Genomic DNA, 1,144,662 nt, shown 5'->3' with positions numbered 1-1,144,662 from the left:
TTGCCCATCAACCAGGCCTTCTCACTCTGAAGCCTGGGATCTTGGCTACTTCTGAATCAGCCTGTCCCATGTTTCTGCTCCAGCCACCTGCCTGGTACCCCTGTTCTCACCTGACAAACATAGGGCCAAACAGAATGACTGACGCACAACCCCTTTAGGATCCAGTTCTTTGGCTCAGGGATGGAGGTGGGCCCTATTCATGGTGCGTATATTTCCTGAAGACCAGGAGAAAGTCTTGGCTGAAAGCATGGTTAGGCCAGTTGCTTACAGGCTGTGATCTTGGGCAAGTTTCTCAACCTCTCTCTGTCTCAGTTTCCTCATCTGTGAAATAGAATTTATCTCATTTGGCTGTTGTGAAAAATAAATGAGCTGATAAAAGCAAACCGCTTAAAACTGTAGCACATAAATACTATATAATTGCCACTGGTATTATTGTTGTTGTTATTTTATTATTATCATCATCATCATCGCTGACTGTGACATGTCATTTCTAGGCAGAATACACTCACCCCTGCCCCATTGGCCTCTCCACTACATTTTTTTTTTTTTTATTTGGGGGCTGAGGCCTCACAAGTCATAGGATTTTCTGATAGAAAATGTTTACTGTAGTCCTACTGTGTGTCAAGTCTTTTATATTCATTATCTCTTCTCCTAACAACTGAAACAGGTATTACAACCACCAGTTTTCAGATCATAAAACAAAGGTTCGGGCTCCCACAGCTGGCCAGCCAGGCATTGAACACGGGGCAGTTTGGTACCAGAGCCTGGTTCTCTCTTCACCGCCATTTTTCACTGGCGGACCGGGTACTTACATTGGTCTCTCCTCCTTGGGGGTGATTTCTGAGGAAGTTCGGTTCTTACTTTGATGGCATGCCATGCTATTCAGCGAGGAATAGTGGCTTTGTGGGGATCGTGTGAACTGGATCTTCCAGACCATCCCTGCTGTTGGCCAGGAAAAGCTGGGAAGACCAGGACCTTGTCCCTGACCGGAGCCCGCCCGTGTTCTCAGCACGGCACAGTGTGCCTCCCCAGGTCTCTGGAAAATTCTCTTGGGGAAGCTGGATGCAAGAAGCTTCTTCCATTTTTTCCTCCTTTTGCCTTCTTCATTCATTATCAACTATTTTTTGAGCCCTACTATGTGCCAGGCCCTATGTTAAGTGCACAGTATGTCTCTGACCTCCGACCTCGTGCAAAGGCCCTGAGGTGGGAGAGAATTTGGTGTGTTGGGATAAGGGGAGGCCAGCGTGAGTGGCGCTAGCTGAAGCTGGGAAAGAGAGAAGATGAGCCTGGAGAGGTGGGCAGCGGCCAGACCTTGGCGGCCTCCTCTGCTCTGAGATTATATTCTAAATGTAAATGCCCTCAGTTGTTCTGAGGCTGTGAGACCCACTGTGAGCTTATTAGTGGCCCCACCCATGCCTGCTCCCCCTCTCCCCGCAGGGGCCCTCCATTCATGTTCTCACCGCCCCTTAACTACTCCAGCTAGAACTGCAGAGCCCTCCTCTCACTTCCCTCACCCTCATCATCCATCATCTTATCTACTTCCCCTTCTACAAGCTTCTCCAATACATCCCTTCCTATCCAGCCTTGGGCCCCTCTTGGTCAGGGTCCCCCTCCCCCCCCCATATGACCTTGTGATGGTCATTCTCCACCAACTGTCTCCATCCTTCACAAACTCCTTCCAACTGAAATCAAACTATGTCACTCCCCACATGCAAAACCTTCCAATACTCCCCAGAGTCTGTGCTGTGCTGTTCAGTACAGTAACCTCTAACCACAGGTGACTACTTAGATCTAAGTTATTTAAGTTAAATAAAATTTAAAATGCACTTCCTTAGTCACATGAGCCACATCTCAAGTGCTCAACAGTCACATGTGGTGCCATATTGAGCAGCACAAATATAGAATAGTTCCCTCATCACTGAAAGTTCTGTTGGACAATGCCAGACTTTATGAGATAAAATCCAAAGTTGTTAGCCTGGTATTTAAAGCCTTAAACAATCTGGCCCCATTTGGCTTGTCCCAGTTCATTTCCCATAAGCCCTTCCCGTGCACTCTCAGCTCCAACCACATCACACAACCCTATGATTCCCAATCATACTTGTGTTAGTGTGTCTCATGTAACCTTCTAGAGCAGCCGTGGGCAAACTACGGCCCGCGGGCCAGATCCGACCCGTTTGAAATGAATAAAACTATTGAAAAAAAAAGACCATACCCTTTTATGTAATGACTAGGGGCCCGGTGCACGAAATTCGTGCACTGGGGGTGTGTGGGGAGGGGAGTGTCCCTCAGCCCAGCCTGCCCCCTCTCACATACTGGGAGCCCTCAGGTGTTGACCCCCATCACCCTCCAATCGCAGGATCGGCCCCTTGCCCAGGCCTGACGCCTCTGACAGAGGCATAGACCCCCATCACCCTCCGATCGCCTGATCGGCCCCTTGCCCAGGCCTGACGCCTCCGCCAGAGGTGTCAGGCTTGGACAGGGGACCCCCATCTCCCCCCGATCACTGGCTCTGGCCCCCGCCCAGGCCTGAGGCCTCTGGCCCAGGAATCATGCCTGGGCAGGGGACCCCCATCTCCCTCTGATCGCTTGCTCCACCCCCCGCCCAAGCCTGACGCCTCTGACCCAGGCTTCAGGCCTGGGCAAGGGGACCATCATATCCCCCCAATCCCCGGCTCAGCCCCCCGCCCAGGCCTGATGCCTCGGCCAGAGGAGTTGACCCTCATCACCCTCCGATCACCAATCACCGGATCGTCCCCTTGACCAGGCCTGAGGCCTCCGGCAGAGGTGTTAGGCCTGGGCGGGGGACCCCCAGCTCTCCGCGGTTGCAGGCTCTGCCCCTGCCCAGGCCTAACGCCTCTGGCCTAGGCGTCCGGCCCAGGCAGCGGGGACCCGCAGCTGCAGCAGCCCCGCGATCGTGGGCTCCGCTTTAGGCCCAGGCAAGGGACTCCTAGCTCCCGGGACTGCCAGCTTCGACCGTGCCCAGCTCCCATCGCTGGCTCCACCCCTACTTCCTGCTATCACTGGCCAGGGCGGAAAAGGCACCTGATTCTCTGATCATGGCTGGGGGCAGGGCAAAGGCGGCCCCAGGGCCGCCTTTGCCCTGCCCCCCAGCTCTTAGCTCCCCCCTGGGTTTCCGATCACTGTCAGTGGCAGGGGGCTTCTTCCTGCTTTCCCTTTCGCCTCCCTGCATTGTGCCTACATATGCAAATTAACCGCCATCTTGTTGGCAGTTAACTGCCAATCTTAGTTGGCAGTTAACTGCCAATCATAGTTGGCAGTTAATTTGCATATAGCCCTGATTAGCCAATGAAAAGGGTATCGTCGTACGCCAATTCCAATTTTTCTCTTTTATTAGTTTAGATGTTTACTTTGAATTTATATTAGTTCACACAAACACTCCATCCATGCTTTTGTTCCGGCCCTCCGGTCCAGTTTAAGAACCCATTGTGGCCCTCGAGTCAAAAAGTTTGCCCACCCCTGTTCTAGAGTCTATGAAAGTATGTGTTGTATGTGTGTATGGACATGTCTTTGTGTGTGAGTAGATATATGTATATGTATATACATTTATGCGTGTGTCTATTTTCTTGCCACCCCCCTTTCTTATACAAAAGGTAGAGTACTAAGGCTTCTTTTGAGGATGTTGAGAATGTTATAAAATTAGATTACAGTGATGGTTGCACAACTCTGTAAATGTACAAAAAGCCATTGAATTGTCACAGTTGAACCTTATGGTAGACAAATTATATCTCAATAAAATTTGAAAATTTTCAAAAAAAATTAAAAAATGTTTTTTAAAAGATAAAATGCTGCATATGCTGATACAGACTGTTTTGTATTTGCTTTTTTAAAAATTTCACAATATAGCCTGGAGCTCTTTCCCAATCACTACAGAACTTCCTCATTCTTTATACAGCTGCAGAGTATTCCATTGTGTAAATGTTCCATCTGATGTACCATAGCTCCAGCTGATAGACATTTGGGGTCATCCCAGCCTTTGTTGTTCTGGACAATGCTACAGGAATAATGTTGCATGTGTGGGCTGTTGTATTTGTAGAACAAGTTTCTACAAGTGGGATTGCTGGGCCAAAGAATAGCTGCATTTATTTTGACAATTATTGCAAATCTCCCGTCATTATATTGAGAGTACCTATTCCCCAAAGATCACCGACAGACTTTTGAATCAATTGTCAATTTACTTTTAAATTGCATTTGCTTAAGAGTGGGACTAAGTAGCTTTTTCATATATTTAAGAGCCTTTTGGGTTTATTTTGGGGGGAACTGCCTGTTCATGTCCTTAGCCCATATTTATTATGTTGCTGTTGCTGGTCTTTTTTATTTTGATTTCTAGAAGCTCTTTGTATATTGCAGCAATTACCTGGTCTGTGACATAAGATACACCTTTTTCCCAATTTGTCATTTGCCTCTTGTGATTTTACTTATGTTTTTGTTTTCCCACATAGAAATTTAAAAGGTTTTTTAAAAATCCTGATAAAGGCACCAGTTTTATTATTTCGGCTTTTGGATTTTGAATGCTAGAAATACCTTACCCATTCCAAGGTCTTAAAGAAATTTGTTTTATTTTGATACTTTATGGATTTATGTTTTTGCTACTAAATCAGAATTTTTATCTACTTGATCCACTTAGTGTATGGTGTGGTGTATGGATCCAACCATCTCTTTTTCCAAAGCTCTACGCATTCATCTCAACCTAATTTATTAACAAGCGCATTTCTTCCCCACTGACTTGAGATATTGCCTTTATCACATACCAACCTCCTGTACAGATCTGAGCTTATTTCTGGACTAGTCTGTTCCGTTGGTATGCCTGTCTCTTTATGTGCCAATACCAAACTGGTTTAATAATTAAGGTTTTATGGTACAAATATGATTTAAACCCACTTCCCCCATGATACTTTCCAAGATATCCTTAAACAAATAAAACCGGCTTCCCCCTCTGCTCTGAATGCACAGTATGTCTCTGAGCCCCAACCTACTGCAAGCTCCTTTAAAACAGCGCCTGGCCCTTTATGACTGTGACCCCAAAGTGCTTGCGGTGGGGCCTGGCACAGGGCAGGCCACCAGCATCACATTCATCCCTCTCGTCACAGTGTTAACCTTCAAGCACACAGGGCTCTGGATGCCCAGGTGTCACATGTTTCTGCGTTTGAAAATGAAGATACAACTTCCCTGCCTCCAACCTTCTGGCATTTCTCCCAGAGTCCCCCCAGATGTCTCAGGACCCAGCCTGTGGCTCTGCAGTGAACGTGGGCATTTTCAGGACTGGGTGCTCCACTTTAGACCCTGGATGCTCAAGAGCCCTCAGCGACTGGCCTCCCCTCTCCTCTCTTGGACTTCACGGCCCATTGATCCCACTGTTTCATGTCCACTGGGAGGTTCCTTTCTTTTGCCAAGAGAGCGGAGTTGGAGTCTTATTATTCTTTCTTTTTTCAGTAAGACAGCAAGGGCACTTTGCCCTGCCTTTGTTGTCCACTCTGCCCTGAAGACTCTGCAATGGAAAAACAACTTTTTCTGTTGACCCTAGAGATATTTTTACAAGTCTGGGCCAGTTCCTGACTATCAGCTCTTTTTACACATCAGGCCACTTTTAGGGGCTGACCGGCATTTAACAAACACTTCTGAAGCCTATCCTCATAGCAGACCCTGTGCCAGGTGCTTCTCTCTGTCTCAGACATTCATTTTTGGTAAGGAGCCTGCATGGACACAGAAAACAACAACAGTATCACATTAAATATGACGCGGTATGCACTGTGTGGTCTTTCTGGGTTCCTGATGCAGCTGGTGGCACAGTGTGACATTTTCTCAAGCTGAGGTGGACCTAAAACCTGTCTAGTCCACTTCGTCTTCTCATTTTGTCCATGACATCACTGAGCTTCAGGGAAGTGACAACACTCCAAATTCCCAGGAAGCCAGACACAGGGCTGAGAATTGGGGCATGGTTCTCAGGCCTTTCATCAGCCTTACTGTCCTCTCCCTGTCCCTCACTCCCGTGGCTAGTCACCATAAACCTCCCAAACATTTCCTTTTTCTCTGTATTCCCCACCACCTCCACTGCTGCATGGGGGAATCCAAGCCAGCACCATCTCTCATCTGCATCATCTCAGTTTCTCCTCTTTGCTTGAGATCTTTAAAAAATGCCATTCTGATCAGATCACCTTCTTGCTTAGTAACTCTCAAGGGCTCCTGATTACTTTTTGCTGATTATTTAAACTATTTTGAAATAATTGTAGATTGGCATGCAATTGCAAGAAATAGTAGAGAAGTCCTGGGTACCTTTAGAAACCCATTTTCCCCCAACATAAATATCTTGAATCACTGTACCATGTTGCTTTTAAGATAAAGATAGAGATTACTATTCTAGTTTGGCACTGGAGTCAGAGAGATCTGGAGTCAAATGCTGGCTTCGCCGCTGACCAGGTGACTTTGGCAAGTTATTTTTGCTTCTTTGAGTACAAAATGTATAGTAAAGGTACTCACCTCAAAAAGTTGCTTGAGGCTTAAAGAAATAATGCTTATGAAGTGCTTAAAACAGAGACTGACATTTTGATTTGCATTCAATAAATGGTAGAATGGCCTGGCATAATATGGCCCCTACCTACCTCTTCCTGCCCACAACCTCCCTTGCTCTCTCTCTGCTCTAACCACACTTCTTTCTGAATCTTCCTCTCGTCTTGCTCCTTCCCCACCCCAGGACCTTTGCTCATGCTCTCCCCTCTTTCCTGAATATTTTTTACCTCTGCACATTATTAACTCTGCTTTAGTCTTCAGTCCAAGCATCCCTCATCAGAGGAGCCTTTGTGACTGTACAAACCTAATTGCATTCCTTCCTTCACAGTGCTCACAATTTCCCTTTACAAGGACTTATTTCAGGATGCAAATATATAACAATATTTGTTTTTATTTGTTGTTCTTCTCCACCACCACACTATGAGTACAGAAAAGTCAAGATAATGTTTGTTTTGCTCATCAAAGTATCCCCAGCACCAAGCAGAGGGTGTGGCATTGAGGACAAACAAATATATATTTCACAACTGAATCAATAAGCAAATGGCAGGGTTAGGTAGGGAGAGAATATGATGAGGATGATGGCGAGATTTTATTAGAAAATATTTATTAAATGTTTATTGTGTGCCATGCAGTACACTTAACACTTGGTATGAATTATCTCATTTAATTACTAACATTTAAAAATAACCTCAGTCATTCTCTATCCAGCTTCATTTTTTTTAGCTTAGCTTTTTATCACTCCCTATTATTATATATGTTTATTTAGTATCTGATTTCCTCACTAATATAAACTTCAAGAGCTCAGAAATTTAGTCTTTGCTCCCTTCTCTGTCTGTAGAACCTAGAATAGTGTCTAGTACACAGTAGGTGCTTGATGATTATCTATGACAACCAGAGCTGATTTCCACAGAGTCATCTGAGAGCTGGTGTAGACAAGCAGGCTCAGAGTTCTGCCTGAGGGATGTGGGGCTGGAGAACGTAAACACCACCAGTTGCTTGTTGAGGACTGCAGGTGTGGTTTGCTCTCCAGCAGGTCTGGTTTGCTCTGGGAGGCTTCTAAGTCAGACAGAAATTCTCAGGCAAACTGTGGCACGTTTTTGCCAAGGGCAAGTAGTGGGGCACTAGCCAGTGCCTTTTTCAGATGCCATTCAGAATCTCACCATCCAAAGGTTGCTGTATTTCTCCCAAGATGACATTTAAAAACCACATATTTATAGGCAAAATGTCATTCCTCCTCTCTCCCCCAGCTCTGCTGCTCTCCTCACCCACACCCACTTCCTCTCACTTTGGGGTCCTAACATACTTCAAGGTCTGGTTTAGATCCCTTCCTGGGTCCAGGCTGGAGGAAGCCCCAGAGAATACTGGTGCCCCTTCCGACTCAGTGAAGGGGTTCAGCTTCACTCTATGGGAAGGCATCCTTGTCAGGTCTACAGTCTGATCTCTGGGTGGCCCTATTCTACCCTCCCTAGTCTCACAGAATACATCCTAGTCCATAGGCAGGGCCTGGAAACCATCCACTCTCTCCTCTGCATTCTCCACAGTTCCTGATGTGACAGGGTTCCCTGCCTCCAACTGCATTCGTTTTTACAGCAGCCACCTCTGGCATATATTAAATCCACAGTCAATTTGAATCCCCAGCATTCTCCATCAAACACTTGCTTCCAAGTGAGACGGAGACCCCCTGTCTGAAGCTGAAGGATTGCATCTGCAGAACCACAGGACAGAACAGGCTCTTGGTCCAGGATGCATTTCATCTGGATAAACACAGCCCATGGAGGAATCAGTTTTGTCTCTCCTCACCATGTTGGTCGATGTTCAGCCCTAGAGTCATTCTCTTTCATGAAGAAGTGGAGTTGAACACATTTCCCTTATTTCTATCCTCCCTCCTTTTATTTCAAGGAAGGGCTCTGTGCCTACCTACTGTTATTACAGAACCCAGCTTGCTTTCTTAGCATCTAGGTCTGTGCAAACCTGAGCTTGTGTGGACGTATACCCTTTCTGACCCCCTTCCTATCCCACCAGCCCTTTTGAAGGAAAAGAATTTATACACACTCATCTTCGAATCCTTCACACCGTGCTAAGGCCTGGCTCACAATAGGTACACACATGTCAAATAAATGAATGGATGAATTCTCTGCATGGGACCCAAGACCATCTATGGTCATCTTCCTTCTTGCCTCTCATTCCATGTCGCACTTCACACTCCCGTACTCCAGCCACATCAGATCCCTCACCTCTGCTTCTCATCACCCATCTCTGTTGTCTTTCCCTGAAATGCCCTTGCTCCTGCTTTCTCCTCCTCTTGAGACATCTTCCTGGGGGTGGAGAAACGGTAGCTGGCCTGCTTTTCCTCTCTTGATCAGTGTCTTCGCTGTTCATGCCTTCATTTGCTCAACTACAAAATGATTGGAGGTCTGATTCCCCAGAAATAGAGCCTGAAATGGGCATTCTGGTGCATAGAATTTAATTGAGGGAGTGCTCTCTGGAGAAATCTATAGGGGAAAGAGGGAGAAGGAACTCAGGAAAGATGTGGTTTCTGAAGAAGTCCACCCTCAGCCTGATCCCCGGGAGAGCTGGAGGGTGAGTTGCTCCATAGAGGTTATTGCCACCTAGAGTTTCCCACCAACCAAAGCCAGTATCTGCAGAAAGGGGCAGGTGGGAGAAGCCATACCCACAGAGCCAGAAGCTGGGTGTACCTGCCAGGTAGAGGGCAGGGAGTAGGGGGAGTGGGGGGAGGGGAGGGCGGTGGGGGGGGGGGAGCATCACTAGCATCTGCTAACAAACACTTGCCTTATAGAACTGTTGGGAGGATGAAATCAGCATATTTAAAATACTAAGAATAAGCCTGGCTGATGTGGCTAGTTGGTTGGGCAACATCCTGTGCACCAAAAGGCTGCTGGTTCAATTCCCAGTCAGGGCACATGCCTGGGTTGTGGGCTCAATCTCCATGTGTAGGAGGCAGCTGATCAATGTTCCACTCTCACAACTATGTCTCTCTCTTCCTCTCTGTTCCTCTCTCTCTAGAAATCAATAAAAAATCCTTTTAAAAAATACTAAGATTAGTCATCAACACTTAATAGCTCTTGTTCCTATTATTTGTACACTTGCTTCAAAACGAAGCTAAAATTCCACCCCTGAAGTCTTCCTCACTCACCGTCTAATTGTTCCTCCCCTGTGCTGCTTCAGCACTTGGTGTTTTTCCTTCTCATTTAAATTTTAAAACTGCACAAGTTAAGCATGGTAGCATTGTTATTGTGTAAGAGTCTAACAGGGCCTGGAATATGTAGGGTAGACTGTTCTGCTCTCTGCCTGCATCCTCCCCTGAGGAAATCCCTGTTAAGTCTCCACTGGTTGCACTTTTGGTCTCAAGTGTGTCTGGCTGCCTTGTTTTGGAAGAGTGGGTTTTCCTGGCTGCACTGAGAGCCCCTTACTGGACGGCATCTGGCTTGTTCTTTCCTTTATCCCCTGCTCAGCTCAGAGTCATCCCAACTTTCTAGATCATTGGAGGGGGATGGGTGGAGTAGGTGTCAAATACACATTTCCAACCTCCTCTCTTTGGAGATTCCAACTCTGGAGACATGAGTCAGCCTCAGGAATCTCTTTACAGATTCTGCTAACATGTTCTCCAGGTATGAGGTAAAAGTACAGTTTAGGAACATTGTTTTCAAGGTGGCTTCCATCTGATGAACACCTTGCTCATTGATTTATTTCAATGTCTCCTCCTTTTTGCTTAGTAGGATGATCATTTTGAGTGTATGATCTTAATGACTTTGTGACTAAAATAGTAAAACATGGTCATTGTGGAGAATTGGAAAGTAAAGTCAGCTTTATTCCCATCCCATCAAAAATACTTTTGAGGGACTTTGACAGGCCCTGAGCTGACGCCATCATGCCCAGTTTTGTTGTTGGCCATTTTGGACCCCTGCCCCTCTAACAGGCCAGCAGGGACCCATGCTTCTTTCTCTTCTTATGAACTCAGAGATGACATGCTCACTAGCTGGCCAAACTCCAGTCACTTCCTCATATCTTCTTTCTCTTCCCCCAGAGGAAAGAGGCTGTTTCCCTCATAATTTGCTGTCAGTTACATCTTTTAAGAAGTCTTCAAGTTCACGAGTGTTGTCAGGGCCCTGTTTTTAGCGGAGTGGGACCTCTCCTTGGTGTCCAGGTTGTTCCAGCTCCCTCACTCCCAGATGTGCTTCTGAATGATCATGTGACCACCTGTGTCCTCACTTCACACCCCATCACCTCATATAAACTTAGCCACATTTGAGTAATTCCTCACCCTCCCCTGCCCATTATCAGATGAGGAAACTGAGGCTCATGGTGGAGAGGTAGCTTGTCTACCTTCCCATATGTAGCAGTATGCCTTCCACTCTGGTTCTGATCCCAATGCCTCAGCTGATTCCACCCTCCACCCTCTCCCCTGCCCCCCCCCTCCTGTCAGCTACACTGACGTACTACTTCCACTTCATTCCCATGACCCTTTGTGCCTCTGAGGTGGCCATGACCACATTCTGCCAGAGAGAGAAGGGGGAGTGTGTGTCTGTGTGTAAATAGATAACATTGATCTTTCTCTTTCTAACCCAGAGGTCAAAAGCTGCCAACCTGCTGGCCAGAGATCTACCACAGCTATATTGTTTGGTCCTCTTAGAGCTCTAAATTTTTAAAAATTAGTTGATAACATTTAAAGATCAAGAGTATTCACATAAAATTTCAGATGTCAGGTTTCTCTTGAAAAAGAAAGAAGAAAGAAAGAAAGAAAGAAAGAAAGAAAGAAAGAAAGAAAGAAAGAAAGAAAGAAAGAAAAAAGAAAGAAAAGGAAGGAAGGAAGGAAGGAAGGAAGGAAGGAAGGAAGGAAGGAAGGAAGGAAGGAAGGAGAAAGAAAGGAAGGAAGGAAGGAAGGAAGGAAGGAAGGAAGGAAGAAAAGGAAGGAAGAAAAGGAAAAGAAAGAAAGAAAGAAAGAAAGAAAGAAAAGAAAGAAAGAAAGAAAGAAAGAAAGAAAGAAAGAAAGAAAGAAAGAAAGAAAGAAAGAAAGAAAGAAAACTGGCAAGTTAGGCTCTTATCCCTTCTTGGCCACATTCAAGTGGACCTAAGTAATGGCTATAACAGGGTTAGTGTCACAGTCCCCACCACTCCTTATCACCTCCCCAAACCGAGCCAGTGTCAGCTGCTATTTGTCACCTCACATACATTATTGCTTTTTCTTATTTGTAGATTCCAGGGAAGAAAGCCATCAGTTAGACCAGCCCACCTCAGTATTGCCAAATCCTTATAGGCATTTGAGTTTGCAGTCCCTACCAAATCATCCTTACAAGTCCTAGAACCTTAGCACACAGTAGGTGCTCAAGAACAACTAGAGCTACCATTTGTTGAGTGTTTATCCTCAAGGAGGCTATGGAATTTTTCCCCCTTTTAACAGATGAACTGATAGGCTCAGAGAGATCAAGGGCATGTCTAAGGTCACATAGCTGATGAGTTTTGTCACTGGGACTTTTGTGTGTCATTCACTTTTGCACTGAGTTGTCTCATGTTTTACAACTTTTCACACCCATTCCTTTTGCCTTTTCAACTTGCCTGCTGGTTTCTGAAGGTTTCATAAAAGAGATAGTAACTAAAGCTAAGTCTTGGCACCATGACTGGGCAGAGACTGGTTGAGAGAGGGAGAAGGCGTTTTCATCCAAGGAGCAGATGAGGGACAAACACAGAGAGTGCTAAATGTGTACCCAAAAGGGGCACTGTAAACTAAGGTGGGAAAGGGGCCAGAGCATGAAAGGTCTTGAATGGCAGCCTGAAACTCTAGTACTTCTGAGTGTAGTAGGGAGCTATGAAAGGTTTTAGAGCAGGAGGGGACATGATCTGTTTCTGGCTAGTGTAGCAGTAGGATGCGGTAGAGAGGATGACACTCTGAAAGAATCCAGAAGAGAGGTGTTAGGTGCCTGGAGAAGAAGCCTTCAACAGAGGGCAGACAGCAGATTCCAGGGGACTGTGGGCCAGAGGGGACATCAGTAAGGACTTGGTGATGGGAGTGCCTGGAGCTGGCCATCTGGAAGGACTGCAGTGTCATTAGCTGGGTTGGGGGAGGTGGGAAGAAATGTGGGTTGATGGGGCATCCATGGAGAGATGTCCTCTGGGCACCTCAGAGAGAGGACAGGGCCACTGCAGGAGTTGCAGAGCCACCTGCCAAGCCAGGTGTGGAGCAGTGAGAATGGAGTGCTCTGAGCCAAGAAGAGCCTGGAGATACTTCCTCTCACACCTGTTGGATTTCCTTCTGATCACTGACCTCCAGGCTCCCCCTCTGTTTTCTAAGCATAAGCCCCCAAGAGTGAATATCCTCTGCCCCTTCCCAGGGCTGCAGAGCACAGGCCATGATGAATTTTGGCTTCATGAATAGTGGCAAGATACCAGCCATTTCCAGGAAGCAGGTGATCCAGACACCCAGAGCCCAGCGTTTCCCCAGGCTCCTCATTCACCAAACCAAGGCCTGGGGAGGGGGATTCCCATGGTCAGCCCCTCCTTGCCCCCCACCCCCCACCCCCATGGAGGCCCATCTTCTCTTCCTGCCAGCACAGCAGTGCATTTGGCTTTTTATAAAGCCAATAAATAAATAAAGCAGGCATGATTAATTGATAGCATGGAGCAGACCAAGGCGCTGGGAGTCAGGTGGCCCGGCTTCCTGGTGGAGCAAGGCTTTTCAGCGACCTGGGGCCTGTGCCAAGGAGGGGAAACCTGCTTTGAGGAGGTGCTTACAGTGTGTGCCTGGGTTTTTTGCTTTTCTTCTCAGGCTGGGGCTCTGTCCTGGTCTCCTCCGGGCCATAGGCCATAAGCCGGGTTAGAGGCCAGAAGCCAGAGACCAACAGGTACCCCTGCCCTACCCCCATCCTTTCTCAGAGTCAGTCCACCAAAACTATGTCTTCTCATATGCCGGCTCCACACCTCAATTCACCCCACACTGTGTGACCTTAGCCACACAGGTTCCAGTTGTATTGGGGAGCCTGGATGTGGCTGGGGCACCCTAAAACCAGGGGAAAGGGTTGGGAGAGGTGTCTCCAAGGGCCAGGCTGATGGTGGGGGTGGAGTAGGGTAAGAAGCAGGTTCCCATAGAGGTTCCTGGAGAAGACACCCAGAAGAGGCCAGAGACCCCTCTGCCGGCCGCCCCACGTGTGCGCTTAGTGGAGGGAGCGGGCTGGACAACGCGCTCCGGTCCTGTAGGGCGCTCTCCATGCAGAGTTTGGGGAGGGCAAAGGGGTAGTGCGCAGGGAGGAGGGAGCAGGGAGGAGGGAGCGGGGAGGGGAGGGAGGCGGGCGGAGCGCAGTGCAGCGGCGGCAGAGGCGGCGGCGGAGGGAGGAAGGCAGGCGGGCGGCTGAGGGGCCGCGGCGAGGCAAGCGCGGGCAGCCGCGGCAGAGGATCGCAGCCGCAGCGGGGCCGGGCCGGGCCAGGCGCGCACCAGTGGCTGCGGCAGCGGCAGCATCTCGCTCGCGGAGCCGGCGCAGGTGAGGCAGGGGCGTCGGGTCCGGTCTCTGGGCCTCTTCCCCTCTCCCCTGGCTTCCTTTCCATAGGTACTCAGCCCCGGGAATCCCTGCGGGCCAGAGCCCCAGGCGGTGCACGTCCTGGGTCCCCTTGCCCCGCGCAGGCAGGCGCCTTGTCAGCAGTGACCTTGAGCGGGCACCAGGCGGCGAGTGACGCGGGCCGGGGTGGGCGCCTGCGGACCCGGCGCCTGTGGACGCCGGGAGGGGACGCTCAGCGCGCCTTCAGCGCGCAAACTTTCCGGCTGCGGCTGCGAGCAGCCCTGGAATTGGGGGGCATCCAGGGTGCTAGAATCCTCCTGATTTTCTCCTTCCCAGTTGTCTTGACTTCTCTGCCTGGTCTCTCCCCGGTATTACCCCCCTCCCCCCTTTATCCAGGCCCCGATTCCTGCAGGTCAGGAACATGACTAGAGCTGTGGACTGTGACCCTGGGCTGGGGGCTTCTGTCTCCAAAGGTGGCTTCTCCCCTGAGTCCAAGTGTGCACTGGTGTACCCTCCCCTCCACCAGGTGCTCTCCGCATCTCCAGCTTTGCCTTTTCCTTAAGCCCTTCACCCTGCCCATAGCTCCTCTCTAATCACAGTGGGGGTGGGGAAGGGTTGCTCTTGGAGGAGTCCCTCACCTAGTGGCACATAGCTCTGAAGCCCCACACTGCCTTGGGCTCTCAGATCCGCACCTTAAATTTTCAGCTCTGCTTTCAAGGCTCCTTCAGAAAGTGGGCTCAGGCTGGTATCCTGCCCCAGACCACCATGATGGATTGATATGTTCCTGGACATCTGGACTCACCCAGCCAGGGCTTGGTCACCCTGAAGCCTCCTATGGTCTCAGGAGGAAGGGATGTCCTGGCCTTGGGGTGTGCCCTGGCCTCCTAGAACATTATTAGCCTTGGAAAAGGGAAATGAGGTTCAGAGAGAGTTAGCCAGACTCAAGGTCACACAGCCAGCCTGAGCGGAGCAAGAACTGGGCTTTCTCATTGTAATGGGTCGGGAGTGATGGAGAAGACTTCTGTTTGGTGCCTACACCTGGGGGATATGGCTCTGAGGACACTCTGTCTCTTACTATCTCTGTGACCTCTGAGAAGTCATTTCCCCTCCCTGACTTACTTTATCCATGTGTAAAATGAGGGTAGCTACCTCATAGAGTTGGTCTGATAGCTGAGTTAATGTTCTTTAAGTTCTTACCATTCATGCCTAGTGCATGGTCTGCGTCCAAAAATTTTTGGCTACAACATGTGAATTTCCTTTCTGAGCCTGGAAGGGGAAAAAATCTTTCCCATCCTTTTCCTTCTGCTTCTGGCTCCTAGATTTATGTGGGTTCACCCCTGTGGCTCTGTGGGCTGTTGGGAGGCAGGCAGTGCCTGTTGGAACCCTGAGCACCTGTGCTCTACTAGTACATGGAGTGTTGGGTGGAGGCAAGGGTTCCAGCACACTCAAGAGCCTGCTGGCCCACTAGTCAGGCTAACTTAAGCTGTGGCTTCCTGCTGCTTCCATGGGGAAACCTAATTTCTATCTGGGAAATGAAGACAAGGCTCTGCTGCGGCTCCAGGAAAAGACCCCCTCTCCATGCAGTACCATGGGAGGAGCATCATTCTCACCTCATCCATCTGACCCACTCTTCTCCTACCTCTGTGAGATGTCATTTCTTCCCCCAGAGGCACTATTGGCAGCAGAGGAGATGGTGTGGGTTGGGGGAGGGGGGTCTCATTCATTCATTCATTCACTCACTCACTCACCAAACCTTGATTTATGCCTTCTCTGAGTCAAGAGGTGCTTAGAAATACAGACAGATTGGCCATATCTGGCACTTATGACATATCTACCAGGTGCCAGACATTTGCTAGGTACCGGAGACACATTCATTCATGTGATAAATTTTTATTAAGTACTTAATATGTGCTAAGCACAGTTTGATGTGCCAGGGACATGGGTAAATAAAACAGACCTCCTCCCAACTGCTTAGGATGACCATATAATTTGTCATCCAAACTGAGACACTTTCAAGAACGAGAAAGGACATTATTAATAACTAGAGGCCCAGTGCACGGATCCGTGCACTGGTGGGGTCCCTCAGCCTGGCCTGCTCTTTCTCACAATCCGGGACCCCTCCAGGGTTGTCGGACTGCTAATTTCAGCCGGATCCCGCAAATGGCCTGTGGGAATTGGCCGAAACCCGCAGTCTGACATCCCCTGAGGGCTGTAGCAGTGTGCGAAGCGGCAGGTGGCCAGGGAAGAGCCCGAGCTGGGTTTGGGCACCGCCCTGCTCCTGCTCATCCTGTGTGCTGCGCCTGCCATTGCTGTCACTCAGTAGCACTGCCTCGGAGGTGGGAGAGGCTCCCATTGCCACAGCTGCACTTGCCAATCATGAGCCTGGCTTCTGGCTGAGCTGTGCTCCTGCTTTGGGAACACACTGACCACCAGGAGGCAGCTCCTGCGTTGAGCGTCTCCCCCCTGGTGGTCCGTGTGCAACATAGCGACTGGTCAACTGATCGAGCAATTGACTGGTCATAATGGTTGCTTAGGCTTTTATTATATAGTTAACACCAGGACCATTCAACTAAAGTGGGATATGTGGCTATCCTGTGACCTTATGTGTCCACACCAGTGTCCGTGGAGAACTGTTAATATTTTGAGCTTGTTTTTTTTTTTTTTGCCAGGCTCTGTGCTAAGCCTTTTAGGGTTATCATCTGATTGAATCCTCACAGTATTGTGAAGTGGTTTACCATCTGTGTGCATCTGGTTACTAGTGGAGCCCCTTCTGCAACTTAACTCCTGGGCTGCACTGCCTTACCAGAGATAGGGCCCAAGGCTACTCTCTTTCTCTCTCAAAGAGGCACATAGACAACTGTTAAGCAGGAATACAAATGCTGTCATAGATGTGCCATGGGGTGCAGATGGAGGGACAGATTCTGCCTGGATGAATCAGAGGCAGCTTCCTGGAGGGGGGACCTTTGATCTGGACCTTGAGACATGAGTTAGGATTTTGACAGACTGTGCAGATTAAAGGGAGAGCATTCCAGGCCCAGGTTGCTAAGGTCTGAAGGTGTGGGGTATGTGCACTGTTTGGGAATACCAACTCAAAATAGATCTGGATCCACTTGTGACCAGACATGAATTATGTCTGAAACAGTAGGAGACAGTGGATATTCAGTCCAGGAGTAGTGTGCTATGGCATTCGATGAGCTCGGCATTTCAGAAGGATGCTCTAAAGATGGGCTATTCTGTGGGCCGGGAGCAGAGAGAATTTGTTGTACTAGATTTCCCTTTGACAAGATTTTCTAGTGCGTGATCTATACCAGAGATTGCCTGCAAGGTCAGGGAAATAATTTTGTTATATAGAGTCACTGCAGAAGAATTTTGCCAGCATCTGTAGCAGCAAAAAGGTTTCACCCGGCAAAGTGATTGCCAACAAAAGAAATACTAACCTACTTAAGGGATAGGGTTTTTAGTAGCACCATTTGCAAATAAAGAATATGCTTATACATTAAATCTTTTCTCTATTAAATCACGTTAAAAAAGCTCTAACTTCCTTTCCTTCCCTCCTCTCTATGTCATCACCGTCACCATATAAACCTGGGAATAATAAAACTATATTTTTTAGTAATGTCTCATTTCTCAACTTTTCATTAATTCAGATTGGTCTCCTTTCCTCCCTCCCCAATGCAGTGGAACTATCAAATCTTTATGGCATCTAAAAATTTGGACCCATTAATAGAGAGCCAAAAAAGGGGGTCAATTATTAGGGTCTGGGGATTGGAAAATCAGACTAGAAAGGTCTGAGAAGTGGAAGAAAACCTGATGGATGATGGGAAGAAGGAAGGAGTGTGTGGCTTCTGCAGTCAGTCACACAGGGGCCTGTGTTGAGAAGGGCCACGTGATTTAATGCTCTGTGGTTGCCATATTGAAATGCTTAATAATTTTTCGCCAGGGGGCAGGGGGGGCACATTTTCATTCTGTACTGGGTCTCACAAATTATGTAGCCAATCCTGGGAGGGAGGAAAAGATAGAGGTAGGAAGTGGTAGAGGGGGAGGGACACCACACAATGGGAAAGAGGGAGCAAATGGGAGGAAGCACTGGGGTTGGTCACAAGGCACAGGAAGCAGGGGAAAACATGAGCAGGAGCCTTTATTTTGGTTTCTTCAGAAAGGATTGGGAAAGGTGGGTTTACAGGTTTAGCATTGCTTGGTTTGAATAACTTCAGTGGCTCTGGGACATAGGGGCTGTCCCTAGTTGTCTAGCACCTGGCACTGGGGTGATTAAGGCAGGAGAATAAATAATGAATGGCCCAGAGTGCAAGAGCCCCTTAAAGGAAGTAGTGAGGAGGAGTATGGAAGTATGCTGTCTCTGCCCCTTCCCACCTGTCCTCACTCCAGCAAGTCATAGAACTTTAAAGTTAAGGTACTCCTTCTCTTCAGGAGTAAGTGGGCCAACTCCTTGATTTCACAGAAAAGGGGAAAGATTGGCCCAGACAGGGAGAGCAACTTCTCCAAGGTTACACAGCATTTTAAGGGAGCTGAGCTAGAATTTGTTCAAACCACTACTTGGTTAGTATTTACTTTTTCTAGAACAGAGTTATAACTAAGCCAGATCCATCAGACTGAACCAGTTAGGTTCTGAATTCCTGTTTCATTTAATGTCATCCCCAGTGAGTCTGGAACATAGTAGATGATCAATACACAATTGTATAAGTTTCCAAGGGCTGCTGTAACAAATTATCACAAATTGAGGAGCTTACAACAACAGAAACTTATTCTCTCACAGTTCTGGAAGCTAGTAATCCTAAATCAAGGTGTCAGAAGGGCCACACTCTCACCAAAATCTGCAGGGAAGAATCCTTTTTCCCTCTTCCTAACTTCTGATGGCTGCCAGCAACCTTTGCTGCTCCTTAGCTTGTAGCTACATTACTCCCATTTCTGCCTCTGTCTTCTTTGTATGTGTGTCTCTATTTACAAATTTCTCTCTCCTTATAAGGACACCAGTCATATTGAAATAGGGCCCACCCTATTAAGTATGACCTCATCCTGATTACATCTGCAAAGACCCTATTTCCAAATAAGGTCAAATTCACAGGTACTCCCACATGTCTTTTGGAGATGACACAATTCAATGTACAACAACAGTGAACCAAAGAGTAAGTGAATGTTTATGATTTCAGATAAGAATGAGTTCCCTTCCCCAAAGTTAATACCAGTTCTGAAGACTCAAGAGTCCTTTAGAAGGTGAAAACAAAAGCAGTAACAATGATTCAATCCACATGTAGAGAGAAAATAGTCCACGTGTACACAACAGCATCTCCCCCCATGCACCAGCTTGCTTGGCTTATAAGGCTGGCACCATCATTTTCTGATTGTGTCTGTGTGATCTTGGGTAGGTGATGTAAGCTCTCTCTGTTTCCTCATATGTATCACAAGAGACTAACAGTTTCTACCACATGGGAACTTTTGTTGTGAGGAATGACAAAAAATTAAGTCAAGTTCTTCAAACAGTGCCTGGCACACAGGAGGCACTTTCTTTTTTTTTTATTTTTCTTTAAATATTTTATTGATTTTTTTACAGAGAAGAAGGGAGAGGGATAGAGAGTTAGAAACATTGGTGAGAGAGAAACATCAATCAGCTGCCTTCTGCACACCCCCAACTGGTGATGTGCCCGCAACCAAGGTACATGCCCTTGACTGGAATCAAACCTGGGACCTTTCAGATCGCAGGCCGATGCTCTATCCACTGAGCCAAACCGGTTAGGGCAGGAGGCACTTTTTAGATGTCAGCATTCATTGCTACCATCATCATCATCTTGTAACTTACAGAGCACTTTTCACATATCTTTGTATCTTTCTATCTCTCCAGCAAGCCTATGATGTAGTTCAATAAATATCAGTTTCCACTCTAGCCAGTTTGTCTCAGTGGATAGAGCATTGGCCCTCAGATTGAAGGGTCCCAGGTTCAATTCCAGTCAAGGGCATGTACCCTGTTTGCAGACTTGATCCGGGCCCTGGTTAGAATGTGTGAGGGAGGCAACCATGTGTCTCTCACATTGGTGTTTCTCTCTGTGTGTCACTTCTCCTCCCTTCCACTCTCTCTAAAAATCAATGGAAAAATATCCTCGATAGAGGATTAATGTAAATAAATAAATAAATATCAGTTCCCAGCCCTCTGATGTGAAGACATTGCTATCAGATATTTTCTGCTTTCATGGGGCTGAGAGGTTGGGGAGCAGTGACACATCAGGCCATGGTAGGGATGGGTGTGAGGGGCGGTAGACAGTACCCAAAAACGGGAAATAGCTTCAGCACCTGTTGCCCAGTTGTCACTGTGCTTCCTGGAAGACGGGACTGATTAGGTCTTTTGTAACCTTGCATCCTTAGGCCCTAGCATGTAGTAGTCGGTTGATAATGTGTGATGGATTTCTTATAAAACACAAATAGTCACTTCCTCCACCCCAACAACAATAACAAGACCCTAGGATGTGGCTATATTGCCTAAGTAGTGATTTCTGTTCACCAAAACTCACCGGTGAGCTGTCAACATATGATCAACTTGGGAAAAAAATCTGCTTTTGATGTTATTTGAGGGAACAAACTATTGAGGTGAACCTCCAGTAGTCATATTATAGAACTGAGTAAGTTCTGAGGGGCAGAGGTGTATAGAGGGTCCAACATGTAGGTGGGATATAAGAGGTACTGCATGTAGTGAATGGGCATTGGAGAGAGATGCCACATTAAACAGAATTTCCCAAATGTTGCCATCAGGGGTAGATAAGAACATGAGGCTAGGAAAGTTCTCTCTTAGCAAATCAGTGCAAAGGACAGCCAGTTGAAAACTGAACATTTTTATTGTTCAGTAATATAATGATGTTTAAGAGTGCGTAGTAACACATTCTGGACAGACCTCTTACTAGTTGTATGACTTTGGGCAAGCTTTTCTGTGCCTCCATTTCCTCAGCAGTAAAAGAAGGAAAATAAAAGTAATGCATAGGATTATTTTAAGGATTAAGATTTGTGAAGTGTTTAGTAAAGAACCTGGATCATAAATATCATCTCCCTCCCTTGCCATCTTCTTCGTCCTCCCACTTCTCCTTCTTTTTAATATACTGATTTGGTTGGTCATTAGTGATTTAAAAATACTCCCAGTTCCTTACTCTTTAGGCACATGATAAATTGAACTTTCTTACCTCTTTTGACATTAGTTGTAGCCATGTGTCTTCCTTTGGCAGTGAACTTTGAGAAGTGATATGTGTTACTTCTGAGTGGAAGCTCCAATAATCAGCATGCTGTTTACCTCTTTTCCCTTTTCCTCCCTTGGCAATCTAGGCAATGGAGCCTCCTTCAGTCTGATTCCTGAGTGAGAGTGATACAGAACAGAACCTCCAGCCAATCCATGATGGACATGTAGCATCACTGGGCAGTAAGCCTTTGCTTTAAGCCACTGGCAGTTTGGGCTTATTCATTATTGCAGCATAACTTGGCCCATCTTGACTGATACAGATAGGGAGTGAGTTGAAATAATCACAATTTGTTTAGAGATATCCATGAGTCTTTTAATTCCTTCAAGTGTGATGCCAAAAAGTTTAGTGTTTGAAGGTGTTATAGCCAAAAAATGAATAAGAACCACTGTCCTATGAGTTTAAGGCCAGTCTCCCTAGCATGACATATATGGACCTTTCCAATTTCACCCTGACTTCATCTACTTTTGTCTCCACATGTTATCTGAGCTCTTCCTGACAAATCCACAGCATCCTTGAAATGGGCCACGTGTTTGCACATCTCCAGGCTTTTACTCATGCCCTGTGTAGAATGGGGCATCCTGTCACCCAACGAATGGCTACGGTGGAGTGGAACAAGTGCATGGGGGGAAAGGGGAGCACTGGGCTTGATCTGTGAGGCACAGAAGGCATAATTAGAACTGAGAATGAGATTCCTGTTCAAGGTGAGTTTCCTAGCCATTAGAGCTTGGCCTGGCAGAGGTGGAGTGTCATCAAGGGGGTTCCTGGTTAGCGGAATTAGTGCAAACTCTTCAATCCTGTCACACGTGACTTTCGGTGAGATTGGCCAAAGAAGGTGGATCTTAGCTGCAATTCTGTATCTATTTTTACCTTTTCAAAATAAAAATAACTTTTACCCCCTGATTATAGACATGCTACAAAATGATTATAGAAAATTCAAACAGTATTGAAAAGTACAAAGAAAGGAAAACTCAAATAAATGCCACAAAATAGCCAACCTCCAAAAACATTTTATCAAATGTCCTTCCAGACATTTCTCTAAGATTGATAGGAAATAGAAAGATGGTGTGTGTGTTTTTTATCTTTCTCACTCAGTAGTAGAGTATGGACATCTTAAATATCAATAAATATACCTCTAATTCATCTTTTATAAGTAGCTCTGCCATAATTGATTTAATGGATCCCTTCCTGATGGACACTTAGGTTGTGTTCATAATTTTGCTATTATAGACAACACTGTAGAAAACATTCTCATATGTGGACCCCTGGGCATGTGTCCAGGCATTTTCTGAGGATGAATTCCTAGAAGTGGAGTTGCTGAATCAGGCAAAACTGTTTGGAATGAAAGAAGAGAAGAAAGCTGTGGTATGATTAGGTAGAGAAATTATTTCTGGCTTAAGGGCAACCTGAAAAGCGTCTGAAGGAAGAGGGAGATGAGTGGGAGATTGCAACTGGGCTGGAAGGTTGGAGGAAGTGAAAGAAGGGGAGAGGATGTGGAGGGAGCTGGTTTAGAGGACCTCAGTTCCCAGTTTGAAATGATCCATCCCCTAGACAAAGGCAAAATGCATATGGCAGTTATGATTTATGTAGATCCAGACAATTATAAGCACTTGGTGTGCTCATTTCTATTCGAGCTTCGTCACCACCTTGCAAGAAAGATCTCTGTTCTCATTTTCAGAGGAGCAAAGTGAAGCCTGGAGAGGATGTGGTGAAATGAGCAGATAGATGTCCTCATTTTATAGTAGGTAGGCTTCTTCACAGCCCTACACCTTTCCTTTGCACACACCATAGGCTAGCTCATGCCTCCAGTTTTTGCAGATGCCATTTCATCTGAAAGGCCAACACTTCCTCACTCTTGGGAAGGAAGACTGGTCATATGTGACTTCTTTGTGAAACTTTTCGTTATGACCCCTCAATCCACCCCTCGCACCCCTAAAAGCAAGACAGAGTGGGACAGGGCTCAGAAAGCAGACCATCACCAGAGCATTAATTATTGTGTACTAACTGTTGAACTAGGGAGTCCACTTTTGGCTTCAGTGAATTGGATTCCCTGACTCAACTGAAAAACAAATAAGACCCCTTCTTATTGCATGTCATCAAAACTTTGCAGGTGGGTAATTCAACAGCTCATCCATGCCATTGAAACCCACAGTCTTTCTGTTCTTCTCTGCCATTAGCAGCCAGAAGAAGTTCCTACATCCCAAGCATCCCCTGCAGATATCACAGTGCCCAGAGGGCAAAAGGCATCTCTGTGTCTCTTTTATCAGGGAAGATGTCCCAGCCAACTTCCCCTGTGTCTCATTGGCTGGAGTTGGGGCACATGGCCATCCATGCCGAAACCAATCACAGCTTAAAATGACCAAGACTGCCTGACCACCATGACTCAGTGAACCAGGAGGTGACTGTTTGGTTCCCAGTCAGGGAACATGCCTGGGTTTCAGGTGTGGGGTGTGCAGGAGACAGCCAATCAGTGATTCTCTCTCATCAGTGATGTTCCTCTCTCTCTCTCCCTCCTTCCCTCCCTCCCTCCCCCTTCCTCTCTGAAATCAATAAAAATATATTTAAAATATTTTTTTAAAAAAAGAGAACCAGGACTTATCTCTGAGTCCGTTGGGGATACAGTCAGGACTCTCCAAGCCAAAAAGGAGGAGAGAATGGCCACTGGAGAGGCAGTGTCCAGAGCCCAGCCAACCATGTGCTCACTCTCCTGGCTCCCCTGCTAGGCTGGGTGATATGAGAGAACAGGGGATTGGAGCTTATTTCTCTCCCTGTCCTTTGCAGGTAAGCACACAGTTTTTCACATGTAGATATTGAGGAAACTATTGGTTGAAAGAAATTAATCAGTAGGTGCTTCAAGAAACTCCATCAGACCTTGAGATTTAAGGATTCTCTGGGTACCAGCAATGCCAATGCTCTGTTAATTTGATGGGTGATTTTGGTATTTTGAAGAGTATATAGGAATGACTTACATTGTCCTCATAGTTGTGGGAAAAATACTAGAACTTTAAAAAGATGTAGAATAGGTGCCCAGAAAAGCAGAACAAGGTGTATTAGGGACTAGATACCATGAAGGGCAGAGGTAGGTGGTGGAGAAAAACACTTGTGTACTCCTCAGAGAGTGGACATGAGTGTGATGGATTTGAGGCAGTAAAGGCGTCTACTAGGCCTGAAGAGGATTCATTCCTGAGAACCTACTCTGTGCTGGGCATCGTACTTGTACCTATTTTGTCTCACCCTTCTCGTGTCTCTATGTAAATGGGGAAGCTGAGGCTCAGAGGATAAGGTTGCTTGTCCAATATCACTGAGCCAAGAAGTGATGGAATTTGGCTGAAAAAGCAGATCTGTTCTGAAAAGCTGGCTCCCTTCTGCAAAGGGGAAGTGATGGCCATAAGGGGCCCACCTAAGTCCAATGGGAAATGGGAAGGGGAGCCTGGAAACTGACAGGAGGGCCTAGAAAAGGCTTGGTGCAGTGGAAATACAAGAGAAAAATCCCAGTGGAAGAGGTGTTTATACCAAAATTCAGGGTGGGCTTGAGGAGCCACTGTCTTTGGTATTGAATTTGACTTCAAATCCCTGATCTACCAATTAATAGCTATGATCTTGGGCAGGACACTTCCCTTTTCTATACCTCAGTTTCTTCCATTATAAAATGATGATGATAGTTAACTGCGTGCCCAGTGACTGACATGTAATAAGAATTTAATAAATGGAGTGATTATAATTATCGTTACTGTTGTTGCTGTTCTTTTAGAACTTGGTGGGTAACCAGATCTAGAGGTGACTGGCTCTCAGTTATGTTGGTCACCATATGTATTGGACCTTGGCTTCATCCCTCCCAGCCTGACTCTCTAAGCCTCACCTGTAAACTGAGGGGGTTGGGCCCATTGACTTCTAGCATCCTCCCTTGTTCCAAACCTTGCACTTGTGTGAGGTGGAAGGGGGAGGCTGTAAAGACAAAAGGAATCAGAATAGAGTGAGGGGGATGCCTTTATTCTGGGGAAGCAAAGCAAGGGAAGGGCAGAGAATGGAAGGAAGAACATGGGGAGCCAGAGGAGGCTGAGCAGCCAGAGAGGACCAGGCAGGTGTGCAAGCCCCAGGCTGGGCAATTTGGAGGCGGGCACAGACGTGCACAGCTAAAACTAAATGAGGCAGAAGCACGTTGAGAACAGCTGCCTCTAAATTCTGCCCTGGTTGTGGGAGAACCAGAGGGAGAGGAATCAATCACAGCTCTTCCTGATGCTTAATATCTGGGGTATGGGGGGCAGGTCTTTGAAGCATGTGTGTTCAAAGACTGAAATTGAATTTCTCCAAAGTTTGCAGGAACACTGCAATTATGCCTGAGAACATGGCTATGAAATCCCCTTGAAATCTATTTTTGGGCACAAGGTTTTATAACCAGAGTCAGAAATTGAGTGGAAGTGTGTGGGAGGCTGACCCTGGACAATTTCCATGTTTGAGAGGAGGGGAAAGAATATTTTTAACTGCAAACACCATGTCTCATAGGGTAAGACTGGGGAGGAGGCAGCCTCACCACTTTGGGTTTCTTACCCACTGCCATGTTAAGACAGGAACTGTCTTTGACAGAAGTTATTAAAGTCTCTTACTCAGAGTGGGTGGCTGGAGGCTTGCCATTGAGTGATGGGACTTGTCTGGGACTTTTGCGTTTAGGAATATAGATATCTGAAACTTAATTTTCTAGAGACTCCTGCACTTGTGTACTTGTTATAGGACCCAGGGTACTTTGTCTGGCCAGAGACTTTGCTCTTACACTACTATATAAGTTAGCTACTGCTGTGTAACAAACTGACCAAAACTTGATGCCTTAAAGCAGTAAGTTTGTATTATTGCTGAAAAACCTATAGGACAGCTGGATGGTTTTTCTGGTCCTGACTGGGTTTCCTCACATGTCTGTGCTTAGCTGTTGGTCAGGCAGGTAGCTCTGCTGATCTTGCTGGGCTCTCTCACATATTTGGGGGTTGGCTGGTTCTGATTAGCCTAGGATGGTTCAATTGGGATGGCTCATCTCCATTTCCAGGCTCACCTGAGCTTGTTCACATGGCAGTGGCAATGGCAGGGCTGTGTGAGCCAAGGACAGAAATACGAAAGGACTCTAGAGACCCAGGTGTAGAATTGGCACAGTGTCACTTTCAATGCATGCTGTTCGCCAAAGCAAGTTAAGAAGTCACCTCAAATTCAAGGATGAGGAAATATGATGATACCTCTTAACGGCAAAGTCAACTGGAAAAGGCTTGGATCTAGGCAGGCTTTTATCTAGGACCATTGATGCCTTCAATCTGCACAACCGCCAGCTTCAGTGTTGGCCTCCAGGGCTGTCACTGCCACAGTGGGTGGCCATCCCTCCTAAAAGTCCTCCTGAAGCCCAGGATTCCCTTTTTGTGCAAAGAGTTTTTCATAAGAGTCTTATTTGTGGAACCAGGAAAATGTATGCCCCCAAACAATGAGAGGTTTTCACTCATGAGACTGACAGAAAATAAAAAGTGTGATCCTCTCAAGAATTGGTGAGAACGTGGGGAATGTAGGTACTGTATACACTGCTGGTCAGCATTTCCATGCCATGGCCCATTCTGCAGCATCTGTTAGAATTGAGAATACATGTAAGGGTTTAAATGTGGAATACTACTCAACAATAAAAGGGAATGAACTGTTGATATAAGCAACCACCTGGATGAACCTCAAGGAGTGAAAAAGGCCAATTCCCACTGCTTATGTACTGCATGATTCCATTTAGGTAACATTAGTGAAATGACATAATTACAGAGATGGAGAACAGGTGAGTGGTTGTCAGGGGTTAGGGATGGGGAGAGGGTCATGCGGCCATAAAGGGGGAGTAGGAGGAGGTCTTGTGGTGATGATACAGTTGAATATTTTGGTGGTGGTTGTGTGTGCACAAAGATACACATATGATAAAATTGCCTAGAGTTACACATAGGCATACAAGTGGCTATACAACTGGTATAATCTGAATAAACTCTGTGGATTGTACCAATGTCTTTTTCTTGGTTTTGATATTGTATTCTATTCATGCAAGATCTTGGTTTTGGGAGAGGCTGCTGGAAGCGTGTGTAGGTCTTCACCATACATTTTTTTGACACCTCCTGCAAATCTACAGTTATTTCCAAATAAAATGTTAAATGTAACTACACAGGTTCTCTGGCCTGGCAAGCCCATGCTATTGTTAGTATCCATCACAGAGACATGATCCTATGCCCTGGGAGGCTTATGCAGATGGTCACTGGACACTGCTTAATATTGAAGTGTTGAAAACCATTGGAAATAACCCAAATGTATTCTTTCACCTAATAACCATTTATTAAGCTCCTACTATGTGTCAGGCACTATGCCAGGCTCTGGGGATATAGCCATGAACAAAATAGTCCAAGTCCCTGCCCATGTGGGGTTCATGTTTTAGTGATTGTCCTACAATAGGAGATTAAATAAACCACCGAGTAGCTGCACTGAGGAATTCCACGGTTCTATCTCCAGAACATATTACTGTGAGGAAAGGGAAAGAAGCAGAATCAGGCATTTAATATGCCATTTATTTAAAGAAGAACAAAGAACCTTAATAGATATTTACAGAACAGTCCATCTAAAAACAGCAGAATACACATTCCTTTCCAGTGTACATGTTCCATGTATAGGATGGACCACATGTTAGGCCACAAAACAAGTCTCAATAAACTTAAGAAGATTGAAATCATATTAAGCATCTTTTCTAACCACAATGGTATGAAACTAGAAATCAATTACAAGAAGAAAAGGGTGGGGAGGAGAACAAAAAACACTGTCAAATAAAGGAAGGGCCAAACTTTGGAGTGCACTTTGTTGGCTATTAAGCTAGCCCACCTCACTAGAATTTTGAGCTGTTTTGTTCCTTCAGTAACCCCACATCAGAGCAGGCCTGGCACAGAGGAGGAACTCAAATATCTGTTAAAGGAAAGAGATCATTGTACCTGTTTTATAGGTTGGCCAATGAATATAGGAAGTCCTTAGCAATGATATATTGGCTTTATTCCCAAGAGAGCTGTGAAGTATCAATTGAATACCCATGATCTTGAGGATACCATATATTTTTCTTTCAACTTTGTCATCATGAGCGCATTTCCTGCAGCTCCAAGAAGCTGTAATTGTCAAATCTTAGGTCTTACTTGTCTACACTGGTAGGTTGTGGAATGGTTTCACACTCTTATGGTTCATGATACAGTGTGTCAGGCACACCTGCCTGCACTCTCTCATTTAATCCTATCGATCCTGTTTGGGACAAAATTGATATTCACACATTTTCTATGTAATCTCAGGCCCCAATCCCTCATGTACATTTTTATGTACACAGAGATAGATGGCTGGAAGCAGAAAGGTCAGTATGGGACCCAGAAATTCGCTGGAACCTACATGAGGGCCTTAGAGGGCTGGGATGCATTCTCTTTCCTCTCTGCTCCCACTCAGCTTTTTAGAGAGCCCACCATTGTCCTGTGATCCATGGGGAAGGCTCCTCACTCTCAGATGAGGGGCTTCTGACACCCACTATGTCTCTTCCTCTCTGTAACCTCCATGTGTGGTTTAGAACTGAACACAGAACAGACACCTGTGAACTGTTTGCTGGGTTGTTATGAGTTGAGAATGTTTAATAGCAAGTGCTGGATTTTCAATCACAAGAAACGCTTGTATAGCACTTAGCTTTTGCTGTAAGAGAAAAGAGTGTGTTCATCTCCTTCAAATCACACTAGAGATTACTAGTATGTGGTAAGACAACTTACCAGCGAGGAAACAAAGAAAGCAATTCACTTATTCATTCATTCATTCATTCATTCATTCACTAAACATGTCTGAGGGCCTCATTTGAGCTTGTGACTGGTCCTGAGCATGTGGCTTTGACCCCGCACCATCCTCAGGATGAGGAAGCAGGCATGCAGGTTACTCAGTGTCGCTGGAAACCTGCATATTGGGGGTTCACAGCAGACAAGTGCTGCCATGCCTTGCTGTCCCCATCAGACCACAAACCATCTTTCCAAGTGTCAGACAAGCTGCTGAAATATGAAGATGCTCTTGAGGTTACCGAGGGAATCATTTCAAACCCAGGGATCCCCAGAATGTGGGCATCAGTAGCTGTGATCATGACCTCAACCTGTCCCCTTATCCGTTTCCCTGCTGGGTCCTTGCAAATCATTTATCACTGTGCTGCAGAAAAAAGCTTGCGAGGCCAGACGACTTGTCTGCAGCCCGTGAGTCTCGGCGCCCACAAAGCAGAAATTAATGAATGATGGTTGGGAAGAGAGTCGGGGAATAGGACAGCAGCTATTTTAGGCTCCCGCTGCCAAAGCAGATCCTAATGCCTGCATCTGTGTGTTAACTCTCTACTCCCTTCGAGCAGAAATCGAAATCACATTGGCTTGATTTTGTTTGCTTGCCAACTCCAAGCTCCTCAAGTTTGTATTTCTTGTAAAAATATGCAGATTTTGAATTAATAAAAAGAAAATAGAGCTACTGTGAAGATGGATTCTCGTCCTCTCTCTTTCTGACTTACTGTGAGTCATCAAAACTCTCTCAGAGCCAGCCAGTAAAATAGACGAAGGTCAGAATGACCTGAGTTCCCATCTTCACTTTTTCACTTTAACTGTCGTTCGACCTCTCTGGGCTTTAGTTTTCTCAACTGTAAAGTGGGGACCAGAAGGCAGCATTGTTGGAGGATTAAAGGAGATACTGTATGGAAAAGTTCCTGGCACCTGTAATCCCTTCGTTGATGTTTACCCCTTATCTATAAGGAAAACCATCACCTCCTTTCTTCCTAGGAAGAATGTGGCCTCGGGGTATTAGGTTTGAGTGTGAGCTGCTGTGTGATCCTGGGGTTTTGAGCATTGATGGGTTCATGAGACATGGGAGAAGGAAAGTCTCCATCCTTCTGCCTCAGGGTCTATGTCTGGGATAGGGAAATGGAAATATAATATTAATTGATTATCAGAATTTTGCTGAGCATCTCCTAAGTGCAGCCGCATGATGACTGTGAGGACCTCCTTGTGACTTCTGGTGCTGATCTTTGGTGCTGGGCCCACGCATCATGGAAATGGATCTGAGTTCAGTGTGGTTGTTCTCTAAAAAGCAGCAGTTTGTTTTCATGTATAAACCTGAGCATTGCCTTCCTGGGGTTTGGCCATGTCAGGCTCCAGTTGGAGGACTGCTGTGGAGGACCAGGAGAAATAAATGTGAGCTCTCAGGGTGAAGCCCTTGGTGGGGGTGGGTCCAGAAAACCACACCTGGAGCACTCAGGCCCTCTCTTGGCCAGATGAGGCTGCTGGTCTTGTCCTCCCAAGGCTGCTGGGACATGTGGGGGCCTGGAAAACAGCAAAGGGAACGTAACTTAACGTGGTAGCCGATTGGGACCCACCTCACAGCACTCGTGGTCTGGAATGCTTTCCTTCATGGCACGATCTGCTGTGGGTTTTAGGAAGGTCACTCTCTGAATAGCCCTGTGATGGAGAGATGTCTCTATCTCCACTTTACAGATGAGACCCCGAGGCTCCAAGAAACTAAGGAAACCTGGAAATCACATAGTCAGCAACTAGAATACAGCCAGAACCTTCTCCCCACCCATGCTGTTTCCATTCTTATGTTACAAGAAATAGTCCTATTTTGACTTGAAAGTATCTGGTTATGAAGGACTGGAACCTGAGTAGGCCTTCAGAAAGGGCCTTCCACATGGGTAAACAATTCAGTAAAGTCTCTGCAGGTACCAGTCGAGCACCAACTATGTCAGTACTGTACTAGGTATTTGGGACTCACCAGTGAGCACAGCGCTACACAATAGGCGATTATGGATTGAGTTTAAGAAACTTGCTTCAAAGGCTTTTCTAAAATGGATTTGGGCATCTTTTAATTCATAACCAGGTGAGAATTATCAAGCCATGACCTTTCCCATAATTAAGTGAATGATTTTTTCTCTGGGAGTCGATTTTGTTGCTTCTCACTGTTGTATGCAGGTGGGCTCTGTGCCCTATCAAAAGCCACTTTTCTGTCTCTGGGAGTCATTATGAGAAAAGTTTTATGCATCTACTTCACACAATTTAATCATCAAAAGGTAGAGAGTTTAAATTCATTTAACAGCTTGAGTGAGTGACTAGAGCTAGTGACTTAAATTTCAGAAACCTGTTTCTTCATCTGTAAAATGGAAACCATAGAACCTTTTGTAAGAAGAGACTGAGATATGGAAATGTATATCTACTAGAGGTCTGGTGCACAGATTCATGCGCCAGTGAGGTCCCTTGGCCTGGCCTGTGGGGATTGGGCTGAAACCGGCACTCCGATATCCCTTGAGGGGTCCCAGATTGTGAGAGGGCGCAGGTCAGACCTAAGGACCCCACCGGTGCACGATTGGGGCCAGGGAGGGACTGTGAGAGGGCTCCAGGGCATGTCCAGCCTGTCTCACCCAGTCCTGATCAGCCAAACCCCAGCAGCAAGCTAACCTACCAGTTGGAGCATCTGCCCCCTGGTGGTCAGAGCATATCATAGCGACTGGTCGAATGGTCAAAAGGTCGCACACTTAGCATATTAGGCTTTTATTATATAGGACTAGGGGCCCGGTGCACGAAATTCGTGCACTGGGTGTGGGGGGGGGGAGTGTCCCTCAGCCCAGCCTGCCCCCTCTCACATACTGGGAGCCCTCAGGCGTTGACCCCCATCACCCTCCAATCGCAGGATCAGCCCCTTGCCCAGGCCTGACGCCTCTGACAGAAGTGTCAGGCCTGGGCAGGGACCCTCATTTCCCCCCATCACTGGTTCTGCCCCCAGCCCAGGCCTGATGCCTCTGGCCCAGGCATCAGGCCTGGGCAGGGGACCCCCAGACCCCTCCGATTGCTGGCTCTGCCCCTTGCCCAGGCCTGATGCCTCAGCCAGAGGCGTAGACCCCCATCACCCTCTGATCACCTGATCGGCCCCTTGCCCAGGCCTGACGCCTCCGCCAGAGGTGTCAGGCTTGGACAGGGGACCCCCATCTCCCCCCGATCACTGGCTCTGGCCCCTGCCCAGGCCTGAGGCCTCTGGCCCAGGAATCATGCCTGGGCAGGGGACCCCCATCTCCCTCTGATCGCTTGCTCCACCCCCATCCAAGCCTGACGCCTTTGACCCAGGCTTCAGGCCTGGGCAAGGGGACCATCATATCCCCCCAATCCCCGGCTCAGCCCCCCACCCAGGCCTGATGCCTTGGCCAGAGGAGTTGACCCTCATCACCCTCCGATCACCAATCACCGGATCGGCCCCTTGACCAGGCCTGAGGCCTCCGGCAGAGGTGTCAGGCCTGGGCAGGGGACCCCCAGCTCCCCGCGGTTGCAGGCTCCGCCCCTGCCCAGGCCTAACGCCTCTGGCTGAGGTGTCCGGCTCGGGCAGCGGGGACCTGCAGCTGCAGCGGCCCCGCGATTGTGGGCTCCGCTTTAGGCCCAGGCAAGGGACCACTAGCTCCCGGGACTGCCAGCTTCGACCGTGTCCAGTTCCCATCGCTGGCTCCACCCCTACTTCCTGCTATCACTGGCCAAGGTGGAAAAGGCACCTGATTCTCCGATCATGGCTGGGGGGCAGGGCCGCCTTTGCCCTGCCCCCCAGCTCTTAGCTCCCCGCTGGGTTTCCGATCACTGTCAGTGGCAGGGGGCTTCTTCCTGCTTTCCCTTTTGCCTCCCTGCATTGTGCCTACATATGCAAATTAACCGCCATCTTGTTGGCAGTTAACTGCCAATCATAGTTGGCAGTTAATTTGCATATAGCCCTGATTAGCCAATGAAAAGGGTATCGTCGTACGCCAATTACCATTTTTCTCTTTTATTAGTGTAGATGTCTTTTTATCTTCATTCATTCATCCATCCATCCATTCATTCATCACTTAGTCTATATTGGCACGTGTGAGTGCTCTGAGTCAGCTGTTAAGAGCGTGACTGTCCAAGGTTCTATAGTAACGACAGCTCCCCTGTTGAGCCTCCTATTGATTTTAAAGGGGCCTTGTTCCAGAATCTGGGTGTATACTCTTCTGTGTCAGTCACAGATGGTGACCAAAGTCATGGCTGGGACCTAGCTCCCTCCCAGTCCCTTTTCTGCTTTGCCTTTTCAAAATGAGGACTTGCATTCTTTTGACATTAACATTATTGTTGCACTTTGTCGCCGGAGCCTTTGTGTCTGCTCTGCAGTGTGAGGACAGAATCCTCTGTATTTGGGGGATGGCAGGCGTGGATTGGTGTGTGTTGGCCCTCCCCGCTTCAGTTTTGATCTCTGAGGCAGGCCTTCTGCCATCTCTAGGATGTTGTTCCTTCTCTCCTTTGAGCACCTACTCTGCCCATGCAACACCCACTGCTGGGAGGATGTGCAGCAAACATCTTAACAGCATGGCAGAGTGTAACAAATAAGGAAGGGCACTAATAGCCATCAGGCTTCCTCCATGTGCAAAGTATATCATAAGTGGTTTCCCAGCAACTGCATGGGGGCCAGTGCTGGTCCACAGCAGGGTTCTCTGGTCCTAGGAATTGAGGGACAGTGGGGGAGCTTTCTATAAAGCCAAGAGAAAAGGAGGCCCTTTTGTCCTCAGATTACCACCTCCCTACTCTTTCTGTGTTAAAATGGCCTTTTCTCTATGATGCGGATACAAGAAGGCAGTCTTTTTATTTATTTATTTATTCATTCATTTTTTGTTTGGCAACACTAGATTGATTTGCCTAATGTTATTTTGTTTGTTTGGTTGGCTGGTTGGTAGGTTGGTTGTTGGTTGGTTAGTTTTGTTTTGCTTTCAATTTTACTGGCCCAGCACATCCCTAAGTCTGGGAAACACTAACTTATCTTATTCTGGGAGGGGTTTTATCTTAGTTAACAGTCCTAACAATTTTTTGAAATAGTTATGATTGTTCTCATTGCACGGATGAGAAAATTGAGGTGCAGGGAGTTCATAATAGCAAAGACAAGTATCAAACCTAGTCTGTCTCATACCAAAGCCCTCACTTGTCCCCCTCCCTGGCCTAGGGCTACTCCAAGTGACTCAGGATGGTCAAGGTGATGGACTTCATAGAATATATTGAGATCTGTACCAGATAACTCAAGGGCTACATAGTGCTGACAGGTAGGTAGGTAGGTGGTCTTGAACCTTCAAATCTGGTATTCACACACAGCTCAAAGTAGATCATCTCCACTGGTCATGGATCTGTCCTTCTCCCCAGCACCTCACACTGAGTAATTGCAGCATGAACATTGGTCCACATCAGCACAGTGAAGGGGAAAACTTTTATGATCCTTTTGCTTTTCCATTTTTTTTTAATCTTCACCTGATGATATATTTATTGTTATTTTTAGAGAGGGGGGAGGGAGGGAAGGAGGGAAGGAGGGAGGGAGGGAGAGGGAGAGCGAGAGCGAGAGCGAGAGCGAGCGAGAGAGAGAGAGAGAGAGAGAGAGAGAAACACATCTATGTGAGAGAGAAACATCCATTGGTTGTCTTTCCTACATGCCCCGACTGAGGATCAAACCCACAACCTAGATATGTGCCCTGACGGGGAATCCAACCCACAACCTTTTGGTACAGGATGATGTTCCCACCAACCAAGGCACCCGGCCAGGGCTTTGCTTTGCCTTTTTAAGGTGAGGACTACACTAATACCTCTCAGGGCCCCTTTCTCTCTTCACTGCAGTTCTGTCCTCAATCAGCCAGGGTTTCCATCTTGCCCATCTGATGCCACAGGAAATTAATGGCCTGGCATTCTGATGAGTAAGCACTTGGCGGGTTTTATAAAATGACTTTACTGATTTGGCTTCTGTTGGCCATACGTGGTTTGGTGAAGGATAAATCATGACGAAATGGGAATCTGTTTGCCTTAACTTTGTCCCCTTCTGAGAATGAATTTTCTTTCTCTGGTGGCTGTCTTAGAGGACTCAGGTCATTTGGCACAAACCAACAGGGACAATCTATAACTAAAATGGACTCTGACTCATTTCTGAATAAAATGTTTTTCCTTCTGATCTTGGACAGTAGGTAGTTGAGGCAAAAGACGTATAGAAGAGTGTTGGCAAGTAAGACATACCTGTTATTTTAGGTTTGTGCTCTCAAGAGTCAATGTGCTGTTGATGACAGGTTCCATAGCGGCAGGTGCTACACCTTAGAATTGGGATGTCCTTCCCACAGTGGGCCACTGGGACCCTCTCTGTGGCTGGAGGTCCTCAGAGAATGGCTGACATCTGGCAGCAGGGACCAGCCCTCATTGTTTTGGGTCTGAGAAGCAACTTCACATATCTCATCTTCTGGGTGTTCCTGACAACCCCCAAGGTGGGCCATTGTGCACTGGCCTTTCTCAGTGTTAGAGAAACTGAGGCTGGGAAAAGTAAATAGCAAAAACACCTAATACTTTCCTCACAGGAGTTGTGGGGAGAATTTATTATGTATATGATATGAATAATGATAACAAATATATATATACATAAGAGTGTGTGTGTGTGTGTGTGTGTGTGTGTGTGTGTGTGTGTGTAAAAATCAGAACCAGTAGTTGGCACATAGGAAGTGTTTAACAAATTTTGGCTATTGACCATTATTATTATTTCTAGGGCCACACAACTAATAACTGGCAGATGTCTTGAGTCCCAATGACTCTTGATTTCCACTGTTTTATCACCTTGTTATTCGTTGTTCCACTGAGACTAAAATGTCTGATTAGAGCAAATTTCCTCGAGAGCTGTTCCCAGAAGTTTCTGAATTGTAGAAAACAGTGTTGGCCTGAAATGCCATTGGAATGCATCTTATATTCGATTTGTATATTCAACAGAAGCATTAAGAGCGCTCTTTAGCAAGATGATACAAGTAGACAGTACTTGAGCACTTGGTATATACCACACATCATGCCAAGCATTTAACATGGATTATCTCGCTTAATCCTCACAGCAATACTTTGAGCAACTTATTTGTATTGTTCCCATTTATATATGAGGAGACTGGAATGCAGAGGGATTAATTGTCAACCAAAGGAGGCTGCCAGTAAAAGGCAGAACTAAGTCTGAAACCCATGCTCTTTATTTCCTAAGGTATATGTGTATTAGAAGGTCTTCCATGTAGAAGCAATTTCTCTATACCACCCCTTGGGTCATGCATAATGTGTCAGCCACGGCCCCATGTTCTCAGCACCAAATATGCTTTCAGAAGGTTCCAGTCCTCACTTGTGCCTCTCTGATTGAGGCCCAGACTCCTCTTTGGGCCTCAGTCTCCCCATCTGTATAATGAGCATGTTAGGTGGTTTCAGTACCGCACCCCACCCCCACCTTAATGTTCCAGAATTAGAAGCTTCCATGAATGGAGTCCACCTGCTTTTGTTCCGAGTTTTATCTTTTTAGGGCATAGAAACTGCTATTTAGAAAATGTTCTCAGTTTACTTATCTGCAAAATAGGATTGCTGTGAATATTTACTAAGAATGCAACAAGCACCTAGAATGGTACCTGGCACATAATGAATGCTTAATAACTACTCACTTTAAGGAGACAAAAGTACTTCTATTCTATGGAGACACTTGTCACATACTCATGGGAGTCCCAAGACATAGTCCCTGTTCTCCACAAGCCTAATATCCGTTTGAGAAAACCACGTAGAGTTAACTGATCTCTTGGTGTTTTTCTTTGGAAAACAATTCATGCTGGGCTGCCTTTTTTCAGAGGCATTTACCACTATTTGCTTAAACAAATTAAAGTTCTCATTCTGCATGGCTCAAATGGGGCAACCATAAGAAAGCAGAAAGGAAGGGGAAGAAGACAAGGGACACAGGAAGGAGGAAAAGATGGAATAAGCATTTTACAAGTTCGCTATGAGAGGAGAATGAGTGGCTCATTAAAACAAATGGAGGAGTGGCTCTAGATGGATCCATCTGATTGAAGGTTGTCCTTTGGTGTCTTTAGCTAAAAAGTCCACATGTCATATAAAAAGAGACTTCTTTTTATAAATGCGAAGCCTTTGAGTTGGGGCTTAAAAGACAAATCAGTGAAGAGTGGAACTAGAATTCTGGTTGCCCAAGATTTGTCCATCACAAAGGTCACACGCGTATGCATTCGTGTGTGTATTTGTGCATGTACACACCCACCACTAGAGCATAGGCACCTTTGTGCACATTAGGAAAAGGTGCCCCTCTGGACAGAAGCAGGCCTAGGGCACCTCGGTTGGCAAGCAGACAGTGTGCTGGATGTAAACCCTAATTACCTTCTGAGCCAGGTGCGTGTGGCTCTGCACAGAGGTGAGTGCAGCCACACACATACGTACTCATACTCCCAGGCAGGAGAGGAGACTATTAGCTGAGGTCTGGTAATCTCACAGTGAAGTGGAGACACCTCAGCCAGAGTCTCCATTGAACATGTGGCAGTGTTTGCTTTCCAAGAGTCACTTCTACAAAACCCACAGCTTTGCTTTGCTTTCTCAGCTGCCTGCTTGAAGATAATCAGTTTTGTTCTGTGCTCTTCCCAACCCTTCTGGTCCCAGCAAGCACACTGGTCTGACTCCAGAGTGTGGATTTTATTCCTCATTAGGTACCTTCTTTCACTGGGAAACAAGTGTTGAGTCCTGCAATTTACAGAGTGCCTCATTTGATCCTTGCAGTAACCCTGAGGATTAGATAGTTGAGAATTAATACACCCATTTTACAGAAGAGGAAATGAGCTCTAAGAGAGGAACTTCAGAGAAACAAAATGTCATGGGTGATCTGGATTTAGAGAGTGTGTCACGTGGTCTTGAGTGAGTCCATAGCTCAATTTAGCTTCTGGTAAATTCTCATGAAAGTGTAAACCTTCACAATCTTTCAGGCCTAGCTTCCCTTCCCCATCTCCTCTGACTTGAACCCCCATCCTGACCAACTATCTTCCATGATGAACTCAAACCAACAGAAACTCAATAGTTGTCTTGATTTTGTCATTGTCCCAAGTAAAATAGCCATCCAGTTGCTATTGGAACTTGTTGCCAAACAGTCAATTAGTTTTTGTTGTTAGTGTGATCCCTGCTGTGGTTACTGCTGTGGTCATCATTGCTACAAAGCTGCTCCTAAGAGCTGGACCTGGACCCAGACATGTTGAACACTTCTCTTTAGAAATTGCCTTCAGAGCCTAGGCCCCATTGCCACAAATATTCTAAGATAATAAATCTTCTCTAATTTCCACTTAGGCAGATAGCATATCAGTGCCAGGCCCAGAGTGAGTACTAAATAGATCATTGATGAATGAGGCAATTAATTGATGAATCCTTTGAGGGTGGTATTTAATAGAGTCTTCCAATTGCCAGTGGCCAAATCACAACACAAATTAATTTAAGCAAAAAAAAGAAAAAGAAAAAGAAAAGAAAAGAAAAGAAAAGAAAAGAAAAGAAAAGAAAAGAAAAGAAAAGAAAAGAAAAAGAATGTATTGGCTCACACAACTGCAAAGTACAGGGGTGAGGGCATCAGGCACAGCTGAATCCAGAGGCTCAAATCATATTACAAAGGCTTGGTTTTCCTCTCCTTCTCTCAGCTCTGCTTCCAGTGTTGGCATTATTCTCAGGGGTTCTTTCTTCATGGTAAACCAGATAGCCACCAGTAGTTCTGGCCTGACCTGGTTCTTACAGCTAGCTCACAAACTTAAACAAAGGATAATCTTTTCCCTTCCCTGTCCACAAAGCAAATCTTATCAGTGGTTCTCAACCTTCTGGCCCTTTAAATACAGTTCCTCATGTTGTGACCCAACCATAAAATTATTTCCGTTGCTACTTCATAACTGTAATGTTGCTACTGTTATGAATCGTCATGTAAATATTTGATATGCAGGATGGTCTTAGGCGACCCCTGTGAAAGGGTCTTTCGACTGCCAAAGGGGTCGCGACCCACAGGTTGAGAACCGCTGTCATAGATGAACTGAGATGGCCCTGCTTAGGTCATGTGCCTTCCCCTTTAAACCAATCACTGTGGTCAGAGGGATGGGCTGCCAGGGTTGGCCAGGGGAGGCACAGTGATTGACAGCTTCACCCAAGCCCTAAAGGATGGGGAAGAGATCATTCTCTAATGAAGACTGGGGCTCTGCAGACAGTAGATGCTCATTCAAAGGCAGGCGAAGATTCTGGAACAGGTAAAATGTCAGTAGGATTGTAAGTTGAGTGATAAGGCTTTAAGTCAAAATGAGAAATAAAGTAAGGAAACATTTTCTTGGATGATTCACCACCGACCTTGAAAGGGGTGTTGGCAGAGATGTTCTCAGTGGTGGCAGCCAAAAAGAACACGTCATGCTTCTCCCAGAGACTTCTTTGATGGGCAGAGAATCTTAAGGTTGGAGTTTATATTAGCCAATGACTGCTTCCCCCACACCCCCCCCCCCCGATTCTATAGGAGGAAATGGGCAGAGCCATGAAGTCAGCAAAACTTGTCTTTAGCAAACATTCACACCCACTCCCCTCTTCCCAGCCCATGAGGAAGTTTTCCACTATAGTCATTTAGTAGCAATATCTTTCCTCACGTTTCCCCTGTGTCTCTTTCTCTGGCTCATCCTAGGCATTAGAAAGAATGGTTAAGAGCACAGACCCTGCAGCCACTTGAACCTGGTTCAACCTCTCTGAGCCTCAGTTTTCTCATGTGTAAAATGGATCTAATAACAGTACCTATCGGGCAGGGGCCTTGTGAAGGTCAATGAGATCATGGAGGTGAAGTGCATACAGCAAAGACTCAATGGGCATATGTATGATCATTATTGGTAACCACATTCATTTTGTGCCCCCATCTTTTAGCATATCAGATTCCATAGAAAGACCTAATACGTGCACGAGGCTTACCGGTCTACAGTCTAAGGACTCTGTGCACACAAAGAAGAGGCCGGTCTCACATTCCAATTCCCATTCCAGTTGCAAAACTGCTTCCTGCCAGGTATGCTGTGGTTGCCTTATCAGAAGCCAGTGGAATCATGAACTGACCCTTGAGGCCTCCCATTCTCAGTCCTTCTTTAACCAGACTCCAGGCTAGGTATGGAGGATTCTGGAATTTCTTGTTTCTCTTGGATTTATTCACCTGCCTCTGCCCTAGGGGGAAGTCCTCATACTCAGAATCCACAGGGACCCCTTGCCCAGGCCTGTCCTTTTTATGGACCTTCATGCAACTTCTCTTTCCTAGAAAGCTTCCAGGTTTAGAATATTAACTTAATTAATTTTATTTTATTTAAAATATAGGCTATGCTTACTAAGCATTCCCCTTAGTGCTTTGTAAATACTTGTACTGACTTATTTAATCACCCCTATAGGTTATAGGTGCTATTGTTATCTTTTTTTTATGGGTGAAGAAATTTAGATATAAAGGAGTTCAGTAGCTTAAAGGTCACATAGCCAATTAATGGGGAGTTTGGATTTGAATCCAAGTCTCTCTGCTCCAAGGTCATGTTCTTGGCCAGTAATCTGATTCTGTACCTCTCTGATTCATGCTTCCTGTTTTAGGCTTTAATCTTAGGGTCCTCCCTACCTTCCAAGGTGAAACATGCATTTAAATAGGACTTAGTGCTCCAAAAATGCTGTCCGATGCAAAGCAAAGAAGATTTCAGACCTGGTGATAGAGGCAGATGGGAAGTCCTTAGTGGCAGACCTTAGTAAGGCATGGACAGAAGCCCAAATAATCCTAAGATTCCTTTCCAGCAGTCTCTGATTATTAGGGGAATTAGTGTGATTTGTTGAGAGAATGGAATCTGGATGTGGAGTCCTAGTGAACTCCTACTCATTCCTTGATGCCCAGGTCCAATGCTTCCTCCTCAGGGAAGCCTTCCCTAACTGCCTCGAGCATTTGTGATCCCCCTAAGCTGCCCATCATCCTTTTATCTAGCAAGTACTTTCTAAACACCTGCTGTGTGTCTGGAGACCTGAATTTTCCATGCCAAACTGCAAACTCTCAAGGCAAGGACTAGATTAGCAGAATAGTTACCTTTGCAGGTTTTGGAGCTAGACTATGTGTTTGAATCCTCATTCCTTTATTTGCTAGTAGTATGACTTTGGGTAAATTCCTTAACCTTGGTCAGTCTCAGTTTTCCCCTCTGTTAAATGAGCCTAAAAATAGTACCTGCCTCTCAGACTCTCCAAGTGTGGTTGTAAATATTACTTGAGTTTATATGTCTGAATACGGTAGGGACCTAATGATTCTTGCTATGTAGCAGGTGCTTTATAAATGTTAGCAGTTGTTATCAAAGCTGTTTTTCATATTTGTATCCTGAAGATCAAGCATACTATCTACACCCAGTAGGTGCCCCTTGAATGTTTGTGTGAATAGGAGAAGGAGGGAGAGAAGAAAGAAAGGGGGCAGGGAGAGAGGAAGGGAAGAAAAAAGGAAGGGAGAGAGAGAATTGGATACTTCACCCATCTGCACGTGAATCCTCTCACTATGTGAAATAGGGAGACATACACCTGCCTCCCAGCTTGTAGGTGGATCAGTGGGGTGCATAGAATGTGACAGCACCTTGGAAATGGGGGTGCCCTGCATAGAGTGGGGAGATTGTGATCATGTTGGCTGCAGGAATAAATAACCTGGGGCTAGGCCTCTGGGACCCCAGCGTTGGACCCAGCCTGGGAATGTGGTCACTCAGGAAGGGCTGGGAGACCTGTAGGAATCTGCCAGCTGAGATATCCCACCTGTAGTGGGTCAGCCTCCAATGAGTTCTGAGACCACCCTCTGCTCTCCAGGAAACTTGCACCTTCCAAAAGGAAGAATATATGAAAACCAGTTTTTGCTCATCAGTGAGAAAGGATTAGCATACTCATCGTAGATCTTGTATTTGGAGGGACACAGAATATGGCCTAAAAAGGGCTGTCACACCGGTCATAGCCTCTGATTGGCAGGTTGAAGATGGATCACAGTTCTCACTTTTTGGATGTGAACACTAAAGCATCAAGAGGTGAGCAATCTGTTTATGATCCCACTGCTGCAAAGACCAGAGTTGGGGCTTATGGCCACACAACCAAGCAAAATCTGACCCCACACCCTTGAAAGAATGAGGGTAACTTTAGGTTCCATAAAAGGGGAAATTTCATAGGACAGATACTTGTGCTGGTCTGTGACAACCCCATCCCTCCCTCACTCTCTTGTTCACACAGATATTCATGGGACACCTACTGGGTGCAGGTACTCTGCTTGGTCCTCAGGATACAAATATGAAAAACAGTCTCAATAACAACTGGTAACATTTATAAAGCCCCTGTGATATGGCATGAGTTATCAGGTACCTACCATATTCAAGATATATAAACTCAAGTAATCTTAACAGCCACACTCAGAGAGGCAGCTACTAGTTTTAGGCTCATTTAACATAACCAAGGGGAAACAGAGGCTGACCCTACTCACCTGGGCCTCCAGAATCCTCAGAGACCACAGACTCCTGCAGCAGGAGGAAAAGTAAGCCAGTCCATGCAGTGCTCCATTTTACAGATGCCAAAGTGGAGGCACCAAGAGGGGCAGTGATCTCTCCCAGGGCCACTGAGCAAGTTGGTGGCTGACAATGGGAATCTCTGGTGCCAAGGGGTTTCAAGGTTTTCTTTTATAGATTTCAGGATCTAACAGGGAATAATGTAACCAACATCATTTATTTACTCAACTAATATTTATTGCATACCTACTATGTGTCAGGCACTTTTCTAGGTGCTGGGACTCCAGCAATGAACAACCCAAAGGTCCCTCATAGAGCTGATATGCTACTAACATTCGTGCAACATTAACTCACCACAAGCTTAAGAAATAAAATATTTTTCATATAATTGAACCTTTCTGCTCACTTATTCCACACACACCTTACCACCCTGGAAATGCCACAATCCGATTTTGAGGTTTATCACCCTCCAGGCGTCTTTTGATACTTCCAGTACATATGCATGTTTCTGTACTTTATGTAAGTGGATCGTACTGTTACCAGACAGGGACCGGCCCAGAGAGGGTCTACTTCAGGCTGGCCTGTAGCATGTGGGTTCGTGATTTCCTGTAGGAAAGATTTCACAACATGTGTCCAGGTGATTTTGAGAGTATGTTTTATTAAAGCTGGGAACCGACCGTGAAACAAAGCAAGGACCTTGGGTAGAAGAAGCAACAAGGGAGAGCCTAGGCAGTGCTCTGCTTTGGCTCCCTAAAACATTATAGGAAAGTGAGCCACGTCGGGGCTGCTTTTAGCTCACAGGAAAGCCAGAGGAAAGGGGGCCTTGGACACAGGGTCAGGGGGTAAGCCTGGGGCGAGCTGCCACTGCCACTGCTCCTCTGGTTGCAAGTCTCATGGAGACCCTTAGAGTTTAGAAGGAAGTACAGAAGCGGCATGGGTGGGCTCTAGATACATCCCGCAGTGAGTCTTTGTGGGTTTGTGGGGTTTTTTCCTGTGAGCGAGAATTTTAGGGAAGGGTTTTAATAGAATACTTACCAGCTTTCCAGGTGTGTTTTTAATGTGCTGATGCATCAGGATGAGCATATAGGATAGTTTGGAATTATTCTTTGGTCTGTTTAACTGTTATCTTGGGTCTGTCTGGCTTTAATGGAGTTTTTGCTATTTGTTCCCCTGACTTCACCTGTCCTTGGGTTTAGTTGGCACAAATGGCATTAATTGGGTCTCTGTTCTTTATTTTCCCCAATCTGGGTGATTTAAGCTATGTATTTTCTGTTTAAGGAGGAGGGGTATAAACCATTTGCTCTCAAGTGTCCTTGGTTAAGGTAGACAAGGCCTTGCGATTCACTAGCTGGCTGTAAGTTGTTCAAATTGTTTGGCCTTGTTCAATTTTCTTAATCTGTTTCTCCATTCCACTTGCCCAGAAATTTTCCTAGCTTCTGACTATCCTGCCACAATACTGTATATACCATATTTTTTTCCATGTATAACACTATTTTTTTTCTAAAATCATTACACTGAAAATCGATTGGCGTCTTATACATGGAAGTCAACCGAGGAGGAGCTGTGCAGGTACTTAGCTGCCCGTATCTTACCAAACAGGCTTCCTCCAATCACGAGCCTTATTGTTACTGATGTCAGCTGATGCCGTAATTGGAGGTGGAGGTGGAGAGTGCACAGATGCAACAAGGACCTGAGCGTTCTGAGCCCATAAAGATGTCAATAAATAAAAAGATAAATACCGGTAAGCATTGTCTTACTCTGCAAAATTCAAACTGAACGTAATCAGCTATGCAAGAGAGCATGGAAACAGAGCTGCAGAGAGACAATTTGGATCTCCTCGCACTGAGTGTATGATCAGACAGTGAGAAAACAGGAAGAACAACTCCTTAAGATGCCAAAAAAGAAGAAGGCCTTAAGAGGAAAACCAGCAAAATGTTTAAAATATTGATTTCTTAATTTTGGGTTGGAAAAGTGGGGGGCGTCTTATACACGGAAAAAATACAGTAACTTTCTGCAACTTACTATCATTTGAGGATATATTCAGATCAATATATGAGGGGCTAGTTCATTTTTTACTCTGTGCAATATTGCACTGTATGGAGATCAGACAATTTATTTGTTCTGATATTTCACAATGACAAGAGTCCCTTCAAACTTCAACTTCAGCCTTGACCCTCCTGATTATTCCCCAAATTGGACAGGACCTGGAAGCCAAAAAGGATATCTGCTCCTTTTATTCAAAGTGAATTGTTGGTTACCAAGCATCTACCATGCAAGCCCTTGGTTAGCTGTGATTAGGGGTAAAATGATGATGGTGGCCTCCCCTGGGGAGGGTATTTTCCTAGCTCCTTTAAGCCTATTCAGGGGTTCCAGATTGGGGTGCTAGGTTCAATGGAAGAGCAGCGTTGAACAGACCTCCCTAGAATCCCTGACATTTAGAAGAAGAGAAAGGAGATCAAATATCTGAGCATAGACTGTGTGTGTGTGTGTGTGTGAGTGTGTGTGTGTGTGTGTGTGTGTGTGTGTGAGAGAGAGAGAGAGAGAGAGAGAGAGAGAGAATGGCATGTGCATTATCTCATAAACATCCCTGTGACATAATTTATTAGTTCTCTCTTGCCGCATAACAAATCATCACAAACTTAATGGCTTAAAACAACACACATTTATTATCTCACAGTCTCCATAGGGCAGGAGTCCAGACAGGCTTATTTGGGTATTCTGCTCAGGGTCTCACCAAGCTGCAGTCCAGGCTGGGGCGGGGTCTCCTCTGTGGTTCAGGGCCCTCTTGGCAGAACTCATTTTCTTGCAGCTACAGAACTCATTGGTTCTCCAAGGCCAGCAGGAGAGGCTCTAGACCAGGGGTGGGGGACATCCGGCCTGAGGGCCATATAAGGCCCACGAAATCTTTGCTCTGCCCCTGCCAATGCATTAGGGGCGAGTTAATTAAATGTTTGACTAAATATAGCAGGCTAATATTGAAATTCATAATTTTGTATGGCTCTCAAATGATTTTATAAATACCCAAATGGCCGTTGTCAGAAAAAAAGGTTCCCCATCCCTGCCTAGACCCTCTTTTGAAGGATCACCTGATTAGGTCAGGCCCACTCAGGATAATCTCCTTATGGCTTTACCTTAAAGTCAGCCGATGAGGAATCTTATTTACATGTGCAAAATCCCTTCACCTTTGCTATATAACCTAACATGATCACAGGAGTGAGATGCTATCATATGTACAGGTCCTGCCCACACGCAAGGGGAGAGAATTTTTCATGGCGTGTACACCAAGGGGTGGGAAACTTGAGGGCCACTTAGAATTCTGCCTACCACAGGTTGGTGCTATTGTTTCACCATTTTAACTCAGCAAAGTGCATTGGTTAGCCAAGGTCACACCTTAAGCAGGTGGGTGCTGGGATTCAAATTCTAGCCTACCGTGAGAGCACAAGTTCTCTCACTGCTCCCAGAAGCTCTCAATGCTTTTCTGAGAGGGGAGAAGGAACCTCCTCCCCATGCTTCACAGACATGTGCTCTCTTGGGCACCATCTCTTCCCAGGCTCCTTCTAGGAGAAAGGCCATCTTCTCAGCTAGACCTGGATTCACAGAAGCCAGGGTCAATCCCTTAGCCACCGAGCTAGCCCCAGCACACAGTAGGTGCTCAACAGATATTTGCTTGCTGTGGGCAGCTTGTATCGCCTTTCCTTTTCTTTCTCTAAGCTGGCCACCTCTGGGACTGCTGAGCACATCTCTCATTTTTCAGGGAACACCAGATTTATACTACAGAATTTCATCTCACAGTTTGGCGAGGACATGATGCTCCAGTTGACTTAGGGATTGCCCATCCAGATTTCATTAAACATTTTTATAGTTTCTATTCTTGTTATAAAAACAGTAAACATTATTTTCAGCATGGGAAATGCCAATGAGCAAAATAGAAATAATAAAAAGTTAAGCACCTAGACATCTAGCCTCTTGTAAGACCACTGTGCGCACCTTCTTTCAGCAGGCAGGATAGCCTAGCAGTTAAGAGTGTAGATGCTTGGGTCACTGGCCTCGTTTTTAATTCTGGCTTCCCTGTTAATAGCTGTGTGACCTTGGGGACAAGCTGTTTAATTTTTCTGTGCCTCAGTTTCTTCACCTATAAAATGAGTGTGTCTCTAGTACCTGCTTCATAGGGCTGTGGGAGGAGTAAATGGGGTCATGTATGGAAAGTACTTAGAACAGGGCCTGGCACACAGTATGTTTTATGTCATCATTTGTCATTAATATTGTTTTGATTAAAAAAAAAGGGTCATACTTAATATGCTATCTTATAACCTTTCTTCACATCACATGTCTTTCCTTGCCAGTAGATATTTACCCGTGACATAATTTAAAGTGGATAAATCCCCTTCCACTTCATGTATTCAAGCAATCCTTTATTGTGGGCCTATATGTATTTTCATTCTTTAACTATTATAAATAACACTGTAGGGAACTGCCTTGCAGCTAGGTTTTTGTGTAATCCTTACTTTTCTCTGCTCTAGAATGGCTTTCTCAGAGCATCCACGGGCCAAAGGCCATTCAGTTCCTTGGAGAGATCACCATTGCCCTTCTGTTGAGTGCCAGGTAGAGTCAAATTGACCTCTGGAGGCCTCGCCGATTTGGCTCAGTGGATAGAACATCGGCCCTTTTACTAAAGAGTCCTGGGTTCGAATCAGGCCAAGTGCACATACCTCCAGTGCAGGGTCAATCCTCGGCCTCAGTCGGGGGGGCACATGCAGGAGGCAACCGATCGATGTGTATCTCTCACATCGATATCTCTCTCTCTGTGTCTTTCCTTCTTTCCACTCTCTCTGAGAATCACTGGAAAAATATCCTGGGGTAAGGATTAACAACAACAAAATTGACCTCTGGAGACATTTTGCCACCAGTTTAGTCCTCACCAGGAGTCTGGGCGTGGTTCTGTCTCCCACGCCCAAACCTGCCACACAGGGGATTAGTCTTTATAGTCACTACCTGAAGGTGAGTGAGGGCCTGCTCCAGGACCAGCTCTTCAGACACCATGGACTGTGCCTGGAACCCCTGTTGGTATTTACTCCTCAATTATGAGCAAGGAGGTGCCCCAGTGTGGAGCAGGCCAGGCCAATGTAGAGGGCCAGAGTAGCTCCAGACGCTCCAATTTGTTCTTAGGACTGAAAACATATGATGCCTGATTCACTCTTTATTCCTATGAAAATAAATCAATAATCAAAAATGCCATGAACTACAGATATATGTAGCGACATGCCTGAATCTCAAAAAGATGATGTTGAGTAAGAGAAGGCAGACCCCAGAGGGAACTTGCTGGCTGGTCCCTTTTGTGGGAGGGTAAAGATGGGCAGAACTCCCCGGCTGGTGTGGCCCAGTTGACTGGAGCATTGCATCATCCTGTATACTGAAAGGTTGGGGGCTCAATCCCTGGTCTGGGTATATATGGAGGGCAACCAGTCAATGTTCTCTCTCACATCAATGTATCTCTCTCTCTCTTTCTCTGTCTCTGTCTCTCCCTTTCGCTCTCTCTAAAATCAGTGAGCATGTCCTCAGGTAAGGATTAAAACAAACAAACAAAAAGAATAGGCAGAATTAATCTGTGATGACAGAACTCGCAGGGAGACTAGGATGGACAGGAAGAAGGCTTGTGGGAGGCAGGTCCTTTCTGTGTTTTGACCCAGGGGCTAAACACATAGATGTGCTCAGTTTATAAAAATGCGGTACCTGGCATTTCTGTATTTCTGTGAGATTTAATAAGATGTTTACTACAATTAGATCTGATTGCCCTCTACATAACCTATGTAGTATTCCTGTCTGGAATGTTTACTAAGAGTCTAACTGTGAGAAATAGTAAGGCAAATCCAATTAAGGGACTTCCCCCAAATACCTACATTGCAAGAAAGAAAACATCTGGAGAACTGTTCTAAATTAAAGAAAACTAAAGCGACATGACAACAAAACCTAATGCATAATCCTGGGTAGAAAAAGAAGTTGTAAAGACCAGGGACACCTGGGGAAATTTAAACAGGACTGTGGATTAGATGATGCACTGTGTCAATATTGAACCTCCTGGGATGGAAATGGGATGGTGGAATTGTGCTTGTGTGGGAGAATGTCTTTGTTCTTAGGAGATTCATGCTCAAGTACTTAAAACTAAAATGGACTGATATCTAGGGGGAAAGGGAGGGAGATAGGGAGAGAAACAGAACACAGATGAGGTTGAATGTTAACAATTGGTGAATGTAAGTGAAGAGTACTTCTGGCATTAAGATATTCTGGCAAATCTTCTGGGAGACTGACATTTTCAAAATAAAAATTGGGGAAATAAAGAAAAAAATACTATTTCCTATTTTTTAAAAAAAATGAAAGAAAATCTACCAATTATCAAGTTATGGAACTGTGTCTTTTACCTGTTAGGCATTTAATATGCATTACATACAATCTCATGAGCCCTTTGGGTCTTTACAAATAATACAAATCCAACCAAATAACTAAAGTGGACATTTATTGGCCCACATAGCTGAACAATCCAGAGATATCCAGCTTCAGGTCAGGTTTGATCCTTTCAGGATTTGAAAGGTCTGACACATTTTCTCTCCCTGTTTTCTCTGTTCTGGTTCTTCTAATTTGGCCTCACTTTCAGAATATTCTCCCCTCCTGAGCATTAGCTGGCTGCCAGGACCAAGTGGATAGAGGATAAACTCCCCACAGGGAGGAGGGAAAGGATGCTAGAAAGGCTCCCGAAATGGCTCCCACACCTGCATGTAACCCATGAGGCAGATGGTCTTACCCCCTTGTGTATATCAGGAACCCATGACGCAGAGAAGTTACGTAATTTGTCCAAGGTCTCACCCCCAGGAAAGGAAAGCTGGCATTTGAACCTGGGTCTGCCTGCCCTCCCCTTCCCTCTTTTTTATACAAGTGCCTGTGTTATTACAAAATGTCTGCGAAAATGGCAGAGAAAAGAGCACCTGGATGCCATCCTGACACCATCATGTCCGTGTTTTCTTCCAGTCTTTCTTCATCTCCAGAGGTTTTTTCTCTTTTTTTACGGGAAGCACATGGAATTAGATATTGATATGAGAGCCCCTGAAGACCCCCAAGCTACCAGGACACCCTCCATTTGGGAGCATCTAGGGTCAGATGTTCTAGCCTGTATTTGAGGTTAACCCTTTCAATGCAGGGTTCCAGATTGGCCTTCACCAGGTGGTAAATCACCTGTTCAGGCAACGGGCAAGTACTTGGGAAATAAAAGCAACGGTAACAGAATTAATGGAAGCGCTGCATGTTCCCAGTGGTTCATATTGTCAGTCACAACATATCTTAACCCTCACCACATTCATGAGAGTGCACCGTATGACCCCCCAGTTTTTAGAGGCTCTGAGAAGAGCAATGACTGGCCCAGGTCACCATCAGCATGTGGCAGAGGCAGGAGCCAAGCCACGCCCTGCGCCAGCTCTTCAAAGCACAACCTTGAGCTTCCACCAGGCCTTCTTTGAATAATTCTGAGAGCATGTGCCACCCTCACCCCCACCCCTACCATGGGTTATAAGAACTTGAATCAAAGGCCCCTCTGTTGTTGGAGAAGTCCTCCGGCTTTGCTTCAGCCCAGGCACTTTCTGTCAAGGGGTAGGATCTGCGCTAATAAAAACAAGTGTCATTTTACAGTGCTTTCTATAAATCTGTTAGTGACCTTTAATAAAAATGTATGACCCTAATAATCCTGTTCTGAACACCCTGGTCAGATCATTGCTCACTGACCAGTAATCTGCAAACCTTTAAAATTTAGTGACTGGACCTGGGCCCATGCCAGGGGTTCCGCTCCAAGTGATGGGAAGGGATGAATAATGATTAATCCAAACCACTTGGTGCCAAATGCAAAGCTGTTTGTGTGTTTTTTTTAAATCAGGCCATTGGTCTGGGAATCCTACGAAGAGCAGTAACTGGAAGACACCTGAGTTTCCCAGAGAGCCCATAAACCAGCTTATAACCAAATTTAGCCCCACCTGCCTGATCTTTCCCCAGTGCCTTTCTCTTCCTCCATGTCATCATGGAGGAAGCCAAAAATAAAGTGTGACCCCCACTTCCCAGCTGTTATGGACAAAATCCAAGGGCATGTCCTGAACCCATGAGTGTGTCCACTTTGCTTACGGGGTTGGAAACCGGAGCACCACAGGGAGGTTGGGAAAGCTGGGATTGACCTGGGTTTTCAGCATCTCATTTGTTCATAGTTCTCTCAGCAGAAACCCAAGTGGGTCATTGAACCAGTGGGGATTTATGATCTTGAAGAATCGCCAAAAGTTTGCAGGTCCAAAACACCTTATCAAGTGTTTGCTTGACTGTCTCGTTGCATAAAATCATACTGCTTTTGCTCTGAGGCTCTGTAACAGGCAAATATGGAGATTTGCACAGACAGTGCAGTACTTTGGGGCTCCCTGCCCACAGTGCATCCTGCAGAGATCCTCAACAACTTCCGCCTTCTCCATCACTCAGGATTCAGGGGAATGATGCATCATGGGGACTTCAAGGTGATATATGTTCCTTCAGCAAAGGGCTCCTCCCAGGTCACCAGCATCCTTTGGGTCTTCCACCTCAAGTTGCTAAGCAGCTTTGGAGCTTCTCCACCAAATTTCTAATTTGAAGAAGGGGCATTTGTAAATCACAGGGGCACCAGCCACAAGCACTTCTTTTTCTTTGTGGAGGAGGGAGCACGGATTCTGGAATCCCAGACTATCCAAACAAAAGGCACTGAAACCACTGGATCTTTGCTGCTCTAAGTGCGCCCCTCCCCTCACCATCAGCAGCATCAATATGGGAACATTACATAAACACAGAATCTCAGAAAAGGCTTCCTGGGACCTGGAATTCAGGGCTCAAACAAGATGGGTACCAGGCCTACTGAGTCGGCATCTGCCGTTCAATAAGATCCCCAGGTGATCCATGTGTACTGGAAGTTTGAGATGCATTGACCTAGCCCACACTTCCTTGCTGTGTATTTTGGAAACAGAGGCACAGAGAGGACCCCAAACCACACAGCAAGTTGGTAGCTGAACTGAAGCCAGTTCTCAGGATTCTCAGCTTTCTGCTTCTTTCTCCTACTCACGCCATCTCCTTTACCACAAACCTGCGTTCCAGCTGTGTTTTCTGCCATGCTCGTGGCTTGCTGAAAGAACAGGAGGGATGCTGACTATTAGGGTGTCTCTAGGGCAGTGTTCTTCAGGATGCCCAGAGGATAACCATTCAGATGAGAAATGACCACATTTGCACCTAAAACATCCAGGGATTTCAGAATTAAAGGGACCTTAAAAGTCAGCTGATGCAGAAAACCCTTTATAGACTCCCAGCATCAAGGCCAGCCAGCTCCACTTGGATGCCTGTAGTGACAGGGAAGTTACTACCTCAGAGGGCACCAACTCCGTTGTTGGAAAACACTAATTGCTTTTGTATTCATTTCCAATATTAGATTTAATTCTGCCTTGCTGATCTTCTACCCACCAATGCCACTTCCACTCCCTGGAGTAGCTTAGAAAGGCCCAGGTCCTCTTCCACTCAAGAGTTCTGTAGACACTTAAACACTAATATCAGGACTTACCTTCCCTGTTTTGTTATTTTTAGTGTGTTCTTTGAGTAAATGATTTTTAGATGCCTCTCCTTTCCTGCATCCTCAAACCACCATCTCAGTCATTATCTTCAGAGCTGCCTGTCAATATCACTCTTCAAGGGAGTTGAATATCACACTCTCGTTCAGAATGGCCTAGTCCAAAAAGGGGGGGGCACTATCACCTCTTTTGATTAGGTATTCTACCTCTTTTAATGCAACCTAATTTTGATGTTTTTTTTTTTTATTTTAAGCAACAACATCACACTGTTAACGCCTATTAACCCTGTCAAATATGCCTCTCAAAGCTTCATCACATGAACTACTGCCAAGCAAATTCCCCCACTGATTTGTACTTAATTGCCTAAGTCCAGATGCCTGACTTTCATCTATCCTTGAGTATCATCCTCTCTCGGTCTGGGTTTCTGCCTGTTGGGATAATTTTGGCTCTCAAGTCTTTTACTTTGTGAATTAGTCATCCCTCCCAGCTGAGCTAACCTCAGCCAACCCTCAAAAATTTATTGAGCACCTACTGAGCATTCAGGGTCAAAATTAGAAGATAAAAGTGGGACATGTGTCCCTGTCTCTTCAGGGGTTTACAGTCTGGTTGTAAAATGAGGACTCATCTCCAGGGCACAGAGGCAAGTGCAAACCAAGGCCAAGGTTGGGAGGCAGCCTCTGAGGAAGCTCTTGTTCAGGGAAGTCTGTGAATCACCCACCTTACAACTGCCCAGGAGCTTGTCAAAAACACAGGTACCTGGACCCACTCAGCTCAGGGACCTAGCCCCTTATTTGTAACTCTGTAGGTGACAAGCCAAAGTTAGAATCCAGTTTAAAGGGCTGAAGGAGGTGAGCCCAGAACACTGGGATCAGGGAGGAGCTGGGGGAGGGGAAGGCAGGGGAGGAGTGGGGCACTCTAGATGCAAAATAAGAATGGGGCATGGGCACAGGCCAGAAGGGGCTCTGGAGACTGTGCTGGGTGAGACAGAGATTAGCTGACCAGCCATGCCCCAGCCCTGCTCAAGAAAATTCTGCAGCATCTCCACGCTGTAACCCCAAAGATGTGGCCCTGAGTTCAAAAACACCTCAGTGTCCTGAGCGGGGTCCCAAACTGAGTCCTCTTTTCGACAAGAAGAGAAAAGCATTTGGCAAGTAGCCCCGCACCCTGTTCTCATGAGTCCTGTGGCTTCCCACAGGTTCCCCACCCACACATTCTGAAAAGGGTCATCATCTCCACCACCCTCCCCCGCAACCCCCATATTATAGTCTTAGTATCTCAGTTGTTGGATGTTTGCTTCCTGAGACTGAATTTAGCATTTACAAGCAGTGTGACTTCGGGACAGGTTCTCTAACATCTTCTATAAAAGGGGGATAAAATAGTACCTCTGTCCTCAGGTTGCTGTGATTTAACATGATCCACTGAGTGCTGGCTGCTTACTGTGTGCTGTACTCAGTGCTCAGGGCTGGGGATACAGCCAGAAGGAAGCGGGGGGCGGGGGGCGGGGGGCGGGGAGGGCCTTCCCTGAGCAAAGAAAAATTCTCATGGAGACAGACAGCAAACAAAATATACTGAGTGTTTTAGATACACTGAGGTAAGAAGTGCAATTTAAAAGAATAAAACAGGACAGAGGGATCAGGAATTTGGGGCGAGGAAGAAGGGGTGCAATTTTAAATAGGAGGTTGGGAAGGTGACATTTGAGTGAAGACTTGAAGGAGGTCGGGGGGGAGCCATGAGGATAACTGGAAAAGAGCCTTCTAGGAATGGGAACAGCCAGTTCAAAGGCCCCGAGGCAGGGGCATGCCTGGAGGCACAGGGGATCAGTTTATGGTGAGCACAGAGTATGTGATTTAATTGCTCGATATTATCACTGATATACTTACTAGTACTTATAATCTTGGTAGAGCCATAGAATTTCACTTGTGAAGCTATGGCAGTTAGAGCATGGATCAGGAGTTAGATTAGTCTGGGTTTGAATCCCACCTCTGCAATTCTCAGGCTGTGTGATCATGGCCAAGTTACTTAACTTCTCTGAACTTCCACCCAATGGTGACAGTAATAAGACCTAAAGTTCAAATTTGTCAATCAAATGCACAGAAGTATGGAGTTGACCCTAAAGTGCAGGGCACTGGTGAGCTGCTCTGAGCACCCAGCATCACTCTCCCACTATACAGGCTGTGAAGCCACACCCCCATGCTGCTGCACAGGGTCACATGGCACCAGTAAAGCCTGAGAGTTCTCTCACCCAGGCCCACCCCCACACTTTCTATCCTAGTTCAGCTATTTTTTTTTTTAAAGTGAAACTCAGCCTTTGATTTTAAAAATAGATCACTCAGAGTTCTCCTCCCTCTAATTAGGTTGTGCCAGTTGTTTATTTTGCATAGTGAGGACGGGAACTTGAAATTTACCAGGAAGACTGGAGAGAGACCTAAACTGACAGAGTTTTTTGGCCACCAGTTACGTCTCTCCATCCTGTTCTTTCTGAATGTCCAGAACACACTGGATCTGGGGTCAAAGGATTCAGGTTTGAATTGGGGCACACTTTACTTTAGCAACATGTGCCCCAATTCAAACCTCTCTCGACCTCATTTCTAAATCTATAGAATGGGGTCACCAGTCAAGGTGCCCTGCAGAGCTCAAGGGCTCTTTGTAAAGATCAAAGGATGGGGACATGCTCAGTGTTGACCAGCTGAGTGTTCAGACGGTGTGGGACTTCCTGATGTGGCTGCAGCCCAGGTTAACATGCTAGGAGCAGGGAACCCAGAAAGGCCATGTACTGAGCCACCTTTTCCCACTGCCTTATTTCTGGGGGCGGTTATACTAAGAAAGGTCAGCCTCAGGAACCCTTCTGGGTCCTCCAACCCCTAGAAATGTCTCCTAATCTCCCAAGGGCAGCATGTCGCGCTGTTTGAGAGCAAGGACAATTCTGAATTAAATAGGTTCAGACTGGAATACCCCCCCATGGCTGACCAGCTAGGTGACCTTGAGCTAGTGACTTGGCCTCTGCCTCAGTTTCCTTATCTATAAAGTGGGGAGAATAAATAACTCTTCTGGCAATTGCAAGGACTTCTGGACAGTGCCCAGCAAAGAGTAGGTGTTGGTAGGAACTACTTCTGAAATGGTCCTGCCCAATCTCTTCATTTTCCAAATGGGGAGACTGAGGCCCAGCAGGGAAAAGAGTCTGCTCAATAAACACCACCAGCCAGTGGCCACGCTGGGCCTCTTGGGTCTCTAGGGCTCTGTCTTGCTGGAACCCCAGTGAGGGTAGAAACCTTACCTGGATCCTCACAGGAGTCTAAAGTGGGGGGAATAGTCCCTGTTGCCTGGTAACCTACTAAAATGGGAAGCCAGGAAAAGGGTGGTAGAATTTTGAAGCTCAGAGAGTAGTTCAGGCAGAACTTCATGTTCCTGAAGGGGTGAGAGACCCTCCCCTCTCCTCCAGCCAAACCCACTAAGCTCCAGAGGAAAGTAGATTTGGGTGTGGGGGACCTATGCCCCTCTGCCCTTGTGGGCTCCCCTCTAGGGCAACAAGATTAAAAACATGCAGAGTCTCCCCACACCAGGAAGGGAGTGCGAGAAAGATGGCCAGGGGCTGGCCAGGGATTGGAGCCTGGTCTATCCATCCATTCACTCTTCCTCTGAGCTTCCATCAGTGCATCTTGAAGGGTGCTGAGTGGACAGGGAAGATCATCAGATGTGCCCAGACTTCCTTTGCCTGGAGGAGGAACAGATGTACATATGGACATTCCTAGTGAATGAGAGGCCCCAGGGACTGTGAGCCAGAGAGAGCCAGTACCATCAGTAGTGACCTGGGGGACTGCCGGCAAGAGCTGGAGATTGGAGAGCTCGGTGAGACTTGGTGAAGAGGAGGGAAAGGCCCTGGTTACTGGCCTGCAGCTCTGTGCAGATCAGCAACAGGGGTTCTGGGAAGGCAGGGGAGAGGCTCCTAGAGAAGGATGGAGCGGGGCTCTGGGTTCAGAGAAGGTGTGTGTCTAACATGGGGCACAAGGCTATGGGGTTGATATTTTACCCCCAGTTGGAAGAGTTGCTTCCCTGGACCCTTTGGTGGTCTCTCTGAGTCGCTGCCAAATCTCTGCTTTTAGAAGCAGCACCAGGTGGGGCAGTCCCTGACCAGCCAAATCCCTCTAAGTAAGTGTCTTTGGGGGCTCAGGCCAAGCAGCCAGGGGCACAGTGTGCAGCGGGAAACCTCTAGGCCATGAACTGGATCTGATCCCTGGTCTACCACAGGCTTCTTCTAACCAAAAGCAAATCCTTAACTGTGTCTGAATTTTGCTTACTTTCTCTGTGACGTGGATAGTCCCCACTCAGGAGACTCTCAGAAGTTCCTTCCACCCTGAGGAATCCCTCACGGGTTTGCCTCACAGTGAGGTCAGAAGCAGAGCCCTTCACCGGTGGGTTCAGGCAGCAGCCCTCTGTCTGTTTTCCCTTCTGTGGTTGATTTCTCTCTGCTCCCAGCTCTGACACCTGCCGATTCCTGTGCTGAGTGGGTGGGACCCCCAAAGCAAGAGCTGATACCATGCCTGTCATTCCTTCGGGAGCTTAAGATGTCAGAAGGGGATGTGGAGCCTAAATTTTAGGAAGAAATTACTCTTTGGCAAGCACCAAAGTGGTTTCAATGACAAGTTCCCACACAGCTTTCATTCACTCATCCAGGCAATATTTATTGAAGGCCTACTATGTGCTAGGGGTACAACAATGAACAAAATCAGATAAAGTCTCCTCCCCATCCAGCTGGGAGACAGGCGTTAATCAAGGAATCATCAAGCTATGTGTCAAGTTGTATCTGTGGTGAGAGATGGACACAGGGCATACATGGAGCTGTGGGAGGGTTGTAGGGGTGCAGCCTGTGCAGCATGGTCAGGAAAGGCTTCCCTGAAGAAGTGATGTTGAGCCACAGCCTACAGGATGGGGAGGAGTTATTCAGGCTAAGGGAATAATGAAGAAACAGAAGTTGGTCTGTGCAAAAGGCCTGTTGCCTAAACTCTGAAAGTAAAGAGGGTGTGATGCAGGCTAAGATGGGTGGGGCTGGACCTGAGCTTGGGAAACCCCCTGTGGAATTTTTTCCTCACTCCCAATGCAAAGGGAAGTTTCATGAGTGTTTGAAGCAAGGGAGCTGAGGAGCAGGTGGTGAGGTGACACAGAGCAATTTGCATTCCTAAAAGGTCAGGTGGTAAGGGGCTGAGGTGGATGGGGAAGCCTGGGGAGGAGCCACCGCAGTTACCTGGGCAAGAGGCCCAGAGAAGGGCAGCAGCAACAGGAATGGAGAGGAGTGGCTGGACTGGAGGACATGGGATGAAATGACAAGACTTGGAGATGGAGCACTAGGGGTGTCCTGATGAGCCCAGGTTTCTGGTTTAGGTATCTGTGCAATTGCTCGTGCCTTTTTGTTTGTTTGTTTGTTAATCCTCACCCAAGGATATTTTTTCCCACTGATTTTTAGAGAGAGAGAAACATCAATGTGAGACACATCGATTGGTTGTCTCCCGCATGTGCCCCCACCAGGGCTGGGGATCAAGCCTGCAATTCTTGACTGGAATTGAACCTGGAACCCTTCAGCCCTCAGGCCAGCGTTCTATCTACTGAACCAAACCAGCCAGGGCTGCTCATACCTTTTCCTGAGATGGGAGAGACTGAAAGAAGACTAAAGTTTGTGGGGAAAAGATTAACTTTTTCTTTTCCCCAAATTTGGCAAATGTGGCCCTCTCCATTTCCTTTCCTTTTCAAGGCACCAGAGAGATCAAATACCTTTGCTCTTGTGTTTCCAACGATGTTTTATCATCTCTCTTACCTCTGAGAAAAAGCAAATTAAAAATACGCTTCACAGACCCAGGTCCGAGGCTCACAAAAGAGTTTTGGTGAATAGGATTAGTCCCTAAGTCCCAGAAAAGCTGTGGGGTCACGCCAGGCGGAGAGGGAGATCCAACCTGCAGAGAAGCCGAATCTCATGACCAGGGAGGCTTTCAGAGGTGCCCTTGGTGACGCCCACTTGCCACAGGAGGAAAATCTTTCAGGAAAGGAGCTCCGGCCTTTGTAAGTAACTCGACTGCTCTGGAGTTGGGAGCTAGGCAAAGGGGGCTTTGCTTTGGGGGGAAGGGGGCATGTGGGCTTGGGTTTCCTTGGAGACCCCAGAAACCTGCCAGGGAGATGACAGGATGGAAGGAATCAGGGTCCCGGTTCCAGAGCGAAACACTCCGGGTTTACATTCCCTGGCTGTGGGGGAAGATCACACCCCCCTCCTTAGAAGCAACCTGGGAGTGCTCTCTTTATACATCACTGCCACAGAACCCCCATCTTAGCAATAAGAGTACCTGTTTTCCCATTCTCCAGATGAGCGTATTGGGGTGCAGGGCATTTCAGCCACTTCCTCAGGTGTCTCCCAGCCAGGGGTGGCTGAGCTGGGCCTTGGGCCAGTTGTGGTCTGACTCCAAAGCCCAGGTTTTTCCACACTGCAGCATGTATGTGATAAGGGCTAAAGGAGAAGAGAGAGAGAGAGAGAGAGAGAGAGAGAGAGAGAGAGAGAGAGAGAGATCCATTTGCAATTGATGTCAGAGGCAGGAATAGCAAATTATCATGTTTGGGCATGAGTGTAGATGATGTGTGGCTGACACTGAGCAGTCTGTGGAAGCACGGTGAAACTTTTCAGATGGAGATGGTGGGAATGGCATTGTGGAAAGAGGGAATAGCATGTGCAAAGGCATAGGGGTATGAAAGACAGTGCTTGTTGGGGATGCATATGTGCCCTCCTCTTCCTGCCTCATCATTTCCCACCTCCTGACTGCCTCCCTGCTTCCACCCCAAGCTCCTCCAGTGTATTCTCCAACAGAAGCAGCCAGCAAGAAGGCTTCTTAAAATGTAAAATATAAAAATGTTAATCTGATCGTGCCTCACTAAGCCTCCTCCAAAGGAACTGTTCAGTGACTTCCTCTTCCACTTAGAAAAAAATCTAAACATCTTTCCATGTCCAGTTATCCCTGGTGATCTGGCCCACCCGGGCTCACCCCTCATCTCCCTCCCTGCTCTCCTTCACTCTCACCAGCCACCATGGCCAGGGTCTAGCTGTGGTCTCTTCTAGAGGAAGAAACTTTGTTCCTTTAGAGCAACGATTTTTAACCGGTGTGCCGCAAGAATTTTTAAAGCATGCAGTACTTGACTGTTTAGTCAGGGACACTGACTTCTTTTCCCTTGGATTGTCAAATTAAAAAAAAAAAAAGACAACCGTCAACACAATAGCTATCCAGTGTGTTAATCAAAATTATACTGATTTTTTTGTCAGATTGGCAAACATCTATTTTTGGTGTGCCACCGAATTTTAATAATTAGTTTATGTGTGCCATGAGATGAAAAAGATTGAAAATCGCTGCTCTAGATCGTCACAGGGCTGGCTTCTTCTCATCCTTGAGGTCTCAGTTTATGTCAGTACTTAGAGAAGACTCACCCCGGCATGTTGTCCTGTTGGATTCATTTGTAACACCAGTCCTCAGGCTTGACTGTTTCCTGTCTCTCACCTCTTTATCGCAAGTGCCTCTAGCAATGCCTGGCACTCAGTGGGTGCTTAAGAATAATTGCCGCCCTACCTAGTTTGGCTCAGTGGATAGAGCGTCAGGCCTTGATTTCAGTCAAGGGCATGTGCCTGGGTTGCAGGCTCACCCCCCGTAGGGGTGTGCAGGAGACAGCCGATCAATGATTCTCTCTCATCACTGATGTTTCTATCTCTCTCTCCCTCTCCCTGCCTCTCTGAAATTAAATATATATATATATCAGAGGTCCTCAAACTTTTTAAACAGGGGGCCAGTTCACTGTCCTTCAGACATTCCACACATGCGCACTGCGGGCCCGGGACAAGGCCGCTGCTAAGCAGGACAGGCAGCGGCAGCAAAAACACCCGGTGGGCCAGGTAAATCGGCAGGCTGCATGTGGCCTGCAGGCTGTAGTTTGAGGACCCCTGAATATATATATATATATATATAATTTTTTTTAAAGAATAATTGCCACATTTGCCTGATGTATGTGGAAGGATCAGAGGCTGAGGAGAGGCCTTGAATGGCAAGGTAAGGCATTTGGACATAATCCTTTGAGTAATAAGGAATTACCAGTTCAGACTGCAAATTTGCCCACAGCTAATGAAAACGGGGCACTTTCAAGTCTTGAAAAAAATATTCCCTGGGTGGGTTGCTGGGCAGCAGCAGTATGATAAGCATCATTACATGGCCGGCTTTCACCCTAACTGCTTTGGGGCACACCCATTGAACAGAAGTCCCCACATAGGAGCTCTGGCAGCCTGCTGCTCTGGAGTGCTTACCTTAGAAATGCCTAGTAGAAGAGACTGCATTTTTTTTTGCTTTGATTTTTTTTGTATTGTAGTAAAATATACACAACATAAAATTTACCATTTTAATCAATTTTAGTTATTTGGTGGTGAAATAGCATTAAGTACATTCACATTGTAGTACATCTGTCAGCACCATCCATCTCCAAACTTTTCATCTTCCCAAACTGAAACTGCCCTAAACCAACTCATAATAGAAAGCCATTATATTGATTTACCATTGAACCGCCATTACCCTGACCACTAATTCCCATTCCCCTTGCTCTGAGCCCCTGGCAACCACCATTCTACTTTCCATCTCTATGAGTTTGACTGCTCTGGGGACCTCATATAAGTGGAACATCAGTGGAATAATTTTCCTTTTGTTGCTGGCTTATTTCTTTTAGCATAATATCCTCGAGGTTCATCCATGTTGTAGCATGTGTCAGAACTTCCTTTTTAAGACTGAATAATATTCCACTTTTTTTTTTGTCCCCTCATATCTGTCTATTCATCAGTAAATGTACACTTGGGTTGTTTCCACCCTTTGGCTCTTATAAATTATGCTGCTAATTAACATGATTGTACAAGCATCTGTTCAAGTCCTGTTGTGTATAAACCCAAGAGTGTAATTCCTGGAACACATGGTATTTTACTTTTAATTTTTGAGGAGCCCCCATACTGTGTTCCATAGTGGCTGCACCAAGGACACTGCCTTCTGCTGCATTCCTCCATGTACTTATGCAGCCAAGACCTCCTTGGATTCAGATCACCCTGTAACATCTATGTGCAGTGTTACTATAACAACTTAAGTGACTAAGTTAAAGCAGATATCTAGTTTGCTTTGTGAGTTTAAAAGATCTTAACTTATAGCTTCACCTCATGTCTGACTCCTAAAGGGGACTGCCCATTCTTTATTTTCCTTGATGTAATTGTGGATGGGTGCTAGATTTCATCTGGACATGATGGAAATATTCTACTTGAGGATGGCCCAGAGCATCTGCCCCTGAAGACAGTGTGTAGGATTACCAGCCTTCAGGGGCAATTCACACCAACCAGGCCACATCCAGGGATGGAATGGACACAAGAAGATCCGTTTATTCATTTATGATTTTTAAGAAATAGCCTCATTCTCACAACCAGAATATTTTTTCCTTGAAGCCCCAGAGCTCCATGGGAAACCAACTCATAATAGAAAGCCATTATGTTGATTTACCATTGAACCGCCATTACCCTGACCAGAAACCTAGAACTATCATGATCAGTGCATTCTCTTGTGGTTTACGAAGTTATGTGGGTATCATAAGATAGCCCCACAATGAAGCAAGGAGTAGAGGGAAGGAGCGTGGGATGCCATCAAGCTAAAGAACTCTCTCAATGGTAAGGATTGGTTAGACCAGTGGTCGGCAAACTCATTAGTCAACAAAGCCAAATATCAACAGTACAACGATTGAAATTTCTTTTGAGAGCCAAATTTTTTAAACTTAAACTATATAGGTAGGTACATTGTTATTAACTTAATTAGGGTACTCCTAAGGCTTAGAAAGAGCCACACTCAAGGGGCCAAAGAACCGCATGTGGTTCGCGAGCCACAGTTTGCCGACCACAGGGTTAGATGATTGTAGTTGTTGACACTAGCTAAATCTACCACTACCTTCACCCACTAATTTACCCATCCACTGATCCATTCATCCATCTGTTCATCCATCCATATATCCATCCCTGAGCTAATAAGTTTAATAGTACAGAGAACATTTATCCAAGCTGAAGGAATATCATATGCAAAGGGCCTGAAGGAGTCTATTGGCCAGTAGAGCTGGATTGTGACACAAGATGAGGCTGGAGGGGTGAGCAGGGGCCAGACTATGCGGGCATGTTGGAGACTATATGGAGTTCTGACTATACCAATGGTATCAATAGAACTTTCTGTGGTGATGGAAGTATTCTGTATATGTGGGTCCAATATAATAGCCACTAGCTACTTATTGCAACTGAGCACTTAAAATTTAGCTGGTATGACTGAGGAACTGAACTTTTGTTTCTTTTTCATTTTAATTAATTTAAATTTAAGTAGTCACATGTGGCTCATGGCTGCTGTGTTGGACTGTGCAGGTCTATACCCTAAAAATACTGGGAGGCCACATGAAGGGTTGTAGCAAGGGGTGAATCACCATGATCATGCCATATCTGGCTGCCATGTGGAGAATGGATTGGGAAAAGAGAGGGTGTGGAAACACCCAGTGAGGAGGCTTCTGCCGTGGTCCAGTAAAGAGGAGTGGCTGCCTGGACTGGGAACAGGGCAAGATGGAGGTAAAGAGAAGTGAAGAGATTTTGGAAATCAACAGGACTTGGTGAGGAGGAAGATGATGATTTTGAAGTGCATCGAGGTAACCTCCTGGCCTCTGGCAGACACAATGAGCTGGAAGAAGGGTGCTTTCTCTGGGACATGGAACCTGGAAGAGGGCCATATTTGGGGGAGTTTGGAGTTCCTGAGTTCTGCTTGGGCCACATTGAACAAGAGTCGTTTTGAGTTATCTAAGGGGATATGTCAATTGGGAGCTGGAGCTCTGAAAAGTGTGAATGAGTGGAAATTAAGAGCATGGGTGTGGATGGGCAAGGAAAAGGCATGGGCCCAAGCCTTGATTGCCTCCAACTTCAAGGAGATTGATGCTGGGTGGAGGAAGATGCAACTGCAGAGGTGATGTCAGAGGAAACCAGGATGGTGTAAGACCATGCAAGGTCATTGCAAGGACTTTGTTTTCATTCTTGAAGACAATGGGGAGCCATTTGAGGGTTTTGAGACAAAGAGTCACATAATGTGGCTTGGATTGAACAGGACCAGTCCTGTTAAGGAGGAAGCTTGGGGCAGAGACAGAGAGACCAGTGATGCCATAATCCAGGACAGAAATAATAGTGATGGAAAAATACAGTAGTTGGCAGTGGAGATAGTCAGATTCTGGATTACTTAAAGGTGGACTGAATGTGGGAGAGGACTTAAGGACACCACCCTTTGATAAGAACAAAAGATGAAGGATGAGAGAGAGAGAGAGAGAGAGAGAGAGAGAAAGAATAGGCAGAATCAGTCAGAGAATCTTGGTCCTCTTCTCTGTCTACATTTACTACCTACATTATCCCATTCCATGTTAAGACTCCCTAATTTATATCTCCATCCTGGACCATTGTATCCACCTGTCTGCTTGACAGTTCCTCTGAGATTTTTAACAGGTATCTCAAGTTTAATATATTTAGAAGCCAAACTCTTGACATTCCTCTCCACCCTGCTTTTCTGATTATCTTCTCTAGCTCTGTTAAAGACAACTTCATTCTCCCAGTTCTTGCCCTATATTGTCCCTCACTCCACCCAGCCATTAACAGATCCTCAATTTACCAGTCCTCAGTTTTGGCCACAAGAAGAGAGAAATGAACTTTTCTTTCTCAAGTGAAGTTCTAAAATCTCAGGGAAGGAATCTGATTGGTCTAGCTGGCTCAGGTGCCTATCCCTGAACCAATCAGCTTTGCCAGGGTGTGTCTCCCAAAGTAATCATGTGGGCACAGTTCCCTGAAATGGCTGGGCATCCTGGGCAGGCACAAATCCAGTATGGTTTTCAAACTTGGGTTTAAGGGCACACAAGTGACTCTTTCTTAAGGGAAAACTAGCCAGCAAGACATGGACCAGGTAATGCCTGTGTGAGGAGTACCTCCTGTCTATACACCAGCACAGTCACTTTCCTCAGTTCCCCAATCAAGTTGCTGAAGCTGAGTCATGATTGACTACTGCTACAACTACTACTGTCATCCTCCCAGCCCCTCCCATCGCCTCGGTCAGCTCGGCAGTCTTCAAGTGGATTTCCTTGCTGATTTTCTGGGAAGACTGTTTTCAACCTTCTCCTCCCAACTTAGACCCCTACGTGCTCCCATCTTTGCATTCAAAGGCACTCTGTGCTCACTGCTGGTCCTCTGCTTCCAGGTGGTATGCCATCTTTTCAGGAATAAGCCATGGAGGAAAGTAGAGAGCAGCCTAGAATCAGGTGATGAGGACCGTTCGTTGCATGTGAACTTCATCATCTTCCCTTCAGGCCTTGTCCACCCTCCCTTCTCTCCCTGAAGAAGGGAGGTTCCTTTTGTGCACTTCCCTGGACTGCATTCACCCTGAATTTTACTTCCCCATCTGACTGTTCTTCAACGATCAACATCAACTTCTTTTCTTCTCAGACATATTCAGGCTTCCTCTTTTGATGCTTTCACTGTCCATGGACCATCTTTTAACCTCTCCTTCCTTTTCCAGCCTGAGTTTCCAAGAGAGAGCTCTACACCTGCTGCCCATCCGGTACCCCATCCTCTGAAACTCTAGCAGGGCCCCCAGCCTGTTTTGGGCAAACCCAAGGGGCCCTTTTCACCTCCCCACTTCCCCACAGCAGCTGTGGTGACAGAGTGGGAACAGCCTGCCCAACTTCTTCATGTAACTCTGCTGCTTGGATTCTGTGATGGAAAGTTTTGCACCTAGATGATTCGGGGGGTTTGGGGGGGGGGAAGAGAAGAAAAACAAAACAAAGCAAAGAGGGGAGGACTATTCAGATTTCAGTCTGATATGAGGGCACTTTCCCATCCACTGCGCCTCCAGATTCCTGCCACTCACCTTCCTCTCTCCCAGACTTACCTACCCAAGACCCCTGAGCACACCTCCTCTCCTGTTTTCACTTTTATAGGCCCATATCCCCTGTCAGTTATGCCTTCCCCTCATCTGCCCCATGGAAACCCTCTCCATGGGCTGACACAACTCAAATTCTTCTTTTGCCCCAATCCTGCCCCTTCCCAAACCCTCACCCAGTGGAAGGGGCTGCCCATTTGCTCTCACCCCCATCACCCACTATGCACAGAAGCCCCATGGCTTTGCTGAATCACAGCATCATATAATGTTCCTCTGTAGTCTGTCATTCACCTGGCAATTAATCACATCCTGCTGTGCCCCATCTCTGATGCTGTTGATTTGCAGGATGCTTCATGCCTTGTATTATTATGTAACTCCCCACGTGTTGTCTCATCAACCTGAATTAAGTTCCGGTGGGGGTGAGGGGGTAGGCAGGGTGACTTATCTGTCTTTGAATTCTCCAAAGCTCTTAACAGAATGGCTCACACAGGAGATGCTCAATAAATGCGTGACGATTGATGGGTTTGTTGTTGATTTTTCTCCAGCCCATGCTTTATGCTGCTGTCAGAAAAATCTTTCTCAAGGATTGTGCTCATTACATAACTCATCTAGCTCCTTCAGTTCAGTCTGCCAGCATTATTGAGTGTTTGCTGGGTGGGTGGTACTGGGTAGGGACTTTGAGTGTGAAGAAAGGGTAAATGAAGAAACAACTGATAGAGGCCGCCACGGGCCTGACATACTCAGGAAATGGTCGCAAGTGGAAGGTGCGTATGGAATTAGGCGATGACTAGAAGAACCTTGAAGGCCCTGGGAAGTCAGAGCAGTGGGGGTGTCCTAATGAGCTCCTCCGGTCATCAAGGCTGATGTTGGGAGGTAGAGGTGCTTGAGCTGGGTCTCTTGAATGAGGAGGTTTGGGACAGGAAGAGAGAAATTCCTGGCAAGGAAAATTGGAGGAGCAAAGGGATGCAGCCAGGACTATGATTGCAGCGTTTGTGTCCTCTCAGCCATCCCCAGGACAATGTGAGAAGGTCAGAAACCAGTATGATTTGCAGAAACCTCTGAGTCTTTATAGATTTCAGGAGGGTCATCGATGTCCCCAATAGGCAATTTTGCTCAGCTTATGAATGCAGACTGACAAACAGCGATATCAGCCAGAACTCTCTCAACACCCACTTGCTCTCCCATCTCTTGCCATTTTAGTTCTCCACGCCCCCCCCCCTCCCGCCGCGTGGAAGCCCTCTGCCCCTGATCTGGCATCTGAATCCAGGGAGGCAAAGGGTGGGCTTTGAGTGCTTGTCTCTGGGTAGGATGGCCCACTAGTCCCTTAGTCGCCTGTGATAGCTCCTAGCAAGCCACCCTGAGCAAGGCTCCGTGCATCAAGGTTTTTTGCAACAGGGAGGTCAGGTGGGTCCTCCCAGGTTCCTTGGAGCCACATCAAAGATCTTGTGAGCACCGTGATGTCACAGCTTTATGTTGTAACACAGGAGGGTGAAGCCCCCTCACTCCTCCCTTTGACTTCTATTCTAGTCACATAAGGAGACTCTGAATGTTTTAGGGTGAAGGGAGATCCAGACTGTCACCCCAGGAACTAGCTGAAGATGAAGTAGAAATGGGAACTGTTGGGGGGACGTGTGAACCAAGATTCCAGGTTTCACCCAGGGTGGTATTACAGGAGATAAATAAAAATCCAGGTCCTGGGCCTTGTTTCTCACACCTGTCTCCTATGGCCTCTTTTTTGTCTTTTTGTAACATTTTTCGGGGGTGTAATTTCAACTGTTATTCACAAGCACTCACTGTTTACATTTTCCTCCTGTCTCTGTGTGTGCTCACGTGGCACATCTTCTGAGCAAGTTGCAGACCTACTTATACTCCGCCTCTAAATATGTCAGTGAGTATCTCCTAAGAACATAAAGCCAGTACAGTTATCAAAATCTGGAAATTTAACATCAATCCAATGCTATTGCTTAATCCATTGTCCATCACATACCATCAACTGCCCCAATAGTGTGCTTTAAAGCTTTTTCCCTGGATTCTTTTGAGCACACACACCCTTTTTTATTTTTAACTTTTTGTTTGCAAATAATTTTAAGATCTGAGAATAGTCACAAGAATACTGCAGAGAACATTTATACATTGTATTTAGATTCACCTACTGTTGATGTTTTTCTCCACTTGCTTTACCATTTACACAGATTCTTGCTTTCATTCTTTCTTTCTCTTCCTCCCTTCCTCTCTCCCTTCCTCCCTTCCTTCCTTCCTTCCTTCCTTTCTTCCTTCCTTCCTACCCACATACATAAGATTTTTTTCCTAAAACATTCGAGTGTGATTTGCATTCACATATCCCTTTACACCTAAATACTTCAATTGTATTTCCTAAGAATAGAGACATTCTTTTACATAACCACAGTATGGTTATCCACTCCATAAAATTAACACTGATATAATTCTTGTTTATTAAGATGAAATTTACATAACATAAAATTAATCCTTTTAAAGTGAACAATTCAATGGCATTTAGTACATCACAATGTCATGCCATGCCACCACCACATCTATCTACTTCCAAAACATTTTCGTCACTCCAAAAATAGTCCTTGCACCCATTAAGCAGTTTCTCCCCATTTATCCCCTTCCTCTAGCCCCTGGTAACCATCTATCTGTGCTCTGTCTCTATAGATTTATCTGTTCTGGGTGTATCAATGGAATTATATAGTACGTGACCTTTTATGTCTGGCTTCTTTCACTTAGCATACTATTTTCAGAGGCATCAACATTTATCATCACTTCATTCCTTTTTATGACTGAATAATATTCCATTGTATGGATATACCAAAATTTGTTTGTCACTTCATCTATTGATGGACATTTTAGGTTGTTTTCACCTTTTGGCTATTGTGAATAGTGCTTCTGTGAAGATACCTGTACATGTATTTTCAATTCTTTTGGGTATGCCTAGCAGTAGAATTACTAGGTCAGATGGAAATTCTATATTTAACTTTTTGAGGAATAACCAAACTGTTTCCACAATAGCTGTGTCATTTTACTTTCACCAGCTACATACATAGGTTCTGATTTCTCCACATGCTCACCAACACTTATTATTTTCCATTTTTGTTTGCTTATTTGTTTATTAGAGCCATTCTAGTGAGTGTGAAGTGTGGTTTTGATTTGCATTTCCCTGATGGTTAATGATGTTGAGTATCATTTTATGTGCTGTGGACCATAGATACATCTTTTTAAGAAAATATCTGTTTAAGTCTTTTGCCCATTTTTGAATAGAGTGTTTGTCTTTTTTTATAACTTTTAACAGTTCTTTATATATTCTGGATACTAGACTTTCATCAGATAAAAAAATTATAAATATTTTATCCCATTCTATAGGTTGTCTTTTCACTTTCTTTTTTTAAAATGTATTTTTATTGATTTCAGAGAGGAAGAGAGAGGGAGAGAGATAGAGATAGAAGCATCAATGAGGAGAGAGAATCATTGTTCAATTGCCTCCTGCATGTCCCCCATTGGGGACTGAGCCCGCAACCCAGGCATGTGCCCTGATGGGGACTTGAACCGTGACCTCCTGGTTCATAGGTTGATGCTCAACCCCTGAGCCACACCAGTTGGGCTTTTCACTTTCTTTATAATGTTATTTGATGTGCAAAAGTTTTATTTTAATGAAGTCCAATTTATCTATTTTTCCTTTGTTGCTTGTACTTTTGGTGTGTGCTATAATTATTTTATCTAATTTGCTGCCCTGTTTCAAGGGGAAAAGATAGGTCACTTGCATTTGGTTGACATATCTCCTTAGCTTCCTTTAATTTAGAACATTTACTCAACCTTTCTTTGACTTTTATGACACTGAAATTTTTCAAAAAATACAGTCCCTGTACTTTTTTATAAAATGTTCTTCATTTTGGGTTTGTCTGATATTTCCTCATGATTAGCTTCCAGATATGCCTTTTCAGCCAGAACACTGCCTAGGCAATGCTGTCCTTCCCAGGACATTGAGCCTAGAGCACATGATGCCTAGGAGCCTCGCACTGGAGATGTTAATTTTGATTATCTAGCAAGGTGTCGTTTAATTCCTCCACTGTATCCTTACCAATTTGTCTCTAACCTCAAAGACCATGTAAATATCCTGCTTCTCCACAAAGTTTTCCTAGACTTAGCATCCATTGATAACCCGTGCCTGGTACATCCTTTATTTACTGTGATGATTTCCAAATGCTGATTTTCCAACTCCAGCACTCTCACTGCATTTACCGGTGAGTCGTGGCACTCTAAACAGAGCTCTCCCTTCTCTCCATTGATTCATTGATTTATCTTTTTTTTTTCGATGTGTTCATGAATTCCTATTTTCCCTCAGTGGTTTATAATTCATTACTGTGTTTAATTATTTTGGTGGTTAAATCATCTCAGAATTGGCCAGTGGGAGCCCCTACAAGATAGTGTTTGTGTCCTTGTGACAGGTCTCCCTCTCTCTCTCTCTCTCTCTCTCTCTCTCTCTCTCTCTCTCTCTCTCTCTGTTGTGTGTGATACCTCCTTAACCTTCCGGCTAACAAGATGTTCCTCCTGGCTCACCATGAATCCAGCCCTGCAGTCAGCCATTTCTCTAAGGATCTATGGTTCCTGTTAGAGGAAAATTGCATTAGAGAGCAAGATCTTGGCCCCAGGTGGCCACACACTTTTGCCAGGCCTTCTCCATATATAGGTAATGTGGGGGGATCAGAGCTGCTTCCCGCCCTGGCTCTGCATGGAGCTTTTGCAGCCACAAGTGTGAAACACCCAGCCCACCATAGCAAGTACTCAAAAGAGATTGGCCTCGGGCATTATTTCATGCCACATCTCTTTTTAGCTAAATCTTTGTGCATACCTGTGATAATTTCCAGAGGAGTGAGCCTCCTGTGTCATGAAAAATCATGTGTTCTTTAAACATAGAAATGGATTATTTGGTGGTATGTGAGCACAGGGCTCTGCTGAGTTTTATGCAGGCCGGACACTTGTGCCTGTGTACTTGCTGTGGTCGCCAACCATCCTTCCTTACTCATCATGTACTTGGCCCCTAAAGGGTCTGAGTTTGCAATCCCAGGTCAAGACACTGCCTCCCTAGTCAACCAGTCCCAGGTGAGATTCGCTTTCTTGGCTGCAGCGTTCCACCTTTGCACCCCTGCTGTAGTGGATCTTGCTCTGTTTCTGTGTGTTTCCTTTTGTTCAGTTATGGTCCCACGGTTGTTGGTTGCCCTGAATTCATTTGAGACTCTGAGGTTGCTTCCCATCCTAGGGGTTCCCTAGTCCTCCCTGCCTTGAATCACATGTCTACGCTGTTGGTCAGGAAGCCATTAACATTCTCATCCAGATCACTGATCAGCATGTTGAAGTCCCCTTTAACAGAAACATGTGCTGTCAAAGATGCCCCTCTAGTTGACACTTCCAAATTCATTTGGTCATGCAAACACTGTGAATCCCTCTGCTATACTGTGATCTGGTCCTCCTCTCTGCAACATTTCCTCAAAAGCATCAAGAGAGACCCCCCCCCCCCCCCCGCTCCCCCCCTCAAACACACACACACACCACACACACACACACACTGTTCTTGTTTCTCTGCTTAGAGATCCCTGTGAGAGACAGCAGGAGGCAGGAATATTCCAGGCAGCAGTTGGGGGAATGAGGGGGTGAGCTGAGGATGTCCAGGCCTTACCCCCCTCTTTCTTGGTTATAAGCTGCTCTCCTCCTCCATTGCTGAACTTCCCAGAAATCCCCAGGAAGGTCACTGCATCTCCCTGCAGCCTCTGGCCTCTCCTGCCTTCAGGCCCTCCCACAGTTCCTCAGAACCCAGACAACCACTGGGAGGTCATGTCCCAGGGCCCTCCCTTCCCCTGGATGACCCCTAGAGAAACTAAGTGTTTCCAGGCCAGCACTACCCCCTTACCAACTCCCCTCTGTGGAGTTTGCAGCCTGAGGATGATTCTCCTTGACAGGGAAGACAAAAGCCAATCCTCAGGGGAACTGCTGCACTGTTTTCTCCCCTGGGGCCACCTGAGTCCTCTGTCCTAACCTTTGGCACAATGGCCAAATCATTTCCCACCTTCAGAGCAAGCCCTATATGATGAAAGAGTACCTTAGATGTGAGATCAAATCCTGCTGCCTTGCTGTGTGAATAAGTGACTCAGCCCCTTATCCCTCAGTCTCTGCATCTGTACAAGGGGAATGAGAACATTGCCAGCGTGCTAGTTCCTCACCATTTGCCAATCCACCAGAGTAAACCACCACCCACCCACCCCTATCCCAGTTTGCCTGAGACTAACAGGATTCCTGGGATGCAAGATACGGACAGGCCCTAGGAAGACCAGGATGGTTAGTCATCCTCTGGCCCTACCCAGATCCACTCTCCACCCTGCTCTGTGATGTGGGAGACTAACCCCCAGGGACTGTTCCTGTGAGCTCCTCTGCCCTCCAGCTTTAGCTTGGGTTCAGCCAATGGGAGGCATCAGCAGGAGATGGGAGGGTTGGAGGAGAGAAGGGGGGCGGTATTTCTTCCTTACTCCCTCTCTGCTTCCAGGCCCCTGCCATGGCTCCAGCTGTCACTGGGCTCCATTGACCCTATTTCTCCTTGTCCCTTCAAGTCTAGGTGAGGTAGTAACCTTCCACCCAACTCTTAGCCCTTTGGGTGCCTTAACATCCCTTCCAGGACCCCATCCACTCCTTGCAAATATTGCCCACATTCAAGTCTCTCATTTCTTTTTAAATTCATCTTTATTATTGAAAGAATTACAGATGTCCCCTTTTCTTCCCCCATTGACCCCCTCCACCCTGCACCCACACCCTAAAGTCTCTCATGTGAGCCAACTGAGGTGAATGCTGCTGGGTATGTGGCAAGGATTCAATTATATACTGTGTCTGAAGGACCCAGCTCAGTGGCTGACACAAGATGAGTGCTCTGTAATCTTTTCACTGTTTACTCTTATCATCATGCTAATTTCTAGCTGTCACCTTTTTTTATCTGGGTGGAATAGAAAGTGTACTGGTTTGTAGGTCCTGAATGTATGGCCTTGGGCAAATCCCTTCATCTCTCTGAGCTTCAGTTTCCTCATCCTGAAATGGCGTGAATAACAGTATCCTCTGCTGCTGGCTGGTGGGTATTTTGCATCTGTGCTTGGTGTCATCTAAAGCCGTGATCAATGGTGCAAGACCCTCCCCATGGCCTCCACTGGCCTGTGAGCAGGAAGAGGACCATCATCTTTGCCCTCAAAGACTAGTAGTATATCTGGATGAGAAAGTGCTGCTTCTCTGTCCTTGTTTGTCCCCAGGTAAGCACTGGTGACAAAGTACAACAGTCAGAGGTTGTTTTCAAAGTTTCTCTCTTGGCCTCTGGCCCGGAAGCAGCTCCTTCACTCAACCTTTCCATCTGGCAGATCGAGAGGAGGATGCGAAATGTGGGTTTTTGCCAGCTTCCCAGTTGGTACAGCTTCTCATCTGCCAAATAGGGATGGCGCAGCACCTCCCAGGCACGCCCTTTGTGGGTTGAAACAGAATGTGAACAGCCATCATTGAGCTCTGCCAGTGTGTCTCCCAGGGGAGGTGGGAGAGAATGGGGGTGCAGGACTTAACACTGGTTTAGAAAACACCCTTCTCAAAGCGAATGGCCCCGATGTGGCTGGTGGTGTAATGATTAGCATAGTACACACTTAGAACCCTCAGATCCCTTCCAGCTTTGAGATTCAGAGGCTCTCGTGTCCCCTATTACAGTGCTCAAACGCCTGTTGCATTAATTTTTGTTAGGAGCACCCTGTCTTGTCTTTGATCATTTGGGTTGCAAGTTGTATAGCCTCAGTTTTGATGGTGGCATATCTTTTTCCATCTTTTGTTTTGAACATATTTGCCTTTATGTTGAAGTGCATTTCTTGTAGGCAGCACAGAGTTGTGTCTTGCTTTTTTACTGATCTGACAATCCCTGCCTTTTCACTGGGGCTGCTTAGACCACTTGCATCTATTGAGATCATAGATATGGTTAGCTTTAAATCTCTCATCTTGCTATTTGTCCCATCAGTTCTTTGTTTCCCTTTTTCTCTTTTTCTGCTGTCTTTTGAATTCATTGAATATCTTTATGACTCTATTTTATTTCCTTTGTTGATTTATTAGCTCTATTATTTTGTTCTTTTAGGATTTATAGATCTTTAACTTATCACAGTCTATCAAGTTACATAACATGTTACATATAGTATATCTTATACTGGTATACTTCCATCCCCCCCCCCAGATCTTTTTATTAATATTGTCATATACTTTACTTTTGTGTATGTTGTAAGCACCCCACTACTTTTTATTATTTTTGTATAAACAGTCAATATCTTTTTTAAAGTTTTGAATAATTTTTTTTAAAATCGTCTATATTTGCCTATTTATTTTCCATTTCCAATGTTCTCCATTCCTTAAAAGGATCTGTATTCCCATTTGGTATTGTTTTCCTTCTGTCTGAAAGACTTCCTTTAGCATTTCCTATAGTACGACTGCTGGTGTTGAATTCTTTCAGATTTTGTGTGTCTGAACATGTCTTTATTTCGCCCTTGTTTTTGAAAGATATGTTTGCTGATAGTTTACAGCTATTTTTCTTTCTGTGTTTTAAAGATGTTGCTCCACTGTCTTCTCACTTACGTATCTCATCACAATGAGAAATCCGTCATCATGTTTCTTTGTATCTTTTATTCTGGCTGCTTTTAATATTTGTCTTTATCCCATGTTTTGAGAATTTTTACTTTGATGAAACTTGGTATAGTTTTCTTTATATTTTTTGTGCTTGGTGGGATTCTTTGGTTTCGTGTGTGTGTGTGTGTGTGTGTGTGTGTGTGTGTGTGTGTGTGTTTATAGTTTTCATCCAATGTTGGAATGAACAACATTGGATGAAAACAACATTATTTCTTCATTTTTTTTTCTGCACTCCTTCCCCTTTCTTGTCTCCTATGAGGACTATAGTGAACATATGTTACGCCACTTAACATTGTCTCACAGCTCACTGATGTTCTGTTCAGTTTTTTATTCTCTCTTCTCATTTCTGTTGCTGTCTTCAAGTTCACTAATCTTTCTTTCCACACTCTCTGATATTGATCTCATCTAGTGTCTTTTTCATTTCACACATAGTAGTTTTAATCTCTAGAAGTTCAGTCTGTATCTTTTTTTGTATCTTCTTTATCTCTACTTAACTTTTGGAACATGTGAACCCAGTTATAATAACTGTTATCGTGTCCTTATCTGCTCATTCTGACATCTGGATCAGTTCTGATTGACTGATCTTCTCATTATGATTGTAATTTCCTTCTTCTTTGAATGCCTGATAATTTTTATTGGATTCTAGACACTGCATTTTACCTTGTTGGGTGCTAGATATTTTAGATATTTTTGTGCCCTTATCAATATTCTTGAGCTTAACAGAGATGCAGGTAAGCTACTTGGAAGCAGTTTGATCCTTTTGGGTCTGGCTTTGAATATTTATGAGATGGGCCCAGAGCAGTGCTCAGTGTAGGGCTCATTATTCCCCGCTCCTCAGGCAAGACCCTTCCTTAACTCAGTGTCCCACAAATCCTGAGGTTTGCCAGTCTGGCTGGTGGCAACAGGCACTACTCCCAGCCCTGCCTGAGTGCCAGGCTTTGTTTCTTCTAATCCTTTGAATGGTTCTTTCCCAGAAGTTATTCCTGATCTCCCTGAGGTCTTAGGCATCTGGGCCCCTCTGCCTGAGTGAGCTTATTTCCTAGTTTCCTCACACATAGACCCTCTGCTGATCTCCAGAGATCTCTCTCTGCACTGCTCTCATCTCTCTAGTTCTCAGTCTTAGACTCTCAGCTCCATCTCTTCAATTCAGAGAGTTCACTAGGTTCCACCTGTTTTCCCTCCTGAGCAGTGAGTGGCCTGGAAACCTCTTAAGGTAGTAATAAGCTGAGGCAGTCACTGGGTTCACCTCATATTTTCCATCTCTCAGTTATCACTTACTGTCATTGTCGGATGTCTAGTTGCAAACAAATCATCGTTTTATATGTTTTGCCCATTTTTAATTATTTGCAGGCATGAGGGTGAATTGGTCTTTGTTACTCCATCTTGGCTGGAAGTGGAAGTCCACTGAGCAGTTTAAATCAGGAAAGCAATGAACCAGCTTTGTTTGTTGAACAATCCCTGTTTCTAGAAGTTATTCCTGATCTTCCTGGGGTCTTAGGCATCTGGGCCCCTCTGCTTGAGTGAGCTCATTTCCTAGTTTTCTCCAGCCCAGAAAGGTGGTGTTGGCATGAAGCCAGCCCTTGAAGACCAGCCCTGTACATTTCCCGGGAAGTGGCCCAGCCTCCCCTGCTGTCACCTCACATTCTTGTCTGCAGGTCCCTGGCACTCAGAAGCAGGGAGCGTTTGGGTGAGCAAAGCAACTTGTCACTGTATTGGCAAGAGTGAGGGAGTTGATGCCAGGAGAGCCCTCATGGGCCATGAGAAGAGGAATTAGGCTTTACACTGGAACAGCACCTCCACCTCAGACTCATCCACACCCTGACCCCCATGGGACTTTTAACCCCTTCCTAAAGGCTGGAGTTGTGGGAGGTCTCCCAGATGCTAAGTGGTATAATTTGTGTCTCTGAGCACTTGTGCAGGTTTGGGGGGCCCAGAGCATTGATTTGGGTGGCTCCAAGGAGGCCAGCAGGAAGATCTGGGAGTGACTCTAAAAGCCACCCCACAGCCTTCCTGCCAGCAGAAATCTCTTTGAGCTGAGGCCGGAGCAGCTCAGTGAAACACCCCCTGGGGACCATTTACAGAGGTAGGCCTTGCCTGGTCAGTGCAAAGCTAGCAGGGATTGATGAGGAGAGCTGATGGGGGCGTGTGGGGGCATCCTCGTCAGGGAAGAGCAGGGCTTTGTGGCAGGATGCTTGTGGCTGCTGTGTTGTCACTGCATACAAAATGCTACCTAAGAGGAGCCAGTGGAATTTTCCACCAAGGCTAAATTATGGCAGACTGTGCTAGACAGCAGCCTCTGATTCTTGTCTGTCCCTGCGATGTCCAGTGCTCAGAACACTGGAGAAGGCAGAGGACACAGAAAAAATGGCACGGGGTGAAATGAAGAAGCTTCACTACTGGGCACACACCTAACAGCCAGAGTTAGTTGTGTTGTCTGGTGTCCTCAGATGTCATCTGTGGAGAGAAGGGAACTGCATGTGGCTTCCAGAGCTGCTTCCTGAGTACTTGACCTGCAACATTCCTAACCATTGAAATTCTAAATCAGAGCCTCCCAACTGGAGTGGGGGCTGGGGGGAGGGTCTTCAGGCTTATCCTGTGAATTTGTGTTTAATTTTGTGTATATTACGTAATCTCGCCTACTGACTTAAACTGGAATTAGTTACCCAGATCCCCAAATTGGGTGGTCATGGGAAAACCTGAATTTCTAACATCTCTTGAAAATTTAGAAGCGCAGGCATCCCTGAGCCGGGGAGTGGCCACTCACCAAGCCCCCACAGTGCCCACAATTCTCTATTGCCTTCCACATACCAGGCCGGTGAGCACCCACTGATTCCTGTGGACACTCACCTTGTGATCCTGTGAGTGTTGGAAGACCCTGTCCTCTGCTGTGTAGAGCCTGTCCTCCTCTAGTTTCCCACTCAAGGGGTCCCTGGAACTACATGGAAGGATCATCTCCCTTTTCATTTGTGACCGCCTCATGCTGCTGTGTCTCCCTTACATACTCAACTCAAATCTCCCAGCCTCCTGCCAAGAGTCTTGGGTCCACATAGAACAGGGCTTCCCGATCAACCTGCCCCTTGACAAAGTGACCTGAAGCTCATTCCTGGGAAAGTGGAGCAGTTTGTTTTGGCAAAAGGCAAAGCCTTACACCATAGGCATGACCTGCTCATGTGGCATTCTGGCTACTGAGGGGCTCACAGGGGAGGGACTTGGGGACAGGTCCTTGTGGGTGACCTGGATAGTCTGAGATGGGGGGAGGGTGAAAAGATAATCATGTATTCTTCTTCCATGAAGAAGACAGTCCATCTCTCTGGAAGCAGGGGGCTGAGCCAAATGGCCTTGGCTTGGCTCTCTCAGCTCTATGATTTGGAAGCTCCCAAAGGGATGCATTTTATATTGTCTTTATGTCACAGTGACCATAAAGACATGTTTCCTCAAGGCCACAGAAGAGAATGTTTGGGGGCTCTTTTTAGTATTGGGGATCTTGTTCATTTGGTTGGGGTTTGGGCACTGGCCTGGAGGTTCTATAAGAGGCCATGGAAGGTACATTTCTTGAAGGGAGGAGAGGCTTGCCCCCCCCCCCCCGCCCCGGGGCTGTCTCCCGGGCTGAGTTGGATGGGGCCCTCGCAGGGTCACCTTGGGATACAGTGCTATGGCAGATATTAAAACTGTGGAAACCAGGGTCTCACCATGCAGCCACTACCACCAGCTAACAGTGGGTTGGCTATAAGCAAGTCATAGGGCCTCAGCTGCCATGTGCACCTGGAAGGAGCATTTTGCCTGCAGGTAACAATACATAGCTAAAAGTACTAAAGTAATAAGCACCTAGTAGTGGAAGATCCCAGGTTGATTCAGTAAGGATTCAGGTGCCATCTCATGGTGTCAGGGAACCGTCACACTCAATGCCATCCAATAGTTCACCTACAACAAAAAATCATCTGCAGGCTGGATTCAACTTGTGGCTGCTGCCCATGCTCGGGAGGCCCAGAGAAGGATAGGATTTTCCTGAGGTCACACAGCAAGATAGCGGCTGAGCCCAAATCTTCTGACCCAAGCAGGGACCTCCTGGGCCTGCTCCACATTAACTTCCAAGTCCATTCTCTCTCTAGATGTTGGACAATATTTTAGCCTTGGGTTCAAATCACGTAGGGTGAGAAATACAGCCCTCCAGAAATTTTTTCTATAAGAAACAAACGGGGCAATTGACAGCAAGTCATGTTAAATCTTCTGGCACCGTCTGAAGAGTGGCCAGCAATCTTAATCCTGAAACTGTGTTCGACATGGGGCCATTTCTGTCCTCTTGTTTAGAAGGCAGAGGACCCAATGCTTCCTCTTTAAAGGAGTCAGAGCCCATCATTCATGGAGTATGGAGCCCTGGGGTTTTTTCTGAGCTGCCTGGCCTCATGTAGGGCTAAGGGAGGAGGCAGTGGGGTACACTCTGTGTGATCTGTCCAGCTGTGTCCACAGCAGACCCTTGACAAAGACTTTGTCTCCCAAAGTCTGACCTCCAGGAGCAGGTCTCAGTAGGAGCTTGGGTAGCACTAATTAGATGGGAGGCAGGGTGGTTAACAGCCCAGGCCTTGTTGCTGGATGGAACTGGATTTGAATCTTGCTTCGTCACTTACCAGCTGTGTAAATTTGAGCAAGCCACTTCACCTCTCTGCGCCTCAGGAGTCTTCATCTATAAAATGGGTCAATAATACTTACGTGCAGAATTGGAATACAACTCTGTTCCTACTTAAAGTTCCTATAGGTAGGAAAGACAGACTTGTCACTCAGCTATTAGCAGTAGTGTTAATTACAACAAATCAACATGTAGTTCACTGAATTAAGAAACAAAAAATTTGGGGACTGAAGGGTCCCAGGTTTGATTCCGGTCAAAGGCATGTACCTTGGTTTCGGGCACATCCCCAGTGGGGGGTGTGCAGGAGGCAGCTGATTGATGTCTCTCTCTCATCGATGTTTCTAACTCTCTATCCCTCTCCCTTCCTCTCTGTAAAAAATCAATAAAAAATATATTTAAAAAAAAAGAAACAAAAAATTCGGGGTAGCAACAAAATTGGCAATTGCTTTGCCCTTCTGATTTATGCCTAGGTTAATTTTTTTTAATTTTAAAAATTATTTACATAGCATTTACTATGTGGAAAAATCTGTGCTAAGCAGTTTACAAATACTGACTCATTTAATCCTTACGCCCATTCTCTGAGGCAGATACTATTTTACAAATTTACAGATGAGGAAACTGAGACCAGAGAGAGGAAGTTACTTGCTCCAGGAAATGAGACCAGGGAGAGGAAGTAACTTGCTCCAGTAACAAGCTGCAGGGCTGGGCTGCAAAACCAATCCATATGGCTTGGGGGCTGTTCAAGTAACCATTACTTCCTCCTTTGCTGCTTTATTCCTCTGAAACACTTTTTCCTATTTGGAATTGATCAACTGAGAGGAGTAAACCATTCTTCTTCAACCTGAGGAAGTAGTTGAAAGACTGTGATGTTGGGAGATAAAAGACATAGATCAGATTTCCACCCTGCCTCCTGCCCAGCTGGGTGACACACGCCAAGCAAGTCCCCCGCCCCTGAGCCTGTCTTTTCTCATCTCTAAACTGGGCTGATAGCCCCACCTACTCCTCAGTTGGAGGGAAATGGACTTAGCCAATGGATGTGAAAGTGCTTTATGAAGCCTTAAATGCAGTCTTTGGGGGCTTGGGGAAGTTAAATAGAATCATAACGCTGGTTTTCACTAAAAAAGTGTCCAGCACTTAAGGGTTGCTCTCCATTGTCTATGAGGGTCCAGAGGCTCACAGTGAAACCAGCAAGCAAAGAGCAACCCACACCCCTCGCCATGGCTAGTGATCATTCTGACCTTGGGCTTGTCCTATGACCCTCCCTGGACTCTCTGCTCCAGAGTTCAGGGGTATTTAACGATCAGCCACTGAGAAGCTCAGCCCTCCCTCAATGCACAGCATTAATACCCATGTGGGTTGTAAGAGGATTTCTGCCTTTGCGTTACTTGGCAATATTTTGTTTAAATGAATTTATGCCCTGGATTAATATAGTTTGTGAGCTGAACTGCTTACTTGGCAAGCAGGGGGAAATGAACAGGATTTTAAGAAATCTGGTGTGAAATCAGTTTTTAGAATGAGGGTGTGCCTGGGGGGTGTGGAGCTGGGCTCAGGAAGAAGCACCCTTGTTTTCCATCCCTCCCGGGCTACTTCCCAATTGGGACACTCCACCGGCAACCAAAGCGCTCCCTCTCCTCTGGAAAATAACAGTGCCAACCACAGGGTGGTGGGGCAAGATGATGCACAGTCCCTGGTGTGTAGCACTGCTCAGCTCCATGAGAGCAGGCTCTGCACCCTCGACGGGCATGTGGCACATGGGAGGCCCTCAGTGAAACTGTGTGGAATCAACAAATGAATGGTAAGTACAGTCATTTGTTGTTCTTCGCAGATTCCATGTTCCTTATTATATTCTTCTATTTGCTGAAATTTATTTGTAACCTCCAAATCCATACTCACGGTGCTTTCGCAGTCATTGTAAACATGTGCAGAGCAGGGAACATTTTGAGTCACCCAGTGCACACGTTCCCAGCTGAGGCCAGACAAGGTGTCGCTCTGCCGTCTTATCTCAGCTCTCATATGTAAACAAGTACGCTGTTTTGCAGTCTACTTGGTGCCACGTTTCTTATTTTTGCACTTTTTGTTGGTGATTTTGCTATTTAAAATGACCCTATGCTGCCTAGTGTTCCGAAGCCAAGAAGGCTGTGATGTGTCTTATGGAGAAAATGAGTGTGTCAGATAAGCTTTTTTCAGGTATGAGTTATAGCACTGTTGACCATGAGTTCAATGTTAATGAGTCAACAGTAGATATTCAATAAGGTGTCTTTGCACAGAAACATAGATAAAACAAAGTTATGTGTTGGTAAATTGATGAAAAGGCTGTGAATAGAGGTTTTCAGGAACCTAACCCTGTATTTACCCTAGGAACAAGATTTCAGTATTCACTAATTCAGTTTTGTAGACATGATTACTGGATAAAATAATAAAAATTAACTGGATAGCAATAGTTATATGATTATTATTTTTTTATTATTCAAAAGGGAGTCCATTAGTTGGAGCATTACCCCGTTCACCAAAGGGTTGCGTTCAATCCCCAGTCAGGAAGCATACAGGAGCCACCTGATCAATAATGTTTCTTCTCTCTCTCTCTCTCTCTCTCTCTCTCTCTCTCTCTTCTGCTCTCTCTCACTCTCTCATTTTTCCTTCTCCTCTCTCATAAATAACATGTCCTTGAGTGAGGATTAAACAAAAAAAGCTGTCAGGAAAGAGGTTGGAGTTTGGAGTTCTCTCATCTTGACCATGGTTGTGAGGATCACATATGATAATGTCTGTGAAAGGTGGTTGTAAACTGTGAAGTCAGTGGATGGGCATTGTAAATGGCATCACATTAACTATAGCATGGACAATACTATTCCAGGGAAGTTGTCCTGTGCCAAGGTCTCTGGGGAGGTCCTGCCTTGGTCCATGGGGCTGAGATTGAACTTTAGGGCCTTAAGAAACTACATTGAAAGAAACAGGGGAAGTCCTAGTGGACTCCACAGGCATCACTTCTCTGCATATGCCAAAACCTGGATGAGGGCTGTTCCTGCCTACTGTCCACTCCATGTCCAGCACCCAGTCTGGGCCACCGTTGTCTCTTGCCTGGACAGTGGCATGACTGCCTCAGTGCTCTCAGCCTCTCCTCTGGGTTCTCTACATCCATTCTCCACATCACCGTGACTGGCCTCCTCACTCTTCCACTTTATGCCCTTTAATGCTTCCCATTTTTCCCAGGAAGCAAACCCAAAGCCCTGCCTGTGACCCACGAGTCTCTGGGCAGCCAGGCCCCTGCTTATGTCTTCAGCTTCCCTAACACCATGCTGTCCCTCACTCTCTGCTGCAGCCATACTGGCTTCCTCTCAGAGCCTTGAATGTGCTGTGCTCCTCCTGCCACAGATCCTTTGTACTTGTTAAACCTGTTTTTGTGACCCAGTCCCCCCACCTCCACCGCTTTCATCTGATCACAGCCTGCACATCTTTCAGGTCTCAGCTCAAGTCACTTCCCTGATGACCCTACCCAGGACAAAGTGGGCCCCTCACAGCCCCCACTCTACCCCACTTTCCCTTTTATTGAACCTGACACTTCATATTTATTTGAGTGACCATTTGGTAAATGACCATCTTCCCATCCCTTCCCCCAAACTTTAAACTCTATGAGGTCAAACACTAGGGCTGCCTTAGCTCACCACTGAGTCCCCAGAGCAGAGGAGAGGGTCTGGCACATTGTAGGTGCTCAATAAACACAGTAGGTGAGCAAACATCCATACCCATGCTGGCCACTGGGGAAAATCCTACTGGACAAGATCCAGGCTCTCCCTGGCAGTTCACAAACGGAAGGATGATGAGCTGACATCTTTGGAGCCCCCCGCCCCAACCATATACATGGATTATCTCCTTCAATTCTCTCAACTAGCCAATGAAGTGGAGAACTAATATGTCCCCTGCTTTGGAAGAAAATGATGATGCTTCTCAGAGAGACAGGGAGAACTGACCCAAGGTCACAAGCTAAGAAGGGGCAAGGACAAGATTTGTACTCAGGTCCGGCTGACTCAGGAGCCTGTGCTCTGAGCCTCTACCTCTGACCCCTCCCTTGTCTTCTTACCTCTGGTTTGTCCACACCCTGTACATGACAGTTTCATATGCAAAGAGATGCATTATTAGGGGACTGAGAACTTGACCTCACGTCACAGCCATTCAGATGTTTTCTTCTTTTTTAAAAGTATATTTGTATTGATTTCAGAGGGGCAGGGAGAGGGAGAGAGAGATAGAAACATCAATGATGAGAGAAAATCATTGATCAATTCCCTCTTGCAGCCTCCCCCCCCACCACCACCACCACCACTGCCACCACTGGGGATTGAGCCTGCAACCCGGGCATGTGCCCTGATCAGGAATTGAACCATGACCTCCTGGTTCATAGGTCGACTATCAACCACTCAACCATACCAGCTGGGCTGTTTTCTCCTTTGTATACTCTGGGTCCAAAGGCAGAGCCTCTTGCTGATTCTGTTCTTGTTGGGGGGACTTGACTGGCTGCCTTCAGCATATCACTTTGCAGAAGCCAAATCTGACTGACAGATTAAGTGCCTACAGTCAGCATTGGAGGTGCTTGGGGTGGCTGTGGCCTCTGGAAGGCATTGGAGGGCCACAGGATGCTGAGATAGTAGGACTCATTTGACTCAACCCCTTATTTTACACATGGGGAAACAGAAGTCCAGGAAAGGGAGGGAGTATGATTCATAACAGTAGCAAAATTACAGTTATGGAGTAGCAACAAAAATAATTTTATGGTTGCGGGTCACCACAACATGAGGAACTGTATTAAAGGGTCGCGGCATTTGGAAGGTTGAGAACCACTAAGGTCAGAGAGTTTCAAAAACAAAATGAGAAGCAGAGGCTCTGGGATTTCTGGGCACTGTTGCTCACCTTTGCCTCAAGGCTTCGCTGGCAAAATGGAAACTGAGGAAAGTTTTCTCTACCAGTCCATTGTGGTACCTGAAATTTCACCATTAATTCCTTTGTCTTAGAGAAATTCTGCTAGTTCTCTAACAGAATGAAAATACTCTTGGATAGGTGAAGTGGGGAGAGAGATCCTAAATCATCAGTCAAACAATTTATTCATGTCTCCCCTCATTCCCTCTCTTTCCATCTATGTCTCCATCTATCCACTTAGCTGTCTCTCCAAACATCCTTATACCCATCCATCTACCTATCCATCCATCCACCCACCCATTCATCCATCCATTCATCTACCTACCAACCCTTTCATCCATGCAGCCCTTTCACTAGATTCTCACTGAACACCAATTCTGTGGGATAAAACAATGAGTAGGTCTTAGTCTTGGCCTCTGCAGAGCCCCCAGTATCCTGGAAGCAGCAGAGCTGTGAGGCCACATTTCCCCTGCACTGTGAGGACCACACGAAGGGAGGTGTTCACAGCTGGGCTTCATAGCAGAAAGAATCTACTGACCCTCACCCTGAGTTCTTAATTCCAGCTCTTGCTGTGTGTGCTTGAGTAAGGCCGCTCCCCTTTGGACTCAGTGCACCCATCTGTGATGTGGGCAGATTGGACTAGATTCATGTTTCCCAGACGCCAGTCATTCATACACCTCCCTCCACACCTGTAGATTAGATCACCTGCTCTAAAAAGTACTTAATGTCTTTATTCAAATGAGCTCACTTTTTTTTTTAACCTAAATAAATTTTAGAATGAAACCTTATTGCTACCATAATGGGAAAATATGGTAATAGCTGTTATAAATAAAAAAGTAACTGTAAAAATAATTGTTAAAAAGGAGGCAAACTGTGAGGTGGTTAAATTCTAGGTAGACATTGCTTCCCACTAGTGTGGTTAAATTCTAGGTAGACATTGCCTGTTCTTGGTTAGGAGAGAACTTAGCAAGTATTGGAGAGGTGGTCAAGTCACCTCAGACTCTCCCCTGGAGTGTTTTCCTGCAGTGTGCCTCAATATCATGGAGTGATGGTGGGGATGAGGGTCACCCCTGAAGGGTCTGAGTATAGATGCCACTCTTGCCCAGAAGAGGAAACAGTGCCCTGGAGGAAGCTTCAGTTCACATGCTGTCCCGGCCACTCCCTTCTGAGCCCTTTGCCTGTGCCCTGGGCCTGACCCCTCCTGAGAGGTCACACCTCTCCTGTAGGCCTCCCAGAAGGGTCAGGAAGCCGTGAGCCAGATTCTGTAACTCAAACTGGGTGGTATCTACTTCAAATCCTGCCTGCGGAGGGAAACCAATATGGAAATCTGAAGCCAGCCCATCGGTGCTTAGCAGGCATCAGGTGCAGCCCATCACTCGGAGAGGGCCCTGACCTTTTCCAGTTTTACCTTCGGCCACCAGACTTCTCCACCCAGTCTCTATCACCCCTCACCCAGGGTCCCTAAAGCCCATGACGGTATAGGGTCCCCAGGGTGTGGTCTTTCTGAATTTCCCTGTGGCATTATCAGGTCTGATCAGAAAACAATATGTCTCTTAGATATGCCAATGCCTGAAGTGTCTCACTAACTCTTCATGCCCCTGGAAGGCAGGCGATCTGGCAGATGGAGCCAGAAGGTCCAGGGTTTGGGTTACCTTGTGTTCTGATGGCTCCCCACACGTCCTCACCTCCGGGTTTGGGGGTTGCTGAGCCTGCTGTAGCAACATTAACATCAAGGGTATTATTTACTTGAAAAAATGTTCCATTTTGGACTCAGATTTCAGAAGGATATTTGAAATACTAAAGCTGCTGCCAAATCTGTTGAGGACAGAGAAAAGGCCTTGGCTCCAGCTGGGGCCCATGGTAGGGAGGGGTGGTCTTTGCAGCCCCCAGACCCCACTCCCAGCTCTGAACAGCCAAATCAGAAAAGCCCAGAGTGGGGGGAGGGTTAAAAACACAGCTTTGGGTTTGCCTTAGAAAGTGCTTTTCCTCTCCAGGTAATAGGTATATTCTCTCATGCAGTTCTTGCAATTCTGACCCTTCCTTCCTTCCTTCCTTCCTTCCTTCCTTCCTTCCTTCCTTCCTTCCTTCCTTCCTTCCTTCCTTCCTTCCTCTAGGCTGGTGTTCAACTAACTAGCATGGTCAGGAGAGCCCTGTAGGTTATTTATAGCTTGTGGCCCTCTAGGTACATGCCATGGCCATACTACTTGTCAAATATTTTAAATCTCCTGTATTCAAAAACATTTATTGAGCACACACTGTCAAGCCCTGGGACACCTCAGTGTCCAGACATGGTCCCTTCCTCAAATGCTTGTGGTCCACTGCAGAAGGAGATGTGCCCCCGACTGCAGTGCAAGGATTGTTGTGGTGGAGATCCAGACATGGTGGCTGCTGTGGGAGCCGGAGGAGGGTGCCCTCACATCTTGGCCAGAAATGAAGCAGATATTTTGGAAAAGTTACCCAGAGAGTGAAATTCCACACTCCCAACTTTTATTAAATCCCCTATTGACCGAGCAGGAAGGCACCTGAGAGATCTTTGAAACTAGTATTCCCTCCCAAAGTGGGTTCTGAGGAATGCTAGTTTTGTGGTGTGTCAATAGACATTACTCAAAAAAAAAATGTGCCAAGGTCAAGGCAGTTTGGGAAATGCTGAGTCAAGCAAAAAATCTAAGCTGGTTTCTATGCTGCAGGACTTCTCAGAGCCTTGATCTATTTAGTCATTGCTTTCTTAAATCTACAAGGAAGGCGATGGCTCCAGCATGAAACACGGTGCTGTGTTTTCAGGAGCCTCTCAAAAGACTAGCGCTCCCTGGTGTCACCTGGGAAACTCTAATCTAGTTCAGCTCCCCTATTCACAGATAAAGGGAACTGAGGCCGAGAGAGTGGCTGGCACTTGCCCAATGTTTTACAGGGAGCAGGGGGCCAAGCGAGGACTAAAACCCAGGCCTCCTTCCCTTCAAAAAGGCTCTTTAGGGTGTGTGGTTTGGGCTTTGAGTGCTAGTGGCACATGAGAAGAGTGGGATCCATGTGGGCTGAAGCAGTCCTGGAAGGATTCCTGGAGGAGGTAGGATATAAGCTGGAAAGTCTAGGGCCCCTGGTTGCCATTGACTCATGATTTTATTGTCTAAACAGTAGTACCACTGCGAATCAGATATACACTCACTGATGCCCAGTTTGCCTGGAAAGGACTTCAGGCTGGGCAAGGCTTCCCACCAGAGAGAGATTAGTCCCTGCACTCCCAAAGGATGCAAGCACTTGCAAGTGCGTTTTCCAGGCCCTCTCTTCCTGGAAGCCTTGCCTGACTGCACTGCAACCTCTAAGTCAAAATGATCTCTCACCCAAATTCTTACCCTGGGTGTCATTTTCTTGTGAGTTTTGTTTTTAGCCAGTGTGAGAGCAGAGCTGGTGGTTTAGTCTTCTTTGTGACAGTTCATGTTTATCAGGAATTCACTGTGTGCCAGTGAATTCAGTGTTTCCCCTTCTCATTTACCTTCTCCACTCTGTTGCTGTTTCTAACCCCATTTTATGGAGGAGAAAACTGAGGCTCAAGAGGTGAAGTGACTTGCTTGAGAACATGGACCAGTAAATGGTGCAGAGACTCGAACCCAGGCCTCCGTGTCTCTTTAAGTGTCTGGCTTGTGAAATTGGACAGAACTGAGTCATGGATAACCTCGCAAGCATCCTGCTCTCCCTAGGGTAGTGATCTGAAGCCTGGTCTCTCCTGTGTCTACAAGGCAGGAGTTGGGGCCCCTGCCCGGCAACCATGCTCCACGCTCAGCACTGTCTCAGCTTGTTGACTGTAAGAGGATCCAGGGTGTGTGCCCTTCTACACCTGCAATGTAGAAGGGCAAGAATCATAGACTGACAGCTGGCATGGCCCCCAGGCTCCCATACCCACTGCCCCTGTGTCCGACTTGCCCAAGACCTTTAGGAGTCCTGATTTCACTCTACCTCATGTCGCTCCAGAACTTTCCATGCTGGGGGCCCGGCAGTTTTTCCACCAATTACCCCCATCTCAACCCCTCACCTTTATTTATGGACAGAAAACTTGGACCCAGGGTTCACAGCTGTTGTCTGTGTGGATGAAATTTAACAGTGGTGACACCCAAGAAGCAGCCTGCCTTGGTTTAGGCCAGGGGCTGGGGTCTTCTTTCTTCCATAATTAAAAATTCACCAGTGAAGACAGATTGCTCATCAATCTTTCATCCCAACAGTTCCCTCTGGGGAAGAAAGGGGCACCAGCCTCACTGCCCACAGCCCAGGACCTTGCTCATGTGTGTGAGTTCAGGGCCTTGTGTGTGGAGCAGGCAGGCCCACCCAACCCAGGAAGGCCCCTTGAATATCACAGGGCACTGGATGTGACAGGTGGCCAATGCTGAGCTTTCTGCCTCCCATAACCTGAGACGTCAGGAAGAGGCCCACACACCAAGGGTCAGAAAGTGAGTGTGTGGAGCAAAACAGTCAGGAGGCGTTTGAATAGCCACATGGCTAGTCTTATCCGATTGAAACTAGGGGAGATGCACTCTTAAAGCTGCTAAGAGAGTAGATCTTAAATGTTCTCACCACAAAAAAGAAATGGTAATGCTGTGATGTGATGGAGGTGTTATCATTACTAAGTATATCAGATCAGTACATTTTACACCTTAAACGTACACAATGTTGTATGTCAGTTGTACCTCAATAAAACTGAAGAAATACATATACTCCATGTTTTAGCCAAGTGGGAAAAGTTAATACAAACAAGCGAACGGTGGGATAAGGTGTTTGAGGACCTCAGCACAGGGCCAGCCTTGTCGGCAATGCTAGTAATTAATGTCGATGGTGTTGCCTCTGCCTCAGAACTCACCAACTGTGCTGGTCTAAGGATGTTAGGTAACTTCTCAGGGGCTGAATTTGCTAATGGGTAACACGGGAATCTTAACAGTGCCTGCCTCAGGAAGTTGGGGTGAGGTGTGACTGAACCGGGGATCCCTTGATGTTGTAAAATCGAGCAAACCCAGCCTAACCTCAGTTGGCTGACACAGCCAGGCCCTCATGTGTCCTGGGCCAGGAGGAAGGGACAGCCTGGCAGACAAAGCACTGGCTCTGTCCGCTTGCGTGGCCTGTGCAAGCCCCACCCATTTCCTGGCCTCAGTTTTCCCGTCTGACCAGAGCAGGTACCAGAGCAGATGATTTCCTGGGTCACTTCCGACTCTGGGTTCCACGAAACCCTGCACGTGGTTGCCTCTTGTCAGGCTTGTGCTTTTCCCAGAAGAGATTTGGGGAGGAGAGCCCTCCGCTGGCCACTTTGTGCGTCCTGTGACAGCTGTGTCAGCCTCGTGCCGGCAGCTGTGCTCCCGGACCTCTGGGAACCTGGGCTGGGCTGTCTTTCCCAGAATGGAACAGCCTGCCTCCCCAGTGAGAGGAATTTGAAGGGTGTCTAGTGGAAGAGAACAGGCAGAGGCAGTGAGGGGGACTCAGGACCTGGGCTAAGCTCCAAATGCTGGGGGCAAGGGCAGGGGTAGGCACTGGGGGATATGGCAGAAACCTGGAGTTCAGGCCAGGTGAGCAGGACAGAGGCTCAGCACCAACTAACAGTCCTTGGGGTAGAACTGAGCTCCTGACACTTGCAGGGGCCTGGTTAGCCTTGCCTTGGGGTCTGAGGCTCCTGTGGGTGAACAGAAACAGGACCACTGTGCTAGACATCTGCCATTTGCCCCTTGAGACTCCCTCTCCACCCTTTCACCCCACCTGTGCTCCAGGGAGGTGTCTTGTATGCATCAGTGCCCCGCTCCCTCTCTGGCTTCCTGTTGACTTTGACCGATGTGGAGCTCTGGCAGGATGTAGAGCAGCGATGGTGAACCTTGTGAGCTCGGCGTGTCAGCATTTTGAAAAACCCTAACGTAACTCTGGTGCCGTGTCACATATAGAAATTTTTTGACATTTGCAACCATAGTAAAACAAAGACTTATATTTTTGATATTTATTTTATATATTTAAATGCCACTTAACAAAGAAAAAATTAACCAAAAAAATGACTTCGCGTGTCACCTCTGACACGCGTGTGTCATAGGTTCGCCATCACTGACATAGAGTGAGGGGGGAGAAACGTTAGGGTATTTAGTCTCTCAGCTCGCTCTCTCCCTCAGAGTCACCTTGAGTTGGCTGCATGCCTTGACCACAGGTAACACTCTGTTGGGGTCTCTTCCTCGCAGCCCTCTCTGTGCCTGGGTCTGGAAATCATTCTCTCCTCCCACCCCCTTCCAGACTAGGGGTGGTAGCAAAGGAACCCTCACTTCTCTCCTGCCCATGCCTTTGTCAAGATGTCGTTTATTAAACCCTCAGGACTCTGTCTGATTCATCTCCACCGCTGCAGAGCAGGAATGTTGGAAAGGGATCCTGGAGAGGGGGCAGCCGGGCTCCCCATCTAAACTTTGTCTGGAGTCTGCCCCAATCTTCTTTCCCTTGATTTCTCCAAGGGACGGTCCTGGCATTCTTCCTCCGGACTTCTCAGTTTATGTGTCTGGAGCAGGAAAAGGGAAGGGAGGGGTGGGAGCCCAGGCAAACCCAAAAGGTGAACATGCTGGGCTTCCAAGTCAAAGGCAGACACCAGAGCAGGGGCTGAACTCCAGGTAGGGGGCAGAGGGAGATGGCAGACAGGTTTGGATAGAGGAGCATTTGTGGGCCTATACGGGTAGCCCATGTGGATCCAGCCCTGCTGGCACTCAGCCCAGAGGTGCAGCTCTCCCCAAGGGATTCAGAAAGTGAGACTAATACATGAAATCCCTTGGTTTCTAAATACTGGGATTAGTTCAAATATTAAAATTTTAACCAAATATTAAATTTGAAACAGCCAGATCTGGATCCCTGGCCACCAGTTTGTGAACTGTAAAATACAAGCCCCTCTGATGGGCCTTTCTGATCTCTTTGCTTGTAGGTTTCCCACACCTGGAGCCAGACTGAGAGCAGCCCAGGAGACAGGTGAGTGTTTGAGCAAGACCCTTGGTTCACCTGGGGGGACTCAGGATCCCTACCCACAGCTGTGTGCACACTTCAGCGCCGTTAGTAGCCCCAGAGCTGTTAGTGGTTTGCAAACCACCTGTCTGTACAGTCAACCACCCCCTATCTTCCCACCCCTGCTGCTCTGACCACCTTTCCAATACTGGAGCTCTCAGCAGCCACTCCCAAAAACCTGTGGGCCTGCAGGTATTAGGGAGGAAGAGGGAAGCTCCAAGCTGATTGGAAGCTGCAGTTTGGACATATTTCCTGCATATGTGACTTCTCCCCTTTCCAGTCCCCACAGAGCCTGGGTGTTGTCATCTTTACTTCGGTGTGATATTCTACCAAATGGAGGTGCACTTGGATTAGTAAGTGTCCTTTTGAGATAAAGAGCAATGTTTCTGGGCGGACTGGCTCTCATATCAATCATTCATCCTTTAGTATCTTTTAACACCATCATGGCAGTTTTGCTTGTTTGGGGAGAGGGTACTTGAGAAGGAGGAGTAATGTGCCCAGGGCCTGAGCCCAGCCTGGGAGCCTGAAGAGGCCTATCCCCTGGGGGCTTAATGACTGTGAGTCCATCCATTTACAAATGAACATTGGGGACACAGCCCCCCTTGCCTGGGGCACTGCCTGGGAGTTCTGCCAGTGGCCCCAGGGCTCCTACTTCCCCAGCAACATCTAAGAAATTGTCCTTCACGGTGTGTGCTTGTGTGGACCTGGCTTCATTCCTAGGTGGAATAAGCTGGCTCCTGTGTTTGATAGAATAGAGCCTTCCCCACCCAGTGCCCCTCCCCATGACCTGTCATAGCACCATCTGTGTCACTCCTTAGGCGCAGATGAGAACGCTTTAAAAGCTCCCATCAAAATGTCATCTGTAGGTTAGTGGTTATTTCTAAGTTATGAGAATATGAGCCATTTCGGTTTTCTGTTTTCCAAGTTGGTTTTCTGTTTTCCAAGTTTTATGTAATAAGTATGTGTTACTTTATCCCCCACCCCCCACCCCCGAATGCTACCTGGAGTGGTCTAGCAACCCATGGGCACCCATGTCCATTGTAGAAACTGTCTGACCAGAATAGCCCCAGCAGAGAGCAGGGTTTGGGGAACTGGGACATGGAACAGGTAACTTTTGATGGAGAAGTAAAAGGTGAATGTGGCCTCCTCCTCTGATTTTTCCTGTGGTCATGAGCTAAAGAGACAAATTATTTTCTGAAAATAATGTGGGCTTGGTTTGTCCCTTTGTTAAACTGCTTATCACCTCAGAATATAATTGTTTCTCCCTCTCCACACTCCGCTTCTCCAAGAGCGGGGCCCTATCTACTCTCCATTCCCAGGGCTCAGCAAGGTGGTAATGGTATGGGAACTTATATTTGCTGAGAACCTGTCCCATGATAGGCACAGAGCTAAGGAGGTGATGGGAACCTCTTTCTTCAGTTCATCCTGAGAACAAGACAGAATACTTCTCCCCATTCTGCAGGTAAGGAGACTGAGGCTCAGAGAAGTGAAGCAGTTTGCCCAAGGTCACAACTGGTGAGAGGCTGGATAGGAACCCATGTCCATCTGACTTCAAAGACCTAATTTTTTTCCACCACATGCCTATGAAAGCAACGTCACTTTTTTAAAAGGTTGGAAAACACAGATAACCATTGATTCGCAGTTTTACGTCGTTGCCACGGGGTTTTATTCCTCTTTTTATCTATCTATGCTTGCTCTGACATGCTACTACATTCTTCTCTAGGCTGTCACACCACTGTGGCTTTTCTCAAACAGTCAGTGCGTCAGTGAGAATTTGTGAACCAGATGAGCAGGCGGAGGGGGGGTCAGGTGGGCCTTGTTAGCTCATGTGCCTGTGAGGCACACACCAGCCCTGCCTCCTCCCAGCCCTGCACACCCAGTGCCTCATGTTGCCAGTGAGATCAGAAGGTGGAACAGGACATCTGGGCTGGATCTGGGAGCCATCCTGGAGTCGTCCTGTCCCCACAGACCCTGTCCTAGGGTAGTGTGGTGTAATGGTTAAACCCTTGGTGGTAGAGCCAGGCAAAACTGAATTTCAGTCCTAACTGCTTCATTCCCAAACTGTATGGAGCCTTGGACAAGTGAGTGACAGTACTTCTCTGTGCCTCAGTTTCCCAGTCTGTAAAATGCATACCCACTCCATCGAGTGTTGTGATTATAGCCAGACCACCTCCTTCCCTTTCCTTTCTAAGTAACCAGGCTCTAAGCTAAAGGGCAACTTTATCATAGCCAGGGATGGATATCACTTTCTGGCATTGACTATACCCATATAACGTAGGTTTTCTTTGTTCTTCCTTTTGTATTTTTTTTAAAGATGTCTAAAATTACTACATAGATTCTAGGGAGCTTTTAATATGTGTGATTAGAAGTTATTACACCCCCAAGGTGGCATAACTTTATAGAACATTTTAGGAATTTAAAAAATTTTTCTCTTTCAAAATGTGAGTAATCAGTAATTCCACTTTTAGTGAGTATGCCCTGAGGAAATAGCCCAAGACACATACTAAGATTTACCAACAGAGATGTTTATGGAAGCATTGTTTTTATCAGTGAAAAACAGGGAACACCCTGAGTGCAATAGCAGGGATTGGGGATGCCCTCATGGCACATGTAGATAGTGGAAGGTTCTAGGCAGCCATTGTATACGATGGTTGAGATGAATTTTTAATAACGTAGGGGGAAATATTCAGATTCCAGTGCTAAGTGAAAAGGCAAATTGCCAAAACTAACCCTAACTGCATTTTTAAAAATAGATAGAAAGGAACATAAGTAAGCCAAGTAGAAAAAGGAGAGAGAGAATGAGAGCGTGGGGAAGTGTGGGAGGGTAACAGGTAAGTTATTTTCTTCTTTGTGCTTTTCTGCATTTTCTATATCCCACAGTGGGATGTTCACTGTGTATATTATTATCACAAAGAGTAGTTATAGTTAAGATAAATTCTCTGCCCCCACCATATGCGTGTATGTGTGCCAGTCAGCAATATATAGTGGCATTTTCCACTCAAAAGAGTTCTTTTTCTCAAAACGTTTTTTATCCAAAGCCAATGCCAATGTCATGTGGTCTTCCATCCCTAGAACTGTCTTTGGGGTCTGCATTAGTTTGCTAAGGCTGCCATAACAAAATACCACAGACTACGTGGCTTAGGCGATAGGAATTTATTTCCTCACAGTTCTGGAAGCTAGAAGGCCAAGATCAAGATGTTGGCAAGTGTGGTTTCTTCGGAGGCCCTTGGCTGGAGATGGCCACTTTCTCCCAGTGTCCTCACCTGTTCTGCCCTGGTCCTTGTTGTCAATGCCCTAATCTTTCCTTCTTATAGGGCCATCAGTCATATTGGATTAGGGCCACCCTAACGACCTCATTTTACCTTAATCACCTCTTTAGAGACTGTCTCCAAATACAGTCACATTCTGGGCTGCTGGAGTTAGGGCTTCAACAAATGAATTTTGGGGTCACAACTCAGCTCAGAATTGGGGCAGCCTGCCTACTTCTGGTGACTGTGGCTATCTATTTTGCAGAGTGCTGAGTTTGAAGCTTGAGTAGGAGCAGGGGAATGTAGAAGAAGAAGACATTGTCCCTGCCTAGAGGTCCCCAGGGAAGTATAATGCAGACTCCTAATGCAAGGAGTATACCCACCTCTCTCCAGCAGGACCCAGAGCAAAAGTATAACCCTTCCTAGCTGAGCCCATCCATCACCAATTGGCTGCTGAAGGTTAGAGCAAAAGAGTTCAGTCCACAAAAATTAATTTTACTAAGAAACTCTCATGCACTTCTACTATGCTAAGAAGTAGTGGGGTAGCTATAAATAATTAAATCGTTCAAATGGACTTCAAAAATAATTTTTCTTAGCATCAACTCAAAAACTACTTTGATTTATAAAATCAGTGGTGGAGAGAAGGAGTAGGATGAGCAAGTCAGGTATGGAAAGTGTGGTTGTTGAGTTAGTGGAAGCAATGCTGATTATGTCAGTGGGTAATGAGAGAAAAAGTTACTGAGAGTGATAGGGAGAAGCTGATGCAGGCATCCAGTGGCAAGCAGGCACCTTAGATTTAAGGTGAAAGGTAATAGGGAGCCATAGCAGGTTCTTGAGCAAAGGTGGAACAGAATGAGAACAGAGCTAAGAGAGACTGCAGCAGAAAAATCTAGTGAGGAGGCTTTGCAGAAGTGCTGGGATGAGGTACTAGATATATAAATGGCACTCCAGAGGAAGATTTGGGAAGATGTTATTAGTGCTATTTCATTTTTCTGGGCCTTTGTCCATGCCTTTTCCTCTAATTCACCCCCAACCTGGTAAACTCCTAAGCACTCTTTAAGGACCCATTCATGGAGCCTCTCTGCCCTGAAGCTTTTCTTGACCTCCTAGGAAGTCACTCCTTCTCTTGGGCTTCCTCCACATTAGAGCACTGGCATACCATATTATGGGGATCTGACTACACATCCTCCTGTTTGCTCTGGACCTCACTCAGCTGAGAAGAGGCCACTAGCCTGAAGCCCAGTGTCAGGGCCCAGGCTGGGTCCCAGGACTGAGCCCAGGATCTTGGAGTTGCGGAGGGGATGGATGATTGAGAAAACCTGGCCCCACAATGCATGGCAGCTTGGTTTTAGCATTTCCCTCTGATTCAGCAAAATCTCTTTCTCAGCACCTTTCCTGGAAAACTGACAATTGATCGTTATTCCTAGAGATTTGCTTGGTACTCACTGTTTATTTCTTGCTCAAATGTCCTGGGACTTCCTGCCCTGGTAGAGGTTCACACAGGAGTAACCTAAAACACATGTGATGGGTCTGCTCCATCCACCTCTCAGACAACTCTGGCAGTGAGTCTGGGACACAGTTCAGGAGGTATTAGCATTCTCCCATTCTGCAGATAACAAAACTGAGGCTCACGGAGAGGAGTCACTTGTCCAAAGTCACACAACTCAGAAATGGGAGAAACAAGACTAAACCCAAGTAAGGAGTTTCCATGTCCAGTGCATTTTTCTCAATCGTGTTTTTTTTTGTCTTTAATTTCTTAGTAACTTTTGAAGTAAATGGTCTGCCACATTTTGCTTTCAGAGCAACTGTTTGTTACCTGCTACCAAAATATGTTTTTTATAAGGTTTTAAACTGTATAGCCCTATTGTGATTCCTTCCACATCTATGTAAATAAGCCTATATCAACCAGCTGCAAAGCAAGAGATTCCACGAGATATTATATCATTTGTATGAAACCTTTCCCTGCACCTGGCCAGTTTTCTTGGCAGCATGTATTTATTCATTTGACAAATATTTATTAAGCCGAGTACTGGGAATACAGCAGCAAACCAAGCGGCTGTGGTCCCTGTCCTCAGAGAGCTGCAATTCTACTAAGGGAGATGGATGATAAGCAATTACAGTCACGTATAATACGTCAGAAAGGCTCTCCAGGAGAATAAAGCCAGCGAGAGGAGAGAGAGGAGGGGAGGGGCTGGAGGGTGGGCAGGGAAGACCTCTCTGAGGAGGTGGCCTTTAGGACTAGAATGAAAGGAATGAGAACCTAGAACATTCCAGGGAAAAGGAAAAGCATAGCAGGTAAAGGCTTGGGCTGTCTGGGGAATATGGAGGAGCCAGGATGGCAAGAAATAGAGCAGGGAGCAAGTGGTAGGAAGTGAGGTCAGGGAGGGAGGTGAGTTGTCAGGCAGATAGTGAGGACTTTGCTTAATTTCAGGTGGGATGGGGGCATGTGAGAACTCAGGCAGGGGAGTGACTTGGGCTGACTTGCATTAACGGAAGCCCCCTGGTTACCTGCTGCAGTCCTATCTCATAGCTTTCTGGAATTTCCCTACCTAGTTCTCGGTATCTTCCATGAGCCCCTGGGAGGGGCAGTTAGGAGAGAGGAAAGCACATCTCTTGAGCAGTTGCCATGTGCAAGTGCCCTGCCTGGAGCTTTGTGGGCACTACTTCACTTGAGACTTGCACCACTTCTGAAAGGGGTGGGCATCGCTCTCTCCATTTCACATGCAGGCAGACTGAGGCTCAGAGAGGCCAAGTAACTTACCCTGGATGACCCAGTCAATAAGCACCCAGAGCAGGATGGGGAGCAGTGTCTGTGGGACCGCAAGCCTGAGTCTGGAGTCTGCCTCCTGCTGCCCGGTGTGCACGCCCTCAGGTGTGGTCTGTGAAGCTGGCGCGACATTGATCCTGAGCTAGTCTCTCAGCTGCTCCCTTCTCCTCCATCGTCTTTGCAACCCTAGGGGCCTGCTCTCCTGAAATGCAATTCATATTGGACTCCACTTTGGGAATCCCTTGGGCAAATCTTGGGGAAGCCCAAGGTCCTGGAAATGCCCCTAAATGAGGCCACTCAAAAACTAAGCAGAGAAAATGAGCAGCTTCGAGAGTCCGGAGGACAGAACTGATGGGTCAGGGCTAGAAGGAAGGCTTGGGCCAGAGCCTAGAATAGTGGAATCTTTTCCTAAGGATGGATGCATAGATAAATATATGAGAGAGACATAAAAAGGAAAAGGGGGGGACAGGGAGAAACAAAAGAACCAGGCATGGTCAGAGAGGGTAGGCTGAGTCACAGCTTTTTCCAGACCTGTAATGAGTCCATTGGGAATGTGAGATGACATCAGAAGCAGCACAGTGTGGGAGGGAGCTCCATGGGGTCAATCACTGTCTGGCCATGAACTCACCCATGAACAGACCAAAGGCACTGTCGTGTCCCAGTGATAGTCACCTCTCAGCCCTGAAACATCACAAGATGCTGAAATTGCAAGTGAGTTCTGCTGTTCGTTATGTTGTGAATTTTATACCTATTCCCATTAAAACAAAACCAAAAACCTGGTAGGCAAAGGAGTTAACTCTCATAGGGTTCACCTTCAGCTACCTGGAACTCCCTCTGCAGCCCCTCCCCTTGCATAACGGTCAGAGGGCCTTCCTCCACGCTGTCCAGTGACATTTTTGTGTTGGCAAATGGTTTACGTCCGCCCTCACCAATGACCTTTAGTTATATGTTCTTTAATTTAGTTTAGTTCTTTAATTTTCTACCTCATTTTACACACACTTGCGAAGATCCCAGTTTGAGTCAGCCAGGCGTGCCAAGGAGGCTCGTAGTAGCAGGACTGATCAATGCCGGGAGGCTGCTTGCAGCTGCCAGCGCCGCAGTCCTGGGTGGGGGTTGGCTGCGGGCTCTGCAGCAGTGGCTCTGTCCGCCTCTGATGCTGGCAGCCAGAGCTCCGGACAGCTGCTCGCCCTGCAGAAGAGCCCAGGCCACCGGAGAGGTTTGCTCCTCTGTCAGCGCTGGCCCAGGACACACTTAGAAAGGTAAGTGAGGGGCTGCAGGTGCTGTGGACAATGGAGACTGGGAAGAAGCCATGGGCTCTGGGACTTCTAGAAAAACAAAGCTGATAAAGCTGTTGCTGCTGAAGTTGAAAGAGGAAATAGCTCAAGAGCTATTCTTGGTGATTCTATGAAGTAGCAGCAGAACTTGGCTCTGTCTACACTTGAGGTGGCCCAGAATTCTGGGGAAGGAAGGTTGCTATTGGCTTGCACCCAAAGCAAGGCGGTTATAGGACTTCCCCGAAGGACCTGCGCTCTTTCCCTCATTCTTTGCCAGGACCATATACATGCCAGGCTCCCGGCTGGGTACCAGGGGGTTCGAGGAGCACTAGAATGAGGCCTCTACCTAGAAATACTCCTCGTCTTGCCAGGAGGATGGTTGTTCAGATAACTGTAGTGTCATGTGATACGTGAAAGGAAAGGGTCTGTCTAAGTCAGGAAGAGGTTAACCGGGGTGCTAGAGAGTATTTTTCAGATAAGGGACCATTTGGGTTGGGTCTTGAAGGATGAGTAGGAGTTCCTCAAAAGGCAGCCAAGATGTTATGGACATACAAAAATATAATAATGTGTGGTAATGGGCTCATCAAGCCTGAGCAGAGGCTACAGAAAACAGAAGAGTCCGATAGGGCCATATCATGAAAGGCCTCAAATGCCAGGTAAAGGAGTTTCGACTCAGTCCTGCAGGTAGGTAAGAGGCACTGAAGACTTTAAAACAGTGGTGTGACGTGGTCATTTTTGCATCTTAGAAAACTCAATCTACCATAGCATGGACAAGGTGAGGAGAAATACCGGAAGATCCTGAAGAGAAAAACGTGACCTCAAAGTCATGGAAGCCAAGGCTTTAGACTGAGACCGTGTAGTCAGGAGGTGGGAACAGGGGACAGCACTGTTCTTTTCTAAGGTTGAGTGGCAAGGCTGGTGAAGGATCAACTGTGAGGGAAAAGGAGGGCAGGGCTCTGGGTGGGCAATAGGGCCTCTTGATGAGAGGGGAGATGAGGGAGAGAGGAGGTAATGAACTCTGTGGGGATATTTCTGGAGGTTCCTAGTCAAAGCTGGATTCCTATTAGTCCACATGTGGACACGGAACTTGTGATATCAGCCATCAGTCAGACAGCAAGGTCTTACCCTGCACCTACTGTGTGCTTAGCTTCATATTGGGAATCATATTGAGTACAAGTATGAAAAAGAGGTGTGTGTCACATCCCCACTGTGGGCATATTTTCCAAATATTGAAAGGGAATGCAACTGTGCAGAGCCTAAGCTTGAAGTTGGGCATTTAAAATGACCTCGTGTCTTGGCTAAATGCCAGGAGACCCTGGACAGGGTGGCAGAGGGGCAGGGGAGGGGTGAATAGAGACTAGTTAATTGAGCATTGCCTCTGCCCACCATTGACCCTTCTCCTAGGAGGCCAGAGATTCTGCTTGGCTTTGGAAAAGACCTTAAGGTTAATAGAAAGCCCCAGTGCTGGCGGTGTGGGGGATCTCCCAGGTCAAAGTCACCAGAACAGACAATTCCACTGTACTGTGCCAGGCATTCCCCTGTCTGGACATATTCAATCCTCACACAAGAGGATCAGAGAGGCAAATCATCTAGCTAGTGTCACACAGCCAGTACATAGAACTGGGTTCCTGCCCAAGCCTGGCCAACTTGGGTGTAGGGTTTCTCCTCTCCCTATATTGACCACCACACTAGTGGTGCACGTCAGTCTCTGGGTGAATTGAGACAGTACATTTAAAAACAGTTGGAAATTCATCCCAGAATTATCAAAATAGAGGGGTGTGTGTGTGTGTGTGTGTGTGTGTGTGTGTGTGTGTGTAGAATCCTTCATCATACTTACATTTATTGAGCACCTACTATGTGCCAGGCCTTGGGGATATAGCAGTGACTGAGACCGACATTGTCCAGGCCCTCAGGGAGTCAGGGGTGGGCATATGGGGAAGGCCTTTTACATAAGTAGATATGTACAAACACAAACACACACATAGGCATGCCTTGGTGTTCTAAACCAGTGTTAGGAGGATAGGCACCTTCACCTCACCCAGACACACAAATGCATGCCCCCATGCTCGCACTCACAATATCCACAGCTTCGTGCACACCTGTTCACCCACAGGCGTTAACTAAGGAGAGGGATCCAGAACGATAGCCTGATACGGTAGCAGGAGGATTTGAAGTGCCGCCTGCCCTACTTCTCCACAAAGGCCATCGCAGGATCTCAGTGCAGGCTCCTACATCCACCCCCTCCTCCCACCAGTCACAGCTGAGCTCCTGGAGCTAGATGGTGCAGACTGCAGCTTTGCCCAGGGACTTTGCTGAGAGTCGTCATCACCATCTGTTAAACATGGGCATAGGCACTTGGTGTGCATCGTTTCCTATCACCTTTACTCCAGCCCTGGAGGTTGTTACCTCCGTTTTATAGGTGAGGAAACCAAGGCTTTCAATCCGGGGGAAGCCAGACAAAATATACCTGGGGACTTCAGTCTGCAGCCTCTCCTGGGATCTCTTGTCTAGGGTCTCATTCAGCTCGAGTGACAGCCTGGACTTGAACCCTGAACTCCCCCACTGGACACAGAAACCCTGTGCTAGGGCTGCTCAGGATGACCTGGATGCCAGGGCCCACCTTGGACAGTGGAGTCCTAAAGTCGTTCCTGTCACTTTCTGAAAAGCTGAGACTTCCCGGAACATGGGCACTTCTTTTCCTGACACTCCAGGCCTGGTTCCTGGAGCCACTGTCCAGTTTCCTTCCAGCATGGCCCCTTTGGGCAATGACTTATCAGGTGAAAAGAAAGGACTTTGAGCCAAACAGAGAGGCAGAAGGCTACTGCTCAGGGTGGTGATCAGGCCAGCTTTACACTCCCCACCCCACTCCAGCCTGTCTCTCCACCATACGCTGGGGATAATAATTGTATTCCACATTGGGTTCTTTTGGGTGTTAAATAAGTTTGCACATGTGAAATACTTAGCCCAGAGCTTGCACACAGGCCAGCACTGTTGTTTTGTTACTATTAGCATCTGTCCATCCACCCACTAGTGATTTCCTGCAGGCCTGTCTGGTGGAGGAGTCAGTGTGTTATGCTGTAGAGAGATGGGGGAAGCTCGCTTTCTAATGGGGAGATGGAAGTATGAATAAACAAGGCTGCTTTGATGTTGCGGGGGGCGGGGGAGGGGGGTGTTTCCTCATCAGACAGGGTAAGAAAAGAGATTCCAGGAAGAGGAACCAGCAGAGGCAAAAGGTCAGGGCAAGAACAGTCAGATGCACTGGAGAAACTAGACATGGAACAGGAGGAGCAGGTTCTAATATCCATAGGACCCAGGCACATGAGCTAACTGAGAGAAGCAGGCTGGGTGTAAGGCAATATGGAGGGGTGGGGACTGTGGCCAACTGGAGAGTGCTTGCTGGCTCTGGAGGAAATAGGACTCAGCTCTAGGCCATTGTTGTTGTGAAGAAAAGCTGGCCCAGTATTGCCAGGTCTTCTAGGTTTTTAAGAGATGCCAGGAACCTAGGTTTTTATGTGAAATCTCATAACTTTCGAACATGGGGCCAACACTAGGGAAGCCAAACAAATTATACCTGGTGACTGTAACCTGCAGCCTCAACTGTAGACCCTAGCAGTGGGGTGGATGGTGAGTGGTGGCACCAGAGGAAATGTAGCTGTGGTTCCAGACTCTACATTGTGCCGGCAGGCTGGGTCTGCCACATAGGTGATGCCTAATCCACACTTACTCTACAGATGAGTCAGGGAATTTGGACTTTATCTGAAGGTCAGGGGAGACTCTGAGGTTGGTTGCAGAGGAGTGAAGTGATGGTAAGTTTGTCTTATGGCTATCACTCCACGTGCCACAGGGAAGCTGGCTTGGAGGGGGGCAGATAACAGGCAGAGAGGTGGGTCAAGATGCATAACAGGAGTCCAGGCAGAAGGTCATACTGCCCAGGACCAAGACTATTGGGTGAGAGGAGAGGAGTCCAATCTATGCAGAGATGAACTTGGAGAGTGCAGGAGAGGGGAGGCCAGGGTGTCCCACCAGCTCCCTGACCCACCTGGTGACCCAGTGGTGCTTCTCACTAAGGTAAGGAATTGGGGATGAGAAGTGTGCAGGGGCAGTACGAGGAGGGAGGATAAGTCTGGTTTGGGGCAAGTTAAGTTTAGATGCCCATGGGACACCCAAGGAAAGATGTGTCACTGCCAAACATGCTGGTCTCAAGAGAGGGAAGGCTGAGGACTCAAAGTTACATCCCCATCTGGCTCTCACTGGCTCTCCAGGGACCCCTAAGATCATTGTGCTCTGTAGTCTGAGTTGAGAAGTTTATTTCTTGGGTTTTGGTTTGTGTTTTGTTCCTAGAAAGGCTGAAGAGGGAAAAGGTGGGTTAATCCTTAGTGCCAGAACAGATATCTGTGAACACATCAACTCTACATACTCTCCCCACACACACCCCATGAAGTCTTCCAGGTTTTTAAGAGATGCCAGGAACCTAGCATCTCTGGTTGTGGGGCAGGAACACATGGGTTACCCAGGCCCCATGGTTGCTACATAATAATACCTTATTCCCAGAAGCCAGTCTCTGAGCCCAGTGTTCTGAACTTTTGCAATGGGATTTTACCTGCCCTTGAAAGAAGAAAAGGATTTGCTAAGCAGATTGATGGGTTAACAAGCCCACTTAGGAAAGCAGGCTTTTAGCAGCAGCATTTGCATTCCAACAATGAGTGTACAAATTATAAATGACTTCTTGTCTATTTTTAAAGCAGTTTTAAGACTTCTCATCTGCTGTCAAGAGTGTCACTGAGTGTACCAAGGATATTCCCAACACCGCTGTGCCCCTTTTGGAGAGAGGGGGGGGGGGGAGGGAGAGAGAGAGAGAGAGAGAGAGAGAGAGAGAGAGAGAGAGAGAGAGAGAGAGAGAAAGAAAGAAAGAAAGAAAGAAAGAAAGAAAGAAAGAAAGAAAGAAAGAAAGAAAGAAAAAGAAAATCCTATTAGAGCATTGATTTCTACTGGTGTACCACAAGAATTTTGCAATACCTGACTATTTAGTCAGGGGCACTGACCTCTTTTCCCTTAGATAAAGGAGGGGAGGAGGGGGAACGCCCAGCCCCGGGCCATAGAAGGCTCTGAAATCATTTGGTCTGGTCCTGCCAGGGCATTAGGGGTGAGTTAATTAAATGTGTGGCCAAATATAGCAGGATAATTTTTAAGTTGATAATTTTGTATGGCCCAAGAATGAAGTTATAAATATCCCAATGGCCCTTGGCAGAAAAAAGGTTCCCCACCTCTGCTTTGATTGTCAAATATCAAAATGACAACAGCCAACACAGCAATAGCTGTCTGGTATGAATGGATCAAAATTACACCTGTTTGTGGGGGGGGTTTTGTCAGATTGGCATAAATTATATTTTTTGGTGTGCCACAGAATTTTGGTAATTAGTTTATGTGTGCCGTGAGATGAAAAAGGTTGAAAATCACTGTGTTTAAGAACTAACATTTATTGAGCATCTGTGAAATACACCAGGCACTGTGCTAGGCATTTTAGTGTCATTTAAGGCTCACAGTGGTCCCAAGAGAGGTGGCTGTTTTTACAGAGGAAAGGAGACGAGGCCCAGAGACAGTGCTGCCAGTGCAGGTATGCTCAGCTTGCAAGGACCAGGCCACCCCGCTCTGAGTTCTTTCTGAATACACCTCATAGTGGTTTCTCACTAATTCAAGTTTCTGTCACTTGACCAGAGCAGGAATGGTCTGAAATTATAGCTTCTCGGGATTTGGAGAGCTGGGGCGGGGGTGCTGAGGGGAAGGAAAAGGTGGGAGAGGGAGCTAAGTCAAAAAGAGGACTTGTCCATCCACCCATTAGTTCAGAGAGAAGAAACAGGAAACAGCGTAAAAATGGAGAAGGAGGGAGTCTCTGAAGGAAAGTATCAAATATGACCTGGTTCAAATCCCAGCTTTGCCACAAGCACCCCTCGGACAAGTCCTTACTCTCTCTGGGTCTCAGTTTCTGCATCTGCAAAGCATAGAGTTTGTCCTCCATATCAGCTTTCCCCACCTACAGTCATCGGTGTTGTGCTTCACAATTTTCACCATATCTGAAAACCACCTGCACTATTATCCACCTATTCTTGCTTTTATCCATTCATCATTTTACTTATGCTATTTTAAAGATAAACTTTATTATGCAACTCAACTGGAACAGAAATCACTTGTCAGTCATAGAAGCTAACCATCAAAATAAATACCAAAAATATATATATTATGATGTTAAATTCTACCCAGCTGTTGTGGCCTGACGTCTGCTCCCCGCACCCACCACTCCCATCTCTGTCTCTGTTAGAAGGGTAGGGGTTCGGCAGGTGCCAGCAGGTGGATGTTAAAGACACACTGGCTTTGAGCTGAGTCACTTTTCCTGGAAAGAACCAGCACGAAGAAAGGGAGCTGGAACCCCGTTTCCACATCGTGGGGCAGCGGCACTTAGCGCCTCCTTAAATTCCCTCCCCAGCAGTCTCCAGGGTCTCCAGAGTCTGAGGTCATGCTCTGCAGAAAGCCAGGCCAGATGTGGTTCTAACCCTGCTGGCACTGACAGAGCCTGGGGAAATCTGGGCTCGAGAAGCCCACAGGGGGGCACAAAAGAGGACAGGAAGTAGGCCGGATTCCAGGACAGCCCCCCTTTCTGTGACGAGGAGGTGAGTGTGCTGTCATGCTTCCTCCCTTTTGGTGAGGCCGGGGAGGGCAGAGCCCCTCCAAGGGGCTTCAGTCAGCAGGCTCTCTGCGGTCTTGGATTGCTGCTCGAGCCTCGGTTTCTTCCTCTGCCAGGTGGGAAGGACATGTTGAAGCCCCTCAAGCTTGCCCTGGGTCACCTTCGGAGGGGGGGGCAGCCTGTAATCCCTGTAATCCCATATTAATGAATTTATGTGCCCAGGATCAGGCTTCGTGGGGAAAAATGGAAAAAACTAAGCAAGCTCCTCTCCCTCCCTGGGAAGCTAGGGGGAACCGGCAATGCTCATAATGGAGTCAGAGTGGTGCTAAATCCCTCATCAACCCTGAGCCCCAGTCAGACTCCTTTGGGCTCCGACCCAGTTCTGGGGTTGTGGGTCCCCTCTGTGGCCTTCTCTGCTGTCGTGTGAGCGTGTACAGTACGTGCGTACATGCATGAGAGGATTTTCCCCCTCCTGGCCTCTGATGGGGCCTTCCCTACTGGCTTCACTCAGCTACCGGCCTTAATGAGGAGGGAGGACAGGGAATGGGAGGGAGAGACTTACTCTGAGCCACCAAGAGCAGACAGAGAATGTTAGATTAAAAGAATCTCAGAGACTTCATAGTGTATTGTTACTCCACAACCAGGGTTCAAATTATGAGCTCCATTTCACAAATGAGGAAACCAAGGCCCAGAGAGGGAAAGGTCTAACCGCTCGTCTGGGGCAGAGCCAAACCAGACCCGGGTTTCCTGACTCTGGCCCAGGCCTCTCGACCTGCATTATTCCTCCTCTCAAGGGAGCTGATGTGGGTGGCTCCTGTCAGAAATGCCTGCCAAGTGGGTGTCCATTATATGGGCCTTATGCTTGGGGTTTGATCCAATTAGACTCTTACCTGTACTAATGATAAAAGTTCCAGGAGCGTCTTTGCTCACACTCGCCTCCAGTTGTGGCTTCTATGGACACCTTCCCCTAGAGGTTGTAGCCACTTTCCCTGTCCTTTGCCAAGCTTGACATACAAAATCTCACCAGGGCAGGCAGGCAAGGCTGCCCAGGCTCCCAGCACACATAAGAGGACTGCTCCCCCCTTCCAGGGTGTCCTCTCTTGTGCACCGGGACCTCTTCTTTCAGAGCATCTGGCTTGTGCAGGCTCAGAGTATATCCAGGTCTTGGAATCTGGGGTCTTGTCTGACTACAGGATGGATTCCTTAACTGCTGGATAATGAGTCACAACTACAGACCCAACCTCTCTCTGGGGGACTTCTCAGTTTTGCCCTGCTCCTCACACTTCATCTAGTCTCTGTCTGACCTCCATCTGTTTTCCATGGTCACCCTGCTCATTCCAGCTCATCTTCCCAGGTCCTCCCCAACTTTGCAGGGAGGGAAGAAGTTGGCTTTCTGGTGAGTAAGGTAACTGTTGTTCCCCAGGCCCCCCTAGGACAGTTGCATGCAAGCCTTCAGAGCCCCCTGTCCAAGTCTGAGCCAGAGTTGGCACAGGTTGGGCCAAGAGCAGAGAGAGGGCTGTCGATCCTGCTGATGGAGAAGTAAAGCACCAACCCGTCTGGAGTTTGAAACTAGAAGCTTGTGAGTAAAGCCATAGCCGACGCCACTAATGCCACCGAGCCAGTTCCCACCATGAAAGGGCCTTTTGTTTTACTCCCTGGTTCCTGGGTGAGCAGTGATTCCATTTTAATTAAATACTCAGCAGCTGAGGTTGAGCAAGCTACCAGAGCCCTCTGCCCCCGGGCACAGGGGGAATGACAAAGGAGAGGTGAGGGGCCCCACCATGGCTGGAATTGTGAGCAGGAGCAGGGGAGCCTGGGCAGGTAGTTCTATGCTGGTCAGCATCTGGTTAATGTTCAGTACAGACGAATTCACCCTGCACGATGCCAACCTTCCTTGGGTGTCTGGTTAACGGTACCTTCAGGGACACACTTGGGAAAGTAAACCCAAGGACAGGAGGAAGATATTTTTTTATTTTGCACAGGCTCAGGAGGGACTCAGGGAGGGGCTGATGGAGGGCTGTGCTGGGATGGCAGCCTTTCTACCCCCTGCTGGCCCCAGCCCCTCTGCTCTCTGATACCATCTTCTCTGCCTGCCACATGCTGGCTCCTTGCTCAGAAACAGTCCACTGTTCAGCAAGACAGCACAGACAAAACTCTGAATCAAGAGACATGAGGGAAAACTCAGCAGTTACCTTCTGATCTTACCTCTACCTTGATCCATGTCATTGAGGTTCAAATGTCTCCTCCCCTGAGAAGCCCTCCAAAATCTGGCTTAACTCCTACCACCCCACACTCTGTGTTACCCATCATGCTAAAATCATCTTGTTTGTGTATTTGAATTCTTGTGTGCTGGCAGGCTCTCCTCTGTAGAATGTAAGCTCTGTGAGGGCAGGGTCTTGGTCTACTTTAGTCACTCAGTGTCTGGCACAGATCAGGTGCTCAGTAATGGTTGATTAAATGAATACACTTAGGTAAAGTGTATTCTGCCTGATGGCAAAGACTCCATCTAAAAATGTGACATAGGGTAAAAGTCCATTGTGAACACCCTGATTCTGGGACTAATCAGCAGAGTTTCACTGAACCCCTGTCTGGCTCTGTACCAGTCTCTGTGCTGGGCAGTGTTGGGGTACAGAGATGAAGCCAGCACCATGCCTACCCTCCAGGGGCTGTAAGTCAAGGGGAAGACAGACACAGAATCACAGTTCGGTGGGATACAGCTGTAATGGAGGGGAGACTCTTGGAGGATCCAACAATCAAGGAGGATGAGCAAGAGCCCACCTGGCAGAGAAGAGCCCACAGTTAGAGGTGGAGTGTCTGAGAGGGTGGGGTCAGTTCTGAGAACCAAAGGTGAGACATGGTAAAGCCTGGAATTAGAGGGTAAGTGAAGATCTGTCTCTTAAGGGGCTTCAAATGCCACACCTGGGCTCTGACTGCAGTGGGGAGCCACTGAAAGTTATTCAGCAAAGTCAGTGTCCCAGCAGAGCTGTGTTTTAGGGAGATGCCTCCAGTAGGAGCTGGGAGTGTGGACTGAGGCCCCAGAGGATGCAGGGCCTGCCTTTGCTCCCTCTGGGGAAAGGGAATACGATCCCGGACACTGGGGCCACTCTCTGAGGACGATTGTAAGTGCAGGCCTCTGCAGAGGGTCTGGTGGTAATGCAGGGGGAGGGGGATCACTTACCTGTTATAAGATATGCTTCCCTCTGAAAGGGATAAATGTCTTCCTAGATCAGAGGCCAAGAGGGCAGGTACCACGTCAGTGTTCCCTGGTATGATCTCTAGGCCTGAGGCTGCAGGTCATCACCCTGCTTAGTTTGTTCCAGGACTGAGAAGCCACCTCAGAAATGTTATCCTCTTGTTTAAATGCATGTTGTGCAGTCAACCAACAAACACTTATTTAGGGCAGACCAGGTTTTTGTTTGTTCATTTGCTTGCTTACTTTTTGCTTTATTCTATTCAACCACAGATTCTCCTAGGATGGGGAGTGAGGGGACCTGCATGGGCAAAGGCTCAGAGGTCGAAGTGAGTTTGGAGTAAGTTGAAGAGGAGGTTAAGGATGTTTTCATTTAAATCTCTGTAGGCTTGGGTTGGAGTTCTCTTTCTCTCAGTGAACAGTTGGGAGATGTAGAAACACATTTCTTTGTGTCCACCCCACATTTTTGTCATTTAAGAACAAAGTTTGTGTCATTAGGCTACACGCCTGATGACATGTAGACCAAGGCCCTGTCATTGTGTTGGCATCCTACAGGGGAGAGATAGTCAGCACACAGGAATTCAAATAATTACGATGGGCTATCTCTTCATCTTGATAACAATCCATGAAGTAAGAACTGTAATTATCTCCATTTCACAGTTGAGTAAGCTGAGATGCAGAGAAGGTAAGTCGCTTGCTCAAGGTCACACAGTTTGGAAGCAGAGTAACTGGGCTTTGAACCCAGATCCTCTGTATTCACAAACCCTGTTTTTATCCACTACAGCAGTGCTTTGTCCTTTACATATCTCTGAAGCTAAGTCAGTTAACCCCAAATTATGCTCAATTCATCTCTTTCTCTTTTCTTTTCTTTTCTTTTTTTTTTTTTTTTTGAGGCCTTTCTAAAACACACATCTCAAAAGACCTTCCCATGAATTCTGGAGAGGCCTGTGCATTCTGAGGAGTCTACTTTGCTGGTGGGTTTCTCACGTATTTTCCCCTGATATCTGCTTTTCCGAGTAGCCCTCCCTGGAGTCTAATCCTTCCCCTCCTAATTCACCTTCACTGTCTGTAAGTCCTTTTCCTACTTGATCTTTGCCACACCCTTTTGAGAGTTGGTGGCTTGAAGGCCATTTGACAGAGAAAGTGACCAGGGCACAAAGATGTGAGGACAGTGACAATAATAAAGTTGCAGCAGCTAAAATGTATGCAGGGCTTTCTTATAGGTAGTAGATACTGTTATTGCTGTTGTTCCCATTTAGCAGATGGTAAAACTGAGGCACCGATCTTTAGAGCAACTCATCCCAGTTCACAGCTAGTAAGAGGTGGAACTGAGGTTCAAACACAGGAAGTCTGGCTCCGGAATCCACACTCTGAACCGTTTCACTCAGCTGCCGAACATCTGGCTCATGGGGAGAGGGGCGGAAGCACATAGCAAATATTTGGGCATGACTTGATTGGCATACTGCTCCCTACTTCTGCTTCATTGGTGGCTGCCTCTTTCCTTCCATCTCAACCTAGGGTTTCGGACTGCCCTGGCCACAACAGAATCCTGCGGGTTTCATGCTGCAGGGGTTGGTTTTAAGTGCTGTTAGTCTTGAGAGGATGTGTGTGTGTGTGTGTGTGTGTGTGTGTGTGTGTGTGTGTGTCCTTGGTGTGCCACAAGCAGGTTTGCTGAGATTCCTTGTAGCGTGTGCCTGGGGAAACCTAGCACATCAGCGTGCTCTCTGACTCCCTGCAGCCTCCTTCGTTTGAGGAGGAAGTCTTTCTTGACTGTGTGTTCCTCCCATCCCTGGATGGCAGCTGACTGTAGAGTTTTCATCTTAGAGACAGAGAGAAGTGGCCTTTCAAAATAATTTGAGCCTTTAGGAAACTCTGGGTTGTTGTTTTTTAAACTAAGCCATGTAGGAATGACAGCGAAGGAATTCACCATCCTGCCTGAGACTGTTTTTTCCTCTTTGAAGAAATATGGGGGGTTTTTTTAGCTACTGGAGTGACTCTTAATTATTCTAAATTGACAGCCTCTCACTCTACAACTGTGATATGGGTCATGCTAATTAAAAAAAAATGTTTTTAAGAACTTGTTTCAAAGCCTTGGCACAGCCGTGGGCAAACTATGACCCGCGGGCCGGATTCGGCCCGTTTGAAATGAATAAAACTAAAAAAAAAAAAAAAGACCGTACCCTTTTATGTAATGATGTTTACTTTGAATTTATATTAGTTCACACAAACACTCCATCCATGCTTTTGTTCCGGCCCTCTGGTCCAGTTTAAGAACCCATTGTGGCCCTCGAGTCAAAAAGTTTGCCCACCCCTGCCTTGGCATCTCTCTCGAGGTAATGAGAGACACCTTGGAGACCTGCAAAATATAAATGTGCATGATATAAATGATAAACTTTATTTACTCAGCAGACATTTCTTGGGTGTCTACACTGTGCATGATGTGGGACTTACAGTGATGTTCAGACCTACATAGTCCCTGCCTTAATGGAACTTGGGTGCCATACAGGGAGAAGACAATGCACCAGTAAATCAAGTAGATCATTTCAGATAGTTGTGAGTGCCCAGGAGCATATGGCACAAGGTGATGTGATAGAATGACGGGAGGCTACTTAGCTCAGGTAGTCAGAGAGGCCATCTCTGAAGAGGAGGCCTTGGAGCTGAGAGTGCAGTGACAAGCAGGCAGCTTTGCAAAGATCTGAGGGGAGAGCATCCTGGGCAGATGGTACAGTCAATGCAAATGCGTCAAGTTGGGAATGAGCTTGGTGAGTTCAAGGAGCAGCAAGGAAGAGGACATAAGTAGGAGATGAGGTCAGAGAACTGGGCAGAGGCCATTTACGTAAAGCCTTGTAGGCCAATCAAAGAGCTTGGATTTTATTCTATTAAGTAGACTACATTTTTGTTAATTAATAAATGATGTTTGACTCCATGAAAGGTGATAGATTATGGTTTATTTTATTGTTTTGCTATGAAAAAAAAATTTTCAAACATCAGGTAAACATAATTTTGATTAAGGTATGCAGGTTCTCTTTTTATTGTAGTTTTATGTTATTTTTATCTTTTTTATTATTGTTTAAAGTATTACATATAGTATTACATATGTCTCCTTTTTCCACCATTAACCTCCCCCAGCCACCCCCACCCCCCAGCACATGCCCTCACTCCCTAGTGTCTGTGTTCATTGGTCATGCTTATATGCATGCATGCATACATGCCCTTTGGTTGATCTCTTACCCCTCACCCCCACCCCCACCCCCGACCACCCTCCCCTGCCTTATGTAGGTTCTCTTTAAATGAGTCATGGCAGCTTGATGTAATGATCACAGGGTTCAAGTTTCAGCTCTAAAGATTTCCTAGCTGTGTGACCTTCGGCAGGCCATCTACTATTCCTGAGCCTCTGTTTCCTTATCTGCACAGTATGGTAATATGTATAAACTGCCAGGTGTTATGTCACTGAAAATATGTATTAGTCCATTGAAAATTCTCCTCTAAGACACCCCTTACTAATTAGGACCTTAGATTGCACCTAGGGGAGGAGATGCTTACTGGAGTGTTAAGAAAAGGTCTTGAATTACCTCAAATGGGCGTGGTGTGTAGAGGGGTGATATCTAAGAAGAGTATCTAACTAACACCCCAGCTTATGCCTTCATGACCTCCACCACCCCTCCTTCCCCCAAAGGCTCCCGACACCTGACAGTGCCCTGTACCTAAAGACCAACTTATAGCAGAAGATGTCAACCCTACAATGGCTTCCTGGTTAGAGTGGGAGGGATCTGTCCAGGACGGGCCTATGAGAGCCTTGGAGTGTACTGAGATCAAAATCCTGGAGCCAATCAGCACAAGGACTCTGGGAGCTCTCCAGGGTCCTGGCAAGTGGGGAAATCCCAGAACATTTCAGTCACCTCAACTCCAGTTGCATTGTCTTAAATGAATTGTGGTTACCACAGCTGGACCAAGAATGAGTGTTTGGAAAAGGAACCACATTCAGGATCATGCAGACCTGGGCACAGACAATAGGGTGGCAAGGGCCTGGAGCAGGGTGGGAACCAGGTGGAGGGGAGCTTTGGGGGGAAAAAGAGGGACATATGATGTAATAATCTCAACAATAAAGATGAATTAAAAAAATATATCTAACCAGCCTTGGCTGGGTGGCTCAGTTGGTTGAAGTGTTGTCCCATGCACCAAAAGGTAGTGGGTTCCATCCCCGGTCAAGGCACTTACGGAGGCAGCTGATCAATATTTCTCTTTCATATAGATATTACTCTCTCTCCCTTCCTTTCTCTATAAAAAATCAATTAAAACGTATTTTAAAAATCGCTAACCGGATGATGACCTTATCCACTTAAACCTCCATTTCCTCATCGATAAAATGGGAATGGTGATGCCTGTTTCTTATTGGCTGTATGAGTTAACGAGCTTAAGCATTAAAAGAACCTAATGCAACGTCAGACAAATATAGATGCTCGTTAAATAGATGTTTCTCTCCCCAGGTAGAGATCTCTCAGAGAAGCCTGTTCTGGGCCAGAGTATTGGTTATAAGAGTATGGACTCTGGGGTCCCTCAAACCTAGTATAAATTGCAGCTTTGTTTCCTCCTGGATGTGTGAGTGACTAAACCATTATTGGTCTCAGTTTCCTCACCTGTAAAATAGGGTGAGTCCTGAATAATTAATAGGGTCTAATAGCTAGAATTTGGTAAGTACCCAACGAAGACTTGTGATTTGTATTGAGTTTTTATGTCACCTTCCTTTCCTTCTCTCTTCTAAATAGAGGTGAATTTGGAACCCACCTCTAACCTGACAGCAGGTCATTGATGTTTCTCTGAACCCCATTAAGAGGGGGAAGACAGTAAATGGCAGCAAATGAACATGCTCCATTGTGACCGTGTGAAAGGAAATGAAACCTGAGTTGTTTGAGTTGAGCAGATATTACCACCAGAGGAACACCATCAGTCTTAGGTGGAGCCTAGGGCACATGACCATCAGTGTTTCATGGACATGTCCCCAAGAAAAATGTGTGTTTTTTTCTTACACCCTTGGAATGTAAGAGGAAAATGTCTGTGAGGTTTGTTACTAAAGTTTCATATTCATTGAGGAAGAAGAATGAAGCTGTGGTCCTTTGAATGCCTAAAACTTTTCCAACAGAAAAGCACAAAGTTGGGATGGGCAGAAACCCTGTGGAACAAAGAGGATAGCACATGGGTGTGAGAAACCACAAGGCTTGACTTTCAATGTCTACTACACCCCTTAGCTAGGCAACATTATTTATGTTTAACTTTTAATTATAGAGAATTTCACACTCTCCCTCCTGGGAACACGCCAGAGCCTTTCCCTTCTCCCTCTTCTTTCTCCACAAACATGTATCTCCTAAATTCTAAGGTACCTCATGAGACTTGCAACCAGGGGAGCAATGGTCAGTGGCAGCTCATCCCAGGCCAATCCTCTGAACCTTCCCCCAAGGCCCCCTTTTCTCTGACTCTCCACTGAGCTGACAGCAGTCCCACCTTGGCTCACTTCTTTCTCATGACGTATCTAGAAAGCCAAAGCAGCCCTGCCTAGTCTTTCTCCTGTTTCTTCTTCTGTCCTAGGCCCTCCTTGTTTCACTGTCCCCAGCTTCAATAAACGTACTCTCGAAAACACCTGGAAAAGAAAAAATATAAAGCCCCATGTACTCAATACCCAGCTTCAATAATAATCAACCATTGGTTAATCTTGTTTCACCTCTCCTCCATCCTTGTCCCTTCCTCTTGTATTGTAGTGAGGCAAATCAGCTGGGTGCAGTAAGTATTCACCTCTGTGAGCCCAGTTTCCTAAGCTGTCAATTGGGGTGATAGTAACATAACAGGGTGTCTTGGAAAATAAAGGAAGAGCATAATGAAGTCCTAACAGTGGTTGTCCTCAGGGCCTGTGAGTGCCCTTGTCTTCCCAGCCTCCCACCTAGTTGAACCTTAAACCAGTGCAAACTGGGGCCTCAGACCTCCTTCTCCATGTTGAAGTTCTCTGACCTGCCTCCTACTCAGACCTGAATTCTGCATGTAGACCTTCTGGAACTAGGCCTCCATCATTCTATTTGCTTCTCACCTTTGGGAATTGAAGTTGCCTCTCAATCCTCTGGTCTGTCTTGATCCAGGGCTGATGAAAATGCTATGGAATTGAAAGTCGGGAATTTCTATCACACTAGTTAAATGGCTTTCACCAGCGCAGACCTCAGCTTCTTCATCTGGAATAGTACCAACTTCATGTTAGGAAAATTTAAGCGATGAGTACTTTTGCAAAGCTAATATTTGTTATTCACTCACTTTGGAGTAAGCATTGTGGAAAGGGATTGTAGCCATCAAGGAATACAGAGAAATGGAGCAAAAGGAGATACCTGATATCAAGAGAAGTTGTGTTTAAAGATGGGAGAGAGCACAGTGTGCTTGGAATCAGTAGAGAGGATCCAAGAAGAATGATTCAGGGGAGAGAGGCAGGGGTAGCCACTGGAATTAGCTCTTGTGTGACTTCAGTGTCAGTGGGCCTTCAGTCACAGAGGCTTTAGTGATCAGCTGATGTGTGACCCTTATCCTTAAATCTTTGGGGCCATTGAAGGGCTTTGAGAAGGGAAGGTGACATGATCATGCCTGCTAGGTGGGGGACAGATGGTGAGGGCAAGACAGTTTGAAGAGGCCCATCAGTGGGGGTTTGGGGAATATTCAATCGAAGGAGACCGTTTGCTCCTTACTGAATCCCCAGTGCCTGGCACACCCTCTGGAGGGATTCAGTTAAATATTCAACGAAGGAGCATCTGCAGTGCTTCTGGGACATCTGCTGGAGAAGTTCATGCATGGTGGGAAGCACAGGTGTTCTTTTCAGGAGAATGTGTTGACTTGGGGGTCGCCGGCACTGTGGTTCAGCTGTGGGAGGGAGAGGATTTATCTGATGAAGTATATCTAGCCAGGACTTGTAAACTCATATGCCTATAGGGACCGAGCACATTGTGTAAATACAGATGTAATTACAGCAGAGAGTTGTAATGCAACAGGGAGTGGTAGAGACTGTGGCAAACTGGTGACACATGCCCTCTCAAAAGCTCAGCAGCTACTCGGCCCCAGCTCATCATTGCCTGCAGACCCAGTGTTGCCAGATTTTTCAAGAGGATACAGAAGTTTAGATTTTTTCTTTCTAATACTACAGCCTGGTAGCCTCTTCATTTTTTTTTAAATATGTTTTTCTTATTGATTTCAAAGAAGGGAAAGGAGAGGAACAGAAAGATAGAAACATCAATGATGAAACAGAATTACTGATTGGCTGCCTCCTGCATGACCCCTTCTGGGGTTTGAGCCTGCAATCCAGGCATGTGCCCTGACTGGGAATCAAACCATGACCTCCTAGTTCATGGGTCGCCTCTCAACCAGAGCCACACTGGCTAGACCAGAAGTTTAGATTTTTATGTGAACTTACCCATCCTTTAAACCAAAGTGATACATAGAAATATAATTCAAGCCACATGGGTAATTTAAATTTTTCCAGTAGTTACATTAAGGAAGTTAAGCTGCCTTGGCCAATTTGGCTAAGTGGATAGAGCATCAGCCCTCAGACTGAAGGGTTCTGGATTTGATTCCGGTCAAGGGCACGAAACTCGGTTGCAGGCTATGTCCTCAGCCCTGGTCAGGGCACTGCAGGAGGCAACCAATCAATGTGTCTCTCTCACAGTGATGTTTCTCTCTGTCTCTCTCTCTCTCTCTCTCTCTCTCTCTCTCACCCTCCCTTCCACTCTCTCTAAAAATCAATGGAAAAATATCCTCAAGTGAGAATTAACAAAAAAAAGGAAGAAATTGAATTTTATTTTGATACATTTTATTTAACCAAATATATCCAAAGTATTATTTCAACATGTAATTAACAAGACAAAACAAAAAGGGGGAAGACATTTCTATCCTCTTTTTTTCACACTGTCTTTAAAACCCGGTATGTATTTTACTAAAGCACAGCTCAGGTGGGACTAGTCACATTTCAAGTGCTTAGTGCAGCGGTTCTCAACCTGTGGGTCGCGACCCCTTTGGGGGTCGAACGACCCTTTCCCAGGGGTCGCCTAAGACCATTGGAAAACACATATATAATTACATATTGTTTTTGTGATTAATCACTATGCTTTAATTATGTTCAATTTGTAACAATGAAAATACATCCTGCATATCAGATATTTACATTATGATTCAGAACAGTAGCAACATTACAGTTATGAAGTAGCAATGAAAATAATTTTATGGTTGGGGGTCACCACAACATGAGGAACTGTATTAAAGGGTTGCAGCATCAGGAAGGTTGAGAACCACTGGCTTAGTGGCTGTAATTGTTTTAGAGCACAGTGAGGGTCAAACAGAAGAGGGCTCTACGCATTGGTGCCCAGCTTGCTGGTGCTGGAATGGAGTAACTTGCCCAGAGCCTGTACTTGCTCAACCCTCCTGCTCTGGCATTTCTGCACTCAGGCCTGGCTGGCACCCCTCCCACTTCCCCTCCCCATGCTGAGTTGTCTGCCAGGGGAGACACCAGGGATAATGAGGCATTTTTGAATCTTCAGCAGGAAACTCTACTTGTCTGGTGTCACCACTCCACAGCTTGTGCAGTGTGGACACCAGGAGGGGTATCCAGGAGCCAAACCTTCATGTCAGTGGACATGGCCAGCTGGTTTGAAACCTGATCCCCAGTCCCTGAGTCTAAGGCATGTGCACAGTCTAAGGGCACATGCTGCAGACCCTCTTTCCGGATGCCAGCGCTGTGAGCACAGCTGCCTTCCCCTCAGCTTCAGCAACTTCACCTGGGGAGAAGGGCACATGGGGGCTCCACACAAATGAACTGACAGAATCCATAGCTCCCACGACCCTGGTAAGCTGCTGAGGAAAGCAAATGATAATGAAGAGACAGAGTAGATTCAAGAGCATCTCTGCCTCCCTCCCTACAACAGGGTGGAAAAGGTCGGGCTCCCAAGCAGGAGGAGGTGAGGACACACCAGCCCTGGGCAGTCCAGGGAAGGAAGGATTGGTTGGAAGTGGTCCTAGAGCTTTGAGCAAACCAAGGACATTTTAGAAGTCCCCCCCCCTATTTTTATTAAGGTTAATTTTCATACAGTAAAAGTAACCTCTTTTAATGTACAGTTCTGTGAGTTTTCACAAATGCATACCATTGTGTAACCACCATTCTAATCAAGATATAAAGCAGTTTCATCACCCCAAAAAATTATCCCCTGTCACTTGGCAGTCATTTCTTCCCTCCCTCCAATCTCTGGCCACCATTGATCTATAGATTCGCCTTTTCCATAACACCATATTGATGTAATCAAACACTATGTAGCTTCTTTCACTCACCATAGTGCACTTGAGATTCTGTACATATATCAGTAATTTGTTCCTTTTCATTGTTGAGTAGTATTCCATTATAAAGATGCCCCAGAGTTTGTTTATTCTGTCATTTAATCATTGATTGAGAGGCATTAGGGTTGTTTTCAGGTCTGGGTAATTATTAATAAAGCCACTTTATTTTCATATGAACATAAGTTTTTATTTCTTCTGGATGAACACTTAGGAGTGGGATTGCTGGGTTATATGAGCTGATATTTAATTTTACATGAAACTGCCCAACTCTTTTTCTGGAGTGGGTGCCCCATTTTGCATCCCCACCAGCAATGAATGAGAGTCCCAGTTGCTTCACATCCTCACCAGAACTTAGTATTGTAATCACTTTTATTTTTAAGCCATTTTGATGTGTTGGGGGGTATTACTAAGTACCTCCTAAGTGTTAGGCACTGAGTTAAGTGCTCTACCCACATTATCTCACCAAATGTTGGGTCTGTGATACCATTTTGCAGGTTTGGAAACTGAGGCCTAGAGAAGTCTCTGAGGTCCCTCAGGATAAGGACTGGCCCAGAGCATAGAATCACAACTGTCTGATTTGAAGCTGAGCCTTTCCCCAGGACCATCCTGAGCGGTCGTGCCCAATGTGGGGATGAGGTCACCCCACAGGAAAACCGGATTAAGCACAGACTCGCCTCTCCCTCTGCTTTAGCACAACTCTCATGACAGTCATTTCTTAGCCTGTCTGCCTCTGTTGAGGGTCTGTCAGCTTTTGAGGGACTGTGCCATAGTCAGCTATATATCTCCAGGCCTGGGTCAGACCCAGCCAAAGAGCCAACCAGCAAGTGTAGGAGCTCCTGCCGCAAGACTGACTCCCAGGCTGGCCCCTGAGGGCTTCTATCTTTCTCTGCATTCCAACAGCCTTTCTGGGCCACTGGTCTTATCCCCTAAAGAGGGAGCTACTGAGAAGATGGGGCAAGAAGTCAGGAGGACCAGGTCAGGCGTGGACAGTTCTGTCAGCCCTGACCCACGCCAGCCCCCCAGGTCCTCTCAAGGACTGGCTTCTCAAAACCAGGTGCACAATCCCCCTCTCCAGTCTGGGCTTTCTTTCCTCATGCCTAGAAGAGAAGTCAGGATCTGGGAAACTTCCTACTACCTCCCAATTCCTCCTAAAATTTAATATACAGGCGCATGAGGCATTGCCAGCAATGGACAACTCTGGGAATCCATGTAGACTTGAAATATAGAAGGGAAGATTATTTCCAGTTGGATCTACATCTAGTTCTTTTCTTCTTAACAGTAATTTCTATTTTTGATTGTCATGACTAGGGAGGAGCTACTGACATCCAGTGGGTAAAGGCCAATGTACATGGCAACCCCCACAAAAGAATTATGCAGCCCAAAATGTCCACAGTGCCATGGCTAAGAATCCTGCCATAGTCAAAGAGTTCATAAGAGCCCAGTGCTTAGCACAGCTCCTGGAATACAATGAATATGCAATATGCCATTTGTGAATAAGTGAGCATGTGAAAAGACACATACGTCTGTGATAAGGAAAATCTGGCAGAGAATGAGTAATGTAGCAGTGGCATGGTGGGATTACTAAAGGTTCTTATTTTCCTCTCTGCTTATCTATATTTTTAAAAATTCTCCCACTATGAATTTATATTGCTTCTATAATTAAAACTTAAGCCTTAGCCGGTTTTGCTCAGTGGTTAAAGCGTCAGCCCTAGGACTGAAGGGTCACAGGTTCAATTCCAGTCAAGGGCACGTATCTGGGTTGCCAGCTCAATCCCTGGCCCTGGTCAGGGCATGTGCCGGAGGCGACCAATCAATGTGTCTTTCTCACATCAATGTTTCTCTCTATCTCTCCTCCTTTCTTCCACTACCTCTGAAAAATCAGCGGGGGAAAAAAATCCTCCAGTGAAGATTAACAAAAAACCCACAAAACTTTATTTAAGGAAGAAAAAGAATAGTTATAAAATGTGTATTGAATATACACAGTAATTAAATTCATTCACTTATTTAACCAATATGTATTGATCCCTCACTACATACCAGGCATGGTTCTAGAAACTGGGGACACATAAGTGGGAGGGGGCGGGGGGAATGAAGTTGCCCTCTTAAAGATTATGTTCTAGCAGAAAGAGACAACAAAGAGCTAAACAAATAAATGTATGGTATTTATAATACAACAGAATGGCGAGTGGTACCAAGTGCTACGAGGAAAACTGAAACAGGGCTAGGGGAAGAGTGTGATGAAGAGCTGATCAGAGGAGACCTCTGAGGAGGTGACTTTTGAGTAGGGACCTGAACGCTGCTGGTGAGCAGAACATGACATGATGAATGAATCAAATGTGGATGTCATGTGTGTTTAAAGCAAGATATGCACCACCCTTCTCTGGAAGGTCTCTCTCCGTCAAGCTTTGAGAAATGGCAGGGATTCTTATTTTGGAAATGCAATCTATCAAGATGCTCCCTCTGACACCTCTGAGAAGAGGCTGATGGTGTGTTTCTAAGCAGTGCCTTCCTTCCTCTGAGGAGGACAGAGAGGATGCACTGGCATGCAAGGTATGGACTTTCAAAGATGGAGAAAAGGTTCTTTCGAGGAACCTCACAGGTCCTCTTTCGAGGGAGGCAGTGTAGAGTTCAACTCTCAACACTTGCCTGCTGTGTGATTTGGGGCAGGTTGCTTAAACTCTCTGAGCCTCAGCTTTCTTACCTGCAAAATGGCAACACTAACACATGCCCCACTGGAGTGATGGAGACTCAGATGAGATGATACAATGCAGTGGGTATACCTGTGGGTTTGCTGAATGAAAAAAAGATGCAGAATCTCTCTCTCTCTGAATCTCCAGTCTAGAGAGGAGAAATAGAGTGATGGTTGTCAACTCGGGGAGTGAATCAAAGACCTGCAAAGCCTCTGCAACTCTCAGGCATGGGCGCTCGCAGTAAGCTCTGCAGCACCTCTGGCTCTTACTTCTTTGTCCCTAGAGCTCGGGTCCCAAAGAAACCAGTGACCCCAAAACTAAGGGTTTCTCCCTGGACCTGGTTGCCACACGATTCTGCTTTGGAATGGGAAAAGGTATTTTTAAATGTTCTTGCAAGTGCCTAAGTGTGTCCTGTTAAAAATAAGGTTTGTGTTCATTGAAATGCTGTTCAGGTTCACCACTCTGCCGCAGTGTTTAAATTAACCACATTGTGCACCAAGCGAATTCCAAACAGCGTGTGAATCATTTGAGTCAAAAAAGTTGGGACCTGCTATTTGCTAAAGTTGGATCTTATTTGTGTTCTGTATTTACCTAACACGCTCTTTTATAGCACGAACTCTGTGCCAGGCACTGTTCGATGTGCTTTGCAAATATCAGTACCTTTAACCCTCACACTAGCCCATGGTGCTTCCAATTTTACAGTTGAGGAAATCAAGGCAGTGAGTTAAATTACCCAGATTCCTACAGCGTGCCATTGGGGGTTTTTGCCAACATTTTGGCCACAGGGAAACCTTGCTTATAACCTCCCTGCCAAAAGCCGCCCAACTTTCCCTTGTGTCCTTTTTAGGAAATTAGGAATTCCTTGCAATGCCTAGGTACAGCATTTCCTGCAGCATTCCCTCCTTCACCTGCCTGTGGACTTGGCAGCCTTTTGGAGTCCTGCAGATAAATCACCTATATGCGTTATTTTAAGTGTTCTTTTGTGGTTCCCCATCACCCCGGCTTTCAGCCAGCCTTCCCCAGCTGGCTCGTGCCCCTGCTTTGTCCCAGTTCCCTGGCCCAGGCTTCCAGATTTCCTTATGTGCTCTTCCAGATCTCTGACCTCCCCCCTCCAGCTAAATCTCCTCTCCCTGAATGACTCAGCTCCGTTTCTGCCTCTTCCAAGAGCCTTCTGGGCTCTGCTGGCCCCATTTACCCTCATCTACAGAATTTACCTTGTGCTTCCAGAATCTACTTGCAACATGCAAGCTAGTCCTGTTGTGCTTTTCCTGTGTTTGCAGTTAGAGACTGTTCCTGGAATGGAATGTGGGACATTGGTGAATTCAAATCCCAGCTCTGCCACTTACTTGTATGACCTTGGGCAGGTCCCTTTATCTCTGAGCCTCCATTTTCATATCCATAAAATGGGCATAACAGTAGTTTCCAAGCTCCTATACTGTTGTTGTGAAGATGTGAAAAATAATGATGTAAAATCTCATAGATGGTCTGCACTTAATCTATGGCAGAGGTCAGCCAACTTTTTCTGTAAAGGGCCAGATAATAAATATTTTAGTCTTTGCAGATTGGACAATTTCTGTCACAACTTTTCAGCTCTGTTGTAGTGTGTAAAAAACCATAGATAATACATAAACAAGTGACTGTGACTGTGTTCAAATAAAACTTTATTTACAAACACAGATGGAAGCCAGATTTGGCCCACAAGCTATATTGTTTGCTGACACCTGGTCAAGAGCAGCCTTTGTTATGATTGTCTCTGAAATGCTGTAGAAGATCAGAAGAGCGAAAGCTCCCACTCTCCTGACAGACATGACAGTGAAGAGCAAGGCATGGGAGCAAGCAGGCAGGGAGCAGGGAGCGGGGAGTCAGGGAGCAGGTGTGCTGAGGACTGGGATGAGACCCACAGATAAAGAAGCAGAGGGTGGGGGAGGGGCTCAATGTAGAGCATGTGTGCAGTGGTATCATGAGAGGGGGCCTGGAGATATCCGTTCAGGCCAGGTCAGGCTGACCTTAAATGCCACACTCATTCACAGAATCACCAGTTCCCTCATGTAACAAGTATCGACTGAGTACCTACTAAGTGCCATGCTTTGTGCTGTGTGCTGAGGCCACAGGAGAGCAAGACACACAAAAACCTGGCCTCATAAGAACTTAGGTTCCCTCGGAGGAACTGAGGTCCAGGAAGGCTAATGACTCCCCTGGGGTCACATAGCCATCCTTTGGCTCAGTGCATTCCAAAGTTATTGTTGTTGCAGTGAGATAAGCACAGGACTCAGCTTCACAGTGACCTGGACTTGATCTCACTTCCCCTGCCAGGCATTCCTGTCACCTCTGTGAGCCTCAGTTTCCCTGTAGGCAATATGAGGCCCATGATCCACACTCCCCCATTGATGCAGGATGGTTGGGACCTCAGCCTGTCCTTGCTGTCAGAGACCCTGTGTCATGGCTTCACGAGTGCCCTGATGCCTCCCTGTGACCAGAACTCCTACCTGCTAGAGAGCATTAGCAACGTACTGAAGCTAAATGGAGTGACTTGTGCTATGATTAAGGAAGGGCATGGGGAGGGATGGCACTTTGGGGCAGACTTTCTGGGTCTCCTTCTGGGAGCATCCCAGAGTGAAGAGCAGCTGCACAGATACCCACCTTGGCCACCTGGATGGCAAGCCCCATTCCATGTGCCTTCAAGAGGAGCCCCTCCTTATTCCCATTTTACAGAGCAAGAAACCAAAGCCTGAGAGAATGAGAGATACTCCCCGACTAGATTGCAGTTTAACTGTAGTGATCACTGAGAGTCCACTAGGAGCTGGGCACTTTCCCTTCTGTAATGTAATTCTCAGAGCACCCCTGTGAGGTGGGGATGACCCTTCCCATCTCTTTCACTCTCTGAGTAAGATTGCACAGTAACATGAAGAAAGCTGACATGTAGCTGGATAGATTTTTCCTCTGTTTATACCTATGTGACCACCACCCAGATTCAGTTATAACACATTCCCAGGGGGCTCCCCCATGCCCCTTTCCCATGATTTTCCCCTTCACCTACCCAGAGGCAACCACTACTTGGACTTTATCACCACAGACTTGTTCTGCCTGCTCTTGAACCTGTATCAGTAGAATCAGATGCTATATTCTTTCTTGTGTCTGGATTCTTTTGCTTGCCGCGTCTCTAAGATTCACCCCTGTTGTTAGGGGCCTCCATGGTCCATTCTATTTCAGTGCTATGTAGTATTCCTTTGCATGATTGCATCACAAGTTCTTCTGTTCTCCTGTGGGTGGGTGGATGTTTAGGATGTTTCTAGGTTTAAGTCTCTGTGAATGTTCATGTCAAGTCTTTAGACATATATTTTCATCTCTCTTATTCAGAGTAGGATTGTTAGCCATTGGGTAGGTATAAGTTTAGCTCCCCCAGAAACTGCCAAACCTTTTTCCAGAATGGCCATTTCATTTCCTGCTCCCACCAGCAATTTATGAGAGTTCCTGTTGTGCCATGTCCTCATCAACTCTTGGTACAATCGTTTTCATTTCAGTCATGCTGGCGAGGGTATAATTATACCCATTTCATGGAAGCAGGAACCGAGGCTCAGAGATGCTAGGCCACTTGCCCCAGACCACATGGCTACTGATGTCAGAGCAGAGATTCAGGTTCTATAAGATTCTGAATTCTGGGACTGTGTCACAGCCAAAATTCAAGACATGGAGCTCAGAACAGAATCAGAATGGCAGAGGTGCTTGTAAATGTTTTCTGAAAATGAAGCAGATGGTTGAAAATCAGAGCATTAGTCAAGTGGCAGTGACAAGCCATGCCAGTGCTCATCCCCCCATGGCATAGTGCCTTGGGTCCCCTCCAATATCCCCAGGACGAGCCCAGGCTCCCTGGTAACCCTGCTCTCCCAGGCCACTTTGCCAGCAATGAGTCGCCATGGGCTTGCCAGGAAAGACTGTTCTTTGGGGGGCTGGCAGGACACAGTCTCCATTCTGCAGCCCAGGGCCCTCTCAGAGCCCCACCTCAGGGGCTCTGCTGTGCCCAAAGGCACTGATTGTTCCTCTCAGGAAAACAACCCATCTGAGGTTGGGAGATTAATGGTTCTTCTGGGACTGTCGGACATGGACATTCCTGGTTGGCTCTGGCTTAGCCTCGAATTTCCAGAGCCTGTGTTCCCCTGCGTGTGCCTTGGGAATTACGGCTGGGGCTTCGGACACTAATAGCCCAAGATCCTAGACCAACTCTACTACTGTCTTGCTGGGTGACACCAGGAAAGTCACCTTCCCCCTCTGAGCTCCTGTCACTGTGCATAACATGGAGACACTGGCTGAGAAGAAGCTGGGGCTTGAAGGCCTCCCTCAGGATTCCCTATGGCAACTGGGTAGTTTTGACGCAACTGTGGACCACCCAGGCCAAGTTCTAATGTGCATATGATTCTCCTGGGGGTCTTGTTAAGTGCAGATTCTGACTCAGTGAGTCTGGGCTCGGGTATGAAATCCTGGAGTTCTATCAAGCTCCTGGGCTATGCTGATGCTGCTATTCTAAGGACCACACTTAGGGTAGCCACAGCCTAGGCACCCCTCCCCCCAATCCAATCTTTTAGTCACCTTTTCCAAAACTTAGATTTATCCTAACCAGTATCATAGATGAACTACTGGTTTGAGGTACCAGGCATATTTTTTGCCAAACACACAATAAAATGAACACATTAACTATTGACATAAGGATGGTTTCCCAGGTTACACCAAGCTCATCTCCCTGGCCAGTTCTTTAAATGGACTCTGGCCCTTTAATCATTCTGGTTGAAATTAGCCTGGGTAACGAGGGGAGATCCAGTCAGGAACACCCATGCCCATGTGGAGGACATTCTGCCAAGAGTGCAGCAAGACCTCCTCAGTTCCTGCCTTTTCTTCAGGTCTCCACTCAAGGAAGTCATCAGAGCGTCTTGGGCACCTCTGGAGGCTGGATGCAGTCTGGAGAACTGGGTTTGACACTTTGCTGTGCCAGCAGCTAGCTGTGGGCCTGGGAGGAACACATTACAGTACTCAGGGAACCATCCGTTGTGTGGAGAAAATTAGACAACACACAAAGAGCTTGCTGAGTTGGAATGTGTGCCTTGTGAATAAGGGATGATTTACAATTTTTCTACCTTGTTTGGAACCAAGCACATGCAGTCTATAGAGCCCAGACTTTGTACTGTTTTCAGAAGTTAGATTCTCTCTCAAGTAATCATCCCCCTCTAGGTTATCCTAGAAGGCTATAGGTTTGGGCCAAACAAGCATACGTGGTTTAGTCAGAAATCCAGAGACTCTCTCCTGCCCAGCTTGCCCAGAGACAGCTCACCAACCCCGTAGAAATCCTCCCACCAACCCCCACAAGTACCACTGTTAAGAACAAGGGACTTTTGTGCACCTTCCCCAACTTCCCTACCCCAGATGTGACCTGGCCTGCACCTGCTTCCAGCTAAATCTTCCTCAGTTGGTACCCACAGATCATCCACTTGCTCAAGAACCTTCAGAGCTCCCCACAACTCTGGAACTCTGTGCAGACCCCTCGCCACAGACAAAGCTCCAGCATAACTTTGCAGCGCCCCTGTTCTACACACACACACCCTAATATGAAAAACTTGCTCTCCCCAGAGCATTCTCTGAGCTTGCCCATCTCCAGTTTCTGCTCCTTCTCCCTCCAGATGGACTGTGCCTTTATTCCTTCTCTCAGTTTCCAGCAAGGTATGTCATTCCCAGCTCCCATAGCCACATATGTGTTCTCTGACTTTTACATATGCATACACTAGTATGCACCCATCTTTGACTCAGACTTACACTCACCACTTGTGTGTGGTGTGTGTAGTGGTTCTAGCTCCTGCCAACTATAGAGCTAGTTTTACCTGGCACTAGGACCATACTCAGTGCTTTTTCCAATGACCTTTTATGGTCATTATCTCATTTGAACCACATCTGTCTCTGTTTTCTGATCTGCAAAATAGGTATAATAGCAGGGCCCATAGGCTCAGCCCTCTCCCACCTTCCCGCAGTACACCCTCTGCCCAGCAATTCTGGATTCTGGTTCAGACAGCTTTTGCTGGTGGTGAAGCCTGAGTGGGAGGGTTGGGGAACCTAGCCTGACCCATCTCTTCCCCCTCAGGTACTCCCCATGGAGGACAGGATGCACTGTGAACCCAGGCACTTTGGCTTAGCCAAAGATTCAGAAATGCTGTTGTGTAGTCAGGGGCCTGTGGACATAGGGGCCTGGGTGTGTCCCAGCCCTGCAGGCCCTGAGAGGCAGGCCCAAGAGGCAAGTTAGTTGGCAATAAGAATTGTTCCCACTGTAGACCAGCCAAGTCTCACACCCTCATATCTGCCCCCACTAAGTCTCCCATCCCCACACATCCTCCCCCGTCCCCTCAAGTCTCTCACCCATGAATGATCTGCCCTCTCCTTCCCCACACTGCCAAGACCTGTTTAATCTTTAAAATTAATATTTTAAGCTTTGCCAATTTCCTTACACTCATGACCTAATTTAATCTTTAAAATAGGCAAGTAGTTATTAAATATCTTTTCTCCATTTTATGAAAGTAATATAGGTATAGTGAAACCAAGAGAACATTTAGAAGGTAGAGGTAAGGAAAAATACAAAATACAAACTCATTTCTCAAATAGGAAACTGAGGCACAGATACATAGAGTAATTTATCAACGGTGACCCAGTTGGCAATGCCAGAGCTGAGGCATGGATCAGGTCTGTCTCATTATTTTCTATGATTCCACACTGCCTTGATTTCAAACTGCTTTTTTAAAAAGTAATCAAGCAATGTTATAGAAAGTTTTTTTAAATCAAAGGAAAACTATGGCACTATCATGTTTTGTATTCCCTTATGGCTTTTTCTTTTTTTTTTTTTGCATTCTATTATTACAATATAATTGTGAAGTACAATCAATTTTATATTGTATTTTTTAATTGATTCATTTTTCAGTGTTACTTTCTATAAAACTGGATGTGACCTAAGGTTGGAGTGAGGAAGAGACATTATCCTGCATGCAAAGCACAGGCCCAGCACCTATTAAGTGCTCAGTCAAAATAAACACTATATTGCTGTAGACATTATAATCATGATTTTAAATAGCCATGCCCTAGAACATCGAGTCAATGTACCGCAATTTACTGAACCATTTCTGTGTTACTGGACAATGAGGAAGATTTTAATTTTTTGTTATAAATAACAGTACAATGAGCTGGATTATGGCCTCACATCTGATTCACATGACAGCTTCCAGCATCCAGCAGAATGGCCAAGTTCTCCCCATCAAGGGCACATCAGGGCACACTTGACTCTATACACCTATGTTGAGGAAGAGAAGAGTGAATATGTATTGATCGCCAATGGTGTACCTAGTAGTAGGCCAGATACACTTATACTTGTCTTCCTTAATTCTCACAAGTCCCATTTTACAGGTGAGGAAAACTGAGGCTCAGGCAGAAACACACACATACACACACACACACACACACACACACACACACACAAAGAAATAACCTGCTCTCTATTAGCTAAGACTTGATTAATTATAGTGTTATTTTTCTTAATATGGCACTTTTAAGGGAAAGCAAATAAAACCCAAGAACTAACTCCACATATGTCCAGGAGTAGCTTACCCCTTAACCTTCTCTGTTCCTAGTCCTGACTGGCAAGGACTTGGAGGGCTGGAGGGGGCTCAGTTATGAAAACCTGAAAAGCCCAAGAAAGACAGAATTCCGATGCAGCTTCTGGTCCCCTGAGACAGGAAGATAACCAGAGCGGGGGCGGGGGGGGGGGGGAACACATGGAAGCTGAGTGGGGATGGGACTGGGATTTTGGAACCCCTGCTGTCTTTTCACCTCTGTATCCCTCACTGTGTGTCCTTGGACAAGCCCATTTGTCTCTCTGGTCCTCAGTTTCCCCACTTTTTCAGTGATCCTAGAAGCGACTTCCAGCTCTGAAATTTGATAAAGTGATTTGAGATTTTTAACAGTGAGTTAACTTAAACAAAATGGTTAGAGTTATTTTCCTTCAAGTTCTGTATTACTAAGAAAGTAGAAGAGAGAGTGGGATGGGGAGACAGGGAGCTTTCACAGGTATTGCATATATTTGTGAATTATGGGATATGTTTATACAGTAAACAGAAAAGGCCCCCCATGATCTCATTGACTTCATTGGCTCCCTCCTCCTTCATCCCTAGAGATGAAAGCAGCAGGACCCTTTGACCCTGTCCCTGCCTGGGCTGTGTCCACCCCCTTCCTGCACCAGGCAACCGCCTTTCCGCTTAAGGCCCAGTTTGAATCAAGAGCATGCTCAATTCAGAAAGGTAATAACAGCAAGAAGAGCTAGCATTTGCCAAGTGTGTGCCCTGCATTTGTGTTCCACACATTCTCTCCTTTCATCCTCTCGGGGGGAAGTGCTGCTCTGATGCCCCTTTCACAGGGCAGAGACTAGGTTCAGAAGGGCCAGCACTTGCCAGGCCCCGGTAGATCCTGAATTAGGGCAGTCTGGCTCCAGAGCGTTCTTGCTGGGTGCATGAGGCTCAGAGGAAAGGCAAGCAGTGCTGGAGTGGGGACATGAGGCTTGCAAGCTAGGCCTTTAGGGGGCATCCAGCAGGGCCTGCAGGGGAAGAGGAGCCTGCGCCACGGTGGCTGGAACCCGGCAGTCTCAAGGGGTGGTCTGACGCACTGGGTGAAAATGTGTTGAAGGGCAGCTGAAGATGGGGGCAATGTTAGAGGCCACGTCAAAAGCAGGGTTTGGAGTAAAACTCAACAGAAGAAAGGGTCAATATGGGGAAAGCCCCTTGCCCTGTTTGCTCCGAGAATGCCTACAGCCAGGCAGATGCCCCAGGCAGAGGACTGGGCAATTCTTCTCTAAGGAAACTCACCAGCCCCCAAAGAAACCCCCATGGACACTGCCATGTTAGAGTCTCCTAACGCACAGCCTACCTGAGCCACCTGCAGTGAAGCCCGGCCTGCAGGGATCACTCCCACCCCGCAGAGCTCCCAGTCAGCTGTTTAGTGCTTCTCCCCTAAATGGAAATAGACATCCAGGCTCAGCAAGCATCTGAAGGAAGCAGGGACCAAAACGGAGAAAAAAGAAAGTGGGAGAAAATAGAGATGATGCAGAAAGCAGAAGATAACTTCCCCAAACCACTGTAATTAACATCTCAGAGAGAGAAGGAGGAGATATGCATCCATGAGACAGGCAGGCAATAAAGGGACTATTGGGAGAACAAAAAGAACTCTTGGAAATGAGCTGTTAAAGTCTCTGTTAAAGTCTCAAATGAATATTCCAATAGGATTTGTAAAGGGAGGGGAAGGGAGAAGAGACTGGAAGGATCTGGCTGCTGAATGGATGTTTGGGGAAGAGCTGGTGAGAGACTTCTGGGTTTGAGCAGAGTCCTTATTTGCTGAGCTGGCAACTCACAGGAGAAAAGCAAGTTGTGGGAGGCCAAGAATGGATTCATTCTCAATGAGTTGGGCTGGAAGGCAATCCACCGGCAAAAAAAGCGGAGGGTTGAAACCCTCTGAGAGGAAGCCTGGTGTCTCATAGGGCATCTACTTCAGCCAGCGCTTCTCAAAGGGAACCCACACCCAGCCTCTGAGATACTTGTCAACAACACAGGTTCTTAGCCTGCCAGATCAAAACCTGGGGCGCAGAAATATGCATCTCAACAAGCTCCCCTGGAGTCAGATAAAGGCCAAAGTTCAGGACCCACTGATCTCTGGAGGGAATGGTCCACGGATCCAGGGAAGAACTAGAGAAGTTAGGATAAAAGGAGCGAACAGGAAACACAGGTAGGTTTAAACCCAGGAAAACACTCCACTGGTGTGCTCTGCCATCTCAGTGCAATGAAATTATTACTAATTTCCAAATAGCAACAGCTAGCTCTTCGGTATTCAGTAGCAAAATCACTGATTCAGGAAGCAATTAACATAGAAATTCAATCAATTATTCATTGCATTACTAATGTGTAGCAGTAATCAAATTGGCCTTTTCATATGTATTTTTTCTTTTAATTAACTCTGTCCAAAACTGGAGTAAAGATTCCATGTATAAATGCATTCAGCTAATTTAAAAAAGGAGTGGGGGTGGGGGGAAGCATTTTATCTCCTTATCACTCTTCAAAGAACCCTTTGGCAGGAATTGCTTTGTGCGCTGGTTGATGTCATGCTCACATGCTTTGATATGCATGAGGAATTCCCAAATCCCGTCTGTAGGTACCTGAGATTCCACCATTAGTGATTAGATGAAGCCTGATTGTGGCAGAATAGAAAGAGCACTCGACTAGGAGTCCAGAGACCCAGCTTCCAATTTTAGATGTGCCATTGACTGCCTCTCTGAGCCTCGGTTTCTCCCACTAAGGGGATTAGACACTGCTCAACAGTCTTCCAGCCCTGACATTGTCTCCTCGTATTACCACTGCTAATGCCCCTGAGCCCATTAGTCTGAATGAGTTTATGTCCCTTCTTTTAGGAATTGACCAGAGAGGTCAGGTCCAGTCACCTGGGAGACTTGATGGACCACCATACGCCTCCTCCTGCCTTCTGATAATTGCTAACAATTATCAAGTGCTCCTTATGTGCCAGGCACTAAGTGTTGTTCTTTTTAACTGTGGTAAAATATACATAATGTCAAATTTACCGTTTTATCCATGTTTAAGTGTAGTTTAGTGGCAGTATGTTCACATTGTTGCACAAACATCACCACCTTCCAGCTCCTTGTGAAAGAGTTTTATGTGGATTATTTTCATGGACTCCTCACCACAACTCTGTGAGATAGGGTCTGTTATTATCCCTGTGTATCAGAACCACAGCCATAGCCATTCTATGTAATAAACATCCACAATACTTTAGTCAGATATAACCTAACCACTTCTTTAGCTCAGTATTCTGCAGGCGGGCCAGGGGTCGGCTGATCCAGGCTGGCTTGGTTTGTCTCTGAGCTTCTGCCTGCAGCCAGCAAACTCATTGAGGGGAATGTTCTTCTCATAGTGATGGCAGAGGCACAAGGCGGGCAGATGGAAACCCATAACACCTCTCAAGGTCTAGATCAGCGGTTCTCAACCTGTGGGTCGTGACCCCTTTGGCGGTCGAATGACCCTTTCACAGGGGTCGCCTAAGACCATCCTGCATATCAGATATTTACATTACGATTCTTAACAGTAGCAAAATTACAGTTATGAAGTAGCAACGAAAATAATTTTATGGTTGGGTCACAACATGAGGAACTATATTTAAAGGGCCAGAAGGTTGAGAACCACTGGTCTAGATTCCTATTGGCCAAACTAAGTCACACAGCCAAATGCAAAGCCAATAGAAGGGAAATTGACTGTACTCCCTGAATGAGAATAACAGCAATGTTACTTAGCAAAAGGCATGAATCAGGCAAGATCAAGAATGGGGGCCAATGATGTAAATGGATCTTCTGTAGCTCCATTGTAGAGATTACTCATTCCTACCTCACAGGATCATTTAAAGGAGTGGCCAGGATACCATGGGAAGTCATGCAGGACACCGCTGGGTGCAGAGGAGCCCAGCTCATTTCCTTTAGGTAGGGATTCATCCGAAATGCACTTAAGGGCACACAGCCCTCCATCACAGAGATTTCAACTTTCTTCCACAGTTTACAACTCCCTCCAAAGCTTATAGCTTGGCATTCGGTGCTTCTGGGAGTAGAACTTGAACAGCCCAGCCAAGTTTATCTGGCCCACCCTGCCAGGCTCACAGCACTTGCCACATTGTTCACCACACACCCTGTTTGTGCCTTTGCTCATGTGGACTTCTTCATGGAAACCAGGTCAGGGCTCCCTTCCCCAGGCTGTCTGCCACTAGAGACTCCAGGCAGAGAGCTGGCTTTCATAGCCCATGGCGCCCAAAGCCAGGGGTCACCCACCCCATCTCCTTGCACCCCTGACAAAGGCTTTGTTTCTGACACCACTGGGTAGTCCTCCTGCCCCCAGGCAAGGACCTTTCCCAGCTTCTGCCCATCTCAAGAGAGCTGGAGAAGCCAGGGTGATGGCATTGACCCTGTGGGCACCACATCCATCTTGGGAATATTCTTCTCTTTACCTGGGGTAACCACAGCATGAGGAACTTCCAGAACACCTCCCCCTCCTCAACCCCTAGAGTTTTAGAATTGCTGTTGGAGCAGTTGGAATATGGAGAAATTTCTCTCTTTTCATTTGGGGCCCTAGGTAGATGAAAAATATGAAGTAGGCCAGCTCCCTGACCCAGAATTTTATATTTAAACCTCGCTTTCCATATGTACTTTAGTAATGACAGTGAGAATTTATCTTCATTAAGGAACAAAGGACAGGGTGGGCTCAGGTGGACAAAGTGGGCATGGCAGACAGCAGGAGTGGCCTTTTAGGACTGGATCAAGATGGCAGGATGTTGATGGAGCTGAGAAATCATGGGAAGAAAAGCGATCTGTCCTTGGAAGACACAGGAAGCCCTTTCCTTGTGAAGGGCTGGGCTGGGCTCCAGCGGGGGTCGCCCTGTGCCAGTTTATCACTCCACATGCCAGGGGTTTTCTATGTGTAACTCTTCACCAAGAAGCCTTTGTGTTCACATAATTTTGTCAAGAAAGTGAGGAATCTACCTTCTTACCCTTGCCTTAATTATGGGATAAAATCAGGTGTGATAGTTGACAACTATTTCTTTGTTTTCAAGTACAACTAGGACCCATTACAGCTCTAGCCCAACCTACTGGGAAGACATCGATTTCTTAAAAGCACAAACAATGGACCAAGCTGACCACATGGTCACTAAGCAGAGCGGTGGTCACCTTAGTGATGTGACTTGAAGGCTGCCAGGAAGCTCCCCTGCTGAAAATTGCTCCCACTCACCAAATTGCTGCTGCCTGCAATTCCACCATCAGCATCAAATCATAAAACATCAGGTTGTAATTAGCCTGAGAACCTGTCTACTTCAATGTCCTGGCTCTAAGTACTCTTGGAGAATACCTGATCAGGCCCCTTATTTTAGAGTGAACTCACGGCAGAGCTGGGATTAGAGTCCAAGGGATGAGATTCTCAGTCTAACACTAAATTCCCGATGCTGGTGGTCTCAAACTTTGCTGTGCATTTCAATCTCCTAGGGATTTTGTTTAAAATGCATATTCTGGGTCAGCGGGTATGGCATGTGGCCTAAAATTCTGCATTTCTGACAAGCTCTCTCATTCAATCCTCATGACTAGCATGAAAGAGATGTTGTTATCCTCATTTTATAGATGAGAAAAATAGAGGCTCAGAGAGTTAGGTAATGTGACATGCAGAATAATAGCTCTTTTAAAATGTTGGTGCTTTTATCCTAGGAATCTGTGAATCTGGGACCTTACATGGCTGAAGAGACTTTGCAGATGTGATGAAGGTTAAGGAACTTGGAGCAGAGATTATTCTGGATTTTCTGGGTGGGCCCACTCTAATCACACACATTCTCAAAAGTAGAGAAGCTTTCCCAGCTGTGGTCAGAGAGAGCTGTGAGGATTAAAAGAGGGTCAGAGATCAACCAAAGAACTTGTATGCATCTGTGTATAACCCATGGATACAGACAATAGGGTGGTGAGGGCCTGGTGCAGGGGATGATGGGGACAGACTAGAAGGGGTCGATGGGGGAAAAGGGGGAACAGATGTAATACTTTCAACAATAAAGATTTAACTTAAAAAATAAAAAGGTCAGAGACATGTAATGTTTGCTGGCTTTGAAGATGGAGAAAGGGACATGAGCCAAGGAATGCAGACGGCCTCTAGAAGCTGGAAAAGGCAAGAGGATAGATTCTCCCCCAGAGCCTCCAGAGAAGAATGCAGTCCTGCCCACACCTTGATCTTAGAGTGAGGCCTGTGCTGGAATTCCGACCTTCCGAACTGTAAGATGATACATTTGTGTTGTTTGAAGCCACTATGTTTGTGGTAATTTGTTATGACAACAGAAAAAAAAAACACACAGCAGATTCTGATGCCCAGAGCGGGTTGTTGCTTTTACAAATATTTTAAAATGTAGAGTAGCTTTAAAACTAGGCAGTGGGCATAGGTTGGAAGAATTTTGAGAAGTGATAGAATTTTGAGAAGTATGATAGGAAAACCCTCGAAGGCCTCGACTATGCTGTTAGTAGAAATATGGTTATTAACGCCTTGGTTAGTGGTGACTTAGAAGGAAATAAAAAGCACCATGTAGAAACCGTCAGTAGCAATATGGACATTCTAAGGCGCTGCCAGAGAGGGCTCAGGAGAAAATGAGAATTGTGTTATTGGGAAGTGGAAGAAAGGGAATTGACCCCTTCTAGTCTACTCTCCCCTCCTCCTCCCCTCCCCCCCGCCCCGCCCCCAGCCCCCAAATCATCTCCTGCGCCAGGCCTTCACCACCCTATTGTCTGTGTCCATGGGTTATTCATATATGCATACAAGTTCTTTGGTTGATTTCTGCCTTGTTATACAGGGACAGAAATCAGCAGGATTGTGTCCTGTGGTTATGGGGGAAACAGAACCTGTAATAGTGAACTTGGATATTTAGCTGAGATTTCTAAGTAAAGCATTAAAGGTTGTCTGGTTACTTCTCGCTACTTATAGAAAAATATGAGAAGAAAAAGACAAATTTGAGGGAAGAACTGTTAAACAAAAAGGAAGCAGAACTTGATGATTGAGGAGTTCTCTGCCTATCTCACTGTGAAAAGATGCTAAAATAAGAGGCTCACTCTCAGGACATCACATTCTAGAGAAAAGCCTGAGTGTGGAGCTATACAACTTTCTGCTCATACCTTAAGAAGATCAAAAGTGCCACATATTTAGTCACACAAAATGCTCTTTAAAGCGATTAAGGGTGTGAGTCACAGATCCCCTCTATCAAGGTTGTAATTCCTCAGCCATCTCAGGAAATACCAAAAATTAGGAAGGGATTATCTAGGAAAGATATGGCCATCAGCCTCTTGTCTGATGGAGTGAACCTCCATGACATATACAGGAGACCCACAGTTTTTAAGAATGCTATTCTAGCAGAAACACTGTCATCTTGGGCTGAGATGGAATATGAAATGAAAGAAGGCTGTCAGGCCCCCAACGTTCTACTGACGTTACAGAGGCTGATAAAATTAGTCATCCACAAACACATGCTACCTTTCACAAAAAAGGAAGGAAGACTTAGATGGTGACATGGCAAGCCCAGAGGACTAAACCCCAAGTCACAGAGGTTTCTTCCCAGACCTTGAGACTTAACAGAATTTACCTGGCTGGATTTCAAAATTGCCTGGGAGCAGTGACTCTTCTTTTTCCTTCTATTTTCTCGTGTTTTGAATAGGAATGTCTATAACTGTTATCTTATAGCTGTCTCATCATCATATTTTAGGAACAGATAACTTTGTTTCTTTAGAGGAATTGGATCCCAGGCAGAATCATACCAGAGCCCCACCGATTCCAATTTACATGGTTTAGTTGGTGACATTTGGGGCTTTTGAGCTGAAGCGATTCAAATGAGACTTTGAACTTCAAACTGATGTTATAATAGGGTGAGAATTTTGGGGACCTTGTGATGGAGGGACTGTATTTTGCATGTGGGATGGACGTGAATATTAGTGGGCCAGACGACAGTTTGTTGTAGACAGAATCATAACCCCCAGATCCGTACCCTAATCCCCAGAACCTGTGACTATGTTACCTTACATGGCAAAAGGGACATCACAGATGTGATGAAGGTTAAAGAATTTGAGCTGCGGAGATTATCCTGGATTATCTAGGTGGGCCCAACACCAGTTCTTAAAAGTAGAGGAGTTTTTCCAGCTGTGGTCAAAGAGAGACGTGATGATGATGATGGAAAGAGGGTTATAGACATGTGATGTTTGCTGGCTTTGAAGGTGGAGAAAGGCGTGTAAGCCAAGGAATGCAGACCACCTCTCAAAGCTGGAAAAGGCAAGAGACAGATTTCCCCCTAGAACCTTTAGGGAAGAACACAGCCCTGCTGACACCTTGAGTTTAGACTTAGTGCTGGAATTCTGACTTGCACAACTGTGAGATGATACACTTGCATGTTTTAAGCCACTAACTTTGTGGTAATTCATGACAGCAACAGAAAACTAATACAAGCAACTTCCCAAAATGGTACAGCTCAGAGGGAGGTGGTAGTAGAACATGGGCTGCTTTGATTCCTGTGCTTCTGCTCTTTCCCCTATAATGGACTTCTTCCGGGTGGAAGTTACGCATTGACCTCTTATTTTAATAGTAAATGTCCCTGGACAAGTAAGCCACGAAGTGCTAGATCTGCATGGATTTTAGACTGCAATTAACAGATTGATTCTGGATGATCTGGGCAGAAAAGGAGTTTATTAAAAGCACCTGGAGACTTTTAGGAACCCTTGGCGAAGACTGGGAACTGGGCTCAGGGATGTTTGACCAGGATCAAGGCCCCACACTCTGCAGCAGAACCAGCCTGCAGAGAGCCCCACACCCAAAGTCACTGCCTCTGCACTCACCAGTTCCCAATGCCAAGTCTGGGAGAGCTGTTCTGTAGTGTGGAGCCTAACCCTGAGCAGCAAAGGAGGTGGGGAAGCCAGTCACAGGCATTTTCAGCTTGTTGAGTGGGGAAGCATGCTCTGAGTCTCAAGGTTGGCAGCTCCCTAAATAGAAGAAGGGGTTCAGACACTAGGTAGCCAAAGTATATGACAAGAGTCCCAGGAACAATGTGACGGGCCAGGCTGGGTTTTAAACTTTCTTCCTGTGGTCCAAATAAGCCATAAAATGGCCCCCAGTAGACACCAGTTTAGCTTCCCATTTCATGTCCTCTCTTTCCACTCCTGGAAATTCTCCAAAGTCCTTTGGCCAACCATGTGTCCCAGTCTGTGTGTGTCAAATAGAGTCAGTAGGAAGAGGCAGCCCCAGGGGATGTAAAGAGCAGTCCCCACCCTGAGCCCCACTAGCCTGGCATTGCTGACCCCTGGTGGGACCTTTCACTTCTGGGCCTCGCCTCCACCACTGTCACCACAGAGGGCTGAGCCTGAGCCCCTTCTAGCTCAGATACTCCCCAAGGCTCCGAATGGCTCAGCTTAATATTTTTTCTTGAAGTCACTTACTCTAACCATTTAAATATCATCCTTAGCTTTGTCATAAGGAATAATATCCAGGAAGTCAGCATTTACATTCTAGTTATATGTGTTCTTCCCTGGTTCATAAAAGTAATCCATAATTACTAAAATAAGAACAGCTATTTGCCAGGGCACTTTCTAACAGGTAAAAGCATCTGTACCACCTTTTGGGAGAGGAAAGTAATCAAGTCAGTCCTGTTTCCACCACTTCCTCGCATGGGACCCAGGGCAAGTCACTTCACCTCTCCAAACTTCAGTCTCCTCACCCACAAAATAGGCTGAATTCTTATAAAATACATCACCGGTAAAGCCAGGGCAGTGCCTTGCACATAGTAGGTGCTCAGTAAAGAGTAGCTATGGTTTTCAAGATTATCACCTTTGTCACATTACTCTTGGATGGAGCATGGGTTTTGGAGCCACATGAGGATTTGACACCTGGCTCTGATGCTTCCTGGAGTGTAAACTCAGGTAATTCATGTTACCTCCCTGAGCCTGACTTTCCTCATCTGGAAAAAGAGGACAGCAACCCGCGTCACAGAATTAACCGGAGGCTCAGTGGAGATGGAAAGGGCTCTGCAAATAGCGGCTGTGGTTATATTTGGCCTGATTGTTTTTCCTGTTGATGGCAAAGCTCGATCCTTTCTCTATTTTTTTTTTTCCATGGACACTGGTCAGTCTGCAGGCTTTTAGTTTGCCTGTCTGTTGTTCAAACAAAAATGAGGCAGGGACAATGGAAAATTGAGGCTACATGTCTGCATTCTAAATAGTGGAACCACATAAATGGAAAGAGATTATTTTAGGGTTGGAACGAATGGCCAAGGCTGGGAATGTGTTATCTGAATCATTTGAGCAGCTAGTAAGGGATGTTGCCTGATCTTATCGGGGAAGTCACCCATGATTCTCAAACCGAGCCAATGGCTCCCCAAGACCCCTCTTCCAAACAGACATTTCTGAAGCAGTGGGAGCCAAAAATAGCTGGTAGTAAACTGATTGTCAACAGTCAGAATGGAGGTGTGGGAGGCAAACTTTCCCTTGAGCTCCAGCCACCTAAACTTATGTCTCCTTAGATCTCAGAAAATTCAGGCTTTCTCTGGGCCTTATGTTCGGGAGGTTGTTTTTATCCCTTTGAATGTCAGGTGTGTGGATATCCACACTACAAGTCACCCCTAACCCCTGATCCTGCCAGTGGTCTAAAAGCTCAGCCTGCTTTGAATATTGCTTCCTGGACTCACATACCTTTGGAGTGTGGGTGGTGGAAGGGTGGGAGCAGGCTGGCTTAGCTCCACCATCATGGTCCAGGCAGGCCCTCCACCGCCCTCTCCAGTGTCCCCTGTGTAGGCTGAGCAGAGGGAGAGGGCCGCCTTTCATTCAGCAGCAGCTCTGCACCTGATGCTGGCATGACTTGAACCTTAGACCCCATCCCTAGAAAGGACCAGGTGCACCCTTCCTGGTTCTCCTTGACTCCCCTGAGGGACAGAGCCTGGCTTCAGCAACCAAAGGCCTCTGCATCTTGCCTTCCATTCACCTGGGGAGCAGGGATCATTTTTGAAATTGGCCAAACAGGAAATACTATCTTAGCCCTTCTCAGAAGACTATCAATGCTTCCTCCTTCACACAATTTACTCCATCTTCAATGGCCTTTGGGTACAGTAGGTCAATTTGTTCATTCTCATCATGAACCCAATAACCATTCATTAATTCCTGGAGCACTTACTAGGTGCCGTGGATAAAACATAGTCCTGACTGGCATGGAGTGCCAAGTCTAGTCATTGTTTTCTATCACTATATCGCATTCCCCAAGGCTAACACATAATCCTTATCTATAATAATAAAAGTGTAATATGCAAATTGACTGAATAGCTGAACAACAGAACGACCATCTGGACAACTATTGGGATGACCACACTATGACACCCACTGGCCACCCACTGGCACCAGGCCAGCCAAGGCGGGTGTGATGCGATTGATCGTCGCCCCATGATCGTCCTGCAGAGGGAGGCCCAGGCCACCAACCAGCAGGCTGCGGCAGGTGGGCAGGGCCTACCTCTCTGGGGTGATTGATCATGGGGCTCCCCGACTGTGAGAGGGCACAGGCTGGGCTGAGGGACAACCCCCCGCCCCATGAATTTCATGCACCTGGCCTCGAGTGTTCATAATAACAATCAACAGAAATAATCACAATAATCTAGCTAACGCTTATGCTGTGGCTGAAGCACCTCTGCGAAGCACTTTGCATGAATTTTCTTGAAAATCTCACAATTATCTTGTGAAGCAAACTCTGGTATCCATTTTATAGATGAGGAAACAGACTCAGAGAAATCATGCATCTTGCCCAAGGCCACACCCCTCAGATGACAAAGCCAGACTGGTGGGTTCCTGGTCTTCTCCCACCATGCCTCTCCTGTTACCGTGAACAAAATCAGCATTAGTCAATTCAGGTTTGATTTGGCCTCCTCCCCACACAGGAGATAGTCCTATCGTGGTGATTCCTAAAGTTAAAGTTCAGAGAGGCCAATAGACTTTCCCCAGCTGGTACTTTGGTTTTGGCACTTCTGGTTGCAAATCTACTTTTGCTGAATCACGTAGCCCCTAAATTCCAAATGGGCATTTTGTCTCTCAATAGGTTTTGATTAGCTAGGGCTAAAAGGAAGTCTTATAAGTTTATAAAATATACCTTGGACACCTGGCCCCGTCACACTCTGGCTGGGAGGAGAGACTGGCATCAGAAGAATCCATTCTGAAAGGAGGGGGCCCAGTCTGACTGTCCGTGGTGGGAAGGGGGAGCATTCCTGGTGTGCTACAAGATTTTTTAAAACATGCAATACCTGACTATTTAGTCAGGGGCACTGACCTCTTCTCCCTTAGACTGTCAAATAAAAAAAAAAAATGACAATAGCCAACACAATAGCCATCTGGTGTGGATGAATCAAAATTATACCTTTTTTTTTTTTTTTTTTTTTTTTGGTCAGATCACAAAAAATACAGTTTTGGTGTGCCGCCGAGTTTTAGTAATTAGCTTACGTGTGCTGTGAGATGAAGAAGGTTGAAAATATCTGCTGTGGGCTGCTGTCACTTGTGAGCAAGGAGCAGAGGTGCTATAGGCCCTGCAGTGCACATCCAGGATCTGCCCTGAGCCTGGCCAGAGTCGAATGTTTCATTGGATGTTGATGTCAGTGAAAATTCTGTTGGTTTGTACCTATGCTCAGAACCCAACTCTGCTACATATTAGCATAGTAACATATGCTGGAATTTCCAGGAGTAAAACCACCAGGTATATAGAAGGAAAACCATACTCATTTTGTTCGGAACTTCACCAAGAACTGTTCCCATTTTAAAACTCAGGACCAGCAGCAGCATCTGTGGTATTTGATATGCAAATAACAGCCCTGTCTGTGTCCGTGGCTGTCACCTTCGCAGTGATTCAATGTATATATGTGAATATATTTATTTAGCCCTCACTTCAAAATGTCAAATGTAAAAAAAAAAAAAAAAGAGTTGACAATTCTCAGTTGAATATTGTCTCCTCTTTCATCCGAACTAGTTCATCCCAACTGGGATCCATCATCTGACTGCCTCATTATGTCTTCTAGTGTCTTCATGCCCAGGCATTGAGATGTGGAAATGAGCCTCGTGTTGTTACAGAAGACTTTCCTTTCATTTCTCCTCTATATTACAGTTGAGGCATTACACACCTTTTTAAAATTATGTGTATTGGTAGGTTACATTACCTGTGTGTTTGCTTTCAGGATAATCAAAGGAGTATTGGGTCATACAGGGCTGCCCTGTCCCTAATTGCTGAGACTTCAGAGCATTAGCTCTTACCCCAGGCCTCTGAAGTCTGTTCCCCCACTAGACTAGTGGGTAAATAGTGGGTGTTGACAGAAAATGGGTGATGGCCATTTGGGTGGACAGACAGGAAAGTGAACGGATAGATGCATGGACAGGTGGGTGCACACAAAAATTGAGTAGATGGATGGACATAGTAGGTGAACAGACAGATGAGTGGGCAGGTAGGTGGATTGATACAAGAGTAGGTAGACAAATGAGTGAACTGATGGGTTGGAGTGGTTCACAGACAGGCAGGTGGTGAACAGATGCACTGATGGGTGGATAGATACATAGGTGGGCAGACACGACACGGATGGATGGATGGATGGATGGATGGATGGATGGATGGACAGATGGGAAGGTGGGTGGGTAGAGGAATATATGTGTGGGTAGTTAGGTAGACGCTTGGATGAATGAAATGAGGAAAGATGGAAGGAGAGGCACAGAAAGGTTTATTCACTTGCCCAAGGTCACACAGATAGTCAGTAGAATTGGAACCCATTCTTTTAATTACTGCATTACATTCGATTAAATCACTTGCCCAAGTCACCAGTCAGAAATAGGTGAAACCCTAACTTTGAACCTGGATTTGTTTAACTCATTACTACTCCACTGGCTGAAGACTGGAAAATATCAGGGGTCAATTGTGACACAGGAGCCTGGACCTCATCCTCAGGCAACCAGGGAGCTGGCAAAGGGTTTGTTTAAGCCTGGCTATCACATAATCACTTCTGAGTTTAGAAAGCCAAGTCACCTAGCAATGTAGTGGCAGGTTTTAAGGGAGCTCACCCATCAGGAAACTGTTGTAGTAACAAGGAGTTCAGCCAGAGATAAAGAAGCAAGAATGGTTCAAGAGACTTCTAGAATTTGAGCTGTCAGAACCTGGTGATTACGCCCATGTGAGAGATAAGGAACAACAGAAATCACAGATCTGTGTGACGAACATAGTCACTTCCCCTTCTTGAGCCTTGCCTCCTACATCAAATGTGTTAGTTAGGGCAATAAAGGCTAGGCTGCTATAACAAAGAGACCCAAAAATACTGTGGCTTAACCAAGGTGGAGTGTTTTTCTAGGATAACACTTGGCTGCTCTAGCCTGACATAGGTGTTCTGCTCCACAATGTCACTCATTGACTCAGGTTCCCTTCACTTCATTGCTCTGCCATTTAGGATGTTGCTCTCATCCACACGGCAGAAGCTGGGTTCAAAGCATATCACATTCCAGCTCACAGAGAGGGGAACCAGATGGAGAACACACACACACAAATGTTTTAAGGCAAAGTCTAGAAGTAACAGACATTTGTTCTATTCATATGCCGCTTGATGAGGATTTGGTCACATGGCTACACCTAGCTGCAAGGGAGGCTAAGAAGTATATAGCCTATCTGAGCAACCATGTATACAATCAGATCTCACTTACCTTGAAGTAAACAACTTTGGGAAGACAACAGAAAATCTATCATATCTTGGAATTGTTGGGGTACAGAGGTATTACCAGGACAAAATGAGATACTGTTCATGGAGTACCTGGCACAGGACTGGCATGAGATGGAAGCACGCAAAGGAACAGTAAGGTGCCCCCAGAACTGTGAGGTATGGTCACAAAGTCAGGATGTGGCGAAAGAGATCAGACATATCTAGAGGCAATTTCAAAATGGAAAGTCTTTCATGCCAGAATCTGGGTAAGGCAGGGTTGGGTGAGGGAATGTCAAAGGAGAAGAGGGAAACAAGGTCAGCCTGGAACCAGGATCTGAAGGCAGAGGGATTTTGGCAAGACACATGCTCCTCCTTGGGGAGGAAGAGAAGAGGAGCTGCTGGTCTAACAGCCCACCTGTGGAGCCAACCTAACTCAGATGTAAACATGGAGGTGCAGGAAGCCAATTGGGACAACAGAAACCACTCCAGGTACTTCAGACAGAGGGGATTTAATGCAGGGAATTGGTGGCATGGTAATAGAATAGAAGCCACATAAAGGACAGGGAGCCAAACCAGGGATTAGCAACAGCAGAAAGTTGCTGCCACCCTGTGGCTGTTGTTAATCAGTCCCCAAGGGTTTGGTTAGCATGAGTCTGTTCCCAATGGACAGATCCGCGTGGCCTTAACCGCCCCGGTCAAGATTCCAAGCATCAGAGCCAAGGCTAGACCCAGAATGGAGATCTGGCTGCATCCTTGACACTTCTTTCTCACCAGAGTTATGGGGAAGTTTCTGCAGTGGCAGCACCATGGAAACACACTCCATGTAGGACTGGTATGTGTGTGGACACCACCTGTTATCATTTACCATAGCTACTACTCTTCCCCTTCCACCCATTCCTGCCCTGCCTCACCATATCTCCTATGTCCAGGAGACAAGAGATCAATCTCCAAATATCTGAAAAGCTACCTTGGTCAGAAGTGTGGGCTTGTTTGCTGTGTCTTCTGTAGGTGGAACTGGGCTCCACAGGTGGAAGTGAAAGTATAAGCAGACTTGGTTCTCAACTTGGCTCCACTACTTAGGAGCTATATGTCCTTGAACAAGTTGCTTAACCTCTCTGAGCTTCAGTTTCCTCTTCTGCAAAATGAGGATGTTAATACTGCCCCTGGAGAATTGTTTACAGGAATTAAATGAATTAGTCATAGCAAGGTGGCTAACACAGTGGCCTGGTTTTCTTGTTCATTGTTGTTATTAATGATATCTAGTTACAGTGAGGCAAATTTCAGTGTAAAGAAATGATTTCCAACAGTCTGGGACAACCAATGTGGAGAGGCTGCCTTGGTAGGTGGTGAGGTCCCTTTCACAAAAGGTATGCAAGTAGAAAAGCCTTGCTTATCAGGGCTCAGAAATCCACTTCTTAGAGGGAACAGTTGCTCTGGATGTCCTCTGAGGTCCTAGACAGCCTGAAAGGCAGCGATTGAAGTATTTCCTGTAGCCTTTCAGGGGAAGTCTGGGGTGGGGGGGGTCACCCACATTCGAGGAGGTTCTGGTTCTCAGACTTGACAAGTTTAACCAGCAATGCCTGGTCATCGCATCTGTGATAATAGGGGCGGGGGAAAGCTACATAAGGTCTTGGCCACCCAAACAGTGAGGGTCAGAGTGGTTCTATGATGGCTTAATTGGATTATTTATCTGTCAGGAGGTAGTATGGAATAGTGGTTAGGACTTCAGGTTCTGGAGTCAGGCAAAACTGGCCTTCATCCTGGTCTAACCACTGCTGAGCAGTTGACCTTTTAAAAGTTACTTAACCTCTCTGGCTTCAGTGCCTCCATCTATTAAGTGGTGATGAGAGTATCTTCCTCATAGGTTGATGTAAGAATTGGATGAAATAATATATGCAAAGTTCTTGGCTCAGTTGTTGAACCATAGCCAACACTCGACATAAGGTGCTTGTATTATCACTACTGTAAGAATTTTTTTAAAAGGACTTGTGTCCGCCTGTTTATACAATAAGATTGAAGAGAAATGAGCTAGGGAATCAAAAACAATGGTAGAAAAATAAGATGGAACCATGGGAAGGTTAGTTCACAGCATGTAGGCTTTGTATTTGGTTTTGAGTTTCCTAGAAGTCAAATCAGAGGGAAACCAGATTATTTGTGGATACATATATAATTGTAACAATACCTAATGTAAAAACAATCATATTCATTGTAGAATACACAGGTGAGCATCACATAATTCATTTAATTAATCCGCATTGATGGGTATTTATATTGTTTCCAGTTTTTCTCTATCATTAACAGTGTTACAATGACTATCCGAGTACCCACATGTTTGACTGATTCTTGAATACTTACCTAGCACTTCTATCAACTCAATGACCTTCCAGAGTCTTTCTGGAGAGAAAAGACAGAGATCGGACGGGCTAGGGGTCCTGAGAAGAGATCACGGACTAGAGATTGAGAAGAGCTGTGAGAGAGAAGGCAAGGCAAGAAGTGATTCAGGGAATCAGACATCCAGCCATTGTTGCTGCTGAGTATTCCCTACTTCCCCAATGCCCGGTGGGAGAGATCCTAGGGACTGAAAAGGGAAAATGAGGCAAAATGCCCACCACAGCAAGAGTTCATCATGAGCTCATACTAGATAGGATACTGAGAATAGCAGCTCACCCTCCCACCCCCACACAGACGCAGGCCTCACTCTTCAGCCATGCCACTCTACTCGCCATTCCCATCATGCCTCTGCTCCTGCTACCCCTCCAGCCTGGAACACCCTCGCATTGGTTCTGGCCCCCAGTAAGCCTCGCAAGATGCAGCTCAAATCATCCCTCTTTCAGAAAGGCTTTTGTCCCCACCCCACAGCACTAAGAGTAGCACAGTTCCTCCTACAATGTAGCACCACGACTATTTATGTATTGCTGAGCCCCCCCGCCCCCAACATCCCGGCTCTGATGTTGTCTTATTGAGTCCCTCATAGAAGCATGTTCTAGAAATGAACAAGGGACGTAGCTTTTGTATGAGGTGACTTGAAGGTACAGGGTAGCCTAGCAGTTAAATGAAGCAACTTTAAAGTCAGAAAGCGTTCAAAATTATGGCTCTGCCTCTTGCTAGCTATGTGACCTTGGGCAAATCACTTCACCTCTCTGAGCCTCAGCCTTCTCATCTATAAAATAAGGATAATAATAATAATATAGCTGACATATTCTGATCCATGTGCCATGCACTGCAGATATTTGCTTATTTAAATGCCAGGGGACTCACAGAGCGTTCATCACTATGAAGAAATACAGTCCTTAGCACACGTGCCATGAAAGGCGGATGCTGCCATATGCCTCTCTGGCCAGGCATTCATAGATCAGCCGACTTCCCTGTCATTCACTGAGAGGATCCATCGAGCACCGACTGTGGACTGGGTACAGTGTTAGCCTCAGAGTATAGCTTTAGACAGTACAAGTGTTCTCTGCTCTCGGGAGCTCTAAGCCTCGTGGGAGTGACAAGTATCAAACAAATCATCATGCAGGTAACTGCACAGTTTCCATCCCAGGTAATTGCTATGAGAGACATGTGCATAAAGCTATGCAAGCCCGACAGAAATGGCTTCTGGTTAGAGGGTAAGAGAAGCCATTCTGCAGCAGTGACCTGGCTGATCAAAAGGATATGCCAGGAAGAAATAAGTGCACAAGTGGTCCAGGTAGAGGCCCTGAGGTAGGAAGGGGTCTTATGCACTGGGAACTCTGAAGGAAGGCCAGTGTGCTGGAGCCTAGAGAGCAGGAGATGGTGCTGGGAAGAGGGTGGGTAGAGAGGGGCTTGCAGGATGTGTGGGGAGTTTGGACTTCATCCTGATTGCAGGAAAGCCATCAAAGGACTGAACCTTCACATGACAGGATTCAGCTTCAGCTTCCAGAAGACCTCTCTGTTGGAAAGTGGATTATTGGGGGCAAGAGTGGGAGCTAGGAGTCCCGGTGGAAGGTTCTGCATTCAGGCAGGTGAGCAAAGAGGTTGGAATTATGAGACTGATGACAGTGTAGGGAACAGGGTGTAAGAGGTACTGGGTGTGGAAGCTACCAGATTGGGTGGTGGGCTGGTCATGAGTGGATGATGGATGGCAGACAACTGGTTGACTGGCTAAAGAAGCCATATCCTGAGATGGGAAGACTGGAGGAGGAGCAGGCTGGAGAGAAGGATAGGGCTCAGTTGGGGCCATGAGACATTTGAGGTGCTTTTCAGTTGTAAAGGCCTGGCACTCAGAAGAGGGGCCAGCCATGAGGAGGTTTCTTTGGTTTTTCAACACATTAGAGAGCCTCTGTGCGACACCGCGGGTTGTCAGCTCCTCTCTTAAACACCTGCTGAGCGCCGTGCCTCCTAGGAGGGCATGTCTTGGCTCTCCGTGGCCGTCGTCAGAAGCTGGGAGCATTCCCACTGCAGAGTTCCCACTCCCAAGGCTTCCCCATCCTGGCCCACCCGTGACACCTCGTTATAAAGGGCGTCCACGACACAGTGGTTTTCCCTGGTTTGTTCAGAAGCCCAGCTGCTGCCTTTGAGTTGTTCCCATCTTATTATCCCCGGAGTTTCTACTTCTTTTTGTGAAAATTTAATTTTCTGCTAGATTTGAAAGGGCCTGGACCAGCTGTTCAGGTTTGGGAAGTCAGAGTTAAATGCACCATGATCAAAGGCTGCAAGAGGCCAGCAGCATCCATCTCAGCAGCTCCTTAAATCAGAGCAGCTTCACTCCTCCCAAAATGGAAAGCAAATCGCTCAGCATGGACACTTGAAAGCAGGAGTGTTAGGCAATTCCCAGCCTTCAAACTGCCTGCTGCATCTTTAAACCATTTTGCTTTGGAAATGGAATACCCAGGCTTCGTCCTGAGCTCCCCATGAGAAGATGTGCAGAGATGGCATCTGTGGGCCTTGTACTTCCTTGAAGTTTCTTTCAAATCAAGCCCGGGATAAATCTCAAGAAACAGCAAGCTCTGAGAATTATCTCCCAGCTCCCACTCAGCCCACCCCCATGTCTTCTCAGCAGGATTAGAAATCAGGCCACCTGGATGCAAACCCCAGCATCACAGGCTGGCAACCTTGAGCATGTCTGTCTGTGCCCTCGGTTTGCTCCTCTCTAAAATGGGCTGATAACTTCCATGTTTGTCTCCCTAGGTTTTGAGAGGCCTTAGTAAGTCACAAACTGTGACAGTGCTTTGTAAACAGAAACATCACCCCCATCAATGGTTACTATTGTTCAGCTTCTTACCCTCCCAGTGGTACTTGCATTTCAAAAAATAAGGAACTTTGAGAAGCAAGCACTGTTTCTCAGGGAAGAAATGCATTTCTAAAATGCTGGAAAACAAATTAGTGTTTGAAGGGCAGGAATACCAGGTGTGAAGTTACCTTGAGAGCCATAAGGTGTAAAAATAGCAGAGTAGGTGACAGGAGCAGCTGGCCTCCCTCCTGGAGGCTGCAGGGCCACCGTCTGTTACTCTCCTCCTTCCACTCCTCTCCTCTCTTCCCCTCACCTCTCCTGCCTTCCTGTCCTCCCCTTCTTTTCTAATGTCTTCCCTCACCCATCTTTTTTTCTTTTTTAGCACACTGGGGTTTTTTAAAAATTTACCATCTTAACTATTTTAAAGTGAATGTGTACATTATATTCGCACTGCTGTGCAACAAATCTATAGAACTTTCTCATCTTGCAAAACTGAAACTCTATACCCATTAAACACCAGTTCTCCTCTCCTCCACCTATCTTTCTCCTGTTTGTTTGTTTTTTTCTTCTGAGTGCCATTCTCCCTTTTGGTTCCAAGAAAGCTATGTAAGTTAAGAATCTTTCTGTTGAAAGTGACTCAAACTGGCTTACACACGAAAAGGAATGTACTGGCTTGAGTAATTGAAAAATCCTGGAGTAACAGGCTTCAGGTACAGCAGGATCCAGGGGCTGGAACAATAATCAGAACGTACTCTCTCCTCTCTCTGTCTTTCAGCCCTGCCTGTGCTGGCTTTACCGTTAGGCATCCTCTACTTACTAGGATCCTGTCCTTCCTTCCCAGGTTTGGCCAGTATTGCATATGGGGGAAATGTCCCCATGTTACTTACTTGCCACAGTGCCATCGTAGTACCATGGTCAGCCAGGATACAGCCCTGCCCCACCCGCAGCTTTGGGGCATACCTGACCCCACCACTGGACCTTCTGGTCCCACTTCCTCCCAATTACATTGGTCCTGCCACCATGATGGCCCACCTTCTAGTTCCCAGAAGAATGACATAGAAACAGCATAGGCTTCAGACTCACACAGAGCTGAGTTCAAATCCCTACTCTGCCACTTACTGAGATGATGATGATGGGGGAAGGATAAAAACAGAATAATTATATAGAACATTACCACCTGGTACAAAGTCCATTCTAGCCATTTCTGAGCACTCTCCCTACCCTGTGCACAGCCCTCAGTGACTGCCTGCAGTCCTTTCCTCCTTCTTCCCCATGGGGCCAGCACCAGTGCCCTGTCCTCTGGGAATCTGTCTCCTCCACCCCTTGCCCCTGCATCCCAATGCAGCCTGGTCTCTCCTGTAGGCCTCCCCTAGATCACTCTCTCCATTACTCTCCTACTGAAAGGTTCTCCTGCCTCCTTCCTTTTCACTGCCCAGCACGACTGCCCTGGGAATCCAGCCTCGTCCAGGCAGCCCAGATGCTGCAAAGGCAGTGAGAGTCTTGAAATGATCTCACATACTTCTCCTAAGTCCTTAAAGGTTCACATTTCCCGGGCATCTGCCTGCCCTCCAGCATCTTCATTTACCTCCTCAGCAGGCAACATCCCAGGGGCCATGAACTGGAACTGCCTTCCAGAGCCTACAGTGACCACAGAGGGCCTACATCCCATGTGCACCTCTGTGTCTCAGAACAGAGCCCAGCCTAGGAAGCCACAGATGTCAATAATAAATACCCAGCCAGGGAGGGCAGGAGAGAAGTCACCCCTGGGGCTGGGAGTGACTAATGGTGGGAGAGCAGGAATTATGGGGTGAGAATACCACCCCAGTCTGGTGTCCCAGGAGGAAAAGCAAGCACTGACATATCACAGTCCTGGGTTTAAATCCTGACTTAGCTACCTAACCGCTGTGTGACCTTGGGCAAAGCCCTTTACCTCTCTGAGCCTTAGTTTTGCTCAACTGCAAAATAGGGACAATTGTGCCCACCTCAGAGGATGGCTGTGAGCACTCAGTGACACAGTACATGAAGAGGGTCAATGAATATGAGTTTCCTATGAATAAGAAATAATAAATAGGCATACATAAATATTACCTATAAAATAGTATAAATGATGTAATAACATTTCAGTTCTGCATATGTCTCCTGAGCACACACTAGGTGGCCTCCCTCTGTTCCTCAAACCTGCCAAGCACACACACTCCCCTCTTCAGGGATTTTGCCCTTTCAGTTTCCTCCCCAGAAGTGCTTTTTTCCCACATTTCTGTGTGGCTCATTCCATTCCCTCTCTTCAGTCAGGGCTTAAATACCACCTCCTCCAAGAGGCCTTCTCTGCCCTCTTATCCAAAATAGAGGCTGTCCTGTTACTCCCTGCCCCTTGCCTTGCCTTTTTAGCTTCATCGCCAAGATCCCTTCCTGATACATCCTTTTTTTTTTTATTTGTGTAGATTGTTCAGTGTCTGTCTCCCCTGCTGCTAGAAAGTCAGCTTTTGGGGACAGGGACCTAGTTCCCTCTGTCCTCCAAAAGCTAGAGGAAAGCCTGGGACATAGTAGGCACTCGATAAAGATCTGAGTTCTAAGATCTGAGTTCTGTCTAAGAGATGCCCTGGAGACCTTGGTTTTGCACTAGATGGCATCTAAGATGATAACCATTCTAATGAAACCAAGTGACACTTGCTGCATGCCACTCTGTGCCATCACTGCGCTAAACCCTCCCCATGTGCTCCTCCCCCAATCCCACGATGGAGGTCTTGCCACTATTCCCACTGAACAGAGGAAATGAAGCTCAGAGAAGGGGTGGAACTGGCCCAGAATCATGCAGGCACAGCCAGGATTGTGCCAGGTAGATCTGCCTCCACGGCTTAGTCCCTAAACACAAAAATCAGGGTACCACAGGGGAGCCGGAAGCCCAGCACAAAGAAGAGCATGACCTTTGGGTCAGGGAAGGCTACCTGGAGGGGAGGGCATTTGAGCTGGACCTTGGATACATAGGAGCCCTCCAGGCAAAGAGGGGGTAGAGGAGCACTTAGGTGTCAACCCTGAATCCCTTCCGTAAGCGTTCATGTAGTGCCTCTGTGTGTCAGGCAGAGATAGCACCTTTTGGGAATGAGGCCTTCAAATTCCAAAGGAAGCTGAGGTGTTAGAATCAGCAGCCTTGGGAGAACCAGGGCAGGGCCTGGACCTCACTGAGAGAGAGGGAGGAGCAGGCATTGAGCACCCACTGCGTGCCAGAAGTGGTGCCACCGGCTTCCCTTTATCCTCTCATGTAATATCCTCAACATTTGATGTGGAAGGTGATGTTCCCACTTTTAAATGAAGAAACTGAGGCTCAAAGGCCATGCACTGCAAGTTCTGGCTCCAGACCACCTGTGTTTGGTGGGGAGGACAGAGGAAGAGAGTGCCTTCTATCTGCTTCTGGCCAACAGAAACAGAGGAGATGGGGTTTGGGGCCCAGGTCCTGATCAGGCTGGCTGTTGAGACTCAGCAGGGAAATGGCCTATACAATAGCGGACAGTCTTGGTGGCCGGCAGGAGATCCGACCCACACACGGAGGTCTCTTTGTCCCTTCCTTTGTGACCCTGAACAACTCACTGTATTTCTCCCAGCCTCCTGCTTTCTTAACTCCAGGGAGTTAAATGTCTCCCAGGCCCCTCTTCTGGCTCAGACCGTGCAGATTTCTAAGCTTGGTGTGTTTCCTATCGCTGCTCTGACGAGTTACCACAAACTGAGTTGCTTAAAGCTCACCAGCTAACATCTGTATAGGTCAGAAGTCGGCTGCAGGGTTTCTGGCCCAACATCACGGCAGGGCTGCGTTCCTTCTGGAGGCTCTCGTGGAAGATGACTCCTTGCTTTTTCCAGCTTCTAGAGGTGGCCACGTTCCTCATAGGCCCTTCCTTCGTAGTCAGGCCGGCTTTGGTTTTCTCACAGGGCATGCTGACTTCTCTGCCTTCCTCTTCCACTTTTCAGGACCCTTGTGAATACATTGAACCCACCCAGATCATCCTGCATCATCTCCCATCTCAAGGTTAGCTCATGAGCAACCTTAATTCCACCTGCAACCTTCATTCCCCTTTGTAACCTAACATAGCCACAGGCTCCAGGGGTTAGACCATGGATGTCTTTGGGTGGCCATTGTTCCACCTGAAAAACAAGACATTTGGGGGATGCTTTGGGCAAGCTGCTTCTTCTCTTTGGACTTCAGCTTCTATGTTTAGAAATGGGGGTGATCATTATGACCCCCACCTCTTACAGCTGCTTTGTAAACAAACTGAAATGATGTGTGTTCAGGTGGATTGCAGAGGGTCAGGCACTGTGTGTGGGGTTCAGTCTTTATTTTGGGGTGTTTCAGTGGCTGGTAGCATCAGCTGATGGCTCTCACTAGGTACTCAAGCCTTCTTATGCTTTGCCCTGAAAGGCTGCACCCCCACCCTCACACCGGACCCCGAGAAAACAAATGTGGGTCTGTCAACTGCTCCTGCTCGTTATAATCTGTCTTCTTTTCACAGAACCCCAGGGGGCCCTGGGATTTAGGAGTTGGGGAATGTCACTCAAGGATGCCTATTGAGCACTGAACAATAGCCCCTCATGAGGTCATTCAGCCTCTTAGCAACCACTCGGGCCCTTAGTAACCAGCCTAGAAGTGTTGATATTTACCCAACAGAAACTTTGGGTTATATGGATAACGCCCAGTTCCTTCCAGAGAGCCACAGGCCCTCAAAAGCAAGTTCCACCCACTGGTAGCTGCTGTTCTGGCTCTTCTAAGAGCAGGCCTGGGAGGGAGCAAGGAGCTGTTCCTCTCCTGGGACTCAGTTTCCCCCACAATACGGGGATCAGACTAAATGATCAACAAAGAGGGTGCCCATGCATCCTGTTTGGCCTAGAACAATCCCAGCTTATCGTGACTATTAAAAGTATTCTTTTCATTCTCAAAAGTGTCCCCAAATTGGAAGATCCATTTTCTGCTAATCCTAAGGTCATTCCCAGCCCGTGATTCTATTTTTCATCCACTCCAGTCTCTTCCCCTGAGCTGAACTAATCCTGGGACTTTCTCTGTGTCATGCTGTGAGCTTGGGAAACTGAGGAAAATCGGACATGGTGCCTGCTCTGGGGCGCTTCCAGGTCAGGGAAGAATACCACTTAAGCACTCTGCAGAGCTCTAGGATTGAATCCAGGACCTTGTAATTCTCAGCCTCACTTACACTCTCCCCACTAAGCTATTTTAGAAAATAATAATACTCCTTAATATTCGAGTGGCATTTTGCAGTTTCTAAAGCGTTTCTCTTCTGTTACCTTATTTAACCCTGGCATCAATGGTTTTCATATATCCCCATTGCTCAGATGAGGAGCTGGAGGCCAGAGGTCATAGAGGGCGGTGGGTTAAGACAGCGAGTGGCAAGGAAGCAACTCAACCTCCATTTCCTCATCTGTGAAAAAGAAATGTTATCACCTGCTTCATAGAACTGTTATGAAAAATAAATGAGACAATACATACAAAGTTCTTTAAATATATATATAGCAGCTGCCCTGGCAGTGTAGCTCACTGCCTTGGTTGAGCCTTGTCCCATGAACCAGGGGGGTCACTGCTTCCATTCCTAGTTGGGGCACATGCCCGAGTTATGGACTCAATCCCTAGTGGGGGATGTGTGGGAAGTGGCCGATCGATGTTCCAGTCTCCCATCGATGTGTCTCTTTCTCTCTCCTTCTCCCTTCCCCTCTCTCTGAAAATCAATGAAAGTGAAAAAATAACAGCTGCCAAAAATGAAGGCCTCTGCTGTGAGCTGTCATGCCCAGCAGTTGCATTTCTGGAACATTTGCCTGCTTCTCACATGCCCGCAGACACCACTTTGGGGGGCTCCTGAAACATTTCAGAGCACTAGAAACAGTTCTTGGAATTCAGCTTTGCCTCCAGGAGCTGTTGGACCTGCTTCCAGCCTCGGTTTCTTCGTCTGTAAAATGGGCATAAAAACAGGTAGTTCTGAGGATGAAATAGAGCAAAGCACATAAAGGGCTTGGTACTCAAAGTGGATGGGTCTGTATTACTTTTCTGATGTTCAGTGTTTGAGGAGTCTTTGAACCTGGGGGAGGGAAGGGAGCATCCACAAGGTGGGATTTGCCTCCCACCCCAGGAGCCAGTGCTAGCACACATTTTGGGCTCTCTGCTTCCAGTGGCATTGACAGTGAGGGAGTTCAGCTGATGAAAGCTGTTCCCTCCACGCCCTGTTCACCTCAGGGAGGAGAAGGAGCCCCTCTCCCCCTTTTCTTTACAGAGCAGCTCCACAGGGGCAACTCTGTCAGGTTCCATGGTGATGCCTAAGTGGTTTCCTGCCCACGCCTCTTGCTAGCGCTATGAGTCACCACCCAGCTCTGAGGTGGCGGCCGTGGGAAGGGTGTTCCCTCTCTGGCTGCAGAAATGCTGTTGCAGGATTGCTCTAGAAAGCCAAAACCAGGCCCCATGATAAGCACAGCTACCCTTCTTATGCAACTTTTGACATTGTTCAAAAGTAATGTTAATGTTCTTAACTTCCGTTTGCCGAAGGCCCTAGAGAGCTTGCCCAGTCCAGACCTCATGTTCTGCTTTCAACAGCCCAGGCAGAGGCTAGCGTCCACATTTGACAGGTGGGGAAACTAAGCCGCACCTGAGGCCACAGGACTAGGACACTCCCAGCCTGGCTCTCTGCACCAGCCCTCAAAACTATCCCCACTGGCCATCCTAGTTAGCTTTTGGAACCAGAGACAGAACAAAACAGGTAAATTTGATACATTTTATTCTTTTTCAAATGAATGTAATTGTTAGCATTTATGTCCTGCTGCTGGGGTGGAAGTTTGAACTCTGATTTCTGATAAAAGTCTATTTCTGTCCTATGAGCTAATTAAGAATCAGAGCTGAGCTCCAGGAGGCTGGGGGAGAGAAGGAGTATAAAATATTTGCATAGTCATTCGGGGGATTTTGCTTGTTGTCTGCCTTTGGCTGGAGTTCTCTTAATGAAACACTTCCACTGTCTTGCCCAGGCCAGGGGAGAAATAGCCATAAACAAGAGTGGATGGGGCAGAAAGGGTCCACATGCATTCCACCCACCTCAGTCCTGTCTAAGCCTTAAACTGTCTTGGCCCAAATCAAGAAAAGCCAGACTGCACCTTTCAGCCAGAGAACCAGCAGGCTGAGTCCCATCCTGATAGCAGCCCGGCCTGGTTGGGATTTCTGCTCTGCGTCAGGCCTTGGCCACTGTGCATAACAGCTTCCTTCTCTCCCAGAGCCACTGAGAGTGTTTCCCCTTCGTCCGCACCATGACCTCCCCCAGAATAGATTTCCTACTATTTGAAATTATTTAAAATTAATTCTGTAGATTTTGGGGTGACACTGATCCTCTCCATAACCAGAAGAGTATGTGATGTTGGTGCCCAGATAGCCTGGGTTCCTAAATGGACATGTTAAGTCTTGACAGGCTGCCTGTAAAATGATTTTTTTATATCAGCACCTGTATTGTATAGACTTTCATTGGAGCATTCCACTGAGAATGTGTCTGTCTGAAAGGGATAAGAGCCCTATACCTCAGATTATACTGGGGGGCGGGGGGGGGGGTTAGGAAAAAAGAGCCACATAGAGAAAAGTATGCTTCTGAAAATGAACAAAAAGTCTGATCTATAGAATAAGGATCTGCAAAGGAAAAAAATAAAGATACCGTTATGTAGTTTATAAATATTTCTCTCTTTTCCGCGTCCAGCGCAGCTAGAGAGCAGTGCCTTTCCTGAGTAGGGGCAGCTGGGGGTTGAGAAAATGAAAGAAGAGACAGACACAGAGATAGAAGGAAAAAGCTGGGGCCGGGTGGGACAGCTGTCCTCTGATGGAGAGACAGTGACCCAGAGCCGAAACAGCGAGTTTATTTTACACAGTCTGATTTAAACAAGGGTGGATTAATATGTATACAAAGGTTCTTATTTTGGCAACACTTGCTGCACCTCCCACAGCCCATTAGCTACTTAGGAAGGAATTAGGGAGGGCAAAAAGGTTACATTTAAATATGCTAGGAGAGCTCTGCCCTCCAAGCTGGGACTTGTTTGTGGCCCTGCCACAGGTCAGTCCGAGGCTTAATCCTATAGCTGCTCCCTACAGTAGTTGAGTTAATCTTGAAGCGACTGAAAAGAGAAACAATAGCCTACAGCAATGTAAAATGCTCTAAGTTCCAATGTGGTCCTTATTCTTCAGTAAAGTGTCTTGTCCCATCTCTGCTATTTGCCTAGGTTCTAAGTCTCAGAAGAAAAGTCAGTATGTCTTATCAGCTCCCCTTTGAGATAAATACTTATTGCTTTCATATTGTTCACAATTCTTCAGTCGCTCATTCTAACGAGACTTCAGAAGCTCTGTTTTTTGTGGGTAGCCAGCCACAAAACACTCACTTGGGCTGAGTCCCCAACCTGTCTTGCAATACAAGTCATTGTTATTATGGACTCCTTGGGGCTCTTAACAGAATGTAACCACATAGCATGATATTAGAAATCATATAGGATTTGGAGTCAGACCAACTTGGTATGTGGCCTTAAGCAGGTGACTTAACCTCTCTGAGCTCTGTGGCTTCCTCCCCTCAGTTCTGACATTACCAGGCAAGGCCAGTTGCCCATCCTCATGCACCCCTACACTTGTGTTGGCTTTTGTTCACCACACTGAACTATACAGTTAGTTCCCTTGTCTATCTCCCCATTTCCCACAGGCTCCAAGAGTTCCCTGGGGGCAGAGTCTTGTCATATCTGTGTCCCAGTGCCCAATACAGGGTCTGGCAAGGAGCAGAGGCCAGGGGTTGGGTGGGTGGGAAGAAGGAAGGAAAAGAAGAATTGAGGGAGAAAGGAAAAGTAGAGGGATATGCAAACTTTAAACTCTGATGCAACTCACAGTTATTTATTATAACTGTGGACTGGCCTAAGTGATAAGACATGCTAAAAATGATAATATTGCTGCCACATATCACTTCCCAGTTTTCAGTCCTGACATCACCATCATTTTATAGTTAACCATATTGACTACTTATTTATACATGTATGTCTGTTTACCCTCCCAACAATCTGTGAGGTAGGTACTACTATGGTCCTCCTTTTGACAGATAACAGAGCAGAGATAAGGAAAGGTTAAGACACTCACCCACATGACACAGCTGGTACATGGATTTGAGGTGAGGTTCCTAAGACTCCAGAGCCAGTGCATTTAAATAGTGTGCTCCCAGTACCCAACTCAAAGCTTGACAAGTAGTTAATTTCAATAAAGAGTCATGAATGAATGAATGAATGAATGAATGAGTTAATGTTCCTCCATGGCCATTGACTCTCAGTCTTACTCTTAATTCTTTCTTCCTGGCATATGTGAGTATTAAAACAAAAAGTCTAAGCTTAATTGGGTCTGGGTTCAGATCTGGACTTTCCATGTCACCCTGGGAAAGTCGCTTCTCTCTGAGCATCAGGTTCATTCCCATCAAATGGGAATAATATTAGAGCCTTCCTTTCTCAGGCTGCGTTCTCCCAGAAGCAGACCACAAGACAATAATTCAAGTGCAAGTAATTTATGTGGGAGGCACGGGAATGCTGATAAGGGAGTGGGGAAGTGAGACGGGAAAGAGAAGGAGATGTTTTCAAGAGAGTTAATTACCACTTTGGGCAGCTGGAGCTCAATCACGCTGGGGACTCCGGGAACCACTGGAGAACCCACAGCTCACAGTGACCCCACCTGAGGAGCAAAGGAGCTGGGGTAGTGATATGGTACACCAACTCCCACCAGTCATTGGCCGAGGGTGCAGGAGTGAGAGGAGTGGTGTCACTTCTCTAGAACTTGCCCACCAGAGAAAGTCCTCAGGCAAAGAGGTGCAGATGCTGTGGGGGAAATCGCACCAAGTGGTCAGTTAGATCTGTGGAATTATGGGCAGGGCAATAGCAGCATCTCTGAACTCTTAGCATCACTATAAGGATTAAGTGGGTTCCTTAACCCACTTGGAGTGCAAACTCTTGCACATATTAAACATTTCCTCCATGTGATACAAAACAGATGCCCTTGGGATTTGCTCCTTAGAACCTTGTCACCAATCTATGAGCAGCAATGTGATTCTGCTGAGTGCCAGGGGCTGGGGTACAGAGTGAGCATTGCCAGCAGGGTCCTGGCCATCCAACATTCATAACCCTTTCTGGCTGACAGAAGATAATTGAGAAATGACAGACTCATCTCTGGTAATGACCGGGGCAGTGCTCAGAGAGGTGAGGACCATGGGAGCTGCCTTGTCCACCCCCTTCACTTTACAGAGAGGGACGCGGCCCAGGGCACACAGCTGAGGCGGGCAAGACTGGACTCCCAACTTCCTTCACAGTGGCTGTCACACATGTGGAGGGCCTTAGGCAAAACCCTCCAGCTGGGATGCCAGCGATTACTTTTGTAGCACAGGAAGCATGTCCTGCATATGCCAAACAGAAATTCCCTGTATGTGGATTCCCTCCCACCTTTGGCACAAGATGGTTTTGCTTACAAGGGGCTTCACCTTCTCTGGACAGGTGTCTAGATAGTCCTTGCCTGAAAGCTCCCTGGGGGACAATATTTTAGAAGTTTCATGAAACAAATGCATAAGAACAAGGATCTGTCCTCCCTGTCATGGGTCAGCTGTGTGGCCTTAAGCTACGCTCCCTTTCTGATGCTGTTTCCTCATCTGTAAAATGGGGACTGTGGATGAAATGGTGGGCACGGGAGAGATTTGGGAGATGTAAACTGCCTACCTCTTATGGGCAGGGGGAGTATTATTATCATTGTTGTTGATATTGTTGTTAGGAATGGTGTCTCCTTGGGCCAGCCAGTTCTTCTCTCTATGAATCTTCTCTTCTTTTCCCATCGGCTATTGTCAACCCCAAAGGACCAGGAATGTGAAGGCAACCGCCAGAGACCTGCAACCATAGACTATGTTAGGTTTGGGGAAAAATTGTATGTTCCAACCCCACAATGGGGGAAACTGAGGCCTGGAGAGCAAAGAGGACTTGTCTAAAGCCACCCACCTTCAGTGGCTGTCAGCTTTTGCCCACAGACTCACCATCCACAGCTCTCCCCCACATCTACCAAAAACTTTGCCTACCCCGACCCCTCTGCCCCACACACCGGCCCAGCCAGGGAAGCCTGGGAGAGCACAGGCCTCTTGCTGTTCAGTTCCTGGCTGCAGGCATGTTCCCTTCTGCTGCAAGTCAACATTTCTGCCTCTGAGTTTGTGTGTGGCAGATGGCTCAGCAGAACTGAGCCTTGATTGCTGATGGGGGCAGCAGGTCTGGAGCATGGAAGTAGAGCCTACTGGCTCTGGGAGCCACACAGGCTGGCTTGGCCACCTTGAGGTGTGTACTTTCAGATATGTGGTCTTACCTCTACGAGCCTCCCATTTTTAAAATGGGGCAATAAGGTGACTAGGCCATTCCTCATCAATCTGATAGGCTCGTACACTACAGATGTGGTGGGGGGACTTTGGAGGCTGATTTCTATCTCTGGAGAGGGGAAGCGATGCGAAAGGGGGAACCTCAGGAAGGAGGAATCCCTAGCAGGCCCCAAGCCCTGGCCTGGAGTGGAGCTGTCCACGGTTCTGTCCCTCCCTTCCCGGCCCCCGGCCCGGGGAGGAGTTGTGTGGCTCTAGTTGTGTGGAGAGGCTGGTGGCTGGGCAGAGCCAGGCAAAGCCCAGGAACCTGGCCCCTTCCTCCGTTTTCAGTAGTTGACCCTGCACAGAGGGGCTGTGTAGGGTCAGACTGAGGTGGGTGTGGGGGGCAATCTGAGGGGGTGCTTTAGTCCAGAGACTGAAGGCTGGGAAGGAGGGGGTGAGCTGAGGGGCTGTCAGATGCCTCCTTCCCTCCCTCTCTAGTCCCCTGATGGAGTCAGGCTGATGGACAACTATCAGGCAGTAAACTCCAGCCTCAGGAGGCAGGTGGGTAATCATTTAAGAAGAGGGAGCTCTGAGGGTGGTGCTAGAAAATGGGCAAGCTGGTTTTCTTATACTAACATGCCATGTGCTAGCATGTTTTCCTACATGCATGTTTACTATAGAAAATGGGGACTATATATAGGCTTTTTATAGAAGAACCAAAAATCTTAACTCCACCAGTGTTGATATTTGGAGAACACGATATCTTTCAATGTTATATATTTCATCATTATGTCTTTTTATATATATATATACTATAAACATAGGTTTCTTGTTGGGGTCAGGAAAATTGAGATCCTGTTTTATTTCCATTGTCTATGTGGCTTTTTTCACTTGAGGGTATTAAGATATTTTCCTGGGTCATTCAAAATTATTTGAAAACATGATTTTTGATAGATGCATAATCTTCTATTTTATGGCTGCTCAGTAACTTACTAAACTAACCCCCTAGGGTTGGATATTAAGATTGTGTCCAAATTATAGCCATGATTTAAAAGGGAAAACACTGATGAACATCTTTATGACTAAAATGTTTGCATTTCCAATTATTTCCATTAGAATATGTTCATAAGCAAAATTACTAGCTCAGAGGCTGCACATTTTGTCTGTTATTATGTTCTAATATATTTTGACATGTGCAAAAGAAATTATGTAGCATATATGTTAGTTTGATAATACAATGTATATCATGGACCTACCACCCAACCCAAGAACCGAATGACAGCGGTTATTTTGTGTATTCCTAAGAGTGTGAGTGTCCCCATCTCGATCTCTGCTTCTTCCACAGGAAAGATTATCCTGTTTATCATTTCCTTGCTTTTTTTCACTATAGACTGTAATTTTAGAGCAGTTTTAGGTTCACAGCAAAACTGAGCAGAAAGCACATAGAATTCCCATGTGCCGTTTTTCTTAAACATTTTTATCTCGTGGGTGTATGCTTACACTACCTATAGTTTAGTTCTGCTTTTGTTTTAGTTCTTTGAAATAGCATTACATAGTTTGCAATCTTCTGAGACTTGCTTCTTCCAGGCAACATTGTTTCTCAGACTTATCCATGTGGTGGCTGTTGCTGGAGCTGATGCATTCTCGTTGCTATATAAAATTTCCTGGCATGACCATACCACAGTCTTCCAGGGCTGTTTCCAGGGTTCAGCTCCTGCAAACAATGTTGCTGGGAACATTCCTGGCCATGGTGCCATTTACTTAGAAAAGGAACACGGGAGGGAAAACATATTTGGAAGAGGGATTGCATCAAGAGTGGAGATGCACAAGCTTGAGTTAAGGTGTCTGCAGGCCATAAACTGATTTTTGAGGAGAGTTGCGACAAAGAATATCTCATGGGCTTGCCTGAGCTAGAGCAGTGGTCGCCAAGAGGTGGTCCGCGGACCCCTGGTGGTCCGTGAGGTCCGAAAGGTTGGCAACCGCTGAGCTAGAGTATGCCGTTTCTCAAGCTTAGCTGCAGAGGTCAGTGATCTTGGGCCTGTGAGCACAAGTAGCACCTTCCGCCGTGCCCACCTTTGAGGAGGCAGGGTTTGTGAAGGGAACAGCTCCCCCACCTTTCAGTCTCTGTGCCTTTAAATCTGAGTGTCCCTAAGTGTGACGTATGTGTCTCTGAGGATATTAGGTAGTATGCAAGATCAGCCCATCACTGGATAGGAAAACTAGTCTGTTTTCAGTTCTCTTTCAGTCTTCCAGGTCACATCAAGGCAAAAGGAACTAGTGCATCTGTAATTACAGCCTCGTCCCCTCTAACCATTGGCTAAACTCTGAGCAGAGAGCAAATTCAGGGTCTTAAGGGGACAACCAGGTCCACTCAATGGAAGGACATCTTGTTGCATTTCTCTGATGCAGTCATCTTTTATCTGTGGTGCGTAGCATTGGTTTTCCATTGGTGGTGGTGACAAAGTTTCCTTTAAAAATAATGTTTATGTTTTAATCAATCAAGTTATTAAGAAAAAAAACACATGAGATCGATTAAAGGACAGATACGAACTGTCTTGACAGTATATTCAATTGACCCAGGTTTGGGAAACACTGACCTCAATCAGTCATTTTCAAACTTTCTGTCTCAGGACCCTTTATGTTCTTAAAAATGATTGAGAGCTCCCCCAAAGAGATTTGTTTATGTGAATACTTTGCATAATATTTACCATGTTAGAAATTAAAACTGGGGTTTTAACATTTATTAATTCATTTAAAATATCAATCATAAACTCACTATGGTACCATATACAACATATTTTATGAAAAATAACTGTATTCTACAAAACAAAAATAAATTAGTTAGAAGAGTAATGTTTTACATTTTTACCAATCTCTTTAATGACTTAATTGAGGGCAGCTGGGTTCTCATCTGCTTCTGCATTCAATCTATTGCTATATGATGTGTTGGTTAATGTATATGAAGAAGTTCCAGCCTCACAGAGATATGGGGTTGGAAAAGAGAGAAGTATTTTAATAACCTTTTCAGATAATTATAGATTTTTTTCTTCAATACTACACCCAAACTCAACAAGTGATAGTGTATTAGTTTGCTACAGATGCCGTAACAAAATGTCCCAGGCTGGATGGCTTTAATAACAGAAGTGTATTTTCTCACAGTTTTGGAACCTTGAAGTCCAAGATCAAGGCCTTAGCAGGATTGGTTTTTTCTGCGGTCTCTCTCCTTGGCTTGTGTGGGCTGTCTTCTCGCTGTGTCCTTACATGGCCTTTCCTCTGGGCACATGCATCCCTGGTGTCTCTTTGTGTGTCCCAATTTCCTCTACTTATAAGGACATCAGTCCATTAAGGCCCACCTGAAATGACCTCGTTTTACCTTCATCGCCTCTTTAAAGGCCTTATCTCCAAATGCAGTCACATTCTGAGATACTGGGGAGTTAGGACTACAACACGTGAATTTTAGAGGGGACACAGTTCAGGCCATGATAGCATCTTCAAAATTAATTGCAATGAAGAATCTGAAGCTATCTCAATAAATTTTACCTGCTGTGAATTAAAATCCATTTTCTCTACCTTACACTTAAGGAATCTGTTACCTATGCATGCTTTCATAACATCATTCATTGGCCATTTAGAAAATATTGGCTCATTGAGTTGCATAGATCTTTCTAATATTTTGTTATATACGATTTTTTAAAGTCATATCTGTAATCTCACCACTGACCTCATCAGAAGTGTTTTTACATCCTGGGAAGCTATCAAGCTCATGATACCAAATGTAAGTTTTCCAAAATTCTGATTTTCACTTTGAAATCTCAAATTTTACCATTAGCAACAAAAATTGCCAGTTGTTTTCCTTGAAGCAATAATCTTACTTTGTTCACTTTTTGAGAAAATTCTGCCAAACATCCAAGTCTGAATAACCTTCATTTACCTGTCAGTTGTTCCCTTGTGTAAAAAAATAGCGTTTCATGAAAACAGAGGCTAATTCAGCTCACAACTCAAACGATCACACAAAAACTTTTCCTCCAACACCCATCGTAATTTGGTGTGCAGCAGACATATTTTATGCATACTTCCCACTTCATGTTCTCAAGGGTCAAGCTTTAATAAAATTAATCATTTTTCCTGCTTCACCCAGGATATTCCTAAGTGAGGCTGGCATTTTTGTACCGCAACTGTGTGGCAATGAAAGAGTAGAATAACTGCTGTGCAATTTTGTGACACTCCCTTGATTTGCACTAGGGCACCAGCAGACTTACTCACCTTTGCTTTTGCACTAGCAGTGTAAATATCAACACAGTGAGGATGCAAATAGCATCCTAGTGTTATTAGGAAAATAATTTTGACCTCTCAGCCCCGCTACAAGGGTCTTAGGAACCCTCAGGGGCATGTGGATTACACTTTGAGAACTGCTGACCTAGATAAAAATACAGAGAAGATTTGGGGCCAGACAGGGTAGAGCCTCAAAAATGACATTGGTGCCAGAGTCACAAGGCCTTGGTGTGCACCAGGCTCTTCTAGTGTGGAACTAAGTGGGTTTGGACAAGTCACTGTTCTCTGGAAGCCAGACACTTAACACAAAAAAAATGGTGGGTGCTTCCCACATCCCAGAGCTGGGGAAGGGAGGAGATGAGGCCCACACTTGAGAGCCTCTTAATGCGTAAATGGTAATGCACAGACCAGTGGGAGGAACCAGCTGCTTTGAGGAATGAGGCAAAGTTATGAACTTTCACTTCCTGGCTTAAGCCACTTATGATTAGAAACACTGCTCAGATTCCTGTATTCCCCTGAAGAAACATAAGAGAGCTAGACCTGGAGACCCTGAAAGAAATCCAATTAGGTTTCTAATTTTAACAAATTGACAACTTTGGGGCTCTGCTTCAAGTCACGCATTACCACATATAAAAGTCCACATTTCCTCTTGTCTCCTATTGGACAGGTAGGCTCTGACTCAAGTCAGGTAGAAGGCTGGAATCCCACGGGAAATGACAAGCATTTCAGAAAATATGATTTGATCAGCAGTGTCAAGAAGATAGGTGATTCTGTAAAACTTCAGGGAACTGGGAAGTACTTGTTGAAAGGTTTTTAAGTGGACTTCTGCTTCCAGGAACATGGAGTAGAGGTACTTCTCCTTCTTCCACTCACCAAGTGCAACCAAAACTCTTGAACATTATATATTAAAAAACAAACATTAGCCCTGACCAGTGTGGTTCAGTTAGCTGGAGTATCGTCCCATACACCAAAAGATGGTAGGTTTGATTCCTGGTCAGGGAACATACCTAGGTTGCAGGTTCAATCCCCCAGTCGGGGCATCACAAATCAATGTTTTTCTTTCTCCCTTCCTCTAAAATAAATAAATAAATAAATAAGAAAGAAACTCTGCTAATGAAGAACATAAACTGATGAACAAAAATAGATCCAGAGACATAGAAGCATCAAACAGACTGTCAAACCTCAGAGGGAAGGCAGGGGAGGGTGGGTGGGTGGGAAGAGATCAACCAATGAACTTGTATGCATATATGCATAACCCAGGGACACAGACAATACGGTGGTGAAGGCCTAGGGTGGGGGGCATGGTGGGCTGGGAGAAGTCAATGGGGGAAAAGGGGACATATGCAATACTTTCAACAATAAAGATTTTAAAAAATAAAAAACTATATTAAAAAAAAATAAAATGCAGAACAAACCAAAAAAATCTCTGAGAGAGAGAGAGAGAAAGAAGACAGACCTGTTATGGATCTGCAAACCCAACATAGTAGTGAGTTCCTGGGCTTTCTTTTGTCTCACATATCCCAGAGTTAAAGCTGAAGAAGCAAGAAATGAGGAAATGCCAATGAGTAAGCAAAATACACACACACACAAAAAACAAAAGACAAGACATCAACAGAAGTTTGCTCTCTCTAGCCAAAGAACAAGAAAGGGAGCAACACTTTTATTTTTTTAATAATTATTTAATAATTATTTATTGTTGAAAGTATTACAAATGTCCCCCTTAAACCCCCATTGACCCCCTCCAGCCTGCCCCCACCCCTGCTCCAGGCCCTCACCACCCCATTGTCTGTGTCCACAGGGCCATGCATATATGCATACAAGGAAGGGGCAACACTTTTAGATAAAAACTGCTCTACCAGCCAAACACCATAAAAAACACTGTGCCCCCTGCCCCACCAGCAAGATCCAGTAGAGAAACTAGACTTCTACTTTCATCAAGCTATAATGAGGCACCACTGGGATGGTGTCAGAGAAGGACAAGCACGGAGTCAGGACTTTCGTTCCCCACCGGGTGGTAACAAGACCTCACCCCCCAGAACCCATGGTGTCAGTAGAGTAACAACAAGGCACTCCTACCCTTCCAATCCAGGGAGGTATCAGTGGAAGCCTAATGCGGAGCTGGAGTTCCCAACCCCCCTTCCTGTACTGCAGTAATGTCAGAGGAAGCCAGCTGAAATACTGGTAGAAGGTTTAAATATGTCCCAGAGGCCATAACATAATATCCCAAATGCCCAGGCTTCAATTGAAATTTATTTATACCAAGAACTAGAAAGATTTCAAACTGAATGTCAAACGACAATCAGTAGATGTCAACTTTGAGGTTTCAGAGATGTTATTTTATCTGACAAAGATTTTTAAAGCAGCCATCATAAAAATGCTTTAAGGATCAGTTATGAACACACTTGAAACAAATTTAAAAAATAGAAAGACCCAGCAGTGAAATAGAAGACAGAGAGAGGAACCAAATGGAAATTTTAGAACTGAAAAATATGATAACTGAAATTTTGTTAGAAACTCAGTGGATGTGCTTAACAGTGAACTGGAGGGAACAGAGAAAAGAAATCATTGAACTAGAACTTAGGACAATAAGAATTATCTAATCTGGATAACAAAGTAAAATAGACTTTTACTTTTTTATGAGACTATAACAAAAAATTCTAATGTGTATGTCATTGAACTCCTGAGAGAAAATGAAAAAGAGAGTGGAGCTGAAAAGGTACTTGAAAAAAAAATTTCTAAAAACTTCTCAAATTTGGCAAATAAAAAACCACAAACCTACAGATTCAAGAAGCTGAGAAAACTCCAAAGAGGCTAAACCCAAATTAGTCCACACCAAGATACAAAGTAGTTAAATTCCTGAAAAGTAAAAACAAAACTAAAATCTTTAAAGCAGTGAGAGAGAAATAACTCACTTATCAGGGGGAAACAATTTGAATGCCAGTGGATTGCTCATAGGAAATCATGGAGGCCAAAAGGAAGTGGCACAACATTTTTTTCAAATGCTGAAAGGAAAGAACTGTCAAGTAAGAATTCTATATCCACCAACAAGATTCTTTAGGAATTAAGGGAAAATCAAGACATTCTCAGATGAAGGAAAACTAAGAGAATTTGTTGCTAGAAAATCAACATAAAACAATGCTAAAAGAAGTTTTACATGCCAGGACTGACCAGCAGACCCTGAGTGATGGATGAATTACTCTGACACATGTTTCTGTGAAAGAGAAGGCTAAGGGGCTGCTTGGCTATAGGCACCAAACAGCCCTGTTCACCTGCCTCCTTAGACTTTTATTGTAACAACAGCTTGAACTAAAATTAACCTCTAGATACAATCAACAGGGTAAGTATCCTTGAGAAAGCACATGCTTCTACAAGGTCGGGTCTATAGACTAAACATAGAGATTCCAGTAAAATACCCAGGGGTTCAGACTTGTTTGGAAAAATCAAGGCAGGGGCCACTGCCTTCAGCAAGGCTCTCCCTAGAGGCCCCCAACCTTTTGGAGAATCCTCCTTACAGACTTTCCAACAAATTCCCATGCTTTCCCACATCTACAAACAGGAAGGGAAAATTTTTTTTTAAAGGAATCTTAAAAGGAAAGAAAAAAGAATCTAGTAAGCAAAAATGTGGGTAAATGCAATAGAAATTCTTTCTCCAGTTGAGCTTTCTAAATTATGTTTGATGGTTAAAGCAAAAAAAAATAAAACTTTTAGATATGATTGTTAGTGTATGTAGAAAGAACAGAAAACAGAAAATAAAATTGTAGACTTAAATTTTAACATATTACATTAAATCTCCAAACCAGACAGTTTCACTGGAGAATTTTACTAAATGTTTAAAAAAATAACACCCATTCTACACAATGTCTTTAAGTAAATGGAAGAGGAGGGAACACTTTCCAGTTCAATTCATGAAGCTAGAATTACCCTGATATCAAAACCAGACAAAGACAGTACAACAAATAAAAATAAAAACTACAGGCCCACATCCCTCATAAATATAGATGTGAAAATCTTGAGTGAGACATTAGCAAATAGAATTCAACAATGTAAAAACAATTATCCCTTATGACCAAGTAGAGTTTATTCCAGTAATGCAAGGTTGGTTCAACATTTTAAAATCAACGAATATAATCCACCATATTAATGGGCTAAGGAAGAAAATTCATATGATCACATCCATCAAATCAGGAAAAAACATTTCATAAAATTCAACACTGATTTATGATGTAATGCTCAGAAAAATAGAAATAGAAGGGAACTTTGTAAACTTGATAAAGAATGCCTACAAAAAAAAATACATCTAACATAATATTTAATGGTTAAAGACTAAATGCTTTCCCTAAAATTAGGAACAAGGCAAGGTGTCAATTCTCATCATTAATATTCAATTACTAGCCAATGCAATAAGATAAGCCAGTGGTCGGCAAACTGCGGCTCGCGAGCCACATGCGGCTCTTTGGCCCCTTGAGTGTGGCTCTTCCACAAAATCCCGACTTCTGCACATGGGCCACGAAGTTTCAATCGCACTGTACATGCGCGCCCACACGTGGTATTTTGTGGAAGAGCCACACTCAAGGGGCCAAAGAGCCACATGCGGCTCGCGAGCTGCAGTTTGCCGACCACTGAGATAAGCCAAGGCATGAAGATTGGAAAGGAAGAACTAAAACTCCTATTTGCAGATAACTTCATTCTCTGCATTAAAAATCCCAAAGAATCTACAAAAAAAGAAAACCTCCTAGGACTAATACGTGAGTTTGGGAAGGTCATAGGATACAAGACACATAGAAAAATCTATTGCATTTCTGTATACAAGATTTGTATACTGAAAACTACAAAACACTGAGAAAAGAAATCAAAGAATGCCTAAATAAATGAAGTGACATAGTGTGTTCATGGATTGGAAGATTCAGCAAAATTAAGATGTTAGTTCTCTGCAATTCCTACCAAAATCCCAGCAAAATTTTTGTGGATATAGAAATTGTTATTCTAAAATTTATACAGGAAATGTAAAAGAGCTAAAATAGCTGAAATAGTTTTGAAAAAGAATAAAGATACCTGATTTCAAGATTTATTATACAAAAATCAAAACTGTGTAGTACTGACAGAGAGATGACATATAGATCAATGGAATGGAGTAGAGGATCTAGAAATAGACCTATACAAATAAACCACACCAATTTTTAACGAAGGTACAAAAACAATTCATTGAAGGAAAAATGATAATCTTTTCAACCAATGGTTCTGAAGTCATTGGGCATCCATGGGTTAAAACACACACACACACACACACACACACACACACACACACACACACACCACACACACAAAAAACCTTCTACCTAAGTGTTGCACCTTATACAAAAATTAACTCAAACTGGACCACAGATTTAAATGTAAAACTAAAACTTCTAGTTTAAAAAAATGTAAGGGGGAAATCTTCAAGATCTAGAGTTGGCAAAGCTTTCTTAGACTTGACACCAAAAACATGATCCATAAGAAAAAAGATGATAAAAAAGATGATAAACTAAACTTCACCAAAATTAAAAGCTTTTGTGCTACAAAAGATTCTGTTAAGAGGATGAAAAAAGATAAGCTACAGACTGGAGGGAAATATTTGCAAACCACAAAATCTGACAAAATACTGATATCTGACATATATTTTAAAACTCAACAGTAAAAAAAAACAAAAAAACAATCCAATTTAAAAAATAGGCAAAGTTCATGAAGAAACATTTCTCCAACGAGTATATTTACAGATGGCAAATAAGCACATGAAAAGATATTTGGCATCATTAGTCATTAGAGAATTGCAAATTAAAACCACAATGAGATATTACATATTTATCAGAATGGCTAAAATAAAAAATAGCACCACCAAATGTTGATGAGGATTCTGAAAAACTGGATGATTCATACACTGCTGGTGGAAATGTAAAATGGTACAGCCACTCTGTAAAAGTTTGGAAGTTTCTTTTTAAAAACACACACAACTAGACATGCAACTACCATGCAACCCAACAATTACACTCTGAGGCATTTATCTGAAATAAATGAGAACTTATGTCTACACAAAATACCTATACTCAAGTATTTATAGAAGTTTTACTCATGATAGCCCCAAATTGGAAATAACCCAGATGTTTTTTGTGGATGAATGATTAAACAAACGGTACATCTACCATGAATAGCATTCAGCAATAAAAAAAAAAAAATTAACTATTGATACACACAACAACTGGATGGATAAATCTCCAGAGAATTATTCTGAATCAGAAAGTCAATCCCAAAAGATTACATATAGTGTGATTCCACTTATAGAACATCATTGGGTGAGCAATATTCTAGACATGGAGAACAGTTTCATCACTGCCAGGGCTTAGGATTGAAGGTGGGGTGGAAATGAATGTTACTATAAAGGGTTGGACTCAGTAAACATGTGATGGAACAGTCCTGATTATAGTGGTTGTTACATAAAACTACATGTGTGATAAAAGTGTATAAACCTACACCACCACAGACACAGACACATAGACACACACACACACACACACACACACACACACACACACACACGGGAATGCTCATAAAAATAGGTATTATCTCTACCCTGAAGTTGGGGAAATGGAGGTTCAGAAAGGTTAAGCCACTGAGCCCAGGGACTCTTGTCTCTCTCCAAAGCATACTCGCATGACCACTTTACTACACCCCTGCCCTGGCAGGCTACCCCAATCAGCAGACAGAGGACAGAGACCCCAGCTTGACACCCCTGACAGCAGGTGGACTTGCTTTCCCAAGACGGGGCCAGAGAGGGGTGATGCCCACCAGGCAAGTTTTGATGGGGGAGGCAGGGGCTGGGTCCCCATTTGGTTGGGTCAGCCCCTACAAGGTAGGTGAGGAGAAGGGTGCCCCTGCTTCTCTTCTATCTCCATCCCTACCCAACTCTGGCCCCAGCCCAGTGCCAGCACACAGGATACTCCACACCAGTCTTCCCTTCCTACCCCTTCCTGACTCAGGTCCTCATCAAGTCACCCACCCCTAATCAATGCCATCTCCCTTTTCCACAGCTGAACTTCATCACCCAGTCCCCAGAGCCAGCAAGACATGGGCCCCACTTTCCAAACCCCCAACGCCTTTCATTTAACCTGACACATGGAGGGGTGAGTTGAAGACTGGGGTTTTGCTGGGGGTGGGATAGATGTGGGAAGAGGGCACTGTTGGGGGGCTACTAATGGAGGTTCAACCGAGCAGGAAAGCAGGGTTTGACAGCAGTGAACTTTCCTGTGTCACCCTGGCAGGGGCACATGAGTTATTTATGCACCATTGTGCTGCTTTGGGGAAATTCCCTTACATGCCTTTTGCGTTTGCATAGGGAATAGGCACAGAATGCAAAGGAGGAGGACAGCATCACTTCACACAGTGAACCGAGTCTCAGTTCTCTCACCTGTAAAATGGGGACAGTGCAGCATCTCCTTGTGTTAGTCAAGCAAAGATGATCCATGTAAAGTGCTTAGCAGAGTAGCTGGAACATAGTGGGTGCTCAATAAATGCTGTGGAATGAATAGGCACACGAGGTGCCCAGTGCAGGTTAGTTAAATGGGCAGCCCTCCCTCTGGGGTCAAAATGCCACTCAGCCTTCCAGAGCCAGCTGACATGGCAGCTCTGTGAGAGTTCTCTGGCTCCTAGCCTGGATTAAGCACATCTTCCTCTGTATCCTGAAGCCCTTTGGGGGGTCCTCTGTTATTGCCTTGCTCAGTTTACCTTACGTTATATATCTCCGAACCCCGAAGTCCATGCCCCACACCCCCACGCCCACCCCTGTTGAGGACCAGAGCTCACACTGCTTATCTTCCAGCATCAGACCCAGCTTACCTTCCGCAAGAACATCCTCTGAGCCAGAGCTCAGAGTCATGATCTTGTCTGACTTCCCAGGAGGCGTCTCTAACCCTTTCACAGATGAGCAGACTGAGACCTCCCTTGCCAGCCAGGAGGCGGGAGAGCCAGGATTCACCTCCAAGATCCTGAGCTCACTTCCTATTATCCCACACTGCCCGGGCAAGGAAGATAAGTAACTCCAGACCGAATCAGGGAGGGAGCACACAGGCAGCCTGGCCAGGCGCCTCTGTCCTCAGCCCTGGGAGATCACCCAGACCTCTTGCTTTGCTGAAGTTTTGTTTCTCACCCAAGCACTCTGGGACTAACCCGATTGTTTGCAAACACATTACATAATTGCTCACATATTTATTTAATGCCATCTCTTGAATATTAAACAATTGATAATACAGAACAGAAACATGGGCATTTAAACCCAGCAGCTTTTGACAGGCGTGGGTGGGTAAGGAGGTTGAGGAGAGCCATCGATGAGCCACCCTGTCAGAGGGGGAGGTGACATCTCCCCTCTCCTCCTCCCGAGATGAGTGAGAGGCTTCTCAGGCCCATGGCTGGCAATGGCAGTGGAGTTTTCACCGTGGGGCTCAACCTCTTTCATTATATAAAGAGATGCATTCTCTCTTCCCTAAAGGAGGCTTGGAGCCAGGGTTTATTTGTTTACTCGTGTTTATAGAGCACCCTCTATGTGCAGTCACTGTTATGCTTTTATTCACCCCGGGTGCCCTGGGAATGAAACAGACATGACTCCTGTCCTCATGGTGCTGACACTCCAGCAAACAGGTGACCAAATAAATAAAGAAGATAGGTTCAGGGCATCACAAGACTGTGAAGAAAACAAAACAGGGTGGCAGGTGGGGAATGATGGGCAGTCGCTGAGGAGGGAACTTTGACCAGAGCTCTCACCGGTAGAAGCAGCCAGACATGCAGAGGTCCAGGGCTTGAAGAAGAGCATGGAGGGCAGTGGGCTGGGAGGAGTGAGCAAAGGCCCCACATGGGTGATGCATGCAGAGGAATGCAGTTTTATTGTTCCCATTTCACAGTAGAGGAAAATAGGCACAGAGTGGTTAAGTAAAACACCCAGGATAGCTCAGCAGGTAAGTAGCAAAGCTGATCCATCTTGACTCCACACAGTCCATGTTGACTGAAAGAATAATAATAATAGCAATTAGGATGGCAATCACTTAAGACAGTGTTGGTTATGTGCCAGGCCCTATTCTAAGTGCTTTAAAAATATTAATAATTTAGTCTTCACAACAGCCCCATAAGGTAGTCACAAACACTATTCCTACCTTATAAAAGGAGAAACTGAAGCAAAGAGTATTAAACTCACTTATCCAAAGTAGTATTCAAACCCAGGAGGTCTGGCTCAAGTCCACGATTTTAGCAAAATGCCGTGGGAGATGAGGAAACTGGGGAACCAGCAATCCAACTCAGCTATGTCTGCATTTCTAAGTCTGGGATTGAGTCCACTTGCTAGCAAGCGTTCAGCAGCACCCATCCTGGGCTGGGCCAGGGGATGCAGGTGTGTGCGGTATTGCTCCAGGAGCCAGGAGCAACCATGACTGGCAGGATTGTCCTCCCCAGAGCCATTTGGATCCCCATTGGCCAAAGAAGAGCCTCCCAGAGCCTGACCTACAGGCCTGCAACTGAGGAAATGTGCCATTTGCAGCCTAAGTGGAGAAATGTCACCTCCTAGATCCAGGAATCGGAAATCCCTTCAGAGCATCCAGAGAGAAATGAACTGAGAGAGGTTAATGGAGTCTAAGAATATTTATGGGAAACGTTTTACTCCAAGTCTGTGCCACAGTAACACCCAAAACATTCTCAGTGGAAATACCTTTTAAGTAAAAATTACAGGCATCCTTTCTTGTAAATAAATGTGATTAGTAGAGTTTCCATGTTGGAGCAATGTATTAGGTGGTTATAACTAACACCAGTGTACAAAGCAACTCATCCCCCTTCGAATGTGGACGGTAATTCCCACTTGAGGGGCTGTGGTGGTGTGGGGGGTGGGGGAGGGACAGTACATGGGAAGTGCTCTGAAAAAGGTGAAAGCTTGCACAAATGGGGGCTTTAAAAGTACCCAGGCTTCTTAAACACCTTGTCCTCTTAGGCAGTTGGAACATTTCCTTCCTTTCTGTTTTCCTCAATGAGAGAATGGAGGAAACCATATACCCTCCCCCCTGGCCAGAGTCTGAAATACAGGGGACAGAGCAAAGCGGTTGGGTCAATGCATCGCAAACCTCTGATACTCACCATTAATTCCAGGGAGCTCTTCTGCACAGGCCTGTCTTGGGGTTGAGGGTTGATGTGGCACCATATTGACAGCCTGGCCACACAGCTCACAGTCCTGGCTGTGCCATCCTGCCGTTGTTTACATGCGCTCCCACCTCAATGTTCTCTTCTTTTAAATGGGAGTGAGAAGCCCTTCCTTTAGAGTGTTTTGAAAGGATTGAGTGGGAGAGAAATCCTGATGTGTCCAGCAGGGGGCCTAGGATATCAGGCGCTGCTTAGTGGTCCTCTGTTCTGGTGGCCCCAATGGGAACAGTAGCCTCAAATTGTGAGGACCCCGGGCCCCTTTCCACTGGAACCGTGTCAGTCTCTCTCACAAGCACTGGGCATAGACAGTTTGCCATCAGTATGGCTTGCTGAGGCTGCCGTAACAAAGCACCTCAAACTGAGTGGCTTAAAGTCACAGACACATGTTGTCTCATAGTCCAGGAGGCCGGACGTCCAACATCATGGATTCGGCGGGGTTGTTACTTTTGAGCATCGTGGCAGAGAATCTGTGCCAGGCCTCTCCCCCGGCTGCTGGCGGTTTGGCGGCAATCTTTGGAGTTCCGTGGCTTCTGAGTGTGCTACCCTCAGCCCCCTTCACACCATCTTCCCTCCATGAGTGTCTGCCTCTGTGCCCAAATTTCCCCTTTATCAGGATACCAGTTATATTGGCTCAGAGCCCACCCTAATGACCTCATCTTAACTTGCTTGCCCCTGTAAAGACTCTACCTCCAAGTAAGGTCATATTTACAGGATCCCCACGTATCTCTGCGAAAGGAAGGGATACAGTGCAATCCATAACACCTTCATAATTGTTTGAATCTGACTCTAAACAGGCTGCCAGTTCATTCACGACATTTCTCAAATAGACTCGAAGAATATTTTGTGTCATTTCCCAAAAGAGCAATGCCCTTCTTCAAAATCATAGACCCCTCGCTTCCAGAAGATTCCCATGGACTCTTGGCCTTCACAAACTCCAGTCTGGGTCTCTGGTCATTATCTTACACCAAGAGGAAGCGGGTTTGAACTCAGGCTCTTTGTCGGCCCAGTTATGTGCTGGACTCTGGGAATACGGGAGCCAGGGTCCTAGCCTTCAAGGAGGTCACGGGGAAGGCCACAAGGACAGGCAGATGGCCGGCAGGTGAGCAGCTGGCTGTTACTGGGCAAGTGGGTGCTGGGGCCACCAGGGCCCTTCCCAGCAATGATCTACAAGGAGCAGAAGGAAAGGCTTCCTTCCTGGGCCACTTCCTGTCTTAAAGTGAGAAATGTCACCTCGAAGGGAGAAATGTCCTTCCTGAGTACGCCGAGGAGCACGGGAGAACCCCAGCCACTCTTTGTGTGGTCAGATAATTGATCAGCCACTCAGCTTTCATTCTGGAATGAGATCCCGAGTCCCTGCCTACACAGCAAGTCTAGAAGTGCAGAGGAACCCAGAGCCCATCACCCCGATAGTACCCCAGCTTGGCCAGGGTCCCTGAGGGGTAGACCGCCCTTCTTGCCAGATCCTCATTCTTAAAATAAACTTCCCAACCGTGAATATTGGAAGTTCCCACATCACTCGAACTGAGGGCACGATAACCTATAGTTCCAACGTTATAGCAACCACGGAGGACAATGCACTATGAACTGGTCGGAAGGCACCAGACTAGGCACACTAGGTGCTGGGTTCGAATCCCAACGCTGCCAGTCTGAGCTTTGTGACCCTAGGTGAACGTTGCCATTTTTTCTCAGTTTCCCCATGTGCAAAGTAGAGACGGTTCCCACCTCACAGATGAGGGAAGTCTATAAAGGACCTCATGTGATACTGGCCCCCCGGCAGGTACTTTCCCTCCTCTCTCTGTGCCTCAGTCTCCTCCCCTGCAAACAAGGGACTTGCACGAAGTGGATTCTGGCCGGCTCTGTAGGGCTTTGGGGAGTGGCCTCCAGGAAGTCCAGCAGCTGGCCGGGCAGAGGAAACTTCCCACACCCACAAGCCTATTCTGCCAGAAGCTGCTGTGTGGCCTGGGCAAGTGCTCCCTGCTCTGTGCAGGCTGACTGGTGCGGCCTCAGGGGCTTCCATGGGGCTTGCTGAAGGAACCAGTACCCATGAGCCTGGTAGGCATTTGCTCAAAACTATTTCTTGCATCTGAGTCAAAGGCTACTGGGCTCCAGGTATCACTGTGCTCCCTCAGGTCTTGCCCTCAGCCTTGGCCTGCCCTCTCCAGGTCAGTGGGAGAACTAAGAAGGGACCTGCCTTCCTTTCACTATTAAACTGGTAGGATCTTATTATTAGAAGGAACCAAAGAACTCCTCCACAACCGCACCCAATGCTAAAAGCTTTATCCAGAATCCTCGACTGGTAACTTTTTAATTTCTTCCTAGTTACCGCCAGGGATGGGGACCTCATTACCTGTTATGTGCAAAGTGGAGAGATGGCACACCATTCATGAACTTCATGTTCAGGCATTTTGTGTATGAAGAACTCCTCACTCAAGGCCATTTGACTCTTATTTTAGACACAATTTTAACAACATGAGTTATCTGTTTCTTAAATTAGAGAATAGAAGACCCTTCTCAGGTTTCGCCTCCCCTGGAACTGTCCCCAAGGTAACGTCCATCCCCATGAAAATCAATCACTTTACCCTCTGTCCGGCCTCTTCAGATGTGCCTCTGTATCATAACATGTTTTATTAGGTTGTTTAGTTACATCTTTCCCACTAAATCCCAAACTCCCCAAGGGGGCAGGGGCGGTGGAAAGAGCTGGCTTGGGACTCTGACTCAAATACGTGTAATGTTCATGCCCTATTTCTTCCTACCTGTGTGACCCAGAGGAAGTGATCTAACCTCTCTGAGCACATGTATCAATCAATGTGTTCACCGTCTCCCTGAGCCCAGAGTCCAGGTCTCGGCGATCTCTGTATCCCTAGTCCCTGACACACAGTGGATGCTTAGCACTTGTTGAGTAAAGGAAGTACCAGGAGGCCTCTGGGTGGGGTACATTATGAAGTCACAGGAGAGGGAGTTTGCTACCAGGAGCAAACACACCGTGGTCATAGAGAGCTTACAGAGTTAAGCCAAGATCAGAGACAAAACAGGAAAATAGGATGCACGGGCTTAAAACATGCTGCTTAGTGAAGGGACAGCAGAAGTAAACATGCTTAGGGGAGCCTCCCATCACCACCCAGCAGTCACCCCACAGGAACCACCAGCACTGTGGTCCCTGCACTAGCTTGGACATAGGCATCTAGTACAGCGATGGCGAACCTTTTGAGCTCGGCGTGTCAGCATTTTGAAAAACCCTAACTTAACTCTGGTGCCGTGTCACATAGAGAAATTTTTTGATATTTGCAACCATAGTAAAACAAAGACTTATATTTTTGATATTTATTTTATATATTTAAATGCCATTTAGCAAAGAAAAATCAACCAAAAGAATGAGTTCGCGTGTCACCTCTGACACGCGTGTCATAGGTTCGCCATCAATGATCTAGTACCTGTGTGACTTAAACTGGGTTTTAAAAAGCTAAAGAGGCTGGGAAGCAAAGGAAGTCGCTACACTGACTAAATAATATGTTTGCGACATAGATGTTCAACTATTTGTCAAATAAGAGCTGTTTTGATTAGCAAAATATCAATTCACTTAAAAATGAAATAAATAGTCGGGTTAGTTCCTCACCTCTGAAAGGCTTAAACTAAAACATACGTCGGCACATGAAGAGGAAGATGGGAGCTGGGAAACCACTCGTGTGGAAACACTCCCTCTTCAGTGATCTTGGAGAAAGGATGTGGGCTCTGCTTCATGGGAAACAAGAAATGGTTTTTGCCTGTTCTCTGCAAACCCAGAGAAAGGATCAGGCATGTTATAAGGGAACAAGCAAGGAGTGTCATGGGGCCAAGAGACAGGGTGGATGGGAGATTGTCGCCATTTCTCCCTGTAGTCCAGGAAGGCTTCCTGAAGGAGGTGAGATCTGGGCTGTTGGCCCAGGCCCTCCCCATCTCTCCTGGCCTTGGCCTCTGCCCAGTGTTCACACCCATGTGTCCTGATTCCTTAGAAACCTCTGTTCTTGGGTCCTGCCAGTTGCACACATGGCAGCTGCCCTTCCCTCACATTCCCAGGGCCACCCTACACTAGCCAGCGTACAGGGAGTCCTCAGAACAAAAAGAACTTCCAGGTAGTCAGGACTGGAGCCAGGGCACAGCTGATAGGATCAGAAACTTCAAGTGAACAGTGGCCCAGGAGGAAACTGTGACACAGGAATGCCCACCACCCACACTGCTTTTGGCAGAGGCCACTGTTTCACCAATCACACAGCCCTGCGGAAGCCAGCCCATGGCCTTAATTGCCAGCCACCCTCCCCTGCCCCTCCCCACCCGGCCTCCCCGCCTCACTGATCCCAAGGCCAAAAAGGAAGGCAGCCCTGCTGGCAGCAAGATGCAGCCAGCACCGTGGCTTCCACACAAGGTGTAATAGCAGACTGCAGACGTCTGCAGTGGCTGTTGGTGCTGAAGCCGAGAGGTCAGAATAGGGGTTTGTGGCTGTGGCTTGAGACCCAGCGGGGTCACCAGGGGATTCGCCACCATCTCCAGCCCAGGTATGGGAGGGCGGGTTCATTGGGCACTGCCCATGGCTCTGGACTGGCTGATCCCCTCAGGGGCCTGGGTCTCCAGGGCACAGGGTTGCTGAGATGGAAACAACTTAGTGTCAGGGGAGGGACCTGCAAGCCTTTGAATTCTGGGCTAGAAGGGAAGGTGGAGGGTGAGGCCTGTTCACAGGGCCCTTTGGAACTGAAGAGGACTTGGCTGGGGAACAGTCTCTGGCCCACTGTCTATGGATGCCCTTTCTCCAGAGGGCTGTTAGAGTGTGCAAGAGTGTGAGCTCTGGAGCCAGACTGCCCAGGTTCAAATCCTGGCACCTATGTACAACTTTGCACATTTGCCTCGGTCTCTCTGTGCCTCAGTTTCCTACCCTGTAAAATGGGGATGGTGATAACTGTACCTATTTTATTTGGCTGTTGTGAGGATCAAATGAGATGATAAACACAGCCCCTTAGCGCAGGTAAGTGTTCCATGGCTCTGAGCATCCTCACTGGAACTGGCTTTCCAAGGCCACAGGGTCAGCCTGGAGAGAAAGTTAAAAGACCCTTTAGGCTACCTGCCCATTTCACAGATGCAACTACAAAGGAGACCACCTTAGACTTTCGAGTCATACAGACCAGGGTTTGAATCTTGTATCTGTAAATGTGTCAGCTAGGAAGTCTTAGATAAGTCCTTGCCCTCTGTCTCCCATTTTTTTCACATGTGAAGTGGAGATAATTATGGGACCTACTTCATGGGATACTTAAAAAGATGAAATTATGCTGCAAACACATAAAGGGCTTATCCTCTACCTCATACTTAAATTAGGAGCCACTATCACCACCACCACCATCATCATCACCATCATCACGGTTACTACTTATTGGTGGTGTTGTTATTGCTATTGTTATAAATAATATCAGGAAAGGGAGACATAGAGAGGGAGAGGGACTTGCCAGTGGCCACACAGCAAGTCAGAGGGCAGGACAGGTCCCAGCATGACCTTCTAACCCCCATCCCTATTCTTTCTGCTCCCCTCACCATCTCAGTGGCCTTTATTGGTCTTTGTTGTCTCTCCACACATCCTGCCTAGAGCTTAGTTTCTCTGTGCAAGAGGCCCCCCTAAAGCATCTGAGAACCCTAGAGCACTAACTGCATTGTTTCTGGGCACAGATCTTGGGGCATCACACAGGGGAAACTGGCATCCCCCAAGAGGCTGGGCCAACAGAGAGCAGGGAGGGAGGGTACCATCTTCCGTGATTTCCGCAGCCCCAGCCCAAAGCCCTCCAGCTTCCCCACTGTCCCAGGGATCCTTAGCCAGGATGCAGACAGAATGCAGCTTTTGAGGGCAGATGTCGGAAGTACAGCACTTCTTGCACCCCAAGGAGCTCCTTAAGAAAGGAAGGATTGGGACTCCACCTTTCACCAGAGTTTCCTTGGACACTGAGGTAGGTCTGAGGGTTATCCTCAAGGGTCCCCTGGTTCTATTAGTAGATGTGGGCCCTCTCTGCAGGCTTGTCTCTGTCTCTTTCCCCATCTGGCATTCAGAGTTTGGATCTTCCCTAGCAGAGAGGGATGGAGACACAAGAGGAGTCAGGGAAGGGGGACAATTGGGTTTGCTTTGAGGAGAAATAAGAGCACATACCTGTTTTAATAATATAAATGTTACATGAGCGATTTATTCAGCACTTACTTATGTACCGGGCACTGTGCTAAGAAATTATGTATGTTATCTCAGTCAATCTTCATTACAGCCTCATCAGGTAAAAATATCAGTATATTCATTTTACAGGTGAGTGAACTAGACGTGGCTTACTTATACACCACACGGTGACTACAGATACCAAGCAAATGATATCAAAGAATGATAGACTCAGGGTAGAATATAATAGGGAATTCTGGGGACTGTGGCAAATTGAAGAGAGACATTCAATTGTTTTTTGTAGAGGCATGATACACACCCATTAAAGTGGGTAACGTGCTCTAATCTTAAATGTAATACTTAATGATTTTTATATATATTTGTAGATGTGACCACAACCCAGATCAAACTATAGAATATTCCTGGTACCCTAAAACATTCCTTCTAAGGCATTAAAAATTTTTTTTTAATTCTGCAAAACCAAAAGGAACCTAAAGAGATGATGACTAGCCCTAACTGGTTTGGCTCAGTGGATAGAGCGTCAGCCTGCGGACTCAAGGGTCCCAGGTTCGATTCCGGTCAAGGGCATGTACCTTGGTTGCGGGCACATCCCCAGTAGGGAGTGTGCAGGAGGCAGCTGATCGATGTTTCTCTCTCATCGATGTTTCTAACTCTCTATTCCTCTCCCTTCCTCTCTGTAAAAAATCAATAAAATATATTTAATAAAAAAAAAAGATGATGACTAAATATAATGTGGTATTTGGAACAGAAAAGAGGACTTTAGGTAAAAAACTAAGGAAATTTGAAGCGAATATGGGCTATACTTAATATTAACATTTCAATATTGATTTATTAATTGTGAAAAATGTACCATACTAATATAAGCTGTTAATAATAGGGGAAACTGCATATGGATAGATGAGAACCCTCTGTATTTTTCTTAGCGATTTTTTGGCAAATCTAAAATTGTTCTAAAACAAAACATTTATTTATTTTTAATGTTTTTATTAATTTTTAGAGAGAGAGGGGAAGGGAGAGGGATAAAGGGATAGAAACGCCAATGAGCAACATCATCAATGGGCTGCCTCCTTCATGCTCCCTACTGGGGATCGAGCCCCAAACCCTAGCATGTGCCCTGACCAGGAATCAAACTGGTGACCTCTTGGTTCATGGATTAAGGAGCAACTACTGAGAAGCACTGGCCAGACCAAATTTTATTTTTTTAAAAATCATTTTGCAAATACTCAAGCAAAATATGTCCTTGAGCTGGATCTGGCCTTTGAGCTGCCAGTTTGTGACTTCCAGTAGTCGAATGTTCTCATTTTACATATGAGGAAATTGAGGCCCTGAAAGGGGAAGCCCCTTGTTCAGGGCTCCACATAATGTCGGTGGCAGAACCAAGACTAAAAGTCTGGTTGGTACTTCAGCAGTAAAAATTGGTCTGGGGTGTGGGTAGGGGGCTGCTGAGGTCTCCCTGACAATGTGCCTTGCTGAGGACTTGCCCTGCAGGCAGCTGCCAGGGGCCACCCCCCTTCCCTCTGCTGCTTCCTCCTGAGCTCTCTGGGCTGTTAGTTGGAAACCAGTTCTCCCACTGGCCTCAGCAATAGAGGGAGTGGTCATGGGCAGCTCCTTTTCTGACAAGAGGATGTCACTTTCCTGATCCAGCCAGCCTCAGTGCACCTGAGAGCTGTCCCTCATGCCCAGCACACCGTCTGAGTTGAGTGCTGGATGGATGGGTGAGTAGAAAAATAAAGGAGGGAAGAAATAAATGTCAAGGGTGGGTGGTTGGGGTGTTTGGGGGCAGATAAAGCCAAGAGCAGACTCCACACCAGATGGCCTGCATCACACCCTGGCTCTGCATGATCTTGGGCAAGTCACTTACCCTCTCTGTGTATCAATTTCCTCATCTTAAAATGGGGATAATAGTAGTACATGCACCTTACAGAATTGTTGAGAGAATTAAGGAGTTGATTAGCATACGAGGGAGGGAAGTAATAGATTAGGAGAAGAAAACAGGGGAAATAGGGGAGGGTGATATTTAGTTTTCATATTGGGACATAGAAACTTGGACAAAGCCACCAGTCTGACCGCTAACACAGGAAAGGGGATGAGTAGTATCATGCTGTGGTTAGAGCACAAATTACAGAGCCAAGTTGCCAGGGTTCAAGTCCCAAGGCCACCACTTACTAGCCATGTGGTCTTGGATGAGTAAGTTAACTTCTGTGTACTTTTGTGTCTTCATCTGTAAAGTGGTGACAGTGGCACTCACTTCGAAAGGTTGTTATGAGAATTAAGGAATTTACTGGTATGTGATTAGCGCTTGGGACTATACCTGGTATGTTTAAGACAACTCTTGGCATATAGCAAGTATTTGTTAAATAAGTGGGAAAGCTCACTGTCTTCTCTGAGGGGCCCTGACTGACCAGGCACTGTAAATCCCTTATCTCCTGTATCCAGGCGAGAACCACCCTTAATGAAGTCAGATGAGGGGAAGGCTGAACTGGTAACCAACCAGCTGCCCACCTCTCTGGCCTCACCCACCTCTGGCCAATCCCAGAGCGGGCAGCACTTCCAATATTTTAAGAGAAACCAGAAATCTAGATTCTAATGCACGATCTCCCAATTTTTAAACGTTGGCATTTGTTCAATTTTATTTTAAGCTCTGGGCAAAACAAACAAATGTATATTAAGCTGGCTGCTCTCCCAAGTGTCTGGTTTGCAGCTTCTACCCCAATCTAGCCCTGCTTTCTTTTATTTTTCTCCTGCATTTTAGAGGAAGGAAACTGAGACCCAGAGAGAAGTGCTTGGACCAGCTGTGTCTGACCAATTAGTGAAGCCAAAAGCAGTCTCCTAGCTCCCCAGTCCTGGTGGCTAGTGACAAGGGAGTCCCTGGGTAACTGACCAGACTTTGGACTAGGTGAGGGAGGGGAACTCGAGGGGGAATTTCCCCCTCGGCCTCAGGCTCTTCCAGTAGCATATTTGAAATACGATATTTGTTAATTAGGTGCCATCTGCACCATGTGTCAGGGGTGCAGCTGAATATAAAGCAGGGGCCTCCCCATAGCAACAATTCACAATGCACAGAGCCACAGATTCACTCCTGGCCCTGGCCCTGGCCCAGCAGGTGAGGAGCCAGGATTCCAAGGGGCTCCGGAATCTCAGGCTGAAAGAGGGAGCTAGCAGTGAACTCTATGGTCAAAAAAGCCACTACATGAGAACTGGAGGGGTTGAGGAGAGAAGAGCGGCATGTTCTGGAGAGAAATTTTAGAGGGGTATTTTGGGGAAAGAGGGTTCATTTACAGCAGTGATTTTCAACCAGTGTGCCTCAAGAATTTTTAAAACATGCAATACCTGACTATTTAGACAGGGACACTGACCTCTTCTCCCTTAGATTGTCAAATTTTAAAAAAAATGACAACAGCCTCTCAGGTCAGGCGATTCAGTTGATTGGAGTGTCATCCTGTACAGGTTTGATTCCTGGTTGGGGCACATACCTAGGTTGCTGGATTGATCCCCGGTCAGACATGTACCGGAGGTAGCCAAATGATATTTCTCTCTCAAATCAATGTTTCTCTCCCTCTCTCTCTCCCTCTCTCTCTCTAAAATCAATAAAACATATCCTTAGGTGAAGATTTAAAAAGTGGTAGCAGCCAACAGAGTCATCCGGTGTGACTGGATCAAATTTATGAAGTGGTGTGTGTGTTTTGTCAGATCGGCAAAAAATATATGTTTTGGTGTGCCACAGAATTTTAGTAATTAGTTTATGCATGCCATGAGATGAAAAGGTTGAAAATTCCTGATTTATAGGCTTGTAAAACTTTGAATTTAAGTTGTTTTTTTCTTTTCTATTGAAAAAATGCTCTTGGATTCCCTCTTACTTAACCTGTCTGCACCTCTACTTCATCATCTGTCAAATGGGGATCAAAATTGTATTCACCTCCTGCAGTTTGTGATGAGGATGAAATGAGACAACCAACACATGCGGAGGATTAAACAGTACAAATCAGCCATTGTTTTCATTGTCCTCAGCAGCCAGCCTGCCTGTTTGCACTAGTGGTGGCTTGAGAACTTTCCACTCTTGGCCTTTCTTTATCCTGACTCTACACGTTTGTGATCTTTGTTTTGTCTGGAAAGTCAAGTGCATATACCAGCTGTGGAGCACCTCTCGGGAGTCAGGTTCTGTGTTAGCCCCTTCCACCGTTTTCTCTTCCTTACCCTCAGAGCAGCCCTGGGAAGCCAACACCGTCACCATTCTTTCAGATGAAGAACCTGAGGCTCTGGGAGGGAACTTCACTTACCCAAGGTCACCACCAACTGGGGACATGACCTTGAGTAAGCCCCATTACCTTCCTGAGCCTCCCGCTTCCTCATCTGAGGTTCAGGACACCTATCCCAGGGCTGCTGTGAGGACCTATGAGGTAATGAGTTGGAAAGTGCGGGGTCAGCTGTAAATCCAAGCCAAACGGACATCGATGTGAGTCCTGCAGAGCCCTGCTCCTGTTTAGGGTTCAGTTCGTTTTGGCAGCAAGAGCTATGGAGAAAAGTTATTTCAAGTGTCTTTTTCTTGGGTGGTTTCCAAAATGCATCATCTCCCTCCAGCTAACAAGTGCAAAACTGGCTTCCGCAGGGGCTTTGCTCAAAGCAAGTAACTTCCCATGGGATAACCTGAGAGCTGAAAAAGAGAAGGGCATGGGGTCCCAGGGAAGACAGGATCACAGAGAAGGCCTCAGGCTACGGAGTCAGACAGATGTGGGTTCAAACCTGGCTCTCCCACTTGTTAGCTGTGTGACCTTGAGACAGCTAGCTAACCTCTCTGAGCCCCACCCAGAGGATTGTTATGATGAAGGGGATGAAAACAGTAGTTGAGAATAAACAAAGCATGGGGGTCCACTAACATCCAATGAGACCAATGCCAAGCCCAAGGCTGGGGCTGCAGACCTTGCATGGTGTGGGGAGCAGGATAGAAACCCGTCAAGGGGCCCAGAAAAGGGCCAACTACTGAACCTGGAAGGGAAGACTGGTCAAGTAGTGCTCAGCAGAAAACATACCCTGGACCATGAGCAGCTGGAGAGCAGGCACTGTGTACTTTTCACCTCAGTGGCCTGGCCCCTTCTAGGTGCACAGCATCCATTTCAGAAACTGAATTTAATATTCACTTTCTGCCTCATACCCACCCATTCAATCCTCTGTGAAGTGTAGGACACTAGCCAGTTCTGGTAATTGACAGATTTGGGTTCCAATCCAAGCTCTTCCCTTTCTGGCTAGGTAGTCTTGGGCAAGTGACCTCCCCTCCCTGACCCTCAGTTTCCTCTTCCGCAAATGGGCTGAAGCTGCCCCCCCAGCAGTTATTGTAGGACTGAGAGATGATATATGTGAAAGCACCAACATGCTCCTAGGCATTCTGAGAGGCAGCAGTAAATGCTGTGGCTCCTCACAAGGGTAGCCCATGGCCACCTCTGCCTTCCCTCCTCACACACAGGCTGCATTCCCTAAGGCGTTCAGGATTTGTCTTTCCATCTCAGGTGACACAGTACAAGCACCTGGGCGGCATACATCTAGGAAGAGTGAAGTGTCACCTCTGCTCCCACAGCGGCTTTATATTATTTCCACACTGCACTATGTTGATTGGACATGGTGGGGTTAACAACATCCATAAAACACGTCAAAAATGAGCTACTACAGGCAAACCACTCAAGATCAAGGCACAAACTGCCCTCAGGAACTAAAACACCCAGCCTCCATCGCTAACACCACCCATTGCTGCAGGTTTGTTAGTGTCTGTGGACGTTTTCAGGTTGCTAGTTCGAGAATGGAGGGCTTTCTGGTGCCACTTTCCATGTCTTATTCTCAAGGATGGCCTGTCAGCTCCGCACTGTCGCTTGACTATTTCTGAGTGCTTCTCTGGTACCTGCAGGTCAGGCTGAATTCCCGAAAGGTGGGACTGACTCTGTCTCTCCCTGTGGCAGAAAACCCACCAAGATGGGGCCTGTGAGGCTGGGGCCCAGAGAGGGGCAAGTTTGGCATGTGTGTGCCCTTGAAGTCTGAAGCTGGCAAAGGTCTCAGGCAGAGCTTGACACGTCTGCTAACTCTCTCCCTGTTCATTCAGTGCAGAACCTGTCCTGGGAACCTCCTCCTCAGAACTGGGAATAGGTTTTGCCCGGTGATTGGTTGGGAAAATCCTGCTTTCTCTCCTGGCACCATTGGAGGATCGCCATAGCTATCTGCCGGGGCCTTGGAGACTTTATCTGTAGCAATTTAGCCTCATCAGCAACCTCTGAACCCATGGTGATGTGTTGCCTAAAGAAGTCACATAGTTTGGTCCGATACATATCAAAATGCATAAGCACAATCTCAGCTCCTCCAGCCCACACCTCTTTCTCTGCATTTATTTAGGATTTTTCTCCACAGGCAACACTGGCAAGACCAGGACTCTGAGCTTTAAAACCAGCCCCACCCCGCCCCCACCCTTTATCACCTGCTCCAGCGCTGACTCCCACCCGGGCCTCTACCTCTGGGCCCCAAAGCTAATTACAGGCTTCCCTAAATCACGATAAGGTAAAGCTAATTAAATCAGGGCCGGCCAACAATTTTCTGGCTTGGGGCAGGCAGTCCAACACCTCTCTTCTACTCCAGGATCCTAAAACCATGGCTTGCAGCTTCATTCGAGTTTGAGAATAGGGTTTTATCACTTAGGTCTGATTTTAGGAAGAGCAGCCAACGGAACATTTTTTCCCAACTGCTCCTTTGCACCATGTCAAGGTGACCATGTGGATCAGGTTGGGGGCTTGAAAAATTGAGGTGCAGCCAAATCTGTGCTGCTAGGGGAAGGTGTGTGCGGAGACAAAGTAGATAACATCTTCTTCTTGGCAACTCCCCATCATGGGGGTGCCCTGCCCATGCTTAACGTGAGCAAAAAACCCTATCTTCAATCCCAGTCCTGCCACTTGCTAGGTGAATACCCTTGGGCAGGAGACTTTGCCCCTCTGTGCCTCAGTCTCCTCATCTAGTAATGATAGTGCCTACCTCACAGACTTGCTGAGAATTAAATGAGAAAACAGCTAAGGCAGCCAGTGTGGAACACGTTTCTGAGCCAACGTTGAATGAACAAGTGCCTGGCACAGAGCCACATACGGAGTAAACACCAAACCATATTAGTTTCCTTGTCCTTGGATTTATAACTGTGAATATTCATGGGACAGAGTGGCTAAGTTCCCAAAACCTTTATGTGAATAAATTGCATGTTTTCCCCCTTTGAGATGCAAGGGTGAGGGCAGCAGGGGTGGGAACGGAGGGCTCTATTCTCACCACCTGCTCTTCCTTTTTCTGGGCCTCAGCATCCCCCTCTGTGAAGAGATGCCACTTGCTCAGTGTCACTCAGAATGAGAGACTTGTACCAGACGTAAGTTCCACCTATGATTCTCAGTCCCTTCCTGCTCTGTTTCCTCATTAGCTGTGTCCTCACTATCTTCCTAGAAGGGGCCAATGTCCAAGACCAGCACGTGGCCTTCATTATTTGCCACCAACCTGATCCACATGGTCACCCTGACATGGTGCAAAGGAGCAGCTGGGAAAATGTCCCGTTTGCTGCTCTTCCCCAGCCATTTGATTACGGACAATGAGTGACATGCTTACCTAATTAAGGAGACCCCAAAGGCAGGGAACATCCGGGGGCAGGTCCACTATATGGCCGAGGACCTACTCTCAGCCAAGGCCAGCATAATGCTAAGGATACAGACTCTGGAGTCTGGTTTGAATCCCAGATAGCTGTGTGGCCTTGGGCAAGTTACCTAACCTTTCTGTGCTTCCGTTTTTTTCTCTGAAAAATGGGCATGATAATAACTGTATATCCCTTATAGTGTTGCTGAAAGAACTGAGTTTATATGTGCCCAGTGCTTAGAACAGGACCTGGAACTTAGTTGGTGCTCCCCAAACATTTGTCATTACTCATATTTCAGAACCAGGATCTCACTGAAAGTCGCCACAGCCAGCCTAGCCTGGGGGTCTGATGGCTCCCATTTTACGGATGAGGTTCAGGGAGGAGAAGCCACGTGCCCTGGCCACCCAGAAATGGAACCCCCGCCGCAGTCCTCTGTCTCAGTGAGGACAAGCAGGGCTGGGGCAGCACAGGGGCGACTGCGAAGAGCCAGGCCTTCCTCAGAGGTGCAGGCAGTGTAGGGAGGTGGCTATAAATATGAGAGGCAGGGGCTTTCTAACTAGGCCAGGAATGTGTGTTAGTCATTGAGGTCAGAACAGGCTGCAGCAGCTCTTGGCTGGGAAAAGAGTGTATCCAGGAGTGAGCTCTCCTGGGCTCAGGTAAAACCTGATGATTCGAGGAGGAGGGTGACAAGCAGTGCTCAGCTAGGGGACACACTGGCACCACCCACCTTTGTGGTAGGGGCAAGGGTGACCCCCAGGAATGCCTCTCCTACCCCTTCTAATTGCCAAGAAATCCTTCTATAACCCAGATGAGATCAGCTGCCTAAACCCACCAGTGGGCCCAGGCCACAGCTGCCGATCGCAAAAAGTAGAGCTAGCCGCCATTCTGGGGAGTGAGCAAGCTCATCCTTTCTATTTTAATAGCTTTGTACTGATGTTAATGTGTTAGGAGAAAAATACAACTATGATCAAATCTATGTTCTCGTGGCTATGAATGCTTAAGATGATGCTCAGTAGGTGTATATGTCTTAAAAAAAGGGAGTTGATTTTTTAAGAATGTGAAGTATGTAGTAGTACATGTGGAACTGGCAAACATTATTACTGAGGTTTCATGGGTTCTGGGTCACAGTTGAAATGCTAACCTCCTTGCTGTGGGGTTCCAATTATTTTCTGTGACTCCCACCCACACCCAGCCCTGCCTTGCCCCAAACATCCCAGGCACTTGCACCCTACCCCACCTCTACTCTCACTGTGCCCACCATCTGGGATGCCTTTCCCATCCACCTTTCAACTGGCAAGGACCAGGAGAAATGAGATCTTCGCTGGAACCTCCATGAGGCCAAATGGAGGCATCCTCCTCCATGCCACCCCAGGCCCTTGTCCATCCACTGCCAGTCTCTGCACTGCGTGAGGCTACCATAGCTGGGACCATCGCTCCCTCCTGTTATGTGTTGATGGGGAAAGCAAGGTCTGGGTGTGTCTGTTTTCCTACCTGCTGTGCCCAGCTCAATGCCTGGCACTGAGCACAGACCAGGAAGCAGACACCTGGGCACATTCTGAAGCTGTCCCTGCCCGGCTATAGGCCATGCATATGCAACCTCAGCCTTGAGGCTTAGTTCATTCCCTCATCTCTCACATAGGAGACAACAAGTTCCCTTCCTGGAGGAGGGAGTGGTGCATGGAGTCAGTGAGTTACACCACCTAAAGGTACCTAGAGGCATGTGCCTGGCAGGTTGTCAGCGTTGTGCAAACGTTGGCTCTGATTATTCACATCACCAAGGCTATGGTCATTATCCGAGGCCAAGGGATATTCACTGAGTCCACAATGATGCAGGGTGGAGGGGAGGGAGGTAAGACTAGAGCATCTTTGTATTTAGGACCAGAGAAAGCCCTTGGCACCTATTTACTCCACCCCTCTCATTTTGAATATGGGGAAACTGAGGCCCACACCCCAGCCTGGAACAGAGCTCATGACTTCCATCTATGTTTGTCCCACCATCATCTCCCTCCCCAGACTAGGGGGGGTAGGTGACTGAGGCCAGGACTCACCTGCCCATCGAGACACTGTAGTCCCCTCTCCCCCAGTTTCCCTCACCTCTTCAGCATAGGCCAGCTGAGACCCAGCCAGGAATTCAAGGGGCTATGGCTGGCAATTCTCACTTCACTGAGGCAGTGAGTCAAAAGCCTTATTCTTTGTAAATTCCTCTGATAGGTGGGAGCAGACATGACCTTTGTCATTTGTTATTTTTAGCTGAGCAGGCGAGGAATAATAAAAACCTGTACGGGAGCTGACTATAAATAACATGTCTGTGGCGTATTTTTCTAAACACATCTAAAAATTGTAGATCTAAACAAGTCTTGTCCTTCAAAGCAGAAAAGCAGTATTAGCACGGCACTTTACAATCAACAGAGCCAATTTTACAAAAGCCATTGCTGGGGATCACTACACAGGGCCCTGAGGGAGACTCTTTTATTGCCCCCATCCTGCAGATGAGGAAATAAGAATGAGATTCGGCCAGTAAGCTGCCAGCAGAGTGCCTGCCCCAGGACAAGAGCCCCAATATAGATCACTGTTCTTATTGTGGTGCCTTCAGGAGACCGAGTAGCTTGTCCAGGGAGAAGGAAGGGGGCAGACCCGGACCGCCGCGGGGCCACCTGTCTCTAAAAGCCATGAGCCATTAGCCATTGGAAAGATGAGAGGAGTCGGCAGTGGGTGTTGTGGAACCTTCAGAAATAGAGGTTGAGTAAAAAGGTGGTGGCTAGAGTGCTGGAGGCAAAGAAGGAGGGGGGAGAGAGAAGGTAATTGAGCATCAGTTTTCTAGGGCAGTGCCCCACCAGAGTCACCTCATCTGACACTGAAATCCCTTTGAGCAGAGCGGTGATCCAGTGATCCGAGGCTAGCCCCATGGTGGGAGAGTAAGAGTGATGACCCAAGAGCAGGTTCCCAGCGCTGGGTGGGCAATGGCAGTGGGCAGGGAGGAAAAGGTCAAAGGAAACTAGAGCAGAGAAGTGATCTGGGGACACAAAAGGCAGTGACTCCAGACAGCAGCGTTGAGCTCCTGCCCAGGGCTCAGTGGTGTGCAGTGAACTTGGAGTGACCAGCTCTCAGGAGATGAGGGTGCACTTTATAGTGTCCGCCAGTTTTCTGGCAGGTGGGGGGTGGAGGGGTAAATGCTCCCACCCTGGCAAATTGCAAGCTACCAACACAAGATCGTCAATATGCACAGTCAGCTCTCGAGTCAATGCAAGCAACTCCAGAACACCACTGGGCAAGACTGCCGCCACACCAAGCCTCCAGGATAGGATACTGAGGTCCTGCTCGCTTCAAGGGAGAGAAGAGGGGCTCGGGGGTCATTTTAAGCTACCATTAATTGTGCCTGTAACACATGAGCTAGCTGTAGTATTTCAGTTAATTCTCAGCACAATCCTCCGAGGTAGACATCATCTCTTACTCCTAGAGAAACAGATTCAGAGAGGTGGAGTGACTTGTCCAAGGGCACACAGCCAGTGAGTGGTGGAACCTGGATTTGAACCTAGGTGCGTGTGAGTTCAGAGCCCATACCCAAGGCATACACCAGCTGGCCTCAAGCCAGGATAATTCTAGAAACTGAGTTGGGGATGAGTTTTCAGGCAGGAGTTCATGGGTGGGCTCCTCTGTGGGACTGGCAGCTGAGAGCCCCAACCAAGTCTCAGAGGAGTTGGTTACCAACCTTGGGGGAGGTTCTGAGAGGTTTGAGACACCCCTACAGGGGGAGGGTGCTGAGCAGGAGGAACACTGTCTCCCCCTTGTCTCAGAGCAGAGCCACCACTTGGCACCTCACAGGGCTCCCTAAACCATCCCTCCCTCCTTCTATGCAACTGAGTATCCTATGGAGCCCTGCTCTAGGAGACAGTCCCCACACTGCTGGGCATGTAGTAGGTGCTCAATTAATGCTAGAGAACTGAAGAAATGAACCAATGATATCTTCACATTCTCTGTCATTTTGTTTGAAATCGGAGACCAGATTTGCTGTGACTTAAAAGTGTTGTCACCTTTGCAGAACAGAGATGGAGAAGCAAGGCAGACTTTGCTAGGCACTGTGTTATGTGCCCCATACATACATGTTACTCATTGAAGCCTCCTAACACTCTCATAATTGCAGGTATCATTATTCCCACTTCACAGATTTAGAAACTGAGGTTCAAATTGGCCAAATGATTAGCCCAAGGCCACCCAATACTAAGTAGAAGAATAGGGGTTCAATCCTATATCTTTTTTATCTCCAAGCCCCTGCTCTATTGTGCTATGTCCCCCAGAAAAAAATAGCAGTTTATATCTGAGAAGCTGCTTTCAGTTTGCCAAGACCCATTCATGTCCTTCTTATATGTCTTATATGTCATTTTTGCAAATCAGCCTGTGGGGTGGGCAGGGCAGAGAGGCTGGGAGAGAGGAGGGGGGGCTCAGGAGAGCAGGACATTCCCTACCCAAGCTGGCTCCTGATCCAGTGTTCGCCCCACCCCCTGGGGCAGCCTGTCGGTGGCCTTGTAGTGAGAGAGCTGGCCCAGACTTGAGGGCAGTCCCATCCACAGAGCACCTGCAGAATGGAACAAGTAGGCCTGGAACGCTCCCCACTGATGCAGGGTCTCCTTGAAGGAGAGCTCTGGCCTCTGTGCAGATGTTCTTTGGAGCCATATTTGATGAAGATGGGTTCTAAGCAAGGTGGCCCCACAAGGTGACAGTGGGCTTTTCTTGTAGGTTAACGGGCTGTCCTGGAGCCAGCCCTTGCCTCCCAGCCCTTGCCTTGCTGTGGTGTGTCCAAGGTAGGTGGCTGCCCCTCTCTGGACCTCAGGTTTCCCATCTGTAAAATAGAGTAAGCCTGACAGAGGGTCCCCAGCAGCACCTCCCGGCCCTGGTGGGCCACAATTCCACATGAACCAGCTCCACAGCAGGTCCCAAAGGGAATTCCCTCTGGGGAGAATGTGGAGGCCCCCATAGAATTGACTTAGGAGACCATCAAGGCTCTGTCAGCATTGCCCAACATCCCTCGGCCCCACTTCTGGCTGCACACCCTGCCTACACCCTGCTCCCTTTGGCCACTTGCTGGGCCCAGGCATTTCCCAGACTGTAGCATGGTAGTGAAGAAGATGTCTGAGCTCAGAACCCAGCCCTACTTACCAACAAGACAACCTTGGCCAAGTTATGTGACCCCTCTGTACCTCAGTTTTATCACCTATAAAATGGGGATGATAGTCAGACTACCTTAAAGGGTAGGAATTAAAAGAGCCAAGACATGAAAAGTTGTTAGAATAACATTCCATGGCATGTAGTAATTGTTCAATCAATGCCACCTCTCAGTACTATTATTTGTAATAATTCATAATAATACTACCTCTTCTACTCAGCAGCTCTCAAACAGGGCTACCATTAGGGGCAGCCTGGGGGCCTAGAGGGAGCACTGGATTGAGAGTCCTCGGCCCAAAACTCTCATTTCAATTACTCATGGCCTCAGGGAGTAGGGGCTTCTTCACTTCTCCTGGCCTCAGTTTCCCCTTCTGTCAGGTAGCTTCCCTCAGCTTCCAGCACATTTGGGACTCCATAAAGACCTACTGGATGTTCTTGTCCTCCCTGCAGTGGCTCTGTGCAAGCAGGACCCCTCTCCTGCTTGCTGACGTGTGCCCGGTGCAGGGTCGCCTCCAGTCACGGTTGGAGGAATGAATGTGTTGCCTGTGGAAGGTGTGATGTTACTGTGGTGTGGCTGTCTGACAACAGTGTGGAATTCTATCATATGGCAGACCCCTCACCAAGGGCTTTATGTTCCTCATCCTGTTTAATACTTGAAACCCTTCTAAGATTCCTCCTATTTCTGGGGTACGGACAGAAATCTATAATGTGGTCTAAAATGCTCCCACCCCCTTCCCTGTTCATTCCCTGTACTCTTCCCCTCTGGTCATTCAGGCCTCCTTTCAATCCCTTGAGAATTATTACACTCTTTCCAGCCTCAGGGCCTTTTATATATGCCATTCCCTTTCCCAGGAACATCACTTTTACCCAGTGAGCTTCAGTTCAGCCGGCAGACCCCAGCCCAGTCACCACCCCCTTGGGGAAACCTTTCTGTGATCCCCTTCTACTGCCACCAGAGGCAGCCATGTCCTACGGAATGTGCTCATGGCCTCTGCCCTTTCACCTCCTGCCCCGGTGTACAGTTACATTGGTGTGCGTGTTCATCTCTTTTCACATCTGTCTTTAAACCCTCTCCAGAGTAGACACCATAGGCTTTTCTGCTTACCGCTGTATCCTCAGCCCATAGCACAGGACCCAGCAAATACTAGGTGTTGATGGATGCTTGTTGAGCAAATGAGCAGGCAGAGAGGTCGGAAGGATGCCTATCTTACACATAAGGAGCTTGAGGCCAGAGAGATTAAGAGACTTGCCCAGAGTCGAGGGGAAACAGGATTAGAACTAGTCCATTGGGTTCCAGCTCCCAAGCTCCTGTCACCCAACCTCATTCCCTTGTCACCTTTGAGTGCAGTGGAGGACTGAAGCAGGTGAGCCCTTCGCATCTCAGAGGAAGGGGGCTTGAGTGACAGGGCAAGTTTTTCTGTTCCTCTGAGAGCCCTGGCTGCTTGGAAACCTTGTACGGGGTAAGCCCACATCCCACTGCACCTCTGCCAGTCTTCCAGGAAAGATCTGAGTTCTAATTCCAGCTCTAGCTATGTACTTGTCACCTCCACTCTCCAGACCTCAGTTTCTTCATCAGTGAAATGGGAATGATACTCTCCACGTAGTGGGTTAAATATGTATGTCCATAGATTGTGCATTGGCACATAGGAAAGCACTCAGCAGAGACAGCTGATGTTGCCCCTGTGGACTCCACCCCACCCTGATGACACATGGACAGCTGGGATGGCCACATTTTATTCCCTAACTTCCTATTGGTTCCAGTCCCAGCAGTGTCCAGCCATCAAGCCAGTCAGCTTGCAGCATTCTCAATTGTCACCCCCTCTTCTCCTATTCTCTTTGGCTTCGCTATTTCTCTACTGGGTTCTTCCGGCCTCCTCCAGAGAGATCACAGGCTGTGTGGCAGACAGTGGTTTGAATGCCTGGTCCTGTGCCACACAGCTGTGCACCCCTGACCAAGACACATACCCTCTAAGTTGAGAACTGATAACACCAAATTCTCCTGTGGTAGTGATGAGGACTAGGTGACAGCTCGGGTGTTAAGTGGTGGCACATAACAGGTGCTCAGCAAATGTCAGGTTTCCTCCCCTCCTCTACTGACACTCCTGGAGTCATCACACCCATCCCCTGTTTCCTTTTTCCTCTTCCTCTGTTTCCTCAAAGGAGTCAGCCTTCCAGCAGGAATGAAAACACACACACACACACACGTACGTTAACAAGGGACCCCAGCACAGAACCTCACATTCAGTGAAAGCTGACTATATATTTGCTGAATTAATAATCCAAAGGAATGCATTAGTAATGGTGAAATGTCAGGCTGTAGAGGGAGCATTTAGGGACAGGGACTCCTCCCTGCGTGCTCAACTCACCTCAAGTCCAACCCTGGACTCAGGCCTTCTGGTCCCAGTTGAGACATTTCTGGACTTGGGTATCAGAGTGAAGTTAGGGTCTTTCTTTCCCTTGACCTTGCTAGGCATACAGAGAGAGCCCTGTTCATTGACAGGCTCAGGAAATAGCAACTCTTAAGCCAGGACCTCCAAGCAAATGCCAAGAAAATTTCCAGAGCCACAGAAAGATACAAATACTAGTTTAAAACTACCAAGGGAATTGTTTTTTCATTCAACAAACCTACCCTCATCAGTTCAGTCAATATTTATTGAGGCTCGGTGCCCAGTACTGGCAATACAACAGGCAGATGAGACCCATTCCCTATCCCTAGAGAATCCCCTGGCCTGATGTACAAGACAGATGCACATAAAAAGCTCAATTGCAAAAATCTCTTCTTAGAAGGGGAGGGGCAATGGAGGGGAAACCATTAAAGGCTTCATGGAAGAGGAGTTGCTGGATCTGATCTTGAGGGATGAGTAGGTGTTCTTCAGGCAGAGAAGTGTGGGGGGGGGTGAGGGGTGGCCCCAACAGAGTGGTTGGTGTGTGCAAAGGAACAGGCACAGAAATGCAAGAGTGTGTCTGAGGAGCGAGGGAGGCTTGGTGTGGGGAAAGCAGACAGAGGACAATGGGAGGTGTGTAAAATGGTCATCCGGGCCTCATAAACCATGGTAAGGAATTTGGGTTTGATGCCGAGGACACAGGGGAGCCAAAGAAGGGTTTAGAGAAATTGAGAAAGCCCTTTAAAATATAGGGGGTAGATAAATGGGAGGAAGATGCAGGAGAAGAGGCAGGGAGACTGATGTAAGGAGTTGGGATTGATGGATGGGAGAAGGCAGTATGTATGTGTGCCTATTAACAAGATGGCATTAACTAAAAGGGGTAGGATAGCTGAGACCTGGAAAAGGCAGCCTCCCCCAGGAAGTTCTCCCAGGGAAGCTCTTGACTCCTCAGGCTCTCCCAGGAGAGAAAGTGCCAGCTCCCTAATTGGCTCCTGTTCCTGGCCTCTTCGCCTCTCAGAGGGGTTACAAGGTCAACCATCACAACACACTTGCCCTGCCAGCTAGAAGGCTATGATAGGCCCTCCAGGCTGAAGATTTATGACCTGTTACAGTGAGAAGACATACCCGCAGCTGTGGGAAATTCAGGTTCCATGTGGCTCCCTGGACAACATAGTCTATCAGCTAGGAGTGGGGCCTCATGCAGCACTGGTTTTGAGCCCCAGTTCCCCTACTCATTCTATGACCCTGGGCAACATTTTTTCACCTCTCTATGCCTCAGTTTCCTCATCTGTAAAATGAGGATAAAAATAGGACCTACCTCCCAGGATGTTGTGAAGCTCACACCATATGAGACACACAGTAGGATGTCAATGTGAATGGTGGCTGGAATTTGCCAGCAGTCGGGCCTGAACCCTCCTTATTGAGGGAGTAAGAACCATGGGGAGGAGCCAGGAATTAGGGCCTGGGTTCAAGTCTCAGCAGAGTTGCTTGGGCCCTAGAGACCAGTCCTGACCAGCCCCAACAGGTGACATATGAGAGCCCTCATACCCCAGTGGGATGAGGGGCTGAAATGGACCCACCCTCCCCCCAACATTTCTCAGGAGCCATCCAGAGAATCTTACCCCTCACCCCCACTCCACCATGTTTCTTCTATTAATAACAGCTGCCTTCTCCTTTAGCTTTCAACTCTGCCAAATAGGTATTATTGTTCCCATTTTGCAGATGAAAAAACTGGGATTCAGGGAGGTTGGATCATTTGCCCAAGGTCACATAGCCGGTAAATGAAGGAGCTGGAATTTGAATCCAGGTCTGTCTGGCCACAAAGTCCCAGCCCAAGGTTGGGTTGGCTGAGAGAGGGGCCTTGGTAGGAGTGGGGATGGACCCGCAGATGGTGGAGGAGCAACTTGGGACAAAGCAGGCCATGTGGTCCTCCAGGCACACATTCTGTGGCCTCTCAAAGCCATGGTCCTAGGAGAACCTGAGCTGTGTGCTTCACATTCGGGTAACTTGAGGCAGGGACAGAGGGAAGGGTCTAGAGCAGTGGTTCTCAATCTGTGGGTCGCGACCCCTTTGGGGGTCGAACGACCCTTTCACAGGGGCCGCCTAAGACCATCGGAAAACACATATATAATTACATATTGTTTTTGTGATTAATCACTATGCTTTAATTATGTTCAATTTATAACAATGAAAATACATCCTGCATATCAGATATTTACATTACGACTCATAACAGTAGCAAAATTACAGTTATGAAGTAACAACGAAAATAATTTTATGGTTGGGGGTCACCACAACATGAGGAACTGTATTAAAGGGTCGCGGCATTAGGAAGGTTGAGAACCACTGGTCTAGAGCTTGAGTGAGACAGATCTGGTTTCTAACCTTGCCTCTTGTCCTCACTGGCTCTATAACTCCCTGCAGGTTGCTTGAGGTCTCCAGGCCTCAATTTTCTCTTCTGTAAAATTGGAAGAAGCCCAGTTTCTCCAAGGGTGACTTGTGGAGGTCAGACAAGGGAGGGATGTGAGCAGCCTTTGGAAATAGGTTCTTGTTCCCTAAGGGGCCCTGTCAGCATCTCTTTGTAACAGCAGCTGACCCAAGAGCTGCCCTGAAATCCCTGCCCAGGTGTCAGAAGACCCTGAGCTGGGCAAGGTGAGGGCAGATGTAGCCTTCAATCCTCAATAGGGGAAGCAGTGGAGAGCCCACAGCTTACAGAGAAGACACAGCTGGCCTCTGAGTGCATCTGTTTCTGCCTCCCTCAGACCTGTGTGGACCTACCTCATCTGTCTCCCTTGTGCAGATTGCCTCCATCAGGTTGGGCCAAGCTGCCCACCCCCATCCCTAGGCAGACTGACCCTCTCCACTCCCCACACTCCCCTGCTCTAAGATGTGTTCCAAGAGAGAAAACATGGTCTGGCCAACTAAACACCATCTGAAAATAAAACTAGGCTGGCTCTCCCCTCACCCCTGCCTTATTTCTCATGCCTTTCCTCAACCCTGACCCTCGCTCCATGTCCACCATAAGCCAAATCAGTAATCCTCCTGGCCAGCTTCCTGCTTCTCTCCTCCTCTTCCCTGTGGGTAACCCTGACCTGTCATTTCCAATCTTCCCGGAGTTGCAACACTAGCACCATTATTTGTCTGATTTCACAACATCTCTGTCTGTCCAGTCGGCCCTGCCTCCAAACATATCCTGTAAGGACAGGCCAGATGCCCCAGGTGTGTCTGCTGCAGAAAGGGGAGGCACAGGAGGCAGGGCAGGGACAAATGTCTGTGACCAAGTTCCACACTCAAGGGTGACCTTGGGCAAGTCATCCTTTTCTTGAGACCTCAGTTTACTCACCTATAAAATAAGAGAATTGCATAGGAGTCCTTGAAGGGCCTTCTAGTTTTGGCGTTTGACTAATCAAAATCACAGCAACAGATTCATTCAAGGCTTTACTATGGCATCTACCACATGTGGGGAGCTGGGACTCTGGAGACAGCTAATGTGGTCATAGGCCAATGAGAGAGACAGATGTGTAGACCATCACAATACGGTGTGGTCAGAGGATAACAGAGGCATGAACTACTTCTCGTGGTGGAATCAGGAAGGATTGTCTGAGAAAGGGGCACTTGAGTTGGACTCTGAAGATTGAGTAGAAGTTCATGGGCCTAGCATAAGGAAGAACTTTCAAACTATGCTATTCAGCATTTGGGCTGTCTCAGAAGTTAGGGGGGTGGGTATCCCGAAATTAGGGTGTAGATACCGAAGTACACAAGGCCTGGAATGCCAAGGAGATGGAAGCTTAGCCAGGTGCCACTTCTAGACTTTGATTCTGGGAACCAAAATCCAGGAGTTCCTGAGAATTTGGTGTCTGTTGGTGAAGGCCCAGCCCACCACAAACAGGCCAGTGAGCAGGCAGGACTCGGGACTTCCAAGCAGATGAGTGTGAGGGCTCCCAGCTATCCCACACCATGCTGACCTTCACACAGAAAGAGCCCTGGGCTTGGAGTCTGTCTTGGGTCACAGGTTTGGCTTACCCCTTCCTAGCTGAGGAACCTCGTCCTGGCCACCACGAACCTCCAAGCCACTCATAGCTTCCTCATCTGTAACTTGGGTGCTCAGCAGCTACTCTGGTAGTTGTTATGAGGATCAAGGGATTTACTGTTTTGCAGGCAGGTGGCCTTTTGCAAACTGTAAACTGTGTTGGACATGGGAAGGACAATTATTATTGAAATGGTGGTTCAGAACCAGCCCCTTGAGGGGCTATTTGTTTTGTAATCTGGCAAAGTGTTGCCCCCAATGGTGTAATAGTAATAATGGTGGGATTCAAAACACAGACTCATTTGCTCAGACCACATATGAGCTGCAATATGCCTTTCATCCTCTGCCCTTCTTTGCCACCCTCACTCCAGCCATCTCAGATCACTTTTACTTAGTCCTATGTTGGGGGGCAGAGGCTGCCTCTAGGTCTTGGAGAAAAGGGGACTCCTGGCCTGGCCCAACCCTGGAATGGGGGCTGACTTAGAAGTCTGCCTGGAAGAGGCCCCCCACCCGTACCCCCCAAGAAGTGGGCTAATGTGGGAACTCCCTGTCCTGGGCTGTTGGTGGGAGGCAGGATGCTTTCTGAGAGCTGTCCTGGGCTGCTCTGGCACCCGAGCTAGGTACCTGTTTTGCCTGCCCAGTGAAACCCAGGGCCACCCAGTGCTCAGCATCCTTAGTTTCTCAGCATCCTCCCTGCATTGAGTCCTCTCTATCTGGCCCGGGGATAGAATGGGACCCTTGGTGGGGCTTGGGTGGGGGGTGGGGGGAGGTGATGGTGGAGGCAATGGAGAGTAAGGGGTTATCAGTGTGTTCCTGCTGACAGGGGCCCTGCTGTGGTGCTCTCAGCTCTCTGCTTCCCGCGGCCCCTCTGCCCAGCCAGTTCTGATTTTGGTGCAGTGCAGACTTTCAGCTTAACGAGACAAATTGATATTCTGTGCCAGCCCAGGGATGGAGCGGCAGCTCGGGACACTCTGGCAGGCAGCTCAGAAGTGGGCAGGGGGTGGGGGCAGGGGAAGGAGGCAGCTTCCATCTGGAGCTGCCTCCTGGGGCAACTCTCAGCGCTGCCCCCTCCCCCTCCCCCCCCTTCCCATGCACCCCCTCCACACTGACAGGTGCCCTGAGACACTGGCTCTGAAGGTCCTTCTACCTTCAGTGCCCTCCTCCCAAGCAGAGCACCCCCTCCTGGAGGGGGCAGAGCAGTGGAGTGGGAGGCTTCTAAATCTAAGAGAAGCCCCTCCACCCACTGTGACCTCCTAACCTTGCTCCTGGGGCTGCCCCCACCATTCTGGACTTAAAGGAGCAGCAGCTCTGCCAGAGATGAGGCAGGAAGATGTGGGAGGGGTTCTACTCCTCTTTGGGAGTCCCTGAGGTGCTCTGGACATCATCTGTCCCCCAATATGGCCAGCCCCCAACTCATCGCAGATGTCCCCATGGATTATGTAGATGCACAAGACATATGCAGACATCCCTGCCAGTGGGCACCTGTCAGGCCTTCTTGAAGGGGTCTTCTGCCAGGCCTGCAGCCCCGCAGGTGGGAGTGCGTGCCGGCCTGTGGCTGGGTTGCAGAGGTAGTGTTTAGGTGGCAGCAGGGAACTCACTGCAGGCTCTACTCTGCAGGCTCTGCAACCACAGATGTGTAAGTCCACTCCAACCCCCACGTAACCTTTGCCCCCAGGCATGGGAGAGTCCTGACTGAAAAGAGGGAGGGGCAGACCCCCTTCCCAGCCACTGTTGGCCCCCCCAGAAAGAAGGGGAGGACTCAGACCCATTTTTCCCCTCTCTGCTATCACCACCCCGCCCCTTCCACCGCTGGAGGGATCCCTCCCTCCTGCTCAGCCCCAACCCTACCCTCACCATGCCCTTGACATTCCCTCCTACTTCGAGGGAGCCGGCTGATTCCTGGGACTCTGCCAGCTTTAGTTCCTCTTGATCCCACGGGAGGAGTTAAAACCGCAAACAACACCGTGGTGGTTCGGTCCAAGCAACAACCCCGCACACCGCCCCCTACTCTCCTCCCCGGTCCGCCCCGCAGAAAAGCCCTCGCCGAGGCCCTCCCCCGTTCTCCGCCCCCTCCCCCAGCCTCCGGCAGCGCAGCGGCAGGGGTGGCCTCTGCCTCCCCCGAGATCGCATTTTGCCGGTGCGATGCTCTCCTAGAAGCCAGCGCCGCGCCTCCGCCCCCCGCCCCCCCACCTGCTCGGGAAGGATGGTACAGTCTGCAGAGGGACCGGGCACGCTGGCTGGGCTCAGCCGCGGCACCAGCTGCCGCACCGCGATTCTGGGGCTGCCCGCCTGTAAACCGTGCCGGATTTGTGCTGATTTTCGTAGCCAAGTAAGTACCGGCATCCCCCAGCATGAGAAAATAAAAAATAAAAAGCTCCCCACTTCGCTCTCCCCTTACTCCCTCACCCATTTTATTTTGTTTCATTTCATTTGCTTTTTCTCAGCGCTGATGGTGGTGGTGGTGGCGGCAGCGTGGAGGGGGGGTGCGAGCTGGGCTTGTTTATCTGGCAGCAGCCGAGGCTGCATTGGGAGTTGCTGCTGAGAGAGACACTAGTTTGAGGGTCTGTCTGTGTGTTGGGGCTGAGGGCTGGAGTGCCGGGGACACGGGCAGGGGAGCCTCGGACAGGCGGATGCCTGGGGTCTCAAGTAGATTCCAGACAGCAAATGCCCCATTGGATGTTATGCAAGGGCCGGCCAGCCGGTGGTGGGGAGCGGGTGGGGGCAAGGTTCTCTTCCCTCTGAGCTCCTGGACCTGGGTACCCCGCCTGCCCCAGCCAGGGTCCCAGGAAAGAGGCAGCAGGAGCCCCCCCCCCCCCACAGAGGGTCCCCTTGGTGGTGGGGTAGGCTGCCCTGTGCTGGGACCCACCGGGTCTGGCCGGCCAGCCTGGGCATGTGGCAGCAGGAACCAGGTCCCTGAGACGGCCAGGATGGGGGCACGAGTAGGATGGCCAGGCCGTTTTGCAGCAGTCATGCTGGGTGGTAGAGTTGGCACTTTCTGCCAACTGGAAGCCCAGTTCCTCAGCCAGCCTGGGTGGCCTCTGGCTGAGCACTTGGGCACCTGGGCTTCTCCCTGCCCCCTGCAGGGTCAAAATTGGGAAAACCAGCAGGGGACCTCTGAACTCCCAGAGGAGGGGCTGCTGTGGGCAGCCTCCCCTTACTAGCCAAGCGGCCGTGCCACACCACTTTGGTCCTCTGCTCGCCCAGGTTGTGAAGGGAGGGGTCTCTGCACTGGCCAGCCCCAGTCAGGCAAGGGCCCCAGGAGTCTCAGGGTCCCCACACAGAGGCCCAGCCTGGCTCGACCTTCAGAAGGGTAAGTGAGCAGGCGAACTCGGCCAGCAGATGCACTCCCCTGGCCCAGTGCAGGAGGGGCTCCCTCCTCACCTGCATTGCTCTCTAAATCGCTGAGAGGAGGCAGAGCTGATATTTGGGGCAGTTCCAGGAGTGGCGGGCGCCATCCAGAGAAATTCTCCTTTGACGTGTGCAGTAGGAGGGGGCTTGGAGTACAGACTGCCAGGGCTTCCACCTATTAACTTCCTTGAAGGGGCAGTGGCAGGCTTGGGGCTGTGGCTCTAGGTTCAGGAAAGATGCCAATGTTATTTAGCCACCTTCATATGTCCAGTCCCATTCTCATCAGGGCCTTTTCATATCCACAGATTTGCACAGATGCATATATACAATAGAGTGCCCATTGTAATGCACGATATAGTCCAATCATAGACACTCATACGGAGTACCCATGCCCACAGATACAGTCCACCATATGGGACTATAGCTCACATCCCTATGTACCATCTAGCTCACCTGCAAAATACAGCCTGCACATGAATGCAGCATGCACGCACACACACCTGTGAAGAAAGCATGCCCACATATGGAGGTAGCACAAACATAGGAATGCAGTGGGCTGCACATGGGCAACCGGCCTACATGTAGTGCCCTACAGCAGCCACAAGTGTGGTGTGTGTCCATGTGAGGGCTGGCCCTGGTGTGAAAGCTATAAGCACACACACATGTGAGGTCCTGAATGCCAGCTGCATGTGTGTCTGCACATTGGCAAGTACATGGCATGCTGGAATGTGCCCACAGGTGAATGTAGGTTGCACATGTAGAAGACGGCCCTGGGCACACACAGATGCAGCACCTCTGCGTGATACTATATGCACACCCCCACTCAGCCTCCAGGCATCTCGTGGAATTAAAGGTGCCTCAGGCACTGGGGAGAGGCTAGCCCTTCAGGGGCCTTCCGGTGAGGACAGAAGGACATTGGCCTCCAAGTGGCAGCCGCAGCCCTACACAAGCCTGAGGGGAGGGCCAGCCCACATTCCCAGAGAGCTGAGATTGGATTCAGCAAGGCCATTTTGGGTTATTGATGTTCTGCAGGGAAGGCTGCCCAGTGTTGGAAAGGAGACAGGAGGGGGCGGGTGCAACTGCTTCCCATGAACAGACCACCAGGACCCCACAGGCCCCCTTCCCTGGCACCAGGAAGCCAGTACACTGGTGGGGGATCTCTGAGAGATGGGGCCCCGGATGCCTCCAGCATTCGCCAAAGTCCTCTCCAGACAGGTCAGAAAAGCTGCCTGTGGCTTATGCTGTAGAAAGACTGAATCGCTGGGCCCCTTTATCTGTTCTCCAACTGCCCCCTCTCCCTTTCTCCCTACCCAGCACAATTATGGGTCGGGGAATTGGGTAAATAATAACCCAGCAAGGACTCACTGAGCAGATTACTCTGCTTACATCACAACAGTGGGGCTTCGTCTGGCCTTGTTATTCTCATGCACAGATGAAGCAGCAGCACAGAGAAATGTAGACACTTACCCAAGGTCACACAGCTAGAACATGCAGAGTTGGAAGCCAGGCCATCAGGCTCCCTGCCTCCCATCTTAGACCCTCACTTCCCCTCCTGTGTGAGTCCAGTTCCAATTTGGGGTGCCAAAATCTCAAGAACCAACAGGTCAAAAATGTGTGATTTTTTTTTATTTTTTATTTTTGGTGAGGATCCAAGAAAGGGTCTAGAATTCTAGAGCAGCGGTTCTCAACCTGTGGGTCGCGACCCCTTTGGCGGTCGAACAACCCTTTCACAGGGGTCGCCTAAGACCATCCTGCATATCAGATATTTACATTACGATTCATAACAGTAGCAACATTACAGTTATGAAGTAGCAATGAAAATAATTTTATGGTTGGGTCACAACATGAGGAACTGTATTTAAAGGGCCAGAAGGTTGAGAACCACTGCTCTAGAGGGTCTCCTGTAGGGAAAGACAGAGCCTCCCTGGGCTGATGTGGACCTGTCTTAAGCAGCCAGATAACTCCACCACCCCTTTTCTACATGGAATTGATGGCACCTAAAAAACCAAAGCACATGAGTACACGTTGATGTTACCTGGCCTGTGTCTGTTTGTTAGAGGGAAACTAAGGCCTGGCCAGGTCCAAGGTCACATTGTGCTCTCTAGAGAACAGGGAATCTTGCCAACCTCTCTCAGGTCCCAGGCAAGAAGCAGCAGCTGCCTGTTTGCGCCCCTCATTTTCCCCAGATGTCTGACTCCACGTTAAAAAGATGAGCACGCCAGGCCCAGCTTCTGCTCCCGACTAGCTATGTGACCTTGGGCAAGTCACTTCGTCTCTCTGCATCTCGGGCTTTTCATCTGTGATCAGGACATGCCTGTCCTGCTCTGCCTCAACCCACAGCTGTCTGAGAGCCTTGGACACTGTGGAAGGCTGTGCATAGGGGCGGGATTGGCACCAGAACCTGGGACCAGAGCAGCTGAGCATCTTGCTTCCGCTCTTGGCCAAGGTCAGGAGGGGGATCAAGGAAGGAAAATCTCTAGACTGGTGGATCTCAAGCATCAATGGACATATGAGTCACCTGGTGAGGGCCAGGTTTCTGCTCCCCTCCCCTGATCCAGGAGGTCTTGAGGGCTACATTGTCACAGGTGCCCCAGCGACCAAGGTGATTGAGAGTGGGCTTGAAGGAGCTCATAGGCTTTCAGAGCTGGAGTGACCTGGGCATCATGCTCTGCCCCCACTCCTGCCACATCTGCAGAAGCTGAGGTTGCCTGGCAAGTTGGTGACAGAATGAGACTGAAACTCAAGTCCCTAGCCCTCCGTCCTCTGTCCCACCTCTAGGCTTTGGCTTCACCCTGCATTGCTAAATCAGGCCCTTCTGACGGTGGGTCAACCTTCAGATCCAAAACAAGGCTATATTCTCAGCAATGTGGCTGGAAAGCGTGCTCCAGAGAGACCCACCGAGCCTTCTGGTTGGTCCTGGTGAAGCCTCTCCCGGGCATTTGACAGTGGGGAAATGACTCCTCTTCTGCAAATCTTAGCCTTCATTTTCCTAGAAGGGGGATAGATTTAAACAGGGATGTTTGGAAGATTTAAAATCATGTGTGCGAGGCAACTGGCACATAGGAGGTGCAGGGTCAAGGTAGACAGTACTGGGGGACCCTGAGGTGCAGGATGTGGCTCCTCTTGGCCTCCCGTAGAGGAGCTGTGTGGTGTGCAGGTGCTGGGTGCTACATGCACACACATGTTGTGGCAGGGGGTGGGGTGCGGGAGTGGACAGGCTTCCTCCTCTAGCCCCACCTGAAATACACAGTTCTGTGTGGGATGCAGGGCTGGGTCTCCTGCCTTCTCCAAGGCCAGGACAGTGAACCTGCAGTAATTCATTTCTCCCCTCCAGTGGGAGCCTCAAACAAGAAAATAGGGAGGATGTTCTCCCAGACAGATTCAGTTGGATGTCTATAAGAGCTGGTAGTAGATGGAGAAGATGGCAAGGGCCTGGCATTCACAGCATTAGGGTGGTGCCTCAGTTCACCCATCAGTAAAATGTATGATAATAGTACCCACCTCTCAGGCTGTTGTGAGGGGCAAATGAGAGAAGCATGGACATAACGTGATGAGCTCTGGCCTGTATTTATGGCTCAGTGAATGGAAGTTGTCAAGATTGACAATCAGAAGGTGTGAGTTCAGTAGCTACCTCTGCCACTTAAGTGTGCCCTTGATTAGTTAGTCACATTGCCTCTTCAAGCCTTGGTTTTTGATCTGTAAAATGGAAATATGCCACTCCATTTGGAAAATAGAAGGCTGCCCAATTCATAGGACTGCTCTATGACAACAACAAAAAATAGGTGACACTTTCCGCAGCAACTCCTGAGAACCTCCTGGGTGTGCTGAGGGCTTCACCGTGGTCTCTGGTTGAGAGTCCTGCAGTGGAAGGAGGGAGCGTTGTTAAGATCTTAGAAGCATCACCTGGCCAGTGTGGCTCAGTGGGTGAGCATCGACCTATGAACCAGGAGGTCACCGTTTGATTCCCAGTCATGGCACATGTTCAGGTTGCAGGCTCCATCCCCAGTGGGGATGTGCAGGAGGCAGCCAATCAATGATTTTTCTCTCATCATTGATGTTTCCATCTCTCTCTCCCTTCCTCTCAGAAATCAATAAAAAAAAATTTAAAATAAAGATCTTAGAAGCATCATACACAATCCAGGAAACCTCTGAAGAGTCAGAGTGGAGGGCAAGGTAGCTGGGCCTGATGGAGGTGGGGGTGGGGGACCAGGGCTGGCGTCCCTGAGGCTAAAGAGAGAGAAGGCCTTTTGGCCTGAGGGCCAAAATAGCTGATTCTGGGCCCAGCTCAGTTACTATGGGTGACCTTAGGCAAGTCATGTCAGCTCCCTGGCCTCATGATTTCCCTTTGAAAGAGGCGGCAGTGATCCTGCCCACCTCGTGTCTTCAGTGAGCCTCCTGCCATCTGGCTCTAGGGTGAAGGGGCTGTGACAATGCAAGTCTGCAATAGCAGTTATAGCCACTGTGTTTGTTTCCTACAGTTGCCTTAACAAATTACCACTAATTGGGTGGCTTAACACAGCAAATCTTAATTCTCTCACAGTTCTGGAGGCTGGAAGTCTGAAATCAAGGTGTTGGCAGGGCTGGTTCCTTCTGGAGGTCCTGAAGGAGAGCCCACCCCTTCCTCTGCCAGCTTCTGATCGTGGCCAGCACTCCTTGGCATTCCTTGGCTTGTAGCTGCATCACTTCAATCTCTGCGTCCATCTTTACATCACCTTCTTCTCGGTGTGTCTCTATGTCCTCTCCTTTTTTTTTTTTTTATAAAGACATCAGTCATTAGATATAATCACCCTAAATCCAGGATAATTTCATCTCCAGATCTTTAACTAAATACATCTACAAAAAACCTTTCTCTAAATAAGAGCGCATTTTGAGGTTCCAGGTGGACATGAATTTGAGGGGAGAAGATATTCAACCCACTATAGTCACTAATATTTATTTACTGCTAGTAAGTCCTCACTATCACCCATTTTACAGATAAAGAAACCAAGGTCAGAGAAGTTAAGAATATGCCCAAGTCATACAGCAAGTGAGGGACAGCTCTGGGATTTGAACCCAGGAGTCTGGTGATCTTTCATTTTTTCACCTTTTAGGAGCTGGCTGGGGCTGCCCATAGCCAGGAACTCATGGGCAGGAACTCCAGCAAACCCTGTGTTGACTCAAAGAGAAGAGCTGGAGGTGGGCAGGGGAGCTTGGGGGTGTGAGGGGGCTGCACAGCAGAAGGTTGAGAGACCACAGTCCTTTAAATCTGTCACTCACCCTCTGTGAACCTCAGTGTCCTCACCTGGAGAAAGGGGACAGCAACGCCAAACTTGTGGAGTAATTGCCAAGTTCTCAAGTGTTAATCATAGTACCCGTTACTAAGAGCTAAAATGTGCCCATCCTCAAGCACTTTGCAAACATTTTTTCATTTAACATGTGGTACCGTCATTGCTCATTGCAGGCCACATCCTCCCTAATAAGTGACTTTACCATTAAAGAGTTGTGTATTGTTGAACTAGCGACTTAACCTCAGTTTACTTCTCCATGAAATGAGGGTCACATTAGTACGCACCTTCCTAGTTGTTCTGAAAGACAGACGGGATTTAGGTCAAGTGCCTAGCCTGGGGTTATGGTCCAGTTAAAGGATCAGAGGGTGTTTCCTCGTTTGTAAAATTGGGGTAATAGTCGTGTTGTCGTTATTATCATTATTATACTATTTGCTGTGTGAGGTTTTGGTGAAGTCACCAGAGGAAGCGCTTGGCTCAGGGCTTGTCCAGAGATCAGTATTTAAGTGGCCTCCTCTCCTGCCACCAGAAATGCAACGAATTAAAATCCCAATGCCAGTGTTTACTGCTGTGTGACCTTACGCCGGCAGCTTTGCCTCTCATGGCTTGGCACCCTGCCAAAGTGGGGTTGAGAAAACCTGCCTCACAAAGTAGTATGTGTGACGTGACGTGATGGATAGAAACCTGTCACAAATGGAACCCCAGTCATCCCAGACGTTCGAAATATGTCAAGCTTCTGTCCTGCTTCCGGGGAGAGGCCCTCAGAACAGGCCATCCTAGTCCAAGGGGGAGGATTGGATTTTTGCAAAGATGCTGAGAGGCCATGCTGTGCTGGAACAGGGGTTGGAGGAGCCTGCGGGAGGAACCTGGGAATGGGTGAGCCTGGTTAGGGTCCAAGGGCCACAACGCTTGGAAGAAAGGAAGCAGGTCTCTCTGGGGCTCCCATGCCAACCTGAGCGGCTTCCTATAAAGCGGTGGCGTTCTCCGTGCTGGCTTGGGCTGCTCCTCTGGGCCATGCCAGGCTGCCCCAGGGGCCACTTTGCAGGAGCCATGGGGAGCATCATCCAGAGGGGCTTTTCCAGCCTGGCTTCCTCAAACCCCTGCCTCACTGGGCTGGCTCAGGGAGCTAAGCTGTCAGTTTTCTGTTGAGGCTGTGGAGGGGTGGGGCATACTTGGGAAGCCTTTCGGGGGGTGTCCTCCAGCCTGCCTGAGGTTCTGTGTTGGGTGAGGGCCACAAGCTCATTGGGAGCAGGGGTGCTGAGCTCTGGCTAACAGTCTTCTCAGCATTTTAATCTGTGCCCGTAGGCAGGGCACACAACCCACGTGGCCTGACTCAGCTGTGACCGTAGCGTGGTGGTTCCAGACCAAGTCTGCCCAGGGTCAAATCCGAGGTCTGGGGGCTGGCCAGCTATGCGTCCTTCATCTTCAAGCCTCGGTTCCCTCAGCTGCTAAATGGGGATGGTAATAGTGCCTGCCCTGTAGGGTTGTTGTGGTTAAAGCTGAATTGTGTGGATTCCCAGATGCATGTTTTGGTATCTCTGAAACAGGGTGCCTGTTACAACTGGCAAGTCACAGTAGACCAGCCATGCCTTTGTCTTAAGTACACATAGAGTAGTGATGCATCTTACAATGGATGCATCTCAGATTCAGTGAAATATGGTAAGTAAGATAAAACCTATAAAGAATTTAGAACAGGGCTTCCAGGCTGGTGGGAACAAGCCATTCTCCCATCTGCCTCCCAAGCTCAATCATGGTGAGACCTTAGGTATTTCTGTGTACCTCACAGGAGCCTTTGTGCCCTGTTCTGAAACAATGAGCATGAGAATACCCACCTTCTAGGGTTGTTATGAGAAGACAGCACATTTATGTGGTCTCACGTGCCCAGCAGAGTGCCTTTATGGAGTAGGTGCTTAATAATTCTCAGCTCAAAACAAACAGCAAAGATGATAGTACAGAGAGGAGTTTAAAGCATAAACTCTAGGATTCCAATTCTGCTCCAACGCTTCCTTGCTGTGTGACCTTGTACAAGTTTCTTAACTTCTCTGTGCCTTAGTTCCACCATCTGTAAAAATAGAGATAACAAAAGTATCCAATTCATAGGATGGCTATGGGAATTAAATAAAATTAAAGTGCTTAGGGAAGTGCTTGGAAAAAGTATAGGCAATTATTATTTGATGAACTTCTAATGAGTCTCTTCTAGTTCAATAAATGGTAGCTAAAATAGACACTTGGCTCAGTAAAATAATAACAATACAGACCACACTCATTTTACAGATGGGGCAGCTGAGGCCCAAAATGCATGTTGGTTTGTCCAAAGTCACACAGCTGCCTCTCCCCAGTGCTAGAACCACATCCCAATGTCCAGGCACCAGCTTGATGTTGCCTCCTTGCCCATCAGGACTCTGTGATTCTTATGAGAAGGGGGTTCTTGACAAGGGAGGGATGGTTTCTAGAAGAAGCTGCAGCCAGATGTGGTTTCCTTCTTTCTTCATGTCTCTCCCTATTTACCACAGTACAGGGGAAGGGGCTGGGCTGGGCTGGGCTGGGCCCAAGGTCAGCTGAGCCGACTAACCACTGCATAAGCCTACCAGCCAGCACTTCCTGGCCTCCAACTGCCTTCTCAGTGGCTGCTGCAGAGTTGACACAGCAAAACTCCCTCCTGAAGAGAGCAAAAGCTCCGGCTGGCCAGCTGGTCCAGCCACCAGGCAGTGCCAGGGCCACAAAAATGGATTGGGGAAGGCGTTGAGGAGCAGAGACCTAGGTGCACAGCCTGGCCTTGACAAACACTGGCAGTGACCTTGGGCCTGTGACAGTCCCTTTTGGACATCTGTTTCCCATCTTTGAAATAAGGACTTTGGGGCCAAAAAAGGGCCTCCAGGCACTTTAAATGTCTAAGATTCAAAATTGCTCTGGTATTATTGATCATCAGTAATAGGAAAGGATACGGTAAGGAGCTCACAGCTGAGTGTGTGTACACTTCCGTGTGGATCTAGGAGCAAGCCTGACCCAGCAGCAGTTGCAGTTCATCCCAGGGTGGTTCTTCAGAGAAGGAGGCAGATGGAAGGTACACAGCCCAGCAGCTAGGGCATAGGCACTGCAGGCTGGCAAAGGGTACCCAGGCAGGGCAAGACAGTGTCCAAGATGTCATATGTATTTGCAATGCAAGGGTTGTTAAACCCAGTTTTTCCTAGCAACTATCCAAAGACAGGAGATTAAGAGCTCTCTAAGCCACTTTAAATTTATCAATTTATGTGACTTACTTCAGATTAAAATTCGGTCCTTTTCCCCATTCCCACCTCCAGCAAATTTTAGGTTTCTAAACTCAGAGGATCTTGAAAAAGGGAGAGAATGTAAATCAATAAAACCAATACTAGCTAAGGACTTGGTGTGTGCTGGGCATGTGCCAGGCTCCTCGCTGACCCAGACGCGAATCAGCTCCAGAAACACCTCTCACTGGGGAGCCCAGGCAGCCCCAGAAGAAGGTGGCAGCTGATAGCAGACATCCAGCTGGGGGCTGGACCATGCATAACTTCCATGGCCGTGACTGGGATCCTCACCAACTGGACCCCCTAGGGCCTCAGTTTCTTCATCTATAAAATGGGGCCAGTGTAGGACAGAGTCTGTGGCCTTGGCTACCCCTATGCTCAGACAACAGAACTAAGTGTGGCTGGGTATTGGGGTCCAGGGCTGTTTCTGGGTGTTTCTCTGCCCTCTCAGAGACCTGAATCTGCTCCGATGGCCTCAGGGGAAGGGAATTCCAATAACTTCCCTTGCCCTGGGAACCTTCTCCAGGAAGTCTCTCTGAACTCCAGAGTCAGACCTCTACAGTGGGACTGCAGCAGCGAAACATGAATGCAAATGCGGGCATTGGAAAGGGGCCACCAAGCCTTTACACCACAATCTCCCCCAAACCGCACTACAGCCTCCAAGGCAACCTGGAAAAATAACAGCCGTCGTTAACCGAGCACATTCCATGCTCGGCTCTCTATGCGCAAGTGTTCCTGCACCCTCACAACTGTGAAGGGACCACTTACAGAGGAGGAGACTGGTCTCTGAGAAGAGCTGAACTCACAGGGAGATTGAGGCCCAGAGCAGAGCTGCCCAAGGTTGCCCAGGGAGAGCCCAGAAGACGGGGACTCTGTCCATGGTGTTGACTACTCCTGCCCTCCCCGCCTATGCTCACATACCACCCAACCCTCCAGGAGAAAGGGCAAGGTCTTGAGCCAGACCTTAAGCCAGGAACAGGGCCATTCATACCCAGCCTGTGTCCCCAGCACAACTGCCCACAGGGGCACAGGGACAAGTTTAGGACGCCCTTAAGCTGACCCCTTGGCAACGACAGGCCTGGGCCCAGGAATCAACCATGTCCTTGCTCTTCATCCTCAATCCCTAAAAGACACTGGGTAACTAACCCTCATTAAGTTGGAGGTACACTAGGTCCATATTTTGGGGAGAGAGGACTTACGTTTCTCAAGCACCTACCAGGCACAATAGGGGAACTATGGTTCAAACACCTGTAGGTGAGTTATTGTTCCTTTCTGCCTTAGCTGCTTTATCTCTATATGGGGGAAATGACTGTAGCCATGCGGAGATTATGCAAGATGCGAGTGAAAGGCTCTGTGTAGCTCCTGTCCAATTCCTGGTCACTGCTGTGATTATCACCTGACCAGAAACATGTCCATCTCATGTCCATCCTGTGAAGAAGGCATTCTTATCCTCACTTTACAGATGGGGACACAGGTCCCTCAGAGAAATCCTGGGACTCACTCCTGGTCCCCCAGGTTAACAATGGCGCCATGAGTGGGAGCCCATCCGTTCATATACTGTGAGTCATAGTCTTGTAACTTCAGATGGCAGCCGGGGACATATTATAGATGGAGATTGTTTCTGCCAGGGAGACAAAATCACAGATTGCAGAACTGAGGAATCATAGATGGAGGAGACAGCACAGGTAGTGGTTAAGACTTTGATTCTAAACCTAGCACCTCTTAGCTGTGTGACCTTGAACAAGTGACTTAATCTCTCTGTGCTTCAGTCTCCTCACCTGCAAAAGCAAAGTAAATAATAGTACCAACTTCTTGTACAAATTAAATAATTTAATAGATGTAAAGAACTTAGAACAGTGTCTGACACAGGAAGCTCAATGAAGTATCAGCTGTTTATTATTAATCGTGGAATTAGAATGGGAGGGGGAGCCAGGCCCTGCCCTTTCCCTCTCTCCCTGAATCTTGCCCCAGCCTTCTCCATGGACCCCCATGGCCAGCAGGGGACCATTCTAAGAATGTCATCTGGCTTGCCCCTTTCTGGCCAAGGTCTCCACTGCTCCCCATTGCCAAGCAGACAGGCCCAGTCTCCTTGGCCTGCATTCAGTACATCTGAGATGTAGCCCCTACCTATCCTTCCACATCTCCTCCACGATTCATCTTCCTCAGTTAATCACTTCATCCACTTAGTCAAGAATTTAGCATTCAATAGAAATTGGAGTATAGCTCTGCCCTTTCCCCACCTCTGAGCCTTTGCCCAAGCTGTGCCCAACCCCAACACACCCTTTAGCCATTCTTCCAAGCCCCCCTTAAATGCCGTTTTCTTCAGGAAGCCTTCCTGCCTCTCCCTTTATTGTAAGCTCCCAGGCTGCAGACCCCGGACCTCTGGCGTCATGCCCCAGCTGATGAGCTTGGTTTCTTTTCATTTTTGTATTTTTTGGAGATTTCGTTAGAATGTTTTTTGATAAACGCAATGAATAAATGAAAGAATGAATTTCCTCGTTGGTTCTCCATATCCTGTCCCCCCCACTCCACCCCACTCCACCCCAATCATGTGTTCTCCCTAAGGGGCCAGGTGGATCCTTTCAACAATATAAATCAGACTGTGGTGCTCTCTGTTTAAAACCCGATAGACCTCCCCATGACGTACTGGATCCAGACTCCTTCCCATAGCCTGTGAGCGCTTCATGGTCTGGTCCCCCACCCACCCCTCTGTTCTCACTCTCTCTTCTCTAGCTTACTGGCCTCCTTTCCAGTCCACAAACTTATCCGCCTCTTTCCTGCCTCGGGGCCTTCGTGTGTGCTGTTTTCCCATCTAGAATGCGTTTTCTCTTTCTCCTTACAAGATAGCTTCCTTCTCATCGAGCTAAATGGTATTTCCCCACTTGGGCTATTTAAAGGAGCTTCTTCTGTCACGGCCCTTGTTTTTTAATAGAATTTATCACAATTGACATTCTTTTCAGTATTTATTCCCTTGTTTGTTGTCTGCCTCCCTCTACACGAGACAATCACCTCCTTGAGTGCAGGAAGCTTACTATCTTGTTTACTCTTGTATCTAAGGGCCTAGGATGGGAGGTGAGGGGCTGGCGGGTTCTGTTTTGTGCATCTGTGAAGGAGAAAGCAGTGTCCTGACTCAACATCACACCTGACCTGCTATCTGCAAGACAGGGGAGGAATGATTGTGGGAGGTTTCCCAGGAACCTCATGCTCACCCCACCTCTCTGTGGGGGTGCGGTGGAGAGAAAGAGAGTGGGCAAGAGGTGCAGCCTAAATGACGCAAATGCAGTTTCTAGCCTCCTGCCATTTACAGTCTAGCTGGGGAGAAGGCAGCAGAGAGGTGGGTCTATAAATTGTCTAACACCAGGTCGCAGCACGAGGGTTTGAGGCAGGAGAACGCTGAGGAAGGCGCAGGAGGAAGAGCTCGGTGGTGTGCAGCCCTCTTGGAAATTGGGCTTTGTTGCGTTGTTTGTCGTCCTCTGAGTATTTTTTATCTTGAGGACACCTCGTTTAGGAACCAGGACTTAATAAAGGGAAATTTCTGTTGACTACACCCATACAGAGCTGAGCTCTGGAAAGAGCACACCTGACACTTACCTGTCTCACCCCACAAGTCCCCAGCCTTCTCCCCCAGCCAGGCACCCCAGAGCTGCCAACCCATGAGGTGGCCAAAAAGGCAGCCAGGCAACAACCATTTGGCAAACCCTATTTTCCTTTTGAAACTGCAGATTCATGTCGCATGCTTGTTGAAACAAAGGAATGATACAGACGGATCTATAGTAAAATAACTAATTTTCTTCTCCCCACATGTGCCTCGTGTCACCTCTGTTAATATCCTGTTTTGTCAATTCTGGATGTACATTTTTTCCCCACATTTCACATTCCTGAGGTCAGGATATAGGTGGGAGCTGATGACAAGTCACAGTTTTGCTGGAAGCACTCTATCTTTCCTAGTGGTACGAAAAACCATGGTGGAACATAGGATTCGACTTAGAGTCAATGAAATCTGACAACTTGCTGTTCTTTCCCTTGCTTGTTCATTCACTTACTGGCAGATATAAATTCAGAGGGCTGCTGTTTCTTTTCTAGCGGATCATTTTATTCATACCCATGACCTTATTCTGTCCCTAGTGGACTGTGGCCATCCAGGTGGCTCGGCAGGCTTTGAATGAGAGACAGCAGAGGTGAGTGCACATGACGCTGGCTCGGGAGCTGCCAGCCCTGCCTTTTCCCAGCTGTGGTGTGCCCTCTCTGTGCCCCCATGCTCACATGAAGGCGCTAGTATGTGTGCACCTGGGGCTGGCACTTCCCTCCTTTCCCCCTGACATGGATGGTGTGGCATAACAGGACACGTCATTGCCCCTCCCCTACCAGGTAGCCCTGAGACCCAGAGGATGCCAGGGAGTCTGAGCTCAAATACAAAAGTTGGGTGCAAAAGGTTGGCTTCAAAAAGGCACATGCAAACAAAGGCAGGAGGTAAAGTCAGAAAACAGGCTCAAAGGTCAGAAGAGAGAACAGAAGGGCAGAAAACATGAACCTGAAAAGACATTTCCCTCAAAGCAAATAAGACATATTTTTAAATATCAATGGAAGCAAATAGAGGCTTCTCCCTAAGGAGAAAGGCGCAGAAAGTCCAAAGTGATCTACCGGCCTCGTTGGCTCAGCCCTCTTCAGGTGAAGGTCCAGCATTCCAGGAGTCCCTGGTAGCCCGATCCACCTGCTGGCCACAGACCCCTGAGTTCCTTCTAGCATTAGTTTCTGAAGCAGAATGCTGCTGTCTGAGCACAATGCCATTGACTTAGGCACTGTTCTCAGTGCTCTGTGGGGCTTAGTTACTACACCATCCCTCTGGCTGTTACTATTCCCATATGAAAGTCAAACGGCCAGAACGACTGGTTGCTTTGATGCCCACTGAGGCCCCAGTTGGCTCCCTCACCCCAATCAGGGGCAAGGCTGGCCAGCCAACCGCCCATGTCCCCTCCCTCCAGCCGGCCCAGCCCCAAGTGGCCCCAATTGGAGCAGGTTGTCCAGACCCCACTGGTGCACGAATTCATGCACCAGGCCTCTCATTTTCCATATGAGGAAACTGAGGCTCTGCAACATACAGTGACCTGCCCAAGGGCACCCAGCCAGCAGGCTGACTCCAGAGCACCCAGCTTAACCAAGACAACAGCAGCCTCACAGTCCCAGAGTGCTTAGTCTAGCAGGGAGATCAGTAAACAAGAAGCAACATGAGCACCAGGCCAGGGGCAGGCACTTTGTTGGGCAGCCAGGGAACAACCTGGAGAGGGCTGCACACAGGAGCCAGCCGAGTGGAAGGATAAATAAGAGCTAGCCAGCTGGAAGGAGGTAGGAGGTGGGGAGGTTGCTCCAGGCACAGGCATGGCTTGAGCAGTGTGGAGGCCACCACCGGCCAGCAGCCCAGAGGCTCCCGGCAGGGGTGGCGAGTGCTCAGCTGGAGAGGTGGCTGAGCCAAGCAAAGGGCTGAACAGTTTTAAGCTGGGAAGTAATGTGATCGGATTGGCCACTTGGGAGATCCTGTGGCATTAGTGAGGAGAATGGTTTGGAGGGAAGAGCCTGGAGGCCCACAAGGAGAAAGTCAGACAGGCATCCCGTGAACAAGGGCAAAATGGAGGACACGTTTCCAAGAGAGAGGACACGGGCCAGCTGACAGGGCTTTAGGACTCACAGCAGGCATCAGGGGAGGGGAGGGTGAGTCCCAGTTAATGTTGGAGTTGTTGGGGCCCTTTAAAAAGGGATGGAGGTGGTGAGAGGTGGACCAGGCAGAAGCAGCGAGAGCCCAGATCACGTGCGGCTTTGTAGGTCATGGTATGGAGTTTGGGTTTGATCCTGACATTGAAAGTCTTGAGCAGGGTGCGACACATACACAGCCCCATCTGACTGCTATGTGAAAAAGGGATTGTCACCTCATTCAGTCCTTACAACAGTTCTGGGCAGTTGGTGATGAAATTCCCATTTTCAAGATTTAAAAAACTGAGCTGCGCGGGTAGTAAGTAGCAGAGGAAGGTTTGAACCCATGTCTGCGCGACCATATCCTGCACGCTTGATCAGTGGGCACCCATGGAAGGTTCCTGGACTGGGAAATGATATGGTGCAAGTAGGATTGAAGGAGGCTAACCGGGGGGGGGGGGGGGTGCCTCAGGTTTGGTTCCTGCCCCTGCACCTCCATACCCCTAGGAGCAGAGTCCGGGCTGAAGGGCCAGCCTTTGGGCCAGATAGGGAAGCCCTTTCCTTAAGCCACCCAGTGGACCATGTCAGCTGGTGCTCAGCCTGTCTTTGTGATCCTCTGCAGAATGAGCAGGAAGGATGCGCAAGGCTCTGCCCACCCCCACCCACATCTCTGGAAAAAATACGGAGAAAGGCAGAGTAAATTTGGTTTCTTTGCTGTAATTCACAAAGGCCTGTTCTATAAAGCCTTCATGAGGAGACAATCGAGGGGCAAAGGGAGCAGGACCCACTGGCTGGAGAGGAGCCTGCTGCAGGCCTGCCAGGCCAGGGGAGCCTGTGGCAGGTGTGACCCCCACTTCCCCTTAGCAACTGCCCACAGGCGAGGACGTAAAACCATCACTGCCTCCTCTTCTAATCCCTTTTGTCACCCCACTGCTCCCCTCCTGTGCCCTGACTCAGTGCAAAGCTCAGGGATGAAGGCACTGCCATGTCTGTCACCCACCAGCCAGTGACCTCACCACTCTGAGCCTCAGTTTCAACAGCTACAAGAAGCCCTTCACTCAAGGCCTGGCACATCGTAAGTTTAAAAAGCAGACACTGCCCCTGTGGTGGCAGAGATGACAGTGGCTACCCAGCCTCCTCAGTCTCCTGGCCTCTTGCCCCATGCCTCTGCCTCCCTCTCCTCCCCTCCCCCCTCCTCTATATCCCTAGCTGAGGCCAAACAGGACTCAAAACAAGCCCTCACCCAGCGCTTTTCACAGAGGGTTCCCATCGAGTCAGCTCTGCCCAGGCTCTGCTCCAGGCCAGGCTCTGTGCCAGACCTTCTGTCTCATCCTTATCTTATCCTCCCGACAACAGTGCAATGGACACGTCCTCATCCCCATTTCATGGCTGAGGAAACAGAGGCTCAGAGCCATGAAGGAGTCTGTACAGAATGTGAGGAGCTGGGCTCAAACCCAGGTCTGCACAGGAAATTGCCTCTTTTACCAACCTGCTGGGGCATTTTCCAGGGCTATCAGTGAAGGCTGTATTCTGTTGAGGGCCTCTAACGTGTAAGGGGATTTTCCTGCTTTTGGAGGTGAAGTTTTACGAGAAGAGAGGTGATGCAATGGGTCATTGCCCCAATTCTGCTGTAGCTGGGAATTAGGGCTGTGGGAGCCCTGCAGCAGGGTTGGCAGGACAGGGTCAGAGCTGGGATAAGCAAAGATCAGCCTGGCTGGTGAGTGAAGACAGTCCAGAGTAGGGCAACCTGGGGACAGGTGGTGAGGAATTAACCAAGGCGGAAGGGGGTAGTGGCTATAGTAGGTGGGTGTGGAAAGCTAAGAATGCCAGAGACCCTCCCAGAGCCAGCAGCCTTGGAATGACTGTGGTGATAAAGGCGGGGAGATGCTGAGGATCCTCACCGTTGTGCAGACCCCCAGCCTGTCCCTTCCTCTCACGGAAAGGCAGCTGGGGAAGCTGTGTGCCCATGAGGAGGCAGATGGTGACCAGGCAACGAGGAGGATCAGCTCATACCCTCCATGACCTGCAGAGCACTCAGGTCTCTCCCTCCCAGAAAGCCTCTGGTCCCTTTAGAGCAGCGGTTCTCAACCTGTGGGTCGCGACCCCTTTGGCGGTCGAACGACCCTTTCACAGGGGTCCCTAAGATCACCCTGCATATCAGATATTTACATTACAATTCATAACAGTAGCAACATTACAGTTATGAAGTAGCAACGAAAATAATTTTATGGTTGGGTCACAACATGAGGAACTGTATTTAAAGGGCCAGAAGGTTGAGAACCGCTGCTTTAGAGGCTGCCGAAGTTTCTCTGCACCCTTCCCATCTTCAGTCCGCAGAACTGACACACCGTCAGCGCCAGCACACATCACTAATGCTTCAGACCTAGAGAATTCCTCCAGCTGCCTCTTTTCACAGGGCGGAGTTGGGCTCAGAAAGGTCTAGTGACTAGCTGCTCAAGGTCACACAGTGAACAGGTGGCAGAGAAAATAGACGCTGGGCTTATGACTCACTCCTAGGGGAGCATCTTAGGTGTTTCCATCCAGAAGAGAAAGGGATCCCCATTTTCCTTGTGCTCTGTGCTGGGGACTGATGGTGACGCACTGGTTCCTGCACTTTTTTGTGAGCAGCTCCAGCGTCTGCCTGGGCTGCAGCGGGCCAGTCCAGCAGGTTGGTTTTACTTTTTTGGAAGTATTTTTCAGGGAGGTGTTTGGAGGCCAGCCAACAAGTCTTTTCTGCCACCATGGAAATTGCCAACAATGGAATTATTAAAACCTCCCGTGACCCTTCTCCCACCCCACTAATGAAAAACAGCTCGTTGGTGGCCAGGCAGGGGGCAGAGCAGCTGAAATCCCAGAACGAAACGTGCAGAGAATTCCCCGGCGAGAGACTCCCAAGTAGATGGCTAATCAGACCCGAGGGATCCCAGTTTGGAACCCAGGCAGCCTCTCAGGAATGGATTTCAGGAATGGATTTCCAGCTGCTGTGGGACAGGAGCCAGGGTGTCTCCTGAGCCCAGGACTTCCTCCTGTCAGAGCTCGAGCGGTGTTGGCAGGGTGGGCTGTGCCTTGCACGTCATTGATGCTCAATAAATGCTGGTTGTTAAATAGGTATGTAAGTGGGTTGGTAAGAATGAAGGACAGAGGGAGGATGAGATAGGTCCCTTTAGAAATCATCTGTGCCGTGTGACCTTGGTCAATCACTTCACTCCTGTGCTGTCCAACTTCCTGTAAAATGGAGACAGTTATACCTACCATTCAAGGTGGGTTGAAATGAGAAATAATGCATGTGAAGTGCCTGGCATAATAAACACCAGTGACTTGATCATCTCCATCATCACCCTGAAGATGAAGCTTGGGAGACAGCCCTGAATGTGTCTCAGAAGCCCTTTATGAGCTGTGTCACCTTTGGCAAGTGACTTCACTTCTCTGGGCCTCAGTTTCCTGATCCATGAAATGGGGATAAAAAAGGAGCATCTGTTGCAAGGTTGATTGTCGGGATCAAATGAGAGTTAAATTTGCCCAGGAAGCACTGCTCCTCCCCCCAGTGTTGTTCCTCTTGTTCTGACCAGGAGGGGCAGGGCAGGGGGTAGTGGTGGGTCTAGAATGGCAGAGAGACACCCTTCCCTGAACTAGGGAGGGTAGGGTATTTTAGGTTAGACTTCTGTGAGCGAGCAGAATACAAGATTCTCAGTGCAGGGGTTAGGGCCAGCTGAGAATGCCACTGTGATTGACAAGCCTTCAAGGAGACCTGGAGCCAGTGGAGCCTGGACTAGAGGGTCCCTGGGGATACACAGCTCAGGGACAATGACCACCACACTCTGAGGTTCCAGCCTTAGTCCAGCCCCTGAACTTCCCACTCTCCCTCTTCTCTCACCACCAACCTGTCAGGAAGATCTGCCCTTGAGCCAGTTCTCACCCACTTGGGTGGGGCAGAGCAGGGAATGGGCTTCTCTGGGCCCAGGCAACAGGAGCTAAGGCTCAGTTGGTGTGAGCAGAGCAGGCAGTAACTGGGAAGCATGCATTGTAGAACAATGAAGGGTTTGACTTCTGGAGCCTGGCAGAGCTGGGTTCCAGTCTTGCCTTCCCAGCTGTGCAGCCTGGGCAAGCTGACCAAGCCTCAGGCTCCTCGTCTGTAAAATGGGCATAACCGGTTGGCTGTGAGGATGAAATGAGATAGTGCCCATAAACACTGCAGGGTACTACCTGGGAAGGGCCTGCACCCATTTACCCACTCGACTGTGTGCTGAGCATCTACCATGTGCCAGCACTAATGTGGGCAGGGGGGGTTATGGTGAACAAACAAGGCAGTCTAGGGTGATCAACATGCCCTGGTTTGCCCAGGACATTCCTAGTTTTAGCACTAGAAGTCCTGCCTCCCAGAACACCCCTCAGTCTCAGGCAAACCAAAATAGCTGGTCACCCTAATACAATCTGTGCCCTTGTGAAGTTTAAAGTTTAGCGGAGAGAGACAGACAGGTAAATATGTAACAGTCATGGTAAATAAAGGTGTTATTTAAATAATAACACAGAGTAAAGGGGTAGGCTTGTTATTTTTGATGAGGTTATCAGGGCAGGCCTCTCCAAGGAGGTGACATTTGAGCAAGGACCTCAGGAGGTTAGGGAGTGAGACATGTACCATCTGGGGAAAGCACTCCAGACAGAGGGAACAGTATAGGCAAAAGCCCTGAAGTGGGACATTGTAGGAACAGAAAAGGGGATAGGGTCAGTTGAAAAAGGTTGGCCAGTCGAATTAATTGGGACTCCCTTCAAAAGTAAGTAATATAAGTGCCAAGTCAAGTTAGCCTAAGAAAACATTATGCTTTGGCTAACCTAACAGGAAAAGAAAAGGGTATGACTATATCCTGGTGCTCAAATAAGGTCTTTTCATTCCTCAGCTCGCATCTGTGTTATCTTCATGTTTAGGAAGGTCCCAGCAGCCCCAGGCAGATCTCCTACCCATCTGTAACTGCAGCAAAAAGACATGCTCTGTTCTGGGGTCCAGGCATGGCATGTGGCAGCATTCTGAGGTCTAATGTGGCTGGAGCAGAGAGCTGGAAGATAAAGATGTAGAAGAGGAAGGAGGCAGGAGGAGCAGCAGGGCCAGAGCACCTGGGTCTGGCCTTGTAGATCCCAATGACTTTGGATTTAGTTCTGAATGTGCTAGAAGCCACTGGAAGGTTTTAAGCAGAAAATTGGCATGATCCAATTAATGTTTTAGGGATATCAATCTTGTTGGTGTATGGAGAATGAGTTGTAGGAGGCTGGGGACAGTAGGGAGAACAACTAGGAGGCTAGTGCAATCACCCAGAAATGAACAGAAGGAAATGGACTTGAGAGGGACTTAGGACAAAGCCTGGACCATGCTTTGGGTCTGGGTAGGAGTAGGAATACAGGCAAAAACTTGGGTCTCCGCCCCAAAGGAACTGGGGTATGGGTGGGAGTTAGGGACAAGGTAGCCAGTCCCTAGAGTTGGGACCTATTTGCCTGGATGACACAAGCCCCCTGAGCCACATGGGATCTTTGAATACCTTCCCAGTTAGGGACCAGCTGAGCCCAGAGTCTGAAGCCTTAAGTTTGCAAGTGGGTCCAAATGGCCCCAGCTGTGAGGAAAGAAGTATGGAAGGGCAGGGAGCCTACCAGCAACCATGGGAGACCCAGAATTGAGGGAGCCTCCTATTTTAGCCATGGTTATTCCTCATTCCTTCAGTCCTTAGAGGAAGATCAGAGTCCAGCTTGGGCCCCAGAGCTTCTAATGTTCTGGCTTTTACTTTGTGCCTAAGGGCAGCTAAGGTGTCTCCTCTGCCCACCAGGGAGACTGGTTGGAGTCCAATGCAAGAAAAGACTTGCCCAGAAGGTTTTGGCTTGTAGGAGGCAATAAGCCCTCATTGGAGTCACCTGCCTCCTGAACCACCAGGTTGGACTAAGTCCTGGGCCACTTCTAGAATGGGTCTAGTTTTGGATGGCCAAGCAGATGAGCCATGAGCACTTTTATAAGGTTCCTGACCAGGCTTCTGGTATGGCCATCTCCAGGTATAGCTAAATTAAGCCTCTAAGGACATACACCTGGAGGCAGAAGGGAGTCAGTTCTCCATGCACCATTCTAGGGATGTGTCCATGCCCAAATCTGGAAGCTAATGAACAGAAGACTAAGGCACAGAGAATCTAGGAGAGTTGGCTGTATTTGGGAGCATGGCTGGGCTCAAGGTCATCTATGGAACACCCCTTTGGGGGCTCAGCACTTTCATACATATCAACAGCATCTCTTCCAATACAACAGTTTTGCAGGGGGTGCTGCTTTTCCCACTTTCCAGATGAAGAAACTGAGGCTGAGAAAGGTCTGTATGGCATTTGTTACATAATAAGTTCCCAGAAATTTGAAATGAACAAAGTGAGTGTCACCTCCTGCCCCCTAGAGATCATGCACTGAAAGTCATGGCTTCCCACCTTGGGAAGAACATTCATAGCCAAGGAAATCAATCTTTTCATTCCATGCATCCATCCTTCCTCCCTCCCTCCATCCCTCCATTTCTTCTTTCTTTCCTTCCTTCCCATACTATTTACAGATGACCTACTGTGTGCTAGACCCTGTGCTAGACCCTTGGAATACAATAGTGATTTAAAAAATACAGGCCTTGCCCTCAGTGGTCTAGTGTCGAACACCAATCCAACAGTCACACAAAAACATGTAAAATACAATATAGTAAGTGAATCAGGGAAGCCCCCCCCCCCGAGCCCCGAGCAGGTGGGATTAAGCTTAGAATAGAAGGAATAGTAGGAATTTACTAGGTGATGATGGGGAGGGAACAACATTAGCTTTCCAGGCAGAGAGAACAGAACAAAGTCCTGGTGGGGAGAATGAGTAGCATGGCTGCAGCAGAGAGAGGCAGGAAAATGGGGTGTTGGAGCCAGGACAGACCACCCAGGGCTTTGAAGATCACATTAAAGAGTTTTGTCTTTATCTAAAGCAGTGTGGGTGGAGGAATGTTGTGGTATGATCAAAATTGCTTTTCCAAGTGCCAGCAGAGAAGCCAGTTAAGAGGCTTGGCTGGGTGGCTCAATTGATTGGAACATTGTCCCATACACCAAAAGATTGCAGGTTCAATTCCCTGTCAGAGCACATACCTAAGTTGTGGATTCAATCCCTGGCTGGGGCATGAACGGAAGCAACTGATCAAGGTTTCTCTCTCACATCAATGTATCTCTCTCTCTCTCTCTCTCTCTCTCTCTCTCTCTCTCTCTCTCATCAATAAAAATGTATATCCTCAGGTTAGATTTTAAAAAAAAAAAAAGAGGCTACTGTACTCATCCTGGCAAGAGTTGAAAAAAACTTGAACAAGGGGTAGGAGCTGTGAAGATGCAGGGAAATTAGTGGTTTCAAGGAAATGTAGGGTGTAGCTAAATCAATAGGACTTGGATGATGGAGAGGAAAGTGACATTAGTGACTTGTTTTCTAGCATACTAACAGTGAACCCCAAGGGAGAATAAGGTAGGGGTAAGAAAGCTTAAGGGTTGGATTTCAGAAATGTTAAGTTTGAACTCCTACCTTATACCACACACAAATCAAGACAAGATAGAAGAAAAGAGGGGGTTGGGGGCAAGCTTCATGACATTGGATTTAGCAATCATTTCTTAGATGTGATAACAAAGCACAGGCAACAAAAGAAAAAAAACAGATAAATTGGACTCAATTACACTTAAAAAGTTTTGTGCATCAAATGATTCTATCAACAGAGTGAAAAGATAACCCATGGAATGGGGGGGGGGGAATACCTGCAAATTGTATATTTGATAAGGGGTTAATATTTAGAATATATAAAGAACTACTACAACTCAACAAATAAAAGACAACCCAATGCAAAAATGGGTAAAGGACTTGAATAGACATTTCTCCAATAAAATACACAAATGGCCAATAAACATGAAAAAAAATGCTCAACATCACTAATCATTAGAGAAATGCAAACTAAAACGCAGTGAGATTCCATCTCATACCCATTAGGATGGCTACTATAAAATACAAAACAAAACAGAAAATAATGAGTGTTGGTGAGGATGTGGAGAAACTGGGACAATGGGTGCTATTGGAGGAAATGTCAAATGGTACAGCTGCTAGGGGAAATTATATGGTGTTTCTTCAAAAAATTAAACATAGAATTACCATATGATCCAGCAATTCCACTTCTGGCTATATCCCCAAAAGAATCGAAAGCAAGGACTCAGATATTTCTATATCCTTGTTCATAGCAGCATTATTCATGATAGCCAAGATGAGGAAACAACTTAAGTATCCATCAACAGATAAGGAAAGTGTGGTGTATACATACAAGGAAATATTATTCAGCCTTAAAAAGGGAAGAAATTCCGCCTGGCCAGTGTGGCTCAATGGTTGAGCATTGACCTATGAACTGGTCAGGGCACATAAACTGGGCTACGGGCTCAATCCCCAGTGTGGGGCGTGCAGGAGACAGCCAATCAATGATTCTCTCTCATCATTGATGTTTCTATCTCTCTGTCCCTCTCCCTTCCTCTCTGAAATCAATTATACACACACACACACACACACACACACACACACACACACGCATGCACACACGCACACACTAGAGGCCCAGTGCATGAAATTCGTGCACTGGGCGGCGGGGGGGGCGGTGCCTCAGCCCCACCTGTGCCCTCTCACAGTCCAGGAGCCCTTGAGGGATGTCTGACTGACGGCTTATGCTGTACTCACCAGCCATGAGCCCGGCTTCTGGCTGAGCAGTGCTCCCCCTGTGGAAGCACATTGACCACCAGGCGGCAGCTCCTGCATTGAGTGTCTGCCCCCTGGTGGTCAGTGTGCATCATAGCGACCGGTCATTCTGCCATTCAGTCAATTTGCATATTAGCCTTTTATTATATAGGATATTTTAAAGGGAAGAAATTCTGACACATGCTACAACATGGATGAATCTTGAATACATTGTGCAAAGTGTCACAAAATGACAAATATTGTATGATTCCACTTATATGAGGCCCCTAGAGTAGTCAAAACCATGGAGCCAGAAAGTAAAATAATGTTTGCTAGGGGCTGGGGAGAAGGGGGAATGGGTAAAAGGTTTCAGCTTGGGAAGATTAAAAAGTTCTGGGGATGGATAGTGGTGATGACTGCACAACAATATGAATGTTTTTAATGCCACTGAATATACTCTTAAAAATGGTAAAAATGGTAAATTTTTGTTATGGAGATTTAACCACAATAAAAAGACAAGTAGATGAAAAAATTAAGATAATTCATAGTTCTGAACATAAAAACTTAAAATTATAAAGCTTCTAGAAGAAAACAGGAAAATATCTTACCATCTCGGAGTAAGAAATGATTTTTCAGAGAAGACACAAAAACACTATCATAAAAGAAAAAATGGACAAGTTGGACTTGAGATCTGTTGAGTATGAAGTGTAGTAACATCCAAGTAGAAAGGCCAGTAGGAAGCTGGTATCTGTTGGTCATGATGAGGCCTGGACTGGAGGGCCCCCATGTTGAGGCTCCTGCAGTTACCTACAATCTGCCTTTTGGGTCCACAGTGGGGTCACCTACCTTATGGCCCACCAAACTAGACTAAGTGACTTTGGGCCAATTGTGGAATGGATCTAGTTGTGGATGTCCAAGCAGATGAGCCCCTGAGTGTTTTCCCAAGGTACCTACTCTGAGCGGCATCTCACTGGGGCGCAGCCAAACTTGGGGTGCATCTGTGATAACAGATCTCTGTACAGCTCTGTAGCCTTCACTCCTGTCCTCGGGGCTAATGAGGGAGTCAGATGAAATCTAATTTCCTCTAAACTAGAGGCTGATCAATTATGGTTATAGGAGCTTGCTGTCTAGAAAAATTAGCTTTGCCTTTTGCTCGGGAAAGAACAGCATCCGAGTTCTTTCTCCTCCACCATGTTGGCATGGAGAGGAGTTGGTTATTGTAGGATCCCAGGTCATGGGACCATGGGAAAGCTGTGGAGCGGGAAGTGATTGTCAAGTGGTCTTGCCTGGCTGAAGCATGGGGATCCTGGACTCAAACCTTGCTCTCTCTAACCATCCCCAGATGCCTGAGTTTCCTGGCTTTGGCATCTTGGTGTTATTTCTACCCAGCATTCATTGGAAAGCAGGGAGTTGAGTTGGTCCCAGTAGATAGTGATTCTGGGGCTTTGTGGTACAAAGGGGTCAGAGACTCCTTTAAGAAGCTGATGAAAGTCACAGGCTTTCTCCTTAGAAAAATGTAAATCTACACAAACCTTACAAAGGACCCTTCATGGACCTCAGCTAATGACAGCCTGATATGGGGCTCCCTAAAATGGCACCCACCTCACCCAAAGCTTTCTTGCTTAGCCCTCTGGTTATCTTCTGGGTAAGGTATCATTATGCCAATTTTGTGGATTAAAAACCTGAAGCTCAGAGAGGTAACCCAAGCTGCCTGCCTGGTCCCCAAAGAAGCAACAGGCCCTTTGAGCTGGGAATTCCCAAACTCACTCTCTCCTCCTATACATTCGGGAGGCCCCATCCCCAGCTTCTCTGAGTGGGCATATAAAGTAGTCAGCGGGGGGATCCTGGATGGTGGAGGGAAGAGCTATTGTCTGAATCACCTTTGAGTTCCCAGTACCCAACCCAAAGTTCCAGAATTAACCAACTGAATGATGAGATGGGAGGAGTTGGTCTCTGGCTTTGGAGGTAGATATGCTCTTAGACATCAGCTCTATCCATCCTAGCTCTGTGACCTGGGCCTCTCTGAGCCTCAGTTGCCCTGTACCAAAAAAAGGGGGCGGGGGAAGACCTCAACACTCCTCCAATAAGATTGTTAGAAAGATAAAAGGAAGCAGTTGTGTGTCAGGCTTTGTGCTCAGTGTTTCACATGTCACCTCTCTCAGAGCCGAAGCAGCGGGGTATAAATAGCCCCATCTCACAGATGAAGAAACTAAGGCCCAGAGCAAGGCAGTTACCTGGCCAAGGCCATGTAGCAAGCAGGAGAGCTGGAATTAGAGCTCAGGTCCACCTGACCCATCTGTGCCCTTGACCAAATGCATGGCACCTGACACCAAGCAGGTGCTCCAAAAACTCGCAAGTTGCCCCTCCTGAGCTTTCTTCAGGACCTACAGCTGGTAACATTAAACATAAGACAGAATAAAAGTGGCCCAGGGAGGGTGTAGAAACTTTGCATGACCCCCTCCAGGCCAAGTCCTTAAAGTACTTTCTGATTTCCTACACAGTAAAGTTTCTCATCATGAGCTCAGGGCAATCGTAAGGGCAGTAAAATTCACTGCTCTGTTTCTCTGCTTTTATCTTTTCATTTCTCTCTCCCCACTACTGCTGCAATGGCAGGTGGGAGGCCCAGCAAATGCCCAGTGTGACCACCCCTCATTCTCGCACCTGCTCGCCTCCTCCCTCTGTTCACCTTCCTTCTTCCAAGTGTGTTCAGAGCAGCAGCCCAGGCTCAGACTGGAAGTGATGAAGTTCGCGTGCTCAGCCCACCGCAGCCGTGATGGTACATCTCAGACTGTGGGGCACAAGGGCTCACCACGAGCCTTACAAAAGCTGGGCCCAAGTCACAGAGATGGGCCAGCCTCCTTCCTCTTGGAGCTCCCAGAAAGACTATCATAGTGTGGTATGCTCAGAAGGCCATAGAAACACAGAGGAGGGTGTTGCCCTGGAGGAAGCAAGAGTTACAATTCACTTTTGCCTGCACAGGGACACCTCAGGCAGGGGAACTGCCTGGGCAAAGGCCTGGAGGTGTGGAACCTCCCAAGGTGTTTATTATGATTGGAAAGAAGGATACCAGGGAAGGGCCGCAGGACGTGAGATTGGAGAAGGAGGCAGGGCCTGTGTGTCAGGCTAAGGATTTTGAACCTTGTTCTGAGGATAATAGGGAGTCACTGAAAGCTGTTGAGCAGAGAAGTCACCTAATGGGGTCAGCCAGTGTGGCTACATGGCCGCTGGGGCTCATCTCCGAGCCTCTTCCCTTCTGTCACTACGCTCTCTCCTCTGGTGATCTCACCCTGTCCCATGGCTTTAAATACATCCCTAAGCTGCTGATTCCCATATTTATATCTTCAGCCGGAGTCTCTCTTCTGCACTCCCAACACATCATCCAACTGGCCACTTGGCATCTCTCCTTGGACATCTCACAAGCATCTCAAAGTTAACAAGTCCAAAACAGGATTCTTGATCATGCCCACCCACCCCCCTAAACCCACTCCTTCCCCGACTTCCCATCTCAGTAAATGGCACTGCCAACCAGCTCCTTGATGAAGGCAGAATCTTTATTGGCCATGCTCCTCCTCCCCCTTCTCCTGGATCAACCTTTTGGTTTCACATCCTAACTCGCACCTGCCCACGTCTCTTCAACACCACTGCCGCCCCTGCAGTCAGCGCCCTGTCCCCATTTGCCCAGTAGCCACCTCTTTCTCCCTACTCTCCTTCTTACCCCCTGATAGTTCATTCTCCAACGAATGAGGGATCTTAAAAAAAAAAAAAAAAAACACAAAAAAACTTTGTGCTAATCTGCCACCTAAAATTCTTTAGAGGTGCCCCTCTGCACCTGGGATAAAATCCAGCTCCTCACCATGGCTTTGAAGCCTTGCAGTCTGGCCTTTGTCTGAGCTTACCTTTTCTCACTCTCCCTTACTCACAGGCCGCTGTCTGGGTTATTAAAAGCATGCCCCACCCCTCCCCACCTCAGGATCTTTGCCTGTGCTGTTCCCTGGAACACTCTGGCCCAGCTCTTTACATATCTACCCAGCAAAATAGGTCCCTTGACAGTGGTCATAACACCTTATTCTCTTCAAAGCACTTTTCACCATCTATCTTCCCTAGGAGCAAGCACAATGTGCCAGGCGCACAGTAGGTGCTTATTAAATAACTATTGCATTAATAAATCAGAATATAGCAGGGGAAAGAGAATGAGATCTGAAAGGATAATGGAAGAGCAAGTAGAACAGGAAATACCACCAGATGGGATGTGGGGATTTGATTCTAGTCTAGAGGCACTGGGGAGCCACAGAAAGTTCTTGAGCGTAGTCATGGAAGTGGAAGTGATCAGTAGAGCAAGGGAGGCTGTATGCCTTGTGGTCATGTGATTGTGCTCTGAAATCAAACTGCCTTAGGTCAGATCTTGGTTCAACTCCTTCCGAACTGTGAGACCTTGGGCAAACCACTTAGCCTCTCTGAGCCTTGGTTTCCTCCGTGGCAAAATGGCACCTTCTAATGAAGCCTACACATAAGGCTATTGAGAGGTTAAATGAGATGGTGCATGTAGTGTTCTTGGGATGTCATAAGTGCTCAATAAACATTGGCTGATTCTGCTGCTGTAGGGTTGTTGGTGGGGCTTATTACAGCCAGGTATGTCTGGCATCACATTTGGCGCTGGGGAACCAGCCCTGGCTGTTATTAAACTTACAATCTGGTGGGGGAGATGGGCAGATAAAAGCTCTGCCTTTGGTTGCTCAGGATAAACACCCTACTGTAGGTACAAGCTAGGCCCTGTGCAAACAGAGAATTAAATCTGGTAGAGTCTGGGAAGCCCTCCCAGAAGAAGTGACATTGGATTTCTGGGTGACAATTTCCTTGAGAGAATATTTTGAGTCAGCAGCCACTGGCCCGTGAACAAGGAAGGAGGGCGGGGGGGGGGGGGCTGTTCTGGCTGCTCAGCTTCCAAAATAACCCAGATTCAAGGGCAGACAAGCAGGCAAGCCCCAAGAGCCACTACCATGCCTTCCCTGGATGGGTTCCAGTGACCTTGGAGCAGTCCTTGCCCTTCCCAGGGCCCCTAGATAGCACAATGGCCTGGCAGAGGGATGCCCAGGCCAGAGCTCCCCCCCATCCCCTTCAGGCCGAGGATCTGGGTAGTCAGCGCAGGCACCACACTGTAGACCCTCTCTCCTCTCACATGCAGGCCACTGAGGTACCCCCATGAGACCTGAGTCATGTTTGCTTTCCGGCTTCTAGGCCAGCAGTATGACTGCCAGGGCCAAAGAGGACGTGCTCTGGAACTCGGGCCCTGCCCTCTCCCTCGGCCTCTGTGTCTCAACTCCCATCCCACATGTACCCATCACTGTGTCTTTGCTCCAGTTCCTCTGACTCTTTGTCTGTCTCTCTACCTCCCTCTTCCACTCCTTTTTCGTTCTTTCTCTTTTCCTCCCTCTCCCCCTCCCTCTCCTCCTCCTTTCTATCTATCTCCCTCTCCCTCTCCCTGTCCTCTCTTTTCTTCTACCTCCCTCTCAGTCTCACTCTCTTGGAAGTCTGCCTCTGTTTCTCTCTCCCTCTTCCCCCCACTCCCTCTCACTTCTCAGCCTCTTAAGTTTCCCTCTGCCTTACAACTTCTTTTTCTCCCCTTTCTTTCCCTTCCACCCCTACCCCCTTCTCTCCCTCCAGTGGAGGTATTCTAAAACACAGGGGTGTGTGCACAAATACACACACACACACACACACTCACACTCACACTCTGATCCCCCTTAAGACCAGAGCCTAGGCTTTAGCCCTGCTGCTTCCCACCCCCAACTCCCATTCCTCCCACTCATCCGAGACCCACAAAGCAAAGCCTGGGCCAGGACACAAGGATGAAGGTAGGATTGGACAGAGAGGTGGATATTGAAGCTAATGGAGATAGCCGGGGAGAAGAGGGTGTTCCGTCTTCCCCCTGACCTTCCCTCACCCTTGTGCTCAGAGCAGGGGCCCGGGAGGAGGTTCCTGAGCTGTGTCCTCCCTCTGTGCAGCTGCTGGGCTTCCCAGTGTCAGACAGCAGGTCAGGTCATTGGGCCCATTCAGCAGAATTATAAATAGCAGCTTGTACCCCGCCTGGCCCACAGAGCAACCTACGCTGCCGCAGGGTCCCCAGGGCCCCTGTCCTCTACCCCTCCATCCATCTCTCTGAGGCAAGGCCTGCCCCTGCCCTGTGCCGCCAGTGGGTCCTCAGGTCAGTATCCGATGTGCTGTCACCATAGCAACCTGCTTGTCCAGCCCAGGCTCAGGTTGCTGGGAGGTGTGGGCAACTGAGGGAGAGGTCCAGTGGCCTGGAATCAAAGGTTATGCCTCTGTGCTGGGGCTTTCCTCTCTTGTGGGCTGGGGAATGGGGTCCTGTCCCCCAGAATTCTCAACCTTCTGGGGGACAGTGGGCAGAGATGTCTGATACTGGGAGACGTGGCATAGGGGGGCCACCCGAGGCCTCTCGCACTGAACTGGGGGAGTGGGTTAGCCCTGGCCTTGAAGCCAGAGAGTCGTGGGTTTAAATCCTACATCCACACCTGCTACTTAGGTCACGTTGGGACCACCATTTAACCCTCTGAGCCCCCCCTTCCCCTCTTCCAGGGGTTGCTGTGAGGCAAGTCCCTCAGTCTTCATTCTACTCCTCTTAGCCTCTGTGGGCAGGGCAGGGGCCCGTGAAGCTTGCACTGACCTGGGTTCCAGTTGGCTTCTGCCATTCACCAGCTGTATGATCTCAAGTAGGTTGCACAATCTCTCTGGGCCTCAGTTTCCCCATCTATAAAATAGGCACAAAAACAATGTCTGCACCTCACCATGTTGTCTGAGGATGAATTGGGCCTCAGTGGGAGAAGCCATTGGTATATGGCAGCCACACTTGCCATCACTTTCTGAACTGTTTTTTCTATTCCAACCTTCTTGGCAGAGGTGACCCTGCCTGCATCACTAACTCACTCGTCACTTCAGAGAACACACTTTCTCTCCCAGATCTGTCTCCCCATCTGCAAAATGACCACAGGACCACTCAGGCCCTACCCAGGTCTGAGATTTGTATATCTCAAGCAGCCCCACTAGGCTGGGCCGTATCTAATATTATATACTGACGTCCTCGCCAGGCCCTGTCCTTAGCTCCTGAAACTTGAGCTATGTAGTTGCCTAGCAACCAAGGCGTGAGCTCAGAAGGCTTGGGTGTCAGGGTGTCCAGCTGCAGCCCCTTCCCTGCAGGCAGAGTCCCGGCAGGGGGGATAAGGCCAGGGACCATTGCCCAGCCCAGCCCAGGAGGGGCCTCCTGTTCCTTTCACACCTGTCTGGTCCAGCCTGTCTGAGAGCCCACTTTTTCAGGGTAAAAGGGACCATTGGTCTCAGATATTTTTATAGGTAGGGCACGTGGTCAGACTCAGAGAGAAACCGGAGCCTCCTCTCGCTGCTAACTGATACAGTGGCTGTCACCATCACCATCTCCCTGGAAGCTTACAGCCCAAGTTTGTCCTAAAAGCATGGAGAATTCCCTGACCCTCTCTCAGCACTGCCCTCAGGAGGCTGATGGCACCTCCTGGAGCTCCCAGGGCACCTTGCATGGCCACACTTAACAAATCATATCACCCTTACGTTTACCTGCACGACCTCTCTCATGTTTCCATTCATTCACCCAACAAATATTTTACTGGCCAACCATCCCTGCTCTATTGTATTCTGCCTGAGTGACCTTGGGCAAGTTACTTAAACTCTCTTTGCCTTAGTTTCCTTTTCTGAAAAAAATGGGGGTAATAAGAATACCTGCCTCGGAGAATTGTGATGTGGGTCAGATGAGATGACATGTATACAAAGCTTGGCACCTAGAAAATGTTCCATAAATAGTAGTTTATTATGATTTTTTTTTAAACTGTTATAATGTTCAGTCACTGTGCCAGAGGGAACAGTGCACAGCTTTTTGAGAACAGGGGCCTATCCAGTTGCACTCCATCCACATTGCATGCCACAACTCCTGGCCCACAGCAAAAGTTTGCCCAATGAGTAGAGGTGAAAAATGAACTGTTTCCCCTGAAATCCATTACTGCTCAGGGAACTAATTAGTGAAACATTGACTTTAAACATCTTTTACAGTCCGGGTACAGCCTACATCATCCACAAAGTTACCGAAATGGGTTTGAAATCTCGTTGTAGATTTTCCACCTCTGCCTGTGTTTGGGGTGGGGAGGGACAAATAGTCCCATGGACGCCTGAGGTGGACTTAAACAGCAGGGCAGACAGCTCATGGAGGGAGGGGATCTGGCACTGACAGGAACCTGAGCATGAATACCTCCTGCATTTTGCACCCTAGGTGTCGATTTGCCTTACCCTAGCCCCAGCACTGTGTCCTCTTTGAACCTCAGTCCTCTCATCTTTAAAATGGGCACCCTGTTCCCTCTGCCCCATGGTCACAGGTGAGACAAAGGAGGTTGTACTGGGAGAACCCTTTCCAGTAACAGTCCTTCTTAATAAGAAGATAGTGATGCTACCCATGGAAGAGCGCTGGGCTGATGGCCAGCTCTCCCCAGAGCCTAGAATTCGTGAGCAAAGCCACTTTGGGTGGGAGCCAGCCCTCTGGCCTGGGGGCTGTTTCTAACAGCAGGTAATGCGGTCAGGCTGACGGCTCCAGGATTTCACCCTCGACTTCTTCCAAACACAGGAAGGGGCTGCCATCTGCTTTCCACCCCTCACACCCAGGCTGCCAGGTCAGCCAAAGCCCCCGCCCCACACCTGTCAGCAGTGCAGGGAAAAGAACCCAACAGGGGGTTCCCTAGTGGATGCTAAAGCTAGTGATATCCAGGGGGCCTCCCCCAGGACACTGCGCACTATTCCTCCACCTTGGGGAGGAGCAGGGAGACACTGGGTTTCTCTCTCCCCGCTGAATACCACATTTCACTCCACTGGTGTCCCCACTATGGGGCAGCTCCATTTGTGCTGATTCTGGGTCTGGAAATCTGTTGAGTGCTGCGGTTAAGAGCACAGCCGTGGGACTCAGACCCTAATGCAGACTCTAATGTGACCTTGCCCAGCCACCCCACCATCTGAATCTCGGGTTCCTCGTCTATAAAATGCAGAAGAGTGTCTACCTCAGGGCCTATCATGGGTATGAGTGAGATCATGCCTGGAAAAAAAGCTGAATGCAATGAGTGGTACTTGATAGTAATAAAACTTAGCTGCTCCTAATGATTATTTTTGTTTCTGTTACTGCTGTTCTGATGCCATGATTACTGTGGCCACCTTCCTGCCAGAAATGTTACCTCGTATCCTCTTCTATCGTTCCTGCAGGCCAGGGCTGGTACACAGAAGGTGCTCATTGCATGTGTCTGCCTTTGTATTTAGATTCAAATGTTTGTTGAGGAAGTAGATGAGCCCATGACCCAGGCAGCCTTGTTCTCTCTCAGTTTATGAGGTCAAGCTATGTGTTTCTCTAACCCAGTGGTTCTCAACCTTGGCTGCACATTAGAATCACCTGGGAATCTTTTTAAAATCCTGATTTCCGGGCCTCATCCTCCGGAAATTCTGTTTCTTTGTTATGGGTGGGGCCACAACATTAGTAACAAAGAAACAGAATTTCCGGAGGATGAGGCCCAGAAATCAGGATTTTAAAAAGATTCCCAGGTGATTCTAATGTGCAGCCAAGGTTGAGAACCACTGATCCAACCACTCAGAAAGCTCCTATTAGACACCAGCTGTGTCTGTCAGGTGCACTGGGGACCTAGAAATGGATGGGCACAGCCCTCTAGGACATGAATAGCCAAGCCCGGTGGAGGGATCAGTTCACTCTTCCTGGAGAATGGGTCAGCATAGTGTTCACCAAGGTGGGGCCTTCTGAGTTGGGCCCTGCAGGTGAGTAGGAGTCTACCAGACAGGGAGGCAGAAGGGAAGGAAACAGCTTATGCTAAGGCATGGCAAGTGGTCCACAAGGGAGCTCTGAGTTGATTTTTTTATTAGTAAAGCAAGAAATCCTCCCATAGATATCTCAGTGTCCAGAGGATAACTGGCTGATTCAAGGGCATACACATGCCCATCAGAGTGGGGGGTGCCAGGAGCCAGGGAGGCTCCTTCCATGGCCTAGCCCAGCATCCAAGACTTAACACAACTGCACATGTGAAGGTCTCTTGGAAATCATCTAGTCCAACCTTATTTTACTGATGGAGAAACTGAGACCCAAAGAGGGAAGACAGGGGAGCAGGTACAACTAATGGGGGACCTTCTAGCCCGGTTGGAGGTGACCAGCTCTGGAGTTGCATCTTCTGTGCAGGATCTTGAGCCCCCACATCACTTTGTGAGGATGTCACTCTCTGTGGGGCCTGTGATAGGCCCCTGAATCTCTTTAGCCTTAGTTTCCTACTTGTGAAATAGAAAAATCCAGTAGGTTCTTGGTGGCCTTCAAACCGAAGAGCACTTTTGGAACACTCTTGTAAAATGCCATTTTGTCATCTCTGTCTTTTTGCTCAGGGTGAACCCTACTGGCAGAGTTCCCTGAGAGCTACAGTCATCTGATGGAATGGCTTCTGGGTTTAGAGGTTCAGGGCCAGCCTGTAGACAGCCTCAGAGATAGTGGCGAGCCATCTATGACAAGCAGCTATCCACACCTTATAGGTAACCACACATGTGCTCTGCTCTGCCCTGACATGCATAGACACACATCTGTACATGCACAACTGGTTGCACAACCATGCACACATTCTACTCTACATATACACACATATACAGCACACATTTATGCAATCATGGACATGAACTTCCAGTGGAAAAGAGGGAGCAGGGTTGTTCTGCATGAGTCATAAAATGCCCCTTAACTCTGAAATAATAAAAATAGAAGAAAATTTCAGGTCAACCTAAAAAAAAAACTTTGTAAAACCACCAGCACTGGCACAGATGATTATGGAAGGAGGGAGTGAACCCCTGTCAAGGGAGGCATGCACACACAAGCAGGACTGGACACGGGTGCAGTGAAGAGGCTTAGGCATCACAGTGATTTTCACCTCTAAGGTCCCTTCTGGTCTCTAGAGTCAAGTGAGCTCGGGAAGTCAGGGCTTCTTCTGGCTTTGCAAATAATGGTGCCCTTTTGGTAACCCTGCATAGACTCGCACTATCTTCCAACAACCCTGTGGGGTAGGAATGATTATTGTCCCCACTTTAGAGGTCTGACAACTGAGGCCAGAGAGCTGCCTTGATTTTCCCACAGTCACTCAGTGATGGCCGAGCAAGGGTTCTAGCCCAGATTTCTATGACTCTAACCCTTAAACAAAGGGGTTTAACCCCCACTAAGTTGTGAGTCAAATGAAAAGTGGTTTAAGAATCCAGAGAAGTTAAGTTTCTGGAGTGAAAGGAAATTCCCAAGAGAAGATGGCACTGGCAATGGTAGATCTAGAGACCCAGATATGGGGTGGAACATAACAGGCAAAGAAGAGATGGTGGTCCAGGTAGGGATTCCTGCCATGCAATAATATATGGAAGTGCAGCTGTCGGGGTGGCCACAACGATGGGGACAGAGGGATGCCAGGCTGTACATATCCGCCATGCCTTGTTCACTTTCATTTCTGGGCTCGGAGCCTCAAGATCAGGCCTTGGGTCTGCACAGCTTCAACAAGGCTGGGGTCCCCTGGGTCTGCATCCCCCAGGGTGGCTGCATTTGCATCTGTCTCTGCACAGATGGCTGGTGAGCACAGCTAGCAGCCCTCATCCCCACCCGCACCCCCTTCTGTCGCAGGGACTCGGCTGCACCAGGGAGCGTGGTATGGTTTTATTTTTAGAAGTGGCACCATCTGTTCAAGGTGCCGGGTGGATTCTGTTTGTCTCCGCAGTGGCCGGGACAGCCATGCCAAGTCAGAGGAAAACTGCAGAGCTGGCCGGCGGGGTGGTCACTCATTAGCATGCCGACCTGCTGAATGCAAGAGCCAACGAGATTCCACAGGCCTCAGGGTGTGAGATTCTTGAATCCGGAGGCTGGGGCTGCTAGCGGGGTGGCTCTGGGGCCAGGGCGGCTAACTCAAAGGACAAGCTCAGCGTGGGAGGCATCCTGTGTTCCCAGCACCCTGCCTAGTCCCTGGGCCTGAGCCTGGGCCTGCCTCCTGGCAGATTCAGTGTCCTGCCCTGATCTTATCCCTGACCTCCAGCTTTGGGTGGAAAATGGGGAAGAGACATCAGGAGAAAAGAACAGTGGCTAGCCCAGAGGGATCCTCTGTGGGACCTAACCCTGGGGGTGGCAGAAGACACTGTCATGAGCAGTTTGGTTCAGAAGGGCTGGCACATCTCCCCACTGGACTCCAAATGCTTCAGTGTATCCCACCGCCTGAGCTACCACCACACTGGGCTTCTGAGTCATCTTGGGGAGGATTTAGGCTGGTGATTCCAAGCAGGCGCTCTGATGGAAGACTGCCTGGGTTCAAATCCAAAAGTTATGTGATCCTAGGCAACTTCCTTCATCTGGCTGAGCCTCCATTTGCTCGTCTGTGGAATGGGATGCTGGTGGCAGCTACCTCATAGGTTCCAGGTGTAGATTTGCCAAGTTGCTGCCTATAAGGCTGTGGCATGTACCTGGGTGCATTCAGCATCAGCTCCTCCTACCATGTGGCTGACCTGGTTCACTTTTCAAATGCAGACTGCACCCTAACGTTTGTTGTCCTCCATGTCCTTCCACAATCATATTGCTTTCTCAGGTGTGGAACCAGTACTGGTGGAGGCCTATGCCATGCTGAGGGCCGGGGAGGTTTTGTTCTCAGGAAGTTCATGGTCTCGTGAGGGAGACACGCTGGCAAGACTCACTCCAAGACTGAAGCTGGAGGGTGTGAAATCGAGGAACAAACCACACATGATGGGCTGGCAGTGGGAAGAGGGTTGGAATGTAGAGCCGGGGAATTAGAGACGTTGGTATGCTGGGCCTTGGAGAGGAAAGTTTTGATTAATGGGAAAGCAAGTATAGACAGTCCTGGATAGAGGGAACAGCATATGCAAAGGGTGTGAGGCAGAGCATGCGTTAGTTGTTCTGGACATGCAAGAGTTCTGTTAGACCAGAGCTCGGGGCGGCTAGCCCCGAGCCAATCAGGCAGGATCCTGGATGGCAGTGGGGAGCCAGCGGTGGTTTTTAATCCAGAGAGTGGTGTGCGCAATCTGAGAGGCAGCACAATATGTTGGTTTTAGCATCAAAGAGGTCCCATTTCTGCTCCTGCCTCTACCGCTTGCTAGCTGTGTGACCCTGCACATGATGTTATTTTACTTCCCTGAGCTTCAGTTTCCTCATCATAATAATGCCTGCCTTGAGGGCTTATTGTAGGATAAGGTGTGTTCAGAGCCTAGCACAGCTCCTAGCACATAGACACCACTCAGTAAAGGGCAGTTACTATCAGCATCACTCTGGAGACAGTGAAAGGACAGTCAAGGGGCCACTCAGGAGTCCATGGATGAGGAGCCTGCATTCTCAGCCCACAAAGAATGACTTTCCCCCACATCTTACCTTCCTTCTTCTCTGGTCTGCACCCCAAAGGACTCACTAGCTATTCAAAAGTAATCTCCCAACTTGGACTCATCCCCTGGCACACCTGTGGATGAATAGTCCTACTCCAACCCAGAGAGGAAAAATGTTAATAAGCTCAGTCAGACTGAGATTCCACCACTTATTAGTAAATATGGTTCTGGCAGGAACCAGAAGAAAAGAACCATGCACAGTGCAAAAGAATGGGTCACTAGTGGCGGTTTTCTGGCACTGGTGACAGATGGCACTGATGGACCAAGGTGAGTTCTCTGGGCATGCACTTTAGTGTCCCTGAGTGGCCTTTTGTTTAGTGTCATTTTGTTGGCTCACACCTGTTCACTAGGATACCCCATTGTCTGAGAACCTAGCTTTGAGTGTCAGTACCAAATATCTGAGGTCGCTCCCCATGCCTATTCACAGAGCTCATGGAACAGGCCCTGTGCCTTCCCCAGTCAACCTACACCCAGCACCTCAGGCTTCCCAATCCCACACTTTGTTGGTGGGCACTGCTATCGTAGACAGCTCTTAGGGGCACTTATAATCCTTTGCTCTATATCAGTCAGCACCACCGCTTGTGGACAGCTCCTTGGCACCAGGTTCTTAAAGCCCACCTCATACCCTCAGTCAGCACTGTGTCCTTGGGAACAGCTCCCAGTGAAGACACTTCCCCAGTGCCTGTTTCTTTGTCCTCCCCGGAGGGTATGTCAGTCAGCACCAGGACCACGTGGACAGCACTCACTCCCAGCCACTGCTGGTCCGCCCTGCAGGGCGTGGGGGCCTGCAGTTATCAGGTTCCTTGACCTCAGCCATCCAATCCCTCCCAGCACCCACCTCCATCCATCAATCAGTACTTTATCCCCAGAGACAGCTCCCTGCACGGTCAGAGGTGCAGCCTGAAAACTCACCGAGTAATCTGCTGTGTGTGGCCAGAGCACTGACAACGCAGGACTCTGTGCTTCACTACAGAAACCAGAGGCAAGGGCAGGAGCCTGGTCTTTTGGAGACAGGGATGTGAGTGAGCATGGGGAGAGGGGGGGCCTTAAGTGTATCTCTGTGTGTGTTTGATATCTGGCTCTGCTATCCCCTAACCAAGGACCTTACACCAGTCACTGTACTCTCTTTTTCCCTTTTTTCTCCTCTGTAAAACAAGGTGCCAACAGTTACTGTATCATAGGGTTGTTGTGAAGGATTAAATGAGATAACAAATGTAAAGTGCATAGGATGGTGCTTGGCACATAGTAGCTGCAGTCTAAGCATTGCCGTTATTACCATTCTTTGTCCCCCCGCCTCACCCCCTTTTCAGGCCTCTGCTTGTAAACCATGGGAGAGCAGGAGGAAGATGAAGGTAGGATGGGACAGTGTCACTGAAACCAGTTAGGATCTAGAGGCTGGGGGCAGTCAGGGCAGCAAAGGGGGCCTCAAGGAGGCCAGTGCAGCTATAGGGATAGATGGGCAGGTGAGAGCTGAGGCCAGAAGGTTGCCAAGGCTTTTGGCTGAAGCCAGAGGATGAGGTCCATCCCAAGCACAGTCACAGCCCTCAACCTTCTTAATGCATATCCCTTTCTTGCAGCCCCAAGTGAAGTCTCCACAAGGCTTTCCTGCCTCCATCTGCTAGTGACTTTACTATTTTAGCTTCATCAGGAAACTCTCAAAGATTTTTTAAGGAAAGATTTCTAAATAAGGAGCATATCAAGGGTACAAACCTTGGAAAGCATTCATTGTCCTGCCAAAACCAAGAAGGGCAGTGCATGTCAAAGACAGCAGGTGAATTTTGATCAGCTCGTGACTACTGGGTTCTAGGGCATTTCTCCTTCCTTCAGCCTATAGCCAAGCTGGACTTGGCCTGCAGTGGGGGTGAGTTGGTGGCAAAGAGGCCCAAGGAATTATGTGGGCTCTGAGGAGCAAGTATCAGATGATAGGAGAATCCTTGAGGATGGTGCTACACTGGTCCTTTGAGACTGAGTATTTTTCCAAACTCCCTCTCACTTTACAGAAAAGGAAATGGAGGCACAGTAGAGAAGGCTGTAGTCGAAGGTTATACTACAAGTTGGTGAAGGACAATGGGGCACAGAGGAAAGATGGAGGCCTTGGACTGAAGCAAGTGTACTTAAATTGTGCCAAGTCCTATCTGAATAGCCTTGGCCACCTGTAACCTCTCTGAGTCCCCAGCTTCCTCACCTGTAAGGCAGGGACAGGGATACCACACAGCCCATGGAGGCTTATACTAAGCAAGAGCAATTAATAGTAGTGGTCAAGCCAAGATCAGGACCCAGCAGATCTGGTTCCCAGGCAAGTGCAGTTTGAATTACATCCTTCCAAAATCTGAAGCAAAAGTTGTGCAGGAATCACTCAACTCAGCCTGCAGATCCCGATCTTGGAGTTGTCACGGGGGCGTTCTTTATGGCAGAGTGATCAGACCTTAAACTGCAGAGTCTGTGTACCTCTCTTGTTCTCCTCGGAATCCTAATGATTTGGGGCAGGGCCTGAGATGCACCTCCTTAGGTTGACTGAATGAGTGGAAGAATTGAGAGATAGACAGATGGACAAATGGATGGACAGCAAATGATGGATGGATAGATGGATGGACAGATAGATAGGTGAGTAGGTGCATGGATGGATGCATGGATGGATGAACAGATAAATGGACAAATGGATTGACAGGTAGGTAAGTGGGAGGATGAATAGGTATGTAAGACACCTGGAAGACTAGAAATGGGTGTTTCCTACCATCTAACATTGGCAGCTCCTCTGGAGAACAGGGATAGTGGAGGGAGTTGAACATGGTAGGCAGCTAAGGGCTGGATCTCCTCTCCCTCAGGACAGTCATGAGAATAAGAGGGTTCACGAAAAGTCCTACACCCCGAACATCCCACCCCTGGCCCTGCTTCTGCTATCTGTGCCTTCGGGCTGATGCATGGCTGTATCTCTGAGACTTTTTAAATTTTTTTTAGATTTTCCTTTTCTGGTTAGCAAGATAGGAGTTTTCTAAAAATAGCACTAAATTCACCTCTGAGGTATTCATTTTTCAGTTCCCTTCCTCCTTCCCAGTTCCCTCTCCTAAACTGTGAGAATTCAAAGCTGAGATTTTCATTTTCAGCTTTGATACACACACACACACACACACACACACACACACACACACACACACACTGTGGAGCCTGTCTACTTAGAGACAGGGGTGAGCACAGACATCTCTGGCTCACTCACACTCACAGACACACACTCATGCTGGCAGTCCAGTATAACTGTACAGCAAACCTTTTCCTTCAGGATCACCTACATTAGGCACAAATCTGCCAACACACCGCAGGGACCATCACACACACACACACACACACACACACACACACACACACACGACCACAAGACTCACAGGCCCAAATCAACACTAATATTTCACATTCCTTATGACCCAGGCGTACCCCCAGACTATGGACTAGCCATGATGAACATCTACCATCACACACTCCCACTGACCTCACACATTCACACTGACTGACTCCTACCCTCACACTAACATGCACACTCTCACTCACACTCACATAGTCACTACAGATCCATCAGGCTCTCTACACACATACACACACACACACACACACACACACACAGGGGCATCTAAGGCAGTAGATACAATAGTCTGGCTGAGGCTGAGGGAGGAGCAGTTGTCTGTCTCTGGCTGGTGGCTGAGTCCACCCATTTTCCTGGGTGATAGCCTACATGGAGGTTCCCATTGCTGGGACAGGAAGCCCTAAAGAAAGGCCAGAATTTGCATCTAGGAGAGGAAAGAAAATGTCCTACCCCAAAGAAACTAGTTAGCCAGGACCAGAGCAGACAGGAAACTAGCCTTGTATGCTGTGTCAAGCTGGGACCCTCCCCAACCTTTTGAGTAGTGCCAGGGGCTTTGTGGGTATGGTCCTGTCAGTCTGAGTTCTGCGTTGAGCACAGTAGTGTGGGGGACTGAGGATAGAGGCATTGAGCTATGATTAGAACAACCACATTTAACAAGTTCTTCCTCTGTGCCAGGAACTGGGCTAAGCTTTAGCTCAGTTAGTCCTCACAAAACCCTGTGAGGTAGGCTGTGAAGTTGGCTTTGTTGGGGAGGAGAAAACGAAGGCACAGGGCGAGGTTAAGAGCCTTGCCCAAATCACAAAACTAACCAATGGCAGCACCAAGCCTCCTCACCCGGGGTCCCTAGACAGGGCCTGTGTCCCCTACATTTGTCATGGCTGCCAGAGATCATTCAAAGAGAAGATGACTTTTAAAATACATATTAAGGTGGCATTTAAATTCAGCACATCTTAAAACAGAAGAATTCAGCATTCAGAAGTTATTTTTAGCACATAATTCATTTGCAATTGTCCCAGCTACCATCCTTCAGTAGGATTTAAAAAGCTGTTGGTTTGGATTTTGTTTTCTTTTTTAATCCTTCCTTCGAAAGATAGATTCCTTCTTTGTTAAATTAACTCTAAAAAAAACAAAAAAAAACATTGCTCCTTCCTTTGCAAGCGTCCTTCCTAGCAAAGACTTTTTATTAAGGTGCCCCTAACCTATTCTTGAGTCACTGAAATGTAACAATACAGAGTCATTTAAATGCTAATAAGATGAAATCGAAATGCATAAATCCAATATTGTCAGAATGTTCTCCTGGATTCTGAAGGTCCTGGCACTGTCAGAGCCTAAAGGGACCCTCAGAGAGCACTAGTCCAATCCCTTCACTTTCCACATGGGGAAACTGAGGTCCAGGGAAGAAAGGGGCTTGGTCAAGGTCATGCTGCAGGAGCTTGGAAAAACAGGGAGGGGCTTTCAGTGGACTCTGGCCTCAGGTGGCTATGTGACCCCTAGTATGTTGCTCACCCTCTCTGCTCCCAGAACTGGTCCTATGCCCTGCCCAGGTCCCTGTCTCATGCCCCACAGACACTATAACAGAATACCATAGACAGGGTTACTTAAACAACAGAAATTTATTTCTCACAGTTCTGAAGACTGGATAGTTCAGCTCAAGGTGCCGACCGATTGGTTTCCTAGTGAGGGCCCTCTTCCTGTCACACTATGTCCTCATATGGCCGAGAAAGATCTTCTCTCGTGTCACTTTTTATAAGAACACCAATCCCATTCATGAGGGCTCCACCCTCATGACCTAATTACCTCCTAAAGGCCCCACCTCCTAAGACCATCACATTGGGAATTAGGGCTTCAACTTGTTAATTTGGGATAAACACATTCAGTCCATAGTAGCCTGTGTGCCTATGTGGGTTTTTTAAGGGCAGGAGCGTGCAGTGTTGAGAACTGGCTGCAAATGAACCTCATCGCAACCATCAGAGCTTCACTTCTAATAACAGGGTGGGAGGGGAAGGTAGAGGAGCCAGCGTTGTTGGGTCTCCATAGGTCCTCATGGCAGCCTGTTAGACAGATGGGTCAACTCGTTTGCAGAGGGGCCCACCAGTGAGGTTAGATGACTTCTCCAAGGTCACACCACTCATTAAATGTCTCAGCTATAGAGTGGTAGTTCAGGTGGTATTTGGGCAAGGCAGCAAGGATGTCAGAGTCTGGTGAGCTGTGCTTGAGGGGACAGCTGCCTGCTCCAGCCTCACACCCATGCCTCATTATGATGAAAGGAACCTGGGACATGCAGAGCAGGGGATGAATCTCAAAGGAAAAAGTATGACTACTGATTGTGATATCTTTCCTTATCTCTAGCAAACCTGTAAGATAGGCAGGATAGGATCACTAGCCCATTTTACAGATGAGGAAACTGAGATCTAAGGACTTCCCATGGATGGATGACCCAGGGGCTAATCTAGACATTCATTCATTCATCAAGCATTTATTGAGTGCCTTTTGGATGCCAGATACCATAGTAGGTACAAAAGTGACATGGCTACTGCCCACTGGGGAAGGGAGACAGCTAAGCAGGCCCAACCAATAGTGTGTGAAGTGTGGTATGATGCAGGAGGCACCCAGTAGTCAGGAGCATTTACATAACCCTGCATGGTCAGGAAAGGCTTTCAAGTAAAGGACATTGCTGGGCAGAACCAGCCATTGTCAAGGCAGCAAAGGCTGGGGGAGTGGAAAGTGTTCCAGTCTAGAGAATTCAGGAAACTGATAGATTCTACACTAACTAGCAGGTCTACAGCTCTGTCCGTCTATCAGAATATCATCTGAGAGGCATCATTTAAGTACTTCTGGGCCGATGGACTTCAAGCTCCCTAAGCAAGGAAATCCCACAGTTAAATCAAATACCAAAGTGAGCTCTGCAACTTAGAAGGAAAAACCAAGACACCCAGAACAGGGTTGGTCTCATGCATGCACTGGTGACATGTAGGAGCAAGGGGTGATAGGGTTTGGGGACAAGCCACAGCAGAAGAGTAACTACAGTGGGAAATCTCAAAGAAGGACGTTTAATATCAATCTTCTATAGTGTTAAAATTCTGGTTTTTAACTGATTTTGATATCCCAGCATTTCATTCTTCTATACCTGCTCACACAGGTCCCTTTCTGAACCTTTTACTATGTCCCTCCTGACCTTTTACTAATAGATAATTGTATAGTTCAATTTCTTCCATGTCCATCTTTTGGCTTAAGGCCTACTTAACCTGCAGAAGGAAAAGTATTCCCTATTCATCTTCCCTGATACCCTGGGTCAGATCAGATCTTCCTTCTCTGGGTGTCCACAGCACCTGGGACTTGCCATCATGGCAAACCCATCATGTTATATAGAAATCGCCCATTTAATTGTCTCTCTTCTTTACTGTCAGCTCCTGGAAGGCAGGGGCCATGTCTGGATTATTTAGTGCTTGAAGTGGAGTAGATGCCCAAAATAGTTATTGGATGGATGGATGGATGGATGGATGGATGGATGGACAGATGGACAGGTAGATGGGTAGATAGATGGTTGAAGATCATTATTCATCTTAACACAGTAGTCATTAAAATTACCAGTAGGCCATTATTAACTCATGCCTACTATTGTCATCACAAATATAATTACTGCTAACGCTTCTCATAGCTCATGCTGTCAGATGTAATTATGAGTGCCTCTAAGTCACACCACGGGTATCAGAGGGACAGACAGGAACAGTGCCTAAAGTTTAGAAAGTCCTTCGTGGTTTACAATGCACTTACATTCACATATGACATTATATTAAGAATCCTAAGAACCCCAGGAGGGAGTTTCACCAGGGAAGGCAGCAAAGTGTCCTGCTTAAGAGGATGTCTCTGGACCCAGAGAACCTGAGTTTAAATCCTACCTTCGCCGCTCACTAGCTGTGTGACCTTGGACAGGTTTTATCACCTCTCTTGGCCTCAGTTTCCTCAGATGTTCTATGGGGATAATAAGACTGTCTATCTTCTAAAGCAGTTATATGGGTTGGTAATAATCGCAATAACTATGGAGTGCTTATTCAGTAATTACTAGGCTCAGTTGTAAATATTTTATGTGAAATAACTAATTTAAACCTCATAACACCTACAAGATAGATACTATTATTCCCCCTCCCTTTTTAAAGATCATAAAACTAAAGTTAATTTGCCTCCCATCGTGCTGGGAGGTGGAGGAACCAGAATTTGGCCAGAAAACTGTGGCTTCTAGAGCTCCTACTGTTAACCTCCGCAGCACCTGTACACGCAGGCATCCTTGGTCCCTGCCTTGTCTGTTGGTCCCAGTGTAAAGATAAGGCTTCCAACTGCAGCCTTGGGTAAAAGTGCCCTCCTGGAAGGCATGACTGTTTCCTCTGCAGCTCCAGTACTGTCCCCCCCCCACACACACACACACCCTTAGCTAGGAAGCACCATACCCCAGAAGGAAACATCAGATTTGAACATGGTTTATAATTAGCTCCCAGTAAATTAGGAGGCAGCAAGAGGAGATTGACTATTGTCTTACATATGAGAAAACTGAGCCTCAGTAAAGTGGAGGGACTTGCCCAGGGTTCCACAGGGTTTGGGAGAACTTGGATGGGAACCCAGATTGCCCTGACTCCATCCTGTGCTCTTCACTGAATTCAGGCACAATCTACCCAGCAGCCTCGGCTCTTCGAGAGAAAGGAGAGAGTGCCCCTAAGGGGAAGGGGAGAGAGCACTAGGATGGGAGTCAGGAAACCAGACACTCAGGCCCCTCTGCTTTAGCTCTTTGTGGCTGTGGACAAGGCCCTTTTCCTCTCTGAACTTCAGGTTCCTCACTGGAGAAAATGAGATTAACTCTAAAATGTCACCAGCTCTGAAATTCTGTGCAAGAGGAAAGGATTGCAAAGGAGAGAGATGGGGCAAGGGAGAGGCGACAAGAGGGAGAAGCTGGGGCTGGAGTGTGGGCTCAATCCCATCTTCTTCCCTCCATTCCCCCTCACTGTCCTGGACCTAAGATGGCCAGCTGTCTGAGACTGCTGGGTGGAGCCGGTTCCTGTGCCAGGCCCAGCCGAGCTCAACAGGGGCCCTTTGTCACCCAACGCTTGCCGGGGCCTTGGCCACTGGTGTTGGGTGTCCAAGCAGATTGGATTCTCTCCTGGCAACCCTGCAGATGCCGCACTTCTGCAAGGGTGGCCAGGCAGGCAGAGAGAAGCCAGCGCTCCCTCCTTTTCCTGGGCTCCCAGAGGAACGTGGAGGCCACTATCTATGGTGCTGGACTGTGAGAGCCCCCAGGTGAGGTCTCCCTGGACCCCAGCTCTGCTTTGGGCCAAGCTGTGGGCTCAGTGATGTCCTGGTTATTTTGCATGAACTGGCTCCTCTGACTTAATGTGATTGGGGGTTTAGGGTGGCGGTGCGTGTCTTTCTTCCATCCCCATGCCTGTAAGACCCAAGTGGAGAGGACAGTGTATATCAGCAGGTGTAGGTGACATGGAATGGGGTGGCATCTATAGGTGGGGAGTATGCCCCAAATTGTGTGGACATAGGATGTGTGTAAACACGTTGGCATAGTGAGAGAAATAGAGGCCTGTGTGTGCACAGAGGGCCTGTGAACACAGGTGTTTTTGAGGGAAGGAGGTTGGGATAGATGTATGCCAAAAGTGTTACTGCATGTAACACTGTGTGTGGCAGAGAGGGGGGTGTTTACCAGCATGTGTGGGGAGTGGGGCTTGTGAATTGTGTGTGTATGGCAATGGGGTGGGCCCTAAAAGTAGGTGGATTGGGTGTTGCAAGGCACCCTGGACCTGTGGGTCTGAAGGTGTGTGTGCCCCAGGGTGTGTGTTGTGAAGTCAGTGCATTACATAGCACAGTGGACAATTAGAGAATTGGGTATTTTATGCCTTGGGGGTGGTATATTGTGGGGTCTCCAGGAGAGTACCGGTATGTTAGGATTTACAGTGTGTGCCGGTGTTTCATGGGGTGTCATACAAAAGACCCACATTAGGGTTCCTGGGTGTTATTTTGGATGGGCACACATACACACATACACTGGGCCTTTCTGAGCACCCATCCCATAATGCCTCCAGTTCCTGATCCTTGTCACCACTCTGTGTTTGCCCCCACAGGAGCCACCATCCCTGACCATGTAGATGCCAGCTCTGGGAAGCAGCATGGGCCCCACTGAATGGAGACTACTGGGTCTAGAGCCCTGAGCCCCTCCAGCCCCTGGACTTCACCCTGGACCCAGAGGCACCCCTTGGAGTTCACTACTGCTGCTGTCAGCCCACCTCGACTGCCCCCTCCCCCTGGGACCCGGAGTCGGCCACCGGGAGCCGCAGCCATCCAGTGAGGTTGTGCTGAGGACAGCCACACAGAGCCATCACCCAGTAGCCTCTGGTCCAGTGCTGACCCTCGGGCCCACCCTGAGCAGGGACTGTGGCAAACATGGGTGACATGACCAACAGCGACTTTTACTCCAAAAACCAAAGAAACGAGTCAAGCCATGGGGGCGAGTTCGGGTGCACGTTGGAGGAGCTCCGCTCCCTCATGGAGCTGCGGAGCACTGAGGCTGTGGTCAAGATCAAGGAGACTTACGGGGACACCGAAGCCATCTGCCGGCGCCTCAAAACCTCACCTATCGAAGGTAGGTGTAGGGGACTCAGATCCAGGGCTGTCGCCCTGGTGACTGCCATTTGTGTTGGCTCCAGGAACAATATGCATAATATTTAACCACAGGGATGCCTTAGACAGGGGCTGATATGCCACTATGGCCATTCTGGTGTAGTCTAGCTGAGGGTCAGCCCCTTTGGATAGGCCAGAGGATGGGGCTTCCATTTTCTCCCCATTGTGGGTTGGGATCTGACCCAAGCCACCTGCAGAGAGAACCACAGGAACAGAGCTGGGTCAGGGGCTATGTTCTGGAAACCAGATGTCAAAATCAAACAGAATGTGCAACTCACATCCACTTCAGGAGTGGGCTCATCAGCCTGGAAATCTGGGAGGCACCCAGTCTCCAAGGCGGGGCCAGAAGGGAGGCTGGCGGGGCCAGAAGAGAAGCCATGCCTTGCTTGTCTTCGTCAAAGCTCAGGCGGGGCTCCTGCGTCCCCCTCCCCCGTCTACAGTGGCTGGATTCCAGGATTCAGCCACCCAGCCCGTGGCCTCCCTTCCCCAGGCCCCCAAAATCCCCTTGTCTGGGCTCCAGCATGGAACCACAGCATTGCTACAATGCAGCCAATTCCAGCTCCCCAACCCCTGCCTCTGGGCTGGGTCCTCTCCGACTGCCCCAAATCCAGGCTCTGATTTGGGGACTCCTAGGTCTCCGGGCAGCCATAGGCCTTGGAACTGCTGGACAGACAGGCCAGGCAGGAAGATGGGCCATCATGGGAAGGGTGACAGGTGCCATGTATGTCTTGCCCTTGACATGGGTGTGGAACTTTCTTGCAACCGCCAAAATAAGTAGCCTGCAACTCCAGAGAAAAGATTTCAACCTCCTGGGGGCTTCTCTGGAGGGGGCCAAAGCCCAGCCGTCTACCGTGAGACGGCGAGGAGAGAAACCAGTCCAGGTCAGGCCCCAGAACTCAGTTTGAGTCTCCATCCCCACATGAAGGAAAAGAGTTCCCCACATGAGCCCCAAAGGCATGGTGTGAGGCTCTTCTCAGGGAATCCCCAACCCTATAACTTTGTGCAAAGAGGCTGCATCAAGCCTCAGTTTCTTTCTCTGGAAAATGGGGCCAGCGCCTACTTCACAGTGCTCAGTGGAGGCCTGAGAAGGCAGTAGGTGCTCAACAATTGGCAGCCATATTATTCTAAGGAGAGTGGATGACAATTCCTCCCCCAGGTATAGACCACAGCCTGGGAGGTAGGCAGCCTCTGAATCCTTATCCCCATGTGACAGAGAACAAATCTGAGGCCAGAGATTCTCCTAACTCCAGTCCCCATGCCTTGTGCATGGCTGGGCACTAACCCTGAACGCATTTCCTATAGAGGTTGCTTATGGACCTAGATGCTCAGCTGGGACCTGCCAGTCTGTGGTTGCCTGTGCCTGCACCCCACTACACCCAGTAGCTTGGGGCGTCTGAGTCTCTCTTCTTCTGGGGCCCTTTTGAGTCAGGAGGAAGAGCTAAGCCTGGTCCTTCTTCCAAGATTGGCTGCTGTCTCTGATGTTGTGCCTATGGGCGGAGCCCAGGCTGAAGTTTAGAAACACCTTTGTATTCTTGGTGTCTGATTGTTTGGGCAGGGAGAGTAGGAATGGAGGAAACATCCTCTCTTCACTGTGTGCTTCTAGCTCAGGTCTTGAGAATGACCACATGTGGCCCTGCAATGGGAGCGATCTCTGTGTTGGGGCTCCTGAACCCCAGCCTTGTACAGACACTAGTCTGTGACAGAATGGCCCTGCGCACCTCCTAAGAGGCAGGGCTGCCCAAGTGGTCTTTGCCTTGTGAATAGGACCAGGAGATTCTCTTGAGTCAGGAATTTTTAAGTGTCTCTGGGCTCCAGGCCTGGATGGAAGCTGTGGCCCTTCTCTCCAGAAAAGCAGCCAACTGCATGCAACAGATGTGGCTCATACCATCAGGCCTTCACAGAGCACCACGAAGAATTCCGTCCTCCCTGCCCACTTGACAGGCTCTCACACCCTGGGACACTGAGTGGCCCATCACCAAGCTCCAGCACTGTGTGGGGCCAATTCCAGTTGGCTCATTGTGTCCTGCACCTGAGGGCAGGAATCTGTCCTGCTCCTCTCTGTACATCCACCACCTAGTCTCGTGCCTGGCACAGAGGAGAGTAAATAACTGCCCATAAAACCCTGAGACATGGCCATTGAGTCCCTAGCCCACAGGGAGCAAGCAGTTCAAATGTCAGCAGCCAAAACAGCAAGTAACCCAGACCAAGTGCAGCACAGGCCCCAGAGCTCATAGGAGAGATGAGGTGGGTGGGCAGTGAAGGTCAGAGCAGGCTTCCTGGAGGAGGAGGTGTTGGGCTCTGGAGGAAAGAGGAGAGAATAAAGCATGAAATAAAGCAGCATTTCTTAGAATTCCATAGAATATCAATGTGTTACAAGAGTTACGCATCCCATGAAAAGTAAAGGGGACTCAGTTTTCTCATCTACAAAATGGAAAGAATAGTGACAGCTCTGACTAGTGTTCTGCCACCTGCCAGCTGTGTGTCTGCCTTTACACCTTTCGTCTGACCTCTCTAAGCTTTGGTTTCCTCATTTTTCACGAGGACCAAATGAGATCTCTGATGGAAAAGGTCTCAGAGGAGGAGGAAAGCCTGTGGTAGGGTTAACCAGAGCCCTGCTGCATTGGTCCCCCTAGAAGGATCTCCCAGGATGCAAGTGGAGCTAAAAGAGGCTTGGGGAGGGGCAGAAGAGCATAATACCACAGACCCTAGATTTGGATGCCCTGGGTTCCAATCTCAGTCCTGCCATTTACTTGCTGTGTGACTGTGGACTAGTTACTTGACTTTTCTATGCCTCAGTTTCCTCATTATCTCCTGTAAAATGGGGAAATTGATAGTGGTTACCTCACAGGATTGTGGTGAGGACAAAGTGGAACAGCTTGGAACAGCACTTGGCACATGGGCAGACTAAACACCTCAATTTCCCCATCAGTAAAATGGGTTGTAAACATTTTTATTCAATGAGATCAGGCCAAGTGCCCAGTATCTAAGTGCTTAATAAATGTCAGCTTTTATTGGTCTTCATTGATTATTCCTCCTCTGGAGGAAGCAGTCACATTCTCCAGAAAGGGTGGAATCTGACTCTTCTGGATCACTGGTCAGTGTCCCCACATGGTGCCTCACTTTGTAGCAGCCTCTTCTGCATCCTTATTACACATGCGCCTGGAAGCAGGAGTGTTATCCCATTTTAGAGATGAGGAGCATGAGGGTTTGAGGTCATCACCACAGTCCACCGTTCACATCTAAGCAGACTTTGAACACAGCTCTGATGGCACCCAGGTGTGCCATCAGCCCCGAGCCAGGCATGTGCACCTGGGCACAGTCCTCTAGGTGCTCTCTGTCTGATGAGGGCCTGAGTAGGGTGGACCACCAGGGAACTTTTTATTCTCTCTCATGTTTAGCATTTGTCCTGCCCTGTGTGCCCTCTTCTGATTTACAGAAGTGCTTCGCCTCCAGCCCCAGCCCCTAACTTAGAGCCATGTGATGTGGATCTGTGCCAGCTCCACACAGGGACTCAAGTTGGCCATTCCTGACAGCCCTGCCCCAGTCTGCCCCCAATGAGCAAGCCCTGGCCTCTGAGTCACACTATAGGAAACTCCTTCAGGCCATGCATAAATTAGCCTTCCCATTCATCCAGCTAACTTTAAGCAAAAAGATCTCTGCAAGTGATAGGGTTTAAAGTCTTGGAAATCTTTTCCCACCCAGTGTACTTCCTGCTGCCAGCAGAGACAAGAGACTCAGCTCCCACAGCCAGGCAGTGTTGGATTTTCTACCAAAAGGCCCAACTCTGGGGACAACTGTTGTGTAAACCTCATACCTGTGAGCTGAAGTCAGGGGTGGTCTCTGCCCCTGGCTTGAGCTTCATTTATTTCCTTTTCCTCTACTAGTTCTGTTCTATTCTGGTCTGCCCTCCACTGCCCCCTTTCCTTCCACACCCTTTCACTCAGGGACATAGAGCCCCAGAGGCCCAGGGCAAATGCTGGCTGGCTTACTCTTACAGGACACTGGGAGAATTTAATGTAACCTCTCTGAGCCTTAGTTGCCTTATCTGTGAAATGGGGATACTAACACTACCTACCTCTCAAATGTTGTCCACATGAAAGGTTTAGTGCAGTCTATGGTAGACCCCAGACACTTCCAAAATAGTGATATCATTGTTATCATTATGCCTAATATTTCTTTTCAAAACAATATGCATGAGCCCCATCCTTGTGAAAGAATTAGGCAGTGCCCAACGAAGAGTTAATGTGCTGTTAGAGCAGGCTTCCCAGAGGAGGCAGACTCATGATGAGTCTGGAAAGATGGGTAGTGGATGTTGGGGTGTCTTGTGAGATCCTAGAAGCAGGAGCTGTTTTTCATCCTCCACTGTGTCCCCAGTATGATGCCTGGAGGCTCAGAATTATTCACAGAGGAAGGAAGAGATGGGGAATACCATGGTGTCCCTCCCTGTGTAGGATAGAAGGCTGCAACCTGGGGACAGGACACAGGACACCCTATGTGGAACAGTTGGCTTCAGATCTCCAAACCTAGAGTGGCACTTCCCTAAGCTGCTCCACACACACAGCTCACGTCCTTCACTTCCTGTCACCCGCACCTCAGGCTGTCGGCGGGGCAGCTCAAACAAGTCCCATTGGGCACTCTCTATATTGCATGTTTCGCAGTGTGGGAGAAAGGGGGACAAAGAAGATGGGGCAGCAGCAGGTGGGGTGGGAACTGGATACTTCAGAGTGTTGTGAAACAGAACCTCCGGTTAATTTTGTATGAATACTACAGCCTGCCCAAGTGGAGAAGAGAGAGGGGCTGGGGGAAGATAGGAGGGCAGATCATGGGGGGCTGGTGCCTCGTGATGCATAAATACGATGTTAGTGGAGAATGCCCCTCCGACCTGGCAGGGCTCAGGTCATCCACAGAGCTGCTGCCACCAACTGGGCATGGGAGAGTGTGGAAGCAGCAGGTGGGGGTCTTCTGTTTGTCATTGTGATGCCATTGTCTATTTCCCCAAGGACCACTGGGCCCTGACAGTTTGACAGGGAAACTGAGGCAGCCACAGATTCAGTTGGGTGCCAGATAGGGTGAAGCTGGGGACTGCTCAAATACAAGGTCCACATAGGGAGTTCACTGCCTGGCCAGAGATAAACAAGGACAGCTCCCTGGGTCTTCATTTAAGGCCCAGGACTCTGTCAGGTGCAAGGCCTGGAGGAGAAAAACATATCAAAGTATTTAAGAGACTGAGAAAACTAGCCACCTTTGCAAGTACATGCATGGGTGGGGAGGGGAAAGCATGAATATTGTTGGGGGAGTGGGGGTTCCAGCCTCATCTGTCACCACAGACAAGATACTTAGGTTCTCATGACCTCACTTTTCTTATTTGTAAAATGGGGATTGTGCTACTTCACTCGTTGCCATTCAGAAATAGTGAGTTGAAAGTGCTTTGAAAGTTTCCACAAAAGAATTATCATCTTCCTGTATTTATTGAGTATTTCTGTCTATTAGGATTCTGGTTGACAAAAACCCATCTCAAATTGACTTATGCAAAAAAGATATTTTCTGGCTTGTGCAACCAAAAAGTCCAGGGACTGTTTGGTCTCAGGTGTGGCTGGATCCAGGGTCTCCAATACTGCAGCAGGACTGTGTACATCCCTCTCCTAGATCTTTCTTTTCCACTGTCCTCAGGCAGGCCCTCACCCTTTGAGGGCCCCAGCATCTTCAGGCTAACACCGTCCCATCTCAGCCACTCCAGTGCCAACAGGCACCTCTTTCTCAGGGCCTCCCCTTAACTACCAGAACAGACTCTCACTGGCACAAGCAGGAGTCACATGGCCAATCTTGAGCCAATCTATGTGTCTGGAGGATGGAATAGGCTAATAGGTCAGACCTGGGTCACATGCTTGCTACAGAGGGGCCAGCCCACCCAGACTACATGGAGACTGGAGGAGAGGGGAATGGAGGCAAAACACACATGCTTGTGGGCCTACTGTGTAGAAGCCTCCTACTGTGTGCTGAGGAGTGCATGGAGGAAGAGCAGGCATGTTCTGTGCTCTTGAGGGGTGCTCAGCCTGATGGGCAGAAAGGATAGAATTAAGAAGGCAGTTGAGGAGTGAAGGCAGGATTCAGAGCACCAAATATGGAGTGATAATAGCCAAATCACAACACTGTAAATTATTTCACCAGGGTAATAGGCATAAGCTGGGTCTGTCCAGGCAAAGTAGCTCTACAACTAGTGTTCCAGCAGTGAAGTGGCCCATTCATGTCATAGTCAAATTCTGGCTCTACTTCTTATCCAGCTGTGGAGCATTGGGCCCATTCTTTACCTCCTCTGTGCTTCAGTTTCCTTATCTGTGACATGGAATAATAACAGTGCCTCTTTCATAGGGTTGTCATGAGGGTCAAAGTCATACGTGTAAAGCACTTAGTGCCTGGCACATGGCAGGTGCTATATCAGGGTCAGCTGTTTTATTATTCTACTAGAGGCCCAGTGCATGAAATCCGTACATGGGTAGGGTCCCTAGGCCTGGCCAGCGATTAGGGCCGATCTGCGGGGCCAATCTATCTATTAGGATTCTGGTTGATAAAAACCCGTCTCAAATTGACTTATGCAAAAAAATATATTTTCTGGCTTGTGCAACCAAAAAGTCCAGGGACTGTTTGGCCTCGGGTGTGGCTGGATCCAGGGTCTCCAATACTGCAGGAGGACTGTGTCCATCCCTCTCCTAGTATCTTTCTTTTCCACTGTCCTCAGGTAGGCCCTCACCCTTTGAGGGCGCCAGCACCTTCAGGCTAACACCTTCCCATCTCAGCCACTCCAGTGCCAATGGGTGTCTCTTTCTCAGGGCCACTCCTTAACTACCAGATAGATAGATAGATTGGTGGGGCTATTGGGGGCCCCCCGCTGGCACCACCTTGACTGACCTGGGGCCTGTGGGCTGGGGGCAGCTCCTGCGTTGAGCATCTGCCCCCTCGTGGTCAGTGTGTGTCATAGTGACCCGTCGTTCTGCCGTTCAATCAATTTGCATATTAGCTTTTATTACATAGGATACCAGGAACTCTCTGTGTGACTATCAGGGACAAGTTGGGTTTAAATTAGTGGAGCTAAGAAAGGTAGCTTATCTGAGCAGATCAATGGGCTTGAGCAACACATGTGAATCTATGATTTTTTTTTTAAATGTCAGCACCATATTTGATTTGCAGTACTTATACACCCCACCCCACCACCACCGCCAGGGGGAAAAATCCTTTAAAAGCACAGCTTTCTATGAAAGTCTGGTGAATCATATGTGAACACTTTCCAGAATGCTACCCGCACATCTTTCTGAATCATCAATAAAATAAACCCACCTGTTGATTAATATGGCTATCCACCGTCCCAGGGTGGGGGCAAGAGAGTGTGTGCTACGCAAACAGTTCTGCAGGCCTGGGGGTGGCTGGCAGTGCAGAACAGTTAGGGAAAGAGGCCGACCTGTCACTGACCGAATGCTTCTAAGTGGATGTCAGCAGGACTAGAGGACCTCCTATCCCAAGGAAGGCATGCTGGCCAGGTAGGTGCTTTGCACAGTCAGGTATCTAAAGGGGGAATAGAGGATATGGGCAGAGGGGGGAGCCTCTCACCAGGCAGACTGACCATGCAAAAAGCCTGAGTCCAAAAGCCACCCAGCGGCTATAATTTACTGTGTGCAAACTTATCAGGGTCAGACTCTCTCTCTCTAATGTAGTCCTCACGGCAGCCCCTTGAGCAGGAAACAAATGCTTGGAGAGGAAGCCATCTCCACGGAGGCATCTTTGCTTTGCAGAATGAATATGCACTAAATACTAAGTGCCTAGTGCATGCTCAAAAAAGAGAAGGAATGAGAAGAGCATTAACTAGGAGTCCCAGCTCCTGCACTGAGACCCTTGAGCAAGTCACTCCATCCCTCTGAGCCTGACTTCCCCATCTGTAAATGGCATCATAATAACGCCCACCTTCCAGAACCGGAAGATACAGGTGTTCAGAGAATATCCCATTGCCTCCCCTGCTTCTATCATGCCAAGTGGAGATGTAGTCTGACACATATTCATTTGTTAAACAGATATATGTGTTCTATGTGCAGGCTTGGGCCACATTGCTCTTCTGGGAAGACCCTTCTGGGAAGAAGTGTTCCAAACACTTCTCAAGAGTGATTTGTGTGTGGTGTGGCTATACATGAGACAGATGGGAGGCCGGGACAGGGACAGCCTTCCAGGACATTCCCTTTCCATCCAAGGAGCAGAGATAGAGATCAGACAGGAGATAACCCCAGGGGCACAGAGGCAGGCAGGATCCAGTAGGAAAGATGGCAGCCAGGGGCAGGGGCCAGGGAGGAGCACCCTCCTGACTGCCTTCCTTTCCAGAGCTCCCTAAAGATTCTCAGGCAAGGGGGTGCAGAGTTGGGTTGTATGTCACCCCTTTCCTGAAGACTGTCCCCTTCTAGCTGCAATCCAGGCTACTAGCTGTGATATCAGAGACGCATCACCTTATTGAATCTTAATCTACCCTTTGAAGCAGGAACTGTTCGTATCCCCAGTTTATGGATGGGGAAATCGAGGCTCAGGGCACCACTACTAACAAGAGGCCCAGCCAGGATTGGTATCCACACAGGCTGGGTCTCGAATGTGCACACATCCTCTTTAATCTACTGCCTCCTGTTGCCAAAGTAATTCTACAACAAGAGGGCGTGAGCTGAAGGTTAAGGAAGGGTCAGCCCTGCCTGGTTGGCGAGGCTTCCAAGGACAGGGAGGAGCTGAACATGCACAGCTAGGGAGGAGAGCATATTCTCAGTGAGGGTGACAGCCTGAGCGAAGGCCCTGAGGAGAGAACCGGAATGTGCACGGGGAGACGTGAAGAATTCGTTGTGCTGGAGCTTCGGACATATCTCAAAGGGCAGAGGACTCTAGCCCACAGATGATGGATTGACTTCTGTAGACTCTAGGTTTTAGTTGGTTTGTTCATGGAGTTTGTGCAGACTGTCAGCTTGGATAACAGTGTTTAGGTTTTTCTGTGCCATCCATGTGAGTGTGGAATGAGCTGTGAGCTCTATGAGGGTAAGGCCCTGAGAATAGTTCCTCTCCAGGGGCCAGGTGAGCTAAAGAACTCACTGAGTGCAGGGAAACTGAAGGTTTGAAGAGCTGATTCTCATACTGGGTTCCTTGGGGTTTCTCAGAGGTGCCTTAGGGGACAGGGTGGTGCTGAGTGACCTTTCCTCCCACCATGTACCAAAGAGGCTCCTTTTTTAAATCTATTTTGCATGGTAGGGCATCTGGTAAAATGTTTTAAAGGGGGCAGGGGGTGTTTTTGGTTTTGTTTTCAAAAGAAAAGAAAAAAATTTTTAAAACTTCTTGTATAGGAAAAAGGAGCTAAATTAGAGTGTCTAAAGCCTGGGTTGGGGCCCAGGTAATTTAAGTTCCCAGTGCCTCAGTTTTTATATCTGTAAAATGGAGCAAGTAATATCCAGCCCCCAGGACCCATACTGATCTGTTGGTTAAGTGAGAAAACACGCACAGAGTACCTGGTCCCCAGGGAGTCCTCGGGGAAGCTTCACCTTGCACCACCCCACCCTAGCCATGGTCTGGCCTCATGTGCTCCAACTACCGGTGTTAGAAGACACACTGAGCCTGGAAGATTAAAGAGGAGACCAGCCTGACTTTGGCCCTTATTAGCCAAGACTCTCCCCAAGCCCCACGTTAAAAAAGAGGGTGGGTCTGGCAGTCTCTGCGGCTATTCCAGGCTCAGACATTCTAGAATTGTGGACTCACTGCCGCAGTGCCCCCAGGAGTGCCGACATCAGACTGGCCAAAGGGAGGCTAGCTCACAGCCGGGCCCCAGAATCCTCTTCCCTTGAAAGACTGACTTCAAATCCTTTGGGTATGGCCAAGGCCCCACCACAGGCAGGCAGGGGCAGTGCCCTTGGCCTCTCCCCCCAAACCCAGGCCCAGCAAACTTTTCCTCCCAGGTGGCTTTGGAGCCCTACCCACACTGGCTTCCAAAGGCCTGTGTGTGTTCCCTGGCCGGGGCCTCTGGGACTCTGATTACTTTGCACCCCTGAGTTTCCGTTTTCTTATCTGTCAAGTGGGCTGAGGGGTGAGAGGTGTTGCTCAGTAATGCAGGCTGGACTGTCTCTAGCGTTAGGCAACCTCGAATGTCCACCTAGCCTGGGTCCCACAGAGGTCAAGAGAGCTGGAGCAGCCTCTCCCTCCAGGCCTGCCTGTCACACGAGAGGCCCTGACAGAGCAGGTAACTTATTCATGCAGGCCCCCCTCACCCCACGACGATTATCTTACTCTTCCTGGCACAATCCAAGCCCCTGCTGTGGTTTCAGACCTGCAGTTATTTATAGTCAGTGGAAATTAGCACCTCTGCAGATGGTTCCCTTGTACCCACCTGGCAGCGTCAGCCTCCACCCCAAAGGGAGGCCCCCTGGAAATTTCCGTGGTCCCAGCAAATGATCCCAGGGACCATTTCTAAACAGAGAAGATTCGGCCCTTTCTGTGGGATAGCTCTGGACAAGTTGCCATGGAGCTGAGAGGTAGAAGCAAGCTCTTCCAGCCCTATGAAAAGGAAGGGCTGCATGGAAGAGGTGGCATTGAGCAAGACGTTGAGAGATAGGCAGGGTTTGCAGTGGGGAGAGGCACTCCAGGTAGAGGGAAAAGTATGGACAAAGGCACAGAGGCAAAGAAGGGTATGTAAAAGGAAGAGCCAATCATTTGGTCAGGGCAGGGAGCACCTAGAAGTAGTGATGATAATTAAGAGTAACTGAGCATTATAGATGTCCCAGATACCATTCTAAGAGCTTTACATACACATACCTCGTTGAATCCCCCCAACCACCTCATGGAGTGGGCACTGGTATTATCCTCATTTTTATACATAGAGAAATTGAGGCACAGAGAAGTTAAATAACTTGCCCATGGTCACACAGCTAATGAAGAGAGGAACTGGGATTCAAATCCTGGCAGGCGACTCCAGAGTCTGTACTATGACTCTAAATGTTAAGTCAAAAAGTTTGGGCTTAAATTAGGAAGCAAAAGGGAGCCCCAAATGTTCTTGAGCAGAGAAGAAGTGTGGCTAAGACAATGGGTCTGGCAGTAATGAGTTTGGTTTGGAATGGGGAGGTAAAGCCAGTGGGGAGGGAGGGACAGACATCTGAAAGAGGGGTGACAGGGTTGGACCTGGCCAGGGAAGTGGTGATAGAAAGAAAAAGCTTCAAGCAGCAGAACTGAGCCTGTAATAGGTGACAGAGAGAGGGGTGTCAACGCAGACTCACTTTGAAGATAGCACTAGCTGCTCTTGATAGAGATGAGCCAACAAGGAGAGGAGCAAGGTCGGGGGTGAGATCAAAGGTTTGTGCTGGGCACTGTGCACTCTCATGGCCTGGGGGATAGGATGGCAGGCCTGGAACCCGAGAGAGATGGTGCGCCTGGAGGTGGAACATCCAGATGACAGAGATATCTATAGAGAAGTCTTGTCTCTACTAACAAGTCCCAAACCTGCATGGGGGAAGTCAACCGTGGGAGGGCAGAGATTTGGGCCTGTGTTGTTCACCACTGTATCCTGGAACCTAGAACAATGCCCAGCCCAGAGTACACTCAATAAATATGCAGGAATGAATTCACCTGGGGGTTCATCAAGCACAGGTACTCAGGGAGCATCAGGCAAAGTAGAAGTCAGAGAACAGAAGGAGAGTGTTGGCTGCAGGTAGGGTATGATCAGGGTGTCTGACACTGAATGAGTAGTCACGTAGACATAGGGATTGCAGGAGAATTGAAGGAAGGCAATGAAGGATTAACAGCCTCAAGGACAGACTGCTAGATGAACTCTTGGAAAGATGTCTACTGGACAAAAGAGCAGAATACAGCATTCCCTGGGGCTGCCCTGCCAAACACACACCAGCTCAGTCCAGGCAGGGCAGATGGGACAGGAGCCTGGGGGACTCATGGACCCATGGGACCACAGGTCTAGAATGGCTCTCAGAGATGGTTTCATCCAACAATCCCAGGGTGCACATGAGACTCTGAGGCCCAGGAGGGAAGGGACTGGACCAAGTGCACAGTGGGTGAAGACCCGACCCAGGGCTGGGGCCGCAGAATTGCCCCTGCACTTGGTGAAGGGGCAGATGTCCCTCCTCCCTATCCCCATTGCAGCCTCCCCACCTCCCCACCGACCCTCAGCTCTCTCATCTATCCCCGCCTTCCCACGGTGTAGTTTCCAGGGGCCGCCATAATAAAGGACCGAAAACTGAGTGGCTTAAAGAACAGAAATGCATTGCCTCGATGTTCTGGAGACTGGAAGTCTGAGATCAAGGTGTTGGTGTCGGGGGCGGACGGACACAATTCAACCCAGAACATTCTAACTTGAGACGGTCACTTCTGTGCTTGCAGCCACAGTTTCTCTCCTATAAAGTGGGGACATGATGGGAACAGATGAGGACTGTGGTGAGAGCAAATAGGCTCACTTCTGTATGGACCTGTGCCTCCAAGAGCCCATCACGCAGTGCAGCCTAACCATTAAGCAGCAGGCGCCCTGGGTCTGAATCCCAGCAAATGGCTTCACCTCTCAGAACCAGTTTACTCATCTATGAAGTAGTGCTGATTCCTGGGCCGTTGTGAGGAATAAATGGGCTGGTACCAGTAAGCACGCACAGCACAGTGCAGGAAGTGCACAGCGAGTGGAAACTGCCATCATTATTATGCAGTGGAAACTAGCATCAGTGACATTGTACATTGAGGCACAACGTACCCGAAGTCACTTGCCAGCAGGTTGCCATCATTGTATCATTATCATCATCATCATGAACATATTATAGTTGTAAGAAGCTGAGGCCCAGAGAGTGAAAGATCTTATCCAAGCTTGCACAGCCATCTGGCACAAAACCAAATGAGAATCTTTTTTAACCACATCCTTATTTTTTAAGTAATTCCTAAATGCCCAACATTAGCCCTTTCAGCTGTTCCATGGAACATTACAGAAAGTAGAGGTTACAGAGAACATAAAGCAGCGTGGATGAGGCTCATGAAATAATGTGGCATGAACAAAGCAGGGCTTGGCATGGCACCTGGCAAGAACTCCATAAAAACAAACGCAAGGAGAAAAGACTTAAAGGATACATCAGGCTGTTCCTGTGTTGGGGTTGTGGGATGAGATTAGGGGCGATGGTTTTCAGCTTCTCTTTCTGCACCGGTGAGTACGGTGGGCCAGCGAAGGCATGCTGGTTATAAGCAGAAGAAGCTGTCTTCGTGGGCAGAATGGGGTGGTCTCCCCAAGTTGGAGCAAAGGCTGAAAACCCTAGTTGTGTTTTCCTGAGTGAAACTGGGACATGCAGGGATCTGTGGCAGGACTGGCAGAACAGATGCCCTTTGGCGAATGTGGGGCAGGGGGAAATCCACTCCTGCTGTTTTGGGCCCTGTGTCACTCAGGATTCCAGGCGGTGCTGTGCTAGTACAGGCACATCACCTAGCTCTCTGGGTCAGGAGGGAATCCTCCTTTGCCATGTGTGCTGATTTTGTAGTGTAAATGCTCCCACCATGTCACCAACACGATGGCATTAATGCAGAGTTGGGAAGAGATGTGCAGTAGCCCACCATTATATAGTATTTCTACCATGCAGATTCACAAGAGTAGAACCTATGTGGCCAGTGTGGGTCAGTGATTGAGTATCAACCTATGAACCAGGAGGTCACGGTTCAATTCTTGGTCAAAGCACATGCCCAGGTTTCAAGGTCAATCCCCAGTAGGGGGCATGCAGGAGGCATCCAGTCAATGATTCTTCCTCATCATTGTTGTTTCTATCTCTCTCTCTCCCTTCCTCTATGAAGTCAATAAAAATATATTTAAAATAAATTAAATAAAAGAATCCAGAGCTTAATCCTGAGAACAACAAGTCAAAGGACCCAGCTAGGAGCGGTACAGGGACTCAGAACAGCCACAGCCAGCCCACACCCCAACCCCACCTCAGCCCCCACCTTCTCTAGGGAGGAAAGTAAATAAACTAAATCTCTTGTCACAGTGCCCACCCTTAGAAATTCTCCCAAGAGGACATAGACACCCCTAATTGAAGAATATCCTAGGACAGTCTTCTCAAGTACCCCTAAGGGTAGATGAGAGTGAATGGGGACGCTCAGGGGTTGGGAGTGAAATACCCCTGAAGGCTTAAGTAGAATCCCACAACCGTAGAGTGGGCGTCCTAAGCCCAGTGAATCCGTGATTCGCTAGGAAGCCCCGTTGGCCCTCAGGAAGCTGCTAGGTCTCTCCTGTGACCACACGTCTCTAGTCGTGGCCACAGTTGGCCAAGGTGAAGAAGCAGCCTCCCACCCGAGAACCCGCGTGTCTCCGGCTCCCTCTTATTGGGGATCATCTGGTGGCCAGCAGAGGGCTTGGCCTAGGACCGTGGTCGGCAAACTGCGGCTCGCGACCCACATGCGGCTCTTTGGCCCTTTGAGTGTGGCTCTTCCTAAGCCTTAGGAGTACCCTAATTAAGTTAATAACAATATACCTACCTATATAGTTTAAGTTTAAAAATTTGGGCTCTCAAAAGAAATTTCAATCGTCGTACTGTTGATATTTGGCTCTGTTGACTAATGAGTTTGCCGGCCACTGGCCTACGACAAGCCAGGTGATCTGATTCAGAAAAGAGCCCGAGGAGAGGTGCTGCCCTGTCCTCCAGTAATAGCTGAGGTGGCGACTACCTTGTACAGAGCAGCAAACCAAGATGACACTATTATCCATCCCTATTTTGAGGAAACAGAGTTGACTATCTTGCCCAAGTCACACAGCTGTTGGAGTAAAACCTGGGCCTGGATGAGGCCATACCTCCTGCGTTTAACCATGTGTCAAGAGGGGAGGAAGAAGTGTCCCAGGACTCCGTGTTCCCCACAGAGTGGTGCTTGGACTCTAGCCCAGAGGCCTGGGAATTTTCAGTTGCTCCAAACACCCTGGAGCACAGGCCCAAATATGAGAAAGAGGGGCGGGGTTGGGGTTAGTTAGGCAGACACCTGATCTGTTAATGGGGTGGCCGAGAGCTTGATTCTGATTTCCGGGTCTCACACCCTGCCTCCTTGTGTCCAGCAACATCCTCAAGGCCCCCCGGGCCTGAGCCTCATGGACTACAAAAGATGAGTTCGGGGATAAATGGTGATAGGAGGAGAGTTGATTTGGGATGGTGAACACACAATACAATATACAGATGACATATTATAGAATTGTATACCTGAAACCTACATAATTGTATTAATTAGTGTCACCCCAATAAATTCAGTGGGGGAAAAAGGAAAAAGGGTGAGTCTGGAATCCCAGACCCAGGGGTTTGTAGACTGTCATCCCTGGAGCCATTTGGCAGGGCCTGGACATGGAATACTGACTGAGGGTCCAATGCTGGCTCCTCTACTCACTTGCTGTGTGATCTCAGGTAAATTACTTGCCCTCTCTGAGCTTCAGTTTTCACATCTGAAAAGTAGGTTTAGATATGCCTGCCTACAGGGTTAAGAAAATTAAATAATTATGGATGTATAAGCCCCTTTACTTTTCATCCTCCCCCCACCTCCAAATTCTTCTCCCCACAGTGACCAGAGTAAACTTAATTATGAGTCCACTTATGCCACCCCTTGCTCAAAACCTAATGGCTCCCACTGCTCTTAGAATGACATCTAAACTTCTCACTGTGGCCTGCAGACCTGGCATGATCCAGCCACCACCCTATCGCGGGGTCTTCAAGAACAGGCTGCCGGGCCCATAGGAGAGCTAAGTCTCAGAGCTTCCTTTAAAACTATAGAGCTGGACCCTCCATTAATACCACTTGGGATTCCAGAATAAATTAAAGGTTGTAATTGAAAATCAATGATCATAATTATAATGTTGAAACTATAGATGCCTTGCTCCTTACTACCCTCCACAAAATTTTGACACATTCTTTGATGGGGTATGATGCCCCACCCCCTGGCTAAGAGTTATTGCATTCGTTTTTTCATTTATACATCCTTTACAGAAGTGTTTATTGAGCGCCTATTTAATACTAGATACCGTCCTAGGTTCTGGGGATAAAGCAGTGAACAAAGGTCCCTTCCCTCCCAAAGCTTACAGAAACAAATATGTGAACAAGAAGATATCAGGTAGACAAGGACTTTAGGAGTAACTAGGGGGAGGGACAGTTTAGATGGGCAGTCCAGGGAGGCTTCCCTGTGGAAGTGACAATTAACCTAAGTCTCAGCTGACATGCTGGATGCCTAAGAATTGCTTTCCATGGTTGACGAAGGGTGAGTTCCAGTGGGGCTCTGGGTCTTCAGTGTTTTTAGATCCCCTGTTAATGTCTTGGGCTCTGTCAGGCATTCTGCCAGGCCCTATAACCTTCATGACCTCTTTTTATATCATGGCTACCCTGGGAGATAAGCATTTTCAGTCTCTCATTTTATAGTAAAGAAACTGAGGTTCAGCCCTGGCTGGTGTGGCTCAGTGATTAGAGCACCGGCCTGCGCACTGAAGGATTGCAGGTTCGATTCCCAGTCCAGGGCATGTACCTGGATTGCAGGTTCGATCCCCAGCCCTGGTTGGGGCTCATGCAGGAGGCAGCCAATCGATGTGTCTCTTCACATTGATGTTTCTCTTCCCTCCCTCCCTCCCTCCTTTCCACTCTCTAAAACAATCAATGGAAAAAATATCCTTGGGTGAGGATTAATAAAAAATAAAAAAGAAGAAGAAAAAAATTGAAGCTCAGAGAAGACTTGCGCAGGGTCACACACAGTAAGTGGGTAACAGAGTCAGGACTTATCTTTGAGTCTCCTAACTTGGCCAGTACTGTGCCCCTCCCCACACCTCTTTCCTCACTGAAATGAGTTTGGGGAAATCACGGCATTAGGGGAAAATAAAAGCCTCCTACTCCATTAGAAGCTGATGTTGTCAGCTAAGGCCCAAGAGGCCAGTGGGAGTTCAGTGAGATAAAAGGTCACCAAACTAGTCCAATCCCAGAGAAACAGGTATGTGGGGAAAATCCTGGGCAAGACCCACTGCAGGAAAAAAAAAAAAAAAAAATCCCTGCCAAGGCCAATTGTTGAGCGATAAGGGTAGCTTTGTAAATTACCACACTTTGGCTCAACTCTTAAAGGGCTAAAATGTTTTCTTTTCACTTGAAAGAGGCATCCGTAGCATATCTTATGGGTAGGCAGGAGCCATTCTATACTTTTGGATTTTGTGCTTTCTGAGGGCAAGGGCAGTTTCATTTACCTCTGAAACCCCAGCACCTAGCAAGGATTCTATATAAGTAAAAACCTGAGTGATGATTGCATGCGTGTGTGCATGTGTGCATGTTGGACTGCCCAGTCCCCACCCCACCTCCCCCAACCAGACCCCACAACCCAGCTCAGCTTAGGGACCACAGAGATAGCAGAGACTCTAACCCTGGCCAAAGCCTCCAGCAGTGTCTTCACCACCTCCCTGTACATGTCCTTTCCCAGCGTCCCTGCATTCCCTCTGCCTGAAAAGGTATGTCCCTTTTATCCCTGCCTAGAGGTTGGGTCCTGGGGGAGGGTACCAGCCTGGGAGGGGCTGCGATCTGACTACCACCCCCTTGCCAGCCTCAAGGACATATGAGCTGGCACAAAGCCACCAGCATCCTCTTGAAGTCCTGGGAGATCTAATTACCCAGAAAGGAGAAAGTGTTGAGCGAATGAGCACAGGGCTCAGCGTAATCAGTTTTTGACTGCTGCAGTTAATGCGAGCCCAGGCTGCAAAGCTGTCCCTCTGATGTTCTGATAACAGGCTCTCTCCATGGCTAGCTGTTTGATCTGAAACTGCCAGCTTTTCTGTCACCCCCAAAAGCTTTTCTAAATTGTCCTAAAATTACCATCTCTGGGAGCCAGCCATGCTTCAGGCCCTGGCTCAGGAATGAATAAAGTACAGCCAAGAGGTGGGAGGCAAAAAAAAAAAAAAAAAAGTGCGAGGCTGATGGAGACTTCCCTGAGGGCTGGGGTGAGTCCCAGTCCTGAGGTTAATTCTCCGCACTGGGGTGGGGTGGGGACGGGTGGGGGACTTGCATCTCATTTCAGTATTTTGGCCATTTTACAGATGAGGCAACAGGTACAGTGCACCCGAGGTCACTTGCCAACAGGTTGCAGAGGTGACATTCCCACCTGGCCCAAGCCCCCCGTTCCTTCAATGTATTCCAGATGCCCTCAGGTCTTAGATATTTTTCCCTCTCCCTATTTTGTGCATTTGAATTTCAGAGCCCCGTGGGACATATCATGCCAGCCAGCTCTGTCCTGAAGTTTTGTCCCCGAAAAGTGCCACGGATGATGATTTTCTACAAACGTGTTTCTCAGTTAATCAGTATTTCTACCTTTTGCTATAAATAGCCAAAAAATAATTGCCTTCAGTAGATTTTTGGACCAAGCAGTACAGGGTTTCGGGTGTCAGCCACGCTCCTTTGCAGAAATGCCTAAAGTTAAACTAACAGTGAGAGGCTTATGAGCACCTACTAAGCACTGGGCATTGGGAAAACTCCTTCATTTGCTTATTCACTCCTTCAAAAGAGGTTTCCTGAGCACTTACTGTGTGCTAGGCCCTGGGGATAGATACAGCCATGAATAAAATCAATGTCACTGCCCTTGTGAGGCATGCATTGGAGTGTAAATGGCAAATAAGTAAATAAATAACTTAAATTATCTATTGCAGTAAGGTCTATGGAGGATGTAAGCAAGAGCCTGGAATTGGGAATAACAGATCTTCTGAGGTCCTGGGATCAGGAGGCAGGGAAGACCTGGATAATGGAAGGGAGGCTGCCACGTGGAATGAGGAGGAAGCATGGGCAAAGGCTCAGAGATGGGACCTGAGGCAACATTTGGCAAGAGGTGAAGCCAGGATGATGGGCAGGAGCTGGACAACAAGAACCTGGAGGAGTGTGGGTTTTTCCTCTAAAGTGAGGCAGCTGCAGGAGAGCCAAGAACAGAAGAGTGACATGACACATTATCCCATTCATTTTCACCAAGGCCCTGCAAAGCAAGTACTTAATCCTCACTCCAGCAGGTGAGCAGTGTCAGAGTCTGAGAAGAGAGATGGCTTAGCCAGTGAGGTGACAAAGCCACTTGTTGAACCCAGACGTGGGTGAGGATCTCTGCATCGCCCAGCCAGCTAAGGGTGGGCATGGCCAAAACCTCAGCTAGGCTTCTACCCAGTGCCCTGCCCCCAAATGTCTTGGCACTTTGTTCTGTTCCTTTTCGTTTTGTTGCTGGGCCTCAGGCTGAACAAAACTTAATGGGATGTGATTTGAGGGTTCATCGGGAACATTTTGTTTCCCCATAAAATAGCAAGCCTTGGCAGAGATGTGCGTTCCTGGTTGCTGGGCAACCAGGTATGACCCCATGAGTAGTGGGGGCAATGATTCTTCCCAGAGAGAAGTGGTTAGCCCACCCACCTTTCCCTCCCCACAACTCCCTTCCAGACACAGACCCTCCCATCCAGTCAGGAGAACTCACAATGAGGGGGACAAAACACAAAGTAGATGTAAGCAGAAGAGGGTAAAAATTTCAAAGAGACATTAAATGGGTTCAGCCCCACCCCAAAGGAAAAGTAAAGAGAAAGACCTATTCCAATATCTAGGGAAAATCCTTTATGACCACAATAGTGGCCCACACTTTACCATGTGCCAAACACTGTTTTAAGCATGTTAACATATATTAATTCATCATATCTTCACAAGAACCTTAGGAAGTAGATACTATCATCACCCCCATTTTAAAGATGGAAAAACTGAGGCACCTGAGGCAGTCTGGCCCCAGGCCTGGAACCGAAGCAAGCTGATTAAGAGTCAGCAGAGAGAAATAGAACACAAGAGATTTATTCAAAAACTGGAGTTGAATCAATTCAACTCTTAACAGGGCCCTGTTGTGTGCTAGACAATTTACTTTCTACAGGAATGAGGTAAAGAACTCAAGCTGGTAGAACAGGAGTAGAAGCAAATAGGCCATATTTACCAGAGTGTGGCAGGTACTATGAGAGAAAAGAAAACGATGCTGGGAAAAGGTGCACTGAGGCAGATCCCAAAGGAGGGGACAGACGTAGGCCTGGGAAAGGAACCAAAGATGAAGGAGAAGCATTTCAGGTGGCATTTTATCACCTTGGATGGGAATTCATTTTTGAGGTGCCTGTCTCTGCTCTACCATCACCACCCCAGCCTGTGAGCAACTCAAAGCAAGGGTCATGTGTCATTTATCTTTGTGTCCTTAGGAGACAACACATATCTGACATTTTGTATACAGCAATCACAAAATGTTTGTTTTAAATATATGTAAACACGGAATAAAGGAAAGGGAAATGAATGAATGAATGAATGAATGAATGAATGAAAATGGGCTTATCTATAGAACAAGGGGTGTTAGATACTGTTTACTGAGCATTTAGAACCATTGCAAGTTCCAGAGTGGAGAAGGAAAAGTCCACAATGGACACTTGAGGGAGATCAGAGCAGCATAAATTGTGAGGCAGAAAGTGGTGGGACTGGGAGGGAGACCCAGTGAGGAGCCATTGCAGAAATCACTAATTCAGAGATGCTGGGAGCCCAGATTCAGATGATGATCTCAAGAGTGAAGAAGGAAGGTCAAATCCAAGAACCACCAAGGAGGCTAATCAGTCTGGTCTGAAAGAGGAATAGATTTGAAAGAAACCAAGAGCTTGGTCTTAGATTTGCTGAGTTGGAGATGTGGGCAAAACAATCAAGTGGGGCTACCTTGTGGGCCCCAGGAAACCCTGGCCCAGGGACTGAAGGAGAGAGGACAGGATGAGAGACACAGCAAATACCTGGAAGGCAAGTCCCCACTTTCTGGACCCTCATCTGTGGCAGACATCACTAATCAATCCCAATGCTCAGACTCCTCGATCTCAACTCCAGATAGCCCCTATTAATCAATTACAGTTGACTTGCAAGATTAAATGTTTTTGTTACCCCTATCCTAGGGGCAGCCGGGGGAGCCTTCAGACTGAGCCACTCTCTGACAACCAGAATAAAAGAGGGAAGGGGGCAATGAAGGAGTAGATGTGGGATTGGTGAGTCCTCTAAATTAATGTCAGGTGTAAACCACCTGAGATCCAGGTCGGAATCATGAACTTTTCACTCTATAAGCCTTTAAACTCTTCTTTTAAGAAAGACTTTAAAAGCGTACAGAGTTTATGCCCTAACTGGTTTGGCTCAATGGATAGAGCGTCAGCCTGCGGACTCAAGGGTCCCAGGTTCGATTCCGGTTGAGGGCATGTACCTTGGTTGCAGGCACATACCCAGTGGGGAGTATGCAGGAGGCAGCTGATCAATGTTTCTAACTCTCTATCCCTCTCCCTTCCTCTCTGTAAGAAATCAATAAAGTATATTTTTTTTAAAAAAAGCTTACAGAGTTTAAATGCTTAAATTCTTTAAGAGTTAAAAAAAAGAACTCTTTTTTTAAGCAAAATCACCCAGCTGTTTTTATTCTTTCATTCCAATTAGTGAAAAAGCATTCATTCTTATCAACACTAATAAAAGAGAAAAATGGTAATTGGCGTACGACGATACCCTTTTCATTGGCTAATCAGGGCTATATGCAAATTAACTGCCAAGATTGGCAGTTAACTGCCAACTAAGATTGGCAGTTAACTGCCAACTAAGATTGGCAGTTAACTGTCAACAAGATGGCGGTTAATTTGCATATGTAGGTACAATGCAGGGAGGCGAAAGGGAAAGCAGGAAGAAGCCCCCTGCCACTGACAGTGATCGGAAACCCAGGGGGGAGCTAAGAACTGGGGGGCAGGGCAAAGGCCATGATCGGAGAATCAGGTGCCTTTTCCGCCCTGGCCAGTGACAGCAGGAAGTACGGGTGGAGCCAGCGATGGGAGCTGGGCACGGTCAAAGCTGGCAGTCCCAGGAGCTAGGGGTCCCTTGCCTGGGCCTAAAGCGAAGCCCACGATCGCGGGGCCGCTGCAGCTGTGGGTCCCCGCTGGCCGGGCCGGACGCCTCAGCCAGAGGCATCAGGCCTGGGCAAGGGGCCGATCCTGCGATTGGAGGGTGGTGGGGGTCAACGCCTGAGGGCTCTCAGTATGTGAGAGGGGGCAGGCTGGGCTGAGGGACACTCCCCCCCCCCCACACACACACACACACACACACACCCAGTGCACGAATTTCGTGCACCGGGCCCCTAGTAAATAATAATATTCTGAGGGTACAGTTTGATAACTTTCCTGGTAAGCCTAACTATTCTCAACTTATTTCAGTTTTATTACTTAGTGAAGACTTTAGGGAGCATGCTGTTCTCCTACTGAGGGATCTGTAGCATGCCAGCCATTCATTCCATGCCTGTTTGTTGAATACCTACTGTGTGCTGGGCTCTGTTCTAGGTAGCATGACTGTCTCCACCAACCTCCTCAGGGAGCTCACAGTCTGGTGAACTAAAACAACAGCCAGCCTTAGAGCCATCTATGGCTTCACAGGTGGCCAGGCCTAGCGACCTTTCCTCCTCACAGTCAGCTTAACAACTGAAAAAAGAGAGAGAATGTTCTCAGTCTCCTTCCAATTATCAAGGAAGCATTGAATGTCCCTGCTTTCAAACTGGCAAGAGCAGGGGAATGGATGTTCCTTCTCTTTCTAAGAAGGGCAGACCACCTCCCAGCAGGAGTGTCACCCAGGGGATGACCAGGGACCTGTGGGTCTTCAGGCATCTCAGGAACCAGATTTCTAAACCAGAGACACACAACTTCTCTAGTGCTTAGAATTAGCAAAACTTCAGGAACAGTTTGCTAAAGGAAGCACACACTCTCCCAAAACAATGCACTTCCAAATAATGCCAAGAGAGAATGTGGCAGGTTTCTAGATAGAGACTTCCGTGGGTTTGGCCATAAATCAGTAAATTAATGTGATGACAGTGGATGCTCCAATTGGATTCACTGCGTATGTTTTCTCAGGGGTCACCGTGGCTCTAGTATTAGTTAGTGTGAGTCTTGGTCAGTCCGTTACCAACCATCATCACCCCAGACCCCTGAGGCAGGGGAGTAGCCAGCTTCCTGCCAAACAGGAAGTGGCTAGCACATGAAATGAAAGAGGTGATAACCCTTCTCAGTTGCACAGGCAGCAACAGAGGGGCCTTTGTCAAGTTATTGGAGAGACAAACAAAACATTTAAATTACAAAAGAATCCCGAACAGTGTGCGGTAAACATCAACATGATGGTAGATGTGGGGTGCAATTGCTTAGCCATTTCCGAAAGAGACACCCACAAGCACCAGTGTCATAGGACAACAAGAGTATGGGGTCATGGTATCTCAAGGCCTGGGTTCTTGTCCTTGTTATTCCACTAATAGTTGCATGAGTTCAAACAAGTCACTTCATATCCTGTGCCCTCCGCCATAGAGTGTAGACAAGACTATTGGCCTTACGTAGTTGAAGTGCAACCAGTAAATTTAGGGCATAATTATCAACGTCCACTCTATGCCAAGCACTGTGTGCTGTGCATTATCTCATATAACCTTCTCATCAGCCCTCTGAGGTCTGCAGGATATCCCCATTTTATAGCCCAAAAGGCCCAGAGAAGTTGACTTGCCTCAGGTCTCCCACCTGGAAAGTGGTACAGCTATAGCCATTGTTAGTCACTGGATGCTGTGACCACACAGTTCAAAGGATATGGTAACTGCATTACAGAGTGAGGCCCCCAGATGGGTGTAGGAAATCCAGGGAGGTTGGGACCTGACATTTCTGCTCACCAGTGTATGACCAGGGGAGGTGCACAGTCATAATTTATCGAATGAATGGATGAATGAATGAGGCCAAACACATGGTTGTTCAGAAGAGGACTCAAGTTGGTTTCCCTGGGTTCTGCCACTTACTAGTTGTGTGTAAAATGGGATGATGATAGGCTCTCCCACAGAAGTCACTTCAAGGATTAAATGAGTTTATACATGTGATAGCAGGTAGTGTAGAAGCTGGTACAGAGTAGACATAAGTGTTGTCTGTAATGGTGAGGGTGAGGGATTTAACCAGAGGGTTTTATATGTATGCTGTGATTGAGCTGCCTAAATGTTGTTATAGCCAATGACCCTCCTTCCCTCTCCCCTTCCTCCTCCCCTCCCCATCACTTTCTCCCTCCATCTCCCTCTCCTTTTCCCTCTCTGCCTTTTCTTCATCCGCAAGCACAGTGAGTATTTACTGTGTACAGTCTATAACCAAGGACATAAAATGAAATGACACAGGCTGTGCCTTTCAGGAGCTCAAAATTGAGTAATCACAAGAGCCAGTTAAAATACCACTTAACCTCTATAGGGGGACAAGGCAGCAGAGATGGGACATTAGATCAGTGTGGGTGGTCAGGGGCTTCCTGAAGAAGGTGCTATGAGCCACCCCAGAGGGTGAGGGTTGGAAGGGCAGCCCTGCAGGTGAACAGCCAGAGCAAGAGAGAGCAGGCATGCTGGAGGGGCAGAGGGGCAGAGGGGGAAGAGAGAAGAGGTTTGCCACCACACTGACATGGACAGCAGGGCGCCCTGCACCCTCTGCGCTGCTCACGCACAGCACAGGTCATCCCCTCAGTCGGGAAGCACCCTCCACTTGGTGTGGAGCCACAGCACTGACCCAGCAGCCTTATAAGGCCCTTCATAAAAGGTTAATGGCTCCATGAATGAATGATGCAGTTACAAGAGAAGTGTACAAAAGGATCTTGGAATTTTAGAGCAAGAAGAGTCCTTTGAGAGCTAATCCAAGCCCCTCAGTCAAGAGGAAGCGGAACCCAGGAGCTCACATGGCCAGTGATTGGAGGAAGATCAACATGTCTTCATTTGGGTTCCCCCAAAAGCAGGGTGAATTGACAATGGGGTGCAGGTTGTCTATTTAGGAGTGGTCTGAGGAATCAGAGAGAGAGGAGAGAATAACAGAGGAGAGAGAAACACCCATATAAGGTATGCTATTAAGCTAGTTACTGCTGTGAGCAACAGGGCTCAGTCCTACCAGGGCCTTTGCAGCAAGTATGTGGGCTGTGCCTCAGAACTGCCCTTCCTAGGGTACAAGGCTAGAACATTTGTGCTGATTCCCAGCTCCTGCTGCGTATGGACAGTTTGGATAACTCCTAGCACTCCTGGGCCTTGCAGGTGATCAGAACCTGCCAGGTGGCCCAGGTGCAAGGAGCATGTCAGAGTTCAAGGCTCTGAAACATTCCCCTTCAAAGGAGGCAGCATGCACGAACAATCCAGGGCATGGGTCCAGGCACCTTCAGTGATTCACCTTAGGGAGAGGCACTTTCTCCCCTCCCTGTGCTTCAGTTTCCTCATCCATATGACGGATCTCCGGTAATGCTTTCCCAGCCTCCTTCATAAGGGTCAGCCTGGGGGAAAGAGCTAGCACAGGTTCTCTGCGGTGAGGGAAACCCAGGTTCATGTTCTCGGGGGTATGGTGCCGTGGACAAGACAGATTCTAGATTCAGATGAGCCTGGAGTTGAAACCCAGATGATACAGCTTTCTTTATATCCCCATGCCTCGGTTTCCCCATCTATGAAATGGGGTAACAGCTGAAACCGGTTTGGCTCAGTGGATAGAGCATCAGCTTGCGGACTAAAAGGTCCCAGGTTCGATTCCAGTCAAGGGCATGTACCTGGGTTGCGGGCACATCCCCAGTAGGAGATGTGCAGGAGGCAGCTGATCAATGTTTCTCTCTCATTGATGTTTCTAACTCTCTATCTCTCTCCCTTCCTCTCTGTAAAAAATCAATAAAATATATTTTTTAAAAAAAGAAATGGGGTAACAAAATGAAGTCACAGGGAAATCATGAGACATACATGAAATAATGCCCACATGGGCCTAGCACAGGGTAAGTGCTCAAGGGAGCCGTGGGTGTCATCGTTACTTTGACCTTTAGCTATGAAACCTCCCCTGGTTCCTTAACCTCTGTGAGTCCAGGTTTCTTCATCTACAGGAAAGACCTCTTAATAGCCGCCTCATAGAGTTGCAAGGCCCACACATGGTAATGGACATGGAAAGTCCTAAAACGACTTTCTCAAGGGAGGTTCTCTCAGCTTTCTGGGATCTTCATGGGTTTTCTGATTTGCTTAATAATTGTCACCACCACCTTCCTTCCCCATCCCGAGTCTCTCGTCCACCCCCACCCCCCTAATTCTTTTTTCCTGAGGGAGAATCGATTTCTAAGAGACACCTCCTGGTCCTCAGAGAAGCTGCCTTTGTAAAGAGCTGGAGAAGCTAGTGTTACAGAAATGAAGGCCTCTGCTTTCCTGGCGTTTATTTCTGTTATTGGATCTCACCGACAATTGCCCCCCAGTAATAACTTCAGGCACCTAATTGGAAAGTATGAGGGATGCCCCAGGGTGAGGCTGAGGCTAGACATGTGTGCTTCCCCAAGTTCTTTTGTGAGCTGTTTCAGCAACAAAGACAGAAGAGTCCACTGAAGCAGTTGGACACAGAAAAAAAGTGACTTGAAAAGACACCAAGTATCTGCCCCGTCCCCCAATCCTCAGTGTGAAAATGCCTTAGAGCAGACAATGGAGTTGAGCATTGCCCACCCCTTACCTCCTTTCTTCCTATGCAGGTGTGTCTAGGAGAGGCCACGTGTTGATTAAATATGTATCAGACCAAGACAATGCAGTCCCTGCCCTCTTGGAGCTTGGAGTCAGCAGGGGAACCAAATATTAAGAAAAATCAATTACATTATTAATTATTAAAATCATAAGATAAAAGATTTTCTGGGAGCTATAAGAATATTCAAAAAGGGCTCAAACCTACGGGAGGGGAAAGGGGACAGATTCACCTAAAGGAAGCCTGAGTTAGGTGCAAGGTGGGGAGGAGCATTCCAAGCAGAGGGAACAGCACATGCAAAGGCCCTGAGACCGGAAAGCACTTACATGGAAGCCACAGAAAAGAGGCTGATGTCACTGGAGCATAGTGGTGGTGAAGGGATGCGACGTCAGAAGAAAGCAGGGGCCACACTGTACAGGGCCTTCCAGATCTTGGCAAAGAAAGTGGATCTTAGCTCTATGCAGAGGAAGCCACTGTCGCATTTTCAGCAAGGGTCTGACATTAACAGTGCACATTACACTTTTAAAATATCCCTCTAATCGCTGGATATAGACTGGATTGAGAGTGAGAGCAGGGAGACCAGTGAGATGGCTACTGAAGCCATCCTAGACTAATGTGCATGTGGGGAAGGGGAGTGGTCATATCTGAGATAAGTGTTTATTTGGGTAGATGTACACAAGTAGTAGGTGATGAAGCCAAGATTTTAACCCGGGAATATTTGTACCCATGTCCACTGCATCCAAAGGTTATACGGAAACAAACCTATATTTTCTTACAATATGGACTGATTTCCCCCTTTAAATTATATTTTCAATTATTCAAGTAAAACATGAGCACATTCTCTTGGTTAAAATTAAAATATTTCAGTCAAAGCTGAAGTCTCCTTGGCCACTGCAATTAATCGTAATGCCCTTCCCCCTCCTCAGAAGTCCTACCTTCATGTGTTTGGAGCAGATCCTTACAGACCTGTTGCTACATATTTACATATATGTGTACCCATAGAAAATATACACTATTGTTTTGTTAAATTTTCTGTTTTACATAAATGGAATTAAACTATATACATTACTCTGTAACTTGCTTTTTTCACTCAACAGTTTGCCTTGGAAAGCCTTCTATGCTAGTACACATATATGGATCTCTTTTTTTTTTAACTGTTGCATAGTATTTTATGGACTGTATGTACCACAGTTTATTTAGCCCACTCACTTTCCAAAGACAGAAATGCATTTTTGCTATAAATGTTGTAGGGTTTGTGAATTTTTTTCTTTTAAAATATAAGACTTTTATTTATGCTAATGGAGGAACCCACACCACAGTGACAACACAAATATTTAGCAACACCCAGCCTGGTGACTAAGTTTTCCCATTTCCCTTCAGGTGCTTGGCATCCCTGTGAGCTAGTTCTTGTCCATTGCCAAGTCTCTGATTATAGCAAAAGGCTGCCTTGAGAGCAACAAGGAGAGTGGTAGAATTGTCGGCTTTTATTTCAGTGCTGGGTCCTGAAGCACACACAGTCTGGCACGGTGTGAAAAGAATACAGCTATGGAGCCTTGAAAACCTGGGCTTAAATCCTGGCTTTAGTTGTGTGACCCTGAGCAAGTCACTTTTCCTCTCTGAGCCTCAGTTTGCCCACCCATAAAATGAAGTTTATAATCCCAACCCTATACAATGGCCAGGAGGATTAAATGCAAGTCATGACATGTAAAGTGATAGTCTTATAAGAGCACATACATGTGCATTTAGCACCTGCCCTCCTCACCCCTGCAGCCCCAGTGTAGTGTGTTGGGGAGGTCGTGCATCTCTGAAGGAATCACTCAAGGTCACAGAACACTGCTGCAGAGGCAATGTGGGGGTGGCATTTGAGGAAAGGGATTTTTCTGCCCAGATTCTAGACACCAACTGTATGCCAGACACTGCCCATATTGCACCGCCTTTCTTCTTCACCCCAGTGGGCAGAGCTAGGTTGCCCCTCTGTTCCAATATGGGTACGAAGAAATTGAGAGGGGACACCATTTGCCCAAGGTCTCTTTAGGTGGTAGAGTGAAGACTGGAGCTTCACCCCCTCTGCCTACACAAGCTGGCCTGGGAGGCTGCAGGCAGCAGCTCCTCAGAGCGCCCCCTCCTGGAGGGATAGGGAAGCTCCCTTCGTGATGACATCTATGTTCAATCATCAAGACCCCTGCACAGACGGGGAGAAAAACAGTTTTTCTGACGTCCATTTTTCCAGGGGGATGAGATAAAGGCTTCTCAGATGTCAACTAAGGACATTCTGAACCAAATCTCTTTAAAGGGCAGAGAGAGAGCATATGACATGGCCATAATTTTTGTGCAATAAGGTTCAGTACTTTAAATTCACTTGAGCAAGATGTGTCCCCTCCCTTGGTGAGTCAAGAATCAGCAGTCCAGCCCTGTCACTGGATCACCCTGTATCTGAGCCTAGTCATTCCCCCGCCTCTCAATTTTCCCACCTGTCAAATAGGGTGAGACTACCTGTCTTGCTCTAACAGTAGGGGAACCAGGAGAAAGGACTGGGGGAGCTTTAAGGTGGGGTTGTCAGATTTAACAAAGAAAAATATAGGATATCCTGTTAAATTTGAATTTCATATAAAAAATAATTAACGTTTTTATTATTACTATGTCCCCAATATTACATAGGACACAACTTATACTAAAAATTGTTTACCATTTATCTGGAATTCAAAGTTAACTGGACGTCCTATATTTTATCTGGAAAACCTATTCAGGGCCCCCAGCTCCATTGGACATTCCCATTGTTTGGTACAGATAACTGATATCTTCATCACTTCCAAGATGAACCCTAGCCACCCACCTTTCAACCAGGTCCCCACCAGCGGCTCCCATACGCCCTCCATACACACTTCCCTGCCAACATTAAAATTCTGGAACCATGAGCAAAGAGGTCTTAGAATTCCTACAGTGGAAACTGGTGTGGAAATTCAGTCTGACTTGGGGAAAAGACATGTGATGCGTTTAAATCAGTGGGGAAATTTGTGCCTATATATGTGTCAAGATGGTTAGAGGGACACTGTCTAGGATGCTTACAAGCAACTGGTTTCATTCTGTGCCATGTCCATGAGCACATAAACTAGTGGACACCACATCCACACATTTATAGAAAAACCAGCCAGTGCTGTGGCCGTGCACATTCATGCCAATGGTCAAATGCTGTATCCACAGCTGTGTGCTGCATCCGTGTGCACCTGTGCAGAGCTGGATGCCGGTTTTGTATGTGAACAAGTGAACCAATAACACTACCTACATGTGATCACTCGTAATGGATCCATAGAAAAGTCCCCTGGGGCTGTGACATATCAGAGAGACATCCCTGACCCTGCACCCTGCCCATCAGGAACCATCAACACTGTGAAATGATTGTAAACTCCAGGCACTGACACATGCCCACCGTGCCTGCTGGACAATAGCCATCAGATTTGTTCTGAACTTAGAGCAACTGCCCAGACAGACATAAACCACAGGGAAGCCACACTGCGCTCTTTTCCCACAGCGGAATTGTTGAGCCATGTTTGTTAACTGGCTCTTACAGGTGGCACGTGGCCACCCACGTGTACAAGCACCTCTGGGTGGCCTCAGCACCCACATCTCTATGTCTGCTCCCCAGTGAGGCAGGAGAGGGAGGGAGGGAGGTTTCCTGAGAGCCTATTGTGTGCTGGCACAAACAGCCTCCTCTAGGGAGTGAAACCAGCATCCAGAAGACAGTCACAACAAAGGGTGGGTCTCAGTCAGTATTTGACCCCCAGAGCCAAAACCTGGCACAGGAAAGATGCTAGTGAATGAGTTACCTGGGTGACAAATGCTACCGGGGAAGGACAAGAAGGTTGGGTTGTTCTTTATTTTTTTAATATATTTTTATTGATTTCAGAGAGGAAGGGAGAGGGTGAGAGAGAGAGAAACATCAAGGCTGAGAGAGAATCATTGATTGGCTGCCTCCTGCATGCCCCCTCCTGCAATCCAGGCATGTGCCCTGCCTGGGAATCGAACTATGACCTCCGGGTTCATAGGTCGACACTCAACCACTGAGCATACAAACCAGGCAGGATGGGTAAGTCAAGGAAGGCTTTCAGGAGGTGGTGGTAAATTTTCTTCTGGGTCTCAGAAGACTAAATAGTTCAACGGAGGAGAGGGGTGGGTGTCTTGGGTTAGGAGCCAACTGAACCAAGACAGGCAGACAAATGCCAGGTATCTTATGAGGCCTGTTTCTTGGCAGGAAAGTGGGATAAACACAGCCAGACTGAGAGTGAGGCAAGGAGAGTTCTTTGGGACAACCTCAGAGAAGCTATCGTGAGCCCAGGAGTTGGATGCAGCAGTGAGTGGGTTGTAGAGCAGGGCAGGGACACTGTCAGAGCAACTTTGAGTGTGAGCTCCTAACACCACACGGCCTGATCTCTTCTGGTTTCCTTTATCTCCCACCTTATTACTAGTTTCTCTTTCTCCAGACCTTTTCAGCTGGCGGAAGACAGGTCTGCGTATGGTCCCGCGTCCCCTGTGGCCTCAAGTCTGAGTTTGTCAGCTTTTCAAACCGCAGCACTATTCCCTCCTCTGCTGCCTCAAGGTAGATTGTGAGCCTGGCTATAGGCAGCTTTCAGGAAGGGAAACTGGCCCTGTGGGAGCTGGCAAGCCCTGCAGAGGAAGACAAAGGTAGACCCGGACCCTGCCCCCACCCACTGTGTGTACTAGACAAGCTGCTGTCCTCGCGGGGCCTCAGCCGACCCCATGTGCCAGGGTTGTTGGTGTGGCTCGAAGCCCCTGGCAGGTGAGTTCCCTCCCTCCCTCTCCCACGGGGCCGTGGTTCTTCAACCGGAGCCTGCATTCCGGTCCCCAGGGGAGAGCTGTCCCAATGGACAAGCCTGGGCCCCACCTCCAGAAGATCCAAGGCAGGAAGTCGGGGTGTGCCTGATAATTTGTCATTTCTAGCCTGTGTCCAGGTAATGCTGAAGCTGCTGTTCTGGGAACCACAAAGTCTTAGATCCTGGCTGTGTGTCCCTGGGAAGCTCTTAAGACTCCCAAGCCCAGGTCTCACCCCAGTCCATTTTCATGGGAATTTCTAGTTTTGGAGCCCAGACATTAATATTTTTTCAATGCCCTGGTGATTCTAATGTACAATAAAGTCAGGAGCAAGGGGCGGGAAGGGGGGGGTTGGGGGGGTCGGGGGGTAATCAGAGTAACTGCTGATACTTATCAAGCTCTTACCATGTGCCAGGTGTCAGCTCCTGCACATCAGATGTGCTTCCTCCTCCCACTGACTCTGTGAGTTATGTGCTATCACTATTCCCAAGTTGCATGTGAGAAAGCTAAGGCCCAGAGAGGGAAAGTCATCTGCCCAAGGTCACACAGCTGGGAAGTACCAACTCTCAGACTCCCATTCATTGTTTTGTCTTGAACATTGTGAATTCCCCAAACACCCCGGCAGCGATGCCTTTGCAAACTGCCCATTCTCCCTGGCCTCTGACAGGATACACACACATCAACTCCCCCTCCCACATACAGCCCCGTGCCACATACCTTCAGGTGTCCAGACCTGCACACGGACACACAGCCTCGCCCTTAGGTGTGTGCATATCTGCACAGACAGCCTCTCCCATGTTCTCCATCACACATCTGCCTTCTGGGGGGCCTCACAGGCACCACCTGATTTGAATCTTGGTTCTGTTTTTTAAATGCACGCAGCAGGGCCATGAAACCACCTCTGGTTTTCATGGGAAAGCATTCGCAGTTCTTTCATCTGAAATGTCCTAAGCTCCCCAGAGTGACAGGATCAGGCTGGTGTGAATTAATGACTCATGTCGGCTTAAGCAGGGAGGGTCACTGTAGGGCTTTTGTTCTGAGCAGACACAGGCCAGATCAGGCTGGAGCGGGGCAGATGTGAGCGCTGAGCTCTGTGGCAAGAGGCTTGAATCTGTTGCCTTCCCAACAGTATGACCCTGTGCCTCAGTGTACACACCTGCATAATGGGGTGATCACAATAGAAGAAGAGGGTCTTACAGTTCACAAAGCACTGTCAGAGCCTTGGTTCTGTTTGATCCTCAAGTGAGATAGCCTAAGGCTCCTCCACCCCAGAGAGAGTGAGGGATGTACTCAAGGTCACACAACAAGTAAAAATGCATCTAAACGAGGTCTCAGGACCAAAGTAGAGGTGTGTTGTGGCTGTGATGGTGGGTTCTGATATATCTAAGACAGGGTAGAAAGTAAGTCATATTTTATGTCCCCATTCTCTCAGAAATATCTGGGTGCCACCTTCCAGGCCCAGAGTAACAGAAGGAGTGGTAGTGTGCTAGTTAGTGGTAGTATGCTAGTTAGTGGTAGGGAGGTAGTGGTAGTGTGCTAGTTAGTGGTAGTATGCTAGTTAGTGGTAGGGAGGTAGTTAGTGGTTGTGTGCTAGTTAGTGGTAGTGAGGTAGTTAGTGGTAGTGTAGTAATTAGTAGGAGTGGTGGTAGTTAGTAGTAGTAAGTGCATCTATCATTTATGAGGGTCAACTGTGCCAGCCTCTAAGCCTTATCATATTCTTGATCTTCCATCAATCCTGCAAGACACTTGTACTTTTATCCCATTTCACAGAAGTGGCAACTGAGGCTCAGAGTGGAAAATGATTTGCACAGAGCACCTACTCTGAACCAAAGAGCATCTGGGATCTGAACCCAGTTCTAAAGTCACTGGAAATAAGGGCCTGACCCAACTGGCGTGGCTCAGTGGTTGTGCGTCGACCTAGGAACGAGAAGGTCACACTTCGATTCCAGTCAGGGCTCATGCCCGGTTGCAGGCTCGGTCCCCAGTCGGGGGTGAGCATGAGGCAGCCAATCGATGATTCTCTCTCATCATTGATATTTCTACCTCTCTCTCTCCCTCTCCCTTCCTCTCTGAAATCAATAATTTTTTTTTTTAAATAAGGGCCTGGTTCCTATGCACCCCACCTCTGGAAACAGCCTGCCCTCAGCTCACCTCTCCCTCCCCCTCGCCTCTGCCTCTGCCTCTGCAGCCGTGGCCTCCTGCCCTGGCATCTGAGGGGGCACTTGGTTTTCACAGCAGCACTCAGCAGCGTGTGGAGAGTCTGAGGGATGTGCTTACTTTTTACTTGAAATGATTTGCTCAGGCAGTAGACAGGCCCACTCAGCCACACCACGCCTCCCAATATCGAACAGCATCAGGGGGCAAAGTTCATTCCGGCTCCCACCCGGGATTGAAAAAATTCCCCAGGGTCCCTTTGCTGGAAACAAGGATGCTGAGCTTCAGGGGGCCGCAGAGTAGGGGAGGAGAGGTCAGGAGTCATCTGGATGGCCTGGAAAACTCACCTGAGCCCCTCCCCCTCCCCCTATAGCCAGAGGCCCCTATTTTTATCCCAGCCTGTTGGCATGAGGTGCTTTGTTTTGGGGCCCCATACCCAGAAAGAACAATGCCCTGTCCCCCCATCAACAGGGCAGAAAGTAAGTCCTATCTATGCCCTCATTCTCGCAGCATGCCCCTTTATCCTGACGCTCTGACCTCTAACCCAGCACCTGTGCCTTTACTTACCTCAGTAGCTTTTTAAAAATTCTGACTAATTATGCATGTCCTGCCTCTAAAGCAGCTTATGAAAGTTTATTTCATACAGAAAGGTTTTATATGACTTAAGTGAGGAAATTCAGGCAAAGGGAAGAAAAGAAAAATAAGATGATGATTCACAGGCATAACACATGCCGCTGCAGTACCGCTCCAAGCGGGGACCTGCAGATTCAGTGCTGAGCTACCAGACAGGCAAGGGGAAGAGGGCGATACGTTGAGTTCCATGAGCCAGAGTCTCCATTAGATCACCCTTCACCCTCACCACAGGGCCTGCATAATGATGGCCCTTTGTGGCACACAATGCAGGTGTCCTCTTCTGTGGGGACCATCTGTCCCCGCCCCTGAGGGGCAAACCAGGGAAGCTCCAGCCACATTAGCTTTACTCAAGCCCTTTAAGGTTTCTTAGGCCTTTGCAGACCCCCTCTGCCCCACCCACATCCTTTCACCTGATTAACCCCCGCTTTTTCTTCTAAGCTCACCCAATTGCACTTCCTACAGGAAACCCTTCCTGGCAGCCAGTCTTCCTCACTGCAGTATCCCCGACATACAGAGCAATGTTTGGCTCATAGTCGGTGCTCAATAAATATTTGTTGGTTGTTTAAATGAGCAAGTGATGATCAGATGCATACCATCCGATACAACCCTGACTACTTTCTCTACCTTCAGAGGGGCTGAATAGAGGGGGAGGAGAAGGAGGAACTTGGGCTTCCTTAAATAAGAGACTCCGGAGCACTGGGGCCTCGCATCTGGTGCCAGGACACCCATGGCCAGTAGTCCATCCTCTGCATGCGCTCTCCCTTTCCTTCCTCCCTCCAGCACCCATCCACCGTGAGCTTGCCTATAAGAAGAACCCTCTGCCCCCAAAAGAACCTAAGCCGGCACTCACTATCCTCCTCCCTCCCGCCCGCCCCAGCTTTCCTTAACTGGAAACATGTCCCCAGAGCCAAGGCAGGATCAATGTTCGGGTCAGAGAACTTTCACAATTTCCAGCTCCCTGAGGTCTGTGCGCCTGTGTTGGAGCCAGATGTCGGGATGTTTATGTGGAATAGCCTGAGTTTTTAATGTTTGTGACAAATTTCCATTTGTTTAAAGCATAGTGCCAACCAAACAAAACCCCTCTGATGGCCTGAGGCTACCATTTGTAGCACTCAAGGCTGGGTCCAGAATGGCTAAGAAGAGAAAGGATGGCCTTCCAAGCAGAGAAATTAGGGAACTGGCAAAGGCAAAGGCTTAAAGGCTGGGGTAAAAAAAAAAAAAAAAAAAAAAATACAGTTTATGTCCAGGTCAGCTGGATAGAGATGAACTCTGGGACAAGGATTCCTCAAATATCCAATGACAGCCAGCAGCCATTACAACAAATAATTCCTTTACAACTAAGGTCCCCCACACTCTGCACTGGGCTCTCTCCTTTTGTGTAACAAATAGAACACACAAGTTCTGACTCCAGGTGCTGGGGTATTTTTTACTGTGAAGGCACTTACTGCATCTTTGCCGTTTAGAGAGCATTCACTCACATTCCCCTCTGAACAGCTCGCCACAGTCTAGGAGTTATTTTGCTCCCATTTTATTGATGACAAAACTGAGTCTCTGAAGCAACTGGCCCAAGTTCATCCACAAACCTCTGCCTCTTGCACACACAAAAAAAACTCATGTTGAAAACCCACAACCCCACACAGCATCCAATATCAATTCCCAGGCATTTGTGTTTCTGAATTTTCAGGGCCTGCCTGGTCTTCTCTAGCAATATTTGACACAGTGTATTAATTGTTAATATGCTAAACGGTGAGATGCTCTTTAATCTAACTTGAATCTCCAACACCATTCATCTCTCACACCAGCCTTGCTTATTTCTGCTCCCCAAACTAGGCATGTCCCTTTTCAGCCAGAAGGCAGGGGGACTGTGCGATTCCACTCCAGGGTGGGGTTTGGACTCAGATGTCATGGGTTCAGATCTCCATTCTGAGTGACTCTGGGTAAGTGACCCTTATTGCCTCAGTTTCCCCATCTGTAAAATGTGGGCAACAGCAGGGGATTGGTATCCCAAGCTACAGCTCAGCCTACCTTCTCCTGAGAAAGAGAGGTGAGCGAGAGGTCATAGCCTCCATCTGCCGTTTCAGCTGCCCCACGTGGGCCTCAACACTTGAGGTTCCCATCTTGGATTTGCATACTGGGGTGTTCGTTGTTGTGGAAACTGCCTAACAGTTTCTACCACGGAAACAGCCCTAGCAGAACACACAAATATTTTTATTCTATGAGCTGTTATTTCTGAAAAACAGAGGGGCTCACGGAAGCTTGTGAGGAGCAGGGCGGGGCCTGATGCTGGGGAGGGAGCAACTCAGGAGAGAAGAGGAAGTGACAGAGAGGCTGTTCTGCTCTGTCCCCTCCCCCTTCCAGCCTCCTCCCCATTCCCAACCTTGGGTTCTCAAACTAGCAACCTGGGGGCCAAATTCAGCTACAGACGTGTTGTATTTGGCCCGGGAATGATTTTACTGGGAAGATTTTACATCAAATTCCAGGTGTCCAGATTATTTTAGGAGATCAGAAGATCTTCCACATGGGGCCCACCTTCTCCCACAGGAGCTGAGAAATAACTGCTCTCTTTAGAAGAGCTGAGATTCTTCTCTTTGTCCCAGTCCCCACCACTCTCTGTTGTCTCCCACCCATCTACTTCACTCATTCATAAAACCTACCTGGCCCTCACAGCAATTCAAATTTGCAACCCCTGGCCTCTGCTCTGTCCCAGGACCCAGCATCTCAATGTCGGGCCTGTGAACCCCCAGTGTGGCAGAACCCCTGAGCCATGGCCAGAGTCCCTGAACTAGAGAACACCCTACATTTTCAACTGGTCACACTGTAGACTCCAGAACATTGGAATCACAGACCCTCAGAAGATTCAGCAACGCACCTCTCTCTGAGTCAATCAGGAGGGGCCCAGGAGATGGGCTGGCCACACCCCCACCAAACTTCTTAGTGAAGCTCTTTATTTACACTAAGTCTGATGAGGAACCCTGAAATACCAACAGACCCCAGCAGGACCACTTCAGGGCCTGCAGACCTTGGAACCCTGGATCCTTCTATTGTCAAGATGGGGAAACTGAGTCTCAGAGAAAGGAACTGGGTGGCCAAAGGCATAGCAAACTGCTACAATAGGTCAATGTTGACTGGTCATAACCCCCTTCCTCAGAGGCCTACCCACCCTCTTGAATTCTCCCTTCTTCCGGTGATCAAAGCCCACTCCCAGGAGAAAGCCTGAAACTCCTTCAGACCGTGGTATCCAGAACTGGTGATGGCTTTTGCCTCTCAGGGAATCTAAAGGAACTAGAGCTTTTAGTTAAAGAAATGAAGCCCATGGAAGAATTGCAGGCATTGGCTGTGGATAGAATTAGGCAAAGGAGGAAAAACAAGGAACCTTCCTGCAGTTCCTAGAATCACTCTACATCATGCGTGATTAGAACAGGGCTGCACTGGGTTCTCAGCCCCAAGGCAGCAGCTTGGTCTCATGAAGGCCCCAGTCTCCCCACCTACAAAATGGGCATAAGCCAGCGCTGAGAGCCCTCATTCTCAGTGCACAGGCAGGACATTGGATATCCAGAGCTTATCCCCACTAATAGGCAAGGCGGATGCAAGAGCCATCCCCGGCCTATCCCTCAGGGTCTCAGCCAGTCTGGCTCTTGGAGGCCCCCAACGGAGGTCTCATTGTCAGCATCAGAGGAGGCTCAGCACCTAAACCCCAGACGGGGACATGCCCATCTCCCTGTATCCCTGAGCCATAGACTGCTGGACACCCAGGACCACTGAACTTTCTTTACATCACTCTCCCCAGCACCAGCACCAGATTGCACCCACAGTAGAGGTTCAAGAAACATGCATCAAATGAACAAATAGATGAATGAGCCAACAAATGGCAGGTTGTTAGAATCCCATACCAATGTGACATTAGACACCATGCTCCCTTAACGGTAACAGCAGAATGTTCCATCGCTCTGACCCCCACATTCTAATAACGGTACTGTTCTGGGGATCCCTCTGGATCCCCCCTTCTCACAAGTGGACTGGGGCCAGAGGTCTGATGAGGTGTGTGCCCTCTCCCCCCCTCCCTCCCTGTCCATCCCCCAGCTGTCTTCATTAAACCACAGGTGAGCTGGGGTTATTGGCTGGCCTCAGGGACAGGACTGACATTGCCCTGCTGCAGGGGACCATTCCTGCTGCCTTTGCCATGATGACACCTCAGGGCAGGCTCATAATACTTGAGCATGTCACCTGTGTCCAGTGGGTGGGAGGAGTCTCAGGTGGTTGGTGGCCTCGAGTGCAGGCCCTGGAAGAATCAGACTGGTCTTTTCAACAAGGCACAGGTTGTACACGAGTTGGAACACAGGTAAGCCCTGCTGTGGTCAAGGCCATGCTAGGTGATGGCAGGGAGACGCGGTCTGCCCGGGGTAGAGGGCGGGCTTCTCAGCAGAGGGTGCTGAGAAGGGGCTCACCAGTGTAGGTGGGAGGAGAGGCTCTTCCTAGCTCACTGTACAGCATGAGCAGGGCAGGAAGTGTGCCAGGGCACTGGTTAGGGGAAAATGAAATGGCACCAGTGACTTGGGGTGACACAGGGTAGCATCAAAGGAAAGAAAGAAGCAAGGGGAAGCACTTGCCTTCAAAGGGCCCAGTAAACAGAATAGCTGGCCCCTCCCACTGGATCTGCCTTTGTCTGTCCCACCCCTGAATTTCCACTGTGAGAGGTTTCTGTTCCAGGCTCCTCTTCTAAGGCACAAATGCACCTGAGGGAAGGGGAGGCCATCCACCCAGTTGAGCATCCACCCCTCCCCTCCAGGCACCACTCAAGCATGTCATGTGTGTTCTTGGGGGGTCAGCTCTTCGAGACAGGCACTCTGTCCTTTTTGCCATTCTATCCCAGTGTCCAGAACAGTGTCTGGCACACAGTAGGTGCTCAAAAGACACTTGATGACTGCATGAATTATCTCATGAGACGCTCACAAGCACCCATGGGTTAGGTACACTCACCCTCCCACACAGTCTGGGATTCTAACCCAGGCAGGAGCTTCCTAGTCTGTGTTCAACAGGGCAGGCAAGCGCAAAGCAGGAGCAAGGGTGCGGGTGCAAGCTGGGCATGATGCTGGGTATTCACTTCCTGTAACAAATGACCATCAACCAGTGGCTTTGAATAAGGGAAATGGATTCTCTCACAGTTCTGGAGGCCAAAAGTCTGAAATCAAGGTGTCGGCAGGGTCATGCTCTTTCTAAAAGTTCCAGGTTACATTCCATTCCTTGACTCTCCCAGCTTCTGTTGGCTCTGGGCTTTCCTTGGCTTGTGGCTGCATCACGACAATCTCCACTCCATCTCCACATGGCCTTTTTCCCTCTGTGTCTGTGTCTTCTCCTCTGTCTCTTACAAGGACACTTGTCATTCATTGGGTTAGGGCCTATCTGGGTAATCCAGGGTGATCTCATCTCAAAATCCTTTGTTTTATCTGCAAAGACCATTCTCCCAAATAGGGTCACATTCACAGGTTCTGGGGAGTGCTGGGCTCTAGGCTGGTGCCTGCAAGTTTCCCGCTTTGATTGTTCCTCTCTCGGTTCTTTGCCATGTGGCCAGACCCACTTGGGACAATTCCAGGAACATGTGTGTCTCTCCTGGGCCCTCCAGACCGACCTTTCTGTACTCTGTCCACAGGTTTGCCAGGCACGGCTCCAGACCTAGAAAAGAGAAAGCAGATTTTTGGACAAAACTTTATACCTCCAAAGAAGCCAAAAACCTTCCTGCAGCTCGTGTGGGAAGCGCTGCAAGATGTGACGCTGATCATCCTGGAAATCGCGGCCATCATCTCCCTGGGGCTCTCCTTCTACCACCCACCTGGCGAGAGCCAAGAAGGTAAGACAGGGGGACCCCTGCCCCCCCTCCCTGCAACATGTGTGCCCAGCCACACCAGAGGGCACTCCGGGCTAAGAGCCACTCCTCCTTCCAGGTGAGGAAACCAAGGCCCAAGGGGCTGGGTCTCACCCCCAGCCAATCAGTGGCCAAGCCAAACCCCAAGCTCAGAGCCCTGCTCAGAGTGTGAAGTGCAAGGGCTGGACCAACAATAGCAATAATTATAATGATCATTTATTGAGCATGCCAAGATCTGAGCTGAAATGGCCTCCTAATAGCCCCCATAAGGTAGTGCATGATTATGCCCATTTTATTTTTTCTTAATTTTATTTTATTGATTAAAGTATTACAAATAGTAGTACATATGTCTCCTTTTTTTCCCCATTGACCTTCCCCCGGCCTCCCCTACCCCCCCGCCCAGCACATTCCCTCACCACCCCCGCACCCCCCAGTGTCTTGTGTCCATTCGATTATGCCCATTTTAAAGACATGGAACCAAGGCACAGAGAAGTGCATTAACTTGCTCAAGGTCACCCAGCTAATAAAGAGTCCTTAGTTTTTGTAGTGGAGCTTAGAAAAACTGCTGCCAGGCCCCTCTCTGAGAGTCTGGTTGTATTGGATGGAATCAAGTGAGGGTGGCTCCGGACGTATGTCCAGACTGCTCTCTGAGGGCTCCCCACTCTCACGTCTGAGGACAAAGCCCCCAAATTGCTTACCTGGTGGGCTGCATTCACACTTTTTGATTTGACAGTGCTTCAGCCCATTCAGAGATGAATGGGTACTGCCCTCTGGGTACTGCAGCCTCTGAGGGACCCTCCTTCAGCTCCAAAGCTGGGCTTCTCCTCAGAACCTCAAGTCACTCATTCCTTGAGGCATGCAACGATGAAAAACATTCATGCACCGAATATTCTAGAACAAGGATTACAAACGATAGCCCACAAGCCAAATCTGGCTCACTTTCCTGTTTTTGTATGGCCCATGAGCTAAGATTGGTTTTTCCATTTTTCAAATGGTTGAAAAAAGTGAAAATAATATTATTTTGTAACATGTGGCTTTTACATGAAATTCCTACTTCATTGTGTAAAAAGAATGTGTTATTGGAACACCCCCATTTCTTTTTCATATTGTCTACGCTGCTTTCCTACTATAATGGCAGAGGTGAGTAGCTGCGACAAAGACTATATGTGTGGTCCACAAGGCCTAAAATATTGACTATCTGGCCTTTTACAGAGAAAGTTTGCCAACCTCTTTCCTAGAAGGTCAGGATGTGGAGTTTTGCCTCAAGAAAACCATTCTCCTTCTCCTTAATCCCCTCCACTCTGAGTGTGGAAGTCAGCTGCTCAATTTTATACTTAATATTACTAAGTTGACTTTTTTTCTCCATGGCATCTCTCCAAAACGGGTTTAAAGACATAATAAAGACATGTCTCATAATATGAGGTCAAATAAAAAGCCAGACATAAAAGGAATGGAAGCAAATAAACTGTGTTTGCTACTAGGATTGGAATATAAATTTGATTTTGAGCTTCCTGGCAGCCAAGGCAGAAAGGGAATTAGGATGGTTTGCATCGCTCAGATTATCAACAGGAGGAAACAGAGTCCTGTAGGAAGAGAGCATGCCTCTGACGACGAATTCTGGGATGAACTTTCACATAGGCCATAAGAGATGAATCATGGGCAGCATTCTTTGCAGAAGTTTTATAGAAAATGTTGAAGAAGATTGTGCATGGCTATTTGAATAGGCCTTGAACTAAGGGTGCAACACAAAAACGTAATAACTGTTCTTACTATTTTTATAGCTACCACTAGCTGAGAGCTTTTACAGTAGAGGTTCATTTGATCCTCACAACAACCCTGTGGGTAGGTGCTATTATTATCCAGGAAACCGGGACCCTGAAATAGGAAATGACTTGCTCCATCACACGCTAGGAAGCACAGAACCATGACTCAGACAGAGACGTTCTGGCTTCTGAGCCCTCGCTCCTATCATTCAGAAAGAGATGGGGTTGAGGCAGTGCCAGCTGAGTAAGTGACCTCATGTGACCCAAGTCAGTGCAAGATTAGAACTCAGAGGGCAAGTGGTGGAGGGGGTGCAGCGGGAACACGCATAGAGTCCCAGTGTGTGCCAGGGAGAGCCTTCCAGAGCCCTCCAAACAGATGCCTGTGGACGCCTCCATCTTCAAGAGGTGGAAACCAAGGCCCAGAGTGAGGAAGCACTTGCCTAAGGCCGCACAGCTTGTACACAGTAGGGCTGAATCTGAAACCCAAGTCGTCTGGTTCTTTTCACTGCCTCCAGCTGAGACACTAGTGCAGACCGTACCCTGGGTCGATGAGGGCAGTTGTGCACACTCTGGCTCCACAGAGTAAAGTTCCAGAACTTTGTGATGATACTTACGCTTCCCTGACACCCAGACCCTGGCCTGAGCTCTGAGCTCTGGGCTTACCATGTTGCCAGGACCACCCCCGTGCCAAGTCAAACGCAGGCTTCATCGGTTAATTAAAAATTGATTCAGGTGATAAATTAAAAGGTTATAGAGTGCCTTGCAGCACCCACAGCCCTTCCCTGTTTTTGTTCTTGGCTCAGAGAGCTCTAGACACTTGTCAGAGGTCACACAGCATATTTGTGGCAGGGCTGGGATCTACACACCCAGTGCTCCCAACTCCCTGCCCATGACAGTTTCCCTAGTGCCAGAGTGCTAGCAGAGTGACAGGCACATAGTAGGTGCTTAGAAAATGTTTGTGGCTTAACCAGTTTTGAGGGCCCTTATTTGGTAACCACCTAGGAGGTAGCTTCCCCATGTTACTGGTTAACAAACAGAGAGCGGCCCAGAGAGGCCATGTGCATTCTCCGAGGTCACACAGAATGAAGCCACACCTTAGAAAAGCTCAGGTCCAGGGAAAGAAGCTGCAGATTCCATAGACCCTGTGGTCACAATCTCTAGGTCCTATTTCTGCCCCAGTCTGAGGGGACCTAGAGGAGGTCTCAGTGAGGCCTGCCCACTCTCTTCTTCCTTCCTGTTCCTGGTCTCTTCCCCCTAATGCACCAGGGGCAGCAGGCGTTGTTCCCAGAGTCCAGCAGCTCCCGGTGGCTAAAGACCTAACCCAGAGATCCAGACCCCACTTTCTGGCCATTCCCAGGCACGATGTAACCATCTGACAGTTGTCAGAAGGAAATTAAAGCGAATTTGCTGGCAGAGTGAGTGCTCACTCTGATGGGCCCAGAGGGCTCCTTGGTGTCGAATCAGCAAGAGCAGCAGGCAGGACTGGGAGTCAAGGCAATGGGGTGTGAATCCCACTCAACCGCCATGCCTGGTTTCCAGAAGCCAGTCCAAGGAGAGCAACTCATGAAAAGAGGGAGAGAACCAATACTTATTGTGTGCCATGTGCCAGGCCCTTACTAGGTCCAGGTCGCACAAATTCCCTGGGGTCATCGCACTTTACAGCTGTCCAAACTGAGGCTCAAAGAGGCCAAGTACTTCCTCTTGGTCACACAGCAGGGCCTGGACTTGAAGCCAGGTCTTTCCACCTGAAGGCTTTCCATTGTCCTGGGATGTTTCCAAGTGTCTTGAATGCTTCAATAACTAATCGGGGGGGGGGGGGGGGATAACGAGGCACACAACAGGGAAAGAACAGCCTTCCCCATGTATAGAGCATGTAGCAGGGGCAGGGAATAACAAAAGCCCTGTAAAGTGAAGCACTGGTCTCTGTATCTCAAGTCACTCCCCTGAAGTTCAAGAGAACGCATTTCCATATACCGGGTTTCTATTTAGCAAGGTTCACTCGTGTTTTCCAGCTTTTTTTGGGGGGGGGAGGTGGGGGGGTAATTGGTGTCATTCATGGTGGTAGAGGGAACTCTAGTTCCCCTCCTCCTGCCATCACGTGGTCTGGAATGTAGCTGGATCCCCTCTGTAACGCGGGGCTCGCGGCTCCATTCAGGCTGGCTGTGGGACTGGACTGTAATAATGTGTGCCAATGCTGAGCAACGGGAAGCAGCAGCTTTAACTGAGCCGTTACTGTGTGCACACTGCAATAGCTGCTTTACATAAAGGCTCACCCTGAGTCCTCCCAACCCCCTAGGAGGGAGTGCCTGTCAGTGCCCTCATTCTGCAGATGAGAAAACCCAGGCACAGTGGTTCAGTAGCTAGCTCCTGGGCACAGAGCAGTTAAGTAGTACAGCTGGGATTTGAACTCAGGGCTGGCCCCATGTCCGTTATCTGCATGATAACGAGTATCATTACAACCAAAAGCTGATCCAATTAAACAGTTTAAAATAGCTAGAAAAGCTTTGAAATTCCCAAAGGAAAAAGGTAGCTTTGAGAACCTCATACAACGATGTGATTGTTAACTAGCCTGTGCAGAATGGCTGGTGACACACACTGCCCAGCCACAGTGATTCTATACCATCCCAGCCTGGACACACCAGCTGAGCCTGGACCCTCCCAGGAGCTGGGAGCTAAAAAAAAAACAACAACTCCCTGGTACCACTTGGCCTTTCTGTCATGTTGTTTCTGTCCCCTGGCTTTCCCAGAGGCTCCTGCTGGGGTCTCCTAAAACTGCTGTTCCGCCCTGGCCGGTGTGGCTCAGTTAGTTGGGCGTCGTCCCGTGCACCAAAAGATTGCTGGCTCCATTCCCAGTCAAGGGCACATGCCTAGGTTGCGGGCTCAATTGCCGGTAAGGGGCATGCAGAGGTAGCCAATCAATGTTTGGCTTCACATCGATGTTTCTTTCTCTCTCTCTCTCCCTCTCCCTTCCTCCCTCTCTAAAAATCAATAAAAAGTATTTTTTAAAAACCTGTTGTTCTCTCGCCCTGGCCAGAGTGACTTAATGGTTAGAGTATTGGCCTGAGCACCAGAGAGTCACCAGAGAGTTTGATTCCCAGTCAAGGGAATGTGCCTGGGTTGCAGGTTTGATCCCCCAGGGCACATGTAGGAGGCAACCAATCCATGTGTCTCTCTCACATCAATGTTTTTCTCTCTCTCCTCCTCCCCGCTCCCTTCCACCCTCTCTAAAAATCAGTGGGGAAAAATAACCTCCCATGAGGATTAACCAAAAACAACAACAAAAACTGCTGTTCTCTCTTCCTGGGGATTGAATTGACTTCCATACAATTGGCCATAGATCTATGGCAATGTTTTCTACTTTTCCACATGAGGCCAGCAAGTGGCAGAGAAGGCACTAGGCTCAGGGACAGTGGGCAAGGCAGGTCCAGTGTCAGATCCTAGGCTCAGGCCTGGATTCAAACTCCAGATCTGCTGTGTGACCCCAGGTGAGTTACTGTCCCTCTCTGAACTGCTTCCCTTTTTTCAGCCAGCTTGATGATTGAAGTGAGTGCTTGGCATATAGCAGGTCTTGCAAATAGCCCAGTCGCCTGCCCAACCCCCATGGAAGAGAACTACCCTGAGTTTTCCAGGAGTGGATGGTCAGACATGGAAAGGGCCGTTCTCTACCCCCACCCTTTTCCCCAGTGGAAAAAGGAGCTAGTCCTGGCTGCAGCAATCACGTTGGCCGTGTCACCTCACCCCTCTGGGTCTCAGTTTCCTCAGCTGTCAATGGGGGAACTCACTGTCTGGATCCTATGGGGAAGCAGAAGACAGTGTGTGAGGAAGGGCTAGGCAAGGCCCTCGCACTCAGCACCATGTGGACAGGACCTGCCTTTGAGTCTGAGGCCTTTGCATTAAATATGTGTGGTGTTTTTTCATTTTCTTTTTCACATGGTGGGCCTAGCAGGCCTCAAGCAATTTGAGGGCCCAGACTGGGAGGTTCAACAGGGCAAGGGTGTGAGGTGTAGGTCACACAGAGGCTCAGATGGAATGTGGGTATCCTCACTGTGTGGTTGGGGCTCAGATCCAACAAAGGCCGAGTAAGAACCTCCTGTGACTGAGCACAGGCCGGAGCATCCACCTTCTTTTCCTTGAGCCCAGAAGGTAGTCTCAGTGAACCCCAGTTTGCAGATGGGGATGCTGCAGCTCAGGAAGAACAGTGATTTACCCAGGTTAGTTCAGGGACAGCAGTGCAATTAGAGCCAGCTCGTCAGAGGGCAGGTCCAGTGCTCTGGTTCCTACCCGCCAACCTAGAGACCTGCCTCGTGGTTGCTGGGAGAACAGAAGGAAAGGATAACAGCAAAACTGCATTTTAGACCCTAAAGCAAGCACAGTGTTGACTGGTCCCATTCTGTTACAGCCTCACTTTTTCTCGTTTCTCGTTAAGCAGGCCTCTCTTTTGTGCCAGGTCTGTGCTGGAGATGCCATGGACCTCACCTCATTAAATTCCAGCCCTCAGAGTGGTCCCCAAGATAAGGAATATATTCCTACTTTATAGATAAGAAAACTGAGGTTCAGAGAGGTGAAGTCATTACCCAAGATCTCACAGCTAGAACAAAGGCAGAAAACCAAAGTAGCTAAGACAGTAGGCTCTGAAGTCAGATATCCTAGCTCCCCACTTGCCCTTCCTAGCTTAGACAAGTCTTGTGGCTTCTCTAAGAAACCTCAGCTTCCACATCTGTGAAATGGGCAGAGTGAGTGCTCTGAGATGATGTGTGTGAAGCCCTTTGCACAGGGCTTGGCACCCAGATGCATGGAATAAATTATTCATGATTATATGATTATCAACATTTTTTGCTTGGCAGAGCTGGGATTTAAAGCCAGACCACTTGAGGCCCCATCTGCTCAATGGTCGGCAAACTGCGACTCGGCAAACCGCGGCTCGCGAGCCACATGCGGCTCTTTGGCCCCTTGAGTGTGGCTCTTCCACAAGATACCGACTTCTGCGCATGGGCCACGAAGTTTCAATCGCACTGTACGTGCGCGCCCACACGTGGTATTTTGTGGAAGAGCCACACTCAAGGGGCCAAAGAGCTGCATGTGGCTCGCGCACCGAGGTTTGCCAACCACGGGCCTAGCTGATCCCACACCATCTGCTTCCTTCTATTCTCTGCAGGATGCGCCACAGCCCAGGCTGGGTCTGAGGATGAAGGGGAGGCAGAGGCAGGCTGGATTGAGGGGGCTGCCATCCTCCTCTCAGTCATCTGTGTGGTCCTGGTCACGGCCTTCAATGATTGGAGCAAAGAGAAGCAGTTCCGGGGCCTGCAGAGCCGCATTGAGCAGGAGCAGAAGTTCACCGTGATCCGGGCTGGCCAGGTGGTCCAGATTCCTGTGGCCGAGATTGTGGTTGGGGACATCGCCCAAATAAAATATGGTAAGTGTCCCAGCCACAGAGCTACTTGCTAGAGCTGGAGCAGAGATGGGACAGGCCGAGCAGACCCAAAGAGGCTGGCCCAGGGAAGCGGGAGGGCCCCTGAAGGCTGATCCCAAGCCAAGATGTCTTCTGGGATCCTTTGGAAGTAGAAGGCTACTTCCTGGAGGGAGTAGATTTCAGAATTGATTTAACTCAGAAATGGAAAATACTTGGCACATGCGTCACCACTCTCAATACCTGCAGACATTACTAATCAGTCACAGCTCAGGGCCTCCATACAGCCTCAGAAGCCTTCTCAACACAATACTTCAAGGACTACTAATACTCGGAACGGGTTTATGGGATGAAGTCCATTTCCTATCCCTGATTTGGCTATTGATGGATGGTTGTTGGGCCAGATGCGGTGATGGGGAGTGGACATAGATGAGTGAACATTCTAAGCCTGTGATACTACCTTGGAGAAAGTGGGCAAGCTGGTGCCAAAGGAGTTTAGATGAGTATGTCCTTGGGAAAGTAGAGGCAGAAGATGGAAGCGAGATTGGAGTGTACTCCTCCTCACTTAGCCCTCGGAGGTTTGGTTTCCTCTAATAATGTGACTGTCCTGAGTCTCCTCTGCCTAGCCCAGATGGACTGACTAGTCCCTTTCAAAAGAATTCCTCAAATCATAGTTGAAACCAGAGAATGAATTGTTGAGAAAACTAGGCCTCAAGACCACACCAGGCCAAGAAAAGCACTTAATAAACTAAAGAACATGCCTGCCTGAACTAGGATTGTTGGGCCCAACCTCAGCCCCCGCAGCCTGTACCATTCACTTCGACTCCAGTCTTCAGCTGCCTATTTTGGCCTGTGATGGGCGCCGTGTTGGTTCCTGCACCCTGGGAGCTCTAGGCAGCTGGTCCCAATAGTGAACCTTCCCTTATAATCCTAACTTCTGGGGACTATTCCAGCCTCTTCCGCCACCTGAGACCCTGCTGACTCCCTTGACCTTCCTCCCATCAGGTGATCTCCTCCCTGCTGATGGCCTCTTCATCCAGGGCAATGACCTCAAGATCGATGAAAGCTCCTTGACAGGAGAGTCTGACCAGGTGCGCAAGTCCGTGGACAAGGACCCCATGCTGCTGTCAGGTGAGCTGCAGCCCAACAGTGGGCTCACTCCCATTGCTGGTTTCTGTCCCCTTCATGAGGCTGGAGGGTCTTGGAGACTGGTCCTTGGCTCCAAATCTCTGGCCAGCTCAGCTCCAAGTGAGAACTTCCTCTCTTTTCCCCAGCAAACATGCATTGAGCCTCCTGGGCTCTCAGCACTGCTTTAGGGATACCACAGTGAATAGAATCGATAAAGAATCTCTGCCCTCAGGTAACTTACCTTCTAGTGATTTAGTTTTCTGAAAAGTCAAACATTGAAGCCCATTCTTATCAGGATGAGAAAGAATCAGCCAGGTGACAATTGTTTTGTTTTGTTTTGTTTTGTTTTGTTTTGTTTTGTTTAATCCTCACCTGAGGATATTTTTCCATTGATTTTAGAGTGAATGGGAGATAGAGGGGAAGACAGAGAAAAATATCTATGTGAGAGAAACACATCAATTGGTTGCCTCCTGCACGCCCAGACCAGGGCCGGGGTCAGGAAGGAGCCTGCAACCAAGATGCCCTTGACTGGAATTGAACCCAGGACCCTTCGATTCCAGGACCCTTGGCCCAGGCTCATGGGAAAAGACAGTGAGCCAAACTAGCTAGGGCTGGGTGCTAAACAAATAGGAAGGGATGAGGCAGATGAGGTCTCAGTCCTGAGGAGCTATGGTGTAGTGAGGAGAGATAGGCACTGGGAAAATTCCAGGTGGTGGTAGGTGTGTGGTAAAAATAAAGCAGGACAAGGGGAGGCAGGTGGGGGCCATGTGTGAGCTGAGGTGTCAATGATGAGCAGGAGCTGGCCTTGTGACTATCCAGGGAAAGTGTACTAGGCAGAAGGAACAGCATGTGCAAAAGCCCAGTGGCAGGATTGTGCTGGAGGACTGTGAACAAGATGGAGATGTGGAGGGGCCAGATGTCAGGCCTCATGGGCATGGTCAGGAGTTTGGAAATGTGTTGTGTAATGAGGATTCTCTGGAATGGTTTTAAACAGTGAACTGAACACATTTACTTTTTTAAAATCTCACTCTGGCTGCTGCAGGGGGCAAGACAGGAAGCAAGGAGACCATGCAGAGGTAAGGCACCAGCCAGGTGACCACCCTCCCTCCAACAGGAACACCCAAAAGGCCTTATGGTCCAGCAGAGCTCACCAAGTAGCCTCTGATCAGCTACTTTGGGCCTGGCCCTGGACTAAGCAGTGGGACCCATCTCTGGCTTCAGGAGCCTCCAGCCCAGATAGGCTGGGATAAGCAGACCAGCAAACAACTAATTCCACACTGGAGGAGTGAGGACGGTGTACAAAAGCCAAGAAGGGAACAGAGGGAGAGGTGGAATTGAGCTGGGTTTTAAAGCATGGGTAGCAGCCCACCAAACAGAGTTTTGGATGAAGGGCCCTCCTAGCAGAGGCAAACATTTGAAAGGCACAGAGGTTTGAAGGCGTGTATGTCATCCTTGAAATACAAGGTCCCTGCCCTCCTGTAGCTTAGACTCCAAGAGACAGACAATGAAGCAAGCAAGCACATATATAACGTAATTTCAGATAGTGATAAATCAGTGATAGTGATAATTGTGCCATGGTAATGAACTAGAGACCCAGAGGAAAGGACAGGAATCTTAGCTGGTCAGGGAAGGCATATCTGAGGGGATTGCATTGGAGCTAAAACTGGAACTGTGACAAGAAAGAGCATTATAGGCAGAGGGATAGCAAGTGCAAAGGCCCTGGGGTCTGACTGAGAGATGGAAATCCTCAAATGCTGTCTTGGTTAGCAGAGAGGGGAGCATTCTTGGGAGCCATGGCCAGGTATGTCAAGTGGGTCATCTGGGTCAGTGGAAATTGAGGGGAGGTTCTGGGCCTGAGTGGATGGGTTGTGTCTGTACCTCTAGTCCATGAGAAGCCTCATAATTGGGGAGGGGTAATAGGTTGTCTCCGAGGAACTGGATGTCCCAGAGACCATCCAGAGAGCTTACCAGGGGTGGGCAAACTTTTCGACTCGAGGGCCACAATGGGTTCTTAAACTGGACTGGAGGGCCGGAACAAAAGCATGGATGGAGTGTTTGTGTGAACTAATATAAATTCAAAGTAAACATCATTACATAAAAGGGTACGGTCTTTTTTTTTTTTTTTTTTTTTTTTTTTTAGTTTTATTCATTTCAAACGGGCCGGATCCGGCCCGCGGGCCGTAGTTTGCCCACGGCTGGCTTAGACCCATAGGCCCTTGGAGACTTGGCAGTGATCTCTGCCTTCAGTGGGGAAGAATAGGGGACTAGGGACAGACAGAAGCATTCCAGGTCTTAACAAGAATCTGGGAGAGCCCTGTGAAGCTCAAACTGGTGGGATCACAGTAGGGTCAGCACTGGTAGTCAGCTCGGGAATGGGTGGTCTCTGAGCACTGGGAGATGAGAGGCTCAAGTTGAACCAATTGCTTTAGTCTCAACCTGTACAACTGGCTGAAAGCCTAGCTATGAACTTGGCTCTGAGCCTTTGGATGTCAAGAGACAGCAGCCACGGTCTCCCATGATGTCCTTGTGGACAAGATGGAGAAGGCTGTGCCAGAGGCCAGGAGATTTTGGCCAGTTTGTGCTGATTCTTGGATTGCGGTTATCTGGTTTCTAGTGGCCTTCCCTGGAGCTCTGTCCTGTCACAATATGGAAAGTGTGCCGTCAAGTTCACAGAGACCACCAGCCCAGGGAGCATGGCAAAAAGAAAGCAAGAGTCAGGACCCACAGAGATCACCAGAGTGCAGGGCGAATTAGACGGAAGGAAATGGAGCTTGCCTGCATGCAGCAGTGCTCACATTCAGAAACACAATTGCATGGGGGAAGGAGAAGCAAGTGGCTTGGCCCTGGCTCATGGGAAAAGACAGGGAGAAAGTGGCATCATTGGCCCAACAGAAAGTAATCTAACTGGGGAGAGACTTCTGTTGCAGAAGAACCATTCTAGGACAAAAGAGGCTGCCTGTAAGGTAATGAGTTCCCTGTCACCGATTGGAACTTAGGGCCACATGGCCCTGTGGCTCTGGTTCCAACCTCTGGTACCAGAGAGGTGAGCATTCTTGGGAGTAGTGGCCTGGACAGGCTGTGGGTGGGAGTGGTATAGAGAAGGCCCACCCACTGAAGGGACACTGCATTCAGTGCCCCTTCTAGCCATGAAAGTCACGGATTCACCACACCCTGCTCACCCTGTACCTCTGCCACAAACCCACCTGGCTCCATTCCTGTGCCCTGCCTCTGCGGAAGCTGTTCCCTCCTCCTAATGGCCCTCCTCCTCCCTTTCACATTGCTCATTTAACTTCGGCCCATCTGCGTGGGCTTACCTCCTTCACAGAGCCTGCTCTGAGCACCACCTCCGGCAGTCGCTCCCATACCACCTGGGGTCCTCATGTCAGCCTGTGACATCCACTCTGTGCACAGCCTTGGAATGTTGATTGAGTTTTTTTCTGCACAAACTGTCTCAAATGAAATAAAGAGCAAAACCCATCCACACTCCTGCCACCCAGACAGATCTAATGGGTCTCACTTTTATGGGCTTCTTCCATCTTTGGCCGTATACAGATAGAAGACACCAGGACAGACACACAGGTGGTACGCTTCTATTTCGGTCCTCTCACCCGAACAGATCCAAGCAGGCGGGAGCCCAAGCCTGAGGTTCTCAGGAGGTTATGCCCAGCTCCACCCCTGGGCCCTGCACACCTCAGGGCTCAGGCACTGCCTGCCAGAGTGAGGAGAGAGGCTGCATTGTAGAAAGAGCAGAGTTGAGCCAGGCTGAGCCAGATCCGGGATCTGGAATGAACTCTCTGCGTGGCCTCAGGCAAGTTACTTCACTTTTATTGTCCCCTGTGAGGACAGTAGGGGTGTCCTGGTGTAGGATATAGTGGAGCCCTACCTAGCATAGGGATGCTCATGCTGGGTTGGTTCCCTTTCCGGTTCCTAGGATGGAACCTGGACTTGGGGGCAAAATAGTCTTGGATTCCAATCCCGGCTCTGCCCCTTATTGTCTGGGAGACCCTGGACAAGCTTCCTAGCCTTTCTGAGCCTCCATTTCCTCACTTGTAAAATGGGAGCGTAGCCCCAGCTCATAAGATTGTGTCAAAGCATCCACTTTCCTCTCTCTCATTCATCTCAACTGTCTACCCTTGCCCTCTCTCTGGACTGCCCACCTTCTCTCCACCATCTCCCTCCTCCCACCTTCGGCCTGCAGGAGCCTGCTTCCTCTAGTTGGGGTTTCCCTGACGCTCCCTCCCCAGTGCTGTAAATTCTGGATCACTGCCATTTGGATGCTCATTTTTGCGCATGACCAGACACCTCAGACCCTGTCCCTGTGCTGGGAGGCCTTGCTGGGCCTTCTGGTCAGATGACCCTCAGGGAACACAGAGGGACCAGGATAGGGGTGCCTGCGGGGTCCTTGTGGTAGTGCAGAACCCCCCTTGTGGTATTTGGCACACTGTGTCAGCCTAGAGCAGCAGTTCTCGACCTGTGGGTCGCGACCCCTTTGGCGGTCGAACGACCCTTTCACAGGGGTTGCCTAAGACCATCCTGCATATCAGATATTTACATTACGATTCATAACAGTAGCAACATTACAGTTATGAATAATAATTTTATGGTTGGGTCACAACATGAGGAGCTGTATTTAAAGGGCCAGAAGGTTGAGAACCACTGGCCTAGAGGAAGGCCAAGGACACTCCAGTTCTGAGTCAGTTGGCCCAGCCATGTCTGGCTTGTGATCCTGCACAGGTCACTTCATCTCTTGGAGCCTCCATGTTTGTGTCCGTACAATGGGGAAGCCGGTGGGCACCCCCCTCCCCCCACCGCGCCTACCCAACAGGGTTGTTGTAGAAACCACATGCACAGACGGATGTGACTGTCCTTTGTAAATGGTGCTGTGTGAGGTGCTATGTGAGGAATAAGAGCAGCGTTTGGAGACAGAACACTCAGGTTCTAGCCCTCCATCAAGCTTTGGCTTTGACCTCTGCCCCCCAGGACCCCAGTCTCCTCATCTATTACCCAGCAGCATCTACTCTGATGTCCCCAGTGCTCCAGGCACAAAGGAAATCAAAAAGGCCTGGAGCTCCTTCCCCAGGACGGCCAGGCAATCCCCAGCCCGTGTCCGGTTCTTCAGACCAGGCAGAGTAGAAACAGTCAGGAATCACAGGCTCACTGGTCCCTGGGTCCAGGCAGCGGGGTGGGGGCGCCAAACCAGAGCACAGCTGCTTCCAACTGCTGCCTACAGAAGTGCCCCTCAGTGCGGCTGCTGAGTTCCCTGTGCAAGTGGAGCCTCCCAATGTTTAAATGTTGGCAAGAAATCCCTATTCTTTTCAAGCCTGTGTGGATCAAGCAACAGATGGGCGGGCCCTAGAGCACAAACTCTGACCTGGGCCCATTTCTTTTGTTTTAATTTTTTATTTTAAGATAATGTCAAACTTTCAGAAAACTTGCAAGAACAGCACAAAGAATGCGTACGTGCCCTTCCCTCTGACTCCACTGTGATTACCGTTCTGCCCGGTCTGCTCTCTCGGGAGCCTCCCTCTTCCTGCTCACGCACGTGATTGCCCTGGCCCCCTTCACATTTCAGTCTCTGCCCTAAGAAAAGGTGTTCTCGTGTGTAACCACAGCACAGCTGTCAATTCAGGAAAGTCGGCATGGATGCAGTACTGCAACCTAAGATACTGTCCATATTCATGTTTGCCTACTGTCCCCACGGCATTCTCCAACTGGGACCCAGTGCAGGGCATGTGTGGCATTTAGGTGTCCTGCCCCTTCGGCCTCCTTTAACACGGAGCACCGTTCACGGAAGGCCAGTGGTTTTGAACCCTCCTGGGTCATGAACTCTGGTGACAGTCCCATGGAAACAGTGACCCCTCTTATGAGAAATAAATACCTAGACTTGTGACTTTGCAACTTTTCAGGGGATTCACAGACCCCTAGAGAACCTAGTTTTGTCTTGATTTGCAGCTGGGGAAACTGAGGCCCAGAGCAGGAGTGTAAGGCCCCACAGAGGGGAAGGCCAGAGAGAGACCCCAACCCTCTAGCCCCCCAGCCCTGTACTCCTGCAGCCCCCATGAGTGAGCTCTCCTCCAAGGGCCCCGTGACCTCTGTTACCCAGCAGCATGGCCTGTTTGAAATGTCTTATGGTAAATTCCTTCGGGAAGCCAACAACTAGGTGCCATCAGTGTGGCCATGGAAGGGCCAGGGGACCAGGGTGAGGGCTAGTCCTCAAAAGCAGCAGGGTCTGGCTCCAGCAGGCCCATTAGCTCTGTCCCCTACAGGACCCCCCAGCCTCCTCCATCACCACTGGAGCCAGAGTGTTAACAGCACGAGGTTGCACAGGACATCAGCAAACCCTCTTGGGCCTGCTGCCCACCCTGCCCATCGAGTGGTAGGCCAAGCATGGAGAGCCACACCTGCCACCACTGCTGCCGCCTCCGGGAGCCTAGGACGATATCATGATGCTGGAAGGCCCAGTCTGCTGCTCGGCCCGTGCTCTCTCCATTACACTACCCTGCCTCTTCTCCATGAGAGGCAGTGGGGTGTAGTGGATAGAGCATGGGTTCAAGTCCCGGCTCCATCGCTCACAGCTGTGTGACCCTGGGCAGAGAGGCCACAGGTGGGTGGAGGGGCTTGGGGGGTTGTGCTTGCACCAGAACCTACCTCACCGAGCTGTTGTGAGGGAGACAGGCTCACGGGCACTAAAGCACTTTGCCAACTGTCTAGTGCTCTGTAAGTGTGCGTTATTACTGTTAGCAACGGGGCTGGGAATCATAGCTTTGCTTGGTGTTTGTGCCTAGAGGCAGATGATAATCCCCAGAAATGTCTTCCCTTCTTTTTTCACATCTCTACCCCCAGAAAGAGACCTTTTGGAAGGTATGACCTCACGCCTCTTCCTGTCCAGAGAGAGGCCTGGGAAGTCAAAACTGGGAGAGCGAAGAGCAGTGGGTTCAAGCCCTAACCTATGCCTCAGGTGCTGTGCAACCACAATCAGACATTTGCCTTTTCTGGGCTCAAAAGCTGCATTTTGTAAAACTAGGCCTCTCCAGCTCTGCAAACAAGGGCTCAGTGTACCCCATTTGCCACTGCATGAGGCTTTGGCCCCAAGACAGCTAACACCTGGACCAGGTCAGGTGGGGGCCATTTCCTACTGCTCATAGCAAGTCTCAGGTAGAGATGAGCTTCGAGCCTGCAGTCGGGAAGGTTGTGGCCTGCCCTCTGCTACCAGGTTAAAGGTAAGGTTCCAGTGAGATAGGACAGGCTGTCCAGTTGGCAGAAGCCACAGTGTTCCCTGGCCCTGAGCTCCTTTCTCTCTGACAGACGGACAGGAGCTGGATGGCTGACCCAGCTCCCCCACCGCTCTCCTGCCTTCCAACTCTGCCATAAGCCTTCCCGGCAAGGTGGGAAAACAGAGACTAGAGCCCCACCCTCACTCCACCCCAGCTCTGCCCTCTCAGCTGAATGTGGAGATGACCTCTTGAGGCAGCTTTCCTGTCTGTGAAATGGGAGGGAGATGATGATTACTCACAGAGGGACTGTGAGAGCCGGGAGGAGAAAGCAGCTCAGATAGTAATTGACACACAGTGAACCAGCTCAGTAAAGATTAGTTCCCTTTTTCCCTCACCCGGTGGCTCCCTGCTAAACACCAAGCAAACCCCAATTCTGCAGCCCTCACACAGGCTCCATGTCCTGCTTCCCTCCCACTCCTCCCTTCACGAGCCCAGCTGATCCACTGCCGTCGCCTGTCCCACCTCCCACCTTTGCCTGGGCTGTGCACCCTGCCAGGACACGGGGCCCTTGGATCTCTGCTGTCTTGTGCTGTTATTGATCTGTGTGTCTGTCTGCTCCCCTCAAACCCAGCGGGACTGTGAGCTCCTGGAGGGCAGGGATCACAAGAGACCCTCCCTTCCAGCCCCAGAGTCTAACACAGAGTTGGCACTCCACCATATCTGTCCATCAAATGAAAAGTGTGGCCTGGCAGGAGGCTTCTCGTTTGGTCATCTATTCACACAAGGCTCTGATGGCCCCATCTTAACTGAGATCCAAACTTTCCAAGATGTAGCCTTTTAATGGAGGCTGCCCTACCCCGGCCAGGGATGGCCCTAGTCTCCAGGAACCAGGGGACCCAGAATTCATCACTGAGAGGTGAGACCTAAGCCAGGCCTCCCCATTTTTCAGAGAACAAAGAGAGGAGAGGGCTGGCCTCAGGCCACACAGCAAATCAGAAGCAAACACAGTCTGGTTCCCAGGTCCCCTACTCCTTAGCCCAGGGCTCACTTCACCCACCCCCACCACGTTTATATATCCCGAAGGGCTCCATGGGGGCTTCGATGAGGTGGGAGCTACAGGATAGTGCCCAAGAGACCACGGACAGTGAAGTCTTGGTGCAAGGCCCTGCGGGGCCCCCACACCCAAAGGGTTCTCACCTTGGCCCCTACCCAAAGACCCTGTAGTTTTCCTTTGAGAGATTTAGTCATCCAACCTTTTATTTGAATGCCTGTGGTTCTGCCATTACAGCCACAGACTTTGGGGTTAAGCATTGCCCTCTGTAGAGGATCCTGGAACTGGGGTACGACAGTGTAGGGGGAATGACCTGGTACACTCAATTCTTCCTCTGGCAGAAGGGGCAGCCAAGCCCTGAGGTCCTTGTAGGAGAGAGATCCTGGTAGAAGAGAAGGAACTGAGGGGAGGAAGTTTTGGATGAGAGGTAGAGGAAGAGCATTCAGTAACTGTAAGCAAAGGGGGTGGGGGACTGGACACAAGGCCCAGTGAGCTATGCACACTCCCAAGGCAGAGGCCACGGGGCAGGAATCAGTGGTCAAGGGCCAGAAGAAGGCCGGGGTCTAAAACAGGGGGTACTGACCAAATTTGGACTTTAGGGCATTTTGGAGGGTGTCTGAGCTGAGGGACAGTGGTCAGAGCTGAAGCTGGGGCACAGAACGAGGGAGGGCCAGAAGGAGAGGTTGATGTCCCAGCTACTGCTGGGGCCTGAAGGACCACCTGGGTCTCATCTGAGGCTGGGCAGGGGGCTGTGCCTTCATGTTGTCCCCTGAGTTATGGCCAGAGGTCACCTCCCTGGCTTCCTCTTCCTTCCTCCCTCCTCCCTGCCTCCCAGTGCAAAGCCGCCAGCTCCCTGCAGTGATGGGAGTGATTAGATTAGAAGGTGATTTTGGGGTCTGATTATCTTGGGTGGAAATTGGCCCCCTGTGTCTTTTTCCATCCCACCTAGAGCTGGGAGGTGGGGAGCAGTATTTCCATTGCCACCCAGGCAGAACAGACTTTCACAAATGTGTTTAAGACCAGGGTGCGAAAACCTTGTTTCCGGGAGGGACAGATGACAAAGAAGATAGTCTCTATCCACTTCAGACAGGAAAGTTCAAAGCCTGGCTCTGCCCCTCACCAGCTGTGACCCTGGGCAAGCAACTTCTCCCTGAACCTCAGTTTCCTCCTCCATAAACTGAGGGTCAGTGTGAGGACTCAGAAATGACTGCTGTGAGGGGCTTAGCACACTGCCTGCACAGAGCAGGTGTCCTCCAGAAGGTAGTGCCGGTACCAGCAGTGCTGTCTGCACTCTGAATGCATGAAGTGTGTTCCTCCCTCACCTTTAAAGGTCTACAATGACCCCACCCCCACATGACCTCTCTGGGCCTCAGTTTCCTTATCTGTCTGACACTGCTGGCATTTAACAACCCCTGCTGACAGCCCACACACAAGCTGAGCTGGTGCACCACAAAGCATTTTAGCAGCAAGTCATCATATTATCCAGGGACCCGTTACTGGGCCCTGGTTCTCCCTCTTTGTGCTTCTTAGGGGCTAGTTAGGTTGCAGGGTCTGGCCTGTGAGAGAAAGACACCAGGCCTGGGATGGTTGGCCTAGAATCAGTGTCCAAGCTCATTCTGTGGTCCTCACTGTTCCCTGACCAAAAAAGCATTGTCCTTCTGTCCTGGGAATGGGCAAGGAGCCAGCAGAAGAGCTCATGCCTGAGGATCTGGGTTCTGTTACAGATTGCCAGGTTTCATGCCCCCCTGGGAACCTCATGACTTAGTTTACCCACTCATGGATAGACACACTGACCTTTCCCTGCCTTAAAGGAACTTCCTGGAGTGTGTTTGTCTGCACTTTAAGATCCTAAGATACTGGAAGCCAAGGCTAGAACACCACACGCATGCACACACATTCGCACATGCACACAGAAACACGCACAATCTCACGATTGTTTAGATCCTGGGAGGAAAGGGAAGGAGTGGGTGAAACATCTTGGAAAGTAGAAATAGATTTCCTAGCTTTAAGGGAAGTACTTCCAGTCCTGACTCAGAACTTCTTGACACTTATTTTAGATACAATTCTAATGAGTTTGTTGACTTAGACTTCAAATCTGAAGCAAATTGGAAAACGAGGAGAAGGCTGTTAGAGGCAAGTTACCCTGATAATGGGGAGAAGAGGCAATCAATCTTGAGAGGAAAGAAGGGAAAACTCTAAAAAGCAGAACTGGATTCAAGAAGCAAGTCATCAGGGCTGTTTAGTGTTGGGGGTCAGCACCCATGGCCATTGGGCCCCTCAAACACTGTCTTGCAAACTCAACATAGTCCTTACTGTGCAGCCTGAGGACGGCCCAAGACTGCTCCAGGCCAGGACTGCATCTGACTTCTCTATTGAAGAAAGAAGCATGTGCTGCATTGTAGAGAGCGTTCTACCCAGAGCAGTAAAAGTTAAAATCAGGAAAAAAATGGGCACCTGACTATTCTTTACTAAAGAGAGTGGCCACTGGCAGGACCAAGGGGGCCTCCCCAGGTGTGTCCTGAGCCTATGCAGGGGACACCACTCCAGCCCAGTCAGCTGCAGGTGCCAGCTCTCTATTTGTGAGTGGCCCATCTGTTCTGAGAAAGCTGCAGGGCCCAGGATCTATGTGTTTCCAACGCCACTGAGGATAAAGGGCCAGCAGCCTCCGGATGTCAGGCCTGGGCTGTTGTAGCTGCTGCTCATTTCCTGTACCGGGTCCCAGTGCCTTCGCTAGGGTCACCTTGTTTCCTCAGAGAGGCCACAGCTTCAGTGGTTTCCCTTTTCCCCCCATACTCTTCCAATTTTTTATCATGGTAAAATACACATAACATAAAATTGACCATTTTAACAATTGTTACGTGTACAGTTCCATGACTTCCTAGTGTGTTCATATTGTTGTGCAGCCATCACCACCATCCATCTCCAAAACTTTTTCATCTTGTAAAACTGAAACTGTCCACATTAAACACTATCTCCCCATGCCCCCAGCAACCAGTATCCTACGCTTTCTGTCTCTGAATCTGGGGCCTCATGTAAATGGAATCGAACAGTATTTGTCTTTCTGTGACTGGTGTATTTCATTTAGAATTGTGTCCTCTAGGCTGATCCATGTGGTAGCATGTTTCAGAACTCCCTTCCCTTTTAAGACTGAATAATATTTTATTATATAGATATACCTCTCTTGCAGGGGGTTTACCTTTGCATTTTATCCTCATTTTGCAGGAGACTTCCTAAGTGGTCTTGGACAAGTTATTCCCTGACCTGTACAGTGGAGGGGCCTGCCTTACACTAGCAACAAGACACTCCAGTCAAACAAAAGCTGACACAGAAACCCCAAAGATAAATAAAAATGGAGACACTCTGACCAAAGGCCTCTCAACACCACCACCACCCCACCCCCCCACCCCCCCACCCTCCCCCCGCAGCTGTTCTTGCTGCCCTCTGAAAAAATTCCAGGGCCCTTTGAAACCCAGTTTTAAAAAATCTAAAATTCCAGGAAAGAGGTTCTTAACTTTTCTTAACTCCTGGGGAAGTCTGGTGTCATCATGTGCCACCCCTACTCGGAATTATACTTTGAAATGCATAAAGCAAAATATTCTGGGTGACAAAGGAATACAGTGAGATTGAAGGAATTAAAGTAATAAAATGCATGGTATAGTGATGCATGAGTTTCTTCATTAGCACACTGCATAACAAGATCAGCAGTCAGTTTAATAACTGCCTTATTTGTAAAATAAGGGTGAGTATCATGATATCTGCAACAGCTGCCAAGCAATATGAAAAGAACCTGTGATTCTTGTAACATGTATGATGGTGTTGGGGTTTGTTGCCTACATTCATAATGGGAGGAAATGCTACATTTCAGCTAGATGTTTGTAAAACTAAAGATGTCATTATTTTCACCCAATTTTACAGAGTCCTGAATTCTTTTACCAGATCTTTAAAGAGAGGGTGGTGTCCACTTTAAGAAGTCCTGTAAAGGTCTTAGTTGGCATTTCTTTGCTGGTTATAGAATTAAGCAAAATGAGGTCTCATTCTAGATAAATCAATAAGAAAAAGAGAGAGTGGTCCCTGCTTGGCCTGTAAGGTTGAGAGAGGAGACGCGAAAGAGAGATAGAGGCAGAAGGGAATCTCCAAGAGAGCATGGCAGGTGATAGGCCTGAGCTGTCTGGAGGCCTAAGAACTGAGGTATAGCAGTATCTGAGCCCCAAGCCCATCACAGTGCTGTCCCAAAGTGAAATCATCCTAAAAGGTTCATAGTTTGAACCTTGACTATGGGCAGTACCATTGGACCTCAGCAGGCAAATTGCCAGCAGATTCTGGATGGAATTCCTTCCACTCTTTTGGGGAGGGGACTTGGTTCGTGCAATGGTAACTTGGATTCCATTCCCTTCTCCAGGGACCCATGTGATGGAGGGCTCTGGACGGATGGTGGTGACCGCTGTGGGTGTGAACTCTCAGACTGGCATTATCTTTACCTTGCTGGGAGCCGGTGGTGAGGAGGAAGAGAAGAAAGACAAGAAAGGTAAGCCCAACACCCCTTGTGGACCAGGAGAGGAGCTCTTAAGGCCACTTTTTTGTTGTTGAATCATTCACTCCACAAAATAGTTATTGAGTGCCTTTTATGTCCATGCCCTGTGCCAACAGCCACATCCTGCATCCTCAAGGCCCTGCTCATGCCAGGAGGGCTCTGTCTGTTCCATCTCCAGGGTCTTGTCCCAGTCTCTGTCTTGTCCAGTCATGTCATAGAAGCCCCTCCTTCTCCACCACTGGACCAGGCCAAGGATGCTGAGCATTTGTTGAGTCTCCAGCCTGAGGTGTAATTTGGTCCCATCTGCACCCCTCTCATCAAGTAGAAATCCCTACCTGGGAATATTTCTCCACTCTTTTCAACTCCACTGAGCAGAGTGGCAAACCCATTCATCATAGATTCTCCCCAGATATGGGCAGAGAAGCTTCTAGGGAAGGTGGTTCCAAGTCAACTACTATGAGCCCCTCTCAGATGCACCTGTCACTGCCACCTCACCTGGGTTCTGGCTCCTCCTCCCCCTGAAAACAAGTCCTTCTTCCCGGGGCCCTCCTCAGAGCACCAGGCTAGCAGCCTGGGCTACAGGTGCCTCTCAGAGGAGAAGAGGAATGCTTAGAAGGCATAAGAGCTCAGGCCTCTAGCCCTGGCTTGGCCGGCTCCTCACCCAACACTCACGCTTGGTCAGAACAGCTCCCTCTCACATCTTTAGTCTTTTGTCTTGTCTCCTTCCCCAAGCTCCAGAGGAGGGTCCCCAACACCCAAACTTTCTGAAGTCCAAGAGAAGGAGATGATAGCAGGTGACCTGTCCTTGGGCTCTAGGGGCAGCCCTGCTACCTCCAGTTCTCAAAGGTCAACCAGGCACAGAGCCTGGATGACAATCAAAAGTTATTTGTCCCCAAGGGTGAAACCCAGTTCCTAGTAGGGTTCCCTTAAGATTATGGCTTCCTCACCAATAGGGATAATGGAACTAAGGTGTGATCTGTGAAATCCATATCTGGAGAACAAAAGGAGAGCTCAGGTTGAAACTGAGAACAAAGTCCTGGCCAAGAGGCCCAAAGCATGTCAGAACAGTGTCCATGCAATGACATAGAAGCTGGCCTGCTGTGGCCCCAGGTTATAGGCAGTTGGGTAGATGTGGGCAGCTGGACAGGATGCAGCAACCTTTGACTATTTCCTTGGCCTCACTGGGGCCTGGGTTAGGGGCAGAAGCTCCTACAGGCCACACCTGTGCTTTTTAAAATGCCAGTAGGAAGACAGGCCTCTCCTGCCCCAAAACACAGGACAGAGTCTCTCACTCAACATTTACTTACACTCCAACGAAATGAGGGCATCGGTGTAGAGGGAAGAGGTGGGAGGTGGAGGCAACATGGCAGAGGAAGATGGGTACAGGCTTGCACCTTACATCCTCGTGAGCAGCACAGCTAGGGCTGGGCCCTCAGCACTGCCATCCCATCATCTCCATCAGGGACATTGCTTAAAGCCTGATAACTGTGAGTCCCCATGTCCAGATGACCTTGGTCATGCCAGGATGTGTGTGTGTGTGTGTGTGTGTGTGTGTGTGTGTGTGTGTGTGTGTGTACACAGATGAGGCTGTGTGCTTCTCCTTCATTAATATGTCTCAAAAATCATCACACAGGTGTGAAGAAGGGGGATGGCCTTCAGCTACCAGGTACAGTAAGACACCCTTCAGGGTAGATGGGGCTTTTAGAAATAGCAACAGCCTTTGACCACTGAGCCTGGGCCCTAGACACCAGCACACAGCTAGAGGAGGCTCCCTGACTGCAGGGGCACTGCCAGGCCCTCAGCTGTGCTCCCAGGTGATGGCAGTCCCACAGGAAAAGCCAGCACCTCATTCTACCTACTTGATCCTCCAGTGCATCATCCTGTGGGCCAATGCCAATGGCATCACCAATGTCTCCACCTGGGCCTCAGCCCCACACACATATATTCAGGGGCCCGTCACCATGGGACCCCCCACAATCCTGCTCCCCTGCATATCCCCACAGAGCCTGGCTGGCTTCCCCTAACCCCTGGTGTGTTCACTCCACCCAGCAGTCTTTTCCCTCTCCTTCCCACAGAACCTGTTACCCCACCCCAAGAAAAAAAACAACATCAGTGAATTTGACCATCTTGTATCATCTTTTAATTTCTAAATTAAGGGAAACTCGCTAGGACATTCAAACAGAATGTGACATGTTTGATTTCACCTTTTAAATGATGAGGACTGCTGATTAGGAAGGAGGAGGTGGCCATGGGTGGTGACCTGAGCTAAGGACGTGAATCCTGCTAAGTCACAGCCCTCAACAGATGTTTTGCTAGAACAAGGGATGGTGATCATAGCAATACCCATTCGGAATGGCCAGGGCCACAGTGCACCAGTTGTTGAATGTCTTGAATTGACTCAGTACCATTGGCCCCTCTGATGGGAAGCCAGAACCCCTCTCCTCATAGAACTCTAACGGGGATCCCTACCTGATTGGTTGAGCCAACTGGGTGCATCTGTCTAGACCTCACCACAGAACAGTGCCATCCCGCCTAACCACATTGATCATATTCCATGTTTTATTTCAATGACCCTCCATGCCTGAGTTTTTCCCCCCCTGACTTCTGTGGCATCTCTATGAGAACATTTCACCCCCACCCCTGAATTTGAGTTTCTTGATCTCCAACAGAGATTTTCTTTGAAAACTATAGTCATGTTACTTGCCACAAGTTGGTTCATGTCTTTATTGTTGTTGCTGTTCTGCATTGTTGCTTTTCTCCATTGTGACACACTGCATTTTCCATCCCTCCCACCCCCGCAGCGGCCGATGGTGCGGCAGGTTCAAATGCTGCAGATAGTGCAAATGCCAGCCTAGTCAATGGTACGTCTCCCGTGGCAAGCTCTCGGTCTCGGGTGGATGGGCGTCTTCTCCTCCACCCCCAACTTTGGGCTGGCCTCTTCCTATTCTGGACCCGCACAGATCTTGGATGTGCATGGACAGCTCTGGGACAGTCGTCCTCTCACATGGGGCAGGCGCTTAAGAGAGAAGCCACCACCGGGAATCAGCTCCACGCCCCCTTGCGGCACCAAAATGGCACTGGCTCCTGTGGGGCCTTTGACCCCCAGTGGAGCTCTGAAGAGGAACATGACTTTGGCTTCAGATTTGGCCCAAAGAAGCAATGTCCCACCTGCGTGGCCCTCTCCTAAGTACGTTCCTGGCCCCCGCTTTGGGAAGAAAGCCTGGGGTCAGGACCTGGGCTGAAGCTGGCGTCTGGGTCCTCAGTGAAGGCTCCAGTCCTCAACTCTAAAATTACCTCGAGGCTGGGGGATCCAGGCCAAGTTTCAGCTCTTTGGCCCCACCCCATAGCATGGCTGAGCCACCAATAGACATTTCTTCCTCTTCTCTTTCATGGAGCGAATGGGCAAGGGGTTCGCTTGGGCTCAGGCCTGGTCTGTCCCTCAGATGTGGACTGGCGTTTCTTGCTGTTGCCTGTGCTGGAGCATTTGTCCTGGGTCTGTGCATTCTGACCGGCCCCCTCGGGGAGGGAGCTGCCACTGTAGCTGGTCTGCGTCTTATCTCCTCGCACACAGGCAGGGAGGAGTTCCATGCACTTGCCTCCAAGCCTTTAGATGTCTTATGTCTCTACCCTCTCATCTTCAGAGCGGTGAAGCTTCTATTACTCAGACAAGTTCCTTGTTCCCAAATTAGGTAGCAGGAGAGTCGCCCAGGCTGTTTCTGAACTGCTGAGAGCTGTTAGGGCTCAGTCATGAAGCCAGTGCCCCAGCATCGCTGCATACCAGGCTGTGGGTTTCTTATCCATTGTATCATTTACTCCTCACCACTCCTGGAAAACATGGAGATCTTGTCCCACCTCATCTTGCCCCAGACCAAAAATGGAAGCACTTCATAGATGTCAGGGGCTGGGCAAGACACTTCTGCAAGCAGCGTCTTGCCAAGAAGGGCTAATTTGGGTGTGGGTCTATTTCAGGAGCAGGAGGAGAATGGAAGACAGCTTGGGTTGTGGGAGGTGTCATTCGTCAGGGAGGGGTGGTGAGGGATGACAGAGAGAAACGTAGGCAAACCCAAAGCCTAGGAGGGAAGGAAACAGGATGTGGCATCCTGCCTCCCCCAGGGTAATGAGCCTGCATCTGGGCTGGCCGGTTCCTAAAAAAGGGCACCTTCACTTCCAAACTATAGCAGAAACTCCAAGTACCCCAAGAAAAACTGCAGGAAAGATGGGGAACTGACATTTCTCCACCACGTAGGCACTTTGCAAGCATTTTATGCTTGCCATCTTATTTAACCCTCATGACAACCCTATGATACAGAGTTCATTATCCCACTTTAAAGATGAGGAAACTGAGGCTCAAGGAGATCAAGACCCTAGCCCAAGGTCACAGACCTAGAAAGTAACATTGCTGGGATTTGAACCCAGGCCTGGCTGGCTCTAAAGTGTGTGTTACTCTGCTGGATCCGGAATTTCCCGATGGAGTGTGTCTTGAAACTTCACAAGGATATTAAGAGATCTTTCCCCCCAAGAAAAAGATCCTGTGGTCAAAGATGTTTAAGAACCTCTGGATAGAAGTGGTGTCTTCCCTGGTGGCAGGACTCCTCACTGCCTTGAGTATGCTGGTGTGTAGTGGCGAGTTACAGAGCCATGCAGGAGTTCCCAGTCTGATTTGGCTGGAGGACATTTTCTGACTGAATCTGTGGGGTTGTTATGCCTGCATAATATACTTTGGGAAACAGTGCTCTAAGCCATTAAAATGCGACCAGAGGAACAGAAGGCTGGACATCTCCTAGAAGCTTGTTAGAAATGCATAATCTTGGGCCCCAACCCAGACCTACTGAATGAAAACCTGCATTCTGTCAAGCTCTCCAGGCTCTGAGAGAGTCCATAGAGGTTGAGAGGTGCGGGGCTGAGGCGTGGTGAGTGAGAGAATTACTGTCCCTTCTCCCTCTCTCCTCTGAGCCAAATCAGGATAGAAAACAAATTAGAGATAGAAAACAAATTCAGTGGCAGTATTCCCCCTGCCTTTACTATCCCAAACCCCATCCCAACTGAAAGATGGTTGGGCACCATTCATCTTGGAGGCTTATGACTGCCATTATTCTTTTATTTTTTTATGATTATAAATATAATCACTGTTTAATACATCTCTTATAATCGTGATTAATAATACATTACTCTTAACTCCAGACATTTACAGGGCACTTTGAAATTGTTGCATTTCACAGAGAAAGAAATGGAGAAGCTGGGAAGAGGTCTCCTCATGAATGGTCTGTCTCCCCATGAGTCAAGTCCCCTCTCCATGCATCCTCCACATCCATGCTTTTCACACCCATGTCCCCGATGATACTTGAAGAGAACAGACCCATTTGGCAAAACTGCATCTGGCATCGGATGCAGAGGGGCCTCCTGGTCTCCACCCAGTTCCTATCTTGGGTCCTGTCCTATATCCCAGCTCCCCTGAAACACAGTCCATCCCACATGGGGCCAGAGCGGGCTGTCCCGCCACAGTTCAGGGCCAGGCAAGCCCCCGTTTAGCTGAGGAGAACCCCAGAAAGTCCTTTGCTTCTGAGAAACCAGGCCATCTGCACCAGAGCACACCCAGAGAACACAACTCCCTTCCTCAAGCATATGCATTGCTGATTATTTTTCTGGCCACGTGGTGCCTGTGGAAATAAAAGAGGAAATTGCTAGCTTAGTTAATGGGCACACGCATGGGCTATTGCCCCTGATAATATGCAATACAAATAAAGGCCCCTTTGTGCCATCTAAAAGCAACTACTGAAGCGGAGTCCTCTGGTGCCCAGTTCATAAAGTTATGTTTTAAAATGAAAATAATTGTGTAGTTCATTTCTGTTTGCTCTGAAAAGGCCTTTTCCTTATTTTGTTTCTTAATTTTGTAGAAAGAATTTTACAATAGAGCAACGGGGCCTTTCTCTTTGATCCCAGCTGGGCCGCTGAGCCTTTGCTGTGAGAGGCAGCGGAAAGAGGGGGAGTGGGGTTGAGGTCCGTGAAGGCCACTGTCCCTCCCCCCAAGTCCCTACAGTGGGGTGTGGTGATGGTGATGACACTGTTGATGGAACTAACAACCTAGCCCAGGATGTTCTATTTGAGGACTGCCTCTAAACCTTCCCTGGTCTCAGTTTCCTCATCTGTAAAATGAGCGAGGAAAGCCCGCCTTGCAGGGTGTCAGGGAGACTGACGGGAGATGACACTTGCACACTGCAAAAGGCTGAATGGGCCGGTGATTGTTACTCAGGCCCTTTTATGTTCTGGGGGGAGGGGTGAACCTTGCACCCCCATTTTACAGAGGTAGGAGCAGAGGCTGGGAGAGGAACGCCACACAGTCAGTTGGTGTCAAACGGGGGCTTCGGGAGCCCAGTCCCCCGGGGCCACCTCAGTGCCCCTCCCCTGGGCTCAGAGGGCTGAGAGGTGGCTGTGTTCTCCCCGACTGGGTGGAAACATGCACACACTTTGGAGCCAGCTCTCCATTTACCCACTGAGACCCGGGCAGGCCTCAGTTTCTCATCTGTAAGTGGGTATAAGTATAGGGCGCCCTTGTAGAGATGTGGTGAGGACTAGATGACATCATGGAGGTCATGTATGCGCCTGGCACATGGTGCGTTCTTTCGGAACGTGAGCTGTGGGACTCGCCTTTGCAGCAAATGTCCTGGGGTAGCTGACCTCCTTAGACTCCTCCAGAGGTGGTGAGGTCTGCATGCAAAGTTCTGGGCGAACTTAGTGGGCAGGCCTGGGGGAGAGGGTGTCCCTCTCCGCAGTGCCAACAGGTAAAGGCAAGTGTCTCAGCCACCAGATAGGAGCCTCCGGTTTCTCTCACTTGCCAACACAGCCTACACCTCTGGCTGTGGACAGGGCCTCCCAGGCAGCCCTGATTAAGGGGTGGGAAGCTCTAGACTCAGCCTTTCTCCAGCACTAGGCAACATCAGACCCTGGTATGCAGGGCCAAGGGTGGGGCACTCATGGGAGCCCACCAACCCGACCTTTCCTATCTAACGTTGTCTGAGCTGGTCAACCTCAGAATGAAGAGTACACATCCAAACAGAAAGGAGGTTGGCAGCTTCCCCTGGGAGCTGGGGTACTCCCACCAAGGCCCCTGGACACACTTGGGGTACCTCAGAGCCCACCCTTTGCATGGGTTACTCTCTGTCAGGCTGGGCATGGGGTTGTCCATGCCGTGGTTTCACATCCCTTCAGAAGGAAAAGGAGAAAATAGTATTATTTCTTCTGGAGCCAGGAACCAAGGAATACATTAACCAAACTCTTCCCCATGTCCCATTCTAGTGTCTCTCTCTCTCTCTCTCTCTCTCTCTCTCTCTCTCTCTCTCGCTCTCTCTCTCTCTCTCTCTCTCTTTCTCTCTCTCTCTCATTTTCCTTTGCCTCCTCTCAGCCCACAAAAAGCACCAAGCAAATTACTCATGGGTACCTGAGAACTCTCACTCCTCTGCTTCCTGCAAGCCAACCCTGGTCCCTTTTACCCTCAAGACTGTCCTTTAATCTGTAAGATGCCTAGAGCCAAAATAATTCCCACAGAAACACTCTCTCCAAGCCCCCAGAGAATCAAGACAGACCTGCAGCCAACGCGCTGGCAGGTTTGTTCTTGTCTCTGAGGCATCCCAGTATCCTGTGTGGAGGGATGGAGTCGGCTTGGCCCTTCCTCCATCTGTGACATGAATGTCCGTGGCCCTGTGGCATCTTTGTGATGACCGATGTGTGTTGTCTGTTCTCTGTTGTCTGTTAAAATTCTTTGTCGTGTAGGTAAAATGCAGGATGGCACTGTGGACACCAGCCAGAGCAAAGGTAACCCTTTTGTATTAACCGGGTCCTGTGGTCCCTGCGGCCCCTCCCCACCGGTTCTGAGGCCTACGCCAGAGGCAGATGCAGCTGCAACTATGGGTGCCTGACGTCTTTGGGGGGTATAGCCATGATTCACGTGGCACCAGGCCAAATGGAGACATCACCTGGTGAGGGTGGGACACCTGCAAGCCAGCTTCTCCCAGCCTTTGAGCTGTGCTGCCCGTTTAGCTGAAAAATTGAAGCTGGTTGTTTGAGATCCTTAGGGGATAAGGAGTAGGACCTCAGGCCACTAGTTAGTCCTGATCTGAATGAGGAGAGGGCTTGGCACCCATGGATGGGCACACTCTCTTTTACCTTTTAAGTCTCCTTTTTTGTCCCTACTATCTGGTGATTACTTAATATCCCAACGACATGGCCTAAGGACCACTGGGTAAAGCCCAAGCCTATGTCTTGCTTGAATGTGGGAAAAACCGACAGGTCATTGGGAGAAGACCCAGAGGAGCCTCCAGCCCACTCCTGCTGGGAGTCCAGGGTAGAGCCTTGTCACTCGCTGCTGTGTCCTGGATTCCAGGCCCCAGGCAGGCTGTGGCCCTGGTTGCAGTGTCTCTGGCTGGAAGAGACAGGACACCACCCCCATCTCAGGGCTTCTGTGCCGGCCATGCAGGGGCCCAGGCAGGGAAGTGGGTATCTCACCACACTCCCCCAGGCAGGCAGGGTGGGGGCCGGCATCCCCACCCTGCAGGCTGACCTGTGTGTGTGCATGTCTGTGTGTCTGTACGTGTCTGTGTGTACACACGTGTGCTCTGCCACCTGCAGCCAAACAGCAGGATGGGGCCGCCGCCATGGAGATGCAGCCCCTCAAGAGTGCTGAGGGCGGTGACGCTGACGACAAGAAGAAAGCCAACATGCACAAGAAGGAGAAGTCGGTGCTCCAGGGCAAGCTCACCAAGCTGGCTGTGCAGATCGGCAAGGCGGGTGAGTGTGCAGGATGCGAGGGGGGACACACAGGAGGACCCCAGGCAGGCCCTGCCCCAATCTGGGCCTCAGTTGCCTCATCTGTGAAGTGGTGGGTTGCATGAGATGGTCCCTGAGACATACCCTTCTCCATCACAGCAACCAGTCTGTGCCCTTACACAGTAGGTGCTCAGTTAGCACTTAGAGAGAAGAGTGAAGCTGAAAGCCTGAGTTGTGGGGCACATGGCCTGTGTTCTTGTCCAGCTAAGGTTGTGAGAACTTAGGCAACTAACTTCCCCTAGCTCTGAACTCCTGCCTCCTGGTCTGTGAAATTGGGATGCCCAGTGGTCCCTACTTCACTGGTCGCTATGAGGATTAAAGGAGATTATGCACAGAGTGTTTCGCACTTGGCGGGTGTGGTGACTCGAGACGGGGCAGGTCCTGCAGGGCCTGGAGTTTGCAGGCGTTATCCTGAGGGCAGTGGTAGCCATGGAAGAGGTTTGATCAGGGGATGGCAGGGATGCATTTTGGACTCCATAATGAGCACCCCAGCTGCAGTGCACAGGAAAGATTGAAGAGGTTGGGAGCAGTGCCAGGATCCCCAGCACAACAAGCTGGGCTTCCCAGCTGAGTTGGTAGCTGCAGGTGAAAGCTGGTGACAGCCCCTCTGGCCCAGGAAGCCGAGCCCAGCTGCAAGGTGAGCCCTGCCCATCTGACATGGCCTTGGACTCCCCTTCTGGGTGAGGACGTGGCAAACACCAAGGCCTCCCCACCTGGCTGCTTGCTCCTCCATGGCTGTCTCCCTGCTCTAATTATAGGCACCACAGTGTGGAGAAGGGAGGCAAATTACAGGCTTGGCTGTCTATATTTAAATTCGGGGTCCTGGTGACAGCTCCCGGCTGCCGGGAGCTTGGCTTCCCGCCCCTGGCGACTGTCAGACAGGGATAGAGCAGGCTCTGAGGCTCCGCAGCTGGAGGGGGTGGGGAACAATGGGCACAGAGATTTCCGCCATCCCCACCATGGAGACTCCCAGGAAACATGGCACTGCCACTGCGGGGCAGGGCAAAGCGGGGAGAACGTTGTGGCTTTCAAAGTCCGCCCTCATCTCCCTCCCCTCCTTGGCCCTGCCAAGGATGGAGTTCAGAGTCGAGCACCTCTGGGTTTGCATCTCACCTCTGCTTCTCTCTTGTGTTGAATCCCCTGAAAGCAGAGCTGAAGATAGGTGGGCTTGGGATTTGGAGAGGGGGTGCACACAGGTGAGACCTGTAAAAAGTAAAGGACGAGATAGGGCCAAGGAAGAAGCCAGATACAGCTGAGGTTTCGGGGGGGAAATCCCAGTCTCCACCTGCTCCATGGGGAACGCTGGAGCAGAGGACCTCTGCAGGGTCTGCTCCACCTTGTAGCAAGGGGTAGGTGGTGTTGGACCCCCCAAATCAGCCATTGAATATTGGTCATCCAGCTGGAGTGGAGTGCATTCCCAGGCACTTCCTGAGAAGGAGACTCCAACACCCAAGGGCAGTTCTCTGGCAGAGGCACCTGCACAGCAGCTAAAGCACAGAAACTGGCAAAAAGGATTGCAGGGGATCCCAGCAGGCAGCCACCTGCATTTGCTAATTCTACCATGCCTCCCTGGCTGTGGCCTTGGGCAAGTCACATCCCCTCAGTTTTCTACTGTTTCCTCTGCCAGGAACTGTCTTCACCCAGGTCCTCACCTGACTGCTCCTTCTCATCGTTCACCTGTCTGCTCATCTATCACCTCCTCCAGGAAGTCTTCTCTGGCCACCCTCTCCAAACATTTCCTTGTGGTCTTTTGTAGTTTGGGGGGGTTTTTTTTGGGGGGTGGAGCGTGGGGGTTGGTTTTGGGGTAAAACCACTTAGTAATCTATCCTCTTAACCAGTTTTGAAGTGTACAATGCCACATTGTCACTACAGGCACCATGTCGTACAGCTGGGCTCTAGAACGCACTCCTCTTGCATAACTGAAACTTTATACCCCCTGAAAAACAACCCCTGCTTCCCCTCTCCCCGCAGCCTTCTGTTCTCTGCTGCGAGGAGTTTGCCTGTTTTGGGTTCCTCATGCACGTCCTCCTCTGTCTGCCTTACTTCACTCAGCAGCATGTCCTCCAGGTCCATCCATGTTGTCACAAACGGCAGGAGTTCCTTCTTTTCAGGGTTGACTAATATTCCATCGTAGGCATGCACCACATTTCCCTGCTCTTCATCCGTCAGTGGGCAGTTAGGTTGTTTTCTTATCTTCGGCCCCGGTCAGGATCTAGCATGTCATCTGGAGTCTTCTCCACAGCATTATCCGTCTCTGAATTGTCTTGTTCATGTTTGTTTCCCGTCTGCCTTCACCTCTAGACTGTCAGCTTCCCAAGGGCAGGGACTCTGTCTGCTCTACTGCCCTGTCCCTAGTGCCTGAATGCATGAGTCAGTACATGGCACTGACGGCACATCATTATTGTGTGAGAGCACCATCCAAGCAGTTCGATGTATCACGTGGTCACTCAGCACACATTTCTTGAGCACCTACTATGTGTCGGGCACTGTCCTAGGCACTTTACATGCAGTGATCACATTTGATCCTTACAAAGCCATGTGAAATCAATATGCATCCCCATTGTATAGAGGAGCAGCTGAGGCTCTGGGAGCGTCAAGGACTTGCCCCAGGCCGCAAAGCAAGTAAGTGGCAGAGCTGGGATGTGAGCTAGGCTTGGCCTGACCCCAGAGCCCTTTTGGCCAAGGGTGCGGTCCACCGCTCACTTCCCAGGGCCCCCGACCCCCAGGACCGCCCCTGAGCAGGCCCCTCCCACCCCGTGTTGCAGGCCTGGTGATGTCGGCCATCACGGTGATCATCCTGGTGCTCTACTTCACCGTGGACACCTTCGTGGTCAACAAGAAGCCATGGCTGCCCGAGTGCACGCCCGTCTACGTGCAGTACTTCGTCAAGTTCTTCATCATTGGTGTGACGGTGCTGGTGGTGGCCGTGCCCGAGGGGCTCCCTCTAGCCGTCACCATCTCGCTGGCCTACTCTGTGAAGGTGAGCTGTGGGGAGCAGGACCAGCCAACTGGGGGTCTGTGGGGTGCCCATGGGCCATCGCTGGGGTTGAGAGAAGAGCTAAGAAGAAGGGAATGGACACATGGGAAGCTCACAGAGAAGATGTAAATGGGCACCCAAACTCACCTGCCTTCAGGGGCCTGTGGCAAACTAGAGAGCCACACCCTAGCTAAAGGGACAACGTTATTCAGCCCAGCCAGTGTCACTTTGTGGGGACACAGGCCCAGTGTTGCCAGATCTTTACCTTTTTTTTTTTCCAAGAGAAGCCAGAAATCTGGACTTACTATAAACTCTCCTTATTTTTAAACATTGACAATCAATGCAACTTTAAACAAAAAATAAAATGCAGACATCACTGTGCAGGCCCAAATCCATCACACCCAGAAGTCCGGCCGTCACAGGCACGGGGCCCACCATAGCCTTAGTGCGTACATGACTACTAATCTCAGTGGTCATTTCCTACAGTTTGAAAGAAATAAGACTAAAACAAAAAGGACGTCTGACTTTAGGAAAGGCCCCTCCTCTCGGGAGTTGGGCTGAAAATACAAGGTTTTAAAAGCAGTTCAATGAGGGCACCTTCCTAAATGCTGCCCTGATGGCACAGCCCCACCACCCCTGCCCCCAGGCCTATGGCCATCTTCACAGCCTGAGCGCTGAACTGAGCAGGCTAGTATCCCCGTGGGCACTGCACGCCCAGCCCTCCGGAGGGCACCTCCAGCCTGGCTCACCCCCAGGTCCTCACATCCTGCACTCATCCTCTCTCCTTTTCACGCTGCGGGCGGAGGGCTGCACTCCCCTTTCCCAGGGCCCCCATGCCAGGGTGACCCTGCAAGGGTGGAGGCCTGAGCGTGTTGATAAGTAAGGCATTCGCTCTGAGACATTGGCAGAGCCGCCGGAGGGCACGGCGAGCGTCAGTTTCCAAGCTGGAATTTGGGCTGGGCTCGCCGATGTAATTTCATACAGAAAAGAGATCTCTAGGCAGGTGCCAGAAAGTGGCAGCGCGGTGTAAAGAATACGGCCCTTATCACCTCCCTGTTTTCGGGCTCTCCGAGAAACTCCATCCCACAAACCAGAGCCCAAACAGGTCACAACACGATGCTCAAGGGCCAGGGCCCTGGAGATGAAGGTGCTCACACAGCCAGGAGTCAGGACCCTCACAGGAGCCAGCTGAGCTCGGGTGGAAGGGCTGGGGTCTCCTTGAAAGTCCTGCGGAGTTGCTTTGGGGGAATTATGCACAGACATTTTTAGGCCGCTGCACCTTCTGCAGTTTGTATCTCTGGCACCTGGTGCCTGTAGCCGTCTTAGATAATGTTACTTACACAGTCGCTTGATAGACTTAGGACAGCACCCCAACCCAGGAAAAGCACACTCTCCCCTCTCTGAACCTGGACTTCCCCCCCTGGACTTACCTCAAAAGAAAAGAGATGACCACTTAGATCAGCGCTGTCTAAGAGAGATCTAGTGTAAGCCGCAGGTGTGATTTTAAATTTCCGAGGAGCCACGTTAAAAAGAAAATTTTTAAAGAAACAGGCAAAATTAATTTTAATAACATAATTTACTTAACCCCATATGTCCAAATTATTATCAAGCCAACATGTAATCAATATAATGAGTTATTGCTTGAGATATATTTTACTTTTTTCACAATAAGTGTTCAAAATCATATGTGTATTTTAGACTTACAGCACATTTCAGACCAGCCGCATTTCCAGTGCTCAGTAGCCACATGTGGCTACTGTATTGGGCAGCACGGGCCTAGGCCTTTTTAAGCCCAGCAGACAAACCTTCCTCAGCGAGTACAGATGGGCACAAGCCCGCTCGAGGGCCAGGGTCCTGGAGATGGAATGATCCAGCTCGGAGGTTAAACAGAGCTAGGCTCAGATCCCAGCTCGAACCCTCACTAGGTGTGTGCGCCTGGTCACGTCACTCGGCCATGTCTTCTTCAATTGCCAAGAATCCTCCCAGGTTTCACGGATTCTTCTAACATCAGGCAAGAAAATAAGTGCAGAAGAACTTTGCAAACTGTAAAGTGTGTTGCAAATTCAAACTGCTGTAGGTCATCCATTCAACATACTTTTATTGTTACAGTTACCACAGGTTACAATAAGAGACACTGCAGTAGTTATATAATCCCACCAGTACTCATCTGGGCCTCTGGTTTTCACACTGTGGGCGGAGGCCCCGACGCCAGGATGACCCTGCAAGGGTGGAGGCCTGAGCATGTTGATAAGTAAGGCATTCGCTCTGAGACATTGTCATTAAAGGTATTCTAGCTGCACTCTCTTTTTACCCCTGTTATAAAGAGTTACAGTGAGGAGAAAGAATAAAAGAAATCAAATTCCTAGTTCCAGGCAAGAACTACAGCTGATTCAGCAACTTTCACTCCAGCAACATTTCATGTCCCTCCTTGCCTTTTGGTCACTATGATGGAGGGCCTGCATGAAGCAGGATGGTTCCTAGAGAATTACTTTATTTGCATTACTTGCTTGAGAACCTGGAAGAAGCTAGGAGTGTGAACCTGGGAAGAGAGAAAGAGAGGTGATTACATTAGAAAATTAATAATAATATGTATAGTAGGATTCTGTTTTTGTTATGAATTTTTTTTAAAAAAGGATGTTGATGTGTGGGGTGTATCAGTTATGAGTGGTAGCATTATGGCTGATTTGTGTGTGTTTTTATGTGTCTATAATTTTTAAAAATTTGTGATTTTTATCATGCAGATTACAGCATGTATTTCTTATAGAAAAAATAAAATCTATAGTTTTTTTTAAAGACAATAAAAATCTCCTATAGGTCTACCACCCAAAGATAATGACACTAATATTTTTATATTTTTCCAGATATTGTCCTATATCTATAAGCACATATATCCCCCAAGTGTATTTACTTTTGGTGAAACCAAAGTGACAGTGAAAACCAGGCACCAGTTAAAGATGGTACATTTGAATAAAATTCATAATGAATAAAAAATAGTTATATTAGGGTGTAAGAGAAAAATATTTGAAGTAATCAGAGAGGGACCCAATCTTAATTTATCTTTATCCTTATTTTTCCATAAAGAATGTAGATTACTTCTGTAATCGAAATTAATAGAATCAATTAATCAACTTATTTTTTTAATCCTCACCCAAGGACATGCTTTTATTGATTTTAGAGAGCTAGGAATAGAGGGGAGGGAAGGAGGGGAGAGAGAGGGAGTGAAGGATGAAGAGAAACATACATCAATGTGAGAGTGAAACATCAATCGGCTGCCTTGACTAGGAATCAAACCCACAACCTTTCGATGTATGAGAGGACGCTCCAACCAACTGAGCCAGACTGGCCAGGGCAGTCAATTCTTTTAAATGGCTCAGCTAATAAAAGGGAGGGAAGGGTGGCACACACAAAGGAGCCCAGGTGTCAGAGCCTGTAGAAACCAGGATCCTTTGCATGTGCAAAAGCAAAGGGACAGACTATGGCAGCCCTTCCTCTTTTACTACATGTTCACCCAGTGCCCCCGGCACCCCACTTCCCTCTTCTCACTGTCACCCTCTCACATGCCCCTCCCCCAGAAAATGATGAAGGACAACAACCTGGTACGCCACCTGGATGCCTGTGAGACCATGGGCAATGCCACGGCCATCTGCTCAGACAAGACGGGCACGCTGACCACCAATCGCATGACGGTAGTGCAGGCCTACCTTGGTGATGTCCACTATAAGGAGATCCCAGACCCCAGCTCCATCAATGCCAAGACCATGGAGCTGCTGGTCAATGCCATCGCCATCAACAGCGCCTACACCACCAAGATTCTGGTAAGTGGTGTAGTCTCCACTACAGAGAGCCATCTCCATGGGGGATGCAGAGGTACTGGGCAGGTTCAGCACCATGTTTCATATTTTTTTAATCCTGCTGATGTATTTTCAGGTGATCAGATAGTAAGTGACTTGATTCTCTTTGACTTAAATTTTTATGTTTGTATGACCAAAAACACAGGGTGGGGCAAAAGGAAGTTTGCAGTTGTGAGTACATTAAACACAAGGTTTATTCTTGTATTATGTATTAATTAGTGTATTATTTTCCATACAAACAACTGTAAACCTACTTTTGCCCCACCCTGTGTATATATATATATTTAATTGTCATTTTTATGACAGAGTGTGTGTTTATTTTTATAAATTTATTGGAGTGCCATTGGTTAATAAAACTATATAGGTTTCAAGTATATAATTCTAAAATACATCATCTGTATATTGTATTGTGTGTTCACCACCCAAAGTCACATCTCCTTCTATCATCATTTATTCCCCTTTATTGTCTTTTTAAAATCCTGTCATTGCCCACCCCCTAAAAGAATCATGTTAAAAAAACGTTCTTTATTAGTCAGCTTTGCTACCTAACAAACTACTCCAAGACTTCCTGGCTCAGATCAAAACTATATTTAGGTCGCAATTCTCTGAGTCAGCAATTCGAACTGGGCTTAGCTGGGTGGTTCTTCTGGTCTCAGTGGGGCTAATCTTGGCAGGACTGGAGGCTGATGAGAATGGCCTCTGCTGGGTGGCTCATCTCTGCTCTTTGTGATCAGTCCCACCTCCTCCAGGCTTGTCTGTTGTTAAATAATATAGATTCAACTGAGTAAATTTTAAATATCTTACTGGTTTATTGAATGGTTCATGAATCGGGCAGTATTCCATCTAGCAAATAGAAAGGAGCTCTGAGGAGCTGTACAAAATGGAAGGCTTTTATAGGTAAAGGGGGGAAAGAGTGGGATTGTTTCAGGCGTAGGTAACCTACTTTGGGGTTCAGAAGGGAGCTATCAGATGAATTCCCTCACTAGTGCTGACCAGGAAATTCCAGATTGATTGGTTAAGATTAAATTCCTGGGAGAGGCTGAAACTGCCATTAGGTTAGGCATAAAGTATTGGTTTGGTGATGTGGATTTAGCACAAAGGACTCCATTTCTGGCCTCTTACCTCTTTTCTAACAATTCCTCCTTTTGACCAGACTCTCAGCTTAACTGAGAGAAGTGATAAAACTTTAGGGCATTAACCACTCTCAGCTACCACTTTGTATTTCTCACAGCTTTTACTGACCCTCTGTGTGATTCAAAGGGCATGACTGAATTTCTGTGATACTCAGGCCACAACTTCAGGTTCACAATTTTGAAAGTCAGTCACTCTCGTCATTCCTTTTCTGGTGATCCAGTCTTAGGCAGATCATCTGCTTGGTTAGTGGCTGCAAACATGCACTTAAAGCTTTTGAGAGACTACAATATGCCAGTGAGACTACTCTGACTATGATAAACAGGGTAATTCCCAGTATCTAGAGTGCACTTTGAAGCCATGGTCCCCAAGATCTAAAACAATTAAAATCAAATAAGTCAAAGGAATTCCCTACTGAAGGTGTCACCTTTTTAAGCCGAGTAGCCTGCTCAGTGGTCTGATGTAATTGTGTTTCAACTTCATCAGAAGTGTTAATCCAGGTGCAATAGGTGGTGTTGGCCACAGTTTATAGACACCTTCCTGCTCAGCTAAAAGCGGATAAGGAGACTATTATCAGGAACAACTTTGGCCAGAGAGTCTAGGATTTTTCTTGGGTAGCTATCACCTTAGCAATGGATTCTGCAGTATCCTTAAGAGTTTAGGAGAGGTTTCTAATCATAACCTCATTTATATTTACTCCTAACCAGGGAAGTAGAGCTGTCCCAAAGGAAGTGAACCCTGAGTTATGAATGCCTTCTGGTGGGGCCTTTCTAACTCAACAATGTAAATTCAGTGGAGTTGACCAATGAGGTGCCCCACTTTGTTGTGTAAACAGTTAGGGGCTTAATTAGATAACCTAAGAAGTGTTAGCCAGTTGTGTGCCAGCCATCTAAGCACTCGCAGGAAAATGATGACTGCCACAGACAGAGATAAATCCTGTCAGGGCAGAAACCACTTCCACTTCCTAAAGGACTCATTCGCAGGGATTGTTATACTTGCCTGTTCAAGCCAGAGGTCACTTAGGTTTTCAGGGTGTTCTGGAAGTAAATCTCCTAGCAGGAAATAAAAAGTTGTTTCAAATTCCAGAGGTTACCCCTCTTAGCAATGTCCTGGGAGATATGGATTATGGAGTTATTGTTATGCCCAAAATTTCAAGATCCCCAAGAAACCACGCCAGGGAGCCAGTCCGATGCAAAAGCAGAGGGTCTCTTATACAAGCTCGCTTGGTCCTCCCCTTGCCTCCATTACTGGGTGCAAGAGAGAGCCCCGAATCCCAAGAGAACAAAGAATTTATAGGGCTTGGGGTCGGGGGTTGGGGCAGGGTGCAGCTAGGGTCTGGTTACACAAAGACAGGGGGGGTGGCCAGCATACTTTTGGCCTTGGGCTAGTTTCCCCCGCTTTCCCATTGGCCGAGATAAGGGCAGGCTGAGTAACTTATACACCCTGCGGCTTCCATCAGTCCTGCTCTGTCCTTTCATTCCCCCCTTGTCTTGGAACTTCCGGCTCAATCATGAGACAGACTGCATTTCTATTCCACCGTTGCTAGAGGCCCGTACTGGGCATACAGAAATGGTCCGGTGGAAGGGAAAGAAATCATTTTAGCTTTCTATTGAAATAGGATTTTTCTTCTTAAAATTCCTCCATGGCTATTAAAAAGCCAAATCAAGATTAATTTATCTACTGTCCTGATGTTTGCATAAACACAACAAGAATGGTAACTGACTACCTTTGCTAGAATTTCATGGTTGAACCTTAATGTGCCCCGTAGGGCCAGGAAGCCAAGCCATCCAGATGCCATCAGGCCTGCCTGCAGTATCTGCTGAGTTAGGTGAACCCCTCACCTGTAGCAACTCCACCTGAGCCCACGCTCCAGGCTTTAAGGCCCATCTCAGTAGCCCTCCTACTCGTTGCGGCCCAGAGTGTGTGGGGGTTCTGCAGGGATGCAGAGGCATCTTTACTGCTCCCCTTCTACTCTTACCAACCGCCAGTGATGGTAGGGCATGGGCCTGACGCTCCAGCGCCAGCCATCTTCAGGGCTCCCAAGCAGGATACCAGGCTTTCTTCGTGGCATTCTTAGTGGCTTCAAGTCTTTAGAGCTCAGACAGGGCTCTTTAAAACATGATACTCCAGTCAAAGTTTTCCGTTAATAAAACCATTATTAGGAACCTGTCTCATTGGATCTATGCAAAGAAACGTACTTATTTAGCATTGCCAGATCTCGGAGGAATTACATAAGGAGAAAAACATACTGATCTACTCTAAGATTTTCTGACTTCCCTTGCTAATTTCTTTTCATGGATTTAAAACAAAACAGCAACTATTGGCATTAAACTTTCTTTCTATGCATAACTATTCCTCAGACCTTCTATTCTAAACAGGCTTTTTCCAGCTTTACTACCCCTGACATGGGCATGGTCACGCAGGCCTGCAAGACAGTATTACAGGCTGTCAACTGTTAGCTGTCTCTCAACAGAGACCAAAACCTGATGGGCACCCTTCCCTGCCCAGTTGGGCACTTGTCCTCTTGGTAGCTAGACACCCTTTACTTTTGGGGGTCACCCCACACAGCTCCCTTCCAGGACAGCCAACATACATTCAAACCTGCAAAAGAATCAAAGGTTAATATAACATATCAATACAATGAAACATAATATTGGCATCATGGCCGCTTCAGGTAGCCAAATCTTCTACTAAACATGTGATTCTATAAATGGTGCTTGTCTTTTTGGAGCCATGTCCATGAAGATGCAGGCATTATCTAAGTGTATTACACAGTATTGTGGGGGCTCCTGGTGACAGGAGCGATCGCGAGTCATGTTACCGGCATCAGGCAGGTCAAGCACGCCGTAGCTTGAGCTTGAGCAGGTTGCGTTGATCTTGATCGATCGATGCTCCATTTGGTGATGAAGTCTTTCCAGATGGACCCAGGTCGCAATGCCATCTACCTTGAGAGCGGTGGGGGTCGTCAGCACCACAATGTAGGGACCCTTCCAACGTGCCTCTAGGGTCTCCCGGCGGTGCCTTCTGACGTAGACCCAATCTCCTGGTCTGTGCTGATGAGGAGTTGGGGTTGGGCTGGTCTCATAGATGGCGCAGAGGTGTGGCCAAATGTCCTCGTGCGCCCTCTGGAGCCCTCTCAAGGAAAGAGATAGTTAAAGAAAAGCCACCCAGTCCCCGCCAGTCTCCGAGTCAGATTCCTCCTCTCTTGGAGAACTTCAAAGTCCTGATGGCTTCTAGGTAACTCTGTTTATTAGTTACAGCGCTCTGCTTTCTTGCCTCTCTACCAGTTCCTTTTGTGGCAGAGCAGCAACCAGGCCTCTTTCAAGGGAGTGCGCTAGAAGGCGTACCAGCCCCTCCTTTGCTAGCAGCAACAGGTACCAAACCCTTTCAGTACATTTGACCAGCTTCATTCCTGCCCACCTTTACAGATTCTAAGGCCCATTGTTTTCCTTTAACCAGCAAGCCAAATGACACTGACCTGTATTATTTAATTCAGCACAGGCAGGGGGAAGGGCCCATGGAATCTCTGCCCTGAGGAACTGTGAGCCCCACCCTTAAATGTCCCAATCAGACTAGAAAAGCCACAAATACCTTTTAAATCTACCCCAGAATTCCAAAATCCCAACCTAGCACAGAATATACTTCCACACTTACATGAACAAATAATTATACCCAAGTAGACATACAAACATCAAATAAACATTCATACTTACATCCTTTCAGTGAACAAATACTTTTACAGTCTTGGGATCTTGAGCAGACAGGAACAGATGGGGAGGGCTCCCTTTCTCACATCCACCATTAGTGACCAGTCCCAGCTCACTGGTATACCATTCATTTAATATTTCTTTTTTTCCTTTTATTATATCAAGGCCATGCTTTTCAGGTAGCTAGAACTCTTAGCCTTAATTCTTAGGTGATTAGCAATACATTTTAAGAGACACAGAAAAAAGAAAAATCTTTCTTGGGTAACCTAGGTAAAACTTAGGAAAACATTTTCAACACTTAAAAACAGTTCTCAACATAATAGGATTTAGTCTTGACCATGGAATCAATTACTCTTAATTTGTTTATGAGATTATGTATAACTGTGGTTCTACTGCTATCATACCACTGAAATTATATTAAGACCGTGATTGCTAATTTATTAAGTATTAAATAAATCCGTGAGGCTAGCACACTTTTTGCCCCATCCGCATTTCCGCAGTAAAACTCCGCCTTAAAACTCCACCTCTGAAATTCTATCCTCCCTTAGTAAGCAGACACTCCTTTTGTGATTGGCTAAGTCAGAGGGCGGGGCCTTTGTTGTTCCAAGATGGCGGCCCCCAGGGGTGCGGCACGCCATGTGGCTGACATGGCGGCTGCCAGGTCACACAGCTCAACATTGTGGCTGTCCACTGTTCTCTGACAGAGCAAACCAAAACCCCTAAAAGGTAGATGGCCAACATTATATTGTAGACAAACAGAAATCTCATTAGCTGTTTATACTTTTTATAATTATCTTAATATCAATTAAGTTTAAACTGGTTTTTGTATTAAAAATCTTCAGTTGAGGTCACAAAATCAATCCTCTCTTCTCAATCAGATTAATAAGCAAAGGCATTTTCAATTAACAGATTAACTTAGGCATATTTAGATCAACATTTCAGTATTATAAATTTCAATGCTTTTAGATGATTTGCACTTAAAAGTTTTAAGTCTCCAGCCAATAAGCCTGGCATAGCTGCTAAAATGGTCACAATTTTCCTGCTGGGGAAGTCAAGAAACAAAACCATAGCTATTCACATGTAAACTTGACTATCAACTTCCTGGTGGTACTTGCCTCAGGGCGGGAAATTTCAAAAGAGCTACTTTAAATCGCCTTGGGAAACCTGTCTGCATTTCTTTCTCAGGTTCATCTTCACCATTTTTGAGGCCAAAATAGTCTCGGGATTTTATTCTGTACCCAGCAAAAGGTCAAGTTCAGCTCAAAACTATGCGCACTCGTTTTTAAGCTGGCCTTTTCCCTTTACATGTGCACAGAAATCCCGGATGCATTTATAAATTTGTAAATGCTTTTCAATTACAAGAAGGATTTTAATTTTAGAATACTTGGGGAGGGGGTGACCTGTTTCCACAGACCCTCAGGCGGCCGCCCGACCGCCACACAAAGGAGGGGTGAGAGCAGTCCCCCTCCCTCCACATTCATACACTTTCACCAGACATTCATTCAGAGTTTAAACAATCCATTCAATTCCTAACAACTTCCCCATTCCTGAGGGAGCTCTAAAGCCTCCCCCAATCTCCTTGAAATTATTAATCCAGCAAGTCCACAAAATAAAACGGAAACACAAACAACTAAAGGGCCCAAAGAAATACAGCCTTCCAACTCCATGGAAGCAAAAAAAACAAAAAACAAAACAAACCGAAAGCCAGACATTGGCTGCGCGCCAACCAGCAGGAGCGACCCGCGTTTTCTCAGATTGAGGGGTTCCTACAGACCTTCCGACTCTGCGGAAGCAAAATTTCCCCTCTTCAGATGGAGGATCGGGGCGCCCCCCGACTCCTCCTGCCTGTCTCAGATTAAGGGGGTTCCTACAGACCTTCCGACTCCGCGGAAGCAAAGCTATACCCCTTCAGGGGCGTCCCCCAGCTCCTCCCGCCTGTTGATCCTGTGCATCCACTCAGATCATTATTACAGGCATTTACAGGCATTTACAGATTTCAGAAGTGAGCTCACACCGGATAGATACAAAACAAAACACACGACACAAACAAAACAAGACCTACCGCGGTCAGTCAGGCCCTCCGGACTGGGGGTCCCCTCGATGGTGTTGGGGATCCCGGACGAGCCCCCAAAATGTTATGCCCAGAATTCAAGATCCCCAAGAAACCACGCCAGGGAGCCAGTCTGATGCAAAAGCAGAGGATCTCTTATACAAGCTCGCTTGGTCCCCCCCTTGCCTCCATTACTGGGTGCAAGAGAGAGCCCCGAATCCCAAGAGAACAAAGAATTTATAGGGCTCGGGGTCGGGGGTTGGGGCAGGGTGCAGCTAGGGTCTGGTTACACAAAGACAGGGGGGGTGGCCAGCATACTTTTGGCCTTGGGCTAGTTTCCCCCGCTTTCCCATTGGCCGAGATAAGGGCAGGCTGAGTAACTTATACACCCTGCGGCTTCCATCAGTCCTGCTCTGTCCTTTCAGTTATCTTTCCAGGCCAATGCCAGAGTAAAGGAATGAAAGAGAAGAGAGGGTTTCATGCTTCAAGTATGAAGTCTTGACCCAGCCTCTCCGGAGGCAACAGTCTACATGGATGTCAGCTAATTCTCTTCCTAATCAATTTGATGTGGAGCCTCCAGCATTTGTGCAGGACCAGATATCAGGTGGCGCCTTCTTTAGCTGTGAGATGTGTTTACAAGGCTCGAGGCCCTGAGGTCAGCCTGCAATCTGGATAGTGAGGGGGACCTGGTGTAGTCCCTTCCCAGAAGATTTAAGGGCAGTATTTGTTCTTAATGATTCCAAATCAGAGGGTGGGAGAAAATTGGAAACATTAATTTGGATACAGGTAGCCAAATTTGTTTAGAAAACTAGCAGAATTTAAGGTCCAATCCAGTTTATAAGCATATAACAAAACCTCAAAGACAATTGTCTTAGCTTGGTTGGTGGCAAGGATTAGAATCTAATACAGACAAAGATGCAAAAAATTTTTCTCCCTACAATTATCCCATTTCTCTTTTCCAAATATAATCACAGCAAAATTAATTTGTTTGCATTAGACTTGGTCTGATTATTTACATAAGTGCAGCAAGAATAGTGGTTGCTTTGCTGGAATCTTGTAAGCAAGATACCATGGCCAATTTTTCCAAGGGTATTTATTGGCCTTAAAATCATCTGGTCAGCCCTAGCTGGTTTGGCTCAGTGGATAGAGCATAGGCCTGTGGACTGAAGGGTCCCAGGTTCGATTCTGGTAAGGGCATATACCTCAATTGCAGGCTTGATCCTGGTCAGGACTGTGCAGGAGGCAACCAATCGATGTGTCTCTCTCTCACGTCGATGTTTCTCTCTCTGTGTCTCTCCCCTCCCTTCCACTCTCTCTAAAAATAAATGGGAAAATATCCTCAGGTGAGGATTAACAAAAAAAGAAAAATCGTCTGTTCATATCTGAGTCTATGCACTTCTTTCTCAAAGGGGATATTCTAGTCCAAGCCTTGGTAATATAACCAGTATTTCCCACTGTATCCTGTTACAAGAACAGATTGTCATTGGACTTAACTATGTTGTCATGAAAAGAATACTCAGGTTTCACAATTCTGGAGAAATAAAGTAGGGAGTAAAAAGTAAATGTTTCATCTTTGTTTACATAGATATATCTTACCAAATTATTGATAGCTAAAGAGAAAAAAATTTCCTGCCGGGCTAGCATGGCTTAGTGGTTGAGTGTCAACCTATGAACTAGGAGGTCATGGTTCGATTCCTGTTCAGGCCACATGCCCAGGTTGCAGGCTCAATCCCCAGTGTAGGGCGTGCAGGAGGCAGCCAATCGATGATTCTTTCTCCTCATTGATGTTTCTATCTCTCTCCCTCTCCCTTCCTCTCTGAAATCAATAAAAATATATTTTTTTGAAAAGAGAGAAAACGTTTCCTTAAGTCTGGTAAAGCAAAACATTAGAGAACCATCGATGCTTCAAACAAGAAGTCAAAAATTATCATCTTCCTCCTCAGTTCATTCAGTCCCATGTTAATAATTCTTAGTTCTGCTTGAATCCAGTTTTTCCAGAAATTCTTACCCAGTTCATTTTAAGATCTTAAAGTCATCAGAGAACTGTACTGGTCAAAGTTCTCTCATGAATCTCCTCGAAGAGGAAGCACTTTTGCAGGAACGCGTTTCTAAAAGCACCAGAATAAAACAATAGCTCTCTGTAATGACCAGACTTTTTAAATGCCCTTATTAAAGATCTAATAAGAGCTCATTATAATGGAATTGACAATGAAACTTGGTTATCTCTGTAATATATAACAATTTAACTTGATAACAGGAATTATAGCTGATGACATCACACCAGGACATATCAGATTTCCAAGAATTTCACACAATTTCTGGAACACTTATAACATATACCCATTCAGATACAACATAAAGAAGGCTTAGTATTACTTTTTCTTTTACAGTGCTTCCCATATGACTTAACATATCAAATAAGCCTAATTAGTTTGTCTCCTTTTTTTATAAGGAGAGAGAACAAATCTTTTGAGATGTTTCAAGGACCCTCTGGAAAATCCCAAAGTTAATTCAAGGTCAAAAAGAACTCATTTAAGATTTGATTTAGGGCCAGAACTGGTTTGGCTCAGTGGATAGAGCGTTGGCCTGCGGACTCAAGGGTGCCAGGTTCGATTCCAGTCAAGGGCATGTACCTTGGTTGTGGGCACATCCCCAGTGCTGGGCGTGCAGGAGGTGGCTGATCGGTGTTTCTCTCTCATCGATGTTTCTAACTCTCTACCCCTCTCCCTTCCTCTCTGTAGAAAATCAATAAAACATATTAAAAAAAAAAAAAAAAAGATTTGATTTAGGGGAAGTTTGTCAAAAATACCAAAAAAAAAAAAAAATTTCAAACACTGGTTAAATAGAATCACAGTTCACTGTGAAACAATACTTACCTGTTTAACCAAAGTGAGAATAAGGACTTTAAAGGCAAATTTATACAGTTCTGAGCAAAACTTAGTTTTTTTAATATTGAGAAGACTACATTAGTTAGGAGATTTACTTAAGTAAACAAACACCTGATAAAGACAACATGGAACATAGGTGATTTTTATTTCAATTACAGTTGACATTCAATATTATACTAGTTTCAGAAGTCTCATTTTAAGTTTTTAGCTATGAGACATGCACAATAATATAAAACTCACTAATTATAAAACAACTAGAAGCCCAATGCACAAAATTCGTGCAAGAGTAGGCCTTCCTTCCCCTGGCTGCCAGCACCGGCTTCCCTCTGGCACCTGGGACCCTTGCTTCCCTTGCAGCCCTGGCTTCGTCCGGAAGGTCATCCAGAAGGACATCTGGTCTAATTAGCATATTACACTTTTGTTATTATAGATAGTTGGAATAAATTAAGTTTATCTGCTCAGATGGCTAAAGTTTTTCCTACTAATATTTGTGGAGAAGGCACATGATTTTTTCATTCACCTGAATCCCAAATGACCTTTCCACCTTTCATTTTCTTTCTGATAGTCTGTAAAACGTTCTTACCTCAAAGATACAGGGAGGGACTGCGAGTTCCTCCAAGGACTTTGGTTTCCCAAGGCCATTACAAGCCTTTGAGATAAACAGGGGAGGTTTGGGGGTTGCTGAAAGAAACAGGTGAACTTTGAACTGCCTCTAGAGCTTATTTCTCGTTTGGCAAAGATGTATAAGACAAGGACAGTTGCTCTCAATTCCCCCAATGAACTGGTTTGCAATTTAAATGACATCATAGATTGATCTACCCACAAATCCTTTTACAAGGGCTTTAAAAGGTTTTTTATCCCCTCTGGGTACATAGTTTTTATTTGAACTTAGGGGAAAAGGCCTAAACATTTTTCTATCAGGCTCTGCCTTTCGGCCAAATTCTAACCACAGAGCTACTTTGTAGTTTTTAGTTAGGACAAATAGGAAATATTTTTGGCAGCCCTGGCCAGTGTGGCTCAATAGTTAAAGTGTTGGCCCTCGGGTTTGATTCCCAGTCAAGGTCAGGTATCTGGGTTGGGGCACATGTGGGAGGCAACCAATCAATGTGTCTCTCTCACATCAATGTTTCTCTCTCCCCTCCCTCCCTCCCTTCCACTCGCTCTAAAAATCAATGGAAAAAATATCCTCAGGTGAGGATTAACAACAACAAAAATATTTTTGACAGTATTGAACAACCCCTTGGACTCAAGAGGGACCCCCAAAGAGAGTGTAAAAGACATTTTATTTTCCTCTCTCTACTGGGGACTGACTACAGACAGAGATCTGGTAGAGCTGACTCTAGTATAAATTTTCACCTTCATCCGGCTTCTGCCAGTTTTTCCAGGTTCCCACCTGCAGTTCTGAGTGGGGTTTAAAGTAGAGAGTACAGCTTCAATACTGTGTTTGCCAGTATTGGGCAAGGTTGTTTTGTTTGTTTTTAATTACCTTTAAGTTTAGTTCCCCCTTGGCTGTTTTAGGGACTAATGTAGCCATTTACCAGAGAATGCCTCAGAGGCTCATCAACTCTGGGAGGGGTCCATACGGGGGCCCTCCTTCGAAGGTAGATGCAGGGTGTCTGTAGGGCCCTTACCTTGGCAGAATTTTGTTTACGGTCTGTAGTCTCTCCAGAGAGGAAAGACAATTCAGACAGAGGATTCCTAGGATAAATACTCAAATAAAGGAGGGGTGATGGGAGCAGTAAGCGTTGTGTCCATTATATAGCATTTTGTGTTAGATACCTCTTGTCTCCTTAATGTTTTTCCTTAACTTTTGCCTGAAACTTTTAGTGGAGCTATTTCGGAATTTTGTAGACTTTTGGAAGTTTCTGCATGCCAATTAAAGCAGGTATCCCATTCTGTTTGTTTAATTTGGGAGCCTTCACTTCAAAGTGCGCTTCTTAAATGACCTTATCTCATTGGCACATTCCCCCTAATGGCCATTGTAATACCTCTGAGGGCTCACAGCAGTGTAGTAAGACCCCAGCCCAAATGGAGTACAGCCCACATTTCTGTCTGGCTGTATTTGGGGTCTCCAACCTGACAGTTACCAAGCCAAGCTCTCAGAACACAAAACAAGCTTAGTGAGATTTTGCCATTTCTGTAGATATTTATAACTTCTGGAACCCTAGTTCTTAGTTATAAAATAAGTAGGTGTGCTGGAAGGTGCTACACTTAAATCTTTAGATTTTAAGGATTCCGTCCCTTTTCAGCAGAGTTTTTGGGTCTCTCAAAGCCAAAATAATACCTAAAAGGGACATGTTGCTGGGTTAGGGATTGTGCTGTGTTTTGCAGTGACCTTGTTATACAGAAATTTTCTTAAGGTTGGCAGGCTGACCTAGGGTCAATCTAACCAGATCTGTGACCAATTTATCCTAACATGGGAATCTTTGCAGTAGGTGGTGAGTGTTCTAATAGCTCCTTTTACTTATTTATTTGTAATAATTTTTCAATTACAGTTTACATTCAATATTATTTAGTATTAGTTTCAGATGTACAGCATAGTGGTTAGACAATCATATACTTTACAAAGAGTTCCCCCCTGACATTTCTAATAGCTCTTAAATGCTCAACCAATTTCCACCGATTTTTGTGGTTTCCAAGATTCCCATTAGCAACAACCTTTACCTACTGGACCCAGTCCAGCTCAAGTCAGGCGCAGTCTAATCCCAGACCCAGTTCAGTTTTTTTAAGTTGGACCCAGTCCAACTTCAGGCAGAACCACCAAGAGATTCCTACATGGAACCTGGGGGTTGGGGAAAGGATCGAACCAGCAGACCTCAACAAATGGGGACTGTGGGCTGGGGGCTCCACATAAATGGGGAACTTGGAACTGCCCCTACAGTTCCCACGTGGGTCCTGGGACAGACTCAAGGGCTGGGGTTTCTAAGCAGACAGGGAACTGTGGAATGCCATTTAGATGAGTAGCACATTGCAAAGAAAGCAGAGCTCAGAAATAAACGGTATTTGCCCACAGCCCTCAGAGATGGCAAGAAAGACAGTGAACTCAAAGGCTTTAAAGGGTACCAAGCTTATGTTTCTCATTGTCCCAGGATGCCTTCAGAAGTTTGCTTTGGATACCATTGATGCTACCAAATTTGTTAAGTAACAAAAATTCAACTGAGTAAAATTTAAATACCTTATTGGCTAATTGAGTGATTCATGAGTCAGCATCCCATTTAGCAAGTAGAAGCTGTGCAAAATGGAAGGCTTTTACAGGCAGGAGAGGAAAAGGGTGGATTGTTTCAGGCGTAGGTAACCTACCTGTGGGGGACAGCAGGGGACTATCGGGTGAATTCCCTCACTAGTGCTGACCAGGAAATTCCAGATTGACAGGTTATGATGAAGTCCCTGCGAAAGGCTGAAACTGCAATTAGGCGAGGTAGCAATTAGGTGAGGTATTATGTCGGGCTTAGCACAAGTGACTCCATTTGGGGCCCATTGTCTTTTAATACTGGGCTTGTTCACATTGTCCCTATGCTACAATCTATTGACTAACCCAAGTCAAGAGACCTGCCCAGATTCAAGGAGTAAGGAAACAGACTCCATTTCTTAATGGAAGGAAATGCAGATTCACATTGCAAAGGGCATGGTTTCGGAGGGGAGACTAATTATGGCCGTTTTCACAACCTACCACCAGTGACACTATGTTGTTAGTGACAGTAGTGGTATTCCTAGCTTTGATAAGAAAAACTCTCATGTTCCTGCCTCCGCTAAGCTGCCATGACTCATCATGCTGTGATCCCTACTTGGTTTAGAAGCCCAGGTTGCCTTTTTTGTAACTCACCAGCATTTGAGCATTTGGAGGGAGAGAAACAGAATTGTCCATCCAGAGGTCAGCTGGCAACCCGGAAATGTGGGGCATCTCTACATGTGAGCATCTGGTTGTGCAGCTGAGCTTTTTTGCTAACTCTCCAACTGTGCCCTCGCTCTGCCCTCTCCACTCTGCCCCCGAGACCGCTCACACCTTCATGAGCAGGTTGGGCTGTGGGAGCTGCCAGCACTTTATTGCTCTGGGGAGGAGAACAAGAACCAGCCTCAACGGCCGAGGGCTGGTGGGGGCAGGAAGAGGAGGCAGCTCCTGCCTCCATACATTGGGGCTGCAAGAACTGCACCCAGAGCCGCAGGCTGAGGGAGGCAGACCTGACCGAGGGAGAAAAGGAGGTTGAGAGGACGCATGCAGACAGTGAGAGAATCCGGGGTGATGCCAGAAATGATGACGTTTTTTGTCTTGCCCTTGCACCCCCACCCCCAGGCCCAGTTTGGAATTCAAGGGAGGTGAGCAGTGCTTTATTCCATTCTCCAGGCCTTTCTAAAATAACGGAGGTGCTGTTAATAATCTTATCCTTCACACGTGGCAGACAGGGGAACAGGGTGGGTCCCAGAGCAGGCTTCGGGTGAAGGGGCAGCCACTTGGATTGAGATATATGTTATGCAATTACAGTAAAAGGGAGTTGTGGGACCCACCTGGAGGGCTACAGCAACATCACTGCAGTGATAAATAAATCTCAATTAGGCAGCGTTTCTTAGCCTTGGAGGCAAAGCTAAAATCTCATTCCCAGATGTAGGTTGACAGAGGCTGTGACCAGGTAACTGAAAGGACAGGGGTCAGTCAGTCTCTGCAGAGAAGGTGTAACTACTGAGACAGGAGAGAGGTTAGGGACCTGGGAACTAGGCAACTTGGTTTAGAGTCAGGCCAAGTCACTTCTGAGGCACCAGTGTCCCCTTCTGTGCCTGGAGCCCTGGCATCCTAGGGCCCCTGTGCCTCTCTCTGGGTGTTTCCTAAAGGAACCCTAGCCATATGGTTCTCCTTGCTGGGGCTGATGGCCTTCAGTGTGAAAGGGACAGCAGAGCCTCCTGGTATGACTGGGTGGTGTTAAAGCTTATCTTCTGGTCAAGGCCAGTTTGGCTAGATGGATAGAGCATCAGTCCTCTGACGGAAGGGTCCCAGATTCAATTCCAGTACCTCAGTTGCAGGCTCCATCCCTGGTCCTGGTCAAGGCATGTGTGGAGGCAACCAATCTCTATCTCTCCCTCTCCCTTCCACTCTCTCTCTAAAAATCAATGGAAAAATATCCTAGGATGAGGATTCTCTCTCTCTCTCTCTCTCTCTCTCTCTCTCTCTCTCTCTCTCTCTCTCTCTCACACACACACACACACACACACACACACACACACTAGCTCATCTTCTGGAGCCAAATGGCCTGGGTTCAAATCCCATACTAACTGTGTGAATGTAAACAAATTATTTAACCTCTCTATGCCTCAGTTTCCTGGGGAAATTATAAGATTATTGTGAGGATGAAGTGAGTTTTAAATGGAATATGCTTAGCACAGTGCCAGGCACATAATCAGCATGTGGTATAATCAGTGTTATCTTTATTCAGCAATAACATATCCAGTAAATAAATAGACAGCAGAGACATCAGGGCTACAGAGGGAAAAGGTCCTGCTCAAAGTCACACACCCAGTTAGTGGCAAAGCCAACTTGCAGGTACCCTAAACACAGCTGTTGAGTAGGGTGTCTTGGTCTTCTGAAGGAAGCCCTAGGGTCCAGAGGATCTGATTCAGAGCCAGAGGCTAACAGCCATTGGGGGCAAAGGGACTCTTGGGGACCGCCCTTCTAGGCCCAGAGGAAGCCTGAGCAGAGCAGAGGCTGCTCAGTCCAGGGCAGAAATCCAGCCTCTGCCACACCAGGCTGGGAAAGCTGGACTGCAGGACATCCTAAACCTGCAGGAGGAGACAGGCAGGAAGGACCTGCAGTGTCTTCCCTGATCTTTGGTTGGTAAACAAGCCTGGCCTGGGGAAATAAGACCTGAGTAAGGCTGTCTTTCCCTCTCCATGAAGACACCGATTCTCCTGTGTCTTGCTCTCTGGTGGAGGTGGTGGGCTCTTTGAGAGTGAGAGACACGGCTGAGTCATCTATGGCCCCTGGCTTAGGCTCTTAGGAAGTACTGGTTGGGCAAGTGAGGTAAGCGAATTGATTGGTAAATAAATGTGTGTGTGTGTGTGTGTGTGTGTGTGAGAGAGAGAGAGAGAGAGAGAGAGAGAGAGAGAGAGAGAGAGAGAGAGTGAGAGAGAGAGAGAGAGAGAGAGGATGGGGATGGATGGATAGATGGATGGGATAGGTAGATGTGGGTGGGTCGGTGGGATGGAAGGGTGGATGAATGGATGAGTGGATGGATGGATGGATGGATGGATGGATGGATGGATGGATGGATATGAACTAATAAGAAGCTCAGGACATGACTGATATTTCTTCCTCTACTTTCCTGTTCTTGTGGTAGAAAACGGTAGGAGTTAGGCCTAGTCCCAGTCCCATGGTCAACACTAATGCTTTCTCAGCATCTCCAGCTTACTGAGTTGATTTCTTCTGCAACTGTCCTGAGCTCTCTAGTCTGCATTGATGCAGATTTCTCCCAACTAGCTAGTGCCTTTTATTCTTTCAAAAAAAAGCACAGTAGACGAATATTTGCAAGGATAGGTTGTGTGGGTATCATCTACATAGATTCACAGACCTTGTAGACCGCCTGGTCCAGCCCCCTCACTTTACTCTGAGGCCCAGGAATGGAAGGACTTTTGCCAAGCCATCCATGGGTTGGTGGAGTTAGAACCCAAATGTCCTGACCCCTAGTCCAGGAAGTGATGGTTAAGAGCTTTGGCTCTGAAGTCCATTGGACCAGGATTTAAACTCCAAGCTCCAAAAATCACTGAGTGTAACCTTGGCAAGTTACTTAACCTCTTCAAACCTCTGTTTTCCAGTCTGTAAGCTAATATAAATAATCACTAACATTCACTTAGCCAGGCTCAATGCTGTGTGCTTACACCATCTTGCCTTGTACCACAACCCCATGAGGAGGTGACATCACATCTTTAATCCATAGTTATGCACACTGAAGCTGGGAGGAGTTATAAAACGTGCCCAGAGTCGCAGAGCAGATAAGAGGCTGAGCCAGGACTAGAACTCAGGTCTATGAGATCTAGAGCCAGTGCACCCCACCACTTCCTGCCCAACTCGCCTGGCTGCACCTTTGCCTTAAGGCTGTTCCAGGGCTGCTGTGAAGATCAGATGAGAAATCTGTGTGGAGCTCCCAGCACTTGGTCCACACCGATTCTTACTCTTACTGCCTCTGAGATTCTTTCTGAGCCTTACCCTCTGTAGTTTGCTTTGCCAGCCACTGTCTTGTTTCACCCTCGACACCCCTCCCAGGTAATCAGGCAAATATGAGCAGTCCCACCTTGCAGCTTAAAAAACTAAGATGCACAAACATCAAGTAACCTAACCACCAATTGACAGAGTTGGGCCCAGAGAATTCTGGAGGAGTTTACCAAGTGGGCAAAGGGGCATAGCCCTGCAAAGGCCCAGAGACCTGAAGTTGTATGGCTTATTCAGAAAATGTGGGGGCCTGTGGCCAGGGCATGTCTCTCTCTAGGCTGGAATCATGAGAGGTGAGGCTGGAAGGGGTGGGGGGAGCTAGGGAGCAGCAGATAAGCCCTTAGTAAGTGTTCAGAGCCACTCCAGACATGGGTGGAGGGTGATAGGAGGGCCAGGGCTGTTGGTAGGGAGCCCAGGAGGGCCCTCCAGAGGCCTCAACCCCAATCCTTCTGAGGATGGCAGCAGCTTTTTTCTTTCCACTCTTATTTCTAATCGTTAGGAACTAAACTTGCCCTCAGAGAAAAGCTGCATGAGTCATCTTCTTGGCAGAAATTGCTTCCCTGTCTCAGAAATCCTGGCACCCGTTCCGATTTCCTTTGCCATCTCTGACTCTTTGAACATCAAGACTTCTACTGGCTTCTTCTCTTCGCCCTGCTGCTTCTGAGAGCACAGCTGAGCGTTAGAGGGAGATAGCTCCTTGCTCAGACTTCCGAGGCACAGGTGCTTTCTTGCGAAAGCATTCTCCTTTTCTACCCACATTTATTCTGCGTACTGAGACCACCTAAGTGACCTCTAATTTCATATTTTATGAGTCCTCTTTAAAGTAGGTTGACACTACTGTTAACATTTGAATTATTAACCTGAGGACGGGTGCTTGTGAAGCTAAGTTGTTGGAAAGTTATGGCATATTTCTGAAAACATAAACTCTTCAGAGAAAGGCAGACCTCCCTGGAGCCCTGGGAGTGTTCTGAGGGAAGGAGCGGGAAGGACCTTCCTGGCAGGATGGTTTTCCTGAATAAATAAGCCACCTTCACCCCGTCAGAAACCCAGGTCCTCGGCATACCCGTCCCTACACTGAGATGGCTGCCCAGTCACCCCCAGAAGGTGAGAACACGTTTAAGGGAGAGGAGGTAGTGACTCTGGGAAACAGAGAGACAACTCTTGAACCTTATCTCCTGGCTCAACTGAATATTTGAATGAGCCTCAAAGTCCCCCAGTCAAGCCATGTTCTGAGACTGGCTCTGGCCAAGCGAGGGGTGCCAGAGGCATGGAAGACTCTGGAAATGACTTTGCAGGGACTAAGATGGCAAGCTGGGGTAGGGAGTGGAGGTCTGGTATACAAAATGGCAGGGCCTCTGCATTGAGTTCAGCAACTGTTTGGAGCTGTATGTGGCTTTTTGGTTTTGGTTTTGGTTTTGGTTTGATCGTTGTTGTTGTTTTGTTTTGCGAACACCATCTCTGGGAGAAGAGTTTAAAGCAAATAACCCCAGTCGGGGAATTACAATTTTTAACAGAGCTATTAATCCCTACATCTTACTCCCTCAACCTACACACACACATAACACAACACACCACATATACTCACTACACATACACACCACACACACAAATACATCCATATGCACATACCACACACTATATGCATATACAACACAACACATACATAGATCACACCACACACATACACCAATGTCCACACACCTACACACAGTATACTGCACACATACACATACCACACACATCACATACATACACAATACACCATATACACACCACACACATATGCACAATGTATTGGTGAGCTTGAGAGGATCCCAAAGACTTTGCTTTCCCCAGGGTTTTAGCCTGTCCCATCCATCACCCTGGACGCCTTCTCAGGGAAGCCCCCGTGGCTCGCTGGCTCAGTCCTGCCACCTCATGCTCCTCAGGGGGCTGGCACCTGAGAATCTCCTGAGGAGGTAGGCCTCTACGTGACCATCCTAGAGGCAAAAATTCTGACGAAATTCCATCCCATCTGGCCTCCCATGGGCAGCAGCCCACACACGAACACAAAAGTATCCATTTATTCATTGGTTATCACACAGTGGAAGGCAGAAACAAGCAAGACAGGCGCACACAAACACCCCGTTCTCCAACCAGTGACCTAGTCAATGAGCAAATGCTAGTGCAGAGAGGCAGGGCTGCTGGGAGAGCATGTGCCGAGGGCTCAGAGCCAAACACCTGGGGGCAAATCCTAGCTCGGCTGCTTCCTGGCAGGGTGGCCTCACTTCTCTGGGCCTCCATGTGGACAACTGTAAAGTGGAAATAACAGCAGCCTGCCTCCCACAACCAGATGATACACGTGAGGAGCTTAATAAAGCAGAGCCGGTATTCAAAAAATGGTCCCTGCTGCTGCTGTGGAGGCTGGCTGGGCCACCCGGCACCCGGAGCCAGTGGCTGTCTTCGATGGGTGAGGAGGCAAGGCCACCAAACACAGCCAGTGTGCAGAGAGGCGTTTTCAGATGGACTCAGAAGCAGCATGGTGTTGCAGTTGCTGCTGTTTATCATGCTACTATTGTTGGGTTGTTGGGAGGGGGGGGATTTTTTAAGGCTTTTTAAAATTGTGGTAAAATATACTTAACATAAAATTGTATCATCTTAATTGTTTTTAAAGTGTACAGTTAAGTGGTATTAAATAGATTCACATTGTAACCATCACCACCATCCATCCCAGAACTTTTCATCTCCCAGACTGAAGCTCTGCCCATCAAATACTAACTCCCTATTTCTCCCTCCCCACAGCCCCTGGCAACCACCATTCTACTTTCTATTTCTATGGATTTGACTATTCTAGGTACCATATAAGTGGGATTATACAGTATCTTTCCTTTGTGACTGGCTTATTTTTTCACTTATCGCAATGTCCTCAGATTTATCCATGTTGTAGCCTGTGTCAGAACTCCCTTCCTTTTTAAGGCTGAATAGTATTGCCTTGTATGTATAAACCAAATTTTCTTTATCCATTTATCTGTCAGTGGACACTTAGGTTGTTTCCACCTTTTGGCTATTGTGAATAATGCTGCTATGAATGTGTGTGTACAAATACCTCTTCAAGTCCCTGCTTTCAGTTCTTCCAGGTATATACCCAGAAGTAGAACTGCTGGATCTTAGGGTAATTCCATGTTTAATTTTTTAAGGAACCACCGTACTGCTTTTCAAAGCAGCTGCACCATTTTCATTCCCACCCAGAGCGTACAGGGCTGCAGTTTCTCCACATTCTTATCAACACGTGTTTTCAGTTTTATTGTTTGTAGTAGCTACCCTAATGATTGTGCGGTGGTACATGCCAGCTACATTTTTTAATCTCACTTTTGCAGATGTTATTTATAACTTGTAGCTCTTTAAGTCATCATTTCTTGATCTTGGATGTATTTACTCCCAAGTATCCCAAAGCAGGAACATGAATTGTCCTCTCAAAGTTATAGCTGTGGCTGCACCAGACACTCCTAAAGGGCTCAGCACCCACACAGGGAACCTGCACGGGGAGTCAGGAGGCTTGGGGAAAGCCCCAGGCCTCTCCTCAGCAGGTCTGTGACCATGAAAAAGTCACTTCCCTCCTGGGCCTGCTTCCTGTCCAAGACAGAATAATACCCACACCTTACCTCCCTACAGTATCGGAGCCCTGGGGATAAAAAGCCTCCTGGAAAGTCTACAGCAATAGCAAAACCTCTGGGTTTGTCAAGATTAAAAAAGCCAAAAGAGAAAAGGGTGGGCCTCTGATTCTTGGTAATGCATGTAGGCAATTTCAGAGCTCAAGTCCATGGAAACAAATTGAATTATGTTGAATCATGGGGGAGGCAGCTCTGCCATTTGCAACCATGGATTGTTTGAGATCCTTTTAGGGGAAAATTAAAATATTTCACAGAGGGTAATAAAATGCCGGGTGTTTTGTAGGCATAATTGCTCAGCTCTCTTGGGCAAATAAGTAATTAGGCATTTTTATTTAAATCCTCTGTGTCGTCGTTTTCTTTTATTAGTGGAGGGGGAAAGAAACTATAGTGGAAAATACATAAAATTCTGGAAATCGCCAGAAGGTTAATTATAAAATTGTTTTAAGAATAAAATAAAAAGTAAATAAATATATAAATTTTAAAAGCACAGCATAACAGCATTCTGCAGAGACAACAGAGAGGGCTTAGCATTTATTTTCCCGAACATCGGAAATGGAAAGCTGTATCAAAGATTCCTCTGCTTTCACAGCAGAGAGCTCAGCAGGGGGAACCCTTCCAAGGAGATGGAGCCAGCATGGCATGGGAGCAGGAAGGGTGTCCTGAGCCTCGTTTCCACGCGCACAGCCCTGCCTTGCCCTGCCGTCCCTCACCCTGATCCGCTTGATGGGCTGGGTTGATTTTTCTCTCGGCTAGAGATCATCTGCTCCAGTCTCTCCATTTACAGATGAGAAACTGAGGGTGAGGGGTTGGAGTCCAAGGCTCAGTCCTCCTTATGACTTATCAATGCCCATGACCCCACAGGTCTCAGGTCAGCTCCCCAGCCTAAGCCCTAAGTGTAGAGGTAAGGGGAGGCAAGACTCGTGTCTAATTGTTGCCTGTCACCCACATAGCTGGTCCATGTTAGCATCTTCTAGAGTCCACTTTCCAGTCTAGGCTGCTCTTGTAAGCAATAAGAGGAAGAATGAGGATGAGGATGCAGAGTGTTTATGTGCAAGGCCAGCCTGAGACCCATGAAAAGCCACTAATGGTATGGGGGAGGGGAGACTCGGGCATGTTCATAGGTAGTTATTCCTCTTCAAATTCTCTCTAAGGTTTGGGTTTATCTGTGATGGCTTTTACCACTCCCAAAGCCACCTCCACCTGAGTAGCTACATGTTAATTTTGTACAAGTAATATGAGTGGTCATATGCACATGTGTAAGTTGTGGGGGAAGTGAGTTTACCTGCAAATAGGAACTTCCCACAGCTTTCTGCTAATCCCACAAGTGCCCAAGGAGGTGCCTTGTTCTAACCTGCTAACCTACACCTCCCCCACCAGAGTGGTCTGCATTGAGCCATCCAGCAAACAATTAGTAAGTGCCTACAGTATACTGAGCTCTGTGCTGGCCCTAGGAACCCACAGGGAAAAGAGTACAACAACTCCTTTATACAGGGAAATTTTCAAAGAGAGAGAGATTTCAGCTGGCCCTTAACGGGCTAGGAGGCGTTTGCCTGGCAGGGAAGGGAAGTAACAGCAGGGGTGCAGGTACAGAGGCATGAAGCAGCCCGGTTCAGGCAGCCACTGCAAAAGTGAGAGGGGCTGGGGCTGTGGTCGGTGGTTCACTGATAGTCTTGGGTCAGAGGCTGTGGTGTTCATGCAGCCCAGCATCTGGGCTGGAGGGCCAGCCCTTCGCCGGTGCCAAATGCTGGAGAAAAGGAAAAAGGAGGGAGCAGGAGAATGGAGGAGTGAATTGTGGTTTATCACAGAATTGAATTCATAGAGCAGTTCAAACTAGCACAATAAACACAGATGACTCTCAAAAATGTAATGGTACATGAGTAAAGCAAGAAGCTTTCAACATGCAAAATAGCATTACACATACACACACACACATACATACATTAGGTTAAACTACATGAAATTGTCAATGTTTGACCATTTTGACCTACAAAAATAACATTTCATTTGGTTGCACCTGGTGGACAGCTTCAAGCCACACCAGATTACAACTCTCCCACCTCCATGTGTGACACATTCAAGGGGTGGACTCAGCAGGCACCAAAACCCTACTGAAGCAAGTCTTGCTCCATAGGGTTGATTCTTGCACAGCAGCTCCTCCACTGTAGTCATAGCTGGTCCTCACATCCAATCAGCCTGGTGGTCAATCCTTCTCAGTGACATGCCAACAGCAATCAAGGCTCAGCTATAGCAGGACAGTATATACAGCCCACACAGGGGAGGCTGCACCACCAGCCCGACAGGATACTGCTATGTAAGACCACTCTACCAAGCCCAGGAGACATAGCAGTTCTACCTAATACCTAGAAACAAATACAGAGAAGCAGCCAAAATGAGGAGATGAAGAAACAGGTCCCAAATGAAAAAAGAGGAGGAATATCCAGAAAAAAAGAATGAAGTGAAATGGAAGCGAGCAAACCACCAGATATAGAGTTCAAAACAGCAGTTGTAAGGATGCTCACGGAACTTAGTGAGAACGTCAACAGCATAAAAAAGGACATGAAAACCGTAAAAAAGAACCTGTCAGAAATGAAAAATACCCTAACTGAAGTGAAGAATAAATTACAGGGAATCAACAGTAGAGTAGATGAAGCAGAGAATCAAATCAGTGATTTGGGGTATAAGGAAGCAAGAAAACACCTAAGCCAAACAGCAAAAAGAAAAAAATAATTTAAAAAATGAGCGTAGCAGAAGGAACCTCTGGGACAACTTCAAGTGTACCAACATTCACAGCATGGAGTGCCAGAAGGAGAAGTGAGAGAGCAAGAAATTGAAAACCTATTTGAAAAAATAATGACAGAAAACTTCCCTAACCTAGTGAAAGAACTAGACCAGTGATGGCGAACCTATGACACGCGTGTCAGAGGTGACACGCGAACTCATTTTTTTGGTTGATTTTTCTTTGTTAAATGGCATTTAAATATATAAAATAAATATCAAAAATATAAGTCTTTGTTTTACTATGTTTGCAAATATCAAAAAATTTCTATATGTGACACGGCACCAGAGTTAAGTTAGGGTTTTTCAAAATGCTGACACGCCGAGCTCAAAAGGTTCGCCATCACTGAACTAGACATACAAATCCAGGAAGTGCAGAGTCCAAAATAAGATGAACCCAAAGAAGCCCACACCAAGAAACATCATAATTAAAATGCCAAAGTTAAAGACAAAGAGAGAATCTTAAAGGCAGCAAGAGAAAAGCAGTTAGTTACCTCCAATGAGCTTCTATAAGATTGTTAGCTGATTTCTCAACAGAAACTTTGCAGGTCAGAAAGGATTGGTACAAAATATTCAAAGAAATAAAAAGCAAGGATCTACAACCAAGATCATTCTACCCAGCTAAGCTATGTATAATTTAGAATCGAAGGACAGAAAAAAGAGCTTCCCAGAGAAGAAAAAGCTAAAGGAGTTCATCACCACCAAACCAGTATTACAAGAACTGCTAAAGGGTCTTCTTTAAGAAAAAGAAAAAAATTAAAAATACAAATAATAAATGACCTTGTGACAGCATGGATGAACCTAGGGGGTATTATGCTAAGTGAAATAAGTCAGTCAGAGAAAGACAAATACCATATTATTTCACTTATATGTGGAATCTAAAAAGCAATATAAACAAACAAAACAGAAACAGACTCACAGATGCAGAGAACATACTGATGGTTGGCAGACAGGAGGGTGGGTGGTTAGGGGTCTGGGTGAAAAAGGTGAAGAGATTGACAAGCACAGACAGTTATAAAATAGTCATGGGGATGGAAAATACAGCATAGAGAATATAGTCAATAATATAGTAATAACTATGTATGGCGCCAGTTGTGTACTGGAAATATCAGAGGGAACAATATGATTGTCTAACCACTATGCTGTACACCTGAAACTAATACAAATAATATTGAATGTAAACTGTAATTGGAAAAAAAAATTTAAGAATTTTTAAAATTTCTTATGTGGTTCTGGGTGCAACCAGGATCACAGGTCTACACAAATACCGGCCTGGCTTACTTGCATCAGAACAAAAGAGAGCTACTGGATGTTCCCAGAGAGCAGGGAGGTAAGGAGTGACATTGCTACTGAATGTGAGACAGGCAGGGTAGAGGCAGGAGGAAACCTTTATGGTCAAGTCCCATGACTGCTCTATACTGGTCAGGATTAATACCTATTGGAAAGTGTTGTGAGCTGAATTGTGTCCCCCTAAATTCATATGCTGAAGTTCTAACTCCTAGCACCTCAAAATGTGACTGTATTTGGAAATAGGGTCTTTAAAGAGCTGCTGAGGGTGAGCGCTCATCCAATGACTGGTGTCCTTATAAGAAGAGGCAATTAGGACACGGACGTGTATAGAGGGAAGGGCATGTGAAGACGTGGGAGAAGATAGCCATCTATAAGCCAAGGAGAGAGGCCTCAGGGGAAAACAATCCTGCTGACACATTGATCTCAGACGTCTGGCCTCCAGAACTGTGGGAAAATAAACTTTCGTTGTTTAAGAAAAAAAAAAAAAAGACATACAAGGTAATGATTAATGCTAAATTTAAGAGAAGGTTCTTTCTGGAACAAGGAATGGATTATGCCAATAAAAAGAGATACCCAGGGGCGGGGGGGGGGGGGGGGCGGGGGATGCAATTTTACCTGTCTTGTTTTCCTTCTTAAAAAAGAAAAATCTGAAGAAGAAAAGAAGGCATAATTCTAAGGTTCTTATTTTTTTTCTATCACTTTTCATGTTTGAAATAGCTTGTAATTTTTTTTAAGTTGATCTTGCATAACTCCTTGCATCCGGAGCCAGGATTGTGTCTGGGATGCAGAGGGCTGAGGGTGCAGGGGAAGGCCAAGGGCTCCCAGAGCCTGGCCCCCACCCCTCAGACCACAGAGGCAACCCCCGGTGAAACCCCCCACCTCTGTCTTCACAGCCCCCAGAGAAGGAGGGCGCACTGCCTCGGCAGGTGGGCAACAAGACCGAGTGCGGCCTGCTGGGCTTCGTGCTGGACCTGAAGCAGGACTACGATGCCGTGCGCAGCCAGATGCCGGAGGAGAAGCTGTACAAAGTGTACACGTTCAACTCTGTGCGCAAGTCCATGAGCACAGTCATCAAGCTGCCGGACGAGAGCTTCCGCATGTACAGCAAGGGCGCGTCTGAGATCGTGCTCAAGAAGTAAGTGGCACAACCAGCGGGCCGTGGCGCGGGGAGCCAGGGACCATGGGTGTCACAGCTCCAGCTGTCCAGCCAGAGGAGCCATCTGGCACCCAGAGGCTCAGAGAGGGCCCTGCCCACCTCCAGGTCCCTTGCCCGGTGCTTTTCCCACTATTTCCTCTTTAAAATTTCTATCGAGCGTCCTCCTCCTCCTCCTCTTCTCTTAGTAGGAAGTTCTACACATTATCACTGTTAGATCCCTCTTATTTCACTTCCCTTAGAATAGAGTTGGTTGATGGTAGTGATTTTCACTGTCAGCCAGTCTCCTCTGACTCCAGGTACCAGATCTAAGCCTAGAGAACTAGGCAAGTTACTCCCTGACTCTGGGCCTCAGTTTCCCCACTTGTACCTTGAAGGGATTGGTCTAGTCTAGTGGTTCTGAACCCTGGCTACACCCTAGAATCACCCCAGGGAGCTTGTAAGAAACCATCGATTCCTGGAATTACCCCAGACAAACTGAACTGAAACTTGTGGAGTAAGGCTCACACATGGGTATTTATTTATTGTGTCCCTCGTGCCATTCTAATGTGCAAGCAGGGTCAAGAACCACTAGCCTAAGTTTTATACCCTTTAAAAGCCATTTTTGCTGTGGAACTATTTTTTCAGATGAATCTTGTGAATATAAAACAGATAAAAGTAAACCTGCTCTTGCTGAGTGCGCTGGGGCAGATATTACAAGGAGGTTGCCTGATTTCTTTTTGGTGGTTCCTATTTCATCCATGCCTGGGGCCCATGGGGCCTGTACCAGCCCTGGAGCCTTATGGGAGATGGGCTGGACTGGCATTGGATGACCCACCACAGCCAGCTGGGCATCACTGGGGTGAAGGAGATGAACTTGAGCCAGTCAGAGAAAAGATCCCTGGGCCCTTGGCTGCACCTTACCCATCTCCATCCCACCCTCCCCAGGTGCTGCAAAATCCTCAACGGGTCAGGTGAGCCCCGGGTCTTCCGGCCCCGTGACCGGGATGAGATGGTGAAGAAGGTGATCGAGCCTATGGCCTGTGATGGGCTCCGCACCATCTGTGTGGCCTACCGCGATTTCCCCAGCAGCCCCGAGCCTGACTGGGATAATGAGAATGATATCCTGAACGACCTCACTTGCATCTGTGTGGTGGGCATTGAGGACCCCGTGCGGCCTGAGGTAGGCCCCCCACCAGCAGATCAGGGAAAAGGGTTGAGGCTAGGAGTCCAGCCAGCTGGGTGACCTGGCATAAGTCACCTCACCTCTCTGAGCCTCAGTTACTCTGTGACACACCTAGGGTTTTCTTACCTTCTCTTAGACATTCAGACTCATCAGACCAGCATAGGCCAAACTTGGCATTGATCTGCTCAGGTTATAAGGCGGAATCCACACCATGCCGGCAATCCTGGAGCCGTCCACCCAGCCATTCAAGACCTTCCACTGGCCCTCCAAGGGATAGGCGTGAGTGCTGCCCTGTTTTAGAAGCCTCCTGCTCCACAGGAGCCAGGACCTCCTGTAACAAATTCATAGGCCTAGATTCCTAGGTCCATGAAAAGGAGATGGCCAGTAACAAAGGTCACCAGACTCAGGACAATCCTAAGTGTGGTATTCCCGTCAGCATCTAGAGTTCTCTCCATCCAGATCCGGTTTACCAATTAGTTCACACTTGCCAACTTGCCTAGGGTCACAGCCGACAGTCTACCTTGATCAGGTTTCCAGGGGAACAGACCTAGAAAGGTAACAGAAGGTCAGATTCTCAAGCTGAAGGGTAGGGGGTGGCGACAGCACAGCCTTCCCCATGAGGGTGGAGGGAGTTGATGTACCAAGTTCATCTAATGCGGTGCTCAGCTTACAGTAGGTCTTCAGTCTCCTTTAGCTGAATCTGAGCCAAGAATTCAGAGCTGAGGGTTTGCAGGGTCGGGAAGGATGGGATGTGGGTGGTTAGTCAGGCTGCCCAGGCCAGCGAGAGGCTGTGGGGAGAGGAGAGAGCTACCTCAAGTCTCCAAAACACTGATGTGGACAGATGGAGCGAGTCACTTACCCTGAGGGACACCAGGCAAGGAGAGAGGGGCCAGCCTCTCCTTCCTCCCAGGACTAACACAGCCTGGGGTCTAGACCCGTTTTCCTGGCCAGGCCCCAGCTGGGTCCAGGTGGCCACCACTGTAGGATTGGTGACAGTGCTCCAGGGGCCACCCTCCTCCATCAGTGGCAACTTCCCTCTTCCCCACTTGCCCTGACTATTTTCTGGGGCCTCTGGGCATTCCCTGCTCCTCTTAGAGTCTCTGGACATTCCCTTCTCCTTTTCAAGGGAAAGGGGTAGACAAGATGCTCACCAAGTTTCCAGCCCCCAAGTTGATTCCAAAGACCAAAAGAAACAAGAAGGTCACAGACATGGACTTTCACATTTAGGCTGCAGGGAGAGGGATCAAGAGTGTGAGCTCAGGCATCAGACAGACCTGGGATCCTGAGGCCTAGCATTACTGGCTGCGGTGACCTGGGACCAGTTACGTAACCTCTCTGAGTCTCCATTTCCTCATTGTAAATAGGATAATAGTATTCTGCAGACGCGCGTTCACACACACACACACACACACACACACACACACACACGGATACTAAAATCACCAAATCATGTACATACAGGCAATAGGAAAGGTGGCACAAGATAGGTGATCCGTAAATGTGGATCCCCTTCCTTTCTGCCCCTCCCCAATAGATTCATTATTCTGGATCTAATGACACATAACAGCCCCTAATACAGAGCCTCTCTTGCAGAAGATGCTCGATAAGTGTTTGTGAAAGGAATGAATGAGAATGGATAGGACTTGAACTCCAATCTTCTAACACTGCCTGGTGTTCATCTTACACACACACACACACACACACACACACACACACACAGAGGCCTCCTCACTCCCACCCAGAGCCTAAAACTGCAAAGACAACTAGTGCCCTGGTGCTTACACCAGAGCCCATATGCGTTTTCCTGCAGACCACATCTCTCCCTGGACAGACAGGATGTTTTCTCAGCCCCGATATGGGACGCCTGCTCATTACCAGCTGCTAATGGGTTCAGGCTTCACTGTGATGTGTTATCTCCTCACAAGCCCTGGAGACTTGACCCTGCACAGCGCATGAGGCTGGCTTGCAGCTCCCCTGTCCTTCCCATCCCCAGGATCCCCCTCCAGCCCCACATGCCCAGAGCTCCTGGCTCATCACCCTGCCTCAAAACACCCCTGGGGTGGGTGGAAAGTAGCCATGAGTGCAATGATAAGAAATGTATCTTATGTCATGACTCAGCAGACACACATGCTTAACTGAAATAAGATCTCACAAAGTCATGTAATGCACTTGAGTATTTCTTATTCTCTTGTATTTCTTTCTTTTTTAAATTCTGGTCACCACCCATTAAACTGACTTCACATTCCACTAAAGAGGCAGGGGGCAACTCAAGGTTTGCACTGCTGATCTAGTCCAAACACTTCCCCACACCCCCAATATGCAGATAAAAACACTGAGCCCAAACAGGGAGAGTGACATTCCCAAAGTCTCTCCTTGTAAGTGGCCCAGTGAATTCAGATTAGAACAGGTTTTCTGTCTTCCTGCCCCAGGACCTTCTCCTGGGTGCCATAAAAAAAGAAAAGGCACCCTAACCGGTTTGGCTCAGTGGATAGAGCTTCGGCCTGCGAACTGAAGGGTCCCAGGTTCGATTCTGGTCAAGGGCATGTACCTTGGTTGCAGGCACATCCCCAGTAGGGGGTGTGCAGGAGACAGCTGATTGATGTTTCTCTCTCATCGATGTTTCTAACTCTCTATCTCTCTCCCTTTCTCTCTGTAAAAAAATCAATAAAATATAGTTTAAAAAGAAAAGAAAAGGCAAGCACCTCAGGAGGGTGAGGAGAGGAGAGAAGATTCCTGAGAGGGGCTGAACTGGGTCCCTGGCATTTTCTGTTGACAGTATGATCATCCAGAGACGTGGCTGCAGGCTCAGGCTGTGGGAGGGGTTGCTGCCCCACCCAGCAGGAGGGGTGCACTTTCATCCTGGAGGCCTCTACAGTAAAGAACGTGGGTCCAAGCCCCAACCCTGCCACTGACAGGCCACTTCCCCTCTCTGTGCCTCAGTCTCCTCCTCTGTGAAATGGGAGGTTGGCCCAGGTGCCCCTCAGGTCACTTCCAAGCTCTGACATTCTGAGCCAGCTGACTGGAAGGCTTACCTTCACCCCTTTCTTCCCTCCCTTCAGTCAGCACATCCCTGTTGGTGATCTCTCTCACCTTGGCTCACCCCCAGGATGTAGATTTAGAAGTTGTAAATGGTGTTAGAGCACAGCAACTTACTGAAGTGACAATAGCAGTCAAGGGACATGGGTTCTAATTCTGTGCCTGCCACTCCTTCACAGAAGACCTCCGTGCGTCTTTTCCCGGGGCCTTAGTTTCCCCATCTAAACAATGAGAAAGTTGGACATTCACAGTAGGAGTTACTGATGCCACTACTCAAAGGTATAAAGCTCTTACCTGTTGATTCAGCATCTCCCAGAGAGGGAGGGGGCAGGTGGATACGGGGCCTGTGGAAACTGGCAGGTGTAGTTCTTTTATTCTTGTTCAGGCTAAGTAATCTATGCACGTGGAGCCCAATTCAAACAGTTCAGTGGTTGAGTGGCACAGACAGGGTGAAGTAGCCCCCCAGCTACCCCGATTCCCCAGTTCCCACCTCAGAGACAGCACCCTCATCCGTGTCTTGGATGGCCTTGGGGAATATCTCTCCTGCCTTCAGTGGGTGTGTTTGTGTCAAGTTCTCCTGGGCAGCCCTGAGGCCGGCCAGGGTGAAAACCTCAGCCTGGACCACCTCTAGGGCCCAATAAGCACGTTCAGACTCGGTCTGCAGCTGCCACAGGAAAACAAACTCTGGCTCCTTGGTTTCCCCATCTGTCAAGGGGGAGAACCTCAGATTGCCTTCCTCCCACAAGAAGGCCGGGACAGAACAGATAAACACAGCCTTGTCAAGCACTCCACCACAGGACGCTACTGCAGGTACATTTTCTGAGGCTAATCGAGGCCAGTGTGGAGAAAGCCATCAGGAGTGTGCCCGTCTGGGATTTGCTGGGTTATCCGGGGGTGTGGGAGCCCTTGGAGTCACAGACAACCGGCTGTCAACAGAAACAGCAGATGTTTAAAAGCCTTTATTTAATGAAAACAGGAAGCGCCCATTTCCTGGCTGTTTTTCCTCAGTGAGAACTATTTAGGATAATTTTAGCAAAAGAAGGAATCTTTTTTTAAGTTTTATAGCTACTTTATCTATGTAGAACGCATATTTCAAGCAGATTGATGTCCCTGGGGCTTGAGTTTTAATCATCTCTGAATCCTCAGTGCCCAGAACCATTAAACGTTCAATAGCTGTTTGCCAAATAAATGAATGAGTGAGCAATAGGAGGAGGTACTGAGAGCAGTTGAAGGAAGTGTGCCCTGGGGTTGGAGAAAGCAAGGATGGCTTATGAGTAGAGAGCACTTCCCATGAAAGATGGGACATCCAGGCAGAGGGCATAGCACAGGCAAAGGCAAGGAGGTGGGAAGGGTTGCTAAGTGTTGGAGACTAGTGAATACCCCAATCGGGTTTGTAAGAAAAAGGGCTAGAAATGGATCTTGGAGCTAATTTGTGAAGGGTTTGCAAATCCCCATCCAAACGCATGCATCTGGCCGTGCATAAAATCACATGCCCCAGCTCAGACTTAAAGGGACTTAAGCACCGAGCTGGCTCACAATGCGCGGCATTTACAGAGCACCTTCTCTGTGCCAGGCCCTCTGGAGGGTTCCGAGCCATGGGCAGCACCCACCCTCCAGAGCCCAGAGCCTAAGGAGATGTCTGGAGAAGGGGAAATGTAGATGCCCAGCACACAAAAGCATGAAGCAGGACTGGCTGAAGCACAACCAAGGCGTCCAGTTAGGAGGGCCACTGCCCAGGAAGGAAGTGGAGTATCTCAGGTGCCAGGGAGGCCCCTCAGGTTTTTCCAGGTCTGTCTCGAGTACCCCAGCATTTGAGGCAGGTCACCGGCCCCTAAAGTATCTGACCCAAGAGTCATGGTAGGGTGCCCATCCATCCCACTACTACCACCGGCTCCTCCTCATGCCCAGATGCCCACTGCACCCCACCCACCCTGCATCTGCATCCACACCCCCTCACACCCCTCCCCTCCCCCAGCAGAACAACACAAGCAAGGAATTCTGGGGTGTGGATGCAGATGCATTCTCGTCACCAGCATCTGCAGGCCCTGTGCTTGGTGCTGCTCGGCCCCTGTCACAGGAACCTCCAGCCTCCCTGAAGGGTGGAGACTGTCATCCCCATTTCACAGAAGAGGAAACCAAGGCTGAGGTTGAGCCCAGGGCAAAGCCCTAAGCCCTCTGTCCTGAGGCAGGGAGGCTTCCACTGCACAGAGAGAAGGGTGGGGCCATAATAATTAGCCTCCTCCTCTTTCTCCCCAGCGGACCTATTTGGGGGAGACCCAGAGAATGGGGTTCCAGGTCGGCAGTTTAGCTCCCTGAGACAGTCTTGAAAGTAGAAGTCTTTCTAAAACATGGCACCAATAACCTTCCCAGTTCAGAATGTGCCATGGCTCCCAGGCCTGAGGGAGCAAGGCTCTGGTTCGAGCACCTTTGGACCTCAGGCCCCTCTCCAGCCTCATGGCCCTCCCTCAGCCTCAGCCTCAGCCTCAGCCGCTCCAGGCCTCCCGCAGCGGTTCATCGGCAGCACCCCTCCACCTTCCCTGCCTGTGCACCTCACGGGACAATCTTCTGCAGCCAGGACACAGCCAAGGCAGCGTGCCAGGCACCAGAGCCTCAGTTAGTGTTGGCTGAACAGAAGCAGCTCAAATGTCCTCTCTTCCAGGAAGCTCTCGCAGATTTCTTCTCCCCACCGACTTCCTTCTAAAGTAACAGCATCCTCCCCTGTGCTCCCAGAGCCCTTTATGCAGATCTTTACCAAAGACAAAGACCCTGCCTCCATGCAAGAATACAAGGACAATTATGTGAAATATGTGGAAGGACTCGATAGACTTGTTCCGCTGTAGAGCAATCAGCCGGGCAGCAGTGAGCACCCTGTCATCAGAGGCGTGCAAGCAGAGGCTGGCCGGCCTTCTGTCGGGAACACCTGCGGGGAGATCTAGGCAATGAATATAGGTCAGAGTCACAACCTATAGCTCCTTCCAACTCCAGGACCTCAAGTTTCTTTGAAACAAATATAACCTAAACTATTTCTTTTAGGGCAGGAGCCACATAAGGTATGCGTCCCCAAAAGAGCAGTGGCTCCTCCCTATCCTCTGGGACTGGAGACAGCGGGGCTGCAGCCCCAGCGACAGCCATTGTGAGGACACGATACGTTATGTAAACAGGATGTGGACGTTCTACATCCCCACTCCCTCCGGCTCCATAAAAAGAGGTCACATTTGCTATGTGAGCAGCCACTGCGGCAGAAGGCAGAAACCTTGCTCATGTGACCCCCACCCCTGAGTAGGCCCCAGAAGGCTCCTCCTCGACCCTGGACATACACCTCGAAGAGGCCATGCTCAGCTCACCTGTGCTAGTACCTCAATGACAGGGAGATCACTACCTGCCAACACAGAGCAGGCCTCTTAGGGAACTCGTTGCTGGAGAGGCCTCCTTATCAGGACCTGACCTGCCTCTCGTGCCATTTGTTCCTCACTCCGCCACAAGGTGGTCATTCTTAGGAGCCTGGATTTCCTCTACCAGGGGCAGCCCCTGAAGGAGGTGACACAGGCTGAGCTTCAGCAGGTCATGCTCCTGGTGGTCAGGGTAGGGGAAAGAGGGAAGAGGGGCAAGGCCAGAGGCAGGGAGGCTGAGGAGGGGCTGGGCAGTGACCCTGACCTGAGATGATGCTGTAGAAAGGTGTGGACAGAGGCCAGATATTTTCAAGGTCGACCCTTGTTATTAAAATCCTGGGGGCAGGAAGGGACCAGCAGGCAGGAGTCATCAACAGTCAGGTTTTGGACCAACATGCTAACGCTCTGTGTTTGCTAAGCTGCTGTAGCAACCTGGGCAGTTCAGACAACAGAACGGTGCTGTCTCCCAGTTCTGGAGGGTCGAAGTCCAAGATCAAGGTGTGGGCAGGTCAGTTCCTTCTGAGGCTGTGAGGGAGGGACCAGTCCCAGGACCCTCCCCGGCGTCGGTGCTCGGCTGGCAACCTTCAGCACTCCTTGCCATGGAGCAGCATTACCCTGACCCCTGCCTTCTTCCTGTGTGTGAGTCATGTCCAAATGTCCCCTCTTTATGAGGACACCGGTCACATTGGGTGAGGGCCACGCTAATGACCTCGTCTTTTTTAAAATATATATTTTTTTATTGATTTCAGAGAGGAAGGGAGAGGGAGAGAGAGATAGAAGCATCAATGATGAGAGAGAATCATTGATCAGCTGCCTCCTGCATGGCCCACACTGGGGATTGAGCCTGCAACCTGGTCATGTGCCCTGACTGGGAATCGAACTGGGACCTCCTGGTCCATAGGTTGACGCTCAACCAGAGCCACACTGGCCAGGCCCTAATGACCTCATCTTAACCTCATTACCTCTATAAAGACCCTGCCTCCAAAATAAGGTTACATTCTGAGGTGCTGAGGGTGAGGATGTCAATGTATCTTGGGCGGGCGGGGAGGGCACATTTCACCCCCAAACGGTCTTCAAACTCTCTCAACAGTGACTTGGCAGATTTAGCTCCCTGAGACACCCCCAGGGTGGACGTGAGCTCCCAGGTACTGAGAGGTGCAGGAGTGGGATGTGGGACTCAGCCCCTCCAGCCCAGAGGTGCTACAGTGCTTTGGTCTCTTAGTACATAGGGTTTTCTGCCCTTGACATGTCCTCTCCTGCTCAAAAAATTTTTTTGCACCAAATATTGCCTTATTACTTTATTATCTGCCACTGTCCATGGGTAAGAGTTTTGTCCAGTTGATCTGTGTTGTCTCTAAAGTTGATCTGTGTTCTGGCAGCTCCAGGCTGGTTTTTGCAACCTAATTGCTGGCCACATCCACAGTTCTGCATAAGGTTGGGGTCTGGGTGAGGCCTTGCTGGCCTCTGATTGGCTAGCTCTGCCTGGCCTGATTGGCCCAGATACCAGTATTACAGAGAGGGCAGGAGGCAGTTGTTACTCTCACAGGGAAATGTCATACTTTACATGAAACATAATCATTTGCATTTATTATAAGCCAGTGTCACATTCTGTAAATAAAATGTCCCCAAATGCAATTCCCCTCCCCCCACAAAAAAAAACCTAAAAATACACAAATATATTTATCATTGACTTTGCAGGAAATGTGCATGTGGATAAAGCAGAGACAAGATCCTGCGCAGTAGAAGAGTGTTCTATACTCTCAAGGGGCCAGATCTGAGGGAGAGTTTATTGGGTCCTTTCTCAAAGTCCTTGCCTAGGTCTGGATAACATTGTTTTTATCCTAGGGTGGGCTATCATGGCTGATAGGTGGCAGCTGCCTGGCTCTCTACAGAGAATAATTCTGAGGCCATATCAGGGTTTAATCAGAGGGTGCTGCAGTTGATTAATAATGCCTTCCATGGGAGAAGCAGGGGTGGAGATGGTCCATGTGCCATCAGTAGCTCCTGGTCAGCGAGGCCCCTTACAGTGGCACTGCCTGTGAGTGGGGCTCACTCTGAATCCATGAAGGCAGGGAGGACCTGACCAAGGTAATGCCCACCCCCATGCCGCCTGCCCTCCCACCCAGGTCCCAGAAGCCATCAGGAAGTGCCAGCGGGCAGGCATCACGGTCCGCATGGTCACCGGCGACAATATCAACACAGCCCGGGCTATCGCAATCAAGTGTGGCATCATCCATCCTGGGGAGGACTTTCTGTGCCTTGAGGGCAAGGAGTTCAACCAGAGGATCCGCAACGAGAAGGGGGAGGTATGTGGCCCAGTGCAAAGGGCGCTCAGAGGTGTGAGCTTGGACGGAGGGGGGAGGGGGGCGGGGACTGGGAGGCATGGGTGCTGCATGATTGTCCAGAAGCCAGCGAATGTGCCAAGAGCCCAGTGATTCTAGGCACCTCCCTCCTTTCTCCAGCCCTCAGTTTCTCTCCCCAACCCCACCAATCCGCCCCCTCCTGCATCCCTCTCCAGATTGAGCAAGAGCGAATCGACAAGATCTGGCCAAAGCTGCGGGTGCTGGCTCGCTCCTCCCCCACAGACAAGCACACCCTGGTCAAAGGTAAGACTTGGGCAGGCACAGGCAATTCTGAGACCCAGGTGCCAGGCCCCTACAGCCTTTCCTCCCTGGCACCTACCGCTTCTTCCCAGGACAAAAGGGCTTTTGCCTGGGGCTCCCCACATGTGGGACACCCTGATCTCGCCCTCTTTGCAGCCCTGGAGGCCTCCTAAGGGCCATAGTGAGATGAGGAGGCTGTGAATCTTCTGTCTGGGCTTCAATTCCTAAAGGAGCAATGAGATTGCCTGTCTAGGAGCAAAACTCGTGGCCTGAGGACTGAATGGGGCCCACAGATGTATTTTACTTGGTGGTACAACGCCTCTTTTATGTTGAATTTGAATGACTTTATACAGATCCTGCTCTCTCATGATTGATGCCGTCTTCAATACTCATTATTTTCTGACACTCAGCACACTTCATTTATTGATGCTCTGTCTGGCCCCAGAGCTTGGGAGTTTAAGACCTTTAATCTGCCTGGTCTCTGAGACTTTGAGGATGGCCTAGGAATTGCAATCTGATGGTTGAGGCCCACAACCAGCATCCTTCTCCCTCCCTGTCTCCCTCCAGAGAGAGAATGTACCCTTGCTGAGTCCACTCAGGTGGCCAGATGCTGGGTACTTTCAGGATCACAAAGCCCTGGGTACGAGTCCTGGCACTGCCACTGATTTGCTCTGTGGCCTTGGGCAAGTCCCTCCCACTCTGACACTCAATTTCCATCCCCATTTCTTACTCAGCCACTCGTTCACTCATTCACTTGTTCATTCATTCACTCACTCATTGTCTTGATCAATGCTTACTGAGGATCTACTGTGTGCTGGGCCTGCTCTTGGTAGTCATAGCCTTTCCCTCTTGGAATTCATGGTTCAGGTTCCATCCAGCAGATAGTAAATAGCTGGTTTCCCTACATAGAGATAAAGGCTTCACTGGGGGAACAGAAGGGTGATCTGAGACCCTCTGCTGGTGTCAGATCACAGGCCATGGAAGATGGTTTGGGGGGCCAGGAGCAAGTGCCTACGTTTGAGGCCGGGCAGGGAACCGCACTGTGGAAGCCCAGAGGCAAAGACTTCCAGGCACCTTCTGGTGTGGAAAGATGTTCAACTGGCTGGTCTGGGAGCTCGAGGGGAGAGGGCGATCAGAGGAGGAGACCAGAGACGGAGGTGCCAGCCTCAGCTCATGCAGGGCCTAGAACGCCAGACAGTGGCCCGCACGGCCAGCTCAGGGTGGGGACTGTGGGAGGGCCTTGAAGGGACATGCACTGTTTTAGGAAGCTCACTCCCTGCTGTGTGGAGAGTGGCCCGGAAGCAGAGGGACCACCAGGATTGTCCAGCTGTGAGAGGTGACACCTGGACCGGGTGGTGACAGTGCTGGTGGACAGGAAGTCAGCAGGTCTGAGAACTGTTCTGTGGGGGAAGGGTTGGGCCTGGCAATTGTTTGGATGTGGTGGAGGTATGAGGCAGAGATGGATCCAAGATCCCATAAGTCTCCACTGTTTCAGAGCCGGCTGCCCACCAGCATGCATGTAGTTTTTGAGCAGCAGCTAGCTGTTAGGAATTAGGAGAGAAGGACAGATTTGAGGGGAAACTCGGTGGCTGAGCTGAAAGCCCTCTGACATCCACGTGGAGATGTCTGGAGGACAGATGGCTATCTGTGGAGTCAGGGCTCAGGAGACAGCTGGCCAGAGGTGAAGACACAGGTGGGGTGAACCCAGGACCTCACACCTGAGCGACGGGCAAAGAGACAAAGGAGTGGCAGCCAGAGGGAGGAGCACAGCCAGGAGCAGTGGGCCAGGAGGCAAGGAAGGAAGCCTCGTGAAAAGGAAGGGGTAGCCCACAGCATGAACAGCTCCTGAGAGGTCCAGAGAAACAGGATAGGGATGTGACCACAGGAGGTGACCGCAGGAAGGCCCCTGGTGGCCGTGCATGGCAGAGCCATGCCAGCACTGCAGGTGGTGGACAGGGTCTGGTAGAAGGTGTCCTCCCAGCTCCCCCCTCTCCTGGGAGCAGTAGGAGGCCTGCGGAAAGGTCAGTGCCAGCCTGAGAAGCCTCAGAGGAAAAACCGGCCCTTCCTCTGCCTTAGAGAAGCACCCAGGCAGGCCAGGGGACCCTGCAGGGATGAAGGCCGCAAGTGCCAAGTGGACAGAGGCTGGAGAGTCCTTGGCAGCGGGTCAGCTAGGGCGCAGCCGGGACGACTCCCGAGTACATGCCTTGGAGCTGGGCCTGGAAGCAGGTGGAACTTGCATGGTCACAAAGAGCTGGAGGGGGGGGGGGGGGGGGTAGGGAGCACAGTGCCTGAAGTCAGGGAACTCATTTCCTCCTTCCACAGGCTGTGCTGTTTGCCAGGTTCAGGACAGAGGGGCACGTGGATGGATGGGAGCTGCAGTGATCAGTTAGGGTGGGGGCCTGCAGGGGGTCACAGAGGCTTCCCAGAGAAAGTGGCTCTGAGCTGAGCCTGCAGGTGGGTGACAGGGAGCTGGCTGAGGGAACAGCCTGTGCAAAGACAGGGCCAAGTGGAGCCGGCTCTGCAGGACCAAGAGCCATTCCTGTAGTTAAAGCACAGATGAGGGATGGCCGGGGGCTGAGAGAAGAGATGATCAGAGAATGGGCAAGTTCTGACCATGGAGGACTTGTGAGCGGAGCTAAGAATGCAGATGTCCCTCCAAGGCCAAGTGGGCAGTGAGAGAACGACTCCGCTGATGCTGGGGGCCAGGTTCAGACTCAGGCGCTGCTGTGCAGATTGGAAGGGGAGCCCTGGGTTAGTGAGGCAGAAGGGATGGGGACAGAGAGAAGCGGAAGGATCCCAGTGGGATTTCGGAGCCAGGATCCTCCGGCCTTGGTGACACATTTGATGTGCAGAATGAGAGAGCGACATGACACGGTTGACACTCAAATTTCTGTCCTGCCCATAAACTCCACACATGCCCAGTGAGATCTTTCACCCATCCTTTTCCACTGGCCCCAGCTCAGTGGCAGGGGCCACATGACATCTGTTCATTCTGTTATTTATTGAGGATTTTATTGAGGATAAATGTCTAGAGAGAGAGCAAGGCCAGTACAGTGGGTCAGGGGTCATTGGCGAATGGCACAGCCTAGACCTCCTCAGGTGTGACTGAACCTCCCAGAGAGGTGGTGCTGGGGGAGCACATGGTAGGCCCCTGGCAAAACCCTGGAGCCCTTGGAGCACAGGCAGGGGGGCAGCGATTCTGGCCAGGGTGGCTGCTGGGGTGGCCATGGGTTGCAGAGAGAAGAGAGGGTGTTGGAGAGGTGAGCAGGCCCAGACCATGGAGGGCTGCAAGCCAGTACTGGGCTAAGATGCCCGACATCCCCTGCAGGTGCTGGGAGCTGTGGGTGACCCTGGAGCTGGGAAGAACCACGAGGGGGGTGGGCAGGCAGGGCAGGGGACAGAGAGGAGGCTGTGCCCAGTCCTGTGTCCTCTTGAGGTTCAGGACTGGCCAGATTATCCCTGCCCCATAGCACACCCCAGGGCCCTGAGTACACCCCTGTCCCCTCCCACAGGCATCATCGACAGCACCCACACGGAGCAGCGGCAGGTGGTGGCCGTGACAGGAGACGGCACCAATGATGGTCCTGCACTCAAGAAGGCGGACGTGGGATTCGCCATGGTAGGAGCGGCTTGCAGGGGCCGAGGGCAGCATCTGGCAGGCGCTCACGGGCAGGGGGTTAGGGGAACATGGACGATACAGCCTCAGGCTGGCGATGTGGGTCCCCCAGTTCACACTCAGCCCACCCACCGTCCACCTCATGTGCCCAGCCTGGCCCCCTGGAAGGACAGAGGGAGGCTCCCTGCACTAAGGGGTCTGGGTTGAGGGGAGGGGCAGGAAGAGGCTTCCTAAAGAGAGGCTGGCCCCAGGGTGCTAGGTCTGTCAGGAATAGGTGTGTGTGCATGCATATGCGTCTGTATGCACACATGTGTGCCATATGATCTGGCTGTGCTGGCAGTTGGGTGTATATATGTGGGGGTTGTGTAGGACTGAGGATGTGGAGGGGAGGAGAGCAGTGTTGCTAGAGCTGCTTGCCTCCTCGGTTGACCCACCCAGGCTCCTGTCCCCGTCCCCACAGGGCATTGCAGGTACAGATGTGGCCAAGGAGGCCTCGGACATCATCCTGACAGACGACAACTTCAGCAGCATCGTCAAGGCGGTGATGTGGGGCCGCAATGTCTACGACAGCATATCCAAGTTCCTGCAGTTCCAGCTGACAGTCAACGTGGTGGCTGTGATTGTGGCCTTCACGGGGGCTTGCATCACGCAGGTGGGTCCCCCGAGGGCTGGGCAGGGTGGAGCATGCCGAAGCCTGGGGGAGGGCACCCCGGGTTGTCCCACCCATCAGTGGCACCTGCTGGGGGCCAGGAGCTGCAGCACAAGCCTCAGGTGCCAGCCCAGCGGAGCAGAGGAAATGAGGCTCAGAGATGTGGCGGGGGGTTGTCCAAGGTCAGCAGGCAAGTGGGAGAGGTTAGACCTCACTTCCACGCCTGCCTGGCCCAGGCACAGCGCTGGTCATTGCTCCAGGAGGCGGGAGAGGCTATCCCCAAGGGAGGCAGAGCTGATGGCCACATAAAGGACTAGAGGGAGGGTGGGGCAGGGCTGGGCCCAGGGGGATCAGGCAGCCAGATGGGGGGCAAGGAGCCGGCAGGGCCCAGGGGGTCTTAGTTCTGACGTGGAGCGTGTCTGGTGAGGCCTGGTTGCCTGGGTTCCTGAGGCCAATTGGGGGCCATAGTGGGGAGTCAGGGACTCTGTCACGGGGAGAGACAGTTGTCTGTCAGGATCTCAGCCTGGGTCTTGAGCAGCCCCAGGTCCTGAACCCAGGGGCAGTTAACCACAGGCCCCAACCTCAGCAGCCCCTGCTTCCTCACCTGCCCCGTGCAGCAGGAAACAGTGTTGATCCCCATCTCACAGAGGCAGAAACTGAGGCTTGGGGTATGGACAGGCCAGGTTCCTGCCACTGCTCCCACAGCCTCCTGCCTCCCCCAGAGGCTGACCAGGCTGGCCCGGGAGGAAACAGGCGTATTCCAAGGCTGGCCCCGACTTGCGGCCAAGTGGGCAGACGAGTTCCTGCCCACAGGAACCCCGAGGCCTGGGGGCCGGCACTGCCCCAAAGAGCTGTGTGGCCCTGGAAACACTGCTCCCCTCTGCTTTATTCTGAGCCCTTGGGGATACACATGGCAGCACCCAATACCCAAGGCCTGAGAGGGTCTGAGGGTCGGCTGAAGGGGTTCCTTCCTACTCCAGGGCCTCTCCAGGTTTGTGGGTGAGAAGCTCCCTCTAGTGGTGGCTTGGGGACACTCCCACAACCTGGCAATTCACAAGGCTTCTTGGAGACCAGCGGATGCCAGACGGGGAAACTGAGGTTTCAGTTTGCCTAAAGGTCTTAGATTGGGTTGGGGGCAGGGCCATGGAGACCTTGATGTGGAGACCGGGGACCCTATCCCCAAGGGGCACGTGATCATAGAAGGCTGATGGCAGGAAGAAGCTGAGGGTGTGGGGAGTAGGATGTGACTGAGCTGGGGCAGAGGTGGGAGAAATGGGCAGGAGGCGGAGCTCTGATAAATACGTAGGAGGTAGTGAGAATATGGGGTGCAGACAGGGGGCCTCAGGAGGAACATGGAGAGGACAGAGGGACCAGGAACAGCTCAGTTCAAGCTATGAGGCTCTCAGGGCCTGTGTCTTCCTGGAGGAGGTGTTTCTCCGGTGGATGAGGCTGAAGCCACAGGCAGAGGGCTGGGCTGGAAAGTGGGCAGTGTGGGGGAGGATGGGGCCCCTGCAGCCAGGGGACAGGTGTAGGAAGAGAGCAGGGCTCGGCAAGGGCCCCGGGAGCACAGATTTCAGAGGCAGGGGAAGAGGAGAAGCTCCTGAGGGAGATGGAGAAGGAAAAGGAACATTCAGAGAGGAGGAGGAGCTCGAGGTGAGTGGGGTCAGGGGTGCAAGGAGGAGGCTGTGGCCAGACACCAATGAGGCCAGTGAGATTGGCTGGAATATGTGTTCCTCAATTGTGACAAGTGGGTGGTGACCTTGGGGAAAGGCTTTTGAGGGGCACGGGGAGGCCAGAGGACAAGGCACACAGAGTGCGAGGAAAGAGGGAGACGGATGGATTCAGCAACTTTGGGCAGTGCCGACTGCATGGCATGACTGCACAGGACGGTATGAATAGGTGATCCCATCTCAGGCAAAGGTGTGGGACGATCCACGCCAGACTGGACGGTGGGAACCTATAGGTGGTTCAGTCACTGATGAGTTTTAGCTTCTGCGCTATTCCTTACTTGCCCAAATTTTCTACCATAAAAATGTTATATTTGGAACAATAACTGCTGACATCAAAGTGGGGTAAAGGATAAAGAGAAATTGAGTGGTGGTGAGAAGAGGACAGGGTTGGGGCACTGCTGGTAAGGTAGGAGAGACATGAGCCATTAATGGTTGATGGCTGCGGTTCTCAACCTGTGGGTCGCGACCCCTTTGGTGGTCGAACGACCCTTTCACAGGGGTCGCCTAAGACCATCCTGCATATCAGATATTTACATTACGATTCATAACAGTAGCAACATTACAGTTATGAAGTAGCAACAAAAATAATTTTATGGTTGGGTCACAACATGAGGAACTGTATTTGAAGGGCTAGAGGTTGAGAACCACTGGTTGAGGGGAAAGAGGCAGCGGGGAGGGGCCAGAGGGAGACAGAGGAGATGGAGTCTGTGCTGGAGATGGTGGGGGACATTGTGGCCTTGCCTGGAGGTGAGACTCATGGGAGGGGGGAAGGGAGGTGGCAGGCAAGGATGTGGCTGTATTTACCAGAGAGCCAGTGGCCACTGGCCCTGGGAGTCCATTTTGTCCTTGGGGGAGAAGACAGCCAAAGTGGGCAGGTCTGGGCTGTCCTCCAGGGAAAGCCTCAGCGAACCTGCTCAGGGGGCAGGCCAGTGAGGGCAGACCCAATGAACAGAGCGGCCTCAAGGCTCCAGCAGGAAGCTGCTGAGCCCCCAGTGATGAGCCCCACACCAGGCACGTGGTGGCAGCAGGTGGGGCTGGTCTCCCCACGACAGCCCTCTCCACGGTTGCTGTCCCCAGGACTCCCCTCTGAAGGCTGTGCAGATGCTCTGGGTGAACCTCATCATGGACACGTTCGCCTCACTGGCGCTGGCCACCGAGCCGCCCACCGAGACCCTGCTTCTGAGGAAGCCGTACGGCCGCAACAAGCCCCTCATCTCGCGGACCATGATGAAGAACATCCTGGGCCACGCCGTCTACCAGCTCACCCTCATCTTCACACTGCTCTTTGTGGGTGAGTCCCCCACCCCACCCCCCGGAGACTGACCCAGCATTCTGATCGACACCCGCCTTCCTGTTTGCCAGTGGGGGATGGAGGCCCAGGGAGATGAAGTTAGCTGCTCAGCGTCACAGAGAAAGACTTGGGCAGAGCCAGGCCCTGTCCTGCATCTGGCCAACCCCCAAACCAAGGCTTTTTCCACGGATGCCATCTCTGAGCAGAGTACACCCTACATGAGGTGGTGCCCAAGTGTTGATGAATGCCCCTCACGCCAGCCCCAGAGGAGCCTGAGGCTTTTGGGGGAAATGACTGGCCCTTCTCTGATGCATTCCCACAGGTGATCCTTGCCCCGTGGAAGGCTCCTCAGTGAGGCTTCCTACACACCTGCCTTCCCACCAGTTGTTTCCACAACACTCTCACCTAGGGTGCCAACCACTCCATGAGGCAGGCACCTCTGCCATCTCTCCCCATGACAATGCTAACAGCAAGCACAGAGTGGTGAGGCGACTTGCCCAAGGGCATGCAGTCTGAGGAGGAGCCTGGGCAAAGAACCAGGTCTGGATGGGCTAAGACTGGCCCGGCTTCCATGGGTGCTTCAGAGATGATCCATGCAGAGCCCACCCCCTGGGTGATAGATGAGGAAATAAACACCCGGAGAGGGAAGAGGCTTGCCCGTGGTCACACAGCCAGTCGGGCCCAGCTGGAGTCCTCGCCTGGGCAGGCTCCCCCCATGTGAGCCTCCTTGAGCTGGACTTTCAACACCAAGGAGCACTTGCTTTCAGAGTAGAGAGTACAGATGCAGTGGGGCACGGTCCTGTTCCTCAGAGGGCAGGCCTCCTCCAGAAAGCTCAAAGGTGGAGTGCTGGCAGGACCATTGTAAAGATCACCCGAGAAGCCGTGGAGGACGCCACAGGAAGGCAGAAGTGGGAGAGACGCCCAGAAAAAGCTGCAGGCGAGGAAGGGAGGAGCGCCGCCGCTGCCTTACGGGCTGGCTTCCCCATCTGAGCACCTACCCTCGGTGGTCTTGGGTTCATGGGCACACCTCTCACACAGGAAGCCCCGCAAGCCCTCCTGGCACCACCTTGCATAGGCATGCCATCAGCGGGTGCCCACACAATACCCAGGGGGCAGTCCACACTGCCCTCCACCGTGTGACAGCTCAGCTGTAAGAGAAGCAGCAACACGGGTGGGTCCGAGCCAGTCTGGCCGGGGAGCCCAGCCTCCACACAGGAATTATCAACACTAATAAAAGAGAAAAATGGTAATTGGCGTACGACGATACCCTTTTCATTGGCTAATCAGGGCTATATGCAAATTAACTGCCAACTATGATTGGCAGTTAACTGCCAACTAAGATTGGCAGTTAACTGCCAACAAGATGGCGGTTAATTTGCATATGTAGGCACAATGCAGGGAGGCGAAAGGGAAAGCAGGAAGAAGCCCCCTGCCACTGACAGTGATCGGAAACCCAGGGGGGAGCTAAGAGCTGGGGGGCAGGGCAAAGGCGGCCCTGGGGCCGCCTTTGCCCTGCCCCCCAGCCATGATCAGAGAATCAGGCGCCTTTGCTGCCCTGGCCAGTGATAGCAGGAAGTAGGGGTGGAGCCAGCGATGGGAGCTGGACACGGTCGAAGCTGGCAGTCCCGGGAGCTAGGGGTCCCTTGCCTGGGCCTAAAGCGGAGCCCACGATCGCGGGGCCGCTGCAGCTGCGGGTCCCCGCTGCCCGAGCCAGACGCCTCAGCCAGAGGTGTTAGGCCTGGGCAGGGGCAGAGCCTGCAATCGCGGGGAGCTGGGGGTCCCCTGCCCAGGCCTGACACCTCTGCCAGAGGCCTCAGGCCTGGTCAAGGGGCCGATCCGGTGATTGGTGATCGGAGGGTGATGAGGGTCAACTCCTCTGGCCGAGGCATCAGGCCTGGGCGGGGGGCTGAGCCGGGGATTGGGGGGATTTGATGGTCCCCTTGCCTAGGCCTGAAGCCTGGGTCAGAGGTGTCAGGCTTGGGCGGGGGGTGGAGCAAGCAATCAGAGGGAGATGGGGGTCCCCTGCCCAGGCATGATTCCTGGGCCAGAGGCCTCAGGCCTGGGCGGGGGCCAGAGCCAGTGATCGGGGGGAGATGGGGGTCCCCTGTCCAAGCCTGACACCTCTGGCGGAGGCGTCAGGCCTGGGCAAGGGGCCGATCAGGAGATCGGAGGGTGATGGGGGTCTATGCCTCTGGCTGAGGCATCAGGCCTGGGCAAGGGGCAGAGCCAGCAATTGGAGGGTGATGGAGGTCAATGCCTGAGGGCTCCCAGCATGTGAGAGGGGGCAGGCTGGGCTGAGGGACACTCCCCCCACACACACCCAGTGCACGAATTTCGTGCACCAGGCCCCTAGTATTTCTTATAATAGCCCTCAGAGCTTCCAGAGGTCTCAGCAAGGGACATGCCCAGTTACAAAAAGCAGCACTTTTGGGGGAGCCCAAAGCCATGGCCTCCCACCAGGTATCCCTAGTTCACCTCCAGTCCTCCCATCCAGATGAGTCTGTCATTCTTTATAAGCAATGTCACCTGAGAACACAGCCTCACAGCCAGCATTCCACCTTTACCAGATTTCCATGGAAAAGTGGAAGGAAGTTCACCCAAGGTCTTGTTCCCCTAGAGCAGTGGTTCTCAACCTTGGCTGCACATTAGAATCACCTGGGAATCTTTTTAAAATCCTGATTTCTGGGCCTCATCCTCCGGAAATTCTGTTTCTTTGTTATGGGTGGGGCCACAACATTAGTAACAAAGGAACAGGATTTCCGGAGGATGAGGCCCAGAAATCAGGATTTTAAAAAGATCCCCAGGTGATTCTCATGTGCAGCCAAGGTTGAGAACCACTGCCCTAGAGGATAAAGTTTTGTTACCCCTTCTACCCCTTCACTCACACTCATGGCCACCCAACGGCACAGGCCTACCTACCCCGTGTCCGGGGCATGCCTCCATGTCTGGGCTGCCCACCCTGCTGCTGGGCCCAGGGTCTTCTCCCACCCCGGCCCCTGCCAGCTCCCGCACTCTCGGCTTGGCAGGTGAGAAGATGTTCGAGATCGACAGCGGGAGGAACGCCCCCCTGCACTCGCCGCCCTCGGAGCACTACACCATCATCTTCAACACCTTCGTCATGATGCAGCTCTTCAACGAGATCAATGCCCGCAAGATCCACGGCGAGCGCAACGTCTTTGACGGCATCTTCCGGAACCCCATCTTCTGCACCATCGTGCTGGGCACCTTTGCCATTCAGGTAGCCAGGCCACCATTTAACCGGGGCCAGCGGGCAGTGGGCAGCTGGAGCCCCCTGCAGTGTCCTGAGAGCCCAGGCCTCCGACCTGGCCCCTGAGGCCCATCTCTCTGTCTGTCTCTGTCTCTGCTCCCTTTGACCTCCAGATAGTGATCGTGCAGTTTGGGGGGAAGCCGTTCAGCTGCTCCCCGCTGCAGCTGGACCAGTGGATGTGGTGCATATTCATCGGGTTAGGAGAGCTCGTCTGGGGCCAGGTGAGTTCTGAGCGGGTTACAGGAAGTGCCTCTTATTGGGAGAAGGGAAAGAGCATTGGCCAGGAAATCCGGGAGCCCCAGGAATGGGTCCCAGTTCTGCCAGGGACTTGCTGTGTGGTCCTGGGACAAGGCCCTCCCTGCCACTGGGCATCTGAGCATGGAAGTTGGCCCAGGTCCCAAATGCTGGTCATTTGCGTATCATCGCTGTGATTTTTGCCATATATCTCTGGTCATGTTATTTACTTAATAGTTTCTTTTAATTGTATCGGGCTTTTTTTCATTGAAATTTATTTCAAAAGACAACTTTATATATTACTAATATGGGTGGGAAATCAATATCACTTGTCATAAATAGAAGCTAACAAAAAAATAATGTAATGAGAACAATGGTATTAAACTCTAACTGGATGCCATGGCCCACGGAGGCTCAGAGCCTACAGGCGGCTAGCTGTTAAAAAGGGAGATTAGTTAAATGGTGTTACTGAGGGTGCTGATGGGAGATTAGTAGTTGGAGCCACACCAAAGAGAGGCTCCTTCAGATGCTCGGAGAGAACATAAGGGCAACTCTGCCACATCGCAGACCTACTCAGTGCTGTGCCTGTGGCATCTGAGATCCTCCTGGCTTTGGGCACCCCTGGGCTGGATGCTCTGTGGGGGCCTTTCATCTATGACCCCAGAACATCCTCCCACCAGTTCCCTTTCCTACTGTTGCCCATGTTCTTGGGACACACGCGCATGCACACACACACACATCACAGTGCTCACAATTTGCAGCTCAAGGCTCCTGACCAGGACGCGCCCGAGCTGGGCCAAAAGGGTTTTATCCCTGAGGTGCTGTCACCAAGGCGGAAGGGAGGGGGGGCGGCCAATGGGCCTGAGACAGTGTTCTTGCCTCCAAGCTGTTCCCAGGCTGGAGTGGGACATGCCTGTGGCAGAGATTAACTAGAAGATAAAGAAGAAAGTTTAGTTTTATTCAGAAGAAGCTTTTTTAAACTTCGGGGCTTCTTTGGAGAGTTGACAAACTAGATTTGACTCAGCAACCCCATTCCCTGGGCACCCTCAGGGCCAGGCATCTTTACTCCACTGGGGCCCACCCCTTAGAGAGCTCAGGGTGTCTGGGTGAGCAGACTCCTAATGCCTAAGGATGGTGCCAGCAGGCAATGCCCACCTTAAACTCCCAGGGAACCCCTGAGGCTGTGTCCAGGTCAGCCTGTCTATCCCTCCAGGGGCTACAAGGAGCCTCTGACCTCTGCCACCTCAGGTCCCCCCATAGGGCCTGCCTCTCAAGCCTCGTGGACAAATCATCTGGAGAAAGAGGAAGAACGAAGGTTTACCCCTTCTCACGTTGCCTCCCCTCGTTAGGAAGGCAACCATTCCCAGAATCCCCAAATTGGCTCTCCCAGGGTATGCAGGCCCTGAGCCCCTCTTGCTCAGGTTGGGTACCCAGGACCCAGTGGCCTCAGGAGGAGGGAGCCCAGGAGCCGGAGGGCCCACCAGGCTTGCGCATGGCATCTTAGACACACCATCTCGCTTAACCCTCCAGCCCTGAGAATTGCCTTCGGCTTTACAGGTGGGAAAACCAGAGCTCAGAGAGGTTACAGGACTTGTCCAAGGTCACATGACCAGTAAGGTCTGGTGTATTCAAAGTCACATCTGCCCAACTCCTAGAAGCCAGGATTTTCCACTATGCCCCCCTGACTCTGGATGAGTGAATGAATTGAAAAGCAAATTAATAGGAGATTTAAAGATTGAATTGAGATGAGTTAATTAGTTGAACCTGTAACGGTAATTGGGTCAGAGAAGCGGGAGATTGGGAGAGCAAGAAGGGGGTGGCAGGGAGGGAAGGAGGCTGAGTGAGGGACAGCCCCCATTGCCCTGACCTTGGCACATCCCCTGCAGGTCATCGCCACCATCCCCACCAGCAGGCTCAAGTTCCTCAAGGAGGCAGGCAGGCTCACACAGAAGGAGGAGATCCCGGAGGAGGAGCTCAACGAAGACGTGGAGGAGATAGACCACGCCGAGCGAGAGCTGAGGCGAGGCCAGATCCTATGGTTCCGAGGCCTGAATCGGATCCAAACCCAGGTACAGGAGGCTCCCCGGGCTGGGCCCACGCCTGGCCGGGCAGGCAGGTGATGGAGTGAACATGCTCCATCCACCTCCTGGGGCCCCAGAGGTCAGGGTCCTGCTCTCACCACCTCACCAGCTTTTTGTACACCCGCATTCCTCGCACGCACTCTCGAGGGACTGCTGAAGAAACAGTGGCCTCCTCAGGAACGTTCCACATCACCTTCTCGGCCAGCAAGGGATCGGACTGGGGTGTCGGGGGTTACCCCTGAGCAAGGAAGGGGTTGACCCAAGAGCTGAGGGGACTGAGGGACTCTAGTCAGGGCTGCTGGGGGGACTGGGATCAGAGCTGCAGGGCAGCTACCAGGAGGGACAGCCCAAGGCTGGAGCCTGGTCCCCTGGAGGCCAAGATGGCAGCTTCAGGCCAGGGTTGGCCCCAAATTGCCCCCGGGGCCAGGGGCCGGTGAGCTCCAGGGCTTATGCACATTCGCACATCCTCGTACTCCATAGTGGGTTTCCGAGTTCTCAGGCAGCTCTGGGGGGCAAATCTTGGTTTTCCCTCACAGACACACATGCACGCCAAAGACACCTGCAGAGCACATGTGTTTCTTCCCCAGCACAGAGACTGCACGGCTGCCACATGCCAGGTGCTACAGTGTGCAGCCCTCCCCCGACACACCGCAGCCTCTCACAGGAGCCAGCCCCTCTGCCTGGGTTGGGGTTATAGTTCACATCATGCTTTCACAGCCTATGTAACTAAGAGAGGGTCGGTCTCTTACCCAGACCACCTGGGAGAGCTGCTGCATCTGGCAAGTTCATGGCCCCCACCCCATCCCACTCTGGGAAGTGTTGCAGAGCCCCCACCTGCATCCTGCCTGGTGGCCTAGCACTTCATTTAATAAACATAACATCCATAGTGCACTGTCCCAAGCATCATCTCACTGGCCTTCACAGCCCCCTGAGAGGTAGGTAGGCCTCCTCCAGTTTTAGAGGGGACTGCGGTTCAGGAGGCAGCACTTTCTGAGAGCTGGGGTGGGGCACAGAGGCACGTTTCAGACCCAGAGCCACCCGATGGATGCAGCCTGGGCTCCTCCCAGCAAGAACCCAGCACCAGGCCTGCCGGGGCCGCTCTCAGCGCACATGGCCCTGGTGCTGTTACCAACCCGCCCAGGGCCTCTCAGAGGTCTCCAGGCTGCAGGACACCGGACTGTAGTTCCTTGAATGGACACAGTGCCTGTCCAGCTGGGCTCTTCAGGAACGCTAACACGGGCCAAGGACTTTGCCACCCAGAGAATACCCTGCCAGGTGGGTGGCATTGCCCCTTCAGAAGGATAAGAAACTACACTCAGAGAGGTGACTTGCCCAAAGTCACCTAGCTCGTAAATGGCATAGCTGAAATTTGGGCCAAAGTCTGTCCACCCAGAGCCCCCACCATACCACTCAGGCTCCACCCCTGGCCCCAAGTGGCACTAAGCACCCCTCTTGCTTCCAAACACCATGTTTAATCACCCCCAGCCCAGCCCACTGGCCCCTGAGCCCCTGGAGCAGAGCAAAGGCCGGGCCCTGGGGTCCTCCCTAGGACCCTGGGCCAGCAGATGGGCCAGAACCGAGCAGACATCTTTCAGAGCCTTGGAGTGTGTCTGGTACTTTTTGTTTTGATTTCAGTGGCGTCGTCATTGTTGCCGTGGCTGCGGCTGTTCTCGTGGCATTGCGCCTGTCAGTCGTGTAGCTGTTGTGTTCGTTCTTCTCGCAACTTGTCTCGTTCTCTCCTCCGTTGCAGATTGAAGTAGTCAATACATTCAAGAGCGGGGCCTCCTTCCAGGGGGCCCTGCGGAGACAGTCCTCCGTCACCAGCCAGAGCCAGGACGTAGCCAATCTCTCTAGCCCTAGTCACGTGTCGTTGTCCAATGCTCTTTCCTCTCCGACCAGCCTTCCTCCTGCTGCAGCTGGGCGTGAGTGTGAATCCTTACCGCCTCGGGCACCACCGACGCTAGCGCCGGGCGGGCAGGCGGGCAGGGGCCGGGGCACCAAGGACATGGGGGGCAGCTAGTCATGGTTAGGCCCAGGGGCTGAGGGCCACAGTTGGTCAGTGATGGGGGGCAGTCTCTTGGTGGGCCAGAGTCAGCTGGGGTCAGAGTCAGGGGTTACAACCAGTCAGTCAAGGTGTCGTGAGGGTCACAAGTGGTCAAAAAGTCTGGATCAGTCAAAAGATCATCATTGGCCAGGAAGGTTTCGGTAATTAAATGTCCCACTGCACCACAAGGTCGCAGCCGCCAAGGGGGAGCAGTCAGCCAGGGGACACAAGGTGTCCCCATTAGTTGAAGGTCATATCAGTGACAAAAAGCCTGGCTCACAAGGGCAAGGGTGAGAGTTGGCCAGGAAATACAGTCTCCAGTCAGTCAGGCAAAGGGTTACCGTGGGCCAAGGCCCTCAGGGGTCACAGTCAGTCACAGTGGGGTCCAGCCAAGGGAGCGGTCACTGTAGGTCAGAGGTCATAGTCCGTCTGGGGTCCCAGGAGATCCCAGCCCAGTGGTTTGGAACCCTCTGCCCTCTCTCCTTGCACACCTAAAAGCATCAGCTGCCTTATACCACTTTCCCTGCATGCTCAAGATCTGATGCCTTCCTAGAAGGGACAAGGCCCCTCACCATTCAGCTTGACCTCAAGTAGAAAACAGTGGGCCAAGCTTCAGGTCTCGCGTGGTGCTGGAGGCCCTGAGGGATCTGGTCTAGCCCTCGGCTTCCTGCCTTCCTTACCTGAGAGACAGCCTGTGGCTCTGACCCCCTCCATCACCTCCCTCCTGCTGAGCTCGTCACCTCACGCCATCACTTTTTACCTGGCTCTCCCTTCTCTGGCCTTGTCTAGATCTTTCTGAACCCCTATGTCCTCAGGTCCTAGAGCAAATAAGAAGTCTCAGTTTACCACCTTCCTCCCTTTCCTTGTCTCCAAACTGCAAGGGAGCCCTGTTCTGGTCTTCTCAGATGGCCAGGATGGTTCCCTTAGCCAGCCCTTGGGCTTCTTCGAGGAGGCATAGACTCCAGACCACATCTTTTAATACTTTATGAGGTGCCTCTACCCCCATCCAAACACAGAGCACCCATAACACACATCCCCAGCCACTGCACGGGAGAGCACCTATGTGCTCGGTGGGAACCACGCCATCTGAGCCCTCTGGCAGGGGGCATGAGCCACAGAGAGCCTCTTGAAGGCATATGCTGATGTCCCATGACCTTTCAGTGGATGCAGTCCTGCCAGGTATGCATGATGACAGGAAGGATGCAGAAACGGTGAGAAAGCCCCTCCTTGTTCATTCATTCACTAGCACAGACCACAGTAATGAGGAGGCCAGACTAGCCAAGGTGAAGTGCAGACCTATTTGAGCAGATGGTGTCCAGAGTCACATTCCCAGGAGGTATCACTAGGAAATCACTGCCAGGCTTTCTCAGGGCAGGAAACCAGAGCCAGCGGTGAGGTCCCATCCTCTCCCCTTCACATTAGAGAGCCCTCCCCTTGGTGAGAGGCCCTCACCCAGCTGACCTACTTCTGCACCAGCTTAGCTCTGACCTTGCTCCGTGACCGGAAGTGTTCTGGCCTAGAGAGCCACTTGAGGAAGACTCCATTCCTTTGGCTTTTGCCACCCTCCCCCTGACACCTGCATCCCTCTAGCTGGGTCTGACCGCCAGAAGCCTAGCTTCTGAGTGCACACGTAGTTCTTTGTCCCATCTTGGTCCAGCCTCCTTCTTGACGTGTGGCACTTTGCACTGGCCACAAGAGAGCCTCTCTGGCATTCCTGCCTCTCAGTCTTTGAAAGTCTTCCCTTGGTCTGTCCCCCTCCTCCTAGCTTTCACAGTCTAAAAGGAAGAGCTCAGTCATCTCAAACCTTAGCAATTGGATTCTCATCTTTTCTGTCATTTATAAAGCCATTCAATAAGGCTGGTCTTGGGACAGTCAGTTCTTAGCAATTCTCCTTCAGAGACATGCCCTTTTCTGCCCACCCTGCACTTACTTCCTATCTCTAAGCCAATTTTCTTCCAGGCCAGATTGATCCCTTTTATCCCAGGGTGACCCCAGCTTTGGAAAAGTCTTTGAAAAGGAGCCTGTGCCATAGCCGGTTTGGCTCAGTGATTAGAGCTTCGGCCTGCAGACCAAAGGGTCCCAGGTTCAATTCTGATCAAGGGCACGTACCTTAATTGCAGGCTCTTCCCCACCCAGACCCTGGTCCGGGCTCCTGCAGGAGGCAACCAATCGACGTGTTTCTCTCACATCGATGTTTCTCTCTGTCTTTCCCTCTCTCTCCCACTCTCTCTCTAAAAAAAGGAGACTTTAAGCCTTGACCCTTCATTCTCTCAGAGACCTCAAAGGGGCTCCGTCCCCAGCCACCACCTTGCCTCTGCCCCAGGAATCATGCCTCCTTAAGAATCTTGTATTCCTACCCTCTATTGTAGAATCCAGCCTGTAATTCTGGGTCCATTCTTGGACCCTTTCTTGGACATATGGTCTCAAAAGGAGCCTGTCTGTCCCCCTGCCCAAGGGTACTGGTTCCAAAGGGATCGCAACCTCTGTGGCTTCAGTGCACACACTTTGGTCAACACAGTCACAATGCAAACTCTAAATAATTATCCCCTAGTTCCTCTTTTTGCTGAAATAGTTTCTATAACAATGTCACATCCTTTGGTCTCCAAGGTCTCTGAGGGCCCCATAGACACCAGGCAAGGTCCCTTCAGAAGCCGAAGGCTTTCTTCCCATGGGGAGGGGTGCAGCAGGTGGCCAGGAGTAGGATTGGGTGAGATGAATCAGTGGCTGCTTCTCGCCTCCTCTCAGCAGGGTCTTCTTCCTGGGGGTTCTCCAGCAGAGGAGGGTGGCCATGTGTATGCTGCATGGAAAACGCTGGGTCTGTGTGCTCTGACAGGAGCCAAACCACTGTGCCCTGGGTTATCAGGAGCTGGCCACACAGGCCAGGGGCAGGGCACTCTAGACTTGGACTGGCTTCTGACTCACGACATTGGGGTGAGGAACCTCCTCCCCCCACAACACACATCCCTCCCCCAGCACCACTGTGAGATGGAGGGCCCCAGGCAGACAAATGCATGGGGTGCCAGGACAGTCCCATCCGACTGGCATCTGGAATGTTCAGGAAGGAACTCTGGCCTACTCGCTTGCTTTCTTCTCCTGACTTACTCACAAGCGAGTTTGCTTTTACCCCCAGAAACTTAATAACACACCCTCCTGACTTATCCTTGAGCCTCACTCAACACCTTCCCAAGCAGTTGCCTACATCCTTCACTTCACATATGCCTCCAACTGACATAGGAGGAGGGAGGGTCTGCCAATACATCCATTTACCTGAAAAAGACACTGAGGCTCAGAGAAGTGGACCGACTTGCCCAAGATCACATAGCAAGTGAGTGGCAAGAGGTCTGAGTGCAAAGTCCCTCCTTTTTCCTACCACCCCACAGCACTTCCCAGACAAGCCCACAGACCTGAGCCCACAGAGGTTGGATTTCCTTTCTGGAACCGGTACCCGCACCCATAGCCTCATTCAGCAAAAAGAGCGAATCCTCGGGGTCCAGAGTCCAGGGGAGTTGTTTCTCTGCTTGACTCTCCCCAGCCTGGCAGGGACGGGAGAAGAGTGCCTTCCCACTGGTGATCAGGGACAAACCAGCATCCAGCTCTTCCATCCAAGGCCAAGTTGCATGACCCCACTGCCTCATTCCCCTCAAATCCCTAACCCATCTCGAGCCACCTTTGTACGCAGCACGTTTGTAGCAGGCTCCGTGTTCATCAGTGAAAGTCCTGCTTCTTCAAACCAGCCAGGCCACGAACCTCAGACGCCTACCCCAACCAGCCACTCACTCTGGACACTGCCCCTGCTAGACAGGGCCTCTCCTGCTCCCACTTCCCGCGCCCCCCCCCCCCCCCAGACTCCGGGTTCTGAGGACTGCGAGGGCAAGGAATGTGCATCTCTTAGGGGGAGGGATGTAGGAAAGGAAAGGAAGCTGGACCTCTCGTTAGCATGTTGGTAACTAGTTTAGTGCAGTCTTGGGTTGATGAGAAAAATGGCTTGCTTCTGGGACGGGGGGACCCTAGACCTCTCTGCTTTCTGAATATTCCATGTGTTTGTTTCCCTAGAGGGCTAGAGAACCCTGGACACAGAGTTCAGCAAGAGAGAGTGAAATTAAAAGAGGTTGTGAGTCTTTAACCTTGAGCCTGAAATGAATGTGAATCAATCCCAGACTCTTGGCTTCCTTGAAGCCGGGTAAACATTCGAGTATGTCGAACCATCCCAGACCAGGGCCTCTGCATTTCCTCAGAGCCCTCCTGCTCCCTTTGTGCTGATGAAACCAAAATGCCTGAAACCTCTCCCCTCCCCCACGCCCCATGCAGCTCATATCACAAAACCCCATCTTCAGGGTAGGCAGGAAGGGGAGATGGAAGAGCTTTTTTTTCTTCCCATATTTTTTTTCCATTTCAGCCGCGGAGAGAACCGAAGTGGAGACTTGAGATGGCCGTGGCGGGGTGTCCCAAAAAGTCTTGTCCCCACAGTCTTGTCCAGAGCAGTTCATTCTTTTTGTTGTCTCCATGCCAGGGGGAGGGCGAGGGGCCTGCATCTCATTGTGTGTCGTCCCCTCTGCGTTGTCAGTCACATGACAGGGTCCTGCAACCATCCCTCCTCCTCCACCAGGCACTCCGGCTGGAATCTTATTACAGTTCAGAGCCTCAGAACATTCTGGGCACTAGGCTGGGCAGCTACTATGATAATTAGTATTCCCATTTTACAGATCAGAAAACTGAGGCCTGCCACACCTTTTTTGTTGTTTGCACTTAATCAAGGGTGTAATGGCCCACTACTTATCAGGACATCAGAATATTAATAATCTCTACAGAGCCACAAATATGGAGTCCAGGGAGAAATAAATCTAAGGGCAGCCAAACAGCCATCACAGAGCGCCAGCACTAATGTACCACGTCTGGCTGGCTCTCACTCGGCACCTGAGGCCTCCTATTTAAAGCAGTGGACAGGGTTCCCTGGAGTCCCCAGCCAACAGCACATAGAATATATCCAGATTGAAAGAGATGCTTTTTTTGAGAAGACAAGGAAAAATCAGAACTAATGAGTAATGACTGACATCAAAGAACTTTTTAAAAATATATACTTTTATTGATTTCAGAGAGGAAAGGAGAGGGAGAGAGAGATCGAAACATCAATAATGAGAGCAAATCATTGATGGGCTGCCTCCTGCACGCCCCACACTGGGAATCGAGCCCACAACCTGGACATGTGCCCTGACCGGGAATTGAACCATGACCTCCTGGTTCATAGGTTGACACTCAACCACTAAGCCACGCCGGCCAGGCAAAGAAGAACTTTTTTTTTCTTTTCCTATTTGTTTCTTTCTTCTTCTTTCATTTCTAGAACAAAAAAAAAAACCCTGTAGGATCTTACACAAGATCAAAAGATTCTTGGCAAAGTCCACTTCTTCTCTGTGTACGCTAAATAAAACGGCAGAGGAGCATATGATGTGCTTTAGAAAGACTCCCCTATGAAATAGCAAAATAAACCCTGAGCTGTGACACTTGAAACCATCAGCCACAGTCATCAAGAGAACTCATTTCCATGGAGAGGCTTTCCCCCACCTTGCCCCACCACCGAGCTGGCCCTGGGTCTCGTCCTCTGCCCCCCACAGGCCTATGGTGTGGGAGCAGCCGCTGCTCTGCAGGGAAGGCTATGCAGGGTGCCCTCAGGACCACAGCCACTTCGGCTGAGGCTCTGCTCCTTGGAGGCACTGCTGCTGCCCCCACTGCACTCCCCTTGCTGCTGCTCTACTGTGAGGCGGGCTGGGAAAAGAGAGGGAAGAACTTTGTCCCAAGTCCCCTCGGTCCCTTGAGCTAACAGTCATGGCTCCCCCTCCTAGGTGTCCAGAGGAGGGACCCCTCTTCTAAGTGAGGGTCCTGTTCTCTGCACCCCGCAAGGACAGAGGATGGCCAGGGAGGGAGTATGGCTCACCCACTGTCAAGCACCAGAGGTGGCAGAGCTAGGACTCAGACTCCAGGTCCAGTGCTCTTCCCACTAGCCCGGTGGATGCAAGGCCCCACCTCCTTCCATTCTTCAGAGAACCACAGGTTCCAACTGAGACACAGAAAACGAAAGAACTTGCTGTTTTGAGTTCAGTTCCACACTCCCTTAGAGCCCCACCCAGGGCGGGGATTGACCCTCTGATTCTGGCCTCGTTTTTTGGTTTTGTGTTTTCAAGGCACAAATAAAAAAATCAAATACCCCAGGAAATAAGCCAACTACAATGGCTGGCCAGGGCTTTGAGTCAATACTCGAGTGTTTACCTCCCAAATGCATGAAGGAAAGAAACGTTGGGTACAAACGACCTCCGTTCACATTGTCCAGGCTTCCAAGTGTAGCGTGTGTCTGTCTGCGTGTGCCGTGTGGTTCCTGACCTCCACCGTGGCATGCTCCCCTCCCGAATGTCGCCCGTCCGCCGGCTCCTTCGTGCTTTCTGGCTGCCTCTGCTCTGCACCCCAGAAAGCCCTGGGTTGGCTTTGGTTTGCTTTGCTGCCTTCGTTTTGACGTTCCTGTTCTCTGTTTGGCCCTCGTGTGACTTCTCTCATCCGGGTTTATCCATCTGTCTCTCCTTTCTGTTCCTTTTCTGTTTGTGACATGTTATCTGTTCCATGTGGTATGGTTTCTTAACTGCGTGTGGGGTTTTTTTTAAGATTACTTTTTTAAAAAATAGCTTTTCCTCCTTCCTATTCTGTTCCCACCTGGCCCCATCATCACCCTTCTGCATGGTCGAACCTGCTTTAAAGTTAACAAGGCTCAGTCTCTCCCTAGGTCTGGGTGCCCGCCAGAGTGGACCATGCTTCCTCTGACCAGTTTCCCATCATCCCTTTGATGGGGCTTGATTTCTCCTATCCTAATATTGTCGTTTTGACCAAAACCAAAGCAATGCTAAAAACCTCATGGATGCATATAACCTGAGCCCCTCTTCCAATCTTCCCTCTCCTGTCCATGCTCATAACACTCCGAGACTATGGATTCCACCCACTTTCTGTGCCCTAATCCCTCTCCCACCTGCCCCTCCTCCAAGCCCCCCAGAGCACACACACACACACACACACACCAGGGCACTGCTTCTCACCCCTACACTTCCCTTGCAGATCCGCGTCGTGAAGGCGTTCCGTAGCTCTCTCTATGAAGGTCTAGAAAAGCCTGAGTCTCGAACCTCCATCCATAATTTCATGGCTCATCCTGAATTCCGGATCGAAGATTCACAGCCCCACATCCCCCTCATCGATGACACCGACCTGGAAGAAGATGCCGCGCTCAAGCAGAACTCGAGCCCGCCGTCATCGCTCAACAAGAACAACAGCGCCATCGACAGCGGGATCAACCTGACGACCGACACAAGCAAATCAGCTACCTCTTCAAGTCCAGGGAGCCCCATCCACAGCCTGGAGACGTCGCTTTAGCTGAGGACCCCACCGCCACCCACCTCCCGGGCACCCACCCATCCAGACACCCAACTCACTCAAGCAGCAACGAGCAACAACAGGAAACCAAATACTGGAGAGAAAAACCAACGTTTCCACCCAACAGACCCTTTTTCTGGCTGTGATGCTGTTTGAACTCTTTCTCACTTTGAGGCAAGGGGCAGGGTCTCCTCCTGGGCTTAAGGGAGTGAGCGATTTTCCCAGAACAAGCCCTTCCTGGCTCCTGCCCACACATGGACCAGCCATGCGCCCGCCCAGCCGCCATGTCCCCTGCATGAATGTACTGTACACTTCCAGTCCTCCGCTTGTTTGGTTTTGGGGGGCTGGGGAGGGTTTTTGTTTGTTTTCTTAGGCGGGAACTGCAAACAGACTATTTTCTGAGACTATTTATCCAATCCACTGGTCTGTGAATTTTTGAAATGCTTGCAAAGCATGGTCTCAGTTGTATAGGTTAATTTAACAACTTTTTGACATTGCAGAGCTTAACTCGCCTAGTAGATTTGCACCAATGGAACCGAAGAACTTCATAGACACTCACAAGGTTATATCCATTTATTTATATCTATATCAACGTATACTTACTCAAGACTGTATACGTCCATATAGATAGGTAGATATATATATATATATAAATATATATACATGGATATATAAAGTTTCTTTGCCGGCATGTTGCCTTGTTTCTGCTTAAATTGCTCTATTTTAACTTATTTATGTTCTAAAAGAAGAATGTAATTTGTTTACAAACCTGTAGATAATGTCTTTGGCTATTTGTATGGTTTAAGAACACTGGTGGCTGAGATGCTATAAAAACAGCTCAGCTCAACAGACACTTCCCTGGATTGCATCCTTGATGTTTTACGATAGCCATGCTCTGATTTTTGCCTGCTATTTCCGTTCAATAATGTCACTACCACAGGAGGCTCAGGCAGAAGCCAAAAGTTACCAAGTGTCCATCCTGAGGGCTTTAACACCATGCTCCGTAGACAAAGGGAGAGGAGAGAGAAGGCTTCGTGGGCTTGGGAGCACTAAGGGTCATCCCGGCCCAAGGATGACGGGAGTAAAGCATTTTGTTGAAGACTTTTCTCTCAGTGAAACTCGCTTGGGTTTACAAAGAGCATTTCGCAAAGGGGTTCTCTTTGGCGCTGTCTGTTTAGAGATTGAGGTAGTGTTGCAATATTATAAATGCTATTGTGTTGATTTTTTTTTTTTAGTTAGTAATTTAGAGGTTTATTCCCTTATTAATTGCAGCATTTAAGCTGTTGGTGTATTGGATGAGGATCATTATGGCTTGCTGCTTTTATTTTTATTTTTGAAGAAGAATAGCCTTTTTCTCTGCACTATTTAGATCCGAACAAACCTTATGATGTGTATATTGAGATGTATTCAGTGTGATTTTTAAACCAAACTGTCTTCCTATAGTCGCAATATATACTGTAGCCTTTTAACAGCAAGTCGCTTTCCCGACAGAAAGCCATTCTGAAACCCTACAGTATCACAGGTGAGAAGGGGAGGTTATTTTTCCCTCAAGACAATTACAGCACTAGTAATCCCACGTAATAAGAGCTCAATTAATTGTATGTCAGCCTCCTAACTGCTAAGCACTTTGTGGGTATCAGCTTTTTTCATAAAAGAACTTTTGTATTTAATACAAAGTTTGCTTTGAGACTTTTCAGCATACGATCTTTTTCCATAAACTTGTACAGTGCAAAAGACATTTTGAATACCATGATCGATGATGTCCCATGCTTCAAGGAAAACCAAACACGTCCCGCCTCGCTTGTGAAATTCATTCCTCATAAGGACCCTTCCCACAGTTGCTCTGCATCACCCCGGCCCCTTCCCTTCTCCAGGCCCAGAGAATTCTTCCACACACAAGAGGAGAGCCACGCGGGAAAAGAGCCATAGTCAGCTGGGAGGGCCTACATCTGGAGAAACCTGAGGGTGTGGGACCCCAAGTCAGCCCATCCCACCTGGCGAAATCTTCCTGGAAGGAGGACCTTCTTTGCGCACGAGCATCGCCTGAATGTCGAGAAGGAATATCTCTGAACGTACCCAGCAGAGGAAACTGCATCCCCAAAGGGGTGACCAGCCCTCAATAGGCTGATTGGATTCCAATACCAACACCACCAAAAGCCAGCCTGCCGAGAGAGGAAAGCCCTGCACATGCAGAATGTTGGGCAGCCTTGGAACATGGGGGTTTTGTAGTTTCCTTTTCTCAAAGTTTTCCATCTCCCCACTTCTTGGTTCCAATCCTGTGCCCCTGACCTCATTCCATGGCCCTGGGAAAGCTGCCCTTGCACACCACGCTCCCTATTTACTTGGGGCCAGGACGCAAGGGAAACAGAAGGGGTTTCCGAGTGGATCATAGCTGGGGGAACGGGGAGCCACGGGAGCTACCGAGAATGCCCCGCGTTAGGGTTGGTCTTTTCTTGTCAGGAATGATGGATGCTCACGCACACGCACACGCACACGCACACGCACACACGCACACACCCTCCCTCTGACGCTTGCACACACATCCACACACACAGGAAATGATTGGGTTTGTCAAAACTCACTGTAGTACATAAAGCTTGCACTCTGTGTCCTATATCTAGCAGCATGGGGTACGTTTGGCAGTTCACCCCATTAGGGGGTAAATAATTTATGACCATTCATCTGTTTTTATGAATTTTTTTATCTAGACAATAATTGTAAATAAAGAACTCACCGTCTCTGTTCATTTAATACTATGCAATGCTTTCAATTGCTGACTCTTCTTACTCCCGCACTGTGGTTCTGAAATGTGTGTGGTTTAAAAAAAAAAAAAAAGGCCAAAAAAAAAATCAAACAGAATCTAGTAAATATATATCCTGTAACTAATACTTATTTCTATAACTGCACCGTCCACTTAGCTTCCTTTCTGTCCTCCGGACAAGGGCTGCAGGAGGAGACTCAGTTCTAGGTCTAAGCTCACCAAGTCGTCTCTCCCCACAGCTGAGGGAGGAGCAGAGGGCCCATCCAGTGACCCGCCTTTGGAGGCAGGCAGGGCGGAAACCGAGGGGTTTCCTTCCCTCAACTTGGGCAGCCCTTTCCCTGACTCAGAAGCAGCCTTGACTGGCCCCTTCACCATGGCCCCTGGGCCCCTTGTCCCAACCAGAGCATAGAGTTGGCAAGAGGGAGGTTGTCCTACTTCTGAGACCAGACCAATGGCAGTGACTGCAATGATGCCAGGACTCTGGACCTGTCTTATCCTGGGTATCCCAGTCAGTGAACAGCCCCTCTTTTCCCCAACCATGTTGAAATGTCACCTTTAACATACTGCTCTCTGCTGGTAGCAGAGATAGATGTGGGTCTATTTCTGGAATTTACCTTCTATTCCCTTTCTGGGTGTCTCATCTGGCACCAGCCACATAACTTTAATTATTGTCGCTTTATATAATGTGTTATTATATGGTAGGATATGTTATAATGTTTTATCATGTGGTAGGATAAGTACTCTTCACTCTTCACAAAATTTCCTGATTATTCTCTCACACCTGTTCTTCCCAGTAAACTAAAATTTCGCAAGTCCTCCACCCACCTCAAATAACGGGCCCTGTCATTCTGTGTGTAAACATCTTCCTGCCATTGTAAGTACTGTCCACTCGGAGTCCCTAAATAGAGTGTCCTGTGAGGAGAAACAGAAGGGGCATCCTGAATCTTGAGGGAAGCCCAACATTCATTTCATACTCCCACTTGCTCCCTCGGCCAGGGTGTCATTAGGAGAGGCCACCAACGCCACCCCCCCCCCGCCCCCAATCCCAGTTTGGGACCCAAAGTCACCCACTTGGTTGTCTAATTCTCCTCCTGGAGAAATGTTTATTCCTGCCTCCCTTTCCTGAACTGCTTTTTTGCTCTTTATTCAAAGTTTCCAGTGGTTGTTTCATACGTCCTTTGGGATGCAGCAATTTCTTGTCTGGACCTTCTCACCACCATGAATCCCCCTACTGTTGTTATTCTACTTACAGGAGGCTGTCAGCTGGGCTCACTGTGACATGCCTCCCATCCAAAACTCTCTCCATAGTGTCCAAGACTCCACCATTAGAAGATCTGGGCGGGGGGGGGGTGCATTTCTTGAAGGCTTTTGGGTCTTCCAGAGCCAAGACCTAAATCAGACAACAGCAGAAATCCCTAGGTCCTTCCCAAGTTCCAAACCAAGCTCTCCTGGTTTTGATGTAGAGATCTTATTTGCCCAAGTGGGGAGAGGGGGGATCCTAGGTCCTGAGTATCAGCCATCACCCTTCTGCAGAAAATAAGATATCTGAGGCTGCCCTTCTCAGCCCCCTAAGTCTGTTTTGTAATGCCTGTGGTGCTTCCCCTCCGAACCTTTCCTCTCGGGGGTCGCCACACTTTGCTAACTCTTGTGTGCACATATTTTATAACAGAGTAGCGAGGAAATGGTGCCGCCTCCAGCTTCCACAAGCTGCCCAGGCTCTGGGTAGGGGGGTTCTGGGACAATCGGGGCTGGAAAGTGACTGTGCTCTTATTGTACACTCTTTATTTCTCTGTATCTCTGGCTTGTGCTTTTTGTAATTAATGGGATTTGTCTGCCTTTTCAACACTATACTGAGCAATAACAATAAATGCACACGTGGAAACACAGACACCGTACACATCACAAGGCCTTTTTCCAAAGGACAACTGGGTCCCCACCCTCGTGGATCAGAACTCAGGGGAAACTGAGTCCCTGGGAGGGGAAGGCACTTTGCCCCAGGGTGTACAGCTCAGTGGGTGGTCTCTCTCCTTCCAGCAAGTCGCACCTTTCCAACATCTACCATTTGAGGGATACAAGTTTAGCCTGCCAGGAGTCATTAACCTTCCACGGTTAACAGTCTCAGACAGCAAGACTTGGGGTGAAGAGACCAAAGGAAGGAGGAAGAGGAGGAGGAGGAAGAGATTCAGGGAGCAGAGACTCTGGGAGGTAGGGGCACAAATTGGGAAAGCTCAGAATGGCCTGATTTGGGGTCTGGTATTAACCAGAGCAAGGTGATTGAAGATATGGACAAAAGATGTAGGTGGCATCCCCTACTGGGGAGGTTAACAGAAGGGGGCCTGGCACCCTAATCCCCAATGTTGGTCCAAAGGTTGAGGGTTGCACATGCACACATCACACACACACACTAAATCCCAGCTCTTTTCAGGGAGAATTGATCCCCAGATCAAGCACCACAGGCCCATCCAACTTCCAAACAGTTTCACATCCAGGATCCATTTAATCCCAACATCAACTTTCAGAGGAGGTATTATTGTAATACCCACTTAACAGAAGAGGAAACAGCAGCTCAGAGAAGTAGAGGGTGTGCCCACCAAGTAATTAGGAGATAGAGTACTGATACAGAGCAGTTTTTATGCCAGAATTGGCACTCAAAACCTCTAGAGAGGTTTTGAGTGCCAATTATAATGCTGTTCAGAGAGGTTTTGAGTGCCAGTTATAATGCTGTTCAGTCCCACCAGCAAATACCTTAATGAATAAGATAGTTGCATTGCTTGTCCCAAATCCCCAATCTCTCCAACTTCAACACCCACACCAAGGAATTCTTCCAATAACAACTATGCCCCTATATTTGTATTATACCTAATATGCCATTGTTCCCATTTTCCACTCAAGAAAAGTGAGGCTCAGAGAGAAGGATATGACTTTATTTTTTAAATATATTTCTACTGATTTCAGAGAGGAAGTGAAAGGGAGAGAGAGATAGAAACATGAATGATGAGAAACATTGACTGGCTGCCTCCTGCACACCCCTACTGGGGATCAAGCCTACAACTCAAGTATATATCCTGACCGGGGATCAAACCATGACCTCCTGGTTCATAGGTCGATGCTCAACCACTGAGCCACATAGGCCATGAGATGACTTTATCACCCAGATGGTCAGTGATGCAAATACAGATCCAAGGCCAGGGAGGGCCTATCCCTTGAAATACAGGAAACCCAAGAGCCCTGCCCCCTTTATTCCCTGCTCCACTCTAAGCACCACCCCCTCACACCCCTGCAATATGTCTTCATTCGAAGGAAATAAGGAGTCTTGAAAGCTGAGGTGGAGGTGAGAAGGTGGGTTGCTGCCCAGAGGCCCAGCCCTGGATTTTGTAAGACCCACTCCCCTCGGCTTCTCCAAAGCTCCTTAATGGTCTGGATCTATCACACTTTCTGAGACTTAACATCCTCCCTCCAGTAGTGACCATCTCCAGCCAGGGTCTCCCCCCGCCCCGCAACACCCCTTTATAGAAGAGGGAACTGAGGAACTGCGACTTACCCAAGGGGAGCCCAGGCTCCACTCAAGTCACTACACTCCTTGTCAAGAGGGGCCCAGGGCTGCCAGACCTGAGGGGAGCCCCAGGCTCTATCCAGAGTGCAGCGTTCTCACTGTGCTTGTGGGAAGCCAGGGACCTCAGGACTGGGAACACTGGGGGGTGGATCCTGAGCTCTAGCTGCTGACGCTTGGCTGAGAATCCTCTTTGCCTGGGGAAATCTACCTGATGGGCCAGGCTCCCCAGGTCCCAGAACTGTGCAAAGAGGCAGTTTAGGGATCCCATGGCTTGGAAAAGGCAGGGCGAGCAGGCTCAGCCTCTAGTAGAGGGCATTCCCCCAGCCTTCTCGGCCCCTGGTCCCAGCCTTGGATCCTGAGGAGGGACTAACAACAAGGAAGCACTAGGACCAGTCTACCCACTCCCCCCAAAATTGATCATCCTTCAGAGTTCATCATAAGGCCCTTTGCACCTAGAATCCCAGGTAAACAGGTGAAGCTGTAGTTAGGAATCCTTTCTATCACGTAAGGATCTGGGGGAACTGGGGGGGAGGGGGGGCAGGGTTGGCCAGGAGAGAAGACCGGCCAGAGCTTCAGTACCTAAAGCCTTGGAAATGAGAGGCCCATTGTGGGTCTCGCGCGCCCCTCACGGAGAGAGGAGGGCCCAGAGGAGGGCGCGGCGCTGCAGCCCGGAACCTTTGTGCGAGCAGAGCGCGTTGCTACCCGGAGACTCCTGCGCTACAGCCCGTCCGGCCAGCCCGACGCCGGAAGTGAGGTGTCGGAGGCGCCGCCGGGAGTTGCCACGTCCGAGGCCGGGAGCCACCGCCGCTGCAGCCATGGTGAGTGTTGCGGCCCGGAACGCCGAGCGGGGTCCCCGCCTGGTCTGACCGTCCCCCGCCGACCGCGCTGAGGTTCAAGCTCCAGGCCCGGGCCGTTCAGGTCCCTTCCACCCCGTAGAGGTTGGGGGCCCCCGGCCCTGCCTCTCGGTACCTTTCGCGGGGAGAGGCCCGGAACTCTGCCGGCCGCGCCTTTCGCTCCTTCCTTCCCTTCTCCCCAGCAATGGAAAACAAAACCAGGGACATTGTAGGAACTACTGTGCCATTAGTAAATGCCAAGCATTGTTCGCACTCTCAGCCCTCTCACAGCCCTTACCGTAAAGTAGGTGCTGTTACCGACACTTGACGAGGAGGACGCCTCTCCGAGCGGGAGGTGGCGGGGCCGAAGTCCCAACCCTCTTCACCTTCCTCAGTGGTGTGTGTGGGACGGGGCCGGGCCCCCAGGGGTAATGGGCACTGGAGGAAGCGTGTCAGGGTGGGCGAAGTGTCTGAGGGCAGGGCCTCGGCGTTTCGAGTCTGTGGAACCCACAGTGTGGGTTCTCTCCACGCTTCCTCGCTGAGTGAGCGACTGGATGGGAACTGATGGATGAAAGCATTGGCCTGAGCCTGGCACCGAGTGGGGGTTCGGGAAACGCGTGCTCCCAGGAACACGCGTGTGCCGGGAGGTTTTAGGAAACCTGGGGGGCCCAGGTGCCAGGACTTTGGGTTGAGCGTTTGCTCGGCGCGGCGGCTCGGTTTACAGTGCTCGTCCGAGCCTCTGGTTCTTCCCCTGAGAATTGGCAACCCCTGTGCCCGACGGTCAGTTCTTTCTCATTGGATGTCTAACGCACTGATTGTGAAGAGCGGGTGTGTTTTGAGAGCTGCCGCTTTCTACTTAACAACGGCCAGGACACTTCCGGTCCCCACAGCAGCGCTCGCCAGCCTTGGACCTCGGGGACCCCCGGCGGGCGGGCGGCCGCTGCTCCAAAGCACTTGGCTCCCCAATCCGGGCTGGTGGTGAGAGTCGTTAAAATAGATGCTGGTTGGCCCTGGCCAGGATGTGAATAGTATCTAAACCACTTTTAAAGTCATTATCTTGCTGTGTTAGGATTACTTGTGTGCAAGCTTGTCAGGGGCAAGAAGCACCTCTTATTTGTATCTGTATCTCCAGTTCCTGGCACAGTGCTTGGCAAAAAGAAGGTACTGGATTGAATGAGTGAATGGATGCATGAACAAATGCAGTTAAGAACTTTAGAAATGATGGGTGGGTTTAATAAGGTGATTGCATTCTAGATGCCATCAGTTCATTTACCAATGATATCTCTGGTTCTAGGTGTCAGTAATTAACACTGTGGACACCTCCCATGAGGACATGATTGTAAGTATTCTTTCAGCCCTCCCCCACGGGCTGTGGAACTGGGCATTTCTGTGGGAGGGAAGCATTCGTGATTCCAGTGTGGCTTTGCAGCCTTTGCCAGTCAGACTGCAGCTTCAGGGGTATAGTCAGTCTCCCAGCAATGCCCTCTCAGTTAGCAGGGCTGTGGCGGTCTGGTCACTCTGGTGGGAGGAAACTGGGACTGGCTTGTAACTCAAGGCCTCAGTCTTCTGACCAACAAAGTAACCGGGTCTGGGATGCAGGCTGAGTAGGTACAGAGATTGACAACAGTCTTCCTACCTGTCTTTCTCCAGCTGTCACTTCTTAGCCCCATTGAAAAGGGGGTTAAAAGAAAAGAGAGTAGGAAGATGACTCAGTATGAAGGCAGGGGGCAGGCTTGGCAAAAGCCCAAGGCAGAGTCAGGTAGAACCACCACAGACAGAGGTGCCAGACAAGGACCTTTGGACCAGAAGTCATTAACTCAGGGTGTTTCCTGAGGCAAACACAGGCTCAGTATAAGACAACAGGGCTATAGGAGAAGGTTCAAAGATTAAAGTCTCCCCAGCAAAGATGCAGACTCTGCTTCATGAGGGTCAAGCAGTCCAGGCAGCCTTTGAGCAAGACCCGGGTCAGCTTACAGCATTTCCTCCCAGGGTTCCTGCCCACCAGTAGTTCCTTTGGGCCTTCTCAGAGTTGTCTATGTTCCCTGTGGTCTAGCTCTAAGATCACACCTCCTTGGAGTTAGTGTGGCACCATCAGGAATAAGATCCAATCTGAGACTCCTTAGCCAATCTCGACTCTTCTGAGCCAGCCTTGATTTCCTCATAGTTAAAATGGGAAAAATATGAATGTGATACCTGCTTGTGTGGGTTCGATTTGAGGAACAGATAAGGCAAAATAGTAATGACTAATGTCTGCATGCTCACTAAGTGTCAGATCCCATGCTAAATACTTTCCATTCATTATCTCATTTAACCTTCATAACAACCCTTGAAGTGGCCCCATTTAAAGATAAGGAAACTGAGGTTCAAGGAGACTAGGTAATTTTTCCAAGGTTGTACAACAGATAAGCTGAGGAGATAGGATTTAAATCTGTTAGGTACTGCGCCCTACTTCCTCCCAAAGTGCGTGATAGCACTCTATAGGAGAAATGCTTCAGAAGTACATTTACAGAGAAATCTGTCTTAACACATTTCGTACCGCTCAGGAGTTTTCTCGTGTTTCGCGCACCATCTGTTAAGGACCGCTCACGAGAGTTCTCGTTTTTTCACGCCCATGGAAAAAGGAGCGAATCTAGATACTTAGGTAAATTTTGTTTGGTCCCTCTTCATAGAGGAAAATGTTTTACGCAATACCATCCGTTAAAAAAAGTACTAGGAACTTTAGTTGTTTAATTGTTTTTGTAAATAAAAATGTTATAATTATTGAAAAACAACACCTAAAGTGCATTATGATGATTTAAATAATGTGCAGTTTGCCCAAAAACATGCGGTCCCTGGTGTATGTCTTGGAGATTTCTATTCGGTACGCAATGTGTTAACACCTGCATTGACTTCCAAGAAGAATCAGGAAGTTTTCTTTAAGTAGGGAGGCGAGGAAAGAGTGTTGAAGCACAGGGACAGATTGCTTCTGTTGAAAGGGTATAATTGTTCCTGATGAACACAAGAGTGACAGCTAGTAGTTCTTGAAATCCACAAGGTGGGATAGCTGAAGAAAGTGCCATTTGTTGGAATAGGAAGGGCCAGCAAACAGTGGAGCAGCAGGCGTAGTGACTCGGAGGAGTCATTGCCCCAGCTGGGCAAGTAGCTGTGGGCAGAGGTTCTGATAACCCGTCAGCATCTCGGAAGTCCATTTATCAGTGGTTGGACGAGTGACATTTAAGATGTATGTTGACAGTCTGGGGTGCCGGGCACATTACTAGGAAAAATTTTTTTAAAAAAAGGCCAAGCGGAAACCCAGGAATAAAGGTCCACAACGGATCCAGGGCCATGGATGGAGGAAGGAGCTGTGCTGAATAGAACCCTGTGTCTAGGCCAGATGTGCATGATGGAGTACCTGATTGGGGCCACACTGATTCCATTTCTTCTCCTTTGGGTCAGCATTAGCCTTTGGTTCTGGGCTGAGCTGAACTCCAGGTGTTGTCCCCAGTAACTCACAGAGCCTCAAAACACAGTGGAGGCTGAGGAAGAAGGAGACTAGGCCAGCTTTTTTCTCCCATACCCACCCTGCAGAACCGGATGAGAAAGGGCTCCCCTGTGTATAAAGGGTCTACAGGTAGCTGGGCATAGTTTGTCTTGTCCCGTTAGGAAAGGTATTACATGTCAGAGAAGTGAGATTGTTGACATGCTAGCTTCCTGCCTGATAGTGATGATTCTTTGAGGTTAGATTACTTTCAGGTAGAGTCTGGTCCAAACTAGATTCTCTGTCCTGGTAACTGGCCCCCACCCACCCAGCCTGCAGGCTTCCTGAGCTGTCCTCCCTTTGCAGCACGATGCCCAGATGGACTACTATGGCACCCGCCTGGCAACCTGCTCATCAGACAGGTCCGTCAAAATCTTTGATGTACGCAACGGAGGGCAGATCCTCATCGCAGACCTCAGGGGGTGAGTGCAGCCAACCGTGGGCAAGGATGACAATGATTGGGCTTTTCAGGGAGGGCAGGGAAGCCTGAGGGCCAGAGCAGAGCAGCCCCGCAGTGCAGTTAGCAGAGAGGACACTCGGGTCCCAGCCAGCCTGCTGCCCTCAGTTGGCATCCTGGGGTGATGGATCCAGGAGTGAATCCAGCTCTGCCACCCCTGTACCCACTAGAAGATCTTGGACAAGAGTCAGTTTACCTGGGAGCCTTTACCCGCTCACCCTCAAAATGAGCTGATGCTGCCTGCTCCCAGACTCCCAGCAAGCCTTCAGTAGCTACTTTTGAATGTGGGAAACTTCCTTTTTTGCTTACCCAGCATGATCTAAGTGTCACTGAAAGGTGGTAATGTAAGAATGTAATGGTGAGTATATAAATCCCGTAATTCCGCCTGTTTGTCCACGGCAGATATTAGTTTATATTTACAAATGTTTACCCTTTCTCACCACTGAGATTCTTGAGATCCTGACCATCATTTTTAAAAAAATATATATTTTATTGATTTTTCACAGAGAGGAAGGGAGAGGGATAGAGAGTCAGAAACATCGATGAGAGAAAAACATCAATCAGCTGCCTCCTGCACACCTCCTACTGGGAATGTGCCCGCAACCAAGGTGCATGCCCTTGACCGGAATCGAACCCGGGACCCTTGAGTCCACAGGCCGACGCTCTATCCACTGAGCCAAACCAGTTAGGGCCTGGCTGTCATTTTTATGGCCACATCTCTATTGCTTTCCCTCGGTTCACTGCCTTTCAGATAAATGGGAGTTTTTAACCTGGATCCCATGGATCTCCAAGGGTTTCATGGATAGAATTCAGGGGTTGAACTGAGGCAGGAGGAGAGCATCATCTTTATTTTCAGTGACTGATATTTAGCATTTCCTTCCATGAAGGATGTAGGCTGGAAATCACAGTAGTATTCATAGTACCTGTTACCAGTGGAAGTCAGATATTTTCCTATCACATTACAGTTGTAGCTATCTCAAAATAGTGGTTGCTAGACCTGCACACATGTCACTGTATCATATTTGTTCTTTAACGTTTTCATAACTGTATTTCAATATAATTGGGTTTCTTGTCTAATCCTAGCTCTATGTATTTGATCCATTGTTCTAAAAAGGAACCATAACCTTCACCAGACTGTGTAAGAGAATTTAAAAACCCCTGACAAGTAGGTGCTCAGTACATGCTAGTTAACTGAATTAAAGAAGACACAACTTAGGAGCCATTTGGGGTGACATTCCCTTCTTCCTGAGTGTCCAGAAAAAAGTGACTGAGGAGGCAAGTGCCACGTTTTCTGTGCAGCACCCCCTGGCTGAGCAGAGAGCTCCTGGGGTGATGCCTGGCTGCCAGCCTGACAGAGGGGGTCGCATCAGCTGCCACTCAGTCCTTTCTGCTGTTTTTCTTATGCTCAAAAGATGTGAAATATTGGAGGGATAAATTGAGACCTCCAGTATTTTTTTGCCTTGGTTAAATCTTTGCTAGGTGTAGGATATTTGAACCTACTGAGAGTTTCATTAGCAGCTCCTTTGTAAGGCCTGGGAATGTGCTATTGTTCCAGCCAGAGGGGGGAGGAGACTCTGAGTGCCTGCAGACTTGGGGTGAAGGAGAAGCAGGGACAGCAGTAATAGTGACAGACATTGAGTGGGGGGCTTTTTTTGTACCGAGCAAGCTTTTTATGTGAATTGTCACAGATATTTCCCTCATGCCCAGCCTATGAAAGAGGTGTTGTTTATCCCTCCATTAAGAGACTAAGCCGTAGGGAAGATGGTCCTTGCCTAAGGGAAAGCAGCCGGTGAGTGGAGAGGGGGCGTGAGAGAACCTGGCCCTGTAAGCCACGATGTCAAACTCAAAGGCTAACACGGGCCAAATAAGCAAGGTTTAAGTTGATGTGGGCCACAAAAAGACAAAAGCTTCAATTTTCATACAAACGTAGGTTTATTTCGATAGAGACATGCTGAATACAAAGGGCTGAAATTAATGAGTAACTGTTAACATAAAATAATAGAAAATTTTAATAAAAATATTTTCTCTTGAACATTAACTTACCAAACACTGGATAACTGTACAAATTAATAAGTGTAACACAAATAAGCCTATTTTTTTTGTTTTCCAAAAGCGAAATATTTCCTATTATGCACACCAAACAAGTCAGTACAAGACTAATGAGTGGCAATTGGCTGCTAAAATATTCACTGCTAATATGAGTGGAGAGAAATGGTGCACCTGCGTGTAAAGCACATAAGGGAGATGAATGCACACAATTGTAGTAATCAGTCATTAGTGAACATTGTAGTTTGTTATTAATAATTGTGTATAACAGGATATTGTTAAACTAAATTACTAAATTTTTATTAAAACATTTCTTACATACGTTATATTGGCTGGGCTGCAAAAATATTCGCTGTGTGGCGCGAGTTTGACATGCTTGCTGTAAGCAGAGTTACCTCTCATGTGCTGGGTGCCCACCTCTCCCTGAACCCAGAGATGGCCCCAGCACCAAGCCTGGCACAGGGTACATGCTCAGATGATACTTAACATGTGAACGTACAAAGATCAGAAGATAAGAGATGTACCTTTTGAGCAATTTTTTTTAAAAGAGTAGCAGAAAATACCAAAACAAAACAGATACTGCTGCCTCAAGAAGTTGACCATTTGGGAGGATAAATGATTCACTCTACAGATACTTAGTGCTTGTGGGTGCAAAACCTAGATTGATCAGTGACTGCTGATGACAGTAGGTGTTAGAGCAAGTGAGGGTTCTGCTGGGTTGGGACTGAGAGGCTAACTTAGAGTCCTGCCTCACTTACAGCGCCTCTTTAGTCCTAGCCTGTTTGGCTCAGTGAATAGAACGTGGACCCATGGACTGAAGGGTCCCGGGTTCAATTCCGGTCAAGGGCACATACCTTGATTGCAGGCTCAATCTTTGGCCCTGGTCAGGGAGTGTATGCAGAGGCAACCAATCGATGTGTCTCTCTCACATTGATATTTCTCTCTGCATCTCTCCCTCTCCTTTCCACTCTTTTTAAAAATCAATGGAAAAACATCCTCAAGTGAGGATTAACAACAACAAAAGCCTCTCCTGGGTCTCAAGGTCCTCACTGCTCAGTGAAGTCCCTTTTGGCAGTGACATTCTATGTCTCCCTTTGAAATTCTTAGGCAGTTCTGTCCTGAGACACACTCTGCCTGCCATTTCTGTCCACAGAAGGGACTGGCAGAGCCCTGTGGGTTCCTTGGCCCATCTGAGCAGCCTCTGACCCTCTCCCCTTGCAGTCATGAGGGACCAGTGTGGCAAGTGGCCTGGGCCCACCCCATGTATGGCAATATCCTGGCATCCTGCTCCTACGACCGAAAAGTTATTATCTGGAAAGAGGAAAACGGCACCTGGGAGAAGACGCACGAACACACAGGACACGACTCCTCAGGTACACTGAGCGCGGCAGGAGGAGGTGGGAGGGTGGTCCTTGGGTGTGAGAGAGGCCTCTGTTCTGGCTAGTGCTCGATTCTTTCCCCTTGTGGTGCTTATTGATCCCTTGGGTTTGGGTTGGCTTTTTTGCTGGTCGTCCACATGGGAGATAGGCCCGAAGACTAAAGCCAGTCCAGAGCAAAATGAGAAAAGCAAAGATAATACAGTTCTTTAAGGTTTATTCATTTTAAGTACTGGCCTTTATTCTCAGATAATTGTCCAGCCTACTTTTCGTTAATATAGGCATTAGTTTAGGAAATGATACTAGCAGGTGGTGGGTTTTAAATTTCTTCAATTGACAAAGTTACAATTCCCCTCTGGTGGTCCCTGCAATTGTTTTTAGAAATTTATCAAAATGGTAAATCTGGAAAATCAAAGTTTGCTCACTGTGCCTCCCTCCTTCCTGCAGTAAATTCTGTGTGCTGGGCCCCCCATGACTATGGCCTAATCCTGGCCTGTGGGAGCTCAGATGGGGCCATCTCCCTGCTGACCTACACTGGGGAAGGCCAGTGGGATGTGAAGAAGATCAACAATGCTCACACTGTAAGTCTGGACCCTGCCTGCCTGCAGAGGGTAGCTCTGCTGACTGGCCATATGTCTCCTGTAGATCCCCTAGAGAGTGGGCCAGGGGAGGGGCTGCTGATCAGACATGGTTGGTAGAGCAGCTTTGACCTTCTTTGCTGTGAAGCCAGACAAAGACTGGGTTAGCACTGGTTCCTCCTTGCCAGCTCCTAAGTTGGAGAAGACCAGGGCACTGGCAAGGCAGCAGCAGCAGCAGCCTGCCTACCTGCCTCCTTTGCTATGGATGCCAAGTTGACATGCCTTGTGGTGGTCATTGGGACCCCCTGGAACTGAGTGGTGTTACAGAAACATCATAGGAATTTAGTTTTCTGTACTTCTAGTCAATGGACATTAAGGTTGAAATGGTCAAGAAAACACTGTGGACATAGAGGGGGAGGGGGGGGACTCATATTCTCTTGAGCACCTACTGTGTGTCATGTAATTCATGAATGTTTGTGAACAAAAGAAGCTAACAAATATGCAAGGTATGCAGTCCTAGTCAGATTTTATGTTGAGGCAAGTGAGGCCCAGAAAAAGTAAGTGACTGAGAGAAGGCACTGCCAGAGTTAGAACTCTAGAATCTGCCTGCCTTCTCTCTACTCAGCAGTTACGGCTTTGATGGTCCCAAACACTTCTGAAATCTACCCAGATGGAAGGAAACTAAAGTCAGTTTCCCCCACATTCATGGATCCACAACCTGCCCAGCCCTCAAGACCCTAGGAACTTGTCTCAGGGTCTTATTACTTGGGGACTTCTGATCCCCATCTGCTGACTAATTTGCAAAAATGAATAGGTTGAGGGGCTTCTGGCAAGATATTGGGGAGGGGCATCATAGTTTTCAATCTTTCTACATCTCTACATAAAACCAGCAGAACAACTAGGTAGCAAAACCAAAACTTCATGAACAACACAACAAAACTGGGTAACAAGCTATTTCCACAAATTTAAATATTAGTGCAGAGGAATCCATCACCAGCAATCCCTGCATAGTATTGGTATCTGAACAGGAGGAGAAAGAAAGCAATGGGGTGCCTTCTAAAATAGCTAACAAATATTCACTGCAAAGCATAGCTGAAACTGGGAGAAGTTTTGTGGTTTTGTTTTTAACTTTTTAAAAAATTAATATCTAAATTCCCATACCATTAACACCCCTTTTTTTGTTGCTGACACTATTACAGATGTTCCCCATTTCCCCCCGCTTTGCCCACCTCCACCACTGACCTTCACCACTTTGTTGTCCGTGTCCTTGGACTATGTATATGTGTTCTTTGGTTACTCTCTTCACCTTCTTTGATCCGGTCCCCCCACCTACCCCCCCTCTGAACTCTGTAAGTCTCCAGGTCCATCCGTGCTGTCACAGAGAGTAAGAGAGTTCCTTTGTTTACAGCTGCTTAGTATTCCATTGTGTAAATGTACCACAGCTTTTTTATCCACTCACCTATTGATGGGCACTTCAGATCTTGTTTCCAGATCTGGAATGAGTGGATAAAAAAGCTGTGGTACATTTACACAATGGATATCCTTTCTGAATGGTGTTTATTGGAATCTATCTTAGGATATATTTCCGGAAGTGGGATCAATGGGTCAAACAGCAGTTCCATTCTTAATTTGATGAGGGAACTCAATACTGTTCTCCACGGTGTCTGCACCAGTCTGCATTCCCACCAGCAGTACACCAGAGTTCCTTTTTCTCTGCGTCCTTACCAGCACTTGTTCATTGATTTATTGATGGTAACCATTCTGGCAGGTGTGAGGTGATACTTCGTTGTAGTTTTAATTTACATCTCTGATGAATAGTGATGTTGAGCATTTTTACATATGTCTATTGACCATGTAGTCCTTAGAGAAATGTCTAGTCGGGACCTTTGCCAATTTTTTAATTGGATTGTTTGCTTCCTGGTGTTCAGTTATATAAATTCTTTGTGTATTTTGGAAATTAACCCCTTATCAGATGTATCATGGCGAATATGTTCTCCCATATAGTAGGTTCCCTTTTCATTTTGTTGGTTTCTTTTGCTGTGTAGAAACTGTTTAGTTTGATGTAGTCTCATTTGTTTATTTTCTTCCTTTGTTTCCCTTGCCCTAGGAGATATGTCAGTAAAATATGGCTATGCCAGATGTCTGAGACTATTTCTTATGTCTTCTAGGATTTTTTATGATTTTGTTACTTATATTTAAGCCTTTTATCCATTTTGAGTTTATTCTTGTGTATGGTGTAAGTTGGTGGTCTAGTTTCTTTTTTTTTTTTTTTTAATAAATCTTTATTGTTCAGATTATTACAGCTCCTCTTCCCCCCCACACACACACACATAGCTCCCCTCCACCCAGTTCCCACCCCACCCACTGCCCTTACCCCCCCCCCACTGTCCTCATCCATAGGTGTACGATTTTTGTCCAGTCTCTTCCCAAACCCCCCACACCCTTTTCCCCCTGAGAATTGTCAGTCCACTCCCTTTCTATGCCCCTGATTCTATTATATTCACCAGTTTACTCTGTTCATCAGATTTTTTATTCACTTGATTTTTAGATTCACTTGTTGATAGATATGTATTTGTTGTTCATAATTTTTATCTTTACCTTTTTCTTCTTCTTCCTCTTCTTAAAGAATACCTTTCAGCATTTCATATAATACTGGTTTGGTGGTGATGAATTCCTTTAGCTTTTTCTTATCAGTGAAGCTCTTTATCTGACCTTCAATTCTGAATGATAGCTTTGCTGGATAAAGTAATCTTGGTTGTAGGTTCTTAATATTCATCACTTTGAATATTTCTTGCCACTCCCTTCTGGCCTGCACAATTTCTGTTGAGAAATCAACTGACAGTCGTATAGGTACTCCCTTGTAGGTAACTAACTGTTTTTCTCTTGCTGCTTTTAAGATTCTCTCTTTGTCTTTTGCTCTTGGCATTTTAATTATGATGTGTCTTGGTGTGGTCCTCTTTGGATTCCTTTTGTTTGGGGTTCTCTGTGCTTCCTGGACTTGTAAGTCTATTTCTTTCGCCAGGTAGGGGAAGTTTTCTATCATGATTTCTTCAAATAGGTTTTCAATATCTTTCTCTCTCTCTTCTTCTGGCACCCCTATAATTTGGATGTTGGTACGCTTAAAGTTGTCCCAGAGGCTCCTCACACTATCTTGATATTTTTGTATTCTTTTTGCTTTTCCGGTTGGGTATTTTTTGCTTCTTCATATTTCAAATCTTTGACTTGATTCTTGGGATCCTCTTGTCTGCTGTTGGATCTTTGTATATTATTCTTTATTTCGGTCAATGTATGCTTAATTTCTAGTTGGTCCTTTTTCATATCCTCGAGGATCTCACTAAATTTATCGGGGGTTTCTAGAAAATTCTTGAAAAACCTTGTAAGTGTGGTTTTGAACTCTATATCCAGTCGTTTGCTTTCCTCCATTTCTGTCATTTGTGATCTGTTTCTTTGTCTCCACATTTTTTATGCTTCCCTGTGTTGATAGAGTGGTTTTGTGTGCTAGGTGTCCTATAGGGCCCAGTGGCTCAGCCTCCCCAATTACCTGAGGTGGACACTCTTGGTGCACCCCTTTGTGGACTGTGTGAACAGTCTTGTTGTAGTTAAGCCTTGATTGTTGTTGGTATCACTGGGAGGAATTGACCTCCAGGCCAATTGTCTGTGAGAATCAGCTGTCTACAGTGGGAGAACTTCTGTGCTGAAGACACCCTTATGGGGCAAGACTTGCTTCAGTGGGGCTTTGGTGTTCACTGAGTCTGCCCCCTGAGTGTGTTCCTTATGGATCTGAGGAGTTGTAATCTGGATGGTCCCAATCTGACCACTGGGTACACGGGCTCTTGGATCTTTAAGGAGGTGCTAATTTAGCCTCTGCCTGAGGCTACCCAGCAGGAGCTATGGAGAGATCTGCAGATTCCTCTTCCTTGTTTGGGGTTTGGAGGTGCCCAGATGAGGCCCAGCTGTGAAGCAATGCAAGCTCCTGTGGGGCCTTGAGCCTTCTTTTGGATGTTCTGGGTCTCTCTGACTCAGCTGCAGTTTGTTAGGTAATTTTAGATCTCAAAGGGCCAGCCCATTCATATGCAAAAGCCTCTGCCGCAGCTTGGGTGGGGCAGGGTCTCAGAGAATCAACAGGGTGGAGCAAACAACTATGGCTGCTCCTCAGCCCTGCCCTAAGAGGCCCCTGGGTCTCAGTGTCCCTCGGTAATCGCTGCAAGCACCTCTGAGAGAAAGCCACTGAGTTCCACCCGATGCCAGAGAGTCCAGTTTCTCCCCGTATGGGTCTGGGTTCCCAGAGACTCGCCCAGAACTGGAGTTCAGAGCAGTCGGGAGCTTGTGACTCCCTCCCGATTCAAAAAGACACCGGAGTCCTTCATTGCCAGCCCTTTCCGCGCTCGAGCCTCCGTACCTCTGCACTTTACTTCCGCACCTCCTCTGAGTCTCGGTGCTTTTCTCTTTCCTTCTAGTTGTAGAATTTCCACTCAGCCAGCCTTCCTGTGGTTCTGGATGGTGTCCGTTTTGTCTTTTAGTTGTATTTTTGAAGTGGTTGTGTGAGGCAGCAATTTCAGGTGTTTACCTATGCCGCCATCTTGGTTTCTCTAGTTTCATTTTTTGCATCCACCTGTCCAATTTTCCCAATACCATTTATTAAAAAGATTGTTTTTACTCCCTTGTATGCTCTTGCCTCCTCTGTCAAATATTAATTGTCCATAAAGGTGTAGGTTGATTTCTGGGCTCTGTTTCTGTTCCATTGATCTATATGCCTGTTCTTATGCCAATTCCAGGCAGTTTTGATTACAGTGGTTTTGTAGTATAGTTTGATATTCAGTATTGTGATCCCTCCAACTTCATTCTTTCTCAAGATTGTTGAGGTTATTCGAGGTCTTTTTTTGGTTCCATATACATTTTTTGGAATACTTGTTCTAGATCTATGGAACATGTACTTGATATTTTAATAGGAATTGCATTGAATCTATAGATTGCCGTGGGTAGTACGGACATTTTTATGATGTTAATTCTTCCAGATCATGAACATAGTATATACTTCCATTTGTTTGTATCTTCCTCTATTTATTTCTTCAATGTCCTATAGTTTTCCAAGTACAGGTCTTTTACTGTCTTGGTTAAGCTTATTCCTAGGAGCCTTATTTTTTATTTTTTGCTGCAGTAGTAAATGCGATTGTTTCCTTAGTTTCTCTTTCTGAGAGTTCATTATTGGTGTATAAAATGCCACCAATGCGTGTGGCTCAGTGGTTGAGTGCTGACCTCAGAACCAGTAGGTTGCGGTTCAATTTTCTGTCAGGGCACATGCCTGGGTTTTGGGCTCTATTACCAGTGGGGGGCATGCAGGAGGCGGCCAATCAATGATTCTCTCTCATCTCTGATGTTTTTATCTCTCTCCCTCTCCCTTCCTCTCCAAAATCAATAAAAATACTTTTTTAAAGTGCCACCAATTTCTGGGTGTTAATTTTGTATCCTGCTACTTTGCCAAATTCATTTATCACATCTAGCAGTTTTTTGGTGGAGTCTAGGTTTTCTATGTACAATATCATGTCATCTGCAAATAATGACAGTTTTACTTCCTCCTTTCCAGTTTGGATGCCTTTTATGTTTTCTTGTCTGATCGCAGTGGCTAGGTCTTCCATTACTATCCTATATAATAATCCTATATACTAAAAGGGTAATATGCAAATTGTCCCCTTGACTGGGAGTTCGGGGGCAGGGGGAGATGAGGGGAGCTGGCTGGCTAACTGCCCATGGCTCCTCCCCCAGGCCGGCCAACCTCCTGCGTTCCCTCCCCTGGCTGGCCCGATCCCCTGAATTCATGCACTGGGCCTCTAGTGTTGAATAAGAGTGATGAAAGTGGACATCCCTGTCTTGATCTTAAGAGAAACACTTTTAGTTTTTCCCCATTGAATATAATGATGTTGGTTGTAGGTTTGTCAAAATGGCTTTTATTATGTTGAGGTATGATCCTTCTGTTCCCACTTTGCTGAGAGTTTTTATCATAAATGGCTGCTTGATTTTATCAAATGTTTTTTCTGCATCTTCTGATGTGTTCATGTGACTTTTACCTTTCATTTTATGTGATACTAGAGGCCCAATGCACGAAATTCGTGCAAGGGGCTGGGCTTCACAGCCGCAGCCCTCACAGCCCCAGCTTGTCCAGAAGGTCATCTGGAAGGACATCCGGAAGGTCGTTCGGCTATCCGGTCTAATTAGCATATTACGCTTTTATTATTATAGATAACACATTCGCTGATTTGCAAATATTGTACCCTTGCAACCCCAGAGTAAATCCTATTTGATCATGGTGTATGATCTCTTTAATGTATTGCTAGGATCCAGTGTGCTAATATTTTGTTGAGGATCTTAGCATCTTTGTTCATCAGAGATATTGGCCTATAATTCTTTATAGTGTCTTTATCTGGTTTTAGAATTAGGAAAATGTTGGCCTTGTAAAAAAACGCTTGCAAGTCTTCCCCCCTCTTGAATTTTTTGGAACGGTTTGAAGATAGGTATTAGTTCTCTGAATGTTTGGTAAAATTTGCCTGTGAAGCCATCCCGTCCAGGACTTTTGTTTGCTGGGAGTTTTTTTCATTACTGCTTCAGTTTCATTACTTGTTATTGGTCTCTTCACATTTTCCTGATTCAGTTTTGTGAGATTGTATGTTTCTAGGAATTTGTTCGTTCATCTTTTCAAAGAACCAGCTCTTAGTCTCATTGTCTTTTTAGTCTCTATTTTATAAATCCTTTCTGATTTTTATTTCCTTTCTTCTAACTTTTGATTTCATTTGTTTTTATTCTAGTACTTGAGATGTAAAGTTAGTTGTTTGAATATTTTTGTGTCTTGAAGTAGACATTTATCGCTATAAACTTCCCTCTTAGTACTGCTTTTTCTACATCCATAAATTGTGGTATACTGTATTTCTGTTTGCATTGTTGTTAATCCTCACCTGAGACAAATGGAAATTGCTCTGGATGGTGTGATTAGAGAAACATCAATGTGAGAGATGCACATCCATTGGTTGCCTCCCAGCCCCCCCACACACACCAGGGCTAGGAGTCAAACCTGCAACCCAGGGGGGTACCCTTGGCCAGGAATTGAGCCTGTGACCCTTTGGTGTGTGGGCCAACACTCTTAACCGCTGAACATACTGGCGAAGGCTGTTTCCATTTTCTCAAGGTTTTTTTTTTTCTCTTTTGATTTCTTCATTAACCAGTGGTTCAGTAGCATGATGTTTAATTTCCATATATTTGTGAATTTTCCAGCTTTCTCATAATTGATTTCCAGTTCATACCATTGTGGTTAGAAAAGATGTTTAATAGGATTTCAATCTTCTTATATTGGACTGGTTTTGCGGCCTAACATATGGTAGGTCCTGGAAAATTTCCCATGTGCATTTGAGTTAAGTCTCTCTGATTGAACATGTTGTTAAGGTTGATTTTTTTCTTACTGATTTTCTCTGGGTGATCTATCCATTGATGTATGTGGGGTATTAAAGTCTCCTATTATTATATTGTTTTCTGTTTCTCCCTTTGGGTCTGTTATTATTTGCTTATATATTTAGGTGTTTCTGTGTTGGGTGCATAAATATTTACAAATACTATAAACTAGAGGCCCAGTGCACAAAAATTTGTGCGGGCGGGGGGGGGGGGGGCGCGGGTCCTTCAGCCCAGCCTGCACCCATTTGCAGTCCAGGACCCCTTGGAGGATGTCCACCTGTTGACTTAGGCCCACTCCCCGGGGGATCAGGCCTAAGCTTGCAGTCAGACATCCTTCTGGCAGCCAGGGAGCCCTCAGGGGATGTCCTACTAAAGGCTTAGGCCCCCAAGGGATCAGGCCTAAACCGTTAGTTGGACATTCTTAATGCTGCCACGGAGGTGGGAGAGGCTCCTGCCACCACCTCTGCGCTGGCCAGCCATGAGCCAGCTTCTGGTTGAGTGGCACTCCCCATATGGAAGTGCACTGACCACCAGGGGGCAGCTCCTGCATTGAGCTTCTGCCCCCTGGTGGCCAGTGCGCATCATAGCAACCGGCCATTCTGCCGTTCAGTCAATTTGCATATTAGCCTTTTATTATTATTACTAGAGGCCCGATGCACAAAAATTTGTGCACTCACGGGGGAGGGGGTCCCTCAGCCTGGCCTGTGCCCTCTCGCAGTCTGGGACCCCTCGGGAGATAACGACCTGCTGGCTTAGGCCTGCTCCCGGGTGGCAGAGGGCAGGCCCAATCCCTAGGTGCAGCCCCTGGTCGGGCTCAGAGCAGGGCCGATTGGGGAGTTGGGGCACCACCCCCTGTCATGCACAGAGCAGGGTGATCGGGAGGTTGTGATGCCACCCTCAGTCACGCTCAGGGTAGTGCTGATTGGGGGGTTGGGGCACCATCCCCTGTCACACTCAAGGCAGGATCGATGGGGAGGATGCGGCGCCACCCCCCTGTCACACACAGAGCAGGGCCAATCAGGGGGTTGGGGCGCTGCCCCCTGTCACGCACAGAGCAGGGCCCATCAGGGGGTTGAGGCGCTGCCCTCTATCACCCACAGAGCAGGGCCTATCAGGGGGTTGGGGCGCCGCCACTGTCACACTCAGGGCAGGGCCGATGGGGAGGTTATGGCTCTACCCTGTCACACACAGAGCAGGGCCTGTGGGCGGGGGGACGGGGTTGGGGCGCCGCACCCTGTCACACACAGAGCATGGGCCGATCAGGGGGTTGGGGCGCCGCAGCCTGTCACACACAGAGCCGCAGGGCGATCAGGGGGTTGGGGAGCTCCCCCTTATCAGGCACAGAGCAGGGCTGATCGGGGGTTGGGGCACCTTCCCCTGTCACGAACAGAGCAGGGTGGATAGAGAGGTTGTGGCCCCACCCCCTGTCACACACAGAGCCACAGGGCGATCAGGGGGTTTGGGCGCTGCCCCCTGTCACGCTGATCCCGGTGCTGGGAGGCATATTACCCTTTTACTATATAGGGTAGAGGCCTGGTGCACGGGTGGGTGCTGGCTGGTTTGCCCTGAAGGGTGTCCTGGATCAGGGTGGGGGTCCCCACTGGGGTGCCTGGCCAGCCTGGGTGAGGGGATGATGGCTGTTTGCAGCTGGTCACACACCCTTCAGGGTGGGGGTCCCCACTGGGGGTGCCTGGCCAGTCTGGGTGAGGGGCTGAGGGCTGTTTTCAGGCTGGGGGTGACTGAAGCTCCCAACCGCTCCTTTTTTTCTTTTTTTTTTCTTTTTTATTCTGGGCCAGCTTTAGCTTTGAGGCTTGGCTCCAGCTCTTAGGCCTCCGCTGCTGAAAGTAGGTTTCTGGCCTTTGCTTACAATGTTGCGAATCTGCTGGCTGAAGCCCAGTGGACTAAAGCAGGTTTCTGGGGTTTTGTTTAGCTTCTATATTTGTTACATAGTTGCTTAGAGTTGCAGCTCAGAGGCCTGCAGCGGCAGGCGGGGAACGTTAGAGTCCGCCGTCACTGAAGCAAGCAAGCCTCATCTTAGTTTCAAGCTGCCTGGCTGCCGGCTGCCATCTTGGCTGGCAGTTAATTTGCATATTGCCCCTGATTAGCCAATGGGAAGGGTAGCGGTTGTACGCCAATTACCATGTTTCTCTTTTATTAGATAGGATATAGGATGTCCCTATTTCCCGCCTTTTGCCCCCTCTACCCAGCTGTTGCCCCCCACTTCTCTCTGGCCATCACCATACTGTTGTCTGTGTCCATGGGTTGTGCATATATTTTCTTTGGCTAATCCCTTCTTTAAATTCGCTTCTTTAAATTTTTATTTTCAGGTAAGTGCTTATAACTGCACTATTATATATTTTCTATTATATAATTTAGAATTAAGATATCTTTTTTTTTTTAATATATTTTATTGAGTTTTTACAGAGAGGAAAGAGAGAGAAAGAGAGTTAGAAACATCGATGAGAGAGAAACATCGACCAGCCGCCTCCTGCACACTCCCCACTGGGGATGTGCCCGCAACCAAGGTACATGTCCTTTACCGGAATCGAATCTGGGACCCTTCAGTCCGCAGGCCGACGCTCTATCCACTGAGCCAAACCGGTTTCAGCGTGAATTAAGATATCTTTTAGCCGAAACCGGTTTGGCTCAGTGGATAGAGCGTCGGCCTGCGGACTGAGGGGTCCCAGGTTCGATTCGATTCCGGTCAAGGGCATGTACCTGGGTTGCGGGCACATCCCCAGTGGGAGATGTGCAGGAGGCAGCTGATCGATGTTTCTCTCTCATCGATGTTTCTAACTCTCTCTCTCTCCCTTCCTCTCTGTGAAAAATCAATAAAATATATTTTAAAAAAAAAAAAAGATATCTTTTAATTGAACCCTTGTAAATTTTAGCACAATTTAATAAATTATGCTAGAAGCAATTAGGAGATTTTCCATGTAATGCAGATACATTTCAATTAATATTTTATTTTTAATTTTTTAATATTTTAATTTGAAATAATCTCATACATGTAAAAAAAATTATAAAATACTATAGCATATTATATGTACCCTTCACCCAATTTCTTAGGTGTTAATAATTTAAACTTAACCATTATACAGTGGGGCCTTGACTTATGAGTATCCCGACTAACGAGTTTTTCAAGATACGAGCCGTCTCTTGGCCGATTTTTTGCTTTGAGTTGCGAGCTAAAATTCGGGTTACGAGCCAGCTTCAGATACCCCACTGCTAGTTGGTGCAGCGAACGTCACAGTGAACGCCACAACATCAGCCCAGCATCACGTGTCATTGTAATGGTGAAAATTGATTTGACATACGAGTAATTTGAGTTACGAGTTCCATCACGGAACGAATTAAACTCGTAAGTCAAGGCCCCACTGTACAATTAACAAAATTTGGAATATATTTTTCTTATAATCTCTTTAATGTTACTTAATCCATTTACTTTGTTTTTGTTAATCTTCACCCAAGGATATTTTTCCATTGAATTTTAGAGTGAAGGGAAAGGGAGAGACACATTGATTGGTTGCCTCCTGCACATGCTGTGATAGGGACTGGGGATCAAGCCAGCAACTGAGGTACATGCCCTTGACTGGAATCGAACCTGGGACCCTTCAGTCCATGGGCTAATGCTCTATCCACTGAGCAAAATCGGCTGCAGCTTAATTCATTTACTTTTAATCTATATGTGTCTTTATATTTATATTTAAAGTGGGTTTTGTTTTTGATTCACCCTCACATAATCTGTCTTTTAATTGGTGCATTTATGCCACTGACTTTCAGAGTGCTTACTGATAGAGTCACTGCCATATCTGGCGGCTTCTGGGGCTTGCGGGGCGGGCCTGCCTGCGGCCCCGGGACCAGATCATCGGGTCCCGGGCAGCAGGCAGGCGGCTCCTGGGGTCGTCCACAGGGGCCTGGATGGCGGCTCACACTGTCCCACCCTGCCTGCAGTATGCAAATTAGTCGCCATCTTTGTTGGCACTTAATTTGCATATCTCGCTGATTAGCCAATGGGAGGTGTAGCGAAGGTATGGTCAATTGCCATGTTTGGCTATTATTAGATAGGATATTTGTTGGGTTGACACCTTTATAATTATGTAATGCCCTTCTTTTTCTCTTATTACAGTCTTCATTTTAAAGTCTATTTTGTCTAACATAAGTATAGGTGTGTTATACCAAAGGGTCACGTGCTCACTTCCTGGCCAAGGGCGCACACCTGAGTTGCAGGTTTGACCCCCCAGCTTTTTTGTTTTCCATTTTTCCATCCCTTCACTTTCAGTCTGTATTCTTATATCCAAAATTAGCCTATTGTCAGCAGCATACTCTTGGCTTTTGGTATTTGATCTATTCAGCTATTCTTTTGTTGAATTTAGTCTGTTTTACAGTTAAAGTAATTATTGATAGCCCTGACTGGTTTAGCTTAGTGGATAGAGCATCGGCCTGCGGACTGAAAGGTCCCAGGTTCGATTCCGGTCACGGGCATGTACCTTGGTTGCAGGCACATCCCCAGTGGGGGGTGTGTAGGAGGCAGCTGATCGATGTTTCTCTCTCATCGATGTTTCTGGCTCTCTATCCCTCTCCCTTCCTCTCTGTAAAAGATCAATAAAGTATATTTTTTAAAAGTAATTATTGATAGGTATGTGCTTATTGCCATTTAATAATTGTTTTGTGGCTCTTGTTACTTCCTATGTTCCTTTCTTCTTCTCTTGCTCTCCTCTTACTAGTAGTTGTGGTTGGATGACTTTCTTTGGTGGCATGCTTGGATCCCTTTCTCATTACCATTTGTGCATCTACTATAGGTGTTTGCTTTGTGGTTTACATGAGGCTTACATATAACAATCTATATTTACAAGTTTGTTTTAAGTTGGTAGCTTAAGTTTAAATACATTCTAAAGCTCTACATTTTTACTCTCTCCCCACTCGGGTTTTATGTTTTCAATGTAACATTTCACATCTTTTTATCTTTTGTATCCCTTAATTATTGTAGTGATAGTCATTTTTACTATTTTTGTCTTTTGACCTTCATAGTAGCTCTGTAAGTGATTAGTCCACTAACATTACTATATATTTATTTACCTTTACGATTATACTTTCATATGTTTCTTGTTACTAATTGGCACCCTTTATTTCAGTTTAAAGAAGTCCCTTTAACTTTTTATAAGGCTGATTTAATCATGATGAAGACCTTTAGCTTTTTTTTTTTTTAAAAAAATAAGCTGCCCTCTGAGAAAAGGAGTTCTAACTCATCTCCCACCCCACTTCATCTCAAGCTTTTGCTTGTCTAGAAAAAACTCTCTCCTTCGAGTCTGGATAATAACTTTACCAGGTGGAATATTCTTAGTGCTAAGTTTTTTTTCTTTCAGCACTTTGTTAAAAATGAGCAAACACGTCTCTCAAAGTTTCGATTTTTATTGGATGTGTTACAAAAGAAATGTAGTCAAAAAGACCAGAGCCTGTGACATCATCAGACTCTAGATTCTTCTTTCTTTGCTTCCACTTTCTCCTCCTCAGCTGGGGGCAGCAGTGGTGGAGGGGGCACATCTTCTGCTGGGGCAGGTCCATCTGCCCCTACATTGCAGATGAGACTCCCAGTGTTTGCCATTGGCCAGAGCCTTTGCAAACAAGCCTGGCCAGAAAGGTTCAACGTTTACTCCAGCTGCTTTGATGAGGGCATTGATCTTATCCTCCATCACTGGCTCCACATCGTCGTGCGGGAGAAGGCACCATCGTGCAGGATAGTGGCCGGGTAGATGCCAGCTCCGAGGTGGAGGCCTTGGTGTGGGCGGGTGCTGGGTGAGTGAGCGCTGCCGGGAGTGGTGCTAGTTGCCAGGGCCTCCTCCTCCTCAGCTTTCTTGGAAGGACGGAGCAGCTTACCAGCAGCTGGGGAAAGGGAGATATGTTTGTTATCTTGATTGTAGTGTTAGTTTTTCAGGGTATATCTATGTCAAAGTTAATCAAATTGTGTACTTTATGTGCAGTTAATGTCAGGTATACCTCAAAGCTGTTTTTAAATTTTTATTTTGGAGAATAGAAAGTTGTTAGTATACAAGAACTCAATAATTATTGTTTTCATGAGCCCTTCTTGAGGCAACCAATCGATGTGTCTACTAGAAAATAAGCTTCAGACAACAAAAATGACTAGAAAGACATTTATACATGCATACCTCATTTTATTGCACTTCACTGATGCTGTGCTTTTTACAAATTAAAGGCAAGACTCCACCAGCAAAAAGATTACAACTCACTTTATTTTGATACTTTATAGCAGTGGTCTGAACCACATCTGCAGTATCTCCAAGGTATGCCTGTATAAATAGTTTGTGGTAGAGAACTAAGACTAAATGAGGGTTAGAAGGCAGAGTACAGGATGTATTGGCCATGTGCTCTGCAAAGGCAGATAGTGCTGTATCAGTGGTTAAGAGTGTGGGTCCACACACTGAAGGGTTGCAGGTTCGATTCCCGGCCTCGGTTGGGGCACATGCAGGAGGCAACCAATCAGTGTTTCTCTCTCACATCGATGTTTCTCTCTGTCTCTCTCTTTCTCATTCTACCCCCCTCCCTTCCTTATCACCTTCCCTCCCTTTTAATCTCTCAAATGGAGAAAATATCCTCTGGTTAGATTTAACAAAAACAACAGTTTGGCACATGAGCAGCTGAAGATCCACATATTTTCATGTTGGTACCATTCACACACAAACACCTCCTCCCGACCCCCACAAAAAATAAAATAAAAGCAGAGAGAGCCTGGCCAGCGTGGCTCAGTGGTTGAGCATGAGCCTATGAATCAGGAAGTCACTGTTCAATCACCAGTCAGGGCACATGCCCGGGTTGCAGGCTTGATCCTCGGTGTGGGGCGTGCAGAGGAAGCTGATCAATGATTTTCTCTCATCATTGATGTTTCTCTCTCCCTCCCTTCTCTGAAATCAATAAGGACATATTTTTTTTAAAAAGAACTAGTGGAGAATAGGAAGAACGTTGCATATACTTTATTAAAGATTTTAGTAATCATATTGGCAATATTATTATAAGATAAATAATTATGTGGCAGAGAGCATCCCTAGCACCAGATTATGGTCTTGAATACAGCTTCTCACTAAAGGAAACCAGAACTCTTGAGGAAATGGCAATTCCAGGTCTGAAGTAGGAAATGTACAAGATGAGCTTGTACGTCTTGTCATACCAGATCGAAAAGAAATAAAGTCATATTTTGACACACTAGGATTATGTCAAAGGAGCCAACTTGGACAGGTTCACAGTGCCAAAAATGAGAATAATTGCAATGAACTGAACCTACCACATATGCTTAAATCCATGAGTTCAGACATTGAAGAGAAAATCAGTCATCTTTGGAGAAAGTTAGGGAACCAATTCTGAAATAATCAAGCATATTCTGCCTTTCCTGTCTGATCTGTACCGCTGGGCAACCAAATATTAAGAGGGGAATTGTCCCTATTTAGGGTATTCCATGTAATAAATGACAAAGAAATGGATTACAGTATCACCATTTTGTAACTCTCGGTGAATTAAGAGAGGCATAAATTACTGACAGGTTCTAACAAAATAGAGAGAGACAATGTCACATAATGTGCCTGCTGATGAAAGAATACACCACCACATGTTGTCTTGGCAAAGGGGTCAAACCTGAGTCTGATCCCATCCTGGATCCAGCTCACAATGTAGGAATTCAGAGGAATATGTTGAACTGAGTATTTAACAGCAAAACCCAGCCTGAGAAACTACAGATCAGATGACACTGATTCTTCAACAGAAAAATTACAAAAAATAAAAGGATCAGAAGAGGAAGCTATAAATTAGGAGATGTGAAAAACAGTAAAAAACAAAAAACACTTAAACAGCAAGACTAAACTGTAGTATCAGGATGCACATTTGGGTAACAAAACTAAAACAAAAAGATTATAAGTCAGGATAATGGGTACTTACGGGGTGAGAGGGGCTGTGATTCAAGTAGGACATAATGACAGGGCTTCCGGGGTAAATTGCAGTCTTATTTCTTAACTTGGTGATGATTTCAAGAGTGTTTCAGAGTAATTCACGAAGCTATATATTTACTATGTATGGTTTTCTGAATCTGTCCTCCTTTCATGTTTGAAAAATGTTCTGTTTCTTAAATTCCTCAGAGTCCCTAATTCTCACTTTAAATGCATACTGCTGAAAAATATACACCCTGGTAGGAATCCTTAAAGGAGAATTGAGTGGCTAATCCTTAGTTCATCAAAAACAGCTGTCCTGCCTAAGCCAGACCTGAGGACTAGAGGGGAATGAGCAACAGCCTTGGCTCTGCCAAAGCGTGTTCTGTTGCCAGGCGAAGGGGCCGAGTCACAAGTCCCCCTCCTTACAGATTGGCTGCAATGCTGTCAGCTGGGCCCCTGCTGTTGTACCTGGAAGCCTCATAGACCAGCCTTCAGGACAGAAGCCCAACTACATCAAGAAATTTGCCTCAGGCGGCTGTGACAACCTCATCAAGCTGTGGAAGTAAGTGGGGTTCGTGGACTTCTCAAGGGGACAGCCTTCTACTCTACCTCCCATGACAGCCACAGCTCAGAAAAAAACAGGATCATCTTTTTTCCTCTTGCCCATAGAATACTGTTTTCACTGTCAGAGGACATCCTTTAAAAAAAAAAAAAAAAAACAACTTGCTGTTAGCTGAAGCAGTTTCATTCACTCTTTCCCTAATTCCTAATTGCTAGAGCTGACTTGGCTATGGGAAAGCAATGCATTATAGCTGGTGAATTGGATAAAACTCTGCAGACTCAACAAATGAAATCAGACAGATGGAATAGTTTCTCAGCCCCTGTGGAGCTTACAATGTGGAGAAGGAATGTGATCCACGTGCACAATAGAGGTGTGGGAAAGGCTCCTGGGCTGCTACCCGATTCTCTTCTGATCTCCTCTTTAGGGAGGAAGAGGATGGCCAGTGGAAGGAGGAACAGAAGCTGGAAGCACACAGTGACTGGGTTCGAGACGTGGCCTGGGCCCCTTCCATTGGTCTCCCCACCAGCACCATCGCCAGTTGTTCCCAGGTCAGTCAGACCCCTGAGGGCATCCTGTATTATTTAATCTCTGAGTGAGTCCCATCAGCCCTTACAGTCCCCTTAGGGGAGAGTCCTTGAAAGGTAAGAGCAGGGCAACAAGTACCTTTGGGCCCATGCAGATAGCAGAGTGGTGGAGCAGGTCATCACCCAGTGAACTCTTGATATGAGGCCACAAGTGGCTTGCCTCCACTGAGCCAAGAGCAGGACCAGCTTCCCCTGCTGAAGCTTGTGTGAGTAGAGAATGGAAGTGCTCAGGTACAGCTCTGAGAGATTGTTCCCAAACAAGGACCAGGGCAATGGGAAAGTCTTAAGACCTGGGCTCATCTACTACCCACTCTTCCCAGGCAGATCACGAAAGTAAGACCAAGGACAAGCCTTTAATTATAGGCTACCCAACACCCCAGGCCAGAATTAAGCCAGGCCTTTTATATATATCATTTGTGCCTGTTTTGTTTGGTTCTATTTTTGAGAGGTTTTTTGTTTGTTTTTTCTCCCTTCTCATTCTCTGAACTTGGTTTTTAGGCAGCCAGACCCATTCAGTTGAGAAAGTATAGACAGAGCAGAGGGAACTGAAACAAGAAAGTGACTTTGAAGACATGAAAACTGCCCCCATCTCCTGACTCTCCTGTCTTCCCAGGATGGTCGTGTGTTCATTTGGACCTGTGACGATGCCTCAAGCAATACGTGGTCTCCCAAACTACTGCACAAGTTCAATGATGTTGTGTGGCACGTGAGTTGGTCCATCACAGCCAACATTCTGGCCGTCTCGGGTGGAGATAATAAGGTACACAGCATTTCTATGACCTGGGGGACAGGGCCCCATTTGTCTTTGCCCACTGGAAAATGCAGTTAATGAAGCCTGCATTTTGAGCATGTGTCCTAATTATATCCTTAAATCTTACTGCCCTTTAAGTTTATATAAGGATGTTAACTTCTGCATATTTTATTACTGTTTGAGTGAATTCCAGTGTTCTTGAAATTTAAAGATATTTCTAGCCCACTGGTGTGGCTCAGTGGTTGAGCATTGACTTATGAACCAGGAGGTCACGGTTCGATTGCCAGTCAGGGCTCAATCCCCAGTGTGGGACGTGCAGGAGGCAGCCAATCAATGATTCTCTCTCATCATGAATTATCCCTTTGTCCAGCATATCTATGTCATTGTCATAGTCATAGTGACTATTGCGATAGCACAGTGCTTATGTTCAGGTAACCCTTTTTGTACTTAATGGCCCCAAAGCACAAGAGTAGTGATGCTGGCAATTCAGTTATGCCAAAGAGAAGCCATAATGTGCTTTCTTTAAATAAAGGAAGAGTGTAGTACAGTAAGATAACTTTGAAAAAGAGACCATATTACATAACTTTTATTATAGTATATTGTTTACAATTGTTCTATTTTATTGTTACTCTCTCTTACTGTGCCTTGTTTATAAATTAAACTTTGTCGTAGGTATAATGTATAGGGTTCAGTACTACTATCCACGTTTCAGGCATCTACTAGAGGAGTCATGGAACATATCCCTTATGGATGGGGGGCTACTATATTGGTGGTGGGGTTTTTTTATGGGGGGGTGGTTCATTAGGTCCCATAATTCCTGTAGGCTTTCTATACTCTTCTTCATTCTTTTGTTCTTCTGACTGAATACTTTCAAATGTCCTATCTTCCAGATCATAGTTCTTTCTTGTACACTGTTGAGGCTGCTTTGGAATTCTTAAGTTTAGTTTCTGAATTTTTAAGTTCTAGGATTTGAGTTTTTATTTTTTGATGGTTTCTGTTGCTTTGCCAGAGTTTGTGTTATTCATGCATTGTTTTAACTAAAGTTCAAAAGGATTACTCTGAATTCTTTATCTGATAGTTCATAGATCTCCATTTCTTTAGTGTCAGGTACTAGAGCTTGATTAGTTTCCTTTGGTGGTGTCATATTTACCTGGTTTTTCATGATCCTTGGTACCTGCACACTGGAGTGTGGTCTCCTCTTCCAGACTTTACAGGTTCAGTTTGGTTTTCTGGACGTGTCTGTTAGTAATATCTTTGGACAGATGAGGTCCTAATAGCAAAGATAGACCCTTTGCTGTTAGGATATATCTTTGGGTGAGGCAGCTGTTTGAACACTGAGGTAGGGGGTGCTATTGGCCGAGAACAGCTAGATACAATTGCTGGCTTGGTTTCCTGCCCAACTGAGTCTATAGAATGAACCTCACAGTTGCCTGGTCAAACTTACTGCATGGTCAGGACTGAGTACTCTACTCAGCAGGAGGTGGGGCTGTGAATTAGCTTCCCTGCTTTGGTGGGACAGCACCCGGAGCTCATTTGGGGACCCCAATCAGGCAAGAGTGCACTGAATATCGTGGTCAGGTGAGGTCACTTGTTTTGCTCTGGAGACAGGAACAGCCATAGTCTGTGCTTTCTGTTCCAGTGCCCCTAGAAGCAGGGATGTTTGATGGAATACACCACTTCGCATGTGCTCTGGGAAGGGTCCCTGGTCTGAAGGCTGTTTTCAGCAGTAAGTGTGGTTACAAATTAGTTTCTTTCCTGGGCTCAGCAGGAAAAGCAGCTCTAAGGCCACTAATGTTCTTTATGGCTTTGACCTAAGCCAGTGCATGCCCCAACGGATGACATGGCCGAATGGGGCCACTGGCTTTGCTCTGGAGGTAATCAGCTCTGCCTGCCCGCCTTCCTCTCAGCTATACAGTTGGTGGGACTTGTGGATTCGAGGTGTTCTTGCCGGCTCTTCCTGCAGCAGGTAGGGCTGTGACTTACAAAAGTAGGCAGAACTCTGGTTTGGGGACCTGAATTAGGCGATCTGCACTCACCAAGTTCCCTGGTCAGACTGTGCCCTGAGTCTAGCTGGATTCTGCAGGTAGGAACTAGGTCTGCAAAGATCTGAGTGCTGGTTGTTGGAAGCCCCTTCTCCGTCACAATCGTATTCCCAGTGGTTGACCCCACAGGTTCACCTGCAAGCCCCTCTTGTGGTGCTGGATGGATGTCATCCTAGTGCTCTCCTCCCTGCCTGGAGGAGAGGTGCAGTTAGCATGTAGCCATCCCTCTTACCTAATGCAGTCCAGCCTGGTCTCTAGTGCGGGGGGTGTCAGCCTCACTCCCTCCCCTGTTCTAGGACTTTCTTAGTGGTGTCTTGTCCATGAACAGTTCTTTTAGGGGAGAGTGAAATTTGGAACTACTCATGTCACCTCCTTTGTGTAGATTTTTCTTCTGTTTTGATGGGATTTCAGTGAGGAAACCAAGATTAGTCCTCTGTTTTCCCACATGGCTGTGAGCCATGGTTCTTCGGGAATTTGGGCAATCATTCAGGGATCCAGTGAGATCAGAGCAGAGGGAAGGGGTGCTGACCTGTGTGTGTGCTGGCTTGCAGGTGACCCTGTGGAAGGAGTCAGTCGACGGGCAGTGGGTGTGCATCAGTGATGTCAACAAGGGCCAGGGTTCCGTGTCTGCTTCCGTCACAGAGGGCCAGCAGAACGAGCAGTGACAAGACTGGCGGGCCAGCTCCCCACCTGCCAATTCCTGGACCAACTGACCAAACAGCGGCAAGGAAGCGCTCCAACAAGATGACTTTCCCAGGAATAGTTAAAACTGCAACGAGATTGATCATCTGCCTTAACATGATTTGATATGGTTTGTAATTTAAAAAGCACTCATTATGAGGGAGAAACTACAAATGATCTATTATTTAAAAAATATTTTTTGGCCATTTTTATGTACCTTTTGGGTTCAGGCATTATTTGGGAGTTTTTGTTTCCAAAGTAATTAAACATGATGTTTATAATTCTCCCTACATTAATTATCCTCCCTAAAAAAGTTCATTTTGACTCTTGTTGGTCAACATGAACCAAGTCCCTGCTGGTCTGTCACAGTGTGAGCATCCTGGTGATTGAGTTCATACAGAAGGTACCATATACAAAGCACTGTAAACGGAGTGCTAGGCTTGGTCTTCAGGTACGGGGACTGTGACCCTGGCTCTGCATGCACATCCTCTTCTGTAGAATGAGACTAATAAAGTCTGCTCTACAGAATGGTTGCAAGACTCAAAGGAGCTAATACATGTGGGTGGTCCACAAAATGCCATGTAAATGCAGGACAGTACTAACCAAATATCAATATAGTTAAGAGACTGGCCAGAAGGGGGGGACACCATTTGTTCAGTTTATTGACCCTGTCAGTGACAGGAGGGGTTCTGGTCTAAATTGACCCTGAGCCAACTATCACCTCTCAGCAGAGGCCCTGGGACCCTCGCCTGAATCATCAGTCACAACAATAACTACCATTTCCTGAGACCTGCTGTGAGCTGGCAGTGCATTTGGGTCTTTCACACATTAAGCAGCACAACAAGCTATAAGCATATACTCCCAATTTACTGAGAAACTGGCACAGAATTGACCGCTGCCAAGTTGGTAAGGCCAGTACTCTCAATGTAGAATGAGGGGGCTCCTCAGCTGTTATCTAGGAGTGGATCACAGTAGTTTGATACGAATGCTCTTAGACAAAAGGTCAAGCCACTCACCTCAGGAGGCTGTGTGCACAGGTAAGTGTGGGTCCCCATTCTTCTGTTTCTCATCCTTCGTTTGTTTTTCTGCAGCAAAACCCCTGTTTTGAAATAAATGTTAGATTGTAATATATAAAATGGGAAGCAGTGAAACTATGTTGACTGAAGTGAGGATAGAGAGGCCATGGCCCAGCCCACCCAGACTTCCAGGTCATTTGGTAAAATCCAAGCCTTTGTAGACAATATGAAAACTGCAGGTGATTTCTTTGTTTTTTCTTTCCTGTTAGAGAAAAGAAAGACCCAAGAAGGCACCTTTGCATACTTTTCTCAGTGGACACAGACTACACTGAATTCTAGTTAGCTTTACATACATGTCTGCCTTCCCTAACAAAACTCTGCTCCCCAGGGACAAGTCTAGTCTTCCTGATGGTGCCAGGTACTGTCAACAAATGAATGAGAAGGGACTAGTTCCATGTCACACACTGGGTTAGTAATAGGTCAATGCTGTCCTGGCCATGTGCTCTGTGTGTAATTTACACCAGGGAGGATCAGTTCAGATAATCTGGAGGTATATAAAATTATCACTTTCAACAGTTTATGCTTAGAGTAGTAACAGATTCACCATTTGGGGGTAAGAAAAATCCCCCAAATTTTTTGTCTGTAAACTAAGCTAATTAAGTGGAAATACTATGTTAACCTTCCAGGACAGTTAACACCCAAATGAGATGAATAAAATGATAATTTAAAAGGTATAGAGTGCTTGACAAGACAAAAAGGCAGTAGCAGCCATCAGTTTTTAATCCTTTCACAAAAACAAAGCAACTAGTGTGGCAAAAGAAACCCCCAGACAACATTAAGGTAGTCCCTTAAACCACTGAATCTGGAAGAGTAGGGCCACATCATTCATAGCCATAATACTTGTGTGGGATCTACGGGGGGGGGGGGGGGGGGGGGGGCGCGCGGGGGGGTTTCTTATGATCCTTTGAGCCAGGTAGCCCAATAATTACCATCAAATAATTATCCATTCTGAATAGAAAACAGCAAGTCAATGAGAACAACTGTCAAAACTAGAAATTTCACAGGCTTTCGTTATGAGTTCTACAGGAGAGGTCTCCACTTGCGCACATGAAGGATTAAAGGCTATGATTTTCATCACACTGTAAACAGCTAGTACATATGACAACAGGCAGTACTAAGGAGAACAAAAACAAGTGGGGAACACAATTATCCCAGCCTACTGCCAGGCCAAAGGACAGGGAGACGGAATCCAATGGTCTGAGTTGAAGAGACAGATCAGAGTTCAGGAAAGCTAAGCCACAACATAGGGGGCAGAATACTAAAAAGGAGACAGCAAGCTCCTGCGATCTGCAAAAGGGGTTCTTAGAATCTTTGACCAAGTGTTAATCTGCATATATCATCATGACTGGAAAGCAATAGACCAATTCCTGGGAATTCACAGCAGTTCATTTTCCCAATAACTAGAGTACAAAAACTTCATAAACATAAGACATTGGGTACTAAGAAAGATGCATACCTTAACAGTAAATCCTAATTTAGGCCTAGATGAAAGGTTGCTCTGGATCTTAAAGTAAGTCTTGAAAAGATCAAACTGATCCAGCAATAATTTCACTTAGTGCCAGATCAAAGCCCAACACTTTGTAAATTTTGTTTTTCCTTTAAAAAGTCTAGCAGCCAATCCAAAATTACCAGCATGCAAAGAAGCAGAAAAATATTGCCCATAACCAGGAGAGGAAAAAAGAAACCTGACAGTCACAGAAATGAGACCATGTAATTAGCAGAGTAGTACCTTAAAACACTATTATAAATATATTAAAGAACGTAAAGGAAAAGGAACATAAAAATGGAAGAAAAAAAAATGTTGCCAACAATTCCTAGAAATGAAAAAATCAGTATCTAAAGTGAAAACATACTGGATGGGAGTAAGAGCAGATTAAACACTACAGTGAGAAAGGTAACACTAAGTCAGAAGAGAGAGCAATAGAAACTATACAAATTAGTGCAGAGAAAAAGGAACTCAAAAGATGAACCAAGCAACTGTGGGACAGTATTAAGAGGTCTGAAATGTGTAAAGTGGAGTCCCAAGGAGAAAACAAGTTTAAGGGAGGGTAGGGGGAAAAAAGATATTTGAAGAGCCTGGCCAGCAGGAATCAGTAGCTGAGCATCGACCTATAAACCAGGAGGTCATGGGTCAATTCCCAGTCAGGGCACATGCCGGGGGTACAGGAGGCAGCTGACCAATGATTCTCACCATTGATGTTTCTCTCTTCCTTCCTCTCTGAAATAAAAAATATATTTTAAAATATATTTGAAGAAAGTCAGAATTTTTCAAATTGGGAAATTATAACCCTACAGATCCAAGTAAATTGGAGACACAAGTAGAAGAATCAATAAACACATACATACCCCATAATAAAATTGCTGAAACTTTATATTATACACGCAGCCAGAGAAAAAGACCTATTACATAGAGAGAGGAACAAGTACAGTCGGCCCTCCATATCCGCAGGTTTTGCATCTGGGGATTTATCCAACCACAGATGGAAAATATTCAGAAAAAAATTCCAGAAAATTCCAAAAAGCAAAACTTGAATTTGCCATATACCAAACACTGTTGAATTCACCCACACATCAATGAAAGTGCTGCACCACATTAAGAAAGTGAAGGATAAGAGTCATATCTCAAGAGATGCAGAAAAGTACTTGACACGATACAACATCCACTTATGATTTAAAACCTCAATTAAAGGTTATAACCCACAGCTAACATACTCTGGTGGAAAGCTGAAAGCTTTTCCTCGAAGATCAGAAACAAGACAAGGATGCTCACTCGACTCTTATTCAACATAGTACTGGAAGTCCTAAACAAAGCAATAGGAAAGAGAAATAAATAAAAGGCATCCAAGTTGGAAAGGAATAAGTAAAATTGTCACTATCTGTGGAAGACATAATTTCATATATATTTTTTAAAAATCCATCAAAAATCCTGACCGGTTTGGCTGAGTGGATAGAGCGTTGGCCTGTGGACTGAAGGGTCCTGGGTTCGATTCCAGTCAAGGGCATGTACCTTGGTTGCGGGCACATCCCCAGTGGGGAGTGTGCAGGAGGCAGCTGGTCTATGTTTCTCTCTCATCGATGTTTCTAACTCTCTACCCCTCTCCCTTCCTCTCTCTAAAAAATCAATAAAATATATATTTTTTAAATCCATCAAAAGAATAGAAATAAATGAATAAAGTTGCAGGATATAAAAATCAATATACAGAAATCTTTTGTATTTGTATTTGTATATACTACCAACGAACTATCTGAAAGGAAAATGAAAACAATCCCATTTACAATTGCAACAAAAAGAATAAAGCACCTAGGAACACACTTGAGGTCAAAGACCTGTGCACTGAAAACTACACAAGAAATGGAAAGGTAGTCTGTGTTCATGGGCTGGAAGGATTACATTGTTAAAATGCCCATAATACCTAAAGCAATCTATAGATTCAATGTAATCCCAATGGCATTTTTATAGAAATCGAAAAAAAATCCTAAAATGTATGGAACCACAAAAGATTCCAAACAGCCAAAGCAATCCTGGGGGATGGGGGGGGGGGTGTAAAAAAAATACCCAGAGGTATCACACTCTCCAATTTCAAACTATATTACAAAACTAATCAAAACAGTATGGTACTGACAGAAAAAGACACAGACCAAAAGAAAAAAGAACAATGGGACAGAATTGAGAGCCCAGAAATAAACCTACATAAATGGGGCAGTTGATGTTGCACACCAGTAGTTTTATTGCTAGCTTTACCCAGTGGCCAGATAAGTTTCTATTTACGAAGTATCATACTTTAAAAAGATCTTAGCTTGTAAAAACATGTAATCAGTAACTTTAAAATACAACGGCTATTTAATTTTAAGGCATGCCTTTAATATTTATGTAAAACACTGTGTAATATAAAAACACAAGAATGCTCATGATCCGCCCAAAATGTGTTAATTTACAACAAAGGAGCCAAGATAATACAGTGGAGAAAGGAAAGTCTCAATAAATGGTGTTAGGATAACTGGACAGCCACATGCAAAATAATTAATCTAGACCACTATCTTTGTTGTTGTGATTCCCCACCCAAGGATATTTTTTCCATTTATTTTTTGAGGGGGGTGGGGGACAAAACAGAGAGAAACATCTATATGAGAGGGACACATTAATTGGTTGCCTCCCGCATGTGCCCTGATTGGGACTGAGGATTGAACCTGCAACCAAGGTATGTGTGCCCTTGACTGGGAATTGAACCCATAACCCTTTGGTGTGCAAGCCAATGCTACAACAACTGACTCACACCAGCCAGGCCTTGACACTATCTTATATCATATACAAAAATTCACTCAAAATGGATTTAAAGACCTGAATGTAAGACCTAAAATAATAAAATACATGAATGAACACATGGGTAATAAGCTTCTGAACAATCAGTTTCAGTGGTGTTTATGTGAATTTGACTTCAAAGACAAGGAAAACAAAAATAAAGAAATGGGACTATATCAAACTAAAGAGCTTCCTCACAGCAAAGGAAACGGCCAAAAATACAAAAAAGGCAACCAACCAAATGGGAGAAGATATTTGCAAACGATACTCCTGAATAAGGCATTAGTATCCAAAATATATAAAGAATGCACGCACAACAACAAAAATGATTAAAATATGAACAGATGATATGAATAGATATTTTTCTAAGCAAGACATCCAGATGGCCAACAGATAAGAATATATGTTCAACATCAATAATTATAAAAATGCAAATCAAAACCACAACTAGATATCACCTCATACCTGTTAAAATGGCTATTATAAAAAATGCAACAGCCCTAGCCGGTTTGGCTCAGTGCAGAGTGTTGGCCTGCGGACTGAAGGGTCCCAGGTTCAATTCCGGTCAAGGGCACATGCCCAGGTTGTGGGCTCGATCCCCTGTAGGGGGCATGCAGGAGGCAGCCGATCAGTGATTCTCATCATTGTTTCTATCTCCCTCTCTGAAATCAATAAAAATATATATTTTTTTTTTTTATTTTTTTTTTAATGCAACAAATAAGTGTTGTCAAGGATGTGGAGAAAAGAGAACCATCATACATTATTGGTGAGAATGTAATTTGGTGCAGCCACTATGAAAAGCAGTTTGGAGGTTCCTTAAAAATTAATACTAGCCCAAGCCAGTTTGGCTCAGTGGATAGAGCATTGGCCTGCAGACAGAAGGGTCCCAGGTTCGATTCTGGTCAAGGACACATGCCCGGGTTGTGGGCTCAATCCCCCCCAGTAGGGGGCATGCAGGAGGCAGCCAATCAATGATTCTCTCTCATTGATGTTTCTATCTCTCCCTCTCCATCTCTGAAATCAATAAAAATATTTTTTAAAAATTTTTTTAATTAAACTACCATATGACTCAGCAATTTCTTTTCTGAGTATTTATATAAAGAATATGAAAACATTTAAAAAGCTATATGAACCCCTATGTTCATTGCAACATTATTTACAATAAACAAGATTAGCATTCATCAATGCATGAATGGATAAGATGTGCAATATATAGATATAATGAAATACTACCATGACATTAAAAAAAGTTGAAATATTGCCACTTGTAACAGAATAGATGGATTTTGAGGGTATTGTGTTAAGCAAAATTAAGTCCGATGGAAAAGGACAAAAATCGTATGATTTACTCATCTGTAGAATACAAAACAAAAAAGTAACAAGTGAACTAACAAAACAAACTCATAGGTACAACAAAATGGTGGCACCAAAAAGGAAGGGGATGGAAGAGGGCAAAATGGGTAAAGGGGTCAAATATATGCTAATGAATAGAAACTGAACTTTTAGAGATGAGAACACAATAGGGTACACAAATCATAATATTGTTCACCTGAAATTTATAGGATGTTAACCAGTTACAATAAAAATTAATTTAAAATATAATGGTGCTAATTTAGTAAGTAATAAATTTTAAAGATAAATAAAATTAAAAGGTGAAATACAGGCTTTAAAAAAGAAAATCTGAAAGAATGAATCACCAGCAAAGCTATATTACAAGAAATGTAAGGAAGTTCTTCAGGCACAATAAAAATACTACACATGAAAATCTGGATCTACACAAAGAAACAAGGAACACCAGAAATAGTAAATACCTGAGTAAATATAAGACTTTAATTTCTTTAATCTCTCTAAACATATTGACTAAAGTACATTGTGGGCTTATTGCTTATGTAAAAATAAAATATATGACAACAATGGAAAGGGGAAATGAAAGTAGCCTTTTGTAAGGGTCTGGTATACCTGAAGGGGTGTCATATTTGAAGATATACAGTAATATGTAGAAGATGTATTTGTAAATCCTAGGTCAACCAGTAAATAATAAAACAGAGGGTAGCGCCAAGACCGGTTTAGCGCAGTGGATAGAGTGTCGGCCTGCAGACTGAAAGGTCCCAGGTTCGATTCCGGTCAAAGGCATGTACCTTGGTTGCAGGCACATCCCCAGTGGGAGGTGTGCAGGAGGCAGCTGGTCGATGTTTCTCTCTCATCGATGTTTCTGACTCTCTATCTCTCTCCCTTCCTCTCTGTAAAAAATCAATAAAAATATATTTTAAAAAAATAAATTAAAAAAAAAAACAGAGGGTAGCTAACAACTTAATAGTGAAGGTAACATATAAAAATACTCAATCCAAAAATGGGCATGAAAAAGAGAAAAATGGGAACAAAAACAGATGGGACAAATGAAAAACAAATACCCATGTTGCAGATTTAAACCAAAGAATATAGGTCATTACAATAAATAAAAAGCCCCTGGTAGAACTATCAGAATACATTTTTTTAAAGACCCACTATATACTGTTTATATGAAACCCACTTTAAGCCTAAACACACAGATAAATTAAAACAACGGGAATGACTTTTAAAAATATATAAACACCACCCTAACTTGTTTGGCTCAGTGGGTAGAGCATTGCCTGTGGACTGAAGTATCCCAGGTTCGATTCCAGTCAAGGGCACATGCCTGGGTTGTGGGCTGGATCCCCAGTAGGAGGTATGCAGGAGGCAGCCGATCAATGGTTCTCTCTCATCATTGATGTTTCCATCTCTCTCCTTTCCCTTCCTCTCTGAAATCAATAAAAATGTTATCTAATAAAAGCCTATGTGGTCATCACGTCGTAACAACCCATCTCCAGCAACCTGCGAGCGCAGCAGGCCCAGGTGGGTGGGCGAGGCACGCATGGGTGGGCGGGGACTTGACGCTGCGTGCACAGCTCCACGCAGAGCCGGGTCCTGGCGCGTCCACATGGCGAGGCTGGAGGTCCCGGCGGCTCCACCTGAGCCGCAGAGGCGGGACCCCCAGCTCCGGCCTACCTCTTTGGGGCAATCCATTAAGGAGCCCTGGATGGGTGGCAGGGCCTACCTCTTTGGGGAGATCGATCTCAGGGCTCCCACACTGTGAGAGGGCACAGGCCAGGCTGGGGAAACCCCCCCACTGAGTGCATGAATTTGGTGCACCAGGCCTCTAGTGTGTGTGTGTGTGTGTGTGTGTGTGTGTGTGTGTGTGCGCGCGCTAATCAGAAGGTAGCTGAAGTATCTATACAAGTTTCCCCCAATATCTGAAAGTAGAGCATTCCTGTGAAACTTCACAAGCCAAAATGGCATAAAGCGAAGAAGCAATTACCATTATTTTATATGGGAAAAATTTTGAGCACTCCCAGACCCAAAAGTAACCTACCAAATAACATGTAAAACTTAAAATAACACTACATACAGTAAAAGCAGGAATTATATGATAACATACCATGCTTTAAACACCCATCAATCCACTCAAGCAATAGACTCCATCTTATCCATTACTGGATGCCAACTTAAAGAGACTCCTTTACTACTAGCAGAACCAACAGTAACTTCAACAGCTTTCAAGATTCTGTGTGTAAATAGTACAAATGGGGGGCTCAAAGTTCAACACTCATACAATATATTTCATTCACCACAATCAAAATACTTATGTACAGTTTGACACCCATATATGTGCTCTCTCAGGTTTTTCTGATACCTTGGGACACATCTTGCTAATGGATACACAAAAGAAACCGAGATAAAGCACAGACACTCACAGACACAGTTCGAAGCTCTGGTGCCTGGTGCTGAGATGCTGGGTGTCGGTCCTGGGGAGGGAGTTGGGTGGTGCCACTCTTGCTGCTCGGAGTGCACGCTGCAAAATAAACAGTGAACACACTTTGCTTTTTGACGTTTTCATAAAAATGAAAATCCTCTTCAGATTTCTTTCATTTGGTAAAAACAGATAATATAGGTCTTTCATAAAAACGAAGCAGATAACATGAACTTTCAAAGAGCAGGAGATACCTGTATTAATATAAGATAAAAGGACTTCAGAATAAGAAATATCAGGGATAAAGAAGAACATTAAAAAAAGGAACATGAATTCATCAAGATTACATAACAATTCTAAATATGTATGCACCTAAAGTAGAGCTTCAAAATATGTGGAACAAAAACTGACAGAATTGAAGAGAAATAATCCACAGTTACAGCTGGAGATCTCAGCACTCCTCTTTCAGTAACAGAACAAGTAGATCCCTCAAAATCAGTAAGTTTATAGAACATAAAAAGCCTATCACTCAATGACGTAATTGGCATTTATAGAACATTCTACCCAGTGGCACTTAAATGCATTCTTTTCAAGTGCATCTGGAATAATCATCAAGACAGACTGATTTCTGGACCCTAAAATGAACTTTAACAAATCTAAAGAGAACTGAAATCATACAAAACATATTATCTGACTATAATGAAAGTTAATTAGAAATCAATAATAGAAATATATTTGGAAAATCTTCAAATATTTGGAAATTTAAGCAATACACATAGAGATAATTCATAGGCCAAAGGAAAAAAATCACAATAAAAATAGTTACCTTTAGCCCTAGCCGGTTTCCCAGTGGTTAGAGCATTGGCCCTCAGACTGAAGGGTCACAGTTTTATTCTGGTCAAGGGCACGAACGTCCTTTGCAAGCTCGATCCTCAGCAAGGGTCCAGGAGTGTGCAGGAGGCAACCAATCAATGTGTCTCACATCAATGTTTCTTTCTGTCTCTCCCCCTTGCTTCCACTCTCTCTAAAAATCAATGGGAAAAAAATATTCTCGGGTGAGGATTAAAAAAATAAAAAATCCACCCAGCTGGTGTTGCTCAGTGGTTGAGCATCAACCCAGGAACCAAGAGGCAACCAGTTAGAATCCTGGTCAGGGCTTATGTGGGCTTGATCTGCTCATGGGGGGCATGCAGAAGGGAGCCGATCGATGATGTTTCTCTCTCATCAATGTTTCTATCTATGTCCCTTTTTCTCTAAAAATCAATTTTAAAAAATATTTTCAAAAAATAAAAAATCCGCCTGGCCGGCATGGCTCAATGGTTGAGCATCGACCTGTGAACTCAAGGGTCCCGGGTTCAATTCCCGGTCAGGGCTCATACCCGGGTTGCGCTCGATCCCCACTGGGGGGGCGTGCAGGAGGCAGCCGATCCATGATTCTCTCTCATGGATGTTTCTTTCTTTTTCTTTCTTTCTCTCTCTCTCTCCTCTCCCCCCCCCCATCATCTCTCTCTAAATAAATCAATTTAAAAAGATTTTTTAATAAAAAATAAAAAGACCCTGAGTTTATGATAGAAATAAAATTTTGGAGGTAGCTAGGACACCAAATGTACTTTGAAAATTAGTAAACAAATAGAAAAAAATCATGTATTTTGCCTTTCCTGGATAAACTATATTAAGGAACAATTTTAAAAATCACCATTTGTAATTCCTAATAAATGATGGATGTACACAATTATCAATAGAAGATAATCCATTAAGAGAAAAGTTAACAGGGAACTTTAAAAATGAATAGGATCATTTAATAACACTTGAATTCATGGATAAATCTTATTCTTAAAACTTCAGTAAAGCCGAAACCGGTTTGGCTCAGTGATAGAGCGTCGGCCTGCGGACTGAAAGGTCCCAGGTTCGATTCCAGTCAAGGGCATGTACCTGGGTTGCAGGCACATCCCCAATAGGAGATGTGCAGGAGGCGGCTGATCGATGTTTCTCTCTCATCGATGTTTCTAACTCTATCTCTCTCCCTTCCTCTCTGTAAAAAATCAATAAAATATTAAAAAAAAAACTTCAGTAAAAGTGGAGCTATCAGATATTGTATGCCTTGTAATGGAATTCAATAATAAGTACACAATACCAACAATGAAGTATTCTCCCCCAAAAGTAAAAGTTAAATCCTAATGAAACTTCATCTGAAGATATAACTACCAGTTTATAGAAAGCAGGGGAGAGAGAAACAAGTTAAGTAATACCACAGGAAGCGATCAGCAAAGTCCAGAAGGTGGGAAATTGTACAGAACAAATAACCTGTTTTTGTTTTTTTAATAAATGGTGTGGACCCTGCTGGTGTGGACCCTGCTGGCGTGGACCCTGCTGGCGTGGACCCTGCTGGTGTGGCTCCGTCGGTTGAGCATAGTCCTGAGTCACAGGCTTGATTCATGGTCAGGGCACTGCTTGATCCCAGTGGGGGGCATGCAGGAGGCAGCCAATCAGTGTTTCTTTCTCCCTCTCCCACTATAAAATATATATATATATATATAAAATAAATGACTTGGGATGAAAGAGAGGAGGAACAGGTAAGGGAGATTGTTGTAGACTAAAAGAGACTTAAGACATACATCAACCAAATGTGGGTTTTGTTTGGATCCTGATTTAAATAAGGCAACTATGTATTTTACCTGTTAAAGATATATACCTAAGTTTTTAAGGCTGAAATTACACAATTACTAGGATTTGCTTTTACATTATTCCCCAAAAATGACAAAAACAATGTGGGGTTTAAATAGAAGAAGCAAGATGTTAATGTTGAAGTTGATGGTAGATGCTTGGAGACTCATATTACTCTACCTTTTTTTTTCATATTTGAAATTTTCCAAAGTAAGTTAAAATATACATAGTTTATCTTCCACATGGCCAGATTTTCTGCTAGGATCAAGCATTATTTTATACTCAGAAATACTAGTACTTGTTAAAATATAGACCCTGGAGCCCCCCTCTGAACATCTGGGCCAGAATCAGAAGATTAGGCATAAAATGATCTGCTTCCCCCATGAGGCCAGTGCAGCTCAGCTAGGTATGCACCCAGCAGTTGACACTGCATGGTCCCTAGGCTAAGGCTGCACCAGCAACTCTGGGTGGAGATGAGAGTCAAACCACAGGGCTTTGAGGGATCAGTGCACAGTAAGGAACAGGATGCAGAGAAAGGAATTCTGCCTGGAAGTGGTAGCATGAAGAAAGGGGGATTGGTGTAAACAGACTTTTCCAAGATTAGAGACCTGGGCTGAGGGAAGAAGATACTGAAGAGAAAGACTAAAGATACGAAAGGGACAACTTGTTGGGGCTCCAGCCCCACGATGGCAGGAGAACAGGGAAGCCCCCGGGGGGAGGCTTGGTGTGGACAGCAGGGGGATGAAAGAGCGAGCATGGGTCCAGTTACGGAAGTGTGAAGAGTGGCACCCATGAGTATCTAGAACTGTTGTCCCGAGCAGTAGCCATAAGCCACATGCAGCTACTGCACACTGAAACGTGGCTGGTCTGACTTGTGTGCTGTACCAATACGAAGCACTGGACTTTGAAGATTTAGTTAAAAAAAAAAAAAGAAGAAGAAGAAGAAAGAAAGAAAAAGCCAGGGTCCTAGCTGGTTTGGCTCAGTGGATGGAGCATCAGCCTTCGGACTTAAGGGTCCTGAGTTCGATTCCGGTCAAGGGCATGTGTCCGGGTTGCAGGCTCTATCCTCACTCAGTAGGGGGCATGCAAGAGGCAGACAATCAATGATTCTCATCATTGATGTTTCTCTCTCTCCCTTCCTCTCTGAAATCAATAAAAATATATTTTTTTAAAAAGAAAGTCAGGGTCAAATACCTCATTGATTATTGTTACATTTATTACACGTTGGACCAATAATATTGGAATATTTAGAGTTAAAATATTATTAAAATTTATTTTACCTGTTTCTCTGTTTTTTTAATGAGACTCCTGGGAAATTTAAAATGACATAGAAGCTCTTATTTGAAGCTGACATGATATTTCTATTGAACAATGCTGACCTAGAGGCTATGGGAGCCAGAACTAGGAGGAAAAGGCCACCGAAAAGCTCCATCTCGGAAAATCACACCTCTTCCTACAGCCCCCAAACCTGCCTCATTCAGACCGAGGTTCAGCCTAATTAATGAAAAAAGTGCTTGCTAAGCCAACTAATTATTAGTACAAATGAATTACATTGGAAAGTGTATAAAGATAATTTGTTGTCAGACACCATGTACACATAGCAATTAAAGTGGCGAGTGCTTCTCCACTCATTAAGGCAGGCCCTCGAGGCCCTGCAATGGGAAGAAAATCACCAGCCAGCAAGCTATCCAGAGGAAGCATGCGTAGAGCACCTCAGTTCTGAGGAGGATGCAGGCACAGGGAGGTGCCAATCTGGGCTTGGTATTACCCACCCTGGGAAGGACTGAGGGGGGAAGTGAGCCAGGGAAGTTGGCTTTCCCCAAGTCGATGGTCTTCCTCCTGCTCGATTTGCATGCATTCCCACCCGGGTCTGTCCCCAGTCCCCAGCTGTGAGTGGGCGGAGGTACTTTTCTGGGTGCTGCCGCCCTCCTCCCTCGGTGGTTCTGCCGTCCATCAGATCTTCCTTCCTTCCCACCAGCCTCCTCTGTGGTATGTGGTCGGGGTGGTTTCCATCACACAGGCCACCTCTGTTTCCCAAAGATAACACAACCCGTGTGGGTGTTTGCTCGCTGGTGCTGTTATCTAAGATCAACACAGCGGTTCCTACCTCCAGAGGCCTCCAGGGTCAGGAAAAAGCAGAGGCTTCGTGTCTCGGTTGGTGCCTGGTCACCATAGTTGGGGTTTCAGGTGGTTTCCTTCTGGTGAGGGCGAGGGTGGCTGTGAACAAGCTGTGGGTCTTCTCCCCGCCCGTCTCCACCTTCAGCCTCTGGCCCTAAGCTCAGGTGGCTGTCAGGGTGAAGCCCCCGCCGCAGTTGGTGATGAGATGTTTTTCAGCAGGAGGTACTCAGTCCCTCACATTCTACTGAGGGGCTGTCCAGCCCCTCCTGGGCCTCCACTGTCCCGAGAGTCTCTACATGGGTCCTGTGCCCCCTGAAGTCAATCGTCGAGTCGGGTGGCATTTAACCATCAGCTGTTCTACTGCCTCAAGACCTCCCCTTAACTGGTTCTCTGCCCCAGGCCCACCCTGCTTGGAGCGCACTGAATTTCCTGGAAGCAGGAAGGAGAGAGAGCACTGGATTAGGCTGGGTGGCTTTGGGGGAAGTTGTCTTTTTTCTTCCAGTGAAATAAAAGGTCCAGCATCCCAAGTCTTTAAGGCTTTCCAACTCGCTCATGATTCTATGCTCTGTCCCTCCTGTTAAAGACCCTTCAGAGGGCTCCCTCCTGCACATGAAGCCCACGCTCCTTGTGCCAGCAGCTTTCGAGGCAGTGCAGAGCCTGACCCCAACTCCTTCGAGGCCTTTCTTTTGGCCTCCTCCCACCACCACCATCCTCCAAGCCACCCAGCCTTCTCACTGTTGTCCGCAACGGTCTACACCATGTCTCTGTTTGCTCCCATCACTCATGCCACTCTGCTTGCAGCGATGCCCTCCCTTCAAAGCCTGCTCCACTGCCACCATCTGCCTCTTGCACGGAGCCCCAGCGTGAAGTGAGCTTCTCCTGGGACTTAGATACAGACATTGCATTCAACCCTAGGAGTCACTGCTTGGGCATCCAATAGATGAAGCACTCAGACAGGTTAAGGTTAGTTAACCCTTCATCCAAGGACGTGTGACCATCGCACATGCTTGGCACAAGGTCTTGGGCCAGATACAAAAATACTTGTCATCTGTACGCTGCCTTACAGATTATAAGAATCCTCAAAACCACTGAGAGGCAGCCCTGCCACAAGGGGGATTATTAGTGATCTGCCTAACACCAACCAATTTGAGTAGTTGCCTGTGCCAATAGCAGGTCACAGCCTTTCTGCCTCCAGATCCAATCTGTTCCCTCAGAACTGGGCTGGGGGAGGGGAGGCAAGCCCACAAGAAACACCAAGCCATGCAGAGTCATCATGCCTCACCCAGGAGGAATGACTGAGGTTTAACCACTGATTAAAATGATCCCTACACCTGCTCCTTAGAGGACAGTTAGGAGCTCATGCTGCCGACCCTCCCAGCAGTTTCCTCATCTGTAAAGAGGGACTTCCCTCACTGGGGAGGCAGAATTACATGAGCCAGGCTCCCTTGTGCTCCAGAGGCTTGTGGGAGCCAGAGCAGCGTCAGTCAGAACTGCAGGGGCAGGACTAGAAAGCTAATGACGGTAAACTCACTCTATCCAGAGCGGAGGGGGGTTCAGAAAGGAGTGAAGTCTACAGCCATGCCACCCTGAACCCACCCAATCTCATCAGAAAGGCGTGAGATCTCATAGAGCAGCAAAGCCAGCCTGGACGCCCCCGGCCACTCCTCTCCCTCCCACCGAAACCAGGGTCGGGGCCATCTGTGGACAGCTGGAGCAGATGGCCACCCCAAGCCAACCCAACAATCTCTCTGGGCATTTAACCTCCATTGTTGATTTCTACCCAGAGGACCCAAGGAATGTAAATCAGGCCCTGGAAACTAGGCTGCCCTGAGATGAGGCTGCTGGTTTAAAACAAACACAAGGCTTCCTATATAAGGACCAGCCAGCCACCAGGCGTCACCTCCACCAGGAATCCCAGGTAGGCAGCCTCTCTCACTCTGTGGGTTTGCTTATGGGTTTAACTTACTGGCCGTTCACAGGCCCATCTGAACCAAGGGGAGGTTGCACAAGCTGGGGCAGCCTGGTTGCTCACACATAACTGGGCTTCGGTCTCCTGGGGATCTTGCTGGGTCAGCTTCATCACCTGTTAAGAAGCTTGGCGAGGTCTTTGGGGCTGAGGCAAACACATGGGGAATCCACTGCCAAGGCATCTGCCCTGAACAGTCTTGGAAGAGAACACAGACATCCTTCAATTCATTCTGCCTTAGGCAGTGGGGAGAGCTGCCATCCCAGGTCAAAGCCCTGTCTGCTAGGCTCCTACCTGCATTCTGAGGCGCTGGGAGGGCAGTGGACGCGAAGGGAGAGGAGGGGGAGCGTGTTAACTGGAGACTCTCTCTTCTCTAGGCCCATCTGTCCCAACCCAGCTGAGGCCATGCCTTCCCCGGGGACCATCTGCAGCCTGCTGCTCCTCAGTGTGCTCTGGGTGGACTTGGCCATGGCAGGCTCCAGCTTCCTGAGCCCTGAACACCAGAAAGCTCAGGTGAGATTCTCCCCACAAAGACCCACATTCTGACGGGGCATCTCATTCCAGCCCTGCCATAGCAGCCAGCTGTGTGACGTGGGCAGTGGCTCAACCTCTCTGGGCAGCCTTCTCAGAGAACACAAAGGAGGGCCCTGGGTCTGACTTATAGGCCCCGCCTCTCTCTGCTCTGGAAGGATATGGGGGCTTAGGGCACTAAAGAAAACTCTCTCTCTCCAGCAGAGAAAGGAGTCCAAGAAGCCAGCGGCCAAACTGCAGCCCCGAGAGCGAGAGCTCGAAGGCTGGCTCCGCCCAGAAGATGGAAATCGGGAGGAAGGGGCAGAGGATGAGCTGGAAATTCGGGTTGGTTCCTCTGTAGTTTTATGCTTTTGTGGGGGGGGTGGGGGTGGGGGTGGGGGAACGGGGGAGAGAAGGGGAAGGCTGGGGGCGATCGCATGAACAGGGGTCCACTTACCAGCATGAAAATAGTTGACTGCACTGTGCTCTATGAGGTCTGTGCCCATGAAGAGGCAAATATCTAAGAGAATAACTCTGCTACCACAGAATGGGAACGTACAGGAACCATGAGCAGAGGAGAGAGCAGGGGACACTAGCAGGCACCAGATGTTTTCAAAGGGTGCAGCAAACGGGGTGCCCAGAGAAAGCTACCCAGGAAGACACAGCTGGTCATAGACTGAAGGTGTTTCCCCGCAGAAAACGTTCTGGTTGGCCCAGGGCCTCTCAGACCTCACCTGGGCTGCAGTGCGCCCAGACCGCATCCTGGCCAGCAAGCTGCTGCTGGCGGGGCTGCAGGGCCCTCTCGCGGAAGACAGACCAGCCAGGCTTGCCCTGGCTCTGGCTAATCTTGCCTGAGATAAGGAAATAGTTTAGAGATAAATGGAGGACTAGGAAGGGGGGACTGGGGCGAGGGGAGAGACATGGGTTTCATAGGGCCATCCAGGTAACTTTCCTGAAAGGCTGGCTGTGTGTGGTTATCAGACAGTTCTGACAAGATTTCAGTGGCGACAGACACCTCCATGCAGAGAAACCAGAATTCCCTGGATGGTACTTAATACTCAACCATGGCAGTTACCGAGCTGCTGGGAGCTGGTATCATTGCCCTCATTGATTAGAAGTTCAGACAATGTACTTGTCTGTGATGCCACAGCCGGAGGGCGGCAGCAGTAAAACTGAAGGTCAGGGCTGAGTCAGTCCCCAAGTCCTCTCTTCCTCCTTACGGTCTGACAGAGGGCGAGTGCCTCTCACTCTCTCTGGCCTGAGAGAAGCTGAAGTGTGTCCTGCCTTGGCCTTTCCCTAACCACCCACCAGCCACTTCTCCCGTCAGGGATGAGCTCCCCAACCCATGCTTTCTCTGACCCTCTGTAAACCTAAAGGTGTTCTCAGGCACTTCCTCCGTACCACCTGGGACATCCTCAGCCCACCACATCCGCACTCGATGGCCTTAAATGAAAATCAGGGAACTCTCTTAGTGAGATTGCTAGCTCCCGCCGGCAGGTACTCCCCCAGCTGGGGTTACTCTAAATTAGCCCAGATGGGGAAGAGATTTCAGTGGCGGCTGACTCAAGGCAGGGCTGGAAGTTTCTAGTTTCCACAAAGGCTGGCCTCAGAAGAAACCGGCCCGGGCTGCCTCAGCTAGAACCAGAAGTCTGAAATGTCTGGGAGGTGGTGTAGCCGTAGGAGACAAGGTGGGGCAGGAGGCCAGCAACACCTTCTGGGAGCCCCTCCCATCCTAGGGCTCCGCCTCTTTCATCCCAGGCCCCCCACTTCCTTTAAACATTTTCCTCCTAAAATCTAGTTTCAGAACTTTAATATTTTCAAACCAAGTCCTTCCCACTCCTCTACCCCACCCATCTCCCGCTGAACAGATGAGACGCCAAGGGAGTCTTGTCAGGTCACCTGAAGCTCATCTCCCACCCACCAGTCGCCACGCCGCCTCTCAACTGACCCTGCCACCCAGTTCCAGCCAGCAAGTCCCTAAGAAGTCTGTTCCAGTGATCTGACCACCCCACATTAGCCATGGGGGGTGAGGGGGATGTATCTTTGAATCTTTACTGAAGGGAGATAACGGGAGGGTCCAAGTTCCCTAAAAAACCAATCATGCCATTCCCCATACTCTCCACCTTCACAGTGAAGACAAATGGGGAAGGTAAATTGTTTTAAAGGAACAAACAGCCATTTGTTGCTTTAATAACTTCTCTGAGCAGTTCGCTCATCTGTAAAATAGGAGTCATAGTGGTACCTGCCTGGAGGGGAGGTACCGAGGGCTGGATACACTGGATGCTGCCACACCCCTGGGGTTAGCAGAGGTCCCGGGACTGGTGGACTTAAGAATCCTGCATTCTAGTTCTTGGCCACCAACTCCTCTCAGGCCTCAAACAAGTCCTTTAACCTCTCTGGGTCTCAGCTGCTTTATCTGAAAATGGGGGTAACACCTCCTGTCTGGAGGGTAGTGGGCAGAAGGACCAATGACCAGGGGTTCTTTCCAGCATCGAGTCCTCCACTGACCCATGGAGGTAGGTGTTCAGACATCTCAGTGACCAACATGGCCAGGTGCTGAGGCAGCTACTGGATGAACAGAGATAAAGATACAGTCTCTGGTCTCAAGGGAGAAAACAATGATGTGGCTGCAAACACATCTCTTTCCTGTTTCCCCAAAGCTTTTAGTGACAGGAAATCACCTCACAGACTGCCAAGTAGGGAAAACAGTGCACTCTCTCTGCAGAAGGAAAAAAAAACGGAAGCTAAGAAAGAAGGAACTTAGCTCTAGGAAAAGGTTAGCTTCCTGCCTGCACTGAACAGAGGCCTGTGCATATGAGGAAAAGCACCTGGGAAAGGAGAGGTGGGGGCAGAGACCATCATGTAGGCTAGTGCTATGTACACCAGGTAAGCCCACTTCCCCCAAACCTCCCTGCCAGGGCCTGAAATTCCACCATTGCGATTCAACATTGTCTTCAAAAAAACTGCACGGCAGGGAGGGAGCTTGCTAGGGGACACCGCAGCTTTTACCTTAGCAGTAAAGGAAGAGTGTCAAGGTTAGCCTCTTAAAGATGGAGGGGGCAGAAAGAATGGGCGTACAAAGAAAACTGAGCTATCCCTCAGTGCACCTGCTGGGCCCACAGGCCCTTTCCCTCTCTGACCCTTTGGGATGAAGTGTTTAGGGCAGGGGTGTGGGAGGCTGTAACCTCTGACATTTCCTGGGTCCTCTCTACTCTCCTCCTAGTTCAACGCCCCCTTTGATGTTGGAATCAAGCTGTCAGGGGCTCAGTCCCACTGGCATGGCCAGGCCCTGGGGAAGTTTCTTCAGGACATGTTTTGGGAAGAAGCCAATGGTAAGTCCCTGCCCGGGTCCGGTCAATTCAGAGTTTTCTCAGAGTCCCAAATGTGAGCCCACATTATGGGTGACACAAGAAAAGTTCTCTTCCCTGACCCCTGCCTCTCAAAGAGCTTCTAATTCCTCATTCCCAAATAGTGGCAGGAGTGGGCGGGGCTGGTATTTGAGTGGCTCGGAGGGTGTTGAGCCCAGTTTTTGTATTCAAAGAGGGTACTAAGTTCTGAGAACTAGCTTTGGAGCCCCAGTGAACCCCAATTTCCGTAACCATAAAATGGAGCTAACACCCCTAATAGAGTATAAAATTATTTGATGTTACACCATCTTTACTGTATAATTTTACTTCACAAACAACAGGAATTAGTGCTACAATTGAATTCAGAAGAATGGGCTCCGCAGCCAGTTAAGCAAAGTTTTTTGTTTTTATTTGAATCCCTTTTTACCTTGTAAAGAAACCACTCAACTTTCCCCTCATCAAGGAGGCCATTGGAAGCACCTTGCAACCTGCAAAGCACTTCTGTCACCAACATGGCATCACCTAACCCATCCACCACTCGAGGCAGACAGAGAATCGCACTCACCCTTCCATGCAGATAAGGAGACCAAGACTCCGAGCTTTTAGTGACTTGCCCAAGTTACAGTCCAAGGCTCCCCCCATTACACCACCTCACCAGTCACCACTGTGTAAGAAAACCATCTTTGATGGCACTGGCCAGATAGCAGACTCAGAATTTTGACATCTACACCCTTGCTTTTCAGAGGTCCCAGCAGACAAGTGACCATCCACAGGACGGGCCCACCTCTTTGTTTTCCTACTACCCTTAGAAGTGCTCACCGTGGCTTTCAGATTGCTTCTACAACTCCCAGCTCTGAGTGGTACTAGCTTAGGAGCTGAATAAATATTCAAAATGTGTGCTAAATGTTCATAATGAGAATTATTTCACCAAAGAGGAAAATATCACTGGAAAAATAAGTCTTGTTCTATAGTCAATAGAAAGAGAAAAGAAGGATATGTAGCAAGGCAGGTGTGCACGCTCAGAAAACCACACTAGACCACCTCATACAAGCAGATAGACTACTGGGTATGTGTGCCAGGAGAGGAGTGGAGGAGAGAGAGACAAAGAATAAGTAAGAGGGGAAAGGGAAGAGAAGGGGAGAAGAGGATGGGGAGGGGAGAAAGAAAGACACAGTTCCTTTAAATATCAAAGTGCAACGTTGCAATGAGAGCTTATTATCAAGGACTGTGTGGCCCTAGCTGGTTTGGCTCAGTGGATAGAGCAGTGGCCTGTGGACTGAAGAGTCCGGGTCTGATTCCTGTTAAGGGCACATGCCCCAGTTGCGGGCTCACTCCCCAGTAAGGGGCGTGCAGGAGACAGATCAATGATACTCTTTCATCATTGATGTTTCTATCTCTCCCTCTCCCTTACTCTCTGAAATCAATCAATAAATACATAAATAAATAAATATATATATGGGACTGTATGGACAAAGAAAGTACGGGTGATATTATCAGAGCTAAAATCTACTAACACATTCAAGATCAGAACAGGATTCTGGGAATGCCAAAGCATGAGTCTAAAGTTATTAAGTGGGTGCTAACAATGGCTTCTAGCCACTGCTGGGAAGGGCTTCCTCTTTGTTCACTATTGAGAAGCCCAGCAAAGTAGATACCAACTCATACAGGCAAGGCAGACCACTGCCTTCATTACTTCACTGATACCTGGTAGTTGTCCCACAACATTTCCAACTCCAGCTCACAGCTGAATCGAAACTTGGTCCTTAAGTTCCACAATTTAATTCCAGGGAAGACACCAGCCTTCCTAGGAGGAAATGTCACCTAACGGTCATTTACACTTTAGTAGCATAAACATGCAAACTGGTTTCTGAGAGCTGGTGATGATGGGTGAATCAATAGGAGAGAAAAGCAATCAAGGAGGGAGATTCCAGAGATGCACTGCCAGTCAGACACATGATCCCCTAGAAATATGTAGGGCACCCCTCTGCAGAGGGGGTAACACCCACACTGGAAAAAACTACCACAGAGAGCTCTAGAACCCAAGTATCTTCTTGAGTAAAATTTTGGCCACCTGGCACTCAAGGCACAGCCCTCTAGGTACCAACCACTGGTAAACTTAGTAGGCACACCAAAACCCAACTGCCATTGATCATCCAGGAACTCCATGTAATCTGTGGATCATCTGGGAATTCCTTAGAAATGCCATCTTGGGCCCCATCCTTGCCCTACTCTATCAGGATCTGCACTTCAACAAGATCCCAGGTTATTAAATGGCTTCTATAAAGTGGCTTAGAGGGACTGGACTCTATTCAGACAGCACAGCACTCTGCAGCCAGATTGCCCCACCTGGCATACAATAGGTGTCGATTATTATAAAACTTAAAAAAAAAAAATTGAGGCCTGACCAGGTGGGACCCTCAACAGAACTGTGAGCACATGAAAAAGGTGTCCTGTTTCTTCTCTCTTGCCTCTTCCCATCGATTTAGTCCCAGCTCTACTGTAGACTGTCGGGCAGACGGCAGACCACGCACACACACACATACATACTCCCACCTCTCAGATGACCAGACACCTGATTATATGACTACACAGTGACTTCATTCACTGAGTCTTTGCTTTCCAAAGCATCTTCATCTAAGCCACAGACTGAAACATGTTATCACCATTAAAGGAACTTAAGGTATTGGAGAACAGATGAACTAAGTGGGGGGAGTGGAAGAAATAGAAATGGAGGGAAATGACCTTCTACAGCCCCCAGATAGCCAGCTCCCTAGTACTGAGGTCTAGACGGATATGCTGCCCTGAATCTTAGCCATATCCCAGTTCCACTGTTTAGTGGGGGCACAACCCTGATCACTCTAACCACACCCACAGCCCTCTTCTTAACAGCTAGAGAGGATTGAAGGTCCAAGTGTGATCAAATTGGCCCAGGAAACCAGCTGCTGACCTGGGGAAGCAGCAGCCATAGATTGGGCTGGGGCGGTGCTTAGGAGGGGGATGTGTGCCAGGCCCTGGTGGGAATGCTGGTCAGCTCCATCCCATCAAAAAAAAAAGAACAAAGGCTTACTTTTCTCTCAAAGGACTCACAAGCATTCTCTGCCACTTGCCTGCGTCATTCATTTAAAAAAAAAAAAAAAATTTAACATTTTTTAAGCCCACTCTGGACTGCGCAATCTCACCGGGGGCAGGCCCATGATGTGGTTGAGAGCTATGCCTCAGACCTGAATTTGAATACCAGTTCTGATCCAGACCAAAATATTGTTTCTCAGGTTCCTCAAATTAAAATACCCACCTCCCTGGGTTACTATAGAGACTGAACACAGTATCTCCCTCAAGGACACCTGGCACATAGTAGGCATTCAACTATTTTAACCATCATCACTTACTTCATCCCTGCAGTACACCAGGCGTTGTTCTAAATACTTGTAAGTAGTTAATGCAATTTCAGCTAATTTTCACAAGCTACTTCGGAGGGAGGAAACTGAAGTTTGGAGAAATTAACTTTCCAAGGTCACACAGCAAATACATTGCCCACTCATATCCAGAGCTGTAGTGGTTGAGTCCATGCGTTTCAAAGTCTACTGCCTCTCAATGGTATTTTCTTGCCCTGCTGCCTAGGGTCCAAAGGGATTTCTTTTGTTTTTTAAAGTAAAATTTTTTTTAAAAAGTTTATTGACTTTTAGAAAAAGAAGGGAGAGGGAGAGAAACATTGATGTGAGAGTGAAACATCGATACGCTGCCCCTCCTGCATCCCCCCCCCCCAACTCAGGCATGTGTCCTGACTGGGAACTGAACCAACAACCTTTCAGGGCTTGTTTTTTTTATTTTCCTTCATAATACATTGGGTCAACTTCAAGTCAACAACTGGCAGAAATAAAACATCAAAGGAAACAAGGGACACACTTGAAAAAATGCAGCATTTCAAACAAGGTCCTATGTCACCCTTCTTAAACCTATTCCTCTAACATTATTTAATGATACCACCAACTTAAGGGTCTCTGAATGGGGTGTATTTACCCTTGGGGTGAACAAGAAATTTGTTGAAGGAGTGCTCGCTTCGGCAGCACATATAATATACTAAAAGAAATTTGTTGAAGGAAAAAAATTATCCTTATAAAAAGCTTATTTTGTGTTTTAGGATATACCTAGTGTATCAGTATACTAGCACATGTATTTAACTCATCATACACTTACAGGTGTGTGCTCAGAAATTCCCTTATGGCAACATGTAAACAGAAGAATGGGGACCCATGCTTAGCTACCTTCCTTAATCTGAATCCACTCCAAATGAGCACTGACAGGGACCACAAGGGCTGGCTAGCCACTGATCAGCAGTTCTGCTGCCATCTTTGTTTGAGTTTGTTTAATCACTGAATATTTCAGTGGCCATTTGCCCTCACTTTATAAAATGAGTGGCATAAAAATGAAGGTCCTGACAGCAAATGATTAGTATTAGTCCCAACTCAATACAGAAAGAAAGATGTAAACACCAGCAACACCAAGAGCAACAGATTTTCAGCCACAAACCGACTATCACTGAGTAGACACAGTCAACTGTGTGTTCAACTGGAAAGGAAACTGAACCAAAGTGAAGGAATATGCTGAAAATGCAGTCAATGACTGTGTCTCAAAGATGATGCATTAACAGAGATTTCAAATTTGTTTAACATTCTCGCGGCAGAGCCTTCCTTTTTCCAGGTTTACTTTTGGCTTATGTGTTTGTGTTCAACAATACCTCAATAAAAATTAGAGGATTGAGTTAAATACAAGTGCAAGTAGTGAAATAGAATGTCCTCCAGTCTACCCAGAGGCATCAGATCACAGTCCAAAAACAGTACAACTGATTCATCAGTATCACACCTGTGTACTCGATATTTCTTCCTTTTACTGCACTGCTCTGGAAAAAGAAAAGGTATCTATATGGTTTTCAAAGGCTAGGAAGCAGCAGTATATCTGAGTTCCCAAAGTGTAAGATAAAAGTTAACGCTCAAAGGCAGAACTTTTGAGAAGATACCATGTCTTACTTATCTCATGCAATTTTGCAGAGGCACATGAATATTCGAGAATGTCAGACCTCTGGGATCGCAGGTTTCGAAGTCGGCCACCAAATGAACCACTGTTCTCATTCTGAGAACTCTAAACAAACATGGAGAGCATGGGAGTTGGCTGGGAATCTATCCCTTTATTTTCAGAAACTGATGGGTAGGGGTAATACAGAGGCATTCCAGCAGCACAGCAAAAACAATCAAATCAGCCATCCAACATCAAAAACATTGCCAACCAGCTTTCACGCCACAGCACAGAAGTAATCCTAAATCCTAGAGATAAAAGTGTATAGCACCTTGTGCGTTACCTTGGCAGGAAGACTGCATAGGCTCTGAGATATCCATTTAGTCATCCCTTTAACCCTTTCATGCAGGACTAACTGGTTTCCCATGTAGGCAGTACTGACATACAGGGTTTATGAAGGAGATATATATGCTGCAGTTCATTTGGATGACAATGAAGCACTCTGAAATATTTAGCAGTTCCCCAAATCTTCCAAACAGGAGAACGAGCCCCCAGTTCCCCACACTGGCAAACATGAGGCACAAACAACGCACAACTAATCCATGAAAGGTCAACAGGGAATCAAGGCCCACTTCTCAGGCCAGCAACTGTGCTCAGGGGCAAAACAGAAATACCGTCTAGAAAAAACGTTAAGCCCATTTCCTTTTAACTTACCAGGCTCAAATGCACCTTCCAAAATCACCTAGAGAGATCCAGCATTAAGTGATGGATTTTATGATGTAAGCCACCAGGTTCCAAGAAACACACAAGGAATTTGGTGGCCTGTCTCACTGCAGATTGGGGTAAAGGATCCTCTTGGACAAAGTGCAGTGTCCTTACATTTACCCCGTGACCATTATAACCTTCCAGGGCCTGTAATGAATATACCTTTACAAGGCACCAGCAGGAAACAGAACACAGCTTAAAATCTGAGATGACCCCAGATGCTCAAAAGTCAAAGGAGAGGCTCTCATTTCCAACACAGAGAAAGGACATAGAGGAGGCAAAGGCAAGGGAGACCACCCAGAGGGGGAATGAGAGAGTTACAGACATCAGGCCTGCTTGTGGGGCAAAGGCAACAGAACATGGCCGAGTGACCCCAGCAGAGCTCTGAAGAAGTAAACTAACGGATTTCCCTCTTAACCTGGGAGGGACGCACAGAGGCTGTCATATGCAATGAAAAAGTATGAGTATTTCTGGTCCAGTGTTCCAGGGAAAGAGAGCAAAATGGAACGAAGGGCGGCTGGGACCTCACAGCAGACTAGCAAGTAGCTTCTGCTACAGGCCGGACCTTGATCAGTTTAACACAGCTGAGCTGCAGCCCTGGGGGATCCGTAAGTAGAAACACCTTCTTTGGGGTCCTCTTCCTCAAGAAGGCCTCTTCCTTGAGTTCCCCCATCTGTCCAGATCTCCATCAGCCAGAATTTTCCCTGGACAATGCGTGCCTTTCTGCCCCCTCTATATTGATGGCAATAGAACCAATGAAACCAGTAGTCGAGTCCTTCCACCTGTGCCGATGCAGAGTTGACACAGCGACAACCACACTGAAGAGTTATCCAGAGAAGAGAAGGTTGCAGGGGGGTGACTTCACCGGTCTCCAGCGAAGATCCCCCATAGATTTCTCACTGGGAGCTCATTCTCAGAACTGAGGACCAGGAACCAAGTTACATACCAACATGGGCTTAGATTAGTAGGAGGGTGACTTTATTCGCAGACTGCTCAAAAACACAGGCTGCAGAGAAAAGAGATTTGGATTGGCAAACTTGTTGCACCCTTCTACTAGTCTTTCTTCCTCCCTGACTGCCCTGGAGCATGTGGCCAGGAGGCAACCTCCCTTCCTGCTCCCCACCCCGCTCCACTGCACCCCCCTACCCATAGCCAAGATCAAAAGCCTGATGATGAAGTTTCAAGAAAAATCCTGTTTCCTATCTTGGTTTTCTCCATTCCAATGGGCTCTCTAAACACATCCTTGTCCTGGACCCAGGCAGAGATGAAACCCAGCCTATGCTGTTAGGTCACTGGTCGTCCTGGAGGGTAGGGAAGAGAAAAAGAAGAAGGTTTCAAACCAAGTTCACTCAAGACAAATCAGGCTATTCTCTACATTAATAAAATGCAGCAAAAAAAGGTTCTGTCCCGATTTTTAAAAACATAAATGTAAATTTTATGACCTTTTATAGAAAACTCCTGCACTCTCTCTGCTTATAGATTGTAGAGGCGACTGGTGTTCTCACGCAAGGTAGCCAAGGTGCGGGACAGCGGTTGATCTTTGACCCTGGCAATCTCTCGAACTGTATGCAAGGCCAGGCCCGGGTGGGCATACTGGCAAAGGCTTTTGGGAACCTGGAAGATATCAAACATTCAGAACATCGCTGTGCCGTCTGCGCACAGTCATTACACAGAGATCCCTCCCCGGCCCTTCCCCAGTAAGGACCTCTTTGGGGCTGCCCTGTAGAGACCCCTTTACCTGCAGGTGCAGGGAGAGTCCTAGTCATGGGGGGCTCTGGGTGAGCAGGGTCCCACGCTTCCTTGGACTACCCTCTACAGGGTAGGGCTTTGCACTGCCTGGAAGAGAGTGGTTACCCTTCAGCTTCTCAGCCCCCTAGACTTTTGGTTCTGCAGAGCAATACAAGGAGACATCTATATAGCCAAGGGTGGGACCTGGATATCACTGGGGCTCTGGCCCTGCCAACCTTGTAATGGTGACCGCCCACCTCCCCACCCTCTCCTCAGTGCCTCAACTCAGCCTGGAGACACCCCTACCTGTCGAGGCAGGAAGTAGGGGGCATCAGTTTCCACGATGATTCTCTCCAGCGGGATCTGTTTCAGAGCTTCCCGGGCCTCCCAGGCAGAGGAGTACGTCAGGACTGCCGTGAAGCCCACAGACATGTTTGGGAAGTGCTTCAGCAGGGGCTCAATGACCGGGTAGCTGCCAGTGAAGCAATGCCTGAGAGGAGAAGTCCAGATCAGCGCTCTCTCACAATCCCCTGGGCAGCAGCTCCAACTCCCTCTAGACATATAACCCCTTTGAAATTATTTTCTGTGGATAAATATCCAGAAATGTAAAGCTTGCATCTAAAGGAAGGACTCCACAGTAAACACAAACAAGAGCTGGTTTTAATACAGTAAGACCCAAGATGATTCCTGGTGAGCAATGCTCATCCATCAACCCATTACATCGCAGAATACTATACAGCCACTTGAAATAATTACCAGGATCATACAGCAACAATACAGGGACAGGGTATGCTTATGACACAAAAAGAGAAGCAGAATTTAAAACTGTCGCCCCTTTAATATTACAACTAGAGTAGGTAAAAATTATGTCCATGCAGTCAAAAGAACTCAAAGGAAACAAAAAAAATATATCAAGGAGACTATGAATGAATTTTCTTCTCTTAATCTGAAGGCTGTTCATGTTCCATGTTCATAATATAATATAATAAATATAATAATAATTAAAATATAATGTAATCCTATCCTATCAAATAGACAAACATGGTAATTAACCGTACCTCCGACATGCTTCCCATTGGCTAATCAGGGTGGTATGCAAATTAACTGCCAACCAAGATGGTGGCTGGCAGCCAGGCAGCTGAAGCGAACGGGAGGCTTGCTTGCTCTAGTGATGGAGGAAGCCAAGGTTCCCCGCCTGCCGCCGCCCAGCTCTGAGCTGCACTCTAAGCAACTATGTTGCAATTATAGAAGCTAAACAAACCCCAGAAACCTCTTTCAGCCAGCCAGGCCTCAGAGCTGGAGCCAAGCCTCAGAGCTAAAGTTGGCTCTCAGCTCCAGTGACAGCCATAGAAGGTAAATAAATCCCAGAATAAAAAAGAAAAAAAAGAAAAAAAGGAGAGGTTGGGAGCTTCAGTCAACCGCAGCCTGAAAACGGCCCTCAGCCCCTCACCCAGACTGGCCAGGCACCCCAGTGGGGACCCCCTCTCTGAAGGGGGTGTGTCCAGCTGCAAACAGCCATCATCCCCTCATCCAGGCTGGCCAGGCACCCAAGCGGGACCCCCACCCTGATCCAGGACACCCTTCAGGGCAAACTAGCCGGCCCCCACCTGTGCACCAAGCCTCTATCCTATAAAGTAACAGGGTAATATGCAAACTGACCCTAACAGCAGAAGGACTGGGAATGACTGGTCACTATGACACACATTGACCACCAGGGGGCAGACGCTCAATGCAGGAGCTGCCCTCTGGTGGTCAGGGCGCTCTCACATGAGAGGAGCTCTGCTCAGCCACAAGCCAGGCTGATGGCTGCCAGTACAGAGGTGGTGGTGAGAGCCTCTCCTGCCTCCTCAGCAGCACTAAGGATGTCCAACTGCAGTTTAGGCCTGCTCCCCGCTGGCAAGTGGACATCCCCCAAGGGCTGCCGGGCTGCCAGAGGGATGTCTGACTGCCATCTTAGGCCCAATCCTTCAGGGAGCGGGCCTAAGCCAGCAGGTGGTCATCCCCTGAGGGGTCCCAGACCGCGAGAGGACACAGGCCGGGCTGAGGGACCCCCCCACCCCCCGCCCCGAGTGCACAAATTTTTGTGCACCGGGCCTCCAGTCCTAGATAATAAAAGGCCAATATGCAAATCAACCAAACAGCAGAACGACTGGTGCTATGATGTGCACTGACCACAAGGGGGCAGACGCTCAACACAGGAGCTGCCCCCTGGTGGTCAGTGCGCTCCCCACTCAGCCAGAAGCTGGGCTCATGGCTGGCAGGCAGAGTGACGGTGGCGGGAGCCTCTCCCGCCTCTGCGGCAGCACTAAGGATGTCTGACTGACAGCTAAGGCCCACTCGCCACAAGGACATCCCCCAAAGGTTCCCGGACTAAAAGGGCACAGGCCAGGCTAAGGGACCACCCCCCCCCCCGCCCCATGCACGAATTTCGTGCACTGGGCCTCTAGTATAGTGTGTGTGTGTGTGTGTGTGTGTGTGTGTGTGTGTATAAAATCAATCTGGAAATTCAGGCCTTCCTCCAGCCACAACACCTTGTTGGACCATCCTAGCCTCCTTCAACCTACGACCAGTCATTAGAATTCCTTTACAGTCAGCCCAAAATGAAGCAATGAAAAACCAACAAACCAACCAGAAGGGCTGAGTGACTATGCCTCGTCTCTGTGTGCCACCAGTCAGAGGTCAGAGACTTCACTCTCTGCTTGGACCCTCAAAAGGCAGCAGCTTAGAGGCCTGACAGGCCCACCCATTTCTATCATCTGTCAAGACCTGGTTTGGATTCTAGACTCCCTGCTTTTTTCAGTTAACTCATCTCACCCATCTTGATAGAACCAGCCCAGGCATTGCCTCCTGATCCCTTTAGAGCCAGGCTTAGCTAACGGCTCCTGATCTGGTTCTCACAGTACCGTATGCCCACCTCAGACCCACACTCTCTACAGTAGAGAGTCACTGTAGAGAGTCACTGACTCACCTGTCTCCCACAGCTAAACCAACAGCCAGGACAGGTACACAGTAAGAGATCAGGGAGTATGTCAAAGTGAACTTAAGAACCTCTAAATCAGGGGTGGGCAAACTTTTTGACTCGAGGGCCACAATGGGTTCTTAAACTGGACCGGAGGGCCGGAACAAAAGCATGGATGGAGCATTTGTGTGAACTAATATAAATTCAAAGTAAACATCATTACATAAAAGGGTACGGTCTTTTTTTTTTTTTTTTTAGTTTTATTCATTTCAAACAGGCCAGATCCGGCCCTCGGGCCGTAGTTTGCCCATGGCTGCTCTAGATACTATTCACATCCTGCACTTTAATGAGCTTTCAAATTCAAAAAATGAAAGAAATTTTCTTTTCAGGTGCCCTGGAATCTTCTGTGTGCTAAGTCACCGGACTCCACAGCAGTCTTTCCCGAAATCAACAGCCCCCATTTCTGAAAACTGAGACTCCATTCTCGCCTGCCACTGGGACAGAGGTCACAAAAGCCCCTTTCTTGCTCACTGATGATTTAGGGTATTAGCTCAAACCATATGAAGTTGCAGTTTTGTAAGTAAAAAAATGGTTAAATAACAGAAATTTCATATGATTCAACCTAATATTTAATCTTTAGTAAAGATACGACATAAAAACATAATAGTATCTATGCTCTCCTACTGAGTTTTCGTTTTTCCAACTAACAGCCTAGACCAGTGGTCAGCAAACTGCGGCTCGCGAGCCACATGCGGCTCTTTGGCCCCTTGAGTGTGGCTCTTCCACAAAATACCAACTTCTGCGCATGGGCCACGAAGTTTCAATCACACTGTACATGTACGTCCATACTGGTATTTTGTGGAAGAGCCACACTCAAGGGGCCAAAGAGCCGCATGTGGCTCGCAAGCCGCAGTTTGCCGACCACTGGCCTAAACAGAGGAAGCATTCGTTTCATTTGCCCACTGAAGCTCCCGCCTAACCTATGGATCTTGTAGTCTGAGGGCACAAATTTTTTCATGATGCTCAGCAGATCTTCATCAGCTTCTCGGCAGTGAATCACCAAGGGCTTCTTTAGAGACACGGCCAGCCGCAGCTGTCTCTCAAATACCTGGGAGAAGACAAAGTGACAATACGTGCAGGTTAGGGCCACTTCAGAAGTCTGTTACCTCCAGAACACCTAGTCCAATGGGCAGCTCCACTGTCTCAAACTCTGTGTTTTTAAACTATAATGTTCACTAACAGATAAGACTTAATGGGTCTTACTAAAGAGCCAGGTAGTACTCAAAGCACTTAAGGTACATTATGACCTATATCGCTCACAAGCACCCTAAGTTAAGTAATTCTCTTAGCCCATCCTGCAGTTGAAGAAACTGAGGCTCCAAGTGAAGTCAAGTAACTTGCAGCTGAGAAGCTGTAGTGCCACCAAATCTGAACCCAGGCAGTCCACATAGCAACCACTATGCAAGGCTTATTTGGGGTTGCAGGGGCAGAATGGGGCTCAGGTACAGAAAGTACAAGCTAAATGTCCTTCCCCTCATTCTCCCCAGCTCTACTCCCAAGAGGTAATTACCTTCTACACCTTTTCCTATATATACTCAATATCAATGCCTGGCTTTCAGATAAATACTATACATATTTTCTTTACTCAACCAAAATCAGATTTTCTTCCAGGTGAATACCTACAGATATGATATATTCTTTTTATTAAACTCTAGCTATTTTTAAACCTTTATTAATAAAATACACATACTGTTAATGATTTCAATGAAACAGTAGGGCTAGGCCTTAATTTTTCCTCAAGTCCAGGTTTAGAACAAACGTATTAATTCATTATAAACAAATTACCTCATCTTAAACTTAATGTTTTCATAAGTAGTTTTTTCAATTGTGGAATATAATTCATTTTGTATTTTTTATATCAAATAGTACGATGCTTTTGGTAATTTGAGTCAGTTGATACTCACTTGAGAATGACATTTTCGAGTCTAACATTTGTGCTACCTCTTCTCATAACAGAAGCATTGAGCCAGTACCAATTCTAATGTAACTCTTGTTTAACCTGTGTGTTCAACTAAAGGAAAATGACCGAAAGAACCAAAATCACAAAATGCTTGGTAGGTGCTTTAAAGATGGGCTAGTTCCAGTATCTATAGCTGGCTGGATGCCCTCCTGAACACATCAGCCCTCCTTGAGCCTCAACAGAGGCAGGCGGTTGCAAGAGATTATAATTCCAATGTTGAATTCCTGCTTCCAAAATATAATTCTTTAGGGCAGTAAAACTAGTACGGTTCTTTGGGTGGACTATGACACAAATGATAAAAAGCATATTTTTCAAAGTATATTTAATGAAAGAGAACATGTTCACAAGTGGAGAAATCATTCAAAATGATTACTTTCACCCGGGCAGCCTGGTTCATTAGTTAAACGTCAATACATGAACCAGGAGGTTATGGTTCGATTCCCAGTCAGGGCACATGCCCGGGTTATGGGCTCAATCCCCAGTGTGGTGTATGTAGGAGGCAGCTGATCAATGATTCTTATCACTCATGTTTCTATATCTCTCTCCCTCTCTGAAATCAATAAAAATATATTTTAAAAAAGGAAAAAATATATATTTTTTAAGTTTCAAAATGATTATTTATTTTTAACTTCCTAATTTCTTTTTTTAAAAGTATGTACATACAACACATATTTCCTTGATTCTATGACAAGTGCTTATAAAACATGCCACGGGGGGGGGGGGTTAGAGAGCAATGAAAGGACTTATATGCATGCATATTAGCATAACCAATGGACACAGACACTGGGGCAGTGGGGCTTGCCCGGCTGGGAAGGGGTAGGGGAGGGGGTCAACTGGGGGAAAAGGAGACATATGTAAAACTTTAGACAATAAATAAATAAACAAATAAATAAACAAACAAATGAATTAAACTAAAAAATAAAACATGCCACCAATTTTCCCTTGCAATTCTCCAAGGGACAATGACATTAAAAATATAATATCTGGCCCTGGCCAGGTAGCTCAACTGTTTGGAGCATCGTCCCATACACTAAAGGATCACTGTTAGATTCCTGGTCAGAGCACATACCCAGGTTTTGGGTTTGATCATTGGTCCGGGCACATATGGGAGGCAACCCATCAATGGATGTTTCTTTCTCTCTATCCCTCTCGCTCTCAAAAAAATAAATAAAATTAAATTAAATTAATCAATAAAATCATACCCTCAGGTGAGGATTAAAAATAAATAACGTTTTGTAAAACATCTGAATTTCATAAATGCCAGTTAAGATAGAAGAATTGTTAGTAGGCAGGAGCTTGTGGCTGGACTGGACAAATCTAGAGCATTTGTCCTCAGCAGAAACCTGGCTGAATAAAAAACCAGGAGTGAATGAAGTGCAGATAAATTATTTACCCAGCATAATTACTCTCTTCTGCCTGCATAAGCTCAGATCCATTATTTCCAGGGATTCCAGAGTTAATCAGTCTCTCTTGGGAGTGGCCCTCCCAGCAGCTCTTACATAATCATTACCTCAATATTTCATTCCAGTCAAACACAAATATAGACAGAAGCAATCTGGTTCAGCCCGCCCAGCCCAAGAGGGGAGACACAATCTATTCACCCTGGCTTTCCAACTCCAGAAACCAAGAGATTCTGATAAACACACTGGCTGATATGTGTAACCCACAAACTATCCAGGACCTAATTCTTTGGAATTAAACAGGACAGTAAACAGTTAAATTTATGAACACAGATAAGCAAGGAAAAGTTAACTATGGTTTGCTCTGGAAAGCAGAATCATTAGTGTGTCGTCCCCCCTCCCCCAATTCTTTTGCTTTTCTGTACTTTCCAATCTTTCTGGAAAATATCAGGTAAAGGAACCAGACCTAGCTAGCTCCCTCTCACTTGGCTAGATACAGTCCTCCCATAGGCTTTTCTTCTTCCCTTCACAGATAAAATATTCAGCAGGATACATCAAGAACTTGCCAGCTACTCTGCTTGTAGGCAAATGCAACTCAATGCCAACATCCAACTAATACACTTCTAATTTTGGTGCCCAAGTTTAGATTTACATCAAGAACATGGCAGCCTCTTCCTGCAGTGCTCTACAGAAATACCTTATCATCCTCTCTTCTTCTACACACAGTTCAGCCCTCCCCCTGCCAACAATTTATTTCCTTGAATTGCCATTTTCCAATCCTGAATCCAATTTCACCAAGCCAAATGATACTTGCGAGATTCTACTTATCACCCTATGCTGTTAACTTCAAGTTCAGTCAGCATGCCCTGGATAGCTCTATATGCAGATCTGATACGACAATGATTTAATAAAAGGAAAAGTTACTGTGAAATACTTAGCACAATTCCTGGCACACAGTAGGCATTCAATAAACATCAGCTATACAATCCTAAATAATAAAAGGCTAATATGCAAATCGACCAAACCACAGAATGACCAGTAGCTATGACGCGCAATGACCACCAGGCAGCAGACACTCAACAAGGAGCTGCCCCCTGGTGGTCAGTGAGCTCCCACAGGGGGAGCGCCATTCAGCCAGAAGCCAAGCTCACAGCTGGTGAGCGCAGCGGTGGTGGCGGGAGCCTCTCCTACCTCCAAGGTAGCACTAAGGATGTCTGACAGACGCCTTAGGCCCACTCCCCGCGGGCATTCCCTGAGGGCTCCCGGACTGCAAGAGTGCGCAGGCTGGACTGAGGGACCCCTTAAGTGCATGAATTTCATGCACTGGGCCTCTAGTTAAATCAAATGCTTCTCCTCCTCTTTCCAGTCACCTTAGTGTACACATTTCTGAACTGTGATCCTCTTTCCATACCACACCTGCCCTGTGCCATAGAAACTAGATGGGAAAGCAGAATGTTAAATACTTGTCTCACTTTCTTAAAAACCTATTTCTTCCTGTTTTCAGGTTTAGCTATTGTTCCATTCATTTTTGGCTAATAAATTACTGCCTCAAGACAGAAATTGTAAACGTTCTGGTGTTAGTAACAAAAAGGAACTCTGGCAAGAGATTATTTGAATGTACAAGACAAACCAAATTCTGAATTGAAACCTAATCACTATACTAGAAATCCATTCAAGTAAAAAACTGAAAACATTCACACACATAATATCTCACCCACCTGTCTGAATGCAGACCAAGTCAAAATCATGCTGCTCAGAATTTAATAAACTTAACAGGTCCTAGCAAATTCGTCTAAAAGAAAATCCTTTGGAAACATCTTAAGTTGTTTCTTACGGAAATTAACTGTTAAGTCTGGCATGCTTACTGGCTGTCATGGACAACTATATTCAAACTGAAATCTCTATCTCCTAAAAGTGTACAAAGGTCTAGTCTTCTGCTAGAGCAGAAGGGCACCATACCTTCCTTGAATTTTTTCTTTGATCAAAAGAAAATTAAGAAACCACTGACTCTGAAAATTCCTTCTTTTAATTCAGATGCAAGTATCAATGGTGCACAGCATCAGTGCGCTGCTGAGGATGCCCCCAGTTAGATTGGGGACAGCACCAAAGAGAAAGCTGGTACCAAATTTGCCCAGGTTGGAATCCATACACGCTCACCAAGGCCTGAGCATATTGGGCATGCAGACCCAGACTTAACAGGCATCAACAGAAAGGCAGCACACAACAAATTCAACCTGGCAACATGCATAGTGTGAGGGTCTTTCTCCTTTTCCTGCTCCTGCCTAAATCAGAAACTACTCATACCCTGCCAAATCTCCATGCTAAAAAGATATTGGGAGTAAAAAATATTAAAATGGTAATAGTTGTTATCTCTAGTAGAATGGGAAATTATCACCTTGATACATTTTTGTATTTTCCAAATATTCTACAATTGGGCATACTTAACTTCAAAATTAGAATAAAAACAAATTAAACGAAATTTGTTGCTTCCCAAGAAAGAAAATAAATGTTTTGATACATATCATTAGCCATAAGTCACAAAGTACCTATCAATTTCCCCCATCCCCTTATATAGTAAACCTGAAAGAAATAGCTTGTGAAGAATTTGAGAAATGACATATCGATGGTCTGGATAAGAGCAATTGCATTTTTAGAAACTCTAAATTCTTTAGTTCTAAAAAGACACCCCCACCCCCACCCCCAAGTAGAAAAACCCTATGGTTAGATTTCAACAACTAAAAGAAGAATTAACACTGTAAACAAGTGGCCCTGGCCAAGTGGCTCAGTTGGTTGGGCATCATCAGGGCACATACTTAGGTTGTGGGTTTGATCCCCAGTGAGGGCGAGTATGCGAGTCAACCGATCAATGTTTTTCTCTCACATTGATGTTTCTCTCTCTCTGCTCCCTCTTCCCCTTCCTCTCTAAAAAAATATATAAAACATATCCTGGGGTGAGGGTTTAAATTAATTAATTAAAATTGTAAGCAAGCTGGCTGCCATCATAACATAGTAACTATCTGACCTGGAAGTTCATGACCAGTAGACTACTTTAGTGTAAACCAATGGTCACTGACATTCTTCACCCAAGGAAGGCAGCAGTACTTAAGACAGAAATTTGGGAAAAACTAGCCAAAATGTCTAAGATCACACCAAATATCATCTTTGTATTTGGATTCAAAACCCACTTTGGCAGCCGTAACCGGTTTGGCTCCGTGGATAGAGCGTCGGCTTGCAGAATGAAAGATCCCAGGCTCGATTCCAGTCAAGGGCATGTACCTTGGTTGCGGGCACATCCCGTGGGGGGGATGCAGGAGGCAGCTGATTGGTGTTTCTCTCTCATCGATGTTTCTGACTCTCTATCCCTTCCTCTCTGTAAAAAATCAATAAAATATATTTTTTTTAAATATCTTTTTTTAAAAATCCCAAATAAGTTAATAACTCCAAAGATATCAATCCATTTATTTAAAAAAAAAAAAAAAAAACACTTTGGCAGTGGCAAGACAAGTGGCTTTGGCATGATTTATGATTCCTTGTATTATGAAAAAAATAAAAAAAAGAACCCAAACATAGATTTGCAAGAAAAGCCCATATGAGACTTCAAGAACAGAATGGAAGAAAGTAAGGGGAACTGCAAAGGCCAATGCTGGTGCTGGCAAAAATGAGCAAAGATTCTTCAGTGGCTTTATCTGTATAGATTTTTCGTGAGAGGATTAATAAACTAAGAACTTAAAAAAACACACACACAAAATTATAAACCAACTAAAGAGAACCCCATTACCTTGTGCTGTTCTGGGACAGGTGTGGTGCATTTGTAAGAGTAATCCAAGCCCATTTCCCCAAATGCCACAGCCTTGGGATGCCTTAAGGCTTGCAAAAGATTTCTTTCTTGACTCTCAGTGTAGTAACGAGCAAAATGAGGGTGACAGCCAAAGGCCCCCCAAACCAGATCCTCTTTCAACAAATCCTCCCATAGGGAATCTGTCAGTGTCCTGGGATCACAGAAGTCAGAGATGCAGCCCTGAAATTCCTTAGGGAAGGAGGTGCTATAAATTTTCCTGAACTTGCTAAAGGTCCCTTTGAAAGACAACTTGGAATAGAGCATATCCAAGTGACAATGGGTATCAATGAAACCCTCCTCTAGGTTTGGCTCTAGATGGCTCCTTGGCAGAGAGCTAGATGCGTGTCCTTCATAAGAACGGGGTGGCGTCTCCTCCTGGAATGTTCTTTTCTCCTTCACCTTGTCTTGAAAGCTTCTGGAGAAATTATATGAGCGAGAATTCTGGGATCTGCCTTCCTCTGTCGCCTCCAAATCTCTAGAGGTGTTCTGGGAGCTCACTGTAGAGTTGGGGGAATAATCACTCAGGAGGCCCCGGCTGCTCTTCCCAGCCTGCAATGTGTCACTGCTGCTGCTGCTCATGGAGGGGTAGCTAGAAGGCTTGCGCCTGTTGGCCCAATAGCTGGCAAAATCACACCAAGGACTACTGTACAAGTGAGCCGGGTACATGACATAGTCAGTGGGGAAGGCAGAAGGCTCTGGAACTGCTGAGAGTTTCAGTGAGATGGGCTCCTCCTGAGAGAATCTGACTGTGGAGACCTCATCCACGTCGGACCAGTCACTTCCTGAAGAGGTGTGCTCTATCACCACCTCCCTTTCTTTAGGCTGCAGAAAAGAAGCAACAAAGGGTTAGCCTTCCTGTGTGAAGACAGCCTCCCACACTCTGTCATCTAGAGAACATAAGCTCTGGCTTGTTTTTTGGCCATGGTGAAGGTTTTGCATTGGCTCGTTTAACTTACCTGTCACCTAGATTTCTTATTATTTCCAGAAAGTGAGCCAGGTTATAGCTATGAACAGTCAAATCAGGGGTAAACTCATAATGCCATCCCTAAAGGGGATGCTGTATCTGCACTCTCTCTGAATGATCCCTCTTAAGAAAAACTGCTCCGTGTATTGGGGATATTAGAAAAAAACAGTGCCAGGAATCTCATCTCTAACAACACATTTCTAATACATTCAAAATGAATGTGCCCTGACCAGGAATTGAACCCACCACCTTTTGGCCTATGGGACAACGCTCCAACCAACTGAGCCACACCAGCCAGGGCCATTTTTGTGTGTGTTTGTTTTTAACATTTTTTAATTGATTTGAGAGACAGAAAGGGAGAGAGAGAAAAAAATCAACTTGTTGTTCCACTTATTTATGCATTCATTGGTTGATTCTTATATGTGCCCTGGCTAAAGATCAAACATGCAATCTTGGCATATCAGGACGATGCTCTAACCGACTGAGCTACCTGGTCAGAATTTCAGTTGTGGCGTTGTAATATGTGTCTGCAAATTCTTACACTACTCCCCATTGAAAGATGGTGGTCTGTCCTTGAACCTGGGCCTTACTGACTTACTTGTAACCAACCGAGTGCAGTAGTGAAACCTCCGAGGGTAGGTCAAGCTGTAGCTCCCCCTGGCATCTCTCAGCTTGCTCCTCTGGGGGAAGTCAATCACCATATAAGAAATCATACCCGCCCTGACCGGTTTGGCTCAGTGGATAGAGCGTTGGCCTGGGGACTGAAGGGTCCCAGGTTCGATTCTGGTAGGGGGCATGTACCTTGGTTGTGGGCACATCCCCAGGAGGGGGTGTGCAGGAGGCAGCTGATCAATGTTTCTCTCTCATCGATGTTTCAAACTCTGTATCCCTCTCCCTTCCTCTATGCAAAAAATGAATAAAATATGTTAAAAAAAAAAAAAAAAGAAATCATACTGCCCGCCCTAACGGTTTGGCTCAGTGGATAGAGCGTCGGCCTGGGAAGGGTCCCAGGTTCGATTCCGGTCAAGGGCATGTACCTTGGTTGCGGGCACATCCCCAGTAGGGAGTGTGCAGGAGACAGCTGATCGATGTTTCTCTCTCATCGATGTTTCTAACTCTCTATCCTTCTCCCTTCCTCTATGCAAAAAACCAATAAACTATATTTTTTTTTAAAAAGAAAAGAAATCATACTGGCCAAGACCACTGCTAGAAAGGGTCATACATAGGTACTAGCATCAACTGCCCAATGTGTGAGTGAACTTTTTTTATTATTATTTTTAGAGAGGGAGGAAGGGGGGCGAGAGAGAAACTTCAATGCCTGACTGAGGATCAAATCCACAACCTAGGTATATGCCCTGACAAGGAATTGAACCCATGACCTTCCAATGCATGGGACTATATTCCAACCAACCAAGCCACACCAGCCAGGGCTTTTTTTTTTTTTTTTTTTTAATCCTCACCTGAGGATATGTTTTTATTGATTTTTAGAACGGGAGAGAGAAACATCGATGGGTTGCCTCCCATACACACCCCAATCTAAGAATCAAACCCACAACCTAAGGATCAAACCTGCAACTTAAGAATGTGCCCTGACCGGGAATTGAACCCAAAACCTTTTGGTGTACAGGACAATGCTCCAACTAACTGAGCCACCCAGCCATGGCTCACTCTCTCCTTCTTAATAGCAATGAAAGTTTATCTGGGTGTAAGTCTGCCCAAATGGAAGTTAATTTTCCAGACTCTCTTGCAGTTAGGTGTTGGCCAGGTTTCTAGATTTTTGTCAGTAGATATGAGCAGATACTATGTGGACAACTTATGAGCCAAGCTCTTAAAAGGGAGGGAGTGTACTTTCTTCTATTCTTCCTCTTGGCTGGACTGATCAATGTAATGTACTGAGTCCTGTCAGAGCAGTCATCTCAGACCACAGGACAGAAACTGCTGAGGAGCAGCAGAGCATCAAGACAGAAGGCACCAGGGTCCCTGACACGGTGGAGTCATCCTCCTCAAGTCAAACTTCTATTTAATTTAAGCCACTGTTATTCTGGGTTTTGTACAGCAGTCAAATCCATATCCTAACAAACATATAAATTCCAAAAAAAGAGGATAGCACTAATCTGAGATTTCTTAATAACTCTAAAAGGCATTTTGGAAGAGAACCATCAATTTGTTGCCTGGAATCCTGAGTAAGTAAAGCACTGCTTTAATGAATAACAATTAGGCTCAAACCAGAAAGAGCAAATACTACATTTAATCAAGAGAACTAAAAACCCCCATTCTCAGCATGAGCAAGACTCACCTTGTGGCTTTCTGAATGAGAGTCAGAATCATCCAAAAATTCTAGGGGTGGAGAGCGCTTGTCAATAATTGTCCTTCGGTCACCAAGTGGCTCCTCACTGGGTTTCTCCTGAGGGTCTATCACCACTCTCCTGTCACAGAAGCTGCTTCTCTCTAGCACAGCCTTTTTTTCCTCTTTCACTCTGACCTCTGGGGTTGCCTCCTTCTCTTTCTGAGGAGTAGACACAGTGACACTCCTGACTGGTCCTTCTCCACGGTTGGGACAATCTCCTGTGTCTGGTTTTGCCCTAGTGGCAGTCTCGCCCTTCCTTTTTGGCATTGACTTTCCCAGAATGCCCTGGATAGCCTTCAGGTAGATCATTGTAGAGCCTTGGTCTCGAAGTCTATCCCTCTTCTTTTTCTGAACCTTGCTTGGTTCCTCAATTCTATCATTTTGACCCTCAGCTTCAGCTGCAAACTCAGAGTTCGTGGAATTACGAGAACTATCTTTGGAATTAACCTGGAAGAAAACACAGATCATGAAAAGATCAGTTCATACATAAAGCACTTGGCAAATTAAACGCCAGTGGCACTCCACCAATCAAAGGGAAAGTGATAGTGGCCAAGACAAAGATTCTCTTTGAGTGATAGTTTCCATCCTACCCACTGTAAAAGGGACTGAACTGCTGCTATTTCTTTTTCTCTTTTTTTAATCCTCACTCAAGGACATGCTTTTCTATTGATGGGAAGGGGAGGGGGAGGGGAGGAGGAAGAGGACATGCTTTTATATTAATGAGAGGTGGAGGAGTGGAGGGAGGGGAGTGACATTGTGAGTGTGAAATATCGATTGGTTGCCTCCCACACACACTCCAACCAGAGATCAAACCTGCAACCCGGGTACGTGCCCTGACCGGGAACTGAACCTGCCACCGTTTGGTGCACAGGCTGACACTCCAACTGAGCCACACCAGTGTGCTGCTGTTTCTTAATGTTCTCACTTTCTCACACTTATCAGACAGCATCCTCGTACTGCAGTAGGAAGGAATGAGCTGAGAGAACAGTCTACTAACACTAGCTCCTTAAGAGCAAGGACTACCACATACTTCAGAACACACCCCGGCAAAACAAAAGTTTAACATTTTTGTACTGGAAAGGTCCCCAGAAACCAGATGACCCAATCCCACAACGAAGAGTGAAGGAACCACGGGCCCTGTGAAGAGTGAGCGCCAATCTTCTGACTCCTGAGGGCACTGTGCTTTCCGTTATACCCCCAGCTTCCTTAAAGTTCTCTGCAAAATCCTTCCCCCCAATTAAAACCTTGGTTTTGAAAGGTACCTTGGTCCCAGGGTCAATCAAGAGACCTAGCCCCTCACCCCAAATCTCCTCAGAGATGAAAGTAAAGTCTCAGCCCCTTTCTTCTCTTCCTCTCCACATGCAGCCATTACAGAGTCCACAAGAAATAAGCTAAATTACTTGCTCACAATATTAATTTGCTGTGACACTCAGATCTAGTCTAATCCCAGCCTGGTGTAAGAATGCTCCATAAATCTTCCCTGAGAACCATCCCCAAAGCAGTGCACTCCAAACACCCCACTTGTGACCTGTCCCAAGGCAGCCTACGGCTCCTACAACTTGTACTTCTAATTCACTTGCATTAAATTCCTCTCAAACAATTAGTAAGAAACTCCACACTAAACTTGCTAATCCTTTTCCTCTACTGAGGAAAAGGAGAGTCCATGCAAGAGATGTCCATCAATAGGGATTGATGAAAGTAAACAAATACAACTTTTAAAAAGAATGAGGGAGCTCTGATGTCCATGCTATACAGTAAGTAACTAACAAGCGCAATGTATAAATTCACATTTGAACAGCTTATATGTACATATTTGCAAACAAAGTCTGAAAGACCAATTGTTTCTTCTAATGGCTATCTTTGGGGATTAAAGGGAAAGAGGAAAAAGGGGCTTTAGCTCTTACTTTATATGCTTCTTGTATTATTTGAATTTTCCCCCCCAAGAAGCACATATCTTTTTTTAAAAAAAATAAACCTTTGGAAATACAGAGTGTCCCAAAAAATGTATTCACTTTGAATAATTCACTCCAATGGATTAAATCTGAAAAGAAAGAAACATCAATTGAGCTATCAAGGCAGAGGTTTGAACTAGAAGAGTGCATGTGTGTGCATTTAAGATTTATTTATTGGTTTTTAGAAAGAGAGGAAGGGAAATGGAGAGAGAGTCCTCAAAAAGGCACATTCCCTGACCGGGAATCAAACCAGCGACCTTTTGGTACATGGGACCATGCCCAACCAACTAAGCCACACTGGCGCTAAAGGCATATATTTTTAATGTGAACTCCCCCAAATTTTAAAATTTGTGAGGACCTAGCAGGCCACATTCAGCATATGGACCGCCTTTTGCAAACCGTGGTAGAGAAGATCAGGATTGTACTTGTGGAAGTAAAAAAAAGGTAAGGGATATAATACCATAGCTTATATTTCTATATACTTAAAATTTACAGAGCTGCCCCAGCTGTTGCCCCTCCTTACAGAGAGGGACAGTGTCACATGAATTTTAAGTGGCAGAAGCAGGATTCAAATTCAAGTTCCCCCTAACACCCTGGAAACCAAGGGAGAATAGGGAAAATATAAAAGTTTAGAAGCAGTATCAAAGGCTGAGATGTCAAAGGCCATGAGGACCTAAGATCAATGAGGAAGAGTTTCAACAGTGGATAGGAGGCTATAAAGGTCAAGATTAGGCGGAAAGTACTAGAGCAGAGACAAACACCTGGCTTTGAAAAGGAGAGATTTAGCCCTAACTGGGTGGCTCAGTTAGTTGGAGCGTCATCCCATACACCAAAAGGCAAAAGGTTGTGGGTTCAATCCCTGGTTGGGGTGTTTACCGTACAGGAGGCAAATGACTGATGTTTTTCCCTCTCTATCTCAAATCATATTTTTCTTTATTTTATTTATAAAGTCACAGAAGTAGAAGTGACCTATAGAAAAAAGTGGGCTCACGAAACAAGTTACTTCTAGAGGCAAAAGAAAAGACCCTTGGAGCTTAGGAGAGAAAAGAGTAAAGGTAAGTAGGGGTGGGGGAGGGGTGCGGGGGGAGACCCAGGAAAGGCTCAGGTGTGCTCCAGAGATGGAGAGTGCCCAGCCTGAACATTTTCAAGAGTTCGTAACAAACTTCCTGCCTACTCCCTCCCATCGTTTCTCTACAATGAGCCAGAAGTTCTAAAATCTGGCAATGTCACACCTCTGCTTAATACCCTTCAATGGCCCTGCATTTGCCTACAGAATCCATCCCAAACTCCTGAGCATGACATTGGAAGCCCTTCCCAGGCTGCCCCCCAACCTTTCTTTGCCGCATCATTTCCCACCTTTCTTCATACAGCCAGGTGCCTGGGGAATGAAGAAAGATGCTGGAGAAGAGGGGAAGGAGGACCCACAGAAACCAGTAATGTCCCCAAGCACTGCAGACCAGCAGTATTTCCTGACACTTTTTGGACACACATTGTTCCTGTTGCCTGAAATAGCCTTCCTCCTCCTTGTCCACCAGAACAAAAATGATACCTCTTCTACGAGAACTTTCCCTGTGACTTGTCACCCATTCCTTTGACCCTTGGTACTTCAAATATTGCTGTTACAACACTCCATGCACTGCACTATGATGAAGGCTTTTTTCAGTCTGTCTACCATTGCCTTATTCTTTGCACATCTAGCCTCTAAAACAGACTTCCACCCAAGCACTGGACATCTGCTGAGGGAATATGCAAGAAATGGGTTACATGCGAAGAAAGCTTTAGCATTCAAGATCCAAGGTACACAATGGTTTCTTTTCTTTTCTTTTTTTAAAATATATTTTTATTGATTTCAGAGAGGAAGGGAGAGGGAGATAGAAACATCAATGATGAGAGGGAATCATTGATTGGCTGCCTCCTGCACGCCCTCTACTAGGGATGGGGCCCGCAACCTGGGCATGTGCCCTTGACTGGAATCGAGCCCGGGACCCTTCAGCCCACAGGCCGATGCTGTATCCACAGAGCTAAACCAGTTAGGGCCACAATAGTTTCTTGTGTCTGGGCTGTGTCACCTTGCAGAGAGCACCACAGGGGAAGGATCTTGCCCTCTTCATCTCTCCATCCCTCACATCTAATGTTGGGCCAGGACAGAGCAGGTGCTCCAGAGGGCAGCAATGGAGAGAACCCTGCCTTTTAAGCCAGTCTGATCTGGCATTACACCACAGCTCTGCCGCATACAAGCTGCATGGACCTACTTAAGTTTTTTAAAGTGAGTCTCATTTTCCCAGTGCCTTCACATAGTAGGTGCTCAAATATTTGTTAATCATATGTAAATATTTGTTAACTAATGTGCAAAGATAACTACTTCACAAGACTCTGAGAATTATGTCTATAGGACAAACATTGAGACTATTTGATCAAAGCCTATCACATTATGAATGCTCAAATTTTCCCTTCCACTCTTCCTTTCCTATTGAATATAAAATTTTATGTCATAATTAAGACTAAATTAAGGTAGGTGAAGGTGTTCATAATAGACACATTTAACTTTCTCTATAAACAAAGATCATCAGCTACCATTAGGATTTGAGAAAACCTCTCAAACAATTGTCCTAGAGGTGATAAGGAACAAACAATGTGAGGCTGGCCAGCAGGACTCTCTACTGATTCCAAAATGCCCCAGTCTAGCTATGGTCTGAATGTCTCTCCCCTCACACCAAAATTCATATTGAAATTTGACCCCAAGATGATGGTACTCGGTGGAAGAGCCTTTGGAAAAAGATTAAGTCATGAGAGTGAAGCCCTTAGAAATGGGATTAACCCAGCTGGCATGGTTCAGTGGTTGAGCGTTTAACTATGAACCAGGAGGTCACAGTTCAATTCCTGATTAGGGCATATGCCCTGGGTTCGGGCTTGATCTCCAGTGTGGGGTGTGCAGAAGGCAGCCAATGAATGATTTTCTCTCATCATTGATATTTCTCTCTCTCTCTCTCTCTCCCTTCCTCTCTGAAATCAATAAAAATATATTTTCTTTAAAAATGAAATTAGTGTTCTTACCAAAGAGGCCCAAAATGACCCCTTCTGCCATGTGAGGATAAAATGAAAAGTCTGCAACCATGGAGAAAACCATCACCTGACCATGCTGGCACTCTGATCTCAGACTTCCAGTCTCCAGGACTGTAGGAAATACATTTCTGTTGTTTATAAGTTACCCAGTCTGTGGTATTTTGTTATAGCAGCCATAACAGGCTAAGACAAACATCTTCCCCCGGCTGGGGTGACATGGCTCAGTGATTGAGCATTGACCTATGAACCAGGTCACAGTTCGATTCCTGGTCAGGGCACATGCCTGGGTTGTGGGCTTGATCCCCAGTGTGGGGCATGCAGAAGGCAGCTGATCAATGATTCTCTCTCATCAGTAATATTTCTATCTCTCCCCCACCTCCCTTCCTTTCTAAAATTAATAAATATATTTTAAAAAGAATCTTCCCCCTGAATATTCTATGACCTGGCACAGAGATCTCTGCGTTGAGGCCGTGGAAAGGGGGGTGGAGGTAACCACACACAAAACCAAGTGTGTATCCCTCAAAGGTTACAGAGCAAATAGAAGAGCAGGTAATGTGTGGGTAGAAGAGTGCGGAGGGGACCTTGGAAGAACCTAGATAAGAACATGCCATTTTTTGTGTGCCCCTTAGCTTGTCCTTACTAGACCAACAAGTTGGTCTGCAGAGAAAAGGGGTAAGAGGTACAGATTGAGGGGGAAGGTAAGAGAGGCATTTTGTAATTCATCAAGATGAGTGAAATACTGTATATGTTGTTTACAAACTCACTCTAGGGAGAGAGAGCCCTTAGCAGTGCTAGAGACAGACAATTAAGATTGCTAATACAGTAAAACCTCAATATAATGGACTAATTCGAGCAAAGGGAGATGTCTCTTAAAGTGAAATTCTATTATATAATAACGTTTTCCAAATGCATGTTAAAAAATTGATAAATTAGTTTTTACTTATGTAGACACGTGTGATTAGAATTAAGTATATATGAAAAGTTAAATTTCACAGAAAAGTTTTCTCTATGCATTACTGTAACTTTAAATTAATACTGAAAAGGTCTAATAAACGCATGCATTCACCAGTCACCTCGAGTGAACAAATGCACACGACTGAGACGTGGGTTAGCGCACATCGGAATATCACCAACATGAGTTAAAACTCCTGCAGGAAGTCACCCTAAGAGACAACAGAACCGATTACCTCGGGGCAATGCAGTGAGATCATGTGCTAATCATTCACCACACACTGCTTGCAAGCAATGGCTCTTGAATTTATATATGTAGACTACAGTCGTAAATATGTAATATTTATGTCAGCACAACTGCTACAGTGTTTTTTCCAACATATGGCCTATTTGCTAAAATTTGTTCAAAATAACTGAATAACAGAAAAATAACATATTCATATAATTATAACCAAATCTTGGTTAAACGCATTTTAAAATTACCAGGGTGTTAATTTTCACGTACAGACTGGACATTTTTTTTAATTAAATATATTTTTATTCGTTTCAGAGAGGAAGGGAGTACAAACATCAATGATACCAGAGAATCATTGATCAGCTGCCTCCTGCACACCCCCTACTGGGGATCGAGCTGGCAACCTGGGCATGTGCCCTTGCTGGAATCGAACCCAGGACCCTTCAGTTCACTTTATCCACTGAGCCAAATTGGCTATAGCATTTTTGTCCCTTAAATCCGAAGCCCATTAAGTCAAAGGTCAGAAAAATCAAGAGTTCACTGTATCAACATCCTCATATTCTAACCTCACTCAGCATGAATGATCTTTCAAAATGCAAAGCTGCCTTCCCTCTGTATAGAGTCCTGTATAAACTCGAATGGCTTAGAATAAAATCCAAATTCCCTTGGCTAATAAATCCCTGCAGCAATCTGCCCCCTACCTAGCTCTCCAACCTCCATTCTAGGCTCTTTGCTCCACCATACCACATCATGAGACAGTCTCATGACTTCTCCAACCCTCCCAACAGACTGTGTGCTCCTCAGAAGCCATTTCCTGCTCCAAGACCCAACAGAATGTTTGGCACACAATAACCGCAAATGCTTATTGACCGAAAGCAAGGCACTGGTAAACCCAAAGACTTCTAGACAGGCCTGGACTACTCATTGCTCCATGGTTAACCATTAAATTGATTTTGGCAAAACAAGACCCTTTAGGGCTAAATGAGAGAAAGGTGGGTCCATACTAGGATTAGACCCACATGGCTTAGAGGCCACCAGGGATGCAGCATACCTCAAAGACTAATAATAATAAGCAAGGTTAACTTTCTGCCCCTCCTAACACCAGGCTTCACTCTATCTGTAATTGCCATAGAAGTTAAATTTAATCAATTGAAATACATATAGATATATTTTCTTTGGTTAATCCTCACCTGAGGATATTATTTTCAATGATTTTTAGAGAGAGTGGAAGGGAGGGAGGGAAAGAGGGATAGGGAAAGAGAGAGAAACATTGATGTGAGAGAGACACATCAACTGGTTGCCTCCTGCATGAGAGTCCGGACCAGGGCTGGAAATCAAACCTACAACCCAGGAACCTACCCTTAACCGGGAATTGAACACAATACCCTTTGGAGTTCCGCTCTTCCACTGAGCCACACCTGTCAGGGCTAATCAATTAATACTATTTTATGTTGTACCAAATCCACAGAAATTACATCAAGAAGGATTAATGACGAGATTAAATTGTATGCACAAAGCCCCATACTCACCTGATTTACAATGAATCATATTTAGCATTTTTTTTCCTTTATCCTCACCTAAGGACATTTTTTCCATTGATTTTTAGAGAGACTGGAAGGCAGGGAGGAGGAGGAAGGGGGGGGGGGGAGAGAGAGGGAGAGAGAGAGAGGTGGAAACACCAATGTGAGAGAGACACATCGATTGGTTGCCTTCCACAAGCCCCTGACCAGGGCCGGGAGCCTACAACCGAGTACATGCCCTTGACCTGAATCGAACCGGGGACCCTTCAGTGGCCCCCGCCATAGCCACTGAGCCAAACCGGCTAGGGCGTATATTCAGTATTCTTATGCCAAAGACAAAGCTTTTAAATTCACTATTAAAGTTTGTAAAAGATCCACATGACCATATAAAGTTCTGCGAGGTCCACACTGAAAATACCTGGCTTGGAGCACTCAGCACAAGAGTTCTCCAGGATAAACAGCCAAATACCACAGCCTCATTGCTCAGCTCCACATAAAAAACCACTGAACAGACATAAAGACAAACCCAACTTTTCTTGGGGCCTTGTTTTTATTGCTTTTGTAAAATAACTCTTTTCTAGGGACAGCCCACCTTCCCCCCACCCCAAATAAAGACTTTCTCCACTTTTCCACATGCAGACCTCCTCACCTTATAAACTTGAGCTCCAAAACGTAAAATGCAATCTCTAACAGGGCAGTGATCTTTGTTTCTGTTACAGGAGCATCCCAAGCAACTAGAACACTGCCTGACACAATCTAGGCCCTCAATAAATATTTGTTCAAAACCTGACTGAGTAAGTGGATGAAGCTTACACAGTATGCCTGGTGAGTGATATCAGCTAGTTCTCCTGCTACTCTAATGGGGAAACAGCAGACAAGAGATTGAACTGTATTTGCTTCTATTTCCAACAGACTCATGTTCAACTTTTACACACACACACACACACACACACACACACACACACACACGCTGGGAAAATTTTATTACTCCTTTCAAAAAAAACACACGTTAATATAAAATGAATGAGTAGGTGTAAACCTCCTCTATGAAGCACTCCTTAGTCCCCTTGCAAATACTCAAAAACCCACCTGTGTGTTCACATCCGGAACTAAATGTTGAAACCTGCAAAACAACCCTTGCCCCACCAACCAGAATTCCAACATTCTGGAAGCCGTAACTTTAGTGAAGAGCCATAGCAAAACCAAATTCCTATCCCCTGGTTCGGATGCAGAGTGGTCCAACGTACAAGGACACAATCCCTAAATGTACACAACTAAACTACATACGTATGTGTCTCGGGAGCATGCAATCCCTTCGACTGCAAGGCTTCTCCCACCTCGAAGCACAGACCACACCACCACTCCAGCCCCATTAAATCAGGGTGGGTGGGGGGCAGGCCCCAGCGTTTGAAAGCTTTCCAAGTAGTTCCAAGTGCCGCCAAGTTTGAGAACCACCTCTCCAGGCCACCTCCCCGGGCAACTGCTTGCTCGCTCGTCTGTGTTTGCACGAAGAAGACCTCTGGGAAGAACCCAGGGATCTTAAAGGACATGCTCTTTTTTAGTCTCCTTCCACCCAAATCCCCCTCCCCAACATCGCGAGCCACGTGGAAGGGGCCTCCCCGGTATCTGTCGAGGCGACGCGACCACCTACCTACCTTAAGGCTACAGGTTTCCTCCTCTGGAGAAGCCATTTCCTCTAGAGAGGGGCTGGCAGGGCGCGGAGGGGAGCCCCCCGACGGAAGGAAAGCCCGCGTGCTCCGGATCAGGCTGCCTTTGGCGGCAGCCCCGTCCACACCTGGGCCGGAGGACCGGGAGGAGGCAGAGGAGGAGGAGGAATCTCGGCGGCGGGTGGCGTCCCAGGACACCCCGGGCGGGCAGGCCACATCGTCTTCCTTCTGGGCTTTCAGGCGCTTGGGGCTGCGGGCCCCGCCGGCACGCGACGCAGAGCTGGGAGCGGGCCGTCTGGAGGGGGCCACATCACCGGCCTCCCGGAGGCAGCTGCGCTTGCGGGGACGCCTTTCCGAAGGGCTGCTCCAGTGGTACTTGACCTTGCGCCGCTCCGACGCCATGGGCACCTGCGAGGGAAAGAGGAGGCCGGGAGTCCACCACCGCCCCTCCCGGCTGCCCCTCCTCCGACGCCCGCCATCCCGGGCCCGCCGGGCCAGGGCGAGCCGGCAGGCCAGAGCCAGGAAACCGCCTTACCGACCTTTCCCCCTTCTTTCCACTGCCCATCACAGTTCTCTCGGTTCCGGAGATGCCAAAGCGCTTCGGAGGAGTCGGACCACTGCAAGGTTTATTGCCGGCTTCGGTTCGGCTTCCAAGCCCACAACGTGTTTCCGCGATCACCAGACGCTTCAGTTTGCACAACGCTACTTCGGAGACGTCAAAGCGCTTCCGGGGCTACTCGGCGCTTTGATGTAGTTTGCAATACAAAGCCCTTCGGAGATGTCAAAGCGCTTCAAAGACGACAGGCGCTTGAAGGTCTACACATGGCGGCCGGACCCGCGGCCCTGGGGCGGGCGCGCCGCCCTGAGGCCCAGAACGCCGACGGCGGGCCGCAGGGCAGGGCCGGACCGGCGCGCAGCCCGCCCTGCTCCCGCGGCCCCGAGGACCAGCCCGGGCCAGAAAGGGGCCCGAGCCGCCCCTCAGGAGCCGGAGACTCCCTGGTCCGCCGCCTCGGAACCACCCCCGACTCGACCGGCCGCCCCTTCGGTCCCTGTGCCGCGCGGACCAGACGTCGGCCCGCTCGCCGCCCGCCCCAATACTGCGGCCTCCGCCCGAGATCCGACTCCAAGGGCCTCCGCTGCGCCCGCCTCCCGGAACGAGCCCTGCGGCCCGCAGCCCGGCGTGCGGCGAGGCGGGTCCTGCGCCGGACTGAGGGCGCCTATTGCTCCCATCCACGAGGGGCGGGACTCCGAGCAAGACGGAGCTCGCCTGTTGGCCAGGAGGCTGGAAGGCGGGACCCTACGCCTTATGAAACTCGTCCATTGGTCGGAAGCGAGGTGAGGCGGAGCCACTCACGTGGGTCGGAGGAGCGCGAAGTTGAAGCCAAGGCCGCGCACTTCCTGTGGCCGCCCGCTCAGGAGGTAGGGGGCGGCCGCGGGCCGGGATTCCGGAGGGCCGCTCCCCGCTGCTTGGCGTGAACCCCTCAGCCCCACGCGCTCAGATCCGCACATGCTCATCAAACCGGCAGCATCAGCATCATCACCCCGTCCATATACAGCGCAGGAAACTGGCTCAGAGAGGCCAAGTGACCCACCCAGAAAGTAGCAGAATTAGGAGGTAGAAGCCAAGGAGGGAAAAAGAGACTACACGCAAATGTAAAATACCCGCTTGGCAAAAAATACCGAAGTCGAAAGACAAGAAAAACAGTTGAAACATATGACAAAGGTCTGATGGCCTTATCATGTAAAAACTATAGCAATAAGAGAATTCGTATTAAAATGGACAAAGGAATGAACAAAGAAATTACGAAAGCCTAACAAAATATTTTTTAAATGGCTCTACTTCAGTCAAAAATACAAATAAAATTGTTTTCACCCATTAGATAGGCCGTGATTAAAAAGCATAAATGTTGCCCTGGCCGGTTAGGGCATCGTCTGGATACACCAAGGCTGTGGATTCAATCCCCAGTCAGGTCACATACAAGAATCAACCAGTGAATGCATGAAAAAGTGGAACAACAAATCGACGTCTCTGTCTCTCTCTTGCTCTCTCAAGTCAATAAATATATATATTTTTTATTTTTTTAAATATATATATATTTTAAAAGCATGATAAGATTCTTTGCAACTGAGAATGTGGGGAAATGCTATCCCATATGTCACTGAAGGACATGTAAGTTGGCACGAAGGCATCAGTATTTGTAGTGCAAGAATGAAAACAACCTCAGTTTGCAACACGCAAAGCTAGTTATATAAAGTGCAGACTATCCATGCAATGGACTATCAGGCAAAAAGAGTGAAGTGACCCAAATGTACTGTTGAGAAAGAATAGCCAAGAAAGACATGAAAAAACACAGAACCCAGAGCAGCGTGAATGCAATAACCCATGTAAAGCAAAAAATAATAAAAAGAGAGAGGAGTGGAACCTCAAGATTTTTTTAAAATATATTTTATTGATTTTTTTTATAGAGAGGAAGGGAGAGGGATAGAGAGTTAGAAACATCAATGAGAGAGAAACATCGATCAGCTGCCTCCTGCACACCTCCTACTGGGGATGTGCCCGCAACCAAGGTACACGCCCTTGACCGGAATCGAAACTGGGACCTTTCAGTCCGCAGGCCGATGCTCTATCCACTGAGCCAAACCAGTTAGGGCAAGATTTTTTTTTTAATGCCTAAGATTGACCATTGTGTATTTGTGTGTTTCTAACAATTTTATTGAGATATAATTTATATACCATAAAATTCACCTATATATAGTTTGATGGGTTTTTAACATTTTTTTTTAGTATATTTAGAGTTGTGCAACCATCACCATAACTCTAATCTACTTTTAGAACAGTTTCATTACTCCCAAATCTTGTGACCATTACTACTTCCCTTCTCAACCTCCCCCGACCCCACTCCTAGTTTCTGTCTCTGTAGATTTGCCTGTTCTGGACAGTTCATAAAAATGGAATCATATATTTTAATTAGCAAAATCATTTCAAGGTTCATCCATGTTGTAGCATGTATCAGTACTTCTTTTTTATGGATAATTTTTAATTAAAAAAATTTTTATTAATAATCTTCCAGTGCTTGGATATAGCACATTCTGTTTATCCATTCATCTGTTGATGAACATTTGGGTTGTTTCTACTTTCTGCTATTCTGAATATTGCTGTGAACACTGGTGCACAAGCTTTTGTATGGACATATGTTTTCATTTCTTTTAGGTAGCTATCTACCAGTGGAATTGCTGGGTCATATGGAAACTACTAGTATATTTAACATTTTGCAGCTGAGAATGTGGGGGAAGCAGCTCACCATTTTACAATTTCACCACCAAAGCATGAGGGTTCTAATTCCTCCACATTCTTTTTTTTATCATTTTTTAAAATTTTAAACGTTTTTATCGATTTCAGAGAGAGCAGGAGAGAGATAGAAACATTGATGAGAGAGAAAGATCATTGATTGGCTGCCTCCTACACACTCCCTACCGCAACCAGGCATGTGTCCTGACCAGGAACGAAACCATGACCTCCTGGTTCATAGGTAGACACTCAACCACTGAGCCACGCTGGATGGATATTTCTCCACATTCTTATCGACACTTTATTGCCTGTTTTTTAGTATGGCCATCCTAGGTGTGACGTGGTATCTCATTGTGTTTTTTATTTACATTTCCCTAATGACTAATGCTTACCTTAGTTCAGTCATCAATTAAATGGAGACTGCAGCCAAGAAATGAAGAGAAGGCTGAGACTCAAAAGGTCAGGAATGGAAGACTTAGGAAAGGTCACCCAGAGCTAAGAAGTGTCATTAGAAACCAAAGCTAAGGTCATCCACACCCTCGTATTTTCAATTAGCATGCATGGATGCAAAAGTTGGACAAAGAAGAAGGCTAATCGGGAAGAAAACAAAAGAGTTCATTTGAATATGATGTTGGAGGAAAGCTCTACGAATACCCTGGACTACCCATGAGAAGCCAGGGTTCCTTGGAAAAAAACAATAATGCTGAGAAAAGTAGAAGGCAGCAGGAAGAGAAAGAAGCCAAATATGAGATGGATTAACTCCATTAAAGGAGCCACAGACACGAGTCTACAAGAACTGGCAGGGCTGCTGAGCACAGGACTGTGAACATCACTCATTCATAGAAGTGCCAGGAGTCAGAGCCAACTCAACAGCACATAACACACAATGACTAATGAAGTCCACCAATTAGACAGAAAGCTTTTTTCTAATCACCTCTGGAACTAGTAATAAATTAGTAACAGTGTTTGCCTTTGGGGAGAAGAAATGAGAGCCTAAGTTCCAATGGTTAAATGGCTTCCTTTCCATCAGGTGACCTTTTGTACTGGTTGGATTTTCCGCTCATATTCATCTTTAAAACGTCGGGCCATTCAACCCTCTGGGGATTCGTGGAAAGGCACTGTGGTGCCCAAGAACCCCTGGAATTAATACACATAATTAATACACATAATTAATAATGTATGTGTATGTCTTTACAGCTTGTTGAAGGGAGTTCTGCAGCTTTAATCAGATTCTCAATGAATCTCTCCAGAAATATATGAAGCCTGAGTCTAGCAATGCAAGTATGTCTGGATAACCAGTACCCTATTAGCATCTGCCCTCTATTGCTCAAAGAGCCCTGTAAATACCCTGCTCATAATTGTAAGGTGCTTTCCACATGCCACCGGAGCTTAAGATGGGGTGTCAGTACAGATCACTGTCCACCTGGGCTGAAGCCCACCTGGCTTTTTACATATCAGTACAAAGCTGACATTGCTGGGGGGCTGTTGAATGCTTACACCAGCCAGAATCTGACCCTTGCTCTCACAATAAACCTATGAAACAGGTACTTTTTATTCTCCCCATGGTATAGATGAAACAGAGGCTCAAAGTAATGTCCTAACTTAGCCCAAGATGACACAGCTATTAACAGCCAGCATTTACAGCAAGCACACAATCTCTTAGCTACCCCATCATATCCCGGCTCATGGATGCAGAGCGACTTCTCCAAACAAATTCATCTGGACACAAAACTAATGACAAGATACAGGTTGACTTTATCAATGTATATTTATTTTATAAAAATAAAAGGGAAAATATCACTATCGTAGGATTATTTCAAATAGGGCACACTGAATATAAAAGAACATTTGTTTCACCAAAAAATCTGCAACATGACTTTTCAGAAATATACCCACTGCATAAACATTAGGTACATGGCAGAAACAGATGTTTAAAGTCTTTTTATTTCTTTATTTTATAAAACAGGACAAGTGCATTTTCAAAGTACTTCTATAGCTATGACTCACCTATTCTTCCCAACAGCCCAAGGAGGGAGAATGAACAGGTGTTACTTACAAGGAAACTGAGGTTCCAGAAATTACATGATTGACTTAATTAGCAGCAGAATCAGAATGAAACCAGTTCTTCTGATTTTTCATCCAGCTATAAATAACACACATTCTCAAAATAAAAGCTCCATCAGAAATATTAGCATTAGTGAGATGGGAGGATAAAGGTGTAGACAGACATTAAATAAATATATGCGGGTTGCAAGATTTCCAAAAAAGAAAGCAGAAAGCCTACAGAGCCCTTTGCCAGGGGTCTGGCCTTTGTAAAACTTGAGACCTTGAGACGTGCGTCAAGAACTGCATTGGGACCCAAGGTGAAAATCTTTCAGGTCACAGAGGTTTGCAGGCGGTCGTTGGCAAATAATGACCCAGAGATTTTAACTTTGGAAAGTGCCGTCAGCATTCAGAACGCTCTGTCAGTTGTTGAGGGGTGAGAACAGGGTAACGGCATCTGCTGGGGCGCTTAACGTCACATCCTCCCCTGAACCACGAACCTGCCCACATCCTGGGCCCATGTACCAGGGTTTCCACTTCCATCTCCTGATGATACCCAGCTCTGACTAACAAATCCCAGAACGGAAGAGGACTTCCTGGATTTTGCTTTCTCTAAAAGCTGAGGTCCCTTCTCCCTACACTTACTCTGGAAATTGGAAGTTTCCCTTCTCCCCAGATAGGCTGATGTTTGGTTTGTAGTTCCTGGGAGACCTTGGATTTTGCCCCAAATCTTTTTCTTGATTTGACAGTTGTCTTTCCAATAGAGGACAAGGGTCCTCAGCTGTGTTCTGGTAATCAGGGGCCAAAAAGCACGATGCTGTCCAGTTTCTCCTCTTTGTAGAGCAGGATATTCTCCATCAGCTTCCTTTTGGCCTCGTTGATCTCGATTTTCCACGAAGTCTCTGTAGTTGATGTTCAATAGAAAGTTTTTTTTAAAAAAAACCACTTGAAAAACACGCATTTGGAAATAGGTACTACTCTTCTAATTCTTAGAAAGCCAGACTTGGTCACAGTTTCTCACTTAAATCAGGTTTCTGAATCTGAGTGTAATGAGCGTTTTCATCATTTCTGCCTTTGCAGGAGAGAAGAGGGGGCTCTCATGCTCCTCCCCACGGGGGAAGAGGGTGGGGGTGGAGTGAGCACTTACACCCTCTCTCTTCCTCTCTCTTCCACAAGGGAGGAGGAGCAATAGGCATGTCAGAGCCTGGGACATTCACTGAGCTGTGTTTACTCGGGGACAAGGCATTGAAGAGGCTTTCCAAACTTAATTTCAGAAGGAAGCCTCCTCTATTTGGATAGAAGGTATCTTTAGAAGCAGCCGGCGAGGATGGGTTTATATTATGAAGCGAGGATGGAGAAGTGGACAGGGACAAACCACACAAGACCTTGCTGGTCTGGAGGAAGGGTTTCGACTTGGTCCCTAAGTGCAATGGGGAGCTACACAATGGCTTCAACAAGGAGTGACATGAGTTGTTTTTAAAAGTCACTCTGGTTGGCTCCTGGAGAAAGGACTGGTGAGGGGCCATAGTGGATCAGGGAGGACAAGGGAAGGCGTGCAGTCATCTAGCAAGAGGACAGTAGCTTAGATGAGTTAGGGGGATGGGTGCAAAGTAAAGAAGCAGATGGACCCAAGAGATATTTAGATCAGTGGCTAAGACTCCGTGATGGACGACATAGCGGGGCTGGAGAGAGTCTGCAGTCGGATGGTAGGTGAATGGCTGAATAAACAAATGAATGTGTGAATAAGGGAGATGGAAGGAATAAATGATGGGCTGAGTCAGGGACATATAAATGTGTATAAACATTCAGATCCCCACACACTTACCATCCTGGGGAGGCTCTGGACTGGTACAGGCCTCAGAGGAGGAATCAGCCTGCATTCCCCCACTGGCCTGCATCCTGCCTTCTCCGTCCTCTGTGGGGGCAGGTGAAGCAGAAACCCCAGACCAGGGTGCTGTCCTCAAGGAGGAGGAGGAGGCATCGAGGCTAGAATTGTCTACATCGTCCGTTTCTTCTGGGATGTTGGAGGAAGAGCCTGTGCTCTCAGAAAGCCCACACCAAGGAAGCGACGTCTCCTGACCTCTGAGCCGCTCTTCCACAGCAACCACAGAGCCACACACCTTGGAGAGGAGAGAGACAAGACCACTCACCAAGAATTCTTTCTGAAATAAAAAATCTAACAGGTCTCTCAGGCCTCAGAGGAAAAAGACACTGAAGAATCAAATGCTTGTTGCTTTGGCCTGGAAGAATAGTGTCCTTCTTTTGAAAAGAGCTGAAGTTGCCCCCATCTACCCTAGCTATAGATAAGACCACATGACCAGAGTGAACCAATCACAGTATCCCATTCCTCTAACCTCAATGATTGGTTCAAGTTTGGGCACATGACTAGTGCAGGCCAATCAAAACCCTTCTCTGGGATTTTTCCCACCTAAAGCTTTCTAGTGACATAGCCAGATTGTCTACCATGCACAGAAAATCCATTTATAATAGGTGAAAATGAAGCCCTAACACAGAGTAAAGCAGAGGCAAAAGATGGAGAGAAAGAGTCACGGGCACTGACACAGATAGCTGCACATTTTCTGGTTGAGACCCTGATTCTAGCTACCCTAGCAGTGCCTGTCCTGTCTGCTATTTGGTTAAATGAGCTAATAAATGCATTCATTCATTCACTTGTTCACATCACCCCCATCTCACTCCCTTTCTCCTTCTCTCTCTCTCTCTCTCTCTCTCTCTCTCTCTCTCTCTCTCTCTCTGTCTCTCTCTGTCTCGTGTTTCTAAGAGTTTGAGTAGAGTTTCTATCACTTTCAACTAGAAATGCCCAAAATAATATAGATATTGTACTTGAGAGCTCTTCTGGTTAGGGAAGTTAGGAAAATTAGAGAAAGGCAGGGAAGGAATGTTTCTTCTTTACACACAAACACACACAATGGGCCTAAAACATACATACCCTTAACAACCCTAACAAATCTCATTTGCTCAGTGCCTTGCAATTTACAAACCACATTTGACACATGATGCACAATGAGTTTTTATAGATTAAAAAATTTAAAATATCTAAGAGGTTAAATTCCCTGCCTAAGGCCACCCAGCTAGTAACCGGCAGAGTTGACCACTGAACCCAGTCCTGCTTGTCTTAAAGTCCATGACCCAGTTGATCTCTCATCTTCCTAATACTTAAAGTGCTCTACCCCCTTTATTCTACATTGCAAATGCCTCCTCAACCTTCAAGGCCCAGTTCAAATGTCACCTCTTGAGATAAATCTTCAGAGTATATGTCCAATAAATACCTGCCACACTAAAAACTACATTCCTCTGTAGCTAGGTATGGCCATATTACGAGGTTCTAGCCTATGCAGTGTGAGAGAAAGTGACATGTGTATTTCCAGGTCACACCTTTAAAAGGAAGGGGATGTGTTCTCTTCCTTTTAACCCCTTTCAGTTGCTGGCAGATGTGATGACCTGAGCTAGAGCAGCCATCTTGGTCTCTGAAACAGAAGCCACACAGTAAGGACAGCAGAGCAACAATATAGGAACCTGGGTCCCCAATCCTGTGGCACTGCCACGTCAGCTCTGGACTGCCTGCATTCAAACTCGTATGCTAAAGAGAATAATCTCCTATCTCTAAACTACTGTATTTTGGAGTCTCTTCATTCTAGCAGTTTCTTCAAGCACTTTAACTAATACACTGAACAAAAAATAAACCTAATGGAAGGCTGAATGAAAGAATAAGTGGTTGAGGAGAAAAATATTTTTAGAACGTAAATCTTATTATGCCCTGCCCCTGCTTAAGTCCATAGAGACTTCCTCAAAATCCTGACTGTGCTTGCACAACCTCTATTAGTGGCCACTCCTTCCTCAGCAGGCTCATCACAAGCCACTTTGCCCCAAGTACTTTGCGTTCCAGACTCTCTGACCTTCTTCTCTCTTGACCCTGACAAGCTCTCTCCCAACTCACGCTACATATTTGCATGAGCTGTTACTTCTGCTTGGACAGCTCTTCATCAGCTTACACTTCCTAGGGAAAGTCCTCTTTGGTGAGGCCCCTGTCATACACTATCCCAGAGCTCACCACACAGTCAATTACTGAGCAATGTCTGTGAGTTCCAGGAAAGTAGAACTGGCCTTGTTCACTGATATATCCCCCGTGCCCAGCACACAACTGCTGAACGAATGATTGAACACTATTGCACTAGAGCATAGAATAGCTCAGGCTTAGAACAATGACTCGGGTCTCTAGTTCCTGCCACATCATGGTGCAAGATGATGATGGACATGGGGCTGAACCAGGAGTCCAGAGAGCTCTGACAGAAACTTACTCTGTGGCCTCATCATCTCCTCTCTCTGGGCCTCTACGTCCCCATCTATAAAATGGGAGGCTTGGGCTATAGCAGTTGTGTTTGATGAAGACTTTTGGCAGCTATCACAAACCCTATCCTCTATAATAAAAGGGTAATATGCAAATTGACCCTAACAGCAGAATGACTAGGAATGACTGGTCACTATGACACACACTGACCACCAGGGGGCAGACGCTCAATGCAGGAGATGCCCTCTGGTGGTCAGTGCACTCCCACAGGGGGAGCTCTGCTCAGCCACAAGCCAGGCTGACGGCTGCCAGCACAGTGGTGGTGGCAGGATTCTCTCCCACCTCCTCAGCAGCGCTAAGGATGTCCGACTGCAGCTTAAGCCTGCTCCCCGCTGGCAAGTGGACATCCCCTGAGGGCTCCCGGGCTGCCAGAGGGATGTCTGTCTGCCAGCTTAGGCCCAAGCCCCCTAAGCCAGCAGGTGGACATCCCCCAAGGGGTCCCAGACTGCAAGAGGGCACAGGCCGGGCTGAGGGACCCCCCCTCCCCCAGTGTACAAATTTTTGTGCACCGGGCCTCTAGTATAATTGTAAGACGTTAAAGTGGTGTCTGACTGAAGCCACAAGTGGGGCCTACAGCTCCCTATAGTCCTCTTGCTGCCAACAGCAACTCCTGAGGTACTTTCAAGGAGCCCCACTCTGCCAGACACCACTTGAAAATCACTCAGCTAGATTATCTCTAAGCCCTCTCAAGCAGTAATTTTGACCTTAAAAAGACCAGGCAACAGTGTCCAAATTTATACCTATTACCATGGAAACCACCTTTACATATCCTAGCCATAAGAATATGTTTTACCTCCTGTGGTGGTTAATTTCTGGGGTGTCTGCCTAGCCCACAAGCTAAAAATGCTCCCATTCTCTAGGGCCTGGCCCCTTCTCCTTTCAGGAATTGACCTCCCCTGACCACCAGGTTTATATACAGGACCCTGTGCCCCTCATCTTACCTGACTGGCCAATGGGGCCAGCCTGACCCTAGCTAGGCCAATCAAGTTCTCTCACTGAGATGTTGGAATGGGGACCTGGAGACTTGGTCTCTCCATGGGGCAGAACTTTAACATATAAGTGAATATGGCCACATCCCCTAACCAAGAAAATAAAGAAAAAGAGAAAGGGGGCCTACAGAGACAGGAGGAGGAATAAGGCAGGTTCAGCAAGAGCACCAGAGTTCTGTTAATAACCAAGGGTGTGGCCCTGAGCCCCTCAGGCCCGCAGCACATGGCCCTCAGGCTCGTAAGACACCCTTATCCATATACTGCCCTGTTTTGCTGATGTAAGTTCCAACACGTTCTGCTATTTCCAACCAAATACAGCCCTGGTTTATGAGATCACATCTCAGTGAAGGGATCAACCATGAATCTTAACCTAGTCCCTGATAAAGCAAACCCATGCAGCCTCGGAAGTGAGACCCAGCTGACCCAGGACAGAGCTCATGGCTGGGGAAAGGCTGATAATCAAGCTCACCTCTGCCAGGCTGGCATTCCGCCTCCGCAGGCAGAGGCAGACGGCCATGGCCAAAGCCTCCGCACAGTCTTCCGGCAGAACCCCTGCTCTCTTCTCCAGGTATTTCTGGCAGATCTCCTTAGCCATCTCTTTCTCCACGCCTGTCTTCCTGGTGCTACTTGGAATTTCATGGAGGAGTAAATCCTTCTGTGGAGAAATAGTGGAAACACCTGAGTGAGCTTCAGGGGTGTGGGATCCAAACAGCAAAAACTTCTCAGAAAACCAACAGGATTTTAAAAATAAATTCAAGGATCCCAGAAACAAGCTAAATGCCCTCCCTGCATGTACAGGGCATTCCATAGCACACTAAAAAATACCACAAATGCAATGGCTTAACCTTTCTAGGTAGGCCTCAGTTGATTCATCAGGGAAATGGGGATACTAGGACTAACAGAAAGATTAAACGACATAATGCATCTAACGCATAAAGTGTAATACCTGACTAAACATTCAACATTTGTTTGTTTTTGTTTTTTTTTGTTTTTTTTTAATATATTTTATTGAGTTTTTACAGAGAGGAAAGGAGAGAGATAGAGAGTTAGAAACATCGATGAGAGAGAAACATCGACCAGCTGCCTCCTGCACACTCCCCACTGGGGATGTGCCCGCAACCAAGGTACATGCCCTTGACCAGAATCGAACCTGGGACCTTTCAGTCCGCAGGCCGACGCTCTATCCACTGAGCCAAACTGGTTTCGGCAACATTCAACAGTTTTAGTGATAATAATAAATAGTAATAATAGCTATCTTTCGTTTATTTTTTTTAAATATGTTTTTATTGATTTCAGAGAGGAAGGGAGAGGGAGAGAGATAGAAACATCATTGATGAGAGAGGATCATGGATCAGCTGCCTCCTGCACGGCCCCTAGTGGGGAACAAGCCTGCGACCCAGGCATGTGCCCTTGACCAGAATCAAACCCGGGACCCTTCAGTCCGCAGGCTGACACTCTGTCCACTGAGCCAAAACGGCCAGGGCTACCTTTCATTTATATAGTATTTACTACATACTGAAAACTTACATTAATAATTTGATCTTATTAACAATTACAGAGACAGTCTCTTACAATATAAAATAAACATTTTAGGATTTTCACCCATGAGGGTAAAAACGTTACCTTACTCACCTCTGTATCTCCTGCACCAAGAACAGTGCCTGGCACATAGTCAGTGCTTCAGAAATGTTTTCACAAATTACACATAACTTATTTTTTGGCTAAGTTTCATCTTTTAATTTTTATGTAATTTTATTCTATTTATTTTTTGTCAGGGAGGGGGAGAAGAGAGAGAGAGAGAAATATCGATGTGAGAGAGATACATTGATTGGCTGTCTCCCAAACACAACCGAGGATTGAACCTGAAACCCAGGCACATGCCCCTGACTAGGAATAGAACCTGTGACCCTTCAGTTTGTGCAGGCCAATGCTCCAACCACTGAGCACACTGGCCAGGGCTAATTTATTATTTTTAAGAGAAATTATTCATTAAATATAAAACAATTCATCTTTATTGCTTTATACAGCTTCTCATATAAATACACTTACAATTTAGAAAAAGAGATTATATCAGAGATGATCAGACATGGTTATGATATTTGTATCAAAACAAGAGTCCCCACTCTGCCTCAGTTTCCTTCTCCAGAAAATAGGTTATCTGAGGACCCAATAATACTTAAATGCTTGACCCCATCAGAAGCTGAATGCCTGGAGACTAAAAACTTCTCACTGGCAAGGGCTGCATATTTGAATACCCTTTTGCATAATTCTCTCATGTGAGCTTTGCCTTTTAAATGTTTGTTTCTTTAAAAAGCGTATTGTTTACAGATATGAAGGTGCCCACCGTGTCCAAAGGGAATGCCCTGAAAAGAACGACAGATGGAGATGCTCACCATTTGACTACCCCCAACGAAATCATGGATCTCACCTAGCAACAGTCACAAGAGAAGCTGAGAACACTCGGTGGCAGGGTGCTGGGGGAACTTAGTAATGGAAGGAATCAGCACATCCACCTGAACCCACTGATGAAGCTCAGAACTGAAAGTAGGACCATCTGCTACGTGCCTCATGTTGCCATGCTACGGGAAGTACACAGCACCATCCAGGAAGTAGCACTAATCATGAATCTGACCAAGTCTCAGAACTGACTACAATGTACAGGAAGCATGAGGAATAGAGAAACAAGGATACCGCAAGGACGTAATCACCAAAAGCTGGACGTAGAGAGTCCATAGGAAGAATGACCCACTTTCTGCAGAAATGCAATGATACACACAAAGAAAAGGGGGGAGAGGTACAGTTAGAGAATAAAAATGTCTTAAGAAACATAACCAAAGGCAAATATGAAGCTTGCCTGGATCAGTTTCAAACAAAACAACTTTTAAAAAGTAATTTTTGAGGGGGGGGGGGGACGGTCAGGGAGAGGTCAATGGGGGAAAAAGGAGACATGTAATACTTTAAACAATAAAAAATTTTAAAAATAAAATAGCAATTTTTGAGATGATTTGGGAATTCTAAATATAGAATGGGTATTAAATAATATTTAAAAATTTAGAAAACTATTATATGGATGCAATAACACAATATCTGGAATTTACTTTAAAGTACATACACACAGCCCTAGCCGGTTTGGCTCAGTGGATAGAGCAGTGATGGCGAACCTATGACACGCGTGTCACACTCATTTTTTTGGTTGATTTTTCTTTGTTAAATGGAATTTAAATATATAAAATAAATATAAAAATATAAATCTTTGTTTTACTATGGTTGCAAATATCAAAAAATTTCTATATGTGACACGGCACCAGAGTTAAGTTAGGGTTTTTCAAACTGCTGACATGCCGAGCTCAAAAGGTTCGCCATTACTGGGCTAGAGTGTCAGCCTGGGACCTTAAAGGTCCCAGGTTCGATTCCAGTCAAGGGCACATGCCCGGGTTGTGGGCTCAATCCCCAGTGGGGGACTTGCAGGAGGCAGCCAATCCGTGATTCTCTCTCATCATGGATGTTTCTCTCTCTCCCTCTTCCTTCCTCTCTGAAATCAATAAAAATATATTACAAATAAATAAATAAAGTACACACACACAAAGTTTTGGGGGGTGCAAAGAAATAAGAACAGCATGATTTGATAACTGATGGGATGGACATACAAATATTCTTTATATTCTTTTCTTTACATTTGAAATTGTCCATAATAAAAAGGGCTTTTAGGAACTAGCCATGCCTACCCATAGAATGGAATGGGAGTCGGGGGAGAGAGAGAAACATCAATTGGCGGCCTCCTGTCAACCAACATCAAGTCAGAACCCGCAACCTGGGCATGCGCCCTGACTAGGAATCAAACTCACCACCTTTTTGCCCTAACGGGTTTGGGTCAGTGGATAGAGCATCAGCCTGCCGACTCAAGGGTCCCAGATTCAATTCCGGTCAAGGGCATGTACCTTGGTTGTGGGCACATCCCCAGTAGGGAGTGTGCAGGAGGCAGCTGATCGATATTGATGTTTCTAACGCTCTATCCCTCTCCCTTCCTCTCTGTAAAAAAATCAATAAAATATATTTTAAAAAACTTAAAAAAAACCCAAAAACTCACCACCTTTCTGTGTGTGGGATGACACTCCAAACAACTGAGCCACACCAGCCAGGGCAAAACTAGGTTTTTTAATCAGTGATATCCTTCACGTTTTAGAAGCCATTAACAGAAAAAACCTTCTAGCAAATTTCATAGAAATGCCTCCAAAGCCTCTTTCTCCTGTGACGTTCACCCAGGGAGCCCCAGAGGACTGCTGAGAAATGCATCTCGAGAAAACTGTCAGGAGATGAGAAACTGCCCCAAACTACCCAAACCACATCCAAGCTGCTTAAACTGACCTCTTTGTGGTATCTGGAGCTCGGTGCCCAAAGGGGGCGGAGCTCAGAGAGCTCATTAGAGGGACAAGTTGTGACTTTCTGTGTATAGGGGAGGCCTTCAGCTCTCCACCCTAAAGCTCGGGGAATGCTACTGGGGCCCAGTCACAAAAAGCCAGCTGCTCCACTGGCCTCAACATCAAGTCAGAAAAGGGGTGCCCCTCTCAAACTGATGCAGAGGGCCAGAGCTTGCCAGAATTTCGATCTCTGCCAAAGACATGGGTTCAAATCCGTTTGACCACTGATCTCACTGAGGAGCATGAGACAAGTCTCTTCACCTTGGCCTTGGTTTTTTTCATCCGTAAAATGGGGATGATGATACTACTGAATTCATATGGTTGGACTTCCATCGGAATTAAACAGTCAAAAGTGTCAGGGTTGAGAACTCCAGGATCTGAAATCCAGAAGACCTGACTCGGAATTCCTGCTCTGACATTCAGTACAGCTGAGATTTCAGGCAAACCGCAGAGCTGGCTGTCCTCATCTACAGGTGAACATAATGCCTCTATCAATCTCATAGGGATTCTGAGATGACTTAGAAAGGTAATTTATGGGCCTGGCCTGTGTGGCTCAGTAGTTGAGCGTCGATCCAGGAACCAAGAAGTTGCTCATCAGCGATCAATGATTCTCTCTCATCACTGATGTTTCTATATTTCCCTCTCCCTTCCTCTCTCTGAAATCAATAAAAACATATCTTAAAAAAAAAAAAGGAAGATAATTTATGGAAGGTGCTAGAGTCAAGCTGTGTTGTTATATTTTTGAAATGACACTATACCTATGATAGTTCTTTGAACCTACCAAATATGGAAGTTATTGAATTTATTATAGAAACCCATTTAAAAAGCCTGAAACTAACTTACCAATCTGAGGACAACCCTATTTGATTGCCTGATGTGTAGAGAGAAGAAATGAGTTTTCCTTAAACATTCTAAATTCTATTGTATCATGAAAAAGTAATTGTTAGCTGGCAGGTGGGTGTGGGAGATTAAAGCTACTTTGCACAGATGCAAATCAAACCCTGGTCTGAGACCTCATTAGCATCTGTAAAATGGGTCCCCTCCTGACCTCTTGTGGCTGTGAGGCCCAAACATACCAACCAGCCAGAAGTGACTGGTTTCCTTACCAGGTAAACTGGGCTTCGGTCATGATCCATCGCAGGGATGCCAGTGAGGACCTCAGCTAACACCTGCAGAGAACATGGAGTTAGCACAGTTCACACACTCATGTACAGGTCAAGAGAGAAGCTTCTTCTCAATAATACAGTCTGAGCTCCAGGCTCAGCTTTGCCATTTGCCAGCAGAGACACATGCCCAAAGTCTGGAACATGAGACCCAGTGCTTATAGAAGGTTCGAATTGACTGATAGCAAGGTAGGGAGGATGGAAACCAAATGTGTGTGTATTATCATCAATTATATATATATATATACACACACACACATATATATATGCACACTTATATGTATGCATACATAAACTATATGTATATACACATACAGGGTGAGGCAAAAGTAGGTTTATGGGTTTTTTTGTATGGAAAATAATACAATAATTAATAAATAATAATACAAGAATAAACTCTGTTTCACATACAACTGTAAACCTACCTTTTCCCTACCCTGTATAATATACACACAATATATATATACACACATGCATATATCTCTATATTTATCTGCATACACACATACATATGCACACACTATATTTTAAAGATAATTTCATTTTTAAAAAAAATCAGAAATGATAAGCAGGCATTGCTACATCAATCTCAAGAAAGAGGAATCCATGTGCATATATGTATTCTACGCAGAAAATCTCAGCAATATTTATAGCATGTTTCATCCATATGCCTTTTTTAAAAAACATATGTTTTTACTGATTTTAGAGAAAGAGGAAGGGAGAGAAGAAAGAGAAGGGAGAGGAGAGAGATAGAAACATTGAAGCTGACAGAGAAAATCAATTGGCTGCCTCCTGCAGGCCCCCTATTGGGGATTATGTCCTGACCAGGAATCGAACCATTGACCTCCAACTGAGCTACACTGGACGGACCCATTATGCCTTTCTTAACATTATTTGTTCATTAATTCATCCACTCACAAAAGGAGCAGAGACCTGAGCCAGTGTAAGCCACCAAAAATTGATAAACAGTGGTATGTGTTTTAGTAAATGGGAAGCCTGCTTTGAACAGGAATTCTTGGCAGAGATAGCAGCATGGTGGTTAAGGACTCTACAGTCAGACAGACCTGGCTTCAAATTACTTTGTTCCTTATACATGCAGGTGATTTTTAGGCAAGTAACTAAAAATGAGCCTGTGTCCTCATCTGGTAAATGAGGATCTAGCAGTAGTGAATATAAGGGACTGAGTGTCAAATCTCTCTTCCACAGCCCCTCTAGAAGCAACTTATAATAGGTTCCCTTTTATGCCAAGAAATCCTCTACTCCAGAGAAAAGGCCACTAGGTTAATAACAGAAAGGCGGTGGCCAGGAGGGGGCAGTAGTGGGCATCCCTGCAGCCAGTGGACAGGAGACAATTGAAAAGACTCTCACCAGCAGTGTCAGAAAAGAAGAGGAAATAAATACACAAACATTTCCTCTGTCTCCCCTACATGCAGGCTCTATGCAAGGCTCTTTATAGAGGTCACTGAGTGCTCACCAAAAAACACATACAAAACACTGAGAAATGCAGTGTTCCCAATAAGAGAAACCAAAGTTCAAAATCATACTGTTAGTCAATGGCAGGGCTGAGAAAGAGTGCAGGGAGCCAGTGGGCACTGAATGAATGAGTGAATGAATGAATGAATGAATGAACGAATAAGGAAGTCAATTGTTACACTAAGAGCTGAGTTAAAAAGTCAAGAGTAAACAGAAATCAGGAATGATGGTGTAAAGGTAGGAATAGTAAAACAAACCACTATAATCATCATCATCATCTTGATATTTGCAAAGTACTATGCTAACCAGGTATATATATTACCTTATTAATCTTCATATATATAATTTACTCCCCATTTTACAGAGGGAAAAACTGAGGTCCAGAGTTATAGGTAATGTGCCCTACGTCACACAGCTGAAAGTAACTGAGCTGGGACCCAAATCCATGCTCTTAACCTCTGCACTACAGTGCCTGGTGGTTTTGGGGTTCAGTTCCCCCAGGTCTTACAGAAGTAGGAGCCTGGGGGAGCCCTGATGAGCTTCACTGAACCACCCAGTAAGACTGACAGGGGCAAGGAAACCAGAAGAGCCCATGAGCTAGGAGACAGGAGGAAGCAAAATCTTACATGTGTTTGTCGGGCTAAGGGCAGAAGGTGACTCAGGGGGAGGGCACTAGTTAGTAGGAGAGGTGGACAGCCAGGGGTTTGGGGTCAGAGAGAGGAAGTATAGAGTTAAAGGCTGGAGAGGGAGAGAGAAGGCAAGGTCCAAAATGCAGTTTGCTTGTTCTTGGCAGATTTCAACCAGGGACTGTCACTTTTCTCAGCCAGTATTTCCTAGACCAGGTTCTATGGGACATGGATGCTGAGAGATACTGAAAAAATAAGGTTCAGTTATCAAAATAATTTGGGAAACATAGCATACTGTAAGCCCAGCTATGGTAAATCCACAATGATCAGATTAAGAGCTCATTATCATATTAAAGGCTCTGATTAATTTTGTGGTAAAGAAATCTGCTTGACTTTGATTAACCCAGATTTCTCAAACCTATTTGCCCCCAAAACCTTTAAACACACCAAACCTACAGAGATCTCAAGGAATTGGTGTTCTGTAGAAATATACACTGGAGACTATTTTCAGACCATGAGCTCCTGGGGGAGGGATTGTGTTTAAGTTACATTGGTAGTCTACACAAATTCTACATACAGTAATACAGTAATGCCAGACAGATGGTGGTAAGGATGAGTACATGGATAGTGAATAGATGCATAGCTGATGGATGGATGGATGGATGGATGAATGGATAAATGTTGAATGAATGATGATTGAAAAGATGGATGGACAGATGGACAAAAAAGATGAATGAACAAACAAGGACAAACACAACTGGATAGAAAATTAGACGGCTGGCTGGGTGGGAATCAGGGAAGTCAGGAGATGATATCTATAGCTTACTACAATCTGGACACTCGTGAGGGGCTTTACTTCAAGGGTTGGCAGATTTTTTTCTTTAACAGGCTAGAGAGTAAATATCCTATATAATAAAAGCCTAATATGCAAATCGACTGAACAGCGGAACGACCAGCAGAACAACCGGTCACTATGACGCACACTGATCACCAGCGGGCAGACGCTCAATGCAGGAGCTGCCCCCAGCCCGCAGGCCCCAGACCAGCCAAGGCAGGTGCCAGCAGGGGCCCCCCAATCACCCTGCCGGTTGCCCCACAGATCAGCCCTGATCGCCAGCCAGGCCTAGGGACCCTACCCATGCACGAATTTCATGCACCAGGCCTCTAGTTTTAAATATATTTTTATTGATTTCAAAGAGAGGAAGGGAGAGGGATGGAGAGATAGAAACATCAATGATAAGAGAATCCCACTGGGGATCGAGCCTGCAATCCAGGCATGTGCCCTGACCAGTAGTTGAACTGCGACCTCCTAGTTCATAGGTTGACACTCAACCACCAAGCCACGTCAGCTGGGTGAGAGTAAATATTTTGGGTTTTATGGGCCACAAACCAAGTCTCTGTCACGAAACACCAATCAGAAAGGATATATGCACCCCTATGTTCATAGCAGCACAATTCACCATAGCTAAGATCTGGAAACAGCCTAAGTGCCCATCAGTAGATGAATGGATTAGAAAACTGTGGTACATCTACACGATGGAATACTATGCTGCTCTAAAAAGGAAGGAACTCTTACCATTTGCAACGGCATGGATGGAACTGGAGAGCATTATGCTAAGTGAAATAAGCCAGTCAATGAAGGAAAAATACCACATGATCTCACTCATTCATGGATAATAGAGACCATTATAAACTTTTGAACAATAATAGATACAGAGGCAGAGCTGCCTCAAACAGATTGCCAAACTGCAGCGGGAAGGCCGGGGAGGGATGGGGGGCAGGAGGGAGGGGGGTAAGAGATCAACCAAAGGACTTGTATGCATGCATATAAGCATAACCAATGGACATAAGACACTGGGGGCTAGGGGAGGCTAGGGGACTGTCAGGGGCGGGAGGGGAAAAAGGACACATATGTAATACCCTTTGTAATACTTTAAGCAATAAAAAAAAAAAATAAATAAATAAACAAAAAAAATTATTATTATTTAACTGAGGCCAGGTGCACAAAATTTGTGCACAGGGGGTGTGTCCCTCAGCCCAGCCTGCACCCTCTCCAATCTGGGAGCCCTCGGGGGATGTTTGACTGCTGGTTTAGACCTGATCCCTGTGGGCAATCCGGGACTGCTGGCTCCTAACCACTCACCTGTCTGTCTGCCTAATTGCCCCTAATGACTCTGCCTGCCTGCCTGATTGCCCCTAACCATTCTGCCTTCCAGCCTGATCACCCCTAACCGCTCTCCCCTGCCGGCCTGATCGCCCCTAACTGCCTCTGCCTCAGCCCCTGCCACTGTGGCTTTGTCCAGAAGACATCCAGTCTCATTAGCATATTACCCTTTCATTAGTATAGATCTTTTATGAATATAAAAACTATTATTAGTTATAGGTCATAGGCTAGTTTTGGCCTGTGGGCCATAGTTAGCCAACACCTACTGTACTTTGATGTATATCTATGAGCCTCTATCATAGCCTGTGCTTACACAGGAGTCATGGAAAAGACAAATGAGTATAGGCCCCCCTCAGCAGAGAAGGAAACTCTTACTATTCCACAGCTAAAGATGTCCACTCGCTTTGTCAACTGCCCCACTTTGATGAAATCTTCTGGCAGATATGCAGCTGAGGCCTGGAAAAGATGGGTCTTCATCCTGGTATATTTTGACCTTTTATTGTCAGGACACAGGTGAGACTTTGGATGAGCCAGCATGGGGGTGAAGTTTTGATCTAGCAAAACATTGGAGCTGTGGAAAAGAAAACAGAGAGAACCTTTTCATTTGGGGCTGGACAAGAAGAGGTTGCCATGGAGACGCTTTTGGGAAACAACTCAGCAATGAGCTGCAGTAAGTTAGGGTTACTGAACCCCTCAACATGGAGTTTCTGAGAGAGCCCTGAGAGAGGAGCCCACTCCGACAAGCCAATGAAGATGGAGCTAAGATTAATCCTGGTGCCTTGAGAATGGCATTCAGTGTGGTCAAAGAGGTGCAGCCATCTTGATCCCCATAGATGTCCACCCCAATCACCCCCAGCTGGCCAAGCCCATATAGGCTGTGTTGGCTCAGTCCCTCTGAGGCTGTTCCGACCCCCAGCTCTGGCCCAGCTGACTCAAGTCTAAGGGCCAGCATCCTTCGTGACTAAACCTGTCCAGACTGTAGAAAATAAGAGCAATAAAAATATTCTTGAACCTAGTCATCTAAACCATGGGAGTGAACTCTCAGAAAGTATTCCAAAAGGGTGGGGGGACAAAAAAACTCAGCTATGTGTAGAAATATTCAATACAGAACTAACCCTCTGATTTTTTTTAAAAAGTAGACACCAATTCTAATGTCCACTATTAGGAGTGGGTAAGTAAATTATGGGTAATCCGTGCAATGGAAGACTAAGAACTCACTGGAAATAATGACATGCAATGTGGAAAAATGTTTACCATATTTAAGTAAAGCAGGGGAAGAGAATATGAAATGGTAACCAGCTAACTGGGCTACCTTAGGGCCAAGACTTCTGTGTGGGAAAGGGCTAAGAAAAGAAACAGAAAAATGGGGGCCAACTGATGAGTCCGGGAGGTGAGCCAGGACGACCACGAGTCCTTCTGTTTCCCGTCTTGCTATTACTGTTGTTTGTGCAATCAAATAAGAATCAATGGGGAGAGAGAAAAAAAAAGGGGCTTCCCCTTGTCAAATGGAGAGAGGACTTTTGGGGAAGTGTGGGTTCTATGGTTTCAAGGTCAATTTTGCCGAATTCTCTGATATCTTCTGTAATCTCTTCCCATGTTGCCAGTCCCCAAATGCAGAACTCTTGCTCTTGGATGGTTGGGACATGATAGCTGGGGTGTACACGAACCAGCAGGAAGCCTCCCTAACACGAATTACTTTCACCAACAGGTATACAAGTGGGGGAAGGGGTCTCCAAGAAGACCCTGAGCACAGAGCTCAAAATCCCAGGGGAATTGGCAGATATGACCCAGACTTCAAGGACCAGGTGCAGACCAGCTGGATGCGTGGAAAGTAAACTACATCATGGGTGTGGGGTGCTTGTTGGGGAAACACCAGCTTAGAAAGACAAATGTGGTGACAGGTAGGCAGTTTGTGCTGACAGCAGCCAGAAACACTGATTTTTGAGGATGTAACAAAGAAAGGGAGACCCAAAGGAGGTGAGGTGGGGAGAGAAAGGCAAAGAGAAGAGGCACAGAGGGAGAGGAAGGGGGCCCTGGAATGTGGTCCTGTCTCATCCCTGCAGCCAGAGCCCTTGGCAGGGTCCAGTCCACCTCTCTCACCTCTTGATGTTGCTGTGGATGATCTCCAGGCTGTGAAGGTGCTCCACGGCACGAAGCAGCCCTGAGACGATGCTGATGCGCTGGGGCCAGAGGAGGGGGTCTGAGTCACCCTGAGAGAAAGAAAAGAGGTGAAACAGTGACACCTGCTCCTTTTAAAGTCCCAATGGCAGGGTCCCGGGCTCCTGTCTCTCCTCCAGCCCTTCCTGTCCTTTGCAACAGCGCTTGACCCGCATGGTCTACTGGCAGGGGGACCAGTTTTGACATCTGACGGATCTAGGTGGAAATCCCAGCTCAGACGTGCACTAGCTGTGTGACTTTGGAAAAGACACAGCCTCTCTGAGCCTCGCTTCCTTCAGATTAAAATGGAAATGTTCATCCCTATGCTTTAGGGTTGTTGTAAGGATTTAAAGAAGTGTGCGGTATGTCCCTAGCATACGGTCTGCCACACAGTGGGTGCTCAACAAACAGCACCTATTTTTATGACTGTTACAGTGGCAGCTCTGGAGTTTTTCTCTAAGTGGGGCTGGTTGGGAAAGGAGCTAGGGAGCTTGTGTTGGCACACCAGGCCCTGGACCTTATGCCCATTTTATGTATATATATATTTGGGGAGACTTCACAAGGGATAACGGACATTGTGGGGTGGGCTAAATTCCGCTTCCTTTCCTCAGGTGCTACCACTGTTTTTCTAAGACTGAATCTACAAGCTAAATCACCACTTATTTCTCAATTCCTGTCTTAGGTCCCACATCATCTAAGAACTGGCCTTGCTCATTAATTTCTTTTCAAAAACTCTGAAATATGGAGCCACGAAGAAGAAATAAAGGGCATCAAAATTGGAAATGAAGAAGTAAAACTGTCCTTATTCGCGGATGACATGATATTGTACATAAAAAACCCTAAAGACTCCATCAAAAAACTATTAGACTTACTAAATGAATTTGGCAATGTAGCAGGATACAAAATTAATGCCAAGAAATCTATGGCATTTCTATACATCAATAATGAACTTACAGAAAGAGAGACTAAAAAAGTAATCCCATTTACCATCACACCAAAAAAATTAAGATACCTAGGAATAAACTTAACTAAAGAGGTAAAAGACCTCTACTCAGAAAACTACAGGACATTGAAAAAAGAGATAGAGGAAGACATAAACAGATGGAAGAACATACCATGTTCATGGATTGGTAGAATCAACATCATTAAAATGTCCATACTACCCAAAGCAATCTATAAATTCAATGCACTCCCCATTAAAATACCAATTACATATTTCACAGACCTAGAACAAACTCTCCAAAAATTCATCTGGAATAAAAAAAAGACCCCGAATAGCTGCAGCGATCCTGAGAAAGAAGAACAAAGTAGGTGGGATCTCAATACCAGATATCAAGCTGTATTACAAAGCCACTGTTCTCAAAACTGCCTGGTACTGGCACAAGAACAGACATATAGATCAATGGAATAGAATAGAGAACCCAGAAATCAACCCAAACCAATATGCTCTATTAATATTTGAAAAAGGAAGCAAGAACATGCAATGGAGTCAAGACAGTCTCTTCAATAAATGGTGCTGGGAAAATTGGACGGATACATGCAAAAAAATGAAACTAGACCACCAACTTACACCATACACTAAAATAAACTCAAAATGGATAAAGGACTTAAATGTAAGACGAGAAGCCATAAAAATACTAGAGGTATCCAAAGGCAACAAAATCTCAGACATATGCTGAAGCAATTTCTTCACCGACACATCTCCTAGGACATTGGAAACTAAAGAGAAAATAAAAAAAATGGGACTACATCAAAATGAAATATGGAGCCACATGAAACCAGTTCAAACCCTAGTCCTGACACCCGTCAGCTGTGTTCTTTTGGGCAAATCGCTTTGCCTCTCTGTGCCGGACACTCCTCTTTTAGAAAACGGAAAAACCTGTTGGGTTGGGGCAAGGCCTGGAGGAGACATGTGTAAAGCCCTTGTCACAGTGTCTTGCACACAGGAAGAGCTCAGCAAAACTAATGATCATTATCATACCATGAATAACTGCTTTACTTGGACCCTGACAAAGGAAGTAATAATTCCATGTGGAATAATTTTATTTCCCTCTGAGGATTTTATGGGAGGGATGTTTGCTTTTAAAATTGTAATTTTGCCCAGCCAGCGTGGCTCAGCAGTTGAGCATCGACCTATGAACCAGGAAGTCACGGTTCAGTTTCTGGTCAGGGCACATGCCTGGATTGTACGCTCAATTCCCAGTGTGGGGTGTACAGGAGGCAGCCAAACAATGATTCTCTCATCTTGATGTTTCTATCTCTCTCCCTTCCTCTCTGAAATCAATAAAAATAGATTTTAAATAAATAAAATAAAATTGTGATTTCATCACTTCTCAGCCTTTTGGCTAAGATCAAGTGATAAAACTGTAATTTTTGTTGTTGTGTTGTTAATCCTCACCCAAGAATATTTTTTCCATTGATCTTGTGCTCGCTTTGGCAGCACATATACTAAGAATATTTTTTCCATTGATCTTTAGAGAGAGTGGAAGGGAGAGGAAGAGACAAAGAGAGAGAAACATCGCTGTGAGAGAGACACATTGGTTGCTTCCCACATGCGCCCGAACCAGGGATTGAGCCTACAACTGAGATACATGCCCTTGACCAGAATCGAACCACGACCCTTCAGTCGGTGGGCTAACACTCTAACCATTGAGCAAACCGGCTAGGGCTAAAATTGAAATTTTAATAAGTATTTATTTTGAAATAAAATTTTGCCTCCACTTTCCCATACTTTGTATCTTTTAATTATTTTTCTTGTCCTATTGCATTGGCTATCACCTCCAGAACAATGTTGAATAAATTTAGTGCTATGGGATACTTTATCTTGCTCTTGACTTAAATGAAATGCCTGTTGTCAAATAAAATTTTTATAGGGTTTTACCTGAAGATGTTTAGCCAAATCTTATGTATCCTGGACCAACTTCTCTTGAAGGGCCTCTCTCTCTCAGGACTCTTATATGTCCTTAACCATTGATTCTCTAACTGGGTACTGCCTGGTTCTGTTCTCTGACCATGACCCAGCCTCTTACCTGGCACCGGAGTCTGTCTTGTAAAGAACCATTTGCCATGTAGGAGTAGATCAAGCTGTAAAACTGTTTTCCAGTGCAGACGCCCAGCAGAGGTAAGACATTGGGGTGGCAGCATCTGAAATCAGGCATAGTGCGGAGGCGCGGAGTTAGACAGAAAGAGTAATCAAAGACTGCTCCAATTCCTCACCTCCCACACCTCTTATGCCCTCTCCACTGCCCTGAGGGCCCAGCGCCAGAGTAGAAAGATGAAAACTGTGTGCCTTCAAGGAGCTGGAAGCCAAGTTGCTTGATCTTATCCTGCCTCCCTGCTCTGCAGCATACGACACCTTAACCACTCCGTCTTCTGGAAGCAGAGGCTTAGAGACTAAGGAACTTGCCAAGGTTATAGCTAGCAAGCAGTGAAGCCAGGATAAGATTGCAAGTCTGCTTGACTCCCAGGACTGGAGTTCTTCCCCAAAATCCTCTTCCGCTGAGTCTAAGTCACCCGTTCCTTCTGTCTCCTCCTACCCTCTTAACCACTCTTTCTTGGCCGTTTTCCCTAAGACCCTCCTCTTTCACCTCCTTCTGAAACCTGAGTCTCCCAGGCAGGGCTCCGCATCTTGTATTAGAAGTTGTTCCTCTAGGTCAGTGGTTCTCAACCTCTGACCCTTTAAATACAGTTCCTCATGTTGTGACCCAACCATAAAATTATTTTCGTTGCTACTTCATAACTGCAATGTTGCTACTGTTATGAATCGTAATGTAAATACGTGATATGCAGGATGGTCTTAGGCGACCCCTGTGAAAGAGTCGTTTGACCGCCAAAGGGGTCGCGACCCACAGGTTGAGAACCGCTGCTCTAGGTATAGCCTGCCTCTATATCTCCATACTCTAGGTGAACAATCTAAACTCGTCAAGTCCCAAACCCGCTCCTCCACCCATAGTTATTAGCTTAGCAAAGGGCACCACCATCCATCTAATTTCCTAGAAACCCTCTTACTGCCCCATCTAATTATTATGGACACTGAAATTTGAATTTTTTATACTTATGTCATGAAATAGTCTTTTTATTTTTTTCAGACCATTCTTAGCTCTCAGGCCACACAGCACAGGCAGGGCCAGATTTAGCTTATGGGTCATCATTTGCCAGATCCTGCTCTAGATCTGGATTTTAAGATGGATTCACTCTTAGAATTGGAATCAGTAAGTCCCTGCCCATCTCAAAAAAATGATAGGTCCGGCCAGTGTGATTCAGTGGTTGAGCGTCAACCTATGAACCAGGAAGTCACAGCTCAATTCCTGGTTGGGGTTACGGGCTGGATCCCCAGTAGGCGGGGTGCAAGAGGCAGTGATTGATGATTCTCTCTCATCATTGATGCTTCTATCTCTCTATCCCTCTACCTTCCTCTCTGAAATCAATAAAAAAAACCACACACACACATATTTTTTTTAAAGAGAGATAAAAATGGCTTTCTCTCCCCCTGGATGAAAGGAGTTGGGCAAAGTGAGCCAAGGTTCTTTTATAATTCTAATCTATACTTATAGCTGTTAAACAGAAAAAGCATGGACTATTTCTGCCAGAGCAACCTAGGTTCAAATTCTGGCTATGTCACCTACTTGCTGTGTGATCTTGGACAAGACACTTGACCTCTTTGTACCTCAATTTGCCCGTATGTAAAATACTGTGCTAATAGTAGCTACATCACAGGGTTCTTGTGAGGATAAAATGAGTTTGTACACACAGAGTGCTTAAAGCATGCCTGCCACATAGGAAGCACTAGATAAGGGTTAGCTGTCGTCATTATTAAACAAAGTTTAATAATTCTCTATAGGGGAGGCTTACCTATGACAAATTCGTATCTCTGCTTGGAAGAAATTTTCAATTGATCCTGGACCTGAGCAGGCCATCTGTGGGAAAAAGACTCCGAAACATTAAAATCCTGCCTCACGCAGGCAGCTTCCCCCAACACACACACTACAAACCAAGTGCTTACCTCTCTGAGCTTCTTAAAGACGAATGGTATGCCCTGCCTTTGTCCTCTATAGATGTCAGCAAAGGTCCCCTCACTGATTTTGTGGGTTTGGTTGAAATTATCGGTTGCCTGAACCACATCCACCTCATTCCAGAAAAGGCTGTCTACAGCCAGGCTCAGAAGGGTTTCTTGCTTAGGAATGGAGGTGCTGACATCCTGGGGATTTAGAGAAGAGAAAGAGATTAACATGAAATTAACATGGATATTATTTTCCCTACCATCTCAGGGATCTTAGAACACCAGCGCTGAAGGGATAAAGAGGATCATCTTATCCAGTGAGGAGAAATGATAAAAAAGGGACATGAGTCCTGCAGCTCAGTTCAAGTGCCTTCCTCTACACCAAAAGGTTGGGGGTTCGATTCCTGGTCAGGGCACATACCTAGGTTGTGGATTCGATCCCATCGGGAAGCATAGGGAAGGCAACTGATCAATGTTTCTCTCTCACAACGATGTTTCTCTATCTCTCTCAAAATCAATAAAAACATATCCTCAGGTGAGGATTTAAAAAAAAAAAAAGACATGAATAGGGCCAGCTCAAATCCAAGCTCGGACACTACTTTGCTCTGTGACCTTGGACAAGTTACTTAACCTCTATGAGCTTTAACTGCATCAGCAAAAGTGAACATAACAATCGTTGTACCCTGGAGAGAAATGTTGAAGATTAACTAAAATGTGAATATTGCTAGCAAGTGGTTGATGGTTGCTTTTTTTTGTTTTTCAGTTTACAAAGGTAGCACCAAGGAGGTCAAAGAGCTGAGGTGAGATCACACAGCTGGTCAATGGCCAAGCTGGTTCCCTGGTCCTATACTTGGCACATGTGCTGGGAAGCAGGATATAGGTTCACATAACCAAAGACGCTTCTGTCATCAGAGCTTCGACACTGCTTGTGTGGGTAAGCCTATGAAAAGCAGCTCTGCTTCAACCATTTCCCTTCTTAAAAATAGGTGTGCAGCCCTGATCGGTTTGGCTCAGTGGATAGAGCGTTGGCCTGCGGACTGAAGGGTCCCGGGTTCGATGCCGGTCAAGGGCATGTACCTTGGTTGCGGGCACATCCCCAGTAGGGGGTGTGCAGGAGACAGCTGGTCAATGTTTCTCATCGATGTTTCTAACTCTCTATCTCTCTCCCTTCCTCTCTGTAAAAAACCAATAAAATATATTTAAAAAATAAAATAAAATATTTTAAAAATCAATAAAATATATTTTTTTAAAAAATAGGTGTTTATAAACTTATATTTTTACACTTTTTATGCTCTTTTAAACAGTTTTAGAAAATTAGTGGTGGTGGTGGGGATCCCATTATCCACTTAACTGCTATTCAAGTGTAGTGAGTTTCTTGCAGACTAGATATATAGGAATTTATTTCACAAACTAGAATCATGGTGCACACATTATTTTGATATTTGGTGTTTTCACTTAACATTACACTATGATCATTCTCCCAAGTCATCATCTTTGGGCATGACTAATTTTCAAAGAAAACTAAAACCCTGTTTAAGTGAGTCTGCGTTTTGGCACAGCTTCATGAATCAGCCCTGCAGTGCTAGCTGCTTCACCAGGCACCCTGCCCACACACTTTTAGGGGCCAATGAATATGTTTTAATTTCTTGTAAAATCAGAAGAACAAAAACAAACTTTTAAAGTCAGAGAAAATGTTTTCGTTTTTAATCTAGCTTGAATTATACTCACTTTTATATCAATGTAATTATAAAATATAAATTATTTTTAGCCGAAACCGGTTTGGCTCAGTGGATAGAGCGTCGGCCTGCGGACTGAAAGGTCCCAGGTTCAATTCCGGTCAAGGGCATGTACCTGGGTTGCGGGCACATCCCCAGTGGGAGATGTGCAGGAGGCAGTGGATCGATGTTTCTAACTCTCTCTCTCCCTTCCTCTCTGTGAAAAATCAATAAAATATTTTTTAAAAAATTATTTTTAATGAAAGAAAGGGCCCGTGAAGGCACAAGTGCCTAAGACCCATGAAACTCATATGTGGCCTGGACCCAAGTCATTGAAAATTCAGAATAATACAAACATATTTTGGGTTGGAAAAAAAACAAAACCAGACGGGAGGCAGTTTGTAAACAAATACTACTACAACCAATATATTTATGTATAAATGAGACCTGCCAATTATCAGGTCTCATTTATAAACAAATAATGAAAAAGCTCATTAAAAATGCTCATTCATGCCAAAACCGGTTTGGCTCGGTGGATAGAGCGTCGTCCTGTGGACTGAAGGGTCCCAGGTTCGATACCGGTCAAGGGCATGTGGGCGAAAGGGGCCACATGCTGACCTGACAAGCTCAGGGAAGGCCTGCGAAGCAGCCTAGCAGACGCAGAGACCTAAAATAACCACAAAGGATGGTCTGAAATTAAACTTTAACTAAAAGCAGTTATGGTGGGCAGTTACGTCCTAGGCCAGTATCTTCACTGACAAGATCAACTTTGATCCTTACTGAGCCCATTTGCCTTTTTGCCTCTAAGATAACATTCCTTTGAAGTGTCTGGGTAACTTGTAACTTCCCTTTTTCTGGAACCCCTGGGGCATAACCAAATGTTCTGGGCGCCAGGGCAGATACTACAAATTCCTTCATTATCATGTTGATTGATCCTGCACCCACCTATGTATGTGTCCATCATTTTACTTTTTATCCTATCACAGAGGTTTCCCTGCTTCGCTTAATCCCACCTCCTTAAATCTGTCACCAATGAATTTCATGTATAAATACGGATGTAACCCTGCCATTCTCCGGAGCACTATCTCAATTCATTGAGGTTCTGCTTCCCGGCATATGTCGACAGTTTGGCTCAAATAAACCACAAAAATTCTTTACAGGTTTCAATGGTTTTTTACGTTAACAGGCATATACCTTGGTTGCAGGCACATCCCCAGTAGAAGGTGTGCAGGAGGCAGCTGGTCGATGTTTCTCTCTCATCGATGTTTCTAACTCTCTATCCCTCTCCCTTCTACTCTGTAAAAAATCAATAAAAATATATTTAAAAAAAAAAGATTTAAAAAAAAAATTGGGAGAGCCTTAGACTGAAAAATGCTTATTCACTAGTGCATGAACCCCCTCGCCCCCAACTCCATCCAGTTGTATTAACTGTCAGTACTTACACCTTAAAAGCTCAGAGTAATTCAATTGGTCTCCTTCCCCCCGCCCCTCACCCCACTCTAACCCCCAAACTGGTCTCAGGGAATAAATGCACGGCTGTTCTGAGAAAGAGTGCCGCAAACGGGGATATGGCTTTCAGATGGGGATTTACCTTTGAATCAGATGAAGCAGGAAGGTCAGTGTTTAAGGAGGGAGGGGCATCTTCAGGAGGAGGCAGGAGGCTGGCTCTGGCTGGAGCAGGCCCTGGAAAGAAGGGACTGTGGGTCAGAAAGTGTCCCCCCTGAGGAAAGAGGGAGGGGCCCATGTCAACCCCCAGGCCAAGCCAGGCTCTGTGATTGTTGTCAATAAGGACAGCTACTATTTCCTGACACCCCCAGGCACCAGACTACACCATCCTCTTGCCATACCTAAATGAATCCTTAGGACAACCCTATGGATTGGTCCCCATTTGGCAGGTGGAGAAACAGAGGCACTGGAGGTGGCCACTTGCTCAGGGCCATACAGTAAGTGGTAGAGCCAGCCTTCAAATAGAGTATCACCTGTGTGACATCTAATCCCTGCACTGTCACACCTCCCTCACAAGGATCCGAGAACACAGGGCAATTAGCTACGAAGCCTGCCTTCCAGAAACCTCCACCATGGCAGGAATGGCCATGACAAGCCTCTGAGTCAGAGCAGGAGAGGCTGGCCGTCGTAGGCTGGGGGATCAAGGAGGGTTTCACAGAGGAAGGAGCGTTTGACCTGGGCTTGAGAGATGGGGAAACGTTTCTGAAAAGTGGGTACGAGGTGGGAGGGCACCGAGGCAGTGCCACTGGACTGTGTGGAGGGAAAGTCCCGGCGTGCGGTAAATATTCCAGGCACTTAGTCAGCAAACAGTGACATCAGCGACAGCTCTAAATGCCTTACTGTTTTAACTCATTTAACGCTCACAATAATCCTAGGAGATAGGTACCATTATCATCGGCTCCTTACAGATGCTGGAAATGAGGCCTCTGAGTAACTGGGGGCTGCCCTTCCAAGGAAACCTGGCCTTGACCCCAGGGGGGGCAGGTCAAATTCACCTGCTCCTGTATTTCTGGTTGACGATATCAGGAAAGGAATGATTAATCTGGACTTTTGGCCATAAAATAATGCTGAAGACTGAAAATAGAACACAGGTGAAACGACAATGAGCCTTGCTAAACTATTAACCTGGGCAGCTGATACACCTCATCTGATACAAAGCCTGAGGCTCTTTCATCCCCACAGAGCCCAACAGGAGGCCAACCTAAGCCTCTCCCCTGGGTCTGCTCCGGCTTCCAGAGTTGTCAGGGCTTTTTTTGTTTTTGTTTTCCACTTTTTCCAGTATTGGCTACATTTGAAAGAACGACACTTGAGAAGGTACCATATTTGCACACTCACAATGCATCAGAGAACCCCAAAATGGGACATTACAAATACACACACACACACACACACACACACACCAGTCCATCAGTGCACTATTACCATAAACTAAGCTTCGGGGTAAGAGCTATAGCTCAGACACTGGAAGTAAACCTTTGGCAAATACACAGATTAATTAATCCAGGTTGAAAACAAAAAAATAATACCAGCTATGTGCTGCAGACCAGCTGCTGGCAGCACAACTGATGACAGTGCTTGCGCTGCTGCTCACCCACATCCATCCCCCATCTGCACCCAGGCCAAGCTTCCCACTGGCTCCCCTCTCTCCCCAGTGAAGGAGTGAAGAGGGGAGACTAAGAGGAGACCCAAGACTCTGATGGCTGGGGACTCTGGTCTCCCCAAGGACACCCCTGAGCCTGCCTTAGACTTCAAGCAGGACACTCCCTCCCAACCTTCCCACCCCAGCCTTGCCCAGCACCTTCCACATCTTCTCCCAGGCATTTGTCCTATGAAAACCCTTGTGTTCATCTTGGCTTCTGCTCCTCAGGTGGCCTGGAATACAGGTGCCCACTGGCCAGCAGTGCAGAGCTCCTGCCTTGCAGAAAGGCTCCCTCCCACTGCTGCCCCTGTGATGAAGTCTCCGCTCTTGCCCTGCCTCGTCTTGGCCTCTGCCCAGAACCCTTGGCCTGTCACATTCATCCCTCTCCTAGATGTTGGCCCTGCCTCCGTGCCGCCTCACTGAGTTACTTGATGTTTTTCTTCCAATCCACTTTAATTCACATACTGGACTATGCATTTAGCCTTGAAATCCCTAGTTCTTTGTGCATGTGTATATATATATATTTTCCAGCATCCATGTTCTCATGTACCACTGGGTACAGGCTCCACATTCTGGGAACTGCTGCTCCAGCCCAACTCGATCTCCCTCCTGCTTCTTTCCCCTCTCCCTGACCCAGCGCTGGCCTCTGAGCAGAGCTACACCCATAGTCCCTTGTCCTCTTCCTTTGCCCTGTGACTCCAAGGTCAGCACTGACCTCACACAGCCAGAATTTTCTGGTCTGACTTGATGCCTGGGGTTCAGTCTGGGGGCTGCACCAGGTCTCTTGGGTTGGGGGGGTCACTGAGGTTCACTCTTGTGAACTATGAGGAGAGGCTGAGTCTATATCTCCCTCTGGTTTTGTAAATAAACAGGAATGGGATTTGGGCCACTACTACAAGGCTGACACGCCAGATAAGGACTAGCCCTTGCTTTGTAAATGCTCATGGAAGGACTGGGTCAGGGAAGACACTGGGCTACATAAATATCATTTCAAAAACACTAAGGGTTAACCTTTAATGTGCCAAAATGTTTACAAAAAAAAAAAAAAAAACAACCAAAAACACAACAACAAACATTTCCTATGAAAATCTTTCTAGAATGTCTGCTTTCCCAAACCGAATGCAGCAAATCCCGTTCTGTCACGTGGCACCATTGTGGGCCTGAGTATAGAACACACGGCAGTGCTGGCATTTGGGGTCTTCTGTCCGCTGCCCTGTGGCTGGCAGGGGTCTGCCTCTGCAGCCTCCCTGTCTCCTTTCTGTTTATCAGACAGAACTGGGCTCAAGTCCTGCCTCCAACATGACTAACGAGTTGAACTTGGTGATTTGCGCTTCACTTCTTCAGCTTCCTCAAATGTAAAAAGAGCAATAACAGACCATTCCTATGGAGTTCTTGTCCAGATTAAAAGATATGAAAGTTTTAAAGCACAAAGACCAGTCTCTGTCTGCTATGTATGTATGGAGCGCCACGGCTGGTAAAACTGTGTGGAATAAGAGTAAATAAATTCTTATTGACAGCCCAGTGGCCTTTCCCACAGCAAAGGCTTGTTGAGTTATTTCAGCTACTCAGAGCCCTTTTATCTGGATTCTGGCTTTGAGAATTTGTTTAACCAGGTGCTCAGAACGTGTCTGTGGCTCACCTACTCAAGTATTTTCCTCTTCCACACATCTCCCACTTCCTCCTCACCTACTGCAAGGGGGTTGGTATATATAGGAGTTAAGAGGTGGGCTCTAGCCCTGGGCGGTGTGGCTCAGGTGGTTAGAGTGTCTTCCTGCACACCAAAAGGTGTCAGGTTGGATCCTCTGGTTGAGGCATGGGGATCCCCTCTCTAAAATGTCAAAATTTTTTTAATTAAAAAAAATAAAAGTGGGCTCTGGGCAACTCACCTGAGCTGAATCCTGACCCCAACACTCATTCAGCCAGAAGATCTGGCAGGTTATGCATCCTTCCCCAGTTACCATGGTGAGGGGTGTGAGCAACAGGGGCCCTCACCTCCCTAGCTGTCAGTGTGACTCACCAGGCAGTACCTAGAACAGTGGTTCTCAACCTGTGGGTCGAGACCCCTTTGGGGGTCGAACGACCCTTTCACAGGGGTCGCCTAAGACTATCGGAAAACACATATATAATTACATATTGTTTTTGTGACTAATCACTATGCTTTAATTATGTTCAACTTGTAACAATGAAATTGGGGGTCACCACAACATGAGGAACTGTATTAAAGGGTCACGGCATTAGGAAGGTTGAGAACCACTGACCTAGAACCTCCAGGCTGGTGTTTCCTGCACGTAGGCAGTCTTTGTTCCCACTTACTATACCCTCTCCAGCCTTCCCTGCCTCCGCATTCTCCATTCCTACAAGATAATCAGCCTAAACTTAGGGGCCCAAAGGAAGTTTGGGGCTTTCCCAAGAGAGGACAAGCTTTGGGTTATTTGATGATTACTCTCTTATTTTCAGTTTGGGCAAAGATAAACAATCAACTTCCTGTCTCTGTCTATAGATTGTATTTATCATCTCCACCAGCCAGGGCACATGTGCTTCTGAGGGCCATTCAAGAAACTGAAGGGTGCAGAAGCTGGCAGACACACATCATGCTTGTTTTTGCAGTCACCTAGATAAGGAACAACCGAAGTGGCTACACCTGTCACCTCCTCCATCCTGACCAGCCATCCCCTAGAATTTCCTTATTTTGTTACCATGTTTCCCGTTGACCATCAACCAGTATCACATTTGCTTTATGACGATTTCCCCTTATCTTTAATTGCTGATCAAAGTTCTGCACTCTTTTTTTTTCTTTCTTCCTTTAGCTACAGGAAATAACTCAGACTCCTTGGCCTAGAATTAATTTTCCAGACTTGAACTATCTGGGGTGTCTGGGAAGTTCCTAACATTGACGAACATTTAAAAAAATATTTTTTAGCCCTAGACGGTTTGACTTAGTGGAAAGAATGTTGGCCTGTGGACTGAAAGGTCCCAGGTTTGATTCCGGTCCAGGGCACATACCTCGGTTGCAGGCTCCTCCCTGGCCCAGGCCCTGTCTGGGGCTCCTGTAGAAGGCAACCAATCAATGTGTTTCTCTAACATCAATATTTCTCTCTGTCTTTCCCTCTCTCTTCCACTCTCTAAAAACCAATAGAAAAATATCCTCAGGTGAAGACTAAAAAAATAAAAAATAATAAAATAATTTTTAAAAAACTTTAATTGATTTTTGAGAGAATGGAGAGGGAGAAACATAAATGTGATCAGCTGCCTCCTACACACCCCCTACCAGGGATGGAGCCCACAACCCAGGCCTGTGCCCTAACCAGAAATCAAACCGGTAACTGACTGTGCACTGGATAAGCCCAACCGAGCCACATCAGCCAGGATGACATCAGCTAACATTTAATGAGCACTTACATGGGGCAAACCTGTGGTGTACGATTCCTTACCACAACATGATGATGTAGGTATTATTATTATGCCCATGTTATAGATGATAAAACTGAGGCACAGGGAGGCTAAATAATTCTGTTAGAAAGTGGCAAAGTTGGAATTCAAATGCGGGTCTAATGCAAAAGCCTATGCATGCTCCTCTCAGTCCATGCTGACCTTGGCTTCAGGATCTGCATTAGTGAACTGAGGCTTCATGGGTTTGGGATCTTTGGCTCACATTCAGGAGGCTGCAGGAGAAAGGAAGGGGGGCTGGACTCCAGGGGAGAGATGGTAACAATGGAGATGTGGGCATGAGTAGCAACTCCCCTCAGGAAAGTTATAGCAGAGTCCTGCCATCATGGGGTAAACTGTCCCTGAGCCCTTTCCTGGGCTTTTTTTTTTTTTTTTTTTCTTTAGCTACAGGAAATAACTCAGAATGGAGACAGATCTGAAGTGGTTTGAAAGGCTTTGGGATAGCAGTGTGTGCAGAGGTTAGGGACACAAGTGTTCAAACGACACTGCTCAGATGCTACTTCCTACTCAGGTGACCGTGAGCAAATCACTTTCCTCTCGGTGCTTCAGGTGCCATAGAACAAAGCAAAAGATCTGTGACTGGCAAAGAGGACCCGGTGGCGGGGCATGTAGCACCCACCACACGGCTGTGAAGGCCAGGCCCCGGGCCTGTGGGACACAGACAGAGATGTCACTAGGCTCCGAATCCTGGAGCCGGCATGCAGGGCCAGTCCGTGCTGGGGGGCAGGTAAGATACTTGGGCCCCACGCATATGACCCTGGTGGGCTGTTTAACGCTCTGCACTCACAGTTTCTCATCGGTGAAATGGAGATAATCACCGAGCTCACAGCTAAGAAGGATTAAATAAGTTAACATCATTGAAGTGCTTAGAACAGTGTCCGGCACACAGCCCTCATTCACTGAGTAAAATGGTAAAAAACAGTATATTCTTTTATTATCTGACTTTTTTTTTATTTAATATATTGTAAGCATGTTTCCATGTATGCACACATATCCGAATCATTAACAGCACTGTTATGTTAATAATGTTAACAGTATTATGTTAGGCTAACATATTATTGCAATGACCTGCCATTAATTTTACCATTCCCACTGTTGTTTCTAATTTTTTGTCATTATATACTGAGCTGAATATCCTTATAGATAAATCATTTCCTTAAGTATTCTTTAAATTAAAAAAATTTAATTTAATTAAAAATACCTGGGTCGGGAAGGGCAGCTGGCCTCACAGGCTGCCCCTTTTTCTGTTCGTCCTCCGTGTTTCTCACAGAAGCTGCCCAGGGCCTTCCTGGCTTCTCGGCACCCGGGAAGTCGGGGACAGAAGGCCTGACTTCAGGAACTGGTTTCCCTGAAACAAGGGGAAGGGAAGAAAGGTGTTATCATTCAGTGAAGTGGGACAGCCATCGGAGGCTGGGCTAGTCCAGGTTCTGCCTCGAAAGCACAGTGTGCCCAGCGAGTTCTCTCCCTCGGAGCCTCGGACGCTCTGTCTGTAAAATATAGTGGTTGGTCGGGACAATCTCCTGTGATCGCTCCAGCTCTGACATTCTGAGTCAGAACACCTGGTTTCTGATCCTACTAGCTGTGCCCTGGCCAGGTGGCTCAGTTGGTTGGGGTGTCCTCCTATACACCAAAAGGTTTCAGGCTCGATTCCCGGTCAGGGCACATACCAAGGTTTCGGGTTTGATCCTCGGTCAGGATGCATTCCAGAGGCAACTCATCGATGTTTCCCACATCAGTGTTTCTCTCTCTCTCACACCCTTCCTTTCTCTAAAACAAATAAACATATCCTCAGGTGAGGATTTAAAAAAAATGTAATCCTACTAGTTGTGTGACCTTAGACAAGTCATTTTTTTTAAATGTTTTTATTGATTTTTAGAGAGAGAGGGAGAGGGAGAAGGGAGTGATAGAAGCATTGATCAGCTGCCTCCTGCACTCCCCCTACTGGGGATCAAGCCTGAAACTGGGACATTTGCCCTTACTGGGAATCCAACCAGCAACCTCTCAGTGCATGGGTAGATGCTCAACCACTAAGCAATACCGGCCGAGCAAAATGTCACTTTCATTCCAAGGGACTGTTTCCTCACCTATATAAGGAAGATCGTGTTAATATCTGCTTGCCTACCTCACAGACTGTTGGGAGGGAAATATGAGAACACAGGCATGAAAGGGCTCTATAGCCCAGCTGGTGTGGCTCAGTGGTTGAACATCGACCTATGAACCATGAGGTAACGGTTCCATTCCCGGTCAGGGCACATGCCCAGGTTTCGGGCTCCATCCCCAGTAGGAGGCGTGTAGGAGGCAGCCGATCAATGATTCTGTCTCATCATTGATGCTTCTTTCTCTTTCTAACCTTCCTCTCTCTGAAATCAATAAAAACATATTTGAAAGAAAAATGAAAGGGTTCTATAAATTATGCGTTTCCCTGAACACGTGGGGTAGTTAAAGTTATCCATCCTGCTAAGTCCCTAGTTGATCCCCTGAATATAAAAGTTCTAGCTTCCCCTTCCACAACCAGTGGAAACTTACGCATCCTTCCCTGTTCTATAGACGGGGACTCTGAAAATAGCAGCTACGTCAACTGAGTACCAACACTGTGACACCCAGGCCCAGCTTTGCATACATCAAATCCTCACAAGGATTTCCCATTTTATCCCAGTTAGAGATGAGGAAACTGAGGCCTGGGCAGGTTAAGTGACTTTCCCAAGATCACACAGCTGGGCAGACAGGGCTGGCCAAAGGAGCCTGGGTGGAGGTCACCTGCCTTCTGTAATCACTTCCCCTTTGCATCGATTTGGGAAACCCCAAGGTACTGTCAGGGTGTCTACACTGGCTTCCACCCAGCTTCTCTATGTCAGGCAGCTTCCTCCATTGCTGCCCTGGTGTCATCTCTCCCTGCAGCCACTGCTTCCAGCTCAGAGGCCTTCAGATCCCTCCCAGGCTGCATCTCACTAAAATACAGATCTGGCCTCATCACTCCTCTGCTGAAAGCTTTCATGACCCCATCATCCGGATAAAGAATATACTCTTCACCTGACTCCTGATATCTCCCCATTGCCTCCCAGATCAAATCCAAATTCTGCAGCCCTGCATGCATGCCCCTCACTCTCTGGTGGTTTGCAGTAGACCCATATTTGGAAACCACAAAAATGGGGGCACCAAAGTCCCAGGGAAGGCTTCTGCCTTGTTAACTCTCACACCTGCATCATCAGGTGGAGCAGAGACAACCCCCCTCCAGCCTTTGAGCCCCCAGTAGCATCCAGTCATTCCAACAGGTAAACTGTCTCTCTCTAAACAAAACTGATTGTTACCATGGAGCCAAAGCACCTCAAACACAAGCTTTGGGACTAGAACAATATTAATGATGACTAAATGCATGGCACTACACTTGTATGGCACCAAGCAGGTTTATTTGACTTTCATGACAATCTCTGCTGGTCAACAATTATCTGCATTTGTTTTTTCCGAGTACATGGAGGCTCTCAGAGGCAAAATTATTTTCCCCTGAATCGAACAGCTGATAAGATTCAAACCTAGGATTGGTTAGGACAGAACTATTGGTTAGGACAGAACTACTCAAATACCAAGGTCATTACCATCACCTGCAGATGGCACGCCCCTGGACCCCATCTGCTTAAAAAGCAGGAAAACAGGGCGGGAACTGAAGAAAGGAATGCACAGAAGTAACAAGAAGGCTGAATGGGGGATAAAAAGTGACTTTTTCTTTGACTGTCACTGCTATAGTATTCTTTTAAATAAAACCAACTTATAAAAGAAGTAGCAGAGCTTAGCTGTTTAGAGTTCAGGCCCTGGAATGGAAACCAACCAGTTTTCATCACTTCCCAGTTATGTTTACTCTGGACGACTTTCACCAGAACTAAGAGAAAACACTGTGTATCAATGCCTTAGCTCAAAACACAGGAACCTCATTAGACACTGGTTAGCTCTTCTACAGCCCACATAGTGAGTATAAAGAGTAGGGTGGGAGTCTTCATTTTCATCTAAATTATTTACACTTTTTTTTAGTTTTAGTATATTTATTTTTTAATTATAGTAAAATACACATAACATAAATTTACCATCATAACCATTTTTAAGTGTTTAGTTCAGTGGCATTAAGTATATTCACGTTGTTGTGCAACTACCACCACCATCCATCTCCAGAAATTCTATCCCCATCAAACACTAACTCCCCATTCCCCCTCCCACAGCCCCTGGCAACCAACATCCTACTTTCTGTCTCTATGTATTTTACTACTCATTAATTTTTATTTTTTATTTTATTTTATTTTTAGTAAATGAGCTTCTGTTTTATTTTATTCACCATATAATACTTGCACTTCTTCCTCTAGAGGGGTTCTACAGGTTCTTAAGTAAAACAGTTCATTAACTCAATTACCAATATAGCCATCGAGGGCATGAGAAACTACATCCTTTGAGGCATCTCATAAACCAAGTCTGGGAGGCATTATGGAGAACTCCATCCAGCTTGAACAACCAGCCTGTCTGCTGGTTACCGACAGCTCCTGGATATCATGTTTTTTTGTTTAATCCTCCCCCAAGGATATATTTTTATTGATTTTAGAGAGGAAGGCGGGGGGGGGGGGGAGAGAAAGAAAGAGAGAGAGAGAGAGAGAGAGAAAGAGAGAGAGAGAAACATCAATGTGAGACAGAAACATTGGCTGCCTCCAGCACGAGCCCCAACCAGGGATCAAACCTTAAACCTGGGTATGTGCCTTGACTGGGAATCGAACCCGAGACCTTTTGGTAAATGGGACAACGCTCCAACCAACTGAGCCACACCAGCCAGGGCTCTGAGTATCTTCTTTTAAGTGAATATTAATGGTTTTGTTTTCATCTGCGTATCTGGTTATTTCATGAGTAAAGACATCAATGGGTTTGACAAGGACAAACGCATGAACTTTTTCCTAGTGCCTAGTCTAGTAAAATAATGCTTCTTACCGTTCTTACGCCACATCATTTGAGTGGGTTTCAGCTCCCAAATTAAATTACAAGCTGCTTGAGGGATAGGACTGTGCCTTTTATCTCTTTTGAATCCACCCCAATGTCCAGAATGATGCCCAGCACAGAGTAGGTGCTCAAGAAATGATGGTGATGGTCTTTGTTGGAAGTCAGAGAATGGCTGAATCTCCTTAGGTGGCTCCATCTTCTGTCACCACCCGCATGCCAGACCCGCGTGGAGTCTGGGAGGCAGAGGACTTAGGACCTGGCCCTTCCTGTCCTTCCCTGGAGCAGCTTCCTCATCACTCGGGAGGCAGCCGCCCTACTGCAGCCCAACCACTGCCGCTGCCACGACCGACAACCAGTGTGCGTGGCAGCCGGCTCCCTCACTTAATTTTTTAACTTTTGTGTTTTTCACACTTTAGCAGTAAATAAAAAGATGTTATGTGTATATCCATTGACGTGGAAAGGCGTTAATATATTGAGTGAACAAAAAAGGATACATATGTTACCAGTGTTTTGGTAAAATATGTGTAAAAATAGAGAAGACATCTATGTATGGAGAGAAAAAGAGCCTAAGAATATACACAAGATGTTAACAGCGGTTATTTCTAGGTGGCGTAATTATCAATAAATTTATACTCTGGGTTTGGGGAGGTTTTCATTTTTCAGTTTCTTCACATTATAGAATTTTTCAACAGTGATCATGGATTTGTTGCATAGGAAAGTATGTTTCTTTTTTAAAAATAGTTATATTGATTTCAGAGAGGGAGGGAGAGAGAGATAGAAACATCAATGATGAGAGAGAACCATTGATCGGCCACCTCCCACACATTCCCCACTGGGGATCAGGCCTGCAACCCGGGCATGTGCCCTGACTGGGAATCAAACCATGATCTCCGGTTCACAGGTCAATGCTCAACCACTGAGCCACACTGGCCGGGCAAAACGTATGTTTCTTAAGAAACAAAATCAATAAGCAAGCTAACTAAATTAATGACTGAACTGAGTCTTCTGAACTAGAGTTACCAAAAACCGTGTGCCCTGGAAAATCCATCGGGCCCAGATTAGTAAGCAGGTGGTCACTAAATTCAGATCCAACTCACTTCTGACATTTGCTACCAAGTGTCTAATGTGCACTGATATTTAGCAAGGAAGGAAACTGGGACTCGGGGAGGTGAGGAGACCCGCCCGAGGGAGAAAACTAAACAAAGGGGCACTGAGGCAGGAAGGTGGGGTCCCCTCCCAGAACGAATGTGAAGAGGCAGGGCCGGGTCCCTGGAGAATACACACTCCACGTCTCCCCACCTGGGTCCTCAGGCATCTCAGAAGGGTGGCCATGGACCACACCGCCCGCTCCCCAACTCCCATCAGGTGGAGGCCCTTCTGGCCAAAACTGGGAGCCCAGAAGCTGGTTACTCACCCACGGCAGCCCTGCAGGCAGGGCCCCCGGGGCTGTGTCTTAGGGAACACGCTGCCTTCCCCAGGCAGGGGAGAGCACAGTCCCTTGTACAAAACACAGCAGTGAACCACTACCGCGGTGAGTGCTGATTCACGAGTTGACTGATCCCGGGGTGTAGAGATATGGACACTGTGCCCCTGCCAGGAAGGGGCCACCCCATGCCACTTGGTGTCCTTGTGTTTTTATCTTCCCTGACAACTTTTAGGAGATGGCCTCTTTCCCGGCACCCTCCCTCCACAAACTGCCTAGGGTAGGATCCCATGTTCCTCAAAGGGCCATATGAGTGGCGTCCTCATACATCTGTGTATGCGGCAAAAAGGCAGAGGTGGCCCCAGCTCCCCTCATGACCCCAGGCTGCCATTTCCTGCAGAGCCAGGCCACAAGAATAGGAGCTGCTCACCACTGCTTCAGCTTCCTGCAGGTCTCACCTGCACCCCTAACTGCTGGTGGCCCCAGAAGAAGCACTGCCCCCCTGTCAGAGGCCCAGCTGAGCCTGCCTCCACATCTGTCAAACAGGGGTAAGGGTGACCACCTGGCCCAACCTGAACTCAGTGTCCTATTCCTGTTGACTCTGTTCTCCTTTCTGCACAGGTCTTTTTGTCTCAGTCAAGACACATTTGCCAGAAACGCCCGTTTACCTGGTATGGCTGCACACCCACTTATGGCTGCCCTCTATGGCCCCCACCCATGGGGAATATAAAAGGCGTTACTGTGTTTTCATCCTAAGGGGAGTCCGCTTTCTCTCTTGTTTATCTTGTTCTTTCTCAGTGAGTTGCAGTGGCCTACAGCTGGGAGTGGGAGGGCTCACATGGGAGAGAATGCCCTGTGGCTGAGCCTGTCAGCACCTTTCAGGCTGGCTCCTCACACTCGTCACACTCGGAGGGCCACACCCACAGCGCTCAGCTGACAGGAGCCACATGGAGACAATCTGATGAGAGGTCTGGTTTCCTGTGAAACCCCCGTCTCCACGTGCTATGAGTTTTCAGATGTCTTTTAGATGTTTAAACACCTTCATTTCTACTCTTGAGTTGCTGCCACCTGATCTGATTTGGAAGGTACAGGGCAGGACTTTTCTTGCCTCCTTTCCCCCCACAGAAAGCAGAAGAGGGAGAAGGTGTGGCCCTTCGTGTCTGGAAACTGGTCTCTGATAGCTGAGCAGATACAACACCCACACTACCAGGCGGGTACACCAGACTGTCATGGAAATAAAAACAGAACCTCGAGGGCAAGACAGGGTAAAGGAGGTCAAAGTGTTCATGAGAAGGGGTGGTGATGAGCTTCAAATCTCACTGTTGGGTTTCCTGTCTGCGAAGGCCAAGCTGGTTATATCATTACTATGACAGGAGCAACCTCAGGCTTCCAGGACAACATTTTCCCCCTGGGATTATAGTCTCAAAAAGATTCCACACAAACTTGACTGCAGTATCAATCCAAAAATATAAATTGTGATTTAAAAAAAAAAAAAAATAGAACCGAGGTGCCCTGGCCAGTGTGGCTCAGCTGGTTGGGGCACTGTCCCATATACCAAAAGGTCGACGGTTCAATTCCCAGTCAGGGCACATACTCAGATTGCAGGTTCAACCTCCCCCCTACCCAACAGAGTATGTATGGGAGGCAACCAATCAATGTTTCTCTCTTTGCCTCCCTCTCTCTTCCTCTCTCTCTGAAATCAATGAGAGCATGTCCTTGGGTGAGGATTATAAAAAAAAAAAAATAGTCCTAGCCAGTTTGGCTCATTGGATATAGCGTCAGCCTGCAAACCAAAGGATCCTGGGTTCGATTCCGGTCAAGGGCATGTACCTCGGTTGCAGGCTCCGCCCCGGCCTGGGCCCTGGTCAGGGCTCATGCAGAAGGCAACCAATTGTTGTGTTTCTCTCACATCAATATTTCTCTCTATCTTTCCCTCTCTCTTCCACTCTCTATAAAAATCAATGGAAAAATATCCTCGGATGAGAATAAAAAATAGAACCAAGGCCTGCCCAGATAGCTCAGTTGGTTAAAGTGTTGCCCTAATACACCAAGGTTGTGGGTTCAATCCCCAGTCAGGGTATATATGAGAAACAAGCAATGAATGCATAAATAAGTGAAACTACAAATTGATGTTTCTTGCCCTAGCTGGTTTGGCTCAGTGGATAGAGCATTGGCCTGTGGACTGAAGGGTCCCGGGTTCGATTCCAGTCAAGGGCCCATGCCTGAGTTGCGGGCTCGATCCCCAGTGGGGGGCGTGCAGGAGGCAGCCAATCAGTGATTCTTTCTCATCATTGATGTTTCTATCTCTCCCTCTCCCTTCCTCTCTGAAATCAATAAAAATATATTTTTAAAAAAATTAATGTTTCTCTCTCTCTGTCTCTCTCTCTCTCAAATCAATCAATCAATCAATAATTTTTAAAAGAACAGAACCGAGAGTAAATGTGGGGGAGCTCCCATTTCCAGATCCAGGCTCTAAAATTCCTAGCTGTGTCCAAGAGCAAATTTCTTAATCCTCTGAGCATCACTTGTATTTTCTGTGGAGCCAGAATAAATAATATACGACTATCCCAGGACTTAGTGGGACAAGATATGTAAAGTAGTTGGTCCAAGTCCAGGGACAAACTATATACCAATGGTCATCCTCTGAACTTTGTCCTCTCTCCCTGCCTGAATGCAAAACACACACACACACACATACACACACACACACACACAAATCCTCTGATCCCCAAGTTAGGGTCTCTGGAGGAAGCATTTGGGGTGAACGACCATTTTCAACATTTCCGACATTTTAAACCCTCTAATGAAAAACTGTGACTCAGTGAGCCTTGGCGTGGCCTCGAAAGGCTCAGTGGTGTGGGGCAGCATAATACAGGAGCCAGCCAGAGGAGAGATGGGACCTGCTTGTGCCTGCCTGCACCACTGGTGGCCAGCCTTGTCGCACACAGGAGGACAGGCAGCCAGGGGTCCTTCTCCCTGCTGGACCTTCAGGGACAGGGAGGGAATGCCAGTGATGGAAGTAACAGCTTTGGTGGCTGGATGCTCAGGGGTTAACTATCGGGTTAACTATTGGTTCTCAGACCAAGTACATCAGAGTCTGGATATTTCTGAAAGTTCCCTAGGTATTGAAGGTTGAGTTTCAGGTACCAGGGGGACAGAGGTGGGGGAGGAGAAGCGTCTCTCTCTGTCCGCTTCGAGGTTCACAGGAGGTGATGGGCCTGCCTTCTTTTCCACCCTGCTCTGTGTCCTCAGGATATCCCACACTCTCTAAGGCGCATGCATCCCTAAGGCATCACTTACGCAGCGCAGCCGAATGAACTCACCGCACTCCTGCATGCTTCCAACCAGTTGTGCAAGCCACGGTCAGGCTCGCTGGCAAGGGAAGCTTTCTAAGTCACGTGGGACAAACGAGAGGAGAAGCTGTCCCCACACCTGAAAGTTGCCATGAGGAGATAAGGCAGTGCTCCACCGTTATATGCTATTAGTGTTACTTACTACTGTTACCATCATCCCTACCAATAAGTCTAGATCAGGCTTTGTCCTAGGTGCTCTCCTGTATCTAATTTCGATAATAGCTCTGGGAAGAGGTCCAATTGCTCTCCCTGCTTTATACCTCAATGAAGCGAAACCTAGGACAGTTGTTTTGTTTATTTATGCCCCATTTCCCTCCGTTGAAAGGCTTATGCATGGTGGGCCTGTGGCAGGGGGGTCTGGGGTCTCCTCCCCGGCTGCCTAGGAACACTTAATACAACAGCAAACCCAGGCACCACGCACGTGAGCAGAAGGGCCTCTAGCTGCTGACAAGGTCTTTCCTCTGTGGGCACACTCTGGAAATCCCCCCCTCCTTCACAGCCCCCACATTAAACAGTGAGGTAATATTTATACATTTGTTTTTATTCTTCAGCTGACTCAGATGGTTGAAATGAACAAATGAAAGTGATTCAGCCATAACTAAAGAACCCCGATGCTGGTTGGCCATGCATAGCTTTCTAGGCCCTTTCTTTTCCTTTCCTAATCCTTGGGCTCACTCAACCCTCCTGGGTACTCAAAGTTCTGTCTCCCCTACACACACCCCACTCAAAATTACCAATTCAAACTAGAGACAAAATTAGGCAAATCTGAGGGCATGATCTGTTTTCCTTCTCTCTCTCTCTTTCTCTCTCTCTCCCCAATGGACCTGTATTGCAACAGCTGCTAAAATGACTCATCCTTCCCCATTCATTCGGTATGTTAGGGACGAGGGATTTCATTTGTTATAAAAACTGACATGACCTTGACATTAAGCTAGCTAAACAAGAGATATCTAATTATAAACTGGGATGAGTTTATATTTTTCAGAGGGGGGAAAGTGAGACTTGATGCCATCTAGTGACCTACCCCAGTAAGGGTTAAGGTCAAGTGGGCATGAGTTCCCATCCCGGGCGCGTTACTCAATCTCTGAGCCTCAGTTTCCCCATTATAACACGGGGATAACAAGATTTGTGCAATAAGATGCTTTGCCGGGTATATCTTAGGTGCTAAATCCAAGTTATATTGCTAGAACCCAGACATACTTACTCCTAACCTGGGAGGTCTTGGCCCAATGCTACCAGTTCCACTGGCAAGCCCCTAGCGGCCGTAGGGTCTGACTCCTCATGTTTGGTTCTTTTTAATCCTCACCTGAGGATATGTTTGCATTACTTTTAAAGAGTGTGGAAGGGAGGGGAAAACAAAACATCGTTGTGAGAAAATCGATCGGCTGCCTCCCGCATGCTCCGGCTCCCGCTCTTGTCCTGACCAGGGCTGGGGACCGAGCCTGCAACTGAGGTACTTGCTCTTGACTAGAATTTAACCTGGGACCCTTCAGTTTGCAGGCCGACACTTCATCCATCGTGCCAAACCGGCCGGGGCCCTATTCATGTTTCATTGTTTCCTGGTAGTTGGAAAGGGGCGGATGCTGGGAAAGCTTCCAAGAGAGCAAACACGAGCCCTGTCTGACCTTGCAACACCTCAGCCTCTTCGGGATAAAAAGAGTCCATTCTCTTGTTTTATTTTAGGCAGCAGCCAAAAATTCCCCACTCAGTGAGAGCTCAGCTCCAGGAAGGAAATGACTTTGAATGAGATGCCAACCCAAAAGTTAGGAGCTGTCAAGGTTGCACAACCAAGGAGAGACCACACCAAAATCAAGAAACTTAAGACTCCCAGGAGGATGGTAGCAGCAGATGAGAAGCTAAACTTTGGTCGCCTCCCCAATCCTTTCAGGTTCCAGAAGCTCCTCGCTCTCCTACTCAGCTGATACCTGGAACCACCCAGGCCCCCATTCCACACAGTGGCCAGAACAGTGGGATACCCACCAGGGACAAGCCCTCCAAAATCTTCCCTGGGCTCCAGGCAAAAGCAAATGGCCACAACTGTGAAACTGGGTGGCCTGACCCTGCCCTCTCCAGTCTCAGCCCCCACTCTCCCATTGTCCTCCAGCTAAGGGAGGCGCCATGGCCTCTCTTTAGGTCCTCAAACATCGCTCCCTCCTACCACCAGGCCTTTGCAGGTGCTGTCCCCTTTGCCTAGAAATGCCTGTGTGGTCTCTCACTTCGGCTGGCCCACTCATCCTTTGAATGGAGACTTCAGTTTCACTTCCTCGGGGAAGCTTCCCCAATGAGATCAAATCTTCCCCTCTTCCCCTCTCCTACCTATCTGCCTATCCTACCTACACTTCTCCTTTGAGCCCTCACACTGTGGTTGGTTATGCGTCTCCATGTCATCATCCACACTGGACTGCAAGCTCCTTGAGGTCTAGGACCTTGTCTGTAATCTCATTGCTGTGTCCCCTGTACCTAGCACAGAGCAGGCACCTGATAAATATTTCTTTAGTTCACTACTGAGTCTCTTGCCCAGCTCTGTGTATCTAACTCCCTATGGGGAGGAACGAAGGAGAGTTTCAACTCACAGGTGAGGCACACCTGGTTTCTAGCCTCCAACCTCAGAGCTACAGCCATCTCACGATCCCAACCATCAACAGGCTCAGCTCCTAGGCCTGCTTTTGGTAGCATTTAACTAGCTCCAGAGCTCAGCAGTGATGGTAGACAAACCGTCTTTAGCCGGAAGCCAAAGCTCTGACACTTTGGCCTCTCTTCTCATTCCTGCTCCTAAGCCTCCAAGATGATGACACATAGGCTCTGATGCCTGGCTCACAGGCCCCTCCTAAGCCTGGCAGTCAGGAAAAGTTCCTTTTAGGATTAGGACTCTTAACTTCCCACTTCAGATGAGGCCACAGAGAATAATGAACAGGAGAGCCTCCCCTGCCACACACACCTCCCCACCCAATGCCTAACCCTTCCCCAACCCTCCGGGACAAAGCCAGGAGGTAGAGAACCAGGAGTTAGAGCAGTGGTTCTTTTTGTTGTTGTTGTTAATCCTCACTCAAGGATACTTTTCCATTGATTTTTAGAAAGAGTGGAAAGGAGGAGTGAGAGAGAGAAACATGAAAACATCAATGTGGTTAATAACATCGATTGATTGCCTCCCGGACTCTTCAGTCCTCGGGCCAAGGCTCTATCCATCGAACCAAACCAGCTGGGGAGAGCAGTGGTTCTTAAACCTTCATCTGCATCAGAACCAGCCCCACCCTGGAATTTCTGAATCAGCAGATTAGGTGAGGCTCAGGTATTTGCATTCTAACAAGTTCCCAGGTGCTGATGATGACTAGAAATCTGGGACACACATTTGAGAATCACTGGCTTCCTGAGAACAAGGGGCTGCCACATGGACCAAGCAAAGGACTTGCTCCCCTAGCAGAAGGGACCTTTTACAATTCCTGTCTGCCGGACTTGTCAACTACTTTAACAAGTATTTCAGACGAGAGTTTTAATTGGCTTCCTGTTCAGATTCCACCGCTGATAGAGACTACAAATCACCCACAGATCCTGGGCCCTGAGCTAAAAGAACTGATTAGGACTTCAGGCCTGTCTCCCTTGCATGTTTTCTGTGTGGGAAGATACCTGGGTGGCCCAAAGGGGAGGACTGTAGGGAGACTGCTGTCCCTCCAATATTTATTACTTCCTCTCCTAGAGTAATAGAAGCTCTAGTTGTGCACATAACCTTCCAGCTAAAGATTACATTTCCCAGCCTCCCTTGCAACTAGGTGTGATCATGTGACTAGGTCCTGACCAGTGACTTGTGAAGGGAAGTTAGGTGTGCAGCTTCCTGGGCACACCCTTCTTGCTGGCTGGAATGTGCTTGTGGGGACACGGGGCAGCCATCTCAAGTATGAGTCAGCCGCCAGATGTCCAAGACGACAGAGCAATGAAAAAGCAAGAACCTGGTCCTCCACACCATTGAGCTGCCCTATTGAAGCAGGTTAGTAAGAAGCTAGGAAGCCTTGGCCATTGTTGCTCAGTGGTTAGAGTGGCAGCCTGCACACCTAAGAGTCTCAGGTTTGATTCCCAGTCAAGGGCACATTCCTGGGTTGAGGCAACCAGTCAATGTGTGTCTCACATCAATCTTTCTCTGTCCCTCCCTTCTACTCTGAAAAGCAATGGAAAAAAATATCCTCTGGTAAGGTTTAACAAAACAAAAAAGGCTAGGGAAATTCCTTGGAAAGTGGAATTGGGCAACTGTGACAGAAAACTAAACAAACTGGCCGAGAAATTTACAGTCAGATACAAAAGGTCACCAGAATGTAAAGCCCTCCGTGCCTAGCAACGGGTAAAACTGGTGCTGGACCTTGCCCCCAGGGTGGCCTTTCCTCCGCTGGCACACGGCTGGCCATGTGGTTTAGACCCCCTGACCCTTCATATCACTGGTCATGTGATTTTTAGACCCCCCTCCCTGCCTTTTCCTCCCTAGAAATAACATCTAGGCCTCAGTTGTATTTCAGCTCCAGAAAAGAAACAAGATCAGCTGTGACAACTAATAACCCCTGCCCTGGTGTCAACCAATCAGTGGAGACCAGGACCCTGAACCGATAGACCTGGAAAGTTGATGAATATTCTTTTGAGATCCTTTCCTAAGCCCTCCCCTAAATTCCAGGCTTTAAAACTCTCAAGACAAAGGACCCAGCACACTAACTCCCTCCTGGGAGCCAGCCCATGCCCTTCCCTTCCTCCTTTTCTTCCCTCACAAGCATGTATCTCCTAAACTCTAAGGGACCCCAGGAGACTTGCAACCAGTGGCAGCTCATCCCAGGCTAACCCCCTGAACCTGTCCCCAAGGCCCCCTTTTCTCGGACTTTCCAGTGAGCTGACAGCAGCCTGGCTTTGGCTCACTTCTTTCCCATGATGTTTCTAGAGAGCCAATGCAGCCCTGCCTAGTCTCCTGTTGTTTCTTCTGTCCGAGGCCCTTCCTTATTTCACTGTTCCCAGCTTCAATAAACGTACTCTCAAAATCACCTGGACTCACAAATGCAAATCTTTCCTGCATGAAGTCAAGAACCCACACACCACAGGCTGGCCCGAGGTAGACCTACTCGGGGCCTGGTCCCCTTCCTGTAACACTATCAGCCCTGGGCAGCTTGGGCTGTCACAGGAGAGGAAAATAAACGGTCCTATTTTATTTTAAAGTCACTGTAGTCTGCCCCTAGTGACAGCAGTGTACCTGGAATGCTAATACAGGAGACCACCCAAGAGTGGCTACAATCGTGAAAAGGAGCTGACACAGGCAGATTTGCTGGAGGACAGATTGGGAAGCTGGGTAATTAGCCTGTACTAATTTATTCTAATTCTTATGACACTTAATGTTTGACAAATTGAATGAAACAATGGTCTCAGCAATTAAGGTCAAGGAAATATCAAGGAACAGAGAGAGACCTACATACCCAGCTCTTCGCACAATCAGAGCAATCACCCACAATACATTTCAAAAGACTTGTTGCCTGTGTGGTCCCCGACATGTGGTTTACCACACATCACCTTTCAGTTCAAGCCCAACCTTCAGAAGGCCTCTGTTAAATATAAATAATATTACCTGGAGCCAGAGGAAGCCACTTCAGGACTTTTGGTATGTGTGATTGCCAAACACCAGTTTTATTCAAATCTATTCAAAGCCCTTAAAGTGGTAGGCAGAAGTCAGGTTCTCAAAATGCCAGAGGCTGAGCAAGGTCATAAGCAATCTTCCACAAGTACATGCAAAGTAAGGTTTAATTAATGCTACTGTTACCGGAAAGGGGACCTGGCCCTTGATGGTAGTGTGTGAGTTCCTGATTTCATGCAGGAAATATTTCACAACAGGAGTCCAGGTGAACTTTAGAGGACATTTGTTGAAGCTGGGGACAGTGAAACAAGAAAGGGCCTAGGACCGTGGTCCGCAAACTGCAGCTCAAGAGCTACATGCGGCTCTTTGGCCCCTTGAGTGTGGCTCTTCCACAAAATACCACGTGAGGGCTCGCATGTACAGTGCGATTGAAACTTCGTGGCCCATGCACAGAAGTCAGTATGTTGTGGAAGAGCCGGTATTTTGTGGAAGAGCCACACTGAAGGGGCCAAATAGCTGCATGTGGCTCGCAAGCGGCGGTTTGCCGAGCCGCAGTTTGCCGACCACTGGCTTAGGATAACAGAAGGACTACGTGGGAAAATGAGCCTAGGCTAGTCTGTTTTGGCTCACTAAGAAAACAGAGAGAAGGGGGTCCTTAGGAACAGGTTTGGGGGGTTTGCCCCAGATGAACTGCCACTGACCATTGCTGCCCTGGTTGCAAGCCTCATGGGGTCCCTTAGAGTTTAGGAGGTGCATGCCTGTGGGGGAAAAAGGAGGGAAGCGTAGGTGTGCTCCTGGGAGGGAGAGAGGGAGAGCATGAGCTGGGACCTTGTTTTGAGGGTTTTAAAGGCTGGCTGTTACCCAGCCGGTGCGGCCCAGTGGTTGAGCATCAACCTATGAACCAGGAGGTCACAGTTCAATTCCCAGTCAGGGCACATGCCTGGGTTGTGGGCTCAATCCTGGGGATCATGCAAGAGGCAGACAATCAATGATTCTCTCTCATAATTGATGTTTCTATCTCTCTCTCTGAAATCAATAAAAATATATTTAAAAAATAAAATAAAGACTGGTTATTTAGGGGAGGATTTCAATAGACTATTCATCAACTTTATGCTGATGTACCAAAATGAGATTTATTCTCTTCATCTGTCCTTGGCAGTGGCTGGCAAATGGCACTAATTGGATTTCTACCATCTCTCTCCCTGAGTAGGGTGATTTAAGCTATTTACCCTCTAGTTGGGGAAAAGTGCAAACCATTTACTTTTTTAAAAAAGTAGTTTTTAATTAATTTTTTAGAGAGAAAGGGAGAGAAACATCGATGTGAGAGAGATTTGATTGGCTGCCTCCTGCATGCCCCCTACTGGGAATCGAGCCTTTTGGTGCATGGGAGGACGCTCAACCAACTGAGCTACACTGGCCAGGGCCAAACCATTTATTCTTAACTGCGCTTGGTTTAGGGAAGATCAGATTTTCTCGATGGCTGCAAATTGCTATTTACTAGTAACTACCTGTCTCAGTTTCCCTATTCCACTTGCCAAGAATTTTTCCTAGCTTCTTCCTATCCTGCCTCACTACAGTCAGGGAAGGGAAACCTGCTTTGACCAGTTGGAATACAGAAACTTAAAATGCTTTTCACACACCCTCTTTACTCACCTCCAAAAAGTAACAGAAATTGATAGCACTCTTTTCCCCCTGCGGAAAATAAAAAAGGTACAGAAAGGGGCACTATCTTGCCTGAGGACTCAAAGCAACAGTTAAAACACAACCAAACTCCCCAAACAAAAGAACAGCCAGGGGATTTGTGGATGTGGAAACCAACAGGCTTTACGCTCTCTTCCTCAGGCAATTTCAATCAGCACGGCCAAGGGGAAGAGAAAGAGGGTTGGGGAGCCAAGGCAGACTCTTACAGCCCTGAGAGGACAGGGGCAGTTGGAACAGGAAAGCAGGGGTCTGAGTAAAGTTCTACGCAGAAGAGAAGGGGGCAGGCAAAATGTCACTGTTTCCTGGAAACCCAAACACTTCGTTCTTTGATGTTCCCAGGAGAAAAGCTAAGAATAAAGGCTCTGGATCCAGGCGGCTGGGTATGACCCCATCTCCACCCATGACCAGAGATAAGCTGTGACTAATTTCTTAGTTGGATGGTAAACTCTTTCATTCAAACCTTTTTTTTTTTCCATTCAAAAACTTTTAATCGCTAATGCAGACTATTTCAAGTTGTCATATCGGAGTATTGGGAAAAGTTTCCAATTAGTAATAATCGCGCCTCGGATAAACCTCATTGGCTGTGATACTGCCGATGTACAAAACTCATTTAATTTTTTAAAAGATTCACAAAGGTTTAAAGGCCGGAGAGTACATGCAGCTCCTGCTCAGGGGGCCCGCCCTCTTGGTGACTCACAGTTCAGGATGATCTGGGCGGCACGGTAGAGCTCCAGGTGGCACAGGAGGTCCAGCAGCTGCTGAACGGTGGCCTGACGCATCCCCCACCACCACAGCAGCTCCCGGGTAATGCTCACGCCCTGCACCCGCTCCATGGACTTGATCTTCCGCAGCTGGGTCAGGTCCGTGATCACATAGGAGGCTAGAAGGCGAGTGAGAGGATCCGCTTAGAGTTAGCAAAGCAGTGCCTCCAGGAGAGGTCAGTGTATTAGCCAGGCTTTGTCCATAACTTTTTCCCCATCTGCCCCCTACCGTACCAGAAATTCCACCATCAGCTGGGGTCCACAGGCAGCCCAAGTTATAATGCTGATTCCATTTCATACCCATGGGGACCAGCACATCAATACTTGAACCTAAATATCAACGTCTCGCCCTAACCGGTTTGGCTCAGTGGATAGAGCATCGGCCTGTGGACTCAAGGGTCCCGGGTTCGATTCTGGTCAAGGGCATGTACCTTGGTTGCGGGCACATACCCAGTGGGGAGTGTGCAGGAGGCAGCTGATCGATGTTTCTTTCTCATCAATGTTTCTGACTATCCCTATCCCTTCCTCTCTGTAAAAAACCAATAAAATATATTTTAAAAATAAATAAATAAATATCAACGTTGATACCACACAAGACTTTGGAGAAAGACCACTGGGTGTGAGGGTCAGGGGCCTCGAGCTTTAGCTGCTTATTTGCTTTGAGTAAGTCACTTCCCCCAAGGAGCCTGTTTCCTCCACTGTAATAGCGGGGCAACAACTTTGCCTGTCTCCCCTTCTAGAATAGAAGCCCTGTGAAGGAGTTTTACGTGTTCTGTTCACCATTAGATCCCCAGAACAGAGAACAGTGCCTGGCACAGTGGGGCCTGGGCCAGGACTAGGATGAGGCAGGGGAGGGCACCAGGGGGCAAAACCTAAGGAGGGGCTCATTCTTAGGGCTGATGGTGCACTTGAGACAGGCTAGTAAGCCAGGCCAAGTAGAATAGGGAAACTGAGACAGTTTATAGCCAGCTAGGAAATTGCCATTAAAGTACCTGGTTTACACTTTTCCCCAACCAGAGGGTAAATAACTTCAATCACCCTACTCAGGGAAATAGATAACAGAAAATCCAATTAGTGCCATTTTGCCAACCACATCCAAGGATGGAAGTCAGGGAAATAAAGCACATCTTGGTGCATCAACATAAAGCTGATAAATATTCTAGAGAGCCTCCCCTAAAACCTCCCCAGCCTGCACCCCTGTACCTTCCTTCCCCCCTCTTTTTCCCTCCCTCTGCCCCTACATGTTAGCATTGCCTTTCTTTCTCCTAAGCTCCAACAGGGGCCTTCTTTTGTTTCTGTAACTTGTTTGCTGAGCCTACGCAGCCCAGCTGGCTCACTTCTACCTCTGTAACTTTCTAGATAAACTTTCTCTTCTAATTTTAGTTCCTGGTTCTGAATTCTTTCTTTGCCGAACTCAAGAACCGAGGTCCAGCCTGACCGGTATCAGTGGTTGAGCATCGACCTATGAACCAGGAGGTCACAGTTTGATTCCCAGTCAGGGCACATGCCTGGGTTGCAGGCTCCATCCCCAGTGTGTGTGTGTGTGTGGGGGGGGGGGGGGGCGGGGTGCAGGCTCTCATCATGGATATTTCTATCTCTCTCTCTCTCCCTCTTCCTTCATATATATATATATATGAGGTCCAATTTAGCCAGTAATAACTGGTGCTGTTTTGCCATCAATACCGCCGGTAACACTTGCAGCATCTGAAGATTAGGTGTCTCCTTATGCCTCCTTAAATATTACCCTCACCTCTAAGCCCCAGCCCTGGCAGGGGAAATATGAATGAATGAATGAATGAGCCAGCCCACATGGCCCACCATCTTCAAAGAATAGTTAGAAGGATCAAAAGAGCCTGTGGATCCAAAAGCATTTTGCCAACTTGGAAGCACTACAAAATTTGCAAGGGGCTACCATTGACAATACTAAAAAGAATGTATTCCTTCTTTTCATTTTCTATTATAAAATTAACTAGAGGCCCGGTGCATAAAATTTGTGCGGGGGGGGGGGGGTCCCCTCAGCCTGCCCTGCACCTTCTCGCAATCCAGGTCCCCTTGGGGGATGTCCGACTGCTGGTTTAGGCCCGATCACTGTGAGCCTAAACCAGCCATGGGCAAACTACGGCCCGCGGGCCAGATCCAGCCCGTTTGAAATGAATAAAACTAAAAAAAAAAAAAAAAAAAAAAAGACCCTACCCTTTTATGTAATGATGTTTACTTTGAATTTATATTAGTTCACACAAACACTCCATCCATGCTTTTGTTCCGGCCCTCTGGTCCAGTTTAAGAACCCATTGTGGCCCTCGAGTCAAAAAGTTTACCCACCCCTGGCCTAAACCGACAGTCGGACATCCCTCTCACAATCTGGGACTGCTGGCTCCTAACCGCTCACCTGCCTGCCTGCCTGATCGCCCCTAACCACTCTGCCTGCCTGCCTGATTGCCCCTAACCAGTCTGCCTGCCTAATCACCCCTAACCACTCGCCTGCCTGCCTGATCACCCCTAACCACTCGCTTGCCTGCCTGATTGCCCCTAACCACTCGCCTGCCTGCCTGATTGCCCCTAACCACCACTGCCTGCCTACCTAATCACCCTTAACTGCTTGCCTGCCTACCTCATCACCCCTAACCACTCTGCCTGCCTGATTGCACCTAACTGCCTTCGCCTGCCTGCCTGATCACCCCTAACCTCTCTGCCTGCCTGATCACCCCTAACCACCTCTGCCTCGGTCCCCCACTGCTGTGGCTTCGTCTGGAAGGACGTCTGGAATGACATCCAGAAGGTCGTTTGGCTGTCTGATCTAATTAGCATATTATGCTTCTATTAATATAGATAATTGTTCACTAAAGAAAACGTGGGAAATAACGGGGGGGAAACTAAGAAAACAAGTTATGTAGCATCCTATTAGGGTACTTTCTCTTCTAACTAACCCCCTGTCCCCCCCTCCACACATACCACTCCCCCCCCACACACACACACAGGTGTGGTTCTGTAAGACTGTAAGGTTTTGCAGCTTGTTCTTGTTTAACTTTACACCATAAGCATTTTCCCAGTTGTTAAAGCTCTTCATAAATGGCTTTTTGAATGGTCACAAAGTATTCCACTGAGTTTACGGAAGTGAGAAAGGCATTTTAGTTAACTAGAAATAAAAAAATCACGCTTCAGCTCTAGGGTTTCAGAAATCACAGAGCAAGAATCTCTGTGAACCTCAAGTCAGTCATTCATTCAACAAAAAATGATTGAGCAGTACTGTGCTCCAGGTCCGCAGCAAGCTCTGGGGATCCTGTGGTGAGTAAACCAGAAGCCCATGGCGCTTCTCTGTTTGAAAAATACAAACGTAAGTGGACTGAGTGAGGAAGGGGAGACAAGAGATGAAGGCCAGGAAAACATAGCTAAGGGCCTCGAACGCTGGGCTTGGGGTTTGGACTTGAATCTAACAGCCACGGATTCCACGGAGTCCACGTTAGACCTCCGAGCCATGTTGCACAATCCCCTCTGCTCTGAAGCAATGGGGAAGGTTGTGACAGCTTCCTGCAGGGAGAAAGCCTCCAGGAAAGGGCCCTGCTCGGATGGAAAGTTCCCTGAGTTGCAACTTTAGTCACTGGAAACCCCAGGCCAGACTCCAGGACAATAGGATGTGATGTCAGCAGGGTCAGGTGCTGCTTCCAGCCTCAGAGAGAAAAGAGCAGAGGGAAGCAACTGTGACTCCTCCCACTCTGGAGGCAGCATGATTTCATGAGAAAACAGAACCGCAAGGCTGCCCCGGGAGCTCTGCGGCTGTGTGAACTCTCAGCCATGTCCTCAGTCTCTGTGGGTTGTGTTTCCTCATAGGCAATGCAGGAGAAACAGGAATTAAGCTCTAAGGTGCCTTGTAGTTTGGACATCTTAGCTCCATGAAAGTAATGTTTGTGTTTTTTGTGTTTTTATATTTTTTATTGATTTCAGAGAGGAAAGGAGAGTGAGAGAGGGATAGAAACATCAACGATGAGAGAATCATTGATTGGCTGCCTCCTGCACATCCCCTACTGGGGATGGAGCTCGCAACCCAAGCATGTGCCCTGACCGGGAATGGAACCGTGACCTCCTGATTCATAGGTTGACGCTCAACCACTGAGCCATGCTGGCCAGGCTGTATCTTTTCTTAAAATATATTTTTATTGATTTCAGAGAGGAAGGGAGAGGGAGAGATAGAAACATCAATGAAGAGAGAGAGAATCATTGATTGGCTGCCTCCTGCAGGCCCCTACTGGGGACTGAGCCTGCAACCCAGGCATATGCCCTTGACCGGAATCAAACCTGGGACCCTTCAGTCTGCAGGTCAACGCTTTATCCACTGAACCAAACCGGCTAGGGCAAAAGTGATGTATCTTAAGGTATTGACCTAGTAGCATCTAACTATACCTTTAAAACAGGGTTCAAATAAGATAGGGATCTTGGGGGGATAAGGCACTGCCGAGGGTCCTGTTACATCCACACCTCTTTTCTCCACATATACAGGTAATAGAATATTTGGAAAATGGAAGAAAATCAAAGTTCCCATGACATCCCACTTGGAAGATCCCAAGAAAAGCACTGCTTATACTTTTTGCTGCTAAACTTCCAGATTTTTCTATAAATATGAAAATACATGCTTATGTCAGCAGGACAGTACAATGATGGTTCAGGCCCAGATTCTGGATCAGAGGTCTGGGTTCAAATCCTGTCTCTGCTACTTATTTGCTGTGTGCTTGGGGAAGGCCCTTCACCTCTCCCTGTGCCTCAGTTTCCTCATCTGCTAATGAGGATAATAAGAGTGTCTGCCTCAGAGGCTGTTGAGAGGATTAGATTAGTTTTAAATCTAGAAGCACTTGGAATACTGGTCGGCACATGGTAAATGAGCTATGAATGTTAGCTGTAATTGTTAAACCATCCACACTCTATGTTTTTAGCCCCGCTGGTTAACACCATGGGGAGACTATCCCTCCAGGTCTGAGTTTCTGAATCCTACTGGAGTTCACCTGATATGGTAGAAAAGTTCGCCCTTCTTCAAAGCCCTCTGGAGCTGGCACAGCCTCCTGAAATGACCCACCCTAGGGTCAAATACCTCTTCTCTGCTTGTGAGAAGGGGAAAGTGCTAAGGATCTTCCCCACCATCGTGTCCCCTAAGCAGCAATTCCATCCCATTTTACAGCCGAGAAAAACGAAAGGTTTAAAGCGAGGCAGTCACTTGCCTGAAGTAACACAGCTGGGCAGGGACAAAGCAGGGCTGTGCACAAAGGCTGGCACCTGCCTGAGTGAGCGAGATGGGGAGCGGTCCAACAAAGGAACCCTGTCCCTGGGTCCCTCAAAATACACCTGGGGTGCGTGAAGTTGTAAGAAGCCTGTTTTTCCCCCAAGAGCAAACATGGATGCAGCTGCAATAATAGAGAAATGAACAGGAGGCAAACGTTATCTGCCAAGAACTGTCAAATTCAAAAAGCAGCATACTTGTGGCTGTGTGATTTTGAGTCACTTTAAGGATCTTCCTACCCCTGTCCACCAGGACCACAATCAACGGGACCACAATCAGCCCTAAGAGACTATCTTTTCTAAAATGATTTGCAGCCCTGGCCAGGTAGCTCTCAGTTGGTTGGAGCACTGTCCCCCGTGCACCAAAAGGTTGCAGGTTTGATTCCTGGTCAGGGCATGTACCTAGGTTGTGGTTTGATCCCAGTCAAGGCACATGCAGGAGGCAACCAATCCACGTTTCTCTCTTCCCCTCTCTCTCTCTTTTCTCTCCAAATTCAATAAAAACAGCCCTAGCCTGTTTGGCTCAGTGAATAGAGCATGGGACTACAGACTGAAGGGTCTCGGGTTCAATTCTGTCAAGGGCATATGCCCAGCTTGCGGGCTCGATCCCCAGTAGGGGGCATACAAGAGGCAGCCAATCAATGATTCTCTCTCATCATTGATGTTTCTATCTCTCTCCCCCTCTCCCTTCCTTTCTGAAATCAATAAAAACAAACAAATAAACAAACAAAAAACAAGACATATCCTCAGGTGAGGCTTTAAGACAATGGTTCTCAACCTTCCTAATGCTGCGACCCTTTAATACAGTTCCTCATGTTGTGGTGACCCTCGACCATAAAATTATTTTCATTGTTACTTCATAACTGTAATTTTGCTACTGTTATGAATCGTAATGTAAATATCTGATATGCAGGATGTATTTTCATTGTTACAAATTGAACATAATTAAAGCATAGTGATTAATCACAAAAACAATATGTAATTATATATGTGTTTTCCGATGGTCTGAGGTGATCCCTGTGAAAGGGTCGTTCGACCCCAAAGTGGTCGTGACCCACAGGTTGAGAACTGCTGCTTTAAGAAAATTTTTTTTGAAGCATCAACTAATTGAGCCAGTCCAGCAGGGCAATTAAGGGTTTTTAAATGAGGTTATCTTGGATTATTTGAGTGGGCCCAATGTAATCACAAGGGTTCTTCTTTTTTTTCTTCCCCTTTTTATGGAATTTCCTGGGTTAACAAAATTATACAGCAAGTATGTCAAACTCGTGGCCCACAGGCCGCATGCAGCCCACAAGAAATATTTTTGCGGCTCAGCCAATATAACAGCATGTAAGGAACATCTTAATAAAAATTTCATAAGTTAATTTTTACAATATCCTGTTATACATAATTATTAATAACGAACTACAAAGTTCACTTATGACTGATTACTATAATCACGTTGCATTCATTTCCCTTACACACCTTACACGCAGGCGCACCATTTCTCTCCACTAATACTAGTGGCGTATATTTTAGCAGCCTATTGCCATGTCCTTAGTCTTGTACTGACTTGTTTGGCGTGCGCAACAGGAAATATTTTGCTTTCTAAGAACAAGAAAAATAGGTTTACTTGCGTTACACTTATGAATTTGTGCAGTTATTCAGTGTCTGGTAAGTTAATGTTCAAGGAAAAATATTAATTTTTATTAAAATATCCTATTATTTTATGTTAACGATTACTCATTTATTTCAGCCCTTTGTATTCAGCATGTCTCCATCGAAATAAACCTACGTTTCTATGAAAATTGAAGCTTTTGTTTTTTTGTGGCCCACATCAACTTAAACCTTATTTGGCCTGTGTTAGCCTCTGAGTTTGACATGCTTGTTACACAGCTACAAGGGTCCTTCTAAAAGGGAAGCAGGAGTGTCAGATTCAGAAAAGATATGATAGAAGCAGAGATCAGACAAAGAGAGCTGACAATGCTATGCTGTTGGCTTTGAAGGAAAGGGCCATGAGCCATGAGATGCAGGCAGCCTCGCTAGGAAAGGCAAGGAAATGGATTCTTCCTCAGAACCTCCACAAAGAATGCAGCCCTGCCAACACCTTGGTTTTAGTTCTTCTGACCTCCAGAATTGTAACATAATGCATTTGTTCAGTTCTTAAGCCATTAAATTGATGGTACTTTGTTACAGCAGCAAGAGGAAACTAATACAGACTAGACAGCTAGTCATGGAGAACACAGATGGAAGAATGTCCTAATCCAGTAATGGCGAACCTTTTGAGCTCGGCGTGTCAGCATTTTGATAAATCCTAACTTAACTCTGGTGCCGTGTCACATATAGAAATTTTTTGATATTTGCAACCATAGTAAAACAAAGACTTATATTTTTGATATTTATTTTATATATTTAAATGCCATTTAGCAAAGAAAAATCAACCAAAAAAAATTAGTTCGCGTGTCACCTCTGACACGTGTGTCATAGGTTCGCCATCACGGTCCCAGACAGAGGACACAGCAAGTGCAAAGGCCCTGAGTCTGGACCAAGGAGGCCAGTGTGGTTGGAGCAGGTTGAGCAAGAGGGTATGAGAGGAGAGGTCAGAATCAGTGGGGTCAGATTGTGTCAGACTGGGCATGTCTAGTGATGAGTTTGGATTATATTCTAAACCACAATGAGAAGCCTATTAGGACTTTGAGCAATTCTGGTATCTCCAGGGTCTAAAGAATTAGAGGCCCAAAGAGGATGTTCAAAGGGCCAATATGCACATGAAAGATGCTCCACTTCTTAGTCATTAGGGAAATACAAATCAAACCACAATAACATACCACATCACACCCGCTCCAATGGCTAGAATAAAAAAGACAATAACAAGTGTTGGTGAAGATATGAAGAAACTAACCCTCATACACTGGTGGTGGGTATGTAAAATGGTACAGTCACTTGGAAAAATCTGGTAGTTCCTCAAAATGTTAAATGTAGAGTTACCCTATGACTCAGTAATTCCACTCCCAAGATATCTACCCAAGGGAAATGAAAACATGTCCACACAAAAACTTGCACATTAATGTGCACAGGAGCATTATTCACAATAGTCAAAAAGTGGAAAGAACCCAAATGTCCATCAACTGATAACTGGGGAGATAAAATGCAGTATAGCCGTACCATGGAATATAATTCAGCAATAAAAAGAAATTAAGCACTGATCATGCTACAACATGATGCACCTTGAAAACATGCTAAAGGAAAAAAGTCATTCACAGAGAACCACATATTGTATGATTACACTTATATAAAATGTCCAGATTAAACAATGCCTAAAGCAGGGGGAAGCAATAGGGGTGTGGGAATGTGGGGGAGACAATGAAGGGGAGCAGGGTTTCTATTGAGGGTAATTAAAATGTTCTAAGATTGAATGTGGAGAGGGATGTACAACTCTGCAAATACTAAATGCCACCGAACTATAGACTTTATTTTTTTCACCATTATCTCCCACATTGATATTTATTACATTAACATTTCTAACAAAAACAAGTAACAAGTTCAGTAACTGATTCATATTAACAATGTTTCATTTTGATCCTTTAGCCAATTTGAAAAAAAAAAGTCATTATCGATCAAAGGAATTAAAAGGAAAAAGTACCTTTTCCTTGTTACATATAGTATTTTTTAACACAATGGCTCTAAACTCCAAACAGATATCAGATGCAAAATCCAACTCATTTTAATTAAGATTACAAAATGGACCTCTCTTACATTTTTTACTGTATTTATACAGTTATTTTTAAAAAAACATGTTTTAACTATTGGGCTGAAACTGAAAATACATCTGTGAGAAGTACTCTTCACAGTAAACACTTTTTGGAAATATTTTTTGGTACTTCAATCAAGTGCTGAAGGGATTTTATTCTAAAATCTCGGGCTAGAAATTAAACTTCAACACTTCCATCCTTGGGTAATACAATTATGACTATTCAGAAATCCAGATACCTCTTACTTATCAGCATTTCAGAGCTATCTATGCCTGATAAGTGACATTTGAAAAAGACTAATACGGGATTAGAAGAACTTATACGATTGAAACCATCTAAAGTCATCTTTACGTTTTATATTTACAGTATTGTCCAGGAGAAATTAAAGATGAACTGTACACTTTGTTTTTCTTTTAAATATTGAATGCTTCATGTGTTTGAGTGTCATCCTTGCAGAAGGGCCATTCTAACCTTCTCCACAGTGTTTCAATTTTACTACTAGTATAAGTGCCTTCTAAATGAGTGTCCTAGAAAACAGAAGTTGTTCTGGCATTCACAATTGAGGCCAACATGGAAAAAACTAGAGGGAGTCTCTTACACCAAGCTTGTCCACTGCCCGGGAAACATTCAAAGCCACTAAATTACAGAGCATCCAAACAAAGAAAATCAAGTAGTAACAGACATTCTCATAGTTGCCCTGACAAGGTGCCACTGACTGTCTCTAGGGAGAACAGGGAGGGTGAGGGCCAGGAAGTGGAAAGATATTTACCTTCTTCTATCACAGGTGTATTATTTACATCATTTAACTTAGTGCATGTGTTACTTCCATCCATTATAAATAATTAATAAAAATACACACTGAAAAAAAATCCATGCTGCTAAAGAATATTGCTTGGCAAAGAAAAATAATTGTAATGTATTTTAAGTGAAAAAGCAGGCTATTATAATTTTCAAAATGACATGATTTTTAAAAAATGTATACACAGCTGAAACCGGCTTGGCTCAGTGGATAGAGCATCGGACTGCGGACTGAGGGGTCCCAGGTTCGATTCCGGTCAAGGGCATGTGCCTGGGTTGCGGGCACATCCCCAGTGGGAGATGTGCAGGAGGCGGCTGATCGATGTTTCTCTCTCATCGATGTTTCTGGCTTTCTATCTCTCTCCCTTCCTCTCTGTGAAAAATCAATAAAATATATTTTTTAAAAAATGTATACACATAAATTAATATGTTTAGAAAGAAGGCTAGACTGCATAAAACACCTACCACTCTGGTGGTATATGGTAAGAAGCCAATAAAAGTTAGCTGCTGCTGTTGTTTCATTATTATTTGGTATCCAATATTAAAAATGGGTATCCCTGAGTGGTGGAATTTGAACTCAGTTTCCCACTGTATTTTGCAACAAACATTTATTATTTTTGTTACTGGTTTAAAACAGTTTCTGAATCTCAGCATTATTGACACTTTGGGCTAGAAAATTCTTTATCTTTTTAAGATTTTAAAAAAATTAGCTTAGAGAGAGAGGGAGAGAGGGAGAGGGAGAGAGAGAGAGAGAGAGAGAAACATTGATGTGAGGGTGGAACATCTATCTGTTGCCTGCTGCTACCAGGGATCAAGCCCACAATGACTGGAATCAAACCAGCAACCTTTCCTTGCACAGGATGACACCCAACCAACTGGACCACACTGGCAGAGCAGGCTGGATCATTCTTATGGACAGGCTGTCCTGTGCATTGCAGGATGTTTAGCAACATACCTGGCCTCTACCCACTGCATTTCCCAAGTTCTATCAACCAAAAATGTCTCAGACATTGGCAAATGATCCTAGCGGGCAACATCGCCCATGTTTGAGAACCACTAGGTTAAAATATATATTATTTGCTCAAACTGGATGAGTAACACACACATGTTCATTTCTCTCAACTGTACATATATATACTCTTGTATAAAGGGTATATGTTATAATCTAAATTTTAAAGAACAGATAGGTATTATTTTAAAAATAAAGTGGCATGAGTTACACTGATTAAAACATAAAACTAAGATGATCATTGTTAACACTTCTTTATTATTACAAGAATCTCTAGAATTTCTGACACTCAGGTGTCAGGTGCTTTTTAGACAATTTTTATTCCTTGGCCCTGGCCGGGTAGCTCAGTTGGTTAGAGTGTCATCCCTTTACACCAAGATTTCCGGTTAGATCTCAGATCAGGGCACATACAAGAAGCAACCAAAGAATGCATACATAAGTGGAACAACAAATCTCTCTCTCTCTCCCCCTTCCTCCCTCCCTCCCTCCTCTCCTTTCCCTCTCTAAAATCAATTAAAAATTTTTTCATTCCTCACAACCTCCAGTTTACAGATTAAGACGCTGAGGCTCAGAGAAGTTAAGCAACTCACCCAAAATCACCAGCTGAATTGCAGACCTCTGCTTGGGAACCTGAGGACCACAAGCCCAGCCTCCCCCTGGATGCCGAGTGCTCTCAGCCAATCATCAGGCACAAAGAAACAAAACACACCATGGAGATACAATGTCCTGGTGGGGCCTGACAGGGCATTCAAACACCATTCTGCCACTTAGCAAGGCCATGGTCCCTAGCAAGCGACTCTACCTTTCTAAACCCGTTTCCTCCTCTGTAAAAGGGGGAAGAGAAATACGCACTTCAGAGGCTGTAGGACTGAAGCAGAGAACCCCTGTCACGTGCTTACATCAGAGCCGGGCACACTGGTCACTTACAGTAACTGCTCACAGCTCTTACACGCCTGGCCGTAAAGAGCACAGTCGGCGGTCATTACTTGGCGAAGGACTGAGCGACAGCAGGGAACCTCAAAGATCACAAAACGCCTTCCAGATGATCGCACTGGGTCCCGAGAGGGGTCAGTGGCCTGCCTGCGGGCACTCAGCGAGACCTGGGTCCAGATGGCAGCACGCAGAGCCCCGCGGATCAGGACCCACCAAACAGGCGGCCGGGAGGGGGTTTCCAGGCCGCCGGCGCGGGGTCGCCAGGGGCCCACTCACCGAAATGATTCCAGTCCCACTCGCTGAGCGTGTCCATGTTGCGGCACAAGTCGTCCAGTACCCAGGAGGGCAGCTGGTAGATGTAGCAGGGCATGGCGGGACCGAAAGTGCCGGCGGAGAGCTCCCGAGAGACTGAACCCGACGCCGCGGGACTCGGCTTCTTTACTCCGGGGCTGGCCGTCCCACCTCGCCCCGCCTCCCGGGGGTGGGCGGGGCCAGCGCTGGACACCACTGCCCTCCAGCGGCGATGTGGGGCGCGGCGCCGGCAGGAGGCTGGACCGGGGCTGCTTGGGAAACCAAAAGGGTAAGAGCTGGGAGGGGAAACTGAGGCCCAGAGTGGAGACACGGTTAAGGCCATCCGAGAATTCCGTGTCAGTCCTAGGAGACCTGACTTTACTGCCTGTGCTTGTGGCGCTCTGCCACATGTAATTCAGGAATTCTTCTAAGTGTTGGAGATGTGTAAGTAGAGAAAACCTATAAAAGTCTGGCAGGTGTGGGTCAATGATTCTCTCTCATCATTGATGTTTCTATCTCTCCCTCTCCCTCTCCCTTCTTCTCTCTGAAATTAATCAATAAAAAAAGTCCTTGCTTTCACGGTACTTACACTTTAGATGGGGGTGACGAGGAGGAAACAGCAATAACTAATCAACATACTGAATAAGTATGTTACATGGTTTGTTAAAACATAATAAGTGCTACTGCCAAAAAGCAAAAGGGAAGTTGACTAAGGGAAATTAGAAATTCAGAGCTACTAGGGGAGGACTAGTCAAGATAGACTTTATCACAATAATGGCTAATTTTTATTTGAGCAGCTACTATGTGCCAGGCACTGTTCTAGATGCTGGGGATACCTCTGAACAAAATCCCTGCCAGGGAGAGAGATAGACAGTAAGCAATAAAAATGCAAAATAAATAGGGGAGGAAGGGGGACATATGTAATACTTTCAACAATAAAGATTTAATTTAAAATTTTTAAATGCAAAATAGTAACAGCATTATAGATGATAGGTAATGTTAGAGAACAAAAGTAGAGTATGATGAAAGGGAGTGGGGTGGCTAATTGCATATTCATTATCTTTTTTTCATATTCATTATCTTTGAATGTGATCAATATTATCGGAGGAATATGGTAAGAGGGACTATGAGGCAAATTGAATTATCAAATAGGGTATAAGGAGAACTTATATTAATGATGACTAGAATTTATTGAACAGGCTTCACCTGGGTTATTTCACTTATTCCTCACAATGACTCCATGAGGTAGGCAAGTGTTATTATACCCATTCTACAGATGAGGAAACTGAGGCACAGAGAGGTTAAATAATTTGTTTAAACTCATACAAGTACTAAGAGGCAGAGCTGAGACTTGAAACCTAGCAGTCTGACCACTGGCTACAAACGACCTCTTTAATAACCCTTTGCGGTCGTTTGTCTACTCTCAGCCACCAAAGCTTTTTTACCGTTCCGGTCGTATGTCTGCTCTCAGCCACCATAGCAAGGAACCTACGAATCTTAACTCTATTCGTTCATGTATCAGTTCATAATTTCTCTGAAAGCTCTTAAGTGTCTAAGCGACCTTGTCATGAACCAAAACATTGCCCCGACAAATCGGAGATATCGAAACTCAATATAAACAAACGCCGTCGTTCCACACTCGCCATGCAAAACACGGTGGCGAGTCAGTCGCCTTTTGAGAGTGAAGAAATCGACAAGCTTCGGAGATACTTCGCAGAATTTCAAATAAAGCTTTACAAATTACGTTTAACTGTAATTAGGCATTCTCACTTGTTAAGATATTTCAAAATAATACTCCAAAATGGCAAAAAGAAAGTTACCGAAAGAAGTGTACTGCGAATCTGAAAGTAACGATGAAGAGTTTTATTTTGGCACCTTGAATACTGACGCTGATGTAGAAAGTGATAACGTTTGTAGTGATTCTACTAGTAGTGACGTAGTTCCAAAAAAGAATTAATAAATCTTGTTTATCCTTCATAATCTTGCATGTTATGTATCACTGCTCTTTCAATGGAAATTAATTCCGACCAGTACGACACCCATGTCCAAATTTAATATGACCCCAAAGGGTTAAAATAACTACTATAATAACACTACAACTTTATAGTGTGCTTTGCCTAAATTATTTTATATAAGTCTCATAAGCCTATACTACAGATATTATTATTCCATTTTTACACAGAAGTAAATAGGTTTCAAGAGCTTAGGCAACATCATCGAGGGCAGATAAACAACTAAGAGTACCACTTGGCAGCTGTAAACATCAGCAATAGAGTATGGCTACAGAAGAAGGAACCTGAAATGAAAATGAGAAGTCCTAAGGCCAAGTTCCAGTTCTGTGACCAACAGGCTTTGTGACCCTGGACAGTGCATCTCACTTCTCAAGCCTTGCTTTCCACATCTATAAAATGGGACTAATCATCCCTACTGCTTAGGGTTGTGAAGTGGATTGACAGCCATGTAGAACACCTACTCAAGGGTCTTCCTTGCATAGACAATGTACTTAAAAAATGGTAGCTGCCACTGATAACATTGAAAAGTTCACAGGAAAGAGTGCTCCACTGCTTGTAAGGCACTGTACTCCACAGATACATAGATGGTTTTCCCTCGAGTAAAGGACAACAAATTCATTTAAAATAGAAAAGAGCATATTGACCAGTTGGCTCCTGTACGCACGCTGACTGGGGATTGAACCCAAAACCCAGGCATGTTCCCTGACCAGGAATTGAACCCTGGACTTTAATGGGAAACTATGACATGGTATTAGGCAGCACCGTGACTACCACAGAGTAGCACTGAGGTGCTAAGAATGCTAAGACAGCCCTAGCTGGTTCGGCTCAGTGGATAGAGCATTGGCCTGTGGACTGAAGGGTCCCGGGTTCAATTCTGGTCAAGGGCACATGCTGGGGTTGTGGGCTCGATCCCCGGTAGGGGGCATGCAGGAGGCAGTCAATCAATGATTCTCTCTGATCATTGATGTTTCTATCTCTCGCTCCTTCTCCCTTACTCTGAAATCAATAAAAATATATTTTAAAAAAAAAGAATGCCAATACACAGAAGTCTAGTATTAAGTATCTGGAAAGTTCTCACTGGTATTCCTAAAGCCAGAGTGCAAAACATTAATACCTATTTCATATCCTCAGTGCACACTGATTTCTAGCCCAGTGCTCTGACCTTTTATTACCTTTTCAATATAAGCACTGGTGAAATGTTAACCACTTATCTTGTTTTTTGCTTCTTTTTTAAATAGACTTTTAAAGAGCAGTTTTAGGTTTACAACATAATTGAGAGGAACAGGGATTTCCCATATACCTCTTGGCCGCCCCCCCCCCCCCCCCCCCGCCGCCAGTCTCCCCTATTATCAACATGCCCCACCAGAGTGATACATTTGTTGTAATTAATGAACCTACTATGACACATCATTATTACCCAAAGTCCATAGTTTAGAGTCCCCTCTTGGTGTTGAACATTCTATGGGCTTGGATAAATGTATAATGTCATAGATCACGTAGTGTAGTGCATAGTATAGCATATATATAGAAACATACAGAATAGTTTCACTGCCCTAAAAAATCCTGTGATCTGCCTAGTCATTCCTCTCTCCCCTCAAACCCTGGCAACCACTGATGTTTTTACATCATAATTTTGCCTTTTCCAGAATATCGTATAGTTGGAATCATACAGTATGTGACTTTTTTATATTGGCTTCTTTCATTTAATATTAAACATCTTTTCTCCATGTCTTTTCATGGTTGACAGCTCATGTCTCTTTAGTGCTGAAGAATTCATTGTGTGCCCTGGCTGGGTAGCTCTGTTGGTTAGAGCATTGAACCAATACGCCAAGGTTGCTGGTTCCATCCCCAGTCAGGGCACTTACAAGAATGAGTGCATAAATAAGTGGGACAACAAATCGGTTTCTCTTGCTCTCCCTTTCTCTAAAATCAACTTTTGAAAAAATATATTGTCTGGATGTACCACATTTTATTTATCTATCACCTATTGAAGGACATCTTAGTTGCTTCCAAGTTTTGGCAATTATGAATGAAGCTGTTATAAATATCCATGTGCAGTGTTTTCAATGTTAAGTTTTGAACTCCTGTGAGTAAATACTAAGGAGCACAATCAGTGAATAGTATGGTAAGAGTATGTTTACCCTTGCCAGCATTTGGTGTTGTCAGTATCACAGAGTGTGGACTTCTTTTTCTTTTTTTAAAATATTTTATTGATTTTTTACAGAGAGGAAGGGAGAGGGATAGAGAGTTAGAAACGTCGATGAGAGAGAAACATCGATCAGCTGCCTCCTCACACTCCCCACTGGGGATGTGCCCGAAACCAAGGTACATGCCCTTGACCAGAATCAAGCCTGGGACCCTTGAGTCTGCGGACTGATGCTCTATCCACTGAGCCAAACCGGGTAGGGCAAGTGTGGCCTTCTTAATAGTGTCTTATGGTATCTCATTTCAATTTTCATTTCCCTGATAACACATGATGTGAAGCATCTTTTCACATCCTTAGTTGCTATCTGTGTATCTTCTTTTTATTTTATTTTTTTAAAGTTGATTTTAGAGAGACAAGAAGGGGAGAAACATCGACTTGCTGTTCCACTCACTTATGCATTCACTGACTGATGCTCGTATGTTACCTGACCAGGGATGTAATCTTCAACCGCGGCATATCGGGAGGACACAACCGACTGAGCTACCCGGCCAGAGCTGTGTATCTTCTTTAGTGAGGAATCTGTTAAGGTTGGTTCTGTTTTCATGAAAAAAACAACAACAATAACAAAAAACCTACAAAAAACTTTGTTCCAACGTAAGTATTTTTCTTAATACTTTTTAGTAGTGCTTAACATTTTTTAGTGATATATCATATTTATGAGAAAAATAAAGTTAAAAGAAACAGTGGTGCCGAAACCGGTTTGGCTCAGTGGATAGAGCGTCGGCCTGCGGACTGAAGGGTCCCAGGTTCGATTCCGGTCAAGGGCATGTACCTGGGTTGCGGGCACTTCCCCAGTGGGGGATGTGCAGGAGGCGGCTGATCGATGTTTCTCTCTCATCGATGTTTCTGACACTCTGTCTCTCTCCCTTCCTCTCTGTAGAAAATCAATAAAATATATTAAAAAAAAAAAAAAAAGAAACAATGGTTTTAAAAAAACACACAACAGTGTTGGAAAGAGAAGGAACTGAGAATGAAGTGAGCTGCTTGTGTCTGCTACTCCCTCCCCACCTTAAGCCTTTAAAAAAACCTGGCTTTTAGGCCTCTCCAAGAGAGAAGAGCCTAGTTAAAATAACACTAAGCACACCCTTCCTATTTCCTTTACTCAGCACCATTTAATGAATTAAAATTTTTTTAAACTCAAAATAGGAAACAGCACAGTCTTTTAATACATTTAATACATTCATAAGACTTCAAACAAAAAACATATTATTCATGCTACAGATTTTCAATCTTCCTTGGACAACACAAAAAACACAGTACTCAAACTGCATGTTTTAACAACTGGAACATGAAATCTCATTTTGACACAGACAGGTTAAAAATAAAATAACACCAACATCGAACTAATCCAGCACCAGCAGACTTCCTTAAATCCCCATCCTATCCAACTATGGAACTCACATTGCTACCTTCTGTACCAGCATTCCTTCTTCCCTACCTAAAAAATTAGATATTTATAGCTTTATCACTGAATGAGTGCTACAACAGGCTCTTTTCTCTCAGAGCGGCCTAAAAGCCAACTATTTTGCTGAATGTTGAAGCGGGGAACCAGACTGGGTGAAACAACGTATAGTGAGACAACTTCGGGGTGTTTGTTTCATTCACTTCATTCTGCAGAGCATAGGAATTGTGCTCAAAGGTTAGCACAGGAACTAAAGAAATTTCCCAACATTATTTTACAAGACAAAGATTGTACTAATGTCTATGGAGAGCTTATAAAGATGCCATAGAAGATATTTAAGTTATAAAGTTAAATGAGAAAGAATATAAAATTGTACGTACAATATAACCTCAACTATGTAAAAACAAACGAACCAAAAGTTGCCCTAAAAGGGGCTGAAAATTCAAAATGTTAAGTTAGTGATTGTGTTTAAGTAGTTTATCTGTAGTGATCTTTTTCTTCCTTTTACTTTTCTGTCTTTTCCAAAAATTTATCTACTGATTTTTTTTAAAACTGTTACACAAAAGGAAGCCTGATAGAAGTATGAATGAATTTAAGTCCAGCCTATAAGAAAGTATGAAACTATAAAACATTCCAGGCTACTCTTTGAATCCACTGTGTGTGAGCAGTAACTTCCCCGAGCTGCGAGGGCTTCGTCCTCTCCTCCAGCCAGGTGCTAAGTGTCACCATATCCTGCCGGATGGAAAATGTTGAACCAAACAGAAATGTCATGGATTTACAAAAAGAAACAGAAATACCCACACTTGCCAGAGACCTATTTACAGTATGGTAGTATCTACTTCATATTAAACAAGAGGACAGCTCTTTTCTCCTATCTCTGGGTAGATGTCAAGTTTCAAAAGAGCTAGCATCACAGTAACTATAAAAAGCTAATCCTGGTTTAGAAACAGTAATAAAACAGCACTGGAACAATAGTGAACAGAAAAAAAGCACAAAATGTATAAAATTATAAAAAGTGCTTTCTATAAAAATGATTCCCTTTAAAACATTTATTTACTGTACACACTTTAAGGTCCCCTATTTTCCCCCTGCAAAAAAGGGCAAACCTTCCAAATACTTTCTACCAAAATATCCACTGGTTTGTTCATTCAACAAACACTGATGAAGGCTCATAATGTGAGAGGCACTGAGGTCTCCAAGAGCAGACAGATTTGTCCCTGCCTCAAGGACATCTCAGTCTTCTCAAAGCAGGAGGCAGACATATCACCAACCACAACACAGCAATTAAAAGCAGACACCACTGCTTTCTTACAATCAAAGAATATGCTACAATTCTCACTGAATTACTTACACTTTCCTGACTTCCAAGGAGGCAACTACTTTCCCTTCATAAACACTTCTAGAGGGCAGACATTACATTTTGTGATATTGGCCCCTAAACAGCACAATACCTAGTGAAGTCAGATAACTTTCTTTTAAGCAATGGAGCATTTTTTACTCTAAGAATGAGACCTTGACACTGAGCATAAGTGACCAGTCCTGTATCTAGATTACGACTAGCCCGTTCCATCAACGGCTGAGACTTAGGAGTGCAAATTTCAGTTAAAATCTTCAGTCTCTTCTCCCATCCGCTGGTTTTCAATATGCTCCTGTGTCAGCCGCTCCAGGTCTTTCTTCACATTTGGGTGGTCTTCCAGGTCTTCATAGAGTGACCTCACAATGTCCAGTCTCCTGTAATTCTCAGGCTTGACTAGGCTTCGGACAACCTGCAGGCATCGCTCTTTTAGGGTATACACTGTAAGGGCAGAAAACCGAATCTTCAGCAGCAAAATTCAGGCAGGCCTTCAGACAAGGGATGAGCAAGAGCCTTTGCCAACTATGGCAATTACATTTACTACAGATGGACCTCATTTTGGGCAAAAAAAAAAGTGAGTACATGTACTGTGGCAGAATGTAATATGATGGCCCCGATCGACATTTCATGGCATTCATAAACTTGTGTACTAACTTCCCCTTGAAAGTGGACGGCTTGTGATGTGCTTTAATAACTGAAGTGACACTGTGGCAATTTTGGGTCTAAGCCTTAAGCAACTTCAACTTTTACCCTCTCAGAAGCCCTGAGTTACCCTGCAGGAGAGGCCATACAAAGAGGGATAGGCACTGAGACTGCATGGGAGAGAGGACTAGCCCTCAGCCAACATGCCAGGAGAAGGCAGACACACCAATGACCACCCATGAGCAGAATAACCACCTAGCTGAACTCAGTCCAGACTGCAGAATTATGAACAAATCAAATGGTTGTTGTTAGTTTTGGGGTAGTTGTCACACAGCAATAAGTAATCAAAACAGTATGTAACTGAATTTGGGGTAACTGAAATCTGATTTTACTTACTCTCTAAGGGTACTCCATTTAATTTATCAATGATCATTTTTGTATACCCATTTTTTAAAAACAGGATCTATATATTAGCTTGAACCTTATAAAGATGCAAATACTGCCGAAACCGGTTTGGCTCAGTGGATAGAGCGCCGGCCTGCGGACTGAAGGGTCCCAGGTTCGGTTCCGGTCAAGGGCATGTACCTGGGTTGCGGGCATTTCCCCAGTGGGGGATGTGCAGGAGGCAGCTGATCAATGTTTCTCTCTCATTGATGTTTCTGGCTCTCTGTCTCTCTCCCTTCCTCTCTGTAAAAAATCAATAAAATATATTTAAAAAAAAAAAAAAAAGATGCAAATACTTAGTATGGTGTGTTTTTTAAATCCCATAAGAACATCAGTTTTTTTTTAAAATATATTTTTATTGATTTTAGAGAGAAGAAGGGAGAGGGAGAGAGAGCTAGAAACATCAATGAGAGAGAATCATTGATTGGCTATCTCCTGCACACCCCCTAATGGGGATCAAGCCCACAACCGGGGCATGTGCCCTGACTGGGAATTGAATGGTTACCTCCTGGTTCACAGGATGATGCTCAATCACTGAGCCACACCAGCAGGTTCAACTTAATCACTGTGGGCTAATGTTCAATTCAGTTATCTTTTTTAAACCCCTGACTGGCACTGAGTTTGGGTTAAATAACATTTAAAAATACAATACTAGAAGTCATATAAACAAGCCATAATATCAATCCCCTATACTTTGTTCTTCTGAAACTCCAAGGCATAATTCTGCTCCAAGACCAGGGTAACAAAATGCATTAATAAGTCTACAATCAGATATTTTAATTTAGCCCAACTCTGACAAGCCCAAAGATATTTTTATTTTTTTAGAGAGAGAGGGAGAGAGAGAGAGAAACATCGATGCGATAGCAAAACATAGACTGGCTGTCTCCTCATACCCCCTCCTGGGGATGGAACCTGAAACCCAGCATTTGCCCTGACTGGCAATCGAAGGAGCAACCTTTGGGTGCACAGGATGATGCCCAACCAACTGAGCCACACTGGCCAGGGCCCAAAGAGCTTTTCTAAATATATATTTTTTATTGATTTCAGAGGAGAGAGGGAGAGAGAGAGATTGAAACATCAATGATGAGGGAGGATCACTGATCAGCTGCCTCCTGCACATCCCCTACTGGGGATCAAGCCCACAATCCAAGCATGTTCCCTGGTGGGGAACCAAACCATGACCTCGTGTTTCATAGGTCAATTTCTGAGCCACACCAGCCTGTCTCAAAGAACTTTCGAAACATCACAATACCTTTGCTCCATACAGAGCCTACAAACACATTACTTCCATTTTAAATGTGGTGGAGAATAAGACACAGAAAGGTTGAATACCTGGTTGAGCATCAGGCGAAAATCAGTAAGGGCTTGGCTCCTGTAAGTGGCCTTTCCCCTACTTGTAACAGCCTTATCTTTTTAAAAAGTAAGATGGGGGGGGGGGGGGGGGGAAGTAAGATGGCACAACAGTACCTGGTAGTGTGATGTTGGCAAAAATCGGCTGTCCATCAACATTGAGAGATGGCACAAATAGTTCTGTTTGGTTAACCAGAAGCCCATCATATGTCCCAGCATCTCGGAAGAGCCAAAGGTGACCTGTTAATACAAGCAGAAGCTGTTAAGTAGGCACACACCCATTTCCTTCATCATCCTGGACTGACAATGAAATACTTGCCATTCTGCTTAAGTGTCATGCAAAATATCATAATACAGTATTAGCTTACTCAATCCTACAATAGATGCATTTACCGATGAGGAAATAGGTCTGAAAAAGCCAAGTAAGTGACTTGCTCAAGGCAAAAGGGCCAGTAAATAGAAGGGCATGTACCTGAGGCTCCAATCCTATCCCTGTTTTCTGCCATAGAGGAAAAGCAAATCACAACACTGCAAACTAAAAGAGCGGAGGTCACTGACTCCTCAAATCTGTGTTTCTCAAAAACAAGAAGATGCAGTCCTGGCCGGTGTGGCTCAGTGGTAGAGCGTTAGCCTGCGCACCAGAGGGTTGAGGATTCTATTCCAGTCAAGGGCACATACCTGGATTACAGGTCTGATCCTCAGCCCACCCCTAATCCTCCCGGAACCCCCTCTCACTCACCCTCCACCCCTCACCCCCATCAGAAGCATGTGGGAGGCAACCAATTGATTTGTCTCTCTCACATCCATGTTTCTCTCTCCCCCTCCTATTCCCTCCCATTTTCTCTAGAAAATCAATGGAATAATATCCTCACTCCTCAGGTGAAGATTGAAAAAAAAAAGAAGTTGCTAAAACCCCATGTTGAGAGAAAGAAGCCAGACAGAAAGTGTATATTTTGCAGGATCAGATGAAACCAATCTATGACACAAAAAATCAGAAGAGTAGTTGCCTCTGGAAGGGAAGGGGCAAGAGGGTACTTTCTGGGGTGATAGACATGTTTAATCTATAACTTGATTTAGGTGTTGCTACATTTGTCAAAACACATCAAACCCTAAGATCTATACATTTATACTCTATGTAATTTACTCCTGAATATGATAAACAAATAATCACATGCAAGAGAGAGAAAGAGAGAGGGGCATAGGCTTAATTCTGTTTAAGGAGGGAGGAGGTGTCTCTCAGAAACAATACAGCATGTGTTTCTGGGATATAAACTTACCTGAAGATTTGATGGGAAAATTTAAGAAATATAAACTGGTCATTTTTTTGTTGTGGTAAAATATACATAACATAAAATTGACCATTTAAACCATTTTAAGTGTATAGTTCAGTGACATTAAGTATACTCACCTGGTAATATATATATTTATACATATGTTAATCCTCACCCAAGGATATGTTTTTATTGATTTTTTTTGAGAGAGAGAGGAAGGGAGGGAGAGATGGAGAGAGAGAGAGAGAGAGATAAAGAGAGAGAGAGAGAGAGAGAGAGAAACATCGATTAGTTGCCTCCTACACACTCCAACAGGGGATCAAACCTGAAACCCGGGTATATGCCCTGACTGGGGATCGAACCTTGACCCTTTGGTGCACAGGAGATGCTTGCTCCAACCATCTGAGCCATACCAGCCACCTGGCACAATACATAGTTATTACAATACTAGAGGCCTGGTGCACAAAATTTGTGCATGGTGGGGTCCCTAGGCCTGGCTGGCAATCAGGGCTGATCAGGTTCCCCACCTCCCCACCTTCCCTCCTCTTCCTTCCCTGCCACCTCACCTGGTCTGCTGCCACCCATCCCCTGGTTCCCTGTCCCAAACCAGGGCCCAGCCCTGATCCGGCAATCAGGACCTGCCGGCTGGGGGGAGGGACCGGGAGGTTGGATAGGGGCCTGCCAGCCAAGGGGGAGGGGGGTAGCTGCCACTGTGGGCCTGGACCGATTGGGGCCTGCTGGCTGGGGGGAGGGACAAGGGGAGGGACTCAAGTGATTGGCCGCTGGTGAGCTGGCCCTGGGGGGTGAGGCGGCTCCCGGGAAATGGGCTGCGTCTGCCACCACCTACCCCCAGTTCCCTGTCCAAGCCTGGGGCCTGGCCCCGATTGGGCAATTGGAGCCTGCCGGCTGCAGGGAGGTACCAGGAGGTTGGCCAGCAGGCCCCATCAGTGATCAGGCCTGTGGGCTGGGGAAGCTCCTGTGTTAAGCATCTGCCCCCTGGTGATCAGTGTGTGTCATAGCGACGGGTCATTCCATTGTAACAGTTGCTTAGGCTTTTGTATTTATAGATTATTGACTACTAGAGGCCAGGTGCATGAATTCGTGCATGGGTGGGGTCGGGCCAGCGCCCCCCAATTGGGACCGATTGGGCGGGCCAGCCGGGAGAAGGGGCTGCAGTCGGTTGGCCGGCCAGCCCCGCCCCCTGGTCAATTGCCTCCTTGAACTCCTGATGGAACGGACAATTTGTATATTAGCCTTTTATTATATAGGATAGGATATTCCCTATGCTGTACTTTGCATCCCTATGACTATTTTGTAACTGCCAACTTGTACTTCTAAACCCCTTCAACTTTTTCACCCAGCCCCCCAACTCGCCTTCCTTCTGTTCTCTGTATCTATGAGTCTATTTCTATGGTTGTGAGAATGACTACTTTCTTCTTGAAAGTCATTGGGAGATTACTACCTCCTTAGGCAATAAGACCTAATCTCCCCCTCGGTTATTGCAACAGCTTCCTAACTGGTTCCACAGCAGCAGTCTTCCCAGGCAAACCACTTTGCAACCCAACCTGAGCGAGCTTTTCAGAATGTAAATCTGAGAATGTCTTTTCCCTGCTAGAAAACCTTCAATGGCCCCCATTCCCTAGGGGTAAAATCGCCTTACGGCTTCCTCTCCCACCATCCCATACCTTCTTCTCCTTCAGCCCATGTGGTTCCCTCTGCCTAGAACTGTCTTGGGTTGGCTAGCTCCCATCACCCTGCAGGACTCCCTTTTTTCTCTGAGAAGCTCTCCGTAGTTGAAACCACACGTGTACACACCACCCACCACCAACCACCACCACCATCACCCCCACCACCACCATCACCCACCACCACCACCATCACCCACCACCCCCACCATCCACCACGCCCACCACCACCATCACCACCCCCACCACCACCACCCCCACCACCACCATCACCCACCACCACCACCACCATCACCACCAACCACCATCACCCACCACCACCACCACCATCACCACCAACCACCATCACCACCACCACCATCACCACCCCCACCACCACCACCATCACCACCAACCACCATCACCACCACCACCATCACCAACAACAACAACAACCACCACCACCAACAACAACCACCACCACCACCAACAACCACCACCACCACCATCACCACCACCACCACCATCACCACCACCACCATCACCACCACCACCACCATCACCACCACCATCACCATCACCCCCACCACCACCACCACCATCACCACCACCACCACCACCATCACCACCACCACCACCACCCACCACCACCACCATCACCACCACCACCACCATCACCCACCACCCCCACCACCATCACCACCACCACCACCACCACCCACCACCACCACCATCACCCACCACCCCCACCACCACCACCAACCACCACCACCATCACCCCCACCACCACCATCACCCACCACCACCACCATCACCCACCACCCCCACCACCCACCACCCACCACCCCCACCCCCACCCCCACCAACAACCACCACCACCACCAACCACCACCACCACCACCAACAACCACCACCACCACCAACCACCACCATCACCATCACCACCACCAACCACCACCAACCACCACCACCACCACCAACCACCACCATCACCATCACCACCACCAACCACCATCACCACCACCACCACCCTCCCCCGCCGCCGCTGCCCCCTCACTGAGCAGATGCCGGCTGCAAGCTCCAGCAGCCCTCTGTGCTCTGTTCCTATCGCAGCAAAGTTGACATGGCTGCTCTCATCTGTGCCTGCATTGGTCTGACTCCCCACTGGGCTGTGTTCTCCATGCATACAGGGCGCCTACGCGGACCTGGCCCACTGAGGACATGGAAGAATGTGAGATTCTTCCACTCAGGGACTGAACAAATGGGCATTAGGGACGGAGCACTGCTTTTAGGGTAACTATTCGGGGAAGGGGGTGGGGGAAAGCCACCATCAAATGCAAATTAACCAGTTTTATAGAGAAGAATGCCTACCACTTAGTAGCAGCGTCAACTTGGATCTGTCACTACCTCTTTGGGGCCTCAGTTCCTCAGGAGTAAATGGGAATAATAATGACAACAGCTCCGGCCTCCCGGGATGGTGGGTGGAGGGGATTCGATGAGTTCGTGCCACCGTTACCGGTGCTCTCAGGCCTGGAGCGCCGGGCACAGCTCAGCACCGGCGGGCGGGCAGGCGCTCAAAGGGGGCGGCGCGGCCGGACCACGAAAGGGCGACCCTACCTCGGTAGCTGTGTATGCGGCGGCCCGTGCCCGGCGGCAGCGTGGGGTAGGGCTGCGGCTCGCCGTCGAAGTTGAGCCACACAGGAAGCACGACGCGCGGGCTGCGGTTGCAGAAGATGACCTGGGACGGCTCGCGCGAGTTCACCGAGCGCAGCACCGGCCGCGGCCTCCCAGCCTCCATGTCCTCCGCGGCGCCTGCCGCCTCCGGAGCCGACTCTCCCCAGCCGCACTCGGAGGGAGCGTCCTCCTCAGCGCACGCCCCGGCCTCCCGCGGGTTCCCCGCCTTCCAGGTCACTACCTCCGGCGCCTAGACAACCCCGGCCTCCGAGCCGCGGGATTCGCCGACCACAAGGGGCGGGGCGGGGCCTCCGCACGTACGTGCCGTTTTCCCAGCTCTCGGTGGAGGGCGGAGCGTACCTTCGCAGAAATGGCTGGTTGGCGGCTATGCGCTTGCGCAGATGGATCTCCCTAGCTACAGGGGCCCAGGCACACTGAGGCTATGCGCATGCGCAGATGGATCCCCCCCCCCCCCCGCCCCAGCCACAGGGGCCAATTTTCACCGAGGCGGTGGGTGGAGCTCGGTCACCCTATTCCTGGGTTTCCCTTAGAAATTTGTTTTTCTTTCCTCCTGTTAGTTTCCGTAGTTTTATTCATCCTCTGAAGGTCATTATACTTTTTGCCATATTCTCCCTACCATCTACGCTATTGTTTATTTATTTTTCTCATTAATCGTTTGTTTTCTCTCCATTTGGGGTCACAAAATTAAACTTTTATGCAAAAGAGTATAAAAATCTTCCCTTTCTTCCCCTAGCCACCCAGAAAGAGTCCCTGGAGGCAGCAAGTATCAGTTTTTTGTACTTCCTGTTAGGTCGAAAGGGGGTCCAGGAGCTGATGCATGCCTCTGCCAGGCAGATGGTGATGTAGATACTGGGCCCTTCCTAGAATCCGTAACAGGCCAGTGCACCAGGTAGATGGTGTTCCTGGAGTTCCTAACAGGTCAGCTACCAGGCAGATGAGGACACCTGGAAACCGTGAGGACCCCCGCAGCGGGAACTCCCACAGCTCATGCTCCCCGCCCTCACTGAACAGCCGTATAAAAAAAGCTCCCCCCTCCCGGTTGGTGCGGATCCACATGCCCTGTCTTTGGGATCCGTGGGCAGCCCAGGGACCCAGAATAAAGCCTTTCCTTTCTTTCTTTTCTGATTAACTGGACTCTATTTCCTATGCCGCCTCCTGAGCCACCTAACCTAAAACTTCCTTTCAAAGATATTCTATGCATATGCAAGCAATTAAACCAAGTTAGAGAAGAATTTTTATATTAGTACTATCAATAGAAATTCATTATCCCTTGCCATAAAAGAGTACAGTGGAACTAAGTTCAAAGAAAACAAAACAAGTTATTAATTTGTATCTATTGTTTGTTTTTTAAATAAATTTTTATTGATTTTAGGAAGGGAGAGGGAGAGAGATATAGAAACATCAATGAGGGAGAATCATTGACCAGCTGCCTCCAGCATATGCCCTGACTGGGGATCAAATCTCGACCTCCTGATTCATAGGTCAACACTCAACACTGAGCCACGCCTAGCCAAGCTATCTATTGTTTGTTTAAAGTACTTGACCCTGCTTTTGCTTTAAAGGGATTAGCCAAGTGTTAGATCCCAAGTGTTAGTTGTCAAACCAACACTCTCCTGAACACAATCAGAAAGTTGTTGGGTTTTTTTAGAAATTTTTTTTTTTTTAAAGAAAGATTAAAGGAAACTGAAAAGGGAGTCACTTTTCACACTGCAGTGTGTGCCCTCTGAAATTCACACTTGGCGGTAGCAAAACAGCACCAGGTGTTAGACCAGTGGGGTTAGACCAGACCTGAGTTCAGCAACCTCACTACTTGAATTCTGGCTAGGAAACAATTCAAAGCCAAGACTCAAACAACCGTGTACAGAAGTAGAACTAATTTGTAGAAGAAAATGGGCTTAGGAAACAAGTTATAGAGGCAAAGGAAGGGCTCTTGGAGCTTAGAAGTAAGAAAGGTAAAGGTGAGCCACCTGTCAGGGTGACATACAATGCATATTTAATGCTAACTAACAGGCCCTGACCAGATAGCTCAGTTGGTTAGAGCATTGTCCCCAGACACTATTTTTGTAGGTTTGATCTCTGGTCAGAGCACATACAAGAAGCCAAATCAATGTCTCTCTCCTTTCCTCTCTCTCTAAAGTCAATCAATAAAAAAAAAAAATTTAAATGCTAATAATGAACAACTTGTTAGACAAATGGTTTATCAATGCCAAACTGAGTTACTTTATCATTTATTAAACTGGGACATCTTAAAAAATTATATCAACAAAATGGATTTCACCTTATAATGCACTTATTTTCCATTTTACTCTCAAGGTCACACTGGAATTGTCACATTGAATGAGTTCAAATTTAAGGATAAAAGTAAATCTCAATTCAAAATGTTTTATGATGTATAGAAATTCTTTGTACTATTGTTGAAACTTTTCTATAAGTCCAAAATTTATTTTACAAAAAATATTAATTATTATTCTTTAAAGAATACCTTGATTTTTAGAGAGAGGAAGGAAGAGAGAGAAACATGGATGTGAGAGTACAACATTGATATGCTGCACACCCCCTACTGGGACCAAGCCAGAAACCCAGACATGTGCCCTTGACTGGGAATCGAACCAGCAACCTCCTGGTGCACAGGACCATACTTAACCGAGCCACAAAAAATTATTTTAAAAAAAACACAAAAAACTTTATGAGGGGACAGGGCTGAGTTCCCGGAGGTGACTGCGCAGGCGCAGGGAGGGGGGAGGGGGGCCGGCAGTTGGAGGCGATGTTTGCGCTGGAGTCAGGGTGGGCGCCGCTGGGAAGCGACCGAGAGGACCGAGCCCTGCTGAGTTCCTCGGAGAACATCTTGTGGACAAGAACGTGCTTCTCTGGCTCAGGGTGCGGGTTGCCTGGCCATGAGAAACCACAGGACGCCGCTGCCCGGAGCAATGCATTCCATCTGAGCAGCGCAGGGGGAGCAGGCCATGTACTTATCCGCCCCACCTGCCCTGCGCGCGCTGCCGCTCCCCACGCGAGGACTATGGGGAGGAGGAAAGGATGCCACCACACGGGTGAAGCCCAAGTCCAGGGCGGCAGTGACGTTCGGGGACCTGGCCATCTACTTCTCCCAGGAGGAGTGGAAGAGGCCGAGCCCCGTGCAGAGAGGTCTGTACAAGGACGTCATGTTGGAGAACTACCAGACCCTGGTCTCTCTCGGACTGTCCCGTCAGAAGCCAAATGTGATCGCCTTGTTGGAGAAAGGGAAAGCACCCTGGATGGAGGTATTCGTGAAAAGACACCGTGGCCTGGGATGCTGCAAGGACGCCAGACGCGTTCAGGTGGGCGGGGCTGCGTGCCGGCCTGGAGGCAGGTCCCGCTGCAGAAAATGCCTGAAGAGCAATGTATCTCTGAAGCTGAAAGAAGGCGGCATTATCAACAGAAAATGTCTGAAAAGCAACGTGCCTCTGAAGTTGAAAAAAGGCGGCGTCGGTGACAGAATGTATCTAAAGGGGAACTATTGGCACAATGCACCTCATTAAAAATGAGGCTACACATGCGAGCGTTTCTCCAAAAAAAATGAGCAGGTTAAAAAATTAAATGAAGAAATTTTGGATATACTCGATGGAAATTTTTACACATATTTGAATGATGATTCCATTGATTCAACAGATGATGCTGAAAAGGAAAAATTTCCCATCGAATTTCTTAATAGTATTACTCCTTCAGGAATGCTGTGTCATAAATTAAAATTGAAAGTGGGTGCAATCATCATGCTATTGAGAAATCTTAATAGTAAGTAGGTCTTTGTAATGGTCTTCAATTTATTATCAAAAGATTGCGACCTAACATAATCGAAGCAGAAGTATTAACAGGATCTGCAGAGGGAGAGGTTGTTCTGATTCCAAGAATTGATTTGTCCCCATCTGACACTGGCCTCCCATTTAAATTGATTCAAAGACAGTTTCCCGTAATGCCAGCATTTGGGATGACTATTAATAAATCACAAGGACAATCTCTAGACAGAGTAGGAATATTCCTACCTGCACCCGTTTTCGAATAAGGTCAGTTATATGTTGCTCTCTCTCGAGTTCAAAGAGCGTGTGATGTTAAAGTTGTAAATACTTCAGCACAGGGGAAATTAGTAAAGCACTCTCAAAGTGTTTTCACTCTTAATGTGGTGGAATACAGGGAGATAATAGAATAAGTTTAACCAAGTTATCACTTGTTTGTATCAGTGTTATTTTTCTATCATGTTTTTAGATCATGTTTTGTTGTTTTCATATCATTGTTTTCATATCATGTCTTATTATATCATGTTGTTATTGCTTATTAATAAACATTATTTCAATAAAAACAAAAAACATGTTATGGTTGGGAAATGCAGATCCTTAATACCAGAAGGATGTGTATTAAGGCACAATACCAATCTCACACTTGGTAGTCTCAAGCCCAAGGTGCCAAAGGAAACTGTGCCCCCACTTTTTTGCAAATGCAAATGTTAATGCCAATGGACACCACTTAGCTACATGTGACAACTGCCCTTTTACTTTTTCAGGTTGTCAATGAGATCCAGGGAGAGGCTAATAAAGGACCTGCATGGCACAGAAAACAAAACCGACTTAGGAGACCCTGAATGGCTCTGGCTCTCACTTGATCCGGGAATAAGACCTGGGTTTTAGTGTTGTCTTTGCCACCATGTAACTAGATGGGCGTGTCACACAACCTGTCTGGGCTCGCTTCTTCATTTTCAAAAGGCAGGAGTGGACTAGATTCTCTCTAAAATTTTTTCCCACCTTTAAGTTTTATGAGCTAATCCTAATCTTTGGACAACCTTTGTTCAGGCTGGTTTTTCTCCAGAAAACAAACTTGAGAGCACTGACCCAACCTGATTTTCTTATTGTATACTCTACTTGACAGCCACTTCCTTCAGAAATCAGCTGTACTTTTGTGGTTACTAATGGCACCACTGCCTGCAAACTTCCCTAACACATTCTTCACAGGCAAGTGGAGGCAAATGTTTTTTTTGCAGGCAACAGTATGAAACTGAATACAAATGCTGGCAAGGAGCCTAGAGATAAATAATAGGCTCTTGCCCTAGCCGGTTTGGCTCCATAGATAGAGCGTAGGCCTTCAGGCTGAAGGGTCCCAGGATGGATTCTGGTCAGGGGCACATGCCTGGGTTTCGGGCTCGATCCAGTAGGGGGCGTGCAGGAGGCAGCCGATCAATGATTCTCTTTCATTGATGTCTCTCTCTCTCTCCCTTCCTCTCTGAAATCAATAAAAATATATTTAAAAAAATAATTGGCTTTCTATCCACTTAGTATGGCCTATAGTAACACTGTTCACAAACATGGGTCTAGCTTTATGAAATAAAGGTGGAAAGTTCAAAGTAGTCAGTGACTTTGAACTTTAAGTGAACTAAGTGAATCTTGAACAAGAGCAAGACAACAGAATTTGGTACATCTCCAATGCCCAAAAAATCAGTTCCCTATTTTCCTGCTTCTGAAAATCGTTCAAGCTTAGCTTTTAAAAAGATTGAAAAACTGCTTTATTATCAAGATATGTATTTATGCCTAATAGCTCACTAGTTCAAACCCCTTACTCTAGTTTCCCCCCCCCCAATAAATATATGAATTAAACCAAATTACCAGGTAGAAAACACTTTCAAGTGTATGGGAAAGAAGAAATTCCCTTGAGGGCTCTTATGAAGAACAGAGATTTTTTCCTATTTAGCTCATTTCCATTCAAGTTAAAAAAAATAGGAAAAGTCCTTCATAATTATCCTTTAGAAATCATTAAGAGTTCATGAGGAAAGAAAGAGAAGCACAAAGTGGATAAGTTCCCTACAATATCTAATATATGAACAAGAAAAAGAACTAATTTTTCATTATGGTGAGATGAAAACAATTTGGACTAATAAAATCTGGGTATATTTAACATATCTCTGAAACCCATTCTCCTTATTGTTCAAATCAAAACTACTATTGCCCTAGCTGGTTTGGCTCAGTGGACAGAACATCAGCCTGCAGGACTGAAGGGTCCCGGGTTCAATTCCAGTCAAGGGCACATGCTCAAATTGCAGGCTCAATCTCCAGTAGGGGGCATGCAGGAGGCAGCCAATCAATGATTCTCATCATTTTTTAATTATTTTTTAAAATTTTTTTTATTGCTTAAAGCAGGGGTCCTCAAACTACGGCCCGTGGGCCACATGCAAATACAAATATTGTATTTGTTCCCATTTTGTTTTTTTACTTCAAAATAAGATATGTGCAGTGTGCATAGGAATTTGTTCATAGTTTTTTTTTTTAACTATAGTCCAGCCCTCCAACTGTCTGAGGGACAGTGAACTGGCCCCCTGTTTAAAAAGTTTGAGGATCCCTGGCTTAAAGTATTACAAAGTGATTCTCATCATTGATGTTTCTCTCTCCATTCCTCTCTGAAATCAATAAAAATGTATTTTAAAATAAAACTATCCTGTCAACACCTTAGTTGTTAAAAAAAATAGAATGACTTACTAAACATAAGTTAAAATGTAAAATATTAATTATCGTCTTCAGTGAGGGGAAATTTTAGTACAGGAACACACTGGGAATACTGCCGTTTGGGTTCCAGACCACCCCCAGCATCACAATAAAGTGAGTCATAACCTTTTTGCTGGTGGAAGGGCTTGCCTTCAATTTGTAAAATAATGCAACATTTGTGGCATCTAATAAAATGAGGTATGCCTATAATCAGAACTCTAATTGCTTAAGTTGAAGTGACACATTGATATTAAATAAATCATTTAGCATAACACTATTTATAGACTGCAATGACCTGTGAGCAAAGATGTGTATAACTTGAGAGTAAAATCCGTTTCTGGAACCTGACCAAAATATGCTCTTTCAGAAGGGAGTTATAACTGCTTCTTGTGGCTCCAGATGTACCTCTAACCCAGTGATAGAGGAAGTACTGGAATTGACTAAATTCCAGTACTTCCAAGACTTCCAGAAAGTATAACATATTATTAAACCTTCAAAGAAAGGAAGCTGCGAAGTGACACTACACAATATAAACATCAAGACAGAGCAAAAGCCCACGAAGCCTTCTTTACAAAAGGATGGTGAGGAGGCATATAAGACAAATATAGGTATGTAATAGCTTTAAAAGTATCTACTGTGAATATAGTGAAACAGTTCTGGCCTACATATGAGAAAATAAGTTTTAGATCTGGTTATACCACATTCAGAGGTAGAATGGTTAGAGCAGCCTGAGTCAGGTAGGTATAGGTTCAAATCCCAGCACCTTCACTGATATTGTATGACTCTGGACAAGTTCAAGTCTCTCTAAACTTGTCCTAAACCTATTATGTGGAGTTAAGAATGCCTCCTTCTCAGGGCTTAAAGCTTAAATAAAATAAAGTACATAAAGCACTTGGTAACACTAGCACATGGTGACACTCAATAAATTATAGACAATATTAGCTATATATCCTTGATCAAGCCAAGGCATTTTATAAATGGAGTGATAACACAGAAAATCACAGACACCTTTAAGTGCCAGATAAAACGGAGCAGTTATTACTACTAGAAGAGGTCAGATTCACTTGTCTCCCATACCAAATGTTACCAGTGGCTCTCTTTACAAGCAGCAGATTACCATTAGCAACAGGTATTACTTAGGGTGCTAACTTTTTTAGAAACATTACTTTGATATTAATAAACTAGAGGCCTGGTGCATGGATTCATGCACCCCGGTGCATGGAGTCCCTCAGCCTAGCCTGCACCCTCTTGCAATCCGGGATCCCTCAGGGGATGTTGAACTGCCGGTTTTGGCCCGATCCTAGCAGGCCAGGCCGAGGGACCCCACGGGTGCACGAATCTGTGCACGGAGCCTCTAGCATGCATGTAAGATCTTTGGTTAATCTCTTTCCACCCTTCCTCCTCCTCCTCCCCTTCCCTCTGAGATTCATCAGTCTGTTCCATGTTTCCATTCCTGTGCGTTGAGTGTCTGCCCCTGGTGGTCAGTAAGTGTCATAGCTAATGGTCGAATAATCGCTTAGGTTTTTATATAGATTAACTGAGCAATATCTATTGGGCCATAAGAAATTTATCAAGCATTTTCACATGTAATCTCATTGGAGGGCTTTTCCGGCTTATAGGTTATCATCACTTTTGCCCCTATTATTATCTCATGTTATAGTCCTTGTATATAGGAGGAACTCAATAAATATCTGTTAAATTGACTACAGAACACCAGATAACCTAAAACTTGAACTTTAGAAGTATGTAATTCTTTATCCTAAATAGGGGAGATACTATGAATAATGAACTCAAGTGACTCTTAAAAACACTCTGAGGGTGAGGGCAGGATTGGGGGAATGAGGGGACATTGGGGGGGATAAGGACACATTTGTAATATCTTAATCAATAAAGGGAAAAAAATAATTAAAAAAAACACACTCTGAGATGAGCTCAATAATGTTCAAAAAACAGCACTACCAAATCAAATGTCAGTTTTGTCTCCATTGCAAAATTTGATTTTTATAAAGTTTTGCTTGTTTGTATGTGGTGTTTTTGTTGTTGTTAATCCTCACCCCAGGATATTTTTCCATTGATTTTTAGAGAGAGTGTAAGGGAGGGGAAAAGACAGAAACATCAATGTGTCATCAACTGGTTGCCTCCCACACATGCCCCGACTGGGGCCAGGAATCTGAGGTACATGCCCTTGACTGGGATCAAACCTGGGACCCTTCAGTCCCTGGGGCCAATCCTCTATTCACACTGAGCAAAACCAGGTAGGGCTAAAATCCCATTTTTAAATGAAGGCACTATTTTCCAAAGGTCTAAGTAAGGGTTCTAAAAGTACAAAGCAGCTTGAGCTCTATAAGTCAGTTCAATTGTTATTTATTGATTACCCACCTTCTGCAAGGCATTCAGCTGGGTAATATAAGAGGCACCCAAGTACATTGTAGGAGGCAGACACTAAATTAGAGAATTCATCAACCCAGAGCTGTAGTATTAGCATGGTAGGATGGCAGGGACTGAGGAAAGGAAAGGGGCAATACTGAATGACTTCTAGGTGACTGTATAAGCCTTTGAACAAGGTTGCAAGCTTTGGAAATGACAAGTTTTACATTCTTCTGTTTAAACTATTAGCTTTAAAAAAAAAGTAGACATTTGGCTTGTTTACCTTATAAAACCTGGTTTTAAAACCCTGGATTGTGGTTAAATTGTGTGAATGCTGGTATTGCAATAGAATGTGAGCATCACACTTCATTCAACGATGTATCTTTTATTGGGACATAACATATCTACAAAGTAAGTACTTGGCAAACACCTGCTGAATGACCAAATGATTCCCAGGATAAATTAGTCAGCTCAAAGTCCAAATATGAGAGCTCGGGCTGGTAAGCCACCTAGGTTTTGATCAAGCAGCTACACCTGAAAGTTTTGTCAGAATAATAATTCCACACATCAGATTTCTGTGGAATAGAGGAGTCCCATCTCTAGCTCCTCTCCCACCACAATCACAGCAGTCAGATAAAGTTGAGGAGTTTATTAGGGAAATATCAGAGGTAAACACCCCAAGTGACAGAAAGAAAAATCTTAAAATGTCCCTTCAAGCCAAGTGGAGACCTGGCCTTGACCTCCCCATAAGGACAAAAAACTGGTAGATTAGCAACAACATTCTCTGGCAGCCACCTTGCCAGGGCACGAGTCTCTCAGCCAGGACTGTCTGCTACCTCCCAACAAAGGTAGGGAGGAGAAAAGACTGTTTATAGAATCAATGCAGAGGCAATGAGAACTGTAAGGAAAATCTGAGAGAGAGAGAGAGAAAGAGAGAGAGAGAGAACACCTTAATAAAGAGTCCCAGGCTTTTGGCTCTGAGTGCCTCAAATACATTGACAAGTAGTTTTACAAAATGTTACTGAAAAGGTAAAATGCCTAATGTTTTCAAGAGTTCCCCTGGACTTCTCCCCACATGCCATATCACACTGCCAGATGAACATGGCAGAGCCCAAAGGCCACATTTTTGAAGAAAGAAAAACAAGAATAAGCCCTGTTGCTCTTTAAGGAGAGAGAAGTGGAAGGCTGCTGGGATCTTTCCCACGTAGGCCTGTGTTCTGTAAAGCAACTTCCCAGCAGCAGTCTGGCACAGTCCTAGGTGAGGGTCTCACCTTTTGTCACCTGTAGAAGGAAAACTGACCATTAGATAAATTCAAAAGGATTAGAGGTATTTTAGATCCTAAGCAATAGAGTGGTAGAAAAGAAGATTGTTTTAGAGTCTCAGAAATCTGGTTCAAATTTAAGCAAGGTACTTAACTTCTCTAAACTATTTCTGCTTGCCAGTTTGTTTTAGCAAGACGTAGCAATATGCATTCTCTCTTGCACAGCCACTGACTAACCTCATAAGGAAACATCTTGGCCATCATACTCACCCTTGCTTCAATGTACTCTATTCTCCGTTCAAGGGCTGTCAATTTCTCATTTAGTGTTGCAAGTCTTGAACGACAAGACATATCTAGTGAAAGGAGAATGATATTCAGGATTAATGTCATTACACACACACACACACACACACACACACACACACACACTCCTAAGCTGAAGAAGAGGGATGATATATCATGTAGAGTACAAATGGGAGCAGGTAGGCAAAGCAGAGGAATGGAGAGGACAAGGTGAGAAGTATCTTAGGAACACAGCTGCTTACAGTGGATCTGTGGTAGGCAGAGAATATGGCTCCCAAAGATGTCCACATCCTAATCCTTGGAACCTGTGAGTACGTATTCTACATGACAAAAGGGGGTTTGTAGATATGATTAAAGTTAAGAATCTTGAGTTCCTGGATTGTCTAGATGAGCCCAATCTAATCACAAGCCCCAATGTAGATGAGAAAGGAAGAGTAAAGGCAGAAAAAGACTCAAAGTGTGAGGGGGCTCAACTTGCCATTGCTGGTTTTGAAGATGGAGAAAGGGGGCCATGAGCCAAGAGCTGCAAGTGACCTTTAGAAGCTGGGAACAGCTCTCAGCAGACAACCAGTCTGCCAACAACCCAATGAGCAAGAAATCACATCCTCTCCAAGAGCCTCCAGAAAGGAAGGCACCCTGCTGATCATGATTTCAGCAGTGAGCCAGTCTTAGACTTCTGATCTACACCACTGTAAAATAATAAACTTATGTGGTTTAAGCTGCTATCTTTGTGGTAATTTGTCATGGCAGCAATAGGAAACTAACAGACCAATGCTGTACAGATTACCATTTGGTAATAGGCAAACTAAGAGTTTCAAGAGAGGAAAAATAAAAAGAGGAAGAAAATAATCTCAATAGGGAGGAAAAGCAGATGCCAAGAATGCAGCACAGACTGTAGGAAGAAGGTAAGGTAGCAGTTTTTCTAAGCTAATGGAAGCCACAGCAGTGCTGTTGTCTCATCAATATCTGCGAAGGCCTTTCATAATCAGAGAAAACTTGAACATCAAATACCCTGTGAAGTCCACATTCCTTCTGCAAAATTCCTTTTCTACTTTTTTCAATCTTCTTTCACTACCTCAACCAAAATGAAATGTAGGTTTTCCCTAAGATACCTTTCTTCTGCAAATTTCTCTAACACACTTGTGTACTCTTTCTACAACTATTCTCAATACACAGGAGAAAAAGGTTTCTAGGCATGCTAATTATTTCCTACCACTTCTTCCAATATATATATAGGCAGCAACTGGAACACCGTAACAACTGGAATGACCAGTTGCTATGACGCCCACTGTGGCCAGCAAACCAGCCTGATCAGGGGGTGGCGCTGCCAGCCAACCTCCCCGTGGCCCTTCCCCACAGCCGGCCCCACCCCTGATCAGCCTCTCCCACCCCAATGGGGGTGGGGCTGACCGGCCAATCTTCTGCAGCCCTCCCCAGCTGGCCCCGCCCCCAATGGGCCCCCACCACCCCAATTGGCCCACAGCTCTTTCCCCCGCCAAAGCCCACCCAAGATAGGCCCCCTACCGAGATCAGGGGCAGGGCTGCTAGCCAACTGCCTGTGGCCCCTTCCCCCAGCCAGCCCCACCTCCATGGGCCCCCACCACCCAGATCAGCCCGCAGCGCCTCCCCTCAGCCAGCTCTGCCCCTGATCGCCCCACCACTCAGGTCAGGGGCAGGGCCAGCTGGCCAACCACCCATGACCCCTCCCCCAAGCCGCTGGTCCCCTTGGTCCCCCAACCCCATTCGGGGATGGAGTCAGCTGGCCCACCACCCACAGCCCCTTCCCACAGCCGACCCCACCCTTGATCAGCCCCCACCACCCGGGTCTGCCCACAGCCTCTCCGCCAAGCCCGCCCCACCTCAGATGGCCCCCCCCTACCCCAACAGGGGGTGAGGCCGGCTGGTCAATTCTCTGTGGCCCCTCCCCCAACCTGGTTCTGCCCCTGATGGACCCTCACCACCTCATCGACCTGAAGCCCCACCTGCTGGCTGACCCCACCCCTGATTTCCCCCCACCCCAATCCCAATAGGGGGCGGGGCCAGCCAGCCAACCTCCTGCAGCCCTTCCACCCACCAGGCCCACCCCCGATGGGCCCCCTCCCCCCAGCCAGCTCCACCCCCTATCAGCCCCTCCACTCTGATCAGAGGCAGGACTGGCTGGCCGGGCTGAAGGACCCCCACCCTCCCACCCCAGTGCATGAATTTCATGCACTGGGCCTCTAGTCTCTCAGTAATCTTCACTTAAATCTAAAATATCCACTCACTGAGACACACTCCCACTCAATGATTTAACACTTACCTCACAACCTTTCTTTTCATCTCTTCCCTGGATGTTATGCAAAAGTGCTTTGGCACCCATTTTGAGACAAATCTTCCTATATCCTGATCTTGCCTTAATTTTCATTTCATCATATGCAAATCTTACTCATCTGAACATTCTCCTTCAAGGCTCAGTTCAAATTGAATTCTAAGAGGTCTTCGACAGATGGATATAATTTTCCCTCCTCTGTTATTTACCTAAATATTTATGGCTAAATTTCTAATTCATAAGTTACTTACATAGTTGGTCTTCAGTTATCATTTCTCGCTTTGGATAAAGATTTAACAAACCATGTTCATTCACTATTACTTAGGAATGCTTTGGTAAAGTATGACATATCTATGAGAGACTATTAAACAGTCATTAACAAATCACCAGTTTGAAGAATAATTAATGACATGAGTAAATGTTCATGCACAAAACCAAGTGATACTTAAATGTTTGTGATTTATAATTTATTTACATGACTGTTTCCCCAGTAGAATCAACACTAATAAAAGAGAAAAATGGTAATTGGCGTACGAGCTACCCTTTTCATTGGCTAATCAGGGCTATATGCAAATTAACTGCCAACTAAGATTGGCAGTTAACTGCCAACTAAGATTGGCAGTTAACTGCCAACAAGATGGCGGTTAATTTGCATATGTAGGCACAATGCAGGGAGGCGAAAGGGAAAGCAGGAAGAAGCCCCCTGCCACTGACAGTGATCGGAAACCCAGGGGGGAGCTAAGAGCTGGGGGGCAGGGCAAAGGCGGCCCTGGGGCCGCCTTTGCCCTGCCCCCCAGACATGATCGGAGAATCAGGTGCCTTTTCCGCCCTGGCCAGTGATAGCAGGAAGTAGGGGTGGAGCCAGCGATGGGAGCTGGGCACGGTCAAAGCTGGCAGTCCCAGGAGCTAGGGGTCCCTTGCCTGGGCCTAAAGCGAAGCCCACGATCGTGGGGCCGCTGCAGCTGCGGGTCCCCGCTGCCCGAGCCGGATGCCTCAGCCAGAGGCATCAGGCCTGGGCAAGGGGCCGATCCTGTGATTGGAGGGTGATGGGGGTCAACGCCTGAGGGCTCCCAGTATGTGAGAGGGGGCAGGCTGGGCTGAGGGACACTCCCCCCCGCCCCACACCCAGTGCACGAATTTCGTGCACCGGGCCCCTAGTGAATTAATAAAAGGCAGATATTCCATTTTTTTAAGTAGATTTTTTACTGATTTTGGAGAGGAAGGGAGAGGGAGAGAGATAGAAACATCAATGATGAGAATCATCAATTGGCTGCTTCCTGCACTCCTCCTACTGGGGATCAAGCCTGCAATCCAAGCATATGCCCTTGACCAAAATTGAACCTGGGACCCTTCAGTCCGCAGGACAATGCTCTATCCACTGAGCCAAACCAACTAGGACAGCAGATACAGGCAGTCCTCAGGTTATGTCAGACTCCACGTAAGTCGTTTCGTAGTTACGTCGCCATCTCCCACTTATTTATTAAAAAAAAAAAAGTTCCATCATTTCAACATATGTACATATGTGCTTTATATTTTTTATTATTTACTTACCACAAGTAAAGGTCAGGAATTATCTTTCTTTTAATTTTTTTTAACTGTTTCACTTCATTACTGCTGTGTATGTGCTCCATGTGAGTGACGTAGGTGCTTATAGGCAGGTGGGTTCTGACTTATGGCGAAAATCTCCTTACGTCCCACCGTAGGAACAGATCTCCGACATAACCCGAGGACCTACTGTATTGTCTTTTATTAATCTTTGTAATCTTAGGGCTTTGCCTGGCACATAGATGTTTATTGAAAAAAAAAAAAGATTCTGGTATATTAGAACAGAAGTTTGACTCTAGTGTGTCTACTAATTTTTTTTTAAATTTTTATTTATTGATTTTTAGTGGGAGAGGAAGGGAGAAACATTGATTTGTTGTTTCATTTACTTACGCATTCATTGGTTAATTCTTGTAATGTGCCCGATCAGGGATCAAACCTGCAACCTTGGCATATTGGGACAATGCTCTAATCAACTGAGTTACTGAGCCAGGGCTCCACTAATTTTACAAGTGAGAAAACAAAGGCCTAGATAAGTGGAGTATCCATGATGGGTAACTGACAGGACAAAAGGGTGGCAGAGCTGAGATCAAAACCCAGTTTCCTCACTACCCAGCATGGCATTCTTTCCCATTACACTGCCACCATCCTTCTGAGCCTCTGAGGCCATAATTTATTCCTCACATCCCTTAAAATTTGCTTGCAGCCTGACTCTTCCACTTTCTAGTTCATTTTTTTCTTTTTGTTTCATATTAGATCCTTTCTCACTCACCCATCTTCATGGCTACTCTTCATTATTCATTTTTAGAAATAGCTTCATTGATATATAACTTATTACCATAAGGTTCAACTGCTTAAAATATATAATTCAATGGTTTTTAGAATATTTACAGAATTGTGGCCAGAACCAGTTTGGCTCAGTGGATAGAGCATCGGCCTGCGGACTCAAGGGTCCTGGGTTCGATTCCAGTCAAGGGCATGTACCTTGGTTGCGGGCACATCCCCAGTGGGGGGCGTGCAGAAGGCAGCTGATCAATGTTTCTCTCTCATCGATGTTTCTGGTTCTCTATCCCTCTCCCTTCCTCTCTCTAAAAAATCAATAAAATATATTTAAAAAAAAAAAGAATTGTGCAGTGATCACCATAATCTAATTTTCATAATCTCTAAAGGAAACCTCTACTAGTGCTCTGGACAGGTGGCTCAGTTGGTTGGAGCATCATATTATACACCAAAAGATTGCAGGCTCGATTCTTGATCAGATCACATACCTAGGTTGTGGGTTCAATCCCCAGCTGGGGTGCATATGGGAGTATGGATTTGCCTATTCTGGACATTCTTCTTTTATAATTTCTTCTTAAATAATTTTTAAAAATTCATTTTACAGAGAGGAAGGAAGAGAGAAACATCAATCAGCTGCCTCCCATACACACCCCTATCTAAGAATTGAACCCTCCAGGAATTGAACCCCTGACCAGGAATTGAACCCTCCACCTTTTGGTGTACGGGATGACACTCCAACCAACTGAGCTACACTGGCCAGGGCTCTTCATTCTTCTTTTCAATCTTGTCCTTTTATGTGCTAGTACTGCTTCTTCTAATTCCCAGGTCTAGCTTGAGTAGAAGCACCTCAGCACCCTACTTTTCCTGGATATACTTTGCCATGACTGCCCAACAGGACCAAGTCTCTTTCAGTGTGGTTTTTAGAAGCTCAAAGGCACATCATGTATGCTATTCAGTAACAACATGAATGTTATCACTGACAATCTGTCATTTCCCAAAAAAAAGAGCCAAAAATATCCAAAGAAGCAGGGTGGTAAGAGGGAGCTTTCCTTCCTGGATTGCTGTTCTGTTCTAGCTCTGTCAATCTGGTCATGAATCAGAATCCAAGAACAACATGATGCTAGTGGCCTACATGAATAAGCAGTGTTGAGAAATTCAAATTGTTCAACTCTAGAAACTTCAGTTATATACATTAAATACATACTGGTTCAAATAAAACATAAGGAAAGCATTCAGCAGCTGAACAAATCTGAAACCAGAGTGCATTTATGTGAACATTATCACCAGACTTTAACTGAAAATGCCATTTGTTCTTGTCAGGGTGCTTGATGGTGTAATATAGTAATCCCCCCTTAACCACGGGTAATGCATCCCAAGTTTAATTTATAAAATGGTCTCACAGAGATTAATAATAACTATTAATAAAATGGAACAATTATAACAATAAGTAACACGAGCATGGTCTCTCTCAAAATTTCTTATTGTACTACTAGAGGCCTGGTGCACGGATTCATGCACACTGAAAGTAAATTAATGAGAAGGTGGCCAGCAGGGCAGGACTGGGTGAGATGGGCTGGACACGCCCTGGAGCCAACCTTCCATAGTCCCTCCCTGGCCGGCTGCACCTGGGGCAGCGCTGGGGCTCGAAGGGCATCTGTGGACTGAGCAGGATCCCTCCGGCAGATGGGGGTCCCTCGGCCTGGCCTGCGGGAATCAGGTCAAAACCAGCAGTCCAACATCCCCTGAGGGGTTGCAAAGTGTGAGAGGGCGCTCTGCAAAGTTGCTGTCGCTTGGCAGCTCCTTCATTGAGCGTCTGCCCCGTGGTTGTCATCGTGCGTCATAGCTACCAGCCAATGGGTGGTTGGCCAGTTGCTTAGGCTTTTATATATATCTATATCTATATCTATATCTATATCTATTGATATAGCTATATAGAGATATAGATATATATAGATATTCATCCTTTTTGTGATGATGAAGACACAATGCCCATGTGATGAGATGATGTGAGGTGAGAATGACGTCGTAGGCACTGTGATATAGTGTTAGGCTACTGACCATATATAACAAGCACTTTTATGGCTTCTCTTTGGCATACCAGAATTATTAGCATCACTACTCTTGTGCTTTGGGGTCATTATTAAGTAAAATAAGGGCTACTTGAATACAAGCACTGTGAAACCATGGCAGTAACCTAGCTGGGTACTAAGTGACTAACAGACAGTTAGTACATATAGCGCAGCTATGCAGGACAAAGGGAGGTGATTCATGTCCTGGACAGAACAGAGTGGGACAGTAATAGATTTCGTCACATTGCTCAGAATGACACACAATTTAAAATTTATAAAATTGTCTGTTTCTGGAATATTCCATTTAATATCTTCAAGCCACAGTTGACCGTGGCTGAAACTATAGAAACTATAGAAACTGAAACTATAGAAAGTGAAACAGTCAATAAGGAGGGACAATTATATCCATTATCACTGCTGACAAATGCCAGTTAGCAAACAGCTCCTTCTCTGAACTCATGCACATAGCCTTAGCCTACAAAAATCAAGTCTTTCTCTTGAATTATTTTTTTTAAATATATTTTATTGATTTTTTACAGAGAGGAAGGGAGAGAGATAGAGAGTTAGAAACATCAATGAGAGAGAAACATCGATCAGCTGCCTCCTGCACATCTCCCACTGGGGATGTGCCCGCAACCCAGGTACATGCCCTTGACCGGAATCGAACCTGGGACCTTTCAGTCCGCAAGCCGACGCTCTATCTACTGAGCCAAACCGGTTTCGGCCTCTTGAATTATTTTTGCAGGTAAGTCTTATTTCTCCAACAAAATACTAATTTTTTTTTAATTTGTCCATTTATTTTTACTTTCTCCTTTCCATGACACCTGACCCACAGCTGGATCACAACAGGCATGGTATATTGCTATATCTGTCGGTGAAGTATAAAAACTGAGATTTAAAAATAGTCACATTCTCTATTTTTTATTACACTTCTCTAGCTTTAGAACCCAGAAAAAAATATATAAAAATAAAAAACTATCATCTGTCAGGCCAGTGTGGCTCTGTGGTGAAGTGTCAACCCATGCACCAAGAGGTGGCTGGTTCAATCCCCAATTCCCTGTCAGGGCACATGGCCAGGTTTCTGGCTCCATCCCCAGAAGGGGGTGTGCAGGGGGCAGCCAATCTATGTTTCTCTCTCTCTCTTCCTCTCCCTTCTTCTCTCTCTAAAAGAAAATCAATAAAAACATATTTTAAAAAACAAAACCATCATCTATGACAATCTATTTTTAGTAACTTCAGTTGCAAATACAAAATAGGCCTAGTGCTAGGATGTTATCACTGCTTTATAATCTGTGCATTCTTGGGTTCAGGTGGTCCTCCAACCCTGAAAACTACAAAGAGATTGTAACTCTACTCTCACCAGCTGGAATCACAGAGTAAAAGCTGTTCTGACAGCTGTTCCGTTGGCTATCTTGCAAAAACTTTCCTTTCCAAAGCACAGGGTGAGGATTGTGGGACTGCTGCCATTTCCAAAGAGCCCAGATGTGTCCTCAAAGTAAACTTCTATTAAATCTTTGCACCACCAAACCATAGTACCATAAACTCAATGCAAGCCCCACAGATACACATCAGAACTAAGGAGTTATGCTAAGGGCTTAGAATAGAAAAATACATCCCATATACACTCATCTTGAGTCATCCAATGCCAGGAGAGTATACTCAAGCATATTCTTATGATTTATCCAGTTTCTCAGCCTGTTGGTCTTTGCCTAAACTAAAAGGTTTCATCAGCTTTTTTTTTTTTTTAAATATATTTTATTGATTTTTTACAGAGAGGAAGGGAGAGAGATAGAGAGTTAGAAACATCGATGAGAGAGAAACATCGATCAGCTGCCTCCTGCACATCTCCTACTGGGGATGTGCCCGCAACCCAGGTACATGCCCTTGACCGGAATCGAACCTGGGACCTTTCAGTCCGCAGGCCGACGCTCTATCCACTGAGCCAAACCGGTTTCGGCTTCACCAGCTTTTTACCTGCTAAGTCAGATTGCTTTAACTTTTACTCTTGCTTCATACTTCTGTTCTTACTTATTTTTCAAAACCTGGCATGGTTCAGTGGTAGGGCATCGACCTGTAAACCAGAAGGTCATGGTTCAATTCCTGGTCAGGGCACATGCCTGGGTTGTGGGCTCAATCCCTAGTGTGGGGCATGCAGGAGGTAGCCAATCAATGATTCTTTCTCTCTCATCATTAACATTTCTATCCCTCTCTCTAAAATAAAAAATATATTAAAAATAAATAAGTAAATAAATGAACAAAATTTTCAAAAACCACCTAGTAATTACTCCAAACATCAGGTCATTGCCATCACTTTAAGAGAGAATAACAGCCAGCTAAGGGAAGCCATTTCTTCCGGCTCCTAAAGATTAGAATTCTGTGTCTATTTCCTCAGCCTAAGACTTGTTGGAAATCTTGAATAAAAAGAAAAGTCTTTATTCTCTATCTAATCACAAAATGTGACTCACACACATTTGATAAAATCTCAGAGCAGGTATTTCTTTGCTAATAAAATAAGAAAAAAATACATTTCTCCTTGGCAAATACTAAGCTCAGATTTTTCAATTTTCAGTCAGTTGCAAGACTCACCCACTATATAAATTTAGTGGCTATGATATGTCAAGAAGATTTATGTCAAAGATAAATGTGAATTAAAATTTTGTTAATATAGCCCTGGCCGGTGTTCTCAGTGGTTAGAGCATTGCTTGGATATTCTATGTGTACATATCCGATATTATGTACCAGATGAATGAAGTCTTTTTTAATTCTACTTTTTAAAGTTAAAACACTCTGTGTCAGTGATGTTTCCAACTATTTTCCACTGACTTTCCAGACGAAACCAAAGCTATGATCTTGTCATCATTCCATCTTTCCCTTAGCATGCAATCTTTTGGTTTCTCTTACCTGGTCCTTCTTTTGAGGGAATGTTATGAGTAAAGAATGCTGTGAAGAACTCCCTTAATTAATGGAAAAGCAGAAGAAACCAATTATGAGAACTAACATTGAAAGATTTTGCATGGAATTTTTTTAAAAAACATCTCTGAGGAAAAACTCAGAATATCTGAGTATCAGGGTAAATGTCAGTATTTCTCAAATGTTTTCAGTTCATTAAAATCAGTCTAGTTTTTTTGAATTTCTGTCTCCTGTCTCCAAACCCACTTATCTTTCACTAAACCATGTTCCTTCACTCAGTACTCAAAAAATTTCAAGGTATTTGAGATCTATACTTTCTTGATATCATTCCCTAATTACAAACTCTATAGCAAGTTTTTTGTATGAATATGTATTATTGACATATAAATTCATACTATTCTCTCAATAATATTACCTTCATCCCCAATCCCTAGAAAGTGAGGAAGTCCACCATATCAAGATACATCAAGCTTATAGTCCTATATACCTTATATGTAAATATATTAATAATTATTTGACTCAGGCTTGGCCAGCAAGGCTCAGTGGTTAAGTGTCAACCTATGAACCAGGAGGTCACAGTTTGATTCGTTGCGGGCTCAATCCCCAGTGTGGGGCATGCAGGAGGCAGCGATCAATGGTTCTCTCTCATCATTGATGTTTCTAGCTCTCTCTCTCTCCCTCCCTTCCTCTCTGAAATCAATAAAAAAACATTTTTAAAAAATTATTTGACTCAGGAAATGGTTCTTGTTCTGTGTCCTCCATAGTCCTGAGAGAGTCTTGCCCTGAGAACTAGTTTCTCTTGCTGATGCTTTCTGACAAATTCCATGCTCTGTCCTTAGAACTCACCAGTCCTCTAGCTAGGAAATAATACATTTTAACATCTTTTTTAATAGATCATTTCCCCTACTTAATTTTAATTGCTTACTTTTGCTGAATTCGTGGAACAGAGCACATGAGTTTGAAAAGATCACTAGATGTGGCCCCGGCACCTTGTGATCGATCACTAAGTCTACCCAGTTCTTAAACATCTGAAGGACATGGGATGGGGTTCTGTTACAGGATTGCTGTCCAGAAGAATACGGAATAAAGACTGTCATGAGCAGGTCATGCCTAGGAAAGATTTTGCCAGAAGCAGAAAGAACACCTACTGCCGGCTAGATACTAACAACACAGAAGATTTCCATGACTCCACACGACCTGGACCTGACCTCTGACCTTACCCCCTACCACTCTCAGCACAGCCAACAGGGGAGACAGGAAGGAACGGACCGGAGAAGGCTGAACGGGGGCAGGCAGTAAAAGGCATGGCGCTCAAGGTTTCCACTCGAACCTGAAGGAGACGGGGAACCGGCACGGGTCTATCTACAGCGCAGCGACACGGCCACGGCTAGGTTCTAGACTAGAGGGTGCACTCTGAACACAACTGGGAACTGGAAGGGAAGCGGGGCGCCAAGGAAGCAAGAAGACTACTGACGAGAGGACGCCCAGGGTGGATGGGGCTGCCTGACGTGTCTGAGATCAGAGGCAGGACTGTCTGGGAAAAGGAAGAACTTGCCAACGGATCCGGAGTAAATGGCAATAAGGCCCATGAGCTCAGCGTGGAGCAGGGTAACCCTACAGGGACTGCCCAGTGGAGCCTGGGGTCAGGGAAGGAGGAGGAAGAGAAAAGCAAGAGTCGAGGTCTCCCGGAGAGAGCCCGTCAAAGCTTCTCAGCGCCCGGCCAAACCTCCGAGACCTCCCTCCATCCCGCCGCCCGCCGCCCGCCCACTGACCGAACGAATTGAGAAAGTCCGCGATTTTCTTGATGCTGCTGGTGATGATTTCAATGTACTCCCGGTTCGCCCAGTCCTGGTGAATTTCCCGCTGCACAGGATCCTCTTGCCCCGCCATGGCCGCCGCCTAAGGAAGTGCGACTGCGCAGGCGCCCCGATCCTCCAGCACGTCCGTGCGCCTGCGCCGCCAGCCCACACCCTCCCTCGGGACCCACGTATCAGCTGGCATCGCGGTGCGCCTGCGCGACGTGACGTCCTCGCCGGCGTTGGCTCTGCTCAACTCCGACCGGGAAAATGGAGTGGGCATGCGCCAGGAGCCCCCCACCCACCACAGTACCGGGTCGCTGGCGGTTGGCGGGAGCGTGGGCCCGCGTCACCCTCCCACTCCGTCAGCTGCTCCAGACTTAGGTTATGGTCTGTGTCAGCAATAAGTTGGGCATAATCGATTAAATCACATTAAGCCCAAGTTACTTTTAAAATGCTTTTCAACAACAGAATATGATGTTCCACCTTACATTTATCAAATGAACAAAATGTTTATATATATATATATCACAATAATACCCAGCGGGGGGAAATTTGTAAATTAATGACAAGATCGAGCGCAGCTGAGTTCAGGGTGGTATGCGGGAGGCAACCAGTCAATGTGTTTTTCTCACATCAATGTTTCTCTCCCTCCCTCCCTCCTTCGCTCCCTTCCTCTCTTCCACTCTCTGAAAAACAATGGAAAACAATATCCTGCCCGGCCAGTGTGGCTCAGTGGTTGAGCATCAACCTATGGACCAGGAGGTCTCGGTTTGATTCCCAGTCAGGGCACATGCCCGGATTTCGGGCTCAGTCCTCAGTGTGGGGCGTGCAGGACGTGGCCAGTCAATGATTCTCTCTTATCATTGATGTTTCTATTTCTCTGTCCTTCTCCCTTCTCTGAAATCAATAAAAAATGTTTTAAAAGCAAATAAGATGGGTTTTTTTATTGCACAGTTGTTTTTAAGAGGAAAATTAAAAACTTACTGAAAAAAAGTTTTGTAATTCAAAATCATTTTAGTCTCTTCCAAGAGTTGTCATTCTCTGCCCTTCTCTAACCATCTCTGCATTTTGACGACCCCTCCAATCTCCACTTAGCTCTCCTTCCACAGGGACACGGACACACACACACACACACACACACACACACACACACACACACACACAGCATCTGACAGTTCTTAACAAGCTTCTCAGACTATCTGTCCTTCCAAACCAGAATCTCAGCCTGACCCTTCCCCTGGTCCCCAGTCTCCCCACTTCAGCTTCACCCAAAGAGCAAGATGAAAGGTGACAGCTCTAATTTGTGTTATATCAGTGATGGCGAACCTATGACACGTGTGTCAGAGATGACACACGAACTCATTTATTTTGGTTGATTTTTCTTTGTTAAATGGCATTTAAATATATAAAATAAATATCAAAAATATACATCTTTGTTTTACTATGGTTGCAAATATCAAAAAATTTCTAGCCCTAACTGGTTTGGCTCAGTGAATAGAGCGTTGGCCTGCGGACTCAAGGGTCCCCCCGGTTCAATTCCAGTCAAGGGCATGTACCTTGGTTGTGGGCACATCCCCAGTAGGAAATGTGCAGGAGGCAGCTGATCGATGTTTCTCTCTCATCGATGTTTCTAACTATCACTCTCCCTTCCTCTCTGTAAAAAATCAATAAAATATATTTTAAAAAAATTCTGTATGTGACATGGCACCAGAGTTAAGTTAGGGTTTTTCAAAATGCTGACACGCTGAGCTCAAAAGGTTCACCATCACTGTGTTACATAGTTCCCAAAGTGCAAGGCCAACGTCTGGGTGTTTAAGGGAAGGGCAGGTGGGCCGTTAGTTAATTCCTCCCCAAGTACCTCCTGCATACTGCGACACTGTGGTAGCCAGGCACCAGGGATATAGGAGTCAACTGGGTAGATCTGTCTTCCCTCAGCGGGCCGGGTAATTGAGTGATGCTGTCAAAGTTGTCGGATCACTCTTACTATAGTGAAAGGTTCCGTTTTTCAGCTTGTTGAGAATGGGACAGCATCGTCTTTCTGAGGTTTAATAGAAAGCAGAGAAAGGTTTTCAGTCAAGAAGTCAAGGGAAGAAGACATGCATCTTTTTTCTTGTTCTAGATAGGCGAGCATTTATACTAGTACATTCTGTCTCCTTGCACGGGGATCATTCCAATGCAGCAACAAAACCCTTCAGAAGTCTGGGTAACTCTGCCTGAACACCTACTGAGCAGGTTTAATAAAGACTTTTAAACTAATGATCAGTCCCGGGATTTTGAAGCACGTTCCTGACCACACCCCTTGAAATGGGTAGGCCCCTGCTCTGCAACTAGATCAAAGGCACATCGATGTAGCGCAGCAGGGAGGTGCTGGAGGGAGCGGGATTCGAACCTGCACTTCTGGACCTGGTATTCCAAGGAGTTGGCGGTGGGGAGTCCAGCCCAGACAGCCCCGCCCCCCTACTACCCCACCCCCTTGCGCCGCTCGGGTCTCTAGCCGCCCCCGCCCCCCTCCCTGGTCCTGGGTCACAAAGGCGGTTGCCAGGCGCCTGGTGGAGAAAAGATGCGGCGGGGACCAGCAGCTTCCACTCTGGAGCGTATGGCCGTGGAGTTCAGCAGGTGAGCTCCCAGCCCGGATGGTGGGACCGGGCCTGGGCTCCCACCGCCACCTCCACCTCTTCAGCCAGAGCCCTCTGGCCCTGGCCCGCCCGGGGTAGGGGACTCCCAGGGAACAGTCTGTTTTCCGGCTGGGACGGGAAGCTCCCCCCACAACAGGCAGCTTCAGCCCCTCGGATTGCAGTTTACAAGGACCTCAGCGGCACTTTGACGTTGCCTTCTCTTTCCCAGGTGGGGACATTGGGGGACCCGGTTCCTTGGAACTGGAGGACTAGTATGAAGGGGAACCCTTTTGGGCCAGAACACGGTGTTTCCCATTGGGGAGTTATTAGAGCAGTTTGAATAGACTTCCTAGGTTCAATCCCCCTCGGAGAGGATGACAGTGAGTTCTGGGTGGTAGGAGCGGGGGATGAGGTGAAGGGGGTGTGAACCATCTTTATGTAAACTTGCCTGAAAGTGGTGGAAAGACCTGGGGTGAGAAGCCCTTCTCATCCCATGTGGGTTCCGCTGAATACTTAGGCTGGACATTTGACAAAGCCATTTTTTTTTTTTTTTTTTTTTTTACAAAAACACCTCTAGCCCCTTTTGCTAAAGGTAAGTATCCTACCAAATAAGGATATTTTGGTCACCACCTTGCCATGGTTGTGTACCAGAGTGGCACTGATCCTGGTTGTATGCTCCCAGGGTCACGATCTCAAGCATCAGAGGCCTTTGGTAGGCTGTTTGGAATAGATAAGTACCCCTGGGGTGTCAGTTTCTCATCCTAAAGCAGCCCAGACATTTAAACACAGTATGCAAAAAGGCCAGCATAGGTCAGGAGACACCAGTTGTAGGAAATCAACAAATCTCTATACTAACCACTGTTAGAGCAGGTCTTCTGGCTTGAAATGTTACCAATTCCTTTTAAAAAATGAACTTTACTGTCTCATAAAGGATGGTGGAGGTGTTAATTTGTCACACCATTACTGGATGGAATCAAATTTGCTGCTGTTTCCTTTTGGAGAAAAGAGAAGGGACAGAGAAATACACTTGGCTAAAAAGAAAAGGGATCTGTTATGTCCCTTAACATAATAGTGCATGCTCAATAAATGTTAGCGTCTCCTGAATTCAGGAAAAACCTTTATATACTGACAATTTTAAGGTAGATTGAAGGAAAATCCAAGTTCTACTTGAGTACATTTTTGAGTTAGCAACATCCTCCCAGACCTTTATCTTCAAAGGGAACAGAAAAATAAAGTTCTTAGCGAGTGGGTCTCCCATAGGTAAGAAAACAAAAAACACATCTAGAAGAACCAGAAAAATCTTTAGAAATATTTAAAGACTGGCCTTTTGAAACTATTTTCCTACCAGCCTGGTATACTTCCTCTGAGATGGCATAAGTAGCTCAGGGTTCTGAAAGAACAGCTCCCTTGTGTCAGAAAACAGGTTTTTAGGGCCAAGAGACTGTCTTGCTAATTAAAAATAGTGAAAGCCGAAGTTCCTTAAGAGGAGCAGTATATGTTCTCAAACTATAAGTACATCAGAATCCCGAGGGTTTACTTAAGCACAGGTCGCAGGGCCTTACCCCCAGAGTTTCTGAGTTTGAAAGGTGCTAGTCCCGGGATCATATTTTGAGAACCACAGGTATAAGTACATGGGATTCAGAGTCCCACATATTGGGTAAGATGGGGCCTTTCTGAGCTTCTAATCACAATTAATGTCTCATCTTGAAGCGCCAGCAGCCTCTGCAACCTCAGAGGTGTCTTTAGCAGTTATCAACACAGCACAGATCTAATGGTGAACTGGGATACTCCATTTAGGGCAAATCTACAGGGGCGGGCAAAAGTTAGTTTACAGTTGTGAATACACAAGTTTATTCTTGTATTATTTATTAACTATTGTATATTTATTATTGCCCACCTCTGTATTCCTCATCTGTAAAATGGGTTAAAATCTACCTTCAAAGACTTGTGATAAGGTTTAATAAAGTGTTAGTACACATGGCACTTGACAGATTCAAGACTTGTTACCATCCCTTACTACTCTTTAGAGATACTAGTACCCTAACATCTATTGGACTGTTTATGGGGACTGGAGTAAGTTAAAGTCAATGTGAAAAAGATGTGAATTTGAATGGCCATGCCCTCACCAAAACCATGCTAGGGAAATTCCATGTTCTGATTCCTTTCCTTTAGACTATCAATGGCAGGATACCAGCTCTGGTCACCATGGACCCCACTGGATGAGAGCTTCCAATGGCTGCGGCACACAACACCTACACCTTCTTCCAAGCACCCCTTTAGGGCTTCCCCCTGCTTCCCACACACCCCTTCTGACCTTGAAGTGCAGCTGTGCTTTCAAGAGGTCACTCTAGTCCTAGATAGCCCATTCCTGGAACCTGGGGTGAGTCCCAAGTTACCCTGCCACACATCAGAGCTCCGAACCATAAACAACAAGAAAGGGCTGGTCAGGAAGCCCCAGCCTGTCCGCCTCAGTGGAGTGGATTCGGTCTTTGGCAGGGTCATCACGGCTCAGCCTCCAAAGTGGACTGGGACCTTCAGAGTTTCAGACAAGTCAGCCTTTTGCAAAATCATCAGCCGGGAGCACCAGTGGCCCACGGGACTTAAGGAACCTCAGATTCAGATGACAGTGACCATGTGCAAACAGATGCTGCGCTCTATTCTCTTGCTGTATGCAACGTACAAGAAGTGTACCTTTGCCTTGCAACACTCCAAGTAAAGGGCCCCCCACCTGATTCCTGTTCCTCACACCATTCCCTTTGCTATGTGCCTGAAGCTTGCAGAAACCTATCCATGTAAAGGAAACTGACATTGCCCCAACCATCTTGCTTTTCTGTAAAGCAGTGAAAATTCAGGAGCCTCTTTCCCTCCCTTCCCCTCCAAAAAAGGGCCAGTGACAGAGCAAGGAAGAACAATTTTCATTGAAATGTTGAACAACCATTTAAAAGAGAGTCAAATTAGCATTGACATGTACATGTGATAAAGAACCATTAAACAAACCATATAAATAAGCCTAGTGTGAACTCACTTAAAACATCCATAATGAACTGGGGAAACAAAGGTGTGTCAAGGAAGGAGACGTCAATTTCGATATACCTGAGGATGAAGGGGTCAAAAATCTATACGTGGGTTAAGGATTAATTTTAAAAACAAAAAACAAAAAACCTCCTCTACTTGAAAAAAAAACAAACATCTGCCGGAGCCGGTTTGGCTCAGTGGATAGAGCGTCGGCCTGCGGACTGAAGGGTCCCGGGTTCGATCCCGGTCAAGGGCATGTACCTGGCTTGCGGACACATCCCTGGTGGGGGATGTGCGGGAGGCAGCTGGTCGATGTTTCTCTCTCATCGATGTTTCTAACTGTCTATCTCTCTCCCTTCCCCACTGTAAAAAATCAATAAAAAACAAAACAAAACAAAACAAAACAAAAAAAAACAAACATCTAACCAGCCACCTCCTAATACCACTAGGGAATACCGAAGTGGGTAGAAATATTAACAAATATTATAAGAAAGTACCAAAAAAATGTTAACAAGTATTAAACAATATTTGTAGCTCAGCAAGAACTTGGTAGCAGCACTGAAACTGGGCTTTCTGACCAAAGACGTGAGACTTTCCATTTTAGCTCAAGTGTACTCCTAATGTTCTATTTCTAAGAAACTATAAGTAATTAGGTACATAGTTATAACTTGATTATAGGTATAACTCAGAATAATGTGGAAATAACCATTACATATACAAATTCAACATGAGAGTCTGATGGTGCCTTTTCCCCTTTTGTCTTACATCTACACGATGACCAAACGTTTTTTTAAAGCAGCCAAAATATTCATTTTTAACCTTATTTGGGCACTGACAAATTTATCACTCCTCTAAAAAGAACACAAAGATCTTCTTATCGCAAAGAAAGATAATTCTTACAATAGAAAACATGATTTACACTGGTAGAACTAATGTTGGCACTGGTCTTCATTATTTTTCTGCTGAAAACCCAATTCAATTCCATCTAATCCCCGACTAAGTAAAGGAAATCCAGAAAGAGGAAAGAAGTAGCTGAAGCAGAACTTAAAACAATTTATTTGTAAAACTGGTACAAACATAAATTATAAAATAAATTCAAAACAAGCTCCCAAAGTCCAGAATGATGACTACTCCGCAGTACAGCACTGAATGCTACACTGGAATCCTGAGCCAGGGCCTTTAATGTTAGAGGATCTATAATATTCACTATTAAGTTGAATCAATAAAGCCCCCACTTTAAGGACAAAATAGGATACTTCTAGTGAGAAAGGTAGACAGATTTCAAATCCTGAACACAAAATGCTAAGAGGCTGGCAGAGATAAGGAGGCGTCCATCTTTCTGTGGTCTAATCAGTGTCGTCGTCATCACTCTCATCACTATCTTGCTCCTTTTCTCTATCACTTGCTTCATCGTCTTCACCATCCTAAGGGTAAAGGATAATGAAATACTTTAGGTCATCTGAGTGAGCCTGTATAATACTGCTCTCACAGGACTTAAAACTATACTGTATCAATGTTACCAAAATTAATAAGTTTTAAATCATTCATCTGAAAAATGAGTTTTTTATCATGACCTCTAACCTAAGACTATGGAGGGAGGCCATTTGAAACTGATTAATGCCACTCGGCAACAACCAAATTTGCGTAATTTAAAAATAAGCCATGGTCCTTCTATTCCACTGCATGTATGTGACACAGGAACATAGTGGATATTGAATATAGAATGAAATGTTTGTTAAAATTAAAAATTCTGGCCCAGCTGGTGTGGCTCAGTGGTTGGATGTCAACCTATGAACCAGGAGGTCATGGTTCGATTCCCGGTCAGGGCACATGCTTGGGATGCAGGCTCGATCCCTAGTGGGGGGCCTGAAGGAGGTAGCTGATCAATGATTCTCTCTCATCTTTGATGTTTCTTTCTCTCTCTACTTTGCCCTTCCTCTCTGAAATCTGTTAAAAAACCTGAACAAAAAAAATTTAAAAATTCTGGCCCTGGCCAGTTTAGGTCAGTGGTTAGACAGCATCAGCCCACAGACCGCAGGTTTGAGGGTTCAATTCCTGGCCAAGGGTATGTACCTTGGTTGTAGGCTCAATCACTGGCCCCAGTTAGGGCATGTGTGGGAGGGAACCAGTCGATGTGTGTCTCTCACATTCATTTTTTTCTCTCTCTCTCTCTCCCCCTCCTTCCTCCCTTTCACGCTCTAAAAAAACCATTGGAGCCTTAACTGGTTTGGCTCAGTGGATAGAGCGTCGACCTGCGGACTAAAGGGTCCCAAGTATCATTCCAGTCAGGGGCATGTGCCCTGGATGTGGGCTCAATCTCCTGTGAGGGGCGTACAGGAGGCAGCCCATCAATGATTCTCTCTCATCATTGATGTTTCTCTCTCTCTTCCTCTCCCCTCCTCTCTGAAATCAATAAAAACAGAATTAAAAAAAAAAATCAATGGAAAAAATATCCTCGGGTAAGTATTAAAAAAAGAAAAATAGCCCTAGCCAGTTTTGCTCAGTGGATAGAGCGTTGGCCTGTGAACTGAAAGGTCTCAGGTTCGATTTCAGTCAAGAGCACCTGCCCAGGTTGTGGGCTTGATCCCCAGCGGGGGACTTGCAGGAGGCAGCCAATCCATGATTATCTCTCATCGTGGATGTTTCTATCTCTCTCCGCCTCTTCCTTCCTCTCTGAAATCAATAAAAATGTTTTTTGTTTAAAAAAAAAAAAAGTATATATATATATATATATATATATATATATATATATTCCCGATGAACCCTCCGGCCCGCACCAGGGAGTTGCTGTCATTTCTAAAAAAAAAAAAGAAAAGAAAAAAAATTTGTAAATTAAATACCTGGTGTACCTCAGCAGTAATCAAGCATCAAATTTTCTCTGGCCTGTAACTCTAATCTGGGAGGGATTTTAGGAGAAATAGGATACTGCCTGCCTCAATTTTTTTTTTTTTTTATGAGAAAATGGTAGAGAGGTACATTATACAGAGGACCATATAATAGAATTTTTTATACTCGACCTTTCTGCAGCAGCCTCAAATTGCATTATAGAGATTCCACAGCAAGGGTTCTTAAATCTGAGTTTTTTGGTGTCTATAACTCAGCTGAATTGTACCCAAACTTTATAAACATACTAGAGGCCCGGTGCACAGATTTGTGCACTAGTGGGGTCCTTCGGCCTGGCCGGGGATTAGTGGACCTCTGTGCTGCCACAGCCCGGCCTTACCCGCCAGCTTGTAGGGCTCCAGCCTGCTATTCGCATTGATCCCATACAGGACAAAATAGTGTGGTAAACAGCAGGCAGCTCGGGAGGAGCCAGAGCCTGGGCTGGGCGCTGCGCCACTCCCACTCATCCTTGCCCCACTGCGCCTGCTGCCGCTGCCACTTGGGCATGCAGGGGGAGTGTCTGAGGGAGAGGCTCATAGCTGCACTCCCAGCCATCAGCCCAGCGCCTGGCACCCATCTGTCAGCTGAGCAGCGCTCCCGCTGTGGGAGCATACTGACTACCAGGGGTCAACTCCTACATTGAGCGTCAGGCCCCTGGTGGTCAGTGCACGTCATAGCTACCGGCCAGTTGCTTAGGCTTTTAGATATATAGTCTAGAGATCTGGTGCACAAAATTCGTGCACGTGAGGGGGGTGATCCCTCAGCCTGGCCTGTGCCTTCTTGCAGTCTGGGAGCCCTCGGGGATGTCCGACTGACAGTTTTGGCCACTGCCACTGCGCTCACCAGCCATGAGCCCGGCTTCTGGCTGAGCAGTGCTACCACCACGGGGCAGCGCCTGCATTGAGCGTCTGCCCCCTGGTGGTCCGTGTGTATCATAGCAATCAGTCATTCTGCCATTTGGTCAATTTGCATATTAGCCTTTTATTATATAGGATACCTTTTTCTCTAGCTTTCTTTAAAGTTTTAAAAATATCTGTATTATGCTGGTGTGGCTCAGGGCATATGACCAGGTTGTGGCTTGATTACCGGTGTGGGGTGTGCAGGAGGCAGCTGATCAATGATGCTCTCTCATCATTGATGTTTTTATCTCTTTCTCTCTCCCTTCCTCTCTGAAATAAAAAAATATATATATTTTGAAAAAGTATCTGTAGTAGTCCAGAAAAGAATAAGGACCCTTACTCTTATTTTAGTCCTCAGTAGTGGCAGTTTTTGATTCTGTGCTTCAACTAATGTATTCACATTTCTATTTTATATAGTAGAACATTTAAATGGTTTAACTCATTCTTCTCAATATTCACAGAACATTCTGTCCTCCCTTCTAAAATGATTTTAGACATGAATTCAGAAAAAATAGGTTATAATGGAAGGGAATTTTCAACTCTATAACACATGCCACAACTTGAGATACTCGAGAATGATTTTAATTGGGAGGGTTTTTTCCTCGCCCCCACAGAACTCATAGAAGCACAGAAGCTTTTTTGGAGGGAGGTGATGAAGATAGGCATAGAAGCCTTTGATTATAAACAGAAACAGGGAAACTTTTGCACTTTACCAACTCAGAATAATTAAGGAAATGCAACATCAATGCCACACTCTGGTGCCTTATTAGAGATACCTCCGTTGCTTTGCTCTTGGAGACCTGGGATGATGTGTCATCCTCACTCTCATCTGCTCTGCTTTCCTGGGAATTCTGTGATACAATCTCTTCACCCTAAATGTGGATGGTCCAAGATAAATGGTGGGGTTAAAGTGATCACATGTGGGAGAAATGCTTAGCTTATGGGCAATACAAAGGAAGATATTCTAGCCATTCAAATGTCATCAAACATGGCACCAAAGTAGGACCCAGCATCTAGAGAAGTGATCCTCAACCCAAAGTTTCTGAGATATGTGTGGCTCTGATACAATACGCAGTTTTTACAAAAAGTCCACCTTTGTATTCTAATATCATGCTAGATTTTACAAGGCTAGACTCTCTCAGTTAATGTTGAATTTAGTTCTAAAATTTCCCAAATACCTTAAGGTATATGAGCACCAACACACCAACCATGGGTGGCCATATAGAGGCTGAAGGAGAGTACACTGAAGTGATTTAAGAACAACTACTCTGGAACAGAACTGTATGGACTCAAACCTTGAATCCACTCACCTATTGCTTAATGACTTTAGGTAAGTTACTTAACCTCTCGGAGCTTCAATTTTCTCATGGAAACAATAGTACTTATAAGGTTGATGTGAAGAAAGAAAGCTAATTCTATGGGATGCTATTTTTTTTTCACATTCAAGATTATAAAGCTCAGATACCAGTATTATAAGCATGATTAAGGGCTTGGTCTGGCCAGGTGGCTCAATGTTGAGCATCGACCCATGAACCAGGAAGTAAAGGTTTGATTCCCGGACAGGACACATGCCTGAGTTGTGGGCTTGATTCCCAGTAGGGGATGTGCAGGAGGCAGCCAATCAATGATTCTCTCTCATCATTGATGTTTCTGTCTCCCTTCCTCTCTCTGAAATCAATAAAGACATATACATACATACATACATACATACATACACACACACACACACACACACACACACACATACACATACATACATATATATATATATATAAAGAAGAAGGGCTTGGACCCTACTTCAAAACTGCTATAACTCCAAAGCAGTACTATAAGCAACACAAGATTTCAGTCAGTCAAGACAACTGAAAGATCTTGGAAATGCTCACTTGTTAAAATTAGTCAAAGAATACTTTAAGACAGACTGGTTTAGAAAAAAAATCCAAAACCATTTTTTAAAGTTTGTCCATATACAAAAATGTTATTATGAATCTACCCTCAGTAGGACTTATAGCAGAGGTTCTCAACCTGTGGGTTGTGACCCCTTTGGGGGTCGAACGACCCTTTCACAGGGGTCGCCTAAGACCATCGGAAAACACATATATAATTACATATTGTTTTTGTGATTAATCACTATGCTTTAATTATGTTCAATTTGTAACAATGAAATTGGGGGTCACCACAACATGAGGAACTGTATCAAAGGGTCGTGGCATTAGGAAGATTGAGAACCACTGACTTAATAGGTACCTCTCTGGCTGAGGAGAGGTTTTATGGATCTGGCTTCTCTATATCTGAGGCCTTGTTGGTATCAATGGCATGTTTTGGTGCCTTTGCTGGCTGGGATGAGGGGTGCAGCCTGTGACCAGGGCCCACAGGCAATATACTCTAACTTAAAGAGCTAAACTGCCCAGACTTAAGAGAAAAGCACATCCTCCCTTACATACCTCCCAATGCTCTCACAAAGGGAGTAGGAGATTATCACTGGCAGGGCCCAGGCTTACCTGCAAGTCCCGGTTTTTGAGATTACCCAGCCAGAAAGCCTCCCTGCAATTGTTGAGGATAAGCATGGCTTTTACTCTGCAAACTAACAGCTCCAGGGTCTTTTTGAGAAAAGGCACATGTTTGGTGAGTTTCATGTCCTGATGAATCTGAATGGAAACAAATGCACCTAACTCATCCGGTTTCTCATCATGCTTCCACATTTCCTATACAGAACTTGCATTCCTGACATTCTGAACACTGTAGAAGAGCATAAGCCTTGCCAGTATAGGCCAGAGACATGTCCCATCATACAGCAGTAGTTTGGCAGAGTACTACAAGGAGAGTGACAGTTGTCTTTCAAGCTAAGAGGGCTTAGAACACATACCACCTCTAGGTTTCTCTTCATAACCTCTCGTTGACTATCAATGAACTGACCTAAAATATTCTTGAACATGTATTAATTATACTGGTATTGAACAACAGATATCAATCCTGTTTAGCTCAGAGAGTTCTTAAAATTTCACTGTTCAGTACCTTCTAAAGTTAGAACCAGGGGAGGAGGTGAGTAATAAAAACTGGATCCAAAATCATTTGGTTTTCCAGTGACTGCAGAACTCTATGGTTCAGACAAAAAGAGACAATGGTTCAGCTGTAGTTGGCAAGTGGAAAAGTCCTTTAATGCTAAAATGTTCTCACAGGAGATAGATGTGTTTCTTGACAAGCAGCACAGCTGAAAAGTGCTAAGGATAGCTACTTTTAGAACCACCTCTTGTCTCCCACAGTCATTAGTTACATAATTCCGCCTACCCTATGTATTTTGTAGCAGTAACACATACACCAATGTTCTATCTCTCTCACCAAAGAAGGAAATAGAGCTATGGAGTTTGGGTCAAATTTCAGATGCAGAAAACTCCTCTCTAGATGATTGTCCATTCTTAACCAGCACCTAAAGATCTGACCACTTTAAATAAACTGCCTTTGGGCAGACACGGTCTCAGAAAGAAAAGCTCTAGACATGTAAAAAAGGAAGAAGAAACTGAAGCCTATGTATCTCCCAATCACAACTGTCGATGAAGCCAACAAGCAGGTGGGTAATGTGATCTGCTTTTCCTCTTACCTTGGAATGCCCACACAGGTGATGAAGCAGCCTTGTGTTCAACTGGAAGGTTCCCAGTAAACTCAGAACATCTTCCTATAACCAACAAAATGCATAAGTGCCATCTGAAATACTCTCATTTCATTTTAGATGCAAGATACCCTTGCAATCAAGGGCTCCAAAAAGGATAAACCCTGAAGTTCAACTGTGTATCAATAATCATCTTAATTTGGCCCTAAATAGAAGTGCTTTCTAACTGTCCTCCCTCCTTTATTTCTAGGTTAGGAGAAAGCAATCAAATTCTGTAAGAGTGTTCTACAAAGTTCAATTTGATAAATATATGTAAGAAATCATGTTTTTAATCCTATTTCACTACTCCAGCCCTGGATCCCACTTGACTAAAATAAAAACAAAAAACAAAACTCTCAAGATTATCCATTATAACAGCAAAGAGTTTATGAAATAAGTGGGTTTAAAAAAAAATTATTCCTGAAAGTAGACCCAGAGAAGCACAAAAGAATAAGCAAACAACACACCGATAGAGGTCCTGGGAGTGCAGCAAAACAATAAAATCAAGCTATAGGGAACGACCACCCCCAGATCTGGAGTAGAAGAAGGAAGGTGGGTTTCAAACAGAAGGGGTCTCAGCTCAGCCTACTTTGGAATATTCCATCTAAATGGGTGACAGGTGAAGTAGACCAAAGGTGCCCCCATGCCCAGTCCAAGAGACACCATGCATGTATCTTCTGAACAAACTGTATAGAGAATGTTTTAGTTCTCTGCTCTCAGTTCTTACCCGGTGCTTTCTAAAACTGAAGTCTAGGAGCGGCATACACTGCTTCAGAAATACTTCCACAAAGAGACGCCCATACTGCAGAAAAAAGAAATACTGGTGATGAGGCTAGCTAAGGTCTTTCACCTAAAAAGCCCCTGCCTGAAGCAACATAACATCATCCAAATACTTTATTTTTGTGCATAAAAAATAAATTGGGAGGTGTCCAAAAGGTTAATTTGGAGAATGTAGCTTAATGTAAAACTAAATGGGCTTGCTAACTATTCGCAGAATTAGGCAGATTTACCTAACTAACCTAGACACAGCTAATGGGGAGGGGCCTTGCTCACCTTAAGAATGAGGGTACAGAAGAACAGAAGGGAATCCCAGCTCCCTGGGGACAACTTACTCCCAAGAAGAAAAAAATCTGGTAGAGCTAAGAAAGCACATGCCCAATAGCCAAATTTACCAATCAGATAAGTCACTCCCCCTACTCCCGCATCTCCTATACTAGCATCAGGATGGAGTGAGTAAAAAGGCAGAAGCCAGGAGATAAGAATACGGTGACATCCACTTTGAAGGAACCATCAGGAATGGGGAAAAGGCATTCTCCCCATAACATTCACTAGCTCTTAACCCACTGGATATACCATCAAATCTTGGGTTACTCAATTGAGAGTTCAGCAGTTATGAGGATATCAGCTCTCACATTCAAGTAGCCACCAATAGGCGTTATTTATTTAGTTTTTATTTTTTCTTACCCATGGCTTTAAAAAGAGGAATCATGTATTCCTCCTTCCTCCCTGTTGCCTGGGAAGGAATGGCAGGGAGTGATTATTGTTCCTGAAGCCACGCCTCCTCGTTCTAAAACTTGAACCAAAAGTTTTCAAAGTCATAGGAAAATTGGTTCTCTTGTTATCCAACTAGGATAAGAAAATGTATCCACTGTTTTTTCTACACTATCATCTGTTAGCACAGATTCTGGAGACTCTGGCTTGTGAGCAAAGTATTAAGCAATTCTTCCCAGCTGATGCCCTGTCCAGAGAAGAGTAAATACCAAAGTGGGCTCTGGTCATCCTCTCACCTTCAGACAGACATGCAGAACAGGACGACTATCAAACACCTGGAGAGATGAAAGGCAAGAAACCAAAGCTGAGGTCTGCTTCATTGAGCACCCCAGCTTCTTTCTCATGTGCAAAGCACAACTCTGGGTATGGTAGAGAATTCTAAAATGAAGAAGGCCTGTCAACAGTTAAATTAATCACAAAGAGTAAAGTAATCATCATCATTAAAGTTCAAGAAAAGGAAGAGGGGAGCAAAAAAGAACCAGTAATTGATTCCAAGTGGGATGTTAAGAAGAGGACATTATAGAGGTTCAAAACGTTGATCTGAAGCCTTAAGAAAGAGTGGATGAGAGTGGAAAGGAGAGTCCGACATTGTAAGTTCGGGGAGTAGCCTGAGCAAAATCCCTGAAGAGGTGAGAGCAGAGTGTGTGCAGGGTAATGAAGGCATTCAGGGTTGGAAGAGGGAGATAGCAGGGTATGTGGCAGATTACAGAGGACCCAAGATGTGGGGGGACTGCGGGAATGACATGTGCAAGGAGCCATTAAATAGTAAGTATTGTGGCACAGATGATAAGGAGGAAGGGAGAGAAGGAAAAAGATATCACTTGGGGAGAGAAGAAGGGGTGATCCAGGATGGGTAGGTCCACAAGGGAAGACGACAGAGAGAGCAGGTCCCCAAGGCAGGGTAAGGAGAGGAGCAGGGAGAGTCCATTTGGAAACCAGGACCCTTGTTGGTTTCTGCAGCCAGTGAGATGGGTCAAGGAGCCTCCATACTCACCTTTATCAGGTTGATGAGGATGCTGAAGTCTCGAACAGCCATGTTCCAATAGAGGAGCTTCTCTTCATGAACCTGGGGACAGCCAAATATATAGGCACCTCTAATCACAACAAAACATGTCTCTTTCTGTATTCCTACTAATACATGGTTCTTGAATCATACAAATATTCAGAGAGATAAGCCAATTACCCTGCTAAATAGATGAGGCAACTAGTGCACCCCCCAGATGGATCTGAGGCCTGTGTATATATGACAACATCAGGATACCTTATGAGACTTTCTAATAAAATGACTCCTCTTCAGTAATATCCAGGCGGAGAAAAGCCTCTGAAATATACCTACTGGCCATCAGCTCCCTGTGGCTTCAGTGATTCCCTATGCAAGCCTGTGCTCTTAGTGGTTCCAGTTTAGTTCTGGTTAGCAGGCTACCCATGCCCCGGACCACTGCATCTCAAACAGGCTTGTTTACCTCAAGCCGGCTCACGAGCAGCACACTGCCGGGCACATGAAGCTGCAAAGAGACATTTTTTTCCCAAAGCTAGGGCCTATGGAGCAGTCCAGGCTTTTTCCCGTGCAATAACCAGGGAAAACAGAACCCAATCATCACTTCCAATTAGAAGGAAAGGATATGAAGCCAGAGAAAAAAATCCTGGCTCTCAGTAAATCAAAGGAAATAGCTTAGGAGAAACCCCGGACCCAAGAAAGTACAGCAGGTCACTGAGTAACAGCATTATTTTGTTGTGGCAATGGGGGGAAAATCAATTCAAGCCAGGGCCACTTTCTGTACATTTTCCTCATGTCTGAATAGGTCTTTTCCAGCACTCGTTTCCTCCCACATCCCAAAGATGTGAACATTAGCTTAACTGGAATGTCTAATGTTCCTGACTGTGTGTGTGTGAGCCCTGATGTGGAAGAGCATCTTGTCTAGGGTGGGTTCCCTCCTTGCACCCTGAGCTGCCAGGATTGGCTCTGACCATCCTGACTCTGAACTGGTATAAGTGGATTGGAAAATAATTATCTTACTTGTTTTTATCAGTCTTTCTTAAATATATGTATAGCTCATATTCATTTCAATGTTTAATAAGTATTGTAGGTCTTTATTTACAAGTTTGGTTTTGTGATCAGAAATATGCTGTAGAAACTGAACTCTTGTGTATATCAGTTAGCCTATGGTAAAACTGGTTCAGTTATACAAAGTTTCACGTAAAGGTGTAGTTTCCAAGAACCTATCAACGATATTGAGGACTTACTGTAATCCAAAGTCTATTTCTTGGGGTGGGAGTATTTGACTCACCTGCTGAGAGTCTGCTGCTGTGCCAGCCTGAAGACCTTTGACTGTCTTCACTAGTTCAGCCATCATTACACGGAAGAAAATGACAAAGGTGTGCCTAGGAGAGGGAAAGAGCATGCATGCCCACACAATGATGCACTGGTTAGAAAGAGCTACCTGGGAAGAAGCCAAGGAACCAAATGTTATTTCCTTTCCCACCTCTCTGAATGTCCTTTCACTGGGGTTGACTGTAAGAGGAGGGGGAATTGATAAGAATTTAAAAATGAGCACAAAAAGATGGCCTCTGAAACAATGGAATTAACTTTATGAAGGGAGATAGTGTGGTGGTATAGAAAGAGCAGTGGAGAAGTGGTGAGAAAATCAAATTTTAGGTTCCTAGTTTCATATTTATTTTATTGCCCATATAAGCTTAAATAAGTTCCTCCTCTGACCTTCCTTTTCCTCATTACAGAATCTTAAAAAGATCAACTGAGATAAAGAATGTCAAAAGTGCTTTATAAACTGTAAATACTACACAAATGTAAGATAACTATTAATATTAGGAGACACAAAACCCATTAAGTGAACCCTGGGCAGTGTGCTCAGTGGTTAGAGTGTTGCCGTGCATGGAAGGGTCGTAGGCTTGATTCCTGGTCAGGGCACATGCCGGGTTGCCAACTCAAGCCCCAGTGAGGGGCATGCAGGAGGCAGCCAATCGTTGATTCTTTCTCATTACTGATATTTCTATCTCTCACTCCCTCTCCCTTATTCTCTGAAATCAATTAAAAAAAAAAAAGGTCCTTTCACATAATTAGGCTGAGAGCCCCTTAGAAAGAATGCATAATGGACATCCCATGTGTTAACTGAACCTACTACCTCTATCAGGATCAGATGAAGAGTAAGGTAGTTACTTGGAAACTACATATATTGGACAGCATGACTGTACTGAAAAGAACTGGAGGAAAGAACTCTCTTACCTAGTCAGCGTTGGGAATGTGGAAGAAGATGCATCTTTAGAAGAGTTCATCAGTTCTGGAACACCAACACCAGCAATCTCCTCTATGGCCTTCAGAACACTGTCTGTGTGCTCCAGGTAGATGCTGCATTGACAGCCACAAAAGTATGAACAAATGTTACAGAATTTCTAAACCAAGATTTTTTTCTTGATCTATTACCAGGTATTAAGCTTTAAAACAACTACTAACATTAAAAATATTTTAAAATAAAGGTTCCAGAAATATGATAGGAGGCAGGAAAAAAATGTCTCAATTAGAAATAGTTAGACACCTTGGAAGTGATGAATGTGTCTTGGATATGGTAGGCAATAAATAATTGACTCGCTGGTTAACAAAGCAGGATATAACTGCAGACTCCTCTTCCCCTTTAACTCAACAATAATAAAGATAATGGAAACAGAACTAGAGGATCTTATGATCCACCTTTCCTAAATTTTGTTAATTTCAAATCGACTTCATTGCTTCCAAGTTCTCCCTAACCAAGGTAATTTCTTAGTCTTTGCCCAGATGAGGGACCCCAACAGTGGCAAATGGAAGACTGCTTGGCTCATGGAGAAGAACAGAGCACCTTACCTCAGCAAAGCATGGAGCTGGTCATTAAGAATACTGCTCTTCTCTTTTTCCCCACTTGGCCACATCCGACAGAGGAAATGTCTGGCAAGGGAAGCTGTTGGAGAAACAAGACAGTTATCTCATGCAGGCCAGGCTAAGGGAGACCTACCCCCCCCCCCCCCCCCCGCAAGCCCCATGCACCAGGCCTCTAGTTTACATATAAGGTCCTAGGAAGCCCCAAGCTTACGAGCTTGAGATATTAATCCTATTTGTGAAGGGGGAAAAAAAGAGAATCAGGGTAAATCACCAATTTTTTCTTTGTTCTGAGCAGGATTTCTAGATTTCTCCAAAATGACCATCAAAAGTCTGATGAGATAAAGAGCAGATTGGAAACTAGGAATGCTGTGATGGAAATTCTGCAAGTAATGGAAGCTTTGGCTGTAAGGAAAAAAAGCAAAAAAAAAAAAAGCATCACAAGTATAATCTAAATTCATGAGTTATCCAAGTCCATTTAAGTGATGGTTAATCAGAATCCTCATTTTCAGGTGCTTTAGTAGCAACCTTCTTTCCCTGTAAGAGAAAGCCAGAACAGTACAGAGTCCAATGGGTAGAATGCTGGCCTTGAAGGGGTCATGTATACAAAGATTCCCATGTACTAGTCTAGGCCATGTTTATATGTGCAACCTGTATCAATTACTTGCTCTTTAAGGCCTTAAGCAACACATTGAAAAATGTTTAAATTCTGGGTTCATAGGGACAAAGCAAAAGGAAATTATAAAGCAGAGCTTTTAATAAATATACCATATATGGTCAGCTTTCAGTACACTGAGGTAAGGGGAGATGGGAGTCACAATTAATCCAAAATTGTAACTGACATAAAACTAAAGTCAACTTCTGATTGATTGGTGGGAAGGAGGTCAAACAAATTTAAAAGTAGTATATTTAAAATGAAATAAAGTCCTGCCTTAAAGGTAGAGATGACAAGTACTGATTGTAGATCCAGTGATGGCCTAGGGCCCAGTGGTCGGCAAACTGCAGTTCTCGAGCCACATGCGGCTCTTTGGCCCCTTGAGTGTGGCTCTTCCACAAAATACCACATGCGGGAGCACACATACAGTGCGACTGAAACTTTGTGGCCCATGCGCAGAAGTCGGTATTTTGTGGAAGAGCCACACTCAAGGGGCCAAAGAGCCGCAGTTTGCCGAACACTGGTAGGCTCTCAGGGGAGGTGAAAGAATGACTCAATTAACTCTGATTGAAGTTGGGATAGGAGGCTGGGAGCCATGCCCCTTAGATCTCCTCAGCTCCCTCCTCCACTGCCTAGCCCTCAACCTAGGCTCTTTTTCTGCCAAGTTTGGGGAAAGGATACAGGCAATCAGTGACAACTAGCTGCTACCTAATTACCCAACCCTACTGGGAGACAGAGCAGGTCTCAGGATAGTCAAGAATTGACTGTAGATGGTCAGTGCTGTCGTCATTACCTGAAAATACAAACTTTATATGATGAAAGATACATGAAGATTTAGAATGATTTGTTCAGCAGTGTATAATGCTTCAGGATTTATCTGAATACTCTATCAATTTCCCTCTCTACCAAGAGACACCCAAATTATTTCCAAGAAATCTTGTTCCTAGGAGTGTCCTGGGAAACTCTCTGGGATATGTAGTTGGACCCACCTAAGCAGTTCCTCCAAGGACTGGTCACGCTCTCGCGGCTTCAGTCGGTTAAAGAGGACCTCGAGGGCTGAGTACAGTAAATTCTGATTTTCAGCTTGAAAAAATCCACTCCTAAGGGAAAGTCAAAGTAAGATGGTTTAACTTAGTTTTAGTAAGATTGCTTGGACAGCATTTGAAGATCCTGGCCTCTAGTCTGTACCACCAGTAAGTCAACAGAAGAAAAAGCAGAACTAAAGTACTGAAAGTAGTAAAGAGCCAAATTCAGACAGCTCTGTGTATCAGACTAGAAGTTGAAATGTACCTAAACAGTCTTTCCATCAAAACCTAACAGTTCACCTAGGTTTAATTTCAAGGGAAAATGCTCTCCTTCATTCCCTACATTTTAGACTTAAGTCTTAGTCTTCTCTAAACAAACAAACAAACCACCAGGAATAATTTTGTCAAATTGTGAAATCAATGTCTAATCCAGCGGTTCTCTATCTGTGGGTCTTGACCCCTTTGGCAGTCGAACGACCCTTTCACAGGGGTCGCCTAAGACCATCCTGCATATCAGATATTTACATTACGATTCATAACAGTAGCAACATTACAGTTATGAAGTAGCAACGAAAATAATTTTATGGCTGGGTCACAACATGAGGAACTGTATTTAAAGGGCCAGAAGGTTGAGAACCACTGGTTTAATCCATAATAGGTGCTCAATAAAGAACTTATTCCTTCTCCAAGTCTTAACTATTCTATCTTCAGATTATCTTTCCTCTGGTCCCTTTCTTTCCAAGCCAAGGCCATCACTCTTGGCCAGGTCCTTATCATCACACGCCTAGATCATGGCGACACCTTTTGACTGGTCTTTTTGCATTCCTTTCTAGTCACCCTGAACAATCCTGCCAAAAGGATTTTCCTACAACACTGCTTTCATTATATCATGGTGTGATCATAAAACTCCAAAACTGCTTCCCTGGACAACTTTCAAGTTCTTCTGCCTAATCTTCAAGGCCTAGCACATTCTGACTCCCTAGATCTGCTCTAAAAAAATGTCCACATCACCAGTGACAGTCAGTCTTTCTTCCTTTCAACAAGTATATTCTGAGGACCTATTATGGGTCAGGTTCTTTTTTCTTTGGACAGTTTTATTGAGGTATAATTGCCATACAATAAATTGCATGTATTCAAAACATTTAATTTACCAGTTGACTTACATATAATTCCATGAAGCCATCATCACAATGAAAATAATGAACATATCCATTTACTGCCAAAACTTTCCTTATATTCCTTTGTAAACCATCCCTCCCTCCATTCTCCCACCCAATGCTAAGCAACCACTGACCTGTCTTCTGTCACAATAACATGCTTTTTCTAGACTTTCATATAAATGGACTCAAATAACACATACTCTTATGGTCTTTTTTTCATAGATTTCAGAGAGAGAAAGGGAAATGGAGAGAAAGATGGAAACATCAATGATGAGAATCATTAATCATCTGACTCCTACATGCCCCCTACAGGGGCTCGAGCTGGCAATCCAAGGATGTGTCCTGAGAGGGAATCAAACTGTAACCTCCTGGTTCACGGGTCGACGCTCAACCAATGAGCCACACTGGCTGGGTTCTTATGGTCTTGCTTTTAATTCAGTATAATTCTTTTTTCTTCCATATTGTTGTATGTAGTATTCCACCATAGGGATACACCATAGTTTGTTTATCCATTCACTGATTAATGGACATAGAGTGGTTTCTAGTTTGGAGCTATTACAAATGAAGCTGCTATAAACACTTGTGCACAAGACTTTGTGTGGACATATGCTCCTATTTCTCTTTGGTAAATACCTAAGAATGGAATGGCTGGGTTGTATGGTAGGCGTATGTCTAACTTTTTATTTTTTAATTTTTTATTTATTGACTTGAGAGACAGAGAGAGGGGAGACAGGGGGAAGAAAGGGGAGGGACAGAGAGAGAGAAACATTGATTTGTTGTTCCACATATCCATGCACTCACTGGATGCTTCTTGTATGTGCCCTGACGGGAGAGTGAACCCTCAATCCTGGAGTATCAGGAGGATGCTCTGACCAACTAAGCTACCTGTCCAAGGCTAACTTCTTTTTTTAAAAAATATATTTTCATTGATTTCAGGGAAGAAGGAAGAGGGAGAGAGAGATACAAACATCAATGATGACAGAGTATCATTGATTGGCTGCCTCCTGCACGCCCACCCCCCAGGGAATCGAACCCGCAACCTGGGCATATGCCTTTGATGAGAATTGAACCCGGGACCCTTCAGTCTGCAGGCTGACGCTCTATCCACCAAGCCAAACCAGCTGGGGCTCCAGGGGTAACTTCTTCATTATTATTATTATTTTTATTTTTATTGATTTCAGAGGAGAGAGAGTTAGAAACATTAATGATGAGAGAGAATCATTGATTGGCTGCCTCCTGCATGACTCCTACTGAGGATCGAGCCCCCAACTGGGCATGTGACCTTGACTGGAATCGAGGCTGCGACCCTTCAGTCCACAGCCGACGCTCTATCCACTGAGCCAAACCGACTAGGGCCAGGGCTAAGTTCTTAAGGAACTGAAAGTTTTTTTAAAAGTGGGTGAACCATCCTGGCTGGTATTTCCCAGTGGTAGAGCATTGGCCCATGCACTGAAGGATTTCGGGTTTGATTTCCAGTCAAGGGGAAGTACCACGGTTGTGAGTTTGACCCCTAGCTCCAGTGGGGGGGGTGTGTGGGAGGCAACCAATTGATTTCTTACATCAATGTTTCTCTCTCTCCCTCCATCTCCATTCCTCCCTCTCTAAAAAAAACAATGGGAAAAATATCCTCAGCTGAGGATTAAAAAAGAAAAAAGGTACACCTTTTAAATTTAACCATGCAATGATTTTTAATTGTATTTCCTAAATAATTAATGCTATTAAACATCTTTGCATGTGTTTATTTGCCGTAAGTATATTTCCATGATGAAGCATCTATTCAAATCTTTATCAGGCTCTGTTCTTAAGTATTGAGGATAGAACAATGACTGTTCTTAGCCCTCAAAAAACTCACAATCCAGAAGGGAAGATGAATGAACAAATAATTATAACAACAAGTAATAAGTTTCATCGTAAGAGGATACCAGAGTAATAGAAGAGAACTGAGGGGTCAGAGAGGCAGGAAGGAGGCTTACCTGGCCTAGGGGTCAGAGAAGATGCCTGAGGAAGTGAATGCTTTTCTAACTCAGAAAAATCTGAGTTAGAAATGAATGGGGATCAAGAAATGTGGGGATCCTGGTAGAAGGATGAGAATGTGTGAAGCCTTCCAGATGAAAGCTATATAGGGTATAAGACAAGTAGAATAGCAGTCAGATAATAAAAGGTCTTAGAATCTAGGTAAGAGTTTGAACTCCAGAAAAATCTAAGGGGGTCCTAGCTGGGTAGCTCAGTTGGTTAGAGCATCATCCTGATATGCCAAAGTTGAGGGTTTGATCTCCGATCAGGACACATACAAGAAGCAACCAATGAATGAAAAAACAAGTGGAATAACAAATCAATGTTTCTCTCTCTCCTGTCTCTCTAAAAATCAATAAGTAATAATAAAAAGTAAAATCTAAGGGCAATCAGAAACAAAAGTTGGGACAGGGTAAGACTGGGTTTGCATTGGGAAGATTACTCTGACTGCTGTGTAAAGAAAGGACCATGAGAGGGCACCAAATGTGAAACTAACCTAGTCCAGGTGAGAGATGATGGGAGTCTGAAAACAGTGGAGAATGAGATGGCTATTAAGATGCTATTTAGAACATAAAACAACAGGATTTTGTGATCAGATGTGGGAGAGAAAAAATATGGACAGTAAAGGAAGGCACAAAGAATAGCTTCTGGTTTCTGCCTGAGACAGCTGGTGGTGCCATTTACCTAGCCAGGCAAAGCTGAAGGAGCGCTGGTAAAGATGAAACACTTCATTTTGGATATGATGAGTATGAGGTGTTAAAGAGACATCTAAGAGTGTTGCATAGGCAGTTGAATATAAGTGCCTGTAGCTCAGAAGACAAATTTTAGCACAAATTTAAGCTTGGGTGAGATTGCCCAGGAAACTTATTAATGAGGACAGAGGAGTAAGGGCCCAGCCCTGAGGAACAAAAGCATTTAAAGAACACAATTCCCTCATTTCTCCTTTCACCCAGTCTGTGCCTTCCCCAGAGGCCATCTACCCTTCAAGGGCCAGATGAAGTCCCATTGCTTCCATGAAGGCACTCACAAATACCCCAGCTCCAACTGTGCTCAGTTCTTTACCACATAATCTGGAATTTATCCAGAGCTTGTTAATGACAACTTTTTAAGTAACAATCTCTCCAGTGTTATTACACAAAGTTTGCCCCTACAAACTCAGCTAAGAATCTGATGGTCAAATTGGCTAGCCAAAAGCAAGTCATATAATTTTCAAATAAGTAAATAACAGCAATTCCGTAAGATACAGAGGATGCAAGATCAAATAAAATGATGCAGACAAAAGCACTCCAAAAATAAAGCATCATATTTACCTCCGTTTTTGGAGCCTTTTCCTTCTTTTCTATACCTAAGTTCCTTGGTGACTGTCAAGTAAAGCAAGTACATACTGGATTGTCTCTACCTTTCATACCTGCCACATACTCACCAAGCAAAAAGCCCATGAAAAATCTGCAGTAGCCTCTGATAACAGGAAGACATTAGGCGGTACTCCTGAGCTTGCATTCCTGGACCATCAACTACACTGTGATTCTCAGCTGGTAAGCACTAAAAGTAAAAAATGCTTTTAGGACAGTTGCTTCAGCAATTGCCCTCATTTTCTTCTAATATTTCTTAACCAAAAATGAAGTATCTTGTTAACTTAGTAATTTCTAAGTCTCCATAATAATAAGATAGGTTTCTGACCTGAAAATAGTTGTGAATGTTCTCCAGATGGTTACACATTGGGGTCAGCAGTTGAATAATACAATGAACAATTTCTTGGCCAGTTCTCTGTTGGACATGTGACAATCCAATATTCTGGTTTCCTTTACCCTATAATAAATTCAGAGTTACTGGGGAAGAAACTGCTGGATAGCTTCCCTGAAATTAAAAGCTCACTATGGGGTTAGTTAAGCCTATGCCACCAGGTAGGGTGGATAAACAACTTAACTGCTAGCCTGAGACTCTATTCTGAAAGAAGGATCTTTGTCATCAAACAACAAAGATATTGGCTTCTGTAGAGTACAACTACTGTTTGAGAAGTATAGACCCATAAAGCTCACACAGAAATAGAAATAATTTAGGCTGATAAGAATATAGAGCAAAAAATAAGTACAAACAAGAAAGGACCAAGTAACTGGGTGTGTTAATGCTTAAATGCTTACACCTAAAATTTTCACATTTTGTTGTTTGCACCACCCAATTGCTTCACCAGATGCTATGGCACATTTGTATGGGCATGGGCTTAGTTTGGGAGGCTGTTAAAACCAAAACCCAAGTACAGAAGAGGATTCAGGAATGCTTGGGCACTTAGACATATACTTCCCTGTTTTGGGTGGCTTTTTGTTTTCTGTTTCAGAGTTTCTTTCTACACAAGGTGAATATGGTCTGGCAATGAAGCTGCTACCATTCTACCCAGTGACCCAAACATTATGCCAAAGAAAATGCTAACTTATTCATTACTAAGACCTATTTGTTTTCAAGTCCACTAAAGTCAGGGCCTGTGCTTCTGCCTATACTTACCTTGAGGAAGGGGACTCTCCTGGCAACAGAAGGTGTCAGCATATTCTCCACCTTGTGGGAGAGATCTTCCAGCAAGAAAAGCAGCTCAGGGGGCTGAAGTTGCACAACTTCTGTAGCCTATCACAAGGAATAAGGAAAGAATAACTACAACCATGTTCTAGCCATCTACTTAGGGGAGCACATTTTTATGTTCAGTCTTCCCAATGGATGAAGAACCTGACCATTACTAAAAAGGGGGGAAATTTCCCCGACCTCAAATAAATAAATAAATGGCTGTTGTGCTATGTTAACAAATCAAACAGTCAAGCATTTCTGAAGTAAAAGAAAATTTCAAATGATCAAAATAAAATTTTAACAGGCAGTATAGTTTTGGAAGACATAATTTTTCTCTAGAAATAAATGCCTCTGTGTATCTTTCCAGCAGTGGGCCCGAGGTACATTTCCTAAGTACCCTAAGATAAAAAAATGACTAATTCAAGGGAATTTTACTTTTCTCTGTTCATTAAATAATTCTTTCATATTCGTTCTCCTAATGTTTTGCTGCTGTTAACTCTGGGCAGGATCTCTATAAGTGTAGTACATTTCCAGAAACAGAATTGGTGAAATACATTACTCCAAATTGTATACATTTATGGCAAATCTCCAAGTACAAGCTATGTAGAAAGATTGAAGGGGGAGGGGGTTGGGGAGTGGGGGGAAAGATACTGTCTCTATTCTGAAGGAGCTTACTGTCTTATAAAAATCTGCTATTTCTCAATTTACTAAACCTGGAGAACGTCTACTCTGGTGAAATCCCACATCAAAAATTAGCTTTTCTGTGAAAATGTCCTCCATTTCTAACTTCCTCATAAATACCATTCTCTCCTCAGTTTCATTGGTACTCAGTTCAGTTCAGACCATCAACATAGCACATAGTGCTAGTTATGTCTACTTCCTTTATTAGATTATGAACTACCTGAAGGCAAACATCATGTGGTATGAATTACTGAAGTGCCAATGTCTGGATGATTGGCAAATACAAAAAGTGCTGATAAGCATCTCATGGATGCAGATCAAATGCCATGAAAATAGCACTGACCTCTATAAATCAAGACAGAGCTACTCTACAAAAGTAATATAAACAGCTTATAGTTAGTAACTAAGATAAGATCACCTCATTAGCATGATCTTTTATAAGGTCTAGCACATTGTAAAAAACTTAAAACTTGTAAACATCAAGATGACTATTCATCATTACTTTCACACGTAAATGCTTTGGAAGCCAGAGTCCAACTTTTCTCAATGTCATGGTGCTCTTTTTCAAATAAGATTAGAGCTGAGGCGCTTTCTGGATGAAGATTAATTCTGGGATCTCATCGCTGTCACTTACTTCAGTGTGCATTTCAGTATCTAAGATGAACTTGGTCAGAAGCCCACAACGCAGAATACAGAAGACCTCCATGTCCAGCTCTCGGAATAATAAATGGTGATTCTGAAGTGACACTGTCTTTTCTTCTTTCCCTTTGAACTCCTAGGGAGAAAGTAGCAGCAACCAACAGAATAAATGAGGATTCTACTTAGTCTAATTTTTAATGAAGATTGTGAAGTGCAATCATGCATTTAACTTATGCAAAAAGTTACATTTTCATTGTATCACCAATTTCCTTTCACCAAAGTCTCTAAATATTCCTAAGTCAGAGCACCTAATTTATATTGGGATATACATCACACATCAAGGTTCTTGATTGCTTTCTACTTAGAGATGAACTATTAGACAGATCAAGGCATTATGGTGTAGTACAGAAAACTACGAGCTTAATGGTCAGAAAGATTTGACTTCTTCAAACTGATGGTTGCCAGATGGGGCGGGGGTAGGGGGTAGGGAAAGATGGGTGAAAAAGGTGAAAGAAATTAAGTACAAACTGCCAGTTATAAAAATAGTCATGGGGATGTGAAGCACAGCATAGGAATATAGTCAATAATATTATAATAACTATGCATTATAGTGTCAAACGGGCACTAGACTTATTGGGGTGATCACTTCATAAGGTATATAAATGTCTATTTTGTACACCTGAAACTAATATAATTTTGTATGTCGCTTGTAACTGGAAAATAAATTAATTTTTTAAAAAATTTATTTTTATTGATTTCAGAGAGGAAGGGAAAGGAAGAGCGAGAGAGAAACATCAATGATGAGAGGGAATCATTGATCTGCTGCCTCTTGCACGCCCTCTACTGGGGACCGAGCCCGCAACCCAGGCATGTGCCCTTGACTAGAATCGAACCCAGGACCCTTGAGTCCGCAGGCCAAGGCTCTATCCAATAAGCCAAACCAGCCAGGGCATAAATTAACATTTTTTTATTTTTAATAGTTTTATTGCTTAAAGTATTACAAAGGGTATTACATGTGTCCTATTTTTCCCCCCGCCCTTGACAATCCCCTGGCCTCCCCTACCCCCCAGTGTCTTATGGCCATTGGTTATGCTTATATGCATGCATACAAGTCCTTCGGTTGATCTCTTATCCCCCTCCCTCCTGCCCCCCAACCCTTCCTGGACTTCCCGTTGCAGTTTGACAATCAGTTTGAAGCAGCTCTGCCTCTGTATCTATTATTGTTCATAAGTTTATAATGGTCTTTATTACCATGAATGAGTGAGATCATGTGGTATTTTTCCTTCATTGACTGGCTTATTTCACTTAGCATAATGCTCTCCAGTTCCATCCATGCCGTTTGCAAATGGTAAGAGTTCCTGCTTTTTTACAGCAGCATAGTATTCCATCGTGTAGATGTACCACAGTTTTCTAATCCATTCATCTACTGATGGGCACTTAGGCTGTTTCCAGATCTTAGCTATGGTGAATTGTGCTGCTATGAACATATGGGTGCCATAAATTAATTTTTAAAAAGATGTTTTAATTAATGTTAGGGAGAGAGCGAGAGATAGAAACATCTATGTTGTTCAATTGGCTGCTTCCTGCATGCCCCCTGCTCAGGATCAAGCCTGAAACCAGGGCATATGCCCTGACTGGGGGATAGAACTGGTGACCTCTTAATACATGGGTTGCTGCTCAACGACTGAGCAACACCAACGGGGCTAAATTAAGAAAAAATTTTTTAAATATATTTTTATTGAATTCAGAGAGGAAGGAAGAGGGAGATAGAAACATCAATGATGTGAGAGAATCACTGATTGGCCTCTTGCACGCCCTCCCCCCTGCACTGGGGATCAAGCCCACAACCCGGGCATGTGCCCTCGACTAGAATTGAACCTGGGACCCTTTAGTCCACAGGCTGACACTCTATCCACTGAGCCAAACCAGCTAGGTCTAAATTAAATTTTTTAAAACAAGATTTTACTTCAAGCCCTTGAGCAAGCACCTATCAACCATGTGACCTTGGCTAAGTCGCTTACCCTATCTGGGTCTTAGTTTCCTCATGTATTAAATTTGAATATGATTACTAACCTTGGATTTTTTTCTAACCTTGGATTTTTTAAAAATATATTTTTACTTATTTCAGAGAGGAAGGGAGAGGGAGAAAGAGAGATAGAAGCATCAATGACGAGAGAGAATCATTGGTCGGCTGCTTCTTGCATGCCCCACAATAGGAATCAAACCCGAAACCTGGTTCTTTTTTTTTTTTTTTAATATATTTTATTGATTTTTTACAGAGAGGAAGGGAGAGAGATAGAAAGTTAGAAACATCGATGGGAGAGAAACATCAATCAGCCGCCTCCTGCACATCTCCCACTGGGGATGTGCCCACAACCCAGGTACATGCCCTTGACCGGAATCGAACCTGGGACCCCTCAGTCCGCAGGCCAACGCTCTATCCACTGAGCCAAACCGGTTTCGGCCCGAAACCTGGTTCTTAAGTCGATGCTCAGCCAATCAGCCTAGCCGACTAGGCCTAATCTTGAATTTTTAGCAGGATTAGAGGAATCAATTATACATAATAAATACTTAATAAACATGGCTTCTCAGCTTTTGGCTAAGATCAAGTGTAATACTCAATAAACAGTAGCTAAGAAACAGAAATAATTAGGATCCATGTGGTTCAGGCAATATCACAAACACATGAAATCCACTTTGTGAGTGGTAGAGTTATAGGAAAAGGGAACTACTGTTTATTAAGTACCAGAAACTGTACAAGTATTTCATGTTATCTCAATTTATCAAGAAGTTGACAATCTGGGATTGAAAAGGGGAAAGAAGCTAAAAGGAGTATATTTACAACCACGCCTACAGACAGAAGCTGATAATTACAAGGAAGAATTCAAAATACTGCTAGGATGCAAAAAATGAAATAAAATATTCAAGAAAATAATTAGAAAAACAAGGTGATAGTGGTAAGAACTTGGAGTCTAAGGTGAACTCTGCTACTGACGAACACTGTAAGGCCTACAGAAGCTTGTTTGCCTCTCCTTTCCCTAACATTTCTCTGTGAAATTCAGACAATAAAGCTGGCCCTCTGTTAATCTCACTGGGCAGTCACACACCTTCATGGATATGCATCATTCCAATACCTTTTCCAGCTGGCCTCTATTAGATGGTGTAGGGTCGCATTCTGAACCATCCTCCTTTGAAGTCATGTCATGGGAGGATGTTTTGTTCCCACCTGCTTTTCGATTCCTTCTTCCTTATGTTTCAAAAAGAGAAAAGTGAGTCAAGGAATCAATAATCATGTTTACTAAATATCACTGCCTTTAGCAAACAACCTGCTAAAGACTCCTTAGCCGCATAGGAGGTAAATTTTAAAGAACACTGATTTCAAAGAGAAAGGGAGAGGGAGAGATAGATAGAAACATCAATGACAAGAAAGAATCATTGATCGACTGCCTCCTGCAGGTCCCACACTAGGGATTGAGCCCACAATGCTGGCATGTGCCAGGATCAGGAATTGAACCGTGACCACCTGGTTCATAGGTCAATGCTCAACCACTAAGCCACACCAGCTGGGTCAGAGGAGGTAATTGTCTAACCCCACACTATAGTTCATTATAAATGCTAAAGAAAGGATTCAATTAAATAATCTCTCCAATACTGATGCCTTAATGCATATAACCTCTTAGGTCAATTCAATGTGACTCATACAGAGACAATAAGATGTAAGAACTTACCTGTAATTCCTTGTTTTTTTATTTTTGCTGAAAATACAGTGCTGGCATGAGGTGTTACAGCTGAAGTTTCCAAGTCAAAGGCTGCAAGGGGAGGACTACAGTCTGGGGTGACTGAAATAGACAGCAGGCAGAAACTCAATATATAACAACCATATACCACTGTTAGACTGGGAATGCTAATTACCCAATTGGCTAAAATCTAGTTTCTAGAACTACCAAGCATGGCCAACTTCCTACAAGACGCATTCAAATCATCTGGCTGTTTTGGCATAGGAAAATGGCCATAGATAACTTAGAAAGCTCCATGTTTTCCCCACAGAACCAAGCTAACACTTTAAAAAGACAAGTTTACTTAATGGTCAGAGGTATTATGAACTTTCAGCTCTACTCCTGGTTCATAACTATGTTTAGGAAGTCAAAGGGCACTGCAACTTACTAGTTGACCTCCAAAGAAGCAAAGTAACCTAACCAATGTTTTATATTTTTTTAAGCAGGAAGAGCTCTTGGCGATAATGATGGAAGGAAAAATGGACACACTCATTGCTATCATTGAGCCTGGCTTAAAAGCTAACTTCTTTATCTCTTCACTGCTCTCCAAGTAGGGTTACCAGGATATTTCCCTTACCTGCCAAGTATTTTTCCAGGATTCCCTGTAGCTCTACAATGTTCTTTAACCGGGTGAGCACCTTTCCCTTCATCTCAGGTGACATTTGCCGGCAAAAGGCATTTACAACCTGCAAAGGTAAAAATTTTATTCTCATACTTTGAACTGTTCAGATTTTAAACTTGTTCATCCAGAGCTAAGATGACATTCAGCGGCAGGATCTGTAAGTTTAGTCTGTATGTAAAAAGTACTCTCAACAAAATGCTGTAGAGGGAAAAAGCCCTGGGCCAATTCATAAGACCTGACTCTTAATCCTAGTTCTATTTATTACAAGTTAAATGACAAGGCAGAATAGCACAGTGGCTAGAGAGCATACACTTTGGTGAAACAAGTCTTATTCCACTACTTACTAGTTGTGTGACTCTGGCCAAATCTTTAACCTTTCTGAGCTTTTATTTCTTCAACTATAAGATAGGAATACAGTTGTTATATGCATTAAATGAGTCCAGCATTTGGCATGGTAGAGTGCTTGATAAATTTTAATGACCAAATTCTCTGTACCCACAATTCCATATGTATTAAAAGAGGATAATACTCATTGTTGCCTATGTCATAATAAAATTGTGAGGATAAGAAGAGATAATTCAAATAAATAAACTTTCTCAGAGATATTATGCATGAGAATGAGATGTAGATATAAAATGATACCATGATTTTCATCATTTCACTTTCCTTATATTTCATATTATTGTGCATTTCATTAAGCACAAATATGTTCTAAAAGAATGGGGAAACTCATTCAATTGATCTCACTGATTTGAAACATTAGGTGTGTACTTAACCAAGGATAAACAGTATTTTTTCACAGTGAAGAAGATGACATTATTCCAGGCAGAAGTAAAAATACTATGAGAAAGGGTTGGAGGTAGTAAAGCATAGGCAACATTAAGTGAATTCTAGTATTTTCATTTGGCTGCATCAGAAGATACATATAAAAAAAAATAAATTAATTAAAAAAAAAAAAAGAAGATACATATAATTGGGGGTGTGGGTGGGGGTGGGGAGAGATACACACAGTGAAAGAAATACATTGAGGTTAGTGCCTGGTAGACTTTTTAGGGCATCTTGTGGGAATCAAGAAAATAGTTTCCTTTTGAAACTAACTACAGATAATAGGTGAACTGTTCTAAAAACTCTGCTCACCTCTCGGAACCAATTGAGAGTAAGACATATGAGTGAACATATGAATGAACGTTCTTTATCAGACATGGATTCCAGCCTCTCTCCAGGCTCCAGGTCAGTGAGCAATATAGGACAATCTGAAAGAAAAGAGACTTTTTACTCCCTTTGGTTCAAGTCAACAGAACCTGGATGCTGCCCCTAAAGCTAACTCTCCTTCTGTGTAGTTCCCCATTTAACTTGTATGTGAAGATCAAGTCCCCAAATACTTCCATATTAGCAGCAGTCAACAAATATAATAAAGAAGTATTAGCAACAACTATAGAAGCAAAGACCAGAAAGTAATATGAAACTATGATAACAATTGATTGTTAACATGTTGAGAGTCTGATATGTATTATTTTGTCTTTGGAACTCTATTATTACTGCTATACTATTCTGCGAAGTTAGAAAATTCGCCCTAACCAGTGTGGCTCAGTGGATGGAGCGTCGGCCTGCAGACTGAAAAGTCCCAGGTTCGATTCTGGTCAAGGGCATGTACCTTGGTTGCAGGCACATCCCCAATAGGAGGTGTGCAGGAGGCAGCTGATCGATGTTTCTCTCTCATCGATGTTTCTAACTCTATCCCCCTCCTTTCCTCTCTGTAAAAAATCAAATATATTTTTTAAAAAAAAGAAAAAGAAAGAGAATTCCTCCCCCAAACACCATATACTGGTCTGCCCCTTCCCTAAGTTTACCAAAGAAAGGTCACAAAGAGGACAGGTTGGTAACTTTGTGCTATACCTAACAAACCATCAATCTCCTCCAAGTTTCCATTATGTTGTTTCTCCACACAAAGTCTCAGTAACCGGAAATAGGGAGCGAGGCACAATGGAGAGACCAACCTGGGAAGGAAAAATCCATTTCCATATCAGACTTTACAGGCATATTAATATTAGTTCACATTTATGGGGAGCCCAAACTTATAATAAAAGAAATTTTTCCCAAAATAACTACTTTTAAGAACATATGACAAGGAACTTAATGGATGCACAACAGATACATAATGAGCCGAATTGGAGGAAGGCAGAGGTGAGTAGAATGAATGACATGTGTTAGGAAGGAGGGAGCGAAAATAGCAGAGGTAGACAATTATGTCCCTGGGAGGGAAAGAGAAACAAAAATAGCCTCACAGAAACCTGCTGGCTGTCATGAGGCAATGCAAATTCCAACTAAAAGGTCCAAGAGGAAAACAAAGATTCTGCTAATCCATCCAAATATTACCTGTCTTTGGAGAAACCCTTTCAATTAAGTTCCCCACAGATTGCAAGAACTGTGGAATTCCTGTGAACATTCAAAACATCAGCAGAGGTTTTAGGAAAGAAAGTGTACTGACTTGTGGTCTGATTCCTGTGAAGTCCTTCTACCCTCATCTTCTGCAAAGTCCTGAGAGAACAGGAGTGGCAGGAGGTTGATAGCGATCCCATCTTGACTATTGTATTCTTCTAGTCCATAGAGAGCTTTCACAGGAAATGGATAGTTACTGTGGAGAGAAACCAGAATCTGATGCCTCAATTCAAGGGTACACAAGTCTATAGGGGAAACCACTAGAACAAATCAATCTCCCTATTATGAGGAGAAATGAGAAACAGGATAAAGGATAAAGTAGGGAAACATTTTGCAATTCTGGAGCCAGGGGTGCTGGGCTTGGGATGAAAGAAGTTATGGGAATAGGCTAGATTTGGCTGAGGTCAAGGGCATTCTGATATCTGTACTAGCTACTGACATAATTTATTCACCAGTATAATCAAATCAGGGAGTAAATGGTACTTACCCTTTTGGAACAGCACACAAGTCAACCACAAAGGCATCTTGAAAATCATTAAAGATGGTCTGCCCAACCCATTCCTTCGGGAAACAAAACAAAGAGGCTGTGTAGCCCATGGTGTACGGACAGTGGAGCCCTAGATAAACTATTGACCTTGCTAAGCCTCAATTTCCTCATTTCTAAAAAGGAAATAACAATACTTCATTATTATGAAGTTGAAAAGACATAATGCATGAAAAGTGCTTAACACACTGCCTGGCAACTACCAACAACATCAACACTACCAACACCTCATGCTTGCTACTACGTGAAGAAGGCCTCAGAGGAGAGGTCTGGGGCAGGGGGTCAGAACAGCCTTCCCACTTAGAGCTCACAGAGAGCGATTGAAGAACGTGCAGTAAAGCAGCACTCATGCTTTGTTGCTTTAAGAAAAGATACCTGGGCCCTCGCCAGTTTGGCTCAGTGGATAAAGCGCCCGCCTTCGGACTGAAGGGTCCCTGGTTGATTCCAGTCAAGGGCACATATCCAGGTTGTGGGCTCGATCCCCAGCAGGGGGTGTGCAGAGGGCAGCCCATCAATGGTTCTCTCTAGCATTAATGTTTCCATCTCTCTCTCCCTCTCCCTTCCTCTCTGAAATCAATAAAAATATATTAAAAAAAGGAAAAAGAAAAAGATACTTGGCCTTACCAGGACTTTTGGAGCCAGCTTTACTATTTGAATCATGTTGGCAAATTCATCATAGTACAGTACAGAGGCCTGAGGAGACTGCTTACTGCAGGAATGAACCAACTGCAACAAGGAGGTCACCTGGAGCATCCGAAGACAAAGAATGGTTCAGCCCTTGAGCTGCCACTGCTTCCCTAAAACCATTCACCCCACTTAGTTTTTTCCCTTTCCAATTTCACTGGCAAAGTGCTTATTACCTCTCACCTCAGGTTTTCCTGAGCATCTGAACCAGTCTGTCTTTGTCTAATCTCACCTCTTTTCCAATCCACATAGCCATTTGTTTTTCTAAAGCAAAGCTTGGATTATGCCATTTCTAGGCTAAGAAACCCTTAAGGACTATCTCTGAGAAAAAAATTAAAATGTTTTGATTCACATTTAAAGCCTTTTTTACTATCTCCAATATAGCTTTCTCTCCAACTCTCCAATTACACATTGACTATGCTCTGATCAATCTGTCATTCTTCAAACACGGCCCATCTTTATTGCTCTCAGGGAATTCCCGATTTAATTAGGGAGATTAGACAGATGCAGAAATAAATGCAACGCAAGCCAGTAGATTCTAAGTGCCACAAGAGTGGTACAAATCTCTTTGAGTTCTGAAAAACATATATTGAAAAAACCAGCACACTTTCTGATAAACTGATAGTAACCAGAATCAATTCCTCAATTTCTCATAAACATATCCAATTACATTACAATAACTTACCTGTGTGTACTGTTCATTGCTCAGATCTGCTTTCCCTTGGATCAAACTTGAAAATCTACTTCTAAAAAGAAGAAATTTTAGCTTCACTTTTGTAATATTTTGTAATAACCGGCAATTAAGTTTAAGAATCTCACCTTACCTGAGATGAGAGTAATGACAAAAATACATGAAGGGCCCTAGCCGGCCTGGCTCAATGGATAGAGTGTTGGCTTGAGGATTGAAGGGTCCCAGGTTGCAGGCTCAATCCCCTTGCCCCTGGTCGGGGTACATGTGGGAGGCAACGAATCAATGTGTCTCTCACATTTATGTTTCTCTCTCTCTGTCTCTCCCCTTCCTTCTACACACTCTAAAAATCAATGAAAAAATATCCTCAAGTGAGGATTAACAAACAAAAAAAAGTGCAAAAAGGGACAGAGCAGTATTTATTTAGGTCACACAAAATGTGGATTAGAACAAACAATGGCTATCTTAGATTTTTAAAAAAATGTTTTTATTGATTTTGGAGAGAGGTGCACAGCAGAATGAGCTAAATTGGAGGAAGGCAGAGGTGTGTGTTTATTGATCTCTCCAAAATGTTTCTCTCTTTCTCCCTCTCCCTTCCTCCCTGAAGTCAATAAAAATATATTTGAAAGAAAGGAAGAAAGAAAGATCAATGATGAGAGAGAATCATTGATCGACTGCCTCCTGTACGCCCCTACTGGGGATCAAGCCTACAACCCGGACATGTGCCATGACTAGGAATTGAACTGTGACCTCCAGATTCATGGATCTATGCTCAACCACTAAGCAACATCGGCCAGGCTTAGATTTTTCTTTTAAGGGCACACTAAAACTAGTAATAATCATAAAGTGAGCACTAAGCATTATTCTAACCATTTAATGTTCTCAACAACTCTAGAAAGTAAATACTATTATCTTTATTTCACAGATATGAGAATACAAAAGCACAGAGAGGTAATGTAACTTGCCTAAGATTATTCAGCTAATAAAAAATAGAGCTAGTATTCGACCCCAGGCAAACAGTATAGCTCTGGAAAATGAACCAGTACACTATTCAGCCTCTACAAATTACTAATGCTGATTCTAAGGATGTCTTTTGAGGTCTCAGGAATTCCTGACAAATCATTTCCAGGGATCACGAACTGAACTCCAATGTCATTTTGCAGTGGCAATATCTTATCAAGCCCCAAATCAAATGTTCCTTTAGATGCTTACAATTGTGGCATCAAAGTGCAGGGGGGAAGGAGGCACCTATAGAAAGACTTTGTGTTAAACATCATGTCTCAGACAAGAATAACAGCAATGAAGAAACCTATATTGTCTAGTGTCCAGACAGAGCAGATACAGAAAAATGCATCCCAGGAGAATCAGGATTTCCCTTTTGTAGAAACATTTCTAGAACTTTATTTCTTGGCAATCCCTAGTTTTTAACCATCAGATTGCAATGACTATGATCACAATTCTGTAAAAATTATATGTGGCATATACAGTCAAGATTGGAAGGGAATGCCCTAGCTGGTTTGGCTCAGTGGATAGAGTGTTGGCCTGTAGACTGAAGGGGTCAAGGGTTCAATTCTGGTCAAGGGCACATGCCTGGGTTGCAGGCTTGATCCCCAGTGAGGGGTGTGCAGGAGGCAGCCAATCAATGATTTCTCATCATTGATGTTTCTATCTCTCTCTCCTCTCCCTTCCTCTCTGAAATAAATAAAAAAACAATACACACACACACACACACACACACACACACACACACACACACTAGAGGCCCAGTGCACAAAAATTTTTGCACTCGGGGGGTTCCCTCAGCCCAGCCTATGCCCTCTTGCAGTCTGGGACCCCTCAGGGGATGTCCACCTGCTGGCTTAGGCCCGTTCCCTGGGGGATCAGACCCAAGCTGGCAGTCAGACATCCCTCTGGCAGCCCGGCAGCCCTCGGGGGATGTCCACTTACCAGCAGGGAGAAGACCTAAGCTGCAGTTGGACATCCTTAGTGCTGCTGAGGAGGCGGGAGAGGCTCCTGCCATCACTGCTGTGCTGGCAGCCATCAGCCTGGCTTGTGGATGAGCGGAGCTCCCCCTGTGGGAGCGCACTGACCACCAGGGGACAGCTCCTGCATTGAGCTCCTGCACTGAGCGTCTGCCCCTGGTGGTCAGTGTGTCATAGTGACCAGTGATTCCCAGTCATTCTGCTGTTAGGGTCAGTTTGCATATTACCCTTTCATTATATAGGACAGAGGCCTGGTGCATGGGTGGCGGCCGGCTGGTTTGCTCTGAAGGGTGTCCCGGATCAGGGTGGGGGTCCTGCTGGGGTGCCAGGCCAGCCTGGGTGAGGGGCTGATGGGTGTTTGCAGGCTGGTCACACCCCCTTCAGGGTGGGGGTCCCCCCTTAGATGCCTGGCCAGACTGGGTAAGGGATTGATGGCTGTTTGCAGGCTGGTCAAGGCCCCCCAAGTGGGGACCCTCACCCCATGGAGGTTTGGCCAGCCTGGGTGAGGGGTTGAGGGCCGTTTTCAGGCTGGCCAAGCCCCTCAGCGACGGAAGCTCCCAGCCTCTCCTTTTTTTCTTTTTATTCTGGGATTTATTTACCTTCTATAATAAGGCTACAACTCAGAACTAGCCAGGGCAGGCGGGAAGCTTGGCTTCCTCCATTGCCAGGGGCAACCCAAGCTCCTGCTCGCTCCAGCTCCATGTCCACGGCCGGCTGAAAGCAGGTATCCGGGGTTTATTTATCTTCTATAATTGAAACTTTGCTGCCTTGAGTGGAACTCAGAGCTGGCCGTGGCAGGCGGGAAGCTTGGCTTCCTCCATCACTGGGGCAACCAAGCCTCCTGCCTGCTCCAGCTCCGTGGCTGCTGGCCGCCATCTTGGTTGGGTTAATTTGCATATAGTCACTCTGATTGGCTGGTGGGCATGGCTTAAGGCATAGCAAAGGTACGGTCAATTTACATATATATGTGTAAAAAATTGGACGTTAACGTGGAAAAGTGGCAACTAACATTTGCTCACTTTTCTTATTATCCTATATAATAAAAGCATAGTATACAAACTGTCCCCTCAACCGGAGTTTTTCCAGAAGTTCGACCATGGGGCGGGCCAGCCAGGGGAAGGGAGGGACGCCCCAGCTGGCGGCTGGCAGCTGCTAGTGACCCTACCAGTGCACAAATTTCATGCCCTGGCCTCTAGTGGTTTTAATATCTGCTGTTACAATGATGTCTACACAATGTAATACTTTATTCTGTAAGGCAGCAACTTGGTTAACTGACCAATTTCCATGCATACCTGTCTAATGCCATGATGCCAGCCATGGTGATAGCACCAACAATACCAATGAGTTTGTACTTGAATATGGTGCTAGACAGCTGCTTCCTTATCACCAGATGCATGTCATCCTACAAGGAGACAATGATACAGAAAAGAAAAAGAGGAATGGTATAGCAAAAGAACCTACAGATATCAGGGGCAAAGAAACTAGAATAACAAGGGTTCTATCAGTCATTAACTGTGTGGCCTTTGGCAAGTCATTTCATCTCTCTGAGTCTCAATATTTTTCATCTATAAAAGGATCAGAGACAAATTATGAAATTTCCTAGAACAGTGCCTGGCACATGGTAGATATTCAATAATAAGTTATTGTTACTGTTGGATAGTTGCTCAATAAGCATATGTGAATTATCATAATGCTATTTACTGTTCAGCTAATAAAATTATGAAATAGAAATAGTTAGGATATGCACATTCAACATGATCCTTATTAAAATCCCAATAGCATTTTTTGCAGAAATAGAAAAACCCATACTAAAATTCAAAGGGGATTTCAAGGAACCCAAACAGCCAAAACAATCTTGAAAAAGAACAAATTTGGGGCTCACACTTCCCAATTTCAAAATTTCTACAAAGCTATAGTAGTCAAAAGAGTGTGCTACTAACATAAGGGCACACATATAGACCAATGAATAGAAAGAATTCAGAAACAAACCTTCATATTCACATAGATGGTCAATTGATTTTCCACAAATGGTGCCAAGACCATTCAATGGGGAAAGGATAGACTTTTCAAGATGCTGAAAAAACTGTATACTCACAATCAAAAAATGAAATTGGCTCAGCCAGTACTGCTCAGCATCAACCCATGAACCGGTTCAATTCCCAGTCAGGGCACATACCCGGTTTGCCAGCTTGATCCCCAGCAGGGGATGATTCTTTTCATCATTGATGTTTCTATCCCTTCCTCCCTCTCCCTTTCTCTCTCTGAAAAAAAAAAACTCACCAAAAACAAAAAAAGGGAAAAGACAACCCCCAGAATGGGAGAAAACATTTGTAAATCATATATCTAGTAAGGAATTAATATGCATAACACATAAAGAATTATTACACATTAAAAAAATAAAAACACACCCATTTAAAAACTGAGCAAAGAATGTGAACAGATGTTTTTCCAAAGAAGATATACAAATGACCAATAAGCACATAGATGTTCACCATTAGTCATTAGGGAAATGCAAATCAAAACCACAGTAAGATACTACTTCACACCCAGTAGAATGGTTATAATTAAAAAATTAAAAAATAAGTGTTGGTAAGGATGCAGATAAATGGAAACCCTCAACTATTCATAGGAATGTAAAATGGTACAGTTACTGTAGAAAACAGTTTGGTGGTTCTCAAAACATTAAACATAATCACCATATGACTCAGCAAATCTATTCCTAGGTATATATACAGAAGAACTGAAAATAGGGACTCAGTGAGAGACCTGTACTCTTTCTTACATTCCTAGTATCATTATTCACAATAGTCAAAAGATGGAAAAAGCCCAGTGTACATGAATGAATGAGTGGATAAAGTACATGTGGTATATACCTTAATACACATAAAATGGACTTTTATTCGAGCCATAAAAAGGAATAAAGTTCTAATATAGTCTTCAACATAGATGAACCTTGAGCATATTATGCTAAGTGAAATAAACCAAACACAGAAAGACAAATATTGTATGATTCTATTTAAATGAGGTACCTAATATGTAAATTCAGAGAAAGAGAGTAGATTAGAGATTACCAGGGGCTAGGGAGAAGGGAAATGGAAGATTATCACTTAACAGGTACCGAATTTGTTTTGGATGATGAAAAAATTCTGAATATAGGTAGTGGTGACTGCTGTACAACATTGTGAATGTACTTAATGCCACTGAATTGTATATTTAAATATGGTTAAAATAATAAAATTTATGTTATGTACCACAATTTAAAACAGTAATGACATAGCTCTAAATTAATGATATGAAGCTATCTCCAAACTGTACTGCTACATGAAAAAGATGTTCAGGATGCAAAATAAGAGGGTAAGGAGTAGAATAATAGATAAATAGAAATTTGTAAATGCTCAGAACATCTCAGAAAGCTATAAAATAGTAACAGTGATTGTCTTTAGAGAACTAGATGTCTAGAGGACTGAGAGGAGAGACTTATTTTTCACTACCTTCCCATACCTTTTGAATTTTGTATCATGTGCATATTACCTAGCCAATTTATTTATTTTTTTAATTTTTAAAGGGTGTTGGTTGTTCATAATTTAGTATGGATTACTGCCACAGGGTGGCACCAAAGATACAAAAGAGCCATGTGTTAAGATTCTAACCCAGTGGTTCTCAACCTGTGGGCCGCGACCCCTTTGGCGGTCAAATGACCCTTTCCAAGGGGTCGCTTAAGACCATCCTGCATATCAGATATTTACATTACGATTCATAACAGTAGCAACATTACAATTATGAAGTAGCAACGAAAATAATTTTATGGTTGGGTCACAACATGAGGAACTGTATTTAAAGGGCCAGAAGGTTGAGAACCACTGTTCTAAACTAATCTCTTATTTTAGTCCTTTGCCTGGCTTTTTAAATGAATGGTGTTCACAAAAGAAAACAAGCTCAGATGATGCAGAATGCTCTGTGCCCCCTAGGCACTCAGCGCAGAATATAAACTACTTTTCTTACTCAGTTTCATAGTTAGCTGATTACAGACCCATTTCCACACAGAAGGTCTAATACACCTAACATCTCAGTGCTTGCTCCACAGTAAGCACTTAATGTTTGTGGTAAGAAAATAATAAACAAATGCTGGGACTATGACTATGTACTCTATTTCGCCTACAACACAGGCTGGATTTTTTTTTTCTTTCTTTCAGTAAATTACAATTAAAAAGGTTTAAGATTCTTTCTCAACACACTACCCCTTACCTGGATGTGACTGCTGCCTTCAAGCTGTTGGCTAAATGCCAGCGTGCTGAGAAGATAGAAGAGTTTTCGTATTTGCCGAGGGGACATTTTATCCAGATAATCTAAAATGCCCTGTGACCAAAAAATGCAAATGATACGGTTAGGAACTAACATTTTTTTCCTTTAAAAAAAATTAAATCCTTATATGAAGCATATACAGATAGGCAGACATCTATTCCACGAAAACTCAGGTTCTCTAAAGCTAAGCTAAGACCCCAAAAGGGCAGAAATTCTTAGTCATCATAACATGTCTCTTCAATCTCCCTATTTTTCTTCTATTCTTCCCTTTTTCTTAGTGAAAACAATATTCTGCCAAATGTTATATCTCTGACCTTTTTCCCGTATCATCTCAGGTTCTATTTCATAAATTATTCTTTCTGGAGAATCACAAGGGAATTATTTACTTTTTTTTTTTTTAATCCTCACCCAAGGATATCTTTCCATTGATTTTTAGAGAGAGTAGAAGAGGGAGGGAAAGACAGAGAGAAATATTGGGAAACCAATTAATGTGTTTCTCTGTGCCCTTGACAGGAATCGAACCCTGGACTCTTCTGTCCATAGGATAACGCTCTATCCACTGAGCCAAAATGGCTAGAGCAGAATTATTTACTTTTTGACCTTGGGTAAAACCTCAGCATTCTCATCCCTAATACGGGGATAACACAGCCTACACAGTTACCTTTCAAAGTCCAGACTTAATTATGTTGGCTCCCTCATACAAACCTGGAATAGATTCCTACTGTCTGTAAGATAAAGTTGAGCCCGGCCAGCATGGTTCAGTGATGGAGCATCAATCTATGAACCAGGTCACGGTTGAATTCCTGATTAGGACACATGCCTACGTTTCGGGCTCAATCCCCAGTGTGGGGCATATAGGAGTCAACTGATCAATGATTCTTTCTCATCACTGATGTTTCTATCTCTCCCTCTCTCTTCCTCTCAGAAATCAATAAAATATATATATAAAAAAAGATAAAGTTGAAACTCTTAGCGTGGGATTTGAGACCATTCATAATCTGGTCCTGTCCTATGTCTTCTAAGCCTCACCTCCCACCACCTTTCACCATATATCCTCTTTGCCAAGCACGCTCATCTTCTTGTCATCTCCCAGGCACACCACAGACTTGGGTGCCAACCTGCTTCTGTTCAAACTGCCCTGTGCCTATATGCACTTTCTTCCTTTCCCTTATCAAATAATTCCCAACTTTCAAGAATCACCCAAATGTTATCTCCTCTTTGAAAACTTCTCCAGCTTGCCAGGTCAAATTAATTATTCCTGTTCTGGTGTATCTTTACTAGAGAATTCATCATGTATTTGTAATGACTATAAGTCTTACTTTCTATCATCAAAGGCAAGGACTGACTTTTGTATCCACAGACCGAAAATAGAGCCTATCACATAATCATAAAAAAGTATTTGCTGAACAAATACATAAATGAATTATTTTTTTGTATTATTTTCCATCACCTCACCTCCTCCTACCAAGAATGTCAATAGAGTATGAAATAAATTATTGCTAACTGATAGCAGCTATTTCTCAAATATCTGCAAGAAAGAAAAATGATTCAATATATGTCCATGAAGCGACTAGATACCTTCACAAAGACAGCATTCAGCCTCATAACAGATAGGTTTACAACTATCAGCTCTAGGAGAACATCCAATGCAATATCAACTTCGGCTTCATTCCCACTGCAGATATGGGTCACGAGGGCACCAATCACTTCCTATACAGAAAAGAGTCAACAGGACAGTATGAAGCAAAAATATGGAAGAGCCATCTTAAAGGGGTTCAAGCCTGAGGGCTTCCAATCTCAACTTGGTCAAAATCTCAATCCACCCTATCCCAGCGTCTAATTTTATTATCTAGTTTTCATTAATGTTGGATTCAGGAGGTTAAGATTATGCCAAATCTAACTACACTACCATCCAGTCATTTCCCATAATTATCTAGTGAACATTATCTAAGCCATTAATTTTCAACTGGTGTGCCATAAGAATTTTTAAAAACATGCAATACCTGACTACTTAGTCAGGAACACTGACCTCTTTTCCCTTAGATTGTCAAATAAAAAATGACAACAACCAAAACAATAGCCATCTGGTGTGAATGAATCAAAATTATACCTATTTTGCCTGGCCGGTATGGCTCAGTGGTTGAGCATCAACCTATGAACCAGGAGTTGTGGTTCGATTCCAGGTCAGGGCACATGCTCAAGTTGCAGGCTCGATTCCCCAGTGTGGGCATACAGGAGGCAGCCAATCAATGAATCTCTCTCATCATTGATGTTTCTACCTCTCTCTCCCTCTCTGAAATCAATGAAAATATATTTTGGGGGAAAAAATTATACCTATGTTTTTGTCAGATTGGCAAAAAACATATTTTTTGGAGTGCCGGAGAAAAAGTTTGAAAATTGCTAATCTAAACCCTCCTGATTTTTCTCCGTGGCATAGTCTTTCTCTTTTTCATATGGGTTAAATATTACCCTTTATGCTGTGATTGTATTTAACTTTTTGAAATTTACTGAAAAGATGGCCTTCGAGGATCTAAAGATTTTGGAAGTTTTTATCTGCTAAACTTGTATGTTTCAAGCAACATGTGCCATGATAGTGTTTTTAAAATAAGATGGTTCAAAAAAAAATGTCTTAGATGCCATTCTCCCTTTTCTTTATAATGCTGCTCCATATAGAGTCATCTGGCTTCCTCAATTGCAATAGCTAGTTCATGTCAACTGAATCTATTGCTGGTGTAAGTTTTTAAAACTTTTTCTTCGTTTTTTAAAGAGATCCACTTAAATGTGTTTTAACATTGTTAATAATAGGTATAGAATATATAACAAATACAAAATAAGACACTTTGTTCTTTTCATAATCACTTCCTACAAGTATAGTCCTCCCTCAGTGGATATGTGTTATTATATTTTGTGTCTCATGTTCATGGGAATAGGGCTATGCCCTCAGCCTTTCTTCTTCATTGGTATTTTGCCACATTTTTTTCCTAGGAAACTCCAGGCTCAACTGGCAGTTGACTATTTGCAGCTAAATTTTAAGACTACAATTCCTGTACTGTGAAGCTTCCTGACTACAGTTCATTTGGAGCATACTGGATCTGAATCTTCATTTTAGATTCAGAATTTTAGAGCTCAAAACACAGAGTTTGATCCTCCAATCCAGTCTCTTCCCTTTCCCGAGACTATCACTAGAACTAAGTTTTCCCAACTCCCGGTTCAGAGCTCTTTCTCCCTCACTGCCTTCAATCAACAAGCAATAAACATCAGATCACATGCAAGTCACTTGGAATAGCATTTCTTCCCTTTTCCCTGTTTGCTCTTTTCCAAAATAAATATTTCAACATACCTGCTGGCAGTAAGTATCAAAAAACTTAAATGCATATCTGTATAAGAGACTGCCAAATAAAATTATACTCTGGTCTAGGGAGTGCAACAAATTCTGAGCCAGCGATAGAATGGATGGACAAACATCCTTAAGAACCTTGAGGGGGAAGAAAAGAGAGAAAAAAGTTTTAGCACCAAGAATAGCTAACCATTTTGGAATGTGAGATATCTCCCAGTCAACTCTCATGTTAAATAAAGAAACCTTAATCTTCACTTTACCCAGAATAATTCTTCATCATTCTAGATTCAGCATATAAATAAGAATTGGCTTTGAAGCTCAAAGAAGTTAAACTACAACCTAATAGCACTGTTTGTGTCTGCCCAATATGAGACTAGAATCCAGATCTTTTAAGTCCCAATTTCCTCACTCAATTATACAACCCCCAAGTGATATATTAGGCTTGCTCTGCTTTAGTTATGATTTGAAATCAATCTACAAGGTTCAATACTAATTAGATAGATTTCTTTGAAAGATCGAGAACTAGTCTTGTCTTACCAAGAAGGCATTAATGGATGCAGAGTAAAACAAACAGTTACTAAGTCCACCTTTTTTTACCAATATCATTACAATAAAAAGAAAATCTTAATTAAGCAATAAACTGCTTTACTGAGAAAAATACAGTAAAAAATGATATATGGTTTCTGCTTTCTGGAAAATTATAGCCCAAAACATATATTATTGCCAGAAATAAGCACAGAAAGAACTGCAAGATAAAATAATACAAACACTGCCCTGGCCGGTGTTCTCAGTGGTTAGAGCATTGGCCCGTGCATTGAAGGGTCTTGGGTTCGATTCCCTGCATTGCAGGTTCGATCTCCGGCCCGGTTGGGGTGCATGTGGGAGGCAACCAATCGATGTGTCTCTCTCACATCAATGTTTCTCTCTCTCTCTCTCTCTCTCTCCTCCCCCGCCCCCCAGCCCCCTTCCTCCCTCCCTTCTATTCTCTCTAAAAATTAATGGAAAAAATATCCTTGGTGAGAACAAAAAAGTATCTACAATAATAAAAGTGTAATATGCTAATTAGACCAGAGTCCTTCCGGACGAAGCCATGGCAGTGGGGGCCGAGTCCCTTGCACGAACTTTGTGCATCGGGCCATGTATATATATACATACAAACATTAAATCCATTTCTAAATATAAAATCTAAGGCTCAACTATATATTTTCATTAGTTCCTAAGTCAAGTCCCAAAGTACTGCTACCAGTGTTCTAAGAAGGCATACATTTAATATCCTAAATATTCACCTGAAAACATCATTCTTAGCTTATAAAATCCTAATTTGAATGGTTTATACTTCAACAGGAATGATCACCTAAGGTCACAGGGTTGAATAGTCAAATAGTAATGGTTCAACAGATGCATGATTATGTCTCTATTAGCATTTCTTTGGTTCTGTATGCTGCGGGTTTTTAAAAACTACTTAGGCCCTGGCCAGTGTGGCTCAGTAGATTGGGTGACATCCTGTGCACCACCAGGTTGCTGGTTTGATTTCTGATCAAAGGCACATGCCCAGGTTGCAGGCTTGATTCCTGGTAAAATGAGTCCAAGAGGCAGCTAATCAATGTTGTGCTCTCAGATAGATATTTCTCTCTCTCCTTTCCTCTCTCTCTAAAAATCAATAAACTATTCTTAAAAACAAAAGAAACAAAACAACTTAAAACAGATACAAAAGGTAAGTCCGTCAAGTTGCAGATAACACAGAGGTAGACAGTTAAGATTTGAAAGTCTCGGCCCTGACTGGTTTGGCTCAGTGGATAGAGCGTCAGCCTGCAGACTGAAAGGTCCCAGGTTTGATTCCAGTCAAGGGCATATACCTTGGTTGCGGGCACATCCCCATTGTGGGGTGTGCAGGAGGCAGCTGATCGATGTTTCTCTCTCATCGATGTTTCTAACTCTCTATCCCTCTCCCTTCCTCTCTGTAAAAATCAATAAAATATATTTAAAAAAAAAAAAGAAAGTCTCAATCAGCTTGAATAATGGGCTGAAATTAACAAGATGAAATATTAGATGGGAGCTGTAAAGCCTTCCATTTTAGGTTAAAAATCATGTTACATTAAGTACGTAATTAAAACATGAGAATTAAAATACCTTCTATGAAAATGAATTTGGGGTTTACATCTAATAAGCTCAACATAAACCATTTTTGTGACCTTTTCACTAAAAAGTTAAAAAACAATCTTACGTTGGTTTTATTAACATCATAATGTCTCCATCAAGGTAAGTAATAATCCTACTAGGTTTTGAAATATACTGAGCTCCCTGTCAAATATCAACAGCTAGCAAAGGTGGTGTTGTTAATATTCCCACACTGGGTAGGAAAGGTTAAAATGACCTCTCTATACCTTTCACAATAATGTTGTCTGATTCTCTGACACTTACCAAGTAATGAACATAGAATGTACTCTGCAGCAGATCTTTGTGAAAGCAGCCTGACCGAATCTTATTTCTTAGCACCCTCTCAATGTACTTCTTTGCCTGAGTGTTGGTGCTATAGATGATTAGAAGCATCACCAGGTCAAAAGTCTATTGTCAATAAATATGCAACAACAGGAAAAGAGTTTAATAAGTCAATACATTTACTACAATGAATTAGCAACTTTAAATTTTTCCTCATTAAAACACAGAATGATGACGACACTCATTTGCTCAACATACCCATGGGAGTATCACCTACATTTCCACAAATCCCAAAATATTTTTCAGAGAAATAAAGGTGCCACAACTATTAACCACTGGTATATTTTAAGAAAACATTGGAATACAAGTGAAAGTGATATTATTACAGAAAGAACTTCAAATATCTTCACAATTCTTAAAGAAAAAAGATCAAACAACTTGCCAACTTCAGTATATATTTTCATTAATATTAGAAAAATTACTGTGTGAAAAGTTGGACTGTAAATATCTGTCAAATGAAAAAGGTTAAATAAATTATGATAGGCACTTTCAGAATATTATACAGCTATTAAAAATAAGACTCTCTTGCCGAAGCCGGTTTGGCTCAGTGGATAGAGCGTCGGCCTGCGGACTGAAGGGTCCCGGGTTCGATTCCGGTCAAGGGCATGTGCCTGGGTTGCGGGCATATCCCCAGTGGGAGATGTGCAGGAGGCAGCTGATTGATGTTTCTCTCTCATCGATGTTTCTAACTATCTCTCTCCCTTCCTCTCTGTAAAAAATCAATAAAATATATTTTTAAAAAAAATTAAAAAAAATAAGACTCTCTCTCCCCTTCCTCCTTCCCTTCCACTCAGTTGAGCATCCTTCCAGTACCACAAGGTCAATGGTTTGATTCCCGATCAGGGCACATGTCCAGGTTATGGGCTTGATCCCTGTTAGGAAGAGTGCAGGAGGCAGCCAATCAATGTTTCTCTTTGATCAATGTTTCTATCTCTCTCTCTCTACCTTCCTCTCTCTCTAAAATCAACAAAAAAACATTTTTTTTTAAAAAGAAATTCAATCATCTGGCTTCTTGACAGAAGAAGACATTTCCAGAATTAAGAGAGATCCAGTATCGTTGCCTTTATAGTGGATGGATTCACTCTGGTCAGATTTACATACATAAAGAGAAGTAAAACATGGGATGCCATTATCTTGACAATTCTATTTGGTGGGAGGGAAGACAATCAGACAGATACAGGGACCTGACTGATGATCCAGGTGACTCTAGTCTTCAACTCCTCAGCAGTAGGGACTTGGCTTCTTTGCAACTCACTATGCTTATTTGGAATGTTAACATTTTCTCTTATGGATATTTTAGGCTTAGTTTATTGCCAGAATAAATGAGCAGGGAAGACCATCTGGCAAGTCACCCACTCATATCATCTTCCCCAGACAGCTTGTTTTTATTAGAACAGCTAGAGAAGGCATAGAAAGGATGACTGGAGGAAGCAAGAAAAAAAGGAAAAAAACACTAGCCAATTTCACTAATTTTAATACTTAAAATTCATAGTATGTTAACATTACCTTATGTTCAGACTCTGGGGCAATGTGTTCAATTGCCTAGAAAAACAAGGGTCACAAATATATTACAACACGTTAGTATAATACTTCTCACTTTATTCAGCATGCCTTGTTCTCTTATTTGAGAACCAAGCAACCATCATCTATCATTTCTTCCTGAATGACTTTTAAGACTTTTATTTCAACTTACCTTTACTTATATATCTATCACTAATTGCCACCCATTTCTTCCTTACTATTTAAAGTTTCAAAGAGCTCACTCACCTTAATCCAAGCATCAGAAATGGTTTTCTCATATCTAACAGCTGACTTTATTATGTCAAAAACAAGAAAAACACAGTCCTCATCACTGTTTTCTTGGTTTCCTGAAGAACTAAAGAAGCAGAAAGGGAATAAAATCATTCTTCCACTTAACAGAGAGGTACCTGGGTTCCTGTTTACTAGCCAAGTAGCCTGGAACAAATCACAACTTCATGTGTAAATGGCTAATAAACTTGTACAGCAGTCTATCTGGGATTGATATGAATAGCCAAGAGAATACACACACACACACACACTACACACACACACACACACACACACACACACTTTGACTTGAGAAAATGTACAGTAATCCATGAGTATAATATTACTGCCATTCTTTATAGTTGTAAATATTAAGATCTACTGTCCTGGCTTCAGGATAAATGTCAGAAAACTTTCCTTGCTTATGTGAGAAAAAGGATGGTAATAGTCAATGAGCTTATACCGTGTTTGGCCTTTATTTTTCATCTTGCTTTGGGAAGCCAGAAACCATGGTGGCAAAATACAATGCTGCACATCCAACCTCTCCCGAAGCTCAGAAATTACCTGCGGAAAATAAATATTATCTATGTGTTCTGTTCGTGCATAGCAGACAGGCACAGTCCACTCTCTCAAAGGAACTGTAACAATGTCCTGAAAGACTGAGGAAGTAGGATTATTAAATGTTAGACAAGACATTTTGAAAAAGAGTTGATGAAAATAGCTAATACAAGTATAGTATGCCATACCCTTTAAAATCCCAGAACTTGGAGGTATTACACTGAAATAGCAAATATATCCTGTAGCAGCTTATATAGAGCAATAAATCTGGTCAATAGCTCCCCTTCATACTATCTGGATTCATGAGCTTTATAAATTAGTTTGTACAGAAAAGAGCGATTAGAACCTACTAATTTAAATAATTTATCTTCATCTAGGTTAGTCTTTTATATATATCAATATATATACACACATATCTGTGTGTGTGTGTGTGTGTGTGTGTGTGTGTGTGTGTGTGTGAATTGATTTCAGAGAGGAAGGGAAAGAAAGAAACATCAATGAGAGAGAATCACTGATCGGCTATCTCCTACATGCTCCCTACTGGGGAATGAGCCCAAAACATGGGCATGTGTCCTGACTAGGAATTGAACTGTGACCTTTTGGCTCATAGGTCGACACTCAACCACTGACCCATGCCGGTCGGATTAGGTTAGTCTTTTTTTATTGCTGAATTTCATAAGAGCACCACTACACTTCTCTGTACTCTCTAGGGCAGCAGTTCTCAACCTGTGGGTCGCGACCTCTTTGGTGGTCGAACGACCCTTTCACAGGGGTCGCCTAAGACCATCCTGCACATCAGATATTTACATTACGATTCGTAACAGTAGCAACATTACAGTTAAGTAGTAGCAACAAAAATAATTTTATGGTTGGGTCACAACATGAGGAACTTATTTAAAGGGCCAAAAGGTTGAGAACCACTGCTCTAGGGTCTAGCACCTATTAATGTTTGTTGGGAAATACTAGGGTACCTCAAGTGCATCCATGGCTGTTATGGAATGAAGAATGAACTTGATTATCACAGGTAAGTCCTTCAATTTGACAGATGACAGCTTACTCATTACCAACTGGCGGACCTAATCATAAAAAATATGAAAACATTAAACATTTCAAATTAATACTTCAACTTAATACTGACTTGGTAGGTAAAATTAGAAAAATCACTTCTCTCACTCAGTTTTCTCACATGTAATTCAGGAAGAAAGATACCATGTTTTATTTTGTTCCAAATTATAAGCTTTCAATTGTTAACACCACAGTTCCTTGTGATAAATGTGTGCTATATTTTGAAGCCCAAATTTTCCACTGTCTAGAGCAGCGGTTCTCAACCTGTGGGTCGCGACCCCTTTGGCGGTCAAATGATCCTTTCACAGGGGTCGCCTAAGACCATCCTGCATATCAGATATTTACATTACGATTCATAACAGTAGCAACATTACAGTTATGAAGTAGCAACAAAAATAATTTTATGGTTGGGTCACAACATGAGGAACTGTATTTAAAGGGCCAGAAGGTTGAGAACCACTGGTCTAGAGGAAAGTATAAAAAATTGTTATTTCTATGGAGAGCAGTTTGTAAATATTCAAGCAACATAGATTACCACTAAAACTTACTGCTTAAAACATAGCAGTGAACCTCTCAGAGTATGACACCTGAAATTCATTGAAAAAAACAAAAGGGATCAAATGTCATTCAATATTGCTTCAAAAGGAAATTGCCATTACATAGATTGCTCCCAAGCAATGACTAACTGACACTGGCTGTGGAAGGTGAGAGAGCAGAATCTTCCCTACCTTAGACAGGAGCTGCAGGTCAAGTCGGAGGCTGGAAAGGACATCCAGGATGGGTACAGTAAGTGAAGTATTCTCTGTTAGAAGGTCACTGTGAATGGTGGAAAAAAAAGTTGTGCAACTTTTAACAGAGCTGGGCAGATAACAACTTGGGAAAATCACTAGAGTATGGGAAGAAAGGATATTCTTACTTCCCATTAAGTTTGTTCATAGCATGTTTCATTAAAAATTGTTCTGATTAAAAAAATACGTGTTCATTATAAAAAATTCAGACAACAGAGTAGAAACAAGATGTCCTCCCTCAGCATTCCCACTACTCAAAACAAAGGAAACCCACTATTGAGTTTGGTACATATCCTTCCTGAGAAAAGGAAAAAGAAAATCTACCATTATAATGACATGTGATAAATATGATAGACATATGTGCAGGGTGCTACAGGAATAAAAGGTAGAGAAGGACAGTGATAGAGTCTAAGAGAAGGCTACCCAAAAGAACAAGCTGGAATTAAGCAGCAAAGTGGACGGTATAGTGCTATACCCAGAGGGAACATCCTGCCCAAAAGCACAAAGACAAGAAATCCCTGAACATTTTTGGAGGTAGCTTTGCAGACAGCTAGAGAAAAAGAAGTATTACAAACCAAATGTTTAAAAACTACTACTTCCAGGATAAGTGAAGTTGCATTAAAACAGAAACACTAGTCCTAGCTCATTTAGCTCAGTGGATAGAGTCGGCCTGTGGACTGAAGGGTCCCAGGTTTGATTCCTGTCAAGGGCACATGCCCAGGTTACAGGCTTGATCCCCAATGGGGGTTGTGCAAGAGGCAGCTGATCATTGATATTTCTCTCTCTCTGTCTCTCCTTTTCCCTCTCTGAAAGCAATAAAAATATATTTTAAAAACACACAAACTAGAAACACTATTACATAAGGATACTGTTCTCCTCTTAATTACTGCCCTAGCACAATTACTATTTTTCACATAAATGATAATAAATAGTGAGTCTTGGCAAAGGATCAGATACAGCAATGTGCATTAGAATGAATCATTTAGGAACCAAAGAATGTAGATGTTTAATAAGCTTCACAAATGATTTGGATATGTACTCATGACTGAGAACCCCTGGGGTGGAGGAAATGCTAAGGAAACAAAGGGAACATGTTAAAATCTCCATAGACAAAATTTATATAACTAATCTTAAGCCAGATTGCATATTCACAATAGGTAGACCTTTAAAAGAAAGTAGATAGGTCAACTAAATATATACAAATTAGAAAAACAAGTCAAATCCTGCACCCTACTTACTGTAGGCAGGTATCCTCTTTCATACAAAAAAGAACACATTACTACTGTTTTCACACTGCAGTGATAAGACTCCCAGAGTGGAGCCTTGCTTAGAACGGCAACAAGGTGCTCACCCACCTGAGTTCTTTCCCCACATCTGCATGCTGAGAATCCCCTAGGATCTCAGGTAGGCTGGTGATAATGTCATGCTGAAGGTGCACTGGAGCAATACTGATCAGCTGCATGATCTTGGTGGTGAGATCCTACAGTGGAGGATACTATTAGAATTGGAGCATATTACCAGGAATAGAGAAAAACTTCCTACTCATGAAATGTACAGCTGGAATTATTTTGTGACAACTACACACACATTCAAGCTCGAAGCTAAATTTCAGAGATGAATGACCCAGAAATTTTCATACAAGGGATGGTAAATAGGAAAAAAAGTAGGGTGGATGGTTTATCTAACTGGTTTGTTATATATTTTATTTCATTTAATCTTCACAATAATTTCCATTTTTAAAATGTGGGGCTATGTGTTGCTCAATGATACACAGTAAATGACAGACCCCAAATTCCAGCCCAGGTGAAACTCCCTAAGCAATGTTCTTCCAAGTAAAGATTAAGCCTTGGAATATCTGATAAAAATTAACAGAATGATTTTAAGACTGTTGAAAAGAAATGGGCCTTAAGCACTATGCTCAAAATAAATTCAACTTCTGGATGAAAAAGTTTAAGAAATTAAACAAAAAAACAAGAACAAAAACAAAAAACAAACCAAAAAACCCTCACAGACACAGACAACAGTATGGTGATTATCAGAGGGAAAGGGGGGTTGAGGGGGGTAAAGAGGATATAGGGAGATAAATGGAGATGGAAGGAGACTCGACTTGGGGTGATGAACACACAATACAATATACAGATGATGTATTAGAGAACTGTACACCTGAAACCTATATAATTTTATTAACCACTAGTGGCCCGGTGCACAGATTTGTGCACAAATGGAGTCCCTTGGCCTGGCCTGCGCCCTCTCACAATCCGAGAGCCCTTGGGGGATGTTGGACTGCCGGTTTCGGCGCCATCCCTGCAGGCCAGGCTGAGGGACCCCATCAGTGCACAAATCCGTGCACCGGGCCAGTTCTAGTATGCATATAAGATGTTTAGTTAATCTCTCCTTCCCCCCCCCCCCCATTTATCAGTCTGTTCCATGTTTCCATGCCTGTGCATTGAGCATCTGCCCCCTGGTGGTCAGTGCACATTATAGCTACTGGTCGAAAGGTCGAATGGTTGCTTAGGCTTTTATGTAGTCACCCCAATAAATTCAATACTGAGTTTTTTAAAAGTACAGTCATATCAATTCAAATTCATTTGATCAATTATTAATGATGTTGAACATTTTTTTCTTACTCTTTTTTTTAAAATATATTTTATTGATTTTTTACAAAGAGGAAGGGAGAGAGATAGTTAGAAACATCGATGAGAGAGAAACATCGATCAGCTGCCTCCTGCACATCTCCTATTGGGGATGTGCCCGCAACCCAGGTACATGCCCTTGACCGGAATCGAACCTGGGACCTTTCAGTCCGCAGGCTGACGCTCTATCCACTGAGCCAAGCCGGTTTCGGCTCTTACTCTTATTAAACATATGTATTAGCTTTCTTGGGAATAACCTTTTATAATCTTACCCTAGTTTTCAACTGACCATTTTTAGATTTTTCCTTTTTTTTTTTATTTCAGAATCAGTCAATATTTTTCTCATTTATCATGTTAATTCATGAGATATACTTGTGAAAGAAATTTCTACTTTTTATGGTCTTAATTCAACCACTTTTCACTTTGTGATTTTATTTATGATCTCTTCATGCATATCTAAAGATCACATGATACATGCAAAATTTACTTTCTGTATTTTTAATCTAAATTTTTAAAATTCAATAAAATGGAAGATAAATTTTCATAAGGAAAAAACAAAAAAGATTCACCTTTATCCAGGTGCCTGATAACAAATAACATAACTACAAAACTTCCTGAAAATTTCCATTTTAATATTATCCCCCCTCATCTCTGGTGGATGCCTAAAACCATGGATAGCAACAAACCCTATGTATACAATGATTTTTCTAGTACATACATACCTATGATAAAATTTAATTTATAAATTAGGCACAGTAAGAGACTATAATTTTAAAAGTTAGCCGAAACCGGTTTGGCTCAGTGGATAGAGCGTCGGCCTGCAGACTGAAGGGTCCCAGGTTCGATTCCAGTCAGGGGCGTGTACCTGGGTTGCAGGCATATCCCCAGTGGGAGATGTGCAGGAGGCAGCTGATCGATGTTTCTCTCTCATCGATGTTTCTGGCTCTCTGTCTCCCTTCCTCTCTGTGAAAAATCAATAAAATATATTAAAAAAAATAAAAAATAAAAAAAAATAAAAGTTATGTGCTTGGCCGGGTGGCTAAGTGATTGAGTGTCGACCTATGAATCAGGAGGTCGTGGTTCAATTCCCAGTCAGGGCACACGCCTGGGTTATGGGCTTGATCCCCAGTGGTGGTGGGGAGGCAGCCGATTAATGATTCTCTCTTATCGTTGATATTTCTATCTCTCCCTTTCCCTCCTCTCTCTGAAGTCAATGATAAAAAAAATTACGTGGTCTAGCTGGTGTTTCCCTCTCATCAACGTTTCCATCTTTCTAAAATCAATAAAAAAATTATTTTTTAAAAAAGCAAAACTTGCCCTGACTGGTTTGGCTCAGCGGATAGAGCGTTGGCCTGCGGACTGAAAGGTCCCAGGTTCGATTCCGGTCAATGGCATGTACCTTGGTTGCGGGCACATCCCCAGTAGGAGGTGTGCAGAAGGCAGCTGATCGATATTTCTCTCTCATCGATGTTTCTTACTCTCTATCTCTCTCCCTTCCTCTCTGTAAAAAATCAATAAAATATATTTAAAAAAAAAAAAAAAAAGCAAAACTGCAGATAAGTGAAGACAACTGTATGTAATCAAATTAAAACATTTGCAGTGAAATGCAGTGGTTTGGGATCCCATCACTTTTGAGAATTAAAACACAGTAATTTATGTGCTTTGAAAAATTAAATTTCTTTCCAAATATTTAATTTAATAAATGATACCTAGCCATCATAAGTAAATTTCTTTTCTTTCTTTCTTTTTGAAAACGTAAAGGGTGAACTACCAAAAAATCTCAAAGCTGAAAAAAGTTAATGGATGAATTTAAAAATGTAACTTTTTCTATTTAGAAAGGGAAGAAAAGAAAACACTGCAAATTCCAAAAGTTTGGTTAAGTATGAAAAACACACACTCTAAATCTAAGACAGAAAAAGTCCAAAAGGCTACCTTGCCATCCACAACTCTGTCAAGCCATTTCAGTTGACTGATGATGAGTCGAGGCATGTTGATTCCATCACTGTTCATGCTGAAATGTTAGGATGAGAAGACAAGGAACTTGACCTTTCTGACTTATACAACAGTGAGCATTTCAGCCATTCAATTCAATTTACATTTACTTAACACTTACTATGCTTTGTGCACTGTGCCAGACACACATGTGATACAAAAAAACCATGATATATGCTTATATACCTTGAGAAAGATGTCAGGAAGAAGAGGCACTAACCATGTTAATCATGGCTATATCTGGAAAGGCTTACAGAGACAGAAAGGTCTCTCATTTTTTTAAAATTTTATTATTTAAAGTATTACAGATAGTAGTACATGTGTCTCCTTTTCCCCCCCCATTGACCTTCCCCCTGCCACCCCTACCCCCCGGCACATGCCCTCACCCCACCTCCCCAGTGTCTTGTGTCCATTGGTTATGCTTACATGCATGCATACAAGTCCTTCAGTTGATCTCTTACCTCCCGCACCCCAACACTCCCCAGACTTCCCACTGCAATTTGACAGTCTGTTCAATGCTTCTTTCTCTGCCTCTGTATCTATCTTTTTGTTCATCAATTTATGTTATTATCCATAGATGAGATCATGTGGTGTTTTTCTTTCACTTCCTGGCTTATTTCACTTAGCATAATGCTCTCCAGTTCTGCTGCAAATGGTTAAGGACTCCTTCTTTTTTATAGCACCATAGTATTCCATTGCGTAGATGAGATGTACCATAGTTTTCTAATCCACTCATCTGTTGATGGGCGTTTAGGCTGTTTCCAAATCTTGGCTACTGTAAATTGTGCTGCTATGAACATAGGGGTGCATATATCCTCTCTGATTGGTGTTTCTGTTTTCTTGGAATATATTTCTAGAAATGGTATTACTGGGTCAAATGGCAGCTCCATTTTTAAATTTTTGAGGAAACGCCATACTGTTTTCCACAATGGCTGCAGCAGTCTGAATTCCCACCAGCAGTGAAAGAGGGTTCCTTTTTCTCCGCATCCTCTCCAGCACTTGTCCTTTGTTGATGATAGCCATTCTGACAGGTGTGAGGTGGTACCTCATTGTTGTTTTGATTTGCATCTCTCGGATGATTAGTGACTATGAGCATATTTTCATGTGTTTCTTGGCTTTCTGAGTGTCCTCTTTCGAAAAGATTCTATTTAGGTCCTTTGCCCATTTTTTGATTGGATTGTTTATTTTCCTTTTGTTGAGTTGTCTGAGTTCCCTGTAAATGTTGGATATTAAACCCTTATCGGAGATAACATTGGCAAATATGTTCTCCCATGCAGTGGGCTTTCTTGTTGTTTTGTTGGTTTCTTTTGCTGTGCAGAAGCTTTTTATTTTATGTAACCCCATTTGTTTATTTTCTTGTTTTTTTTAAAATATGTTTATATATTTTTATTGATTTTAGAGAGGGAGAGGGAGAGAGACAGAAACATCAATGATGAAAGAGAATCATTGATTGGCTGTCTCTTGCATGCCCCCTACTGGCGATTGAACCCACAACCTGGACATGTGCAGAATTGAACTGAGACCTACTGGTTCATAGGTCAATGCTCAAACACTGAGGCCTTAAAATAATCCTATATAATAAAGAGGTAATATGCAAATTGACCCTCACATCACAAGATGGCCACCCCCACATCATCACAACATAGCCACCCCCCACACTGTCACAAGATGGCTAGCAGGGGAACAGTTAGGCATCAATCAGGCCAGCAGGGGAGTGGTTAGGGGGCAATCAGGCGGGCAGGCTGGTGAGTGGTTAGGAGCCAGCAGTCCCGGATTGTGAGAGGGATGCCTGACTCTGGCAGCCGAATATCCCCCGAGGGGTCCCAGAGTGGAGAGAGTGTAGGGCACGAATTTCATGCACCAGGTCTCTAGTGTAAACAATAAAAATAAAAAAAATAAAGGTAATAAACTTTAACAAATTGAGTAAAACGAGTATTTTCAAAAGGTTAAAACTACATTAATGTGGTAATGAAAAAGGTAAGAATATACTGCTATAAAAACATGGCGGGTCAAATTTGTTTGTGTAAGTATTGAAAACCATTTATGGATGAAAAATGTTGGCTCAGTTATTATTTCCCCCAAAACAACAGTCTGTACTTTCCTCCCAAGCTACTTACTATATCTAAAGTTTTGGAACACCTTCAGTTCATTTTCTGAACAGCATTCTCAGTCTTTGTTTATTACAGTCAAATTTAACTGCTGAAAAAGACTTAGCCAGGACATAAAGCATCTAATGCAGTGGTTCTCAACCTTCCTAATGCTGTGATCCTTTAATACAGTTCCTCATGTTATGGTGACCCCCAATTTCATCGTTACAAATTGAACATAATTAAAGCATAGTGATTAATCACAAAAACAATGTGTAATTATATATGTTTTCTATTTTTTTTCCTTTCTTAAAAATATTTTATTGATTTTTTACAGAGAGGAAGGGAGAGAGAAAGTTAGAAACATCGATGAGAGAGAAACATCGATCAGCTGCCTCCTGCACACCCCCTACTGGGGATGTGCCCGCAACCCAGGTACATGCCCTTGACCGGAATCAAACCTGGGACCCTTCAGTCTGCAGGCCAACGCTCTATCCACTGAGCCAAACCGGTTTCGGCAATTATATATGTTTTCCGATGGTCTTAGGAGACCCCTGTGAAAGGGTTGTTCAAGCCCCAAAGGAGTCGCAACCCACAGGTTGAGAACCACTAATCTAGTGTGAGCCATCCAGGCAAAGCATGAATTTTAAGTGTAAGCCTTCAAGCTTATTATCATTATACTAGAGGCCTGATCACAAAATTCGTGCACTGGGGTTGGGGGGGGGGGGTAGTCCCTCAGCCTGGCCTGTGCCCTCTTGCAGTCCGGGAGCCCTCAAGGGATACCCAAATGACAGCTTAGGCCTGCTACCCGCAGCCTACTGGTCATTATACCATTTAGTCGATTTGCATATTAGCCCTTTATTATATACTAGAGGCCCGGTGCACAAAAATTTGTGCACTGGGGGGGGGGGAGGGTCTCTCAGCCCGGCCTCTGCCCTCTCGCAGTCTGGGACCCCTCGGGGGATGTCCACCTGCTGGCTTAGGCCCGCTCCCCGGAGGATCAGGCCTCAGCTGGCAGTCAGACATCCCTCTGGCAGCCTGGGAGCCCTCAGGGGATGTCCACTTGCCAGCAGGGAGCAGGCCTAAGCTGCAGTTGGACATCCTTAGCGCTGCTGAAGAGGCAGGAGAGGCTCCCGCCACCACCACTATGCTGGCAGCCATCAGCCTGGCTTGTGGCTGAGCAGAGCTCCCCCTCTGGGAGCACACTGACCACCAGGGGGCAGCTCCTGCATTAGGCGTCTGCCCCCTGGTGGTCAGTGTGTGTCAGAGTGACCAGTGATTCCCAGTCATTCTGCTGTTAGGGTCAATTTGCATATTACCCTTTTATTACATAGAATAGAGGCCTGGTGCACGGGTGGGGGCCGGTTGGTTTGCCCTGAAGGGTGTCCTGGATCAGGGTGGGGGTCCCCACTGGGGTGCCAGGCCAGCCTGGGTGAGGGGCTGATGGCTGTTTGCAGGCTGGTCAAGCGTCTCAGTGGAGACCCTCACCCCATGGGGGTTTGGCCAGCCTGGTTGAGGGGCTGTGGGCTGTTTTCAGGCTGGTCACATCCCCTTCAGGGTGGGGGCTCCCACTGGGGTGCCTGGCCAGCCTGGGTGAGGGCTGATGGCCGTTTTTAGGCTGGCCACGGCGGCGGGCTGGAAGCAAGTATCTGGGATTTATTTATCTTCTATAATTGAAACTTTGTAGCCTTCAGCGGAGCTCAGGTCCGGCAGGGCAGGCTGGAAGCTTGGCTTCCTCCATTGCCAGGGGCAACGCTCCAGCTCCATGGCTGCAGCCACCTTAGTTGGGTTAATTTGCATATTTGCTCCTGATTGGCTAGTGGGCGTGGCTGGTGGATTTAGCAGAGGTACAGTGGATTTACATGTTTCTGTTTTATTAGAGTAGACTACTGGCCCAGTGCACGAATCTGTGCACATTGAAAGGAAATTAATGAGAAGAATTATTTTAATATTGCTATTCGTCCTTTCTCTATAATAGAAGTGTCTATCAAGTTCACAATCAACAATAACAGATTGAAAACATGTATGCAATTGGCACCAGTAAGAGATTTATATGTATTGTGCATGTGCAAGTCAACTTAACCTTTTATAGATATGGAACAAACCTGCTTAATTAGACCTGCTTTCTGATTTAGCTAAACTTTATCCAGCCCAGTGAAGCACCCCGACGTCTCTTCAGGTAATTGTCATCTGCACAGCAGTACAGTGGGGCCTTGACTTACGAGTGTCCCGACTAACGAGTTTTTTGAGATACGAGCCATCTCTCGGCCGATTTTTTGCTTTGAGTTGCGAGCTAAAATTCGGGTTACGAGCCAGCTTCAGATACCCTACCGCTAGTTGGCGCAGCAAATGTCACAGTGAACCCCACAACATCAGCCCAGCATCACGTGTCTCACTCGTTCACTTTTTGATTTGACATACAAGTAATTTGAGTTACGAGCTCCGTCACGGAATGAATTAAACTCGTAAGTCAAGGCCCCACTGTAAATATCAATACAAAGCAGATTATTATTGTAGATCATGCAGGGAGAACAAAGGGTAAAATATTTAACTGCAGCAGTGTTTGACTATATCCTGCGCAGTGAGAAAACCTGAAGTCATTTTCAAGATCCACCATTTCTTACTTCTTTTCAGTCAGATGAAATTTCTGAGCTTTCTAAATCTTCATTTTCTGGCTAATGAAAAGAAAATAGGATTCCACCGAGTCTCCTATCTACCTACTCCAGGACTTCTGTGAGGATCAAATGAGATGAGGCATGGGAAAATGCTTCATAGACATTTGGTTAAAATGTAAAATGTTTCCACCTGGCTATAAAGCAAGTCATGTTCCTGGGCTGAAGCAACTGCAAGGAGGCTAGTCGCTAGGGAGAGGAAGCTGGGTATTGCTATGTGATGTCATTATCCGGATGGGCACTTAGCATATTAGCCTTTTATATATATAGAAGATATAAATCCCTGAAAAAACACATATGAAGGAGAAAATAAAAATGACATATAATCCTGTCATCCCAGATATGCCCACTATTGATATGCTTATGTATTATGTTTCTATGTTTGTGTATGTGTGGATGTATCTAAGAAAAAAGCAAGAACAAAAAACATCCCTGGCTGGTGTGGCTCAGTTGGTTGAGCATTGTCCCATGCATTGAAAGGTTGCTGGTTCAATTACCTGTCAGGATATATGCCCAGGTTTTGGGTTCAATCCCCAGTGGGGGTTGGAGGTGGGAGGCAACCTATTGATGTTTCTCTCTCCCTCTCCCTTCCTCTCTCTAAAATCAGTAGACATATTTAAGAAAATACTAGGCTGAACTATAAATACTGATTTGTAACCTGACATTTTGCTAATTAATGCACAGTATTAAATAGTCCTCTTTATAATTTTTTAATGTCCACATGATATTCTGTGTGGATATACCTAATTTACTTAACCAATCTCTTATAGTTGGGCATCTCAGTTATTTATAATTTCTTGTTACTTTAAACACTAAATCTTATTACTACTTTCATTCACAAGTTTTATTTTAAGGTAAATTAGAAGACACGTTTGATCATGAAAGGGTGTGTAAAATCTAAGGTTTTGATACATACAATCTACTATCCTTCAGAATGACTGAACCAATTGATATGTTCATCAGCAATGTCTGAGCTTGCCTGTGAATTATACTCAATAGGGAAGATCCTTTGAGAACGGAAAGTGTATTTACTGTTTTAAATTTGTGTCTTTGATTAAAGAAATTGAACATTTTAAAAAAGGTCTGATGCTCTTATGTTTCTGCTTTATGAACTGTATGTTCATGACCTTTATCTACTTTTCTATTATGCTGCTCATTTTTCTAAGTGAAAAAAAAAATTTTTTTAAATGTACACTATAAAATTGAAAAGGTAAAGAATAGTATTCAGGGAATATCTGACTCCAGCCAATTGGCTCCCTTCTTTGGAGATAACTACTATTACCAGTTTATTGTGTATTTTTCTGGCACTATTAGTCAAATAAATAGGTGGAAATTTTTTTTACTGATTTTAAAAACAATCCTCATGCAAGGATATGTTTTTCATTGATTCTAGAGAGACAGTAAGGGAGGATCGAGAGAAACATTGATGTGAGAGAGAACCACTAATCAGTTGCCTACTGTGGATTGAACCCAAAACCTGGGTTTGAGCCCTGACTGGGAACTGAACCCGAGACCCTTTGGTGCACAGGACAATGCTTCAACCACTTTGGGGTACCTGCCCAGACTAAGTAGGTGAAATTTCAAAGAAAGACAACCCAATAAATCTTAGTAGTTATTTAAGAATACGGCATCAAGATAAATATGACCTTCAAAGAAATCAATGATATTTCAGAGTAATCTTTTCAGAGAGAAATTTAAGTATACCAGGGTAATTTAAGCATTCCAGAATAACTCCACTTACCTTTCAAAAAGAAATTCTGGCAACTTTTCAAATAAGGTTTTGATAATGGCAGGCTGGAAAAAAAAGACACAGGGAGTTAGGGAATGGTCTTGAAATACACAACAGAAATGTATAATTAGTCATAATTCTCTTGGAGGAAGAACCCCTGCTATAATGAAATCCTATTTTTTTTTAATGAGCACTTTATTTATACTTATTTATTTATTTATAATCCTCACCCGCTCACCGAGGATATTTTTCCATTGGTTTTTAGGAAAAGTGGGAGAAACATCGATGTGAGAGAAACACACCGATTGGTTGCCTCCTGCATGGGCCGGGGCAGAGCCTAAAACCAAGGTACTTGCCCTTGACCAGAATTGAACCTGGGATCTTTTGGTCCACAGGCTGATGCTCCCTTCTTCTGAGTCAAACCCGAAAGGGCTAAAATCCTCTTATTATTAGAATATCCACATGAATATTGCCTGTATTTTGAATATAAGCTGTTGGAACACAAAGACATCAATAATTTATCTTCTGAAACACTGAAAAATATCTATCAAAACAATATTAAAATAATCAGATAATAAAAAAGATCAGCCCTGGCCAGGTAGTTCAGTTGGTTGGAGCTGTTGTCCACACACCAAAAGGTTGCAGGCTTGGTCCCCAGTCAGGGCATGTATGGAAGGAGAGGCAATGGATCAATCTTTATCTCTCTAAAATCAATAAAAACATATCCTCGGGTGAGGATTTAAAAGAAAAATTCATTACGTATGATGAACCCATGAAATGAAGGCTTTAAAGATTATCAAATAGGTTGCAAGATTTCTTTTCAGAGAAACAACAGGGCTTGGCTCTTAGATTTAAACTAACTAAATTATAGTCAAGATTTCCAATGAAGCCCTAGCTGGATAGCTCAGTTGGTTAGAGCATCATCCTGATACGCTAAGGTTGCAGTTTCAATCTTTGGTCAGGGCACATACAAGAATCAACCAGTGAATGCATAAAAAAGTGGAACAACAATTTGATGTTTCTCTCTCTTTCTCTCTCCCCCACCCCACTTCCTCTTTCCCAAATCAATAAAAAATTTAAAAAAAGAAAGATTTCCAATGAAAAGGAAAAGATAAGTGGGAAAGAAAAATAGAAAAGATGGAAGATGGGATGGGAGGGAGACTTTTCATTGTATACATGGTTTTATAATTTGAGATGTTTAAACCATATCAATGTATTGTCTACTCAATAAATTAAACAATAAAGGGAATAATGGCCCAGCAAGAGATGAAGACCTGAAATTATGCAAGAGGATGAGGACTTACATATTTATCCAGTAAAAACTTGACTTAACATTTTCTATGTCCTTACCCAGTTCTAGGCTCTGGGGATCAATAGTGAAGAAGACAACATCCCTGCCTTTAAAAAGCTTATAATAGAGATTAAAAATGGTGGCAGAGTAGGAGGATGCTGCATGGACATGCTCCCAGGAACAAGCTGGAATTACAACTGAAATATGGAAAGGCTTCCTGAATAATCAATGGAAAACTCACAGAAGAGAACCCTGATACCCAAGGACCAAAGGTGGAGACCACATAGAGACTGGTAGGAGGGGTGGAGGAGCGAAAGGGCTGGCTAGGCACCCATAGATGGCAGCTGAAGTCCCAGAGAGATATCTCAGCTGTGTGTGTGTGTGGGGGGGGGGGGGCCGGGGTGGTAGAAGGGGAGAGGGGGTGTGTGCCACTGAAAACTCTGGGATCTAATCCTGAAGCTGGGCTCCCCAGCAGAGAGCACAAAACTGAGGAGGGTACCCACACAACATCTAGCTGTGAAAAGCAGTGGGGTGATGTCTGCCAGGGAGTGGCAGTTGAAAGTTTGGGCACCCTCTTAAAGGGCCAACACACAAAAATTCCCTGTGGAGCCATGCACCCTGTGCTCTGGCAAAGGAAGGGTAAAGTGGACTGGAGCTGTGAGAGTACAACCCAGGACTGGGGACTCAGGGGATAGAGCTCAGAAGGCAGACACCTCAAGTTTTCTGGGCTGAGTTATTCCCTCACACAGAGGACATCTTTCCCACATAGTCATTTCCCTTGCCTGGGGGGAAGACACATCCTATTGGAAAACACCTTGCCCTGAGGCCATTTAAGGGACTAAAAGTAACAATTAGTCTCCAGGCATAAGCAACTGCCCCACCCTGTTGAAAAAACTCTTGCCACAACCCAGGACAATCGCCTGGGGGCAATTCAAGATGAAATCCTATTAGTCTGTAGACCAGCAGTTCTCAACCTGTGGGGGTCGAATGACCCTTTCACAGGGGTCGCCTAAGACCATTGGAAAACACACATATAATTACATATCGTTTTTGTGATTAATGACTATGCTTTAATTATGTTCAATTTATAACAATGAAATTGGAGGTCACCACAACATGAGGAACTGTATTAAAGGGTCGCAGCATTAGGAAGGTTGAGAACCACTGCTGTAGACAGAGGCCATCTCTGGAGGTTTTGAGTCTTTGCCTGATCCAATTAGTCAGAAATTGTCCTGCACTAGAGATTGAGAGGTATAGAAGATCTACCTAAAACATAGTCACAAACCCAAATAGACAACCAAAATGAGGAAACAAAGAAACAATCCCCAAATGAAAGAATTAGCAAATTCTCCAGAGGAGGAGGTAAATGAAGCAGAGATAAGAAATTTTTCTGAAACAGAGTTCAGGGTAATGATGTTAAAAATGCTCAATGGTATGAAAAAAGATATAGTAACTATGAAAAAAGAACAGTGTGAGATAAAAAATGACATAATACAAATAAAGAACACACTGGAAGGAATACATAGCAGATTAGGGGAAGATGAGGGTTGAATCAGTGAATTAGAAGACAGAGTTGAAAATATCACTCAATCAGAGAACCAAAAAGAAAAAACAATTAAAAAACAGGAGAACAGCTTAAGGGAGCTACGGGAAAATGTGAAACTTAACAATATTAGAATAGTAGGTGTGCCAGAAGAGGCAGAAAGGGAGAAAGGAATAGAGAAGGTGTTTGAAAAAATAATGGTAGAAAACTTCCCTAACCTGGTAAAGGAAAAAGTCACACAAGTTCAGGAGGCACAGAGAATCCCAAACAAGAAGAACCCAAACAGACCCACACCCAGACACATCATAATTAAAATGCCAAAAATTAAAGACAAGGAGAGAATCTTAAAGGCAGCAAGAGCAAAGAAAACTGTTACCTACAAAGGAGTTCCCATAAGGTAACACCTGATTTCGCATCAGAAACTCTACAGGCCAGAAGGGAATGGCATGAAGTACTCAAGATAATGGAAAGCAAGGATCTGAGACAAAGATTACTAGATCCAGCAAGACTATAATTCAAAATAGTCAAATAAAGAACTTCCCAGACAATAAAAAAAGGCTAAAGGAGTTCATTACCACCAAGCCAGCATTATAAGAAATGCTAAAGGGATTGCTGAGAAGAAGAAACAGAGAGAGAAACCTAGCCACACAGAATTAAGGCTATAATAAGTACCTCTCAATAACCCTAAATGTAAATGGATTAAATGCTCCAATCAAAAGGTCTAGGGCAGATGAATGGATACAAAAACATGCCCCAACTATATGCTGTCTACAAGAGACCCACCTCAAAACAAGACACACATAGGATGAAAGTGAAGGGATGGAAAAAAATTTTCCATGGAAATGGAAAAGAAAAAAAAGCTGGAGTAGCAATACTCATATCCAACAAAATACTTTAAAAGCATCATGCTAAGCGAAATAAGCAAGTTGGAGAAAGATAAACATCATATGATCTCACTCATTTGTGGAATATAATGAACAACATAAACTGATGAACAAAAATAGAGCCAGAGGGGGGGAAATATTCTAGAATATAATAGACATAATCCTGCTTTTTGCAGATTTTTAGTATTTCCTACAACTTTTGTGATATCATACTATGTTAGTACAGTTTTGGTAATATTACTATACTTAAAATCCTTTTATTCTTGAAATATTAATGTTTATTGCATGTAATATTACAGTAAGATTATTTAAAAAAAAAAATAGAGACCACATGATGAAAAAAATAAATAAATAAAATAAAATAAATAAAGGAGAGGAAAGGGCAAAATTAATTTAATAAGCAAATTAATAGCTAAATGGGAGATGAATGACACAGATATGAACACGGTAGAGATATAGAAGGGTACTCAGGGCACACCCGATGAAACTTTTCCAAATAGAAAACAGGCCAAAGGAATAAATGAGACTTTGAAATGTATTGGGTTAATCAGCTCAGTCCAAAGACAAAGACACTGCCCTACCAGATGCATTTCAACAACAGGTCTATGGTAAACTGCTGCAAACGCAAACACTCCCATTAAGCTTACTCTACCCTGTGTGCTCCAACCACTTATGCTTGGGCATACACCACAGATCACATCCAACAATGTTCACAAAAAAAAAATGGCAGTCTCACCTGTAATATGTCAATCCCCAGAAGCAATTTAATGAGGCTCTTAGAGTAAGATGTTCCCATGCTGTAAAAATAAATAAATTTGTTTTCTATTTTGTTTTCCTTGTTTTAATATGCTTCTTATTCTTTCTCCACAAAATTGGTTAATTATATAACCTTTATGGAGAAACTAATCTGGTAGATAAGAAATTCAGAACATCAGAAGATGGCTCTTAAGCCAGGGAAAAGTAGAGTTAAAATTTTACCAACACAAGTGAGAAACATTATAGAAAACACTCTGGTTCTTAGTCTCATAATTATAAACTTAATAATTTACAAGTCAGGATAAAACTCTGAGGAAAAGAGAACGATAAATCAAAAGTGAAATTCCAAAAAATTGCATTTTGCACCCCCTCCCCCACCAGTTAGTATAACAGACTAAATTTCAGCACTGTTCCATGCCTCCTCTCCACACCTGGCTTCCTCATTCTGCAGACGTTCACAAGACAAAAGACAGTTTCTGAAAATGTCTTGATCCTCAATGTAAGACTCCAGACCATTAACAAATTCTTCTATTATCTTAATGAAATAAAAATAAAAAAAACACAGTAAGATTTTCAGTTTAACATTTGTTGTGGGTTAGCTAAAAATCATTCTAGCACATTCAACTTTATGCCAATGCCTTTAAATTTTCAATTCCAGAGTACTGCTAGCAAAAGTAAAAGTACAAGGGAGAAAATACATACTTTGGGATAAGAAGGATGTTTCCTCAGAGTCTGAAAGAGCTTTCTTTGGAAAACGATTTGATCCACAGCTACAATAAAAGAATAGCTGGTCACCAATATATATATATATATATACACATATACACACACACATACACACACACACACACACACACACACACACATATATATATATGTATATATATATTATTGATTTTTCACAGAGAGGAAGGGAGAGGGATAGAGAGTCAGAAACATCTATGAGAGAGAAACATCAATCAGCTGCCTCCTGCACACCCCCCACTGGGAATGTGCCTGCAACCAAGGCACATGCCCTTGACCGGAATCGAACCCGGGACCCTTGAGTCCACAGGCCAACGCTCTATCCACTGAGCCAAACTGGCCAGGGCTACCAGAGTCTTTAACCTCTCCTACCAGAGTTTACTTTCCTCAAGACCTAAGTTTCCTATCCGATGAAATGAATAAAGATATTTACAACCTAGCCCTGACCAGATGGCTCAGTTGGTTGGAGTGTTCTCCCATACACCAAAAGTGTGCAGGTTAGATCCCCAGTCAAGGTGCATATGGGAGGCAACGGATTGATGCTTCCCTATCTAAAAATCAATCTATCTATATAAAACCCTAATATGCATATAGACCAAACAGTGGAACAACCAAACCAGTCGCTATGTCATCTGCTGACCGCCAGGGGGTGTGTGCGAAACATGGTGCGCGTCTGCAGCAGGTGGCAGAGAGCAGAACATGGCGGGCATTGGCCACAGGATGGTGGAACAAGTGAGCAGGGGCGCCAAACTAAGGCGGGGTGTGGATCACTGTCAGTGGGGCAAGCCTTTGGTGGTTACTGAAAATTCTTTGCTATTGCGCACCACGGTCCTGCTGGGCACTCACACCTGTTGCCAGAGCCTGCATCTGCTGCTGGCGCCGGCCCCACTCGTACCCACAGCTGGTGCCCAGCACCCTCCCAATTGCTTGGTGCTGTCAGTGGGTGTGAGCAGTGGCTTCGGCCCCAATCGCCGCTCAGGGCTTCTTCACCTCCTCCTGCTCCTGCTCCCCAGAGGCAATCAGGGCCAGCAGCCGCCTTTCGCACCTGCTGCCAGCAATGGCCCGCTCACACCCACTGCTGGCGCCAGAGCCGCCACTCTTTTTATTATCTTCATCTAAGCATATGTTTTTACTAGGGGCCAGTGGCTGAGCATCAACCTATGAACTAGGAGGTCCCAGCTCAATTCTGCTCAGGGCACATGCCTGGGTTGTGGGCTTGACCCCCAGTATGGGGCAAACAGGAGGCAGCCAATCAATGATTTTCTCTCATCATTGATGTTTCTATCTCTCTCTCCTTAAAAAAAGAAAAAAGATATTTACAACCTAATTCAAAGCCAAATCTTCTAAACCCACAGTAAAACAAAGGCAGCTTTGACAGAGGATAGCTACTAAGTGTTCTAAAAATGACATGCTTTAACCTCAGCAGGATGAAATAATCTATGCCCCAAAAGCAAGCCCTTACATGCTTATATGGATATTAGAGGCAAATTCGTGCACTCGCCTGTGTCCTCTCGCAGTCTAGGAGCCCTTGGGGGATGTTCAACTGATGGTCAATTTGCATATTAGCCTTTTACTATATAGTATATAAATTTCTTCTAAAATTATTCTGACACAGATCTAATAGTTCTAAGGGTGTTAATTTATTTTTTTCATAAGAAAACACAAAGCAATACTATTATATAACAGTTTTCTAAAAAAGGGGGCAGGGGGTCAGAAGTACTGCTGGCGCAGTTTTACTTAATATGTATTTATCAGGACCAAAGACTATAATAATATTCTCTAAAAAGCAATTTCAATTTTATCTTTGTCTCAAGATGAATGGTGCTCCCATTTCTAATCTTCATTCCTTTTTATTTAGAAAACCCATGATTCACTCTACCCAGAGAAAAGAGTTAGACTAAAATATCACCTAGCTGATTCTGACTCTCTCCTGTTTTAAGAATAATTCCTGATGTCTTAAGAAGCTTTATAAATGCACTGTCATTTTCTTCAACTTCATAATAAACATGTGTTTTCTTTGTCTTTTTGGAGAGTGGTTGCTTTCTGGCATCTGAAAATAGAAAATAGACACAATTTTCAAGATTGTGAAAAAAATTAAGAATGTGACAAATAGTAAAACAAAGATAAAACTGTAAACCCTACAATAATAACCCTAAGAGCAAAGTTAATAGGTTCCTGAAGAATTATATTAGAATTGACAGTATAGTAAAATTTTATTTCTAACAATGGTCCAATAGTGGCTTCCAAACAAACAGAATAATCAATAAACATTAATTGTTTTCATCTACTGCGTTTTCATTAGAATAATTCAAAATGTGCCATTTCTAACAATAACTATGGAAATGTTTCCACTCAAATTCTAAAGCAGTCAGGGTCTCTCAAGCTGATGTCTGCAAACCATTGCTCTAGAACCACTGGAAACCTTATTAAAAGCATATTCTTCGATCACATCCCAGAGTTTATGAAATAAAAATTTTGGGAATTGGGCCTGGGAATCTGAATTTTTAATAAGTTCTCTAGGTAATAATCCTGATGCACACCAAAGTTTGAGAACCAATTATCTTTATCTAGCTGCACGGGTAGAAGACTGGGGCAGATTCTCCTGCATCATATCTTTGAATACAAAGACCAGACTGGTTCCATCCCAAGGCTTTCAACCCATAAGAAGTAATAAAACATAATTAACAAACAAAACAAATAGGTTCTTAATGTTAAACATGATTACATACCTACTCTTCTCCCCTGATACAAGTTAGAATCGCCGTAATAGGGTAGTTGAGTGTAATAAATGGGAAAAACTATCAACTTCTTGTCGGAACTCTTGGGCCTCTGTCAATCACATTCTCACATGCACATAGTCTATTTCTTTGCCACTGGTATGCTTTCTTCGATATGATGCCTTTCTTTATATATCACTATCAGAGCATTTATCTAGACCATAACTTTTTTAAGGCATGAGACCATAAGTTTTTTTTAAGGGTTGGGATTATATTGTATCTTTGTATCCCAGCACCTAGATAATGTATAATAGGTAAGCTCTATAATACTAACTCCTCTTATAGATGTGGAGACTGATACTCAAGAGACTGTAGGCATGCCCAAAGTCATACAGGAAATCAGAGGCAGAAACTCAATCCCAAATCTCCTGATATAGATTCTGTGTGCTCTATCCATTAAGCCTTGATGACTCCCAGCATTTGAAAATAGGAACATCATATCTCTTTAAGTGCCTCACATGTTTTTTCATTTTATTAATTTTATTGGGGTGACTGGTTAATAAGAGTATATAAGTTTCTAATGTACAATTCTATAAAACATCCTCTGTATATTGCATTGTGTACTCACCATCCAGTGAAGTCTCCTTCCGTCACCATATATTTGACCCCTTTTACCCTCTTCAACCTATTCCTATCCTTATTTTCCCCTTTGATAGCCACTATACTGTTGTCTATGAGTTTTTGTTTGTTTTGTTTCTTCATTTGTTGCTTTCTGTTTTATATCCCACACGACTAAAATCATATGGTTCGTATGCTTTCAATATGACTTATTTCACTTAGCATACTCTCAAAATTCACTCAAGTTGTCACAAATGCAGTACCTTATCTTTTCTTATGGCTGCGTAGAAAGGAATGAAGATTAGAAATGGGAGCACCATTCAACCTACAGTTCTCTGACAGTCAAGAATCCTTGGATAAAGATGTGGTATAAGGGAAACGTATTCAGCCGTAAGAAAAGATGAAATACTGCTATACACATTTGTTATAGAAAATAAAGCAACAAATGAGTAGATACTTACCAGAGGCATTTTCTGTCAGGGTCTCTTTATCCTCAGATTTTGATAGTCGTCTTTTGGAAACCATGTTGACCAATTTTCTGCAGTTAAATTATTTTCTATAGCAAAATCAGAGAACAGAAGTGACCCTCTCAAAGCTAGATAAATTGAGAGGTTAAAGCTATAGCTCAAAGAAAACCACTCTATTCAAAACTGAAGTGGTTCCAGTGTTTACACTAATGCTATCTAAATCCAGGTGTTGAGAAAATTTCAACCCCTCTATCTGGTCAATACTTTCTTGCTTTCAAGACTTGTTTACCCAGTTGCCTTTTTAGCCAGACCACTTCCCTCTTTTTTAAATCCTTACCATAAGACACGTTTCTATTGATTTTTAGAGAGAAATATCAATGTGAGAAACATCAATTGGTTGCCTCCCATATGCACCCCGACCGGTAATCGAATCCGAAACCTAAGTATGTGCCCTGACTTGGAATCAAACCTGAAACCTTTTGGTGTACAAGATAACGCTCCAGCTAACTGAGGCACCTGGTCAGGGCCAGACCACATCCCTCTTTTATTTTATTAATTTTATTGGGGTGACTGGTTAATAAAAGTATATACGTTTCTAATGTACAATTCTATAAAACATCTTTCTTGCTGAAGGACAAACCCACAGTTCTCTGACAGTCAAGATCCTTCATCTTCTAGCCCCAAACTATACCTCTCCAATAATTTAATAATCCAACACTACACATTAGGGACTGTGCTAGGTGCTGGGGTTACAATTATGAAACAGACATGATGCCTGACCTCAGGAAGTTTATAGTATAATAATGAATAGTCTTAATGTAATTATTTAACTACAGTCATGCCCTGCACAAGGATGTTTCAGATGACAGACCACATATACCACAGTGGTCCCATAAGATTATAATGGAGTTGAAAAATTCCTATTACCTGGTAACATAAAAGCTGTTGTAATGTCATAGCGTAACACATTACTCACATTTGTAGTGATGTTAGTATAAACAAACCTACTATACTGCCAGTTATAGAAAAGTATAGTGCACACAATTATGTACGGTATATAATAGTTGATAATGGTAATAAGTAGCTGTGTTATTGGTTTATGTATTTATTATACTATAATTTTTATCATTACTTAGAGCAGGGGTCCTCAAACTTTTTTTTCTTAAATATATTTTATTGATTTTTCACAGAGAGGAAAGGAGAGGGACAGAGAGTCAGAAATATCGATGAGAGAGAAACACCAATCAGCTGCCTCCCGCACACCCCCAACTGGGGATGCGCCCGCAACCAAGGCACATGCCCCCGACCGGAATCGAACCCGGGACCCCTGAGTCCGCAGGCCGACGCTCTATCCACTGAGCCAAACCGGCCAGGGCAGGTCCTCAAACTTTTTATGTATCTATTTATTTTTTAAAATAATGTTTTTATTCAGAGCCTGGAGAGGGACAGAAACATCAATGATGAGAGAGAATCATTGTTTGGCCACCTCCCACACACCCTCTACTGGGGAATCCCGCAACCTGGGCATTTGCCCTGACCAGGAACCAAACTGTGACATTCTGGCTCAAGGGTGGACTCTCAATCACTGAGCCAAATTGGCTGGCCAGGCCTAAAAGTTTTTAAAATTCAGTTCGGCTCACAAAACTGATTAAGCAGGTTTGTTTGGGGTCTCCTGAGAGGCAGAAGGATGGCCTCCAATGATGTCCATGTCCTAATCCCTGGAATTTGTGAATATGTTACCTAACATGGCAAAGGGATCAAGGGTGCTAACAGCTGATTTTAGAACAGATCGCCCTGGATATTCTGGCTGTGCCCACTATCGTCACAAGTTTCCTTAAAAGTGGAGGAGGGAGGCAAAGGAAGGTCTGAGGGGATGTGAGGACTCAACCCACTCACTGTGGCTGGCTCCGAAGACAGATGGAGCAAGGGGCCATCAGCCACGTTGGGAAAGGCAAGACAAATTGTTCCTCTCGCCTCTCCAAGGGAATGCAGCCCTGCCAACAGCTTGATTTCAATTCCGTGGGACCTTGTCAGACTTAGACCTACAGAACCATAAGTAAATTCCTGCTGTTTTAAGCCCCTAAGCTATGGTAATTGTTGTAGCAGCAATACCCAACTAATACAGGTGGGAACCAAGAATCCCATTTTTTTCTTTTGTCTTTAAATATATTTTTATTGATTTCAGAGAGGAAGGGAGAGGGAGAGAGAAACATCAATGGTGAGAGAAAATCACGGATCCGCTGCCTCCTGCACGCCCCCTACTGGGGATCGAGCCCGCAACCTAGGCCTGTGCCCTGACCGGGAATAGAACCCGAGACCCTTCACTCCTCAGGCCGAGGCTCCATCCATTGAGCCAAACCGGCACACACACCCCTCTTTTTCCCCAAACTATAAGAAAAAGTGTATGTAGAGAGTCACAGAGGAAGAAGTGAGTCACAGGGGAAATGGCCCCAGGAAACAGTTACAGAGGAGGAAGAAAGAGGGCCCCTGGAGCTCCGGAGAGAGAGGGACACGCCCTGGGGGCACGATCCGCACTCGGCCGAGCTGACGGGCAGCTGTCGTGGGAAGCCCGGACAGACCCACCTGCCTGTCTCCTGCTACTCATTCTTCCACCCTCGTCCGGCAGACCCTTCGCCGGAGCCTGTCCCTGGGCGTCTGAGCCCTGCACCCCGCCAGCCTCTGGCCTCCCCGATGCCGCTCCGTCCGCGGCCACCGGCGTTTGGGACAGCGGCTGTCCCCGCGCCCACCACTGCCCCCGGCGTCCGGCTGCGCGGCGAGTGGGGCGGGCAGCGCCCTCACAGACCCGACGGCGACCCTGGGCAGCTGGGCAGGCGAGGGCGCGCCCAGGCAGCCGCCACGGCCGGTGGGGCCTGAGGACTAGGGCGGGGCTGATGGAAGACGCGCTAACGAAGGTGAAGCAAAGCCGGCAACGTGCACCGGCGAGCCGAGGGCCCGGGGGCGGCGGAACCTGCATCCACCCGCGCGGCCCGGAGCAGGAAAGGCCCACCGCGCAGCGTTAGGCGGCACCGTCCGGGACGGGAGGGGGTCCGGGGGCTCCCACGCGACCCCGACCCCCAGCCGCCTCTGCCGGGAACCCCCGGCCCCGCGCGCCGCCGCAGCCCCAGAGCTCCGACCGAACTCCTCAAACTTTTTAAACAGGGGGCCAATTCACTGTCCCTCAGACCGTTGGAGGGCCGGACTATAGTTTAAAAAAAAACTATGAACAAATTCCTATGCACACTGCACATATCTTATTTTGAAGTAAAAAAAACAAAACGGGAACAAATAGAATATTTGTATTTGCATGTGGCCTGCGGGCCGTAGTTTGAGGACCCCTGACTTAGAGTATACTATTTCTACTTATTTAAAATAAGATTTGCTATAAAACAGCTGTGTACACAGCAGCAGCCTCATACATCTGTTTACCGCTTGATGACATCATTTTCTCTTGTGCTTGATTTAATCTTGTGTTGTGTTGCATAGTAACATGCAATATAGGCTTGCAGCCTAGAAGCAAGAGGCTATATAGCATATAGCCTAGGTGTGCGGTAGGCTAGTAGTATACCACCTAGGTTTGTGTTAAGTACACCCTATAATGTTCGCACAATGATGAAATTGCCAATGGATGCAACTCTTGGAATATATCCCCATGATTAATCAACACATGACTATACAGTTCTGTACTATAAAAGAAAAGCACAGGCTGCTATGAGGGCTTACAAAGAAATTTAGTCTAGTTAGGGTGGTGGTGATGAAGAAAAGTAGCGACAATTTCTCAGGGATAATCTTTTTGAGAAAGTGACTTTAAGCAGGGATCTGAGGGTTGAAATAGGAATTAGTAGAAGAGATACAAGAAGAGTAGTCCAGGCAGAGAAAAACTCCACAGTGAAACAGGAAGGAGCTTGTAGAATTAGAAATGAGACTGCAGAAATAGGGGAGGGCCTGAAACACGGGGTCTTCTAGCCTATCTTGTAAACCAGAAAAGTGTTCTTCTCACCCTAAATGCTCTTATTTGCCTGGAAACTACTATTCATCCTTAAAGACTCAATTAAATGTCATCTTCCTTGAAAAATGTTCCTCTAGCCCAGCTGGCGTGGCTCAGTATCAACCTATGAGCCAGGTCAGGATTCGATTATCGGTCAGGGCACATGCCCTGGTTGCAGGTTCAATCCTCAGTGTGGGGCGTGCAGGAGGCAGCCAATCAACGATTCTCTCTCATCACTGATGTTCCTCTCTCTCTATCCTTCTCCCTCTCTGAAATAAATAAAAATAAGAAATTAAGAACAAACGTTCCTCTTGCCCTGGCTGGGTGACGGTTGGAGTGTCGTCCTATACACCAAAAGGTTGCCAGTTGGATTCCCAGTCAGGGCACATACCTAGGTTGTGGTTCAATCTTCCGTCAGGGTGTATACAGGAGGCAACCGACTGATGTTTCTCTCTAAAAGTCAATGAAAACATGTTCTCGGGAGAGGATTAAGAAAAAAAGAAAAGCCCTGACCGGTTTGGCTCAATGGATAGAGCCTCGGCCTGAGGACTGAAGGGTCCCAGGTTCGATTCCGGTCAAGGGCATGTGCCTTGGTTGCGGGCACATCCTCAGTGGGGAGTGTGCAGGAGGCAGCTGATCTACGTTTCTCTCTCATCGATGTCTCTGACTCTCTATCCCTCTCCCTTCCTCTCTGTAAAAAAAACAATAAAATATATATTTTTTAAAATGTTAAAAAGGAAAAAAAAGGAAAATGTTCCTCCTCTCCCCAATAAAGTTTGCTACTCCAGCTTTCCTGCTCCACTGAGGTGCCTAGGAGCCCTTTCCGCATCATACTGAACTGCAAATCTCCTTGAAAGCAGGAACCCAGTGTCATTTATTTCAGTATCCCCAAGACCCAGCACAATAACTGGTATAAAAATTTTTTTCTGAAAAACATTTTTTTTCTGAGCCCCAACAGCGTGGCTCAGTGGGTGAGCGTCCGTCCGCCTAGGAACCACGAGGTCACTGTTGGATTCCCGGGCAGGGCACACGCTGGGGTTGCAGGTTCATGTCCAGTAGGGGGCGTGTTCCTGCGTCTCTCCTTCCCTCCGAAATCAATAAAATATATTTTTTAAACATGTTTTTCTCCCCTAGCCAGTTTGGCTTAGTGGACAGAGCGTTGGCCTGCGGACTAAAGGGTCCCAGGTTCGATTGGGGTCACCAGCCATTTTGCAGGCGGAAAAACTAAACCCAGTCAGAACCCGCTGACCTCGGGGCCCGCCCTTAACCGTATTCCACCTCCTGGTTTACAGAGAAGCCTAGAAAATGGGAAGATGGGGCCGGCTGCTAGGCCTAGGCCATTCGAGTTGGGGATATAAGTTCTTCTCATTTTGTCATTTTAACGACGCAGGGAGGTACCTGAGGGTCTATCCCACGACAGGGCAGGTGAGGAAGCCGAGATAGGGCGCGGAACCCCGGAGGGAAAGGCCGACCTTGGCCGGGGCCTACAGGCCAGGCCGCAGGCGAGCGAAGCCTCGAGAAACGACGAGCGCAGCTCCAAACACCCGCCGACTGGCCGGCGCCGCCTCTCGTTTAAGACTTTCCCGCGCGGAGCGACGCGCCCTTGACGTCACCGAGGTGCGCCGCGCCGCGCCGCGCCGTGACTTCAGGTTTCCGCGCCGGAAGTGGGCGGCCGCGCGGCCCGGCGAGGGTCAGTACGCCGGGACCGAACCAGCAGTGGGATCCCGCGCCAGCCAGGCTGAGGGCGTGAGAAGGCTCGGAGGCGAGCTCGAGTGGGAGCCCGGCGCCCGTGGTGGGAGGAGAAACCCAGCGACACCGGGTCGGGAGCTGGTGCTGTGTGAAGATGGCGGGGCCGGAGCTGCTGCTCGACTCCAACATCCGCCTCTGGGTGGTCCTGCCCATCGTGATCATCACCTTCTTCGTGGGCATGATCCGCCACTACGTGTCCATCCTGCTGCAGAGCGACAAAAAGCTCACCCAGGAACAAGTCTCCGACAGGTCAGCGCCCTCCGGACCCGGCGACCTCACTCCCCCGTGACCTTGAGCAAGAAAGTGCGGGGGTTCTGTCCGTTTACCCCGATTTTCACATCGCGCTCCCGCTGGCGGGGTGACCCCCTGGGCTGAGTTACCTTCTGTGTTTCCCTTTCGTCATCTGTCAAATGTGGATGCTAACAGGATATGCCTCCTAGGGCAGGGGCGAGGATTAAATTTTAGATCATGTCTATAAAGCCCTTAGCTGGGACGAATCAAGTGTTCCAAAGTGATGTTGCTATTAATTTTGTTAGGCTAGTCGCCAGCCTTATAGGTAAGGTAGCTGTGATTATACTCGTCTTACCAAACTAAAGTGGTGGTTAGCTGAGGTACCAACTACCCAAGAGCTTGGCAAACAAAACTACAGAGATGTGAGGGATGGTGATTATCATTTCCCCTGCTGGAGTGAGGGCAGATTCTTCCTCCTGTGCTTTATTACAATATTTGTCGAGAGAGGTCATTTGAGATGATGTGGTATCTAGACGTGTGCCCCTCCATATTAAAGTAAACATTTTCAGTCAGTCGTTACAACTATTTTCAGAGTTTACCTTAGGTAAATGTTAGTATGTCTTTAACACTTGCACTTATTAATCTTCCTTTTTTTTAACCATTTTTAAAAGATATATTTTTATTGATTTCAGAGAGGAAGGGAGAGGGATAGAGAGATAGAAACATCAATGATGAGAGAGAATCATTGATCGGCTGCCTCCTGCACGCCCCACACGGGATGGAGCCCGAAACCCAGGCATGTGCCCTTGTCCGGAATGGAATCTGGGACCCTTCAGTCCGCAGGCCGATGCTCTATCCACTGAGCCAAACCCGCTAGGGCTTAATCTCCCTTCTTAACAAAGAGCAAGCTTCAGGCTCAGGACTTTCAACAGGCAACAGTATGCAGCTAAAATTTAATCATTATGTTTTGTTTTTATTGTATTTATTTTTAACAGTTACTTCCTATTTGTGGAGGTAATACTGATTAAGTAGAAAAGTTGATGTGTAAAAAATATTCAGTTTTTAATAGTACAAGTGCTAGGTAAATAAGATAAAAATAATAACCATGAAATGAGAATGCTGAAGTTTGGAAAGGACTGCTATCGTTTTCAGCTGTGCTTTCCAGTTATGCTGAGAATAATAATAATAATAAACCAACATTTATTAAGCACTTAGTCTATGCTAAGCACTTATATTCATTAACTTATTTAAAATTCAAAACAACTCTGGTAGATGCTGTCCCTTTTTTTTAATTTTTGTTTTAAAGATATGTTTGTGTTGATTTCAGAGGGAAAGGAAGAGGGAGAGAGAGATTCATCGATCTGCATGCTTCCTGCACGCCCCACACTGGGGATCAAACCCACAACCCCGGCATGTGCCCTGACCGGGAATCGAACCATAACCTCCTGGTTCATAGGTCGATGCTCAACCACTGAGCCATTTCATAGAAACTAAGGGTTAAGAGGTTCCATGGTCACAGACAGTGACATCCAGGACTTAACACCAAGTCTTCTGGTTCCCAAGTCTGGAGCTTCCCACTATACCACAGACTTTTCTTTGGCATCAGTTTCAGAACTGACCGAACCAACCTCCTGTAGATAACGTTAAGAAGTCAGTTCGCCCTGGCTGGTTTGGCTCAGTGGATAGAGCGTCGGCCTGCGGACTGCAAGGTCCCAGGTTCGGTTCCGGTCAAGGGCATGTGCCTTGGTTGCGGGCACATCCCCAGTGGGAGGTGTGCAGGAGGCAGCTGATGGATGTTTCTCTCTCATCGATGTTTCTGGCTCTCTGTCTCTCTCCCTTCCTCTCTGTGAAAAATCAATAAAATATGTATTAAAAAAAAAAAAAAAAAAGAAGAAGTCAGTTCACCACAGGAAGGGAGGCTATAGAAAGATGTTAAGTAGCCCTGGCCAGGGTACCTCAGTTGCAGGCAATCAATCAATGTCTCTCTCTCACATGGATGTTTCTCTGTCTCTCTCCCTCTACCTCCCTTTTCCTCTCTTCCTCCCTCTCTTCCTGTCCTTCCCTCCCTTCCATTTTCTCTCCCTTCCCCCTCCTCCTTCCTTCCACACTCTCTAAAAATCAATGGAAAAAATATCCTCAGGGGAGGATTAAAAAACACACAAACAAAAAGATGTAAAGTGGAGAGAGCTCAGTCAGCATTTACTTATGTATTGATACCAATAAATTGTTCTCATTTTACCTTCAAATTAACACTGAGATAGATAATCCTGAATCATTTTTACTTTTGAAAAAAAGGGAGCCTGGGAAAGTTAAGTAGCCTTCCCTAAATAACCAAATAGTAAAATATTGTGCCTGTACTTGAACCCAGGACAGTCTCACTCCCAAATTAAATTCTCTTGACTACAATTCCTGCTGTCATAGATTCACCACCACAGTTTTTGCACTGGGTTCAATATGTGATTTCAGAGTGATGATGCTGAATTATATCAGACCCAAAACTCCCTTTTATAACCCAAAGTGAAATTCACTGTTGATGCACTCTATACAAGAATATTAAAAAAAAAAAAAAAAAGAGGCACATAACGCTTTACAGCAAGCATGTCAGACTCGCTCACGGCCAGCAGACCACATGCCTCACTTAAATAAACGAGGCATGCAGCCCTCCGGCCATGAGTTTGACATGCTTGCTTTACATAAAGGCAACAATCGTGAGAAATAAAAGGTAGATAACTTAAATTCTGTTTTGTAAGTACTTGTGCATAACAGTCCTAGAGAAGATGTACTGGAGAAGTCAGATGCAATCACCTAGCTATAAAATCCCTATAAATTGGGGCAGATTCCATTGTATGCTGATACATTGTGTTAGCTACTTAGATGTAAGAGAAGGCAGTGTTTGGATGTGATTTTCCTAAGTGGTGAACTACCCTTGATAAAGTCCTGATAAAACAACAAAGTGCAGTTTTTCCTATATTAATAGGCTGGTTGTGTATCTGGAAATTCAGTATCTATAAATATCATCCCTCTCAACCATTGCAAAAAATGGAATTAGGTTTGAGGCTCAGATAATTAGAACCAGTTTGATGAGATATCACAAGTAGTGTGAGACATGGGACAGTTCTTTGTATTGCACATCTGTCCCCAGCACTGAGGAATACTTAGTTGTGTGCTTTCTCTCCATCCCTTAACTTTGACACTCTAAATTCCACAGGTTTCCATTAGGCCCTCTAGAGGGCAGTGCCACTTACATGAAGAACCACTGCTTTAAAGACAACTCAACGTTTCTGGTCATAATTGCTCCATCCTTTAAGTGAAGTCATGCCATCTCTGACTTGGTATAACTATATACCCCACCAGGTCATCATTTGAACCTGAGTAGAATGCTGACCACATGATTCTGAACTGGCCGAAGTCCAAGGCAAAAGATATCTTTTAATTGTAAAACATTCCTCTAAATACAGTATAAGTTTCCAATAACCTGAATGATCACAAAATGGAATGTTGGGTTTCATAAATTATTAAGCTTTTACTGCCTCGAAACTTAAAATTTTTCTAAAATGTATTAAACCAAACCTGAAAAATGCATAAATAAAATTTATTCGACCATATTTAAGGATAGAATGTATGTAAAAAGTAGTTCTCAAGCTTGAAGAATATACTGACTCTTTGAAAGGGAAGAAAAAAAACACAACAAAAACACCCTGATCTTTCAGGATATTGGAACTCCACTTTGAGAAATAATAACTTTAAAAACTAAACTTTTAAGAAAATGTCTTTCAGTTGCAAATTACCACTGTGAAGAAAAGCTTTATCTTTATAGTCAGTACTAGGACTTATTTTTAGATATTAGTGGAAATGAAAATGCAAAATTAAAAATTTCTTGTAGGGCCGAAACCGGTTTGGCTCAGTGGATAGAGCGTTGGCCTGCGGATTGAAAGGTCCCAGGTTCGATTCCGGTCAAGGGCATGTACCTGGGTTGCGGGCACATCCCCAGTAGGGGATGTGCAGGAGGCAGCTGGTCGATGTTTCTCTCTCATCGATGTTTCTGACTCTCTCTCTCCCTTCCTCTCTGTCGAAAATCAATAAAATATATTTAAAAAAAAAAATTTCTTGTAGGGTTTGCAGATCTCAGAGAATACATCTGTAGATCTCAGTTTAAGAAAGTGAGTGCTTATAATATACAGGATAATTAAAGCTTGCCTTGATTTAATTTTTTAATTTCCAATCTATCACAGACTGATGCTTTTATAAAATATTTTGATCGCGTATTTGGATCTTATAACAATGTCAAATTATAAACTTTTCTAAACCCTTATCACAGATGAGCATTGGTACATAGGCCACACTTTGAGTAGCTTTAGACTAGCTCCCAGGGAACAGAACATATTACATGTCACCTCTGTAAGCCTGTGTATGGAGCAGTCAACCGTATAGTACAATGAGGTCAGGAGGAGGAACACCAGAGAGAATTGCATGAGGGCACCAGGCATTGGGAAGAGTTTCATAGAAAAGGCGGAGCTTGAAGAAGGTGAAGGAGAGGGGCACTAGAGAATTCCCAGCGTATGGAGAAAGCTAGAACATGACAAGGAGATCCTAAGGGTATTGACCTACTGCTTAGAGCAGGTGGCTTATACTGAGGAGTAGAGAGAAAACCAAGCCCAGTTTTCTTGTGTTCATTTCTGTTACAATCTTTTTCCCCACTTTTCAAGAAAGATTTCCATTAAGCTAAGTAGGCTCCCCCTCAAGCCCCCCAATTAAGACAACTTTTGAATGCCCTTGCCCGGTAGCTCAGATGGTTAGAGTGTTGTCCAAATACACCAAGGTTCCTGGTTTGATCCTCAGGGCACGTACAAGAATTAACCAATAAGTGAAACAACAAATCAATGTTTCTCTATCTCTCCCTTCTCTCTAAAATCAGTAAATTTTTTAAAAGCTTTTGAAAACCAAGAAAAAATTAGTATTTTGATCACTATTCTGTTTACTATTTGTAGCTTAGCACCACCCACTTGTATTACACTGTTATCTTTAATGATCAATTATGTTAAAATATCACCAAATAATTTCACTTGTTACTTTATTTAATAAATGTTTATTGAGAGCTTACTAACCGTCTGAGTACTGGGTGGGATTTCTATTTGTTGTCTGTCAGATAGCAACCCTGTCAAGTCCTGTACTCATTTCTCTTTGGGACTTAAAAAATTCCCTCAATCCTCACCCTTCCTCCCTCCTCCTGCCTCCAAATCATCTGAGAAGCATCCAACTGCTACTCTTTTCACTCAGAGAAAGTGCCTTCTTAGCTCATAAATTAAGAGAAAGGTGAGTGTTCCAAATGTGCCTTCTTCAGACATCTTTGTTCAGAAACACAGTCACTTCTGAAAATTGCTCTTTTGAAAACCTGATTTGGGGGTTGTTAGATTGGTTTTAAGGATACTTGTAGTTTGAAAAGTTTCCATACCGGACTGTGGCCAAATAGGCCCTCTCTTGTGTTTAAATAGGTCTTCTACTTTATTCTCTTGTTTTCTTCTAGTGTTTCGCTTTTATAAAAATCTCATTGTCTTGGTTGTATTTTTCAGTCAAGTCCTAATTCGAAGCAGAGTCCTCAGGGAAAATGGAAAATACATTCCCAAACAGGTACTCATTTATCTTTTATTTAAAGTACCAAGATTCACTGTTGAAGACAGTAGATATCAGAATGTTTTATAAGGGGACTCTTTGGGGAAAACTGAAGGCTGGCAAGTCAGGAATTAAGCTGTGGCCTGATGGTGTTTGCTGTCATTGTGACCTCATCCTTCTTAGAAAATTGTTTTTAAATGTGACTCAGCTAAAATGTCAGCTCAGCTGCCAAGTGGGCTGTCAGCTCTTAGTGTAACAGCATATTCCAAGGGCCTTCTGACCAAACCTCTGGGGAATAATTTTACAGTTTGCTATGTCACAGTTTTAAGATTTAAAAAGCTCTTTTTTTTCCTACTAGTCTTTCCTGACACGAAAATATTATTTCAACAACCCAGAGGATGGATTTTTCAAAAAAACTAAAAGGAAGGTAGTACCTCCTTCTCCTATGACTGGTATGTTTATTCTTTTCTCTCATCTTTAAGGAAGATTTTTAACATGAGTGGGGGGAGGAGGGAGTTAGAATGTGTCATTTGATTTCAGTGTTAAATTGTTGAAGATAGTAATCTAAGGGACCGTAGATATCATCTAGTATAGCAATCTGCAGAAGTAGTGTTCTCTTTTCCAAATAAATGTTTTGGGAACGCCAAAATATAAAGTGGATCTAAAAAAGAGCTCTCAGGCCCTGGCTGGTGTTTCTCAGTGGTTAGAGCATCCGCCTGTGCACCAAGGGGTCTCAGACTCGATTCCCAGTCAAGGGTACATACCTGGGTTGCAGTTTGCTCCCCATCCCTGGTTGGGGTGTGTGGGGGAGGCAACCAGCCAATGTGTCTCTCTCACATCAATGTTTTTCTCTTTCTCTCCCTCCCTTTCTTCCACTCTCTCTGAAAAGCAATGGAAAAAAATATCCTCGGGTGAGGATTAACCAAAAAAAAAAAAAGAGAGAGAGAGAGAGAGCTCTCACGCCCTGGCTGGGTAGCTCAGTTGGTTAGAGTATCGTCCTGATAACACTTAAGTTGGTGGGTTCGATCCCTGTCAGGGCACATACAAGAGTCAACCAATGAATGCATAAGTGGAACCAAAAAAAAATCGATGTTTTTCTCTCTTTTTCCCTCCCTCTCTCTCTCTCTCAAATAAATTTTTAAAAAATAAAATAAAAATAAATAAATAAAGAGCTCTCAGCTAAGGGATTGAAAGGACTAGAGCCATCGTCTCTGGGTCTCTTCCCTTTGCTGTTACTCAGGACCCAGGGCTCCACTGAGCACAGTTGGAAAAGCTGGGGCTCCCACCCAGTACCTGGCTCCTGTTGCTGACAGATGGCCACCCAGCACTGCTCTCTCTACTTCCCCAGACCAGCTATTGGCCATCCTACAATTTTTACTCTAATAGATTTCTTACTTTCACTGATCCCTGTCATGTGAAAAACACAGCATCTTTAAAGTGAAACAAAATTTATTATCCCATATTGACTATCCTCTCATTTTAGTATCCATTTCTTTAGGTGAAATTACCAGCTATTTTAAACCCAAACAGAAGTTAATATAAATCTTTCAGAAAACCTGCAATAAACAAAAGAAACCAATAAATTTACAAAAAGATGCTTGACCTACTAAAATCTATGGAATGCAAATTAAAACAAGATGTCCTTTATAGCCCATTAAATTGGCAAAGATTGAAAGCTTGACCAAAGTTGCTACTGTCAAGGTCATGGGAAGTGAGGCTCTCTCACTATTTTTGAAGGACAATCTGACAGTATCAACAAAAATATGCAGACTTATGTACAAGGTAGTTGTTGATGGCATTGTTTATTGGCAAAAAAAAAAAATTGGAAACAATCTATAGCAGTGATGGCGAACCTATGACACGCGTGTCAGAAGTGACACGTGAACTCATTTTTTTGGTTGATTTTTCTTTGTTAAATGGCATTTAAATATATAAAATAAATATCAAAAATATAAATCTTTGTTTTACTATGGTTGCAAATATCAAAAAATTTCTATATGTGACACGGCACCAGAGTTAAGTTAGGGTTTTTCAAAATGCTGACACGCCGAGCTCAAAAGGTTTGCCATCACTGATATATAGGTTCACCCAGTAGTGATGCCTGTGACCACATTGCGGATTCCTATGCAGACATTAAAAATAATGAGAGTTATTACACCAATGTGGAAATAGCATTCACAACATATTAACTTTTTTAAATTAAGAAGCAGAATAGTGCCCTGGCCTGGTCGCTCAGTTGGTTGGAGCGTCATTCTGTACATCAAAATGTTGTGGGTTTGATTCCCAGTCAGAGCACATAACCTAGGTTGCAGGTTTGATCCCTGGTTGGGGTGGGTATAGAAGGGAACCGATCAGTGTTTCTCACATCGATGTTTCTCTCTCTCCCTCTCTCTCTAAAATCAATAAACATATCCTCAGGTGAACCTAAAAAACAAAACCAAAAAAAAAGAAGAGTAAGCATAGTATCCCTTTGTTGCGTCTATATGGAGAGAGACCACTCTGTGTGTGTGTGTGTAAATAAAATGATGGAAGGATATGAAACAGTTAAAAATGTTAGAGAGTGGGCTCAGGGGAACCATCTACATCCTGTTTGTATGTCATTTGAATTTTTTACAATGAACTTGTATTACTTTATCAAATAAATTTAAAGTTGACAGAATCAGGAGGATGCCCCTGCCAGCAGTGGTAAAATGTAGTGGTCTCTGTGTTTTTGTCTTAGATCCCACTATGCTAACAGACATGATGAAAGGCAATGTAACAAACGTTCTCCCTATGATTCTTATTGGCGGATGGATCAACATGACATTCTCAGGCTTTGTCACAAGTAAGTCACCACTGAGAAGACTCAGGTTGTATTTCACCTGTGCTCCTTTCCCTTCTCCCTGTTCCGAGAAATCAAAGTGCTAACATCATGAGTCCTATGCTCTGTAGTGGAAACTGGAAACAACATCCTTTGAACAGCAAAAGTATTAATATGCTATGATTTTATGGCTCTTATTACAAACTGATTGTAAGTTCATAATGTTAATGCTTTTTTACTAATAGGGATTCAAACGAGTGGCTTGCTAGTTTGTATCTGAAACTAATTTAGTATTCTTGAGTAGGATAAAGGGAAGCCCATTTATATTTTTACTTCATTTTCTAGATGTTGGGGTGAGTCGTTTGTCTATCCCATATAATAAAAGGTTAATATGCAAATGGACCGAATGGCAGAATGACCAGTCACTATGATGTGCACTGACCACCAGGGCCAGACACTCAATGCAGGAGCTGCCCCTGGTGGTCAGTGCACTCCCACAGGGGGAGCACCGCTCAGCCAGAAGCCGGGCTCATGGCTGGGGAGTGAATTGGCAGGAGCCTCTCCCGCCTCCGCCATGGCAGCACTAAGGATGTCCAACTGAGGCTTAGGAATCCCCTGAGGGCTCCCGGACTGCTAAAGGGCACAGGTTGGGCTGAGGGACCCCTTCCGCCCCACAAGTGCATGAATGTCATGCACCAGGCATCTAGTTTGTTTATAAGTTTTTATTTGATTTGAATTAATTCGGTTTCTTAGTAATGTAGTTCTCTGTGTATATATACTCCACTTTATGTTTAACAGATTAGTGCATGTTTCTTTTGAGATTTTTAGGTCACAGCTCAGTTTGAGTCCCTGCTTCTTAAGCAATAGAGAAGCTAGTATTCAAGGAAGAGTGACATTGGATGTATTTCTCCAGAAAGTGACAAATTTCCTTGTGGAAGTCTTTTGCCAAACTCTGTATGGTCCGGAGTTCCCACCTCTTCAGGGAAAGAATAGATGCATTCACAGTTTTACTCTTCTAAAAATAAAGAAGCTGGGACTGATTATGAACTTTTCTTTCTTTGCAGCTAAGGTCCCATTTCCACTGACCCTCCGTTTTAAGCCGATGCTACAGCAAGGAATTGAATTACTCACATTAGATGCATCCTGGTAAGGACTTTCTCTGAGTCTTACAAAAGGAGAGAAGGTTTTAGCCTCTTTTCTCTAGGTGCTGGGGTCTTAGGAGTGCAGGGGTAGATGTATGTATTCCCAAAAAGTTAAAAGATAAAGCTAGACAGACCTTTTAGCAATATCCTGGAGCATATGGGAGTAGATATTTGTATTATTTTTTCCAAAATACATTACTACTGATAATAACATTAAACCTTTTCATTGGTACCAGGCACTGTACTAGGTGCTTTCTACATATTATCTTATTTTTATCCTCATAGCAACCCTATGAAATAAGTGGAGAAATTGAGATTTAACCACACCGTCTGTCCAAGTACAGCACTCATGTCTTACTTACCACTATTTTTTATAGCAGAGTAATAAAACACAAAATTTGAAAGGCTCATAGAACACTGCTACCACATGTAGAACCCAGTAGCGCTTCTTCATATGGTCTCTCCAGACTGTTTTGTCTGTGGCTTCCCAGAGACTGGCATTAAAAAGGAAGCCAACCCTAGCCGGTTTGGCTCAGTGGATAGAGCATTGGCCTGTGGACCAAAGGGTCCTGGGTTCGAATCAGTTGCAGGCTCCTCCCCAGCCTGGGCCCTGGTCGGGGCATGTGCAAGAAGCAACCAGTCGATGTGTTTCTCTCACATCTGTATTTCTCTGTCTTTCCCTCTCTTCCACTCTCCCTAAAAATCAATGGAAAAATAGTCTCTAGTGAGGATTAACAACAACAAAAGGAAGCCAGGCAAGAGGAGAAGAATGGGTAACTTCCAGTGGTAACTTCCCTGAAGTGAGCAAACCAGTGGTTGTCTGAGAGGGGCAGGCCAGACTGGGTGCTAGAGAGTCTTGGCTGTGCACCATTCCACTAGAGGAGAAAAGCTATAGTTACTATAAGTAGCATGACTACTAAACCTCGACCTTCCAGACTCATTTGGGCCAAGCAAAAACTTTATGTGCAAGAAAAAACTTTTTTAAATCTTTTCTCAGCATCTGTGACTGACATGCTTGTGTGGACAAAGGAGACTGGAACGTGGGTATACAACTAGCTTACTGTTAGATGTAGATCTACAACTTGGGGGTCAGAACTTCTTATTGTATGTACTTCTGCATTGTTTGCATTCATTATTTATAGCAAGTGTGTTTTTATTAAATAATGAATGGTTTGAAAACCCATTATGTAGAAAGGAAAATTAAGCAAAGCTTACAGTCCCTGATTAAATGGAAGCACACCAGTTGTGAGTTCAGTTTCTGCTACTGAAGGCAGAATTTATTACATAGCTCTAAGTGGCACTTTACCTGCAGTAAGCTATAACTATTTGTAACATTGCCTTCACAACTTGTATTTCTTCTTTGGTTGTGCTTTGAATGAATATAGCTTACCCCCAGTGATTTCTTACATACTCTGGACAACTTTGGGTGTTAGAAAAGTATGAATTGCATTAGTTCTGACATAACTCCCTACGTTGCTTCACTTTTGCTTTAGGGTGAGTTCTGCATCCTGGTATTTCCTCAATGTCTTTGGGCTTCGGAGCATTTACTCTCTGATTTTGGGCCAAGATAATGGTAAGGAGCACATCAGGTTTAATAAGCAAATACTCTGATAGATGAATCATCCATGCCAGAGTCAAAAAAATCATGTAGGCTGTGCTATTTGTTAGCATAGTCAAATACAGTCCTTCATTCTTTAAACTACTAAGTTTCTGAGGTATTCTGAAAACAGTCTTAAAAATTCCAGGGTCAAACTGAAGATGTGAGATCTCCCTGGCAATAACAGGGACAAGATGTAGTCCCTAACAGTCTGATATCCTCAAATGAGGGATCCACACCATCAATATAAGCCTGCAAAATGGAAGCTGAAAGAAGGCCTGGTTTGATCAGTTAGTGCATTGATGAGATTTCTTGCCAGTACTTGTCCTAACTGCTTCACTTAATGGCTGGGAACTCGGGCAAATTACTTAACCTTTCTAATCCTCTGATGTAAAATAGGGACCTTAATAATTAACTTCATGGTTTGTTGTTAGGAGTAGATGAGGTAGAATCGGTTAAGCACCTAGTGAAGTATTTGGCATATAGTAGTTGTTCAGTAACTGGTGGCTGTTGTTATTGTTTAAATTTGAAGTAAAGTTTAGTGCTTTCTTAGTTACCTTTCTTCTCCTGCTATTATCACCCCCATTTTTCACGAGAAGTAAAGTGACTTTTCTGGGGTCACACAGCCAGTGCAAGATAGGGCCAGTCAGTGAATGTGTCATATGGCTCTCTAACCCACTACTGAGCATCTGTCAGTTTTGTGTAAGGACCGTTCCTCCCGAGCATACAGGCTGCTGCTAAGCCCTGGGGCTCATATAGGTGCATCTTACTCTGCAGCCGCTGACCAATCACGGATGATGCAGGAGCAGATGACTGGAGCAGCCATGGCCATGCCCGCAGACACCAACAAAGCTTTCAAGGTACACTCACTTCTTCCAGCTTCACTGAAGCTCCAAAAGCCATTCAGAGTAACTTTAAAGATGGGTTCTCTGAAGTGAGTGTAGTGTCCATTATTCCATTATTTAAATTTAGTAAAAATGTATTTTAGTTTACATGTCTCTTTCTCCTGAGGGAATCATCTAAGTAAATTTGAGATTCTTGGTACTTTTTCTAGTTTTTAAATGCTCACCAAATTCATTCTACACTAAATGATGCTGTAAAAACAGTCCAATCAGAGGCACTGTAAACATTTGGAATATTTTTTAACTTTTGGACCCTGTAGACATCAGATGAAAATTTCATTAAAAAAATTCAGTACCTAGAGCCTTTTCATGAAATGATTTTATAATTTATAAAATCGCGTATAATTTTTGTACAGCAGAAGTTCACTAATTTTTCATCATAAGAACTAGGAATAGAAGGGAACTTGCTCATCTTGGTGAAAGGTATCTATGAAATACCTATACTAATATTGAAAGCTTTTCCTCTAAGATCAGGAACAAGACAAGAATGTCCATTCTTGCCACTACTATTCAACACTGTACTGCAGGTCTAGCCAGGAAAGTTAGTCCAGGAAAAGAAATAATAAGGCATTCAGATTAGAAAGGAAGATGCAAATCAAAACCACAAAGAGACACTACTTCACACCCACTCGGTAATAAAAGAAGATGGACAATAGCAAGTGTTGACAAGGATGTGGAGAAATTGAAACTCTCATGTATGGTGGTAATGATGAAGCCACTTTCTTCAAAAAGTTAAAAATAGTTACCATATGACCTAGCAATTCCATGCTTAGGTAAATACCCAAGAAAATTAAAAACCTATGTCCACACAAAAACTTATACAAGAGTATTCAAAGTACTATTTATAATAGTCAAAAAGTATAAACAATCCAAATGTCCATCATCTGATGAACAGAAAAACAAAATGGAGCATTTTGGTATATGTGCACAATGTCTAGACAATGGAACGTATACAATGGAATATTATTCAGCCATCAAAAGGGACGAGTACTGAATCCTGGTACAATTAGGGAGGAACCTTAAAAGTGAAAGAAACCAGTAACAACAGGGCGTGTATGATGTGTAGACTAGATGAATCCAAAGATATAGAAAGTAGAGTATTTGAAGAGGTTGGGGGAAAGGGATAAAGAGGAGTGTCTGCTATTTGATAGGAAGTTTCTTTTTCTGAAACCTGATGAAAGTATTCTGGAATTAGGTAGTGGTGATGGTTGCACGTCTTTGTGAATATGTTAAAAACCACTAAATTGCATATATTAAATGAGTGACTTTTATGCCATGTGAATTACAGTCATTTAAAAGAACACCCATGAACTAACACTTGTCTTGCATGTTAAATTTCACAAAGCATATTTTTAGAGCCCACTAATTAAAGGCAAAGTATTCAGCATTAATAGACTATTTGAGAAATGTAATTAGTTACTAGCTCCGGTGACCTTAAACAAATATTTTACCTTTCTTAGCTTTTGTCTCCTTGTCTGTAAATTGGGGAGTGGGGTGGATGACAGCACCTGAGCTTATACATGTAAACAGCCTCACCCAGCCCCTGGCCCAGAGTAGGTGCTCACAAAGGTCAGCGCTGCTCTTAGTAACAGCCCTTCTGCCCCCTCTCCCTGCCCTGGTGTTCTCTTTCTTTGCAGACAGAGTGGGAAGCCTTGGAGCTGACAGATCACCAGTGGGCCCTAGATGATGTCGAAGAGGAACTCATGGCCAAAGACCTCCACTTCGAAGGCATGTTCAAAAAGGAATTACAGACCTCTATTTTTTGAAGACCAAGCAGGAATTAGCTGTGTCAGGAACTCAGAGTAGCGCTTAACCTTGTAACTTTCGTTTGAGCAGGAGCCTCTCGGAATAAAAAGGAGGATGCATGAGCTGGCGGATGTGCAGCAAGGATCATTCTTGTCTGAGCCAGTTCCCCTTTATGTATGAAACTAGAGGAAACACAAGGAGTGTGTGCTGGGTGACTTACCCAAAAACAGCTATTTTTAAAATGTTTTAAATTTTCCATCTGGTGACTCTAGTAATGAAAGTCAGAGAAAGGGGGAAAACTCAAGCTAGTGATAATATATAAAACTTAGCAAAAATACAGTCTTTGGAAAAGGAGTTTTCAATTATACGTAATTATTATGTGTAGTCAGCCTGACTTCTAACCACAGTAGACTCCTTTTTTCTTGGATCCAAACACCCTGCATTTTACCTTTAATTTTTTGTTAGTATTTTTATAACTTTCTTTACACAAATAATACATTTTCATTACAGAAAATTTAAGAACTATGGATGAGCAAAAAGTGAAGCTCCCTGTATTCATTTTGAGCCTACAGAATGACATAAAAAGCAAATGTGTCAAAACCTTATTCAGATAAATCTTTTTCAGAGTGAATACCCAGGGCCAGGACAGACTTAGGAAACCTTCGCTATCTCATAATACTGTCCAGTGAAAATCAGTGACTGTGAGACACTGCCGGATTCTCAAGTGCCTTTGGGATCATTAAAAACAGGTTAAATAATGTGAGGTCTTGATCTGGAGTTCAGAATACATCAAATCCATTGACAAATCAATGGTGCTATACTGTATATGGCTGCTCAGTTGAATGAAAGCATTTCCCAGTCATTCTGCATAAGAGAGTTTACGTATCACTGTAAGAAGTGAGAGAGGGCGATTGCTGGCAGACACATAGTTAAGGGTTGCCCAGGAAGAATTTTGTCTGGGTTAACTCCCAGGGAAGTGGCAGGGTGCCATTTCTGTACCAAGAGGTGAATGTAATTTGCATGTTGAACGCTGTAATCAAGAACAAACAACTCTTGACTCTACAAATTAAACCATCCTGTTTTCTCTTCTTTGCCTGTAAAAATGTTGCCTCTGTGGGTCATTCACAGCCTTTGACAATAGGTAGGAGTGTCTGTTGTGGAAAAGTGCTAAAGAGTCTAGGTAAAAAGTGTGATCCTTGCCCTCAGTGAATTCATAAGAGACACACATAAGAAATGGGTGTTGTTGGTTTTTTAAGTCAACTGTAAAAATATATTTATATTATGATTTCAGAGAGGAAGGGAGAGGGAGAGAGAGATAGAAACATCAGTGATGAGAGAATTATTGATCAGCTGCCTCCTGCCTGCCCTTCACTGGGGATCAAGCCCACAACCCAGGCATTAAAAAATGCCCTGACCAGGAATTGAACCGTGACCTCCTGGTTCATAGGTCGATGCTCAACCACTGAGCCATGCCAGCTGAGCAGAAATGGGTGGTTCTTAATCTTTGGGTCACAGAACGTCTTTCAGAATCTGATGGAAGCTCTGACCCGCTCCTCCAGAGTAATACACATGGGCATAGACACATGTCTCCGGTAACCCCAGGGGTATTGGTAGACCCTCCAGAGCCTATTCACAGTGACCCACAGATCGAAGGTAAAAAATACCAATATTCAAAATAGTTGTTTAAACAAAATATTCAAGGACCAAGGGTTCAGTGTAGAAGAGTATCCCAAGCAGAGGGAACAGAACCAGCAAAGGCCCACATATTAAAATGTCCACAGTTCATTGCATCCCCAGGAAGTGGGCAGTGGTGTGGTATGTATGGAAAGATTGAGGTTGGGATGGAATGTAATAAGTGACTGATGGAGAATTACTTATGTGAGGAACCTTGCAGTTGCAAGTGACAGAAACTGAACTCAACCTAGCTTAAGCAGTTTTTTTAAAAAAGGAATGTGAACTGACTCGACTAAAATGGCCAATGGTCTGTTAACTTCAGGTAGAGCTGCTTAAAAACAAAAGAACAGTGTCTTGAGTAGGGCATTCTAGATAGCGGTCACCAACCTTTCGGACCTCCCGGACCACCGGTTGGCGATCGCTGATCTAGATGGCAGAGAGCTTGTAAATCATTCCACAGAGGAGCACTTGATCCTGATAGGGCAGTGGAAGCCTCTGGGAAGGACTGGTGAGGGGATTTGTTGCTGGGTGGGGAAAGGAATGGAGGGGTAAAGTGGGCATGAGGAGTGTGAGTGTGACAGTGAGATAGATGGTAGTGAAATCAACGGAGAGAGTGCAGGTGGAGTTGAGGCCATTTAGGTGATTAGCTACTGCTCTCTGAGTGTGTAGCTTTGCATAAGACACTTCCCCTCTCTGGGCCTCAGTCCTGTCTGTGAAAAGGAGATTATATATGGCAATCACTTTGGAAAACAGTCTGGCAGTTTCTCAAAAAGTTAAGCATAAAGTCTCCTTATGATCCAGCAGTTCCACTCCTAGGTAGATATATACCCAGGAGAAATGAAAACATATGTCCACACAAAAATTTAGACACCAATGTTCATCGAGCATTATTCATAATAGAGTAGACACAGCCCAAATGTCCATCAGCTGCTGAATAATAAATAAAATATGATACATCCAAACTATACAATATTATTCCGCAATAAAGAATGAAGTGCTGACTTAACCTATGATGTGGATGAACCTAGAAACACACTAAATGAAAACCACAAAAGACAGTATATGTGATCCTATTTTTTATGAAATGTTCAGAATAGGCAAATCCATGGAGACAGAGAAGGTGATTAGTGGCTGCCAGGGCTTGGAGGGAGGAGAATGGAGAGTGATTGCTCACTGGATACAGGTTTCTTTTTGGGGTGATGAAAATGCTCTAAAATTGAATGTGGTGATGGTTGCACAACTTTGTGAATATACTGAGAACTGAACAATACACCTCAAGTAGGAGAATTTTATGTATGTGAATTATATCTCATTAAAGCTGTTAGGGGTGGGGTGGGATCATAAGCCCTTGGCAGCTGACATCAAGATCTCTCATGATCGCCCTGGCCGGTGTTGCTCAGTTGGTTAGAGCATTGTCCCGTACACTGAAAAAGTTGCAGGTTTGATTCCTTGTTCGGGCACATACCCAGGTTGTGGGTTCCATCCCTGATCAGGATATGTACAGGAGGCAACAGATTGATGTTCCTTCCTCTCTCACATTGTTGTTTCTCTCCCTTTCCCTTCACCTCTCTCTAAAGATCAATAAAAATATATCCTTGAGTATTAAAGAAAAAAGATTTCTCATGATCATGGCTATGAGAGGTTCTTGTAGGCTCGCCACAGACTGAAGATGGTGGGCATCAAGGGGACAGATGGGTGCAAGGGATCTCTGGGGTATCTGGAGTCTTAAGGCAGCCAGCATATTCCTGAGCCTCTCGTGTTCTTTAACCTTCGGGGCACTGCCACCATTCCTGCGGATTCTGCTCTCATCCCAGACTGGGAGAGTCAGCAAGCTTCAAAAACCAGAGTTCTCTATCTGTGCCCCTCCAAGACGGGCTAGTACCCAATAAATAAAACTTTTTTATTTCTGCAATCAACTCACATCATGCACAGCCAGCCCCAGGCAACATTTTCCTTTCTTCCATTTCTTTGTGAATTTTTCATTTTTTATTATGAAAAATTTCAAACATGCACAAGAGTGGGGAGAATAGTATATTGATGTACCCATCACTCTGCTTTAATAATTATCAATATTAGGCCAATCTTTCATATATCTCTCAAACCCTTTTTTTCCTGGAATGTTTTAAAAGTAAATACCAGATATAATGTAATTTCCCACACACAAAAAAAAATATTTTAGTATCTCTAACAGATAAGGATTTTTAAAAAACAATCCACAGTGCTATTATCTCACCTAATTAGACCTTACTTAGTATGTTCTAAGGCCCAATCCATGTTCAAATTCTCCCCATTATCTTTTTCTTATATTTTTTTATTGGTTTTACAGAGGAAGGGAGAGGAAGAGAGAGAGAGAGAAACATCAATGATGAGAGAATCATTGATTGGCTGCCTCCTACACACTCCCCTCTGGGGATTGAGCCTGCAACCCAGGCATGTGCCCTTGACCAGAATTGAGCCCAGGACATTTCAGTTTGCAGGCTTACACTCTATCCTCTGAGCCAAACCAGCTAGGGCTCTCCCCATTATCTTAAAATGCCTTTGAACCTTTGGTTGGTTTGAATGACAATCCCAACAAAGGCCCCCATGTGGCATTTGACTGCTAAGTCTCTTAGTCTCTTATAACACTTTCTCCTTTGTGTCCCTTTTTTTGAGCCATTTATTTGTTGGAAAACCATGTGCTTGCTCTCTAGAATTCTGTGAGTCTTTTTAGAAGTATTCTTATCTGGGTGGGAAATCATATGCTTTTACTTCAAAGAAAGATTAAGGGGAATGAATTAGTAACAGATGCATAGAAAATTAACCAAATAATAAAGATAATAGGAGGTCCAACATGGTGGGAGCATAGGAGGATGCTGAACTCACCGTCCTCCCATAAGCAAACTCAAATATACACATAGAGAACAATTGCTCTTGCAAAAAAAAAAAAAACACCCAAAAACACAACAAACTGGGGACTGAATGAATAGTTTCTGAACAACAAACAAGAGAAAGACACTGCATAGAGAAGGCTGGGAGGCCTTGGGAGCTCTCGGAAGCTGAGGGAACTCTCTGGACTGAGGAGCAAGTGAGCACCACTATTTACTTCTCCCTCCACTTTGATAGGCAGGTTGGAACCCTATTCAGGTGCTTGGCCCTCAGAGCAGGGCTTTCTCAGCTACATTGCCCAGAGCCCTTTGTCCCTAAACAAAGAGAGCAAGCAGGAACAACAGGATGTCACCACACCCCTGGCCTCCCTGCCAGGGGCCTCTCTCCTGCTCAGCAAGCTACTACCCCAGCTGCCGTGAGCACCTGGTATACCCAGCACACAGAGCCTACAGAGAGGTCTCTGCTATATAGGACCACGTTCTCTACAACAAACAAGAGAGAGAGTATAGAGAAGGCTGGGAGCCATGGGAGCTCTCCAGGGACCGCCAGTGAGTGCCATTGTTTATGCCCCCCTCCAACTCCATAGGGTGTGCAGGGGGCTCTATCCAGGTGTTCTGGTCTACCTGCCAGGTTTCTGCAGCACATTCCCAGGCACACCACAAAAAGATCTAAAACATGACATCAATAACATAAAGCATGGAGGGGGGTGGGGGAAGGAGAAGGAAAAAAATAAGTGGAGGAAAAACAACCAATGACTCAAAGAAGAAATCAAACAAGAAATCAGAAACTATCTTGAAACAAATGAAAATGAAAATACAGCTTTTCAAAATGTATGGGATGCAGCAATAGCAGTTTTATTTTATTTTTTTAAATATATTTTATTGATTTCTTACAGAGAGAAAGGGAGAGAGATAGAGAGTTAGAAACATCGATGAGAGAGAAACATCGATCAGCGGCCTCCTGCACATCTCCTACTGGGGATGTGCCTGCAACCCAGGTACATGCCCTTGACCGGAATCGAACCTAGGACCTTTCAGTCCGCAGGCCGGCGCTCTATCCACTGAGCCAAACCGGTTTTGGCAGCAATAGCAGTTTTAGAGGGAAATTCATATTTATATAGGCCTACTTCAAGAAAAAAAGAAATATCCTAAATAAACAATCTAACTCTATAACTGAAGGAACTAGAAAAAGAAGAACAAACAAAACCCAAAGAAACAGAAAGAAGGAAATAAGTAAAATTAGAACAGAAATAAACAAAATAAAAATTATAAACAATAGCCCTGCTGGTGTTGCCCACTGGTTAGAGCATTGGCCTGCAGACCAAAGAGTCGCTGGTTGGATTCCCAGTCAAGGGCACCTACCTAAGGTTGCAGATTCAATTCTGGTTGGGGAGTGTGTGGTAGACAATCCATTGACGGCTCTCTATCTCTTTCTCTCTCTCTCTCCACGCCCTCCCTTCCACTCTCTCTAAACAACAACAACAAAAAATCAATGGAAAAAATATCCTTGGGTGAGAATTAACAAAAGGAGTTTTTTTAATAAAAAATAAAAAACAATAAAAAAGATCAATAAAACTAAGAGCTGGTTCTTTGAAAAGATAAACAATTTAACAAACCTTTAGCCAAACACATGAATAAAAAGAGAGGGAGACCAAATAAGTAAAATAAATGAAAGAGAAGTTACAGCTGACACCACAGAAATAAAATAGAAATATACCCATAAAGAACAAGCTGATGGTTGCCAAAGGGGTGGGAGGATGGGAATAAAAAATAATTACACAAATAAATAAAAAAGTAATACCCCAGGAAAAATAGACCATATATCAAAGGAATTATAATTACACTACACTTCTTGAATACTAATTGAATATTTGATTAGTCAGCTTGAATAACTGTTTTGCAGTTCTAGTATTATAAATGCAGAATAATCATACAAACAAGAGGTACAGGAAAATGTAGAAAGTGATATAAGAGCTCAATCTTCATATTCCTTAGTAAGCAGTCAATAGATAAATTTAAAAGTGGGGAAAAAAAAACACTTAACATTAGCAATATAAATCTGATGCTTACAAAATAGATGTAAGACTAGAAGAAATAATCAGAAATACCAGAAAAAAAATTAAAGGAATTGGAAGTGAGAGGGAATGGAATAGGAAACAGATAATTTTAAAGTGTGTATCAAATTATCAGATTTATTAACAACAAAAAATTTAAAAGTTTAGGTTCATTTAGCTGGTATCCAAGGCAGCTAAAATCTGAGGGGGGAAAAATGAGTTAAGACTCCAGGAACCGTTGAGGCTTAATTAGGCCAGTTTAGGGAAAGAATGTGTCTCCAAGCCTCTGAGTTCAGGATTGTGGGCACAGCATAGAGACTGTGGATATTTCTTTATCCAGGCTGCACCATCTCCTACCTGTTCTGCCTTTTGTTTCTTTGTTTACACCAGAGTGACCAGCCAGAAACAAAATGTCAGCCAACTCTCCCAGGCATTGTCTAAGCAGGAGACTTCATCACTGCCAGCCAGATCACCTTTGCCTTTTCCTTCTCTCTCCCTTTCTTTGGGAGCTTCCAACGTACTTTTGGGAGGGAGCTCCCAACAAGTCTCAACACTGTTTAAGTTCCTTCAACAGAGTTCCAAGTTGGAGGCCTGTTTTCATAGATTCAAACTCCAAACACAGCAGGGACCACCTGGGAGGCCTGGGGTTTTCATCTCCCCTTCTTCTCTTTCTGAGGTTCTTTCAGAGGTGCAGAATGAGGTCATCACCATTAAAGGCAGACTTATAGCCCAGCCTCTTGTTTGCTGTGTGACCTTGAACAAATTACTTAACCTCTCTGAGTTTCACCTTGTTAGCTGTAAAAAGGAGAGCATAATAATATAAAGGGTTGTTGTAATCACTTAAAAAGAATAATGCATGTAAGGTGGGTAGCATAGCTCCTGGCTGACTGAGTGCTTGAAACATGAAGCTATTGACCATTACCCATATACTTGGAATCACCTTCCAGCCATCCCCTGTCCCAGAGTCTCCAGAATGACACTGGGAGTTCCTTTTGGAGTCAGGGTACTCCTCACCTATACCTGGCACTCCACGTTAACATTTACCTCCACCCCAGCCAGTCTTCTCTTTCCATAAGATCAGCTTTCATCTTGTCTTCTGGCCAAAGGGGTTATAATCTCTCTTGCTTTTGTCTGGAATCTTAAAAGCCTAACCAATTGATGGTTCGAAAAAACAATGGGATTGGGTTCCTGGTTCCAAAGAGGGAGCTAGGGAGCAGCTGGATGATGAGGGGAGGATGGGGGCGGGGGGGGGGCACTATTAGGCCAGTGACACTTTGCAGGAGCATGAATGGCGTGAAGTGAGGAAGAGAACCTGTTGAGGGGATCTTGACATCCCAAAGGAGGCTCACTAGAGAGTTCACAGGAGGCACTGAGAGAAGGATCTGTACCCCTCAGCTTCTGTAATAGGCCCTCAGAACTGTCCTCCCCCCAGGCTTGCCCACACAGGGAAAAAGACATGGTTCCCCCAAAGGAAATTAGGGTCTTGAAAGAAAAAACAGATCTTAAGCAAGGCCCTAAAATGCTAATTATCTATTATATACAGAACCAGGATCCAGATAACATCCCACAAGATCAGAACAACTGGCTAGCTAGATCCAACAAGATAAAATAAACATTAAAAAAATGTAGTCTCGCCGAAACTGGTTTGGCTCAGTGGATAGAGCGTCGGCCTGCGGACTGAAAGGTCCCAGGTTCGATTCCAGTCAAGGGCATGTACCTGGGTTGCGGGCATATCCCCAGTGGGAGATGTGCAGGAGGCAGCTGATCGATGTTTCTCTCTCATCGATGTTTCTAACTCTCTCTCTCTCTCCCTTCCTCTCTGTAAAAAATCAATAAAATATATTTAAAAAAAAAAATGTAGTCTCCTACACGGAGGGTCAAGAAACCAACGGTACACAAAGATGTGGAAAACCTACCAGATCAATAATGGGCAAGTGATGTGGCTGCCAGAAACATTAATTCAGTGTGAGACATATTAATGGAGGAGTAGAATCTAGGAAAGGGGAGGTGAAAGTTCAGCTTTATTCCCAACTGAGTTCAATTCCAAGAGTAATACTTTAAAGGGGACTTCGTTGACCTAGTAAGAAGCAAAAAGAGGAGATTTGTCGCAAGGAAAACAGTAGTAGAACTGGTGAGATGATACGGTTAAATGGAAAAAGCCAGAACCCCCTCCCAGAGTCAGAAAAGCTGGATTCCAATTACACTATTTATCAGTTATTAAAGATTGATCATTCTTCACATCACATACCATGTCAGACACAAGTGAGCCCTGAACTGCTTTTCTGTAAGAGCCAAGGGGAGGAAAACACTGGGAGGGAGAGTTCAGCTCAATCCTAGAAAAAAATGTCTTTCTTTTTTTTAGTGACACTTGTCGTTCTTATCTCTGGTGACAAAAGAAATTCATGGTTGTATAAAATATTGGTAAACAGAAAAGCAAAATTAGGTAAAAATCACATCTCAACTCCCACTTACTTTCTAATATTTAAGGATAAGCTACATAGACAGACAGATATGAACAAAAATTACCAAATAATTATCTGATCTAATTTAGAGTATCAGCATGTAAAGATGTATGTATGTGTATGTAAGGATGTTTATTAATATTGTTTCTAGTAGAAAAAAACTTGTAAACCACTATCAGTAGGAGAATACTGGGAGTGTCTGAGTAAATGATTGTGCATACACATCATGCAATACTGTGCAGCTTGTTGAAAGAAAAGGGTGGAACTAATAGGTATTACCTTCAAAATGTTTCCACATATATTGCTTGAGGCAAACAAAGTTATAGAATAATATGCATGGGGGGGGGATGAGGACACATTTGTAATACCTTAACTAATAAAGAATTAAAAAAGAATAATATGCATAGTATGATCCCATTTGTGTAAACAAATGCATGTACATATATATTTTAAATGTTTTTATTGATTTTTAGAGAGAGAGGAAGGGAGAGAGAAAGAGAAACATTAATGTGAGTGATCATTGATCGGCTGCCTCCTGCACAGATCCAGCCCACAACCTGGCCATATGCCCTGACCAGAAATCAAACTAGCAACCTGTTGGTACATAGGAGCATGCTCAACTAACTAAGCCACACCAGCCAGGGCCACATATATGTTCTTATAAGCAAAGGAAACAGTATGATGTTAATTGTGGGTACATTTGGGAGGGCAGAGTTGGAGAAGCCAATGCTAAGACAGTTAACATGTTCTTTGAACATTTCTGTGTTGTTTGAATTGGGATGATCAGGATATATTATTTCTAAAATTCAAATGACTGAAATCTAAATAATCAAACAATAATCTACCCTGGAAATTTCTCCATGCCATTAAAGATACTCTATCACATCTAATGACCACATATATTCCTTGTGTGGATTTCTCTTAATGTATTGAACCTAATGTTGGATATGTAGTATATCAGGAGCTGTCCAAAGAGGGTCCAGGAGCATTTTGACAATGTCTCTCAGAATTGAAAATGTGCAGACCCATAGATCTAACCATGCCTCAGGTAAGAAACTGACAGGTACACTCATACATGTGTATAAAGATATCTATGCAAGATTTGGTCGCTGCCTCATTATTCTTTTCTTAAAAAAATAAATCTTTATTGTTCAGATTATTACAGTTGTTCCTCTTTTTCTCCCCATAGCTCCCCTCCACCCAGTTTCTACCCCACCCCCTGCCCTTACGCCGCCCCCCCCCCCCTGTCCTGTCCATAGGTCCTGCCTCATTATTCTTGCTAGCGAAAGGCTAGAAACAACCTACCTGTCCAACATCAGGGACTATATAAATAAAAATCACAGGCTGACCATATACTGCAATTCTCAATAGCCGATATAAGAAATGAGATGGATCTGTAGACATGTACATGGAAAATGTGCCAGGATATATTGCAAAGGGAAGGGGGAGGCAAGTTACAGAACAATATGTACAGTGTGGTCTCTTTTCTCTTTAAAATATATATGTGACTGTACCTTGGAAAAGATCTGAAGGATACACATCAAGCTGTAGGTAGGCTTTACCCGTACGTATGTCCGTATCCCTATAAGGATATAAGGAGAGCATAAAGGAAGTGAGCTCCCCTTCCCTGAGGTATGCAGAGATCAGCTGCCTCATTCTGAGCGGCATTATGGAAGGAATTTCCACATCACTCAGGGGTGACCTAGGTCCCCTCTTAGCCCTGAGACTCTCAGAGAATGGAGAGGTCCGGGCTAGGAGAGGAGTCCACGCCTAAGGGGAAAGGGTTAAGTGAGGATGCGGTGGCTGTGGGCGGGCTCAGCAATCGGCAGCGCCAGGCTCTGTTAGCCAAGTCTGAGCATCTCGGAGGATGCGGCGCTGCAAGCGGCTGCTGGGACACGCGCAAGGTGAACGCGGGGGCTGCCTGCGCGACGCCCAGGTGAGGAACTGGCAAAGGAAGGGGGCAATGGTGGGGCCCAGGCAGGGAGCATGGCCTGCAGCCCCGGTCTCAGCAAGGCGCAGAAGGTCCTGCACCAGAGCCCACCCCCACCCAGGACACTGCGGGGAAGGCGCGGAGCCAGGGGCCAGGAGAAGGAGGACGAGAGGTAACCTGAGATGGGCCAGCTCCCAGACGCTGCCCTGCACTGCCCTCTCCCTAGACCCTGAGCCAAGGAGATACCCTTCCCCCCTCCAATAAACCCCACATTTCTCCAGCAGCTGGAACCTAGTGCTGGGCAGCCCCCTCTTTGTCCGCAGACGCCCACATCTCTGGGATTGGGGGTGGCGAGCAGATTGCATATGCTTATTGAAGGCCCAGCTCCGCTGTCTCCTCCTCTGCAAAGCTTTCTGGACTCCCTGAGCAAAATGATCTACAGCGCGATCCACAATGCCTAGTATGACTGTGTGACCTTGGGTGAGTTGCTCAACCTCTCTGAACCTCGGTTTCTTCCCCTGTGAAATGGGTCTACCCACACCTGCTTGTGTTGGGAGGGTTGGATGAGATCAAGGGCATTCAGCTACACTTAGCACAGGAGCCTAACTGGGTAAGACCTCAACACAGGAGCACCGGGAATCGAACCAGCAACCTTTATGAAGGAGTACCTGTGTTAGGGGCCTTTCAGTCAGTCCCCCTCAGCTCACCCCAACTCCTGACACTAGAACTGATGCTTCTCTTTGGATCCCCAGCACCTAGCCTGGGAGAGGAGCAGAGCATGGAGCTTGGTGAATGTCTGAGAAATGAACCAACAAGGATTTAGGGCAGAGTCTAAACGCATTTTGGGGGATGGGTTTAAGGGGTCTTTGAGCCCCCTGAAATTGTCCACAAGTTTTGATGAGCCTGGGCATTTTCTTGGGGAAAGAGCCTGGAATTTCCATTGGCTTCTCAAGGTGTCTGTAGGCCACCAAGGGTTAGGAGGCAGGGAGAGTTGGGCACAGCCATTTCCCAGAGGAAAGGAGCAGGGCCTCTGCCCCTAAACACGCTGAGGCCTAAGCTCTCCTCCCGTCTTCTGGCTGTGGGGTCCTTCCTGCCTCCTTGGCTCAGCTAGAGGGTCTCAGGAGTGGAAACTTTAGGGACTGTATAGCTGGGGCAGGTCATATGCCGGGGGACTGAAGACAAGAAATGGAAGATGCAGATGCAGCCTTAAGGAGCCTCAGGCCAGTGTGGGAGACAAGAGATGACTACACTATGTGACCAGGGTGATGGGAAGGGGTGGAGGGAGGTGTCAAGGAAAGAAATGTCTATGCTGAAACAAGCCACTGTCATATCTTACCTGGCTTTCTACACTGGCCTCTCTCCCTCTTTTAAAACATTTATTAGAGGTGAAACTCCCTTGCTTAACATCTTCATTGGCTTCCTGTGACACCTAATAAACTCCAGGTGCCTTACCCTGGTGTACCAGTCCTCTTGGGATCTAGCTCGGTCTTTCTGATTTCATCTCCCTCTGCCACTTTCTCCATTTGTTGAGCTCCAGCCACACTGCCTCCTTATTGCTTTAATTCACCTAGCTCATTCCTGTGTCAAGGCCTTTGCACTTTCTGTTCCCTCTGCCAAATGCTTTTCCCCCATATCTTCAAATGGCTGGCTCCTTCTCATTCAGCACTGAGCTCAAATGTCACCTCGGAGAGGCTTTCCTGGCACCCCTGTGTAAAGTATCCCCCACCCCATCCGTCTATCTCTGAATTCTGTTTTCTTTTCTCCATAGCTCACCTTATTTAACATCACTCATCGTCTGTCCCTGACTTAGAATGCCAGCTCCATGAGGGTAGGAATCTTGCCAGTTCTGTTCATTGCTTTATCCACAGAGCATGGCACATAATATATGCTCCAGTTAGTTGTTGAAAGAGTTAAGAAAGCTTTCTGGACAAAGGGAAGAGTAAAAGAGCTCTAATACTTATGCTCCTCTCATAGGCCTGACCCATTATGTGTTCTGTTATGTAAGCATTATAAGAGCCCTTTACAGTTAGGTACTCTTTTTTATACCCATTTTACTGAAACTCTGATGCAAAAAGGTAAAGAAACTCACCCAGGAACTGGCAAAGCTGGGATTCGAACCCAGTTCCCTCCTCAAAAGCAGGGGCCTCTTCCTCTCCACCTCTCTGATATTTGAGCTGGGACTTCAAGAACAGGATTTCAGCAAGTAAAGGAGAAGGGAGGGGGCATTCTAGGCAGAGGGAATGACAGGAGCAAAGGCATGGGGCACCAGGCAGCCCAATAGGTGTGGAAGGGTAGGTGAGCAGCCTGGTGTGGCCTTGGAAGGCCAGGAAGGAGTCTTAATTCTCTTCTGAGGGTAATGGGGAACCACTGAAGGTTTTGAATCAGGGCAGTGGCATGAGCAGAGATGCAGTTTTAAAAGTTCACTCTGAGATTGACCAGGAAATGGGGAAAGGGGTTTGGGGTGGGGGACCTGCCTCCTGTTGCTCTTCATCCTTTTCCATCAGCCCCCTTGGGACAGCCATAGGAGCCTCTAACACTCACGTGTCATTCCCCCTCCTTTTTTTTTTTTTTTTTTTAGGCTTATCCAGTGAGGACTGGAAGTTGAGGGTTCTAGACCTAGGCATCAGAGTGGACCATGGCCTCCAGCCCATGGGGCCATGTACATGGCCTCCTGCTGCTATTGCTGCTGCTGTGTCTGGGGGCTGGCCCTGCCCTGGGCGGGAGCCTTCCCAAGGCACAAGAGGACTGGGAACCACACCTGATCCCAGGAGCCCACCCCAGGGGCCCCGTTGGCACAGAGCCCGAAGCCTTCCTCTGGCAGAAGCCCAGAGATGAGAGCCCTTGGAACTCCAGTGTCCCCCAGGTCCGTGCGGAGGAGGTGCCTCAAAGGATCGAAGGCGCTCCCCTTGGCCCAGCCCTGCATGGACCTCAAGCAGCCCAGGGGGCTCAGAGAGAAGGACTCCCAGTAACTGATGACTTCCAGGTGGTTCAAGGGCCAAATTCTCAGGGCTGGACAGGACCTCCTGACTCACAGGAGCCTCTGGAGCAAGATGCACCAGCACCCCATCCAGTGGGGTCCCCCCATCTCACTTTCATCCCAACAACTCCCCGACTCCAGCTCAGGGTAGCCACAGTTCCTCCCTCCTCAAGGGAGCCTGGAGGCCAAGTGGGACAGCGACCAGTTAGAGATGAGGGTCTGGTTGCTGAAGCCAAGCCCAGGGTCTCAGAGACATCCCCCTCCGCCCGCCAGGGTCCTCCCCACACTCTTGCACCCGACTCAGGCTCTATCAGGAGGCCAGTGCTGGAAGAACAGGACGGGGGTGAGGAAGACTTCCAAGAGGCAGCTCAAGGCCCCATCTTCACCCAGCAGGATCCAGCAGCCTCTGTGATTGGCTCAGTATCCCCAGTTGAGGTGGCATCCACTCAGGAGCCTGGGTTCCAGCCAGACCTGGCATTGACCAGAAGCCTTCCTCCTGCCAATGAGCTGCCAGCTGAGCCCCCCAAGAAGGCTAAAGGTGGGGAGATCTGGGCAGTCAGTTTTCCAAGTCCCTCACTGAAGCAGGCTGACTTCCCTGATGTTCAGGGCTCCCCAGGACCCCAACCTTCAGGTCCTCCAGCCTCAGAGACTCCTCATGAGCCGCCCAAGCCAGGTGGGTACCAAGGTGAGGGTGCCATGCAGGGCTGGGAGGGGCAGTGTTCCATGGCAGCTGGATGCCCCAGTTTCTGTGTGTCTCCTGGCCCCATTGGGTCCCATTTTCCTTTCTGAGGGTGATTGTGCCTCCCTCCTGGGGGATTAGACTTCGGGGACTGCTGGAGGGGTCAGGCAAAGTGATGACTGCTTTTGTCATTTCAGAGATAGCAGCAATGAATGGAGCAGACCCCATCTCTCCCCAGAGGGTGAGAGGAGCAGTGGGAGCCCCAGAAACTCCCAAGGCCCTCATCCCCCCTGGCCCCTCGGACCCGGGCCCAGCTACAAACCAAACGGAAAGTCCTGTGAGGACCCTGCAGCCAGGTGAGGGCATGGCTGGGGGTTTGGGGAGAGTGGTACTCTGTTTAATAACAAAGAAGTGTGCGAGGTCCATATGGAAAGGTGGGGAGTGAGGACAAACAGCTCTTAAAGGAATTGGCTAGGACCTCCTTCAAACAACTTGGGATAATAAACTAATACTCACTGGCTACTCTGGGAGAAGTCATGTGACCTTTGGGGGCTAGAATGTTCTTAAATGTAACATGGATGTATTTAGTGCAGTGATTCTCCAACTCTGGCAAATCACTCAAGGAGCTTTTAAAAAATTCCCACGGAATCCTGATTCAGTCGGTCTCCAGGTGATTCTAATATTAAGCCCATGCTGAGAACTGCTGGTATATTATTAATAAAAATGGCAGCTCGCATCCATTTAACACTTACTGGGCGCTGGGCACTATGCTAAACATTCAGTCCTCACCACAATCCAGTGAGGTAGGTGTTGCTACCACCCCCATTTTACAGATGTGCTTGGAAAAGTTAAATCACTTGCCCATCACGTTAGGGAATAATGTAAAATCAAAAACATTTTACGAAGGGCTATTTTAATATTGCTATTATTGCAGACGAAGCCGAGGAGTGGCCGGGGCGCCCCCAAAGCCATCCCCCAGCACCCCCAGTCCAGGCCCCCTCGACGTCACGCCGGGGCCTCATTCGGGTCACCACACAGCGCGCCCTGGGACAGCCAGCTCCTCCGGAGCCCTCAGCCAGCTCCATGGCATCTGCCCCAGCCTCTAGCCCTCCGGCCAACGCCACCGCACCCCCCCTGCGCTGGGGTCCCCTTCGGCGGGTGCTGAGCTTTTCCTGGGAGCTGCACGTCTATGGGGTAGGGGTGCTCTTTCTGCTGCCGGCGTTGCTGTCAATGGCCTCTCTGGCAGCCGCCTCTACGGGGCCCTGGCTGGCACTGGTGGCGGCAGTGCTGGTGCTCCTAGCATCGGGGCTGCGATCTGCCTACATGCTTGCCGACCCCTACGGCTCTCAGGCGCGGCTGGGCTTACGCGCCGGCCTGGTGCTCTACAACCTACCCTTCCCCTTGCTGCTCACCGCGTTGGCGGCCCTGACCCTGCTAGGACTGGGTGCGGGGCTGCCCCCGCAGCTGCAGAACCCGCTCCTGCTCGGAGTCCTGGCGTTGACTCACGGCGTGGGGTTGCTCGCTACAGACCTGCTGTCGTCGACGCCGGCGCTCAACCTCCTGGCTCAGGGCTTCTCGTGCGCCTGGGGCGCAGCCGTGGCTCTGGGCACGCTCTGCCTGTGCCGTCGCCGCCTGCTGGACGGGCCGCGGGGCTGGGATGCCAGCCCAGGGCCGCGGCTGCTGGCAGTGGCGGGCTCCCTGGGGCTGCTGGCTAGCGGTTTACAGCTGGCAGCTGCCCTCTGGCTGTACCCAGGCCCAGGCCGCGTGGGCCGCTTCTCATGGGCCTGGTGGGGGGTCCATTTCTGGCTGCGCCTGCTGGAGCTGACCTGGGCCCTCGTCTTGGCACTGGCTGCTGTGGTCGCGGCGCGGCCCAGGCCGCCCACGGAGCACGCGTGCTGGGCGAAGCTGCGGCGCCTGGCGTGTCCTGCGCCCTCGGGCAAAAGCGAGGTTCCGGAGCGACCCAACAACTGCTACGCGGGGCCCAGCGGCGTTGGCGTCGGCAGCTTGGAGATCAGCAAGAGCCTCATCCGCAACTCTGCGGAGGGAGCGCCGCCTGCCACCCCCAGTTCAGGCGCCTGGGGCTCGGCTGCGTCACTGGGCCGCGGCCCCCAGGGTGGCCCGGTCCTCTCCCGTAGCAGCGTGGGGCCGGCTCCGTCGATGAGCGAGCTGGACCTGCGGCCGCCGTCACCCATCAACCTGAGCCGCAGCATCGACGCCGCGCTCTTCCGAGAGCACTTGGTGCGCGACAGCGTGTTCCGACGCTGCGGCCTGCGCGGTCTGGCCTCCCCGCCGCCTGGGGGCGCGCTGCGGCCGCGCCGGGGCAGCCATCCGGACACTGAGCTCGACGGTGCGGGCTCCTTGCTCCGTGGCCGCTGCCGGTCGCTCAGCGACGTGCGCGTCCGCGGGCCGGTCCCTCCACACGTAGTGGATGAGCCGGATCAGGTGGCTTCTGGCAGCTCCATGGACAGCTTCTCCCGGGGCTCGCTCAAGATCAGCTGGAACCCGTGGCGCCACGGGCTGTCGTCGGTGGACAGCCTGCCCCTAGATGAGCTGCCCAGCACGGTGCAACTACTGCCAGCCCCAGCCACTGCAACTGCTCCCAGCCGGCCCCTAGAACCCCGGAGTGAGGTCCAGCCTTCCTGCAAGCCAGGGGACTCTCGCAGCGCCTCCAGTGACACCATTGAACTCTGAGCCGATCCCACACTGTTGCAGGACCAGCCTTCAGTGACCATATGGCATGGCCGACTGGGACAGTTGAGCCCTTAAAAAACTGGCATCCTGGGACCTGAACCTGATTGCAGCCCCTGGAAGCAGCCAGGAGTGTCCCCAACCCCCACCCGCGTTTTTTGTTTTTTAAATATCTATTTTTTTCCAGCAGGTATTTTGCACAGAGGCTGTGATTTATATGGAATACAGGGTGGACATGCATGGATTTGGGTATGAGGAATGGGGTCCAGGTGCCCCAAACACCCCTCCAGACTCCCCATTGTGGAAGGATGAGGCTCGCTTGTCTAGATTGAATGTCCTCTTTGTGCCAAAGAAATAAACCTTTAGGACTTGGCTCATGCCTCCCTCTGGCCATGCCAGGATCCTGTTCAGAGAAGAGTAGGAGGGCCCACCCTCCAGTAATTCCATGTCCAGTATGTGGGACAGGGGGACTTCCAAAGGAAAGGGCACTGGACCCTTAGCAGCTTTAGAAATAAGGCTATCGATATTTTATTGAACATCTATTTGTTGTACACTGTCTTCAGCTCTTTACATTCACCACCTTATTTAATTCTCATAATAAGCCTGAGTGGAAAGCATTATCAAGCCCATTTTATAAATGAGAAGAGTAAGGTTCAGAGACAAAAGTCATTTTGTCCAGGGTCCTTTGGCCCAAATAATAGCTGATACTGAACCCAGAAAGTTCCATCCCTGAAGCTGGGTCCTCCATCCCCTTCTCCTAACACAACTTCAGGGCCAAGCCTCTCCTTTTACTCTTCCACCAGGGTAGCCCTCAATTTCCCAGGGTTTTAGAAAAATTTCCCAAGGGTCAGGGCCTCTCAATAGCTTAGGCCAACCATGGGAGTGGGAGGGCAGGCAGTAAAACTGAAGCTTCTCCGTTTTCCAAGACCTTTCTTTATTTCCTGAGATGAATAAATAAATCAGTGGCTGAGGGGTGAGGGGTGAGGAATGGGGGAGGTGAATATGGAACAGGAGCTGGCAGCATGCAGCTGGCAGGAGGAGGCTATGATGGACTCACCCCTGCAGGAGCCCACCCCCCTCATCCTGCACAGGGGCCAAAGCTCGCTAGCAGCCACCATAAGGAGACACTAAAAATCCACACACATTATGAAGCCTGCCCAGTCTCCTCAAGGCCAAGATCCCATGGCTTCCATTTTTAGGGCTCCTTCCGCATCCCAGGGGCCTCACCTGCCCAGGTCTGGGTGCCTAGGCTGCTCCGTAGGCGGGTAGGGGGTACTTAGCCTACTCTCAAAAATAAAGCCAGCCGCCTTGAGTGTCCAGGCAGGAGAGAGGCCTGGCTTCTGGAGGCAGCCTGGTGGGAGGAGATCCTGCAGGCACGGCAGAGATTATCTGCCCTTGATGAAGCCTTCCAGCACCCGGTCACTGCGCTCTGACAACCAGTAGCCAGTCATGGCCGCCACAGCCCCAATGAAGATGGCGGTAAAGACCAAATCACCCTTGGCAGCCAGCGTGGCCAGTGCACAGATGATGACACCAAAGAACATCTGCTGCAGCACCACCAGCTCATCCTCTGTCATCTCTGAGAAGAAGCCCGCTGACTCTGCGAGGAATAAGAAGCACCTGTCACTCCTCCCCCATTCTTAGAGTCTCCCACGCACCCAGTCATCGCTGCCACCTGCCTGCTAGGCGTGCCAGCACGCGATGTCGTTTACTGCTGAGAACGACTCTGGAGAGGCAGTTATTATCCCTGCCTCACTGAACGGGAAACTGAGGCTCAGAGAGGTAGAGGTTTGCCCAAGGCCACGTGGTGAGCGAGTTGTGACAGAGCACGTGCCATGTGTACTAGCCCAGCTCCAGAGCCAGCCTGCCAGGATTCAACACCCAGCTCTGCGACCTGCTTGCTGTGTGGCCCTGGGCAAGTTGCTTCATTTCTCTGCACCCTAGTCTCCACTATGGGGATGAGAAAGATACCTACCGCGTTGGATTTGTTTTAGTGGTAAAGTAAGTTAATACATGCAACATGCTTGGAACAGTGTCTGACATATGGCAAGAGTTGTGGAAGTGATCACTACTGTATCATTGTGGCTGTCCATCTCACCACACCATGGCCTACAATAGCTCTCAGAGGGCCAGGGCTAGGACTGGTCCTATTGGACAGATGAGGAAAGAGGCTAGGGGAGGCAAAGTAATTTGATGCCAAGTCCTATTTTCTTTCTACCCTAGGGAGGTGTGAGGCCACCAAAAGCTACTCAAGAGAAGATGTAGGCTTCAGGTCTCAATGCAGCCTCACAGGGGCTGAGGGGTTATAAATGCTTGGAGAACGGGTTTGGTGGGGGCCAAGTTGGGACTCACCTGGGATCTGCTCCTTCACACAGATGCCCTCAATCTGTTTGTAGCCCTCAGCACAGACACAACGGTAACTGCCCTCGGTGTTCTCACATTGCTCATTCTCTCCGGGACACACCTCTGTCTCACACTCGTCCACATCTTGAGGGAAGGCAAGGAGGGATCAGAGCCGACTTCTGGGGTCCCACAGGCAGCACCCCGACCCTGCCTCGTTCACATTCCGGCACTCCCTTCTGCCCTTACCCAGGTAACATTCACCCTTCCCCTACCCTGTTCACATTCCAGCCCCTCTCAATTCATGGTGGCAAGGCACTCCAAGGTACCTGGGCCCCACTGGCTGGAGACTCACCGAGACACTTGGAGCCCACCTGCTGGTAGCCAGGGCTACACTTCTTACAGCGGCCTGGCCCTGCCCCCATGCAGCCCAGGCAGGCCTTGGCACAGTCTGGAGGAGAGAGAGGAGAGAGAAGGTTAAGAGCTGCCCCTAAATCCAAGGGGTTCTGGTGCCAGAGAAGGCAGAAGTTTGGGGGGAACAGGCGTGGAGCAGCTACTCCTACCTTTCCCACTTCCCCTCCCCTGCAGGAGTGGACACTCACCTCGGCACTCATAGGAGCCCTCCGTGTTCACGCAGAATTGGTCGGCTCCACAGTTGGCTCGCTCTGTGCCACACTCGTCAATATCTACGGAAAGGCCAGCAAGATGGGGAATTTCAGTCAGTTCACTAACAGGGAAGCTGAGACCAGAACTGTTGCAGAATGGAGTTGCCAGGCTCATATGGTGTGGTAGCAACGGCAGGCTGTCCACCAACACAGAAGGAGAGGTGCAGCTGGACTCCAGGCTGCCCAGGCAGAGAGTACATTTTCCAATCTGCCTTGCTACTCAGTATGGCCTTGTGGTTGAGTTCTGGCCGACAGGATGTAAACAGAAGTGATGTGCTCCACTTTCAGCTTGGCTTTAAAACAAAGGGCTTGGCCAAAACCGGTTTGGCTCAGTGGATAGAGCGTCGGCCTGCGGACTGAAAGGTCCCAGGTTCGATTCCGGTCAAGGGCATGTACCTTGGTTGCGGGCACATTCCCAGTAGGAGATGTGCAGGAGGCAGCTGATAGATATTTCTCTCTCATCGATGTTTCTGACTCTCTATCTCTCTCCCTTTCTCTCTGTAAAAAGTCAATAAAATATATTTAAAAAAAAAAAAACAAAGGGCTTGGACTCATCCATGCACTCTCTTCTCTTTCTTACTTCCTGAGTGCCAGGGCATGGAACACAGAAGTGCCTGGGAACGAGCCTCAACCACAAAGGCAACACCCAACGGGATGACTGCACAGTAAGAAAGAAGGAATCTGGGTGCTTGAATGATTGTGACAAAAAGAGCATCCCTGACAGCCTGGACTACTTGCTCTGAGACTGTGATTTAAGATAAAAATAAACCTCTCTATTCTTTAAGCCATAATCTTTGGGGATCTTTTTGTCACAGTATCTTAGTCATTACTCTCACTTATACAAATGGCTAGGTGTGAGACAGACCAAGTCTCAAACCCAGGTCTCCTGACCCAAGTTCAATATCCTCATTCCTCTGGCTAACCCTTTCTCAACTGAACAGACTTGGTCTAAATCAGTGGTTCTCAACCTTCTGGCCCTTTAAATACAGTTCCTCATGTTGTGACCCAACCATAAAATTATTTTCGTTGCTACTTCATAACGGTAATGTTGCTACTGTTATGAATCATAATGTAAATATCTGATATGCAGGATGGTCTTAGGCGACCCCTGTGAAAGGGTTGTTTGACTGCCAAAGGGGTCGCGACCCACAGGTTGAGAACCGCTGGTCTAAATGGTATCTCCTCTAAGAAGCCTTTCCTGATTCCTTACCATCACCCAGCTGGATCAGGGACATCTCTCATTGTACAAAGATCAGTCTGTACTGTAAGTGCCTGATTACTTTTCTGCCTTCCCAACCAGGCTGAGATCTCCATAAAGACAGGAACTGTGTTGGTCTAGCCCAGAGATGTGGGTATTGATGGAGAACCAAGCCCAGGCCCATCTACCTCCCAGACCTAAGGCACAGCCCCACTTACCTACACACTTGAGGTGATGCAGGGCCCAGCCTCTCTTGCACTGTAAACAGTTTGATTCCTCAGGTCCTGAGCAGCGGGCACAGGGGCCAAAGCAAGCTGGGGGGAATGGCGGAAGTAAGAGAATGAGCAGGCAGGCATCCCATCAGCCCCTGCCCAGCGCCTCACCTTTGGGCTACCTACCCGAACATACCAGATGGCTGGCGTTGCGCTCCACCTCAAAGTAGCCGAGGCTGCATTGGCCACAGGCCTCACCCCCATAGCCGGCTTGGCAGTCACAGTGCCCGCTGCCCCCTCGAGTCCCTTCCCCTTCACAATGCCCGTAGCCACCGCAGGGCTTCTCTGTACCCCCGGGACAGGCTGTGGGCAGACACCAAACCGGGTGAGACTGTAAAAACAATCTTGTATATAGAAAACATTAACATTTTTGGAAAGAAAACTTAATAGCAACACAATATGTTGTCATAAAACTCTATGAAATTTACTTAACCTCTACTCCACTATGGAACAATTAGGTTATTTACAAATCTTTTCTTTTATAAACACTGACTTGATCATCTTTGTCACTGACTCTTTATCTGCAGCTTCTGCGGAAAGATTTTTCTAAAAGGGGTTGGTAATAAATTTAGCTCCTGAATCAGAACTGTGTGTAGAAAAAGGTGGTGACAACGGGGACATCAAGACAGCACCTGCCAACTGGAGGAAGGTCCCCTTAGTTCAAGGGATGGGGCCTGGTCTGACCCCAGGCATGGGAAATGAGGGGTGGAGGTGGAAGCATTTCTCAAATATAAGATAAAACTACAGCAGCATCTGACTCAGTCTAACCACACACATATCTTTTTACAGAGCCATTCCCCATTGATTTGCTCATCTCGTCAGCCCTGTGAGGCAAGTAAGAACTAAGGTCCAGAGAAGTTATCTGAGCAGCCTAAGTGCACACAGCCAGCTATGGGCAGAGCCAGGACAAGAGTCCTGGCCTCAGTAGTCCCCTCCCATCCCTTAAGAGGAACTTGAGTAACTCACGAAGGCAGGAGGGCCCGAAGGTGCCTGAGGGGCAGCAGAGCTTCAGGGAATCTGAGCAGAGCCACTGGAAGAGGTCTGGGGCTTCCTGCTGCCTGAGGTGGGGAGGTGAGGTGGTATGACAGTGAGGGGGCCTCAGACAGTTGTCAGAGATGCTGCCCATCCCCCAACCTCCCACCGAATCTCTGATACAACCCAACGCATAAGACCCCTAAGACCACCTGACCAACGCCCTTTCCTCATTTGGCAGAGTGGTAAACTGAAGCTCAGAGTGAGAGCTCCTTCAGCAAGTCCTTAGCAGATCTGGGTTTGGAAGGAGCCAAACAAGGACACAGCCCCCTAGCATGCAATCCCCTGCTTTACTACCTGGCCCTGCCTGTGGCCCCTCCCTGGGAAAGCCCCCTCACCACTCACTTGTGAAACCACCAACTCTCCACCAGCTCCTCGCTCAGCTCCAACAGGCGATGGCACTCGAAGTCCGACTTGCTGCACACGTTCTCAAGCACCTCTACCAGGCGGGTCTCACTGGCCAGACAGGGCAGAGTAGTGTGAACACATTCCATGACACCCACCAGCCTCCTTAAGGTCTCTCCCACCACGCCTCACGCCATGACAGGGTCAAAGGAAAGGGCAGAGGGCATAATGGAAGGGATCCTGGTTTTGAGTCAGACAGACCTGAGTTTGAATCTAGTTGTATGACCTTGGGCAAGTCAGTCTCTCTTGAACCTGTTCTCTCTTCTGTAAAATGGGGACACCACCTCCCCTACAGGTTTGTTGTATGATACCGTAGTTCCTGCCTCTGCACAATGGAATATATACTCTTGCTGGGTAGATGTAAGTAAAAATATATCATAGCCGAAGCCGGTTTGGCTCAGTGGATAGAGCGTCGGCCTGCAGACTGAAGGGTCCCAGGTTCGATTCCGGTCAAGGGCATGTACCTGGGTTGCGGGCACATCCCCGGTGGGGGACGTGCAGGAGGCGGCTGATCGATGTTTCTCTCTCATCGATGTTTCTGACTCTCTGTCTCTCTCCCTTCCTCTCTGTAAAAAATCAATAAAATATATTTAAAAAAATATATATATCATATAGCAAGTGTTGGTGAGGAAGTGGAGAAACTGGAACCCTCCTACATTATAGGTGAGAATGAAAAATGGTGCAGACACTGTGGAAAACAGTTTGACAATTCCTTGATAAGTTAAACATGGAGTCATCATAGGACTCAGTAACTGCACTCCTGGATTTGCACCCAAAAGAATGGAAACAGGTGTTCAAACAAAAACGTGTACACAAATGTTCATTGCAATAGTATCCACAATAGCCAAAAGATAGAAACAACCCAAATGTTCATCAAATGATGAATGGATACACCAAATGTGGTATATTCATACAACGGAATATTATTAAGCCTTAAAAAGGAATGAAATATTAATATATGCTACAATATAGATAAACCTTCAAATTTTTGATAAGTGAAAGAAACCAGACATAAAAGGCCACATATTATAGGATTCCAATAGAATTAGCAAATCCATAGAGACAGAAAGCAAATTAGTGATTGTCAAGGACTGAGGGGAGAAGGAGAAGTGACTGCTTAATGGATATGGCGTTTCTTTTCGGGATGATGAAAATGTTCTGGAACTAGTGGTAATACTTGCACAACACTGAATGTACAAAATATCTCTAATGGTAAATGTTATGTGCTGTATATCTACCTCAATAAAAAATTAAATATACATAAACACACACATATAATGGATTATATCTTTAAAGAGTCTGACACAGTGACTGGCATATAGGAGGAGGTGGTTTTAAAAAACTGCAAAAGCCCTGGCCAGTGTTGCTCAGCGGATAGAGTGTCAGCCCGCACACTGAAGGGCTGCAGGTTCGATTTCTAGTCATGGGCATGTACCTGGGTTACTTCACCTTCTACCACTCCATTCCAGCCACTTCTCAAATACTCCAAGCTCAGTCTCACTCTGTCCACTTCTCTTCCCTGATTGTCACATAGCTTGCTTCTTCACTTCAGGTCTCTGTTCAAATGTCACACCTTGGACACCATGCTTCTCACCATTCTGTAGTCCACCCTGTTTTACTGTTATTCACCTTATGTGACATTATTTATTGCCTTATTCACCACCTACCTCCTCTACAAGAATGTAAGCTATTTGAAGATGGGATTTGGCTTGCCTTGTTTACTGCTGTACTATAGATATTCAGTGATTATTTGTTGAATGAGTAAGCATTCCCCAAAAGGCTCTAGGTCCCCACACGTAGAACAGAGACTGGGAGGTGAGCTATACAAACCCAGCTTTCCAGCCCTTACCTGTCTTTGTATTTGGACAACTTCTCTTCTTCCCAGGCAGTATTTCCACCTCCAAAGTTGTCCCGGTTGGTTCTCTCCAGGCCCTGGAAATGGAGAAAATTAGTAATACCTAAGTACGGAAGTCCAATGCCTGGGGCATTCTAGCACTTCAGTCTTTCACTGACCAGGCAACAGGCCACACAACTAGTTAAGTAACCAAGTTGGGACTTGAATCCATACAGACTTGCATCCCAGATCTCCCCACTCTCGGCCACTTGCTATAGCAGTCAGGCCCCTCCCACCGGGCTGCGGGGCACTCACCTTGTTGAAGCTGTCGACCAGTCCCCGACAGGTATGACACGGATGGGGCTCGGTTGGGGGTGAAGACTGGGGAGGCGGAGAGGGCTGGAGCCAAACTGGGCCTGGGAGGCTGCAGAAGAGGCTCAGGCCCCAGACCAGAGCTGGGACCAGGCCCCTTGGGGGTCGCGGGGCCATCCTTTCCCAGGCCGGGGACCTACAGATGGAAGACATGGGTAGGGTGCGCTGGAGGAGCCAGGTGGGAAAGGCAGCGTCGGTGCTGAGATGCCAGGGGTCTGGGAGCCCAGATCTGTTATTTTAAAAAGGGAGGTTGGACTGGGATTGGGGCGAGAGAGGGTATGGTGGGGAAATGAGCGGCAATAAGTTATCCTCGTTACCGTTGGGGAGGTAGCCTGCACCCTTGGCAAGGAAGCAAAAGTCAGCCCATTGTTTTAGGGTCTGAATGTAGGTTTATTAGGGGCAGGATCAGTGGAATTAGGTAGAAGGGGGTCAGATTCCAAGTATTGGGGAAGAAGAAGCCGGATGAGCGATTTGCGTGGATAGCAAGAGAAGAGGTCAGGTTCAGGGCCCGCAGGCCGCCAAAGCACGGCCCGCGAGCCGGCAGGGGAGGATCCAGATCCCTGAGATCGTGGGGGAGGAAGAGACGACGCACCCAGCCTGCCGCAGGCGCAGACCGCTGTCTGCTCAGCGCCACCTCCTCTGCCGCCTGCGTCAGACGTGCCACCTCCGCCAACCCCGCAGCCCGGAGGGCGGAGCCCACGCCGCAGCCAATGGTGACGAGCCAGGTACCGTTGCGTCATCCCGCCCCAGCCAACCAGAGGTGGCGCCGGGCTGCACCTGTCGGGCAGTTAAAGGGCCGCGGGGACCGGACCGCGGGCTGCGTGCCAGGCTAGCCGCTCTGTCAGAGACACACATTAGAAGAGACGTGGATAGAAAAATAGCGTCTGCCTTTATTCAAGTCCTGTACCCCGCCTCGGGTGCCATCTCGAGTCCTGTCTCTTGGGTCCCCGGGGGCAGGAGGCAGCTGTCCAGGGCGGGCTGAAGGGCTCGAGACACTCGCTCCGCCCTATTCGAGAGCCACCCGGGGCGGGCGGCGCCGGGCCCCTGCAGAGTCCGCAGGAAGTCAGGCAGCTGGGAGGGCAGGGCGAGGACTGGCACCGCACGGAACAGGGCGGGCACGGCATCCGGGTGGAGCAGACCCTCGAAGTAGGCCCCGATGTAGCGGCCGGGCGCCCGGCCCTGCAAAAAGTCGGGCAACACACAACTGAGCGAGGCAGCAAAGGCGTCGTGCGGGCGGTGCGCCCCGGGCGCCGACGACGTTCCGTCCTGCAGCCACTCCTGGCACAGCGCCACGGCCCCGGGCGAGAAGAGCAAGATCACCACGCCGCCCTCCTGCAGGATCTGGAGCCGCTGTGCGTGGAACCAGGCCAAGGACCCCTGCGCGCTCAGCTCACGACGACTCCACAGGTCCACGGTCACGCGCAATGGCAGCTGGCACAGCGCCGACGCCAGGGTGCCAACGAGGCGCTCGAAGCCCGCGTCGTCGGCCGAGTACAGCAGCAGAGCGGCGCGGCCCCTGGCGGCCGCTGCGGGAGAAAACAGAGGGGGAAGGAAGATGTGAGATGGCCTGAGGCCCGGCCCGCTGGGGGCGGCCCCCCCGCCGGGCGCTGGCTCACACTCACCCCCCGAGTAGACATCCTCCTTCAGGAGCCTCAGCCACCCTGTTCAGGGAGAGGGGCGGAGGCAACGGGTGAGCTCGGATGCTGCTTCCTGTCTCTGAACTCCCAGGCCCCATCCGGTCCTACCTCTGGGGAATGGGGAACGGAAATGACTCACCTTTCACATGGTCCTTTTTGAGGAGGAGGAGAAGGAAAAGCACAGCAGCAAAGAGTAGGCAGGCCAGCCACACCAGGGCCCAGCGCTGGTGGATATCTGGGAGGCCAAGGGGAGGAGATGGGCTGGTTAGAGACCTTACACTTACACCCCACTTCATGAAGGAGAAATGAAGTAAGTTGCCCAAAGTCCACAGCACTTAGTGTCAGAGCCAGTATATGAATATAGACCAGGGGTGGGCAAACTTTTTGACTCGAGGGCCACAATGGGTTCTTTTTTTTTTTTTTTTAATATATTTTATTGATTTTTTACAGAGAGAAAGGGAGAGAGATAGAGTTAGAAACATCGATCAGCTGCCTCCTGCACATCTCCCACTGGGGATATGCCTGCAACCCAGGTACATGCCCTTGACCGGAATCGAACCTGGGACCCTTCAGTCCGCAGGCCGTCGCTCTATCCACTGAGCCAAACCGGTTTCAGCCACAATGGGTTCTTAAACTGGACCGGAGGGCCGGAACTAAAGCATGGATGGAGTGTTTGTGTGAACTAATATAAATTCAAAGTAAACATCATTACATAAAAGGGTACGGTCTTTTATTTCAATAGTTTTATTCATTTCAAACGGGCGGGATCCAGCCCGCAGGACGTAGTTTGCCCACGGCTGATACAGACCCATCTACTTGAGTGACCTTGGATAAGTGACTTCACTTTCTGTGTCCGATTTTCACCTCTGTAAAATTGAGATAACAATAGTACCTACTGATAGGGTTGTTGTGAGAACTACATCTGTTAATACACATAAAGCACTTGCAATGCCAGGGCATGGTAAGTCCTCAAAGGTCATTATTATTGTCCCTTAAGCCTAGGGTGGCTGGGTCCTTGACTTCACTCTCTCCGGTGACTGCAACAGCCTTCTGATATCCCTGACCTCTTTTTTTGTCTCCAATTCATTCACCACGTGGCATACCCAAAGATCTTTTAAAAATACAAATCTGATTATAGTCTTTTAGAAAGCTCCTGCTACTCTGAAGGTAAATTCCAAATTCCTTACTTTGGCTCCCAAGACCCTATATGGCCCATGCATCCTCAGCTCATGATAGGGGTCTGCCTCCCAAGGCATTCCAGCCACACTGACCACTGTGGAGTTCCTCAAAAAAGCACCCCACAGTCTTCACAAAAATGCATCTGTAACTCCTTCACCTAGATCAGCCTTCAGAATTCAGCTCAAACCTTTCCCCTGAACTCCTTACCCCATCACAGTCAGGTCCCTGTTACATGCATTCATGGCTTTGGACACTTACTTTGTAGAGAGTGCCTCAATAGCTCACACCTACCAAATGATTTGGGGCTAATGCCTTTCTAGCCTTCTGTGACTGGGGTGGGGGCATGTATTGTATCTTGGTGATGTTGGGATGGCCTGCAAGCTCTCATCATGGTTTCTGAATGAGTGAAGAATGACTCTTTGATTTATCTGAGCCAGGGAAGGACATTGCGTGTGTTGCCCGCATGAGTGGTTCCTGTCAAGATTTCAGCTTCTAGAGAGCTGTGAAGAGGAAGGGCCATTCTTGTAATACTCACACTTGTCCATGGGGCAGGCCCATAGTGCTCCCAGGTCATTATCCCACAGCTGTAAGACACAAACAAAACCAAGCCCTGAGCCCTCAGCTTATGGTTCATCACTCACCAAATTCTCGCTAGCCTGAGCTCCAAAATTTCCAGCCTCAATTATGCATATTTCCCCCCCACACATAGCAGGTTCTCGCAAGCTACTCTGGCTTTGATTATGCTTATTGCCTGGACTGCCTTCATGCCAGATCTGGCCCACAGGAAGAGACTCTTCCTTGGTTCTCCCTGGAAACCTGCGCTTAGCACATGTGAATGTTGTTATCTGTTTATGGGTTTATAGCCAGCAGTGAGTAATTTGGGGACAGGAACTATGCTCCTTCAAACTCTTAGCTTTCCCACGACTGGAAACAAAAAAAAAGCACAAATAGATGGTGGATGGGTGCTAGAAGGACAGTGAGGAGGCCTCTGCCTGGGAAGAGTGAGTCTCCCTGGTGCCTTCAGGCACAGGAAGGAGTGGAAGAGGCCAAAGGTAGAGTGTTAGGGGTGTTGCCCTTGGATGTTGGGGCAGGGCTCTCCTGCCACCTACTCACCTGCAGACACTGTCCTGACTGCAGGTCTTGTAGTAACTGCTCTCCAAGGCGAGCTGCCCTCTGCCAAGCCAAGGGGTAGGAGGCTGTCACCTAGGGGCACTGCACCTAGGAGACCACCAGGCTGCATGCAGCTGGGCAGAGTGAGGGGATGGCACTAGGAGTTGGGAGATTTCTGAGAGACCACTGAGAACAAGGCCCAGGTCTGAATCACCCCCATATCCCCAGAGACCAGCACGGAGCCTGGCTCAGAGGAGGGGAAATTGAATAGAGGGAAAATTTGAGGCTAGTTTTGAGATGGAACTGGAGAGGTACATGGAGAAGGGTCCCCGACCCCTTACCGTGGAGGCCCTGCTGAGCAGTGGGGTGCAACCACTGGGTTCCAAGGCACAGATTGATCTGTTGTCCTGGGGGCCTCGTGTCTCCACCAGCAGCATATCGTCCTTGAGGGGCCCCAGAGAGTCTGAAAGGGATGAGAGTCCACTCTTGAGACCCAACCTTGCTGGGGGCTGCCATGTGCCCCCCTCATACCTGACCTACACCCCTAGGAGCTGGCACTTCCAGGGTTCACCCCTATTGCGATGGCCCTGTCCCAGCCTCCTGCAGGCCCCACTCACCAGACCACAAGCACTCTTGCAGCTGCAGCTTCTCCCCACTGCTTACCTGCTTGGAAGAGGCCAGGATTAGGGGCATAAAGAAAGGCAAGAGTGCCCTGGCTGGTTTTCTCAGTGGTTAGAGCGTTGGCCTGAGGACCAAAGGGTCATGGTTTGATTCTGATCAAGGGCACATGCCTCAGTTGATGGTTTGATTCCCCAACCTGGTTGGGGTGCTTGAAGGAGGCAGCCAATCTATGTGTCTCTTTCACGTTGATATTTCTATCTCTCTTTCTCCCCCTCCTCTCTCCATTCCACTCTCTCTAAAAAATCAATGGAAAGAGTATCCTTGGTGAGGATTAAAAATACAAAGAAAGAAAGGCAAGGGCCAAGGCCAGAAAGATCTGGAAAGAGAAGGGATAGGCAAGGGGAGGCCTCTTGGGTTGGGGGTTCTGCACTCTGGGCCTGACCTTAGGCAGATCTGGGTGATTAGGAATCACGCCATCTTTCTCAGCTTCAGCCTTGTGAGGTCATCTGTGCTAACAGGACTTGGGAACCTAAATTAGCTCTTTTCACATCTGGCAAGACACTTTATACATTCCCATCTAACTACCTTCTCAAAGAGGCCTCACCTGACCGCCCCACTTGAAATTGCAACCTTAATCCTCACTATCCTTCCCCACATTTCCCCATAGAATTTATATACAATTTTTAAAATCTTCACTTGAGGATTTTTTAAAAATATTTTTTATTGATTTCTTTCAATAAAAAGAGGAAGGGAGAGAGATAGAGAGTTAGAAGCATCGATGCGAGAGAAACATCTATCAGCTGCCTCCTGCACACCTCCTATTGGGGTTGTGCCCGCAACCAAGGTACATGGTTGACCAGAATCGAACCTGGGACCCTTAAGTCTGCAGGCTGACGCTCTATCCACTGAGCCAAACAGGTTAGGGCGAGAGTGTTTTTATTGAAAAAAAATAATCGTTTTTTGAGAGACAGAGAGAGACATTGATGGGTTGCCTCCCAAATGCCCCTGACCAGAGATGGAACCCAAAGCCTAGGTATGTGCCCTGATCAGGAATCAAACCCACAACCTTTTGGTGCACAGGAGGATGTTCCAACCAATTGAGCCACCTGGCCAGAGCTTTATATTAACAATTTTAACTTACTATAATAATTTACTTATTATATCTATTGTTTACCTTCCTCCATTAGAACATAAGCTCTCTACGGATGAAAACATTTATTGATTTTATTCACTGACCTCTATGCCAAGTGCCTAAAACAGTGCCTGGCACATAGTAGATGCTCAATAAGTCTGGAATAAATGTGTTAATAACCCTGTGAAGCTGTAGAACAGTTAGGGACATAGGATAATGACAGCAATAATAAAAGCAGCTAACATTTGTTGAGTATTTAGTCTGTGCCAGTCCCTAATGTGAAGCTCCTCTCTTATTTAATCTTCATAACCACTCTATAAAGTCGTTACTGCTATCCCCATTAAACAGATGAGACTGACCTTCAGAGAGATGAAATGACTGGCTCAGGGCCCCTGGCACTGCCAAGGCAAATAGTGGAACTCCTAAAGAGGAATCCCATGACCACTTTGCTCCAAGAACCCAAGGATCAAGTGGGTCCAGAACACAGTGTCTTGTCTGGGGGTCCCTGCGGGTGGGAGGAAGGTTCTGCTCCCAACATAGCGCTCTGGCGCCCCCTTCTTACCTGGACACAGAGGTTGGGGTGGCCTTTCAGCAAAGGGAACTCCAGGGCTTCCTGTGGAACGAAAGGAATGGGAGGGGTGGCAAAAGGTGGCCCCCTGGGCTTGCCTTCCTCCTCGGACCCTGGGCTTGCCTTCCTCCTCCGCTTCGCTTACGTTCACAGTGACATTTTCCCGGGGCAGCGGTGGGACCAGCGGCTGGCAGGATCCCCTGCCCGGTGCCTGCCAGCACAGTGTGGCCTCGGCGGGCAGGGAGCATGGCGCGACCAGCCGCCAGCCCCGTGGGGGCAGCAGCTGCAGCCGGGCAGCCCGCCAGAGGTTACGGTGTGCGCGGGTATCTGCAGGGAGAGGGGGTGGTCACTGCACGCCGCACGCGTCAGTCTGCACCGATCCCACCCTGGTCCCTGCGAGTCCTCTCACCATTCTTAAATGGGCAGATGCTCGTTCTCACGGAGTCAGGTTCCAGAGGCCACACCTGGAAAGGAAACAGGGCTCCACGGTTTAGGTCACCCCAACCAACCCTCCAGGGACACATGCAGGCCCACTGCTATTCATTTGGCTGATTTTTCACAAGTACTTGTCTGGTCATCTTTGCAAGGCCCTAGAGAGGTACACATTTATTCTTTCAGCAAACCCTATGTCAAGATCTGGCAACATCTTTGTTTAACAAACTTTTTTAAAAAAATCGATTTTAGAGAAGGGGATTGGGGGGGCAGGGGGGGGGGGAGAAAGACTGAGAGAGAGAGAGAGACTTCCTTTTCCACCTATTTGTGCATTTGCTGGTTGATTCTTTTATGTGCCCTGACCGGGGAATTGAACTCACAACCTTGGCCTATTGGGACGACACTCTTACCAACTGAGCTAACTGGCCAGGCCCTTTAATGAACTTGTAATGAGTAATACTATGTGTCTTAGCACTGCGGTAGGCACTAGGAACATTCAGTAATTAAATCCACAATCACTTTGTGAGAACCTACTATGTGCCAGGCACTTACTATCCTAGGTGTTAAAAATATATTCATTTATTCTTTCGATAGACTTTAAAAATGCACCTATTATGTGCTTAGCCTAGTGCTAAGCACTAGAGATAACATATCAATTTATTCAGCAATTAATTAAATGCCCCTGCTCGTGTCAGGCATTGTGCAAGGCTCTGGGGAGTTACTAAATTTGAATTAGCTATTATTTTTTTTTTTGCCTTCAAAGAAAAGACAAGTTCACGGTTGAAGTAAGGATAAAAATGTTTATAAATTAATAGACTGGTCACTCATTTATTGAGCGTCGGTTGCATTCAAGAAGAAATGAGACAGGTGCCCAAATTAAAAAGGAAATGGACAAGGAAGGACAGACATACAAGGAGATGTGTAGATAGGCCAGGAGATTTCGGGAAAGAGGTGACATGTGAGCTGGAAGGATTTGGTTGTATGGAAAAGAAGTGGGGGCATTTCAGGTAGTGGGAACAACCTGAGCAAAAGCACAGAGGTGGACATATCTTGATAAGTAGCTCCATCTGAAGGGAACAAAATTTCCATCAAGGGGAATCATGGGAAAGACCAGAGAAAAGGTTCAGTTGGGGGTCAGAATATGGGACTCAGAATTCTAGGGAGTTCTGGGAAAGGAGGTGGCATGGGAAGTTATTGAAATAGTCTAGAGGAGATGTGATAGAAGCCCAAACTGGGCTAAAATGGAAAGGAGAGGGAAAGAGAATGAAAGGCATTAATGTCAGAGGTCAAATAGATGGAATCTGATGACCAATAAATGTGCAATCAGAGGGAGAGGAAAGAACCAGCAAATATAAGCCTACATGTGGCATACTTCCTTATAACAGCCCTATGAAGCTGGTACTATTACTGGTATTCTTCCCATTTCACAGATAGGAAACAGGCTCAGAGAGGTGAAGTGACCTGCCCAAGGTCACACAGCTAGCAAATGGTAAGAGTCAGGATTCAAGCCAGTCTGAGTTCACAGCACATGCTCTACCCTCTGGGGAGCACATGAGGAAAGTGGAGGAATAGAGGAAGACTTCAAGGAGGAAGTGACATCTGAATGGGTCATGAAGCATAAGTAGGAGTCTTGTGGTTAGAGGATCAGGAAGAGCTATCAAGGCATGCAACAAGCAGAAGACATAGGACAGCAAAGGTCAAGGGAGGGCCAGTCACCCTAGGGCAGTGGTCAGCAAACTGCGGCTCACGAGCCACATGTGGCTCTTTGGCCCCTTGAGTGTGGCTCTTCCACAAAATACCGACTTCTGCTCATGGGCTACGAAATTTCAATCTCACTGTACGTGCGCGCCCGCACGTGGTATTTTGTGGAAGAGCCATACTCAAGTGGCCAAAGAGCTACATGTGGCTCGTGAGCCGCAGTTTGCTGACCACTGCCTTAGGGAGCCATAGTTTTGACCTCAAAGGGGAGGGTAGAGGATAGTGAGACCAAGACAGATAGGGCCACCCCCTCCCTCACCAGCTCCCCTGGCATCCAGCTAGGCTCTGCTCCTACCTGAATACAGAGACAGGGAACCAGGTCTGTGTGGTTCAAGGTAATGGTCTGCGGCCCAGTCTGTGGGGTAAACAAAGGGTGGGGGGAGTTGGAGAAGATAAGGAGATAAGGGGGAGGGGAAGGCTGGAGGTCAAAGCTAAGGAAACCAGGCATGCAGCATTTCCCCCACTGATGTTCCTTGCTTTGGGGGTCAGTTGCTGTGTCCTCTTCAAGGGCTCCCGGGCATGCTTTGCATGGGCATCAGCCTAGAGTGAAAATGGACCTGGGAGGGGGAGGTCTCACCAGGTTTCTGTGCCACCAGGGTTTTGAAGGGCCCTGGACCTGGTTCCAGTACAGGGAGAGGCCAAAGTGCTGTTCCTCAGAGACATCCAGCACCAGTTGCACATCCTCACCATCTGCAGACACGTTGAGCCAGGGCAGGGCTGGGGGGGAGCCAAAGAGAAACTTCCTTTACCTCTTCTGCACACCCAAGCCTGAGCCATACCCACCGACTGACCCTTTGGAGTTCCCTTCAAATCCTCTAGACTGGGAAGCTCCTGGAAGACAGAGCCAATGTCCCCATCTCAGACCAGGCACCTGGGGACTGAGCTCATGTAGGCCCCAGTATGTGGTCTTGAGATCACCCTTTCCTTGCTTCTCCCTCCACAGCCAGAAGGATCCTGTAACCACTATAAAATAAATCATTCTCCTGTGCTCAGTACCCTCTGATGCCCCCCTACCCCCGACCCCCCATCATTACTCCCAGAGGAAAAACCTAGTCCTTACAAAGGCTTGCAAGGCCCTACCTATCCAATTTGGCTGCTGTGACCACTCTGAACTCATCTCCCTAGCCCATGCCACGGTTGTGGGCTTGATTCCCAATAGGGGGCATGCAGGAGGCAGCCAATCAATGTTTCTCATCAATGTTTCTTTCTATCCTTCTCCCTTCCTCTCTCTCTAAAATCAATAAAAACATATTTTTAACTTTGTTAAAATGACTTCATTTTAACATCCGGATTAATAATGGAAGTTCAGATTTAAAGATCGATGGGAAAGTGGTGCATGCAATACTTTCACAAGTATTGGGAGTTCGGTATGTTTTGAAAAGAGTAACTTTTGGTGTCAGAAAAAAAGGGTTGTCTCAAAGTCCATTGCCAGCAATGGGCAGGCCCAGTAATATGGCACAGAATTAACTGTACACCTTATTGACAGTGAGGTGAATAACTTTGAATAAAGTTTTCGAGAAATATGGGAAAAAAACAAACAACAACAACAACAAAAAACCCATATTTTTAAAAAAGAAAATACAGCCCTAACTGGTTTGGCTCAGTGGATAGAGCGTCGGCCTGCAGACTGAAGGGTCCCAGGTTCGATTCTGGTTGCGGGCACATCCCCAGTAGGGGGTGTGCAGGAGGCAGCTGATTGATGCTTCTCGCTCATCGATGTTTCTAACTCTCTATCCCTCTCCCTTCCTCTCTGTAAAAAACTCAATAAAATATATTAAAAAATAAAAAGAAAATACAAAACAAAAAAAAATCTAAATAGTGCAGGGAAAAAACCATAAGAACCCTGACTTACTTAGCCCCTCATCTTATGGTTTAATATTTTTATTTGATATATTGGGGAGGGTGCACCATAATCTTGGCAATGCTTTGAGCTTCTAGATGTCCCTGATATTAATAAATATTTTTTACAGAGAGTGAGAGATTCACCTTTATGTTCCCAGTGGCTGCCACAAAGTAGGAGCTGTTGCAGTTCATGTGTGATGAATGAGTGAGTGAATGAACGTATGAGTGAGCTCTGCACGTTTCTGGAATGTGGCAGCCCAGACCTGAAGCCAACTCCAAGGGTTTCTCACACTCCAGACCCTGGCCCTCCCTCCTCCCAGCCCCACTGGCCCTAGCCCCTACCCCAGCAGCTCTGGATGCCGTCCTGGACTTCGAGCCCCCTGCAATCTGGGGAGAGATCACAGAAAAGCCTCCGGTGGGGCTGGGGACCAAGGAAAGAAGGGGGACAACCCAACTCATGGGGAGCTCTGCAAAGGGCTCCCTGTCCCCTAGATACCACCCACATCTATGCGGTGCCCAAAGCACTTTTCACAGGGATGGGAACTGACTGGGAGGATGTGAGCTCACACCACTGCCTGGGAGTAGATAGGACTAGGAAGGGGATGAAAGCAGGAGGGGAATGGCCAAAGGGGTGAGAGATTAGGGAGGCTAGGATTTGGGTCCCCGGAGGCTCTGTATCCACTTACCAGGCAGCTGCTGTATGAAATTGAGTTCCTTCTGGTACCTGGGCTGAGTGTAGGACCAGATTTGCACCTCAGCTCCTAGAGCAGCCTCGAAGCAGTCAAATGTTACAGAGCCCTGTGAGGAGAGGGGTGGCAGAAGGCTGGTGGCATAGGGCTCAGAACCCATGCCAGGGATGTGGAATCCTCTGTGTGGACCACTCCCTCCCATCCTCCCCCAACCAATAACTATATTCATACTGTATGGCCCTAAATTCTGCCATTGAAGTTTCTTTAAAGGGCTCCCAATTCTAAAGGACACACCCTCAATAGGGGTGTCCGCAGGGCAGGGATAAGGGCTCTAGCTACTAGAGTCCCTGCTCCAACTCCAGTTGTTCTGGATCACATGGCCAAAGCTAAGGTGGCTGGATACCCCTCCCCACAGAAGTGGTTCTCACACCCAGTGCCTCATTGGTCCTCACGATTGCCCCGTGAGGTGGGCCAGCAGATGTTCACCCACTCAACAATTTTCCACATCAGAGGATATTGCCTGGGGCCTGGGGGCAGGATGGGACGTCAAAGGGTTTGAGTGATTTGGTCCAAGCGGAGGGACACTTCCAGGAGTAGCCCCAACACCCTGCAGCTTGGTGTACACATGGGCAGACACGGTATGGACGGAAGTCCAGAGAAGTGGATCCAGCCCACAGACTCTCAATGGAAAATGAGGGTCATAATAATACCTAGTTCATGGCATTGTCACCTCACTTAATTCTCACAGCATCCAGATGAAGTAGGACTTTAATTATCCCTACTTTACAGACAGGAGAATGGGCATAAAGGGCTGAAAGGATTTGCCCAAAGCCCTGATCAGAGTCAGGACTTAAAGAGATAATATGTGTGGAAGCACTTTGTAGATTTCATATTCAGAAGGTGGTTATTATTATTATTATTATTTTGCATACCACAGGCTGACCAGGCTGCACGAGGGCAGCGGGCACTTGCACCTCCAGCCGGACACAGCGGGCAGTAGGGTAGGCCTGGAAGGAGAGCACGACTTGGGCCTGGAGAGAGGCTGTGAACAACAGGGCGAGAGTTGGTCAGCCCCCGGGGCCGCAGGCAAGGCCCTGGCAAGGGGCAGTTGGGCCAGCAGGGTATTCCTCACCATTCTTAGGCTCTTCAAGCTCTGGGTCAGCTGCTCTTCCAAATTGCTCCTCATCTTCAGGCTCTTCCCAGTGGCCTGGAAGGCCCCAAGAACAAGGCCCAGGTCAGGCCTCCTGCTCTGGGCTGGCTTTGGGTTTGGCTTTCTTCCAGAAAGTGTACGCGGGGAAGTAGGGGCCAGGCCTGAGGCCTGGGGGTGGGAGTTGGGGATGGGGAGACCAGACCAGCCTGGGGTCCTTTGGCCAGTGACCTCCAGAAGGATGTCCAGTGCTGCCTGGCAGACTGCCTGATCCTCATGCCCATCCCAGATACATTCACATGTGCACACGGGTGACATGCTCACCACGCACAGCCAAGTCGACGGCCACACGCACACAGAGGTTGCAGTCAGTCTCCTGATGACACCTCAGCACCAGCTTTGTCTGTAGGCGTGTGGGCACCAGCACAGGTCCTGGGGCAGGCTCGATATTCCCAGGCAAGCAGAGTACGTCACCATCTGTGCGTGAAGGGCAGGGTGGGAGCTGAAGCTGTTCTATACCCAGAATTTGGTTGCAATTGACACCCCCAGAGGGCCAAGGAGCTTGGGCTTTTCAGGGGCTGAGGGTAGGCCGTGAGGGCATGGGACTGGGACAACTCCCCTCCCTTCCACCAACCTAGAAAGTTATTTTCTCTCTAAAAGTAGGGCTACTCACCCCACAGGTGGCAGGAGAGGCCCTGGGAAGGAGGTAAAGGAGCGTCAGGATTTATGATCTTAAATCTAATCCTCTTTCCCTGCCTGAGATCCCCACGGACCTCTTTCTGGGGCTCCCTATTCCAAGCCTCTCCCCGCAGCAGACAGACCCAGCTCTGGCCCCTTCCCCATTCTCCTCTTACTCCATCAGTACCAGACAGACCAGCTAGGGCAGTTCTGGTGGTGGCGGCAGCGGCAGTGACGGGAGCCAGGCTAGGGCCTTGATGGGCCTCAGTCTGAACCCTGAGCCTTCCCCAACCCTCCCAGGGCCCCAGACTCACCAGAGAGCAGTTAGCAGCATCCTGAGGCCCCATAAGCCTCTCCAGAGAGAGGACCATGGGGCTTGGGCCCAGTGCCAAGGACAGCAGGAACCAAGGCACAGGCATCTTCCAGGTGCCAGGTGGCACCCAGGCCCTAGGCCCTGTCCTGCCCCCCCCAAGGGGGGGGCAGACACCTCATCTGTGCTCCCACTCAGTCCCCAGTGGTTGGGCAGGAGGGGCCAGAATCTCTCCCCAGCATCCCAGGTTCCAGAGCTGGCGAGCTGGCACACTCCACTCGGTCTCCTCGGAGTCCTGACTTGAGTCTTGGTCTCAGCCGAAGTGCTTTCGTTTTTTGACTCCTGGCAGGGAGCTGGCTGTTCCCGCCCCACCCTGTCCCTCCCACTAGGCCTGGGAGCCAGCAGCCTTGGATTGGGGTGGTGGCCTCATCTCCTCTTCCCCTCCTTTTCCTCCTCCCTTCCTCTCTCTCCTCCTCCCCTGCTGACATCTGGCTGGGAGGGCCCTGGAGAGGGTGTAGCAGGCTGGCCTCTTGACTTAGTAAGGAAGCTCTTACTCACCCCAGGAGTCCCTAAGGAGGGCTGTGAGTGCACCCTAGGGCCTGGGCGATCCTAGGGCATTTTTGCTTCCCACCCTGAGTGCCAGTAAGAAGGGATCTTGGTGCCCACTGGATCCCCTCTTACTGGCACTCAGGGTCTCTTCACACAGACTCATTGGGCCTCAGTGACCCTTTGTAGGTTGGGAGCTCTAATGGCAGGGACAGGGGGCACCAGAAAGTGGGCTTTTCACCCCTTCCCAGCTCAAGCGTGATAGTGGTAGGAGAAGGAACCCAGGATCTGGGGCCAGGCAAACAGGGGTCCCATTTGTGCTTTTGCCCTGGGCTGGCTGTGTGCTGATGGACACACACAACTTTTTTGAGCTGTTTTTTCCTCTTTTCTCATTAAAGAATTATAGTGAGGATCAAGATTTCCAGGTCCTCCTTTGCCTTTCCAGTGACATGGCATGGTGGATGGGGTGTGGGCGTGCACATGGAGGATTTGGGCTACAACGGATGGATTTCAACCCCCAGGCAGGGTGATGCTGACCCTTCCCCTAACTGGGCACACCGAAGCACATTGTGTTTCTTCGTTTATCCATCACATTTGCCTTTATTCATCTTTCTCCATCTTGGTGTCCACTGTCCCACCTTTGTCCTGGCCACCCAGGGCCACAGCCTTTCTCCCTGGGTCCAGTCCTCCCTCCTTTTCCACATGAACAAGGCCTGGGTCTGGGAAAGGGGGTTTCTCCTACTTCTCTGGAGTCAACCCTCTTCAGAAAGGCCATAGCTCCTGCCTCCCCTACCCCGCCTCAACCTCTCCGGCCTTCACTGGAGCACGTGCAGACTCCTCTCTGGAATTTTGGAGAGAGGAAGTGGGAAGGTGCCCCTCCCACATCAGAGTCAGAGGAGCCCCCAAGAAAGAGAGACTCTCTCCCTGGGGGTCCTGAGAGGCAGGGAAGCTTCAGGGGGAAGCCTGGCGAAAGTGTGCAAGGGCCAGGAGCGAGTCCGGTGCTCCGCTCCTGGGCTGGAAGGCAGGGAATAAGGCTTTGGGGAGTAGTCCTCAGGAGGCACCCTGAGAATTCCAGGGTTGAAGCCTCTTTCTGGGTGCCAGCCAGTGCCCCTACGCCGGTGGCCAAGACATCTGGATTGCTGGGGAGCTCCACTCAGCCTCGGTGGGCAAGTTGGGCGGCCTCGCGTTCCAGCTGGCGACACAGTTCCAGGCGATTCCGCAGGCACGGCCGAGCACCCAGGCGGCCCCAGCCAGTGGCATGGGTGGCGGGGCTGGCGTCCAGCGCCCGCAGCAGGCGAGGCAGGTCGCGCAGCAGGCGGTAGCGCGGCAGGGCGCGCAGTGGCCGGGGGATGTCGCCCTTGGCGCAGAGGCGACTGAAGTAAGCGAGCAGCAGAAGTGGGCGCGGGGCGGCGCGGAGCAGGGCGCGCAGGGGCGCTGTGCGGGTATCCGGGGAGCAGGCAGGGCTGGAACCCGCGCTGCTCCACAGCAGTAGCACGGTGCCCCGCTCCCGCACCACCTGCGCCCGCGCCGCCCACAGCCACGGCAGCGGGCCCACACGCGCCACGCGTGTCCCCTCCCACAGGTCCACGATCACGTCGCGCTCGCCGCCCAACGTGGCCCGCAGCAGTTCAGCCAGCGCTCCCACCAGGCGCCGCTGCGCCTCTGTGTCCGCCACGTGCAGAAGCAGCACAGGATGCGGTTGGCTAGGGCCTAGGGCAGCAGCAACAGATGAACAGGGTGGGGGTTAAGGGACAGCTCAGCTCTATCTTCCTTGGCCTCAGGGCTACAACATAGGGTGCACCCCCAGTGCCTTATCTGCGCTGAGGGTGGGTCCTCAAGGCAACTCTAGTCAATAGGGCGCTTTGGGGCTATTTAGATCAAAGCACCCTGGAAGGGGTGAGGTGCCAGAATTGGCAGGTGCAGCACAGACTGGATTTCCGCTCCACTTACCAGTAACCCGGAGACTTGGTACAGAGGGACCTTTGCCCTGCCTTAACCATTCCTGCCCACTACGGGATCTGAGGCGCACCCCCTTGGGTAGCAGACAGCTGGGTGCTGCAGCACGTACATGGCTCTTGGGGAAGGGAGCCCAGGCAGGGAACAGGTGCCGGCAACTAGCCTAGGAGTTGGGCAGGTCTAAATCCCCAAATTATGCCCAGGTGAGCTTACCTGACAGTGGGCGCTGGAGGATGAGAACTAAAACAACTCCCAATAGAGTGGTGAGGGCCAGCAGTGCCAGGATCAATAGTCCCAGGTGTCTATTAGAGACTGAGTCAAGCAAGGTGAGGCCACACTGGGCTCCTCAGTGCCCAACCTTCCTCTTACTCACCCCCCCACCCCCCAAAGAACTCACCATCTGGACACAAGAGGTGCTTCCAGGCAAACTGGACATCTGACCTCCACACCTGAGAGCACAGAGCCCCCCCACCCCGTGAGCCAGGGTATAGTGCCTCCTCCAGGGGAAGTTAAATGAAGCATGGAGATGGTGAAAGGGAGGCCCCCTGGATATGGAATTCATCCAGCACAGAACAGGTCAAGAGTGGCAAACTCAAAGAGTAAACTCAAAGTTGGCCAAGGGTGTCCATGGGGACCTGGAGGGCACAGGCCCTGGTGGAAGTAATCAGACACCACTGAGCTCTAGCCTGTTGTCACCAGGCCCAAATGTGGACACAGAGAACTAGGTTTTCTGATTTTTTTTTTTTCAAGAGAAGCCAGAAATCAGCTTTTAAAAATATGATGTCTCCCAGTATTTAAATGGTGGTAACAAATTCCAATTTCAAACACCATGTTGTCCAAGCCAAACATTTTTGGTGGACTGGATTTGGCCCGTCTGCCACCTGTGGAGTAGATGCTCGAGGAGTATGTGTAGAGGGAGGGCAGGATTCCTTACCAGAACACAGGCCCCTGGCCTCAGGAAGGGAATGATGAGCTCTAGTGTCACCGGGCTTGAGCCCTGAGTCTGTTGGAATAAAGAACAAAATGACTGTTCGCACGGAAACAAATCTGGCTCTGAGCCTTTGCCCATGCTGTTCCTCCCCGCGCCCCCAACCCCCTCCTCCCAATCCTCCCAAGGCTTAAGGCCAAGTGCCACCCCTGGCTTCATTCCTAGATCCCGCTGATCATTCCCAGATCAGAACTGCTGCACAGATACACATTAATCAGTCAATCAGGTACTCGTCAACAGACATCCTGTGGGTGCCGACTCTGTGCCAAGCCCTGAGGAAAGAAGGCAGGCGCAGATGTTCTCTGTCCTCTGGCAGTGCCCAAACAGGGAGGCTAATCATATGCTGCCCTACTCCTGTCCGGCATACCTGAAGGGGTAGCTTATCTACTGGGAAAAATGTAAGTTGTGGAGTCAGAAGGCCACAGCTAACAAAGCCAGGCTTAACTATTGCCTTTGTGGTTCCTAGCTGTGTGGAACCACACATTTGGTTGGCACATTGATCCCTGAGCCTCAGTGTTTTCATTTGTCTGTGAAGGCTAATAATCCTTGGCTTACTGCGTTATGGGGCATCACGTGGAAACATGCATGGGAACACCCTATAATATACAGTGCGTGTGCATTCATTTAGTAGCAGTAGCTATTATGACACCTGGGACTCCTAGGGCCGAGACTCTGTTATATACTTTTCTTGGCAGGGTAGGCACAGAATAGGCACTCAATACAAACATGCTGAATTGGACAGAACTGATTGTCATCTGTCTACAGGCAGGATGTGGCTCTGCCCTATGTCTGGGTGCCGGGTAGGGAGCTGATCAGAATCTCCATACTTTGGGAATACCCTCCCTCCTGCTCCCCCTCCCCCACCCTGTCCTAGATCATCCCATTGCCTAGTCAGCGGTGAGCAAGTGCTGATGCAGGGGCTCTTAAATCATGGCTGAACTCAGTGAAGGCGGTCTTTTCCCAGCTCACAGAAACAAATGAATCCATGGATTTCGTTCTCAATGTTAGGTTTTCCCACATGACTTTGCCTTACAACTTAATCACGGCTTGGTCTTAAATCTTGAGCATTTGCTACCACCTGCCTGTTTGGGAACCCTCAGAGAATACAAAACAAATAGCTGCCAAGTGAGTATTTAAGAAAGAACTTGGAAGAGCTACTCATGCTTAGTCAGCTTGGGGCTGTGGTTTTGAAGATATATTTGATTATGGTTTTTATATCAGATACACAGAAGAAAGTCTACTAGTCAAATTGATCTTAGTTCACATAATAGAGTTAAGTCTGTCAGTAGTTTACAATCTTCCAGGGCCTCTGTCTCCCAAGATAGTGAGAGACCACTTCTGCCAGGTGCCTGGTGGAGGAAGGCAGGAGCACAGTGGTAGAGGATAGCTGAGTTCGAGAGGGCATCAGTATAACCTGGGGCAGCCGTTTGAGTCAGCCAGAGGAGATCTGGGTATGAGAAGGCCAATCCTTTGCCCCTGTAAATTCAGAAACTGAAAGGATTAGAAACAGCCCCATGGAAACCCTGCTGACGGGCAGAAGGAACCAGCTGAACAAAGCCTGATCAAGTAAATAAAAAACTAGATGTTGTAAGTCAGGAACTGGCTTGCCTCCACCTGCTGTGCTCTGAGCCAACAGGACCTGGTGGGGGCCAAGGGCTGGCGAGGTCATACCTGGCTGATGCTGTACACAGGGGGCAGCAGGCTGTCCCGCCCCATGTCTGGGTGGCTCCAGGCAGCACTGAAGGTGGCATGCGTCCTTGTGGAGAAGTGAAGGATCAGCTGCTGGGCCTGGGTGTCCATGCTCACATTCCAGGATGGGGCTGCCGGGGAGTGGGGGAAAGGGTGTCATGTGAGAAACCCTGTTGGCAGGAGGTGATAGGAGGAGCTGGGCTAGTAAACAGAGAAGTCAAGACAGGGCTAGAGTTTGGCTTGGCCACATTTGGGTGAGGGTGAAATGGTGGGAGGGGTTCCACTTATTGGCTCACCAGTCTGATGGGGACATTCAATGTGGCTGCTGTTTCCAAAAGAGAACTAAGAAATACAAGAATGGCGGGTCAGAAAGTGCCAGGCACGATCCATACCCCTACCCATCCCCTCTCACTCACGTTTGTACCTTGAAACAGAGCTGGGGGTGCAAGTCCACCTTCTCCAAAACATACCACTGTGGTGGGAAAAGGGGGTTAGCCCGGGAGCAGGGCCCTGGGCCACAGCCCTGCCCACCCAGGTCCTGGGGAGGCCTATCTCACCCCCTCTGACTCTCGAGCTGTGGCATTGGGCAGGTCTTCACAGAGGCTGTTCCCGCCCTGCCTCTGGCAGAGGGAGGCTTCCAGCTTGAGTGGGCAGCGGAGTGTTGGGGCCATGACCATCTGACTGTGCTGGCTGTAGTCGGTAAAGTTCACTGACTTCCAAAAGTCCGAGCCATCTGGGCAGACAGCAGGGCAGAGAGTGAGGCCTGGGGAGGCTTGAACCCTGCTTTGGCCTCGTTTGGCCACCCCCATCCCTAGGGCGCCAGGAGATGATATTTGTAAAGGTGTTCAACACAGTTCCTGCTCCGTCTAGGAGCCCCAAAGATGAGCACGCCTTTTCCAGCCCCTTGTTTTACCTTTTCTTTTTTAAAAAAATATATTTTATTGATTTTCTACGGAGAGGAAGGGGGGAGAGATAGAGAGTTAGAAACATCGATGAGAGAGAAACACCGATCAGCTGCCTCCTGCACATCTCCCACTGGGGATGTGCCCGCAACCCAGGTACATGCCCTCGACCGGAGATCGAACCCGGGGCCCTTCAGTCCGCAGGCTGACGCTCTATCCACTGAGCCAAACCGGTTTTGGCTACCTTTTCTATTTACTCCTTCTTGCACCTCCATTCTGGCTAGCTCTTTGCTACTCCCCAAACTCCAAATCTTTTTATTTTTGCTAAGGTTCCTCTCAAAACCAGGAATGCCTGCCCCTCCCTTCTCTCCTTTCTAAGTCCCGCTCATTTTCTGAGCGCAGCTCAGGTGTCACCTCCTCTGAGAGACCGTCTCTTGCTGATGACAGCCTTCACTGGCTTCTCCCTTTCCGGAGTTCATGTCCCAAAGGCTAGTCCTTAGGTGTAACCTTGCCCTGGACTGCAGGCTGCTTTGTGCTGTTCCTTTGTTATGTTTGAGCATCCTGTCTCTTCAGCTTGGAGACAACAAAGTGTGGACAGCACCTTAGATGTCACCAACCACTCTCACTTATCTTAGTGAAGTCAAGCCTCATAAACAGTTGGAAAGTAAGACAGGGCAAGTATAATTATTTTACAGATGAGGAAACTGAGTCTCAGAGAAGAATAAGTGGCAGAGCTGGGATGTGAGTGAGCCCAGCTCTTCTGGTCCATCCTCCATATACCAACTCCTGTGTGCCTAGTACAACTTCCCACAGTGCCTACTACAACGTTCAACGCTCTGATTTATTGGCAGGCTGAGCAGTGGACATAGTACCCTTTTCTCCCACTGACTCCAGGGAAAATGCCTGCATGCCTTCTAGGGGCTTCCTCCAACACAGTTGGGAAGTGTGTGCGTGTATGCATGAAAGAGAAACAGAGAGAGGCTGTGCGTGCACAAGAATGCATATGAGTAGCACTCACAGGCTTCAGGCCAGCTCTGGAAGGGACATTTTTTGCGCCTCACTGTATCCTCTTGCAGGTAGGATGCCTGGGGGAAGAAGCAGAGAAGGTCAGACCTGAAACTCATTCTGGCTTGCCCTTGCTCTTGCCCTACTGCAAGCTGCCTGAGCTGGCAGGGCACTGAGGAGGGGAAGCAGTGCAGGGTGTAGGCAAGGGTAAGTGGTGCCTGACGCTGGGGGAGGAACTTCAGAGTATGGGAGTGAGATCAGCTAATGAGGGGCTGAGTCCTCTTGCCCCCGGAGAGGAGAACCTATCCCCAGAAAGAGGCAGATTGTGATGTCCACATCTCTGTCTATACCCCCACTCTCAGTGCTTCCCAAGGTGCCTAGTGCCCTGTATGGGTCCCTCCATCTGGGTTGCCCAAACACCCAATGGTTGTCCACCCTGGCAGATGCTCAGTGCTCCAAGTCTCTGCCTGCATCCTCCCTTTAGTTTCCTCCTGGATGTCAAGGCCCCTGCCTTTTCTGTCTAATCCAAAGAAGTCTTAATGTTAGGCACTTCAGAATTATGGAGAGGAGGACTGCCATGAAGGGCTAGTGGGGACAAGACTTTTGAGGCCATATGGAATCTTGCAGTGGTCACATGCCCCCACCATGACTGATCAGCACACACAGTGAAGGGAGCTGCCTATTCCACCTCAGGGGGCTGAATCCAGGTCTGGACCAAGGAAAGCTGGGTTTGGGTGGAGCTGAGGTTGGAATCACCCCCAAGAATCTCGTGTTCAGCAGGACACTTCCATCTCTGACCCAGTGTGTGGCTCACAGTCAAGCTGGCACCTGTCTTCCTAAACACCTTGTTAACACCCATTCCTTTAAAAACCCGACTTACTGGAGATATGTTTTGTTTTGTTTTTTTTGTTTGTTTTTTTTTAAAATATATTTTATTGATTTTTTACAGAGAGGAAGGGAGAGAGATAGAGAGTTAGAAACATCGATGAGAGAGAAACATCGATCAGCTGCCTCCTGCACATCTCCTACTGGGGATATGCCCGCAACCCAGGTACATGCCCTTGACCGGAATCGAACCTGGGACCTTTCAGTCCGCAGGCCGACGCTCTATCCACTGAGCCAAACCGGTTTCGGCACTGGAGATATGTTTGACCAACTGCACTATCTGGGGACCTAGGAGTGGGGCCATGGACAACCCCCACCTTTTTCTTTACTCACCTCTATGCACAGACAGGGCAGAAGGAATTCATAAGGCAGGTCTACAGTGTGGCCCCTAGACACGGTTTTCTGTTGACGAAGCAGTAAAGGGAGAGAAAGATGCCTGAGAAAGAGTACAGGCACCCTGGCCGAGGGTAGGAGGAAGCTGGGACCTTATTTTTTCTCTTATGTGAAACTTAATTTTTTCATCGACAAATTTCCTCTCAAGGGGTCTCTGTTCTGTACTCTGACCATTTTCTCTAGGTGTCTCGATATAGGGCGGGGTAAAAGTAGGTTTACAGATATTTGTATGGGAAATAATACAATAATTAATAAATAATAATACAAGAATAAGCTCTGTGTTTCACATATTCACTACAGTAAACCTACTTTTGCGCCACCCTGTATATGGAGTCGGGGGAGGGAGGACACAGGGAAAGGGATATACCTTTAATGAGCCCCGCTGGGTGCCATGTAGGGTGCGAGGTGCTAAAGCAATAACTCAAGGAAATGCTAGCACTGCAGTGATCTTGGGAGGTGCATCACCACTTTATAATAAGGAGGGCTGAGGGCCTCGGCGGTGCAGCATCAGTCTCTGCAAATGGTACCAACTGTACACAAGGGCCTCAGTGACAACTGGAGGTTGAGGTGGTGTGTCAAGACCTGCGCTGGGAAAATGAGGGTCATCTCATTTTCTGAGGAAGGCCACAAAGGGAGGGAAATGGGAGGGAACCAGGACAGATGAGACCACTTTGTTATTTTCTCGGGGAAAACAACTTCTCGAAGGAACTGAAAAGGTTTCTTAGTATAACCCGAATCTCACTGAGGCTCCTCTCATGCGGGTAAATACCATGTTCATTTCTCTGCTAGTCATTCCCAGTTGCACCACGTCTCTGCATGCCCTTTCCTCTCCTCTCCTCCCACGTGACAAGGCGCCTGCATTTTCTGTCTAGTCCAAAGAAATCTTAATGCTAGGCACTTCGGACTTGTGGGTTTTGGAGAACTGTCTTCCCTCCCTGGACCTCAGGCTCCCTGTATGTACAATGGGTGGGCTGTTTTTGCTCCAGCACTGTGTGATCTGGCTTTTTACAGGAAAATGACACTCCATACCTGGACATCAAAGGGACTGCTCAGCTCTTCGCACTCTAGTGCCCACTGGTGACAAAGACGCACGCTGACCTCAGGGTCTGAGGGAATGCTCACTCGAATGGCCCGTGCCTCAGGCAGCAAGTCAAAGGAGAACTCAGGCCCTGGGGAGAAGGGGGACTTGGTGGCCTTGTCTCTTGGCTTTAGCGAAGGCACCACTACTTGGCTGTGCCTATCTCCAGTCACACCCCATGTCTACCTTTATGCCTTTGTGAGTCCTGTCTCGGGAGACCTTCCACTGCCTCTGGATCTGAAGGTTGGGTCCTTTTGAAGCGCAGCCCATTTTGGGAGATGTCTGGGGAGGGGACGGACATTTGATGGTCCTTCTCAGACAGGCAACAGTGAGTCAGAAGCTTCCTCTGTAGGCAGAGAGCAAGGTTGGCCTTAAGCCAGGAATCAGGATCTCTGGCTTCTATTTCTCCCTCTGGAACCTGGGGTACCACAGGGAAGTTACTCAACATTTAGGCCTCAGTTTCCCTAACTATATAATGGAAGAATAGTCTACTTCATCTCCATACTTCCCATCTCTCACAGGGCTGGAGAACAAAATGAGAGGCCAGAAAGGAAAGGGGCACAGGGCAGGGCTGGAACTGGCAGGGAGAGTACCTGAGCAGATGCTGGCATCTTATGTCTCCTACAGAACTGGAACATGTAAGACTTTTTGGATTTCTGCACCAGGCGGTGGAACCAGCTCAGTTGAAGGTCTGCACAGGAAAGGGCACATTTAACATCTAGCCCTTTACTGATCCTTCCCTACCTGGAGATGATGGCCCAGTGTTGGAGAGTAAGTCATTTTAGATCAGGGAGGGTAATGACATCAAGTCTCTTTAGTCCTGAAAGTTATGCTACAATAAAAAATGGATTAATTTCTTGGCCTGGTCAGGAAGCTCAGTTGGTTAGAGCATTGTACCAATACACTAAGGTTAAGGGTTCGATCTCCGGTTAAGGCACATACAAGAAGCAACCAATGAATACACAAATAAGTAGAACACAAATCAATGTTTCTCTCTTTCTCTCTCACTCCCTTCCTCTCTTTCTAAAATCAGTAAATAAAATTTTTTAATGATTAATTTCTTAAGTAGAGAAAAAGAGAACATCTTAAAGATGTTCACAGTAGCCCGGCCGGCGTGGCTCAGCAGTTGAGCATTTGACCTATGAATCAGGAGGTCATGGTTCGATTCCTAGTCAGGGCACATGCCTGGGTTGCAGGCTCAATTCCCAGTGTGGGGTGTGCAGGAGGCAGCCGATCAATGATTCTCTCTCATCATTGATGTTTCTTTCTCTCTCTCCCTCTCCCTTCCTCTCTGAAATCAATAAAAAAAATTTTTTTAAAAAAAGAACTGCCCATTCTTTTTTTTTTTTATAATATATTTTATTGATTTTTTACAGAGAGGAAGGGAGAGAGAGAGAGAGTTAAAAACATCGATGAGAGAGAAACATCGATCAGCTGCCTCCTGCACATCTCCCACTGGGGATGTGCCCGCAACCCAGGTACATGCCCTTGACTGGAATCGAACCCGGGACCTTAAAGTCTGCAGGCCGACGCTCTATCCACTGAGCCAAACCGGTTTCGGCACAAACTGCCCATTCTTAAGCAGAGTATGGGCATTTAGTATATATCAAGCACTGAGCTAGGCAATAAAAATACAGAGTTAAATAAGAAGCATCTTACTTTACAAATAAAAGATATCAATAATAAATTTCTAGAACTGACATTTTAATTCCAACAACTGGTGCCAGCTGAAAAGAGAAACATCCCAAAATAATACAAATGAACTCACTAATATCAGTCTCACTTGCATCAGCCTCCCCGACCCCCAAATGCCCCCAATTCACATCTCCGTTGAGAATGGCCCAAGGGCTAGTTCTCATACCTGAAGGAGTTGACACCAGGTGCAGGCACAAACTGCAGGGACAGCACCAGAGCCAAGCACCCCGGGTATGTGGCAGGGTATGGCAAGGAATATGGGCAGATCTTTCTGTAAAAGGTGGGGGAAAAAATCAAGTGGTAGGGTTCAAGGACATCTCTCCTGCTTCAGACAAGAAGGACTTGAGGCTGAGCTCTGCCACTTACATTCTGGCTCTGTGACTTTGGGCAAGTTACGGACCCCTCTGAGCCTCAACTTTACCATTCACAAATTGGGGCTATTATCAAGATCAAGTAAGATAATGTGTGAGAAAATATGGATGTCATTTTATTACTGACAGTTAAGGGGTGAGTGTGCCTGGAGATTTACAGGTCTCTCATTTAATCCTCCCACAGCTCAGGGGCAACAGTCTTCATTGTACAATCATTTCTACTGTTTTGGTAGACCCCTCAGAAACCGAGGGTCGGAGGGCGTAAGTGTACTGACTGCAGCCACACGTGGAGTATGTGGCAGAATGGTAATGCAAACCTAGACTTGTCCTGATTCTAAATCTAAACCCTGTGCTTTTTCCTTGCTACTATGCTACTTCCCAGGCTGTGAACCAAAAAGTAGGATGCAAGCCACACTGGGGATCTGGAACTAAAGGGGTGTGGGGACCCTGGCCAGTGTTGCTCAGTGGATAGAGTGTTGGCCTGTGCACCGAAAGGGTCTCAGTTCAATTCCTGGTCAAGGGCACATACTTGGGTTGCAGGTTCAATCCCCAGCCCTGGTCAGGGCACCTGCAGGAGGCAACCAATCCATGTGTCTCTCTCACATCTCACATCTCTCTCTTTCTCTCTCTCTCCCCCTTCCCTTCCACTCTCTCTAAAAATCAGTGGGGTGGGGGGAAGGGTGTGGGGAAAAGGAGCTGGGCAGGGAATGAGACTTACCAGTGAAACTGTCATCCTGAAGGCACAGGGCCCAGTAGGGGGGGAAAAAGGGAGAGAAGTATAATTAGGAGGGATTCTCACAAGGAGCACTCTTCTTGGGGTCTTTGCCTCAAATCACCGAATTCTGAGGCCCAGAAGCTAACAGCCCATCCCTTGTGGCTTTTTTCTTCCCAGCTCCACCCTGCCCAGGTCCTCAGGCCACTAAGACCCCTTTGAGATTGTGTAGAGGGCACACTGAGGCTGCCAGCAGAGCACGTGGATTTGGGGAGGTGGAAAAGGACAGACAGGAGAGTGGAGAGCTTTGCCAGCCTGTGCCAGGCAGATATCCCCGCCCGGTAATGGCACCTTACCATGTGGGAGACCAGCAGACGGCGGGTAGTCCAGTGGGGCAGACAGGGACAGCCAATCCCAGCAGAGGCAGAGACGCCAATGAGCAGCAGGCTGAGAGGCAGGAGCAGGGCTGCCAGTCTGGGGTGCCCCATGGACTTCCGTTGGGTCAGGGCACCCAGAACATAGCTGCACGGCCTGAAGGCGGGTGGCAGGACTTTGCAGTCCAGCAACAGGGAGCACAATGCCAGTAGGAACCCTCGCCTCAGCCTGCCCTTGCCCCGCCCAGCCCCAAACTCCTCCTTGATCCTAACAAGCAGGCCAAGCCACATTCCTTCTCCTCCAAGCAGAGGGACTGAGGGATGCTTGCCCCCCAGAAAACCCTACTGCCTCCGACTGGAGGGCAAGGAGGGCATGTCTCCTGCTCTGGCAGAGAAATAGCAGGAAAGAGGCCAGCACAGGGTTAGGGAAATGGTCGGCTGCACCCATTTCTTAACCCCTCCTACTCCTGCAACACCCTAGATCCTACACGCCCTGTTAACTAGCTCTTGACTTTGATCCCCTCTAGACATATGCTTCATCCCCTCACTTAGAGAACTGACAGAGCTATTAAACACTACTCTGCATTGGATGCCAAAGACAGAGGTGCCTGGCGCACCATTTGGAGTTGCGCAGAACAGTAAGAAAGCACTAAAGGCTGCACATAAGCATCACATGACTCCATATGCAGCTGGTTCCCCACCTGGCTGACTCTCAGGACTACGGCTCTGTTTTCTCTAGTCACTCCCAGCTTTTCTGGACACAGGGCTCCATGCCAAAGGGGCCTTTGGCTTCAAAGGATCCACTACTCAGCACAGTCTGCTCAAGAAGCCACAGAGCTCACAGCAGAGCCCTGGAGCTAAGGGAGCGGGCCCCACACACTGACCTGGTTTCTTGTGGTTTCTGATGATGCTGACGAGGCTCCAGTCTTTGTTGGGACCCTCCCCATCATCCCACAGCTTCCTCCCGGCTCATGGAGCATTTGATCTGCTTCAGCCCTCTTCTTGGTGACGCACACAGTGGAAAGAAAGTTTGGGGCACACCTACTGGGTTAAGGCATCTTGAAATTGTTACTGTCACTCTGCACCTTTCAGTAGACTGACCATAGCTTTCTTTAGGCCAATTCTAGTTTCTAAGTCATCAGGTCCATTGTCTGAAGACCCCATCCTACCTATTATCCTAAAAATGCCCTCTAGCTTTTGAGTTCCTTAAAAGATAAAGACCCTTCTTATTCTTCATGTTTCTCCAGTGCCTAGGGTGGATGTCATGAAATGGGTGCTGCCATTGAATAAATGTAAATTACAATAGCAGTTTATCCATTTCACATTTCACAAAGTACTTTCACATTTGATCCTCGTAACTACATTGTAAGTCAGGTGGGAATTGTTTTCATTTCACAAAGATAAGCAAGCAGGAAGGAACGTTATTTGGTCAAAGTCCAGGTCTCCAGCTTTGGGAGCTCCACTCCTGCCAGCCTCTCACAGGTCAGTTCCCTTACGGTCCCCCTCCCACTGCCTCATCTCCCTCTGCTTCTGGGAAGCCTGAAGGGCCTGCCTGAAACAGTTCCGTCTTTCGGCCTTGGAGCCCATCACTGCAGACAAATGAGTAAGATGTGAAGGGAGGAAAGGGTGGTCTGGCCATTCTAAGGATTAGTTAGGGAGTCTTCTGCCTAAATTGTTATCTAACTCACAGTGGTTCAGATCTACATAGATTATGCATTTACACTATAGTTAAATTTTATTATTGTTATTATGGGAGCAGAGGGACAGGAACGTACACTCACACAGTCCATGCCACCCACAACTGGCCAGCTTGCAAGAGTAGCTTCAGCTGCTTTCTTGTGGATTATACTGTAGAACAAGGGGTGAGTCCCACTCCTTCACCGAATTCCCAGACAAGCCAAAACTGTTCAGGGCTCATTTGGGGAAGAGAGTTCATTAACTTGAATATTAGCAAGTTACACCAAGGACTCTGCTCCCCAAAAATGCAAAATCAGAACACTGTAGCCCACAAGAAGTTTATTGAGTCTTCAAGACACTACACAATGTAGACTCCTCTCCCAGAGAAGGGTCCTTCAGAGGCAGGGAACCATCCTCCAGATGAGCTGCTCCTTTGTCATTTTCATAGGCAGCTGGGTTTTTCATCTTGGATTTCTCAAACTCCTGGGTCCCCCATGTGTGGACAAGATAAAATGCTACAAATGGCCGTACGACACCAAGGATGGACGCCTCAATGCTTGCTGCACAGCCCGTTGGGGATGCCTTGCTGAAGTAGCGCGGGAAGGGCGACAAGCTGTAAGTGATCACATGTCTCATCATGTCAGCTTCCCAAACTCGGGCCCATGGTGGCAGTGGAGGAGTCTAAGGTTACCTCACCCTGCAGCAATCGCGCATCTTTCAATGCTGGGTACATGAAATGAGAAACTTGGTTCTGTTCTTTAACACTTCTCTTTTTAATATATTTTGATTGATTTTAGAGAGGGAAGGGAGAGGGATAGAAACATCAATGATGAGAATCATTCATCAACTGCCTCCTGCACACCCCCTACTGGGGATTGAGCCTGCAACCCAGGCATATGCCCTTGATCAGAATCAAACCCAGACCCTTCAGTCCGCAGGCCAACGCTCTATCCACTGAGCCAAGCCAGCTAGGGCTATACTTCTCTTTTCTTGACCCCTTTCAGGGCTAGGGAATTTTTTTCTGCCAAGGGCCATTTGGGAAAATTTTAAGAAAACTGGGAAAACATGAAACCAACTTGGGGATTCATAAAAGGTTCTGCTAAGATAGTGTGTGGTGAGAGTATTGGGAGATAATACAGGACTGCTGCATTGAGACCACACTTTGGAAAATCTCTGAGATTAAGAATTTTGGTTGTTCAAAAATGAATGGCACATAGTAGGGACTTATGATGATGATCTAGAGCTGTGCTCTCTTGCATATAGGGATGCAGGAAGATGAATGAATATGAGGTAGAAGGCAAAGAGTTAAGTTTGATGTAATAATCAGGACATCTAGAGGAAGAGATTTTGCAGTCAGATAGTACTCCCAGTACTTAATAGTGACTGAGTACATACCTAATGTTTATAGAACAAAAGAATGACTAGAACTCTGGAGAGGAAAGAGATCTGCAGTTATCCATCCAGAGACATAAAGTCAAATGAATGAGTAAAGGGACCCTAGCCAGTATGGCTCAGTAGGTTGGACTGTCGTACCATACACCAAAAGGTTATGAATTCAATTCCCAGTCAGGGCACATACCTAAGTTCTGGGTTCAGTCCCAGGATAGGGCACGTAAGAGAGCCAGCCAATCGATGTTTCTCTTTTTCTTTAAAAATCAATAAACATTGGGTGAAGATTAAAAAATATCTATATCTCTATACATTTATATATTTGTATCTAAAGGGACACACATCTTCCATGTAGTATTTACTGTCACTTTTAAGCATGAAAGAGCCTTTAGTTCACGTATCCCGTTTGTTGCTGCTTTTTAATTTTTTTTTATTGATTTCAGAGAGGAAGAGAGGAGAGACAGAAACATTAATGATGAGAAACATTGATCAGCTGCTCCCTGCATGCCCCCTACTGGGGATTGAGCCTGCAAACTGGGCGTGTTTCCTTGACCGGAATCGAACCCGGGACCCTTCAGTCCATATCCGACACTCTATCCACTGAGCCAAACCAGCTAGGGCTACATATCTCTTTTCACTTCTATTTTTAACTTATCTGCTCCATACCATTCAAATGTTTCACATTTGTATCATGTTTCACCTAGGTTGCAAATTCCCTGTGTGCAGGAATACTTTTGAATTATTGTGGATACCATAATATAGTACAGTAGTCCCCCTTTATCTATAGTTTCACTTTCTGTGGTTTCAGTTACCTATAGTTAATCACAGTCCAAAAATATTAAATGGAAAATTCCAGAAATACATAATTCAGAAGTTGAAACTGTCTTCTGACTAGCATGATGAAATCTCGCACTGAGACCACATTCACATCACTTTTATTACAGTATATTGATATAATTATTTATTGCTGTTGCTAATATCTTACTGTGCCGAATTTACAAATTAAATGTTACCATAGGTAGGTATGTAGAGGAAAAACACAGTATATATAGGGTTTGGCACTATCTAAGGCTTCAAGCAGCCACTGGGGATCTTGGAACGTATCCCCCACAGATAAGGGGGACTACTGTTCAGACACGTAACTGACACTGTACACTGAATAATAAACATGAATATACAACCAAAAGAAGACTGCATAACCCCAGCTGGGTAAGTGAGAAGGGATCATCTAATAGGTGGAGAGATTAAATGTATGGCCCATAACAGTTCCTGCTAATCAGCTACAGGGTGGCAACTAATGACTTAAGTTCCTTCTCTATGGCCACTGCCAGGTTTCTCAGGGAGTTTCCATCTATCTCCTAGTGTCTAAAGCCACTCAAGCAATGCACCATTCACACTGGTAAATCCCAAGCACAAGGCACAGGGTAGACAGGGCAGTTATAACTTTATTGAGGTTCTTTGTAATTAAAATGCTTCAGAGTAGAGACCACAGTCTGCAGGGAAAGCAGCCTCCTAATGTTTCCTCCCAACCACCCATAAACGGAAGTAGAATTTGGTTGATTCCTCATCTCCAGTTTCAGTGGCTAAGGGGTAATGGATGGAAATGGAGAGAATGACTAAGAGGCAAGGATGAGGGTCGGTCTTAAAACAGAAAAATCCTGAAGGGCTTCGACTTAAACCAGCCGAAGTTTGTTTTACAGCTGTTCTTCACCCAGTTCCAGCCAACCAGGAGTAAGTTAAATATCATTTTGCCACCTCAGCTAATGACAACAGTAGCAGCTTTCCAGAATTTGGGCCTAGTTTGCACCAGTTGCCAACACCACAGCTGCCAACATTACAAGAGATTTTAGAACAGCTCTTCTACCGTCTCACTCTTCTCCACGGGAGGGCTGGCTTCACCCCAGGGATCAGTCCATCCGCAGCCTTCATTTACGCTTCTTCTCCTGTGTGCTGGTGAACCAAGAGTCTAGGAGCTTCTTGCTGTAGTGTAACTGCCAGGCATGCACTTGAACCGCCAGCACCAACACCAGGTACATGACGGAGACGGCAGAAAACCCAAAGAGGAAGCGGTAGGCCTTGCCGTGGCGATAGAGCTGCTGGGCGGCAGGGAACATCTCCATGCTGCCGTAAATGAGGGGGGCGATGGAAAAGAGCCCCATGCTGATCATGGAGAGCACCAGGTAGCTAATGTTGTTGCGGGGGAAGGAGAGGAGCCCCAAGAGGGAGGGCACAATGCTCAGCAAATATGGGTACTCCCACTGATAGGGCATGGCCACCTGATCATGTGACAACAGCCTCAGGTGTCCCACACTCATCTTGGCAACCAGCAGCAGCCATAGGACCAGATGCACGTAGATCAGCTTCTTGATTTCATACTTGAGGGTCACACTGTGGGGCAGAGCAGAGGGAGAAGTTCCTTTCATTCAAAATTTTCTGACCAACTATATGCCAGGCAAGTATATTGGACAATAGAATCTGAATGTGAATAGGATCTAGCTCCTGCCTAGAGGCTGGGCACCAGGAACAGAAGAAAAATTACTAGCAAACGGACTGGAAGAGCTCTAGTAAATGTATGTTGCAAGATACATGGGATCCCAAAAAGCAGTAATCAATTCTGCGTGGGAAAGGACATCTGAGAAGGCCATTTAGAGGGTGATATTTGAGCTGGGCTCTGAGGGATGAAAGGAAATGGGCGTTCCGAATTGCATGCAGGCACAAAAACACAGGCATTTGTGTTCCAAGAAAGCCAGTGGTTGGGTATGGCAGGAAAAGATCCTAGGTGGGGAGGGGAGTAGCAGGATATGAAACGGCAATGTCTATGAACAGTCGGTTTAAAGGCAGAAGAGTAACTGGGTTGTGTTTAGAAAGATGACGGACTGCACCCTGGGAGTATAGCACAGAGGAAGGAGGTATGGGCAGTGAGGAAAGCAGCTCAGGCTGCTCATCCTTCTCCTGCCAGAGTAGACGGTTTCATTGAACGAAGTACATTGTTTATTATTCTTCTAACTCTCTCAGGTCCTAAATGTATCTTCTTCGCATCCTGGAGGACAGTCTCTGCTCACCACGGGCGTCAAAATACTTGGGCTGGGAGGTGCCCTTAGGCAGGGATCTTAAGAATAAGAATGGAGTGAGGGTCCAACGAGCTGGTCGTTATTTAAAACTCTGGAGAGGAAGATGCAAAAGCATTCTGGAAGCGTTAAATGGATTTAAGGGGGTAAAATCTTTTTAAGTTTTTTATTTTAAAAATATTCATTGTAGAAAGTGTGAAAAGGTAGGAAAGTCAGTCATCTCTCGACTGCAAGATTCATGAAGACAGGAACCAGGTTTTTTTGTTTGTTTTGTTAATAGGCTTTTTTATTGAAGGTGTAATATGCATACAAAGACCAGGTCTGCTTTTGCTCACTGTATCTTCAGTGCCTAGCATAAAATGCCTACTGGGTAGGAGCTCAGTAACGCTGAAGGGGTAAATGTAGATAGAAATACCCCTTATGTGGGGGTGTTTATAAAATTCATTTTAGGCAGGGAAAGGCTGGCCTTTACGGTCTACATCCCCCAAATGCATCAGCTACCATGTACTGGGCAGACTCGATTCTGTGCTAGAACTTAGGCTACGTCCTTTACACGAATCATTAGCTCACTAATTCTTCACCCCGCCCTTAAAGGTCGATTCCTTTTTCCCTCTTGCATATGAGGAAACTGAGGCTCAACTAGAAATGAGGTTCCCAAGATCACACAGCGGGGGCCGGCATCACCACCCCTGGCGCCCGGGGGTGTCTGCACCCTCTCAAGGCACCGGGTGGACCAAGGGATGGACCCATGGGAGCGACTGGGCTTTCCAGGACTGGGGACAGGCCCCGGGCCGTCCCGGGAGGGGGGGACTTGGCAGGTGAGCGTGGACTGGCTCTGGAGGAGGAGCCCGAGCCCGAGGCCGGGGGCGTCGCTTCCCAGGCCCGGCGGGCTCCGGCCGGGAGAAGGCCTGTGTGCGCCTCGCCTCGCTTCATACCTCATCTGGTAGTGCATGGCGACGCGCTCCCGGTGCTGAAAGTCGCTGCCGTCAGTGCCGGCGGCTCGCGGGCCTGCCCGAGACGCCATTGGCCTGGCCCTGCCCCGACCCCCCGCGTCGTCCGCGCAGCTCCCCTGCCTCCCGCAGACCCTCCTCACGCCGTCTCAGCCCCGGAAGCCCAGCCGTCACACGGGCCTGAGGAAACAACTTCCGGCCCCTCTGTCTCAGGAGGACCGACTCTGTGGTCCGTCTCCTCCCGCGCACGCGCACGCGGTCTCCCCCGGCCCCGCCCCGCCCCGCCCCGGCCGCCTCTTTGGCGGGGGGGGGGGGGGGAAGAAATTGACCTCGCCCCCCCCCCCGCCGCGGGCGTCTTTTTGCCGCCGGCCAGGAGCAGAGCACTTGGACTTTCTTAAACTCTGTCCCCACGTCATAGCTGGGGACATTTTTTTTTTTTTTTAGCGCTTTCCCTTTTTAAAACTCTAATATCAGTTTAAGAGGCAGCTGTCCCCCTCCCCTGCCCCCCCCCCCCCCAGATGGGGGAACTGATGCTTGGGAAGGTTCTGTGACTTTCCGAGCGCACATCACACAGTCACGAAATATCTATCCACGGATTACGTAATCGTTGCAAAGAGAAAACGGTAACTTTGGAAAAAACTTGTGCGAATCCCTTTAACCAAGTAATCAAAATTAATTTGACCACTAATGACCACCACTTGTACCTCCTGATACACATCAGTTCTGTGATATTCCTGCCAGAGATACCTAACCTGCATCTAATCATGATGAAATGACAGATGAATTCAAATTGAGGGACATTCTGCAAGATAACTGGGCTGTACTTTTCAAAAAGGTCCAGGCCACGAAAGAAAAAGACATTATGTAGAGGAAGAAAGTTAAATGATGGCTGCCAGGGGCGGGAAGGGGAGGATGAAGAGTTGTTAAAGGGTAAAGAAATGAAAAGGAAGCCGGCCAGGTGTGGCCCAGTGATTGAGTGTGGTCAGGAGGTCAGATTTGGATTCCAGGTCAGGGCACAAGCCCTGGTTTCGGGCTGGATCCCCAGTAGGGGACATGCAGAAGGCAGCTGATCAATTATTTTCTCTCTACCCCTCCCCCTGTGAAATCAATAAAAATATGTGTTTTTTTTAAATGTCAACAAAAACATTTTTTGAAAAAGAAATGGAAAGGCAGACAAAAAAAGTTCTGGAGATGAATGTGGTAATGGTTGCCCAGTAATGTGAAAGCACTTAATTTCACTAACTGTACACTTAAAATGGTTAATTTAATGTTACGTACATTTTATCCCAACAAAAAAAAATACCATAAAATAAAATTTAGTTATGTTATCTGAAAGAAATGAAGCATCTTTTTATATGTTTAAGGGTCATTCATATTTCATTTCCCTGAACTGTGTTCATATTCTTTGCCCATTTTTCCACTATGCTGTTGATCTTCTTAATTTATATATAGACAGAAGAGGGAAGAGAGAGAGAGAGAGAGAGAGAGAGAGAGAGAGAGAGAGAGAGAGAGAAACTGGCCTCTTGTTAATAATATTAGTTGCAATACATTTTTCCTCTTCATTGTGTGTCTGACTTTACTCTTGATATTACAAGTTTAACATGCTAAATATTTTTAATGTAGTTGCATGTATAATTTTTTAAAAAATATATTTTATTGATTTTTACAGAGAAGAAGGGAGAGAAATAGAGAGTTAGAAACATCGATGAGAGAGAAACATCAATCAGCTACCTCCAGCACACCCCCTATTGGGGACGTGCCTGCAACCAAGGTACATGCCCTTGACCAGAATCGAACCTGGGACCCTTCAGTCCACAGGCCGACGCTCTATTCACTGAGCCAAACCAGTTAGGGCATAATTTTTTAAAATTTATTGAATTTTATTTTTTAGAGAGAGAGGGACAGTGCTAATGAGAGAAACATTGATGTGAGAGTCAAACATCCATTGGCTGCCTCCTGCTTGACCCCCACTGAGGATCGAGCTGCAACCTGGGCATGTGCCCTGACTGGGAATCAAACCAGCAGCCTTTCATGCACAGAACCGCACTCAACCAGCTGAGCTGCACTGGCCAGGGCCAATGTATACTTTTTTTTTTTTGACTTCTCAATTCTGAGTCATAGCTAGACCTTCTCAACTCCAAGGTGTCTCAAAAATAGTGTAAAAGATCAATAAATGCTGTTGAATAAATAAATCCAACTGAGCCAAAATCATCCTCTTCTAAGCACTGTGAAGAATCTTCAGGTTCATGGAGCCGTTCTCCCATTTCTTCACTCTACCTCTACCCACCCACCTCCCAGCCCTCCCCTCTGGCAGATATTCTCTGTCTTTAACTTGTGGTTATCTTTGTCTTTATTGTGTACACAGTCCATGATGCACCCGTGTTCGTCAGGGCCAGACTGCTTCTGAGTCATCCATTCATCTATCACGGGACACCAAACACACGTTCAATAAATGTTTGAGTTGTGACTGTCCAAAGGAAGGCCTGCAACTCTTTCCCCAGGTCTTTCTCCCTGAAGTATTTGTTTATAGTTTTCTTTTTTAAACTTTTTGTTTTATTATTATTTTTGTTTGTTTGTTTGTTAATCCTCACCTGAGGATATTTTTTCATTGATTTTTATTTTTTTTTCTTTATTGATTAAGGTATTACATATGTGTCCTTATCCCCCCCATTGCCCCCCACCCCCCACTCATGCCCTCACCCCCCTGGTGTCTGTGTCCATTGGTTAGGCCTATATGCATGCATACAAGTCCTTTGGTTGATCTCTCCCCCTTACCCCCACCCTCCCCTACCTTCCCTCTGAGGTTTGACAGTCTGATCGATACTTCTCTGTCTCTGGATCTGTTTTTGTTCATCAGTTTATGTTGTTCATTATATTCCACAAATGAGTGAGATCATGTGATATTTGTCTTTCTCTGACTGGCTTATTTCGCTTAGCATAATGCTCTCCAGTTTCATCCATGCTGTTGCAAATAGTAAGAATTCCTTCTTTTTTATGGCAGCGTAGTATTCCATTGTGTAGATGTACCACAGTTTTCTAATCCACTCATCTGCTGATGGCACTTAGGCTATTTCCAAATCTTAGCTATGGTGAATTGTGCCGCTATGAACATAGGGGTGCATATATCCTTTCTGATTGGTCCACTGATTTTTAGAGAGAGTAGAAGGGAGAGGGAGAGACACAGAGAAACATCGATGTGTCGGGGATTGAGCCTGCAACCGAGGTGCCCTTGACATGTCCTTGACTGAAATTGAACCCAGAACCCTTTCAGTCCACAGGCGATGCTCTATCCACTGAGCCAAACCGGCTGTTTATACTTTCCTTCTGGCTCTTGGTCTGGCTTAAAGTTCAGTGATGTGTGTTCCTGTCTCTTCATCCTGTCCATTCCCTTCTCAAATCCTTTTGATGTTTCCTCTGCCTGGGGAGAGGGGGTAATGTCTCTCTACAGGACTTCAAAATCTGGCTTACAGGCCCAGGCAGAATATGTAGACTGAATATTTGTGTCTCCCCCACTCAGTCGTTATGCTGAAGCCTAATCCCCAATGTGATGGAATTTGGAGGTGGGGTTTTTGGGAGGTGGGATTAATGTCCTTATAAAGAGACTCCCTCTCTCCTCCACCATGGGGAGGACACAGAGAGAAGAGGGCTACGAACCAGGAAGCCAGTCCTCACCAGACCCTAAATCTACCAGTGTCTTCATCTTGGACTTGCCAGGCTCCAGAATTGTGAGAAAAAAATTTCTCTTGTTCATAAGCCGCTAGTATATGGTATTCATTTACTGCAGCCCAAATGGACTAAGACACTCCAGGGCTTCAAAAGACTGGTTTCTCACCAGTCAGGATTTAGCTGAAAGCTCCCCTCCCCTCAGATGTTTAACCCCAAGGCCAATCTAGCTCTCCAGCTGCTTGTTATATCACCTGGTTTTGTTTTCTTCCCAGAGCATCATTATCTGAAATTATTTTATTTGCATATTTGTTCATGGTCCGAGTTCTCCCCCCTCCTCCAGTAATGTCAGCTCCTTGAAGTGTGAGACAAGGCCGCCTTGTTTCCTGGTATACTGTCAGCCTCTAGAAAGGCTGGCACATAGTAAGTGACTAATAAATAGTTGTTGAATGAAAGATGGTTGCCTGGGAGCTCCTTCAGGGAAGGATTGGGTCTAAATAATAATAATATAATAATAGTTATAGTTATAATAGCTATTTATTGAGCCTGACAAATGTACTAAGCTCTACAGCAAGTGCATCTCATGATTATCTCATTTAATCTTTAGAACAACCCAGTGGGGTAGGAGTTACTAGTATCTTTAATTCCCATTTGTCAGATCAAACTGAAGCTTAGAGGAGTTTCATCACACAGCTAGGGCTAGACTGCTGATTTTCAAAGTGTTGTAACTAAGGAGCCACAGCTTCAGCGTCACCTAGAAATCTGTTAGAAATACACTTTCTTAGGCCCCACCCCAGACATACTGAATCAGAAACTCTGGGGTGGAGCCAGCAATCTGAATTTTAACAAACCCTCCAGGTGATTATGATGCACTAGTGTGAAAAACCCTGTGCTGAAAGAAAGACGAGCTTGGATTCTTATTTATTTATTTATTTATGTATGTATGTATGTATTTATTTATGTATTTATTTATTTGTTAATCCTCACCTGAGGATATTTCCCCCCTTTTTTTTTTCATGGAGAGAGAGAGAGGGAGAGAAACACATCACATCACTTGGTTGCCTCCCACATGTGCCCCGACCAGGGGCAGAGATCGAACCTGCAACCCAGGTATGTGCCTTGGACTGGGAATCGAACCTGAGACCCTTCAAGATGCGGGGGCTGAGTTCTAACCACTGAGAAAACCGGCCAAGACTTGGACTTTTTTTTCTTTTTTAAAAAATATGCTTTTATTGATTTTAGAGAGAGGGAGAGGGATATAGAGATAGAAACATCAATGAGAGAGACATGGATTGGCTGCCTCCCACACACTCCCTACTAGGGATTGAGCCTGCAACCCAGGCATGTGCCTGACTGGGACTCGAACCAGGCACCCCCTGTTCATGGGTCAACGTTCAACCACTGAGCCATACTGAGCTGGACTCTTTTTTTAAAAACTGCATTATTGAGATATAATTTACATACTATACAATTCTCCCATTTAAGTATACAATTCAATGGGTTTTAGTACACTTATAGGGTTGTGCAACCACCTCCAAAATAAGTTATGATTAGATTAATGGATTATAACATTTTTGTCTCCTCTGAAAGAAACCCCTTATCCATTCCTCTCCCATTACCCAGCCCCAGCCCTAAGCAACCACTAATATATTTTCTACCTTTATAGTTTTGCCTGTTCTGGATATTTCATACAAGTGGAATCATCAAAATATATATGGGATTTGCTGTGAATGGCTTCTTTCACTCTGCATATGTTTTTTTAAAGCTCATCCATGTAATAGCATCTATCTTTTAATTGACAAATAATATTCTATTTACGGATATACCACATTTTTTTTTACTCATTCATCAATTGATGAACACTTGGGTTGTTTCAAATTTTTGGCTATTGTGAATAATGCTATGAACACTCATGTATAAGTTTTTGTATGGATATATGTTTTTATGTCTCTTGGATACTATATATATGCACATCTATCTATCTTCCTTTCTTTCTATCTATCTATCTATCTATCTATCTATCTTTCTATCTATCTATCTGTCTATCTATCTAGGAGTAGAATTGATGGGTCATAGATCTTACCCTCTAAATCACTACACATTTCAGCTAGTCTGCTGGTCTTCGTCTCTGCTATTATTAAATAATTATATCATTAATAACACCAATATTCTATCTATTAAGTGTCTTTGTTGCAAAGCCCTTTACTTTTATTTTTTAAAATATTTTTATTGCCGAAACCGGTTTGGCTCAGTGGATAGAGCATCGGCCTGCGGACTGAAAGGTCCCAGGTTCGATTCCAGTCAAGGGCATGTACCTTGGTTGCGGGCACATCCCCAGTGGGGAGTGTGCAGGAGGCAGCTGGTCGATGTTTCTCTCTCATCGATGTTTCTAACTCTCTATCTCTCTCCTTTCCTCTCTGTAAAAACTCAATAAAATATATTTTTTAAAAAATGCAAAAAAAAAATATTTTTATTGATTTCAGAGAGGAAGGGAGGAGAGAGATAGAAACATCAATGATGAGAGAGAATCATTGATTGGCTGCTTCCTACACGCCCCCCACCAGGGACCGAGCCTGCAACCAAGGCATGTGCCCTTGACCAGAATCGAAGAACCCGGGACCCTTCAGTCCGTAGGCCGACGCTCCATCCACTGAGCCAAACCGGCCAGGGCACCCTTTACTTTTATTATCATAAATCCTCACTCAATCCTTTGACACAGGAATCATTATTCCCTGTAGTACAGGGAGAGAAACTGGAGTGCACAGGCATAACGCAATTTGTCTGCACTCAGACAGCTAACTCGGGCAGTGCTGGAGCCACAACCCACATGGGCCTGTTTTCTGTGCCCTCTGTGCCTGCTGCCATGTCCTGGGCCAGACCCGTCCCAAAGCTGTCGTAACATGCCTCCTGCCCTCCTTTGGGGCATTTTCTGGAAGTTAGATTGGCCTGAAATCCCAAGGGAGAAAGCTGTACACTCACTCCCCATGCTCTTTTCCCCAGCTGGCACTGAAGGCCAGGGGAGGGGCTTCCCCCGGGAGCTGGAAATAAAATGAAGGGAGGGCTGAGCTGAGCAGGGCAGTACTATAAGGAGGTTAGGAGACTGTGAGGGGGAGGTAAGGAGTTTTTTGTTTTGTGGTGTTTTGTTTTTTGGCTCTTGGAGAGCAGGTGAGGTGGGGCTTGGCAGAGTTTTGCTATGGATAGGGAATGGGAGTGAGGAGTGAGGCCCAAACAAGCAGACTTGGGTAGTGAGCTTTCACAGGCAAGGCAGGTCTGAGGAGCCCTCTTCCCCACGTCTTTAGAAGGAAAGAGTGATTTTACCTGACTGTGGAGGGGGCTTTTCTTCCATGACCGCTCCTTGAGCCCCTTATTCTGTGCCAGGACCTTGCTGTGCTGGGGGCTAGGATTAGGGAGAACATCTCAGGGCCAGGCACCCCGTGCCTAGGGGGCTAAGACAGAAATAGACACTTGGCTAAGAAGTAGGAAGGGCAGGTTGAAGGGGAAATTCTGTGAGCTGTGTACGAAGGCTTTCCAAGGAGTGGAAAGCAATGCAACTAGGGCTTCAAAACTACAAACATTTAGCTCTGGGCCAGAGGAAGGCATTGCAGGTGGAGGGGACTGCCGTTTGCATGCTTGGAACATGCAAAGCTGGAGCATGGAGGTTTAGGAGATAAAAGTGGTAGCAGGTGAGCCCAAAGCTGTCAGCTAGAGCTATACTGTCCAGTATGGTTGCCAGGAGCCATAAGACACCATGGCTATTTAAATCCAGTTAGCATTAAAAATAATTAAAAATCCAGCCCCTTAGGCATCCTAGCAACATTTTAAGTGCTCAATAGCCACATTGGGCTAGTAGCTATGGAAACAGAGAGAATAGATGTAGAACATTCTCCATCATCTCACAAAGTCCCTTTAGTCAGTGGGAAGCCTCAGGAGGGTTTGGATTGCTCAAGGGCCTACGGGAGAGACCAGGCCTGTGAGGCCTGGCCTGTGATGTCGCTGGACTACAGCTGAGGGAACAGTCCCCAGCAGTGTGAGGTGGTGTGACTCACCTCCTGCCAGCACAAAGTGGACTCTGCCCCCAGGGACAGGAATTAACCAGGCCGGGCGTCTTTAGCTCCAACTTGGGATCCCTGATCAGTGTGAGCAGAGCCAGAGTCAGAGAAACATGGAGTGAGTGGTACTAGGGAGGGTGGAGCAGCTGAGTGGGGCTGAGCCTGGGCACTGAGGGGGTCTCCAACTTGGTCACAGTCGGTGTGCACAGGGCTGGACAGAAAAAAGGCTGGGGAGGGTGTCTGTGAATTGAGAGGAGAGAGCAGGGTGGAAGCTTGCTGGATGGGGGTGGGGTGGTTCTGTGTCAAATGATGAGAGAACGGAAACCCTCCCAGTCCACGGTAATGAGCTGTTTCTGCTTCCTTCCCAGGTCCAATGCAGTCCAGCTGACGAGGATGGAATACGCCATGAAGTCCCTCAGCCTTCTCAACCCCAAGTCCCTTTCCAGGTGAGGAGAGCCGAGGGTGAACGGGAAGGGGAGCTACCTGAGAGCGGTAGGGCAGAACTTCTCAAATTTCAGTGGCACATAAGTCACTTGTGTGTCTTCGTAAAGTGCAGGTTCTGATTCAGGGGCTCTGTAATGGGACCCAAGATTACCACCACACAGTGCTTGTGCTTTCATTCTTGATCTCATTTCAGCCTCACCACGACTTTGGGAAGTGGGGATGATTATGCCAAATTAATAGACGAGGGAGCTGGGGCACAGAGTGGATGCTTTCCATTACCTAGCAAATGGATAGTGGGGCCAGGATTCTAACTTTGCCTGCCTGACTCCAAAACCCAGGTTCCCTCCACTCCGTTGGTTCTACATTGTGTTATGTCAGAGCACAACACCACCTTACACTGACGTCAGCTTCGCCACTTTATCTCACTTTACAGGTGAGAAGAGTGAGGCCAAGAGAGGAAAGTGGAATTGGGGGAATGTGGGGTGGGTCTTCTATCACTGTTCCCCCTCATGGTCTGAGAACCCGCAGAGTCAATATCACTTGGGAATTTTTCAGACACATAGAATCTCACACTCCACCCAGACCTACTGAATCAGAATCTGCATTTCACCAAGATCCCCACAGGACTTGGATGCCCATTAAAGTCTCAGATGCACTGATGTGGCTGACTTTTGAGTAGTAAGACTATCTAGAGCAGGCCTGGTAGGTGGTAGGGGAGGAGGAATATGGGGAACTCAGCCTAGGGGGATTGCTATGGGGTGAGAGCTGGGAAGCAGCAGGCAGCTTATCCTAATGCCCCAAACCACCCCCAGGTATGTGGCAGTGAGCACCTCGGTGGTCACCCAGCAGCTGCTGTCGGAGCCCAGCCCGGAGCCCCTCAGAGCCCGGCCCTGCAGAGTGAGCACCCAGGACCGGAGTGTGCGGAAGGGCATCACGGCGCACAGCCTGGAGGACCTCCTCCACAAGGTGAGGGACAGGCCTGACCTCTGCACAGCCGAACCACTGGGACCTTGGCTCAGAGTTGGCCCTGCCTGCTGCCTCTGTCCTCCAGGTCATGAGCTGCAAGTTCAGTGAGGATGAAGTTCATGGCTTACATGGCGGAAAGATTTCCTTTCTCAGGCCAGGTCAAGTGGGTTGGTAGTGCCTGCCTGGAGTGCTGTCCAGTTGATTAGTGTTGTCTGTCCGTTGACAGGGGGAGGGCAGTATATTGCTTTCCTATATCAACATCAGTGGTATTTTCAGAGCATAATTGCTCCCTGGAAGGATCCTTAGGTTGCCTTTTACAGTCGTTCTTAAACTTGTAGAAGTGCCGGGAAGCTGGGGAAATGGGCAAGATTTTAGACATTCCCTTCTCCATCTCCTCCCTTCAGCCAGGGCAGTTCTCCTCAGTCTGTTTCCTATACTGACCTTCCACGTAAGGATTTTTTAAATAGCTGTAGAAGGCTTTCTTCAAACTGTTAATCAGGGAAGCTTCCAGGGGAGAAAACCAAGGATATACAACGCTTGTGGATGGTAGTCACAGCAGGCAAGAATGACACCCTTCCCCATTTCCAGCTTCCTCTCCACTGCTTGGGGGTATCTTCCTCCGTTGCCCGGCCTACAGCCTCATCTGTTCTGGCTCCATATTAGTCATGTGCTTCACTGCCCCACTAGCTTATCAGCTCCAGGGGATGGGACCCTGCTCATCTGCAAGTCCAGGTGCCTGACACAGATCCAATGTTTGAATTAGGCTTCCAATTACTAGTCTGTTTAACATATCGAAATCATAGCTCACCCTAGCTGGTTTGGCTCAGTGGATTGAGCGTCAGCCTGCGAACTGAAGGGTCCCAGGTTCAGTTCCAGTCCAGGGCACATGCCTGAGTTGCAGGCTCCATCCCCAGTAGAGGATGTGCAGGAGGAAGCTGATCACAGATTCTCTCTCATCATTGATGTTTCTATCTCCCTCTCCCCTCCTGTCTGAAATCAATAAAAAAGTATTAAAAAAAATCATAGCCGACCTAACCCTCTATTCTAGGTTCTCTCCCCCATTTCTCTGAATTAGGTCCAGTCTTCCTGGAAGCCAATTTCCCCTCCCTTGTAAGGCTTCCGGTTGTGCCAGACTGCATTTCTTGTGCCTGGAATCAAAAGGGCTCTTTCACACTTGAGTCTAGACCAGCCGTGGGCAAACTACGGCCCGCGGGCCGGATCCGGCCCGTTTGAAATGAATAAAACTAAAAAAAAAAAAGACCGTACCCTTTTATGTAATGATGTTTACTTTGAATTTATATTAGTTCACACAAACACTCCATCCATGCTTTTGTTCCGGCCCTCTGGTCCAGTTTAAGAACCCATTGTGGCCCTTGAGTCAAAAAGTTTGCCCACCCCTGGTCTAGACTCTGCACTATTTTTCACACTGAGGTTCAGGGACCACCTTATGCATTACAATGGCCTTGTTAACACATGACTTCCCAGACTTCTCCCCCTGAGACTGATTAGGTCATGAGTGGGGCACAGGAATTGTCATTTTAGCAGATTCTTCAGGAGATTCTTATAGCCACTGAGTTTGGGAATTCCTAGTCAGAGCCCTAACTGCAGAGGATGCAGGGAGGGGCAGCTTTCTAAGATGGACCATAGGTCAGAAGTGAAGTCTACTTGGAATTAGGAAGACATCCTTCTATCTAGACTAACTTTCCAAATTTGGCAACAGAAAGAAAGGAGCAGAGAAAATGAGGGGAGAGAGGGTAAGGAGATATGGCTGGGAGAGACCAGGGTATGAAGTCCTTTATTGGCCATGGCAGAGAACAGTTGGGTTTCATGTTAAAAGAAAAGCTCTAGCTGGTTTGGCTCAGTGGATAGAGCGTTGGCCTGCGGACTGAGGGGTCCCAGGTTCAATTCTGGTCAAGCGCACATGCCAGGGTTGCGGGCTCAATCCCCAGTAGGGGGTGTTCGGGAGGCAGATGATCAATGATTCTCTCTCATCATTGATGTTTCTATCTCTCTCTCTCCCTCTCCCTTCCTCTCTGCAATCAATAAAAATACTTAAAAAAAAAAAAAAGATAACAGAAAGCCATTGGGGGATTTTTTAAAATGAAAACTAATTTTGAAACAATCTCAAACTAACAAATTTGCAAGAGCAATGAGACTTCCTGAAGCACTTGAAAGCAAGTTGCGGACCTAATGCTTGTCATTCTTGGATACATCAATGTGTGTTTTCTCCAGACAAGGATATTCTCCTATATAATCACAATACAACCATCAAAATCAGGCAAAATACAATATTATATAACTACCATTTGATCTTGAGACTACATTCAAGTGTTTGCAATTATTCCAATAATGTGCTTTGTAGCAAAAGGACCCAGGTCAGGATCAAGTGTTCTATTTAATTGTGAATCTCTCTTTTTTTTAAATTTTTAATTTATTTATTTTAAAGAGAGAGAGAAATGAAGAGGAAGAGACAGAGACATTGATTTGTTGTTCCATTTATTTATATATTGATTAGTTGATTCTTGTATGTGCTCTGACCCGGGATTGAACCCACAACTTTGGTGTATTAGAGGATGCTCTAACCAACTGAGCTGCTGGCCATGGAATTTCTCTTTCTCTCTCTGGCTTAATCCTCACCCAAGGATAATTTCCCATTGATTTTTAAAGAGAGTAGGAGGGAGGGAGGGCTAGAGAAACATTGATGTGAGAGAGACCTGCACCAGGGAGAGACCTGCAACCCAGGTACCTGCCCTTGACCAGGAATTAAACCCGTCACCCTTTGGTGCACTAGCTGATGCTCTACCACTGAGCCACACCGGCCAAAACTGTGCACCTATTTAGTCTCCTTCAGTATGAAACAGTTCCTCAATTTCCTTGGCATTCATGACCTTTACTATTTTGAAGATTAAAAGCCAGTTATTTTGTTTATGCTTCTTTAGTTTAGAATTATTTAATTGCATACAATTTTGATTTGTCACATTACTGTTTTTTAACTTTGAATATTTGAATAAAAAAGTATGGTCAGGGCCCTGGACAGGTAGATCAGTTAGTGGGAGCGTTGTCCCAAATACTAAGGTTGAGAGTTCAATCCCCAGTCAGAGCACATACAAAATAAGTGGAACAACTCTCTCTCTCTCTCTCTCTCTCTCTAAAAAAAAAAAAGTTTTTAAAGGTACAGTCAGGCTTCTCTATATAAAGTTATTATTTTTTCCTTTCTGTTAATTATTTTCTAGGGAAGTACTTTGCACTAAGTAAAATCTCATTCTGCATCTAAATTTCAATTTATTTACTTATTTATATCAAAAAGACTCAAGTATCATCACTTAAATGGGATATAAGGATGGTAACAGATTATTTATTGATGCTCAAATTGTCCCAGACTTGGCCAGTGAGACTCCCTTCAGCCCTATTTCTGTGTTGTGCTTTCTGACTTTCTGGCACAACAAGGTATTACAGGCTCATCTTGTACTTTTCCTGCCCTAGCCCTAGAGTTCACCATTTTTTTCTAAGAAGGTCTGTTTCACTGTAGTGAAGAATGGTATTCAGAAACCAAGATCTGGGAGCTAGGTGTGTTCATTGCTGTTGGTGTGTTGCTCATCCCAGGCCTATATTAAAGGATTTTAAGCAGGAAAATATGTTCTCTAACAAATCCAAGAAAAGTAAAGTGAAAATTCTACTATTCCAAGAGAATTAATGGTGTGACTGTGACTGTCCTAAATAGTCTATCCTTATATATAACTTAAATGGGGTTATGTAGTATAGAGCTGAATTTCCATCCTATAACATGTCATGGGTCTCTTTCCATTTTTTTTTTTTTTTTTTTAAAGAAACAAATATTTCCCTTTATTTGATTATATTACATCTACTCTTGGAACATTCAAAATTGAAATTCTCAATTTACAGGCTTCTAAATAATGCTATTTAACTGAAAGCCAGCCAGCAAATAGCAACATATATTTGAAAAGTTTACTTGTGCAAAGTAATTTCTACACCAACTTAGTTTAGTGGAGTATAAAGTAGATTCAGAATTATTAGCATGATTCAGAGAATTAGAACAGTAACACTCAACAGCATTTTATCAGTAGTGAGTTTGCCTTACTCCTTCGCCAGCTGCACACTGGTAGGTTTTGCTCCAATAGGTATCCCGTACTTGTGCAAAGTGTTAATTAAAATCTCCCTCATGTCGGTGTTGTAGGAATCAAAGTCAAACACGTTCCTAACCACACTGGAGAGACCTTCGGTGGGAAATTTCTGTAAGTGCTTGACTATGTTGACAACTTCTCTGGTAGAATAAGGGTAGCTAATAATCCCCTGGTCAGCTAAACTCCTCAGCTCTCCAAAGGCAGCCACGAGCTTCTGAAGGACGGGCTCCGGCACATTTGGTCCATATTGCCTGGGTCTCTTTCCATTTTAATTAGAATAGTATAAATTTTAGTAAATGCACACTACGGACTATGGACTCTGCCGAATGACTTATATATAGCATTTCTTATCATCATCACCTTGAGGTAGTTACAATTATTCCCATTTTCTAGGGGCAGAGGCCAAGTTTATTCACTGGATTTAAACCTAAGCTATCATCTCACACTTTTGCATTTAATTGTTGTGAGGGTTCTAATGTACTTGCCTCAACATTTTAGATTATGAAACTAGTTTAGAGAAATTAGGTGACTTAAGTTCAGAACAATGAAGTAGAGAATCTAGAATTCAAACTATGTCTCTTTATCGCTAGAGTTGCACTATCCAATGCAGTAGCTACTAGTTATATGTGGTTACTAAATTCTTGAAATTTATCTAGTTGAAATTGAGATGTGTTTACATATAAAGTGCATATAAGATTTTGAAGACTTAATATGGAAAAAATGTAAAATCTTATAAAATTTTTATCTTAATTATATATATTTTAGATTGAGTTAAATATATTACATGTAATTCTACCTGTTTTTAATGTGGCTATTAGAAATTTTATTTATTTATTTATCCTCACCAGAGGATATTTTTCCCATTGATTTTTCGAAAGAGTGGAAGGGAGGAAGGGGGAGAGAGAGACACACACATCAATGTGAGAGAGACACATCAATTGGTTGCCTCTCCGAGGTGCCTAGACAGGGATCAAACTTGCAACCCAGGTACATGCCCTTCAGTGCACTGGGTCGAAGCCCTATCCACTTAGCAACACTGGCCAGGGTATGCTATTAGAAAATTCAAATCAATGGAATAGAATTGAAAGTCCAGAAATAAACCCATGTATCTATGGTCAATTGATTTTTTTACAGGATGCCAAGACTATTCATAGAGAAAGAATACTCTTTTCAACAAATGGTGGTGGCACAATGGGATAACCACATGCAAAAAATAAAATTGGATCCCTACCTCACACTATGTACAAAATTAAGTCAAACTAGATTAAAAAGCTAAATGTAGATCTAAAACTATACAACCCTTAGAAGAAAACATAGGTGTAAGTCTTCATGACTTTGGTTTCTTAGATATGGCACCAAAGCACAACCAACCATAAAGGGGAAAAATCAACATTAAAAACTTGTTTTGCATCAACAGACACTATGAAAAAATGAAAAGACAATCCACAGAATGGGAGAAAATATTTGTGAATCACATATCTCATAAGGATCGAGTATCCAGACTATATAAAGAACTCATAACTCAATAATAAAAAGACAACCTATTTAAAAATGGACAAAGAGTTTGAGTGGATGTTGCTGTAAAGAATGTAACACAAACGGGTAACAACACAGAAAAATGTATTCAACATCTTAGTCATTAGAGAAATGTAAATCAGAATCACTTCATTCCCAATTGCCTGACTAAAATAAAAGGTAGACAATAACAAGTGTTGATGAGGTTGTGTAGAAATTGAAATCCTCATACATTGCTGGTGGGAATATAAAATGATGCAGCTGCTTTTGAAAGCAGTTTGGTAGTTCCTTAAAAAGTTAAACATGGGGTCAACTATATGACTCAGCAGTGTCACTCCTAGGTATATACCCAGGAAAACAGGAAATATATTTTCACCCAAAAATTTGTATAGGAATGATCATAACAGCATTATTCGTGATACTCAAAAAGGGAAACAATCACAGGTCTATCAATTGATGAATCAATTAAAAATGTAGTATATCTATATTTTAGAATATGATTCAACCATACAGAGGAGGGAATCATGTTGCAACATGGGTGAACCTTGAAACATACTAAGAAGCCAGTGTAAAAAGACCACATAATGTATGATTCTGCTTACATGAAATGTCCAGAACAGCCAAATCCTGTAAAGTAGAAGCTGTTATGGATTGGGAAATGGGGAATGACTACTAATGGGTACTGGGTTTCTTTTGATTCTGAAATTAGATAGTGGTGGTGGTTGCATAACTTTGTGAATGTAGGGGAAAACAATAAATTCCATACTCTAAAAGGTCGAATTTTATAGCATATGAATTATATCTCAATAGAAATTTACACATGTAACTTCCATTATATTTTTACTGGACAGCACTCTTCTAGAATATTAACCATGATGCCAGGTACCAAGAGATACCACAATACAGTCTTTGGATGGTGATCGCACAGAAACAGCCTGAGCTGCAGTCCCATTCCATAGACTCTGGGCCACTTGCTCTTTCCCTGTGATGTGATGTGGGTCTTCCCCATACCAGCTCTGTGGCTGCGTGGGGTGGCAGACGCATCACCAACCTTATTCCCCAGGTCCGGGACACCCTGATGCTGGCAGACAAGCCCTTCTTCCTGGTGCTGGAGGAAGATGGCACAGTGGTAGAGACAGAAGAGTATTTCCAAACGCTGGCAGACGACACAGTGTTCATGGCCCTCCAGAAGGGGCAGAAATGGCAGCCCCCATCAGACCAGGTGAGGTGCCACCTGTGGAGGGAGAACATTGGGAATCAGAAGTCCTTGAGGGGTGCCAACCACACACTTGTCTTGATTCAGGGCTCTAGGTACCAACTCTCCCTCTCCCATAAGCCTGCCAAGAAGATCGACGTGGCCCGAGTAACCTTTGACCTGTACAAGCTGAACCCACAGGACTTCATTGGCTGCCTGAATGTAAAGGCAACTCTCTATGGCACATACTCCCTTTCCTACAATCTTCATTGCTATGGGGCCAAGCGCGTGATGAAGTGAGTAAATTGGGATTCGCTGGGGGCAGGGTGGGTATGCAGCAATGGAGAGCCCCTATCTGCTCACATGGACCTCAGCCTTTTAGGGCCCGGAACTGGTATTGATGCTGACAAAGCATGACAGCATGTGCTAGATCTTACGGCTGAATTAGTGCTTTACATTTCACTCACGTATGCCAAAGGGGTACACATACTCCTCCAGGTAGGACTGGGATATATTTAGTTTTTCTAATTATCTTCTATTATAATAATTATTTTTTTTCACTTAAAATAGTAAATTTTCCTAAGTAGTCTTCTAATCTGTTAAAAATGAACATGTGTCAGAATTCAAAACCCCACCCATATGTATGTTCATCAAGAATGTTGAAATAGCCGAAACCGGTTTGGCTCAGTGGATGGAGCGTCGGCCTGTGGACTGAGGGGTCCCGGGTTCGATTCCGGTCAGGGGCATGTGCCTGGGTTGCGGGCACATCCCCAGTGGGAGGTGTGCAGGAGGCAGCTGATCGATGTTTCTCTCTCATCGATGTTTCTGACTCTCTATCTCTCTCCCTTCTTCTCTGTAAAAAATCAATAAATAATATATTAAAAAAAAAAAAAAAAGAATGTTGAAATAGCCCTATCCGGTTTGGCTCAGTGGATAGAGCGTTGGCCCAAGGACTGAAGGGTCTGGGATTTGATTCTGGTCAAGGGCATGTACTTTTGTCCTGGGCTTGATTCCCAGTTAGGGGCGTGCAGGAGGCAGCTGATTGATGTTTCTCTCTCATCTAACTCTCTATTCCTCTCTCTTCCTCTCTGTAAAAATCAATAAAATATACTTTTAAAATATATTTTTTATTGATTTCAGAGAATTTCAAAGTATTTTTATGTGTAGATGTTTATGGTTCTAATGATTTTTCTGCCCTCCACCCCTACCTCCACCAGAATTTATTTATTTATTTTTAGAGACAGAGGAAGGGAGAGAAAAAACATTGATTGGTTGTTCCACTTATTTATGCATTCATTAGTTGCTTCTTGTATGTGCCCTGACCGGGGATTGAACCCGCAATCTTAGCATATTGGGACTGACCAGAATTTATTAAATGAAGGTTAATAGAAGACAAGTTTTAAAATCAACCAGGAAGTACTTATTTTCCTTTTGTTTTCCCCTCCCTGATCCCCCCCTGGGACTGACACCACTAGTGATTCTCACCTATCTTTTAAACAGATTTGGCTAAGAACTTAGTTAAAGTAGTCAAGCAGTCAACCAGTTACTCTTGACCCCACATTTCCCCTGTTCTTCTACACATCAGACCCCATGTTAAGTGATTGATGCTATTTCAACCTCCTAACCCTGTGTGGGATCACTATGATCCCAGGGTCCACAACAGATGTTGTGAAGGCAGAGTTATGATCTTCATGTTTCGTAGATCAATATAACATCATCTACATAACATGAGATGTAGATCATGTCATACTGGTTGGTCCAAGTAGTATTACAAAAATAATAGGTCTTGTTGGACCCAAGGGTCTCGGGTTCAATTCCTGGTCAAGGGCATGTACCTTGGTTATGGTTCAATCAGTTCAATCAGAGAACATGTGGGAGGCGACCAATCAATGTGTGTCTCACATCGACATTTCTTTCTCTCTCTCCCTAGCCCCTTCTCCCTCCCTTTCACTCTCTCTAAAAATCAATGGAAAAAATATCCTCCGGTGAGGATTAAAAAAATAAATTAAACAAACAAACAAATAAATGGCCTTGTTAAATGAGCCTGAATTTTTGGACATCTCAATTAAGGTACAATTGCAGGTAATGCCTGTAGACCCTTTCCCATTTGCTGGGGGAAGGCAGCATCTGTTCCTATTTGCATATCACTCTGCAAGTTATGAAATTAGTAAGGGAGCATGGGGGAGGAGCATTTAGGAGATGCAGCCAGGAGTTTTCTCTGTATTTTAACTCTACTGCCTTCTCATCCCACCCAGGGAAGCTCTTCGCTGGGCCCTCTTCAGCATGCAGGCCACGGGCCACATGCTGCTCGGCACCTCCTGTTACATGCAGCAGCTTCTGGATGCCACAGAGGAGGGGCAGCCCCCTAAGGGCAAGGCCCCATCCCTCATCCCGACCTGTCTGAAGATACTGCAATGAAGGCCCAAGTCCTCGAAGGCCTTCTCCAGCCAAGGACTAGCCTGGGAACCCCGTGCTCAGCTGGTAGCGCCCACAAGCCTGGCAGTTAGAGAGCTTCTTACCTCCCTACGTCTCCCTCACCCACACAGGACTATGAATGTGGAAGCAGGGCGGAGGGCTGGAAGCCTGGGATGGGATGGCCAAAGGAGAGTGGAGGGTTTTTGTCAGGGCCTAGCTCCTCCCTGTCCAAGGTAGCTTAGCTGACCAAGACTGGTCGCCAGCAGGCTAGGCACGAAGTCTGCCCCTCGGCTACCGGTCCTCACATGCTGTACTTTCATCACACTCCCTACCTCCTGGCCCCCATCCCTAATACTCCTGAGTGAACTGTCAGGCCCATTAGTATATGATATTAGAGAGTTGGCAATAAATGGTTTATGCTGATACATCTTTGCCTGTGTTCTTTGGAGATGAGTTCTATCTGGAAGGTTGGACAGGTCTAAAGGAAAAGAGGAATCTATTGTCAAACCAGTCTCCAACATACGGGGTTACAGGAAACAGCACTTTTTCTGCCAAAAATGTCTGCTGAATCAGAGACTTAAGCAAACCATATAATCCATACACTAAGTAATAATTTACAAAAGAAATTTGCCTATCAGAAGGTTTTGATTGGCAGGGTGGGATTAAGGCACTCTTCTAACTTCTCACCGCTGAATTTTATTACAACCTTTTAAGTGTTCAGGTGGTAAAGCACTAACCAAGCTGTAACACGGCTCTCAATCAATGCCTTCCCTAGCTTGGCAGACAGTTCAGAACTTTCAGCCTCAGGATTTCAAAACGAGCTGTTAGGTAGCCACAAAGAATATTAATTTCTCATCAGTGTGAGCTGGCATTTTTCAATATAGGACAAGTCAAACAAAACAAGCAAAAAATGTTTGCAGGTGACCATGCTTTAGTCTATAACTCTCAGAGTCAACAAAGTGTCATTTCTGACCCTTACTTAAAATCTATTTGGGTTTATTAAGAACAAAGACAAAGGCCTGGGTTACCAAAGCTAGAGTTGGAGAGTTAATGCTGGCAGCTGACCCATACCCTGCAGCATGTGTGGGAGGAGCTGCCAGAGCCAGCAGAACACTTTCTATTCTGGGCTTTCCCCGCTCTTTTTGCAGTTATGGCCGGGGGCTTGGCTCAGTGCCATCCTGGCTCCATGGGGTGGGCCTTCTCACTTGGAGGCACATTGTTTGTATTAGCACAGAAGCTGTTTCTGGTCACCCTTGGTGGAGTCTGTGGCCTACCTGTCCCTGCTGTAAAGTCAGTCATACACTGAGTTGGGCTGGGGGTGGAAGAGGCTTGGACTCTGTCTCCACTCCCCCTCCTTCTGAGATTCAGAGCTTCACAAAGGAGCATTGAGTGACTGACTCTGGACACTGAGCCCTCCCAGCCCAGGACAACTTAGGTCTTCCTTTTCTTCAAGGAGCGTGGAGATTAATGGAGTCACACCAGCAGTGGGCAGTGAATAGGAGAAGACAGGCCTTGATGAGTCTGGGGCACGTGAAGGGAAAATTTGAAAGAATGTGGGAGCTCAAGTCTCAACAGGGCCAGCAGCCAGTCCAAGTAGAGGCATGGTCCCCTCGGGGGCCAGTGGAGGAGGTCCGCTGCAGTTAGAGCAGGCTGCGTCCCGGCCACTCAGCCTTAGTCTTTCCATCTTGCTCAAGCTGGCACAGGCGGCCTTTCCAAAGAAGGATCCTAAAATACCGTGGGGCCTACCCTGACTGGGTATCTCAGTTGGTTAGAGCATCATCCCCATACACCATGGTTGGGGGTTCGATCCCCAGTCAGGGCACATACAAGAATCAATCTATGAATGCATAAATAAGTGGAACAACAAACTGATGTTTCTCTCTCTCTCCTCTCTTTCTCTAAAACCAATAAATAAAAATTTAAAATACCATGGGACTTGCCCTAGCCGGTTTGGCTCAGTGGATAGAGCGTTGGCCTGTGGATTGAAGGGTCCCAGGTTTGATTCCAGTCAAGGGCACATGCCCAAATTGTGGGCTCAAGTCCCCAATAGGTGGAGTGCAGGAGGCAGCCGATCAATATTCTCTCTCGTCATTGATGTTTCTATCTCTCTCACGCCCTCTCCCTTCCTCTCTGAAATCAATCCTATATAATAAAAGGGTAATATGCAAGTTGTCCTCTCGACCTGAGTTCGACCAGAGGGCGGGCCTGGACCACCAACCGCCCAGGGCCACTCCGCGCACGCGGGCCAGAGGCGGGGCTGTCCCGCCAACCCCCTGTGGCCCTTACCCAGGTCTGCCTAGCCAGATCACCCTGATCAGGGCTGTCCGGCAGACCACACCTGTGCATGAATTCATGCACTGGGCCTCTAGTAATAAATAAAAAAATACCATGGGGCCTATGACAAAGCACAATAATGTCCAAGTCCCAAACAAGATAAAACCACACCACTTGCATTATTGCCAAAGTTCTTGCCAGTCCTGTCTATATTTGCCCACATCTAAAGAATTGGCTATTTAAATATTTGAATTAGAAAAAGTTCTTGAGGTATAACTTACATATAATAAAATTTACCCTTTTAAGGTATATACTAGTAGTTCAATTAACTTTGGGCAAATTGATACAGTATGTAGCCACCACTTCCAGCATGCCAAAAAGCTCCTTTAGGCTCCTTTCTAGTCAATCCTATTCCCTCACCCACCCCAAACCCTTGGCATCCACTTGGTTTTCTGCCAAAATAGTTTGCCTTTTCTAAAATGTCATGTAAATAGAATCACACCGTCTTTTAAAAATTTAGTTCTATCAAATTTTAGTTTTGAAATTTTTTATTATTTTAAAAATTTTGTGAATTTTAGTCTTTTATGCTTGATTTAGATATTTATACTAGGTATGTGTGTATATATAAATGAAATATATCAATGAGATAAAAGATTAAGCAGCTCCTAAGGGAAAACATATTTATTCATCTTCTCACCTATGATTCCTTCTCAGGAAGTAACCACCATCTTGTTTTTGTGTGTCCTTTTGAAACCGGACACAGAACAGGTCCGGGGCTACCTGTCACTACTTGAGCCAAATTACGCATTGACAAGGTTGAATTACATGAGCATTAATCCAATTATGCCAGCACTATGGAGAGAGCAGCAGGTCATCCTGAAAATTCTGCTCTAACATCTACTAGTTGGCTGACAATATATGGATAAGGAAGATGGGCTACGTGCAAAGGGAAAGGGGGACAGGATAAGGGCTGCAGGGTCCATGGTCCCTGTGTCTCCTTCCAGGATCTTGAAATCCGATAACAAGGTAGTTAATTTACTGTTAAAAACCAGTTCAGCCTGTTCCTGGGACTGGAGAATGGTCAGCATTCCTGAGGCGAATTCCCGGAGGGGGTCAGGGTCCAGGCACAGCAACCAAATCAAAGTGTTTCCTGTTCTTGAATTTTTTGAGTAATGGACCTATCCAGGCTCCAAGGCATTGTATCTTTTTACAGCCTTGTTTTTCTTCTTGCATCAGATTCTCCAGTTTCCCAGGATCTGTAAGAAAACCTGTTATAGCCTGACCAGCAGGTGTGGCTCTGTGGTAGAGCATGACCCATGCACCAAGAAGTCCAATTCTCAGTCAGGGCATACACCCGGGGTTATGGGCTCGATCCCCAGCAGGGGGCGTGCTAGAGCAGCCAATCAGTGTTGCATGGATGTTTCTCTTTCTCCCTCTCCCTTCCTCTCTCTCAAATCAATAAAAACATACTTTAAAAAATGTTTAAACCTCTTACCTATAGTTAGTAAAGTGAATAATCATTAAACAACTGTGGTCCTATTCCTATTATATGCCCTTCTCCCTATCGCTTTCAGAAATCCAGGAGTATATAAATAAAACAAATATACATAAATTGCACACACATATACAGTCATGCACCCCATAATGATGGGGATAGTTCTGGGAAATGCAGCGTTAGACAATTTCACTGTTGTGTGAACATTATAGAGTGCACTTACACAAACCTAAATGGTATGGCCTACTACACACCTAGGCTACAATCCTGTAGAGCAGTGGTTCTCAACCTGTGGGTTGCGACCCCTTTGGGGGGTCGAATGACCCTTTCACAGGGGTCGCTTAAGACCATCGGAAAACACATATATAATTACATATTGTTTTTGTGATTAATCACTATGCTTTAATTATGTTCAATTTGTAACAATGAAATTGGGGGTCACCACAACATTAGGAACTGTATTAAAGGGTCGCGGCATTAGGAAGGTTGAGAACCACTGCTGTAGAGCATGTTACTGTACAAAACAACATGAGATTAAATCAAGCACAAAAGAAAATTATGGAGAGAGAACCAAGATGGCGGCATAGGTTAACGCCGGAGTTTGCTGCTTTGAACAACTACTTCAAAAGTGAAACTAAAACACAGAACGGACATCACCCAGAACCACAGGAACGCTGGCTGAGTGGAAGTCCTACAACTAGGAGGAAAGAGAAACGCACACGGACACTCAGAGGAGGCGCAGTGCTGAAGTCAAATTCTGAGGTGCGGAGTGTGCGGAGCGGGCTGGCGGCGGAGGGCGTGGTTGGCGTTTTCAATCGGGAGGGAGTCGCAGACTCTGAGCTCCAGATCCGGGCGAGTCTTTAGGGACCCAGACTCAAACGGGAGAAGCGGGACTGTCTGGCTTCGGTCAGAGCGAGTGCAGCTTTCTCTCCGAGGTTTGCAGCGGGTGCTGGGACTCAGAGAGGCAGAGCCCCTGGGGACAGGACTGAGAGCCGCCATAACTGCTCTCTCCAGCCCAACCTGTTGATCCTGTGCGACCCGCCCTACCCAAGCCCTGCACAGAGGCATTTGCCGGACAGCCTCAGGCAAAGGCTAGATTAGCACCTCCCTAGAGGACAGAAGTTCTCTCACTGCTGACACAGCTGAATCTCATAGCCACTTGGCCTGGAGGTCAAACCCTCCCTGGGATTAGCTACAACAATCAAGGTTTAACTATAAGACTGCGAACAAAGACCACTAGGGGGTGCACCAAGGAATCATAACAAAATGTGGAGACAAAGAAACAGGACAAAATTGTCAATGGAAGATATAGAGTTCAGAACCACACTTTTAAGGTCTCTCAAGAACTGTTTAGAAGCCGCCGATAAACTTAATGAGATCTACAAGAAAACTAATGAGACCCTCGATGTTATATTGGGGAACCAACTAGAAATTAAGCATACACGGACTGAAATAACGAATATTATACAGACTCCCGACAGCAGACCAGAGGAGCGCAAGAATCAAGTCAATGATTTGAAATGTGAAGAAGCAAAAAACACCCAACTGGAAAAGCAAAATGAAAAAAGAATCCAAAAATGCGAGGATAGTGTAAGGAGCCTCTGGGACAGCTTCAAGCATACCAACATCAGAATTATAGGGGTGCCAGAAGATGAGAGAGAGCAAGATATTGAAAAGCTATTTGAAGAAATAATGACAGAAAACTTCCCCCACCTGGTGAAAGAAATGGACTTACAGGTCCAAGAAGCGCGGAGAACCCCAAACAAAAGGAATCCAAAGAGGACCACACCAAGACACATCATAATTAAAATGCCAAGAGCAAAAGATAAAGAGAGAATCTTAAAAACAGCAAGAGAAAGAAACTCAGTTACCTACAAGGGAATACCCATACGACTGTCAGCTGATTTCTCAACAGAAACTTTGCAGGCCAGAAGGGAGTGGCAAGAAATATTCAAAGTGATGAATACCAAGAACCTACAACCAAGATTACTTTATCCAGCAAAGCTATCATTCAGAATTGAAGGTCAGATAAAGAGCTTCACAGATAAGGAAAAGCTAAAGGAGTTCATCACCACCAAACCAGGATTATATGAAATGCTGAAAGGTATCCTTTAAGAAGAGGAAGAAGAAGAAAAAGGTAAAGATACAAATTATGGACAACAAATATGCATCTATCAACAAGTGAATCTAAGAATCAAGTGAATAAATAATCTGATGAACAGAATGAACTGGTGATTATAATAGAATCAGGGACATAGAAAGGGAATGGACTGACTATTCTTGGGGGGGAAAGGGGTGTGGGAGATGTGGGAAGAGACTGGACAAAAATCGTGCACCTATGGATGAGGACAGTGGGTGGGGAGTGAGGGCGGAGGGTGGGGCGGGAACTGGGAGGAGGGGAGTTATGGGGGGGGGGGGAAGAGGAACAAATGTAATAATCTGAACAATAAAGATTTAATTAAAAAAAAAGAAAATTATGCAATTCATTGATGCAGTTAGTATGAGATGTATGATCCTGCTGCTAGTATAACATGGCATACTGTTTTATGGCAAACTTTTTTTTTAATAAGTATAAAGAGTACACTCTAAAGCAGGGGTGGGCAAACTTTTTGACTCGAGGGCCACAATGGGTTCTTAAACTGGACTCAGAAGAAGGAGCTGTGGCCGTGTTTCCCGACGTTGCCATGTTAACACTGCTGCTGGTGAAGGAGCGGAGGGGAGAGCAAGAGAACCCTCCGCTCTTTCGGCTCCGCGGGCCGGATAGAACAGCTGAATGGGCCGTAGTTTGCCCACGGCTGCTCTAAAGTAATGATAAAAATATAGTATAGTGAATACATAAACCAGTCCCATAGCTATTTATTACTATTTTTAAGTATTATATACTGTACAGAATTGTATACATTATACTTTTCTATGAAAGGTTTGTCTACACCAGTATCACCACAAACATGTGAGTTAAGCATTGTGCTATGACAGTGTAACAGCTTCAACCTCACTAGGTGATAGTAATATTTCAACTCCATTATAATCTTTTGTAAAAATATTTTAAACGATTTTTTTAGAGGGAGAGAAACATCGATGTGAGAGGTTTTTTTTAAAGATATTTTAAAAACTTTTTAGAGATACAGGGAGAGGGAGAAAAAGAGAAACACTGATGTGAGAGTGAAACATCAATCAGGTGGGAACACCCCCTACCAGGAATTGAGTCTGCAACCCAGGCATGTGCCTGACCTAAACAGAACCAACGACCCTTTTGTGCATAGGAGGAAGCCTAACCAATGGGCCACACTGGCCAGGGCTCTATTATAATTTATGTGACCACCATCACATGTGGTCCGTAGTTGACTAAAATGTCATTATGTGGAACATAACTACACACACACACACACACACACACACACACAGAGTGCATGCATATTCTAGTCACACTGCCCTTCACTTTGTTCTTTTTACTTAATATTCTCTGGAGATTGAGTCATACCAGCACATATAGACCTATACATTCCTTAATGGCTGCATGGTCTGGATGTGCTACAATTGACTTAGCCATCCCTCTGTTGATGGATTTAGGTTAATTTGAAGTCTTTTGTTAATGCAAACAATGAATTAAAAGTTATAGTGCTCTTAGTAAATAAATAAAACAATACACAGGTTGCATGTGACTTTTCCATAGTTGTAATTACAGAAAAGAATCCATTTTGGTTTTTTTGTTTGTTTGTTTTTTACTTAGTTCATTTCTCTTGTTGTTTCCTACTTCTGCTTCCTGGTGAATTTCTATAAGTTCTTCACACCTGCCAATCATAACCCAGGCTTGGACACCTTTTCTGATTTCACCTGGTTCCTCACTGCTCGCTAAATCTGCACAGGGTTTATCAAGGTGTGTTGTGATGCTGTGATTTGAACTGTATCCACTTGGTTGAACTTCCTGTGAGTAGTGCCTGGGTCTTGCTGATCTGTGTTCCCCAGTTGCCAGGGCCTGGAATAGAGTTAGCATGAAAAAGATGTTGAAAAGGCCTCGCCAGTTTGGCTCAGTGGATAGTGTTGGCCTACAGACTGAAGGGTTCTGGGTTAGATTCTGGTCAAGGGCACATGCCCGCCGGGTTGGTGGCTCGATCCCCAGTGCGGGGCGTGCGGGAGGCAGCCAATCTGTGATTCTCATTTTTGATGTTTCTATCTCTCTCGCTCTCCCTTCCCTTCTGAAATCAATAAAAATATATTTTTAAAAAATGTTGAGTAGGTAATGTATTAGATTTATTTCCCATACAGAGCTAATCACAGGACAATTTATATTTCCAGTTTTGAGGCTTGTTTTGTTTTTGCTTTGATAAATAATGCTTTGGTGAATCCCCTGCCTCTGGACTTTCTCTCCTTTTGGATTGTGCACCAGGCTGTTCTTCCAAGCAGTTTACTGGATTCCCCTCACCCCTACCCCCAACTTGCCTTAAGACAGTGGCTTTTTGAAATCAGAAGACTTCTAGAATTAAAATGGTAATTAGAAAACCTTAACTTTCGTTCAGTTTTGTCCTGAGATAGCCTCTCTGACCCTGATGAATTTCTTCTCTGCTCTGTGTCTCAGGTTCCCTGTCAACATTAAGAAATATTCAAACCTGTGAAGAATTTTTGTGGGTTTATTTGAGCCAAACTGTCGACAAATGCCAGGAAACAAAATCTCAATGGATTGAGATAATGCTCTGGAGAATGGCAGTTATGCACTGTGTGTGTGTGTGTGTGTTTTTAATATATATATTTTTATTGATTTCAGAGAGGAAGGGCGAGATAGAGAGATAGAAACATCAATGATGAGAGAGAATCATTGATTGGCTCTCTCCTGCACGCACCCTACTTGGGGGGGGGGGGATCGAGCCCGAAACCTGGGCATATGTCCTTGGCCGGAATGGAACCTGGGACCCTCTAGTCCGCAGGCAGATGCTCTATCCAGAGCCAAACCCGCTAGGGCTGCACCTTGTTTTATACATTACAATCAAATGGGTTACATGAAACCCATTGGTGATAGATTAGGGAGGTGGGAGAAAGCAAAGTGGGGTGGAGGAGGGAGGGGAAACTCTGGGATTGGATAAAAAGTAAGATGACAGACACACTTTTTACTTAGGTGGGTGCAGGAGAGTTAACAGTCAACAAACTAACTCAATAACAACAAGGCAATCTGTGGTCTCTGCAGACTGGTGCCCGTGCTTTGAGGGGTCTGGAAAATTTGACATTCCAACGATATGTACCACCGGTGCAAAGGAACAACAGACAGTCTCCGTTATGATAAAGATGGGCCTTTTCCAGGTAAGATACTGGCCTAGAACATGACTACCCACCGTAAACTGCTTTTAGTTCCCAACGTTTTAATTTCAGACCATCCTTTGTGGTTCCTACAGGCCTCTGAGTTTGCAAGGCGGCCGTGCAGGCTTCCCTTACCTACCCAGGTTAGCTTGCGGCCTCTTTCCGTCAACCTTTGGCCCGTTTTGTACGTAGAGCGCCTCTGCGACCCGGACAAAAACCTTCTCTACTCTGTGCCTCTGGCTCCCCAGAAGCACTTCCTTCCAGGCGAAGGCGAACTTCCGCCCTCTCACGGCTCTAAAGCCCCGCCTTCTGGCTTTTCCGATTGACAGTCGATCTGACCAATCAGCGTGCTGTGGGCTAGCGTGGGGCGTGGGCTGCCCTCTAGATACATGCGCACTGATTTCGCAGGGGAAATGGGTGGCTACCGGGTGTTGGGCCACGTCTGGGGTGGCTGGTGGCGGGGGCCTGGGGTCAGCTCAGCTCGCAAGGTCGCAGGCTTTGGCACCGAGGCCCGGTGATTGCACACACCCCCATACACACTTCCGTGGGGGTGGGAGGGTGGGGCTAGGGGAAGGTGCGTGCGGGATCTGGAGATAGGAAGCTATGGGTTCCAATCTGGATCTATGTGTGATGGCACATTCGTCACTGGTCCTCTCTGAGCCTCAGTCTTCTCCTCTGTAAAATGGGGCCAGTGGAACCTGAATTTTCGGAGACCTCCGCCCAAGCATTCTGAGGCATTTGTTAGGATTTAGGATTTAAGAATGGGCGGCACCTCGGTAAACACACTCCCCTGTGGCTTACTCCACCTTTTCCAGGCGTCAGCTGCAACCTCGAGGCTCCAGCAAGCGATCAGGGTCCCTGGGAAACCAGTCCTTCCCAGGGCTGCTGCAGCCAGAGAACCTCAGTCGGGAGGAGCTGGTCGATGTGCTGAAGGCATCTGTGGTGGACCAGAAAGGTGAGCGTGAGCGAGACAGCTGCACAGAGACCGGGAGGGGAGCATGCTGCCCCGAGCCTTCTGGCCAACTGGATGGGCTCCCCATTAAAAGCCTTTGGGGTCCAATCCTGGTCTGCCTCCTATTAGCAGTGGTTCTCAACCTTCGGGCCCTTTAAATACAGTTCCTCATGTTATGACCCAACCATAAAATTATTTTCGTTGCTACTTCATAACTGTAATGTTGCTACTGTTATGAATCGTAATGTCAATATCTGATATGCAGGATGGTTTTAGGCGACCCTTGTGAAAGGGTCGTTTGACTGCCAAAGGGGTCGCGACCCACAGGTTGAGAACCACTGTATAAGAGTCATGGGCAGGAATGAGCCACATAATCTCTCTGAGCCTGGGCATTATGGGGTATGGGGTGGGAAGGTGGAAAGAGCTAGAGAGTGTTAAACACATTAGGCACTTCAGAATGGGAATTGCTGTAATAAATTGCTTATTGATGGACAAAACACAGGCTCTGGAGTCGGATCTAGGCTCTGTAATCAGCTTGCTGTGTGGTTTTGGGAAAGTAACAATTTGAGCCTCAGTCTTCATTCAGCTATTTAATACTTCTCTTAACTATTTATTGAGCATAGGCTATGTTCTAGACACCAGGCATGGCTATACAAGATAAATATGGTTCCTGCACTCAGCGAGCCAATATTTTAGTGGGAGAAATGGATTAAACAAATGAACAAGGTAGTTACTAGTGATCAGTGCTATGAATAAAACAGTGGTATGACGGTGAGGGACTGTAAGAGTGGGGCAGACATTAGATTGCAGAATTAGGCCTCTCTGCTGGTGACATCTGAGCCAGGATGATATGAAGGAGACAGACATGAAAATCTGGGACAGAAGAAACAGCAAATGCAAAGGCCCTGAGGTGGCAGGAGCTTCCCATACGTGAGGGACAGGAAGAAGTTTAGTTTAGGGTGTGTTTGATAACATGTCTGAGAGTTGTGGTGGGGCCTCATGATAAGATGAATTGAGCCAGAGGGAAGGGGGGTCGGGGCTGGGTGGAGGGGGGCAAAGGGAGTGGAAAAATGGGACATCAGTAACAGTGTCGATAATAAAAATAAAAAAAGATGAATTGAGAAAGTGCTTTGTAAACTCTAACTGCTGCTTTTTCTGTCAATGATGTTCCTGTATGTCTGTCTTAGGACCACTAGTGACGCTGAACAAGCCGCAGGGTCTCCCAGTGACAGGTATGAGCAGGGGAAGGAGATGCACTGAAAGGGGGTTTGATGTCTCTAAGGAGGGAATAGTGAAGAGAAGGGGATGATGGGATAGAGTTGCCTCTGGAGCAACTTGTATTTTTTCTTTCTTTTTCTTCCAGGAAAACCAGGAGAGCTGACATTGTTCTCAGTGCTGCCAGAGCTGAGCCAGTCCCTGGGGCTTGGGGAGCAGGAGCTCCAGGTTGTCCGAGCATCTGGGAAGTAAGTGGTGGGGGTGATGGGACGGTAGGATAGGCATCCATCTAGGGTTAGGGAACAGTTGCTTGGAAAGAAGCCGAGGCATTTCCATGGCTGGTTTGGGATCATAGAGATAGAATACAAGGTGCAGGAGGGAGCAGACCAATCTGGGTTCAAATCCTCATGCACAAACTGGCATCTTAGGCAAAGCATGAAACCTCACTGAGCCTCAGTTTCCTTAATCATTACGTAGAGCTAATACTGGTGAGAGCCGTGTTCAGTATGCAGACACTTTTCCAAGTCCATACTCGTGGGCAGGCATTGCCATGAACTGACCGTCGATATACTTTCGTCTAACTGCCATCAATTAGAGATGGTACTTGAGAAGGAATATTTTTGCACTTTCACAAACTCCTTGGCTTGTGTGTGGGGAATTTAATTATTTCAGAGATAATATATATATATATACAATTAGTAGTGTAGGGCTTGGCACATGGTGGACACTCCGCAATTGGTGGTGATTGTTATGACATTAACTCTGAGCTCCCTGGGATCCAAGGCGGAGTGAGACACATTGAGCTGCATAGCCTTCCCAAGCACGAGGAGCCCTGTTTCTCAGGAGGAGGTCTGGGTTATAATCTGGTATTACTGTTTGGCCTTAAACAGGTCAGTGTGTCTCCTTTTTTTGTGAGTGAGCCCAAGGGACCTTAACTCTCAGGACTTGTCTGTCCCCTTCCGTCAGGGAGGCCTCTGGGCTTGTGCTCCTCTCCAGTTGTCCGCAGACAGCAAGCCGCCTCCAGAAGTTCTTCGCCTGCTCACGAAGAGCCCAGAGACCCACGGCGACGTACTGGTGAGAGGTGCTGGGAGGCCCCGCGGCCGTGGGGAAGTCCCGCCACGCCGCCCTGTGACCGCCTCCTGCCTCTTCCCAGGGCTGTCACTGATGGGATCCCCGCTACTTCTGAGGGGAAGATCCAAGCGGCTCTGAAACTGGAATACGTTGATGGCCTTGGTTCAGTGAGTCAGGCTCTGGGTGGGGAACAGGAGGAGACTCTCCAGACATATTACTCTTACAGGGGAGTTAAGGGTATGGACTTGAGGTAGCTGGCTCTCCTGTCTCCCAAAACAGGCACGTGACCACTGCCTATACTGCCTGTCCTGAGTAGCAGGGAGGGTTTGGGTGTAGCTCCTGGGTGTGTGTGAACTTGTCCATTCTCGGGGGCTGATACCACAGGTAGTTCCAGTGAAGTCCCCGTCCCGAAAGGACATCCTGGAAGGTGTCAAGAGGACCCTAAGCCACTTCCGTGTGGTGGCCACAGGCCCTGGCTGTGCTCTGGTCCAGCTGCAACCAGTAACAGGTGGGTCTAGAGCCCCAGCCAGCCAGATTTTAGAACTGCATTTGGCTGGGGAGGGGAGGGGGGGGAGGAAGGTGGTAGTGTTAGGAGCCTGGGGAGCATCTGATGGACCCCAAAGGTATATGTGACCAGGCCCAGCTTGTCTTCCATTGTCAATCTAATGGTCATCCCTTTGTAGCTCATCAACTTTTTCTCTTATTGATCTCAGGATCTTCTCTTTGTCTTTAGTGTTCTGTAATTTCCCTATGATAAATCTAGGTGTGGGGGTTTATTTTTATTTATGTTGCTTGGGATTCACTGTGCCTCCTGAATCTGAAGATTAATATATTTCATCAGTCCTGGAAAGTTCTCTTTCCAAATGTTGTGCCTCTTGCATTCTCTCTATTCTCTTCCTTTTCAATGCCTAATACCGTAGACATGTCTGATCTTCTCATTCTATTCCCTATGAACTTTTCTTTCATATTTTTTTGTTTCTTTATCTCTGCTGCACTCTGGGTAATTTCTTTACTTTTGATTTGAGAGAGAGGAAGGAAGGGAGAGAGAGAAACACCCATCTGTTGTTCCACTTTGGCTGATTCCTGTATGTGCATTGATTGGGACTGAACCCTCAACCTTGGTGGATTGGGACGACGCTCTAACCAATTGAGCTACCTGGCCAGGGCCTGGGTAATTTCTTTAGATCTATCTTCCAGTTGAGTAATTTTCCTTTAATTGGATCTAACCTGCAAATTTAACCTATCCATTGACTGTATTTTTCACTTCTAGAAGTTCCGTTTGGTTCTTTTATAAATACAAATGGCCTTTTAAAAAACATGTCATGCTTTTTTACCCGTATTTGTTCTTTCTTTTTTGTTTTTTGTTTTTTTAGTCTTTAATCATTTTAAACAATTGTGTTTCTGTAATTCCACTGTCTGAAATTCTTGAGGGTCTAATTCTGTTGTGTTTCCCACCGACTCTCTCACTTGGTGGATTAGGTTCAGCTGGGCCTCTGTGGTATCAATGCCTAATACCGTAGACATGTCTGACCTTCTCATTCTATTCCCTATCAATATTTTTTATTTCTTTATCTCTGCTGCACTCTGGAAACTCTTTATTGCCTCATTGGATGTGGGCCCTTTGGGAGAGGTTCTGCCTTTGCTTCTGCTGAATGCCTCAGGACTATCACTACTTTAGGATCTCCCTAAATATTAGTTTCAGTTGCAAGTTCACAGATCATTCGAGAAGTAGTAGAACCCCAAACCTGTGTGAGAACAGGCTCATGGCTATGAATTTTCAGGGGAATGGTTCATTCCTCTTATCTAGTCGTAAGGTAATCATCCGCCTTCGTTGGTGGCTGGCTTTTTCTCCTGGTCCACCATTTTCATTGGGGCAGCAAGGGCTCATCCCTGGCCTCTGGGGTAGCTACTTGAACCCAGACCCCCTGGGTATCAGGATTGGCAGCACTCCGAGAATAGGTGAACTGTGGGCTCTTGTGTGTTCTGGATTTGTTTTCCTTTTTGTGTTTTGGTCTTGAGCAGTGATTCCCAAAGTGGGCGCTACCGCCCCCTGGTGGGCGCTGCGGCGATCCAGGGGGGCGGTGATGGCCACAGGTGCATTTGTTTGAACTTTTTTTGTATTACCTTTCTATTCTGAGTTCAATAAATAGTTTCATAATTTCAAACTTCAATGTTTCTAATTTACACCTTTCTTTACTATATTTTACGAAAAAGGTAGAAACATTAATACATATATCTTTCTGTTTAATTGCTATTAAAATTTTAAAAAAATTAATTTCCAGGGGGCGCTGAGTAATATTTTTTCTGGAAAGGGGGCGGTAGGCCAAATAAGTTTGGGAACCACTGGTCTTGAGGACCTTACTTGCCTGTATACCCAGTTGTGTCTTTAAAAGGTTGTTGTTATATCTTCCTGGGGCTTCTAGGTGGTTTATAGCAAGAGGGTTTTTAGGTTATTACCAGACATAGAAGCAGAGTACAGCTCCGGGGTTTAAATCCCGGTTTATGGTGGTAGGCAAGTCACTTCTTTTTGAGCTTTGGTTTTCCAAGATGATAATATGACCCACTTACAGGGTTGTCATGACAATTAAATAAGTTTATATATGTGAAACATTTTGTACTATATCTAGCATATAGCCCCCTCACTTCTGTATTTGTCAAGGTACTTTTGGTTGTAAGTTTCCCAAAAGCTAGTTCAGATTGGTTTAAGACAAAAAAGAATTGATTGGCTCACATAATTTGGCTGGACCAGAGGCTCAGAGGATGTCATCAGGAAGCTGTTTCTCCACTTCTTCTTGCCTCCCATACGTTGGCTTCTTTCTCCTACAGGCTCTCCCCTGGTGAAGGTGGAGATGGCCAGCTCCAGGCCTACACCACACCAGTTCAGCCCCCCAGCAGGAAAGAACATGCTTTATACTCAGTAGCTTCAACAATGAATTCAGGGTTACCTCTCTTCATGGGTGAATCTCACAGGCCAGGTGGATTGACAGCTGTGACCTGGTCATGTGCCCTGCTCTGGAGGCCCGGGCAATAGCATCAGCCTCATGAAAACCACCTGATCTGAGAATGGGGGTGGTGTTTCCCTGGAAGAAATGGGAACAGACGATATTGGGTAGGACAGAGAGCAGCTGCTAACCGTCTGGTCTCTCTCCTATCTCCTAGTGTTCCCCAGTCAGCTACAGGTACACATGGTACTACAGCTCTGCCCTGTGCTCGGGGACCACAGGTATTCAGCCCGCGTGGGCACTGTCCTGGGCCAACGCTTTCTACTGCCAGCGGAGAGCACCAAGCCCCAAAAACAGGTGCCCAAGCTGACCTGTCTTCTGCCCTCTGGGGGTGGGCTGGGGGACGAGGGTGGGCAGATCTCCAGACCTTACCTCTGCAGCTGGGCACTGGGAGGCAGTCCCTCTTGGCTTCCACAGCTACTGTAGCCCTGTCTTGCTGTATGGCCCTGAGCAAGTGACACCCCCCCGTCTTGGGCCTCATCTGTCCCATCTGTTCACCAAGAAAGCTGAACTAGCTGATTTCTAAAGGCCCTTCTACGGCTGCTGTTCTTTGAGTCTCTTTGGTAAAAGGGATAAAGGAGGTTGTGTATTAGGTAACTATAACAGACTAGCCCCAAAATACTAGACAGTCTTTAACACATAAGTTTCCCTCCATGTTAAATCCAATGAATGGGGGATGGGGCAGAGGTGGGCTTTGCTCCAAGGAGTCACTCAGAGACCCAGGCTGTTGCTATCTAGCCAGCAGGTAAGTGGGGACAGTGCAGGTTCATGTGGGAGATTTTCATGGGCCAGGTCTGGAAACGGCATACATACGAACACTCCCATTCCATTGGCTAGAACTCAATCACATGTCCTCACCAAACTGCAAGAGGGGCTGGGAAATGTAGTTTAGCTCTATGCTCAGGCAAAAACTGATCTGATGAACCCCTAGCCAGTGCCTGCCATAGTGAGCGTGCATGAGTGTTTACATGTGCACACGTAGAAAGGAAATTAATAACTACAGACATGGAGGGGAGGAGGAAGTACTTGGCTAACTCCCATTTTGGTTAGAGCTGGTTGGAACTGACCTGGCTGAATGCTGACATCCTCTCCCACCGCAGGTCCTGGATGAAGCCCTCCTCAGACGCCTCCACCTGACGCCGGCCCAGGCGGCCCAGATGCCCTTGCACCTCCACCTGCACTGTCTCCACCTCCCAGGCACCAGGCCCAGGGATGCCCCCATAGAGCTTTTGGCACCTTTGCCCTCTTATTTCTCCAGGACCCTACAGTGCCTAGGGCTCTGCCAACAATAGTTCTCTTTCTGTTCCTACTGGAAAGTGGTGGGTGTCAGGGGACTGCAGGCTGGAGGAGAATGAGCTCAGTGCGCAACATGCGGTAAGGTCATGGTTTAGGGCTCTGTGGTTGGACTGACCTAAGATCACACCCTGGCCAGGCACTTGCTGTGTGATGTTGGACAAATAACTTCACCTCTCTGGATTTGAGATAATAAATGTACCTAACTCATAGTATGGTTTTGAGGATTTGCTGAAAAAGTAAATGTTTACAATCGACCATGCTTTCTGTGGAGTTCAGAGTGTGGCCTTCTATTTAGCTGTTTCTGCCCCAATTCTAGTTGGGAAGAAATGTTAGATTTTTAAAAAAATTGTGGTAAAACACTTACCAAGATTTACCCTCTTACCATTGTTAGTGTACAGTTCAGTGGGCATTAAGCACATTCACAATGTTTTGCAACCATCGCCATTATATGTCTCCAGAACTCTTCATTTTGCAGAACTGAAACTGTACCCATTAAACACTAAGTCCCCATTCCCCTCCCTGCCCCTAATAGCCACAATTCTCCTTCGTCTCTATGAATTTGACTACTCTAGAGAACCTCATGTAAGAAAGATGTTTTTTACTTTAAAAATTTGTGAAATAGATTAAACATACAGAGTGCATAAAACATCTCTGTGACTTAAAGAATAATTATAAGGTGATACCTACAGAACCGTTACTCAGGGCATGAAATAGAAACATTCTCTCTTGTAAAGCAGTAGTTTTCAACCCTAACCCACATTATAAAGCCCCCTACGTAGCCTCCTCAGAAAGCTTTTAAAGATCCCCATGACTTGCCCAGCCGGTATGATGCTTGAGCATTGTCCCATGAACCAGGTCACGGTTCCATTCCTAGTCAGGGCACATGCGGGGGTTTCAGGCTTGATCCCCAGTAGCAGGTGTGCAGGAGGCAGCTGATCGCTGATTCTCTCATCATTGATGTTTCTTTTTTTAATGTTTTTACTGATTTCAGAGAGAGGGAGAGGGAAACATCTCTCCCTCTCCCTTCCTCTCTGAAATCAATAAAAACATTTATTAAAAAATCCCTATGATTACACACCCCAAAGATACTGGCTTCATCTGTCTGGAGTGGAGACCCCTAGCATTGATCTCTCTTAAAAGCTCCCTAAGAGGTTCAGTATAGGTGGGAACCACTGCATTGACAGAATTCTTCCCTTACTTGTCTTTTAAGTTTTACCACATGTATGCATTCTTAAGTGATATATTTCATTTTGCCTAGTTCCCAAACTTCTATGGATGAAATTATACTGTGTATGTTCTTTTGTGATTTGCTCTCACTCCATACTGAGAAATGCATCTGTGTTGTTGGGTGAGGAATTTGAATTCCAGTGCTTGAAGATACCATGCTGTTAATGGACAGTGGTTAGGTCATTTGGCTGTTAGACCACAAAGCTGCTGTGAACCCGATAGTAAGCATTTCCTGGTTGTTATGCAAGAGTTTCTGGGTCAGAGTATATGTATTTTCATTTGCCTAGTTCTCAACCTTCTGGCCCTTTAAATACAGTTCCTCATGTTGTGACCCAACCATAAAATTATTTTCGTTGCTACTTCATAACTGTAATGTTGCTACTGTTATGAATTGTAATGTAACTATCTGATATGCAGGATGGTCTTAGGCGACCCTTATGAAAGGGTCATTCGACCGCCAAAGGGGTCACGACCCACAGGTTGAGAAGCGCTGGCCTAATGTATTAGTTTCCTGGGGCTGCCACAGCCAATTACCACAACCCAAGTGACTTAAAACAATAATAATTGTTTCTCTCACAGTTCTGGAGGCCACAATTTGATGTCAGGCATAGCCAAGACTGTGCTCTCGGTGAAGGCTCTGTGGGAGAGCCCTTCTGGGTCTCTTCCAGCTTTTGGTGGCTCTAAGCGTTCCTTGGCTTCTGGCTGCATCACACCAATCTCTGCCTCCATCTTCACATGACCTTCTCGTGTTTGTGTCTTCTTTTCATAAGGACACTTATCGTTGGATTGAGGGCCCACCTGGATAATCTAGGATGATCTCATCTCAAGATCTTGTCAAGATCTTACATCTACAAAGATCCTTTTACCAAATAAAATCATTAGCAGGTTCTAGACATATCTTGGGGTGGGGGGTACCAGTCAATACATTTCAACTAAGAAATACCTAACTTTTCAGATGGACATGGCTTGTTGGATATCTTCCTTTTAGGTGACCTTGGCCCCTTGTGAGGAAGGGACAGACCCACTATCTCTGGAGAAGGGCTGGGGTTCAGGCAAGGTCCACCCTTCCCGCTATGTCTCACATTGTAAATCTGTGTGCATTAGATGCCAGCCCAGTCCCTTCTTTGGTCTTGGGGGTTTGGGGGACTCCCAGTGGTCAGCCATTCTGGCAGTGTGTCCCAACTTCTTCCCACTGCCCCCATGATCTTGGGAAAGCCATGTCTCCTCATTCAGACTCAGTTTCATCTGTAAAGTAAGACTTATCCACCCAAAGTTCAGAGAGTTCCTGAGCAGGAAGCACCATGTCTGCCACTCTGTGGGAACTCGGGGCCTTGCTTCCTGGAGGAGTTGCTGATGGCCTCTAACTCTTGTGGGCTTTGGGGTACAGAGCCCCCCACTATCCTCTCCTCACCCTCCATAGAAATGGAGCCAAGCCAACAATACTTTACTTGCTCCTTTTTATTTGGTGCTGCATCCGGCATAGGGACTGTGAGGCCTGAAGCAAGGGCTTCTCTAGCTTCACATCCCCCATACCCCACAACCCCTGGTGTGCACTGATCAGAGGCAGGGGGCCCGGAAGGTTCAGCACCTTCATGGGGTATGCTTCTGTCTTGGGTCTGTCACAGAGTCTGGCCTTGAAGTCGCCTTTGGCCTTGTTACTCCTATGTGTGCTAGGAAGCTTTCCAACTTCAAAGGGTAGAGGCCGCAAGGCACCTCCACGATGAGGACCATGAACGCGCTTAGAAGCAACAGCCTCGGTGCAAAAGAGGGGAGAAGGGGAAGAGATGATCAGGAATTTGTCCAGGAAGGAAATTCTAAGGGAAACAAGCCCTCCCCTTGGGGTTCCAGCCAGCCTGGGAGCTGCCCTCAAGCCCTGACCCCAGCACTCAGCATTGCCCACCAGGGAGCAAGTCATCATTTGAGCCCACCTTTCTTGGTTTCAGGATGATGGGTGCCTGCTTGAGCTCAGGGTTAGGTGGGAGGGGTATAAAAATCTTGGCGGTAGGTAGAATCATCAAGGGCTTGCCTGTAGTCAACAGGGCCTTAGAGCCCATCAGCTTGTTGTGCTGCAGTCTCAGGACCTGCCCCTGGGGTTGGCGCACATGGAGAGAAGGCAGCTGCACCTTGTTGTGGAGGCTGGGGAAGTGGTAAGGGGCTGTGGGAGCAAGAGGCGCTGTGAAGGCCTGGGGAGGGCCCAAGTCTGACCAGCTACCCCTCAAAGTGTGCGTGTAGGGCAGGGGAGGTGGGGAGAGATGAAGGCTGGGGCAGATGAAGGCAGATGGGAGCCCTCCCAGAGGCCATGGTTTGGACTCCAACAGACCTGGGTCTGCCTCCCATCTCTGCCCCTTCTGAGCTGTGCAACCTTGGGCAACTTCCTTAAACTTCCTGCTAGCTTGGCTGGAAAGTGGGGACAATAGCACCAATCCTCGCTAGGTTGTGAGGACTAAAGGAGCTGGTTGGGTAGCGACACAGTGTCAACTGTTCAGTGCTGTGCAAATGCCGTTCCTTTCCCCCAGAGGCAAAGGCACAACGCTGTGGCAGGAAAAACTTGGGTGCTGGGGAGAGATCTACCTGCAGTTGAGTTCTGGCATCTTTGAAATAACTGCCTCACAAGGTAACTCTTTTGGAGGGGACAATACTCAGTTGTATATTTTTAAAAAATACTTTGTAAGTGGTGGCTTTTACTCGTTACTGGATGGCTCTTTGGTGAGGTTCTGGGTAGGGGGCAAATTCAGGTGGTCAGGAAGTCCTTGAAGAGCAGGAAGAAATTGCCTGGGGTGTTTGGGGGGAACGGTCTTCCCCAGGGTCTGGAGGTTCTTCGGACTCAATAGCAATCTGTTCAAGGAGCGGGGTTGCCTATCCCCACTAGCAAAGGTGATGGTGAAAATGCAGCCCATCCTTGTGCAGGCTGGGTCCCACTTCTGGATACTGGAGTGGACCAGAGCTGTAGCACTTTTTGCCTTGCCTTTCTTCCCCTTCCCAGCAGCGGATGTGGTGGCAGTGGAGTCTGGCTTCTGGATGTGCCCCAGGTTCCTGGCCCCAGGACCTTTCCTAGGAAGTGGTATGTGGCTAAGGGTCCCCGAGTCCTTGCCTTCCCCAGAGCCTTGCCGGGTCAGCAGGTGAGGGAGCTCTGTGTGGACTCCTGTCCGCTGGTGACACATCGCCATGGGCTTCTTGATGGTGGAGCCCTCTACAAGGAGCCGGATGCCCACATACTGAGGCACCTCCACAGCAGGCTGTGAGGAAGAAGAGGAGACAAGGCCTACTCAGTGCTGCTGGAAGCCTAGGCCCAGCAGGACTCAGGGCAGAGATGGATGGAATGAGTTTCTCGGGCACCTACTCAGGAGACACCGCTGGGCTGAGAAGCAGGAAGCCTGTCTCTGTCCTCTAAGGGGTCTGAATCGGTCCCTAGAGAGTCGCCGAGACCCTGGAATTAGTAACCCAGAGGAGTGGGGGAGTCTCAGCCATGCCTCTTCTCTACTTCCTTGCCCTCGTAAGCTGCCCTGGCTCCTGCTGGAATATGTGTGGCTCTACTCCACAGACCACTGCTGACGGAAAGCTTCCTGAAGTGAGCTGGCTTCTCTGCAGAGAGAATTTGAGTTATGACACCCAGACTGATAAGAGGCTTTAACCTGCCCAGAGCCTCACCTGAACCCAAGCTTTGTGGAAGCAGAAACTAAGAGCTTTAAAGAAGGCATTCTGTGGAGGGGATGAAGTAGCAAATATGCAGAGAGAGGCAGAGAAGTTGCTTCTGAGCAATTTCAGTTCCTATAAAGCCAAGCTGGCCTGGCTGATGTGGCTCAGTGGTTGAGCTCTATGAACCAGGAGGTCCCGGTTTGATTCCCCGTCAGGGCCCATGCCCAGGTTGCGGGCTCCATCCCCAGTTGGGGGTGTGCAGTAGGCAGCCGATCAATAAGTCTCTCTCATCACTGATGTTTCTATCTCTTTATCCCTTTCTGAAATTAATAAAAATACATTTATTAAAAAAAGAAAGGCCAAGCTGTACTTCTGCAGCTGGGCTCCAGGAGAGCTCCCTGTGTCTCGCTAAGAACCCTTCTTTTAACCCAGAGCTAGGTTGAGGTGTTTTCTGTGTCCTCAAAGGATCCTGATTAGAATCTGTCTAAACAGGGTCATTTGGAGCTTGTTCAAAATCCAGGTCTCAGAGCTCCCGGAAAGCTCAGTGGTTGAGGAAAAGTTCATCTTGAAAGAGGAATCTCAGTTAATAAATGTAGAAGGAAAGAGAGAATTAGAAACTTACCATTTTGTAACTAATACAAAAGGCAAGAATTAAAACTGGATATCAAAACAAGTAGGTGAAAAGGATGACAGGAAAATGTGTCATTTGCACAGGACCAAAGTATCACCTTACAAAGTAACTGATCATTGCAAAGGGGAAGATACAGCTTACAACAGAGAGATCTGGTAGCCACCACCTTAACCCCATGGTCAGACTTAGCATCACTAATCGCAAGACACTCTGTCAGTGTGCCTTGTGACACTGAATGAAGTACCCAGCATCACCTCTCAGGTGGTCTTGCCAACTTCTAACCTGAACCTCATCAAGCTGTTTGACCTAACTTCTACTTTACAGGACATTCAGATAACAGATGGACAGTTAAAAACCACCCCAAAGAAACAATCAGATAAACCCAGAATGTGGGACAGTTCTACAAAACAATATCCTGGTCCCCTCAAAAGATCCTAGTTCAACTAGGGGGGCAGGCGGGAACAGTGGGGCTGTTCTAGATTAAAAGAGATTAAAGGCCCTAGCCAGTTTGGCTCAGTGGATGGAGTGTTGGCCTGTGGACTGAAGGGTCCGGGGTTCGATTCCAGTAAAGGGCACATGCCTGGGTTGCGGGCTTGATCCCCAGTGGGGCGCGTGCAAGAGGCAGATGGTCAATGATCTCTCATCATTGATGTTTCTATCTCTGTCTCCCTCTCCCTTCCTCTCTGAAATTAATAAAAATATATATTTAAAAAAATAAAATAAAAATAAAAGAGATTAAAGAATATAAAAAGAATACCTAGCAATAAATTTAATCAAGAAGGCAAAAAGGTGAAAGACATGTACACTAAAAACTAATTGAAGAAACTGAAGACACAAATAAATGGAAAGATATTTTGTGTTTGTGGAGTAGAAGAATTAATATTGTTAAAGTGTCCATACTACTCAATGTACAGAGTCAGTGCAATCCCTATCAAAACAATGATATTTTTCAGCGAAATAGGAAAACCACTCCTAAAATTTGTATGGAGACACAGAAGACCCCAATTAACCAAAGCAATCTTGATAAAGAACAAAGCTGCAGGCATCACACTTCCTGATTTCAAACTTCTTACAAAGCTATAGTAATCAAAACAGTATGCTATTGCCATAAAAATAGACACATAGTGACCAATGGAACAGAGTCGAAAGCCCAGAATTAACCCCACACAATAATTTATGACAAGAATATACAAATGGGGAAAGGACAGTCTCTTCAATAAATGGTTTTGGGAAAACTGGGCAGTCACATGCAAAAGAATGAAACTAGAACCCTATCTTACATCATATACAAAAATCAACTCAAAATGGATTAAAGACTTAAACATAAGACCTGAAACCTTGAATTCCTATAAGAATAAATTCCTGGAAGAGAACATGTACTATGCTCCTTGACATCGGTCATGATGATTTTTTGGATTTGATACTAAAAGCAAAGGCAACAGAAGCAAAAATAAACAAGTGGGACTACATCAAACTAAAAAACATCACAGCAAAGGAAACCATCAACAAAATGAAAAGGCCAATAAAAGAAAAAAAATGAAAAGGCCAACCAAATGGGGTAGAATATTTGCAAATCAAATACCTGATAAGAAGTTAATATCCAGCCTGGCCAGTGTGGCTCAGTTGGTTGAGCATCATCCTGTGCACCAAGAGGTTGCCAGTTCAATTCGGGCTCACCCCCGAGTGGGGGGCATGCAAGAGGCAGCTGATCGATCTTTCTCTCTCATCGATGTTTTTATCCCCGCCCCTTCCTCTCTCTCTTAAAAAAAAATCAAGAAGTTAAAGGGAGCAAAAATGCTAACTTGAAAAAATATATGTACCCCTCATGTTCATGGCAGCATTATTTACAAAATCAAGTCATGGAAACAAGCTAGGCGTCCATTGACAGATAAATGGAGAATAAAAATGATATATACACACACACAAAACGGCATATTATTCAGCCCCCAAAAGGAGGAAATCTTGCCACTTGTGACAACATGGATGGACCCTGAGGGCATTGTAATAAGTAAAGTCAGACACAGAAAGACACATACCATATATTCTCAGTTATATGTGGAATCTTAAAAAAACTGAAACTAAAATCAAACAAAACAACTGAACTCATGGAAACAGAGAGCAGATTAGTGTTTGCCAGAGGCAGGAGGATGAGGAGTGAGTGAAATGGGTGAATGTGGTCAAAAGGTTTCAATTTCCAGTTATAAAATAAGTCAGTCCTGGGGATGTAATGTACAGCATGGTGATATAGTTGTTAATACTGTGTTGTAGATTTGAAAGTTGCTAAGACATTAGACCTTAAAAGTTATCATCACAAGAAAAAAATTTTGTTAACTACATGTGGTGATGGATGTTACCTAGACTTACTGTGGTGATCATTTCACAATATATACAAATATCAAGTCATTATGTTGTACACCTGAAATTAATGTTATATGTCAATTACATCTCATTTTTAAAAACCACAAGCAAATTTCAGAGAGATCTAAGTCATGCCTGATAGGCACACCTTAGGTCTTACTGGTGTGTTTCAGTCTCTCAAACATTTTGAGTTGGCAGAGAGGTCTGCGACAACAGGGCTTCTACAATCTTGAGGCTGTTGTGCTACAGTGGTCTCACAGAATAGAGAAGAGCTCTGATGTTTGTGGACATGGCTTTTGTGTAATATAATGGATTAGAAATTGATATATAAGAAACACATGGCTCTGGTCGGGAAGCTCAGTTGGTTAGAGCACCGATACGCTAGGGTTCTGAGTTTGATCCCCAGTCAGGGCACATACAAGAATCAAACAATGAATATATAAATAAGTGGAACAACAAATTAATGTTTCTCTCTTTTCCCCTCTCTCTCAAATCAATAAATAAAAATTAAGAAAGAAAAAGAAACACACAAGGCTTTTAAATATCAACCTGGACTAGAAGTGACAGATGCAATATGAAAGAATGAAAAGAGGCTTTTGTAACCCCAAATTTCTATGAGCAGGTAACAGTCTAGGAACTATTGAGAATGTTCATGGAAAAGGAAGGGTGATTCTGGGCTGAACTGAGATCCCAATGAATGGAAGCAAGAGCCATGGAGAACTCCTAGGAAGTAACAGTGGTTCCTAATAGAAAAACTAGAAATATATGTTAGGACTGGATTTCAGAATTTCTATGGACCAATGATTCCTGTGTACTTCCCACCCTGACCCTCCTTTTTGGGCAGGAGTGTCTATAACAGCAGCAGCAGCAGTTTCCACTAACTCACTCTCTGTACATCCAGGCCTTTTACAGGTGATGCCATTTATAATGAAATGCCTAACAACGTTACCTATATATATAAAAGCCTAAGCAACCGTAGCAACTGAAACAACCAAATGGATGATCAAACAGCCTGCGTGGGGCGACCAGGCCGGCACAGGGGTTAGTGAGGGACGACCAAATGACTGAGCAGCCCAGAGCTGCGTGGGGCGACCAGGCCGGCACAGGGGTTAGTGAGGGATGACCAAATGACTGAGCAGCCCAGAGCTGCGTGGGGCGACCAGGCCGGCACAGGGGTTAGTGAGGGATGACCAAATGACTGAGCAGCCCAGAGCTGCGTGGGGCGACCAGGCCGGCACAGGGGTTAGTGAGGGACGACCAAATGACTGAGCAGCCCAGAGCTGCGTGGGGCGACCAGGCTGGCAGCGGGGTTAGTGAGGGACGACCAAACGACTGAGCAGCAGGCTGTGTGGACGAACCAGCAGTCGGACATCCCCCAAGGGGTTCAGGATTGGAGAGGGTGCAGGCTGGACTGAGGGGACTCCCCCACACCCATGCACAAATTTCGTGCACCGGGCCTCTAGTTAGGTAATAACAATAGCTAAAACCTCTGTAGCATTTACTATGTGCCAGGCACTATTCTAATGTGCTTTTAACTCATTTAACTCTCACAACCTTATGAGGGAGGTACCGTTTTCATTAATGCTTTCCAGATGAGGAAACTCAGGCCCCTTACCCCCTAGAGATTAAGAAGTTGTTCAGAGTGACAGAGCTTGTAGTTATTGAGCAGAGATTTGAAACCAGGGAGGTTCAGGAATACCATGCTATATGCCTCTGTGGAAATATTACTCATACAAATTAACTCATTTCATCCTCCCACACCCTGTGAAAAAGATGGTAGTAGCATCTCCATCTTACAGATGAGGAAGCAGATGTACTAAGTGACTGGGCAGGACCAGGACTTGAACTGGGTCTGTCCACTTGCATTACTATGGGGCTATCGGGAAGGGATGAAGATTCCCTGGGGTTGTGCCTGGGCCCGGACGCCTCACCTGTTTGTAGATGAGCTCAAAGGCTCCCGTGTCACAGTTTCGGTCCAGCCGCCGGTCAATGACCACACGCAGGGTGTCGGCTTGTACACCGGCGCACAGCTGGGCGGTGACAGATGTGGAGGGCGCCATGGTGGGGCTGGCATTGATCTCAATCAACCAGGGCTGGAAGTTTTCACCAAACACAAAGTCAGCGCCATAAAGCTCAAAGCTAGACTTCCGATACTGCACAGTGTCCTGGGAAGTCTGCAGAGCATGGATCACTGCAGCCTTCATGCCAGGCACGATGACACTGGACCAGGCATTTGGGGCCCCCATGTCCTGGAGGTAGGCCTGGAACTTCTGGCTCGACCACATGTTGTTTGAGGGCAGCAGCGGGTGCCGATGGCACGAATTCTCCAGGTGCTTCTGGATGGAGTTATTGCACAGGTGCACTGAGCTGGGGCAGAGAAGAGAAAGCTGAGGTCTGAGCCCCTTTGCCCCTCCCGCCCAAACCTGGGGAGGGCAGGCAAACCCTAGACCCAGCCCGGGACTACTGTGGACCACTCAACTTGAGATGGGTTCCTGCTGGGGAGGGCAAGGATGAAGGCTGGGGGCCCATAACCAATTTTACTTCTCAGGACCTCTTCTGAGGGCACTAACTATAGAGAACACAATATTAAGGGCTTTGGGCCAGTGTTAACCCTCCCCAGTGCCTGGGAGATAAGAAGGTGCTTAAGAGTATGGGCCTTGTAATCACTAAGACATGTGCTCAAGTCCTATCTTCACCACTGACCAGCTGTGAGATGTTTCCTCTCACCCCACAAGCTAATGCTGCAACTTGCTTTTTTCCTCTCAGATTTCTCCCGACCACTCTTTACCCTGCTCTCCATTTCTTCTTATTTTTCATATCACCTTTTAGCCTATTAGATGACATTACTTATTATGTTCATTGCTTTTCTGTTTCTCCCATTAGACTGTGAACTCAGGAGAGCTAGGCTCTTGTTTTGTTCACCACTGTGTTCCAAGCGCCTGGAACAGAGAATGGCACAGGGTACACACTCAGTAAGTATCAATGGGTGGAAGGATGGTGGGATGGATGGTGGGATGGACGGAGGGTCTGCCTGCCCGCAGAGTCTGTGTTTGGAGCCCAGCATTACACTGGAATTGCCTGTTTCGTGCCAGCTTCCCAACTAGACTGGGGGCTCATGGGAAATGAGTGGTGGGGCTCACTTGTCCAGGTTCTTCAGGGAGAAGGGCTGTGTGGAAAAGCGGATGTAGCTGTCATGGTAGAACCACACGGTAAGTGGGTTCCAGTCGGTCACCAGGAACCACTGTCTCAGGTCAAACTTGGTGCCAAAGATGAGCAGGGGCCGCTCGATATACTTCTGCACAACCCACTTGCCATCCTTCATCAACATGGGGTTGCCGTCTACCAGTTTCAGAATCTCCTCCAGGTGGTCCATGCACATGATGCCTAAGGGGGAAATGGAGTGGTCAGGGACCAGGGCAGGCTCTGGTTGGGAGAAGAGCCGGAGACCATAGATAGCGCACCATAAGCTGTCATCCCCACAGAAAAGACAGAGACAAGTGGGTAAGGCTGCCTGCCTCAATCAGACCCTTTTACCTTTGGGAAAGTTGAAAATCTGCTAAGGGCTTAAATATTTTAAAATTAATCAGTTTCACTCTGGTTGGTGTGGCTCAGTTGGTTGGGAGTCATCCCATGCACCAAAAGGTTGCCGGTTTGATTTCCAGCCAGGGTACATGCCCGGGTTGCAGGCTCAATACCGAGTAGGGAGCATGCAGAAGGCAGGCAACTGATGCTTCACTCTCACATAGATGTTTCTCTCCCTCTCCTTTCCTCTCTCTCTAAAAACCTGTTTAAAAACCAGTTTTGTTTAAATGCAAAGGGATATATACATGAATAAAATTTCAGACAACACTGTGCTTTTGGAAAACCATGCACAGCCCTGGGAAATGTTGCTCAGTGGTTAGAACATCAGCCTGTGCACAGGAGGGTTGCAGGTTCGAACCCTGGCCCCTATGGGGGTATGTGCGGGAAACAACCAATCAATGTGTTTCTCTCTCTCTCTCTCTCTCTCTCTCTCTCTCTCTCTCTCTCCTTCCTCCTTCCCTTCCACTGTCTCTAAAAAAAAAAAAAAGAACCAATGGAAAAATATCCTCGGGTGAGGATTAACAAAAAAGAAATAAACAAATACATACACACACACACACACACATACCATGGGCATATATGACTTTGATTAGTTTTTTCAATTTAATTAACAATATAAAATGAGAAACAAAGTAGACAGTACAAAAGGGTATACAATTAAGAATGCATCTCCTTCCCCAAGGGCAGCCAACTGCAGCTTTCGGGTCCTACGGGTATCCTTCCAGGTGGTGGGAGAGTCTACTAGTATGTGTGCCTCAGTTTCACAGGATTCTATACATTTAATTGTGTTACGGATATAGAATAGTGCTTGTCACACGGTGAGCATTCAGTAACTGTTAACTCAAACCATTATTATTAGTCACCTGTAGAATGAATTTCTAGCCATAGATTTGCTGGTTCTAAGGTATGTGCATTTTTCCGTTTTATTTTGCCAAAGATGTTACACTGATCTGCACTCCAAGCAAGAGTGTATGATACTGTATTTGCCTGCATCCTACCTAACACTTATTTTTGCCATTCTCCTGGGTAGAAAATGGTATCTTATTTTAATTGTACCTCTTTTATAACTAGTGAAGTTAAGTATCTTAGCTTATAAGGCATCATTTTAATGCCGATAAGTATCAGAATTGCATTGCAAACCACATACACACATACACACACAAATCAATCCCATTCCTTCATTGTTAGGCCCCCTAACAGCCAGATCTCCTGCCAATGACACAGAATAATTTGTGGCTGGTTCCCAAGCCAGATCCTTTCTCAAATGGCTAGACTGATAACCAAGACTCCCCAAAACACAATGCCTTGTGTAAAAAAGATTAATAGGGATCACCATTGTGGGGAGGTAGAGACTGAGAGGAATTATGGGTGCGGTCTTTCTTGGGTGCAAATGTTTCCTTCCTTCCTTCCTTCCTTCCTTCCTTCCTTCCTTCCTTCCTTCCTTCCTTCCTTCCAGAGAGGGAGGACAGAAGAAAGAGAAACATCAATTTCCTTTTCCACTTATTTATGCATTCATTGATTGTTTCTTGTACGTGTCCTGATGGGGGAATCGAGCCCAAAACCATGACGTATAGGAATGACGCTCTAACCAACTCATCTACCTGGCCAGGGCCAGGCAATGCTTTATTTCATGATCTGGGTGCTCTTTCTTCAACTGCAACAATTCATTGACTTGTATCCTCACAATGTGAACCCTTTTCAATGAGGTATGTTATATATACATTTCAATTAAGTTTTTCTAAAAATGGACAATTTTTAAATTTGGTGCTAGGTACATGGGGATTCATTGTGCTATTCTTGCTAGTTTGTGTCTTTTAAAAGTATCCATAACAATAAGCTAAATTTAAAAGAAAGGCAGATTTAGATGTTCTGAAATAGGGTGGTCTCCAAGATCTACTGTTAAGAAGAAATATGCAAAGAATAAATGAGTAATACTAATTCATATTGAAAGATATGGAAAAATGAATAGTATGTTTTTGTTTAAAAATAAAATAAATCTCTCTCTCCAAATGCATAGAAGGAAGTATAGGGGGGGGAAAACACAACCCCAAAAGTTAACAGTAGTTATCTTAGTGAAATCAAGGGTGGCTTTTGATTTTGCTTTCTACTTTTCTGTATTGTCTAATTTCTTAAACATAGTAACATGTATTTTTATACTTAGAAAAAAACAACAAAACTATTTCCAAGGTAGCCCTAACCGGTTTGGCTCAGTAGATAGAGCGTCGGCCTGTGGACTCAAGGGTCTCAGGTTCGATTCCGGTCAAGGGCGTGTACCTTGGTTGCGGGCACATCCCCAGTTGAGAGTGTGCAGGAGGCAGCTGATTGATGTTTCTCTCTCATCGATGTTTCTAACTCTCTATCCCTCTCCCTTCCTCTCTGTAAAAAATTAATAAAATATATTTTTAAAAAACAAAACTATTTCCAAGGTAGAAAAAGAAAAACTCATCCACGGGCAGTATTTGGAGGGATCTGCCAAAAGTCTGTTTTCTACATCTCAGAAGTTTTTAACCAGTGTTCAAAGGCTGGGCAAAGGCACAACTCCAGCGTGCTGGCTCTCCTGTTCAGATTCCATTCACAGTGGGCTGAGCAGCCAGAATAATAGCACTCATGTAGCAGTTACGATGTAAACGCACAGGATCTAAGTACTTTACATATATTATACTTACCTCATCCTCTCAGGTAGGTATTATTGACTTCATTTTACCAATGGTGAAAATGAGGCACAAGAGGTTAACTAACTTGGCCAGAACTTTACAAACAGCAGGAGGTAGAGCTTGGGTTTGAACCCATTCTGGCTCCTAGTATCCATACCCTTAACCACTATGCTATATACCTTACAAGGGAGGCCAAATCCAAGAGCCCTTAGATGACAAGCACCTGAGTATCACCAGACCTACCTAGAGCATCATCCCAACTCTGAGGGCAGGAGAGAAGCTGCATCGTCACAGCAACCAACCTTTATGGGATGATCACTCTGTACCAAGCATCATGCTGAACTTTAGACGCACCATCTTGTAATTTTTGCCTCATAGGAAGTCTTATCATCTCTCATAAGTGACAGAACTGAGGTTCAGAGAGGTGATATAACTTGCTCAAGGTCACACAGCATACTGATAGCAGAGCTGGGATTCAAATATAGGCAGCTTGACTCTCAATAGAGTCTGCACTATTGACAGCCTGGCCTCTAGATCAGCGGTCGCCAACCGGTGGTCCGCGGACTGCTGGTCGTCTGTGAGGTCCGAAAGGTTGGTGACCGCTGCTCTAAATGGTGAGGTAGGCTGTAGGGTGCTGATGCAGGAAGCAGGGGCTGACACCCACCTCGGCCACGGGACTTGGCTCCTGGCTTCACGATCCAGACGTTGCGATCTCCTTCCATGTCTATCTGGGGCACCAAGGCCCGCAGCTGCTGCAAGATGTCCTCACAGCGCTGGACCTGAGCCTTCAGGTGCCTGAGTTCTGCCCCCTCGCTGTTGGGGAGATAATGGGTCTTGGGCAGGGCTGGACCCAGGGACAGCCTGGTAGACAAGGCAAAGGGAGACACAAGCTCCCCTGGCCATGGTCCTACCAGCCTTGGTCATGCCCTTCCCTCCCTAAAGGTCCAGATAGGTCTCTTCCAAACCTCCATACCCACCCTCAAGCTGCCCCCCAAATTCTTATCTACCCAGGGCATCGTCCCAGACTCCTGGAATGGGAAAAGGCACCACTTACTACACTCCACACCCACTCCAAAAACTCCATTTTCTGCCGCCTCCCTTTCCATTACATTAAAGTTGCCTTTGGCAAAATTTAATCATACGGCATTTAATGGTGAGGCTCCACTATGTGCCAGATTTGTAGTGAAGGGCTTTACATACATTATCTCTAGTCCTCTCTGTGGCCTTGCCAGGACGGTATTACTGGTCCCATTTTAGAGCAGTGTAAATTGAAGCCTGGAGAGTTAAGAGACTTGCCCAAGGTCACAAGTTGAATTTAGAGGCTGAGCCAGGACACACACCATCCTGCCTGATTCCTCCATCGCAAGTGCTTTTGAGGGTTCATTCTAATCTGGACCTAACACTGGTTGATAGGTGAATCCCTTCCTAGTCTAGTTCTTTTCAGGCACATCTGTCTCACACATCTCCTTGCTCTATTTCTCTTCTCTTCCTATCACCTACCACCTGACATCTACGCTTATCGGTTACATCTGTCTCCCCTCAATGGAATGGAAGCTCCATTAGAGCAGGAACATTAGTGTAGCTGTTATTCTCTGTTGCGTTCCTATCTCCAGCAGTATACCAGCACTCCCTAAAGGGTGCTAAATGAATGAATGGTTGGATAAGCAAGTACTTTGGCAGGAGCGTGCCTCCGTAACTGGTCGGCACAGATTGGGGTTCGCGAACAAAGAGAGACCTTGTTCCCTACAGCAGGGGTCGCCAACCGGTGGTCCGTGAGGCCTGAAAGGTTGGCGAACGCTGCCCTACGGGACACAAAATGTCCTGAAATAAACCAAGTCACAAAATACCCCAGATGGCTGCCTCACCCAAACTCTCCCATTTCTTCTCTTCTGAGTTGGAAGGAAGCCTCTTTAACAACTGGCCTCTTGCATGTCTCTAGCCATGGAGAACTCAGCTTTCAATAGGGAGGCAGCAGCAACCACTGGGGCAGTGCCAGGAACAGGGACAGCCAGATGGAAAGGGCATAGCAGGGCCTCTCAGTCACATCTAAGTCCTGACCCCTCCGGCTCTAGAAGGCCTACTGGAAACTTTTCCATGGGCATCTCACAGTAACTCTGTCACATGAGAATGGCAGGGGCACGTGTACTCTGAAAAGGTATGTTCAACATGACAATATGATTTTATATTTAGCAAAAAGAAAAACAACCAGTGTGTTTGTGGAAAGTCAACCTAATAAAAGCCTGGCTGCTGAGTCATGGATTTGTTTTAAAAGTTTAGAAACACAGACAACAGCATGGTGATTACTAGAGGAAAAGGAGGCTGGGAGGAGATTGAAGAGAGTATGGGGGAGGGGGTGAGTTGAGAAACATAACAGTTAATATTGAATGAATTAATGTATGCTAACTATCTGTACTGAACAACTCAACACTATGTTATATGATGCAATATTTTATGAAATTCTGAATTTTGAGAGCTTCCTACAGCCCTCTTTGAACTTGTCCTATACCCGGAAATAAATAAGACTCAAATTATTTTCACATAATGTTCTAACGCAGTCTCAATAATTCTTAGTTTAAGAAGGGTGACTTTACATGTTCTGGTAGCTAAGGTGAAAGTATAGGGTCAACTGTCAACTTCATTTTCTGACATTTAAAGAAGATACAAATGAATTAACAATGACATGGGTTTGCTCAGTATGTCATTTATTCAAAGTTCATTTATTAGTTCTTCAGTCTCCTCTATCAAATCATCCTGTTCTATTAGTCCCACCCCAGCTGAGGCCCTCATCACTCCCATTTGAGTTTGTGTTCCTTGAGGGAAGGGACTATGTGTCATTTCTGGAGCCTGGCACAATACTTGGCACACAAGCTGAGTGTTCTCCTGCCCGCAGGACACTTCTCCCTCCTGTCTCTCCTGCACTCCTCTACTGAACGGAATCTCCCCACAACAGCTCCAGCCTCATCTCGACACTCCTTTCCTCTGCCCAAGAACCCTTTTCCACCCCGGCTGGTGGCTTGGTGGTTAGAGCATCAGCCCGAACACTGAAGAGTCTCAGGCTTGATTCCTGGTCAAGGGCACGCACTGGGTTCCAGGTTCGATCCCCAGCCCCAGTTGGGCACGTGCAGAAGGCAACCAATCAATGTGTCTCTCTCTCTTCCCCTCCTTCCCTCCCTTCCACTCTCTAAAAAAAAAAAGAAAATCAATGGAAATAACATCCTTGGGTAAGGATTAACAACAACAAAAAGAACTCTTTCCCAAAGTGGGTTCTGAAAACACAACCCCTCAGGATGCTTGGTGTGGGGGTGGGGGGGCGGGGGCATGCCACTAGGGTCATATAAGTACAGAATATACAGTAAGCCCTTAATATTGTCAATAAATTCTGCAACTAAGTGAAATGACATAGAACAAAACCAATTTTACCATAGGCCAGTGGTCGGCAAACTGTGGTTCACGAGCCACATGTGGCTCTTTGGCCCCTTGAGTGTGACTCTTCCACAAAATACCACCTGCGGGCGCACACATACAGTGCGATTGAAACTTCATGGTCCAGAGTGAAGAAAATAGGGAGAACCAAGATGGCGGCATAGGTTAACGCCGGAGTTTGCTGCTTTGAACAACTACTTCAAAAGTGAAACCAAAAAACGGAAGGGACATCACCCAGAACCACAGGAACGCTGGCTGAGTGGAAGTCCTACAACTAGGAGGAAAGAGAAACGCATACGGACACTCAGAGGAGGCGCAGTGCTGAAGTCAAATTCTGAGGTGCGGAGTGCGCGGAGCAGGCTGGCGGCGGAGGGCGCGGTTGTTGTTTTCAATCGGGAGGGAGTCGCAGACTCTGAGCACCAGATCCGGGCGAGTCTTTAGGGACCCAGACTCAAACAGGAGAAGCGGGACTGTCTGGCTTCGGTCAGAGCGAGTGCAGCTTTCTCTCCCAGCTTTGCAGCGGGTGCTGGGACTCAGAGAGGCAGAGCCCCTTGGGACAGGACTGAGAGCCGCCATAACTGCTCTCTCCAGCCCACCCTGTTGATCCTGTGCGACCCGCCCCGCCCAAGCCCTGCACAGAGGCATTTGCCGGATAGCCTCAGGCAAAGGCTAGATTAGCACCTCCCTAGAGGACAGAAGTTCTCTCACTGCTGACACAGCTGATTCTCATAGCCACTTGGCCTGGAGGTCAAACCCTCCCTGGAATTACCTACAACAATCAAGATTTATCTATAAGACTGCGAACAAAGACCACTAGGGGGTGCACCAAGGAAGCATAACAAAATGCGGAGACAAAGAAACAGGACAAAATTGTCAATGGAAGAAATAGAGTTCAGAACCACACTTTTAAGGTCTCTCAAGAACTGTTTAGAAGCTGCCAATAAACTTAATGAGATCTACACGAAAACTAATAAGACCCTCGATGTTATATTGGGGAACCAACTAGAAATTAAGCACACACGGACTGAAATAACGAATATTATACAGACGCCCGACAGCAGACCAGAGGAGCGCAAGAATCAAGTCAATGATTTGAAATGCGAGGAAGCAAAAAACATCCAACCGGAAAAGCAAAATGAAAAAAGAATCCAAAAATGCGAGGATAGTGTAAGGAGCCTCTGGGACAGCTTCAAGCGTACCAACATCAGAATTATAGGGGTGCCAGAAGATGAGAGAGAGCAAGATATTGAAAACCTATTTGAAGAAATAATGACAGAAAACTTCCCCCACCTGGTGAAAGAAATGGACTTACAGGTCCAAGAAGCTCGGAGAACCCCAAACAAAAGGAATCCAAAGAGGACCACGCCAAGACACATAATAATTAAAATGCCAAGAGCAAAAGATAAAGAGAGAATCTTAAAAACAGCAAGAGAAAGAAACTCAGTTACCTACAAGGGAATACCCATACGACTGTCAGCTGATTTCTCAACAGAAACTTTGCAGGCCAGAAGGGAGTGGCAAGAAATATTCAAAGTGATGAATACCAAGAACCTACAACCAAGATTACTTTATCCAGCAAAGCTATCATTCAGAATTGAAGGTCAGATAAAGAGCTTCACAGATAAGGAAAAGCTAAAGGAGTTCATCACCACCAAACCAGGATTATATGAAATGCTGAAAGGTATCCTTTAAGAAGAGGAAGAGGAAGAAAAAGGTAAAGATACAAATTATGAACAACAAATATGCATCTATCAACAAGTGAATCTAAGAATCAAGTGAATAAATAATCTGATGAACAGAATGAACTGTTGATTATAATAGAATCAGGGACATAGAAAGGGAATGGACTGACTATTCTTGGGGGGGAAAGGGGTGTGGGAGATGTGGGAAGAGACTGGACAAAAATCGTGCACCTATGGATGAGGACAGTGGGTGGGGAGTGAGGGCGGAGGGTGGGGCGGGAACTGGGAGGAGGGGAGTTATGGGGGGGAAAAAAAAGGAACAAATGTAATAATCTGAACAATAAAGATTTAATTTAAAAAAAAAAAAAAAAAAAGAAACTTCATGGTCCATGCACAGAAGTCGGTATTTTGTGGAAGAGCCACACGCAAGGGGCCAAAGAGCCGCGTGTGGCTCGAGAGCCGCAGCTTGCCGTCCACTACCATAGGCTAATTTATATAAACAAAAGTTAAGTTCTGCCGAAACCGGTTTGGCTCAGTGGATAGAGCGTCAGCCTGCGGACTGAAAGGTCCCAGGTTCGATTCCGGTCAAGGGCATGTACCTGGGTTGCGGGCATATCCCCAGTAGGAGATGTGCAGGAGGCAGCTGATCGATGTTTCTCTCTCATCGATGTTTCTAACTCTCTATCTCTCTCCCTTCCTCTCTGTAAAAAATCAATAAAAAATATATTTAAAAAAAAAAGTTAAGTTCTATAGCATCTCATCAACATTATAACAAAACAAAGTTATTTGAGGACCTGCTGTATTGCACTCTCTCTCTGAGGTATATACCACCAATATGTTCTGAAAGGCCCTGCACCAAGGAAAATTGTTTTAGTTAACTTTAACCCAATGTTTTCCAAGTATGATTGACCACAAAAGCCCTTCCCTTTCCTCCCGCCCCAACAAAATCAATTCACATTCTGTAGAATTAGCATCCTATGTAACACACTTGGGGGAACACTGGCCTCTATGATAAAATCTAAATGAATGAATAGATTCTTACTTGGTGAGTGACTACTGAGTCCATGCTGAGCACATGATACAAATGATCCTGTTGAGTCCTACCTTTGGGGAAGATATTAACTATTTTTATTTGAGAAAAAGCTCAAAAAGATTAGTGACATTCCCAAGGTCACAGAGCTTAAAAGTACAAAGTTAGGACTTGAATTGAGGCCATGATCTTTGTGACTATGCTATGCCAAGATCCAGGAAGAATGCTTTCTACCCCATCATGGAGGTAGTGGGAGCCCTTAAGAGCTCGTGAGCAGGAAAGTACAGGGAGAACAAAAGGGGGAGGCTTACGGAGGAGGTGCAGGGCTACACTAGAAAGAGAGAATTTGTCTCTGACTGAGCTAGCTCAGAACAGGGAGACCCCCCACAGCAAGGGGCACGGCCATGTCCCACGCCCTGGTGCAGAGGTACTCACTGGACCACTTGGTAGTAGCGCTGTAGGAAGAGGGACCAGCCCTCAGGGCTGAGGAACAGCGGGGCCTCCAGGTCCCGGTCAATGTCCAGGTGGGCCAGGTTGTTAAGGTGCTCCTCGCAGGCGCAGAGCGCCTCATCCACAAACTCTGGAGTCAGCATCACTGGCTTTTTCTCCAGTTTCTTGGGCTGCTTGCCTGCTGCAGAGGTAGGGAGGGGCCTGTCACTCTCTGACAGGTAACCTGACACATGCCATGGCACCCACAGCTCCAATGCCTGTCACTTACTGGAGGATTCATCCTAAATACACCTGAGGCCCAGCACACACCTACATCTCTTACTGCCCTGGGACCTGCCACTTACCAGAGGCTTTATTCTAAATTCATCTGAGACCCTAGTGCTCACCCTTAGTCCCCACTGTCCCAGGACCTGTCACTCACTTGAGGGTCCACCCTAACAGTCCCCAGGGCCTCTCAGCACCTATAGCTCCAAACACATGCACCCTCTCTGCTTGTGGGACCTCTGACACACCTGTAGCCTTTGTGCCCCTGATCCTGGCATACAACAGTCTTCTTGGCACCTGACACACCTAGGGAACTGCAATGGGAAGGCCTCCCTCTGGAAGAGACAGGGATTTCCCACCTCCCAGTAGACCTGCCCCTTATGACCCTGAATCCTTGGCTGAAAGGTCCTGGATTACAGTATGGGTAGGAGCTAAGTCCAGAGAGAGAAAGGTGAGTAATAGGTGGAGTCAACATGGAATGTGGCATTCTCTATGTCACCCTCCACAAGGCACTAGGGGTCCTCAGACCACATGAAAAAACTACACGGTTTCACTGCTTGCTTCCCCACAGGGACCCTGTCCCAAGACAGGACTCCGTCTGTCCTCTTCGTCTGTCATTGCTGGAGAGCTGGCCACATGCCAGGTCCACGGGAGGGCTGAATGAGGCAGTGGATCACTTAACAAATGGATAGGAAGAGAGGTGGGTACGGTCGGGGCAGAAGAATGGATGAGTGATGTACTGGAGGACAGACAGGTGGTGGATAGGAGGATGGAAAAGCTGGTGGATAGATGGGCAGGTGGATCTGTGGAAGAAAAGGTAGGAAGGTGGAGGAGAGATGGATAGGAAATGTGTTGCTGAGAAAAGGTAGGTGAATGAGTAGATAAACAGTGTGGGGATAGATGGAGAGATAGATGGATGAATGAATGCATGGGTAGGTGAATGTGAGATTGGTGGGTGTGTGGGTGAGTAGGTAGATAGATGAGTAGATGGATGGAAGGACAGATGGTGGGTAGATGTATGGATGGATTGGTGGGAAGGGGTAGTGGATGGGCAGATGGATGTGGATAATATAGATAATTTATATAGATAATGTGTGGATGAATAATGAATTGATGGGTGGATGTGTGGGAGGATAAATGGGTGAGGGAGTGGAGGGAACCACACAGTATTTACCTGGGGCCTCTTCCTCTTTTGCCTGGATAGAACATGACTTCCATTCGGACTTTACCACCAGCTTGAGAACGTTGCGGGCAGCTGTCAACCAGAAGTCCTCTGCTCCCAGGGCAGGAGATACTCTGCTCAGCCCTAGGCTCCAGGCCTGTTCTGGTTCTGGAACCTGATTATGAACTGCCTGCCCCATTTTGGATCCAAATCTGACTACTTTCTGACTCTAGAACCTGGGTTAGAACCTAGCTCCTATTTCAACTATAGAACCAGACCCAGAATCTGACCTGACTTGCCCCATATTTTGCCTTAAGAATCTTAACCTTTGCCCAGTCGGCATGGCTCAGTGGTTGAGCATCGACCTATGAACCAGGGGGTCACAGTTTGATTCCCAGTCAGGGGCATGCAGGATACAGCCGATCAATGATTCTCTCTCTCTCCCTCTCTCTCTCTCCCTACCCCCCACCTTCTTCTCTAAAATCAATGATATAGATAAATAGAGATATATAAAGAATCTCACCTAGATCTGTTGTCTAATTTTTCTCTTCTGTTCCTGATAGACTCTTGATACTTATTCTAGTCTGAGAACCAAATCTTGGCCCAAAACCTATTTCAGGTCTGGAGACTAATTTAAACCTACCATCTACTCTGACCTGAATTTAGAACATGTTCTGGAGTTGGAAACTATTCTGCCTTAGAAGTCCAAAGTCTAGAGCCTTTTCTGGATTAAGAACCCAATCTAGCCAGTGGAATTTGACACAGGCCTGGAACCCAAACTCAGCCTATCGACCAACTTTTAGAACCTGCTCCAGAATATAAGCTAAGCTAACTAAGATCTTCTGGAGGTCTGGGCTGACCAAGCTAGGAGGCTCATTAAGGGAGGCACATTAGGGAAAGATAAGGATTAGGGATGGAGAAGGAATTCTGTTGGGGTGGACAAGAGAATGAAGAGAGAAGCCCTTTGCTCTCCAACACCAGCCAGGGCTTTAGCCTTCATCCTTCAGCTGGACGGGTCCAGGCACAGGGCTGGGCATCTCCTTACCTATGAAGGCCTTTTTGTCTTCCTCAACCCCCAGGTGGTAGCAGCGTGGGAAGAAGGAGTCAGCATCAGCCTCATCAAACCATGGCAAATTCCGGAGATTGAGACATAGACCCACCTATGGAATTAGCTGCTGAGGGGGCAGGATGGGACTTGCCCAGAGAACCTCACAGGAGCTCCCAGCCTCGGCACATGCCCAGACTGTTCAGGCAGACTCTACCTGGATATTCTCAGAGCCTCTGCCCACTTGCTAGGCCTGACTCGCTCATATTTATCTCCGTATATTTGCCCACACAGTCCCTCTGCCGAGAATGCCCCACATCCCTCTTACCCACCCTTTCACATTCTTAATGACCTGCTTCCTCTAGGAATCCCTTCCCAATCCACACCAAAAAATACACTAACTGGTGCAATTATAAAGACTTCATTCTTGCCACAATCCTAGAAGATAGTTTTACTGGTATTCTCATTTAAAGATGAGGAAACTGAGGCTCAGAGAGGTGAAGTCACTTGTTAATACACCCAGGTAAGATAGAATGGATTCATCAGCCAGATATCCTCTGCTCAGGAGATAAGGACCAAGACTCTTGCTCAGTCATTGGACTTGGTGTTTGTTCTGGCTCCAGATCCCGTTTGAATCCTATTTTAGTCAATGTCTACATGTGCCAGACATGCTGCAGGGGTTGGATTTGAACTCAGGACTGTCCAACTCCAAATCCTGCTGAATTATATACCAAACTCCTCCTGAGAACTCTCTTACTGACAAGGAGAGCAGGGAACTGGGGTGCTAGCCCAAGGGCTGGGGGATGGAAACTGTAATGCCTGCTGTCCTGGGGAGCCCACCTTTGTAGTAAATGAGCCAGCCCGGGCATAGTGGTTTATCATTTGGTCCTTGGAGAGGAAGCGACAGTCCAGCACATCCCGCCGAGTGGTCCAGATGAAGTAGGGGATCTCATTCCGAACCATGCGGGACTGGGGAGAGGAGACATGGGAGGCTGGTGTGGGCAGCACAAGGCTGGAGGAGGCTTCTTCCTGCCCTGTTGAGCAGGGTGAGTGAATGGAAAGAGCGGATACTTCCAAGGTGGCCTCTAGCCCACATACCATCTTTGTGTAAAATAAAATAAAATAAAAACAGCTCTTCCTCCAGGGCACATACTTGGTGAGCAGGGAGCAGACAGGCTTGCAAATTCTGGGGCCAAATGCCTCTAGGTAGTGACTAAGCCATACAGCTGAATACCATGCCTTGTTCTGGCCCATGGCCATCAATGATTTGCTCAGACAGGACAGTGACTCTAAGCTGATGGGCCCATAGCACGTGACAAAGGCTCTACATCTCTCTATCTTTCCTACAACTCTGGGAGGTAGGATTATTAATAAGCACTAAGACCACATGCTAGACCATGTTCTCAATACTTTCCATGTCATCTCATTTAATCCTCACCAAACCCCTATGAGGCAGATGTTACTGTGGTCCCCATTTCACAAATGAGGAAACTGAGGCACAGGAAGGGTAAGTGCTTGTCCAAGGGCTGCCAAGGTTGAGCCATATGAAACAGAACACTCAACCTTTCCTGACATACAAAAATGGCAATTTGGTATCGTTCAACTTAGTAAGTGGTGGTGGAAAGACTCGAAGCCGAGTGTCCTCACCTCCACACACAAATCCTCCACATCATATCAGCCTCTTTCCAAGCTTTTTAAGCCCTTCCTTCCAGCCTTCGCTTGCCAAGGGCAGAGGAAGGAGATGAACTATGTGGCTTTTAGTTGGAAGGGGGAATTCCTAGGCATGGAGTTTGTGCCAGCTTCGGATACAACCTGGCCGAGTTCTGATCCCAGGCTAGCCTTGTCTGAACACCACTGTGTCCCTCACCATTCTGATGGCCCATCCAAGCTTTAGAGAAGCACTTAGGTTTTATTGCCTATGGGGAAACTGAGGCTCGGAGAAGGAAAGGACTTGTCTAGGGTCATCCAGCTGGACTCTAATGCTCTCTCTCCAACTAAGCAGACCCCTGCCAGCCCCTTAGGCCCTCACCATCACAGCATGTGTCCCATCTAGGTTATCCAATTCCAGTACATCATCATCGAAGAGTTGTGGTAGCTGGAACACCTCGTCCTCATCTTGATCGTCTGCAAATGCAGAGAGAGCCCAGGCCTGGTGAGGCCCCTGTCCCTGCCCCATAGGCCCATACCAAAGTCTCAACCCTGGGACAGTGGAAACCAAAGGAAAGCCACTTGAGAGAGGCAGCTTGTGGAAATGGAGGGAACTGCTCACCATCCTCAGTGATGTCGCTATCACCCGTCACTGAGCTATTCAGATGCTTCTGGGGTGACAGCAGGGTGGTGCCCGACGAATGGACCATCTTCTTCTCCACCCAGCCCCTGCGGCGCAAGAGGCACCGGATCACCGGGTAGTGGCCTTGGATCATAAAGATCTTCTTCTGCTGTAAGGTGAGAGAAGGATACTTGCTCAGTAAGTACTGCCTATGTGCCAGACACAGGGAATGGTGAACAGAATTTTGTTATTCTAGTAGTGGAAACAGATTATAAGCAAGTAGGTAAATAAATATGGTTGTATCAGAAGCTGGCATAATTTTGACTACAAAGTTATGATAATACTTGATATTTATTAAACACCTATATGTGCTAAGCATTTATATTACTAATAACATGTATTTTTAACAGATGTTATTATCCCCATTTAACTGATTATGAAACAGAGGCATAGAGAGGTTGAATAGCTTGGCCACACAGTGGTTAAGTGAAAAAGCAGGGATTTAAATCCAGGTAGGCTAATTCCAAACACTGGACACTTAATGGGGATTCAGAGAAACTAGAAATACATACAGTCAGAGGATGTGGAGAAGGAGCCACGAATTAAGAGCTGGATAAATGGCAGTTTGGACAAAGGAAAAAGCATGTGCAAAGGTCTTGAGGCTGGAGGGAGTTCTAAAGGAGTTGGAAAGGGACCAGGGTTAGAGTGGAAATGAGGGGAGAGCTCCTGAGCCGGGAGGTCATGGCTAAACTGTGGAAGGTCCTGCAGGCCTTGGACATGGTCTTGAATTTTATATCAATAGCAGTGTGCAGCACTGAAGGCTAAGAGAGGGAGTGCTGTGACTGGAGGCTGTAAAAGTTTGGCTGGCTGCTGTCTGGAGACTAGATGGAGGAGACAAGGGTGGAAGTAGGGAGGCCAGTTAGAGGGCTGTTGTGGTTTGTGTGGGAGAGAAATCGCGATAACTAGAATGAGGGTGGCTACAATGGAGAAGGGAAGGTCATAGAATTGGGATTTGTTCTGGAAATACAGGTGACTGGTTTTGCTGATGGGAGTAGATGTGTGGGTGAGTGAACATAAAGATCAGATTTCTAGCTTGAACAGCTAGGAGATGGGGAAGACCAGAGACAAATGATGACTGGGTTAGGCAGGAAAATCAAGAGTATGGTTTGGGACATGGCAATGATAGTAAGCTCTCTGGATGGAGATGTCCAGTAAGCGGCTGGATCTGCCAAGTGTACAGTTAGAGCATAGGCTGGGCCGGAAAGGGCATGCAGGGAGCACAGCACCCTGTCTGGACTCACAGCCAAGGCAACAGGTGTAGGGAGGGATCCAGGGAACCACTAAAGTCCCAGGTACCTTCAAAGCAGCAGCCAGGGAGGGAGGAAGGAAAACTAGATGTGAGCAGAGAGCCGAGAGGAAAGGGTGTGTGGGGCAGCGGTGCAATGACACAGGTGCCCAACCAAGATTGGGACAGAAAAGGGGCTGCTCCTGGGACTTCCCTAGTCCTCCCAAGGAAGTGGAGAAGGGACAGAAACAGAGAGGTAGGAGCTGAGGGGCGAATGCTAGGTAAAAAAGTAGACAAGTCTGCTAAATGAAGGGGTATCAAAAATAGGGAGGGCCCCAGCTGGTTTGGCTCAGTGGACAGAATGTCTGTCCGACTGTGGACTGAAGGGTCCCGGGTTTGATTCCGGTCAAGGGCACATGCCCGGGTTGTGGGCTCCATCCCCAGGAGATGTGCAGGAGGCAGCCAATCAATGAGTCACTCATCACTGATGTTTCTCTCTCCCCCTTCCTCTCTGAAATCAATAAAAATACATTTAAAAAAATTTTTAAATAGGGAAGTATTTGCAGGTGTGGGCTAGAAGGGGTCAAGGGGGACAAGGAGGGCATCTGTAATACTTCCAACAATAAAGATAAACTTTTAAAAAATAGGGAGGTATTTGAAGATGGGTGTGGAATCAAGGAGTTTGTTTTTTAAGGATGGAATAAATTAGTTCAGGGAGGCAGACTGTGCCATTCTAGAACCGCCCCTCCTTCCCTAGCCCCCTCTGACCTTGACAGCTCTCTCCACATGGATCTTGGCGTTTCTGAGCCGGCCCATGTGCGGAGAGTCCTTGGACAATCCTGGCCAGAGGACCAGGGAACCTGCGGAAAGATGAGTAGAGGGGGCTCAGCCTAGCATCTCTCTGGCCCCCAATGCCCATGCCCCTGCTCCTTCTCTTTCTCTGCCCTTCACCCGGATGCCCACCCTCTATCGCTCTTCTCCCGACCCCCATTCCCTCCACCCAGTCGTCTCTTCCTCGTCACTACTGCCTCGGGCCAGGATGGGCTGACCGAAATGGGCCTCACCGTCCTGCAGCGGGGCATCATCAAGGGCTCGGGTGTGCGGGCGCCCGAGGGGGCGTAGATCTGTGGTGCCCTGGGCATGAGTGCCATGGGCGAGCGACTGGATGGCGTGGCTGCCGGCCAGGCTTTTGCTACCAGCACGAGCCCCGTCGGACCAGGCGCAGGCGGGCCTGGGCCATGGCAGCGTCTCTAGAGGCCGAAACTCCGAGCGGCGTGCCCAGGGCCACGGGACGGGGTGACTGGTGCGTGGCTCAGGCGGCTGCGGCTTCTGCGGCCAGTTGCATACCGGGCCGCCCTCCAGGCGGTACCAGGTGGTGGAGCACGGGTGTCTGACCCCCAGGTCCCCCGCGCTCCGGATCAGCGCCAAGCAGGGGCCCTGCATGCGCCTTACCGCGCTCGCACGCCCTCCCTGCGCCCCGCACTGCTGCCTCTCGCGGGATTGCAGAGCAGGGTCCTAGGGTTCGAGGCTCCGCCCTCTGTTTATTGTCGCCTTGGAAACCATTCCTTACCACAATCAGGCCGCGGTTGGCTGGTTCCAGCAGGCGAACTCTGAACTTCACCTGCCCCACACCCTTGATGAGAGCGCTGATGGCGGAAGCGCACAGTACCGGGTTGCCAATTACTACCAGTGCCACGGTTTCTCATTGAGCATTTCCTGGGGCTCCAGTCATTTCACAGTATTTACAGAGGACCACGTCCTAGGCAATGGACTAGGACCTAGGTGATCCCTGACCTCATGGAGTTTAGAGCCCAGTGGAGAGGAAACAAAAAGTAAGCAACAAAGGTATATAACAGCTGTAAGTATGGTCTGGGCAATGAACTACAGCCAGGAAAGTGGCATATTTTGGATAAGGCAGTCAAGGATGTTCTCTGAAGAGGTGACATTGAAGCCAACGCCTTACAAAATGCAAAGGTCAGGAGTTGGCCAGGGAAGAGGGGAGAAATAGCATTCCAGGGAGAGGCAAGTCTCAGCAAGAGCCCTGAGGAGGGTAAGAACCTTTCTGGGGAACTAAAAGGATGCCAGTGTGGCTGGAGCCTGGTGAGGCGGGATTGCATCTGCAGGGCTGACAGATGGGGCTAGGAGAGGTCCTTGGGGACAGATTTGAAAGACCGTATATGCAGGAAACAATGATCCAGCACAGAACGCACTTTTCCCTTCCCCCACCCCACAATAACTTGGAAATACAAAAACAGACCATCTTGGTCAACTGCAGGAAAAAAATGTAACTGGATTTATGCACAGCTCTCAAGATAAGCAATCCTTTTGGGGGTGTGGAAAAGTAGTATCCTCAAGTCACAGGTGAGATAAATGAGACTCCAAGATGTTACAGAATTTGCCTCATCACAGAGCCAGCAGTGGAGCCCAGAGCTGACTCCAAGGCCCCACTCTTAAACACAAACACTGTTAACATCATGACCCCATGTTATCAAACTGGTTGTCTATTGGTCATGGAAATATGGGTAGTTTGAGAGGTAAACTCTAGCAGTGCCCATTTAAGCAAACTCCAGGGTAGAGTACCTGGTCCAAAAAGCCAGCTTTTTGTTGTCTCTGGCTAGATCTGCCCATTCAGTGAAGGTGGGTCCTCCACCTAGGTGTCCAGCCAACCCCATCCCCGCAGATCACCCTTTCCAACCCCCCACTGGCTGGTGACTGGGCTTCCCAAAAGACGTGTCCCCAGGAGAGGGCCAGCTGATTGGAAACCACCCAGTCCGTTCTCATCAGGGAGCAACTTTGGTTTTAGGGGATCCAGATCAGAGGAGATGCATCCATGACAAGAGAGTTTTGGCTGGCTCACCCAGGCAATGCCGTCCTGTGAGGGCTGAGTGAGCAGCTGCCATATTCTATACTGGATATCTTCACTGTGATCACCTTTAATGTTCACTGCAAAGCTAGAACAGTCATGTGCCCCAGCGTAGGGCACACCTCATTCTGCAAGGCAGAAGGAAGAGGTCACAGAGGGAAGTCATAAAGGGGATGATAGCTATCCGAGTTGCCCCCAGCCCTTTCTCCCTTTAACATCACCTTGTCCTCTACTTCAAGAGACCCGCTGGCCATCCAGAACACTTTTGAAAGCTCAGCTCAAAGGCCAACCCTTCTGAAACTCTTCCCGGCATCCTCCTCCATAAATATATGCCCTGTGGGCCCCAAGACTTATAGTGAATATGAAACACTTCTGCACATCTATTCACACACCTGGCTTTTACTAGTCCCCCAAATCTCTCCAAGACAGGGATAATGTCATCGCCCATGTCTAGATGAGGAAAGTTATCAGCTTGCATAGTGGGCTGGTGGAAAGATCAGCTATTGTTTACTTAGTACTGGTATAGCAGGAACTATGTGAGATTGTTTACATTAACTATCTCCACTTTATAATTTACTCAAATTCAGCAAGAGTTTGGACTCATGCTGGGCTGATGTAGCTCAGCAGTTGAGCGCCAAGCCAGGAACCAAGAGGCCCCCAGTTCAATTCCCAGTCAGGGCACATGCCCGTGTTGCAGAATCCACCCCGTGTGTGGGGGCATGGTGTGTGTGTATGTGCAGGATGTAGCTGATTGATGTCTCTCTCTCATGGATGCTTCTATCTAATCTCTCCTTTCCTCTCTAAAAAATCAATAAAATATATTTAAGACTTGGGACTCAAATACAAGCAATCTTGTTTATTTGGGAGGATTCACCAAGTCTAGCACTGTCCAAGAGCTTTCTGTGATCATGGAAATGCTCTACATATGTACCATCTGACATGATAGGCATTAGTCACTGGTAGCTATTGAGCACTTGTAATGTTGCTGGTGGGACCGTGTGAGTAAATTTTAAACCTTATTTAGTTTGAGTAATTTAAATAACCACACATGGCTACTGAGTACTGTCTTAGCATTGGTAGAGGCAGAAGTCTTGGATTTGAAATCTACCCTCTTGCTCACTGGCTAAATTTGGGGCAAGCTACTACATCTTATGGAACCTGTTTCCTTAGCCGTAAAATGGGATCACTGACTCTCCGAGGTTGGTTTAGCCCAAATGAGCTCATTAGGCAAAAAGAACCAAAGCTCTTCATAGGTAGTGGTAACAGTTTTTAAAATGGGTGATGCCTAGATTGCAACGGAAGTCTCTGGATCAGGGCCCTAGGCAGGGATGTCAGGAACTGTAAGATTGCTTCTGGTGGTGACCCCAGGCCCAAGTACCAGTCACATGGTCTTTGGAAAGAAAAAGCCCCACCTCCCCTCTTTCCACATATGCAGACAGAGAACATACCTCATGCAGCCCCAAAGGGGCAAGAAGAGAGTTTAATCAGGGGCGGGGGGACCCATCAGAATAAGAAAAGGTACAGCGAGCATGGGAGCAGAGAAGCCAGAGCAGGTGGGAAGGCCCAGCCAGGAATCTGATAGGACTCACCTCTCCACCTCAGCACAGGCACTGCACTGACAGACAAGGCAAAACAGTGACCCCTCTCAGCTGGGAGGCCTGGAAGTGGCCCCTGTGACCAGAGGTTGCCTGGCTTTCTGGTTCCAGCTCCTAGGCGTGGCTGGTGGCCACTGGTTCAGCCCTTGTCCCCAACCAGTGCTGAGTGGCGATTTTTAGGCAGAGCTCAGGAAGCTGGCCACTGCTTCTACTGGGCTCAAGGAGGCTTGAGAATAAGAGGGCAAGGGAGAGGAACTGGAGTCTGAAACCTTCCTCCCTCCCCACATGGGGTGACTTGGGGGAGGAACAGTAGTCGCCTTTTGGCTCCAGGCCCGCCCAGACCCACAGCGACCAATAAGGTACAATCACTGGGACCAGTCACAGCCACTGGAGGTGGAGGTTTTGTTTAAAAAAAAAAAAAAAAAAGACAAAAAGGTTACAGTCTCCTACAAGCACAGAGTTTAAATTTCAAGACACTAAAAAAAAAAATCCGTCCGCCCAGGGGACTGAACATCAGAAGCCAGCCTGACCAGGCACGTGTGGCCTTGGGGCAAGTTCACTGCTGCTTTGTCACCAGCTAGCAAGCGCACCACCCCCCCTCCCGCATTTAATGCCCACCCCAACCCAGGTCCCCTCCTCTGCTTCTGCTGTCGCTCTGACAAGTGACTCCAGGGCGCCTTTGCAGAGACACAGGAGATTCTGAGGGGGAAGGCCACGAGATCCAGTCAGATGTTTAAAACTGTCAAGAGAACAAAGAAATGGTGAATGGTTACTGCTGTATTCCAGTAGGCCTGCTGAGGGGGGCTGAGGAGGCCGATCTGAGAGCTGCCACTGTGCTCAGACCTCTGAGGGTGCAGGATTAGGTCCCAGGACATCCCTGTGGGCATGCTTTTCCCAGTGATCTTTGGGACACTGGCCCAAACCTAGCACTAGACAAGGCAGCGAAATGAAAGGTGGTATGGGCTTTTCCATAGCTCCTCTTAGCCATGTCACAGAGGCTGCTATAAAGCACTGTCACAGCAACTTGCTTCTTTAGAGATGCAAGGGCTTGGGGACTCAGAGGGCTCAAGCTCTGTGTGGTCCTCCAACCTAGGACAGGCCCTTGACAAGTTTTCTGCCATCAAGTATCCCTCATGGTGCCAAGAACAGCCCTGGACATTTTACAGACCAGAGGTTATAGACCAATGAATGAATAGCCAAGCCCCAAAATGAGCCCATACAGTGTTTAAAAGAATATGAATTAGTTGCCAACCTTGAAAATAAGGGAGACTCTGGATACTAATCCAGACTTTGGGATTCTTTTTTAAATTGTATGCATGCATATAAGCATAACCAATGGACATAAAACACTGGGGGATAGGGGAGGCTAGGGGACTGTCTAGGGCGGGGGGATAAAATGGATACATATGTAATACCCTTTGTAATACTTTAAGCAATAAAAAAATAAAATAAAATAAAAATAAAAAGTAAAGAAAAAAAAATTTTTTTGGTGTAAATTTATTAAAGAACAAGTACAGATTCCCACATGGGGAGGGGGAAAGAGTCCCTTTTATTATTTTTTAAAATATACTTTTATTGATTTCAGAGAGGAAAGGGAAGGGAGAGATAAACAGAAATATCAATGATGAGAGAGAATTATGGATCAGCTGCTTCCTGCATGCCCCACACTAGGGATCAAGCCTGCAGCCTGGGCATGTGCCCTGACTGGGAATCGAACCGTGACCTCCTGGTTCATAGGTTGATGCTCAATCACTGAGCCATGCTAACCAGGCAAGACTTTGGGATTCTTTTGAAAGCTGTAAGATGAAGCTGTATGGTGGTGATCCTCTTCAGGTGAGGCATGAGTTCACTAGGTCCCTACACAATCCACTTTACTCACATACATTACCTGCCCACCTGAATATGTGACCCCTGCCAGATGCCAAAGTTCTGTTCCAGGATCTCTGAGTCTGAAACTTAGCTCCTAGTCCTGGTTCTCCCACTTACTGAGGGACCTTGGGAAGGTGATTTAACTTCTGGAGCTCCAGTTTACTAATCTGTAAAATGGGGATTAACACCTGCCTCAAAGATTGTGTTTTTTTAAATGTAGAGAGAGAAACATTGATATGAGAAACACTGATTGCCTGCCTCCTGTATGCCCCCTACTGGGTATCAAGTCCACAACCCTAGCATGTGCCCTGACTGGGAATCGAACTGGCAACCTTTTGGTGCATGGGACAATGCTAAACCAACTGAGCCTCTAGGGCCGGGCAAAGATTGTTTAAGGTATTAAATAAGGCTTGTGAATTGCTTTTTAGCTGCACAACTATAAAAACATAATTATCATAAGAGTGATTGGTGCATGAATGAGTTAAGTATTAAATTGGGGCAAGAACTATTTTTCTTCACAGTTGAATACAAAGGCCTCCTAGTGCCTCGGCCATAAAACTTTGGTGCTACAATACATACAGCACCATCTGCCAAGTGACATGCTTTACATATATTTCCTCACTGTTCAACCACAATGAAAGGTTCATATTAATTACTCAGTCTCCTCATTTTGCTGCTCAGGAAACAAGCTTAGTTAAGGGGGTCAGTCCATGCCCAAGCAGGCATGGAGCCTAGACTCACACCCAGGTGGTCTAACTTCACAGCCTTGTGATCTGAACAAGCACACTTACCCTGTGCGCACAGTAAATCTACTTTGTATGCTGGCTGCCCTCAATATAATGAAGGCCCAGGGGAAGCGGGTGTAATTTCCATTTTTAGGAATCTGAGCTCCTTCTGGGCTGGGTCTGTATGCACTGGTAAGAATAAACATAAATCTACCATCTAGGGATCACTGTCAACTCTGAATGGAACATGTCAACAAACCAAAGATTGTTTGGAAGAAGAAAAAGAAAAAGAAGGCGGCATGTCCTGAATATCTAAACAAGAACAACTGTGTCATTAGTTCATCAATGTTTACAATTCCTCCTCTTCAGAGGACTGCAGTCCTCTTAGTTAGGAAGGCACAAACAGTTGAAAAAAGATCCAGAGGACTTAGGCCAGGAAAGTGATGGAAAACAGCTTGAAGAAATCGTGGCTTGAAGCCTGAGAAACAGACGCTGAAGGAAAATATTTAAGTCTGTCTGAGGAGTGGAATTACACTATGATTAATTGTCCTACATTCCTAGAAAATCCACATGTGGATTTAACATGCCTCACTTGGGGCTTGCACTAGATACAGAGAAGGACTCTACATTTTGAGGTATAGAATTTTGCATCTAAGACCCAATAGAAGACTAGGAGAGAGGTATCCCCTAGACCAGGGGTGGGCAAACTTTTTGACTCGAGGGCCACAATGGGTTCTTAAACTGGACCGGAGGGCTGGAACAAAAGCATGGATGGAGTGTTTGTGTGAACTAATATAAATTCAAAGTAAACATCATTACATAAAAGGGTACGGTCTTTTTTTTTTTTTTAGTTTTATTCATTTCAAACGGGCCGGATTCGGCCCGCGGGCCGTAGTTTGCCCACGGCTGCCCTAGACACCCAGTTATGGAAAATGCCCTGCACCTCTGAAAGATGAAGCTCATGTTCTCCAGCCTCAAGGCACCCGGCTGATTTGGCACCCACCAGAGATCCTAAAGGCCTCCGGAAATACTCACACACTGGCACCACTTTCCTGCCAGATGCTAAATTCTTAACAGGACCCATGGCTGCTCCTGTCTCTGGAAGGAAACCAGGAAAGCCCCTACTTACATTCTTAAGGAACTCCTCAGCTACGATACGGGCACGGGCATTGACCGACAGCTTCATCTCACTGATCTCTTTGTCGATCTCCTCCATGAAGTGGATCACAAAGTCCACCAACTTGTGTTTATACATCTGCTCTGTGTGGAAGTTGGTGATCAGAAAACTGATGTCATAACCCTAGGAAAGGAAGACAGCAGGAAGAGAAAAAACAGGAGATTAGCATCCCAGGGGGAACTTAGCTGGCCATGTCCTCTGGATTCACTCAGTCACATGCTTCCAGCTGATTGCAATCTTCTCTCAAGCTACACACCTTTCAGTCAGCAGCCCACCTGCTCTGATGGGGTGTCTATGTTGGATCCAAGGAACTGAACCCAGTTGAGGATTTTGTGCATATCAGACATCTCAGGAAAACTATCTGTGGCACAAATAGTAGCATTCAGAATGAGTCAAGGGAGAGTGAAGAGACTTGAAATTTTGTCATAGAAGAATCAAATCCAACAGGGAACACTTAGTCTGAAGAGATGCTGTGGGAGACAGATGGGATAGAGCCTTTAACTGTCAGATAGGTTGTGTGTGGAAGAGTAATTTTACTTATCCTGGGTGGCCTCAGAGGTTAGGGCTAGGACCAGAAGATTTTAGCTCAGAATGAGGACTAGCTTGTCCAACATGTCTAATGTATCTGGTGATGCTGCATGCCGCTCTGTGTGGGTGGTGTTGCTCAGTCATTGGGGACATTTTAAGTCAATATGACAGGGAGTCTGTGGAGAGGCCTGAAGTACAAAGTCAGCAACAACTGACCCAGTCAATTGTATCCTTGAAAAACGATGAAATCAGCTACTGGCAGAGCTTAGAAAGGACCTAAAGTCAACTGTATCCTTGAAAGACTATGAAATCAGCTAGCGGCAGAGCTTAGAAAGGACCTAAAGTCAACTGTATCCTTGAAAGACTATGAAATCAGCTAGCGGCAGAGCTTAGAAAGGATTTGACTCACTGTGTCCTTTTTGCTGCTACATTCTCAATTCAAGCAGTGGTTGGATGCCCTACAGTTAGAGAAGTAGCAATCCTGGTTCTAGAAACAATCCCATGCCAGTGACAGTGGACTCAGTGATAGAATCCTGGACATCATGAACATGTTAATCACAGTCTTACCTCCACTGGTTTCCTTCGAAGGATAAAGAAATTCTCTGCTCGCATCATCATAAAGCGCATGAACTTGTGGCATAAAATCTTCTCAATCTCATCAGCCTATTGAGAGAAAAGCAGAAAAGTTTCCCTAAAGCTGATACCATAAACCAACAGAAACCTGTAGCCTGGGCTTCTGACCCAATTCCCCCAAGGCTCACTGAAGCCAGACGGGTTTGGGACTGGGAGCACTCTGCCTGAACTTTGAATCTTGGGACACTTGGTTGCCAATTGAAAGGAGGGTCTATAATATTAGATGCACTCCAACAGGGCATTATCATGATCTCATCTTTGTCCATTCCAGAGAGGGAATTTTGGCAAACCTGAGTCTTCTACCCACTTCTTCCAGAGTCCTCATCTATATTCAAAGATGCCTTTCTCTTTCTCATTTCACTAGTGCTACATTTCCCAGTCTGTGATATATTTCATCTGGCTTATCAGAGACTGGACATGAAACGATTCCCAGTTTCTCCCTGAACTTAAATATTTCTAAATATTTCTAAGAAGTAATTTTGCAGCTGGGTAATAGTATGCCCTAAACAGTTCCCAACACTTTGTAATCTCCTTTATTAACAGAGAGCAGACCCCAGAGGTAGGGCTTCCTGTAGGCAACAGAATCATTGTTTGTTTTCATTACGTTTATTTTTTAGAGTTCCCTCCATCTGGCAAGTGATATTGTTCTTCCACTTATGACATAGCTTCTAGTAACGAAACTAAGTCAATTTAAAGAAACCTACTAAGTATATAGCTTTCAAGATGGTACACAGATATGGCAAAAATTATGGGGGTGCTGGGAAGGTCAGACATTTGTAAAACATCTGAGGAAATAAAATTGCACTTTGTTTTTTACCCTAAACCTTACTTTCAGAGTTTATGACTGGTACTGGTACTGTTACTATTTATTTTCCTGAACTGGACTTATTCTTCACTCCTTAGGAATGGTTCTGTGAGCTAATACTAACTGGCCCATGGCCCTGGCTGCTACATTTCCTGACTTCTAATCCAGGGCAAGGCCTAGGCCAGTGATGGCGAACCGATGACACGCGTGTCAGAGATGACACGCGAACTCATTTTTTTTTGGTCGATTTTTCTTTGTTAAATGGCATTTAAATATATAAAATAAATATCAAAAATATAAGTCTTTGTTTTACTATGGTTGCAAATATCAAAAAATTTCTATATGTGACACGGCCCCAGAGTTAAGTTAGGGTTTTTCAAAATGCTGACACGCCGAGCTCAAAAGGTTCGCCATCACTGGCCTAGGAGATAAGAGTTGCTTGCTCTTTATTCTACCGACCTGCTGAGTTTGGCAAATCATTCCTGGGTATAAGGTCACGTTTCCATCCACCCAGATCTCAGTGGGGATCCCTGGCCTCGTGGAGAGGCAGGGGCTCCACAGTGAGCTCACCTGTTTCACAGCAATGCTGACCCGCACAGAGTTGATGGAGCCCTCAATCAGAACCTTTTCCTTCTCATTCCTGCTGATGGTCACAGGTTGTAACAGGAGCTCTTTGCTACTCCTAAAAACACAATGTCACAAAGGCTCTGTACTAGAGAGGAACAGAATGCTCAGGGAGACCCCACACAGGTCCTGGAATCACTTCCTCAGGCCAGAGTCCAAGGAACAGGAGACTCACAAGCAGGGCTGCTCCAAGATGGGAGCCAGTGAGTGTGTTCGCAATGGAAAGAGCACAGGCTCTGGAGTCAGGGCAAAAAGGTTTTGAAATCCAGCCTCCGTTATTTTTCCTGGGCAAGTTACCCTACTGGAATCTCAATTTTCTCATCTGTAAAATGACTGATTCCTATTTCACTGGCAAGGACAGAGAGAGATAAAAAGGGGTCAAGTGTCCAATAGCATGCCAGGAACATGTAGGAGGAGCTTTACAAATGACAGCTCTTATTTTAATATAGGCAAACCCACATACCATTTAAGGAATGAGAGAGAGGATGCCTTGGAGAAAAGGACAAACTTAGTCTGGCATCTTAATTATCAATCCCTAATGATTCATTTATTCAGCAGTAAGACCCCTCTTAGCTCAGTTCCCATTTTCATGCCTCTGCATCCCTAGATCTATGTAATGGTAATCAACTGTAGTGGTAGTTGGTAGTGTCTGTGAGCTGTTGTCACATTAAAATGCCTATTAGAGCCTGGCTGGTGTGGGTCAGTGGTTGAGTGTTGTCCCATGAACCAGGTCACAGTTCAATTCTCGGTCAGGGCACATCCCTGGGTTTTGGGCTCGATCTCCAGTGTGGGGCGTGCAGAAGGCAGCCGATCAATGATTCTCTCTCATCATTAATATTTCTATCTCTCTCTCCCTCTCTCTTCTTCTCTGAAATCTATAAAAAAAATTTTTTTTAATGCCTATTAGAAACCATATGTGTTAAGTAACATAACATGGCACATGCTAACATCTTGTCAATTTTTTAAAATTTAAATCATATCAATATAGTGTGGTAACAACATGTCTCTCAGTTATACATATGTTCCAGATTAAACTTTAAAGGGTAAAAGAACATGCCAAAACCGGTTTGGCTCAGTGGATAGAGCGTCGGCCTTCGGACTGAAAGGTCCCGGGTTTGATTCCGGTCAAGGGCATGTACCTGGGTTGCGGGCACATCACCAGTGGGAGATGTGCAGGAGGCGGCTGATCGATGTTTCTCTCTCATCGATGTTTCTAACTCCCTATCTCTCCCTTCCTCTCTGTAAAAAATCAATAAAATATATTTAAAAAAATAAAATAAAATAAATAAATAAAGGGTAAAAGAACAACTTGCTTACAAAACATAAACTAGTTAAGATAATAGAACCCAAAATGCAGAATATTTGGAGTAGGAGATGAAAGAGTCCAGGTTGATTGGGAGAGAAAAAATCATCCTTGATGTTTAAATTAGAAAAGAATGGAGATAGCATCTCAGATAACTAAATTCTCCATCCTCCCTTAAACTACCCTTGGGCTCAATAATACCACAGGAGATACTTCCCGAACAGCTCTACTCTGAGAAGTCATACCTGTGTCAAGCAATCTTTGCACCAGACTAGCTTCTCCCCTGGGTTTTGTCCTGCTAACCCACTGACCCTGTTTTCTGAACTCCAAATTAGGAATCACTGTTCATCTGGAAGCAAGACAAAATATGTGAACTGTTGTTGTCCTGACAACTCCAGAATGGAAGTTCATGGCACATTCTAGTCATCTCTGAGGCTGCACCCATCACCCCCACCATGACCTTTTCTTCCCTACCTGACTTCAACCTCCGGTTTGTTGTGTCGTTCCACAACCTGGGAGGAGAAATTCTCCAGGCAGAGGGCAGCCTGCAATGTGGCCCGCACGGCACTCAGGTAGGGACGGAGCGTGGCAGTCTGTAGGAAAAACCCCAAGGGAGGATCAGAATCTGTCTCACAGACCCACTGGCCCCCTGCTTTGGCTACTCAGGAGCCAGAGAGTCATTCTGCCTGCCAGGGGCACTCAGCAATGTTGAGACATTATTCACTGGCACTACTTGGGATGAGGCGCTACTGGCACTGAGCAGATAAGAGGCCAGGCATACTATTGAACGTTCTACAATGCACAACAAAGAATTATTCAGGCCCATATAGTGCTGAGGTTGAGAAGCTCTGGTATAGAGGCATGCAGGTGAGTGACTGTCCTCAATTATCTTTTGAACCAACATATGGATGTCTACTATGTGCCAAGCACTGAGCTAGGTGCTGAAGATTTAAGATGATTAAGACTATCTCTACCCTTAAATAGCTCAATGGGGAGGAAAGACCATGATATAAAGGATAACTGTGGCATAACTAGATTTATATTAAACTGATAAGAACAGATACCACACTTGATCTTAGCCAAAAGGCTGAGAAGCGATAAGATTTATATTTATAGAAGAAATTGGCTTTGATTTGAAGATGGAAAAGGATTAGATTTTACAATGAGAAAAACAAGGGCATCCCCACAGGATCAGCTTCTAGCTATGTTGGTTTACTCAGAGGAGGGCTCTTCCTCAGAGAACTCTTTCTTGACTTGCCCTTCAAAGCATTTCTTAAAATTTACAATAACACATTCTTCATACATCTTTAGTAAAGTGATCTCTCCTTCTCTAGACTGTAAGCCTCATGATCAATAAACCATGTCTATTTTATTCAAATCTACATACCCTACACCTAGCTCAGTACCTAACATACAAGGTGGGACAAAAGTAGGTTTACAGTGCGAGTATACAAAAGTCTGTTCTTGTATTATTATTTATTAATGTATTGTTTCCCACATGAACTATAAACCTATTTTTTGCCCCACCCTGTATATAGTGCCATATTCATTTCCTGTACAATAAATGAATGAATGAAATAACTTAAGCAAAGTTAGGATAACACAACAGGGCATTAAGAGTTTCAGAAATAGTAATGAATACAATGTTGCTGTATAGTGGAAAGTATTTCAGAGTCAGTAAATGGGGCTGCAATGATAGCCTGGAGATTCATGGAGAATCTCAAATGCCAGGCTTCTGAGTTTGGCTTTTCTTTTATGGTGGTAAGAAACTACTGGGGAATTCTGAGAGGAAGTTACACAACTACATGGAGGCTCTGTGCAGAATGGATTGGAGGGGAAGTGAGACAGAAGGCAGAGAGGGTTATTCAAAGAGTGCTGATGAGAGCCTGGACTGGGGCTGTGGAAGAGGACAAGCAGCGAGTATCACAGGGATTAGACTGACAAAGGTACAAATAATTACGAAATTAAATACCTCCCCAAAAAACTATGGTCCATCAACACAGTGAAATACTACTCAGCAATAAAAATTTTAAATGACCAAACCCGTGATGCCTGCCCTTTCACCATTAAAATAGTCTCATATAATACCTCAATAAACTTGACTTTTTTTAAAAAAATCGAGAGGTACGGCCAGTATTAGGAACATAGGAGGACAAGCAATTTTAGGGGAGAAGCGGAGTTTTGCTCTGGAGGCCTAATGTCAAGGTGTCTTCAAGATACCCAGGCAAACCTTTGAGAGAGTTGAGGAAGGCAGATTCAGGAGTCACCATGAAACACAAGGCCATGAAAGCCAGGAGATGAGATATTTATCACTTAACTTCCGGGAACATTTATCAAACGGGAGGATCTCCAGGGAGGAAGGGATCGGCAGTACCAGATCTTACACATTGCATCCTGCAGTGAGGCTAACACAGTCAAGTTCTGACCAGGAAGGGAATTGGGTGGAGGCAGCACAAGACATCGTTCAGCACGGCAGGCGCAAGGCAGGGGCAAGGAGAAGAATGGGATACCGAAGTCTGGACGCTTCCCTTGGGAAACTGTGGGGCCAAGCAGGCAGGAGGGAGCAGAGCAGCGCATTTAGTGAAGTTCTTCTATTCTGGGTGAGGAAGTGGCCCTACTACACTAGCCTCAGCGCCTATAACGGGCTCAGGCCTACTATGTGCGGGGAGGCCCTACCACGAGTCTAGGAAGCGCCACTTCCGGCTCCCTCCAGCATCAGGAGTATTCTCCACCTGCCCCGAGGGCCAGACCAGGGTGCCACCGGGCTGCTGCTCACCAGGGCGTCACCCGCTGGCCCCTTCCTCATTCGGCCCCTACCCCGCCCCCCTCCTCCCAGCCTCGTCGTGCCCCTAAACCCCCAGCATCCCTTGGCCCGGGCCTCTCCGCCGCGAAGCCGTATCCCCCCCAAACCCACAGTGCTAAGGGAGAAGAGAGGGGCGAAGCGCGGGGACGGGGGAGGGTCCCCGGCCCGGCACTCTCACCATCGCGGGCGCTGGCTGGGCCGGGAAGCGGAAGTACGGAAGTGGCCCGGCCCGCGACGCCTGCCCTTTCACAGCGGCGCAGCCGCAGTCTCCGCCCAGACTTCCGGGCGGTACCATCGCTGCTCCGGGCGGGGGAAGGGAAGCCTCGGGACATTTGGTCCTTTGGAATTTTTCCCGCTGGTGCTGTCTTGTTTTTTTTTGACTCTTGAAGTTTCACATAGATCCTCATGCTTCTTCCGTTCTCCATGAAGCTCTCGCTTTTGACTCTGACCTGCTTGGCTTCTTTTCCGCTTTCTTTCCCCATAGTTATGCAATGGTGCGGCCCGGCCGCAGGTTGGGCACCATATTTGGACTAAGCGAGGCGGAGGAGACCTTCGTTCCTTCCGGTTCTGCGCCCCCATCCTTTCTCCGGCCCCTCCTACCGCCGGCCCCAGGGGCTCGGCGGGACTAACCGTCAGACTGAAAACCCGGCCGCCGAGCCCCGCCCTCCAGCCCGGCTGATCCCTAGGGTAGACCCGAGGCGCACCCCTCACCCTGGCAGTGGGCTCGCGGGCGGCCAGCAAGTCCTCCCCCGCTGGCCACCGAGGGCTCGCCCTTCCGTGTCTCCGCCCCGCGTCAACTGCAGGGCCCGCTCTCAGCCAGTTCCGGGTGGTTGATACACCAACCGGAACTCCCCGCCCCCGGTGGTCGTAGGTGGCTGGGGTGAGGAGGTGGAGGGGGCGGGGGCCGCGTTAGGGGGTCCCGAGAGGACGGGGACCCTGAAGGCTGGGTATTGGGGCGACCCAAGGTGGGGGGGCACCAGCCTTTAAGCAGTCCCACTTCTGTGCCAGTCACTGAACTGGGCTCTTGACGAGCATCATCTCTTAATCCTCAGAACGTCCCGGGGAGGTAGGTACTGTTGTTATCCCCATTTTACAGATTCAGACTTCTTAAAAGGAAACAGACCCAGACTTCTTTCGTCCCCATTTTACAGATGGAAAAACCGAGACTCAGGAAGGTTAAATAACATTATCAGTCACATAAATAGAGAATGGTAAAGCCTGGGCTTGTACCCTGGTATGTCTGGCTTACCAGCCACATTCTTAACCATTATCAGGGAGGGGCAAAGGTGGGGATGGGCAAGACCAGACGAGGCTGGGAGGCGAATGAACACCTTGTAAGAATGGGATGCTTGGAACTCAGAGGCTTAGGTAGCAGAACCCAGGAGGAGTAGAACAAAAGGGAAGAGCATCAGAAAGACAGGGCATAGCACATCATGGTGGTGAGGCGCACAGATGCAGAACCACCTGCATTCAAATTGCATTTTGGTAAGTTTGTAACCCCCTTACAGAGTCTCAGTTTCCTTATTTGTAAAATGGAGATCACATGGTTCCTGTTCAAGGAGTTGGAATTCAATGAGAAGCTGGTAAAATGCCCTGTGCTTGGTGCACAGTAGGTGCTCTGTGAGGAGAAACTGTGCTATCAACCTGTCAAAAGGGTGCTGAAGCCTGGTTTTCTCCTTGGCGCTCGCACACGATGGAGAGAGCCCTTGGGCTTTTCTTGTGCCGTTCCATCTACCATCAATGGCCCTCTCCTCTCCAGCTCCCTAGGGTCCTGTATCCTAGGCCATGAGTGAACTGAAGGACTGCCCCTTGCAGTTCCATGACTTCAAGTCTGTGGACCACCTGAAAGTTTGTCCACGCTACACGGCAGTGCTGGCCCGCTCTGAGGACGATGGCATCGGCATTGAGGAGCTGGACACTCTGCAGCTGGAACTTGAGACCCTGCTTTCCTCTGCCAGCCGGCGCCTGCGAGTGTTGGAGGCTGAAACCCAGGTGATACCCTACAGCGGGGACATCACCAGGGATGGACTGTGACAAGTTATGGGTGGGTCATTCAGTTAGCCCCATCTGCTAAAGCCTGGGGCACAGGAGGTTGGAGGGGGAGGGAGAGACCCAAAATGGGCTTGTGTGATATGCAGGAACGTGGGTAATCCTCATAAATTGCAAAATTTTTAATTCAAGCATTTATTGACACACACACACACCTCACCCTCCATTACGTTGTGGGTATTATGCAAATCATTAGAGAGAGGTAATTAGGACAATTCTGGCTTTCAGGGAGTTTGCCAACTAAAAGGAGGGTGGGTGCAGACAAGTACCAGGTGATGTGTTATGGTTAGGGGTACCGCTAGTACCCTTAACCACGGAATGAGGAAACCTGCTTTTGAATCTTGGCCTAAGCACTTGCTAGTGTTGCTGTTTTCAGCTCTATGACTTTGGGAAAGTTACATTCTATTTCTGAGCATCAGTTCTCTATTTGTAAACCGAGCTGAAAAATAGCTCCTATCTCAGAGTTTTTGTGAGGATTAAGAGAGTTTTTTTTTTTTGCAAAGGCTCAGCCTAATGTTATAAGTGAAGGTTTGCTGGGAGGCTTACTTGTTTTCACTGAAAAGTTACCACCAGCATATTTTCCCAGAGCTAACATGTACTGGAGTTGTTTTGGCCTTTCTGCTAAGTACTACAGAAGTGCATCAGAGAACAGACAAATGAATGGAATGATAAGTATATGAATAAAATCCTGAGAGAGATACAGAAAAGTTTGAAGGATGAATAGGAGTTTACTAAATAAAAGGGGGATGGGGAAAGATCTTGGTGTCTCAAGTTCTAGATCCTAGTTCTTTACTGGGAAAAGAGTTGTCCTGTGTCTTCCCTTCTCCCCCTCAGTGTCAGTCTCTGAATTGCAGATCCTCACTGACTGGCAGGATAAGAAAGGTGACCGACGATTCCTGAAGCTGGGTCGAGACCATGAGCTTGGGGCTCCCCCCAAACATGGGAAGCCCAAGAAGCAGAAACTGGAAGGGAAGGCAGGACATGGTCCGGGCCCTGGCCCCGGGCGACCCAAATCCAAAAACCTTCAGCCCAAGATCCAGGAATATGAATTCACTGATGACCCAATTGATGTGCCACGGATCCCCAAGAATGATGCCCCCAACAGGTTCTGGGCCAGAGAACATAGAGGGGCATTGGGACTCGGGAAGCGGAGACTGTGGGGAAGCCCCGGGCTGAGGCTTGTGGGGCATGGGTGCCCACTGAGGATCTGTTTCTCCCTGCAGGTTCTGGGCTTCAGTGGAGCCCTACTGTGCTGACATCACTAATGAGGAGGTGCGCACGCTAGAGGAGCTGCTGAAACCCCCAGAAGATGAGGCTGAACATTACAAGGTAGAAACCCTGAGCCTCAACAGACAAGGTAGAAAACAAGAGGGCTCAGAGGTGCCTCAGCATTAGCTCCCAAAGCCATATATCATCTTCCTTTCCCTACCCTGCCCCGTCTCCTGTCTGCCCCATTATGCCACTCAGACATCCAGTCTCTCATCTTTCTCCCTGCCTTGTCTCCCTTCTATCCCATCCAGATGGTTACTATCGAATTCAGTGAGGCTTTCTCTTGTTTGCACATCTCCATCCCCTCTGTTTTGGTTCAAGACTTCCATCAGCTTTCACCCAAACAGCTTCTTTTTTTTTTTTTATAAATATATGTTTTATTGATTTTTTACAGAGAGGAAGGGAGAGAGATAGTCAGAAACATCAATGAAAGAGAAACATCAATCAGCTGCCTCCTGCACACCTCCCACTGGGGATGTGCCCGCAACCCAGGTACATGCCCTTGACTGGAATCGAACCTGGGACCCTTCAGTCCGCAGGCCGACGCTCTATCCACTGAGCCAAACCGGTTTCGGCTCAAACAGGTTCTTAATACTTCCTGCCTCCAAAGGGGCCTTTTTTTCTTTAAAATGTAAAAGTTTATTTTTTGATGATGAAAATAAAACAGATCCTATTACAGGAAGTGTAGAAAATAGACGTGTTGGGGGAACTCTCCCATAGGTCCCCTGTCATGCTCAGATGTGACACAACCCTGCGCCCAGTCTTCTGGCTCTCATTACCCACAGGATCGAGTCCACGTGTCTCAGTCTTTGGTGGCACAGCCGCAGTGCCCTCTCCAGTTTCCTTGGCCATGCTCCCTCTTCATTGCTGCATTCACCAGCCCCACCAAGCACCTTACCCTTACTCCTGACCCCACAGGATCCTTGCTGGGCTCTGAGCCTCTGCACTTGCTCTCCTCCTCTTGGCACACTGATTCACTGTTCAAACCCTGACTTCATGTTACCTTCACCAAAACTCCTTTGCAGATTCCCCAGCAGAAAGTTGGTCTCTTTTGAGGGCTGCCACAGGACTTTGATCTGCCTATGTCACGTCACTTGCCTGAATTTTTAAAAAATGTATTTGAAAAAGTAATCCATATAGGCAGTAATAAATTCAAGCAATACAAAAGAGAATTCCTTCTCCTGACCCTAAAGCAGGGGTGGGCAAACTTTTTGACTCAAGGGCCACAATGGGTTCTTAAACTGGACCGGAGAGCCGGAACAAAAGCATGGATGGAGTGTTTGTGTGAACTAATATAAATTCAAAGTAAACATCATTACATAAAAGGGTACGGTCTTTTTTTTCGATAGTTTTGATCCGGCCCGAGGGCCGTAGTTTGCCCACGGCTGCCCTAAAGTCTCTCCTACAGATCCCGCCCCTGGGAAAGCACTACTCCCAACGCTGGGCACAGGAGGACCTGCTGGAGGAGCAGAAGGACGGGGCCCGGGCAGCAGCTGTGGCTGACAAGAAGAAAGGCCTTATGGGGCCACTGACCGAACTGGACACTAAAGGTAGGCCCCTCACCTCGCTGCCTACCCCAGGCTAGGACTTGAGTTCCCAGAACTTCAGCCCAGTTACCCACCACTTCTCTGCCTGCTTCAGATGTGGATGCCCTGCTGAAAAAGTCTGAGGCCCAGCATGAGCAGCCTGAAGATGGATGCCCATTTGGTGCCCTGACACAGCGCCTCCTGCAGGCCTTGGTGGAGGTGAGCACCCCAACCCAAAACAGCAACCACATTTACTTTCTATTTTAATGTTTTCTTTCATTCTTTTCTTTTAAAAATCTCAGAGCGAGAGAGAGAGAGGGAAGGAGGGGAGAAGAGAGGGAGGGATGGAGAGGGAGAGAGAGAGAATCAATGTGAGAGAAGTATCAACTGGTTGCCTCCCACACACACTCCATCCAACTGGGGACCAAACTTGCAATCTGGGTATGTGCCCTAACCAGGTATCGAACCCGCCACCTTCTGGTGTATGGAACGATGCACCAACCAACTGAGCCACACCAGCTAGGGCTTATTTCATTTTTACTGAAGTATATTATACATTTAGAAAAGTACGTAGGTCTTAAATGTATAGCTTTGTGACTTTTCACAAATGAGCACTTGTATGATAAAACATTACCAGCATCCTAGAAGCCCTTCCTAGTCTCTAACCTCCCCAAAGGTAGCCACTGCTTCACAGTTACTTGTGTGTGGGCTAAGGGCTGAGCCCTGTGCAAGTGACTTTCCACACACCCTCTCGTTGGAGGCAAGCACAGTGGTTAGCCTCATGTTACACACAAGAAGATTGAGGCTCAAAAAAAGGGAACTGTTTGCTTGAGGTCACACAGCTATTACATAGAAGCAGGACTCAAACTCCAGGTTCAGGAACCCTTTTCTTTATGCTCTCTGTCTGACCTTAGGCACATGCCTTCACCTCACTGAGCCTTGGTTTCCTCTCTGGCCCAAACACAATAATGTATTTCTCTCTCATGTAACAGTCTCAGGCACATGCTTCAGGTTGGCTGAGGGGAGGAGAGGGGCCTCTGTCCCACACCGTCAGACAAGGACACCAGCTGTGGTGACTTTGCCATCTTAAACATGCACTCTGCACAAGGTTACTCTGGGTGTGATTGGCAGTCGAAGCCCACAGAAAAAGAGCCAGGAGGGGTGTGTGAAGGAAGACTAATGGGCTATGACCGGCTGTAGCTTTTGTCTCTCCTGATCACTCTCCACTGGAAAGAATTTGTCACATGACTACACCTGACTTCAAGGAAGGCTGGGAAGTATTGTGTATGTGGGCAGCAATAAACCCAGCCAGTGTGGTTCAGTGGTTGAGTGTCCACCTATGAACCAGGAGATCACAGTTCGATTCCCAGTCAGGGCACATGCCCATGTTGCAGACTCATCCCCAGTGTGGGGCATGCAGGAGGCAACTGATCAATGATTCTCATTATTGAAGTTTTTCTCTCTTTTTCTCTCTGAAATCAATAAAAATATAATTTTCTAAAAAGAATGGCTTTTGGACAGCTAGCAGCCTCTGCCACAATGTGCTTAGCACAGTGCCTGGTGCATTGCAAACATTTAACAAACCTTAGCTGCTATCACTGTCATTGAGTGCCATCTTTGCTCTTCTGTGCTCCCCTCTATTGGAATCAATACCAAAAAAAAGGGGGGGGATTTCTAAAATGTTCAAAGCTTTTTAGAGGCTGGAAAGGCTTCCTGGGCTGGATGGGATCAGAAAAATAAAAGGATATTTTTGGTCTGTGAAGACTCTCCGTGTAGTCAGAGGGGAGCAGGAAAACAGAAATACTATAGCTCTTTCTCCTTCTACTCCATTTATGTGGTCTTCTAGGAAAATATTATTTCCCCTATGGAGGACTCCCCTATTCCTGACATGTCTGGGAAAGAATCAGGGGCTGACGGGGCAAGCACCTCTCCCCGAAATCAGAACAAGCCTTTCAGGTAAGTGGCATCTTATCCACACCTCATAGTCTGGCTCCTGTTTCTGTTGACTTTTGTTCATCCTGACATGGGGAATTCTTAATTAATAGAGAGGCCGAGGGCAGTTTGAGAAAGCCCAGTAAAAGTTTCAAATATGCATGCTGGCCCAGCATTTCTGCATGCACAGACTTAGTACAAGGTTGTTAATCAGAGCACTGTTCTTACTGCAAACAACCTAAATGTCCAACTGAAGGTTAGTGGTTGGCTAAATTGTCATAACTCTATATGATAAAACAACTTGCAACTATTAATCATATAAGATAAATACAATCAATTGACATGAAAAGATGTAAACAGTATAGTACTAAGTGGGGAAAATGTCACTTGTAGCACAGAACAGACAGTGTGGTCCTTTTTTATTTAAGATATAGTTAAAGCCGAAACCGGTTTGGCTCAGTGGATAGAGCGTCGGCCTGCGGACTGAAGGGTCCCAGGTTCGATTCCGGTCAACGGCATGTGCCTGGGTTGCGGGCACATCCCCAGTAGGAGATGCACAGGAGGCAGCTGATCGATGTTTCTCTCTCGTCGATGTTTCTAACTATCTCTCTCCCTTCCTCTCTGTAAAAAATCAATAAAAATATATTTTTTTAAAAAAAGATATATTTAAATGTGCGTACATAGGGAAAAACACAAATGATTTATAATAAAAGACTGGAAATAATATATAACAAAATCTGGAATAGCCTGGCCGGTGTTGCTCAATGGTTGAGTGTTGACCTATGAATTAGGAGGTCACCAGTTCGATTCCTGGTCAAGGCACATGCCTGGGTTGTGGGCTTAATCCCCAGTAGGGGGTATGCAGGAGGCAACTGATCAGTGATTCTCTCTCATCACTGATGTTTCTATCTCTCCCTCCCTCCCTCTCCCTTCTTCTCTGAAGTCAACAAAAAAAATACATTTTCAAAATCTGGAAAATTATATATATATATTTTCACAGCAGTCTCCCCCTTGTCTGCTGTTTTGCTTTCCCCAGTTCCCTGTTCCCTGTGGTCCAAAAATATTAAATGGAAAATTCCAGAAATAAACAATTTGTAAGTGTTAAATTTTGTGCTGTCCTGAGTAGCATGATGAAATCTCATGCCATCTGCTCCATCCCACCTGGGATGTGAGTCATTCCTTTGTCCAGCATATCCACACTATGACTAATGTAGATACCCATTAGTCACTTAGTAGCTATCTCAGTTATCAATTGGTTATCAGAGACCACATTCAAATAACTTTCATTACAGTAAATTGTTATAATTGTTCTATTTTATTATTAGTTATTGTTAACCTCTTTTTTAAAAATATACTTTATTGATTTCAGAGAGGAAGGGAGAGGGAGAGAGAGAGATAGAAACATCAATGATGAGAGAGAATCATTGATTGGCTGCCTCTGCACGCCCCACACTGGGGATCAAGCCCGCAATCCGGGCACCCTGACCAGGAATCGAACCGTGACCTCCTGGTTCATAGGTCAATGCTCAACCACTGAACCACGCTGGCTGGGCATGTTGTTAATCTCTTACTGTGCCTAATTTATAAACTAAACATTATCATAAGTATGTATATGTAGAAAAACAGTATATATAGGGTTCTGTACTATGCATGATTTCAGGGAGCCACTGGGGGTCTTAGAAGGTATCCCTCGCTGATAAGGAAGGAGTACTGTGTGTGTATAAAATAACATAACAAAATATATGTATATTATATGTAGCATCTTAATAACAGCAAAATAATGTTAATGTAACAAAATAATAATGTTTCTCTTTGGGTTTTTGACATTATAAAAATTAAAATTCTTTTTTTTGGGGGGGGGGGGCAATGGATATATGTTACTTGTGTTTGAAACAAGACAAGATTTGCTTCTCTTTATATTTTTATATCTACATAGATAAAAAGGGGGTGCCCAAAGAGAAGGAGGTGTTCACTAACCGTGGATACCTCCAAGGGGTCCCCCTTGCAAACTGGCCCTTGAGCTGAGGGCTGCCTTTCCCTGCAGCGTGCCACATACCAAGTCCTTGGAGAGCCGCATCAAGGAAGAGCTGATCGCCCAGGGCCTGCTGGAGTCTGAGGACCGCCCTGCAGAGGACTCGGAGGATGAGGTCCTCGCCGAGCTGCGCAAACGGCAGGCCGAGCTGAAGGCACTCAGTGCCCACAACCGCACCAAGAAGCATGACCTGCTGAGGTGAGTGTGGATGGGATGCATGGGCCAGGGGTTGGCCAACAAGGCCTTGGCCACTGCTTGTCACCTTGTGGGGGCTTTACAACAGGCTTCCAAACCTAGCAGGGCCTCTAAATCACCTGAAGAGCCTTGAAAATATTTTTAATATCAGGCACCAACCCACAAGTTATGTCTCAAATAGATTCTAATCCTGCAGACTAGGGCTCAGGCTTCTATGATTTATTCATATACTTATAATTGTGGTGAAAAATATGTAATATAAAATTGACTCTATACCCATTTTTAAGTGTACAGTTCAGTGGTGTTAACTATATTCACATTGTTGTGTGATTTTTATTTCAGAGAGAGGAAGGGAGAGAGAGAGAAACATCAAAGATGGGAGAGAATCATTGATAGGCTATCTCCTGCACACCGCCTATTGGAGACCAAGCCCTCAACCTGGACATGTGCCGCCTCGTTCGATGCTCAACCAGAGCCACAATGGCCAGGCGTGATTTGTTTTTTTAATCTGAAATTACCCAGTTATTTAGGACCAGTTCTTTAAGGAATTGGTCACAATGTTATTCGTTTTATATTAACTCTCACCTTTTGCCCTGAATTGGTCACAACAAGGGTATAGGTGACATCTGGAAGGAGATGATGGTAGTACTGCCCTTTTATTGGGGAGATAGAAAAAGCAGCTCAACTAAGTCTCCTTGCTTGTCACAGGCAGGTGCTAACTCTTCTTCACAAAGGCCCAACAGTGCAGGGCATACTCATTCCTTTGGCCAACTCTGCCTCTCTCAGATGTGCTGGGGGCAGCAAGAGAGGCAGAGCAAAGGGCTCGCAATCTCCAAGTGGATGATTGGTAAAGATGTGCACCATTAAAAGGAGTGGTAGCTGCTAGGATGTTTAACGATAGGGGTTTATGTACAACCTCCTCTTTAATGTCGACTATAGCCCAGGGGCAGGTGGTATTTTCTCTGTTTACCAAATGAGGAAATAAAGGCCTAATGAACCGAATGCCCTGCTGAAGGTCACACAGCCCATCAACAGTCAGATGTGACTTGAGCCCAAGGCTGAATCCAGAGCCTCTTTCTAGTTCCCTCTCTAGGGCAAGAAAAGAAAAATACAGATGAAAGAGAGACAAGGATGGGAGGGTCGGGAGAGAGAAGCAGAGATGTGCAGATACAGAAGTAATGGGCAGTGAAAGAACTGATTTGGGGCTATCAGAAAGCCAGAGTGCAGCCCTCAGCCCTGCTTTGCACCAGCTGCAGGGCCTTAAGGCATCTCCTGCCCTGAGCAGCAGCTCTCCTTCTGGAAAATTACCAGGTTGGAGTAGATCAGATCTCTAAGTAACGTCCCAGCTTCACCATTAATGGGATTCATAAGTTGGATTCTATTCAGAGAGGTTAGTTTGGCATCTCACCTGCCTCCTGTAGACCTTAGGCTGCCTGGATCCTTAGGTTGCTCTGGAATTTGGATGCTGGAGTAAGCAGGTATTCTGCTGGCAACAGAACACCTTTAAAAGATTGTTTGAAGCCTGCCTGCCTTAATTCAGATCTCTTACTCACTAATTGTAGGATCTTGGGACATTTATTAACCTTCTTGAGCCTCAGTTTCGTCACTGGTAACATAGGAATAATTAATGGTTCCTACCTCACATTGTTGTTATGAGGATTAACTGAGCTAATAGTTTTGAAGAGCTTAAGCTAGTATCTACCTAGCACATGGTACCATGTAAGTATGGTTCAGGAACTCTGCTTTTTTGGTCTGAATAGTCCATAGGAGTGCCAGCCTGGGATGGTGGGTGGACTCAGTCTGGAAGAGGGAGAGGCCCCACTCTGGATGTGGGCTTCCCATGACACCTGGCTGGCTGGTCTCCACAGACTAGCAAAGGAGGAGGTGAGCCGGCAGGAGCTGAGGCAGCGAGTCCGGATGGCAGACAATGAGGTCATGGATGCCTTCCGCAAGATCATGGCTGCCCGGCAAAAGAAGCGGACCCCCACCAAGAAGGAGAAGGACCAGGCCTGGAAGACTCTGAAAGAGCGAGAGAGCATCCTAAAGCTACTAGATGGGTAGCCCTCACCCCCACCTCAGGCTCACTTCCCCTGGCTGGAGGAGGAAGGGGAGGGAGGCCCATTTCCTTCTTTGGGCGGCTGGAAGCCTCAGCCTGTGGCTGACTTGTCAAATGTCATGTGGCAACAGTCTCTAGAGGACTGTGGCCTTTCCCTGAAGTCCTTTGGCCTAGCTCTGTTCAGCCAGGTCACAGGAGTCCCTGCTGGGCTGGCCTGGAGCCAAGTCTCTGCTTGGTCCCAGATGAGGGAGACATTTCTGGGCCTTCCTCTCCCCCCTCTTTACCATCCCCCAGCCCCCCACCCCCTACCTGTCTCTCCCTCAAGGACTTCTCCTTTGTGGTTTTGTAAAGTGCAAATTTAAGAATAAAGTGACTGCTGTGGTTTTTTTAAAAAGCATCCAGAATATATGAATGTCTGTTATTGTGGGGTGGCAAAGGTTTAAGAGAGCATGCTTGGTGGGTCTTGCTCATGGGCCACTAGCCCATGAATGCATTCAGGAAGTACATTCTGAGGATACTTGTGGCTGCAACACGCCCAGCTCAAAGTGGATTAACAACAAGGAAATATGTTAGCTAGGGGCTTGATGGTCCTGAGGCAGAGTGGGTTCCAGGGTTGGCCAATCCAGCAGTTCAACAAGGTTCCAGTATCTCCACACTGTCCACTCTGCTGTCAGCTTTCACCTAAAGTATGTTCCCCTCCAGGTGTTTAGTGGCAGCCAGTAGCAATGGACAGAGGCCAAATGCTTCCTCATTTACAGTCAGCACAAGAGAGGGCAGGAAGGAGCTGGCTTCCAGGGCCTACCAAAAGAGCAAGAAGCCTTTCCAGACCATCCTGTGTCTTGTCCAAATTAAGCTTCACATAATCCATTCCTGAACCAACCACTGTGGCAAGGGGTGACTAATGAGTTTAAACTAGTGAGTATCTGCTTTCCCTCTAAGCCCAAGACAATGGGAAGAGAGGGTGGAATCCATCAAAGATCTGAGTAGGAAAGGGAAATGGATGTTGGATAGGCCACCAACAGTGTCTCTTCCACAGCCTAGGCAGGAAGCTAAGCCTGGGGAATACAGATGAATAAATAGGCTCTTATCCCTGCCTCAAACTGTGAATATGCTGTTTACTATGGGAAGGTTAAGATCCACATGGGAGAGAAAGAAGATTCCCTGAAGAAATGAACTGAGCTATAAAGATAAAAATGGGAAGCCCTGACTGGTGTGGCTCAGTTGGGTGTCATCCTATGCACAGAAAGGTTGCTGATTTGATTTCCAGTCAGGGCACATGCCCAGGTTTTGGGCTCAGTCCCCGAAGGGGGGCGGGGGTGCAGAAGGCATTCTTGTATACTCAGCAGCTATGTACTGAAGCCATTCCATGTGGCTCTTGCTGGACTATCAAATTAGGGTGGACACATGACCCCAGCTTAGCCAATCATAGCACCCCACCCCTTTAGCCACAATGATTGGCCCAAAGAATGGGCATGGGACCCCAGCTGGGCCAATCAAAGGCCTTCCATAAGATTGCTCTATGGATGATGAGAGACGAGGGTTTCTCTTCTTTTTGTATTAATAGCCATATAATGTTAAGGTTGAACCACCTGGTCACTCACTTTCCTGTCACATGAAAGAACCTGCCTGAGAATAAAGCTAACTTAGAGGAGCAGAGCCAGGAGATGGAGAAAGAGACAGGGTCTACATGATGTAACTAGAGCCCTGGATTCTCCATTGGATCCTCCAATTACATCAGCCCACAGATGCTTCCTTTAATTCAAGCTAGTTAGCTTTGGAGTTTTGTCATTTGTTGACTAAAAAAGACATGACTAATAAAAGTGAGTTTTGGCAAAAAGGATGGAGTACAGTCCTAAGAGAGAGGACAGCAAGAGGCCCTGACTCCCACTAACTGCAAGGCCTACCAGTAGCTGCTGCAGTTTTTCAGTGACTCATTGTCCCCATGTTTATAGCCTTCTCAGAGAGAAAATATTAGCTCTGTACCACACACTATTTTAAACTCATTAAACTACTGAATCTTCTCAACTACCCCATTTGGTGGATACTAACAACATCCATTCTCAGATGAAACTGAGTTTTAGGAGGTTACGTATCTTGCTTAGTCAAACAATTGATAAGTGGTTGAGCCAAGATTCAAACTCAGTCCATCTGACTTGCAGACTTTATTACACAACTTGTTGGGGCCTCACTTCCCTACAAGGCTGTAGAGAATGTGAATGGTACTCCTAGGCTTGGGAAGTGCACAATATGTGCAACCATGGCATCCCCTGTTCTTAATTAACATCTCATTTCCATGTTCATTAGGCCAGATCATACGAATGGTAGGCATCATTGGTAGAATTACAGGAACACTGACAGTTTTACAGAGGAGGTAGGATGGAACCTGAGGCCCCCAGATTAGGTAGAATTGTTAGAAGGGGAAAGTAGATATTATATAGTCATACACTGCATAATGATGTTTCAGCCAATAACATACTACATATATGACAGTTGTCCCATAAAAAGAACCAACAAGAAAATTCACAGTGAGGGGTTTAGCACAAGCTTTTGCAGACCTCAACAAGCTCCTTAAAAAGTTTGAAAACATGGACCCCAACACCAAAAGGTTTTCATTAACAGAGAGGAATGTTCATGGTGCATTATCTGTTTACACGCAAATCTATGATTTAACACAAAAAAAAGGGGGGGGATGAAAAAAGAGAAAGAAAGGCCCTGGCCAGGTAAGTCAGTTGGTTAGAGCATTGTCCTGGTACGCCAAGGTTGTGGGTTTGATCTCTGGTCAGGGTATTAACAAGAATCAACCAATGAAATAAGTGGGACAACAAATGAATGTTTCTCTCTTCCTATCTCTCTCAAATCAATAAATAAAAATTTTAAAAAATAAAAATCAGTAAGCCACCCTGAACATATTTCTTTATTTTTTTTAGAATTATGAGCCCTAGCTGGTTTGGCTCAGTGGATAGAGCATCGGCCTACTGACTGAGGGATTCCAGGTTTGATTCTGGTACAAGCCGGGGGTTGCACATGCTCGATCCCCAGTAAGGGGCATGCAGGAGGCAGCCAATCAATGATTCTCTCTCATTCATGTTTCTCTCCTTCTCCCTTCCTCTTTGAAATCAATAAAAATATTTTTTAGCCAGAACCGGTTTGGACTGAAAGGTCCCGGGTTCGATTCCGGTCAAGGGCATGTACCTTGGTTGCGGGCACATCCCCAGTAGGGGCGTGCAGGAGGCAGCTGATCGATGTTTCTCTCTCATCAATGTTTCTGGCTCTCTATACCTCTCCCTTCCTCTCTGTAAAAAATCAATAAAATGTATTTAAAAATATATATATTTTTTAAAGAATTATGAATTTATTAAGTCATCTGGAAAGCCAGATGGGCTGAGACCCAAAATGGCGCCAGCCACCCTGAACATATTTCTGAAAGGAGTGACACCTCTTCAAGAGCCTTCAGGAGGTATTCTGGAAGAAGACATTGTGATCATAGGAGATGACAACTCCATGCATATTATGGCCCCTGAAGGCCTTCCAGTGGGACAAGATATTGATGATTCTGACTCTGTGTAGGCCTAGGCTAATGTGTCTCTTAGTGTCCTAGTTTGTTGTTGTTGTTGTTGGTAATCCTCACCTGAGGATATCTTTTCCACTGAATTTTTAGAGACAGTAGAGGGGGGGGGCGAAGGAGAGAGGGGAGAGGGAGAGAGAGAGAGAGAGAGAGAGAGAGAGAGAGAGAGAGAGAGAGGAAGAAGAAGAAGAAGAAGAGGAGGAGGAGGGGGAGGGGGAGGGGGAGGGGGAGAGAAACATCGATGTGAGAGAGACATCTGGAATGGTCTCCTCCCACATACACCCCAACCAGGGCCTGGGATCCATGCCCTTGACCAGAATCAAACCCGGTTGATATTCTAGTCACTGAGCCAAACCAGCTAGGGCCCATGTCATATTTGATGTTCTCCACACACCTAGGGGACTAGTAATATCTCACCCTACAGGACAGGACACTGAGGCTCAAAGAGGTGCGATGCCTCCTGAAGCTAATAGCCTTCATGCAGGAAGTTACCAGCCCCAGCTTGCACCATCCCTGACAGAGCTGACAACCACAGTGGGACAGGGGGTCCCTTGTTATAGCCATATCCATGTCTGTTGGAGCCAGAGGGGGCCTGCTTTATGGGGTTCAGAGGAAGCTGTCTCCCTGTGAGGAGCGGGGGGGGGGGGGGGGGGGGAGATTAGTTCCAGCATATCAAGGCTCCAATTTAAATTTGAAACAATCCTGACATCTGATCACTAGTTTGGTCAAAAAGCTTTGGCCCTGAAAGGCATCCACCTAGCATTCTTCTCCAGAGTTCCAGATGTCTTACAGCTGACATTCAGAAACACCATGGTGAGTGAAAACAAGCATGATTGGGCGGCAGTTAAGCCCTGAGCTGGAGCGTGACCCAGTGTGGATCCCCAGCCCCTGCACACTCCGGAGGACGAACTCAGTGGGTTTGGGGTCCCAGGTGATTCCTGCCAAGAAGAGATGGCTAGGACTTGGAATTTTGTGGAAACCTGGTCAGAGAGTAAATTCCTTATCTGGGGCTTAGGACTCAATGGAGAGAACCAAGCACAAATGAACCATGACTCATTTCTTTGTATATTAGCTCATCATTTCATCTCTTCACTCTCCTAGTTCATTTAGTCACTCCACATACTCACCTTCATTTTCACATTCATACTCTTGTTTCCTCACTCAGTGACCCTGTTGCTATGGCTGAGAGCTATGTAGGTGACTAAGGCTCCAGATACGGGAAGACATCTGGGCAGACAAAAACACAAGGCAATAATAGAAGAATGTACAAAGTCTGCAGGGTCATCAAAGGCATCAGGGAGGATGTGAAAAGGAAGGTGCTGGGGCAGCAGACATTCCAGACAAAAGAAACAGCAAGGCATAGAGGTGTGAACAGCCGGCCTGCTTAGAGAGATGAAAACTTCAGTGTGGCTGGAGCTCTGGGTAGAGGGGGAGGGGAAGGATAAGAAATGAAGCTAGAAACTAGGTTGAGACCAGGCTGGAACAGGTTGTGAATGGCAGATTAAGAAGCATGGGCAGTGCCCTAACCGGTTTGGCTCAGTGGATAGAGTGTTGGCCTGCGGACTCAAGGTTCGATTCTGGTCAAGGGCATGTACCTTGGTTGCAGGCACATCCCCAGTGGGGAGTGTGCAGGAGGCAGCTGATCGGTGTTTCTCTCATCGATGTTTCTAACTCTCTATCCCTCTCCCTGCCTCTCTGTAAAACATCAATAAAATATATATTTTTTAAAAAAGAAGCATGGGTATATATATATATATATATATATATATATATACATATATATATATATATATATATATATATATTAGGAAGGGAGAGGGAGAGAGAAACATTGATGTGAGAGAGAAACATCCATGGGCTGCCTCTGGCATGCCCCCACTGGGAATTGAGCCTGAAACAAAATCTGGGCATGTGCCTTGACCAGGAATCAAACCAGTAACCTTTTGGTGCATGGGACAATGTTCAACCAACTGAGCCACACAGGCTAGGGCAAGAATCATTGGCTTTATTTTTGAGGTCAGTGTTTCTCAAAATGTAGTCTCTGGACCAGTAGCATCAGCATCACCTGTGAACCTAATAAACACAGATTCTCAGGTCTCATACCTAATGAATCAGAAATTCTGTGGCTCAGCCTTCTCTGTTTTTTGTATGCTTATTTTTTCTTTTCGTTTTTTCTTATTGGGGTGACACTGGTTAATAGGGTCACATAGGTTTCAGGTGTGCATTTCTGTTACAAGATCTGCATCTTGCACTGTGTGCCCACCACTCAAAGTCATATCATCTTCTGCCACCATATATTAGGTCCCCTTTACCCCCCACCCTCCCACCCGCTTCTCTCTGGCAACCACCACACTGCTGTTTGTACCCACCAGTTTCAGTTTTATATCCCACATATGCATGAAATCATATGATTCTTAGCTTTTTCTGCCTGACTTATTTCACTTAGAGTAATATTTTCAGGGTCCATCCATGTTATTGCAAATGGCAGTATTTCGTATTTTCTTATGCCAGTCCTCTCTGCTTTCATATGTCCTCCAGGTGATTACTGATGCATATTAATGTTTGAGAATCACTTTTCTGGGTAGTAGGGAGCCAGGGGAGGTTTGTGAGCAGGGGAATGCCATAATAGCACTCTCAATCCGAAAGCACTTCTGATAGCAGCATGGAGGCTGGACTGACTAGAGGGATTAAAAGTGAAATTGGGGCAGGCAGGAGTATAATTATGTGCAAAGAAATACATCTGAGACAGCGGATGTGGCAGAAACTGGTAGATGTTCTTCAAAATCTGATTTTTAGTTGGACATATGCCTCTGAAAAACTAAATATCCCAGCTTCCCTTGCACTTGGGTGTGATCATGTGACTAAGTTCTGACCAATAGGATGTAAGAAAAAGAGATGTGTGTAACTATGAGATTATGTGCCCCACGTGTGCCCTCCACGATCCCATTTGCCCCTGGCTGGCATGAAACATGGTGGGAAGCCATCTTGAAATATGTGGTCAAAGACAAAACCCTAGAAACAGTGAAGCAACAAGAAGCGATGCCTGGCTGGCATGGCTCAGTGGTTGAGCATTGACCTATGAACCAGGAGGTCACAGTTCAACTCCCAGGGCACATGCCCGAGTTGCAGCTCAATCCCCAGTGTGGGGCACGTAGGAGGCAACCAATCAATGATACTCTCATCATTGATGTTCTTTCTCTCTCACTCCCTTCCTCTCCAAAATCAATAAAAATATATTTTTAAGAAAGATAAGAAGCCAGGATCCCTCTTATCTTGTAGTTATCATCCCAGCCTGGAACTTCTTATGGCCTGATTGTTATCCACTTTCATTTTATTTAAGCCACAGTTATTTTGGGTGTCTGTTAGGGAAACCAAACCTACATTCTATCTGATACAGTAGCATGTGGCAATGCCAAGCACACTTTTCAAACTATACCTACTTCCTTCCCTTCCTTTTATCTTTCCCTTTATTTTTTCTTCTTTCTCTCTCTCTCCCTCTCTCAAAGGAAGTTGAGAAAGCTTAAAATTAAGAATGTGTACAATAAATTTCATAAAATACCAATATGAAGTTAAGCCCATTGGGATTACTAAACATCAGATTTAGCTCTAAGCTTCCTGGAAACCAAGCCAAAATGGAAATAGGATGAATCAGCCTCAGAATGTTTGATATCAAAGGAAAGGGCATCTCCCAGTTTTCCTGGCAAAAATTCCAATAATTTCTTGTGCTGGAGAAATTTCTCAACTGAAGTCATATATGGATAATATTCTCCATAAATCTGACAGCAAATAGAAATTGAGTTTCATGTGTGACTTCTTCTCACATCCTTTGATGAAAACTCAGAGCATGTTGTTAAAACACAACTCTGGGAGAATGATTCTGCAAGGGACCAAGCTAGGATGGTTCTAAGCCCTTTCTGTGAATTCTCTCATTTGGTCCTCTCAACAACCCTATGTAAGAACAGGTAATACTATTACCCTTATTTTACAGATGAGGGAACTAGGATACAGGAAGGGGAAGGGACAGATCAGATAACTGGTGGTGAACCAGTTTTGTAAGCCAAGTCTTAGACTCTAGAAGCCCTATTCTTACTGTCCCTCTCTGGGCCTGCCAGCACTACCACATACAAAATTAAAGGTACAGTGGAACCTCATTTCTGAACAATTCGCTTTTCAGCCTGAAAACCTTTTTATGCTGATACCTGCATGATCAATCATATTTCTCTCAGGTGACAAACAAATGAGAGAATGCACAAATATGAGTCAGCTTACTACTATTAAAATCTCAGGATATTGTGCTATGAACATTTTAATGTTTTTCTGCTTTTGTTGCTGCTTATAGTTATTGCTAAATTTTCATTTTTTACTGTACATTTCCTTTCCTTTTTGTTAAATTTTCATTTACATTTCATGTCCTTTTTGTTTTTAAAGTGTTTACAGATTAGACAGTACAATATACATGTACTGTATATAAGAAAGTTTAAAACATGGAATCATTTGGGGGTCTGGAATGGATTAATCCAATTTACATTATTTCTTTTTTTTTAGGGGGAGGAGAGGGGGAAGAGAGGGGGAGGAGAGGGGGAAGAGAGAGGGAGGAGAGGGGAAAGAGAGGGGGAGGAGAGGGGAAAGAGAAGGGGAGGAGATCCCAATTTACATTATTTCTAATGGGAAAAAACAATTCGGTTTTCGAACAGCCTTCCGGAACGAATTAAGTTTGAGAAACGAGGTTCCACTGTACTATGGGTTGAGAATCAGAGAAAAACACAAGAATCATTGCTCTAAAATATGCCTGTATTAGCCAAGAGAGATCAGGGAGATCTGGTAAATATTGGAAGGATCTCTGAGTCTCTTAAGATGGGCTGCTCCTGACAGGGTAAGAAGTAGAAGTGGACACCTTGACGGCAGAAGGAAAACTCCAAATTTGGAGCTTGACTACAACATGGGGGGCTTCAAGAATGGAAGAAGAAATAATATTACAAGCAGTTATCCTGAGATAGCTGATGTATAGAAAAGGAGAAGAGAATTCCTCTGACCCATTTCTTACTGAGCATCTACTTTGCACCAGGAATGTCCTGGGAACACAAGTGACAGCAAAGGAACTAGCCTACTAGGTGAAAGGCACTTTCCAAGTTGTCTAATTTTCAAAATAGTGCTACAAAGTAGATATGTTTATCAGTATGATTATGCCATGCTATAGGTGAAGAAACAGGCTCAGAACAGTGAAATGATTTACCCAAGATCCCACAGCAGGTATGGGGTGGAAGTGGAGTTTGAAACCAGGTCTGTTTGACTTCAAATGTCTTTTAATGCGCCATCACTGTTTCAATAGAAGGAGAAAAAAGATGTGAGATGACATTCAAATCCATTCCATTTCTTTGTTGTTGTTGTTTAAATATAATTTAAATAATTGAACACCAAATTGGTACACACCCCAAAAATATTTCTTTAAACATCTTGAAGCAGATAGCTTTGTTCTAATTCAGAATTGTTTTCTTGAAATTGATTCCCAGAGAGGAATTCCTGGCTCAAAAAGGCCTGGACATTATTTAAGCCTTTGATGCATATTTCCAAATTGCTTTTTTGTTCCTTTTTATTTAATTTATTGAGGTGATACTGGTTAACACAATTACACAGGTTTCAGATGCAAAATTCTACAACACACCATCTGTACACTATATTTTGTGTTCACCCCACCCCTCGCCAGGTCAAGTCTCCATCCATCATCATTTATCCCTGGATACCCTCTTCCACCTTCTTCCTCCCCCTCTGCAATCACCACACTGTTGTCTGTGTCCATAAGTTTTTTCTCAATTCCTCCATCCTCCCCAACCAGCTCCCCCCAACCACCCCCCATTAAATTTGCTTTATAAAATATTTTTAACAATTCATTTTCCCACTAGAAATGTAGAAGTATCCATTGCTCACAATAAAACCAGGCTTTAGTGTTACCAGTTTTTTAAACTTCAAGTTTGAAAGGCTATGAGCTCTTTTAGTTTGCACTTTAATTACTTGTGAGGTAGAAATTGTTCCTTGTTTATTGTTTCATCTGTTTCTTTTGACTATTTATTGGGTTCTTGATCTGTTTGTTACCAATTTTATGTGTTCTTTACTTAACAGAAATATTAACCCATTGTCTATAAAACATTTCCCAGTCTGAAATTTGCCTTTTACTGTTGGCTATGATTTGGGAGTAGGGTATGGGTTTTTTGGTTTGTTTCCAGCAACAGAAATTAAAAAAATGTTTTATCTTTTTAAAAAAATATATACATTTGTATTGATTTCAGAGATGAAGGGAGAGAGAGAGAGAGAGAAAGAGAGAGAGAGAGAGAGAGAAAGAGAGAGAGAGAATCATTAGTCGGCTGCCTCCTACACACTCTGCAACCAGGGCATATTCCCTGACTGGGATTCAAACCATGACCTCTTGGTTCATAGGTCAACGCTCAACCACTGAGCCACGTCAACCAGGCAAAAGAATATTTTAATGTTTTATAAACCTGTCAATCTTTTCCCTGTGATTTCTTCCATTTTCACTCCTCCAATGGCTTATTTTCTGTCAGGTTCAAGAATTGAGGGAGATAAATTCTTTGTCATCTTTTTAACAACAAAGGAGAGAAGAGAATTATTTCCTTTTTCTCTTCATAAATTTGCCCTGCCTTGAGTCACTTTTTGTTTTAGTATCTTGAAATATGCTCGCTGTGAGGGTGGGGTCTGTAGGAAGTAATGTGTATGTGTATATGCATCCCCAAACGTATGAAATAATATGTACCACAAAATATTAACACTGGTTATTTCTGATTGATGTGAACAGAGCTGGGATGAATTTGTTATTCACACCTGCCCAGCACCCCTATTTCCTTTGGGCAAGATACCCCTCTTCATTCCTGGTGACTCTGGTGTGGCTGCCATGATAGTACATTTGCCCAATATAGTATCTCACTCACTGGCAAGTTTTTGGGGCCAAGAGGTAGGCATGTCACTCCACCAGAACCCATCAGAGAGTCCTCCCCTGAGTATACAGCTCTCCTTCTGCTGGGTTCAGTTGGAAAGCTGGGGCTGCCCCACACCATGTTTCCTGCCAGGTAGAGATCACTCTGCAGAAGAAAGGAAAACTGTGCAAAGAGACATCGAGACAAGGAGAGATGAGAGAAAGCAAATTCTATGACTACCATGTCTCCAGTTCCAGACTCTAAGACCTTAAAGCCTGCCAGAACCGGTTTGGCTCAGTGGATAGAGCATCGGCCTGCGGACTCAAGGGTCCCGGGTTCGATTCCGGTCAAGGGCATGTACCTTGGTTGCAGGCGCATCCCCAGTGGGGGGCGTGCAGGAGGCAGCTGATTGATGTTTCTCTCTCATCGATGTTTCTGGCTCTCTATCACTTTCCTTTCCTCTCTGTAAAAAATCAATAAAATATATTTAAAAAAAAAAAAAGACCTTAAAGCCTGATGTTTTTCCTTCCATCTTGTCAGCTATTGTGAGCCATATGATCCTCTTTGATGAAACTGGCTTAGGTTGGGATTGTAACTTGGCAAGTGAAGGAATCTGATCAGTAGCAAAAATAGTCTTGTGTATGTTTTTAGTAGTTTATGTAATTTTCTTGAATGATCATATATTACTTGAATAGTATAAATATTTTTTAAAAGAAAAAAAGACTGCCCTGGCTGGTGTGGCTCAGTTGGTTGAAGCATTGTACTGTATACCAAAAGGCAGTGGGTTCAATTCCCAGTCAGAGCACATACTCAGGTTGGAGGTTTGATCCCCAGTTGGGGTGTGTATGGGAGGTAGCCAATCAATGTTTCTCACATTGTTAGCTCTCTCTCTAAAGTCAATTTTTAAATCTTTTTAAAAAAAGACAGAATGTCTTTGCTAGAAAAAGGAAAGCATAAGTGCCCTGAGACATGCTTAAAAGTAGACAAAATGTATAATAGAGCATAATAAGTATACCAGTCTTCAGAAGGTTAGAGGCCACCTTATCACCTTGGGAATGTTAAAGAGAAAACAGGAATTTGTGGTGAGACAACCTTAGCTCAGTGTGTATTTGGGGTGGGCATAGGGAGGGGAGATGAGGCACTCAGTCCTGGGCATGAAGTGTCTAGTCCAGTGGTCGGGAAACTGCGGCTCGCAAGCCACATGCGGCTCTTTGGCCCCTTGAGTGTGGCCATGAAGTTTCAATCGCACTGTACGTGCAGGCCCGCACATGGTATTTTGTGGAAGAGCCACACTCAAGGGGCCGCAGTTTGCCGACCACTGGACTAGACAGTCGGAGATACTGAGATTTGAGGGAGGGAAATTGCCCCTTAGCCTCTTGTCCCTGGACAAAGCAGGTCCCTTCTCTGAGCTTCAGTTTACAGTTAAATATAGCTCTCATATTTTGAATCCCTACAGGCACTTCACAACCATTATCTTAGAATTCTCAGGAAAATTGAACAGTTATCAATATTCCCATATTGCAGATGAAGAAACTGAGGCTCAGAGAGGTAAAGTGAGACTCAGATTAGTCAATCTCTAAAGCCTTTTTAGAAATCTTAGCCATCTTTCTCTGTACATTGGGCATAATAGATTGACCACCCTCTGACACAGTCCTGAGAATAAAGAAGGAAAGCCAGTTGGAACTGAGTTGGGGTAAGCATTATCTTCTCCCCATCTCCAGCTGGACAATGCAGGAATTCAGGAAGGGGGAGAGGCACTGGCACGTGATTAAGGTGAGTGGGGATCCAAAGCAATGTGCCTTCCCTGGCTGGTCACAGTCCAGCTCTACCCCCGCTTCCTGTGAGTTGCTCCCCCTTCCTCCCTCCGCACCAAATTTCTTCCCAAGGAAGGCCTTGCGCAAGAGGACCTCGGTCAGGTCCCTTGGCCGCCTGCCTGCCGCCCAGGAGCGGTTTCGTGCCCCACTCCCCTCCAACCATCAGCCCCTGGCGCCTGCCCAGTCACGTGGCACTTTGGTTCTCTTTGGCTAGCCTCCTTCTGGATCCCGATTTAACTCCCTCTCCTCCCGCTTTCCTCCCTAGCCCCAGTTCCTCTGGGCACCACACCCAGGTGTAGGGAATTGGGGCATCAGCTCTGCCTCACTGAGGGACCGCGTGCTTTGTTTTTTCCATTTATGAATTGGGGTTCCACCCAACACTGTCTCTATTCTCTTCATTGCCTAATCTTTCCCTATTGCCCCATCCCCGCACCCTCAGTCTCCTGAGCCTTTGTGAGGGGCCTAATTCCCTTCTGGGCACCAGTGGAGGGGCGGGTTGGTAGAGAGGGGAGGGAAAACGGAGCCACAGAGTCCTATGGGAGCTCCCAGACTGGTCTGAAACTCTATGAGGCGACAGGGTGAAACTGGCCAGCCTCTGGCATTAGACAGATCTGGGTTTGAACCCGGCTTCGCCTCTGACCACCTGCTGATTTTGAACCCTGCATCTCTTTGGGCCTCCGTTGACCCCTCTGTGAAATGGGGGTCCTACTGGGGACGAAGGGCGGGCAGAGTCCAGCAGAGGATCTGCCTTGTATTTGGGATCCCCTCGGCTCCCCCACGCCCGCCCCCCCTCCCCCCGTGCCCCTTCCCCAGCCCTGGAGCCGAGTCTCGCTTCTTAGTCCCTGGTCCCTCCGCCGCAGGCTCCTCCTCCACTGACATCAGAGCCGCAGGCGGGCGGAGGGAGCCAGCTGAGCCCAAGCCGAGTCCCAGCGAGAGAACGGGCGGGCGGGCCAGGCGCTCAGCGACTGCGGACCTTGGCGGGAGCTCAGCGCCAGCTACCTTGGGCCTCGCAGCCAGCCCCGAGGCGGGGCATCTGCAGGTACTGGAGGGGAGGGCAGCGGGGGCGTCCCGCCTTTAACCCTGGGCGTCTAGGAGGGGCGGCCGGACCCTGCAGCCACTGGATGCCCTCCCCCAAGGAGGAGAGGGGGTGTCGAGGCTGGCTGGATTCTGGATGGGCAGGGCTGGGTGGGCCTTTTCCTCACTACCTCTGCCCTAGGACCAGCAGGTGCCAGGAGGGCCGGTGGAGAACTGAATGGATAATAGAGGAAGGTGGGGCGGAGTGTGTGTGTGTGTGTGTGTGTGTGTGTGTGTGTGTGTACAAGCAGCTGGGCCTGAATGTGGAAGGACTGGGCATTTGGAGGTAGAGATGTGAGGGGCTGTGTTGGGGTGTGCTAACGTCTTAGCATAGGCATGTGGATCAGATGCAGAGTTGCATTGTGTTGGTGTGTGTCCTTATGGGTGGGGATGTCTGGTAATCAGTGTTTCTGTTGCAGATATGTGTCCAGGTGTTGTGCATGCTGGTATCTCAAAAGGTAGTAAAAGTGGAGGGTGGGGTATATGATTGTGTGCTGAGGACGTTTGAAGGTAAGTGTGTAAGTTGTTGGGGTTCAGTTTCTAGTATTGGAGCTTAGAGTGTATTGGAACTGGAGAGTGAAGGATATGAGTGAATCTGGGATGTCGGGTATACAGGTGATGGGTGAGTGTGTTGTTTTTTTGGGTATCATCTGGTCTAGGTGCATACAGATGTGTGTCAAGGTGTGAGAGGGACCTGTGGGAGGGATGTTTAGGCGTGAGGATGTCTGGGGGATCATATGTTTGGATATATGTGCTGATGTCTGGGTGTGCATATATTATCAGGTGTCAGGGTATCTGGGTATGGAGTGTGCTGGATCTGTGGGCAGGTGTTTGGGTTTAGAGGTGTGGGTGGGGCTTGGTGTGGTATGTCTGGGTACAAGGACATGTTTGAAATGGTAAGGGTTGTATGTGCTAGCCTCCAGGTGGGTTTTAAAACTTTGCCTCAAATAAATAAATAAATAAATAAATAAATAAATAAATAAATAATAAAACTCTGCCTCTAGAGCAGCGGCTCTCAACCTGTGGGTCACGACCCCTTTGGGGGGTCGAACAACCCTTTCACAGGGGTCGCCTAAGACCATCGGAAAACACATATATAATCACATATTATTTTTGTAATTAATCACTATGCTTTAATTATGTTCAATTTGTAACAATGAAAATACATCCTGCATATCAGATATTTACATTACAATTCATAACAGTAGCAAAATTACAGTTATGAAGTAGCAACGAAAATAATTTTATGGTTGGGGGTACCACAACATGAGGAACTGTATTAAAGGGTCGCAGCATTAGGAAGGTTGAGAACCACTGCTCTAGAGCTTACCATCAAGTCTCATTTTCTGAAGATGTGGCTGGCCAGGCCCCCCTGGGAAGGAGGTCCTATCAGAGGAGTGGGATCTCACACCAGAGACTGTAGTCAGGGCACCTTCCCCACATTCTCCTGCAGAGAGAAGGAAAGTGCCTTCCCTGAGGCTCCAGCATGCTACACTGTTTCAGCTTCTTCCTTTGTGGGCCTGGGATAGGATTGAGAGGTTATGTTCGCTGAATGGGCCCAGTCTGGCTGCATATTGGAAGGACCAGCTGAGGTCAGGCCTTCCAATCCAAGAAGGACCCCTCTAAGGCCTTTGCCCTCAGCAAACTTAGTTGGGCCCCAGCAGGGGTTCATTTGGGAAACTGGACCTCTGTCTCCACATTCGCCCTCTGATAAATGGAGAAATAACTCCCATCCTCTCCTGCAGACAGGATCTCAGCAGAATAAGGTATAGGCTGGATCACGGTCAGGTGAAGTGAGGAGGGGACAGGCTGGGTGAGACCATTTCTCGAGCTGCTAAGACCCAGATAGGGAGTCAGGTGGGAAGGGGGAAATAGGAATCCTGGCAAGTTCCAGCTGTGGCTGCTGTTGCCATGGTAACTATGCAGAAGGAGCTATTTAAAACTGTGGCTGAGATATTGCTGAAAGCCCTGGCTGCCGGAAGCCTGATTTCCGAGAGGCTGAGTGGGGAGAAGGAGGAGGGAGAGGAGACACCCCAGCAAGGGTGGGGCTGGGACATTGCTGGTTCTGGGGATAGGGGGTTCCTTCCGGGTTTTGTGCCTCTACAAGCTGTTCTGAGGCCTCTGCTGTCCTTTGGGAGGCCGGGGTCTCGTGGGGTGTTTGGATTTGGAGAGGGAGGAACTGGGAGGTGAGCTGAATAAATGAATGAATGAGTGAATGACTTTGTTGAATAAAGAATTTTGCTAGCACCATGAAGGATTTTCCTCTAGGCATAAGGGTTTTCTAAATGAATAAATGACTGGTGAATGAATGAATGTTTGTTAAATGATTTTGTCATATAAATGAATCCAAGAATGAATAGATGCAGCCTGAATGACAGAATGGGGTTCCCAGTACATAGAAGTCTGGGCCTTATTGAGTCTTTTCCCTCCATTCCCCTTTCTAGGAGCCCTGGCTGTGGCCGGTGGGCAGTGGGCCATGCCGGGGGCAGTGGAAGGCCCCAACTGGAAGCAGGCGGAGAACATTAGGGACATTTACGACTTCCGTGATGTTCTGGGAACGTGAGTCTCAGGGCAGGAGAGAATGGGGGCTGTCGCTGAGCTGAGGGGTGGGGTTGGGAAGGTCTTCACTTTTGGCCTGGTTAGCTGGGAAGGCTGAGTCCAGGGTGGTGCTTCCTCTGGTCAGTTGATCACTACTTCCTGTTTCCTACAGCCCAGCCCTATAGCAGCCTTGCCATGGCTGATACTGGCTTTTCATTTCTGGCCAGCAGTGGATAGAACAGGAGCTTCTCTTCCCATAGCTCTGGGTTCCCATGGAGAGAAGGAAGTAGGGGAGAATGAAGGAGCCAGTTTATTCAACTTGCTGCCAAGGGCTGGGAGTTCTGGCCTATGTCTGGCAACTACAGCTGGGCATGGCTCTGTTCTCCGTGCCGGGCGTCCAGAAATAACTCAAACCTAGTCTCTGCCCTCGAGTTGTTCTCAAACATGTGAGGGAGACAGACACATGGAAAATGCCAACAGGGTGCATGCTGGGCTCCAATTAAAGAAGAGAATGAGGACTCTGTAGAGCCCAGAGAGAGCAGTGGCTTCTGCCTGGGGAAATATTTTCTGGAGAAGAGGGCATTAGAGCTGGGTATTGAAAGATGGGTAGGAGTGTACTTGTCTGAGAAAGAGAAAGACATTCCAAGCAGAAGGAATAGCATAAGCAAAGGCTCAGAGGCATGTTTTGTGTGGAAAGGAGTAGAGTCAGGTGGAGCTTATCATCAGAGACTGGGGAAGAGTGGAAAAGGCTGGAGAAGAGAAGGGAACAGGTCATATATGGCTTTGAAAGCCAAACTATGGAGGCTGGACTTTATTCCACAGGCCACAGGAAGACATTTAAGACTTTTTGACAGGTTTGCAATTCAAGATGGTCACTCTGATCACAGTATGGAGAGTTAGTTGGAGAGGAACAGGGCTGGAAACCAGCAATGAGACTATCACAGTCACTAGTTACCTGATGATTGAGATTTCACCATGGGAGATGCTTTTATTTGACTTATGACCTATTATTCAAAACGTTGTAGAAAAAATACTCTAGTAAACCCCCCTTAATCAGTGAACTCCAGTGCAACTGAGTTTGTTTCTTTCTAGGAGCCTGTTGTAAAGTATTGCTTCTCAAACTTCAGTGAACATACAAATCACTAAGCATCATATTAAAATGCAGATTCTGATTTAGTAGGTCTGGGGTGGGAGCAGAGATTCTGCATTTATAAACAGTTTCCAGGTAATGCAGATGGTATTTTAAGGTTCTAAAGGGTGTTAAATTAGCCATGACTCACATTGGCTTTAGCAGAAAAAGGAATCAATCATGCACATAATAAAAAAGCCCAGGCATGGCTGGATCCAGGGGCTCACATTATGTTATCAGGAAATTGTCTTGGACTATTTCTCAGCTCTGATTTCCTTTGTGCTGGCTTCATTCTCAAGCAGGTTGAGAAGATGACTACCATTATTCCCAGGCTTATATTCTACCAGCTTAGCAGGAAAGAGTACCACATTCTCAAAGTGCCAATAACCTGGATTGCATCACATGACCCAATTACCGTGGCCAGGGCACAGACTACTCCGATTGGCACTAGAGGACAGATGAGTGATGGGGGAGTCTCATCCCACCTCCTTGGTCCAGAGGTGGTCACAAAACCCATAGAAAATGGAGGAAAGACTGGAGGGAAACTGGGGTTCCAGGTTCCTGTCTCATGAATACCTTTCCCTGCAGTGGGGCCTTCTCAGAGGTAATCCTGGCAGAAGACAGAAGGACTCAGAAGCTGGTGGCCATCAAATGCATCGCCAAGAAGGCTCTGGAGGGCAAGGAGGGCAGCATGGAAAATGAGATTGCTGTGCTGCACAAGTGCGTGAGCCATAGCCTGTCCCTGCCCAGATTGACCCTTTCCATCTCCATCTGACCCCTGCTTTGGGCAAAGCATTAAACCTCTCTGAGCCTCAAATTACTCATTTATAAAATGGGGTAATGATCTCCACTTGTCAAGGTTGTGGACAGCATAAGTGGTCCTTTATTTCAAGTGCCTGGCACAATAGCTAACATGACAGATGAGATTGAGATGTCCTTGCTTATTTACAGAGGTTTAATCTGTTCAATCAGGTCTAAAGGTCAACTCTATGCAGGGCTTGAACCCACGTATCTCAGCTGGTGTTATCGCTAGACCTACCCCAAGTTCTCCAACATAAAAAGCCATTATTCAACAAGGTTAAATATGCCTGTGTGCTGACCTTCTGACTAAATCAACAACACCTGGTCTATGAATTGCTCATGCTGATATGAAACTTGCTGCCTCACTAAAAGACTTAAAAGAATCTTCACTTCCAATTTCTTCCCTGAGCTTTCCAACCACCCTGTGCAGGGACAAAATGATCATTTCTACTATTGGTGGTAGGGGTGAGGGAACAGGCCCAGAGAAGGCAAAGGACTTGTCCAAGGTCATACAACAAGTCTTCCATCAAGCTCAATCACCATCACTGGTATATTTTTTAAAGCATTTACTATGTGCCAGGCACTATGCCAAGCATCTTATTTATATTACCTGCATTATCTCATGTGATCCTCACCCTAAGTCTTTGAAGGAAGTACTATCATTGGCTTCATATTATAGACTAGAGGCCTGGTGCACGAATTTGTGCACAGGTGGGGTCCCTTGCCCTGGCCAGCGATCGGGGCCAAACAGGGCCTTCTCATCCAGTCCCGATCAGGGCCAGCTGGCCAGGGGGAGGGACTGTGGGAGGTTGGCCAGTTGGCTGGGGGTGGGGAGGTGGGAAGGGTGCGGGAGGTTGGCTGTGGGAACGCACTGACCACCAGGGGGCAGTTCCTGAGTTGAGCATCTGCCCCCTGGTGGTCAGTGCGCATTATAACGACCAGTCATTCAGTTGTAATGGTTGCTTAGGCTTTTATATCTATAACTAGGGGCCCGGTGCACGAAATTCCTGCACTGGGTGTGTGTGTGTGTGTGTGTGTGTGTGTGTGTGTGTGTGTGTCGGGGGGGTGTCCCTCAGCCCAGCCTGCCCCCTCAGGCATTGACCCCCATCACCCTCCAATCACAGGATCGGCCCCTTGCCCAGGCCTGACGCCTCTGGCCTAGGTGTCCGGCCCGGGCAGCGGGGACCTGCAGTGGCAGTGGGGGGTGCCGCGATTGCGCGGGCTCCACCCCTGCCCCTGCAGGATGCCTCTGGCTGAGGCGTCCGGCCCGGGCAGCGGGGACCCGCAGCTGCAGCGGCCCCGCGATCGTGGGCTTCGCTTTAGGCCCAGGCAAGGGGCCCCTAGCTCCTGGGACTGCCAGCTTCGACCGTGCCCAGCTCCCATCGCTGGCTCCACCCCTACTTCCTGCTATCACTGGCCAGGGCGGAAAAGGCACCTGATTCTCTGATCATGGCTGGGGGGCAGGGCAAAGGCGGCCCCAGGGCCACCTTTGCCCTGCCCCCCAGCTCTTAGCTCCCCCCTGGGTTTCCGATCACTGTCAGTGGCAGGGGGCTTCTTCCTGCTTTCCCTTTCGCCTCCCTGCATTGTGCCTACATATGCAAATTAACCACCATCTTGTTGGCAGTTAACTGCCAATCTTAGTTGGCAGTTAATTTGCATATAGCCCTGATTAGCCAATGAAAAGGGTATCGTCGTACGCCAATTACCATTTTTCTCTTTTATTAGTGTTGACTAGAGGCCTGGTGCATGAAATTTGTGCACGGGTGGGGTTCCTAGGATCAGGGGCTGGATGGGGTTGGGAGAGGAGGCAACAGTTGCCAGGCCAGGTGCGGAAGGAATGGATGCTGGACACCGACACCACCGCTGGTGCCCTGCCACCACACAGTTCCCTGCCTCCCCCGCTCCTCCTTCCCTCACCGCCACACCACCACCAGGGCCTGCTGGCTGTGAAGAGGGACAGGGGGAGGGGCCATGGGAGGTTGGCTGTCTGCCGCCACTCACCCCCAGTTCCTCGGTCCCAGCCTGGGGCCTGACCAGGGGGAGGGACCGCAGGAAGTTGGCCAGCCAAGGGGGAGGGACCATGGGAGGTTAGCCAGCCAAGGGAGGTTGGCTGTGGGAGTGCATGAACCACCAGGGGGCAGCTCCTGCATTGAGCATCTTCCCCCTGGTGGTCAGTGTGCATTATAGCGACCAGTCGTTCCAGTCGTTTGGTCATAAGGGTTGCTTAGGCTTCTATATATATAGATAATAAAAGTGTAATATACAAATCGACCAAACAGCAGAACAACCACCCAGATGACCTTCCAGACGAAGCTGGGGCTGTGAGGGCTGAGGCAGCCAGGACTGCAAAGGTCTACTCTTGCATGAATTTCATGCATCTAGTATATAGATAAGAAACTGAAGCTCAGAGAGGTTACACTCAATTCAGTGAATGTTCCTGAACACTTAATCTGCACCAGGTGCAGGAGGTACAGTGGTGAGCAAGATAAAGCCCCTGGTGTCGTGTAAACTGACAGACTTACCAACACAGAAAAATTTTAAAAATCATATGTTGATCAGCACTGTCAGGTGAAAAGACTTGTCCCCAAATAGCATGTAGTAGAGGCAGGTTTGGACCCAAGCCTGTCCAATGCCAGAGTCTAGTGTTTATCACTATGCTCTCCTGCCTTCTAATACATTATAACCCATTGTGGTAAATCAGCTTTTCCCTTTGGGATCCAGATCCTCGGTTTATCCTACCCAGATTTCAGGCGGTGGTCCTTCAAGGTGAACGTGGGAAGGTGGCTGAGCTGTCCTCAGCTCTGACCCACTTCATTTCTCTATTCAGGATCAAGCACCCCAACATTGTTGCCCTGGATGACATCTATGAGAGTGGGGGCCACCTCTATCTCATCATGCAGCTGTGAGTGGCCTCGACTCTAACCCTTCATCACACCTCTCTCTGCTGCCCCCTTCCTAGCCTCCCTGCTTCTCCTGCTTTCTTGGCCAGACTGCCCTGTTCCCTGCTGCAGGGTGTCAGGAGGGGAGCTGTTTGACCGCATTGTGGAAAAAGGCTTTTACACAGAGCGGGACGCCAGCCGTCTTATATTCCAAGTGCTGGATGCTGTCAAATACCTGCATGACCTGGGCATTGTACACCGGGACCTCAAGGTGAGGTGTGAGGGTATGATGAGCTGGGGCACCCAGGGGTGGGGGCTCTGCACACTCACTGAGACCTTGGGTAACTCTCACCCCTTTTCTGAACCTTGGCTTCCCATCTGCAAAATGGACCTTGTAAGCCCTAAACTGCCTCCCATTCCAGTTCAGACACTCAAATGGACACAAAGGTGAACTCTACTGTCATTTTATCCAAATAATGACTTGTGTCTTTTTCTTATAATAAAATTCCCACTTGCTCTTTGTAGAAAACTTGGATGGGAGAGTAAAACATAATGAAAAAAATCTAGAACCCCCCGAAATCCTAATTCTCAGAGATTATGATGAGGTTCACATTGGGTAGTACGTCTCATTCCAGTCTAGAAGGCCAGATCTAGTTTGAATCCTGGCCCTGTTACTCCCTAACTGTAGGTTCTCAGAAAAGTCACTTTTCCTCTCAAGGCATCGGTTTCCTCATCTGTAAGGCGGGATTATTCAGACTGGCCTGATAGCGATGTGGTAAGGATGCAATGAAATCAAGCATTAGCACAAGATCTGGCCAACAGTAGGTGCTCAAATATTATTTCTGAGGTTTACAGGAAAATTCCCTCCCACATCTTCATGGTCCTTGTCCTTTCTAGAACGTTTAACCTCCTTGAGAACCTCCTTGAGTTTCTTGTGCCTAAAAGTAAGATAGCAGCTGTGAAGCCATAGAGGCTTTTGGGGGTCCATTGTTTCGCAGGGGGTGCTTGGCCAATTCTGACTGCCCCTTCCCCTCCCTCCTGTCCTCTAAGCCAGAGAATCTGCTGTACTACAACCTGGATGAAGACTCCAAGATCATGATCTCTGACTTTGGCCTCTCCAAGATGGAGGACCCTGGCAGTGTACTCTCCACGGCCTGCGGGACTCCGGGATACGTGGGTGCGGAGGGCCCTGGGCTGGGACCATGGGCAGGGGAGGAACCAGGAGCTGCAGGGCAGAGATTTGTCACCATGTCCTCTTCCCTCCATAGCCCCTGAGGTCCTGGCCCAGAAACCCTACAGCAAGGCAGTGGATTGCTGGTCCATTGGAGTCATTGCCTATATCCTGTGAGTGGGGTCTTGGCCATTGGGGTGTATGGCTCCAGAGTTCTCTTCTCCCCTACTGCTCTCTTCCTCTCTGCAATTTCTTCCTTCCTGCCCTCCACATTTTTGTCTACCAATTAATGACTAATATTACTTCATTCAATAGATACTATGTTTCAGACATTGCACCAAGCACTGGGTGTTTAGCAGAGAACAAAACAGGCAAAGTGCCTGCCCTCAGGGAGCAGACACTCTAGTAGGGCAGAGAGACAAGTAAATAAACAAGTAAACAACAAGTTGATAAATCCATAAAATGTCAGGTGGTAAAAAGTGCTATGAAGAAAAATGAAGCAGGGTAGGGAGAGGGCAATGGATGCCATTTTAGATGAAAAGGTCAGGGAAGGCCTCTCTAAGGTGACATTTGAGTGGCATCCTGAATGAAGTGAGTGAGCCAGACACGAATATCAAGTGTAAAGGCCCTGAGGAAGGAAAGATGGTGGCATGTTAAGGAATAGAAGTAGAACTGGACAGGGGTGAACACGGCAGAGAGAGGTAGATTCCCTCAGCCCCCTTTGTAAAAGGGGGAACTCCTTCCTGTGGGTCTTGCCTAACCCCTGGGACTGCCCCGAAGCTCCATCCAGGAGCCAGTGGGTACACTGAAAATGGAAAATGAGGATGAGTTTCTCCCTGCCCAGGCTCTGCGGTTACCCCCCCTTCTATGACGAGAATGATGCCAAACTCTTTGAACAGATTTTGAAGGCCGAGTACGAGTTTGACTCTCCTTACTGGGACGACATCTCTGACTCTGGTATTTGGGGCTTTGCCTTCTTCTCCTGGGCCCTGCCTCTGGTGCCTTCCTCATCTACTTTGGGGTCTCCTCACTGCCTTCCTTAAGTCAGATGGGCCCCAGACTAAGAGCTGTCTTTGAGACAATCTCCCCAGGCTCTTCCCTCTGCCTGGCCGTGATCTGAGAAACCTATAGGCATTCATTCATTCAGTCTTCAAACATAGTATTTTTGAAAATATTCCCCGTCCCTCTCCCCCACTGACATCCTAATGCCTAAAACACCACATAAATGTTTTCATCTGTCCTTTTGTGCCTCCTAGTAGGAGGCAAACCTGTGAAACCATTATCAATCATTTACACATCAGTGTGAATACGCTGAGTAGAATCTTCTAAGAACAAGTTTTTCTTAAGGGAAAAGGAGAGAGCTGGAATCCTGGGGTGTGTGGAGGGCTTAGAGCAGGGGTCCTCAAACTACGGCCCACGGGCCACATGCAAATACAAATATTGTATTTGTTCCCGTTTTGTTTTTTTACTTCAAAATAAGATATGTGCAGTGTGCATAGGAATTTGTTCATAGTTTTTTTTTAAACTATAGTCCGGCCCTCCAACGGTCTGAGGGACAGTGAACTGGCTCCCTGTTTAAAAAGTTTGAGGACCCCTGGCTTAGAGAAGGAGAACAGGTGGGGTGAGACGGTGCATGAACAAATCTGGCAGCTCATCTTGCTTGGATACCAGGCCAGACCTGAGGGGGTGGGCTCTGTTTTGGTGGTGTCCCCAGGCACTACCATGCTCTTTCTGTCTTTACTTTTGTCTTGGGGGTTCAGCCAAAGATTTCATCAGGCACTTGATGGAGAAGGATCCAGAGAAGAGGTTCACCTGTGAGCAGGCCTTGCAGCACCCATGGTGAGAGCTTCCATGAGCTGTGAACTGGGGTAGGGCCTGGGGCTCCCAGGCCTGCCTCTGCCTTCACAGATAATCCTCCACATACCCTTACCCTAGGATTGCAGGCGATACGGCTCTAGATAAGAATATTCACCAGTCAGTGAGTGAGCAGATCAAGAAGAACTTTGCCAAGAGCAAGTGGAAGGTGAGCCCACATTCCCAGTCCTGGGTCCCAGCCGCCCCAGGATTCCTCCCCACCCGCAACCATGCCTCAGCTTGCACAACACCTAGCACCAAGTCGGGTACACAGTAACTGCTCAAGGATGCTTACCAAAGAACCTTTCATTCATTCAATGTTCCCCAGCACCTACTCTATTCCGGTGAGGGTCCCTGACCTCCAAGTCTAGAGGGAGAACAGTATATAATTCTTAAGGAGACATCTAATCCAACCTACAGGGTCCTGGAAGGGCATAAAAAGGTGATGATGGCCTTATAGACCTACAGCTGAGTAGGAATTGGCTAGGCATAGTAGAATAATGTCTAAGGCAGAGGGAACCAATGCACAAAGGGCCAAGAACAAGCAAAAGTGAAGACATTCAAGGAAGTGCCAGTGCTAAGCGTGGCTGTACTGGAAGGGCTTTGGGGGACAGTGAAGGCTTCTGGGATGTGGGGCCCAGGCTGGAGATGCAGGCCCAGGCTGCTTAGGGTCTCAAATGCCACAGTGGAACACTGACTTGATCCTAATGATGCTGAGGAGCCCTAGAAGGATTTTCAGCAGGAATTTGCCCTTTAGAAAGGGCTCTCAGGATGCAGAGAGAGGCACAGAGAGAAGGCTTGGAGACCCCTTAGGAGGATGTGGCAGAGAGGCAGGCCGGAGACAGTGAGGGCTGGACCAGAGCAGAGGCAACAGGAACAGAGAACAGTGGTTGGTCCAGGAGTCAATTAGGAGGTGGGATTGACAAGAAGTGATGGTAGGATGGATATTGATGTGAGAGATGTCAAGGGCTGGCCTGATACTTGTCTTAGGGGATTACTTTGGTTTTGGACATGTGAATTTGAGGGATTTATGGAGACATCTCAGGGGATATGTTAAGTAATGATATATACACACCTGGGAAAGTTACTTAACCTCTCTGTGCCTCAGTTTCCTCCTTTGACAATGATGACACTAATAGTGCTCACCTCAAAGATTTCCATGAATATTAAATGAATTACTATGTAAAGTGTTTAGAACGATGCCTGAAATATGCTATATTGTGTTTGTTATTATGTGAATGAATTATATATAAAAGTTACATATCTGTTTATATACTTTTTATATATGTGTGTATATGTGTGTGTAAATACGTAATATGGCTGAATATAATTTAATAAAGGCTTGCAGATATTTCAGGTGGTTTTAGGGGATCAATCAATAACACCTGAAAATAACAGAACCACTGCAAGAATCCCACCACCAGACCCTGCCCCATGATCTCCCACTCTCTCAAAAGTCCCTTCTCCCCCCTCTTCCCACAGCAAGCCTTCAATGCCACGGCTGTGGTGCGGCACATGAGGAAGCTACAGCTGGGCACCAGCCAGGAGGGGCAGGGACCGACGGCGAGCCACGGGGAGCTGCTGACACCAGCAGCTGGGGGTGAGGACCAGGACTCTGTGGAAGGGTATGGGTGGTCCATGAAGAGGCACCCAGGCTGGAGTGGAGGGTCTGCTTCTACAGCCAAGTCTGTTCTCTCCCCATGTAGGGCCAGTGGCTGGCTGCTGCTGTCGAGACTGCTGTGTGGAGCCGGGCCCGGAAATGTCCTCCAGGCTGTCCCCCCAGCTCTAGGTCCCTGGATCCAGGGTCAGGATCCCCTGTGTGTGAGAGATTGGGGGCAGACTGCTCCCCTTCTCTCCTTCAACTGGGGTTACCCTGTTCCACCCAACCCCACCCCTTTTCCTACCACTTCCCCACTGCATTTTCCATACAAATGTTTCTATTTTATTGTTCCTTCTTGTAATAAAGGGAAGAGGATAAAACCAAAGGTAGCTTTGTCTCCCGAGATAATGCCCCCACCCCACACTGTTATGCAAACTGCTTGGTTTGAGGGTGTCTGACCCCTGAGGTAGTTGCATGGAGCCCCCTTCCCCACATGAGTCTGGATGGAGGAGAGTATGGGGAATGGAGGGAAAAGGTATTGGGAGAATCCCTTTGTCCTGTGCCCCCCACCTAGACTTCGGGCCCTGTGGATCTCTTTCTACGCTTTGCTGGTGGCTCTTGGTGGGGCTGGCGTAGGTCAGCACTGAACAGCACCTGGGGGCAGGGGGAAGAGTCTATGTGGGACAGGGTACGCTGGGTTTAGGGCTGGTAGGCTGGTGGTAGTGTGGGGAGAAAGGGAATTACTGGGGAGCAGGTCCAGGGCAACACAAATCCACTAGAGTCAGGGCTGGGGATGGAGGGTAGAGAATCCTTTAGGGTCACCTAGGGCAGAGGCAGTAGAAGAGTCCCCGGGTCAGGGCTTGGGGAGAAGTCCTATGGGGTCTAGGCTGGAGGAGAGGAAGCCTAGGTATACTCACTGCTTGGGCCCAGCCAGCATAAGGTCCCCACAAGCTCCGGAAAAAGTTTCCTAAATCAGAGATAATGAGGCAAAACAAATTGGCCCCTTCCACTCCCCATCCACAGTGGTGGGGTATTAGGGAGAGAGGTGAGAAGTTTCTACCACCTCAGCCTACTGCCAGCCCTGGCATCTCCCTCTCTCCTTACCTAGTTCCTTGTTGGCCTGGGGGCTTGGACCCTTGCCTTGGGTTGTTGTGGGGTGCCAACTGTAGTCACGTTGGGCAATCTGCCACACGTGGACATCCACGGGCACGGCCTGGGGCTTGTCTAGGGCCATCAAGCAGATGCAGTCGGCCACCTTTGACGGAAAAAGAGGAGGAAAGGCAGGATTCAGGCAGCATCCTGCTTCTAGCCCCAAAGCCAGCTATACTTCCTCCTCCACTCTGAGGTTATTATTATTCTATATTCTCGATCATTATATACCAACTATTAATAATTTTAAATACAGATGTGATGAGAGTGCTACTGCATGAATATTAACGCAGGCCAAGTTCTCATAACCTGAAAAGAAGCTGGTACTATATTCATTTTGCAGATAACTGAGGTTCTGAAAGGTAAAGTGACTTGGCTCAAGTTACATGGCTAGGAAGAAGCAAAACAAGGACTTAATGTTAGAGTGAAGTTCAGAGTCCATTAAAAAAAAGTTCTTTAAACAAAACTGCAGAGAAGTTTACAGAAGAACACAATAAATGTCGGATTCACAATCCTCTTGTTGAAATTAAAGAAAAAATTTTATAAGTACATATAATTCACAAGAAGAATAAAAGTAGAAATACCTTCCTATGTGTCTTCCCAAAGGTAACCACTATTAAGTTCCCTGTGATTCCTTCAGGAAATTTCTGTGTATATATATAGCAGTGTATATGTGCACCTGAACAAATGGCCTTTCTACAAATGCATTCAGAGGGTAATGTCCTTCATACCCTTTTTGCATTTTCTCTAATAAAGTATCTGCTTGTATCGTTTCTCCTTCCTGCTCTGCCTCCAGAAGCTGAGCCTGCACCCAGCTCTCAGGCCGGCCTTGTCTCCTGCTCTGTTACTCTCTACATGAGTGGTCTGAGGGTAGCTCCGACCTGCTTTGAGGCCTCACCTTGGTGCCCACTCCAGGCAGGGTGCAGAGGGCCTTGTGGGCATCTTCATAGGAGGCCTTGCGCAGCTGCTGCAGCCAGGGCAACCCCCCCTGTTCTTCAAGGATGGCTCGGGCACTGGCATTCACATAGCGGGCACGGTACCCAAGGCCCAGCTTCCTGAGCTTAGCCTCCACCTCTGGCCCTGTAGGAGGGTGGGGAAAGGAGCAGGGTCAGGCATCCTCAAATCCTTTTATGTCCTCAGGCTAGTGTGAGCCCTCCACCCCACAGGAATGCTTTCCTAAGCACCCCTCTCCCACCTCACCACCCTCTGGGAGACCCTGGGATACTTGCATGTGCAAAGGACAGGGTTAAGGTCTGGGTTCTACCCCTGTACAAATGTTTTCTGAACACCTATTATGTGTTGGACACTGGAGCAGGGACTCAGAAGGGCTTGCTGCCCTGGAGGAACTCCCCAACTGAATTTCTTAACCTTTCCAAAGGGCTGTTCACACCCATGATCTAAAATAATAGTCATAATAATAGCAAGAGCTTCTATGATCAAGTGCTGGTTACCAAATATGGACAAAGTGCTTTGGATACATTATCACACTCATTTTTCTCAAGGACCCTGATAATAGTACTGTATTTTTTCCTATTTAAAAAAATATATTTTTTTATTGATTTCAGAGAGGAAGGGAGAGGAAGAGAGAGATAGAAACATCAATGATAAGAGAGAATCATTGATCGGCTGCCTCCTGCCTGACCCCTACTGGGGATCGAGCCCACAACCTGAGCATGTGCCCTGACCAGGAATCAAACCCTGACCTCCTGATTCATAGGTCAACACCCAACCACCGAGCAACATTGGCTGGGCTGTTTTTCCTATTTCACAGATGTTTTTCCTATTTCAAAATGATGACTTAGAAAAGGTTAAGTAACTTGAAGAAAGGACACGGTGGAGGTGGGATCTGCACCTGGATCTGAAACACCAACTCATGTGCTCTAAACCCGCTTCATGATGGCTTTATTCCCTCTCACTCTTCTAGATAGGAACTGTTATCCCCATCCTACAAACAAGTTAAGAGAAGCCTGAAGAGGTGAATGAATTTCTTGAGTTCTTATGAATACTAAGCTGGAAGCTAAGGTACAAGACTGGGTTTCTAAGCACCAAAAACATTCTTTCTTTTTTTTTTCAGGCAGGCTGTCTCCTTACTATACATTCCCCAAGCACTTCCCTTAACTTGGTCCTCACTTTTGCCAATAGAGATACTTATCTCTGTAAAACTTGCCTCACAGGACTGCTGTAAAGAATGTGTGTTCCTGGATACAAAATTGTTGGATCACTATACAGATAGCAACTTGAATTTTCTGCATATTTCCCATAGGCCAAACAATGTACTAGGTGCAGTATGTGTATTCTTTTACTCAACTCTTGTGACAACTCTGATAAGTTATTATCACATTCCACAGATGAAGAAACAGAGGAGAGGCTAAATAAGTGCCAGAGTTGGGATTCAGACTAAGGCACTCTCTTTCCAGAACATGTGTGTAGAGGTTTCTCTCTATGGAGCACGCCGGTGCCTTTCCTCACCCACTTCTGCTAACGTGCATTTTCCTTGCCTCTCTCTTTCTCCTAAGCTCCGAGGGTCCTTCTTGTGCCTCTGTAACTTGTTTCCTGATCCCATTTCTTTTACAGCTCACTTCTACCTCTGTGACTTTCTAAATAAACTTTCTCTTAAAAAAATAAAATAAAAAAGCATATGTATTTAACCCCAACCTATTACACACTGCATATGGATGTTTTTCTGATGAGGCATTGAAACCATGGGGCAAGAAACAGAGTAGTGAGGTGCTGACATTTCAGGGACAGATAGGGAGGGTGAGGTATGTCTGGGGCTGATCGGACCAGGCAGGATGATTCTGGATGAGGACAGTCTTTGGGAAGGCAAGAAGCTTTGAGATGGGAGATGGGGACCAGGGGAGAACTGAACAGACTCTGAAAGCTGTTAGTGAGCACTGGGGCAGGCACCCACCGACTCACCAGCCAGGGCCTGCAGGCTGGGGAAGCCATGGTAGGTGACATCATCGAGCTGGATGAGCCGAGGTCCGAAGGCTTGGCAGAGCCGCTCCACCATGCCAGTGATGCGAGCAATGTTGTTGTTGGAGGAACAGATGAAGGAGAAAAGGCACTCGATGGGATCCTGTTGTAGGAGTCGAACACCTGAAGATCGGAAAGGCAGGGGGTAAGAGAAGCACCTGTTGTCAGGAGTGGCCTCCTCTCACCCTCAGATCCTAGGCATGTAGGCTCCCAGGGGAATGAGGGACAAAGTTGTTAGAGAAAGCAACATCATTCCTCATAGCATCTTGCGAGGTCTGGGTCATCATCCCATTCCACAGACAAGCCACAATGTAAACACTATGAGGGTGGGATTTGTGTCCACTTTGTTCACTGCTATAACCCCAGTCACATAGCAGATGCTCTGTAATATTTACAGAATGAATGATGTCCCCTGCCCTAGGTCACACAGCCAGAATTTGGCTCAATATCCCTGTCACTCCATGATGGTGATCAGCAGGATAATCATAACAGTAATAATAACTACTATGTGTCAGGCACTATTCTAAACACTTTACATGTATTAGCTCATTTAATCCTCATAAAATCCTATGAGGTAGATATAATCCCCACTTTACAGATGGTGAAACTGGGTAACCTAACCAAACTACAATGACACCAACCCAAACCCTGTCCCAGGCTCTATACTCACCTTGGAATTTCTGAGCTACTTTTTGGAAGTGGGGGTCCTTGGAACTCCAATGGCGATACAATTGAGCCAGGCTGACATCCAGCTGGAAGTACTGGCGCAGGACCTTTAGCTCTCCTGGTGTGGGCCTGCCAGCCTGGCCCCTTTCCCCTCGGTACACAGTGCAGTAGAGCTGCTCCTCGGTCTGGGTCAGTGTCCACACCTGGTCTGCCAGCACGCCACTCCAGTGCGCAGGGTTTTGCTCTTTCCACCTGAGACCCCAGGCACAGGGCCCTAGCACTCAGTTTCCCTTCTTGCAACCTTTGGGGCCCTCCCATCCTACAACCTTTCCATACATAAAACTGATTTATCATTTGTAAAGTAAAAGTGCTTTATTTTACATCAATTATATCATTTGATCCTCGCAACACTGCACAGGCTTATTATGTCCAACTATTTTCCCACCCTTACAACAATCACCGGCTATTAAAAAAAAAAAAAAAAAAGGTAACAGGCTCTCCACCCCTGCCTCAATTTCCTGTTTCATACATTGATACATTGAGGTTTCTTCCATCACACCCAACTTTGCACTTCAGGCTAAGGTCACTCACCGGAAGGACTGTCCAGAAGCTAGAACCAAGTCCAGGCGCAGCTCGGAGCGTGGACATGGGATGGAGGCCCAGAGGGCCGGGACGGAGGACAGAGTGCGATGCCCCATGCTAACCAGGCAAAAGTGAGCAGGCTAACATTTCTGTATCAGGCTCCGCCCCATAATGGCTCGGCCCACTCAGAACCAGACCTACTCGCTACCAGCAGACCACGCCCACTAAGAGACCACGAACCAAAGGCCTCCCTCACCGAAGGCCTCCCTCACCGAAGGCCTCGTCCAACTCCACGAAATCCTCGCCTCTCAATGTTTGTATAAGGTCCGCCCAGTTTCCTTCTACCACTCCTCGAAGGCCCCGCCCCTTACCACCGCCAAAGTCCCGCCCCCTCCACTCTGTCCCGCCTTCGGCCCTAAACCTTCCGCCCGCCACGCCCCAGCGCGCTCACCATTGTACCCCGAAGCGGCAGTAGTTCTGGGACTCAAGCGCAAGCGCACCCTTCCGGCCTTTCCTGAGAAGCCTCACCGGAAGTAGGGCGCAAGTCCGTTTTAGAGGTAGCCAATCCGCGGGGACATACGAGGCACCAATGAGAACGGGCGTGGCGGCGCTGGGCGGGCCTTCCCGAGGCCTCTCAGCGGTTAGCGCGCGCTGGGCTCGCCGCTGGCCCCGCCGCTGGCCCTTTCCTCCGCATTAGGCGGGCCAGCGTGTCCCCACCGGCCGGGGCCCTCAGGCCCCCGGTCCTCACTGGCTGTCGTCAGGCTTGCCGGCCCGCACAACCAAATCCTATCCCCCGCCATCTTCAGAGAGCCTTTCTCCACCGCGCCTCTCTAGTCTGCTTTTCGCTTACCGAGGTCCTCTTCCGATGAGCTCCTCTTCACTGAGAATCGGACCCGGACCCGGACCCGAACACAGCGCCAGCCCACCGAGCCCTGTGGGAGTCTCCACAGCGCCTGTCTCCTGAGGAAATGTCTCCGCGCCCGCCGGTCTTAGGCCTCCTCACAGACCACTCCGAGGCCTGACTCCAGATCGGCCTCCTGTCCCTGCCTCCGCTGCTCTCTGCTCGGGAGGACTTTCCTTCCGTCCTCCCCATCTCACACTGCCGCATCCAATGCGGCTTGTGTCGGGGCTTCTCAGGGGGCTGGGAAAGGCGACTCAAAGTTCAAGCGCCAGCGTGTGGCCGCGGGGCAGCCTGTCTGCCTAGCCCGGTTGCCGGGGCCGGCTGGCTGGCTGAGCCCAGGAAAGATGTGATTTCTTCCCTTCTGGAGAAAGTCACAAAAAGCTAGACCTGTGCTTTTATCCGGCGACTTTTTTTTTTTCCTCCTAGCATAGTGATTTTTGGTTATCGATGATTAGACCGCAGATTCCTGAAGGGCGAGATTTACCGCTGATTTCTTTGTGCCCCACCCCCATTACCTCGCAGGGAGCACCAGCAACTTGGTATCGTCAGACATGCTGTTGTCGCACATCCACTCAGTAGCTCCAAAACCCTCCGCAGCTGCTTCCTGTGACTGTTTCATCCATTGGCACACCAGCCCACAGGTGCCTAGCACTTGGAAGACATTCCTTCAAAAAATGTCTGAATCAGAAAAGGAGCCAGGGTTGGGAATGAATGAAGAACAGCAACTGTTTATAGTCCTGCTCTGTCCCCAGTTAAGAAGGGGAAAGTCACAGCTCTAGTGGCTCTGAAACACTTGGACAATCCTACCGTTGAAGAACTTGAAACATCCGACGTTCATGAAAGAACGCGCAGCTGACTCTTCCTCTAGCAGCTGCACGTACTGGTTAAATTGTAGACAACAGACCTGAGTTCGGATGCTAGTGGGACAGCGTCATTCCCACTGGGAGGCGGATGCCCGTTCACCTCACCACCTGCACAGGCCTCAGGCCACTAGGCAGTATGGCTTCTCCTGGCCTGTTTATGCAGGGTGCTAACCTTGGCCCACTGCCCTGCACTACACTGCTGTGAGGTCTCTGGAGCTTTCTGGCAACTTCCTAGTGAGAACTTAGGCAAGTTACTTAATTTTTCAAAATCTATGTCTTTGTAGAAATAACCACCCTATTATTAACCGTTCCTATAGTTAATGCAAGGATTACATGAAACCGTATCTAAAGGAGCTAGCACGGGTATTGACACTCAGTAAGTGCATGGGAAATGAGAGCTGTCATATTATCTTTGCTGTTGTCTTACAAATGCAATATGCAGAGCAGCCAGCAACACTTGGGCCCAATTATTTGCCATCCCTGGGGAACAGAAACTCTCTTTGCCCTGGCAGAAGGCAAGAACCAAGAATTCCAAACAATTTATTTTCTAAGAATCAATATATTTTCTTCTTTTGAAATAAATACAAACCAGTTTGAAAGGTGGGGAATCTATGGGAAGGAGGGGAGAGGGGACAGGCCCCAGTCTTTTTAGTACCAAATGACTCTGGCGCGACCGGAAACGCAGTTACAAATGAGAATAATTTAAATTCTCCACTAATTACAGTATTTACAAAAGCAGGGGAGGGGGTCACCTAGTGCCCCTCTTCCAGGCTGGACAGACATCAATCCCACTGTTAGGCAGGGCGGATGCCCATTCACCATATTACCTGCACAGGCCTCAGGCCACTAGGCAGTTATGGATTCTCCTGGCATGAGCAGGCAGAGGTGATGGGATGGCCTGTTTTATGCAGTGTCCTAACCTTGGCCCACCACTCTGCACTGCAATGCTGTGAGGTCTCTGGAGCTTTCTGGCCTGTGGGACCTCCCCTCTCTTTGCACAGAGCTACCATGGGCCCTTGGAGTGTTCTGTACAGTCCAGCTGCACTCAGGGCAGGAGGGACCTCCCCCACCCAGCTTCCCCTGAGACTGGCCCCAAGACCAGGAATGAGTCAGTGCAGAGGCCGGTGCCACTCCAGGACAGTGAGCAAAGGGGAGAGAGGTGGCAGGGCACCGTAGATTGGGCTGTGCTGGGCAGTATCAGTCACTATCACTGGTCTCGCTGCTCTGCTCGCCCTGGACCTTGCTGCGGTGTTGCAGAGCCCTATGGTAGGCAATCTGCACTGATTTGCGGATGTTAGACTTGCGGCCCTCTAGCATCTTCTCCTTGTCGAGGTCCTGGTTCACACCCAGAGGCACCAGCTTAGTCCTAGGCAGCCATTGCCTACAAGAGGAAGTGAGGATCAATTAAATCATCTCTGGGAGAGCAATAAGCACCAGCCTTCCTCACTCATTTAAAAACACCTCCTGAGAACGAGGCTCTGGTGGGCACTGGGGTTCCCTGCCCTCAAATAACTGTTCACAGTGATAAAAGAGCCCAGTCAACTGTCACACTGAGCGGTAACCACAAGGTATTTATGGGTGCAAAAAGGAGCCCTGACCTAACCTGAAATAGTACCCTGTCCCACAGGCTCCAAGCAGACTTTACTGGTATTAAAAATCCTCTGCGTATAGTTAACAAAAAGATTACATTATGTAAACGAGACAGAAGAGGGATTCAGAGTCTGACTTTATGCCTGCTTTATCCTAATCTTGTCACCATGGAGGCAGAGGTGGGAAAACTAAGTATAGAAATCACCTCGATCTGGGTGGGGAGCCACTCCCATATTTGTCAGTCACTGATGGTTCTTTGTTTTCTAGTCACAGCTGTTTGTCAGCTGTGCCCAATCAGTTGCTCAGACTTTTTCTTAAAGGCCTAAGTCCCTCCCCCACTGATTGGTGACAGCCCAGCCTGTCTGTTGCTGGAATTTCCTCACAGTCTGCCCCCATTTCCAGGGTTGTATTTGTGGCTGTGAGTCACCACATGCTCCCCTCCTCCCTTACCAGGTTCGCTTGTTGTCAAAGAAGAGGACGAGGTAGAGATGCTCTCGGGCTTCCTGGGTCATCTGCTCCCCAAGTTTCAGCACCTCTAGTGGGGGCACAGGAATGGGAACCCCATGGTGGAACATACCTTCCCGGGGCATCTTTGGATCAATGATCTGAAGGAATAGTAAGACCTTGGTTTGGTTCAGTCCCCTCTTCCCCAAGGCTTACTCTACCTAAGAATTTGGAGACTCCTTTGAAGTAGAGACATGGAAAGATTATCATGCTACTGCAATGCTGACCTTCTTCCTATGCTGAATTACTTCAGAGCCCAAGGGGTCATGGGAAGGAAAAGGGAAAGCTGGAGAAACTAATCAGGGGCCTGTAATTCTCTACCTGCCAAAGACCCTTGTACTCTGCAGCTCAGCAGAGAGTAGAAAAAGTCTACTAATTGTAAGTCTGCATTCTGGGGTTGACAGGCAAGGGTTATGACAAAAAAAAGGAGAAGCCTACCAGAGCTGGGTACGATGGGTACCCTCGGCACTTGGCCCACACAAGGTCCAGAGCATCCAGCGGGGAGTCCTCATCCTCTGACAGCCAGCCAGCTCCCCGGCCCAGACTCTTCCTTACCACTTCACAGGAATGGGAGAGAGGGGGCAGATCAGCAGACAGGGGGCTGGTAAGGCCCGGACACTGGGGCCCCAGCATCCCTGGCCTTGGGCGAGGGTACTTACTGCTGTGGCCCACGCCGCGGCCAGTACCCACGGAGTAGGCCTCATTCTCAGTGCCTGAGGTATCTTCACTGCTGTCCTCTGGGAATGTGCCCCGAGAGAAGGAGGGCTTGCCCCTGCCTTGTTTTGAGGGTGTTGTGCTGTAGACAAAACAAAGGGAGCTCAGCTCAAAGAAGAGTGGAGAATGGCATGGTGGGTGTCCTTTCTTCTTTAAACCCCCAGCGTCTAAGATTTTTGGAAAGCAAAAACTACTTAAAGATTTTCAAATCCAAATGCTCTCAGTGGCTTGGCAGTGATTTGACTGATGTGGGCTGGGTTTGGCAGTGGTGATGATGAATGTATACCCTGTCTAAAAGCAATACTGGCCAGATTTGCCAGACCTAGTTTTTAAAAAGAACACAGAAACTGGGAATTTTATGTGGTACCTCTGAATTCATTTTTAAAAACTCACCATGCTGGCCAAACAAAATATGTCTGTAGGCCAAATCCAGGCCACAAAGCAAGAGTTTATGCCCTCTGCTCTAAAACATCAGCTGAACCCTGTATGGTTCCCTCCATTCCATTATGGTGATACGCTCATCTATTTCATTTATTTTTCAGAGAACCTTGGATTTGAGCCATCTTAATCTAGGCTGAGATGGCTGCCACCCCACTTCCCACAGGGAAACCCAGAAGGGCATCCCAGAGGCAGGCCTTGATCTGGAGGGCCGGTACCTGGTCCGATCTGAGGCAGCACTGCTGCTGCTACTGCTGCTGGACTCAGAGTCTGAGCTGCTCCGGGGAAGGCTGCAGTCATTACGATATACCAAGAAACTCTTCTTGACTGGCTGGTTTCCACTGCTGAAGCCATTGGCTGGTAAGTCTTGGTTGGGGGGGAAGGGGAGGAGGGAAGGAATCGGTCAGGAAGATGTAGATCAGAGATGACATGGGGGTAAGAGGTACTTAAGAGCCTTGGCTTCCCTTTCTGTGCTGGAATATTCCTCCAACCTTGGCCAGCAGAGCTAGCTCTGGGTGGTGTCCACCACAGCTGGCCACAGCCCTGCCCCACCCCTTACACTTCCCTCAGCAGTTATAGACCTTAGGACAAAAATGGCTTAAAGGGCAAGAGATCACCAAGGAGGATGAGAAGAGAAAAGGTGAAGTGATACAATGGAGGGGGGCTTGGATGGGAATCTAGCTGGATCAGTGTCTTTGGGTTTCAGTTTCCCAGTCTGTAAAATGAGGGGATTGAATTAAATGATTCCTAAGGGCCCTTCTAGCTCTGAGATATTATGGGAAAATGAAGGGATAGGTGGAAGTTATGTTGGGAAAGATAGTAGCTTTGCTCACTCTCTTGGGGTACTGGGTGGTGAGGCTCACCCATTGGGGGGTCTTCTGTGGATTTATCACTGTCGCTGTCTGAGCTCGAACTGGGCCGGGGGCTCCTACCCCGCTTGCGCTGACGCAGGGAGCCCATGATGGGAAGCTGAGGGGGCCCCACAGGACTGCCTCCGTGGCTGGGGGTCATCTGGCTCTCCCGGTTTTTGGGGGGCCGGCCCGGCCTCTTGGGCGGTCCAGCTGTCTTCGGGTTCTTTTTGGAGAACAGAACTGAGGTTCTCCTGCCCACCTCATGTGCGGGGGTTGAGGACATGTTGGGACCCAGGCCTGGAGCAGAGAAAGAGAGAAGGAAAGTTGGTGAGGGGCCTGATGTGGGAAGGGCAGATGTCATCCAGGGTATGCCCTGGGTGTATAAGTCCAATACTCCAGCTATTGGTGGGGAAATGATTTGAGGGTCATGGAATTGGGAACAGTGTCTCTTATACAAATAGCCAGAGATACAGCTAAGAGGCCCCTGATTGGGGAATGAGGGAGAAAGTACAGCTAGCTGTGCAGGAAAGACCTCTGCCTTGGGGATGGCAGGGGCTGAGTGTGTGCTGCAGAGTCAAAGTCTAATTTGCTTTGGGGTCCACCTTGTTATGGGGTTCAGACCTTTGCTTGTCTCCTGGCTGCTGCTCTCCTCAGCGGCACTGTCTGTCTGCCCATCCTTGTCACAGGCTGCTGGGTGAGGTGTCAGGCTGCCCCGGCTGGAAGGGCCATGGCGCTCAGGCCCATCCCTTCCAGTTTCCCGCTGGTGGGCAAGCTTCCGCCGAAGTGCTGTCATCTCTTTCTTGATCATCTTTGCGCGCCGTGAGCGGCCCACACTCTGCTTGCTGGAATTCACTTCATCCAACCGTTCCAGCAACAACTTCAGCTGCTCTTCCACTGGCAGGTGCTTCTGGTTCTCCAACAGGACCAGCCGCTCCTCCTCTGCTGCTAGGAGTGGGGATAGGGGGAAAAGGTCAGATTCAGAGCAGCTCTTTGGCCCCCTTAAATCTGGACAGGCAGTAAGAAACCCACTCTTGCCCGGTCGGTGTCACTAGATGGTTGAATCAGGAGGTCACGGTTCCATTCCTGGTTAGGGCACATGCCTGGTTGCGGGCTCAGTCCCCAGTGTGAGGCGTGCAGGAGGCAGCCGATCAATGATTCTCTCATCATTGATGTTTCTCTCTCTCTACCTCTCCCTTTCTCTCTGAAATCAATAAAAATATATTAATAAAAAGAAAAGAGTCCTAGGCTTGACTCAGTGGATATTAGCCTATGGACTGGAGTCCCAGGTTCGACTCCAGCCAAGGGCACATGCCTGGGTTGCGAGCTCGATCCCCGGTGGGGGGCGTGCAGGAGGCAGCCGATCAGTGTTTCTCATCATTGATGTTTCTATCTCTCTCTCATTCTCCCTTCCTCTCTGAAATCAATAAAGAAATATATTTAAAAAAGAAAAGAAAAAGAAACCCTTCTCCCCTCAGCTGCTCGCCAGGAACAGCCATAAAATAGCAGAACCAAGATGTGAGCTGACAGGCATTGCTATCCATTCACCAGCCTGGCTTCCTGGGGATAGCTTGTCACTGCTCAGCCTAAGTGCTTCCCACCTACACTGCCTGCTCCCAGGAGGGGACTTTTGGAAAGCTGTTCATCCCTAGCATTGGCCTCTTATGTGTGTGTGACTCATCACCCACCATCTTCAGTGTGGTGTGGGGCCTCGTCTCCAGCCAGGTTGTGGGGGATATGCATGCCCGTCTCAAAGTCAATGCCCATTTTTTCTGCCTGGCGCCGGGCCTGGCGGAGCACAGCACCACCCTGCTCACGGAGCCGCACCGCTGCCCGGTAGAAGATGGTGTCCTTGGCGTTATACTTGAGGCAGTTGCTGACGATGAGGTTGAAGTCCTCCTCAAAATCATCAAAGTTCAGGTAGCGATAAGCCTCCAAGTTCTGCTTCATGGTGAAAAAATCCATGGGCTTTTTGATGTGGTCTAGGTAGTCAGGTACCTGGGAGAACAGGGTAGGTGTAGCTAAGTGGAGATATGCTTCTCATTCCCCCTGAACCCCTGCCCCTAATACTACCCTTTGAAATGCATCCAGTAACCTCCTCCCACCAGTTAGAGGTAGGCGTATAGCTCAGGGGAAAAGAGAGCTGGATTCAGTCTTGACTTTACCAGTCACAAGCTGTGTGATCTTGGCAAGTCTCTTAACCTCTCTGGACCTTCTTTTCCTGGCCTGGAAAAGTGATAAAATTACTGCCAAATCCACCTCCTACAGCCGTATGAGGCTTCAACAAGAAAATAGCTAGGGGAGTCCTCTGGAAGTAATACGAGCTTGCATTCCTATAGCTCTTTTTTGCTTATCATTAAGACTTATAAAGAGGCTGCTGCCTTAGGCCTCTCATTTTATACCTTTTAGAAAGAAGAGTCTGCCAATCAGAACCTAGGGCTTCAGAGCTGGTTCTTTAGGTGCTGAGCCTTCTAAAGTCTCTGTTCTAGGGGTCAGCATCCAGAAAGTGTCTTCCTGCCCCGTGGCTATTCATTTGGCAGACTCAGTCCCTGCCTCTGGGGAGTGCAGATTGCCTCCCATTCTGGGCACTTGTAGTATGAAAGGGACAAGACAGAGTCCATGTGATGCATGTGGCGCCAGTTCATCCTGGAGCCCCCGAGCCACCAAGCCCCTCTCTTCAAGGTCCCCTCCTAGTCCCTGGCCCAGACCTGCAGCAGGGGTCCAACTGAGAGAGGAACAGAAAGAAGGTGGAGTGAGGGGAAGGGATTCTTACTTCGTCCAATTCGGTTACCTCAGACAGAGGGACCGGCTCGCTGAAGATGTTGCCTGTGTCCTTCTCTTGGAGCTGCTCCAAGGTTTTGCGAAGGAGGATGAGAAAAGGGGTCAGCTGCATCTCCATGGCAATCTGCTGGACCTTGATCTGACACACATAAAGGCCCAATCAGCCAGGCCCAGGCCAGTCCCTTGGTAGAGGTCTGAGGAGATGGTCAAAGCTGGTTTGGGAATTCGCCTTCCTTCCCACCCCCAACAGCTGGGTATACTCACTCAGGTCTATGTTCTACAACAACCCACCCAGTGAAACTCCCCAACTACTCTGGCCTTTCCCTTCCTTGATTTAACTTACAGCACTAGCTACTTGTATCACATAATTAAGAGTTCCATTCATTCTCTCCTCTGACATTCTGTTTCTGGTGAGCCCGAGAGCACATTGAGCATCAACCCTATTACTTGCTGGCTAGACAACACATGCTTTTCCTTCTCCCACATATGTTTTCTCCGCTGGAAAACAGAGCTGGCCCAGGAGCACTCACCGTCTCCCTTTTGAGTTTCTCCCGCTTGCGAATCAGCTCTACCAGCAGCCGAGCTCTCTCTAGGTCATGCCGGAGCCGCTGCCAGGACTTGAGCTGTTCTTTGAGGGCCCAGTTCTTATCCTCAGAATCTCTCTGTAGAAGCAAAAAGGGAGTCAGAAGATGATGAGGGAGTCAGAGGAAAGGGCAGAGGAGAGGATAGCCCAGAAAACTGGGGCTAAGGGCAGGTAAAGCCAAAGGAGGGGGCACAGGAACTTACTGGCAGGTGTGCCAGCTCAAGTGGGAGCTCCTCAACCTAGGTGTCTCCTGTGCCAATGCTTGGTATACACTTGTTGAGTAAATGAATAAACACATAGGAACAGTACCCTTCTACAAGTGGATAATTTGTAAGAATTTCTTCCTGGTTCTCCCCAGGAAGCATGCCCCTGCCATTCCCTTCCCCCTCTCCTCCAGGAAGCATGCCCCTGCCATTCCCTTCCATCCCTCATCTCAAGAAAAAAAATTTCTTCCTGAGCCTGGTTTGAAGGCTAGCTTAAAAAAGGGAACAGTCTAAGCTCTCAGACACTGGATGCTATAGTTACAAATCTTTTTATATATATATATATATATATATATATATATATATATATATATATATATACATATATATATATATATATATGTATATGTGTGTGGCACATACACACATACACACACACACACACACACACACACGCATATATATATATACATACATATATATATATTATTGATTTCAGAGAGAAAGGGAGTGGGATAGAGAGATAGAAACATCAATGATGAAAGAGAATCACTGATTGGCTGCCTCCTGCACGCCCCCTACTGGGATTCAAGCCCGCAACCTAGGCATGTGCCCTTGATTGGAATCAAACCTGGGACCCTTCAGTCCGCAGGCCAATGCTCTATCCACTGATCCAAACTGGTTAGGACATATAGTTACAAATCTTGATCCTTATCCCCTGGTATTAGTTCCCAGAGCCCACAGGGAATATGACACAGTACCCCAACTTGGTCACAGTTCCTCTGAGACTGCAAATGTGTCTGCAGGCGACGTAACAGCGGGACCCCGTTCCGTGACTGGCGCTTCAGTGTCCAGTAGCTGTGCAGCCTCTGCATGAACTGGCTCTTCCTTTGGATTGTTAGGCGGTTCGTAATTTTACTGAGCCTAGGAAGCAGGATAACAAATTTTCTTACGTAAAACAAGGGTGTCTAGCTAGTCTATTGTCAAAAAGTTTGTGACATCGGGCTTAAGGCAAAGAGCAAACAGTGCCGTCAATGGCACCTCAGCAGACAGAAAGCCAAGCTCCCAGCACTAATCCAGATCCCTAACCCTGCCCTGTTCCCCAGGGGGTCAGGGAGTTTGGCTCCTAAGATTGCTCTATTTGACCCTGGGATACCCAACTCACACTGAGCGTTACAAGGTACAGTATAGGAAATTGACTAGGTAAAGTAAGAGTTAAAAATAACTGATCACAGCCCTCATTTGGATTCACAGTGGCAGTAATTACTTTGTGATTCCTTAAGCATTTCCTTCCCCCCTTTTCATTCCAGTTCTCCTTTCAGAGTCAGACTATTTCTTCTTCTGTGGCTGGTAGCTATTACATTCTCTTTCTTCCTAACTTAAACCACACCATCAAAGTGAAGGGCAGTTTAAAATATATGTTAGGTCTGCCAGATAAAACTGGGAAGTTTCTGGCTCCTAATGTAAGAGTCAGGTGACTTGCTACAGCTAATCTCATTGGGATTTTTTTTTAAACTTCTACATAGCTTCTGATAGGAAGAAGATAACCCAACCCTGTCACTTCACTCAGGGGGCTATCAGTCTCCAGGAGGGTTTGTTCTTCCCAACCTGTCCACTGCTCCCCACATACCTGTGTGGTGGAATGCAGGGCACTGAAACCACAGGTGCTGCTGCCCTCTTCTCTGCCAGGATCTTTCGTGCCTTTTTCATCTTGATCCGGGACTTGGCCTTGGCCTTCTTAACCTTCTCTGAACTCCAACTCTTACCCTCATCCTCCTCCTCATCCTCCTCCTCCTCACCCTCACTGTGGGACAGGGCAGGCAGCCGGCGAGCTGAACCTGGGGGTGTATGGATGTCACAGTAGGCTGTTTTGCGGACGCTAAAGGAGGTGCCATTGGCACCTGTCTCCCGCACAGGCTCCATCTTCATGTAAAGGCCGGCCTGCTGGGCACATGTCACGTGGAAGGCTGTGTAGCAGTTGGCTTTGTGGCACTGAATGCAGGCCCCTGAGCCCCGCTGTTTGCAAATGTAGCAGGTGAGCTTCCAGCGAGCTGGCGGGATGTGCTCGATGCTGTCGATTGGCTCCAGGAAGACTGTGTTGGCAAAGCAGACCTCAGGGATCCACAGGGCACACACCACATGGGCCCAGCGCCCATCATCTGTCTGCTTAAAGGCACCACCCTTATTGGGGCACAGGGCACAGTCCACAGCACGTGAGGGTGATTGTAGACAGCGGCGGCACAGCCACTGGCCCTCAGGGATATAGGGGACGCCATAGCATTCCTGGTGCACAGCCAGGTTGCACATGTCACAAAAGAGGATGACGTTGCTGTTCTGGCATTCACCATCATTGCAGATACAGCACACAGCATCCTCATCCACTAGTGCATTGGGGTCGCCTTTATTGTGGCTCTCAAAGTAGGACTCCTTCTCCAGCCGGTCCATTAAGTACTCAAAGATCTCCTGCGGGATGGGACTCACACCCTCCGTCTTCCGTCGTTCGTTCATGATATCCAGCCAGATGTAGTCCTCTTCATCCATGTCATACTCTACCTCCTCATCCAGCTCCTCTGCTGACTTCTCAATGTACCTGCAGTGGACACAGGCAGCTCAGCATCATACAGTTGAGTTTTTCCTCCCTTAAAGACAGTGTGTTACATTTGCCAAATATTTACTCTAGGCCAGGCCTGTACCTTCACATATGCTGTCTCATACCATCCTTACCTTAACCCCAAGCACTATAGATCCTGTAATCATTCCTGTTTTGCAGAAAAGGAAGCATAGTTTTAAGGTTACTGCACCTGCCCTAGCTCTCTTGTGAGAAAGTGGTAAAGCTGGGAAGTGGCATTAGGCCTGCCAACTCCAAACCTCATGTCCTACCTGCTACACAGCCTCCCTTGGGGTGCAGAGACTCAACCAGATTCCTAAAGGGAAGAAAAATGGGGCAGCTAGGATCCATCTGGATGATAGTACAAAGAGCCAGTGGAAGGCAGTTCCTCAGGTGTCACTTGCAAATTATATGTAAGTTGTTTTAGCACCAGTTGGCAGTGTCCTGAATGGAGCTGCTATGGGTCTTGTCAGCTGTTGCCAGCACCAGCTCAGGGCTCCCTCAAACTATAGGTACTGTCTTTGTTCTCTGGATAGCATTGGGAGATAACAATCAGAATAGTTAAGATATACTATGAGCCAGGTATTGTGCTAAATTACCACATTTATTTTCACCACAGCCATAGGGTCAATATTCTTATTGCCCTTATTTTGCAGATGAGGAAATTCAAGCTTTGAGAAGTTAATTAATTGCCCAACACAGAAAGGTCACACAACCAGGAAGTGGCAAAGCTAGGATTCAGACTCCACCCTGGGCCACTCACTGGGCTCCCCACACCCTTACCATGCTCTGGATCACCTGGACTCTAGTATTGTAAAGCTATCGGGAGCTACAATAGGATGAATGGGGCGTTGGCTTCTAACAAACCTTAATTTAAATCCTGGCTCTGAAAAAAATAAAAATAAAAATCTGGTTCTGCTACTTTGTGACCTGCAGGGCATCACTGCTCTTTTCTGAACCTGTTTTATTGATGATAGAATTAAGATAATAATAATTACTCCCAAAGATGCTGTCAGGATTAAATGGAATTACAAAATTAAATGGGCTAAATCAACTGGCACAGAGCAAGCTGCACCTCTTCTCTCCACAAGGGAAATGGGGCTCTGGTGCTAGAGCAGGCCAGGCAAACAGGCTCTGGAGCCATATTATTTTATTTTTAAAAATATATTTTTATTGATTTCAGGGAGGAAGAGAGAAGGGGGGGGGGGGAGAAACATCAATGAGAGAAGCAGCATTGATCAGCTGCCTCTTGCATAACCCCCACTGGGGATCAGTCTGGGCATGTGCCCTGACCAGGAATCAAACTGTGACCTCCTGGTTCATAGGTCAACACTCACCGCCGAGCCATGCCAGCCGGGCTGGAGCCATCTTTATATGATAGCAGGCAAGTGAGCTAGCCTCCCTGGGCCTAGGTTTCTTCATCTTAAAGTGGTGATGTTAATATGGACTTATTTCATATAGCTATTGTAAGCATTAAGTGAGTTAATACAAGTAAAGTATTTAGGAACGGTACCTGGCATGCAGTAAGTACTCAATAAATGTTAGGTTTATCATTAGCTTTTGTATAACCCTGACCAACCACCTTGCTTCGATTATAGCTGTTTATGTGTTGAACTTCTCCATAGGATAGAGGCAAGAACCATGTTTGATTTACCACACAGAAACAGGTTCCCAGTGTTGTTCATTTGAAAGGTATTTTGGGGGTGGAAGGGAAGAGAGAGACTTAAATGCTATGTCTATAGGAAGCAACTTATTCCTTAGCCCTTACCTCTTCCCAAAGGTGACTACAATGCCCTCATCCTTGAAAAAGGGTGTGGCTCAGAGATAGTGTGAACCATATGGCCCCTTCCAGACCTTGAAAACAGCTCCAAAACTTTCCTCTGCCAAGACCTTACCTGATGGTGCATAACACACTTCCACAGTGCACCCAGATTACAGGCTACAGCACAGATAAGGTAGGTTGCATGTCATGTAGAATTCCTGGCTCACCAGCTGACACTCCACCCTCCTACTCCCCCTCAAGAAAGCACTCAGATGCAAGCAAGAGAAAGTGGTGTTATTAGATTATCTCAATTCTTCCCAAATTTACATGGAAAGCAAATAATTTCCGTTTTGCTAACAACAGTAATAAATTACATGCAACATACCTCCAACTGATAGAGAACAGACCTGATCCCCAGGAGGAAAAAGTGAATCTGCCCTGGAGAACAGACCTGATCCCCAGGAGGTAAGAGTGGAAGGAAGAAGAAAAGGAGCAGAATGAGCTGGGCTAAGCTGCCTATCAGAGCAAAGAGCGCCGTTAGGAGGGAGCCATTAGGAGGGGGCAGGCCCTGAGGGGCCTCTGTGTTGGGGATGGACATGACAGTCTAACAGAAAAGAGATAGTGGAAAATCAGAAGGAGGTGAAGCTGGGCTGGATAGAAAGGAAGGAGACTGGCTAAGACAAGAACAGGCGAGAGAAAAAAGTGACACACTGAGCCAAATTACTTGGGTTCCCACAGATTTGCTTTTGTGAGATTTGCCTTTTATGACATTAGTATATCATCATATGAATGGCACTTTTGGTAAAAACTTTTCATATAAAAACCTTTATAAATCCTTCTCAGAGATCAGGCCTTCTGATTAGTTGACACCAAAGATTGCTCCTTAACTAACTCATCAGAATGCCTTTTTTGCCTTGGATGCCTACTCTCAGAGGTAACTTTTACACTTGGTTTTTGTACCGTCCTTCAGCTAGGCTTTCTGTATATAATTTTATGACCACATTGCCCCACCCCTTCATTTTTACAAGGAATTTAGACTATGCCTTTGACTTTATTAAGAGCCACTGTGAAAAAAACAAAAGAGAGCCACTGTGACAAACTTTTGGAAGGAAGTGGGGTACCAGGAGATAAATAAAAAGGCCATTGGAGGATTACAAAATATAGTTGATGGAAACACCACTTAGGCATGCTAAAGGATGGGCATGCTAAATAACAGAACAATGGGAAAATTACCCCTGCAGATTTACAAATTGCTTTTAGGACCTTATGAAATCAGTGTCCCAGTCTTTTACCTTTAAACCAGCAGAGGAATATTAAACCAGCTCTACAGATGGGGTCACTAGAATACCAGAGCCAGATGCCTTTCCCAAAGTCACACAGTGAGGGAATGGAGAGGCTCAGGAACCAGAGAAGGGATCCTCTGATACAGTGGAAATAGTGCAGCTTTGGCGTCAAAAGAACCTGGGTTTGAATACTGGTTCAGCTACCTACTGGCCTTTGACTTTTGGTAAGTCTAGCCCCCTTTCTGTAGTTTCCTCATCTGTGGAATGAGAACAATACCTACCTAAGTGGGTTATGAGAACAACATGAAGGAGTAGTTATAGTAAGTGCCACCATCATTAGCTGGAGTACTGTTCCTCTTACTGCCCTAAGAGTGTGCTGCTGCTATCCTTCATCCCTGCTATTCTCCTGTCTGCTGCCTGTCACTGCTCTCCGCTCCCGAGCCCTGCTTGACCAGTGTTCCAGAGTTAGGAGGCGGAGGTGGCCTTACCGGTAATAGGAAGTTGGCCGGGGTGGGGCATCAGGGGTGTCTTGCTCCAGCTCCCGGTATACAACCTCTGGCAACTTGGGAGTGGTGCTGGCAGAAGCATTATGGTGGTGGTGATGGTTGGAATCCTTGCGCTTCTCCTTGTTCTTATGCTTGCCTGACTTGGGAGTCACAGCCGGCGTCTCAGTGTTCTCTTTGTTGCTGCCATTCTCAGGGGCCTCCTCGGGGGCCTCATCATCCTCTGACACCACATCTAGGTTGTCAAAGATGCTGATGCGATGGACGCGGCCGTGCAGGTCTACCTCCACCATGCGCTGGGCCTGTGCATAGCTCATCACCTCACGGCTGGGTGACTGTGATACCTCTGAGGGGCTGGGTGACTGCTTGTTGGCTGGGCGTGACTGGCGCCCCTTCTTCTTGTGCTTACGGAGAGGAGTCTGCTGCGGGGGTGGTGGGTTGTCGTGGTCATAATGGTACAAGTGGTACTCAATACCACTGTAACTCTTGTAGACCTTGCGGCAAGTCTCCACGGGGCATTCATATGGTGGCTTAGTTGCCCGCAAGTTGTGGCAGAAAGTCTTCACGTCAAAGTCCACCCCCATGCTGTCACATCTAGAATTTACAGATAAGTTAGCATAGGCCTGGGGAAGAGTTTATGACCACTCCCCCCACTCCCTCCAGCCCTTCCTCTCTTCAAGGATCCTGGCCAGCCCACCTCTATAGCATATGCAAATACCATCTTCTCCACATCATGGCCACACTATGGGCCTCATCACCTCTTGCCTGGTTATTCTGCCCTATGCCTCACCTCTTCTAGCCTAATATTGCATAATGTGGCCAGAGTGATGTTTTTACCAAGTAGCAACAGTCATTTCAATCTATGATTAAAAGCTTTCTGATGTTCCCTACTTACTTCAGGATAATATCCAAATTCCCTATGTTGACATTCAAGTGCTCCTTTCATTGTTTGGCCCTAGTCCTCCTTTCCAGACTCTTCTTTTCACCAGTTGCAGTTGTGTTTCTGTCTATCCAAGGCAACTTGCCATTTCTTGAAAGTTATAACCTCTCCTTCCTGCAAGACGATCTCTATTGGAATGCCTTCCATCCTTTCTGATTGGTGAGCTCCTACTCATTCTTCAAAACCCAGATTAAATGTCACTTCTGTTATGTCTTTGTCTCTCCTATGGGGAACTCTGCTTTCATAGCATTCCATTTTCACCTCTTTGTCTCCTCCCACTAGTCTGGGAGCTATGCACTGCAGACACCAGAGCCTACCCACCTTTATATCCCCAGTACTTGGAATGCAGTGGACATTCAGTTTTTGGCAAATGAATGAATAATGTGTTGAATGAATAGAGGAATGAGGGATCAGCAGATTTGGGGCTGAGAGAGATGGATGAAGGCTAGTGTTAGCCCATGTAGTAGCTTGAATGGGTAGCAATGATTTAGTCCTGGTATCCAGCAGAATCACTGGATTATAGAAAGAATTAGTTCATTTCTGAGGTCTTGAGGGGAAGTCTATGTCCTGGCCCTGGCAGCTGTACCAAGTCCTAAGGGTACAAACAGGAACAAGACAATCCAGGCACACTCAACTCCATGCTGGTCCTCAGGGCCCTCCCATTCTCCTCTCCAGTGTTCCTGGGTGAATGGAGACAGCAGATGGCACCAGCCCCCAGGAAGCCCAGCTTAGTCAGAGACTGCCCCAGTTTCTCCAGGCTTAGTTGAGTTTAACAATTCAGCTAGGGACTTGGCACCATTCCAGGTAGTGCCACCCTGAGCTCCCTGACAAACAAGGACCCCTCTAGGCCTCTATTCTCCTGCAACTTAACCAAGCAAGTGGGCTGCTTCAGCCTCTCTTTGTCAAAGCACCCAACTTCCATGTCAGTAAAACTATTAGTTAAACGCCAGCTCCCTTCTACTTCCTACCTGCTTCTGTGTCTTTAAATACAGACCAATTAGAAGCACAAATAAGCTCTCCTCTTTCAGTGATGGGTCCCTGGTGAACACTACAGCTCTGCTGCCCTGGCTCCCCAGCTTCCGAAGTAGCACAGAGACCCGGGCTGATGTCCCGCTGGGAGTCAGTGGCAGAGGCACAGGGGAGGGAGCCAAAAACTTAGATCTGAAAGGCTGTGGGCCCAGGGGGGTGGCGGCGTAACTCAGGGGGCTAGAGGAAGTTGGGGGCGGGAGCCGAAGGGATCAGGCCCAGCCCAGGCGTTGCCCGCAGCCCTACCCGGATGAGGCTAGGTTTCTCTTTTGTCGAAGTGTAACAAGTTAAACAAGGCTCCCCTCCTGAAGTTGACCCTGGTAGCCACGAAGGATACACTGTTGCCCGGGATTCCCGCTGGGAGCGAAGGCACTGTCAGTTCTTCCGCCTGGAGGGGGTTGGAGCGGCCCGAGGGGCACCTGGGCAGGACTGCTCAGTGCACGCCCCACAAAAGTACTCAACTCCTTCCCCGCTAGCCACTCTCGCCCTGGTCCCAGGCCCGCACTCACCGGCCACCTCGAGTCCGGGCTCATCGCCGGGGCCGCCCGCCGGGGCTCCGACCCCACTTGGCGGGGAAAGACGGGCCGGGGAGGGAGAGCCCCAATTCCGGAGACTTCAGACCTCGCCACCCCGGCCCCTTGCCGTCCCACGCTCTGGCCCCGGCTCCCCGGGATTCCCGCGCTGACCCCCGCCGCTCCCGGTTCCGCCGGAGCCCCGGTGTCTCAACTCGGTCGGCTGTCTCCTGTTTCGAGAGCCCCTAAATTGCCCGGTCTCGGGACCCGGCGCCGCTGGAACAATGGAGGCTCCCGGAGGCAGCGCGGGGACGGCGGCAGCAGAGACGGTGGCGGCAAAGGCAGGGACAGCGGCGGCGGCAGCAGCGGCGGCGACGGCGTCTGCGCAGGGTAAACGTAGTGCCGCGGCGCTGCCGAACTGCACTTTCGCCACAAATCTCCGCCCGCCAACCGAGGCTCCAGAGACCATCCTCTGGAACTCGTAAGGGCCCCCTGAACATCCCACAGGGCTTCTCTAGCACCTCCATCTTAGAGTTGAGTTTAGTCGCGGTACTCAGGATCCGGAGTGGTGGGGCCATGTGTGGCGAATCTGCGGCCCCGAACGTTGAGCGCGGGGCTGGACTGGAGGAGCCCGCCCTTCTCCCTTCCCCCTCAGTCTCCTCCCTCCCTTGTCCCTCCCCGACGCTGGCGCCGCGGCTGCGGTGAAGTCCTGGCCTTGGTCTCCCAGGAAGGCTGCGAGGCGGGGCCAGAGCCATGGGGCGGGGCGGGGGGGGGGGCAGGGCAAGGAGCAAGAGGGACGTGGGCTTGAGCCTAAGGAAGACCCGGATTTATGGTAGGGGCGGGGCTGGAGGAGACTAAACCAGCCTGTGGGGCGGGGCTTTGGAGGGGGCGGGCTTTAGGGGGCGGGGTCACATGTAAAATACCTCCTGGCTGGGAGAATAGGGACTGAACCGGGGCAAAGAGTGAGGCTAAACCCGAGTGGGGCCTCAGGAAACTAAGGGCGGGGCTTCGGATGGGTGTGGAAGGTGGAGCTGGGATTGGAGGAAAGGATAGACCTGGGGAAAACGAAGCGAGGCTTCAAGGAAGGGGCGGGACTTGGGAAAGGTAAAGGGGCGGAACTAGACGGAAAAGGCGGTATCGGGTTAGGAATAACGGGGCGTGGCTGAAGGAAAGGGAAGGAGCTTGGGAAAGGTAATGGAGCAAGACTGGAGGCAAGGTGTGGATCCGAAAGAAGGGACCGGTTTTGGGGAGGTGCAGAGGGCTGTTGGGGCGTGAAAGGGCTTGTCTACGGTAAAATGGGATTCGGATACCTGGAACCCTGTAGGTTGGCGGAGAAATGTATCAGGGCTACGGTTTGCCAGGTGGGAGATGATCTCAGAACTGGGCTCTGCCAGGATAACTCGGTTGGAGCATCGTTCAGATGCACCTGGGTTGCTGGCTCTGTCCAGGTCAGGGCACGTGCAGGAATCAACCAATGAATGCATAGGTGTGTGGGACCACAGGTCAATGTTTCTCTCATCAATAAATTTTATTTTTTTATATTTATTTTAGAGAGGAAGGGAGAGATAGAAACATCAATGATGAAAGAGAATCATTGATTGGCTGCCTCCTGCATGCCCCCCACCCGGGATGGAGCCCCCAACCCAGGCATGTGCCCTTGACCGGGATCGCACCCAGGACCCTTCAGTCTGCAGGCCGACTGAGCTAAACCGGCCAGGGCTCATCAATAAATTTTAAAAACACAGACAGCTGGTTTTAATGTGGCTAGGCCACTTAGTAGCTACACGAACTAGGGCAAGTTGTTAAATTCTTCCTACCTCAAATTTCTTGTAAAACGCAGCTCCAAAGCTTTATTGATAGTTCTTGGGGGCTTTGGAGAACTTTGGTGCTAGGGAGAGTCCATTTGTTAAACATGCTTCTCACTAAGCCTCCAGTTTTGCCATCAAAGAGGTGTGTGAAAGAGTCTTTCAGGGTTTGGGGGCAAAGCCCAAAGGATCTGGAAACTTCTATTTTATGTTATTTCAAACCTTGCATTCGACCCACTATAATGTATGTTTTTCTATACAGTGTTTTCCAAAAAACAACAACACCAAACCATCTTAATAAAATCGACACTCCAGGAAGATGTTTGCTGGTTAAGATCTTGGGATCTGGAGTCAAACTGAAGAGTTCAATAAGTGACTTAATCACTCTGAACCTCAGTTTCCTCATTTGTTAAATGGAGAGAAAATATAGTCCTACCTCACAGAGTTGTTGTGAGGATTAAATAGATGATGCTTATAAATCACCTAGTATAGTGTGTGATATGTAATGAATACTCAAAATATTAGCTGTTTTTATTATCCTCATTCAGAAAACTCAGACTAAATGGATGAAAACAGAGTTAATATAGTCATTTTAATTGATTTTTTACAGAGAGGAAGGGAGAGGGATAGAGCAAGAAACATCAATCAGCTGCCTCCTGCACACCCCCCACTGGAGATGTGCCCACAGCCAAGGCACATGCCCTTGGCTGGAATCGAACCCAGGACCCCTCAGTCCGAAGGCCGATGCTCTATCCACTGAGCCAAACCAGTCAGGGCAATATAGTCATTTTAAAGCTGACCTCTTTTGTCCTAGTCAATCACTCAGTGATTAGAGCGACGGTTGGAATACTGAAGGGTCCTGGGTTCGAGTCTGATCAAGGGCAGGTACATAGGTTGCAGGCTCAATCCCTGGCCTTGGTTTGGAGTGTGTGTGGGAGGCAACCAGTCAGTGTATCTCTTTTACATGGATGTTTTTCTCTGTCTCTCCCCCTCCCTTCCACTCTCTCTAAAAATCAATGGAAAAAATATCCTTGGGTGAGGATTAACAAAACAAACAAACAAACAAACAAAAAATTCTGATCTCTTTTGAATTCAGGAACCCCTTAAAGAGTCTGATGAGCCCTGGCCGGTTTGGCTCAGTGGATAGAGCGTCAGCCTGCGAACTGAAGGGTCCCAGGTTTGATTCAGGCCAAGGGCACATGCCTCGGTTGTGGGCTCCATCCCCAGTAGGGGCCATGCAGAAGGCAGCCAATCAGTGATCCTCTCTCATCACTGATGTTTCTATCTCTCTCTCCCTCTCCCTTCCTCTCTTAAAAATCAATAAAGACATTATGCTAAGTGAAATAAGCCAGTCAATGAAAGAAAAATACCACATGATCTCACTCATTTATGGATAATAAAGACCATTATAAACTGATGAACAAAAATAGATACAGAGGCAGAGCAGCATCGAACAGACTGTCAAACTACAGCAGGAGGCCGGGGAGGGTTGTAGAGGAGGGGGGTAAGAGATCAACCAAAGGACTTGTATGCATGCATATAAGCATAACCAACGGACACAAGACACTGGGGCGTAGGGGAGGATGGGGGAAGGTCAAGGGGAAGAAAAAAAGAGGAGACATATGTACTACTCGTTGTAATATTTTAAGCAATAAAACAAAATTTAAAAAAATTAATAAAGGCCCTAACTGGTTTGGCTCAGTGGATAGAGCGTCAGCCTGCGGACTGAAAGGTCCCAGGTTCGATTCCGGTCAAGGGCATGTACTTTGGTTGCAGGCACATCCCCAATAGGAGGAGTGCAGGAGGCAGCTGATCGATGTTTCTCTCTCATCGATGTGTCTAACTCTATCCCTCTCCCTCTCTGTAAAAAATCAATAAAATATATATGTTTTTAAAAATCAATAAAGAAATCTATTTTTTAAAAAATAGTCTGATGAACCCTATGGCCTGTCTCCTCTGTCAGCAAAAACATATACACAGTTTTACTTATCCCTTCTGAAAGTGTTTCAAGAATGTCTGAAGAAATGATTGGATGATTGTGTATTCGGATGGGAATAAACCCTAGCTGAAGCAATCTTTGTTCCCTCCTTTTGGTGCGGTGCCAAGGCCCTGGGTCCCCTAATCTCCCTCCCCAAGACCCATGAGACAGAGGTAGAGTAATTATTATTATCAGCTTTATTATTGGCATGAAGGCAGGGAGGTGGTGACAGTGCAAGGCCCTTCTGTGGGTGAGGGAGTGGAGGACTTGACCAGCCAGCACTGATCCTCCAAGCTGGCCTCCCAATGGGTTCCAGGGCTCCAGGTGCCTCTGGCTTTCAGCAGAAGCAGTGGGTGGGTGGGCAGGTGGGCAGATTGCAGGCATTGGATAAATAGGCTCCTTAGGGCTGCTCTGGGGCTGGGGTCGGACTGGGGTTGGGAGGCGGTGGGGGGCGAGGCTGGATGTCCCTGGTGCGCATATAGGACAGCAGCTGCTCCGGGATCTCCGCCAGCACATCCTTGGCTAGTCGGGCCATGCTCAGCACATGGTTCCCTGATCGGTCGACATAGTCTCGGAATGGGACAAACTAGGACAGGCACAGACAATCAGGTGTGAGTGGTGGCCAAGGGAGTGGGGAAGAGGGGCAGTAGAAAGGCTTCCTCTTTGACCCCTAACATCTCTTTCCAAATATCCCTCTAACCTGGGGGATATTGCTTTCTTTCCACCCATTTTTTTTTCACCTTCTATTCATCCTCAACTCACTCCAGTTTGACTTCACACAATCTACCGAAACTGCTTTTGGTACTGTTGTCAATAGCCCCATGTTCCCAAATCAGTCCAATGGGTAGTAATTGTCAGTCCTCATTTTACTTCTCTCTCCATTACATTTGATTATGATCTTCCGGGACACATCCCACTCTTGACACACCACATTGCTGGATTTTCTCCTGCCTTTCTGGGTAAGTTTCCCTTTCCTCCCATTCCTCTGAGTTTGAGCTAATCTCTAAACCTGGTTCCTTCTCTCTCAAGTCTCTTCCTAGGTGATTTTATACACTCCCGTCACTTTAAAAACTGTTCCCTGATGACTCCCAAGTTTATATATTCATCCCTAGCCTCTTCTTAAATGTTCAGAACCACGTATTTAATTGCTTGTATCATATCTCCATTCAGTTGTCTTAGATACCTCAAATCCAATGTGTTCACAACTGAATTCTAATCCTTTCTGCCAAATCTGCTCCTCCTTCAGCTTTCCCTTCCCAGTTAATGGGACTATTACCCAGTTGCTCAAGCTAGAAAACTGAGAATCATCCTGAAGCCCCACTCACTCACCATCACCATTTAATCAAATAATCAGCTGTTGTAAACGTTTTCTTAAATAATCGTTTGAACCTGCTTATATCTTCACTGCTTCTACAGTGGGGCCTTGACTTACGAGTGTCCTGACTAAGGAGTTTTTTGAGATACCAGCTGTCTTTCGGCCGATTTTTTGCATTGAGTTGACAGAGTAATTTGAGTTAATGAGCTCCTTAACGAGCTCGGTCTCGGAACGAATTAAACTCGTAAGTCAAGGCCCCACTGTATTCCCATCCAGAGCCCTATTGCCTTCCCTCTACTACTTAAAGGCTTCTTCACTAATGGGTCTACCGCCCTTCTCTCTCGCCCTGCTACAGTCCACTCTCCATGAAGCAGAGGTCCTCTTAAAATGGAAGTCTGACCATCTCACTTCCCTATATGAAATCATTCAAGAGCTTTCCTATTTTTAAAGAACAAAACCCCCAAATCTTCACCATGATCGGCATAGCCTTGGCTACCCCTTTCTCTTACTCACTGTGATCCCGTTAACCCTGGTTTCTTGCCTTTTCCATGATTGGACCAATTCTTCTGAGCCTCAGGGCCTTCTTTCATGCTGTCCCTCTGCCTGTAATGCTTATAGGTTTCAGCTCAAATGTAATTTCCTCAAAGAAGCCTTCCCTGACTACCCTACCTAAGACAGGTCCTTGTGATAGACTCTCACAGTGGCATTTGCTGTTCCTCTGGAGCACTTATCACAACCTAATGAGATATTCGGCTGTGTGATTATTATTGGCTGCCTCCATTAGAAGGCAGAGGCTTTGGGGATCTACACTATGGATCCATAATGGCTATAGCAACCTGCCTGTTTCTCACCAAGATTTTGTTCAGCGAAAGCAGGAGGGCTAAAAGAGTGAGGGGTGAAAGGTGGGTGATTAAGAAGGCAGAAGAAAGAATGGCTGCCAACTTAGTCTCTCCTTCCCATCATGCCTTTCAGCTCCATGACTTCCTCTCCCTGGTCAGGTCTACCTGAACGATGTCTCGCTCAGCATAGCGGCCCCTAGAGGATACACGGACATCATCACCATCCAACTCTTCCATTGCTGTAAAAAAGACACCCCTCAGCTGATTGACCTCTCCCACACCAACCAACCCATGCGGCCCCTTCCGTCTTAGCTCCCCTTCAGAGTCATCATGAGAATGCCTTGTGATTGTCAAAGTCCTACAATTATTAGGCATTGCTATGGCATTATTATTATTATGCCTTTCCACACATTCCATCCTCCCAGGAATCCCAAGAGGGAAGTATTCAGATCAACAGCCTTGGTTATGATGAGGAAACAGGTTCAGAAAAGGTCTGTGACTTGGCCAAGGTCCAACACAGGCATCCATCGTATTTTTTGTGGAGGGGAGGCCTGGGTGCCCAGTTTCTCCTTTATTTTCCCCAATTATTGGTCCCACTCAGGGACAACCCCCATCCTACTCACCCTCAAACATGGCTGGTCCCACACCAACAATAATGATAGACATGGGCAGTGAGGAGGCCTGTGAGGGAAAGAGGATGAATGGCTGGGGTCAGTAGCCATAATAAGGGAGGTGACTGTTGAGAGCAATTTTTTGTGCATGTGTTATATTTCTGCACATCGTGCAAGTAGAGGCACTGATTTCCTTTGTTCCAGACTATTTTTGCAAGGATGTCTGCATGTTAAAGATATAGTGTCTTTCTTTAGAGCCAAGGGCACCTTTGTTTAATGCCCAGTATAATAAAATGTCTCACACTGGAACAAAGTGGAGAAACTAGGCACCCAGGCCTGTCTTCCAAACATTACTGCCCATCATAAAACACAGGGGTTTCCTAAACCCAGGGTTTCTGTTCTATAATGCAGCTGACTGGATGCAGGTGTCATCTGGCCCTCTTAACATCATCTTGTGGGAATTGGGGCTTAGAGAATAAGAGAAAATGCTGATACTCGAGCTACTGCTATTGCTGGGAATAACAGAGTTCTTTGTCCCTGTTCCACAAGTCTTGTGTCTTTTGCTAGCATTCATGAAACTGGCAGGCTAAATTGTTAGCTTTAAACCTCTTGACAAGTATTCCTTAATTTAATAAATATTAAATTAAAATCTCAGTCCCTTCACAGTTATTAACAGTGACCCCTCCCTGCCAAGTCCTCCTCCTCAGACTCACACTGACAATGGCTTCCTTGGTCTGTGTCATGTCAGAGATGACTCCATCGGTGATGATGAGCAGAACATAGTACTGGGAACCATCAGAGATTTTGGCTGCAGCCCTGGGTGAGAGGCCAAGAACAGAATCCAGCTGAAAGCCCAGAGAGACCAATGAGAACACCCCACTCATAGCGCTTCCACAGGCAGCGTGTAAGTGCCAGGCAAGGACTGGGGCTTCTGAAGCTCATGCTCCTTCCCCAGACCTGAGTGCCTGCCACTGTCTGCCCGTAACATTTGTGGAGCACATAATATGGTAGGTTCTGTGTTAGGCACTGAAGGTACACCACGAGAAAAAACAAGTCTATCCCAGCCCTCTCAATGGGAGGCAGATATTGATTCAAGAATCACTGAAATAGGTATAAAATTACACTTATTATGAGTGCTGTGTTAGAAAAGGACACTGCTGTGAGGGTGTATAGTAGGGATTCCTGGCATAGTCCGAATCAGCGAAGGCTTATTTAAGGAAACAATGTTTGAGAATGAAGGAGAGGTTAAATGAAGGGGGGATCAGTCCAGGTAGAAGGAATAGCATGGACAGAGGTCCTGTGATGGGACTGAAGGAAGCCCACCCTGTCTGGAGCCTAGAAAGTGAGGGAAACAGACGGGACCATGTGGCTGAGGTGGGGCAGGAGCCAGACCACACAGGACTTTGTTGCCCCTGGGAAGATTTTGGAATTTATACAAGAGCATGACCAAAGGCTGAAGGCCTCCTTTCTTCACTCATCTCACCTGTTTCACCTCACTCCCTTCTCCCCTCTGCTGAACACAGCCCATTTCCTGGGCTGCTGGGTCCCCGGTCAGTATAACTGCTGTTCTCAGAACTCCTTTTTCTTCTCTGACCATTAATCTTTGAATCCAAGATTTTTCCATGTGAAAAGGACTTCAGAAGTAATTGAGTCCAGTCCCCTTACCTTACATATTCGAAAAACAAGGCCTTGAGAGAGCACAAAGGCCATGGTAGAGCCAGGTCTCCTGACATCCATTCTCAAGCCCTGTGTGTGCTGGAAAGGATGGAACTACACTATCCATTAAAGTATTCCTAGCCACATATGGCTATTGAAATGTAAGTGAATTAAGTTAAATAGAATTAAACATTTAGTTCCTTATTCACCCTATGTTTCAAGTGTTCAGTGTCCATATGTGACCATATTGGACATCACAGTTACAGAACATTTCTATCATCACAGAAAGTTCTATTGGACTGTGCTGGTATTTAAGCCTAATATCTAAAAACCAGAGGAAAGCATGGTGGAGAATTCAAATAGCCATGGCTCAGTTTTCCCAGTGCCTAGGGTGGGATTGGGTTATAATCTTCCTTAGCAGCCCCTGTTCCCTTTCTGAATTCTGGCCACAGCCTCTTCATAGGCCTGGACTGGGACCATTTCCTGTCACTGATTTTACAGATATCATTGCACACTGGCTGTGTGTCAGGCACCAAGCTCAGTGCTAAGCATGCAGCAGAGAATAGGATATTGTCCTGGGGAGATGAATGCTTACACCATTATGATACATTGAGGTTAGGGCTTTGAGGACATAACATCTAACCTAAGACAAAAATGAGTACAAGTTAGCCAGATGAAGATGTTGCCAAGGTAGCAGAGAGGAGTGGGAGGAGGGAGGGGAGGTAAAAGGAAAAGTGTTCCAGAGAGAGGGTTTGCATGTGCAAACCAAGATATATGTTCTAGTGGCATATATAGGATTACAGGAGAGAGATGAGGCTGGTACAGTGGGTGAAGGCCCACACATGAAGGGATTTGTGAGCCAGGGGCAATGGGAGGCATGGAATGGTTTGGGGGCTTGGGAGGTACATCTCTGTAGATACCTGGCATTACCAAGGCCATTTAGACCTCTGAGATGGGTGACTGGCTGGGGAGGCCAGTCTGTGCCTCACTTGGCTACTGGATGGTAAAAAATGAAGAGTCATCTATGATCATTAAAATCATAGCTGCAGTCCCGAAGAAGAAGAAAAAACCAGCTCGCGGAAACCAAGATGGCGGCATAGGTTAACGCCGGAGTTTGCTGCTTTGAACAACTACTTCAAAAGTGAAACCAAAAAACGGAAGGGACATCACCCAGAACCACAGGAACGCTGGCTGAGTGGAAGTCCTACAACTAGGAGGAAAGAGAAACGCACACGGACACTCAGAGGAGGCGCAGTGCTGAAGTCAAATTCTGAGGTGCGGAGTGTGCGGAGCGAGCTGGCGGCAGAGGGCGCGGTTGTTGTTTTCAATCGGGAGGGAGTTGCAGACTCTGAGCACCAGATCCGGGCGAGTCTTTAGGGACCCAGACTCAAACAGGAGAAGCGGGACTGTCTGGCTTCGGTCAGAGCGAGTGCAGCTTTCTCTCCCAGCTTTGCAGCGGGTGCTGGGACTCAGAGAGGTAGAGCCCCTGGGGACAGGACTGAGAGCCGCCATAACTGCTCTCTCGGGCCCACCCTGTTGATCCTGTGCGACCTGCCCCGCCCAAGCCCTGCACAGAGGCATTTGCCGGATAGCCTCAGGCAAAGGCTAGATTAGCACCTCCCTAGAGGACAGAAGTTCTCTCACTGCTGACACAGCTGATTCTCATAGCCACTTGGCCTGGAGGTCAAACCCTCCCTGGAATTAGCTACAACAATCAAGATTTAACTATAAGACTTCGAACAAAGACCACTAGGGGGTGCACCAAGGAAGCATAACAAAATGTGAAGACAAAGAAACAGGACAAAATTGTCAAAGGAAGATATAGAGTTCAGAACCACACTTTTAAGGTCTCTCAAGAACTGTTTAGAAGCTGCCGATAAACTTAATGAGATCTACACGAAAACTAATAAGACCCTCGATCTTATATTGGGGAACCAACTAGAAATTAAGCATACACGGACTGAAATAACGAATATTATACAGACGCCCGACAGCAGACCAGAGGAGCGCAAGAATCAAATCAATGATTTGAAATGCGAGGAAGCAAAAAACATCCAACCGGAAAAGCAAAATGAAAAAACAATCCAAAAATGCGAGGACAGTGTAAGGAGCCTCTGGGACAGCTTCAAGTGTACCAACATCAGAATTATAGGGGTGCCAGAAGATGAGAGAGAGCAAGATATTGAAAACCTATTTGAAGAAATAATGACAGAAAACTTCCCCCACCTGGTGAAAGAAATGGACTTACAGGTCCAAGAAGCGCGGAGAACCCCAAACAAAAGGAATCCAAAGAGGACCACACCAAGACACATCATAATTAAAATGCCAAGAGCAAAAGATAAAGAAAGAATCTTAAAAACAGCAAGAGAAAGAAACTCAGTTACCTACAAGGGGATACCCATACGACTGTCAGCTGATTTCTCAACAGAAACTATGCAGGCCAGAAGGGAGTGGCAAGAAATATTCAAAGTGATGAATACCAAGAACCTACAACCAAGATTACTTTATCCAGCAAAGCTATCATTCAGAATTGAAGGTCAGATAAAGAGCTTCACAGATAAGGAAAAGCTAAAGGAGTTCATCACCACCAAACCAGGATTATATGAAATGCTGAAAGGTATCCTTTAAGAAGAGGAAGAGGAAGAAAAAGGTAAAGATACAAATTATGAACAACAAATATGCATCTATCAACAAGTGAATCTAAGAATCAAGTGAATAAATAATCTGATGAACAGAATGAACTGTTGATTATAATAGAATCAGGGACATAGAAAGGGAATGGACTGACTATTCTTGGGGGGGAAAGGGGTGTGGGAGATGTGGGAAGAGACTGGACAAAAATCGTGCACCTATGGATGAGGACAGTGGGTGGGGAGTGAGGGCGGAGGGTGGGGGGGGGGAACTGGGAGGAGGGGAGTTATGGGGGGAAAAAATAAAGAGGAACAAATGTAATAATCTGAACAATAAAGATTTAATTAAAAAAAAAAATCATAGCTGCAGCCTGGCCATCATGGTTCAGTGGTTGAGTGTCGACCTATGAACCAGGAGGTCACAGTTCGATTCCTGGTCAGGGCATATGCTAGGGTTGCAGGCTCGATCCCCAGTAGGGGGCGTGTAGGAGGCAGCCAGTCAATGATTCTTTCTCCATCATTGATGTTTCTATCTCTCTTTCCCTCTCCCTTCAATAAAAATATATTTTAAAAAACACCCTTAGCTGCACACTTGTAATTTAATCCTTATAATCATTCTATAAGGTAGGCACATTTTTATTCCTATTTTTTAAATGAGAGAATTGAAGTTCAGAGACATTAAGTAGCATCCCCAAGGGATGGTGAGGCCATGGTCCAACTCCATGCTTGACCAACTGAGCCTAAAGCCTGAGCTCTTGATGCCCTCTCTCCATTCCCAGGCTGTTCTTTGGATACTCCTCCATCCCACATGCATGGCACATTATGATCCTAGTATACTGTTCACTCTTTCCTGAGCTTGCCCCTTCACACCTCTGTGCTTTTCACATGTGGTCCTTCTGTCAGACCTACTCTACTCCATTCTCTGATAAAGTTCAACTTGCCCTCTAGACCCAGAGTGGCAGCCCCCTTCATGAGAAGGCTGCCTTGCATTTCTCAGACTAGGTTATACCCTCCCCTCCTCTCCCTCTGCCTTCTAGGATATCGCCCACTGAAATGGGCTGTTCTCACACCCATTTGGGTGCCAGGTTGTGTGCCTAGGGGGACCCAAGGCAACAGAATACATGTCCCATCCATTGTACTGTATGATCATGTGGATAAAGCTAGATGACTCTATGTACACTTAAAACACTTTTTTTTTCTAAATTAAAGCAAACATGGACACAGTGTGAGAAGAATGTAAAATGTGTATGAATTTTTAAGATAAAATATGGGGACTTCAAAGACATTTTCAGTCTGGCTGCTTTCAGCTGTGCCCCCAGATTCCCCTGGGGGAAGCAGTCACTTGCCTTTGCTGACAGGCGACTTGCTGGAAAAGTCTGGGAAGCTCTAGCCTACAGAAGGTAATGATTTATTTATATTTCTGTCTCTTGCACCACGGTGGGAACTCCCAAGGGCAGAGATTAAATCTGATTCATCTGTGTGTCTCCAGTGCCTCAGCAGAGAACTGAGCTCACAGCTGATGCCCTCTGAATAGTAATAACTATAATAATAGTAACAGTAATAGCTAACATCTATAGTACTTATGATGTGGCAGGCACTGTTCTAAGTGCTTGACAGATGTTAACTTAGTTAGTCTTCACAACCCTGTGATATGGATATTGTTATCACCATTGTACAACTGAGGAAACAGACACAGGGAGGTTAAGAGCCTTGCCCAGAGTCTTACAGCTATAAGAGGTAGAGTGTGTGTATGAGCTAGTCTGACTCCACATTCATGTTACATTGCTCCTTTTCTTAATGTTTATCTATTTATTTGTTCATTCTCACCCGAGCATATTTTTCCATTGATTTTTAGAGAGAGTGGAAGGGAGGGGGAGAGACAGAGAGAGAGAAAAATTGATGTGAGAGAGACACATCAATTGGTTGCCTCTGCACGCAGCCTGACCAGGGCCAGGGATCAAGCCCACAACTGAGGTAGGTGTCCTTGACCAGAATCAAACCTGGGACCCTTCAGTCTGTGGGCCGACTCTATCCACTGAGCCAAACCGGTTAGGACTTCTTAATGTTTATTAAATGAATGAATGAATGAATGAATGAGTGACCTTGTCCAAGATAACATTTAAGAAGTCTGTTTAATAACAACTAAAGAATATGCTCAGGCTCTACTATTAAGTGAAAAAAATCAGTAGTGAAATATTATATGTAATTTGACTGCAATTCTGGATGCATAAGGAAAAGACTGTCAAAATACATATATATATGTTGGGCAGTATTCTGGGTGATTTCTTATTTCTCCATTCTTGAAATTTTCCATAGCAATGTTATGTGTTATGTTACTATCATCCTTATTATGAATTAAAAAATAAATTTTTACTAGGGAAAAAGGAAGTCTATGGACATATAAATCTCCCTGAAATCCTTCCACTTCTATTAATTTTGTTTCTTTTTTTTTATAATATATATTTTATTGATTTCAGAGAGGACGGGAGAGGGAGAGAGAGATAGAAACATCAATGATGAGAGAGAATCATTGATTGGTTGCCTCCTGAACACCTCCCACTGGGGATCAAGCCTGCAACCCAGGCATGGGCCCCTGACTGGAATTGAACCCAGGACCCCAACACTCTATCCATCGAGCCAAACCAGCCAGGGCTAGATTTGTTTCTTTATTTCATATTTTTACTTTCAAGCTTTCTGAGGTACTTAGTTTTAGTTGGGTCTCTTCAATTCAGCATTTAGTATGACTTATTTTTTTTTTTTAAATATATTTTATTGATTTTTTACAGAGAGGAAGGGAGAGAGAGAGAGAGAGTTAGAAACATCGATGAGAGAGAAACATCGATTAGCTGCCTCTTGCACATCTCCCACTGGGGATGTGCCCGCAACCCAGGTACATGCCCTTGACCGGAATCGAACCCGGGACCTTTCAGTCCGCAGGCCGACGCTCTATCCACTGAGCCAAACCGGTTTCGGCTAGTATGACTTATTTTTAAGTTTAATCAGAGAGTATTTTTCCTTTAGTAGGTGAGCTTATCCAACTTGTGTTTATTGACACATGTTTAGTTTTAGTACTGTCATTTTTAATTTGCATTTACAAAATAATTTGATATGTGATCTGGACTTTATTTTGTTTATTTTTATTCTGAAAATTTGGAGTTACTGCCTGGCCTGTGTGGCTCTGTGGTTGAGCATCGACCCATGCACCAAGAGGTTGCTGGTTTGATTCCCTGTCAGCATACGCCCAGGTAGCAGGCTAGATCCCCAGTAGGGGCATGCAGGAAGCAGCCGATCAATGTTTCTCTATCATTGATGTTTCTATCTTTCTCCCTCTCCCTCTCCCTTCTTCCCTCCCTAAAAAATCAATAAAAACATATTTAAAGTCTGTTTAAAAAATTGGGGTTACTCATATTTTTATTTGTTTTTTAAATCCTTACCTGAGGATATGTTTTTATTGATTTTAGAGAGAGACATGGATGTGAGATAGAAACATCAATTGGTTACTTCCCATATGTGCCGAACCAGGCAGGGAAATGAATGAACCTGCAACCCAGGTACATACTAGGAATCAAACCCACGACCCTTCGGTCCATGGGCGGATACTCTAAGCACTGAGCCAAACCAGCCAGGGCATACTCTTATATTTTTTATTAATTTATTTTTTAAAATATATTTTTATTGATTTCAAAGAGGAAGGGAGAGGGAGAGAGAGATAGAAACATCAATGATGAGAGAGAACCATCGATTGGCTGCCTCCTGCATGCCCCCCACAGGGGAACAAGCCTGCAACATGTGCCCCTGACTGGAATCGAACCCAGGACCCTTCAGTCCGCAGGCCAACACTCCATCCACTAAGCCAAACCAGCTAGGGCACTCTTATGTTTTTTAATCTGTTTTTTATTGAGCACTTACTATGGTCAGACACTGTACTAATAATTATTTTATCTTTTTTTACCATCATTAAAATTTTTTAAATTTATGATTATGCATTCATTGGTTGCTTCTTGTATCTACCCTGACCGGGAATTGAACCTGCAACCTTGGAGTATTGGCATGACGCTCTAACCAACTGAGCTACCCAGCCAGGGCTTTGTACTAATAATTCTTTTTTTAAAAAAATATATTTTGTTGATTTTTTACAGAGAGGAAGGGAGAGGAATAGAGAACTAGAAACGTCGATGAGAGAGAAACATCAATTAGCTGCCTCCTGCTCACCCCCAACTGGGGATGTGCCCGCAACCAAGGTACATGCCCTTGCCTGGAATCGAACCTGGGACCCTTCAGTCTGCAGGCCAACACTCTATCCACTGAGTCAAACCAGTCAGGGCTGTGCTAATAATTCTTACATTGTTATCTAATTGCAACCTCTCAATAACTCTATAAAGAAGGGGCTATTGTTATCCATTATTACACCCATAATGGAGGCTTAGAGAGGCTAAATTGCATAAGTCGCATAGTGAGTGGTGGAAACAGGATCACTCCCAGATCTGATGCCAAAGCTTGTAACTTAACTGTTGTGCTATAGGCCTTTCTCTCCCCCAAACTTGATGTTTCAGTTGTTCCCAGGAAGTGGGGCTGGGGTAGTTTGCTGATACCCTCTCTGACCCAGAATAAGGCATTTATAACCTCTTTATACCAAGGGCTGGCTAACACAAACTTTCACCCTCTTCCCAAAGCCCAAGCTCACTAAGAATGGTTCTAACTATCCTTGGGAAGTCAGTCCCCTGTCTGGGTCCCCTTGTTCTCCTCAAACTCCATCAAGTTATCTTACCTGGCCACCTGGTTGATGACAGGAGCAAAATAGGTGGGCCCGTAGAGCTGCACTGTGCGCAGGCTCTGGAAGTAGCTCTCCAGCACACCCTCAATGCCCGCACAGTTGGGGTCCTCATCATTGTTGTTCTGTCAGGGAAGATGCCCTGCTGGGCTGGGCCCATGCAGGGTACACCCAGTAGTGCTCTGATCCAAGCTCACTCCTTCGTTTTATCATCACTCTCTTTTCATGCCCCGCCCACCAAACACCAGCCCTGCTCCCCCTCCCTGCTCTTCTCCCCTATCATAGCTTCCTGCTCCTCTGCAGGTCCATGACCCTTAGAAGAAATGTAAATAGAAGAAATTTGTCAACTTGGGTGGACCAGATGCCAGGGCATGGAGTGTAGGCTCTGGCCCATACCATACCAGGGGGAACTGATGGGAGATCCGTCCTTCTGGGGGCAGCTTGGCCCCAAAGCCGTAGGCTGGGAAGAGCTTGTCACTGTCATAGTCCTGGATGATTTCTCCCACTGCCTTGAGGGCCATGGCATAGGCGCTGAGCTGGTAGGGACTCATGTAGTGCAGGGAGGTTGGCTGCAGGGGATTCCCTGTAGGGACACAGGAGCCCCAGCCTTATAGTCACCTTTCTCATGCATCTATTCATCTGCCTATCCTGGTATGCATCCATACATCTATCCATTCATCCACCCTTTACCCATGTATTCCCTTATTATTTTATCCAATCATCCATATATTCATTTGTCCATCTGTCCACCCACCAACCCTTACATTTATCCATCAATTTATCTACCTATCCACACATTCACCCACCCACTAGCATAAATCCATCTGTCTACCTATATCCATCTGCCTTTTCATTCTCTTATCCAACCATCCATCCATCCATCCATCCATCCATCCATCCATCCATCCATCCATCCATCCACTTGTCCACCTGCCATTTCTTTTCCATCCATCCATACAGCCATATTCATCTGTCCAACCATCCATTCCATTTATTCACTTGCCTATCCTCATATGGATCCATCCACCTGTCCACTCATTCATTCCCCATCTACTTACCCATTGTTGCCCCTAATTTAAACATCTGTCCATTTACCCACCCACATACTCATCCATGCATCCTATTGTTCTTACGAACACATCTACCCTCTCTGTTCATCTGTCTACCCAACCAGTCATCACTCACCACCCATTCCTCTATCCATCTGTCCTTATACCCCTATTCTCTACCATTCATTCATTTACTCATCCACCTCTTGAACTATCTGTCCTTTCAACTTTCCTGATCCATTCACACACTTATTTTCCTATACCCTCTGCTCACCCTTACGCCCAATAATCTCTCCCCAACATTCCTGCCTAATACCAGCCTCGCTGGGCGTTGCCTCAAGCCTCGGCTTACTGGGTACATGAACTCTTATCCCTAGCTTGGAATCCAGACTAATCCTAAGGACTTCCTCCACATCCCATTCCCCAAACCATGCCTCACCATTAGAAGCTGTAAAGTCAATGGCTACTGTGAAGTTCAGCTGGGTCCTGTCAGGGAAATAGATGGATTGAGAAGTGAGGGACCAATACTTATTATACCAGGATTTCTCAAACACTAGTGTGCATATGAACCACCTGGGGATCATATTAAAATATATATTCTAATCTGGATTTTCTGATTGGAACCTGAGATTCTATATTTTAAGAAACTTCCAAGTGATGCAGATGCTGCTGGTCCATGGAGCACACTTTGGGTAGCAGAATTAAATGCCTACTGTATGAAAAGTGTATTACGTGTCGTTTAACTTAACCCTTACTATAGCCTGAAAGTAGTAATTAACATCTCCATTTTACATAGGAGAAAAGCAAGGATCAGAGAAGCAAAGTACCTTTCTCAGGTCTGCCTGCCTCCACTGAACCAAGCAGAATGTCCCTATAGTCTGCTTGGGCTTGCCCTCTCCCTTGACCTCTCCCCTCTTGCCTAGACATAACTTTGTATAGGCCCCAGTCAGATTACTGGGGCCACCTTTGAAGACCACTGGTCTGGAATCTTAGGACTGGCTCTAAGCCAGCACCAGGGGCTGCTCATCCGTGGCCTCATTTAAGCCATGACTTCAAGGGAGTCTGAGAGCCAGGGACAAAGCCTCGAGGACACTATGCATTTTACAGAGTGCGTTATAGTATGCCAAGTGTTTTAAGTTTGTTTTCATGATCTCATTGGACCCTGACAATTCATAAATAAAAAAACTGAGGCTCAGAACTGGGAGGAACTTGTTTATCCCAAAGCTTAGCCTGTAACTCACCCTCCTTTGATGTAATCCACAAAAGTGAATTCCGAGTCCACAGAGAAAGAGAGCAGTGTCACCTGTGGGATAGAAAAGGCAGCCCTGCTACTTTGGAAAGGGCAGTTGGCGTGGCAGAAGGGAAAGAGACCCATGATGCCACCCCTGCCACACCCTGACCCACCTTCTCCAATTTCGGAAAGGGCAAAAAGAGGAAGCTGTCAGAAACATATTTGGATTTCCAAAGGTATATTAAATTGGGAAATACAATTTAGATTTTTAAAAAATATATTCTACAAAAAGGGTAAAGATCAAAAATTTTCCACAGTTGAGAAAAAAAGAGGAAAAACTTAATGGTGCCACTTTGTGCTCAACATTACTAATCCAAATAATGTGTACCTACAGCCTTTTGGGACCCCCAACATGCTATGTCAATGGAGATAGACACAGAAGGATCCAGGGAAGGTCAAAGCTCCAGGGAGCACTCACAGTTCCCGAGTTGACATATTTCTTCTTCTTACATTTCTTCCGAGGGTTAAGTACCTAAGTGAGAAAGATAACAGTGATGGTGGGAAACCGAGGGAGGGAACTACAGACTGATCACACTGGGATGAGGGATGACCTGGGCAACCTGGGCAGGGCTGGAGCTCTCACCTCATATACTGTAAACTGGTTCTGGGCCTTGCTCAGCTCCCGGTAGCTGGTGGTGAACTCACCAATGAAGTCATGGCTGCAATGAGGCCAGGGGTGGGTGAGTAGCAGCTGCTGCTGGCTTGGAACCAGGCCTAAAAACAGACTTTTATTCTCACTATCCTCTTACTCTACTTGAGCTGTAGGGCATTGGTGCTAGGGCCAGAAGAATGGCCAAGCTAAGGGGAAGAGAAGGGAAGAGACCGTGTACTAGAGAGACAACTGAGGGGATCAGTTGTACCCAAGGTCTTGGTATCTATCATCACCCTTCCTGGTTCCCAAAGCCACTTTGGGGGTTCTAGTGAAGGTACTACACATTATAGGGAACTGTTTGGGTTAAGTACAGGAGAAGGCAGTTCTACCTTCCATCCCGGTCCCAGTCATACACATCGATCTTCACTGTTCTGAAATGCAAAAGATAAAGATAGGCTGGGTGTGTATGACAAATCTTAGAGACACCCCCACCTTTACCATACACAAATTATCTTCCCATCTACCCATCAGTCCTTCCATCAACGTTCCTCCCATTTGTCCATCTATTCTATCTATTCATTCATCAATCCATGCACAATACCCAACTATCTACTGCCACTACCAGTACTACTATTACTACTGCTGCTCTTTGTACCACTATTGCTATTCTTTACCACATCCTACTATATTCCAAGCATTGTTCCCAGAACTTTCACAGATTGTCTCATTTATCAACCACCTTATAAAGTAAGTACTATTATTCTTACTTTTTGGATAAGGAAGCTGAAGTACAAAAACAAAACAAAATAGTAACTTGACTAAGGATCATAACTGAGCTGAGATTAAACTCAGACATCCTGGTTCCAAAGACCTTGTTCTTAACTTCTATGCCTAAGTCACCCCCATATGTCCATCTATCTGTGTGGCAGTCCATTCAACCATCTATCTATCCATCTAGCCACCCATTTACCCATATATTCGCCAATCCAATTACATATTAATTCCTATCTTTGTCCATCCATCTAACTATATATGCAGCCATTCACTGACTCATTGATGCATGCAAGCATCCATCTGCCTGTCCATTCATCTCTCCAACCAAACATCTGACCATCTGATATCTGTTCATCCTATATTCCATTCATCTATAACCATGTCTGTGCCCATCCGTCTTTCCACCCACCTATCTTCATACTGCCCATTTATTAGTTTATATGGTCAGCCTGTCCATCTGTTTTATACTCATCCATCAACTAATTTATCCACCCATCTACTATCCATTCATCTGTCCACCCATCAAAATACCTATCACTCCATTTATTTATCCTCCTGCTTTTCCAATCATCCCTCTGCCTCTCTAGTCCACCAATGAGAGATCCACCCCACCAATCTCTCATATAGCCATCCATCTATTTATCCATTTACTCATCTATACATAATCTGTCCATCCACTAATCCAGCCATCAATCTACTTATCCATTCATATATCTCCCCTTCTACCCATCCATCAATCCTCTTATAACACCCATCCATATTCCCACCCATCAATTCACCATTCTACATACATCCATCTGACGATCCACCCATGTATCTTCTCACTCATTTGTTCATTTGCCCATCCATCCATCCATCCATCCATCCATCCATCCATCCATCCGTCCGTCCATCCGTCCATCCATTCACTTATCCATCCATGTGGCTATCCATTTGCTTCTCCATCCAATCATCTCCATGCCCAAAACTGTCTCACTGAGCAGGATCCTCTAACACTATTATGACTCTCTGACATCATTCTGGGGCCCCACTCTCATGCCGTTGTCCTCTTACTCCCTAGCGTATGCTGAAGCAGACCTGTCATAGTCTCCATTGCACAGTGCCCGCACAGGGATGCTGAAGGGTTGCCACACGGGGTTCAATGTGTTTTTCACAACCTCTGTCTTGTGGCAGATGGTGAACCTGGAGAGGAGCAAGAGATTAAAACTTGCCTTTGGGTAGGACTGAGCCCAGAGAGAAGGCCTGATACTCTTAGAGATTTCGGGGATTCTCCCACTTGTTAAGCACATGTTGTGTGCTTCCTTGAATGAATTCTGGACTCAGGTCCTGGTGGAGTCTATGATGCCCAACCTAAGAACCCTAATGGGCCCATGGTCACAGTGGGAGAGGCTAGGTGCCACTGGAGAGAGTAGTGACTCACGTGCCATCCTCATTGCTCCTATAGAACACAAGGAAGGGGTCTGATTTCCCAAAGAAGTCCTTCTTGTCCAGCTTGTTTGCACACAGCTGCATGGTAGCAATGTCCTAGGGATGAAGTTGGGCTGTTGACCTCGATTGTCCCATAGCCTCAGACAGTCCACTAAAGGGAGTTTGGGGAGAGAAGCAAGCCTTCTGGGTCTAGCATGTGGCCCTTACTAACCCGGCAATTGCTAAGCTCTTCTGCGGTCAGCAATATGGTCCCACACTTCTTTCCTGGTACACCCCTGGAAGCAGAAAAAGCCTCTTTGTGAGGGGGGAGAGTAGGCAACAAGGATTGGGGTGGCCAATCTGGGATTGGGTGGGTGGGCCAAGGGATTCATTTTGCTATTTACTGACAGTCCCCTGAGTGTGTCCCCTTCTGTCCTGAGTGGCTCCTAGTGGGGAAGGGCTTAACTTTGACTGGGTAGGGGTCTATAGTCTTGTTTGGGGCTAATATAACCTAGGTGGGCATCTCATAATGGTATAATGAGAAAGACATAGGATTTAAAAGTCCTGGAATTTCTATCCAAACCTAGGGTAAAGGGTCTATTTTTCAGATCAAAGATGCTGTGCTTTCCAAAGACTGTGAAGAGTGAAATATAAAAGACAAGTGAAGCCTGGCCAGCATGGCTCAGTAGTTGAGCCGTGACCCATGAAGCAAGAGGTCACTGGTTCGATTCCCAGTCAGGGCACATGCCCGGTTGCCGGGCTCCAATCCCAGTTGAGGGCATGCAGGAAGCAGCAGATCGATGATGTTTCTCTCTCATCGATATTTCCATCTCTCTATCCCTCTCCTTTCCCCTCTCTCTAAAATAAATAAAAACATATTAAAAAAAAATCCCTAACCGGTTTGGCTCAGTGGATAGAGCGTCAGCCTGCGGACTGAGGGGTCCCAGGTTCGATTCTGGTCGAGGGCATGTACCTTGGTTGCGGGCACTTCCCCTGTGGGGGGTGTGTGGGAGGCAGCTGATCGATGTTTCTCTCCCATCGATGTTTCTGGCTCTCTGTCCCTCTCCGTTCCTCTCTGTGAAGAATCAGTAAAATATACTAAAAAAAAAAAAAAAAAAAAGACAAGGGACGCCCTGGCCGGTGTTTCTAAGTGGTTAGAGCTTCAGACTGTGCACCGCCGAAGGGTCGTAGGTTCATTTCCCAGGCAAGGGCATTTGTACCTTAGTTGTAGGTTAGATCCCCAGCACTGGTAGGTCGGGTACTGAAGGAGGCAACCGATTGATATGTCTCTCTCTCCCTCTCCCTCCCTTTCACTCTCTTTAGAAATCAATGGATTAACAACAACAAAAAAAGACAAGGGAAGCCTTAACCTCTCCTAACCCATGTGCATGAAGGTTGCATACCAGGACATCTATCTCCAACTTGCACTGGGTCTCCAAACAGTCAGGAACCTTGTTTACATGGACCTATGAACCCTGATCCTCAAAAGGATCCCAAGTATGGGAGAGGAAAGCTAGGTCAGAAGTGTTCCGAATTCAAGTCCTGGCACCAACTTGTTATGTGATTTTTCCCATTTTTAAAATGAGAATTTTGAACCATTTATTTGGCTTCTTCGATCTTTGACTTTTTGTACTTTAAAAAGACACGTGTGATGAGTACAGGGATTCTTCACCTGCACATCCAGGACAAAGTCACTGATCCCACTGCCTTCTCACTGCTTTTCACCTTTTTTTTTTTTTTAAATACATTTTATTGATTTTTTTTTACAGAGAAAGGGAGAGGGATAGAGAGCTAGAAACATCAATGAGACAGAAACATCAATCAGTTGCCTCCTGCACACTTCCCACTGGGTATGTGCCCGCAACCAAGGCACATGCCCTTGACTGGAATCGAACCTGGGACCCTTGAGTCCGCAGGCCAACGCTCTATCCACTGAGCCAAACCGGTTAGGGTGCTTTTCACCTTCTTGATGTTCTCTCTCACCTCCTCACCCAATGTAAATTCCAGTCAGTGATTATAATAGTCACTACCTTGCATCCTACCCTTTTCCCTTGTCCTTCTCTCACTTTAATATACTTATTTGTTGAAACCACTGCTCTAGTTAAACCCAATTCTCTGCCCAACCCATACTGCACCGATACAACTGATATGACCAGAGGAAAACATATAATCATGCTAACTGATCTCATTTTAAAATTTATTTATTTATTTATTTATTTATTTGAGAGAGAGAGAAACATAGACTTGTTCTTCCATTTATTTATGCATGCATTGGTTGATTCTTGTATGTGCCCTGACTGGGATCAAACCCACAACCTTGGCATATTGGGATGATGCTGTAATCAACTGAGATATCCCAGTCAGGGCTCTAATTGGTCTTATTTTATTATATATATATATATATATATATATATATATATATATATATATATATATATACTTAAAATATGTTTTTATTGATTTCAGAGAGGAAGGGAGAAGGATAGAGATAGAAACATCAATGATGAGAGAGAATCATCGATTAGCTGCCTCCTGCACACCCTCTACTGGGTAGCAAGCCCACAACTCGGGCATGTGCCCTGACCAGGAATTGAACGGTGATCTCCTGGTTCATAGGTCAATGCTCAATCACTGAACAACACTGGCCAGCTAGTCTCATTATAAATGCATGACCACAAACCTCAAGAGGGCCCGTCTATAGTCAGACTACAGGTCCCAAGATCCTTTACTCTTCAGTTCTGCTAGGTGGCCGTTTCACTCCTTCTTTACTCTCTTCAAACCCAAAAACCATCCTCCCCCATCCTCACTCTCAGCCAATGACCTTGTTTCCTATTTCACTGACAAGACTGAAACAACCAGAAGAGAATGTCCACTGACCCACCACATCTCCTCTGCCTCCGGTATCTTCACACACACAACCATCTTCCTACCAATGCTATAAATGACTATGCATGTGTCTATTCACCCCTCCACTGTGTGCTACATTCCCATCTTCTTGCCTACCTACACAGGGCATCACTCCAGCAATTTCTTCTCATTTTATTACTTCAGTTTCCACTGGGTCTTTCCCTTTAACATACAAATGTGGTATAATTTTTCTCATGTTAAAAAATTACAAAACTATTCTTTTTTTACAAAATTGATTTTTAGAGAGAGAAGAAAGGAGAGGGATAGAGAGATAGAAACATCGATGAAAAGAAAACATCATTGATTAGCTGCTTCCTGCACACCGCAAGCGGGGCATGTGCCCTAACCAGGAATCGAACCAGTGATCTCTTGGTTCATGGGTTGATGCTCACCACAGAGCCACACCGGCCAGCCACAAAACTATTCTTGACCTCACTTTCCTCTCTAGCCACCCCTCCTTTTCTCTTCTATTCTTTGCAGCAAAGCCCATTGAAAGATTCCTTGACTCCCTTCTCTTCATTCTTTTCTAAATTTCTCCAACTCTCTCTCCTTCAAAACTATGCTTGTCAGAGTCACCAGTGACCTCTATCTTGCTAAGTCCATTGGCAAATTCCTAATTCTCACCTTACTTAACATGCAGAAGTTTTTGACATGGTAGTCACTTTCCTCCTTGATCCAAGTCTTTCACTTTGCTTCCAGGACAACACCACCTAATGCTTCTTCTTAGTCTCCTCTTCTAGTTCCATCTCATGGGGTCTCAGTCTTTGACCCTCTCTCTCCACTTATCTAGTCTTATGGCCTTAAAGAGCATCTAAGACTCATGTATCTTCTTTAAAAAAATTTTATTATTGTTTTCAGAGAGGAAGGGAGGGGGAGAAACATCAATGATAATCATTGATTGGCTGCCTACTGCACACCCCGTACTGGGGATCAAGCTCTCAACCCGGCAACCCGGGCATGTGCCCTTGACTGGAATCGAACCTGGAACCTTTCAGTCAAAAAGCCAATGCTCTACCCATTGAGCAAAACCAGCTAGGGCAAGACTCATGTATCTTATTGTCTACTTGACATCTCCATTCGAATGTCTAATAAAAATTATGAAATTCAACAAGTCAGACTGAACTTCTGATAGAATTCCCCACCAACTTACTTCTCCCTGACTTTTTTTTTTTTTTTAATCATCTCAGTTTATGACAACTCGGTCATCCTGTTGTTCAAGTCAAAGGCTTTGGTGTCATCCTTGACTCCTCTTTTCCTCTGACATCCATATTCAATCTGTCAAGAAACTGTTGGCTCCACCTTCACAGTATATCCAGAATCTGACCACTTCTCCCCTCCTTCACTGCTACCTCCCTGGACTACTATAATAGCCTTCCAGTTGACTCCTTGCTTCTACCTTTGTTGTACCAAGATCTATTCTAAACCCAGCAGCCAGCATCATACTTTGAAAGCATTGTCATATTATGTCACTTCTCTGCTTAGAACTCTCCAGTGACTTCCAACTCAGAGCAAAAGCTAAAATCCTTACAATGGCTATAAGGTCCTCACTGTTAACTCTCCCACATCACTTCCTCCTTTCCCCTTGCTCCCCTGGCTCCAGCCACACTGGCTTCTTGCTGCTCTTTGAACATATTAGGCTTTTGCACTGGCAGTTTCCTCTGCCTGGAACATTCCTCCTCCAGACATCTGCATGGCTCACTCCCCTCCTTCCTTCAGGTCATTGCTCCAAAGTTACCTCTCCAAGAGGCCCACTTAACCATTTTGTTTCAATCCCCCTATTTCTGCTCTACTTAGCTTTTTACCATGGCACTTACTGTCTAATATGTTATGTAATTTACTTATTATGTCTATTTTGTAGGTCTCACCCCCCCACTCCTTAGTATAAGCTCCCCAAGGACAGGAACCTTTGTTCTGTTCACATTACAGCCTAAGCCCCTTAAACAGTGGCTGACAGAGTATATGCCCAGTAATATTTGTGAAATGGATATATCCCTGGTATCTAGCACAGGGAATGGCATATGAAACATGCTAATAAATATTTAGTACATAATGGAAATTCCAGAGGACTTGACTTAGTGAGTGGAAACCTCATGGAAGAGAAGAGCTTGGAAGTGGACCTTATAGGTTGAAAGACTTAGAAAACCAGTGAGGAGAGAGAGAAGACATGCCAGGCCTGAGATAGACTTTAACACAATCCTAGAGATTAGAGCTTCCCCCTCGAGGATGATGGGAACCACTGAAGGCTCCTGACCAGGGGGAATCCCAGCTTCTACTACCAGGTCAGCAGGATCTTTGGGAGGAGAATTTGGAGGCACCCACCCTTCCCCCCTCACTCCTTCCAGTTCAGCTTACGTGAGGGGTCGCTCTACACGGCTACCCTGGCCTCCAATCACCTCTCCCAGGGCCAGGAACGCTTGTCCCAGGAAATCCTGCACAGGGACATGGAGTCAGCGAGGCCTGGAGAGGCTGGGGGTGCAGAGTCCCAGCCCAGCCCTGGAGAAGAGGCCACACCAGCCCAGCCACAACGACCAGGGTGTTTCAAGGAGGCGGGACATAGCAAGAACCACCGCCCAGCCGGTGCTTTAAATGAGCAGGGGGCGGGGGGCGGGGGGCGAGGAGGGGTGTTCCCTAAGCAAGCTCCCCTTCTTGGTCCTGTCATTTTAAGCTGCTCTCCATGTTGCCATCCCACCCCTCACCTCCACCCTCCCCACTCCGCCCAGCCGGGTTCAGCCTCACCTTCTACAGGACCCAGCAGCGGCCGAGAAGAAAGACGAGCAGTGAGTAGGAGGCACAGGTGGGAAGCCGAGGCAGGAACCGGAGAAGGGCCGGGAAGGGTGGGTTCGGACCAGAGAAGGTAGAGTCGGGGTTAAGAGGTAGGAGGGTTCCAAAGAGGGTCGTTTCACCCTGAGCGACGCACGTGTGCCCAGACCGCGAGGGGACGCTCGCTCACCGGTTTGGAGATGTTGGTTTTGGAGTCGACGTTGTACCTGGAAAGAGAGTAGGAGCAGCGTCGGGCGGGGGGGGAGAGCCTGGATAGGGGGTCGAGTTTCAAGTGCTGGTTAAAACTGCGGCCAGAATTAAACCGGGATCTCCTTTGGGGTAGGCGTCAGAGTCGCAGAGGGTCAGACCTGTGCGAGGCCAAATCAGGGCCTGCTGTGGGCGGGGGCGGGACCTAGACGCAGGTGGAGCCAAATGAGGGAGCAGAGTTGTGGGCAGAGTTGTGGGCTTGGGAGTGAACTGGATTGGATGTGACCTAAGGGCAGGGCGAAGCCGACGTGGGGCGGAGTTAAGATTAGAGTGGACCCCCCTCTTCTAAGTGGGACCGAACTGGGCCTTGGGAAGGAACTAGCCCGGGATGCCAAGTGGGGGTGTAGCCAGCCAGAATTTCAGGTCGGGGGGCGGTCCAAGCCAGAATTCTGGGCGGGGCTCACACATCGAAGCGCAGGTTTTGCTTTTCTTCAAAGAAATAGTCAAGGACGAATTTGCGCACGAAGTCTGGGTTCAGCGTGTTGTCGATCACCTCGGTCCGTCCGAACTGGATAGGGGGTGGGGGTGCTCAGAGTCAGCGTGGAGCCTGCAAAGTGGGCTGGGGTTTGATTCCCCGGGGCAGCTCTGGGCTGAAAGAGGACTCGCGGACTCACCTCCCTCCACTCCTGGCTGGCCCGGCTCTGCGTGTAAAGCACCACCACTGCAGGCGGGAGTGGGGGCGGGGAGAGAAGGACGTCAGGTCAGTCTGCACCCCCTCCCCGCTCCTCTGTCGCGCCCGCACACCGAATTGCCCTCCACCCCGCCCTGGTGCCGCCTACTGGGGTCGGACTTGGAGAAGGTGTCGAGGTCCAGCAGGTTCCTAGAGAAAGCGACAGACAGACGGATAGAGGGTGGGTCATTCTGAAGCCCACCGCCTCAACTCGGCCCTGAGTTGGGCACCCGGGGGAGGCATGGGGCTCCAATCGCACCTCCCTTCCTCATTCCTATATCCAGCCTGGGTCCGCGTTGTTAGCACCCTGGACAGCACCGGAAATCTCAGCCCAAGGACCGCTTCCCTGCGGGCTGGACAGGTCCGTGTCCACAGTGTCCCCAGGAATGAGGGTTAGCCCCAGAACTTTGTCCTCCTGGGGCCCAGAATCTACTGGATCCCCGCGACCCATCCCTTGAACCCGCAGGCTAAGTGAGCCCATTTTTTGCGGGTGGGACTGTTCAAGGAAACCCCCTCCCCTAACAGGGAGTCTGCATCCACGATTTTCCTGCTCCAGATTCTTCTTCCCCCCGGGTCTAGCCCCTGTCCGCCCCAGCCCCGGAGCCGGTTGGGGCTGGGCAGTGCCTACGCCCTCTCCAGCTGGCCAGCTCACCGGCAGGACACGGTAATCTCAATCTTGGTAGCGGGGACGCTGCGTTCAGAGGCTCCGCTGAGAGACATGGCTGGTCTCTCAGCTGGTCGGGTGGCCGGAGCGGCGGAGGGCTAGGAGTACCGGCGGCGGCGGGGCCGGCCCCTGTGCTGCCGCGGTGGCGGCTGCACTCCCTCCAGCACTGTGCGCTCTCCCGCCGCTCACGCCTGGACTGTGGCCGCGGGCAGCAACTCCAGAAGGCAACACAGCCCCGCCCAGCCCTGCGGGGGGCCCCCGCCCCATTGGAGCAGCCTCGGGCTGTCCGGGAACCTTACCCAGACCCCCTCCAACCTACACCTTGGGAGAATCCTTCCAGGGCATTTTTCTGGGGCAAATCCCATGCCTCCTGAAGAGCTATCCACAGCGCTGAAGGGTTTGGGGCGCCTAATGGGCTATTGGGACCTTCCCTCTACCTAAGCCCTCCCTCAACAATCTGCTTCTCCCCCTCCCACTGCTGCCCTCCTAGGTCTCTGAACAGAAAGTCACACATTTGTTCACATTAGCTGTGCGACCTTGGGCAAGTTACTCAACATCTCTGTGGCTCAGTCTCATTAGTAGAAAGGCCATTATAGCACCTACTTGGGGCTGTTGTGAAATTTTATTGAGATAATCCATGAAAAGGACTTGGCACAAGGTGTTATACACAGTAAATTCTCAAGTATGTTTTGCTTCCTCTGCGCACTCATACCAATGACCTCTCTTGTATTAAGAGTCAGAGCTCATCCTAGCTGGTTTGGCTCAACGCATAGAGTGTCAGCCTACGGACCAAGTGGTCCCGGGTTCGATTCCAGTCAAGGGCACATCCCTTGGTTGCAGGCTCCTTCCCTGGCCCGGGTCCTGGTCGGGGCAGGAGGCAACCAATCGATGTGAGCACATTGATGTTTCTATCTTTCCCTTTCTCTTCCACTCTCTCTCAAAAGATCAATGGAGCCCTGACTGGTTTGGCTCAGTGGATAGAGCGTCGGCCTGCGGACTCAAGGGTCCCATGTTCGATTCCGGTCAAGGGCATGTACCTTGGTTGCGGGCACATCCCCAGCAGGGGGTGTGCAGGAGGTAGATGATCAATCGATGTTTCTAACTCTCTATCCCTCTCCCTTCCTCTCTGTAAAAAAATGTGGTATCATTGGAGGAATCTTTTCAACAACAGGCATGTTACATGGAATTGGAAAATTTATAGTTGAAATAATTTGCTGTCGTTTCAGACTTGGATCCTATAAACCCGTCAATTCTGTTCCCTTTGCGGATGGCCACACAGACAACCACTTACCTCTTTTAGAAAATAGTACACATTAGCACCTCCTAGGTGAAGGAGAAAAACTTTTTGCCTGAGACATCAAACCTTTTTTAATAATAAAATATTGTGCTATATATTCAAAAGAACAAAAAAACATGAATGGAAAGCAGGAATCATACCTAGAAAAAAAAGAAAAAACCCAAACTGAAATCCTATATATGTTGTGTCTGTTACAAATGTCTTAGAAGAAATTATGCAGCTAATCAGTGAATAAGTCCAACTGGAATATTGTTTCGAAGATGACCCCTTCTGATATTTTCACAGCAAATGGGCAGTGTCGAAATCGGACCTTGAAGAGGCTGAAGGAAAGAGGTCAAACCACATCTAAAGAAAAAGGCATTAATAGTGCTAATGTCTGCGTCCTTTTGTTTTTAAAATATGATGTCAGAATAAAATATGGAAAACTAAAAAAAAACCAAAAAAAAACCCATAGTGCCCAATGATACCTCTCTCTCATCGATGTTTCTAACTCTCTATCCCTCTCCCTTCCTCTCTGTAAAAAAATCAATAAAAATATATCTTAAAAAGAAAAAAAAGATCAATGGAAAAATATCCTTGGGTGAGGATTAATAAAAAAATAAAAATAAAATAACCCATTAGAAAAACAACAGCAGCCAGAGCTCAGTAAAACAATGGCTATTAACAGCACTGTGCAAAGCCCTACCCAGGTCTTTGAACTCTCATGAATTCATGGTGTTAGAGATGCAGACAATCTGTGAGGATGCAGCCCTCTTGGTCTTGCTGTAGATGAGAGTGGTGATCACACAGATCCATCCTCTCCACACCAACTCCTGCCTCCAGAGTCCTAGAAGCCAGTCCTTCCACTATAGGCAGAGGCTGCAGGTCACTTGTACTAGGACTGTGTTGCCTGCAGAATTTAAAATGAACATACACACCCCCACCCTGTTCCCACCTAAATGAAAATGTCAGCAACTGCAAGTCTAAATTTCAGGCAGCCCTAAGAATCTGCATAGACAAACAGATTCCCTAGGTGACTAGAGCCTAATCAGCCCTGAGGACAACTGCTTCAACCCCTTAACAGTCTGTGACTACATGTCCCCATCTCACTGAGGAGACTATCATGGCTCAAGAGTTGAGGTATAGCCCCCAAACCCCTTTTTCCAGCACAAGGAACGACAGTGAGACCTTCCAAATAACTTCACAAAGATAGCAACCAAATGAGAATGCCCAAAAGAGCTGCTGTTCAAAAAGACTTTGATTTTATTTTGTGTCATATTGCCTATTCTCAGTGCAGGTGAGCCCCTCCTCCCCAGGAAACACATAGAAGGGGGGTTGGGGGGAGGTGCCATCTGTGAAGTCTTGGCCTCCATGAGGCCCCAGGGAACCCCATACAGTTCTGAGTTGGTGGGAATCCTGGCAATGATTAGAGTGGGTGGGAGACAGTGACAAGAGGAGGGGTGGTGGTCACCAGTTAGGAAGCTGAGGTTTGGAGAACCCTGTCCTTGGCCCTGCTCGGCTTTGGGGCTGCCATGTGCATGATGCAGATGGGGGAGTGAGGACATTTCCCCCGACTTTTAAAAAAGCACCCTTTGGCCAGGCATGGCTTTGATTCCACTCAGGGCTCAGGTGAGAGAGAAGCAGGAAACTGTTGTGGGCTGGCTGCTTCATAAGGTGCTGCTGCTGGTGCCCCGGAGTCCGACGCCACGCACAAACTGCTCCAGCAGGCCCCCAATGGCACCAGAAGGACTGGGGGCTACTGCCCGAAGCCCCACGGTGCTGCTGTATGCAGCCAAGAAGGCTGAGCGCACCTCCTGCAGGCGAGTCTCCCGTTCACTCAAGGCTGCGAGCCTATGGAGAGGGGAAAAGAATAAATGCATCACCATGGGGCAGGAGCCAACATCCTCATCCTCATGTCACAATGCTTATCCTTCTGTCTTCATCAGCACAAGACGAACGTCTGTCCTGTGGTCACACTACCCTATGGTTCCAGCCCCAAACATTTGATCCTGTTCCCCTCTTAAACCATTCCTCTCCATTTTCAGGTTACTGTTCCTACCTAGCAGCAGCACCTTTTATCGGGGCACTGGCCTGACTTCCTATGGGGAACAACCATCTCTGTGATAATGAGGGAGGGTAGATGCCAAGCAGGAGGGAGTTTGCTCCAACAGCTGTTGGCTTCCATTCCTTAGTAGGAACAAGCCGAGTTACAAGCCTTACCTCTCATTGTAGGGAGAGACCCTAGTATCAGGCACCAGGCCTTGGCTAACCAAAGGCCTCAGCTTTCTTGAGGCCAGGACACGACGTGGAGCATCCTGGGAGAAAATTCTTGGCAGTGCCCTGGCGAGGCCAGGGTCCTCACTGGAAACCCCCAATGTTCTAGCTACACCTTGTTTTAGTCACTGTGACACCAGGTAAACAGCTAGGAGAGTGCTGGCTTTTCCAGCAAAATTCCTGTTCTGATTCCAAGTATTTTTCTTTCTCTGGCCTCTACAGGCACTGATCAGAAGATAGGAAACCCCTCCTCTCTCACTGGCCTGGAATTACAAGTCAAGAAGGAGGTAAGTGCATGAAAACTTAGACTTATCAATGCTCCATATGAGACTGTCTGACACCTTGAAGCAGCGGCCGCCAACCGGTGGTCCGTGTGGTCCAAAAGGTTGGTGACCACTGCCTTGAAGGATTCTTTAATAGAAGAGGCCTGAGGTACCAGTCACATCCAATACCTGGACTAAAAGGCATGCAGTCTAGAGGTGGGAGGGACATGGAATCAGAGAAAAGGTCAGGAACTCAAATGGAGGGAGACAGGTGACACACCTACATATGATAAACTCTCATGTTCCCATCTATCTAAGCACAAAGACTAGCCCTGACTAACTTACCCCAAAATTTCCTGAAAGAGACCAATCTCTGGATAATCCCTCCTGGGAATTTGTCAGAAGCAGCATAAATGTCCACAATTCCCAAGCCCAAATGATTTGCACCCGAGGGCCTGGGGAACAGATGGAGTTGTGAGAATAAATGACAGTCCTGGGTAAGTATGGGGAGAGCAGATCTAGGGAAGTAGATTGGTGGCAGTGAAGAGTGTGTGTGTGTGTGTGTGTGTGTGTGTGTGTGTGAGAGAGAGAGAGAGAGAGAGAGAGAGAGAGAGAGAGAGAGAGAGAGAGAGAGGGAAATAAGGAGGTGGAGGAGGGAGGGAAGGAAGAAAGGAAAGGAGGGAGGAAGGGGAGGGGGAGGGAGAAGAGAGGAGGAGGAGGAGGAGGAGGAGGAGGAGGAGGAGGAGGAGGAGGAGGGGAAGGTTGTTTTAGGGAGAAACAAAGTCAAGTAGCTCTTACAGCAGCACTAAGAAAATGGAGCTGATACTGGATTCCTGCAATACCATGAACAACTCCCAAGTATTTCTTGACATTTGGGGCAAATGCATGGCCCTAGATCTTTTTTACTTTCTCAGGTTTCATACAGGCTAGAGGCTTATGTGTGCATCTTCAGCTTTTTCTTAGAGAAAGTCCAATTAGTGGTTTGTATTCACAGGGAACATCCAAAGGTCCTTATGAGAGCACTTCTGGGAGAAAGAGGGGGAGAGATCACAATCTATTTAGAGACAAAAAAACTGGAGTCCAGACAGGATATATGATTCACTTGTGGACACATGGTAGGCAATGGATAGGCAGGGACTGGAGCTACCATAGTGCCATTAGCTTTTCTCAAGAGATGAGCTAACAGGCTCAGAGAAGTCAAGGCTGATACCCCAAGACATAGCTGGTGAGCAGAGCAGTTAAGATTCCGACTAAATTTCCCTGATAATAAAGCCCAAGCACATACTGAGTGACTTCACCCCTGGAGGCCATGAGATCATGTAGAACCTAGCCCTCCTCTGGGAACCACCAGAACCAACCAGAATTCTGAACTATGAGCTCAGAGAGCTGCCTAAGGTATAAATTGTAGGATGTGGGACCAGAGTTGCCTATTTCAGTGGCTAATGCCAGGTAAGTGCGGGATGCTATTAAGCAGGCGCAGAGATGTCTATTTACTCCAGAGATAACTCTTAGGCCAGTGTGACAAATAGAAAGTCCCTACAGAAAGGTGCAACTATCTTTTTTGATCTCAAAAATCAAAGATAGGGACCTTGTTTCTGGCTTAAGGGCATGGCTAGAGGCTATACCAGGCACCAGTGGCCTCTTACTCCCCAGTTGCAAGGCCAGGGCCTGTGAGTGCCATCCTGGAATACCAAGGTCCAGCCCTTGCCTGCCCTCAGCAGGGACCTTCTCAACTCCCAGGGCAGCTTGTCTCCAACCAGTGAGCACTAGTGGGAATGAGCTGGATTTCTGGTGGGGGGATGAATCCCTAACCCGAGTTCATTCACCTGTGGTAGGGAGGTGAGGTCCCTCAGGCAGCCACAGCTGAGGTAGAGGCCAACAAGCTCACCAGAGGCCCTCCCCACTCCTGACATCTATACAGCAGCAGAGCAGGCAGGGGGCAGGTGACTGCCACAAGGGCAGCTGCTCAAGTGGATACTTTATAGGAGTTGGAAGTCCAATATTTTGTACGCTTTTATAGGCTTGCAAGAAGATTTTATAGGCTTGGGATTTTAATTTTTCCTGACCAGAGGCAAAAGCAGAAGACAAAAATGAGGAGGGATTGCCATGGAACCCTTGGTTCTAATGGGGAGGAGCACAGCCTTAGAGCTAACCCAGCAACATTCTGGCTTTGGTCTCCACCATACACCTACCTTCACTTCCCCACTGTTCTGCTTTCAAAGGATTCTCCTGTCAGGCAAAGCTTGGACAGAAATAGAATCTTCTATAGTTACAGTCCAGCCAGCTTTCCCTCAGGATGTGCCCCAAGACACCCGTGGATGGGTGTTAGAGGCTGGGGAGAGTGAACACACACTCCAACGCACTTTCTGAGCAGCCCATAATAGGCCTCCTCCATACCCCAGGTCCATGAGCAGCAAGTATACTTAGCGAAGACACTGGGGTGGGGCAGGGATCCCAAGCCAGCTCCCTGGGGCCGGCTGCTGCCTCATTCCTGACCAGCATGGTTGTGTGCTCACCAGCTTTTGATAGGGGCAGGGGAGCATCCTGCCTTCTCAAGCAAGACACTTACAGACAACTGTTAGGGAGCTCCTCCGGGAAGCTGAAAGGGAGAGAGGAGTCTGGGTGCAGGACAGCCCGTTCCTGAATACTGCCACAGCCTGTTACCATCTGCCAGCTGCCAAAGTCTGTGGAGAGAGAGGATCCGGGCAGGGAATGGTCCACTGATCTGGGGCAGAGAGGAGAAAGGGGAGATGATGCACAGTCAGTCATATGCCTGACAGGGGAAGCACTGGAGGGGTGGGGGTTGGTTGCTACGGTGGCCCTGGGCCATGGCCACAAGGTTCTGTTGGTGGAGCATCTGTAAAGTCAACCACTTTCTCCAAAAGTGCAAAGACAGCTGGATAGACCAAGAAAGAAGAATACAGACCATAAGGCAGGCTCAGCTGTGAAGACAATGCTTAATGCAAAGACTTTAGGAAGCAAAAGAAGAGCAAAGCATGGTGACAAGAGGTGAGCCATCAACCAAAGCCTGCCCTGGTGTCTGACAGAACAAGTGAAATATCCACAGCACCAAAAGGAGGGGAGCAAGGCTGGATGCCCCATACTCCCCAGCACACAGATTAGAATGGAGGCTACACAGAGCCCAGGGCCGCTGAGCTCCTGTCAGAGACGGGAGAAAGGCCTCTTGGGGAGAGGGGAGGGTGGTGACCTAGATTAAGAGCCCTAGCCCCACTCTGCAGTGCCTTCCAGGAGCCCTAGTTTGCATTCACAAGCACACCCAGCTAACTCACTGGCTACGCCCAGAGGGAAGGGATGAATCAGGCAGGCAACTTGACAGCTTCATCAGGCCTGTTTCAGATGGAAGTTTGTGAAGTGCAGGGAGAGGAAAATGGTATTGGGAATCTACTGTGCCACCTCCTCCTCACTCAGAGCCAACCCCTCTGCCATCTCTGGGCAACAGCGCAGCCATTAGAAGAGGAAGGAAGAGAGGGATATATCAAACAAACCCTTCCATCAGCTACCCCATGTCCCAGACTCCAGAGATGCATCATCTTTGATGCTTGACCCTTTATTCTTTAATTCAAGAATAGCAGAAGGTGCTCCTGTAGGGACCCAGAATCAGAGGAGAAGCATGAATAGTGGTGTAGGGAGTATGGAACAGAGGAAAACGTTCATTGATCTTGGCCCACACAGTTGGCTGACGTAAAGAGCGACAGTCCCCCATCACCTCCCATACCTACCTAACCATTCCCATTTTAGAGACAGGGAAATGTCAGCCCAGACAGTGAAGGCCCTTGCCCAAGGTCCCACAGCTAGGCAGCACAAGAAAAGATTTTTAAAGCCAAGTTTGATTACAGATTTGTCCTACAACAGAACTACCTTGAGACCAGAGAAAACAGATGGCTTTCTACATTAAAGTCACCACGAGTCAGAACCTCCTGTAACACAGAGACTTGCCACATTCATCATTCCTGCTAAACTCCGGAAGGTGTGTGACAGCAGCATTAGAGATGAGAACAGGATGTGGACTGGTACCTGGTGGAAGATCCTAGTGCCCAACAAACCAGGGCGTTCTTGTTTCTAGATGGAGACTAGAAACTCAGGCTGTAGGACTCAGACTGTCTGTAAATCAAAGAGACAGGAGAGGACAGGCCACATGCCCTCGGCTTCCTCCAGGTCAGGCCTTCCGTCAGCACAACCCCGCTAACATCAGCCTGGCTCCACAAATCTCATCTACTATTCAAACTTTCGGGTAGTTTCTTTTCCAGTTTTAGTGGCTGTGAGAGAACAATTCCTAAACACCAGAGTGTTGAGGGACTGAAAGGGATGCTGAGTAGAAGAGGCTGGCAGAATAAGGCACTCCTGGGGCAAGGACCAAGGTTTCTTATGCCTCAACCTTACTCACCCAGGGCTAGCAGAGACTCAAACCACCAATGGTAAAATATTGGACAGATAGAATGTGGTTGCAGTGAGGTTCCCTGCAGGGATTCCTGGTTTGGGGCTAGTCACTTCCCTTTACTTCCCCAGTGTCCAGCAGGTAGCACACCCAGGCAAGAATGACACCTGGAGCAGCCAGGATCAGCTGTGAGATGGGAAGCTAGCAGATAGCAGCAGGGTACATGATCCCAGGGGACATGAAGCCATCTCAGCAAGCAGCCATCTTCTGCATCTTTTTCAAGAGTGAGAACAGGCTCCTACTTGAGGCTTTTGTCAAAGAAAGGGTTGCAAAGCAACTGTTCAGCTCCTGGGTTTGAGAACAAAGGACTGTGCTAAGCAGAGATGTGCTTACAAATGCAAGTATGGATTAGCTGGCTAGAGGGGACACCTAAAGATGAAAGGAAAGAGTCACCAGAAGGGAGCACCTGAACCTGCCTAATGAAAGGAAAACTTCCAAGTCAGCTTCAGTACAAAGTAACTCAAACCATTTTTAATAAGACCCCAGACCCTTTCTCAAGCTCAGAGCAGGAGAGGGGAGAGGGGAGAGGGGAGAGGGGAGAGGGGGGAGGGGAGAGGGGAGAGGGGAGAGGGGAGAGGGGAGAGGGGAGAGGGGAGAGGGGAGAGGGGAGAGGGGAGAGGGGAGAGGTTTGAGCTCCACCTCCTCTAATCTATCTACAGAACTGGAGGAAACATGGGGCCAAGCTAACCTCAAACTGCAGAACTGGAGCCAGTGTTGCTTCTAAGGTCATCTGTTCATATCCCTCTGACTCAGAGGGCCCAGGAGGTTGGCTTCTTAGTGACATTTCACTCTCTAAGATGGATATGGCCTAGGCCAGTGATGGCGAACCTATGACACGCGTGTCAGAGGTGACATGCAAACTCATTTTTGTGGTTGATTTTTCTTTGTTAAATGGCATTTCAATATATAAAATAAATATCAAAAATATAAGTCTTTGTTTTACTATGGTTGCAAATATAAAAAAATTTCTATATGTGACACGGCACCAGAGTTAAGTTAGGGTTTTTCAAAATGCTGACACGCTGAGCTCAAAAGGTTCGCCATCACTGGCCTAGGCCCTCTTCACAACACCAAGAAAGCTGCAACTCTCACGTTCCCCCCACTTCCTGCTAGATACTTGCTGTGGGCCAACTAGGGCAGGTGTCTTTTTAAATTTTATTTTTTGATCTTCACCTAAAGATATGTTTTTATTGATTTTAGAGAAGAAGGGAGTGTGGGAAAGAGAAAAACATCAATGTGAGAGAGAAACATTGATAGGTCACCTCCTATACCTACCCTGACCAGTGATTGAACTCTGCAACAAAGTTTTGGTGCAGGGGACGATTGTCCAGCCAACTGAGCCACACTGGCCAGGGCCAGGCAGGTGTTTTCTAGACAGTCCTTTTTAGAAGTGGGTAGAAGGATACCCATACAAGCCAAACTGGTGCAACCCACATAGCTAAAGCAAGAAAAAGATCTGGCCTGGCCTTTTATCTGCCCACTGCCCTGACATGGCTCACTGGCCCTCAGATATGTAACTAATAAGGACAAATCCTTAATCACAGCCCTGACCAGTTTGGCTCAGTGGATAGAGCATTGGCATGTGGACTGAAGTCCTGGGTTCGATTCCAGCCAAGGGCATGTATGTACCTTGGTTGCAGGCACATCCCCAGTCAGGGGTGTGCAGGAGGCAGCTGATCAATGTTTCTCTCTCATCGATGTTTCTAACTCTCTATCCCTCTCCCTTCCTCAAAATCCTTAATCACAGCTACAGTTTACTGAGCATTTGTGGAAAAGATGAGTATTTACTATGTGCCAGGTATTTATTATCTCATTTAAACACAATCAGAGGCCAGGTTCATTACTCCCCCTTTAAAGATGGGATTCAAGAAACTGAGCTTACAGGAGAAACCAAGATGGCGGCATAGGTAAACAACGGAAATGGCTGCCTCCCACAATAACTTCAAAAATACAACGAAAATGGTGAACCGGTATGGCTCAGTGGATAGAGCGTCGGCCTGCAGACTCAAGGGCCCCAGGTTCGATTCCGGTCAAGGGCATGTACGTTGGTTGCGGGCACATCCCCAGTAGGGGGTGTGCAGGAGGCAGCTGATCGATCTCTCTCATCGATGTTTCTGACTTTCTATCCCTCTCCCTTCTTCTCTGTAAAAAATCAATAAAATATATTTAAAAAAAAAATACAACGAAAAGACAAAACGGACATCATCCAGAACTACAGGAAGGCTGGCTGAGTGGATATTCTACAACTAGAAGGAAAGAGAAAAGCACGCTGAGACTCAGAGGAGCTGCGAAAGTAAAGTGCAGAGGTACAGAGGCTCGAGTGTGCGGAAAGAGGCTGGCACCTGAAGACGCAGCTGTCTTTCTGAATTGGGAGGGAATCACAAGCTCCCGACTGCTCTGAACTCCAGTTCCGGGAAGTCTCTGGGGACCAGGACTCATACGGGGAGAAACTGGACTGTCTGGCAGCGGGCAGAACTCGGAACTTGAGGGCGGCTTTCTCTCAGAGGTGCTTGCAGCAATTATGGGGACAATGAGACGCGGGGCCCCTTAGGGCAGGGCTGAGGATCAGCCATAGCTGCTTGCTCCGCCCTGTTGATTCTCTGAGACCCCCGCCCCACCCAGGCTGCAGCAGAGGATTTTGCATATGAATGCCCTGGCCCTTTGCAATCTGAAAATTACCTAACAAACTGTAGCTGGGCCAGACAGACCCAGAACTTCCAAGAGAAGGCCCAAGGCCCCACAGCAGCTTGCATTGCTTCACAGCTGGGCCTCATCTGGGCACCTCCAAACTCCCAAAAAGGAAAGGGAATCTGCAGATCTCTTCATAGCTCCTGCTGGGTAGCCTCAGGCAGAGGCTAAATTAGCACCTCCTTAAATCCAAGAGCCAGCGTACCCAGTGGTAAGAGTGGGACCATTAGATTACAACTCCTCGGATCCATAAGGGACGCACTCAGGGGGCAGACTCAGTGAGCACCAAAGCCTCACTGAAGCAAGTCTTGCCCCAGAAGGGTGTCTTCAGCACAGAAGTTCTCCCACTGCAGACAGCTGATTCTCACAGCCAATTGGCCTGGAAGTCAATTCCTCCCAGTGATACCAACAACAATCAAAGCATAACTACAACAAGACTGTGCACAAAGCCCACAAAGGGGTGCACCAAGAGTGTCCACCTCAGGTAACTGGGAAGGATAAGCCACTGGGCCCTATAGGACACCTAGCACACAAAGCCACTCTACCAACACAGGGAAGCATAAAAAATGTGGAGACAAAGAAACAGGTCACAAATAACAGAAATGGAGGAAAGCAAATGACTGGATATAGAGTTCAAAACCACGGTTATAAAGTTTTTCAAGAATTTTCTGGAAACCGCCAATAAATTTAGTGAGACCCTGGAGGATATGAAAAAAGACCAACTAGAAATTAAGCATACACTGACTGAAATAAAGAATAATATACAGACACCCAACAGCAGACAAGAGGATCCCAAGAATCAAGTCAAAGATTTGAAATACGAAGAAACAAAAAATACCCAACCGGAAAAGCAAAAAGAAAAAAGAATCCAAAAATATGAAGATAGTGTAAGGGACAACTTCAAGCATACCAACATCAGAATTATAGGGGTGACAGAAGAAGAGAGAGGGCAAGATATTGAAAACCTATTTGAAGAAATAATGACAGAAAACTTCCCCTACCTGGCGAAAGAAATAGACTTACAAGTCCAGGAAGCACAGAGAACCCCAAACAAAAGGAATCCAAAGAGGACCACACCAAGACACATCATAATTAAAATGCCAAGAGCAAAAGACAAAGAGAGAATCTTAAAAGCAGCAAGAGAAAGACAATCAGTTACCTACAAGGGAATACCCACACGACTGTCAGCTGATTTCTCAACAGAAACTATGCAGGCCAGAAGAGAGTGGCAAGAAATATTCAAAGTGATGAATAGCAAGGCCTACAACCAAGATTACTTTATCCAGCAAAGCTATCATTCAGAACTGAAGGTCAGATAAAGAGCTTAACAGATAAGGAAAAGCTAAAGGAGTTCATCACCACCAAACCAGTATTATATGAAATGCTGAAAGGTATTCTTTAAGAAGAGGAAGAAGAAAAAGGTAAAGATAAAAATTATGAACAGCAAATACATATCTATCAACAAGTGAATCTAAAAATCAAATGAATAAAAAATCTGATGAACAGAGTAAACTGGTGAATATAATAGAGCCAGGGGCATGGAAAGGGAGTGGACTGACAATTTTTGGGGGGAAAGGGGTGTGGGGGTACAGGCAAGAGACTGGACAAAAATCATACACCTATGGATGAGGACAGTGGGAGGGGTAAGGGCAGAGGGTGGGGTGGGAACTGGGTGGAGGAGAGCTATGGGGGGGAAAAAAAGAGGAACAACTGTAATAATCTGAACAATAAAGATTTAATTAAAAAAAAAAAAAAAGAAACTGACCTTACAACTACAGTCCACACATGGGGTGCACTTGAAGCACTCAGCTTGGGTGACTGGGGAGGCTACACCATGGGGCACTGCAGGATACCTACTACATAGGCCACTCTACCAAGACTGGGAGATGAAGCGGCTCTACCTAACACACAGAAACAAACATGGAGAGGCAGCCAAAATGAGGAGACAAAGAAACATGTCCCAAATGAAAGAACAGAGCAAAACTCCAGAAAAAGATCTAAAAATGGAGGCACACAGTCTACCAGATGCACAGTTCAAAACCCAGGTTATGCCTTGGCTGGTGTGGCTCAGTTGGCTGAGCGTTGTCCCATGCACGGAAAGGTCACCAGTTCAATTCCTGGTCACGTCACATGCTCAGGTTCTGGGTTTGATCCCAGGTGGGGTGTGTGCGATGTTGCCTCCCTCCCGCATAGATGTTTCATTCTCTTTCCTTCTCCCTTCCTCTCTCTCTCTAAAATAAAAACATATTTAAAAGACAAACAACAAAAAAAACCTCTTCGTTTATAAGGATGTTCAATGAACTTCAGGGAAGAGTAGATGAACTTAGCAAGAACTTCAATAAAGAGATAGGATCCATAAAAATGGAGATAGAAGCATAAAGAAGAACCAGTCAGAAATGAATACAATAACAGAAATGAAAAATTCATCAGAGGGAAATCAATAATAGAGTAGATGAAGCAGAGGATCGAATCAGCGATTCAGAAGACAAGGAAGCAGAAAACACCCAATCAGAACAACAAAAAGAAAAAAGAATCCAAAAAATGAGGAGAGTTAAGGGACAACTTCAAGTGTACCAACATTCTCATCTTGGGGGTGCTGGAAAAAGACATAGAGTGAGAAATTGAGAACCTACTTGAAGAAGTAATGACTGAAAATTTCCCTGACCTAGTCAAGGAAAAAGATACATAAGTCCAGGAAGCACAGACAGCCCCAAACAATATGAACCTAGAGGACCACATCAAGACGCATCATAATTGCTCTAGCCGGTTTGGCTCAGTGGATAGAACATCGGCCTGCGGACTGAAGGGTCCTGGGTTCGAGTCCAGTTAAAGGCACATGCCTGGGTTGCAGGCTCGATTCCCAGTAGGGGGCATGCAGGAGGCAGCTGATCAATGATTCTCATCAATGATGTTTCTATCTCTCTCTCCCTCTCCCTTCCTCTCTGAAATCAATAAAAATATATTTTAAAAAACACATCATAATTAAAATGCAAAAGGTTAAAGACAGAGACTCTTAAGAGAAAACAGTTAGTTACCTACAAGGGAGTGCCCATAAGACTATCAGCTGATTTCCAACAAAATTTTGCAGGCCAGAAGGGATTGGCATGAAATATTCTAAGTGATGAAAAGCAACAACCTACAACCAAGATTATCATTTAGAATCAAAGGACAGATAAAGAGCTTTCCAGACAGGAAAAAACTAAAGGAGGTCATCACCACCAAAACAGTGTAAGAAATGCTAAAGGGCCTTCTTTAAGAAAAAAGAAAAAAAAAAGATAAACAATATGAAGAAAAATGGCAATAAATGCCTATCAACAATTACTTTAAATGCAAATAGATTAAACACTCCAGTCAAAAGACATACAATGGCTGAATGGATAACAAAACTAGATCCTTATATATGCCGTCTATTAGAGACTCACTTCAGATCAAAAGACATATACAGACTTAAAGGGATGGAAAAGATATTTTATAAAGATGGAAACAAGCAAAAGGCTAGGGTAGCAATACTTATACCAGACAAAATAGACTGTAATCAAAGGCTATAACAAGAGACAAAGAAGAACTCAGTAATTACACTTCTGAGTATTTATCTGAAGAAACCCAAAACACTACATTGAAAAAATATACGCATGCATATGTTCATTGAAGCATTATTTACAACAGCCAAGATATGGAAGCAACCTAAGTGTTCATCAATAGATAAAAGAAGTGGTGCATATGTACATGAAATATGACTCAGTCAAAAAAGAATGAAATGTAGCCATCAGCAACAACATGTATGGACTTAGAGGGTATTGTGCTGAATGAAAGAAGTCAAAGACAAATGCCATAAAATTTCACTTATATGTCGAATCTAAAAAACAAAATAAATGAAGCAGACGAAAAACATACTCAAAGATATAGGGAACATTTTGATGGTTGCCAGATGGAGGGGGTACAGGAAGATGGGTGAAAAAGGTGAAGGGATTGAGAAGTACAAATTGGTAGTTATAAAACAGTCGTGGGGCCGAAACCGGTTTGGCTCAGTGGATAGAGCGTCGGCCTGCGGACTGAAAGGTCCCAGGTTCGATTCCGGTCAAGGGCATGTACCTGGGTTGCGGGCACATCCCCAGTAGGAGATGTGCAGGAGGCAGCTGATCGATGTTTCTCTCTCATCGATGTTTCTAACTATCTCTCTCCCTTTCTCTCTGTAAAAAATCAATAAAATATATTAAAAAAAAACAGTCATGGGGATGTAAAGCACAGCATAGGGAATATAGTCATTAATCAACACTAATAAAAGAGAAAAATGGTAATTGGAATACGAGCTACCCTTTTCATTGGCTAATCAGGGCTATATGCAAATTAACTGCCAACTAAGATTGGCAGTTAACTGCCAACAAGATGGCGGTTAATTTGCATATGTAGGCACAATGCAGGGAGGCGAAAGGGAAAGCAGGAAGAAGCCCCCTGCCACTGACAGTGATCGGAAACCCAGGGGGGAGCTAAGAGCTGGGGGGCAGGGCAAAGGCGGCCCTGGGGCCGCTTTTGCCCTGCCCCCCAGCCATGATCGGAGAATCAGGTGCCTTTTCCGCCCTGGCCAGTGATAGCAGGAAGTAGGGGTGGAGCCAGCGATGGGAGCTGGGCACGGTCGAAGCTGGCAGTCCCAGGAGCTAGGGGTCCCTTGCCTGGGCCTAAAGCGGAGCCCACGATCGCGGGGCCGCTGCAGCTGCGGGTCCCCGCTGCCTGGGCCGGACGCCTAGGCCAGAGGTGTTAGGCCTGGGCAGGGGCGGAGCCTGCAACCACGGGGAGCTGGGGGTCCCCTGCCCAGGCTTGACACCTCTGCCGGAGGCCTCAGGCCTGGTCAAGGGGCCGATCTGGTGATTGGTGATCAGAGGGTGATGAGGGTCAACTCCTCTGGCCGAGGCATCAGGCCTGGGCGGGGGGCGGAGCCAGGGAATGGGGGGATATGATGGTCCCCTCGCCCAGGCCTGAAGCCTGGGTCAGAGGCGTCAGGCTTGGGCGGGGGGTGGAGCAAGTGATCAGAGGGAGATGGGGGTCCCCTGCCCAGGCATGATTCCTGGGCCAGAGGCCTCAAGCCTGGGCGGGGGTCAGAGCCAGTGATCGGGGGGAGATGGGGGTCCCCTGTCCAAGCCTGACACCTCTGGTGGAGGCGTTAGGCCTGGGCAAGGGGCCGATCAGACGATCGGAGGGTGATGGGGGTCTACACCTCTGGCCGAGGCATCAGGCCTGGGCAAGGGGCAGAGCCAGCAATCGGAGGGGTCTGGGGGTCCCCTGTCCAGGCCTGATGCCTGGGCCAGAGGCATCAGGCCTGGACTGGGGGCAGAACCAGTGATGGGGGGAAATGAGGGTCCCCTACCCAGGCCTGACGCCTCTGTCAGAGGTGTCAGGCTGGGCAAGGGGTCGATCCTGCGATTGGAAGGTGATGGGAGTCAACGCCTGAGGGCTCCCAGTATGTGAGAGGGGGCAGGCTGGGCTGAGGGACACTCCCCCGGCACACACACCCAGTGCACGAATTTCGTGCACCGGGCCCCTAGTATTATAATAACTATATATGGTGTCAGACTTAGTGGGGTTACCACTTAATTTATATAAATGTATAATCACTGGGTTGTACACCTGAAATATAAAAAAAACAAGACAGGGCAGTCAGTAATGCATTTAGGATCCTGCCCATCAAAAATACATAGAAATAGGCCAAGGTTTGGCAAAATTTTCATTTATTTCTAAAATTCACTTATGTAAAATTCCCTATTCTCCTCTGAAGCCATGTATACCAAGGACTGGCAAAACAACAACAACAACAAAACAAAAAAAAACAACCAAAAAAACCCCCAACAACCTGAGCTCAGAAGGAAAGTGATTTTTCCAAGTCACAAAGCTAGAAGTGAAACTCAGGTCTGACCAAAGCCAATGCTAGATCCATAATACACTGATTTTTCTTCCTGATAATGAATGGGTGGTAGGGACCTCAGGGATTGCTTTAGTGATGGACACGTACCTTCCAACTGGACTAAAGCATAGAGCTTCTGATCTATGGCTAGAAAAGAGGTCAGTATGTGATCCTTGGATGTGAGAAAGGAAGCAGGGTGTCCCAGGAGTGAGTGGCCACCACTAGTGAAGTTGGATAGAAGACAAAGATAGCATATAGAAGGAGGCAAGAGGAAAGAACCAAAGACTGCCTTTTCCACTGTGCTTCTCCACATGAACCGTTATTTTTCTTTACTGTTTAAACCCATTTGAGATGGTTTTTCTGTTACACCTGAAAGCACCTGAGTTGATGGCTGATGATGAAGGCTTGAAAATACATAGCTAGGAAGGAAGGACCTAGGAGTTGCCTAAGTCTCTGATGAGAAATTAGAATCCCAAAACCATCAAGTGACATGTCTGAAGTCATGCAGGGAATGAATATTTTACTTGACGGGGCTGGGTGTCACCTAATCCACATACCAACCCCCCACCAAAGCCTAAGCCTCTAGATGATGATCTCACAGCCTCTACCCAAGTGAATGCCTCCAGGAATGGGGCCTTATGGGAAGAATCCTTCAATTCAACAAGGGCCTGAATTCATAGAGAAACTGGCTTTAGAGATGGCTAAATGGGATTTCTTACATTTGAAAAAAGGAACATCACTTTCTCCCAGGTGGGCCTTTAACCATTAGCACATATGTACACACATGTATGTGACTCAACCAGGAACCTCTGAATTTCTGCAGCAGTCCAAAAGAGAGGTCTTTTAGAACTCCAAGTTTTCTCTTCAGGGTCTCAAGCTGGTAATGCCTTTAGGCTTCTCACACTCATCCTGGGTCTGGAGCTGTGGCCCCATGCAAAAACGCATCAAACATGGAATAGGAGCCCTGTGTATTGCAGAAAGCAATCTGGTTTCTCTGCTTCATTAAACACAGCCTGGGACAAAGCTCACTGCTTATAATAAGCAGTTAGTAGGTGGTGGAGGATAGGGGAAAAGCAGCTAGCTGGGAGGTAGAGTTGGTTCCTATGTTACTACTTAGCTATTTAACCAGGCTGCTTGGTGACTCTCAGCCCAGTTCATATGCTCTTCAGGCTTTGCTTGGCTTCATGCTGGGCACAGTGCTAGCACTATTCCTCCTCAGGCATGGGCAGTGCTGTGCTAGCAACCCTGCACCCCTAACGATGTCTAACGCTGGAGCAGAGACCAAGTGACACGGAGCTGGGCCACTTACTAACCGCGGCTTGGGGGGCATATGAGCTTGGAGCACTGGTACTGCCTCTTCCCAGCCTCCAGCCCCCAGCCCTGTAGCTAATGAGAGATTTGACAATGGTCCAAAAATGGAGCTCAATCAGAAGCTGTTGCAATGGCAGCTAATAATGCAAAAAGGCCACGGATTCCTCATGAAGGGTATGGGTGACGGCTGGGTACGAAGAAGTACCCCCACAGAAGTTTCTTCCCAACCTGACACCTACTTCTTCACTTTGAACAAAGCGTTACCAATTCCTTTTATAGGGAAGTCCTGCTTTAAAAGAGATATACTGTGGAATTTGGGGCACACGAAACCCAGAGAATTCACATTACGAGAGGAATTTTGGCTGCCACAGATAGCTTTACTAAAGGGTTTCTTTCCATACAGTTCCTCTACTGCATTAAAAAGCTGATTGGCTGTTGTTACCTAAGAGAGGCAGGGCAGCTAATGACAGAATCCCTCAGGCACTTTAAGATAAAAGAAACTAAATTAATTTTAATGTTAATGGAAATACATAATTAGAATGCTCCAAATCTGAATAATCTAGTATTTCAAAACCTCTGGCAAATAGGCATCAAATCCAGAACCTTGTCGCCTGGCCAGTCCAGGCAGACTCCAAGTGGGCATTCCCAGAATAGCCCAGCAGAGTCACCAAACACCTCACAGCTGCCCACCTCACGCCTTTCTGTCCCACTTTGGTCCAGCTGTCCCAGCTTCAACCAGGCCCTCGCATACAGGGCTGAGAAGCCAGAGGACATTCCAACCCTTCTCAGCCTCTGAGGGAGGGGCCTTGGTTGTTATCCTGGACTGGCCATTTGAGTCTGAGTCACCCAGTCAAGCAGAGAACCACCATTGAGACTCAGGGAAACAATCCCAAAATTTGAAAGTAGGCTCTATGGGCAGGAAGAAGGGAAAAATAAAAAGCTAAGTGTAGGAAGAGGTGATGGATTGCTGCCCCAGCAGGGGTGCCCCCAGCAGCTGAACACTTAAGACCAGGGCAGAGCCCTAGCTGGTTTGGCTCATTGGATAGAGCGTGGGCCTGTGGACTGAAGGGTCCTGGGTTTGATTCCAAGCAAGGGCACATGCCTGGGTTGCTGGCTCGATCCCCAGTAGGGGGCGTGCAGGAGGCAGCCAATCAATGATTCTCATCATTGATGTTTCTATCTCTCTCTCCCTCTCCCTTCCTCTCTGAAATCAATTAAAAATATATTCTTATAAAAAAAAAAGACCAGGGCAGGGCCTCAGAGGTCAAGAGCAATCTTTCTGTTCCCTTCCCAACTGTCCAGCAATGCTGCTGGACAGAAAGAAGGTGGAGGTGATGAGCAAGAACTCCAGTCCCAAACAGGGAGGGTCACACAGAGCTGCAGCAGCTCTGGACCTGCCCCAGAAAGCCTGGGCATGCAGACAAAGGTGGGCAGTGGGTGTACATAGAGAGTGTGAACAAGCACAGGTACGCTTGCTCAGCACCCTCCACAAACTCTCCCGTGCAGTCAGAGAGGTTGTGGTCTGTTTAAGATTCAGCTACAGCACAGGCAGACATGTTAGTGCTCCCAGCTGAAGGGCTCACCTTCAGAGGTGAGTGCATAAGACCCATCTGAACAGTGCCATCTGGAGCTCTACTACTCATCTGCTCTGCCTGCATGGGGAGGGGCTCTTCCCCATCACCTGTTTTTGCCCACAGAGAAAAACCAGAGGATGGTGATGAGAGGAGAGTTCCAGAAGTTTTGGGTTTTTCCTTGTAAATATGCTTGTGACCTCGGGGCTCATTTCCTCCTTGATATACAGGCCTAAACTAGGCAGATTAAGCTCCAATCCAGGGTGGACTTCAATGCTTACTCTCCTTTGTTATTTTTTATTTTCTAAAGTTTATTTAATGATTGATTTTTCTTTTTGTAAATATACATATTTTTTATTTATTTCAGAGAGGAAGGGAGAGAAAGATAGAAACACCAATGATGAGAATCATTGATTGGCTGCCTCCTGCACACTCCCTACTGGGGATTAAGCCTGCAACCCGGGCATGTGTCCTGACCGGGAATCAAACCATGACCTCCTGATTCATATGTCAACAATCAACCACTAAGCCACACTGACAGGGCAATACTTAAGCTATTTCTGAAATGCCCATTTCTCCCTAGAATTTATTAAGGACCTCCTAAGTCCCACACTGCTTTGTTTTCTCCAGAAGGGTCAGACATTCTTAAGGCTTTAGAAAACAAAGCAATTCACAGAATTCTTTCCCTGGGATATGGCATGGAAAAAGAGGTATGGAGTCAGCTCAGAAATGCTTTCCCCTTCTCGGAAGCTAAGCAGGGTCGGGCCTGGTTAGTACTTGGATGGGAGAAATGCTTTCCCCAAGTGTCAGACCATCCCTCAAACCTAAGCCCTGCCCATGCTCAGCTTTAATCTGATCTAGGAGACATCATTCCTGCAGCAAATCCAGCCACACTTGTCCATCATGGCTGAGCGGCTCCCATTCTAGGTATGCAGTCTCCTGAAGTTCGCCCCAGCCTCGCACGTCTAGCCTGCTCCCTATGATCTGTTCTCCTCATTGCTCTACCAATTCAGACAGAATGTGAGAGCCAGAGGAGACTCAGGATCTAGATACATCTCTTTCATGAGAATGTGAGGTCCATAGGGAAGGGGGTGGGGTAGTGGGCCGAGACCTGCCAGAAGCAACAGGTGAAGGCAGCCCCGACTCTCTGCCCATCTCATCACAACCACGACGCCTTCTGAATTCCCCATCTGCCAGGGTTCTGGAAAGGAGTCTTAAGTCACTCTGCAAAACAGCTCTTGCTCTGTACCCAAACATTAACCCATCCTTCAGACAGTGAGTTGGTCTCCAAGCTTGTCAATTCCCCCTAGCCTCCTAGGTATATCACCCACCAGGCTGCATGCCAGGAACCCTGTCTTAAGACTGCATCCGAGGCACCACCTCAGGTGCCAGAACCCTACTCTCCAGCCTTATTAAAAGGGGAGGGCTAGCCACCTCCTCCATTAGAGGCTCTGGAGCTCCTCACCTGGTTTTGGGGACCTCCAAAGGACTGCTACCTATCCTGAAAAAGTTGTCAGAATGGTTCGAGGAGGAGGAGCTGGAAGACTTGGCTTCTATCAGCCCCTGATGGGAAGGCAGGCGGTCCTCCGAGGGCTGTGGCCGGTTCCAGAGCACACTCTGTGGAGAGGATGAGTGGCTCTTCCTCCTGCAGTGGAAAGAGTAGGGCTGTTGGCCAAGGGCTGCCCTATGCAGGCCCTTGACCTACTTTCACCAAATCTGAGCCCAGTCTTTACTTCCAGTGGGAAAATGCCACAGGGGAGTGGGCATACATCAGTACTCCCTTAGGGTCGGCATGGGCAGCAAGAGCAGGGTCATCACAGAAGAACTGTGGCATCCAATTAATGCCAACTGGCCTTAGAGCACATGTTACAAAACAGATCCTTAACTAAGTTCAGTAAAGGCCCCTCCCTCCAAATGTTATACAAAATTTGGAGCCATTTGTCTAAGGAGAAAGTCATCAGATTCTCAAAGGAGTTGACTCAAACAACTCCCCAATTCCCAATCATCATTTTGTGCTCACATGTTTTCTTCTTTTTTCTAAACTCCTCCCCCCTCTCCCCTGCCCACTTCCCAGGCAAATAATACAAGGGAGCTCCTCCAGGGAGTCCTTTAACATTCAGCTTTCCCTCACCCAGCCCCGTCGCTTCTCCCTTTATGCTCCTGGGCCACCACAGGCAGTGCCCCTCACCAACCAGATGGCTGGCCTCCAAGGCCCAGAAGAGACAGCAGGGCATGGAGCTGTGCTCTTAGTCCTACTGTCATGGGCCCCTTTGTTCCTGGGACTCCCTGGAGCTGGTGACCCTGGGCCACAGCTGTGAGCAAGCTTAGTTCCAGCCCGGCCCCTCACCAAGCTGCTTGAGTCTGTGCTCCTGCAGGGACCAGCTCTATGGCCTCATAGGTGAAGCTCCCAGCGGCTCCTGGGGAGCTCTCCATGACCAGAGAGAAGTCACTGCCAAGGCTGGTGGTGCTGCCACGGTCCTTTCGTCCTGAAAGACGCCAATGCCATCAGTTCACCACATTATCTTCTCCCACTACAAGTCCCCCACTTCTTTCATACCATATAACTGGAGAAAGTCGTTTCTAGAACAAACAATTCCTGTGTGGTCTATACTGAGAAAGATGCACAGAGGAAGGGAAATCTGCTGGGGCCTGTGACTCACTCAGCATGCAGATATCTTCCAGGGTGAAGCCTGAATCCCGGGCTGGCAAACTTTTCCTCCTGTAAACAGTACGCGGAATGGTGAATTCCGATTGGCCTGGGGTCTCCTTTGTCCCCCCGACTACATGCAGCCTACCTGGTAAAGAAACTCCAACCCACCAAGGCAACTCATGGAGTCAGGTCTCCCTACTGTGTTGCAAAATACCAGACCCACTTCAGGCAAAGCCTACCTCCTCCCTGTCAGTTTGGCCCCTTAAGAATTCACGTCTGGCCAAACACACTGGGAGCTTGGATTTGGAAGGCAAGGGAACTCAGAAAAGCCACCAACTCTCACAGGGGTCCTAAGGCAATTGCCAGGCTGGGAGCAGACTCTGCGGGCAGTGATGGGCTGCACAGTGAGTGGGTTGCACAGTGAGTGGCACAGACATGCCTTGCAGTAGCCCAGGGAAGGCAACAGTCCTCTCAGGCAGGAGAACTGGCTGCTTTGGCTGGGTGCGGGCAGTTGAAGTCCTCCTGTCCTTGGGCTGGCTTTTCCTACAGCGAATCACCTTGTTCTCCGAGCTCTCAGAACCACTCGTCTGTCCCCAGGCCTTTCGGACAGTGTAAGTGCAGGCTGACCTCAGTTATACCTCAGAAGAGCCTCTCCGCCAGGGATCCCTCCCCTGGCCTCAGAGAGAAGGCTGGAAAGGCCAGCTACCAAGCATGCAGGGAAGCAGGGCAGGGCCTTCCCAGAGTACCCTGGTCCCAGTGTGAGAGCAGGCTTCTTACCTCTGTGTCTTCAGAGAAGAGAACTCCTCAGAGATGATATGCTTCAAAAAATTGAAGCAGAAGAAGAAAATCTGAAGAAACAAAAAGCAGTACCCATGAAAACACAGCCTTCTCCAGAGAAGAATCTAGGGGGCAGAATGCCCAGGAGTGGGCAGCCAGCCCCCCTAGTCAGCCCCCTGCTGGATGGCAACCCTGTTAGGGACCCTGATGGATATTCTGGTCTGTAAATGGCACGGGTGGTAGAGAGGGCTTAGCAGGCTAGGCAAATGCACTTAGGCTGGGGTGAGGGAGGACAGGACTGCAAGAAGGTAAGCCATGGGTTTTCATACTCTTCAAATTCAACATGCATGTTCTCAAGCTACTGGAAAGGACGAAGAGCACAGCAGCTTCCGCTCTCTGCCTCTCCCTAAGAACCCCAGGGAGAAAGGCTAACAGAGGACAGCTGGGACAGATTACTTTGAGTCAAGGAGATTAAATGAACACCAATTAAGGGACACAACAGAAGGGAAAGGAATCAGATTTGGTAGGGGGGATGCCCAGAAATAGTGATTCAGGAGAACCAAGGGTGAAAGACAGCCACTGTCTAGCCCAGAGCCTATACTGCTCAGGAGTTGTGAGGGGCAGGTCTACGTCTGAGGTGGGCAGACAGGAGAAGGCTGCTGACCTATCCCCACTGACCTCTCTCTTCCAGCCATCACCCTAGTCCAGTGATGGCGAACCTATGACACGCGTGTCAAGGGGACACACGAACTCATTTTTTTGGTTGATTTTTATTTGTTAAATGACATTTAAATGTATAAAATAAATATCAAAAATACAAGTCTTTGTTTTACTATGGTTGCAAATATCAAAAAATTTCTATATGTGACACGGCACCAGAGTTAAGTTAGGGTTTTTCAAAATGCTGACACGCCGAGCTCAAAAGGTTTGCCATCACTGCAGTCAGATGGACCGCCATTAAATGCACACAAGGCAGTCTTTAAACTCCCCAGTGATTCTGGGAAGTGTAGTCCATGTACCCCTCATGGTATCCCAGATCCCCATATGATCTTCTCAAAGAAAAAAGAGGGAACATCAGGTCAGTATGAAAATGTTGTGTTACATAATATTAAATAGGTGTTTTCACCAAAGACTTTTAGTCTTTAATATGCTAATGTGCTGCAAATCTCAAAGACAGGGGAGATGAACAGAGCGCTATTTAATAGGCCTCTGTTTTTTGTTTTTATTTTTTAAAGCATCAGTGCCTTCCTTCATTTTTTTAAAAGATAATGTCAAGTCTAATCTGCCAAATATACAAGCTGGATTTGTGTTTGCCTGGGTGCTGCATAGTAAACAGAGGTGTCTTAAAATAATTGATGGGTAAGGTTATGAATGGGCCTGGCCAGAAGGGTGGGAATGGGGCGGGGAAGGGCAGAGGGGAGGCCTCAGTTAGCGAAGACTGGCCAGGGATGAGTGTGACCCTCAGGGACTCAGAGGGGACCCCTCCGAGTTAACACGCAGGCAACACCAATGGGCTGGTTGTCACAAACTCGCCAGCACCTGCCCCCAGCACAACAGCCCCCTACTGAGCAACCTACTGGACAAATGGAAACTCTTCTTACCTCACCTCCCAGGCACCCTCAACAAGGGTTATGAATTATAAAAACTGCAGACATTCGAACGGTTACATATAAAATGCTGCCCTGCATCTTTCTGTCTCAAAGATAGCAGGTGCCCCTTCCCTCATCTCACCCACCATCTCCCTCATCCTCCCACAAAAAGATGAAGAGGAGGCCCCAGGCCGTGGAGAGCCCCTCATCTTGAGGGGCTGCTGCAGTGAAAAGTATCAATGGCTTGAGTGTCCGGTGGGGGTAAGAGAAAAGCCCACACTCTCAAGACCAACCCTCCCAGCTGAGGAGACCTTTTGTATATGCTGAGACATGGCAGGATTTAAATCCAGACCCCACAGGCCTTAGCCCCATCTTCTGTGGAGTCTCTGAAGGCAGAATCTGGCCTGCTTTGGGGGTGCAGGAGATGGCATGGAGGGCAGAATGTCCTGGAGCGCCAGTGAGTCTAAAACAAGATTGCAGAGGGGTTTTACCTGCCGATTTCAATGCCAAAGTCAATGCCTCTAACAGAATTCACAGAGGCCTCTCAGGAGCTGGCTTATGAGCTCTGCAGCCCTGGCAGATGCGATAAGTGCTTGGAGGAAGAGATTAGGAAGGGGCAAGCAGCAGCTATGAGAAAGGAACAAAAGAAGGAGGCACAAGATAAGATGCCTGGAAAAGAAGGCAGCCTCAGGAGAGTGAGAAAGATGCTTCAGAATTCTAAGGGGGGGGACAGGGGACAGAAGAAAAAGCTAACACTGCGTGACGGCTCCCACGCTGGGCATATGCACTCATTCTCTTTGTGAGGGAGCATGACGATTGCAAGAGACTCAAGGTTATTCACATCACCCAAGGTCATCCAGGAAATAAGTGGGACAATTCGGATTCAAACTCAGGTCTGACTCTAAATCTGTGTGTGAGGAAAACAAGGATACTCAAAAAGGCAAATACTGTGAAGAACTCAAAACAGATGGGGTATGGTGAGGGCAGAGATGAGCAGGAAAAAGGGATGACCCCTCAGACAGGAAGCAGGCCCTGGAGCCCAGCTGGCCATGCCTGGTCTGGGGCTGGGCTGGTGGTGAGGAGTAGGGCATGGACGGCCCTGGGGCTTAAAAGTTGCTGAGTGAATGTGATGAGAGTAGGGGATAGGGAAGAGCATCTGGGTTTTAGCTGAAGGATGAGGGGCAAAGAAAACGACTTGTAAATTGGTTACAGAGCTGAGTGCAGCAGAAGGAAGGGGAAAAGAGCTGCCACCCGGTCACAGGGAGTGTGGGCAAGGGTATCTCCCAGTGCAGAAGTTTAGAATGGGGCTACTGTGCCGATGCTTTCCTGTCATGCTGCCGAATCCCAGCACACAGTGGGAAAGCAATTGCCCCTAAAGTGTGGATACCAAACAGACTGCCATCCTGTCCCTCTTATGGGTCAAAGAGCCCAAGCGCTCAGAGCCCTGGCATGTGCTTGCAGACTGTCAGCAGTACCCACCTCCTCTCCTTTGCTGAGCCGATCTACCAACATGTGCCTGCAACAAAAAGGCAAGGAGGTCAAAGACAGCAGTGCTGAGGCAGGAGGGCAAAGGGGGACCCAAATCACAGGGACTGTGGCTTTGACACCAGCCTCAGGTGGGACTGACCTGCACCTTTCAGTCTTTCTCAAGAGGGTGGGAGTGTCCTCACTTCCAACACTATCCCAGAAGCCACCACACCCATGGACACACAGAAGCACAGTTCTCAAGGCACTGTCCCCACCCAAAACCTGACATTCCCCAAAGACTTACCCAAAGAGGAACCAGTCATAGGCCACCGTTAGGTAGAGGACCTCAGCAGGCTTCAGGGACGTGTGGATGAGCCCATCCTGGAGAGACCAGGGAGACGTGCCAAGATCAGAAAGATGCCTTCCCGTGACAAAGGCCCGCCCCTCCTTGTTCCAGGGGCTGAACCACAACTATAAACCCAGTGACAAGGCTGCCAACAGCCCCAGAGAAAGGGTTAATCATGACGCCTTACTCCAAATCTTCTCTACTTCCTGAGACAGTCCTAACACTCCCAAAGGGCAGATCGTGGCAGGGGCCTCAAAACACTCCCTGTCCAGCCCATCCCATCCCATCCCATCCATACTCACAGCCCACAAGGAAAGGCGCAGAAGAGAGATGAAGAGGGGGGTCCGATCCCAGCCTGAGATACAGTGTACCAGCAGCCCGCTGTCATCTACTCAGGAACCAAAGAACAGAGGCCCAGAAGAGAAGCAAACATAGCTGATGAGAAGGAAACGTATCACACCCTTGGCCTGGTGTGAGAACCAGGCCACCCATGGTCTCCCTCTTCCTCCCCAAGATTCTCCGATCTAGTCCCACAAAGGGGTGGGTGGTGGGCACCCATCTGTCTGCAACACCTCTTCTTTCTCCTGCTACAGGTTCTCAGGGTACTTTTAGGGGAGCAGTGATGCCTGGACAGTCGCTCTGCCCAGGTCATTTAGGTGGGGCTGACCTGCATGTCACTGCCCAGCGTTTCTCAGGGAGGGTAGTACAGATATTTTAGGGGAAAACAATTCAATGTCCCAAGAACTTTTAGGATCCGTGGCTAACACCCGCCAAATGCTAATGGCCCTTTCCTAGTTCCTAAAACACCCAACTTTCCAAAACCACCCTGAGGGGCAGTAGAGCCCCAGACAGAGAACCACTGCCTAGCTCCAGGGACAGGATTGACTCCTGCAAACCTGGCCACAGTAACTGGTTCAGAGATGGGCACTTGACCTAAACTGGGCCACTGAGCATGCGCTTTGGGACAGAAGCAGTCTCTTTCTTCTGGGGAAGTTAAAATGGCAGGAAACAAGTCTGGAATGGTTGCGGGCCATGAAGCTAATTAGACAATGGGTATGAAAAATAAAGAGAGGTTCTCTGTGGCATTAGGCACCTGGCTCTGCTCTTGGGCCTGGTTGGTTATGTAAGCTGATATATTTCTACTTGTTCAAGCCAGTGCAAACCCACAGAATTACTATTATTTTTTAAATATATTTTTATTGAATTCAGAGAGGAAGGGAAAAGGAGAGAATGATAGAAACATCAATGATGTGAGAGAATCATGGATCAGCTGCCTCCTGCACACCCCACACTGGGGATCAAGCTCGCAACCCAGGCACGCGCCCTTGACCGGAATTGAACCCAGCACCCTTCAGTCCACAGGCCGATGCTCTATACCAGGGGTCCTCAAACTTTTTAAACAGGGGGCCAGTTCACTGTCCCTCAGACCGTTGGAGGGCCGGACTATAGTTTAAAAAAAAAAAACTATGAACAAATTCCTATGCACACTGCACATATCTTATTTTGAAGTAAAAAAACAAAACGGGAACAAATACAATATTTGTATTTGCATGTGGCCCGCGGGCCGGAGTTTGAGGACCCCTGCTCTATACACTGAGCCAAACCAGCTAGGGCCAGAATTCTTTTTTTTTCTCCCCTCTGCAAACATGGTCTGAGCCAATTATATTTTCTTTTCCATTTTTTTTTAATTGCTTAAAGTATTACAAAGGGTATTACATATGTGTCCTTTTTTAGAATTCTTGATTGATATTGAGAAGAGTCAGCTGCTCCAGAGACATCCAATCAAAACAGCCAACTGGGGTATGTTGACTGGTCCTCTAAGGGCTTTTGCATGTGCCCAATAAGAAGCCAGGACTGATTTTCTCTCATCTTTCTGAATTAAAAAAGGCCATTCTGGCCCCCAACCAAACACTGATGCTCAAAGGCCAGCTGGCGGCGCAGTGCAGAAACAATCCTGTGTGTGGTTCATAATTTTGTTTTCTAGGGTTTTAAGGACATGGAATAAAGCTGCCAATGGACAAGGGAATCCCCCAGTCCTTCTACCATGGAGCAAAATATACTTGTGCGGCCCCAGCAAACACACATTCTCAATGTCATGACCTGGGAACAGCCAGGGGATCCAATGGCGGAGGGCTCAGAGGCAGACTCACCGTCGCTGTTAATTATGGAAAGCAGCAGTTTCAGGTAGTTTTGTGTTTGTTGCACCAGGTCCCAGGTCTGTAGGGGAAGAAAGATAAAAGGGGCCTAAGAATAGATATTTAACACAGACTGAGAATTTGAAGTTTTCATAAAAAATAAAATGCTAAGAGTTATTCTGAGGCAATAAATACTCATGGTCCCAAATCCCGATAACCAGACTTCATTCCCCATTCTGAGAACTCCTTCCACCTTTCCCTGCACCCTCACCCCACGGGTCCCCCTTACTGACGATGGTGAGAAAGGGGAAGCCATGCAGAGGCCTGGGCAGCCCACAGCCCCACAGCCACAGCAGCAGTCATCCAGTGGCCTCCTCTAAGCCCTGGGCTCCCACATGGCTCTCCAGGGAACTAACAGAAGGAAACAAAGAGCCTTGAGCTAGTGGCCACTGTTGCTAAACAGAAAGAATCATTCCCTCATTTGCTAACACATCACAGAAACCAAGGAAAATATCAAGCTTCTCATCAACCGTGTTTCATTTGCTTTTACTGCTATTCACTGCATACCCTGTCTTTTGATGAATAATAAATGCAATCTGTTAGGCAGACAGAATCTTTTAAAAACAGGAAGCCCATGAGGTGGGAGATGAAAAACAGGCAAAAGCTGTAAAGAGACTGGGACCTCTGTTCTAGCCCAAGAGGTCTAGACCAGATGCTCTCAGAAACAGTCCACTCTGATCTGGAACTCCATGGAGGGGCTTGACCCAGTTTTGCAGCCTCTTCCCCCAGGTGGGGAAGCCTCTCAACACAACCACTTATCCATGTTCCAGGGCTGTGCAGAGGGCGAATATGCCGGTGAGAGCGTGCTTCCCGGGGGGAGGGTGAACACGGCACCTGTAATTGGAATGGTTTTCCCAGGAATTTAAAACAGGCTCATTTACGTGACCCTCCCAGGGCCCCTGGCGAGTTCTGACCCACTTTCAGCAGCTCCAGAGACAGTGCTGCACTAATAAAGCCATTACCCGCAGGAGCACAGGGTCTCCACTCATCTGGCTCAAGCGTGTCAGACACACCACTGCCAACAGATTTCCTCAGAGCTGTAATGCTCGAAGTGTGAGGAAGAGCAGGAGCAGGAGGCAGGAGCTATGTAGCACAAAGCCCAGGGAAGTCAGGTGGGCTGGGGGAGGACTGCAGCAGCAAGGAGTGGGCAGGACCGAACAAGGACCAGAACCAGGTGGTTATTCAAAGGGACACTGACAACCAGGGAGAGGCAGAAAATTCACAACGAGCTCAGTGTTGGGAGAGGAACCATAGGCTGGGGCGATGGGTTGGTAGAGATTCAAGGTCACAGAGCTAAGCTGAGCTGGGGCATGAACCCAGCCCTGCCAGACTTCGAAGTTCACATTCTTAGTCGCATGCTACACTGCAGGGAGTTTTCCTACAATACCAAAGATACAAAAGTTTGAGGAGATTGCAGGATGTGAGGAAGACCTGGGAAATGCACTAAAATCTAGGCCAACCTGACTCTCTTATCCGACATGATCCATGAAGTCTCTGAGTGTGGAGGTGAGCACCAGGCGTCTTATGTTTTTATGCCTGCAGGACTCTTCCCCATGCCTGGAAAGCTCACCATCTCTACAGTCTTCTTCTGTGGCCACTGGTCAATGCCTCTATTATGCAGGTGATGGTTATTTTGTTGCCTCTTCTCCTACATTGAGCCCAGCAAGGACAGAGACCATTTTGGCATCTCTGCATCTCCAAGGCTTAGTGCTTTAGGGACTATTCAGGGTCAGGGGCTAGGTTGAGAAGCAGACACTGGAAGGGGTCTTAGGGCACAGAAAGAAAAAGCAGACCTCTGTGGATTCAATCTGGTCGCTTGGAGAGAGGCAAGACCACACATGTCTTGCCACAAGTGCTCTCCCACTTGTGGACACCACTAAGGGGCTGGCCCTGGGACATCATGGTGAACAATGACCTCAGCCCTCACGGGGCTGCAGGAGAGGGAAGGCAAGTGAATTGCTGCAGGTGGACTGACGGAAAGAAGACCTCTAGGAGGCTGTGGGACCATGTAGTTGGTGGGGTGAGCCTGGCCTGATCCATGGGGAGCATTAGGGAGCACTTTTTGGAGGTGGTGACATGAATATAAGAGGAGAGGGAAAGCGGATGATTGTTTCTGGCAGAGAGGACAGCATGTGCAAGCCTGGAAAGACTCTTCCCTCAGGGACTAAAAGAAGCCAGTGTAGCTGGAGGAGAGGATGGCCATCCACAAGAACAAGGCTGGGACACGGCAGCTGGTGGGCCACATAAGGGTCCTGGACTAAAGTCAGTGGTGGGCGCCTGGCTTGCGTGGCTCAGTGGTTGAGCACATGCCCGGGTTGTGGGCTGGATCCCCATTGTGGGGTGTGCAAGCAGCAGCCAATGATTCTCTCTCATCATTGATGTTTCTATCTCTTTCTACCTCTCCCTTCCTCTCTGAAATCAATCAATCAATAAAATCATTGGTGGGTTTCAGGAAAGGGGATGACTATGAAGACCTTGCTCCGTGATTTGAGTATTGCTATCTGTGAGGTCCTATTCAAGTGCTTTACATTCACTGTTTCCAGTTAACCTTCAATGCGCCCCACATTCAGACATGAGATTCTCTGAGATGACAGTGGCCTGGACTAGGCTAAGGGAGGGAGGCAAGAAGAACTGGAGAGTTTCACCAGGAACAGAGATTTAAGAATTGATGGGATATGGCAATGGGCATGGGGGGAGAAAAGCACCCAATTTTCAAGTTTGAGCATCTAGGTAAGTGGTGGAAGGTCTGGCAGCACTGTAGGCTGTGGCCAGTTTGTCCAGCTTGAGTTTGAGATGGCTGCCCAGAGGGATACTTGCAAACGGTGATGCAGATGCAGATCACCAAGAGGCCTGGCCTGGGTAACTGGGCAGTGGGCTAATGAGTGAATAATGAATGAGATGAGGAGTAATGGGGAGTCCTGGACGCCCATGTGAAGGGGCTGAAAGGCCAGAAACCATACCTGGCTAAAGAGGAGGATGGTAGGAAGCCCATGAGACCAACCAGTTGAGCAACTGGGGAGGCTAGAATCCTGAGAGGAAGCCCTGCCCTTCTACTTTTGTGCCTGGAACGTTATTAGTGTTCACTCCCTTGAGTTAGCAAGCTAGTAAGTAGCCTAGTTCTTAATTATTATCACAAAAATCAGTCTGGCGTTTCAGTTAAGAGGACACTCTCTCACAGTCATCATATTTGAACCTCGCCACAATGCTGAAATAGGAGTTAACGCCACTGTCAGAGAGAACTGAGGACACTTGCTCAAGGCCACAGAGCCTTGCGAGAAAGGCTGAGCAAGCGGGGCCTAGATCCAGGGCTTCTATCTACTCAGCAGAACTCCTCCTCGCACACACACGACTCCTTTCTAGAGAAACAAACGTCCTTGGCAGTGTCAACATATCGAACCCCTACAGTTCCACCTTGCTTGATGAGAAAGCAGTTTCTCAGGTCTAGTTTGTACCCACATAAGGAGAAAGATGTGCCAGAAGGGAGAATAAGTGTGGCTTGGGGTAGGGCATACTTGAGACCTCTGCATATAATAAATTAAGAAGGAAACCTGCAGGTTCCTTTGGCCACTCACTCTGCCCAGGTAGTCTGGGACTTGAGACCAGGCAGCAGGGCCCCCCAACCTGTTCCTTCTCCAGGCTTCTGGGGCACAACAAACACTGGCCTGCTGTCGTTCCTAACACGGCCTTGTAGAAACACCTGCATAGAGAAGGCCTGACACCTCTCTCATTCACTCAAATCATGGAACATCTGCTTTGTGATTAGGGGCTGGATGTATAAGATAAAAGCACAACCTCTACCTTGACATACCACCTGCTACCAGGAAAACAGTGCAAGACCATATGGGAGCACACAGCTGCCTAAGAGGTGCGCTGGCCTCTCTGAGAGATCTCAGGGCTGGATGGGAAATGTCAGACCTGGGGGTGGAGGGAGAGAGGAGGGAGACAGGAGCTTTCTGAGGTGTTCACTGACTCGGCCTTTCCAGCTCTAGGTTCTGTGCGGGGGATGCACAGGCGGTGGCTCCCCATCCTCCTGGAGCTCAGTTTACTGGAGATGGGGAAGCAGATCTCCAAACCAGTGACCACAGTTCAGTGGAAAATTCCATGATAACTATGCCTAGGAGTCAATGGGAATGCGGATACAGGTATGTGACCCTCCAGGTGTAGGGGAGAGGACATCAGGGAAGTCCTCCTGGAATGGACACTGAGCCAAATCCTGAAGGCAGTGTGTCAGCAGGCCGAGGGAACGACAGGGAAAACGAGGCTACTTGTTCTGGCTGAAGCAAGTGGCAAGGAACTGCTGACGCCTTTGGACTTGTACAGACAAAACACAGTAGACAGATGGATCCAGCCAGTAAGACCGGGTCCTCTTCCATGGTAGCCAGTTACAGAGAGGAGCACAATGGAAATAATTTTGAAGTTTTTATAATCAAATGAGGTCAGACAGCTCTGCACTTCCTCTGGCAGAACACACATTTAAAAGGAAAAATGAAAAAAATTACTGAAGTCCAGAGCTGGAAAGCAGACACAACGAGGTCCTCTGGAACAGAACCCCCTGGTGGACACAAATGTTTGAGTCACGTTCAGAAAGCTTAGATTTTCTGGGCCAAGAGCAAATCTGGAGAGAGAGTAAGGAGATGAGCAGTTCCTCCTTTCCTAGGCAGTGCAAGTTAGAGGGCACCAGCCAGCCTTCAGGTATCTGCATGAGGGACTGGCACCAAGCGTCCCCTTGGCCCCTTCCCTTGTTCTGCCCTGCTCAAGTCAGGCCCTCACCTGATACTGGCTCCAGTCAATGTTCAGAGAGCAAGTCAGGAATTCGGGGATGCTCAATGGGGCATCGACGTAGTCCTGGGGACAGAAAAAGACACGTGAGGTTTGGACTGGCCATCAGGAGAAGTCCTGGTGACAGGGCAAGGTGTGGCCCTGAAGCTGTGGCTACCACAGGCAGCCAGGATGTCCCTCCATAGTGCTTGCCCGCTCTGAGCCAGATGCCTGTGCTACCCTGGAAGTAAGAGCTTAAAGTGAAAGGGACCGGATATTGCAGCTGAGTGGAGCTTTTTGGTTGGCAGCTCGACTGTTTACCGCTGAGACAGATGTGATTGACCTGTGTTCAGCCTCCAGCAGGCTCTTGTGGCCTGCTCCCACCGACTGGGGAAGGAACAGATGCTGGTCTCACTCTTGACACAGATGGCGGAGCAAAGAGGAAGGACTTTTCCTATTTTGTCCCTGAAAACACCTTTAAAGAAAGGGAGAAATTAAAGGGGAAAAGGAAAGTATATATGATGTGAATGTAAACATGTACATACAAGAAGGAGAGAAAAAAATGAGACTCATTTAGGGAAGAGAAGAAAATTACTTCCAGAGCCCCATGCTCTGTCAACCAGGTGACGGAGGCCGTGGAGGTACGTGGAACGCCTGGGGCCCCGGGGAGCGCCTGGCTCCGGCCTTCGGCATCACCTGGTCTGACCAGCTGCTCATGAGGCTGGTGGCCGACCGACCGGCAGCACCCCGAGGGGCCGCACCCCGGGGGTGGTCTTCACCCCTCACCTGCCCCCCTCCTCCTGTTCCTACACAGTCAGCACAGAGGGCGTGTGAGAACAGCCGGGACCCAGTCCTGCTGACCGGGAAAGCCGCCTCCTCGGCCTCCCAAGTCCTGAGGTCAGCTCGGGCCCCTTGGGGCCAGCGCCTTCCTTGCCCCGGTGGCCAGGAGCACGGCCCACTGCGTGGGTCAAGAGGGAGGCCCTGCACGAGGAGCAGCTCTTGCCTGCCCCATTCCGAAGGGGGGGTTTAGGAAGGGTCTTTTACTTTTGTGTTGTCTCTGCCACCAGCCCCTGCTGGGTCGACTGCCAGGCGTCTTGCGAGAGGTCGGCCCATCTGCCAGGAAAACTGTCCTGGGCACAGGAGACTCCCTTAGAGGCAGGCCCTGCCCGTCCTGGGTGCTGGCGGGACACGGCAGGATGCCTGGCAGGGCCACACAGGCCCAGCTCCTCGCCGTGGCCAGGGCCTTGCTTCCCGTGAAAGCAGGGCCCATGTCAGCACAGGTCCTGCCCCTCTGGGTGCAAACCAGGCAGCTCTGATCAGCTGGTGGTGGGACGCAGGGCCCAGGGGCCACCGGGGGCTGTGGCTGCCCAGCCCAAGGGCATGGCCTCCATCTGGGCAGAGCCGAGTCTGTCTCCACCCCGTCCTCTCCATGCCAAGGCACCTCATGTGCTGCCTGGCATGTGAGTGGGCACAGCTATGCCCTGGGACCTGTCCTTGTGACTCGCTCTTGGCCGACCAGGTTCTGAGTGAGTGACCCTCGCTCCTGTTCCCCAGTCCCAGGCCTGGAGGCAGCGCCTGTACCTCCAGAGAAAGGGGGCCACCGAATAGCCAGGGACCTGCCACCCCTCCCCCTCAGCACCCCAACCCCAGCCGCTGCCAATTCTGGGGGGGCAAGGGGGCGGCCACCCCTGGGACAGGACCATGCTGTTTGGACACCTTTCTGTGGCAGGATGACCCATTTTAAATGTCATCACATTCCCTACGTGTCCTGTGCCCTGCGAGGTGGGGGGCAGGTGTGGAAGAGAAGGTGCCCGCAGGGGAACCTTTCCACAGAGGTGCAGGGCTTCACGGCGGGAAGCGAGGCTTTATTTTTGTAATGAAATAACAAACAACTGCAAATGCAAGGGAGGGGGGAAGACCCAAGTTGACAAATATTGTTCATACCTGCTTCCAGTTAAAAATGAGCCCTTCAGCCATGTAATCCCGATCCTTATATTCCTTGAAAAATTCACAGCCTGGAAAAGAAGGGCAGAGTTATAACACCACTCTTTCTAGCCCAGTCTCCTGAGATGCCCCTGAGTGTTGCAGGAATGAGGGGTCACCAGCTTCTCCACATGGTAGGCCCCAGGTGAAGCCAACGTTGACCTGGGGGTGGGGGTAGGGGGAGGGAACTGGAATGGGCAGGCGAGACAGGGAGCAAGCCTCCGAGCTAGTCTGGTTTCCAGCTACATGCCTTCCCAAGGATGTATGACCTGCTTGCATACCTCTCCGTATCTCTCTCCATCTGTACTCACTGATGGAGTTATTGGTTACAACTTTCTCGTTTCAGGTCCCTTGTCCTACATGCCCCTGAAGTGTCAACAGCCAGCAAACAAAAGCATGGTTTATAATCTGAGTCCTGTCAGCACCATCTCAGCAATTTATGTAGTTACAGATCACTCTCCCTCCGCTCTGACACCACCTCGCAGGCTTTCAGCGAGGGCCGAACACTAAGGCACTGGAAAGGGCACAGACAGTGCTTGAAATGTGACAGGTGGTCGAGAGACAAGTCCAGCTCCAACAAACCTGGCCAAGATGTGCTTTCTGTATCATTTGCTAGAAAAATGATAAGAAACTCCACTAGGGCAAATCCTCAGGAATATAGAGAGGAAAAGTTGAGAGAAAAGGCTTAGGCAACATTCCCAGCTTTAAATCTCAGCTTTTGGCTTAGCTCTGGGATGGCGAACAAGTTGTTTAAATTCTCTAAGCCTTGATTTTCTCATTTGTAACATGGTTAAGGATAGAGCGAAATAACACATATAAAACACCTAGCATAGCTCTGGTACAAGTGGCATTCAAATGGCAGCACATTAACATCATGCCGCTGCTGCAACAAGAGCCCAAAGTGCCAGCCCCAGCTTACAGTCAGCTGCCCGACTCAGGAAGGATGCGGCTTGCTCTCACCCCATAACACAGGGACATTCTTGGGCTGCTGTGGCTTCGAGCCACAAGAATGGGAGAAGGCATCTTGAGAGTAGCTTCCTGAAGTTACTCTCAGTTCCTCAAGCAGGGCCAACACAAACTTTGGAGGGCACATGGCTTTGGCCACAGGTCTGTTTGGTGAGGTCCCCAAAGGCAAAATGGTTGTTCAAATTCTGTGGAAGTGGCTACAAGCCAAAAATATTAACATGGAACTCTCCAGCTACTCTTGGGCCAAATTCCTGTCAGAGGTCACCCAGGGAAGAAAGAAAAGGCTCCTTTGGAGATGAAGGTCACATGTTTATAGACTTGGCTCTCATCCCATACACACTTTGCACTCTAATCCCCCAAACCTCACTGACTCAGAAGTCAGGAAACAATCCCCAGCTCTAATACTCCAGCCTATTCCTGGGTACCTCACTGGGAGAAAGAAGAAATGCAAAGATCAGACGGGGGCCGTGAGCTTATGAGCCCAGGTTTAGAAAACATAATTCTCTCTCAGTGAAGTGTTTTTTCCCTAAACCCGAGCTGCTCAGATCAACACTGCAGGCTCTAGAAGGAGCTCTGACTGGCCTATAATGCAGAAGCAATTTTTTGTGAGAAAAAAACAGAATTAAGATAGACTCAGTAACCAGGGCAATTTCTAACATCCATCACCGGAACAGGCTTCTGAACACACTGAGAGGCAAGAGGAATGGGACCAAAAGTGGGGTGAGAACAGCTGCACTCAAGGAGGAGACAAATTAAACTCGTGCTGGGAGTTTTCGTCCCATCTATTTCGGTCCCTGAAGGAAGTGCTCCCAGAACACTTCCCATTTTCAAGGGCCAGTCTAAGCTCAAGTTGGTTGGACAGAACTAGAATTGATACCATCACAGTTCCTGTCTGGGCTTCGAAGTCATTAGAGGGCTCAGCTGAGACTCCTCCACCCAAACAAAGTATATTTTATGACTTGGTTTGCATAATGGTAATTTTGTTTCTTTTCCTTTTTATGAAGTGATACAGGCATGTGAAGAAATTCAAGAACATAAGTATAGCAATTAAATGTGCTTCTCCAGCCAGCATGGCTCAGTGGTCCAGCAACGACCTATGAACCAGGAGGTCACGGTTTGATCCCGGTCAGAGCACATGCCTGGTTGCAGGCTCGATCCCCAGTGTGGGGCGTGCAGAAGGCAGCCGATCAATGATCCTCTTTCATCATTGATGTTTCTATCTCTCTCTCTCTCCCTTCCTCTCTGAAATCAATAAAAATATATATATATTTTTTTAAAAGAACTTCTCCTGTCCCCTTTTCTGCATGTGCAACGGCAACCCTTGGCTTTATTTTTTTAATCAATTTTTATTGTTGAAAGTATTACGTATGTCCCTTTTGGCTTTATTTTTATTAATCCCTCTCAATACATAAACTACCAGATGTAATACATAAACATTTTTAGATGTAGTATATAAACATTGTGTAGGCACCTTTCCCCTTACATAGCTGACATTGTACTATAGTACTACAGTGTGTATGTACTATACACACACACACTTCACAGCTTCTCTCTGGCATATCTGCATTGCCAACATCACTACCCTTATGCTTAAGGGCCATAATTAAGTAAAATAAGTGTTACTTGAACACAAGCACTGTGCTACCATGACAGTTAATCTGATAGTTGAGATGCATAAATACTGTGGATATGCTGGACAAAGAGATGATTCACATCCGGGGCAGGACAGAGAGGGACAGTGAGATTTCATCACACTACTCAGAATGTCATGCAATTTAAAACTTATGAACTGTCTATTTCTGGAATTTTCCATTTAATATTTTCAGACCGTGGCTAGCCATGGATAACCAAAACTTCAGAAAATGAAACCACAAATAAGGGGGGACTACTTTATATAATCTTGTATCCTGCTTAGCATCCTTCCATGTCAAAAAGTTAAAGCATTTTTCTATGACTATGTAATATTCCATTCTATCAGTGGCTGTATCATCATTTACACATTCATTATTCTGATTAATGAAAACATTTCCCACATTTTGCTGGTATCAACAGACACTGTGATGAACATCTTTATCCCCACGTTGGCAGGATTATGGCCTAATGAATAACTGAGTCAGAGTGTGCTAACATTTTGGGAGTCCTGTAACAAGTTGTTAAACTACCACAGAAAGGACATTGTGCTATTGTTCTGAAGTAGTGGTTCTCAAACTTCTGGCAAAACTATTTTTTGTAATTAAGTCCTACTTAGAACCTAAACATAAGCAAAGAAAGCAATGTCTGGTTCCTCAGGCAATGTGGACATCTCCTGTTCTGCAGAGAACTTCAGTCTGTGAACATCTCCTGGGAGTCACGAGCCTGGTCTGAAACCAAGCTCTACCTGACAGCTTGAGTGGACATCTGGTTGGCACACTCCTGCCCAGATGCAGCTCTGCTGCTGGCAAGTTCATGGCATTACTGCCATGGTCTCATTTGCCCAAAGTGCTCTTAGGGAAGAGGAGCTGCTCTGAGTCTTTCCTCCCAGGTACCCGTCATTGGCCTGGTGTTTACCAAGCTCCTGTCAGGGATGGGTCTGGCACTTTAACCTGAAATGAGCACCATTACCTTCAATTTATGGAGGATGAAACAGATGCTCAGAAGGCCTAAGGGACTTGTTCAAGGATACACGGTGCTACAGCTGGGACTCAAGCCCAGCTCTTCATGGCACCAAATGCTATGCTGGCAGAGAAGAATGAGGAGAGACTGCGGTGGAAGCCGTTGTAAGAGTACCAGGCCATCCAGGGTCACTGATGAAGAACTTACACTGATGAAGATTCACTCTCCCTGCCAGGCACTAGATGAACTTGTAGTTCTAATGAGAAGGCCTCCTGGCTATACAGCAACCTGCTGTCACTGGTCTGCCCTTGCTATTGGCTATGTGGCTCCAAGATGAGAAGACAAGGTCCAGCACAGGACTAAAGGCAGAGGCTGGTGCTGAGAAGCAGGAGAGAGGTTTCAAGGAGAAAGAGTATACTTCCTGCTGTTTGTTGACAGTCTTACACTGCTGTTGGGGCTTCTTGGACTCCCTGGCTGAACAAACAGGTATAGCCAGCTAGCTTAACTGTTGCCAACTGGACCAATACAGCTTTAGTATCCAGTGCATAGAATACTGCCCTCGTCACAGGTCGCACACATGTCTGTGCGCCGGAGACAAATGCAGCTAGCTAGCTCTATGCACACCAAAGTGCTCTGCAACATGGTGAGGCCACCACCAACTACGTACAACTACGTGCAACCGGGGGTATAGCAATGATATTCTCCTACTACCAGAAGAGCCTTGCAAAAAGGGTCACATCCGCTGGGGCCAGACTAGCATGATTTGTTGGTGACCCTGAGTACTCACAATGTCATTTTCTACCTTGCCCGCACAGAGCACATTGATAAACATGATCTCATCTAATCTTCACAACAAAACCCTGAGTTAAGCCGCACTGAGCTCCAAATGACACCTGAGAAAGCCTCAGGCTCAGAGAGTGAAGTAACTCGCTCAAGGTTATGGTAGCTGAGCACCTGAGCCAGAACTCAATCTCTGGGCCTCTGCAAGTGGAAAGCCTCTTCCAGGACAGTGCCCTACCCTGAGTGTAACCGCCTATGCATGGGAGCCACGGTGTGCTATGCTGACCGACAAGATCCTCCCAGAAAGCCCTGGGACACAAAGTGAAAAGGCCTACAGACGGCCTCCGAGAGCCCCGGTCCTTGGAAGCCTGTCACTGACTGGACCCTGAAAGGACTCCCTACCTGGGTACGGGATGGAGAGGAGAGTGAAGTCGGCATAGCGCTGGGCTTTGTCCACCTTCTCGGAGGATGTTACACTACAAGACAGGACATAATGTGTTATGACATCACAACACAGACACCATTCCCCAATGAGTATTATAAGAACTTAAATGAACCTCTTGCTAAACAAACTACTCTTTAGAGTTACCAATGATTTCCTTCAGCAGTGTTTACTTTGAACAATTAAGAAATGTAGCTGCCCCTACCCTAACATATCAAGCGAGAGAGGTTACTCTCCCTCTAATACTGCAGCAACCACAACCAGAACCTAAATTTGCAGAACAAACTTCCACCTAAGTCCCACAAGTGAAGACAGCATAGCCACTTTAACCTGTAAGGTGGTGTAAGATGAGAGCCAAATAACTTTGGGGGGCTCTCACCTCAATACTCACTGAGGACACTCCTAAACAGGGAGAACAAACAGCATCTGAAGGGTAAAGACTTGGGACTGTCCTGACAGATGGAGGAGGAGGGATAAGAGATATTCAGATATCTGTAGAGCTGAACTGTAACTTAACCTTAGTATGCCTTCTTTTCTAGGTTAAACTCAAAATTAAAAGTCAATATTATTAAAAAATTTTCAGAAAATCTACAATTTTATCACTCTCACAAGGGTTCCAATTTTTCAAGTTCTGCCTTATCACATGAAGACTTTGGTCCATATGCGAAGTAAAAATTGAATATATACTGATTTCTGTTGTTATTGTTCCACTACAAAAGAGCCTCTGATATACTGGAGATGGTGTAGAACTTGAAGCCAAAGGAAAACCTTCAAGGGTGTTTCAGAGGAGGCAGCAGAGCACAGGTTAGAGACTCCTGGCTCCTTCGTTACTCTCTGGTCCAATTTGAGCAAGTTATTTAACCTCTCTGCGCTTCAGTTTCCTGCCTGCAAGATGGGCAACACTAGAACCTGTTGCAGGGCTGTGTGAAGGTAGAATGAAAGGATGACAGAAAGCTCTTAGCACAAGGCCTGACATGTGGTGAGCCCTCAATAACCGCTATGTACTACCACCAACCCGAAAGCCTGTGAACACATACATCGCTTCTGCCCATTTCACAGTGGGTGCCCTGTACTTACTTCATGCCAAACTTCACCTTCTTGTTTTCTACCATCAGGTCACAGATGTATTTGACTGACAGGTACCGAAGCAGCTTGATGTCATAGCCTCTGACCTTATCAAAAAGATGTGTGTCGGAACTTCTGAAACAAAGAGCCAGAGGGAGAAGTTGCACTGCACACACATTCAGAAAAAAACTGGGGGTTGGTGAGCTTGTTCAAAGAAATACAGATGTTATTGGCAAGAAATTGTTTCCCTTCTCCAGAAAATGGAGGGAAGGGAAGACAGGAAAACTGGTTCTAGAAAAGGTATGGAGAAGATGACTTTCTAAGAGATTACCTCCTCGGAGATGCATTTCAAAGAAGCAATTTGCAGCCCTGAACCAGGGAAAGGCTTTTTCGCCCAGCTTGACATTAAGCCAGAAGACCCAAAATAATCTCCAAGTTCTAAAAAGCAGCAAGCTGATGGCTGAGAGAGTATTTGAGCTTCCACTAGAGTTTATATCTCTTCACCTTTATGACCATTTTTAGCCACGGCTTGCTCATATCGGAACAGACTGAAATTCTTGATGGCAGATGGACTTTTTAAAGCTATCTTATCAACTGACTGTGAGATACTAGCAAGTGAATTCCTTCTCCTTAGCAGGCCTATGAAGCCAGGAGAAAGATAGAATCTTCTTAATCCCCTTTTTGATCAGTCACACAGATTAAGGCAAAAGTAGAACGAGTAAACAGTCCCCATTAATTTTATGTTCACTGCTTAGCTGTCCCTAGCTGACTCCTCACCAAAAAGTATATGCTGTGGACGAAGGCCTGCCTGATGGCAGGGAAGAGCCGAACATTCCTGAGCACAAGCCAGGCCGCTGCTCTCGGACTCACAGGCAGAAGCCGAGGCACAGCGCGAGGCCTTCCAGGGACTGAGCCATGTGGGGCAGCTGATCTTACTAGGGTGCTCATGTGCATTCCAGAGACACTTGATACCAGTTAAAGAATGCCCATGTGGTGCAGACCAGGCGAAGGCCCTTTTCCACAATATCCTATACTGCTGTTTTCTAAGAACATTTGGAAAGAAGTACGAACAGTGTGAACCTGCCCATTTCCTGCCTTTACGGAGGCCTAAGATACTTGTTTGTCTGATTGTTTGTTTTTGATCCTCACCCGAGGATATTTTTCCATTGATTTTTAGAGAGTGGAAGAGAGAGGGAAAGACAGAGAGAAATATTGATGTGAAAGAAACACATCAATTGGTTGCCGTCTGCACACACCCCAACCAGGGCCTGGGTCAGGGAGGAGCCTGGAACCAAGTTGTGTGCCCTTGACTAGAATTGAACTTGGGGCCCTACAGTCCACAGGCCAACGCTCTATCCACTGGCCTAAACCGGCGAGGACCTAAGATACTTGTTTATATCAAGTACTCTTATGCCACCAGTCAAAAAGCTATGGAGCCTCTCTCTACATCTCTCACGTGGGTACTGAAGTGCTTGCCCTGTGCCGCAGCACCAAGTGTGCTGTGTGACGCCTGGCCGGCAAGCTGGCTGTCACCACCCTGGCCACAACCTGGAAACTGTAGGCCAGGGGTCCTCAAACTACGGCCCACGGGCCCGCCGAAAACATTTATCCGGCCCGCCGGGTGCTTTTGCCACCGCTGCCTGTCCTGCTTAGCAGCTGACTCGTCCCAGGCCCGCAGTGCACATGTGTGGAATGTCTGAGGGACAGTGAACTGGCCCCCTGTTTAAAAAGTTTGAGGACCTCTGCTGTAGGGCTTAAAGACACACACACAGGTGCCTGGACTAGGACATTACCTCTGGGATCCTGATGTGAGCCAGGGTGAAAAGAGACTGCTCATATATTCAATAAAGTCTGCTTTGGTGTGAAGCCACATGATGGACTTCAACAACCCTATATTATGGACGTAGCAGTGGGAGGAAGGGAGCCAATCCACTCACCTGGACCAGGGATGAATTTGAACCAGTATGAAAAGGGCCACCACTGGTCAACACCCGACCCCAACACCAGCCCAGACCCATAACAACCTGGCACTGACCGAAGAGCACAGTCCTCCTCTGTGATGTCCTCTGCATCCGCCCAGGCATCATCTGCACCCCCTGCCAGAGAGACAGTCTGTCAGCACTGAGGCGGTGGCTCCAGGGGCTCCGCCCAGGGAAGTCCTGACCAGCCTGCCCCCCACCAGCTCCACCCCATATACTGGCGGTCTTCTATCCCAAACATCTCGGGTGACAAAAGGCCTAGTCTCTCCCCAGCCTGCTCCCACAGGCCACTGTGGCTAGGGGTGGCTATTCTCTATGACTGAGCTCTTGTTCTTAAGTCACAGAGGACACAGCTTAACATTCACCTGAGAAAATATAGTTGTAGCCAGTTCGTCCATACAGCTCCCCCCATCCAGCCAGTGTGGCCGACCTGCAAATGTGCTGGGAGAGAAACAGAATTTTCAGGGTCAGATGGTTTTCTGGGTGTTTTTGTTTTTCCCAGCTTAACTGAAATATAACTGACAGACGTTATGTAAGTTTAAGGTATACAACATGTTAATCTGATGCTCTCATATATTGCAAAATCATTACCACCATAGTGCTAGTTAGCACCTCCATAATGTCACATAATCAGCATTTCTTTTTTTCTGGTAAAAACATTTAAACTCATCTCTTGTTAGCCCTGGCCGGGTAGCTCATCCTGATACACCAAGGTTGTGGGTTCGATCCCGGTCAGTGCATGTACAAGAATCAACTAATGAATGCATAAATAAGTGGAACAAATTGTTTCTCTCTCTAAAAAATAAAAATCATCTCTCTGCAATTTTCAAGTATAACCATAATCACCATGCTATATGTTAGATCCACACAGAACTTCTTTGTCTTATAACTTTGATCAACAGTCAGTTTTCTGAAGTATGCAGTCAAAAGAACATTTGGGCTCCTCTGATTCTTCCAGCAAAATGGGTGCAGGAGCACTCACTGAAACCTTATCAGCATCAAGGCCACAGCTGTCAATTGGAAAGAGGCCTATATTTAATCTACAGCCTCTGTCAAGGGGGTATCTCCCCAGACGAGTGGCACCAGGATGTTACTATTTGATAGATTTAGAGGTTGTCACGCATGTACTTGGGTAAGATTTGGTGGTTATACCATCTGTTCACTGTTTTCATGAGCCCATGAGGTCGATGGGGCAGACATTGTTGCTGCTTCATAGGCACAGGCAGGTGAAGTAATGCGTAAGGTACACAATGAGATCTGATCTAGAACCACCTACCTCCAAAGCCTATGGGCTTATGATTACCTGGAACTGTTTAGTGCTGGGTGGGAAACCTTTGAAGCAGGAGGGCCAATTAAGGGAGAAAAGCTTGGGGGCTTTTTTAAATTAAATATATTATTTCTTTTCTCTTCTCAGTATTAAGGAAATGTAGCTACAGATGTGCTTACATATTCTTTTACTCTTTTCCTCATCAATGAAGGAGTATTTTGAGAGCTAGAATTCTAGAAACCACCAACCGGCATGAACTTCAATGCATCTAATTTTAAGGCTTCATCTTTAATTAAATTGTGTTCCAGGAGATCTAGTAGGGTTGGGGAATGGGAGGAGATACTGGGGCTGGGGAAGCAAGCCAGCCCAGAGTTTAGCCAAAGACTGGAGGTGGCAGTCAGGGTGGCTGGGTGATTACACTAGAGAACGGAAGCTGCAAGGTGACAGAGAGAGAGGGTGAAGCCATTTCTCAATGTAAAGTGGGTCTCAGGAAGACCACAAAACAATGCCTCACCTTCTCTACCTGTAAGCTAATGGGAGGAAATGGCTGTGCTCCTACAGGAAAGGGGTGTAAGCGGGAACTTCTTGCTTTCTGAGGTACTGGCAGCCTGGGGAAGGGGGAGGTAATAGAAGAGCAACCTGGATTTAACCTGGGGTGCATGCGGAAAGCAACCAAATCAATGTGTTTCTCTCACATAGATGTTTCTCTCTATATCTCTCTCCCGCTCCCTTCCACTCTCTCTAAAAATCAATGGAGCACTAGCTGGTTTGGCTCAGTGGACAGAGTATTGGCCTGCAGACAGAAGAGTCCCAGGTTCGATTGCAGTCAAGGGCACATGCCCGGGTTGCGGGCTCAATCCCCAGTAGGGGGCATACAGGAGGCAGCCAATCAATGAATCTCTTATCACTGATGTTTCTATCTCTCTCTCCCTCTCCTTCTTCTCTGAAATCAATATATATATATATATATGAAAATCAATGGAAAAATATCCTCGGGTGAGGATTAACAGAAATAAAAATCAGAAATAAAATAAATTAAACATTTAGTTCCACAGTTGCACTAGCCACACTGAACTGAGATTTGAAGGAAGCAGGAAGCAAGCACTTAACATACTCCCCTTCCCCAACGTGGTAGAGGTAGCTGCCCCTGAAGTGCTGCTGGCAATAAAGACTGCCACCACCGCCCTCGTAACCGAGCACCTGATGAGTGCCACACTTCTCTGAGGACCACATCCCCGTTTCACAACAGAAGACATTCCTGTGCTTTTCCCAATCTCGCTCTCAATTGCTTGTTCACTTGTCTTCCTTCCCCACTCACTGAGCTCCACGAGGACAACAACTGTCTTACTCCTCTGTCTGCCCAGAAACTAGCACAGGGCCCACTACTGTTACATCCAAGAGCAGCATCGTCCTGTTGAGCCTGTATGTACAAGCCGGAGGGCACTTTGCCAGGTGCTGGGAAGACAAGAACACTGCCCTCAGAGGGATTACAGCAGAGAGAGGGAAATGACAGACATTCAAACACACAACTAGAATAAAACATACCTAAATTGGTATTAAGTGAACACTGAGTCAGGGGAAGCTAAGGGGCATAAAATGGTATCACTGCTTAGAAAGAAGGTACAGAGGAAGAGAGCAGGATTAATGGAAAAGCCCTCATAAAGATTTAAGAATGCCAAAGCCTCCTCAATAATCCCTCCAACTCATCCCCCACCCTCTGAAATCAGTTGGCTTAGGCTCTTTTCTCACAGGCCTGTTTAGTCTGTTAAGTGCTACAATCTGTTATTCAGCAACCCCACTAGACTAAGCTGTTCAGGGTGGCATTTCCCAAATGCATTCAGGCAAGTTCCTTACTCATGGTCTGCAGACAAATGAGAAATACCAGACCTGACAAAGCTACACAGGCCTCTCTCCTACGAGACTTCTGAGAGCCTTTACTGTGTCAATGTATGCATATCAACATACCTTATGAATCTGGAGCTTGGGGGTCAGGCCAAAACTAGTATGCAATATTGCTCATTCTTGTTGGACAGGGAATGCTTTTCAAAAATATATTCTTTTTTTTAATATATCTTATTGATTTCATACAGAGAGGAAGGGAGAGGGATAGAGAGTTAGAAACATCAATGAGAGAGAAACATCGATCAGCTGCCTCCTGCACATTCCCAACTGGGGATGTGCCCACAACCAAGGTACATGCCGTTGACCAGAATCGAACCTGGGACCCTTGAGTCCGTAGGCCATCGCTCTATCCACTGAGCCAAACCGTTAGGGCTCAAAAATATATTCTTTTTTTAAAAATATATTTTATTGATTTTTTACAGAGAGGAAAGGAGAGGGATAGAGAGTTAGAGACATCGATGAGAGAGCAACATCGATCAGCTACCTCCTGCACACCCCCCACTGGGAATGTGCCCGCAACCAAGGTACATGCCCTTAACTGGAATCGAACCTGGGACCCCCCAAGTCTGCAGGCCGATGTTCTATCCACTAAGCCAAACCCGTCAGGGCTCAAAAATATATTCTTAAACTACTGTTCTATGGAACACACTTTGAGAAACAGTGGTTTGAGTACATCCTGTGTAATTTCTAGTAACAAGCACTATGCTCCGTAGAGCAATGATTTTTAAAATAGAGTTCTGGCCCTAACCGGTTTGGCTAAGTGGATAGAGCGTCAGCCTGCGGACTTGGGGGGTCCCAGGTTCGATTCCGGTCAAGGGCATGTACCTTGGTTGCAGGCACATCCCCAGTAGGGAGTGTGCAGGAGGCAGCTGATCGATGTTTCTCTCTCATCGATGTTTCTAACTCTCTATCCCTCTCCCTTTCTCTCTATAAAAAATCAATAAAATATATTAAAATAAAATAGAGTTCTGGAAACTCCCAGGAACATGAAAACTTTCTAAGGAAGCCCTTGGCTAAATCTCCCTTCTTACCTCTCCTTTCACATTTGCCCTTCTCCCATTTTGCAAAAGAAAGACCCAAAGGGGCAGAAACATCCCTCCTCCTCACTGCCCTGCCCTGGTCCTGGACTACTCATGCTGGGTAACTGCAGCTGGAGTCTGTAAGCTACTGAGGTGAAAGCTATGGCACATGCACTCAGACACCTGCTAAATGACTGCATCCTTGTTCCCCTCATCTCTTCTAGGCTCTCTACTTTAAGTTCACTATTCCTGGACTAATATTCCTCAAAATGCTACTTTTGTCCCGCATTTGCTCAAGAATCACAGTAGCTCTCCAGGCCAACGTAAACAGCTTGATCAGCATCAGCCTCCTGTACTCAATCAGCTCCAACACATACCTTCCATTCCAGTCAGGAGGTTTCCTGGCCTCTCTTGTTCCTGCCTCCATGCCTTTTCCTGTGCTATATCACCTGCTTGGAACACCCTCCCACTCCTCCTGCCAATTATTATTCTGCTTATCTTCCAATGCTCTCAAACTAAGTCCTCCTCACTTAATGAGGCATAGTCGGCCAGTCCACACTGCTGCCCCTCTTTGGTGAGTTCCTCTTACACCACACCTTGTGACTCTAAATTAGTGTGGTAGCCTGAAGAAGTTTTGGGATAGGTTCAAATCCCAGCTCTCTAGTTGTTTAAAGTAAACTTGGGGAAATTATTAACCTCTTTGAGTCTCATCTGCAATATGAGAATATCAATTATGTCAAAGAATTATAAAAAGGTGAAATGAGAATGTATTGGGGAGTCAAATTAACAATAGTCACTAGAATATAAGCTCCATGGGGGTAAGGAATTTTGTCTAATACTGATGTAACTTAAGGCTTGAAACAGTGCATGGGATATAGTACACATTTAATAAATACTTAATGAATTACATGATTGAGAAAATGAATAAACAATAATGTAATAACTGACTTGACCTAATCGACTCCATAAACCTTTGATGTAGGCATGATTATTATTCCCATTTTATAGAGGAGAAAACGGCCTTGCACAGGCAGGTCTGAACCTAGGCAGTCTGGCTCCAGAACACAGCGGGAGGTACTCTGGTGTGACTACCCCTTCCCTACCTAGACTTATTATTTTTTAAATATATTTTTATTGATTTCAGAGAGGAAGGGAGAGAGAGAGAGAGAGAGAGAGAGAGAGGAAGAGAAACATCAACAATGAGAGAGAATCATCAATCAGCTACCTCCTCATGCCCCACAATGGGGATCGAGTCAGCAACCTGGGCATATGCCCCAAGCAAAGGTGATCTCCTGGTTCATAGGTTGCCACTCAAACACTGAGCCACACTGGCCAGGCCCTACACTGATTCTTGAAGGTGGTTATCAGAATTGGCCTGTTTCTCTGGCTGGCACCAGGCACCCAGTAACCACCAACACTCGGCTGGCAAAGGCCAAAAACAAAATTATCCTACACTTTGCATTAAGCCAGTTACCCCAGAAGCGGGTCTCAGGGAGTGTGAGGCTATGGCGTGGTCTTACCTTGCCCTTGAACAGGATCACTGGGCAGACAAACCGTCCTCTGCACCTGGCCATCTTGCTGCGGTTAACAAGGTCTTGCAACTTGCTCACCTGCACAGTGCTCTGAAACCTAACGCACAGACAAGAGAGGCAGGTCAGGCTGGTTTCTAAAGGGGCATGCATGTGTACGCTTGTTTTTACAAAGATCCCATGCTAGGTCTGCATGTGTATGTGAATACTCATTTGAAATTTAGTAAGTGCTCTAATCCCTAAATTCCAGATCATGGATTATGTTTTTCAGGAAAAGAAAAAAATGCTATATCATAGGTATTAAAATTTAAGTCATCCTGATTTCAGAACCTTTAAAATGAGAAAAAAAGAAGTCAGCTATTCTGAAGACATGGTATATAAAATACAGAAATATACACAACAAACTGAATGTTGATTACTAGTTTTTTCCTCCCAGAGTAAGATAACAGGTGCTCTGCGGACCCTCTGGAAAACACAGGGCCATTTTTTCTGGGACAGAGAGTGAAAGAGAAGCCATTTCTGGCACTGAGAAGTATAGTAGTTATTGCACTGGTTTGGTAAGGGAGCTTCTAGAAAGAGTCAGGTATAGTAATGAGTGACAGCAAGTCACACCCCTTTCAAATCGTATGAAATCAGTAGATCCCCCACTGACTCTCCCTTAGCTCACACCAGCAGCTCCCTCTGTGCTCTAAATACATTTGATTCTCCCAGATTGAGTCCTTCCACTGAGCACACTCTCCGCAAAACCAGGGTGGAGAGCATGCCAGCATTTCCCTCCTAGGGGCTCTGTGCAGCCTTTTAATATAGAGGCAGGCACATTTATACTTGTTAGGCTAGTTGGTGGCTTATTTTCTTGGTTCCTCTACTCAAAGAACCAACTTGGTTTCTATTCCAAAGTTCCTGTTTTTATTTTTATTCTCTCTTGGCCTTAGCATCTTTACCTTACAGTGCGAAGCACTGAATTGTTTGGCACATGACTCATAGTTGAATGAGTAAGTGTAGGCTTGTGGATTTATGTTTGTTTTGCAGGACTGAGTCTTTACCCTATGGAATCTGATACATCTCTGGGTAGAGTCATTATTGAGTTGAACTGTAGGACACCCAACTGGTGTCTTGAGAATTGGTGGTGTGAGGAAACCCCCCACCCCCATACACACAATGGAAATGGGTGCAGAACTACCCCCCAATGCCTCATCTGTACTTCCCCAATTCTGGCTCATTATACTGTCATTGCTTATTTGTTGGTCTGCGTTACCCACTAGACCTACAGATAGGGACTTCATCTACCTGATAAGACTTCAAATAGATCCCCTGGATCTGCCACATCGCAATAGCTCAACAAACACTTGCTGATAAACATTATGTCTTGGCTGTTCAGAGATCCCTGCCCAGGCTTCTATTCCCAGATCATGGGCTAAACTGGGGAGATGTGTTAAGCGGACTTAACCACTTCCTTAATCCAGTTCTACCCTGTGTAACTCAGTCTAATTAGTGTCATATTAACACCAAAGCCAAATATGTAAAGAAGCAAAATTTTCTACTTCCCACCTAAACATGCATGTATTCCCTTCTCTTCAACCAACAGGCATCACCCACTCAGTATCACTTCAAGTCCTTGCAAGGAGTGAAAAGTAGAAACTAACTCCAGTAACAACTCCAAGTAAAGGAATGTACCACAGTAGCCCTGGCCTGAAAGGTGACACTCTGCTAGACAAGGTGGGAAAGCCCTGATGATGGCAGGAAAAAAAAGGCAGACGGGAACAGAGCAGTGTGAAGAAGACCTGGCTTTTAATCCCACTCTGCTAACTATGTCTGCGGGTTTAAATTTCCTCTTCTGGCCCAGCCAGGGTGGCTCAGTGGTTGAGCATTGACCTATGAACCAGAAGGTCACGGTTCAATTCCCTGTCAGGGTACCTGCCCAGGTTTCAGGCTCGATCCCCAGTGTGGGACTTGCAGGAGGCAGCCAATCAATGATTCTCTTATCATTGACATTCTCTCTCTCTCTCCCTCTCTGAAATCAATAAAAATACATGTTTTTTACAAATATAAAAATAAATTTCCTCTTCTGTACAATGGAGGTGATACTATCCTCTTCACTAGGTGGCTTCAAGACTTGAGTTAGTGTCTGAAACTCTTAACATGTGCCAAATAGCAGGTACTTGACAAACGTTAATTTCCTTCTCTTTAAGGACTAGAATGAATCAGCACTAAACTTATTTCCTTCCCAGAAAAGCTCCAGTGGGGCAACCAAGCAGAGTTCCTAGAGAACTGCTGCTACAGGCTGGTTTGGTATTACCTGGAGCTTGTTAGAAAATGCAGCTCAGCCCCACTCTAGACCTACTGAGTAGGATTCTGCCCTGGAACTAGAGCTTCAATGATTCACTCACAAAATCAAGTTGGAAAAGCACCATCTGGACTACAGCTGAACTTAGTACCTTAATGCCATTGTAAAACCACCAGTCAGCACTGGAATGAGGGCGAGGGCAAAGGAAAAGAGCTCTTTTTCAGAAACTTTAGGCTTGGAGAGCCCTGGAGTTCCTAGGTTGTACAACAGAGGCTACCACACAATTCTATGATCTACATATAATGTTTTTCTAACGCACTCATTTTTCTCAATGAGCCTCACCACAACAAGCTCCTGATATGGTACACCTATGGACGTCCCATTTTACAGATGAGAAAGCTAAAGCTTATCCTTAACTCCTCCAAACTGGTTGTTCTGCTTGAAGCCTCCTTTGACTTCTGGTGGCCCACAGCAGTGGTTCTCAGGCTATAGCATATGTAAGGCTGATCTAGGGAGCAATCTGAGACTGTAGATTCTGGAAAATCTTATTCAGGGGTCCTAGATTCTGTGATTTAATGAGTGTTCAGGGGATGCTAGGAAATAAAATCACTAACACCCTCAGATCCACTCTCCTTGGCCTGATGATCAGGACCCTGTACCAGCTGGTCCCCAAGGACATTTCAGGGGCACCCTTACTCATCCTTCCAATTCCAGCTGAAAAAAATCCCCACCATGGGGTCTTCCCAAACACACACCAGGCTGCTGGTAGGCCTACAATAGCATTTCTCAAACCTTAATGTGCAAATGCATCACTGGAGCACCTTGTTATGCTGTGATTTTGACTGATTCAGAGTCGCTAGTCAGGCTCTGGGTGCACTGATGGATGGGATGGCCTGCTACACTTTGCAGCATGACTCTACTGCAGCTGGATTCATGGGGCCAGGCTTTCATAGTATTGCTGAAAACAGCTCCGAGAATTCCCTTAACATTCGCAACAAGCAGGGAGACTAGGGGAACAAACTTTGTGCTTGGCATAAAGCACTTCCTAGAGCCTAAATGCTGTGATTATTTTTTACTGTCAAACATCTGCTACCATTTACTGACCACTTACAGCTTGCAGCCTGTGCCAGGTGCTTTATGTTTGCTCTCCTAGGAAAGCACTCAGACCTTGATAGGCCCTAAATAAATGGTAGCCCTTATTTCTAATTCTCACAATAAACATGCCAGGCTTATAACAACCACATTCTTCATCAGAAAGTGCACTAGCCACTTTTCTAAAGAGGTACACTTACCAGTAAGAAAACTAACAGACAAACAAGGTAAGTAACTTGCCCAAGTTAGTTGCACAGCCAGCAAATAAGGCAGCCAGCATGTAAATTCAGGCAATCAGACTCCGGACCTCAGTCAGGCTTATAAAGCATGTTGATACAGCACACCTCCCATCCACATTCCCATCCACATTCCCTTAAAAAAGGACACAGGTTCAGAGAGATGAGGTGTGAAGTCAACAGTCTTAGGACATTTAGCTGCTGTAGAGTGGGAGTGAAATGGAAGTCCAGGGCTGTGACTCCCTACCTCCATTCCACCATTCTACGCCATGCTGCCTTGCCAATCTTACCTATCAAACCATGAAGTAAACAAAGATGTGGATGAGGCTTACCACCTGGGGAAAGCAAGTCTGACCAGCCCAGTGCTCTGCTTAGCTGCAGAGTTCCCAAGTCTGGGGAAGAGTTGTCAAGGCCTCCCCAGACAAGCCCACCCTGGTCACATGATGCTCACGTGTCTTTCTCCTTCTCAGAACTTTCATACTCCAGGAACACGATGTGCTGGGGGTAGTGGCCGCAGATATCCCCATTCAGGTTTTGGATCACACTGTAACAGTAGTCTCGGCCAAACAGCTCCAGACATCTCTTCTCGATGCGCTCAACCTGCACAGAGGAAGAGACCTGAGTATAAAGACGATTCTGGGGTTCTGAGTGGGAGAATTAGGTGGTTTATGACCTGGAGAGGTCACTGAGAATGACATATGCCTCTGTGATTACTATTCAATGCCAGGAAAAGACCTACTGGTGGGGGGGAGGGTGTCACAGGCCCTAACTGTGTAGCTCATTAACCAATGTGGTGTGGCATACTATGGGAGGGACACTGAACCCCTCAGTTAAACCGTTAAGCATTTGAAGGAGAGGATTACAGCTTTCATCCAGGTCTGGCGATGAGACCCAAGGGAATTCCAAGGGTCGAAAAAAGAAGAACTGAAGCCTGCTTCTGATAAAGGACCAGAGGGAGTGTGGGCTGTGCCCCTGCTCTATAGGGGAAGGAGAGGGAAGGGCCTGCACTTAGCGCCAGGCTGTGTAGGAGGCAGCATAAGGAGGCAACATGGTTCACCTCTTGACTCCATTCAGCCACACTACTCCAGCTCCTTCATTTTGAAATTTGAACCAGAGGAATACAGTCTAGACTTTTTTTTTATCCTACCCTGGGGGTTAGACTTTTTAAATATGTTGTCCCTGCCAGGTGCAGGGGAGTAACCCTCCTCAGTTCCTCACTCTGATCCTCGACCTCCAAAACCCTTGTCTCAAAACCAAAGGGCTTTCTTCCCTGCCACAGACTGACCTCGGTTCCTCCTTCCTCGGCTTTTAAACCGACCCTTACTCTCCGGATCCAAACCCTGGGACCTCTCCTTCCTCGGACCCCTAACCTCAGCCTTTCCGCCTGACTTTCCAACCCAGGAACCTGCTCCTGCTCACGACGCCTACGAACTCACCCTCGAGCCGCCGGTCCCGCTGCAGTCTTTGGCCCGGTACTGAGTCCTAGAGAACTCCTCCAGCAGCTCCCCGAGCCCAGGCTCCTGCGGCGGCGGGGTGCCCGAGGAAGTCGAGGACCCGGCCGAAGCGGCGGCGGCGGCGGCGCCCCGAGCGCCAGCCATGGCCCAGCCCCAAGTCCCTGCAGCGTCCCGCGTCCCTTCAGCGCGCCTCAGCCCGGCCCATGGCACCTGGAGGCAGCGGCTCCAAGTCCCGAACCTCCAGAACCGCTTTAGCTGCCGCCTTCCGCTTCCACTTCCGGCCCCGCCCCACGCATCCGGATGTTTACCTTGTTTTGACCAATCGGAGGCCGGGACCCGCGCCCCGCCCCTCGACCACCGGCCCCCGGTCAGACGCGGAGCGATCCAAGTGGTCTCGGGGGAGGGGGCCGAGCCGCTCGCAGACACCGGGTGCTCCGCCCCTCGGGGCTTCCCCTGGGGAAGCCGGGCTAAACCATTGAGGCGGGGGCTGGGGGGGGGAGTGAGGGAAGGAGGAGGGAGGAACCACGGGAAAGGAGCAGAGTAAGAGTGAAAGGAACCTTTTTACGGGAAGAGGAGGAAACTGGTGTTGGCAACCACAGTAATAATAGTAACAATAAACAGTGTTTCATAAGGCACTCTGCTTGCACCGCTCCTTACAGCGTCCCCGTGATGTTATAGTGCCCCTAGCATTAATGAGGAAACCCCGCAGTCATAACTGGCTTAACATTATTATTAATTTTTTTATTGATTTTTAGAGAGGGGGGGAAGAGAGAGAGAGAGAGAGACATCGGTTTATTGTTCCATGCATTCATGCATCCATTGGTTAATTCTTGAATGTGCCCTGATCCAGGATGGAGCCCACAACCTTGGCACATCCGTCAAGCTCTAACCACTGAGCAACTCGGGCCTGGGTTTGAAAGTCTGTGATTGAAAAGCCCATATTCTTCTTTTCTTCATTATGGTCTTGATGAGAACGTTCAAACCTGTAAAAACAAAAAAGAAGTATAAGAGGTTATTTGAGCCAAACTGGCAGCAGTTGTCGGGAAGCAAGATCTCAAATACTCTGGAAAATCGAGTTTTGTGGTTTCTTTTATGAATTTGAAATTAAGGATTGAATTTAAGAAAGATTACCTGAAGGTGGGAGAAAGCAGGGCTGGAATTAGATTACAGGATAGTTAACAAGATTATGTGCTCTTAAGAGGGTGATTAAACTTATTTTACTTATTTTATTTTATTTTAGTTAATCCTCACCCAAAGATGAAGATATTTTTCTGTTGATTTTAGAGTGGAAAGGAAGGCAAAAGAGAGAAATGAACATCAATGTGAGAGAGACACATAAATTGGTTACTGTTAGGTCTGATCAAATAATTGAATCTATATCCCCTCACCTGGGAAACTGACCTTTAGATCCTTTTCCAACCTACACTCCCTTTCACTTAGACCACACTCCATTTGCTAAAACCGGTAACTTTCTCCTCCAGACTTGCCCAGGATCTGGACCCACCCAGAGAATTCCCTGCTGAAAAAGCCCGCCTAGAGTCCTTTAAAATCACTGACTCCCCCAACCCTGGGTGCTAGCACCGTTTTGGGTCTCAGCCCATCTGGTCTCCAGATGATCTAATAAATTTATAAAATTCTTTACCACTTTTGTTCTCATGTGTACTTCCTTCGGTAACCCTAATAGTTGCCTCCTGCAAGTACCCTGACCAGGGCTGGGGATTGAACATGCAACCGAGGTACTTGCCCTTGACCAGGAATCGAACCGGCAACCATTTTTGTGAATGGGAAAATGCCCAACCAACTGAGCCAAAAAAGCCAGAGCAAAAATAAATCTTTGACTAAAAAGTTATATGCCCATCATGATCTGCCCAGTTAGCAATTTATGATCAGATCACCCTGTGAGGTTTTCTGCAGAACACTTTTTTCATGCACAATGGAATATTCCAAACATTCACAGAAGTGGAGAAAATAGCATAATGAATCCTCAAGTATCCACCAGCCAGTTTCAATAGTAATTATCATCTGCCCATCTGTGGTAGGCAGTTAGACAGATATAAGCAGGACAAGGACGATGGGCCAAGTACAGAAGGTTAACAGGGCAGGAAGCCCAGGTGCCTACAGCAAAGGACAATTGTAGGGTGGGACTCGCCCCCGGGGTGACCTTTCCTCCCCCAGCTTATCCTTAGGCCTGTGATTTGGACCCCCTTGACCTTTCCTTCCTAGAGATAACATTTAGGCCTCAGGTGTATGTAGCTCCACGCCCAGAAAAGCAGCAAAACCAGACAAGCAATGCCATGGCTGACCTCAGGACCAGCTGCATTGAATAATGACCCCCTGCCCTGGTGCCAACCCATCAGTGGAGACCCGGTCCTTGAAAGTGATAACCAGAACGATGAGCCAAGGTGTTTTTCCCAGGGTTGAGTCTCACAACACTGAAGAATGAGCTACACAGACCAGAAGATTTAAGCAAAGATGTGGAAAATTTATTACAAGCAGATTCAGATTCAGATTCAGATTCTGGCAAGGGGAGGGGGACCCAAGAATGGGCTGCCCGTTAAAGCCTTGTAGTCCAGGGGTACATAATATTTGCCACAAGCCTGCTTCGATATCTATGTGTGTCGTCACCTGATTGACTCCATCAATTGTTTTTGCCCAACAATGGACCTAAACTTTCCCTGTTTCTGTGTGTTCTTTCTCTGTTCCTATCCTGAACTTTTTGTGTCTCTATGTGTTTGTACATCTTGTTTACTGCAGGCCCTCCCTTGGTTTCCCATGCCTCCCGCTCTGAGTCCAGAAACATTATTTCTGCTTGGTCGGTTCCTGTGGTTAGGCTGGCTCAAACTGCCGTGTCTGCCCCTGCCTTTGTTTTCCACGGACCCCGGCCCTATCTGCCTGCATTTCAAACCCTCTCAAAAGGACACACATGAAAAGCTGATGAATATTCTATTGAGATCTTCCCCTGGGACCTCCCCTAAAGCCTCCACCTTTAAAACTCTTAGGACAGAGGACCCCACGCACTCTCCCTCCCAGGAGCACACCAGTGCCTTTCCCATCCATCCCCTTTTCCTCTCCCCTTTCCATAGGTGGTTCACCATTACCTTCCTTACTCCCAAGCTCCGAGGGCCCTTGCTGTGCCTCTATAACTTGTTTCCTCAGCCCTTTTCTTCTATGAATTACTTCTTCTACCTCTGTAATTTTATAAATAAACTAGTGTCCCGGTGCACGAATTTGTGCACATTGAAAGGCAATTAATTAGAAGAAATATTTTAATATCGCTATTCACGTCTTGCTAATGAAAAGAAAATAGGATTCTACTGAGTCTCCTATCTACCTACTCCAGGACTTCTGTGAGGCTCAAATGAGATGAGGCACGGGAACACGCTTCACAAACAATTGGTTAAACTGTAAAATCTTTGCACCCGGCTCTAAAGCAAGTCGTGTTCCTGGGCTGAAGAAACTCCAAGGATGCTAGTCACTAGGGTGAAGAAGCTGGCGTTGCTACGTGACGTCATTACCCAGCACCCACAGTGACCATTTTGGGGCTGGGCTGTGGGCCTCATTTTGTGCCATGGGGGCTTGGCTGCATTGGCTGCAATTGGGTGGGATGTCACTCTGGGGCGGTGGCGGGGCCTGTGTCCCACTTGGGGGAAGCCAAGTGTTGGTTTATGGGCACCAGATCCACGGTGCATGTCATGGCAGCTCCTGCGTTGAGCATCTGCCCCCTGGTGGTCAGTGCGCATCATCGCTGAAGCAGGAATTTTGGGGAACATAAGCAGGCTTAGGGATTTTTTAGAATTGGGGTCCACGGAAAAGCGCGGGATGGCAGACTGGGAGAAGGTACATTTCCATAACACCAGGCAGCCAGGTGCAGCTACATCTCCATAAGGCAAGGGAGCAGCAACAATTGCATTTACATAAGACAAGGGAACTGGAAGTAGCCAAGAAAGGTCTATATTTAAAAAATAAAGAGAACGAAGCCCTTCATTCAGATGGAAAAGAAGAAAGCCCAGAGGAATGTAAGGACTATGGAGGGAAGAGGGCCTTAGGAATCCCTATAGTAACCAATTCGAAGGGGAATATTGACCAATCAGAGAAGATATCAGGACACAGAAACTGCAGCCTTTATAAAACATAGGGAAAAGGAACTCAGTGGGACCCTTTTCCCCCTCCCTAGGTGGAGTCCATTCCATGGGACTCTTCCCTCTCCCATGTGGGAGTCTGTACTTGTTCTTCAATAAATTCCCACCTTTGCTATATCACTTTCTGTCCATGGATTCATTCTTTGGTTCCAGCGGACAAAGGACCCAGGTTCCAGGTCGGAAGGACAGACACCTAGCCTTTTATATATACAGATAGATGTTCTTGTATAGTTTGAGTCTTGGTTCTGAATTATTTCCTAGCCAAAACTCAAGTATCAAGGTTGCTAAACCCAGGTCAAGTTCAACCCCACCCGTCTAATACCTGGTGCTGTTTCTGCCACCTACAACAAACCTATGTTTAATCAATCCCCACCCAGTAGAATTATTTTAAATCAAATCTCATTATTTCATCTGTAAATACTTCAGTGTTTATCTCTGACAGGTTACTACTGTTAAAAAATGCTTAAGGCCCTGGCCGATGTGGCTCAGTTGGTTGAGTGAAGTCCTGTGCACCAAAAGGTCGCTATTTGATTCCTGAACAGCCGATCTATGTTTCTTCTCTCGTTGATGTTTCTCTCTCTCTCTCTCTTCCTTTCCCTTCCTCTCTCTCTAATATCCCACACTGGGGATGGAGCCCATAACCCAGGCATGTGCCCTGACTGGGAATCGAACCATGACCTCCTGGTTCATGGGTTGACACTCAATCACTGAGCAACATGGGCCAGGCTCTAAAATCAATTTTTTAGCCCTAGCCGGTTTGGGTCAGTGGATAGAGCGCCCGCCTGCAGACCTAAGGGTCCCGGGTTCGATTCTGGTCAAGGGCACATACCTCAGTTGCAAGCTCCTCCCCTATGGGGGCACTGGTCGAGGTTCGTGCAGGAGGCAACCAATCAATGTGTTTCTCTCACATAGATGTTTCTATCGGTCTTTCCCCCTCTCTTCCATTTCACTCTCTCTAAAAAGCAATGGAAAAATATCCTCGGGTGAGGATTAAAAAATTAATTAATTTTAAAAATAATAAAATAAATTTTTAAAAATTGCTTAAGGAAGACAATTTAGGTAATAAAAACTATTTAATACTTTATGACATAATGTATTAGTCAATGGTCCCATAAGTTTATTTATTTATTTATTTTAAAATATATTTTTATTGATTTCAGAGAGGAAGGAAGAGGGAGAGATAGAAACATCAATGATAAGAGAGAATCATTGATTGGCTGCCTCCTGCACACCCCCCACTGGGGATTGAGCCTGCAACCAGGGCATGTGCCCTTGACCAGAATCGAACCTGGGACCCCTCAGTCCGCAGGCTGAAGCTCCATCCACCGAGCCAAACCAGCTAGGGAGGTCCCATTGTTGCAATGTATCCCAAGAATCACAGAAGGACGCATCAAGAAGTCGAATTAAAGAGTCACATTTATTGCAATCCGGGACAATGAGGGGCCATTTTGCTTTCCCAAATCTCATAGTAATAAGATGGCCGTAACACCAGACTTACATAGGCAAAGATCACAAAGGTATTGATTACATCCCAGGGTTTGGAATGAGAAACCTGGTTTGCAAAAAAAGCAGTTTACAGAAGCAGAATTAAGCATGTTAATTATAGTTTTGGGTCTTTGAATCACTGAGCTGACAGAAACACATCATCTGGGACCGCTGTGTTGACAGGAACACATTATCTAGAGCCCTTGGGTCTTGAGACCACTGAGTTGCCAGGAATTCATTATCTAGAGCCATCGAGGCAATTTAGAGTAATTGCACTGTCCTGGTCTTGGGACCACGGAGTCAACTGGAACACATTATCTGTGGCCACTAAGACAATTTAGGATAATTGTGCTGTCCTGTTTCCCAGGTACAGAAGAATGTGCTTTCTAAAACCAGTAAGATAACAATCAATGGGATAGTCACGTTACAATCAATAAGGCATTCAATCGAATGGGATGATTTACACAATTCAGAAAATCAAAGTAACTTTTCTATTGTTAAACAAAGCAAATACGTACAGAAGCCAAACAGCGGGTTAAAGTTAAACTACAGTTTCTACCTGAGATGACTGCTGCCATACTCCAACCATAAGTTTAAAATGGAGCTAAAAAATGTTTGACACCTGCCCTAGGCCAGTGTAGTTCAGAGGTTGAGCATCAACCCATGAACCAGGAAGTCACAGTTTGATTCCTGGTCAGGGCACAGGCCCAGGTGGTGGGCTTGATCCCCAGTGGGGAGCATGCAGGAGGCAGCCGATCAATAATTCTCTCTCATCATTGATATTTCTCTCTCTCTCTCTCTCTTCCTCTTTCCTCCTCTCTGAAATCAATTTAAAAAAACAAAACGTTTGACACCTAGTGGCATAGCCTTTGTAGTTCTTGTAATATGGTGCAATGCACTACATAAACATTACTGTGTTACAAATGCCTACAGTATTCTGTATGTATCATTTTGTGCAGGTTTATAGCTTAGGAGCTGTAGGGGAACAAAATTTGTCACTCCAAAATGTCTATTTTGGCAGAAGATTATTCTAAGTTGGTTAATTTTAAGGATCAGTAGATAGGGGAGAAGCCCTAAAAATCAAGTAAACTTTTGCCTTTGTAAGGGAAATCTCCATTTGTAAGGGTATTTCCCTTGCTGTACTGGGAGAGGTAGATGACCTTATCTCTAGAAACTCATATAGAAGACAATGACTTAAATTGCATAATAAAAACCATCAACAAAAGGAAAACCTGCTGTTCAGATGTTCCCAAATGACACATCAGATCAGAGGTTAATATTTAAAATATATCGCCCAAACCGGTTTGGCTCAGTGGATAGAGCGTCGGCCTGCGGACTGAAAGGTCCCAGGTTCGATTCTGGTCAAGGGCATGTACCTGGGTTGCGGACACATCCCCAGTAGGAGATGTGCAGGAGGCAGCTGATCGACGTTTCTCTCTCATCGATGTTTCTAACTCTCTCTATCTCTCTCCCTTCCTCTCTGTAAAAAATCAATAAAGTATATAAAAAATAAATAAATAAATAAATAAATAAAATAAAATATATAAGGACCTCATGCAGCTTCACACCAAAATACCCACTATCAAACGTGAAAAAGGCAGAGGGAGGAATCGAGCAAAAAGGGAAAAAAAAGAGAGACCTCATGGACTGGGACAACAGTGTGGCGATGAGAGGGGGTAAAGGAGGACAGGGAGCTGGAAGAGGGCATAGAGGGGCTAAATGGCGATGAGGAAATACATAATAAATACATAAATAAATGGGCAGCGGGCCTGAACAGACATTTCTGGAAAGAGGACATACAGAGAGCCAACAGACACATGAAAAGATGCTCAACGTCACTAATCATCAGAGAAATGCAAATCAAGACCACAATGAGATGTGACCTCACACCTGTCAGAACGGCTATCGTCAATTAGTCAACAAATAACAAGTGCTGACAAGGATGTGGAGAAAAGGGAATCATATACTGCTGGTGGAATTGTAGATTAGTGCAGCCACTATGTAAAACAGTATGGAGGCTCCTAAAAATAAAACTAAAAATATAGCTGCCATATGATCCCATAATTCAACTTCTGGGTATTTATCTAAAGAAAATTGTCCTCAGTTGGTTGGGCATCATTCTGGTGACAAAAAAGGTTGCTGGTTCAATGTTAAGCCCAGATTTCAACATCCCCAATAGACCACCAGGGAGCCAGCCGAGTCCGATGCAAAAGCAGATAGAGTCTTTATTCGAGCTAGCTCGGCTCCCCGACCACACTTGCCAACGCAGCGGCAGGGGGCAGAGAGAGAGAGGGCTCTGTGGGGAGAGGGGTTTTATAGGGGGGTTGGAGTAAGGGGAGGAGAGAGGACCCTGCCAATTGGCCAGGCGCAAGTCAGTGTCTTGTTACACAGGATGTGGTCGTATCTACGGTGCACACTTCCCTTGATTATCATTGGTTAGTTTAAAGAAATCCTAGGTGTGGCACCACCTAACTGAGCTACACCAGTTAGGGCTAAAATCAAAATTATTTATGTAGACCTGAAATTAGTTTTTGAAAATTTAATTAAATATTTTGATATAAGTAAAACCATTTGCAAGTTCATTTGCAATACCAGTGTCCATCTCATTGCCCATGTAAAGAACTGGCATCACATATCACTCATGTTACATCTAGGCAAACATGCAAGCAAAGTAATAAAACTGTCAATATTGCAAAATGTTCCCCAGTTACCATGCGCGGCTCTTATGAAAATAGAGCTAATTTCTGGGCACTTCTGGAACCATGAGTTAGAACCTGGACAGCAGCAAGACCATGTACACTTGGCACTGCTAGGAAGCAATGCTTTGTTGTGCAAGAATCTATGGCAGTCATGTTATCTGAGGGAGAAGGGTTTGATAGGTACATTGATTTGTCTTTTCTTTTATCCAAGTGGTTCTACCGCTCGTATCGCCCTCTAGTCCCTTGTCTGTCTGGATAGTAGCAGTGACACAATCCACTGAAACTATTCAGATGCAGCTGTCTTTTCTTTAGAGGTGTGGACAAACATGGCTCTGAGTTGTGGGAGTGGATGCTTAGGGTTATGGGTTGAACAGTGCCAGTACTGAGCACCAGATCCCAAATGACGAAGTGCCTGTGTGTTCTCTACCAAAATCTCATGTGTGTGTGTTTGTGAATGTGGAATTCTTTAAAACATAGACCAAAAATTAGGGCCCCTCTTTCTTGCTTCTGAAGAGGCACTGGCATCTGGGAGCCTTTTGTGGTCACCCAAGTGAGGTGGAAGGAAGTGTTGTAATGTACCCTGTGAATCACAGAAGGACGCCTCAAGAAGTCGAATTAAAGAGTCACATTTACTGCAATCAGGGACTATGAGGGGCCATTCCCAAATCTCATTGCAGTAAGATGGTGGCAAAACCAGACTTATATAGGCAAAGATCACAAAGGTATCGATTACATCTCAAGGTTTGGAATGAGGCACCTGGCTCACAAAAAAGCAGATTACAGAAGCAGAATTAAGCATGTTAACTACAGTTTCGGGTCTCCGGATCACTGAGTGGACAGAAATACATTAGCCATCGAGGTAATTTAGAGTAATTGCGCTGTCCTGGTCTTGGGACCACTGAGTCAGCTGGAACGCACCACCTGTGGCCACTAAGACAATTTAGGATAATTGTGCTGTCCTGTTTCCCAGGTACAGAAAAATGTGCTTCGATAACCAGTAAGATAACAATCAATGGGATAGTCATTCAATCGAATGGGATGATTTATACAATTCAGAAAATCAAAATAACTTTTCTATTGTTAAGCCAAACAACAGGGTTAGAGTTAAACTATAGTTTCTGCATGATTGCTACCATATTTCAGAAGAAAGGCAGAAGCCTAGAAGAAGGGAGCAGTGACCAGGCTAAACCTCACAACAGGAAGAACTACGGAGTGATTTGCCAGTGACTGTCCCTGGAAAACTCTCAAAGACCAGGAGGTGCCATCGAGGCAGTTTCCCTCAGTGGTGCTAACCTGACCACTGGGAATTTTGCACACCCTGGCACACACAGTTCAACTTAATTTGGGGGCAGCTACATTTTCTTTTTTTTAAAATATATTTTAAGAAACCAAGATGGCGGCATAGGTTAACGCCAGAGATTGCTGCCTCGAACAACCAATTCAAATTACACCTAAAAGACGGAATGGACATCATCCAGAACCACAGGAAGGCTGGCTGAGTGGAAATTCTACAACTAGGAGGAAAGAGAATATCATACCCAGACTCAGAGGAGGCGCAGTGCTGAAGTGAAATACTCAGGTGCGGAGTGTGCGCGGAGCGGGCTGGCAGCGGAGGGCACGGTTGTTGTTTTCAATCGGGAGGGAGCTTCAGGCTCTGAGCTCCAGAGCCGGGCAAGTCTCTAGGGACCCAGACTCAAACGGGAGAAGTGGGACTGTCTGGCTTCGGTCGGAACTCGAAGGCAGCTTTCTCTCCGAGGTTTGCAGAACTGAGAGCAGCCATAACTGCTCCCTCCGCCCGCCCTGTAGATCCCCTGGGACCCGCCCTACCCAAGCCCTGCACAGAGGCATTGCCGGATAGCCTCCTGGGGATCGAGCCTGTAACCTGGGTATGTGCCCTTGACTGGAATCGAACCCAGGACTCTTGAGTCCACAGGCCAACACTCTATCCACTGAGCCAAACTGGCTAGGGCACATTTTCAATTATGTGTTAATCAATCAATAATAAAACGAACTTGTATGGAGCGCTACTACGTGCCAGGCACTGCAGCGCTGGGAGAGCCTGGGAGTCAGTGCTGAGCAAGGTGGGGAGATCCTTGAGCTGCAGTTCATGGTCTTGCAGGGAATGGAGAGGCTAAACAACAAATCCAAGGCAGGGCAGTTGAGATGCTGTGGGAAAGTTGGGCTTCTGGAATCTTGTCTACAGAAAATCTGAACCAGGAGGCAGAATTCCCACTAGACATCTCTCTCATGACAACTGCCAGAACCAGGAGGGAATGAACTCTCCAGTCAGACTAATTTACGCCCTAAATTTAATATTGCTAAATGGCATCCCCAGAGTCTGGTAGAATTTCACTTCCATTGCTAATCAAGGGCTGTCTGGTGGATTACTCAATAACAAGCCCCACTCTGATTTCCGCCTTCGAGATGGAAAATCACATTCCTGATCCTTACAAATAACTGGGATGGGGAGACAGGAGGAAGAATGGCCCAAACATGGACTTTGGAGCCAGGCAGACATGTCTATGCTGGGTTTCCAGGTTCTGTGACCCTGAGCAAGGCAACCTTTGTTCTCTCAGCCTCAGTTTCCTCATTTATAAAATGGGGACATTGCCACATATGTCACTGAGTCATTGAAAGGATTAAAAACAATAATGTAGAGACCCAACATATGGTAGTCAAGAATAAATGTGGTTTTTTGTTTTTTTCCTTATTCCTTTAAGATTTTTCTTTATTTTTTAAAAGCCCTAGCCAGTGCGGCTCAGCAGATAGAGTATCGGTGTGTGGACTGAAGGGTCCCGGGTTTGATTCCCGGTCAGGGCTTCGGGCTCAATCCCTGGCGGGGGGGGGGTGGGGGCGGAGAGCGAGGGGGCATACAGAAGGCAGCTGATCAATGATTCTCTCGTCATTGATGCTTCTATCTCTCTCTACCTCTCCCTTCCTCTCTGAAATCAAATTAAAAATAAAAAAAGTTGTGCAAGATTTGTTTGCTAAAAACAAAACACTGGTGAAAGAAATCAAAGATAACAGAGACAAATCATATACTTTGTTCATGGATTAGAAGATTCAATGTTGTTAAGATGTCAGTTTTCCCCAAATAGATATATAGATTCAATCTAATCCATTTAAAAATTCCAGCAGGAATTCTGGTTGATATCAACAAACTGATTCTAAGATCTTGATTTATTTTTGACTTTATGTTAAGTGTGAATGCCTAAACATGTAGAAATAATCAATAAGGGGTAGAAATAAAATACAGAATCTCTTGGTTAGCAATCATTAATCTGTTTTGGAAATCAGATATTCTGTATGAAAACACAGACTGGAAGAAGCCTGATTCCCATTATTTTACATGGGAGAAATTATAATGCATGACATGTCAACACCAAGCCCTTTCCAAATTTCCCAAAACATAAATAAAATACAGTGAGACATCTGCATACAAGCAATAATCTATCATGTTAATATTTAATATGATTAAAACAATTGCTTCCTTCAAAACAATAGTACTGGTATAAGGACAGACAGACAGACCAATGGAATAGAATAGAGAGCCTAAAAATAAACCCTCACATGTATGGTCAGATGATTTTCAAGAAGGGTTCCAAAATCATTCAATAGGGAAAGGACAATCTTTTCAATAGATAGCCACATGCAAAGAGTGAAGTTGGAATCTGACATTACAGAAAAATTAATTCAAATGGATCAAAGACATAAGTGTAAAAGCTAAAACTATAAAACTCTTAGAAAACATTGGGAAAAGGTTTCATGATATTGGGTTTAGCAATAATTTGCTGGATATGACACCAAAAGCACAGGCAAAGAAAGAAAAAAGTTGATAAACTAGACTTCATCAACATTTAAAACATTTATGCATCAAAGGACACTATCAAGAGAGTTAAAACACAACGCACAGCCCTAACCGGTTTGGCTCAATGGATAGAGTGTCGGCCTGCAGACTGAAGGGTCCCAGGTTTGATTCCGGCATGTACCTTGGTTGTGGGCACATCCCCAGTAGGGAGTGTGCAGGAGGCAACTGATCAATGTTTCTCTCTCATCGATGTTTCTAACTCTCTATCCCTCTCCCCTCCTCTCTGTAAAAACAAAAACAAAAACAAACAAACAAACAAAAACACAACCCACAGGATGTGAGAAAATATTTGCAAGTCATATGTGTTAAGTAATTAATATTCTGAAAATATGAAGAAAAACTCCTACAACTCAACAACAAACAACCCAATCCAAAAATGAGAAAATAACATGAATAGACATTTCTCCAAAGAAGATATACAATCAATAAGCACATGAAAAGATGTTTAACATCCCTAGTTATTAGAAAAATGCAAATAAAATAAAATTAATTAATGAGAGGTAGAGAGGTAATTAGGTTTAGATGAGGTCATAAGGGTAGAGCCTCCATAATGGGACTGATGTCCTTAGAAAGAGAGAAAGACTAGCACTCTCTCTCTCTGCCACTTGAGAACAGCAGAAGGTAGCCAACTATAAATCAGGAAAAGAGCTCTCACCATACAGGCCCCTGAGCTCCAGTCTCCAGAACTGTGAGAAAGAAATGTTTGTTGTTTAAGCCACATAGTCTATGCTGTAGTGAAATAGCAGCCAGAGTTGGTTAAGACAGGCAGTATGATTGGCAGGCCTGGGACCCATATCCACTCCTGCCCAGAGGTGGGGGAGGGCAGTTCCCTAACAGAAGCCGGATACTATTACTAGAAGAAAAGGAAAAGGAACGCTGGGCAAGCCCCACAGATTTTTCATTACAGCGTCATAGGGATATGTAATGATTGATTCCTTAAGAGGTGACAGTGTTATTTGTTTTAATCATCACAAGCAAAAATTAATCTATTTTTGTGTTAACATTTTGAAGACTTTATAGATAAGAGTAAATTCTACATACAGGTGAACATGGATCCTTTCAAATTTTTCATCCATCCCCAACTTTTTAAGGATTAATAATACTTTAAAAACAGAATGGTTTGAATGGCTCCATATCTGAAAATGGACTTTCCTTTTGTTTCTTTCTTCAGCCTATCTCAGTTTTCTTTATTTTTTTAAATATATTTTTATTGATTTCAGAGAGGAAGGGAGAGATAGAAACATCAGTGATGAGAAAGAATCATTGATCAGCTGCCTCCTGCACACCCCCTGCTGGGGATCGAGCCTGGGACCCAGGCATGTGCCCTTGACTGGAATTGAAGCCGGGGCCCTTCAGTCTGCAGGCTGACGCTCTATCCACTGAGCCAAACCAGCAGGGCTATCTCGGTTTTCTTAAACGTTATTTTCTTTTTTTTTTCTTTTTTAATATATTTTATTGATTTTTTACAGAGAGGAAGGGAGAGAGATAGAGAGTTGGAAACATCAATGAGAGAGAAACATCGACCAGCTGCCTCCTGCACACCTCCCACTGGGGATGTGCCCGCAACCCAGGTACATGCCCTTGACCAGAATTGAACCTGGGACCCTTCAGTCCGCAGGCCAACGCTCTACCCACTGAGCCAAACCGGTTTCGGCAAACGTTGTTTTCTTAACTGTTAGAACCTAAGAACTACAGGATGGGGTGGTTTGGTGTCCACGCACCTTGATTATTGTACTTTATGGACAATTAAGGAATTTTTTAAAGGGTATTTTTTTTTCTTATAGCCATTTTAAGGACCTTCATGCCTTCGGTGTCTTGAAGGCTTGTAACATGGCTTTACTATTGTCAGCCTCCTCTAAATTTCTGCAGGAACACATTCAGGTAATAAAGAGTAATTTACACCTTATTTGTCTTCAATTGCACTTGTCTTTAGAACTAACCTTCCACAAAATATGAAATCCTTTCTACTAATCTTTACTGAGCATCTACTATGTGACCAAAATCTCACAGATTTTACCTCATTTAAACCACGTGAGGTTAGGAGTTGTCAGTTCAATTTTATAGGTTCAGAGAATTTAAAAAACTTACTCAAGCCACACAGTTATTGGGTATTACAGAATACAAATACCCATGTGTCTGACTTCACAGCTCCCATGCTGCTCTAGAGAGACTCATCAACTTTGAACAGTTCCATGTAAGGGTTATGTGCACTAGCTCTGACCAAACCAGTCCCGAGTTTGAATCCCAAAACTTGCACTTTCTAGCAATGCAATGATAACAGCAAATAGCTTTGAATGTTTTCCAAGTGCTCAGCACCGTATGTGCACAATATGTCATTTAACCTTCCTGAACACTGGGAGTGAGGTACCACCATTATCCATCATCCCCACTTTACAGAGGAGGAAATGGGCTTAAGAGCAATCGTGAGCAGAAATGAGATTTAAGCCCAGATATCTGACGCCAGTGCATGTGCTCATAACTAAATGATATGAATTTTAAAAAGGAAACAAAAGTAGTTGAGGAGAAATGAATCCATTCTATGGAATGACCTATATGGTGCAGTAATTAAGAATGGGTACTCTTGGCCCTGGTTGGGTCGCTCAGTTGGTTAGAGCATTGTCCCAATACACCAAGGTTGTGGGTTCGATCCCCAGTCAGGGCACATATTAGAGTCAACCAATGGTCCAGCCAGAGTGGCTCAGTTGGTTGTCCTGGTTGTCCTGGTTCAATCCTGATCAGGCACATACCCAGGTTTTGGGTTTGATCCCCAGTCGGGGCATGTATGGAAAGCAGCCGATTGATGTTTCTCTCATATCGATGTTTCTCTCACTGTCTCTCTCTTTCTCTCCCCTTTCCTCTCTTTAAGCATGTACTTAGGTGAGGATTTTAAAGAAAAAAGTCAACCAATGAATGAATAAACAAGTAGAACAATAAATCAATCTCTCTTTTTCTCAAATCAATTTTTTTTTTAAAAGAGTGGGCACACTGGGGCAGGTTACCTGGGGATAAATAAATCTCAGGTCCTCCACTTGCTAGAGGGGTGACTTTGGGCAAGTCATTTAACCTCTGTAAAATGGCCATATAGCAGTACCTACCTGTATTAGTTTCCTAGAGCTGCCGTAACAAAATACTATACATTGGTGGCTTAAACAACAGAAATTAATTTTCTCACAGTTCTGGAAGCTCGATCAAGTCCAAGATCAAGTTTGTTGTCAAGTTTGGTTTCTTCTGAGGCCTCTTTCCTATCGCTGCATTCTCACTGTGTCTTCCATAGTTGTCCCTTGGTCTGTGAGCTATATGTCCTCATCTCTTTTTATGAGGACAGTCATATTGCATTGGGGCTGACCCATATGACTTAATTTTACCTTAATAACCTCTTTAAAGTCCCTATCTCCAAATGCAGTCACTTTGTGAGGTACTAGAGGTTAGGACTTCAATATATGAATTGGTGGGGAGGGCACAATTCAGCCCATAACACAATCTCATAGGATTATTGTGAAGATTAAATGAACAATACATGTAAAGCAAAGATCAGGGGACCTAGAATGTTTTAAGAGCTTAATAACTGTTCAACATAACTGAACACTTAACTTAGACATAAGAGTACCCAGCAAGTTGCAAATCTTTCTCTGGTAGGATATTGGCTGGAAGTGTCCTGGTGGCTCTCTTCTCAGCCAGGTGCTCAGTCCGGCCTCACCTTTACCTTATGGTCCATAGTTCCCATCTTGATCCCACAACTGTTCCATTCTGGTCTGGCCACTCCCTGAGGACAATGAGAAGCTCTCAAATTTTCTTTCTGGCCCTAGCTGGTTTGGCTCAGTGGATAGAGCGTAGGCCTACGGACTGAAGGGTCCCTGGTTCCATTCCGGTCAAGGGCATATGCCTGGGTTGCAACTGATCCCCAGTAGGGGGTATGCAGCTGATCAATGATTCTCTCTCATCATTGATGTTTCTATCGCTCTCTCCCTCTCGCTTCCTTTCTGAAATCAATAAAAATATATTTTAAAAAAGTTTTTCTGCCGAAATCGGTTTGGCTCAGTGGATAGAGCGTCGACCTGCGGACTGAAAGGTCCCAGGTTCGATTCCGGTCAAGGGCATGTACCTTGGTTGCGGGCATATCCCCAGTAGGAGATGTGCAGGAGGCAGCTGATCGATGTTTCTCTCTCATCGATGTTTCTAACTCTATCTCTCTCCCTTCCTCTCTGTAAAAAATCAATAAAATATATTTTAAAAAAAAGTTTTTCTTTCTATAACTACCCCCACGGTTTGTCTTTAAAATGAGGAGACATTCTTTCCCAGCTACTTTCAGCTCAGCAAGTGCCTTTCCAATACTGCTATTTCTACTCTTTGGAAAAGCCACTTATTAAAATTTAATGACAATCACTTACATTTATAAAGCCATTTTCAATTTACAAAGCTTTTTCCCCCATCCATTATCTCTTTTAATTCTTACAACATCTGTAGGAAGGATGTTTTTTCTCCATTTTAGAAATGAAGAAAGTAGGGCTCTGAAGGGTAGCATCCTTGATCTGGGTCACACTGCTGATCAGTGGCAGAGATGGGCCTCAAATTCTGGTCTTTCAGTTCCAAGATGTTAGGAGTAGCTCACCTATTCAGGCATTCTTCTACAGTATAAACAATCCAGGATATCAGCCCTGCTCTCTTTTGGGGGGATGTAGGTAAGTTATTTGGGACTATATATATATATATATATATATATATATATATATATATTTTAAACAATAACTGGTCCCTTTCCCTCCTGGGAAAAAAAAAGACAATTGGCAACCTTACATATTCCCCCCCCCCCCCCAAGATAGAGGTAAATTTAATCAGACTGACCCCTGTGTGAGGTCCAATATTTGGAACCCACTAGTAAAGATTATTTTTCAAAGCCCACTTTCATCTTAGCTTTTTAAAATCAAAGCTTAATCTGTCCACTTTACAGATGGGGAAGCAGAGGTTCAGAGAGCGCAAGCACAAGGTCAAAGAGGTAGTAAGGAGTCAGGGTTTGTCTGAGCGCCAACCCAGGTCGCCTTGGCAGCTCCTAAGCCAAAGCTATTTCCCTACAGGGAAAGAAATGACCCATGCGGCCTTCTAGGAGTGCCCCAGGGTGTGCTCGGCCTCCCTTTGAGCCTGGATTTGGATGCTTTGTTCTTAATGATGTACCCACTTCATGCCAGGCGCTGGGAACGGTGTAACGAAGGTAACAAACACGTTCCCACTCTCCTCCCCTGTCCCCTCACCGTGGGATCTGTTCCTTGCCTGGCGGCCAGTGAACGCCCCCCCCCGCCCCCCGCAGGCACGGGCCGCTAACAGTTTGGGGGTTCCCTCTCCCAGAGGTGTTGGCAGTTTCCTAGGAGACTCTGGGAGCCTTCAACGCCCACAAGACCCAAAGGACTGGAAGCGTATAGTGCAACTTGAGGCGCTGTGATAGGCTGTAAGGAAGGTAATGGGGAGAGAGAGATCAGTTCAAACCCTATCAAATAACACCGCGTTCGGCCCCGCCCCATTCCCATGGACTTTGCGGGGACCCACAGCCCCACAATGTAGGCTGGAAGAAGGGGGTCCCCCAAACCAGAGGGCCCTACAGTGCAGGGGACTTACTGCTCCGGCTGGGCGCGCTGCGGGACCGCGCCACCCCGACCCGGTTCCGCCCCGCTCCTCACGCTCGCGGCGGGAGCGCGCCTCCGCTCGGCGCGCCTGGGCCCGGGAGCGCGCGCCTTGGCACCGGAGCGCGCCCAGGAGAGCCGAGCAAGATGGAGGCCGCGCCGCGGCCGCCGCCTCGGCTGAGGCCGCCGCTGCCCGGAGAGCCGAGCCGCGGCGCCTAGGTCGTGCCAGTCCCGGACCCGCTGCCCCGGACCGGGCCCAGGTTGGTCTCCCCGCACCCCCTCCCCGCGGCCGCAGCCTCCGTGTGCGTCCGGCCTGGGCGCGGGGCAGCCGGCCCCCCCCCACCCACGGCCCTCCCCGGGCCCGGCTGCTCTCCGGCGCCCAGGGGACATCTCCTGCCCGCCCCTCCCAGCCCAGACTGCCTGCCGACCCCGGTCCCTCGTCCCCTGGGCCTGGCGAACCTCTCTGCCCAGCCCTGGCGCGCCAGTCCTAGGCTCCCTCCCAGCTACATCCAGCCCTGGCTTCTGAGGAGCCCCTCGGACCCCCCCCACCCCGGGTCCAGACCCTGCAGTCCCAGCCCCCGACTCCTATGTAGCCTCACCCTGATCCCCCTACTTCTCTTTCTTAGACCCTCATACCAACCCCCACTCCCTGTCCCAGCCCCCATATCACCTTCCCAATCCCCCCAGGAAAGCCCCTAATACCCCCTTCCGACCCCACAGTAGAAGCTCCCACTCCCCTCTCCGCAGCCCTTTCCCAGATACCCAATACCAGACCTCCTGTCCCTAATACCAGCCCCCCAACTCCCTTCCGAGCTCCCTCTATACAGCCCCTCTGCCAATCCTCCAATACCGGCCCCCAGCCCTCCGCCTCCATCCGTCTCCGCACGGTCCCTCTACTCCCCTAACACCAGCCCCCGAGCTCCTTCCCCAGCTCCCCATGACCACTTCCTAACCCCCCATTCCAACTCCCACTGCTCACCACAGACAGCCCCCTCACTCGCCCCAGCGCCCCAACTTTCACATGGCCCCTTCCTAAGTCACCCACAGACAGCGACCCAACACTCTCATGACCCGCTGCTAGCTTCCCCACTCCAGGCCCCGGGGTCTTCCCGGCTCCGCCCCAGGCCCGGCTCTCAGGGCGGCTTCTCGGTGCGTCCCCAGCTCCCGCCCGGCAGCCCGGCGGTCGGTCCCGGGCCGGCGGCCCCCGCCAGCCGCCGCCGCCGCCGGCCCCGCCCCCGGGCACCATGCTGCCCTCGCAGGAGGCCTCCAAGCTCTATCACGAGCACTACATGCGGAATTCACGGGCCATCGGCGTGCTATGGGCCATCTTCACCATCTGCTTCGCCATCATCAACGTGGTGGTCTTCATCCAGCCCTACTGGGTGGGCGACAGCGTGAGCACCCCCAAGCCCGGCTACTTTGGCCTCTTCCACTACTGTGTGGGCAGCGGGCTGACGGGCCGCGAGCTCACCTGCCGCGGCTCGTTCACTGACTTCAGCACCATCCCGTCCGGCGCCTTCAAGGCGGCCGCCTTCTTCGTGCTGCTCTCCATGGTGCTGATCCTCGGCTGCATTACCTGCTTTTCGCTGTTCTTCTTCTGCAACACCGCCACGGTCTACAAGATCTGTGCCTGGATGCAGCTCTTGGCAGGTAGGGGGGGGGCGGGGGCGGGACCCCTAGAGCAGGAGCTGGGGGAAGCGGCTCCCTCCTTCTAGCACCCTTTCTTGGAGGAATCAGAGACAGATTCTGCTCCTCCGTCTAAAAACACACCTTCGGTTGTCCCTCAGCCGTGAGGGGAGAATTCTATGAGAGAGACGCCTTAGAAATGGGTCTTTGGGGCTGTGGGGTTGGATACGGGCAGACTGCGTTTATGGGTGGGTTAGAGTTATGGTAGAGTCTCTGAGGGCCCCTGAGACACTCTGTTAGCCTTTTTAGGGGAAATAATGACCAGAATGAGGAGTGACTCTAGGTGTGAACGATGTTTGTTGTATTGAAAAAAACTTGAGATGGTGACTCAAGAGATCTGACTTTGACCTTTAACTTCCTGACATCATAAACTTGGATCTTTCACTTTACTTCTCTGGGGTTCAGTTTTCTCATCCGTAAGACAGTGGAGAGGATTCCAAGAACAAATGAGTATCTTGTAAACTTTAAAGTGCTGTGCTAAGATATAGGAGGAGGCTGCCCATAGTGTCTATTCAGTGTTTGAAGTGTGGGTGGTTGGCAGCACCTGGCAACATGGGTTTCTGGAGGACTGATCTCCATTCCCCACTCTCACTCAATGCAGGGAGGAGGGTTCTGGTGCTGTGCCCAAATGGGAATGAATTCCTACGACCCTCTGAAATGTTTGGCTAAGACAGACATCTTACCCTAAGAATCGGAGAAGGGCCTTTGGGAATAAAAATTGCTGAGACAGTTTTTCAGGATCCATTAGAGTCCCCCACGCCTGCCCGCCTTTCGATCGAAGACAGATTTTGAAGATTCAGCAACTTGGGCATTTGCCTAATTGCAGGCAGGGAAGAGAGTTGGGCTAGGAAAAGTGGGGCCAGAAGATGGGGGAGGAGGGCTGAGGAAGGCTAGGAAAAAATCTGGAGCCCTCCAGGGTGAGAGGGAGAAGGGAAAATATGATGATCATGCAACAGAGATAGATTTTCAAAATAAGCACCTCAGAGCATTTAACAAGTGTTTTTTTAAAAAAATTATTATTGATTGATTTGAGAGAGAAACATCAATTTGTTCTTTCACTTATTTTTATGCATTCACTGGTTGCTTCTTATGTGTGCCCCAACTGAAGATCAAACCTGCAACCTTGGCATATCAGGATGACACTCTAACCAACTGAGCTACCCAGCCAGGGCTAGCATTCAACAAGTGTTGGCCCCTTCAAAAGAGTCCCCTGGAGGAAGTGCTTTCTCACTTGTCGATTTTTCCACTGCTGAAAACGTTGTAGGGAATTATCTTGGGTGCATGGGATGTATTCTCTTGAAGGTCAACATTGAGAGGGGAAACTCCCATCTTTTAAAGGAGGAATATGATTTTTGGAAATGGCTGGAAGTCACTCAGGGACAAGTGTGGAAAATAGAATGGGTGATCAAATTGACAGTTGTCACTTGGGATGAAAGCCAAGGAGTGAGGGCAAAATCTTGAGGCTGGTTTGCTTTCCAAGGGGACTTCTACAGATGCAGGCAAGAGGTACTGGGCCACTGGAAGAATTGCCCAAACTCCCAAAAGAACTACTTTGAACAAGTCAGTGCTTATTCACATGTGGACATCCTCTGGGCTTTTTCACTCCATTCAACTTAGATTTTTTTTAAGCAGGTAAGAAAGGGGAATTGTTAGGATATGGGGCATATCTCTCCATTATATCTCAGTGGTACCCAGAACATGATTTTATGTATTTAAATTCTATTCTTCTTCCAAAGGCAAATTGGAAAGAATATATGCTCAGTTGGAACCCCCAATTCCTCAACCTTAATTTGGAGTTTGCAGATGGGTTGCTGACCTCTTGGCCTCTTAATTCTCTGTAATCCAAGTTGGTTTACTCTTGGGGACTGGGTGAACTGTTCCACCACCTCTATGTAATTATAGAGTTTCAGGGATCTTAGAGATCAGCTCCTTCAAATACCACCTTCCCCTGCCCCCCATTTATTTTTTATTTTTAAACATATTTCTGTTGATTTCAGAAAGGAAGGGAAAGAGTGAGAGAGACACCAATGATGAGAGAGAATGAGAAATACATCCTGCATGCCCCCACACTGGGGATCGAGCCCGAAACCTGGGCATGTGCCTTGATCGGGAATCGAACTGTGACTTCCTGGTTCATCAGTCTACTCTCAACCATTGAGCCACACCGGCCAGGCCTCCTGCCCCCATTTTAGAGAGAAGAGACTGAGCCCAGAGAAATTACGGTTTTACCCAAAGTCACACAGCCAGTAAGTGAGTAAATCAGTCTTGACTCCTAGCCCAGTGCTCTTTCTCTTGTGCTACTGTCCCACCCCTGAGGGCTGTTATCAGAGTTGAGCAGTTGATTCCATTTTGGTTAGAGATTTCTGAGTTTATTCCTTACCTGCTTTGTGATCATCCTATGCTATGTGCTGTGACACTAAGATCATCCCTGCCCCCAAGGATTTGAGAGCATTTTATAAGGCTATAAAGTGCAGTTCCTGCTCTCAAGTTATCATCTAATTAGATCACTATATTGGTCAGCGGTCTTTCACTAGCAAGTGATAGAAACCCAACTCAAACTGGCTGAAATAAATAAAAATAATATAGAGTATCCCTGACCAGTGTGGCTCAGTTGTTTGTAGCATCATCCTGTGCACCAGAAGGTTGAAAGTTCGATTCTTGGTCAGGGCACATGCCTAGGTTGCAGGTTCAATCTCTCACATAGATGTTTCTTTCTCTCCCTTCCTTCCTCTCTAAAAATAAAATAATTAAAAAAAATTTTTTTAAAAAATATATTTTATTGATTTTTTACAGAGAGGAAGGGAGAGAGATAGAGAGTTAGAAACATTGATGAGAGAGAAACATCCATCAGCTGCCTCCTGCACATCTCCTATTGGGGATATGCCCGCAACCAAGGTACATGCCCTTGACCAGAATCGAACCCGGGACCCTTCAGTCTGCAGGCCGACGCTCTATCCACCGAGCCAAACCGGTTTCAACAATTTTTAAAAATTTTAAGTAATAAAGAGGGTAGTGTTTTTGATTCACATAACTTAAAAGTCAAGAGTATCTGGTTTCAGGCATGGATGGACCTAGGTGATCAAATAATGCCATTATAATATGTCTCTCTCCATTTCTTTGTTCCTCTGTATTGGCTTATTTTTAAGCCTACTTCTCTCTTTAAAGTTTGTAAAAATATATATTTTTATTGATTTCAGAGAGAGATGGAGAGGGAGAGAGATAGAAACATCAATGATGAGAGAGAATCATTGATTGGCTGCTTCCTGCACAACCCCCAGTGGGGATTGAGCCCACAACCCAGATATGTGCCCTTGACCAGAATTGAACCTGGGATCCTTCAGTCCACAGGCCGACGCTCTATCCACGGAGCCAAACAAGCCAGGGCAAGTCTGCTTCTCTCTTAAAGGTGATAAATACAGCTACTAACAGCTCTGAAACTGCATTGCTATAGCTTAGCAATGCCTGTTGAAAAAGAACACCTGTTACTCAATGGTTCCAGCGAAAGTTCCAGAGCTGATTCTTATTGGCTCAGTTTTGGTCAGGTGTCCACCTCTTAATTAATCCCTAGAACACGTGGGCTGGTAGTAGAGGAAGGTCAATTCCTGCAAAGAGAAGTCACATGTGACCACTGGAAGAGGGATACTGTAGGTAAGACAAGTGCAGACAGAGTGGAAACTCAGGACAATAGAGGAGGCTATGGGCTTACTTGAAAGGTGAGACTCGAGCAGGACAGGGTGTGGACAGGTGTGAGGTTTGGGAGAGCATTCTTAATGGAGAGGAAGATCATGGACAGAGGCACAGAGGTAAGAAAGCCACGTCTGGACTGAGCGTGACATCCACATAGGGGAATAGCAGGAGGGAGAAGAGGCCAGGAAGGAGCAATAGGGCTACAAGGTGCAAGGCTCTCAATACTGAATCAAGGAGTTTGGACTCTAATCAGTAGGCAGCTATGACTGTTATTATTATTCAGGAAAAATCGTTAATATTTTCTGAGCCTTTACTAAATGCTTGAGCATTTGCTAAACATTTACACGCATACTATTTTCTAATCCTCACAGCAATCCTATGGAATAGGTGCCATTATTGGTATATTTTTTAAGATATCTTTTTATTGATCTCAGAGAGGAAGGGAGAGGGAGAGAAACAGAAGCATCAATGATGAGAGAGAATCATCAATCAGCTGCCTCCTGCACGCCCCCTACTGGGGACTGAGCCTGCAACCCGGGGATGTGCCCTGACTGGGAATTGAACCACGATCTCCTGGTTCACAGATCGACGCTCAACCACTGAGCCACACCAGCTGGGCAATTATTGATATTTTATAGATAAGAACACTGAGCCTCAAAGAGGAAGAAGTCACTTGTCCAAGGTCACATAAGTGGTAAGTGGTGGAGCCAGGATTATAACTCAGCTTTTCTGACTCTAAAGCCCAAGGATTTATAAAGGAGCATGAATGGTGGGGATAGAGGCAGGATGTATTTGCCAGAAGGGTTGAATGCAAAGTAGAGAGGCTGGAAGACCCAGGTGGCTCTCTGTGGAGTTAGGGGTCAGCTTTTCAGGGCTTCTCGGGACATCTATACTCCTCTTGGCCTGGTCTTCCCCATTTACCTAGAACACACAATGTGCCAGCTTCTGTGCTAGACATTTTCACATTCATTATGTCATTTAATCTTCACCTGTTAAAATGGCTTGCCCAAAGGCCACACATCTAGTGAAGGGTGGAGGTGAGACTTAACACAAGTCCTAAAGGATCTAGAACTGGAGCCCAGGAAGGGAATACGAAGGTTACAAGTTACAGCTGTGAGCTCTGTGTACTCTGTGCCTGCCTGTGGGTTGGGTGAGGTTAGCCAAGGGGAGGTTGCTGGCTGGAGTAGACACTCAGGTTGGAAGCCTGGTTGAGGGTCCGAGGGGGCAGTGTGGGATAGTGGTTGAAGAACAGAGGACTTAAAATTCCCGTCTGCCACTTCCCAGTTGTGTGGGCTTGGATAAGTAGGTTTTCCTCTCTGAATCTGTGTCCTTATCTGTAAAATGGAGATTATTATTGTACCTACCTCAAAGGTGGTAGAAAGAAATAAACGCAATGATGGGTGTAAAATGCAGGGTATGGTTCCTGGTGTACAATAAACACTCAATACATGGCCATTGCTATTTCTGTGACATAGTCCGAGTGAAAAGCAGTTGGTGAGGGGTCCTAATGCTCTGGTGGAAGAGTTTGGACTGATGGTCAGAGGCCTTGAGAAGTCATCAACTACCAGCTGGAAAGGGTCTTACCAGTCAGCTTGTCCAACTCCTTCACTTCACAGATTAAAAAAAAAACTTGAGTCCCAGAGAAAAGAGATAATTTCATGGTCACAAAGTGAGACCCTCTATCCACAGAAGGGGGATGATTCTGACCACAACTCCTTTAATATTGAGTGCCTACTATGTGCCACATAGTAGGAGTCACAGCAGAGAACAGAGTGTGTGAGATGGAGTGGGGGATGAGGAGACTGACGGTGGAGGTGGCAGCAGGGCCTGGTTGGTGATCCCGAGGTGAGATCGAGGTGAGATCGTCCAGCCTTCCAGATGTGTGTCCTTAATCAGCGGGGGCCTCTGGGCCAGGAACAGCCATGACGGGAGCTTCTGTCACGACAGCTAGGAATATGCATTCACATTCCTCCCCATTTTTTGCTGGTTGTTTTAGGTTTGGTTTAGGATTTTACTCATCCAGTTAAGTCTTTGTTGATGTGTATAACACTGCTGAGCACATTGGGGGAATTCTTTCCTCCCTTCCTCTCTCCCTCTCTCATTTTCTTTCTTCCTCCCCTAACTCTCCCTCCCTCCCTTCTTTCCTTCCTCCCACCTCCCTTCCTTCTCTCTTCCCCTCCCCTCACATCCTTCCTTTACTGTGTGTCTGGCACTGTGCTCAGCTCTGGGAATCTTGATTAAGGGTCCTCACTCCCAGAGAGCTCACAGTCTAATGAAAGAGGCAGAGAAGAAAACAGATCATCACCTATGTACGGCACATGAAATGACTGGAATCACGCATAGGCTATTCTGGGGGCACAGAGGGGACTTCTGACACAGTTATGGACAACCAAGAAAGCCTTTCAAAAAGTGACAGCATTTGTGCTGAGTCTTAAAGGATGGGAGGGAAGGAGAAAGGCAACCAGGCAGAAGAGACAGCATGATCAAAGGCATGGATGTAGGAAATAGCCTGTTGTGTTTTGGGGACTACAAGCAATTAGGGCAAGGAGAGGTGAAACTGGGAGACGGAGTGTGGAGGCTTTCTGTGCCACCGTAAAACGTTTAGGCTTTATCTGTAAGCAGCAGATAGTTGTTTACTTTTTTTGTTTAAAAATTTTCCAGACATTTATTTACTTTTTGGAAAATTTAATAAATGCACATGATACAAAATCCAAAAGGCAAAAAAGGTATACAATCCGGTGTAAGTCTCCTTGCCCTCATCCCTCAATGATCTTCCCAGAGGTAATCATTGTTACCAGTTCTTGAGTATCCTTTCCAAGAAATCCCATAAATATACAAGCAAATGCAAACAATACTTTGAAACATAAATCAGTTATCTATTGTTGTTTAACAAATTACCCCAGAGCTTAAGGGCTTAAAGCAACAAGCATTTATAATTTCTGTTTCTGTGAGTCACAGGAATTTGGGAGCAATGTAGGTGAGTATTCTGGCTCAAGGTCTCTTATGAAGTTGCAACCAAGACCTCAGTGGGGGCTGCAGTCTTCTGAAGGTTGACTGAAGCTGGAGGGATCTAGCCACACTCATTTGTTGGCAGGAGACTTCAGAATGAGTGGAGAGACAGAGATGGGGGGGGGGGGGGGAGAGAGAGAGAGAGAGAGAGAGACTAAACTGCCCACTCCCTTTCTTTGATAATAGCTTTATTGAGGTAGAACTCATATGCCATACAATTCACCCATATAACGGTATAATTCAGTGGGGTGGAGTGTTTTATTTTGTTTTTTTAGCATATTCACAGAGTTGTGGAACCATCACCACAATCAATTTTAGGATATTTTCATAAATTCAAGAAGCCTCATGTCCTTTAGCTATCGCTCCCTAAACAATTTCTCCATTAGGTTGCTCGGCCTCTAAGCAACAACTAATCTACTTTCTGTCTCTATATATTAGCCTATTCAGGACAGTTCATACCAGTATAAATGGAATCATATACTATGTGGTCTTTGTACTTGCATCTTTCACTTTGTATAATGCTTTTGAGGTTCCTCATGTTGTAGCATGTATCCATACTTTATTCCTTTTTGTGACTAATATTCCATTTTGTAGATATATCACATTTTGTTTACTAAGTCATCAGCTGGGTTGCTTCCACCTTTTGGCTATTATGAATAATGCTATGAACATTTGTGTACAAGTTTTTGTATGGACACATGTTTTCATTTCTCTTGGGTATGTACCTAGGAGTGGAATGGGTGGCTCAATGGCAACCTTATAGTTAACATTTTTTGTTGTTGCTATTAATCCTCACTTGAGGATATTTTCCCATTGATTTTTAAAGAGAGTGGAAGGGAGTGGGAGAATCAGAGAGAGAGAAACATCGATGTGAGAGAGACACATCGATTGGTTGCCTCCCATACTGTCCTGACCAGAGCCAGGGATCAAGCCTGTAACCAAGGTACACGCCCTTGACTGGAATCAAACCTGGGACCCTTCAGTCCTCAGGCCAATGCTCTATCCGCTGAGTTAAACCGGCTAGGGCTAGTTATCATTTTGAAAAACTGCCACATTGTTTTCCAAAGTGACCACACCATTGTGCATTACCACCAGCCGTGTATGAGGGTTCCTGTTTTCTCATAGCCTTGCTGTTATCTGAGGTTTTTATTAAAGCCATCATACTGGGTGTGAAGTGGTATCTCATTGTAGTTTTGATTTACATTTCCCTAATGATTAGTGATGTACATCTTTTTTTTCATTTTTAAAGTAAAATGTTCCCATTTTACTTTACAAGTTATATTATATAGGAAGACTATATACACAAATATTATTATTATTATTTAACTTCCAGTGGGAGATTACAAATGATTTTTTTCTTCTTGATGCTTTTCTGTGTTTTTAAATTTTCCACTATACTTGTACATATTTACTGTACAAAATAAAATAGAACTACAAGGAAAATCCAGTGCTGGACTAAGAAATTATTCTCTATAAGTAGAACATTAAGTCACTGAAACCTGGATATTTGGGGGTATGGGAGGCTTTTAAAAAAAATATTTTTGTACACCCTGGTGACTAGACATTATATAACTTAATATGTGATCATCCCAATAGATCCTGCACCCAGCCTAGTTATCAGAATATTATTGACTATATTCCCTATGCTGTAATTCACATCCCCATGACTATTCTATAACAACCAATTTGTACTTCTTAATCCCTTCCCCCACTTCCCACCTCCCATCTGGCAATCAACAAAAAGTTCTCTGAATGAGTCTGTTTCTGTTCTTGGTCATTTTGTTTGTAGACTCAATTGTTTTTTTGTTTTTTTTTTTTCAGGTTTTTTTTTTAAATATATTTTATTGATTTTTTACAGAGAGGAAGGGAGAGAGATAGAGAGTTAGAAACATCGATGAGAGAGAAACATCGATCAGCTGCCTCCTGCACATCTCCTACTGGGGACGTGCCCGCAACCCAGGTACATGCCCTTGACCGGAATCGAACCTGGGACCCCTCAGTCCGCAAGCCGACGCTCTATCCTCCGAGCCAAACCGGTTTCGGCTCAATTGTTGATCAATATGTATTTATTACCATTTTATTTTTTTTATCTTCTTCTTCAATAAAACCCTCTAACATTTCATATAATATTGTTTTGGTGGTGATGAACTCCTTTAACTTTTTCTTGTTGGGGAAGCTCTTTGTCCTTCAATTCTAAATGATAGCTTTTCAGGATAGAGTAATCTTGGTCGTAGGTCCTTGCTTTTCATCACTTTGAATATTTCTTGCCAATCCCATCTGGCATGCAACATATCTGTTGAGAAATCAGTTGACAGTCTTTGGGAGTTACTGCTTTTCTCTTGCTGTTTTTACTCTCTTTGTCTCTAACCTTTTGCATTTTATTATGATGTGTCTTGGTGTGGCACTCTTTGAGTTCATCAGTTCATCTTGTTTGGGACTCTGTGCTTCTTGGACTTGTATGTCTATTTCTTTTACCAGGTTAGGGAAGTCTTCTGTCATCATTTTTATTATTATTATTATTATTATTATTATTATTATTATTATTTAATCCTATATTGAGAATATGTTTATATTGATCTTACAGAGAGAAGAAGGGAGAGGCAGAAAGAGAGAGAGAAACATCAATGTGAGAGAGAAACATTGATCAGTTGCCTCCTGTACACACCATTACTGGGTATCGAACCCACTACCTGGGTATGTGCCCTGTCCAAGAATTAAACCCGTGACCTTTCCATGTGCCTTGACCGAGAATTGAACTGTCACCTCTTGGTTCATAGGTCTACGCTCAGCCACTGAGCCACACCAGCTGGGCTAGAGACATTTTTATTATGACTGGGAGTGGTGGTGGCGCTGACGTGTGGCAGGTAGAAGCCAGGGATGATGTGAAATATCCCACAGTGCACAGGATGGCCCCCGCCAGGAAGAATGACCAGGCCAAGCATCGGGAATGCTGCACCCTGCACCGGTGCCTGTATCTTGCTTGAAACAGCCAGCTCTTCAGCCAGCTGATTATTTGCAAGAGACTTGAACTCGGACTCCAAAGACCTCAGCCTCACTTTCCTCATCCAGCAAATGGGGATGCTGAAGGCTGCCTTGCCTGTAGTCATTCCACCTCCTGATGGTTGAGCCTCTTTTCCTGGTGTAGGCTGTCCTCGTGGTCTTTTCCTCTCTTCCCAGAGGTCCAGAGCAGCCCATCTGGTTTGCTTTCCTCCGTTTGCTGGATTTCTGTTGTTTCCCATTCCCAGAGCAGCCTTTGGGGCCACATAGCCACCACCTGAAACCCTGCAGAGCCAAGGAGGCGGAGAAAGAGAGAGATGGGGAGAGAGACTCCACCCCCAGCCCCTCTGAGCACCGTTATTCAGGGTCTCAGTACCTAGTCTGTGTCCTCCCAAGCAGTGTGTGTGGACCTGATTTTATTCCTCCCCACACAGCTCCGCTTCCGAGGTCAGAAACCATGCCTGCCAGGGTGCACAGTGCCTGGCACTCAGAATGTACATGTGGAATGTGCAAGGGGAGAGCCCGAGAAAGGAAAGGGCCAAGAGATATAGACACAGGGAAGGAAGAGAAGCCAGAAAAGGAAGAGAGGAGGAGGAGTGGTGAGTGAATGTTAAATGCCGAGAGATCTAAACCGAAGAGGGAAGAGCCAGGGTCAAAGGTCGAGTGGAGACTGAGTCTTGAGCACCATAAAGACTAGCCCAAGAGGGGGATATGGAGAGGCTGTAAGGGAAGACGCAAAGGGTGGAGAGAGAAAGGAATGGACATGCGATTAGAGAGGCAGAGACAGAGAGAGACGGTCAATGGTGAGCAGAGAGACAGAGGGGACGCAGAGCCACTGGGAGAAAACCTCTTTGAGGGCTGAACGCTGGATTTCAGGTTCTCCGGCGAAGGCCGGAGCTGGAGATGCTGAGCGGTTTCCATGGAGACGAGGAATGCTCCCGGTCGGAGAGGAAACACGGAACCCCAGGAGGGGAGGGCTGGAGAGAAGGAGGAGGGGCTGACTGGGTTTGTCCTCTCCCCAGGCTTTTTCCTCATTCCTGCCTCTTGCTGGGGGTTGGTGTGTGTGTGTGTGTGTGTGTGTGTGTGTGAGTGTGTGTGTATGTGTGAGTGTGTGTGTGTGTGTGTGTGTGAGTATGTGTGTGTGAGTGTGTGTAAATGTGTGTGTATGTGTGTGTATGAGTGTGTGTGAGTATATGTGTGTGTAAGTATGTGTGTATGTGTGTGTGTAAGTGTGTGTGTGTGTGTGTGTGTGTGTGTGTGTATGGGTGGGAGGCACCGGGCTAAGGGCTGCATTGAGTCCGCTCCTTTTCTCTAATCTCTCCACCCTGAAGTTCGATTCTCCTCCCCTCTCTGACAGGGACCTGGAAGGTTTTGCAAAGTGTCAGGGACATCTGGGGAGACGAATGCACCAAGCTTTCTCCATAGGCTCCTCCTCTGTTGCCACCCAGTAAATGCTGGAGCACCCCTGGGCTCAGTCCTGAGACTCCTCTTCGAGTTTCCGTTGTGTTCAATCTCAGGGATTTGCACGCCTACAGCGCCACTGGTTACATCTCCAGCACTGACCCCACCCGCCCCCCAGCTTTCCTCTCCATTTGAGTGTCTAACGCAGTGGTTCTCAACCTTCCTAATGCTGCCACCCTTTAATACAGTTCCTCATGTTGTGGTGACCCCCAACCATAAAATTATTTTCGTTGCTACTTCATAACTGTAATTTTGCTACTGTTATGAATCGTAATGTATCTGATATGCAGGATGTATTTTCATTGTTACAAATTGAACATAATTAAAGCATAGTGATTAATCACAAAAACAATATGTAATTATATATGTGTTTTCCGATGGTCTTAGGCGACCCCTGTGAAAGGGTCGTTCAACCCCCAAAGGGGTCGCGACCCACAGGTTGAGAACCGCTGGTCTAATGGGTGTCTTCAAATTTGTTGAATTCCTTAACTCGCCCAGCTCATTTCTGCTGCAGAGCACTTTGCATTTGCCATCCGCTTGGCAGGAACTCTTTTCCCAGCACTTAGGTGGCCCGGTGTTCCATTGGAGCTGAGCCCCCTGTCGGAGGAGGCGAGCATTGCAGAGGGAGGAAGCCTGCTGGATGTGTGTGGTCACAGTGCTGTGCTGGAGCCCTGCTTCAGCATGGGAAACAACCTAGGGGCAGGGGGACACTATCAACAGGAGGGGAGGGGAGGCCAGAGGAGGCCAAACGAGAAAGGGGGGAGGAAGGGAGGAGGGCCCCCACTTCGCTGTCAGGCAGGAGTCTGGGGTCTCAGGAGGAAGGTGGCAAAGCTTAGGGCCCCGTCCCTATCCTGGGAACTAGATGGGCCTCGTGGACAGTGGGTAGAACTGACCCCCACCTCCACTTTGTCATTGCTGTCATCTAAAATCCAGGTTAAGGCCCTGGTTGGTTTGGCTCAGTGGATAGAGCGTCGGCCTGCAGACTGAAGGGTCCCAGGTTCCATTCCCGTCAAGGGCACATGCCCGGGTTGTGGGCTCCATCTCCAGTAGGGGGCATGCAGGAGGCAGCCAATCAATGATTCTCTCTCATCATTGATGTTTCTATCTCTCTCTCCCTCTCCCTTCCTCTCTGAAATCAATAAAAATATATTTTAAAAAAATAAAATAAAAATAAAACCCAGGTTAAGCACTCAGTTGGCCAGCACGGAACCTTTGGGTTTCATACACAGTAATCCTGTCGCTGGCGGTACCATCAGACACAAAGATGGCAACATCAAACTGCACAGTCTCAGGTCACACGGCAACCAGCACTACAAGGGGAGGGAGGAGCAGAGGGCACAGCGTCTGGGGCCTTGCCCCTCTCTGAGCCAATTAGTTATCAGAGAAATACAATGTGCTGATTGGCTCACAGTTGAGTCCCACTCACTAGGGTAAATACTAGGAAGAGCCCAAGAGATTGACCCAAGTGGGTCACTAAACTCAGAGGGAGCGGGTTCCCAGCAAGGAATCAGCAGGGACCCATTTTGACTGTTTTTGCTCTTTTTTTTTTTCAGAGAGGAGGGGAGAGGAGAGAGTGATAGAAACATCAATGATGAGAGAGAATCAGTGATCGGCTGCCTCTTGCATGCCCCTCACTGGGGATTGAGCCTGCAACCAGGGCACGTGCCCTGACTGGGAATCTAACCGTGACCTCCTGGTTTATAGGTCAATGCTCAACCACTGAGCCACATCGGCTGGGCCAAATGCTTTTTTTTTCCTTTGCCTTGCCCCTCTCCCCTCATCTGAAACCAAGCCCCCTCCTTATTTTCATGATTATTATTATCATGATTAGTTTTAATAGTAACAGCTAACATTTATGCCGGACTTACTGTGTCAAGTACTTCACATTTACTGCTTGTTGTAATCTTTACGATTACTTGATTGCCATCATTATCCCCATTTTACAGATGAGAAAACTGAAGCTCAAAGGTGACAGAACTGGCTCGAGATCACACATCTAGGAAATAGCTGAGCCAGGATTTGAGCCCTTTAAGGCTTTTCTCTAAGGCAGAGGTCCTCAAACTTTTTAAACAGGGGGCCAGTTCATTGTCCCTCAGACCGTTGGAGGGCCGGACTATAGTTTAAAAAAAAACTATGAACAAATTCCTATGCACACTGCACATATCTTATTTTGAAGTAAAAAAACAAAACGGGAACAAATACAATATTTGTATTTGCATGTGGCCCGCGGGCCGTAGTTTGAGGACCCCTGCTCTAATGGATCTCTCTCCCCCCATCCCCCACCTAAAGTGCAAGCTTCATGAGTCTCGAGTCCAAGTACCCTGCCCCTTGCCTAGTCCAGTGCCTGGCACAGAGAAGGTAGGCCTTCAATAGATACTACCTGAGTGAGTGAATGCCTGGCACTGTGCTAAGGGTCTTTCAAGCATGACTTCACTTAATCCTCACAACCACCTTGGGAGGTAAGTATTCACTCTGATTCCCATCCCACAGACAAACAGGAGGCACCCCCAAAGTCATGGACTGAGTAAGCGAAAGAACTAGGCTCAACCCCCATCGTTCTCACCCCAGTCTGTTCTCTGAGCACAGTGCTCAACTGTGAATGAGGACATACTTCCATGTCGTGACGGAAAGGAAAATATCAGTCAGTAAACATGTGAATGAACAACCGAAATAAACCAATGGTGAGGAGGATGGGAGAGGGTAAGCATGGCCAAGGTGCTAAGGGAGGCGACCGTGGTTGGTTCTTTTCTCATATTTCCGGGAAGGAGTTGATCTGATGGGGGCAGGAGGGGACATTCCCGGTTCCGGAAAGCTTCTGCTCTCCTGGGCAGTCGGTCATTCCAGGCCCAGGAGTTTCTGGAACCCACGGGAACCGGTTAGCAGGCTCTTGGGTTGATGAGCAGAGTGAGGAGGGCTCCCGGGGGTGCTCGGGCTCTGAGAAGTAACCATCCCCTCTGCCTTCCTTCCCGCCCGCGGGGCTGGGCCTCGCGCCCCTCAGCTCTGTGCCTCGTGCTGGGCTGCATGATCTTCCCCGACGGCTGGGACGCCGAGACGATCCGGGACATGTGCGGGGCCAAGACCGGCAAGTACTCCCTGGGGGACTGTTCGGTGCGCTGGGCGTACATCCTGGCCATCATCGGCATCCTCAACGCCCTCATCCTCTCCTTCCTCGCCTTCGTGCTGGGCAACCGGCAAACAGACTTGCTTCTGGAGGAGCTCAAGCCCGACAACAAAGGCGAGTGCACGCGCCGGTGGGCAGGGGCGGGCGGGGCGGCGTCAAGGTTAACAGCGATGCGAAACTGGGCATGGGACAGGCAGTACGATCACCTTGAAAACAGTGTGGCTTTATGTCTCAGATCCGAACAGCTGCGCGCCCGGGACCCAGCAAAACCCGCCAGTGGGGATAAACCCATGAGAAACGGGCAAGAATGCTCTTGGCAGCAGTTTCAAAATAGCAGACAACTAAAAGCAACCTACGTGGCTATGGACAGGAGGCTGGATAGACAAATGGTGATATATTCACACCACGGAATAGTTCATAACTGAAAATGAATGAACCTCAGTTTATAGTAACAGAATGGGTACCCGCTGGAAACATGGGAGGGGGGGGGGGCCCGCGGGGCAGTGGAGAATAAAGTTCCAGAAGAGGACACAGTGAAATTTATATTGAGCTCAAACACCAAGCACCACTAAGCAATGTATAGTTTAAACACACATATATTTATGGTGATATGGGTGTGTGTGTTTTTAAAAAAACAACAACAAGGAAACGAGAAATATAAATGGTAGAACGGATGAGGGAAGCCAGGAGCAGATGTGGACAGGGAGGTGGATGCACATTATTGGTAGAGTTACAGTTCTTGAACAGTGCTTTATACCTAGTATATTGCAATTAGAGGCCTGGTGCATGAAATTCATGCAGGGGGGTGTCCCTAGCCTGGCCTGCACCCTCTCGTAGTCTGGGACCCCTCAGGAGACATCCCTCTCACAGTCAGACATCCCTCTCGCAGTCCAGGATCCCTCTTGCAGTCTGGGACCCTTCGCCCCTTACCGCTCACCTGCTCACTGTTCTTTACCACTGAGCTCGCTGTTCCTTAGCACTGCCAGAGAGGCGGGAGAGGCTCCTGCCACTGCCACTGCACTCGCCAGCTGTGAGCCCAGCTTCTGGCTGAGCAGTGCTCCCCCTGTGGGAGCGCACTGACAACCAGGGGGCAGCTCCTTTGTTGAGCGTCTGCCTCCTGGTGGTCAGTAAGCATCATAGCGACCGGTCATTTCACCAGTCATGCCACCGTTTGGTCGATTTGCAGATCAGGGTTTTATTATATAGTATATGTATATCAGGTAACACTAAAATACAACAAAGAAACAACTTACACCTAAGGCCAGAACCTTACGGGTTGTCACTGTTGTCAGTGCTTACCTGTGTGTCTTCAAACCTGATCTGTCCTTTTATAAAACAGAGAGTAGTGTTAAGTGCTAATATGACATAGCACGGGTATCATCCTAAACAAACCCCCGCCTCAGCTCGATTTTTGTGCTCCACTCCAGAGCATGTTGTAAAGATCTGTCTCTCATTTCATGGGGAATCATCTTGCCCTGTTTATCCAGTGCTTAGCATCATATGAAATAAAGGAACTGTACTTTCTTACCATTCTCCTTTTAGGGGCTCTTAGGGAGACTTCCAGGTTTTTACTATTCCTGGCAATGCTACAATGAACATTTTTGTCTGTGTCTTCTTATACACAAGTGTCTTCTTGGTGTCTTTCCAGAAGTTAAATTGCACACTTACCATTGAAATGACAGTGCCAGATTGTTCTCCACTGGAGGGCTGGTCTTCTGACCCAAGGGCCCGCCCTGCCCCCAGAGCAAGGGGAGACACTGCAGGGCTTCGACGGACAGACCCCGGTCTGTCTGGGTGTGCGTTCTCCGCTGTGAGAAATAGTAGTCATTTTCATAGTCACACCCTTCCGTGAGCTATTAGCCTGAGCTGGACCTATGTTTAGCACTTTCCATTAATTATATTCATCTCTTGGAATTTCTCATCTATAAAATAGGGCTAATGGTGGTGAAGACTATCTCATTTGGCGGGTGGTAGTTTGGCATTGTGGTGGAACCCTTAGACTGTGGAAGCAGATCGTCTGTATTGGAAGCAGGCTGAGCTAAGAAGTGACTTCACCTCCGTGAGCCTCAGTTTCCTGCATTCACAAAACGAGTGTGGTGGAAAATACCACCGTATAGTTTAAACATACATGTACTTATGGTAATACGGGTTGTCCTGTGAGGAAGAAAGAAAGACTGTGCCTGCAACGGGGCACCTGGTGAACGCTCTGTAAAAGCTGCCACTCCGCCCCACTCCCCGTCAGGCGGGCATCATGACCACCATTTTACAAATGAGAGGTCCAGTCACTTGCTCAAAGCCACCTAAGTGGTGGAGCCAGAATTTGAACCCAGATCCAAGCCCAAAGACCAAGCTCTGCCCCACTGCCTGCCCCCTTTTCAGCCCTCCCTGGGCTGCTAGTTGCTAACCTAAGCTCTGAGCCTCTTGCCCCTGGATACCCTGATATCCTGTGGTTTCTGTGGCCTTGGTATGAAGTCAGGGCCTGCCCTCTGGTGGCAGCTTCCAGAAGTGCGTGACTAAGACAGCCATCTGCCCTTTCTGGTGTGAGGTGGGCCCACTCAGCGTCCTCTCCTCCCTCCCCAGGCACCCTAATAGCTCCGTGTTAAAAGGGACATCCGTGTCCAGAGATCTCCATCCTCACGAAGAGCTCAAGATGACTGAGCCTCACAGTTCAGTTCTAAGCCAAAGACCTCCGGAACAAAAGTACAAAATAAAATAAATTGCTATAATTTCTAGCATTTAGTATGTGCCGAACACTGCGCAGTCCTTGGCTGGGGCTCTTTATGTCTTTCTGACCCTCAGAAGCACCTTGTGAAGGAGGCTGTTCGGCCGTCTTGCAGATGAGGAAGTTGGGACTCATTGAGGTCCACTGGCCTGCTCAGGGCCATCCAGCTAGTCCGAGGCCGCGGTGGGATTTCAGAGCCTGGGCCCCCACCTCACCACTCTGCCCAGTTTTGCCCTGAGGATGGGCCAAGGGGATCCCCAATGCCCTGGTGGTCTCTGACTTTCTCCAATTCTCTCTCTCTCTCTTAGATTTTGTGAGCTCTACAGTAAGCTCCGTGTTGCGACCAGGGGGTGATGTCTCCAGCTGGGGAGTCCTCCCCTGCCCCGTTGCTCACTCACAGGGACCCTGAAGGCCAGGATCACAGCCCAGGAATTGGCCTATCCTCAGTGTGTCCCATCTCTTGCCCTCTCATCCTCCATTCAAGCTCTGAGGGAAGACCCCAATCTCAGACTGACTTCTCATCTGTTACCCGCCTGCCAGCTCCAGACTTTGAAGAGAGGTGGAGGCTGGGTGCAGCCTGGGGGGGCCTGATTCTGCCCCTCCCTCAACTGACCTAAGGGAGCCGGACATCCCTTGGGGTCTCCTCTCCTCTCCCACCTGGCCGGGGGCCCGGTAGTCTCCCGGGGAAGGAGGCCCTGGGATTCCAGTGCCCCAGGCTCCCTCGGTCTGGGAGCTACTGCCTGGTCGCATCTTTGCCTCCTCTGGTCCCTGCCTCCTGCAGAAACTTATTCAAGACACTGCCCCAGGGCAACCGAGCTCTTTCCTTTTTTTTGGCGGATGATGGTTCCATCACATCTTTGCAGAGCTCCAGGCACCACCAGCCTGCTCCCAGCTCTCCTGAAGGAGTCTGAGCTGCACCGAGGGAGAACACAAGGGCCTCCCTGTCTACTGGCGCCCTGTCTACTGGCGCTCTGTCCAGCCCCGAGTCTGAGAAAGGACACACAGCCCCAGAGGGAACTGGAGACACCAGGACTCCAGGCAGCAAGGGCCAGGGGTGGCTCTGCCTGGGGCTGGCCTGGCCTCTCTGCTGGGACGTCGTGCTGCTGACTGAACCCTCGACCCCAGCTTGTTTTGTACAGCACAGACCCTTTGGCCCTGTTGTTAGGGTTGGAGGTTGGGGAGGGGCCTAACCGTGGGGCATCAGGGGAGGTACCGCCCCTCTGCCCCTTCTTGTGCTGCCTGACCCTGGCATTTGCTAAGGGCAGACACTGTCTTGCCTCTTTGATACTTTTCTGCATAACTTGAACTTGCAGGTCACCTCTGAACAGGGTACCCCGTCCCCATCCCCGGGCCTTGTAACCCTGTCCCCACCTCGTCTCCTCTTTGCCCACCTCTCGCCTTGCGATATGCCCAGGGTCTGCCACCCGATGGGCAGTGCTTGGAGCCGAGGCGTGTGTGTGTGTGTGTGTGTGTGTGTGTGTGTGTGTGTGTGTAAGTATGTGGGGGGGCAGACGAGGAGTCCTCTCTCCCCCTCTCCTCCCACCATGGGGGGCATCTCCCTCCTGCTTGGCGAGAAGCAACTGAGGGAGATTTCAGGTGTTTCCGGACTTCCCTCACGGCCGCATGGTTCTGGCGGGAGAGTCACCTGGCTGGGCGCAAGGCAGCCCCTTTCAGGCCCGAGTCCAGGCGGCATGTGGGCTCCTTTCAGTGTGCCTGCTTCTGGCTGCAGGGCCCACTGGAGAGGAGCCTGCGACCCACCATTCTGTTATGTTGGCTCAGCCAAAGGAGGGGAGAAAAGCAGTTAGTGCCATGTATTTGCCAACCTGTGTTCATTTCCACTGGAGTTGGACCTGAGAGGGAGGGTTTCCAAGACAGACTCTAGGAATCCTCTGTCCAAATCCCCCATCTGGACCCAACCGGGATCCGATGCTGGATCCTGATAGGATTCCTGAAACCTGGAGCTCCCCAAGTCCTGACCCTCCCCCTGGGCAAACACCTTCCCCCAGTGCTCTGCCCAGCACTGTGCCCCCTCTCTCCTGCTCCTATCAAGCCCTGCACTGCAGCCCCCACTGGCACCTTCCTCAGCAGGCTGCCTGCAGGTGGGGCTGGGCACCAGGGTCCCAGGTGGAAGGGAAGGGAGAGGGAAGCCTTGTGGGAGGGAGGGAGTGAGAGGCAGATCCAAACCAAAGCCCAGTGTTGGAAGGCTGCAGAGAGAGGGCCCTGAGCAAGTGGTTAGGAATGGGGAGAAGACAGGAGTAGGAGAAAGAATGAGACAGGAGGGAGAAGGAGAGGCAGAGACAGAGCAAGGGGGAGAGGGGTGCAGAGAGGTCCAGAAATGGAGAGAGAGGAGTGAACAGAAGGGGGACCCAGAGGGACAGAGAACCTGGGGGAGGGAAGGTAGGGGTCTGGAAAGAGGATTAGAGATAGGGAAGGAGGCGTTGGCAAGACAGTGGTGGGAGACCAGACTGGGATGCAGGGAGCAATGGAAGGGCAAGGAGAGGAGGAGGTTGAAGGCCACGGGATGCTGAGGAAGAGGGAGCAGCTGCTTCTGTGCGTGCACTGTGCCCAGGGACCACCAACCCGTGTGCCTTGTGGAGAAGTTAGAACCTACCCGCTCGGAGACCAAGGACGGGCCCAGGCGGCCAGCCCTCACATCAGGGGGACAGTCCAGCTGATTTCTGAGCAGGTTAGCACCACTGGAGCGGGTGAGTGGTAGAGAAGAGGGAGGTTTGTTCCCTTTGGGACCGTCTGACAGTGTTTCCATGTCACCATCCGCTCAGCCAGCTGCTGCCCTGGCCGAGGAATTTGGGGTGAGGAAACCAGTGTTGGGTGCGTTGAAGGAACACCACAGTAACACGGGGAAGGGAAGAGATCAGAGTGGGGACCAAACCACAGCTCTGTCCCCGAAGCTTCAGCCGAGGTGGGAGCAGAACGGGTAACAGGTGCTTTAGCCAGGGCCCCAGCGAAGCCCAAGAGTGGCCCGGAGGAAGGAAGCCATGGTGGCCAGGGGACGCTTGTGGAATGGCCTCCCTGGGGTTTAGCCTTTGGGAGGAGGTGGAAGCAGAGCTGTCTCTCACACTCTTGGTCCCTGAAAGCTGAGCTTTGAGCAGGTCTCTGAGGTGACTGGGTCAGAGGGCCTGGCACTCCCCAGCTCTCTCTGCCCTGAGCTGGGGACTCTTTCAGGACAGGCCAACGTGGCCACAACCTCGACGTGGTTCAGAGCACTGGTTGATCAAATCCTTCTGAGTCCCTGAGGTGTGAAAACTCCTCTTTGGGGACCAGTACCCATGGAGGAAAACATTGATTTCCCGAGGGCGTGAGGAGCATGGGTAGAATCGAGATCCTTGTCACGCCTGGAGCAGCCAAGACATTGGGAACTTATAGACAAGGCTGTGGGGAAATTCCTTGGACTTCGTTTGAGACTCCTGCCTAGACCCAGGGGAGTGCCCCTTCTCCAGCTTCCAGTGTGGACTGAGAAAGGGAGACCCTCTCTTGGGAGAAGCTGGGATGTTCCCAGTATAAGAAACTTCCACAGGCCCCTGCCAGGCTCAGGGCTAGCCTTTGGGTGGGATTGCAGTTTCCTGAGAAAGGAACAAGGGAGCCACAGTCCTTCCCGGAGCTCTGACCAGCAGACCTGAGGGCCTGTGCTGTGTGATGTTAGGATAGCTTGGTGTTGTCTACACCCCATTAGTAAGTTTTGTCTGAATGTGTCCTCACTGTTCATTGTCCCACTTGGTAACACTTATTTCGGTCCAGACCCCTTCTGCTGCTGCTGGATTTGAGCTTCAGTACAGGTGGAATGATGTTCAAATAAAGAAACACTTTACATCACCCATGCTGGCTTCTCTTTCTCTGCACCGGCCCCCAGGGGATCACGAGGGGTGGGATTCAGCCTCACTCTGTGTCGGGTTTGGCTGCATAGTAACAGAGCTCTACTGTTGTGGCTTAGGATAGTTTCTGTTCCCATCACAGGAGGTCGGAAGGAGCCAGACCATGACCAGTGTGGCCCGCGGTGAGATCAGAAACCCAGGCTCCGTCTTCCTCAGAGCCACTTTCATGGCCCAACATGGCTGCTTGGCCTCCTTGATCCGCAGTTCCTTTGAAGGCTTCTGGAAATCTCATAGGACCGAGTCACAGAGCACACTAGCTGAAATGTGGCCTATTAACTGGGCCCATTGCCACCCCAAATAAAATTGAGGTTCTGTTACCCAGAGAAAGGAGAGAACAGATGGAGTGGGCACTGGCAGTCTGCACATGGCTGGTTGCACAGACTTGACTTCGGACTTACAGCAAACAAGACTCCACCCTTTTCTGCCTGTGTGGACCGGGACAAGCCCCTTCACCTCTCTCTAAATCCCACTGAACGAATGTGGGTGACAACAGTGATCTTGGGGAAGTTGTAAGGAACAACGAGGGAATGCATGTGGATTGCTTTGTAGTGTCTGCCACATTGTAACATGCCCATATGGCAGCTACGTTACCATTTTTGCACTTGGGAACTGTGGGCACTCAGTATAGACTAAGCACTGAAGGAACGAAAAGAGCCCTGACTTAATGGCCAGCTGGTTGGGGAAGTGACAGGTAAAAATGTAAAATTTGCGAGGTGCAGGGAATTGTGAGTGCCCTGGGTGGGGACACCTTACTGGCTTTTGGAGGGGTGGGTAGAGCTAGGGAGAGGTTTACTGTAGGATAAATAGGGCTTAGGCAGGCATGGGTCAGGAAAGCCACTCAAGAAAGAAGGCAGGCCCTGCCCAGTCTTACATAGTGGTTAGAGCGTCAGCCCACGGACCAAAGGGGTTGCAGGTTCGATTCCTGGTCAAGGAGGTCAAGGGCACATACCTTGGCTTCAGGTTCGATTCCAGCCATGATTAGAGCACATGGGGGAGGCAACCAATCCATGTGTCTCACATTGATGTTTCTCTCTCTCTCCAATGCTCCCCCTCCTCCCTCCCTTCCAGTCTCTCTAAAAATCAATAGAAAAAAATATCCTCAGGCAAGGCTTAAAAACAAATAAAAACTATGATAGCTATTTTTTTGTTTTTCTCCCCCCCCCATCCTTCTTTATCTTAATGATAGCTACTTTAAAAAAAAAGAAAAAGAAAGAAAGCATATTGAGGAAAGAGATCGAGGTAAGAAACAGAATGGTCTGTGCAGAGCACTAAATGCTGGACTGTAAAGTTTGAGGCAGGGAGGGTCAGAGATTAGTCCAGTGGTTCTCAGCCTTCTGGACCTTTAAATATAGTTCCTCATGTTGTGATCCCCAACCATAAAATTATTTTCGTTGCTACTTCATAACTGTAATGTTGCTACTGGTATGAATCGTAATGTAAATATCTGATATGCAGGATGTATTTTCATTGTTACAAATTGAACATAATTGAAGTATAGTGATTAATCACAAAAACAATATGTAATAATATATGTGTTTTCTGATGGTCTTAGGCCATCCCTGTGAAAGGGTCGTTTGACCCCCAAAGGGGTCGCGACCCACAGGTTGAGAACCGCTGGATTAGTCGATTAGTCTGGGGAGACAAAGACCATATGATGACAAAGCTGCAGATCTGAGAGCAATGGGGAACCATGGAAAGATTTTAAGCCGCAAAGGAACACAATTAGATTAGCATTTCAGAAAACCACTCTGGTTTCAGTGTTAGGGGGCTGAATTAGAGGGAGACATTTTAATGGAAGGGAAATCAGAAGTCTGGCCTGAAGCAAGGTGGCGGCAGTGTCCCTGAGAGGTAGGAATTCAATATTTAGGAAGTAGACTTGAGGACACTTGGTAACTGATTGTGAGGGTAAGGAGTAGAGAGTGGCATCAGAAGGGCAGTTAACAGTACAGCAGGAGAGCAAAATGAGACATGCTAAGTGTGAGAAACATGTGGGGCAACCTGGTGCAGTTTTCCAGTAGTTAGCTAACATATGGCTGTGAGAGCTCAAAAGAAAGATCTGGACCAGCAACATGAGCATTCAGGCAATGGTTGGAATGTAAAGCACAGAGGAGCTTGCTCAGGTGACTGTATAGTGTGAAAAGCCATGGGGCCATGGGACGCTGGAAAACACCAGCCTGTAAAGGTCAGAGGAATGGATGTCTAAAAGGAGACGACAATGGGGACACAGATATAACATTTTGCGGGGAGGGGGAAAAGGCACCATTAGAAGGAGATGACAATGAAAGAGCCAAGAAAACTGTGAGAATGTATTGTTATGGAAAGGGGAAGCTCAACTGGTCAGGTGGAGCAGAGAGGTCAAAATTCGGGTCTGAAAACAGTGCCCACTGGATTTGGGAACAAGGAGGCCACTGCTGCAGAGCATGTTCAGAAGAGTGTGAGAAGGAGAAGGAATCTGGGCATCTTTGCTGCAGGTGATGATTATGTCCTTGGGCATGATCTGCCTCTTCAGCATGCCCAACTTGGGATGGTTGCCACAGCTACGGAAAAGCCCAGGCGGTTCTGTCTTGAAGTTAGCAATCCTGAGTTTAACCATAATAGAGAAGCCATATTCTTTCAGTAATTTCATTCTCCTCTTCGGTTTTCAGTTTCCCTTCCTGGCTCATCTGTTGCCAAGCTTCTGACTGGGCTTCGAAATACTGGCTCATCTGGTTAAAAGTCACATTTGCTTAGGCTAGTAATACTATTCTTCTCATTAGTCATTTCCTTTCTCCAGTCTTTTAAGAAATTTTCCTAAATATTTCTTTAGTAGTATATTCATGGTCAAGCATTTCTGCAAAGAAAGTAACGACTTTTTCTGCTTTGGAGCTCAGCTTCATGACTTGACCATCGCAGTACAACTGGACTCACTCTGGAAGAGGCTCATCTGGTGGAGCAAATACAGGACCTTTATGTTCTAGGGATTTCCACTTGGTGCCCTTGGGTAGTGCTCTTCTTCCCACCATTTCCACTTCAGCTGCTTCTCTTCTTCAGACTCTTTTTCTTGCTATCTGGCTCAGGAACTTTTTTAACTTTATTCTTGTTTTTTTTTTTTTTTTTCCAATTCCCTATCCTCTTCTTCTTCTAGTTTTTGTTTCTTCTTTCTTGATATCCTGTTTTACTTTTCTTGGGTTTATAATCAGCATCCTCCTCATGTGGAGGTCTCCTCAATGGCTTCAGATCCTCTTTAGGTACAAAGCAGCCGTCACCTTCAGGCTCATCTTTAATTTGTAGTGGCCTTGAGAAGCCATTTTTCTTAATATACTTTTATTGATTTCAGAGAGAAAGGAGAGGGAGAGAGAATCATTGATGGGCTGCCTCCTGCACCCCTCACACTGGGGATCAACCCTGCAACCCAGGCATATGCCCTGACTGGGAATTGAACTGGGACCTCCTGGTTCATAGGTTGACGCTCAAACACTGAACCATACCGGCTGGGCAGCCATTTCCTTCTTTACTTTTGTATCCCCGGAGGCTCTAACCTTTTCCTCCTTTCATTTTTATCTGTTTTGATGTTTTTCAGAACTTCCATCTTTGTGCTTGCTTTCCCATCTTCTCTTTGTGTTCCTCTTCAGAATCTTTATGTTCACTGTTGCTTTGCTTGGACTTCTCAGTCCTCCTCCTCATCCTTCTTGTGCTCTTGGTGCCAGAGTACCCGATCTTTGTGTTTACTATGAGTCATTCAATTGGGAATCCGCTGTGATCTGGGAATCGCTGTGCAGATGGCACCCACTCATTTGGTCCAGAGCAGCAAGGGGCAGACGGCACAGGGTGCAGGGGGGGGGGGGGGAGTGAGACACAGAAGGTGGGAGGGACATGTGCGGGGCTTAGAGGCCCCCTGAGGTGCGGTAAGCGGGAGCGAATCCCAGCAGTTGTGTTACAGCCTAAGTTCGAATTTCCTTTAATTGTAACTCTTGGTTTTTGTTCCCTTGCTTTTTTCTTTTATCCACATGCTGCGTTGTTTTATTTTTGCCTGTCTTCTATATTTGTCACTTTTTTTTATAGAGCAGTTTTAGGTTCACAGCAAAATTGAGCAGAAAGTACAGAGATTTCCCATAGTCTCCCTGCCTCAAAGGTGCAGTCTTCCATATTATTAATATTCCCCCACGAATATTCCCCTAGCCGGTTTGGCTCAATGTGATAGAGCGTTGGCCTGCAGACCAAAGGGTCCCGGGTTTGATTCCGGTCAAGGGCATGTACCTCGGTTGCACGTTCCTCTCTGGCCTGGGCCCTGGCTGCGAGCATGCAGGAGGCAACCAATCGATGTGTTTCTCTCTGTCTCTCCATCTCCCTTCCACACTCTAATCTAAAAATCAGTGGAAAAATGTCCTTGGGTGAGGATTAAAAAAAATTCCCCCATGGAAGTGGTACATTTGCTACAGTTGATGAACCTACATTGACACATATTTTCACCCCAAATCCACAATTTGGACAAATGTATAATGACATGTATCATTACAGCATCATTCAAAAACAGTTTCACTATCTGAAAAATCTGTGCTCTGCCCATTCATTTCCTTTCTCCATCTCCTGGCAACCAATTTTTTACTGCCCCAATAGTTTTGCATTTTCTAGAATGTCACCTACAGTCATGCACCACTTCCTGACAGCAGTTAAGCAGTTTTGTCATTGTGCGAACATCGCAGAGTGCACTTCCACAAGCCTAGATGGTACAGCCTACAGCACACGCTGGCTATCTGGTGTAGCCTATTGCTCCTAGGCTATAAGCCGATACAGCATGTCACTGCACAAACGACACAAGATTAAACCAAGCACAACAGAAAACCCAGTAAAAAGATGCAATGAACAGAAGATGTATGAGACTGCTGGTGGTATAGCACAGCATGATGTTTTGTGGCAAACTTCATAAGCTTCATTTTTATAAGTAGAAAGAGTACTCTCTAAAATAACAATAAACATACAGTAAATACATAAGCCAGTACCACAGTCATTTATTATTATTAACAAGTATGTACAGTACATAGGATAGTGTGTGCTATACTTTTACACTATTAACAGTGCAGTGGAAAAAAAAACCAAAAAAAACAGTGCAGTGGGATTGTTAACACCTGCACCAGCACAGATGCATGAGTATTGCATTACTTCACAGTGTTAGGACAGCCACCATGTCACTAGGCAATACAAAATTTTCAGCTTCATTAGAATCTTATGAAACCACCATTGTATATGTGGACCATCATTAACTAAAATGTCATTTTTTTAAAAAAATATTTTTATTTTTATTGATTTCAGAGAGGAAGGGAGAGAGAGATAGAAACATCAGTTGATCATCTGCCTCCTGCACGCCCCCTACTGGGGATTGAGCCGCAACCCAGGTATGTGCCCTTGACTGGAATTGAATCTGGGACCCTTCATTCCGCAGGCCCATGCTCTACCCACTGAACCAAACCAGCTAGGGCAAGTTGAGACTTTTTAATGTATCTGTTGACTGTCTCTGTCTTCTTCAGAAAAACGTCTGTTCATATCCTCTATCAACTTTAAATTGAAAAATTTTTTGCTGAATAGTATGAGTTTTTATATATTTTGGATATTAACCCTTTATCATCAGATATATGATTTGCAAGCATTTTCTCCCATTCCATAGGTTGCCTTTTCATTTTGTTGAGTTTCATTTGCTGTGCAGCTTTTTAGTTTGATGTAGTCTCACTTGTTTATTTTTGCTTTTGTTTCCTTTGCCTTTGATGAAAAATTCACAAAATCAGCACCAAGACTGGTGTCACAGAGCTTACCACCTAGGTTTTCTTCTAGGAGTTTTATGGTTTCAGTCCTTAATCCATTTTGAGTTAATTTTTGTATATGGTGTTAGATAAGTGGCCCAGCCTTATTCTGCATGTGGCAGTCCAGTTTTTCCAGCCACCATTGTATACTCTTAGCACATTTGTCAAAAATTAATTGACCGAAGTGCTTGCTTTGGCAGCACATATACTAAAACTAGAGGCCCAGGGCACGAAATTTGTGAACTTGTGGGGGAGGGAGAGGTGATGGGCCCTCAGCCCAGCCTGCACCCTCTGGTAGTCCGAGAGCCCTTGGGGGATGTGCGACTGATGGCTTAGGCCCACTCCAACTGGGGAGCGGGCCTAAGCCATTAGTTGGACATCCTTAGTGCTGCCATGGAGGTGGGAGAGGCTCCCACCACTGCCACTGCGCTTGTCAGCCGTGAGCCGGCTCAGGGCTTCTGGCTGAGCAGTGCTCCCCCTGTGGGAGCACAATGACCACCAGGGGGCAGCTCCTGCATTGAACATCTGTCCCCTGGTGGCCAGTGCGTGTCATAGTGACTGGTCATTCCACCATTCAGTCGATTGGCATATTAGCCTTTTATTATATAAGAAGATTAGAACGATACAGAGATTAGCATGGTCCCTGCACAAGGATGACACATAAATTCGTGAAGCACTCCCTCCCTCCCCCAATTAATTGACCACGTATGCATGGGTTTATTTCTGGGCTCTCTATTCTGTTGTACTGATCTATGTGTCTGTTTTTAAGCCAATGCCATACTGTTTTGATTACTATAGCTCTATAATATAGCTCTTGTTCTATTTCTGTAAAGAAAATGACAAATCTTGATAGGATTGCATTGAATCTGTAGATTGCTTTAGATTGTTTTATTGTTGGGTTTTAAGAGTTCTTTATCAGATATATCTTTGCAAATATTTTCTTCTAGTCTATGGTTTATCTTCTCATTTTGATAATGTCTTTTGCAGAATTTTAACCAAGTCTAGCTTATCAATTATCTTTCATGGATGATGGCTTTAGTGTTGCAACCAAAAAGTCATTGTCAAACTCAAGGTTTTTTTTTATATTTTCTTGTTTTCTGGGTGTTTGATAGTTTCGTTTTTTTACATTTAGGTCTATGATCCATTTTGAGTTAAATTTTGTGAAGGATGTCTGTATTGCCTCTGCTTGTGAAATATCAGCTATGTTTGTATGAGTCAATTTCTGGGCATTGTATCCTGTTCCATCGATCTCTTTCTGTTCTTATTTCAATACTACATGTCTTGATTACTGTAGCTTTATATTAATTATTGAAGTCAGACAGTGGTAGTCCTGACTTTGCTCTTCTCTTTTAATACTGCATTGGACTGATATCCTAACAATGAGTCTTCCTATCCATGACCATGGAATATCCGTTTATTTAGTTCTTCTTTCATCAGTTTTGTAGTTTTCCCCCATAGAGTTCTTGTACATATTTTGTTAGATTTGTTTACTTCTTTTGGGTGCTAATGTAAATGTTGTAATTCTCAAATTCCATTTGTTGGTATATAGAAAAGTGGTTGACATTGTTGTACAAGGTTTTTTTTTTTTGTTTGTTTGTTTGTCTTTTAATTCTTTTGGATTTCCTACAAGACAATTAGGTCACGTGTGAACAAAACCAGTTTCATTTCTTCCTTCCCAATCTGTGTAGTCATTTCCCTTTCTTGTTCTGTTGCATTAGCAAGGACTTCCAGTACAAATGTTGTTAAGAGAGTGAACATCCTTGTCTCATTCCTGGTCTTAGTGTCAAAGCTTCTAGTCTCTCTTGATTAAGTAGGATATTAGCTATACGTTTTTTTGTAGTGACTCTTTATCAGGTTGGGACTCCTTCCTAGTTTTGGAGATGTGCCACTTTGTTTATCTACATGTCTTTATTGTCTGTGGGGATAGTATTCTGCTTTCTTTGGCATTTGACTTTGATCCTTTCTGTTAAGCATGTTTATGTTAGTTTTTCTTCATTTTTAAGGAGACATGATTTATGAATTTTTCTAGTTTCAAGTTTCTACAGTACTTTTTGTGTGTAAAATATTAAAATATGAAATGTAAAAAAAACAGCTGTTTGAACTCAGCACAGAATAGGACTTTATAACTGTTTCTTTTAGGAGTTAATAAATTTATTAAATAACTTATTCCCAGGAAGAAAATACACCCTGGATCTAATGGAAAAATCCTAGTTTCACTCTATTCAGTGAATGTGATCCCCCAACCCTATCTTTATTTTGACTGTCCTGATAAATTTAGACTCTGTTAAGAGTATCTTTCAATGTGGAGCTCTGTCCATGGGGGCTTTGCTGGTTAGAAGTTTTTTGAGCTCAGACTGATCCAGCCGCTTGGCTTAACCAAGCTTCCTTGGGGCCCACTGCAAACCTCTCCCAATTTTGGCTGTAGTTCTTAAACTGGCTCACTGAACTTCCAAATGAGAACGTGTTGTTCTGGAGTTGAGATGCATCAGATGCTCCATTGCTTCTTCTGAAACAGGTGATACCATGAAAGTCTTGTGGTGATTGGTGGTTTATTTCTACATACCTTATTTTGGGGCTCATGGGGGATATTTAGTTTTCCTGTAATGTTGCCCAAGGTTTTGTTTTGCTACCATGGCCGCTCTGTGCACTTTTATTAAGGATTTGAGAAATACTCAAAACAATATTATCTCAGAATCACTTCCAGGTTAAGTTCTGAAAATAGAAACAGGTAAAAGTTAAAGGGGAACACCATCTTCTTCAATGACTATGCTTTTCTCTAAGGTGTTGTCTTTATCAACCTTGAGCACAGGGTATATATATATATTAAGAACTTTGGCAAAACCCTTCTTATCTCCCTGAGCTTCACAGAAGATTAAAGAGGCTGTCCCAGCTCTGGTTGATGAGCTTATACTAGTAATATATGTAGTTTCAAAGCAAATGGACCACTTCATTTGGACAATGGTGCACTTTTTTCCTTCAGGGTGACCCTCACACTGATGCCCCAGGGCCAAAAAGGCCTGACTGCTGTTTACAAGGTATAAAAGGGTACGGCATATTTTTTCAGCTAGTTAAGTGACTTCTAGGCACAGATTCATAGCATTTCTGGCATTTCTCTATTTTTTCCTGGATAAACTGCAAAATTTCCAAAACTGTCAGTTTGGACCTGCCATTTAGAAGAGACACATCTTGGACAAGTTGTATTTTCTAAAATTCATTAACAACTTATAAAACAGAGATAATACCTACCCTTATACATTAAGTTTGAATGAGCTAGCCGATGGCATAAATGGAAGAGTCTGACAAACTGGAAAGCCATAAATAAGATGCACCATTGCACTAGTTTAATACTGTTCAGCTTCTTACATTTATACCATATCAAAACCACAGTACTTAGTAATAGAGTAGGTACTTGATAACAATAGCAAACATACTAATTCCTAATAGGCATGCCTGGCACACAGTAGGGATTTAGTAAATAATTATGGAACAGAACCTTTCAATTCTGGCAATAATCAGATGAGCTTAAGCCCTGTGGTATAGCTGGAATATTGAACTAGGCCTCAATTTCCCACCTTTAAATTCTAGCATCTGACTTGCTTCCTTCTCAGAATTATGAGACCAAATAAGACACTATATATGGCCCAGCTACAGTGGCTCAGTAGTTGAGCGTTGACCTATGAATCAGGAGGTCATGGTTGGATTCCATGTCAGGGTACATGCCTGGGTTGAAGCCTCCATCCCCAGTAGGGGGCATGTGGGAGGCAGATCAATGATGTTTCTATCTCTATCTCTCTTTCCCTCTCCCTTCCTCTCTGAAATCAATAAAAATATATTTTTAAAAAGAACTACAGCCCTAGCCAGTTTGGCTCAGTGGATAGAGTGTCGGCCTGGGAACCGAAGGGTCCCGGGTTCGATTCTGGTCAAGGGCACATGCCCAGGTTGTGGGCTCGATCCCCAGTAGGGGGCGTGCAGGAAGCAGCCAATGATTCTCTCTCATAATTGATGTTTCTATCTCTCCCTCTCTCTTCCTATGTGAAATCAATTAAAAAAAATATATATATATTTTTAAAAGGCACTATATATGGAAATACTTCTTAAAGAAGACCATGAACCTATTTTTTTCACCCCGGGCAGAATTCAGTTGTGGCTGTTATAAGATTACTAAGTATTCCTACAGGCATTTTGGAAAGGCCTTCAAAAAAGGTAATTTTTATTCTGGCCGAAGCCGGTTTGGCTCAGTGGATGGAGCGTCGGCCTGCGGACTGAGGGGTCCCGGGTTCGATTCCGGTCAGGGGCGTGTGCCTGGGTTGCGGGCACATCCCCAGTGGGAGATGTGCGGGAGGCGGCTGATCGATGTTTCTCTCTCATCGATGTTTCTAACTCTATCTCTCTCCCTTCCTCTCTGTGGAAAATCAATAAAATATATTTAAAAAAAAAAGGTAATTTTTATTCTGTCTCCAATTGGTTACCTCCTAAGTTCTTTAAAGAAATGAATAGCATTTTCTCTATTTTTGAATCCCTTATATGCTTAGCAAAGTGGTAGTGTATCATAGGTTTCAGTAAATATTTGTCAAACAGTAAAATACTGTTACAGCAATCCATCAGCAAGCACTGCTGTTTACTTGCAAAACATGCCCTGATTTCAAGTACTTCTCCTTATCCCTGTTATTACTATCTATCTTTCTTTAAAAATATATATTTTATTGATTTTTTTACAGAGAGGAAGGAAGAGGGATAGAGAGTTAGAAAGGGGATGAGAGAGAAACATCGATCAGCTGCCTCCTGCACACCCCCTATTGGGGATGTGACCGCAATCAAGGTACATGCCCTTGCCTGGAATCGAACCTGGGACCCTTCAGTCCGACGCTCTATCCACGGAGTCAAACTGGTTACGGCTGTTATTACTATGTTAATAGAAGCCATCACTGTATTGTTGCTTGCCTAAATAATTGCTATAGCTTCCAAACTGGTTTCCCGGCATCTATTCATCTCTCTCCCAATTGGATCGAAACAATCAGAGTAATTTAAAAAAACCAACCAATAAAACATAAATTAGACTATGTCATCTCTCTGCTTAATATTCTGCAATGACTTCCCCACTGTACTTAGAATCAGATTCTTTAAACCCACAAGCTGTACCTCAGGTCTCAGCAAATCTGACTAGCCCAGCTGTGGGCAAACTACGGCCCGCAGGCCGGGTCTGGCCCGTTTGAAATGAATAAAACTAAAAAAAAAAAAAAAAAAGATTGTACCCTTTTATGTAATGATGTTTACTTTGAATTTATATTAGTTCACACAAACACTCCATCCATGCTTTTGTTCCGGCCCTCCGGTCCAGTTTAAGAACCCATTGTGGCCCTTGAGTCAAAAAGTTTGCCCACCCCTGGACTAGCCACATATTTCTGTAAATATGGTCTTACTGGAGCACAGCCATGTACTGCCTATGGCTGTTTTTGTGCTGCAATGGCAGAGCTGAACAGTTGTGACAGCAACCACATGGCTTGTAAAGCCTAACTATATTATGTGGCCCTTCAGAGAAAGGCCAGTTTGCTGACCCACTGTACCATACGACCCAACGCCTATCTTCCTGGGTATCTACCACCCCCCTTCCCTGCCCTGGTCATTCACTATATCCTAACCACAGCATTCTTGCTCAGAAGCTTTGTACCTGCTGTTTAACGCCCCAGGAAAGATCTTTATTCTTATCCCCCGACTGCTTCCTTACCACTGAGGTCTCAGCTTAAATGGCACCTTCTTAGAAACTTCTCTGATCTACCAATTTAGAGTGAACCCTCAACCTCCCTAGTTATGTAACAGCTGTGAAACTTGAAAATTATGGACTGGTTTAGTTCTCACCCTGCTCTACAGTGTAAGCATCTTGAAAGCAGAGATTTTTAATCTGCCTTCCTCAATGCCCCATTTAAATCACATAAACCCACCACCAAAAACAATGCCTGAAATTATTTAATAGAAAAGAATGAGGCCAATAAATCGTTGCTGAATGAATAAGGTTAAGGCCAAGGTCAGGAACTCTAGTCTGGTTCAAGTCAGTTTGCAATGCTCAGTTCCACTGCTGCAGGCTGACCTGCCCGTAATCATAATAAAAGGCAGAAAGACCAATCCATATTCCTGGCCTCACTATGGGCACAACTCCACCAAGAGCACATCCTTCTGAACGTGGGTACACCTTGCCCTCTTCAGGTAAGGAAACAGTTAGGAAAATATGGCAAGGCAAGGTCACAGAACTGGACAAAGAAGTTCTCAACTTTATGATTATTATGGTTAAGAATTTTATTATCAAAATTATTACATCTCTTGTGAAAGTTCAAATGTTACATCAAGGTGTAAACACTCCACTTGAGAAAGAAGTGATACTTCTTCCCTTCCAAGAGTTCCCCCCACCCCCCGCCCCCATCCCCCCCAGAGGTCTGGTCTTGACAGCACCCTGCCCACACAGAGTGGCTGGGGTCTCTGCACGTGCCAGGCAGGGTGAGGGCCGCCTGCCTGCTGGCCTCTCCCCTTGGTTAACAGCCAAGGAGAGAATGCAAACCCCAGCCCAAATGGAGAGACATTTACATACGTTTTATATAATATACAAAGAAACCAGCATCCCAGGCCACATGATTTCCACTCCCAAGGCTCTCCCAGACTGATGGGTTTGTGGGGGAAACAATAAAAAGAAAAGTATTCTGCTGAGTTGTCAGCATTAAAAAGAAAAATCTCCCCTCATTTGAGCAAACACCTGATTTCAATTGTGAAAAAATGAAATTTTGTAACAGTCACACACAAAGAGAGAAGACTGTGCATATGATAGTTGTAGGAAGGGTAGAAGGAAGGGGACAGAAGAGGCTGGGCAAACAACAAAACAACAACAAACTGGAGGGAAGGAAGGAGGGAGACTCACAGTATTATCTTGTCCGAAAGAAAAGAAGTAAGGTCCACTGCAGCACCAGGGATTACACCTGTCATAGATCTGCTACCCCTACCATGGTTATAACTGAATACAAAATTAGATAAATAAAAACACGCCGGATATTACAGTAAACAAGTGAAAGAAATAAGCTGGCAACTGTATGGAATTTAAAAAGATTGTGTACCCCACCTGGGCTGGCTCCAGGGCTCCTCCAGGGGTGTACAGCAGGCACAATGCACTGATGGGGAGAAGCCAGTCTGCTCTTGTCTCTCATCCAGAACAGTGTTAGGTGCGTGGGTGGCTTTCTAACTGTCTCACCCAGGCCACTCTCAAATAAGCATCCCCCCCAAAGAAATGTGGAACATGCCCACACACAATCACAGTCCTGTCGGCACCACTCCACACATCTTTCCACTCTTACCCTGCAGTCACGAGTGCATGCTCCCCAATCACGGAGGCGGTCCTACTCATGGGATCGTCAACTCCTGATTAATTGGGAGTAGAAAAAATAAAATTCAAAGAATTCCCAAACCATCTGGGATACATCCTAAGTAAATTTATTGCCAACAGCTGATAAGTAGCAATTGGCCCACCTCACTTATCATTCCTCTTTCCTTTACCTATTACTTCATGGGTTACTGAGCTGTGAAATAGCTTGGGGAAGGGGAGTGGGATGGTAACAGCTGGGGGATCAGACAATCTACTAGGTTAATCTGCTCCTGAATAATCAAGGATTGACCACAAGCTTTTCTTCAGAGAGCCAGGTATCCCTTAGAGCACATTCCAAGCTTCACTATCCCTGCCTATTTCTCGGTGATTTAAAGACAAAGGTAGGAACATACTTGGTGGACACATCTTGGCTGGATATCTGCTTTTGGAATGGTTGTCTTCCGGTGAACATTTACATACCTACCTTTTTTTTAAGTGCATAAAACCCTAACACTATTAAGATGGCTTGGGGTTTGGAGATTGGCTCTTTTCACATTTTTTTTTCTTTGAAAAGAAAACTTTTTTTGGATTTAAAAAGATGTCCTCACTGCACAAGTGACTACAGGCTACAGGCAAGGATGGGAGACGGAGGCTTCAACACAACTCATTGCACTTAGAACCGTTACTAACCGAAACACCATTTGCTTGTCAACAATGTACCCTTAACAGCAGGGAGAAACTTCTTTATAGTCTCTGCTTCAGACAAGATTTACATCTTTCTCCAAGGCCTGAGCCTGTTGTGACCACAAGTCTTGTTTCTTGTCGACCAGACCCAATCCTCTGGCACCTTGTACCCCCTTCCCCAGCAATCTGCTTGGCCTAGGTTCCAGAGGCAGCTGGAAGGAAGCAGCTATGGGCTCATTCAGTTCGGTTTGCCCAAATCCAGAAGCCCTAGGAAAGTCCTGTCTGAGTCTTGACTCCCGACCCTTGCAATGGCTGGAGTCGGTACTGGTGCACACCCCCACTCCCGCGGTGCGGGTAGTGCTGTGAATTGGAAACCGCAGATACCCTGGAGGCCTGGTAGGCAGTGGACTGCCCAGCACTGGGCAGACTGATAGTCCGTAAGTCTGATGGCAATGACGACCTAGAGTTCTGAGGAAAGGAGGTGGAACTCAGAGTTCCTGTGCTGGACTGGGAAACCGAGTCTGAGGTCGGTGAGTCTGAGGGCCCCTGCGGGGTAGGGCTAGCAGCACTTGAAGGGCAGCTCCTCCTTGGAAGACTGCTGCCCGTGCTGTTTCCAGAATGTGGCTGGCTGCTGTAATACCCTGGGGTCCCCGTAAATGAGGCCAATGAGTCTGTGGACACAGGGTGGGCGGGGCTGGAATAGGACGTAGAGGAGAGGGAGGATTCTGAAGAACCGTGAGAGGGGGGGTTTCCAGGTCTCAGTGCAGTAGTTCGATAACTGTATCCTGGAGATTGGGTGGGATGTCCTCGAAAGGGGGAGGAACTTTGTTGAAGTAGGCTTTGTGATTCTGTCCGTGGACTATCACACTGCAGGAGCTAGAAAGAGTTGGGAAGAAAAGGATAAAGAGGTGAAAAAGTCCCTATTTAAGCCATTTAGGTTTGTGAATATTTAGAACACCCTACTTTTTCTTCATCTTAACTACTGTTCTTTTTAGAATACCAAAGACAGTAAAATGGCTATCTCTGATCACTTTATTTTTCTGGAATGATTTGATTACCCGAAGGTGAGCAGATGATGGCTTATTTCTAAGGCTGCTGAAACTATACACAAAGATGGCATCTCAAAACACTGGCATCCAGAACATATTCCTATGCCCAGAGATGAGCAATTTTTTGCCTCACCTGGTAGCTGTATCTGGAAGGGCTGTAAACGGCCGCTCCTTTTGAGAGTGCCGAGCTCAGTGTCTCTGGGCCTTCTCCATCTGCAGGGTCTGGAATGTAATACAAAAATCAACTTGGCTTCTTAGAAAGTGAGAAATAGCCATTGTTTATTGCAATCACCAATGCCATCACTAATCCATGCTGCTCTCTTTCTGTCAAATAAGGTGAGTGCAGCATGCGACAAGGGCAAACGGAGTGGTTAATTATGGGCTATGTCTTAAATGCCTGATCTGACTCCTGTCTCCTTTCTCTTCATCCTCCAACAGGGTAGATTTCCAGGCCTTTGGACAGATGAGTTACCAAAAGGTATCCCTTGGGGGGAAAAAAGCAGACAGAGAGAAAAGCAATGGTAGATCTTAAGAATGCTATAGCCCCAAAGAGTAGAAGTAAACCAAGCTGGAACCGTGCATACAATAAAGCCCAACCACATAAGAAGCTGACTCACCTCAGCCTAGCATTTGTTATGAAATGTATGGAGCCTGGTCACGCGTCCCTCAACTGGTTGGCAGCACAAAGCCATAGGCTTACCTGAGTCTTTCTCTGTGATGTTACTCTCCCATGTGGGAGAAGGCTCTCCTTTTTGGGCCACTCTCACACTGCTTCGGAGGACCTTGGGGATGCTCCCTCCTTCTCGGAGTCGTTCTACTGATGTGGGAACCATCCTGTGAAGGCAACAGGGTGCAAGTTTATGCCGCAGGACTTCAGAGTCAAGAGTCTGGAACATCTGAATCTCTGACAAAGGTTGTACAACATATTCACTTAAAAAACATCTTCTTAGACATCATTTTCTTCACCAATTTAAAACAATTTGTTTTCTCTACTCAAACCATGTCAGGCACAAAAGAAAAAAGACTTTTAAAGAAAAAGCACAATAAAGAATTTTTAAAAAATTACATTCCATCTTGATGTTAAAAAAAAAAAAGCAATCAAGGAAAAAGTAAATTTAAGATGTCTACTTCTTTTAACGAACCCCCCCTCCCCCAAATTATAAGAGAAAGTTTATTTAGAAAGTTACAGAGGTAGTCTACAACCAAGATTACTTTATCCAGCCAAGCTATCATTCAGAACTGAAGGTCAGATAAAGAGCTTCACAGATAAGGAAAAGCTAAAGGAGTTCATCACCACCAAACCAGTATTATATGAAATGCTGAAAGGTATCCTTTAAGAAGAGGAAGAAGAAGAAAAAGGTAAAGATACAAATTATGAACAATAAACATGCATCTATCAACAAGTGAATCTAAGAATCAAGTGAATAAATAATCTGGTGATCATAATAGAATCAGGGACATAGAAAGGGAATGGACTGACTATTCTTGGGGGGGAAAGGGGTGTGGGAGATGCGGGAAGAGACTGGACAAAAATCGTGCACCTATGGATGAGGGGACAGTGGGTGGGGAGTGAGGGCGGAGGGTGGGGCGGGAACTGGGAGGAGGGGAGTTATGGGGGGAAAAAAGAGGAACAAATGTAATAATCTGAACAATAAAGATTTAATTAAAAAAAAAGAAAAAAGAAAGTTACAGAGGTAGTAAAAGCGAGCCACAGAAGAAATGGGCTCAGGGCACAAGTTACAGAGGCAAAAGAAGGGCCCTTGGAGCTTAGGAGAAAGGCAGAGGTGACAAACCTGGGGGAAGGGCAAGTCATGGGCATGCTCCCAACAGGGAGAGTGTGCTCAACCCCCATTTTGAAATGCTAAGTTTTCTCTCCTGTGAAGTCATGTGCCTGGCACATGTAGTATTTAATACATGTTTATTAAATAAACATGTAGTATTTAATATTAATAAACATTATTTATTTGAGCCCCACTCTTCTTGCCCAGAATTCATTTCTTCAGTTCAAGATCACTGAACTGCCTCATCTTCTATTTCACTCATTTGGGATACTCAAGTACTTGCCATCAGTATTAGTTATTTGTGGTATCCCCTAAGCCAGACAAGTTCTTTCAGAATATGTCTTATCTCTCTTCTAGCTGTGTGGAATTGAGACTTCTGTTGTCAATTTAAAGTGAAACTGAGCTGAACTCCTGATTTACCTTTCATATGAAATGAAATAACATAAGAGGCAGTGTTAGGGCCCAGCAAATACTATACTGTATGCAGTTCAAAGTGGTGTACCACAGGATCAGTGGCAATTGTTTGCTTTTATAAAGCTGGGGGGTGGTGGTGGTGGTGGTTCTGGCTGATATTATTTAATCAGCTGAACAGGATAGAGGGCACTGTTGTCTTGCTTTCTCAGATAAGTGTTCCCATACATTTAGATAAAACTGGGAACAATTCATTTAATTATTAAAGCATCAAATATCAACTTACCACCTACTGCTGATATTCTCTTGTGGTCTGCAGTGAGATGAAGTGCCTCTGGAATCAGATGGGCTTACCGCCTCCAAATGGGACAGGGAGGAATGAGATGGGGAGAACTTTTTGTGAGGGGAAGATGGGGTTCGGGCTGAGGATCCCTGCACACCGTGGGCACCAGTGTCAGAAAGTGAGTTACTGCTGCCTTGCCCAGCTCCTGCAGACTTGCTTTTGCTCTGTGCAGAGTCACTGCCCCCACCAGAATTCTCCTTGGCTTCCTGTTTCCGTTTGCGGTACTCCAGCAGGGATACCTAGGAAGGAAATAACAAACAGGACTCTAGACATTGTTAGTGGATCAGTAGCAATGGGGAAATATAGACCCCTATAAACCATCAGCAAGCCATGTGAACAAAGCAGGCACCAACATTGGCAACTTTCTTCAGGTATGATGCAGATCTGAGCACAGCTACATATTTACATCAGTTAGATATTGGTAAGGAGAAAAGAAGACACCAGGCAATAATATTTTTGAGGACTGGTATTCACTAGTAGAGCTCAACATTTTTTTCTGCCTTCAGAAGAACTTGTGAGATTATAGTGCTATCATAGTTACCTGCAACAACAGTAGCTCCAGAAAAGGGAGGGAAGAGAGTTGGGAGCTTATGTAGTTTGAAAAAGTCTTCCAGGTGATTCTGATAACTTTTTCTAATGCCTTAGAAATCCTTAGAGATAGCTGTTTAAAAAAATAGAGAAGCCTGGCCAGCGTGGCTCAGTGGTTGAGTGTTGACCTATGAACCAGGAGGTCATGGTTTGATTCCTGGGCAGGGCACATGCCTGGGTTGGGGGCTCAATCCCCAGTGTGGGGAGTGCAGGAGGCAGCCAATCAATGATTCTCATTATTGATGTTTCTCTCTCTCTTCCTCTGTAAAATCCATAAAAATACATGAAAAAATAAATTTTTAAAATGTCAGAAAAATATTTTTAAAAAGAGGAAAAAAAAAATACTCCCCAAACAAAAGAAAAACCCTATTCTTCAGGGTTCTTAAATGTGCTTAATTTTCCAAGATACACTCAAGAGATTCATTAATGTTTGTCATACACATAGAGAAATTAGTATAAAAGGAGAAAAAAAATGATTTCACTTCTTATAGTAGCAAGTCAGCTCTATTAAACCTATACAGACTTGGAAATTTCTCCCCATCTCATCGCTCATCTGCCTCATTCTTTCCGACCACCACAACATAATCCGCTCCTTGCCCTGCCTGGCATACCTTCTCTGTGCTGCTACAGTGCATTGTGCTTACAATGCTGGTAGTCTGTTACAATGTGTTGCTTGTTTCCCCACTAAACTGTATGGTCTACCAGGGCAAAGACCAAGTTTATTTGTTTTTTTTTTTAAAAATATATTTTATTGATTTTTTACGGAGAGGAAGGGGAGAGGGATAGAGTTAGAAACATCGATCAGCTGCCTCCTGCACACTCCCCACTGGGGATGTGCCCGCAACCAAGGTACATGCCCTTGACCGGAATCGAACCCGGGACCCTTGAGTCCACAGGCCGACGCTCTATCCACTCAGCCAAACTGGTTAGGGCTATTTGTTTTTTTTATCTTTAACATCCAGCATAGAACTTGGCCAATAGCAGGTGCTCAGCAATAATTCTGAAATAAATCACGATTTCAATCATTTTTGCACATAATGAAACCAGAAATCCAAAGTCTATTTCCATTTTTGTTCCTGATAGACAATGCTGTTCATGCAACAGTCTTCAAAATCCATTGCTGTTTTATTCCAAATTATCTGCCAGTGTTTTCTCCTTCTATCGTCTTAGGGTTCTCATTTTTTGTCCAAATGTAATATAACAAAACTCAAACTAAGATAAATTTTACATATGCATTTTTCATACACAATCTTGGAAAGGAGTTAATAATTTTTGGTAATGTATTTTATTTTAATGTAAATGTAAAAAGCCACTAAGCTACATTTTACCAATAGTACTAAAGATATTTTGCAATTATGTGAGACTGTCACACATACAGAGCATCTAGCTTCTCTAGCCCTTCCCAATAAATAAAAGTTGCTGTGCCAACCCCCAAATACTCCCATGCATATCTAAATGCCCTTAGTTGAAAAATCACTGATATAAAAAGCAGACTTTTGGCTCTGTAATTTTTAGAACAGGCATTGCTTAAAAGTCAAGTCCCAAACCATTAGACAACTCCCTATAGCAGTGATGGCGAACCTTTTGAGCTCGGCATGTCAGCATTTTGAAAAATCCTAACTTAACTCTGGTGCTGTGTCACATATAGAAATTTTTTGATATTTGCAACCATAGTAAAACAAAGACTTATATTTTTGATATTTATTTTACAAATTTAAATGCCATTTAACAGAGAAAAATCAACCAAAAAAAATGAGTTCGCATGTCACCTCTGACACGCGTGTCATAGGTTCGCCATCACTGCTTTATAGCCTGGCTCTGTCCATCCATATCTCTCTCTCTCTAAAAATATATTTTATTGATTTCTTACAGAGAGGAAGGGAGAGGGATAGAGAGTTAGAAACATCGATGAGAGAGAAACATTGATCAGCTGCCTCCTGCACATTCCCTACTGGGTATGTGCCTGCAACCAAGGTACATGCTCTTGACTGGAATCGAACCTGGGATCCTTGAGTTGGTAGGCCGACACTCTATCCACTGAGCCAAACCGGTTAGGGCTGCCCATCTCTCTTGATTTTCCTCCTTACTCTGCCCACCCTTCTCTGACACCATGGCAACACTCAACTGTTTACAATCACACCCCATCCATAATTACTTGTCACATAATTAATTGTTCTGCTCCCTCTTTTGTTACATTCTCACCCTCATTTGTTGGATGATTGATTCCTACTTATTGTCTAAGATCAACTAAATCAGTGACCTGTTATCTCTCACTCCACCAGCCTTCAAATTGGCCAAGAGCTTCTGGCTTATTCTTAAAGCACCCTCCACAGATCTGACTAGCCAGGTTCCCCTGTTAAGATGTGTTCACCACTGAACAACTATTTTGAAGCATTCATCACCATTATAATTAATTACTTATTAATATAATTATCACTTGCTATGAGCCCCCATTAGGGCAGAACCTAGGAGGCAATATAGCATGGTGGCAATAAGAGCATGCAATTGAGAATCAAACAGACCTGGGTAGTATCCTGGCTCTTCCATTTACTAGCTGTGTGACCATGTGCAAGTCACTCAACTTGCCTTAGTTTCCTCATCTGCAAAGTGGGAAATTACCTATCTTACAGGATTATTTTGAGGATTAAGTGCTTAAGAAAGCTTAACAGTGACTAGAACATGCGAAGTGCTAAATAATACAACTAATTACTAATATTCTTTTCCACTGCTCTATTCTTTGAACTGCCTACTATGTGTATGGCACATACACAATAGGCATTTAAATTTGCTGATTATTTACAAAATTTATCAAATTGTATTAAAACAGCCTGTATTTTATTGGGCATGGCAGAGACCGTGTCTTACTTATCTTTGTTTTCCTCACACTGAGAGCAGTGCTGAACACATAGTGGTAACTTCATAAATATCTATTGTTAGTGCTCTCTATGGTGTGAAACTTACCTTTTTCCTCTGTGGTGGGTTCTGGGGGGCAGATGGGACTCCTTCACAAGCCCTTTCACCACCAGGTGACATGGATCCACGAGAGACTTCTTTCATAAAACCATGTTCATATCTGCTGGGAAACCCTTCTGCAGGGGAACAATATCCCCCGTCCAAATGTAAAGGCTTCCTATCTCCTACTAGGGGAGACCCTCGATATAATCCATCTGCTCGAGGCATAGCGTTCAACGGGGAATAGGCATACATTAAGTTAAACTCTGTCCGAAATGCCTGGTCCGAGTTCCTCACGAGGGTCTGATGTCCATCCCCATTCCTGCTGGGAAAGCCAGTCTCAGAGGTGGGCCCAATGGAGGGGTGAGGAGCCAGGTCAGAATGAGCTGAGTTGATGAGGGACGGTCTGTCAGCACAGCTGTTAGTGTTGGAGTCAAGGTAGCCTACTTTTGCCAAGTCCAGGTCTTTTCGGTGACAAAGCTGAAAGAATAAAAATCAATGGAGACATGGGGTAGGGGAGAAGGAAAACAGTCAAAGGGCAGAAAAGAAAGGAGGGAAGAGGGGCACAGGTGAACAGCAGAGACAAAAGGGATGAAAGCAGAAGAGAGAATGCCATTAACATCTGTGAGTCCCATGTAGCAATAGTGTATACAGGCCAGATCACTAAACAACCCCCACCTTTCCCAAATTACTTTCAAATCTTTCTGGAGGAGAATAATGAAAAAATTAGAATTAGGTAATTGGCCAAATGTGACTACTTTGCCTGCTTAGCCTTTCATCAGGTTTGCTGAATCGCCTTGCACTACATTAAGGGATTGGCAGTATTAATTTGGGATTTACCTGAGCCCCATGTACGCTACAGAGATGAGACCAGCTGGCTTATATAACTGGCTTCTGGTGTTATTTGTTTCTAAGTTAATATTGATGGAAGGTGGAAGGAGGAAAAAAGTTGAAAGAAAGTAGAAAGTAGATGGAAAGTCAAGTATTTAAGGTACTGGTTCAGTCAAGGAGAATGGCATCAAAGACATCAACCAACCAGTTCTTCACTCACTTTCACTATTAAATAGATATGTTCCTCATAAAACCTTCTGGTCACTCAATTCTTATTTATCCTCTAATCTATGTCAACACACCATAATACCACTAATGCCCATCATTGCAGAATATCTAAAATGCTGAAATGTGCCAAAAATAAGCCCCATCTACTATTTGGTTATCATTACCTCCTAACACCAAGATTTTCCATCACTAGGTCAACTAACTAACTCTAGAAAGAATGGTTCCAGAAACCCAGATAATATACCATGTCAGCCTCCAAAATATGCTATCTTAGAACCTTTAGCACCTGAGGAGAGAACACTGTACTTTCCTTGTAAGAAAAACCACCCAGAAAACCTCTAGTACACTAGAATACAACCTCTCTCAGTTTCACAATCCTCTATAAAATCCTACTGATTCGGAATTTGGTCTACTGTCATTGTGTTTAATACTAATTTTTTATTAGAAGGAGGGGTGTGTGTTAACAGTTAATTTCTAAAAGGTTATGTGAGATTATATAACTTCCTCTTCAGGAGGAAAAAGACTATGTGGATTCATGGAATTAATCATTACTACCTCTGTCCAAATCTTCTAATAGTTAAGAAATGCTACCACTAAAGTCTGAATTTTAAATCTCCACAGCAACAGGGTTTCTGAGCAAAGCACTCAATTGATATCCTAAAGCAGTGGTCGGCAAACTCATTAATTAGTCAACAGAGCCAAACATCAACAGTACAACGACTGAAATTTCTTTTGAGAGCCAAATTTTTTAAACTTAAACTATATAGGTAGGTACATTGTTGTTAACTTAATTAGGGTACTCCTAAGCTGGCTTTTGCTAAAAACGTCCTCAATCTGATTGAGGTACGTTCACTGAGGTCGACCCCTTCCAACTCTCCCATCCACACTCGTCTTGTATACTTGTTTCGTCTATCTCCTTTCCAAAAACCGACTCTGTGCATGGGCCACAAAGTTTCAATCGCACTGTACGTGCGCGCCCGCATGTGGTGTTTTGTGGAAGAGCCACACTCAAGGGGCCAGAGCGCTGCATGTGGCTCGCGAGCTGTGGTTTGCCGACCACTGTCCTAAGGGATACCACTTGTATGGCAATCATATTCCAACCACTGCAGAATGGAGGCATGGGTCACAGAAGCCATGGCCTGCCGTAGTTTTCCTGTGTACCCAGTAAGGAGCTACAAGAATGTAGAAAGCCAAGAGGCTTGCCTCTCCCATTTTAAAGAAGTTCCTCAATCTACCAACCAAAACCCAAAACATGCAGTTAAACAGAGCTCTCAGATTAACCCAGGAACAAGGCATAAATCACTGCCTAACTTTCCCAAGAAGCTGCTCCTTTATCAACCTAAAATAATAAATATCAAAAAATAGCTCATACCAACGTTTGATCCAACTTTTCCTACTTAAAAAACACACATTGTCAGACTTTCTTTAACAAGGCTCCTACCATACTTTCAGCCTTCATTAAACTTTACTTCTAGATACTATTCTTCTTTTAAACTCTTTAGCCACTCCCTCCCCACCAAACACACATAGCTAGTTTATTTTCCTCCACCTACATTGAGAGTTCTAAGTAACAACCAGTCATACATGGGAAGATTCATTCAACTTACAGTGACCAATCGGCCACCCTCCAGCCCATCACCCCATTTGCTTGGATACCCCAGCCCTTCCCATACACTCATGCACACTCACTATCAGCCTCCAAGTGTGATTGAGATGGTGTGATAACTACCTCGGGTGACAGGGACTCGGGCCTATTCGCAGGGTAACTCTCAGGGGAGGATATGTTCTAGAGGAGGGAAAAGCATCTTGTTATTCATCTACTTGAAGTCAAGAAGCAAAACAAAACAAAAAAATAAAGTAAAAGCAAGCATAGATAGTTAGCCACAACTTTTTTTTTTTGGGTGGGTTGGGAGGGACAAGAATGCACAGGGGAAATGTTTAACTGCAGAATTCATCTCAATGAACAGAATGATTTGTTAAAATGCTTCCTGGTGCCTTTGAAAGCATTTAAGAATAAACTGGTTATGTTTCATGCTATAAGTAAACATCTCAAGCAGATATCAGGGAAGAGGTGAAATTTCACACTATTACAGTTGACCCTTGAACAACACTGGTTTGAACTATGCAGGTCCACTTATATATGGATTAAAAAAATATGTATAGTACTGTAAATGTATTTTTTTCCTTATGATTTTTCTTAAATTTTTTTCTCTAGCTTATTTTATTGTAAGAATACAATATATAATACGTATAAAATACAAAATATGTATTAAGCGACTTTATGTTATCAGTAAGACTTCCGGTCAACTGTAGGCTATTAGTAGTTAAGTTTTTGGGGAGTCAAAAGTTACATGCAAATTTTCGAATGCGCAGGGATTCGGTGCCTCTAACCCCCTTCTTGTTCAAGGGTCAACTGTATATTTCTTTCTACATTAGATGAGAGTTTAGCAACCTATAGTATTTGTTATTGGGCACCTGACCACTTATTTCTCCTTAGGGGAACCTTTTTCTTTCACCCCGCATCCCCTTCTTGAACATTACATTTCCTCATTTTCCTATATGACTCAGGCCCACCACTGTTACCCAGGGAAACCACTTAGCATGTTAGCAGATGACAGGGCTAGGGGGACAGCCTGTTCCTCTTAAATGACAGTTATAGAAGATATGACTGATGGACTTTGTAGCTCACAGACTAGATGGTCTTGACATAATCTAATCAGATCTGACCACACCTACCGACATTCTGATGTTAAAATCCATTGTATTTTTAGAAACAGAGAGGGGGAAAAAAGCAGTTGTGTATACTGAGAGTCCCTGCTTCCAAAACAGGTTTACCCTTACGGCTTTCACCTGAGGTATCACTACCATATCAAACAAACTGGGCAGTGAACTCTGATGGGAAGATCTGAATGGTAAAAAGTGGAAAGAATGATGGTGGTAGTTGTGACAAGAGTTCAGGGTGCCAGGGGTAAGGTGGGGGCGGGGGGTTCTTAATGTTGTCTACTACAGACAACTGTGTCTAGGGTAGGGGAAATGAGGCTGCTTCCGCAGAGCAGGATATTTTTTGACTAGAAATTTTACTTGGTGGGATGGGTAGAGAGTGTGAGATGGATAGTGAAGTATGGATCACAAGGCAGAAAGAGAAGGATTATTCTGGTGGGAAGGAGGGGCAAATTAAGTGTGCCTTCTCAATGCTGCTTTTAGTCTCTTTTCTTGATGCTTCCCCGCTCCTTACAATCTCGTTCTTTTCCACTACATGTTTCCTTAACTCCTTGTCTTGGAGTTGGAGAAATTTCTCACTTTTCTCCTGGAATGTTTTTTATTTTTCCTTTCAAAAACATTCTTTCCCCAACCAAACTGATTTTTACTTGTGACACCTTTAGGTATTTCTCTGTGTCACAGTCTTGGATGGAAATAAGGTTCCCCACACCTTCTTAAACTAGAAAGTAGGAAAGAGTATGGCAATTAGAATGATAAAGATGGTCAGGATAGTGAAGTTTGTTTTTTAATTGATCAGAAAGGCTAAATTTTCTCAGTTAAATAATGAGATAAAATAGTAGAGACATACACTGAACTTTATGAAGGGATGGACTATTTAATACATTATAACATTTCCCCCACTCCTGATATTCTAACATTATGCTTAGACTATGCATCAATAAAAAGATCTTTGATTTAAAAAAAATATGCAACACTTTACACTTTCATAGTGTTTCATAATTATCGAAAATACTACAAGGGATAGGAAATACACTGAGTACTAAACTTGGCTGTTTGGGAAGGCAACTTACCTTCTAATTTTATGTTTAATTATAATTATTACAATGACAAGGTCTGAACCCCTATTAATATAATATGCTGCCCACCAGGGAGAATGTCCTCTCACGAAATTTTATTTATCAAACTCTAGCTGCTAACTGAAAAGTCAACTGCAATCAGACCAGGTAAACTTAGTAAGGCCTGAATCAGCTGCTTTACTATCTGGCTAAAAAGAACGCCACAGGGAATTATTAGAAATCCAATGTAACCAGGAATATTTTTTACCTGCCAGATAGAGGCTTGCTCCAAAAGTCAAGTTAATATGGTCTAGCTTAGGTATAGCTGCCTCTTGTTTTTCAAGTTAATATGGTCTAGCTTAGGTATAGCTGCCTCTTGTTTTTAAGGTTGCTACCTCGTTCTGAGTTAGCCATTTACAAGTCCAGATATTTTTTAAAAATAGTGTCTGTTTAATTATAAATCAAAGCAACATACAATAAATGAGGTATATTTTTATATACCTGGAATCTACTCTATAAATCTGCTGTCACCCAAACTTGAATACTAAAGTGATTCAGAATCGTTTTAAAATAACTGAGATATAAATTTCTAACTTAATCCAGAGAGTGAATGTAATTAATTTGTCTTTATAAACGTGTTGCTAGTTTCTGTCTTGTTCCTAACACATTATAACAAAAAGGGAAAGTAACCTAGAGTAGGGAAAAAACCCTCATTTGCCATAAACCATATGCTTTCTCAATCCCTATTTACTGAGCCCATAATGAGAATACAAAACAACAGGGAAAGAGACACTTTACTAATTTAAAGGCCTAGAAACAAAGACAAAAATATTATAATCAGAGCTCTCAGGCTGTGTCATTAATGATTACTAGGCAGCTAGAGGCCTGTTTAACAAGTAGAGAGTAAGGCCAAAGATGGGAGGTCTAGCATGCTTACTGCCTAAAGTTAGGGAGACCAATGGACTACATGCAAGAGGCAAATGAATGTCATCTGTGGTATAATTATTCCTATTTTGGGAATATGTGGATTGCCAAGATGAGAGGCTACCAGGTAATAGGTCACACTGACCCTGAGGTTTCCCATTCTCTTGCTGAGACAGGCAAGGAACATGGTAAAGAAGCATTTGGAATGATATTGTATTTAACATGAGGAGGTGCAAATGATGACTTCATATTCAGCACTCCCAACAACCAAACCCAAATCACCTCAAACTGCAGAGGAGTATTACAGCGACTAGCAGTAGTAAGAGACGTGATTGGTGAGAACATGAGGCTGTATCCATTTCGACATTCTTCCTCTGGGTGAGATGGGCCAGGTGTGGTCAGCTGGGGGCTCTTTGAGCCTGGATTGGGAGGGGGTGGTGTGACTGGAGAAAGAGGCCGAAGTAACTTGGTGACATTCTGCTCCATCAGATAGCGAGACTTCCATTTCTTTAAAGGGCTCAACAAATCTGTGAAATACAAAGCTCAGATGAGAGGCTGAAACCTCAGCTCAAAAGGAAGCTCTGTAGTAAAGCCATTAATTTCTAGTCCACAATGGCTCTTAACTTTTCTTTTGCCTCAACCCATTGTTACCTCCTGCAATCAAATCAAAAGCCCAAAGAAACTCTTTAATTGCCACTCTTTTTTGAAACTATCTCCCAGAGAATTGCCAGATAAAACTGACATGTCTGACTGACCCCTGGAGCTAATTTCTTCCAGTGGAAAACATAAATTAATTTTTACACTGAGTTTCCAAAACACCCAAATTTGTGTCACTTTGTAAAAACCACCCTCTACTTAATTAACATGTCACCAGCTCAAACTTCCTGAATGCTAACTCTTTTCTCTTTTATCTTCTCCTAAACATTTTTTTTGGCCATTTTTCAGCAGCTTTTGATGACATTCTGCTTTAGTAGGAAAGAGGTACACATGATTACCTATTCCATATGTAACCACTAATTTTTGAAACGACTTCTATGAAAACTCCCAACCACTTAAAACAGCTAGGCTGGAATTTTTTCTCATTAGAATATTAAACTTTCTATACTTTTCAGGTCCACTTAAAAAGGAAGTTAGTATTGTATATATTTTTTAATGACTACTCAGACCAAAGAACCTATCTCGCTTTCTCTGAGGAAAAATTTACTTTTATTCATTTACAATAGTTAAAAGATATTTATTTACTTAATAGCTACTATATGAAAACCACTGAACTAGGTTATTTGTATGTGTGTGTGTGTAAAATGTTCATCATATAATCTAATCAAGGGTATTTACAAACTTGTAATAAACAGAAAACATGTAAAATATATTTAGTATAAGTTTAAGAATCTCAACAGAGGTGATCATACTGCTGTTAGTAAAAAATAATTATACTTTTCAGTGCTTATTATATACCAGACACTATACTATGTGCTTATGTGAATTAATCAGATTTCATTTGAACAACTCTATAAATTCAGCACCTCTATTATCATCCCCAGTTTAAAAACGAATTTGATGTATAGAGAGATAAAGACAAGGTAATCTGGTTCCCATTTACATTATTAATCACTAGATTAAATTATATCCCCAAGGCTTGGTGAATGGAGTAACATTTATCCCAGGCCATCAAGGAAAGGCTTTGGGACAGTAGGTCATGATCAGAGTTATGCAACATGAATATTATTCCGGTAGTAATGGTTAGGATATGATTAGAACTGGGAAACTATTTGAATTAATGGAAGAGTTAACCAAAAGAGTTTTGAGTCACTGAGCTTGAGAAGATTTTAAATACAGTGGAAGATTAAGTGCAAAGAATACTTGAGATATATATTTTCCTTTTTGATATCTGAGAATTTATTTTCCTATATTGGAAGTATATTTGTATTTTCCTTTTGTTCCAGATACTAAGTATTTTTTCTTATTTCTCCTTTTGAAAAGTGCCTAGGTATACAAAAACAAATGTGTTTCGTGGCTTATATTTATCTTTTTTTAAAAAATATATTTTATTGATTTTTTGCAGAGAGGAAGGGAGAGGGATAGAGAGTTAGAAACATCGATGAGAGAGAAACATCGATCAGCTGCCTCCTGCACACCCCCTACTGGGGATGTGCCTGCAACCAAGGTACATACCCTTGACCGGAATCGAACCTGGGACCCTTTGGGAGGGCTCTATCCACTGAGCCAAACCGGTCAGGGCTCGTGGCTTATATTTAGAATACCTTTTCTATATTTCAAAAGTCTTAAACAGTCAATCTTTAAAAGACTGTTAAATAGCTACTTACAACATTGTAACAACTAATTATATAAGTGACAAAGTTCATGCAGAAAAGCTGGAAAGTACAGATGAACCCATCCCCCAAATCAACTTACAGGTCATTCATTTAAAATATACTAATATTCCCTGAGTACTTATTATTATGTCACAGTCAACAAAACAGACCTGATATTTGCTCTTATGAAGTTTATAAGCTAGTGGCCAATTGCATTTTTTCTATTAATAGCACTATATTTATGAAAAGTTTTTCCAGTTCTATATTTCTCTTGTCATACACAGCTTTCAAATTTTATGTGGTAAAATCCATCCATCTTTTTTTTTTTTTTTACCTTTACTCAACTACTTCTCAGGATTATATAAACAAACATCCACATATTTAAACACAACTTAAAATTACAACCCCAAGGTAATGTACTGCTAATATCCTGGTGTATTTATATTGCCTTATTGATTTCTTGTCTAAATCACACTGCTTAATAACTTACTACTTTTACTCAGAAATATATGGTAAAAAAAAATCTTCCTATGACAATAAATTAAAAATTTAATGGCTTTATGACATCCATATTGTTAAAATTTAACGCACTGAAGTATTTTTCAAAATTTTTTGCTATTATAACTATGCCTCAATGAGCAATAATCTTACTCTTACATATTTCTGCACTTGTTCACTTTAAAAAAAATAATTTTATTGATTTCAGAGAGGAAGGGAGAGGGAGAGACAGAAGCATCACTGATGAGAATCATTGATAAGCTGCCTCTGGCATGCCCCCACTGGTGATTGAGTCTGAAACCTGGGCATGTGGCCTGACCGGAAATTGAATCATGACCCCCTGGTTCATAGGTGGAAGCTCAACCACTGAGCCACGCCAGCTGGGTGTGCACTTGTTTACTTTTTAGGACAAACATCTAGATGTAGAATTATTAACTCAAAAGAGTATTTCCATAGGCTCACTAGCTTTAGATTTATTCTTGTGTGAACTACCAGTTCATGTCCTTTAGCCTGCATTCTACAAGGTGTTGATATTGCTCTTCGTTTGTAAGGGCTCTTTAATAAGAATGTTACCCTTGGTCAAAAATGTTACAATGATCTGGTGGCCCCTGTGGCTTGGTTGAGCATTGTCCTGTGCACAGAGAGGTCAGAGGTTGCCGGTTGGATTCCCGGGTTGCAGGCTCAATCCCCAGTAGTGGGTAGGGAGGAGGCAGCCAATCGCTGTGTCTCTCTCAAATAAATAAACAAACTAGTTATATTCTCCCAGTTTTCCATCTGCCTTTTAATTTTATCAGTAGACTTTTTTGCCTTTTCAATGTTTTATCTCTATATTTAATTTTAAAATAAATCTTTATTGTTGCCTGGACAGCGAGGCTCAGTGGTTGACCATAGATAGACCCTTGAACCAGGAGGTGACAGTTTGATTCCCGGTCAGGGCACATGCCTGGGTTGCAGGCTCAATCCCCAGTGGGAGGTGTGCAGGAGGCAGCCGATCAACGATTCTCTCATAATTGATGTTTCTATCTCTCTATTCCTCTCCTTTCCTATCTGAAACCAATAAAAATATATTTTAAAAAAAACCTTTATTGTTGAAAGTATTACATATGCGCTCCCCCCTCCCCATTGACCTCTTCTAGCCCACCTCCATCCCCTACCCCCAGCCTTCACAACCCTATTGTCTGTGTCCATGGATTATGCATATATGGATACAAGTTCTTTGGTTGATTTCTTCCCACCCACCCACCCCCACCTTCCCTCTGAGATTTCACAATCTGTTCCATGCTTTTATGTCTATGGATCTATTTGATCATCAGTTTACTTAGTCATTAGATTTCACATATGAGTGAGATCATGGGATACTTGTCTTTCTGACTGGCTTGTTTTGCTTAGCACAATACTCTCCAGGTCCCTCCATGCTATCTCAGAGGGTAAGAGCTCCTTCTGTTTTACTGCTGCATTGTGTAAATGTACCACAACCTTTTTATCCACTCGTCTATTGATGGACACTTGGGCTGTTTCCAGATCTTAGCTATTGTAAATTGTGCTGCTATGAACATAGGGGGGCATAGATTATTTCTGATTGGTTTTGGGTCTCTTAGGATAGATTTCTAGAAGTGGGATCACTGGGTCAAATGGCAGTTCCATATTTAATTTTTTGAGGAAACTCCATACTGTTTTCCATAATGGCTGCACCAGTCTGCAGTCCCACCAGCAGTGTACTAGGGTTATTTTTTCTCCACATCCTCACCAGCACTTGTCATTTGTTGATGGTAGCCATTCTGACAGGTGTTAGGTGATACCTCATTGTTGTTTTAATTTGCATCTCTCTGATGACCAGTGACGTTTGAGCATTTTTTTTCATTATGTCTCTTGGGCATCTGTAAGTCTACTTATGGAGAAGTATCTATTTTGGTCCTTTGCCCATTTTTTAATTGGACTGTTTGTCTTCTTTTTGTTAAGTTGTATGCATTCCTTATATATTTTGGATATTAACTCTTTATCCGATGTATTATTGCCAAATATGTTCTCCCATATAGTGGGCTTCCTTTTCATTTTGTTGGTTTCTTTCTTTAAAAAAAATTTTTGTTTTATTGCTTAAAGTATTACAATTTTCGGGGTATTTTTGCTGTGCAGAAGCTTTTCATTTTGATGTAGTCACATTTATTTTCTCCTTAATTTCCTTTGCCCTAGGAGATGTATCCGTAAACATATTGCGACAAGAGATGTCTAAGATTTTGCTAAGTTTTCTTCTAGGATTTTTATGGTTTCTAGACTTACATTTAAGTCTTTTATCCAATTTGAGTTTATTCTTGTGTGTACGGTGTAACTTGGTGGTCCAGTTTCATTTTTTTGCATGTATTTGTCTAATTTTCCAAACACCATTTAGTGAAGAGACTGTCTTGACTCCATTGTATGTTCTTGCTTCCTTTGTCAAATATTAATTGGGAGGAATGGTTCCATTCTGTTCCATTAATATATATGGTTGTTCTTGTGCCAGTACCAGGCTGTTTTGATTATAGTGGCTTTGTAGTATAATTTGATATCTGGTATTGTGATCCCTCTAACTTTGTTCTTTCTCAAGATTACTGCAGCTATTCAGGGTCTTTTTTGGTTCCATATAAATTTTTGGAGTATTTGTTCTAGATCTGTGAAATATGCCATTTGTATTTCAATAGGAATTGCATTGAATCTATAGATTGCTTTGGGTAGTATGGACATTTTGATGATGTTGACTCTACCAATCCATGAACACGGTATATTCTTATACTTATTTATGTTTTCCTCTATCTCTTTTTTCAAAGTCCTGTAGTTTCCTGAGTACAAGTCTTTTACCTCCTTAGTTAAGTTTATTCCTATGTATCTTAATTATTGGTAAATGGGATTGTTTCTCTTTCTGAGAATTCATTATCGGTGCATAAAAATACCATCGATTTCTGGGTGTTCGTTTTGTATCCTGCTACATTGCTAAATTCATTTATTAAATCTAGTAGATTTTTGGTGATCTTTAGGATTTTCTTTTTAAAAATATATTTTTATTGATTTCAGAGAGGAGGGGAGAGGGAGAGATAGAAACATCAATGATGACAGAGAATCACTGACTGGCTGCCTCCTGCACACCCCTATTGTGGATTGAGCCCACAACCTGGGCATGTGCCCTGATGGGGAATTGAATAGTGACCTTCTGGCTCATAGGTCAACACACCGCAATCACTGAGCCATGCCAGTTGAGCTTTAGGATTTTCTATGTACATTATCATGTCATGTCACCTGTAAATAATGAGTTTTACTTCCTCCTTTCCAATTTGGATGCCTTTTATGCTTTCTTCTTGTCTGATTGCTATGGCTAGGATTTTCAGTACTATGCTGAATAAGTATGGTGAAAGTAGACATCCCTGTTCTGTTCCTGTTCTTAGAGGAAATGGTTTTAATTTTTGCCCATTAAGTAGGCTGTAGGTTTGCCATATATGAAATTTTCTGAGTTTTTATCAAAAATAGGTGTTGGATTTTGTTGAATGCTTTTTCTGCATCCACTGATACGATCATGTGATTTTTGTCTTTCAATCTATAATCAAAACAGCCTGTTCTATATTGTCTCTGCATTAACAGGGGACAAATATATTGGGAGAAAAGATTTGCAGTAAAAATGACAGTATTATCCCTACTAGCAATTTGGTAAGATTTATCATAGGCATTAAAAATATTCATCTCCTACCCAGCCGGTATGGGTCAGTGGTTAAGCATCAACTGATCCAGGAACCAAGAGGTCGCGATTTGATTTCCCGTCAGGGCATATGCCCGAGTTTTGGACTTGATCCCCCAGTAGAGGGCGTGCAGTAGGCAGCCAGTCAATGATGTTCCTCTCTCATTGCTAGTAGGGATAATACTGTCATTTTTACTGCAAATCCTTTCTCCCAATATATTTATCCCCTGTTAATTCAGAGACAATATAGAAACAGAAACATTGTTTATACAAGTTTGATTTAAGAAAAAATTTGAATGTGTCCGAATTTGCATTGGCAAGAATCTAATTCTTTTAAATCCCTCCAAATTCCAGAATAATTTACATCTTTCATTTATATAAGGCCTGTTTCCGACTATTCTGTTCCATCTATAATAGTAAAAGGGTAATATGCTAATCAGACCGAATGTGAAGCTGGGACCAGAGTGAAGCAGCCCAGGTCCCGGGTGCCAGAGGGAAGCCAGTGCTGGCAGCCGGGGGAAGGCAGGCCTACTCTTGCACAAATTTTTGTGCATCGGGCCTCTAGTATTTATATATGAATCCATTCTTGGATCGGTACTATACTAATTTAATTATTAGTGTCTAGCTTCATATTAGAAGCTAGTTTCACAATTCTAGGGAAAATATATCTCATTATTCTTTTTCAGTTATTTTTCTTGGCTGTTTTCATGCTTATTTTTAAACATAAACCTCAATATAACTTCATCAAATTTCATAACACGATAGTTTGATGGTAACTCTATAAAATTATAACTCTACTAGTGGCCCGGTGCATGAAATTCGTGCATGGAGGGGGGGGGTTCCCTCAGCCCAGCCTGCACCCTCTCCAATCGGGGACCCCTTGGGGGATGTCCGACTGCTGGTTTAGGCCCGATCGAAACCAGTAGTCGGACATCCCTCTAGCAATCTGGGACCATTGGCTTCTAACTGCTCACCTGCCTGCCTGCCTGATTATTCCCTAACTGCTCTGACTGCCTGCTTGATTGCCCCTAACCCCTCTGCCTACCTGGCTAATCACCCCTAACCCCTCTGCCTGCCTGCCTGATCACCCCTAACCCCTCTGCTTTCCTGCCTGATCACTCCCAACTGCCCTCCTGTCGGCCTGGTTGCCCCCAACTGCCCTCCCCTGTAGGCCTGATCTCACCCCCAACTGCCCTCTCAAGCCGGCCAATTTGGTTCTGATTGGTCGGTTTCTATGCCAGTCAGCGTCAAAAGCTCTGCTTCCTAGGCAGCCAATGGCTTCTCACAGTTCACCCAGGTTTGGTAATGACTGGTCGGTTTCTATGCCAGTCAGTGTCTCCGGGCCTATCTCCAGGCCTGATCAGAGAGGCAAGGCTGATCAGCAGCCTCCGCGGAGGCTCGGAGAGAAACAGAGGCGTGGCTGCTGGCGAAGCCTGGAGAAAGAGAGGCAACGGCTGATCAATAGCTGCCATGGAGGCTGCGGATCAGACCCTGCCTCTCTCCGGGCCTAATCCGCAGCCCCCTCGGCAGTCAGGACTGCAGGACTGACTTCCAGTGTTCAGTCAAGCTTTCGGTTGGTCGTTATGGACCCTGGGTTTTTATATATTAGGATAAGAAATCAACAACAACAAAAACATCCTCAGGTGAGAAATAACTATAACAACAACAGCAACAAAAATTTCAGCAATGGTTTGCTCCACATGCTCCACTAATGTTATTCCTAAGAAGTTTCTTAGTTTTGTTAAGTTTGAGAATAAAAACTTTTCTTTATTAATTTTCTTAGTGTACAAATGCTATTAATTTTTGTATATTGCCTATCCAGCAGTTTTATTAAACAAGAATTTAAGTCTAAGCTTTTCAGTAGATTTAGGCTTTTCTAGGTATATATCCCTATCACTTATAAATAATGAACATTACACTTGCCCAAAGCTGAGTAGTAATAACTTTAATTTCTATATGACTTTAGTTTTTAGGAACTTAGAACTGTTAATTTATTATAGTATCTGACTAATTTCTATAAGTGTTTCAGAAGAATGAATATTTTGTACAGAATAATGACAGTAATTATGGGTCTGATATTGCACTAAGAAATTTATACATATCATTTAATTTAATCTATTAGTTCTTTGAAGTAGATATTACTATTCCCATTTTACAGATGAGCTTAAGAGATGTTTAGTAACTTGCCAATTATCATATAGTTAGTAAAGGGTAGGGCTGGTCTCAAATTCAGGTCTTTTGGGAGTCTTTCACCTACACCAAACTGTCTCCTTTTCTTCATTAATATCTCCTTGGTCTTTTTGGGAAACAAATAACCCTTAAACTAACAAATAAAAATAATTCCTTGGAATTTACATTAACTTGTAGCAATATACCAAGTCACCCATTTGACTAGCTTGGTTTTTTTTTTTTTTTTTTTTTTACTAGCTTGGTTTTAAATGACTATTTTCCTTTTGTTTATATTGCTCCTTATTATTAAGGCAAGGTGTATTATTTATATGTTCCTCACTGCTAGAGACAGGAGCAGACGTTCAATAAAGGTTGGTGACTGGTTGTCCTAATTCCATTCCAAATAATGCATATAGTAACCAAGGCACTTTCCCTATGTCTTTGTCAGTCAGGACACGATACTATACAACCTCACTTTCCCAATCTTAAATATGTACACACTTAACACACACACACATCACACAAATAAAAATGTGCATTAGGCAGATTTCAAATGTATACCAGACAGAAGATTTCAGTTAAGTTATATAGTTACTGTACTATAAAAGTTACCATAAATTGATAATATAGATAGAAATCTGGTACCGGCATTTTTTTATATTAATCTGGTTTGAGTAACTCTCCATAGTACATAAGTAAAATATTTTAAATACGTGGTATTATTTATCTTCTACACGTTCCACACTGGGATTTTATTACCCTGGGGTTATGCATGTGATAATTTATAAGGTATAATACAATCTACAGATAGAATAAAATAAGTCAATAATTTGAAAATACATTTTTAGCAGCATATTTTCCCCCCAATACATTATACAACATTTTAACATAAAGCAGATATTAGCAGATAAGTGCACTTACTTAATATAATTTTGTATTTACTCAGCAGGTCAATGAAAAGAAACAATGAAGTAATTTTTATGAAAATCTGAAATATCATGCTAACTGCAGGCTTAGATGACTTTTAGCATGTAATTTATCTTGATATTTTATTTTAACTGCATATTATCCACCAAAACTGAGATATAGAGATAAACTTAGGGAAATCACAGAGAACTTTTCAATTAAGCTGATATTAGCAGGAGAAACTTCAGTAAAAAGACTGTCCCAAAATAAGCTGGTGTCATAAGTTCATGCACCCGTGCTTTCAACGGCAATTCAATTACACCCCCTGCAAGAGTCATATGAAAACAAGTGGATTGGATGACTTTTCATGGCGCTATAGTTTAAAAATGAGGACTTCACATCAGATTCAAGGTTGTCTTCTAAAAATTTTGATGCTAACAGGGCAAGCCCTTTTTAAAAGAAACAATTTCTAATAATTTCTTGTTTACTTCATTCATCCACTTACCCTTCAACCAAGCCACACCCATCTCAATTACCTACAATTGTGATTCACTCCTGAATAGTGTCCCACATCTTTCTTACTTCTCCTTTTATAAATATGAATAAAGGTTTCCTAAACTTACTGCTTAAATATATCTAACTTTCTTTATGATAAATATATCTAACTTTTAAATAACTATCTCTGCTGTTATCTGTACACTATTTCCTACTTTGTCATCCTAGAAAAAATGATCCCTGACTTGAGATCTCTCTCTTCCTCTGTAAAGACAGATGAAAGGAATTATTTAAAGAACAATGTTATTTCTTTTTGTATCAGACTTTTTCAGTATTCATACTGAAATAATCATTGCTCATATATTCAGAAAGGTTTGAGATACATACCTGCATTGTCTTTGCAGATACTAGAAGAGTTACTATTCTCATTACTTTGGTATAGGTGCTGAGTTCTAGTCTCTTGGGGTACAGATGATGTTTGAGTCATTCCTTCTTCCAAGGCTTGCTTTATCCAGCGCTATAATGGGAAAAGAACCAGGAAATTATCAATAATTATTTAAAACTATTAGTATATCTATTTCAAATGCATTAACCAGGTCATTACATATCAACTGGCGAGAGATGCAATCCAACACACTCATTCAGTTCCATAGTCAAATATTTTTTTTTCTTGTGTTTCAGCATATTGGAATATTACCCATCAATTCCTTTTACTGGGCAAAATTGAGAAAACCTAGATTACACATAATGAGATCTCATTAAAAAACCAAAACCAATAAAAAAAGATTACTCAGCTTTTCATACTGCTTAGAATGGGGGAAATGGAAAGAGATAAGAAGAAATCTTAGCATTTATTTAAGAGACTGATCATATAGGATGAAAGTAGCACATAAAATAAGTGCCAAGAAGGAAGATAAAGGTACCTCTTTACTACAGGTACCAAAATACTTCTAAAAGATCTACTCTCAGATGGAATATCCTGCTAATTTTTCTCTCCCTATCAAGTAGTTGGTTAAATTATGCATAAATAATGCAAATAACCAGAATAAATGATCTGTAGAAATAAAAAAGGGGAAAAGCCACATTTTTTTTTTTTAGTGAAAACTGGAATCTAAATGATGAAAAATAAATTAAGGTCAGGAAGTAAGCCTACAGAGATTAGGATTGTAAAACTACGCATCCTGTGGAAGAGAGAAAATTTCTAACCTGTAATTGTGTTCTCTTAAGATACACAGTTGTAGGTTGCTCACCACTGCGTGGCTCTCTTGCCCTGACATAAGACAGATCGAATTTTGATAAACATCAATTTCTGAGTAGGACTTCCATAGGAAAATCAAAGGTGTTTGTAATTTCACACATTTAGAGAACAAGTATTACAGGTAAGTCAATATTCTCTTCACTAAAGAGAGCAATTTTAATAGATTTACCTGATTAGAAACGTAAGAAACAATTATTTTCTAGGGAATAATGTGAGGAAAATTTCAACAAGAAAAATTTTGTATCTTGTAAATGGCATTGTGGAATGCCTGCCAAATACAACTAAAATAAAGTTGAAAAAATGAGGAGAAAAGAGTGAATAAGAATATAAAAAGATCTCCACAATCAATTGAATCACATCAGCATTGTAGAATATGACCAGGTCTCTGAAAAGCCCAAATAAGACCAAGAATGAACTCTTTTATACACAGAATATTGATGTAAAGATGAACTATCAGAACCACAACTCCTTATGACTTAGAGAAGACCTTAGAAGTCCCTTGTCCAAAGCATGTAGTGTACAGATGAAGAAAATTAGGATCAGGAGGAAATGATTGTAAAATCCTTCATTATAGATACCTTTAGTAAAAGTTTTTCTTTTCAGAGCAGATGACAGGACTTAATTGGGGTTACTGTGCTTTCCTCCAAGAGAAAAGTAGATGCACCCATAAAAGAAGTTACATTCTGGATTTGATAACCAAAAAAAGGAAAATAAAAACAAGGATAGGGGCATTCTAAGGAATAAGATGCTGCTATGGTTGGATATAAGATCAGACACAGCAAATATGATCTAACCTATTCCTCCTGGCCATATTGTATGTCTACACAGTTATTTTATGACTCATAAAAAAGGAACATGAACATCTGTATCTAACAAGTTCAAATCACCCCTATAGCTAGTAAATTAACATTAGATAGCCCATCCCTGAGTCCCAGCTATGGTTAAGGTCAAAAGAACGTTTCTTCCTTCTTTAAAACTCTGTATTACAAAACTTTTTAGGAAGCTCAGAGATGAGAGGGAGAAATATTTTAAAGAATAAAGAGCAAGAAAGTAACTTCGGTTTTAGTTCAAAGATCTGTGTTGAAACTTGGCCATGCCTTTTACTAGCTGCCTAACTCTGGGCAAGTTACTGAACCCCTCTAAGTCAAAGCTTCTGATCTATAAATTGAGGCCAATAATCCCAACTTCACAGGGCTGTCATGTAGGCTAAGTGAGATATTGTATGTGAAGAAAGTTTGTAGCAGAGTACTGAGTACAAATGATCAGTGAGGACTTGTTCAGCTGAATTTCAATGCTATATATAGAGATAGAGATTAATAACTTTCCAGTGCATACAATGAAATATCAATGCAAAGCACAGTGTTTCATTTTTCAGTCAGGATGGCTTTCTAAGAAATCCGGGAGACCAAATGCCATACATATATTATGCCTTCAAGGTAAGTTTAGAGAAGATTTAGAGAACAAGGAAGGATACTACTTGAAAGATTTCTTAGCCACTTATAAATGCTTCCATTCTAAAATGAGAAGTGAAGCAAGATCCAACAAAAGACATACATACCATAACATGCTTTTTAAGAACTATGATTTCATTTACTTTAGAAACTCCAGGGAGATCATAAAATATTCTGTCAAATACTCTAAAAGTCTGGGTGCAAATACACATATACAATTTTACGCTGTTTTTTTACTTAAGAGGCCTGTACCTCCTTTAATTAGATATGAAACACTAGGCCTATTAATAATATACACTGTTCCAACTAAATCCCAAGGAGGATGGTTTTTCTCATCTACCTGTTTAACCTACATTCTTCTCTGTTTAATCACAGAAATCTTAGGTTCTGCACTAGATTAATACTTTCTAACCAATCTACAAATGACTCTTCTTCATACCCACCCAGGATAAAGCTGAGTTTGGCTGCTAGATAAAAGCCCCAATTTTATTAGTTTTGCTGCATAAAAAACTACATTCTGGTTTTGTAACGTAATTTTGGTATGTCAACAGCAAATCTTAAAGCTGTGATTTGAACTTAGTTCAGATCTAAACTTAAATGAATAAGACCCAATTTAAGTAAGGTAATTTTACTATGATAATTCAGAGTACATAGCCTGAATTCCTGAAGACTGGTATGACACGCATAGATGAAAAGTGCCTGTGCAGAGCCTGTATATAACAAGACTAAGGATAGACAGACACATTTGGAGAATATAACATGAACATGAATTAAATGGGATTTCTATCTGTTGCCAGTAGAGATATAAAGATGAGCCAGATACAAGCCCTAAACCATAACCTGGGAAAAAGAGCTCTAAGAAGTAGATTTTCTATGAAATTTTAAGTTTTATTTCTATACGTTTTTGGTTTTCAGAGGACTCTGTTAGTTGGAAAATCAAGATGGGAATAGAAAGACCATAACCCAGCATCAGAATAATCAAGGCATCATTTCAAGAAGCTAGTCTATACTATTTATAATTCAGACTTCACTATTAATCTGTACTAAATAACTGTCTAACCTTCATAAAGGACCAAAATAGGAGATTCTACAATCTGGCTTGATAAGATGCTTCAACAGTTAACAAAGTCTAGTAATCTGTTATTGCATTATCTACAAACCATTTTGCAAAGATCTCATGGTCAAATTGCACTTTAGTTCTACTTGGGAATTTCCCCCAAATAAACCAGTAAGTGACTCAAATACTTAGTAGGTAAGATGTATGATTAGGAAAAGACTTTCTTCAGTGTATACTGCTCATTTGGTGGTAGGGCCCTTCCTTTGTGCACAGATCCCTGTTGCCCTCCTCCCCTCCATATCCCACACCACTCTGGCTCTTCTTTCGTAACCCCCCTCCCCCCAAGAAATAATTTCTGCTCTTTGGGGAAAGAGAAAAGCTTTAAGTTTGGAGGAGTCAGGGAAGACCTGCCTGGAGCTGGAGACTTCATCACATCAAATAATCTACATGCAGCATCCTCATGTACGTGATGCCAGTGGAGGAGGGCAATGGCAGACACTGAGGAAGGCAGCCTGAATCCAGATCTGAGGATAAGAGAAAAGGGTGTTCCAGGGAACAGACTACCTCAAAGGAAGACCAAATGAAAGGGTGTCCTATACTTCTAGAAACACAAAAACGACATTATAGTCTGAGGCAATGATCTATTCCTGAGAGACACCTTTGGAAAATATTCAGGGCTTCTGGGAATTAAGAAAGAGCATTCCAAAAACAAACAACTCAAACACTACTGCCACTAGATCCAAAAATAGTATGTAACTAGAGAGAGGAGAGACAGGAAGAGAAAGAGATAGAATGAATTTATAGTAGGTTCCATATTCACTAGGGAATAAACAATCCAACTTGTCATTTGATCAAGGAACAACAATTATGCCAATTGTAATAGGACATTTCCTCTACTCTAATTCAAATGATAATAGTGACTAAATTAATTTAAAACACAATTCGATAATTTTTTACTTATGCAACAGTACTTTAGAGTACCTGGGGCCCAATCTCACTCAAAATCACAAATGGACATTTTAACCAATACCACAAGAGCACACACAGAACACCCCTCCCTTCCCAGGCATCAAATGCTGTGCGCTCTCAACTCAGTAACCTCAAGGGCTCTCTGAAGACAATAGTGAATACTCACAAACTGAGCACCAACAACGCAGTACACAACATCCGACCTTAGTCCCACTGAGTTTTGATGCATCGGCATTCAAGGTTGAACAATTAACTCATAATAAACTCACATGGGCAGAGAGTAGCTATCTAAAGAATGTGTTAGATATGTTAGGATTGCAAGCAACCTAGGTTAAAAATAAACATTGACATACCTTTTTACAGGAGCTGAACGTGCCATCAGGCAGAAGGGGCCTTCGACGCCTCTCAGGGATAAAGGGTGAGCCAAAGCGAATGTAGTGTTTGGGGGTGGTGCAAATTAACGGGGAATGGATAAGACCAGGTAACATGTTCAGGGTCGTTGCCAGTACAGTTGGGTCCGTGGTGATACGTAAAGGGCACTCAACAGGGCATTCTTGCTTCTCAGCTTTGTCATTCAACCATTCTGTAACTAGATACTAAAGCAAAAAGAGATCATTAGTTGACGCTGCAGATGTAAAAGCCAGAGGCAGCAGTGTTAGATGATAGACAAACCTCATCTAGAAACTAGGACTCAGGTAGATACAGCAGCTGCAGAAAATGAATTGGGCATTCAAAATGCAAGGATGTTTCCTTCACCTTCTCTGTGACCACAAAGGGAGGAATAATTCCAGATATCAGCATTTGCCTCTGCCCAAAAATTATGGGAACAAAAGCACTGTAGTAGATGGCCTCAGCCCTCTGTGTCAAAATATTTTATTTAAAACTTTCAATTTAATAATATTTAGAGTACTTGTTTTTTTTCTGGGGAATTACAGGTCCTCTCACTTTACTAAGACACAGCCCTTGCCAGACTAGACTTATGAACATGTTTTCATGACTCACCTTTTTGGTTTTGGGGTATTTAGACGCTGCACGGTTGACATGGGATCCAGTTACTGATGCCATAGTTGGGTCAGAACCTGTTAATTGCCTGTTTTCTCCTGAACTGTCTATACTTCCAGCTTCAGTAGGAGTTACTGAACTGTTATTTCCTCCTTCTTCCAAGGCAGCTTGTGACAACTCTGCCTGCTGTGCAATGGCCTGCTTCTGACGCTTTAGTCTTTGGGCTGAACTGGTCCGGTACCGAGAAATACGACTCTTCGGTCGGGGCCTAGAAGGCTTTGCTGGAGGTGGTTTGGGGACTGGCTTTTCTATAGCAACATCCTGTAACAACAGCAGAGTAAATGCTTACTAGAAATTTCTTATCAACTAACATTCCATCTAGTCCCCTATTCCCTTTAAGCATTCTGAATGTTTACTGGTGAAAAAAGCGAGCATTTAGAAGCACTAATTTCAAATGTAATTCTTATAAAAGTTAAATAGTGAAATTAGCTAAATAGGCTGTAGGAAGATGCCCTGGTTATTTATTTATTTAGCTTCTTGTAAGTATTTATAAAATAGGTCAAAAGTCAGCTGAAGCCACCTAATTTTAGGGATCTTAGCAAAGACAATTCTCTCCTTTGTTTCTTTCCCACACACTGAGGTTTTAGCTTAAGGCTTAAAATTCAGGGCTAGGGTAGGGAAGGGAAACATGAGTTTACCCTGAGAATACTATGAAAGGGCAGCTGCATGACTGTGTTATACAGAAGCGCCAAAGAGAAACCAAATAATTTTTATGAACTCATCAACAAGAGTTTATCTGGCAGGAACAATATGACATTTCATTCTAGTCTAAAGTGTCTGGTCATTCCAATTCTGCCTCCCTGTATCCCACAGCTGATGAAAATGGCCTTATTTAATGCAATATGAAATAAAACTGAAAATTCAAATTTTAACAATTTCCAAAAACCAGGTAACTGACATTAGCAAAAGCAAGGATGTTAAAGGCTGGAATCTTTTCTTCTCTTACCCCAGCTTGGGAAGACCTTCGGGTGTTCACCCCAATACTCTGTGGGGTGCTTGGGATGGCCACATTTGAAGCAGAGTTGCTAACTTCAGATTCAGGAGTTTCAGTTTTTGTTTCTTCCCCTACAGCTGTCTCTGAGGCATTGGTAGTAACCTCTATGTCAGAGTTGCTTTGTTCCAAGGACTGATCCCGTCGCTTCTTTCTTTTCTCCAAGTTTTCAAAAGCATGCATGATGGCTTCAACCTTCCTATCTTCCCGGGTCTAGAAAAAAAAACACACATAGCATTAGCATAGAAGGAAGTTTCAACCATGGGGGGTGGGGGAAACAGCTTTTCAGAAATACTATTTATGAAAATTTATAGACATTTACAAAACTATCAGTACATATACAGTAGGTCCTTGGGTTACATTGGAGATCTGTTCCTATGGCACGATGTAATGCGATTTTTGCCGTAAGTTGGAACCCACCTACATAAGCACCTACGTCACTCGCATGGAGCACATATACAGCAGTAATAAAGTGAAACAGTAAAAAAAATTTAAAAGAAAGATAACAATTCCTGACCTTTACTTGTGGTAAATAAATAATAAAAAACATAAAGCACATATGTATATACGTCAAAATGACGGAACTTTTTTTTTTTTTATAAATAAATGGGAGATAGTGATGTAACCACGAAACGACATATGTCGAGTCCGCCGTAACCCGAGGACTGTCTGTATCTTGTAAAATAAAACATAAAAACTAAAAATAAGGTATTTAATTTAAGTGTTAGAATTTTAAAGGAAGGTCAAACCTTAACTTTTCAAACAAGGCCGGCTATCCTGAAACTTTAATATAAAAGAATAATAGCCATCAAAACCAATTACTTCTCTGCATTTCCAGAGTTCAAAATAACCAAGTAGATTTTCTTGAACTTCTTCTGAGGGACAGAAATAAACATGGATGCCCTAAATGGTGTGGCTCAATGGAAAGAGTGTTGGCCTGCGGACTGAAGGGTCCCAGGTTTGATTCTGGTCAAGGGCATGTATCTTGGTTGCAGGCACATCCCCAGTAGGAGATGCACAGGAGGCAGCTGATCGATGTTTCTCTCTCGTCGACGTTTCTAACTCTCTATCCCTCTCCCTTCTTCTCTGTAAAAAATCAATAAAAAATATATATTAAAAAAAAAATAAACATGGATGGTTTCAGCAAAAAGTAAGAGTTTTGAATCCATATGACTGATAGGGATTTTTAAATGTCAAAACTCAAACTTAGGAAAATTCCTCTAAGTTAGAGGACGTAGCCCCAACAGACACATTTTGTTTTGACCAGATAGTTTTTTGGTAATGAGATTGTTGTAAGAAGCTTCTAAAGACCATCATAGATAATAGGCACTAGACAACTACTACATTAATGAAATTGACTTTATGAAAAAAAAAAAAAATTTCCAAATTATAACATACAGATGATGGTATAGTATGTTGTCAAAGAAATGAGATGATACAAACTCAGAAGAGAAGGGCATCACATACTATAGGTAGTAGAAGTCAGCTCTAACAAAAGGATGTTATGGGGTACCCACCCTCCTGCTATGAGCTGGGTTCTCCTGGTCATCTGTAACCTCTTCTTTTTCTTCTTCTGCCTTTTCTTCTGGATTGTCTATTTCCTTTAAGATAGAGGCAATATTTAGCTGTACTCTTAAGCTTTGGGACAAAAATCACCCCCTGCCCCCCCAGTAGCTTAAAACTCTCTAGAAACAATTTCTAGTGCTTGATAGTGTTACTCATGTGGGGCCACATGGTAAACACAGACAAGCCCCATTCTCTGGACTAAAACCTGGAAAGTAGCTAAAAGGATAATTCTTGACATTGTTTAAAAAAACAGAGGCTCTAGTCAGTGTGGCTTAGTTTGTTGGGCATTGTCCCGTGCACCAAAAGGTTGCCAGTTCAATTCCTAGTCAGGGCACAGGCCTAGGTTTTGGGTTTGATTCCTGGTAGGGGGTGTGCAGGAGGCAGCCAATAAATGTTTCCCTCTCACATCGATGTTTCTTTCTCTCAAAATCAATAAAATTATTTTTTTTAAAAAGAGAGAATGAATGGAATGAATGAACATGCACCCACCTTGATATGAAGGGCATTAAGTGTTACTATAGATCCCTACATAAAACACGTGTCAACCTGAGATCCTCTTCGTTTGGAGATGATCAATACCATAGTATCACCTCTGGCCAAGTAACATTACCTCATGGTCACTGGATACAGTCACTTTCTCAGCAGGAACTTGTTCTGCGTGTGGGTTGGTATCCTCCTCTACAGTCTCATTTTGCTGCTCCATCTCTAGCTCTTTCCGCCGTGCTTTTCTCCGTCTTGTCTCTGCTCCAACGATGGGTAGGCTTGGAGGAGGTGGGAGTGGCAGTTCTGCAGCATTGGGATTCCTTTTCTGTATAGGGCAATTCCGGTTCCCCTTGTGACATGCACAGTCTACTTTATAATTACTGCTCCAAAGAAACAAATAAAAGTGCCTGTCTCAGTAACCTTGAAAATCAGTTATATTACCCATTCATTCTCTTAAAATATTACTACAGTAATTTCTTCTGGTATTATGTGTGATTAAGTTAAACAGAGACATTAGAGAGTCCTATGAGTACTTTCAATATTCTGTGTGTCTACAGAACCCCAACTTTTCCCACTGACCTATGGTCAATGGAAAGAAAAGAAAGCCTCCACTAAATTCAATTCTCCCAACTGTCTTTATGCTACTGAGTGAGCAATGAATCAGTGAAAAATTCCAAAGTGGCTATACTTATCTTGTGTCTACATCCACCACTAACTTTTTTACCCACTAATTCCCCACTTATTATTATTATTATTTTTTCTTAAATATTTTTATTGATTTCAGAGAGAGGAATGGAGAGGGAGAGAGAGATAGAAACATCAATGATGAGAGAGAATCATTGATCAGCCGCCTCCAGCACACCCCACACTGGTGATCAAGGCCGCAACCCCGGCATATGCCCTTCACTGGAATTGAACCCGGGACCCCTCAGTCCACAGGCTGATGCTCTATCCACTGAGCCAAACTGGTTAGGGCCCTACTTATTATTAATACCTTTTATTATACATGTGCCAAACATCAATTTATCTATAACCTTTTTTGCCTAAAAGGACCATGGAAGAAAAATCATCCATTTTATAAAACCCATCACATATTCATCTGTGATTTGCATTTCTGTTTTTCTGTATTGTCATATATAACTAGATTACATGATTTGAGTGGATGGGGTGAACCTTTAAATTCTCATTCTGTATGACCCCTGGCATAACTGCTGTGTGCATAGAACTGATGCTGTCTCAATTTTCAGGAATGTCATACATACCCATTTTTTGCTATTCTTGCTATAAAGGTATAAACTAAAATACATTTGGTTAGCACACTATTGAGCAGTTTAATATTGTGTATTTATGTCTCATAAAACAAACAAAACAAAAAACGCCCAAAATCTCTCTCCCTCCAAAATTTCTAAGCAGAAAAATGCAATACTTGTGAAAAGATTAGTTAAAAAAGAGAAAAATGTTTAGGAACAAAAGCAGACCTAATAGCTTAATATGTAAGGTAAGGTCATTCATGTTAAGAAAGGTTTTAGAAGTCTTACCAGTTACTGTACTCATAATCAAATGCTATGGTGACTTCAGCATCCTTGGTGATAGCAGACACAGCATAGATACACAGGTGAATCATCCCATCTGCAATCATGTGTCGCACCTGTGTGAATAGCACTTATGATTGATGATTTATCACAAAGACTAAAAATTCTCCAAAAGAAAAAAAACGTTTTATACAAATAATTTATCCCCAGTTAGAGTTATAGTAGTCTTAACTCTATCATTTCATTTGTAACTATTATATAGTAACTGTTTGAAAATATATGATGCTTCAATAAACCTCGAGATGTTAGAAATCAAAGTACAACAATTATTTTATATATTAAAGCTGTTTTCAGAGAATTAAAATTCCTTAGCCTGTAAGAAAACTCCTGTGGAGTTTCTTGCTTTATTTGATATGGTTGCACTGATTAATCAATTCTAAAAATGTCTAGAAGCACTATTAACCATACAGCTTAGTTTGGACCCAATGACATGTTCTACTATATGGTAACTTCTTTACTATCAACTCTTTGACTTCTTATCCAGTCTAGCTCTTTCTCTTTAACAAATGCTTTTCCCACTTCTTCCTCTCTAAAAAGAATTCATTCCTTGCCCCCATCCTGTCAGAATAAAAGCATCATTACTTTTGTTTTTGTCTCTCTTTTACAATTAAAGATCGTAACCATTATCTATAGACTTTAACCTGGGTGAAGTTTTCAGATTGTTTCTTCAGTAAACTTACTCTATCCTTTGGTGATTCCATTAAAAGAGAAGTTGCTACAGAAATCTTACCTCTGCATTTGGTGTACATGATCTTCTGATGAACCGAGCATCATTACCGAAAGTACGTGCATCCACACACATCTCTACACCATTGAATTTTGAGTAGAAGAGCACAAAGGGGTATGGTCTAGGGATATAATAAAAAATTTCTGCAATTCTCAACACAAATAAAAAGGCCACCCCATTGATTTCAAATATAAAGCACATGCTGACAGAAGCAGCAGTAGTCTTTTGCAATGCCTACACTTGGAAAATATCACATGCTTGTCTGCTTTTGATTAAAGAATAAGCACAAAGCAAGGAATGCTTGGCCTGGAGTCATTACCACTTTATACATTAAACAGTTTGCAGACTTATTAACACTTCTCTAGCAACGGCAGACATGAATGAGATTATTTGAGCTGTAATCTTTTCCCCAAGAGAGTATCCTATCAACCAGAATGGTTTTTATAGCGATACGGCTCAGCCAGGCCCACTTTAGCCCTCACTGCTCACAAAATGATATTCTTACTTTTTGAAGAAATGCCCATTGACCTCAAATTGCTGTCGTAACATGACTTTCCCTCGATACTCTATTATAAGAGTGTCCAAAGCCAAATCTCGTGCAGCCCTCAGGATCTTCCGGTGCTTTTGAACACGAGTGACTCTTCCCAACTGTAGCTGAATAAAACCAGAGTATTAACATTAGATAGCAACAACAGCAGCATCTTATATGTAATAAAAGTCTAAGCGACTGTTACGGCGAAATGACCAGAATGACCAGTTGCTATGATGTACACTGATCACCAGGGGGCAGACACTCAACAGAGGAGCTGACCCCTGGTGGTCAGTGCACTCCCACAGGGGGAGCACCACTCAGCCAGAAGCCAGGCTCACAGCTAGCGAGTGCAGTGATGGTGTCGGGAGCCTCTCCTGCCACCGTGGCAGCATTAAGGAGGGACGAGCTGAGTGGTAAGGACCAGTGAGCAGACAGGCGGTAAGGAGTGACGGGTCCCCTGAGGGGTCCTGGACTGCAAGAGAGCGCAGGCTGGGCTAAGGGACCCCCCACCCCTCAAATTTCATGCACCGGGCCTCTGGTGTGGACAACATTTCCTAACTGAGGAAAAAACACCAATGCTTTTAGGATGTATTTGTATATATTATTTAGCCCAATGATGAGAAATTTTTTTTCATATATTTTGTATTGATTTTTAGAGAAGAAGGGAGAGGGAGAGAGAGAAACATCAATGAGAGAGACTCATTGACTAACTGCCTCTTGCACTCAAACTGGGAATTGAGCCCGCAACCTGGGCATGTGCCCTTGACAGGAATCGAACCCAGGACCCTTCAGTCCGCAGGCTGACATTCTATCCACTGAGCTAAACCAGCTAGGGCTATGATCAGAAATTTTTGAGTTGATGAAAGGTATTTCTAGGAAAAGGATTCCATGTAGTGAACCTGCCACATTCCCTCACACCTTCACAGCTTAATTTTGGCCCAATGACATCAAGAAAAGATACAAGTCCAGACAGAAGGGCTAAGTGGTTGAGCGTCGATCTATGAACCAGGAGGTCATGGTTTGATTCCCAGTCAGGGCACATGCCCAGGTTCTGGGTTCTTCTCTGTTAGGGAACTTGTGGGGCAATAGCCAATTAATGATTCTGTCTCACCATTGATCTTTCTTTCTCTGTCTGTTTCTCCCTTCCTCTCTGAAATCAATGAAAATATATTTAAAAAAAAATCCAAGAAAAATGCATAATTATGATTTTAGTGGCCTATGTCTAATATAAAAATGGAGGGAGGGGAGAGAGAGCTTAGCTTTCTATTAAGCTTAATAATTCCTACTGAGGCTGCATAAAATTTCCTATCTTAATTTATAGATTTTTAATTAATCAAGATAGTCTAAAAATATGTAACTGAATAGTGTGCAGTTACTGTAACTCCCCCCAACCACTACTGATTTTTAAAAAATATATTTTTTATTGATTTCAGAGAGGAAGGGAGAGGGAGAGAGAGAGAGAAACATCAATGATGAGAGAGAATTATTGATTGGTTGCCTCCTGCACGCCCCACACTAGGAACAGAGCCCACAACCCAGGCATGTGCCTTGACCAGGAATTGAACCATGACCTCCTGGCTCATAGACAGACACTAAACCACTGAGCTATGCCCGCCGGGCTGATTTTTAGAGAGTGGAAGGGAGAGGGGAGACAAGAGGGAGAAATATCGACGTGAGAGAGACACACTGATTGCGTACCTCCTACATGTGCCCCGACTGGTGCCAGGGATCCAGCCTGCAACTGAAGTGTGTGCCCTTGCCCAGAATCGAACATGCGACCATTCAGCTGGCGGGTCGACACTCTAACCACTGAAGCAAATCAGCTAGGGCAACTATAACCTGCTTTTGGTTAAAGATGCTCTAAGTCAGTGGTTCTCAACCTGTGGGTTGCGACCCCTTTGGGGGTCGAACGACCCTTTCACAGGGGTCGCCTAAATACATCCTGCATATCAGATATTTACATTATGATTCATAACAGTAGCAAAATTACAGTTATGAAGTAGCAACGAAAATAATTTTATGGTTTGGGTCACCACAACATGAGGAACTGTATTAAAGGGTTGTGGCATTAGGAAGGTTGGGAACCACTGCTCTAAGTCCTTGTAAATTTGAAAGATATGGTAATTCCAATATAAACCCTCTTCCTGAGTTCTTAAAATCAACTACTTTGAGCCATTAATCCTTTTATCCTTACCTGCATTTGGGAACCAATAACTGTATTATTGCAGGCCAATTCAGTCTTATTGATAGTGTCTAAAATAGCAGGTTTGCCCACAAATTCCTTGCTAGAATGTAGATGTTGTTCAAGGGCATTCTGTACATCTGCACTGTATTGATTAGAGAAAGCTTCTTCATACTGATCAGTCCATAGTCTTATCCGATTTTCCCATCCCTCAGTTGTATTCTCATCTAAATTCTGTGCTTCAGAAGGAGAATTCTGTAGAAAACAAAGGTAGGTAGGTTAGCAGAGCCCATGAATAAAAATGGGAGGGGGAGAAAAGAGGCTGAGTCTCAGAAAATTTGTTTTTAAGTGGCAGTTGGTGTGGCATAAAAGAGTAATGCCTGGGAGTCAGGGGATCTGGCTTCTATAATGGTTTCATTACCAATGAGCAGGGAACCCTTAAAAATGCTCAGTTTTCCTCATTTCTAAAGTGAGAAATTAATCTGGATCATACTTCTATCCCATCACTGTAGTTTTATGACCATCTTTAAGTCATAAAAATCAAATTAAGAAGAAAATTTTCATGAAAATGAACAAGAGACCTCTCAAATATCACATCACTTAAATTTAAGTATTTCTTGGACCTCTCCGTTAGTGTGCCAGCCCAAATTGATAGTATTTTACTTCTCTCCAGGAGAATGTTTTTGTTTTTGTGTGACTTATGTTCATTATACAATTATTACATGTTCACTTGAAATATACATGTGACCCAAATAAATAAATAACCCATCATCTCATTTTCCATAGAAAAAGCTATCATTCTGGAGTGTATCTTTCTAACACTCTATTTTCAACAGTTTCAATAGCCACACTCTGAAAAGCTGAGGTGAGGAGAGGGGGTGGGTAGGTAGAGTTTGGAAAATGCTGAGAGGTACTTTACTATGCTTCTCTAGGGAAAACCATTGCCCTCTATGGTGACAGTACTAAGAAAATATTATTATATCACATAAGCATTGTCCTAAACAGACAGTTTTTTGTGTGCTTGAGCTACAGAGACAGAGTTTTAAGTCTGACACATGCTCTCCTCTCTAGAGCTCAAGACTTAAGGTACCATCAGAAAACAAAACAAACAATTGTGATGATGTCATATTAGTGATGATTAGAAGGAAAAGACAGTATAGTAACAAAGCTACTCATACATAATATCCACACTAAACTTGCAAAAACAGGCATAAGAAAATTAAACGTACTTTCATGAATGATATAGAAAACATTTATACCTACTGTAACAATTGCTTTCTTTCATTTTTGTGTCACTGGTTTTAACTGACTGTTGTCTACCACCCTTTCCCCACGAAAGGAAAAGGAAAACATCCATATGACTGTTTTTTACATTTCATGCTAGAGTCCAAAAGACTGAACAACAAACAAAGGATCTAAGAAACACCTAAGACCAACAACACACAGAGACAGAATTTCATCTGCTTGAGATGTCAGTAACAGCTGAGAAAAAAAAAAGTGCAAAACCTAAGACTTAAGGGTGCTTGCTTATAAGACTGAGGATTATGGATGCCCAAACAGTATTCCCAAGTTTAAGCAACCAGTAGGGATCACTAAACTTTTGACTTATTAAACTCAATGTATATGGGAAGCCTTTGCCACAGAATCATATGTTATTCATTGATACAGCTCTGTCTAATCTGCTGTCCCATTCTTCTGGGTACTGAACACCCTATCTCAGTAGGTTTAGAGCAGTGGTTTTCAACCAGAGGTAATTTGCCCTTAAGGAGATATTTGGTACTATTTGAAGTCATTTTTTATTATCACACCTATGTGTTATTGGTACTAGTGCGTAGATGCCAAGGATGTTGTTAAACAGCCTACAATGCAAAAAAAGCTCCCTTCAACAGTCCAAGAATTGCTTGGTTCAAAATGTCAGTGTCAAAGTTGAGAAATTTTTAGTCTCCAAGTAGGAAAGTGCCTGACTGTAGGATTAAAAATCCAAATGACAGATTCTTCCCATTCTTATAGCTATCACCCAGATCTTTGGTGAAGTTCTTAATAATGAATTCTGAGTACAAAATTTGCAACTCAACTTAAAATTCTGGTATGAGAATTAAAATAAACTGACTAGTTTTTTTTAATTGTATAAATTTTAGCATGTTTATGGGACTATGTGTCAACATGTCGAAATAACAAGCAATATTTGGGGTTTATGTGTAGTTTTCTGGAGAGTTGGTCAACAGCTTTCAAAACATTTCAAATCTCTAAAGACAAATTATAATAGCTGATAAAATAGAAAAGGGTTTAACAGCTAGGATAAGCCTTTGTCTGTCCTATAACTCTATTTAAAGGCTCCCTGTAAGCAAAGGAGACAAAAATAAAGGGGCAGTTAAAGCAAACTTGGCCCTTTGAAGGAGATAATAATTAAGTTGTGTTCTAAGGTATCTCAAGACTCTGATGCTCTTGGGCTCTAAGTCTTCTTCCCATCTCTTCTACAGATGTGTACCAGTCTATTTATAGGTGTATACAAGGCAAGGTCTTCAAATTTTAGATAAAGTGCCACCTGTAATCTTTGTTAACATCAGTCATGTTGTACTCCATATATATATATATATATATATATATATATATATATATATATATATATATACACACACACACACACACACAAATATATATCCTAATAAAGCTTATCTTCACTAAAATATTTTAATGTTTTCCCCATATAACGGTCAACAGGAAAGATTCTGCTTTTATATCATTTATATGTTTAGGGATATGAATACTTATAGGGAAATACCAGATAGTACAATCAAATCTCCTTTGGGCAAATTCTGTTTTTGTCACCCAGTACCTAAAGTCCATTGCACATAATTTCTCTATTCTCCAACTGTTATCCAAAATCATGCCTCATAAGCTCTTTTATTTGACAACCGAAGAAAAGAAACACATCAGCCATCGGAATCTTCTATATCAAATAAATATGCCAGAAGAAAACAGTTCAAATGTAAGTAATTCCAATAAGAGTAGTTCCTATCAATAAATACCACTTTCCTACTGAAAATTATCCTCCCAACTGGTGACTAAAGCCCACATGGTCCTAGGGTAGGTACATAAGAGATCTTATTTTACCAGAAAAACCTCAGTCCTGAGGTTGAGGCCAAACACAATAACAGAACATATCTGCCTCATTTTATTTGGCAAAATGTCACTTACCCCCAGAAAAGCAGCTAATGAAAAACCAACAAATGAAAGCTATTACAGAAAGAGAAAATATTTCAGAAAATGGCCAAGAAAATCTACGTTGGAGAAAGGCTCTATGAAAACCAATGGCAACAATTACAAACTAACAAAAAGTAGAATCCAAGATTCCCAGACCATCAATGTCAGGAAAGAAGCTAACCAAAATGCAAGATCACAGTGGAGTAAAACACAGCATCAGGGAAGGATACCCCTTACCTTCATCCGCAAGGACTTCCGGGATCCCTCTCGAAATGCCTATCCCAAAGAGGAAAACAAGTAGAACAAAACAAAACTTGGTACCAAGAATGACAGTTATACCTATCTGAGACTAAAACTAAGGCAAGAACTAGTGTTCTAGCCTGTCCCCTTTTCCCTAGGTAACAAATATAATTGAATTCCCCACACTATTATCAAGAATAGGGGGTAGCTCAAGGAGAGTGAACTCTGCGGCTAACTCCAGTACTTCCCATTGTGAAACTAGGTAATTAACAGGGAAGAGCATGCATCACTTAAATCCTATATACACACCTGACCCTAAAAGAAAAAGCAAATTAAAACGTTAAGTAAGGTGGCAGATTTACCAGTTTTGAAATTAAGAAGGAAACAAAGACCAATCCCCTTAGCAAGGGATGGGCAAGTCACCTAGGAGCAACAAAGTTGCCATGATGGGGAAGAAAGAACACAAAACAGAAGAGGTTTCTCCTAGAATACAGGAAAGTGACCACAACACTGAGGAAGCCTAGACCATTCAAGAGACATTTCCTAACTTTTTGAAACAAGGAAATAAATCAATCCAATGACATGAAGTAGGCATGTACCAGGACAAGAATTTCAGACTACTTTGGGCTGAGGAGGCAGGGAGATACTGTAAGGATAGTGGAAGCCTAGACTGGAGGGTGTAGCACATATGGGCTTGTTACCAGGTGGGGCTAGGATTTCATACCTGGGATGGGGCTTGGAGGAGAAGAAACTTTGTGCCAGTTGTGATGGTATGGAGTGGCAGAAGAGAGGTTGGTCTACATGTTGACAACAGATTAGCTGATTTTTGCAAGTAGAGCAAAAGTGGCCCTTCAAACATCTGGATCAAATTCTTAAAAGAATTTTGGTGCATTCTTGGTCCAAAATTTGAGCTATTTCAGACATATTTCTATTTAAGATACTTTACCCTCCATACCTTGATTTTCTTTGTCTTTGGTGCTGCACGACCCTTTTCTGGACTCTTTTTCCGCTTCTTGGGTTTGGTTCTTCTAACAGTTAAGGTGATGCTTGTAGGTGTGTGCTGTGTTGCTGTATACAACACAGTGGAAGGAGAAAGCTCCTCATCCCAGCTTTCTGTTGCACTGCTGTCCCCACCTGAAAAGGTTATTTCATAGTTCACATTATATAAATATTCAAAAGTATATTAAAGCAGCTTATTCTGATAGATTTATTCCATAATCCAGTAAGTCATTACTTCTACTGCTAACTCTATCTGTAGAACAACATAAATACCCACCTCCCATTTGAAAACAAGATTCTTTATCATTGGCAGTAAGCAAATAAACTGTTCTATATTGTATATATTTCTCCCCTGATAATCAGTCCCAAAGCTCCATTGTTTCAGTATGTAACACAGAAAAAGGATCTGATTTTTTGTGCTCATAAAAAATATTTTGATTGCTACAGAGCTAAAATGTCATTTATGGACATTAAGAGAATTACACAGTGGTTTTCAGAGGACTTCTATCTCTTTCCGTGAAATGAGCTAGGAACCATGGGAACTTACAGAAAGGGTTTAGACAAATACTTAAAATACAAAATATTTTATGTCAAAATATGGGCATAACCCATCTTCTGCTCACCTGATATGTTGTCCTGCTTCCGCCGATGAAGTCTAATAACCTTCCCCCTGCTCATTCCCCTAAAGATGGAAAATAAACTTAAAGTAGTCCTTCCAACAGCATGCAACACATCATTGCACACATGGGAGATGTGTCTCTGTATACACTACCCCCTTCCTCCCACCTACCAAAAGTTTCCAGGACATTAAATTTCATATCAAATTCAATAGCTTTAACATCAATCTCTCATTCCTTGTTGTCAGCAATTCTCACCTAGTGCAGAGAATTCGAGCCAAGGAGCACTAAGGAATCATCTACATTAACAAACACAAGAAAGAATACTTTGAGCTTTTCCCTACTAATAAGAAACCCTAATCCCAGCAACCCAGGCTTGAATTTAGATGGAACATGATCTTACCTGCACTTGTCACAGTTGAGAAGGAAGCCATCCTGAGAAAGACCACAAGGACACCAGGTAGGAACAGTCTCTCCTTCAGAGTTCGGGCTGTCTCCACAGCGTTCCTCTACGGGCGACGGCAGGCCATTCAGGTCAGAACGAGGGATGATCGTCTGGACAGGGGGAGAAGCAGGAGGTGTCGGAGGAGGAGGGGCTCCGTAATTATGATCCTGAAAATAAGATTTTTTAAATCAACAGTGTCCAAACACTGGCCCCTCTCTCCCCTAAAGTATGGTACATATGGAAAGAAAGAAGAAAGTAGTACCCTTCGTTTTTTGGCTTCAACCAGGAAAGTGATAAAACAAAATGCCAAGGTCAACTGGGACATAAAAACAAGAACAATGATGCAGGGCTAGACGTCCGCTGGAGGCAGGGAAGTGCAAAAGGGGCAACTTCGTCATGCTGCATATAAACATTGCAAGAAAGTCACAATGTATAAGAATGGATTACACTCCAGGAAGATCACTGCTTTGGAGAGAAACAAATGCATACTCACAGCATAAGGCAGTCCTCGACACCCATGCCTCTGAGTGGTCCCATAATTATGAGTGGAATACACGCTCTTCTCATTAACTGCTGGACTAGCCTCCACAGATTCAGGGCTGCACAAAGGCGAAAAGCAATGCATGATAGCATAACACCTAATCTTCCCTTAAACTAAAACTTAACTTCCCATTCTAACCCCTCCTCTTTCCACAACCACCAGCTACTAGAATAAAGAACTCAGTGAAATAATCTGATTAACATAACTAAGCCTATAAATAACACTACGAGTGTTATTAAATGTGGATTTGTGTGTAACATGAAGCCAGTACAGGCAGATGTCTCAAGGCAGGCACCTGGGATACAAGGTGTCCCTAATGACAAACACAAACGTACCAGCTGAGCAGGGAGTTTCCCCTAGAGAAGCCACTCTGGGCTGCTTTAGACTCAGAACTATTCTTCTTAATTGGATCTCTTAATACTTCCATGAAACCTCACATGACATTTGCAGTGAGTGAGATGATGAAAGTGCCTTCTGCACTGCCCCAGGGACCAGGCCCTCTTCCATTCACTACCAAGACTGGATACCCTGAAGAAAGTACAGGTAAAAACAATGGCATCTTATATTTATACCTCTCATCTTGATGAACCCCCAAACACCTTTCAAATATTAGAGTAATAACTTCTCATCCACCAATGACATGCAAGCATATCAAGAACACAATTATTTTACAGCTGCATGATAATACAATAGAACTTCAAAATAATCAAAACTCTACTGAGATGTTTTGTTAGTCTAATGACAACAGCAACAGTGACTACCAATCTGAATTTCCCATTATTTTCTAGGTACTGTATATATATATTAATTCATTTACTCTACAACTACTAAACATGGTAAATAGAACCCCTTATTTACAGAAGGGTAAACAGGTATGAGTTTACACAGAGCCAGGATTTGAAACAATGTCTGACTAAGCCCAAGCCAGTAACCAGGCTTAGTGAGCAGCTTGGTTCAGTATCTTTTAGTACCCTCCTTGAGTGGAAAATAAACAGTTCAGGCACAATTTATTAATATAAAAGAATTATAAATGTGTTCAAATTTAGAAATTCAACGTAATCCTTTACTTGATAATAAAAAGGCATAGGTGGCAAAGGATAAAATGTGAGTTTTAGGGGGGGAAAAAAACTTTAGTGGTTATGTTTGGCAGAATTTTGAAAGATAATTAATGCAATTGTATGACTTTGCATAATGAATAATAGATTATGTCACTTATTTAAATTAACCAGAACAGAGACTCACAAATTAGAAACTCCAAGGACACCATGCAGAACTCAGCCTTAGAGATCAAAGGGTTTTTTAGGGAATCAAATAATGCATACTGTTTGCCTCAAGTAATATGTTTATTTCAATATATTAAAAACACACAATATATAGTACTTGGCAGGAATAAAATGTGAGGTTCAATGTGGCACAATGTCAGCTGAGAAGTGAGGGATAAAAGAAAATTCTGATATATGTATCCAACTCACCCAATCATATGCTCCAAAACTGTGAGAAGGGATCTTATTAATAACAGCAAAGGTAATTTCTAGGTAAAGAAGAACTTTAGACACAGGAAAGTATTCTCTGTTAGTGAAGTGCATGCATTTTATTACTTTAAAAGAGTGTCTGCAAGATGGGAACTGGGAGGGAATAAATCAAGAATGCAGGTCAGTATACTCGAGAAAAAGATGCTCTGAACATGGCTCATTGGAAGGCAATCAGCTCTGAGTATTAGGAAACAGGTGGGGTTTCCTAAATGAAACCAAAGGTAGACAAGCATTAATAAAATGAAGGCAGAATTTAGTTTCTATGATGGAAAATCAAGAGAAAGTAATTTTATACAACATTAATTTACTTGATAAACAAGTATTCCAAAGAGCTGTACATATTTTATATAAGATATTTTGTACCACTGAACACATGGGGTGAAACATGACAGCTGTTTATTAGGAATGACCTGTGTAGTTTTGTTTTTCTTGGGGGGTGGGGAGAAGGAAAGTGACATGAAATAAAAGATGGCCATGGAGATGTAACTATGTTGGTTTTACCTTACCCATCTCCAAACTGGGTAAATATGAACATATGCAATTCATGTGCAAGTCTAGGGAATAAAAATAAAATGTATGTTTTGGAGGTTAAAAGGCCACGCCATTGCACAATACTTTCTAGTCAAGCACAGCATTTAATATATTGCTATGCATGCCAAATACTAAAATTTAAGCCCATATCTTTTGATGAGGAAACTTTGTAATTTCCATACTGGTTAGTGATTCAATACAGTTACATGTTGACAGGTAAATATAGGATATTTCTTAGGATATTCCTTGATGTATATATCAGCTCTTACCTATAATTTAAATGGATTAAAATTTAGTGTTAGGACTACATCTCTTTATTAGCCAACCATTTAATGCAAATGTAACTATAGCCTTTCCCCCCCTTATGTTTAAATTGACAATTGGGCACATACACAGAACCCATGCTTACAACAGATACACTCCATCAATTGTGTTCTAAGTACAATATGCAATCTGCTGCTATAATGCTACCTCTTGGGAAATGTCTGAAGTACACTTATGGCAAGACTATACATTCAGAAAAATCTTTTCTTCCTTTGTTATATCTAGACTTTTCCCCCTACAAATATATGAAAAATGGATAATGCATAATGTTGTTATCAGCTTAAAAAAAGCATGAGGTAAAATCTAGGTCTTTTTCTTGGTTGAGTATTTTGCCCTCCATACCAGATTTAATTTTCATACCAGTGCCTAGAATAGTAGAATATGCATGACAGTAAAATATGCATGATGAAGCATTAAAATAGGCAACAATAATTTAACAGAATGGCATATAAGCTAATTGTTGACATTCTCTTGCTTTGTAGAAATACCAAACAAATAATTGTTTAATTAGTTATGATCTCACTATCAAAAATCTGCCTGGAGATTGTGAATGAAATGTCTCAAAATATAGAAACATTGTAGGCAAATTTTTTATGCCAGAAGTATTTCTTCTTTTTGCAATTACTTCTGGACTCCCTAGCAACATTTATGGGCAGTCATCTGTGCACTCTGGGGAAAACACCAGTTTTAAGAATAACTGTTTTTGATATTTTTCTTATTTACTTATCCCAAACTCACAGATTTAATCTTTTTATTAAAATTTCTCATAAATGTTAATGTTGTCTACCTAATAGTTTGCTAGTCAATCCATATAGGAGGCTAGTGGCTAACTTATAAAAATCTATTAATACTATGCAACCAATTACTAATACAGGAATATTTTTAAGTATCTTACTTGGGAAATAGTTATAAAATTGGAAACCTTGGCTATTGGCATAATGAAATCTTTGGCATGCAACCCCCCCCCCCAAAAAAAAAAAACCACAAAAAAACCACAACAAAATGGGGGGGGGGGCATGGAAGAAACACTATCCACCCTTCTCTATCTCCCACCCTCCATCTTTCGTTTTATATGGGAATAAGGCCAAAACTGCGTTAAATTCTAGACTACCCCAGAATATAATAATACACTGCTGCTTAGAGTAGCTTCATTTTAAGCCTTCCTCTTTAAGGAAGTCAGTAAGCAGTTAAGTTATCCTAAGTGGCTTTATGAAGAAATATACATGCTCTTTACTAATATTCTCAGTTTTAAGGAAGAAAACCACTATTAACCAGGGATGCAGTTGAACCCAGAGTTCTAGTACAGTTGCTTTTCTTTGCTGAAGGGGGAGAATCCCCGGGGACTGTGAAAATGGCAAGAGAAACAGGGGAATTAGAGCAACACCCACCTCACTCTAGAAGTGGCTGTGGGATCAAGAGTCTGAACTGGACCTGAACATATTCAAAACACCAGGATTTTTCCAGCCCAGACCCTAATCCCTGGTACTGCCTGGAATAGACTTGGCTTCTGGGGGTGTGCTGCCCCCTAGGCCCCTTGGGTCTCTTTCGCTGGACTTTCACATCCTTGTGTAGTGCCACTTCGTCTTGAAAGGTAGGGGGCTTCCACTTCCTTTCTGTAAGCAAGGAAGATTGGGTACAAGGGAGGTAAAAGGACAAGAGGGGGAATCTGTGAGCAGGGGGAATCTCGGACACTTAAAAGAGAAGGGATACAAAAGGCTAAAATCTTTTAAACTGTGAATAATATATAAAGTTTTATAACGAAGGCCTACCTTTATTGCCATTTGGCATTTAAATTCTTCAAGAATTGAGAGTCTATTTTAGGGATTGGACTTTTCGACAAACTCTGAATTCCTAAAGCTGCTCTTAGCTGAAAAAAAAGTTTGGTACCACTGATTTTGAAGGTCCTCTTTCTAGGCAATGAATATTATAAAAAACAGATGACAATAACTTTCCATGTTTTCTGCCCCATATAAGGTTTAAGTAACCTGCCCATATAAAGTTTCAGCCCCTTTACTCTAGAATAATGAGAAGTACATAGGAAGAGGCCTTCAAGGAAAATCAGTTGGAGAGAACTCCTCTTTATCTCCATCCACCAATTCTACAGAAGCAGGTAGTGACACCTACTTTATTACAATCTTCCCCACCCATCAAAACAAATAAAAATGTAATCAATACTTTGCAAATTTCATCCCATTTAATTATTTACTTAGAAACCCCCCTCCCTAATTTTTCCCCTCCCATATTCAGCTTCTATGGGAGAAAGGGTCTAATGTCATTTACAGTGGGCTAGGCTTGGATTTAGAAAATACTACATATTTATTATTAGATGCCCACAAGTTGTCTCCACACAAACTGGTAATTCACCTACTAACTAGGAAGTAGCACTTACTCTGATCCAGCAGCCATATCTGAGTAGGATGTATCTGGTGTGGTGACTCCCAGAGGGATTGCAATGCTCATGACGTCCAACACAGCAGAAAGTGGAAATCACGGGGTCCAATTAATGGAGACTGGCCACTCTGAGAGTGGGGGTGAGCTGTAGAGCCTCAACCAACATGTTATGGACATGAGGAATCCTGCCATAGCAAAGGAAAATATCTAGTAACCAGATAGTTCTTTATATTTATCCTAAACATTTTTTCCACTTTTTGAATAAGCCTTTTAAAGGGATAAATATAAAATAAGTACAGCAAGAGATCTACACATGTCCCATGTTTACTATGCACTTCATTAATGAGGTTGCAAAAGTTATGCTTTCTTTTCATTTCTATTTTATTTTTCCACCTTTCAGATAAAGAGAAAGTAATAGTTTGTCCAGCTCACTAATAAGCACATTTCCCCCACTGTACGACATCTTATCAAACGAATTTTCCAGTAGCCTGGGACCTAACAATTTTAAAGATATAGGCTGGTTAATGGAAATGTCAGTTTAATTTTTTGACAATTCAAAATCTTCATTTAAACACTGCTCCCTCCGCCCACCACAAACAAATGCAGTTTTTTCCAGCAGCCAATGTTATTTCTTTCAAATTAAAGATGATAAAAGAGATCAATTTGTTTCTATCTCACTAGACATTTCTTATTGCCTTCTTTTGTTATAGAACACTTTTCCTTTTTTAAAAAACAATTTTATTTTTACTGATTTCAGAGAGGAAGGGAGAGGAAGAGGGAAAGAGAGAGAAATATCAATGATGAGAGAGAATCATCAATCGGCTGCCACCTTGCACACCCCACACTGGGAATTGAGCCTACAACACAGGCACGTGCCCCAACCAGGAACTGAACATTGACCTCCTGGTTCAAAGGTCGACACTCAACCTCTCAATCATGCCAGCCAGGCCTCTTTTCTTTTTTAAAACCATTTTTAACTGTAATTTTGGGAGAAGATGCAGTTTATTTTAACAACTATATTTGTGAGGTAACAGCCATTACAAGGTATGAATAAAAACATAAACCACGAAGAATACAGCTTCATGATAAAGATCAGAAAATTTTATATGGAAAAGCAGTGATGATACCTTAAGAGTTGGTGACAATAACCAGTGGAATTTGAGAACAGAAAGACTCACAAACTACTGAAGTGTAAAAATGCAGAGGTAGATTAAGATTTTGGAGATATGGCGCAAAGGGAAAAAAGTTTCCTTTGTATGATTTTACATTAATGGTTTTATATTGCAAAAAACCCATTAAATACAACAAAAACATTAAAAGGATGAAATACAAGCATATTGTGTGGGAAGAAAGTCATGTTAGCCCTGATTGGTTTGGCTCAGTGGATAGAGCGTCGGCCTGCGGACTGAAGGGTCCTGGGTTCGATTCCAGTCAAGGGCATGTACCTTGGTTGCAGGCATATCCCCAGTGGGGGGTGTGCAGGAGGCAGCTGATCGATGTTCCTCTCTCATCGATGTTTCTAACTTTCTATCCCTCTCCCTTCCTTGCTGTAAAAAAATCAATAAAATATATTAAAAAAAAAAAAAAGTCATGTTAAAGACCCAGATTGATAAAGATTTTTGTAAAAAGACTGCAAAGAGTCATAATTGATATACTGATTAATGGTAAATGAAGATGGTAGAAAATTCAAACGATTACTTATACTTCAAAAAATATGGCATGAAAAATATTAAATATTTTAAATGGTAGACAATCTGAGATGCTTCAATCTTATTTTGATATATGAAGCAAATTAATATGGGTAAAAAACCCAGCTGTGAACAGTGAATCAATCCAAGATTTTTAAGAACGCATAAACTGTATTACTCTTTTGTGTCATTTTAGAATGCTAGAATAACTATCAATTGAGCAGTCAGTCCTCCCAGGCACCTACACTTTGCAAGAGCTTGATCTCTCCAATGGATCTAGGACTCTCCAAATATAGATGTGGCAATAGATCTGGTTCTACTCAACAGAAGGTGACATATTGCTAAGACTTGAGAATAAAATGAAAGGGCAAATCTTCCTATCTATTGCTTCTTCACAGCTCATAAAAGTGACTAATATAACCTTTTGCCTTTGAGCCCGTCATACACATAAATGTTTCCTTTCCCTAACAATATATCCAGACAGAGATTTAAGCAGTACAGCCTTAACAGTCTCTGGAAAATTGAAATAAAAATCTACAATGATAGGAGAACACATCAAATAAGCCCAAAGGGCAAAACATTAAATACTGAGGATTGCTGGCTCAACTTTCGCTACTTTTAGTGTCACTGTATAATTCGAATTAAAAATAAAAATAAAAAAGCCCCCATACTGCCTGGCTCGATAATCAAAAATAGAGCCTGATAATAACCATATCTTCCCTGACCATTACAGGAATCTGAATCATGTATTATATTTTCAGTAAAGAACAACAAAAAAAGTTACTCGGCGCCATTAAAAATCCTCTGTCACAGCCATTATTATATGCCTATAAACAAAGTAGGCTTTTAGATAAAAAACAACTTAGCCCTAGCTGGTCTGGCTCAATGGTTGGAGCATTGGCCTGTGGACTGATGGGTTCTGGATTTGATTCTGGTCAAGGGCACATACCTTGGCTGCAGGCTTGATCTCCACCCTGGTCAGGGCCCAAGGGGGAGGTAACCAACCGATGTCTCTGTCTCTCTCTCTCTCTCTCTCTCCCCCTCCCTTCCACTCTGTCTAAAAATCAGTAGAAAGTATCCTTGGATGAGGATTAACAACAAAAAAACAGTAACAAAAACAACTTATAAATCTACATTGATAGTTGTTATTTTTCTGTGAATAATTTTTAAAATATATACTAAAAAGGAAAAGATGAAAAAATTACTTCAGGTATCTCCCTAATAAATGAATAATTAATACATTCCTTAATGAAATCCCACCCCAGCTAATTTTGATAGTCTATATGCAATATTTTCTTATAATAATGGCATTAGTTTTATAAGCCAAGACAACAGATTCCTAGTATAGTTTACTAAGCCTAGTAGTTATAGCATTTATTAATCTATTACATAGTTTGGAGATGTGTCCTAGAGACTGAGAAGAATTAACACTGTCTCCGGGTGAAACAATTTTAAGATACTTTTTACTTACTTGTTAATTTGTCTCTCTATAAACTCTATGAGTATAAACTCTATGAGGATAGTGGTTTTTGTGCTTTTATCCCCTGCTGTAGTTCCAATGTCCAAAACAGTGCCTAACACATAAAGGGTTTCCAAAAAAATATTTGCTGAATGAATTTTGATTATTCTTATCTCAATATATGATTTTATCATTCATCAAAATACAAAAAAATAAAACAAATTAAAATAATTTATTTGGCTCAGTCACCTTTTTATAGACCTCTGAATATGAAGTCCCAAAAAATTATGTCAGTAGCTCTGAAGACCTAGAAAAAGTTGAGACACAAATTAGTATAGAAAGAAATAACATTGATAGACACTGTCTTGTTTAACATCCTATGATCCAATTAGTACTCTCTCTCATTCTGTATATATTTATTTTAATCCTCACCTGAGGATATGCTTATTGATTTTAGAGACAGAGGAAGGAGGGAGAAAGAAACTTTGTCTTTCTACTGACCCGGTGCATGGATTCGTGAACATTGAAAGGAAATTAATTAGAAGGTGGCCAGCGGGGTGGGACTGGGTGAGAGGGGCCGGAGATGCCTTGGAGCCAACTTCCTGCAGTCCCGCCCCAGCGGGCTGCACCTGGGGATCAAACTAGCCACCTAGTTTATGCCCTGACTAGGAATCAAACCCGTAACCTTTTTGGTATATGGGACGATGCTTCAACCAACTAACCCACCTGGCTGGGGCTCTAGTGCTATATTTTTATCCTTTAATCTTTACATCATTTTTTTTTTTTACTTAAGTGATAAATATTTTATTATGCCACTGGATATTCCTTCTCTTTCCTTCAAATTAGAATTATCTCCCATTTCTCAAGGGATACCTTTGTTTTCTCCCAGGAAGTGTTTCTTTTCTTCACTGACCCCTTTCCAAATTCAGAGGCTTTTCTTTAACCAAATGTCAAATTTACTCTCCAGTCATACAAGAATCTGCCATGGCCCAATAAGTTCATATTATTCCTTTTCCCCTCCCCATTCCATCCCACTTATATCTTCTTGTCCTACTACAGAAAAAGATTGACAAATGAAAGTAATTTCTATTTGTGGTCAACTCCGTAATAGAAACACATAGAAAAATAAAACTGTAATCAGCTTTCTACCCTCCGAAAAAGGGAAAAGAAATAGGTGATGACCTAGGACTTTTTGGGGAAAAAAAGTGAAATGTAACATTAGCCAGAAGTGAAAGAGCTGTTAATGGTATTTCAGTTACCAAGGAAATGTACTCTATGTTATTTTACTAATTTCCAACTTATTAAAAATTGGAAAAGAAACTATTCTGTAGAAACAATTCACAAAGAACATATTAGGAATTATAAAAATAAAAGGATGAAGGTAACAGTAAAAGGAACAACAACAACAAAAACACACAAAGAACTCAAAACAGATATAGACTCCTCTAGCAGCAATAAATAAGAAAGGTAAGAAAATGACAGAAGGAAAAAAAAGAAATAAGTCTGAGTGCACAGCAGGAGGAAAATGAGTGCATTTCAATTTAAGTATTTCCAGAACAATCCGTCAGAATCCACAAAAACACTAGTATGTTCTCGAATTCAGAAGCAGAATCAGCCTGCCTCCCAGTACTGACTACTCCTTTGAGAAGTCACAATTTACATACAGGTTCTTGGGAACAGGCTACTAAATAGAACATGCCAGAAATAGTTTATAATTACTCCTATCTTTTTAATTGTGTTCAGAAATGGTCAATAGTCTTTGTATTTGTAACAAAAAACACAAAACAAAACAACAAAACAAAAGTCTTTGTATCTGTCATTATGACAGTCTCTTCTCTATATGACTTTACTTGCTGAAAGCACAAGACCTGTGTGATCTGTCTGGTTACTCTCAGAAGACAGTTTTTTAAGAATAATTCCAACAGAGATTTAGAGAAAGAAATTGCATCAGCCAGGTGAGCCGGAAGCAGCTGGGAGACAAGAGTCCAATAAACAGACAATTCAATGAAAGAAAATTCAGAACAAGTCTGCTTCAGTAATCCTGTGAAGAGGACTGGCAGGAAGAGGAGTGCTGCTTCAGAAAGAGAACAGGCTTCATATGCTTCAGACAGTCTTTGTACTGAGGCTGTGGACCTTGGCCGTTCTCCCAGAAATGATGCAATCCTGATGAACAAGATCTGCTGCCAGAGAAACAATTGTTAACAGCCTATGCAGACAGCAACTAAGCCAAGGAGCAATCTCTGATCAATGTCACAAACTAACAAAAAGCCAAATCTCTTCCCTCAATTTTGGTTTCTGACAAAATATGTTAGTAAATATATATTTAGATATATATATGACCAAGCCATTTTCTCAAAATGTCCCTCGTATTTTAATTCCTTTGGCTTTACAATATCTATCATCCATCATTAAATTTTAATTAGAACACTGAGACCATTTTTACTATGAATATAATTTTCCAAGCATATTAACAACAAGGTATTTACAATGAAATTGTACACTTGTTTTCCTCACTCTCCTAAGAAAACCTTTGGGAGGTAATGGTTTTCCTAAATATAAAAATTACTTTGGAATCTAGAGCCCAAATATGAGATTTCAAAGTAAGGACAAATATGCACACCCACAAAGGTATATTTTAGACATCTTTGAAACTACAGGAAACTCTATGTTAAAAACAGGCATGTGTTAAAGAAAAACAGAAAATTTCTTCTTACTTAGGCTGACAAAAGAAGTAGATCGAGTAATATCATTACACTGTAATGCCTACTTTTCTCAAGGGCAACAATATTATTTCAGATCTTACAGGAGGGTTAATAACTATTTTCATCCTACTGGCCACAATTTACTATTTTATTTTAGAACCTAGCTCAGAAAAATCCTCAATTTAAAATCCTCCATATATTCTTCATCTCCTAGGCCTCATTTCTTTTTCGGAGCTTTATCAGGTTGTTCATACAGTATAGTTATAAAATTATAAGGATTTTTCTCACTTACTAAAGAACTGCATACAGCAAACTTCAGTTCTCTAAACTCCAACTAGCTACAATTAACCAAATTTCTTCCCTTAAGCAATAACCCTCAAACTGAGATTCACTAGAAACAAGCATCTAAAATATATCCTGAAATCAATATATTCAGACCAACCTACCTCTACATTTAAACTATTAAATAATGAAAATTAACAGATATACAGAATAACAGATAGACAGAAGCCATAAACGATCTTTAACTCGATTAAGGAGAAGAGAAAAAACATGCCAGAAAAACTTTCAATTAGGATTAAAAGAAAATAGTCACTAAGTTTAAGATTCAATTTCTGACTCTATTATATATGTAAGCTGAATGTATTCTTAAATACTTCTATAATTTCTTTCTTTTTAATAACTTTACAAAATGATAAAAGGGAGATGGGAAAAGAAGGTTTTTTTGGTATGATTACCACCTTCAATTTAATTTTTAAATCACAGAAAAAAATACAACAAATATATAAACGCATTTTATCTACATGACCAACTTGCTTGAGAACTAATGTGGCAGCTGTATTATATGCTTATCTTCTATCTCCAACCAAAATTAAAATACTGAGTGTTTGTACTGTAACACAGTTTTTTTTCCTTGGGAAAATAAAAAAGTACTATATACTAAGGATTAGGAAATTTGAGTTCTAGCCTGCAGCTTAATTTAAGTTTGGTGTTCTCAGAAAAATAACTTTTTATAGATGAACCTTAAATTCCTCAAAGTAAAATTTTCATTAGGCTTTTTCTTGCTCTAAATTTCTATGAATCCTGACACTGCCTTATGCAATGTCTCAAAGTCTCAGTTTTCTCATCTGTATAATAGAAAGAATAATACCTGTCCTGCTGACTCAGGTGTGTATGGACTATTGTTTATAGTAAATAAGAGTTTCAATGGCTCTTTGGAGTCTTTAAATACATGTGAAGATAAGCTGCTACTAACAACATGAATATGGATAAAAATGTTTTTCTCTTCTTCAACAGTGTGTTATTTCAATCTTGTAACAGTAAATAATGTGAGAAGACTATATGTGGAAAACATGAAAAAACAAACAAAATCCAACAGTTTAGGTGAGATAAGTAACAAGCATTAGAAGATATAAATCTGTTGAAAAGTTCATATAATTGGGATTAGTACAAATTCTAAGTCAGGCTTACAATTTGTAGCAAGTTAATGAAGGCAGAGTACCTAAGAGAAGTTCAGGGCTGAAAAGAAAAAAGAGAACATTGGGGCAAACAATTAAGAGACTAAAGAAATATCATGATTTAGTAATTTAGGGCCAAGATAAAGTTTTCCTTTTTCCCCCATCTCTTCTGCAACACTTGTTTATCCCTTGACCACTTTGCCTAAATTTATATTCCCTCTAGGGCAGTGGTCCTCAACCTTTCTAATGCCGCGACCCTTTAATACAGTTCCTCATGTTGTGGTGACCCCCAACCATAAAATTATTTTTGTTGCTACTTCATAACTGTAATTTTGCTACTGTTTTAAATTGTAATGTAAATATCTGATATGCAGGATGTATTTAGGTGACCCCTGTGAAAGGGTCGTTCGACCCCCAAAGGGGTCGCGACCCACAGGTTGAGAACCCTGCTAGGGGCTACTGAACTTGGTACAACAAACCCATGACTAGAATAGGAGGCAATTAAAATCCAGTTTTAAAATAACACCCCTATTTTATAGTCCATAGCATGAATTTCTTTCGTCATGAAAAATTTCATTAATGGCAATATTATGGAGGAAAGACATACTTAGTTGTACTTGGAGGGGAGGGGTGACAGGACAAGAGTACATGCCATAAATAATGAAGCTAAATACATACTACACTTTTAAATTGTTTTAGGTTGACATTTTACTTATTTTACTTATAACTCGTATTATTTTACTTATAACTCGTTCAAAAATAATAAAATACATATATACTGCTAAACCAACCAAGGATGCACAGACTATTCTTAATAAGAATTAGAATGACATGGACTTTGATTTACCTCTTTAAAGGGCGATATTCTCAAGACTTTTTGAAGGTTCTGTCCTACTGTGTTTGGAGCCTCAGCATATGCTTTAGAAACATGTACTAGACTAGATAGGAAAAGAACCTCTCATACCTCTACATTTGCCTCCTCTGTCCAAACCACTTTCATTTTCAAACATTGAAATGGGAACCAGATTTACTTACTCTAGAAGAAGTGGGTTATGCATATTTATAAGGCATTAATATCTGTTACACTTTCTGTAGTTTAGGTAAAATTTCTTAAGTTGATAAAAAATTTAGAGTTTTAGGATAAAGTCTTATTCATTATTTTATAGATGAAGAAACAGACTACATATGTTTTAACTGTAAGAAGTCACACACACAGTGGTGGAGAGTTCAGAAAAAAAATTAGGATTTAACATATAGCTTCTATTTATTAATTAATACTTATTTTAGAGAGCTACATCTGAATTGAAACAAAAAACCTGTAAAACCCAGCACCAGTTATTGGTGCTGTGTTAGACAAACAAGTCCATATTAAAATTCTTGACTGTTTTGGAATTTATATTATCTAGATTTGTTTATATTATCTAGATTTGCCAGTTTTTCTGCATTCATTCATTCAACAAACATAAAGTAACTACTATTTATAAAAGCTATGTTATGTGCTATTTTAAGATGTTTCTCTTATCCAGAGAGGGGAAGCAATTTGCAAACTCTTTAGGTTTGCCTATGTGCCAACTATTGCATTTTCACAACCATGAAGGGGAAAAACAATCCTAAAGTATGCCTTTACACTTAATGAGTCATTCTGAAGAGAAAACATCACCCTCCCTACAAAGAAAGAAAATCCCAAAAGCATCCCATCGTTTATCACTGACACAGGAGTCTCTTAGGGAAAGAGATTATTTTATAAATCTCTTAAACTATTTAGAAAACTTACTGATTGGTCTCATGGAAAATTCTATTAAGAATGAAGGACAATGGGCAGCAAGAACCTGTAAAACACAGATGAACAGAACCTGACCATACATGTTCTGTGATTATTTGGCAGACCAGGTAGGTAAGTATATAGCAGTAAGGGCATTTAGAGCTTAATAATTCTAATATGTCCAATCGGATTCCCCTCACCTCCTGATAGCTGAATCATTAATCTTATTATTTAAAAACTGCTTGTAAAAATTATTCAAACACCACAAAAGCATAAAATAAAGTGAAATTCTTACAATTGCATTTTCCAAAGATATTCCAAAAATAAAATAACCCTACTGTTCTGTAATCTGCTTTGTTCATTTAGTAGTAAGTTTTAGACATCTTTCTATATTCAAAGGAGATATACAAATTTACTTCTTCCTCTTAAATGATGGCACGGCATTTTATCCCATGGATCTACTGTAATTTAAGTCAGTCTTCTGCAGGTTGATGTTTAGATTGTCGCTAATTTTCCATGACACACACAATGCTGCACTGAATGGTTTGTGTATATATATCCTTGAGAGCTTGTTTGGAGGTTCTAGCAGGGGAGCGCAGCTACTCGTATACCCTTGACCGAAGACCGGTCCTCTCCTGGGGGGGAAGGTCGTCCTCTTCGACCGAGCGCGCAGCTTCGGGAGGGACGCACATGGATCGGTGAGGGAGGAGGGGGACACCTGCCTAGCCAGCCAGATCAGCCGAATCAACCCTGGCGATCAATGGGGTGACAGATGTCGCAGCCAGATCGCCCTCACATCCTATATATCCTATATAATAAAAGCCTAATATGCAAATTGTCCTCTTGACTGGGAGTTCTGCAGGGAGTTCAACCACTTGCTATGACGTGCACTGACCACCAGGGGGTGGTGCGGAACATGGCGGGTGTTGGTGACTCGGCACTGGCAGACGAGGCTCTGCAGGCCCTGATGAGAGTGGGACCAGGGTGGGATGGTGGAGCAGGTGAGTGGGCAGCGCCAGGCTATGGTGGGTGTGAGACACTGGTCGCTGGGTGGGGCCCGATCGCCCCTCTGATCTGATTACCATGCAGCCGCCAGGTTCCCATGCACTGAGGGAGCTGTACAGGGGCCCAATGCCCTGCCAATCTGATCGCAGGATGACCAGCCGGGGTGGTGGGGGGCGGGGCTGCTGCCCTGCTCCCTCAGTGCCTAGAAGCCAGGCAGTGGCGGGGCAATTGGGCTCCACAGGCAGTGACCAGCAGCAGCAGCAGGGCTGCCACCAGGCTCCCTCAGAGCCTGGGAGCTGGTGGGGCCATCAGATTGGCGGGGCGGGCAGCCCGGGGAAGGGAGGCCCCAGCTGGCAGCTGGCAGTCACTAGGGACCTTACCTGTGCATGAATTTCACGCACTGGGCCGTGTGTGTGTGTGTGTGTGTGTGTGTGTGTGTGTGTGTGTGTATACTTTTGTTTATACATGTGCACAAACATTTCCTTAAGACACATTCCTAAAAGTGGAACTGCTAGAATGGCATGAGCATATTTATTAGCGATGCTGAACCACCTCTCAGAAAGTAAAAACCATATTACACTCCCACCAACATAGTGGGAAGTCTACATTTTTTCATAAGTTTTTAAATACTTTCAATTCTTTCCTCAGAGTTTTTCTTAGAAGAGTCTACATTCTAAAAGAAAACCCTAGAATGAAAATTAATTGTAAATACTCAACGTTCTATTACCAAACTACTCACCAGAAGCTATACTGATAATAGAATTACTCAGAATAATTTGTAATTTAAAAAGTAATGGCGATGAAAGACATAAACTAAAAACAAAACATTGATATACATGTTAGGGCAAAAGTAGGTTTATAGTTGTTCGTATGGAAAAAGACAGGTTATGATTATTATAATAGCTTTATTAACGCAAAAGAATGTCACAGTGCATTTATGTACAATCTCGTAAGTGGCTGGAATTGCTGGCCTTCATTATTTACATATTCTTGTAGTCTACTGGCTATACTCAAACACACTTGAATACAGAGTTCTTTGTCATCAATAAACTTATTTTGCCTACTCCTGTACAGTGTTTGGTCTATGCATAAAATGAGTCTATTTTTACTCATACAGTAGATTTCTGAGCAAAATGAAACCTTTGGAATGGTAAATAGTACATTATTTTCTTAGAGGAGGAGCATCTATGATGGTTTGTTATGAGACATCAAAATATTGTAAAACTTTTCTCTGAGATCTTAATATAAAAAATGATTAAGCCTCTACATGGATGCTAATCTTTGGTCCAGTTTCAGTAAACATTTCAGCTGTATTTAGGCCAAAATTCTCATTCATTAATTCTTATAATAAATTAGCCCCAGGACACTGACAAAATAGTACTTTTTAGTTAATGAATATAACTGGCATAGTAAGCTGCTCCAAATCCTTATGCAAAACAATAATCACAATTATATATTATGCTAAATTTTCTGTTATTTTATTCTCCTTTAATCATCTCTGTGGGTTTTCCTGTCATATCACAGTTTGACCCTAAATAAAGCCCAGAATTCTAGCACTGAATAAAGTAAAACACAAAGTATTTTAGCATTTACCTGTTATTTTCCCTCTTTGTTGAGAAGTCTTCGATTTACAAACTTATTTTTTACTGAGTAAATATTTCTAAATGCTGAATTTTACTGCTTCTGAATACTATATTTCATTTTCCGGTACTTGGTAACCAAGTACTTAGTGCGCAATATAAAAACTAAGACATCTTTTTTTTTAAAAAAAAATATTTTTATTGATTTCAGAGAAGATGGGAGAGGGAGAGATAGAAACATCAATGATGAGAGAGAATCTTTGATCGGTTGCCTCCTGAACGACCCACACTGGGGATCAAGCCCTCAGCACGGGTATATGCCCTGACCAGGAATTGAACCGTGTCCTCCTGGTTCAGAGGTAGATGCTCAACCACTGAACCACACCAGCTGGGCCAAACTAAGACACCATAAAAAAAAAAAAAAATCCTATTCCCCAGATTATGAGAAATCTCTTATAGACCACCAATAACTTGGTTTCCAATCTTTTGAAAAAAAAAAAGGAGTTTTTTAAAAGTGCAAAAATTTTGGGGTGGGGTAGGAGAAATCAATGGAGGGGATCAAAAGGTAGAAACTTCCAGATATAAAGTAAATAAGTCATGGGGATACAACATACAGCATGGTGACTACAGTTAATACTGTACTGCATACCTGAAAGTTGCTGAGCGTAGATCTCAAAAGTTTATATCACAAGAAAAATAATACTTTTGGTAACCATGTAAGGTAAAGGATGTTAACTAGACTGTTGCGATCATTTTGCAATGCATTTGGACTGAATCATTATGTTGTACACCCGCAACCAGTACGTTAATTAACCTACTTCAATTGAAAAAAATTTTTTTAAACGAGGCCACTGAGTGGGTCCTAATCCAATATGGTCAGTATCCTTATATGAAAAGGGAATTTGGAGAGACACTAAGAATGCATGCACACAGAGAAAAGATAATGTGAAGAGGCAGCAAGAGGGCAGGTCACCTGCAAACCAAGGAGAGAGGCCTCAGGAGAAACCAATCCTGCCAATATCTTAATCTTGGACTTCGAAAAGTGCAAAATTTTTTATTTGTTGATTAGGAAAACACAGTAAAACAATATTAGATCCTTTGCAACTGGGGCTCCTGGCCCACAAAGTACTAGCATCCATGAATAATTAGACAATTGACAATACTTCTGTACCATATCCTTTCATCTTATAGCCTTAAGAACCATTTTTTATTTAGCCATTACAGGACTACATGATAATTTATACCCAGATAAATACATCAAATGATACTTGGGTAACAACAACAACAAAAAAAAACACACAAAAAAGAAAGAAACAAAAAGAAGACTTCTACTTAATAAGAAGGTATCCCCTTTGACCTAATGGGCCAAAGGACCAGAAAGCCCCTGTTAAAGCAATGTGGTCTTCATGATCATCTCTGAATTCTAAAAAAATATTGCATGGCCCATAGCTCTTCAATGAGTTTAGGATTTCTTAAGAATCCACTAAGAGTCAATATTGTTTCACACTGAAATTCCAATTCTTTCCCCATTTGTTTATTAAAGCAAGAAGGAAACCCACTAGGCTTCCATTTACTCTAGTATCAATATTCAAAAATTGATTCTTAGTATGAGCATAACTACCTTGTTACTGTTTTTCTAGCTGATTTCAAACTTTGAACACACATACTTACAGGAATTCCTACCAACCCTTCTTTGGTGAACTGCTCAAAGGAGACAGTATTTGCCTAAGCTCTTCTTTGAGGAGATCTATAATAAATGTTTATTTGGCTATCAGTTTATAACAACATAGAAATACTTATTTACAAGCCAATGTTTGGGAGCTGCTTGTTACCATCCCTTATGCTACCAAAACACAGATTCCTTTAGGAATTCTTATCTGGCTTCTAGACCTGTTATTAATACCTTCCTTTAAAAAAAAAAGCATTTTCTTTTGGAAAAAAATTGAGTTTACCAAGCACAGCTTAGAGTGCATCTATGTCAAGTTAATACAAATGAAACTAAGTAGGCTACAATTTTTAGTAGAAAAATTATTTGAATTTTCAAAACTAAAAATGAGTGGGAGGCAACCAATCCATGTGTCTCTTTTACATAGCTGTTTCTCTCTTTGTCTCTCCCCCTCCCTTCCACTCTTTCTAAAAAAGTCAAGGAAAAAATATCCTCTGGTGAGAATTAACAAAAAATAAATAAAAACTGCAATCACTGATCATCTATAATAATAAAAGCATAATATGCTAATTAGATCGGACAGCTGAATGACCTTCTGGATGAAGCAGGGGCTGCGAGGCCCGAGGCAAGCCACCACAGCTGTGAGGGCCAAGCCCCATACCCGAATTTCGTGCATTGGGCCTCTAGTTTCTTTATAAGAAAACAAGTATGCTCACAGTGGGCATTGTGGTGGTACTCAATTTGGCCCAATAGATCAAAGGGACACACCTTTTTAGGCCCAAGAAGAACGGAGTCTAATAGCTTCTTGGTTGCTTAGCAACCAAATCCTAGGGCACCTATATTTCTTAACCTTTTCGAAGAGTGATCCCAGACTTCTGTTAGACTCTGATAAAGACCATGAATATTTTCCTCAGAAAAACACCGATAAACCTTGTAAAACTTCTAGGGATTCATAGGCCCTTGTGTTCTATAACCCTTCCTGAACTGCAGCCAGATTCGATATAGGGAGCCTGCAACTGACTGAATTATAAGGAAGGTATGGGTGACTGGAAGAGGCTCATTAACTTTTTTTTTTTTTAATACCAAAGATAATGAATAATCACTCTAGTAGGGGATGATGCCCAATAAAAAAACATACATTTTTCCTTTCTTTACCCAGATCCAGGAGCCCCATCCAATTTCAGGCAAAGAATCCTAAAGTAAAAACTGCCAAAACTTCAGATGGGTAGCAGTACCCAAAGTCAGGAGGAGAGAAAAGGGCAAGATTATATTGGTGAAGGTGGAAGGCTTTTTAAATAAAATAGGGAATATGGTATAATGAAAAGATTCTGGAATCATAAGGAGTTGACTCACCCTATTACTAGCTATGTGACTACTCTAGTTCAGTTTGTTCATTTGTAAACCATCCCACTGCACTATTTTGAGAATTAAGTGACATAACATTCATAAGAGAACCTAGCAAGATATTTGACACATTGCAAGCACCCAACTTTTGATATGCTGGGTTACATTAAGGAAGTAGAGAAAATAAGAAATGTAAATAGGAACCACTTTCCTACTTCCAAGCCAATAGTATGAAGTACAGGAGAGGAATTTACAGTTTGAGTCCTATTAGTAATTCGCCAAATCCGCTAATACTAAGATTTGCCAACAGTTACAGAATAACCTGCACCCTAAATAGCCTATTAATTTTTTTAGAGAAATCTTGACTGGCACTGATTTGGCATTTATAAGATACCTTTTCAGATATTCAACTATTTTATAAAATGAAATCTATTGTATACTAAACATACTATTAATTTCCCATTTGCTTCTTCAATCTTCCTGTCAGGAATACCTTCCAGAATCTGTGTAGACCTCTTTAAAATATTAACATTTCCTCTTAGTATAAAGTCATTATATACCTATGTAGCCACTCTATTTTCCTTTTGATTGGAAATATGTGATAGCTGTAAGAGAAATTGGGTTCAGAGGGCAAGTCACACTGATGGGGAGAGACTGAAAAATCTGATTATGTTTACTTGCCTGCTGTAACAAGTTTAAAGTTTTAAACTTTAAAACATTTTCTTGTGAAAAATTTTAAATAAGTATAAAGTAAAATTTTATAAAGAACTTCATTTATTTACTATTTCAACAATTATCAACTCATATTCAATCTTGTTTATCTGTTAACTCTCCTCCACTCTAAAGCAAACACCAAACAACAAATTTCAACATTTAGCACTTATCTCTAAAAAAGTGTACATTTTAATTCCTGTTTTGTTTCGTGGGGAGGGGAAAGATAACATTAGCCCACCATTTGTTCTTTCCTGGAACTCCCCATATCTAAAATAATAAGCTAGGACCCTGGCCAGGTAGTTCAGTTGGTTAGAGCGTCATTCTAATACGCCAAGGTTGCGGGTTTGAGCCCCAGTCAGGGCACACAAGAAGCAACCAACGAATGCATAAATAAGGGGAACAACAAATAGATGTTTCTCTCACTGTCTTCCTCTCTCAAGTCAATAAACTAAATTTAAAAAAAGATAGGTAATATAAGGTATAATTAAAAGATTCTGGCTGGAATCCTAAGGACTTGTCATACAATCTGAATTCATTTTGGCATTCCTCAATCTCACTGTAATCCTATCATATTAAAAACAAATAAAACTGCCCTGGCCGATGTGGTTCAGTTGGTTGGAAAGTCCTTCCATACACCAAAAGGCTCTGGGTTTGATTCCAGGTCAGGGCACATACCTAGGTGTCAGGTTCGATCTCATCAGGGCAGGTCAGCCAGTTAATGTTTCTCTAACACATAGATATTTTTCTCTCTCCCTCTCTCAAATCAATAAACATATCCTTGGGTGAGGATTAAAAAAGAAAGAAAGGAAGGAAGGAAGGAAAGAAGGAAGGAAGGAAGGAAGGGAGGGAGGGAGGGAGGGAGGGAGGGAGGGAGGGAGGGAGGGAGGGAAGAGGAGAGGGAGAGAGGAACCTTCTAAAACATTATAGAGGGAACACTTCCAAACTCATTTTATGAGGTTAGCATTACTCTGATACTAAAGCCAGACAAAAATACTATAAAAAAAGGGAAACTATAGGCCAATATTCCTGATGAACATAAGATACAAAAGTCTTCAACAAGATATTAGCAAAATGAATTCAACAGTACATACAGTAAAAGGATCACACCATGATCAAGAGAGATTTATTCCGGGGATGCAAAAATGATTGAACTAGCCTTAGCTGGTTTGGCTCAATGGATAGAGCATTGGCCATTGGACTAAAGGGTCCTGGGTTTGATTCCAGTCAAGGGCACTTACCTAGGTTGCAGGCTTGAACCCCAGCCCTGGTAAGGGCGCACACGGGAGGCAACCAATCGAAGTTTCACTGATGTTTCTCTGTCTCTCACCCTCCCTTCCACTCTCTCTAAAATTCAATGAAAAAATATTCTCAGGTGAGGATTAACAACAAAAAAGGTTCAACTATCCAAATCAATAAATGTGATGTACCACATTAACAAAATGAAGAATAAAAAACAAATAGATGAAGAAAATCTATGACAAAATTCAACATTTTTTTTCATAAAAACTCTCAACAAATTGGATATAGATAGAATGTGTCTCAACATAATAGAACAAACACACAGCTAACATCATACTCAATGGTGAATAGCTGAAAGCTTTTGTTTTAAGACCAGGAACAAGAATATGATGCACACTCTTGCCATTTTTATTCAAATAGTACTGAAAGTCCAGAGCAATTAGCAACAAAAGACCTCCAAATCAGAAAGAATAAAATTCTCTGTTTGCAGATGACATCTAGAAAACTCTGAAGACTCCACCAAAAAACAGACTAAACAAATTCTGTAAAGTTGCCAGATAGAAAATCAATAAACAAAAATCAGTTGCATTTTATACACTAACAGAGAACTACAGGAAAGAATAATAAAGAAAACAATCTCACTTCCAATAGCACCAAAAAGAATAAAATACTTTAGGAATATATTTAACCAAGGAAATGAAAGATCTGCACAGTGAAACAAAAACACTGATGAAAGGAATTGAAGACACAAATGAATGGAAAAATATTCTGGGTTATCACCAAAAAGAGATAATAAATGCTAGATAGGATGTGGATACAAGGGAACCCTTGTACACTGTTGGTGGGAATGGAACTGGTACAGTCACTATGAAAAACAGTATGGAGGTTCCTCAAGAAATTAAAAATAGAACTACCATATGATCCAGCAATTCCACTTTGGGGAATATATCCAAAAGGGGGAAAATCACCATCTGGAAGAGATAACACCTGGACTCCCATGCTCACTGCAGCACTATTCACAATAGCCGGGGTATGGAAACAACTTAAGTATCTGTCAAAAGATGAATGGACTAAGAAAATGTTATATCTAGCTATTTACCTACAACAAAATATTATTCAACCATAAAAACAAGAAAATTCCGCCATGAGACAGCATGGATGAACCCCGAGGGCATTATGCTAAGTAAAGTAAGCCAGACAGAGAAAGACAAATACTGCATGGTATTACTTATATGTGGAATCGTTAAAAAAAAATAAAAATAAAATTTACTACTATAGAAACAGAAAGTAGAATCGTGTTTGCAAGGGGCTGAAGGAGAAATGAGGAAAGGTTAGTAAAAGGGTACAAACTTTCAGTTATAAAAACTAATAAGGTCTGGGATCTAATGTATAACATGGTGACTCTAGTTGAGGGGTTGGGGAACGTCCTGCCCTCAGGTTGTATAAGGCCTGCAGTATCATTGGGCCTGGAGCTGCCAAGGCATTAGGGGTGAGTTAATTATGTTTGACAAAATATGACAGACTAATTTTTAAGCTGATTAATTTTGTATGGCCCATGAGTGATGGTATAAATATCAAAATGGCCCTTGTCAGAAAAAAGTTTCCCCACCCCTGCTCTGGTTGATAATACTGTATATACTAGTACTGTATGACTGAAATTTGCCAAGAGATTAGAACTTAAAGATTCTCACCCCTACAACCAAGAAAGGGAACAAATGTAAGGGATTAATGTGCTAATTAACTTACTTGCTGGAATCCTTTCACAATGTATATCAAATCATCATGTTGAACACTGTAAATATAATTTTATCTCAATAAAGCTAAGAAAAGCAAACGAACCAAAACAGCTTAACTAACGAGCAACCTGATGGTAAGAAAATGTTTCCTTAAAGCTCCCTTACCTATTAAGTCTTTTCTTTTCTATAAAGTCTTTTTAAAAAAATATATTTTATTGATTTTTTACAGAGAGGAAGGGAGAGGGATAGAGCGTTAGAAACATCGATCAGCTGCCTCCTGCATGCCCCCGACTGGGGATGTGCTCACAACCAAGGTACATGCCCTTGACCGCAATCGAACCCAGGACCCTCCAGTCCGCAGGCCGACGCTCTATCCACTGAGCCAAACCAGTTTGGGCTCTATTAAGTCTTTTTAATGTGAATATATTTATATGGTAAGCACTGGCACATTGTGAAGCCAAAAGCCTCAAATTTTAGTTAGACCCTGATTATTTCTGTTAATAGTTGGTTCTTTTCATATAACTAATGGAGTCATGAAAATGAGGTGCTATATTTACAGCATGTAATAAGCACTACTTATCCTAAGTAAGGTGCATATAGAGTTTAAAGAATTGATCAAAATTTCGTAACAATAACAATTTTCAAATAAAAGCTAACATTTATTGGATGCTTATTTTTGTAGCAACCACTGTTCCCTCAATCACTTTACATCCATTAGTTCATGTGATGCCCACATCATCTTTATGAGGAAGGTAATATTCCTACTTAGCCAAAGAATTAAATTTGCCAAAGAATTACTCACCAAAGCTAAGAAACTTGCCAAGGCCAGAATAAGAAAACTGCAAACTAAAATCTGAACCCAATTGCTTCACCATATGAATAGCCTGATTTAATTAGTTTTTAGCCTATAATATAAATATATCATATTAGAATGAGACATATATTGCTGAACTATGATACTGCAACTTCTTTCAGCTATTAGAATAAAAGAGACATTATTAAACAGGTTTCAGATTTAATTTAAAACTTATACAATCAAGCACTCTGAACTTCAAATGACTAAGTTAAAAAATAGCCGAAACCGGTTTGGCTCAGTGGATAGAGCGTCGGCCTGCGGACTGAAAGGTCCCAGGTTCGATTCCGGTCAAGGGCATGTACCTGGGTTGCGGGCACATCCCCAGTAGGAGATGTGCAGGAGGCAGCTGATCGATGTTTCTCTCTCATCGATGTTTCTAGCTCTCTATCTCTCTCCCTTCCTCTCTGTAAAAAAAATCAATAAAATTAAAAAAAAAACACAAAAAACAAAAAACAAAAAATAGATTACATTCTTTCTAAGATAATATCTAAATTTCAGATCTAAATTTCTTGAATTTTATTCATTCAAGAAATGTTAAATGACAGCGTTCTATTATAAGTAGAACCAGTGTCCCAAGTGTTAGTCAGATTTAAGTATCTGAAATCATCAGAGATAAATGGAAAATATCTAGCATTTCAAGAGAGATTAGGAAGCTTCCTATCTTGACTGCTTATATTAAGGCAAGAAATGTGGTCACCAGAAAAAACCCAGAAAAGTCAGTGTTCCTCTTCCATGGCCTAAAAATACTTATTAGTTACTGAAAAATCTAGAAGCAGATACTTTTAGTGAATGAACTTAAATGCTCCTTCTGTTATAATAAAAGTACCAGGATAAAAAAAGAAACACTGTAATCATGAATAATCTGTTAAGTCTTACATATAGGGACAGAAAGGGCACAGGGTGGAAAAGACTAGAAGTCAGATTTCTCTGTATACAGATATAAATTTCACTTAGTAACCACATTTTATGTAATTACAAAACAAAAAGCAGTCCCTGAAAAATCTGAAATGACTAAAAAAATTTACCTCTGTGTATCAAGTTGGTGGCATAACCACATAGAGAACTATTCCAAGTGATTTTAAAACACTGTAATCTGACCGTATTTTTTAGAGGGACATAGCCTAAGGTCAAAAACAAACAACTCCACTTTCCAGTATCATACTGTTCTGACATTCTAAAACTGTTTTGTATGTATTGTGGGATAAATCAAAGAGTAATTACAATGGTGTTAGCAAAAATTGGAATTTTGTGTGTGGGGAAAGATTAGGATTATTTAAATATCATATAGTATTGAATTCAAAATAAAAGTTATCAAACACCAACAACTGAGATTTAAAAAAAGAAACAAAGAGAGCAGAAAAGAAACCACTTTTTAGTTCTGTCCATTGAAAAGGTCTAGAAACAAGAACCAAACCAAGAGCAATGGAACATCTTGTCATATGAGAAAGCAAAGAACTAAAAAAACAAAACAAAAAAAACAAAACAAAAAACAACAACCAGGTACTGATTGAGAATGAGGGGAAAAAAACTTAACACATCGTGGACGATCACGTGAATTCTCGCTCCACATTACACAATGTTTTACAAAGTATCATACTTTAAAAAGATATTAGCTTATAAGAACATGTAATAAATAACTTCAAAATGCAATGGATATTTAATTTTAAAGCATGCCTTTAACATTTATGTAAAATGGTTTTGTACTCGTTCAATAGAAATTTATCTGGCCACTGAGTAAAGCTAGCAATAAAACTACTGGTACGCACACAATGTGTTAAGAGTCAAGAGCCAATTGTGGGAAAATCTGAATGTCAAAAATAATAATTACAAGGGACTGAAACACATAAATATATTTAAAACCACAAATACACAATAATGCCCTGGCTGGTATGGCTTGGTTGGAGTATCATTCCATACACCAAAAGGTTGCAGGTGTGATTCCTAGTCAGGGTGCGCATGGGAAGCAACCAATCAATGTTTCTCTCTCTCTCCTTCTCCCTTCCTCTTTGAAAATATGTCCTCGGGTAAGGATTTTTAAAAAAGTACACAATAATAATGCTTCATTGATCACCTTTGGAGGTTGCTAGGTTACTAAACATTATTTAGAAAACTAGTAAGGGGGAAAACAGGCACCAATCTTGCCTTTTGTATTCAAATGCATCTTAGGGTAAGCAAATAATTACAGAAAAAAATGAAGTAGTGATAATATCACTACTTCACAATCATCCTATACAATAAAAACCTAATATGCAAATTGACCTAACAGCAGAATGACTGTGCCAGTCGCCTCCCCCCCCCCCCCCCATCGCCCCACAGAGGGAGGCAACTGGCAGCAGTAGCAGGGGGTGGTGCCGGCGAGCAGGCAATGCCAGGCCGGCCAAGGTGGGTGCCAGCAGGGGACCCTGATCACCCAGCTGGTTGCTCCCCATCACCAGCCAGGCCCAGGGACCCTACCCATGCACGAATTTTGTGCACTGGGCCTCTAGAAATGGAAATAATCTGGGCCTGTTGTTCTTAAGCTGTGTTTTTGGAACTTCTGAAGTTCCCCAGATTCTTTCAGGAAATACCGGCGATCTTTTCCTTTTCAACTACTTATCTGTGTGAGAACAAATTTTCTTCATATTCTTCAACCAAAACAAACACAAATTAAATGCAGAAGGATCTATGAGAAAACTGTTGTCTTTCATTAAGCCAGATAGATAAGATACTAAGGAGATTTGCAAAAATGGAAAATAATGCCACTTAAAAAAATTAGGTATTTCCACAAAAATCATGTTACTTAGGTAAGCAGGATTTGTTACTGTTATTTTAAAATCAATTGATAATTAAGATTTTTTTCCTCAGTTTTTAATCTGGTAAATCTTGATATAACCCACACAAACAAAAGGTCTTTGGGGCCTTTAATTTTTTAGAGTGTACAGCTTAAGAATGGCTGATCTAGGCAATAAATATCAACAGCTGCTTAACATCACATAGACAAGTAGGTATTAGGTAACTCTCAAGGAAGTACATAGTATTCTTATAAAAGTGTACTTGCAATTGATCTAATACTATTTACATGAAATATGGACGTGTGTGGGTTGTCATCTTATAGAATACTAGGGGACAGTGCATGAATTCATGCACCTTGAAAGGAACTGTGGGCTGCGAGGTTGCGGTGGGCACAGGGGCAGTTCTCAGCTCCTCCTCCATGCCCCACCCAGCCCCTCCTGCCATGGCCCCGGTCCCATTTGCCAGCAGCCCCGCTCCTGCCCCTCCCCCGCGCTGAGGGAGCCAGCCCCGCTTGCACCTGCTGACGGCAGAGAGCGACTGGGGCCAGCGCCAGCAGTGGGTGCGAGTGGGGATAGCGCCGTCAGCAGGTGCGAGCAGCGGCTGCTAACCCGATCACCCCTCAGGAGCAGGGGGAGGCGGAGAAGCCCTCAGGGGCGATCGGGGCCAGCAGTGGGTTCAAGCAGCAGCTTCAGTGCCGGGTGCAAGCGGGACCAGCACCAACAGTAGGTGTGAGCGCTGGGCAGGATCAAGGCGCACGGGAGCAAAGAATTTTCAGTAACCACCAGAAGCTTGCCCCGATGACAGGAACCGACGCCCCGCCTTGGTCTGGTGCCCCTGCTCAGCTGCTCCACCATCCTGCCGTGGCCAACACCCGCCATGTTGTGTGCTCTACTGCCTGCTGCTGATGCCCGCAATGGTCCACGTGCGCCCCCTGGTAGTCAGCACATGTCATAGCAACCAGTTGTTCCGCGTTCAGTCTAATTGCATATTAGGGTTTTGTATAGATAGATGTTAAGTGACACCATGTACATGCAACCTCCAACATCCAAAGAGTAGGAACTTTACAAGATGATAAATTCCTTTAATAAGTGTATTACATTATATGAAAATGAGAGTGAGAGAACCTATAAATTAGAAAGACTCAAATTTATCAACCAAATGCAATGTATGGACCTTATCTTGGTTTAAATAAAATCCAAAAGGAGTCCCCTTTTCTATTCTCTCTATTTTGTTGTATTTGGACTTTTTCATAATAAAAAAATTTAATCAAATATATATCTATCCCCTCCCTTACCAACTATAAGGAAAAGAAAAAGGCATCCTAAAAATCACTCATGTAAAAAAGGGGGTTCAGAGAGGATAAAAGATAAATCCTTGCAGCGAGAATCAGAACTATATAAAAGACAAATAAATGGATTGCTATGTAGTGACAGTAAGACCCATGATCTTTTGTAATTAGGATAAGCACATAATTTATGGTCCAAATTGGGACATTTCTGAGAAAGAAGTGCCATTACTAATTATTCAGTAGTCATAAACCAGGGCTGTCCCAGGGAAACCAAGACATATGGTGACTCTATCTGTAAAATATTCAAATTTAAAATCATTTTCACAAAAGATATTCAACACAATCCTTTGGGTAACTACTTTCCACAGGAACATATTCCTAATATTAAGTTTTCAGAAAAACTAAGGTATTCTACACAAAAAAACTTTTCATCTCTTGCGTGGCACATAGCTATTTCGTAAAGATGTCTACTTCTCTTCTTATTGCTCAGTGTACTCTGCAAACTTCCAGCAATTCCTTTTCATGATAAACTATAAGTGGAAAGTTACACTAACCCAGAACCTTGCTTCTCTAAAAATACATGTCTTCCCATGGGTCTTCACACAGGCCCAGTCGGATTCCTATTCAATTTATGAACGGATACTTTATTCCTAGCAACACTTCAAATCATAATAGCCTAGGGATTAACTAAGGAAGAGTGAGGTAAAAACATCTGGGTCAGACCAACCAGCCTAGGCTCTGAAGTAAGAAGAGCCTTGGAGCTGGCATTATTACCTATTTGGTCTAAGTGGAATGGCTACAGTAACTTCAGAACTCCATATATGATATGTCAGCATAATTTTCATTTTTTTGGATTTTTAGTAAATATTTTAAATTAGTGTTTATATAATGTGCCATCAATAAGGTAACTACCTGTTCAATCTGTGAGTACTTTATGCCACTTCATAAGTTTAAAAACTTTTGCCCTGGCCAGCGTTGCCCAGTCAAGGGCATGTACCTAGGTTGTGGGTTCAATCCCAGGCACCCCGATGGAGGTGGGGGCGGGGGTGGAAAACTCAATGGAAAAAATATCCTTGGGCAAGGATTAACAAAAAGTTAAACTTTTAAAATAAAAGTAGCCTAAATATGCAACAATTTGGTACAATTTTAGCCTCATCCTACAATGTGCAGTGGCATCATGACAATCTACCCTTATTTTGTTCTATTACTAATCTATGACATTAAAGTTCTAATTGCCATAAATAAAACTAAAATTATCTAGCAATAACAAAAATAAAAGGGGACTTCAAAAATTTGGACTAATGCCCTGGCCAGGTGGCTCAGTTGGAGTGTCCCCCTGTACACCAAAAGGTTGCAGGTTCTATCCCCAGTCAGGGTGTGTACTAGAGACTTCTCTCACATCGAGGCTCCCGCCCTGTCTCCCTCTCCCTGTCTCTGAACATATTCTCAGGTGAGGATTAAAAACAAAAAAATTGGACTAGCTTCTACATTTTCCTCAGATCTGTCTTTTTAAAAAATCATTCCACCTAATATTTTTCAGGTTGTGGGCAAAAAACATTTATTTAACTTGCATGGCTATAGTAGTCTGCGCCATAGAAACTGAGAAAATAAAATTTATGCATCCAGGCAATAATCTAATGCTACATTGAGCATGCAATCAATCATACTGCAGCAACAATCCTTCTTTGTTCTATTTTAAGAGTTTAAACTCTTTTGTCTTTAGAACTAAAATAAAGTTTTAAAAAATGTGCCTAAGTTTCTATCCCAAATGTTATAATAACCATTTATTTTTTAATAATCAGTTCTAACTGTGGCTCTTCCCTTTCTGTCTGGTTTCTCTTATTAAAACAAGTTAACTCTCAACGGCCTACGTTAATAAAGAAAAAGGTACCATAAATGCAGAGGTAGTGTAACTGCCAACAGGTCCTTCCAGGTTCTTCTTCATAAATATAACCGTCCTTGGATACCAAACAGTTGATTATTAACTACAGATCATCCTCCTTCACAAAGCCATGAGAGCAAAAACTATATGTGTTGTGGCATGCAGAAGTTAGTGGGAGGAGATAGAATTTTTCAACACAGGCCAAAGATCACAACAGGACAAAAATACAAAACCATGGCCCTGATCGGTTTGGCTCAGTGGATAGAGCGTCAGCCTGCAGACTGAAGGGTCCCGGGTTCGATTCCAGTCAAGGGCATGTACCTTGGTTGCAGGCACATCCCCAGTGGGGGGTATGCAGGAGGCAGCTGATCGATGTTTCTCTCTCATCGATGTTTCTAACTCTCTATCCCTCTCCCTTCCTCTCTGTAAAAAAATCAATAAAATATATTAAAAAAAATACAAAACCACGAACATGGGGGGGGGGGGGCAACGCAGAAAAGAAACAACCTCATATAAAAATGACAAACAATGGGTGTAAATCTAAAACAATGAGATATATCTTGGACCTATGTTAAAATTAACATGCCAACATTATTAAATATGCTAACATGATACTGAAACAGCCTATTCAGATAATAATTTCTAAGAATTATGAAATAATCTTCTTACTATACTCAGCAATGAACACATTATTAGATTCCTGGATTTTATGAGTCTTCACATTTCAGGAGTGGGAAGGAGAAAATCTCAGCGGCCAAAGGCAACAATAGAAATGATAAAAATGAAATTTCTTGGTGTTTTTTTGGGGGGGAGAGGGGGGAGTGGTGGTATGGGAAAAAGAAGATCTGAATAACATTAATTATGCAGCTTGAAGAAAGAACTCTGAAGAATGAAAAATTTATATTCTAACAATTTCGCCTCCACTACAATAGAGGTAAGCATAAATGAAGGTTTAATTTTTAACATTATTTTAGTTATAAATCTGAATTACACAAATTAGTAATTCTCAATACAAACTGCAAATATTATCTACAGAAGAGAGCCTCTCCCTTCAAGCCAATAATAATAATGCAGTGGCATTTGGCAGTAATAACAACTGTGTGAACAGCCAATGAAAACTAACTATATGTAAAAATATTTTTTTCTATAAAGCTAAGAATCTGAAATGGTTTATCAAGAAAGTAGAAGACACTGAAGTTACAAAGTCTCTTTAACTACTGACTTTTAGAAATAAGACAAATGAACTTCATATTTAAGTACATATAAAAAATCCATAATCGCCGAAACCGGTTTGGCTTAATGGATAGATAGAGCGTCGGCCTGCGGACTGAAGGGTCCCAGGTTCGATTCTGGTCAAGGGCATGTGCCTTGGTTGCGGGCACATCCCTGTTGGGAGATGTGCAGGAGGCAGCTGATCGATGTTTCTCTCTCATCGATGTTTCTGGCTCTCTGTCTCTCTCCCTTCCTCTCTGTAAAAAATCAATAAAATATTTAAAAAAATCCATAATCATAATAAAAATCCTATTAAACCATCCAATTTTTCCCTTTTGTCCTAGTTTCTTTTTTGCTGGGGAGAAGCATTGTGGGATAATAATAGCAGGAAATCAGGTGGAGCAGCTGCAATAGCAAGATGAGATACAGTGCTACATTTTACTTCCATTATAGCCTATTGCTGGCTGGGTTTTATTGAAAATGAGACTAGCTGTTTGGGGAGACAAAGCAGTTATCAATACCTTTGGGATCAAAATGTGCCCCCCTCCCCACCATACTTCTGCCAGGAACTTTTTAGGTCCTCTGGCAAGATTCAGGTAAGAGGAGCAGTAGAAGCCACAATGAAAAAATTTCTAATTATCTGGGAAGTGGGGTATGTGTATGTGCGCAGAGCTAACGATGTGGGTCTTAGTACATGTAGAGAAAACTGGAATAGAGGTCAGGTTTGAACTAGATGGCTTCTATTTTAGTCCCACAAATCTATGGAAATAATCCATGTGAATGAATTATAAAGGGAAGGAACAACTGACTACCTTAAATTTCTATAGTGATAGAAAATATAGCCTACTAAATCTCATGGTAACATTGTTGCTATTTTACTGATAAAAAAGTTCTAAACGACAATCATAATTAAGTCACGCAAATATCCCTTTTCAAACAAAATATTATGTCATTGCTGCCAAGACCAATACACACAGAAATTTAAAGTTAAGTAGGTAACACATGTATCTTTCTTTTGCAGAGAGAAAAGGCACAAAGTTTGGTCAGGCTTGCTTAATATTACAATGTGAATTAAAGGCAGTTTTTAGTTATTCTACTAAGTTAAAACACACACCTCTTCTTTGCTAACAGTCACAATCTCTGGATCCATAAGTAAAAATTAGCATTGCAGTGTCCTTACAGTTAGTCTCCTGCAGTCTGGATAGAAGGGAAAACTTTAAGGCTAGTTTAATAACATTGCAATACAGGTGGCGTCTTAATTTCAGCAACAGATGTACTCTTGGAAAACTGAATTCTAACCGATTATTTCTAAACATCAAATTCTCTTAAAATATATTGAGCATTTAAAAGAAACTCAGCATATACTCCTTTATTAAGAAGGAATCCTTTTGCAATCCAAATAATTGCTATCTAATTTTTCTATGAATGCAATTCTTTAATATTTTGGTAAGAAAAACCCCACAACTAACACACATGTACTAGTATCAACATTTATTTTAAAAGTAACTAAAAATACTGTTCAGAACACTGAGCCTTTTAACATATTAATGAAAACTTCCATTGCAAACTTTGAATATTTCATTATAATTTTGCTGTAAGTGCCAGATAACCCACAGATCTCTTCCAACTCTAAGATTCATATTAATTCTAGTAACATGGATGCAACCACCAGACTTTTAGTTGGGAATTAAGCAAGATGTATCAAACAAGGCAGTACCAACACCATAAAAGTGGGGGAAGGAAAAAATCTCTGGGGAATATCAGGTTCATCAGGAAACAGGGCAAGACTGAAACAGTAAGTAGTCTTTCTTCAGTTAGCATTGTACATGATGGCAAGCCAACATGTAAATGCTGGAGGGTGTTCGCTACATTATAAAACTGGAATTAACGATATGCAACTATTTTACAAAGGGAAACAAATTATTTTTAACCTATTTTGGTCTAATTCCAACTCAAATAAAGACAATGTGTATGTTGAAATTTAAGTTTTATTCAGCTATAATATCCTTTTCCATTTCTTAAATGAGAATTCTGCTCTAGAGGCTCCAGAATTGCTCTACTCAGGAGGTGACTTGTATTTAGGAGAGTAGAGTGCATGGAATTTATTTTCTTTTCATCTACACAAAGCTTTAATTTTTTATTTTTCCTTGGAGGAGAGGATGGGTCCCTACCATATATTCAGGGATATACTAAATTTCAGGTTAACAGTATAAGGTTGGCACAAATTCAATGCTTCAGTAGGAAATACAAATGATTTCTTTAATTGTATGCCAAAGTGAATAATCTCCCAGGGAAAAGAACCTCCTCCTCCTGTCTTTCCTACCTCCCACCCCTCCCCCACAAACATTGCCTCCCTGCTGTGCAAAGAGCCCTTTGTCCTGCCCCACACTTATCTAGCTGTTTGGCCATATTGACAGGCCAACTAAAGGCATAATAAGGGAGTCAGTATGACATAAGCAGCTGGCAATTTGAAACAAAAATCTTCCTTTCTACTCAAACCAAATCCTGATGCAGAGGTCTCAGGCTCCTCCCATGTTTTCATCTTTTTTAAAACAGAGCAGCTAGGAATTTGGCATTTTCCCTCAATTAGGTAGCACAACAAAAACTTGATTTCCCAGATAGAAACAAATTCTGTATAAATTCCTATGTCCTTTGCTTTTTTTGTGTGATTCATAACATAGGTCAAGGAGTATTCCCAGCTCTGGGTGTATATACATAACTAACATGACTAAGAAAATGATTCTTATTACTTTAGTTTGCCACCAAAACTCTGAGAATTCTCATGCTATGAAGAAAGGAAGAGCACAGAAGAGAAAGCAGTCAGACCAAACCAACAGTCGAATGCATGAGGCAAACCTGGCCAAATAACCTTAGTTTTTTAAAAAAATACTAAGATCTCATTCCAATAAGCAGAAAATTCCTTTCCCCTGTCTTTATATCAAAGATAGTTAATGTGATCCCTGAGGTATTCAGCAAACAAAATCAATATGGTACAAAAAACTGAGAGGCAGGATGGGATTACAAATTCCTTGCTCAGTGAGGGTTAGTATAAAGTAGAGTGAGATTTAGCTTCATTGTTCCTTTGTTATATTTCAAATTTGCTTCATAAAGTGTTAAAGAGTCTGAATATATTTAGTCAGAATAAAAGAATTCTCTAAAGTGATGTTTTCTAACAGCTTCTCCCTCCCCCAAGTTACTGGGTATCTTTTACTCGATTTAGACAAATACACAACAGGATACTTTTCATAAGACTCTAGTTTAACAAAATATGTATTGATAAGTGAAAGAAATTATATTCTCTCATCTTTCATGAACTTCCCCAAATCTTTAGACGGTAAATCAATCACTGAATCAAATGAAAGGTTAAAAATGCCATTTTACCACGTATTTTTGAAATTTTAGCTGTAAAAAAATGGTACCAATTACTGTCTATCATACTTTTTAAGCCCATAAAAGGATGTTTTAAATCAAATTACAAATAGCAATCACTTGTATTAAAATATACATTATCTCACACATTTTGCAGTCAGAGTAAGTTTTGTCTTAAAATATTCCTATCAAGCTTTAGTTTCCAATACCTGAAAAATTTTTTATAAACAAAATTCACTGTGAGGCCTTTTAGTTTCAAATTAAACTGACAAATCATCAGAGTGGAATTAGAAGTTATAAGAAAATTATATTCTATTTATGATCCAATTTCTCATTGATAATATGTACCTAATAACCACGGACTATCCTTAACTATGGCCTAATGTTTCATAAGTTATTGCAATACGAAGAGGACAAAATAAAAGTGGTTGTCTGCACATCTGCATTTTGCCCTATGTTATTTTCCTATCCAAAGGCAAAAGTAAATAACCAGTCACCCCCAGAAAGGCCAGAATAACTTCAGAAAGCATGTAAGTTCCTGGACACAAAACAGTATCAGAAGATACAAAAATTTTCAAGCATATTGATTAAATACATCCTATGAAAAAGGCCTCTATGATCTTTCAGAAAATAATCACATCAAGATCACGATGGATTCCAAACAACAAGAAACACAAGTGAAAAAAGTGATTATTTTATAAGGTAACATTAACATATAACTTAAGCTAAAAAACGTATCTAAAATGTTAAATAACCACTATGAGTGAAACCATATTTATCTGATATGGCATCTTTTATATATGATAGTGATAACATTAAAACCACCTAAAAATATTATCCATGAAAAGTTCCGTTTCATTAGTCAGTGTATATCACTGAGACAACACAAGCCACATTTGTGAATGACACAACTCATTTCCGTTCTTTTGGTTCCCTGCCACAAATGCCACAGTCGTGCTATACATTATAGATTTAAGTACATTTACACAAAGCTAAACATACAAAATTCTGAGGGGAAAAAATATAGCATGCAAGCACCTTGTGGGGTGGGGAAGAGACAACCCATCTGCTAAGAACTGTATAAAATTGGTGATATATTTAAATGGTGCCTCTCCTTCAAGTACTTCCATACTCAATAAACTGTTCTGTTTAATCAAAGATTTTCCTAATGTGCAGGAGCTGTGGGGGAGGGGAAACCACATAAGAGGCCATCTTCTCAAGTATCCTGTACACTATTTATTCGATTTCTGAATATTCCTTCTGGTCTGTCCTATGTCTCAGATGGATCATGGCCAAACATACATCCTTGCGGTCTTAGAAGACTACCTCCAGTACGCATGTAATGAATTCATTTTATAGGTCAAACTCCAAAGAAATAATTCAATTTGCAGAAGTCTATTACTGATACAGAAATTAAGAAAATACAAGTCATTTTGAAAAGGGCGCTTCTTTTTAGAGTTTAAGATTACAAATTTAGTAAAATGTTTATCAAAACATCTATTCAATAAGGTAAATATAGCCTAACAAATGAAAGAAAGGAGACACACAAAATATGAAATCGATTGAAATATTAAAACTCTAATGAAACTTTCAGTCCTATTCAAGCACAAATCTACAGATAAAAACCAAAAATCTGCCAAAAACCCCCAAGAAACAAACAAAAAAGAAAAACTCTAACTATGATCCAGTTTCTAGATGTTGCTAATATCCATAAATGGGTAGAAGGTTATGAATTCTCAACTCCCCACCAATAAAATGCAAACCAGCTCAGCAATGAAAATTCCCAGGAAAGCAAGGTTTCTTCTTAGTCCTGAAGCAGCTATTGCCTAAGTGGAGCTCCCTGCAGCCAACAGCATTAATGGAGGCTGCACTGCTGTCCTTCCCTGGAGACGGCAGCCAGCACTACTCAAGCTTCTCACGTAGCAACCAGAGTTCCAGAGCCAGCAGCTGCTGCTGCCTTGTATACTCAGTCCTGTGATCCAACCCAAAGAACAACCTTTTTCTTACCCCACCCCCACCCCTTACACACTTTTTTTTGGACCAATGTTCCATGCCAGAAGAGCTGGAATTATGCTTTGAGAAACACCCTAAATCCTTTTAGTTTTAAACTAAGGGCCTTTTATTAGAAAAACCACTATTTACCAAATTCCAGATATCCATTTTAATTAAGCCAGCAATTTAGGAGTGAAGATTAAGCTTTAGTCTTTAAAAGGCCAATTTTCCAAGAACTCTCTTTACAGTCAAATTTAAATTTGCAGCTAGAGATAGAGACTTGTGTCATGCCCCACCAAAGGACATAATTCATTTCTGAATCTTCATGACAGTCTGAGTAAACCTTAAAAACTCTAATCCCATAACTGACCAGAATTTTTGGCTATAGAAGAAAACGAATGATCCTCCTGAGAAAAATGGAAGAAATCCAATAAAAAAAAATTTCCTGTGTTCTTCAAGAAGCCCAAAATATGTGAATATTCTTTGCTTTAGTCCTAGCTCAGATTCCACACATCTAAAATTACAACTTATAACTTTTTTTCCCCGAGTGATCTAAAAGCATTAGTGATATAAAATTAACCACCAAGAAATTTTCCCAAATAGGGGGTACACAAACATTCTCCCGAAAAGCTCATAAATGCTCAACTCAGCTGGATCCTCCCCAACCAAAAGTTTTTTGTTGCATCTGCCCAACAACAACAAAAAAAATCTAAGTATGGTCTTGGTTACAAGTCATTTATAAGCAACTCCTTTAGTCAAATGATGAAAAGACATTAGCAGAGAACCTGGGGATTCTTTCAGTACTATGAGCAAGGGAGGAAAAGGGAGAAATGAACTAAAATAGAGACAAAGCTCAATGGAACCCGGAGATCTGGGCACGAAACGAGTTACTGGTGAACACATTGCACAAGTAACATGAGAAAGCAGAAAATGCAGGTCATACATGCACCCCTGACCCAGGCCAGCAGGGCTGGCTGCAGCATCCGTATCCAAGGGAAAGATCAGTTATCCCTAACAAGTGAGACGCAAAAGAGCTCCATAGAATACATTAGCATGGAGGGGGCTTTCCCAACAGCTAAACTTTCCCTCTCACGCGATTCACCTACTTAAAAACCAGGGCTTTTTTTCCCTCACCGTCATTCCCTTCGCATCCCTTAGCTCCCACGCAGGGGGAATGGGGATTCATCAAGGGTACATTTTTCTGCCTTTAAAGACCTTCTCAAAGGATCGCTCTCCACGCCCAAGGCTGGGAGAACGACACAGCCTGGCTCAACTCCAAGCTCAAACCCGACCGATTCAAGAATAGGACTCTCTCGGAGATACTGGGGCAGAAGCCACCGAGAACCCCAAAATGTGAGGTGGGGCTGGCGAAGGCAATGCCGTTGGTGTGGGAAAGGAAGCAATCATCTGGGATGGGGACCCGAGGACGAGGGGAAAGGCGTCCAGGAACGTGATGAAGAGACACAGGCCCCCAGAACCATCAGAGTTGTCACCAGGCCGCGCGAACCGGGGTGGTTGGGGCGGGGGTTTGGGGAGGGGGGAAAAGTATGCCTGTGTATGTTAAGAGGACGGCGAGAGGCCTAGCCTCAAGTCAAAGGTAAACGTGGACTAGGCAGTTCCCAGGAAAAGGGGTGAAGAGACGTGGGGGGAGGGGAAGCGTCCTGACCCAGGAAAGACATGAAAAGGGTAGTGGGGTCGACTGGATGACGAAGGGGACCTCTCTCCCCGGGGAAGAGGAATGCGATGGTGTCCAGGGGGGGGACGATGGGGGTGAGAAGGGGCAGCATCCTCCTGCTAAGAGCCTGGGAGGGCCAGGCCCAAGTCCCGAAAGCGAGCGCGGGGAGACGGAGGAGGTGACCCTTCCCTCCCCCGGGGCCCGGTGTGAGGGAGGGTAGGTCCCTCTTTTCTGTCGGACCCTTACCTTGTCCCAGGCGCTGCCGGGGCCTGGGCCCGGGCTGCGGCGCTCGGCACTCCCGGGAGGCAGGAGGACTCGAGTTAGGCCCAACGCGGCGCCACGGCGTTTCCTGGCCGGGAATGGCCCTTGCCCGTGAGGTGGGGGTGGGGGCAGAAAGGCGGAGCGAGCAAAGGCGGGTGGGGGAAGGGCCAAAGGAAGGGGGGGCGGCACTACAATGTTGGCGGACTGGCGGGACTGGGGCTGCGTGAGTCTCTGAGCGCAAGCGGGCGGCGGCCGCCCCTCCCCCGGCGGCTGCGGCGGCGGCGGCGGCGGCGGCGGCAGCAGCAGCTCACTCAGCCGCTGCCCGAGCGGAAACGCCACTGACCGCACGGGGATTACCAGTGCCGGCGCCAGGGGCACCTGGGACACGCCCCCTCCCGCCGCGCCATTGGCCTCTCCGCCCACCGCCCCACACCCATTGGCCAACTTGTTGCCAATCAGCGGAAGCCGCCGGGGCAGCCTAGAGAAGAGGCTGTGCTCTGGGGCTCCGGCTCCTCAGAGAGCCTCGGCTAGGTAGGGGAGCGGGACTCTGGCGGGAGGGAGGCTGGTGGACACGGTGGGGGAAACGGGTGGCTACGTGGGTCTGACTGGTACTTGGGGGTTGCCTTTTCCCGCGGGAACTCGGGCGTATAATGTTTGTTACGCTGGAAGGAAAAGAGGTGAGAGGCTGGCAGGAATGCGGCCCGCCCGGAGGCCACCGGAGGGGGAGGGAGAAGTGGAAAAGGCTCAAATCCGGACGGAGCCATTGCTACTGCAAAGGGAGGAGCGCTCTCGGCTCAGCTCTTGTCACTGATTGGTCGCCGCGTCTCCCGCCGCGTGTGAAAACAAATGGCGTGTTCTGGTTGGAGTAAAGGGTCTGTCAGTTACAGGCTCGGGAGTGCGCAGCCGCCTAGGGAGTCTCGCATTGCTCTCTGGGTTGGGTGGGTGGGTAGGTAGGTGGGGAGAGTTGGACCTACGGGCGCGGTCGGCCTCCCGTGGGGTGTGTGCAGGGGGCGGGGAGGAGGGTCAGTGAAAGTGGCTCCTGCGCGGGCGTCCCGCCACCCTCCCCTTCGGGGGAGTCGGTTTACCCGCCGCCTGCCTGGTCTCCACATCTGATTGGTTGCTGCATCCGGAGAATGGCCCCTTACTATTGGCTCAAGTCCCAACTGAGCGAAACCACTGCGCGGGTTCGGCGGGGGTGGCGGTCGTTGGTACGTTCCTCGCGCGGCCCAGCGCCGCAGTGTCTGGCTCCGCGCCCCTGCGCAACGTGGCAGGAAGCGCGCGCTGGAGGAGGGGGCGGGTTGCCCGGCGGAGGCTTCTGGGTGGCGGCTGCCTCGGCTCCGCCCCGGGTACCCGCCGCCTAAAACGCTCAACGAGCCCGGTCTGCCCCCGGACTGTGGGAGTGAGCAAAGGAGCGGGAGTCGGTCCTGCTGGTTTGTGGATGGGAGGGGCATGTTCTCCCAAAATCGGCACGAGGTGCTACCCTGAAGGAGCGGCAGTGGAGGCGGAGAGAAGGCCGCGCCCTTCCAGACAGGGGGAGGGGAGTGCCGCACTACCTTTCTGGGAGTTCTCTGTTGTCTCCGGTTTAAGGACCGCCCTGGGCCTGGAAGAATCGTTCCCTCCCCCACGATCTCGTCATCGCCTCCATGTCGAGGCTCCTAGAATCTAGATTATGGGCGGAATTCCTTTGCCCAGGTTTAACCTGGTGCCGGGGAGTTGTCCTGCAGGGGTTTGAGCAGGTGTCAGATTTTGAGGGTGAGCCCAATTTCTGTCTTCCCCCAGAAGGGGGGGCGGCACAAAGTAATTTGTGTCACAAAGTAATTATGGAAGGCGTGGAGGAGGGAAATGGAGTCCAGGCATTCACCTGGGACTGGTTTTTACAGCAAGACTGCGTGTTTTTACTACTTAAAATCCTTTTTGTAGCTTTTTCCTGGGGATAAAGTGAGAGACCAAAGGCAGACTTAGTTTTATACTCACCCCATTAGAAACCCTTACTAAACCTTAAAATTTTATCTCAAAATTTTAGACCCCCTTCCTTGCATCCCCAGGATCAGGCACCTTAGCAACTCTCACTCATATTTTGAGCCCATTTTTTGTTTGTTGTACTTGCTCATCCAGTCTCCAGACATACCATTGGCTTTCTCCTCTCCTGTTTTGGTATGGGTGAGTCATGAAACCAGACAGATTGGTTCCAACACCAATTAAGGCCACCCAACCTGAGCAGAGGCCTCACTCTTTCCTCAGCTGGGATTCTCCCCTTACCCTCTCAGTACAGGTGACCTTGACTACTGCTTCACTGAGAATTAGACATGAGTTTCAGCAACATACCCTTTTTTATCTCCTTTGAATAACTTTTCAGTCCATCCCATGATTTCTGTTCTCATCGGTTTGTTACTACGTTCATTTGCTATAAACCAGTTGGCTCTGCCTCCTGTTACCTCTTCTGATCCATCTTGCATGTTGCCAGGACAATTGTTCTAACATAGCAGGAGCCTCCAAATGATTGATACAACTCCTTCACTGGCTCCTAACTACTTACAGGATGAATTCCATCATCACTGACCTACAAGGTCCCTCAATGTGCTAATGTCTGTTCTTAACAGCCTTTTCACTTGCTGCAATTTTTCACATCACACCAACAGTACCTCTCTGTTCAAGTCACACTGAATTGATTACTGTTTACCCAAATCATAGTTACGTAGTCATACCATTTTGTAGGGTCCTGTCTGCCTGAATGCTAACTTTGATGGTCTTTACCCTTCAAGACTTAAGACTCAGGTATCATCATCTCCCCTGTGATCTTGCCTTCTCTGATCTATCTTTCTAATAGCCAGACTCCCTATAAAAAAAATAGCAGTGCTTTCTCCTGATCCCATAACAAGCATGTTGAATCATAGCACTTCTCAGGTTGTTGTCATTGCTTGTTTGAATTCTCTTAACTATTCTGAGCACAGGCTCTTGTTGAGTCTTGTAGTAACACTAAGCTTCTAGTATATTCCTTGATGTGTAGCCAATCCTAAGTAAAATAGAATGACATGTAGATGTCTTTGTACAGTTTGATAGATTATTGTGGTCTCTTAAACAGTTCTTTGTGTGCTTGCTAGTGTTCTACATTAACACTATCCAATAGAACCTTCTGCAATTATGGAAATGTTCTCTATCTGTGCTGACCAATGTGGTAACCACTAACCATATATTAATACTGAGCACTGAAAATGTGGCTAATGTGACTGAAGAACTGAATTTTTAATTTTATGTAATTTAAATTGTATGGGCAGTGTAGTTATAGCCACAAACTTGTGGATTGCAAGATACTTAATATGGATGTTGGTAACTTTCTCTTCATGCTGAGCAGTAAGGAAATAAAGTTGGACTTCTGTGGCTCATTTAGGAGTTTTCCCCCGGCTTGTTTTATTTTACCTGTTTCTTTACTTCAGCTGAACCTAGCTTTGAGCTAAATCCAACAAGCCCTTACTAAAAATAAGTCTTCCTTGGACAACAGCGTGTTGAGAAAACAAGTAGTGACTAGTTTGTATTTCAAACGAGAATGCATAATGAATTTTAGGAAAGTGGGATTTCATGAAACCGTAATGGTAATAAGACTTTGTATGATGTTAATGAACACCAGCCTTAAAGTTCAGTCCTTAAAGTTTTCATTTTTGGAAAAACTTCCATCAGATGAGGCCCTAAGTATCATATTTTTTCTTCTTTAATATTTTTTTTATTGATTAAGATATTACATATGTGTCCTTATCCCCACGTTACCCCCTACGCCCCCGTTGTCTGTGTCCATTGGTTAGGCCTATATGCTTGCATATAAGTCCTTTGGTTGATCTTTCCTCCTTCCCTCCACCCTCCCCTACCTTCCCTCCAAGGCCTGACAGTCCAATCAATGCCTCTCCGTCTCTGGATCAGTCCTTGTTCATCAGTTTATGTTGTTCATTATATTCCACAAATGAGTGAGATCATGTGGTATTTATCCTTCTCCAACTGGCTTATTTCACTTAGCATAATGCTCTCCAGTTCCATCCATCCTGTGGCAAATGGTAAGAGTTCCTTTTTCTTCTTCCTCTTCTTAAAGAATACCTTTCAGCATTTCATATAATGCTGGTTTGGTGGTGATGAACTCCTTTAGCTTTTTCTTATCTGTGAAGCTCTTTATCTGACCTTCAATTCTGAATGATAGCTTTGCTGGATAAAGTAATCTTGGTTGTAGGTTTTTGGCATTCATCACTTTGAATATTTCTTGCCACTCTCTTCTGGCCTGCATGGTTTCTGTTGAGAAATCAGCTGACAGTCGTATGGGTACTCCCTTGTAGGTAACTGACTTTTTTTCTCTTGCTGCTTTTAAGATTCTCTCTTTGTCTTTTGCCCTTGGCATTTTAATTATGATGTGTCTTGGTGTGGTCCTCTTTGGATTCCTTTTGTTTGGGGTTCTCTGCGCTTCCTGGGCTTGTAAGTCTATTTCTTTCACCAGGTAGGGGAAGTTTTCTGTCATTTTTTTTTTTTTTTTTTTGGAATTTCAAAAGACAACTTTATCCAGATAGGAACCTCTCCAACAACACAAGAAAAGTTAGGCAACAATTATTAAAATACACTCTTAGCTGGATGACATGAACAGGGAGCACATGGGCACAGGGCCTCCACCAGCCACCCTCCCTCTTCCAAATCCACCCTCGCCCAAGTCCTCCCCATCATCCATGACCCAACTGTCCCAAGTGGAGCCACAGCCACCTCAGGCGCCACGAGTAGGATGGGCCTGCACCCTCAGGCGGGGTCCGGCAGGAGCCACACGGGCAGGGAGCATCCTTAGGGAGGCCAGCAGTGCCAGGAAAAAGGCAGCCAGCCGGCAGGTGAACCTGTTGGGGCAGGTGCTCAGAAGCCACAGATCCCATCTCTGGCCCAAGCGAGATTGGGGGCTGCTGGCACTTCCTGCTGGGTGAGTGGGACCTTCGGCTGGGCAAGAACCAGCACACTCAAAGAAGGACCCCTGGGTGAGACCACACGGGTTGACGCCACCCCAGCAAGGGCACCTTGCCCGCAGGTGGCACGCAGAGCAAGGAGGCAGTGTGGACAGGGCAGATGACCCAGGACCAGGCAGGCCAAGGGGCCGGGACCTGCTGGGCCATCGCCTGGGCTGCTGTGGCCTGGTTTCCTGCTGCTGAGGGTCAAGAAGGATGGGGGGAGGGGGGACTGAGTCAGCACGGACGGGGACTGCCACACTCAGACAAGTGGGGTGCTGGGTCCTTGGTTGGCTGGCACCTGCTCTTGATGCCCAGTAACAGTGGCCACGGGAAGGCCACTTGCTAAGACACGCAGGCCCAGGTGGTTGCCAAAACAGTTTTGCTGCCAGAGGCACATGCCTGGGATCCAGGTTCAAGGCCAAGTGCAGGTCAGGCAGGCGCCCCGCCCCCTCCAACACCTCCAAGGCGTCAGTGGGAGTCAGTCTCAGCAGAGATGCAAACCGTGTCTCAGAACTTGTGAATCCCAGGGGCTGTCTCCTCATGACCCTGCTTGTCCCACCCCCGTGACCCTGGCGGCTTTCCCAGGAGAACCCAGTGTGTGCTGTCACCCCTCGCCCTGTGGATTGAGAACCCCCTCACTGAAGCGTTAACACAGTTGATGTACGGGTTAGACAAGAGCCCTTCGGCATCTGCAGGAGTCATGGAGTGTTTACGGTTTCCTTTGGCCCCAAAATACCTCTGAGGACCTCAAATTATCTTTTCAAAAATGCCCTGAAACATGAATTTGAACATTCCCCACCCCAGGTCCCTTCCGCTGCCTCGGCGCCTCCAGGAGCTCCAGTGAACGGTGACGGTGCTCTAGTCTTGCTGTGGCCGAGGCATCTCCCAAAGCCGCGGTTCTGATGGAATGATGGGGATGCAGCAAGGGGGCCTCTGTGGGCTACGGTCACATGACTGCACAGCACGAGTTTTGCTTCCGGGCCGTTTTGTAGAAGGCTTTAGAGTGAATTCCCAGCACTTCGGATTTGGACACCAGGTCGTCTATCTTCTCGCCTCGTTCTAACAGGGACTCCATGGTGTTGTGCAGAATGATCTTGGTCTCATCTAGTTCAGCCTGCACTTTACTCATGGGGTCAGCTTCCCGGGGATTCTGGTAGGTACTAAGGTAGCCATCCAGGGCTGTGTAGTGGATGGTAGCAGGGGCTCCAACAGGCCAGTCGATCCTGTCCACCTGCTTGGAGAAATCATCCAGCACCTTCTCCAGCAAGGTGAAAGCCACCCGGGACGGGTACTCGCTGTCAGCAATGACCACTCCCGCCAGACTGTCGTTCCGCACGTAGACGTGGCACAGATATTCTTGTTCCTTGACGGAAGCTCTGTTGCCTTTGGCCGAGCGCTCCACAATCAGCTGGCTGGTGAAGGTCATGAACTCCTGAACACTGGTCCTCTGGAAGAAGCTGAAGGACGACACGTCGTAGGCGGCGCTGAGCAGCACCGCCTTGGGGTCGCCTTTGTAGAGGACGCTCAGGCTGAACAGCTTCATGGCGCCGCCGGGGCGCCCGCCCGCCCGACCGGCGAGCAGCGAGCAGCGCGGCCGCCGCCCCTCGAGACCGCCGGCTGCTGACGGGTCCGACGCCGCTTCCTCCTCCCGGCTCGGGGCCCACTTCCCAAGTTTTCTGTCATTATTTCTTCAAATAGGTTTTCAATATCTTGCCCTCTCTCTTCTGGCACCCCTATAATTCTGATATTGGTACCCTTGAAGTTGTCCCAGAGGCTCCTTACACTATCTTCATATCTTTGGTTTCTTTTTGCTTTTTTGGTTGGGTATTTTTTGTTTCTTCATATTTCAAATCTTTGACTTGATTCTTGGGATCCTCTTGTCTGCTGTTGGATCTCTGTGTATTATTCTTTATTTCAGTCAGTGTATGCTTAATTTCTAGTTGGTCTTTTTTCATATCCTCCAGGGTCTCACTAAATTTATCGGCGGTTTCCATAAAATTCTTGAAAAACCTTATAAACGTGGTTTTGAACTCTATATCCAGTCGTTTGCTTTCCTCCATTTCTGTCATTTGTGACCTGTTTCTTTGTCTCCACATTTTTTATGCTTCCCTGTGTTGGTAGAGTGGTTTTGTGTGCTAGGTGTCCTATAGGGCCCAGTAGCTCAGCCTCCCCAGTTACCTGAGGTAGACACAGTTGGTGCACCCCCTTGTGGGCTTTGTGCACAGTCTTGTTGTAGTTATGCCTTGATTGTTGTTGGTATCACTGGGAGGAATTGACTTCCAGGCCAATTGGCTGTGAGAATCAGCTGTGTCTGCAGTGGGAGAATTCTGTGCTGGAGACACCCCTCCGGGGCAAGACTTGCTTCAGTGAGGCTTTGGTGCTCACTGAGTCTGCCCCCTGAGTGCGTCCCTTATGGATCTGAGGAGTTGTAATCCGGATGGTCTCACTCTGACCACTGGGTACACTGGCTCTTGGATCTAAGGAGGTGCTAATTTAGCCTCTTCCTTAGGTTACCCAGCAGGAGCTACGAAGAGATCTGCAGATTCCCCTTCCTTTTTTGGAGTTTGGAGGTGCCCAGATGAGGCCCAGCTGTGAAGCAATGCAAGCTGCTGTGGGGCCTTGGGCCTTCTCTTGGAAGTTCTGGGTCTGTCTGGCCCAGCTGCAAGTTGTTAGGTAATTTTCAGGTTGCAGCGGGCCAGGGCATTCATATGCAAAAGCCTCTGCTGCAGCTTGGGTGGGGCGGGTCTCAAGGAATCAACAGGACGGAGCAAGCAGCTATGGCTGATCCTCAGCCCTGCCCTAAGGGGCCGTGTCTCAGTGTCCCGATAATTGCTGCAAGCACCTCTGAGGGAAAGCCGCCCTCAAGTTCCGAGTTCTGCCTGCTGCCAGACAGTCCAGTTTCTCCCCGTATGAGTCCTGGGTCCCCAGAGACTTCCCGGAACCAGAGTTCAGAGCAGTCGGGAGCTTGTGACTCCCTCCCGATTCAAAAAGACAGCCACGTCCTCAGATGCCAGCCCCTTTCTGCGCGCGCATTTGAGCCTCCGTACGTCTGCACTTTACTTCCGCAGCTCCTCTGAGTCTCAGTGTGCTTTTCTCTTTCCTTCTAGTTGTAGAATTTCCACTCAGCCAGCCTTCCTGTAGTTCTGGATGATATCCGTTTTGTCTTTTCGTTGTATTTTTGAAGTTGTTGTGGGAGGCAGCAATTTCCGGTGTTTACCTATGCCGCCATCTTGGTTTTTCCCTCTTAAGTTTCTTATTTGCTTCTGATGTTGGCAGCTCCTACACCACACAGCAAAAATAGCCTCGGGCTATGGTATGCCTATTTATCTGACAACAATGACTACAACTTGAGAAACACCTTTCTAATCCAATATGTCTCTAATTTTTTCCTCAACTGTTTTTTGGAGAATTTTTCCCTTCCAAAAAACTGAATGGGAAAACATTTTGAAAAGCAGGAAAGTAGTGATAGTTAATCTTTTTGGAAACTTTCAGGTCAGATTTTTTTTCTTTTTTTTTTTTTTTTCTTTTTTTTTTTTTCTTTTTTTTTAAAATATATTTTATTGAACTTTTACAGAGAGGAAGGGAGAGAGATAGAGAGTTAGAAACATCATTGAGAGAGAAACATCAATCAGCTGCCGCCTGCACATCTCCCACTGGGGATGTGCCCGCAACCCAGGTACATGCCCTTGACCGGAATCGAACCCGGGACCCATCTTTCTGCAGGCTGACGCTCTATCCACTGAGCCAAACCGGTTTCGGCAGATTTTTTTTCTTTTAAACGGGATGTTAAATTACTTCAAATACTGTTTTTTGCACATGAAAGTTACATTTTTTTATTTAACCACTAAGTGCATTGAAGGATACAGATTTATTGATTCCCAGTATCTGTACTCAATAAATGTTGGTTTTATTGATTTATTTGTGAAATTATTTTCCAATAATATTGGAAGTCCACAGAACACACAAATAAGGCTCCTTTTATGGAGAAACTTTAGGTCATACTTAACCTAAGTCTGTTAATATTCTCTTCATAAGGGAAACTGATGCTGAAAGGGCAGAGCAGGACTAACTCCATTTTGTACTGCGTCCTCCATCTTGTTAACTATGTCTCTAACATGACCCCTTTTCTGAAAAAAAAACACACAGAATGTGTCAGTTACCCAGCCCTCCGTTAAATCAGCCAATGGGAACCCAAGGGGAAATAACCTAAGGCCAAAAGTATGCTAACCGCATCCTGTCTTTGTGTAACTGGACCCTAGCCTCACCCAACCAATCAGAATCAGCCAACTCAGTGGCCCGAGCATCACCCCAAGTCCTATAAAATTGCTGGACTTCTGAAACTCGGGGCTCTCTGCATCCTGGCTCTCCGTCGGTAGAGGCGGAGAGACTGAGCTCGAGCTTGAATAAAGGCTCTTTGCTTTTGCATCGGACTCGGCTCCCAGGTGGTCTTTGGGGATCTTGAAATCTGGGCATAACATTGCCTCATGGTCTCTGAATACAATCTATTCATTTGTTCACTGTTCAACCCTTCCTTAGGTTTCCTGTTTGAACCACTGTACTTATCCTCTTCCTGTGCTTTATTTCCTTAGGCTTTATAATTTTTTAATAAACCAGCAACCTATCTCCTTTTGAAGTAGAACCATACTATTTTTTCTAGGACAAAAACACTTAAACTTGCATGGGAGAATGGAGGATTTTGTACAGGCTTTTAATTTTTTTAAATTTGCAAAATTTGAACTATATAATGTTGCTCCCATATATTTTTTATGCATGGAGGAGGTTTGGTACAATTATGGTTTGCAACTGTTATTCCAGAATATGATAGGGATCAGCATCACAAGGTTAAGACTGGTTTGTTTTATGCCAGTCTTAGTTGTAGGGCATTTTGTTAGGTCACATCCAGGAGTCTGGCACTGTACTTTGCAGGTTGGAAATTCTTGGCTTTGTTACATTATGTTTGATTTTGTTACATCCTGTTTTATATTGGAGGACATACTTCTACAGAACCTTTAATTTATTTTATTTTTTCTAATTTAAGACTCCCCATTATTGATGGGGTGAGAAACTGAATTGTTACAGAATTGTGTTAGCATTGAATCAAATATTTACGTTTATTTTATTTAGGCCAGGCTTACATCTGATGAATTATTCCTGGTTTGATGTATACCTTCATAGTGACTAGATAGACTATTTCTGCCTCTTAGATTATATCTCAAAGTCATGGTTACCTGAAATAATCCAACTTTACAGCTTTTCCCCTAGAATTTACAATCATCACTGACTTTTAGTTTGTCCTGATACTTAGTCACCTTTGTTTGGTAATTGTTTTTTAACATGTTTAAGATTGAATCTTCCTAAAAACAGTAATACATTTTCAGATCATGTTTTATAGAATTGGTTATTTTACCAGCTAACTAAACCACCCTAATATATGAATTCTTGTCAACTCAGTCAACATTCCTTACAGCCTTTCCTCTTTTTACTGACTGTGGCTTAAAAATCTCATCCCGCACTTTTTATTATAATAAATAATGGCAACATATTCTAGTGCACACTATAAGCAAAAGCTAATGAAAACATAGTGTAGGTGAAGAAATTAATATTTATTGATTACCAATTGTGGCCTCTTTGTCATTATGGTGTGGTGCTGATATATAAACCGGAGTTAGAGTAGGAAACTAAAGGTTAAACAACTTTGTTTTAGACACCAACAAATTAAGGACCAGGAATTATGGTTTGAATTGCATAAGTCAGTATTCTTTCTCTGATGATAGCAGTCTTAAGAAATTTAATCTGTTGCTGGATACAGGATGGGTTATAAGAAGGGAGAAATTTGAAGGCAGAGATACTACTTAGGAGTTTCTTTCCCAGTAGTACAGACACCAAATGATGAGGTCTGGTATAGTGATGGCAATCAAAATGGGAAATAAGTTGACTCAGTAACTGACCAAATGTCAATACATCACTTCTTCAGGGAACCTTGATGTCTTCAATTATGCTACTTTGGATCCCCAACTTGAATGTCGTCATAGCAGCTCTCACAATTGTAATTAGTAGTTGAGTGAGTGGTGGGTTTTTGTTTTACTTTTTTAAGGCTATTTTCTTAGTTGCCTAAGCATGGGGAGGTCTTCTAGGTCAAACAATATTCATAATACCGAGCTGTTATTTACTTCTCACAAGTGTGTAAAGGATACATGATGTGTGATGTAAGAGATCATTACTGATGTTAATTGAACAGAGGATATTCTTAAATTTTCTAGAATTTCCTAAGGTGGTAGGGTTGGGGTATGAATATTTGTTTTTAGGAATTAACTTACTTTTTAGGTTATACTTTCTATAATCCCAGGACCCTCAGTATTACATAATTATAAATATAAAATCCTGTCATTTTCTTTGTGCCTAAGTATAAACCAAAGTACATTCTGTTGTCTTGTTATGCAATAGTGCTCTAAATATTTGCTCAGAACTTTCAAAATTTTAAATTTACAATTTATTTTAGAATTTAGCAACACAAAATAAACCAATTTATATTATTCTTATTTAAGAATGGGTCATTGACTTAAAAAAAAAGATTAGAAGATTGCTTGTTCAACCCACACCTTATGTCTAAAAATGCTAAAAAAGGTGAATTTAAGATATTGCAGAACTCTTACAGGAAGAATCAAGTTCAAAGAAACTATAAGGAAAAGCTACTGAAATAAGTTACTGTAGGACATTGGCTGGAGAAACACAATAGCTGAGAAACAAAAAGCCATATACATTTGACACTAGTGGATGAAAAGTAAAAAATAGTAGCTCTACTTTTTAACAATAGAGTAACTTGTATAGGAAAGATTTGTGTGCAGACATGAAATCTGTGTTATCTTTGTAGAAGAGTATTTAAGCCTTAGAAATGGATGAATCTACAAACATGTCTGGGCTTGTTATTTTGCTTGTACAGGGTGGGGCAAAAGTAGGTTGGTAGTTCATATGGAAAATAATCCTATCCAATAAAAGAGAAAGATGGTAATTGGCGTACGACCGCTACCCTTCTCACTGGCTAATCAGCAAGATATGCAAATTAACTGTCAGCCAAGATGGCGGCTGGCAGCCAGGCAGCTTGAAACTAACATGAGGCTTGCTTACTTCAGTGACGGAGGAAACCAACGTTCCCCGCCTGCCTTGCCGGCCTCTGAGCCTGCAGTTTAAAAAACATTGTAACAAATAAAGAAGCTAAACAAAACCCCAGAAACCTGCTTTCAGCTAGCTGGGATCTCAGAGCTGGAATTGATACAGAGTTTCGATTATAGAACCGAAACAAACCAGCTACCTGCTTTCAGCAGCGGATGCCTAATAGCTGGAGCCTCAGAGCTAAAGCTGGCCCAGAATAAAAAGAAAAAAAGGAGCAGTTGGGAGCTTCAGTCCCAGCCTGAAAATAGCCCTCAGCCCCTCACCCAGACTGGCCCTGCTCTGAGCCCGACCAGGGGCTGCACCTAGGGATTAGGCCTGCCCTCTGCCACGCGGGAGCAGGCCTAAGCCAGCAGGTCATTATCTCCCGAGGGGTCCCAGACTGTGAGAGGGCACAGGCCGGGCTGAGGGACCCCCCATTCCCCCCCCCCCCCCCGAGTGCACAAATTTTTGTGCACCAGGCCTCTAGTACAATAATAAATAATACAAGAATAAACTTTGTGTACTCACAACTGTAAACCTATTTTTGCCCCACCCTGTATTTGTCCAGCATTAGCATCAACTAGTCAGAGACTTTTAAGTGAAAGCCTGGCAACAAACAAAATATGTCCTGAAATAGTTAAAATGTTGAATAAAGTCTCAGGGTTTATCAGGATATTTTCACATGGTGAAAAGGCAAAGGTGGGTGAAACTGTCAGCATTTTGGCATAAATCAAGGCAGTCACAACCAGACTGTAGTTGTTCTTCCCTGCCATGCATTTGCAGAATAAACCCAGGGGTAAGAATGTAGCAGTTTCACTTCATGTCCTTATGAAAACAGTAAATTTTATTATATCTGGACCGTGAGTACGTAACATTAAATGTGAGTGATGAAATGGGAAAATTGCATATAGTACTTCTGCTACATACTAAACGACAGTGGTTTCAAGAAAAAGCACTCCTGCGGTTTGGAAAGAATAACTATCAAATTTTGGTTGTCAGAGTTGGCTATTTGGCAGACATTTTGGAATATAAAGGAAGTGAGACTTTAAAGGAAAACAATTGACTGCTGTTTTCAATGATAAAATTCAAATTTAAAGTGAAAATTAGAATTTTGGGAAAACTTGTATCCACTACCAGGGAGCTTGACATCTTTCTAGTGTAGTTGTTTTTTTGTGAGATATAGTGATAGTAATATGATTTTTAGATATTATATAATGAACTGGGTCAACATTTGGGAGATTTATATTATTAAGTGAACTAATATTTTCCAAATGACCAATACATGAAATTACCAAAAAAATGCAAATAAGTAACATATCTCAACCAATTGAATGTGGAAAGAAAAAAATTAAGGCAGACATTTTAGAGAACTGATTTGCAAAAAATGTAAAATAAATCCACTCTGAAAATAGTTACTTCCATGAAATGCTAATATAACAATATATTTGTCACTAACTTGAATTTTTTTTTAATTCATAATATGGACAAATAATGGTAATCAAAGTTATTTGGGCCCCTCAGTTTTTAAAAAGGGGTCCTGAGGCCAAAAAGTTTGAAAAACAGCTGCTCTAGCACAATGTACTAGTTAACCCTCCAATGCCTATTGAATAACTAGATGGAGTTGAGAAAAAAAAAATGACTCCGTGTTAAGGCTGGATGACTGGGCGAACAAGTATGCCCTATAGGACCCAGAGCAGATGTTAGTGGAGAAAGGTATGTTCATGTTGAGTTTTAGATGGAACACATAAGGATAACGGGCAGTTGGAAATTTAGAATTTGATCTTGAGAAAAGCTAAAATACCATTTTCCTTTCCAGTGAAAGTTGCTTTTGTCATGAATATATATAATCAAATAGCTACAACTTCACAACTGATCAGCAAATATGTTAGCTTTGGTGCAAAATATAAGGGTGACAGTGTAGGTCTCTTTAATCAGTGATAGTTTTTTTTTCACATTGTGCACTTTTAAAATTTGGTATAGGAGACCTATTTCTTTTTTTTAAAATGTTTTAATTGACTTCAGGGAGAGATAGAAACATCAATGAGAGAAAATCATCTATCAGCAGCCTCCTGTGTGCCCCCTACTGGGGACCTAGCCCACAACCCAGGCGTGTGCCCCGACTTGGGAATTGAACTTCGACCTCCTGGTTCATGGGTTGAAGATACTCAACCACTGAGTCACACTGGCTGGGCTGATTCTTTTTTTTTTTTTTTTTTAATGTACCAAGGTACAATAATTAAATGTGATTTTTTTTCTCATGGAATTTTCAAACTTTTACCATATCTCCACTGAGATTGCCACATCTCACCTGAAATTTTTAGAAAAGGCTATGCTGAGAATTAAGAATGTATTACTTTTTCTATGCCTATTTACTGTTATATTTTACTTTAGGAACTCTACAGGCCTTTTAAAATACCTCTGTTTTTCATTCTTTAACTTATTGTTTGGTTCTTGCAGTGAAGACCTGAGCTATATCTGACACTGAATATACCAGAATCTAGTTTTGGCAGTTTCTGGAAAGTTACCATTTTAAAATAAGTGTTTAACAAATGTTTCCTTTTTTTCACCACTGTCAGTCTCTGGGAGATAACCATCTTCCTTTCATTTAATTTTAAAAAAAAATCTGTCTCAGTGTTTATGTTGCTATTTTTCCCTCTAAAATATACTGACTCCCAGTAATGAATGTCTAGAATCTAGATTATAACTCGTTCATTTTGTGTTCAGATTAAGATTACCGTCCCATCTTTTCACATTTCCATGGTGTTAGGAGGCCCACTTCAAGGTTAAAAACCAAAGTCACAGAATGAGTTAGGTGACAGTGTCATATATAACTCAAACCCAGCTCTTCTGACTCCTGATAGCCATTTCCTATTCCTGCCATCAGATTATAAAACATAATACTAGGGTGGAAAGACTTCAAACTATTGCAGACAATGCTCTACATATTTGCATAATCTTGAATCAATTTGGTCACGTTTTTATGGTAAGACTACAGCTATGAAGGAACAGGCTCAAATTTGATATAAAAACTAAGCCAATGTTCAAAAATATTCTTTTGTTCATCAAATATTAAATGTCCACTCTGGAAGTTACTGTACCAAGCATTTGATAAACAGTGGTGTACATGGATGTGATCCTTATACTTTCCAGTTCTGTGGGCTATATTGACCCAGAGAGGTTTAAATGGTTTCTTTTATCAGAGGTGAAAAGTTGTTTTATGATGATCCCATAATGCAACAACATTATGATGATGGCACTCATTCTCAAGTGTGAGGTAGTATATCAGAGAAAACCAGACTAGGAATGTTGGCTGTGCTACTAATTTGAACTTTGTTCTTTCAAGTACTATCCTTTTATTCTAAATGTAAGACATCAAAAGTATTATTAGTACTATTATATTACTAATATGACATTGGAAATCTAACTACAAAATAAACTCTGAATACTGTAAAGAATTCCACATAAAATCTCAAGTACTCTGACCCAGGGAAACACTGTTTCCACAAGGACTTAATAGTGTTGAGGTAGTTTCACTTTCTACTCTTTTTGCAGCTGGAAAAGCATCTAAATATGAATAGTGACCCAAGAGAAAACAACAAGGAACTCAGGCGAAGTTTTTAATTCAAAGATAAATCAGTCCTTTTAAGAAACCAAAAATATTTTGACAGGTTTATGTCTGACTTTCAAAAGCAATACCACTTTTGTGTACTGAAAAATAAAATCTTTAAATTTGACTTGTTGGTCCCATTCTTCATCTACTAATGTATTTGCTACTATTTACAAATAAAAATGTATCTTTGTAATTCCTTTGCTAAATCCTAGTCCTCTATGTATTAACCTGAATAACATGCATATTTTAATTTTTAAGGCAGATGGTAAACTTTTCAATAGGTCTTGTTAGATTTTATCTCACCATGGGGCAAACACTTTCACAAAGTGTAATAATTCCTTTTTTAAGGTTGATGTAAAGAGAACTTGAGCAACTAAATAGCAAAAGTACATAGGTAGTATCTATGTTGCCTAAGATGCTATGATTATGTTCTCTGCTTTTCCATTTGGCCAGGGTGGCTACAGTGGACAACAGGAACTGGTACAAAGCCTGAAAATAAAATGTAAACCCAAATCTCAAGTGCATTTTAGGAAAAGTACCAATTGCCCAGCTACCTCTTCACAGCAGCTGCAAAGGAAGAAATGTTCTTCTCTCATAAGACGTTACATTCACACCTGCTAACCTGGGTGAAGAGCTTTAGACCAACTTAAACAGCAAACTATTTTTGTTAATACTAAATACTATTTTTCTCTTAAAGCAAGAAAATTCTGGCATTTCCAGTGTCAGGAAGCACAAATACTATTAATCATTCTTTGCACTTAGAAGTTCCTCTTTATCTTGTCCTGAAGGATGAACAAAAGCTTGAGGTGTACGGTTCAGAAGGTAAACTGCAGCATGAAGACCACCTATGTTCACCCAGACAGTGTGCACTTTCCGCCATACATGTTCCATTCCAGATAATGCCTGTGTACACACAAAAGGCATAAAAGTAATTAGCTTCAATGACTTGCCTGCTTCTAGACCAGGGGTGGGGAACCCTTTTTTTTTTTTTTTTGCCAAGGGCATTTGGGTATTTCTATCATTTGCAGTCCATACAAAATTATCGACTTTAAAATTAGCCCGCTATATTTGGTCGAACACTTAACTCACTACCAAATGATTTTGTGGGCCTGTTCTAGACCAACCAGGAATTTTAGGTGCCAATAAGAAACATTAGGGAAAGGGAACACAAATCCTGCTCAAAGTAATACAGTGGTGCCTTGACTTATGAGTGTCCCAACTAACAATACAAGCCGTCTCTCAGCCGATTTTTTGCTTTGAGTTGCGAGCTAAAATTCGGGTTACGAGCCAGCTTCAGATACCCCACCGCTAGTTGGTGCAGCGAATGTCACAGTGAATGCCACAACATCAGCCCAGCATCACGTGTCTCACTCGTTCACTTTAAGCGGTTAGCTCTTAGTTGAAGCATCAGTGTTGTGCTCGCATTTGTGCTTGCAGTTATTTTGCAAAACTTAGTTTTTTCAACCATGGATCTGAAGAAAGTAAGTGCGAAGGGCAGTGCTGAGAAGAAGCGGATGATGTACATTGAATTAAAGAAAGAAATTATCAAAAAACATGACCAAGGTATGCGTGTAATCGACTTGGCGAAGCAGTACGAGCGTAGCACTTCTACGATCTGCACCATACTGAAGCAGAAGGAGTCAATACAGGCTACAACTCCAGCCATGGGCGTTAAAATAATTTCTAAACAGCGGACATCTATAAATGAAAATATGGAGAAGCTGCTAATGGTGTGGTTAATGGAGAAGCAGCTCGCAGGAGATACCGTGACAAAGGCTATAATCTGCGAGAAGGCACGAGCTATTTACGCCGATTTGCTGCAGCAGACCCCAGGCACTTCAATGGACGAGGCATCGGGCGAGCCGTTTAAAGCCAGTCGGGGCTGGTTCGAAAACTTTAAAAAGAGAACCGGCATTCACTCTGTTGTCAGACATGGTGAGGCAGCGAGCGCGGATATAACGGCAGGCGAGGATTACCTCAAAACGTTTGCTGAAATTATAGCAGCAGAAGGATACATCCCCCAGCAAGTCTTCAACTGTGACGAGACAGGACTCTACTGGAAGAAGATGCCAAGGAGAACTTATATAACGGCAGAAGAGAAGAGGATGCCAGGCCACAAACCCATGAAGGATAGGCTAACCCTCGCACTATGTGCCAATGCAAGCGGTGACTGCAAGATTAAGCCGCTGCTCGTTTATCATTCGGAAAACCCCAGAGCCTTTAAGTCACATAAGATTCTGAAAGAAAAACTGCAGGTTATGTGGAGGGCAAACCTGAGGGCGTGGGTCACCAGGCAGATCTTTGTGGAGTGGGTGAATTTGGTCTTTGGTCCTGACGTTAAGAAATATCTCCAGGAAAATAACCTACCCCTGCAAGCTCTTCTTGTCCTGGACAGTACACCTGCTCACTCACCTAACCTTGAAGATGACATCCTCGAAGAGTTCAAGTTTATAAAGGTTCTTTACCTTCCACCTAACACCGCCCCTATCCTGCAGCCAATGGACCAGCAGGTGATTTCTAATTTCAAGAAGCTCTTCACGAAGCACCTGTTTCGCCACTGCTTTGAGGTGACGGAGAGCACAAACCTCACCCTTCGAGAGTTCTGGAAGGACCACTATAACATCGTGATATGCCTCAGAATTATCGATATGGCCTGGCAGGGTGTTACAAAGAGGACCTTGACTTCTGCATGGAAGAACCTGTGGCCTGAGGTAGTGTCTGAAACGGATTTTGAAAGACTCGAACCCGAAGTGGCAGTGGTGGAGGAGATTGTATCCCTCGGCAAGTCCATGGGCCTGGACATGGATGAAGGTGACATCAACGAGCTAATTGAGGAGCACTCCAAGGAACTGACAACGCAGGAGCTAAAGGAGCTACAGACACAGCAGCACACGGAGGTTATGCAGCAAATAGATGACACAGAGGAGGAGGTTATCTCTATAAGTGAGATAGAGGAAATGTTGGGAATGTGGGAGAAACTTTCAGACTTTATTCAAAAGAAACACCCAGAAAAAATTGCAACTGGGCGTGCGATGGAGCTATTTAATGACACTTGCCTAACTCATTTCAGAAATATTCTGAAAGGGAGGATGAAACAGATCTCATCGGACAGGTTTTTATCAAAAACTCCTGTAGATGAAAGTGATGAAAGCATGGCGAAAAGGGCAAAAATCAGCAAATAAGATTCAGTTATTCAGTTCAGCCTTTTTCCTCCAACTCCATCAGCATCTTTAAGTTGTTTGATCTCCAAGGTAAATGCTGTACATTAAACTTAATAAAACAAGTGTATTGTACTACATTCTATTGTTCAGTATTGTGTTTTTATACAATATTCGTTAGTTTTAAACACATTTTTCTTATTTAAAAACATTTAACAAAACAATTGCAGTGTTTTTTGGGTGTCCGGAACGGATTAATGGCATTTCAATCCATTGTAATGGTGAAAATTGATTTGACATATGAGTAATTTGAGTTACGAGCTCCGTCATGGAACGAATTAAACTCGTAAGTCAAGGCACCACTGTATTCCCGGGTCTTCAAGCTGAGTCTTTGAGTTACTGCACTATACCTTTGTAAAGCATTTCTTGTCCTGAGTAAGTAGTGCAGCTCGGCCTGTCCCTGGTTTACAGATACGGCTCATCTCCCATAGGCAAGCTGGGTAAAGGTTCCAGTTTCTTTTCTTGGAGCCCATCCTATAACAGAAGATCCAGTGTGTCAAACATGCAAAAAAATAACTAAGACTGAGAAGTTATTAAAAACTCATTGCAGCCCTAGCTTGTTTGGCTCAGTGGGTAGAGCATCAGCCTGCAGACTGAAGAGTACTGGGTTCGATTCCAGTCAAAGGCATGTACTGGTTGCGGCTTGATCTCTGGCCCTGGTCAGGGCGCATGTGGGAGGAACCAATCAATGTGTCTCTCTAATCCAATGGTTCTCAACCTTCCTAATGCCGCAACCCTTTAATACAGTTCCTCATGGTGTGGTGACCCCCAATTTCATAGTTACAAACTGAACATAATTAAAGCATAGTGATTAATCACAAAAACAATATGTAATTATATATGTGTTTTCCGGTGGTCTTAGGTGACCCCTGTGAAAGGATTGTTCGACCCTCAAATGGGTCGCGACCCACAGGTTGAGAACCGCTGGTTTAATCCATGTTTCTGTCCCCCTCCTTTTCACTCAAAAAAATCAATGGAAAAATATCCTTGGGTGAGAATTAACGGGAAAACTCATTGCAGTAAGATCCTGAGGTATGAAAAACAGTTGCCATTTAGAAGCTAGAGCATTATATGTCAATGAAATGAGCAATCAGCCCTAAAGTTGCATAGAATTTTGAATCAGATAAATCAGTTTACAGAAAAGAACTTTGAGAACTGTAAGTATATAAACTGTCCTCAATGAGCATGAGCAGTCAAATTGTAGGAACCAAATCAGTGATTAAAAATAATTTATATTGAGAAATAGAACCAAGTTTTCCTCAACCTTTTTGAATTATGTAATTCAACAATGGTCTAAAAAGAGGATGAACTTGCTGTGATGGTCAGGATTAAAATATAATACATTCCTCAGTTTTCAGAAGAAAAAACGGGTGAATCCAATAAACTATATAATAAAAAGCTAATATGCAAATTGTGCTGGCCAACTAACTGTAGCCCCACCCCCCTGGTCAGTTCCACCCCCAATCACCCCCACCCCACCCCAATCGCCCCTGGCCTCACCCCACTCTCCCACCCCTGTCCCAATTGGGCGGGCCGTCTGGACCCCACCTGTGCTTGAATAGTCTTGTTATAATCCTTAAGTGAAAATTGCTTTGCTGATAGTCTGCTAAAAGGAATGAAAGATTTTTACATAAACTCAGAAACAGGTTTAGAAGACACATGGGTACTAGTATAACAAGTGAAGGTAAAACTCACATTTTAAAAAACTAAGTCCCAGAGAAACCAAGATGGCGGCATAGGTAAACACCGGAAATTGCTGCCTCGCACAACCACTTCAAAAATACAACTAAAAGACGGAACGGACATCACCCAGAACCACAGGAAGGCTGGCTGAGTGGGAATTCTACAACTATAAGGAAAGAGAAAAGCATACCGAGACTCAGAGGAGGTGCGGAGCGGAAGTAAAATACAAAGGTGCGGAGGTGCATGTGGAGCGGGCTGGCGGCTGAGGGCGCAGTTGTCTTTTTCAATCGGGAGGTAGTCTCAGGCTCTGAGCTCCATTTTCAGGCCAGTCTCTGGGGACCCAGACTAAAACGGGAGAAGTGGGACTATCTGGCATCCGTCAGAACTTGAGGGCAGCTTTCTCTCCGAGGTACTTGCAGCAATTGCTGGGACACTGAGAAGCAGAGCCTCTGAGGACAGGGCTGAGAGCAGCCATAACTGCTCGCTTGGCCCGCCCTGTTGATCCCCTGGGTCCTGCCCCGCCCAAGCCCTGCACAGAGGCATTTGCTGGATAGCCTCAGGCAGAGGCTAGATTAGCACCTCCCTAGAGATCAGGACAGAAGTTCTCCCACTGCAGACACAGCTGATTCTCACAGCCAGTTGGCCTGGAGGTCAAATCCCCCTCAGTGTTACCTACAACAATCAAGGCTTAACTACAACAAGACTGTGCACAAAGACCACTAGGGGGTGTACCAAGAAAGCATAAAAAATGCGGAGACAAAGAAACAGGACACAAATGAAATGGAGGAAAGCAAACTGCTGAATATAGAGTTCAAAACCACACTTTTAAGGTGTTTCAAGAACTGTCTAGAAGCCGCCGATAAATTTAGTAAGACCCTCGAAAAGACTGGTAAGACCACCGATAAACGTAGTGAGACCCTCAAGAAATCTAATGAGACCCTCGATGTTGTGATAAAGGACCAATTAGAAATTAAGCATACACTGACTGAAATAAAGAAATTATACAGACTCCCAACAGCAGACCAGAGGAGCGCAAGAATCAAGTCAAAGATTTGAAACGCGAAGAAGCAAAAAACAACCAACCGGAAAAGCAAAATGAAAAAAGAATCCAAAAATACGAAGATAGTGTAAGGAGCCTCTGGGACAGCTTCAAGTGTACCAACATCCGAATTATAGGGGTGCCAGAAGAAGAGAGAGAGCAAGATACTATAAACCTCTTTGAAGAAATAATGACAGAAAACTTCCCCTACCTGGTGAAAGAAATAGACTTCCAAGTCCAGGAAGCGCAGAGAACCCCAAACAAAAGGAATCCAAAGAGGACCACACCAAGACACATCATAATTAAAATGCCAAGGGCAAAAGACAAAGAGAGAATCTTAAAAGCAGCAAGAGAAAAAAAGTCAGTTACCTACAAGGGAGTACCCATACGACTGTCAGCTGATTTCTCAACAGAAACTTTGCAGGCCAGGAGGGAGTGGCAAGAAATATTCAAAGTGATGAATGCCAAAAACCTACAACTAAGATTACTTTATCCAGCAAAGCTATCATTCAGAATTGAAGGTCAGAGAAAGAGCTTCAGAGATAAGAAAAAGCTAAAGGAGTTCATCACCACCAAACCAATATTATATGAAATGCTGAAAGGTATCCTTTAAGAAGAGGAAGAAGAAGAAAAAGGTAAAGATACAAATTATGAACAACAAACATGCATCTATGAACAAGTGAATCTAAACGTCAAGTGAATAAATAATCTGATGAACAGAATGAACTGGTGATTATAATAGAATCAGGCACATAGAAAGGGAATGGACTGACTATTCTTGGGGGGAAAAGGGTGTGAGGGATGTGGGAAGAGACTGGACAAAAATCGTGCACCTATGGATGAGGACAGTGGGTGGGGAGTGAGGGCGGAGGATGGGGTGGGAACTGGGAGGAGGGGAGCTATGGGTGGGGGGGGAAAGAGGAACAAATGCAATAATCTGAACAATAAAGATTTAATTAAAAAAACCCAAAAAACAAACCCAAGTCCCACCTTTTTCCAAATGGCATGTCCGTTACAATAATGTCCACAGAACCAGTTCTTAATGGCAGATTGCAGATATCCCACTGAATAGCATCTATGGGCAAGCCCCAGGACAATTTGCTGTGGGGACAAAGGAAAGGTGCTTCAACATACTCTGAAAAGACTGCTATAAAGTACAAAATACTAAAATATCAATTGATATTGACAATATCAAAAATTTTAAAGTAGAATGTAGAAAGAAAGTATATGTTCATAAGATAAAACCAAATTTATAAAAATGAGCAAGTGATTTAGAATTGTTAGATTGGTGTGCAAAAGATTACATCTGCTTCACTTACGATTTAAGAGAAAGGATTAAGGGGAAAAACAAGATTGCAACACAATGTAATAGACAACTGAAAACTTGCAACAGTAAATTATGTAACTGATGATGTAAAACATTGATAAAATAGACATTGGATCAATGCTAAAGAGGAAAAAAAAGTGAGGTGACATATCTGAAGGATAAAGTTTGATAAATCTACATAGTAATAACAGGAGACCTAAAAGCAGATATGTAAAATTAGTGAATATATAGGTACTTTAAGATTAAGAAACAAGTATTTGTATCATATTATTAAATAAGAAGCAAAGAAAGGTAAGATTAAAAAAAAGAGAGGACAGGGCCTGGCCGGGTAGTTGAATTGGTTCAGGGGTGGGGAAACTTTCTGCCAAGGGCCATTTGAATATTTATAACATCATTAGCTTAATATAATTCACTTAATATAAATTTACGTTGCTATGAAAAAAGTTCCCAGGTTTATTGAATTTCGAGTCCTATCTTCGGTTGCCTCGGCAGGGCCGGACCAAATATTTTTCAGGTCACTGGCTGGATTTTCCCCGCCCCTGGGTGAGAGCATCATCCCAATATGCCAAGGTTGTGGGTTTTTTGATCCCCATTCAGGGCACATACAACAGTCAACCAATGAATGCATAAATAAGTGGGACAACAAATTGATGTTTCTCTCTATCCCCCTCCCTCTTGGTCATATATTAATATAGATGACAAAAGGTAATAAATAATAGCATGATTTCAATCCCATTAAGGCAAAGCTACTGGTTTAAGAAATAAAATACAACAGGAAAACAAAATATGAGCATAAATGAAGGGTTATACTATTGATATATAATAAAGAATTTAAGAAAAATGATATAATGGGTGGGTGAGAAACACATTGAAAAAAAGCTTTACAATCAAAAGCACCAATAATTGCAACAAAATAAAAAAAATATATTAAAAATCTAGGTAAGAAGCCTAGCTGGTGTGGTTCAAAGGCTGAACATCAACCCAGGAAATAAGAGGTTGCTGGTTTGATTCCTGGTCAGATCACATGCCCAGGTTGATGGCTCAATCCCCAGTAGGGGGTGTGCAGGAGGCAGCCAATCAATGATGTTCCTCTCATTATCAATGTTTCAATCTCTCTATCCCTCTCCCTTCCTGTAATAATCAATAAAAACATTTTTAAAAAATCCAGGCAAGAAATAGTACAGATAGAACAGAGAAAAAGTGAAGGTATAGAGGGTCCAAAAAACAAGAAAATGTTCAGAAAATAGAAAAATAAGCATCAACCAATGAATGCATAAGTGGAACAACAAATTGACATTTCTCTCCCTCTTTAAAATCAACAAACAATTGTTTAAAATTTAAATGGAGTCTCGATATGTTTATTTTGATTAAATCATGCCATAATACACTGGGGGTATTATTCATATAAAGTCAATACCTAAGTCTAAGAGATGCTATAGAAACTTTAAAGTTTACCCTTTTTTGCCCTGGCTGTTGTGACTCAGTTGTTGGGAGCACTGACCTGTATAGGTTGTGGGTTTGATTCCCAGTCAAGGCACATAACTCGATAGTAAGTTTGATCCCCCTTTGAAGCACGTACAGAAAGCAATCCCTCGATGTTCTCTCGCACATCAATGTTTTTTTCCCCCTTTCCCCCCCTTCGCCTCTAAAAATCAGTAAGTGTATCCTCGGGTGAGGATTGAAAAAAAATTTACCCTTCTTTAATTTGGCTCTTGGTCAGTAAAGATGAGATGTTATTTGCTGCTCTATTCACAGCCAATGGATTATTATCACCAGCAATATGGAAGCAGTTAGACCATTCAGTAGCCCCCTAAAAGACAAGAGTATATATTGAAACAGAAGTCACAAACTGCAAAAAATGATTAAAGAAAAAAATCATTTCAATTGTTAACAAATAAGATATCCAATCCAATAGTCCAGTGCTTTTCTAAAGTGGCAAAACACTGCATGTTGTCAACTTTGCTATACCCCCTGTTTGAAATGCCCTCATTCTTTCTCTGCTTGCTGAACTAATCTTTCAAGACCTAACCATGTGCATAAACCCTAACTCTCCAAGCTGCTTCATTTGCTCCTCCCCAGAGCACTTTGTACATGTCTGTCACTGCACTGTGCTATTTTAAATTATTTCTATGCCTGTCTGACTCTCAACAAATCTGAGAACTCAAATCTAGTATTTTATTCACTCCCTCACGCAGCAGTATCTGGCACACTATAGTAGGCATTACAGACCTTAAATACAAATGTAGTTTGAAAGAACAACCAAATCAAACTAACCTATATCCTTTTGTGATTATAAGATTTTGCATAATCTGATATATTGGAATATTTGAGAATTTCAAAATACAATGTAATCTCCATTGTATATAGGCTTTTGAATAATAACTACCATATCCTTGAAAGGATTTTGCAACTTGAGGTAAAAAACATGTCAGCACAATGTAAATACCTAGCTGCTACATATTTGTGGAATAAGGTGGCATACTCCCCTAGGCCTCAACAATGTTTATGCAGATTAACAGGTTTCTGACATGAAGGCAGGGAAAGTTCTGCCCTCTGTTTAGGGATGAGTAACAAACACCTCTTTCTTTATAAATGGTAATATCCCCTCATCCATGAACACAGTGCTTCATAGCTTTTTCTTTTGCCCAGACACTTGAGGGTGATGTAGAGGGGTAATGTACAGGGGATGTAAAAGAGACCTAGAGTTTGATGAAAGACTTTCAGGTGATTCTGATTTCCCAACATTCATTTTTTTCTTCAATACCTATTTAGATTTCTAGTCTCTAAAAGAGAGGGGTTTTGTAATACTTCCAAGTTTTAAGGGGAGTACTCTAAATCAAGTATTTTATACTTTGGTGAATAAATCTATATATATAACTTGTCAATTCCTTTGTCAATTTCATTCATTTTGATCATATATCAGCTTAGGTTTTTCTACATTTACATTCTCATATCTACCCTTACATGAAAGTGCTTCAAGCTTTTTATATTTTTTTGGAGGAAAAGGGGCCTTTGATTTCATTATGTCTAATATGCTCATTGGTTCTAGAACATTCTGAATGTAACTTTTGCTTATTAAAAGCTAAAGAAAAGTTATTACCTCTATTGGTATTGCCCCTGTTCCACACATCGGATCAACTATTATATCAGAAGGTTGAGGAGCACAGAGCCTAGAGAAAAGAAAACAACCTATGTGAAGAGACTTCAGCCAACAGCTGAAGCTTCCACAGTGACTATTTCTAAAGCTATAAAATCAAGGACCTATTACATTAGCATGAAGAAACACCAATCAATATTCATTTAAAAAATCAATCTGTAATTACATGTTGACTCTATATCTTAGCGGTTAAAAAAAAAAAAAAAAGCATTACATATAACTAAAGTATCCTTTTACTATTATCCAAAATCCCATTTCATTACAGATGAAACTTAGTCTCTAGATCTTTTAATATACATGTATGCCTTTAGAAAACACGTTATTTTGCATATAAACCTGTAGTGGTACATTATAAAAAACAATCCCAAACATGTTTCAAATAGAATTGGAAATTAGACATTCAGTATTCCTTTCCTTATAAATTTTAAAGATAATTTTGCTATAAAAATATTTGCTTTACTATGAGTACTTAGTACAGTTAATTCCTCACTTGATGTCATTGATAGGTTCTGCAACTTTAAGTGAAATGACATATAAAAAAACCAATTTTATCACAGGCTAATGGATATAAACGAGTTAAGTTCCACCATCTCTGGCATCTCATCAATGCTATAAGAAATAATGTTATTTGAGGACCTGCTATATTTGCTAGGCTTGGATTTAACTCTTTGCATGCATCATCTCATTTAATCCTTTTAATAATCCTATGAGCTAGGTCGCTATTACTATTCTAATTTTACCGATAAACTGATGCAAAACTTGTCCATAGACACAAAACTAATAGGTGACAGAGTTAGGATTAGAAACATTACTGTTAGTGGCTTAAATGTTACCCCCTCTCTGAAGCACCCCCTCCTCAGACAGTTCATTAGGTTTCTCCTTTTGTCCTGCTAATTTTTCCACATTCTATTATGCTATTTTTACATGTAAGGTTATTATTTACCTCCCTCTCAAGACTTGAGATTCTTGGGGATAACACTGGATTCTTGTTTTATTTTTATTTATTTTTTTAAAATATATTTTATTGATTTTTTACAGAGAGGAAGGGAGAGAGAGAGTTAGAAACATCGATCAGCTGCCTCCTGCACATCTCCTACTGGGGATGTGCCCACAACCCAGGTACATGCCCTTGACTGGAATCGAACCTGGGACCTTTCAGTCCGCAGGCCGACACTCTATCCACTAAGCCAAACTGGTTTCGGCAGGATTCTTGGTTTTAATACCTTTCCAGCTCTACCTCCCTGTTCCTGCCCCTCTACACATGGCAACAGAATCATTAGCAACCCTGTTCACAGTAAGCAACCCTGTACTCCCAGCCATTGCTGCCAGGGTCTGGGTGACACTTGACCAAGACTATGTCAAACGGATTCTCTCTTCCAAGAATTTAGAATAAAGAACTAGAAGCCCTAGGCCAGCGGTTCTTAACCTGTGGGTCGCCACCTCTTTGGCGGTCGAACAACCCCTTCAAAGGGGTCACCTAAGACCATCCTGCATATCAGATATTTACATTACGATTCATAACAGTAGCAACATTACAGTTATGAAGTAGCAACGAAAATAATTTTATGATTGGGGGTCACCACAACATGAGGAACTGTATTAAAGAGCCAGAAGGTTGAGAACCACTGCCCTAGGCAACAGGGATTTGGTCATTTGAAAATGGGAATACATAACTGTGGATGACGGGCAGCCATTTACACACATGAGCAGAGAAGAGCACACAAACCCTTGGGAGAGACAAAAGTTACTGACTAGGTAGTTTTTCAAGATCTGGTTCCTACTCTTCTTGAAACATGGCTTTCAGTTTTTCTGTGGATTCCCCAAGACTTCTCAGTATTTTTCCAATAAATCCCCTTCTCACACCAACAACACTTTTTAAAATCTTAAACTAGCTTACTTAGGTTTCCAATCATTGCACCCAAAATAACTATTCATGTCCCTGGCTCCTACACCACCACCATGCCTGGCAGTAGATGTTTGTTAAATAAATAAAGACTTAATCAAATGTCCCCAGTTTTCTATTATTATCATCGAATTGATAGGTTCTAACTGTGTTTGAACTGTGACTCCATGGATGAGCAGGTAAAAGAGGGCTGCCAGGATATGCCATATAACAGGTATTTTGCATATGTTTCTGCATTTACTCCTCACTACTAATCCTTGAAGATTCACAGCAAACCTATTTTTCACTCTAAAAAATAGAAACCTAGAGAAGACAACCTGTTTAAGTGGTGGAAAGAAGCACCTATTATAAAAGGGAACAGGGAAAAGAAGCAAGGAAGCTGGGTCTTACATTTGGGAAAGTGGAAAATTCCAGGATGATTCCTAGGTTGCAGTGATTATAAAATTTAAAAATATAAGTAAAAGCTCTCTGTTCATTTACACATTAGACATTTTTTAAAAATCTCTGCTTTCATCTGCTTCACTGGCAGAAATGAAACACAGTAAAATTTTCTCTATTTCCCAACATACAGTATATTCTTTCTAAACAATGCGGCAATGCCAGTCAAGAGGTAGATGAAAACTATCTTCCCATTTTAAAATCAATAAAACTGATATAGTAATTAAGTGATATTTTCAGGATCATAAAGAATCAACACTGGACACAAGGGAAACAGATCATCAGCTTTTTACCCTATTCTTTATCCACTAAATCCCCACACAGTAACTCACAAGAAATTAAAGTATTTTGAAGGGAAACCTGAAACCAAATTGCCACTTTAAGCTAGATGGTAACCCATTCTCTTACCGCAGCATTCCATAAGCAAGAGTAGATCTTAGAGTTGTAGGTCCAAAATGTGTGATATTTCTTCGGTGGAGACTCTCTTCTGTCAATGCGATGCCCACAATGACTTCATTATCATGGATATTCAAAAGCACCTAAAATAAAGCAAGATAAAATAAAATAGTTTTAGAATTGTTCAAACTGCACTTATTACTATGATTTTTAAATTTCAGAATTTATTAAATTTTTTACTTTATTATTGAGGTATACTTTACATAAAGTACACAAATCTTAAGTATGCAACGCAGTGAATTTAACTGCCACTCAGATAAAGATATACAGTATTTCCAGCACACCAGAATGCTCCTTTGCCCTTCCCAGTAATTATTAATCTGACTACTTCTACTATATATTAGTTTTATCTTGTTTTGAACTTCATATAAATGAAATCATATAATATATATATAACTTTTAAATTTTAACATCTATTTTATTCTTTTCAATTCCTGTATTTGTAAGCTGGTTATAATCATGTCCCCTTCATTTTTATAATATAAACATATTTTGAATGTCTATGGGTTTCTTAATACACATTTAAAAAAATTTTTTTGGATTGATTTCGGAGAGGAAAGGAGAGGGAGAGAGATAGAAACATGAATGATAAGAGAGAATCATCGATCGGCTGCTTCCTGCACGCCCCCTACTGGGGATCGAGCCCACAACCCAGGCATGTGCCCTGACTGGGAATCAAACTGTGACCTCCTGGTTCATAGGGTGATGCTCAACCACTGAGTCACACAGGTCGAGCCTTAATATACATTTTTAAAATTTTAACTTTTTTTTAAAATATATTTTATTGATTTTTTACAGAGAGGAAGGGAGAGGGATAGAGAGTTAGAAACATCAATGAGAGAGAAACATCGATCAGCTGCCTCCTGCACACCCCCCCACTGGGGATATGCCCGCAACCAAGGTACATGCCCTTGACCAGAATCGAACATGGGACCCTACAGTCCCCAGGCCAACGCTCTATCCACTGAGCCAAACCAGTTAGGGCTAAAATTTTAACTTTTAAGTAATTGTTAATACATCTGCTTTATCACCTATTATTTTCTAACTTAATGTTTTTTAAAATTTGACTCAATGTCTGTGAAAAGTTTTCTGTCCTATAGTTTTTCTAATATAATTAAATGTAAACTATTAAAACAAAAATAAAATGTCTCATCATGATCTTAGCAGCAGCAGCTGTCACTTATCTAGCCATATGCAAGCCAGTGTTCTACACACTTTATATTTATTATCTCATTTCATATTCACACACTGAGCTAGATACTATATTCTACTTTTTTTAGATGAGAAAACTGAGGCACAAAGATGTCAGCTTATTTGCCCAAAGTCATAGTGCTTGTAAATTAGGATCTGAACCCAGGTAGTATGGCTCTAGTATCTGTCCTCTGAGCCTCCTTGCTAACTTTTGGACATTAGTATTCTAGTTAGCCTCTTTATATTTATGAGGAAAAAAAGGAATGGGGAGTTATTGTTCTGATTTGATATGTAATATAATAAAAGTTACAGAGAGAATAAGTAGCTTGCCCCAGATTCAAGTGTCCCAAAAGCAACAGAAAATGACTTTTTGGTAAAAACATCAGCTGCTAGGGACCTTTTAAGCTGTTAGAGATTTAAAAACAATTTAGTATGGTTCACATGTGAATCACCCATGTAATAGATTGAGACTAGGGAGGGTAAGCATATTAAAATGAGGTATCTGGGTTTGAGAATCTAGCAGAATTTAAGCAAGAGGAGGGCTGGCTCTAGGATGAGTATTAACAATGATATCCTGATTTTAGGAGATCCGGGGTTTGTTTTAAAAATGTACTCCAGCTGGGCCATTGTCCCATGCACCAAGAGGTCGCTGGTTCGGATTGAGGGCACAATCCTCAGTAGGGGGCGTGCAGGAGGCAGCCAATCAATGTTTCTCTATCATCAATGTTTCTCTTTCCCTCTCCCCTACTCTCTCTCTAAAAGAAATAATCAATTGATCCCCAGAATATGTTGTCAGTTTGGCTGAAATAAACTCTTATAAAAATTCTCTAGCCCTGGCCAGTGTGGCTCAGTTGGTGGAGCATCGTCCTGTACACCAAAAGGCGGCAGGTTCAATTCCTGGAAGGGCACATACCCAAGTTGTGGGTTTGATCCCTGGTAGGGGCTTGTGCAGCAGCAACTGCTTGATGTTTCTTTGTCCTTCTTTCCCTTTCTCTCCCTTCCTCTCTCTAGAATCAATAAAGAAAAAATATATTAAAAATTTTTTTCCTCTAAAACAAAGGTACTCTAGTTGAATTTTATAATCTGAAAGTCCATGTAATGTTGTACAAAGTACTAGATTAGAAATTAGAAAACTCAAATCTTAATAGTTCTCATCTATTAAGCACATAGTATATATCAGGTATTACACCAAACACTTAAAATGTATTATCTCATTTAACCTTCAGGACACACTTAGAAGTATATACTACTACTGGCTCTATTTGAAAACAGACTCAGAGAGAATATTTTTTCCAGTTATACAGTACAAAATCTAAATTTGGATTATATCAGTCTCCATAGCCCATGCTCTTATTAGCCACACACTATTAGCTCTGTGGCCTGTTTAATTATCCATAGATTAAGTTAGCCTGAAAATTCTACAAATCTATAATGGCATTCTTGAATCATCACAATCAGAGCCTGTACCTACCTCCACATCAAAGTTGGTCATGTCAGCCTTCCACTTAAAATAATCTTGAACAGCACCTCCAAAATCTCTTGCAGCCTCATTTGAGGAAAAGCAATGTTTCTCTCCTGCCCTGTTGCATGTGACTCTAAACTTTAGCACTTCGGGTTCAGTGTCTTCTTTTGAGCTCTCATCATTCTCATTTTTGCAAGATGCCAAAATATCACCTACTAATGTTGATATCTCTTCTTTGATGGCTGGCTTTTCATAGTAGTCTAAAATATGTGAATCTAAGGCATTATTAGACAACTCTTTTTTAACATCTCTCTCATCTCCTTTGTCTCCTCCATTATCGATCTTCTCTTTACTTAAATTCTGATTTAACTTTTTGCGCTTTGTTTTTTTTTTCTTGAAACTGGTGTTAATTTTCCATACTTTTAAAGGGTCTGACCATGGAAGCTTCCCAGCCAATTCTTCAAAATCCTTTAGGACTTTTTCCTAGATGGGACAGAGAATAAAATCCATTCATTTTTCACCACTTTAATTAGACAAATAAACTCCACTTTGCCTACAGACGACATTAATCATTATGTTAAGGGTGGTAGGAGTGCAAAACAAGAGTCAATAAAATAATGGTTGTAATTGAGGAAATAAAAATCTCATTGAAAATTACAATATATACAAATTAAATCACTAAAGAAGAATACAAGACAGAACAATAGATCAGAAGATGAGCTTCAAGATTAAAATGTAAGCAATAAGAAACTATTAACAGTGGTTACCTCCAGAGATGGGAAGTGGGTGGATGAAAGAAAAGGAGGGCAACTTACCTCATTCTCACTGATTACCTTTTAAATTTTGTGCTGTGTATACATACTAACTTTTTTTTGTTAATCCTCACCTGAGGATATTTTTCCCATTGATTTTTAGAGAGTGGAAGGAAGGAGGGAGGGAGGGAGAGAGGGAGAGAGAAACATTGATGTGAGAGAGACACATCCATTGGGTGCCTCCCACACTCGCCCCTGACCAGGGCTGGGGATCAAACCTGTAACCCAAGTACATGCCCTTGACCGGGAATTGAAATTGAGACCCTTCCATGCGAGGGCTGATGCTCCAACCACCAAGACACACCAGCCAGGACCATATTAACTATTTTTCAAAAGAAAAAAATTTTGAGCAGTTAAAAATTTATCTATCCAATTTCTAAATAGTATCTAAATTCATCCTTTAAAAAAGGAAATCTAGTGGCCTTGTTTCGGCAAGGCTTAAAGAAAAAAAAAAAAAGGGAAATCTGATTGTGCCCCTCCCTTGTTTAGAGTCTGTCAATAGCTTCCCAATGCACATTAAAAAAATCGAAATTCTTTAAGAAGCCCAACATAATCTCACTCCTGCCTACTTCTCATACATCACTTCAGGATCATTCTCTCCCTCACTTCCTCTGCTTGGAAATTATTTGGTTCACATCGTCTCTGCACTGCTGGCTTACTTCTCATTATCTAATAGCAATTTAAAAGGCATTTCCTCTAAGAGACCTGCTCTACTAATATTAGTCCTCTCAAGTCTTCTCTTTCATTTTATTTTCTTTACAGAGCTTAGCATTATCTAAAGTTACTAGGTTTATATATTGTTCACTGTGAGAGTGAACCAGCGCTCTTTTCCATCAAAGAAAGGAGCTCGCTGCCATTTTGATATGACCGTCATATTCTCAGGGGGCTGCCACCTTATGTTCCGCCTTACCCCTCCCCTTCCTCTGGATTAGCCAATTGCACAATAATGGGAACCCGAGCTCTGAGCCCTGACCAATCAAGTCAGAGTTCAGAGTGAAAGGCAGGGCAGACCCGCGTCAGGAAATAAAACCCCGAAGGGACTTCCCATTCCTGTGCTTTGCCCAGGATTTCCAGCTGGGAACAGCACCCTTCTGCAGGAGCAAATCTGCCTTGCCCATCCAGTTTCGAGTGTTTGACTCATTCCTGCCACATCATTGAGAGCATTTTTAACATTTATCAACAAAGTTCCTCCCAGAATTAAGTGCAGGGTGGGAAGGACTTTACCTGTCTTGACCATTGCTATAAGCCACACTCGTAGAAAAGTGCTTGATATACAAAAGGTATTCAATCAATCCATAGCTGTTGGATAACGTGATTAAATGTTAAAATGGGTGGTACAGAGCTGTCCAATTCAGCAGCCATCAGTCACATGTAGCCAATATTTAAATGATTTAAAAAATTTAAAATTCAGTCACATTAGCCACATTTCACACACTGGTGGCCAGTGGCTATCATGCTGGACAGCATAGACACAGAACATTGCCATTACAAAGCTACTGCAGAGTGCTGGTAGACAGTACATGTCATTGAAGATCAAAGCAGAACGAAATTAATCCTGGCTGATGGAACTAAAACTTGAAATGGAAGTGAGTGAAGGCTTTGATACTACTAGAAACCTGATAAAATAATGGTAAATTTCAGGTTTGGCAGATCTAATTTCATTTACAAATAATTTTCCTATAAAGGGCATCTAGGTTTAACATGGTGGAGTAACACTGGTACAGTCCCTTTCTTTCTTCAGAAACCATTATAAAAGAAAAAACAACAGAAATACCAACTCTATCTTAATAGAATCTGCATGATATTCATAACCTTGAACCATAACATGGGAATTCTAACGTAAGAATTCCCAAGTGCAGTGAAGGTCAAACAGGTGCAGGAAGACACAGAGCAGTGGTTCTCAACCTTCTGGCTCTTTAAATACAGTTCCTCATGTTGTGACCCAACCATAAAATTACTTTCGTTGCTACTTCATAACTGTAATTTTGCTACTGTTATGAATCGTAACGTAAATATCTGATATGCAGGATGGTCTTAGGCGAACCCTGTGAAAGGGTCGTTCTACTGCCAAATGGGTCGCGACCCACAGGTTGAGAACCACTCACATAGAGGAAGAATGCCTATAGATCTCAGATAAAGTGTAGACCAGTCTGCATAGTTGCAGCAAATAAACTCTTCTTGGGAACAGCAGGGAAGAAGTATGTGCACTGGGCTCCGTTTGTACCAAGAAGCAAGGGAAAGAAATGGAGACTGAACAAGGAACCTCACAGACAAGTTCTATTTGCTGAAAGCAGTCCATTGGTAAGGAAGAATTGGGAACAGTACTCTATATAGTAAATAACCCCGAAGGTGCTAATCTCTTTAGGCTAGGAAGAAGTAATAGTTAAAAGAACTAATTTAGCCCTAACTGGTTTGGCTCAGTGGATAGAGTGTCGGCCTGCGGACCAAAAGGTCCCAGGTTCGATTCCGATCAAGGGCATGTACCTTGGTTGTGGACACATCCCCAGTAGGAGGTGTGCAGGAAACAGCTGATCGATGTTTCTCTCTCATTGATGTTTCTAACTCTCTGTCCCTCTCCCTTCCTCTCTGTAAAAAACCAATAAAATATATTACAAAAAAGAACTAATTTAATGGTGTGGAAATTATATCTCATCAGGCCAATGCAGCTCAGTGGTTGGGCATCGACCTATGAACCAGGAGGTCACAATTCGATTCCTGGTCAGGGCACATGCCCGGGTTGTAGGCTCAGTTTCCAGCAGGCAGTGTGCAGGAGGCAGCCGATCAATTATTCTCTCTCATCATTGATGTTCCTATCTCTCACTCCCTCTCCCTTCCTCTCTGAAATATATGTATATATTTTTAAAAAATTATCTCAGTAAAGCTATTTTTTTAAAAAAGAAGAGAACTCATTCACCCACAGCCCTTTGTCAGAAGGAACTTCAAAGCAAACCAGAGGGATTTCTTGCTGACCTGGTGTTAACAGTTTCTGGCTTCTCCCAGGAGAACCTCCTCTAAATAGCAGGTCAAAGAGAAACTCCCTCATTCAAAGATGAGCAATTATCAATGCTATCAGCACAAGATTTACAGGGACATAAAAGGAAAAAGGAGGAAAGGAACAGAAAAACAAATAGAGTAAAACAAAAAAACAACTGACCAGAAAGACAATGCCAAAGAGCAGTTGAAAGCTATAACCAAACATATGGACATGGCATCAAAAAATGTAATGAGGCTATACCTTTGAAAAAATAAGAGCTCAAGGCAGAGATAGACAAGCAGAACGAGGGGGTGAGCCACCAGAAGAAGAAACAGGAGCTTGTAGCGTTCAAAGAAAAATAATTCACAGATGCTAGCCTTTAAAAAAAAAAAGATTCATGACATCATCTGAATACTTAAAAATACCAATTAAAATGCTTAAACTAACAGGCTTTTTATAAGACAAGGAAAGTATAATGCTACAAAGAATAAAATTGATGGTCAACAGAATAAAAGCTGGAAGCAAATGTTTAAAAGCAATGTTTTACTGGGGCATGTTGCAACTAAAGTCTACAAAGTGAAGGGCTTAACAGTTTTTCATGGTCACACACAACAGAAGTTGCCCATGCACAGATCTGAAAATCTACTTTAATACTTCATCTTCTTTTGGGACTTCACCAGCAACCTCTTTTGTAGTTACTTACAAAACAACCCCGAAAAGCTGGCTCACGTAGAACCATTACATGATATCAGATTTACCACCAATTAGAGATCAAAAACACCAAAATAATACAAACTCCAAGATGGAAAAAAAACGCAGGAATTAAGAGAATACAGTCAAACCTCGTTTCTCGAACATCTCTCATCTCTAACAATTCGGCTCTCGACTAAGTTGTTCTCAGAAAAAAATGTCTCCACTGTCGACCAAAACTTCAGTTTTCGACCTAACAACCCTTTCATGTGGATACCTCAGCATGACAAAAAGTCTTGCAAGCAATCCTTTTGTTGCTGGCGATTAGCACAATTTTAAAACATAAAGAGGACATCAAGAGTGCTAATGTTGCTAAGGGTGTGAAAGTGCTCACAAAACAGCAATCTCAGGCAATTGAATAGGTAGAAAAACTGTTGTTGATTAGATAAAGGAAAGGCAGTTAGCCAGTGATAGCATTTTGGAGGCAATGATATATGAAAAATTCCTTTAAGGCTAGTAGGAGGTGGTTTGATAAATTTAAGAAGTGTTTATTTATAAGATTAAACAGTACATTAGGCCTGTACTGAATATAAGAAAGGTTGAAACAGAGAATCATTTTGGGGTCTGGAACAGATTAATTCAATTTACATTATTTCTAATGGGAAAAAATGATTCCGTTTTCAAACAAATTGCTTCTTGAACAGCCTTCTGGAATTAATTAAGTTCGAGAAACGAGGTTCCACTGTCTTAATAGTACCCACCAAGTTAGAAACAAGAATTAAAATTTTTAAAACTTCCAGTTTTTTAAATGCCTGCTAACATTTATTTGTGGCTATTAACATTTTGAAATACTCCGTGGCAAAAATGTTTAGTAGCCTGCCTATCATTTACTAGTTTCACAGATAACGATTCAGTTGGCAATGACTATCAGAAGTCTGAAGTGATATAATACTAGTGTTGAAAGTACATTTTTGGTTATTACAACTTTTATCTATTTTCACTCTGAATTCTTTTAGGTCTGGTTTTAATTTTTTCTAGGCTGTGGGTTCATACCACTTTGTTTTTGTATGTGTATTTTTTTTTTTTTTTTAATTCTCACCCCAGGATATGTTTTTTATTGATTTTTAGAGAGAGAGAGGAAGGGAGAGAGAAAGAGAGAAACATCAATGTGAGAGAAACGTTCTATCAGTTGCCTCCCACCCTGACCAGGAATCAAACCTGCTATCTTTTGGTGTATGGGATGATGCTCAAATTAACTGAGCCACCAGGCCAGGGCTGACTGGTTTTTGAATGATATTTTGGAAATCAACCTGTTGCCAATAAATAAAAATTAGAGAATTAAGCACCATATGATAGTTTTTAAAAACAGGTTATTTCTCATATAGGCAATAAAACTAATAGAAAAAAGTTTTCAAGCATTTGGTTCTGGAAACCTGACCAAAAAGCAATGTGGAAAAATACTAAAGCCTTACCGAGATCTATTTTCAACCTTCAGCTTAGGCAGTCTCTCAATATTTACAAATCAGATGCTAAATACAAGTTGGAGACAAAGCTGTTGTCCTAACAACTGAAGGATTATTGGGATAGTACTTTGGCTTTATTTCAAAAACTAAACTTAGAGAAAAAAAATCCAGGCAAAAGCACAATGGTGAGAGAAAGTGTTATTTGTAGATGATACAAACTGTCACTTGCTCTTTGGCTCACAGGTGGGAAGCAATTCTATTTGAAATCATATATATTAGCAAAGCTAATCTTTTGTAACAAAGTAAAAAAAAGAAAAAGAAAGTGAAACAATTTATTTCTTTTAAATTTTGATGTTTCCAATATTAATTTTTTAAAAATATATTTTATTGATTTTTCACAGAGAGGAAGGGAGATAGAGAGTTAGAAACATCAATGAGAGAGAAACATCGATCAGCTGCCTCCTGCACATCTCCTACTAGGGAAGTGCCCACAACTAAGGTACATGCCCTTGACCGGAATCGAACCTGGGACCTTTGAGTCCTCAGGCCGACGCTCTATCCACTGAGCCAAACCAGTTTCGACTCCAATATTAATTTTTTTTTAAATATATTTTATTGATTTTCCACAGAGAGGAAGGGAGAGAGACAGAGAGCCAGAAACATCGATGAGAGAGAAACATCAATCAGCTGCCTCCTGCACATCTCCCACTGGGGATATGCACGCAACCAAGGCACACGCCCCCAACCGGAACCGAACCCGGGACCCCTCAGTCCGCAGGCCGACGCTCTATCCACTGAGCCAAACCGGTTTCGGCTCCAATATTAATTTTTATATTTTCTTATTCTTTCATCTTTTTAAAAAATAAGGTATAATTGACACACATTTTAGTTTCAGGTGTACAATATTTGTAGATATTGAGAAATGATCATCATAGTAAGTCTAGTTAACACCTGCCACCATACATAGTTATAAAAAATTTTTTCCTGTGATGAGAACTTTTAAGATCTACTCTCTTAGCAACTTGGAAATATACTATATAACAGTATTAACTATAGTTGCCATGTTTTTAACTGCATCCCAATTACTTTATTCCTAGAATTTTGTACCTTTTGACCTCCTCCACTCATTTTGCCCACTCTCCACCTCCTCCAATACTGATTTTTAGAAACAACTTTTGGGCCCTGGCCAAACAGCTAAGTTGGTTAGAATGCCATCCCAATTCGCCTAGATTGAGGGTTTGATCCCCAGTCAGGGTAAATACAAGAATCAACCAATGAGTCTTCCTCAAATCAATAAACAACTTTTGGGATGGACTGTCAACAAATCTCTGAATTTTCTTGTAAAAACTTTCCCAGTATTCTATATGATAAAAACAGCAGTAATGCTAAAGGATAGAACATGAAACGTAGAAATAATCTTTTGGGGGATGATGGCTGAAAATCAGCTACCATGTTTGGTTGGGATAGCTCACCTTTGTTTCTTTGAACTGGAAATCTTTAAGCTCCTGAACAACCACAAATAAATTATCAACTGATCTCAGACGATGAACCTGGTGAGGAAAATAATGTTAGAAACAAATTTCTGAGAAAGCATTTGAATCACACAAACTATTGACATTTAAATATAAAAATTATGTACGAAGACTTTAAAGCACCTAATAGAGCAATCCCTTCTCATCTGTGGTTTCAGTTATGTGTGGTCAACCACTGTCCGAAAATATTACATGGAAAATTCTAGAAATAAAGGATTCTTGAGTTTTAAATTGCACACTGTTCTGAGTAGCTTGATGAAATCTCATGCTGTCCCATCTAAAAAATGAATCATCCCCTTTGTCCAGTGTATCCAGAGTGTATACGCTAACCACCCATTAGTCACTTAGTGCCATGTCATGGTATCATAGTGCTTGTGTTCAAGTATCCATTATTTTACTTAAGAATGGCCCAAAAGTGTTAGAGTGGTGATGCTAGCAATTTGAATATGCCCAAGAGAAGCAGTAAAGTGTTTCCTTTAAGTGAAAAGGTGAAAGTTCCTGACTGAATAAGGAAAGAAAAAAACTGTATGCTGAGGTTGCTAAGATATATGGCAAAAATCAATCTTATATCCATGAAATCACCTAATTCATAAATTAAACTTTGTCATAAGTATGAATATATAGGAAAAAACATAGTATATATATAGGATTCTGGGGGTTTTGAAATGTCTCTCCATGGATTTGCGGGGGCGGGGGGGGGGTGTCTACTGTGCCTATAATTTGTATTTAAATTTTTTTCCATTTACCCAGTCTCCCATCTTTTTGGTTATCTAACATTTTCTATTCCTCTAGAGAAAAGGAAGGACAGATGAAAGAATAGAAGCTTAGTGTGTTATGTGAGCAACACAGGTTTGGGGGAGAAGGGAAATACAGACAGTCAAGAGAAGCTTTATCATATTTCCCTCATAGCTCTCTGGGGTACACTGTATATTGGGGTTAAGAGCATAGGGCTTGAGCACCAGCTCTATGATTACTAGCTGAGCAACCCTGGGCAGATTACGTATTACTAGGCCTAATGACTAATGAAGATAATCATGCCTATCTTCACAAAGCTATTGAGGTTATTAACTAAAATACTGAGTGGAAAATACCTGCTTACCAATTCATCCCACACATTTGGGGGTGTGGGATTTCTACTATATGCTAGACCAGGGGTGGGCAAACTTTTTGACTCGAGGGCCACAATGGGTTCTTAAACTGGACCGGAACAAAAGTATGGATGGAGTGTTTGTGTGAACTAATATAAATTCAAAGTAAACATCATTACATAAAAGGGTACGGTCTTTTTTTTTTTTAGTTTTATTCATTTCAAACGGGCCGAATTCGGCCCGTGGGCCATAGTTTGCCCACGGCTGTGCTAGACACTAACAGCTTGGGAGACTTAAAAAATAAAAATAAAAAAGGCAATCCCTGTCCTCATGTTGCTTAAGTGGTAATGAGATATAGCTTAGCTGTTTTATTCTAGTGGGATGGCAGTTTGCTGACCTTCACTTTTCACCTGCAGTGATTCCTAATTACTTTTGAACAAGTATTTTTTAATACAGATTAAAAAAAAAATCTCTCCTTTTATGCTTCACCCCCAAAATCTAAACCTCAGCTAGATGCTAAAGTAAATTCAAAGATGTATAGCAGATATCCAGAATTTCTTCAGGTACATGATATTCTCCTGGTGAATTCACCCTCAGGAAATATTAGTATCACTTCTAAAAATGTAACAAACCTACCAGTCTATCTTACAAATCAGTACCCAATACAAAATACAATAGGAAATACCCATAAAATGATCTATTTAGAAAAATATTTTAAATATTGCTTCATTCAAACCTGAGCCAGACTTTCCACTGAAATGTCAAAATATATCTTGCCCCGATCTTTGCTGATTTTGCATGATGATCTCAATTTCTCTCTCACTTCATCTGCAGCTACTTGCTCAAAACCAGTAGGTACAGTGGCTCCAATAGTGACTCGAAGATGCTCGGACTCACTTCTGGGGACACCTTCTGTCACGTGTATATATCTCTGGTTTTCATGAAGGTTCACATGCAAAAGTTGGTTAGTGGCTTCTTGAACATCAGACATGTTGGCAATGCTTCCAAAATTCTTGATACAGTCCCTTCAAAAGCAGTACAGAAAAGAAAAAAATAATCTCCAAACATTATCACCTCATATATCAACTATAAATAAAAACATCTATTTTGGAGGGCTAGAAGAACAAAGCAACACAACTGATATAGCCATATTCAGTCAACAATGCCTGAATCAGTATTCACTAAAGATAAAAGGGTTGAATAACATGGGCATAGATGTAAAATATATTATTAAATAAGCAATATAGATACTATGGGGGAAAAAGAAGAAAGACAAATAAAAGAATTTTCACAGCACACAATGTTTGGTTTGGGATCATCTATGTTGATAATAGCCACCTCAAAACTATAATAGTTAACACTCCAAAAACAGAGGCTACTAGAGCGCATTCAAATACATTTCTGCATCTTGGCCTTTTTTAGATAGCAGTTAAGAACATGGGAACTGGAATTTCAGACAGAGTTGACTTCTTGTCCTCACCATTCATAGGCTGAATGACATAAAACAAAAGTTTATTTTCCTATGCCTCAATTTCCTCATCTGCAAAATGGGAATTAAAGAATATCTTCCTCTAGAGTTGTTGGGAGACTTAATTGAGAATAGCATACTTACAGGCCCATAATTAAAACTTGCTAATAGGATATCTATCTTCCTCCTGTGAAGGAGATAGTGATTCATGCGTTTAAAAATGATAAACTGAACTTCACTGACTACACATATTTTAGTGTCTGTTACTGACCAGGCTCCGGAACCCATGACTGGGCATCAAGAGAGATCTGTGAAATATCTGAAATAATAAGCCAAATTCCCAGTACCTGAGCATGGGTGGGGTTGGGGTTAGAGAGGTGGGAAGTGGAGATCAATAGCTCTCACCAGATTTTTTAAGGTTTTGCAACCTAGAAGTAGGCACCGAGTACCTAGTGTCCTTGTTCCATAACCAGGGTCAAGCGACCGTCTCTAACACTAATAAAAGTTAATCCCTGCCCTTAATGAGCTCACAATCACTGTGAATAAGACCTCCAGCTTCCAAAGAAGGAGGCTAGCACGGCCAGTGGCGGCTCTGCGGTTGAGCGCCAACCTAAGAACCGGGAGGTCACGACATATGCCCTGGTTGCTGCTCGATCCACGATCCATCGTACAGGAGGCAGCTGATCAATGATTCTCTCCCTTTCTCTCTGAAATCAATAAAAAAAAATATTTTTTAAAAAAAGCTGATTGATTAAATAAATAAATAAGGAGACCCAAGTCCGTAGAAGGACATATCCTGCCCAAGGTCAGGGGGCCCATCAGTGGCTCGGGCTGGAATGAAAACGGCGTCTCCGGACACCCACCCGCTGGGCCCTCGTTCCAGGAATCGCGAGAGGCGGTCAAGGACAGGGAGAGACAGCGAGAAGGGCTCCACAATGACACCAGGCCGAAGTCCGGCGCGGCACCAACCCAAGGATCAAGACCCAGGCCGCCCCTCCCTCGCAAGGGTTAGCGATTTCACACCCAGCCACTCCCACCCGCCGCCCGTTTACCGGCCCGCAGCGCAGACCTTTCCGGCTCCGGCACGCCGCCGACTCAACGTGCTCGGTCATGCCGCCGGAAGCCGACTCTCGACCGCCCCGGAAGCGGAAGTCAGGCGGCGCTGGCACCGCGGCTCCGAGCGAGGGGCGGGCGCCGGCGCAAGGTTGTGGAAAGAGGCACATGCGCATAAAGGTCTGTGCCCGGTGGCGGCTAACACGGGGTGTTCCGTTCTTGCAATTGGGGACAGCACGGCCTGCCCGCTGAACCTGTAGAACTGCGGGCCGCGTCGCGTCACGTAATGGCTAGCATTTCTAGAGGGCTTATCCGTCCCAAGCATTGAGTAAGTGCTCCCAGCCGTCATTTCATTTGTTCCAACAACTACCTGACGTGGCCGTTCCCGTTTTCAAGCGGGAGACACTTAGTCTCAGAGAGGTTATTAAATACCTTGACTAAAATGTCAGGCACAGCACTTTCCAGGCAGAGCTGGGGTTTGAATTTAGATGATGTGACCAGAATTATTGCTCTGAATATCTGAGTTGGTGTTGCTCAAGTAAGTCCCTGAGTTGTATGCAGTAGTCTTCCTCCGTCCGCCCCTCCTCCTACACCCACACTCTTACTCGTGGTTTTGTTTTCCACTGTTTTAGTTATCCTGGGCCAACGCTGGCCTGACAACATTATATGGAAAATTCCAGAAATAAACAATAATAAGTTTTAAGTTGCACCCTTTTCTGAGTAGCAACTTGTGCTCTCCTGCCCCGACTTGCCCAGGATATGAATCATTCCTTTGTAGAAGGTATCCACACACTACATACCATCATGAGACATTTTGAGAGAGACCACATTCGATAACTTTTATTACAGTATATTGTTATGTGTTTTTTAAAATATGTTTTTATTGATTTCAGAGAGAGAAAGGGGGAGAGAGAGAGATACATTGATCTTTTGTCTCCTGCACCCTCGGGGAGCTACTGGGGAGCGAGCCTGCAACCCTGGTATGTGCCCTGACTGGGTATGTGCCCTGACCTGGAATGGAACCGATGGCCTCTTGGTGCATGGGAGGACGCACAGATGCACACCAGCCAGGGCATATTGTTATATTTTATTATTGTTTATTGCTAATCTCTTACTATGCCTAATTAAAAAATTAAACTTTATCATAGGTATATATGCATAGGAAAATATATAGTATATGTAGGATTTGGTGCTCTCTGTGGTTTCAGGCCAATACTGGGGTCTTGGGACATATCCTCCTCAGAAAAGGGGTACTACTATATCACCTTCCCTATCTTTGCCCAGTTGTGCTATTATTTAATACTAGAGGCCTGGTGCACAAAAATTTGTGCACTCAGGGGGGTCCCTCAGCCCGGCACGTGCCCTCTTGTAGTCTGGGACCCCTTGGGGGATGAACACCTGCTGACTTAGGCCCGCTCCCTGGGGGATTGGGCCTAAGCTGGCAGACATCCCTCTGGCAGCCCGGGAGCCCTCAGGGGATGTCCACTTGCCAGCAGGGAGCAGGCCTAAGCTGTAGTCGGACATCCTTAGCGCTGCTGAGGCGGGAGAGGCTCCCACCACCACCGCTGTACTGGCAGCCACCAGCCTGGCTTGTGGCTGAGCAGAGCTCCCCCTCTGGGAGCGCACTGACCACCAGGGGGCAGCTCCTGCATTGAGCGTCTGCCCCCTGGTGGTCAGTGTGTGTCATAGTGACCAGTCATTCCCAGTTGTTCTGCTGTTAGGGTCAATTTGCATATTACCCTTTTATTATATATATACTTTTAAAAATATATTTTTAACTTAAGTTATTTTAAAAGGAACCCTTAAAACTCAATAACAGAAAGATAACCCAATTTAAAAATGAATGAAGGCTTAAATATTTCTCCAAAGAATATACAAATAATCACATGAAATAATCACATGAAAAGATAGTCAACATCACTAGCCATTAGAAAAATGCAAATTAAAACCACAATGAAATACCTGTTTGAGTGGCTAAATTTTTTGAAAAACGTGCATTTCCAAGTTCCAGTGAGGATGTGGAGTGATGGAACATTTATGCATTGCTGGTGGGAATGCTTTTAAAAATTGTAAAGCCACTTTGGAAAACAGATTGGCCTTTCTCAAAAAGTTAAACATGGATTGCCATATGAACCAGCATTTCTACTCAGGTGTGTATAACCAAGAGAATTGAATATAGATGTCCAAACAAATACTTGCACAGGAACGTGTCTAACAGTATTTTTATAATAGCCCCAAAGTGGAAACAACTTAAATATCCATAAGCAAATGTGATCTATCCATGCCATGGAATGTTATCTATATATATAAAAGCCAAGTGACCAGAACGACCGGTGGCTATGATGCGCACTGCAGCAGACAACTGGCCAGATCAGGGCCCCGATCAGCCAGGCCCAACCTCCCGCGGCCCCTCCCCACAGCTGGCCCTGCCCCCAATTGGTATCCCCCCATCCTGATTGGGGTTGGGGTTGGCCAGCCAACCTCCTGTGGTCCCCTTCCCCCTGCTGGCCCTGCCCTGATAGGCCCCCATCAGGGTGGGCCAGCCGGACCCCTCCTGTGCACCAGGCCTCTAGTGTGTGTATATATACACACACACACACCTAAGCAACTGGCCAACTGACCGGTAGCTATGACATGCACTGACCACCAGGGGGCAGACGCTCAACACACAGGCATGGAAATGTGGAACAGACAAGTCTCAGAGGGAAGGGGGGGGAGGGCGGGAAGAGATTAACCAAAGATCTTACATTCATACTAGAGGCCTGGTGCATGAATCCCTGAGCTTGGCCTGTGCCCTTGCACAATCTAGGACCCCTTGGGGGATGTTGGAGGCCCAGTGCACTGAATGAGACCTTCTGGACAAAATAAGAGGGATTAAAATGAGAATCTTCAAGATTTTCTTCACCTGATTTAGTGTTATTTCAATATGTTTCTTTATTGATTTTTAGAGAGAGGAAGGGAAAGGATAGAGAGAAAGATCAGTGAGAGAGAGACATGGATTGGCTGCCTCCTGTACCCTAATAAATAACATTAGAGCTGTTATTTAGCAAAATTTATTGGTTAATTCTGGAAACAGCCCAAGTGCCCATCAGTAGATGAGTGGATAAAAAAGTAGTGGTATAGCCTAACCGGTTTGGCTCAGTGGATAGAGCGTCGGCCTGTGGACTCAAGGGTCCCAGGTTCGATTCCGGTCAAGGGCATGTACCTTAGTTGCGGGCACATGTACCAGTAGGGAATGTGCAGGAGGCAGCTGATCGATGTTTCTCTCTCATCTATGTTTCTGACTCTCTATCCTTCTCCCTTCCTCTCTGTAAGAAATCAATAAAATATACTAAAAAAAAAAGTGGTATATTTACATAATGGAATACTATGCAGCTGTGAAAGGGACGCATGGATGGATCTGGAGATTATTATGCTAAGCAAAATAAGCCAGACAGAAAAAGGTAAATACCATATGATCTCACTTATGTATGGAATCTAATGAACAAAATAAACTGATGAACAAAATAGAACCAGAGGCTTGGATACATGGAACAGACTGACAGTGGTCGGGGGGAGGAGAGTAGTAGGAGGGACCCGAGTGAAAGGTGAAAAGATTAGCCAAAGAGCATATATGCATAGCCCATGAATACAGACAACAGTGTGGTGATGGCCAGAGGGAGTGGGGCTGGGGCTGGGTGGAGGTTGGTGAAGAGGTGGGGAAATGAAGGACATCTATAATAGTGTCAACAATAATTTTTAAAAATATTTTTTTTATTGATTTCGGAGAGGAAGGGAGAGGGAGAGAGAGCTAGAAACATCAATGCTGAGAGAGAATCATTAATCAGCTGCCTCCTGCATGCCCCACACCAGGGATTGAGCCTGCAGCCGGGGGCTGTGCTGTGTCCGGGAATTGAACTGTGACCTCCTGGTTAATAGGTTGACACTCAACCACTTAGCCACGCTGGCCAGGCAACAATAAATTTTTAAAAAAGATTTTATTGGTCATCTATTATATGCCAGGCACTCTTTTAGGCACTGGGGATACAGCAGTGAAAAACAAGTTTCTAAATCTCTGACCTCCTACCTAGAGCTTATGTTCTAGTGGGGGGAAAAAACAAGCAATACAGAAAATATATACATAACATTCCTGTGATGTTCAGTATCATGGTGAAAAACTTAGCAAGATGAGAGGTAGTGCTGAAGAGATGAAGGAGAATGCCTATTGTATGTCAGGTGGTTAGGAAAGACATCTTTTTAAGGTGACAAAGCAGAGCCTGAGGGAAATGAGAGAGCAACCCATTGGATATGTAGGTGAAGAGTATTCTAGGCCGAGGGCAGGAACATGTTCAACAGGGGCTAGGAAGAGCCAGGAGGCCAGTGTGGCTGGGGAGCGGTGAATGAGGGAGAGGTAGAAGATAAGATGAGGTGGGTACACCATATAGGCCACTGTTCTACAAGTGATCACTATGAGTTATTTTTATAAAGAATCACTCTGGCTGCTACTGTGTGGAGAATGGTAGTGGGCAGAAATGGAAACAGTTACCAGACTATTTCAATGGTCCAAATGAGAGATGATAATGCCTCAAACTAGGGTATTAGGGGTGTGGTGAGAATTGTTAAATTCTGGTATATTTTGAAAGATGACCTGCCGTTGGTGGTTGCTTGGATGTAGGTTTGAAAAGCAGGTAAAGAACAGGGAGCTTGAGGGGCAGACCCAGCATATTTGCTGATCTGGCAGCAGTTGTCAACCTTTCGGACCTCACAGACCACCAGTGGCCCATGGACCACCGGTCGGCGACCGCTCATCTAGAGTGCTCTATTCTGCTGGGTGATGCACACTCAAGAACCCGGACTAAAGCATTACAAAGGAAGTAAAAATGGACACATTTGCTCTTTAGAGTTCTGGTTTGTTGCAGGGTAATGGTACTTTAGCTTATACCAGAAAACCCCTGATGATATGCTGTGAAAATATTGACTAAAGTGGATCCTTGCTTGAAAATGCCAGTTTTGGATAAGTAACATATACATGTAGAAATTGAAGCCTCTAATTTCTATTTAATTTTTAAAAAATCCTCACCAGAGGATATTTTTTTGATTGTTTCTTTTTTAGACAGAGTGGAAAGGAAGGAGGGAAAGAGAGGGAGAGAGAAATGTCAGTGTGAGAGAGACACATTAATTGGTTGCTTCCCACAGGTGCCCTTACCACTGGGGTCAGAGATGGAACATGCAACCCAGGTATGTGCTCTTGACCAGGAATTGAACCTGTCACCCTTCCGTGCCCAGGCTGATACTCTAACTACTAAGAAACACTGGCCAGGGCTAATTTTTAAAAAATTTTATTGATTGAGAGAGAGAGAGAGAGAGAGAGAGAGAGGGGGGGGGGGGAGGTATTGGGATGACACTGTAATGAACTGAGCTATCCAGCCAGGGCATAATTTATTAATTAATTTATTTTTAATATATATTTTAATTAATTTCAGAGAGGAAGGGAGAGGGAAAGAGAAATAGAAACATCAATGAGGAGAGAGAATCATTGATCGGCTGCCCCCTGCACGCCCCACACTGGAGATTGAGCCCACAACCTAGGCATATGCCCTGACAGGTAATTGAACCTTAACCTCCTGGTTCACAGGTCGATGCTCAATCACTGAGCCACGCCAGCCAGGCCCTAATTTGTTTTTAATTGGCAGTAGTGTTATATAAACAAGCAAAGAATTGAATTTGATAATTCCTGTCAGCTACAGTGATACAAATGAGGAACTACTCAGTGGTAGTTGTTCCCATGAACTCAGATAATCTATTTTACCCTAACCATTTTTTATCCTTGCCTATTCTTAAGGGTAAAACAAAGTCATGGTTAGAAGGTCCAATAGTACAGCCATTCCCCAGCCCTCCCTCTTCCTGTGCTCTTCTCTAGAGGTAAGGATTATTAACCACTTCTGCCTTTCGTTCACGTGGGGATTTCCTCCCTGTCTCTAAATAACGTGCTTGTAGTGCTATTTCTTGCTCTTTTAATTTTAGGGATTATTTAAATACTCTCTATGGTACTTGAGATTTAGCCTATAACATCCCCATCATCCTATTTCTCCTTCCCTTCTCCCATTAAAGTTATAACCCAGTATAATTTATTCCTCCCGATAAAATATATTAAACATTTTCTAGTTCTGTCAACTCTGGACAGCATCTCTTGACCACCCTCCCTCCTCCCCCCCCCCCCCCCCCACACTTTAAGATGAGGGTTTTATCAGCACTCCTGGCCATTCTTTTACCTTTCCTCCCTTCTTCGTACAGCCCAATCTATATTGTTAAAAGAGCATTCCACTTGGCAGGTTGGATTTCTGTGGGGATGTAATTGAAACAAGGGATGCTTCTACATCTTCTCACTCAAGAAGCTACTGAAATTCCATCCCTTCCAAGAAAACCTTTTGGGACCTCACTGGGGAAATGAGAGATGTGTCTACAGTCCTATTAAAGAAATGATATCCTAAGTGTCCATGAACTCTTAACTCAATCAACCTTTGGCCTATTGGGAGTTAACAACTAGAAGGGAGAACAATCAGCTTTGGCCATGCCCTGAACAAGCTGAGGTTTATTTACTTTTCCCATGCCCTTTCAAGCCAAAGGTTATAAAACTGCTTTAGTAATATAACTCCTGTGAAAGCTCTCCCATGGAATTGGTGACATCACAAGAAATTTTCAAGAGGATATACATGAAACTTATTGTCCACCTTGAAATTTATTGTCCACCTTGAACTTTATGTGGATAGTTGATTTAAAAGCAACTTACTCATTTTGAAAGGAACTGTTATCTTGAATGTAACTGAGATTACCAGGGTGGGGAGAAGGAAGTGAGCTGAGGAGTGAAACATCCCTGCCACCTAGTGGTTACTCATTCTGAAACACTGTAGTTCTTCCAAAGCACAGACAACCAAAAATGAATTGAGTAGTACAGGAAACATCTAGACAACGTCCTGAAACTGGGAAACATTCATTCCCTCCTCCCATGTTAGAAAGGGATGTTAGTGAACCTTTTGTAAACAGACAAAACAAGGTGTTCATGGGATTAGTCTCTCAGAGTTGCTCTCCCTTTGTGTAATCAGAAGAATTAACAGAGCACTGACAAAGGGAGAATGTTGTAGGTGAACATGGACAGCCATCAGATCTCTAGCAACAAGTAGCAACTCCAGAAGGAAGCAGGAAGGGCAACAAATGAGCAAAGAGAGACGACTGTGAGGCAGGACCCTCAGTAGTGGTCAGTGCAGCAGTAGCATGGGTCCAGAAGCAAGGCCAGCAGGGACAGTGATGATTAAGTCACATAGACTCAGGACTGTTGGTTAGCAACAGCCCTGGAAACCATGGTCTTGGGACTGCAGTACTGCTTGATTGAAGGTACATAATTATGTATCCATAACTAGGATACATAATTAACATTTATGGAGCACATACTCTATCCACGCAGTGCTTTACCTGCATTATTTCCTAAGTCCTGTGGCATAAATATTATGATCCCTGTTCTACAGATGATGAACTTGAAGCTAACTAGCCCAAAGTCACAGAGCTAATAAGATTTGAGCCAAGATTGGAACAAGGTGGTTTGACCCCAGGCTCTGAGCTCTTAACTGTAGTACTATGCTTTCCTATTTCCCTCAGGAAGAGGGAATAGAAGGTTCAACCACTTTTAACTCTACGGACCTTCATATTGAGGATGGTTGTGAATGGGAACTTGAAGGTGATTAAGATCTGGTCCTACTTGCAGGAGGTTATTTAACATTTTAGGAATGACATTTCCTTCATTGTAAAACAGGGATAAAATGGAGACTATTAAGTTGCTGTGAAGATTCATTGAGATAATGTATAGTGTCTGGCAAATGAGATGTGCCAGGTGCTTGCCAACAGTTTTTCTCATCCTTTTTAAGTACAAGAGGTGGAATCTCTTTCCCCTAGAATCTGGGCTGGGCTTATGGCTTCCTTTGACAATTCAGTAATGTGGCAAATGTGTCGTTGGCCAGTGCCAAGCCTAGGTCTAAAGTGGCCTGGCAACTTCCATTTTTGGTCTCTTGGACCACTAGTGCCAGTATAAAGAAGCCCAGCCAAGACTAGTGATGGCGAACCTTTTGAGCTCGGTGTGTCAGCATTTTGAAAAACCCTAACTTAACTCTGGTGCCGTGTCACATATAGAAATTTTTTTATATTTGCAACCATAGTAAAACAAAGACTTATATTTTTGATATTTATTTTATATATTTAAGTGCCATTTAACAAAGAAAAATCAACCAAAAAATGAGTTCACGTGTCACCTCTGACACGCGTGTCATAGGTTCGCCATCACCGGCCTAGACTCTTACATGGTAAGAGACCACATGGAGAAAGAGGCATCAGGGAGCCAGTGATCTAGCTGAAATCATCATCTGAATGCAGCTGCAGGAGGGAGCCCGGCAAGACCAGAACCCACAGAATCACACACAAAAAAAAGAAAAGAAGAATTACTGTTAAAATACCAAGTTTTGAGATAGTTTGTTATGCAGCAAATAGAAAGCCCTCAATAAATGGTATTATAATTGGTGCTGGTGAGGGATTCAGCTAAATACATGGGTCATCTTTTCTTAGGTCATTGATATCTCCCCCTTTTCACTGGAATAGGCTGGGAGAAATGAGGCTTATATGAGCAAATGTTACAAATGTGTCTTGTCTTTTTATTAAAAGAGAATATTGCTGGATATCAACTCAAAAAGATTTTGTTAACATTTCAAATTGCCATATACATTTGAAATGATATAGAAGCATATTTCTTCAGACATTTACAATTCAGACTTTTCGGTAACTTGGTTATGGTGGGACTTCCAAAGCCTTTATATTGGAGGCCTTATATTGAGGCCTCAACAAAGACTTATCCTTTTAACCTAGCATGCCAAAGCCCAGAGAATGACACTTTAATTTTCACTTCCTTTATGTCCTCTTTCCTAAATCCTCTTTTTTTCTGTCCATATATATATGTATATCCTTTCCCTTCTCACCATACCTTTCCTATCTCTTCTCCTTATTGTGATGATTAAATAAGATCTTTCCTACTGAAATGTAAGCACCCGGAAGGAAGAGATGTCTCATCTATTCTCTAAGGAACATTCTTTGCTTAGAACAGTGCCTGGCACACAGAAGATATGCAATGAATGTGTGTTGAATGAATTAAATAATGCATGCAAAAGCACTTAGAACATGTCTGGCATAAAGTAGATGGCGCTCAACAAATGTAATCTATGACAGTGCAACACCGTACTAAATGAGATCATATTTATCTTTTTAAAAATATATTTTTATTGATTTCAGAGAGGAAGGGAGAGGAAAGGAGAATAGAAACATCAACTATGAGAGAGAATCATTGATCGGCTGCCTCCTACACATCTGCCCCCCCCCCCGCACCCCGCTGGGGATCTAGCCCCCAACCTGCACAGGTGCCCTTGACCCGAATCGAACCCAGGACCCTTCAGTCCACAGGCCAATGCTCTATCCACTGAGCCAAACCAGCTAGGGCATTCATATTTATCTTTAAAGTATTTTATTACATTTAGTCTTTCTCCCTTTCTTTTCCAGTCATTGTCCCTTTCTTCTTCCTCTCTCCTACTCTTCCTCCTCCTCCTCCTCCTCCTCCTCATTCTTCTTTTCTTTATTTCTTTTTGTCATTGCATTTTCTCTGCTACCTTTACTTGTGGCCTTCCAGGGACACTCTTAGGTGTTGTTTTGTCTTACCTCAGTGGATGTGCAGGAAAAGATTTTGGAACGGGATGAAATTTAACTGTGATTTGTAGCTGTTAGGTGTTCGCATAAAATTCTGTCATTGAGGTGAGTCCAATTCTGGCGCTACTGAATATTTTAACTAGGGCCGAGGTTATGGAAAATAGCAAGCTTATTGAGTGATAACCAAATGCCTGAGTGTTCATGTTTCGGAGCATGTGGGTGTTTCTAGTTCCTGTTGGTGAGTAGCCATGCTGTTCTTGGCAGTAGAAATGTGAGCAGAGTAAGTACAACTGATTTAGCCAATTTTCTCTTCCCCTTTTTCTCTGTAAGGGGATGGAAATGTACTATGACACAGTGGACCGGTTCTTTCTCAAGCTGGTAACATTATGAAATTCCTGTTGAAAAGCAAGCTGGACTGGTGGAAACCAGATTCCCATATTCTCTCCTAAGCTGTTTTTCAAGGTAAATCCCTTACGTTTAAAATCGTGACTTTCCAGGGCTAGATGGGAAAATAAGGAGCTTTGGCCCTATCACCAGAAACAATTATCCAGATGTCTCAGTTTCCTTGAGTAGTCACTCATGTAGGAAGATCTGTCTTCTCTTTTTGGCTAGCCTTTCAGATTCAAATCAGAAGTATTTCATGAATCTGCAGGCCAAAGGCTGGGTAGCTTGGGCTGAGCATAAATCAGTATTGATACTGTTCTTAACACAGCCTTTTTTTTTTTTTAAAAAAAATGTTTTTATTGATTTTTAGGAAGATAGGAAGGGAGAGGGACAGAGAAATGGAACATCCAATGATGAGAGAGAATCATTGATATCATTGATTGGCTGCCTCTTGCACACCACCCCCACTGGGGACCAAGCCCACAACCAGGGCATGTCCCTTGACTGAGAATCAAACCAATGACTTCCTGGTTCATGGCTTGATGCTCAACCATAGAGCCACACTGGCCAGGCAACACAGCCTTTAAAAAAATTTTTTTGCAAGGCAAGTATCTTCACTTTTGCAGAAGGTTGTGCAGCCAACACAGGGTCTCTTAACCACACACACTGAGCAGGCAGTCCCCTTGGGGTTTTATTGCTGACCCATAGCTGCCTCCGGCATGCTCCCTACTGGGGACCGAGCCCGCAACCCAGGCATGTGCCCTTGACTGGAATTGAATCTGGGACCCTTCAGTTCATAGGCCGACGCTCTATCCACTGAACCAAACCAGTTAGGGTTGCCTTTCTATGATTCAACTAGAGGCTTGGTGCAGGGTCCCTCAGCCTGGCCTGCGTCCTCTTGCAATCTGGGACCCCTCAGGGGATGTCAGACTGCCAGTTTCGGCCTGAACCCCCGGCAGTTGGACATCCCCTGAGGTGTGGCCTGTGGGGATTGTGCTGAAACTGTCAATCTGACATCCCCCGAGGGATGTAGTAGTGTACGAAGTGGCAGGCGGCCGGGGAGAAGCCTGAGCCTGGGTGCCTGAGCTGCGGTGCCTCGCTGCACCTGCTGCCACCATTGCTTGGGTAGCAGGTAGTGCTGCTGGGGAGGAGGGAGAGGCTCGGGCTGCCACAGCTGTGCTTGCCAGCTGTGAGCCTGGTGTCTGGTGCCTGTAGGGCAGCTGAGTGGCACTCCCACTGTGGGAGCGAATTGACCATCGGGGCAGCTCCTGCATTGAGCATCTGCCCCCTGGTGGTTAGTACGCATCATAGCAACCAATCAGTCGTTCAGTCATTCAGTTACTTAGGCTTTTATATAGATAGATAGATTAGGCCAGTGGTCAGCAAACTGTGTCTCGCGAGCCACATGCGGCTCTTTGGCCCCTTGAGGGTGGCTCTTCCACAAAATACTGACTTCTGCTCATGGGTCACGAAGTTTCAATTGCACTATACATGCACGCCTGCATGTGGTATTTTGTGGAAGAGCCACCCTCAAGGGGCCAAAGAGCTGCATGTGGCTTGTGAGCCTCAGTTTGCTGACCACTGGATTAGGCTAATAGGTAGCTCAGACCTCTTAGCCCTGCTAATGTTCAACCAAGTCCTGTTATTGAGTCATATAACATATATCCCTGCTTATATTCTTCTGTCACATAAGACCAATGTTTTAAAACCTGAGTGTTGGGAGGAGAAAGGGTGAGTTTGTGAGTCTCCTGTCACCTTTTTTCAAAATTGCTTATAGCCACTCTATTTTCCCCCCCTTCCTCCAAACATCTGATTATTGTATAGGTAATAATTTACCAGGCCTCTTTACTAGTTAACCAACCTTGTAAAGCAACCTAGACTCAGGATAGGGAGATTTTGAAGGATTCAGACCATTGATTCTCAGACATATTAACTTAATTGGCATAAAGGACTCTGCAATACACCAGATATACCCCCATCCATTCCACTTCTGGTAAGAAAAGAATTTGATAACAGAGAATTAGGAGCAAAATAGTAATCTAAAATGGCAGCAACATAATGCTTATGCATGAACAAAGTAATCAAAAACAAAAATAACACATACCAGAAGGGCTATATTTGAAACTCAAGAAACTCTGTAAGTCCTTAAAAAAAAAAGCATCCTTTTTGAAAATTATGGAAATTCCAGCAATCTATGTTGTCACATGTGCAGCAGGAAATTTGCATCATTGCCAAACTTTCTGTGGCAGCCAAAGTTTTCAATAATTGCCAGTTCTGTACTTTTTTTTTCGGGGGGGGGGGAATATAAATTTTCATCTTAATAATTAATGAAGGAAGCTTTTAAATACTTAGTCATATATAAAAACTAGTGCCCTGGTTCACTGATTTGTGTACATTGAGGGGAAATTAATTAGAAGGTGGCCGGCAGGGCAGGACTGGGCAAGACAGGCCAGACACACCCTGGAGCCAACCTCCCATTGTCCCTCCCTGACCGGCCGCACCTGGGGCGCTGCAGACTGAAGGATGTCTGTGGCGTGAGCTGGGATCCTTCTGGCAGGTGGGGTCCCTCGGCCTGGCCTGCGGAGATAGGGCCGAAACTGCCTCTCCGACATCCCCTGAGGGGTCCTGGATTGCGAGCGGGTGGTTCTTGGGTGATGCACCTCAGAATCGGGTTCCCTCCTCTCTGGTTCCGGGATGCGTCACCCGAGAACCACTGCTGCCAAGTCACTGCAGCTCGGCAGCTGCTGTGTTGAGTGTCTGCCCCCTGGTGTTCAGTGCACATCATAGCTATTGGTCTGATGGTCGGACGGTCACTTAGCCTTTTATATATATAGATGAAGGTCCCTGGTCTTGCATGGCATTTTCTCTAAGAGTTGAAGAAAGAACTCGCATATTTGGATCTTTCCATGGTTTGTTAGGAAGACTAGTGGGCCAGAACTGTACTTGGAAACATGCTGGCCTAAATGACTATGACATCCTTGAGCTTTCTCTGGTCTTGTGTTCTTCAACCTACAACTTTCCTCCAAGTTGTTGAGTAACAATTTGATTTCTACATTAAAATGATCATTTTACTAACACAAGTATAATACATAGCTGAAACTTTCCAGGGACTACTTGGCAACAGGTTCAAAATTTAAAAATATGTATCTCTGTTGACCCAGGAATTCCACTCCTAAAGAAATAATTATATTATGAACAAAGATGCATGTACAAAGATATTTATTACAGCATATTTTAATATATTTGGTGTATATTAGGCCCTAACTGGTTTGGCTCAGTGGATAGAGTGTCAGCCTGCAGACTGAAGGGTCCCAGGTTCAATTCTGGTCAAGAGCATGTACCTTGGTTATGGGCACATTCCCCGTGGGGGGTGTAAGAGGGCAGCTGATTGATGTTTTTCTCTCATCAATATTTCTAATTCTCTATCCCTCTTCCTTCCTCTCTGTAAAAAATCAACAAAATATATTAAAAAGAAAAGAAAATAGCTGGAAGTTTATATTATACCACCTTAATAGAGATTATCTTTTTATAGTATTACTAGTGGCCCAGTGCATGGATTCATGCACATTGAAAGGAAATTAATTAGAAGGTGGCCAGAAGGGTGGGACTGGGTGAGACGGGTTGGACATGCCCTGGAGCCAACCTCCCATGGCCCCTACCCAGCCGGCCACACCTGGGGTGGCACCGGGGTTCAGAGGGTGTCTACAGTCACAGTAGCTTGGCAGTATGCCAGATTCGGGGCCGACAATGCCCCAGCAACAACATAACCCATGACTGAAGGTGGAATTGCACAGCCCCATGAGAAATTGGGCTCCTTCCTCTCTGATTCGGGGTCTGTCACCCGAGAACCACTGCTGCCAAGTCATCGCAGCTTGGCAGCTCCTGCATTGAGTGTCTGCCCCCTGGTAGTCAGTGTGCGTCATACCTACCAGCCGGTTGGATGGTCGGACAGTTGGATGGTCGCTTAGCCTTTTATATATACAGGTGGGCTTTTCTCAAATGTCTACAATAAACACATATTACTTCTGGACTAAAAAAAAGGTATTTAAATATACTTGAAACAAAAAGATCATTTTTGCAGCAGTGGTTAGAAGAACATGAATGAGGGAGATTGGATGAGAGGTTTTTGAAGTGGTTCAGGCAAAAGCACAATGCAAGTGGGAACCAAGGATTGGCAGTTTGGATAGAGAAGGGAAAAATGATTGAAGACATATTCAGTAGTCCTATGAGAACTATAAACACATACCATACCTTCAAGTCAATAATAAAATTGATTTTTTAAAAGAGCCAACATGATTCATTTATATCCCTACAGTACCTTTAAATATACATTTAAAGAAACTCAGAGCCAACTCTGATGATAGAATTTTGGTTTTCTGGGGCTTGTTCAGTGAAGTGAAGGTAGGTCCAGTTGATCAAGAAAGAGAAAGTAAGAGGACTGGATTGTGTTGGGAGAGAACCAATTCAGTTTGGACATGTGGAGTTTGAGGGGTATGTACTAAGCTGTGGTACATGAGCCTGAAGTTCAGGTGTGGTCACCAGATATAGAATTAGAGATCATCAGTATATGAGCAATTGTTAAAATTGGGCGGTTTTTAAAGATTGCGTAGAGAGTGAACAGTGAGAAAAAGACCGAGCAGGGACCCCTGTTGAACCACAACAGTTCAGAGCAGGACAAGGAAGAGGAGGTCACTGAGAAGATTGAGGAGTAGTGAGCTAGGCCAGCCTGTAATATACTAATCCAGGTTCAAAGCCTGGCAAGAATGACCGGTTGGACAACTTCAGGGTTGTTTTCATTTTAGCTTACTTCCAACTCTGCAGGCAAGCACTGCAGCAGGCACAGGAAATGAGAATGCAAGTGAGTGATAGACTCTGGAATTTCTTCTGCTCCTTATGGGCGTGTGACCAAAATTCAGTGCTTAGCACAGTCCCTCTCAAGTCTGATCTGCCACTCACTGCTCTTCGGGTTGGGGAAGGGTTTGTTGCTACCACTTATGGCAATTTCTTGCTGTTCCATAGGCACATCTCTGTATATTCTCTCCTTGCTGCCTTTCCACTGCATCAGGCTCAGCCATGACATACCAACAGTGGCCAGAGGGATTTGGAGGGAAAGGATGTTAAGGGGGGACAGAATTTCAAGGAAGGAATTGTCAACCATATCAGATGCCAGATACTATATGTGCTGGAAAGTTCCCACTGCATTCGGCAATTTAGAGGCTATTGCAACCACACATATGGGGTACCACCAAGCTCAGATTCCAAGAAAGTCATTTCCCCCCAAAAAACTCATTTTGTTCTCATGAAATATAATAAAAATATATTTTTTAGCTATGGTATTTTGTTATGGCAGCCTGAGCTGACTAAGTCATCCATCCTACCAAACTCCTTCATTTATGATGATTTTTTCTTGGCCCTATTGTCTCTTCTACTAGTCCAGCCTTTTTTAAGGAGCTCGCCTGTCTATCATACAGGCTGGTATAATATATCCCAATTGTGGGCTGTATTCAACATCTTCCATAAGGCTCTTGTGTCCCATACGCATCAAGGAATGTGTCTGGGTACCAATTTCACTGTCACCAAACCTTTCCAACAGGTAAGAAAACTGTTGGATGTTGGTCTTTTCAGAGTTGGACTTCTAGATGACTCAGGTCTGTTAGGGTCATTTCTGACTCACAAATGCTCAATTACCCTTAAGTGGAAAAATAAAAGAAACAAAGTAAAGGGGGAAGTGTGGGTGTGTAACACAGAATTATAAATACTGCGTTTTATAAACAAGGTGTATGTCCATCAACAATACTTAGCCTCTTCTGGTAGGGACGAGGCACCTCCAACCTTGTGTCTGTTAGGACAACTTCATTGGGGCCCCAAACTGAAGCAACATACATATCCATATCTTTTTGTACATGTGTCATCGTTTATTATTGGTTTTCCATCTGCCCTGCTCTGAAGCAGGAGGGGGAAGAGAAGACAGAGGAAAATTATGAGCTCTTTGGAGGGATAGTGCCAGATATTAAATCTGTAAACAAAATAGATTGAACCAAAAAGAATGAGTCAGAGACAAAGGAAGCATGAAAGCCATAGCCACTGGGAAAATATCACCTGAAAGTGCTGACTGAATGTTCCCTGTGTATTTATGATTGGCCCTTTAAGTCCCATCAGCACAATTTGGTTCCTGAACTGCTTGCACCTCACTGCCCTGTTGAGTGCTTTTTCATTGTTTCCTCATGTGGAGCCCTTAGATTCATTTATGTAATGCAAACTGATGACCCGTGGTGAGATTGTCCCTTCCTCTGGTGATAATGATCCTGTCACACCAGGTTGCTGTTTCATTGGAGCGTGAAGAGAGTTAGGCTGATTGATTTGAGTCTGAGCTGGAGTAAAATACGGATTTTACTGGAGGTCTCTTAGTCTTCCTGCATAATGCCTCGGAGGGTGCTTAAAACTAGCAGCTATCTGAATGCCCTGCCTTTTTGGAGTTGGTCTGTAACAGAAGTTGCGAATGGGCAACCCCTGAGTGGGTTATATTTATTTGCTCTACCCAGGGTTAGGAATTCAGTTGCTAACATTGTTTCTCTTTAAAACTGGAATATCTGGAACATTGGACCTGCATCCCCTCCTGGAAAATATTGGCTGAGTGGATCACATAAAGGCACCTGAGTTTCTCATGGTCTATAGGAGGGAGGTGCAGGGGAGGATACACCATTTTCCCTCTATCCTCTTAGATTCACTGGCTGGGCCCTCGAATCAAACTGATGATAGATTAACAAAAGAAAAAAGTTTAAATTGTATAGGTACACATGGGAGTTTCACAAAGAAATAAGACTCAAGTAGGTAGCCAGGTTCTTGAGGTTTACATACCATCCTGTGCCAGGCAAAGGAAAAAGGGTTTGGGGCTTCTGGGTTGGGGAAGCAAATTATGGGAAGGTATAAGGGGAGGAAATAAATGGTAAATATGGATTGTCTGGTTATGCAGGTAAGAGCCTCTCAGATGATAAAAGTCATCTCTCTTCCTGATTCAGAGGCACCTTTGTAAATGAAAATTTCCTTTATAAATGTAAACTTCCTTTGCACGTGGGGAAATTTATACTCTCTATTTAGGCAGTTAGGGGTAGGTAAAGAGCTTTTCGTGCCTTTGCTGGTTCTCAGTTGCCTTTAGCTCAAAATGATCCATATGCAAAAGAGACATATCTGGGGGTGACTTATCTGGTATTGTATAGAAGGAAACTAGCATTCTATGCATTCCTTCTATGCAGGAACCACTATGCCTTATAATTTGTATGTATGATTTCATTTGATTTTCCAAACAACCCAGTAAGATTTGAGCTCCAAAGCTGTAGGGACCATGCTCTAGGTAAACTGGCTTTTCATAATTTGTAAACATCCCTTACAGAATTCACCTTCATCCTTTGTCCACACTGTTTCTTTTGCTTAGAACATAGCTGTCCTTTTTCTTATATGTTCACATTCTACCCAGCTCCCTTCTTCTCATCTCTCCCTTCCTCCTTCTCTACCTTTATAATTCTTTAAAAAATAATCTTCCCCCCAAAAAAGTCCCGAAGAGCATTGAATTGCGTTGGTCCCTGAGCACTGTGCTCTGTGGTAAGTGATTGGAATGCTAATCTGCTGGAAGGTAAGGAAGACCTGTAGGAAGTGCCCACCTTAAAAGAGAATTTAAGAAAGTGAGACTCTTTCCCAATCTTCTCGTTCCCCAGTGCTTTTCCCTAGAGACATCTACAGTTAACAGTTTCTTTCCTCCCTTGTTTCCAGGCCCAAGTGAAATCCCAGAGATGCAAATTAGGGTCACTTGCAAAGCATTTAAAAATCTTGATGGTAAGTTTCTGTACCTGGCCCACTGTCCTTGCTCTGGAAGGGTCTAATATTTTCCGTTAAAAATTAGCTAATATTTAAAAGTCAGGGACTTAACACAATTCTATATACACACATGCACACACACACATTCGCGTGCACACACACGAACAATAGATTGGAAGCAAGGGGCCCACTTTCCTACAGGGCAACATTGAACATTAACTAACAAAAAGTATCTGCCCTACTATCACACATGAGCCCAGCCTCCAGCCACTCAACAACTTGAAAGCCTTTTGCATATCCATTATCCCCCAAACCTTACAAGGTCAGTTGGTATTAAATCTTCATTTTGTAGATGAGGAAACTGAAGACTAGCAAGCTAAGGGATCTACCTAGCGCTACATAGCAACAGAGCAGGATGAAGACCCATCACTTTTCACTTTTACTTCATTGCTCCCCCCCCCCCCCCACCTTCTATCTGGGCAATCAGCTGTTAGTCCCTCCAGGCTAATAGACTTGATAGCCACTATATGGCCAAACTCTGTAACTTAACAGTATACAATGTTTTCAAGAAGGGGAACCCTCTATCTAGTCTTTACTACTTATTAAGAATATCGTCGCCCTAGCCAGTTTGGCTCAGTGGATAGAGTGTCAGCTTGCGGACTGAAGCGTCCCGGGTTAGATTCTGGTCAAGGGCATGTACCTTGGTTGCAGGCTCCTGGCCCTGGTCAGGGGGGCATGTGGGAGGCAACCAATCGATCGGTGTTTCTCTCTGTCTCTCCCTCTCCCACTCTCTCTAAAAATAAATGGAAAAAATATCCTCAGGTGAGGATTAATAATAAAAAAAAGAATATTGTCTATAAAGTACCTAACAGTGACTAGTACATAGAAGGGGTTTAATGAGAGATAGTTATTATTATCTATTCTGTTTCTATAGCATCCTTTGATGCCCTTTTCCGTTTTCCCCCTACTCTCCATACCCCTGGGTGGATAATTTCATCTCTTTCTCTAAATCCTGGTACATTATCTTTATCTCTGTTACAGCACATAATCACCTTGTATTATATCTGTATTATATATTTTTACATGTCTCTCTACTCCCTTAGATTCCTTTTTATTTTCAGTCTCTCTAGCACAGGACCTGGCCCAAGGTAGGTGCTGAATAAATGCTCATTGACTATAACTGAAATTCAATTGCACAGTTGCAAGATACATTAAATCATATTCTAATTTGATGCATAATCATCCTGTGAAACAAGTACTAGTATTATTAACTAGAGGCCTGGTGCACGGGATTCGTGCACTGGTGGTGGCATGGCCTGCAGGGATTGGCCTGCTGTGGGAATGCCGCTCATCCTGGTCTGCCGAGCAGCTGTGGACCCGCCCTCTGAGCGGCTATTCCCTGGTCCCGCATCTTCTGTGGAGCCGGAGCACTTGCCTCTCCAGGGGACCTGATCAGGCCGGGCCCAAGGACAATAGCACTGAGAGGCGACTGAGTAGGCTTCAGTCCCGCAGCGTTCATGAACCTGCCTCCCAGCCTCCGGGGTCAGCTCTGCGAACCCAGCAGTGGTGTTGCTTGGCCTGCGGGCATCCAGAGGAGGCAGCAGGGAGTGAGGAGGAGGAACCTGAGGCGAGGAGGCAAGGATTGCAGCCTGGATTCCTGCCCCTTGGCCTGGGGTTCGCAGTGGGAGCAGTCACTCATCCCAGTCAGCCGAGTGGCTGCTCCCACTGTGGTAGCACACTGACCACCAGGGAGCAGCTCCTGCATCGGGCATTTGCCCCCTGGTGGTCAGTGTGCGTCATAGCGACTGGTCGACCTGTATTAAAAATGGGGAAACAGAAGCTCAATAGTATCTGATAATTTCTTTCCAATTGGTGATACTCAGCTGATATTTACTAGGTTTTCCATCAAACTGTTAGGGGCAGGAATAGAACAGTAGAGACTAGCAATAGTTATAAGAAATATTAATCATACTCTGTTAATTGTGATTGTTTTGTTCTGATTAAAGAAAGCATATTCTGATCTGGCTGGGAGTTGTACGCCCCAGTGAGTTAAGAGCTGCCTGTTGTCATGGAAAGTTGAATAACCTTGTGATGAAACTGGAGGCTCCTCCACTGCCCTTTGCGAACCCCCAGCCCGCATTGCCTGTAATCTGTAACCACTTACCCATTTTTATTCCTTTTGCCTACTTCTCCTTGTAATTTTGTCCTTTTACCCCATATAAGCAGCTGGCTTATGGGGGTGTGCAGAGCAGATTTTCATGGATGACCTGCTGCTCTCCTACACTGCCAGCATTATAGGAATAAACGCTCATATATGACTCAACGGTTACTCTGCTTAATTGGCTCAAGTAGTGACAGCCCAGATCCATTGGTTGTCTGATTTCAAAATGGTTGACTCTAACCCTGGCAGGTTTGGCTTAGTGGATGGAGCATTGGCCTGTGTACCTCAGTTGCAGGCTTGACCCCGGGCTGGGGTGGTGCAGGAGGCAACCAATCGATGTGTCTCTCTCACTGTCTCTCTGTCTCTTCCCCTCCCTTCCACTCTCTCTAAAAATCAATGGGAAAATATACCCGGGTGAGGATTAACAACAAAACAAAAACAAAAACGGTTGACTGTTTTTCTTTGCTTTTCTTTATAATTTCTGCAAAGTTTTCACCTTCATGGCAGAGTCTAAGCCTTATGTGAATCTCTATGCCCAGCATGAGGTGTGGCAGGCGTAGATGCTAATAATTGTTGATTTGAATTTAATGTCCACTTCCATATGTTAAAAGCTACATCTGTTACCACTCTAGGGAAATATTTGAAAGAGCTGCTTAAAAGTTGCTTATGGTTAAGTCTACTTTCACTCTGTCCGAACACCAAATATACTCACTCTGTTATCACGGATGGGATGCCTTGGAAAGACAGAAACAGGGCCAGAGAGACTTGTATCTTTGAGAAAAGAAAGACATGGGAAATAGCAGGGTAACTGGACCCTGTCTGAGAGAGAATTCTCTCTTTGTGCTGACACCAGAGAAATGCAGGGCTGTCATGTGAGGAGCAGTTATACTCTTTGTGTATCAGGTAAGGCAGAAAAGAGAGGACTAAGGTCGAAGGAAAGGAGGAATTAGAAGGGGCCAAGTGATTGAAATCAACAAAGCGAACGGGCCAAGAAATATGAGAAATGGAGAGGAAGGAAAGGCTGAGAGGGTGCTCTGTCGATAGCATTTAAAAGAGAGTAAGGAATGCAACGTGACCTGCTGTGAAGGAGCCACAAGATACCATCTGTATTCTTTTTCCTGTTACACACTTTCTTCTGAAAAGGATTGTTGTCATTGAACCCCACATGCTACTGCAGAATTTTATTGGTGGTATTGCTTTTTAAATGTAGACTATAATTTTACTTTCAGGGTTTAATTTATGATAGCATTTTGTTATTTTGTAAAACTGAAACATGCTAAGTCATCCTGTCAAGAGCGATAATAAGTCAGGAAGCTCGGGTATTTTTTCCCTATCATCATGGTTGCTGATTTCAATAGAGAATACCCCACATGCAAGAAACATTTCCTGGTATTAGCCGTGGGTTTCATATCATGTTTTGAGCTAATATGATTTTCTGGTCAAGAGCCATTTGTGTCTGAATAAAAATGACAGCTATGGTAACAATTTGTCATATTCTCCTTGCAGCAAGTTCCTTTTGCTCATGAGTCTGTTATTATTGAAGAAGAATTTAGCTGTAGGTAAATGACCCTCGCCTTCTGTCTTTAATTGAAACTCAGCCTGCCACAGTTAATATTTCTCATGACAGTACATCTTGGAAGAAAAACCTAATGTGCTGTAAAAGCAAAGGAAAAAATTAATGGGTTTCAGCACACATTTTCCTGTACAAACAATTCCTTGCTTTCACATAAAGAGAGCTCTCTATTTTTATTATTTTTTCTTTATTTCATTTTTTCCTATTTTTATTTATTTGGAAAGGAGTATGAGATTACTATAATCACTCTCTGGGCATGGAGTGTGGGCTTGATCTATGTATTAGGAAAAGAAGTGAAGAGGAACTCAATGAAAGGGCTTTAACTACATTGTGTTACTTCAGTCTTTATTTGTAGCATGGACCCAGCACAGGCACCTCAATGACTTGAGAGAAATTCAAATTGTATCAGTTAGCTATTGCTGCATAACTAATCACCCCACAACTTGGTGGTAAACAAGAAACTTTCAGGGCAGAAAGTTTTTTCTGAAAGAAAAATGCTAGCCAGAAAACAAAACAAAACACACACACGCAAAATTATTTTTATCTGTGTAACACCTAGTAATAACTCACATAACTAATATTTTCAGAACATACTACAGCATCCTATAGACCGAGTATTCCACAGAAAGCACTTTGGGAACTAAAGCTTTAGGAAGGCCTTGAATGCTGGAACTTAATGCTGGTTTTGAAAGTCAAATCCACCTAAAATTCATCCCACACACCCAGAGTTTACTTAGGTTCAGCCAGGACTCCCACCACACTCCCATTTGTTGAGAACCTTTTGTCAGATATTTGTATAATGACCTCATTTAATTTAACCCTTACACTATTCCTGATTTTGCAGATGAGGAACCCAAGGCCCAGAGAAGTTAAACGACCTGAAGATCCCAGTTCCTACAGCTGGTAAGTAGCTGAAATTTGAATCTTTGTGTCTTATCTCTAAGTCCAGTGCTTTTTCTGCTACCTCCTCTACCTGCCCGTTCCCTCTTTGAATGTCCGTCCCCGCCTCCATCTGCAGTCAGTTGCCTTAGACCCGGATTGCCAAATAAAAGACACAAGTGCTGTCATTTCCCACTTCCACACTCATGATAAATGTCACTGTTTTAATTTCATCCTCTCTTCCTTGCTCAGCCTGATGTAACTTTCTCCAGACAATTATTGGTTGACTAGAGTTAGCATTTGAACTAACAACCATTACTTTGTTCTTAGACTTTGTATTAGTTATCTATTGCTGGGTAACAAACTACCCCAAAACACAATGGCTTAAAAATGGTAAAAATCACTTATGATCACAATTTATATGGGTCCAGAATTCAGGCAAGGCTCAGTAAAATGCGGTCCCTGCTCCCCTATGCCTCAGAGCATATTCAGTTCAAAGACTTGAGGCTGGGCTGAGTCATCTGAAGGCTTGTGTCTAATGGTTGATTCTGGTTGTTGACTGAGGACTTATGGCGGCTATAGTCTGAATATCCTCATGTGTCCTCGCTATGTAACTTGGGCTTCCTAAAAATGTGATGCCTTGATTCCAAAGGCTAGAATCTTGAGAGAGCACATGCCATCACAGTGCATCCCTTCTGCCACATTCTATTTCTTAGACATGAATCAGTAAGTCTTGGCCACTTTTAAGGGGCAGTAAGTTATTCTCCACTTTTTTTTGTAATGGTACAGCGATTTCAGTTTTATGTATTTTTTTTTGTTATTAATGCTCACCCGAGAATATTTTTCCATTGGTTTTTTTCTTTTCTTTTTTTTAGAGAAAGTGGAAAGGAGGGAGAGAGACACAGAGAGAGAAACATCGATGTGACAGAGACACATCAATTGGGTTGCCGCCTGCACACACCCTGACCAGGGCCGAGGATTGAACTTGCAACTGAGGTATATGCCCTTGACTGGAATCGAACCTGGGATCTTTCAGTCCACAGGCCGATGCTCTATCCACTGAGCAAAACTGGCTAGGACTATTCTCCACTTTTCAAAGGGGGGAGCATCAAGTAATTTGTGAACATATTTTAAAACCACCAAAAGATTCTAACAAACAAACAAACAAACAAATAAAACCCTCCAGATTTAAGCACATATTGGACATAGATGGAGTCTGTGCAGTATTCTTTTTTTTTTTTTTTTTGCTTTTTTTTTTAATTAAATCTTTATTGTTCAGATTATTACATTTGTTCCTTTTTTTCCCCCCCATAACTCCCCTCCTCCCAGTTCCTGCCCCACCCTCCGCCCTCACTCCCCACCCACTGTCCTCATCCATAGGTGCATGATTTTTGTCCAGTCTCTTCCCACATCTCCCACACCCCTTTCCCCCCCAAGAATAGTCAGTCCATTCCCTTTCTATGTCCCTGATTCTATTATAATCAACAGTTCATTCTGTTCATCAGATTATTTATTCACTTGATTCTTAGATTCACTTGTTGATAGATGCATATTTGTTGTTCATAATTTGTATCTTTACCTTTTTCTTCCTCTTCCTCTTCTTAAAGGATACCTTTCAGCATTTCATATAATCCTGGTTTGGTGGTGATGAACTCCTTTAGCTTTTCCTTATCTGTGAAGCTCTTTATCTGACCTTCAATTCTGAATGATAGCTTTGCTGGATAAAGTAATCTTGGTTGTAGGTTCTTGGTATTCATCACTTTGAATATTTCTTGCCATTCCCTTCTGGCCTGCAAAGTTTCTGTTGAGAAATCAGCTGACAGTCGTATGGGTATTCCCTTGTAGGTAACTGAGTTTCTTTCTCTTGCTGCTCTTAAGATTCTCTCTTTGTCTTTTGCTCTTGGCATTTTAATTATGATGTGTCTTGGTGTGGTCCTCTTTGGATTCCTTTTGTTTGGGGTTCTCTGAGCTTCTTGGACCTGTAAGTCCATTTCTTTCACCAGGTGGGGGAAGTTTTCTATCATTATTTCTTCAAATAGGTTTTCAATATCTTGCTCTCTCTCATCTTCTGGCACCCCTATAATTCTGATGTTGGTACGCTTGAAGCTGTCCCAGAGGCTCCTTACACTATCCTCGCATTTTTGGATTCTTTTTTCATTTTGCTTTTCCGGTTGGATGTTTTTTGCTTCCTCGCATTTCAAATCATTGACTTGATTCTTGCGCTCCTCTGGTCTGCTGTCGGGCGTCTGTATAATATTCGTTATTTCAGTCTGTGTGTGCTTAATTTCTAGTTGGTTCCCCAATATAAGATCGAGGGTCTTATTAGTTTTCGTGTAGATCTCATTAAGTTTATCGGCAGCTTCTAAACAGTTCTTGAGAGACCTTAAAAGTGTGGTTCTGAACTCTATTTCTTCCTTTGACAATTTTGTCCTGTTTCTTTGTCTCCGCATTTTGTTATGCTTCCTTGGTGCACCCCCTAGTGGTCTTTGTTCGCAGTCTTATAGTTAAACCTTGATTGTTGTAGCTAATTCCAGGGAGGGTTTGACCTCCAGGCCAAGTGGCTATGAGAATCAGCTGTGTCAGCAGTGAGAGAACTTCTGTCCTCTAGGGAGGTGCTAATCTAGCCTTTGCCTGAGGCTATCCGGCAAATGCCTCTGTGCAGGGCTTGGGCAGGGCGGGTCGCACAGGATCAACAGGGTGGGCCGGAGGGAGCAGTTATGGCGGCTCTCAGTCCTGTCCCCAGGGGCTCTGCCTCTCTGAGTCCCAGCACCCGCTGCAAAGCTGGGAGAGAAAGCTGCACTCGCTCTGACCGAAGCCAGACAGTCCCGCTTCTCTCGTTTGAGTCTGGGTCCCTAAAGACTCGCCGGGATCTGGTGCTCAGAGTCTGCGACTCCCTCCCGATTGAAAACAACAACCGCGCCCTCCGCCGCCAGCCCGCTCCGCGCACTCCGCACCTCAGAATTTGACTTCAGCACTGCGCCTCCTCTGAGTGTCCCTATGCGTTTCTCTTTCCTCCTAGTTGTAGGACTTCCACTCAGCCAGCGTTCCTGTGGTTCTGGGTGATGTCCCTTCCGTTTTTTTGGTTTCACTTTTGAAGTAGTTGTTCAAAGCAGCAAACTCCGGCGTTAACCTATGCCGCCATCTTGGTTCCCATGATTGCTTTTTGAATTCTCTGTGCAGTATTCTTTGTGTGGGCCTCAAATAGCACTATAAATAATTATGTATTGGCATGAAGTTTTTTGTTGCTAACATTGGGAGCAATTCTGTTCAGAACCTATACACAGGGCACCCACAGTGAATAGGTGCTGGGTGGGAGAGGATTACCTTGGGATCTTAACCTCTCTGCCCTTCCTTGGGTCTTAAAGAAAATTCCCTTAGTCAATGAGAGGTTTGGCTAGACCCAGAAATAAGACCTCTGACAGAAAAAGCTGAGGGAAGTACATTTAGGGCCTATTCCTTGTGTGTAATCCCATAAAACAGTGTTGTGCCTCCAGTGCTTCTGTCCATATTTTCATTATTCACTGCAAGTTTTTATGCACAGTGAATTAGCAAGGACTCTTTTAGAAAGTAACAAATAACAAAAAGGAATTTATTGATTCACTTAATTGGGAAGTTCAAGGGGATGAATTTGTCATGACAGGATCTAGGGCCTCAAAGAATATTTAGAATACAGTTTCTTTTGGTCTGCCTCTGTATTTTAACCCTAATTCCTGCTCTGTGGGCTTTAATCTCAGGTGAGCTGTCCCCAGGAGGCAGCCCAGATGGACAGCACCAGCTCCAAGCGTACATTCTACTGGCTTCTTAAACCCACTAGACCAGTGGTTCTCAACCTGTGGGCCGCAACCCCTTTGTGGGTCGAACAACCCTTTCACTGGAGTCGCCTAAGACCATTGGAAAACACATACATAATTACGTATTGTTTTTTTGTGATTAATCTCTATGCTTTAATTATGTTTAATTTGTAACAATGAAAATATGTCCTGCATATCAGATATTTACATTACGATTCACAACAGTAGCAACATTACAGTTATGAAGTAGCAATGAAAATAATTTTATGGTTGGGGTCACCACAACATGAAGAACTGTATTAAAGGGTCGCGGCATTAGGAAGGTTGAGAACCACTGCACTAGACCAAATTGCCTCTCTTCCTATAGCTCCAGAAAGTGCCAAGGTTGACACTTGCCAGTCTGTTTGGGGTGCTGTAACAAAGGGCAGCTTATAAACAACAGACATTTCTTTCTTACAGTTCTGGTAGCTGGAAGTCCAAGATCATGGTGCTAGCAGATTTGCTGTGGTAGCTGGTGAAGGCCTGCTTTCTGGTTTATGAACAGTGCCTTCTTGCTGTGTCTTCACATGATGGAAGGGGCAAGTGATCACTGTGTGGTCTCTTTTATAAGAATACTAATCACATTCATGAAGTCATGATTTAAGCACCTCCCAAAAGGTCCCCCCTACTAAAACCATCTATAGAGGTTAGGACTTTAACATATAAATTTTGGGGGGGATGCAAACATTCAGACCACAGCAATGCTGATTGACCTGCACTGGGTCACAGCTCATCCCTAAGCCCATCACTGTGACATGGAATCCTGGCCTGGCTCATGAGCAGTAGTCCCTCTTGAACCTATGAACTAATATTGAGGTAATTTGTTCCTCAAAAGGTTGAGATGGGCTTTATTTGCAGAAGAGGGCATGCTAGGTAAAGGCAACAGATAACATAGCTTTGACCCTGAGGACATGCTCTAATCTCTGCTCTCCTATTCCCATCCTGGCTTTTCATTCAGCTCTCTTGACTCACAACCATTCCTCCTCCACTTGTAGCCTCTGATTTTCCCAGGACAACTTAAGGGCAAATACACCCTTTCGTAGTCTTAAGGTCTAACTCTTGACTGCC

At 45.8% G+C, this 1,144,662-nt stretch overlaps 30 protein-coding genes, 2 long non-coding RNA genes, 4 other non-coding genes and 2 pseudogenes across 148 annotated transcripts in view; 13 read left to right on the top strand and 25 right to left on the bottom strand.

Moving 5' to 3' along the window:
• The first annotated feature begins 180,659 nt into the window (after nt 1–180,659).
• On the top strand, nt 180,660–385,915 carry ATP2B2 (ATPase plasma membrane Ca2+ transporting 2). Of its 16 annotated transcripts, XM_059663577.1 has the most exons (25): nt 180,660–180,811; nt 247,530–248,047; nt 287,859–288,056; nt 294,990–295,247; nt 296,247–296,372; nt 309,034–309,159; nt 310,799–310,831; nt 311,967–312,026; nt 316,933–316,974; nt 317,788–317,946; nt 320,751–320,965; nt 324,535–324,777; nt 350,390–350,631; nt 351,577–351,811; nt 360,366–360,545; nt 360,758–360,845; nt 364,355–364,461; nt 364,919–365,110; nt 367,915–368,128; nt 371,155–371,366; nt 371,510–371,617; nt 373,517–373,699; nt 375,462–375,637; nt 379,809–379,863; nt 382,848–385,915. In XM_059663577.1, exons 2-25 carry the CDS (start codon nt 247,849–247,851, stop codon nt 383,157–383,159), a joined length of 3,963 nt encoding a protein of 1,320 aa, XP_059519560.1. In that variant the 5' UTR covers nt 180,660–180,811; nt 247,530–247,848; the 3' UTR covers nt 383,160–385,915. The 16 variants fall into 16 exon arrangements, with proteins under 16 accessions (XP_059519560.1, XP_059519554.1, XP_059519551.1 ...); XM_059663571.1 differs by lacking the exon at nt 379,809–379,863 and having other exon boundaries at nt 375,462–375,633; nt 382,848–383,016; XM_059663568.1 differs by lacking the exon at nt 379,809–379,863 and having other exon boundaries at nt 287,832–288,056; nt 375,462–375,633; nt 382,848–383,016.
• A 4,120-nt stretch (nt 385,916–390,035) lies between these two features.
• SEC13 (SEC13 homolog, nuclear pore and COPII coat complex component) lies at nt 390,036–418,556 on the top strand. Of its 3 annotated transcripts, none has more exons than XM_059663540.1 (9): nt 390,036–390,291; nt 391,601–391,645; nt 394,130–394,245; nt 397,548–397,699; nt 398,150–398,283; nt 414,080–414,213; nt 414,638–414,761; nt 415,411–415,557; nt 418,142–418,556. In XM_059663540.1, exons 1-9 carry the CDS (start codon nt 390,067–390,069, stop codon nt 418,253–418,255), a joined length of 1,191 nt encoding a protein of 396 aa, XP_059519523.1. In that variant the 5' UTR covers nt 390,036–390,066; the 3' UTR covers nt 418,256–418,556. The 3 variants fall into 3 exon arrangements, with proteins under 3 accessions (XP_059519523.1, XP_059519524.1, XP_059519525.1); XM_059663542.1 differs by lacking the exon at nt 390,036–390,291 and adding an exon at nt 390,685–390,703; XM_059663541.1 differs by lacking the exon at nt 391,601–391,645.
• LOC132215393 (uncharacterized) lies at nt 416,120–429,774 on the bottom strand. Of its 2 annotated transcripts, none has more exons than XR_009448513.1 (4): nt 428,243–429,774; nt 427,421–427,670; nt 419,288–419,370; nt 416,120–418,359 (listed from the first exon to the last, which is right to left on the bottom strand). It is a non-coding gene; the product is annotated as an uncharacterized LOC132215393 (long non-coding RNA). The 2 variants fall into 2 exon arrangements; XR_009448514.1 differs by having other exon boundaries at nt 427,421–427,518; nt 428,243–429,430.
• A 4,250-nt stretch (nt 429,775–434,024) lies between these two features.
• GHRL (ghrelin and obestatin prepropeptide) lies at nt 434,025–438,961 on the top strand. Of its 2 annotated transcripts, none has more exons than XM_059663554.1 (5): nt 434,025–434,116; nt 434,542–434,677; nt 434,900–435,019; nt 437,898–438,006; nt 438,765–438,961. In XM_059663554.1, exons 2-5 carry the CDS (start codon nt 434,570–434,572, stop codon nt 438,782–438,784), a joined length of 357 nt encoding a protein of 118 aa, XP_059519537.1. In that variant the 5' UTR covers nt 434,025–434,116; nt 434,542–434,569; the 3' UTR covers nt 438,785–438,961. The 2 variants fall into 2 exon arrangements, with proteins under 2 accessions (XP_059519537.1, XP_059519536.1); XM_059663553.1 differs by having other exon boundaries at nt 434,897–435,019.
• A 4,222-nt stretch (nt 438,962–443,183) lies between these two features.
• Nucleotides 443,184–469,542, bottom strand: TATDN2 (TatD DNase domain containing 2). Of its 3 annotated transcripts, none has more exons than XM_059663516.1 (8): nt 468,980–469,535; nt 468,429–468,848; nt 459,002–459,499; nt 455,682–456,563; nt 449,464–449,591; nt 445,831–446,014; nt 445,239–445,410; nt 443,184–445,097 (listed from the first exon to the last, which is right to left on the bottom strand). In XM_059663516.1, the coding sequence occupies exons 2-7, from the start codon at nt 468,840–468,842 to the stop codon at nt 445,270–445,272; spliced, it is 2,247 nt and encodes a 748-aa protein (XP_059519499.1). In that variant the 5' UTR covers nt 468,843–468,848; nt 468,980–469,535; the 3' UTR covers nt 443,184–445,097; nt 445,239–445,269. The 3 variants fall into 3 exon arrangements, 2 of the variants coding, with proteins under 2 accessions (XP_059519499.1, XP_059519500.1); XR_009448512.1 differs by lacking the exon at nt 443,184–445,097 and adding an exon at nt 445,535–445,632 and having other exon boundaries at nt 445,278–445,410; nt 468,980–469,538; XM_059663517.1 differs by lacking the exons at nt 443,184–445,097; nt 445,239–445,410; nt 449,464–449,591 and having other exon boundaries at nt 445,837–446,014; nt 468,980–469,542.
• Nucleotides 469,543–473,478: 3,936 nt separating this feature from the next.
• On the bottom strand, nt 473,479–543,908 carry IRAK2 (interleukin 1 receptor associated kinase 2). Of its 2 annotated transcripts, none has more exons than XM_059663530.1 (14): nt 543,788–543,908; nt 534,246–534,529; nt 522,170–522,352; nt 505,636–505,782; nt 499,434–499,525; nt 496,131–496,325; nt 495,980–496,044; nt 494,158–494,272; nt 491,072–491,181; nt 489,347–489,542; nt 484,652–484,714; nt 479,597–479,782; nt 475,598–475,892; nt 473,479–474,674 (listed from the first exon to the last, which is right to left on the bottom strand). In XM_059663530.1, exons 2-14 carry the CDS (start codon nt 534,337–534,339, stop codon nt 474,568–474,570), a joined length of 1,848 nt encoding a protein of 615 aa, XP_059519513.1. In that variant the 5' UTR covers nt 534,340–534,529; nt 543,788–543,908; the 3' UTR covers nt 473,479–474,567. The 2 variants fall into 2 exon arrangements, with proteins under 2 accessions (XP_059519513.1, XP_059519512.1); XM_059663529.1 differs by having other exon boundaries at nt 534,246–534,532; nt 543,788–543,905.
• Nucleotides 521,939–522,079, bottom strand: LOC132215968 (U4 spliceosomal RNA). The gene has a single exon (XR_009448657.1). It is a non-coding gene; the product is annotated as a U4 spliceosomal RNA (small nuclear RNA).
• LOC132215986 (U6 spliceosomal RNA) lies at nt 531,643–531,747 on the bottom strand. The gene has a single exon (XR_009448673.1). It is a non-coding gene; the product is annotated as a U6 spliceosomal RNA (small nuclear RNA).
• VHL (von Hippel-Lindau tumor suppressor) lies at nt 539,636–549,356 on the bottom strand. Its single transcript, XM_059663559.1, has 4 exons — nt 549,228–549,356; nt 548,223–548,529; nt 543,788–543,910; nt 539,636–541,675 (listed from the first exon to the last, which is right to left on the bottom strand). Exons 1-4 carry the CDS (start codon nt 549,354–549,356, stop codon nt 541,479–541,481), a joined length of 756 nt encoding a protein of 251 aa, XP_059519542.1. The 3' UTR covers nt 539,636–541,478.
• A 1,459-nt stretch (nt 549,357–550,815) lies between these two features.
• On the top strand, nt 550,816–739,348 carry CIDEC (cell death inducing DFFA like effector c). 3 transcript variants are annotated; one of them, XM_059663547.1, is made up of 6 exons: nt 550,816–550,823; nt 728,615–728,692; nt 729,503–729,656; nt 736,377–736,535; nt 736,617–736,804; nt 738,764–739,348. In XM_059663547.1, the coding sequence occupies exons 1-6, from the start codon at nt 550,819–550,821 to the stop codon at nt 738,924–738,926; spliced, it is 747 nt and encodes a 248-aa protein (XP_059519530.1). In that variant the 5' UTR covers nt 550,816–550,818; the 3' UTR covers nt 738,927–739,348. The 3 variants fall into 3 exon arrangements, with proteins under 3 accessions (XP_059519530.1, XP_059519531.1, XP_059519528.1); XM_059663548.1 differs by lacking the exon at nt 550,816–550,823 and adding an exon at nt 727,251–727,310; XM_059663545.1 differs by lacking the exon at nt 550,816–550,823 and adding an exon at nt 728,254–728,364.
• Nucleotides 557,533–570,274, bottom strand: BRK1 (BRICK1 subunit of SCAR/WAVE actin nucleating complex). The gene is made up of 3 exons (XM_059663555.1): nt 570,114–570,274; nt 558,700–558,782; nt 557,533–558,448 (listed from the first exon to the last, which is right to left on the bottom strand). Exons 1-3 carry the CDS (start codon nt 570,229–570,231, stop codon nt 558,422–558,424), a joined length of 228 nt encoding a protein of 75 aa, XP_059519538.1. The 5' UTR covers nt 570,232–570,274; the 3' UTR covers nt 557,533–558,421.
• FANCD2OS (FANCD2 opposite strand) lies at nt 574,935–575,748 on the top strand. The gene has a single exon (XM_059662905.1). It carries the CDS (start codon nt 574,935–574,937, stop codon nt 575,469–575,471), a length of 537 nt encoding a protein of 178 aa, XP_059518888.1. The 3' UTR covers nt 575,472–575,748.
• Nucleotides 576,800–648,094, bottom strand: FANCD2 (FA complementation group D2). 2 transcript variants are annotated; one of them, XM_059663505.1, is made up of 44 exons: nt 647,929–648,093; nt 642,540–642,634; nt 640,653–640,793; nt 638,702–638,769; nt 638,431–638,534; nt 637,980–638,040; nt 633,538–633,590; nt 626,978–627,056; nt 623,768–623,892; nt 622,353–622,440; nt 621,531–621,635; nt 620,465–620,565; nt 619,981–620,089; nt 619,720–619,755; nt 618,136–618,279; nt 615,718–615,852; nt 613,956–614,087; nt 612,321–612,431; nt 609,368–609,477; nt 606,091–606,151; nt 605,346–605,465; nt 604,665–604,738; nt 604,227–604,373; nt 603,635–603,735; nt 602,876–602,991; nt 601,694–601,802; nt 601,069–601,179; nt 600,475–600,587; nt 597,336–597,476; nt 595,967–596,083; nt 595,148–595,276; nt 594,891–595,009; nt 590,259–590,369; nt 588,889–589,019; nt 588,603–588,696; nt 587,991–588,113; nt 587,038–587,131; nt 585,744–585,815; nt 584,986–585,024; nt 583,926–584,000; nt 583,151–583,225; nt 582,054–582,200; nt 580,329–580,424; nt 576,800–577,194 (listed from the first exon to the last, which is right to left on the bottom strand). In XM_059663505.1, the coding sequence occupies exons 2-44, from the start codon at nt 642,601–642,603 to the stop codon at nt 577,117–577,119; spliced, it is 4,359 nt and encodes a 1,452-aa protein (XP_059519488.1). In that variant the 5' UTR covers nt 642,604–642,634; nt 647,929–648,093; the 3' UTR covers nt 576,800–577,116. The 2 variants fall into 2 exon arrangements, with proteins under 2 accessions (XP_059519488.1, XP_059519489.1); XM_059663506.1 differs by lacking the exon at nt 582,054–582,200 and having other exon boundaries at nt 647,929–648,094.
• Nucleotides 648,204–663,396, top strand: EMC3 (ER membrane protein complex subunit 3). The gene is made up of 8 exons (XM_059663507.1): nt 648,204–648,528; nt 654,081–654,138; nt 654,479–654,572; nt 656,840–656,944; nt 657,985–658,066; nt 659,556–659,635; nt 660,437–660,519; nt 662,199–663,396. The coding sequence occupies exons 1-8, from the start codon at nt 648,374–648,376 to the stop codon at nt 662,325–662,327; spliced, it is 786 nt and encodes a 261-aa protein (XP_059519490.1). The 5' UTR covers nt 648,204–648,373; the 3' UTR covers nt 662,328–663,396.
• Nucleotides 672,701–680,008, top strand: PRRT3 (proline rich transmembrane protein 3). Of its 3 annotated transcripts, XM_059663509.1 has the most exons (5): nt 672,701–673,297; nt 673,615–673,771; nt 675,870–676,941; nt 677,145–677,303; nt 677,882–680,008. In XM_059663509.1, exons 3-5 carry the CDS (start codon nt 675,927–675,929, stop codon nt 679,636–679,638), a joined length of 2,931 nt encoding a protein of 976 aa, XP_059519492.1. In that variant the 5' UTR covers nt 672,701–673,297; nt 673,615–673,771; nt 675,870–675,926; the 3' UTR covers nt 679,639–680,008. The 3 variants fall into 3 exon arrangements, with proteins under 3 accessions (XP_059519492.1, XP_059519493.1, XP_059519491.1); XM_059663510.1 differs by lacking the exon at nt 673,615–673,771; XM_059663508.1 differs by having other exon boundaries at nt 672,701–673,771.
• Nucleotides 680,140–688,472, bottom strand: CRELD1 (cysteine rich with EGF like domains 1). 3 transcript variants are annotated; one of them, XM_059663538.1, is made up of 11 exons: nt 688,346–688,472; nt 687,697–687,889; nt 687,397–687,479; nt 685,488–685,598; nt 685,077–685,168; nt 684,237–684,413; nt 684,057–684,152; nt 682,578–682,661; nt 682,331–682,426; nt 681,988–682,122; nt 680,140–681,235 (listed from the first exon to the last, which is right to left on the bottom strand). In XM_059663538.1, the coding sequence occupies exons 2-11, from the start codon at nt 687,868–687,870 to the stop codon at nt 681,021–681,023; spliced, it is 1,263 nt and encodes a 420-aa protein (XP_059519521.1). In that variant the 5' UTR covers nt 687,871–687,889; nt 688,346–688,472; the 3' UTR covers nt 680,140–681,020. The 3 variants fall into 3 exon arrangements, with proteins under 3 accessions (XP_059519521.1, XP_059519522.1, XP_059519520.1); XM_059663539.1 differs by lacking the exon at nt 688,346–688,472 and adding an exon at nt 688,071–688,339; XM_059663537.1 differs by lacking the exon at nt 688,346–688,472 and having other exon boundaries at nt 687,697–688,339.
• On the bottom strand, nt 688,620–701,229 carry IL17RC (interleukin 17 receptor C). Of its 10 annotated transcripts, none has more exons than XM_059663518.1 (19): nt 700,861–701,225; nt 700,542–700,563; nt 700,193–700,345; nt 699,854–699,928; nt 699,654–699,763; nt 698,719–698,830; nt 698,375–698,419; nt 696,768–696,907; nt 696,486–696,545; nt 694,410–694,464; nt 694,146–694,327; nt 693,995–694,045; nt 692,297–692,345; nt 692,021–692,142; nt 691,683–691,742; nt 691,105–691,153; nt 689,530–689,625; nt 689,376–689,414; nt 688,620–689,279 (listed from the first exon to the last, which is right to left on the bottom strand). In XM_059663518.1, the coding sequence occupies exons 1-19, from the start codon at nt 700,963–700,965 to the stop codon at nt 688,648–688,650; spliced, it is 2,157 nt and encodes a 718-aa protein (XP_059519501.1). In that variant the 5' UTR covers nt 700,966–701,225; the 3' UTR covers nt 688,620–688,647. The 10 variants fall into 10 exon arrangements, with proteins under 10 accessions (XP_059519501.1, XP_059519502.1, XP_059519508.1 ...); XM_059663519.1 differs by having other exon boundaries at nt 692,297–692,342; nt 700,861–701,224; XM_059663525.1 differs by lacking the exon at nt 691,683–691,742 and having other exon boundaries at nt 700,861–701,227.
• IL17RE (interleukin 17 receptor E) lies at nt 702,862–714,392 on the bottom strand. Of its 2 annotated transcripts, XM_059663532.1 has the most exons (16): nt 713,433–714,142; nt 713,083–713,098; nt 712,160–712,264; nt 710,892–710,989; nt 710,485–710,644; nt 710,250–710,389; nt 709,161–709,229; nt 707,956–708,022; nt 706,593–706,768; nt 706,460–706,507; nt 706,332–706,377; nt 706,018–706,166; nt 704,293–704,361; nt 703,756–703,807; nt 703,572–703,660; nt 702,979–703,112 (listed from the first exon to the last, which is right to left on the bottom strand). In XM_059663532.1, the coding sequence occupies exons 1-15, from the start codon at nt 713,739–713,741 to the stop codon at nt 703,644–703,646; spliced, it is 1,521 nt and encodes a 506-aa protein (XP_059519515.1). In that variant the 5' UTR covers nt 713,742–714,142; the 3' UTR covers nt 702,979–703,112; nt 703,572–703,643. The 2 variants fall into 2 exon arrangements, with proteins under 2 accessions (XP_059519514.1, XP_059519515.1); XM_059663531.1 differs by lacking the exons at nt 703,572–703,660; nt 703,756–703,807 and having other exon boundaries at nt 702,862–703,112; nt 713,433–714,392.
• On the bottom strand, nt 717,944–720,734 carry JAGN1 (jagunal homolog 1). The gene is made up of 2 exons (XM_059663552.1): nt 720,520–720,734; nt 717,944–718,904 (listed from the first exon to the last, which is right to left on the bottom strand). Exons 1-2 carry the CDS (start codon nt 720,606–720,608, stop codon nt 718,442–718,444), a joined length of 552 nt encoding a protein of 183 aa, XP_059519535.1. The 5' UTR covers nt 720,609–720,734; the 3' UTR covers nt 717,944–718,441.
• LOC132215394 (uncharacterized) lies at nt 726,661–731,522 on the bottom strand. Its single transcript, XR_009448515.1, has 2 exons — nt 731,052–731,522; nt 726,661–730,829 (listed from the first exon to the last, which is right to left on the bottom strand). It is a non-coding gene; the product is annotated as an uncharacterized LOC132215394 (long non-coding RNA).
• A 9,015-nt stretch (nt 739,349–748,363) lies between the features above and the next one.
• RPUSD3 (RNA pseudouridine synthase D3) lies at nt 748,364–756,165 on the top strand. Of its 2 annotated transcripts, XM_059663543.1 has the most exons (9): nt 748,364–748,495; nt 748,797–748,936; nt 750,121–750,165; nt 750,297–750,396; nt 751,115–751,222; nt 751,302–751,386; nt 751,604–751,727; nt 754,379–754,518; nt 755,322–755,726. In XM_059663543.1, exons 1-9 carry the CDS (start codon nt 748,371–748,373, stop codon nt 755,511–755,513), a joined length of 1,059 nt encoding a protein of 352 aa, XP_059519526.1. In that variant the 5' UTR covers nt 748,364–748,370; the 3' UTR covers nt 755,514–755,726. The 2 variants fall into 2 exon arrangements, with proteins under 2 accessions (XP_059519526.1, XP_059519527.1); XM_059663544.1 differs by lacking the exon at nt 750,121–750,165 and having other exon boundaries at nt 755,322–756,165.
• A 2,019-nt stretch (nt 756,166–758,184) lies between these two features.
• On the bottom strand, nt 758,185–786,935 carry TTLL3 (tubulin tyrosine ligase like 3). 4 transcript variants are annotated; one of them, XM_059663515.1, is made up of 14 exons: nt 783,280–786,935; nt 782,984–783,075; nt 780,931–781,099; nt 780,691–780,785; nt 779,502–779,630; nt 778,662–778,776; nt 777,629–777,727; nt 776,176–776,371; nt 770,270–770,418; nt 766,510–766,753; nt 765,301–765,736; nt 759,836–759,980; nt 758,673–758,899; nt 758,185–758,497 (listed from the first exon to the last, which is right to left on the bottom strand). In XM_059663515.1, the coding sequence occupies exons 1-14, from the start codon at nt 783,656–783,658 to the stop codon at nt 758,189–758,191; spliced, it is 2,784 nt and encodes a 927-aa protein (XP_059519498.1). In that variant the 5' UTR covers nt 783,659–786,935; the 3' UTR covers nt 758,185–758,188. The 4 variants fall into 4 exon arrangements, with proteins under 4 accessions (XP_059519498.1, XP_059519494.1, XP_059519495.1 ...); XM_059663511.1 differs by lacking the exons at nt 758,185–758,497; nt 758,673–758,899 and having other exon boundaries at nt 759,021–759,980; nt 780,931–781,096; XM_059663512.1 differs by lacking the exons at nt 758,185–758,497; nt 758,673–758,899; nt 779,502–779,630 and having other exon boundaries at nt 759,021–759,980.
• Nucleotides 786,936–787,084: 149 nt separating this feature from the next.
• ARPC4 (actin related protein 2/3 complex subunit 4) lies at nt 787,085–797,461 on the bottom strand. 3 transcript variants are annotated; one of them, XM_059663549.1, is made up of 6 exons: nt 797,319–797,459; nt 794,812–794,930; nt 792,981–793,092; nt 791,540–791,635; nt 790,397–790,567; nt 787,085–787,412 (listed from the first exon to the last, which is right to left on the bottom strand). In XM_059663549.1, exons 1-6 carry the CDS (start codon nt 797,433–797,435, stop codon nt 787,407–787,409), a joined length of 621 nt encoding a protein of 206 aa, XP_059519532.1. In that variant the 5' UTR covers nt 797,436–797,459; the 3' UTR covers nt 787,085–787,406. The 3 variants fall into 3 exon arrangements, with proteins under 3 accessions (XP_059519532.1, XP_059519533.1, XP_059519534.1); XM_059663550.1 differs by lacking the exon at nt 797,319–797,459 and adding an exon at nt 796,722–796,745; XM_059663551.1 differs by lacking the exon at nt 787,085–787,412 and adding an exon at nt 790,701–790,805 and having other exon boundaries at nt 790,431–790,567; nt 797,319–797,461.
• Nucleotides 795,241–795,436, bottom strand: LOC132215960 (U2 spliceosomal RNA). The gene has a single exon (XR_009448654.1). It is a non-coding gene; the product is annotated as a U2 spliceosomal RNA (small nuclear RNA).
• Nucleotides 797,462–797,599: 138 nt separating the features above from the next.
• TADA3 (transcriptional adaptor 3) lies at nt 797,600–808,596 on the top strand. Of its 3 annotated transcripts, none has more exons than XM_059663534.1 (9): nt 797,600–798,206; nt 798,900–799,132; nt 800,044–800,294; nt 800,413–800,518; nt 801,867–802,008; nt 802,100–802,203; nt 803,831–803,940; nt 805,961–806,146; nt 808,012–808,596. In XM_059663534.1, the coding sequence occupies exons 2-9, from the start codon at nt 798,926–798,928 to the stop codon at nt 808,202–808,204; spliced, it is 1,299 nt and encodes a 432-aa protein (XP_059519517.1). In that variant the 5' UTR covers nt 797,600–798,206; nt 798,900–798,925; the 3' UTR covers nt 808,205–808,596. The 3 variants fall into 3 exon arrangements, with proteins under 3 accessions (XP_059519517.1, XP_059519519.1, XP_059519518.1); XM_059663535.1 differs by lacking the exon at nt 797,600–798,206 and adding an exon at nt 798,229–798,625; XM_059663536.1 differs by lacking the exon at nt 808,012–808,596 and having other exon boundaries at nt 805,961–806,150.
• Nucleotides 808,597–816,340: 7,744 nt separating this feature from the next.
• On the bottom strand, nt 816,341–839,288 carry OGG1 (8-oxoguanine DNA glycosylase). Of its 11 annotated transcripts, none has more exons than XM_059663498.1 (7): nt 838,933–839,288; nt 838,346–838,593; nt 837,619–837,798; nt 835,598–835,779; nt 834,655–834,805; nt 834,468–834,517; nt 816,341–817,081 (listed from the first exon to the last, which is right to left on the bottom strand). In XM_059663498.1, exons 1-7 carry the CDS (start codon nt 839,037–839,039, stop codon nt 817,079–817,081), a joined length of 921 nt encoding a protein of 306 aa, XP_059519481.1. In that variant the 5' UTR covers nt 839,040–839,288; the 3' UTR covers nt 816,341–817,078. The 11 variants fall into 11 exon arrangements, 7 of the variants coding, with proteins under 7 accessions (XP_059519481.1, XP_059519482.1, XP_059519485.1 ...); XM_059663495.1 differs by lacking the exon at nt 816,341–817,081 and adding an exon at nt 833,984–834,204; XR_009448509.1 differs by lacking the exon at nt 835,598–835,779.
• On the top strand, nt 821,399–833,935 carry CAMK1 (calcium/calmodulin dependent protein kinase I). 3 transcript variants are annotated; one of them, XM_059663492.1, is made up of 13 exons: nt 821,399–821,543; nt 821,998–822,088; nt 824,023–824,137; nt 825,834–825,965; nt 828,874–828,948; nt 829,058–829,196; nt 829,976–830,102; nt 830,194–830,269; nt 830,941–831,053; nt 831,857–831,935; nt 832,032–832,119; nt 833,433–833,550; nt 833,657–833,935. In XM_059663492.1, the coding sequence occupies exons 2-13, from the start codon at nt 822,019–822,021 to the stop codon at nt 833,737–833,739; spliced, it is 1,215 nt and encodes a 404-aa protein (XP_059519475.1). In that variant the 5' UTR covers nt 821,399–821,543; nt 821,998–822,018; the 3' UTR covers nt 833,740–833,935. The 3 variants fall into 3 exon arrangements, with proteins under 3 accessions (XP_059519475.1, XP_059519477.1, XP_059519476.1); XM_059663493.1 differs by having other exon boundaries at nt 821,429–821,543; nt 821,998–822,036; XM_059663494.1 differs by lacking the exon at nt 821,998–822,088 and having other exon boundaries at nt 821,407–821,543.
• A 1,910-nt stretch (nt 839,289–841,198) lies between the features above and the next one.
• On the bottom strand, nt 841,199–857,380 carry BRPF1 (bromodomain and PHD finger containing 1). 14 transcript variants are annotated; one of them, XM_059663478.1, is made up of 14 exons: nt 856,980–857,380; nt 855,766–856,036; nt 854,490–855,098; nt 849,979–850,938; nt 849,110–849,272; nt 848,093–848,224; nt 847,555–847,701; nt 846,470–846,779; nt 845,406–845,729; nt 844,767–845,081; nt 844,152–844,299; nt 843,220–843,577; nt 842,728–842,882; nt 841,199–842,068 (listed from the first exon to the last, which is right to left on the bottom strand). In XM_059663478.1, exons 3-14 carry the CDS (start codon nt 855,086–855,088, stop codon nt 841,885–841,887), a joined length of 3,795 nt encoding a protein of 1,264 aa, XP_059519461.1. In that variant the 5' UTR covers nt 855,089–855,098; nt 855,766–856,036; nt 856,980–857,380; the 3' UTR covers nt 841,199–841,884. The 14 variants fall into 14 exon arrangements, with proteins under 14 accessions (XP_059519461.1, XP_059519467.1, XP_059519468.1 ...); XM_059663484.1 differs by lacking the exon at nt 855,766–856,036 and having other exon boundaries at nt 843,220–843,338; nt 843,441–843,577; XM_059663485.1 differs by lacking the exon at nt 855,766–856,036 and having other exon boundaries at nt 843,220–843,338; nt 843,441–843,577; nt 844,797–845,081; nt 856,980–857,379.
• A 3,559-nt stretch (nt 857,381–860,939) lies between these two features.
• CPNE9 (copine family member 9) lies at nt 860,940–885,398 on the bottom strand. 3 transcript variants are annotated; one of them, XM_059663475.1, is made up of 21 exons: nt 884,957–885,398; nt 884,414–884,454; nt 884,249–884,295; nt 884,039–884,142; nt 883,558–883,594; nt 883,344–883,346; nt 882,960–883,036; nt 877,933–877,996; nt 877,714–877,817; nt 877,371–877,475; nt 875,909–875,950; nt 875,511–875,586; nt 875,346–875,399; nt 874,878–874,939; nt 874,076–874,122; nt 872,989–873,170; nt 872,585–872,712; nt 864,244–864,346; nt 863,543–863,600; nt 863,085–863,158; nt 860,940–861,351 (listed from the first exon to the last, which is right to left on the bottom strand). In XM_059663475.1, the coding sequence occupies exons 1-21, from the start codon at nt 885,022–885,024 to the stop codon at nt 861,166–861,168; spliced, it is 1,662 nt and encodes a 553-aa protein (XP_059519458.1). In that variant the 5' UTR covers nt 885,025–885,398; the 3' UTR covers nt 860,940–861,165. The 3 variants fall into 3 exon arrangements, with proteins under 3 accessions (XP_059519458.1, XP_059519456.1, XP_059519457.1); XM_059663473.1 differs by lacking the exons at nt 877,933–877,996; nt 883,558–883,594; nt 884,039–884,142; ... (1 more) ...; nt 884,414–884,454; nt 884,957–885,398 and having other exon boundaries at nt 883,344–883,477; XM_059663474.1 differs by lacking the exons at nt 877,714–877,817; nt 877,933–877,996; nt 882,960–883,036; ... (4 more) ...; nt 884,414–884,454; nt 884,957–885,398 and having other exon boundaries at nt 875,511–875,641; nt 877,371–877,427.
• A 2,086-nt stretch (nt 885,399–887,484) lies between these two features.
• MTMR14 (myotubularin related protein 14) lies at nt 887,485–939,374 on the bottom strand. Of its 14 annotated transcripts, none has more exons than XM_059663459.1 (19): nt 939,058–939,371; nt 938,073–938,221; nt 934,001–934,109; nt 928,658–928,733; nt 928,349–928,409; nt 926,326–926,445; nt 925,209–925,282; nt 920,430–920,500; nt 918,498–918,572; nt 913,683–913,749; nt 911,835–911,920; nt 911,491–911,567; nt 911,199–911,235; nt 908,131–908,201; nt 907,364–907,422; nt 907,051–907,189; nt 906,169–906,348; nt 891,351–891,506; nt 887,485–888,095 (listed from the first exon to the last, which is right to left on the bottom strand). In XM_059663459.1, exons 1-19 carry the CDS (start codon nt 939,217–939,219, stop codon nt 887,912–887,914), a joined length of 1,953 nt encoding a protein of 650 aa, XP_059519442.1. In that variant the 5' UTR covers nt 939,220–939,371; the 3' UTR covers nt 887,485–887,911. The 14 variants fall into 14 exon arrangements, with proteins under 14 accessions (XP_059519442.1, XP_059519441.1, XP_059519445.1 ...); XM_059663458.1 differs by having other exon boundaries at nt 926,326–926,448; nt 939,058–939,370; XM_059663467.1 differs by having other exon boundaries at nt 887,958–888,095; nt 891,351–891,465; nt 926,326–926,448; nt 939,058–939,370.
• A 13,668-nt stretch (nt 939,375–953,042) lies between these two features.
• Nucleotides 953,043–953,170, bottom strand: LOC132215941 (small nucleolar RNA SNORA33). Its single transcript, XR_009448643.1, has one exon. It is a non-coding gene; the product is annotated as a small nucleolar RNA SNORA33 (small nucleolar RNA).
• A 3,856-nt stretch (nt 953,171–957,026) lies between these two features.
• Nucleotides 957,027–979,392, top strand: LHFPL4 (LHFPL tetraspan subfamily member 4). Its single transcript, XM_059663457.1, has 4 exons — nt 957,027–957,138; nt 958,040–958,528; nt 972,717–972,953; nt 975,870–979,392. The coding sequence occupies exons 2-4, from the start codon at nt 958,123–958,125 to the stop codon at nt 975,968–975,970; spliced, it is 744 nt and encodes a 247-aa protein (XP_059519440.1). The 5' UTR covers nt 957,027–957,138; nt 958,040–958,122; the 3' UTR covers nt 975,971–979,392.
• Nucleotides 979,393–981,579: 2,187 nt separating this feature from the next.
• LOC132215400 (DNA topoisomerase 1-like) lies at nt 981,580–982,933 on the bottom strand (annotated as a pseudogene).
• A 2,880-nt stretch (nt 982,934–985,813) lies between these two features.
• LOC132215983 (U6 spliceosomal RNA) lies at nt 985,814–985,913 on the top strand (annotated as a pseudogene).
• A 6,008-nt stretch (nt 985,914–991,921) lies between these two features.
• Nucleotides 991,922–1,074,693, bottom strand: SETD5 (SET domain containing 5). 18 transcript variants are annotated; one of them, XM_059663424.1, is made up of 28 exons: nt 1,074,553–1,074,692; nt 1,044,305–1,044,362; nt 1,040,907–1,041,093; nt 1,040,287–1,040,384; nt 1,039,906–1,040,130; nt 1,036,466–1,036,658; nt 1,036,083–1,036,188; nt 1,035,548–1,035,756; nt 1,035,151–1,035,209; nt 1,034,484–1,034,662; nt 1,033,526–1,033,564; nt 1,030,097–1,030,339; nt 1,027,876–1,028,024; nt 1,027,374–1,027,491; nt 1,026,590–1,026,699; nt 1,025,179–1,025,431; nt 1,024,520–1,024,603; nt 1,022,958–1,023,215; nt 1,021,952–1,022,272; nt 1,021,303–1,021,545; nt 1,016,602–1,016,731; nt 1,006,417–1,006,661; nt 1,003,164–1,003,220; nt 1,000,385–1,000,855; nt 996,779–997,074; nt 995,001–995,134; nt 994,434–994,522; nt 991,922–994,127 (listed from the first exon to the last, which is right to left on the bottom strand). In XM_059663424.1, exons 6-28 carry the CDS (start codon nt 1,036,555–1,036,557, stop codon nt 993,519–993,521), a joined length of 4,494 nt encoding a protein of 1,497 aa, XP_059519407.1. In that variant the 5' UTR covers nt 1,036,558–1,036,658; nt 1,039,906–1,040,130; nt 1,040,287–1,040,384; nt 1,040,907–1,041,093; nt 1,044,305–1,044,362; nt 1,074,553–1,074,692; the 3' UTR covers nt 991,922–993,518. The 18 variants fall into 18 exon arrangements, with proteins under 18 accessions (XP_059519407.1, XP_059519406.1, XP_059519415.1 ...); XM_059663423.1 differs by lacking the exon at nt 1,040,287–1,040,384; XM_059663432.1 differs by lacking the exon at nt 1,040,287–1,040,384 and having other exon boundaries at nt 1,035,548–1,035,699.
• A 280-nt stretch (nt 1,074,694–1,074,973) lies between these two features.
• The window catches only part of SRGAP3 (SLIT-ROBO Rho GTPase activating protein 3), a 369,413-nt gene continuing 299,724 nt past the window's right edge, over nt 1,074,974–1,144,662 (top strand). The window contains exons 1-2 of the mRNA XM_059663445.1: nt 1,074,974–1,075,098; nt 1,139,730–1,139,788. The gene's annotated coding sequence lies outside the window, so the exon portion shown is untranslated. The remainder of the gene's footprint in view (nt 1,075,099–1,139,729; nt 1,139,789–1,144,662) is intronic.
• Nucleotides 1,079,052–1,081,190, bottom strand: LOC132215360 (synaptobrevin homolog YKT6-like). Its single transcript, XM_059663422.1, has one exon. The coding sequence runs from the start codon at nt 1,081,069–1,081,071 to the stop codon at nt 1,080,475–1,080,477; it is 597 nt and encodes a 198-aa protein (XP_059519405.1). The 5' UTR covers nt 1,081,072–1,081,190; the 3' UTR covers nt 1,079,052–1,080,474.
• THUMPD3 (THUMP domain containing 3) lies at nt 1,090,282–1,117,380 on the bottom strand. Of its 9 annotated transcripts, none has more exons than XM_059663449.1 (10): nt 1,117,241–1,117,380; nt 1,115,457–1,115,745; nt 1,113,573–1,113,650; nt 1,106,171–1,106,644; nt 1,103,461–1,103,591; nt 1,100,655–1,100,724; nt 1,099,249–1,099,364; nt 1,097,218–1,097,328; nt 1,093,856–1,093,979; nt 1,090,282–1,091,190 (listed from the first exon to the last, which is right to left on the bottom strand). In XM_059663449.1, exons 2-10 carry the CDS (start codon nt 1,115,709–1,115,711, stop codon nt 1,091,029–1,091,031), a joined length of 1,521 nt encoding a protein of 506 aa, XP_059519432.1. In that variant the 5' UTR covers nt 1,115,712–1,115,745; nt 1,117,241–1,117,380; the 3' UTR covers nt 1,090,282–1,091,028. The 9 variants fall into 9 exon arrangements, 7 of the variants coding, with proteins under 7 accessions (XP_059519432.1, XP_059519431.1, XP_059519433.1 ...); XM_059663448.1 differs by having other exon boundaries at nt 1,117,258–1,117,346; XM_059663450.1 differs by lacking the exon at nt 1,117,241–1,117,380 and adding an exon at nt 1,117,052–1,117,207.

This window comes from Myotis daubentonii, chromosome 14 (assembly GCF_963259705.1).
Source record: "Myotis daubentonii chromosome 14, mMyoDau2.1, whole genome shotgun sequence".
In the NCBI taxonomy this organism is placed as follows: Eukaryota; Metazoa; Chordata; class Mammalia; order Chiroptera; family Vespertilionidae; genus Myotis; species Myotis daubentonii.
The sequence above is the reverse complement of the archived record's forward strand: the minus strand, read 5'-3'. Positions and strand labels throughout refer to the sequence as shown.

Coding starts and splice junctions, on each gene's coding strand:
- TADA3 (XM_059663534.1), top strand. CDS start 798,926: ATGAGTGAACTGAAGGACTGCCCCTTGCAGTTCCATGACTTCAAGTCT. Junction 799,133..800,043: donor TGTTGGAGGCTGAAACCCAG/GTGATACCCTAC, acceptor TCTGAATTGCAG/ATCCTCACTGACTGGCAGGA. Junction 806,147..808,011: donor AAGAAGCATGACCTGCTGAG/GTGAGTGTGGAT, acceptor TGGTCTCCACAG/ACTAGCAAAGGAGGAGGTGA.
- SETD5 (XM_059663424.1), bottom strand. CDS start 1,036,557: ATGGAAGTATTAAGAGATCCAATTAAGAAGAATAGTTCTGAGTCTAAA. Junction 1,023,216..1,024,519: donor ACCCAGCTCATAGCAGGAGG/GTGGGTACCCCA, acceptor TTTTTTTTCTAG/ACCCGGGAAGATAGGAAGGT. Junction 994,128..994,433: donor CTTCCAGATACAGCTACCAG/GTGAGGCAAAAA, acceptor AACTCTTTCTAG/CTCCTGCAGTGTGATAGTCC.
- LOC132215360 (XM_059663422.1), bottom strand. CDS start 1,081,071: ATGAAGCTGTTCAGCCTGAGCGTCCTCTACAAAGGCGACCCCAAGGCG.
- CRELD1 (XM_059663537.1), bottom strand. CDS start 687,906: ATGTCTTCCATCTGTAGGTCCCCGGCCTGGGAAAGGATGGCCCCGCGA. Junction 685,169..685,487: donor GAGAGTTGGTGGTTTCACAA/GTGAGTGGTGAG, acceptor TCCCCACCTCAG/GCAGCAGGAAGCCCCAGACC. Junction 684,414..685,076: donor CTTCGGGCCCTCCTGCCTTC/GTGAGTTACTCA, acceptor GTCTGCCCACAG/CCTGTCCCGGGGGTACAGAG.
- RPUSD3 (XM_059663543.1), top strand. CDS start 748,371: ATGCGCACTGATTTCGCAGGGGAAATGGGTGGCTACCGGGTGTTGGGC. Junction 748,937..750,120: donor ATCTGTGGTGGACCAGAAAG/GTGAGCGTGAGC, acceptor TGTCTGTCTTAG/GACCACTAGTGACGCTGAAC. Junction 751,387..751,603: donor ACGTTGATGGCCTTGGTTCA/GTGAGTCAGGCT, acceptor CTGATACCACAG/GTAGTTCCAGTGAAGTCCCC.
- IL17RC (XM_059663518.1), bottom strand. CDS start 700,965: ATGCCTGTGCCTTGGTTCCTGCTGTCCTTGGCACTGGGCCCAAGCCCC. Junction 699,929..700,192: donor CGTCGACTTGGCTGTGCGTG/GTGAGCATGTCA, acceptor GGGGCCTTCCAG/GCCACTGGGAAGAGCCTGAA. Junction 698,420..698,718: donor TTTCATACAGCAGCTGCCTG/GTAAGTGGATAC, acceptor ATCTCTCCCCAG/ATTGCAGGGGGCTCGAAGTC.
- THUMPD3 (XM_059663449.1), bottom strand. CDS start 1,115,711: ATGTCTGATGTTCAAGAAGCCACTAACCAACTTTTGCATGTGAACCTT. Junction 1,106,645..1,113,572: donor TCCAGTTCAAAGAAACAAAG/GTGAGCTATCCC, acceptor TGTCCCATCTAG/GAAAAAGTCCTAAAGGATTT. Junction 1,103,592..1,106,170: donor TGACCAACTTTGATGTGGAG/GTAGGTACAGGC, acceptor GCTTTATTTTAG/GTGCTTTTGAATATCCATGA.
- TATDN2 (XM_059663516.1), bottom strand. CDS start 468,842: ATGGCGTCGGAGCGGCGCAAGGTCAAGTACCACTGGAGCAGCCCTTCG. Junction 459,500..468,428: donor AGGAAACCTGTAGCCTTAAG/GTAGGTAGGTGG, acceptor GTTTTCTTCCAG/GTTAATTCCAAAGATAGTTC. Junction 456,564..459,001: donor CTCATTCAGAAAGCCACAAG/GTGAGTCTTGCT, acceptor TCTTTTCTGCAG/CCTAAAGAAAGGGAGGTGGT.
- IRAK2 (XM_059663530.1), bottom strand. CDS start 534,339: ATGCCCTGCTACATCTACCAGCTGCCCTCCTGGGTACTGGACGACTTG. Junction 522,353..534,245: donor GTGGGACTGGAATCATTTCG/GTGAGTGGGCCC, acceptor CTCGCCTTCTAG/CCTCCTATGTGATCACGGAC. Junction 474,675..475,597: donor TCCAGAGCCTCCCCAGGATG/GTAAGTGTGTGG, acceptor CATCAACTACAG/AGACTTCGTGGAAAATCGAG.
- GHRL (XM_059663553.1), top strand. CDS start 434,570: ATGCCTTCCCCGGGGACCATCTGCAGCCTGCTGCTCCTCAGTGTGCTC. Junction 434,678..434,896: donor CTGAACACCAGAAAGCTCAG/GTGAGATTCTCC, acceptor CTCTCTCTCCAG/CAGAGAAAGGAGTCCAAGAA. Junction 435,020..437,897: donor AGGATGAGCTGGAAATTCGG/GTTGGTTCCTCT, acceptor CTCTCCTCCTAG/TTCAACGCCCCCTTTGATGT.
- IL17RE (XM_059663531.1), bottom strand. CDS start 713,741: ATGTGGCTTGGCCTGCTTGTTAGGATCAAGGAGGAGTTTGGGGCTGGG. Junction 710,645..710,891: donor AGATGCCAGCATCTGCTCAG/GTACTCTCCCTG, acceptor CTCTGCCTACAG/AGGAAGCTTCTGACTCACTG. Junction 706,167..706,331: donor TGAATGTCCCCATCAGACTG/GTGAGCCAATAA, acceptor ACTCCCCGGCAG/CCCCATCCTGGAATGTGAGC.
- MTMR14 (XM_059663458.1), bottom strand. CDS start 939,219: ATGGCTGGCGCTCGGGGCGCCGCCGCCGCCGCCGCTTCGGCCGGGTCC. Junction 913,750..918,497: donor TTGACTGGAGCCAGTATCAG/GTGAGGGCCTGA, acceptor CTTCCCCTACAG/ACCTGGGACCTGGTGCAACA. Junction 907,423..908,130: donor TCTTCTCTGAAGACACAGAG/GTAAGAAGCCTG, acceptor TACTGTTTACAG/GAGGAAAAGTTTGCCAGCCC.
- SEC13 (XM_059663540.1), top strand. CDS start 390,067: ATGAGAGGCCCATTGTGGGTCTCGCGCGCCCCTCACGGAGAGAGGAGG. Junction 390,292..391,600: donor CCACCGCCGCTGCAGCCATG/GTGAGTGTTGCG, acceptor CTCTGGTTCTAG/GTGTCAGTAATTAACACTGT. Junction 394,246..397,547: donor CTCATCGCAGACCTCAGGGG/GTGAGTGCAGCC, acceptor CTCCCCTTGCAG/TCATGAGGGACCAGTGTGGC.
- CIDEC (XM_059663547.1), top strand. Junction 729,657..736,376: donor TGGAGGACCTCCTCCACAAG/GTGAGGGACAGG, acceptor CTTATTCCCCAG/GTCCGGGACACCCTGATGCT. Junction 736,805..738,763: donor GGGGCCAAGCGCGTGATGAA/GTGAGTAAATTG, acceptor CATCCCACCCAG/GGAAGCTCTTCGCTGGGCCC.
- EMC3 (XM_059663507.1), top strand. CDS start 648,374: ATGGCGGGGCCGGAGCTGCTGCTCGACTCCAACATCCGCCTCTGGGTG. Junction 658,067..659,555: donor CTCACATTAGATGCATCCTG/GTAAGGACTTTC, acceptor CTTTTGCTTTAG/GGTGAGTTCTGCATCCTGGT. Junction 660,520..662,198: donor ACACCAACAAAGCTTTCAAG/GTACACTCACTT, acceptor CTTTCTTTGCAG/ACAGAGTGGGAAGCCTTGGA.
- LHFPL4 (XM_059663457.1), top strand. CDS start 958,123: ATGCTGCCCTCGCAGGAGGCCTCCAAGCTCTATCACGAGCACTACATG. Junction 958,529..972,716: donor CTGGATGCAGCTCTTGGCAG/GTAGGGGGGGGG, acceptor CGCGCCCCTCAG/CTCTGTGCCTCGTGCTGGGC. Junction 972,954..975,869: donor GCTCAAGCCCGACAACAAAG/GCGAGTGCACGC, acceptor TCTCTCTCTTAG/ATTTTGTGAGCTCTACAGTA.
- VHL (XM_059663559.1), bottom strand. CDS start 549,356: ATGTGGATCCGCACCAACCGGGAGGGGGGAGCTTTTTTTATACGGCTG. Junction 548,530..549,227: donor CAGGTGTCCTCATCTGCCTG/GTAGCTGACCTG, acceptor GGGGTTGTCTAG/GCGCCGGAGGTAGTGACCTG. Junction 543,911..548,222: donor CCGCATACACAGCTACCGAG/GTAGGGTCGCCC, acceptor TTGTATTAACAG/GTCACCTTTGGCTCTTCCGA.
- JAGN1 (XM_059663552.1), bottom strand. CDS start 720,608: ATGGCGTCTCGGGCAGGCCCGCGAGCCGCCGGCACTGACGGCAGCGAC. Junction 718,905..720,519: donor GCCATGCACTACCAGATGAG/GTATGAAGCGAG, acceptor TCTGCCCCACAG/TGTGACCCTCAAGTATGAAA.
- OGG1 (XM_059663495.1), bottom strand. CDS start 839,039: ATGGGGCATCGCACTCTGTCCTCCGTCCCGGCCCTCTGGGCCTCCATC. Junction 837,799..838,345: donor AGTAGCTCAGAAATTCCAAG/GTGAGTATAGAG, acceptor TCCGATCTTCAG/GTGTTCGACTCCTACAACAG. Junction 834,518..834,654: donor CCAGGCCAACAAGGAACTAG/GTAAGGAGAGAG, acceptor TCTCTGATTTAG/GAAACTTTTTCCGGAGCTTG.
- FANCD2OS (XM_059662905.1), top strand. CDS start 574,935: ATGGCAGGATACCAGCTCTGGTCACCATGGACCCCACTGGATGAGAGC.
- BRK1 (XM_059663555.1), bottom strand. CDS start 570,231: ATGGCGGGGCAAGAGGATCCTGTGCAGCGGGAAATTCACCAGGACTGG. Junction 558,783..570,113: donor GGACTTTCTCAATTCGTTCG/GTCAGTGGGCGG, acceptor TCCTTTCACTAG/ATATGTCTTGTCGTTCAAGA. Junction 558,449..558,699: donor TAGAGTACATTGAAGCAAGG/GTGAGTATGATG, acceptor TTCCTTCTACAG/GTGACAAAAGGTGAGACCCT.
- PRRT3 (XM_059663510.1), top strand. CDS start 675,927: ATGGCCTCCAGCCCATGGGGCCATGTACATGGCCTCCTGCTGCTATTG. Junction 676,942..677,144: donor TCATGAGCCGCCCAAGCCAG/GTGGGTACCAAG, acceptor TTGTCATTTCAG/AGATAGCAGCAATGAATGGA. Junction 677,304..677,881: donor TGTGAGGACCCTGCAGCCAG/GTGAGGGCATGG, acceptor CTATTATTGCAG/ACGAAGCCGAGGAGTGGCCG.
- ATP2B2 (XM_059663577.1), top strand. CDS start 247,849: ATGGGTGACATGACCAACAGCGACTTTTACTCCAAAAACCAAAGAAAC. Junction 364,462..364,918: donor CGGACGTGGGATTCGCCATG/GTAGGAGCGGCT, acceptor CCGTCCCCACAG/GGCATTGCAGGTACAGATGT. Junction 371,367..371,509: donor TGGGCACCTTTGCCATTCAG/GTAGCCAGGCCA, acceptor TTTGACCTCCAG/ATAGTGATCGTGCAGTTTGG.
- TTLL3 (XM_059663515.1), bottom strand. CDS start 783,658: ATGCAGGGCCCCTGCTTGGCGCTGATCCGGAGCGCGGGGGACCTGGGG. Junction 780,786..780,930: donor TAGCGACATCACTGAGGATG/GTGAGCAGTTCC, acceptor CTGCATTTGCAG/ACGATCAAGATGAGGACGAG. Junction 778,777..779,501: donor CTGGCTCATTTACTACAAAG/GTGGGCTCCCCA, acceptor CTAATTCCATAG/GTGGGTCTATGTCTCAATCT.
- CAMK1 (XM_059663492.1), top strand. CDS start 822,019: ATGCTGGTATCTCAAAAGGTAGTAAAAGTGGAGGGTGGGGTATATGAT. Junction 831,054..831,856: donor GGACGACATCTCTGACTCTG/GTATTTGGGGCT, acceptor TTGGGGGTTCAG/CCAAAGATTTCATCAGGCAC. Junction 832,120..833,432: donor TTGCCAAGAGCAAGTGGAAG/GTGAGCCCACAT, acceptor CTCTTCCCACAG/CAAGCCTTCAATGCCACGGC.
- FANCD2 (XM_059663505.1), bottom strand. CDS start 642,603: ATGGTTTCCAAAAGACGACTATCAAAATCTGAGGATAAAGAGACCCTG. Junction 588,114..588,602: donor CAGCTCCATGCTTTGCTGAG/GTAAGGTGCTCT, acceptor CTGTCAATGCAG/CATCTACCTGGAGCACACAG. Junction 582,201..583,150: donor ACCTGTGTGGGCATTCCAAG/GTAAGAGGAAAA, acceptor GTTTCCATTCAG/ATTCATCAGGACATGAAACT.
- ARPC4 (XM_059663549.1), bottom strand. CDS start 797,435: ATGGTACCGCCCGGAAGTCTGGGCGGAGACTGCGGCTGCGCCGCTGTG. Junction 794,931..797,318: donor CCCAGCCAGCGCCCGCGATG/GTGAGAGTGCCG, acceptor TTTTTCCTACAG/ACTGCCACGCTCCGTCCCTA. Junction 791,636..792,980: donor TCAGCATTGCTGTGAAACAG/GTGAGCTCACTG, acceptor TTCTCTCAATAG/GCTGATGAGATTGAGAAGAT.
- CPNE9 (XM_059663475.1), bottom strand. CDS start 885,024: ATGTCTCTCAGCGGAGCCTCTGAACGCAGCGTCCCCGCTACCAAGATT. Junction 875,951..877,370: donor TGCAATGGAGACTATGACAG/GTCTGCTTCAGC, acceptor TTTGCATTTCAG/AACAGTGAAGATCGATGTGT. Junction 872,713..872,988: donor TCTCCCATCAGTTCCCCCTG/GTATGGTATGGG, acceptor CTTCCCTGACAG/AACAACAATGATGAGGACCC.
- BRPF1 (XM_059663478.1), bottom strand. CDS start 855,088: ATGGGGGTGGACTTTGACGTGAAGACTTTCTGCCACAACTTGCGGGCA. Junction 848,225..849,109: donor GGAACTGTGACCAAGTTGGG/GTACTGTGTCAT, acceptor TTGCTTCTACAG/AGAGATTCTGAGGATAAGAA. Junction 842,069..842,727: donor TTTGACAACAAGCGAACCTG/GTAAGGGAGGAG, acceptor TTCCTCTTGTAG/GCAATGGCTGCCTAGGACTA.